The sequence below is a fragment of the Bufo gargarizans genome, chromosome 7 (genome assembly GCF_014858855.1).
Source record: "Bufo gargarizans isolate SCDJY-AF-19 chromosome 7, ASM1485885v1, whole genome shotgun sequence".
NCBI classification, from domain to species: Eukaryota; Metazoa; Chordata; class Amphibia; order Anura; family Bufonidae; genus Bufo; species Bufo gargarizans.
The window spans coordinates 86,988,270-88,141,702 of NC_058086.1; the positions used below are offsets into that span (position 1 = coordinate 86,988,270).

The 1,153,433-nt window shown below is 44.0% G+C and overlaps 2 protein-coding genes across 7 annotated transcripts; one reads left to right on the top strand and one right to left on the bottom strand.

The window, feature by feature from the left end:
• Positions 1–14,400: 14,400 nt before the first annotated feature.
• Positions 14,401–590,900, top strand: GUCY2C (guanylate cyclase 2C). The gene is made up of 27 exons (XM_044302403.1): positions 14,401–14,602; positions 50,673–50,779; positions 50,871–50,938; positions 58,153–58,359; positions 109,584–109,705; positions 115,564–115,660; positions 131,346–131,460; positions 147,496–147,619; positions 148,313–148,398; positions 201,460–201,571; positions 201,657–201,738; positions 241,649–241,754; positions 274,739–274,801; positions 297,543–297,611; positions 312,853–312,957; positions 340,295–340,381; positions 356,615–356,747; positions 358,949–359,086; positions 361,796–361,884; positions 441,289–441,380; positions 442,867–443,025; positions 499,791–499,983; positions 502,418–502,592; positions 506,440–506,538; positions 549,567–549,661; positions 572,932–573,008; positions 590,726–590,900. Exons 1-27 carry the CDS (start codon positions 14,401–14,403, stop codon positions 590,898–590,900), a joined length of 3,177 nt encoding a protein of 1,058 aa, XP_044158338.1.
• Positions 590,901–889,192: 298,292 nt separating this feature from the next.
• LOC122943027 (activating transcription factor 7-interacting protein 1-like) lies at positions 889,193–989,309 on the bottom strand. Of its 6 annotated transcripts, XM_044300396.1 has the most exons (17): positions 989,151–989,309; positions 988,977–989,062; positions 958,259–959,652; positions 956,888–956,980; positions 952,459–952,604; positions 928,460–928,594; positions 928,297–928,362; positions 919,522–919,604; positions 903,919–904,004; positions 903,675–903,812; positions 902,924–903,541; positions 902,496–902,569; positions 897,341–897,410; positions 897,081–897,233; positions 894,065–894,256; positions 891,558–891,661; positions 889,193–891,043 (listed from the first exon to the last, which is right to left on the bottom strand). In XM_044300396.1, exons 3-17 carry the CDS (start codon positions 959,643–959,645, stop codon positions 890,627–890,629), a joined length of 3,762 nt encoding a protein of 1,253 aa, XP_044156331.1. In that variant the 5' UTR covers positions 959,646–959,652; positions 988,977–989,062; positions 989,151–989,309; the 3' UTR covers positions 889,193–890,626. The 6 variants fall into 6 exon arrangements, with proteins under 6 accessions (XP_044156331.1, XP_044156334.1, XP_044156336.1 ...); XM_044300399.1 differs by lacking the exon at positions 988,977–989,062; XM_044300401.1 differs by lacking the exons at positions 988,977–989,062; positions 989,151–989,309 and adding an exon at positions 966,505–966,632 and having other exon boundaries at positions 897,081–897,230.
• Between the last annotated feature and the right edge of the window lie 164,124 nt (positions 989,310–1,153,433).

Below are 1,153,433 nucleotides of genomic sequence, written 5' to 3' on the forward strand. Positions count from 1 at the left end.
TGCTGCAGCTGCTTGATCGCTTGGTCCACCTAGAAGGTAAAAAAAAACAGGCCGCAACGCGATAAGTTTATTAACATTAGCTTTAGAGAACATTAACTTTTATAAACTTTTGAAACAGAACAATAACTTTTTTGCTTACCGGTGATTTTATTTTTATTTTTTATTTTTTTTTACCTTTATTGGACAAACCTCTCCTTCCCCATGGGACAATGTGCAAAGCGCAAATCGCCCAGAGATGTGGCGAAGTACATTATGCACTTTGTCCCAGGTGAAAGGAGAGGTTTGTGGCAGCTCTGTGTGAAAGGTCCCTAAGACCCCTGTGTGCCTGTCCTGTGTATGCAATCCCTATGCTAATAGTGTACCTGAGTGTGGAACTTGCGGAAACACTCCCCTATGCATAGGGCAGGCTGGTCAGGACAGTCAGAACAAAAAAAGGTGGTGTCACGCCTTATTCCACCCCTGCTACAGACACAACATATTTTTCTTGGGGAACGTTGAGTTGGGGTACCAGGATAGACAGACGAGAAGTGTCTGCCATGTAGCCGGCTCACTACATCAGGGCCTTGGGGCACGGACCCTCCTAGATACAGGATTTCCAAAATGATCTCTTCCTGGAATTTTAGGAAGGATCCTGTTCTCCCAGCCTTACTGTAGAGAACAAAACTATTGTACATCGCCAATTGAATTAAATAAACAGACACCTTCTTATACCAGCATTTGGTGCATCGGGAAACTAAATAGGGAGCCAACATCTGGTAATTGAAGTCCACCCCTCCCATGTGAAGGTTATAGTCGTGGACAGAGAGGGGTTTCACAATGACTCCAGTTGCCCTTTCAATTTGTACAGTCGTGTCTGCGTGAATGGTGGACAGAAGGTAAACATCCCTCTTGTCCCTCCACTTCACAGCGAGCAGTTCTTGGTCACACAAGGCACCCCTCTCCCCCCGTGCAAGTCGGGTACTAACGAGCCGGTGGGGGAAGCCCCAGCGACTAGGTCGCGCGGTGCCACAGCATTGAATTCCGACTATATGTAAGTGCCGAAAGAGGGCCACGCTTGAGTAAAAATTGTCCACGTATAAGTGGTACCCCTTGTGGAATAAGGGTGACACCAAGTCCCAGACAATCTTGCCACTGCTCCCCCGGTAGTCAGGACATCCGACCGGCTCCAGTTTTGAGTCTTTTCCCTCATAGACCCTAAAACGATATGTATAGCCTGTGGCCCTTTCACAGAGCTTATACAGTTTGACCCCATACCGGGCGCGCTTGCTGGGGATGTACTGTTTTATGCCAAGGCGCCCGGTAAAATGTACTAGAGACTCGTCTATGCAGATGTTTTGACTCCAGACTGGGCGGTGAAAGGGGGCAATACGGGTGCGGCGGAATCAGGGGATTGCCAATTAGGATTTGCCAGCACCTCTGGGAGACTAAGGGTTCTACGGGCCTGTGAATGCGGTGGCTGCGACTGGGGAGTTATTGCACGTGCCACTGTACCAGCTGGGACTGCCCTTCTGGTGCTCGCCACTTCACCAGGGAATACGGCAGTGCTGGTAGAAGGTCCAGGGTGTGCTGCGCTGCTGGTGTATGCCGCACCATAAACAAGATCAGCGCTAGCAACACTCTGCTGCAAATGAGGATCATCATGCGGGGTTTGCAGAACTCTGACATGGGATCGGGTACGCCTGACCGTAGCAGGGACCTCTACCTCGTAATCTTCGCTAGCGGTTAGAGTGCCACTGCTGTCTACAGGTTCATATTCTGAACCACTGGATTCAGCGGATGAGGCGTCCCCTTCGCTTTCATCCATCACGGCCAGAATCCTGTAGGCCTCTTCAGAGGAATACCCCTTGTTTGACATTTTGGGTTCACTAAATTTAGGGGGTATTCCTCTGAGACTACCCGGGAAAAAGAGCAAACCTACCTAGTAAAAAGGAGTGCTTGCGAAGTAAAGCTGCAATCGCTAATAAAGATCCAAAAAGCTCAAAAGTGATCTTTATAGCGGCGCACCGATTTTACAGTGTTTTTGCAGTAATCAGAAAAAAAATAATTCTGTCACTGCGGTGGGGCGGACTGAACGCAAGTGTGCGCACAAGATCAGGCCTGATCAGGCGAACACTGCGTTTTGTAGAGCCTAAGGTGACCCTAATGTACTTATATAGATCTGAATGCGATCAGTCTTGATCACTTACAGATACTATATAGTACTAGTGCTGATTAGCGACAGCGATGACTGCGGTGCGGTGGGCTGGGCGCTAAACTACCTAGAAAGTAGCTAACTACCTGGCAGGGATGAGGGACCCTTACAGGGGGGGTGATCAATGACAGGGGGGTGGTTAAGGGGGTGATCAGGGTGATCAGGGAGTCTAATATGGGTGATCAGGTGCTAAATAAGGGGTTAATAAATGACAGGGTAATATCTAATGTGTAGTGTGATGATTTGGTGCTACTTACAGAACTGCCTGTGTCCTCTGGTGGTCGATCCAAGCAAAAGGGACCACCAGAGGACCAGGCAGCAGTTATATCAGACGCTATTTTCAAAATAGCGTCTGACATAACCATTTCGTTGGTCGATTCAAAAATCCACAGCCTGCCAGCAAATGATCGCGGCCGGCAGGCTGCAGATGAACTTGTGAACTACGCGATCCTGTGAACGCGTGCTCCTGTGTGCGCGCGTTCACAGGAAATCTCGGCTCACGCGAGATGACGCCAATCGGCGTTAGTGTGACCTGGGAGCGCGCAGGAATGACGCCTTTCGGCGTTAGTGTGACGGGAGGTGGTTAAACTACAACGTTAACTAACCATCTGCCTGCTGCTGGTTTGTCAAGATGATTTGGAGATTGGTGTAGGCCTTATAATCCAACATTTTCAATAACTGTTGCTATTATCCAGTTCCTTAATGATTATGTGTAGGCCATATACTCCACCATAATCAAGGACTACTGCTATTATCAATATCCTATAGAGTACTGTGTAGGACAAATAATATCCCTTTTATAGGTACCTGCAGGTGATGTTTGTTAGGATACTGATGAGTTTGTGATGGAGTATAGGGGCCTTACTGTAACCTTGTGTTTAGAAATTAAAAAGAAACCTTCAATTAAAAAAATAACAACAAACACACAATATAAGTTAAATATTAAAACATTATAATTATATAAAACAGAAAAATATTAAAATGAACAATTTGCATTAAGGCAATGCTTGTACTTTGTTGTGGAGATTTAGTAGTTCCTCCACGGCTTTGGTGTGCTGCTCCTCCAGAACTGCCATTTTGTGGGAGAACTGGAGCTTGATCTCCCTAAGCTTTCTATTGTGGAGCTCCCGGAGCTCCCGTAGATTCTTAGTGTGGTCCCGTTAAAGGGCCAACATTTTAGTTTTCATTTCTTTAAGTACTGTAAAAAAAAAAGGGGTTTTCTTATTTTGTCATCAGATTAAATGCAATTTAGTGAATATTGTATAAAGCTGTTGACTAATGGCCATTGTAGGTGAAACAAATACTGTGAAGAATACATTTTTCAGAGGTTCTGTCTACATAAAATCAGATTTTCTTATGTATAACCTGCCATTGGGCCAGGAATAGTCTATGGCATTGAGGTCATAATTTACATATGCTATTTGATTTGTATCATAAATTTTAAATTATTGGTATGAATGATAGGGCTCTTGTTGTTTTTTTTTTTATTTTATAATCATTTTATTTAAAAAAAAATATTGCCTCTACCAGATTCAAAAGTGTCAAAACTATAAACTAATTAATTTATCTACATCATAACCATTATCTGAACTACTAAATAACACTACACTGTAATGAAGTATTCCAAAATAAACGACCTATATTTAATTTATTGAGATATAAATAGTATTCTATCATATTTTGCGACAAAAAACTAATCTGAAATGTAAACTGTGCTCAAAGTGGATTCACCTCCTATAATGGTCTTCACTCTCGAGTGAACTAGCCATGTATGGCAACTGTGGCAAAGTACGACGGGATTGGCAGGTGGTTGGCACAATAGTGTTCTTGTTATAACTTCATAATTATTAACCCCTTCACGTCTGCAATCTGTATATATACGTGATAGCTGCACATACCCCGTGCAGCTACCACGTATATAAACGTTCTGGCAGCTCTTTAATCCAAGCGCTGCAAAGCGCTTGGATTAAAGCTTCTGCCCCTGCCCTGTATGCTGTCACGGACAGCATACAGTGCAGTAATGCCGGCAAGGGACCAATCAGAGTGGCCCCTTGCCGGCAATCGATCCGATTGGTTAGTCTGTGCAGACTAACCAATCGGATCGCGGCAGTGTTAAATGCCGGTTTCAGGCTCTGATCTGCGCTCTGCAGATCAGAGTCTGAAAGCAGATAGTGTACCTCATGCTCCCCGATTTGTGCCCCTCCAAGCACTTAGTGCAGATCTGTGCCCCCTCATCTGTGCCCCTCATCTGTGCCCCGCTGATCTGTGCCCATGCACTTATGCGGTCCGCCGCCTCCCCGCCCCCTGCATTAATTTTCAAGCCGCTCTCCTGCCCGCCTCCCTCGATATTATGGGCAGCCTCCCGGAACCCCCCTCTTTCCTGCGCTGCCCCCCCCCCCCAATCCCCCGATCCCCCGATCCCCCTGCTGTGTGCGATGGCGGCGGCTCAATTACTGAGCCGCCGCCATCAGCAGAGAGTGTCAGCTCTATGCTGACACTCTCCTGTAACCCCTATAGATGCCGCGGTTGCGGCATCCATGGGGTTAACAGAGGGAGGGAGCTCCCTCTCTCCACCATCGGGGCTGCAGCGCTGTGATTGCAGCACCCGATGGTTGCCATGGCAACCGGACGCTTTGCAAAAGCGTCTGGTTGCCATGGCAAAGGCGTCCAGTGCTGCCACCTACAGGCAATCTGGAAGTACTATACTTTGCAATGCAAGAGCATTGCAAAGTATAGTACAACTATCAGCCCCACTGGATCTTCAAGATCCAAGAGGGAACTGATAAAAAAAAAAAGTGAAAATAATAAAAGTAAATAAATAAATAAATAAAAATGTAAATTAGAAAAAAGAAATTGCCTTTTCCTATAAAAAAATGAAAAAATAAAATAAAATACACATATTAGGTGTCGCCGCGTCCGTAACGACCATCTCTATAAATATATCACATGATAGACCCCGTCCGATAAACACCATAAAATTAAAATTAAAAAAACTGTGCCAAAAAAGCTATATTTGTCACCTTACATCACAAAAAGTGCAACAGCAAGCGATCAAAAAGGCGTATGACCCCCAAAATAGTACCAATCAAACCGTCACCTCGTCCCGCAAAAAATGATACCCTATTTAAGACAATCGCCCAAAAAATAAAAAAGCTATGGCTCTCAGACTATAGAGACACTAAAACATCATTTTTTGGGTTTCAAAAATGCTATTATCGTGTAAAACTTAAATAAATAAGAAAAAGTATACATATTAGGTATTGCCACGTCCGTAACGATCTTCTCTATAAAACTATCACATGACCTAACTCCTCAGATGAACGCTGTAAAAATAAATAAATGAAAACTGTTCCAAAACTGCCAATTTTTGGGTCACCTTGCCACATAAAGTGTAATAATGAATGATCAAAAAATCCTATGTACCCAAAAATGGTACCAATAAAAACCTCAACACTTTCTGCAAAAAACGAGCCCCTGCACAAGACGATCGGCACAAAAATAAAAAAAAAATGGCGTTCAGAAAACCAATCCAGCACAATTTACCTTCCAAAAACCATATGGCATTCCTTTCCTTCTGCGCCTGCCGTGTGCCCGTACAGCAGTTTAAGACCACATGTGGGGTGTTTATGTAAACCGCGGAATCAGGGTAATAAATTATGAGTTTTGTTTGGCTGTTAACTCTCAATGTGTTAAAGAAAAAAAATATATAAAATGGAAAATCTGCCAAAAATGTGAAATTTTGAAATTTCATCTCCATTTTCCTTTAATTCTTGTGGAACGCCTAAAGGGTTAACAAAGTTTTTAAAATCTGTTTTGAGTAACTTTAGGGGTGTAGTTTCTACAATGGGGTCATTTATGGGGGTTTCCACTATGTAGGCCCCACAAAGTGACTTCAGACCTGAACTGGTCCTTTAAAAAGTGGGTTTTGGAAATTTTCATAAAAATTATAAGAATTGCTTCTAAACTTCTAAGCCTTCTAACGTCCTAAAAAAATAAAATGACATTTCCAAAATGATGCCAACATAAAATAGACATATGGGGAATGTTAAGTAATAAATATTTTATTAGGTATCACTTTCTGTTTTAGAAGCAGAGAAATTGAAATTTTTCCACATTTTTGGTAAATTTGGGATTTTTTCCTAAATAAAGGTGAAATTTATTGACTCAAATATATGACTATCATGAAGTACAATGTGTCACGAGAAAACAATCTCAGAATGGCTTGGATAAGTAAAAGTGTTCCAAAGCTATTACCACATAAAGTGACGCATGTCAGATTTGAAAATTTTGACCTGGACATTGGGGCATCAATGACCCTTGGTCATGAAAGGGTTAAAATTTATATTTTACCACTATTACATTTTGAAAGTAAGGATTGATATTGCTATCTGCACTGTAGTAGCCCAAAGGGGAGAATCAGGGATGCTCGGTATGTCTCAATGGGAATGTATGCCTCGGGGAGATAATTTACGTGAATCAGTACGCCGGGAATCAGCACGCCTGTTTGGTTTCTGGGGTTTTGTCTTTAATATGGATTTTGGATCAGGGTTTTAATAGTGAACAGAGACATTGGGTGGAACCGGTCTCACCCGTACTCCATCCTATTTTCTCATAACGTTGTGGTTAAAAAGGCTGTTAAGATAAAGTGTGGACAGGCCATCCCAACGCAGAACAATCTGAGAAGGGAACCAGACTGTAAAGAGCGTTGCGATAGTACTGTTTTGTTACCTTCATGTAATGAACTGTAAGTGTGGGGATTTATGTTATCCAATATGACTAAACTGACACATGTGTGTGTGAATGAGTTTAAACAGAAAAAGCACATATTTACCCTCATTGTGTGGGCTTGTCACTAATACATCCTCCTCCTCTTCCTCCTCGTCCTCATCATCAAATACCGGGGGGGGGGGGGGGTGATTCATGTTGGGGTGAGGGTCCACCCTGTTCCTCCTCCATTAACACTCCCCCTCCTGTGGTGGTGCAGGGGCATTTGGTAGCCCTGAGGGTCCTGGCTGCTCCTCCTCCTCAGACGCAGACACCTCCCACGAATCCCTCCTGGCAGGCCTGTGTGAAGGAAAGGCGAGCAACTATAATAACAAATTAGACTTATGTAAAAATAAAAATCACAAATCATAAATGTACCTCAGCATTACGTTACTTTTGTATATTTCACCAACACTCAGTAAACATTGTACCTGGACAGTGTTGGTCACGGATCTGGCGGATTCTATCAAGATACCTCCGCTTAAGGTCCGACCATTTAACACGGCCAGGCGACTATGTTGTCCGTCGTGATCCCTCCAGAGTTCCACTCGGAGACGACGGACATCGGCTTGCTTGTCTCTCTGGGAGCCGATCTCATCATAGCCTTTCTCTAACATGCACTGCTCTCTCACACCAGGCCCGGCAGCTGTTCCATCCGTTTCCTACACTGTCTATACATTCACTGCGTATCATTTCATTGTGTTATACTGTTGGGTGGGCCCTGACAAAATCTTTTAGTCCTCCTCCTGGATGGGCCCCTTCTGGGTCAGGGCCCCCAAGCAGCCACTTCACCCCGCATCCCCTGTAGCTACGCCCCTGCCACAAAAATGACGATCCGTCCACATTTACTATAATGGCGGCGGCCGGGGGGGGGTGTAAAGCTGGTTCGCCTCGACGCGGTGCACCATGGGTAACGCTAAATGAACCAGCAAATACAGAAATTACGTCTCCTGACCAACAGGACACTTATTAGAATCTTTAGACTAGCCATCCGCACACTGCGGCCCTCCAGCAAACTGCCGCCCTCTAGCTGTGGCAAAAATACAACTCCCATCATTTCATGACAGCCTACAGCTATCATCCTATAGAAGGGTATAATGGGAGTTGTAGTTTGACAACAGCTGGAGGACCACAGTTTGAATAGACTGTGTGTGTGTGTGTTGGGGGTGGGGGGGGGGGGTGGTCAGAGGGGGTGTAGGTTTGAGGGGGGGTTTGGTGGTATGTAGTGTGGGTATATTGTGTGAGGCAGGAAATTAGATGAGCAATGTGCATCTGATATATATTTTTCTGCTATCCATACATAATGACATGTCGGCCACATGTATGTATGGATAGCATATAAATATATAGCAGATGCCAGTGAGATAGTGCTTTGATGGCAGACCAACCGTTTGTCATATCAAAAATGCTTAACTATTTATTTTAGTAATACAAATAAAATAACATTTTATCTTGTATGAGTAAATGTTAATGATTATGTGAAATAAATATTGCTTTTGAATGTCAACAATACTTGTTTCCACAAATCATTTATATCTAATCAAAGTATGTGCAATGCAAATTTAAATGTTATGCGAAAATAGTTCTCACATACAAGGATATTTCCGAAAACTTAAAGTCCATAAACCTACATAAGAATATTAGTAAGATAACTAAACAAGTTGAAATGTTCAATTTACCTACTATGACGAGGATCTCTTCTTCAGCTTCCTTGAATTTACTTGCCACCATTATTCGATTCGCATCCAACTCAACTCAAACTGTATTCTAGAAAAATCGCAATACGTGAATAATAAAATCGCATATTAATCGCGTTAAATAGAAAATGACAAATATTCGATTTCGATGAATATAATACGAATAATCACTCGAATATTCACTAAATCGAATATGGCACCTCACGCTCATCACTAGTAATAATTATGGCCCCTCTGTATTATTATTGTAATAATTATGGCCCCCATTATTTCTATATATAATTGCTTCGTTTATATAATGTCCCCCACCCCATAGTACCTCCAGTCGATGGCCCCCATTCTTTCTATATATGATTGCCTCGTTTGTATAATGTCCCCCACCCCAATAGTGCCCCTAGTCCATGGCCACCATTCTTTCTACATATGATTGCCTCCTTTGTATAATGTCCCCCATCCCAATAGTGCCCCTAGGCCATGGCCCCCACTCTTTCTATATATTATTGCCTCCTTTGTATAATGTCCCCCACCCCCATAGTGCCCCCAGTATGGTCTGCCTATTAAAAAATAATAATAAATACTCACCTCTCTTCCTTCCTTCGTCATGCTTCTCCTGTGCCACGTCATCTCGTGAGACCCTGCTCAGGAGGTCGCGGTGAGGTAATCGCGATCTCCTGCACCTCTCTACTGCCTCATAGGCTTTAGGTCACTAGCCTGAAGCCTATGAGACTGAACGGAGGGGACGGGAGCTCCCATGGCCCACATTTAAATTCCTGCTGCCTGGCGCCCCCTGCAATTTTGCCCCCGGGGAAACGGCCCCCTTCCCTCTTCCCACGCTACACCACTGGTGGTAATAGTGGCACCCATAAAAGAGGGCAGAGGATACTTATGGCTAGAAACTTCCAAACAACTGCCAGGGCCAAATCTACTTTGGGAAATGGTGATGCCACTGACATTTTGGGTGCATTAGGCCCAAAACATGCCAGAGCTAAGCCAAGCTCAGCTGCCTCTAACTCTACGTGAAAATCTCTGGTGTGGCAGTTTTTATCCACGCTGCCAGAAGAAAGCAACATTGCCCTATGCAAGCTCTGCAAGAGTAAAATAAGCTGTGGGCAGTCAAACACAAACATAGGCACCACAACTCTATTTAACGGCATGAAGCGGAATCACTTCATCCCGTGGTAAAGAGAGGCAGCCGACAGCTACTGCAACAAGAGTTTAGTCCTTCTTCTGCACTCCCTTGTAGCAGCCAGGCCAACTTTACACACCTTGCAATCCAATCCAAGTTGACCAATTTGCTGGCGTACCATTTAGTAGAGTCTGCTGCTTTTAGGGAACTGATTACATGCATTCAACCTTGCTGGTAGATACCTAACCGGCAATATTTCTCCCAAATAGCAATCTCTGCTCTTTACTCATGTGGCACAGAATGTGGGACACTACTTACCATTGTGTGGCAAGGTGCACTCCAAGAGTAGCTGTTACGGGCAGGGACAGTGCATATCTTTCAGGGCCCACTGGGTCACAGTTTGTTGCGGTAGTGGAGAGGCAGCAGGCCAGGTCCTTTTGTTGCCTCCATGATTGTGTCAGCCTTGCTTCCACACCAAGCACTTATCCGCATCCTCCACCTCCTCCTCCATGGACACCCTCGTCCTATCACGTGTCAAGTCAAGCATTGCCATGTGGTGTTAGAGCTGATCACCTTGGAGGAAATAACACATGCTCTCTGCATGGCGCACGTGATTAACCATGCAATGCTTTTTTAAAAAGTACACTGGATTGTGCAAGGTGCTGGCAATGTCCAGGAGACTGTCCTCCCATTTCAAACATTGTTATGTGGCGGGGAACGCTCTTCTGGACTTGCAGCAACAGAACAGTCTGTCTTTAATTGCAACTTTTTAATTGGAATTCAACATTGAGATGCCAGAGCATCTCTATGAACAGCGTAAAGCCCTAAATGATTTTGTTATGCACCAGAGCGTCTCAGCAGGGATCATGATCCAGTGAGTTATTCTGACTGCTTGATTGAAGTTGGGAAGGAACTTTTTCCCCTAAAAAGAAAAATTGGCTTCCATTTCAATTCCATTTTATTTTTATTTTTTTAATCTTCCTCTGGATCAACTTGCAGGATAATAGGCTGAACTGAATGGGTGTATGTCTTTTTTCAGCCTTATAAAGTATGTTACTATGTGTTGTTTTAAGGTCAGGCAGTGGCAGCTCATCAAAGAGATTTGTCTGGTGCTGACGCCATTTGAAGAAACCACAAAATATGTCAGTAGGGGCAACTGCGGCATGAACGAACTCATTCCCCTCATATTTATCTTAGAACAGACACTGATTTTCATGCAGCAAGGGATGACCATGTAAGAACAACTAATGCAGCTTGCAGTCCTGTAACTGTTGGGAACCCACTTGAAGAAAGAGGAGGAGGATGAGAAGCTGCCACCGAAGGACGTGTCACAAGTAGAGTATAAAGACGATGAAACTGGCCAAAACACCCAATCTTCTCAGTGGGGGGTGGAGCTGGAAAGAACTGGTTCCTTGGGCAGAATGACGAGGTTTATGCTGCTTTCTTATGCATTGACAAGCAAATCATTCACACCAAGCAGTCTGATGATTACTGTATAGCCATGCTTTTAGACCCTCCCTATCAAAGCAAAATGGGGGAATATTTTCCTCTTTTTCAAAAGGAAGGCCAGGAAAACTCTGTGTACTCAGCTTTCACTGAGCGGACACCAGCCGTCATCTTAAGGAGGCCCCCTCTCTGCCCCCCATAGAGTCAACCATTTCCCCCTGCCCTTTCAGCTGCCACAAGCAACAGAAGCTGCAGGAGCCAGTTCAGTCTCTTCAATATAATGGACCGTATTTTTCATGTGCCATGCCAGGCTGAGGCAAATGAGCAAGTGGAGACCTCAATGCCGAGGTTCAGTCCTATCTAGACCCTGACCTGTATCCGTCACATATGCTGTTCCCTGACCCCATGAACTTTTGGGCAAGCAGACTGGAACAATGACCTGAACTGGCCCAATATACTCTCTGTCATCTTTCCTGCCCAGCGTCCATTTTCATCTTGGAGAGGGTTTTAACCACTGCAGGGGGCATGGTGACAAACCAAGTTATCCTCTGCCAGTGTCCAAAACATCACTTTTGTCAAACTGAACCAGGCCTGGATTCAGGAGGATTTTCAAACTCCTCCGGCTGTGGCTGATAAATAGATCTGGCCTTGCTCACAGTGCCCCATCTTGCCACTGTTGCTGTCTGCCTCCCTACCATCATGTTCCGTACAGCTGCTGCTATCATGCCACTGGCACCATCATGCCACTGCTGCTATCTACCTGTCAACATGTACCATATGGCTGCTGCCACTGCCACCACTGCAGCTGCTACTGCTACTAATCCCCTACTGCCACCACTATCAACACTAAGCATCTGCCGCTACCACTACTACCACCCATAAATAGATGATCTTCTGCTTAGCATGTTCCTTGCTATGCAGCTTCTGCTACTATTGCAGCCACCTTGCTCTATTGCTCTACCTTTTCCACAACCTTATTGTACTGTTGCTGCTCACAATTAAAAGGTGATCATTTTTCTAGGCTTGTTTAGAATGAGCCACTTTTTCTTCTGACAAGTAGTGCACCTATGGGTAGACATTCTGACCTCATCAAGGCATCATTTTTGGACATTTGGTCAGGATTGCCAACAATCCAGAAATTTATGGATAGTCCGTAAAAAAAAAGGCGACTTTTTTCCTGTGTCTGTGAAGAAAAAATGTGTCCATTAATATTTTGAGGCTGGTGGTACTTGACTTGATTATTTTGTTGGTAATTATCATCATTTTACATCTCAATTTGTCCGTAAAAAATGTTGGCTTTCCGTAACTTTGAGATACATTTTCCAGAAAAAAAATTCTGATTGGCAACCCTGCACTTCCCCCAACAATCCACTGTCATTTTTTTGCAATCCCATAACATTGTATGTGTTTAAACACCATCTGCCCCCAATAAGGGAGTATTTTTGGAAAAGCATAAACACATGTGCAGTGTGTCTAAACATGCTCTACCCAATGCAATGTACACAACTCACAAAAAGTTACGATTTGGCTTTCAGGTGAAATTTATGGAAAAAGTAAAAAGTTCACGCTACAGTGATATTATATCATGAAATTAGGGCACACAAAAAATGTCTCAATAACTTGTCATATGGTCTTGAGAATCAATTGCAGCTTGACAACGACATGTCATGCTTTTCACAAGTCGACTTATTATCTGCTGAGTCATGGCATCCCACTGTTCTTGAAAGGCGGCGCATTGTCATCCATGAAGATGAAATTAGGCCTGTGTTGTTCATGCAGAGGCACAATGACTGGAATAATGATGTTATTCAAGAAGTCACTGTACCATTCACAAAGTGTAGGGCAGTTCTGTATTGACAAGGCACACCTTCCCACACTATAACACCACGAACAACAAAGGGTAACCAGTGGCTGATGCATAATGCTCTCCTTGACATGTCTAATATTGTTGGCGACCATTATTTCTGATCAATGTGAATCGACTTTCATCAGTGAACAGCACTGAGGTCCACTGGTCCCTTGCCCAGCGTAGATGCTCCCTGGCCCATTCAAGACTATGACACCTGTGCCTGGTGGTGTGGTCAGGTACCCTTGCAGGTTGTTTAGCATGCAGACCACGCTGATATAAACGGTTTTGAATGGTCTGGCATGAAACTTGGGTGCCTTTAATCTCCCTTAAATGTGCCTGGAGTTGTGTGGCATTCATCATCCAATTCTGCAGGGCATTGTTCATAATGAAGTGGTCATCAGTGTAGGATGTGGCCAAAGGACGTCCACTTCTATTCCTTTCTGTGACTCTACCAGTCTCTCTGTATCTCTATGACACTCTAAGATCAGTGACCACTTCCATCTGAGAACATCCTGCTTGTAGCCTCGCAATGGCAAGGTACTGTTGATCAATTGTTTGGTGTCTTCTTGGTCTCATGATGTCAAAATGTGAACAGCATGATGAGGAGGACTGTTTGAACACCAATTCTAATTGAACCAGGAAATTTGTTGGGCAATTCATGGATCAAACACCTGTTCTGAATTTTGCTGTTAAGCTCCTTGTTAGAGAACAGCAAGTTGTGAAAAAAGTACTTAAACATTGAACAGTTAGATGTGTGCATTCAAATGTTTAGAGAAGACCACATTAAGTTCACCTATAAAGGTTAGAGTGCATTTTAGGTTTTTAGGTTCATTCTGAAATTTCACCAAGCCAAAAATCCCTAACTTTTTAAACATGATTTGCTGTAATTGCGTTCAAGAGCTTGGGGGGGGGGCAAACATTTATTTTAAAAAATTACCAAAAAGAGATAACATCTTTTCCTAAAAAGTATGAGTCATAGGAGATTAGATAGTGTTATATACCAATTCATCAGGGCAATTGGAACCACTTTGGTTTTTTTTAGAATCCATTCTGGTCCAAACCAAACTTTTTCAAAAATTTGTTGAACCTGACCAAACCAAATCTCAAAAGGTTCACTCATCTCTAGATCTTACCCATCTCTGTACTAGTATAGAATACAAATACAGAAGCAATCTTTCTGTTATCTACTGCTGTTAATGTGTGACCAGGTAATTCTGAGATGGGAGTAGAAGGAAGTTTCATGTTATCACTGCTCTCTTTCACTGCATTTCTGTTATGCTTTCAGTGACATCCTGGAAAAGTCCTAATAGATTATTGTTGAAGTAAAATGGTGAAGACGGTGATATATCTGTTCATATCTATTCTATGTCTGCCATCCCTGGTGATTTTACAGTGCTCCAATGGCACCTACACTCTTAATATGATTATACTGAATGACACTTCAACAGAATGGAATGTAGAAGCTATTAAACTAGCTGTAGAACTTGGCGTGTCAAAGCTCAAAATTGACCTGGAAAAGGAAGGTATGAGTTGTACATTTTATCCTACTGTTTTTTATTTATTGTCTATTTAATATGTGCGCATGATCACAAAACTTCTGTGCAAATGAATTGTATAGATTTATGAATTGTCAAAATGCAGAACAATGCAGTTATGTATGTGACTCCTGATGGTATCCTTGGGAATTTTTATTGAACATATGCAAGATACATTCATATTAATTATGACTTTTATCATAAAAAGAGTTACTGTACTTTCCCAATTTTATGTAAGTTTGTAATTACACATCCAGGCGCATCAATAGAAATATAGAAATCAATGACTTCTCTCCAAAGACCCTTTCAGTTTTTTTTTCAGGTTTTTAGTTTACAAATGAATAAAACATAAGCTGAACCAATAACCAGGTATAGTTCAAATACTCCTTGATAAGAACACTGAGGGAAATGTATAATCTGCGGTTATTTTTGTGTCAGTTGTAAGTCTGACTTTGCTTTGTATGCCTGTGCCTAATTTATAAATTGACACACCGTAATAATATATTTGGTGTGAATGCAATGTGGTTTACACCTATATATATATAAAGTACATCAGGGGTTGCTTGGTGTGGAGTTATGACTTTTTTGTGACTTTTGCAAAACTTGCTCATTTTCACCTTAAGGACCAGGCCATTTTTTGCAAATCTGACCAGTGTCACTTTATGTGGTGATAACTTTAAAACACTTTGACTTATCCAGGCCATTCTGAGATTGTTTTTTCGGTACATATTGTACTTCATAACACTGGTAAAATGAAGTAAAAAAATAAAAAATGTATTTATAAAAAAATACCAAATTTCCCAAAAATTTGTACAAAACTACAAATTTCAAAGTTTCAAATTTCTCTACTTCTATAATACATAGTAATACCTCCAAACATAGTTATTACTTTACATTCCCCATGTCTACTTCATGTTTAGATCATTTTGGGAATGATATTTTATATTTTGGGGATGTTACAAGGCTTAGAAGTTTGGAAGCAAATCTCGAAATTGTTCTGAACTTTTCAAAAAACCAATTTTAAGGCTGGGTTCAACAGGCAAGAACCAATGATTCCCTATGGGAATGGTTCTCACCTGAGCGTTTTAAAGCACGTACGATCGCGCTGTAAAACGCCCGACGCCCCAAGAAGTACAGGAGCTTCTTGTCGCGCGTTCCGGGAACGCGCGACAATGGGTGTTCGCTTGTTCCGGAGCCGCGATTGTAAACGCGCATACAATCGCGCATAAAGAGCGCTCCATCCCGAACGCTCAGGTCTGAACCCAGCCTTAGGGACCAGTTCAGGTCTGAAGTCACTTTGTGAGGCTTATATAATAGAAACCACCCAAAAATTACACCATTCTAGAAACTACACCCCTCAAGGTATTCAAAACTGATTTTACAAACTTTGTTAACCCTTTAGGTGTTCCACAGGAATTAATGGAAAATAGAGATACAATTTCAAAATTTCACTTTTTTGGCAGATTTTCCATTTTAATAATTTTTTTCCAGTTACAAAGCAAGGGTTAACAGCCAAACAAGACTCAATATTTATGGCTCTGATTCTGTAGTTTACAGAAACACCCCATATGTGGTCGTAAACCATTGTACAGGCACACGGCAGGGCGCAGAAGGAAAGGAATGCCATACGTTTTTGAAAGGCAGATTTTGCTAGACATTTTTTTTTTGACACCATGTCCCATTTTAAGCCCCCCTGATGCACCCCTAGAGTAGAAACTCCATAAAAGTGACTCCATCTAAAAAACGACACCCCTCAAGGTATTCAAAACTGATTTTACAAACGTTGTTAACCCTTTAGGCGTTCCACAAGAGTTATTGGCAAATAGAGATGAAATTTCAGAATTTCAATTTTTGGGCACATTTTCCATTTTACTATTTTTTTTCCAATTACATAGCAAGGGTTAACAGCCAAACAAAACTCATTATTTATGGCCCTGATTCTGTAGTTTACAGAAACACCCCATATGTGGTCGTAAACCACTGTACGGGCACACGGTAGGACACAGAAGGAAAGGAATGCCATACGTTTTTGAAAGGCAGATTTTTTGACACCATGTCCCATTTGAAGCCCCCCTGCTGCACCCATAGAGTAGAAACTCCAAAAAAGTGACCCCATTTTAGAAACTACGGGATAGGGTGGAAGTTTTGTTGGTACTAGTACATATGGTACATATGATTTTTGGTTGCTCTATATTACACTTTTTGTGAGGCAAGGTAACAAGAAATAGCTTTTTTGGCCCTTTTTTTTTTGGGCTATTTACAACATCATGTGGTATTTTTATAGAGCAGGTTGTCATGGACGCGGAGATACCTAATATGTATACTTTTTTTATTTATGTAAGTTTTACACAATGATTTAATTTTTGAAACAAAAAAAAACATGTTTTAGTGTTTCCATAGTCTAAGAGCCATAGTTTTTTCAGTTTTTGGGAGATTATCTTGGGTAGGGTATGATTTTTGTGGGATGAGATGACGGTTTGATTGGCGCTATTTTGGGGTGCATATAACTTTTTGATCGCTTGCTATTACACTTTTTGTGATGTAAGGTGACAAAAAATGGTTTATTTAGCACTGTTTTTATTTTTCATTTTTTACGGTGTTCATTTGAGGGGTTAGCTCATGTGATATTATTATAGAGCTGGTCGATACGGACGCGGCGATACCTAATATGTATACTTTTTTTATTTATGTAAGTTTTACACAATAATATCATTGAAACAAAAAAATCATGTTATAGTGTCCCCATAGTTTTTTTATTTTTTGGGCCATTGTCTCATGTAGTCTCATTTTTTGTGGGATGAGGTGACGGTTTGATTGGTACTATTTCGGCATACATGCGACTCTTTTGATCACTTTTATTTCCTTTTTTGGGAAGTAAGTGTCACGGACAGTGTACAGGAAACAAGACAAAGCAACATGCATATATGACTCACTGGATCCAAAGCTAAGGAACCAAGGGGAGACCCCTGCACAAGACCTAGCACTTTCCCTGGCTGCTCAGCCTATGCAAAGATCCCAGAGGTGGATGGTTGCATATCCACGTACTTCGACTATATAACCCTTGAACACCCTACAATAGTGAGGGGACACGACCACCGGCTCCCTACACCAGACACGGAGGGAGTCAGGGTCACCTGGGATCCAGCAAACAGAAAATAACAGATGAAAGTACAGCACTTAACTTTAGTAGCAGACTGGGAAACAGGATCAGCATGCACACACACTCCAGGAAGAAATATAAGCCGCCCAGTAATGCATCATGGGGAGGAATTTAAAGGGAAGCAATCAGTCCAACTACATGACAGCTGAGAGAGGCTAACGAGATGAGGAACTGAACAGCACAACAAAGAAAACTCAAGGAGGAGGTTCTGAAAGGCTTCTGTCAGAGCTTCTCAGCTGTCTGGTTGTGACAGTACCCCTCCCTCTACGAGTGGACTCCGGACACTCAGAGCCCACCTTCTCAGGATGGGACCTATGGAAAGCCCTGATGAGACGAAAGGCCTTAATATCCGTCACTGGGACCCACATCCTCTCCTCAGGACCATAACCCTCCCAATGAACGAGGTACTGGAGAGAACCGCGGACAAGACGAGAATCCACAACCCTAGAGACCTGAAATTCAAGATTCCCATCAACCATAATCGGAGGAGGAGGCAAAGGCGAGGGTACAATGGGTTGAACATAAGGTTTCAATAAGGACTTATGAAAAACATTATGGATCTTCCAAGTCTGAGGAAGATCAAGACGGTAGGCAACAGGATTGATGACAGATAGGATTTTGTAAGGCCCAATAAACCTAGCACCCAACTTCCAGAAGGGAACCTTCAATTTGATATTCTTGGTAGACAACCACACCAGATCACCAACATTCAGGTCCGGACCAAGCACACGTCTCTTATCTGCCACACGCTTATATCTCTCACTCATGCTCTTTAGATTATCCTGAATCTTTTGCCAAATAGATGACAAAGACGAGGAGAATCTGTCCTCATCAGGTAAACCAGAAGACCCCTCTCCCGAGAAAGTCCCAAACTGCGGATGAAACCCATATGCACCAAAAAATGGTGACTTATCAGAGGACTCCTGACGACGGTTATTTAAAGCAAACTCAGCAAGGGACAAAAAAGAACACCAATCCTCTTGATTCTCCGCCACAAAACAGCGCAGATATGTCTCCAGATTCTGATTGACGCGCTCTGTCTGGCCATTCGACTGCGGGTGGAAAGCAGAAGAGAATGACAACCAAACCCCCAAGCGAGAACAGAAAGCCTTCCAGAATCTGGAAACAAACTGCGTGCCCCTATCAGAGACTATATCTGAAGGAATACCGTGCAATTTGACAATGTGATCAATAAATGCCTGCGCCAGCGTCTTAGCATTGGGCAAACCAGGAAAAGCACCATTTTGCTAAAACGGTCCACCACCACCAGAATCAACGTCTTCCCCGAGGAACGAGGCAGGTCCGTTATGAAGTCCATGGACAGATGTGTCCAAGGACGGGAAGGAATGGGTAAGGGAAGGAGATGACCTGATGGCCGTGAATGAGGGACTTTGGCACGAGCGCAAGTCTCGCAGGCTGCCACAAAACCCTCAACCGACTTACGAAGCGCAGGCCACCAGAATCTCCGAGCGATGAGATCCAGTGTGGCTCTTGCCCCCGGGTGCCCAGCAAGGACCGTATCGTGGTGTTCTTTAAAAATCTTGTGTCTTAAAGCGAGAGGCACAAACAACCTCCCAGTAGGACAAAGATCAGGAGCCTCTGACTGGGCTGCCTGCACCTCTGCCTCCAATTCAGAAAAAAGAGCAGAGACCACCACACCTTCAGCCAAAATGGGAACCGGGTCTTCAAAATTCCTGCCTCCCGGAAAACAACGTGACAGGGCATCTGCCTTCACATTCTTAACTCCAGGGCGGAACGTGACAACAAAATTAAATCTTGAAAAGAACAAAGACCATCTGGCCTGTCTCGGGTTCAGACGCTTGGCTGACTCCAAGTAGGTCAGATTTTTATGGTCGGTAAACACGGTAATAGGGTGTCTGGCTCCCTCCAGCCAATGGCGCCATTCCTCAAAAGCTAATTTGATGGCCAACAATTCCCTATCTCCCACATCGTAATTTCTCTCTGTGGAGGAGAGTTTTTTCGAGAAAAAGGCACACGGTCGCCATTTGGCAGGAGAGGAACCCTGAGACAAGACCGCACCCACACCCACCTCAGAAGCATCAACCTCAACTATGAAGGGTAAAGAAATATCAGGTTGCACCAAGATGGGAGCGGAAGCAAAACTCTCCTTGATATTAGAAAAAGCCTTGCGCGCCTCTACCGACCAAGAAGAAAAATCTACCCCCTTTCTGGTCATATCAGTGAGTGGTTTAACAATAGAGGAATAATTCAAAATAAACTTCCTGTAATAATTGGCAAAGCCCAAAAAATGCATCAGCGCCTTCTGATTCTCAGGAAGCTCCCACTCAAGCACAGCGCGGACCTTCTCGGGGTCCATGCGAAAACCAGAAGCGGAGAGAAGAAACCCCAGAAATTGAATTTCTGGAACCGCAAACACACAATTTTCCAGTTTCGCATATAATTTATTCTCCCGCAGAATGAGCAAGACCTGACGTAAATGTTCCTTATGAGTTTTGAAATCAGGAGAAAAAATCAAAATGTCATCCAAATACACTAATACAAATTTTCCCATCAAATGATAAAAAATGCTGTTCACGAAATGCTGAAAAACGGCTGGGGCATTCATCAAACCAAAAGGCATAACCAAATTTTCAAAATGGCCCTCAGGGGTATTGAAGGCCGTCTTCCATTCGTCCCCTTCTCTGACCCTGACCAGGTTGTATGCCCCTCTTAGATCTAATTTGGAAAAGACTTTAGCCCCAACAACCTGGTTAAACAGGTCCGGGATTAGAGGAAGCGGATAAGGGTCACGAATAGTGATACTGTTCAGCTCCCTGAAATCCAGACAAGGTCTTAAAGAACCATCTTTTTTCTTAACAAAGAAAAAAACAGCGGCAACAGGTGACTTCGAGGGTCGTATGTGTCCTTTTCTCAGACTCTCAGAGATATAAGCACACATAGCGATCCTCTCAGGTTGGGAAAGATTGTATAAACGAGATTTAGGCAGCTTGGCGCCTGGGATGAGATTAATAGGGCAATCGTACTCCCTGTGTGGGGGCAAATCCTGAACTCCACTCTCAGAGAAGACATCCGAAAATTCAGAGAGAAAAGATGGTACAGTCTTAGTAGCAACCTCAGAAACAGACGTCGTGAGGCAATTCTCTCTGCAAAAGTCACTCCAACCATTTATTTGCCTCGCTTGCCAATCAATGGTGGGATTATGTTTAGTGAGCCAGAGTAGCCCCAACACTAGAGGAGAAGGCAAACCGCTAAGGACGAAACATGACACATCCTCAACATGAGCATCACTCACAATTAAACGGATATTGTGAACTATGCCCTTTAATGATTTCTGAGAAAGTGGAGCGGAATCAATAGCAAAAACAGGAATATCCTTTCCCAAAGTGCACACCTGGAAACCATGAGTTATTGCAAATTGACTATGAATGAGATTGACCGCTGCTCCACTATCCACAAAAATCTCACAAAAAATGCTCTTGCTCTCTAGCGCCACCCTAGCAGGCAGGACAAAGCGAGAACTACAAGCAAACGGAAAACCTTCAATTTCCGCCTCAACCCTGCCAATAGTAACAGACGGAACATTTTTAAAAGATTTTTTCCTGTTTGTTTCTTTATTACTCCCAGAAAACTGCCTGAATCTCCTAGAGGGACAAACATTTGCCAAATGATTTATACCTCCACAACAAAAACAAACCCTCCCATGCGAGCTGAATCTTCTATTGTCAGAAGCAATCAACCCCAGCTGCATGGGCTCCTGCTCAGAAGGGGCTGACAGCGACCGAGAGCCCAGCGCACAGAAAGAGACCGCTGCACTGTCCTGGGACTGAGTATGACAGGAAGGAGATATCTCTCCTCTCTCTCTAAGACGCCTGTCAATACAAACAGCCTGAGACATAGCAGAGTCCAAGGAAATTGGTCTCTCATGAAAGGCAAATGCATCTTTCAATCCCTCTGAAAGACCATGGCAAAATTGACTTCGGAGTGCAGCATCATTCCAACCAGTATCAGCTGCCCATCTCCGAAATTCTGAGCAGTATATCTCTGCGGATTGTTTACCCTGGCATAATAGACGTAGTCTAGACTCAGCCAGAGCAATACAATCCGGATCATCATATATCTGACCCAGGGCTAAAAAGAATTCATCCACTGAACGGAGAGGCCGTGCCCCCTCCGGCAGCGAAAAGGCCCAAGACTGAGCGTTACCCCTGAGCAGTTATATAATGATCCCCACCCTCCGTTCCTCATCACCAGAGGAATGGGGAAGAAGGCGAAAATGGAGTTTGCAAGCCTCTCTAAAACGCACAAAATTTTCACTACCCCCGGAGAACGTATCCGGGAGCGAGATCTTAGGCTCAGAACAAACTCCATGAACGCAAGCTGAACCGGTCACTTGAAGCTGAGAAAAAGTCTTACGAAGATCAGCTACCTCCAATGAAAGACCCTGGAAGTGTTCAGCCAAAAGTGAAACCGGATCCATGCTTGAGACAGTTTGGGCGGCTTATAATGTCACGGACGGTGTACAGGAAACAAGACAAAGCAACATGCATATATGACTCACTGGATCCAAAGCTAAGGAACCAAGGGGAGACCCCTGCACAAGACCTAGCACTTTCCCTGGCTGCTCAGCCTATGCAAAGATCCCAGAGGTGGATGGTTGCATATCTACGTACCTCGACTATATAACCCCTGAACACCCTACAATAGTGAGGGGACACGACCACCGGCTCCCTACACCAGACACGGAGGGAGTCAGGGTCACCTGGGATCCAGCAAACAGAAAATAACAGATGAAAGTACAGCACTTAACTTTAGTAGCAGACTGGGAAATGGGATCAGCATGCACACACACTCCAGGAAGAAATATAAGCCGCCCAGTAATGCATCATGGGGAGGAATTTAAAGGGAAGCAATCAGTCCAACTACATGACAGCTTAGAGAGGCTAACGAGATGAGGAACTGAACAGCACAACAAAGAAAACTCAAGGAGGAGGTTCTGAAAGGCTTCTGTCAGAGCTTCTCAGCTGTCTGGTTGTGACACTATTGCTGTAAGTCTGTAACATGAGTCCTTCGAACCATCCGGGTCTAGTGTTTCCTTTTTGGCCCCTTTAGGCTATCCTCACGTAAGCAGTTCCACTGCACCTCCACTGCTAGTGTTAGGGGTCACTATCTGCTAGCCGATCCGATCACAAGTATAGGCACGGCAGACGCCGCATTTGTGTGAGGGGAGGCGCCAGCTGCGGCTACATAAGTTGGGGGCCGCGATCTCCATAGCGATGCGATTCACAGGACGTCATACCCTCCCACCCATAGCCCTTAGCTCTCATATCCTCCATCCTAAGGTGGCCCCCTTTAAGCTATCCTCACGTAAGCAATTCCGCCACACCTCCACTGCTAGTGTTAGGGGTCACTATCTGCTAGCCGATCCGATCACAAGTATTGATTGTCAGACTAATAAGTGGCTCATTGTGAACAACCTGGGAGCAACAGCAGTGCAGTGTGGATGTGGAAAGGGTACGGTACGGATATACTGGTATATAGTGGTATGTGGCCGTGTCAGGAAGCAGGGGTTGTTACCCCCTACTCGGGGAATGCGGGCACGGCGCAGGGCACGGGTTCCCCTTCAGCTCGGTAGAACACCTGGTGCCCGAGGTGCGGGTACGCGCGTGTGCGCATGCGCAGTACGCAGGCTGCGCGCGTTCCCAGGAGCATAGCGTTCCTGCATTATCCAGCTGTCAGGTGTGAGCCTTGCTGGGGGAGGTTCCCAGTACACACCTTCCATCCTCCTCGTCTGCCATTGGTTCCCGGGGAGGGAGGCCTCCTGGTCGCCTTAGGGACCAGGGGGTGATTCCTACCTTCCCTGGCTATAAAGACCTGGCCTAAGCTCTGGCTCATTGCTGTTATTCCACCTTATGGTGAACACCTAGCCTCCCTATGGATCCTCCTATTTGCCTGTTGTTTCTTTGTATCCTTCCCGGTTACTGACCCTTGGACTGTCTTCCGCCTTGAACCTTTGCTGCCTGCCTAGACCCGGATTGGACATTGACTACCCCTCTTGGATTATCCCTAAACTTGTACCGCGTTTCTGGGCTGTCAGCTGCTTACTGCCAGTGGGTTCCTCACCCCACTACTGGCTCTCTGGGACGTTTGACAGGCCGCAATATGGCAGCAGCAGCAGGAGCAGTAGAGCATGAAACATACAAGACTGTCTATGGGTAGCAATACCAGTAGTAGTAGTAGTAACAGAAGAGAATAGGCAGCCACAACCCAACACATTTACTGTAAGAAAACAAGTAAATTATAACTGAAATCTACCCCAGCTCCTAGCTGGTTAAAGCAGCTGAACAATGTCATAAACGGCACCAACATTTGATGCAATTTGGTGCAGCTTGCGTGCATCTAGCTTGATTACGGCCATGGCTTATTGGAAAAGGGGTGTGGCTTGTTAGGAAAGGAAATGTTCTAATATGTGATATTTAAAGCTACCACAATTCTGGCACAAAATGCTGTCTCAAACTAATCCAACCAATTATACAGAGCTGTACAAAAGTATCTATCCCTGCACCACATTAGTCATGCTGCCTGAGCCATATTATTAGGAAATGAGTATGAATATTGTTTAAATGTATGTTTATGAGACAATTGATAAAAAGATTTTTGCCAAAAATGAGTGAAAATGCAATAATAAAACAATTGCCCCCAAAGGTGACCATAGCGTTAACCTTTTCCTGACCACATTTACAGCAAAAGTCAGGTCTTTAGGCAAGGGCTACATGACGACATATGTCGTGCAACAATTTTTATAATGATAGTCTATGGTGTCGCACTGCGACATGCTGTGACAAGCATGTATTTTTCTGCAACTGTCGCGTTGCAGTGCGCAGTGTGACACCATGGACTAGCCTTATAAAAATTGGTGCGACATCAATGTCGCACGACACATGTTGCAGTGTAGCTGAGCCCTATGTGTCGAGCCGTCGTGTAGCTCTAGACTTAAAGATGGTGCCCCGCTCAGACGCTGAGCAGGTGCCATATTATGACATTGTCCATAATATGCGATAACTCTGATCACAGATATTTAACCTCTTAGATTCCCTGGTCAATTGTTACCATGGCATCTGAGAGGTGAAATCCCAAATGGCTCCCCAGCACTGAGATCGGAGCGGTTCAGTTGCTGTAGCAGCCTTGGGCCTTCTGAAGACTCTGAGGCCTGCCAGAGCAAGGTTCCTTTGGAGCCCTGCATGTGGCAGGGCTCCATAGGAACATAGTGAATCTCTGTAAGGCTGTAATTTTAAATCATTGCAGTCTATGGGAGAAGAGTCAGACTATTGCTGTGCCCTAGGTGCACTTAAAATAAGTGAAAAAAAGGTTTTTACAAATATAAAAAAACTATGGAAAAAAATAATCAAATCACCCCTTACTATTGAAATTCAAAAAATTACCAAATGCCAAAATGATATTAATAAAAAACTACAGATCTCCCCACAAAAAATTAGCCTTTTCACAGTCCCGTCGATGGAAAAAAATAAAAACTTATAGGGATAAGAATATTGCAATGCAAAGATGATGTTGGGGCTCCTGCCTGGTGGTGGTTGGAGAGGCTAACAAATAGACAATTGAACTCAATAGTGGACTCAAGAACCAGGCCAGTTGGTGTAAATAAATGTCTCTCTTTATTAAAATTCACAATAGGAGCAGTAGTATATCTAACAATAACAAGCAGGGGCGTAGCTATAGGGGAAGGGGCCCCTCCCAGGAGGAGGGGGGAATGGGCCCACCCAGGAGGAGGACTAAAAGATGTTATTGTCAGGACCCCCTCAACAGTTTTAAACAATGACATTATATACAGTGATACTGTAGGAAATGTATTGAGCAGTTGCCAGGCCTAGTCTGAGAGTACAATTATGACTAGCCACAAGAGTGGGAGTTGCAATGGGAGTCGGGGGTTGCGAAAAAGTTGCTCAACAGGAATGATGGGGATTATAGCACTTCTCTCTGTTTCTCTAAACTCTCTTTCTGCAGAACCTTTAGCTGGCAATAAGGTTCTTGATAAACATGTTTGCAAATTTCAAGACTGAGGAATGCTAACAGAGCAGCAATGTGCATGCACCACTACTTGGAAGAGATGACAGCCCCTCACTGCTCAAGACCTTTGATGTGAGAGATCACTCTACATGTTAACATGTTTTTGTCACGGCACGGTGTGGGTAAATAACTCCACACCGACCACAAGAGGCAAGGAAAAAGGCACTAGGCCTGGAAACTAGGGAAAGGGGGAAAGGTCACCACCTAGTGAATCCCTAAGACTGAGCCCTGACTACTATAACTATGAACAGACTGTCACACACACAGGGGGTGGGGAAGTGACCACTGAGCTCCACCCGCACCCCTGTCCCTGCCTACTTGCCTCGCAAGTCCTAGCGACAAGGGACAACTGGTCGACAAACCCTTAGCTAGGAAAGTGCAGGGAAGACAGACAACACATGCAACAGAGTAGTCAAACAAGCCGAGTCAATAAACCAAGAGAGCAGTAAGGTACTGGAGGAGCAAGCAGAGGGTCGTCAGGAGAAGCCGAAGTCAGAACCCGGTGGGAAGGCCAGGACAAGGGATAAGATGGACGGGAAATCAGAAGCCAAGCAGGAACAATAAACCGGGTAAGTATATTGCAGGAATGACTTCAATAACAGGCAATATGTGGCTAGCAGATTGCCTGTTTAAATAGGGTGCTAGTGGAGTCATGTGACGTGGCCAGCGTCACATGACTCCTGGGTTCCAATACAGCCGAGCGCCGAGCGCACTCAGCCCCAGAGTGGTTACCACGGGAACGGGCAACGCCGGGCATGCTGATGATGTGAGTGCGCCTCGGCCGCCCCCGAGCTGGCACTCAGGACCGTTCCTCCGGTCCATAGCCTTTCCAGTGCACCAGGTACTGTAAAGAGTTACGGACTCTCCTAACATCCAAGATTTTGGAAAACACAAACTCCTCAGAATCATTAACCAGTACGGGCGGCAGAGCGGACTGTGAAGGAACAACAGGAGTAATATTTTTTTTTAAGCAGAGATTTGTGGAAGACGTCATGGATGTGGAAAGATTTGGGCAACTTCAATTTAAAAGATACTGGATTAATTACCTCCGTAATCTCGTACGTACCTATAAAGTGAGTTGCAAACTTTTTGGAGACAACCTTAAGAGGCACATTTTTAGAAGATAGCCACACCTTCTCCCCAACCTGAAAATCCCTTAGAACGTTTCTTATTTGCTTAGATTTTTTTTTATTGTTTTGAGCTTTTTCTTGGTTCCACTGAACCCGAGCCCAAACTGTGCACAGTTCTGACGAGACTTTATCCACAAGGAGACGGATGGCCCAGAGTGAAAACGAGGATGGAAACTGTCATTACAAAAGAATGGGGAGACACCAGCGGAGGAATTCACATGGTTGTTTATCGCAAATTCTGCGAAAGGAAGGTACTTAACCCATAACTGTTGATCAGAGACATATGAGCTGAGAAACTGTTCTACAGACTGATTAAGTTATTCTGTATGTCCGTTACTCTCAGGATGATAGGCAGACGAGAAAGACAATTTGGCACCTCTGACAGAAGGCTCCCCAAAATCTAGACACGAACTGGACATTCCTATCAGACACAATGTTCTCGGGAACACTGTGCAAACGTACAATTTGTTCCACAAATACAGAGGCCAGAGTCTTAGCATTAGAAAGCTTAGCAAGAGGAACAAAATGTACCATCTTACTGAACCTGTATACCACTACCCAAACCACAGTTTTACCCTCGTGATGGCAGGTCCATGATGAAATCCATAGAAATATAAGACCAGGGTCTACTGGGAATGGGTAGGGGTCTCAGCTCACTAGCAGGGTGAGTTCTAGGGGGTTTTAGACTTGGTACACCAGCTCTTTACTATTCTTGATACCAGGAAGTCCAGACACAACAGAATCATGACAACAGCTAGAGACGGAAATGTTCAGGAACAAACAACTTATCTGTTGGTGTGGGTGCCGGGGCCAGATATTGTTCAGCCTTAATAAGAGCTGTAAGATCTTGGGACACGGCTGCTAAAAAGACTTTAGCTGGCAATATGGTTTCAGGCGGTGCGTCTATCGGCTGAAACGCACAGAAACTCTGAGATAGAGCATCTGCCTTCACGTTCTAACTTCCTGGCCTGAAAGCTATGGAGAAATGTAAAAGTGTAAAAAAAAACAATGCCCATCTAGCTTGACGGGGATTCAACCTCTTATCAGACTCAAGAAACATCAGATTTTTTTGATCAGTAACAACGGTAACACAATGTTTTGCCCCCTCAAGAAAATGCCTCCACTCCTCAAACGCACATTTAATGGCCAGCAATTCACGATTCCCCACGTAATAATTTCTCTCGGTTGGAGAAAATTTTCTGGAAAAGAAGGCACAAGGCCTTAAATTGGTAAGACTAGCGGGGCCTTGTGAGAGGACCGCCCCTACTCCGTCCTCGGAGGCCTCCACCTCCACAATGAAAGGTCTCTCTTGATCTGGCTGAATCAAAACAGAAGCGCTACTGAAGGCCTTTTTAAGAGTTTCAAATGCTTTAGTAGCTTCAACAGACCAGTTATTTAGGTCCGCCCCTTTTTTTGTAAGGTCAGTCAAGGGCCTAGCAATTATCGAAAAATTATTTATAAATCTACAGTAATAGGCCAGTAAGCCTGACATCAATAGTGGGGAATTTAATGGAAACCATACTTAAGGAGAGGATTGTGGAACATCTAAAATCCCATGGATTGAAAGATGAAAAACAGCATAGGTTTACTTCAGGGAGATCATGTCAAACTAATCAGATTTTTTTGATTGGGTGACTAAAATAATAGATGGCGGAGGTGCAGTAGACATCGCTTATCTAGACTTTAGTAAGGCTTTTGACACTGTCCCACATAGAAGGCTTATCAATAAATTGTACTCTTTTGGATTAGGCAGTGGTTGATGGACAGACAACAGAGGGTCGTAGTCAATGGAGTATATTCAGACCATGGTCTTGTTACCAGTGGGGTACCTCAGGGATCTGTTCTGGGACCCATATTGTTTAATATCTTTATCAGCAAAATTGCAGAAGGCCTCGATGGTAAGTGTCTTTTTGCTGATGACACAAAGATTTGTAACAGGGTTGATGTTCCTGGAGGGATAAACCAAATGGAAAAGGATTTAGGAAAACTAGAGGAATGGTCAAAAATCTGGCAACTAAAATTTAATGTTGATAAGTGCAAGATAATGCACCCGGGGCATAAAAACCCAAGAGCAGAATATAAAATCAGCGATACAGTCCTAACCTCAGTATCTGAGGAAAGCTATTTAGGGGTCATTATTTCAGAAGACTTAAAGGTAGGCAGACAATGTCATAGAGCAGCAGGAAATGCTAGCAGAATGCTTGGGTGTATAAGGAGAGGAATTACCAGTAGAAAAAGGGAGGTGCTCATTCAGCTGTACAGAGCACTAGTGAGTCCTCATTTGGAGTATTGTGCTCAGTACTGGAGACCATATATCCAGAAGGATATTGATACTTTGAAGAGAGTTCAGAGAAGAGCTACTAAACTGGTACATGGATTGCAGGATAAAACTTACCAGGAAAGATTAAAGGACCTTAACATGTATAGCTTGGAAGAAAGATGGGACAGAGGGGATATGATAGAAACTTTTAAATACATAAAGGGAATCAACAAAGTAAAAGAGGAGAGAATATTTAAAAGAAGAAAAACTGCTACAAGAGGACATAGTTTTAAATTAGAGGGGCAAAGGTTTAAAAGTAATATCAGGAAGTATTACTTTACTGAGAGAGTAGTGGATGCATGGAATAACCTTCCTGCAGAAGTGGTATCTGCAAATACAGTAAAGGAGTTTAAGCATGCATGGGATAGGCATAAGGCCATCCTTCATATAAGATAGGGCCAGGGGCTATTCATAGTATTCAGTATATTGGGTAGACTAGATGGGCCAAATGGTTCTTATCTGCCGACACATTCTATGTTTCTAATAATTAGTGAATCCTAAAAAACGTTGTAAAGGCTTTAAGAACGATGGCCTTACCCAGTCCATAATTGCTAATACCTTGCTAGGATCCATTTTAAAAGCATGAGGAGTGAGAACATACCCGAGATACAATAATTTTTGTACCCCAAAAACACATTTCTCTTGTTTGGCAGCCAATTGATTCTTCCTCAAAACCTCCAACACTTGTTTAACATGAGACACATGACTCTCAAAATCAGGGGAAAAAAAAATCAAAACATCATCAAGATAGACAATTACGAATTTACCCAAGAATTCTCTGAAAATATCATTCAGAAAATTTTGAAACACAGCTGGCACATTGCTGAGTCCAAAAGGCATTACAAGATATTCGAAGTGTCCAGCTGGAGTATTGAAAGCTGTCTCCCTCCTTAATTCGAATTAAGTTATATGCCCCCTTCAAATCAATTTTAGAGAACCTGGAAGCTCCCATTACTTGATGAAATAAATCAAGAATCAACGGGAGGGAGTATTGATTCTTGATCATAATCTTATTTAACTCCCGATAATCGATACCAGGTCTGAGGCCTCCATCATTCTTTTTGACAAAGAAAGATCCCGCTCCCATAGAAGATACAGAAAGCCTAATGTGTCCCTTACTGAGACTCTCTTTAACATAATCCTCCATGGCCTTGCGTTCAGGTCTAGAAAGATTATAGATGCGTCCCTTGGGAAACCTGGCACCCTCTACCAATCCAATGGCGCAATCGTAAGACCTATGGGGCGGTAGCGACTCGGGGTTCGAGGAGGAGAATACATCCATATATTCCATTAAGACTAAAGACAATGTATCGGATTCTGCTGAGACCCTCGCTTGCACCACAGACAAGCAGGAGCTGCATTCAACCCCCCATTTCACCAGTTCCCTTTGGTCCAGTCAATAATGGGATTATGTAATTGTGAGCAAATTACCAGTTTGGAATCGCAAATCGAGTCTCTAAACGGGCAAGTTGCAACACTGAGAGGCATTGACAATTTGCAAAAGAGTTTTCTTCTCACCGAGCAAGCACTCTTTGGGGTAGATGAGGGGGAGGGTGACAGAGAGGAGGCTGAGGAAAGTGAGGTAGCTAGCTGGGTAACAGTTAGAAAGCGGTGTAGAAGGAAGAGTGCTAGGGAGGCTAGCCCTGATCTGACACACCCCAACAAGTTTGCACGTTTGGCAGATGAGGGAGATGTCAGTCCAGGGACATCAATGCTGCAGCCAGACACTTCCTCTGCCAGTCAGGAGAATGTCAGCCCCAGTAAGCAGGGAACCAGAAGAGCAGGGCAGGCCAGACAGGTGCTGGTAGTTATTATTAGGGGAACAGATAGGGCAATCTGTCACAAAGACCGTGATCGCCAAACAGTATGCCGTCTTCCTGGCACTAGAGTTCGACACATTGTGGATCGAGTTGACAGATTACTGGGAGGGGCTGGAGAAGATCCAGCAGTCGTGGTCCATATCAGAACCAATAAAAAAGTTAGAGGTAGGTGGAGAGTCCTTAAAAATGATTTCAGGGATTTAGGTCAAAAGTTTAGGGCAAGGACCTCAAAGGTAGAAATTTCCGAAATACTGCCTGTACCACAGGCAACCCAAGAATGGCAGCAGGAGATTAGGGAGATTAACAAGTGGCTCAAGAACTGGTGTAGGAAGGAAGGGTTTGGGTTCCTGGAGAACTGGGCCGACTTCTCTCGGCTACAGGCTCTATCGTAGGGACGGGCTGCACCTCAATGGGGAAGGGGCTGCTGTGTGTGGAGAAAGATGGCTAGAAGGTTGGAGGAGTGTTTAAACTAGGGACTGGGGGGGGAGGGAAATTATATTATAGGAGGGGAAGATAGTGCAGATAGAGACTGGGGGAGGAATGGAAGGAGGGACTAGAACAGTTCAAAAGGAAAGGTGTAGGGTAAAAAAATATACATAAACCTCTCAAATGTATGTATACTAATGCCATAAGCCTGATTAATAAAACTGGGGAGCTGGAATTAGTGATGTGTGAGGAGAACTATGACATAGTTGGAATAACTGAGACATGGCTGGATGATAGCTATGACTGGGCAGTTAATGTACAAGGTTACAGTCTGTTTAGAAAGGATCGTCAAAACCGGAGAGGGGGAGGGGTTTGCCTTCATGTAAAGGCTTGTCTAAAGCCCACACTCCGTGAAGATATAAGGGACATGAACATGTGGAGTCACTGTGGGTAGAGATAGATGGAGCTAAAAACAATAATAAATTACTAATAGGAGTTTACTATAAACCACCTAATGTACCAGAGTCCACAGAAAATCTACTACTAAACGAGATAGACAAGGCGGCAAACCATAATGAGGTGGTTATTATCGGGGACTTCAACTATCCAGTTATAGACTGGGAAACTGAAACTTGTATATCTCATAAAGGAAACAGGTTCTTGGCAATAACCAAAGACAATTACCTCTTTCAACTGGTTCAGGACCCGACTAGAGGGACGGCCATACTGGACTTAGTATTAACCAATAGGCCTGACAGAACAACAGATGTGCAGGTTGGGGGACACCTGGGAAATAGTGAGCATAAAGTAATAACCTTCCAATTATCATTCAAAAGAGTGTTTCTACAGGGAAAGACAAAAATACCAAACTTCAAAAAAGCTAAATTTAGCCAACTAAGAGAGGCCACAGGCCTAACTAACTGGGACAAAGTCCTCAAAAATAAAAATACAGCCACAAAATGGGATATTTTTAAAAGCATCCTAAAATCTCATTGTGAGAGGTACATACCGTATGGGAATAAAAGGTTAAGGAACAAAAAAGAAATGTGGATAAATAGAACTGTAAACAAAGCAATAAATGACAAAAGGAAAAACATGTAAAAAACAAATAAAAGCGGCCAAACTAGAGACCGAGAGATTAATTGCCAAAGAGAGTAAAACTAACCCTAAAATGTTCTTCAATTATATAAATGTTAAAAAGTATAAATCTGAAGGTGTCAGCCCTTTAAAGAGTAATGAGGGGGGAGTCGCAGAGAGCGACTAGGAGAAAGCAAAGCTATTAAATATTTTTTTCTCCAATGTATTCACTGAAGAAAATAAACTGTCAGATGACATGCAGAATGTAAAAATAAATTCCCCATTAAAAGTGTCCTGTCTGACCCAGGAAGAAGTACATCAGCGACTTAAAAAGATTAAAATAGACAAATCGCGAGGACCGGATGGCATACACCCCCGTATCCTAAGGGAATTATGTAATGTCATAGCCAGACCCTTATTTCTGATATTTGCGGACTCTATACTGACAGGGAATGTCCCATAGGATTGGCGCATGGCAAATGTGGTGCCAATATTCAAATAGGGTCCGAAAACAGAGCCTGGAAACTATAGGCTGGTAAGTATAACATCTGTTGTGGCTATCTTAGAGCATCTCAACGGAAATAAGCAAATAATGCCATATCAGCATGGCTTTGTGAGGGATCGGTCATGCCAAACTAATTTAATCAGTTTCTATGAGGAGATAAGGTCTAGACTTGACAGCGGTGAATCAATGGATGTCGTATATCTGGACTTCTCCAAAGCATTTGACACTGTACCACATAAAAGGTTAGTATATAAAATGAAAATGTTCTGACTGTGAGAAAACGTCTGTATGTGGGTAAGTAACTGGCTCAATGATAGAGAACAGAGGGTGGTTATTAACGGTACACACTCAGATTGGGTCACTGTCACTAGTGGGGTACTTCAGGGGTCAGTATTGGGCCCTATTCTCTTCAATATATTTATTAATGATCTTGTAGAAGGCTTGCATAGTAAAGTATCAATTTTCGTAGATGACACTAAACTGTGTAAAGTAATTAACACTGAAGAGGACAGTATACAACTACAGAGGGATCTGGATAGATTGGAGGCTTGGGCAGATAAGTGGCAGATGAGGTTTAACACTGACAAATGTAAAATGTCTGTGAAGGTTCTCATTTATCCAGGTCATGGTATATATCTGTAAATAATAAATCAAGGCAACTGGACGTACTGTAGATTTCTTGAAAACATTTCACTCGTTCTTCCAAGCTCGTTGGAAGAACGAGTGAAACGTTTTCAAGAAATCTACAGTACGTCCAGTTGCCTTGATTTATTCTTTACAGATATTGACAAATGTAAAGTTATGCACATGGGAAGGAATAATGCAAGTCACCCATACATACTAAATGGTAACACACTCGGTAACACTGACATGGAAAAGGATCTAGGAATTTTAATAAACAGCAAACTAAGCTGCAAAAAACAGTGTCAGGCAGCTGCTGCCAAGGCCAATAAGCAATGGATGAGAACATAGTCCTACCACTTTACAAATCACTAGTCAGACCACACATGGAGTACTGTGTACAGTTCTGGGCTCCTGTAAACAAGGCAGATATAGCAGAGCTGGAGAGGGTCCAGAGGAGGACAACTAAAGTAATAACTGGAATATGGCAACTACCCTGAAAGTAACATAGTAACATAGTAACATAGTACATAAGGCCGAAAAAAGACATTTGTCCATCCAGTTCGGCCTGTTATCCCGCAAGTTGATCCAGAGGAAGGCAAAAAAAAAAAAACCCTGTGAGGTAGAAGCCAATTTTCTCCACTTTAGGGGACTATAAACTTCCTTCCCGACTCCAATCAGGCCATCAGAATAACTCCCTGGATCAACGACCCCTCTCTTTTAGCTATAGCCTGTAATATTATTAAGCTCCAGAAATACATCCAGGGCCCTCTTGAATTCCTTTATTGTACTCACCATCACCACCTCCTCAGGCAGAGAGTTCCATATTCTCACTGCTCTTACCGTAAAGAATCCTTTTCTATGTTTGTGTACAAACCTTCTTTCCTCCAGGTGCAGAGGATGTCCCCTCGTCACAGTCACAGTCCTGGGGATAAATAGCTGATGGGATAGATCTCTGTACTGACCCTTGATATATTTATACATATTAATTAGATCTCCCCTCAGTCGTCTTTTTTCTAAGGTGAATAACCCTAATTTTGATAATCTTTCAGGGTACTGTAGTTGCCCCATTCCAGTTATTACTTTAGATGCCCTCCTCTGGACCTTCTCTAGCTCTGCTATGTCTGCCTTGTTTACAGGAGCCCAGAACTGTACACAGTACTCCATGTGTGGTCTGACTAGCGATTTGTAAATTGGTAGGACTATGTTCTTATCACGGGAATCTATGCCCCTTCTGATGCAACCCATTATCTTGTTGGCCTTGGCAGCAGCTGCCTGACACTGGTTTTTGCAGCTTAGTTTGCTGTTTATTAAAATTCCTAGATCCTTTTCCATGTCAGTGTTACCGAGTGTTTTACCATTTAGTATGTACGGGTGACTTGCATTTTTCCTTCCCATGTGCATAACTTTACATTTATCAGTGCTAAACCCCATCTGCCACTTATCTGCCCAAGCCTCCAATCTATCCAGATCCCTCTGTAGTAGTGTACTGTCTTCATCAGTGTAAATTACTTTACACAGTTTAGTGTAAAGAAAGATTATCAAAATTATGGTTATTCACTTTAGAAAAAAGATGACTGAGGGGAGATCTAATTACTATGTATAAATATATCAGGGGTCAGTACAGAGATCTCTCCCATCATCTATTTATCCCCAGGACTGTCACTGTGACAAGGGGACATCCTCTGCGTCTGGAGGAAAGAAGGTTTGTACACAAACATAGAAGAGGATTCTTTACGGTAAGAGCAGTGAGACTATAGAACTATCTGCCTGAGGAGGTGGCAATGGTGAGTACAATAAAGGAATTCAAGAGGGCCTGGATGTATTTCTGGAGCGTAATAATATTACAGGCTATAGCTACTAGAGATGGGTCGATGATCCAGAGAGTTATTCTGATTGCCTGATTGAAGTCGGGAAGGAATTTTTTTATCCCCCTAAAGTGTGGAAAATTGGCTTCTACCTCACAGTTATTTTATTTTTGCCTTCCTCTGGATTAACTTGCAGGGTGACAGGCCGAACTGCCAAGGCATTCCCATTACTACCTCTACTGGTAAGTTTTCAAAAACCAACAGGGAGCATATTTCGAAGTGACCCCCCCCCCCCCCCCCCCACAGTCAAGGATATCTCAGGGGTGGAATACTTCACAGTATCACCCACCAGGGGGGTGGAATCAATAGCCATGATGTGGATGGGAGTAGTTTGTGTCAAAATCAGAATACCCAACCCTAATGCAAATATCTGATCAATAAAGTTGGCAGCAGAACCAGAGTCAATAAAAGCATTACCAGAACATTTGTTAGTACCCATGGAGACAGTAATAGGTACTAGTAACTTACTCTTGACCACATTAGGAAATACCTGGTTCTTAAGCTCCCCCGTCTTGGTAGATTTACCGGAAGAAGCTTTCTTGGAGCACTGGTTAATCCAATGGTCTGACTCTCCACAATAGAAAAAAAAAACCTCGTCGGCGACGCTGACCTCTACAAGTCATCCCGACATGCATGGATTCCTCAGAAGAGAAATCAGCTCTGCTCATAGGACATACCTCAGACTGGACCACCTCCTGGGAAAAAAGCAAACGTTCGTGCCGTCTCTCCCTAACACATCTGTCAAGTCGAACAGCGAGTGTCATAGTCTCCTCTAATGTTTCAAGATGCTGGTAGTTCACTAATAGGTCTTTTAGATTTTCGGACAAACCTGACCTGAACTGGCTTTTAAGGGCTGGTTCATTCCAGCCATTAATTATGGCATACAATGTAGTGGGAAGCGGTTAAAAAAATCAAAATGGTGTGGAATTGGAAAAAAACACAATCTCTCCACCATTTTATGGGTTTTATTCCCACAGCATTTTGTTTGTGGCAAAACTGACCCATGCCCTTCATTCTCTGGGTCAGTACAATTCCAACAATACCCCATAGTTTTTTTTTATGTCTAAATAGTGTAAAAATACATTTAAACTTTGAAAAACAAATCTTTTTTGTACATCACTATATTTTGACCCCCATCACTTTTTCATAGTTATGTCTGCTGAGCTGTATAGGGGCTAATTTTTTTGCAGGGCAATCTGTACTTTTTATTTATACCATTTTGGAGTATGTCTGACTTTTTTAATCACACTTTATTACATTTTTTTGACTAAGAGAAGCAATGAAAAATGGCAAATTGGCCATTTTAAACTTTTTTTTTCGTGACGCAATTTGCCGTATTGGAAAGTATTTTTATATTTGAATAGTACGGGTGTTTTTGGTCGCCGTGATACCCATGATGTTTATATTTTTTGTTATCTAGATATTTATTTTTTTATTATACGGAAAGGGGGGAAGGCGGAACTTTTATATTTTTTATATATATTTTCTTTAAAGATTTGTAATGATTTTGAAGCTTATAAATCAATTTTATAATTTTTTTTTTATTCTTAACCATCATGTATTTTTAAAAATGAATGTATTACTGTGAATTGCTCATTTCTTATGTTGGCCTGCCATCTGGTGGCCAAAATAAGAATTGCAGCATGAATGCTGTAAGTCCCGTCAGCGAGACTCACAGCCTTAAAAGCAACTTCCGACAGCCCCTTAAATAAGCACTAAGCTGCTGCTGAGCCGCCAACCAGAGGTACTATTTTTATTTTTCTTCTCCCTGGCAATTTTATGTTCTTCTCTAGTCTGATTGAAGATTGGAAGATGTACAATAAGATCAAGATAAAAGCAGATTCACTTTGTGCAATAATTGGATTGTAAGGACTTGGACGTATATGAATTTGGAGCTGAGTCTCATGGTTGAGTCTCATCGTCTGTAATCATGTTTTTTTTTTTTTTTCTTGTTATATAATTGGACTGCAAAGACTGGCCATATATAAACTTTTGGTGGAATACTAACTGTCAGCAATCATGGCTTCTTTTTAATTCCTTCCGTCTTATTGTGTTTGAATTAAGGAAATGATAAAAAAAAAAGGAAAAGTGGGACTTTTTTCTTTATTTTTTGTTATCTGAATCATGTATAACTAATTTAGGCTACTTTCACACTTGTGTTCAGAGTGGATCCGTCTGAGACGGATCCGCTCATATAATGCAGATGGTGGCTCCGTTCAGAACGGATCCGTCTGCATTATATTGTTAAAAAATTTCTAAGTGTCAAAGTAGCCTCAGACGGATCCGTCCAGACTTTACATTGAAAGTCAATGGGGGACGGATCCGTTTGAAAATTGAGCCATAGTGTGTCATATTCAAACGGATCCGTCCCCATTGACTTACATTGTAAGTCTGGACGGATCCGCTTGCCTCCGCACGGCCAGGCGGACACCCAAACGCTGCAAGCAGGTGTCCGCCTGCTGAGCGGAGGCTGAACGCTGCCAGACTGATGCATTCTGAGCGGATCCGCGTCCACTCAGAATGCATTAGTGCTGGACGGATGCGTTCGGGGCCGCTTGCGAGCCCCTTCAAACGGAGCTCACAAGCGGACACCCGAACGCTAGTGTGAAAGTAGCCTTAAAGGGTTCCATCTAATTCCAAGGGGTACAGAGGGTAGGGAAGAATGAGGGGAGGGAGAAGAAGGGAGGAAGGGGAGAGAAGAGGGGAAGGGGAATAGAGGCAGGAGGATGGGAATAGGATATCTAAATTTCAAGTAAATTGAGCAATGGCAAGGCAAACAGAGGGAAGACTCAGATGAATTTTGAAAATACCACTTCCCCAGGGATTAAAAAGGCAGATCGTACTAAGCAACAGCTAATAACCAGCATAAATAGACAGGCAAATTCTCCGAAACCTGCCCAACACAAGAAGGATGATGAAGGCCAAGATAGATAAAAAATAGAAAATAGATCTGGAAGAGCTGGTAGGAGACCCAGACCAATATTGGTCAAGTTACTGATGTTCAGGGATAGGGATGAGATACTCCATATGGCAAGGAAAAAGGAGACTTTGGATTGTAAAGGGACTCCAGTAATGATATTCCCAGACTACACGAGAGAGACACAGCATGACAGAAGTCGATTTATAGAAATTAAAAAGGAGTTACACATGAAAGGGGTTCAATACTCAATGTTATTTCCAGCAAAGCTACGTGTGGTGTGGAGAGAAAAAATATGGTTCCTTAGCACCCCGGAAGAAGTTTAAGACTGGATCGGGAAAACATTTATTGAATATAAAAAGCGCTGAGGTGAGTGTCAATGCTAAGTCAGGAGAGCGAGGGGTGAGAAAAGCCCTATGGGTCAATTGGTAGGGTATACTGAGATTGGGTGGGGTGATGAAGGGTATTTTTTGTTTTTGTTTATTATGCTTTTTCTCTCTCTCTCGCCCCATACCTTCCAAATTCCTGATCCCGTTCCTCTCTCTCTCCAGGTTTTTTGTGTTGCTTCTTATTTTTTTCGGACCCTCCTCTCGAGCCATGCAAGATATATATTTATGGTAATCACTGAGAAGGAATAAGAGATGCGTATAGTTTCTTGGAATATTAGGGGTCTTGGAACAGGGATGAAAAGAAAAGCAGTATTTAATGTGATTAAAAGATTTCTACCAGCAATTATATGTCTATAGGAAACACATATAACCAAAGAAATGATTAAATAATTAAAGAAACCATGGGTACAGTAAGCATACCATTTGTTTTTTTCCACCTTTTCTAGAGGTGTAAGCATTTTGGTTGATAAGGATATAAGATACAAATAAAAGAGGTAGCGATAGAGAGGGACAATATGTGGTAATGGATTGTATATGGAATAATAAACCATGGATAATAACAAGTATTTACAGTACAGACCAAAAGTTTGGACACACCTTCTCATTCAAAGAGTTTTCTTTATTTTCATGACTATGAAAATTGTAGATTCACACTGAAGGCATCAAAACTACGAATTAACGCATGTGGAATTATATACATAACAAAAAAGTGTGAAACAACTGAAAATATGTCATATTCTAGGTTCTTCAAAGTAGCCACTGTTTGCTTTGTTTACTGCTTTGCACACTCTTGCCATTCTCCTGATGAGCTTCAAGAGGTAGTCACCTGAAATGGTTTTCACTTCACAGGTTTGCCCTGTCAGGTTCAATAAGTGGGATTTTTTGCCTTATAAATGGGGTTGGGACCACCAGTTGCGTTGTGGAGAATTCAGGTGGATACACAGCTGATAGTCCTACTGCATAGACTGTTAGAATTTGTATTATGGCAAGAAAAAAGCAGCTAAGTAAAGAAAAACGAGTGGCCATCATTACTTTAAGAAATGAAGGTCAGTCAGTCCGAAAAATTGGGAAACATTTAAAAGTGTCCCCAAGTGCAGTCACAAAAACCATCAAGCACTACAAAGAAACTGGCTCACATGCGGACCACCCCAGGAAAGGAAGACCAAGAGTCACCTCTGCTGCGGAGGATAAGTTCATCCGAGTCACCAGCCTCAGAAATCGCAGGTTAACAGCAGCTCAGATTAGAGACCAGGTCAATGCCACACAGAGTTCTAGCAGCAGACACATCTCTAGAACAACTGTTAAGAGGAGACTGTGTGAATCAGGCCTTCATGGTAGAATATCTGCTGGGAAACCACTGCTAAGGACAGGTAACAAGCAGAAGAGACTTGTTTGGGCTAAAGAACACAAGGAATGGACATCAGACCAGTGGAAATCTGTGCTTTGGTCTGATGAGTCCAAATTTGAGATCTTTGGTTCCAACCACTGTGTCTTTGTGCGACGCAGAAAAGGTGAACGGATGGACTCTACATGCCTGGTTCCCAACGTGAAACATGGAGGAGGAGGAGGAGGTGTAATGGTGTGGGGATGCTTTGCTGGTGACACTATTGGGGATTTATTCAAAATTGAAGGCATACAGAACCAGCATGGCTACCACAGCATCTTGCAGCGGCATGCTATTCCATCCGGTTTGCGTTTAGTTGGACCATCATTTATTTTTCAACAGGACAATGACCCCAAACACACCTCCAGGCTGTGTAAGGGCTATTTGACAATGAAGGAGAGTGATGGGGTGCTGCATCATGAACCCAATCGTGATGGTTTGGGGTGAGCTGGACCGCAGAGTGAAGGCAAAAGGGCCAACAAGTGCTAAGCATCTCTGGGAACTCCTTCAAGACTGTTGGAAGACCATTTTAGGTGACTACCTCTTGAAGCTCATCAAGAGAATGCCAAGAGTGTGCAAAGCAGTAATCAAAGCAAAAGGTGGCTACTTTGAAGAACCTAGAATATGACATATTTTCAGTTGTTTCACACTTTTTTGTTATGTATATAATTCCAGATGTGTTAATTCACAGTTTTGATGCCTTCAGTGTGAATCTACAATTTTCATAGTCATGAAAATAAAGAAAACTCTTTGAATGAGAAGGTGTGTCCAAACTTTTGGTCTGTACTGTATATACTGCCCCCCTTTTCAGTAGATGTATTGCTGAAGATTCAGGCGTTTTCGATACATACAAGTGATAGGGCACTGTTGATGGTGGGTGCTTTTAATATGCTAATAGATGAGAGGTTAGATAGATGTAGAATAGGCTAAAAAATAGACCCACATATAAAATCTAAACTAAAAAACATTATGTAAGAAATGGATTGGATACATATATGGAGGTTGTTAAATCTGATAGCAAGAAAATTTTCATGTTTCTCTAAAACACACAGAGTATTATCACAAATAGATATGGCCGTAGTAAACAGAAATGCAATGCACAACATTATTAATGTTAAATATGCACAGAGAGGTGTTTTTGATCACTGTCCAGTTACGGTTAGTATAAGAGAGGATAGGGGAGGGAAAGGTACTATGGTTAAAATCAAATATAAAAAGGGGGCACAAGATAGGATTCAAAATAAATCAAATAATATTTTAATATTAATGATGGTACTGCGGATACTATGGTGGTATGGGAGGTTGGCAAAGCCTATATGAGGGGATTTTAAAAAAAATACACTTCTATATATAAAAAAGTAAAAGAAACACAGGAAAGAGAGTTAGGCTGGGTTCACACGGGCGTGTCCGGATTAGGTCCGGATGCGTCCCGGTGTATTGCGGTAAACCCGCGCGATTAGGTACGCAATTGCAGTCAGTTTTGACTGCGATTGCGTTCCGATGTTCAGTTTTTATCACGCGGGTGCAATGTGTTTTGCACTCGCGTGATAAAAAACCGACTGTGGTACCCAGACCCGAACTTCTTCACAGAAGTTCAGGTTTGGGTTAGTTGTAGTGTAGATTGTATTATTTTCCCTTATAACATGGTTATAAGGGAAAATAATAGCATTCTGAATACAGAATGCTTAGTACAAGGTCAATTGAGGGTTAAAAAAAAATAAAAGAAATTAACTCACCTTGTCCTCTTCATCGCGCAGTTCCCAGTCTCTTCTGATGAGCTGTCGGCTAAAGGACCTTTGGTGACGTCAGATCACATGCTCCAATCACATGGTACATCACCGTGGTGATGTACCATGTGATTGGAGCATGTGATCTGACGTCACCAAAGGTCCTTTAGCCGACAGCTCATCAGAAGAGACTGGGAACTGCGCGATGAAGAGGACAAGGTGAGTTAATTTCTTTTATTTTTTTTTAACCCTCAATTGACCTTGTACTAAGCATTCTGTATTCAGAATGCTATTATTTTCCCTTATAACCATGTTATAAGGGAAAATAATACAGTGAATAGACTGTCACCTAGCAACCATGAGTGAAAATCGCACCGCATCCGCACTTGCTTGCGGATGCTTGCGATTTTCACTCAGCCCCATTCATTTCTATGGGGCCTGTCCTGCGTTACAAACGCAGAATATAGAGCATGCTGCGATTTTAAAGCATTGCAGAAGTGATGCGTGAAAAAAATCGCTCATGTGCACAGCCCCATAGAAATGAATGGTGCCGGATTCAGTGCGGGTGCAATACGTTCACCTACCGCATTGCACCCGCGCGGAAATCTCGCCCGTGTGAACTCAGCCTTAGAACTGTAAGTCAAAAATAAAGAAAGGGAATATGCTGAAAATCCTACTGAAGGCAGCTATGAGAGATGGTATGAGAGTCAAACTAAATACAAAGATGAACTATATTTGATAGCCGAACAACAAAACATAATTTACGCAAAAGAACAATATACACTACGTGCAGAATTATTAGGCAAATGAGTATTTTGACCACATCATCCTCTTTATGCATGTTGTCTTACTCCAAGCTGTATAGGCTTGAAAGCCTACTACCAATTAAGCATATTATGTGATGTGCATCTCTGTAATGAGAAGGGGTGTGGTCTAATGACATCAACACCCTATATCAGGTGTGCATAATTATTAGGCAACTTCCTTTCCTTTGGCAAAATGGGTCAAAAGAAGGACTTGACAGGCTCAGAAAAGTCAAAAATAGTGAGATATCTTGCAGAGGGATGCAGCACTCTTAAAATTGCAAAGCTTCTGAAGCGTGATCATCGAACAATCAAGCGTTTCATTCAAAATAGTCAACAGGGTCGCAAGAAGCGTGTGGAAAAACCAAGGCGCAAAATAACTGCCCATGAACTGAGAAAAGTCAAGCGTGCAGCTGCCAAGATGCCACTTGCCACCAGTTTGGCCATATTTCAGAGCTGCAACATCACTGGAGTGCCCAAAAGCACAAGGTGTGCAATACTCAGAGACATGGCCAAGGTAAGAAAGGCTGAAAGACGACCACCACTGAACAAGACACACAAGCTGAAACGTCAAGACTGGGCCAAGAAATATCTCAAGACTGATTTTTCTAAGGTTTTATGGACTGATGAAATGAGAGTGAGTCTTGATGGGCCAGATGGCTGGATTGGTAAAGGGCAGAGAGCTCCAGTCCGACTCAGACGCCAGCAAGGTCGAGGTGGAGTACTGGTTTGGGCTGGTATCATCAAAGATGAGCTTGTGGGGCCTTTTCGGGTTGAGGATGGAGTCAAGCTCAACTCCCAGTCCTACTGCCAGTTTCTGGAAGAGACCTTCTTCAAGCAGTGGTACAGGAAGAAGTCTGCAAGGTAAGAAAAACATGATTTTCATGCAGGACAATGCTCCATCACACGCGTCCAAGTACTCCACAACATGGCTGGCAAGAAAGGGTATAAAAGAAGAAAATCTAATGACATGGCCTCCTTGTTCACCTGATCTGAACCCCATTGAGAACCTGTGGTCCATCATCAAATGTGAGATTTACAAGGAGGGAAAACAGTACACCTCTCTGAACAGTGTCTGGGAGGCTGTGGTTGCTTCTGCACACAATGTTGATGGTGAACAGATCAAAACACTGACAGAATCCATGGATGGCAGGCTTTTGAGCGTCCTTGCAAAGAAAGGTGGCTATATTGGTCACTGATTTGTTTTTGTTTTGTTTTTGAATGTCAGAAATGTATATTTGTGAATGTTGAGATGTTATATTGGTTTCACTGGTAAAAATAAATAATTGAAATGGGTATATATTTGTTTTTTGTTAAGTTGCCTAATAATTATGCACAGTAATAGTCACCTGCACACACAGATATCCCCCTAAAATAGCTAAAACTAAAAACAAACTAAAAACTACTTCCAAAAATATTCAGCTTTGATATTAATGAGTTTTTTGGGTTCGTTGAGAACATGGTTGTTGTTCAATAATAAAATTAATCCTAAAAAAATAAAACTAGCCTAATAATTCTGCACTCCCTGTACTCAGGGACACTGGCGTACCACCCATATAGGCTGATGCTATGGGGCCCGAGAGTGTGAAGGGCCAGGCCAAGCTAAATGGCCCCTCCCCCTTTCTGAACTAAATGAACAGTTCCCTTCCTACTGGCCCCTGCAGCTGCTGCCATCTGCCCAATTCCTCTGTTAGATACAGAGCTGGTCAATAAGCAGAGAGATACTGTGTTCCCTGCTCTTATTGACCAGCTGAATTTTTGGCACTATGGCCTGATCTGTCCTCCAGTCTTCACTCTGCTGCTTCACTGCCTGATGCATCTAGGATCATTACAGCAGCAGACCGCCATTAGAGAGAGAGGGGCCCTGCAAGTTCAGCAGAGCTTCACTGCCTTGACCTCCTAACTAGTGACCTGCAGAGTTAGGGATTAACTCTTCCAGCTATCGGGACCACACTGAATCGGTAAAGACACAGCAGAAAGTGAGCTCACTACAATATTCATGGGCGACTGCTATGTTTGCTGGGCTTAAGATAGGTATGTAATATATGAGTATCAGGGTTAGTAGGAGTGCTGGCATGTGTTTATATACTGTGTGTGTTTATACATATCTAATATATAAAGCCAAGTGTATGTGTGTGTGTGTATGTATGTCCGCTAAAGGAATTTGCACCGTCGCATTTACAATCACAAAATTTGGCACAGAGGTACATCAGGTGTCCGGGAAGGTTTTATACCAGGTCTCAGCTCTCTAGGATGTACCATTCCTGAGATAGTCCCAAAAAATGCATTAGACAATAGAAGCTTGGTCAATGACATGGCCATTATCCTCCACATACATTTTACTTCAGGTTTCCATAACAACCCAGCCATTATATATCGGACAGTCTTGCCCCATAATAACATCATGGATCAGGCTGTTCACTATTCCAACTTCTTGGCTCACGGAAGTACAGCCATGGGCAACAGTCACTGGTATTAAGGGGTATTCCCTAGTGTCCCAATGAATACAAACAACCCAAAGAGTCTTACTTACGGGGCCAAGTCTCCTGATCATTCTGGCGTCACCATGCTGCCGGAGTCCAAGAGGCCTTTGGCCGGGAGATGGTTCACCCAAATTTTACACTCAAACTGATCGGCAGTTAGGTCAAGATGTGTGACACATGCTTGCTGTGCGTACAGGGAGACTCTCCGCCCTGAACCGCAATTCATGGGCTCGTCCTGAAGAGGGCATTGGGTCCAGGCATGGCCATAGGCTCGACAACGCCAACACTGTATGTCCCCCTTTCTTCTTACAGTGGTTAGTCTCCGCGGTTCGGAGGACACTGTTTTAGGGAAATCTGGTCCAGAATCTGGGATGGCTCCCCTCCTTGGTGTGGTAACTGATCGTACTGCCCTTGATGAGGTTTCCTGGTGCTTGGCGGGTCTGAGCAAGTCCTCCACTACGGTGTACCGCTCTACCAGTTCCACCAACTGAATTGCAATTGCAGGGTCCCCATGGCTTACCCAGCGCTGCAGGTCATGCAGCAGCGATCGCAGGTACTGGTCGATGGCCACCCGTTCCACAATTTGCAGGCCTGTAAATTTCTCAGGCTGCAGCTACTTTTTTACTATCTGCACCAGGTCATGCATTTGGGCTCTTGGTGGACAGCCAGATTGGTAACCCCAGCGGTGCACTCTTTGGGCCAGAACACCAGTAGTTACCCCCAGTCGAGCCAGGATCTCCGACTTTACCTGTTCATAGGTTTTAACGAGTTTGACTGGCAGGTCAAAATAGGCCTGTTGAGGGTCAACCGTAAGAAAGGGTGCAATGATGCTGGCCCATTGGTCCTGAGGCCACCCCTCTCTCTCTGCTACTCTCTCGAAAGTCAATAGGAAGGCCTCAACGTCATCACCGGATGTCAGTTTGTGTAATATGTGGCTGGCTCTTACAGCAACTTGGGTCTCAGGGGCAGTGGTCGCTTGCACTTGTCCTTGAGCCAACGGTTGTACAGCCTCCTTTAACGCCGGTACCTGGGCTTGTTTAGCTTCCTGATGTGCCATAAGCTGAGCAATGAGAACAAGGCTTGTCTCTTGCTAGGCCGCCATTGCTTCCTCATGGCAGCAGGTTGCCTCTACTGTGGCCTGCTACTGGGCCACCGAAGCTTGCTGCTGAGTTGCTGTGGCTTGCAGCAGGGCTTTTATAACCTCCTCCATGTCTTTTCCTGCAGCTCGCAGAGATTTCACCCAAGACATGCCAAACAGGGTACTGTCTCTTTCTTTAAATGTCGCTTTTTATGTTTTTAACGGCTTTTGTGGCTTTCATGCTCTATGCCCGCATCCAACACCAATTATAATACGGGGGGAAGATCACTCCAATAAACTAGGTGCATGAGCCAGCCCAGGGGTGAAGAAAACAGGTGTTTATTGTCCAAAAAACTAAAATAGGTACCACTTCCAGCAGCCATGGTAAAAAATAAAAAAAAACTTAAAGTCTTCTTAGTTCAGCATAACATAAACAGTAGAACAGTCCGTTCAAAATAAAGGTATTTTTACCCAGGTTTTTTTTTTGGTCTGTGATAGTTTTCAGCCAGCTTTCCTGCCAAACTTTCCACGTGTCCACAGATTCCAGCTCTTCTCATAGCCACACACAGCAGTGTGTCCACCACACCATACACAGTCTCACTCACTTCCTTTTCCTCTTATCAGGAGAGTGAGATAACCCTGTGGGTACCGGATCCCAGGTAGTGCTTTCTTAAAGGCACCATAACCCAAATATTGGCGATATATATCTGTCACTGAGGACCCAACCCCAATATATTAATTAATTTTTATTTGAATTTTTTAAAGTAACTGGCTAGTCAGCTATTATAGCTGAGTGGTTAAGTACCTTGCCTCTAATACAGAAGGTTGTGAGTTCGAATCCTGGCAGAAACCTTTCTGAAATACAAGCTAAATTAGATTTAAATACACTGGGGTGTCCCCAAGCACTGACTCCATATATGGACATAGCTATATATGGAGTCAGAGCAGGGACTCCTAAGCCGAACTAGAGTCCCGACACCCTCCCCTCTTCAGAGCAGGGGGTGCCTGGGGTTCTTCCATTGTGCTCGGTAGAACACCCGAGCATCGCAAAGTCTTCTACTTGAGCATACAAGCACTTAGGTGCTTGATCAACACTAATAAATACAGATAATAAATTGTAATTATAAAAATTGTCGCGCAACAAATAATGCAGTGTAGTTGTGCCCTATCTGTCGCGCGACTTATTGTTGCGTGACACATGTCGTCATGTAGACCTAGCCTAAAAAGATTGAATATGTAAAGTATTTGGGGGTAAAAGTATTGCATTGGGTGGACTGTCAGTTCCTGACCTGAATCTATAATTTTTGGTAGGCTAGTTAAAGAATTGTTTGGAATGGGGTAAAACCCCTGTGTATAGGTCTATAATCAAGGCTATAGATAAATATTTGCTTAATAGCGGGATATGTCAGGTATTGGAGGCAGGTATCCACTTGCAAGAGCAAGTTAGAAAATCTCACACTATGAAACTGATGTATAAAACACGGATGGCAGTCAAAAAACTATGGGACAATAAAGAAATACGTGAAGATACCCTGTTATAGAAAAATCTCTTTTTAAAAGAACTAAGCGCACTAGATAAGATACTTTGGCAGAAACATGGGATATACAGGTTTGGACAAATCTGGAATAATGGTGAAGTGATAGGGTTTCAAGAACTCAAGGATAGATTTGGTTTTATGGACAAAGGATTCTTTTACTTTACTCAATTAAGGCATGCAATTAGATTTCGTCAGGTAGGACAGGTTTATCAGAATTTTCACAACCTTTAAAAAAGGTTACTAAGTTGACAGAAGGGAAGAAAAGGGTATCAATTATGTAATACTTTATTACAACAAAAAATAAAAAAGACCTCACTACAGTTGGAGGAAAAATGGGAAGGGATAGTAGACTCTTTGGACCCTGAAGGCTGGAAAAAAAAATCTTAATGGAACTAAAGAAAATATCCATAAACCCTGCTCATAGACTGACACAATCTTTTGTGGTCCATCAATTGTACTATTCTCCAGCAAAACTAATGAAATATAAAAAAAAATAAGATATTTCAAAAATGTCAATAATGTGGAGAAATAGGATTTGACGATGTGCATGTATTATGGGAATGCTACTACATAAAAGCATTCTGGAATGCGGTACTTATGCAAATAAGGAATTATCATCAGATTGATATTCTTAAGAGCATTGAAGCATGCATATTGGGCAGTATAGGGGATAAAGGTAATGCTAGAACGCAAGAGCTAGTAGAAAAATTATTGTTTTAAGCAAGGAGATGTATTATGAAGAACTGGATAGAGAGATCGGTTCCAACAATCAAAATGTGGGAGAGCACAGTTAAGTCTTCGATAGCCTGTGAAAAAATTTATTATAAATCACAGAAAAAAGTACTGAAATTTGATAAGATGTGGGAGAGATGGATTAAAAAAGATGACTAGAGGGTTGAATTGGGAGAGGATGGTGGGAAGAAAGAGAGGTTTTGGGAATTGGGTTTTCTTCCCTTTTTTATGTTATGTTGGTTGGGGGGGATGTTTTGCAGGTTGTTTCTATAATTAAGGACTGTATGTATACCCTTAAAAAATTGTATCTTGTAAAATGAATTATTGATGATTTTAAATTTGAAAAAGACTATTGTATCTATTATGTATGAATCTATGAAGAAATTGTTCCTATTCAACTATTTAATAAAAATGTATAAAAACAAAACAAAAACTACCGACATCCCCATTGGCCACAGGGGGTGGCGGTAGGAAGCCCGGAAACTCGAGCTTCCTGGTTTTTGACCATTTAGATGCCGTGATCTCACTTGATCACGGCATCTAAAGCCTTTAATTACCAGTCATTATTGCCAGTCATGGTAATTAGCGGCAGGTCTCTGCTGTTTGAAACAACAGAGACCTGCCGGCCATGACTCCTGCTGCACGTGTGAGCGGGCGCCATGTTTGCCTATCTCCTGGTAGAGAAAAAAAAAAAGTCAGTATAAATGCACACTTAGGGCTCATGCACAAGACCGTGCTTTTGGTCCGCATCTGATCTGTATTTTTTGCGGATCAGATGCGGACCCATTGACTTCAATGGGGCCGCAAAAGATTCGGACAGCACACGCGTGTGCTGACCACATCCATATGTCCTATTCTTTTTCATTTTATAGACAAATATAGGACAGTTCTATAGACGGTAAGATGTTCCTTTCCGCAAAATGTGGAAAATGCATTGCTGGTATCCGTGTTTTGCGAATCCACAATTTTCGGACCACAAAAATTGCAATGGCTGTGTGCATGAGCCCTTACCTGGTGCCCTCCTTTTCATATTTTTAGCTGTAGAGCCCCAATTTCCAGGCTATTTTTCTGCCAAGATGGCCATACCTATTCTCAGGCTGCCTGATGCATACTGTGCATTTAGTAGCCCAAGACACAGATAAATAGACACATACACATAGACACACAGATACACAGAGGCACACACATATACACACAGACATATATACAGACACACACACACAGATAGACACACATGCATACAAACACATATAGACACACACATAGATGCACACTCACACACACCGACAAGCATAAACACACATAGATAGACACACACGCTTATTGACTTACATGCTGCTACTGGTTCTTCTACTATGTGGAGTCTTTTAGAGGCTTAAGAATTTTAGACAGACAGTCATGTGACATACACACATGATCATTTCCAAAGGTTAAGCCTCTCCCACATACATCTATACGAAATTATTGTACATCATGGTTCTGTTGTAGTTCTTGCTGCAACCTGAGACCAGAGGCTCAATTTGCCTCAAGAATGGTGTGTCCCGGTGGTACAGTGAAGAACACCATTAAATTCAGGAGGTTTTGTATGTGACTCCTATTTTCAGGTGACACAGTAAAAGGTGGCATTATATTCAAGAGGTAAATGGGGTACATTATGATATTCAGAATTTTTGATATCATGTGTGGCACTATTATTTACGGGGGTTGACATTATTTTAAGGGGTCTCTGCATGTGGTGCCATTACTTTCAGGGAGTACACTCAGGGAGTGTGAAATATCATTATTTTATGGGAGTACGATATTTGTATGCTACGACAGTAGGAATAATTTGCTGCAGCATGATACAGAGCAGCACCTTACACAATCAAATGGGTAACCTATTGTTAAAAAAAGTTTACTCCTACCCCTGGCTGCAGCCATTGTGTATTAGTGATAGAAACCAAATAGAATTCATACATTTCATAGTTATTCAGAAGGGTTGATAAAATTAATAACGGCACATTTTTTGGTATGTATTCACAGGAAAAAAATTATATGTTGACTACCAAGTGTATACCACAGATCTCTATATGACCCCAGGATGTCTATCCAGTGGCTGTGAAGGTGTAGAGAAACTGAAGTATCTCATGGTAAATCTTTAAAAAAAAAAATATATATATATAATTTCCCCTATGTAGAGTTTCAGTGACATATAATACTGTGACTTTTTTAATTTTGCAGAAAGAGCGATATCTGGGATGTGCCATTCTTGGTCCAACTTGTACATATGCCACTTACCAGATGCTCTCGTAAGTAAATGCCATAAATTACATAACAATAGAACTGTATGCCATAAACACCTTTAGTTTTACCAGCCTTTTTAAAGTGGTTTTCCAAGAGTTTGTTACTGATGACCTATAGGCCATCAGTTTTTGATCTGATCAGCGGAGGGTTCCAGCTCTTTGAAAAGGCAGCTTAGCTCAGTAGTGCCGTAGCCTTCTCTCTGCTCACCAAGCCTAGAGCCGTACATTGTATAGCGGCTGTGCTTGGTATCGCAGCTCAGCTCCTTTCACAGGGGCTAAACTGCACCTAGGCCATGTGACTGATGAACACGATATCACTAGCCTAGGCAAAACTGGAGAAATCTGCGTCGCTACTATGAGCTCCGCTGCCTTCTCAAACAGCTGATCAGCTGGGGGTCTGGGGTGTTGGACCCCCACCAATCAGACACTGATGACCTATCCAGAGGATAGTTCATCAGTTAACAAACTCTCAGAAAACCTCTATAAAACCACAGTATGTGCTATTGATCTTGTTATGCCATGGTTTTACTGTGGTTTCCCATTAGTTTCACTGGGAAAAACTGTAGCAATAAAAAAATTATTCTGGAGTATTTTCTTATATCTCGTGTCATTCCGTTCCCCTGTTATTTATATTAAAAATGTATTAATAAATTGGCAACTGGAAGTTACCATTCCCCTTGTTATTGTCACAGTGTCATTCTGTCCAGGGGGACACCACTAACTAGTAACACCCAGTTTTGAAGCAGTAAAGTATATGCTTAATTCTGAAGGAATACTTAAAGGGCTTCTGTCACCCCACTAAAGTCATATTTTTTTTTTTGGGCTAGTTTCATTCCTTATAGTGCGATATATGAGAATATAATGTTGTTACTTACTTTCATTCGGCCGTTTCTTATAAAAACAAAGTTTTATAATATACAAATCAGGTCTCTACCAGCAAGTAGGGCGTCTACTTGCTGGTAGCCGCCGCAAAAAACCGCCCCCTCGTCGTGTTGATTGACAGGGCCAGCCGCGATCTCCTCCTCCGGCCGGCCCTGTCAGCATTTTAAAAATCACGTGCCTCTGTTCATTCGGTGCAGGCGCTCTGACATGAGGAGGCTCGTCTCCTCAGAACTCCCTCAGTGCGCCTGCGCCGATGACGTCTTCTCTTTCGGTGATGTCATCGGCGCAGGCGCACTGAGGGAGTTCTGAGGAGACGAGCCTCCTCATATCAGAACGCCTGCGCCGAATGAACAGAGGCGAGTGATTTTTGAAATGCTGACAGGGCCGGCCGGAGGAGGAGATCGCGGCTGGCCCTGTCAATCAACACGACGAGGGGGCGGTTTTTTGCGGCGGCTACCAGCAAGTAGACGCCCTACTTGCTGGTAGAGACCTGATTTGCATATTATAAAACTTTGTTTTTAGAAGAAACGGCCGAATGAAAGTAACAACATTATATTCTCATATATCGCACTATAAGGAATGTAACTAGCCCCCCCCAAAAAAAAATGACTTTAGTGGGGTGACAGAAGCCCTTTAAAGAGGTTGGCCACGTTCCAGTTACCATTGACCAATGTGTTTGTAAGATGATTATATGGCACTTACTAATATAGCCTTGGCTGATATTCTGCACCATTTTAATATTTCAGGTATGCCCCCTTGTTTGCCAAGTCTTTTGTGCTGTCCTAGGTCTTGTCCATAAAATGGCTGCTGATGGATGTTTATTCGACCAGCAAATCACTTCCATGTGATGTCTCCTCCATTCAAATACACTGTACCTGCCATGTTGGGAGTTTAGTAGAGTGCAGTGTGTCTGAATGGAGGAGACTGAGTGATGTAACCCTTTAAAAGAGGCCATCTTATGAACAGGACCATTATGGGGATGGCACACAATATTTGCCTAACAAGGGAACGTGACTTATGAAGTACAGCAAATGGCCCAGAATATGAAAGAACGGTTGCACAGTATGATAGTGCCATTTAGTCATCTTACATACTCATTGGTCACAAGTAACCAGAGAGTGACCAACTCCTTTAAGTAAGCACATACATACTTGGTTACTCTTGAGAACTTAAATCAGAGATATAACATGAATAGGTGCATGGAACATTTAGTTTACTATGGGTCCCACCCATTCTGTAGGTCCCAACCCCCCCCCCCCCCCAACGAATGCCTCTGGGTCACAAGTCATATATATAACCCTTTCAACACACACCAGAAAAAGTACATACACCACCCACAGACTGTGAAATGAATACTGAGCTTAGAACAAACCTCAATATAAATTCAGGCCAGACCCCAAATTGAAGGCAGATCCAAGATCAATTCAGACCCCAAAATAAAAAGAGACTCCAAACCCCAAACTGTTTTCACACAACTGTCACTTACTTGATCTCATTGATGTACAGTAGTCCTCTTCATTCCAAGACACTGCTGCGTAATGTGATGACATTAGGGTCAAATAAGGAAATGCTCATAATTCTCTGGGTCAGAAGACAGGATGCAGCGCCTGAGAAACCTTCATGCTCGTCCAGGAAGTCTCCCCTTTTTTTGTAAGTCTCCCTGAAATTCCAGGAGACTTAGCAAGTATGAATATAATCTCTTTGTTCACCTACACGTAGCATCTATTCTCATGTGCCTTGCTTAACTAATTAATAGGTTAATGAGTTAAAGTAGTTCTATGATCAAACGCCCTATAAATGTAGATATAAAAGGTCCTTTTTCAAACAGAAATGCGCCTAAATTAGGCGAATTTCTGGCGTGGATTGTGGTGCAAAGCTCCTTTGCACAGCATATTTTCGACTGCTCCCAGCTCATGCCAGGTCTAAAAAAGTGGGATTGGCATGGGTGGGGAAGGGGACAGGCTGGCTCTATCTTATGGTGGGCTACACTTTTCCCATAACCCTAGACCTGATAGCAGGCATGGTAGAAGAGTAAGCATACTACTTTCTAAAGTGTATGTTTCAAGAGTTCCCTCTCACACACTCCCTTATTTTGAGGTTCACACTATCAGACTCTTCCGCTCACTCCCCCTTTGAGTGTCTGTCGTCTGTAACCCCCAGGCTCCCCCCACCAGTTCCTATATCACTTCATTGCCTGGCTTCCCTGCTGCCTATCATCTGAATTACCGACTCTTATGGGTGATTTTACCATTCCCATTTACGATCCTGTGTCTCCATCAGCCTCTAACTTTTTTTCTATAACCTCCTCTCTTGGACTTTCACAACTCACTTCCTCCTCCATGCACAAAGATGGCAATACACTTGATCTAGTCTTTTTTCTGCCTCTGCTCAATCTCTGACTTTGTCAACTCACCCTTTCCGCTTTCTGACCACAATCTTATTTCCTTTACTATAAAGAACTCTAACTCTTCTTGTGACATTCCTACCTTTCACACATACAGCAACCTACACACCATTAAAGGGGTATTCTCATCTTAACACCTTGTGTAAAGTTGATGAAATCTGAAAATACCTTATTTTTTGCACCATTTTCCTTATTTTCCTCATTTGTGCCCTGGCTTGTTTATAATTGGTTTCCATGGGATACGGCCACCTTTGCCATCTTGCAATGATGGCTGGGCTTGAGCATTAGTGATAAACCTGGCTAGATTCTCAGGTGTGTGCCTGATATGATCATGCGCAGTAGCTCCGCCACCTCTCTGCATCTACTTCAGTAGGACGCAGTTTTTAAGCTCTGCTTGGCAGTTAAGTAAAAAAATAAGAACAGTAGAGCCCTTGTCAGGGCTGTCAGTGTGCTTTGATGTTATCACACTGTTATTTGTATGTACGCCGCAGCGGAGGAGCAGAGGGGAAGCTGATACAAGGAGCCGACTATAGTCGGGGAAGGGAGCCTTTGACATCCAGCTCTCTGCACTGCATTTCTGCTTCAGTGCTCACCAGGTAGCTGACATACTTAGTGATATATGTACAGCTGCTGGGTTATGTACCTGGACGTGATCAAGCAGTGTTAGGCAGCAGGCAAAGGATGAGCTGGGGAGAATGAGAGCTCAGAAAGTATAGTGTTATATGGATGTAAAAGATCCCCTGTGGTTCAGAAGTGTAAGATATGAGTACTGTCTATATACTATATATACTCAGCACATCACACTATACTGTATGGCAGCATCGGGAACACGCATCCAGAGCTCTGCATATCATCATGTGATAACATTGCCCCGCCCACATAACAAGCACAGCAGGGGAAGCAGGACCAGAAAGGCAGTTGAAGATAATGCTAAAGTGGGTAATGGGAATACCCCTTTAAATCCCAGCAACTTATTGACACTCTATAATCATCTTTCGCCTCAAACTCTTCCCTCTCTTGTCTGGATTAATCTGCCAATCATTATCACTATACCCTCCAAACCACCCTGGATGAAGCAGCTCCAATTATAATCTGACCTTTCCGACATAGAATGCGGCAGCACTGGCACAAACCTGAAACACCTTTTCTCCAGTTCAGCTCTAGGTGTGCCAAACGCTTATATAGAAAATCACGAATACCTGCAGATTTCCTCTGTTATAAATGTATTCTTAAAACCTACAAGACGACCCTCCACATTGTCAAGCAGAACTATTTCACCCGTTTCATCTGCTCACCCTCAAATAACACAACACGACTCTTTGATACATTTCACAATTACAACTATTCTTCACTGATTCTTCTGTATCTCTCTGCATTATTTGATATGGTAGACCACAAACTCCTCCTCACCATGCTCCACTCAGTTGGCCTGAAGAACACTGCTCTCTCCTGGTTCTCCCTATCTCTCTGGATGCTCCTTTAGTTTACTATTCACCGGAACTACATCTTTTAGTACCACCTCTATGCTGATGACACCCAACTATACACTTCATCCCCTGACAACACCCCTGCTTTACAAAATAAGTGATTGTCTGTCAGCTGTCTCTAACATCATGTCCTCTCTGTATCTAAAACTGAACCTCTCAAAATGGAACTTCTTGTCTTTCCCCCATCTACTAACCCACCTAAATTTGATATTTCAATTTTGGTCTGTGGTAAAATCATAACTCCTGTGCAGCACGCCCACTGTCTTAGGGTCATGCTTGCCTCAGATCTTTCCTTTGTTCTCCATATTTAATCCCATGCACCCCCATCTGCACCTCAAGAACATCTCCAGAATCCATCCTTTTCTCATGATGGAAGCAGCCAAAACTCTTGTTGCATTGATTCATTCTCGTCTTAAATACTGTAATTCATTACTAGTTGGTCTTCCCTTCACTAAACTGTCCCCCGTTCAGTCTGTCCTAAATGCAACAGCCAGGCTCCTCTATCTGTCCACCCACTATACTAATGCTACTAGCCTGTTCCAGTCACTTCACTGGTTGCCCATTCAACACAGAATACAGTTCAAACTTCTCATCCCCGCCTATAAAGCTCTCCACAGTGCTGCACCTCCATACATCTCTTCCTTCATTTCTGTACACCACTCTACTTGTGCTCTCCTTTCTGCCAATGATCTAAGATTAACATCCTCCATAATTCAAACCTCTTACTTCCGTCTTCAAGACTTTTCTTGCGCTTCACCTGCTCTCTGGAATGCACTTCCCTGGACAATTAGGTTAATTCCCGACTTCCTTAGCTTCAAGCATGCCTTAAAAACACTTCTTTTCAGGCAGGCAGGCTTATAATGTTCGGTAAACTGACTCTTCCCCTAGCAACTCCCGTTCCCTAACCCTTATTCTGAACTGAACACCTTCTTCTGACAATAATTGCCACACCGAATGCAATAGCTCATAAAGCTTGGCCTGCACAACTCTATTTGGTACGTAGGTGGCTGGACTTCTTTGTCACACAACCAACCTTTTGTGTCACATCCATTCTATCATAGATTATAAACTATATAAGCAGAACTCTCACTCCTGGTGTTTTATTTATTACCTTGTGATATCTTTTGATTTGTACATGAACCCTCAGGATGTTAAAGCGCTGTGGAATATGGCGGCACTATATAAAAAAAGTTTATTATCAAAATGTATTTTAGCTTCACCAAACATCTCCAGGAAGATGAGTACAGCCAGGAAAGTTGTTACATTCTCAGTCTATCTGGGGCTGTTATCTCTGTTAGGCTGGGTTAACACGGGCATGTCCGGATTAGGTCCGGATGCGTCCCGGTGTATTGCGGCAAACCCGCAATGTGTTTTGCACGCGCGTGATAAAAAACCGACTGTGGTACCCAGACCCGAACTTCTTCACAGAAGTTCAGGTTTGGGTTCGGTGGTGTTTAGATGTTATTATTTTCCCTTATAACATGGTTATAAGGGAAAATAATAGCATTCTGAATACAGAATGCTTAGTAGGTGATCAATTGAGGGTTAAAAAAATAAATAAAATTAACTCACCCTCTCCTCTTGATCGCGTAGTTCCCGGTCTCTTCTTTACTTCTTTAATGATGAAGGATGGACCATGTGATTGGAGCATGTGATCTGACGTCACAACAGGTCCTAGCCGGTAGTTCCTCATTAAAGAAGTAAAGAAGAGACCGGGAACTACACGATCAAGAGGAGAAGGTGAGTTAATTTTTATATTTTTTTTAACCCTCAATTGATCACCTACTAAGCATTCTGCATTCAGAATGCTATTATTTTCCCTTATAACCATGTTATAAGGGAAAATAATACAATGAATAGACTGTCACCTAGCAACCATGCGTGAAAATCGCACCGCATCCGCACTTGCTTGCGGATGCTTGCGATTTTCACTCAGCCCCATTCACTTCTATGGGGCCTGCGTTGCTTGATAAACGCACAATAAAGAGCATGCTGCGATTTTCACGCAACGCATAAGAGATGTGTGAAAATCACAGCTCATGTGCACAGTCCCATAGATATGAATGGGTCCAGAATCAGTGCGGGTGCAATGCGTTCACCTCCCGCATTGCACCCGCACGGAAATCTCGCCCTTGTGAACTCAGCCTTAGTGTTTTGTCCATTAAACAATGCATTATTAACCTCTATACCATGCTATTTGGTTCTGGGCTGTTAAAAGAGGTGGCTGTTAACGTGGGTGGTGGTGGTGGGGGGGGGGAGGGGGTTACTTGACATTTGGGACACAAATTCTTCTAAGCAATCAATTCATATTTGTCTTTAATGCATTCAGCATTCTATACATCACTTGCTTTGCAATGTAGTGGTCAGATAGAACATATGTATTTAGATGTAATCATTATGTATTTTTAGATTCAGATTCAGATTTCTGTGATGTGTTCCCTTAACAGGTTGAAAAAGAAGTTTGCTGTCCCAGTAATTTCAGCTGGAAGCTTTGGTTTGTCTTGTGACTACAAAAAATTTCTCACCCGCATTTTAATCCCAGCTAGGAAGATAACGTACTTTTTTTATGAGTTTTGGAAATTTGATGGGTACAAGCCAGTGTGGAATTCTGTTTACATCTATAAAAGGGATGGTCACAAAGAATCCTGCTACTGGTAAGCAAAAACAGTGTACAGTTATATTTATCAGTGAGAAGATGTTATTTCATACGCATATGTACAATTTACAGTAAAATGTCGTCTCTGTCTCAGTGCTGCTCTCCTCACATAATCTATTAGAAATAATTGTGATTAGAGAATGGGGGCCATTTATCAATAATGGTGTAGTTTGAGACAAACAAATACTAACTGTCACGGAAGGTGTACAGAAAACTAGAAGACACAAAATGAAGATCCGACTGACTGGATCCAAAACTAAGGAACCAAAGGGAGAGCCCTGCAACAGACCCGGCTCTCTCCCTAACTGCTCAGCCTATGCAAAAATCTCAATGGTAGATGATCGCATATCCTCGTTCCTCGACTATATAACACCTGAACACCCTATAATAGTGAGGGGACACGACCACCGGGTCCCTACACTTGATACGGAGGGAGTCAGGGTCACCTGGGATCCAGCAAACAGGAAAACACAAATGAATGAACAAAACTTATCTGTAGAAGACTCAGTAGTAGCATCCAGCATGCACACACTCCAGGAAGTTGTATAAACCGCAAAGTGATGCAGTATGGGAAGGGATTTAAAGGGATGCAATCAGTGCAACTACATGACAGCTGAGAGAGGCTAACGAGATGAGAAAACGAAAGCAAAACAAAAGGAACCTCAAGGAGGAGGTTCTGAAGAACGTCTGTCAGAGCTTCTCAGATGTCTGGTGGTGACACTAACATTACAAATCAAAAGTGGTGATTTGTTTCACCTTATATATCAGAAGGCGCATGACTCTTTAAAAATGTGACTTTTTAAAATATAAACTTGATTATCCACCTATTTCTCTCGATTTGCTGAATTTTAATGCCAATAGCACTAAAATGTGATTTTTTTTAAAGCAGAAATGCGCCATTTCAGCCAACCTTGAGAGAGCACACTTGCGACTTTTGTAACATATTTGTGACATTTGAAGCATATTTGCGACATTTCCAGTAGTAAATTGCGACTTGTTTTGTTATTGTTTTGTTTTTGTTGAATGTCAATTTTAGAGATGAGCGAATTTCTTAAAAGTTCGATTTGGCTGATTCGCCAAATTTTACAGAAGCTGATTTTTTTGTAAGTAGCGGGTGCAATGACAGGGAGCTGCGATAGTTCCACCCCCGTCATTGTACCCCCTCAGATGCCATGTTCATACATGGTGGCGGCATCTAAGTGTAAAATTACAAACCAGATTCCAAAAAAGTTGGGACACTAAACAAATTGTGAATAAAAACTGAATGCAATGATGTGGAGATGGCAAATGTCAATATTTTATTTGTAATAGAATGTAGATGACAGAGCAAACGTTTAATCTGAGTAAATGTATAATTTTAAAGGAAAAATACTTTGATTAAAATTTTCACGGTGTCAACAAATCCCCAAAAAGTTGGGACAAGTAGCAATAAGAGGCTGGAAAAAGTAAATTTGAGCATAACGAAGAGCTGGAAGACCAATTAACACTAATTAGGTCAATTGGCAACATGATTGGGTATAAAAAGAGCTTCTCAGAGTGGCAGTGTCTCTCAGAAGCCAAGATGGGTAGAGGATCACCAATTCCCACAATGTTGAGAAGAAAGATAGTGGAGCAATATCAGAAAGGTGTTACCCAGCGAAAAATTGCAAAGACTTTGCATCTATCATCATCAACTGTGCATAACATCATCCCAAGATTCAGAAAATCTGGAACAATCTCTGTGCGTAAGGGTCAAGGCCGTAAAACCATACTGGATGCCTGTGATCTCCGGGCCCTTAAACAACACTGCACCACAAACAGGAATGCTACTGTAAAGGAAATCACAGAATGGGCTCAGGAATACTTCCAGAAACCATTGTCAGTGAACACAATCCACTGTGCCATCCGCCGTTGCCAGCTGAAACTCTACAGTGCAAAGAAGAAGCCATTTCTAAGCAAGATCCACAAGCTCAGGCGTTTTCACTGGGCCAGGGATCATTTAAAATGGAGTGTGGCAAAATGGAAGACTGTTCTGTGGTCAGACGAGTCATGATTCAAAGTTCTTTTTGGAAATCTGGGACGCCATGTCATCCGGACCAAAGAGGACAAGGACAACCCAAGTTGTTATCAACGCTCAGTTCAGAAGCCTGCATCTCTGATGGTATGGGGTTGCATAAGTGCGTATGGCATGGGCAGCTTGCATGTCTGGAAAGGCACCATCAATGCAGAAAAATATATTCAGGTTCGAGAACAACATATGCTCCCATCCAGACGTCATCTTTTTCAGGGACGACCCTGCATTTTTCCACAAGATAATGCCAGACCACATTCTGCATCAATCACAACATCATGGCTGCGTAGGAGAAGGATCCGGGTACTGAAATGGCCAGTCTGCAGTCCAGATCTTTCACCTATAGAGAACATTTGGCGCATCATAAAGAGGAAGGTGCAACAAAGAAGGCCCAAGACGATTGAACAGTTAGAGGCCTGTATTAGACAAGAATGGGAGAGCATTCCTATTTCTAAACTTGAGAAACTGGTCTCCTCGGTCCCCAGACGTCTGTTGAGTGTTGTAAGAAGAAGGGGAGATGCCACACAGTGGTGAAAATGGTCTTGTCCCAACTTTTTGGGGATTTGTTTACACCATGAAATTCTGATTCAACATATTTTTCCCTTAAGATGGTGCATTTTCTCAGTTTAAACTTTTGTTCCGTGATTTATGTTCTATTCTGAATAAAATATTAGAAGTTGGCACCTCCACATCATTGCATTCAGTTTTTATTCACGATTTGTATAGTGTCCCAACTTTTTGGGAATCCGGTTTGTAATTGCAGTTACTTGGCTGCAAACGTGTGTGTCTGGCCTATAGCGTCAGCGTGTACTGTGCCAACTACTGCCAGTGAACAGTGACACCACTCATATCTGGTGTCAAAGTATATTACATAAAAAAAAAAAAAAAAGCAATTTTGACTGTAATATAATTGCAGTTACTTGGCTGCAAGCGTGTGTGTCAGGCCTACAGCGTCAGTGTGTACTGCGGCAACTACTGCCAGTGAATAGTGACACCACTCATATCTGGTGTCAAAGTAGATTACATTTAAAAAATAAAAACTGCAATTTTGACTGTAATATAATTGCAGTTACTTGGCTGCAAGTGTGTGTGTCAGGCCTACAGCGTCAGCGTTTACAGTGCCAACTACTGCCAGTGAACAGTGACACCACTCATATCTGGTGTCAAAGTAGATTACATAAAAAAAAAAAAAAAACTGCAATTTTGACTGTAATATAATTGCAGTTACTTGGCTGCAAGCGTGTGTGTCAGGCCTACAGTGTCAGCGTGTACTGTGCCAACTACTGCCAGTGAACAGTGACAACACACAGTAGCTTGCACGCATAGTACAACTAATCTAAAAAAAAAAAAAAACAGGCAGAGGCAGGCCACCTCGCAGGGGCTATTGTGGTCGTGGTGCTGTGATTCCCTTTGGCCCTAGAATAATGCCCAGTGTTCAGAGGCCACGTACCCTGAACACGAAAAGTTCTGAGGACATAGTTGACTGGCTAACACAGGACACCCAATCTTCTACAGCTTCCGCTCGGAACCTTGACACACCATCCTCCTCCAGCTCAGCTTCGGGCACCTCTCAAGTTACCACTTGCCCACCTGCCGCCACCACCAACACTAGTACCACAGCTGCTTTACTTGATCTGTCAGAGGAGTTATTTACACATCAGTTGGAAGAAATGAGTGATGCACAACCATTATTGCCAGAGGATGTAGATAACAGGGATATGTCTCAGTCAGGCAGCATCTGACAGCATCTGACAGCTGGCTTGTCGGAACTCTTAGGTCCCTTTCACACGGGTGAGTATTCCGTGCGGGTGCAATGCGTGAGTTGAACGCATTGCACCTGCACTGAATCCCGACCCATTCATTTCTATGGGGCTGTTCACATGAGCGGTGATTTTCACGCATCGTTTATGCGTTCCGTGAAAATCGCAGCATGCTCTATTTTGTGCGTTTTTCACGTAACGCAGGCCAAATAGAAATTAATGGGGTTGCGTAAAAATTTCAAGCATCCGCAAGCAAGTGCAGATGCGGTGCGATTTTCACGCACGGTTGCTAGGAGACGATCGGGATGGAGACCCGATCATTATTATTTTCCCTTATAACATGGTTACAATATCGCTGAAGGGGTTAAAAATAAAATAAATTTAACCTTAATCCACTTGCTCGCGCAGCCCGGCATCTCTTCTGTCTGTCTTCTGTGCTGTGTGCAGTAACAGGACCTGTGGTGACATCACTCCGGTCATCACATAATCCATCATATGATCTTTTACCATGGTGATGGATCATGTGATGGATCAGGTGATGGACCATGTGATGACTGGAGTGACGTCACCACAGGTCCTGTTTCTGCACACAGCAAAGAAAGAAGACAGAAGAGATGCCGCTGCGCGATCAAGTGGATTAAGGTGAGTTAAATTATTAATTAATTTTTTTAACCCCTCCAGCGCTATTTTACTATGCATTCTGTATTCAGAATGCTATTATTTTCCCTTATAACCATGTTATAAGGGAAAATAATACAATCTACAGAACACCGATTCCAAGCCCGAACTTCTGTGAAGAAGTTCGGGTATGGGTACCAAACATGACGATTTTTCTCACGCGAGTGCAAAACGCATTACAATGTGCATGTTCCCGCAACGCACCAGCACCTTTTCCCGCAACACCCGTCTGAAAGAGGCCTTAGCCCTCCAGCTTTTACCATACAAGCTTGTGGAGTCTGAGGCCTTCAAAAAATTTGTAGCTATTGGGACACCGCAGTGGAAGGTACCTGGCCGAAATTTCTTTTCAGAAAAGGCAATCCCCAACCTGTACTCTATTGTGGAAAAGGAAGTCATGGCATGTCTGGCACACAGTGTTTGGGCAAGGGTCCATCTGACCACTAATACCTGGTCTGCAAAGCACGGTCAGGGCAGGTATATCACGTACACTGTGCATTGGGTAAACCTGCTGACGGCTGCCAAGCATGGAATGTGTGGCTCTGTAGAGGAGTTGGTGACACCGCCAAGACTTGCAGGCAGGCCTGCTGCCGCCTCCTCTACTCCTCCTACTCCATCCTATTCGCTAACCTCCTTGGCTGAGTCCTCTTCTGCTGCTGCGTCTTGCTCCACATCAACTGCACCCCCCCAGCTCCCCAGGGGCTATTCCACATCCCGCTGGGATGGGGTTGACTTGCCTGAAAGCAGAGAGTCACACCGGACCAGCACTCCTGTCCATCCTGAACGCACAGGTGGATCAGTGGCTGACTCCGCACCAACTGGAGATCGGCAAAGTGGTGTGTGACAACGGAAGCAATTTGTTGGCGGCATTGAATTTGGGCAAGTTGACACATGTGCCGTGCATGGCATATGTGTGTAATCTGATCGTACAAACATTAATTTTCTTTGTGATCATCTAAGGTGATCATTAAAGCCTACTAGGCCAACAATGGTCCCACACTGCAGAATCATTGTTTTCTGGGTCACTTAACTGTCACTGAACTACCTCAGCACGACCATAGGCTTTGAAAAACCACCATCACCTGCAATCTCCCAAACGTGCGCACGAGCACAGTCATCACTACACCAAGATTGACGCATAGAGGAATAAAATTTATGTCATCAATGTGTCAACTATTGACAACTCTTTGCAGTTGTCTACAATCTATTCGATACACGTCCCCTGATAGGGGATGTAACAGGGATTAAACTGATAGGAATAGTACTACTTAACACATCACTCATATCTGGTGGCACAGTACACTGCACGGCGCACACACCGTGCCCCAAATTATAAGTAGGAGGACCTAACCAAGCATCTTTTTCCATCTCCCGGTTCCTAAAATCTATCCCATAGACCGACACCTGATACGGGACTATTGATGTCCCTAACTATTCGCCGGAGAACAGTTCTTGGCGAACATAGCCTGTTCGCGCTCGCCGCGGTGGGCGAACATATGCGATGTTCAGTCTGCCCCCTATACATCATCATTAAGCAAACTTTGGCCCTGTACCTCACAGTCAGCAGACACATTCCAGCCAATCAGCAGCAGACCCTCCCTCCCAGACCCTCCCACCTCCTGGACAGCATCCATTTTAGATTCATTCGGAAGCTGCTTTCTTAGTGAGAGGAGGGACAGTGCTGCTGCTGCTGTTCTAATAGGGAAAGCGTTAGCTAGGGCAGTGTTCTGTGTCCACAGACTCATCTGCTGTAAGGACAGCGTCCTGACAGCACCCCAAAATGCTTTTTTTAGGGCTGGTACATCAGTCTGCTTTTTATATATATATATATATATATATATATATATGTGTATATATATATATATTTATATATATATTGCAGTTGCCTGCCAGTGTGTGAGAGGCTGCAGGCTCAGTCACAGACAGTAGTGTGCACACCATTCATACAGGGTGTCACAGACAATACCTTGCAGATAAAAAAAGTAAATTTATATTATTTATCTGTGATATAATCGCAGTTGCAAGCCAGTGAGTGACTGTGTGGCCCAGAAACAGTACTGTGTGCACACCATTCATACAGGGTGTCACGGACAATACCTTGCAGATAAAAAAAAGTCAATTTATATTATTTATTTGTGATATAATCTCAGTTGCAAGCCAGTGAGTGACTGTGCGGCCCAGAGACAGTACTGTGTGCACTTGCTAGGCCACCACTCATACCGTTACAGGGTGTCACTCACAAATACCTTGCAGATAAAAAAAAAAATCAATTTATTATATTCTGTGATATAATCCCAGTTGCAAGCCAGTGTGTGTCTGGCCCACAGACTGTACTGTGGCCACTTGCTAGGCCACCACTCATACTGTTACAGGGTGTCACTCACAAATATCTTGCAGATAAAAAAAATCTATTTATTATTTTTCTGTGATATAATCCCAGTTGCAAGCCAGTGTGTGTCTGGCCCACAGACTGTACTGTGGCAACTGGCTGGGCCACCACTCATACTGTTACAGGGTGTCACTCACAAATACCTTGCAGATAAAAAAAAATCTATTTATTATTTTTCTGTGATATAATTGCAGTTGCAAGCCAGTGTGTGTCTGGCCCACAGAATGTACTGTGGCCACTGGCTAGGCCACCACTTATACCGTTACAGGGTCTCACTCACAAATACCTTGCAGAGAAAAAAATTCAATTTATTATTTTTCTGTGTAATAATCGCAGTTGCAAGCCAGTGTGTGTCTGGCCCACACACTGTACTGTGGCCACTGGCTAGGCTACCACTGATACCGTTACAGGGTGTCACTCACAAATACCTTGCAGATTTAAAAAAAATCAATTTATTATTTTTCTGTGATATAATCCCAGTTGCAAGCCAGTGTGTGTCTGGCCCACAGACTGAACTGTGGCCACTGGCTAGGCCACCACTCATACCGTTACAGGGTGTCACTCACAAATACCTTGCAGATAAAAAAAATCTATTTATTATTTTTCTGTGATATAATCCCAGTTGCAAGCCAGTGTGTGTCTGGCCCACAGACTGTACTGTGGCAACTGGCTGGGCCACCACTCATACTGTTACAGGGTGTCACTCACAAATACCTTGCAGATAAAAAAAAATCTATTTATTTGTGATATAATCCCAGTTGCAAGCCAGTGTGTGTCAGGCACACACTGACAGTGTGTACTGTGCCTACTGCCCAACACTTACATAGGGTGGCACAGTACCTTGCACGCATAGTACCACTTATCTAAAAAAAAATGACAGGCAGAGGCAGGCCACCCCGCAGGGGCCATCGTGGTCGTGGTGCTGTGATTTCCACTGGCCCTGGAATAATGCCCAGTGTTCAGAGGCCACGTACCATGAACCCAAAAAATTTGGAGAAAATTGTTGACTGGCTTACACAGGACGCCCAATCTTCAAAAGCTTCCGCTAAGAGCCTTGACGCACCATCCTCCTCCAGCTTAGCTTTGGTCACCTGCTCTCAAGTTACCACTCTCCTGACCGCCACCACCACCACCACTACCACCACAGCCGCTTCACTTGATCCCTCAGAGAAGTTATTTACACATCAGTTGGATGAAATTAGTGATGGGCAACCATTATTGCCAGAGGATGTAGATAACAGGGATATGTCTCAGTCAGGCAGCATTACACACATGGACGTACAGTGTGATGATGATGATAATGTTGTACCCGCTGCTGCTTCCTTTGCTGAGGTGTCAGATACAAGTCAAGTGGTTGATGATGACGATGTGTCCGTGGATGCCACGTGAGTGCTCGAAGAGAAGAAGAGGGGGAAAGTTCAGAAGAGGAGACAGAGAGAAGGAGGAGACGAGTTGGAAGCAGGGGGAGGTCATCCCAAGGAGCTAGTGGCACAGTCAGACAGCATGTATCGGCACCCGGGGTCAGCCAGACAGCACGCCAATCAACTCATGCTGTTGCCACCACCAGAATGCCTTCATTGCAAAGCTCAGCAGTGTGGCATTTTTTTGTGTGTCTGCCTCTGATAACAGCAATGCCATTTGCAACCTGTGCCAAAAGAAACTGAGTCGTGGGAAGTCCAACACCCACCTCGGTACAACTGCTTTGCAAAGGCACATGATCTCACATCACATATGCCAATGGGATCAACACATGAGTACAAGCAGCACACAAACTCAAAGCCACCATCCTCCTCCTGGTCCAGCATCTTCAGCCACGTCAACTACTGCTGTCCTCCTTGCCCCCTCTCAACCAACCGCCACTCCGCCTCTCACCTTCAGCAGTTACATCTCATCTGCCCACAGTCAGGTGTCTGTAAAGGAAATGTTTGAGCGTAAGAAGCCAATGTCACAGAGTCACCACCTTGCCCGTCGTCTGACAGCTGGCTTGACGGAACTCTTAGCCCGCCAGCTTTTACCATACCAGCTGGTGGAGTCTGAGGCCTTCCAAAAATTTGTCGCTATTGGGACTCCACAGTGGAAGGTACTCGGACAACATTTTTTTTTTCAAAAAAGGCAATCCCAAACCTCTACTCAGTGATTGAAAAGGAAGTCATGGCATCTCTGTGTCAGGAAGCAGGGGGTGTTACCCCTACTCTGGGACCACGGGCACGGCGCAGGGCACGGGTTCCCCTTCAGCTCGGTAGAACACCTGGTGCCCGAGGTGCGGGTGCACGGCGTGTGCGCAGTACACAGGCTGCTCGCACATTTCCGGGTGCATAGAGTTCCTGCATTATCTGGCTGTCAGGTGTGAGCCTTGCTGAGGGAGATTCCCAGTACACACCTTCCACCTTCCTCTCCTGCCATTGGTTCCTGGGGAGGGTGGTTCCTACCTTACCTGGCTATAAAGACCTGGCCTGAGCTCTGGTTCATTGCTGAGTTATTCCACCTTATGGTGAGGTGAACACCTAGCCTCCCTGCAGATCCTTCTATTGCCTGTTGTTTCTTTGTATCCTTCCCGGCTACTGACCCCTGGACTGTCTTCCGCCTTGAACCTTCGCTGCCTGTCTCGACCCGGATTGGACATTGACTACCCCTCTTGGATTATCCCTAAACGTGTACCGCATTCTGGGCTGTCAGCTGCTTACTGCCAGTGGGTTCCTCATCCCACTACTGGCTCCCTGGGAGGTTCTGACAGAATAACTCAGCCTTCACCATGGAACCCACAAAAGCAGTGGATCCCATGACGGCCATGACCCAGCAACTTAACCTCATGACGCAGGCCTTCCAGGAGATGCAAGCGAGTCATGAGCACCTGCTGCAGAGGGTTGCCACACAGGAGCAGCGCATCGCAGAGCGCACCACGCTACCACCCTCGCCTCCCCCTACGCCGGCACGCACCCTGGAAGTGGTCTCTAGCGAGCCGTCAGTCAGCCTCCCTGAGCAGTTTTCAGAAGATCGGAGGAAGTACCGCTCCTTCATCATCTCCTGCGAGCTGTTGTTTTCCCTAAAGCCACGTACATATGCCACGGACTTCGTCAAGGTACGCACAGCAATTTCCTTGCTCTCAGGGGCTCCCCAGACCTGGGCGCACCAACTCCTACTAGCCGATGACCCAGTGCTGGCATCTTGGAAGTCCTTTGCCGCAGCTATGCAAAGACTTTATGATGACCCCCTGCTTTCTTCAACCGCCAGGGGTACCTTGCGCACCCTCCGCCAGGGCAGACGTCCAGTGGAGGATTACATCATGGAATTCCGTGAGGTAGCCCCGGATACGGGCTTGAACGAGGTGGCCTTGATTGACCAGTTCCGCATCGGTTTGTCCGAGCAGCTGTCGGGGCTGTTCTCTCCCAGGTCCAAGGGGAGAAGCAGCTTCTCCATCCCGTTGCCTTTTATTCCCGCAAACTCACCGGGGCCGAACGCAACTATGATATGGGTGAGAGGGAGCTGCTCGCCATCAAGGACGCCCTGGAGGAATGGAGACATTTGCTGGAAGGAGCCGAAAACCCTGTGGTGGTGTACACCGACCATCGCAACCTCGAATATCTCCGCAGTGCCAAGCGACTGCGTCCTCGACAAGCCAGGTGAGCTCTCTTTTTCTCCCGTTTCTCCCGTTTGACTTGCCTGAAAGCAGAGAGCCACACCGGACCAGCACTCCTGTCCGCCCTGAACGCACAGGTGGATCAGCGGCTGACCCAGCAGCAACTAACATAGTAACATAAGGCCGAAAAAAGACATTTGTCCATCCAGTTCGGCCTGTTATCCTGCAAGTTGATCCAGAAGAAGGCAAAAAAAAACAAAAAACCTGTGAGGTAGAAGCCAATTTTCCCCACTTTAGGGGAATAAAAAATTCCTTCCCGACTCCAATCAGGCAATCGGAATAACTCCTTGGATCAACGACCCCTCTCTAGTAGCTATGGCCTGAAATATTATTAAGCTCCAGAAATACATCCAGGCCCCTCTTGAATTCCTTTATTGTACTTACCATCACTACCTCCTCAGGCAGAGAGTTCCATAGTCTCACTGCTCTTACCGTAAAGAATCCTCTTCTATGTTTGTGTACAAACCTTCTTTCCTCCAGACGCAGAGGATGTCCCCTCGTCACAGTCACAGTCCTGGGGATAAATAGCTGATGGGATAGATCTCTGTACTGACCCCTGATATATTTATACATATTAATTAGATCTCCCCTCAGTCGTCTTTTTTCTAAAGTGAATAGCCCTAATTTTATTAATCTTTAAGGGTACTGTAGTTGCCCCATTCCAGTTATTACTTTAGATGCCCTCCTCTGGACCTTCTCCAGCTCTGCTATGTCTGCCTTGTTTACAGGAGCCCAGAACTATACACAGTACTCCATGTGTGGTCTGACTAGCGATTTATAAAGTGGTAGGACTATGTTCTTATCACGGGAATCTATGGCCCTTCTGATGCAACCCATTATCTTATTGGCCATGGCAGCAGCTGCCTGACACTAGTTTTTGCAGCTTAGTTTGCTGTTTATTAAAATTCCTAGATTCTAGAGATCAGTAAAGTGGTGTGTGACAATGGAAGCAATTTGTTGGCGGCATTGAATTTGGGCAAGTTGTCACATGTGCTGTGCATGGCACATGTGTTAAATCTCATCGTACAACGCTTTGTGTCTAAGTACCCAGGCTTACAGGACGTCCTTAAGCAGGCCAGGAAGGTGTGTGGCCATTTCAGGCGTTCCTACATGGCCATGGTGCACTTTTCAGACATTCAGCGCCGAAACAACATGCCAGTGAGGTGCTTGATTTGCGAAACAACATGCCAGTCAGGTGCTACTGAACGAAAATCATTAATTAGCTTATGTATGATGAGATCGCAGTGTAGGGATTATTAGTAAAGAAAAAAAAACGGTTTAATGGGGTGACAGAAGCCCTTTAAGATGAATGAGGCATGGATCCCGAAGGGACTGACAGTGGGGGATACGTTTGACTAACGAAAGGCCTGATGACATGCCTTGGCCTCAAAATGGTCCCCACGCTGCTGTATTTAATGTCTGCATACCGGATGACTTTCGTGAATTCTCCGCCACCAACTAGGGTTCAAGCCGCAATGTTTTAGTCACCTTTCTGCCTTGAAAACATCAATTTTTCTGGTCGCTGCTACAGCGGCTGCAACAATAACATTATTTTTCAGGCATGTGTACATGCCAAATTTTTTTGGCCTCTGGTGCTGCACTGTGGCTGCAAAAACAAAACAAAACAAAAAAAGGCACATACATGTGTCAATTCCCCTTTGTGATCGTTACCTTGTTGTGGTGAAGGGGCTTGCTTATCACAATGAAGCGATCATCACCTCTATGAGTGTGTTGGCAATGTTGCCACACCCCAGATGATAAGGCCGTTGCTTAATTATGATCAGACCAAAAACGATTGGCTGGATAATTTTTCATAGAAAAAAAACATTTTATATAATTATTATTTTTAATTTTTTAAGTTGTATGGGTTTTTAAAACATTAAATAAAAAAAATCATAATAAAGTCTCTTAATAGTTTATTAGAAATAATGCAGACAATTTAAAAAATCCCCAACAATTCCAAGTACAAAGCTCAGAACGAAATTATTGCAGGATGTCGTAATGGTTCGTTAATTCGACAATGGTTAAACAATTCGACACACGTCCCCGGATAGGGGACGTAACAGGTATTAAACTGATAGGAATAGTACTAGTTAAGACACCACTCATATAGGGTGTCACAGCACATTGCTCTGTGCACGCGCAGTGCCCCAACTTGGGAGTAAGAGGACCGACCAAGCTGCTTTTTCCATCTCCCGGTTCCTAAAATCAATTCAGTTTGGTGTATCAGAGTTTGGTCTGTCACTGTGCAGGCAGTCGAAGGTACCCGGCCTAAATCTTTTTTTCACAAAAGGCAATCCCTGATATGGGACGTAACAGGGATTAAATTGATGAGAATAGTACTACAGAAAATACCACTCATATCGAGTGTGACAGTAAATTGCACGGCCCAGACGCAGTGACCGCGGATTCAAACAAAGGGGAGGGAGCCAGCGTTTTTTTAACCATCTCCCCGTTCGAAAAATCCATTCAATAAATGGACCCCAGATTGGGGACGTAACAGGGATTAAACTTATGAGAAGAGAACTACAGAAAATACCACTCATATCGGGTGTGACAGTAAATTGCATGGCGCAGACGCAGTGACCGTGGATTCAAACAAAGGGGAGGGAGCCAGTGTTTTTCTAACCATCTCCCTGTTCGAAAAATCTATTCAATTCACCTTTCGGGGACCCTTGGTGCTGTACGTGGCTGGGTGGAGGAAGAAACCTTCAATGACATCAACGGGACATGGCTAGCTTGATATCCAACCTTGTGCAAATGGTGAGTTTGCGGTTGGGCAAATGGACTGTTTGCGGGTGTTTGCGGTGCATTAAAAGGGGAGTTTGGTCTGTCAATGTCTGTGAAGCGGGCGTAACCCTTACACTACCTGGTCGATACAACATCATACCTGATCGTATACACACACTGGATGTTTTAAACCACGTTGTTTAAAATATTTTAGGATTGTTAGGTGATTTATGCCCTTTATGGATTAAAATCCAACTCTGCGTCAACTATGTAATTTTCAATGGGAGTTTTGCTATGGATCTCCCTCCGGCATGCCACAGTCCAGGTGTTAGTCCCCTTGAAACAACTTTTCCATCACTACTGTGGCTAGAAAGAAAGAAAATTTGCCTGCCTATTGAAGTCAATGGCGGGTCGCCCGGTTCGCCCGTTCCCGAAATTTGTGTTCGCCGTTCGCGAACGGAAAATTTTATGTTTGCGACATCTCTATAGGGAACGTAACAGGGATTAAACTGATAGGAATAGTACTACTTAACATACCACTCATATAGGGTAGCACAGTACATTGTACTGCACACGCGCAGTGCCCCAAGTTGGAAGTAACAGGACCAACCAAGCATTTTTTTCCATCTCCCTGTTCCTAAAATCTATTCCATACATGTCCCCTGATAGGGGACATAACAGGGATTAAACTGATAGGAACAGTACTACTTAACACACCACTCATATGTGCTGGCACAGTACATTGCACGGCGCACGCGCAGTGCCCTAAATTGGAAGTAGGAGGACCAACCAAGCATCTTTTTCCATCTTCCGGTTCCTAAAATCTATTCCATACACGTCCCCTGATAGGGGACGTAACAGGGATTAAACTGATAGGAATAGTACTACTTAACATACCACTCATATTGGGATTGCACAGTACATTGCACGGCACACGCGCAGTGCCCCAAATTGGAAGTAAGAGGACCGACCAAGTATTTTTTTCCATCTCCCGGTTCCTAAAATCTATTCCATACACCGGCCACTGATAGGGGACGTAACAGGGATTAAACTGATAGGAATAGTACTACTTAACATACCACTCATATTGGGATTGCACGGCGCACGCGCAGTGCTCCAAATTGGAAGTAAGAGGAACGACCAAGCATCTTTTTCCATCTCCCGGTTCCTAAAATCTATTCCATACACCGGCCACTGATAGGGGACGTAACAGGGATTAAACTGATAGGAATAGTACTACTTAACATACCACTCATATTGGGATTGCACGGCGCACGCGCAGTGCTCCAGATTGGAAGTAAGAGGAACGACCAAGCATCTTTTTCCATCTCCCGGTTCCTAAAATCAATTCCATACACCGGCCCCTGATAGGGGACAAAACAGAGATTAAACTGGTAAGAACAGATTCTTTTTTTTATTTAAAAAAAAGAGGACAGCCTCTGCGGAGCTGGGTATTTTTGGGCCGCGTTACTGAACGCTCATGCACAATGGCTGTAGGCTCATGCGTCCTTTTGCGGAGGTGGCAAACCTGGCAACATCATCAACCTCATCCCATATGCATTTTTTTCTGGAGCGTGCCATGTGAAGAGTGCTGGAGCAGGCCGTAGATGAGCATGAAGTGGAAGAGTTGTGGTCACCATCACCACCAGAAGCAGCCTTGGAGTCGTCGATTGCTGGACCTGCGGCAACGCAGAGAGAGGAGTTTGAAGAAGAGGAGTCAGAGGAGGAATGTGGCTTTGAGGAGGTGGAAGACCAACCACAGCAGGCGTCCCAGGGGGCTTGTTGTCCCCTTTCGGGGACCCTTGGTTTTGTACGTGGCTGGGTGGAGGAAGAGACCTTCAATGACGTCAGTGAGGACAAGGAACGGGACATGGCTAGCTTGGTAACCAACCTTGTGCAAATGAGGAGTTTGAGGTTGTGCAAATGGGCTGTTTGCGGTTGTTTGCGGTGCGTTAAACGGGGAGTTTGGTCTGTCACTGTGAAGCGGGCGTAACTCTTACACTACCTGATCGATAGAACATCATACCTGATGTTTTAAAGCACGTTATTCCAAACAATTTAGGAATGTTAGGTGATTTATGCCCATTATGGATTAAAACCCGACTCTGTGTCAACTACGTAATTTTCCATGGGAGTTTTGCCATGGATCCCTCTCCGGCATGCCACAGTCCATGTGTTAGTCCCCTTGAAACAACTTTTCCATCACTATTGTGGCCAGAAAGAGTCCCTGTGGGTTTTAAAATTAGCCTGCCTATTGAAGTCTATGGCGTTCGCGAACATTTGCGGAAATTCCCATTTGCGAATGGAAAATGTTATGTTTGCGACATCTCTAGTATGCACACTTTCTAAAGCTCCTAGCAGTGTGCACCTGTGTTTTGTCATCATCCGAGACGTGTTGCGATGGTCCTCCCATGTACTGATCTTGAAAGATAAGTGGTTGGGCATCAGTGCACTCAATCTCTTCCACTTCTGCGGCAGGGCTAGGTGGATGGCCCTGGGAAACCCTGCTAACAGAGTCATCAAATAGCAGAAGAGACTGCTGCATGACTAGGGGCTCAGGCTGCTTGGCTGATTTGCAAGGGGGTAAGGTGAAAGACTGATGGACATCGGCTGCAGGTGCCAACTGTGATCTTGCAGCAGGAGACTGGGTGGGAGACAATGTGAAGGAACTGGATCCACTGTCAGAAACCCAATCTACTATCGCCTGTACTTGTTCAGGCTCATCATTCATAGAGCAGCATTAGGCCCGACCAAATACAGGTTTTGTCGCCTACTCACATCTGAGAAATGGGTTTCACTTGTGCGTGTAGCTGGAACAGATCGACCATGTCCTCTCCCTGCAACAGGCGCACCACCAGCAGCACCACAACCTGGGGCAAGTCCCTTATTTGAAGCTCTCCTCTTTTTTTTTTCGAATTTAGGATCTTGCCCTAAATGGGTGTTTAATTAATAGTAGAATAGTATGTAAAGGGTGTATCTCACAAGGTCTGAAACAGACTAGGCCTCAATTAAAGATTATTTTGCCCAAAATGGCTGTATTTAAAATGCGTGAATCAAACCCATACTGTATATGTAAAGGGTGTATCTCACACGGCCTGAACCACTGTAGGCCTGAATTAGAGACTTCTTTGCCCAAAATGGCTGTATTTCAAATGGCTGTATTTCAAATGCCTGAATCAAACCCCTGCATGTAGAGGGTGTATCTCACAAGGCCTGAACCAGTGTAAGCCTGAATTCAATATTGGTGCACCAAATGGCTGTATTTCAAATGCCTGAATCAAACCCCTGTATGAAGAGGGTGTATCTCACAGGGCCTGAACCAATGTAGGCCTAAATTAAATATTTCTTTCCCCAAAATGGCTGTATTTCAAATGGCTGTATTTTAAATGCCTAAATCAAACCCCTGTATGTAGGGGGTGTATTTCACAGGGCCTGAACGAGTGTAGGACTGAATTAAAGATTTATTTGCACAAAATGGCTTTATTTCAAATGGATATATTTAAAATGCCTGAATTAAACCCCTGTATGTAGAGGGTGTTTCTCACAGGGCCTGAACCAGTGTAGGCCTAAATTAAATATTTATTTGCACAAAATGGCTGTATTTCAAATGGCTGTATTTCAAATGCCTGAATCAAACCCCTGCATGTAGAGGGTGTATCTCACAGGGCCTGAACCAGTGTAGGCCTAAATTAAATATTTCTTTGCACAAAATGGCTGTATTTCAAAAGGCTGTATTTCAAATGCCTGAATCAAACCCCTATTTATAGAGGGTGTATATCACACGGCCTGAACCAGTGTAGGCCTGAATTCAAAATTGGTGCACCAAATGGCTGTATTTCAAATGCCTGAATCAAACCCCTGTATGTAGAGTGTGTATCTCACAGGGCCTGAATCAGTATAGGCCTGAATTAAATATTTCTTTGCCCTAAATGGCTGTATTTCAAATGGCTGCATTTCAACTGCCTGAATAAAACCACTGTATGTAGAGGGTGTATCATACACAGCCTGAACCAGCGTAGGCCTGAATTCAAGATTGGTGCACCAAGTGACTGTATTTCAAATGCCTGAATCGAACCCCTGTATGTAGAGGGTGTATCTCACAGGGCCTGAACCAGTATAGGCCGGAATTAAAGATTTCTTTGAACAAAATGGCTGTATTTCAAATCGCTGTATTTCAAATGCCTGATTAAAACCCCTGTATGTAGATGGTGTATCTCACAGGGCCTGAACCAGTGTAGGCCTAAATTAAATAATTATTTGCACAAAATGGCTGTATTTCAAATGGCTGTATCAAACCCCTGTATGTAGAGGGTGTATCTCACAGGGCCTGAAACAGTGTAGACCTGAATTCAAAATTGGTGCACCAAATGGCTGTATTTCAAATGCCTGAATCATGTTTCGTCATCATCCGAGACATGTTGCGATGGTCCTCCCATGTACTCATCTTGAAAGATAAGTGGTTGGGCATCAGTGCACTCAATCTCTTCCACTTCTGCGGCAGGGCTAGGTGGATGGCCCTGGGAAACCCTGCTAACAGAGTCATCAAATAGCAGAAGAGACTGCTGCATGACTAGGGGCTCAGGCTGCTTGGCTGATTTGCAAGGGGGTGAGGTGAAAGACTGATGGACATCGGCTGCAAGTGCCAACTGTGATCTTTCAGCAGGAGACTGGGTGGGAGACAATGTGAAGGAACTGGATCCACTGTCAGAAACCCAATCTACTATCGCCTGTACTTGTTCAGGCTCACCATTCATAGAGCAGCATTAGGCCCGACCAAATACAGGTTTTGTCACCTACTCACATCTGAGAAACGGGTTTTACTTGTGCGTGTAGCTGGAACAGATCGACCATGTCCTCTCCCTGCAACAGGCGCACCACCAGCAGCACCACAACCTGGGGCAAGTCCCTTATTTGAAGCTCTCCTCTTTTTTTTTCGAATTTAGGATCTTGCCCTAAATGGGTGTTTAATTAATAGTAGAATAGTATGTAAAGGGTGTATCTCACAAGGTCTGAAACAGACTAGGCCTCAATTAAAGATTATTTTGCCCCAAATGGCTGTATTTAAAATGCGTGAATCAAACCCATACTGTATATGTAAAGGGTGTATCTCACACGGCCTGAACCACTGTAGGCCTGAATTATAGATTTCTTTGCCCAAAATGGCTGTATTTCAAATGCCTGAATTAAACCCTGTATGTAGAGGGTGTTTCTCACAGGGCCTGAACCAGTAGTAGGCCTAAATTAAATATTTCTTTGCACAAAATGGCTGTATTTCAAATGGCTGTATTTCAAATGCCTGAATCAAACCCCTGTATGTAGATGGTGTATCTCACAGGGCCTGAATCAGTATAGGCCTGAATTAAATATTTCTTTGCCCTAAATGGCTGTATTTCAAATGGCTGCATTTCAACTGCCTGAATAAAACCACTGTATGTAGAGGGTGTATCATACACAGCCTGAACCAGCGTAGGCCTGAATTCAAGATTGGTGCACCAAGTGACTGTATTTCAAATGCCTGAATCGAACCCCTGTATGTAGAGGGTGTATCTCACAGGGCCTGAACCAGTATAGGCCGGAATTAAAGATTTCTTTGAACAAAATGGCTGTATTTCAAATCGCTGTATTTCAAATGCCTGATTAAAACCCCTGTATGTAGATGGTGTATCTCACAGGGCCTGAACCAGTGTAGGCCTAAATTAAATAATTATTTGCACAAAATGGCTGTATCAAACCCCTGTATGTAGAGGGTGTATCTCACAGGGCCTGAAACAGTGTAGACCTGAATTCAAAATTGGTGCACCAAATGGCTGTATTTCAAATGCCTGAATCATGTTTCGTCATCATCCGAGACATGTTGCGATGGTCCTCCCATGTACTCATCTTGAAAGATAAGTGGTTGGGCATCAGTGCACTCAATCTCTTCCACTTCTGCGGCAGGGCTAGGTGGATGGCCCTGGGAAACCCTGCTAACAGAGTCATCAAATAGCAGAAGAGACTGCTGCATGACTAGGGGCTCAGGCTGCTTGGCTGATTTGCAAGGGGGTGAGGTGAAAGACTGATGGACATCGGCTGCAAGTGCCAACTGTGATCTTTCAGCAGGAGACTGGGTGGGAGACAATGTGAAGGAACTGGATCCACTGTCAGAAACCCAATCTACTATCGCCTGTACTTGTTCAGGCTCACCATTCATAGAGCAGCATTAGGCCCGACCAAATACAGGTTTTGTCACCTACTCACATCTGAGAAACGGGTTTTACTTGTGCGTGTAGCTGGAACAGATCGACCATGTCCTCTCCCTGCAACAGGCGCACCACCAGCAGCACCACAACCTGGGGCAAGTCCCTTATTTGAAGCTCTCCTCTTTTTTTTTCGAATTTAGGATCTTGCCCTAAATGGGTGTTTAATTAATAGTAGAATAGTATGTAAAGGGTGTATCTCACAAGGTCTGAAACAGACTAGGCCTCAATTAAAGATTATTTTGCCCCAAATGGCTGTATTTAAAATGCGTGAATCAAACCCATACTGTATATGTAAAGGGTGTATCTCACACGGCCTGAACCACTGTAGGCCTGAATTATAGATTTCTTTGCCCAAAATGGCTGTATTTCAAATGCCTGAATTAAACCCTGTATGTAGAGGGTGTTTCTCACAGGGCCTGAACCAGTGTAGGCCTAAATTAAATATTTCTTTGCACAAAATAACAGTATTTCAAATGCCTGAATCAAACCCCTGTATGTAGATGGTGTATCTCACAGGGCCTGAATCAGTATAGGCCTGAATTAAATATTTCTTTGCCCTAAATGGCTGTATTTCAAATGGCTGCATTTCAACTGCCTGAATAAAACCACTGTATGTAGAGGGTGTATCATACACAGCCTGAACCAGCGTAGGCCTGAATTCAAGATTGGTGCACCAAGTGACTGTATTTCAAATGCCTGAATCGAACCCCTGTATGTAGAGGGTGTATCTCACAGGGCCTGAACCAGTATAGGCCGGAATTAAAGATTTCTTTGAACAAAATGGCTGTATTTCAAATCGCTGTATTTCAAATGCCTGATTAAAACCCCTGTATGTAGATGGTGTATCTCACAGGGCCTGAACCAGTGTAGGCCTAAATTAAATAATTATTTGCACAAAATGGCTGTATCAAACCCCTGTATGTAGAGGGTGTATCTCACAGGGCCTGAAACAGTGTAGACCTGAATTCAAAATTGGTGCACCAAATGGCTGTATTTCAAATGCCTGAATCATGTTTCGTCATCATCCGAGACATGTTGCGATGGTCCTCCCATGTACTCATCTTGAAAGATAAGTGGTTGGGCATCAGTGCACTCAATCTCTTCCACTTCTGCGGCAGGGCTAGGTGGATGGCCCTGGGAAACCCTGCTAACAGAGTCATCAAATAGCAGAAGAGACTGCTGCATGACTAGGGGCTCAGGCTGCTTGGCTGATTTGCAAGGGGGTGAGGTGAAAGACTGATGGACATCGGCTGCAAGTGCCAACTGTGATCTTTCAGCAGGAGACTGGGTGGGAGACAATGTGAAGGAACTGGATCCACTGTCAGAAACCCAATCTACTATCGCCTGTACTTGTTCAGGCTCACCATTCATAGAGCAGCATTAGGCCCGACCAAATACAGGTTTTGTCACCTACTCACATCTGAGAAACGGGTTTTACTTGTGCGTGTAGCTGGAACAGATCGACCATGTCCTCTCCCTGCAACAGGCGCACCACCAGCAGCACCACAACCTGGGGCAAGTCCCTTATTTGAAGCTCTCCTCTTTTTTTTTCGAATTTAGGATCTTGCCCTAAATGGGTGTTTAATTAATAGTAGAATAGTATGTAAAGGGTGTATCTCACAAGGTCTGAAACAGACTAGGCCTCAATTAAAGATTATTTTGCCCCAAATGGCTGTATTTAAAATGCGTGAATCAAACCCATACTGTATATGTAAAGGGTGTATCTCACACGGCCTGAACCACTGTAGGCCTGAATTATAGATTTCTTTGCCCAAAATGGCTGTATTTCAAATGCCTGAATTAAACCCTGTATGTAGAGGGTGTTTCTCACAGGGCCTGAACCAGTGTAGGCCTAAATTAAATATTTCTTTGCACAAAATGGCTGTATTTGAAATGGCTTTATTTCAAATGCCTGAATCAAACCCCTGTATGTAGATGGTGTATCTCACAAGGCCTGAACCAGTGTAGGCCTGAATTTAATATTGGTGCACCAAATGGCTGTATTTCAAATGCCTGAATCAAACCCCTGTATGTACAGGGTGTATCTCACACAACCTGAACCAGTGTAGGCCTGAATTCAATATTGGTTATAGATTTCTTTGCCCAAAATGGCTGTATTTCAAATGCCTGAATTAAACCCCTGTATGTAGAGGGTGTTTCTCACAGGGCCTGAACCAGTGTAGGCCTAAATTAAATATTTATTTGCACAAAATGGCTGTATTTCAAATGCCTGAATCAAACCCCTGTATGTAGAGGGTGTATCTCACAAGGCCTGAACCAGTGTATGCCTAAATTCAATATTGGTGCACCAAATGGCTGTATTTCAAATGCCTGAATCAAACCCCTGTATGAAGAGGGTGTATCTCACAGGGCCTGAAATAGTGTAGGCCTAAATTAAATATTTCTTTCCCCAAAATGGCTGTATTTCAAATGGCTGTATTTTAAATGCCTAAATCAAACCCCTGTATGTAGGGGGTGTATTTCACAGGGCCTGAACGAGTGTAGGACTGAATTAAAGATTTCTTTGCACAAAATGGCTTTATTTCAAATGGATATATTTAAAATGCCTGAATTAAACCCCTGTATGTAGAGGGTGTTTCTCACAGGACCTGAACCAGTGTAGGCCTAAATTAAAAATTTATTTGCACAAAATGGCTGTATTTCAAATGGCTGTATTTCAAATGCCTGAATCAAACCCCTGTATGTAGAGGGTGTATCTCACAAGGCCTGAACCACTGTAGGCCTGAATTCAATATTGGTGCACCAAATGTCTGTATTTCAAATGCCTGAATCAAACCCCTGCATGTAGAGGGTGTATCTCACAGGGCCTGAACCAGTGTAGGCCTAAATTAAATATTTCTTTGCACAAAATGGCTGTATTTCAAATGGCTGTATTTTAAATGCCTGAATCAAACCCCGATTTATAGAGGGTTTATATCACACGGCCTGAACCAGTGTAGGCCTGCATTCAATATTGGTACACTAAATGGCTGTATTTCAAATGCCTGAATCAAACCCCTGTATGTAGAGGGTGTATCTCTCAGGGCCTGAACCAGTGTAGGCCTGAATTCAAGATTTCTTTGCACAAAAAGGCTGTATTTCAAATGGCTGTATTTCAAATGCCTGACTCAAACCCCTGTATGTAGAGGGTGTAGCTCACACGGCCTGAACCAGTGTAGGCTTAAATTAAATATTTATTTGCCCAAAATGGCTGCATTTCAAATGGCTGTATTTCAAATGCCTGAATCAAACCCCTGTATGTAGAGGGTGTAGCTCACACGGCCTGAACCAGTGTAGGCCTGAATTCAATATTGGTGCACCAAATGGCTGTATTTCAAATGCCTGAATCAAACCCCTGTATGTAGAGTGTGTATCTCACAGGGCCTGAATCAGTATAGGCCTGAATTAAATATTTATTTGCCCTAAATGGCTGTATTTCAAATGGCTGCATTTCAAATGCCTGAATAAAACCACTGTATGTAGAGGGTGTATCACACACAGCCTGAACCAGCGTAAGCCTGAATTCAAGATTGGTGCACCAAATGACTGTATTTCAAATGCCTGAATCGAACCCCTGTATGTAGAGGGTGTATCTCACAGGGCCTGAACCAGTATAGGCCGGAATTAAAGCTTTCTTTGAACAAAATGGCTGTATTTCAAATCGCTGTATTTCAAATGCCTGATTAAAACCCCTGTATGTAGATGGTGTATCTCACAGGGCCTGAACCAGTGTAGGCCTGAATTCAATATTGGTGCACCAAATGGCTGTATTTCAAATGCTTGAATCAAACCCCTGTATGTAGAGTGTGTATCTCACAGGGCCTGAATCAGTATAGGCCTGAATTAAATATTTATTTGCCCTAAATGGCTGTATTTCAAATGGCTGTATTTTAAATGCCTGAATCAAACCCCTATTTATAGAGGGGGTATATCACACGGCCTGAACCAGTGTAGGCCTGAATTCAATATTGGTACACTAAATGGCTGTATTTCAAATGCCTGAATCAAACCCCTGTATGTAGAGGGTGTATCTCTCAGGGCCTGAACCAGTGTAGGCCTGAATTCAAGATTTCTTTGCACAAAAAGGCTGTATTTCAAATGCCTGACTCAAACCCCTGTATGAAGAGGGTGTATCTCACAGGGCCTGAACCAGTGTAGGCTTAAATTAAATATTTATTTGCCCTAAATGGCTGTATTTCAAATCGCTGTATTTTAAATGCCTGATTAAAACCCCTGTATGTAGAGGGTGTATCTCACAGGGCCTGAACCAGTGTAGGCTTAAATTAAATATTTATTTGCCCAAAATGGCTGCATTTCAAATGGCTGTATTTCAAATGCCTGAATCAAACCCCTGTATGTAGAGGGTGTAGCTCACACGGCCTGAACCAGTGTAGGCCTGAATTAAATATTTATTTGCCCTAAATGGCTGTATTTCAAATCGCTGTATTTTAAATGCCTGATTAAAACCCCTGTATGTAGATGGTGTATCTCACAGGGCCTGAACCAGTGTAGGCCTAAATTAAATAATTATTTGCACAAAATGGCTGTATTTCAAATGGCTGTATCAAACCCCTGTATGTAGAGGGTGTATCTCACAGGGCCTGAAACAGTGTAGGCCTGAATTCAAAATTGGTGCACCAAATGGCTTTATTTCAAATGCCTGAATCAAACCCCTGTATGTAGAGGGTGTATCTCACAGGGCCTGAACCAGTGTAGGCCTGAATTAAATATTTATTTGCGCAAAATGGCTGTATTTCAAATGGCTGTATTTCAAATTCCTGAATCAAGCCCCTGTATGTAGAGGGTGTATCTTACACGGCCTGAACCAGTGTAGGTCTGAATTCAATATTGGTGTACCAAATGGTGGTATTTTAAATCTCTGAATTAATAAGGGTGTATCTCACAATGACATATGCTTCAAAGGCTGCCAACAAAATTTTGGGTGCAGAAACGAGTATTTGTTGAACAACTGAATTTGACAGCAGTATATAAGCCTGTAATTTCACATGTGCTGATGCTGCAAGGCCTGAAAATAGTGTTTTTTGTCAAAAAAGTGTGTTTTTCAAGCCCCAGAAATTGATTGGTGTATTTCTAGTTTAAATTGCACACTGACTAAGGCCTCTTTCACACTACAGTATGTTGAATTCAGTGTTTTGCGTTCCGTTTTTCACGGATCCGTTGTTCCGTTTTTTGCTTCCGTTGTGGTTCCGTTTCCGTTTCGTTGTTCCGTTCCGTTTTTCCGTATGGCAAATACAGTAAACAATAATTTCATATTAAAAATTGGGCTGGGCATAACATTTTCAATAGATGGTTCCGCAAAAAACGGAACGGATACGGAAGACATACGGATGCATTTCCGTATGTGTTCCGTTTTTTTTGCGGACCCATTGACTTGAATGGAGCCACGGACTGTGATTTGCGGCCAAATATAGGACATGTTCTATCTTTTCAACGGAACGGAAAAACGGAAATACGGAAACGGAATGCATACGGAACACATTCAGTTTTTTTGCGGAACCATTGAAATGAATGGTTCCGTATACGGACCGTATACGGAACGCAAAAAACGGACCGTATACGGAACGCAAAAAACTGTAGTGTGAAAGAGGCCTAATCCAGTTGTTGTAGATTGCTAAAAAAGTGTTTTTTTGGTAACAGAATATGAAAAATATATTAAACTTGAATTTTACACTTGAAGATCAGGAAAATACTGTTTTTTGAAAAAAAGTGTGTTTTTCTAACCCCAGAAAATGATTGGTGTATTTCTAGCTTAAATTGCACTCTGACTAATCCAGAGGTTGGAGATTCCTAAAAAAATATTTTTGGGGTAACAGAATATGAAAGCTGTATATATTATTAAACTTGAATTTAACACTTGCAGATCAGGAAAATACAGTTTTTTGACAAAAAAATGTGCTTTTCAAACCCCAGAAAATGATGCGTGTATTTCTAGCTTAAATTTCACACTGACTAATACAGATGCTGTAGATTTCCCCAAAAATGTTTTTTTGGGTAACAGAATATGAAAGCTGTATATATATTAAACTTGAATTTAACACTTGCAGATCAGGAAAATATTTTTTTTTACAAATAAGTGTGTTTTTTAAACCCCAGAAAATGATGGGTGTATTTCTAGCTTAAATTGTACACTGACTAATCCTGATGTTGCAGATTGCCCCAAAAAATTTGTGATTTACAATGTCCCAAAAGCTCAGATGCAGTGCTGGTGCACTGAGCTTGCATAAAATGGCCGCCGCCACCGCCCACCTAGCTAACACAGTTATAAAAGATTTTTTTTTGGGTAAATGGGGTTATTGCAGGGTAAAACGATTGTGCCCTGCACCCACACAACTATTTCTAGTTATATCGCTGAGCAGGGGCGTACCTAGAGCATTTGGCACCCGGGGCGAACCCTTTGTTTGGCACCCCCCCCCCATGGTAACCCAAAGGCATGGTAACCCAAAGGAAGTGCCTGTGCTACCCCAATCCCTTATTAACCCATTCAGTAACAGGATTAGAAACAGCAGATTTAGCAGAGAAAATAAATCAGAGGATGAAGGGACAGACCGAGAAACACGGGTTTCCTCACCAGGCAGAGAATCCAACATAGAGCGCTGCTGCTGTTCCAGGACATGAAGAGTTAACTCCATGTGGGGAGGAGAACAGCACTTCCTCTTCCGACAGCTGACCCTCGAAGCTCCGCCCCAAGGGGGCGTGTAAACCCGCTCTCCGCAGACTCCGTCCACATCCAGCAAGTGAAGCTTCAGACGCTGCTCCCAGGCTCTCAGCGCATAAGGCTGGCATAGGTCACGTGACCCGGAGGAAGGCTTAGAGATGGATGGGGCTGCCAGCGCCTCTTGTATCCTGCGACCTCAGAATAGCCAACCACTACCATGGCAAACATGCCAGTCGCACCGCGACCCCAATCATTTCTATGGCTGCCCTGTTGGATCCAAAATTCCTGTGTAGCATGTTGCGCGCCTCCGGAGTCGCGTCGCGGTGCAGCAGTGGATGGAGGGGTGACTCCGTCATGGCACCACCCTTGTGAGTGGCACCCGCCCCCCCTTGGTACGCCACTGTCGCTGAGTTAGATTCTCTCATATCCTCTCCCTGAAATCACAAGTCCAGCAGCATCCTCTCCCTACACTTGTAACAGCAGAGTGACGTGCAGCGCTATGTGACTCTAACTTATATAGAGGCTGGGTCACATGCTGCTCTGGCCAATCACAGCCATGCCAATAGTAGACATGGCTGTGAAAGCTTCTAAGGTCAGACAGTTAACCGCTTGTTGATTGGAAAAAGCGCCAAGAAAGCGCAAACACCGAACCTGAACCCAAACTTTTACTGAAATGTTTGGGTCCGGGGTCCAAAAATCCTAAAGTTCGGGTTCGCTCAACCCTACTCCCTATCCTTTCTCTACTCCTTGAATAATGTTTCCCTGCACTTGCAAAAAGGTTTTTTTTAGCACAATGAAGTTTTCTCTTGCACTGTCCCTAGAGCCTGCTGACTTCTCTCTCAGCACTAAGTACATTGGAAAATGGCACAATCCAAGATAGCTGAGGCTATTTATAGGGCTGTGACATCACAGGGCTGGCTGACTGCTGATTGGCTGAATGCATGGCATTATGGGTGACCCCACCTTCCCAGAGTTCCTTGCTCCATGTCCTCACACGTGCAGCAGCCATTTTAGGAAAAAAGGCGATTTATTACCACGAATCGTGAGGAAATTCGTATTCGGTGCAAATCAAATTTTTCCTGAAATTCGGATCGAATTATACTTCATCAGGTTCGATTCGCTCATCTCTACTCACCATCCACTACAGCTTTGAAAAGTGAAACTACCATCATTTTGTAGACAATTATCTTGGCTATCTCATACATAAATTGGAGTTGTGGTCTGAACCTATTCGAGTAGGAATCGCCCTGCCGCCAGCCCCCTCCCCAACTGGCCTGTGGTGTGCCTTGGCCTTATCAGGTCAGTATGCCTAAAAGGGGGCATACTCTGATTGTAATGAAATGATGACTGAATGAATATGTGGGGAATGGGTGGGCGGGGGACGTCCGTGACCAGCCGACGTGATGCCCCGTGAGCCGAGCCGTTTATGAAGGTACCGGCTCTTCCCACAAATCCAGGCTAGCCTTCAGCCAGCCTTCAAACTTGTGGTCCGAACCTATTCGAGTAGGAGTCGCCCTGCCGCCACCCCCCTCCCCAACTGGCCTGTGGTGTGCCTTGGCCTTACCAGGTCAGTATGCCTAAAAGGGGACAAAAACCAACTGATAAGGGAAGGACTGGCCTAACCTGCTACTCTACCAACTTGCTGAAAGCTCAGACCAGCTCTGCCTGTGGTTCCGGAATATATCGGACAAAGCATCCCGAACTCCAGCGCCTCAGATGTTTAATGATGTGTGCTGGGACCCCCTGCTTGGAAGCCGCGGATGCTGCCCCAATGAGGAAATAATGCCCCGAAAATTGTGCAGGATTCAAACCCATGTTGGTCAACAGGATGCGAATGTGCTTGACAAATTGGCTAGATGACAGTGGACTGATGGGAAACGGGAGTAAGGGGTCAGTTGAGATGTGCAGACTAAGAGCCAAAAAAAGATTGTCCAAAACTGTCACTGGACACCATGCGTTCGTGGTCTGAAAGAATTTGACTAAATTGCCGGGACCCACCTGCCTGGTTTTGTCGTAAGGCAACTGCAACTGATAGCTACCACCCACCTTGACTAAATCGTCCTTCCAGAGAGCCACCACCCCCTGTCCAGCCTGTGTTACCTCCCCTGGCCTCAAAAACCCGTAGAACGCTAAATACATGGATGATTTGATCACCAGACTGGGAAGAACTCCGAACGGTGACAGCAAAATAACTTCTGACAGTCTGCGAAAGATGTCCCCCGTGACAAGCCGACGGATCGACTTGACTGTGACCTGACTCTTCTGGATACCCCTGAGGATGGCATTGATCGGGTGAGCAGCAAACATGGAAGGTCTATCCGGCTATTGAAGTGCCAAAAAATGCTGCACCCCCGCCAAATATTGCCTTATCGTATTGTGGGATAGGGCCAGAACTGAGTGACAGTATGACACAAAGGCCACCATGTATTTGACCTGACCAGTGTCACCCCTAGGACAAGTCAACTGAAATTTAGAGAAAAACACTTACGCCCTCAACGTACTGCCAGACAAAGATTTCGTAATGAGCGAACTGGCGACCACCATCAGAGATTCTAATCCAATACCAGCAGCCGCCAGTCCGGTACCGGGGTGCCCACTGTATCCGCCTCTGGATTCTGTAAGAAAAAGCGTGAAAAATCTAAACGAGACAAAGCATCGGCTTCAACATTGCTCACCCCTTCCAAAAACAAGCCATGGAAATGAAACCCCTACTCCAGAGCTATCCAGGTCAATCTGCACATGAAAGACATGATGAGTAAAGATTTGGATCTACCCTTGTTTATGATCTCTGCAGTCGCCATGTTGTCAGTGTGGAAAACCACTGTGTGACCCGACCCCAAACTACAGCAGCTGCTACGATAGGATAGATCTCAAACAATGCCGAAGTCTGAGAAAAACCCGGCATCTGTAGTACCTCCGTGGGCCATAAGCCGGCCAACCAATGTGAGCCAAATATGGCAGCGAAACCTACCGAGGCTGCCGCATCAGAAAACACGTGTGGAGAATTGATGGTGGCCCTCGGAACAAACATCGAAATGCCATTCCACCCACTGAGAAATCTATCCCACATGAACAGATCCGCCCGGGCGTTGGCATTAAGATGAACTGATGAGTCCAAATCACTGGTTTCTTGCAATAAAACTAACAATCTTGAAATAAACGATCTACCCTGAGGAATGATCCTCATGGCAAAGTTTAACATGCCCAACAGAGACTGTAACTCTCTCTTGGTACAAACCTGTGAAATGACCAAGGAACGGACACCTGACTTGATCCTGTTGAGCTTCTCTTGGGGCAGACTAGCCGACATCTCGCGTGAATTTAAGGAGATCCCTAAAAAACGTGATCACTTGTGCAGGCCCCTCTGTTTTGTGGCTAGCAACCGGAATATTTAACTCCTTGAAAACTTGCAAAAGAACTTGCAACTCAACGGGCACCTGTGAGGTGCTTTCAATCAACAGAAAATCGACAAGGTAATGAATGATGTTCTGGCAATCCAGTACTTCCAACAAAATCCACTCCAGAGCCTGCGCTAACTTGTCAATAAGACTGGGGCTACTTTTGGAACCAAACGTCAATTTAGTGGCAAAATAATATTCATCTCTCCACTTGATGCCATGCCACTGCCAGAGAGATGGTCTAATGGGCAGTAATTTGAACGCATCAGAAATATCTGCTTTAGACAGCCAAGCACCCCTACCTGTCTGAAGAATGACCTGGATAGCCTGGTCCACAGAAGCATATTTCAAAGAAAATTCCTCTGACGGAATCAATTATTTGAGACTTGGGACGTGGGAAGAATGAGGAGCAGACAAATCATAAATCAACCGAAATTTATTTGAATACTTCCCCTGCACCCCCCCCCCCCCCCCCACCGGGCTCACCCTCCATGTGTGAAAAGGAGGGGACTGAAAAGGACCTATGACTAAGCCCTTCTCCAGCTCACTCCTTAACAGTTCGTCCACTAGACCTGCATATTTGAAAGCAGACTGTAGATTAGGGCATTTGAAAGTCTGCTGTGGCAAGGTAATGAGCCCAGTGTGAAACCCCCGGGAAAACCCTTCCACCAAGAATGAACGGAACAGTTGAACCGGGTGAAGCCGCAGTAGCCAATCTAATAGCTCTAGGTCCACCCGGTTTAGTCATGCCGAGGACTTTAAGGTGCACACCGTGACCGGATGTGCCCTGAAACACATGGAACAGACATGCAATAACCTGCACTGACTGTAGTTGCAAATAGCGTAATTGAAATTGTTACACAGCTGAGCTTTCCCTAAGAAATGAATCGGTCTCCCCAGTTTGTCATACTGAACTGTCTAGAACCCGGGTTGGTTACGCCTCTGGAGGTACTGGGAACAGCTGTAAGGTCAGCCAATGGACACCAAGTGGTAGTATGGGCAGGAGACGGACATGTGGCGCACACCATGTCAATGTTGCTCCAGTTTGTGACTACCTGAAACTGGGACCAAATGGCTGCCGCTTTGGCCGAGAAGGACCTGTGATAGTCATAGAACGCTGATCCCCCGTACTTATGTGCCAGATCCACCACCCTATAAAGGTAAGTGTCCAGTTCGTCTATCATGTGGGGGCTGGTGGAACACAACACGTCTCTGAAAAGACTGAAAGCCAGCACAAATTCAACCAGTGACAGCTTGCGACTAAGCCTGGGGTCCTTGGTCTTGAGCACCACCGACACCTCGCTACAGCCAAAGGATTTGTTCTCTTCTACGTCATGGGATGCTATTAACAAGTGTGACGAAACCAACCTCGCCATTGGGTTTTGGAGGGGCCTGTTTGCCAGCCTCTTGCCTCAGGATTATGGCCCATATACTAACTTTGAAGGAGAAGACAGACCGGCCTCACAGCCTAAATCTGTGGAACTGTTTTGGGCAGGAAAGCCATGCTTGCGGCCGGCCAAATGCGACTTCCATGGAATTCGGGAACCCCTGCTCGGATCTGGGTGATTTTTGGATATGTTGTTCACCCAGATCAGAGCTATCCATGGATGCATACATTGTGGGGATATGTGGGGTTTTGAGGTGTTTTGGGAAAAATGTGTATTTTCTGTCTGTGAGTGATTAAGTTAGCCCCTTACGTTTGGTAATTGCATTTTGTTGATTGCGTCTCAGACAATGCCAGTGTTTTAGTTAATTGCGTCACAGACAATGCTCAGTGTATTTTGTTAATTGCGTTACAGACAGAGGGATGGGGATTTTGGGTACAATTGCTGGGAAGGTTTCAATACTGTAAATAAATCAATGCGTGTGTGTCCAAATAAAGAGTTCCTGTTTTACCCTTTAGCAAGTTGAGGCTGGTGTTTGGGTAACTGATCGACACTGGGGGATTACTATACGCTGAAGATTTGCTTTACTCCCCTGGCTGTCACGACCATGTTTATGGCCGTGACTCCTTGGGAGCCGCATACAGTTGCCCGCGGTTTGGGTTGTTGTGTCAACCGCAGCTGGAGGCATTTTGCTGTTTGCCTCAGCTGCGGTTGCCGTGGACAACAGGTATGTGTGCGGTTGCCTTGGAGTTGTGTGCATGTATGTATGCACTTTTGTATGTCTGGTGTGCACTCTGTTTTATGTTTGGTGTGCACTGTCATCTTCCCTTCACTGTGGTTGCCCGTGGCAACGTTTGGTTGTATGTGTACATGTGGTGGCAGTGTCCCGGCCTTCAGGCTGACTCCCAGGACATGGTTGCCACCCATGTCGTTGCCTGCGGCAACAGCCACAGTGTGTTCTTGGGTTGGACACTTTCCCTTTAAGTTTGTGTTTCCCTTCCCTGGTGCTGGAAGGGTTAACTCCCTTCCCAGTATGTGTGTTTGTTGGGTGTGGCTACTTGGGCCTATAAAGCCTCAGTGTGTAGCACATGTCTGAGGGTTGCTTCAGCCATGCTTAGCTGGAGCAGCCTCCTGTGTTCTCCACCTGCCAGTGGGGGCCACCCTTGTGGTCATAAGATTTATGTCACATTAAGTTTATGTCAAGTTTATGTGTGATGTCTATTTGATGTTTTCCTTGTTTTTCTGTGCAGCTATGGATCTGGGTCTCTGTGTGTGGATGCGTTGGGATCTTCAGCTTGCCACCACAGGGATCCAGTCAGCGAGGCTGTGGCAGGTAGGTGGAACTGGTTCAGTTCACCTGCCATATCCATAGATCTGTTTGTGTTTCCCCTTTTCCCTGCAGCTTGGCCGTCTTACCCTGACTCCTAGTCCAGGGACCGGTCGGAGGGTGAGTTAGGGATCCGAGGTTCCTGAGCATGGGTCCTCCTACCTTAAAGGTCGGCCCATGCAGCTAGGAGTTAGGGTCAGATTAGGGATGCGATTAGGAGGTGACCTGCTCCCTAATTCTGTCGTCCTGGCCGAGCAGGGGTTAACATCATCTGGCATCGCACGGCTGAGGATTTTCCCCGTCCTCAGCCGTGACACTGGCATAACTACTAGTTCTTGTAAGAGCTGTTCCTGCTCTCTGGATGTAGGAGAGGTTGACCCACTGGAGCCTGGAGCCTTGTCGTAGGTCCAGGGTGGGTAGGAGACGGTGAGACCTCAACCAACCTTCGGCGGTTTGTGGGGTCTGCAGTGCATACGGTGTCAAGTGGAGTCCTTGGAGTCCTCGGGAAGCACTAGGAGCATCTATCGACGGAGATACCCGGTCGGGGTGCCAGGAGATCCGTTACAACAAGGATGCCAGATTGACATCCTTGCCCTCCAAAATATCCCTCTTAATACTAGGCCTAACTAAATAAACTGGCACTACCGAAGGTACCGCCCCACCCTGTGACAGATTAGCTGTCGCTAGTAAAGTAGGCGTAGTACCTTCCACCACAGCCGGAGGTGCCGCAACACTGGCCGGCCCGACTACTTGGGGGGGGGGGGGGGGGGGGTGACAACGCATCTCCATCACCTCCATCCGGGTATGTAAATCCTGAATGGAATTCGTGAGCGTGTTCAACACTGCATGTATCTGCACCAACGAAGTGTTGATGGAAGTCTTGTCACTGCTCGTAGCAGGCCTGGCTGGTGGTGTACTAGGGAAAAGTAACTTGAACAGTTCCGCCTTTCTGGCTGTAGCCGCGAACAGAATGCCTCTTCTCAGAAGTTCAGCCGTCAGCTTTGGCACTGTCCATGACCTAAGAGATGGGATGCTACCTTGTTCGGACCCTCTGCCTGGAGATGGAGGCAAGGACGCGAACTCCTCAAAGTCAGAAGGCTGAGACAGTTGTTTCCACTGGCGTATGAAGCGAGCCCGAGTGTAAATCTGCGATGTGACAGATCAATTATAAACGAATACTGTGGGCTAATGAACCTACAGACATGGCAGGTAATGTATAAGAATAGGAATTGTGGAAAACTGACCGATGTGAGCAAAATACCGGCTAAGATAAGCATGTGCTGTATGTAAATGACGAATGATGTGACCAACCTGGTGAAACATGCAAGCAACCCCAAAAAACGGCACCTGGTAAACGCAGTTACCAGAGCCCTGTCAATCAATAGCCCAGGTGACTTTCAACCCCTCACATGAATTAAGGAAATGACCTTTGAATTTTGCGGCAGATAATTACAGAGCAGACATATGAGCCATGCGTATGGCAATGCTGCCCCCTAGAACTTTACCCGGAATTACATGTGGAGGGTGAAAGACGAGGAGAAAACATTCCTCCAGCATACCTCCCCCTCCCTCCCTCCTACCCTCCCTCACCTTCCCACAGCGATCCGGTAGTAAATCCTGTAAACTCTGGCAGGATGAAGTGATAGAAACCGGCGTCTGTAAAGCTCCGTCTCGTGGAACGCTCGTTGATTACATCACTGACCTGGAAGTAGAGAGGACGTCCGTGACCAGCCGACGTGATGCCCCTGTGAGCCGAGCGGATTATGAAGGTACCGGCTCCTCCCACAAATCCAGGCTAGCCTTCAGCCAGCCTTCAAACTTATGCAGATTCTTGTCATATAACTGCATTGTTACTATTTTGCTCCTGGTGGTGGAACAATCTTTTTCTTCTTGTATACTACACATTACACAACCTGTTCTCACATTCCCTAATACACGTATTACACAAGACTGGATTGGGTCCGGAAAAATGGTGAAGAAGCCTTGACTTCAATATCATCATAAGAAGCATCAGCTCGAGTTTGTAAAAAAAGTACAAACAGTGGACAGCAGAAGATTTGGAATGGTTGATTTGGAGCGATGAGACGACATACAATAGACTGAGCTGAAAATGGGTCTGGAAGAAACAAGGGATAAGGGGGCTAACAGAGAAATTGAAGGAACTGTCAAGTTTGGTAGAGTAGGCCTGATGATATGGGGTTATTTTGCAGCCAAAGGCATTGGATACTTGACCAGAATCAATGGTGGTCTCAATGTTGAACTATATATGAGTATCCTACAAGACGAGTTACTTCATACACTTGAGTACCATAGGTATGAAAAGGATGACATAGTGTTCCAGCAGGACAACGACACAAAACATACATTGAGTGCTAGATTGTCCCCTACAGTCCTTAGACCTCAACCCAATCAAACACTTGTGGGTATAGTTGAAGAAAAAGCTGTATTCGTAACCAAGTGAGTCGACCAGTATGCACGAACATTAGGAAGGTGTAGAAGAGACCTGGGAACAGATTTAGTTTGAAACATGCTTGTATCTTATTGAGAGTATGCCCAGAAAGATTCAGGCAGTGTTGAAAGCCAAAGGTGGATTTACTAAATAATAAAAATTACAATTTAGAATTTTAGGAGCAAAACAGTAACAATCCAGTTACATAACAAGTCCAATTTATGTATGAGATGATCAAGATGACTATAAAATGAAGGATGTTGAGCTATGGAGCTTGAAAGTTCAAAACATTATTTGTTAGGCTGGGTTTACATGGGCGTTGCGGGTGACGTGCGGTAAAAGATGCTGGTGCGTTGCGGGAAAATACACAATTTTTCCCCGCAAGTGCAAAGCGTTTTATTGCGTTTTAAACGTGCGTGAGAAAAATCGGCTTGTTTGGTATCCAGACCTTCTTCAAAGAAGTTCGGGTTTGGGTTAGGTGTTGTATAGATTTTATTATTTTCCCTTATGACATGGTTATAAGGGAAAATAATAGCATTCTTAATACAGAATGCTAAGTAAATTAGGGATGAAGGGGTTAAAAAAAATCAAAAAAATTTAACTCACCTCATCCACTTGCTCGCGCAGCCCGGCTTCTTTTCTTCTTTGATGACCTGGGAGGAAAAGGACCTTTGGTGACGTCACTGCGCTCATCACATGGCCCATCACATGATCAATCACCATCATCTATACTAATAGCTGTAATGGAAAAAAATAAAAAACACACGATTCTCCTTTTTTTGTCAATAAAGCCTAAATGGGCCGAACATGGTGGATGGATCAAACATGACCACAAGATTATTGCTTTAAGGGACTGAGGCCTGAAAACTAGTAGCTGCCATATAATATAATAGCCAAACAGGGGCTATTGCTGGTATGAGGTGTGGCTGGTTAGGTGAATGGCACAATATGCAAATTATTGCTGTTGTGGCCTAAAAATGTCCCTTTGTACGAGAATTACATAAAGTGGCCACATGGGGCCAACAGTTAATCACTATATACATTTTACCTAATAATTAAAGTTATACTTAACTTTAACCCTTGCATTCTGAAACCATATATGAACAGTACCTCATGGTGCAGCAGGTAACCAGCAGTTGGATCCAACCAACTGTTAAAAGAAGAGAGAAAAATGGTCATGGGTAGAGATGAGTCATCTTGCTTGAAGATCTGGTGCGAAATCTGACAAGTATAGAGGGCCTTGCGGTTTGCCCGACGATCGATTTGCGGCAAACTTTGCGCGTTCGCAATTCGCCGAAAATGCAAACATATGGCGATGTCCACCGGTGCCATATTTTTTTGCATTGCGCCCAACTTTGACACATGATACACACATCAGGTGGGACAGGACAGCCAATTAAGACGTTTCAGCACAGGGACACCCCCACCCCATAACAGAACCTGATCTGGCAGCCATTTTACATTCTGTGTTTTGCCAGTGTAGGGAGAGGTTGCTTTGTGGAGCATGGATAGACTGTTAGGGACACCAAACGCTAGCTAATAGGGCCACAAAAGTCCTTTTAAGGACTGGTATAGGTGTCCTATCGATAGGTGTGTTATACTGAGGAGTGTAATATACTTATAATATACTTTCTAACATAGAAAGTATATTAAAGTGCATTTGTATTGTGCAGCAGTTATGTGCTGTTCTGCTGCGATACCGCAGCTATATAGAGGGACAAACACTATTGGAGTAACTATTTGCAACTGGTGTGATATACCTGTTTCCCCCCCAAAAACTGATTGAGGGGTGTGATATACCTATAATATACTTTCTAACTTAGAAAGTATATAGTGCATTTGTATTGTGCAGCAGTTGTGTGCAGTTCTGCTGCGCTACTGCAGGTATATAGAGGGACAAGCGCTATTGGAACAGCTATTTGCAACAGGTGTGATATACCTGTTGCCCCCCAAAAAATGATTGAGGGGTTTGATATACCTGCTTCCATCAAATATTGATTGAGGCCTGCGATATACCTGCTTCCACCAAATATTGATTGAGGGGTGCAATATTCCTGCTTCCACCAAATATTGATTAAGGGGTTCTATATACCTGCTTCCACAAAATACTGATTAAGAGGTTTTTATATACCTGCTTCCACAAAATACTGATTGAGGAGTGTGATATACCTGCTTCCACCAAATATTAATTAAGGGGTTCTATATACCTGCTTCCACAAAATACTGATTAAGGGGATTGATATATATGCTTCCACCAAATATTGTTTGAGCCCTGCGATACACCTGCTTCCACAAAATACTGATTAAGGGGATTGATATGCCTGCTTCCACCAAATATTGATAGAGGCCTGCGATACACCGGCTTCCACAAAATACTGATTAATAGTGTTGATCATGAATATTCGAATTGCGAATTTTAATTGCGAATATCGGCACTTCGAGAATTCGAGAATATTTCGCAAAATATATTCGTAATTGCGAATATTCGATTTTTGTGAAAATACCAGTTCATGCAAATTTTTATGCGAAAAATTGTATGCAAATTTTATGCGAATTTTCGCAATCAAGAAAATACCTGAAGATAATGAATTCGCGAATTCTCGAATATATAGCGAATATTCACCCAAATATTCGCGAAATATCGCAAATTCGAATATTGCCCCTGCCGCTCATCACTACTGATTAAGGGATTTGATATACCTGCTTCCACAAAATACTGATTAAGGGGTGCAATATACCTGCTTCCATAAAATACTGATTAAGGGGTTTGATCTATATGCTTCCACCAAATACTGATAGAGGGGTGCGATATACCTGCTTCCACAAAATACTGATTAAGGGGATTGATATACCTGCTTCCACCAAATAGTTATTGAAGCCTGCGATGTACCTGCTTCCACAAAATACTGATTAAGGGGCTCTATATAACTGCTTCCACCAAATACTGATTGAGGCCTGCGAGATACCTGCTTCCACAAAATACTGATTGATGGGTGAAATATACCTGCTTCCACCAAATATTGATTAGGGGTTCTATATGCCTGCTTCCCCAAAATACTGACTGAGGGGTGTGATATACCTGCTTCCACCAAATATTGATAGAGGCCTGCGATACACCGGCTTCCACAAAATACTGATTAATACAGGGAGTGCAGAGTTATTAGGCAAATTAGTATTTTGACCACATCATCCTCTTTATGCATGTTGTCTTACTCCAAAGCCTACTACCAATTAAGCATATTAGGTGATGTGCATCTCTGTAATGAGAAGGGGTGTGGTCTAATGACATCAACACCCTATATCAGGTGTGCATAATTATTAGGCAACTTCCTTTCCTTTGGCAAAATGGGTCAAAAGAAGGACTTGACAGGCTCAGAAAAGTCAAAAATAGTGAGATATCTTGCAGAGGGATGCAGCACTCTTAAAATTGCAAAGCTTCTGAAGCGTGATCATCGAACAATCAAGCGTTTCATTCAAAATAGTCAACAGGGTCGCAAGAAGCGTGTGGAAAAACCAAGGCGCAAAATAACTGCCCATGAACTGAGAAAAGTCAAGCGTGCAGCTGCCAAGATGCCACTTGCCACCAGTTTGGCCATATTTCAGAGCTGCAACATAACTGGAGTGCCCAAAAGCACAAGGTGTGCAATACTCAGAGACATGGCTAAGGTAAGAAAGGCTGAAAGACGACCACCACTGAACAAGACACACAAGCTGAAACGTCAAGACTGGGCCAAGAAATATCTCAAGACTGATTTTTCTAAGGTTTTATGGACTGATGAAATGAGAGTGAGTCTTGATGGGCCAGATGGATGGGCTCGTGGCTGGATTGGTAAAGGGCAGAGCGCTCCAGTCCGACTCAGACGCCAGCAAGGTGGAGGTGGAGTACTGGTTTGGGCTGGTATCATCAAAGATGAGCTTGTGGGGCCTTTTCGGGTTGAGGATGGAGTCAAGCTCAACTCCCAGTCCTACTGCCAGTTTCTGGAGGACACCTTCTTCAAGCAGTGGTACAGGAAGAAGTCTGCATCCTTCAAGAAAAACATGATTTTCATGCAGGACAATGCTCCATCACACGCGTCCAAGTACTCCACAGCGTGGCTGGCAAGAAAGGGTATAAAAGAAGAAAATCTAATGACATGGCCTCCTTGTTCACCTGATCTGAACCCCATTGAGAACCTGTGGTCCATCATCAAATGTGAGATTTACAAGGAGGGAAAACAGTACACCTCTCTGAACAGTGTCTGGGAGGCTGTGGTTGCTGCTGCACGCAATGTTGATGGTGAACAGATCAAAACACTGACAGAATACATGGATGGCAGGCTTTTGAGTGTCCTTGCAAAGAAAGGTGGCTATATTGGTCACTGATTTGTTTTTGTTTTGCTTTTGAATGTCAGAAATGTATATTTGTGAATGTTGAGATGTTATATTGGTTTCACTGGTAAAAATTAATAATTGAAATGGGTATATATTTGTTTTTTGTTAAGTTGCCTAATAATTATGCACAGTAATAGTCACCTGCACACACAGATATCCCCCTAAAATAGCTAAAACTAAAAACAAACTAAAAACTACTTCCAAAAATATTCAGCTTTGATATTAATGAGTTTTTGGGGTTCATTGAGAACATGGTTGTTGTTCAATAATAAAATTAATCCTCAAAAATACAACTTGCCTAATAATTCTGCACTCCCTGTAGTGTTGATCACGAATATTCGAATTGCGAATTTTAATCGCGAATATCGGCACTTCGAGAATTCGAGAATATTTCGCATTTCGCAAAATATATTCGTAATTGTGAATATTTGATTTTTGTGAAAATACCAGTTAATGCGAATTTTTATGCGAAGAATTGTATGCAACTTTTATGCGAATTTTCGCAATCAAGAAAATAATACCTGGAGATCATGAATTCGCGAATTCTTGAATATATAGCGAATATTCGCCCAAATATTTGCGAAATATCGCGAATTCGAATATTGCCCCTGCCGCTCATCACTACTGATTAAGGGATTTGATATACCCGCTTCCACAAAATACTGATTAAGGGGTGCAATATGCCTGCTTCCATAAAATACTGATTAAGGGGTTTGATCTATATGCTTCCACCAAATACTGATAGAGGGGTGCGATATACCTGCTTCCACAAAATACTGATTAAGGGGCTCTATATAACTGCTTCCACCAAATACTGATTGAGGCCTGCGAGATACCTGCTTCCACAAAATACTGATTGATGGGTGAAATATACCTGCTTCCACCAAATATTGATTAGGGGTTCTATATGCCTGCTTCCCCAAAATACTGACTGAGGGGTGTGATATACCTGCTTCCACAAAATACAGATTGAGGGGTGTGATATACCTGCTTCCACCAAATATTGATTGAGTCCTGTGATACACTTGCTTCCACAAAATACTGATTAAGGGGATTGCTATAGCTGTTTCCACCAAATACTGATTGAGGCCTGCGATATACCTGCTTCCACAAATACTGCTCTTCTCTAGGGACTTTGGCACAGGGTCATTTTGAAAATGACAGGCAGAGGAAGAGGCAGGCCATTCCGCAGGGGTGATAGGGGTCGGGCAGGTGCACCAGGCCGGAGCCTAAGTGGGAAGTTGGAAAAAGTGCGTGCGATTAGAGTTGGTTGAGTGGCTCACTCAGACTTCCGCTTCTGCACCCTACTCATCCTCTGTTTCTGCACCCTTCTCACTCTCTGCTTTGTTCACCCCCAAAGACACCTCCACCCCCTCCACTCGAGTCAGAGGAATTATTTTCCCATCCATTCCCACCTTACCAATGTGCAGCCATTCTTGGCATCGGATGAGGAAGAGAGAGGTAGCAACGGCCGCCACCCAGCGGTCAGATGACAGTACCCAGATGAGCCCAAGGAGGGTGGTCCCCACTGTTACTGTCTACTCCGAGATCTCTATAGGAAGAAGGAGGAGAAGCAGGCAGAACTCGCAGTGCACAGGAGGCAAAAAGAAGACTGCAAATGTATCTGGAGTGAGCCATCCACCATACACGGTCACATCTTGCACTCTAGAAAGCCGGCACATGGCTCCACAGTGTGGGCTTTTTTTAATGTGTCAGCTGCTAACAATAGTGTTGCCATCTGTAGCCTGTGCTGTCAACGCATAAGTCGCGGTAAGCCCAACACTTACCTAGGGACGACCGCCTTAAAAAGGCACCTGGCCTCCCATCACCGCCCCCAGTGCGAGCAACGCCATCAGAACCCACAAAGCCACACTCCCAGCGCTCCAAGTCCTGCCTCTTCTCCTTCTTCTCTCTCCTCCCATTTGTCCTCCACTCCGTCTTCCACCATGCCGCCGTCGCGTTCATCTGGCAGAAGGCAGGCTTCCGTGGCCCAAATGTTCGAGCAGAAGAAGTTGATGACGCCGGATAGCCCAATGGCTGATCGCTGGCTTGTTGGAACTAGCCCGCCAACTACTGTCATTAAAAACTGGTGGACTCGGAGACCTTTAGAAAATTTGTGGCAATTGCCACACCACAATGGAAGGTCCCCAGAAGGAAATATTTCTCCCAGAAGGGCATCCCAGAGCTATATGGCCAGTGTCGGTGCCAAGATACATCTGACTACAGACACATGGTCTAGCAAACATGGGCAGGGAAGGTACATAACTTTTACGGCCCACTGGGTGAACCTTCTGACAGCCGTCAAGCATGTAACCCATGGCACCGTGTGGATTTGATGTTACCGCTACGGATTGCATTTAGGCCTGCCTCTTTTTCTTCTCCTCCTACTCCATCCTCCATCTCGTCCTCGGCTGACTCCTTATTTTTCACTGCTATTCTGCTGCACGCCCCAAGCTCCCCAGAACCTATTCGACGTGCCAGGTGAGACGTTGCCATGCTGTGCTGCAGCAGTTGTGCCTGGAAGCCAAGAGCCACACCGGTCCTGCACTCCTTTTAGCTCTGCCGTCACAGGCTGATCAGTGGCTAACCCCACTCAATTTGACAGTTGGTAAAGTGGTGTGCGTCAACGGTGCCAATCTTCAGAGCGCACTGAAACAGGGCAAAATGACACACTGAACTTAGTCGTGCAGCAATTCCTTGCAAAATACCCCGGGGTCCAGGATATCTTGCGGCAGGCCAGGGAAATCTCTGGCCATTTTAGAAGATCTTACACGGCCATGGCTCGCCTTGCTGACGTTCAGCGGTAACACCACATGCCTGTCAGACATCTGATTTGTGACAGCCCGACGCGCTGGAACTCCACCTTGTATATGCTTGATAGACTGCTCCAGCAGCAACGTGCCGTTAACGACTACCTGTACAAACTCTGCAGCAGGACAGGTTCTGGGGAGCTTGTTTTCTTTTCATCCCGACCTGTGGCTGCTCATGCGCGACGCATGCAGACTACTGCGGCTATTTGATAAGATCACCAAACTGGTCAGTCACAGCCAGGGCACCATCAGTGACATAGTACATTTTGCCTTCTTTCTGGAGCATGCATTGCGTAATTGATCAAGCCGTCGAGGAGCAGGAGCTCGAAGATGAGGAAGTCGCAATGCTGAATGAATTCCCAGGGGGGGCTAATCCATCTGAAACAAGTCAGCAGGAGTCTGAAGAGGAGTCAGAGGAGGATGGTGGCTGGGGCGGTAGAAGAGGAGAGAGAAGAGAAGGCTTTCAGGGGGACTGAACTTTTCAGGGATCCCTGGTGTTGTCTGTGGCTGGGGGGAGGAGACTGAGGACGACATTCTCCTGGGCGATGAACAGGAGCCAGGGCGCTCCACCACTTCCAATTTAGTGCAAATAGGGGCCTTCATGCTCCAGTGTTTGAAGAGGGACCCCCATATAAAAAGCATAAAAGGCAAGGACCAGTACTGGGTGGCAACGTACTTAGACCCCCAGTACAAATGCAAAATGGCGGACATGTTACCAGCATCACACAGGACTGGCAGAATGCAGCATTTCCAGGCCTTGCTGCGAGAGATGCTGCATTCTGCTGTTGCAGGCGTTGTCAGAGGATTTTCCACCCACAGCGAAACAGGTGCTGGTAAAAAATCCTTCCACGCCTGAAAGAAGAGGGCGGTTTGAAGATGTGTTGGTCACTTTGGATATGAGATCATTCTTGCAGCCAACTCCTCGACAGACGCCCTCTGGATCCAGCCTCAGGGAACAACTAGACCAACAGGTTTCCAACTACATCGGGTTAACACCCGATGTGGATGCTCTGAGAAGTGAGGAACCCCATGACTACTGGATGTGCAGGCTTGACCTGTGGCCAGAGCTGGCACAATTTGCCATGGAACTCTTGGCTTGCCCCTCGTCACGTGTCCTGTCCAAAAGGACGTTCAGCGCAGCTGATGGAATCGTGGCTGATAAGCGCACTAGCCTAGCTCATGACAGTGTGGACTACCTCACATTTCTGAAAATGAATGAGGCATGGATCTCTGAGGAATTTAACAACTGTGACGACCACGTGTAATTGAATTTCTTCATACCAGCCCACACATATCCGCCACCAACAAGAACAAAATTAAAGAACAGTAAAGATTTTATCAAGTGAATGCCTAATGTACCTCCGGACACATAATCTCAAGTTCTTCTCTGTCAGGTGAATGCCTAATCTTTGGTGCCTGTACTCTAGTGGCCTACAGTAAAAAAAAATTCTAGGCTTCAGCAGGGCACATTTTTAAGAGTTTCCCTTTAAGACGCATAAAAATGGCCCCGGATTAAAATACATATTTTTGGCGGGAATTTTTGCCATTGATCCCCCTTTGTGCCATTTGTGCACTTCTAGTAAGTATTTGGTGGCTGCAAATAAGACCTGAAAGTTTTTCAGGTTCTACTGCCATTAAAGTGAATGGGGCCCACCGCGAACGTGCGGTTCGCGAACATTTTGTCCATCACTACTGACAAGATGATGACATCACTCCGGCTGGCATGCTGACATCATACATAACCTAGCTTGGGATTTCGGACGAGATCTTCAAGCAAGATGGCGGAGCAGGTAAGTATGATTCTTTTTGTTTTTTTTGCACTATTTCAGGTTAAATCGATTCACTACAACTAAGGCTACTTTAACACTTGTGGCAGAGTGATCCGGCACAGCGTATGCCAACTGATGGCATTTTTAAGACTGATCAGGATCCTGATCAGTCTTAAAAATGCCTGATCAGTCAGAAAAATGCATTAAAATGCCGGATCCGTCTTTCCGGTATCATCCGGCAAAACAGGACAGATCTGGCATTCTGGTATTTTACATTCCACTAATACATTCCTATGGAAAAAAATGCCAGATCCAGGATCTTCAGTCTTCAGTTTGTTGGGCCAGAAATAAAACCGTAGCATGCTGCGGTTTTATCTTTTGCCTGATCAGTCAAAAAGACTGAACTGAAGACATCCTGATGCATCTTGAACGGATTGATCTCCATTCAGAATGCATGGGGATATAACTGATCAGTTATTTTCTGGCATTGAGCCCTTTTGACGGAATTCAGTGCCGGAAAAGAAAAACGCTAGTGTGAAAGTACCCTAAGCATGAGTAAATTCAGCTTTGCAGCAAATTGTGGACTTCTATTCGCTCAACACTAGTCATAGGACATTTCCATAGTGACATAAAAAGAAAGACAGCTTCCTTCTGTTGACTTTGACAAGCCCTTACCGCTGGAGAGGAGATGCAGGCCAGTGGGAAATGCATTTGTTCCTTTGGAGGGCCCATGCAGCTGTCTGTTGGCCATAGTGTACAGTATCTGTACCAATAATGTAACATATTTACTATGAATGTGTCAGCAGTTCAACAAGATGCAGACAGCTATACATTAGATCACCCTTTAATACTAAGGCAGAGTAATTCTATAGATCAACTAAAAGATTAACACAGATTGTATCAGTAGTTGAACAAGATAAATGCAGCCATATATTAGACCGATCTTTAATAGTGCGGCACAATAGTTCTAAATAATAAATAAGAGAGTAACTGCAAATGTGTCAGCAGTTCAAAAGGATGCAGATGAGACCACCCTTTAATACTGAGGCACAGTAATTCTATATATAAAATAAGCGATTAACTGCGAATATGTCAGCAGTTCAACAAGATACAGACGGCAATATACTGTATAAGACTGTGCTTTAACAGTGCGTCACAGTAATTTTATATATAAACTAAGATTCTAAATGAGGCTGTAACAAGGAGTCCAAGTGCAGCAGAAGAGAGAGTCTTCTTTTGCAGGTGTTTGATGGATGGAGGAGGGCTCCAGTGACTAAGCCATAGACCAGGCCTGACTAAGAGTCACAGGGTACGGGCATCGAGCAGTTGTCACCATGGCTGCATAAATTAGAAGATGGCGATTTGCAGCAAAAGAGGCCCAAAGGGCTTGGAAAGAGAGAGAGGTGGGACGAAGTGGTTGGGCCACCGAAATAAATAAGACTGCTGAATAGCAGAGGTGGGAGGAAAAGGAGTCTATATTCCCATGGGTGTGCCACCATAGATGACCTGCAGATGAGACGGCTGCAGAAGATAAGATAAACTGCATATGAGCGGATAATGAGCATGAGAGTAGAGTGAATCTTACTCCCTACCAAAGTATCGGATGAGAAGCTGAGTCTATGGGAAGAAGAGGCAGCAGGTTTTGTGCTGGGGGAAAGAGGAGCCAAAGCCCAGGTAACCACCTGCTAACACGTTCCGTATCAGGTGCTGGTGCAGTTAGCTGTGGCGTGGTGACAAAACTTTTCCACATCTCTGCCATGCTAACCCTGCCCTCAGAGGAGTTGGCCGTGACACAGCTGCGTTGGCGACCTCTTGCTCCTCCTCTGCCTTCTCCTTGGGCTTCCACTTGTTCCCCTGTGACATTTGTGAATGCTCTCAGTAGCGCGTCTACCAACGTGCGCTTGTACTCGCGCATCTTCCTATCACGCTCCAGTGCAGGAAGTAAGGTGGGCACATTGTCTTTGTACCGTGGATCCAGCAGGGTGGCAACCCAGTAGTCTGCACACGTCAAAATGTGGGCAACTCTGCTGTCGTTGCACAGGCACTGCAGCATGTAGTCGCTCAGGTGTGCCAGGCTGCCCAGAGGTAAGGACAAGCTGTCCTCTGTGGGAGGCGTATCGTCATCGTCCTGCGTTTCCCCCCAGCCACGCACCAGTGATGGGCCCGAGCTGCGTTGGGTGCCCCCCGCTGTGAACATGCTTCATCCTCATCCTCCTCCACCTCCTCCTCATCCTCGTCCTCCAGTAGTGGGCCCTGGCTGGCCACATTTGTACCTGGCCTGTTGCAAAAAACCTCCCTCTGAGTCACTTCTAAGAGACTGGCCTGAAAGTGCTAAAAATGACCCCTCTTCCTCCTCCTCCTCCTCCTCCTCCTGGGCCACCTCCTCTTCCATCATCGCCCTAAGTGTTTTCTCAAGGAGACATAGAAGTGGTATTGTAACGCTAAAAACGGCGTCATCGCCACTGGCCATGTTGGTGCAGTACTCGAAACAGCGCAACAGGGCACACAGGTCTCGCATTGGTGGTGAAGTGGTGCTGTTCCGCAGTGCGACTGACCCGTGCATGCTGCAGCTGAAACTCCACTATGGCCTACTGTCGCTTGCACAGTCTGTCCAGCATGTGCAAGGTGGAGTTCCACCTGGTGGGCACGTCGCATATGAGGCGGTGAGCGGGAAGGCCGAAGTTGCGCTGTAGCGCAGACAGGTGAGCAGCGGCAGGATGCGAACGCCGGAAGCGTGCACAGACGGCCCGCACTTTATGCAGCACCTCTGACATGTCGGGGTAGTTGTGAATGAACTTCTGCACCACCAAATTCAGCACATGCGCCAGGCAAGGTATATGCGTCAAACCGGCTAGACCCAGAGCTGCAACGAGATTTCGCCCATTATCGCACACCACCAGGCCGGGCTTGAGGCTAACCGGCAGCAACCACTCGTCGGTCGGTTGTTCAATACCCCGCCACAACTCCTGTGCGGTGTGGGACCTGTCCCCCAAACATATGAGTTTCAGAATGGCCTGCTGACGTTTACCCCGGGCTGTGCTGAAGTTGGTGGTGAAGGTGTGTGGCTGACTGGATGAGCAGGTGGAAGAAGAGGAGGAGGAAGCCGAGTAGGAGGAGGAGGCTACAGGAGGCAAAGAATGTTGCCCTGCGATCCTTGGCGGCGGAAGGACGTGCGCCAAACAGCTCTCCGCCTGGGGCCCAGCCGCCACTACATTTACCCAGTGTGCAGTTAGGGAGATATAGCGTCCCTGGCCGTGCTTACTGGTCCACGTATCTGTGGTTAGGTGGACCTTGCCACAGATGGCGTTGCGCAGTGCACACTTGATTTTATCGGATACTTGGTTGTGCAGGGAAGGCACGGCTCTCTTGGAGAAGTAGTGGCGGCTGGGAACAACATACTGTGGGACAGCAAGCGACATGAGCTGTTGAAGCTCATGAAGCTGTCTGTGTCCACCAGCCTGAATGACAGCATTTCATAGGCCAGTAGTTTAGAAATGCTGGCATTCAGGGCCAGGGATCGAGGGTGGCTAGGTGGGAATTTACGCTTTCTCTCAAATGTTTGTGAGATGGAGAGCTGAACGCTGCCGTGTGACATGGTTGAGATGCTTGGTGACTGAGGTGGTGGTGTTGGTGGTACATCCTCTGTTTGCTGGGTGGCAGGTGCCAATGTTCCTCCAGAGGCGGAGGAAAAGGCCGAGGTGGCAGCAGCAGAAGAGATAGCAGGGGGAGTCTGAGTGAGTTCCTTGTTTTTAAGGTGTTTACTCCACTGCAGTTCATGCTTTGCATGCAGGTGCCTGGTCATGCAGGTTGTGCCAAGGTTCAGAACGTTAATGCCTCGCTTCAGGCTCTGATGGCACAGCGTGCAAACCACTCGGGTCTTGTCATCAGCACATTGTTTAAAGAACTGCCACGCCAGGGAACTCCTTGAAGCTGCCTTTGGGGTGCTCAGTCCCAGATGGCGGCAGTCAGTAGCAGGCAGAGTCTCTTGGCGGCGGGTGTTCTGCTTTTGACCATTGCTCCTTCTTTTGCTACGCTGTTGGCTCGGTCTCACCACTGCCTCTTCCTCCGAACTCTGAAAGTCAGTGGCATGACCTTCATTCCATGTGGGGTCTAGGACCTCATCGTCACCTGCATCGTCTTCCACCCAGTATTCCTCCCTGACCTCCTGTTCAGTCTGCACACTGCAGAAAGACGCAGCAGTTGGCACCTGTGTTTCATCATCAGAGACGTGCTGAGGTGGTATTCCCATGTCCTCATCATCAGGAAACATAAGTGGTTGTGCGTCAGTGCATTCTATGTCTTCCACCGCTGGGGAAGGGCTAGGTGGATGCCCTTGGGAAACCCTGCCAGCAGAGTCTTCAAACAGCATAAGAGACTGCTGCATAACTTGAGGCTCAGGCAGTTTCCCTGATATGCATGGGTGTGATGTGACAGACTGATGGGCTTGGTTTTCAGGCGCCATCTGTGAGCTTTCTGCAGAAGACTGGGTGGGAGATAATGTGAACGTGCTGGATCCACTGTCGGCCACCCAATTGACTAATGCCTGCACCTGCCCAGGCCTTACCATCCTTAGAACGGCATTGGGTCCCACCAAATATCGCTGTAAATTCTGGCGTCTACTGGGACCTGAGGTAGTTGGTACACTAGGACGTGTGGCTGTGGCAGAACGGCCATGTCCTCTCCCAGAACCAGAGGGTCCACAAACACCACCACGACCATGTCCGTGTCCCTTAATAGATGTTTTCCTCATTGTTACCGTTTACAACAATAAGAAAAACATTATTTGGCCCAATGTATTGAATTCAAATTCAGGCCTTTTTTTATAGGCACCTAACACTATCTGGCTATCTATTTAGGTACCGTATTACACTAATACAGGCACAGCAGTAACCACAGATTTAGCTGAATATAAATTGTAGGCCTAGTATTTAGGCCCTGGATGACAGGTATACGTTTACGGACAGAATTAGACTTGGAAATGCACGGTTGCGTGTGAAGTTATTGAGGATGACCCTATCAGCACCTTCAATGTAATATACCCTTTTATGGATAGATTTAAACTTAGCCTGATACAGCAGAAACCACCGATTTAGGGAATTGCTAAGTTGGGAATTGTATTTCAACCCAGAACAAAAACTGTGCTTTGACGGACACTAAATAACTTGACCAGCCACAGCAATAACCACAGATTTAGCTGAATATAAATTGTAGGCCTAGTATTTAGGCCCTGGATGACAGGTATATGTTTACGGACAGAATTAGACTTGGAGATGCACGGTAGCGTGTGAAGTTATTGAGGAGGACCCTATCAGTACTTTCAATGTAATATACCCTTTTATGGATAGTTTTAAACTTGGCCTGCTACTGCGGGAAACCACTGATTTAGGGAATTGCTAATTTGGGAATTGTATTTCAACCCAGAAAAAAATATATCCTTTACCAGAGAGCAGACAGTATTACAATTGGCTAGCCACAGCTGAAACACCAGATTTAGGGTACTGCTATTTTGGCAATTGTATTTCACCTCTCAATAAAATAGCAAGCATAGCCAAGCCCCTGATGTAGGATATAGCAAAAAAAATAACCACACTATTGATGGTTAAATGGACTTGGTGGCAGCTTGTGCTGGCGCACCACAAGACACAAAATGGCTGCCGATCACCCCAGAAAAAAGTGACTGAAAAACGCTCTGGGCAGCCTAAAAACTGTGAGCAATTGAATAGCAGAAGTTCAATGATCCACAGCTGTAGATTGATCACTGAATTAAGTGTTTTTGATGAGTTAATCACTGCCTAATCTTGCCCTAACAGTCGCAGCTGCAACCTCTCCCTACACTGATCAGAGCAGAGTGACGTGCGGCGCTACGTGACTCCAGCTTAAACAGAGGCTGGGTCACATGCTGCACTGGCCATTCACAGCCATGCCAATAGTAGGCATGGCTGTGATGGCCTCTTGGGGCAAGTAGTATGACGCTTGTTGATTGGCTGCCTTGCAGCCTTTCAAAAAGCGCCAAGAAAGCGACGAACACCGAACCCGAACCCGGACTTTTACGAAAATGTTCGGGTATGGGTCCGTGTCACGGACACTCCAAAATTCGGTACGAACCCGAACTATACAGTTCGGGTTCGCTCATCCCTACTGACCACCACTCACCAGCTGAGTTGGCAGATAACCAGTACTGCAGCTGAATACAACTAGAATCAGGCATGGAACCATAGAGCCCAGCCGACCAAACAATACTACAATGCATGCACATGGTTCTGGCAACAGCTGATGATTGGTGTTGATCGCGAACATTCTAATCGCAAATTTGTATCGCGATTATTGGCACTTTGAGAATTTGCGAATATCTAGAATATAGTGCTATATCTTCGAAATCGCGAATATTCTAGATTTTTTTTCATCAGTATCCATGATCTCTCACTGCTTCTTGCTTGTGGACCAATGAGAAGGCTGCAATATATTTGACTTTAGAAGTAGTGTTGATCGCGAATTTCAATCGCTAATTTTTATCGCTAATTTTCCAATTTCCGATTTTTGCAATCAAGAAAATAATGACGAGATCGCGAATTATCGAATTCAGGAATATATGACGAATATTCGCACAAATATTTGTGAAATATCGCAAATTCAAATATTGCCCCTGCCGCTCATCACTACTGATGATCTCCACCCAAAAATAAGTGTTCAGGAACCAGTGCTTCCAGCTATAAACAAGCTCTCACACAGGTGTAAAGAGTGGTAAGTTACACTAAATATCTACACAGCCGACCGCCCACCTGAAATCGTCTGTGGTGAGCGAACTCAGTTAGCAGCACTCTTGATGTCATTGCAGCTCAGCAATAAGAGACAGTTCAGCTGACTACATATCAACTCTGCAGCTCCACAAGTGAATAAAATGTTTCAGATTATATACAGTAATACAAAGTGTATTTCATTAACCTCAGTTTACAATCGACTTATATACCGTTGAATAAGAGACATGTGCACTGTATTGGACATTGCAAGGTTATTTCAGTCTCCCCTCTTGGCATAATATTGGACTTGTGCTAATTATATATTTTATACATATATTTGAATCCATGTAATTCTAACAAGCTGCTGGGCCGCAGCATATACACTCCTGGAATATTCATATTTAATGTTTTTATTTTTACATTTTTTATTTCTCAGTGTATATTTTACATTGGATCTTGCTTAATAGACATACATTCTTGAGGTACTCACTAGTAATATCTATTAATACATTTATGTTTGCAAAAATATTAATTTTAAAGAACTATAGCCATGCATAACCATTATTCTTTTAGGGGCAGACCAAGGGGCACTATAATAGACATTTTTTAAGATTATCTTACCACTATGGATAGCATGAGAGAGACCTCTTTCACACATATAAATAGAATAAGCATACTTTTTATTTTATAATATATTCCTTGAAGTACTCAATGATTATATCTAATACTATCACATATCCTTGCTTCTCAAGTGAGCTGTCTAGTATTCCAGTATTTGTTTTATAAATGTATTAATGTGTGTCCTATACTTTTCTCGCAGGTACATTAATGCCTTAGAGCTAACTGTGTCCTATTTCACTGGTGCGGTCAGCTTCAGAGAAATCTTGAAGAATGAAACTGACGTGGTAAAAGTCCTTGAAAATTCATATCGAAAAAGCAATGGTATGACATTAAATTTAACTATATAGTATTCAATAATTAAAATGAAGATTGTTTTCTCTACTGTAGACATCCCCATTATTGCATTTTTTGCTTCCACTTCCCCCTCCAAAACAGCACACCTATAAGATTTCCTCATGTTCCCTGTTGCTAGTAATACTAGTTCCGCAATACTCTTTGATTTGCACACAGTGTGATGCTATGACATATGCTATGACTTCATGTTCCATGACCATAACAGTCAATTATGGCTGCCAGCAGTGATGTTCCATGACAAAGCATGCAGCTTACTGGATATGCTTTTCAAAACTCAAAGCTTTCTCCTAGTTTCATAGAGCCAATATTACATCCAGGCATGGACAAAACCTGTAGAAAACAGGACAAAGGACTCCAGGACACTCTTTTTTATTTAAAGGGGTTGTCCCGCAAAAAATATTCTAGTTTTCAAACCAGCACCTGGAAGTGAATACTTTTGTAATTGCATGTAATTAAACTTTTGTATAGCCGCTGAGTTTTTCATTAAAAGTATTTTCTAGAGCAGGGCCTGCTCTTCGTTCTTTTTCTTATCTCTTTGACCTGCTCACTGAGAAGTATCCTAACAGGACACACATACATTTAAATTGCTACTGTCCCTATACCTCCGATTCCCTACAGTATATGCTTTATTACAGAGTTATGTTGCCGCATTTTGAAAAATTTGATTTGACTTCCCCAAAGTTAGACAAGAAATTTGATTAGTTCTGAATTAATTTGTCATAAATCACTATAAATCAGGTAAACCCAGACCACTCTGCCTTAGGGAACGGCCACACGGAACGGCCATGCTGAGGGCGGGTTGCAGTCATGCTGCAGTGAAGAATTGCACGGCCAATCAGCCCGCAGCTCCTTTCGTTTAATAATGAAGACAGTCCTTTAGTCTGGCACCTTTAAACAGGGGCTGTTGTTGGTATGGAGTTTTGGCTTATTAGGTTGGGGGGACAATATGTATATAATTGCTGTTCTGGCCTGCAATCTCCTGCAGGGTATTTGACAGTAAACAATGAATATTAATCAGCTCTGGCATACCCACTTCTCCAACCCCAGCGCTCTCCTGCCCTACAGGTAGAAGCCCTTCTTCTGCCATCTGCTTTTCCACATTATGTTATATCGATGAGATTATGTCATAAGGAAAACCCAGCTTCTCCTCTCTCTGCATCTTGCTGACTTTTCTAGGAGACCAAGAAGGATGATTTAAAAGAAGTATAGCCAGCTAAAAATGAGGATGACCTTCATTAAGACCTGGCTCCCCATAAGGGGTGTAGACTGGATGGTACTAGTTGGCAAGCTGTCAGTGGAATAATAAAGGCTTCCATCTTATTGGTATTTAATTACATTTACGGTCGATGATGGATTTTAAATGGATTTTTCTGCGACTGTTGCAGTGCGACACCATAGACTGCCATTATAAAAATTGTCGCGCGACATTAGTGCAACAAAATGTGTAGACGTAGCCTGAGTTGACGGTTTTATTAGTTTAATTGACGTAGCCTCATGCCACAAAAAAGTGAGCCCCTACATAAGAAAATCACTCAAAAAAATTAAAAAACTATAGCTATAACTATAGCTTAGAACATGGAGACATTAAAACATCATTTTTTTGGTTTCAAAAATGCTATTGCTGTGTTAAAGTGAAAAAAAAAAGTATACATATTAGGTATCGCTGCGTCCATCACAGCCAGCTCTATAAAAATATCACATGACCTAACCCCTCAGGTGAACACTGACTATGGAGACACTAACACATCATTTTTTTGGTTTCAAAAATGCTATTATTGTGTAAAACTTAAATAAATAATAAAAAGTATACATATTAGGTATTGCCACATCCATGATGATCTGCTCTATAAAAATGTCACATGACCTAACCCCTCAGGTGAACGCTGCAAAAATAAATAAATAAATACTGTGCTAAAAACAACCAAGTTTTTAGTCACCTTGCCCCATAAAGTGTAATAATGAATGATCAAAAAATCATATATACCCAAAAATAATACAAATAAAAACATTAACTCTTCCTGCAAAAAACTAGCCCCTTCACAAGACAATCGGCAGAAATAAAAATATGGCGTTCAGAAAATAGAGACACAAAAACATAATTTCTTTTCCAAAAATTCTTTATGTAAAACTAAAATAAACAAAGTAGACATATTTGATATAATTGCATCTGTAACAACCTGCTCTCTAAAAATAGCACATGATCTACCCTGTCAAATGAATGTTGTAAAAAATAAAAACAGTGCTAAAACTGCCATTTTTTTGTTGCCTTGCCTCACAAAAATGTAATATAGAGCAATTAAAAATCATATGTATTGTACCCCAAACTGGTACCAATAAAACTGGCACCCCTAGTTTCCAAAATGGGGTCACTTTTTGGGAGTTTCTACTGTACGGGTGCCTTAAGGGGGATTCAAATGGGACATGGCTTCTAAAAACCAGTTCAGCAAAATATGCCTTGCAAAAACCATACAGAGCTCCTTTTCTTCTGCGCCCTGCCGTGTGCCCTTACATCGGTTTACGACCATACAGTATGTGGGTTTTTTCTGTAAACCGCAGAATCAGGGTAATAAATATTGAGTTTTGTTTGGCTGTTCACCCTTGATGTGATAAAGAAAAAAATGGATTAAAATGGAAAATCTGCAAAAAAAGTGAAATTTAGAAATGTCATCTAAATTCTGCAAATTGTACAAATCTTTCCATTATACGTTATATATACTTATCTCTATGTTGAAATCACTGATCAAGCACTGACCAAAAAGAGGCCTTAGACATGTCATAATAGACAGGTACAATATATGGGGTTCGGACCGCGCTTCTGGTCCAGGTCAGTATGCTAGTTCTTAATCCTTCTTACTTCCTCGTTTACAGAGAGCCGAGGGCTGCAAATATCCCTCAAATAGATATCCTGCAACCAATGGAATTATAATAGTGTGAGTCCGTATGTAAGAGTAACCTCCTTTGCACTGACTATACTCACACAATGCGAAAAAGACAGGGCGTGACTGCAATCCCTCCATGGTAGGTTGTTCTTGTTCTGTTGGAACAGCCACGTTTCTATGCAATCTGGTTAGATCCCCACACGGACTCAAATGGTGTATACCTCGGACAAATCTGTATTCCTTTTCTTCAGATTCCTGCAAATTTTAAGACAACTCTCTTAAAAGACAATTTTTAAAATGCATAAAATTCCCAGCGTCTGCTGCAGCGTTACTCTTACATACGGACTCACACTATTATAATTCCATTGGTTGCAGGATATCTATTTGAGGGATATTTGCAGCCCTCGGCTCTCTGTAAACGAGGAAGTAAGAAGGATTAAGAACTTGCATACTGACCTGGACCAGAAGCGTGGTCCGAACCCCATATATTGTACCTTTTTATAACGTGATTGAACCCACATCACTTTTCGGACCTGCTGCATAGCATTATTGCGGACTGGTGATATATTTATTTTTGTAATGTCATAATAGACAGATCCTGGAGTGTGTGGCATTGCATTCAAATAAGTGTTCAACTTAGATTTTAGTGTCTGTTTTAATACTCGTATTTGAATACTCACATTTATTTAGCATGTTATATTAACATTTGTCTCAGGCAGTTTAAACCTAAATCCTGTGTAAATTTAGAAGTTGAAGCACTATATCCTATTACCAAACTATATACTGTACACTGAACAAAAATATAAATGCAACACTTTTGGTTTTGCTCCCATTTTGCATGAGCTGAACTCAAAGGTCTGAAACATTTTCTATATGCACAAAAGATGCATACTCTCAAATATTGTTCACAAATCTGTCTAATTCTGTCTTAGTGAGCGCTTCTACTTTGCAAAGATAATCCATCCGACCTCACAGGTGTGGCATATCAAGGTGCTGATTAGACAGCATGAATATTGCACAGGTGTGACTTAGACTGCCCACAATCAATAGACACTCTGAAATGTGCACAGTTTTGCCTTATTTAGAGGGAGGGGGTCAGAAAACCAGTCAGTATCTGGTGTGGCTACCATTTGCCTCAGGCAGTGCAACACATCTCCGTCGCATAGAGTTGATCAGGTTGTTGATTGTGGCCTGAGAAATGTTGGTCCACTCCTCTTCAATAGCTGTGCGAAGTTGCTGAATATTGGCAGGAACATGCTGTTGTATACATCGATCCAGAGCATCTCAAACATGCTCATTGGGTGACATCTCTGGTGAGTATGCTGGCCATGCAAGAACTGGGATGTTTTCAGCTTCCAGGAGTTGGGTACAGATCCTTACAATATGGAGCTATGCATTATCATGCTGCAGCATGAGGTGATGGTCGTGGATGATTGGCACAACAATGGGCCTCAGGATCTCGTCATGGTATCTCTGTGTATTCAAAATGCCATCAATAAAATGCACCTGTGTTTGTTGTCCATAACATACGCCTGCCCATACCATAACTCCACTGGCACCATGGGCCACTCGACCCACAATGTTGAAGTCAGCAAACCGCTCACGCCACACATGCTGTCTGCCATCTGCCCTGAACAGTGAAAACGGGGACTCATCCGTGAACAGAACACCTCTCCAACGTGCCAGATGCCATTGAATGTGAGCATTTGCCCACTCAAGTCGGTTACGACGACAAATTGCAGTCAGGTCCAGACCCCGATGAGGACGATGAGCATGCAGATGGGCTTCCCTGAGACGGTTTCTGACAGTTTGTGCAGAAATTCTTTTGTAATGCAAACTGATTGTTGCTGCAGCAGTCCGGGTGGCTGGTCTCAGACGATCATGGAGGTGAACATGCTGGATGTGGAGGTCCTGGACTGGTGTGTTTACATGTGGTCCGCTGTTTTGAGGCCAGTTTGATGTACTGATAACACATTGTGAACAATATTTGAGAGTAATGGGTCTTTTGTGTATGTAAATGTTTCAGATCATGCAAAATGGAAGCAAAACCAAAAGTGTTGCATTTAGATTTTTGTTCAGTGTATATTTTGGGGGAGATTTATAAAAAGTCATGCAAAGGAAAACTGGTATGGTTGCCCATAGCAACCAGATTTCACCTTTCAATTTCCAAAGGAGCTCTAAAAAAAATAAAAGGAGGAATCTGGTTTCTATGGGCAACTAAGCCAGTTGTACTTTACACCAGATGAATCTCCACCTATGTCTATATTTCTTTTGTGTGTTAATTGAATACAATTATTATAATAGACACCATAATTTAAGGTTAAACACTTTTTTGAATGCAACACTACACAATCCATGATCTGTCTTTTGTTACATGTCTTAGAATGTGGATTTGTGAAGTTATGACATGTTTAAGAATGCGGTTTTGTGAAGTTAAAACAACAGTAATTTACCATATTGTTTTGTTTTATATGAAAATGTCCATGCACCTTATAAAGCATAGGGGTCTGATGAAGCATAGGGGTCTGATCTGAAGTCTGATGAAGATTGGGGGGGGGGGTCTGATCTGAGGTCTGAAGAAGATTGGGGTCTGATGAAGATAGGGGGTCAGATCTGAGGTATGATGAAGTTTGGGTTCTGATCTGTGGTTTGATGACGATTGGGGGTCTGGTGAAGATTGGGAGTCTGATTTGGGATCTGATAAAGATTGGGGGTCTGATCTGAGGTCTAAAGAACATTGGACGTTTGATCGAATGTCTGATGAAGATTAGGGCTTTTATCTGAGGTCTGATGAATTTTTTTTTTTTCTTATTTACTAACCTAGGTGCGTCTAATGGTCAGGTGCGTCTTATAGAGCAAAAATACAGTAACAATTTTTAACAAACCAAAATGCAATAGCTACATAAAACAAAAAATAACATTGAAACTATTTTTTTCTTGCTATAGTTCTGCTGATGTGTGGCTCACCTGGTACTGTTGAGAATATAACAAACAAAGTGAAAATTCCTGAAGAAATGGTCATCATTCTCATTGATATTTTCAAGTATGTCTTAACTCATTGTGTGATATAAATAAGCTTAATTTAGTACACATTCTAATTTGCATTTAAATATGTATTTGTAGATTATTATGTTTTTTTTTAGTGTAATGTACAATGGTTGTGGAACCACTGTGCCAACTAGCCGGTTTGGATATTCCTAAGAGCGTTGTACTGCTGTCAGTCCTCTGGTTTTCACTCTTTAACCCCTATAAAGCAATCTGGGCTTTGCTGTAGGGGAGCCACCCGGCTGCTACCTCTTCAAATGGTTGCAGTGTAGTTGTGTAGTTAGCAACTGACCCACAAGGGTCAGAGACATTGGTTCAAAGCACCAAGGGATCCCACAATACACATAGTCAGAAACTGGCTGAGGTCAGGCAGGCAGAGTATGTGAGTCCATGAAACAATTTATCAGGTGGCACAGGATCAGGGTCCAGGAACCAGGCAAGGTCAGTATATAGGCAGAAAAATGGATAATAACATAACAAGATTTGTAGAGACCAGTTCTTTAGCCTAGGAGCAAAGGAAACAGATGGCTATATACAGGATCATCTGATTACCTAATCTAAAAAGCCATGCAGCAACTCACAGAACAGAAGATTACCCTAGCAGTGCTGAAACTGAGCAAAGATATAATAAACAATGTCCCTAATTCACACATAGAAAGCTGGCACCTGTGCACACAGCACAGTGGTGGCCATGAACCATTATTATAACAGTACCCCTCCTTCCCTTTCATATCCTTACAGCCTCTCTTCGTTGAACTGGAGTGTTGCAGATATGTCCTTAGAAGGGCAAGGGCAACAATATTGGTATGATTGAAGATGTGTTCAGGCATCACCTTTTGATTCGCTATATCAATTTATTTTTGGATAACAACTCTCTCAAAGTTTACTCTGACATGTTCAGATTTTGCTTGAGTTTCAAATACAGATGGTAAACTCAACCCTAGGTGACCAGATTATTAGGACTATCATCAGGGTGATGTGGAGGCAGGTTTTCATCCTTCTTCCTGATGAAAATGTTGGTATAACAGGCATATGCAAAAGTTAGATCTTGCAGATGAGTACAGGTGGATTCTGGACAGGCTGCACAGAAAACTGGCATCAGGAGTGACAGGCAGAACCCCAACAATGACTATGCACAGAGCTGCATTCAAGAAACAGATTTTGTAGGCAAACTAATGCAATCCAAGCAGAAGTGTACAAGTAGACACAGGCAGAACATGCAGGGAAATTTTCTCTGTATGCAGCACATCCACTTAAAGCTCCAAAGGCACAGTAATGTACTAGATGATCTCAGAGACAGCCTTTTCAGTGACACAGGTCATGACAAAGGACTTTTTCAAACACTTGATGGGTATACAGTACTGGTTCACCAATGCCTGAAGCAGGAAGCCCTTGATGGTAAACTGTGTACTACTGAAAAACAAAGATACTAGTAAAGTCTATTTTGGAGAGAACTGTTTTTCACCTAGGACCATCTATCTTATGGTATGATTGAGAGTCTTGTGAGCACAAGTGCAGACATACAGCCCCTTGGTATCACAACACAGACATAAGTTGTTTGAATGCCTATGCAGATGTTCATACAATTTGAGTCTGTCCACTTGCATGGGTTCTGGTTCAGACGAAGGAGAAGAAATCAGACATCTCTGGAAAGAAGGCACCAGCTGAGGAGCTAATCAGAATAACTCCCTGGATCAACGACCCATCTCGAGTAGCTAAAGCCTGTAATATTATTACACTCCAGAAATACATCCAGGCCCCTCTTGAATTCCTTTATTGTACTCACCATCACCACCTCCTCAGGCAGAGAGTTCCATAGTCTCACTGCTCTTACCGTAAAGAATCCTCTTCTATGTTTGTGTACAAACCTTCTTTCCTCCAGACACAGAGGATTTCACCTCGTCACAGTCACAGTCCTGGGGATGAATAGATGATGGAAGAGATCTCTGTACTGACTCCTGATAGATTTATACATAGTTATTAGATCTCCCCTCAGTCGTCTTTTTTTCTAAAGTGAATAACCCTAATTTTGATCATCTTTCAGGGTACTGTAGTCCACCCATTCCAGTTATTACTTTAGTTGCCCTCCTTTGAACCCTTTCCAGCTCTGTTATGTGTGCCTTGTTCACAGGAGCCCAGAACTGTACACAGTACTCCATGTGTGGTCTAACTAGTGATTTGTAGAGTGGCAGGACTATGTTCTCCTCACAGGCATCTATGCTCCTTTTGATGCAAACATTATCATATTGGCCTTGGCAGAAGCTGCCTGACACAGGTTTCTACAGTTTAGTTTGCTGTTCCCTAAAATTCCTAGGTCCTTTTCCATGTCACTGTTACCCAGTGTTTTACCATTTAGTATGTACTAATGACTTGCATTATTCCTTCCCATGTGCATAACCTTACATTTGTCACTTCTCTGCAAAAGCCTCCAATCTTTAAGGTATGGACGTGCCTAGAGCTCGATAAGAAAGGGGCACAATAGGGAAGTACATTCTTTGACGTATATGTGATGTACAATGGAGGCTCACTTTATTGGGTTGTGCTAATATAGGCACAACCCTATTGTAGACTTATTAGACAAAGGCCTGTCTTCAGGAGGAAGAGATGAAAATCCTGCTTCGGCACTACACCCCCCCCCCCGTCACTTATTAACCCCTTATTAACCCCCGATCACCCCATATAGACTCCCTGATCACCCCCTGTCATTGATCACCCCCCTGAAAGGCTCCATTCAGACGTCCGTATGTGTTTTGCCAATCCGCAAAACACGGACACCGGCAATGTGCTTTCCGCATTTTGCAGATCCGCACATTGCCAGAACTATATAGAAAATGCCTTTTCTTGTCTGCAATTGTGGACAAGAATAGGACATGTTCTATATTTTTGCGGAACGGAAGTGCGGACCTGGAAGTGCAGATCCGCAATTCCGGATCCGGGCGGGACAAAGTCTGTCCCCATAGAAATGAATGGGTCCGCAATTCCGTTCTGCAAAATGCGGAACAGAATTGCAGACGTGTGAATGGGGCCTAAGGGTCCCCTACTTGTTAGGTAGTTAGCGCCCAGCCCACCGCACCGCAGCTACTGATTAGTTGCTGATTAGCATCATCGCTGTCGCTAATCAGCACTAGTACTATATAGCAGTGTTTCCCAACCAGTGTGCCTCCAGCTGTTACAAAACTACAACTCCCAGCATGCCCGCACAGCCAAATGTTGTCCGGGCATGCTGGGAGTTGTAGTTTTACAACAGCTGGAGGCACACTGGTTGGGAAACACTGCTATATAGTATCTATAAGTGATCAAGACTGATCGCAATCAGATCTATATCAGTACATTAGGGTCACCTTAGGCTCTACAAAAAACACAGTGTTCGCCCGATCAGGCCTGATCTTGTGCGCACACTTGCGTTTAGTCCGCCCCACCGCAGTGCCAAAATATTATTTTTTTCTGATCACTGCAAAACACAGTAAAATTGCTGTGGTGCTATAAAGATCACTTTTGAGCTTTTTTGGATCTTTATTAGCGATCGCAGCTTTACTTCGCAAGCACTCCTATGTCCTTTCCCCTCTTTTTTTTTTGCACATTTTTTGACAGAGATTTTTTCATCCACATTGATCGATGCGAATGAAGAAATCTGTGTCGTTAATTTTTTCTTTCACCCCAGAGGCTGAACAGAAAAAAAAAATCTCATTACCAGCAGTATGCTCAATATAAGGAGAATAGCAGAAACTCCTAATGCTGGCCATACATGTAATGATTGCGGAGACCCTCAAATGCCAGGGCAGTACAAACACCCCACAAATTACCCCATTTGGAAAGAAAACACCCCAAGGTATTCGCTGAGGGGCATATTAAGTCCATGAAAGATTGAACTTTTTTTCACGAGTTAGCGGAAAGGGAGACTTTGTGAGAAAAAACTTTTAAAAAATCAATATCCGCTAACTTGTGGGAAAAAAAAATATCTTCTATGAACTCGCCATGCCCCTCACGGAATACCTTGGGGTGTCTTCTTTCCAAAATGGGGTCACATGTGGGGTATTTATCCTGCCCTAGCATTTTAGGGGCCCTAAAGCGTGAGAAGAAGTCTGGAATCCAAATGCCTAAAAATGCCCTCCTAAAAGGTACTCATTGTCCCCTTTGCGCATCTTGGCTGCAAAAAAGTGTCACTCATGTGGTATTGCTGTACTCAGGAGAAGTAGGGCAATGTGTTTTGGGGCAATACCACGTGTGACACTTTTTTGCAGCCTAGGTGCACAAAGGGGCCCAAATTCCAATGAGTACTTTTAGAATTTCACAGGGCATTTTTATGCATTTGAACTCCAAACTACTTCTCACGCTTTAGGGCCCCTAAAATTCCAGGGCAGTGTAAATACCCCACAAGTGACCCCATTTTGGAAAGAAGACACCCCAAGGTATTCCGTTAGGGGCATGACGAGTTCATGTAAAATTTTATTTTTTGTCACGTTAGTGGAATATGAGACTTTGTAAGAAAAAAAAATCATTTTCCGCTAACTTGTGCCAAAAAAAAAAATCTTCTATGAACTTGCCATGCCCCTCATAGAATACCTTGGGGTGTCTTCTTTCCAAAATGTGGTCACTTGTGGGGTATTTATACTGCCCTGGCATTTTAGGGGCCCTAAAGCGTGAGAAGTAGTTTGGAGTTCAAATGCATAAAAATGCCCTGTGAAATCCTAAAGGTACTCATTGGAATTTGGGCCCCTTTGTGCACCTAGACTGCAAAAAAGTGTCACACATGTGGTATCGTCGTACTCAGAAGAAGTAGGGCAATGTGTTTTGGGGGGTATTTTTATATATACCCATACTATGTGTGAGAAATATCTCTGTAAATAACAACTTTTAAAAACAATTTAGAGAGATATTTCTCTCACCCAGCATGGGTATATGTAAAAATACACCCCAAACCACATTGCTCTACATCTTCTGAGTACGGCGATACCACATGTGTGACACTTTTTTTTGCAGCCTAGGTGCGTAAAGGTGCCGAAAGTCCAACGAGTACCATTAGGCTTTATAGGGTTGCTCACAATTTAGCCCCGCCCAAAATGTAAACACACCCCACAAATGACCCCATTTCGGAAAGTAGACACCCCAAGGTATTCACTGAGGGGCATAGTGAGTCCGTGGGAGATTTATTTATTTTTGCCAGAAGTTAGCAGAAATGGAAACTTTATTATTTATTTTTTTTCCTCAGAAAGTGTCATTTTCCGCTAACTTGTGAAAAAAAATTTAATCATACATGAACTCACCATGCCCTTCCGCAAATACTTTGGGGTGTCTTCTTTCTAAAATGGGGTCATTTGGGGGGTATTTATACTATCCTGGCATTCTAGCACCTCAAGAAACATGACAGGTGCTCAGAAAGTCAGAGCTGCTTCAAAATACGGATATAAACATTTTTGTACCGTAGTTTGTAAAAACTATAACTTTTGTGCAAACTAATAAATATACACTTATTGGATTTTTTTTATCAAAGACATGTAGCACAATAAATTCTGACACAAACTTGTATAGAAATGTAATTATATTTGAACAATTTTACCAGAAAAAGTTAAAAATACACTTTTTTTTAGAAAATTGTGGTCTATTTTGATTTATATCAGAAAAACGAAAAATCTCAGTAGCGATCAAATACCACCAAAAGAAAGCTGTATTTGTCAGAAGAAAAGGAGGCAAAATACATTTGGGTGCCAAGTTGCATGACCGAGCAATAAACCGTTAAAGTTGTGAAGTGCCGATTTGTAAAGAAGGGCCTGGTCACTACGGGGGTATAAACCTGTGGTCCTTAAGTGGTTAAAGTGACTGGTGTGGATTTACTTTGTTTATTAAATGCACTTAGAGAGGTTGTTGTATTGATTATTCAAATGAGTATTTAGACCACATGACGGTTTCCATAGAGGACTTGTATGTTGTTGTGGAAGAGTGGTGTGGTGGGGGTGGAGCTGGGCTGAATCACGTGATCGCGATAGTTCCGATGATTGTCGCCATGGTATGTCTTGGACAGTGGGCAGAAAGGAGGCCAGCAGAGGCTCAGGCACGTGACTCAGATTCGTCACGTGGTACATCGCCGAGTCCGCGGCTTGCGCTGGCTCCATTTGCTGAGAGTTGGATCTTGGTGGATAATACAAGGGGAGGAATCAGAACACGGGGCACCTAAATTAGGGGATGTACATTATGTAGAAATATACAGTTATATAATACATAGTTATGAATAAATGATGGATAAATTACACTTGTATAATACATAGTTGTGGCTAAATTATGGATAAATTACAGGGGGGGAATAAAAAACTATCATGAAGAATAAAATGGGCATGGATGTCTGACCTCTGTGAGGTTTTAAGAAACTTTGAGGATTCAACACAGATGGTGAGCGGCGATAACGCTATTATCAGCATCACCATCCCACTTCTGTGTCTACTCAAATACTCGCTGCTCACAATTAAGGCCGACGAGGTGGAAATGGGGGAAGACATTACACAGGGTGACAGTCAGACCACCCTCAGTTCGTCTTCACAGCACAAATTGAATAATGATGATGATGAGGAGGAGGAGGAGCAGGAGACGGTTGCCTCTGCTACAGAGGGTAGTACCCATGGAAGTTTAATTCCATCTGTTCAGCGTGGATGGGCAGAATAGGAGGAAAAGGATGAGGAGAGTGAGAGTCATCCTCCTGATGACAACAGCAAAGTCTTGCCTGTTGGCACACATGGCTGACTTCATGTTAGGCTGCCATTCCAGTGACCCCCCCGGTTTACGCATTTTGGACATCACCGATTACTGGTTGTTCGACCCCCGCTACAAAGAGAACTTCTCATTTCTCATTCCTGTGGTGGAGAGGACAAGCAAAATGGTGCAATACCAGAAGGTCCTTATGGAAAAATTGCTCCAAAAATTTCCAGCTGACAACGCTGGCAGCAGAGTACGTAGTTCCTTGGGCAACCGAGGAGTGGAGACGAGGGGAACACACAGCAGTTCCAACAGAGGCAGGGCAACACTCTCCAAAGCCTGGGACAGTTTAATAACATCCCGACAGCACCCTCACCCTGATGCGTGGCCTAGTGTCACAAGGAGGGAAATATTTTGGAAGATGGTGAAGGAGTACGTAGCAGACCGTGTCAGCATCCTCAATGATCCCTCTGTGCCTTACAACTACTGGGTGTCCAAGCTGGACACATGGCATGAACTGGCGGTCTACACTGCTGGGGGCATAATAACTGATAAGCGCATCCGCCTGTCAACTGAAAATTCTGAAAGGTTGACTCTTATAAAAATGAACAAGGCCTGGATTGCCCCTAACTTCTCTACTCCACCAGAAAAAAGCAGCTGAACATAAAGGCACTTTAAATGTGTTTTTTATAATGTACTGAATACACTGTATTCCCATGCACCTCTTCCACCACAAAAAAGGGTATATGGTTTAATCTTCCTTTTCTCGTCCTCCTCCTCTTTCACCATATCAACATTCTTATTAGTCTGCCCTCACTCCTAATGTTGTAGAGGGTCAGCTCATATAATGTTTTAGAGGGTCATGTTTTAGAGCAGGCCCTCACCTACAATCTTAGTGGGTCAGCTCACCTGCAGGCCCTCGCATTTAATGTTTTAGAGGGTCAGCTCAACATCAGGCCCTCACCTACAATCTTTTGAAAGGTCAGCTCACCTGCAGGCCCTCGCATATAATGTTTTACAGGGTCAGCTCACCAGCAAACCCTCACCTACAATGTTTTACAGGGTCAGCTCACCTGCAGGCCCTCGCATATAATGTTTTACAGGGTCAGCTCACCAGCAGGCCCTCACCTACAATCTTAGTGGGTCAGCTCACCTGCAGGCCCTCGCATGTAATGTTTTAGAGGGTCAGCTCACCATCAGGCCCTCACCTACAATCTTTTGAAAGGTCAGCTCACCTGCAGGCCCTTGCATATAATGTTTTAGAGGGTCAGCTCACCAGCAAACCCTCACCTACAATGTTTTACAGGGTAAGCTCACCTGCAGGCCCTCGCATATAATGTTTTACAGGGTCAGCTCACCAGCAGGCCCTCACCTACAATCTTTTAGAAGGTCAGCTGACCTGCAGGCCCTCACATATAATGTTTTTGAGGGTCAGCTCACCAGCAGGCCCTCACCTACAATCTTTTAGATGGTCAGCTTACCTGAAGGCCCTCGCAAATAATGTTTTTGAGGGTCAGCTCGCCAGCAGGCCCTCAACCATAATGTTTTACAGGGTCAGCTCACCAGCAAACTCTCACCTACAATCTTTTAGAGGGTCAGCTCACAAGCAAACCCTCACCTACAATCTTTTAGAGAGTCAGCTCAACAGCAGGCCCTCGCATATAATGTTTTTGATGGTCAGCTCACCAGCAGGCCCTCAACCATAATGTTTTACAGGGTGAGCTCACCAGCAGGCCCTCGCCTATAATTTATTGAATGGTTAGCAAAGCAGCAGGCACTGCAGCAGACCCTCACCCCTAATGTTTTAGATTGTCAGCTCAGCAGCAGGCCCTCGCCCATAATGTTTAGAGGGTCACCAGCAGGCCCTTGCTCCTAATGTTTTTGAGGGTCACCAGCAGGCCATCAATCATAATTTTTCAAGGGGCAATGATGCCCTCCTTTATGTGTAATAAAGGATGTATTTGAGTGCCGATTCCTTGTAATTTTTTAGAAGCCCTTTCACTTAGTGCATAGGCTTTATGAGTGTAGGAGCCCGACTACCTGAACAATTTTACCACAATGTGAATGAGGCCCTCCATTATGTGATATAAAGGTTGTATCGGAGTGCTTCTTCCTTGTAATTTTTGGCAGCACTTGCACTTTATATACAAGTAGATATACAGGAAAGAATGTTTCCTAACAATTTTTCCTCTAAAATCAATTTTATCTTTGGTTTTGTGCGTATTATTGTCAGTCTGTAAAAGTGGCGTACTTCTCGGACAACATCATTCCCAGCAGCTACCTGGGAGTCCAAGATGCATCCACACATCCTCCCCATGCTGTTCCTGAACCATTCTGATGGTGTTTCCATCAATTTCTGACCTTTTCTTATGAACCAGACACCCTGCCCTCTTCAGAGCAGGGGGTGACTGGTTTAATGCTCGGGTTCTCCCCCTGACTTCCATTGTGCTCCTGAGGTGTTCGACCCAAGCTGGATACCTTGAAGATGCCAGGGGCCTGATTTAGTCTTCTCATATTGTTGTCTCTTGTTTATTTTTTTGCTAGTAACCCCCCTAGCCCCCTAGCTCCTCTTCTATATTTTTTATTTTTACTGGTCTGCAGCCTAATGGATAAAAAAAAAAAAAATTGTGGTGGTTTTTGGACTTTTCAGAATTGGATGTGGTGGTCAGTGGGGTGGGGGGGGGGGGGGGTAATGCTAAAAAAGATACCGAGGTGGAGGGTTCAGTATTGGGGTGATCAGCTAGGGCAGCTAGACCGGAATTATTGGTTGGTGATTGATGAGAGAGAGGCCCATGCGGTCTAGGTTCTAATCCGTTATGGGTCGCCCATAGGTGATCTTTTGGTAGGGTATGGCTGTGACTGGTGATGAGTGAATCTGCTTCTAAATCAGAGGCTATGGAAAATATTGGAGATGTGAGTGTGGATTCGGAGGGGGAGTCCGGGTCGACAGAGAACTGTGTTGGTGGTAAATTAAGGGGTGCACATTCGGCCATGATCTCTATACCAAAAATGGAGGCAGGATTTTTACATGTAGTCTGTTTGTTGGAGGGTTTGGTTGTATTATCCAGAGAGGGTAATGGAGTGTGGAATTCTAGACTAGATGTATTAATGAAATTATTTGTATTGTTGAGTGGGTTGCACACTCTTCGTGACATTGGATTGACAGGTGTGTTCACTTTGGTCTAATGCGGAATTCTCATATTGTATGGTTTGTTTGATCTTTCATTATGTCCGGTTTGGTGTGTTGTTCTTTTGGTTTAGGTTTTTGTGATCTACGATTTGTATGCGGTCCTTGATTTTTATTGCATCTATTGCTGTTGACATATGTGTAACCTTTTGTGTGGGTTGGTTTATACTTGTGGCTAGTGTTCTTATATTTATGGGTTTGATTGTTGGGTGTACTAGTGTCGTTTTGTTCTTGTAGATATACAGTTGCAAGAAAAAGTATGTGAACCCTTTGGAATGATATGGATTTCTGCACAAATTGGTCATAAAATGTGATCTGATCTTCATCTAAGTCACAACAATACACAATCACAGTCTGCTTAAACTAATAACACACAAATAATTAAATGTTACCATGTTTTTATTGAACACACCATGTAAATATTCACAATGCAGGTGGAAAAAGTATATGATCCCTTGGATTTAATAACTGGTTGAACCTCTTTTGGCAGCAATAACTTCAAACAAATATTTCCTGTAGTTGCAGATCAGACGAGCACAATGGTCAGCACTAATTCTTAACCATTCCTTTTTACAGAACTGTTTCAGTTCAGCAATATTCTTGGGATGTCTAGTGTGAATCGCTTTCTTGGAGTCATGCCACAGCATCTCAATCGGGTTGAGGTCAGGACTCTGACTGGGCCACTCCAGAAGGTGTATTTTCTTCTGTTTAAGCCATTCTGTTGTTGATTTACTTCTATGCTTTGGGTCGTTGTCCTGTTGCAACACCCATCTTCTGTTAAGCTTCAGCTGGTGGACTGATGGCCTTAAGTTCTCCTGCAAAATGTCTTGATAAACTTGGGAATTCATTTTTACTTCTATGATAGCAATCCGTCCAGGCCCTGATGCAGCAAATCTGCCCCAAACCATGATGTTCTTACCACCATACTTCACAGTTGGGATGAGGTTTTGATGGTTGGTGTGCTGTGCCTCTTTTTCTCCACACATAGTGTTGTGTGTTTCTTCCAAACAACTCAACTTTGGTTTCATCTGTCCACAGAATATTTTGCCATTACTGCTGTGGAACATCCAGGTGATCTTGTGCAAACTGTAAATGTGCAGCAATGTTTTTTTTGGACAGCAGTGGCTTCTGATGTGGTATCCTCCCATGAAATCAATTCTTGTTTAGTGTTTTACGTATCATAGATTTGCTAACAGGGATGTTAGCATATGCCAGAGACTTTTGTAAGTCTTTAGCTGACACTCTAGGATTCTTTTTTACCTCATTGAGCAGTCTGCGCTGTGCTCTTGCAGTCATCTTTATAGGACGGACACTCCTAGGGAGAGAAGCAGCAGATCTGAACTTTCTCCATTTACAGATAATTTGTCTTACCGTGGACTGATGAACAGCAAGGCTTTTGGAGATACTTTTATAATTAAGAATTATTGACTTGCATAAAGTTGGTAAGGGTTATCCCTTACCAACTTTATGCAAGTCAATAATTCTTAATTGTAGGTCTTCTGAGAGCTCTTTTGTGTGAGGCATCATTCATATCAGGCGATGCTTCTTGTGAAAAGCAAACCCAGAACTAGTGTGTGTTTTCTATAGGGCAGGGCAGCTGTAACCAACACCTCCAATCTTATCTCATTGATTGGACTCCAGTTGGCTGACACCTCACTCCAATTAGCTCTTGGAGATGTCATTAGTCTAGGGGTTCACATAATTTTTCCACCTGCACTGTGAATGTTTACATGGTGTGTTCAATAAAAACATGGTAACATTTAATTCTTTGTGTGTTATTAGTTTAAGCAGACTGTGATTGTCTATTGTTGTGACTTAGATGAAGATCAGATCAAATTTTATGACCAATTTGTGCAGAAATCCATATAATTTCAAAGGGTTCACATACTTTTTCTTGCAACTGTATGTCTAAGTTATTCCCTTCTCTAGTGGTTGGTTCTGGTTTATTAACCAATATTTGATATTATTAGTAGTAAGATCTAGTCTGTCCCTTGCTAGCTTCCCGGTTTTTTTACTTATAATTTCCTTTTCATATGATAAAATTCTCATGATAATCATACGGTCGAACTTAATGAATAAAACATGGGATCTGTGTTTATTCAGTTCCATGTGGCATTCATTGATCCTGTCGTTCAGATAAGATATAGAGATTTCCTTTTTTCAATTAATCTCGTGATCAAACCTTTTGCACATTCCAATAAGAAAGCATACAAAAATCAATGTCCTCTTTAAAGGAATTTTTAAAATGCAGTCTAAGTCCACGTGGTACAATCTGTCCACTTAAATAAACATATAATATTTAATGGAATAAAGAAGATTCTTTAACACAAGAAGACTACGGGTTTCGTAGTGCCGAAGCAGGAGTTTTATCTCTTCATCAAGCCTCTAATCTTTCCAGATCCCTCTGTAGTAGTATACTGTCCTCTTCCGTGTTAATTACTTTACACAGTTTAGTGTCATCTGCAAAAATTGATATTTTACTGTGCAAGCCTTTTACAAGATCATTATTCAATTTATTGAAGAGAATAGGGCCCAATACTGACCTGTGTGGTACCCTACTAGTGACAGTGACCCAATCTGAGTGTGTACCATTAATAACCACCGTCTGTTTTCTCTCACTGAGCCAGTTACTTACCCACATACAGACATTTTCCCCCAGTCCAAGCAATCTCATTTTATATACTAACCTTTCATGTGGTACAGTGTCAAATGCTTTGGAGAAATCAAAATATATTCCTGGAACCAGAGATTAATACTGTGAGCCAGAGAAATAAAACCCTCCAGGGTAGCCAAGATATCACAACCCGCCTTTTCATTTTTAATATGAGCTGATAGGCCCTCCCAGAATGCTGCCACTAAAGCTTCATTGTTCCAGGTCACCTCAGAGGACAGGGTATGGAATTGTATGGCATATTGCCTGACAGATCACCCTGGTTGAAGTTGCAACAGGGAAGAGGTGGCAGAAGTGGTATTAAAACTGTTTTGAAGGAACTCATTCAGATTACTGGTCACAGGATCGCCTCTCTCCCATAAGGGATTAGCCCAGACGATGTCCTCGCAAGACAGGAAGCCACAACACATAGTGTGGGCATAGTGACAAACATAAATGGTACAGTACTGTCCTTGGTAAGATGAGAAAAGTCTGCGGTGCTACTGTGAGCACCGATGCCTTAGCAAACAACTGATCGTCTGGGTCCAGGGTGTCTACTAATTAGATACTGATGACCTATCTAGGTATAAAAATCTTGGAAACCCCTTTAAATTGTAGTAAACTCTGTTCACCTGAACAGTTTTTCTAAGAAATTGTTGAAATTTCGATTTAGCATGGATAACAGCACCTGACTTGCCTTAGGAGCAACCCTTGTTTAGCACTTGAGGTGCCATCCACTGCTCACATGGAAAAATCTAACTGGCCAACAATGCAAGTTAGGCCATCCTCCATCTTCCTGTCAACATTCTGGTAGCCAGGGCACATCCACGAATATAGCTTTGTTTATATCATTATCAAGATCATCACCTACTATTCCTCCCGTTCTGTCTGCATCTCCTGTGTGTCATTGTCAGTTATCCATAGTGGAATGTGTTGGCAGGAAACAACAATCCATGCTCAGTGATCTGCCCATGTGCCGACTGAACTCCCACCGGGCCAAGTTGCTGGAGGGGCAGTTCTTGCCATACCACTAGTGGATTCCACTGTCACCAGTCAACTGATCAATGGAGCATACCAAGCCGCCAAAATAGCCATCTCTCCTTTTTACTCACACATGGTGATAAACAGAAAGAGAGGCAAAATAGTTTTTACCAGAATATGCGCCGTACCCAGCTTGCCACAGCTTTCACCAAGAAGACACCTGCACCCTGTGTGTCTGACTTGGAGGCTTTTCTCCACCCTCTGCTGAATCCACACTCCACCACCTCTTCCAGCGCTACAATTACAACAGGTAGCAGAAGTAGCAGTACCAACCAATACAGTTGGTTGAACATGATTAAACAGATTTTTAAAGGTGTTGTCTCACTTCAGCAAGTGGCATTGATTATGTAGAGAAAGTTAATACAAACCACTTATTTATGTATTGTTACTATCCATATTGCTTCCTTTGCTGTCTGGATTCATTTTTCTATCACATTATACACTGCACATTTCCATGGTTATGACCACCCTGCAATCCAGCAGCGGTGGCTGTGCTTGTACACTATAAGAACAAGCACCAGCCTCTCTGGTGGCCAGGACTGTCAGAGCTCTCATAGGCTAAAGATTTTTTCCTATAGTGTGCAAGCACAACATCTGCTGCTGGATTGCACTGTGGTCATGGAAACAAGCATTGTATAATGTGATGGAATGAACCCAGCCAGCAAGGGAGGCAATATGGATAATAACAATACATTAGTAAATAGCTTGTATCAACTTCCTATACATAATGAATGCCATTTGCTGAAGTGACACAACCACTTTAACGTCCTCACCAACCTGATGCACATAGCAAATGGATATGCACCGCATGACCAATCAGGTTCACTCTTATCTGGACTGTACAATTTCTCCAGCACATACCCTGAGCCCTGACCCGTGGACTTCTGGGTCAGCTTATTGGACCAATGGCAGGGACTGGTCTAGTTATCCATTGGTGTACTGTCTTGTCCAGGCTCCAATGTACTCTCTGAGTGGGTAGTCACACCAAATTTGTCCTTCACAAGTGTGGAAAACAAAACATTTTTAAAACTGAATTAGGCATAGATCCATGCTCCAGCTGATGCCAATGAATAGATCTGCCAATGTTGACAAAGGCTATTTATCACTGACCCAATGACACCACTGCCATTGTCTGCCTGTTCATCACGTGCCATCCTGTACTGTTGTCCCTGCTGCCACTACTACCCCTTCACAGGCACATATCTTGCCTTGTCTGTTAAGTTCCATACTGTACTGCTGCTCCCAAAAAATGGGTACATTTTTACTCTGCTTTTGTAAAAACAAAAGCCGTTCCTTCTTCGCTTTCTCAGAACTCAGGCACACTGTCACAGGCACATAACACAAAACTTCTTGATACTCCCCAAAAAGCAATACTTTTTGGACTGCTTGTTATAAACAAGGCATTTTTTCTTCAGATACCGCCATGTGTGTGTAAACACCAGCAGACATCTTCCCCCACAATGGATAGTTTTTGGACCATTTAAAAAAAAAAAAAAACATAACAACTGTAATAGTGCAGTGTGTTTTTAAACCGGCTGTTACTGCAAGCTACTACGTGCTTACCCATAACTATATACAGTATGTTGCTGTCAGTTTGGCATTACTTTTGTGGCATTAAAGAGCTCGAAAGGGGCTGAATAAAGTACTTGGAGACCTCAGTAAGTACCCAAATTGAATCTGACGACCAATACGTTCTAATCAGAGCTAAAAAAAAAAAATCAAGAAATTCTCCCTTCTCTATCTTGCTTCTGTTCTAATATGTACCAAAATTGGTGGTTTTGAGTAATTTTGCAGACAATTAAAGATAGAATATTAAAATGACTTTCGATTTTAGATTCAAATGGTGGTAGGGATGGCATTGATTGGGTTCTATGTGGTTGTAGTATGCATTTAATTTATGTAAATATATATTTTTTTCATTCACTAGCTTTTGTCTTTAAATTCATATATCACATACAGAGAATAATATTTGAAAGAATTAGACTCATAAATATATATATTCTCTATACACTCTTATTATTGTCATAAATTTGCTTTGTATTTTGAAATTCAACATATTCTGATGCAACATAAAGGATAGCTTACTGAAATTAATGAATGTCTTTACTTTTCTTCACATAGTCCCGAGTATTTTGAGAATAAAACCTCTCTGCCCTATATGAAGAATGTATTGGTGTTAACCCTGCCTCAGTCAAATTTTAGTGGAATATCTAACAGTTCTAACGTAACTCAACAGGTAGGTCACTGACTATTGTGATGATCAGCTTAAATGGTGACTTCAGATATAGTTCAAACAATAGTCTTATTATTTTGTCCAAACGGATTAAAAAAAATACTTGCTTACTTCAGCATGTAAACACACAAAAAACACAGTCCATGTGAAGTGATCTGACTGTAGTTCTTGGTTTCCACCACCTGCTTGAGGGGGAAAAGACTTGGCAATAGCAGGCTTCTCAGTTGAAATACTGCACATAGCTGAACTCCTAGTCTATCAAACATCCCGAATAGGAACCACACCTCCAGCTCTCCTGGGCTTCCTAGCTTATATAGGCCAGCCAAAACCTGGTCTCGAAACGTAGGAGTAGTCATCCCACCCTGATCTTTGACTACTCCAATGGAACCTGGCCCGGATCAACTGCAGCCAGCAACTAAACTACTACTAACAAGTGTCAGTAACCTAGGATTACTGACAAAATGTTACCGGTTCATTTCACCGAGGCCAGGCACCTCGGTGACACGTATCTATAGTCTACTATGGCACCATGTGCCTTCTCACACTATTCACAGAACTAGTACTGTATACTACAGGGTGGCCCATGAAAAAGCCTCCAGTGATAGTACGACAAGATAAACAAGCAAGTGGATTTTTTTTTATTACCCACAAAAGATTCTGAAAGTGGTCCCGTTTACATCTATGCATCTTTGGACACGTCGGATCAAGTTTAGGGTTGAGCAAAACTTTGCGAGTTTGGGTACCTGGACCCGAACCTGGACGTTTCCACTGAAGTTAGGGCTCGGTGTTTGGGTGATTTATTTATTTTTCGTTATAACATGGTTATAATGGAAAATAATAGCATTCTTAAGAGAGAATGCTAAATAAAATGGACATTAAGGGGTTAAAAATAAAAAAAACCTCACCTCATCCACTTGATTGTGCACATCTTCCTTCTTCAGGACCTGTAAAAGGACCTGCGGTGACATCACCGCACTCACCATGTAGTGAGCGTGGTGCAATGAATGCTGCGCGATCAAATGGATGAGGTGAGTTTTTTTTAATTATGTTTAACCCCTCAATGTCCATTTTACTTAGCATTCTGTCTTAAGAATGCTATTATTTTCCGTTATAACCATGGTATAATGGAAAATAATAAAGTGAAGTTCGGGTCCCCATTGACTTTAATAGGGTCCGGGTTCGAGTTCAGGTTAAGTTCGGGTCCTGAACCCGAACTTTGACCTGAAGTTTGGCCGACCTGGCCAGAACTTCACCATGTTCCCTCATCTCTAATCATGTTGGCTGATACTGCTTGCAGCTCTTTAGTAGTGATGCTGCGGATAGTGTTATTTTCCTTGCGTTCATCCAGGGGATGTGGATTGTTTTCAATTTTCCCACAGATAAAAATTGCATGTGGATAAGTCTGGGGAACGTGGTGGCCATAACCCCTTGCTCACAGGTCGCTCCTCCGTAAACAGTTCGTAACCCGTTCCAGTGAGTTCTGTGAGTTGTGGCATATTGCCCCATCTTGGAAAAAGCAGGACATTTTTCTTCTGCAACATCACTGCTGAAGAACTGCAAGCAGTATCAGCCAACATAATCCGGCGTGCCAAAACATGCATAGATGTGGGACGACTTTCAGAATCTTTTGTGACTTGTGGGTAATTAAAAAAAGACAATCCACTTGCTTGTTCATCTTGTCATACTATCGCTGTAGGCGGGCTACTTTTTCCTTTGCAGAGTAGATGACTGCACTTTGTTTTTGCTGTACAATGTGTGAACTGTTCAGGACCCTAAAGAAGCTCCTGTCCTCCTGACCTCAACTTTAGGAAGTGTTTTACACCTTTTTAGCAGAGTGTTACTCAAAATTATATGTTTGATTTGTTTTAGTTATCTACTTATAGCCCAAGTTATTTCCTATATATTGGATAAGCGATAACTGCTAGATCAGTGGCGGTCTGATTACTCACCGATCTAGCAGTTATAATTACCAAAATATCCCCTTTAATCCATAGTATTCCATATCTTCGGTTGACATTTAGGGGGCATTGAAACCAATTACCAGTTTTCCATATAGTTCAATATAGGTCACAAGTTACATTACTTTTAAATTACAATGATTGTTATTAAACAAATGAATAATTTAACATTTTATTGATTATTTTCCTTCTGTCAGATGGGACAAAAAATATTATGTATATGAGCATCCTAACACCAGGAACAGATTTTGTACCAAAGTGACCAACTGACACATTGTTGATACAAAGAACACATTTTTATATTGGACAGTATTCAAGGGTTCACAGACTGCCCACTGCCCCCTGTACTATAGTTCATTGAACATTCACTCCATAACCACTGCATTTTTAAAAACATAAATCGAAATAAATATCTGTGTAAATGAAAACCAACAATGCCTTGTACTTTGAAGTGCCTGCTCACATTGTGTTTGTAAACTACTTTCAGTGTATGTGACAGGAAAGCTCTCAGCACATACTTATACTTTAATATAAAACCACCCAGGAACAGATTTACTAAGATGTAGTAAGACTGGCATTTCATACACTGGTCTTTGTGCAAAGTGCGCTGTTGGATGTGAAAGCTTCTTAATAATTTTGTTGTATCTTAGTAGGTCCATGAACCAGAAATGTAATCTAGGTCACCTAGGAGGTGATGTCGGTTTCTGGTGTACTGTACTAAGTTTTCTGGCACATAAATTTGTCAGGCTGCATAGGCCAAACCCTGGCTACTTTTCTGAAAAGTGGCAAGCATGGCGTTGAGGCAGAAAGGTCAAAATTTTTGCACAAAGCAACTTTTGCACAAAAGATTTGAAACTTTTTGGCATTATATTTGTAGCATAGGGGATTAATATATTTTCTCCCAAATTGTGAGATTTTCCAGTATAATCTGTATAGTGATTCAATCCCCAAGGACAGATCTCAGGAACATTGAGTTTTAATGATCTATTGTTAATTTAAATAGTTGCAATGAAAAAGGAATTTGTACTTAAAATCATAAATATATGCATTCTTTAGCAGTAGACCCACGCTATATACAGTAAACAGGAAAGAAGCTCCTGTGGCAATAGTCTAACACAAATAACAGTTCCAGTCAATAGTTTGGAGACATCTTTCCTTAGAAAGATCTTTTTTTATTTCGACTATATTCCATGTTTCAAAGACGTTGCTATAGGACTTCAAAAAATAAGAACAAATGCATAATTTAAAGGGGTTTTCCAAGACTCTAGTACTAATGACTAGAGTACAGCTGACACCTGAATGTTCGGGTTCAATGGGTTCGGCCGAACTTCACAAAAAAGTTTGAGTTCGGGACCTGAACTTGACCCGAACTGAAGTCAATGGGGACCCAAACTTTTGAGCACTAAAATGGCTGTAAAAATGTCATGGAAAGGGCTACAGGGCTGCAAATGGAATCAAAATGTGGTTAAGAGCATGGCAAGGGAAATGACTTTAAATAACATAAAATACGTAAAAATAAAAAAATATATAATCTTGATCTAGGAGGAGGAGGTCCATATGGAGTAGGAGGTTGAGGAGGAGGAGGTGGATGTGGCAGTGTAGGTGGAAGCAGCGGTGGAGGAGGAGGAAGTAGCCTACACTGCTTTTTGATTTTAAATGTATTTGTATTTTTTTAAATTAGGGTAGAACCCAAATCATTAGGAAATATAACCTGTGATAACCCCCTCCAGTCATGCTAAACACACGTTCAGACAATGCACTGGCTGCAGGGCAGGCCAGCACCTCCAAGGCATAAAGGGCAAGCTCAGGCCATGTGCCCAATTTGGAGACCCAGAAGTTGCAGGGGGCAGAACTATCAGTCAGTTCATGTAGGCGTGTGCACACATATTGCCCCACCATGTCTCACGTCCCCGTGATGTTCACGATCCAATTGGATATCTGCTCTATCAACTTTCGATGTTCTTTTATTCGCCTACCATGGTGATCACGGGTAATGGTGAATCAGGGTTCCAGGCCGGAGAGGGAGCTGAGAAAGGGATACCACATCCAAGGGAGGTCAATGGATGAAATCTGATCGGGTGGAACAATCGGGTATAACAATACAGGACTCTTAAGATGCCCTTTTATTGTAATGATTAATAAAAAATTACAGGGAATGTCACTGCAGTATTTTGGATTAGGAAACGTTAGACAGGAGAGGCCCTGCTGCCGCTTTGTTGACTCTAGATAACTTCTGTCTGATCGCACGTCCCTGTGACATCCACAATCCATTTGGATATCTTGTCTATCAACTTTTAATGTTATTTTCTGAGCCTACCATGTTGATCACGGTTATCGGTGACTCAGGGTTCCACGCCAGAGAGTGAGTGTGAGAAAGGGAGATCTCATCCAAGGGAGGTCAATGGCTGCAATGGGATGAAGCGGAAATATGGGACAAGTTATTAAAGCAGAAGGATCGAATGAAAAGGCCAATTAAAGGCGAATTTTAGAAATTTAAGTCCCTGTCACCTATGCAGAGCAGGGGTTTTTCATCACCAGAAATGGGTTAATGTTACCCACTAATGGAACAGATAATTTTTTTAAATTTCGGTCCCTGTCAATTTGGCAGAGCAGGGGTTTATTCACTGCAAAAATTGTAAATTGTCACCCAAGAATGTAACAGAAAAATTTGTGAAATGTATTAACCTGTCTACTAGGTAGAACAGGGGTCTATCACAGCCAAAAATTGTTGAATGTCACATGAAAAAATGTAACAGACAAATTAGTGAAATTTATTAAGCTGTCAACTAGGTAGAGCAGTGGTATATCACACCCAAAAATTGGTGAATTTCACCTGAAAATTTTACAGACAAATTAGTGAAATGACATAAAATAAAATACGTACAAAAAAATAAATACATTTGATTTATGAGGTAGAGGTCCATATGTAGTAGGAGTTTGAGGAGGGGGTGGATGTAGAGGTGTAGCTGGAAGCAGTGGTGGAGGAGGAGGAGGAGGTAGCCAACACTGGTTTTTGGTTTTAATTATTTTTTTTTTTATTAGGGTACACTCCAAAAGAGTGTGAAATATCCAAAATATGAGCAATTGCACTGTAGTATAACAATGGCTGGTTAAGGCCAGTATACGTCTATTCTGCACAAGGTACGGACAAGTCCTGTGGGATCCATGCCTGGTTCATTTTAATGAACGTGAGCTTGTCCACATTGGCTGTGGACAGGCGGCTGCGCTTGTCTGTGATAACGCCCCCTGCCATGCTAAACACACATTCAGATAATACACTGGCTGTTGAAGGGGACAGGCCCGTCATTCAGTACGTGTAGGCGTGTGCACACATACTGCTCCACCATGTTGGTGAAATGCTACCTCCTGCAAAGACGTTCCATATCAGCTGGTTGTTGTGGTGTGCTGACAAAGCTTTTCCACATTTCGGCCATGCTAACCCTGCCTTCTGAGGTGCTGGTGGTGCCCCAGCTGTGTTGGCGACCTCTTCCTCCTCCTCTGCCTTCGCCTTGTGCTTCCACTGTGCCCCAGCTGTCAGGTGGGAATGCCACCAGCAGCTAGTCTACCAGCATGCGCTTCTACTCGCGCATCTTATGATCACGCTCCAGTGAGGGAATTAAGGACTGTACGTTGTCCTTGTAACAGGGATCCAGCAGCGTGGCCACCCAGTAATCAGCACAAGTTAGAATGTGGGCAACTCGGCGGTCATTGCGGAGGCACTGCAGCATGTAATCGATCATGTGTGCCAGGCTGCCCAGAGTCAACAAATATCTATCCTCTGTGGGAGGTGTATTGTCTGTGTCCTCTTTATCACCCCAGCCATGCACAAGTGATGGCCATGAGCTGGTATGGGTGCCTCCTCCTCCATCTCCTCCTCCTCATCCTCCACCTCGTCATCCTCCAGAACTGTTCCCTGGCTGGACTATTGTGTACCTGGCATTTGTGGGTGCAGGAACCCACCCTTGGAGACACTTTTGAATGACTGGCCGGAAACCCTATGAAATGATCCCTCTTCCTCCTCCTAAGCCATATCCTCTTCCATCATCACCACAGCGTTTTTTCAAGGAGGCATAGAAGTGGGATAGTAACGCTGAGAATGGCCTTATCAGCACTGGCCATGTTGGTGGAGTACGCGAAACAGCGCAACAAGGAACACAGGTCTCTCATGGAGGCCTAGTCATTGGTGGTGAAGTGGTGCTGTACTGCAGAGCGACTCATGCGTGCTGCAGCTGAAACTCCACTATCGCCTGCTGCTGCTCACACAGTCTGGCCAGCATGTGCAAGGTGGAGTTCCACCTTGTGGGCACATCGCATATGAGGCGGTGAGCAAGAAAGGCTGAAGATACGCTGCAGCACTGACAGACGAGAAGCAGCAGGGTGAGAACGCCAAAAGCGCGGACAGATGGCCCGCACTTTATGCAGCAGCTCTGACATATCGGGGTAATTTTTAAGGAATCTCTGCACCACCAAATTCAGCACATGCGCCAGGCAAGGAATGTGCGTCAAACCGGCTAGTCCCAGAGCTGCTACGAGATTTCGCCCATTATCGCACACCACCAGGCTGTGCTTGAGGCTCACTAGCACCAACCACTCATCGTTCTGTTGTTCAAGGCCCGTTCACAGCTCCTGCACAGTGTGGAGTTTGTCCCCCAAACAGAACAAGTTTTAAAACTGCCTGCTGTCGTTTACCCCTGGCTGTGCTGAAGTTGGTGGTGAAGGTGTTACGCTGAATGGATGAGGAGCCTGTAGAGGATGAGGAAGCAGAGTAGGAGGAGGAAGCAACAGGAGACAAACTGAAGTGCCCTGCAATCCTTGGTGGTGGAAGGATATGCGGCAAACTGCTATCCAACTCAGGCCCAGCCGCCACTGTATGTATCCAGTGTGCTGTTATGAAGATATAACGGCCCTGACCATGCTTACTGGTCCACGTATTCATAGTGAGGTGCACCTTGCCACAGATGGCGTTGCGCAGTGCACACCTGATTTTGTCCCCCACTTGGTTGTGCAGGGAAGGGATGGCACACCTGGCTGGGCACGACATACTGTGGGACAGCCACCGCCATAATGCTTTTGAAACTTTCCGTCTCCACCAGACGGAATGACAGCATTTCAAAGTTCAGCAATTTTGAAATGCTGGAATTCAGGGCCAGGGATTGCGGGTGGGTAGGGGGGTACTTCCTCTTCCGCTCCACTGTTTGGGAGATGGAGAGCTGAACGCTTCCGTGGGACATTGTGGAAATGCTTGGTGACCCAGATGGTGGTGTTGCTGGTAGATCCTCTGTGGCAGGTGGCACTGTCACTACAGAGGTGGATGAAGAGGCTGAGACTGCAGAAGAGGAAGCAGGAGGAGCCAGAGACCTTTCTTGGTTTTTGAGGTGTCTACTACACTGCAGCTCGTGTTTTGCACGTAGATGCCTTGTCATGCAGGTTGTGCTCAGGTTGAGAATGCAGGTTGTGCTCAGGTTGAGAACGTTTATGCCTCGCTTCAGGCTCTGATTGCACATCGTGCAAACCACTCGTGTCTTGTCGTCAGCACATTGTCTGAAGAACTGCCACGCTAGGGAACTCCTTGGAGCTGGCTTTGGTGTGCTTGGTCCCTTGCTGCATCCTTTTGTACCCTGCTCCCTCTTCTGCTGTGCTGGTGGCTCTGTGCGACCATCGCCTCTTCCTCCAAACTACACAGGTCACTTGCATGACCTTGATTCCATGTGGGGTCGAGGACGTCATCGTCCTCCACATCATCTTCCACCCAGTGTTCTAGGACAGGGATAGGTGGATGGACCTGGGAAACCCTGCTAACAGAGTAATCAAAAAGCAGAAGAGACTGCTGCATGACTTGGGGCTCAGACTGCTTGGCTGATTTGCAAGGGGGTGAGGTGAAAGACTGATGGACATCAGCTGCAGGTGCCAACTCTGATCTTTCAGCAGGAGACTGGGTGGGAGACAATGTGAAGGAACTGAAGGCACTGTCAGCAACCCAATCTACTATCACTTGTACTCATTCTGGCCTCACCATTCGTAGAGCCGCATTAGGCCTGACTAACTAACGCTGCAGGTTCTGTCGCCTAATCGCACCCGAAGAAGGTGTTAAATTTGTGCGTGTAGCTGGCGACCACGTCCTCTCCCTGACGCTTTCCTCATATTTCTAAAATTTAGGATCTTGCCCTAAATGGGTGTTTTTTTAATAGCAGAATAGAACCACCGTATCTAAAGGGTGTATCTCACACGTACAGATGCAGACTAGGCCGCAATTAAAGATTTTTGCCCAAAATGGGTGTTTTATTTATAGCAGAATAGAACTACAGTATCTAAAGGGTGTATCTCACAATGACATATGCAGAAAAGGCTGCAAAATTCTTTTTTTGCCCTAAATGGGTGTTTTTTTTAAATAGTAGAATACAACAACAGTATGTAAAGGGTGTGTATCTTAAAATGACAGATACAGCAAAGGCTGCAATATTAAGTATTTTGCCCCCAAATGTTATTTTTTATTTTTACTAACAGAATATGACAGCCGTATATAACGCTTGAATTTCACACGTGCAGATGCAGCAAGGGCTGTAAAATTGTGTATTTTGTCCAAAATGGGTGTTTTTTAAAACCAAGAAAATTATAGCTGTATTTTTAGCTTAAATTGCACACTGACTAATGCGGCAGAGGCCCAAGATGAAGATTATTGCCAAAAATTGTTTTTTTCAAAGCCAGATAATTATTCAAGTATTTCAAGTGTGTTTTTAACAATCACAGATGTAGCAAGGGCCTCAATATTAAGTATTTTGCCCAAAAAGGGTGTTTTTTTACTAACAGAATATGACAGCAGTATATAACGCTTGAATTTCACTCGTGCAGATGCAGCAAGGGCTGTAAAATTGTATAATTTGCACAAAAATGGTTGTTTTTCAAAACCAAGAAAATTAGAGCTGTATTTCTAGCTTAACCTCTTTAAGACACAGGGTGTACAGGTAGGCCCTGATGTCCTGGTACTTAAGGAAACAGGGCGTACCTGTACGCCCTGTGTATTTCCGATCACCACCGTGCGGCAATCATTGAGCAGGCACCTTGGCTAAATGCGCGGTTTGCGTCTTTTCATGTTGAGGGCGGCGGCGGTGCCATCGGGTCCCCATGGGGCTGTAGGGGGGACCCGATGGCATGGAAGGCAGCGCAATGCCTTCCTGAGGCATCACCACTGCCTTCCTGTGACGTGCCTGTACGATCCAGCCCCTGGATTTCACAGGCTGGAAGCTGTATGAGTAATACACACAGTATTACTTATACAGCCAATGCATTCCAATACAGAAGTATTGGAATGCATTGTAAAGGATTAGACCCCCAAAAGTCCCAAAGTAAAAAAATAAAAAAATAAAAAAATGGAAAAAAAAAGTTTGCCCCCAATTTTTTTTTAAAAATAAACAAAAATGTAATTTTCCCCAAATAAAGTAAAAAAAATTATATCGACCGGCTCTATAAACATATCACATGACCCTCAGATGAACAGCATAAAAAATAAAAACTGTGCTAAATAAGCAATTTTTTGTCACCTTACATCACAAAAAGTGTAATAGCAAGCGATCAAAAAGTCATATGCACCCCACAATAGTGCCAATCAAACCGTCTCATCCCGCAAAAATCATATCCTACCCAAGATAATCGCCCAAAAACTGAAAAAACTATGGCTCTCAGACTATGGAGAAACTAAAACATTTTTTTTGTTTCAAAAATGAAATCATTATGTAAAACTTACAGAAATAATATTTTTTTATACATATTCTGCTCTATAAAAATACCACATGATCTAAACTGTCAGATGAATGTTGTAAATAGCAACAACAAAAAAACTGTGCCAAAACAGCTATTTCTTGTTACCTTGCCTCACAAAAAGTGTAATATAGAGCAACCAAAAATCATATGTACCCTAAACTAGTACCAACAAAACTTCCACCCTATCCCGTAGTTTCTAAAATGGGGTCACTTTTTTGGAGTTTCTACTCTAGGGGTGCATCAGGGGAGCTTCAAATGGGACATGGTATCAAAAAACCAGTCCAGCAAAATCTGCCTTCCAAAAATCATATGGCATTCCTTTCCTTCTGCGCCCTGCCATGTGCCCGTACAGCAGTTTACGACCACATATGGGGTGCTTCTGTAAACTACAGAATCAGGGCCATAAAAAATGAGTTTTGTTTAGCTGTTAAGCCTTGCTTTGTAACTGGAAAAAAAATATGAAAATGGAAAATCTGCAAAAAAAGTGACATTTTGAAATTGTATCTCTATTTTCCATGAATTCTTGTGGAACACCTAAAGGGTTAACGACGTTTGTAAAATCAGTTTTGAATACCTTGAGGGGTGTAGTTTCTTAGATGGGGTTACTTTTATGGAGTTTCTACTCTAGGGGTGCATCAGAGGGGCTTCAAATGGGACAACATTTGTAAAAATCAGTTTTGAATACCTTTAGGGGTTTAGCTTCTAGAATAGGGTCATTTTTGGATGGTTTCTATTATGTAAGCCTCACAAAGTGACTTCAGACCTGAACTGGTCTTTAAAAAGTTGTTTTTTGAAAATTTCTGAGAAATTTCAAGATTAACTTCTAAACTTCTAAGCCTTATAATGTCCCCCAAATATAAAATGTTATTCCCAAAATGATCCTAACATGAAGTTGACATATAGGGAATGTAAAGTAATAACTATTTTTGTAGGTATTACTATGTATTATGGAAGTAGAGAAATTGAAACTTTGAAATTTACAATCTTTTCCAATTTTTGGAAAATTTGGTATTTTTTTATAAATAAAAATGATTATTTTTTACTCCATTTTACAAATTTCATGAAGTACAGTATGTGACAAAAAAAAAAAAACAATCTCAGAATGGCCTTGATAAGTCAAAGTGTTTTAAAGTTATCACCACTAGAGTTGAGCGGACACCTGGATGTTCGGGTTCGAGAAGTTCGGCCGAACTTCCCGGGAATGTTCGGGTTCGGGATCCGAACCCGATCCGAACTTCGTCCCGAACCCGAACCCCATTAAAGTCAATGGGGACCCGAACTTTTCGGCATTAAAAAGGCTGTAAAACAGCCCAGGAAAGGGCTAGAGGGCTGCAAAGGGCAGCAACATGTAGGTAAATCCCATGCAAACAAATGTGGATAGGGAAATGAATTAAAATAAAAATAAAATAAATAAAAATTAACCAATATCAATTGGAGAGAGGTCCCATAGCAGAGAATCTGGCTTCACGTCACCCACCACTGGAACAGTCCATTCTCAGATATTTAGGCCCCGGCACCCAGGCAGAGGAAAGAGGTCCCGTAACAGAGAATCTGGCTTCATGTCAGCAGAGAATCAGTCTGCATGTCATAGCAGAGAATCAGGCTTCATGTCAGCCACCACTGCAACAGTCCATTGTCATATATTTAGGCCCAGCACCCAGGCAGAGGAGAGAGGTCCCGTAACAGAGAATCTGTCTTCATGTCAGCAGAGAATCAGTCTGCATGTCATAGCAGAGAATCAGGCTTCACGTCAGCCACCAGTGCAACAGTCCATTGTCATATATTTAGGCCCAGCACCCAGGCAGAGGAGAGAGGTCCCGTAACAGAGGATCTGGCTTCATGTCAGCAGAGAATCAGTCTGCATGTCATAGCAGAGAATCAGGCTTCACGTCAGCCACCAGTGCAATAGTCCATTGTCATATATTTAGGCCCAGCACCCAGGCAGAGGAGAGAGGTCCCGTAACAGAGGATCTGGCTTCATGTCAGCAGAGAATCAGTCTGCATGTCATAGCAGAGAATCAGGCTTCACGTCAGCCACCACTGCAACAGTCCATTGGCATATATTTAGGCCCAGCACACAGGCAGAGGAGAGAGGTCCCGTAACAGAGGATCTGGCTTCATGTCAGCAGAGAATCAGTCTGCATGTCATAGCAGAGAATCAGGCTTCACGTCAGCCACCACTTCAACAGTCCTGTACGCCCTGTGTAGTTCCGATCACCGCACGGTGGGCGGTGATCGGAACTGGGTGCCTGCTGAAATCAATCAGCAGGCACCCTGAGTCAATGCCAAGGGGGGGTTCTGTGACTCCCCCGTTCCGGCGATCGCTGCAAACCGCAGGCCTTTCGGAAGTTTCTTGTTTCTGATCAGAAACTTAAAAATGCTTTTTTTTTTATGTTTACATCCCCCCCGCAGCCCTCTTTGTGATGTGCTGGGAAGCTGTGCGGTGGGGAGGGGGGTGGGCGGTGCGTGCAGTGCGGGTGGTTACCATGGCAACCGGACGCCTTCACAGGCTTCCGACTGTCCATGGTACTGATCAGACTTCTGCTAAAGAGCAGCAGTCTGATCAGACTGTGTAAAGTGAAAAGACAGTACAGTACACTATATAGTGTACTGTACTGTATTAGGCTGCTTTCACACTAGCGTTCGGTATTCCGTTCGTGAGCTCCGTTTGAAGGAGCTCACGAGCGGACCCGAACGCAGCCGTCCACCCCTGATGCAGTCTGAATGGAGGCGGATCCGCTCAGACTGCATCAGTCTGGTGGCGTTCAGCCTCCGCTCCGCTCGCCTCCGCACGGACAGGCGGACAGCTGAACGCTGCTTGCAGCGTTCGGGTGTCCGCCTGGCCGTGCGGAGGCGTGCGGATCCGTCCAGACTTACAATGTAAGTCAATGGGGACGGATCCGTTTGAAGATGCCACAATGGGGCTCAATCTTCAAGCGGATCCGTCCCCCATTGACTTTACATTGAAAGTCTGGACGGATCCGTCCCAGGCTATTTCCACACTTAGCTTTTTTTTGCTAAAATAATGCAGACGGATCCGTACTGAACGGAGCCTCCGTCTGCATTATTATGGGCGGATCCGTTCTGAACGGATCCGCCCGAACGCTAGTGTGAAAGTAGCCTTATACAGACATCATTTCCACTGGATCTTCAAGAACCAAATGGGTCTGGGTCAAAAATAAATAAAAAAAAAGGGTAAACAAATTTAAAAATTAAAAAAAACACATTTATCACTGATTTAAAAAAATAAAAATAAAATTCCCTACAAATGTTTGATGTTGAGTCCCGGTCATGTTACTTTCCCCACATGGTGAACGCAATAAAAAACAAACTATGATCAAAAAAGTCGTATGTAGCCTGGGAGTCCAGGCTATGAGCTGTGCGCTACGATTGGCCAGCGCTGCAGCAAGAGACAACCGTAATACAAAAACTCTGCCCAGTACAAAAAGGGAGCTGCAGACACCGGAGCCTATACCGGGCGAACGGAGCGGCGCCCAGACATACTAGTAAGTGCAGGGGGACCCCTGGGCGCTGATATAGTTCGTTTTTAGTTTTTAAACTAGTGACAGGTCATCTTTAACCTTGTTTCCAGATCTCACACATCAGTGCAGGCCAAAGTCTTCTTCCTGCCTTTCCTGAGTGTTGCAGGCAGGTGCCTTCAAGTCTTCACACCTGCCTACACTGGAGACCTGCCTTCTCATAAGCCACAAGTCTAAACTGGGCTATGACCCTCAAGGCTGAGCCATGGGGTAAAGGGTCAATGGCTTATGGGCTTCATTGCAGTTTTCAACTTCATACTCATTCTGAGGTTGTGGATAAAGTTCATAGTACTGGAGATCTGGGGCACCAAATGCTGTATACTAACAATGACACTGACACTCATGATCTATTCCAGTCATCAACCCATGTTCTAGGCTTTTTAACACGAAAAATCCACACACCTGGTAGAGTACAGTGAATGACTGTAAATACTTCCAGTTCTGAAGACTCCAGTGGCTCAGGATCAGTGCTCTGGGCAGCTGGGCTCAGGCTGGAAGTGGGCACCACTCTGCAGGAAGGAGACAGGGGATTGGCTCACCCTAGCGTTACAGTGCACCCCACAGTATACAGTATAGCACCCTATAGTATACAGCACCCCACAGTATGCAGTATAGCATCCTATAGTATACAGCACCCCACAGTATGCAGTATAGCACCCTATAGCATACAGCACCCCACAGTATGCAGTATAGCACCCTATAGTATACAGCACCCAACAATATACAAGCAGTATAGAACCCTATAGTATACAGCACCCCACAGTATGCAATATAGCACCCTATAGTATACAGCAACCCACAGCATACAGTATATAGTATAGCACCCCACATTATACAGTATACAGCACCCCCCAGTATACAGCACCCCAAAGTGTACAGTAGAGCAGTATAGCGCCCCACAGTATACAGCACCCCAAAGTGTACAGTAGAGCAGTATAGCACTCTGCAGTATACAGCACCCTACAGTATACAGCATCTCACAGTATAGCACCCCACAATATACAGCACCTCACAGTATAAAGCACCTCACAGTATACAGCACCCCAAATTATACAATATACAGCACCTCACAGTATACAGCACCCCAAACTATACAGTATACAGCACCTCACAGTATACACCACCCCACAGTATACAGTAGAGCAGTATAGCACTCCACAATATACAGCACCCCACAGTATACAGCACCTCACGGTATACAGCCCCCAAACTATACAGAATACAGCACCTTGCAGTATACAGCACCCCACAGTATACAGTAGAGCAGTATAGCACCCCACAATATACAGCACCCCATAGTATACAGTAGAGCAGTATAGCACCCCACAGTATACAACACCCCACAGTATATACTAGAGCAGTATAGCACCCCACAGTATACAGCACCCCAAAGTATACAGTAGAGCAGTATAGCACACCACAGTATACAGCCCCCACAGTATACAGCACCTCACAATACAGCACCTCACAATATATTGCCACAGTATACAGCACCCCACCGTATACAGTACCCCACAGTGTACAACACCACACAGTATATACTAGAGCAGTATAGCACCCACAGTATACAGCACCCCAAAGTTTACAGTAGTGCAGTATAGCACACCACAATATACAGCACCCCACAGTATACAGTAGAGCAGTATAGCACCCCACAGTATACAACACCCCACAGTATACAGTACCCCACAGTATATACTAGAGCAGTATAGCACCCCACAGTATACAGCACCCCAAAGTATACAGTAGAGCAGTATAGCACACCACAGTATACAGCCCCCACAGTATACAGCACCTCACAATACAGCACCTCACAATATATAGCCACAGTATACAGCACCCACCGTATACAGTACCCCACAGTATACAACACCCCACAGTATACAGTAAAGTAGTATAGCACCCTACAGTATACAGCACCACACAGTATACAGTAGAGCAGTATCGCACACCGCAGTATACAGCCACCCACAGTATACAGCACCCAACAATATACAGCCCCCAGAGTATACAGCCCCCCACAGTATACAGTAGAGCAGTATAGCACACCACAGTATACAGCCCGCCACAGTATACAGCACCCCACAGTATACAGAACCGAACAGTATACTGCCCCCCCCCCACAATATACAGCACCCCACACTATACAGTAGTTTACAGTATATTAGCATAACAGCCCCTATCACCTTTTCCTGATGTAATCTTCACAAAAAACTCCACAGTTAAGGCAAACTTCTCCTGCAGCAACACTCCTGGTAGAAAGAAAGGACCTTTGATTACCTCATAGCCATGTGACCAGTAATATTGCTAGGTTACTGGTCACATGGTGATGATGTCATCTAAGATCCTTTCTCCTAAGAGAATTACAGCTCTCACAGTTTGCTGCCTGGAGTGGGCATGGCAGCGCCCCCCTGTGTAGCTGACAGCCTTACACCTAGGGCAGTGGCCAGCAGGACTCAAGAAGCAGCTGCTTTGGGCCCCCCAGGAGCAACTGGCCCCAGTGCAGCTGCCTCTTTTACCCCTTCCTAAAGACGGACCTGGAGCTGTGCACCTTATATTTACATATTTGATAGATATAGCTGTGTAATGCAATGATTATTTTTGGACTACATTTATACTGTTATATCCTCTTGTTTTTAGATAACTTGGTTATCTTAATGGTTCTACAATATAGATTTGAAATATGTGGATTTTAAAATACAGCATTAGGAGTTAAAAGTTTAGGGGAAACTTGTCAACTGTTAAAGTATATATTAATTGTATTTTTTATCAATATATTTTAGTTAAAAGATGATTATGCTGCTGGATACTTGGATGGGGTTCTACTGTTTGGACATGCATTAAAAAGCATTAAAAATCAAAGTCAAGTCGATTTTCTCCACCTGTTTAGTAACGTTTCCATCCAAGGTTAGTTTACATAACGGTGCAGCTATGTGAACGGAGATATACATTACAAATTTACAATCATTTATGCCTCTCCTCTTGAAAAAAGGCATGAGTATGATGATCTAAATAAAAAAATTGCAATACATGCACCACCAGCAAATAATTACACATAACACATATACTATAGAGGTATACTTTGTACCAAGAAAGGAATAGGGTCCCAAAATAACAAAACAGGGAAACCTTTCCCAAAGGTCTTTGGTGAAAGGTTTTCCTGCTTTGTAGGATAGATAGATAGAAAAAATGGGGGGGGAGGGAAGATATTTTTCAAATTGGTGTAGAATTTGCTTAGTTGGCGACAGCAACCAATCAGAATCCACCTTTCATTTTTCATAGCTCCTTTGGAAAAATCATGGTGGAATGTGATGATTGGTTGCTATGGGCAACTAAGCCAGTTCTACTTTAGACCACTTTGGTAAATTTCCCCATGGAGTCATACTATGGCTGTCTGCAAGTGGCCTATCAAGAAAATGTTAGAAGGACAAGTCAAATCTGCACTAGGTGGGCATAAATCCACAGCTCCACTGCTCAATTAAATGTTTAGTGTACTCCACATATTTAGAAAGCAAATGACTTGAATATTACAAATGGAACATGAAAACTGTGAATGCAAATAAAAAATATAAACTTACTCTAAGAATTTTTCATGAATAGGTTCTTCAGGTGAAATAATACTGGATGAAATGGGTGATCGAGATGTAAATCTAACTCTATTGTACAGCTCAGTGACAACCAATAATGTAAGTAAAATACAGTTTTAACTGGGGTATGCATGCATGGAATAAACCACACTGACACCAGGCAAAGGTCAAAGCAGTTCTCATTTATTACAGGAAGTTAAGCAGTTTATAAGTACATCAGAGGGGGCATCCCCCCTGAGGCTCATGGCATTGTTCCATTGGCTAGAATACAAAAACAAGAAAAGAGATAACACTTGGCATCTGCGCATTGTGTATTATTTTACTAACCTGCAAATTATGTAAACATCTAGGTGCCAGCACCATATTGTAATGGATTCACATTAATGTCATGACATCCTCAACACTGATCAAGAATGATATCCACATCTCTATCAGCCCCCCCTTTGAAGCCATTCCAATTGTCCGGACGCTGTCCCTAATCTAAGTAGGTTCTGCAATCTGTTCCATTGTACCTGTTGGTTGTTTCACCACTTTGGAGACAACCTATGCCTATTGGATAGATTCCCTCGTAATGGACCTATACAAGGGGAAGTCAGATTCTCACCTATCCCTAATACAGAATATATGGGGGCAATGCTGAGTGGTGGATGCTTATTTGGGTTTCAGTCTTCAACTTCTCGATTATTATGAACATAAAAACTATTAATACTGAGAATCTTTGGGCAATACTAACCATGGGTCACTGGGCTGGAAGTATCGGACTGCAACAGCTTTGTTCTTCCTTTTACACAACTTTTTCATGGCCCAGAAACCTATTTTTACTATCTCATTTGAAATACATATTCTTTGAGTCAGGATCACCAGTCACACAAGGGGCAACAAGAAACACCATCGTTTCAAGTATCCAGACTCAACATTTTCTTGCAATGACTCGCGTAGATCCACTTAGGCTTTCCTTTGAGTTTCACTGATGTGCTTGCCTTGTGGTCTACAACACTTGGACTGGACCATCAAAACAGGGTTTGAGGACTCTTCTAATATGTCTTTTTACCAACACCCAATCCCAAGTACCAAGTGCGTTCCTGGTACTTTATCAGGATCTGGACGTGATTCAAAAACTCAAGAATGTATTTTAGTCAATGCTTGTGCAAACTGATCACATGATCAGACAACCATGTTGTATCTGGAGCTGCTGTGGGAAATACTGTCCTAGGGGCTGACCCAAAAAGGACCTTACTAAAAAGAAGGCGGCCAGCAGGCATTCTGTTCATGGCGTACCAGTCTCTGCCATGGCTTTTTGAAACTTTAAGAGTACTTTCACATTTGCGGCAAAGGATTCCGGCAGGCAGTTCGTCGCCGGAACTGCCCGCCAGATCCAGCAATAAGAACGCAAACTGATGGCATTTGTCAGACAGATCAGGATCCTGCATTGAGATGCAGGATCCGTCTCTCCGGTGTCATCTGGAAAAATGGATCCAGCAAAAAAAACAGACCTCTTAACTAGGACCATCTCTCCCCCACTCCCCCAACAGGGTCTCCAGCACAAAAAATTAAAATCCCAAGGGGGAAAACATGTTTCAGTCAACAGTCCTATCTAACCAATCAGTTGCCACACCTGGAGTGTCAAAAAAAAGTACTGTTTCTTAATTTGGCTGGGTACAAAAAAGAATACTTAATGTCCTTGCTCTGAAGACATTATTTACATCCTGAAAGGTACGTCTCTTATCTTGAACTTCTTTTGAAAAGTCTGGAAAAAAAAAACGTTTACACCCATTGTAGAAAATCGGAGATACATCTTGTGCACATCTTAGGATCATGTCTCTATCACAGGCTGCAAGCATCTTAATTATTACAGTTCTTGGTGGCTTCCCTGGAATCGATTTACCACCGGGAATTCGATGAGCCCTTTCAATTAGAAACAGAAGGTGAAAAATATTCCTTGCCGAAGTTATCAAAAATTATAGATTGTAATGTTCCTATCAAAAAATAGTTTTTCATCAGGGCTTTCTATTAGACCCAAGATTCGTACATTGCATCTTCTTGACCCATCCTCTAGGTCCACTGTTTTTTTTTATCAGGTAGTTATAGTCTTGTTTTACTGTACTGTTCTCAGCCTTTAACATTTTCACTTCTTGTTCCAATTTGTTCACTGTAATTTCCAATTTCTTAGTTCTATCACAAATCTTTGTCATATCATCTTTTATAATAAGTATATCTGTCTATACTGACCCCAGTTGTACAGAAATGTTTTCTATCGCTGTTCCATTATTTTTAACAATCAGTAAAATCTCCTCTAATGGAGAGGGGCCCTTTTTTTTCCTGCTTCTCCCCATCTCCGTTATCCGGGTCTCCCTCGTGTGGATCCTCTGATCTAAACTCAGAGCTATAGTTTTTTTTTTGCTTCAATATCTTGCTTCCCCTTTTGACCAGACCTGGTGTTTAAGTTCAGTGACCTTAAGAGTTGATCAATTTTAGCAGATTCTATTTGTTTCTGCCCTGGCTTGAACAGCGTCAAGTCTGTTGAACGTCTATTCTGTTTAGGAGCCAATTTTCCTCCCTTTTTTTTTTTTTATTTAACTTCTTCTCCACCCCCATTTTTTTCCCTCCTTTTTTAAATTTTTAGTTTTTTTTCCCTTTCCTCCCTTTTCGGGTACTTTTTTTTATTTTTTTCTCCCTTTTTCCCTTTTCTCCCCCTCTATTTCTCTTTTTCTTTCTCTATTTTATGTACACTGATAGTTAACAGTTAATTAAAGGGTGGAAATTTTTTTAAAAAAAATACTATTAACTCAGGGGGGTGAAAAACAAAGGGGAGCACAAAGTCCAGCAGCCAAAGTAAAAAAGATACCAATCCAGACAAGGGAGGGTGACACAGATCGATCACACCAAACCCAGGTCTTCAAATTCTGGCTCCAATCTTCAGGGGACCTCGGACCAACAAAGACAAAAGTTCCAAACCTAATGTCCAGGCAGAGGGGTCCAGAAGATCCAGACGGAATAGTCCATCCAACCAGAGGGAGAGAGCCGGGCAGAACAACAACAAGGAGTAGAGACACCGACCACCGAACAAGAGGCGAGAGCAGGAGGCAAGAAGGAGGCACAGCCACAGACAAGGGGAGCCCGTCGCCACAGCAGATGGATCCGGGGGGGGGGGGGGCGCCCAATGCACAGCGCCCTCGCCCTCAATGGACCAACTTCAAGCGGCATCCTCACTGCAACTTCAGTATCCAGGAGCCACACATATCCGTGAGGATCTGAGGAAGCCTCAAATCCAGGGGGGGGGGGGGGAGCACCCAACACACAGCGCTCTCACCCCTTCCAGGAGCAACGGAAGCCAACCCAGAGTCCAGGAGACAAACCACGGTATATAGGGGTCAGTGGCTGCTTATTCAGGACCGCGAAGCGAACAAACGCTAAGGACATATTACGGCCAGCGTCACGTCATCGCGTCCTCACTCCTACAACTGAGGCTGGTGAAAATCACTGTTAACCAAGACACCTAACCCTGATAAATAGAGGTCATCAAAATTGTGTTAGACGTATGAAATTTGAGGCCAGATCGGTTTCAGACCATGTCCCTATCTTAGTAGAGCTATGTATGGCAGGGAATTATTTTAAAGTGAAACCTCCATTTAGATTAAATCCCCACTGGCTATTGATAATAGATAGCCACAATCAGATAGAAGAGGAAATCATCTCTTTCTGGGATAGGAATTATGCCTCAGCTAAATCTCAGTATATTTGGGATGCATTTAAAGCATTTATGAGAGGGATCTTTATTAGTACACTTGCAAATTTGAGTAAGCACTATGTGACGAAGGAGAAAGAAACTAGAGGACGTCCTGGGAAGAATGGCTAGGTATGCTAAGGCGAAAAGAGATGAAGATAGAGAGATTATGCAGAGGACAAGCCAGGCTCTCTATGACTTTCTTCTGAATAAGGCACAACAGAAACTGTTCTTTAGAGGACAAAAATATTTTTTGGAGGCAGGTCACCCTGGGAAGATGCTGGCTAGAATAATAGCAAGCCAGGACTCAAAGAAAGAGATTTGTAGTATGCGTACGCCAGATGGTACGATTGTGGAATATCAGGAGGGAATATTGGAAGTATTTATAACATATTTCAGTGAATTGTATGAATCAGAGAGTGTCCTCTCAGAGGCAGAGATTGACTCGCTCGCACTTGGATTCTATCCCCCTTCCGGTTCTTACAGATGGGCAAAAGGAACGATTGGAGATGGATTTGTCTCTCCACGAGATAGAAGATGCAATGAAGGCCTGCTCAGGTAACTCTGCCCCCGGACCGGATGGATTCCCGTACGAGTTCTATCGTAAATACGGGGAGATTGTTTTTCCCCACTTGGGGAGAACAGTCTCTGATTCAATAAAAGAGGGAGTTCTCCCAGAAACATTGATCGAGGCCGTGATAATAGTAATATTAAAGAAGGGTAAGGACCCTAGTGAGCTGGGATCTTATAGACCGATTTCCCTCCTTAACACAGATGTTAAACTTTATTCTAAAATGATGTCTAGTGTTATGACATTAATTGTACATCCAGATCAAAGCGGTTAGACAAGATCCGAGGATATTAGGGTTCGGGGTTTTGGGAATGTAAAACCGCATTTCTTTAGATGCTGATGATGTCTTATTTTATGTCCAACAGACAAAACTTGCTCTCTCAACCATTATGGAAACGATAAACTCTTTTGGCCAAGCCTCGTGTCTGGATGTAAATTGGGATAAAACTATGATTATGCCATTAGATACAACAATGACACCCTTAGATAAATGATCATTTCCCAAGGATAGCCCATTGAACACCTTGAAAATTGTTAATTCTTTTGAGTATCTCGGCATCACAGTCTCCCGTAGGGTGGAAGATTTCATTCCGCTTAACTTGATGCCATTGATAAATAAGTTAATAGATCTCCATATGATATTTTTTTTTACTCTCTTGGAGTCTGATCAATTGATCAACTCCGATAGGGAATTTAGATTAGCCAGGAATCTTTTTGTGAAGTCATGGCAGGCTATTAAATTATGGTGTGGAGTGAAAGGTTCACTAGGTTGCACTCCTTTATGGTATAATCACCACTTTAAAACTTTAGATACACTAGTTAAGGAACAATATTGGCAAAAAAGTAATATTGTATATTTGACACAGGTAGTAAGTAATGGAGATATTATTTCATATGTAGAATTAGCACAAAGAAAAAAAAAGAACAGAGATTATTATGGTTTCAGTATTTACAGTTAAGATTGGCACTTTTGAGTATACAGGAGAAAAATAGGCTTCAAATAGACACTTTGACACAATTTAAAGAAAAATGTAGTTAATGTTATTTTTATATAACGTGTATTGCCGGATGATTAATAAAAAAACGTGTTTCGATATATACATTCTTAACCACCTCAGCCCCCCTAGCTTAAACACCCTTAATGACCAGACCACTTTTTACAATTCTGCACTACACTACTTTCACGGTCATACAACTTACCACCCAAATGAATTTTACCTCCTTTTATTCTCACTAATAGAGCTTTCATTTGGTGGTATTTCATTGCTGCTGACATTTTTACTTTTTTGCTATTAATCAAAATTTACTGTTTTTTTGCCAAAAAATAACATTTTTCACTTTCTGTCGTAAAATTTTTCAAATAAAACTACATTTCTATATAAATTTTTATCTAAATGTATTGTTCTACATGTCTTTGACAAAGAAAAAGCAATAAGTGCATATTTATTGGTTTGCGCAAAAGTTATAGCGTTTACAAACTATGGTACTAAAATGTGAATTTCCGCATTTTGAAGCAGTTCTGACTTTCTGAGCACCTGTCATGTTTCCTGAGGTTCTACAATGCCCAGACAGTAGAAACACCCCTGTCACGGACGGTGTACAGAAAACAAGACAATGCAACATGCATATATGACTCACTGGATCCAAAGCTAAGGAACCAAAAGGGAGACCCCTGCACAAGACCTGGCACTTTTCCTGGCTGCTCAGCCTATTCAAAAATCCCAAAGGTGGATGGTTGCATATCCACGTACCTTGACTATATAACACCTGAACACCCTACAATAGTGAGGGGACACGACCACCGGCTCCCTACACCAGACACGGAGGGAGTCAGGGTCACCTGGGATCCAGCAAACAGAAAATAACAGATAAATGTACAGCACTTAACTTAGTAGCAGACTGGGAAATAGGATCAGCATGCACACACACTCCAGGAAGAAGTATAAGCCGCCCAGTAAAGCATTATGGGGAGGAATTTAAAGGGAAGCAATCAGTCCAACTACATGACAGCTGAGAGAGGCTAACGAGATGAGGAATTGAATACCACAACAAAGAAAACTCAAGGAGGAGGTTCTGAAAGGCCTCTGTCAGAGCTTCTCAGCTGTCTGGTTGTGACAACCCCTCAAATGACCCCATTTCGGAAAGTAGACACCCTAAGGTATTCGCTGATGGGCATAGTGAGTTCATGGAAGTTTTTATTTTTTGTCACAAGTTAGCGGAGAATTATGATTTTTTTTTTCTTACAAAGTCTCATATTCCACTAACTTGTGACAAAAAATAAAAACTTCCATAAACTCACTATGCCCATCATGAAATACCTTGGGGTGTCTTCTTTCCAAAATGGGGTCACTTGTGGGGTAGTTATACTGCCTTGGCATTTTAGGGGCCCTAATGTGTGAGAAGTAGTTTGAAATCCAAAATGTGTAAAAAATGCCCTGTGAAATCCTAAAGGTGCTTTTAGAATTTGTGCCCCTTTGCCCACCTAGGCTGCAAAAAAGTGTCACACATGTGGTATCGCCGTACTCAGGAGAAGTTGGGCAACGTGTTTTGGGGTGTATTTTTACATATACCCATGCTGGGTGAGAGAAATATCTCTAAAAGTCAACTTTTCACATTTTTTTTTATACAAAGTTGTCATTTTAGAGAGATATTTCGCTCATCCAGCATGGGTATATGTAAAAAAACACCCCAAAACACATTGCCCAACTTCTCCTGAGTATGGCGTTACCACATGTGTGAAATTTTTTTGCAGCCTAGGTGGGCAAAGGGGCACAAATTCTAAAAAGCACCTTTAGGATTTCACAGGGCATTTTTTACACATTTGGATTTCAAACTACTTCTCACGCATTAGGGCCCCTAAAATGCCAGGACAGTATAACTACCCCACAAGTGACCCCATTTTGGAAAGAAGACATCCTAAGGTATTCGCTGATGGGCATAGTGAGTTCATAGAAGTTTTTTATATTTTGTCACAAGTTGCCCAACTTCTCCTGAGTACGGCGATACCACATGTGTGACACTTTTTTGCAGCCTAGGTGCGCAAAGGGGCACAAATTTATTTTAGGAGGGCATTTTTTAGACTTCTTCTCACGCTTTAGGGACCCTAAAATGCCAGGGCAGAATATATACCTCACATGTGACCCCATTTTGGAAAGAAGACACCCCAAGGTATTTCGTGATGGGCATAGTGAGTTCATGGAAGTTTTTATTTTTTGTCACAAGTTAGTGGAATATGAGACTTTGTAAGAAAAAAAACAAAACAAAAAAAAACATAATTTTCCGCTAACTTGTGACAAAAAATAGAAACTTCTATGAACTCACTATGCCCATCAGCAAAGACGTTAGGGTGTCTTCTTTCCAAAATGGGGTCATTTGCAGGGTGTTTGTACTGCCCTGGCATTTGAGGGTCTCCACAATCATTACATGTATGGCCAGCATTAGGAGTTTCTGCTATTTTCCTTAGGCCTCATGCACATGACCGTTGTGTGCATCTGTGTCCGTTGTTCCGTTTTCTGTGATTTTCTGCTGACCCATTGACTTTCAATGGGTCCATTGAAAACGTGGAAAATGCACTGTTGTTCATCCGCGTCCGTGATCCGTGTTTCCTGTCCATCAAAAAAATATGACCTATTCAAAAATATGACCTTTTTCAGATCTAAGTTTTCACTTCGTGAAAAATCTGATCCGACAGTATATTTTAACACAGAGGCGTTCCCATGGTGATGGGGACGCTTCAAGTTAGAATATACTACGAACTGTGGACATAACTGCCCCCTGCTGCCTGGCAGCACCCGATCTCTTACAAGGGGCTGTGAGCCGCACAATTAACCCCTCAGATGCGGCACCTGAGGGGTTAATTGTGCGTATCATAGCCCCGTGTAAGAGATCAGAGGCTGACAGGCAGCAGGGGGCAGACCCCCCTCCCTCCCCAGTTTTAATTTCATTGGTGGCCAGTGCGGGCCCCCCCCCTCTATTGAATTATTTTCATTGGTGGCCAGTGCAGCCCCCCCGGCCCCTCTCCCTCCCCTTATTGTATTCATTTCATTGGTGGACAGTGTGCGCCCCTCCCCTGGCCCCCCTCCCTCCCTCTATTGTATTAATTTCATTAGTGGCCAGTGTGCGGCCTCCCCCCGGCCCCCCCTCCCTCCCTCTATTGTATTAATTTCATTGGTGGCCAGTGTGCGGCCTCCCCCCTCCCCCCGATCATTGGTGGCTGCGGAGAGTTCCGATCGGAGTCCCAGTTTAATCGCTGGAGCTCCAATCGGTAACCATGGCAACCAGGACGCTACTGCAGTCCTGGTTGCCATGGTTACTTAGCAATATTAGAAGCATCATACTTGCCTGCTGCGCTGTCTGTGACCGGCCGGGAGCTCCTCCTACTGGTAAGTGACAGATCATTAAGCAATGCGCCGTTTGGCTCCGCACGGCCAGGCGGACACCAAAATGACTTTCCTTCATGTCTGTGGATCCTCCAAAATTCAAGGAAGACCCACGGAAGAAAAAACGGACACGGATCACGGAACTACTGAACCCGTTTTTTGCGGACCACAAAAAAAAACGGTCGTGTGCATGAGGCCTTATATTGAGCATACAGGAAATCAGGTAATGAGATTTATTTTTTTCCGTTCAGCCTCTGGGCTTAGAAAAATACTGACAAAACATTGGAACATTCTTCTAAAAGACCCAATTCTGAAGAGTGTCTTACCTCCAGCTCCAGCAGGGCAAACTCAGTAAAATATTATTGCCCCCTCCTGCCCAAATTTTAAACAAGACACTCAGACCTTTAGGGGATTTCCGGTTGACCCACAAAAGAACATGAAAGGAGCTTTCAAATGTCACATTAAAAAGGTGCAAATGTTGTAGTAGGATAATTCATAATAGGAAAGAAATAAACATTGCAGGGTCTGGTGAGAAATGCACCCTTAGACATAAAATTAATTGTGCAACTAGGAATGTGATGCATCTATTAGAATGTCCATGCAAATTACAATATGTCAGTAGGACCACCCAAATACTGAGGGAACGAATGAACAAGCATCATTCAAATATTAACCGTAATATTATGACACACAGCATTTCTAGAAACTTTTATGAACACCATGAGAGTAATTCTTCGCTCCTAAAAGTTACCCCACTGAAATGGGTTCCATCCTCCTATCAGCAACTATCCAGAAAGGAGATGTACTGGATATATCGTCTACGGTAAATAGCCTGTCCCCTTTTGGCCTTAATGAGGCCCTGGAACATACCAACTATTAGTTTTTTAGAAGAAGGTTTGAAAGAAAATATCGAAAAAATAGATATAGTGTTTGTAATGAGCCCCTGCTTGCTCTATTCTGCTCTCATGGCACTCCCTGATGTGACCACAATATCTGCTGGTTCCACCGTTGATGATCTGGCCTCAAACGACCGCTCGTGTCGTTTTAATTCTCACAGAACTAACAGGCTGTATGTGAGTTCAAACTGACAAAATTATTTATTGAATGCATCACATATATTTATATTGACAGTTGGAACACCTCTTTCAATTGGTAAATTGTAACCCCCCCCCCCCCCCCCCTCTGATTGGCTAAGCAAATTAGGTAAGCAGGGATTAGTTCAAGAGCTTGGCTGGGAGGAAGATGGGTGTGGCTATTGTCACAGAGAGATTCAAACCATGACATTACCCCCCCTCCCGGGAAACAGTCCAACAGCCACAGTGGGACCCTCACCGGATCAACTCGAGGATGTTGGAAAAGTAGTCTTAAGATTTCAGGTCTGTTTGCCGGGATAATTCATCCACATTCCCGTTTTGAGGCCGTGGCCGATATTGTATGGTGAAATTGTAGGGTTGCAAAGCCAGGCTCCACCTTAGTAATCGGCCATTCTCTCCCGCCACCCGGTTTAGCCATATCAAGGGATTGTGGTCCGTCATGATGGTAAAAGAGCGTCCATATACGTAGGGCTGCAATTTCTTTAAAGCCCAGACTAAAGCCAAACATTTTTCCATGGCGGCATATCCAACTTCACGGGGTAACAACTTGCGGCTGAGATACGCCACCTGGTGCTCCTTCCTGTCGTAACCAACTTGACTTTGTATGGATCCAGTCCGAACGTGGAGGCGTCTGTATGTACGACAAAGCGTTTGTTAGGATCGGGTGCCGCCAGTATGGGAGCTTGTGTTAGGGTGGTTTTCAACTGTTGAAATGCTGTTTCGCACTCTGGGGACCACAGGACCTGTCTAGGGAGATTCTTTTTAGTCAGGTTCGTCAGTGGTTTGGCTATGTCACTATAGTGGGGTACAAACTTTCTGTAGTACCCGGCTGTCCCTAAAAATGCAAGTACCTGGGCCTTGGTTCTGGGAACCGACCAGTTTAGGATGGTCTTGATTTTTGCAGGTTCCGGCCTCTGCTTCCCACATCCCACTCTATGTCCCAAATATTGTACATCAGACATCCCAATATTACACTTGTCTGGCTTCAGGGTCAGGCCTGCAACTCTGATTCTGTCTAGCACTATGCCCAGGTGTCTGAGATGCTCCTCCCATGTCTGGCTATAGTTTGCGATGTCATCAAGATATGCGCATGCAAAATCCTGCAGACCACCGAGGCGTTGATCCATCATTCGTTGGAAGGTAACCGGAGCATTTTTCATCCCGAATGGCATTACGCGGAACTGGTAAAGGCCAAACGGGGTGATGAAGGGCGACTTTGGAATGGCGTCCGCCTCCAGGGGAATCTGCCAGTAGCCCTTACACAGGTCAATAGTCGTCAGATTATGTCCCTGAGCTATTTTGTCCAACAATTAGTCCACTCGGGGCATGGGGTAGGCGTCTGTCACAGTACAGTCATTCAGACGCCTATAGTCCACACAAAATCGTGTCGTGCCATCCTGTTTTGGGACTAATACTACAGGGGAAGCCCAGAGGCTTGCTGATGGTTCGATCACCCCTAACTCAAGCATCTCCCTAATCTCTGCTCTCATCCCTTCTTGCACAGCTCTGGGAATCCTATAGGCTGATTGTCTCAGGGGCTTCTGCCCGAGGGTCTCCACCTTGTGCACTGCCAAGTGAGTGTTCAGAACATCTTTTTCCTTTCCTGGAGTAATTCCCTGACCTGTTCTTGTTCCTGGGGTCCTAACCCATCTCCTAACTGAACATCTTCCACCCCCCCAGAACGGTTACTGATTGCAGGAAGCTCCAGCATCGGCAGGTATTCAGAGTCCCCGGTGGCAGGAGCGCATATGGCGGCTACTGCCTCAGCCCTCTCTTGATAGGCCTTCATCATATTGATGTGGAATGTCCTCTTAATTCTTGTGTCTGCACAGCTGGCGACCACGTAGGTGGTGTCGCACAGCTGTTTTACCACCTAATAGGGGCCCTGCCAGGAGGCCTGTAATTTATTTTGCTTCAAGGGTTTTAGTACTAGGACCTTCTGTCCAACACAAAAAGTGCGATTCCGAGCAGATCGATCATACCAAACCTTTTGCTGACTCTGGGCTGATTGCATATTCTCATGGACTAGCTCGGTAAGTTCCTGCAGTCGATCCCTGAGTTCCAAGGCATAACTAAGGATGGGGAGGCCTTCAGGATCCTCTCCCCCTTCCCACTGGGCCCTCACCAAGTCTAAGGGTCTCCTAACCCTTCGCCCATACAACAGCTCAAATGGTGAAAACGCTGCGGACTCTTGAGGTACCTCCCTGAAGGGGAACAGTAGGTGGGGAAAATATTTTTCCCAATCCTTCCTACTCTCCACGAAGGCCCAAAGTAGCTGTTTTAGGGTCCCGTTAAATCTCTCACACAGCCCGTTCGTTTGGGGGTGGTAGGGTGCGCTGGGAAGGGTTTTAGAACCATAGAGGCGCCAGAGCTGCTGGGTCAGCTCGGCGGTGAACTGATTTCCTTGATCAGACAATATCTCCTGGGGAAATCCTACCCTAGTAAAACACCCGCAGTAAGGCATCAGCTACCGTGTCAGCCTGGATATTGGATAGGGGAATAGCTTCCGGGTAGCGGGTTGCGTAATCCACCACTGTAAGAATATACTTCTTCCCAGTGGCACTGGGGCAGGCCAGTGGGCCAATAATGTCTACTGCTATCCGGCTAAAGGGTTCCCTAATTATCGGCATGGGGTGCAGAGAGGCTTTTCGATGATCCCTCGCCTTTCCTACCCTCTGGCAAGTCTCACAGGTCCGGCAGTATACTCGTACATTTGCATGTAACCTAGGCCAGAAGAAAGGACGAGACAACCGACTCCGGGTCTTAGCTATCCCTAAATGTCCGGCCAAGGGGATATCGTGAGCCAGCCTCAATAGCTTCTGTCTGTACTTCTGGGGTTTGACTAGATGTTTGTCGGGGCCCTCGCGCTTCCCGTTGCCCACACCTTCAGTGTAACGATAAAGAAGCCCTCCCTCCCACTCTATTCTGTCTTCCCCTAACTCCCCTGGATCCTTGCCCGCCCTGTCCCGATAGCATGCTAAAGTAGGGTCTCTCCGGGTTTCTTGCCCAACGTCGGAAGGAGAATCCCAGGACATGGGGTTGTCAAGTCGGGGTAACGTGGGAGCATTTGGTCTTACCTGGGTCCCCATAGGAGTGGAGTTGACTTGTAGATGGCTTTGTTGTCGGGTGGTCACGGCCATGGCGGTCTCTGGTGAAAATGAAGAAGTCAAATGCCCCAAGTCGTTCCCCAAAAGTACTTCTGTGGGTAACTCACAGAGTATCCCTAGTCGCACTTGTTGCTTCCCTGAGCCCCAATCCAGGTGAACGCTGGCGGTGGATAAACACAGCACCTTGCCCCCTGCTACCCTGACTGCCACAGTCTTGCCGGTTCGGGCCGACTGAGGAACCATGTGAAGCTGAATAAGGGCAATCGTAGCCCTGGAATCACAAAGTCTCTGGGCCGGCTGCCCATTAACCCATACCGCCTGACGATGGTGCTGCCGATTATCTTCAGCTGCGGCCTGGATGGGATCAGCCTCGAACAGCTCACCAAACTCTTCCTGAACATCTAAAGGGTTGGCCTAGTTCTGGAGGCAATAAGTCGCCGACCTGGATAACTGTGCAGTCTCTTGGTACCTCAGGGATCGATTAGGGCAATAACGCTGCAGATGACCCGTCTGATTACATGTATAGCACTTAGTCCCGGTACAAGGTTTTGATCGGGCTAAGGGTCTAGAGGCAGCCCACTAAGATACTGGAGTTGGGCTCGAGGTTGGTACACTGGACCGAGGTAGTGGATAGTGCTGGCCTCCAATGGATCTCCGAGAGTCCAGATATTCATCGGCCAAAGTCGCTGCTTGCTGTACCGTCTGTGGCTGCTTATCCCGCACCCAATCCCGTACTATCGGAGGGGTGTGGTCAAAGAACTGCTCTAAGAGAACTAGCTGGGTGATGTCCTCTATGGTATGAGCATGGCTTCCCTGGAACCAGCCCTTGAGGTTCCGCTGCAGACGATGTGCCCACTCCACGTGGGTTAAGTTACCTTGTTTCCGGGATTCTCAAAACTTAATCTGGCTGGCTTCAGGGGAAATGGCAAATCGGGCTAGCAGGGCTTCTTTTATCCTCCATGGCCCGATACGCATCCGCAGCTTTGCCAGTTAGGTTACTCGCCAGTAAGGCGACCCGATCTTGGGATGGCACTGTAACGGTCACGTCCACACACACACACAGGGGGGAGGATAGTGACCACTGCGCTCCACCCTCACCCCTGGTCCTGCCTACTTGCCTCACGAGTCCTGATGACAGGAGACAACTAGACGGCAGTCCCTTACTTAGGATATGTGCAGGGAAGACAGACAAGACAAAATACGGAACGTGAACGAACCAGGTCAGAACCAAGAGAGCTACTCAGTTAAGGGTTAAGCAAAGAATGGTCAGGAGAAGCCGGGGTCAAATACCAGGAGAGTAGAGAAGTACCAGAGGAGTCCGCAAAGAGTAGTCAGGTGGGAGCCGAGGTCACAATACCAGGACGGATGCGCAGTACAGGAGGAGCAGGGAACAGGATCAGGTGAGTATTCAGAAGTCCAACAAATAGCCAGGAACCTAGAAATTAACAGGCAACCTGTGGCCAGCAGGCTTCCTGTATTTATAGTGGGGAGTGAGGGTCATGTGACGTGGCCAGCATCACATGACTGACAGACCGACCAGTCGAGCACCGAGTGATCAGCTCGGCGCTCAAGGCAGACCAAAGAGCAAAAAAAGCCGCCCTGGGAACGAGGTCAAACACAGATCCTCGCTCCCGAAGCTAAGCAGCAGGTCTGCGGCTGATGTGAGACCGAGTGCGCCTTCGGCACCCCGTTACAGGCACTTTATGTATCTGGCACAGTCTCTCAAAGTCCTGGAGGGACTCTATTTTCTACTCTCCTTCCTTAAATAATTTGAATGTGCGAAAGGGCAACTTACGGACAGGTGCTGTCTCTGATCGCCGTATTTCCGCCATTCTCCACTCATGTTGTCGCTCCAATTCTCTCTCTTGCCGCTCATCCTGCAGCTGGATGTCTCTGATGGCATTCTGTATGGCAGTCTCGGATGGGTTGGCACCATAGAATACCAACCGCTCTCTAACTTGTTGCTGAAACAAGTCTTCTACGGATCGAGGTCCAGCATCACCATCCCTCTGATCCATCTCAGCTAACTCACTGATCAAGGTGGCCTTGTTCTTTGTCCCAGCGATCCCTCCTCGGCTCTCAATTAAATCTTTCAGCGTGTCTTTCCTGCAGGCTGCGTAGCTGGTCATTCCTAGTTGTGATTTGGAGTGTCCCAGTAATTGGAGAGCCAATCCCACTGCTGCCACCAATGTAATGAGCCCCTGCTTGCTCTATTCTGCTCTCACGGCACTCCCTGATGTGACCACAATATCTGCTGGTTCCGCCGTTGATGATCTGGCCGCAAACGACCGCTCATGTTGTTTTAATTCTCACAGAACTAACACCAATCAGGCTGTATGTGAGTTCAAACTGACTAATTCTTTATAAAATGCATCACATATATTTATATTGACAGTTGGAACACCTCTTTCAATTGGTAAATTGTAAAACCCCCTCTGATTGGCTATGCAAATGAGGTAAGCAGGGATTAGTTCAAGAGCTTGGATGGAAGGCAGATGGGTATGGCCATTGTCACAGAGAGATTCAAACCATGACAGTGTTATTCTATCTTTATTTTTTATATAAATATACACGTACAAGCAAATTAATATTATTTTTATGATCAAGGCTAAATTCCAAACATTATACGTAGAATTACAGGTTTATATGTACTTCTTGATATAGATAAAATATATAAAACATACCTAATATATATATATATATATATATATATATATATATATATATATTTAATTTTTTTTTATTTTTTTGCCATAGGTCTTACTTGGATATGGTGTATACGATTTATACCTATATGAATAGGCGTACACCTAGTGATAACCCATTATCTATATATTTTAGATAATATATCTGTTACAATTCTTATCAGCACAATATATATTCTATATGAGTTCTAATCAATTTATGTCCATCTGCAGTTTTAAGTTAATCTGCATTTTTGTGTATATTTATATTTTTGATCATACAATTTTAATCTATCCCTCTTTTATATGTCTTTTTTACCCCCCGTTATCTATTTATTTATAGATGTTCTTATGAAGCCCTTATGGCTCTAGAAATCCCCATTCCCGTTGTCTGTGCTTCTATGCCCGTATGCTACCCACAATATATATTCCTATTCTTTAACCTCTTAAGGACACATGACGTACCAGTACGTCATGAATGGTTCCGATCACCGCCGCACCTGGGGCAAATGCGCCGGGGGGTCCTGTGACCCCCCATGCAGGCGATCGCAGAAAACCGCAGGTCAATTCAGACCTGCGGTTTTCTGCGTTTCCGGGTTATTCGGGTCTCTGAAGACCCGATAAACCGGAACAGGATGGTGATGGTGGTGTGATTTCACTCCACCAATCACCATCCAGCGATCCTGAGTGGTGATGGTGACATCACCACTCAGGATTGCTTTCTGATTGGTCAGTGGGCGGTCCGGCGGCAGATTCAAAAGAGGCAGGCGCTCCTCTCCTCCTCCTTTTGTGTTCCGGAGCCAGAGGAGAGAGGAGCTGCCTGCACGTGTCTGCCGTCGCTGCCAGCACCCCGATCTGTGCCCCCAGGACCCGAACTCTGCCCCCAGCACCCCATCAGGTACATAGGGACAGCATAGGGAAAGTTTGGGTTAGGCCCACCGCTGATCAACTTTGGGCGGTTGATCAGCGGTTTAGAATTTTTTTTTCACATTTTTTGGCCTTTTTTATTTATTTTTTATTTATTTTTTCTGTTAGTTTTAGGGTGAGTTCGTGAACACCCGTGCCCCCACACACACGCACACAAAATAAAGATTTCCACACACGCACATACACACGCAGACACACACTCCCCTATGGCCCGCCGGACGTTCTCGGCCGAGGAGGCATACGCCCAGCTTGCCTCCGACTCCAAGAGTCCCAGTGAGGATAAGAATGACCCAACATTCCTGTTGTCACCCGCATCCTCCTCATCATCTAGCGATGATGATGAGCCCCCAAAGCGGCGGAGACGCCGCCAGGCGGAGCAAGGGGACCGCCATGTTAGGGACCCTGTGGCCCAGCCTAGTACGAGCAGCTCTGGGGCTCGTACTGGTTTCCCGGCCCACCAGTTAAATCCACCGGAGCACCCTGCCGGTGAACTTGTCTGGTGTAGCCCAGAGCGATACGAGCCCGTGATTCCTGATTTTGTAGGCCAATCAGGAATCCAGATTTCCACAGTGGGCTACACTGAATATGACTTTTTTTGTCATTTTTTCAGTGACCCACTGGTAAATCTGATGGTGGAGCAGATGAATCTGTACGCCCAACAGTTCGTCGCTCAACACCCGGGCTCCTTTTTGGCCAGGCCCGGTGGCTGGACGCCGGTCAGTGCAGCCGAAATGAGGACATTTTGGGGCCTCGTGCTGCATATGGGCCTGGTCAAGAAACCCAGTGTCAGGCTGTACTGGAGTGGGGACGTCCTCTACCAGACCCCACTTTACAGTACGGCCATGACACGCTCCCGGTTTGAGACCATCCGGAAATGTCTGCATTATTCCGATAATGCAGCATGTCCCCCCCGAGATGATCCTGCCCATGACCGTCTGTATAAGATACGGCCGGTCATCGATCACTTTGGGGCCAAATTCATGGAGGCCTATGTACCTGGAAGAGAGGTCGCGGTTGATGAGTCTCTCATTGCGTTCAAGGGGAGACTCATTTTCTGCCAGTATGTGCCCTCCAAGCGGGCGAGGTATGGCGTGAAGCTATACAAAATTTGAGAGAGTACCTCAGGGTACACTTACAAATTTCGTATATACGAGGGGCGAGATTCCCGGATTCAACCCCCAGAATGTCCCCCCACTCTGGGTGTTACCGGGAAACTTGTGTGGGACCTTATGTACCCACTGCTGGAAAAGGGTTACCACCTGTACGTGGATAACTTTTATACCAGTATCCCCTTGTTCCAGTCCCTTGCCGCCAGAGCCACGTTCACTTGTGGGACCGTGCGAAAAAAATCAACGCGGCCTCCCTGCCCTCCCCCTCCAGGTACCTATTCCCCAGGGGTAAGACCCGTGCCCTTACCACTGGAGACCTGTTGCTGGTCAGGTATAAGGACAAGAGGGATGTCCTTATGCTGTCCACAATTCATGGTAACGGCATCACCCCTGTCCCTGTGTGAGGTACCGCAGCAACGGTCCTCAAGCCCGATTGTATCGTCGCCTACAATCGGTATATGGGAGGAGTTGATCTCTCTGATGCAAGTCCTCAAGCCATATAACGCCAAGCGCAAAACCCGGGCATGGTACAAAAAAGTTTATATCCCAATTTAGGACTGACATCGGATAAAAAAAAACTGGTTCTCAGACTTGACACCAAAAAGAACTAAAATAATTTATTAAAAGTAGACATATTAGGTATTGCCGCGTCGGTAATAATCTCCTCTATAAAAATACCCCATGACCTAACCGCCCCAGATTAACACGGTCACCTTACATAACAAAAAGTTCCGCTCGTCCCGCCCAAAAAACAATCAGGTGAGAAAAAAAAAAAAAAAATATGACACTTAGACTTTAGAGATACAAAATAATTTTTTTGGTATCAAAGAGTATAATATAGTCTAAAACCTAAATAAAAAGACTTATTAGGTATCGCCGCGTCCGTAAGAATCCTCTATAAAAATACCCCATGATCCAAACCCCCAGATTAACATGGTCCAAAAAAAAATAAAAGGTGCAAAAAAATAATTTTTTTGTCACCAAACATAACAAAAAATTTAATAGCAAGCAATAAAAAAGTCATATAGCCCCCAAAATAGTGCCAAAAAAAACGTCCGCTCGTCCCGCAAAAAATTAGCCCCCATATAAGATAATCGGATAAAAAATAAATAAAAAAATTACACCTAGACTTTAAAGATACCAAAAATTTATTTTTGTATCAAAAAGAATAATAGTCAAAAACCTAAATAATTGTAAAAAAAAAAAGAAAAAAAAAAAAAAGTAGACTTATTGGGTATTGCCGCGTCCATAAGAATCAATTTTTGGCACTTTTTCATTTCAATCCGTTTTTTACGGTAACAAAACAAGGGTTAACAACCAAACAAAAGTTAATATTTATTACCCTGATACTGCAGTTTACAGAAATGCCATATTTGTGGTCGGAAACTGCTGTATCAGTAAAAGGGAGGCCGCAAAAGGAAAGGACCGACATGGTTTCTGGAAGGCCGATTTTGATGGCCTTTTTATTGACACCATGTCCCTTTTGAAGCCCCCCTGATGCCCCCCTAGAGTAAAAACTCCCTAAAAGTGACCCCATCTAAGAAACTACACCCCTCAAGGTATTCAAAACTGATTATACAAACTTTATTAACCCTTTAAGTGTTCAACAGTTAATGGCAAATGGAGATGAAATTTCAGAATTTCAGTTTTTGGTAACCTTGCCTCACAAAAATGTAATATAAAGCAACCAAAAATCATATGTACCCTAAAAATAGTCCCCCAAAAAATGCCACCTTATCCCGTAGTTTCCAAAATAGGGTCACTTTTAGGGAGTTTCTTCTCCAGGGGTGCATCAGGGGGGTTGAAACAGGACACGGTGTAAAAAAAAAATTCTAATTTCATCCCCATTTGCCAATAACTCTTGTGCAACACCTAAAGGGTTAACGACGCATGTAAAATCAGTTTTGAATACCTTGAGGGGTGTACTTTCTGAGATGGGGTCACTTTTAGGGAGTTTCTGCTCTAGGGGTGCATCAGGGGGCTTCAAATGGGACATGGTGTAAATAAACCAGTCCATAAAAATCAGCCTTCCAAAAACCAAACGGCGCACCTTTCACTCTACGCCCCGCTGTGTGGCTGTACAATAGTTTACGGCCACATTTTGGGCGTTTCTGTAAACGGCAGATAAAGATACAGTCTTGTTTGGCTGTTAACCCTTGCTTTGTTAATGATAAAAATGGGTTAAAATTGAAAATTAGACAAAAAAATAAAATTCTCAAATTTCATCCCCATTTGCCAATAACTCTTGTGCAACACCTAAAGGGTTAACGACGTATGAAAAATCAGTTTTGAATACCTTGAGGGGTGTAGTTTCTATTATCTAAGCCTCACAATATGACTTCAAACCTGAACTGGTCCATAAAAAGTGGGATTTTGAAGATTTCTGAAAATTTTCAAAATTTGCTTCTAAACCTCTAAGCCTTGTAACATCGCCAAAAAATAAAATATCATTCCCAAAATGCTGAAACTTTGAAATTTGCAAATTTTTGCAATTTTTTGGTAAATTTGGTATTATTTTGTGCAAAAAAATATATTTTTTTTACTTCATTTTACCAGTGTACAATATGTGACGAAAAAAACAATCTCAGAACGGCCTGGATAAGTCAAAGCGTTTTAAAGTTATCAGCACTTAAAGTGACAGTGGTCAGATTTGCAAAAAATGGCCCGTTCCTTAAGGTGAAATAAGGCTGTGTCCCTATAGGGTTAATAATGAAGGGAGAAAAGAAAAACGGGAAGCTCTACAGGGGACCGCTGGCTGGCGGCCTGCACTTGTGTTCCTTGCCTCCTTCCGGCATTTCTGTGGAGCGCATGCGCACAAATCCCGGTACGTTCCAGCTATGCGCTCCACGGACCGAAAGTTGGTCCACTTCCTGTGTGCAGCCGCAGTGCTCTCACCAGACCTTTCTCCTTTGCCTCTGCATTTGCCCTTAATGTGAGAGAAGCGTTATCTATGATGTCTAAAAGGGAGTTTTATAAGAAAGCTCTATGTTTATGTATAAATACTTTTTTACATTCAGACAAACGAGTGCGTTCCGCTGTGGAGCGCATTACTTCCTGTACTGGAAGTAAGGCCATTGGCATATTTCCTGGCTCTCTTTTGCAATCTCTGCACCAGTACGGTGCATATGTATATAAACCATTGTTTGCCATAGTTTTTTTATTGCTGCTCCTGAGGAAGGGGTTCTGAATAACCCCGAAATGTGTTGAGCCACACCTGTCTTTTACAATACAGGAATTGACAAGAAGTACTGTTCGAGGGACTGCTGTTTCTTCCAAAGATCCTACAAGCGACCCAGATAAGGAAAGTAGTTTTGTGGGTGTCTTGAACTTTATCCCACAAAATTCTTCCCTGGTGAAGTGAGAGACATTCATTTTAAAGTGTTTTTCATGCCTAGTTTCCTATAACGCTATCTAATTGTGGACCAAGTGTGGGCCAGTGGCATCCAGAATTCCTTAGGGAAACCACAGACACCGGTCCAGGGTCATAGACCTGTACAGGTATATTAGTTTCTCTTATGTACTAAATACAACTTGTATGATTCTTGATCACACATAGGGAAACCCTAATATCATCTACATTTGGGGCAGATAGACTGGCGCCAGCAGTGTGGTCACTTGTTTAAGGTATATATATATATATATATATATATATATATACACACACACACACACACACACACACACACACCTCAAGCCTTTCTGTTAATGTATTTAGACCCCAGGTACAAACACAAAATGGCAGACATGTTACCGGCATCACAGAGAGCTGTTAGAATGCAACATTTCTAGGCCTTGCTGCAAGAGATGCTGCATTCTGCTGTTGCGGGCACTGTCAGAGGAATTTCCACCCACAGTGAAACTGGTGCATGTACCAATCCTATCCTACCGTACCTGTAAAAAGAGGGCGGTTTAAAGATGTGTTGGTCACTTCGGATATGAGATCATTCTTGTATACAACCCATCGACAGCTGCCTTCCGGATCCAGCCTCAGGGAACACCTAGACCGACTACATTGGGTTAACGGCCGATGTGGACGCTCTGAAAAGCGAGGAACCCATTGGCTACTGGGTGTGCAGGCTTGACCTGGGGCCAGAGCTGGCACAATTTGCCATGTAAGTCTTAGCTTGCCCCTCATCGAGTGTTCTGTCTAAAAGGACATTCAGCGCAGCAGGGGAGATCGTGACCGATAAGCGCACTCACCTAGCTTACGACAGTGTGGACTACCTCACATTTTTTAAAATGAATGAGACATGGCTCTCGGAGGAGATCAACACCTGTGAGGACCACATGTAATTAAATTTCCTCATGCCAGCCCACACATACCCGCAACCACCCAGAACAAAGAATGGTCCTCGACATATATATATATATATATATATATATATATATATATATATATATATACACACACACACACACACACAGCGGCATAAAAGGCCTTTTATGTCAGGTAAATGCCTAATTTTTGGGACCTGTACTGGCTGACAGTTACATATTTAGGCCCCAATCAGACGTCCACAATTTCATTCCGCATTTTGCAGGACGGAATTGCGGACCCATTCATTTCTATGGGGCCGCACAATGTGCTTTCTAGATACGGAATTGCGTACCCGCACTTCTAGCTCCGCAATTCCGTTCCTGAAAAAAAAATAGAACATGTGCTATTCTTGTCCACAATTGTGGACAAGAATAGGCATATTCTATTAGTGCCGGCGATGTGCGGTACGCAAAATGCAGTGCGCACATTGCCGGTGTCCGTGTTTTGCAACACACGCTACGTACGTGTGAATGGACCCTTATCCTGTTACTGCCTAATTTACCTCCAGCCACAGAATCCAAAGTTCTTTGCTGTCAGGTCAATGCCTATTGGCAAATTTTTGTGGCCTGTGCTGGCTGACAGTTACATATTTATCCTGTGACCGCCTAATGTACCTCCAGCCAGAGAATCCAAAGTTCTTTGCTGTCAGGTTAATGCCTATTGCCTAATTTTTGGGGCTTGTACTGGCCGACAGTTAAATATTTATCATGTGACTGTCGTGTGACTGCCTAATATACCTCCAGCCACAGAATCCAAAGTTCTTTGCTGTCAGGTGAATGCCTATTGCCTAATTTTTAGGGCCTGTACTGGCCTACAGTAAAATTTTTATACTGTGACCGCCTAATGTACCTCCAGCCACAGAATCCAAAGTTCTGTTCTGGCAGGTGAATGCCTATTGCCTAATTTTTGGGGCCTGTACTGGCAGACAGTAATTTTTTTTATCTCTAACCACATAATATCACCCTTGTCTCAATCCTCTGCCTCTCATTATGGTGGCGTATGAGCCACATTCACCATAAGGACCTTTTAATGTCACAGGGTCATGTGCCTGTGCCCCCCACCCCGTACTGTTCCTCCTTCTAACATGCATTGTGCCCTCTTACCACACCCTGTACAGTGCACCTAGTCATTCCCTCTACTGGGCCCTCTTATACCCTTTTATCCGGTCACTGTATGGCGGTGTTATCCGGTCACTGTACAGAGCTGTTATCCGGTCAATGTATGCCAGTGGTATCCAATAACTGGATGGCATAACTGTATCCCTTTCCCTGCCCATGCCATCCTTTTTTTGACATGGCATGAGCTGGAAAAATATGTAGATTGCGGTGCTACGGACCTTTGCGCCACAATCCTGTGTCAGAAATACGCCTAACATAGACGTATTTCTATATAATAAATGACCACCTAATTGTATTATTATTCGGGGATAGGGCTAATATCTTTATATTATATAGCTCATAGTGTATTATACAGGGAACACCTAGACCGACTACATTGGGTTAACGGCCGATGTGGACGCTCTGAAAAACGAGGAACCCCTTGGCTACTAGGTGTGCAGGGTTGACCTGGGGCCAGAGCTGGCACAATTTGCCATGGAAGTCTTAGCTTGCCCCTCATCGAGTGTCCTGTCTGAAAGGACGTTCAGCGCAGCAGGGGGGATCGTGACTTATAAGCGCACTCACCTAGCTTACGACAGTGTGGACTACCTCACATTTTTTTTAAATAAATGAGACATGGATCTTGGAGGAATTCAACACCTGTGAGGACCACATGTGGGAGAAGAGGGTTGCATTGACAATCCAACACAATGGGCAGCACATTGAACACATTTTATAAGTGGTCAGAAACTTGTAAATAACTCAAGAATAAAGTTACGTTAAAACCAAGCACACCGTTGTTTTTCTTGTGAAATTCCCAATAAGTTTGATGTGTCACATGACCCTCTTCCTATTGAAAAAACAAAAGTTGGATTCAAAATGTCCGACTTCAAAATGGCCGCCATGGTCACAACCCATCTTGAAAAGTTCCCCCCCTCACATATACTAATGTGCCACAAACAGGAAGTTAATATCACCAACCATTCCCATTTTATTAAGGTGCATCCATATAAATGGCCCACCCTGTACTTTGCCCAGTATTTTCTAGTAGAAAATGATCCTTGGGAAACACAGTCGTCATCCCTGACTACCAGGACCAGGTAGCGCTCTGTCAGTACATGGCGGTCTCCCCTCTCCACCACGCTGCTTCGCTGTGTACTGGTGCTTATTCTGACACTAGGGCTGGGTTCACATCCTATTTTTGCCATCCATTTAATGCATACCAAAAATGTATGTGTTAACAGATGCCACAGACTGATGCCGTACAGTTGCGTCCGTTCATCATGCAGTTTCATGGTAAAAATAAAATAAAAATAAAATAAAAATTATCTAGGCTTCAGCAGGGCACATTTTTGAGAGTTTCCCTTTAAGATGCATAAAAATGGCCCCTGATTAAAATACATATTTTTTGTGGGAATTTTAGCCAATGATCCCCCTCTGGTATATCACTGTCCATGTTGTGGGACTATTTGTGTACTTCTAGTAAGTGTTTACTGGCTGCAAATATGAGCTAAAGGTTTTTCAGGCTAGCCTGCCATTAAAGTGAATAGGGCCCGCCGCGAACACGCCGTTCACGAACATTTGATCGCAAACGCGTGTTCGCGAATTGTCCCGGATGATGTTTGTCCATCACTACCATTCAGTTCCTTTTTTTTCCTACCTTACCGCTGCTTTGTGGATGGTATGAAGCATATAAGGCCCGTTCTACACCCAAAACCATCATCATCTACTGCATCACTTCACCTGTGAAGTGAACACCTCTGTCACTTTCAATGGTCTCAGGTACCCCATACCTGCATATAACTTCGGCCATAATCTTCTTTGCTGTGGTCTTTGTTACCAGGTATGCTTCTGGCCATCTTGAAAACAAGTCATCACACACCAATACATACTCATACACGCCCACCTTGAGTAGTTGAATGTAGTCTGCAAGTGTTGAAACACATAAAAAGGGCAAGATGTGTGTTTCTGGGTTGCCTTAACCACCTTGCCCATGTTGTTCTGGGCACAAATCATACATCCTTGAGCATATCTGGCTGCTACAGAGCTGAATAGTGTTGATCGAGCACCAAAGTGCTTGTGTGCTCAGGCCAAACACATCGGTATGCTTGGGTGTTCTACCGAGCACAATGGAAGTCAATAGGAGTACCCTAGGCACCCCCTGCTCGATAGAGAAGAGGGTGTCTGGTTCACAAAAAAAGGTTAGAAATTGATGGAAAACCCCATCAAAATGATTTGGAAACAGCATTAAGAGGATAGCTGGATGCATCTTGGACTTCTATTAGCTATGACATACAATAAACAACCACACAAAGGCTATATGCCAAAAGCCAGATATATATGCAAGCTATCAATCTATCCAGGTGACAGATGACAGGCTTAGTCAGCATACCTTACAATGGCAGCCTTGTGACATTCCAAACATGCTCTCATCCTACTTAAGAGCCAGTAAGCCTCAAAGTTACTTCAGATCTGTTGGATGGCTTGGGTGGACCTGCTCACCTAGATCAATATCATAAGGGAGACAAAGTTTTCTGATTGTCCTAATATAATATTCAATAACCTTTCTATACCGTTTTGTCATGTACAAACTCATTTGCATAAACATGGACATATGGGAAAGACATGCAAATGAGCAGAATCTGCCTTGGTTTTCAGCTCAAAAAACATTTGCATGGAAAATTTGCGATCTACACTACTCATGAACAGCGCCATCTATTGGTTTTATAGTCTTATGACAAGATTATTAGTGTAGCCTTTTGCATGGAAAATTTGCGATAAAAATTCACGATTAGAATATTCGCAATCTACACTACTCATGAACAGCACCATCTATTGGTTTCATAGTCTTATGAAAAGCTTATTAGTGTAGCCTTTTGCATGGAAAATTTGCGATAAAAATTTGCGATTAGAATATTTGCGATCTACACTACACAATGTAAAGAGTCATGAACAGCGCCATCTATTGGATTCATAGTCTTGTCATAAGACTATGAAACTAATATATGACGCTTTTCATGAGTCATTACTAGCATGGTAAAAGTCCTCAGATACACCCTAGCAAGCTTATATTACCGCAGATAAAGTGCTAGAAGATGTGTGAATGATAGCAGCAATCCAATATACACCTCAGTGTTAGCGTAGGCTTTTATAGGTTGAGTGCTACACGGTGTTGAGCAGTGTGCCCCACTTACTAGCGCCCCAACAAGATGAACAGCGCCATCTATTGGTTTCATAGTCTTATGACAATACTATTACTCTTGTCATAAGACTATGAAACCAATAGATGGCGCTGTTCATGAGTAGTGTACATCACAAATGCATGTCTTTCCCATATGTCCATGTTTATGCAAATACATTTTTACATGAAAAAAACTGTATAGAAAGGTTATTGAATATTATGTTAGGACAATCAGGAAACTTATTTTGTCTCCCTTATGATATTGATTTAGGTGTGCAGGTCCACCAAAGCCATCCAACAGATCTGAAGTAACTTTGAGGCTTACTGGCTCTCAGTCAGATGAGAGCTGGTTTGGAATTTCTCATAGTGCACAGGGCTGCCATTGTAAGGTATGCTGACTAAGCCTGTCATCTGTCTCATGGATAAATTGATGGCTTGCATATACCTGTCTTTTGGAATTTAGCCTTTGTGTGGTTGTCTACTGTATGTCATAGATAGGAGTCCAAGATGCATCCAGCCATCCGCTTAATGCTGTTTCCCAACCATTTTGATGGGGTTTCCATTAATTTTGACGCTCGTGTCTCCCATTGACTTTCATTGTATTAAATTGTACTAGAGAACCTGCAGTATTCGGCCGAACATAGAGATGCTCAACACTAGTGCTGAACCCTGGGGCGTACCAAATACTAAATCACACAAAGCAGTTTTTTGACTGGTGAGTCACCCCATGGGTTGCTTGTGCCATCGTTGGTTAGAGTAACCTGGGAAGGCAGAGTTTCCCTTGGAACTGTATTAGGCCTTTCTCATTTGCAGTCCCTCCTTTTTTCATCCACTAGTCACTGTCACACATAATCGTCCTTAAAAGGACTTTTGGGTTTCTGAAAAGTATTTGTAATAAAAATCCTACAATAACACTCCCTACAATGTCTTTCTCTTCCTATGCTCAGCCCTGACCAAGACTGAGCCGAACATGTGTCATTGGGTGTGTCATGGCTACGACATTACAGTGTGTGCCAGTACCTCCCAGCACGCTTATTGGCTGCGTAGCAGCCAAAAAACGTGCGGGGAGGAGACTCAAGCATTGAGTTCTACCATATGTGGTACTCGACCGAGTACCGCCATGTGCCGAGCATCGAGATGCTCGAGCTGAACAGGTGTTCGAGCCGAGCATGCTCGATCATCACTACACAGCTCCTGTCACACCCGGAGCTCAAGCTCCTTCAACCACTCCTCCAGGGGCTGCTCTCCCAGGAGGGGCATCCGTAGGGCCAGTCGCATCTGCCATCGCTGGCCCTCACTGGGGAGTCTCTCGCCCGCCGACGATGTACGCCCTCCAGGGCCTCATACTAGACGCCTTTCTAGACTGTATCCCGATTGATCAGTTCCTCCTCCTCATCTAGTGATGCGGTTTGGTAACAAAATGATTCCATACTGCTGTAGCCAGGGGCGCTGTACAGGGACAAGCGTTGCCCTCAATTTTGTAAATCCACATACAGTGTCTCTAAGCTGCTTCTCCTCACACTAGGGCGCCATCCCACTGCTGCCACCACTGTAACAGATCTCCTGGCACCCCGACTGGGTACCTCCATTGATGGATGCTCCTAGTGCTTCCTGAGAGCTCCAAGCACTGCACTTGACACTGTAAGCACTGCCAACCCCACGAACCACCGCAGCTTGGTTGGGATCTCGCCGCCTATTACTCACCCTGGACCTACGATGAGGCTTCAAGGTTCCAGTGGGTGAACCTCTCTTCCTTCAGAGAGCAATGCAGGAACAAGCTCTTAAAAGAGCTCAGGGATTATAGCCAGGGGAGTATGCAGCGTATAGCATTCCCCAGTGTAGATGCAGCCTTTTTCCCACACATATAAGACTAGGCTCTATGTTGAGGATAAAAACAGGAACTCTTTAATGGGGCTACATGTCAGCTTTTTATGCAAACACTCCCAGCAATTGTACACAACCCCCTATGCCTGTGATACAATTATCAAGCACAATGGGCTCCGCCTATGATACAATTGCCAAACACAATAGGCTCTGCCTGTGATAAAATTACCAAACACAATGGGCAAACTTAATCACTCATAGGCAGAAAACACAAATTTTACCCCAAAACACAGAAAACACCCCAAATCCCCACATATCTCCATAAATTATACATCCCTAGATATCTCTGATCTGGATGAACAACATATCCATAAATCACCCAGATCCGAGCAGGGATTCCAGAATTCCATGGAAATCACATTTGACCGACCACAATCATGGCTTTCCTGCCCAAAACAGTTCCACAGATTTAGGCTGTGCGACCGATCTGCCTTCTCCTCTAATTTTAGTATATGGGCCATAATCCTGAGGCAAGAGGCTGGCAAACAGGCCCCTCCAAAACCCAGTGGCAAGGTTATTTCCGCCAAAATAATACTTCCCACTTTCTCTCTACACCTCCTCTATACACTTTCCTCACTACTCACAGCGTGACTTCTGCCTGTTCTGTGAGCTTGTTTTCTTTCAGCCCACCTTTATTTCACTTGATGCTTTTTCTCACTACTCTGGATTCAGTTTACCATCAGAAAGGTGGGGGCATGTGTTTACCTTTCATTAGCTTGCTGATGTCCTTCACTGCCTTTCTGCATTATTTCTTCCTTACTACTTCTGCAGCATCTTATCTCAAGGTTAGCATTCTTCAGCATCATCATATGAAAGACAGAAAGAACATAATTTGTCTGGCCTTTAAGCTATAGCTTACCACAGTTGAGACCATTCCCATCACAATCCCCTCTTTTTGTGATTCTAGCAGATGGACAGGACCCCCAGGACCGCGTACTTCACTTGACCTGGAGTCCTGAACATCTGCACCAACCACAACAACCTGTTATGAATAGAGATGAAGTTACTTCCAAGTGCTGATTTCATCCTAGTAAAGGAAAAAAAAAACATAAAAGTTAGGCAGTTCATCTAATTAAAACAATTAAACAATACTACAAGTAGTAACTAATTATAGGTATATGTATATCCTGCACTTACTCTATGTGGTGCTACTTAGATCTATGTACATTTTTTTCATGCTTGTAGCCATATCAGGAAAAATGCCAGTAACTAAGATGGCTGCTGGGCAGGGAGTGAAGTTCCCTCAGTTAAGATGGCCGCTGGGCAGGAAATTGCAGTAGTTAAGATGGCAGCCAGTCTGGAAATTGGATTAGTTAAGATGTTCGCCGGTGAGGAAGTTACCTCAGTTTAGATGGCTGCTGGGGGTGTGGTAGGGTCTCTCAGCACCATCATGGAGGGTAGTATCAGCGGCATGTAAAAATAATTACTTGTCTGTTCATCATACATTTCTGTCCAGCCTAATTTCTTATACTTAATTATTTTCATGCTGATGCTTGCATTGTTTCTCATAATATCTAGAATAAAATGTTCTAAATTCAAGGCCGAATATCCTATGTTCACTCCTGTGAGAAACTTTGCAATAATTTCACTCCTTTTTGGCATAAAGCCAGAGCACACACCTCCTTTTGTCTCTGTGACGATTTCTTTCATTTTCGACTTAACTCCAAATTTGGCCTCATCACATCAGTAGAGGTGATTTCTCTTGCAGTAAACTTGGCTGTGTGACCTTCCTCTAGCCAGTTTTCAATTTTCAACAATTCCTGGTCCACACAGACATAACATTTAATGTAGAACAGACATAGAAACAGACAAACATAAAGAAACATTTCCCATACAATAACACACAAAAGTATTTGAACTTAACAAATAACATTTTCTGGAGCTCCATATACACGCACTCAGTACCTCACACACACACTACCTTGTTATTATCTCTTAGTATTGCAGACATTGTACTTTCTAACATACATTCCAATATCATGACATCACTCCACTCACAGCTGCGGCCCCCGCTGTCTCCCTTCATACACCTCAACCACCAGCTGCGAGGTGGTATAGTCACCTGGCAACAGATACACGGTACCTCACATGGTAAACAGACAGACAAGACAAGACACTCCCTGAAAGGGATGGCAGTCATAACTCTTGACAGCCCTTCCTCTCAGGGGAGACACATAATCAGTGCGCCAGCTTACTTCCTTCTTCTCGGGCTACCAATTGAAGGGCACCTCTCCCTTTTTACCACCAAGCAGAGCTCACCTCTGGCAGAATTTTTTCCCTTGCTCCCATATCTGGTCTGCCAGCCAGGACTAATCCATCTGCCGCCTCCTCTGGGGGTTTCCCAGTCCAGAGCTGGCAAAAATTTATTGTAGCCCCCCATCCCCCAGAGCTCCTCACGCTCCCCCCTGCCAGGGGAATTCTCTTGCTTCGTTTAATTGCTAGCTGAGGAGTAGTGATGAGCGGGAGGTTCCATATTCGATTTTGCGATATTTCGCGACTATTCAATTGAATATTCGTCAAAATCTAATATTAGTCATTATTCTATTTATCGTGAATAATATGCAATTTAATTATTAGCGTATTGCGATTTTCTTTTAACTGTATAAGGCAACTTTCCTATTGGTTGGCTATGGCTAATATGTGTATTTTACGAATATTCGCTATATTGCTATAACTTTGTTTTTTAGAATATTCATAATATTCTAAAAAAACGAAGTTATAGCAATATAGCGAATATTCGTTATTCGCGAATACACATATAGACTGCAATTTAGCTAATATAGTGCTATAATCTTTTTTTATAGTCTAATTTTTTTGGTCTCTTCTGAACTTCAGTTCTGGAAAAAATGTACACAATAAAAAATAAATAAAAAATAGCACTATATTAGCTAAATTACAGTATTTATGTGTATTTTACGAGTATTCGCTATATTGCTATATATTCTTGTTTTAGAATATGATGAATATTCTAAAAAACAAAGTTATAGCAATATAGCGAATATTCGTAAAATACACTGTAACGGGATTAGCTCACGGGACCGCCGTCTCCTGGGATAGACGGGTGCTATAGGCACATAAAACACAGTCCAGTCCAAGCAAGTGTGGTGCAACTGGCCTCAGCCAGTTTTATTGACTTTTGCAGAAAAAATAAATATTAAACAAAACAGTTCAAAACAAATGAAATACCTGGCCGTCTGGCCACTACGTCTAAACAGGCAGTAGTTCCTAACTACATGAAACTGAGCCTTATGTCCAGCTCCATCAACAAAACACACAGTTTTTCACTCACCCAGCAGGGTTCTTCCCAGGAGCAGAGAGATCAGCTAGTGAGCCGTTTGCCCTTTTATAGCACACTCAGGTTCCAAGGTGATTAGCCACAGTTACCCTGAATACCTGGAGTGGCTAATTGGAGCAGGGACCCACCCATCTCTCCCTGCTCCAAGCAGCCAGGCCCTTCTAACCAGGTTTTTTTTAACAAAACCCTTGCAAAGAGAAAACCTAGTTTTCCTTGCTGTCAATTCCCTGGCTGCTTTTTATAACGTATAGGACAGGAACCTAGGTGAAATGTAGAATCCTTCTACCACTTTCCCCCTGGTCCTGTCACATATCCTCCCCCCTGTTTCGACCTTGGGGTAGGAACCCTCTGTGCCCTTAAGCAGTACGTCCTGATTGCCCGATTGGAGTCGGGAAGGAATTTTTATTCCCCTAAAGTGAGGAAAATTGGCTTCTACCTCACAGGGGTTTTTTGCCTTCCTCTGGATCAACTTGCAGGATGACAGGCCGAACTGGATGGACAAATGTCTTTTTTCGGCCTTATGTACTATGTTACTATCCTGGACAGGGCATCGGCGTTTCCCAGCTGACGCCTGGGCCTATGTTCAACTGTAAAACTATAATCTTGAAGAGACATGAACCATCGGGTCACTCGCCTGTTTTTCTCACGGTTTTGGCACATCCATTTAAGGCCTCATGCACACCGTTGTGTGCATCCGTGGCCGTTTTGCCATTTTCAGTTTTTTTTTCGCGGACCCATTGACTTTCAATGGGTCCGTGAAAAAAAAAAAAAAAAAAAAGAAAATGCACCGTTTGGCAGCCGCATCCGTGAGCCGTGTTTCCTGGCCATGAAAAAAATATGACCTGTCCTATTTTTTTCACGGCCAACGGTTCACAGACCCATTCAAGTCAATGGGTCCGTGAAAAAACACGGATGCACACAAGATTGTCATCCGTGTCAGTTATCTGTGTCCGTGATCCGTGTCCGTTTTTTCCTATCATTTCAATGGCAAACTTGACTTAGGTTTTTTTCTCATTTTTCATGTCCGTGGATCCTACAAAAATCAAGGAAGACCCACGGACGAAAAAACGGTCACGGATCACGGACCCCGTTTTTGTGGACCTTAAAAAGAAAAATGGTCGTGTGCATGAGGCCTAAGGGGGGGCATGGTCAGTTACCAGTTTGAATGTTCTCCCTACCAAATAATACCTGAGAGCTTCTACGGCCCACTTAATTGCCAAACACTCCTTTTCTACAATGGAGTATTTCTTTTCATGTTCATTTAACTTTTTACTCAGGTACACTACTGGATGCTCTTCCCCAGCCCTTACTTGCGACAACACAGCCCCTATACCAACATCTAAGGCATCTGTTTGCACAATGAACTCCTTTTTAAAATCTGGTGTGACTAACACTGGGTGGGCACATAGAGCCTGCTTGACCATGGTTGAATCCTTCCCTTTTGTAAGGTCTGTTAAAGGGCTCACAATGCTGGCAACATTTTCAATGAAACGCCTATAATAACCAGTTAAACCTAGGAACGCTCTGACTTGTTTTTTGTTCAAAGGCCTTGGCCAGCTCTGGATGGCTTCCACTTTGTTTATTTGAGGTTTTATAACTCCTCGCCCAATCGTGTACCCCAAGTACTTTGCCTCTTCTTGCCCAATGGCACATTTTTTGGGATTCACTGTCAAACCCGCTTCCCTAATAGAATTCAGGACGGCTTCTAGCCTGGGTAGAGGACTTCCCCAATCCGTGCTATGGATTATCACATAATCTAAATAGGCAGCTGCGTATTTACGATGTGGTCTTAAAATGTTGTCCATCATCCTCTGGAATGTGGCAGGGGCCCCATGCAAACCAAAGGGAAGGACTACATACTGAAAATGGCCATCAGGGACACTAAAAGCAGTTTTTTCTTTGGCCCCTTCAGTCAACGGTACTTGCCAGTAACCTTTTGTAAGATCTAATGTGGTAAAGAACCTAGCATTACCAAGCCTATTAATTAGCTCATCCACTCGAGGCATTGGGTAAGCATCAAACTTTGAGACAGTGTTCAGTTTCCTGAAACGTATGGTGCCATCAGGTTTGGGAACCAAGACTATAGGACTAGACCAGTCACTATGGGACTCCTCTATAACCCCTAACTAAAGCATTGTTTGGACTTCTTGGGAGACAGCTTTACGTCTAGCCTCAGGTATTCTATAAGGCTTTTGGTTGACTCTGACCCCTGGTTCGGTTACAATATCATGTTGAATTATATCTGTTCGACCAGGTAGCTCAGAAAAGACATCTTTATTTTTCTGTACAAACTCCTTTGCCTCTTGGGTTTGAGATCCCGACAAAGTGTCTGCAATTTTTACCTCTGGTATCTCAATGCTACATCCCTTTTTTCCACTGCTGTAAGCTGCTAACACCTCTTGGTCCTTCCAGGGTTTGATTAGGTTCACATGATAAATTTGGTAGGGCTTACGTCTACCTGGTTGGTGAACCCGGTAATTCACCTCTCCGACCTTCTCAACTATTTCATAAGGTCCTTGCCATTTGGCCAAAAATGTACTTTCTACTGTGGGGACAAGGATTAATACCCTATCCCCAGGGTTGAAGTTTCTTACTCTAGCCAACCTGTTGTAAACCCGGGACTGACTCTCCTGGGCCTGCAGCAAATGTTCTTTTACAATGGGCATTACTTTTTCAATCCTTTCCTGCATTTGGGACAAGTGTTCAATCACACTTTTGTAGGGTGTAGCCTCACTCTCCCAGGTCTCTTTGGCAATATCCAAAAGACCCTGAGGGTGCCGACCATACACTAGTTCGAAGGGAGAAAATCCGGTAGATGCTTGAGGCACCTCCCGTACAGAAAACATAAGGTATGGTAAAAGACAATCCCAGTCTTTCCCATCCTGTGCCACTACTTTTCTGAGCATCCCTTTTAAGGTTTTGTTGAACCTTTCGACTAGTCCATCCGTTTGGGGGTGATAAACTGAGGTACGCAAGTGAGTTATTTTCAACAGTTTACATAACTCTTTTGTAACCTTTGACATAAAGGGCGTCCCCTGGTCAGTGAGTACTTCTTTAGGTATGCCCACTCTAGTAAACATCTGGAACAACTCCTTGGCTATCACTGTTGCAGAGGTTTTCCTTAGAGGTATTGCTTCAGGATAGCGGGTAGCATAATCAAGGACAACCAAAATGTATTGGTGACCTCTGGCATACTTAACAAGAGGTCCCACCAAATCCATTGCAATCCTCTCAAAGGGAGTTTCAATAATCGGGAGTGGCACTAACGGACTCCTAAAGGTTGCTACCGGGTTGTGTAATTGACACTCTGGGCATGAATCACAGTATTCTTTTATCTCTTTATGTACCGATGGCCAATAAAACCTCTGCAAAATCCGGTCTTTGGTTTTTTCATAAGCCAAGTGCCCTCCTAGCACATGTGAATGGGCTAGATCCATCACCTTTTGGCGATGCGATTTTGGGACCACCAGTTGCTCCACAACTTGTCCATTTTGCTTATCAACTCTATATAAAAGAGTTCATTCTCTATAGAAAAATGGGGAAATATTTTCTCTACCCCAGTTTCTTGAGGCACCCCATTGACTACTTTCACACTTTGCCATGCGTGGTTTAATGTAGGGTCCCTGAGTTGAGCTGTCCCAAAAGTTATCATTGGAGACTGGCAAGTCAGGAAGACCAATTTCCGGAACATCATCAGTATCACCTGCAAGCACTGCTAAGGGAAAGTTCTCGGTTTCACTCTGGGTCACCCCTACTGTTTGTACATTTTCAGGTTCAGCCAGGGGAATGGGATCTACAGCAGACCCACTTAAACACTTATCAAGCATATTCCACATTTGCCAAAACAGAGGAAAATCACACCCCACAATGACAGTATGCAATAGACTATTTACAACCCCCACTTCATGGGTTACTTTCCTGCACGGGGTTTCAAAAGAGACTATATCAGTGGGGTACTCTTTTGTATCCCCATGTATGCAGATGACCCCCATCTGTCTCTTTTGCAGCCTCCTAGTGTCCACCAGGCTACCATGCACAAGAGTCACTAGACTACCAGAGCTTGAACTGATTGTCCTTCAATCACCAAGCTGCAAGTTTGTCGCTCCATATCTGGGGTAGGGCAGAGTAGGCAGGTCCCGCAAACAATGATCTCCTCCGCCCACTGTCACATTCCATAGGCTCATCAGCCAAAGGACAGTTGGCAGCCACGTGGCCCAGTCCTTGACATCGGCAGCAAAATTTTTTTTGATCACCCAAGGCTGTCTAGGGCTAACTGGCTTAATAGGTCTGGCTAATAGATCAGTCTCAGTGCCCACTTTACGGCCCTCCCTCGCCCCCTTTAGATTAGGAACAGTCTTACCGCGATCAGTAGACTTCTGGCTCCCTGGGGCCGGCCAAGTAGGCGAGAGGTCTTGGAGATACTCCTCGGTGTTCAGATACCGCTCCAATAGGGCGACGAGCTGATCCACATCCCTGGGGTCCGCTTGTCCCACACAGTGCTGTATCCGAACTGGTAGAGCACGAACAAACCGGTCCAGGACCACTCTTTCCACCACCTGAGTGGCTGTAGATACCTCTGGCTGTAGCCATTTTTTAGCCAGGTGAAAAAGATCATACATTTGCGACCTCGCTGGTTTATCCAATTGGAAAGTCCATTGTGCACTCACTGGGCTCTGACCGCAAATGTTACACCTAAGCGAGCGAGAATTTCTGCTTTCAGTTTTGGGTACTGTCTGGCATCCTGCTCAGTCAAATATAGTAGGCTTTCTGTGGCTCCCCACTCAGAAATGGAGCAAGGGTGTCTACCCACTGTTCGGCTGGGAGTTTCTTTCTTTCAGCGGCCCTTTCAAAAATGGTGAGGTAGGTCTCCACATCATCCCCTACTACCATTTTTTGAAGGGAAGCTTGCACTCTCCTCCCCACAGAGATGGATTCCTCCTGGACATGTGGCCTTTCAGCCAGCACCGCTATCTGCTCCACCAGACTTTTATTAAGCGATTGCTGTTCTCTGAAACCAGCTTGCGTAGTCTCCATGAACAACCAATTGGTTTCCTGCTGGATAGCATTCGCCTTTTGGAGCTGAATGTTAGCCTGGACCAACTGTTTCAGCACTTCCTCCATATCTGCACTGTTTGTTTTTTCCAGAACAGCAGACTTAACCCAGGACATAAAACTTGCTGGATTTTTTGTGCACGCATCCTCCACCACATGTAACGGGATTAGCTCACGGGACCGCCGTCTCCTGGGATAGACGGGCGCTATAGGCACATAAAACACAGTCCAGTCCAAGCAAGTGTGGTGCAACTGGCCTCAGCCAGGTTTATTGACTTTTGCAGAAAAAAATTATATTAAACAAAACAGTTCAAAACAAATGAAATACCTGGCCGTCTGGCCACTACGTCTAAACAAGCAGTAGTCCCTAACTACATAAAAATGAGCCTTATGCCCAGCTCCATCAACAAAACACACAGTTTTTTTTTAACAAAACCCTTGCAAAAAGAAAACCTAGTTTTCCTTGCTGTCAATTCCCTGGCTGCTTTTTAGAACGTATAGAACAGGAACCTAGGTGAAATGTAGACTCCTTCTACCACATTCCCCCTGGTCCTGTCACAACACATATAGACTGCAATTTAGCTAATATAGTGCTATAGTATTTTTTTTAATAGTGTAAATTGTTTCCAAAACTGAAGTTCAGAAGAGACCAAAAAAATTAGACTATAAAAAATGATTATAGCACTAGATTAGCTAAATGACAGTCTATATGTGTATTTTACAAATATTCGCTATATTGCTATAACTTAGTTTTTTTTAGAATATGACGAATATTCTAAAAAACTAATTTATAGCAATATAGCAAATATATTTGTTATTTAGAATATTCGTCTTTTTTTTTTTTTCTAAGTGTACTGTTCCACCTTGGCATACTGCTCCCCGACAAGCGTCCCAGTCACCATGGGAACGCCTGTGGGTTAGAATATACTATCGGATCTAAGTTTTCACGATCTCAGGGAGGGCTGGTACTCAGTGTAACTATCGTTCAGCAGAACAGACAGCTGTGACTTAATGAAACAAAGCAACGAGAGGCAGGCAAGATAAACACATTTTCTTACCTTCTCTTGGGGCCACAGTCCCCTCCTCAATCAGAGCCAAATGTATTTGCTCTACTGCTCTAATTTGTCTTAATCCTAGGATTTTACATGCATGGAAGAAACCACACTGACACCAGGCAAGGGTCAAAGCAGTTCTCATTTATTACAGAAAGTTAAGCAGTTTATAAGTACATCAGAGGATCATCTCCCTGAGGCTTTTGGCATTGTTCTATTGGCTAGAATACAAAAAAACAAGAAAAGAGATAACACTTGGTATCTGCTCACTGTGCATTATTTTACTAACTTTGGTATGCAAACTATGTAAACATCTAGGTGCCAGCACCATATTGTAATGGCTTCACATTAATATCATGACATCATCACTGATCAAGAATGATATCCACATCTCTATCACCAGCAGCAAAACCTAAGTTAGTTTAAAGATAAATATCTTGGATATCCTCAAAAATGCCCTCTCAATTAGCCACATCTAAAGGGGTTGTCCCATAGGATATGCCATAAATGTCCAAGAGGTGAGGGTCCTAGCTCTGAGACCTGCTCCTATATCAAGAATGAGGCCACATCACACACTCACAGAGTGGAAAGCGGAACACACATGCACAGCTTTCTACACTCACTGCTGTGGGATTTCTGAAAATGGGCGAGCCTGCTTATTGGCTATTTTCTGAATTCCCATTGTAGTGAATGGAGAAAGAAGAGTATGTGCTGCCTCCTCTTTATTCCCAGTTAGCATGTGACAGGGCCCTGGGAGCACCACCAATTTGGCATTCATGACATCCTCTGGGTATGCCATAAATGTTCAGATGGGATAATGTAGACAATGGGATATTAATCTTGTTATATATGCTTTTACACATTAGCAGGATGATTGCATGGGAGCAGTATAAGGGTTCCCACACACATTCAATATATGTCTTCCGACAGCTATCTATCTAGACTCCCTGAAACACATCCACGCTTGGTTCGGCTAAGTCAGTGTGTATTTTTTTTCAAAGGAGAGAGGAAAAGCAGCAGCGAGACACCTTTTGTCACCCTCACCTGGCTATTTTCTCCTTGGCATTATCTGTTGAGGGAGAGTCAGGAGTTCCCATACACATTAGATTTGACCAACAATATACTAATTTACATGGAGAACTTTTGATGTGAGTTGGGGAATTTGGGAAGCCAGGGATTAGTTCAATGGATCGATATTAGCAGGATTACAGGTTGGAATTGAAGGATTTTTGTCTTTTTCCAACCTTAACAACTATGTAACCTCCTAAGGCTTGTCAGTTGGGGAATTATTATAACAGTTTCCTAATAATTGTAATATCAAAGTTCCAGTGTTAATGCAGGGTCACATCATCCTGCTATGAAAACCATTGTTATTAGAAGCACACTCTGTAAATGTAAATGGTCACTTGTGGCAACATTTATACTTACAATAAGCATTGGTGTTGAATTCAAGAGTCAGTGAGAGGCAAAAAGGGCTAGAAGGAAACTGCTGTCGCTAGCTCAGAGGATCTTATTGTCAGTGCAGATTATTCAAACCACCATTCATTCACCAGTATCCTTCATGTAAACAGACCAGTAGCTGTGCTGTTCCAGTTTTGCTCCATGATTCTGTAAGGGGAGGTAAGGGAAGGGAAGCAAACCAAACACAACAAAATAACACAAAACAGGCTAAGCCCCATAGCTAGTGAACAGGGAAAGTTCACCTCCTGACTATCCCTGAGCCCTTTCCCTGACTGCTATCAACATAAACAAATCTCGATGGTAGAAGTGTTCATGCACTTGGACCTAATCTTTGCTGCAACTGATGCAAACACTCAGCTAGGGAGCAGGCAAAAAGACAACCGGTTCCTTGCAGAGGATGAAGGAACCCGCGTCTACCTAAGGCCTAGCCAGAAAAAAACAAGGGAAGTAATGAGCACTTAACTGAAGATGGACTGGGAGCAGAAGATCCAAAAAACACAAGGAGAGAACTCCAGGAGAAGCTATAAACCACAAGGGCTATAGTGAGAGGCTGGAATAAATAGCATCACTAAGAAACTAATGAGCAGAATCTGTGAAGGGGTGGGATCCTGCCCAAAGCCACAACAAAGCAATCTGTCAGATAGGTTCACATGCAGCAAGTCTGACAGATCTTCTCAGATCACTCACAGGGCAGGGCGTTACATTACCCCCCCCCCCCCCCTCTACGGATGACCTCCGGGCACCCAGGACCAACTTTATTCAGGTGTGCCCTGTGAAAGGCGTTCACAAGGCGGCAAGCATTGACATCGGTAGCCGGACACACATTCTTTCCTCAGGACCGTATCCCCTCCAATGCATCAGGTACTGAAGGAAACCCAGAAGAACACGCAAGTTGAGTATTCTGGAGATCTGAAACTCCAGATTACCATCTATAAAGACAGGAGGAGGAGGCAAAGGAGATGGTTCAGCAGGTTCAACATACTTCTTCAACCAGGACCTGTGAAACACATTATGGATCTTCCAGCCGTTCCAGACGAAACGCCACTGGATTAATAATGACCGAGATTTTGTAAGGACCAATAAATCTTGGGCCCAAGTTCCAAGAGGGTACTTTCAACTTAATGTTCGTAGTGGACAACCACACCAAATCACCCACACACAGGTCCGGACCAGTCGTATGTCTCTTGTCAGCCATCAGTTTATATCTTTCGCCCATCTTTTTTAAATTAACCTGAATCTTCCGCCAGATAGAAGACAACGAAGAAGAGAATCTCTCCTCTTCAGGTATACCAGAAGATTCAGTCCCAGAAAAAGTACCAAATTGAGGGTGAAAACCATATGCACCAAAAAATAGTGACTTATCAGTTGACTTCTGTCTATGGTTATTCAAAGCTAACTTAGCCAAGGACAAAAACGAGGACCATTCTATCTGATTCTCAGCGACAAAACACCTCAAATAAGTCTCCAGGTTCTGGTTAGCGCGCTCAGTTTGTCCCTCCGAATGAGGATGGAAAGCCGAGGAGAAAGACCACTGAATACCCAGACGAGTACAAAACGCCTTTCAAAACCTGGAGACAAATTGTGTCCCCCTATTAGACACCACATCAGAGGGGATGCCGTGTAATTTCACAATGTTATCAATAAAGACCTGAGCGACAGTTTTAGCATTAGGCAAACCTGATAATAGTACAAAGTGAGCCATCCTACTAAAGCAGTCCACCACCACCAAAATCACAGTTTTCCCAGAGGAACTAGGTAAATCAGTAATGAAGTCCATGGACAAATGCGTCCAAGTATGAGATGGAATGGACAATGGAAGAAGAGATCCTGATGGCCGAGTGTGAGCTACCTTAGCGTGTGCATAGGTCTCACAAACTGCTACATAGCCCTCAACACATTAACGCAAACCTGGCCACCAGAATCACTAGAGAATAAGATCCACCTTGGATCTACTCCCAGGGTGTCCCGCAAGGACAGTATCATGATGTTCCTTGAACACCTTGTGTCGCAGTTCTGAACTAACAAACAACTTCCCTGTAGGACAGGAATCAGGTGCCTCACCTTGAGCCCCCAGTACTTCCGCCTCCAGCTCGGGATAAAGAGCAGATACCACCACCCCATTAGCAAAAATCGGAGTGGGATCCTCCAAATCCCCCCCCCCCCCCCCGAAAAGCTGCATGACAACGCATCCGCTTTGATGTTTTTTATCCCAGGACGATAAGTGACCACAAAATTAAACCTGGTAAAGAACAATTACCATCTGGCCTGCCTAGGGTTCAGACGCTTAGCTGATTACAGGTAAACCATATTCTTATAGTCAGTAATTACCATAATCAGATGAATCGCTCCTTCTAGCCAATGATGCCATTCCTCAAAGGCCAATTTGATGGCCAACAACTCTCTATTCCCAACATCATAATTTTTTTCGGCAGCAGAGATTTTCTTAGAGAAGAAAGCACACGGACGCCATTTGCTAGGAGAGGGACCCTGCGACAAAACTGCTCCTACTCCCACTTCTGATGCGTCAACCTCCACAATGAAGGGTTGAACTTGAGACACATCGTGTTGCATCAGAATGGGAGCGGAAGCAAAACATTCCTTAATAGCAGAAAAAACCTGTAATGCCTCTTCCGACCAGACAGAGAAGTCAGCGCCCTTTTCTAGTCATATCGATCAAAAGTTTGACAATAGTATAATAATTCAGGATGAACTTCCTGTAGTAATTAGTAAATCCTAAAAACCACATCAGAGCTTTCTGATTCTCCGGCCAGTCCCATTCTAGTACCGCACAGACTTTTTTGGGAACCATGCGAAAACCTGAGGCAGAAAGTAAATAACCCAGAAACTGCAGTTCCTGAACAGCAAACACACATTTTTCCAACTTAGCATACAATTTATTTTCCCGAAGGATCAATAATACTTGTCTTAAATAATCCTGATGAGTCTCCATATCGTGTGAGTAAATCAGTTTGTCATCGAGGTGAACAACGATAAAACTCCCCACCATTATCGTTGATAAAGTACTGGAAGACTGCCGGGGCATTAGTTAAACCAAAGGACATAACCAGGTTCTCGAAGTGACCCTCAGGGGTATTGAAATCCGTCTTCCATTCGTCCCCTTCCCTAAATCTTATCAGATTATAAGCTCCTCTTAAATCCAACTTAGAAAACACCTTGGCACCGACAATCTGATCAAATAGATCTGGATTCAAGGGAAGGTCATAAGGGTCCCGGACAGTAATGAGATTCAGTTACCGGAAATCTAGGTACAGTCTTAGGGACCCGTTTTTTGTTTTTTTTTACAAATATGAAGCCCACTGCCATAGGTGATTTAGATGGTCTAATATGTCCTTTTGCCAAACTCTCCACAATATACTCTCTCATAGCTACTCTTTCGGGTTAGGAAAGATTATATAACCAAGATTTTGGCAATTTAGCTCCGGGAATAAGATTGATCGGACAATCATTTTCTCATGTGGGGGAAGGGGGGGGGGGGAGGGAATTCCTGATCTGCACCCTCTGAGAATACGTCCGAAAAATCATAAATAAACGGAGGTTTCTTATGATAACTCTTTAGTGGATACCCCAGAAATAGATGCGCTGAGACAGTTGTCTATACAAAAATCACTCCAATTTGTCTAGTTTGCCAGTCAATGGTTTGGTCAACCATGGTAAACCCAGAACCAGTGGAGTAGGCAAACCTTTAAGAACAAAACAAGAAATAGATTCAACATGAGAATCATCCATCCTCAAATTAATATTCTGCACAATATGAGTTAGACTTTTTTGCAAGAGAGGAGCGGAATCTATAGCAAACACTGATATCTGATATAACAAATTGATAATCAACAAGATTAACCCCTGCACCACTGTCAACAAATACTTCTAATTCAATATTTTCAGAGTCTAGCACCACCATGGCAGGCAGGAGGAAACAGGTACTGCAGGTAGAAAACAAATATACCTGTTCTGACTCTTCATTCACACTACAAAGAGTAAGGGAACTTGTTTTCTTTTTGAAAAAACCCTCCTTATGTTATTTGTTACCACTTTGAGGCTCAATAAAAGGACACACATTAACAAAATGTCCTTCTTTACCACAGAAATAACACAGTCTTCTCTGCACTCTAGAGTTCCTGTTACTAAGCCAAGAAGAGACCTGGCCTAACTGCATAGGTTCCTCTCTAGTCCCAGGTTCAAGTGTCACTGTACCCGGAGGTGAACCTTGCATCTCTCCCTCAGACGTCTATCAATCCTTACAGTTAGAGCCATGGCCGCCTCCAAAGAATCGGGATTTTCAGGAAAGCCAAGGGCACCTTTTAGTTTGTCAGACAGCCCCTGACAGAACTGACTACGGAGTGCAGGGTCATTCCACTCCGAGTCAGTTGCCCATCTTCTAAATTCAGCACAATATAACTCAGCTGTATGTTCCCCCTGAGACAAGCTACGCAGCTTAGATTCGGCCAGAGAAATCTGGTCCGGGTCATCATAAATCAGGCTCAGGGCTCTGAAAACGTGTCCATCGATCAGAGGGACAGCGAACCAATCGGCAGAGAAAAAGCCCAGGACTGAGCATCACCTTTTAGCAGATAAATGATAATCCCCACTCTTTAATTTTCATCTCCAGATTAAATTGGACGCAGACAAAAATATAATTTACAGGACTTCCTGAACCGAACAGAGTTATCACTTTCCCCGGAAAACCTATCTGTGAGAGAGCGACCTTTGGTTCAAGGCTGACCTGATTCCCACCAGCGGCGCCGGATACCAGATATCTCTGACACAGTGCAACTGAATTATGGAGGTCAACATAATTCCTGCATGTGATCAACCAGAGTATCAACAGCTTCCATTTTGCACGGCGCAAGGAAAATAAAATGACGGTATGGGCGGTTTATAATGTCACGTAAGGTAAGGGAAGGGAAGCAAACTACAAAACAAAATAACACAACAAAATAACACAAAACAACAGGCTAGGACCCACAGCTAGGGAACAGGGAACGGTCACCTCCTGACTATCACTGAGCCCTTTCTCTGACTGCTAACAACATGAACAAATCTCAATGGTAGAAGTGTTCATGCACTCTGACCTAATCCCTGCTGCAACTGATGCAAATCCTCAGCTAGGGAGCAGGCGAAAAGACAACCTGTTCCTTGCACAGGATGAAGGAACCTGCGCCTACCTAAGGACTAGCCAGAACAAACAACAGAATGCAGGACTTAACTGAAGATGGAATGGGAGCAGAAGATCCACAAAACACCAGCAGAAAACTCCAGGAGAAACTATAAACCGCAAGGGCTATAGTGAGAGGCAGGAATAAATAGCATAACTAACAAACTAATGAGCAGAACCTGTGAGAGGGTGGGATCCTGCCCAAAGCCACAATAAAGCAATCTGTCAGATAGGTTCACGTGCAACCAGTCTGACAGATCTTCTGAGATCACTCACAGGGCAGGGTGTGACAGATTCATAATGGAGCTGTAACGAAAATGTGTATAAATGTGCAATCTTGTGGTCGCTGCCACCAGAGAGGCCGGCTCCTTTTTCAGTAGTGTGCAGGCATGGCCAATGTTGCTGGATTGAAAGGTGGTCATAACCCCTGGATACGAGCAGTGTATAATGAGATGGAAAAATGAATTCAGCCAGCAAAGGAGGCAATATGGACAATCACAATACATTAGTAAGTGGCTTGTATTAATTTTCACTACATGATGAATGCTATTTGATGAAGTGACACAACCCCTCTAAGGGCTCTTTCACACTTGCGTTGTCCGGATCCGGCGTGTACTCCATTTGCCGGAATTACACGCCGGATCCGGAAAAACACAAGTGAACTGAAAGCATTTGAAGACGGATCCGTCTTCAAAATGCGTTCAGTGTTACTATGGCAGCCAGGACGCTATTAAAGTCCTGGTTGCCATAGTAGTAGTGGGGAGCAGGGGAGCAGTATACTTACAGTCTGTGCGGCTCCCGGGGCACTCCAGAATGACGTCAGAGCGCCCCATGCGCATGGATGACATACCATGCGATCACGTCATCCATGCGCGTGGGGCGCTCTGACGTCACTCTGGAGCGCCCCAGGAGCTGCACGAACGGTAAGTATACTGCTCCCCCGCTCCCCACTACACTTTACCATGGCTGCCAGGACTTTAGCGTCTTGGCAGCTATGGTAACCACTCTAAAAAAGCTAAACGTCGTATCCGGCAATGCGCCGAAACGACGTTTAGCTTAAGGCCGGATCCAGATTAATGCCTTTCAATGGGCATTAATTCCGGATCCGGCCTTGCGGCAAGTGTTCAGGATTTTTGGCCGGAGCAAAAAGCGCAGCTGTCATGGTCTTACCTTCTTGCTGTTCTCCTTCGTTTGACATGTGCTGGCGGCCATCTTGGTTTCTGGGTTTCTTGTAGCCTCCCACCCTGCGGCTTCTCCTTCCCACTGGGAGGAGCTGGATGCCTAGCTCATATATATAGGAGGTCTGTGGCTTCAGTTCCTTGCTTGGTCCTCCTGTGTTCACATGCTTCTAAGACTGCTGCTGCTTCTGGTTCCTGATCCTGGCTTCGTCTGACTACCCTGCTGGCTCCTGATCCAGGCTTCGTCTGACTACCCTGCTGGTTCCTGATCCTGGCTTCGTCTGACTACCCTGCTGGTTCCTGATCCAGGCTTCGTCTGACTACCCTTCTGGTTCCTGACCTCTGGCTTCGCAAGACCCTGCTTCGGTTTAGCCATCCGTTTGGACTTTTGCCTTACAGCTTGATTTCCAATAAAGCCTCCTTATTTCCACTTATCTCTTGTTGTACGTCTGGTTCATGGTTCCTTGACAGCAGCATGCTGCAGTATTTTCTCCGGCCAAAAAACATTCCGGTCCGGAACTGAAGACATCCTGAACACCTGAACACCTGGATGTTCGGGTTCGAGAAGATCGGCCGAACTTCCCGGAAATGTTCGGGTTCAGGATCCGAACCCGATCCGAACTTCATCCCGAACCCGAACCCCATTGAAGTCAATGGGGACCCGAACTTTTCAGCACTAAAAAGGCTGTAAAACATCCCAGGAAAGGGCTAGAGGGCTGCAAAAGGCAGCAACATGTAGGTAAATCCCCTGCAAACAAATTTGGATAGGGAAATGAATAAAAATAAAAATAAAATAAATAAAAATTAACCAATATCAATTGGAGAGAGGTCCCATAGCAGAGAATCTGGCTTCACGTCACCCACCACTGGAACAGTCCATTCTCAGATATTTAGGCTTCGGCACCCAGGCAGAGGAGAGAGGTCCCGTAACAGAGAATCTGGCTTCATGTCACCAGAGAATCAGTCTTCATGTCATAGCAGAGAATCAGGCTTCACGTCACCCACCACTGTAACAGTCCATTGTCATAAATTTAGGCCCTGGCACCCAGGCAGAGGAGAGAGGTCCCATAACACAGAATCTGGCTTCATGTCAGCAGAGAATCAGTCTTCATATCATAGCAGAGAATCAGGCTTCACGTCACCCACCATTGTAACAGTCCATTGTCATAAATTTAGGCCCCGGCACCCAGGCAGAGGAGAGAGGTCCCATAACACAGAATCTGGCTTCATGTCACCAGAGAATCAGTCTTCATGTCATAGCATAGAATCAGGCTTCACGTCACCCACCACTGTAACAGTCCATTGTCATAAATTTAGGCCCCGGCACCCAGGCAGAGGAGAGAGGTCCCATAACAGAGAATCTGGCTTCATGTAAGCAGAGAATCAGTCTTCATGTCATAGCAGAGAATCATGCTTCACATCACCCACCACTGTAACAGTCCATTGTCATAAATTTAGGCCCTGGCACCCAGGCAGAGGAGAGAGGTCCCGTAACAGAGAATCTGGCTTCATGTCAGCAGAGAATCAGTCTGCATGTCATAGCAGAGAAACATGCTTCACGTCACCCAACATTGGAACAGTCCATTGTCATATATTTAGGCCCCGGCACCCAGACAGAGGAGAGGTTCATTCAACTTTGGGTTGCCTCGCAATATAATGGTAAAATAAAAATAAAAATAGGATTGAATGAGGAAGTGCCCTGGAGTACAATAATATATGGTTAAGGGGAGGTAGTTAATGTCTAATCTGCACAAGGGATGGACAGGTCCTGTGGGATCCATGCCTGGTTCATTTTTATGAACGTCAGCTTGTCCACATCGGCTGTAGACAGGCGGCTGCGTTTGTCTGTAATGATGCCCCCTGCCCTGCTGAATACACGTTCAGACAAAACGCTGGCCGCCGGGCAGGCCAGCACCTCCAAGGCATAAAAGGCTAGCTCTGGCCACGTGGACAATTTAGAGACCCAGAAGTTGAATGGGGCCGAACCATCAGTCAGTACGTGGAGGGGTGTGCACACGTACTGTTCCACCATGTTAGTGAAATGTTGCCTCCTGCTAACACGTTGCGTATCAGGTGGTGGTGCAGTTAGCTGTGGCGTGTTGACAAAACTTTTCCACATCTCTGCCATGCTAACCCTGCCCTCAGAGGAGCTGGCCGTGACACAGCTGCCTTGGCGACCTCTTGCTCCTCCTCTGCCTTGGACTTGTTCCCCTGTCACATTTGGGAATGCTCTCAGTAGCGCGTCTACCAATGTGCGCTTGTACTCGCGCATCTTCCTATCACGCTCCAGTGCAGGAAGTAAGGTGGGCACATTGTCTTTGTACCGTGGATCCAGCAGGGTGGCAACCCAGTAGTCCGCACACGTTAAAATGTGGGCAACTCTGCTGTCGTTGCGCAGGCACTGCCGCATGCAGTCGCTCATGTGTGCCAGGCTGCCCAGAGGTAAGGACAAGCTGTCCTCTGTGGGAGGCGTATCGTCATCGTCCTGCGTTTCCCCCCAGCCACGCACCAGTTTTGGGCCCGAGCTGCGTTGGGTGCCACCCCGCTGTGACCATGCTTCAGCCTCATCCTCCTCCACCTCCTCCTCATCCTCGTCCTCCAGTAGTGGGCCCTGGCTGGCCACATTTGTACCTGGCCTCTGCTGTTGCAAAAAACCTCCCTCTGAGTCACTTCTAAGAGACTGGCCTGAAAGTGCTAAAAATGACCCCTCTTCCTCCTCCTCCTCCTGGGCCACCTCCTCTTCCATCATCGCCCTAAGTGTTTTCTCAAGGAGACATAGTAGTGGTATTGTAACGCTGATAACAGCGTCATCGCCACTGGCCATGTTGGTGGTGTACTCGAAACAGCGCAACAGGGCACACAGGTCTCGCATGGAGGCCCAGTCATTGTTGGTGAAGTGGTGCTGTTCTGCAGTGCGACCGACCCGTGCGTGCTGCAGCTGAAACTCCACTATGGCCTGCTGCTGCTCGCACAGTCTGTGCAGCATGTGCAAGGTGGAGTTCCATCTGGTGGGCACGTTACGCTGTGGCGGTGAGCGGGAAGGCCGAAGTTACGCTGTAGCGCAGACAGGCGAGCAGCGGCAGGATGTGAACGCCGGAAGCGTGAACAGACGGCCCGCACTTTATGCAGCAGCTCTGACATGTCGGGGTAGTTGTGAATGAACTTCTGCACCACCAAATTCAGCACATGCGCCAGGCAAGAGATGTGCGTCAAACTGGCTATTCCCAGAGCTGCAACGAGATTTCGCCCATTATCGCACACCACCAGGTCGGGCTTGAGGCTCACCGGCAGAAAACACTCGTCGGTCTGTTGTTCTATACCCCGCCACAACTCCTGTGCCGTGTGGGGCCTGTCCCCCAAACATATGAGTTTCAGATTGGCCTGCTGACGTTTACCCCGGGCTGTGCTGAAGTTGGTGGTGAAGGTGTGTGGCTGACTGGATGAGCAGGTGGAAGAAGAGGAGGAATAAGCTGAGTAGGAGGAGGTGGCAACAGGAGGCAAAGAATGTTGCCCTGCGATCCTTGGTGGCGGAAGGACGTGTGCCAAACAGCTCTCCGCCTGGGGCCCAGCCACCACTACATTTACCCAGTGTGCAGTTAGGGAGATATAGCGTCCCTGGCCGTGCTTACTTTTCCACGTATCTGTGGTTAGGTGGACCTTGCCACAGATGGCGTTGCGCAGTGCACACTTGATTTTATCGGATACTTGGTTGTGCAGGGACGGCACGGCTCTCTTGGAGAAGTAGTGGTGGCTGGGAACAACATACTGTGGGACAGCAAGCGACATGAGCTGTTTGAAGCTGTCTGTGTCCACCAGCCTAAATGACAGCATTTCATAGGCCAGTAGTTTAGAAATGCTGGCATTCAGGGCCAGGGATCGAGGGTGGCTAGGTGGGAATTTACGCTTTCTCTCAAATGTTTGTGAGATGGAGAGCTGAACGCTGCCGTGTGACATGGTTGAGATGCTTGGTGACGGAGGTGGTGGTGTTGGTGGTACATCCCCTGTTTGCTGGGCGGCAGGTGCCAACGTTCCTCCAGAGGTGGAGGAAGAGGCCGAGACGGCAGCAGCAGAAGAGGCAGAGGCGACAGCAGCAGAAGAGGCCGAGGCGGCAGCAGCAGAAGAGGCAGCAGGGGGAGCCTGAGTGACTTTCTTGTTTTTAAGGTGTTTACTCCACTGCAGTTCATGCTTTGCATGCAGGTGCCTGGTCATGCAGGTTGTGCTGAGGTTCAGAACGTTAATGCCTCGCTTCAGGCTCTGATGGCACAGCGTGCAAACCACTCGGGTCTTGTCGTCAGCACATTGTTTGAAGAAGTGCCATGCCAGGGAACTCCTTGAAGCTGCCTTTGGGGTGCTCGGTCCCAGATGGCGGCAGTCAGTAGCAGGCGGAGTCTCTTGGCGGCGGGTGTTCTGCTTTTGCCCACTGCTCCCTCTTTTGCTACGCTGTTGGCTCGGTCTCACCACTGCCTCTTCCTCCGAACTCTGAAAGTCAGTGGCACGACCTTCATTCCATGTGGGGTCTAGGACCTCATCGTCCCCTGCATCGTATTCGACCAAGTCTTCCGCCCTGACCTCCTGTTCAGTCTGCACACTGCAGAAAGACGCAGCAGTTGGCACCTGTGTTTCGTCATCATCAGAGACGTGCTGAGATGGTATTCCCATGTCCTCATCATGAGGAAACATAAGAGGTTGTGCGTCAGTGCATTCTATGTCTTCCACCGCTGGGGAAGGGCTAGGTGGATGTCCTTGGGAAACCCTGCCAGTGGAGTCTTCAAACAGCATAAGAGACTGCTGCATAACTTGAGGCTCAGACAGTTTCCCTGGTATGCATGGGGGTGATGTGACAGACTGATGGGCTTGGTTTTCAGGCGCCATCTGTGCGCTTTCTGCAGAAGACTGGGTGGGAGATAATGTGAACGTGCTGGATCCACTGTCGGCCACCCAATTGACTAATGCCTGTACCTGCTCAGGCCTTACCATCCTTAGAACGGCATTGGGCCCCACCAAATATCGCTGTAAATTATGGCGGCTACTGGGACCTGAGGTAGTTGGTACACTAGGACGTGTGGCTGTGGCAGAACGGCCACGTCCTCTCCCAGCAACAGAGGGTCCACTAACACCACCACGACCATGTCCGCGTCCTTTACTAGATGTTTTCCTCATTGTTATCGTTCACCACAACAACAAAAATATTATTTGGCCCAATGTATTGAATTCAAATTCAGGCCTTTTGTTAAAGACACCTAACACTATCTGGCTATCTATTTAGGTAACCACAGATTTAGCTGACTATAAATTTGAGGCCTATTATTTAGGCGCTGGGTGACAGGTATACGTTTACAGACAGAATTAAACTGGGATATGCACAGTAGCATGTGTCTGAAGTTATTGAGAATGACCCTATCAGCACCTTGAATCTAATATTCCCTTTTAGGGATAAATTTAAAGTAGGCCTGATACAGCAGAAACCACTAATTTAGAGAATTGTTAAATTGGGAATTGTATTTCAACCCAGAACAAAAACTGTGCTTTGACGGACACTAAATAACTTGCCCAGCCACAGCAATAACCACAGATTTAGCTGACTACAAATTTGAGGCCTATTATTTAGGCGCTGGGTGACAGGTATACGTTTACAGACAGAATTAGACTGGGATATGCACAGTAGCGTGTGTGTGAAGTTATTGAGAATGACCCTATCAGCACCTTGAATCTAATATTCCCTTTTAGGGATAAATTTAAAGTAGGCCTGATACAGCAGAAACCACTAATTTAGAGAATTGCTAAATTGGGAATTGTATTTCAACCCAGAAAAAAAACTGTGCTTTGACAGACACTAAATAACTTGCCCAGCCACAGCAATAACCACAGATTTAGCTGACTACAAATTTGAGGCCTATTATTTAGGCACTGGGTGACAGGTATACGTTTACGGACAGAATTAGACTGGGATATGGCCAAAAAATAACCACACTATTGATGGTTAAATGCACTTGGTGTGACAGCTTGACCTACCACACTATTGAGGGTTAAATGCACTTGGTGAAAGGCTCAGCTTGCCCCTGATGTCGTATATGGCCAAAAAATAACCAGACTATTGATGGTTAAATGCACTTGGTGTGACAGCTTGACCCTGATGTAGGATTTAGCCAAAAAACAACCGCACTATTGAGGGTTAAATGCACTTGGTGACAGGCTCAGCTTGCCCCTGATGTAGTATATGGCCAAAAAATAACCAGACTATTGATGGTTAAATGCACTTGGTGTGACAGCTTGACCCTGATGTAGGATTTAGCCAAAAAACAACCGCACTATTGAGGGTTAAATGCACTTGGTGACAGGCTCAGCTTGCCCCTGATGTAGTATATGGCCAAAAAATAACCAGACTATTGATGGTTAAATGCACTTGGTGTGACAGCTTGACCCTGATGTAGGATTTAGCCAAAAAACAACCGCACTATTGAGGGTTAAATGCACTTGGTGACAGGCTCAGCTTGCCCCTGATGTAGTATATGGCCAAAAAATAACCAGACTATTGATGGTTAAATGCACTTGGTGTGACAGCTTGACCCTGATGTAGGATTTAGCCAAAAAACAACCACACTACTGAGGGTTAAATGCACTTGTTGGCAGCTTGTGCTGGCGCACCACAAGACACAAAATGGCCGCCGATCACCCCAGAAAAAAGTGACTGAAAAACGCTCTGGGCAGCCTAAAAACAGTGAGCAATTCAATAGCAGCAGTTCAATCATCCACAGCTGCAGATCAATCTCTGAATGAAGTCTTTTGGAGGAGTTAATCACTGCCTAATCTCGCCCTAACATCGCAGCTGCAACCTCTCCCTATACTGATCAGAGCAGAGTGACGGGCGGCGCTATGTGACTCCAGCTTAAATAGAGGCTGGGTCACATGCTGCACTGGCCAATCACAGCCATGCCAATAGTAGGCATGGCTGTGAAGGCCTCTTGGGGCAAGTAGTATGACGCTTGTTGATTGGCTGCTTTGCAGCCTTTCAAAAAGCGCCAAGAAAGCGACGAACACCGAACCCGGACTTTGACGAAAATGTCCGGGTTCGGGTCCGTGTCACGGACACCCCAAAATTCGGTACGAACCCGAACTATTCGCTCATCCCTAACCCTGATGCATCCTGAACGGATTTCTCTGCATTCAGAATGCATTAGGATAAAACTGATCAGGAACTCTATGCCGGAAGAAAAGAACGCAAGTGTGAAAGAGCCCTAAGACAGAAAATTTAATTTATGCCAACTACTGTAAGACACCACTTTCTGTCTAAAAACGTAATGCATAATGTATATCAGTATTGGTCACATGCCTCTTGATTAAACTCACCCACTTTTCTTACTTTTTTTTTTTTTTTTAGTTGAAGATTATAGTGCAAATATGGCAATAAATGCTTAATAAATTCCTCCCTGTTTTTTCATACAGTAAGCTATTGGTGGGAAGAGGAGAAGGGGACTTCTAATTTTTCCCAGATTTTTCCCCTTTAAAAAACATAGATTTTAGTAAATTTTGCCCACTAACTTTATTTATTACCCTTGGATATGATCTATTGCACATAATGGAGAAAATTATATGTGTCACAACAAAAATATTTAACAGACTAGTCTGCATATTATAAAGTCATTGTTGAAAGGCATTAACTTACATAAACACATATATTAAATATAGGATACAGAATACCATGCACAAGTACACAGCCCAAGTATATGAGCCCTTAGAGTGGTTTATATGGAACTTTCACATTGGACAACACTAAGAATAAACTATCAAGGTTAAACTCCGAGAGCTATAAAAATAACTTGTAGGAAATTTCATTGATGTTCCGTATACACTAAATCCTCTTTATTTCTGTTTAGTATACAGAATTTCTTCAGTTTGACACTAGGACTAATGGAACATCTATACTAGACAATGCACCATCATTTGTATGGAAGAATCATAGACTTCCTAGTGATGTTCCTGGAAGTGGTAAGTTTACCTGAATTATGATGGATTCTTTGCAATTATATTGAAACTGGTATATAAATCTACATATTTTTTTATTTCATTTTAGGACCTAACATCATGACTATTGCAGTCTTCGCCCTAACCATAACTATTATACTTATACTTATCATTGCACTAATTGTTTTCAGGTAGGTGTTAATCAAAGATAATGTGATCATCAGTACCTAATAATATACACTCACCTAAAGAATTATTAGGAACACCATACTAATACAGTGTTGGACCCTTTTTTGCCTTCAGAACTGCCTTAATTCTACGTGGCATTGATTCAACAAGGTGCTGATAGCATTCCTTAGAAATGTTGGCCCATATTGATAGGATAGCATCTTGCAGTTGATGGAGATTTGAGGGATGCACATCCAGGGCACGAAGCTCCCTTTCCACCACATCCCAAAGATGCTCTGTTGGGTTGAGATCTGGTGACTGTGGGGACCATTTTAGTACAGTAAACTCATTGTCATGTTCAAGAAACCATTTTTCCAGTCTTCAACAGTCCAATTTTGGTGAGCTCGTGCAAATTGTAGCCTCTTTTTCCTATTTGTAGTGGAGATGAGTGGTACCCGGTGGGGTCTTCTGCTGTTGTAGCCCATCCACCTCAAGGTTGTGCGTGTTGTGGCTTCACAAATGCTTTGCTGCATACCTCGATTGTAACGAGTGGTTATTTCAGTCAACGTTGCTCTTCTATCAGCTTGAATCAGTCGGCCCATTCTCCTCTGACCTCTAGCATCAACAAGGCATTTTTCGCCCACAGGACTGCCGCATACTGGATGTTTTTCCCTTTTCACACCATTCTTTGTAAACCCTAGAAATGGTTGTGCGTAAAAATCCCAGTAACTGAGCAGATTGTGAAATACTCAGACCGGCCCGTCTCGCACCAACAACCATGCCACGCTCAAAATTGCTTAAATCCTTTCTTTCCCATTCTGACATTCAGTTTGGAGTTCAGGAGATTGTCTTGACCAGGACCACAACCCTACATGCATTGAAGCAACTGCCACGTGATTGGTTGACTAGATAATCGCATTAATGAGAAATAGAACAGGTGTTCCTAATAATTCTTTAGGTGAGTGTATAATTCTATTGTTTTTCCTTTAGAAGCTTAAAGCATTTGAATTTTTACTAAACATGAAGCTGTGGGTCACTGAATCTTGTTTTATGATCCTTGATTTTCAATTATTTTTACAGAAGAAAACAGAATCAGGAATTAGTCTTCAGCTGCACACCTGCATAAGGGAAGTCTCCCTCTCCCTCACATGTAGTGTCTCAGGGTTTATAATAACTAGACATTTACCCTGTCTTCAGCCGCACACCTGTGTAAGGGAAGTCTCCCTCTCCCTCACATGTAGTGTCTCAGGGTTTATAATAACTAGACATTTACCCTGTCTTCAGCCGCACACCTGTGTAAGGGAAGTCTTCCTCTTCCTCACATGTAGTGTCTCAGGGTTTACAATAACTAGACATTTACCCTGTCTTCAGCTGCACCCCTGTGTAAGGGAAGTCTCCCTCTCCCTCACATGTAGTGTCTCAGGGTTTATAATAACTAGACATTTACCCTGTCTTCAGCCGCACACCTGTGTAAGGGAAGTCTCCCTCTCCCTCACATGTAGTGTCTCAGGGTTTATAATAACTAGACATTTACCCTGTCTTCAGCCGCACACCTGTGTAAGGGAAGTCTCCCTCTCCCTCACATGTAGTGTCTCAGGGTTTACAATAACTAGACATTTACCCTGTCTTCAGCCGCACACCTGTGTAAGGGAAGTCTCCCTCTCCCTCACATGTAGTGTCTCAGGGTTTACAATAACTAGACATTTACCCTGTCTTCAGCTGCACACCTGTGTGAGGGGAGTCTCCATCTCCCTTACACATTGTCTCTCAGGGTTCTAAATAACCAGACATTTACCCTGTCTTCAGCCGCACACCTGTGTGAGGGGAGTCTCCCTCTCCCTTACACATTGTCTCTCAGGGTTCTAAATAACCAGACATTTACCCTGTCTTCAGCCGCACACCTGTGTGAGAGGAGTCTCCCTCTCCCTTGCACATTGTCTCTCAGGGTTCTAAATAACCAGACATTTACCCTGTCTTCAGCCGCACACCTGTGTGAGAGGAGTCTCCCTCTCCCTCACATGTAGTGTCTCAGGGTTTATAATAACTAGACATTTACCCTGTCTTCAGCTGCACACCTGTGTGAGGGGAGTCTCCCTCTCCCTTACACATTGTCTCTCAGGGTTCTAAATAACCAGACATTTACCCTGTCTTCAGCCGCACACCTGTGTGAGAGGAGTCTTTCTATCCCTCACATGTAGTCTCTCAGGGTTCTAAATAACCAGACATTTACCCTGTCTTCAGCCGCACACCTGTGTAAGAGGAGTCTCCCTCTCCCTTACACATTGTCTCTCAGGGTTCTAAATAACCAGACATTTACCCTGTCTTCAGCCGCACACCTGTGTGAGAGGAGTCTCCCTCTCCCTTGCACATTGTCTCTCAGGGTTCTAAATAACCAGACATTTACCCTGTCTTCAGCCGCACACCTGTGTAAGAGGAGTCTCCCTCTCCCTTACACATTGTCTCTCAGGGTTCTAAATAACCAGACATTTACCCTGTCTTCAGCCGCACACTTGTGTGAGGGGAGTCTTTCTATCCCTTACACATAGTCTCTCAGGGTTTACAATAATCAGACATTCACCCTTTCTTCATCCGGATGCTCGTGTAGGAGGAGTCTCCCTTTCCCTCACACGTAATCTCTGGGTTTAGCAATGAATAGTTTCTCTTAAACAACAACTAAGACACTGGGAGCTGATTCTGAAATGACAGTGTGTCTAAACATCTTAAACAACATAAAGTCCCTGTCCTGGGGAATGCTGCGCTCAGCGTTGCTGCCTCCATGTGTGTCTCACTATGGCAGATGGCCCTCAATAGGTCCCCTCAGCACTTCCTGGTAATCTGTGGTGTGTACTACATGGTTCAGCTGCCAGCCTCTGTCCCATTACGGCTTTCAGCCAAGTCTGTGACCTGCTTTGTGGATAACAGAGCCAGAGCCCTTTGAGCCTGCTCAGTCAGCAGCTCAGCTTCCACTGCCTCACACAGCACATATCTACCTCTCTCCTCTGGGTCCTGGCTTCCTCCAGGTTGCTGTATACATCTCACACAGCTCCCTCTACTGGCTTGGGGGTAATCTTTTGGCATTACAGAAGAACTAGCTTTATTGATGACAAATCTATATATTTTGGGGTTGGACTGACCCCTAAGTCGGGTAAGTACACAAGTAGATTTGGTGTACTTACCTGATGAAAGGGGTCAGTCCGACTCCCGAAAGGGTTGATTTTTTATCAATAAATCTGGTTCATAGATGCACATGGACATCACACATTCTCTTTTTTCAGCTCTGCCAGAGATTGCCTTGTTTTATTCTGCCCAGATATCTGTAAGCTCTGGGATCCCTGAGACTGGAAGAAGGCGAACAGCAGTGAAGATTCCTGATTATACTTGCTCTACTAGCTGTTTTTGTGCTCACAAAGCTACCAAGTAAACAGCTTTCTACCCCCCCCCCTGTCATTCCGTCCATGCCATCCTTCACAATCTGCTCTCCTCACTGTTCTTCTTACAGTATGTCCACTGTTCTTTCTACAGTATGCCCTGCAAGTCTCTCCTTATATCCACTGTTAACGAATGCTGGACCCACAGCTTGTGGATAAAAAAAGGATAGAAAAATAGGGTGCTATCTCATTTTAGTAGGGGTAGAAGAGGTTTAAAGGTGTGCTCCAGGACTAGAAAAAAGACGGACCCTTTTTTCTAAAAAAAAAAAAAAAAAAAAAACAGGACCACACCTGTCCGCAGGTTGTGTGTGATATTATAGTTCAGTTGAGCTACAATACAAGAAACAGCCCATAGACATCTGTATAGATGTTTCTGGAATAAAACAATGTTTTTCTAATCCTGGAAACACCTTTAAGCATGGAGCAGAAGCAGAACAGTAAGGTATACTGTCAACTAATAGAGGTGTGCAAATCATAGGCACTGGAGTACCTAGTAAGTCCAACTCATCACTAGAAGGGGGGTGCTGAGTAGGGATGAGCGAACTCGAACTGTATAGTTCGGGTTCGTACCGAATTTTGGGGTGTCCGTGACACGGACCCGAACCCGGACATTTTCGTAAAAGTCCGGGTTCGGGTTCGGTGTTCGTCGCTTTCTTCGCGCTTTTGTGACGCTTTCTTGGCGCTTTTTGAAAGGCTGCAAAGCAGCCAATCAACAAGCGTCATACTACTTGCCCCAAGAGGCCATCACAGCCATGCCTACTATTGGCATGGCTGTGATTGGCCAGAGCACCATGTGACCCAGCCTCTATTTAAGCTGGAGTCACATAGCGCCGCCCGTCACTCTGCTCTGATTAGCGTAGGGAGAGGTTGCGGCTGCGACAGTAGGGCGAGATTAGGCAGATTAACTCCTCCAAAGGACTTGATTAACTGATCGATCTGCAGCTGTGGATCATTGAGCTGCTGATCCTCAATTGCTCACTGTTTTTAGGCTGCCCAGACCGTTTGTCAGTCACATTTTTCTGGGGTGATCGGCGGCCATTTTGTGTCTTGTGGTGCGCCAGCACAAGCTGCGACCAAGTGCATTTAACCCTCAATGGTGTGGTTGTTTTTTGGCTAAAGCCTACATCAGGGTGAAGCTGTCACACCAAGTGCATTTAACCAGCAATAGTCTGTTTATATTTTGTGGCCATATACTACATCAGGGGCAAGCTGCGCCTGTCACCAAGTGCATTTAACCCTCAATGGTGCGTTTGTTTTTTGGCTAAAGCCTACATCAGGGTGAAGCTGTCACACCAAGTGCATTTAACCAGCAATAGTCTGTTTATTTTTTGGCCATATACTACATCAGGGGCAAGCTGCGCCCGTCACCAAGTGCATTTAACCCTCAGTAGTGTGGTTGGTCAAGCTATCACACCAAGTGCATTTAACCAGCAATAGTCTGTTCATTTTTTGGCCATATACTAAATCAGGGGCAAGATCGGTCCGTCACCAAGTGAATTTAAACAGCAATAGTCTGTTCATTTTTTGGCCATATACTACATCAGGGGCAAGCTGCGCCCGTCACCAAGTGCATTTAACCCTCAGTAGTGTGGTTGGTCAAGCTATCACACCAAGTGCATTTAACCAGCAATAGTCTGTTCATTTTTTGGCCATATACTAAATCAGGGGCAAGCTGCGCCCGTCACCAAGTGCATTTAACCAGCAATAGTCTGTTCATTTTTTGGCCATATACTACATCAGGGGCAAGCTGCGCCCGTCACCAAGTGCATTTAACCCTCAGTAGTGTGGTTGGTCAAGCTGTGACACCAAGTGCATTTAACCAGCAATAGTCTGTTCATTTTTTGGCCATATACTACATCAGGGGCAAGCTGCGCCCATCACCAAGTGCATTTAACCAGCAATAGTGTGGTTATTTTTTGGCCATATCCCAGTCTAATTATGTCACTAAATCCATACCGGTCACCCAGCGCCTAAATACTAGGCCTCAAATTTATATCCCGCTAAATCTCTCGTTACCGCTGTCCTGTTGTGGCTGGGAAAGTTATTTAGTGTCCGTCAAAGCACATTTTTTGTTCTGGGTTGAAATACAATTCCCAATTTAGCAATTTAAAAATTTAGTGGTTTCTGCTATATCAGAGCTATTTGAAATCTATCCCTAAAAGGGTATATAATATTCAAGGTGCACATTGGGTCATTCAGAATAACTTCACACACACCCGCTACTGTGTATTTCTAAGTCTAATTCTGTCACTAAACCCATACCTGTCACCCAGCGCCTAAATACTAGGCCTCAAATTTATATCCTGCTAAATCTCTCGTTAACGCTGTCCTGTTGTGGCTGGGAAAGTTATTTAGTGTCCGTCAAAGCACATTTTTTGTTCTGGGTTGAAATACAATTCCCAATTTAGCAATTTCATAATTTAGTGGTTTCTGCTGTATCAGAGCTATTTGAAATCTATCCCTAAAAGGGTATATAATATTCAAGGTGCACATTGGGTCATTCAGAATAACTTCACACACACCCGCTACTGTGTATTTCTAAGTCTAATTCTGTCACTAAACCCATACCTGTCACCCAGCGCCTAAATACTAGGCCTCAAATTTATATCCTGCTAAATCTCTCGTTAACGCTGTCCTGTTGTGGCTGGGAAAGTTATTTAGTGTCCGTCAAAGCACATTTTTTGTTCTGGGTTGAAATACAATTCCCAATTTAGCAATTTCATAATTTAGTGGTTTCTGCTATATCAGAGCTATTTGAAATCTATCCCTAAAAGGGTATATAATATTCAAGGTGCACATTGGGTCATTCAGAATAACTTCACACACACCCGCTACTGTGTATTTCTAAGTCTAATTCTGTCACTAAACCCATACCTGTCACCCAGCGCCTAAATACTAGGCCTCAAATTTATATCCTGCTAAATCTCTCGTTAACGCTGTCCTGTTGTGGCTGGGAAAGTTATTTAGTGTCCGTCAAAGCACATTTTTTGTTCTGGGTTGAAATACAATTCCCAATTTAGCAATTTCATAATTTAGTGGTTTCTGCTATATCAGAGCTATTTGAAATCTATCCCTAAAAGGGTATATAATATTCAAGGTGCACATTGGGTCATTCAGAATAACTTCACACACACCCGCTACTGTGTATTTCCAAGTCTAATTCTGTCACTAAACCCATACCTGTCACCCAGCGCCTAAATACTAGGCCTCAAATTTATATCCAGCTAAATCTGTCCTTAGTGCTGTAGCTGGGCGAGTTATTTAGTGTCCGTTCAAGCACATTTCTTGTTCTGGGTTGAAATACAATTCCCAATTTAGCAATTTCATAATTTAGTGGTTTCTGCTATATCAGAGCTATTTGAAATCTATCCCTAAAAGGGTATATAATATTCAAGGTGCACATTGGGTCATTCAGAATAACTTCACACACACACACGCTACTGTGCATTTCCAAGTCTAATTCTGTCACTAAATCCATACCGGTCACCCAGCGCCTAAATACTAGGCCTCAAATTTATATCCCGCTAAATCTCTCGTTACCGCTGTCCTGTTGTGGCTGGGAAAGTTATTTAGTGTCCGTCAAAGCACATTTTTTGTTCTGGGTTGAAGTACAATTCCCAATTTAGCAATTTCATAATTTAGTGGTTCCTGCTATATCAGAGCTATTTGAAATCTATCCCTAAAAGGGTATATAATATTCAAGGTGCACATAGGGTCATTCAGAATAACTTCACACACACGCTACTGTGCATTTCCAAGTCTAATTCTGTCACTAAATCCATACCGGTCACCCAGCGCCTAAATACTAGGCCTCAAATTTATATCCCGCTAAATCTCTCGTTACCGCAACGTGTTAGCAGGAGGCAACATTTCACTAACATGGTGGAACAGTACATGTGCACACCCCTCCACGTACTGACTGATGGTTCGGCCCCATTCAACTTCTGGGTCTCTAAATTGTCCACGTGGCCAGAGCTAGCCTTTTATGCCTTGGAGGTGCTGGCCTGCCCGGCAGCCAGCGTTTTGTCTGAACGTGTATTCAGCACGGCAGGGGGCGTCATTACAGACAAACGCAGCCGCCTGTCTACAGCCAATGTGGACAAGCTGACGTTCATAAAAATGAACCAGGCATGGATCCCACAGGACCTGTCCGTCCCTTGTCCAGATTAGACATTAACTACCTCCCCATAACCATATATTATTGGACTCCAGGGCACTTCCTCATTCAATCCTATTTTTATTTTCATTTTACCATTATATTGCGAGGCTACCCAAAGTTGAATGAACCTCTCCTCTGCCTGTGTGCTAGGCCTAAATATATGCCAATGGACTGTTGCAGTGGTGGCTGACATGAAGCCTGATTCTCTGCTATGACATGCAGACTAATTCTCTGCTGACATGAAGCCAGATTGTCTGTTACGGGACCTCTCTCCTCTGCCTGGGTGCTGGGCCTAAATTTATGACAATGGACTGTTGCAGTGGTGGCTGACGTGAAGCCTGATTCTCTGCTATGACATGCAGACTGATTCTCTGCTGACATGAAGCCAGATTGTCTGTTACGGGACCTCTCTGCTCTGCCTGTGTGCTAGGCCTAAATATATGCCAATGGACTGTTGCAGTGGTGGGTGACGTGAAGCCTCATTCTCTGCTATGACATGCAGACTGATTCTCTGCTGACATGAAGCCAGATCGTCTGTTACGGGACCTCTCTGCTCTGCCTGTGTGCTAGGCCTAAATATATGCCAATGGACTGTTGCAGTGGTGGGTGACGTGAAGCCTCATTCTCTGCTATGACATGCAGACTGATTCTCTGCTGACATGAAGCCAGATTGTCTGTTACGGGACCTCTCTGCTCTGCCTGTGTGCTAGGCCTAAATATATGCCAATGGACTGTTGCAGTGGTGGGTGACGTGAAGCCTCATTCTCTGCTATGACATGCAGACTGATTCTCTGCTGTCATGAAGCCAGATTGTCTGTTACGGGACCTCTCTGCTCTGCCTGTGTGCTAGGCCTAAATATATGCCAATGGACTGTTGCAGTGGTGGGTGACGTGAAGCCTCATTCTCTGCTATGACATGCAGACTGATTCTCTGCTGACATGAAGCCAGATTGTCTGTTACGGGACCTCTCTGCTCTGCCTGTGTGCTAGGCCTAAATATATGCCAATGGACTGTTGCAGTGGTGGGTGACGTGAAGCCTCATTCTCTGCTATGACATGCAGACTGATTCTCTGCTGTCATGAAGCCAGATTGTCTGTTACGGGACCTCTCTGCTCTGCCTGTGTGCTAGGCCTAAATATATGCCAATGGACTGTTGCAGTGGTGGGTGACGTGAAGCCTCATTCTCTGCTATGACATGCAGACTGATTCTCTGCTGACATGAAGCCAGATTGTCTGTTACGGGACCTCTCTGCTCTGCCTGTGTGCTAGGCCTAAATATATGCCAATGGACTGTTGCAGTGGTGGGTGACGTGAAGCCTCATTCTCTGCTATGACATGCAGACTGATTCTCTGCTGTCATGAAGCCAGATTGTCTGTTACGGGACCTCTCTGCTCTGCCTGTGTGCTAGGCCTAAATATATGCCAATGGACTGTTGCAGTGGTGGGTGACGTGAAGCCTCATTCTCTGCTATGACATGCAGACTGATTCTCTGCTGACATGAAGCCAGATTGTCTGTTACGGGACCTCTCTCCTCTGCCTGGGTGCTGGGCCTAAATTTATGACAATGGACTGTTGCAGTGGTGGCTGACGTGAAGCCTGATTCTCTGCTATGACATGCAGACTGATTCTCTGCTGACATGAAGCCAGATCCTCTGTTACGGGACCTCTCTCCTCTGCCTGTGTGTGTGCTGGGCCTAAATATATGCCAATGGACTGTTGCAGTGGTGGCTGACGTGAAGCCTCATTCTCTGCTATGACATGCAGACTGATTCTCTGCTGACATGAAGCCAGATTCTCTGTTACGGGACCTCTCTCCTCTGCCTGTGTGTGTGCTGGGCCTAAATATATGCCAATGGACTGTTGCAGTGGTGGCTGACGTGAAGCCTCATTCTCTGCTATGACATGCAGACTAATTCTCTGCTGACATGAAGACAGATTCTCTGTTACGGGACCTCCCTCCTCTGCCTGGGTGCTGGGCCTAAATATATGCCAATGGACTGTTGCAGTGGTGGCTGACGTGAAGCCTCATTCTCTGCTATGACATGCAGACTGATTCTCTGCTGACATGAAGCCAGATTCTCTGTTACGGGACCTCTCTCCTCTGCCTGTGTGTGTGCTGGGCCTAAATATATGCCAATGGACTGTTGCAGTGGTGGCTGACGTGAAGCCTCATTCTCTGCTATGACATGCAGACTAATTCTCTGCTGACATGAAGACAGATTCTCTGTTACGGGACCTCCCTCCTCTGCCTGGGTGCTGGGCCTAAATATATGCCAATGGACTGTTGCAGTGGTGGCTGACGTGAAGCCTCATTCTCTGCTATGACATGCAGACTAATTCTCTGCTGACATGAAGACAGATTCTCTGTTACGGGACCTCTCTCCTCTGCCTGGGTGCCGGGGCCTAAATATCTGAGAATGGACTGTTCCAGTGGTGGGTGACGGGAAGCCAGATTCTCTGCTATGGAACCTCTCTCCAATTGATTTTGGTTAATTTTTATTTATTTAATTTTTATTTTAATTCATTTCCCTATCCACATTTGTTTGCAGGGGATTTACCTACATGTTGCTGCCTTTTGCAGCCCTCTAGCTCTTTCCTGGGCTGTTTTACAGCCTTTTTAGTGCCGAAAAGTTCGGGTCCCCATTGACTTCAATGGGGTTCGGGTTCGGGACGAAGTTCGGATCGGGTTCGGATCCCGAACCCGAACATTTCCGGGATGTTCGGCCGAACTTCTCGAACCCGAACATCCAGGTGTTCGCTCAACTCTAGTGCTGAGTTCTGAATACATTTCAGACACCAATGGTCACTCCAGGCAGTCACTGGAATAACTTGTGAAGATAGTTTTACCAGGAAAGGGCCAACTTCTATTGCTGCTTGTTGAGACACCAGAAGTGGTGAAAGACATCAGCCTGATGTCTTTCACCACATTTTTTGCAGCTAAATATTCAAAACTGCAGGTGTATAGTCTAGAGGCGGTCATGTGATCACCTGAACCGGAGAGTGCAGAAGCTATGTGAGGTCTTTCAGAGACCTTGATCAGACCTGCACTGAGGCTGTACAGTGCTGTATTGTGCTGTACAGTCTCTCTGGGGGGAAGGGGGGTGTATTTCTCCTGTTACTGGGGCTACTATGTCAGCCCCAGTTACAGGAGAAATCAACAGTGAAAAAATAAAGAAAAATTGAAGTAAATGTCCCCCAGGGCTCTTGTATGACCTTATGGTGGACGAAAAGTGTAAAAAATAAATAAAAAAAATAACGTGTTAAAAAAATACATGTAAACAAACAAAAGTAAGGAATAAAAAAAATGTTAAAAATATAAAAAATAAAATAGACATATTTGGTATTGCCGCGTCCGTGACGGTTGGCTCTATAAATATATCACATAATCGACCCAGTCTGATAAACACCAAAAAAAAAATTATAATAATAATAATAACTGTCAAAAAAAGCAATTTTTGTCACCTTACAGCCCAAAAAGTGCAACACCAAGTGATCAAAAAGGCGTATATGTCCCACAAAATGGTACCAATAAAACCGCCCCTCATCCCGCAAAAAATGAGCCCCTACATAAGAAAATATAAAAAAAAAAATATAGCTCTTAGAACATGGAGACACTAAAACATCATTTTTTTGGTTTCAAAAATGCTATTATTGTGTTAAAGTGAAATGAAAAAAGTATACATATTAGGTATTTCCGTGTCCGTAAAAACCAGCTCTATAAAAATATCAAATGACCTAACCCCTCTGGTGGACACCGTAAAAAAATAAATAAATAAACTGTATCAAAACATGCAATTTTTGTCACCTTACATCACAAAAAGTGCAACACCAAGTGATCAAAAAGGCATATGTCCTACAAAATGGTACCAATAAAACCGTCACCTCATCCCGCAAAAAATGAGCCCCTACATAAGAAAATATCTCAAAAAATAAAAAAAACTATAGCTCTCAGAACATGGACACATTAAAACATAATTAATTTTTTTGTTTAAAAAATGCTATTATTGTGTAAACTTAAATAAATAAGAAAAAGTATACATAATAGGTATCGCCACATCCGTAACAATCTGCTCTATAAAAATGTCACTTGACCGAACCCCTCAGGTGAACGCTGTAAAAATAAAAAATAAAAAATTTGCTAAAACAACCAATTTTTTGGTCACCTTGCCCCATAAAGTGTTATAATGAATGATCAAAAAATCATATGTACCCAAAAATAGTACCAATAAAACTGGCACCTTATCCCCTAGTTTCCAAAATGGGATCACTTCTTGGGAATTTCTACTGTAAGGGTGCATCAGGGGAGCTTCACATCTAAAAACCATGTGGAGTTCCTTTTCTTCTGCGCCCTGCCGTGTGCCCATACGGCAGTTTATGACCACATGTGGGGTGTTTCTGTAAACCGCAGAATCTGGGTAATAAATATTTAATTTTGTTTGGCTGTTAACCATCGATGTGTTAAAGAAAAAATTGGATTAAAATGGAAAAATGTGCCAAAAAAGTGACATTTTAAAATTGTCTTTAATTCTTGTGGAACACCTAAAGGGTTAACAAAGTTAGTAAAATCGGTTTTAAGTAACTTGAGGGGTGTAGTTTCTACAATGGGGTCATTTATGGGGGTATCCTCTATGTAGGCCCCACAAAGTGACTTCAGACCTGAACTGGCCCTTAAAAAGTGGGTTTTGGCAATTTTCTTAAAAGTCTTCTAACGTCCTAAAAAAATAAAATTACATTTCCAAAATGATGCCAACATAAAGTAGACATATGGGGAATGTTAAGTAATAAATATTTTATGAGGTATCAATTTCTGTTTTAAAAGCAGAGAAATAGAAATTTTGAAAATTGCAAATTTATCAAAATTTTTGGGTAAATTTGAGATTTTTTCATAAATAAAGGTGAAATATATTGACTCAAATTTATGACTATCATGAAGTACAATGTGTCACGAGAAAACAATCTCTGAATGACTTGGATAAGTAAAGGCGTTCCAAAGTTATTACCACATAAAGTAAGATATGTCAGATCTGCAAAATTAGGCCTAGTCAGAAAGGGGGTAAATGGCCCAGATGGGAAGTGATTAACCGGCCTACTAGGTATAGCAGTGGTACTATACACCCAAAAATGTGTTAATTTCACCAGAAAATGTAAATGACAAAGTAGTGAAATTATATAAAATAAAACATGTACAAAAAAATTATGGATTTATGAGGTGGAGTTCCATATGGAGTAGGAGTTTGAGGAGGCGGTAGGACATAGCAGTGTAGGTGGAAGCGGCGGTGGGGAAGGACGAGATAGCCAACACAGGTTTTTGGTTTTAATTTAGTTTTGTGAAATTAAGGTACACTCCAAAAGAGTGTGAAATATCCAAAATACAAACATGAGCAAATGCGCCGCAGTATAACAATGGCTGCTTAGTGCCGATATACATGTCTATTCTGCACAAGGTACGGACAAGTCCTGTGGGATCCCTGCCTGATTAATTTTAAAGAACGTGAGCTTGTCCAAATTGGCTGTTGACAGGCAGCTGCTCTTGTCTGTGATGACGCCCCCTGCCGTGCTAAACACACGTTTAGATAATACACTGGCTGCAGGGCAGGCCAGCACCTCCAAGGCGTAAAGGCCAAGCTCAGGCCATGTGCCCAATTTGGAGACCCAAAAGTTGAAGGGGGCAGACCCATCATTCAGTACGTGTAGGCGTGTGTACCCATACTGCTCCAGCATATTGGTGAAATTCTGCCTCCTGCTAAGACGTTCCATATCAGCTGGTGGTGCTGGATGTTGTGGCGTGCTGACAAAGCTTTTCCACATTTCGGCCATGCTAACCCTGCCTTCTGAGGTGCTGGCGGTGCCCCAGCTGCGTTGGCGACCTCTTCCTCTGCCTTCACCTTGTGCTTCCACTGTGCCCTTGCTGTCAGGTGGGAATGCCACCAGCAGCACGTCTACCAGCGTGCGCTTGTACTCGAGCATCTTACGATCACGCTCCAGTGACGGAATTAAGGACGGTACGTTGTCCTTGTAACTGGGATCCAGAGCGTGGCCACCCAGTAATCAGCACAAGTGGGCAACTCAGCGGTCGCTGCGGAGACACTGCAGCATGTAATCGCTCATGTGTGCCAGGCTGCCCAGAGGCAACAAAAGGCTGTCCTCTGTGGAAGGTGTATCGTCTGTGTCCTCTGTATCCCCCCATCCACGCACCAGTGATGGCCATGAGCTGGTCTGGGTACCACCCTGCTGTGAACATGGTTCTTCATCCTCCATTTCCTCATCCTCCACCATCTCATCCTCCAGAACTGTGCCCTGGCTGGAAAATTGTGTACCTTAAGTTTGTGGGTGCAGGAACCCACCCTCGGAGCTACTTGGGAATGACTGGCCGGAAACCCTACGAAATGATCCCTCTTCCTCCTCCTCCTCCTGTGCCACATCCTCCTCCATCATCGCCAGGAGCGTTTTTTCAAGGAGGCATAGAAGTGGATAGTAACATTGAGAACGGCATTATTGGCACTGGCCATGTTGGTGGAGTACTTGAAACAGCGCAACAAGGAACACAGGTCTCGCATGAAGGCCCAGTCATTGGTGAAGAAGTGGTGCTGTTCCGCTAAGCGACTCACCCGTGCGTGCTGCAGCTTAAACTCCACTTTCGCCTGCTGCTGCTCACACAGTCTGGCCAGCATGTGCAAGGTGGAGTTCCACCTTGTGGGCACGTCGCATATGAGGCGGTGAGCGGGAAGGCCGAAGTTATGCTGCAGCGCTGACAGACGAGCAGCAGCAGGGTGACAACGCTGAAAACGCGCACAGACAGCCCACACTTTATGCAGCAGCTCTGACATATCGGGGTAAGTTTTAAGGAATCTCTGCACCACCAAATTCAGCACATGCGCCAGGCAAGGGATGTGCGTCAAACTGGCTAGTCCCAGAGCTGCTACGAGATTTCGCCCATTATCGCACACCACCAAGCCGGCTTGAGGCTGACTGGCACAAACCACTCATTGGTCTGTTGTTCAAGGCCCGTCCACAGCTCCTGCGCGGTGTGGGGTTTGTCCCCCAAACAGATAAGTTTTAAAACTGACTGCTGTCGTTTACCCCTGGCTGTGCTGAAGTTGGTGGTGAAGGTGTTACGCTGACCGGATGAGGAGCTGGTAGAGGATGAGGAAGCAAAATAGGAGGAGGAAGCCACAGGAGGAAAACCGAAGCGCCCTGCAATCCTCGGTGGTTGAAGGACATGAGCAAAACTGCTATCCGCCTCAGGCCCAGCCGCCACTGCATTTACCCAGTGTGCTGTTATGGAGATATAACGGCCCTGGCCGTGCTTACTGGTCCACATATCCGTAGTCAGGTGCACCTTGCTACAGATGGCGTTGCACAGTGCACACCTGATTTTGTCCCCTACTTGGTTATGAAGGGAAGGGATGGCTCGCCTTGAAAAGTAGTGGCGGCTGGGCACAACGTACTGTGGGACAGCCACCGCCATAAGGCCTTTAAAACTATCAGTCTTCATCAGACAGAATGACAGCATTTCAAAGGCCAGTAATTTAGAAATGCTGGCATTCAGGGCTAGGGATCGAGGGTGGGTAGGGGGTACTTCCTCTTCCTCTCCAGCGTTTGGGAGATGGAGAGCTGAACGCTTCCGTGGGACATTGTGGAGATGCTTGGTGACCCAGGAGTTGGTGTTGCTGGCAGATCCCCTGTTTGCGGGATGCCAGGTGGCACTGTCACTCCAGAGGTGGATGAAGAGGCCGCAACTGCAGCAGAAGAGGAAGCAGGAGGAGCCAGAGACCTTTCTTGGTTTTTGAGGTGTCTACACCACTGCAGCTCGTGCTTTGCACTTAAATGCCTGGTCATGCAGGTTGTGCTCAGGTTGAGAACGTTTATGCCTCGCTTCAGGCTTAAATTGCACAGCGTGCAAACCACTTGTGTCTTGTCATCAGCATATTGTCTGAAGAACTGCCACGCCAGGGAACTCCTTGGAGCTGGCTTTGGTGTGCTCGGTCCCTTTCTGCGGAGGGCAGTAGGGGGCGTACTGTCTAGAAGACGGCCCCTCCGCTTTTGCACCCTGCTCCCTCTTCTGCTGTGCTGGTGGCTCTGTGCGACCACCGCCTCTTCCCCCGCATTACATAGGTCACTCGTATGACCTTGATTCCATGTGGGGTCGAGGACCTCATCGTCTTCCACATAATCTTCCACCCAGTCTTCACCCCTGCCTTCCGGTCTGCACACTTTCGAAAGCCCCAGCAGTTGGCACCTGTGTTCATCATCATCCGAGAAGTGCAGCAAAGGTCCTCCCATGTACTCATCTTGAAAGAAAAGTGGTTGGGCACTCAATCTGTTTCACTTTTGGGGCAGGGCTATGGGGATGGCCCTGGGAAACCCTGCTAACAGAGTCATAAAAAAGCAGAAGAGACTGCTGCATGACTTGGGGCTCAGACTGCTTGCTGATTTGCAAGGTGGTGAAGTGAAAGACTGATAGATATCGGCTGCAGGTGCCAACTGTGTTCTTTCATCAGGAGACTGGGTGGGAGACAATGTGAAGGTAATGGATCCACTGTCAGCAAACAAATCTACTATCGCCTGTACTTGTAAAGGCCTCACCATTCGTAGAGCCGCATATGGATGCAGGTTCTGTCACCTACTCGCACCTAATGAAGGGGTTTCACTTGTGCGTGTAGCTGGCACAGATCGATCACGTCCTCTCCCTGCAACAGGTGCTCCACCAGCAGCACCACGACCTAGGCCACGTCCCTTTATTTGACGTTCTCCTATTTTTCGAATTTAGGATCTTGCCCTATATGGGTGTTTAATTAATAGTAGAATAGAACGACAATATGTAAATGGTGTATCTCACACGGCCTGAACCAGACCAGGTCTAAATTAAATATTTCTTTGCACAAAATGGCTGTATTTCAAATGCCTAATTCAAACTCCTGTATGTAGAGGGAGTATCTCACACGGTCTGAACCAGTGTATGCCTGAAGTAAATATTTATTTGTCCAAAATGGCTGTATTTCAAATACCTGAATCAAACCCCTGTATGTAAAGGGAGTATCTCACAGGGCCTGAACAAGTGTAGGCCTAAATTAAATATATCTTTGCACAAAATGGCTGTATTTCAAACGGCTGTATTTCAAATGCCTGATTCAAACCCCTGTATGTAGAGGGGGTATCTCACACGGTCTGAACCAGTGTAGGCCTGAAGTAAATTTTTCTTTGCCCCAAATAGCTGTATTTCAAATTGCAGAATTTCAAATGCCTGATACAAACCCCTGTATGTAAAGGGGATATATAACACGGTCTGAACCAGTGTAAGCATGAATTCAATATTTCTTAGCCCAAAATGGCTGTATTTCAAATGACTGTACTTTAAATGCCTGATTCAAACTCTTGTATGTGGAGAGAGTATCTCACACGGTCTGAACCAGTGTAGGCCTGAATTCAATATTTCTTTGCTCAAATTGGCTGCATTTTAAATGGCTGTATTTCAAATGCCTGAATAAAACCCCTGTATGTAGAGGGAGTATATCACAGGTCCTGAACAAATGTTGGCCTAAATTAAATATATCTTTGCACAAAATGGCTGTATTTCAAATGGCTGTATTTCAAATCCCTGAATTAAACCCCTGTATGTAGAAGGGGTATCTCACACTGTCTGAACCAGTGTAGGCCTGAAGTAAATATTTATTTGCCCAAAATGGCTGTATTTCAAATCCATAAATCAAACCCCTGTATGTAGAGGGAGTATCTCACAGGGCCTGAACCAGTGTAGGCCTAAATAAAATATTTCTTTGCCCAAAATTTCAAATGCCTGCTTCAAACACCAGTATGTAGAGGGGGTATCTCACACTGTCTGAACCAGTGTAGGCCTGAAGTAAATATTTATTTGCCCAAAATATCTATATTTCAAATGCCTGATTCAAACCCCTGTTTGTAGATGGGGTATCTCACACGGTCTGAACCAGTGTAGGTCTGAAGTAAATATTTATTTGCCCAAAATGGCTGTATTTCAAATGGGTGTATTTCAAATCCCTGAATCAAACCCCTGTATGTAAAGGGAATATCTCACACTGTCTGAACCAGTGTAGACCTGAATTTAATATTAATTTGCCCAAAAAGGCTGTATATCAAATGGCTTTATTTCAAATGCCTGATTCAAACCCCTGTATGTGGAGGGAGTATCTCACACAGTCTGAACCAGTGTAGGCCTGAATTCAATATTTCTTTGCACAAAATTGCTGTATTTCAAATGGCTGCATTTCAAATGGCTGTATTTCAAATTCCTGATTCAAACACCTGTATGTAGAGGGGGTATCTCACATCATCTGAACCAGTGTAGGCCTGAAGTAAATATTTCTTTGTCCAAAATGGCTGTATTTCAAATTGCTGTATTTCAAATGCCTGACTCAAATCCCTGTATGTAGAGGGAGTAGCTCACACGGTCTGATCCAGTGTAGGCCTGAAGTAAATATGTCTTTGTCCAAAACTGATGCATGTCAAATGGCTGTATTTCAAATGCCTGATTCAAACCCCTATATGTAGAGGGAGTATCTCACAGGGTCTGAACCAGTGTAGGCCTGAAGTAATTATTTATTTGCACAAAACGGCTGTAATTCAAATGGCAGTATTTCAAATCCCTGAATCAAACCCCTGTATGTAGATGGAGTATCTCACAGGGCCTAAACCAGTGTAGGCCTAAATAAAATATTTCTTAGCACTAAACGGCTGTATTTCAAATGGCTGTATTTCAAATGCCTGATTCAAACTCCTGTATGTGCAGGGAGTATCTCACACAGTCTGAACCAGTGAAGGCCTAAATTACATATTTCTTTGCCCAAATTGGCTATATTTCAAATGTCTATATTTCAAATCCCTGAATTAAACCCCTGTATGTAGAAGGGGTATCTCACACTGTCTGAACCAGTGTAGGCCTGAAGTAAATATTTATTTGCCCAAAATGGCTGTATTTCAAATCCATAAATCAAACCCCTGTATGTAGAGGGAGTATCTCACAGGGCCTGAACCAGTGTAGGCCTAAATAAAATATTTATTTGCCCCAAATTTCTAATGCCTGCTTCAAACACCAGTATGTAGAGGGGGTATCTTACACTGTCTGAACCAGTGTAGGCCTGAAGTAAATATTTATTAGCCCAAAATAGCTATATTTCTGTCACCACCAGACATCTGAGAAGCTCTGACAGACGTTTTTCAGAACCTCCTCCTGAGGTTCCTTTTGTTTTGCTTTCGTTTTCTCATCTTGTTAGCCTCTCTCAGCTGTCATGTAGTTGCACTGATTGCATCCCTTTAAATCCCTTCCCATACTGCATCACTTTGCGGTTTATACAACTTCCTGGAGTGTGTGCATGCTGGATGCTACTACTGAGTCTTCTACAGATAAGTTTTGTTCATTCATTTGTGTTTTCCTGTTTGCTGGATCCCAGGTGACCCTGACTCCCTCCGTATCTAGTGTAGGGAGCCGGTGGTCATGTCCCCTCACCATTATAGGGTGTTCAGGTGTTATACAGTCGAGGAACGAGGATATGCGATCATCTACCATTGAGATTTTTGCATAGGCTGAGCAGTTAGGGAGAGAGCCAGGTCTGTTGCAGTGCTCTCCCTTTGGTTCCTTAGTTTTGGATCCAGTCAGTCGGATCTTCATTTTGTGTCTTCTAGTTTTCTGTACATCTTCAGTGACAATTTCAAATTGGTGTATTTCAAATCATTGAAACAAACCCCTGTATGTAGAGGGACTTTCTCACATGGTCTGAACCAGTGTAGGCCTAAATTAAATATTTCTTTGCCCAAAATGTCTGTATTTCAAATAGCTGTATTTCAAGTGCCTGCATCAAACCCCTGTATGTTGAGGGGGTATCTCACACGGTCTGAACCAGTGTAGGTCTGAAGTAAATATTTATTTGCCCAAAATGGCTGTATTTCAAATAGGTGTATTTCAAATCCCTGAATCAAACCCCTGTATGTAGAGGGAGCATCTCACAGTGCCTGAACCAGTGTAGGCCTGACCTAAATATTTATTTGCCCAAACTGGCTGTATTTCAAATTCCTGATTCAAACACCTGTATGTAGAGGGAGTATCTCACATGGTCTGAACCAGAGTAGGCCTGAAGTAAATATTTCTTTGTCCAAAATGGCTGTATTTGAAATGGCTGTATTTCAAATGCCTGACTCAAATCCCTGTATGTAGAGGGGGTATCTCACATGGTCTGATCCAGTGTAAGCCTGAAGTAAATATTTCTTTGTCCAAAATGGCTGTATTTCAAATGGCTGTATTTCAAATGCCTGATTCAAACCCTTATATGTAGAGGGAGTATCTCACACGGTCTGAACCAGTGTAAGCCTGAAGTAATTATTTATTTGCCCAAAATGGCTGTAATTCAAATGGCAGCATTTCAAATCCCTGAATAAAACTCCTGTATGTTAATGGAGTATCTCACAGGGCCTGAACCAGTGTAGGCCTAAATAAAATACTTCTTAGCACTAAATGGCTATATTTTAAATGGCTGTTTTTCAAATGCCTGATTCAAACTCCTGTATGTGCTGGGAGTATCTCACACAGTCTGAACCAGTGAAGGCCTAAATTCAATATTTCTTTTTTTCCAAAACTGCTGCATGTTAAATGGCTGTATTTCAAATGCCTGATTCAAACCACTGTATGTAGAGGGGGTATCTCACACGGTCTGAACCAGTGTATGCCTGAAGTGAATATTTCTTTGCACAAAATGGCTGCATTTCAAATTGCTGTATTTCAAATGCCTGAATCAAACCCCTGTATGTAGAGGGAGTATCTCACACGGTCTAAACCATTGTATGCCTGAATTCAATATTTCTTTGCCTAAAATGGCTGTATTTTAAATGGCTGTATTTCAAATCCCTGAATCAAACCCCTGTATGTAGAGGGAGTATCTCACAGGGCTTGAACCAGTGTATGCCTTACGTAAATATTTATTTGCCAAAATGGCTGTATTTCAAATGGCTGTATTTCAAATGCCTGATTCAAACCCCTGTATGTAGAGGGGATATTTCACACGGTCTGAACCAGTGTAGGCCTGAAGTAAATATTTCTTTGCCCAAAATGGCTGTATTTCAAATGTCTATATTTCAAATTCCTGAATCAAACACCTGAATGTAGAGAGAGTATCTCACAGGGTCTGAACCAGTGTAGGCCTGAAGTAAATATTTCTTTGCCCAAAATGGCTTTATTTCAAATGGCTGTATTTCAAATCCCTGAATCAAACCCCTGTATGTACAGAGAGTGTCTCACAGGGCCTGACCCAGTGTAGGCCTAAATTACATATTTCTTTGCACAAAATGGCTGTATTACAAATGTCTATATTTCAAATGCCTGTATCAAAACACTGCAAGTACCATGGTTAGCTCTCCCTCTGTTAACTCAAATTTCTTAACTAATTTCATTATCTTGAGACAAAAGCCATTGAAAAGCAATTGAAGGGGTTTGCTTAGATTAGATGACCAAACTCAGAAATCTCAGAAAAAAGGAGTGCTTAACATGTTGTAGCTGTAGAGGGGGAATCTCACACGGTCTGAACCATTGTAGGCCTGAAGTAAATATTTCTTTGCCCCAAAATGGCTGTATTTTAAATGGGTGTATTTCAAATGCCTGAATCAAACCCCTGTATGTAGAGGGGGAATCTCACACGGTCTGAACCATTGTAGGCCTGAATTCAATATTTCTTTGCCCAAAATGGCTGTATTTCAAACGGGTGTATTTAAAATGCCTGAATCAAACCTCTGTATGTAGAGGGAGTATCTCACACGGTCTGAACCAGTGTAGGTCTGAAGTAAATATTTCTTTGTCCAAAACTGTCTCATGTCAAATGGTTGTATTTCAAATGCCTGATTCAAACCCCTGTATGTAGAGGGAGTATCTCACAGGGTCTGAACCAGTGTAGGCCTGAAGTAAATATTTATTTGCCCAAAACTGCTGCATGTCAAATGAATGTATTTAAAATGCCTGCATCAAACCCCTGTATGTAGAGGGGTTATGTCACACGGTCTGAACCACTGTAGGCCTGAAGTAAATACAGGTCCTTCTAAAAAAATTAGCATATTGTGATAAAGTTCATTATTTTCTGTAATGTACTGATAAACATTATATAAACTTTCATATATTTTAGATTCATTACACACCAACTGAAGTAGTTCAAGCCTTTTATTGTTTTAATATTGATGATTTTGGCATATAGCTCATGAAAACCCAAATTTTTGTATGTAGAGGGAGTATCTCACAGGGCCTGAACCAGTGTAGGCCTGAAGTAAATATTTCTTTGCCCAAAATGGCTGTATTTCAAATGCCTGATTCAAACCCCTGTCTTTAGAGGGGGTATCTCACACGGTCTGAACCAGTGTAGGCCTGAAGTAAAGATTTCTTTGCCTAAAATGGCTGTATTTCAAATGCCTGATTCAAACCCCTGTATGTAGAGGGGGTAACTCACACGGTCTGAACCAGTGTAAGCCTAAATTCAATATTTCTTTGCCCAAAATGGTTGTATTTCAAATGGCTATATTTCAAATCCCTGAATCAAACCCCTGTATGTAGAGGGAGTATATCACAGGGCCTGAACCAGTGTAGGCCTAAATTAAATATTTATTTGCACAAAATGGCAGTATTTCAAATTTCTGTATTTTAAATCCCTGAATCAAACCCCTGTATTTTGATTATTTCACACGGTCTGAACCAGTGTATGCCTGAATTCAATATTTCTTTGCACAAAATGGCTGTATTTCAAATGGCTGTATTTCAAATCCCTGACTCAAACCCCTGTATGTAGAGGGAGTATTTCACAGAGCCTGAACCAGTGTAGGCCTAAATTAAATCTTTCTTTGCACAAAATGGCTGTATTTCAAATGGCTGTATTTCAAATTCCTGAATCAAACCCCTGTAGGTAGAGGGAGTATCTCACACGGTCTGAACCAGTGTAGGCCTGAAGTAAATATTTCTTTGCCCAAAATGGCTGTATTTCAAATGGCTGTATTTCAAATGACTGATTCATACCCTTGTCTGTAGAGGGGGTATCTCACACGGTCTGAACCAGTTTAAGCCTGAATTTAATATTTCTTTGTTCAAAATGGCTGTATTTCAAATGGCTATATTTCAAATCCCTGACTCAAACCCCTGTATGTAGAGGGAATATATCACATGGGCTGAACCAGTGTAGGCCTAAATTCAATATTGGTGCACCAAATGTCGGTATTTAAAATCTCTGAATGTAACCCAAATGTATTAAGTGTGTATCTCACAATTACATCTGCATCAAAGGCTGCCAACTAAATTTTTTTTAAATGCTGCAAGGCCTGAAAATAGTGTTTTTTGTCAAAAAAGTGTGTTGGTCAAACCCCAAAAAATGATAAGTGTATTTCTAGCTTAAATTGCACACTGACTAATCAAGATGTTGTAGATTGCAAAAAAAAGTCTTTCTTTGGTAACAGAATATGAAAGCTGTATATATTTAACTTGAATGTAACACTTTCAAACCACAGAAAATTATGGTTGTATTTCTAGCTTAAATTGCACATTGACATTGACTAATCCAGCTGTTGTAGATTGCCCAAAAAGCATATTTTTTTTTTTTTTTGTAACAGAATATGAAAGCTGTATAGATTAAACTTGAATTTAACACTTGCAGATCTGGAAAATACTGTTTTATGGCAAAAAAGTGTATTTTTTTAATTCCCCAGATAATGATGGGTGTATTTCTACCTTAAATTGCACAGTGACTAATCCAGATGTTGTAGTTTGCAAAAAAAATTGTGATTTGCAATGTTCCAAAAGCTCCGATGCAGTGCTGGTGCACTGAGCTTGCATAAAATGGCCGCCGCCGCTGCCACCCAACTAACAGAATTATCAAAGTTTTTTTTTTTTTTTTTGTCAATGGCTTCAGGGCAGGGTGAAATGATTGTGCCCTGCACCCACACAACTATTTATCTGTAGATCGCTGAGTTAGATTCTCTCCTATTCTCTCCCTGAAATCACAAGTCCAGCAGTATCCTCTCCCTACACTTGTAACAGCAGAGTGACGTGCAGCGCTACGTGACTCAAGCTTATATAGAGCCTGGGCCATAAGTAGGCATGGCTGTGATGGCTTCTAAGGTCAGAAAGTTAACTGCTTATTGATTAGCTGCTGTGCAGCCTTTTAAAAAGCGCCAAGAAAGTGCCGAATACCTAACCCGAACTTTTTCGGAAACGTTCGGGTTCAGGTCCGGGGTCCAAAAATCCTAAAGTTCGGTACAAACCCGAACTTTACAGTTCGGGTTCACTCAACCCTAGTATAGTCCATTATATGTCATATTTGAGATATCTATTCTCCCATATGTCTTTTTTTTTTTTTTTTTTTTTTAAAGCAAATAGACTAAAAAAGAGTGAATAGAATTTCTTGAAATTTGCTTGGGGTTTTCTAACAGATGGGTCAGGAAAATTGTATTGCAATTGGGCTGAAAATTGGTGTATGATGCTCTGAGGTCTCCTGGGACTCTTTTTTTTGCACATTTTTTTAATACTGTATTTCAATTTTTCCCCTGTATGCAACCCAAAAATATATATTACACTGTTGTTGATGCATTAAAAAACGATTATTGCAATGCTCACTCTTAAACAGTAGAAAATTGTGTTTGTGGAAACTGGAGCAATTGGACATCCCCTGGGTAAGACCAAAATATACATTATACTGTCGTTGACAAACTAAAATAACATTACTTAATGGCGTTCTCCTGGCTTTTAATATTAATGACCTATTATCATGATAGGTCATCAGTAGAGTTGAGCGGACTCCTGGATGTTCGGGTTCGACTGGTTTGGCCGATGTTCGAGTTTGGGACTTGACTCCAAACCTGAAACACATTGAGATCAATGGGGACCCGAACTTTGGAGCACTAAAATGGCTCTAAAAAAGTTATGGAAAGGGCTAGAAGGCTGCAAATGGCAGCAAAATGTGGTTAAGAGCATGGCAAGTGTTCTGCAAACAAATGTGGATAGGGAAATGACTTCAAATAACATAATATATGTAAAAATAAAAAAATTATAATCTTGATCTAGGAGGAGGAGGCCCATATGGAGTAGGAGGTTGAGGAGGCGGGGGATGTGGCGGTGTAGGTGGAAGCAGCAGTGGAGGAGGAGGAGGTAGCCAACACAGTTTTTTTTGCTTTGCTTTCTATTTTATTTTTTTTGTTTAAATTTAGGTAGACCACAAAACATTTGGAAATAAAAAAAATAAAACAAAGAGAAAGTGTGCTGGAGTACAACAATGGCTGGGTGAGGCCAGTATGCATGTCTATTCTGCACAAGATACGGACAAGTCCTGTGGGATCCCTGCCTGTTTCATTGTAATGAACGTGAGCTTGTCCACATTGGCTGTGGACAGGCGGCTGCGCTTCTCTTTGATAACCTTCTCCTGCTGTGCTAAACAAACGTTCAGACAATACAATGGCTGCAGGGCAGGCCAGCACCTCCAAGGCGTAAAGAGCAAGCTCAGGCCATGTGCCCAATTTGGAGACCCAGAAGTTGAAGGGGGCAGACCCATCAGTCAGTACGTGTAGGCGTGTGCACACATACTGCTCCACAATGTTGCTGAAATGCTGCCTCCTGCTAAGATGTTCCATATCAGCTGGTGGTGCTGGTTGTTGTGGCGTGCTGACAAAGCTTTTCCACATTTCGGCCATGCTAACCCTGCCTTCTGAGGTGCTGGTGGTGCCCCAGCTGCGTTGGCGACCTCTTCCTCCTCCTCTGCCTTCGCCTTGTGCTTCCACTGTGCCCCCGCTGTCAGGTGGGAATGCCATCAGCAGCGCGTCTACCAACGTGCTCTTGTATTTGTGCATCTTACAATCACTCTCCAGTGCTGGAATTAAGGACGATACAGTGTCATTGTAACAGGGATCCAGCAGCGTGGCCACTTAGTAATCAGCACAAGATAGAATGTGGTCAACTCGGCTGTCGTTGCCAAGACACTGCAGCATGTAATCGTTCATGTGTGCCAGGCTGCCCAGAGGCAACGACAAGCTGTCCTCTGTGGTAGGTGTGCAACACGCCAGACCTGCAGGGTATGACGAAGTGAGGTCACAGTTATGGGCAATCGAGGGTACTCACTATATTTGAAGAACCCTGGGCAGGCGCGTGGCAGTGAAGGAGAGGTAGACACAGTTCCTCTGGGGCACGCTCTGTAGAGAGGGACCAGGCCTGATGGTAGTTGAGGTGCCCTGGATGTTACAGGTATTTTGTGTGCCTGGGGCAAGGTCCCTGTGGTATTCGTGACGCCAGTGCCTTTGGACGGTGGCACGCCGGTTGGTGGTTGGAATGATGAAGGTACACAAATATGCAGTGAACCAAATGTAAACTTTACTGGACAATCCAACTTTGTACAGCAGGTGTAGCACAGTCTCTATATTACAGTTCCACAAAAAGGGGCTTATTCACAAGTATGGCAGGCAATAGTCATGCAAGTTACACTGAGGGTAAATTCCACAAGCACTCAGCAGCAGGTTGTACCTTTCCTCAGAATCAATGTACAGTGTCCCTTATAGAACTCCTGCTCTGGCTTTATATCTCCCAAGGCCCGGATGCCTAAAAGGGTGGCTTATATCCTTGGTTACTTTCTTCCTCAGGTATTATACTCCTTGCTGTGATTCCTAAAATCCTCTGCCCATCAGGGTCACTTTGCTTACCCTGGGTCGCCTCCTCCTATCAGGTGGATAACTGTAGGTTTCGCCCAGGAGGTTGAATCCTGCAACTGGGGTATCTCTTCAGAGCTAACTTAGGCTCTCTTGTTCTCAGGCAGGCTGGAGTTTCTCAACAGCCTCCTGGACATCGCTAGCAGCCAGGGCTATCCAGCTGCATGTCAGGAGCAGGCTTACTGGCCTCTGTCTTCTCAGACTCCTGACTCTGCACTCACTCTCCCTGTCTGGGCCTGGACATTTATACTAGGGGCTCCCTATCTCCCTCTAGTGTCTGAGATGTCTAACTACACCTAACTAGGCCTGCTACTGCATCACACAGGGGTACATTGCATGTAACAACACATTAAAACATACATTAAATGCAGAATTAAATATGACATTTCTGTTCCTTGTGAGTAGGAGTAACGCGCACACCAATTGACCCTTGTGTAGTGCCCACCCATACCTAGTGGGACACTACATACCCCCACGCTATAACGTTGCCCGTCCTCGGCGCAACATGGAGGGTCCCTGCACAGCTGGATACTGCACCTATAATGAGGACGATAAAGCAAAGCAGGAAAACACATCTACATTTGCAAAATATACATTATATGTATACATATATTAGGCAGTTCCACTGGATTAGGAGCAAGTAATGGTGAAAAGGGGCGTCGTTCTCTTCTCTCAGGATAAAACAATGGGAACAGGGGCGCTGACCTGGCACAGCGTAACAGTAAATACCAGGATAGTCCATATAATACTCTTAAGTGCAAATTGTCCATGATAGAACAGTTGTAGTCCATGGAAAATGTAAAAACATTAAATAACAGTTCTTGGAGGCTCAAAGCATTTAAAATGAGTCCGTACCCAGGTTCTTTTCTTTTTGTTCAATCCACAGCTAAGTAGAGATATGGGACCTTTAGAAAGCATAGCAAGAATCACAGAGGCTCGCACGGGGTGGAGTCCATCTCTGGGCACAATACTTTAAAATAGCAGCAAAATCTCAGAGGCTCATATGCATTTGAGTCTATCCCTGGGCCCAATTCCTTTAAATTCCAGTTGCATAATAAAATGACAGCACATAAAATAGTCCACATTATTTAAATGGCATACACATCAAAGTAGTGCTGTAATACCCTTAATCAACCTGAAAAGGGGGTTAAAGGGTTAAAAGGTGCAACATGAAAACAGGCACAACTGGGTTTTCACTCTGAGAAAGCAGGCAGGAGGTCCTGTAAACAAGATGGCCTTGCTGCACGTGGTACTTCAGTGGCTTGCCGCTTCCACTGAGCCGTGGGTAACTGGCAGCAGCAACAGAGGGCCAAAACAACGAAGGTCTCCTGTCCTGGAAGGGTTAAATCTTCTTTAGGATCCCTTGGCAGAAAAAAGCAAACATCAAGGGCCTAGCAGGCCAATTCACAGGGGCAAGTCATATCCACTTTGCATTTCAGTGGTGCTCCCTGGCTCCATTTGTATATTGGGCCTGTATTGCGATTCAACAGATGGATGTGCCCACAACACAGTATTGGGGGGCAACTGTAACATAAATGGACCCCTAATAGGTATAGGCCCCATAGGCCTAGGGGTGATCAAAGTCGCTGACCTCACCGGAGGTTGAGGCTGATTTTCAAGTGGGTGAGGTAAAAGTCAGATGGACATGGGCTGCAGGTGCCAACTCTGATTTTTCAGCAGGTGTCACGAGGGTGTCAAGAACCACGCCTGACTCCGTTATACCAGGGGTCAGGAAGTCGCAGCGGTTGGCTGCGCGCTCTATGTAGTAAGATAGGGCTGTTTCCTTATGGTAGCTTTCTGGGTTTGCTTTGCAACCCTTTTTGGCTCACTCAGGGATCGTAGCTCCTTCTCCTCAGCTGTTCCTTGTCCAGCACTCCCAACCTCCTTATATTCCCCTCTCACTATTCTCTGGTTGCCAGATATAGAGCTTCCTGCCTGGACTTCTATACTGACCTAATGGAGCTGTGTTGCTGCGTTCTCTGGTTGTTGGTCCAGAACGTTTCCCTCCGGATCCCTGTTGGACCTTTGTGGTCTGCTGTGGTCGCCCACCTGGGTTTATGTGTTTGTCTGTATTGTCTGTCCTCTCCCTGGTGTTTTTCCTCTTAGTGTCAGTGGTGCGGACTAGGGATCCCACTGGCCCGTTCACTATCTAGGGCTCATTTTTGTGAAAGCCAGGGTTTAGGCACGTGATCGCCGCACGGGTGAGGAACCCGTCTAGGGACGTCAGGGCAGTCAGGTGCCAGCCGCAAGGTGAGTCAGGGGTCACCACCTTTCCCTCTCCCTTGGGCAGGGCTTTTCCTTTTCCCTCCCTGTGCGTGACGCCGGTCATTACATTATATCTGGCCCTTATTTTGTGTAGGTAAAAAAAAAAAAAATTTTTTTTACCTACTTAGAATCCAGTATGGATCCAATTGCTGCTCTGTCCAAGCAATTTCATAGCCTGTCTTTGGAGGTGGCAGGATTGAAGGCGTTGGTCCTCCAGCAACAGCAGCAATTACAACTGACCGCAAGCCCAGCGGTTGCTACTGGTAACCAGGTTGTTGCGGAACTCAAGGTTCCTCTCCCTGACAGATTTTCTGGGGGAAGGGACAAGTTTTTGACATTCCGTGAGGCCTGTAAATTATATTTTAAACTGCGCCCTTACTCCTCTTGCAATGAAGAACAGCGGGTGGGGGTTGTTATTTCCCTGCTGCAGGGGGACCCGCAGTCCTGGGCGTTCTCTTTACCCACTGATTCCCAGGCTCTTCGGTCAGTGGATGAGTTTTTTGGGGGCCTTGGGTCTCATATATGATGACCCTGACCGAGTCGCACTGGCTGAATCAAGATTACGGAGACTCCTACAGGGAGAGCGGCCGGTAGAGGAGTATTGCTCTGACTTCCGTAGGTGGGCTACGGATACCCAATGGAACGACCCGGCTCTCAGGAGTCAGTTCTGCTCTGGGTTATCCGAAAGGGTTAAGGATGCGCTTGCATTATATGAGACCCTCTTTTCCCTTGATGCGGTTATGTCCCTTTCTATCCGTATATATAGACGCCTTAGGGACAGGTTGAAAAAACCGGAGCAATTGGTGACCCCTCCCAAGCAGCAATTAGTCTGTACGGACTTAGACGAGCCTATGCAGCTAGGAGGAACCACTCGTCCGGTCCGTCCTCCTGAGGTTCGCCGTAGGCGTGGGGTTTGTTTTTTTTGTGGGGAGAGGGGTCATTTCATTAATGTCTGTCCTTCTTTCCTCAGAAACAAAAGACCGTCGGAAAACTACTAACCCCAGGCTGTGTGGAGGATGTCAGCCGGGGGGTATATGTTTCCTCCATACGTACATCGCAATTTGTGTTGCCAGCGGTTATTGTTTTTGGTGTTAAGACGGAGACTATTTCTTTCTTTCTAGACAGTGGAGCAGGGGTAAATTTGATAGATGCCCATTTTGCCCGCACTATGGGTTTGTCTCTCTGTATGCTACAGAGACCTATTCCCATATTTGCTATTGATTCTGCTCCTCTGTCTCAGAGAAACCTCACCCACATTGTTCATAATTTACACCTTCGGGTAGGGGACCACCATAACGAGATGCTTTCATGTTATGTTCTGGAGGGGCTTCCCACTCCGGTAGTGCTGGGCCTTCCCTGGTTGGTAGCGCACAATCCAGTGGTGGATTGGCAGGCCAGGGAGATATCGGAGTGGAGTGAGCATTGCAGAGAAAATTGCTTAAATAGCAATTGCTTAGTCGCCTCCATAACTACCCTACCTACATTTATTTCGGATTTTGAGGACGTTTTTTCTGAAAAGGGTTGTCAGAAGTTACCACCTCACCATCCTTATGATTGCCCGGTTAACCTTATTCCCGGCGCAAAATTACCCAAGACCAGGTTATATAATCTTTCGGGTCCAGAGAGACAAGCCATGAAAGATTATATCTCCGAGAGCTTGGCTAAGGGACACATCAGACCCTCTTCTTCACCCGTGGCTGCAGGGTTTTTCTTCGTTAAAAAGAAAGATGGGGGTCTGCGTCCTTGCCTAGATTTTCGCGAATTAAATCGGATAACCATCCGAGACCCATACCCTCTTCCTCTCATTCCTGACCTGTTTAACCAGATTGCGGGTGCTAGGTGGTTCTCCAAACTTGATCTTAGGGGGGCCTACAATCTGATTCGTATCAAGGAGGGGGATGAGTGGAAGACAGCTTTTAACACCCCTGAGGGGCATTATGAAAATCTAGTTATGCCTTTCGGTCTGACCAATGCTCCTGCCGTCTTTCAACATTTCGTAAATGACATTTTTAGTCATCTAATCGGCAGGTTTGTGGTAATATACCTAGATGATATTTTAATTTATTCGTCTGATCTGAGAACACATGAGGTGCATGTCAGACAAGTACTGCAGGTCCTACGGACGAATAAATTATATGCTAAAATTGAAAAATGTGTCTTCGCCGTTCAGGAGATACAATTCCTAGATTATTTATTATCTGCTTCAGGTTTCCGTATGGATCCTAGGAAGGTCCAGGCAATTTTAGATTAGTATCTTCCTGAGAACCTCAAAGCACTGCAACGGTTCTTGGGCTTCGCGAATTTCTATAGAAAATTCATTAAAAATTATTCAGTTATTGTAAAACCCCTTACTGACATGACTAGGAAGGGGACTGATTTTTCTAAATGGTCTGATGCCGCTAAAGTTGCTTTTTCTTCTCTAAAAGAGAGGTTTACCTCGGCACCTGTACTAGTCCAACCTGATGTCTCTCAGCCTTTTATTGTTGAAGTCGATGCGTCAGAGATGGGAGTGGGGGCGGTGCTGTCTCAGGGTCCGTCTCCTGGCAAATGGCGTCCTTGTGCTTTCTTTTCTAAAAAACTATCTGCAGCAGAAAAGAACTACGTTATTGGCAATAGGGAACTATTAGCTATTAAACTAGCGTTTGAAGAATGGCATCACTTTTTAGAGGGGGCAGTCCACCCCTTCACTGTGATTACGAACCACAAAAATCTTCTGTACCTCGAATCAGCTAAGCGTCTCACTCCTAGACAAGCTAGGTGGTCGCTATTTTTTACCAGGTTTAACTTTGTTATTACCTATCTTTCTGGGGCAAAAAATACCAAGGCTGATGCACTCTCGTTGTTTCCCTGGAGGGGGTAATGTGAGTGATCCGGTACCCATTCTTCAAAGAGGAGTGGTTGTTTCTGCGGTACACTCTGCTCTGGAGGGGAGGGTGTTAGAGGCCCAGGGGGACGCCCCGGTCTCTTGCCCCTCAGAGAATTTGTTTGCACCGTTGAACCTGCGTTTCGAATTATTAAAGGAACATCATAATTCGGCACTTGCTGGGCACCCGGGTAGTAAAGCAACCTTGGAGCTATTGTCTCGTCGTTTTTGGTCGCCAAGGTTGCGTCAGGATGTATTGGATTTTTTGTCTTCTTGTTCTACTTGTGCGCGCGCAAAAGTTTTGCATACACGTCCTGCAGGGTCTCTATTACCACTCGTCATTCCCAATAGACCATGGACACATCTGTCAATGGATTTTATCACTAACTTACCTTTGTCTGTGGGTAAAACAGTTATTTTGGTAGTAGTGGACAGGTTTAGCAAAATGGTACACTTCATTGCGTTACCCGCACTACCTAATGCTAAGACTCTTGCTCAGGTATTCATCAGTGAAATCGTGAAGCTTCACGGGGTCCCTTCTGATGTTGTTTCGGATCGGGGTACCCAGTTTATTTCTACATTTTGGAAAGCTTTTTGTTCCCGTTAGGGGGTACACTTGTCGTTTTCCTCAGCTTTCCATCCTCAGTCGAATGGACAGACTGAGCGTACCAACCAAAACCTTGAGACATATCTAAGATGTTTTGTGTCTGAAAACCAAGAGTTGTGGTCATCATATTTACCGTTAGCTGAGTTTGCCATAAATAATCATCGTCAGGAATCCACTGGCAAGTCACCATTTCTTGGTGCATATGGTTTTCATCCCCAATTCTGTACTTTCAAAGAGGGGGGGTCTTCTGGGGTTCCCGAAGAGGAACAGTTTTCGTCATCTCTTTCATCGGTATGGCAGAAGGTGCAAGCTAACTTGAAAAATATGGGAGGTAAATACAAATGCATGGCTGATAAGAGACGGTCGCCAGGTCCGGACCTAGGAGTGAATGACTAGGTGTGGTTGTCTACTAGGAATATTAAATTAAAGGTTCCCTCTTGGAAACTGGGTCCTAGGTTCATTGGCCCTTACAAAATTGTAGCCATCATCAACCCCGTGGCTTTTCGCCTGGAGCTACCTCAGACTTTTAAAATCCATAACGTCTTTCATAAGTCGTTACTCAAAAAATATGTTCCACCTCTAGAACCGTCACCGCTGCCACCCCCTCCTGTTGTTGTGGATGGTAATCTAGAGTTTCAGATATCCAAAATTGTTAATTCTCATCGGGTCCGCCGCTCTCTCCAATATCTGGTGCATTGGAGAGGTTACGGTCCCGAGGAAAGAATGTGGGTTCCTGCATCTGAGGTAAACGCCGACAGGCTAGTTCAGGCTTTTCATGCCTCTCATCCTGAGAGACCTGGTCCTGAGTGTCCGGAGGCCCCTCGTAGAGAGGGGGGTACTGTCACGAGGGTGTCAAGAACCACGCCTGACTCCGTTATACCCGGGGTCAGGAAGTCGCAGCGGTTGGCTGTGCGCTCTATGTAGTAAGATAGGGCTGTTTACTTATGGTAGCTTTCTCGGTTTGCATTGCAACCCTTTTTGGCTCACTCAGGGATCCGTAGCTCCTTCTCCTCAGCTGTTCCTTGTCCAGCACTCCCAACCTCCTTATATTCCCCTCTCACACTTCTCTGGTTGCCAGATATAGAGCTTCCTGCCTGGACTTCTATACTGACCCACTGGAGCTGTGTTGCTGCGTTCTCTGGTTGTTGGTCCAGAACGTTTCCCTCCGGATCCCTGTTGGACCTTTGTGGTCTGCTGTGGTCGCCCACCTGGGTTTATGTGTTTGTCTGTATTGTCTGTCCTCTCCCTGGTGTTTTTCCTCTTAGTGTCATTGGTGCGGACTAGCGATCCCACTGGCCCGTTCACTATCTAGGGCTCATTTTAATGAAAGCCAGGGTTTAGGCACGTGATCGCCGCACGGGTGAGGAACCCGTCTAGGGACGTCAGGCACCCAATTTACTATTGCCTGTACTTATTCTGGCCTCACCATTCGTAGAGCCGCATTTGGCCCTACCAAATAAAGCTGAAGGTTCTGTCGCCTACTCGCAGCTGAGGAAGGTGTTTCACTTGTGCGTGTAGCTGGCACAGATTGACCACGTCCTCTCCCTGCAACAGGAGCTCCACCACGACCAGGGCAACGTCCCTAATTTGACGCTCTCCTCATTCTTTGCGTTCACCCACCAAACTAACAGATAGTTTATGTCAGACGACAATGTAACTGCCAATAGTAAACAATTAAGTTCACTGACAGTAAGGCAGTGCCGGTGTCATAAAAAGTTTTATTGAGGTCACACAATAGTGTGACAGGCGAATTTCATACAATTACTTCACGGTCACCCAAAATTTTTTATTTGTCAACCAACAATGTAACAGCAGTATTGACAAATGTATAATCTTGCCTAAAATGGATGTTATTTTTTATACCAGAATATAACAGCAGTATCTAACACTTGTATTGGACTGTCAGAAATGTAGCAAAGGCCGCACATGTATTATCTTGGCCAAAATGGGTGTTTTTAATACCAAAATATAACAGCAGTATCTAACGCAAATTTTTGACTGTCACAAATGCAGCAAAAGCCCCAAATATAGTGTCTTGCCTAAAATGGGTGTTTTTTTAAAACCAGAATATAACAGCGGTATTTAACGCTTGTATTCGACTGTCACAAATGCAACAAAGGCTCAAAATGTATTATCTTGCACAAAATGGGTGTTTTTTTTAAACCCAGAATATAATTGCAGTATTTAAAGCTTGTATTTGACTGTCACAAATGCAGCAAAGTCCCCAAATGTAGGGTCTTGCACAAAATGGGTGTTTTTTTTAAAACCAGACTATAACTGGAGTATTTAAAGCTTGTATTTGACTGTCACAAATGCAGCAAATGCCCCAAATGTATTATCTTACACAAAATGGATGTTTTTTTTTAAACCAGAATATAACTGCAGTAAGTAAAGCTTTTATTTGACTGTCACAAATGCAACAAAGGCCCAAAAAGTATTATCTTGCATAAAATGGGTGTTTTTTTTTAAAACCAGAATATAACTGCAATATTTAAAGCTTGTATTTGACTGTCACAAATGCAGCAAAGGCCCAAACTGTATTATCTAGCACAAAATTGGTGTTAAAAAAAAAACAACTGAATATAACAGCGGTATTTAACGCTTGTATTTGTCACAAATGCAGCAATGTCCCCAAATGCAGGGTCTTGCACAAAATGGGTGTTTTTTTTAAACCCAGAATATAACTGCAGTATTTGAAGCTTGTATTTCACTGTCACAAATGCAGCAAAGGCATCAAATGTATTATATTGCCCAAAATGGGTGTTTTTTTAAAACCAGAATATAACAGCGGTATTTAACGCTTGTATTTGACAGTCACAAATGCAGCAAAGCCCCAAAATGTATTATCTTGCACAAAATGGGTGTTTTTTTTTAAACCCAGACTATAACTGCAGTAATTAAAGCTTGTATTGGACTGTCACAAATGCAGCAAAGGCCCCAAATGTAGGGTGTTGCACAAAAGAGGTGTTTTTTTAAATCCAGAATATAACTGCAGTAATTAAAGCTTGCATTGGCCATTTTCACAAATGTTGCAAAGGCCCAAAATGTATTATTTTGCACAAAAAGTTTTTTATTTTTTAAACCCAGAATGTAACTTCAGTATTTAAAGCTTGTATTTGACTGTCACAAATGCATCAAAGGCCCCAAATGTAGTGTTTTTCACAAAATAAGTGTTTTTTTTAAAACTAGAATATAACAGCGGTATTTAACGCTTGTATTGGACTGTCACAAATGCAGTGCAGGGCGCTGGGCTCAGATATTGCACTGCACCCACAAAACAAAATCGCTGTAGATCGCAGAGTTAACAAGTTCTGATAACAGATAGATTCTTTCCTATTCTCTCCCTCACAGCAGCATCCTATCCCTACACTAGTAAGAGCAGAGTGACGTGCAGCGCTACGTGACTCCAGCCTATATAGAGGCTTGGTCACATGCTGCACTGGCCAATCACATCCATTCCAATAGTAGGCATGGCTGTGAGGGCTTCTATGGGCACAAGAGTTAAACGCTTGTTAATTAACTGCTCTGCAGCCTTTCCAAAAGTGCCATTAAATCGCCGAACACCGAACTTGAACCCAAACTTTTACTTTACAGTTTAGGTTCGCTCAACCCTAGTCATCAGTATCAGATCGGCAGGGGTCAAACACTGTGCACCCACGCCCATCAGCTGTATGAAGGGAAGGTACATGCAGTGCATGCATGCTATTTCCTTTCTCTCTACCTGCTCGCCATAGACATAGCAGCAGCCAGGAGAAAGAGAGAAGGGAGACAGCATGTGCACACTGATCGGCAGGGGTGCTGTGTTTCAGACCTCCACCGATCTTGAGGATAGGTCATCAATATGAAAAGCCCAGAGAATCCCTTTTAGCTCTTTGTATACTTCTAAACTGTAGAAAAATTACAAAAACATTTTGGAAAAAAAATAGGCACGATTGGATGTCGTGATCAAGTGAGATCACAGCATCTAAAGGGTGAAAAACATGGAAGCGCTTCTTACGAGCATCCTCAATGGCCAATGAGCATGCCGGCAATTGATTTTAATTTGCTGGGTCTTGCTGAAGAGACCTAGGGCATTAAATTTGTAATTCTCACTTTGGCCAGCAGGCGTCAGGCCAACATAAGAAATTAGCAATTCTGAACAATTAATGAATGTACAAAATCCATGATTGTTCAGAATAAAAAAAAAATTTGTAGGCTCAAATACGAGCTTCGAAATCATAAAAAGTTATAAAAAATATATATATAATGTAAATAAATATAAAAGTTTAAATCACCCCCTTTCCATAGAATAAAAAAATGTATCCCTAAATAACAGAAATATAAAACGTCTGTACTATTAAAATCTAAAAATATTTAAAAAAGAAAATGAAAAAAGGGTCAAAATGGGCAATTTGCTATTATTTCGTTGCTTCTCTTTCCCCCAAAAATTACATAAATTGTGATCAAAAAGTCACACACACTTCAAAACGGTATCAGTAAAAACGATAGATTGTCCCGCAATTGTTTTACACTATTTAGACATAAAAACATACATATGTGGTATCGTTGTAATCGTACTGATCCAGAGAATGAAGGGAACAGGTAAATTTTTCCACAAACAGAACAGTGTGGGAACAAAACCCGTAGAATGGTGGAGGAATTTAGTTTTTTTTCCAATTCCACCCCATTTGTTTTTTTTCCTGCTTCCCACTACATTGTATGCCATATTAAATGATGCCATTAGAAATTAAAAATTGTCCTGCAAAAAATAAGCCCTCATACAGCTATGTAAACAGGAAAATAAAAAAGTTATTGCTCAAGTAAGATAGGAAGAAAAATAAAAAAGGCAAAAAAAAAAAAAGCCGGTATCCTAAGGGTTAATTTAGAGAAATAATATAAGATATTTTGGGTGTATAGAATTATGCAGAAGTTAGAAGTGTGTTAGCTAATTAACTAGGCAGAGGTAGAATTAACTAAAATGATAGATCTAACACAACAGAACTCAAATACATAAAGTAGTTAAGAATTCAAATTTGCTACCAAAATCCTCCAATTCTCCAGGTAAATAAAAACTATTAATCTCAGGCTAATATTTAAAGGTGTTTTCCAGGACTTAAGCATTGATGATGGATCCTCAGGCTAGGTAATCAATTATCAGATAGGAGGGAGCCTGACACCCAGCACACTTACCAATCAGTGGTTTCAGGAATCTTCCAGCACTGGAAACTATACAGTGGACAGCAGGATCAGTATACTGTGCATGTGTAACTTCCAGCGCTGGTGTACTGCAGCTCAACTACCACTCGTGGACGGAATCTTATGCTTCCAACTCCATCCACTGTATAGTTTCTTGCAGCTTATCTGTTTTTAAGAAAGGCCATCAATATTATTTCCAGAAAACTTCTTTAACCACCTCCAGTCCGTCAATAGACTAAAAATGTCCAGGAGGTTGTTCTATATCTCTGAATAGACGTTCCTAAACGTCCATTCAGAGACTGCAGCTGCATGCTAATTGTGCAGGAGAGTGCAGGAGCTGTGAGGTCTTTCAGAGACAGCCTCTCTCAGTGAAAAAAAAAAAAAATGCCCCACAGAGATCTTTTATGACCATATGAGGGACGAAAAGTGTAAAAAAAAAAAAAAGGTTTCACAGGCAAAAAACATTTTCCCAGGTAAGGAATAAATAAAAAAATAAAAAATAGAAAAAATTGCCGCGTCCGTGACGGTTGCCTCTATAAATATATCACATGATTGACCCAGTCCAATAAACACCATCAAAAAATAAATAAAAACTGTGTCAAAAAAGCAATTTTTGTCACCTTACATCACTAAAGGCGCAAACGGCCACCTAAGTATTACCGGACAGAGATAAATAACTAAAAAATACTGACCCACAAGGAGCCATAAATGTCGCCAAAAAATTGAACCATAATCTTCACAAAGTGAAAATCGATAAGCTTTATTGATAACACATAACAATTACATACATGATGGTAAAAGGCAGCACAAAGGTGGGACACAAAGATGAGGAACAGGACCCAAGGGGGGGGGGGGGGGCGAGAGGTCAGCACACCAACAACACTTTATGGGGCAAGGTGACCAAAAAATTGGTTGTTTTAGCACAGTTTTTAATTATTTATTTTTAAAGCGTTCAGTTCACCTGAGGGGTTTGGTCAAGTGAGCTGACCGTTACGGACGTGGCGATATCTAATATGTATACTTTTTCTTATTTATTTAAGTTTTACACAATAATAGCATATTTGAAGCAAATAAATTATGTTTTAATGTGTCCATGTTCTGAGAGCTATATATTTTTTTTTTTTTTTTGAGCAATTTTCTTATGTAGAGGCTTATTTTTTCCGGGAAAAGAATACAAGCAGGGAAAAGAATACAAGATGGTAAACACCAAGACACCTCAGAATAATAAGCCCCAAACAATGCTACAATGGAGGCAAATATGAGGATAAAAAGACTTGGTGATTAAAAAAGATAATAAGCATAACCTGAATGGTGTGTCGATCTCTCAGCCACCTCCTGACCCTCCCCAGAAGAAGCCAGTTTACTGGCAAAACGGCGTTGGGTCAGGAGGTGGCTGAGAGACCGACACACCATTCAGGGTATGCAACACCAAGTCATCTAAAAGGTGTATGTCCCCACAAAATGGTACCAAAATTGTACCAATAAAAACGTCACCTCATCCCGGAAAAAATAAGCCTCTACATAAGAAAATTGCTCAAAAAAATAAATAAAATATAGCTCTCAGAACATGGACACATTAAAACATAATTTATTTGCTTCAAATATGCTATTATTGTGTAAAACTTAAATAAATAAGAAAAAATATACATATTAGATATCGCCACGTCCGTAACGGTCAGCTCACTTGACCAAACCCCTCAGGTGAACTGAACGCTTTAAAAATAAATAATTAAAAACTGTGCTAAAACAACCAATTTTTTGGTCACCTTGCCCCATAAAGTGTTATAATGAATGATCAAAAAAATCACATGTACCCAAAAATAGTACAAATAAAACTGGCACCTTATCGCCTAGTTTCCAATATGGGGTCACTTCTTGGGAGTTTCTACTGTAAGGGTGCATCAGGGGGGCTTCAAATGGGACATGGCATCTAAAAACCATGTGACGTTCCTTTTCTTCTGCACCCTGTCGTGTGCCCATACAGCAGTTTATGACCACATGTGGGGTGTTTCTGTAAACCGCAGAATATGGGTAATAAATATTGAGTTTTGTTTGGTTGTTAACCATCGATGTGTTAAACAAAATATTTGATTAAAATGGAAAATCTGCCCAAAAAGTTCAATTTAAAAATTTGATCTCCATTTTCCTTTAATTCTTGTGGAACGCCTAAAGGGTTAACAAAGTTTGTAAAATCGGTTTTAAGTAACTTGAGGGGTGTAGTTTCTACAATGGAGTCATTTATGGGGGGTATCCACTATGTAGGCCCCACAAAGTGACTTCAGACGTGAACTGGTCCTTAAAAAGTGGGTTTTAGGAATTTTCTTAAAAATTTTAAGAATTGCTTTTTGCTTCTAAGCCTTCTAACGTCCTAAAAAAAATAAAATGACATTTTCAAAATGATGCTAACATAAAGTATATATATATGGGGAATGTTAAGTAATAAATATGTTATGAGGTATCACTTTCTGTTTTAAAAGCAGAACAATTGAATTTTAGAAAATTGCAAATCTTTCAACATTTTTGATAAATTTGGGATTTTTTCATAAATAAAGTTGAAATATATTGACTCAAATTTATGACTAGCATGAAGTACAATGTGCCACGAGAAAACAATCTCAGAATGGCTTGGATAAGTAAAAGCGTTCCAAAGTTATTATCACATAAAGTGAGATATGTCAGATTTGCAAAATTAGGCAAATGGCCCAGATGTAAAGTGGTTAATATAATAATTTTTTTTTTTTTTTTTTTTAAAGAAAATACCGCAAACAACATGAACTGCAACAGAAACGATGGTCCCATATTGCATCTGAGAAGATTTTGCCACTGGAGACAAATGAGACTTCTCATGTCAGCTTGAAGGTAATTATAATCAAACATGCAAGCATTATTATATAACTTTGTCTTCAAAAAACTTTGCATGAGTCATTAGTACAAGTAAATTCAGGAAACTTTGTAATATATCTTATCAAAGAAAAATGCATCTTTTTCTTTCCACCCCTCCTAAACTAGCATTCTCCCCTAAAGCCATCATGAGCAACAACATGGCTATGAGTAGAGATGAACAAACTTCTCAAAAATTCGATTCAGTCGGTAATTTTCCAAAAAGATTTGATTAGATTTGAATTTATTTGTTATGAATCACAGAAATAAACTGCTATTTCCTGGCTGCAGAGAGTGTGTATAGTGGTGTACAACACTGTGCCTTGCAGAAACATACATAGGGAGTCTGCTGTGGTAGTGTAACAATACTGTGAGTCAGTATGACTGTTATGACCAGAGGATGTGGATCCTCTGTGTCAGCTGATAGAGGACTGGAAATTAGTCCAATATTGCTGACTGCTGACTCTCAGAGTCAGGACTCTGGTGTCTGCACCTGTTACCTTGAATGCAGCTACCTGCAGTAGTGTGAACAGAGTCCAACAAAGGCAGAATAAAGGAACAGATGGTCTTTACTGGCAGACAGTATTCAAAAGTCACTTGACAGATACAGGCAACACAAAGTTCAGAGCAATATAGCGTGCAGATATAAGCAGTCTCATAGGCAGTGCAGGGTCTGGATCCAGACAGACTTACAGGAGGAGATGGGCAGACTCGTAGTCAGGCAGTGCAGAGATCTATAATCCAGGTGATCCAATAAACAGACAGAAGACAGATGAGTAGTCAAATGAAGTGGAGGTCAGAATCCAGGAAATTCAATAAACAGACACAGTGGGACTCTGCAACGAGAGTCAAGAGGTACAACAACCATGCTTGGGCACTTCATGATGAGTGAAGCTGCCTTAAATACAAATAGTCCCGCCTCCGGGTGGGGATAGTAATCAAGAACCAACTGCTTACTCCTATAAGAAAGGTAGAGGTGTGCGCGCGCGTGCTATAGAGCATTAGATGACACCTGGCAGAGAGGACGGATGCGGCGGTATGCTGGCGGGCACCTGCATCTCCTACAAGGTGAGCCAGTACTGGGACCCATAGTGCTGCCATGTGTAGACAGCGATCTGCCACCCTGCAGTGGAGACGCAAATCCCATACTGACAATGACATACAGATGACAGGCTTCGCTCTTAGAATCACTTCAAACTTCACTTATTTGGGCAGTTACGGGGTTATTGGAAAACTGACCAAATAACTCAAGTGTGAACTCGCCAGGTATAAAGAACTGTGCAGTAGTCCAAGTATCTACTGTAAAGTGAAAGAGCGCACTCCTTTTACACCGTTGTCAGCTGATTCCACATATATTTCTACAGAACCTGTTCTATTAAATGCTGATGCAAGTAGAGCCCCCCTGACAAAGTGGAGAGGGTGTCAGCAGTACGTTTTTGTTGACATCACAGATTATTTTGTCCTTCCTCTTATCCATCTGAACAATAAGCCAAAAAAACTGATCCTGTCTGTTGCGCTTCCGCCTTCACATGGTTACTATTTGGTCAGTAATCCATCCGTATTGCTAACGCCAAAAAATAAATAAAAAACAGGAGTGGATCCAAAACAGAGATGACACGTGAATGGAATATTTGCATGTCATCTGTGTTTTGGCAGCAGCATGAGGAGACCACAGAGTGACACAGTGACATAGTGTTGAGGTGACAGCAGCATAAGGAGACCACAAAGTGGCCCAGAGACATAGATAGTGCTTAAGTGGCAGCAGAATGAGGAGACCACAGAGTGGTGAGGTGGCAGCTCATGAGGAGACCACAGAGTGGCCCAGTGACAGAGTGTTGATTTGGCAGCAGCATGAGGAGACCACAGAGTGGTGAGGTGGCAGCAGCATGAGGAGACCACAGAGTGGCCCAGTGACAGAGTGTGGAGGTGAGGTGCAATACAAGTACCATCTGAAGATGGTGGGTGGCAGTAGGAACACCTGGCAGCAGGTGTGTGGCATCAGGCGGGTGGCAGCATCAGAAAAGTAGCTGAAGCAGGTAGCAGACGAAACAGGTCTCTTTTGACAAAGTTTAGGTGTGGCAACATGGATAATCTAGTCTAATGCATCAGACACTAGAGTGTGGAAATCATGGCTGATCCACGTCTGATTAATATTCACAAAAGGCCAGTTTCTCCACTGGACAGATTAGTTCTCCTTGGGGTAACTATGGCCCTCGTCGCACTAAACACCCGCTCTGATGCCACACTGCTGGCCAGCAGGAAATCTTGTCCAGGGCAAACTCGTCCAGTTGCGGCCAGAAATCAAGTTTGGCTGGCAAGTAGGGATGAGTAAACCCGAACTGTATAGTTCGGGTTCGTACCGAATTTTGGGGTGTTCGTGACACGGACCCGAACCTGAAGCAGTGGTTTCTGCTGTATCAGGCCAACTTTAAATCTATCCATAAAAGTGTATATTAGATTGAAGGTGCGGATAGGGTCATCCTCAATAACTTCACACGCTACCGTGCATTTCCAAGTCTAATTCTGTCCGTAAACGTATACCTGTCATCCAGCGCCTAAATAATAGGCCTACAATTTATATTCAGCTAAATCTGTTGTTACTGCTGTGGCTGGTCAATTTATTTAGTGTCCGCCAAAGCACAGTTTTTGTTCTAGGTTGAAATACAATTCCCAACTTAGCAATTCCCTAAATCAGTGGTTTCTGCTGTATCAGGCAAACTTTAAATCTATCCATAAAAGGGTATATTAGATTGAAGGTGCGGATAGGGTCATCCTCAATAACTTCACACGCTACCGTGCATTTCAAAGTCTAATTCTGTCCGTAAAAGGGATACCTGTCATCCAGGGCCTAAATACTAGGCCTACAATTTATATTCAGCTAAATCAGTCATTACTGCTGTGCCTGTATTAGTGTAATACGGTACCTAAATAGATAGCCAGATAGTGTTAGGTGTCTGTAAAAAAAAGGCCTGAATTTGAATTCAATACATTGGGCCAAATAATTTTTTTCTTATTGTGGTGAACGGTAACAATGAGGAAAACATCTAGTAAGGGACGCGGACGCGGACATGGTCGTGGTGGAGTTAGTGGACCCTCTGGTGCTGGGAAAGGACGTGGCCGTTCTGCCACAGCCACACGTCCTAGTGAACCAACGACCTCAGGTCCCCGTAGCCGCCAGAATTTACAGCGATATTTGGTGGGGCCCAATGCCGTTCTAAGGATGGTAAGGCCTGGGCAGGTACAGGCATTAGTCAATTGGGTGGCCGACAGTGGATCCAGCACGTTCACATTATCTCCCACCCAGTCTTCTGCAGAAAGCACACAGATGGCGCCTGAAAGCCAAGCCCATCAGTCTGTCACATCACCCCCATGCATATCAGGGAAACTGTCTGCAAGTTATGCAGCAGTCTCTTATGCTGTTTGAAGACTGTGCTGGCAGGGTTTCCCAAGGGCACAACCACTTATGTTTCCTGATGATGAGGACATGGGAATACCACCTCAGCACGTCTCTGATGATGACGAAACACAGGGGCCAACTGCTGCGTCTTTCTGCAGTGTGCAGACTAAACAGGAGGTCAGGGATGAAGACTGGGTGGAAGACGATGCAGGGGACGATGAGGTCCTAGACCCCACATGGAATGAAGGTCGTGCCACTGACTTTCACAGTTCGGAGGAAGAGGCAGAGGTGAGATCGAGCCAACAGCGTAGCAAAAGAGGGAGCAGTGGGCAAAAGCAGAACACCCCCCGCCAAGAGACTCCGCCTGCTACTGACTGCCGCCATCTGGGACCGAGCACCCCAAAGGCAGCTTCAAGGAGTTCCCTGGCATGGCACTTCTTTAAACAATGTGCTGACGACAAGACCCGAGTGGTTTGCACTCTGTGCCATCAGAGCCTGAAGCGAGGCATTAATGTTCTGAACCTTAGCACAACCTGCATGACCAGGCACCTGCATGCAAAGCATGAACTGCAGTGGAGTAAACACCTTAAAAACAAGGAACTCACTCTGGCTCCCCCTGCTACCTCTTCTGCTGCTGCTGCCTCGGCCTCTTCTGCTGCTGCCACCTCGGCCTCTTCCTCCGCCTCTGGAGGAATGTTGGCACCTGCCGCCCAGCAAACAGGGGATGTACCACCAACACCACTACCTCCGTCACCAAGCATCTCAACCATGTCACACGGCAGCGTTCAGCTCTCCATCTCACAAACATTTGAGAGAAAGCGTAAATTCCCACCTAGCCACCCTCGATCCCTGGCCCTGAATGCCAGCATTTCTAAACTACTGGCCTATGAAATGCTGTCATTTAGGCTGGTGGACACAGACAGCTTCAAACAGCTCATGTCGCTTGCTGTCCCACAGCATGTTGTTCCCAGCCGCCACTACTTCTCCAAGAGAGCCGTGCCTTCCCTGCACAACCAAGTATCCGATAAAATCAAGTGTTCACTGCGCAACGCCATCTGTGGCAAGTTCCATCTAACCACAGATACGTGGACCAGTAAGCACGGCCAGGGATGCTATATCTCACTAACTGCACACTGGGTAAACGTAGTGGCGGCTGGGCCCCAGGCGGAGAGCTGTTTGGCGCACGTCCTTCCGCCGCCAAGGATAGCAGGGCAACATTCTTTGCCTCCTGTTGCCTCCTCCTCCTACTCGGCTTCCTCCTCCTCTTCTTCCACCTGCTCATCCAGTCAGCCACACACCTTCACCACCAACTTCAGCACAACCCGGGGTAAATGTCAGCAGGCCATTCTGAAACTCATAAGTTTGGGGGACAGGCCCCACACCGCACAGGAGTCGTGGCGGGGTATATAACAACAGACCGACGAGTGGTTGCTGCCGGTGAGCCTCAAGCCCGGCCTGGTGGTGTGCGATAATGGGCAAAATCTCGTTGCAGCTCTGGGACTAGCCGGTTTGACGCAAATCCCTTGCCTGGCGCATGTGCTGAATTTGGTGGTGCAGAAGTTCATTCACAACTACCCCATGTCAGAGCTGCTGCATAAAGTGCGGGCTGTCTGTGCGCGATTCCGGCGTTGACATCCTGCCGCTGCTCGCCTGTCTGTGCTACAGTGTGCCTTCCCGCTCACCGCCTCATATGCGAAGTGCCCACCAGGTGGAACTCCACCTTGCACATGCTGGACAGACTGTGCGAGCAGCAGCAGGCCATAGTGGAGTTTCAGCTGCAGCACGCACGGGTCAGTCGCACTGCGGAACAGCACCACTTCACCACCAATGACTGGGCCTCCATGCGAGACCTGTGTGCCCTGTTGCGCTGTTTCGAGTACTGCACCAACATGGCCAGTGGCGATGACGCCATTATCAGCGTTACAATACCACTTTTTTGTCTCCTTGGGAAAACACTTAGGGAGATAATGGAAGAGGAGGTGGCCCAGAAGGAGGAGGAGGAGGAGGAGGAGGAGGAAGAGGGGTCATTTTTAGCACTTTCAGGCCAGTCTCTTTGAAGTGACTCAGAGGGAGTTTTTTTGCAACAGCAGAGGCCAGGTACAAATGTGGCCAGCCAGGGCCCACTACTGGAGGAGGAGGAGGACGAGGATGAGGAGGAGGTGGAGGAGGATGAGGATGAAGCATGTTCACAGCGGGGTGGCACCCAACGCAGCTCGGGCCCATCACTGTTGCGTGGCTGGGGGGAAACGCAGGACGATGACGATACGCCTCTCACAGAGGACAGCTTGTCCTTACCTCTGGGCAGCCTGGCACACATGAGCGACTACATGCTGCAGTGCTTGCGCAACGACAGCAGAGTTGCCCACATTTTAACAAGTGCGGACTACTGGGTTGCCACCCTGCTGGATCCCCGGTACAAAGACAATGTGCCCACCTTACTTCCTGCACTGGAGCGTGATAGGTAGATGCGCGAGTACAAGCGCACATTGGTAGACGCGCTACTGACAGCATTCCCAAATGTCACAGGGGAACAAGTGGAAGCCCAAGGCGAAGGCAGAGGAGGAGCAAGAGGTCGCCAACGCAGCTGTGTCACGGCCAGCTCCTCTGAGGGCAGGGTTAGCATGGCAGAGATGTGGAAAACTTTTGTCAACACGCCACAGCTAACTGCACCACCACCTGATACGGAACGTGTTAGCAGGAGGCAACATTTCACTAACATGGTGGAACAGTACGTGTGCACACCCCTCCACGTACTGACTGATGGTTCGGCCCCATTCAACTTCTGGGTCTCCAAATTGTCCACGTGGCCAGAGCTAGCCTTTTATGCCTTGGAGGTGCTGGCCTGCCCGGCGGCCAGCGTTTTGTCTGCACGTGTATTCAGCACGGCAGTGGGCGTCATTACAGACGAACGCAGCCGCCTGTCTACAGCCAATGTGGACAAGCTGACGTTCATAAAAATGAACCAGGCATGGATCCCACACGACCTGTCCATCCCTTGTGCAGATTAGACATTTATAACTACCTCCCTTTAACCAAATATTATTGTACTCCAGGGCACTTCCTCATTCAATCCTCTTTTTTTTTTTTCATTTTACCATTATATTGAGGGGCAACCCAAAGTTGAATGAACCTCTCCTCTGTCTGGGTGCCGGGGCCTAAAAATATCTGACAGTGGACTGTTCCAGTGTTGGGTGACATGAAGCCTGAATCTCTGCTATGGGACCTCTCTCCTCTGGGTGCCGGGGCCTAAAAATATCTGACAATCACCTGTTCCAGTGGTGGGTGACATGAAGCCTGATTCTCTGCTATGACATGAAGCCTGATTCTCTGCTATGGGACCTCTCTCCCCTGTCTGGGTGCCGGGGCCTAAAAATATCTGACAGTGGCCTGTTCCAGTGTTGGGTGACATGAAGCCTGATTCTCTGCTATGTCATGAAGCCTGAATCTCTGCTATGGGACCTCTCTCCTCTGTCTGGGTGCCGGGGCCTAAAAATATCTGACAATGGCCTGTTCCAGTGGTGGGTGACATGAAGCCTGATTCTCTGCTATGACATGAAGCCTGATTCTCTGCTATGGGACCTCTCTCTTCTGTCTGGGTGCCGGGACCTAAATATCTGACAATGGCCTGTTCCAGTGGTGGGTGACGTGAAGCATGATTCTCTGCTATGACATGAAGCCTGATTCTCTGCTATGGGACCTCTCTCCTCTGTCTGGGTGCCGGGGCCTAAAATTATCTGACAGTGGCCTATTCCAGTGGTGGGTGACATGAAGCAAGATTCTCTGCTATGACATGAAGCCTGAATCTCTGCTATGGGACCTCTCTCCTCTGTCTGGGTGCCGGGGCCTAAAAATATCTGACAGTGGCCTGTTCCAGTGGTGGGTGACATGAAGCCTGATTCTCTGCTATAGCATGAAGCCTGATTCTCTGCTATGACATGAAGCCTGATTCTCTGCTATGGGACCTCTCTCTTCTGTCTGGGTGCCGGGGCCTAAATATCTGACAAAGGCCTGTTCCATTGGTGGGTGACGTGAAGCCTGATTCTCTGCTATGACATGAAGACTGATTCTCTACTATGGGACCTCTCTCCTCTGTCTGGGTGCCGGGGCCTAAAAATATCTGACAGTGGCCTGTTCCAGTGGTGGGTGACATGAAGCCTGATTCTCTGCTATGACATGAAGCCTGATTCTCTGCTATGGGACCTCTCTCCTCTGTCTGGGTGCCGGGGCCTAAAAATATCTGACGGTGGCCTGTTCCAGTGGTGGGTGACATAAAGCCTGATTCTCTGCTATGACATGAAGCCTGATTCTCTGCTATGACATGAAGCCTGATTCTCTGCTATGGGACCTCTCTACTTTGTCTGGGTGCTGGGGCCTAAAAATATCTGACAATGACCTGTTCCAGTGTTGGGTGACATGAAGCCTGTTTCTCTGCTATGACATGAAGCCTGATTCTCTGCTATGGGACCTCTCTCCTCTGTCTGGGTGCCGGGGCCTAAAAATATCTGACAGTGGCCTGTTCTAGTGTTGGGTGACATGAAGCATGATTTTCTGCTATGACATGAAGCATGATTTTCTGCTATGACATGAAGCCTGATTCTCTGTTATGGGACCTCTCTCCTCTGTCTGGGTGCCGGGGCCAAAAAATATCTGACAATGACCTGTTCCAGTAGTGGGTGAAATGAAGCCTGATTCTCTGCTATGACATGAAGCCTGATTCTCTGCTATGGGACCTCTCTCCTCTGTCTGGGTGCCGGGGCCTAAAAATATCTGACAGTGGCCTGTTCCAGTGTTGGGTGACATGAAGCCTGATTCTCTGCTATGACATGAAGCCTGAATCTCTGCTATGGGACCTCTCTCCTCTGTCTGGGTGCCGGGGCCTAAAAATATCTGACAATGGCCTGTTCCAGTGGTGGGTGACATGAAGCCTGATTCTCTGCTATGACATGAAGCCTGATTCTCTGCTATGACATGAAGCCTGATTCTCTGCTATGGGACCTCTCTTTTCTGTCTGGGTGCCGGGACCTAAATATCTGACAATGGCCTGTTCCAGTGTTGGGTGACATGAAGCCGGTTTCTCTGCTATTACATGAAGCCTGAATCTCTGCTATGGGACCTCTCGCCTCTGTCTGGGTGTCGGGGCCTAAAAATATCTGACAGTGGCCTGTTCTATTGTTGGGTGACATGAAGCATGATTTTCTGCTATGACATGAAGCCTGATTCTCTGTTATGGGACCTCTCTCCTCTGTCTGGGTGCCGGGGCCAAAAAATATCTGACAATGACCTGTTCCAGTGGTGGGTGACATGAAGCCTGATTCTCTGCTATGACATGAAGCCTGATTCTCTGCTATGACATGAAGCCTGATTCTCTGCTATGGGACCTCTCTCTTCTGTCTGGGTGCCGGGACCTAAATATCTGACAATGGCCTGTTCCAATGGAGGGTGACGTGAAGCCTGATTCTCTGCTATGACATGAAGCCTGATTCTCTACTATGGGACCTCTCTCCTCTGTCTGGGAGCCGGGGCCTAAAATTATCTGACAGTGGCCTGTTCCAGTGGTGGGTGACATGAAGCAAGATTCTCTGCTATGACATGAAGCCTGAATCTCTGCTATGGGACCTCTCTCCTCTGTCTGGGTGCCGGGGCCTAAAAATATCTGACAATGGCCTGTTCCAGTGGTGAGTGACATGAAGCCTGATTCTCTGCTATAGCATGAAGCCTGATTCTCTGCTATGACATGAAGCCTGATTCTCTGCTATGGGACCTCTCTCTTCTGTCTGGGTGCTGGGGCCTAAATATCTGACAATGGCCTGTTCCATTGGTGGGTGACGTGAAGCCTGATTCTCTGCTATGACATGAAGCCTGATTCTCTGCAATTGGACCTCTCTCCTCTGTCTGGGTGCCGGGGCCTAAATATCTGACAATGGCCTGTTTTATTGGTGAGTGACGTTAAGCCTGATTCTCTGCTATGACATAAAGCCTGATTCTCTGCTATGGGACCTCTCTTCTCTGTCTGGGTGCCGGGGCCTAAAAATATCTGACAGTGGCCTGTTACAATGTTGGGTGACATGAAGCATGATTCTCTGCTATGACATGAAGACTGATTCTCTACTATGGGACCTCTCTCCTCTGTCTGGGTGCCGGGGCCTAAAAATATCTGACAGTGGCCTGTTCCAGTGTTGAGTGACATGAAGCATGATTCTCTGCTATGACATGAAGCCTGATTCTCTAGCTATGGGACCTCTCTCCTCTGTCTGGGTGCCGGGGCCTAAAAATATCTGACGGTGGCCTGTTCCAGTGGTGGGTGACATAAAGCCAGATTCTCTGCTATGACATGAAGCCTGATTCTCTGCTATGGGACCTCTCTACTTTGTCTGGGTGCTGGGGCCTAAAAATATCTGACAATGACCTGTTCCAGTGTTGGGTGACATGAAGCCTGTTTCTCTGCTATGACATGAAGCCTGATTCTCTGCTATGGGACCTCTCTCCTCTGTCTGGGTGCCGGGGCCTAAAAATATCTGACAGTGGCCTGTTCCAATAGTGGGTGACGTGAAGCCTGATTCTCTGCTATGACATGAAGCCTGATTCTCTGCTATGGGACCTCTCTCTTCTGTCTGGGTGCCGGGGCCTAAATATCTGACAATGGCCTGTCCCAATGGTGGGTGACGTGAAGCCTGATTCTCTGCTATGACATGAAGCCTGATTCTCTGCAATGGGACCTCTCTACTCTGTCTGGGTGCCGGGGCCTAAATATCTGACAATGGCTTGTTCCAGTGGTGGGTGACGTGAAGCCTTTTTCTCTGCTATGATATGAAGCCTGATTCTCTGCTATGACATGAAGCCTGATTCTCTGCTATGAAACCTCTCTCCTCTGTCTGGGTGCCGGGGCCTAAATATCTGACAATGGCCTGTTCCAATAGTGGGTGACGTGAAGCCTGATTCTCTGCTATGACATGAAGCCTGATTCTCTGCTATGGGACCTCTCTCCTCTGTCTGGGTGCCGGGGCCTAGAAATATCTGACAGTGGCCTGTTCCAGTGTTGGGTGACATGAAGCATGATTCTCTGCTATGACATGAAGCCTGATTCTCTACTATGGGACCTCTCTCCTCTGTCTGGGTGCCAGGGCCTAAAAATATCTGACAGTGGCCTGTTCAAGTGGTGGTGACATGAAGCCTGATTCTCTGCTATGACATGAAGCCTGATTCTCTGCTATGGGACCTCTCTCCTCTGTCTGGGTGCCGGGGCCTAAAAATATCTGACAGTGGCCTGTTCCAGTGTTGGGTGACTTAAAGCATGATTCTCTGCTTTGACATGAAGCCTGATTCTCTGCTATGGGACCTCTCTCCTCTGTCTGGGTGCCGGGGCCTAAAAATATCTGACAGTGGCCTGTTCCAGTGGTGGGTGACATGAAGCCTGATTCTCTGCTATAACATGAAGCCTGATTCTCTGCTATGACATGAAGCCTGATTCTCTGCTATGGGACCTCTCTCCTTTGTCTGGGTGCCGGGGCCTAAAAATATCTGACAGAGGCCTGTTCCAGTGATGGGTGACATGAAGCCTGATTCTCTGCTATGACATGAAGCCTGATTCTCTGCTATGACATGAAGCCTGATTCTCTGCTATGGGACCTCTCTACTTTGTCTGGGTGCTGGGGCCTAAAAATATCTGACAATGACCTGTTCCAGTGTTGGGGGACATGAAGCCTGTTTCTCTGCTATGACATGAAGCCTGATTCTCTGCTATGGGACCTCTCTCCTCTGTCTGGGTGCCAGGGCCTAAAAATATCTGACAGTGGCCTGTTCTAGTGTTGGGTGACATGAAGCATGATTTTCTGCTATGACATGAAGCCTGATTCTCTGTTATGGGACCTCTTTCCTCTGTCTGGGTGCCGGGGCCAAAAAATATCTGACAGTGGCCTGTTCCAGTGATGGGTGACATGAAGCCTGATTCTTTTGCTATGACATGAAGCCTGATTCTCTGCTATGGGACCTCTCTCTTCTGTCTGGGTGCCGGGGCCTAAATATCTGACAATGGCCGGTCCCAATGGTGGGTGACGTGAAGCCTGATTCTTTGCAATGGGACCTCTCTACTCTGTCTGGGTGCCGGGGCCTAAATATCTGACAATGGCTTGTTCCAGTGGTGGGTGACGTGAAGCCTGATTCTCTGCTATGACATGAAGCCTGATTCTCTGTTATGACATGAAGCCTGATTCTCTGCAATGGGACCTCTCTACTCTGTCTGGGTGCCGGGGCCTAAATATCTGACAATGGCTTGTTCCAGTGGTGGGTGACGTGAAGCCTGATTCTCTGCTATGACATGAAGCCTGATTCTCTGCTATGGGACCTCTCTCCTCTGTCTGGGTGCCGGGGCCTAAATTTCTGACAATGGCCTGTTCCAATAGTGGGTGACGTGAAGCCTGATTCTCTGCTATGACATGAAGCCTGATTCTCTGCTATGGGACCTCTCTCCTCTGTCTGGGTGCCGGGGCCTAAAAATATCTGACAGTGGCCTGTTCCAGTGTTGGGTGGCATGAAGCATGATTCTCTGCTTTGACATGAAGCCTGATTCTCTGCTATGGGACCTCTCTCCTCTGTCTGGGTGCCGGGGCCTAAAAATATCTGACAGTGGCCTGTTCCAGTGGTGGGTGACATGAAGCCTGATTCTCTGCTATGACATGAAGCCTGATTCTCTGCTATGACATGAAGCCTGATTTTCTGCTATGGGACCTCTCTCCTCTGTCTGGGTGCCGGGGCCTAAAAATATCTGACAGTGGCCTGTTCCAGTGATGGGTGACATGAAGCCTGATTCTCTGCTATGACATGAAGCCTGATTCTCTGCTATGACATGAAGCCTGATTCTCTGCTATGGGACCTCTCTCCTCTGTCTGGGTGCCGGGGCCTAAAAATATCTGACAGTGGCCTGTTCCAGTGTTGGGTGACATGAAGCATGATTCTCTGCTATGACATGAAGCCCGATTCTCTACTATGGGACCTCTCTCCTCTATCTGAGTGCCGGGGCCTAAAAATATCTGACAGTAGCTTGTTCAAGTGGTGGTGACATGAAGCCTGATTCTTTGCTATGACATGAAGCCTGATTCTCTGCTATGGGACCTCTCTCTTCTGTCTGGGTGCCGGGGCCTAAAAATATCTGACAGTGGCCTGTTCCAGTGGTGGGTGACATGAAGCATGATTCTCTGCTTTGACATGAAGCCTGATTCTCTGCTATGGGACCTCTCTCCTCTGTCTGGGTGCCGGGGCCTAAAAATATCTGACAGTGGCCTGTTCCAGTGGTGGGTGACATGAAGCCTGATTCTCTGCTATGACATGAAGCCTGATTCTCTGCTATGACATGAAGCCTGATTCTCTGCTATGGGACCTCTCTCCTCTGTTTGGGTGCCGGGGCCTAAAAATATCTGACAGTGGCCTGTTCCAGTGATGGGTGACATAAAGCCTGATTCTCTGCTATGACATGAAGCCTGATTCTCTGCTATGACATGAAGCCTGATTCTCTGCAATGGGGCCTCTCTCCTCTGTCTGGGTGCCGGGGCCTAAATATCTTACAATGGCCTGTTTTAATGGTGGGTGACGTGAAGCCTGATTCTCTGCTATGACATGAAGCCTGATTCTCTGCTATGGGACCTCTCTCCTCTGTCTGGGTGCCGGGGCCTAAAAATATCTGACAGTGGCCTGTTACAGTGTTGGATGACATGAAGCCTGATTCTCTGCTATGACATGAAGCCTGATTCTCTACTTTGGGACCTCTCACCTCTGTCTGGGTGCCGGGGCCTAAAAATATCTGACAGTGGCCTGTTCCAGTGGTGGGTGACATGAAGCCTGATTCTCTGCTATGACATGAAGCCTGATTCTCTGCTATGGGACCTCTCTCCTCTGTCTGGGTGCCGGGGCCTAAAAATATCTGACAGTGGCCTGTTCCAGTGGTGGGTGACATAAAGCCTGATTCTCTGCTGTGACATGAAGCCTGATTCTCTGCTATGATATGAAGCCTGATTCTCTGCTATGGGACCTCTCTCCTTTGTCTGGGTGCCGGGGCCTAAAAATATCTGACAGTGGCCTGTTCCAGTGTTGGGTGACATGAAGCCTGATTCTCTGCTATGACATGAAGCCTGATTCTCTGCTATGGGACCTCTCTCCTCTGTCTGGGTGCCGGGGCCTAAAAATATCTGACAGTGGACTGTTCCAGTGTTGGGTGACATGAAGCATGATTCTCTGCTATGACATGAAGCCTGATTCTCTGCTATGGGACCTCTCTCCTCTGTCTCGGTGCCGGGGCCTAAAAATATCTGACAGTGGCCTGTTCCAGTGTTGGGTGACATGAAGCATGATTCTCTGCTATGACATGAAGCCCGAATCTCTGCTATGGGACCTCTCTCCTCTGTCTGGGTGCCGGGGCCTAAAAATATCTGACAGTGGCCTGTTCCAGTGATGGGTGACATGAAGCCTGATTCTCTGCTATGACATGAAGCCTGATTCTCTGCTATGACATGAAGCCTGATTCTCTGCAATGGGACCTCTCTCCTCTGTCTGGGTGCCAGGGCCTAAATATCTGACAATGGCCTGTTTTAATGGTGGGTGACGTGAAGCCTGATTCTCTGCTATGACATGAAGCCTGATCCTCTGCAATGGGACCTCTCTCCTCTGTCTGGGTGCCGGGGCCTAAATATCTGACAATGGCTTGTTCCAGTGGTGGGTGACGTGAAGCCTGATTCTCTGCTATGACATGAAACCTGATTCTCTGCTATGACATGAAGCCTGATTCTCTGCTATGACATGAAGCCTGATTCTCTGCTATGGGACCTCTCTCTTCTGTCTGGGTGCCGGGGCCTAAATATCTGACAATGGCCTGTTCCAGTGGTGGGTGACGTGAAGCCTGATTCTCTGCTATGACATGAAGCCTGATTCTCTGCTATGGGACCTCTCTTCTCTGTCTGGGTGCTGGGGCCTAAATATCTGACAGTGGCCTGTTCCAGTGGTGGGTGACATGAAGCCTGATTCTCTGCTATGGGACCCTCTCCAATTGATATTGGTTAATTTTTATTTTTATTCCGATTTATTTCCATATCCACATTTGTTTGCAGGGGATTTACCTACATTTTGCTGACTTTTTCCGCCCTCTAGCCCTTTCCTGAGCCGTTTTGCAGCCTTTTTAGTGTCGAAAAGTTCGGGTCCCCATTGACTTCAATGGGGTTCGGATTCGGGGCGAAGTTCGGGTCGAGTTCGGCCTAACTTCTCGAACCCGAACATCCAGGTGTTCGCTCAACTCTAGTTGTAGGTCAAAAGTGTCCAGCATCTTCTGGAGGTCAGTGATGGTTTTGAAGGAGGCGGATTTCCCGTCTTTTCTGGCAAATAACTGGAAGGGGTAGCCCCAGCCGTAGACGATGTCATTGTCCTTGAGAAGGAGCAACAGTGGTTTAATAGCTTTGTGTAGCATAAGTGTGCGCCTGGCCAGGTCTAGCAGGATAAGAACGCCAGGGTAATCCGGGAGGCTTGGCAACAGTTTCCTGGCGGCTTTAAGGATCGCCTCTTTTTCTTTGAAGAAATGGACCCTATACACAATGTCACGTGATCGGGATGGATCCATGGATTTCGGACCCAGTGTTCTGTGGATTCTGTCAATCTCGACCGGTGAGTCCGATGATTTATTGAGCAGTTTGTCAAAGAAACTTTGAGCCCAGTGCTCTAGGTCATGTGGAAGGACAGATTCTGGTACACCTCGTATGCGGAGGTTGTTCCTTCTGTGTCTGTTTTCAATGTCATCAAGATGGCTCAGGATGTCTTGAATTTGCTCAGTGTGATCCTGTAGGGCCTGCTGATGAGACTCAAGTGATTGGAGAGTCTGTTCCTGGATGGCCTCAATTTCCTCTACTCTATGTCCCACCTGTTTGAGATCTGACTGCAATGCTGCCATAACTTGCTTATGGGAGGCTTCTAGCCTGGAAAAGAGAGCATTCAGCTCCTGTTTGGTGTGTAGAGCCTTGAGGTGGACCTTCCAGTCCCAATCCCCATCCGGCGAGGTCGGCGCCGCCATTATGGCTGTGTTAGCCAGGAGCCCTGGAAGAGCCATGTGACTGGGGTGATGAGCCTGGCGTGGAGTGTCTGCTGTCCGCCATTGCAGGTTAAGAGGGAGCTACTGAGGACGGGCTGTTAACAGCCCCAGCATATGATGAAGCCCCTGATGGAATGAGCGGTGAGTGACTAGGATTCAGGGAGGCGGCTGTGATGAATGGTGCCGCGGTCTCCTCACCTACAGTAGCGTCCGCCATCTTGGGGAGCGTGGAGTCCTTTGCGCTTCTCAACAGCTGAGAGCCGGAGGCAAGGAAACACTCTATGGACCTGGAATCTCTCTCCACCGGAGCCTGTGTGGACGAGGTTCTCTTACTCCTGTTTTTCATGAGGGTAGATAGGCTGAGTGTGTCCTGAATCTGAGATGTATACCGGAGACAGTCAGGAGCTCAGAGTGCATGCTGCTCACTCGGCCATTGGCAAGCTCCACCCCCAGCTACTATTGGTATAATGACATCAGATTTAATTTGTGGATTAGCAGTGTTTAAAGGCTATATTTGCCTTTTGGGGCAATTGTTTTATTATTCCATTGTAATCCTTTTGAGCTTAAAATAAAAATTTTTAATGAATCTTTATTAAAAATGTTGAGCCCCTTTCTTTTTCAGTTTCTCTAGTAGTAAGTAGAGTTGAGCGGACACCTAGATGTTCGGGTTCGTCAGGTTCGGCCGAACTTAAAAAATAAATTCGGGTTCGGGACCCGAACTTGACCCCGAACCCGAACCCCATTGAAGTCATTTGGGATCCGAACTTTTGGCCACTAAAATGGCTCTAAAATAGCCCTGGAAACAGGTAGAGGGCTGCAAAAGGCAGCAAAATGTGCTTAAGAGCATGGCAAATGCTTCACCAGGCTGAATGACAGCATTTCAAAGGCCAGTAGTTTAGAAATGCTGGCATTCAGGGCCAGGGATCGAGGGTGGCTAGGTGGGAATTTACACTTTCTCTCAAAGGTTTGTGAGATGGAGAGCTGAACACTTCCGTGTGACATGGTGGAGATGCTTGGTGACGGAGGTGGTGTTGTTGGTGGCACATCCTCTGTTTGCTGGGCGGCAGGTGCCAACGTTCCTCCAGAAGCGGAAGAAGAGGCCGAGGCAGCAGCAGAAGAGGGAGCAGGAGGGGCTGAGACCTTTCTTGGCTTTGAAGGTGCTTACTCCACTGCAGCCCGTGTCTTGCATGTAGATGCCTGGTCATTCACGTTGTGCTAAGGTTCAGAACGTTAATGCCTCGCTTCAGGCTCAGCGTACAAACCACTCGGGTCTTGTCGTCAGCACATTGTGTGAAGAACTGCCATGCCAGGGAACTCCTTGAAGCTGCCTTTGGTGTGCTCGGTCCCTGGTGACGGTGGCCAGTAGCAGGCGAACTGTTTTGGCGACAGCTGCTCTGCATTTCCACCCTGCTCCCTCTTTTGATGCGCTATTGGCTCGGTCTCACCGCTGCCTCTTCCTCCGAACTCTGAAAGTCAGTGGCACGACCTTCATTCCTTGTGGGGTCTAGGACCTCATCGTCCCCTGCATCGTCTTCCACCCAGTCTTCCTCCCTGACCTCCTTTTTGGTCTGCATACTGCAGAAAGACACAGCAGTTGGCCCCTGTGTTTCGTCATCATCAGAGACGTTCTTAGGTGGTATTCCCATGTCCTCATCAGGAAACATAAGTGGTTGTGCGTCAGTGCATTCTATGTCTTACACCGCTGGGGAAGGGCTAGGTGGATGCCTTTGGGAAACCCTGCCAGGAGAGTCTTCAAACAGCATAAGAGACTGCCGCATGACTTGAGGCTCAGACAGGTTCTGTATGTACGGGGGGATGTGACAGACTGATGGGCATGGGTTTCAGGCGCCACCTGTGCGCTTTCTGCAGAAGACTGGGTGGAAGATAATGTGAACGTGCTGGATCCACTGTCGGCCACCCAATTGACTAGCGCCTGTACTTGCTCAGGCCTTACCTGTCACGACCATGGTTATGGCCGTGACTCCTGAACCGCATGCAGTTTCCTGTGGTCTGGGGTTGTTGTCAATCACAGGTGAGGGCTGAAGTATGTTGCTTCAGCTGTGGTTGCCACTGGCAACATAAGGTATGTGGCAGTAGAGCGGCTGGAGCTGGTTGCTAGGCTGCTTGCTGTCATTGCATGCGGTTGCACCTGGCAACCTGTCTATGTAGGTGTGCCTTGTGTTTGTTTGTTGTGCACAAGGTTTTTGTATGGGTGCACGTCCCCTTTAAGTGGCTGTCTTCCTTTCCCTGGTGTGGGAAGGGTTAATTCCCTTCCTAGTGTGTGAGCACTGGGTGTTTCTGTGTGGGTGTGGCTACATGGGCTATTTAGCCTCAGTTGAGAGCAGAAGTCTGAGGTCTACTTCAGCCATGGTTTAGCTGGAGTCATCCTCCTGGTTTATATACCATCTGCCAGTGAGGGCCACCCTTGTGGTCATAAGTTTAAGTATACATGATGTTATGAAGATGTTTTGTTGGTCTTTATTTTTATTGCAGCTTATGGTCCTGGATTCCTTTGTGATGTGTGGTGTGTGCTGTGTGCGTTTGTGTTCTTGTGGACAGCAGCGCTTCTGCATGGGTTCCAGGCTTTGTGTCTGTGGCAGGTAGGTGTTATACTTCTTTCATTTACCTGCCATTGCCATAAGCTGTTTATGTGCCCCTTTCTATGTAGCTTGGCCAGTGAGGCTCCCGTTCCTCCGTGCCTAAGAGGAACAGATTGTCTTACCCTGCATCTAGTTGAGGGCCACCCTGAGGGCTAGTAGGAATCTCAGGTTCCAGAGTATGAGCCCTCCTACCATCAGGGTCGGCTCATACAGCTAGGAGACAGGGTCAGAATTAGGGATGTGATAGGAGGTGACCTGCTCCCTGATTCCTGTCCTGGCCTTGTAGCGACCATCATCTTCTGTCATCGCACGGCTGAGGGTTTTCCCCATCCTCAGCCATGACATTACCATCCTTAGAACGGCATTAGTCCCGACCAAATATCGCTGTAGATTCTGGCGGCTACTGGGACCTGAGGTAGTAGGTTCAGTAGGACGTGTAGCTGTGGCAGAACGGCCACGTCCTTTCCCTGCACCAGAGGCTCCACCAACACCACCACAACGACCATGACCACATCCCTTATTAGATGTTTGCCTCATAGTTAGCTTTCACCAAGCAAAGTAAAAAGTGGTCAAGTCTGTTAAAAATAATTAACCACCAATAAAAACCCTGATGTAGGGTATTGCACAATAATTATTATTTTTTAAACTCTATAGGACAGCGGTATTTGTGGCTTAAATTTCACAGTAACTTATGCATGTCTAATCCCAGATGTGCAGTATATCAGAGGGTTTTTTAACCCCAGTAAGCAAAAAGCCGTACTTCTGGTCTAAATGTGACACTCACGTCTAATCCCAGATGTGCTCTATATCAGAGTATTTTTTTAACCCCAGCAAGCAAAAACCCATATTTGTGGACTTAATGTGACACTCACTTATGCATGTCTAATCCCAGATGTGCAGTATATCAGAGGGTTTTTTCACCCCAGTAAGCAAAAAGCTGCATTTGTGGCCTAAATTTCACAGTCACTTATGCATGTCTAATCCAAGATGTGCAGTATATCAGAGGGTTTTTATAAGCCCAGTAAGCAAAAAGCCGTATTTCTGGCCTAAATGCGACACTCACTTATGCACGTCTTATCCCAGATATGCAGTATATCAGAGGGGTTTTTCACCCCAGTAAGCAAAAAGCGGTATTTGTGGCCTAAATTTTACAGTCACTTATGCACGTCTAATCCCAGATATGCAGTATATCTGAGGGTTTTTTCACCCCAGTAACCAAAAAGCCGTATTTCTGGCCTAAATGTGACACTCACTTATGCACATCTACTCCCAGATATGCAGTATATCAGAGGGTTTTTTCACCCCAGTAAGCAAAAAGCCGTATTTCTGGCCTAAATGTGACACTCACTTATGCACATCTAATCCTAGATATGCACTATATGAAACAGATGTTGTTGTTTTTTACCCCAGTATGCCCCAGTATGAGAGAGACATATTTGTGGCCTAAATTTCACAGTCACTTATGCACGTCTAATCCCAGATGTGTACTATATGAAACAGATGTTTTTTTTTCACCCCAGTAAGCAAAAAGCTATATTTCTGGCCTAAATGTGACACTCACTTATGCCCGTCTAATCCTAGATGTGCACTATATGAAACAGATGTTTTTTTTTCACCCAAGTAAGCAAAAAGCTGTATTTCTAGCCTAAATGTGACACTCACTTATGCACGTCTAATACTAGATGTGCACTATATGAAACAGATGGGGGGTTTTTGTTCACCCCAGTAAGCAAAAGCTTTATTTCTGGCCTAAATGTGACACTCACTTATGCATGTCTAATCCTAGATGTGCACTATATGAAACTGATTTTTTTTTCACCCCAATATGCCTAGTATGAGAAAGCTGTATTTGTGGCCTAAATTTCACAGTCACTTATGCACGTCTAATCCCAGATGTGCGGTATATCAGAGGGTTTTTTCAGCCCAGTAAGCAAAAAGCTGTATTTCTGGCCTAAATGTGACACTCACTTATGCACGTCTAACCCTAGATGTGCACTATATGAAACAGATGGTTTTTTTCCACCCCAGTATGCCCCTGTATGAGAAAGCCGTGTTTCTGGCCTAAATGTGTCACTCACTTATGCATGTCTAATCCCAGATGTGCAGTATATCAGAGGGTTTTTTCACCCCAGTAAGCAAAAAGCTGTATTTCTGGCCTAAATGTGACACTCACTTATGCATATCTAATCCTAGATGTGCACTATATGAAACAGATGTTTTTTGTTCACCCCAGTACGCCCCAGTATGAGAAAGCCGTATTTCTGGCCTAAGTTTCACAGTCACTTATGCATGTCTAATCCCAAATGTGCAGTATATCAGAGTTTTTTTTCACCCCATTAAGCAAAAAGCTGTATTTATGGCCTAAATGTGACACTCACTTATGCACGTCTAATCCTAGATGTGCACTATATATTGTTTTAACCCCAGTAAGCAAAAAGTTGTATTTCTAGACTTGCAGTCATGCAGCCTGTGCTGGTGCACTATCGTTTCATAAAATGGCAGCCGATTATGTATTGATATTGACAAACTGAAGTAAAAAAAAGTTTGTTTTCAGTAGTAGTTGGCTCAGGGCATGCTTAAAAAAATTGTGCACTGCTCCCACAAAAAAGCAGTTCTTCATAAGATTTCTCCCTGATCTCTCCCTCACAGCAGCTGCAGTCTATCCCTACACTAATCCGAGCAGAGTGACGGGCGGCACTAAGTGACTCCAGCTAAAATAGAGGCTGGGTCACATGCTGCAGTTGGCCAATCACAGCCATGCCAATAATAGGCATAGCTGTGATGGCTTTTTGGGGCAATTAGTATGACGCTTGTTGATTGGCTGCTGTGCAACCTTTCAAAAAGCGCCAAGAAAGTGCTGAATAGTGATGTCCCGGCGAACATAGCTTGTTCGTGTTTGCCGCTGCGGGCGAACATATGCAATGTTCGGCCCGCCCCCTATACATCATCATTGAGTAAATTTTGACCCTGTACCTCAGTCAGCAGACACATTCCAGCCAATCAGCAGCAGACCCTCCCTCCCAGACCCTCCCACCTCCTGGACAGCATCTATTTTAGAGTCATTCGGAAGCTGCATTCACAGTGAGAGGAGGGAGAGTGTTGCTGCTGCTGATTCAATAGGGAAAGCGTTAGCTAGGGCATTGTTCTGTGTTCACAGACTCATCTGCTGTAAGGACAGCGTCCTGACAGCACCCCAAAAAGCCCTTTTCAGGGCTGGTACATCAGTGTGCTTTTTTACATATATATATATATATATATATATATTGCAGTTGCCTGGCTGCCCGTGTGTGTGAGAGGCTGCAGGCTCAGTCACAGACAGCACTGTGTGCACTGCACACCATTCATACAGGGTGTGACAGAAAATACCTCGCAGATAAAAAAAATTATATTTAATATTTTTCTTTGACATAATCACATTTGCAAGCCGTGTGTGTCAGGCCCACACATACTGTATTGTGGCCACTGGCTAGTGGCTAGGCCTGCACTCATACAGTTACAAGGTGTCATTCACTCAAATACCATGCAGATAAAAAAAAATATATTTACAATTTTTCTGTGATATAATCACATTTGCAAGCTCGTGTGTGTCAGGCCCACACATACTGTATTGTGGCCACTGGCTAGTGGCTAGGCCTGCACTCATACCGTTACAGGGTGTCATTCACTCGAATACCTTGCAGAAAAAAAAAAATTATATTTAAAATTTTTCTGTGATCTAATCACATTTGCAAACCCGTGTGTGTCAGGGCCACACATACTGTATACTGCTAGTAGCTAGGCCTGCACTCATACCGTTACAGGGTGTCATTCACTGAAATACCTTGCAGATAAAAAAAATTATATTAAAAAAATTTCTGTCATATAATCACATTTGCAAGCCCGTGTGTGTCAGGCCCACACATACTGTATTGTGGCCACTGGCTAGTGGCTAGGCCTGCACTCATACCGTTACAGGGTGTCATTCACTCAAATACCGTGCAGATTAAAAAAATTATATTTTACATTTTTCTGTGATATAATCACATTTGCAAGCCCGTGTGTGTCAGGCCCACACATACTGTATTGTGGCCACTGGCTAGTGGCTAGGCCTGCACTCATATCGTTACAGGGTGTCATTCACTCAAATACCTTGCAGATAAAAAAATTATATTTAACATTTTTCTGTGATATAATCACATTTGCAAGCCCGTGTGTGTCAGGGCCACACATACTGTATACTGCTAGTGGCTAGGCCTGCACTCATACCGTTACAGGGTGTCATTCACTGAAATACCTTGCAGATAAAAAAAATATATTTAACATTTTTCTGTGATATAATCACATTTGCAAGCCCGTGTGTGTCAGGCCCACACATACTGTATTGTGGCCACTGGCTAGTGGCTAGGCCTGCACTCATACCGTTACAGGGTGTCATTCACTCAAATACCGGGCAGATAAAAAAAATTATATTTAAAATTTTTCTGTGATCTAATCACATTTGCAAGCCCGTGTGTGTCAGGCCCACACATACTGTATTGTGGCCACTGGCTAGTGGCTAGGCCTGCACTCATACCGTTACAGGGTGTCATTCACTCAAATACCGTGCAGATAAAAAAAATTATATTTAAAATTTTTCTGTGATCTAATCACATTTGCAAGCCCGTGTGTGTCAGGCCCACACATACTGTATTGTGGCCACTGGCTAGTGGCTAGGCCTGCACTCATACCATTACAGGGTGTCATTCACTCAAATACCGTGCAGATAAAAATAATTATATTTAACATTTTTCTGTGATATAATCACATTTGCAAGCCCGTGTGTGTCAGGGCCACACATACTGTATACTGCTAGTGGCTAGGCCTGCACTCATACCGTTACAGGGTGTCATTCACTGAAATACCTTGCAGATAAAAAAAATATATTTAACATTTTTCTGTGATATAATCACATTTGCAAGCCCGTGTGTGTCAGGCCCACACATACTGTATTGTGGCCACTGGCTAGTGGCTAGGCCTGCACTCATACCGTTACAGGGTGTCATTCACTCAAATACCGTGCAGATAAAAAAAATTATATTTAAAATTTTTCTGTGATCTAATCACATTTGCAAGCCCGTGTGTGTCAGGCCCACACATACTGTATTGTGGCCACTGGCTAGTGGCTAGGCCTGCACTCATACCGTTACAGGGTGTCATTCACTCAAATACCGTGCAGATAAAAAAAATTATATTTAAAATTTTTCTGTGATCTAATCACATTTGCAAGCCCGTGTGTGTCAGGCCCACACATACTGTATTGTGGCCACTGGCTAGTGGCTAGGCCTGCACTCATACCGTTACAGGGTGTCATTCACTCAAATACCGTGCAGATAAAAAAAATTATATTTAAAATTTTTCTGTGATCTAATCACATTTGCAAGCCCGTGTGTGTCAGGCCCACACATACTGTATTGTGGCCACTGGCTAGTGGCTAGGCCTGCACTCATACCATTACAGGGTGTCATTCACTCAAATACCGTGTAGATAAAAATAATTATATTTAACATTTTTCTGTGATATAATCACATTTGCAAGCCCGTGTGTGTCAGGCCCACACATACTGTATTGTGGCCACTGGCTAGTGGCTAGGCCTGCACTCATACCGTTACAGGGTGTCTTTCACTCAAATAGCGTGCAGATAAAAAAAATTATATTTAAATTTTTTCTGTGATCTAATCACATTTGCAAGCCCGTGTGTGTCAGGCCCACACATACTGTATTGTGGCCACTGGCTAGTGGCTAGGCCTGCACTCATACCATTACAGGGTGTCATTCACTCAAATACCTTGCAGATAAAAAAAATATATTTAACATTTTTCTGTGATATAATCACATTTGCAAGCCCGTGTGTGTCAGGCCCACACATACTGTATTGTGGCCACTGGCTAGTGGCTAGGCCTGCACTCATACCGTTACAGGGTGTCATTCACTCAAATACCTTGCAGATAAAAAAAAATATATTTAACATTTTTCTGTGATATAATCACATTTGCAAGCCCGTGTGTGTCAGGGCCACACATACTGTATACTGCTAGTGGCTAGGCCTGCACTCATACCATTACAGGGTGTCATTCACTCAAACACCTTGCAGATGAAAAAAATTATATTTAAAATTTTTCTGTGATATAATCACATTTGCAAGTCCGTGTGTGTCAGGCCCACACATACTGTATTGTGGCCACTGGCTAGTGGCTAGGCCTGCACTCATACCATTACAGGGTGTCATTCACTCAAATACCGTGCAGATAAAAATAATTATATTTAACATTTTTCTGTGATATAATCACATTTGCAAGCCCGTGTGTGTCAGTGAGTAGCTTGGCATCCAACCTTGTGCAAATGGGGTCTTTCATGCTGTCATGTCTGTTGAGGGACCCTCGTATAAAAAGGATGAAGGAGAACGACCTGTACTGGGTGGCAATCCCAAACCTCTACTCAGTGATTGAAAAGGAAGTCATGGCATCTCTGGCATACAGTGTTGGGGCAAGGGTCCATCTGCAAAGCACGGTCAGGGCAGGTATATCACCTACACTGCGCATTGGGTAAACCTGCTGACGGCTGCCAAGCATGGAATGCGTGGCTCTGCAGCGGAGTTGGTGACACCGCCACGACTTGCAGGCAGGCCTACTGCCACCTCCTCCACTCCTCCTACTCCATCCTCTTCCATAACCTCCTCGGCTGAGTCCTCTTCTGCTGCGGCATCTGGCTGCACATCAACTGAATCCCCCCAGCTCCCCAGGGGCTATTCCACATCCCGGATACGGCAGTGTCACGCTGTCTTGGGGTTGACTTGCCTGAAAGCAGAGAGCCACACCGGACCAGGACTCCTGTCCGCCCTGAATGCACAGGTGGATCAGTGGCTGACCCCGCACCAACTGGAGATCGGCAAAGTGGTGTGTGACAATGGAAGCAATTTGTTGGCGGCATTGAATTTGGGCAAGTTGTCACATGTGCCATGCATGACACATGTGTTGAATCTCATCGTACAATGCTTTGTGTCTAAGTACCCAGGCTTACAGGACGTCTTCAAGCAGGCCAGGAAGGTGTGTGGCCATTTCAGGCATTCCTACACGGCCACTGTGCATTTTTCAGACATTCAGCGCCGAAACAACATGCCAGTGAGGCCCTTGATTTGCGACAGCCCGACACGTTGGAATTCAACACTCCTAATGTTCGACCGCCTGCTCCAACAAGAAAAAGCCGTCAACGAGTATTTGTATGACCGGGGTGCTAGGACAGCCTCTGCGGAGCAGGGAATTTTTTTGCCATGTTACTGGACGCTCATGCGCAATGCCTGTAGGCTCATGCGTCCTTTTGAGGAGGTGACAAACCTAGTCAGTCGCACCAAAGGTACCATCAGCGACCTCATCCCATTTGTTTTCTTCCTGGAGCATGCCCTGCGAAGAGTGCTGGATCAGGCTGTAGATGAGCGTGAAGAGGAAGAGGAAGAGTTGTGGTCACCATCACCACCAGAAACAGCCTTGTCATCATCGCTTGCCGGACCTGCGGCAACGCTGCAAGAGGAGTATGAGGGAGAGGAGTCAGAGGAGGAATGTGGCTTTGAGGAGGAAGGAAGACCAACCACTGCAGGCATCCCAGGGTGCTCGTTGTTGTCACCTATCTGGGACCCGTGGTGCTGTACGTGGCTGGGGGGAAGAACAGACCGTCAATGACATCAGTGAGGAGGAGGAACGGTAAATGAGTAGCTCAGCATCCAACCTTGTGCAAATGGGGTCTTTCATGCTGTCTTGTCTGTTGAGGGACCCTCGTATAAAAAGGATGAAGGAGAACGACCTGTACTGGGTGGCCACGCTACTAGACCCCCGGTATAAGCAGAAAGTGGCGGAAATTTTACCAAATTACCGAAAGTCAGAAAGGATGCAGCAGTTCAAAACCAAACTAAAAAATATGCTTTACACAGCTTATAAAGGGGATGTCACAGCACAACAGGAATCTAACAGGGGAAGAGGTGAAAGTAATCCTCCTCCTACCACGACCACGGCGGCAAGGACAGGACGCTTTACAGATGTGTTGTTGATGGAGGACATGCAGAGCTTTTTCAGTCCTACACATCGCCACAGCCCTTCGGGATCCAGCCTTAGAGAACGACTCGACTGACAGGTAGCAGACTACCTCGCCTTAACTGCAGATATCGACAGGTCAAGCCTGCACTGGGTGTGCATGCTTGACCTGTGGCCTGAACTATCCGAGTTTGCGATAGAACTTCTGGCCTGCCCCGCTTCAAGTGTCCTGTCAGAAATTACCTTCAGTGCAGCAGGAGGCATTGTCACTGACAAAATAAGTTGCCTCGGTCAAAAAAGTGTTGATTACCTCACCTTCATTAAGATGAATGAGGCATGGATCCCGAAGGGACTGACAGTGGGGGATACGTTTGACTAACAAAAGGACTGATGACATGCCTTCGCCTCAAAATGGTCCCCATTGCTGCTGTATTTAATGTCTGCATACCGGATGACTTTCGTGAATTCTCCGCCACCAACTAGGGTTCAAGCCGCAATGTTTTAGTCACCTTTCTGCCTTGAAAACATCAAATTTTCCGTCCGCTGCTACAACAGTGGCTGCAACAATAACATTATTTTTCAGGCATGTGTACATGCCTAATTTTTCAGATTTCTGGTGCTGCACTGTGGCTGCAAAAAAAAAAAAAAAAAAAAAGCACATACAAGTGTCAATTCCCCTTCGTGATCGTTACCTTGTTGTGGTGAAGGGGCTTGCGTATCACAATGAATCGATCATCACCTCTATGAGTGTGTTGGCAATGTTGCCACACCCCAGAAGATAAGGCAGTTGCCTCATTATGATCAGACCAAGAGCGATCGGCTGGATGTTTTTTCATAGAAAAAACTTAAATTATTTTTTATTTTTTTTAAGTTGTATGGGTGGGTTTTTAATACATAAAATAAAAAAATCATAATAAAGTCTCTTAATAGTTTATTAGAAATAATGCAGACAATTTAAAAAACAATCAGACTGGCTCACAGTATTTTTGCATTTATTACAATTAATAAAATTACAGTTATTAAAATAACAATTATAAAAATAAATTGCCCACTAAATAATATTAGACATATCCTGATTACATGTCAACTCATTAGCATAATTATATAGGTACTTTGAATGCGGAGCTCACGCATATACAGTCATGTGAAAAAATTAGGACACCCTTTGAAAGCATGTGGTTTGTTGTAACATTTTTAATAAAAGGTTATTTCATCTCCGTTTCAACAATACAGAGAAAATAAAGTAATCCAACTAAACAAAGAAAACTGAAGAAAAGTCTTTTCAAGATCTTCTGTAAATGTCATTCTACAAAAATGCCTATTCTAACTGAGGAAAAAGATAGGACACCCTCACATGTATTCCCTCTTAAATTGGCTCAGATCTCACACAGGTATATCACACCAGGTGCACATAATTAGTAGATCGTTACTCTGCATGTTGAATGAGGCTTGCCCTATTTAAACCTCAGACATTTAGTTTGGTGTGCTCCTGACTGTTGAAGTGAGAGTGAGCACCATGGTGAGAGCAAAAGAGCTGTCAGAGGACTTCAGAAAAAAGATTGTAGCAGCCTATGAGTCTGGGAAGGGATTTAAAAAGATCTCAAAAGATTTTGAAATCAGCCATTCCACTGTCCGGAAGATAGTCTACAAGTGGAGGGCTTTCAAAACAACTGCCAACATGCCCAGGACTGGTCGCCCCAGCAAGTTCACCCCAAGAGCAGACCGCAAGATGCTAAAAGAGGTCTCCAAAAACCCTAAAGTGTCATCTCGAGAACTACAGCAGGCTCTGGCTACTGTTGATGTAGAAGTACATGCCTCTACAATCAGAAAGAGACTGTACAAGTTTAACTTGCATGGGAGGTGTGCAAGGAGGAAACCTTTGCTTTCCAAGAGAAACATCGAGGCCAGACTGACATTTGCCAGAGATAAAGTTGACAAAGACCAGGACTTCTGGAATAATGTTCTTTGGACAGATGACTCCAAAATTGAATTATTTGGACACAACAGCAGAGGACATGTTTGGCGTAAACCAAACACAGCATTCCAAGAAAAGAACCTCATACCAACTGTGAAGCATGGAGGTGGAAGTGTCATGGTTTGGGGCTGCTTTGCTGCAGCAGGACCTGGTCAGCTCACCATCATAGAATCCACGATGAATTCTACTGTGTATCAGAAGGTGCTTGAAGAACATGTGAGACCATCAGTTAGAAAATTAAAGCTGAAGCGGAACTGGACCATGCAACATGACAATGACCCAAAACATACTAGTAAATCAACCAAAGATTGGCTGAAAAAGAAGAAATGGAGAGTCCTGGAATGAACAAGTCAAAGTCCAGATTTGAATCCCATTGAGATGCTGTGGGGTGACTTGAAAAGGGCTGTACGTGCAAGAAACCCCTCAAACATCTCACAGCTGAAAAAGTTCTGCATTGAGGAGTGGGGTAAAATTTCCTCAGACCGATGTCGAAGACTGGTAGATGGCTACAAGAACCGTCTCACTGCAGTTATTTCAGCCAAAGGAGGTAACACTCGCTATTAGGGGCAAGGGTGTCCTATCTTTTTCCTCAGTTAGAATAGGCATTTTTGTAGAATGACATTTACAGAAGATCTTGAAAAGACTTTTCTTCAGTTTTCTTTGTTTAGTTGGATTACTTTAATCTCTCTGTATTGTTGAAACGGAGATGAAATAACCTTTTATTAAAAATGTTACAAAAAACCACATGCTTTCAAAGGGTGTCCTAATTTTTTCACATGACTGTACCTAAATGACAGGAGTACTCCAAAATATGACCACTAAATTTTGCTACGCGGTGTCTGTCTATAGCGTGTTATATTTAAGCTTTTCAAATGCTCGGATACTTATGTATTAACTTGACAGTAATCTGCATACAAGTCGTTCGGAAAGTGTCCACTTTGCGGTCACCGGTGCATGGTCTTGGCGTCCAAAGAAATACTTTGTGCTTTCTTTAGAATCGGCGTTGGTTTCCTACCTCCTGCCACGAGGTAGTCTCTTGGCTTTTCCTTCTCGGCGTCTCACGTGACCTGACCTGGAGATGGTTTCCTGGTCGGTGATGTCATCCACCTGTGCCGATCGGGATAGCGGAGGTCTATGTAGCAGAGCTACGCCGGTATAGGATTCAATTCCCCTTCAATGGAGCTGCTGAAGGGTGGTTAAATCAGTCCACTTTGATGGTATTAGACCACTGCCGGTACCGTATCCACTCTTTTAGAGGGGTTCCAAATGGAAATGAGCAAAAGTCTTTTTTGAGCAAAGACAGGAATAGCGCACCACTAGTTCACACTAGTTTGCACTAGACGCGTTTCGGAACCGTAGTTCCTTCCTCAGTAGGCAAATGTGAAATGCTAAATGTGGACAGGCTGAACATGTCTTTATATCCCCTTTTTGGGTTTGATAGAATATCTGGTCTGGATTCCGGATTTTGCAATTGCAAAACATTTGCAGATTGCACTCTCCCGATCCTTTCATAAATCCAAAAGGGTATTTGCATACATATACCATAATCAGTAGGCAACAGATATACAATATATAATAATACAAAATATTAAAATATATAAGATAAAAATTTACATACAAGTAAAATTAATATTAAAAATAAAAATAAAAATAAAATGAAATGATGTCAATATTGCAGATGGATCTCAGGTTCATGGGTCTTATGCGAATTTGCGGAGTAGAGAGAGGGGGGGGGGGGGAGCGCAGGGAAAGCCAGCGTGTTGCTATATAGCCCGACACTGACTATCCGTGTGGTCCTACCCACCTCCCCTATAGGAAACCAAAAATTTCGATCTCTGAATTCAACCCCAGCGGCATCAGGGATCCAAACTCAAAGATCTTCTTTGATTCTTGTCTGGACATTTTTGCCAGAAAGTCACTTCCTCTCCAGTCCTGTTTGACTGATTGGATGGCACAGAATCTCATTTTACTAGGATCTCCTGCATGATGTAATTTAAAATGTTTCGACAGAGGGTGTATTTCTGACTGTTTTTTTATGTTATTAATATGTTCTGCGATCCTAGTTTTAAACACTCTTTTCGTGCGCCCTATATACTGTTTTGGGCATGGGCATTGTATAACATAAATGACTGCTTTACTATTGCATGACAGGATTTCTTTAATCTCCCACTTGAAATTATTAGATGTTGATGTTATAGTTTTTAGATTTCTATCGAAATGTGTCTGTCTGCAATTGTGACAGCAGCCGCACCTAAAAAAGCCTTTTAGGTTGGACCATGGAGTTATCATTGGTTCTATGACCTTTTTTCGTATCATTGGAGCTACCTGGAGTCCTAAATTGGGAGCCCGGGTATAGACAATTGGAGGATGAGCCGGAAGTATAGGGCCCAAAGTTTTGTCATCTCTTAATAGATGCCAGTGTTTATGTATGATGTTATTCACCATCCAGTAATCTTTATTGAATGGGAGGATCATTTTTGCAGTTATATCTTTATCTTGAGTGATATTAGATATTTTAAAAAATCCCCATCAATTCCAATACAAAGCAAGTACAAAGCTCAGAACTAAATTATTCCAGGAAGTCGTAATAGTTAGTTAATTCGACAATGGTTAATCAATTCGACACACGTCCCCGGATAGGGGACGTAACAGGGATTAAACTGATAGGAATAGTACTAGTTAAGACACCACTCATATAGGGTGTCACAGCACATTGCTCCGTGCATGCGCAGTGCCCCAACTTGGTAGTAAGAGGACCGACCAAGCTGCTTTTTCCATCTCCCGGTTCCTAAAATCAATTCAGTTTGGTGTGTCAGAGTTTGGTCTGTCACTGTGAAGGCAGTCGAAGGTACCCGGCCTAAATTTTTTTTCACAAAAGGCAATCCCACCCTGATATGGGACTTAACAGGGATTAAACTGATGAGAATAGTACTACAGAAAATTCCACTCATATCGGGTGTGACAGTAAATTGCACGGCCCAGACGCAGTGACCGCGGATTCAAACAAAGGGGAGGGAGCCAGCAATTTTTTAACCATCTCCCCGTTTGAAAAATCCATTTAATAAATAGACCCCAGATTGGGGACGTAACAGGGATTAAACTGATGAGAAGAGAGAACTATAGAAAATAGCACTTATATCGGGTGGGACAGTAAATTGCACGGCACAGACGCAGTGACCGTGGATTCAAACAAAGGGGAGTGAGCCAGCGTTTTTTTAACCATCTCCACGTTCGAAAAATCAATTCAATTCACCTTTCCGGGACCCTTGGTGTTGTACGTGGCTGGGTGGAGGAAGAAACCTTAAATGACATCAACGGGACATGGCTAGCTTGGTATCCAACCTTGTACAAATGGGGAGTTTGCGGTTGTTTGCGGTGCATTAAAAGGGGAGTTTGGTCTGTCAATGTCTGTGAAGCGGGGCGTAACCCTTACACTACCTGATCGATACAACATCATACCTGATCATATACACACACTGGATGTTTTAAACCACGTTGTTAAAAAAAATATTGGATTGTTAGGTGATTTATGCCCTTTATGGATTAAAATCCAACTCTGCGTCAACTATGTAATTTTCCATGGGAGTTTTGCCATGGATCCCCCTCCGGCATGCCACAGTCCAGGTGTTAGTCCCCTTGAATCAACTTTTCCATCACTATTGTGGCCAGAAAGAGTCCCTGTGGGTTTTAAAATTTGCCTGTCTATAGAAGTCTATGGCGGTTCGCCCATTCGCGAACATTTGTAGAAATTCGCGTTCGCGTTATGTTCGCAACATCTCTAGTGCCGAACCCGAACTTTTACGTAAATGTTTGGGTTCGGGTCCGGGTGCCGAAAATACAAAAGTTCGGTACGAACCCAAACTTTACAGTTCGGGTTCGCTCAACTCTAGTAGTAAGCTCTGTATTTTTACTATTTTACATCAGAAAAGTTAGCTGATTATTACTTTTCTTCTAAACACTCATTATAGCTCAATCCTTATCTTACTCATAAAAATGTGGCTTAAATAAGTGTTTTTGAGCTAGTTATTAAGTTAATTGTATTAGGCTAGTTCCACATTAGTGTTAGTGAGATCCGGCAGGCTATTCCGACAGGGAACAGCCTGCCAGGTCTATCTGGATCAGGCATTTCCAGAAACTACATGATGGCCATCTGAACGATGCAGATCCGGCTGCAACCCAGCAAATATACTGAGAATCAGCTGGACTAAAACTACTGTGCATATCTTTAACTTTATGTCTTTAACTATATGCCTTTTGCAGATCATTTTATCTTCAACTTTCTTACCTGTTCACAGTAACATTGACAGAATAGTTGAATATTTTTTAATAAAGACCAATTGAAAAAAATTTAAAATTCAATCATGAATATTGGTCCCTGATGTGTACAAAACCTTTAAAGGAAACCTGTCACCAGTTTTATGGTGTCCTAACTAAGGGCACCATTAATAAGTGACTGATTCTCTTAGCAAAATGCTGGGTCACTTTCTTTAATTGACCCAGTCAATCTGCCAACATCTTGTATTGAAAAGCTCCAGCTGATAATGATGAGTCATGAATATTTATGAGCTCCTGAGGCATGGATCCCGAAGGGACTGACAGTAGCGGATACGTCAGTTGGGCAGGGGAGTGGCCCAACTGACGTATGGACTCAAATCAGCTCATTAGCATGCGGCATGTGACATCTTTGTGTGTATATTATGAGGTAACCATCTGTCACACCAGTAAGTGAATACATCTAAGGTACTTTTTAGTAGTTAATGATTGTATATAATTAGTTAGATTATAATCAAATATCCACATAACAGGTTCCCTTTAAGTTTAATACCAATATAGAAGAAGATAGTCAATGCTATTAGAAATTATGATTTGATGTAATTTTTTTTTTTTTTAGATTGATGAAGATAAACGCCGTGAATCAATACCGAGACTCAGACGGGGAAAATATGACAAAAAGGTACAAAATGTGAACGGAAAATCTTTTAAAATCTTTGTTTAGTCAACCGCTTTCCCTATTTGGGAGATGTAGATGTACCAAAGCCCTCTACCAGAGAAGCTACAAAGAGAGGCTCATCTTATGGAGATCCAGCTTGTCTTAATAAGCATAATTTAGTTTTAATTAAGGAATTCATTTACCCTAAAGTATTTTTATTGGAGATAGTAGTTTCACTATAAATATGCATTCACCAGTAACAGCTGGATGGAGTCCCTTTAATGCTTAGTTCACATTTTGCATTTTGATGCCTTTCTTTCATGCATTTTTGCTTTAAAGTTGTGTCAGACATTGCAAAGTATAGCAACATTTAAAGTGTAAGCTTTTACATTTTATTTTACGTGTAGGGACAATGATATTGAAGGGGGCAGTGCCTCCAAAAAGTTGTAAACTGTGACATATGCTGCTGTTGTGCAATTTTTTATGTGTGATTTTTTAATTTTAATATTTTTTGGGAGGGGGGGGTTAACTCTGCTGAGTGAGTGGTGAGAGGCAATTTGCCAAATGTATTATAATTCGCCCCAGGAAACTGGTCTAGATTATAGTGGAAATCTACACCAGCTCCCTTACTGGTCTAGATATCTGTTTTGTTCCACTGACCTGCAAAAGCTGTTGGAGCCGCAGTAGGCAGGTATACACAGACAGCGAATCCTGACTGGAACCACGCCCGTTTTCCCTGCCTACTTGCAGTGCACGCCCTAGGCGGCAAGTAGAGTTGAGCGGACACCTGGATGTTCGGGTTCGAGAAGTTCGGCCGAACTTCCCGGAAATGTTCGGGTTCGGGGTCCGAACCCGATCCGAACTTCGTCCCGAACTCGAACCCCATTGAAGTCAATGGGGACCCGAACCTTTCGGCACTAAAAAGGCTTTAAAACAGCCCAGGAAAGGGCTAGAAGGCTGCAAAAGGCAGCAACATGTAGGTAAATCCCATGCAAACAACTGTGGATAGGGAAATGAATAAAAATAAAAATAAAATAAATAAAAATTAACCAATATCAATTGGAGATAGGTCCCATAGCAGAGAATCAGGCTTCACGTCAGCCACCACTGCAACAGTCCATTGGCATATATTTAGGCCCAGCACCCAGGCAGAGGAGAGAGGTCCCGTAACAGAGAATCTGGCTTCATGTCAGCAGAGAATCAGTCTGCATGTCATTGCAGAGAATCAGGCTTCACGTCAGTCACCACTGCAACAGTCCATTGGCATATATTTAGGCCCAGCACACAGGCAGAGGAGAGAGGTCCCGTAACAGAGGATCTGGCTTCATGTCAGCAGAGAATCAGTCTGCATGTCATAGCAGAGAATCAGGCTTCACGTCAGCCACCACTGCAACAGTCCATTGGCATATATTTAGGCCCAGCTCACAGGCAGAGGAGAGAGGTCCCGTAACAGAGGATCTGGCTTCATGTCAGCAGAGAATCAGTCTGCATGTCATAGCAGAGAATCAGGCTTCACGTCAGTCACCACTGCAACAGTCCATTGGCATATATTTAGGCCCAGCACACAGGCAGAGGAGAGAGGTCCCGTAACAGAGGATCTGGCTTCATGTCAGCAGAGAATCAGTCTGCATGTCATAGCAGAGAATCAGGCTTCACGTCAGCCACCACTGCAACAGTCCATTGGCATATATTTAGGCCCAGGTCACAGGCAGAGGAGAGAGGTCCCGTAACAGAGGATCTGGCTTCATGTCAGCAGAGAATCAGTCTGCATGTCATAGCAGAGAATCAGGCTTCACGTCAGCCACCACTGCAACAGTCCATTGGCATATATTTAGGCCCAGCACACAGGCAGAGGAGAGAGGTCCCGTAACAGAGGATCTGGCTTCATGTCAGCAGAGAATCAGTCTGCATGTCATTGCAGAGAATCAGGCTTCACGTCAGTCACCACTGCAACAGTCCATTGGCATATATTTAGGCCCAGCACACAGGCAGAGGAGAGAGGTCCCGTAACAGAGGATCTGGCTTCATGTCAGCAGAGAATCAGACTGCATGTCATAGCAGAGAATCAGGCTTCACGTCAGCCACCACTGCAACAGTCCATTGGCATATATTTAGGCCCAGCACACAGGCAGAGGAGAGAGGTCCCGTAACAGAGGATCTGGCTTCATGTCAGCAGAGAATCAGTCTGCATGTCATTGCAGAGAATCAGGCTTCACGTCAGTCACCACTGCAACAGTCCATTGGCATATATTTAGGCCCAGCACACAGGCAGAGGAGAGAGGTCCCGTAACAGAGAATCTGGCTTCATGTCAGCAGAGAATTAGTCTGCATGTCATAGCAGAGAATCAGGCTTCACGTCACCCAACATTGGAACAGTCCATTGGCATATATTTAGGCCCAGCACACAGGCAGAGGAGAGAGGTCCTATAACAGAGGATCTGGCTTCATGTCAGCAGAGAATCAGTCTGCATGTCATAGCAGAGAATCAGGCTTCACGTCAGCCACCACTGCAACAGTCCATTGGCATATATTTAGGCCCAGCACACAGGCAGAGGAGAGAGGTCCCGTAACAGAGGATCTGGCTTCATGTCAGCAGAGAATCAGTCTGCATGTCATAGCAGAGAATCAGGCTTCACGTAAGCCACCACTGCAACAGTCCATTGGCATATATTTAGGCCCAGCACACAGGCAGAGGAGAGAGGTCCCGTAACAGAGAATCTGTCTTCATGTCAGCAGAGAATTAGTCTGCATGTCATAGCAGAGAATCAGGCTTCATGTCAGCCACCACTGCAACAGTCCATTGTCAGATATTTAGGCCCAGCACCCAGGCAGAGGAGAGAGGTCCCGTAACAGAGAATCTGGCTTCATGTCAGCAGAGAATTAGTCTGCATGTCATAGCAGAGAATCAGGCTTCACGTCACCCAACATTGGAACAGTCCTTTGGCATATATTTAGGCCCCGGCACCCAGACAGAGGAGAGGTTCATTCAACTTTGGGTAGCCTCGCAATATAATGGTAAAATGAAAATAAAAATAGTATTGAATGAGGAAGTGCCCTGGAGTACAATAATGTATGGTAAAGGGGAGGTAGTTAATGTCTAATCTGGACAAGGGACGGACAGGTCCGGTGGGATCCATGCCTGGTTCATTTTTATGAACGTCAGCTTGTCCACATTGGCTGTAGACAGGCGGCTTTGTTTGTCTGTAATGACCCACCTGCCGTGCTGAATACACGTTCAGACAAAACGCTGGCCGCCGGGCAGGCCAGCACCTCCAAGGCATAAAAGGCTAGCTCTGGCCACGTGGACAATTTAGAGACCCAGAAGTTGAATGGGGCCGAACCATCAGTCAGTACGTGCAGGGGTATGCACACGTACTGTTCCACCATGTTAGTGAAATGTTGCCTCCTGCTAACACGTTGCATATCAGGTGGTGGTGCAGTTAGCTGTGGCGTGTTGACAAAACTTTTCCACATCTCTGCCATGCTAACCCTGCCCTCAGAGGAGCTGGCCATGACACAGCTGCCTTGGCGACCTCTTGCTCCTCCTCTGCCTTGGCCTTGGGCTTCCACTTGTTCCCCTGTGACATTTGGGAATGCTCTCAGTAGCGCGTCTACCAACGTGCGCTTGTACTCACGCATCTTCCTATCACGCTCCAGTGCAGGAAGTAAGGTGGGCACATTGTCTTTGTAGTGTGGATCCAGCATGGTGGCAACCCAGTAGTCCGCACACGTTAAAATGTGGGCAACTCTGCTGTCGTTGCGCAGGCACTGCAGCATGTAGTCGCTCATGTGTGCCAGGCTGCCAGGGGTAAGGACAAGTTGTCCTCTGTGGGAGGCGTATCGTCATCGTCCTGCCTTTCCCCCCAGCCACGCACCAGTGATGGGCCCGAGCTGCGTTGGGTGCCACCCCGCTGTGACCATGCTTCATCCTCATCCTCCTCCACCTCCTCCTCATCCTCGTCCTCCAGTAGTGGGCCCTGGCTGGCCACATTTGTACCTGGCCTCTGCTGTTGCAAAAAACCTCCCTCTGAGTCACTTCGAAGAGACTGGCCTGAAAGTGCTAAAAATGACCCCTCTTCCTCCTCCTCCTCCTCCTGGGCCACCTCCTCTTCCATCATCGCCCTAAGTGTTTTCTCAAGGAGACATAGAAGTGGTATTGTAACGCTGATAACGGCGTCATCGCCACTGGCCATGTTGGTGGAGTACTCGAAACAGCGCAACAGGGCACACAGGTCTCGCATGGAGGCCCAGTCATTGGTGGTGAAGTGGTGCTGTTCCGCAGTGCGACTGACCCGTGCGTGCTGCAGCTAAAACTCCACTATGGCCTGCTGCTGCTCGCACAGTCTGTCCAGCATGTGCAAGGTGGAGTTCCACCTGGTGGGCACGTCGCATATGAGGCGGTGAGCGGGAAGGCCGAAGTTACGCTGTAGCGCAGACAGGCGAGCAGCGGCAGGATGTGAACGCCGGAAGCGCAAACAGACGGCCCACACTTTATGCAGCAGCTCTGACATGTCGGGGTAGTTGTGAATGAACTTCTGCACCACCAAATTCAGCACATGCGCCAGGCAAGGGATGTGCGTCAAACCGGCTAGTCCCAGAGCTGCAACGAGATTTCGCCCATTATCGCACACCACCAGGCCGGGCTTGAGGCTCACCGGCAGCAACCACTCGTCGGTCTGTTGTTCTATACCACGCCACAACTCCTGTGCGGTGTGGGGCCTGTCCCCCAAACATATGAGTTTCAGAATGGCCTGCTGACGTTTACCCCGGGCTGTGCTGAAGTTGGTGGTGAAGGTGTGTGGCTGACTGGATGAGCAGGTGGAAGAAGAGGAGGATGAAGCCGAGAAGGAGGAGGTGGCAACAGGAGGCAAAGAATGTTGCCCTGCGATCCTTGGCGGCGGAAGGACGTGCGCCAAACAGCTCTCCGCCTGGGGCCCAGCTGCCACTACATTTACCCAGTGTGCAGTTAGGGAGATATAGCGTCCCTGGCCGTGCTTACTGGTCCACGTATCTGTGGTTAGGTGGACCTTGCTACAGATGGCGTTGCGCAGTGCACACTTGATTTTATGGGATACTTGGTTGTGCAGGGAAGGCACGGCTCTCTTGGAGAAGTAGTGGCGGCTGGGAACAACATACTGTGGGACAGGAAAGCGACATGAGCTGTTTGAAGCTGTCTGTGTCCACCAGCCTAAATGACAGCATTTCATAGGCCAGTAGTTTAGAATGCTGGCATTCAGGGCCAGGGATCGAGGGTGGCTAGGTGGGAATTTACGCTTTCTCTCAAATGTTTGTGAGATGGAGAGCTGAACGCTGCCGTGTGACATGGTTGAGATGCTTGGTGACGGAGGTGGTGGTGTTGTTGGTGGTACATCCCCTGTTTGCTGGGCGGCAGGTGCCAACCTTCCTCCAGAGGCGGAGGAAGAGGCCGAGGTGGCAGCAGCAGAAGAGGCCGAGGCGGCAGCAGCAGAAGAGGCCGAGGCGGCAGCAGCAGAAGAGGCAGAGGCGGCAGCAGCAGAAGAGGCCAAGGCGGCAGCAGCAGAAGAGGTAGCAGGGGGAGCCAGAGTGAGTTCCTTGTTTTTAAGGTGTTTACTCCACTGCAGTTCATGCTTTGCATGCAGGTGCCTGGTCATGCAGGTTGTGCTACGGCTCAGATCGTTAATGCCTCGCTTCAGGCTCTGATGGCACAGCGTGAAAACCACTCAGGTCTTGTCGTCAGCACATTGTTTGAAGAAGTGCCATCCCAGGGAACTCCTTGAAGCTGCCTTGAAGCAGGCGGAGTCTCTTGGCGGCGGGTGTTCTGCTTTTGCCCACTGCTCCCTCTTTTGCTACGCTGTTGGCACGGTCTCACCACTGCCTCTTCCTCCGAACTGTGAAAGTCAGTGGCACGACCTTCATTCCATGTGGGGTCTAGGACCTTGACCTCCATGTGGGGTCTTGTTCCTTGACCTCCTGTTCAGTCTGCACACTGCAGAAAGACGCAGCAGTTGGCACCTGTGTTTCGTCATCATCAGAGACTTGCTGAGGTGGTATTCCCATGTCTTCATCATCAGGAAACATAAGTAATTGTGCGTCAGTGCATTCTATGTCTTCCACCGCTGGGGAAGGGCTAGGTGGATGCCCTTGGGAAACCCTGCCAGCAGAGTCTTTAAACAACATAAGAGACTGCTGCATAACTTGAGGCTCAGACAGTTTCCCTGATATGCATGGGGGTGATGTGACAGACTGATGGGGTTGGTTTTCAGGCGCCATCTGTGCGCTTTCTGCAGAAGACTGGGTGGGAGATAATGTGAACGTGCTGGATCCACTGTCGGCCACCCAATTGACTAATGCCTGTACCTGCTCAGGCCTTACCATCCTTAGAACGGCATTGGGCCCCACCATATATCGCTGTAAATTCTGGCGGCTACTGGGACCTGAGGTAGTTGGTACACTAGGACGTGTGGATGTGGCAGAACGGCCACGTCCTCTCCAAGCACCAGAGGGTCCACTAACACCACCACGACCATGTCCACGTCCGCGTCCCTTACTAGATGTTTTCCTCATTGTTATCGTTCACCACAACAACAATAATATTATTTGGCCCAATGTATTGAATTCAAATTCAGGCCTTTTTTTACAGACACCTAACACTATCTGGCTATCTATTTAGGTACCGTATTACACTAATACAAGCACAGCAGTAACCACAGATTTAGCTGACTATGAATTTGAGGCCTAGTATTTAGGTGCTAGGTGACAGATATACGTTTTACTGACAGAATTAGACTGGGATATGCACAGTAGCGTGTGTGTGCAGTTATTGAGAATGACCCTATCAGCACCTTGATTCTGATATACCCTTTTAGGGATGTATTTAAAGTAGGCCTGATACAGCAGAAACCACTAAATTAGGAAATTGCTAAATTGGGAATTGTATTTCAACCCAGAACAAAAAATGTGCTTTGACGGACACTAAATAACTTGCCCAGCCACAACAGTACAGCAGTAACGACAGATTTAGCTGAATATAAATTTGAGGCCTAGTATTTAGGCGCTGGGTGACAGGTATACGTTTTACGGACAGAATTAGACTGGGATATGCACAGTAGCGTGTGTGTGAAGTTATTGAGAATGACCCTATCAGCACCTTGATTCTGATATACCCTTTTAGGGATGTATTTAAAGTAGGCCTGATACAGCAGAAACCACTAAATTAGGAAATTGCTAAATTGGGAATTGTATTTCAACCCAGAACAAAAAATGTGCTTTGACGGACACTAAATAACTTGTCCAGCCACAACAGTACAGCAGTAACGACAGATTTAGCGGGATATAAATTTGAGGCCTAGTATTTAGGCGCTGGGTGACAGGTATAGGTTTACTGACAGAATTAGACTTGGAAATGCACAGTAGCGTGTGTGTGAAGTTATTCAGAATGACCCTATGTGCACCTTGAATCTGATATACCCTTTTAGTGATGTATTTAAAATAGCTCTGATACAGCAGAAACCACTAAATTAGGAAATTGCTAAATTGGGAATTGTATTTCAACCCAGAACAAAAAATGTGCTTTGACGGACACTAAATAACTTGCCCAGCCACAACAGTACAGCAGTAACGACAGATTTAGCTGGATATAAACTTGAGGCCTAGTATTTAGGCGCTGGGTGACAGGTATACGTTTACTGACAGAATTACACTGGGATATGGCCAAAAAATAACCACACTATTGATGGTTAAATGCACTTGGTGTGACAGCTTGACCAACCACACTACTGAGGGTTAAATGCACTTGGTGACAGGCGCAGCTTGCCCCTGATGTAGTATATGGCCAAAAAATAAACAGACTATTGCTGGTTAAATGCACTTGGTGTGACAGCTTGACCAACCACACTACTGAGGGTTAAATGCACTTGGTGACAGGCGCAGCTTGCCCCTGATGTAGTATATGGCCAAAAAATAAACAGACTATTGCTGGTTAAATGCACTTGGTGTGACAGCTTGACCAACCACACTACTGAGGGTTAAATGCACTTGGTGACAGGCGCAGCTTGCCCCTGATATAGTATATGGCCAAAAAATAAACAGACTATTGCTGGTTAAATGGACTTGGTGTGACAGCTTCACCCTGATGTAGGATTTAGCCAAAAAACAACCACACCATTGAGGGTTAAATGCACTTGGTGACAGCTTGCCCCTGATGTAGTATATGGCCAAAAAATAAACAGACTATTGCTGGTTAAATGCACTTGGTGTGACAGCTTGACCCTGATGTAGGCTTTAGCCAAAAAACAACCACACCATTGAGGGTTAAATGCACTTGGTGACAAGCGCAGCTTGCCCCTGATGTAGTATATGGCCAAAAAATAAACAGACTATTGCTGGTTAAATGCACTTGGTGTGACAGCTTCACCCCGATGTAGGATTTAGCCAAAAAACAACCACACCATTGAGGGTTAAATGCACTTGGTGACAGCTTGCCCCTGATGTAGTATATGGCCAAAAAATAAACAGACTATTGCTGGTTAAATGCACTTGGTGTGACAGCTTCACCCTGATGTAGTCTTTAGCCAAAAAACAACCACACCATTGAGGGTTAAATGCACTTGATGACAGGCGCAGCTTGCCCTTGATGTAGTATATGGCCAAAAAATAAACAGACTATTGCTGGTTAAATGCACTTGGTGTGACAGCTTCACCCTGATGTAGGCTTTAGCCAAAAAACAACCACACCATTGAGGGTTAAATGCACTTGGTGGCAGCTTGTGCTGGCGCAACACAAGACACAAAATGGCCGCCGATCACCCCAGAAAAAAGTGACTGAAAAACGCTCTGGGCAGCCTTAAAACAGTGAGCAATTCAATAGCAGCAGTTCAATCATCCACAGCTGCAGATCGATCAATGGATGGAGTCTTTTGGAGGAGTTAATCAGCCTAATCTCGCCCTACTGTCGCAGCTGCAACCTCTCCCTACGCTAATCAGAGCAGAGTGACGGGCGGCGCTATGTGACTCCAGCTTAAATAGAGGCTGGGTCACATGGTGCTCTGGCCATTCACAGCCATGCCAATAGTAGGCATGGCTGTGACGGCCTCTTGGGGCAAATAGTATGACGCTTGTTGATTGGCTGCTTTGCAGCCTTTCAAAAAGCGCCAAGAAAGCGACGAACACCGAACCCGAACCCGGACTTTTACGAAAATGTCCGGGTTCGGGTCCGTGTCATGGACACCCCAAAATTCGGTACGAACCCGAACTATACAGTTCTGGTTCGCTCATCCCTAGCGGCAAGTTCACAACTACTCAACGTTCCCTGTTCTTGCTAAAGTCCCTACACAATTATATATTTAAAGAAATAAATGACAGTGATGCTTTAAAATGTGCCAATCAGCAAAATGTTATTTTTCTATGAATCTGTTCAACTCTTTCTAGAATTAAACTACTCACAAAAAGTTAGGAATATTTCGCTTTTGGGTGAAATTTATGGAAAACTTAAAAAATTCTCGCTACAGTAATATTATATCATGAAAGTAGGGTATTTAAGTAAAAGCATGCAAGGGTGATTTCCTCACCTCAATAAAATGTATTGAAACAAAAGCCTCGCAATGGGAAGGTACTGTTGAATGATTGTCAGGTGTCATCTTGGTCTCACGATTAGGGTTGAGCACACCCGAACTGTAAAGTTCGTGTTCGTACTAAACTTTAGGATTTTTGGACCCCGTACCCGAACCAGAACTTTTTAGTAAAAGTTTGGGTTCGGTGTCCGGCGATTGATTGGTGCTTTTTGAAAGGCTGCAGAGCAGCCAATCAACAGGCGTTTAACTCGTGTGCCCTTAGAAGCCATCACAGCCATGCCTACTAATGGCATGGCTGTGATTGGCCAGTGCAGCATCTGACCCAGCCTCTATATAAGCTGAAGTCACGTATCGCTGCACGTCACTCTGCTCTTATTAGTGTAGGAATAGGATGCTGCTGCTGTGAGGGAGAGAATAGGAAAGAATCTTTTATCAGAAGTGCTTGTTAACTCAGCGATCTACAGCGGTTTTGTTTTGTGGGTTCAGTGTATAATTTTTTTTACCCTGCCCTGAGCCCAGTGACACAGAAAAATAACTTTTATCCGTCTGTTAGTTAGGTGTGCGTCGGCAGCCATTTTATGCAAGTTCAGTGCACCAGCACAGAATATGTGCATTTGTGACAGTTAAGTACAAACTTGAAATACTGAAATTATATATAGGGTTTTAAAAAACCACCCAATTTTAATAAGACCCTTCATCTGGGTCCTTCGCTGCATTTGTAAAAGTGAAATCCAAGCTTAAAATACTGCAATAATAATCTGGGTTTTAAAAAAAACACCCGTTCTTGGCAATACCCTGCATCTGGGGCCTTTGCTGCATTTGTCAATGTGAAATACAAGCTTGAAATGCTGCAATAATATTCTGGGTTTATAAAAATACCAATATTTTTCAATACCCTACATCTGGGTCCTTTGCTGCATTTGTTACTGTGAAATACAAGCTTGAATTAAGGAATAATATTCTAAATTTAAAAATGCACCCATTTTTTGCAATACCCTTTATTTGGGTCCTTTGCTGCATTTGTCACTGTGAAATACAAGCTTGAACTACTGCAATAATATTCTGTTATTAAAAAAACACCCATTTTTGGCAAAAACCCTACATATGGGGCCTTTGCTACGTTTGTAACTGTGAAATACAAGAGTTAGATGGTGCTGTTATATTCTGGGTTTAAAAAAAAAACATACATTTTTTGCAATACCCTACATTTGGTGCCTTTGCTGCATTTGTCACAAGATTGAAACACTGCAATTATATTCTGGGTTTAAAAAAAAAACATCCATTTTCTGCAAAAACCTAAATCTGGGGCCTTAGCTACCTTTGTCACAGTGAAATAAAATAAAAGCTTGAAATACTGCAATAGTATTCTGGGTTTAAAAAACACACATTTTTGGCAATACTTTACATCTGGGGTATTTGCTTTATTTGTCACTGTGAAATACAAGCTTGAAATACTGCAATAATATTCTGAATTAAAAAAAAATATATATTTTGGCAATACCCTACATCTGGGGCCTTTGCTGCATTTGTCATTGTGAAAAACAAGAGGTACATAGTGCTGTTATATTCTGGGTTTAAAAAACACCAATTTTTTGCAATATCCTACTTCTGGTGCCTTTGCTGCATTTGTCATTGTGAAATACAAGAGGTAGATAGTGCTGTTATATTCTGGGTTTAAAAAACACCCATTTTTTGCAATATCCTACATCTGGTGCCTTTGCTGCATTTTGTCACAAGCTTGAAATACTGAAATTAAATTCTGATATTTTTTTTTAAACCAGCCATTTTTTGCAATACCCTACATCTGGTGCCTTTGCTGCATTTGTCACAGTAAAGTACAAGCTTGAAATACTGAAATTATATTCAGATTTTTTTTTAAACACCCATTTTTGGCAATGCCCTACATGTGGGGCCCTTGCTGCATTTGTCACAGTGAAATACAAGCGTTAGATAGTGCTGTTATATTCTGGTATTAAAAATACACCCATTTTGGGCAAGATAATACATTTGCGGCCTCTGCATTTGTCACAGAGAAATAGAAGCGTTAGATACTGCTGTTATATTCTGTCTTAAAAAAAACTATTTTGGGCTAGTTAATAAATTTGCCGCCTTTGCTGTTTTTGTCACTTAAATACAAGCGTTAGATAGTGCTGTTATAGTCTGTTACAAATAAAACACCCATTTTGGGCAAGATACTAAATTTGTGGCCTTTGCTGCAAGTAAAATACAAGCTTGAAATACTGAAATTATATTCTGGTTTTAAAAAAACACAATTTTTTTGCAATAACCTACATCTGGTGCCTTTGCTGCACTTGTCACTGTGAAATACATGCTTGAAATACTGCAATTATATTCTATGTTTAAAAAAAACACCCATTTTTTGCAATATCTTACACCTAGGTCCTTTGCTGCATTTATCAATCTGAAATACAAGAGGTAGATAGTGCTGTTATATTCTGGGTTTGAAAAAACACACATTTTTTGCAATACCCTACATCTGGTGCCTATGCTGCATTTGTCACAAGCTTAAAATACTGCAATTATATTCTGGTTTTAAAAAAACACCAATTTTTTACAATACCCTACATGTGGGGCCTTTGCTGCATTTGTCACAGTAAAATTCAAGCGTTAAATAGTGCTGTTATATTCTGGTATAAAAAAAAAAATTGGGCAAGAAAATAAATTTGCGGCCTTTGCTGTGTTTGTCACTGAAATACAAGCGTTAGATAGTGCTGTTATATTCTGTTATAAAAAAAACACCACCCATTTTGGGCAAGATACAGTAATACATTTGTGCCTTTGCTGCATTTGTCACAGTAAAATACAAGCTTGAAATACTGCAATTATATTCTGGGTTTAAAAAAAGATACCCACTTTTTGCAATAACCTACATATGGTGCCTTTGCTCCATTTGTCAATGTGAAATACAAGCTTTTAATACTGCAGCAATATTCTGTTATTAAAAAAAAAACACCCATTTTTGGCAATACCTTACATCTGGTGCCTTTGCTGCATTTGTCACTGTGAAATCCAAGCTTGAAATACTGCAATAATATCCTGGGTTTAAAAAAGAACACCCATTTTTGGAAATAACCTATATCTGCGTCCTTTGCTGCATTTATTACTGTGAAATACAAGAATTAGATAGTGCTGTTATATTCTGGGTTTAAAAAAACACCAATGTTTTGCAATACCCTATATCTGATGCCTTTGCTGCATTTGTAATAAGCTTGAAATACTGCAATTATATTCTGGTTTAAAAAAAAAACAAATACATTTTTTGCAGTGCCCTACATCTGGGTCCTTTGCTGCATTTTGTCAGAGTGAAATACAAGCTTGAAATACTGCAATAATATTCTGGGTTTTAACTGGAAGATACCTAGCTGGCAATATTTTTCCTTTCCCTGTCTTGTACACTCATTTGGCAGATAACATGAGCCCCTCCCTGCAGTTGTCATTGTGCGGGAAGGTGCATTTCATGGTGGACACCTGGACTCGTTTTTATGGGCAGGATCAATACATGTCTTTCATGGCCTACTGGGTCAAAGTGTTTTGCGGCAGTGGCAAAGCAGCACCCCGGTTACATGGCCCGGTCATTTTTGACCCCCCCCCATGATTGTGTTGTCCTGGCTTCCACACCAGGCATTTTACTCCTCCTCCCCCTTCTCCATGCACACCCTTCCATCCACACAGCATCATACCCACTTATTCTCCTTCCTATCACATGTTTAAAGTCCAAAATTGCCATGCAGTGTTATAGCTGATCAGCATGGGCGACAGTAGCCGCACACTACTACTACTACTACTACCATCCGACAGCCGATCTACTGCCTTGTATGTTCCATGCTATGCTGCTTCTGCTGCCACTACTAATATAGTAACATGCCTCTATTAACCTACCCTTTGTAGTGCAAACTATTTCATAAATGTACCCCAATGTGTTTATAATAAAACAATAATAAAACAAAAAAAAAAAAATATATTCTGGGTTTAAAAAACACACATTTTTGGCAATACCCTATATCTGGGTCTTTTGCTGCATTTTTTTTTACTGTGAAATACAAGCTTGAAATACTGCAATAATATTCTAAATAAAAAAAAAACACAAATTTTTGTCAATACCCTACATCTGGGGCCTTTGCTGCATTTGTCATTGTGAAATACAAGAGGTAGATAGTGCTGCTATATTCTGGGTTTAAAAAACTCCCATTTTTTGCAATGCCCTACATCTGGTGCCTTTGCTGCATTTTGTCACAAGCTTGAAATACTGAAATTATATTCAGATTTTTTTTTTTTAAAAACACCCATTTTTGCAATACCCTTTGTGGGACCTTTGCTGCATTTGTCACTGTGAAATACAAGCGTTAGATAGTGCTTTTATATTCTGGTATTAAAAATACACCCATTTTGGGCAAGATAATACATTTGCGGCCTTTGCTGCATTTGTTACAGAGAAATAGAAGCGTTAGATACTGCTGTTATATTCTGTCTTTAAAAAAAAATCAATTTTGGGCTAGTTAATAAATTTGCCGCCTTTGCTGTTTTCTCACTTAAATACAAGCGTTAGATAGTGCTGTTATATTCTGTTACAAATAAAACACCCATTTTGGGCAAGATACTAAATTTGCGGCCTTTGCTGCATTTGTCACAGTGAAATACAAGCTTGAAATACTGAAATTATATTCTGGTTTTAAAAAAACACCAATTTTGTGCAATAACCTACATATCTGGTGCCTTTGCTGCATTTGTCAATGTGAAATACAAGCTTGAAATACTGCAATTATATTCTGGGTTTAAAAGAACACCCATTTTTTGCAATATCCTACACCTAGGTCCTTTGCTGCATTTATCAATGTGAAATACAAGAGGTAGATAATGCTGTTATATTCTGGGTTTGAAAAAACACCCATTTTTTAGCAATACCCTACATCTGGTGCCTATGCTGCATTTGTTACAAGCTTAAAATACTGCAATTGTATTCTGGTTTTAAAAAAACACCAATTTTTTTTGCAATACCCTACATGTGGGGCCTTTGCTGCATTTGTCACAGTAAAATTCAAGCGTTAAATAGTACTGTTATAATAAATAATAAACTTGCGGCCTTTGCTGCATTTGTCACAGAGAAATACCAATTTTTTGCAATAACCTACATATGGTGCCTTTGCTCCATTTGTCAATGTGAAATACAAGCTTTTAATACTGCAATAATATTCTGTTATTAAAAAAAAACACCCATTTTTGCAATACCTTACATCTGGGGCCTTTGCTGCATTTGTCACTGTGAAATCCAAGCTTGAAATACTGCAATAATATTCTGGGTTTAAAAAAACCATTTATGCATTACTGTGAAATACAAGAATTAGATAGTGCTGTTATATTCTGGGTTTAAAAAAACCCACCAATGTTTTGCAATACCCTACATCTGATGCCTTTGCTGCATTTGTCACAAGCTTGAAATACTGAAATTATATTCTTGTTTTTAAAAAAAATACCCATTTTTTGCAATACCCTACATTTAGTGCCTTTGCTGCATTTGTCACAATAAAGTATGAGCTTAAATTACTGCAATTATATTCTGGTTTTAAAAAAAAACACATCTTTTTTGCAATACCCTACATGTGGGGCCTTTGCTCCCTTTGTCACAGTGAAATACAAGCGTTAGTGCTGTTATATTCTGGGTTTAAAAAAACACCCATTTTGGGCAAGGTAATACATTTGTGGCCTTTGCTGCATTTGTCACAGAGAAATAGAAACTTTAGATACTGCTGTTATATTCTGTCATTAAAAAACAACACCAATTTTGGGCAAGTTAATAAATTTGCAGCCTTTGCTGCATTTGTCACTTTGAAATACAAGCTTGAAATACTGAAATTATATTCTGGTTTAAAAAAAAAACACCCGTTTTTTTAAATAACCTACATCTGGTGCCTTTGCTGCATTTGTCACAGTGAAATACAAGCTTGAAATACTGCAATTATAATCTGGGTTTAAAAAAACACCAATTTTTTGCAATAACCTTCATCTGGTGCCTTTGCTGCATTTGTCACGGTGAAATACAAGCTTGAAATACTGCAATTATAATCTGGGTTTAAAAAACACAAATTTTTTGCAATACCCTACATTTGGGGCCTTTGCTGCATTTGTCACAGTGAAATACAAGCGTTAGATGGTGCTGTTATATTCTGTTATAAAAAAAACACCCATTTTGGCCAAGATAATACATTTGCGGCCTTTGCTGCATTTGTCACAGTGAAATACAAGCATTAGATACTTCTGTTATATTCTGTTTAGGAAGGCGCAAAGGTCCGAAATTGATGGAAGGTACGTGTCACCGAGGTTCCTGGTCTCGGTGAGATAAGAACCGGTAATTTTATGTGTCAGCGGCAGCTAGTGCTCGCTGACAATGTTTTGCTTGTGTGGCTGTAAAGTTTTACTAGTGTGGCTGTAAAGCCAATCCAGGCCGGTTCTTAGTGGGAGCAGCCAAAGAGCAGGGTGGGTGGCTGTTCCCCCACCTCCAGGCTAGGTTTTGGGCTGTGGTATAAAACCCAGCCTGCAGCTCAGCTGGGGGTGGAATGAACCTCCAGGTGATAGTGGAGCTTTGTGTTTTGGTAGCTGAGGAATTCTGCCATATTGCAAGGCTGAGAGCCGCATGAGAGCTGTCAGCCGGAGCCAGGCACCCTAAAGCCTGCTGTGGACTGCCAGGTGATGTGTTTTTGAGTTCTGCAGACTTTTTCTGTGGGAATTAACATGAGGATTCCTGTGGTGTGAATTAACACCAGGGCCCTGCAAAGTATTGTGGTTTTTTTCTGCCTTTTTGTGTGAATAAACACTGACTTTTGTTTTTCAACCATTGTTTTGCCTCTGTATTGCGTCCGCTTACCCTGCCTACCAGAGCAAATCCCTACATCTATTATAAAGAAAACACCAATTTTGGGCAAGATACTAAATTTGCGGCCTTTGCTGCATTTGTCACAGTGAAATAATAGCTTCAAATAGTGAAATTATATTCTGTTTTCTAAAAAAACACAAATTTTTTGCAATACCCTATATCTGGGGCCTTTGCTGCATTTGTCACAGTGAAATACAAGCTTGAAATACTGCAACTATATTCTGGGTTTAAAAAAACACACCAATTTTTTGCAATACTCTACATCCGGTGCCTTTGCTGCATTTGTCACATTGAAATACAAGCTTGAAATACTGCAATTATATTCTGGGTTTTGAAAAAAAGCACCAATTTTTTGCAAAACTCTGGGGCCTTTGCTGCATTTCTGACAGTCCAATACAAGCGTGATATACCGTTGTTATATTTAATTTCTGGTATTAAAAAAAACACCCATTTTTGGCAAGATAATACATTTGTGGCCTTTGTTGCATTTGTGAAAGTCAAATACAAAGTTTAAATACTGCAGTTATATTCTTGGTTTAAAAAAACACCAATTTTTTTGCAAGACCCTACATCTGGGGCCTTTGCTACATTTGTCACAGTCAAATACAACCAGTCAACACTGCAGTTATATTGTTGGTTGAAAAATTTAAAAATTTTGGGACCGTGTAGTAATAGTATAAAATTCCCCTGTCACACTATTGTGTGACCTCAAGAAATTTATTTTCCTCTTTATGACACCGGCAATGCCTTACTCTCAGCGAACTTAATTGTTGACTATTGGCGGTTACATTGTCACCTGACAAAAACCATCTGTTAGTTTGGTAGGTGAACGCAAAGAATGAAGAGAGCGTCAAATAAGGGACGTGGCCCCGGTCGTGGTGCTGCTGATGGAGCTCCTGTTGCAGGGAGAGGACGTGGTTGATCTTTGCCAGCTACACGCACAAGTGAAACAACTTCCTCAGGTGCGAGTAGGCGACAGAACCTTCAGCGTTATTTGGTAGGGCCGAATGCGGCTCTACGAATGGTGAGGCCAGAACAAGTACAGGCGTTAGTAAATTGGGTGGCTGACAGTGCCTCCAGTTCCTTCACATTGTCCCCCCACCCAGTCTCCTGCTGAAAGATCAGAGTTGGCACCTGCAGCCCATGTCCATCAGTCCTTCACCTCACCCCCTTGCAAATCAGTCAAGCAGTCTGAGCCCCAAGTCATAGAGCAGTCTCTTCTGCTTTTTGATGACTCTGTTAGCAGGGTTTCCCAGGGCCATCCCCATAGCCCTGCCCCAGAAGTAGAAGAGATGGAGTGCACCTATTAACCAACCACTTATGTTTCAGAATGAGTACATGGGTACATGTCTTAACGATGAGTACATGAGTACATGTCTTAATGTTTGTTTAGAACAGCTGGAGGGGGTTATCACAGGTTATATTTCCCAATGTTTTGGGGTGTACCCTAATTTAAACAAAACAAATTTAAAACCAAAAACCAGTGTAGGCTACCTCCTCCTCCTCCACCGCTGCTTCCACCTACACCGTGACATCCACCGCCTCCTCGACCTCCTATTCCATATGGACCTTGTCCCCCTAGATCAAGATTACTATTTTTTCTTTTTGCGCATTTTATGTTATTTTAAGTCCTATCCCTATCCACAAAGCCCTCTAGCCCTTTCCATGACTTTTTTAGAGCCATTTTAGTGCTCCAAAGTTCGGGTCCCCATTGACTTCAATGGGGTTCGGGGTCAAGTTCGGGTCCCGAACTCAAACTTTTTTTGTGAAGTTCGGCCGAACCCATCGAACCCGAACATCCAGGTGTCCGCTCAACTCTACTCATGATGTGAAAATGTGAACAGCATGATGAGGAGAAATGTTGAAATACCAATTCTAATTGGACCAGGACATTTATTGGGCTATTAATGGATCAAACACCTGTTGTAAATCTTGCCATTAAGCTCCTAGTTAGAGAAAAGCAAGTTGTGTAAAAAGTACTGAAACATTGAACAGTTGGACATGTGCATTTAAAAGTTTAGAGAAGGTCACATTACGTTTACCTGTTAAGGTTAGAATGCATTTTAGGTTCATCCTGAAATTCCACCCACAAGCCAAATATCCCAAACTTTTTGTGAGTAGTTGTATATAGTCTACACATTATGCATTGTGTATAACTTATTTTCTACTTATAGCCAAGGCTCTGTCTACATGTTTTCTTCTCTCAGGTTTTCATAACTTTTGATGATAAGATTATTGCAGCACACTGCGTTTTCTTACAGTCAAAATGGTTAAAAACTTGAGAGAGCCCAAATAGACGAAATTATGTCAGTCCACAGATAAAGAACTCACGTCACCCACCAGTGCTTAAGAATGCTCTCTTTATTTGCTTCACAGCAGATCAATACATGGGTAGGGAAATACACACATGGATTGGCCAGTGGCCGTTTCGTGTACACGAATGCTTCTTCCAAGGTTGCTGGAAGAAAGCTACGTAGTAACTTATATTTTCCTCCCATATCTACCACGAAAGACAGGGTATCAAAAATACCTTGATAACACACTATATAAATACATAATGACAAGTACCCATTTACAAATCACAACCTATAGAAAGGATAGGTAAGTTCTCTCATTAAGACCCATTGGGCCTATAGCCTTGGACTTCATGATCCACATTGTGTCAAACTGCAGAAGTCTAGCATGTCTATCCATTCCACCCTTGGGTACTTACTCCCTCTGCAAACCTGCAAAAATCAAGGTGGTTAAATGACTACCATGAACCTTTCTCTTATGCTTAATAAGTCTAGGGACTCCTTTTCAACTCTTTATTACATGGAGATGTTCCCAATTGCTTTTAAATAAAGGTCAAATAGCTTTACAGATGTAGCATACACTGAAAAATCAGAGTGACATGATAAACGGATTCACCACATGTTACAAATTCCCTATGATTAGCAATCAATCAGTGCACACGTATTTACAAAAAACATCAGTGGCCACATCTATAATTTCCTTTCAATGTTAAATCGTGTAGCCAATTTGAGCAACATTTTGGAAATCTATCCCTCATCAATCACTCAAATTTCATCATCTCTTGAAAGATAAAATTGGAAAAATGTGTTGTCTTATCTTTCAGATCAGAACTGGCTTCTAATAAGTGCCTGGAATTATCTTTTTTTTTTTTCGACTGCCATACAGCAATGTATGTCTATCCCGTTCATCAAAAGATTCAGTGGTACAAAAGTTCAGTCTCTTCAACAAGAGATCTACTAAATCAAATTGCAGGATACCAGGTTGAACTGGATGGACAGATGTCTTTTTCAGCCTTATAAACTATGTTACTATGTATAACAAGGAAATGCAATCATTTGACAAAGTGTCACTGGATAGATTAATCACATTACATACATTTTTTGAGGCACCTTGAGGTGCACATTCTCAGGTTCTATTACAGTGGGATGCGAAAGTTTGGGCAACCTTGTTAATCGTCATGATTTTCCTGTATAAATCGTTGGTTGTTACGATAAAAAATGTCAGTAAAATATATCATATAGGAGACACACACAGTGATATTTGAGAAGTGAAATGAAGTTTATTGGATTTACAGAAAGTGTGCTATAATTGTTTAAACAATATTGGTCAGGTGCATAAATTTGGGCACTGTTGTCATTTTATTGATTCCAAAACCATTAGAACTAATTATTGGAACTCAAATTGGCTTGGTAAGCTCAGTGACCCCTGACCTACATACACAGGTGAATCCAATTATGAGAAAGAGTATTTAAGGGGGTCAATTGTAAGTTTCCCTCCTCTTTTAATTTTCTCTGAAGAGTAGCAACATGGGGGTCTCAAAACAACTCTCAAATGACCTAAAGACAAAGATTGTTCACCATCATGGTTTAGGGGAAGGATAGAGAAAGCCGTCTCAGAGATTTCTGCTGTCTGTTTCCACAGTTAGGAACATATTGAGGAAATGGAAGACCACAGGCTCAGTTCAAGTTAAGGCTCAAAGTGGCAGACCAAGAAAAATCTCAGATAGACAGAAGCGACGAATGGTGAGAACAGTCAGAGTCAACCCACAGACCAGCACCAAAGACCTACAACATCATCTTGCTGCAGATGGAGTCACTGTGCATCGTTCAACCATTCGGTGCACTTTACACAAGGAGATGCTGTATGCGAGAGTGATGCAGAGGAAGCCCTTTCTCCGCCCACAGCACAAAAAGTGCCGCTTGAGGTGGGCTAAAGAACATTTGGACAGGCCAGCTTCATTTTGGAATAAGGTGCTATGGACTGATGAAACTGAAATTGAGTTATTTGGCCATAACAAGGGGCGTTATGCATGGAGGAAAAAGAACACAGCATTCCAAGAAAAACACCTGCTACCTACAGTAAAATATGGTGGTGGTTCCATCATGCTGTGAGGCTGTGTGGACAGTGCAGGGACTGGGAATCTTGTCAAAGTTGAGGGACGCATGGATTCCACTCAGAATCAGCAGATTCTGGAGACCAATGTCCAGGAATCAGTGACAAAGCTGAAGCTGCGCCGGGGCTGGATCTTTCAACAAGACAACGACCCTAAACACTGTTCAAAATCCACTAAGGCATTTATGCAGAGGACCAAGTACAAAATTCTGTAATGGCCATCTCAGTCCCCAGACCTGAATATAATGGGACATCTGTGGTGTGACCTAAAGAGAGCTGTCCATGCTCGGAAGCCATCACACCTGAATGAACTAAAGATGTTTTGTATAGAGGAATGGTCCAAAATACCTTCAACCAGAATCCAGACTCTCATTGGAACCTACAGGAAGCGTTTAGAGGCTGTAATTTCTGCAAAAGGAGGATCTACTAAATATTGATTTCATTTCTTTTTGTGGTGCCCAAATTTTTGCACCTGCCTAATTTTGTTTAAACAATTATAGCACACTTTCTGTAAATCCAATAAACTTAATTTCACTTCTCAAATATCACTGTGTGTGTCTCCTATATGATATATTTAACTGACATTTTTTATCGTAACAACCAACGATTTATAAAGTAAAATCATGACGATTAACAAGGTTGCCCAAACTTTCGCATCCCACTGTATATGTAGATGGTAACCTTGATAGCATAACACTGAAATCCTCCTTGATTTTATTTGTGTATCATAAAGGGTATTTCATCATAAAAATGTATAATTTTTTTATCATTAAAGGGGTTGTCCCATGAAAAATATTCTACAGTTTTCAAACCAGCACCTGGATCTGAATACTTTTGTAAATGCATGTAATTAAAAATGTTTTATAGCCACAGAGTTATTCAATTAAATGTATCTGTATAGCGGCACCTGCGGTTTGTTCTTTTTCTTATTTCTTTGTCCGGCTCACTGAGAAGGCCGCACATGCTCAGTTCCATCCTTCAAATGCCTTCTGAGCTGTGATAGGAAGAGAGCTGCAGTAAAATGGACATGCCCTCTGAGCTATAGAAGAAAATACTCTCCCCTTGAGCTTGCAGCTTGATATAAATCTAGCAGAACAATGATCTCTGGATCCATGTGAGGTACAGGGCTGGATCTAGCTTTCTTAGAAAGAGATTTTCATGTACTATATGATTTTCATTTTTTACATTAATCATAGGATAACCCCTTTAACGTAATCCTTTTTTTTTTTTTTTTGCAAAAATGGGTAGATGGTTTTTTGAAGCCAATGTAGAGAATTTTTTGAAGCCAATGTATTTTACTTCTTGCCGTGACTCTTAACTTTCTCCCTTGTTTGGTCTTTTAGCATGGCAAACTTGAGTTTCCCAGTCAGACTATTCACTCTGACTGAAGAGGAAAGAGTGACTCAATTAGAACATCAAACATTACACTGATAAGTGCAGTGTTCTTCTATTGGCATCTTTAGCTATGCCTCTCAATACAAAGCTGTCATGTTGTTATCCTAATTATACAATCTATTATTATACTTGGAGATAACATCTTTCCTTAGCAGCAGTAGTAAATTAACCCCTTCCCGACCGCAATCCCTATATATATATATATATATATATATATATATATATACGTGATAGCTGCACATACCCCATGCAGCTACCACGTATATAAACGTTCTGGCAGCTCTTTAATCCAAGCGCTGCAAAGCGCTCTGATCTGGAAGGGTGTGGACTGGCAGATCCCACTACCAAACCTATCCAGTCAAAAGGAAATACAGCCCAGAACAAAATGTAAGCAGAACTGTCTCATTAGGCCTATTTGTCAATGCACAGGTGGCGCATGTGGAATGTCCTCTCCTGGTTTACTAAGTTTCCATACTAGTTTGGTTTTGATTGGAACATTTGCAAATTACAAATATTTTTTTTTAAGGTCATTATACTGAAAGACTTGAAGCATGATGGTAATTTCACAGAAAAACAGAAAATGGACCTTAACAAAGTAAGATGCTTTTGTTCTATTAGTATTGGGAATAGAATTGTGAGGGGATAATGGTTGCTTTTACATTGTATGCAAGGAAAGGTCAATTTTCTCCAGGGTTTGACAGCATTCCAGCATTCCAGAATGGGCTATGTATAGATATAGTGGCATCTATTATCATTACTTAAAACTATAGCTTAACCTCCCTGAAGTTTACATACTGATATAAAAATATATGTGTATATCTAGCTTGTTTTAAATTATTTAACAAAAATTTGGGGGGAAAAATGTAGATTGCTTTAGATCCACCAGAGGATCCAATTATCTACATAAGATTCATACTTGTGTCCAAACTGTATCAGTTTACATTAAAGGGTTATTCCCATTTCAGACAATTTATGGCATATCCACAGGATGTGCCATAAATATCCAATAGGTGCTCTCTCTGTACACAGCAAGCGTAAAATGGGTATCGGAGAACCCCTTTCTCAAGACACATGCTGGTCCCAGGTCTCCATAGGAACTTCACTGTGGCAGGCACTGGAGCCTCTAGCAGACTCAAGGCTAACACAGCAATTGTGCAGGATTCCTTTTGGCCCCTGTGAGCAATGCCTCTCACATGCATTGGTCAACATTGACCACATCATTTGAGGAGATAAATGTTCACTGATCACAGACATAAGCTCTGGGAGCTATATAAAACAGCAGGTCCCTGGAGGCTACTGAGCCTGCTCAGCTTCTGGACTTCTGCAGTAAATGTACATCGGGGGTCTGGAAGGGTTTTATCTATTCCTCAGTCACCAGTTCATGCTGTCCCCAAGGTAGGGCAACATAAAACTGGTGATAGTTTCTCTTTAAGAGTTCACACACACTTTGCAGCTTAAGTTATAGACCCTTTAACATTTTACATGGCACATGCATTTCTTATGGATTTTTAAATATATGAATTATAGGTTTTTTTCAGGCATTTTTCCATGTAGAGAAAAGGATGAAAAATGCTCAAAAAATGTCATTGCTTCAGCAAGCTGCATCTTCAAAAATGCCATAAATACAAGAAAGCATCCCACTTGGATAAAAAGCCACAAAAAAAGCACGTTTGTCCTGCATTTCATAATTCCCATAGACTTTAAGTTAACATCTAGAGTTGGCATTTTTACAGAAAAAATGCAAAAAAGGCTAAATTCTATTTTCAAAAAAATTTGTGAATCCAGAAAATGGATATCTAGAATTAGTATAATTCAGCTCACTACTTTAGGCACACAATTCAACATCTTCAAAGTACAAAGGTAATCCAGCAAAAAGTAATTAAAATGTACAAACTTTATTGCTAGAAATGTATAAAATCCAAAGATTCATGACTAAAATTGGGTGCAGTAAAAACAAATGTTATGACCAAGGTTTATGAAATCCACAGCAATGCGTTTTGGCCTTGCTAGTCCTTCCTCACAGCCATGTTGGAGGGGATAGCAGGTGGTATTAGATAGTCTCCACCTTGCTGTCCTAGAAGCCACATAATTACTGGTGTAATTAAATATGCATAGAAAAACATGTAGCCAAGATCAATGTATCACAATAAAAACATGCATCATGAAACCATCATACAATCATTCCATTTGGCCTCAATTGCAAAAGTGATCTCATATTATTATATTATTGAAATTCATAGATATGAAGGTTTTATGATATATGTTTTAGGCCTCATGCACACGACTGTTGTGTGTTTTGCAGTCCGCAAATTGCGGATCGGCAAAACACGGATGGCGTCCGTGTGCGTTCTGCAATTTGCGGGATGGCGTGGACAGCCATTATTATAACTGCCTATTCTTGTCTGCAAAACAGACAACAATAGAACAGGTATTACTTTTTCTAGGCACCACATAACGGAACTACTGATTGGGACAGCACACGGATTGCAGACCGCATCTTTTGCTGCCCCGTTGAAGTAAATGGGTTTGCATCCAAGCCGCAAATACTGCGGCTCGGATGCAGACCAAAACAACAGTCGTGTGCATGAGGCCTTAGGCTGAGTTCACATTACCGATTAGCTTTCTTCTGATCAGTTATTTTGAGCATCAGTTATGCTCAGTTAGCAGTAAAAATAACTCATCCATCTTTTTTGAGCATCAGTTATGATTAGAGATAAGCGAATCGGTAAAAGGTGAATTGCGTTATGGATTTCGTTACCATGGACCAAACGCAATTCTAGGATGGAATGCATTACTAAATGCCTTTAGAGGCATTCCGTTAATCATTCCGTCATAATAGAAATCTATGGGCTGCAAAACGGATCTGTCCCATTTCCGTTATGCAGGGGAGTCCTAGTTATGATCATTGATCAATTTACATCAGTTTGTGTCACTTCCTTCAGTGATCTTTTTCTCATTTATTTTTTTTGACGGGAGAAAAAGTACAGCATGCAGGACTTTTTCTCCCATAAAAAATAATCTCTGTTGGAGGTGACACAAACTGATGCAATCTGATCATAACTGATGCTCAAAATAACAGTTGATAAAAAAAAATGGCTGCACAACTTTTCACATACAAACAATAGAGCTGAAAAATGGGGATCACTCTAAATTAAGGTGGCATTATACCTACTATAAATGGAAAAATGGAAGCTCTTAGCGCCCATTTTTGATCAAATGGATCCGTTTTTCTTTCTGTTCTTCTGACGGATCAGAATGGAAAACGGTTAAACGGTGATCTGACCTCAGCCTTAGGCTGGGTCACTTTTTGCGAGTTCCTACTGTAGGGGTGCATCGGGGGATCTTCAAATGTGACATGGCAACTTAAAATTATCCCTGTGAAATCTGCTGTTTAAAATCCATATGGTGCTTTTTCCCTTCTGCGCCCTGCTGTGTGCCCATACAGCTGTTTACGATTACAGATGGGGGTGTTTCTGTAAACTCCAGAATCAGGGTAATAAATATAAAGTTTTGTTTGGCTGTTAACTCTTTCTGTGCTACAGGAAAAATGGATAAAAATGTAAAATCTGCAAAAAAAGTTAAATTTGACCTCCATTTTCCTTTAATTCTTATTGAAGTCACAAAGTAAACTTCATAACTGAATTAGTACTTTAAAAAGTAGGTTTGGAAACTTTCTTAATAATGTTCTAAATTTCTTCTAAAATGCAAAACCTTTATGCCAACATAAATAGACATATGGGGAATATTAATTAATAACAATTTTATGAGGTATCGTTATCCGTCTTAAAAGCAGAGAAATTAATTTTTTTTAAATAGTGATTTTTTTAAAAAATTGGTAAATTTGTGATCTTTTAATAAATAAATAAATGTAACAAAGCTGCGACACTCACCGAAGTACTGATATCTCCTTTATTGAAACTTCCTTAGAAGGCAGCATAGAGGATCCAGGGGCGGACACAATATTGCAAGTGGCGACGGCCGTTTCGCGCGTGGGATCGCGCTTCCTCAGGCCGCTTAATACCTCATCGCGCACAGGTGCGCTTTATACAGGTGGACAGAGGGACGGCCGGCGCCGCCAGCCACTATCGCGCGCCCATGGATTAATTACATAAATTAAAAAACATGCAAGCAACAAGTACAATTGTAAGTGCTAAAAACGAGTTAATCAGCACCAAGCCGGATACAATTTATCTAATAAGAACCGAAACCATATATAGAAGGCAGGGAGAGTGTCAGGCGGCACAGTACAAGATCAAGGGCAATAAATGCATTAAATTTCAAATAATAATGTTCGGGCTGTTAAAGCCACGTAATACCAGTATGGAAAATCACAGGTGCAGAACAACATTATAAATACACACAATCGCACTCGCGAAAAAATCGCATCATGCGAACAATCCCCCTCTATTCCGAGCGCATGCGGTTTATAAGAACACTGACATATCATTCTTATCGTTCATGCCTGCCGCACCCATCGCTCCAGTTTGCATAATCCACCTTGCCTCCCTCTGCAGGAGCAGGCGATGCCGGTCACCACCCCTGGGGATGGGACGGACATGCTCCACCGCCGCAAAGGAGAGGCAACGCGGATGGGTATCGTGGGCAGTGCGGATATGATCAATGAGGCGTGGGCTACCTCTACCGGACCATATAGAACCAACGTGTTCACAAATGCGTTCGAATAGAGGGCGGATTGTTTTACCTATATAAAAACGTTTGCAGGGACAAAAAACTACATATACCACATAGGATGTACGGTGGATTTTGAGATTGATTTATTTCAGTCGATTCGTAAGTTGTACCTCAAAAAGCTGTTTGTTGAGACCCCCTTTCAGGGTTCTGACCCCTTACAGGGAGAGGTCCCAGCTACCATGTCTTTTACCGATTTTCATTTACTAGGCAGATTCAGTGACGAGGAGATAGCCTGTATTCATTTTCTGTCCAACACTGAACTAGAAGAACCTGTGGACGCCACAGGTCACTTCAATAGGTACATGGGGGGCATCGGGTCCACCTTCCTTCCTCCCATGCCGACCGGCTCGGCTATAGACCTTTTCCACAAGCGAGTATTGAGAGAAATGCGTGCGCTGGTGTACCCCGCAGCACCCTCTAACCTAACGGTAGAGGAATCCCGCGCTCTCTTGTGGCTTAGTAAACAGAATAATATGGTCATCAAGCCGGCCGACAAGGGAGGGAACGTGGTCCTGATGCCCAGGGAGTACGATATGGAGGAGGCATATAGGCAACTAGGAGATAGTATGGTGTATTTAAAGCTTAGGGGAGACCCTTTACCTGATGTATCCTCAAGGTTGTATAGCTTTATTAATCAATATGTGTTTAATGGATTTTTACCCAAAACCATGAAAGATCGACTTATCCCTGCCTTCCCCAAAATTCCTACATGGTACTTCGTACCCAAGATCCACAAATCACTGACCCGACCCCCAGGTCGTCCGATCATTGCGGGGATCGGTTCAGTGACGGAGCCCCTGTCTGGCTACATTGATTGGCTTCTTAGACCCTTGCTAAATAGCACTCCGACGTATCTAAAAGACACAAGGGACTTTCTCCGGGCACTCAGAGGCCTTGAGTGGCAGGATGATTTTAACCTTGTGTCTTTGGACGTCGAAAGTTTATATACCCGTATCCCCCATGATCTAGGACTTCGGGCAGTCAGTACAGTTTTGAGCAAAAGCGATAAGAGTGCGGTATTTAATGACTTCGTTCATGAAGCATTGGACCTTGTCCTTAGTAATAATGTTTTCCAATTCGATGGATAGTGGTACCGCCAGGTACTAGGTACTGCAATGGGCACTCCTGTTTCATGCACATTCGCTAACCTGTACCTGGCGGTATTTGAATAGACCTATATCTTCTCGGTGGATAACCCCTTCCTGCGCCACATCCACTTGCTTTTAAGATACGTGGATGACATCTTCCTGGTCTGGTCGGGGAGCGAGGGGTTGTGCCGTGCATTCGTCGATTATCTGAACGCACGGAATCAAATGAATATGAAATTCACCATCAATTTTGGTGGTGAGGTTCTGGATTTCTTAGACGTGCATGTCACTGTAAAGGATGGCATTGTACATACCAGTGGCTATCTTAAGCCCACGGCGACCAACTCCCTCCTCCACCAGACCAGTTTCCACCTGCCGTCTGTCAAACGTGCAGTCCCGTACGGACAGTTCGTCCAACTGCGCAGGATAAACGATACCGATGAAGGTTTTTTTCGGCAGGCTGGAGAACTTAGGGGCAGGCTTCTAGATAGGGGTTATCCACGAGGAGTGTCTCTGCAGCTCTTCGCAAAGCGGCCCAATTGGACCGGAATGTTTTGCTCATGGAGCGAGGAATTAATGCCAAACCCTCACGCTTTGCTTTCTCCTTTCAATATAGTCCCGCCGCCGAGGTAGTTAGACAGGTAATTAATCGAAACTGGGACTTACTGAAGGGGGATTCTACTCTCAGCAGCTTCACCAGTAAAAAAACGCTGGTCACATTTAGGAGGTGCCCTACACTCAAAGACAAACTTGTCAGGAGTGTATTCTCTACACCTAAGGGCGAGATTTGGCTTAAAAAGCCTATAGGCAATTTTAAATGTGGCCACTGTTCATTCTGTGCATTAAATGTCTGTAGCAAACATTTGCAGATAGGGGGGATACAACACACTGTACAGGAATTTATAAACTGCCGTACATCCTATGTGGTATATGTAGTTTTTTGTCCCTGCAAACGTTTTTATATAGGTAAAACAATCCGCCCTCTATTCGAACGCATTCGTGAACACGTTGGTTCTATACGGTCCGGTAGAGGTAGTCCACGCCTCATTGATCATATACGCCCTGCCCACGATGCCCATCCACGTTGCCTCTCCTTTGCGGGGGTGGAGCATGTCCATCCCATCCCCAGGGGTGGTGACCGGCATCGCCTGCTCCTGCAGAGGGAGGCAAGGTGGATTATGCAAACTGGAGCGATGGGTGCGACAGGTATGAACAATAAGAATGATATGTCAGTGTTCTTATAAACCGCATGCGCTCGGAATAGAGGGGGATTGTTCGCATGATGTGATTTTTTTGCATTTGCGATTTTTTGCGAGTGCGATTGTGTGTATTCATAATGTTGTTCCGCACCTGTGATTTTCCATACTGGTATTACGTGGCTTTAACAGCCCGAACATTATTATTTGAAATGTAATGCATTTATTGCCCTAGTGTGCCGCCTGACACTCTCCCCGCCTTCTATATATAGTTTCGTAACTTATTAGATAAATTGTATCCGGCTTGGTGCTGATTAACTCGTTTTTAGCACTTACAATTGTACCTGTTGCTTGCATGTTTTTTAATTTATGTCATTAATCCATGGGCGCGCGATAGTGACTGGCAGCACCGGCCGTCCCTCTGTCCACCTGTATAAAGTACACCTGTGCTCGATGACGTATTCAGTGGCCTGAGGAAGCGCGATCCCACGAGCGAAACGTCCGTTGCTGCTTGCAATACAGGGAGTGCAGAATTATTAGGCAAGTTGTATTTTTAAGGATTAATTTTATTATTGAAAAACAACCATGTTCTCTATGAACCCAAAAAACTCATTAATATCAAAGCTGAATATTTTTGGAAGTAGTTTTTAGTTTGTTTTTAGTTTTAGCTATTTTAGGGGGATATCTGTGTGTGCAGGTGACTATTACTGTGCATAATTATTAGGCAACTTAACAAAAAACAAATATATACCCATTTCAATTATTTATTTTTACCAGTGAAACCAATATAACATCTCAACATTCACAAATATACATTTCTGACATTCAAAAACAAAACAAAAACAAATGTGACCAATATAGCCACCTTTCTTTAGAAGGACACTCAAAAGCCTGCCATCAATGGATTCTGTCAGTGTTTTGATCTGTTCACCATCAACATTGCATGCAGCAGCAACCACAGCCTCCCAGACACTGTTCAGAGAGGTGTACTGTTTTCCCTCCTTGTAAATCTCACATTTGATGATGGACCACAGGTTCTCAATGGGGTTCAAATCAGGTGAACAAGGAGGCCATGTCATTAGATTTTCTTCTTTTATACCCTTTCTTGCCAGCCACGCTGTGGAGTACTTGGACGCGTGTGATGGAGCATCGTCCTGCATGAAAATCATGTTTTTCTTGAAGGATGCAGACTTCTTCCTGTACCACTGCTTGAAGAAGGTGTCTTCCAGAAACTGGCAGTAGGACTGGGAGTTGAGCTTGACTCCATCCTCAACCCGAAAAGGCCCCACAAGCTCATCTTTGATGATACCAGCCCAAACCAGTACTCCACCTCCACCTTGCTGGCGTCTGCGTCGGACTGGAGCTCTCTGCCCTTTACCAATCCAGCCACGGGCCCATCCATCTGGCCCATCAAGACTCACTCTCATTTCATCAGTCCATAAAACCTTAGAAAAATCAGTCTTGAGATATTTCTTGGCCCAGTCTTGACGTTTCAGCTTGTGTGTCTTGTTCAGTGGTGGTCGTATTTCAGCCTTTCTTACCTTGGCCATGTCTCTGAGTATTGCACACCTTGTGCTTTTGGGCACTCCAGTGATGTTGCAGCTCTGAAATATGGCCAAACTGGTGGCAAGTGGCATCTTGGCAGCTGCACGCTTGACTTTTCTCAGTTCATGGGCAGTTACTTTGCGCCTTGGTTTTTCCACGCGCTTCTTGCGACCCTGTTGACTATTTTGAATGAAACGCTTGATTGTTCGATGATCATGCTTCAGAAGCTTTGCAATTTTAAGAGTGCTGCATCCCTCTGCAAGATATCTCACTATTTTTGACTTTTCTGAGCCTGTCAAGTCCTTCTTTTGACCCATTTTGCCAAAGGAAAGGAAGTTGCCTAATAATTATGCACACCTGATATAGGGTGTTGATGTCATTAGACCACACCCCTTCTCATTACAGAGATGCACATCACCTAATATGCTTAATTAGTAGTAGGCTTTCGAGCCTATACAGCTTGGAGTAAGACAACATGCATAAAGAGGATGATGTGGTCAAAATACTAATTTGCCTAATAATTCTGCACTCCCTGTATTGTGTCCGCCCCTGGATCCTCTATGCTGCCTTCTAAGGAAGTTTCAATAAAGAAGATATCAGTACTTCGGTGAGTGCCGCAGCTTTGTTACATTTCTTCCTTAAATTGTGACTTACAGTCTGCATCTTTGTCCTGCTGAGCACCACATAGTGAAGCACATTATACCGCACTACGGTCATCCCATTATTGACGGCAACATCAGTGGAAGCAGTGCCGCCGTGTTCTTCTCTATCTCCCCTTGTATATTTTAATAAATAAAGGTAAAACATATTGACCCACATTTACCACTAACATGAAGTACAATATGTCAAAAGAAAACAATCTTAGAATCGCTTGGATAACTAAAAGCATTCCAGAGTTATTAGCACAAAGTCAAATATATCTCTTAGATGGGACAAACCCAGGCACTCAGCATATACAAAAATATTATACTATATACCGTGTATGTGTATATATATATATATATATATATATATACAGTACAGACCAAAAGTTTGGACACACCTTCTCATTTAAAGAGTTTTCTTTATTTTCATGACTATGAAAATTGTAGATTCACACTGAAGGCATCAAAACTATGAATTAACACATGTGAAATTATATACATAATAAAGTGTGAAACAACTGAAAATATGTCATATTTTAGGTTCAACAAAGTAGCCACCTTTTGCTTTGATTACTGCTTTGCACACTCTTGGCATTCTCTTGATGAGCTTCAAGAGGTAGTCACCTGAAATAGTTTTCACTTCACAGTTGTGCCCTGTCAGGTTTAAAAAGTGGGATTTCTTGCCTTATAAAAGGGGTTGGGACCATTAGTTGCGTTGTGGAGAAGTCAAGTGGATACACAGCTGATAGTCCTACTGAATAGACTGTTAGAATTTGTATTATGGCAAGAAAAAAAGCAGCTAAGTAAAGAAAAACTAGTGGCCATCATTACTTTAACCGCCTCCGGACCGCCTAACGCAGGACCGCGGTCCTGAGGCGGCTGTCTCAGGCAGAGTCACGCATTGGCGCGTCATCTCGCAAGATGACGCTCTAAGCCGGCCGGTGCATGCGCATCGCGGGCCGGCAAAAGTTAGAGGGCTATTACATGATCAGCCTGCCAGCCAATGATCGTGGCTGGCAGGCTGATGATTTTCAAAAAAAACGAATCACAAGCCATATAACACCTTATATTTATAGTTAATATAAGGTGTTAAATGGATTCTCTGCTCCTCTGCTGGTCCTTTTGGTCGGTTGGTTCCAGCAGAGGAGCAGACATCACCGTGAGTACACACAAAACACTACACTTAGCACCAGATCACCCCCCATCACCCCAATTAACCCCTTGATCGCCCTGTCAATCACATAGTGAAAGGGAAAAAAGTGATCAGTGTAAACTGTCACTTTTTTTTTTTTAATGGTATTGACTGTTAGGTTTTAGGATAGTTTAGGCCCCTTGGTTAGGTAGTTAGCGATCATTTAGAGCCCAGCCCACCGCACCACAGTCACTGATTCGCTGATTAGCGTATCGCTAATCAGCATTTGTACTTTTATAGTATCTGTAAGTGATCAAAACTGATCACAGTCAGATCTATAATAGTATTAGTGTCACCTTAGTTCTCCCTCCACCCAAAACGCAGTGTTTGCCCGATCAGGCCTGATCGGTCGCCCACATGTGCGTTCACCCACGCCCGCCCCGCCGCAGTGACCAAATTTTTATCACTGCACAATCGCTTTACAAGCGCTGCGGCGATAAAAAAATAAATCAGTTTTGATATTTTTTATCAATCGCAGCGGCTTCCGGTACTTCGCTAGCCTCCCATTTATAAGACAGGCTTGCTTTTTTTCTTGGGTAGTCTCAGGGAATACCCCCTAAATTTTGTAGTCCAAATGTCAAATAAGGGGTATTCTTCTGAAGAGGCCTACAGGCTTCTGACCCAGTCGGATGAGGAATGGGAACCCTCATCTGACGAATCCAGTGGGTCCCTGATACCACCAGGCGTACCCGGCCCCGTGTTACTACACCACAGGTTGCGCAGGATCCGCTTCAAGGGCAGCAGAGTGGGGCTGGCGCTGTCGGATTACGTGGTGAGGCATACACCAGCAGCGCAGCCCACCCTGGACCTAGTACCAGCACTGCCGTACAACATGGTGAAGTGGCGAGCACGAGAAGGGCAGTTGAAGCTGGTACGGTGGCACAGTGCAATAGTTACCCTGTCGCAGCCACCCCACAGACAGGCCCGTAGAGCCCCTAGAGTCCCGGAGGTGATGGCAAACCCTGATTGGCAGTCCCCAACTTCAGCCGCACCATTAGTTCCCCCTTTCAACGCCCAGTCTGGAGTTCGGGTTGAGACAGCTCAGATCGGTTCGGCACTGGGATTTTTTGAGCTGTTCTTGACTGTACATCCCAAGCAAGCGCGCCCGGTATGGGGTCAAATTGTATAAGCTCTGTGAAAGGGCCACAGGCTATACCCACAAATTTCGGATCTATGAGGGTAAAGATCAGACCCTGGAGCTGGTCGGTTGCCCTGACTACCTGGGGAGCAGTGGGAAGACAGTCTGAGACTTGGTGTCACCCTTATTTGGCAAGGGGTACCATCTTTATGTGGAGAATTTCTACACAAGTGTGCCCCTCTTCAGGCATTTGTTCCTAGAACAGATTGGCTGCTGTGGCACCGTGCAACCTAGTCGCTGGGGCTTCCCCCAATGGCTCGTTATCACCCGTCTTGCAAGGGGGGAGAGGGCTGCCTTGTGTAATGAAGAACTGCTCCCCCCGAAAAAGATGTTGTGTCTGTAGCAGGAGTGGAATAAGGCGTGACACCCGCTATTTCTGTCTTGACTGCCCTGACCACCCTGCCCTATGCTTAGGGGAGTGTTTCCGGAAGTACCACACACAGGTACACTTAGCATAGGGATTGCATCTCACAGGACAGGCACACAGGGCAATTAGGGCCCATTCACACAGAGGGACTAAGTGCATAATGTACTTCGCCACATCTCTGGGCGATTTGCGCTTTGCACATTGTCCCATGGGGAAGGAGAGGTTTGTCCTATAAAGGTTAAAAAAAAATAAAAAAAAATCACTCGTAAGCAAAAAATTAACGTTCTGTTCAAAAAGTTTAATAAAGTTTATATGTTCTGTTCAAATGTTATTATAAAAATAATAAATTTATTGCGTTGCGGCCTGTTTTTTTTTACCTTCCAGGTGGACCAACCGATCGACTAGCTGCAGCACTGATGTGCATTCTGACAGAAGCATTGCGCTGCTGTCAGATTACACAAAAGTCGGTGTATGCGGCGCTGCAAGACGATATTTCTCCTCTGCAGTAAAAGATACGTTTGCCGAGGCATATGAGCTGAGGGGGCGGCGGTGTTCATATGCTTTGGCAAACACAATGCCAGGGCAGTACAAACACCCCACAAATGACCCCATTTTGGAAAGAAGACACCCTGAGGTATTCTCTGAGGGGTATATTGAGTCCATGAAAGATTGAAATTTTTGTCCCAAGTTAGCGGAAAGGGAGACTTTGTGAGAAAAAACTAAAAAAAATCAATTTCCGCTAACTTGTGCCAATTTTTTTTTTCTAGGAACTCGCCATGCCCCTCATTGAATACGTTGGGGTGTCTTCTTTCCAAAATGGGGTCACATGTGGGATATTTATACTGCCCTGGCATTTTAGGGGCCCTAAAGCGTGAGAAGAAGTCTGGGATCCAAATGTCTAAAAATGCCCTCATAAAAGGAATTTGGGCCCCTTTGCCCACCTAGGCTGCAAAAAAGTGTCACACATGTGGTATCGCTGTACTCAGGAGAAGTTGGGCAATGTGTTTTGGGGTGTCATTTTACATATACCCATGCTGGGTGAGATAAATATCTTGGTCAAATGCCAACTTTGTATAAAAAAAATGGGAAAAGTTGTCTTTTGCCGAGATATTTCTCTCACCCAGCATGGGTATATGTAAAAAGACACTCCAAAACACATTGCCCTACTTCTTCTAAATACGGCGATACCACATGTGTGACACTTTTTCGCAGCCTAGGTGGGCAAAGAAGCCCACATTCCAAAGAGCACCTTTAGGATTTCACAGGGCATTTTTTACACATTTTGATTTCAAACTACTTCTAACGCATTAGGGCTTCTAAAATGCCACAGCAGTATAACTACTCCACAAGTGACCCTATTTTGTAAAGAAGACACCCCAAGGTATTCCGTGAGGGGCATGGCGAGTTCCTAGAATGTTTTTTTTTTTGTCACAAGTTAGCGGAAAATGATGATTTTTTTTTTCTTACAAAGTCTCATATTCCACTAACTTGTGACAAAAAATAAAAACTTCTATGAACTCCTTATGCCCATCACGAAATACCTTGGGGTGTTTTCTTTCCAAAATGGGATCACTTGTGGGGTAGTTATACTGCCCTGGCATTTTAGGGGCCCTAATGCATGAGAAGTGGTTTGAAATCAAAATGTGTAAAAAATGCCCTGTGAAATCCGAAAGGTGCTCTTTGGTATGTGGGCCCGTTTGCCCACCTAGGCTGCAAAGAAGTGTCACACATGTGGTATCGCCGTACTCAGATGAAGTAGGGCAATGTGTTTTGGGGTGTCTTTTTACATATACTCATGCTGGGTGAGAGAAATATCTCGGCAAAAGACGGAAAGCGGAAAAAGGTGATTTTTTTTTCTTACAAAGTCTCATATTCCACTAACTTGTGACAAAAAATAAAAACTTCCATGAACTCACTATGCCCATCACGAAATACCTTGGGGTGTCTTCTTTCCAAAATGGGATCACTTGTGGGGTTTTTGTGGGATACCTTAGGGTGTCTATGGAGTTATTTGTGGGGGGTTCCTACTGTCTGGGCATTATAGAACCTCAGGAAACATGACAGGTGCTTAGAAAGTCAGAGCTGCTTCAAAAAGCGAAAATTCACATTTTTGTACCATAGTGTCACCACCAGACATCTGAGAAGCTCTGACAGACGTTCTTCAGAACCTCCTCCTTGAGGTTCCTTTTGTTTTGCTTTCGTTTTCTCATCTCGTTAGCCTCTCTCAGCTGTCATGTAGTTGTACTGATTGCATCCCTTTAAATCCCTTCCCATACTGCATCACTTTGCGGTTTATACAACTTCGTGGAGTATGTGCATGCTGGATGCTACTCCTGAGTCTTCTACAGATAAGTTGTGTTCATTCTTTTGTGTTTTCCTGTTTGCTGGATCCCAGGTGACCCTGACTCCCTCCGTATCTAGTGTAGGGAGCCGGTGGTCGTGCCCCGTCACTATTATAGGGTGTTCAGGTGTTATACAGTCGAGGAACGAGGATATGCGATCATCTACCATTGAGATTTTTGCATAGGCTGAGCAGTTACGGAGAGAGCCAGGTCTGTTGCAGGGCTCTCCCTTTGGTTCCTTAGTTTTGGATCCAGTCAGTCGGATCTTCATTTGTGTCTTCTAGTTTTCTGTACACCTTCCGTGACACATAGTTTGTAAACGCTATAACTTTTACCCAAACCATTTTTTTTTTACCCAAACATCAAAGACATGTAGAACAATACATTTAGAGAAAAATTTATATATAGATGTCGTTTTTTGAAGCTCATCAAGAGAATGCCAAGAGTGTGCAAAGCAGTAATCAAAGCAAAAGGTGGCTACTTTGAAGAACCTAGAATATGACATATTTTCAGTTGTTTCACACTTTTTTTGTTATGTATATAATTCCACATGTGTTAATTCATAGTTTTGATGCCTTCAGTGTGAATCTACAATTTTCATAGTCATGAAAATAAAGAAAACTCTTTGAATGAGAAGGTGTGTCCAAATTTTTGGTCTGTACTGTATATATATACGAAAATATATATTTATTGAAACCGATAAAACAAATAAATAGATACATAAAATGGCCATTCTAGCGCCGTGTGAGAGGGGCATTCCTACTGCCTTTTTCATACTTTGTTTTTGGCTCAAAGCATTAGGTTACATTACAGGCGCCTGATGAGGCATCTTTGTTTGCAGAAAGGCATCGAGCCTCGGACATTATTTTATGTGTAGCCTGTTAGAGCTATAAGGGCAACTTTTATTTTATTTTCTAAAGTTGCATTACAATGTGGGACTGTATTAGCTGCTTGCTAGCTGCATGTATTGCAGTGCGTGTGCAGCTTGTGCTGTCATCAGTAAACAAGAGAGATGTGGGCACGTTATTGTAGATTAACAACAGTCTCCACTGAAATAACTTCCATATTGGCAGTGATTATGGATGTTTGGGTTTGATAACAATACCCCAAGTCTTGTCCATTTTTGCTTGCTAATATTACCGCATCACCTAGCCTAGGGACAGGTATCTAAAGGGGCAGTCAGGTTTACCCCTGAGCCTTGAATATTGGATCACTAGATTTGATTGATTACATAATCATTTCCATTGGTGCGAATAGCACTGGTTTTATTCACCTTTTCCCAATTGAGTTCTGATTTAATAAAGTTTTTTTGTGTTTTTTTTTTTAGCTTCCCCTTCCTTTTCAAGTTATTAGTCAATTATTATGGGGTAGCAAACCTGTATCATTGAGATTGTATATGTTAATGTTTGTGTAATCTGATGTACTTTGCTGGTAATGCACTAAGCATCCGCATTGGAAAAACCACACATATTCTGCACTGTGTGCAAGTGGCACAATATTGTGCCAACATATTCTGCATATTCTTCATGTCACATTAAACTTTTTCCTACATAAGTTTCCCTATAAACCTGAAATCTATGTAACTGTACTAGTTCTATTCATAACTGAATTAAACCGATTGTAACTCTTCAGCTTCTACAGATAGATTATTACAACCTGACAAAATTCTATGGAACTGTGAAGAAGGACGCTATGATATATGGTGTTATTGAATACTGTGAAAGAGGCTCACTTCGAGTAAGACTATTCTAAGTTTTTATTTAGTGAATTTTTGCTTATGATTAATCAATTTGCAATGAGATCTCAGAGGATACATGACTGTCTATCCTGTGAACAAGTTTATTTAGTAAAGTGTAACAGTGATAAAGCCTCTTCCTGCAAATGGACCTAACTGTATGTCTATTATACCAGTGAATTGCAGCAAATAGCCTTACAGTTATGTACAGCAGATGGCACATGAACTGTGCCCACCCTGTCAGCAGCAGGTGGCAGCAGATAAACAGTGACCCACCATTTTAGCAGATGTGACCACTGCGAACAGTGAAAGGCAGCAGCTCTCATGGGACCTCACAACTTATGGTCCAGCAGGGAACCTAAAACCACAAGGACAGGACAAGCAATGATGGAAAAGCTTGAAAAGGGAAGTGGCACTCCCAGGCGCTGATTAAGTTTGCTGCAAGGAGTAAAGGAGACAGTAAATAAAACCTTAAACCATTTGTGCACACATTGTTCTTTTATGCCCAATACTCTGATGGCTTTTACAACAGATTTATTACAGAAGTTTCTGCAGCTCTCAAATTCACTAGAAAGGGGTTTGCAGAAGTGTGCTTGAAATTTGTGCACAAGTATGCACTCTGCAAACACAAATAAAGTACAATAATGCCAGAATTATAGAAAACATTCTGGTGCTAATGCTACACTTATTTAGCAAATTTAAGATTCTTGGCAAATACATTTTGTACAAAATTTCTTGGACCCGTCTGCCAAACATCAAGGTGATCTCTGTAAGACAGGAACCTGTTATGTGCCATAATGGCCACCATAAAATTCGGGGAGTACAGGTTCCACATGAATGCTGCTTTTTACCATTTCTTGTGCCATAACAGCCTGCATTAAATCCAGGTACCAACATGCATGCTGAGCCCACTCTATATCTTTCCTGGTGCCAAATGGCTTCCAATAAATACAATGAGAATAGGCTACAGCTTTCTACTGGAGTCAGCCACACCTCCAGCTCAGTACAACTGCAAAAAAGGGGGTAAGTCAGCACATCCCAATGTGCAGGTGCACGCTGCCATGGCTATATGTGAATATACCCTATCTGTGTGACTGTATAAGAAATTTAGCAGCAAATTTTGTTATCTGTGGATATCTAGTCAAAATTTGTGTTTTTCTTCTCTAACTGCAGCAGCATAAAAGTATTAGTGAAATGATTACAATTTTTTTATTTGGTGTCTTCGAATCTGTGTGCAACGCAGCAACTCAAGGCCCAACACTGGTCATAACTAAGTGTATCAGCTTTGCTTGGATTGCATCTTTAACCCCATTGGTGCCTCCAAAGGTACCTTTAGAGTGCTATGGCTGTGCACAAACCGCCATAGAGGTATGTCACCGCCACTAGCACAGTAATAGTGCACTTTTGTGCCTCACAGAGTAATAATGCCATTTGTTCTACCCCACGGGGTAATATAGCCCACATGTTCTATCCTAGTAAAATAAGATTGTTTAGTTAAAATAGTGATATAATAGTGCTCCCTTGAGAACGCACACAGAAAAAAGGCCCACTTTTGCTTCCTACAATGTAACAATCCAACCTTTGTGACTCCTAGAACATAATAAAGGTGGGTATTTTTATTGTGTGGGGAGCAGAAACTTGTATTACTGTTTGACGGCAGAAGGAGGCATTGCTAATAATACACCCTTTCTTCCCCAGAGCAGTAACAGTCCCATCTTTGTGTTGCCTCATAGGTAAAAGTGCCCTCTCACAGGTTATTGCATCACTTCACCTGTTATAGTGCCCCCTTCTAGTTTATAGTCTCCCTCATATGTTACAGTGCTCCCTCTTCATTTATAGTGCCCACCTCACAGAAAATAATAAATCTTCACTCAACGTACCCAATCACTTGAAGGGCTTAACTGAGGCCTCAGTAGTCAGCACTTTGGCACAGGAGACAAAATACAGTCACATCATTGCACCACCTGGTAGTGTAGGGAGTCTATGAATCCCTGCTCTGCCATCAGTATCCTAAGGACATGGATACAGTTGAGTGGCACTCCCGCTGCCAGTTAAAGCATTTTAACTGAAGATCTGGGTTGGCATCCTGCATGTCTCTGTAACCCCTGGACGTCTGACTCAAGTTCCCTAGTGGCACAAAATGTTTTGTTTTTTAAGTAGTGATGAGCGAGCATTCTCGGCCGAGTACCGGTTCGGCTAGAGCATCGCTATGCTCGGCAGATCCGAGCGCTCGGCCGAGTACCAAATGTGCTCAAGCGCCATGCTCGAGTCTCCTCCCCACACGTTTGGTGCCTTCTAAGCAGCCAATAAACATTAGCCATTAGCCATGTTTTCTACTGGCATTACAGTGATTGGCTGGCCGGAACACATCATTGGGTGCTTTTTTTTTTTGGTGCACTGGCATCACCATAACGCCCACTTCCCCGTCCCTTAGTGCTGGCCTTCTTCATATTTATAGATTTTTTTACTGGTTGTGACGCTTTTCTTTTTACTGTCCACAAAATACAGTTTTCAGATACAGGGCAGTATATGACACAGAACAGCACAGATTTTGGACAGTATTTTAGCCACAGATTAGTGTTAAGGCCGATTCATTGGCTTGTATTTGTGGGAGGGGCACGGTTGCCTATATCATGGCACCTCTGCCCCTCCTTCAATGAACGTGTGTCAAACGCTGGCCTCGTTCCGTGTGTGAAGTTTGCGTCCGGTCCTAGAAGTTCGTTTCTGCGCAAAGCAAGCTACTAGATCAGGTAAGTGACTGCCACATTGCAGTCTCGGTTCGCAAGTCTGTCCGGCAGTGCCGGCTCCCTAGGTAAGAGGGGGCCACACTGCACCGGAGCGTCTGCCAGGCAGCTCCGGCTCCCACGTGGCATGAATCGTAGGGTGCAGGGATCAGCGCGATCCCGATTCAAATTTCTTTCCCCCCTTAAATGTCTGGCACAGGCCGCTGTGCCATTAGCTAGGCAGGGTCCGTGGCAGGAGATTGGGTTGTCCCCCTCATGCCCCCCCATGCCCGTACTGCCTCTGGTCATGTTGCGGCGCTCTCACCTCAGCATCCTGCTTGCGGTCTCCTCCGCTGTCTGCCCGTGCTGCAGGGGCAGGCTACTGTGTGGGCTCCCCCTGGTGGCTGCTGGAGTCAATGCAGTCCATGGAGCAGTGTTGGACGATGCAGGCTCCCTCCGGTGGTGACTGCCGGCACTGCAGTCCATGGCTCTGTGCTCTGTGTTGGCTCCATCTAGTGGCTACCAGGAGCTATGACCACAAAAAATAAAAATAAAAAAAGGGGATGTAAAAAAAAAAAAATATATATATATATATATATATATAACTCATGCTTGATTGATGGAGTTTAGGGTTAAGGGGGGGGGGGCATATACTCGTTCAGTACTAGTTAGAGGGTCTCTGTATTGTTGGTCGCACGCCTCTACGCTGGCGCTATGACGTACGCAAGGATCTTACATGTGGTTTTATTCCAGGATTTGTCTCGTCCTTCTTCACACACATTCTGCACGTTGTTCAACCATCAGGGTACAGTATGACAATAGCTATGTTGTGGTACTATTCCACTCTTTTCTTCTGGTAGTGGGTCAGTTGTGCCACGGTCAGACTCACCATTCACAGGGGTGTTCTAGGTTCAGCTATCGCTTCTCCTTGGCTCAGGTTCTCTCGTCCTTTTTCACTCGTATTTTTTCACAGTTGCATGGGTCTCAGCCTACTCACAGCCACGTCACGTCATTCCAGTATCAGTTGACAGTCAGGAGTTGATTTATGCATACTGTATCCACAGGGTATGTCACGTGCGTCAGATATAGTGGAGGCTTCGGTCGACGAGAACCCTGCCAGGATGTCAGAAGGGGGCAGTGTCTCGTCTCTTTGCACTTGGACCATCCCTAGGTTGATGTCGGAGTTGTCCAGACGGGGTATTTTGTATCCCTCTTCTGCTAGGAATGCTGAGTTATACCGGTTATTGGTCGTTAACTCAGGCCCTCAGCAGCAGGAAGTCTCCGCGGTCACTGTTCAGAACTCGCTGACACATCTGTTGTTAAATAACTTGACTTCGTCTGTCACGGATGTGCAAACCAGATTGCAAGCGGTTGAGTCTCGTTGTTTTTCCACTACCCTGCATACCATCGATGTCGCTGTTCCCTCCACATCTACGGCGACAGGGGCAGGTATCCCTGTGACAGTGCCCAGTATTATGCCGGCTCATTTTGTTCCTGCCAATTTAAAGAAGGACATCCTGGAAAGTAGAGATGTCAATCTCGCATCCTTACTGGTCGCTACCCGGGACCTGTCTGATAGTAGGGTAATTGCTTGTGGGGATGTGTCAGTGATCCTGAAAGGCCGTGACCACAGACTGAACCGCAAGCTCACGGTACCTGAATTTGTGCTCGCATTTAGTTTGTACAGAGACGTAATCTGTTCAGTTTGTCCCGAGAGAAGGGAAGAACTTGATCTGTACTTGTTTAGGATAACGGAGTTGGGGTACAAGTATGGTGGTAGTTCCTTCTACGACTACCATTGTTCTTTCTCAGCCAAGGCAGCTGCCACCTTGAGCCAGTTCCAGTTTCTTACTAACTGGGCCAACATTGATTGAGATTTTTTGTAGGCATTTCGCCGGGCTTAAGGCACGGTCATGTTCCCTATGCCAATCAATTGACCATTCCACGGCGTGGTGTCATAAGGCTGCTCAGAGCGAAGGGTCTAGTTCCACAGGTCCTGTTCCCGGCCCGTCCAATTCTAACAAATACTCTGGTTTAGTTGACAAGCTGAGTAGACCAATCAAACTACTCGACAGGTCTCAGATTTGTAATAACTTCAATTATGCATCCTGTAATTTCAGTCAGTGCCGCCTACTACACATATGTACTAACTGCTTCAGAGCCCATCCTAAAGTAGTCTGTTCATTAAAAGCAGATAATAATTACATGTGTGTTGTTAATATAGTTTGATTGCAGCAGTTCCTACGCAGGTACCCTGACCCAGGCTTTGTAGAGTTCCTTAGTACAGGGTTTAGGTTCGGTTTCCACACTGGGATGGTGGCCCTTCCAGACTCCACACACGAGTGCAGGAACTTTACAGTCCGCTGACCAACACCCTGATGTCTCCGATAGGTTAATAGCTGCGGAATTAGTCAAAGGTTTCCTGATAGGCCCTTTTTCATCATCACCCTTCGACAGGTGGAGAATCAGCCAGATAGGAGTCGTGTTTGGCAAATTTAGTAACAAAGAGAGGTTGATTATCGACCTGTCCGCCCCGCATGGTACCCCTACACCTAGCATCAACTCTCTCATTCCATCAGAAGAAGTTAGTATGAGATATGCCACCATAGATCAGGCCATCGCTCTTATCTTACAGTTAGGTCCCAGCACCTTCCTTTCTAAAGCCGATATTTCAGACGCCTTCAAATTACTACCGGTCAAACCGTCCCTCTGGCAGTGGTACGGCATCAAATGGAGGGGCCTTTATTATTTTGCTTCCAATCTCACATTCGGGTCTAAGAGTAGCCCGTGGTTATTCGACCAATTAGCCAAGGCTCTCCACTGGATTTTAGTCCATGAATTCCACTGTAGTAATGTTATTCACTACCTTGATGATTTTTTAATTGTTGAGCGTCCTGACACTCCCCCCAAAGACCTTCATTTGTTACTAGAGTGTTTCAGACAATTGGGGGTTCCAGTCTCTCCCAAGAAAGTGGAAGGTCCTTCCGCAGTCATCACATTCCTTGGTATAGTCTTGGACACCCAGAACATGGTTGCCAGGTTGCCAAGGGACAAATTACAGAGAATTAGGGAAGCCGTTCATAATTTCACATCCACTAGAGTGATTAAAAAAGTTCAGCTACAGTCCCTGTTAGGTATGCTGAACTTTGCGATGCGCATAATTCCGCAAGGTAGGGCATTTGTATCTCGTCTACTTTCTCTCCTTCCCACAGCCCCTTCCCAGGATAGCAGCATAGGTCTGGATGATATGGTCGCTCTTTGTTCCCACGATATCCAGCAACTCCCCCGTAATTTTTTCTGACGCCGCTGCCAATACAGGTTTCGCAGCTATTTTTGGCAACCATTGGTTAGCAGACAGATGGCCAGTCGAAGTTAGTTCCATTCCTGGGTTTTTCCGTACCTCAGCAGTTTTTGAACTCTACCCCTTAGTGGCAGCGTCCTATACCTGGGGCCAACGTTGGTCAGGTCAGACTGTGTCCTTCGTGTCCGATAATACAGCCGTCATCGAGATTCTCAATAGTGGTTCTTCTAAGTCTCCATATGTCATGTTATTTCTTAGGCGCCTGGTCCTTCTGTCATTACAACACCAGTTTCGTTACATAGCTTCACATATAGCCGTTAACCACAACGGAGCAGCCGACGCGTTATCTCGTTTTAATTCTACCCTCTTTTCACAGATCTGTTCAGAAGCAGACGCCGTCGGGAGCCCAGTCCCTCCATACGCTGCTCTAATTCTGCCATAGACGCTCATCTCGCCACCGCTCGGTCACTGCTACTCAAGTCCCTCTCTCCCAATACAGCCAGAGCCTACCAGACAGGTTGGAGAGCCTTCCTCAGATTTCAGGACTCTTATCCACAAGGTGACACCGAGTTCGTTCCGTACATGCTGGCGTTTATAGGTTACTGTCACACCAATCTGAGACTATCCCACGCCACGGTCAAGTCCTACCTCGCAGGGGTGCAACATTTTAGAGCCATGAGTTTCACTCAGCCAGGTTCATTGTTTTCTATCCATGCCATTAAAGCCACTCTGAGGGGTCTCGAGAAAAGCGACCGCGAGTCACGCACTCGCCGGCTACCCGTCACTGGCCAGCTTTTCCGCGACCTTTCCGACTTATTAGACAAGAAACCATTCGGTGCCCTGCATAGTTTAATAATAAAAGCTGCCATGTACCTGGCCTTTTACGGGTTTTTGAGACCGGCCGGGTTTACTTCCCCGGCTAACAGTAGCAGATACATCACCCTCGGTCAGCTCTCAGCTTCCCGAAATGGTTTCATACTCTCGCTTCTCACCTCCAAGACCTCTCAGGTCGGCCCCCCGACCCAGGTGTTTTTCTTCCCGACCTCTCATCAGTGGTGTCCCGTGCGCGTGCTACAACAGCTTCTGTCCTCTCTGCCGAACAAGCCGCCCTGCAGTCCTTTGCTACCATTCAATAATACTCACCTTACCTGTCCCCAATTCATAACCCATATTCGTGTTTTACTGACTAATCTGGCAGTAGATCCGTCCTCAATATCCGGGCATTCGTTTCGCATAGGGGCGGCATCCACCGCGTCAAGGAATCGGGTTCCAGCACATATAATTAAAAGACTAGGTCGTTGGCGTTCGTCCTGTTTCAGCCGCTGCATTCCTTGTCCGTATGCTGAAATGAATCTTGCTTGTCAGAATTTGGTGTTATGAATAAATGTTGATAACATTCCGATTTCATAGAAATTGTTGTTCTTTTTGGCCTCCTTCAGCTATCCCTGCAACGTCACGGTTTCGGCATAACTCTAACCGCTTAGCTAGCCAGCAGGTAGGAGTCCTTCTTCGTGATTGCCCCGACCACAAGTGTTAAGGCCGATCCATTGGCCTGTATTTGTGGGAGGGGCACGGTTGCCTATATCATGGCACCTCTGCCCCTCCTTCAATGAACGTGTGTCAAACTCTCCCCACCCTACCCACCCTCAATCTCAGCTTACACCAAGGGGATGGCCTCCTTCAGCTATCCCTCCAACGTCACGGTTTCGGCATAACTCTAACCTCTTAGCTAGCCAGCAGATAGGAGTCCTTCTTCGTGAGTGCCCCGACCACAATTGTAATTTGCAGTACAGACACTGTTTTATGATGTTGTTTATATTTATGACTATATTATTCCCAATTTATGGGCCTGAAGCGTAGAAATGGTACAGAAATGCAAAGCACTGCGATTAATGTTATAAACCGCAGACAAGAAAACTGGGTGCTGATTTAGTGAAATGTGTATATATACTGATTTTCACTATATATGTTAGTGGCAATAACGCGATTATCAGCGTAACCATCCCACTGCTGTGTCTACTCAAACGATCGCTGCTCACAATTAAGGATGACACTCTGAATGTGTCAGACGAGGAACTGGTGGAGGACATCTCATAGGGTGATACCGAGACCACCCACAGTTCGTCTTCTCAGCACGAATTGGACAGTAAAGAGGAGGAGGAGATGGAGACTGTTGCCTCTGCTACTGAGGCTAGTACCCATGGAACTTTAATTCCATCTGTTCAGCGTGGATGGGCTGAAGAGGAGGAGGAAGAGGAGATGGAGAGTCATCCTGATGTCGACATCTTGCCTGTTGGTACTCTGGCACACATGGCTGAATTCATGTTAGGCTGCTTTACCCGCGACCCTCGCGTTATATGCATTTTAGATAACACGGATTACTGGGTGTTCACCCTTCTCGACCCCCGCTACAAAGAAAACCTCTCATCTCTCATTCCTGTGGTGGAGGGGACGAGTAAAATGGTGCAATACCGTAAGGAACTTGTTGAGAGATTGCTCCGGGTAATTTCCATCTGACAACGCTGGCGATAGAGTCCGTACTTCCTTAGGCAACTGGGGAAGGGAGACAATGGGAATACACAGCAGTTCCAACAAAGGCATGGCAACACTCTCCAAGGCATGGGACACTTTCATGACACCCCGCCAGCAACCTCACCCTAAAGCGAGGCCTAGTGGTACAAGGAGGCAAAAGTTTTGGAAAATGGTGAAGGAATACATAGCAGACCGTGTCAGCATCCTAAATGATCCCTCAGTACCTTACAACTACTGGGTGTCCTTCGCTCACCAGCAGGCCCTCAACCATAATGTTTAAGAGTGTAAGCTGAGAAGAAGGCCCTCACCCGTAATGTTTTAGAGGGTAACGAGCAGGCCCTTGCTCCTAATGATTTTTGAGGGTCAGCAGCAGGCTATTATTAATAATTATTAAAGGGTTTGCATGATACCCTCCTTTATGTGTAATAAAAGGTGCATTTGAGTGCCTGTTCCTTGTAATTTTTGGCAGGCCTTTTATTTAGTGCATAGGCTGTATAAGTGTAGGAGTCCCACTACCTGAACAATTGTAGCACCATGTGAATGAGTGCCTCCATTATGTGATATAGAGGCTGTATCTCTATTTCCTTGTATTTTTTTGGCAGCACTTACACTGTATATGCAATTGAATCTACAGGAAAGAATGTTTCCTAACAAATTTTCCTCTAAAATTGATATTTTTTTGTGGGGGCGGGGTTTTTAGGCGTTTTTCGTCCATCTGTAGAAGTGGCGTACAACTCGGACAACATGGTTCCCAGCAGCGACATTGGTGTCCAAGATGCATCCAAACATTGTCCCCCTGTTACCTGACACGGGCCTTCCGTGCTCACAGCTGAAGGAGGGGCAGGTGAGAGCTGATGAATTTACTTTTTCTTCATATATTGCAAGTCAGGATTGTGTGCACTCCCTGCCTCAGTTGCTTTAAGCGTTTTTTACAAGGGTGTGAGCTATGGCACATGTTTCGCTGCGTCCCTTGGAGGACGATGAAGATAGACTACAGCGAATGAATGCTATTTATGATGCACCCAACAAATCCATCCAGGAGAATTTACAACTTACCATGTCAATGTCTTCACTTGAAAATCTTATGTCTAGAGAGCTCCGTACATGATGGGATCTTACTTCCTTGAAAAAATATACGGATAAAGGAATGATCCCTAGAGGGCTCAGACTAAAGAAAAAACCTACCACCATATATTCGGATACCTTTTTGAAGGAGTGGGAAGTCATTTTGTCAGAGTGTTCCCTGAAACTGATGGACCTAATCGAAATTAATGAGAGCCAAGCTCTTGTGGAATACAGGGCAAACATAAAAAAAATGCAAGAAACCCTGAGCGCACACATCAATAATCCTGAATTCATCAACCTGGATAATAAGCTAAAAGATGATCTTCAAAAAATGGAGGACGATCTCATTAAATTTAAGCAAAGGAAATATAACAGCGATCTACTTGATTATCAGTCCGACCAGGTATATACATGGACAGATTCTAAACAGAATACACCTCGCTCAATCTTAAAAAAGCTGCGCAACAAAAAGAAAAAAAATAATCTGCAAAGGGTTTCCTTCAGTTCAACGGATTTGGATTCTGCCGATTCTGAACAGGATCTTGCCCTGTCATCGACGCAGGCCGCACAAAGTCAAGCGACTGCTTCACACAAAGCGGCTTCAAAAAACGGAGGGCGGGTCGAAAACATGGAAAACCGCCGGTATCTAATAAGATACAAAAATGACAGGATGAACTTGAAGTAATTAATTTATCCGCCTCCATATTGTCAGCTGATGATATCAGTATACTCAAGAGAGGTTTAACCTTTTCTCCTACCTGTCAATTTGACCTGTATAGGACGCTTCTGGATGTCAACAGGCTGGCCCGTGCCCTCACTCTCTGCCGGCATTTTCAGGTGGGTGGTGGCGATGTCTGTGCTGCGGAGGCTGGGGACGCTGATTACGCTGTTGTGTCCACAAGTGATCCTTCTGTCTGTGTCGATATAAGTACTTTAAATAATAGACACATAAGCTTCCATGAAATGATGCATGTATGTGAACTTCAGGAGTCGAATACAGTCCTGAAGGGTCTGGATTTGTATAACAGGTCTATGCATTTCCATACAAAGAATCGAGATTTTTATCCAATTCAGTCCAGATCTCCAGCACTGGATCGATACCAAGATTTGGTGGAACGTGATTTAGTTTTGCTGCATGATCAAATTAATCAGAATCCTGGGGGTAGCAATAATGTTACTAAAAAAGAAAAAAAGGCCTTCCAGGATTTGAAAACGAGGGCGGATGTTGTAATCAAACAATCTGACAAGGGGGGTGGGGTTGTCATGCTGGACAGTGGTCTATACAAGACCCTGATTGAATCCATGCTTAGTGACACTACAGTATATGTCACTCTCAGTGACAACCCCCTCCCCTCTTTTCAGAAGGAACTCAGGGACATTTTGGACTTGGGGATCCAATCAGGTTTCCTAACCAACAAGGAATCAGACTATATCTATATTGTGTCCCCGGTTATCCCAGTGTTTCACGCACTTCCAAAAACACATAAAAATGTTTTTCCACCTCCCCTCACACCAATTGTAGCGGGCATTGGCTCCTTTTCCGAAAGAATGTCCCAAGGGGTTGATTCCATACTTCAGCCACTTATACCACTAATACCAGGTTATCTCGGGGACACTACGTCCGTTCTGCAAACGATTGACAATATTGAATGGTCGTCAAATTATGTATGGATCACAGCGGACGTAGTGTCCTTGTATACAAACATTCCCCACCAACTGGCCATCAAATCCCTTACTTGGTTCCTACAGAGATATGGGAACATTACTGCAGGTTTGCAGGAATATGTCCTGATGGTGGTGGACTTCCTCCTCAGGCGCAATTTCTTCATGTTCAACAATAAATTTTACTTCCAGATATCGGGGGTGTCGATGGGGGCCAAATTCTCTCCCTCCATTGCTAACATCTTTATGGCATGGTGGGAGAGGTGTTTTCTCTTCATCGACACCCACCCTTTTTGGCACCACATCAGGTTGTATGGCCGTTACATCGATGACCTGATCCTGATCTGGACGGGCGATGTGGCGGCCATACCATCCTTCTGTGGTTACATCAACTCCTGTGTGGACACTATTTCTTTTAGTGTCCACCATGATACACTGGAGGTGACCTTTTTGGATTTGCGCCTGAGGGGACACTCCACCACCAATCGGGTCTCCACCTGCACATATAGGAAGCCCATGGCAGGTAACACCACATTATATGCGACATCCTGTCATCCAAAACATGTAATTGCCAACATACCCAGGGGTGAAATAATCCGTGCAAGAAGGAATTGCACGGAAGAAAAGAGCTTTATGGAGGAAGCTAGACACATCTCCCATAGATTGGGTAAAAGAGGCTATGGCACAAAACTTGTAGAGGAGGCCATACAACAGGTCTCAACCATTGAAAGGGGATCCCTCCTTTAACCTAGACAGGAACATTTATTGCAAAAGGAGGCTCCACTTTCTGATACAGGTACAAGTAGTAAAAATAAAAAATAAAATCATAATATCAAGGACAAGGGCAGAAGAAACAATCTGTTTGTGACACAATACAGTACAGAATACCAACAAATACGTCATATTGTAAAAAAGCATTTTCCCGTCTTGTCATATGATAAAGAATGGACTGACATAGTTGCAGATGGGGTTAAATGCGCAGCTAGAAGGGCGCCTATAATTGCTAACTATGTCAGCCCCAGCCTGTATCAAGAAAAGAAAAAATCGCAACCAGCGTGGCTTAGGACCAAGGGAAGCTATAGGTGTGGCCATCACAGGTGCATTTGCTGCACACATATGTTAATATCCAAAACTTTTTCTTCAACTGCAAACAACAGAGTCTTGCCAATGAAAGCGTATCTCAATTGCAATACAACCCATGCAGTTTATTTTTTTTTTTTTTTTTTTTTATTTGTATTTTTATTTTACAGACAATATAAAAGCAAATTTCCAATCAGATATACTATAATAGCGCACATTAGACAGTGTATCGTCTCCATGCCATATATCGGACACATACAACAAAACAATCTGTGACCAGAGGAGTCAGCTCTAATACCAGTACATAGGCATGGGATCCACAACCCAAAAAAAAAAACACACAAGAATAAAAAAAAAAAAAAAACCATAAACCCATCCCCCCTCCGCCCCGCCCCCTCACCCCCCACCCGTTTCCACCCGGCTTGGTGCGGCCGCCGCGAGGGGCGGCGGAGTATTCCTGCCCCCCTCATAAGGATTTTCATTAGAGCCTTTACAATTTCACACGTATTCTGGCGTGGGCTGTGTTGATAGAGTTTATCTAGGAATATATAATGGTTTGTTGGGGTATATCAGTGGTCTCCCCAGTTACTAGCCATCAATTCTGCTCTGGGGTATTACGGCTGGCTATTTCCCTTCTCTATGGGCCCATTCCGGTAGCGTCGTTTAATCCACGTCGTTTCATGCCCTCAAAATGTGTTATTCGCGTCATTAAACTTTGCCAATCATTGATTGTTGGGGGTCTATCTTTCACCCACTGTCTCAAGATTATCACTTTGGCCAAAAGAAACCCCTTTAACCAGTATACCTGTTCATTTTTAGTGGTTTTGTTTTTATACTCAGGAGGAAGCAATCCAAGAACTGCTACTTGAATAGTCATGGGAGGACTGTTCCTGCTGTTTGCCACCATTGTCTGAAATATGCAGCCCCAGAAAGTCCTAATAGCTGGACAGTCCCACAGCATATGTACAAGCCCTGCGGCTACACAAGAACATTTAAGGCAGCTAAATTCTTGACCCTTGTTAGTGTACATTTTAGTCAACAGGCTCGGAGTAACATATAAGCGATGTATTATTTTGAATTGTATCAATCGGTGTTGTCGTGAAAGAGAGGCCTTCTTTATATTTTGATATATTTCCTGCCATTGTGAGGGGTTACATTCCCCAATATCTGTCTTCCATTTATCCACACTTTTAAATTTAGTGATAGTGCTTATTTCCTCGATGAATCTCCTATATATTAGTGAAATCTTAACTTTATTCCCTACTATGTTATAACAAAAGGATAAGAACCCCGGAGTAACTTTTATCAAGGGTGTTTTTTTGAGAGTGTATGATAGTGCATGTTGTAGTTGACAATATCTATAGTGCTCTAGTGCAGTTATTGGTGCTTGTTTTATCAATTCCCGTATTGATTTACTATTCCCTTTTGTGTATATATGTGAAAATAATAAAATACCTTTTCGAGTCCAGAATTCGTTTTCGTTAAGTGTCAAAAATTCAGTTAGGGCAGGGTTGTCCCATAAGGGGGAGAAATCCAGAATTTGAGGGGCATGGATCAATATCTTAATTTTATTCCAAACTTTCTGTAGCGCGGCTCCGGTGGGGCAAAAGTAATCTGTACGTTGAAACATTCCGGATTCCAATATACTAAAAATGTTATTGGAGTGTAGTGGGCGTTGACCTAGGATATGTGATATTAATACACCATCCCCGACATTGACGCACCATTGTAATTGTGCACAGAGATAATAGATTTGAAAATGGGGCAGGCCTAGGCCCCCGTTACTTACGGCCATTCGCAGGTATTGTAGTTTGATGCGGACCCTTTTTCTGCCCCATATCAGATCATTTATCAAGCGGTCAATCAGATTGAAGACGCTATCCTCAATCCAAGTGGGGCAGGAGCTGACCGTATACAATATCCAGGGTAACAAAACCATTTTAATCAACGCAATCCTATTGATCTGCGAAAGTGGGAGTTTCTGCCACACTCTTATTTTGTCTTTTATTCTCCCCACTAAAGGGGAAATATTTAACTGATTATATTCCCTAATATTATTGCTGATTTTTATCCCGAGATAATCTAAATGATCTGTCGGGGGAATAATTCTGATCCTAAGATCGTTAGGGGGGGGCATCCGGTTCAGGGGGAAGAGTACAGACTTAGACCAGTTTATCTCATACCCAGCAATTCTGCCGAATTCCTCTGTTATCCGCATAACATTGGGGACGCTTCTCCAACCGTCATTCAGGTAGAGTAAGACGTCATCTGCATATAAGCAAATCTTATCGTCTGTCCCTCTCCCCCCGAAGCCGGATATGCCAGGTTCAGTCCGTATCCTGCAGGCAAGGGGTTCCATAAAGATTGCGAAGAGGAGAGGAGAAAGGGGGCAGCCCTGACGTGTTCCCCGCTTTAGGGAAACAGCAGGGGTAAGCACCTCATTGACTTTAATTCTAGCAGTTGTTTCACTATATAGCAGTTTAACCCATCCAATAAATTCCTGGCCCAGATTCATCCTATACATAACACGCCAGAGGAAGGGCCACTCGACACGATCGAACGCTTTAGCGGCGTCCAATGATAGTATCGAGCGGTCCTCCCCTCCGCCAATCTGGATATTAAGAAAGGTCCGCCGTATATTGGTCTGTATCTGTCGCCCAGGAATGAACCCTGTCTGGTCCACATGTATCAGGCGCGCTATTACTTTTTTTAAGCGATTGGAAAGGACTTTTGCAATTATTTTATAATCTGCATTGAGCAGTGATATTGGGCGATAGTCCTCAACTTTATTTCCCAGTTTCCCCTTTTTAAGGATCAATGTAACCGTTGCTTCGGCCAGAGACGGGGGCAGCTTTCCGCGTTTACTAGACTCATTTAGAACAAGCAACAGTCCGGGCAAGAGTATCTCCGCATGGCGCTTATAGATGCCAAATGGAAGTCCATCCGGACCCGGCGCAGAAGAACCCCGAGTCCCCTGCAGGGCCGTTTGTAATTCCTCCAATAAGATGGGGGCACACAAAGAGGCGGAATCGGAGACCGAGAGCGCCGGGATCCTGACTTGTTCCAAAAAGGCATCTATTTCGGTCACTATATCTACCGCCTCAGATCGATATAAATTATCAAAGTGATTAAAAAACTCTGCTACCATCTCCATTCCTCTTTCCAATCTACGCCCATCCCCCGTCAGTATCTGTCTAATTCTTTGGGGGGGTTTTTGATTTGCTATAATAGAAACCAATAGCTTACTCGGGGTACCCGCCTCGCAGAAATCTTTATAGCCCATGAAAAATAGTTGATTCTGTGCTTTTTCCTTCATAAAGGTAATGTAATGATCTTTGGCAGATTTTAGCTTAGTACGCGTATTCATATCATTTCGTACTCGGATACAGCCCTCCAGATATGCAATATTTGCCTCCAGCTTTTTTTGTTCGGCAGAGAAATCATTTTTTTTCGTTTTTATTCTAGAAAAATACAGCCCACGCATAAATGCCTTCATGGCATCCCAAACAAAATGAATGTGAGCTGTACCGATATTCTCTTGCCAAAATTGTGAGAGTTCTTTATCTATCCCAGCGGAATCATTTAATATAGTTAGCCAGTGTTCGTTCAATCTGAACGATCTGCTGATCCCGGTTTTTTGTCCGGTCTTCATCACCAGTAAGATCGGTGAATGGTCGGATATGCCATGGGTCTCGTATGTCATTTTTGAGATAGATTCAAGCATCTGCTCATTGGCCAAGGCCATATCGATCCTAGACATAGCGCTATACGCTTTGCTAAAGCAGGAGAACACCTGTTTGTTGCCGTAAAGCCATCGCCAGACGTCGGTTAAACCCATCTCCTCACAGAACCCGCGAAGTAGAACATGTTTATCCTGCGCACTTTTCCGGGCGGTTGAAAATCTATCCAGCGCCGGGTCGAGCACGCAGTTAAAGTCACCACATATTAATATCGGAGAGCGCTCTCTATTATGTATAAAGAGTGCCAGCTGCTTTAAAACTGTCATTGTGAACGGTGGGGGAATATACAAGAAAGCAAGGACGCACCTACTACCATTCCATTGGGCGAAGAGGAAGATATATCTCCCATCTCTATCAATCGACTGGTCTAGCAGGATAAAGTCGATGCTATGGTGTATATACACACTGATCCCTCGGGAATATGCCGAGAGACCAGAGTGAAATTGATGTCCAGCCCATCTCTTTATTAAATACTCAGGGATATTCGGTGTGGCATGCGTTTCTAATAAAGCAACTATTGCGGGGAGGTGTCGAGTAATTAAATCAAAGACCACTACCCTTTTCATTCTATCAGCCAGTCCACGCACATTCCATATCATGACTCTATTACTAGTCATCATGAATTATGGAGGAGGCGTCCGTCACCCCCCAAAGGCAGCCGCAACCAAGCCGGGGTCCCCCCCCACCCATTATCCACCCACACCCATTGATACCCACCCCCCATCAACCCCCTTACTGGTTCACTGATGCGAAGCATCGTTGTCAACCTCTTACATTTCGCCCATCCGTCCATGGGCCGCCCACCGCTATTACCCCACCCCTAGGTTGAGGGGCGTTGCTGCCACATCAACCGAGGTCCGGCGTCTAAGCCCTGACAGAGTCAAGCCATTCAACGGTTTCTCTGGGGGAGTGAAAAAACATTACGGTGTCTCTATACACCACTCTTAACTTAGCGGGGTAAAGCATTGAATATTTAATATTCCCCTCACGTAATCTTTTCTTAATGTCAAAATATTCCCTACGCTTGCTTTGGGTGTCCCTAGAAAAGTCGGGGTATATCTGTATCGAATGTCCGTCAAGTGTAGTGTCAGCTAGATCTCTCTTCCGTCGGAGCACCCAGTCTCTATCACTAGAGGAGAGTATCCTAATTAGGATGGCTCGGGGGGGGCTACCCGGCGGCATCTTTTTTACAGGGATTCTATGGGCTCTCTCCACACATAGTGCGGGAGTATCTCCACCAGAACCAAGCATTTCAATTAACCATTTTTGAATAAACGCCACGGGGTTGCCCCCCTCTACCCCCTCAGGGAGGCCGACTATTCTCAGATTGTTACGTCGTGCCCTGTCCTCCATATCAGTTAGTCTTGCATTAATACGTTTATTTTCCTTATCCAATTCTACAATTTTTTTTCCCATCTGTAACTGTTCTGTTTGAACCTTAGTTAACCCGGTTTCAACAAGTGCGATGCTGGCCCTAATTTGGTTCATATCTTCTCTAATAAGAGTAAGATCCATCTGCAGTGTCTGTACGGTGATGGAGACATCTAAAACTGATTGATTGGTGGTCTGTACCACCGATAATATATCCGTTAATTTGTTCTCGATATTATCAAATCTCGTGTGTTGCTCAGTCTGAATAGATGGATCTATCTGTGTTTCAGCCAGTTCAGGTGTTTTCTTTCCCCCCCTCTGTCTCGGTGGGGGCGATTTCAAGTATTTATCCATTCTCGTCTGTGGACTACTACTGCCACCTGCCCTGGGAGATCCCGTACCCCCGGATCTCCTGTTATATTTAGCAGGCATGTTTTCGAAGTCTATCAAACGAAAGTACAATATACAAGGTTCCAAACCCAGATGCTGTCACAACGCCACCCAATGGTGAAGATATCCCAGCGCTACCACAGCATCTGGCGCTACAACACGACAATATTGACAAAATGAAGTTTGTATACAAACTTGACGTTATAGCTATATGGGGAGAAGTGTAACTACATGAACATATACGTACATAATGGAACGTCAGTTGTTTACGTAGCAAGGAAAAAAGGAAAAAGAAAATCAACAAAATATCAAGACCTTAAACGATATCAAGCTATAATGGCGAATATCAAACATAAGTCAAAAGCACTATTAAGATTGGTGGTGCAGACAAATTCAATAGTGATCAATAATAATGTGGAGGTAGTCCATCCAATCCGACCAAACTCGACACAATCACCTCTATTGATTTTTATTTTTTTTTCCCCTTCCTTTTCCTTTCTTTTTTTTTTTTTTTTTTTGTGTATTTTCTCCTTCCCCCGCTTCTTTTTTTTAACGGAAAGTATCAACTATAGGCCCCCATAGATCGTTATACGTTCCTTGTGGTGTAGGAATGCTCAATACTTATTCAGTATTGTTCAGCACGATACTGATTCAGTGTTAAACCATCATAGGGGAAACTGTGGGGGCTATTGCCGCCAAGGGATTAAATGACCAACGACAGGAGCTTGCAGGGGAACCACGTGTCAACCAGCCATGCAGTTAGCAAGTCCCCACATATCAAATGGAGTGTCGTCCCCGCCGTCACGAATTTCCTGAGGGGTTATGACAGGGCATCCCGCATCCCACACACCGTTCCAGAAAATATATGCAGGGATCCTACACCTAACTAACCCAATAACTGGTAGTTAGCAGATAGGCCGAAAATTGTACCATTCAGCCGGCGGCTATCCTTGCGCCCGTAGTTAATGTAAACAACCTGGGTTAGTAAGGGGGGTTGACAATAGGCGACTTGGCGCACGCAACACAGAGGTGATCTCACCGGTCTTCGGCAGCGGCCAACAGCCAGCATCCAGTCATCAAGTGCATCAGTGTGCACATAGCCCTTTAGACCGCAGCCATCCACCGTCGGCGATCCCAGCGTCGGCAATCCCGGCATACAGCATACAAGAAACTGCGCCCGACGACGCCTCTAGACACCTCCAGATCCACCGCCAACAAAGTCAGGTGAGTCAGGTGAGCGCCGGCACCGATCCTCAAGCCTCAGCCCGATCTTCACCTCAGTCCACGATACCAGGACGTAGCAGCAAGCAGCAAGATACGGCAGGGCACAGCAAGGCAGCAGGGCAAGCATCCGGCCATTCAGCGTCTCAACATTTTCCTGCCACGGTCAGATCTCGGCAGGGGGACGCAGAGCAGCAGCGAGGGCCAGGGCGCCGAGACGCCGAGACGAGGCGAGGAGGTGGGCGGTACCCATGCGGACGCGCGGCACGCCTACGCAGCTGCTCCGCTACGTCATACCGCTTGGCATCTTTGACATTTATGTGTCGATATAAGTACTTTAAATAATAGACACATAAGCTTCCATGAAATGATGCATGTATGTGAACTTCAGGAGTCGAATACAGTCCTGAAGGGTCTGGATTTGTATAACAGGTCTATGCATTTCCATACAAAGAATCGAGATTTTTATCCAATTCAGTCCAGATCTCCAGCACTGGATCGATACCAAGATTTGGTGGAACGTGATTTAGTTTTGCTGCATGATCAAATTAATCAGAATCCTGGGGGTAGCAATAATGTTACTAAAAAAGAAAAAAAGGCCTTCCAGGATTTGAAAACGAGGGCGGATGTTGTAATCAAACAATCTGACAAGGGGGGTGGGGTTGTCATGCTGGACAGTGGTCTATACAAGACCCTGATTGAATCCATGCTTAGTGACACTACAGTATATGTCACTCTCAGTGACAACCCCCTCCCCTCTTTTCAGAAGGAACTCAGGGACATTTTGGACTTGGGGATCCAATCAGGTTTCCTAACCAACAAGGAATCAGACTATATCTATATTGTGTCCCCGGTTATCCCAGTGTTTCACGCACTTCCAAAAACACATAAAAATGTTTTTCCACCTCCCCTCACACCAATTGTAGCGGGCATTGGCTCCTTTTCCGAAAGAATGTCCCAAGGGGTTGATTCCATACTTCAGCCACTTATACCACTAATACCAGGTTATCTCGGGGACACTACGTCCGTTCTGCAAACGATTGACAATATTGAATGGTCGTCAAATTATGTATGGATCACAGCGGACGTAGTGTCCTTGTATACAAACATTCCCCACCAACTGGCCATCAAATCCCTTACTTGGTTCCTACAGAGATATGGGAACATTACTGCAGGTTTGCAGGAATATGTCCTGATGGTGGTGGACTTCCTCCTCAGGCGCAATTTCTTCATGTTCAACAATAAATTTTACTTCCAGATATCGGGGGTGTCGATGGGGGCCAAATTCTCTCCCTCCATTGCTAACATCTTTATGGCATGGTGGGAGAGGTGTTTTCTCTTCATCGACACCCACCCTTTTTGGCACCACATCAGGTTGTATGGCCGTTACATCGATGACCTGATCCTGATCTGGACGGGCGATGTGGCGGCCATACCATCCTTCTGTGGTTACATCAACTCCTGTGTGGACACTATTTCTTTTAGTGTCCACCATGATACACTGGAGGTGACCTTTTTGGATTTGCGCCTGAGGGGACACTCCACCACCAATCGGGTCTCCACCTGCACATATAGGAAGCCCATGGCAGGTAACACCACATTATATGCGACATCCTGTCATCCAAAACATGTAATTGCCAACATACCCAGGGGTGAAATAATCCGTGCAAGAAGGAATTGCACGGAAGAAAAGAGCTTTATGGAGGAAGCTAGACACATCTCCCATAGATTGGGTAAAAGAGGCTATGGCACAAAACTTGTAGAGGAGGCCATACAACAGGTCTCAACCATTGAAAGGGGATCCCTCCTTTAACCTAGACAGGAACATTTATTGCAAAAGGAGGCTCCACTTTCTGATACAGGTACAAGTAGTAAAAATAAAAAATAAAATCATAATATCAAGGACAAGGGCAGAAGAAACAATCTGTTTGTGACACAATACAGTACAGAATACCAACAAATACGTCATATTGTAAAAAAGCATTTTCCCGTCTTGTCATATGATAAAGAATGGACTGACATAGTTGCAGATGGGGTTAAATGCAGCAGCTAGAAGGGCGCCTATAATTGCTAACTATGTCAGCCCCAGCCTGTATCAAGAAAAGAAAAAATCGCAACCAGCGTGGCTTAGGACCAAGGGAAGCTATAGGTGTGGCCATCACAGGTGCATTTGCTGCACACATATGTTAATATCCAAAACTTTTTCTTCAACTGCAAACAACAGAGTCTTGCCAATGAAAGCGTATCTCAATTGCAATACAACCCATGCAGTTTATTTAATTACTTGCACAAAATGTAAATTGCAATACGTGGGCTGTACTATCAATGCAATAAAATCCAGGATACGCAAACACATCTCTGATGTGCTCCACCATGGCAATCGCAATGTATTTGCAGCTTGTCTGCACTTTGCTGTTTGCCATGGTGGGGACACATCAGATATGGTGGTACAAGGCATAGAAAAAGTCTTTTTGCCTAAACGTGGAGGAGACTATAGAAGAAAATGATTAAACAGAGAGTCTTTTTGGATATTTTTATTGAACACGCGCCAACCTGAGGGGCTCAATAAACGCTTAGACCTGATCCTGCAGCAATAATTTAGTTACTAGTAATTCAGTGCAACAAATCACCCCCTCCTCCTTCTCCTGGGAGTATTATAGGAGCAAAATTTCTTCTGCTGATCTGACTTCCATCACATTCCACCATATTCTACCTAGTAATCAGTATGCATTCAGCATACACCTTATGCATATCCTTCATATTTATTTCTTTGCATAGCTGTTATTTTTCACTATGTATATGTATGGTTCAATGCTTTATTTATTTTTCTTTCATTATTTTTCATGAGAAGAGTTAACTGAAGGTGTGGCACCTTTTCTAGGGGGCGGTTACAGGCCTATGGAGACAATTAGTGAATACAGGTGCACCCTCCCCTTTAAAAGGTCTCGCTTTTAATGTCTTTCTGTGTCATGAGGAAGGGCTGGAATTGTCTCTGGTAGCCCAAAAAGCTTAGACAAGACTGCTATTTTTGTAATTTATGGATGAGTTTTTACCGCAAGCAAAATAAATCTACATTCCTTTATTCAAGTGGAACTGGATTTCTTTCAACCTCTTTTCGCATTGCCCCCTGCTGAATCGATTTCAGAGGTGTTTCCATCACTTTCAGACCTTTTCCTATGAACCAGGCACCCTCCCCTCATCTGAGCGGTTCTCTTTCTCAAAACTCAAAAAAGTCAGACTTTGCCCCTCTGCCATCTGGGAAGGGAAGGTGGCACAGACTTGAAGCACAAGTCCCCCTCTACTAGCCCTGCGAGTCTGGGCCTCCTAGCTCCAAGGGAAGTCGCCGTGTGGTACTTCCACGTAGGAGGGGGACTTTGCACAAAATGTGTCCGAGCTTATGGAAGTGAAATCGGGTAAGGTAGTCTGACTTTGTCCCCGGCAAAACTTCCACGAGTGGTGCAGTTTTGAGAAAGAGAACCGCTATGAGAACGAATCTGGATTTTTTATCCGACCAGCAGTTCCAGAGCCTGGGCATGCCGGCGCACCACCCCTGGGTCACAGGGGTGGCGTTGCACGGGAAGGGGGGCCCCTTTCCAACACCTCCCGGAAGAAGGTAGAGAGACCCTGGGGGGTGGGCAGGGTGTTTGCATCCCACCATCAGTTTCAGAACTTCAGAGACCCCGCGGGGGGGCCCTCTGAGGTGGGGACTTCAACGGCAGGGGGAATTTTGGAAATTTCTACCCAGGAATGGCAGCGCTATAGGTGGGTAAGAATTTCTGAATTTCACCCCCTGCCATTACCGGAGGCAAGGTGGGCCAGACTAGCTGGAGGTCTCCTCTTGGAGCACAAGTCCCCCTCTACAAGCCCATGCAAGTCTCGGCTTCCTAGCCTCCAGGGGAGAACTGGGTGGTCACATCCCACCAGCAGTTCCAGGGGCCTGGGTAGGAGTCGCCCACTCCTCCCGCTGGCTCAGAGAAGTGTGGACTTTGTCATTTTTTTGAGAGAGAGAGAGGGTACCATGACAAGGGGACGGAGTTGAGGGGCGCATCCCGCCAGCAGTTCCAGGGGCTGGGGCAGGAGTCCACCGCCCCGGCCTTTCGCCACCCCTGGGCAAGGGACTTGCGCTTCTGAAGCGTGCGACCGACGAGAGAGAACTCAATGGGGTTGTCCCGCCAGCAGCCCCCCCGGGCTCATGGAAGCGTGATCGGGTAAGGCAGTCTGACTTTGTCCCCGGCAAAACTTCCACGAGCGGTGCAGTTTTGAGAAAGAGAACCGCTATGAGAACGAATCTGGATTTTTTATCCGACCAGCAGTTACAGAGCCTGGGCATGCCGGCGCACCACCCCTGGGTCACAGGGGTGGTGTTGCACGGGAGGGGGGCCCCCTTTCCAACACCTCCCGGAAGAAGGTAGAGAGGCCCCGGGGAGCGAACTGGGTGGAAGCATCCCACAGAGCAGTTCAGGGGCCTGGGCAGGAGTTCCTCGCTCCTCCCGCCGGCAGAGAAGGTAGAATCTGCCGGTTTGAGCGAGAGGACCGCTATGAGAACGAATCTGGATTTTTTATCCGACCAGCAGTTCCAGAGCCTGGGCATGCCGGCGCGCCACCCCTGGGTCACAGGGGTGGCGTTGCACGGGAGGGGGGCCCCCTTTCCAACACCTCCCGGAAGAAGGTAGAGAGGCCCCGGGGAGCAAACTGGGTGGAAGCATCCCACCGAGCAGTTCAGGGGCCTGGGCAGGAGTTCCTCGCTCCTCCCGCCGGCAGATAAGGTAGAATCTGCCGGTTTGAGCGAGAGGACCGCTATGAGAACGAATCTGAATTTTTTATCCGACCAGCAGTTCCAGAGCCTGGGCATGCCGGCGCGCCACCCCTGTGTCACAGGGGTGGCGTTGCACGGGAGGGGGGCCCCCTTTCCAACACCTCCCGGAAGAAGGTAGAGAGGCCCCGGGGAGCGAACTGGGTGGGCGCATCCCACCTAGCAGTTCAGGGGCCTGGGCAGGAGTTCCTCGCTCCTCCCGCCGGCAGAGAAGGTAGAATCTGTCGGTTTGAGCGAGAGGACCGCTATGAGAACGAATCTGGATTTTTAGCCGACCAGCAGTTCCAGGGGCCTGGGTAGGAGTCCCCCACTCATCCCCCCTGCTTTCTCCACCCTTGGATCTTCTCGTCTGCGTGAACACCTCCTCCACCCTTGATCGATTTGGCATGTCGCGACCCGGCGGGTAGGGACCCTCGCTCGGCCAGACTTTGGAGTCCGTGCCGGCATACGGCGAGCGTGTCCTCTCTCCCTTCTAGCCCGGGTCCGACGCTGCGTTTTCGCAGCACTCGTGGTGGTCCCCTCACCAGTTCGACCCCGTCGCCCAGCTCCTGCTGCCGGCGGTGGGTGCTTGGGGGGGAACCCCTCTGGCTGTCCTGTCGAGCTCGCTCCGAACGGGCAGAACAACAGGTGTCTGAAGTCACGCGTGGGTCGTACGCCCTCCGATTTGTTTCGGGCCTAAGGGATGCCCTGCGCGGCGGCACATCTTCTCCGCGGTCGATACTCCTAACAACCCGAACGGGCAGAAAAAATGTGTTTGAAACCGTGCGGTCTCGCCCCACGGGAGGGCCTCCCGGGCCTAAGGGACGCGTGGGTCGCACGCCTTCCGCCACTCCCCAGTCACCCGATTCGTTTCGGGCCTAAGGGATTGGTGGGGTGTTGTCTGCCCTCTGCCTCTCCCCAGTAACCCGGGTTGGTTCCGTCCCCGCGGCGTTCCCCGTGCGGCGGAGGCACGTCTTTCTCTGCGGTCGACACCCTGACGGGCAGGGAAAATGCGTTTGAAGTCGTGCGGTCTCACCACGGGAGGACAGCCTCCTGGGCCTAAGGGACACGCGGGTGGAACGCCCTCCGCCGCTCCCCAGTCACCCGATTCGTTTCGGGCCTAAGGGATGCGTGGGGTGTCTGCCCTCTGCCGCTCCCCAGTAACCCGGGTCGTTGCTTCTCCGCGGCGTCCCCCTGCACGGCGGCCGGGCGCATCCTCTGCTGTCATCGGGCTCCCCATCGCCGGCCGGCCGGTGCGGCCGCGCGATCCACTCGTTGGCGACCCCACGACGGGGTGAACCCGCGCCTTCCGAGCGACCTCGCCCGCGGGGGCTGGCCGCCGGGGCGTGGGATCATCCGCGCCGCATAGCCCTGCGTTTGCCAGAGAAGAGAGACTACAGGGTTGAAGCGGGTAGACAAGGAGCCCGAGAGGCAGGCAGGTGACCCGTCCCCGGGCCTCGGCCCTGGGGGCTTCTTCTCCTCCACCGCCACCTCCTTCCCTCTCACCCCCACTGCCCTCGTCTGCTCCTCTGCTGTCAGCGGCTAGGAAGGGGGAGGAAGAGGGCCGCGCTCGGTCTCGTGCGCGCGCCCTTCAGGGGCGTTTGGTCAGACTCTGGGTCTTTCCTTCCGCCTCCTCCTCCCTCTCCACGGGGGGCGGCTTCTCCGGAAGCCCCCTCCTCGCTCCGTCGCCTACCTGGTTGATCCTGCCAGTAGCATATGCTTGTCTCAAAGATTAAGATTACGTGTAAGTACACACGGCCGGTACAGTGAAACTGCGAATGGCTCATTAAATCAGTTATGGTTCCTTTGATCGCTCCAACCGTTACTTGGATAACTGTAGTAATACATGCCGACGAGCGCTGACCCCCAGGGATGCGTGCATTTATCAGACCAAAACCAATCCGGGGGCCCGGGCGCGGCGGGGCCCGCGGGCGGGGGTGGTCTCGGCCTCCCCGATTCCCGCCCGCCGCCGCTCTCCCAGGCCGCTTTGGTGACTCTAGATAACCTCGGGCCGATCGCACGTCCCCGTGACGGCGACGATCCATTCGTGGGATGCAAACACCCTGCCCACCCCCCAGGGTCTCTCTACCTTCTTCCGGGAGGTGTTGGAAAGGGGGCCCCCCTCCCGTGCAACGCCACCCCTGTGACCCAGGGGTGGTGCGCCAGCATGCCCAGGCTCTGGAACTGCACCTCTCCTCCCATTGACTTCCATTATACTCGGGTGCTCGGCCGAGCGCACGAATATCGCGGTGTGTTCGGACCGAACACACGAACACTTTGGTGCTCGCTCATCACTATTTTTAAGTTATAAAATTTGTTATGCCCAAAAAAATGTGAATGCCTAAAAAATGAAACCCAAAAAAACAATGACAATGATGTTTTTTTTTCCATTTCACACCACAATTTATTTATTTTTTTACATTTTCTTAATACAATATATGGTACATTACATGATAAAATTAAAAATATTACTTGGCCCACAAAAAACATGCCCTTAAGGGCTCATGCACATGAACATGTGCCACATGTGTGGTGCATTGGTACCCAAATCATGGTGTGGCCTGTGCTGATCGATGTAGACCCATTCAACTTGAATGGGTCTGCGATCCGTCCACACAGCAAAAAATCTGAGTAAATATTTTTTTTTTTTTACGGTGCAGAGGCACGGACGGAAATCCCACAGAAGCGCTCAGCAGTTCGCTCCATGCCTCTGCTCCGTATCTTCCAGTTTGCAGACCCATTCAAGTGAATGGGTCCACATCCGTGATACAGTGTGCACGCGACCGATGCAGACCCGCTGTTTGTAGGCGGCAGTAAGGGCACGGCCCTTAGGCTCTTTCACACAAGCACGTTTTCCATCCAGATGTGATGTGTGTATCAAACGGCTAGCATCCAGATTGAATCCTGATATTCATTTCAATGGGTCCATTTTCACACATCATCTCTGTGTTCAGGAAAAATCATAGCGTGTTCTATACTGTGCATTTTACATGCCGCTCTAGAGCCATAGAAGTGAATGGGGCTGTATAAAAAACGGAAGCCATGTTTACTAGGAGATGTAGAAAATTGCACGCAATCTGGACAGAAAAAACGCACACAGTGAATGCACACACAGAAAAAATGGATTGAACTTGTGTACAAAATTGTCTGTTTTTCCCTGAACAGATCCTGACACAATACATATTGCTTGTGTTAAAGAGGCCTTATGTTAAGTTAATGCAAATATATATAAGAAAAAAGAAAAAAAGAAGCGTTATGGCTCTTGGAAGGCGGGGAAATAAAGAAAATGAAAAAAAAAAAATGTTAACTGGCATGTAATGCCATGGAAAAACATGGGAATGGATAATGATAAGCTGTTTATGTGAGATACATTTTTCCGGCACTGTCATAGTTTGTGTATTACACATTAAATGATTTGCATTTCATTACATGGAAAATAATAGACTGTTTTGTCCACTTCAGGAAGTTCTCAATGATAAAATATCCTACCCAGATGGCACGTTTATGGACTGGGAATTTAAAATCTCCGTTATGTATGATATAGCTAAGGTAAGACTATGTATGTACACTCATACTATAAATTATGATGTTCACTAACTTATGCTTTATGGATCGCAGATCAGGAGAACACGAATTGCTGGTTACCCAGAACCAGCCAATTGAAAAAGGATATTGTACTGGCGTCTGTTGGCTGTCAAGTAGCCATACATATAAGGCAATATGAATTGAAGCATCAATAAAATTGTTCAATGACAATGTGAAACGAAAAAAATATAAAATTAACAAAAACAGCAATAAGTAACAATAAAATTGCAAATGTGTGCACATCCCCAGTCTAGCAGTCGATTGGTGATTGCTGTGGATCCCTCCTGGTCAAATATATCTAAATATTTGCTTGTATGAAATAAATAGCCGCAGTGGATAGACCTTCATACATCTTGGACTTGTCATTGTTTTTAGCAACAATCATTATCTTATAGAAAAAACAGCAAATGTCAATAGCTGTTGTATTAAGTATACAGTAGGTACAGTAGGTACCGTTAAGTACGTAGTGAATTAAAAAGATGCCAATAGATAGGTATCAAAACTCCATAGATATACAGAAGAAAGCAGAAACATGCAGCAGTGTTGAATGCCAGTGCGTCAAAACATGGCTATAGATATGTATCAAATATACAGTAGTTATCAGTTATCACGCTTTAGTGCTTCACACTTGATGGTATTGTGTCTCACCAGTGGCTGCCTACCATACATAGGTAGTTGTGGGAATCAGTCTGGTTGTTGTATTCTCCAACTGTTGTCCCTGCTAGTTTGGGACTATTACCTCTTCTGCTGTTGATGGAAGATCCGATCAGACTCCGGGTTCTCTGTGAATAGTGCTTGTGTGATAGTGATAGTGCTTGTGACTCATCCGACTGTGTGCAGAGGAGTCAGATTTCTCAGTTGGAAAGTCCAGAGTTTGCATCGGCATGCTCCAAACTGCTGGACATTATGGAAGCTGTAATTAGCATGTGTTGATATATGGATGCAGTTATATGAGAATAGTTGCAGATAAATATCCACATACTTTTTGTAGCCTTCTGGGTTACCTTCTCAAGGGCAATGATATGTATTCAGGATGTTTGAATGCAGAAACGCAAAAAAAGAAAGAAAAAGTTTAGAATCTGTACAATAATGAAAAAAATATTAATTTGGTACTGACATAATTCTACTGAACCAGAGAGTAAAGTTGGTATGTCACTTATAATGCATAGTGAATGCCATGAAAACAAAACCCCAAAAAAAATCACCAAAACGTCATTAAAAAATACAACTTGTCAGAGATTAAAAATCTGTAATGCTACCTGCACACAGTGCATAATGGAATATCAGATATGTCAAGTGGTAGGGGGCACTCAACTATCTGGTACCAGATGGACAAGGATGCTGTAAACAGTATTCTAGCAAATATTTATTCGGATAAAAACTGGTAATAATGGTATTGTGGTCCACTTCAGTGTATCGCTAAAATCAATCATAGAAAACAATGATATACAAATAAAAACATTACATAACATATTATGGCGCCAAAGGAAAAAATGTAACCATGAAGAAAAATAAAAATAATAAAAAACAGAAAAAATGAGAATGAAAAAATGTCACTGAATGCTTCTAATGGTTGGTGATGTACAATAGGAGCCTAATCGTTTGGAGCTCAAGGGCTCTAATTTAGGACATATCAGTCTGTTTGAGGCCGCGATACCATGAACTTCAAGGACTTCAGATGATCAGGGTATCCAGGTAAAACAAAAATCTATAATATGAGATATGGTGCTGTGTATCAGAAATAGTTAATGCAGCCTGCTTCTTATACAGGGAGTGCAGAATTAATAGGCAAATGAGTATTTTGACCACATCATCCTCTTTATGCATGTTGTCTTACTCCAAGCTGTATAGGCTCGAAAGCCTACTACCAATTAAGCATATTAGGTGATGTGCATCTCTGTAATGAGAAGGGGTGTGATCTAATGACATCAACACCCTATATCAGGTGTGCATAATTATTAGGCAACTTCCTTTCCTTTGGCAAAATGGGTCAAAAGAAGGACTTGACAGGCTCAGAAAAGTCAAAAATAGTGAGATATCTTGCAGAGGGATGCAGCACTCTTAAAATTGCAAAGCTTCTGAACAATCAAGCGTTTCATTCAAAATAGTCCACAGGGTCGCAAGAAGCGTGTGGAAAGACCAAGGCGCAAAATAACTGCCCATGAACTGAGAAAAGTCAAGCGTGCAGCTGCCAGGATGCCACTTGCCACCAGTTTGGCCATATTTCAGAGCTGCAGCATCACTGGAGTGCCCAAAAGCACAAGGTGTGCAATACTCAGAGACATGGCCAAGGTAAGAAAGGCTGAAAGACGACCACCACTGAACAAGACACACAAGCTGAAACGTCAAGACTGGGCCAAGAAATATCTCAAGACTGATTTTTCTAAGGTTTTATGGACTGATGAAATGAGAGTGAGTCTTGATGGGCCAGATGGATGGGCCCGTGGCTGGATTGGTAAAGGGCAGAGAGCTCCAGTCCGACTCAGACGCCAGCAAGGTGGAGGTGGAGTACTGGTTTGGGCTGGTATCATCAAAGATGAGCTTGTGGGGCCTTTTCGGGTTGAGGATGGAGTCAAGCTCAACTCCCAGTCCTACTGCCAGTTTCTGGAAGACCTTCTTCAAGCAGTGGTACAGGAAGAAGTCTGCATCCTTCAAGAAAAACATGATTTTCATGCAGGACAATGCTCCATCACACGCGTCCAAGTACTCCACAGCGTGGCTGGCAAGAAAGGGTATAAAAGAAGAAAATCTAATGACATGGCCTCCTTGTTCACCTGATCTGAACCCCATTGAGAACCTGTGGTCCATCATCAAATGTGAGATTTACAAGGTGGGAAAACAGTACACCTCTCTGAACAGTGTCTGGGAGGCTGTGGTTGCTGCTGCACGCAATGTTGATGGTGAACAGATCAAAACACTGACAGAATCCATGGATGGCAGGCTTTTGAGTGTCCTTGCAAAGAAAGGTGGCTATATTGGTCACTGATTTGTTTTTGTTTTGTTTTTGAATGTCAGAAATGTATATTTGTGAATGTTGAGATGTTATATTGGTTTCACTGGTAAAAATAAATAATTGAAATGGGTATATATTTGTTTTTTGTTAAGTTGCCTAATAATTATGCACAGTAATAGTCACCTGCACACAAAGATATCCCCCTAAAATAGCTAAAACTAAAAACAAACTAAAAACTACTTCCAAAAATATTCAGCTTTTATATTAATGAGTTTTTTGGGTTCATTGAGAACATGGTTGTTGCTCAATAATAAAATTAATCCTCAAAAATACAACTTGCCTAATAATTCTGCACTCCCTGTATACCAGGGGTGCACAACCTTTTCTGGTTGGGGGCCACATTGTCAACCTGAACCAATTCCAAGGGCCGAAAATAAACTTTAAAGGGGTATTACCAATTGAAATACTATATGTATGGCATATTGAACATACAGTATATATCATAAATGTCTAGTTACACTTCTAGTACTCCCAACTAATGGGACAATACATGAAAGATTCATGTGAGCAGCCACAAGACATAGACATACATGTCTGCCACCAGATGTTTGGGGGCCGCATAGAATGGTATTGAAGGCCGCATGTGGCCCCCGGGCCGCAGGTTGTGCACCCCTGCTATATACCGTTGCTCCAATGAGGGGCATGCACTATAGTAGGCAATATGGCAACTGAGAGATGACATTAAGTGATGATTGGAAAAACAGAACTGGTTAAAAATAACGCTGCTGCGATTTTTGGAAGGTGCTATGGATGTCTTGCGTGTTTCTTGCGTTTTTATCGTAAGTCATTCTGTCTTGTCTAGAGCTTGTATGATTCTCTATCCTAATAGACATAAACAGAATGTCCCAAGACTCCATGGACAATCTATCATCACACGTGTGATATTCAGTATTTAAACCTTTGATTTCTCAAACCTAAATAATCAGATAGCTGTACTATTTGTCTAATCTGCAATGGTGACACATTCATGCGATACTTGTGCATTGTGTATTCATATGCGATTTATATGCGTTTTCATAGGTAAGTAAAGGAACATTCCAAAATAGTGATTATGTAGGATGGATGAAGTGAAAACAATTTTACATGGATGTAACCCATGTGTAAATAGATAGAGGTATGTGTGTATTTAAATTCATGTAGGTGGGGGAGGGGGAGATATTGTGTATCCCTGTGAAAAAGTGATGATGTATGTGAGGTGAAATAAAGATTTAAAAAAAGAAAAAAGAAAAAGGGAACTGTAAATTGACAATCACCATACACCGGGATCGAGGTGCTGGTAAACAGCCTGACTCTCAATATCCTATTTCCGCCCGACATGTACCCCAGGATATTGCAGAAAGCCAAAAATCGGTGGATCGGTGTATGGTGATTGTCAATTTACAGTTCCTTATTTTATATTTTTTTTTGTATCTTTATTTCACCTCACATACATCATCACTTTTTCACAGGGATACACAATATTTCCCCCTCCCCCACCTACATGAATTTAAATACACATATACCTCCATCTAATTACACATGGGTTCCATCCATGTAAAATTCTTTTCACATCATCCATCCTACATAATCACTATTTTGGAATGTTCCTATACCATTATTACCAGTTTTTATCCGAATAAATATTTGCTAGAATACTGTTTACAGCATCCTTGTCCATCTGGTACCAGATAGTTGAGTGCCCTCTACCACTTGACAGATCTGCCATTCCATTTTTTCTGCAACCAGGGGTAGGTCGTAAGGGTTGTGCAACATACCCAGCTGATACGAGAGGTTAGAGCCACTGTACTACATTCACACAGTGCATGATGCAGGAAATCCACACCAAAACCACATAAATCCACACTATTTATCACAGTTTTTGGTGCATCTTGTGCACCTTTTATGCAGTTTTTGTTAACGATTTTGGTGCAAATTTTCTGTTTATTGTAACAACCCCATTAAATTCTATGGGGGAAAAAACATGATATATAAGAATCGCACAAACAATTGACATGTTGCAAATTTTAAAATCCACATGTAGGCTGCATTTTTTTCACACAAAGGCCCCTTTCACACGGGCGAGTATTCCGCGCGGATGCAATGTGTGAGTTGAACGCATTGCACCCGCACTGAATACCGACCCATTCATTTCTATGGGGCTGTTCACATGAGCGGTGATTTTCAAGCATCACTTATGCGTTGCGTGAAAATCGCAGCATGCTCCTCTTTGTGCATTGCGGTACGATAATCCACACAACGCAGGCCCCATAGAAGTGAATGGGGTTGCGTGAAAATCGCAAGCATCCGCAAGCAAGTGCGGATGCGGTGCGATTTTCACGCACGGTTGCTAGGAGATTAACATGGTTATAAGGGAAAATAATAGCATTCTGAATACAGAATGCATAGTCAAATAGCGCTGGAGGGGTTAAAAAAATATTTAAAATTATTTAACTCACCTTAGTCCACTTGTTCGCGTAGCCCGGCATCTCCTTCTGTCTCCTTTGCTGAACAGGACCTGGGGTGAGCATTCATTACATGAACAGGAACTGTGATGACGTCACTCCGGTCATCACATGTTTCATCACCATGGTAGAAGATCATGTGAAGGACCATGTGATGACCGGAGTGACGCCATTTGACTATGCATTCTGTATTCAGAATGCTATTATTTTCCCTTATAACCATGTTATAAGGGAAAATTGTCATGGCGGACATACACTTAGTATAAGATAACACACCAACCAGGCTCTGGACGAGAGACAGGGGAAGGGTCACCTCCTAGCTTATCCCTGACCTCTTTCCCTGCACTGCTCAGCCCACAGCAGACCTTAAAGGTAGGTGTACTAGTGTCCTCCAGCCTAGGCTAACAAAAACCCTGAATTCCCTAAGATGGTGAAGTGGGGAGATGGGAGCAGTCTGCTCGCACAGAACCTGGGTGGACAAGAAGACACAAACAACCGAACAAGCAATGACACTTATCTCTGAGAGCAGGAACAGACAGCCAACCTTCTCTCCAAACTTCCCAGACAGAATGAACAGTATAATCCGCTCAGAACACTGGGCAGTGTGCTATTTAACCTAAAGACCCCACCCAGTGCACCTGAGAGAGGCGGATCCAGCACGACTCCAAAGCAATCACTAAACTCGTGCTGCTATCCTGGCTGACCTCCACACATGGTCAGAGTGGGGCATGACTGTACCCCCCCTTCTACGGGTGACCTCCGGACACCCCGGACCAACCTTATCCGGATGGGACCTATGAAAGGCCCTCACCAGTCGGCTGGCGTTGACATCAGACGCTGGAACCCACATCCTCTCTTCAGGACTGTATCCCCTCCAGTGTACCAGGTACTGGAGGGAGCCCCGAAGAACTCTCGAGTTGAGAATCCTGAAGATCTCGAACTCCAAGTTTCCCTCGACTAGAACAGGAGGAGGAGGCAATGGCGATGGTACCACCGGTTTAACATATTTCTTTATCAAAGACCTGTGGAAGACATCATGGATCCTCCAAGTCTGCGTAAGATCCAGCCGAAATGCCACCGGATTGATCACCGCAGAAATCTTATACGGACCAATAAATCTTGGACCCAGTTTCCAAGATGGCACTCTCAATTTGATATTCTTAGTGGACAACCACACCAGATCACCCACACACAGGTCCGGACCAGTCACACGTCTCCTGTCAGCCATTCATTTATACCTCTCACTAGTGATGAGCGGGAGGTGCCATATTCGATTTCGCGATATTTCGCGAATATTCGAATGAATATTCGTGTTATATTCGTCGAAATCGAATATTCGTAATTATTCCAATTATCGCGAATAATATACGAATTTTTTTTTCGCGTATTGCGATTATTTATCTTGATAGTATAAGGCAACGTTCCTATGCTAATTGACTATGGCTAGGCTAATATGTGTATTTTACGAAATTTCGTGATTTGCTCTAACTTCGTCTCTTAGAATATTACGAATATTCTAAAAGACGAAGTTAGAGCAATATTACGAAATTTCGTAAAATACACATATAGATTGTAATTTAGCTAATATACTGCTATAATCCCTTTTTTTGCCTCTAATTTTTTTTTTGCCTCTTCTGAACTTAAGTTTTGTAAAATATGTACACTATTAAAAAATAATACTATAGCAGTATATTAGCTTAAATACAATCTATGTGTATTTTACGAAATTTCGTAATATTGCTCTAACTTCGTCTTTTAGAATATTCGTAATATTCTAAAAGACGAAGTTAGAGCAATATTAAGAACATTTGCAAAAGCCGAAATTGCGATGCGAGTAATATAATACGAAATAATCGCATGAAGATTTCAACTTAGCACTGCTATATTCCATATTCTAGCCTAATATGGAATATAGCTGTGCTAAGTTAGCACTGCTCTATTCCACACTAGGCTAGAATATGGAATATAGCAGTGCTAAGTTGAAATCTTCATGCGATTATTTAGTGTTATATTACTCGCATCGCAACTTGCGAAATTTGCAAATGTTCTTAATATTGCTCTAACTTCGTCTTTTAGAATATTACGAATATTCTAAAAGACGAAGTTAGAGCAATATTACGAAATTTCTAAAAGACGAAGTTAGAGCAATATTACGAAATTTCGTAAAATACACATAGATTGTATTTAAGCTAATATACTGCTATAGTAATATTTTTTAACAGTGTACATATTTTACAAAACTTAAGTTCAGAAGAGGCAAAAAAAATTAGAGGAAAAAAAAAGGGATTATAGCACTATATAAGCTAAATTACAATCTATATGTGTATTTTACGAAATTTCGTAATATTGCTCTAACTTCGTCTTTTAGAATATTCGTAATATTCTAAAAGACGAAGTTAGAGCAATATTAAGAACATTTGCAAATTTCGCAAGTTGCGATGCGAGTAATATAACACGAAATAATCGCATGAAGATTTCAACTTAGCACTGCTATATTCCATATTCTAGCCTAGTGTGGAATAGAGCAGTGCTAACTTAGCACAGCTATATTCCATATTAGGCTAGAATATGGAATATAGCAGTACTAAGTTAAAATCTTCATGCGATTATTTCGTATTATATTACTCGCATCGCAACTTGCGAAATTTCGTAAAATACACATATAGATTAGATTGTAATTTAGCTAATATGGAATATAGCAGTAAGTTGAAAACGCCACTGACTGGAGCAGCCAGGAAGCCAGGAATCCAAAGGACAGGTAAGAACAACTTTAGAGAAGTGGGAAAGAAAAAAAATATTATAATAAAAAAAAAAATACGAATATTCGAATTCGCGAATATATAGAACGATATTCTAAATATTCGCGAAATCTCGAAATTGCGATATTCGAGAAAAAAATTCGTAATTCGAATATTCGCGCTCAACACTACCTCTCACCCATCTTCTCCAAATTCCCTTGAATCCTCCACCAGATGGAGGATAAGGCAGAAGAGAATCTCTCCTCCTCTGGCATCCCAGAGGAACCAGTCCTAGAAAAGGTACCAAACTGAGGATGGAAACCGTATGCACCAAAAAATGGCGACTTACCCAAGGACTCCTGCCTATGGTTATTCAATGCAAATTCTGCTAAGGACAAGAATGAGGACCAGTCCTCCTGATTCTCGGCCACAAAGCACCTCAAGTAGGTCTCCAGGTTTTGATTGGTACGCTCCGTCTGACCATTCGACTGTGGATGAAAAGCCGACGAAAAAGAAAGTTGAATGCCAAGCCGAGAGCAGAACGCCCTCCAAAACCTGGAGACAAACTGCGAGCCCCTATCAGAGACCACATCCGAAGGAATACCGTGCAATTTCACAATATTATCCACAAAGACTTGCGCAAGAGTCTTAGCGTTAGGCAGACTCGTTAGTGGTATAAAGTGAGCCATTTTACTGAAATGGTCGACTACCACCAAAATCACTGTTCTCCCGGAGGAACTCGGCAGGTCCGTAAAAAAGTCCATGGACAAATGCGTCCAAGGATGAGATGGAATAGACAATGGCAGAAGTGAACCAGGCGGTCGAGTATGAGCAACCTTTGAGAGAGCGCAGGTTTCACAAGCTGTCACGTAATTCTCAATACTCTTACGTAACCCTGGCCACCAGAACCTCCGGGACACCAGATCACAGGTGGACTTACCACCAGGATGTCCAGCGAGAACAGTATTGTGATGTTACTTGAACACCTTGTATCGTAGGCCCTCAGGAACAAACAACCTCCCTGGAGGACACGAACCAGGAACCCCCTCCTGAGCTCCCAATACCTCCATCTCCAATTCAGGGTACAGAGCGGAGACCACCACCCCATCCGCCAAAATCGGCACTGGATCTTCTGAATCACCTCCCCCAGGGAAGCTGCGAGACAAGGCATCTGCCTTGACGTTCTTGACCCCTGGACGAAAGGTAACCACGAAATTGAACCTGTTAAAAAACAATGACCATCTGACCTGTCTGGGGTTCAGACGCTTGGTAGATTGCAGGTAGGCCAAATTCTTATGGTCTGTATACACCGTAACGGGGTGGGACGCCCCCTCTAACCAGTGACGCCATTCCTCAAAGGCCAACTTAATAGCCAACAATTCCCTATCGCCAACATCATAATTCCTCTCGGCGACCGAGAGCTTCCTGGAGAAGAAGGCACACGGGACCCACTTGCCAGGAGAAGGACCCTGCGAAAGCACCGCCCCAACACCCACCTCTGATGCATCAACCTCCACCACGAATGGCTGAGATACATCCGGCTGCACCAGAATGGGAGCAGACGCAAAACGCTCCTTACTAGCCGAAAATGCCTGCAATACCTCATCCGACCAGACAGAGACATCAGCGCCCTTCTTGGTCATATCAGTAAGGGGTTTGACTAGGGTGGAGTAATTCAAAATAAATTTCCTATAATAATTTGTAAACCCCAAGAACCGCATCAAAGCTTTCTGATTCTCCGGTCGGTCCCACTCCAGAACTGCCCGGACCTTTTCGGGGTCCATACGAAAACCGGAATCAGAAAGCATGTATCCCAAGAACGGAAGCTCTTGCACCGCAAACAAACATTTCTCCAGTTTAGCATATAACATTCTCCCGAAGGATCGTCAAAACCTGTCTCACATGATCCTGATGGGTCTTCAGATCAGGAGAATAAATTAAGATGTCATCTAGGTAAACTACTACGAACCTCCCCACCAAGTGATGAAAAATATCATTGACGAATCGCTGAAATACCGCTGGCGCATTCGTCAACCCAAAAGGCATCACCAGGTTCTCAAAATGACCCTCGTGCGTATTGAAGGCTGTCTTCCACTCATCCCCCTCCTTGATCCTGATCAGATTGTATGCTCCCCTCAAATCCAACTTGGAGAACACCTTGGCTCCAACAATCTGATCAAAAAGATCAGAGATCAAAGGCAGGGGATATGGATCCCAGACTGTAATACGGTTCAACTCCCGGAAGTCCAAACACGGTCTCAGAGATCCATCTTTCTTCTTCACGAAGAACAAACCTACTGCCACTGGAGACTTAGATGGTCTGATATGACCCTTTGCCAAACTCTCGGCGACATACTTTTGCATGACCTCTCTCTCGGGTTGATAGAGGTTGTAAAGTCGAGAATTAGGCAACTTAGCCCCTGGAATAAGATTCACTGGACAATCATAGTCTCGATGAGGGGGCAATTCCTGAGCCCCACCCTCCGAAAAGACATCCAAAAAATCCGAGAGATACTGAGGCAAGGCCGTAATGGACACTTCAGCTATAGATGTGACAAGACAATTATCCGAACAAAACTTGCTCCAACCAATGATTTGTCTTGCTTGCCAGTCTATAATTGGGTTATGTCTAGACAACCATGGCAACCCCAACACTATTGGCGCTGACAAATCCTTCATGACAAAACAAGAAATAATGTCAGCATGTGAATCACCCACCCTTAAATGAATACCATGAACAATGTGAGTAAGGTTCCTTTGAGAAAGAGGGGAAGAATTAATTGCAAAAACAGGAATCTCGTTCTCTAACGTGCAAGTACTTAGTCCCAGGCCCTGAAGAAAAAGAAAGTCAATTAAATTCACCCCAGCACCACAATCAAGGAAAACATCAACAAACACATTTCTAGACTCTAGCGCCACCATAGCTGAAAGGAGAAAACGGGAACTGCAGGGAGCTTGCATACCCGTATGCTCCACCACACCATTCATACAACCGAGTGTGAGGGGAGTTTTTTTTTTTCTTTTTTCTTTTTCTCTTCCACCTGTGGTTTAACATAAGGACAAGAAAAAATACAATGATCCTTCTTCCCACAATAGAAACATAGATTGTGCACTCTTCGAAAGTCTCTACTATCAGAATGGCCAGAAATCTGACCTAACTACATGGGTTCCTCCCCTACCCCAGAGTAACAAGCAATATCATTCTGGGCAGCTGGTGAAACAAAACCACACGCGGGAGGAATCCCCTGCACAGAGGGACCCTTACACCTCTCTCTGATACGTCTATCCAAACGTATAGCCAAAGACATTGCATTCTGCAAAGTATCTGGGTATTCATGAAAACCCAGGGCATCTTTCAACTTTTCAGATAAACCCTGACAAAACTGACTACGTAACGCAGGGTCGTTCCACCTTGACTCAGTAGCACACCTCCTAAACTCTGTGCAGTAAACCTCAGCAGTATATTTACCCTGTAGTAAGTTACGTAATTTTGATTCTGCCATCGAAACTCAATCTGGGTCATCGTAAATCAGTCCCAGGACTTTAAAAAATTCCTCCACCGACCGGAGGGCCAGAGAACCGGGCGGCAGAGAAAAAGCCCAGGATTGCGCGTCCCTTTTAAGCAAAGACATGATGATACCCACCCTCTGATCTTCATTACCTGAAGAAAATGGGCACAATCTAAAGTACAACTTACATGATTCTTTGAAGCGAAAAAAATCATCAGTACCCCCTGCAAATTTCTCAGGAAGAGCGACTTTAGGCTCCCCAACAATTTGACCTGTACCTGTTGCCAGCACCTTCTGACACTGTGTGACCGAACAGTGCAGATCCGCAACCTCTAGGGATAAACCCTGCATGCGGTCAACCAGTGCATCAATTGACGCCATCACAAAAGCGCTGAGCAATGGCCATCACAGTATGGCGGATTATAATGTCACGGCGGACGTACACTTAGTATCAAAGATAACACACCAACCAGGCTCTGGACGAGAGACAGGGGAAGGGTCACCTCCTAGCTTATCCCTGACCTCTTTCCCTGCACTGCTCAGCCCACAGCAGACCCTAAAGGTAGGTGTACTAGTGTCCTCCAGCCTAGGCTAACAAAAACCCTGAATTCCCTAAGATGGTGAAGTGGGGAGATGGGAGCAGTCTGCTCGCACAGAACCTGGATGGACAAGAAGACACAAACAACCGAACAAGCAATGACACTTATCTCTGAGCGCAGGAACAGACAGCCAACCTTCTCTCCAAACTTCCCAGACAGAATGAACAGTATAATCCGCTCAGAACACTGGGCAGTGTGCTATTTAACCTAAAGACCCCACCCAGTGCACCTGAGAGAGGCGGATCCAGCACGGCTCCAAAGCAATCACTAAACTCGTGCTGCTATCCTGGCATGACAAAAATAATACAATCTACAGAACACCGATCCCAAGCCCGAAATTCTCTGAAGAAGTTCGGGTTTGGGTACCAAACATGCACGATTTTTTTCACGTGAGTGCAAAACGCATTACAATGTTTTGCACTCGCGCAGAAAAATCGCGGGTGTTCCCGTAACGCACCCGCACATTTTCCCACAACGCCCGTGTGACAGGGGCCTTTATGTGCAATGTGTGCAGGTACTGCGCTGTTTAAAATTGAAGAAAATATATTTTAGTCTAGGAACATAATATATTGAAATCAGTCAATAACACATTTGTAGAATAAATGTAAAGGGAAACAATGCAGAATGAAGGATCTAAACCTAATGGTTTTGGCTTCAAGGGGTTGTCATTTTACACTGCTTTTTTCCAGGGTTACGACCACCCTACAATCCAGCAGCGGTGGCTGTGCTTAAACAGTGATGAGCGGCAGGGGTAATATTCAAATTCACTATATTTCATGGGTTTATATTTGTCAAATATTCACAAATTCGAGATTATTTTCTTGATTGTGAAAATTAGCAATACAAAAATTTGCGATCAACACTGCTCCTAAATTCAAAGATATTGCAGCCTTCTCATTGGCCCACAAGCAAGAAGCAGTGAGGGATCATGGGTACTGATGTAAAAATCTAGAATATTAGCGTTTACGAAGATATAGCACTAGATGATCTACTAGTTAAGGAAATTGCTAAAATGATATTGAAAGGGGACGTTATCATTATGGGAGACTTTAATCTTCCTGATATAAACTGGAAAACCAAAATAGCTAGTTCTGCCAGGAGTACAGATATTCTAAATTCCCTACTGGGATTATCTCTACAGCAAGTAGTTGAGGAGCCAACCCGGAAGAAGGCCATTTTAGATTTAGTATTCACAAATGGGAATTTGGTATCTGATATTACTGTAGGGGAAAGCTTGGGATCTTGTGATCACCAGTCAGTGTGGTTTACCATAAGTACAGTGACTTATGGTAAACTGAGTCACACCACACAAAAACAAAAGTTTTAGATTTTTAGAAAAACTGACTTTTCTAAAACTAGATTAGTGGTATACGAGTCCCTATAAGATTGAAAGAGTTTCAATGGAGTTCAGGAGAAATGGGACTACTTAAAAGTGGCACTATTGAAGGCAACAGATAATTGCATAAGGCTTGTCAGTAAAAGCAAAAAAAAAAAAAGTGACCACTGTGGTACTCAGCAGAAGTGGCAAAAATCATTAAAAAATAAAATATAGCATTTAGTAATTATATAAAAAAACAAAATGAGGATGACAGGCAAATTTATAAGATTAGGCAGAGAGAGGCCAAACAAGTTATAAGAGCTTCTAAAGCACAGGCAGAAGAGAAATTAGCTTAGTCAGTGAAAAAAAGGTGATAAGACATTCTTCAAATACATAAATGAAAAAAGGAAAGTGAAACAAGGAATTACCAAATTAAAAACAAAAGAGGAAAGGTATATGGAAGAAGATAAAGAACTAGCTGACTGCCTCAATGAATACTTCTGTTCAGTTTTTATAAAGGAAAATGAAGTAAAAGGACCTCAGTTAGAGAGGAAGACTAATGAATCTTTTGACGCATGTGTCTTTACAAAGGAAGAGGTTCGAAGTCAGCTGTCTAAAATTAATACAAATAAGTTACAGGGACTGATGGGATTCAACCAAAACTATTAAAAGAGCTTAGTGGTGAACTAGCAAAACCATTAACAGTTTTATTTAATCAATCACTGGTAACAGGAATCATCCCAAAAGATTGGAAATTAGCAAATGTTGTACCCATTCACAAGAAAGTTAGTAGGGAGGAATCAGGCAACTATTGGCCAGTAAGCCTGACATCAATAGTGGGGAAATTGATGGAAACCATACTTAAGGAGAGGATTGTGAAACATCTAAAATCCCATGAATTGAAAGATGGAAAACAGCATGGGTTTACTTCTGGGAGATCATGTCAAACTAATCTTATAGATTTTTTTGATTGGGTGACTAAAATAATAGATGGCTGAGGTGCAGTAGATATCGTTTATCTAGACTTTAGTAATTCTTTTGATACTGTCCCACATAGAAGGCTTATCAATAAATTGCAGTCTTTGTGCTTGGGCTCCCATATTGTTGAATGGATTAGGCAGTGGCTTAGGGACAGACAACAGAGGGTTGTAGTCAATGGAGTATATTCAGACCATGGTTTTGTTACCAGTGGGGTACCTCAGGGATCTATTCTGGGACCTGTATTGTTTAATATCTTTATCAGCGAAATCACAGAAGGCCTCGATGGTCTTTTTTGCTGATGACACAAAGATTTGTAACAGGGTTGATGTTCCTGGAGGGATACACCAAATGGAAAAGTATTTAGGAAAACTAGAGGAATGGTCAAAAATCTGGCAACTAAAATGTAATGTTGATAAGTGCAAGATAATGCACCTGGGGCGTAAAAACCCAAGAGCAGAATATAAAATCAGTGATACAGTCCTAACCTCAGTATCTGAGGAAAGGGATTTAGGGGTCATTATTTCAGGTAGGCAGACAATGTCATAGAGCAGCAGGAAATGCTAGGCAGAATGCTTGGGTGTATAGGGAGAGGCATTACCAGTAGAAAGAGGGAGGTGCTCATGCCGCTCTACAGAGCACTAGTGAGACCTCATTTGGAGTATTGTACGCAGTACTGGAGACCATATCTCCAGAAGGATATTGATACTTTGGAGAGAGTTCAGAGAAGAGCTACTAAACTAGTACATGGATTGCAGGATAAAACTTACCAGGAAAGATTAAAGGACCTTAACATGTATAGCTTGGAAGAAAGACGAGACAGAGGGGATATGATAGAAACTTTTAAATACATAAAGGGAATCAACAAGGTAAAGGAGAAGAGAATATTTAAAAGAAGAAAAACTGCTACAAGAGGACATCATTTTAAATTAGAGGGGCAAAGGTTTAAAAGTAATATCAAGAAGTATTACTTTACTGAGAGAGTAGTGGATGCATGGAATAGACTTCCTGCAGAAGTGGTAGCTGCAAATACAGTGAAGGAGTTTAAGCATGCATGGGATAGGCATAAGGCCATCCTTCATATAAGATAGGGCCAAGGGCTATTCATAGTATTCAGTATATTGGGCAGACTAGGTGGGCCAAATGGTTCTTATCTGCCGACACATTCTATGTTTCTATGTTATATTCTAGATATTTGCGAATTCTTAAAGTGCCATTATTCGCGATTCGAATATTCGCGATCAACACTATGCTTGAACACTATAGGAAAAAGCACTGGCCTCTCTGGTAGCCGGGACCTTGGGGGTGTGCATAGGCATGCATGCGCAGTAGCTCCAATCTCAGCCACCTCATATCTGCGTTGCAGAGGTGGCCATAACCCCTGCATATGAGGATTGTATAATATGATGGAAAAATGAATCAAGCCAGCAAAGGAGGCAGCATGGACAAACACAATACATTAGTAAGTGCCTTGTGTTAACTTTCTGTACATGATATAAATCATTTGCTGAAGTGGAACAACCCCTATAATGACAAATCAGTGCATATTCTGCTTCAATATAGCAAGTGTTTTTGTTACCAAAATAATTTCTCAATTACAGGGTATGTCCTATCTACACTCAAGTAAAGCTGAGGTCCATGGCAGACTTAAGTCAACAAACTGTGTAGTCGATAGTCGTATGGTAGTGAAAATCACTGACTTTATTTGTAATTCCATTATGAGTCCTAAGAAAGGTAAGTGTGAATACCATGTCATAAACATTTTTCTAACAAATAAATCTGTTTATGTCAATCATCCAAAGTATAAGTCTGACATTTTTAGGTCTAAAATTTTGAGATAATTAATTTCAAAATTCAACTAAGGCAACTTTACAGATTTGCAGAGCAGCTTTGGAAGAAACTCTTCTACATAGAAATATGCAGTCTTCAATCACTTTTGCTAAACAGCACTGCTTTGCTACTGCCGTATCTTCTGTTTCACAACCCCAGACAATTATCACTTCTAACTCCCTACTCCATTACTTCAACATCTCTCATCTTATATGCCACATATTTTAACCCTTGCAGGTTGCCGCTGCAGTAGCAAGGACATTTGAGATCTGTCCTTGCTGCCAAGGGCTGTATCTCAGGCTATATACCAGCTAAGAATCTAGGTTTTGGTCAGTGGTTAGTACTGCTGCCTACCAGTGCTGGGGTACTTTGTTGAAAATCAACCAAGGACAACATCTGCATGGAACCAGTATATTTCTTCCATGTTTGCATGGGTTTGCTCTGGGTACTCAAGTTTCCTCTCACACTCCAGCACACTTTTAGTGAATTTAGATTGTGAGCTGTACCAGGGACAATGAGTGTTGATGATTTCTGTAAAGCGCTGTGGAATCTGCTAGTGCTATATATAAGTAAAATAAATAATTTTTAAAACAAGGTGTCAGGAATCATCCCGCTATGTCTGTTTAGTTCAGATTGTCTTGCCCTCAAGTTCTCCCTTAGTTAAGATGGTAGATTGTGTCTCAGCTGGGTGCCATCTTACTTCCTGTTTCACATTTAAACCTCTCAAGCCTGTTACTCATTGCTTGAATATTGTGTTTAGCTTCTGCTTGTGCAATCCTCTTGCTTGGAACTAGCTCTCTGGTTTGTTCCTCCTCCTTCCGGTTTACCCTGCTACTCTGTGACATCCTGCTACCTCCTGTTACAGACTCGGATTGCTTGACTACGTTCCTGTGCTGCCGGCCCTGACCCATTGCTCGTCTGACCTCGGCTATACTTCATTCTTTGGTCCTGCACCGTTGCTACCAGTAATGGCTCCGCCTGCCTGGCTCTGCTGCTTCTTTTGGTCCTGCACTGTTGCTACCGGTAACGGCTCTGCCTGCTTGCCTCTGCTGCATCCTTTGGTCTTGCACCGTTGCTACTGGTAACAGCTTCACCTGCTTGGCTCTGCTTCATCCTTCAATCCTGCAGCCTCCTATTCAAGACTCCGATGCTTTCTGTGTACAGGCCTTGTCCCTGCCTTTGGATTCCAGCAGTATTCCACTAGTATCGTGACACAAGGTCAGGATTGCAATTTTAGCCATAATACAGCTGGGTAGAGGGAGCTGAATATAACTCCAGCTCTCACTCCCAACCTGGTTTCTACATGTGCTATCTCTGGCTGTATGTCTGATTTCACTGTGATTCCTCTCTTGTTTTACAGCTTAGATTAGTAAGGGACATTTTTTTATTACTGCATTTTACAGATTTTGGGCAAATTTAATTTTTTTCCAATTTGTCTTTATAAAAAAAATATGCCATTAAAAAAAGTGCATTAAAAAGTAATGCATTAAAAGTATAAAATCATTTTGTTAGAAAGTGATTTCTTAATAGGATTATAAAAATGTAATTAAATAATTTAAATAAAAAAGCTTGCAAAAAGATAATATGTAATCATGTTTCATAAAATACATTTTATGAAGAATACTTTACATAAAAGCAAAAAAACTACACTTACTGTATTAGGTATCCATAACAACTAATTTAATAGGTTATTCAGTGTGAAATATGTATAGAACATGAGTATAAGAATGTTCAAAATGGCTTTTTCTATATTTGCAAAAAAAAAAAAAATGCATATAAACTACAAAGTAATTTATATACTGTATACTCTCAAACAGCACCAAAAATGCAATTTATCTCACTAGGCCTTATAGAGCCATACCAAGGGGAAAAGAAGTATAGCTGCTTAAACATTGAGAGGCAAAAACTATAAATATAGCTGGTTATTAAGGGGTTAACTCAGGGTATGTGTGAAGGAAAGCAGTGGATGCGGAGCTCTATATCAGAAGCTATAAAGATTATATGTTATTAAATAAAACTATACTGATTTCTGACAAACGAAAGTAAATGATCATATTTAGAAATATTTGACTTTGACTTCATATATTTTTGTTAATTTATTAAAGATTTGTGGATGTCTCCTGAACATATACGCCAAGATGGGGTTTCTCAGAAAGGTGATGTCTATAGCTATGGAATCATAGCACAAGAAATTATTTTGAGAAAAGAGACGTTTTATACTGAACAATGCTATGACGATAAAGGTAAACAAATTAATGGAATATATGAACTAACATGCTATATCAGCTTAGTGACACATCAAAAACTAGAACACATTTTGTATTTTGATACAATCACATGTAGTGTGAGAGATTCACTCTGGTTTTAGACAACTTAGAAAGAGAAGATTTGCAAAGTTAGAGTTAATTAATATAGTTTTATGATTTCATGTCTTAAAAAATTGGATGCCTACTTAATCCTTTGCCCGGGTATAGCCAGGGGTGGACATACCGCATGTGCAGCTGGTTCTGGTCCCAGAGCAGGAGGGGGCCCCTTCTTACTGGCGGCAGGGGGAGATGATCGCTTCCATTGTGGAAGCGCTCATCTCTATTCATCTGTATCGCTGTCCTTAGGACGGCGATACAGATGGACGCTGCGGCGGGGCAGGGAAGAGGTGTCTCCCTTCCCCAGTCCTCTCATAGGTTTCAGGCCTAGTGCCTATAGCCTATCAGAGGCTGGCACAGGTGGCGCGATGACATAATCGGGCTGTCTGAGCCGTACAGCGTTGTACACAGACTGGAAGAGGCCTGCATTGCATCGCAGAAAGCAGCAAGGAGGTAAGTATATGCGCTTATTTTTATTTTATTTACACTTTGCTAGGGGCCCTATCTGGCACTCATGGGTGCATCTATTGGGGCTTTATCTTAAGTACTGGCACACATGGGGGACACTATGGAGGAGGAGGAGCACTATGTGGGCCCTATTTTATATACTGACAAGCATGGGGACACCATGGATGGGGGAAGTACTATTGGGGCCCTATTTTATATACTGGCACACATGGGGGGGTACTGTGGAGGGGGAGGAGCACTATGGGGGGCCCTATTTTATATACTGGGACACATGGGGGCACTATGGAGGGGGAGGAGCACTATGGGGGGCCCTATTTTATATACTGGCACACATGGGGGGTACTGTGGAGGGGGAGGAGCACTATGGGGGGCCCTATTTTATATACTGGCACACATGGGGGCACTATGGAGGGGGAGGAGCACTATGGGGGGCCCTATCTTATATACTGCCACACATAGGGGGCGCTATGGAGAATAGGGGAAAGAACACTATAGGGGGCCCTATCTCATATATTGGCACACATGGGGACCACTATGGAGAATGGGGGAAAAGGAGCACTATAGGGGTCATTATATAGGGGCATTATACTGGCACACATTATAGGTGCATTTTATACTGGCACAATGTCAGTCACCATAAGGACAAGGGGAGGTGCACTTTTGGTGCGCAAATTATAGGGCACTATGGGGACTTTGGCTGAACTGGGGGCACTAAGAGTTTTTTGGGCACATAGTAGGGTTCATTGGCACACATTATGAGGGTACTATGAGGACACTGGCTCTACAGGGGGCACTAGGAGGAGGTATTTTTTATACTGCCACACAACAGGGAACTTTTATGTACTGGCGCACATTATAAGAGGACATTTTTCTACTGTTACACAAAGAGTTATAAAGAGAATTATTACTACCGGGGGCATTTTGGTGGGCTTTATTACAGTCGAGGGACTATGAGGAACTTTAATACTAGTATGAGCACTATAGGAGCATTATTACTTCTGGGAAACAGTGGGGACATTATTACTATAAGGGTACTTTTTGATTTTGGGGAGCACTGTTACTTTGGTGGGTACCCTGGCACAGTATCAGCTTAGCACAATTATTTTTGGGGAATATTATGTTTACACTGTTTCCTGGGCACAGTTATTTTTTTAGGACACTGTGTGCCAATAATTATTGAAGGGGAACTATCTCTGTGTAACTAATATATGGAGGACAGCAGGCATAGTATTAGAGGGGCATTGATTAGGTGGGAGGATGATGGAAAACTAGGAAACTAAGATGTATGTCTGTCAAACCCTGCAGAAAGAAGAGAGGTGCGAAAAAAATCATCATGGCGGTGTGGTCTGAAAGGAGAAGATAAGGAAAGAGAACATCTATATCAAAGAAGACGTCACTGGATTTAAGAGGTATGTGGACCTGTATTAGGCTACCTTCACATCTGAGTTAGTGATTCTGGCAGGCTCTCCCAGCAGAGAACAGCCTGCCGGAATGCTCCAGCACTGCTGAATGCAGCCAGAATGTCCGCCGGCCCCATTAACTATAATGGGGTCTGGCAGAGATCCGGTCACAATCTGGCAAAAATGCAGAGAATCAGCGGGACAAAAATCACTGCATGCCTGAGGTTGTGTCCGGTCAATTCCTTGCATTATTTGCTGGATAAGGTGGCCGCAGCATAGTGCTGCAGGTGTGAAAGTAGCCTTAACCTGTATGTTTTGTATTGCTATAAGTAATGTTAGGATGGAATTGGTTATGTTAAGAACTTGGCTTGGAGGGGAGTGGGCCAAGGCGCAATCTTTGCACAGGGGCCTCTGCTGTCTGTGCTCCCCCACGAGTCTAGCTGAACATGGCTGAGGCCACATTGCAAACATTTAAATAAAAGTTGTGTGTTGAAAATCCAAGGAATCTTTCTTAATTATACACTACCGTATGTAAAAAACAGAAACCAGATAGTGATAATAACAGTCTGAACCTTATTAGCTTAGATATATTCATTCAGAACTGTTTACTTCAACTTGTGGTAAAAAAAAAAAATGAAAAAAATTGCCAGTATGAGTTATTAATTCTAACTGAGCATTAATTCATTGTATGTTGTGTTTCTTCACCAATGATCAACAAAAGAAAAAATTGAAAAAGTGAAAAAGAATAATGGAGACTGTCCATTCCGACCAGACCTTCACCTGGACACAGCTGAGGAGTGGGAGATTGAGGTAGGAAGTACAGGGATTTCTATTAGACATTGAAATAGAAGAGAAGAAGAGAAAAGGAGGCAGCACCTCGTGTGTAGAACCTTACAGACAATATTAATGTAAATACACTGATTGTGTTTACCATGCAGGGTTGTGATGAGTCACAACACCGCTTTGCTGGAAAATTCCCGTCCAGCTTACGGGGAAGACTCTGCGTCTGCTGCCCAGGTCTGTGCCCTTTTTCCATGGCTCACGGTCAATGGGATAGAGAAGGATTGGTTGAGAGAAGAATTCAGACCATTTTCAAGCGGCGCTGATGCACAAACGTACTCCGTGCTAAATTGTTACCATGGAAGGTAATCTTTTATTCAAAAGGTCAACGCGTTTCAGGGGCGAACTGCCCCCTTCATCAGGACAATAAAACTTTTACATGTGAACATATGTTTTGTCATTTTTTCTTATATGCACTTCGTTTGAGCGCGATGTGCAGAAACACAGGGGGCGAGGACGGGGTGGGATTGGGGGCGGGAAAGTGGGTGTCGCTGGAAGGTGACCTCCTTCCAAATGGGAGTTAGCCAATGATCGCGTTGCGAGGGCGGGATGGGCGAGAAAGGGTGAGGTGTCGCTGGGATACAGTGACCTCCTTCCAAATGGGAGTTAGCCAATGGTCATGTTTTGAGGGCGGGACTGGTCGTCAGCTGGTTGCCAGGTTTATGGTGGGCGGTGTTTATATCAGATGTCATGCCTCCGAGTGACGTGTAAGGGGCGTATATCAACGCAGTCACGTGATTTCTATTGTGACGTATGGTGGGGCGTGCCTGTTGGATCCACAAGGGGAAAAATAGAAGTAAGTAAAAAAAAATATCGAAACGTAGCATGTATCATTGAGATCTGGTTATCTGGTATAAAATACTATATTACAGAGGCTGTACATGTGCAGAAATAAATGGGATATAAGGCTCAACACTTCTATTTTTGACTGTATCTGGTAGTCTAGTGAGATTAATATTAATATATTAGAAGCGGAGACATATAAAGAATACTTGCGTCTCAGATAAAATAGGTGAATACAATAAATATATTAATAAAAATAATAATAATAAAAAAATAAAAAACAATAGATGGGGGGAATATATATATCTACTGAAATAATAAATTATCATATAAAGGTACATGAAAACCCCTATGTGTATTGTAGTAGCCCAGAGGGGAGAATCGTGGATGGCCAGTACGTCTCACTGAGAATGTATCCCTCAGTGATATAATTCCCGGAAATAAGTATACCAGTAACATTAGGTTGCTGGGAGGTTTTCATTAAAGTGGATTTTGGGTCCGAGTTTTAGGAGTGACCAGAGAGCTTGGGTGGGACAGGTCACTCCCGTACTCCATCCAGGGTTTTCCTACTGTGTGGTTAAAAAGGATGTGGGAATCTCAGCTGAGGAGTTCAAGTGTGCACAGGCTAACTAAAGCTGAACAAGCTAAGAGGGAGGATTTGGTCTCTGAAAGACCCCAGAGAGTGGTGAGATCATATTGTTGTTACCTGATTTGGACTGAACACAAATTGTGGGACTTTATGTTATGCAATATTTGTTTGCTGAAATAAACACTGCCTGTGGTGAAGAGTGAACTGACATGTGTGTCTGTGTGCACAGTGACAGAGTTAAAACCCCCACAATTGCTGGAGGATGCGGGCACAACGCTCCTAGCACTCGCAGCCACCGGCAGTTGTAGGAGGTAAATGTCCTGGGTAAAAACTGCTACGAAATTACAGTCTGAACATCCAACCATGGATGATTTAGTAAAGCAATTGGTGCAGGCTAACTTGCTGCAGCAACAGGCTACTGCTCAACAGCAGAAAGCCCATATGGAGGCTATGCAAGCCCAGCAAGAGACAAATCAGCTACTGATACGACAGATGTCTGTATTGACTGAGGACGTCAAATCTCAGACGGGGGTTAGCCTTCCCAGTCAAAATGGCAGTGTTTAAGCCTGAAAATATGTAAGTGAAACTTTTTAAAAAATTACACCTGAGTACGACGTTGAGGCGTACCTGTCTGTATTTGAAAGGGTGTCAGAAAGGGAGAGTCTCCCATCCGAGCAGTGGGCAGAAGTATTGGTGCCATATTTAACAGGAGAACCTTAGAAAACCTATTATGATTTAACCCTGCAAGATGCTAAAGAATACGGCAAGCTAAAAGCAGAAATTTTTGCTCGGCAGGGGGTGACTGGTGCAGTCCGAGCGCAGCGTGTTCACAGCTGGGAGTTTTGCCAAGATAAGCCTCCCAGGTCCCAAATGTTCGATCTGTTCCACCTGGTACAAAAAATGGTTACAGCCAGAATCATCCTTCCCAGCTCAAATGGTGGAAAAAGTGGTCATGGACCGGTTCCTCCATACACTGCCAAAACCCATACAATGTTGGGTTTCCCAGGGAAACCCCCAGACTGCGGATGAATTGGGGCCTCGTAGAAAGGTATATCAGCGTGGAGGACTCCCTGGAAAATAAGGGGGGTTGAGACGGCCATATCGCGGGTCTAAGAACGGGAATGGGTTCCCCAAGAAAGGACTACAAACCGGACCCAACTGGAAAACCCAGGTTAAGGAAAAGTTAGAGACTGGAACCTGAGTCCAGACCGGCCCCATTATCTGTTGAAGATGTCAGGCTCCTGGACATTTAGCAGCGCACTGCCCTTTGTCTCCCGAGCCCATTTAGTACGGTGTCGGCCAACCATATTCTCTTTTTGCACATCCTGTGTGCAGTGCAGTTACCCAAGCCCAGGAAGGACCCCAGGTGTGCCAAGTGACCGTGAACAGTGTTATTGTGACTGCCCTCTTGGACTCCGGCAGTTTGGTCACTTTGATGACATCCATGGTGCTTCACGTATTAAATCCTGAAAAGCATGTGGGAGTGTTATACATCCATGGAGACACACGGGATTATCCTGTCAGTCAGGTGTCCATAAACACTATGTGTGGTACTGTACTGCATGAGGTGGGAGTTGTGAAGGACTTACTGCACCCGATGATACTGGGAAGAGACTTCCCGCTGTTCTGGGACCTGTGGGCTAACGCTAAGATCCTGATGAAACTGTCAAGTACTGAGCATTCTAGTTGTGATGTGGTGGGAGAGGTATTGGAGTGTCCTGGGGCTATATCAGGGTCTCCATTAGCGGTGATGTTAGGTGAGGAGGACGAGGAATTAACCCCTGAGACCGATGTCCTGGATCTTGAGGTGTCTCGGGACAATTTTGGAGAGGCACAGCTCAGGGATCTGGGTCCAGGGGCTGATAATCAGTTTCCCAACTACGCTATAAACAATGATATGTTGTATAGAGTGACCAAAAGGAGGGATGAAGTAATGGAACAACTGCTAGTACCCAGTCCTTATCGACAAGTGGTATTAAGGATGGCCCACTTGCATGTTTTAGGGGGGCACTTGGGGGCAGATAAAACCCAAGAACGGATTCTGCAGTGATTTTATTGGCCAGGGTGTTATAAGGAAATAGCTGACGATTGCCAGTCGGGTCCCACCTGCCAGGTATCAGCCCCTGTCCCTCATTTCAAAAGTCCTTTGGTCCCTCTGCCAATCATTGAAGTTCTATTTGAACGGATTGCAATGGACCTCGTAGGACCCCTAGTAAAGTCAGCTAGAGGTCATTAGTATATTTTGGTGGTAGTAGACTATGCCACCAGATACCCGGAAGCAGTCCCTTTAAGAAATACCTTGTCAAAAAACATAGCGAGAGAGTTGTTCCAGATGTTTGCCAGAACTGGTATACCAAAAGAGATATTAACTGATCAGGAAACACCGTTCATGTCTAAAGTCATGAAAGAGTTATGTCGGATGTTAAAAATTAAACAACTGCGAACATCAGTATATCATCCGCAGATAGACGGTCTAGTAGAACGTTTTAATAAAACACTTAAGAGTATGTTGGTAGAGAAGGATGGTCGTGATTGGGACTGTCTGCTACCATACCTACTGTTCTCTATTAGAGAGGTTCCTCAAACCTCCACTGGGTTTTCGCCTTTTGAATTATTATATGCTCGGCACCCTCGGAGGTTACTAGATGTGGCAAAGGAAACCTGGGAAAATGAGACTACCCCATATAAAAGTGTAGTGGAACACATTGCACAAATGCAAGAGAGGATATTTAAGGTCATGCCCATAGTAAAAGAACATCTTCTGAAGGCTCAAGATAACCAAGCTCGAGTGTATAACAGGGCAGCCAAGGTTAGGCAGTTCAGTCCAGGGGACCGAGTGCTAGTTTTGGTACTCACGGTGGAAAGCAAATTCCTAGCTAAGTGGCAGGGGCCTTAGGAGGTGGTTGAGAAAGTTGGGGAAGTTAACTACTAAGTTCACCAGCCTGGGAAAAGAAAACCATTGAGTTGTATCATGTGAACTTGTTAAAACCGTGGAAAGATCGAAACTCCCTGGAAATGACCTGTTTGGTGGTAGAGGATAAAAGTAACAGTCAGGATGTCACAATTGCAGAGACCCTCTCCAAATCCCCAAAACAGCAATGCAAGGAACTGCTACAACAAAATAGAGATTTGTTCTCAGATTTGCCAGGTCTCACTAATTGTATTGAGCACGAGATTCGAAAAAAACCACATGTTCGGGTAAACATAAAACCCTATAGAATCCCTGAGGCTCATAAGGAAGTAATATCACAAGAGATCAAAAGGATGTTAGAGCTAGGAGTGATTGAGGAGTCCCAAAGTGGGTGGTCCAGTCCAATAGTTTTGGTACCAAAACCATCTGGGTAATGGCGGTTCTGCAATGATTACAGAAAACTCAATGAGGCTTCGGAGTTCGATGCCTACCCTATGCCAAGAGTAGACGAACTCATTGAGAGGTTAAGTCCAGCGCGGTATATTACTACGTTAGACCTAACAAAAGGGTATTGGCAGATCCCTCTATCAAAGGATGCTAAAGAAAAGACTGCCTTTTCCACACCTGAAGGGTGTTACCAATATGTAATGATGCCATTCGGTTTAGAAGGTGCCCCAGCTATGTTTCAAAGGGCTATGGACAGGATCTTAGGCCCTCACAAAAAGTATGCAGCTGCATACCTGGACGATATCGTCATCTTTAGCCCAGATTGGGAGAGTCACCTGGGTAAAGTTCAAGCCATACTAGATTCCCTAAGAACACCCGGATTCACCATAAACCCCCAAAAATGTGCCATGGGTATGGAAGAGGCCAGATATCTCAGGTATATAGTAGGGAGAGGGCTGATTAAACCCCAGATTAACAAAGTGGAAGCAATTCAAACCTGGCCCCGTCCACTTACAAAAAAACTGATAAAAGTTTTTGGGGGAATAGTGGGCTATTACAGACGATTTGTGCCCAATTTTTCTACAATAGCTGCTCCGCTAACGGAGCTTACAAAAGGTACAAAGTCAGTCATGGCTAGATGGACCCCGGAAGCAGAACAGGCATTTAATGAGCTTAAGCTACAGTTGTGTCAGCAGCCAGTATTAGCGGCCCCAGATTTTAGTAAGGAATTCATAGTGCAGACAGATGCCTCAGAGGTAGGTCTAGGTGCTGTGATGTCCGAAGAGGTTAGAAGGGAAGAACACCCGGTGTTATACCTGAGCCGAAAACTTACCCCCTGCGAAAAAAAATATTCTATTATGGAAAAAGAATGTTTGGCGATAAAGTGGGCATTGGACTCCCTTAGATATTATCTACTGGGTAGGAGGTTCAGATTAGTTTCAGATCATGCACCACTAAAGTGGATGTCTGAGAAAAAGGGAAGTAATGCCAGAGTAACGAGATGGTTTCTGACATTACAGGATTTCAATTTTTATATAGAACACAGGCCAGGGAAGTTGCATGGGAATGCCGATGCCTTATCAAAGGTACATTGTTTGATGGTAACAGGTGCCCAGCCCCTCGGCTTTAGGCAGAGGGTATGTAGTAGCCCAGAGGGGAAAAATCGTGGATGGTCAGTACGTCTCACTGAAAATGTATGCCTCAGTGATATAATTCCCAGAAATAATAAGTATACCAGTAACATTAGGTTGCTGAGAGGTTTTCATTAAAGTGGATTTTGGGTCTGGGTTTTAGGAGTGACCAGAGAGCTTGGGTGGAACAGGTCACTTCTGTACTCCATCCAGGGTTTTCCTACTGTGTGGTTAAAAAGGATGTGGGAATCTCAGCTGAGGAGATCAAGTGTGCACAGGCTAACTAAAGCTGAACAAGCTAAGAGGGAGGATTTGGTCTTTGAAAGACCCCAGAGAGTGGTGAGATCATATTGTTGTTACCTGATTTGGACTGAACACAAAATGTGGGACTTTATGTTAAGCAATATTTGTGGGCTGAAGAAAGCTTAAAGCTAAAGTTTGGACAGGTTTACTTTTGTTTGCTGAAATAAACACTGCCTGTGGTGAAGAGGGAACTGACATGCGTGTATGTGTGCACAGTGACGGAGTTAAAACCCCCACAGTATATACATACATGTGTATAAAAACAGTGTTTGGCCGCTGGGTCTGGCATGCATTATAGTATAGTCTCACTCATATAAAGGTACATGAAAACTCCTATGTGTATATACATACATGTGTATAAAAACAGTGTTTGGCCGCTGGGTCTATCCGAGTGTTTCTATAATGGCATGCATTATAGTACAGTCTCACTCATCTCGTTTAGTCCATATGGACTCAAGGTGTCCAATTGGTAGATCCAATAGACCTCTCTTCTCTGGAGGATACTGAATCTGTTATATGGGTTATCCGGTATATAGTCAATGGGAGTAATCGTTAGTTTATGGGGGGGGGGGTTTCAGGTGTAGTTGCGCAGTGTCGCGAAATACTATGTTTTGGGCATAGGTTTTGTATGTTATGTCTATGCTGGTTGAACCTGCAATGTAATGCTTGTGTTGTACGGCCTACATACTGGAGGCCGCATTAACATTCAATTAGGTACATCACGTAGATGCTCTTACAGGTTAGGTGGTGTTTTATTGGGAAAGTAGTACCATTTTTTGTGGAGCTGAAAATTGTCTTATTATGCGTGATCATATTGCAGCAGAGACAGCGTCTTGTGGCGCATTTAAAACTGCCCACAGATTCCTTAATGGTTGTATTTCTAGTTTTTGTGTGTTTTTTTTTTGTTTGCTTGGGGCTAAGGCGCTTTTTATTGTCGGTGCTCTTCAGTAAATGATCACAGGTTTCTGTAAATGATCACAGTTTTTTTTTGTCTCTTTTGGTATGCATATTTTAGTAGTTTACTTGGGTAGCCTTTATCGGTGAACCTTTTTTGTATGATTTTTGCTTGTTCCTTAAAAACAGAGTTCTCTGTGCAATAACGTCTTATGCGTTTGTATTGGCTGTATGGTACACTCTTATAATGTATATAACTATTGGTGTTAACTTGTTTGAAATATGTTTTTGTTGCAAGAATGTTATTTCTAATGGTGATGGAAATGTCTAGAAAGTCTATTTGGTGTCTTCTATTAGGTGTCTCGAATCGTGTAGGTAGGTTCGAGACACGATTCGAGACAGCTAATGGAAGAAATCAGTAATATAACATGGAAAAGCACCTATGCATTATTTGCTATGGACGTTACAGCTTTATATTCAATTGTTTATATTCATATTGAATATAATTTAGGCATTGAATGCGTGGAAGCTACACTACGCAACAATACCATCCTAAAACCACCAAAGATTGATTTCTTATTGGAGAGTTTACGTTTTATTGTAGAAAATATTTTGAAAAATTTTTTTTGTTTACAACGGCACTACATATCATCAATGCTGTGGTACTGCGATAGGTACGAAAGTGGCACCAGCTTTCGCAAATATATTCATGGGCCACTTTGAGAATACGCACATTGTTAATAAGCAGATCGTCTACTACAAAAGGTATATAGACGATATCTTTATTATCTGGGATGGTGATGAGTGTTAAGCTCTAAAATTTCACGAGAAACTTAATAATACAAATTGTGGATTACCTTTACCCCAAATTACCAAAAAAAACAAATAGACTTTCTGGACATTTCCATCACCATTTGAAATAACATTCTTACAACCAAAAAATATATTTCAAACAAGTTGACACCAATAGTTATATACATTATAAGAGTTTCCACCATAAAAAATGGCTTCAGAATGTACCATACAGCCAATACAAATGCATAAGACATAATTGCACAGAGAACGCTGTTTTTAAGGAACAAGCAAAAATCATACAAAAAAGGTTCACCGATAAAGGCTACCCAAGTAAACTACTAAAAGACGCATACCAAAAGAGACTAAAAAAATATGCAAAAAGAATACTTAACGAGTGCAGTTGAAGAACAAGCGGATAAACATTTGAAACATCTAAATCTAATCACACAATACAATACTTCTAATAAAACGATCCGCACAATACTGGCCAAACACTGGCATATTCTGAAGCAGGATCCATATCTTGAGAAATACCTCCCGAAAAAACCTGTGATCATTTACAGAAGAGCACCCACAATAAAAAGCGCCTTAGCCCCCAAGCAAACAAAAAAAAAAAAAAACACACAAAAACTAGAAATACAACCATTAAGGAATCTTTCAAATATAGTTTTTATTAGGATTTTCTTAGTGTAAGTACACTTAAAACATAAAGGTAATTTATGGTTAGAAACATAAAATTTGTAATTTCTTGGCAAGTTGTTACAGTACATTAATGGTAGAATGATTGGTTACATTTGTATTGTCATTTAAGTTGTTACAGATGTGTTACAGTTAATTAACAAGATAGTAAAGGAATAATTGACAAACATTAATCTATTACTATAAAATGAGATAGTATTCTATGTTGAGCCGTAGGTTGTTGTTTATTAACGTTGTATCAAAGGCTCATTTAAAGGTAATAACGCAAACTCAAGCTTCACACTAAATTCTGGAGAGTCCAGGTTTTTCAGTTTTATTCTCCTCGGCTTCAGATAGTCTTGGGTGGGTAAACGGTTGTGTTTTAGTGAAAGTGGAATTGGGAAAAGGAGTCTTAGTTAAGTATTTAAGTTTTGTTTGGAAAGTGCAACTCGGAAACGGACACAAATGCAAAAGGAGATGGGAAAGTTGGCTACTACACTTTCCATTAAGGAATCTGTGGGCAGTTTTAAATGCGCCACAAGACGCTGTCTCTGCTGCAATATCACACATAATAAGAAAATGTTCAGCTCCACAAAAAAATGTACTACTTTCCCAATAAAACACTACCTAACCTGTAAGAGCATCTACGTGATATACCTAATTGAATGTGAATGCGGCTTCCAGTATGTAGGCCGTACAACACAAGCATTACATTGCAGGGTCAACTAACATAGACATAACATACAAAAACTATGCCCAAAACATAGTATTTCGCCACACTGCGCAACTACACCTGAAGAAAATAAATAAACATAAACTAACGTTTACTCCCATTGACTATATACCGGATAACCCATATAACAGATTCAGTATCCTCCAGAGAAGAGAGGTCTATTGGATCTACCAATTGGACACCTTGAGTCCATACGGACTAAACGAGATGAGTGAGACTGTACTATAATGCATGCCATTATAGAAACACCCGGATAGACCCAGCGGCCAAACACTGTTTTTATACACATGTATGTATATACACATAGGAGTTTTCATGTACCTTTATATGATAATTTATTATTTCAGTAGATATATATATTCCCCCCATCTATTTTTTTTTTTTTTTTTAATTAATATTAGTATTATTTTTATTAATATATTTTTACTATTATTATTATTGTATTCACCTATTTTATCTGAGACGCAAGTATACTTTATCTGTCTCTGCTTCTAATGTATTAATATTAATCTCACAGGACTACCAGATACAGTCAAAAATAGAATTGTTGAGCCTTATATCCCATTTATTTCTGCACATGCACAGCCTCTGTAATATAGTATTTTATACCAGATAACCAGATCTCAATGATACATGCTACGTTTCGATATTTTTTTTACTTACTTCTATTTTTCCTAGCGACAGCTACTGAACATATGAGACGGCATGTACATCCCTCCCACAGCGAATACACCTGTCACATCATCCTGGGTGTATTATCCTCCCCTATCCCAGTTATAAACAAATCAAGCGAACGCCGGTCATGTGATCGGAGGCACATGACCGCCCCTTGTGGATCCAGCAGGCACGCCCCACCATACTTCACAATAGAAATCACGTGACCACGTTGATATACGCCCCTTACACGTCACTCGGAGGCATGACATCTGATATAAACAGCGCCCACCATAAACCTGGCAACCAGCTGACGACCAGTCCCGCCCTCAAAACATGACCATTGACTAACTCCCATTTGGAAGGAGGTCACTGTATCTCAGTGACACCTCACCCTTTCCCGCCCCCATCCCGCCCTCGCAACACGATCATTGGCTAACTCCTGTTTGTAAGGAGGTCACGGTATCCCAGCAACACCCCACTCTTTCCCGCCCCGTCCCCTGTGTTTCTGCACAGCGCAGTCAAACGAAGTATATATAAGAAAGGATGACAAAACATATGTTCACATGTAAAAGTTTTACTGTCCTGATGAAGGGAGCAGTTCGCCCCTGAAACGCGTTGACCTTTTGAATAAAAGATTACCTTCCATGGTAACATTTTAGCACGGAGTACGTTTCTGCATCAGCGCCACTTGAAAATGGTCTGACTTCTTCTCTCAACCAATCCTATTAGACATTGATGGATTCTTGATTTAGCTCATTTATGTAAATCAAGGAGAAATTTATTTTCAATGTTATTGCTGTCTTTATTGTTTTTTTATTTTATTGTTCTGTTCTTTTTTTATCGTCAGCAAATAATGCTCATCCATACTACAGCCATATTCTAGCTGTTTTATAGCAATAGCTCCAGAATCCTTTTACTCTACATGCAAGTCCTCGCATGTTAAATAGTATAGATGGCCTTGTTCTTCACCCGGCTGTCGTTTCGCATCAAACTTTGCGTGTTTGTGAGTCGCCGAACATGAACATATGGTGATGTCCGCTGGCGCCATATTCTTTTGCATTGTGCTGAACTTTGACCCATTACACATCAAGTGGGACAGAACAGCAAATTGAGATGTTTCAGCACATGGGCACACCCCCACCCTATAAAAGAACACAATCTGGCAGCCATTTTACATTCTGTGTTTTGCCAGTGTAGGGAGAAGTTGCTTTGTGGAACAGGAACAGGCTATTAGGAACACCAAATGCTAGCTAATAGGGCCACAAAAGTCCTTTTAAGGACTGGTATAAGTGTGCTATCGATTAGGTGTGATATTATATACTTACGGGTGTGAAATACTTATAATATACTTTCTAATATAGAAGGATATTATAGTGCAATTGTATTGTGCAGCAGTTGTGTGTGGTTCTGCTGCGATACCGCAGCTATATAGAGGGACAAACGCTATTTGAACAACTAATTGCAACTGGTGTGATATACCTGTTGCCTCAAAAAATAATGATTGAGGGGTGTGATATACCTATAATATAATTTCTAACATACAAAGTATATAGTGCATTTGTATTGTGCAGCAGTTGTGTGCGGTTCTGCTGCAATACCGCAGCTATATAGAGGGACAAGTGCTATTGGAACAACTATTTGCAACGAGTCTGATATACCTGTTGCCCCCAAAAAAACTGATTGAGGGGTGTAATATACCTTCTTCCACAAAATACTGATTGAGGGCTGTGATATACCTGTTGCCCCAAATAAACATGGTGGTGTAATATAACTGTTGTGGCAAAAAAAATAATTGAGGGGTGTGATATACCTGCTTCCACAAAATACTGATTAAGGGGTTTGATATACCTGCTTCCACCAAATATTGAATGAGTGTTGCGATATCCCTGCATCCACAAAATACTGATTAAAGGGTTCGATATACCTGTTTCCACCAAATATTGATTGAGGCCTGCGATATACCTGCTTCCGCAAAATACTGATTAAGGGGTTCGATATACCTTTTTCCACCAAATATTGATTGAGGCAAGCAATATACCTGCTTCCACAAAATACAGATTTAGGGGTTCGATATACCTGTTTCCACCAAATATTGATTGAGGCCTGCGATATACCTGCTTCCACAAAATACCGATTAAGGGGTTCAATATACATGTATACACCAAATATTGATTGAGGCCTGCAATATACCTGCTTCCACAAAATACCGATTAAGGGGTTCGATATACCTGTTTCCACCAAGTATTGATTGAGGGGTTCCATATACCTGTTTCCACAAAATATTGATTGAGGCCAGCAATATACCTGCTTCCACAAAATACTGATTAAGGAGTTTGATAAACCCGTTTCTACTAAATATTTACTGAGGCCTGCGACATATCTGCTTCCACAAAATACCGATTAGGCGGTTCAATATACCTGTTTCCACAAGATACTGATTAAGGGGTTTGATATATCTTCTTCCACAAAATACTGATTGAGGGCTGCGATATATCTGCTTCCACAAAATACTGATTAAGGGGTTTGATATACCTGTCTCCAGCAAATATTGATTGAGGCCTGCGATATACCTGCTTCAACAAAATACTGATTAAAGGGTTCGATATACCTGTTTCCACCAAATATTGAGCACGAAGATTAAAAAAGTACATTTTTAGTGCGAATATCGGCACATCGAGAATTTGAGAATATTTTGAATATAGTGCTATATATATATATTCATAGCGGAAAAAAATAAAAAATGTCCAGCATGAACAGATTCTTTCAAGTCGCTTTGGTCTTTATTCATATTCCTTGAGAATACATCCAGTGAACAATATCTCCACTTTCCCCTCTTGTTAACGCATTTCAAACATTACCGTTCTTATTTGTAACAAACTGTGATATACCGCCACCATGTTTAAATAACTCCATTCAGTAGAAGAGCTATTAAACTAGTATATGGATTGCAGGATAAATAGCCACATAGCATTAGCTTGCTTAATTATAGCTTGCTGATTTTCCAAGGGTTGATTTTTATAAGTGCATTGGAGATATTCAGGAGACTAACTTAGACTAACTTAGAGATCTTCCACTGTAGCAGAACTTCAGCAGTGTTTCTGGTGGATACTCAGACACTGTGTTTCAAAACAGGTAAGGAATCTGTTAGACAGGTTATCACTATTGTCTGATTGCAAATGAGCATAGGTGATTAAGGTGTTAAATTTGTTGTTGGGTGAGGAGCTTTTGTGGGAGTGTGTGTATCTATAGCCACATAGTATTAGCTTACCTAATTATAGCTTGCTGATTTTTCCAAGTGCAGCATTTATAAGTGCATTGGAGATATTCAGGAGATACTCAGGAGGTAATCTGGAGGTGGATACAATCTAAACACGTAAGATTTATTTGGTTAAAATCTTTCCCCTCTTTAAAATGGCAGACCTGGTTCTGTGCAGGAATTGTTGTGCTTTGATAGTAAGCAGCTGTTGGTGGGCGATTCCACCATAAGAGGTTTGAAGTTTGAGGAAAATGGTGTTGTGAGATTTCTCCCTGGTGCTACCGCTAGCAGGGATAGATGACATATCCTTAATATTGTTAGCCAAGCAAAGCAGGAAAGGGAGGTGGATGTCATTGTCCATCTTGGGACAAATGATCTGGCTTGCAATGAAGTTTCAAAGGTAAAGGTTGCATCAACTGTTTCATTCTCTGCAGTTTTGCCTGTGCATAACCTTCAGCATGACAGGAAGATGCGCATTAAGGAATTCAACGTATGGCTTGGTGAATGGTGGCTGAACCAAGGGTTTGGCTTTGTGTCTCATGTTAGCTCTTGTTGAAATGGAAAAGAACTGTACAAGAAAGATGGTTTGCATCTTTCTCTCAATGGAACGAATGTCCTCAGTGAACATTTCAAAGTATTTGCTAAGGAGCATTTAAACTAGGAAAGGGGGGCAAAAGAGTGACAATCCAGCAGTCCAACTGCCCCCCAGAACAATGCCAGAAGATGCCAGTAGCACATAGGTTAAGAAATGACAAGCTCAGAGACAAGCTTGTCTACAAATGCTCACAGTTTAGGGAATAAGATCAATGAATTGAGGCTATAATGGCATCTGAGAATATAGATTTAGTGGCTGTTACTGAGACGTGGTTCAATGGAAGTAATGACTGGGCTATAACAATACCAGGGTTCTCTCTATATAGAAAAGACATAGAAGGCAAGAAGGGGGGAGGGGTGGCCCTGTATGTAAAAGATAGCATAAAATCAAATCTAATACAAGTTAGGCTACTTTCACACCAGCGTTCAGGTGTCCGCTTGTGAGCTCCATTTGAAGGGGCTCACAAGCGGCCCCGAACGCATCTGTCCAGCCCTAATGCATTCTGAGTGGATGTGGATCCGCTCAGAATGCATCAGTCTGGCAGCGTTCAGCCTCCGCTCTGCTCAGCAGGCGGACACCCGAACGCTGCTTGCAGCGTTCGGGTGTCCGCCTGGCCAGTGCGGAGGCAAGCGGATCCGTCCAGACTTACAATGTAAGTCAATGGGGACGGATCCGTTTGAATATGACACACTATGGCTCAATTTTCAAATGGATCCGTCCCCCATTGACTTTCAATGTAAAGTCTGGACGGATCCATCTGAGGCTACTTTGATTTTTTTTTACAATATAATGCAGACGGATCCGTTCTGAACGGATCCACCGTCTGCATTATATGAGCGGATCAGTCTCAGACGGATCCGCTCTGAACGCAAGTGTGAAAGTAGCCTTAGCGAGACCAATTTAGAGTCAGTTTGGGTTACCTTGCAGCTTGGTAATCATAAGGTAGCTTGTGTAGGTGTGATATATAAACCACCTAGCCAAGTCAAAGAATTAGATGATCTACTGGATGAGGAAATAGCTAAAATGACATTGAAGGGGGAAGTTATCATTATGGGAGACTTTAATCTTCCTGATGTAAACTGGAAAACCAAAAGTGCTAGTTCTGCCAGGAGTACAGATATTCTAAATTCCCTACTGGGATTATCTCTACAGCAAGTAGTTGAGGAGCCAACCCGGAAGGAGGCCATTTTAGATTTAGTATTCATAAATGGGAATTTGGTATCTGATATTACTGTAGGGGAAAGCTTGGAATCTAGTGATCACCAGTCAGTGTGGTTTACTATAAGTACAGTGACTGAGTCACACCACACAAAAACAAAAGTTTTAGATTTTTGAAAAACTGACTTTTCTAAAATTAGATTAGTGGTATACGAGTCCCTCTCAGATTGGAACAGTTTCAATGGAGTCCAGGAGAAGGCAACTGAAAATTGCATTAGGCTTGTCAGTAAAAGCAAAAAAAGCAAGAGACCACTGTGGTACTCAGCAGAAGTGTCCAAAATCATTAAAAACTAATATAGCATTTAGTAATTATAAAATAAAATAAAATGAGGATGACAGGCAAATTTATAAGATTAGGCAGAGAGAGGCCAAACAAGTTATAAGAGCTTCTAAAGCACAGGCAGAAGAGAAATTAGCTCAGTCAATAAAAAAGGCGATAAGGCATTCTTCAGATACATAAATGAAAAAAGGAAACTAAAACAAGGAGTTACCAAATTAAAAACAAAAGAAGGAAGGTATATGGAAGTAGATAAAGAACTAAATCATAGAAATATAGTGGCAAGTATTGGGGAACTGCTCAAACCCCAAACACTGTAGCATGTTCTTCATTGGGGGAGCAGTCCCACCGCATGTGGACCGCAGCAAACGACCATCCCCAGCAAAAAATGCGTACAATGGAGGATGCCGGCGCGATCCACATGCACCACAAAGGCATCCTACACAAAACGGAGCATTGTGCGGATGAAAATATAATTATATAAATCACAGAAAAAAATGCCAGGAACATATTGGAGCCCATCATGCACCACATCATGGTCTCTCAGCATGTTAAGGGTCCTACCACTACGCTAACTATGGTGTGAACACGGTCTGAAGGTGATGAAATGTCACGGAAGGTGTACAGGAAACTAGAAGACACAAAATGAATATCAGACTCACTGGATCCCAAAACTAAGGAACAAAAGGGAGAGCCCTGCATCAGACCTGGCTCTCTCCCTGACTGCTCAGCCTATGCGAAAATCCCAATGGTAGATGATCGCATATCCTCGTACCTCGACTGTATAACACCTGAACACCCTATAATAGTGAGGGGACACGGCCACCGGCTCCCTACACTTGATACGGAGGGAGTCAGGGTCACCTGGGATCCAGCAAACAGAAAAACACTAATGAATGAACAAAACTTATCTGTAGTAGACTCAGAAGTAGGATCAGCATGCACACACTCCAGGAAGGAATATAAACCGCAAAGTGAAGCAGTCTGGGAAGGGATTTAAAGGGATGCAATCAGTGCAACTACATGACAGCTGAGAGAGGCTAACGAGAAGCGAAAATGAAAGCAAAACAAAAGGAAGCTCAAGGAGGAGGTTCTGAAAGAAAGGCATCTGTCAGAGCTTCTCAGATGTCTGGTGGTGACATGAAATCCACACAACCGCATAGCAGGACAACTAATGCATTGTGAACAAAGCAAGACTGTAAGCCACACCCATATCAGACTGTGTGATGGAGGTTACCAGGTGCAAAAGAATGTTTAAATGCCAGGTAAAGGCACATTCAATACATATAAAACAAAATCACAGAAATATAGTGGCAAATATGGGGGAACTGCTCAAACCCCAAACACTATAGCGTGTTTTTCATTGGGGGAGCAGTCCCACCGCATGTGGACCGCAGCAAACGACCATCCCCAGCAAAAATGCGTACAATGGAGGATGCCAGCGCGGTCCACATGCACCACAAAGGCATCCTGCACAAAATGGAGCATTGTGCGGATGAAAATATAATTATAATAATCACAGAAAAAAATGCACCAAACTATATTTGCTAGTCATACAAGCAGATATTAAAAGCTGAGACTTTTGCCAATATATTCCTGTCATGCATGATGGGCTCCGATATGTTCCTGACAGGAATATATTGGCAAAAGTCTCAGCTTTTAATATCTGCTTGTATGACTAGCTAGTATAGTCAGTGGCATATCCGTTTGGTGCATTTTTTTCTGTGATTTATTTAAGATAAAGAACTAGCTCACTGCCTCAATGAATACTTCAGTTCAGTTTTTACAAAGGAAAATGAAGGAAAAGGACCTCAATTAGGAAAGTAGACTAATGAATCTGGTGTCTTTTTATTTTTTATTTTTTTATTTTTTTATTATTTATTTATTTCTTTATTGAAGAATATACTGACATTACACAGAAAATGTGAATAACACATAACAGAAAAGTAACTTACTTCTCAGGTACAGATACAGAATGATAATACTGACATAGATCCGTAACAATATTATAGTCGTGTTCAGTAAATAGCAGACCTACAGGGACTAAACAGGTAAGAGCATCAAGAAAGAGAGAAGAATAAAATATGTCCAACTCGTTACATTTTTTTTTTCACAATAATAAAGAGCCATCCCGATCTTAACGGTTCAGTAACCTCTAAATGATTTAGTGACCTCTAAATGACGCCCAGTGTGACCAGCTCTGTTTGAAATCTTCATGTCTATTGTTTTCCCAAGAGGCTAACTCCTCAAATCTGTGTAGTTGGTCTATTTTAGTTGTCCATTGGGCTATGGATGGAATTTCTTCCGACAGCCAGAATTTGGGGATTAGTAAGCGTGCTGCATTAAGCATATGATTAAATAAAGAGGGGAGGTTTGTCTTAGTGTTAGAGGTATGTACGCCTAAGAGGGCTAAGTTTGGCGTTAAGGGAACCGTAGAGTGGCATATCTTATTACTCTCTTTAAATATTTTCGACCACCAATCTTTGATTGAGGGGCAAGACCACCATATATGGTAGTATGTACCTATATCTTTCCGACACCTCCAACATTCATCATTGTTACCCGCCTTATATCTTTTGGTCACATCAGGGGTTTTATGCCATCTTGTGAGGATTTTGTAGGCGTTTTCTTGTATTCGAATGCATCTAGATGCTTTGTGGGGTCTTAGCAGAATTTTGGACAGTGCTTCTTGAGAGAAGACACAATCCAAATCCCTTTCCCACTGTCTAATAAATGCAGGTTTAGGCATATTAATAGGGGTGGAAAGTTTTTTATAAATCAATGAGATCATTTTTGGCTTCGGGTTTGAACTTTTAAAAAGTTCCTCCAACCACTTTAAGGGTCTGTTTAAAGAGTTCCACTCTGGTGTCTTTACAGAGGAAGAGGTTCTAAGTCAGCTGTCTAAAATGAATACAAATAAGTCACAGGGGCCTGATGGGATACACCCAAAGCTATTAAAAGAGCTCAGCGGTGAACTAGCAAAACCATTAACAGATTTATTTAACCAATCACTGGTAAAAGGAGTCGTCCCAGAAGATTGGGAATTAGCAAATGTTGTGCCCATTCACAAGAAAAGTAGTAGGGAGGAGTCGGGCAACTACAGGCCATAAGCCTGACATCAATAGTGGGGAAATTAATGGAAACCATACTCAAAGAGAGGATTGTGGAACATCTAAAATCCCATGGATTGAAAGATGAAAAACAGCATGGGTTTACTTCAGGGAGATCATGTCAAACTAATCTTATTGATTTTTTTTTTTGATTGGGTGACTAAAATAATAGATGGCGGAGGTGCAGTAGACATCGCTTATCTAGACTTTAGTAAGGCTTTTGATACTGTCCCACATAGAAGGCTTATTAATCAATTACAGTCTTTGGGCTTGGACTCCCATATTGTTGAATGGATTAGGCAGAGGCTGAGGGACAGACAACAGAGGGTTGTAGTTAATGTAGTGTATTCAGACCATGGCCTTGTAACCAGTGGGGTACCTCAGTGATCTGTTCTGGGACCCATATTGTTTAATATCTTTATCAGCGAAATTGCAGAAGGCCTCGATGGGAAGGTGTGTCTTTTTGCTGATGACACAAAGATTTGTAACAGGGTTGATGTTCCTGGAGGGATACACCAAATGGAAAAGTATTTAGGAAAACTAGAGGAATGGTCAAAAATCTGGCAACTAAAATGTAATGTTGAAAAGTGCAAGATAATGCACCTGGGGTGTAAAAACCCAAGAGCAGAATATAAAATCAGTGATACAGTCCTAACCTCGGTATCTGTCAATGTTATAGATCAGCAGGAAATGCTAGCAGAATGCTTTGGTGTATAGGGAGAGGCATTACCAGTACAAAGAGGGAGGTGCTCATGCCGCTCTACAGAGCACTAGTGAGACCTCATTTGGAGTATTGTGTGCAGTACTGGAGACCATATCTCCAGAAGGATATTGATACTTTGGAAAGAGTTCAGAGAAGAGCTACTAAACTAGTACATGGATTGCAGGATAAAACTTACCAGGAAAGATTAAAGGACCTTAACATGTATAGCTTGGATAAAGACGAGACAGAGGGGATATGATAGAAACTTTTAAATACATAAAGGGAATCAACAAGGTAAAAGAGGAGAGAATATTTAAAAGAAGAAAAACTGCTACAAGAGGACATAGTTTTTAATTAGAAGGGCAAAGGTTAAAAAGTAATATCAGGAAGTATTACTTTACTGAGAGAGTAGTGGATGCATGGAATAGCCTTCCTGCAGTAGTGGTAGCTGCAAATGCAGTGAAGGAGTTTAAGCATGCATGGGATAGGCATAAGGCCATCCTTCATATAAGATAGGGCCAAGGGCTATTCATAGTATTTAGTATATTGGGCAGACTAGATGGGCCAAATGGTTCTTATCTGCCGACACATTCTATGTTTCTTTGTTTCTATTCTCCTCCTCCCTTTGGTTTGTGTGGGGGAGGTGGAGCTTTACCTTGGGTGCGGTACACCTTACATTTATCTCATATGTGCCTGTGCTCAACATATAAACATATAAATTAATATATTTCCTACATACATAGGGCAAATGTGACTTCATTATGTTTAGCCATGAGCATCCACTATTTCTTTGTAGGCTTGACCCTTGGCCATGGATGGAGATAAGGTTTTTGCTAGTGTACCTGAGCACCTTGAGACTATTTTGCACCCATTTTTTATTATCCCATGTAATGTATTGTCCTCAAATAATATCGGGAGACATTTTTGAACTGCTTTTTGAATTAGTGGAAATTGTCGACTGTATGTTAAAACTAAGGTAGGTTTGTTTAAATTAGTATTTTGTTGATTTCTATCCTTTCTATGTGCCGTGTTATGGAAAAGAAAATCTTCGCGTGATTTTTTGTGTGCAATTTTTAAACCTCTAGTTATTATCCAATCTACAATGTCCAGAATCCATTCATTCGATATATATCAAGGTTTTCCTTAGATATATCGATGATATATTCATTGTCTGGACGGGTGATCTACACATGTTTAGTGCATTCGTGGAATATTTGAATCAAGCGAACAATATGAACATGCGGTTCACCAGCACAATTAGTGCGGAGGAGCTGGATTTTCTTGATGTCAAAGTGAGGGTTAAAGATGGTCAGCTAAACCCCACTATTTATAGAAAAAGTACGTCCACGAATGCACTATTACATTATAAAAGTTACCACCCACCTCACGTAAAAACCGCCATTCCTTACGGCCAATTCATGCGTCTTGCTAGAATTGTGAAAGATGACACTGAGTTTAAAGAGCAATGTGGAGACATGAAGAGACGATTTTTACAGAGGGGTTACCCGGAGAAAATAATAGATAACGCATATTTAAAGTGCTTGCACAAGAGAGAGGTTCTGGGTAGACACATCCACACGAAAAAGAGGAGACAACAAAATAATGATGGCGAGCGTAGAGCAGTGTTCACATTCGACTTTTCACCAATGGCTTCCACTATCAAAACAGTGATCTTGAATAATTGGCAGATGCTGCAGAGGGATCCCTCCCTGGCAGCCATGGTAGACAATCCTCCCATTGTCAGTTTTCGCAGAAGTAAAACTATAGGAGACGCTGTTGTCAGGAGCAACCTCCCCCGTCCAGTTGATAACTGGCTGGGCAGGAGTGCTCCCAGAGGAAACTTCGCATGTGGACACTGCTCTATGTGCGCACATGTATACAAGCAGAAGTATCTGCAGCTGGGACATGTAGGACATGTAGTCAAACAATTTATACACTGCAAGACCCAATATGTTGTGTATGTGATTTTGTGCCCATGCGGGAGATTTTACATTGGAAAGACACACAGGTGCCTATATGTACGTTTCAGGGAACACAAAAAATCTATTATCACCAGAAATGGAGCAACTAGATTAATTGAGCATATACATAATGAACATGCAGGAAACAGTGAAATTTTGAGATGTGCAGGTATAGAAGTGGTCCACACCCCCATGAGAGGGGGGGACAGAAAACGCATTCTCCTGCAGAGAGAAGCTGCATGGATAATCAAAACACAGGCCATGGGCCCTCTAGGGTTAAATGACAAGAATGACTTAGCTGTTTTCATTTGATTGGTTTTAGCACACATTTGTTTTTTATACCACTTGATTGTAACCAGTGACGTGCATGAGATGAGGGTATTTATTGCCCCCTCCTCCTTCACGTCACAGGAGGCTTGACAAAGCGCAACACAGCGCGAAACAGCTGTAGCCTGTCTATTCACCTGTGTCCTGTCTGCGTCCACGATGCATATTTGAAAAATAAAACTGCAAACAGCAACTTTGTGACCAGTGGTGAGTGCCGCGGTGCTTTCTTTCTTCTGTTATCATCATAACTACTATATCACCGACAGAGCACCACCGTGAAGGTTCGGGATCCAAGTGTTCTATGTGCTCCAGTGACTGCATGGGTGCATGTAGCAGTGCCGGTTGCGTTCTTTTCTCTTACTCTCTGTATTATCCAATCTGCATATGCCCTTGCCTGTAGGTGCTTCTGAATAATTGCGGTTTCTCTATTGAAGGAAATATGTGTACTGGAATTTCTTTTGGCTCTCAAAAATCACCCACTGGTATAGCCTAAATTGTGTGGGCTAGATGATGGCTGTTAGCTTTTAATGTGAAATTACCTGAAATCCTTTTGAAATATGTCTCTGTAATAATTATTTGATCTGGAACCCCCATCAATTTGAGATCCAGAAAATTTATGGAATGTGAGTCCTGTTCTTTGGTAAATCTAAGATCATATGGATTGTCATTAATGTATTCCACAAAGTCAGGTATGGCAGAAACATCGCCGCCCCAGATTAGGAGCAGGTCATTGATGTATCTTCCATACCAGACCAGAAATTGTGAAAAAGGAAATTTCTCTGTGAAAATATATCTTTCCTCCAATAGGACATTGTGAGGTTAGCAAGGAAGGGAGGAGAAATCAGCTTCTCTCCTAGGAGTTCAGAGAAGGAACGCCCAGGGGAGAAGCTGATGTCTCCTCCCCATCTGTCATGGTGGACAAGCACTCAGACACACAGAAAAACCAACAACTAGGCTCTGAGCGAGAAGCAGGGGAAGGGTCACCTCCTAGCTAATCCCTGACCTCTCTCCCTGCACTGCTCAGCCCTTAGGCAGACCTTGGTGGTAGAAATGCTGTGTCCTCGTGCCTGGGCTAATACACCCTAAATTCCCTGAGATGGTGAAAAAGGGAAATAGGAGCAGCCTGCTCGCACAGAACCTGGATGGGAGAGAAGATACCAACACAACTAAAGCAGCAAACAACAAGAACAGAAACCACACTTATCTTATCAGAGCTCGGACAGAAAACCGTCCTTCCTTCCTTGCTTGCTTGCTTCCTAGGCCAGACTGATCTCTATAACCCGCTCAGAGCACTGGAATTGAGAGCCATTTAAACTAAAGACCCCACCCAGTGCACCTGATGGGAGGCGGATCCAGCACAACTCCAAAACACGTGCTGCTATTCTGGCCGACCTCCGCACATAATCAGAGCCGGGCATGACACCATCGATCCGATAGTAGTAATTAGCATACGGATCAGGAGACTGTAACTGGGGCACAGTGGGCAAACGGAGCGGCCCAGGAATAATAGTAGGTGCAGGTAGATCCCTGGGCGCGGCTCTACATGTCCTGCTAACTTAACTAAGTCCGAAACCATAAAAAAGGTCGTCCTATCATTGGTGGCGCAGTGCGCCCGCCCGCCCCTCCTTCGCCCCTCTCTCCTCATTGATGGCAGCGGCACAGGAAGGGGGGGGGACTGCTTCCTTCTCCCCTGTGCTGCTGAGGGAACATGAGCACACTGACAGCAGTGTGCTCATGTTCTGTGATACTAGACTGCGCAGCAGCGCAGCCCAGTATCGATAAAATGGAAATCCCGCTATCATATCGATAACGGGACAAAAGTATCCATTGGGTATCGAAATTTCAATACCCGCGACAACGGTGCCAATCTGCTGAGCGTGCTGAAACAGGGCAAAATGACACATGTGCCGTGCATGGCACATGTCATGAACTTAGTCATACAGCGATTTGTTGCCAAATACCCCGGGGTCCAGGACGTCTTGCGCAGGCCAAGAAAATCTCTGGCCATTTTAGAAGATCTTACATGGCCATGGCTCGCCTTGCTGACATTCAGCGGCGACACCGCTTGCCCGTCAGAAGTCTGATTTGTGACTGCCCGAGACGCTGTAACTCCACCTTGTATATGCAAATGGGGGCCTTCATGCTCTAGTGTTTGAAGAGGGACCCCTGTATAAAAAGCATAATGGGCAAGGACCAGTAATGGGTGGCAACCTACTTAGACCCCCGATACAAACACAAAATGGCGGACATGTTACCAGCATCACAGAGGGCTGGCAGAATGCAGAATTTCCAGGCTAGAGATACTGCATACTACTGTTGCGGGTGCTGGCAGAGGAATTTCCACCCACAGCGAAACAGGTGCGGGTACCAATCCTACCACGCCTGCAAGAATAGGGCGGTTTTAAGATCTGTTGGTCACTTGGATATGAGCTCATTCTTGCAGCCAACCCATCGACAGCCGCCTCCGATTCCAGCCTCAGGGAACAACTAGACCGACAGGTGTCCGACTACATCGGGTTAATGGTCAATGTGGACGATCTGAGAAAAGAGGAACCCCTGGACTACTAGGTGTGCAGGCTTGACCTGTGGCCAGAGCTGGCACAAAATTTCCGTGGAACTCTTGGGGGATCGTGACCAATAAGCGCACTCGCCTAGCTCACGACAGTGTGGACTACTTCACATAAAAATGAATGAGGCGTGGATCTCGGAGGAATTCAACACCTGTGACGACCACGTGTATTTAAATTTCCTTATGCCAGCCCACACATATCCACAACCACACAGAACAAAGAATGATCCTTGTCTTTTGTATATACAGCGGCATAAAAGGCCTTTTCTGTTAGGTGAATGCCTAATTTTTGGGGCCTCTACTCCAGTGGCCTACAGTAAAATTTTATCTAGTGACCGGCTAATGTACCTCCAGCCACATCATCACAAGTTCTTTTCTGTCGGCTATATGCCTAATTTTTGGGGCCTATACTCCAGTGGCCTACAGTAAAATTTTATCCAGTGACCACCTAATGTACCTCCAGCCACATCATCACAAGTTCTTTTCTGTCAGGTGAATGCCTCATTTTTGGAACCTGTACTGGCATATAGTAAAATTTTTAGCCGGCGACCACCTAATGTACCTCCAGCCGTATAATTACAAGTTCTTTACTGTCAGATGAATGCCTAATTTTGGGGGCCTGTACTCCCTTGGCTTAAAATGAAATTTTTCTAGGCTTCATCGGGGCACATTTTTGAGAGTTTCCCTTTAAGACGCATAAAAATGGCCACTGATTAAAATACATATTTTTTGTGATCCCCCTCTTGTATTTCACTGTCCATGTTGTGGGACTATTTGTGCACTTCTAGTAAGTATTTGGTAGCTGCAAATATGACCTGAAGGTTTTACAGGTTCGTCTGCCATTAAAGTCAATTGGGCCCGCCACAAATGCGCGGTTTGCGAACATTTTATCGTCTCACCCAATGTTTGTCCATCACTATTTAATAGTCTGAACATATATCATTGCAGGAAAAAGCATGTGAAACATTTCGAATTACCTGAATTTCTGCATTGGCTGCTAATGAAATCTGATTATCCAAGTCACAATTATAGACAAAGACAATCGAAAGTAATATTACCAAACAGTTATACAGTCCATGTCTCTTATTGTGTACATTGAGGGACATTTATCAAGACTGGTGTTCTCATACGCCAGTCTTGATCCCTGTGCGCAAAAATGAGATGCACCTAACTTATTAAGAGGCAGTTGCGTTGTCTGAATGGACCCTTAGGCTTATTTTTAACAATTTTATGCAGCTCAGATGTGGACCCATTCGATACGGACAACACACTATCCACATCCATACAGTATGTCCATTCTGCGGCCCTATAAAAAATAGAACATGTCCTATTCTTGCCCATTTTGTGAACAAGAATAGGCATTTCTAAGTGCGGGATGTGATCTGCAAAATGCACAATGTACAAAGTCAGTGTTCATGTTTTGCGGATCTGCAATTTGTGGACTGCAAAATTTATATGGTCGTGTGAATGCCCCCTAAATGTCCAACCAGCTTACAGTAATGTACTAATTTTAAAGGGAGTATGTCACCAGGAGATTTATTGTTAAACCAGATATAATGTGGTTTATTGTTTTATTGTCGGATCCGTTCTGCCGCTAGTGTGAAAGTACCCTTACAGTGCCAGGTTCCTGCCTGTCAGAAGATAGATGATGAACAATGCTTTTTATCTATAACTGGTAAATGGAGATAATTGCATTTGAATATATATATACGACATTGATTAAGGAAAGGATAACTAATAAGGATGAGCAGACCGGTGGATATCCGGATTCGAGGGGTCCGGTGAACTTCATTTCAATGTTCGGTTCAGGTTCCGAACATTGACCCCGAACAATGAACCACATTGAAGGCAATAGGGACCCAAACTTTGGGGCTCAAAAATGGCTGTAAAAAAGTCATAGTAGGCTAGAGGGCTACAAAATGCTTCAAAGTGGGTATAAGAGCAGTACAAATGTGGACAGGGAAATGACTTAAAATAACATAGAATACATTTAAAAAAATAACACTCTTGAACCAGGAGGCGGAGTTTTCCTTAATCGGATTATAAAAATGTACTGGGTAATTAAATAATTTAAATTAAAAAAGCTTGCAAAAAGATAATAAATAAGTAACTAGAAAAGCTACATTTTTGGACGAAATTGTGTGAGGTGTTCTTGCCTCCACCGGTAGTCTACAACTGGGTGTAGTAACTGGGTGGAGTGGCTTGAGTAACTGTTGTGTTGTTGGAGTGGCTGGAGTAACTGTGGAAAGGTTGGACTGGGCAGAGTAACTTTATGGAGTGGGCAGAGGAACTGTGTGGAGTGTTTGGAGTGAATAAAGATAGTTAACATTACACTAACCAATTGATTGATGAAATTTAAAAAGTGCACAAGGCATGCTTGATAGAGTGAGAAATGCATTTCAACTTAAATTTATTTATATACTTCATAAATTGTAGATAGGACAGCACTACTCACTGTATTATTCCAGTTCTTCCAGTTTGTGGCGGCGCCCACAGCGTTGAATTCTGTGCTCGCGAACTCCTTAGTTACTTGCAAAATAATGGAAAACTGAGGCACTCCAATATCTTTGAAATTATCTCCTTTATTATACTGAGACAGCAATGTTTCGACCTATTAGGTCTTTATCAAGCTCTTGAGCTTAAAGGGATTCTGTCACCTCCCCTAAGCCAAAAAACGATTTTAAAGCAGCCATGAAGCACAGCTTACCTGGATTAGGCTGTGCTCTTTTATCTTGAAATCCGTCCAGCAGTTTCTGCAAAAAACGACTTTGATTAATATGTAAATGAGTCCTGAAGGTGCCCAGAGGGGCGTTTTGTTTATCTTAGAGAGCCCAGTACCGCCCCTCTTACAGTGCCCAGCCCGCCTTCCTTGCACTGTCTAACCGCCCCCAGCCTGCCACAGCCTCTCCTCCCTCTCCTCCCCCTCCCTCACGCCGAACGAAGTCTCGCACAGGCGCAGTACCCACTGAGGGCTGCGCCTGTGCGATCAGCAGGAGACTGAGGGCAGCAGCTTCATCCTCGTCACTGGGCATGCGCCGAGCCCAGTGACGTCCGATGCTCGCTCTTCCCTCAGTCAGCAGGGAAGAGCGAGCATCGGACGTCACTGGGCTCAGCGCATGCCCAGTGACGAGGATGAAGCTCCTGCCCTCAGTCTCCTGCTGATCGCACAGGCGCAGCCCTCAGTGGGTACTGCGCCTGTGCGAGACTTCGTTCGGCGTGAGGGAGGGGGAGGAGAGGGAGGAGAGGCTGTGGCAGGCTGGGGGCGGATAGACAGTGCAAGGAAGGCGGGCTGGGCACTGTAAGAGGGGCGGTACTGGGCTCTCTAAGATTAACAAAACACCCCTCTGGGCACCTTCAGGACACATTTACATATCAATCAAAGTCGTTTTTTGCAGTAACTGCTGGACGGATTTCAAGATAAAAGAGCACAGCCTAATCCAGGTAAGCTGTGCTTCATGGCTGCTTTAAAATCGTTTTTTGGCTTAGGGGAGGTGACAGAATCCCTTTAATAAAGACCTAACAGGTCAAAACGTTGCTGTCTCAGTGAAATATAGGAGATCATTTCTAAGATATTAGAGTGCCGCAGTTTTCCATTATTTATTTATATAGCACATTTAATTGCAATGTTGTTGCCCAAAGTGCTTTACAGTTAAAACATACAATTATAAAAACATTAGCAGCCGATTTGTGTAGGTGGGCTTGAAAATGAGGGAGTGGTGGCAGTTTATAAATCATGTCCTGATTTTTCAGCTCACACTCTAGCTTTTGTCACTCTGTTGGCTGCTCACACACCTGGGTTCCTATGGCAACTCATTCTACAGCAAGGGCAGAGAAGAGTGGTTAAAAACAACTGCTCCAACTTGCTCACTTCACTGGCGGTTGCCATCTTCAAATGGTTGTAGTTTAAAAATAATAAATCCTACAGCGAAGAGCTTTATATTGTGAGAATCACAAGACCCAGACCTACATTTTGATGCATAGTATGTCTCTAAAATATAAAAACAAAGGCACGGTCACAATTTAGAAATTGCCTTTAAATTTGGCTAGAGTGGAGTTTCAATAAATGTCAATGGGTGGCATGCGTTGCAAACAAATGGTCAGATTGTGAAAACTATCAGGACTATGTCTTAGCCATTTTTTGTGGCAGCAGGGATAGCTGAACATTTTGATATAAGATTTATGTAGGTGGGCTTGAAAATAAGAAAGTGGTGGCAGCTTAAAAATCATGTCCTGATTTTTCAGCTCCCACTCTAGCTTTTGTCAGCTCCCACTCTAGTTTTGAACATTCCGCCATTTAGTCCTATGGGACGAATTTTGCCTTTGGCCATTTTTGGGGGTGTGGCCGGTATATTTGTTTACTCTGCCAATATAAGACATAATAATCTTGAGCCAGGATGTGGAGGTCCGAGTGGAGGAGAAAGGGGACATGCAGGTGTAGGTGGAAGAGGCGGAGGAGGTGGGGAGGAAGCGAACACAGTTTTTTTCCATGTGTCCGTCACCGTCAATTCTGTGTCAGGTTGCTAAGGCCATGGCATGACAATTTGGTGCTTGTATATCCTGGGTTAAAACTGGGTAAAAAATGTTGTCTCAGTTTAAGATCTCATACGTCCCCTATCTGGGGACTATATATTAAAATAATTTTTCTCCTTCTACAGTTAGACGAATGCCAAAGGGGTGTCAAAAAAAATTGCCAGTGTCAAAGGTATACTCCACAAAATAAATTTCACACACTCCACAAAGGAATTTCCTCTCCTACATCAGTTAGACGTTTAAAGTGATGTTCTTATTTAAATGTATTTTATTTTTCATTATTTTTTTTTCGTTACTCTAGGCCCCAAAATGTTGGGAAATGGCAAAGAGAATGCACAAAGTGAGCCGGAGTATAACAATAGCTGGGGAGAAGGGTAGAGAGTTTGTCCCAGATGGGCTTGGACAGAAGGCACGCTTCAGCAACAAGACGTGCCTATGAGGAAAAGGGGTGGCCAAAAGTGGGCGGGCAACAGACAAGTGCTGTTATGCAGATTGGGAACCAGAAGAGAAGCTTTTTGGTGAGGGCAGAGTGGCGGACGGATAGTCTCCCTGTTTTGTCAGAGCGACATGCCTCTGGAATGGGACTGGGACCAGGAGGCTATCACCTTGAGAAGTGTTCTGCTTCGGAAAAATACGGCGAATCCTTTTCAGGTTATCTGTTCTCAGATTTTATGGTGTGATCACCTGTAGTATCTTTTATTTTCAGTATAATATCTCCTACGTCCTCTATGTGGCGACCATATACAGGTATATAATGGATTTTTCAAACAGGGACAGTGAAAAAGAGCTTGTTCTGTCAACTCCACGCATTGACCTACTCTACTGCGGATTGCCTTTGTGTGTGACTGGGTTCGCCAGACTCTGAGGCCTGCAAATGGCTCTGCGTGCAAGGCCATCTCTGGCTTCATTCTCCTGCACCTCTGGAGGGGTCTAGGACAAGTGGGACAGCTGCAGATAAAATTATTGAGATCATCTTTTTCTTCTCAGTTTAATATCTCCTACGTCCCCTATCTGGCGACCATATATCGAATGGATTTTTTTCATCACAAAAAATAGGTAGGTCTCACTGACCCAATTAACAGGCTGATTAACTATTATATTTCCCTGTGACAGTGGCAAGTTAATTTTTTTTCATACAAAAAATAGTTATGTCTCACCCTCACAATTAACAGACTTATTAACTATTATATTTCCCTGTCATTGGTGCAAAGGAAGATATAATAAAACAAAAAGGAGTCGGGTGAACAGGGATGTAGGACGGAAAAGGAGTAAATAGGATATGAGGCGCCGATGGATAATTGCCATGAATGTTAGCGAAAGGTCTAGATGTGATGACTCAAAGGGAATAAGGCAGCTCCCCAAACCATAAAAAATCGATGCACACCAGTGAACTGCTGGAATGATAATAGATAAGAAAAAAAGGCGGTTATACAGTGCTGTTCCAGGTATATCCTGGGAGCACAGTGGGGGCACCAGAGGGCCAGAGAGCCAGACACCGGTCTGCAGTATTCAATTATTGTCAAATGCCAGAGTGGTGAACGAAATTAACTCTTAATAGAGTAGTAAAGTAAAAGTGTACCAGGAAGTGAATAAAAAGTCTCTAAGTGACAAACAAATAGACAGTATAAAATTGTGGTATAAAATCATATATAAAAATCCATTATAGGATACATGGATTGTATTTAAATATACTAAACTTGGTGTATATCAACAAATCTCAGTGTATCACCTTTATAAGCATAAAAAGCACTGGCAAATGACTTACTTTACTGGGGAGGGAAGTATAGGATAAGCACATAACACCTATACTTATACCTCCCCCGCCGAGATCACCTTGTAATGGTGGATGTGACTTCTACGTCCCCCAAAGGATGACACCAGGGCTCCAAGTTCCAAAGTAGAGGTCTTTAATACATAAAAAGCTTGATGTGTTTCGGGACAGTACCCCTTTATCAAGAGCATAAGTAAAATACATACATGACAAGGTAAATATAGGGATAGAAAGGCACATGACTTATGGTCAGCTGATCTAGAGGGCTGGATATGTGCTGATATCCCTTCCAGGTAATAACTTTAAAAAGACAAAGGTTTATATAATCCAATACAGTGAAAATCAATAATCATATATAATATGAGCAGCACGGTGGCTCAGTGGTTAGCTGTTGCAAAGGAATAAGATTGCACCAAACAAAAATGCCAACAGGTCATCCTCAGACTGAACAGCACGAAGTATGGTATTTTTGTCTCACTGGTGCAAAGGAGCTGTATTGCACCCATCAATAATGCCTACAAGTCACCAGCACACTTTTTCAAAATAATAAAATCCTAACACTTTTCCTGCCTGCAGCAGCATCCTGTCCCTACACTAGTTAGAGCAGAATGGCGGAGCATCATGTGGTCTGGCATTTATGCATGCATGGTCACATGGTGCGCTGGTCCACAGCTTAAACCCTTGTTACCGTAATTGGCTGCACTGCAGCCTTTCAACAAACTTTAATTAAACTACAAACAATGAACCTGGACAAGAACCTTGGCACCAAAACCCGTGTTTGGGTTCAGTACCCGGACACTATAATGTCCGGTATGGTCCCTAATGTGGCGGTCTGGGTTTGCTCATCACTAATAACTAACAAACATTTGTGAAGAAAGAGGTAGCACAGAAGCAACAAGCTAGCCTAAAGGGTGGAGGTCCATCAACCCAACACATTAACCATAATTTACCCCAGTTTATTGATTGATGGCTGCTATTAAGATTGGTGTAAAAAAAAAAAGGCCGATCTTGATAAATACCTCCCTAAGTTTTGGAAAGGAGTTGTCCAAGACCTTCAGTAGCTGAGTGAGTCTTACTGCTTGAGACACAGGAATTTCTGGGTTAGAATAATGATACAATACACCCAAAAGTGGAAATAATAATTTAAAGGGACACTAAAAACAACAAAAACAAGAAAAAAAAACATAAAGTTTGTCTTTAGTTCATACTGCATGTATATCTACAAGCTGCTACAGAAAGCAGTTTTAGCAGCAATCCTGCAGTCAGAGAAATAGCTCTTGCCTTCCATCCCCTCCATCTTTAGCTGGGGAATGACTCTGTGAACTAGAGTTACCTCACAGTCAAAACCAAAAGTTTAGGAAAATGATGGAAGTTATTGCCCTCACACTTTAATGGACACACTGTGAAAGAGGTGGAAACTGCAAAACTTCAGCAGCTTCTTACAAAACTTTCTACTGCATTTGTGCGCCTATACTACACAGAAACAGGGCACTGACTGTACGGAAAATGCTATCCAGCTTTCCCGAGTGCCTGAAATATGACTTTCATTTGTGTTGGAAAGCTGAATTACAAGTTTTCTGGATATGTGCATACTGCCCACATAATGTTACCCTTACATTGTGCACATAACCCAGCTTTCCCAGGACTCTGATAGGAAAATATGCCTAGCTATGTAACTATTTGGGAGTGAGCCGGGGGTTTATCTTGGTAGATTTAGAATGCTGCAATCCCTATTACAGTTCCACATGTTTTTAACCCAGTTTTCCTAGGATCCTGAAAGGCAAATCTGCCTAGCTTTGGCACTGTTTAGAGTAAGGAGGGGGATTTATCTTTGTAGATTTAGTATTCTACAGTCTCTTTTACAGACCCACATTGTTGTAACCTAGCTTTCCCAGGACCCTGAAAGCCAAATCTACCTAGCTATGGCATTTTTTGGGAGTAATGAAAAGGAATTATTTAGGTAGACTCAGTATTTAACAGTCCCTATTACAGCTCCACCCAGCTTTCCTGTAACCTTGAATGATGGTATGGAGGAATTGTTACTCAGATTCGTTCCTCCTCCGGAAGTTTGAGAACCAGAAAATGCGCCAGACTGCGGATGGAATCCATATGCCCCAAACAACAGCGACTTATCAATGGACTCCTGTCTACGGTTATCAATGGCAAACTCAGCTAACGACAAAAATGAAGACCACTCCTCCTGGTTCTTTGAAACAAAACATCTCAAGTAAGTGTCCAAATTCTTATTGGTGCGCTCCGTCTGTCTGTTCGACTGAGGATGAAAAGCCGAAGAAAAGGACAATTGTACTCCCAGTCGAGTACAGAGCGCTTTCCAGAACCTGGAAACAAACTGAGTCTCCCGATCAGACACCACATCAGGGGTAATGCCATGTAGTTTTACGATGTTATCGACAAACACCTGTGCAGGAGTCTTGGCATTAGGTAGAGCAGGCACTGCTATAAAATGCGCCATTTTGCAAAACCGATCAACTACCACCAGGATCACTGTTTTCCCAGAATAAGTTGGTAAATCTGTGATAAAGTCTATGGACAAATGCGTCCAAGGTCTGGACGAGATGGGTAATGGAAGAAAAGATCCAGAAGACTGAGTATGTGTCACCTTAGCACGAGCACAGGTACAACAGGCTGACACATAGCCCTTAACACACTTATGCAGCCCCGGCCACCAAAATCTTTGCAAGGTCAGATCGACAGTGGATCTACTCCCAGGGTGTCCAGCCAAGACAGTACAGTGATGGGCCTCAAATACCTTATGACGTAAGTCTGAAGGAACAAACGATTTTCCTGGAGGACAAGAGTCCAGAGCATCCTCTTGGGCCTCCAACACCTTAGCCTCAAGATCAGGATATAGGGCACATATGGCTACTCCTTCGACAAAACATCCGCCTTGATGTTCTTAACCCCATGGCGGTAGGTGATAATGAAGTTAACTCTGGTGAAAAACAGCGACCATCTGGCCTGCCTTGGATTCAGTCGTTTAGCCGATTAATTTACGGTAGTAGTTGTTGAATCCCAAAAACTGCTTAATCGCTTTCATATTTTCGGGTTGATCACAGTCCAACACCGCACTGACTTTCTCAGGATCCATACAAAAACCTGAGGGTCAGAGCAGGTAACCTAGGAATTGCACTTCCTGAACAGCAAAAACACATTTTTCAATCTTCACACACAATTTATTCTCTCTTAGGATCTGTAACACTTGTCTCACATGATCCTTATGAGTTTCCATGTCAGGAGAATAAATTAGTATGTCATCCAGATATACAACAACAAATCTCCCCACCAGATGATGAAAGATGTCATTGATAAAGTGTTGAAAAACCGCTGGAGTGTTGTTTAACCCAAAGGGCATGACTAGGTTTTCAAAATTAACCTCAGGGGTATTAAATGCGGTCTTCCACTCATCCCTCTCCCTGATCTTTACCAGATTATATGCCCCCCTCAGAACCAATTTAGAGTACACTTTGGCACTGACAATCTGACTAAACAAATCCAGAATCAAAAGAAGGGGTAAGGATCACGGACAGAAATACAGTTGCGCTCACGGAAGTCCAGACATGGTCTAAGGGTGCCATCTTTTTTTTTTTTTGCAAAGAACAACCCAGCAGCCACTGGGGATTTGGATGGTCTGATATGACCCTTCACCAAGCTCTTGGTGATATACTGTCGCATAATAGCCTTTCTTTGGGGCTCTGAAAGATTATACAACCGAGATTTGGTCAGTTTAGCTCCAGGAATAAGATTGACAGGACAATCATACTCCTGATGCGGGGGTAACTCCTGGTTACCACTCTTGGAAAACACATCAGAAAATTTGGAAATGAACGAGGGTACAGTTTTAGTGGTTACCACAGAGAAAGGTGCATTAAGACCGTTGTCCATTAAGACAGTCATCTTGCTTGCCAGTCGATGGTAGGGTTATGTTTGCTTAACCATGGCAAGCCCAAAACTATCGGAGCAGGCAGACCCTCCAACACATACCACAAGACAGATTCCTGATGGAAATCACCCACTCTTAAATGGATGTCATTTACCACCTGCGACAGGCATTTTTGGGTAAGAGGTGCAGAATCAATTGCAAAGACAGAAATGCTTCTCTCTAGTGCACTAGTAGTCAACCCATGAATACGAACAAACTGTCTATCAATCATTTTAACCCCAGTCCCACTGTCGATAAATACCTTGATCTCCACAGTTTTGGACTCTAGCGCCACCTCGACAGAAAGGAGAAATCGGGTACTACCAGTAAATGACAAAAGTAAGTTTCCTTGCTCCCCACCCACACCACCAATAGTAATTTGGGGATTGAGTCTTTTTTTTTTTTTTGTTTACACTTTGAGGCTGAATGTACGGACAAATATTCACGAAATGTCCCTTCTTTCCACAACAAAAACAGACACCTTTCATATGACCAGAGCTCTTACCAGCAGTCCCAGGAGTAGCTCCCCCCAACTGCGTAGGCTCCTCACAAGGCGTAACCTCAAGTGTCTCTTTACCATAAGTGCCAAGGAAGCCGCCACCTTATTTGACAGTACATCTTGAGGATGAGGACCCCTAGATATCCCCCCGAAGCGTCTAACTAGACGTACAGCAGGGAACATGGCTGCTTCCAATGACTTACGTTTTTCATGAAAGGCCAACGCGTCCTGCAGCCTCTCAGATAGACCCTGGCAGAACTGGCTAAGGAGTGCAGGATCATTTCACTCCGTATCCATAGCCCTTCTCCTAAATTCAGAGAAATAGATCTCTGCAGAGCGTTCTCCCTGACGTAAACCACGTAACTTGGTCTCAGCCTGAGAGATCTGATCCGGGTCATCATAAATAAGACCCAAGGCTCTAAAACATTTATCTACCGACTGGAGGGACGGTGATCCGGTCAGCAGAGAAAAAGCCCAAGACTGTGCAGCATACTTAAGCAAAGAAATGATCATACCCACACGTTGACACTCATCCCCAGAAAAGTATGGACGCAGCTTAAAGGGCTTCTGTCACCCCACTAAAGTGATTATTTTTTTTGGGCTAGTGAAATTAGTTATATTGTGATATATGACAATATAATTGTGTTACTTACTTTGATCCAGCAGTTTCTGCAAAAAACGAAGTTTTATAATATGTAAATTCGGTCTCTACCAGCAAGTAGGGCGTCTACTTGCTGGTAGCTGCTGCAGAAATCCGCCCCCTCGTCGTGTTGATTGACAGGGCCAGCCGGGATCTCCTCCTCCGGCCAGCCCTGTCGGCATTTCAAAAATCGTGCGCCTGTGTGGATTCGGCGCAGGCGCTCTGAGATGAGGAGGCTCGTCTCCTCAGCACTCCCTCAGTGCGCCTGCGCCGATGACGTCTTCTGTTTCGGTGATGTCATCGGCGCAGGCGCACTGAGGGAGTTCTGAGGAGACGAGCCTCCTCATCTCAGAGCGCCTGCGCCGAATCCACACAGGCGCGCGATTTTTGAAATGCCGACAGGGCTGGCCGGAGGAGGAGATCCCGGCTGGCCCTGTCAATCAACACGACAAGGGGGCGGATTTCTGCAGCAGCTACCAGCAAGTAGCCGCCCTACTTGCTGGTAGAGACCGAATTTACATATATTAAAACTTCGTTTTTTGCAGAAACTGCTGGATCAAAGTAAGTAACACAATTATATTGTCATATATCGCAATATAACTAATTTCACTAGCCCAAAAAAAAAATCACTTTAGTGGGGTGACAGAAGCCCTTTAAAGTACAATTTACATGATTCCCTGAAGCAAATTAAATTGTCACTACCCCCAGAAGATCTGTCCGGGAGGGCAACCTTAAGTTCAGGGCAGGCCTGGTACCCACTATTGGAACCAGCCACCTGTGGTCTCTCAATCCGTAAGACTGTCGCGCGGAGGTAAGCTACCTCCAAAGATAGTCCCTGCAGCTGTTCGACCAGTACAGACATAGGATACATCGCTGCACGACCTGAACGAAATTGTGTTTTTTGTGGCGGTTGATAATGTCACGATCAGTGTCGGGGGGAACTCCACACTGAACACAGGAGGGAAGGAGAACAGTAACTTGGCCTGGAAAATAGGGTAGAAACAGGTCGCCTCCTAGACAAACCTAATCTGGGTCCTGACTACCTATCAATATGAATAGACCTTGAAGGAAGGAATTTTCATTAGCGGTATACCTAGGCCCTGATTTCCCTATAAGGCCCTGGAATAAGTATGGGACCAGAGACAACCCATTCCTCCCCAGATGGACGAATGGAATTCTCTGTCTCAGGCTCAGATGCAACAATAGGGAATCTAACAAATACAAACAAACGCAACACTTAACTTCTGTAGAGATGGAAGAACAGGAACACCAGAGAGCATCTCACAACAGCTCAGCCAAACCCAAATTAAGCTATCAACCGCATAGTCAGAAGGATGGGGTGAGACTATGGGTAGAAGTGATGACTACTGAGCAACCGCACACCATGTGTAACCACACCAGCCCAGGACCTCCACATCAAGCATGTTCACCTCCATGATCGTCTGAGACCAGCCACCCGGACTGCTGCAGCAACAATCAGTTTGCATAACCAAAGAATTTCTGCACAAACTGTCAGAAACAATCTCAGGGAAGCTCATCTGCATGCTCGTAGTCCTCATCGGGGTCTGGAGCTGACTGCAGTTCATCGTAGTAACCGACTTGAGTGGGCAAATGCTCATATTCGATGGCATCTGGCACGTCGGAGAGGCGTTCTGTTCACGGATGAGTCCCGTGTTTCACTGTTCAGGGTAGATGGCAGACAGCGTGTGTGGCATAGTTTGGGTGAGCGATTTGCTGACGTCAACGTTGTGGATCAAGTGGGCCATGGTGGTGGTGGGGTTATGGTATTGGCAGGCGTATGTTATGGACAACGAACACAGGTGAATTTTATTGATGGCATTTTGAATGCACAGAGATACCATGATGAGATCCTGAGGTCAATTGGTGTACCATTCATTCATGACCATCACCTCATGTTGCAGCATGATAATGCCCGGCCCCATATTGCAAGGATCTGTACACAATTCCTGGAAGCTGAAAACTTCCCAGTTCTTGCATGGCCAGCATTCTCACCGGACATGTCACCCATTGAGCATTTTTGGGATGCTCTGGATCAGCGTATACGTCAGTATGTCCCAGTTCCTACCAACATTCTGCAACTTCGCACAGCTATTGAAGAGGAGTGGACCAAAATTCTGCAGGCCACAATCAACAATCTCATCAACTCTATGCAACAGAGATGTGTTGCACTGCGTGAGGCAAATAGTGGCCACACCAGATACTGACTAGTTTTCTGCTCCTCCGCCTAGTAAGGCAAAATTATGCACATTTCAGAGTGGTCTTTTATTGTGGGCAGTCTAAGGCACACCTGTGCAATATTCATGCTGTCTAATCAGCACCTTGATATGCCACACCTGTGAGGTGGGATGGATTATCTCGGCAAAGGAGAAGTGCTCACTAACACAGATTTAGACAGATTTGTGAACAATATTTAAGAGTAAAGGGTCGTTTGAGTATGAAAAAAATGTTTCAGATCGTTGAGTTCAGCTCATGCAAAATGGAAGCAAAACTGAAAGTGTTGCGTTTATATTTTTGTTCAGTGTAGATTAACCCGTAGTGGACCCACGTACATGTACGGCGCAGATGTCAGTGACTTAACCCCTTAAGGAAGGGGCTCATTTTCACCTTAAGGACCAGGCCATTTTTTGCAAAACTGACCAGTGTCACTATATGTGTGAATAACTTTAAAACGCTTTTACTTATCCAGGCCATTCTGAGATTGTTTTTTGTCACATATTGAACTTCATGACACTGGTAAAAAAAAATCATTTTTTTTATCATCAGAATAAAAAAAAAATCATTTTTATTTATAAAAAAATACAAAATTTTGCCCACATTTTGAAAAATTTGCAAATTTCCTAATTTCTATTTCACTACTTCTATAATACATTGTAATACCTCCAACAATAGTTATTAATTTACATTCCCCATATGTCTACTTTATGTTTGGAACATTTTGGGAATCCCATTTTATATTTTGGGGACGTTCAGGCTTAGAAGTAAATTTTTCCAAAACCCACTTTTTAAGGACCAGTTCAGGGCTGAAGTCACTTTGTGAGGCTTACATAATAGAAACCACACAAAAAATGACCCCATTTTGAAAACTACACCCCTCAAGGTATTAAAAACCGATTTTACAAACACTGATAACCCTTTAGGTGTTCCACAAGAATTAATGGAAAATGGAGATAAAATTTCACTTTTTGGCAGATTTTCCATTTTAATAATTTTTTTCCGCTAGCAAATCAAGGATTAACAGCCAAACTAAACTCAATATTTATTGCCCTGATTCTGTGTTCACAGAAACACCCCATATGTGGTCATAAACTGCTGTATGGGCACACGGCAGGGCGCAAAAGGAAAGGAACACCATATGTTTTTTGGAGGGCAGATTTCACTGGGATAATTTTAACTTACCATGTCACATTTAAAGACCCCCCTGATGCACCCCTAAAGTAGAAACTCCCAAAAAGTTACCCCATTTTGGAAACTATGGGATAAGGTTGCAGTTCTGTTGGTACTTTTTTAGGGTACAGATAATTTTAGTTTGCTCTATATTACACTTTTTGTGATGCAAGGTAAAAGAAAAATTGCTGTTTTGGCACTGTTTTTATTTTTGTTATTTACAAAGTTCATCTGACAGGTTAGATCGTGAGCTATTTTTATAGAGCAGGTTGTTTCAGATGCGACAATACCAAATATGACATCTTTTTTTGTTGTTTGTTTCAGTTTTATATAATAAAGCATTTTTGAAAAAAAACATTTTTTGGGTGTCTCCATATTCTGAAAGCCATAATTTTTTGGGGGGGGCGACTGTCTTATGTAAGGGGTCTTTTTGTTCAGTATGAGATGACGGTTTGATTGGTCTATTTTAGGGTGCATATGACTTTTTGATCGCTTGGTATTGCACTTTTTGTGATGTAAGGTGACAAAAAAATAGCTTTTTTGACCCCGTTTTTTTTCTTTTTTTTTGGTGTTTACCTGAGTGGTTAGGTCATGTGATATTTTTATAGAGAAGGTTTTTTTGACGCAGCAATACCAAATATGTCAACTTTTTTATTTACACTAATATTATTTTAGAAAAAATTAATAAATCATGTTTTAGTGTCTCAATAGTCTGAGAGCCATATTTTTTTGGGGGGGTCGACAGTCTTATGTAGGGGCTCATTGTTTTTGGTATGAGATGAAGGTTTGATTGGTACTATTTATGGGTGCATGACTTTTTTTTTTTTTAAATCTTTATTTATGTCAATTCTTTTGAAAATCAAGACATACAGAACACATTTATGCACATGAGAGATTATGACAGACATATAGCATTAAATAAATTCTCTGACAATCGATCAGAATGGACATAAGACCTATCAAGATACCACTAGGAGGTCTAAAAATGCAAATAAGGGGCGCCAGTAACTATAGCCTAAGCTGGAGTCAACTAACTCCTCCATTCACGTTACTTTTGACTGGTGCCCTATACAACATTTCGCTGAGAAACGTGACACTTTCTGCTGGTCTCATGCCATACTAGTTAAAGCAGTAGGAGAGGAACAAACAATGGTAACCATAACCAACAAAAAATAAAAGAATAATAAAAATAATAGGTCAGTCAGGATCTCAACCTTTCAAGCAGAAATCTATTGCATATAGACAGCAGACTTCTGCTTCATGAGAGATGTGAACAATTAGGGATGACAACACCCACATCATTAATAAAGTGTAGAAAGCATAATTGGTGGAGATACCTTTTAGCCTCAGCGTATTTCTCTTCCATGTGTGAAATCCAAGGTTGCCAGATTTTTAGAAACGCACGTCTTTTGCTGTTCTCCCACCCCGCCAATTCCTCCATTTGACATAGAAGGTTCGTTTTTTCGTACCACATGGTCAAAGTGGGGGGATCTGTTTCCCTCCATTTAATGGGAATGAGAAGCTTTGCAGCTGTAATCAAGTATGTGGCAAGCAAAGCTTTATTTGGTCTGAAGTCTTTCTCAGGATGCCACAATAAAATCAAAGGGCCTGTGAGTTTGATTTGGGAGTGGCAAACCTTGTTAATTGCTTATTCAACCTCATTCCAGAAGTGTCTCAGGGCTGGGCAGGACCACCAAATATGTGAAATGTTTCCTTCTCCAGTAGAATATCTCCAACACTTATTGGACTGGATCAAGTTGATTCTATAAAGGAATTCCGGAGTTCGATACCAACTGGTAAGTATCTTAACCGAATTCTCCTGGACTCTCAAACACCTGGAGAATCCATGAGAGTGGGATAATATAAATGCTTTATCGGAATCATTAATTGTGATGTTCAGTTCTCTCTCCCATTCCCTCAGATATGCCGGAATCTGCGGATCCCTCCCAGTTAGTAATTGCCTATAAATTATAGAAAGGCACTTTGGGGGAATGAAAGGAAGAAGGACATAGTTCTCTAACCAGGTTGGATCTGGAAGAGGAATGTGTGCTGACCTCGAGAACGTGGCACATGTGCTCTCAAAATCCCATTTCTGGATCATATTTATTTCAGTGATGGAATTCCCAATGATGTTAGAGTAATAATCAGGGTCTGGGGAAGTTCTAGCTAGATCACCCAATCTCTAATTTTGGACAGACCTCCAGACATTTGATCGCTTGATGAGATTGGTAGAGAGTACATGTGGAAGTAAAGAAAAGGGCATTATAGGTGAAAGACATTTCCCACTCATGTTAAGTGCTATAGATGTGTTACAGTGCATAATGGTGCACCTAGTGATCTCACTTTTTACTTCTTGTCTATTAGGGGCTTTACTACTGTGACTCCATAGAAGGTGTTCCCTATTTGTTCCTAACAAAGCTCTTTCCAGGGAAATATGCATGGGAAAGGGTTGTGGTCTAGAAATGGCAATCCATCTCTCCAAATGTATAGCATGAATATAAGCAGTCAGGTCCGGGAGGGAAATACCACCTTGCTTCCTTCTCCTCATTAGGAGGGAAAAAGATAATCTGGCTATTTTTCCTGCCCAGAGAAACCTACTCATAAGTACTTTAATTTTATTAAGGAATGACTTCGGGACAGGAATAGGAAGGGATCTGAACGTATACATAACTTGAGGAAGAACATACGTCGTCAAAACATTTTTTCTCCCTAGCCAAGACAGGTTGGGTATCGAAGTTTTGGAGAGAAAGGATTATACTTTATCTAATAAGGGGGTATAGTTAAGTCTGAAGAGGAGAGCTGGATTAGCTTGCATTAGTATTCCTAAATATTTTATGGCCTCATAGGGCCACTTGAAAGATGTTGAGGTCTCTATATGTCTTCTTTTGGCCAGGTCCAGTGAGACTCCCATAGCTTCAGATTTTCCCATATTTATTTTAAAATTGGAGATAGTTCCAAACCTCTCAAAAATCTCCAAAACATTGGGCATTGCTTCTTCTGGGTTTGTTATCGTCAGTAAAAGATCGTCGGCAAACGCTGCCATCTTATGTTGTACCCCATCTATCTGTATTCCCTTAATATTGGAGGATTGTCTGAACTTTAAGAGAAGAATCTCCAAGGTCAGGACAAAAAGGGTGGGAGAAAGAGGGCACCCTTGTCTAGTGCCATTTCTAATCTGAAAGGCGTTCGACAGAGTTCCATTAACTTGTACTCTAGTCGATGGAGCAGAATACAATGAAAATATTGCATCAATAGTTTGTAAAGGAAAGCCAAAGGCAGCTAAGCAAGATTTCATAAAAAGACAGTTAACTCTGTCGAACGCCTTTTCAGCATCCGTCCCTAAAAATAATAATGGTGATTTTTTTTCTCTTTAGCTAGGAAAATTTCATGTAATACTCTACTGATGTTGTGTCTTCCCTCCCTGCCCGTCACGAAGCCTACTTGCTCTTCTCCTATCAGATCTGGGAGCAATTTTGAAATATGTTGGCTCAAGAGCTTTGCCCACCACTTCTGATCTGTATTGAGGAGAGATATGGGTCAATAACTACCGCATTCCTCTGGGTCTTTCCCCTCCTTATGTAAAATGGTGATATGTGCCAGCTGAGCCTGGGGAGTGAGGGAAGAGCCCAACATCAGAGAGTTACACATATTGGTAAAGTGTTGTAATAGTACCTCTTTGTATTTTTTATAGTAGGCAATAGGAAACCCATCTGGGCCAGGACTTTTACCCGATGGTATGGTGTGAAGCGTTTTTTCTATTTCCTGAATCGTGAAAGGTATTAGGAGGCTATTCTTTCGTGCTTCCGAAATAGCTGGTATTTTAATGGATTTAAGAAAGGAGTCAATGTGGTCTTGCATTTGAGGGGGGTTTATCCCCTGGGCTTCTGATTGATCTTCTAGGTTATATAGTGATTTGTAGAATTTACAAAACTCCTCAGCTATGGCAGGGGTCATAATCAATCTGTTACCATTTTTAGCCTTAATAGCGCTAACAAAGGTTTTATTTCTCTGAGCTTTCAAGAGGGAAGACATTAATTTAGAGCCCTTATCACCATGTGAGTAATATTTAAACCTTAATGATTGCAGAGTCCTAGCCGACTTAACATTGAGCATATCCTTCAATTGGGAGCGTAGGAGATTAAGAGAGTACCTAGTGTATCATCTGTCATGTTGGATTTATGCTGTTTTTCCAATGTGGAGATTTGTGACAGAAGGTGTCCTGTTTTTTGTGTTCTCTGTCTTTTCACCCTAGTACCTAGGCTAATCAATTCTCCTCTGACAACTGTTTTGTGGGCCTCCCATAGTATAGTCTTGGAAATGTTGGGTAAATCGTTGTCCCTGAAGTACGTCACTATCTTATCTTTGATCAAGTCCCTATTAACCACATCTTCTAATAGCGTGGTATTGAGTCTCCAAGACCAGGCTTTAGGTGGTATATCTTGGAGCCTCACATGCAGACTTAATGGGGCGTGTTCTGAAACTGTAATAGAACCAATAGAGTTGGTGACAAATATGAGGGCATTATTAGAAAGAAACAAATAGTCCAGTCTTTGGTAGGATCCATGGACCCGAGAGAAATAGGTATAATCCCTGTCACTCGGGTGAAATATTCTCCAGACATCAGATATTCCCAAATCAGCAAGTTTCAACTGGAGCCTACGGATCTGTTTCTGTGATACAGAAGCATGTTTGGAAGTGGAGTCTTTTGAGGGATCCAAGATCAAGTTTAGATCTCTGCCCAAGATTAGTGTTCCTTCAGCAAATGGTTTAAGAATATCTAATGTCTGGATCAGCCATGGAACCTGCTTAATGTTAGGGGCATACAAATTAGCTAGAGTGACCATAGAGTTCAAAATTCTGCCCTTAAGGAAAATATATCTACCCATAGGATCCACAATTTTATCTAACACAACTATGGGGATATTGTTGCTAATCCCTATAGAAACCCCTCTAGCTGCTGACGTATAAGTAGCGTGGTGCCAGCAAGTAAAATGTTTATTCACTAAGTTGGGAATGTGGAGATGTCTGAAGTGAGTTTCTTGAAGAAACACAATATCAGCTTTGTCCTTCCTTAGTATGTGGTATATTTGACTGTGTTTTTGTGGTATGTTCATCCCGTTCACATTTAATGTCATAGCCGTGACTTTAGCCATACGAGAAATGTTTGAGGTTGATAGTTAGCAATGATATCAAGACCCTAACTGGCCTAAAAAATAATAAAAGGGAACTAAGAACCAGTGTCAGGCTATGATAAAGAAGGAGACACATCAGAAACATACAACTGTACAGAAGTAAGTCAACATACAGAAAGATGCATGTTGGGGGAGGTAACTTAGTGGTGAGAGCCAAGATCAGAATTGGAGCACCACAACATCAGCTTAAGTAAGGTGTAACTTGCCTAAGGCTGAAAAATCAAGGACTGGAATAGGGGCTACAGGGCACTTCAGTGATAACACATAACCACAATTGGCATAAGCAACTATGCATACATCCATAACCCCTATCAGGAGATCGATGTAGGCCTAAACCATGAAATAAACCTACTAAAAACAGATTATTATGTTATTAAGTCCCTTCACTTGGCCCTGAAAAGCAAAAGGTTAAATCATTTCACATAATAGTCTCACGTGAAGGATCTCAATACGCTGGGTCAGCTCTTTTCTTTGGAGATCTGAACTTTGCCACTCGATTCCATGGAGAAGGAGTGATTAACTTGGGAAGTTCATTAAAATCAGCGACCGGCAGCCAGGATGGTATGTCCATCGGAGCGATATTCGATGCTTCCCAGATCTTGTGCAGATCGTCCAGATGCTTCACCAGGATCTGTCTTCCGTTTATGGTGGTGCTTAGGCCGAACGAGAATAGCCATCTCAGTGGATGCTTCCTAGCTCTCAGCTCTGCTGTCAGCGGGTGAAGGGCTCTGCGTTTAGCTAGGGTGCTCGCGGCTAAGTCCTGGAATAGCAAGAGCTTGCTGTTATCAAGCAGAATTTCTTCTTTATCCCTCGCAGCTCTCAGGATATCTACAGTGTCCAGGTAATTTAGTAAAGCACAAACTGTGTCCCTAGGGGGATCACCCGCAGGAGGTTTTCGGCCTCAACGCTCGATGTGCTCTTTCAATCGTAATGTTAGTCGCGCGATCCGCTCCCAGCAACATGGTGAAAACGCAGCGAACCACTTCCATCAGTTCGTCTGGAGGAACCTATTCGGGTATGCCTCTCAACCTCACATTTTTTCTTCTCCCCCGATTCTCTTGGTCCTCGAGATACAGGTATGCATTGTTAACCTGCGAGTGAAGCGCTTGCATTTGCTATTGCATACCTTTGCTGTGCTGGATTATTGTAGCTTGCGACTCTTCCAAGACCTCCACTCTGTGCCCCATGTGCTTCACCTCTGATTTTATGTCCGCTAACTCCTTCATTACTGGCGATAAGGTTTGTGCCAGAGTATGTTTCAAGAAGGATCTGGTAATGGGCATCGGATCTTCCCCGCCTTGGGTTTCAGAGTGGGCGCACGAACTTGCGCCGTCAGAGTCTTCATCTTCATGCACCGCATCACTGTATTCAGCAGAGGCCATTTTGCCGCGCTTGGCCGTTAGAGACAACTTCTTTTGGAAGTACTTGTTCATGTCTCCCTGGGATTTCTTGACCCTTGGGGTGGCCTCCGAGTCTCTGCTTCTATCTTTACAGAGTTTGCCTATGATTCGGCAGGCAAAAACGCTGTTTTAGCTGGTAAGCCGGGTGGTGTGGTGAGGAGCTCTTAGTTCAAGCGTCCTGCACCATGCTCTGTTGGCTCCGCCCCCCTGCATATGACTTTTTGATCGCTTGGTATTGCACTTTTTGTGATTTAAGGTGGCTTTTTTTGCTATATTCGTGTGCTCGGCCGAGCACCCGAGTATAATGGAGGTCAATGGGAGACAACCAGGAACCCCCTGCTCTGAAGAGGGGAGGGTGCCTGGTCCATTGGAAAAGGTCAGAAAGTGACAGAAACACCACCGAAATGGATCAGGAACACCATAGGGACGATGTCTGGATGCATCTTGGATTCCCAGGTCGCTGCTGAGAACCATGTTGTCCGAGTTGTACGCCACTTTTACAGACTGACAATTTTTTTTTTATTTTACAGGAAAAATTGTTAGGAAACATTCTTTCCTGTATATTCAATTGTATATAAAGTGCAAGTGCTGCAATAAAATTACAAGCAAGAGGCACTCTGAAACAGCCTGTATATCACATAAAGGAGGGCCTCATTCACATTGTGGTACAATTGTTCAGGTAGTGGGACTCCTACACTGATAAAGCCTATGCACTAAGTGAAAGGGCTGCCAAAAATTACAAGGAACCGACACTCCAAAACACCTTTTATAACAAATAAAGGAGTGAATCATACACACCCTTGAAAAATTATGATTGATGGCCAGCTGGTGACCCTCAAAAACATTTGGAGCAATGGCCTGCTGATCTAGATAACCTCTGGGCAATTGCACGTCCCCGTGATGGCGACTATCCATTTGGATGTCTGCTGTGGCGAAAACAACCTCACCACTGGGTGCTGGAGAAGCCCGGTTGCCAGCCTCTTGCCCCAGGATTATGGGCCCTCTCATCAGCCCATGCTAAACTTAAACCCCATGGCGATTTGACTGTGTTTGTGGCATCTGAGCGCTGTTTGGATATATTGAGCGCTTAGATCCAAGCCATCTGGGGATAAATGAATGTGGGGGTTCTGTTCAGTTTGATAGGAGTTATGTATTTTTGTGTAGTTTTGCTGTTGTTAATAGAGGTATTTTCTGTACCTAGTTGGCTTACCACACCCAGTTAAAGGGAACCTGTCACCCAAAAATCGTCTATCAAGCTGTTTACAGTACCTTATAGTGCTGTGTCCTCGTTTCTCGATGCACTTTTTCTTCGTTTTGCCGCATGTCTGCTCATTCAGAAATCGTAGTTATATTCAGCTGCTGCCCCGTGCTGCAAGTCAGGCTTGAAGTCACGGGGGCAGCGGCCTCGGCGTCTTCCATGGCCCTCTCCCCGCCCCCTGCCTCTGTGACTGACACCCGAACATCCGAATCCGGGACCGCGCTCAACGGCCGCATGCGCAGTAAAGGGCGGCAGGAGCGCGGTCCCGGCTGCCGCGCGTACTACGGGCCGTCTTACTTTCGCCGCACTGCGCATGCGCCCGACATCCTGTATCAAACGCGCCCGCGCCCGGCATCTGGGCGCGGGCGCGTTTGATACAGGATGTCGGGCGCATGCGCAGTGCGGCGAAAGTAAGACGGCGCGTAGTACGCGCGGCAGCCGGGACCGCGCTCCTGCCGCCCTTTACTGCGCATGCGGCCGTTGAGCGCGGTCCCGGATTCGGATGTTCGGGTGTCAGTCACAGAGGCAGGGGGCGGGGAGAGGGCCATGGAAGACGCCGAGGCCGCTGCCCCCGTGACTTCAAGCCTGACTTGCAGCACGGGGCAGCAGCTGAATATAACTACGATTTCTGAATGAGCAGACATGCGGCAAAACAAAGAAAAAGTGCATCGAGAAACGAGGACACAGCACTATAAGGTACTGTAAACAGCTTGATAGACGATTTTTGGGTGACAGGTTCCCTTTAAGCCAATTATCTCACACAGCCTAAGGCCTCATGCACACAACATTATTTTTTCACGGTCCGCAAAACGGGGTTCCGTTGTTCCGTGATCCGTGTCAGTTTTTTCTTCCGTGTGTCTTCCTTGATTTTTGGAGGATCAGCAGACCAGAAAAGTGAAAAAAAAAAAATCTAAGTCAAGTTTGCCTCAAAAATAATAGGAAAAAAACGGATACGGATCACGGATGCGGATGACAATCTTGTGTGCCTCCGTGTTTTTTCAGGGATCCATTGACTTGACTTGTCCGTCAAAAAAATAGGACGTGGATGACAAACGGTGCATTTTCCGAGTTTTCAACTGACCCATTGAAAGTCAATAGGTCCGCAGAAAATCACGGAAAAAAGAACAACGGACACTGATGCACACAACGGTCGTGTGCATGAGGCCTAACTCTGTAAACAAACTGGTTTTGGGCAGAAAAGCCATGCTTCCTTTGTTCACAAAGGACTTTTAGAAACTTTTGAACCCCAGGTCTAATTCGTGCCATTTTTGGATATGTTAAATGTCTGTGTTTACTGTAATGGTTGTGACATTGTATATTTGAATAGTGATTTCTGTCCTATTGTCCCCACGTGTGTATTGGCGATTTCCCTTTGTCCGGAGAGATAATTGAATTATTCCCAATTGTCTCCAGCACAGAAGACATTGTGTAACAATGTGCATTAACCTGCCTGTGATAATTACATTAACCCATTGTGTAAGGTAATTGTATCACAGGCAGAGGGGAGGATTTTGTGTGGGAGTGTCTGAGTGTATTGTACATGTTTATTGATTGTTTTTACAAAACCCTGTGGGTGGTACTAATGTGTAAGAATGTGTATAAGAACAATAAACACACAGCTCTGGCTGACCACTGCTTTACCCTCAACACAGAGCTTGGTCTCGTTCTTGGGGGGATTCACTGTATGCTGTTAGAGACTGATTGCTAGGAGTGTAAGCCGCTTCGGTGCGTTTCCTATTCATCTGCTAGCAGCTATTCGTGAGGTTCCGTTCGGAGTTTGGAGCATTTCCTTGTATGCTGTAACATCTGCCCTATCAACTTTCGATGTTCTTTTCTACGCCTACCGTGGTGATCACAGGTAATGGGGAATCAGGGTTTGATGCTGGATAGGAAGCTTGAGAAAGGGATGCCACATCCAAGGGATGTCAATGGCTTAAATCTGATTGGGTGGAGATGGTGGGTCAAGTTATTAAAGCAGAAAAATTGAAGGAAGGCAGGAGGCGCATGGCAATTACTCACTCCCGACTCAGGGAGGTAGTGATGATAAATAACAATAAGATGCCCTGTTATTGAAATGAGTAATAAAAAATTACAGGGAATGTCACTGCGATATTTTGGACGAGGAAACGTTATACAGGGTAGGCCCTGCTTCCGCTTTGTTGACTCTAGATAACTTCTGCCTGATCGCACGTGCCTGTGACGTCCACGATCCATTTGGATATCTTCCCTATCAACTTTTGATGTTCTTTTATGTGCATACCATAGTGATCACCAATAACGGGGAATCATAGTTCGATTTCAGCGAGGGAGCCTGATAAACTGCTACAGCTACTACTTCAAAGCAAGGCAGCATGAGTTGCAGGCCTGCATGTGAGCTGACCCTGTAAAATATTTAAGTCGCAGGCCTGCATGTGAGCTAAACCAGTAAAAGATTGTAGGTGCGGGCCTGCTGGTGAGCTGAGGTGGAACCGACAAACCCAACTTGAATTTGATGGTTGCATTAATCTGCAGGTGACGGTGATACAGCTCTACAGATTGTTTCCATCTGCATCTTTTATCCAGACTCAGTCATTGTGCCACTATGTGGCCTCCTCATGCTGCCATCTCCACACCATGTCACCTTGCCACTCATTTTTATCACAATGCTGCTGCTGCTTAAAAGGCCTTAAACTGATCACAAGGCCCACAATTTAATTATGTTTTTTGAATCGATAAACCCAACTTGCTTTTGTGGGCTGCATCAGTGGCGTAGCTAGAATTGACTGGGCCCCACAGCAAATTTTTGAATGGGGCTGCATCCCACAGAATTTTTTTTAGCGACTCCTTCCTTTCATGCCGCCCCCATTCCTGTGGCTAGTAAAGATCGCTCTCTCAGACCAGGGCCCACTTGCTTTTCCATAAGTTTTATACACTGTCTATACTGTCACTGTATCTAATTTCATTGTGTAATACTGTTGAGGGGGCCCTGGCCAAATACTTTAGTCCTCCACCTCCTGCATGGGCCCTTTCTGGGTCAGGGCCCCAAAGCTGCAGCTTCCCCTATAGCTAGGGGATTAATCTGCAGGTGACGGTGATACAGCTCCACAGATTGATTCCATCTGCATCTTTCTAAGCAATCTGTGGACTCAGTCTTTTATCATTGTGCCACAATGTGGCCTCCTCATGCTGCCATCTATACACCATGTCATCTTGCCACTCATTTTTGTCACTATGCTGCTGCTGCTGCTTAAAAGGCCTTAAACTGATCACCAGGCCCACAATCTAATTAAGGTTTTACGCACAAAACCAAAGTAAAAAATCAATTATATAGGAAGAATTTATTGAAAACATTCTTTCCTGTATATTTACTTGCATATAAAGTGCAGGTCCTTACCATATCTGGTGGACATGCCCTCATGTCCAGCTATTATGGTCTAAAGTATGCAGATTGCTTTCCACAATTCTAGGCTGTAACTACCAACCTACCCCCACCTTATGTCTATTAGGGGATAAGCCCCCTTGGCTGACATTTGCCAAGTTCAAACTGAAATGCGTTCAAATGGAAGACTAATACATTAAGTTACCAAGCAGTTTTAGATAGAATCAATAGGATTCTGCTGTATGAGAAGCTCTCAGCCATTCGTATGGATACTTTTGAAACGTTTGAAAAGCTTTGGGACCCCTGGGTTTCCTCTTCCTACTCCACCAACGTGCAACAAAGTCTATTGTAATGACCGCTATATCGTATAAGGCTACTCCGGGAATGTGATGTGTATAGGCTGTTCATTTATGTGATGTTATTGAATTGATCTCTACTTCCTTGCTGTATTCAATATTGGATCTCCCTTTGACGATTGTTATTGTCACTGTTGTTTTATTTCTTTTTCGTTTTGTACTGTGATTTATGTATGACTAAAATACATATTCTATTGCTATATCAAGATGCTTCCACGATGATGGAAAATTTCTCTTTTCAATAAAGCATTTGAAACATAAAGTGCAGGTCCTACCAAAAATTACAATGAAGAGGCATGCCAATACAACCTGTATATCACATAAAGGAGGGCCTCATTCACATTGAATTGCGGGCCTGCAGGTGAGCTGACCAAGTAAAAGATTTTAGGTGCGGGCCTGCTGCTGAGCTGACCCTCTAAAACATTAGAGGGGAGGGCCTGCTGCTGAGCTGATGCTCTAAAACATTATGGGCGAGGGCCTGCTGCTGAGCTGACCCTCTCAAACATTATGGTCAAGGGCCTGCTGCTGAACTGACCCTGTAAAATATTAAGGACGAGGGCCTGCTGCTGAGCTGACCCTCTAAAACATTATGGGGCGAGGGCCTGATGCTGAGCTGACCCTCTAAAACATTAGGGACGAGGGCCTGCTGCTGATCTGACCCTCTAAAACATTATGGGAGAGGGCCTGCTGCTGAGCTGACCCTCTAAAACATTAGGGGCGAGGGCCTGCTGCTGAACTGACCCTATAAAACATTATGGGCAAGGACCTGCTGCTGAGCTGACGCTCTAAAACATTATGTACGATGGCCTGCTGTTGAAATGACCCTCTAAAACATTATGGGCAAGGGCCTGCTTCTGAGCTGATGCTCTAAAACATTATATGCAATGGCCTGCTGCTGAGCTAAACCTCTAAAATATTATGGGTGTGGGCCTGCTGCTGAACTGACCCTGTAAAACATTATAGGCAAGGGCCTGCTTCTGATCTGACCCTCTAAAACATTATGGGCGAGGGCCTGCTGCTGAGCTGACCCCCTTAAACATTAGGGGCGAGGGCCTGCTGCTGAGCTGAACCTCTAAAACATTATGGGCGAGGGCCTGCTGCTGAACTGACCCTCTAAAATATTAGGGGTGAGGGCCTGCTGCTGAGCTGACCCTCTAAAACATTATGGGCGAGGGCCTGCTGCTGAGCTGACCCTCTAAAACACTATGGGTGTGGGCCTGCTGCTGAGTTGACCCTCTAAAACATTAGGGGCGAGGGCCTGCTGCTGAGCTGACCCTCTAAAACATTAGGGGCAAGGGCCTGTAGTTGAGCTGACCCTATTAAAAAAAATTAGAGTGGAGGGAATTTAGACAATCTGGATAAGGAGGACGAGAAAACAAGATTTAACCATATACTTATTTTTTTTTACATATTTTTTGTGGTGGAAAATTTGCATTGGAATACACTACAGTAGATTGAGTATATTATAAATGATAGATTGAAATTGCCTTTATGTTCATCAGCTCAGCTCAGCTCTACTCTGGAGTTGAGAATGCGGGGGCTATCCAGGCCTTATTCATTTGTATCTGAGTCAACCTGTCAGCATTGCTAGTGGACAAGCGGATACGCTTATCTGCTATAATGCCACCAGCACTAAATTCACGCTCTGACAAAACGCTGGCGGCAGGGCAGGCCAGCACCTCCAAGGCGTAGAGCGCAAGTTCGTGCCACGTGTCCAGCTTGGACACCCAGTAGTTATAAGGCACTGAGGGATCATTTAGGATGCTGACACGGTCTGCTATGTAAACCTACATCTTCTTCCAAAACTTTTCCCTCCTTGTACCACTAGGCCGTGCTTCAGGGTGAGATTGCTGGCGGGGTGTCATGAAAGTGTCCCATGCCTTGGAGAGTGTTGCCCTGCCTTTGTTGGAACTGTTTTGTATTCCACTTGTCTCCCTTCCTCAGTTGCCTAAGGAAGTACGGACTCTGCACCAGTGTTGTCAGATGGAAAATTTTGGAGCAATTTTCCAACAAGGATCTTCTGGTATTGCACAATTTTACTCGTCCTCTCTACCAGAGGAATGAGAGATGAGAAGGGTGAACACCCAGTAATCCGTGTTATCTGAAATGCCTATAACGCGAGGGTCGCTGGAAAGGCAGCCTAACATGAAGTCAGAATGTGTGCCAGAGTACCAACAGGCAAGACGTTGATGTCGACATCAGGATGACTCTCCATCTCCTCATCCTCTTCCTCCTCTTCTGCCCATCTACGCTGAACAGATGGAATTAAAGTTCCATGGGTACTACCCGCTGTAGCAGAGGCAACTGTCTCCAGCTCCTCCTCCTCTTCATGGTCCAATTCGCGCTGAGAAGATGAACTGAGGATGGGCTGGCTATCACCCTGTGTAATGTCCTCCCCCTTTTCCTTGTCTGCCACATTCAGAGCATCATCCTTAATTGTGAGCAGCGATCGTTTGAGTAGACACAGAAGTGGGATGGTTACGATGATAATAGCATTATCGCCACTAACCATCTGTGTGGATTCATCTAAGTTTTTTAAAACCTCACATAGGTCTGACATCAATGCCCACTCCTCACTTGTGAATAGTGGCAGTTGACTCGAAAGGCGATGACCATGTTGCAGCAGTAATTCCAACTTCCCTCTGCTACTCACAAAGCCTGGCCAACATGTGGAACGTAGAGTTCCAGCGCATGCTCACGTCGCGCAACAGTCAGTAAGCTGGAATCCGCAAGCGCTTCTGCAGTGTTGACAGGCCGGCTGAAACTGTGGACAACTTGCTGAAATAGGCACACATGTGGCGCACCTTTACTAGTAGCTCTGGAAAATTGGGGTAGGTTTTGATAAACCGCTGAACCACCAAGTTTAAGATGTGGGCTAGGCATGGGATGTGTGTCAGGTTGCCGAGCTCCAAAGCCGCCACCAAGTTACGGCAATTGTCAGACACAACCATGCCTGGTTGTAGGTTGAGTGGTGAGAGCCACATCTCGGTTTGGTCCCTTATACCCTGCCACAGCTCTCGGTGTGCTGTTTGATCCCTAAACAGATCAACTTTACCACGGCCTGTTGACGCTTACCCACAGCAGTGCTACACTGCTTCCATCTAGCGACTGATGGCTGACTGCTGCTGGAGGTGGAAGTGGAGGAGAAGTGAGGGTTGGAGCCAGTACTATAGCTGCTGGCGAAGACCCTAATAGACATAGGCCCCGCAATCCTGGGCTTGGGTAGCACTTGTGCCATCCCAGTGTACGACTCACTCCCGGCCTCCACAACATACACCCAGTGTGCGGTCAGGGGAAGGTAGCGTCCCTGGCCACCAGCACTTGTCCATGTGTCTGTGGTTAAGTGGACCTTCCCAGTAACTGTGTTGGTCAGGGCACAGGTGATGTTCTGGGACACATGCTGGTGTAAGGCGGGCATGGCACACTGTGAAAAATGGTGGCGGCTGGGGACTGCGTACAGAGGGACAGAGGCCGACATCGGGCTGCGGAATGCCTCAGTGTCCACAAGCATAAATGGCAACATTTCAAGGGCCAGTAATTTTGAAATTTGTGCATTTAGTGCTATGGCCTGTGGGTGGGTGGGTATTTGCGCTTGCGTTCAAATGATTGTGTTATGGACATTTGGATGCTGTGCTGGGACAGGGAAGTGGATGTTGTTGCTGATGGTTCATGCGAAGGTCCAGGTGCAGGGCGAGGGGCATAGGGGCTTTCTCCTTCTGCAGGGGATTGGCCAGCAGTGTGTAACAAAGGGGAAGAGGAGGCAGTGGTGTGACCTGCAGACCCAGATTGTGGACCAAGGAGTTTGGCCCACTTGTTAGGGTGCTTGGATGCCATGTGGCGGATCATGCTGGTGGTGGTGAGTTTGCTAGTGTTCATGCCCCGGCTCATTTTGGTACGGCACAGGTTGCAAACTACCACTCTTTTGTCGTCTGCACTTTCCTCAAAAAAGCGCCATACTGCGGAACACCTACCCCTTAGCAAGGTAGACTTACACATGAGGGTGCTTGGAGTAATGGTTGCGGGCCTGTTTGGTGTTAGCCTGCTTCACCCTTTTGCAACCCCACTGCGTCTTCCAGCCTGTTGCGGTGCTGCGGATTCCTCCCCCTCTGTACTGCTGTCCTAGCTCGGCTTTTCACCTTCCCATGTTGGGTCAGTGACCTCATCGTCAACCACCTCCTTTTCCACTTCCTGACTCTGCTCATCCTCCTGACTTGACCTACCTACAACCTGAGTGATTGGTAACTGTGTCTCATCATCATCCACCTCGTGAACGAATAATTGCTGTTCAACACCGTAATCTTCTTGAGACTGAAGGCTCAAGAGGTTGGGAATCAGGGCACAATATCTCAGGTCCCTCTTCAAACATGCTGGTTGCGAGGGCCAAATGTAATAGTGGCGCTGGATAGAGCTCCTTTGAAAATCCGAGTGTGGGATCACTCGTTTGGCAAGCCTCTCCATTGTGGGAGGAAGGATGATCAGAGAGAGTATTCGGTGGACCAGACTCTTGGCTACAGAGACTGGACTTCGTGGAAGAGAGGGTGGTGCTTAAACTACTGGAAGCTTTATCTTCAGCAATGCAACCGACCAACTGTTCGCACTGGTCCCACTTGGACAGTGTTGTCCTGCGCCACCCAGCTAAGTTGGAAATTAAGCTAAGTACAGTGGATGTTTTATTTTTTTCTGGTGCACTGGCAGCAGGCACAGTTTCATTGCGCCCAGGGCCACGGCCTCAGCGTGCACCATCATCGTCACGCCCACTTTCCCGTCCCTTAGTGCTCACCTTCTTCATTTTAATTGTTTTGTCACTAGATGTGGAGTAGATTGTTTTAAAGTACGCTAAAGACACTGTTTTTTGATGCAGGACAGTAAATGTCACAGAAACACACAGAATATGGACACTAGATTATGCCCAGATATTTGAATTTTGCTCTAAAGAAACAGTTTTCTGATGTAGGACAGTATATGTCACAGAAACACACAGAATATGGACACTAGATTACGCCCAGATATTAGGATTTTGCTCTAAATACACTCTTTTGTGATGCAAGACAGTATATGTCACAGAAACACACAGAATATGGACACTAGGTTATGCCCAGATTTTTGGATTTTGCTCTAAAGACACTGTTTTCTGATGCAAGACAGTATGTGTCAAAGAAACACACAGAATATGGATACTAGATTAGGCCCAGATATTAGGATTTTGCTCTAAAGACACTGTTTTCTGATGCAGGACAGTATATGTCTCAGAAACACACAGAATATGTACAGTAAATTAGGCCCATATATTTGGATTTTGCTCTAAAGAAACAGTTTTCTGATGCAGGACAGTATATGTCGCAGAAACACACAGAATATGCACACTAGATTAGGCCCAGATATTAGGATTTTGCTCTAAAGACACTATTTTCTGATGCAGGACAGTATATGCCACAGAAATACACAGAATATGGACACTAGGTTATACCCAGATTTTTGGATTTCGCTCTAAAGAAACAGTTTTCTGATGCAAGACAGTATATGTCACAGAAACACACAGAATATGGACACTAGATTAGGCCCAGATATTTGGATTTTGCTCTAAAGAAACAGTTTTCTGATGCGGGACAGTATATGTCACAGAAACACACAGAATATAGACACTAGATTAGGCCCAAATATTTAGATTTAGCTCTAAATAAAAAAAATTCTGATGCAGGACAGTATATGTCACAGAAACACGCAGAATATGGACACTAGATTAGGCCCAGATATTTGGATTTTGCTGTAAAGACACTATTTTCTAAAGCAGGGCAGTATATGTCACAGAAACACACGGAATATGAACACGAGATTAGGCCCAGATTTTTTGATTTTGCTCTAAAGAAACAGTTTTAAGATGCAGGACAGTATATATCACAGAAACACACAGAATATGTACGCTAGATTAGGCCCAGATATTAGAATTTTGCTCTAAAGACACTGTTTTCTGATGCAGGTCAGTATATGTCACAGAAACACACAGAATATGGACGCTAGATTAGGCCCAGATATTAGGATTTTGCTCTAAAGACACTGTTTTCTGATGCAGGTCAGTATATGTCACAGAAACACAAAAACCATCGGTGGGCTGACACCAGGTCTGTATTACAGGCCTTTGATGGTTTCATATGGCATGACACCTATGTCTGGATTACGTCGGCTGTGATGTCTCTTTATACGAATGTTCTACATAATATGGCACTATCAGCCCTCCGATGGTTTTTGTGCACATTTAGTGATTACACTCCACTGCTACAGGAATATGTTGTAATGGTGACTGAATTTATCTTGAAACACAATTTTTTTATGTTTAATAACTTTTTTAGCTGAGGAAGTCCAGAGCCAAATTCTCCCCATCCATTGCCACTATTTTTATGGCGTGGTGGGAGAGGTGTTTTCTCTTTTCGGATGCCAACCCGATCTCTAAATTAATCAGGTGGTATGGCCGTTACATCGATGACCTGCTCATTGTATGGTCAGGCGTTGTGACGGCCATACCAACCTTTTTCGCCTACCTTAATCAATGCTTGGCTGCCATCTCCTTTGATTGTCAATATTACACTGAGTGCAATTACTTTTTGGATCTATCCCTCAGGGGTGATGTTGATAGGTCCGGCATTTGTATTTTATCCTATAGTAAGGACACAGCAGGTAACACAATCCTGCTGGCTACTTCGTGCCATCCTTCACATGTCGAGCGCAATATCCCCAGGGGGAAATTATCCGAACCAGGCACAATTACACAGATGTTTGCACTTTTAAAAATGAGTCTAACAAAGTCAAAAGGAGATTGGAGCAAAGGCTTTACCCCCCTGAATTACTAACAGGTCAGAGGAACATGGCGCTATCACTGGACAGAAGGGCATTGATTTTCCCTAATAGTAAACAACGTTTGAGATTCAATGCAGGTGATCGGTCCGGTGATGATGCCACTAGGTTCTCGACCGCTTACAGTAAAAAGTACAAAGACATCTGTCACATAATTAAAAAACATCTCCATACAAGGCGGTATTAAATGTGTTGCACGACGTGCACCAACACTAGGAAATCTACTTAGCCCCAGCCTTTATGTTGAACGTACCAGGCTGCAGCCAACCTGGCTTTCCAACAAAGGCCGTTTTAAATGCGGACACACTATATGCATATGTTGTTGGCACATGGAAGTAAGCAATATTTTTACATCTACAGTGAATAAAAGACAATTTGAAATCAAGACATATTTGAATTGCAATACCAAGTATGTCATTTATTTAATCACATGTCAAATTTGCTTGCTTCAATACGTGGGTTGCACAACAAATACATTTAAAACCAGGATCAGAAAACATATATCTGACATTCCGCATTATAAAACAAGGGACGTTTCCGCTGTTAGTCTGCATTTTGCCTTCGAACATGGAGGCGATTCTTCAGCATTGAGTGTGGTTGGCATTGAAAGAGTTACAACTAGGGATGAGCGTAACCGAACTGTATAGTTCGGGTTCGTACCGACTTTTGGGGTGTCCGTGACACGGACCCGAACCCGGACATTTTCGTAAAAGTCCGGGTTCGGGTTCGGTGTTCGTCGCTTTCTTGGCGCCAATCAACAAGCGTCATACTACTTGCCCCAAGAGGCCATCACAGCCATGCCTACTATTGGCATGGCTGTGATTGGCCAGAGCACCATGTGACCCAGCCTCTATTTAAGCTGGAGTCACATAGCGCCACCCGTCACTCTGCTCTGATTAGCGTAGGGAGAGGTTGCAGCTGCGACAGTAGGGCGAGATTAGGCTGATTAACTCCTCCAAAAAACTCCATCCAGTGATCGATCTGCAGCTGTGGATCATTGAGCTGCTGATACTCAATTGCTCACTGTTTTTAGGCTGCCCAGACCGTTTGTCAGTCACTTTTTTCTGGGGTGATCGGCGGCCATTTTGTGTCTTGTGGTGCGCCAGCACAAGCTGCGACCAAGTGCATTTAACCCTCAATGGTGTGGTTGTTTTTTGGCTAAAGCCTACATCAGGGTGAAGCTGTCACACCAAGTGCATTTAACCAGCAAAAGTCTGTTTATTTTTTGGCCATATACTACATCACGGGCAAGCTTCGCCTGTCACCAAGTGCATTTGACCCTCAATGGTGTGGTTGTTTTTGGGCTAAAGCCTACATCAGGGTGAAGTTGTCACACCAATTGCATTTAACCAGCAATAGTCTGTTTATTTTTTGGCCATATACTACATCAGGGGCAAGCTGCGCCTGTCACCAAGTGCATTTAACCCTCAATGGTGTGGTTGTTTTTTGGCTAAAGCCTACATCAGGGTGAAGCTGTCACACCAAGTGCATTTAACCAGCAATAGTCTGTTTATTTTTTGGCCATATACTACATCAGGGGCAAGCTGCGCCTGTCACCAAGTGCATTTAACCCTCAATGGTGTGGTTGTTTTTTGGCTAAATCCTACATCAGGGTGAAGCTGTCACACCAAGTGCATTTAACCAGCAATAGTCTGTTTATTTTTTGGCCATATACTACATCAGGGGCAAGCTGCGCCTGTCACCAAGTGCATTTAACCCTCAGTAGTGTGGTTGGTCAAGCTGTCACACCAAGTGCATTTAACCATCAATAGTGTGGTTATTTTTTGGCCATATCCCAGTCTAATTCTGTCAGTAAATGTATACCTGTCACCCAGCGCCTAAATACTAGGCCTCAAGTTTATATCCAGCTAAATCTGTCGTTACTGGTGTGGCTGGTCAAATTATTTAGTGTCCGTCAAAGCACATTTTTTGTTCTGGGTTGATATACAATTCCCAATTTAGCAATTTCATAATTTAGTGGTTTCTGCTGTATCAGAGCTATTTGAAATCTATCCCTAAAAGGGTATATCATATTCAAGGTGCACATAGGGTCATTCAGAATAACTTCACACACCCGCTACTGTGCATTTCCAAGTCTAATTCTGTCAGTAAACCTATACCTGTCACCCAGCACCTAAATACTAGGCCTCAAATTTATATCCTGCTAAATCTGTCATTACTGATGTACTGTTGTGGCTGGGAAAGTTATTTAGTGTCCGTCAAAGCACAGTTTTTGTTCTGGGTTGAAATACAATTCCCAATTTAGCAATTTCCTAGTTTAGTGGTTTCTGCTGTATCAGGCCTACTTTAAATACATCCCTAAAAGGGTATATCAGAATCAAGGTGCTGATAGGGTCATTCTGAATAACTTCACACACACGCTACTGTGCATTTCCAAGTCTAATTCTGTCAGTAAATCTATACCTGTCACCCAGCGCCTAAATACTAGGCCTCAAATTTATATCCAGCTAAATCTGTCGTTACTGCTGTACTGTTGTGGCTGGTCAAGTTATTTAGTGTCCATCAAAGCACATTTTTTTTTCTGGGTTGAAATACAATTCCCAATTTAGCAATTTCCTAATTTAGTGGTTTCTGCTGTATCAGAGCTATTTGAAATCTATCCCTAAAAGGGTATATAATATTCAAGGTGCACATAGGGTCATTCAGAATAACTTCACACACCCGCTACTGTGCATTTCCAAGTCTAATTCTGTCAGTAAACCCATACCTGTCACCCAGCGCCTAAATACTAGGCCTCAAATTTATATCCAGCTAAATCTGTCGTTACTGCTGTAGCTGGGCAAGTTATTTAGTGTCCGTTCAAGCACATTTTTTGTTCTGGGTTGAAATACAATTCCCAATTCAGCAATTTCATAATTTAGTGGTTTCTGCTGTATCAGAGCTATTTGAAATCTATCCCTAAAAGGGTATATCATATTCAAGGTGCACATAGGGTCATTCAGAATAACTTCACACACCCACTACTGTGCATTTCCAAGTCTAATTCTGTCAGTAAACCCATACCTGTCACCCAGCGCCTAAATACTAGGCCTCAAATTTATATCCAGCTAAATCTGTCGTTACTGCTGTAGCTGGGCAAGTTATTTAGTGTCCGTTCAAGCACATTTTTTGTTCTGGGTTGAAATACAATTCCCAATTTAGCAATTTCAAAATTTAGTGGTTTCTGCTGTATCAGAGCTATTTGAAATCTATCCCTAAAAGGGTATATAATATTCAAGGTACACATAGGGTCATTCTGAATAACTTTACACACACGCTACTGTGCATTTCCAAGTCTAATTCTGTCAGTAAACCTATACCTGTCACCCAGCGCCTAAATACTAGGCCTCAAATTTATATCCTGCTAAATTGCTGTGGCTGGGCAAGTTATTTAGTGTCCGTCCAAGCACAGTTTTTGTTCTGGGTTGAAATACAATTCCCAATTTAGCAATTTCATAATTTAGTGGTTTCTGCTGTATCAGAGCTATTTGAAATCTATCCCTAAAAGGGTATATCATATTCAAGGTGCACATAGGGTCATTCAGAATAACTTCACACACCCACTACTGTGCATTTCCAAGTCTAATTCTGTCAGTAAACCCATACCTGTCACCCAGCGCCTAAATACTAGGCCTCAAATTTATATCCAGCTAAATCTGTCGTTACTGCTGTAGCTGGGTAACTTATTTAGTGTCCGTTCCAGCACATTTTTTGTTCTGGGTTGAAATACAATTCCCAATTCAGCAATTTCATAATTTAGTGGTTTCTGCTGTATCAGAGCTATTTGAAATCTATCCCTAAAAGGGTATAGTCATATTCAAGGTGCACATAGGGTCATTCAGAATAACTTCACACACCCGCTACTGTGCATTTCCAAGTCTAATTCTGTCAGTAAACCCATACCTGTCAACCAGCGCCTAAATACTAGGCCTCAAATTTATATTCAGCTGAATTTTAATACAATACATTGGGCCAAATAATATTTTTGTTGTTGTGGTGAACGATAACAATGAGGAAAACATCTAGTAAGGGACGCGGACGTGGACATGGTCGTGGTGGTGTTAGTGGACCCTCTGGTGCTGGGAGAGGACGTGGCCGTTCTGCCACATCCACACGTCCTAGTGTACCAACTACCTCAGGTCCCAGTAGCCGCCAGAATTTACAGCGATATATGGTGGGGCCCAATGAGGTTCTAAGGATGGTAAGGCCTGAGCAGGTACAGGCATTAGTCAATTGGGTGGCCGACAGTGGATCCAGCACGTTCACATTATCTCCCACCCAGTCTTCTGCAGAAAGCGCACAGATGGTGCCTGAAAACCAACCCCATCAGTCTGTCACATCACCCCCATGCATACCAGGGAAACTGTCTTAGCCTCAAGTTATGCAGCAGTCTCTTATGCTGTTTGAAGACTCCGCTGGCAGGGTTTCCCAAGGGCATCCACCTAGCCCTTCCCCAGCGGTGAAAGACATAGAATGCACTGACGCACAACCACTTATGTTTCCTGATGATGAGGACATGGGAATACCACCTCAGCATGTCTCTGATGATGACGAAACACAGGTGCCAACTGCTGCGTCTTTCTGCAGTGTGCAGACTGAACAGGAGGTCAGGGATCAAGACTGGGTGGAAGACGATGCAGGGGACGATGAGGTCCTAGACCCCACATGGAATGAAGGTTGTGCCACTGACTTTCACAGTTCGGAGGAAGAGGCAGTGGTGAGACCGAGCCAACAGCGTAGCAAAAGAGGGAGCAGTGGGCAAAAGCAGAACACCCGCCGCCAAGAGACTCCGCCTGCTACTGACCATCTCCATCTTGGACCGAGCACCCCAAAGGCAGCTTCAAGGAGTTCCCTGGCATGGCACTTCTTCAAACAATGTGCTGACGACAAGACCCGAGTGGTTTGCACGCTGTGCCATCAGAGCCTGAAGCGTGGCATTAACGTTCTGAACCTGAGCACAACCTGCATGACCAGGCACCTGCATGCAAAGCATGAACTGCAGTGGAGTAAACACCTTAAAAACAAGGAAGTCGCTCAGGCTCCCCCTGCTACCTCTTTTGCTGCTGCTGCCGCCTCGGCCTCTTCTGCTGCTGCCGCCTCGGCCTCTTCTGCTGCTGCCGCCTCGGCCTCTTCCTCCGCCTCTGGAGGAACGTTGGCACCTGCCGCCCAGCAAACAGGGGATGTACCACCAACACCACCACCACCTCCATCACCAAGCGTCTCAACCATGTCACACGGCAGCGTTCAGCTCTCCATCTCACAAACATTTGAGAGAAAGTGTAAATTCCCACCTAGCCACCCTCGATCCCTGGCCCTGAATGCCAGCATTTCTAAACTACTGGCCTATGAAATACTGTCATTTAGGCTGGTGGACACAGACAGCTTCAAACAGCTCATGTCGCTTGCTGTCCCACAGTATGTTGTTCCCAGCCGCCACTACTTCTCCAAGAGAGCCGTGCCTTCCCTGCACAACCAAGTATCCGATAAAATCAAGTGTGCACTGCGCAACGCCATCTGTAGCAAGGTCCACCTAACCACAGATACGTGGACCAGTAAGCACGGCCAGGGACGCTATATCTCCCTAACTGCACACTGGGTAAATGTAGTGGCAGCTGGGCCCCAGGCGGAGAGCTGTTTGGCGCACGTCCTTCCGCCACCATGGATCTCAGGGGAACAATCTTTGCCTCCTGTTGCCACCTCCTCCTTCTCGGCTTCCTCCTCCTCTTCTTCCACCTGCTCATCCAGTCAGCCACACACCTTCACCACCAACTTCAGCACAGCCCGGGGTAAACGTCAGCAGGCCATTGAGAAACTCATATGTTTGGGGGACAGGCCCCACACCGCACAGGAGTTGTGGCGGGGTATAGAACAACAGACCGACGAGTGGTTGCTGCCGGTGAACCTCAAGCCCGGCCTGGTGGTGTGCGATAATGGGCGAAATCTCGTTGCAGCTCTGGGACTAGCCGGTTTGACGCACATCCCTTGCCTGGCGCATGTGCTGAATTTGGTGGTGTAGAAGTTCATTCACAACTACCCCGACATGTCAGAGCTGCTGCATAAAGTGCGGGCCGTCTGTTCGCGCTTCCGGCGTTCACATCCTGCCGCTGCTCGCCTGTCTGCGCTACAGCGTAACTTCGGCCTTCCCGCTCACCGCCTCATATGCGACGTGCCCACCAGGTGGAACTCCACCTTGCACATGCTGGACAGACTGTGCGAGCAGCAGCAGGCCATAGTGGAGTTTCAGCTGCAGCACGCACGGGTCAGTCGCACTGCGGAACAGCACCACTTCAGCACCAATGACTGGGCCTCCATGCGAGACCTGTGTGCCCTGTTGCGCTGTTTCGAGTACTCCACCAACATGGCCAGTGGCGATGACGCCGTTATCAGCGTTACAATACCACTTCTATGTCTCCTTGAGAAAACACTTAGGGTGATGATGGAAGAGGAGGTGGCCCAGGAGGAGGAGGAAGAGGGGTCATTTTTCTCTTCGAAGTGACTCAGAGGGAGTTTTTTTGCAACTGCAGATGCCAGGTACAAATGTGGCCAGCCAGGGCCCACTACTGGAGGACGAGGAGGACGAGGATGAGGAGGAGGTTGAGGAGGATGAGGATGAAGCATGGTCACAGCTGGGTGGCACCCAACGCAGCTCGGGCCCATCACTGGTGCGTGGCTGGGGGGAAAGGCAGGACGATGACGATACGCCTCCCACAGAGGACAGCTTGTCCTTACCCCTGGGCAGCCTGGCACACATGAGCGACTACATGCTGCAGTGCCTGCGCAACGACAGCAGAGTTGCCCACATTTTAACGTGTGCGGACTACTGGGTTGCCACCCTGCTGGATCCACGCTACAAAGACAATGTGCCCACCTTACTTCCTGCACTGGAGCGTGATAGTAAGATGCGCGAGTACAAGCGCACGTTGGTAGACGCGCTATTTAGAGAATTCCCAAATGTCACAGGGGAACAAGTGGAAGCCCAAGGCCAAGGCAGAGGAGGAGCAAGAGGTCGCCAAGGCAGCTGTGTCATGGCCAGCTCGTCTGAGGGCAGGGTTAGCATGGCAGAGATGTGGAAAAGTTTTGTCAACACGCCACAGCTAACTGCACCACCACCTGATACGCAACGTGTTAGCAGGAGGCAACATTTCACTAACATGGTGGAACAGTACGTGTGCACACCCCTCCACGTACTGACTGATGGTTCGGCCCCATTCAACTTCTGGGTCTCTAAATTGTCCACGTGGCCAGAGCTAACCTTTTATGCCTTGGAGGTGCTGGCCTGCCCGGCGGCCAACGTTTTGTCTGAACGTGTATTCAGCACGGCAGGGGGCGTCATTACAGACAAACGCAGCCGCCTGTCTACAGCCAATGTGGACAAGCTGACGTTCATAAAAATGAACCAGGCATGGATCCCACAGGACCTGTCCGTCCCTTGTCCAGATTAGACATTAACTACCTCCCCTTAACCATATATTATTGGACTCCAGGGCACTTCCTCATTCAATCCTATTTTTATTTTCATTTTACCATTATATTGCGAGGCTACCCAAAGTTGAATGAACCTCTCCTCTGTCTGGGTGCCGGGGCCTAAATATATGCCAATGGACTGTTCCAATGTTGGGTGACGTGAAGCCTGATTCTCTGCTATGACATGCAGACTAATTCTCTGCTGACATGAAGCCAGATCCTCTGTTATGGGACCTCTCTCCTCTGCCTGGGTGCTGGGCCTAAATATATGCCAATGGACTGCTGCACTGGTGGCTAACGTGAAGCCTGATTCTCTGCTATGACATGCAGACTGATTCTCTGCTGACATGAAGCCAGAATCTCTGTTACAGGACCTCTCTCCTCTGCCTGGGTGCCGGGGCCTAAATATCTGACAATGGACTGTTCCAGTGTTGGGTGACGTGAAGCATGATTCTCTGCTATGACATGCAGACTGATTCTCTGCTGACATGAAGCCAGATTCTCTGTTAAGGGACCTCTCTCCTCTGCCTGGGTGCCTGGGACTAAATATCTGACAATGGACTGTTACAGTGGTGGGTGACGTGAAGCCAGATTCTCTGCTATGGGACCTCTCTCCAATTGATATTGGTTAATTTTTATTTATTTTATTTTTATTTTTATTCATTTCCCTATCCACATTTGTTTGCAGGGGATTTACCTACATGTTGCTGCCTTTTGCAGCCCTCTAGCTCTTTCCTGGGCTTTTTTACAGCCTTTTTAGTGCCGAAAAGTTCGGGTCCCCATTGACTTCAATGGGGTTCTGGTTCGGGACGAAGTTCGGATCGGGTTCGGATCCCGAACCCGAACATTTCCGGGATGTTCGGCCGAACTTCTCGAACCCGAACATCCAGGTGTTCGCTCAACTCTAGTTACAACCCCATTACGGGGCGGGGACCATCACAGGAAGCTTCTCAACAGAGAGGCTTTCTGGATGTTCCAATTGAATACCCAGATTCCAGCAGGATTAAATAAGAGACAAGATTTAATTTTAAAGTATAATTAAGTGTCTATGGGATTATGTTGGAATACATCAGCCAATGTTGTGGGTTTCTTGTTACACATCTTTGATTTTAGTAACATATGTACAAGCTGTTTTTACATTATGTCTGTTTTAAACTGAACCTGTCACCGGGATTTTGGGTATAGAGCTGAGGACATGGGTTGCTAGATGGCCGCTAGCACATCCGTAATACCCAGTCCCCATAGCTCTGTGTGCCTTTATTGTGTAAAAAAAACGATTTGATAGATATGCAAATTAACCTGAGATGAGTCCTGTACGTGAGATGAGTCAGGGAGAGGACTCATCTCAGGTTAATTTGCATATGTATCAAATCGTTATTTTTTACACAATAAAAGCACACAGAGCTATGGGGACTGGGTATTGCAGATGTGCTAGTGGCCATCTAGCAACCCATGTCCTCAGCTCTATACCCAAAATCCCGGTGACAGGTTCCCTTTAAATCCTACTAAACAGTTAAACACCCATGTGATGCCTCAACCTCCGTGAATTGGTGGAGGAGGGGTATATGGGTAGCTGTTCAGTTTGGGGGTTTTATGTCATGATTAAGGACTGATACACGAGGGTCCGAAACGCGTTGACAATACCCTTGCCGATCAGGATTAGAAGTTTTACCGCTAAATACAGTGTCTCCTGTTGTTCAAGAGCTTAATTTTCTCCTTTTGTTGATTTGCTGTTACGGCCGTGTCCAGTCTGGTACCGTGCTCACCACAGGTGCAGCAGGTGACAGCTGCTCAATCTTCTCATTTACTCCTTCAACTGGGAACAATAGGGATGCTTCAGAGGACTAGCAGTGACAGCATACATTTGGTATGCAAGGGACCAATTTATGGAGAAAATCTGCATATGTTACCACATCACTAGGATCCTATACTGGTTTTCTTTATAAAGTGTGCATGTAGATTAGTGAGCTGAGTTGGACCTAAAATGTTGCCACAAATGGAGTAAGAGTTAATTTCCTAGCGCTGTTTCCTATTTAAGTATACTTTATATGGTGTGGGGATTTGCTCTGGTAGACAGGCTTGCGGACATAGTATAGAGGCAACAAAAACATATTTGACTTAAACAGTTTGGTGTTTATTCACACATAAGGATAAGCAAAACTAAAAAGTAAGTTTCAAGGAAAACAGTCACCTTGAGTTTGGTGTTTGTTCACACCATGCAGCAAGGCAGAGGTCCTTGGAAATAGCAGAAAACCACCTGCTCTCAAGCCAACAAGGTAGCAGACCTTTACCCAGGCCCAAACTCCCAGGTCCCAACACAGAGAGCGACAGAGCTTCACTGTCAGAGAGGAGTAAATTCCTACCACCTGACAGTGCTGCCTGTGTTTTATAGCCCAAACCAAGACCTGTCCTGGAACGTGGGGAGAAGCCACCCACCCTGCATTTTGGCTTCTCCCAGTAAGAGCCGGTCCGGATCAGCTTTACAGCCATACTAAATAGCAAAACCATGTCAGCCAGCCCTAGCTGCCTCTGACACATGAAATTACCGGCTCTTACCTCACCGAGGCCAGGAATCTCGGTGACACATACCTTCCGTCAATGACGGACCCTTGCGCCGTCCTACATACCTCCCCCCGTTTGTTTAACCCTGAGGGGGTGAACACTTGCCAGACAGTGTACCCGGGACAGGGCATCCACGTTTCCCTGTAAGCGGCCTGTCCTGTGTTCCACTAAGAACTTGAAGTTCTGTAACGACAAGAACCATCTGGTGACCCGAGCATTCCTCTCTTTGGCTTGGCTCATCCACTTGAGAGGGAAGTGGTCGGTCACCAGACCACCAGACGGAACTTTCTTCCCAACAGATAATAGCAGAGAGACTCGAGTGCCCATTTCATGGCCAGGCACTCTCTCTCCACTATACCGTACCTAGTCTCGGCTGGGGTAAGCTTTCAGCTCAGGAAAACAACAGATCGTTACTCCCCATTGATGTCCTGAGAGAGTACAGCTCTGAGGCCTACTTCAGAAGCATCGGTCTGTACCACAAATTCCCTCTTGAAGTCAGGTGTCACCAATACTGGGGACCCACACAGGGCAGACTTCAAAGCATAGAAAGCCTTTTCCGCCTGTTCATTCCACTGAACCGTCACTGACTTGCGTCCCTTAAAAAGGCCCGTCAATAGTGCGGCGACTGTAGCAAAATTTGGGACAAACCTCATATAGTACCCCATATATCGGTGCTATGGATAACGATATTGTCCAGGTATGCCTAAGCATACCGACGATGTGGGCGTAGTACAAGGTCCATTAGCCTTTGAAACTTGGTGGGAGCACCTTGTAGACCAAAGGGTAATACCTTGTACTGATACAGCCCCTCTGGTGTAATGAAATAAGTTTTTTCCTTGGCAGCCTCCATCAAGGGTACCTGCCAGTACCCTTTGGTGAGGTCTAACACAGAAAAATACCGGGCTTGGCCTAACTTCTCAATAAGCTAATCTACTAGGGGGGTGGGATATGCGTCAAACTTGGACACTTCATTTAGTTTGCGGAAGTCGTTACAGAACCGCAATGTCCCATCCTGCTTGGGTATTAAGACTATCGGACTGGCCCATTCACTTTTTAAATCCTCGATGACACCTAGCTGGAGCATTAGCTGCACTTCCTCCGCGATGGCTTGTCGCCATGCCTCAGGTACCCAGTACGGTTTTAACTGGACATTTGCCTGAGGCTCAGTGATAATGTTATTCCGGATTATGGGTGTGCTTCCGGGGAGGTCCGAGAATACATCCGTGTTCCGACTAATAAACTCCCTGGCTTCCTGAGCCTGTTCAGAGTAGAGGCTGTTAGCAATTTTCACTATGGAAGCCGCTTCCCTTGCTACAGACAGAGGGTCCGAAACTGCTTCCCCTAAGAACCCTGGTCATGGGCTGTCTTCTGTACAGGTTTCCTTATCTCTCCATGGTTTGAGCAGATTCACATGGTATATCTGCTTGGCTTTCGCCTCCCTGGTTGGTGCACGGGGGAAGTCTCTCCAAATTATGAGTTCATACTGTAATTTTGTGGAGACAGCCACCTCATGAGTCCACCTGCCGGCCACCGTTGATAGAGAGACCAGGGCGATGGGATAGTCCTTTAAGTCTCCATGAATACACACTACACCAACCTTTCGGCCAGTATACTCGGCGGGCCGTACCAGGGCAGCTATTACCAGGGACACCAGGCTCCCTGAATCCAGCAGAGCTACCGCCCGAGTGTCCCCCACTTCCACCTGGCACAGGTAGCTATTGTCTATAGTCTCGGAGGTTCCTGTGGCACACAACTTCCTTGCCTATAATGAGTGGCAGTAGCCATAGTTGGTGTCCATGGGTTCACCCCAATGGGGACAGTTGGCCCTTATGTGTCCAGCAAACCACTGGGGCTGGGTCTACAGGGGGTACGTCCCGGGCGAGTTTGGCTGGCACCGGCCGCCAGGTCTGGGGTGGAGATCTCCATGGTTTGCCTGGCCCCTTCCCAAAAGAACCCCCCTGTAGATTTCTGGTGGCCTTGTAGCGCTCCACCAGGTCGACCATCTCCAAGGCATTACCTGGAGACACCTGGCCGATCCAGTGCTGGAGGGGGTACGGCAAAGCCCTCCAGAACACATCCGCCAAGAGATGGTCAGGCATAGCAGTGGGGATCAGTACGTCAGGCTGCAGCCATTTTTGCAAATGGTGTAATAGGTCATAATACTGCAGTCTGGCGGGTTCAACTGGGTTAAATTCCCACTGATGCACTTGCTGGGCCCGGACCAACACATTCACCCCCAGTCTCGCCAGGATCTCACCTTTCACAGTCAGGTAGTCGGCCGCTTGTTCATCGGAGAGATTGAAAAAAACTTGCTGGGGTCCAGATGCCAGGAATGGAGCGACAACCTCAGCCCACTGGTCTTGCTGTAACTTTTCTCTCACAGCCACGTTTTCGAACACCGCCAGATCTCAACGTCATCCGAGGGGGTCATCTTAGGGATCGCGGCACGGAGAGCTTTCCGGGCATCGTGGACGTTCAGGGATGCTTCTGCCACTTGCAATGCCATCACATGTTGCAATAGCAGCTGGTTAGTTTCCTGCTGCTTGTTAGCCTCCCGCTGCTGCAAGTTAGCCTCCACGAGGGTCTTCATGACCGCCTCCATTTTGTCAGGGGACATGGGTCGTTACCTTGCCGGCTTAATGTAGGACATGCACTTGTGTCGGGGAAAATAAAAGCTTTTCGGCCTTCAGAACTGCATTTGCCTGCATCCTCCACCAATTATGAGGATTTGCTCTGGTAGACAGGCTTGCGGATGCTACTGCATCCGCCAGCCTGTCTATCAGAGCAAATCCCCACAATTGGTGGAGGATGCAGGCAAATGCAGTTCTGAAGGCCGAAAAGTTATTAATTTCCCCGGAACGTCTTTAACGTAAACAGTTTGGTGTTTATTCACACATTAGGATAAGCAAAACTAAAAAGTCTGTTTCAAGGAAAACAGTCACCTTGAGTTTGGTGTTTGTTCACACCATGCAGCAATGCAGAAGACCTTAGACATAGCAGAAAAACACCTGCTCTCACGCCAACAAGGTAGCAGGCCTTTACCCAGCCCAAACTCCCAGGTCCCAACACAGAGACTGACAGAGCTTCACTGTCAGAGAGGAGTAAATTCCTACCACCTGACAGTGCTGCCTGTGTTTTATAGCCCAAACCAAGACCCGGCCTGGAACGTGGGGAGCAGCCACCTACCCTGCACTTTGGCTGCTCCCAGTAAGTGCCGACCTGGATTGGCTTTGCAGCCATACTAAATAGCAAAACCATGTCAGCCAGCACTAGCTGCTGCTGACACATGAAATTACCGGCTCTTACCTCACCGAGGCCAGGAATCTCTGTGACACATACCTTCTGTTAATGACGGACCCTTGTGCCTTCCTTCAACGGCTATTTAGGAAAAGGTAGATTACATAAGTTTAGGTATGAAGAAAACTTCTTCTCCCAATAGGTGAAGATGGTAACATTTCAGATTTTGAATATAGTTTTGTGTATTACTGAGCAAAATTAGAGTGAGTGGATTTATTTTGCTTGTCCCGAAGCTGTCTGGCTAGAAGGATGTGTTCTTTATTTTCTCTCATAGTAGGTGCTTTTAGAGTATAATAGTAGCCTTTCTGTATGTTCCACATTGAAGTTTTTGAACTTAATTTGTGTGTCTATAATGTGTTTAAAAAATTGTTTGGTAGGGCAGACGAACACCCTCGATGCTTATTGTAAAAAAGAAAATCTGAAATCATATAGGACATGAACTGTCTTTTCCCTCAAACCAGGAACAGAGGGACTCCTTATTTCTGCTCTCTGAAATTATAAACACTCATTATAGCTCACTCTTATCTCACTGATAAGAGTGTGGCTTAAATAAGTGTTTATGACCCTCGGTAGTTTAGAAAGAAGGTTTATTAGATAATTGGCAGAAAGTGAAAGTGAAACACACAGCTAGAAAAGCAGTAAACCCTTTGTGACAGAAAATCTCAATATTTTTAATAAAGGTCAATAAAAAAAAAAATTTTTAACCAAAAATTTGTAACATGTAATCAATAAAAAAAATTGCCTCCTAAGCTGTACATAACCATTAAAGTCTACACTCTTTATAAGGAGCATGTTGCACAATGCGGCCAAGAAGGACAAACTTCAAGAAGGGCAACTGGCCATCATTAGGGGCATAGATATTGCAGTGTATTAGAGATCTAATAGTGAGTATAAAGCATTATATAGTGGCCACCAGGGTCTGGGATAGTGGTTATCAAGGTCTGGCATAATCCTACTACGTAAATACATCTAGCCTATAATGTTTAGTGAAGGTATGAGCCCTCTTCCAAGTAGCCCCCTGCAAGTCTGCTCTAGTGAGACACAGGCCCTTTAGTCCCAAGAGGTAGACACTGTTCTCACTGAATGGGCTCTGAGAGAAGGAGGATGTTCTTTCCCGGAAGCTCTATATGCTTTCCTAATAGCATTACTTATCCAACAGGATACGGAGCTCTTTGTCGCTTTCCTACCTTTATTAGGGCCAAAAAACTATACAAACAAATTTTTATCTATCCTACATTCTATGGTATCATCTAAATTCCGAAGAATGGCCCTTCTCACATCTAGATTTTGAAATTTTGCTTCCTGTTCATTTCTTGGATTGGAACAGAATGAGGGAATGACTATATCTTGGGATCTGTGAAATGTAGATTCTACCTTTGGAAGGAAATTTGGGTCTAGTTTAAATATTAGCTTATCCTCGAAGGCTCTAAAATAAAGGCTCTTGGATGGATAGGGCCTGTAGCTCACATACTCTCCTAGCCGAGGACATTGCTACCAAAAAACAAGTTAAGAGTAAGACACTTGATAGGCAGAGAATCTAGAGGCTCAAATGGGGAATCTGACACGCCTAAAGGAACTGTATTCAGGTTCCACGAAGCTACCATATTTTTAATTCTAGGTTTCAGTTTGTCTGCAGCTTTCAGGAACCTAGAAACCCAGGGGACATTGCAAAGACTGGTGTTATAAAGGGCACCCAGGACAGACACCTGAACCTTTAGAGTGTTTGGGGAGAGACCCATATCCAAACCATCCTTAAGGAAATCCAGAATGAGAGGGATATTGGGAGAAGATTGGTTAAACCTATCACCACTCCAGGAGGCGAACTTCTTCCAAAACTTAAGATATGCCTTAGAGAAATTGGACTTCCTACTGAGCATTAGGGTCTCCACAACCCTCGGAGATAGACCCATACCTAGGATAATGGACTGTTCAGTAACCAGTCTGACAGCCTGAGAAGCCTGGGGTTTGGATGATTGATTGGACCTTCTGTTAGAAGATCTTCCAACGCAGAAAACAGAATTGGATCCTCCCTGCTGAGGGATCTCAGAAGACCAAACCAGCACATTCTGGGCCAAAAGGGGACCACTAGGATTAGGGTACATTTCTCGGTCTGGAATTTCTGCAGGACCTTCGGGATCATCAGATTTGGGGGAAAAGCATAAACGAGACTCGATGTCCAACCCTGGATGAAGGCATCTACTGACATGCAGAAATCCCTGGGTTGAAGGAGAAGTAATGAGACACTTTGTGGTTTTTCTTTGAGGTGAACAAATCCAGACCCAAATTGCCCCAATGAATCTGGATCCTCCAAAAGGCTGTCTGAAAAAGAGATCATTCGCCTGGATCTAATCTCTGCTGACTGAGAAAATTCCCCCTTAAAGTGAGGGAGCCCTTCAGGTGTACTGCTACGAGAGATTTTAAATTCTTCTCTGCCCATGAGAAAATCTGCCTTGAGAGACTCTGAAGATGACCGTGTCTTGTTCCTCCCTGATGTCAGATGAAAGCCACAGCTGTGGAGTTGTCCGAGTGGTCCAGTACATGACGTTTCTTGACTGGGCCTCTGTTGCTTTGAGACCTCGGACCAAGTCCCCTGGAAGGAACTCCTGGCTGTAACGGCGCCCCAGCCCCAGGAACTGGCGTCATTTTCAAAGATTCTTGTCTCTGAGCCAGCACTTTTCTGAGGATAAGGTCCTGCAGAGGTCTCATGCGGAAGAGAGGCATCCTAGAATTTACATGTCTTCTCTGATCGAGTAAATTGCATTTTTCAGGAATTGCTGGATTCTGAGCTTCAGATCCTGGACTTTTAGGAAAGGTAGGAAAGATTTCTGGAGGACGGAATCTAGAAGCATGCCCAAAAATACTCTTCAATTGCCTGGAAGGAGGTTGCACTTTTCCCAATTGACTATCCAGCCCAAGGCCTGAAGATGAGAAGGAACCACCTAAAGATGGGAGTGAAGAAGATCCATATTTTCTGCTATGACTAAAAGATTGTCTAGATACAGAATTATTAATATCCCCTTCTGGATTAGGGAGGCCACTACATCTGCTATGACCTTGGAGAAGATTCAAGGGGCAGAAAATATTCCGAAAGGAAGGCAACTGAATTGATAATAATAAATCCTTCCTTCCAGCTGGACTGTGAATATTAAATATTTTCTAGATTGGGGGTGGATCGGGATGTGGAAGTAAGCATCCTTGAGGTCTATCGTGGCCATCATAGCCCCTTTCTTGATGAGTTTCACTGCAGACCTTACTATTTCAATTTTGAATTTGCGATAGGTGATATATTTGTTCAGTGGCTTTAGATTTATTATACTACTGAATTTGCCGTTTGGTTTCTGAACTAAAAATAATGGGGAATAGTGACCCCTTCCTATTTCCCTGCTGGGAACACATTCTACTGCTCCTATGCATAATAGCTATCTTATCGGACAGAAATTAGATTTGACATAAGGGGAGCCAGGTTAAGGTGAATTTTTGTGGAGGAAGAGATTCCAACTCTATAGCATAACCCTCTTTTATAATGTTGATAATAAAAGGGTCTGCGATGACTTGCTCCCAGGTGTCTATGAAGGAGCTGAGTCTTCCCCCAACGCGGATGGCGTCATTGTTTGGAGGAGGAGGAAGGATCTCCTTTATTGGGATTAAAAGTAAAATTACTTCCTTTACCCCCTTTTGTATATGGCCATGGAACGGAAGAGAAATGAATTTGTTGTTCAACGTCATATCTCCCGAACAGGCCTTCAACCAAAGGACTCTTCTAATTGTATTAGATAGAACCGCCATATGGGCAGATAGCCTTACAGACTCAGCGGAGGCATCTGCCAGGAAGCTAGTGGCCATCTTTAGTAGGGGAAGGCTGTCCAAGACCTGCCCTCTCGGGGTCTTATTAGTTAAATGGAGCTCTAATTGCTCCAACCAGACTTTTAAGGTACGAGCCACACATGTCGCGGCTACTCCCGGCTTTAAAAGAGCTGCCGTGGCTTTCCATGTTTTCTTAAGAAGGCTCTCCATCTTTCTGTCCATAGGGTCTTTCAACTGTGCAGCATCTTCAAAAGGAAGAACCTTGCATTTCGCGACCTTAGCTACCGGAGCATCGACTCTAGGGATGGACTCCCAGTCTGTACAATCTGCTTCATCAAAGGGATACCTCCTCTTAATGCCACGGGGGATGAAGAAACCCTTTTCAGGTTTGTCCCAATCGGCTCTAATAAGCTTATGTATATTATCTGGCACTATGCCTTTGCCCCAGACCCCCAAATATCTCCTCCTGAACCGATCTGGCCTTCCTGGGAATCTCCATCCTTATCAGGACCCTTATAGCTTTAATTATTTAATTATATCTTCAATGTCTACAGGGTTAAACAGAAATCTCCTATATGCGTTATCTTCATCGGACTTCTGAGTCATATCCAAGATATCAGGATCTGAAAGATCAAGATTTACTGAATCGGAATCACCATTGGCCTAGGGACTCCGTGTTCTGTCCATTTTAACAGGATGGTTGGAGGCACAACTCAAGATCATGTTTAATAAGGCTTGCAGAAAAGCTGAGATCTTTTCCTCCTTCTTGACTTGCGAAAGCCCCGAACTCGAATATTGTGCCTGCTGCCATGATTATCTAGATCTTCCATGTGTCTGTGCATGGTTATAAGAGCAGTGTAGTAGTTACTCTAAGTTGATCTGATTCAAGAGTGTCAAGTTGTGATGCCAGTTGCGTGAGGTCTTGTTGAATTACTGAGATCTCTGTTTGACAGGCCTCCTGAACTTCTGAGATGAGAGATTTAAAGTCCTTTTTGGTTGCTACATAGTTGTTAAGGTTGGAAAAAAGACAAAAGTCTATCAAGTCCAACCTGTAATCCTGCTATATTGATCCATGGAAAAAAAATCCTGGATCAATGTCCATGGTTGGTATTTTGTGGACAACAAGGGATGGACATCCTGCGGCTCTCTAGCTGTTGCAAAACTACAACTCCCAGCATGCAAAGACTGCCTATAGCTATCAGCCTACAAAAGGGCATGGTGGGAGTTGTAGTTTTACAAAAGCTAAAGAGCCGCAGGTTGGCCATCCCTGCCTTACAGAGTCTTACAAAGAATAAAGATATTGTGATAAAAAGTGCCATCAAAGGAGGGGGGGGGGGGGATTGTGGTGATGGACTACAAATAGTACAATAAGGAGGCCCTTTATCAGATAAAATCTACTATTGAACTTTAAAAGATAATCCCTCCCAGTGTTTAAAAAAAAATCACTATTAGAGTTAATTGATTCAGGCTTTAAAGAAGGCCTTATTGACAAAAAAGAGAGGACCTTTTTGCTAATAGCCCACTGTTCAATTGCCAAGTTGTATATAAATCTGCGACTAATCCACCAGGGAGACCGATAATTTCAGGGATAGGGTCTCTAACAACCAATCTCTCATCCTACATAGACAATTTCCTACAGAAATATGTTGTAACGCTTCCATCCTACCTTAGGGACACCACACATCTCCTAAACACATTGGATGGTGTAAAATGGAAAGAGTCATATATTTGGGTCACCTTAGACGTTTCATTATTGTACAGCAATATCCAACATAAATTTTGCCTCTTGGCAATAAGCAACTTTCTAGCAGCAGACCCCCTTATGCCCGACTTCCAAAAAGAGTTTATTTTAGAAGCTATAAAGTTCATTTTAACACATAACTATTTTACCTTTAATGGGACATTTTCTATTCAAGAAAAGGGGACGTCGATGGGGACGAAATTTGCCCTGTCGTAATCGAACCTCTTTATGGGGTTCTTTGAAGAAAAATAGGCCTACTGCTCCACTCCAGTATTAGATACTATCGTAGATTCATAGACAATATTATCTTTATTTGGGATGATGATATTGAAAAACTGCAAACATACATTAGAGAATTGAACACCAATGACTGGGGCCTAAATTTTATCCTAGAATATAGAAGCTATATACTGAAGCAATTTTTCTAGACATTCATCTGAACATTTCCTTTGGTAAGATTCTGACCAAAACTTATTTTAAAAAGGTGGACGCTAATAGCTATCTCGAATACACAAGCTGTCACCATCAGAAACGGAAGCGCAATATCCCTTTTGGTCAGATGAAAAGGGTCAGAAGAAATTGTTCAGACGATCGCACGACAAAAGAACAACTTAAAATAATAAAAAATCGCTTTAAAGAGAAGGGTTACCCAAACAAGCTCATTAAAGAGTCCGCCAAGAGAGCACTCCAGGAGAATCAGAAGGAAGCCCTCAAACCCAAGAGCAAGAAGGAGTACCCCCTAGATATACAAGTGAGTTTGGTAACTTGATACAATGCACAACATATGATGATTCTCAAAATCTTAACAAAACACTGGGCGATACTACAGGAAGACCCTATTTTGGGAAAAATCTTATCCTCAGCCCCAAAAATTACCTATAGAAGGGCACAGACACTAAAAAACATCCTAGCACCCTCTTGTCCTGCTAAAAAAAACAGAGAGTAGAGAAATGCAGTTTACCCCAGGTAGGGAGAACGAGCTCAAGCACGAAGGGGGCACAGAGGTGCAAACACAAGACCTGCAAGTGCTGTAATATGATTTCCCATAATATCAAAGAAATAGATATTCCATCATCCAATAAATCTTTCAAATTGAAAGAAAATATGGATTGTAGAACGAGCAATGTGGTCAATGTTCTGCAGTGCTCTTGCAATTTGCGATATGTATGAAGAACTACGCAAACGTTACGTGAGAGGATGAATGAACATCACTCCAACATAAAACGGAAGGTCCAAATCCATAGTGTCTCCAGACATTTTTCAGTAGCCCACGAGGGTAATCCCTCATTTCTTAGAGTAACCCCCATCGAACATATTCCCCAATCATACCAATTACTCTGTCGGAAAGAGATGTATTGGATCTCTCGATTGAACACCCTATCCCCGTTTTAAATAATAACAATTTTATATGATCAACTGTTTAAAAGAATGATGTTCCCTGTGTCTCAGAAGAATCTCCCAAGATGTACTAAAACAATAGTCCGTAATGAGCAAGTAATCAGGGCCACTCTAATAGGAGTTTTTGCAAAAGGCTTCCTAGACTCACTCTATTTATTTTTACGTATACATCTTTTATATACATTATACCTTTTATATACACTTTTTATATATACTTTATGTACACTATGTATTATATTTATATTTCAGATGTCCTGTATGCTTTTTAGTTTTTTTACGAGTTTTATATTTAGTTAAGGGCTACCAATAAGGACATATTTGTACTCTGTGAGAGTGCATCGTATAAATGTATTTTATTTAGGTTGCTGTACCATGGGAAGACCCTCGGTAATATTGATGAGAGTGTATATGTATTTATCAGGTTTCTATCCTACATATTTTGTCCGGTGTGATCCACATGGGTACATGTTTTTTATGATTTTTTTTATAATGTCGTAGACCCAGTTTTTTATGATGTGATAGACCGAGCAATTATTCCTATGGACATGGACGCATGTGCGTTGATGGATTTTGTACAAATAAAAATATCCAATCTATACCCCCTGTAACATGGATGGATACATGTATATTTACATGCTTCCACTATGGTTTTTATTAATAACCTGAGTGGCATACATAGGTATATGCACACATGTATATATGTGTACCTACACATTTTTGCTATATACCCTTGGGGATTTGTATATGTGGAATCACACTTTTATATTATTTATGTACACCCATATGTGCCCCCCTCCTATTTTTTTATAGCCACTGTCAGTACAGACCAAAAGTTTGGACACACCTTCTCATTCAAAGAGTTTTCTTTATTTTCATGACTATGAAAATTGTAGATTCACACTGAAGGCATCAAAACTATGAATTAACACATGTGGAATTATATACATAACAAAAAAGTGTGAAACAACTGAAAATATGTAATATTCTAGGTTCTTCAAAGTAGCCACCTTTTGCTTTGATTACTGCTTTGCACACTCTTGGCATTCTCTTGATAAGCTTCAAGAGGTAGTCACCTGAAATGGTTTTCACTTCACAGGTGTGCCCTGTCAGGTTTAATAAGTGGGATTTCTTGCCTTATAAATGGGGTTGGGACCATCAGTTGCGTTGTGGAGTAGTCAGGTGGATACACAGCTGATAGGCCTACTGAATAGACTGTTAGAATTTGTATTATGGCATGAAAAAAGCAGCTAAGTAAAGAAAAACGAGTGGCCATCATTACTTTAAGAAAAGTGTGAAACAACTAATCTTTTTTTTCGCTTTTTATTATTATTGATATTGTTGACAACCCAACTGATCGGGACAAACAGTATAACAAACAGTTGGCTATAGGCGCCCTTGGAGGTGGTGTTTTTTTTTTTTTTCTTGTCCCGATTGATGTATTCCGAAGAGCGACCTTAGGGTGCCCTCTAGTAAGCCACCAGCGGCAGCCTTACTGGTTCGGTATATTCATACCTTTATCTTTCATGTGTGAACAGTGTATATAGACCCTATAAAAAAAAAAAAAAAAAAAAAATTATATTTTTTATACTAGTCTATGCTCCTGTGGCGCCCCACTTGTGACGACCGGGTCTCCTTTTCCACCAGAAAGGTTCTCCCGTACTAACACTCCATTATTATTCTTTCTCGATACTTACACATGAAGGAGAAGAGGGACCCAATGGGGATGTGACCGCAGAGGATCTGCAGCTTACCCTCTGCGGGTTAGGTATGGAGAAGGGGAGTTTAGCAACATTTTTTAAAGTATTCTATTGTTGGAAAATGACCCGTTATTTAAACCAAGATTTAAATCTAAATATTTTGATTGTTTTAAAAAAAAAAATTATGTCTCTATCTATATTAAAGAACGTCTAAAAGGATTGGTAAGTAACTTCCTACAATGCAACCTGATTGTGTATCTTTGTGGTATGTTTTCAGGTTTATATTCTTGTGAAAAATTGCTGGGAAGAGGATCCCGAGAAGAGGCCAGACTTTAAGAAAATTGAAAGTACATTGGCAAAGATATTTAGGTACTCTTTTTATAGAAGTCATTTTATATCATGTTACAAAAAGGTGGCTTTGCTTAGTGAAAAAAATTTTTTTTTTACTTGTTACCCGCTATTTGATGATCATCACCAGTTCAGTGAGAAGATACTGCACTTATAAGAAGAAAGTATTGCCCTCATGTCCCCTACCAAGAAGCCATGCTGCCATTGTTATTGAATTGCCTACATTTTCTACTCTCCTTTACATTTAGCTATAGGACACTATTCTACCTTGGGGTTTATTTTACCTCTGACTGCTCCCTTTTACACAAGCAGGTTTCTGCCCATAAAAAATGGCAATCAACAGTATAGGAAGTCGATTTGCACTTATTCAAGGACCTTTTAGACTGGCAGGTAATTTCCCAAATGAACAGCCATATGAATGTTCTTGTCTTGCTTAGGATTATATGTGTGGCCACTCATTTACATTATTTGTCAGCAACACATCCTCTGCTTACACAGGTTAAGTGCTGCAAACAAATGGTAACTTATGTGCATAGAAAATCTGCAGTAGCCAACAAATGAGTGTTGGCTGATAGGTGGACGCCTTCACATGGGACAGTGACTTTGAACACGCATTTAAAATGGCAATAGTTTCCCCAATTATCTTCTCATGTGAAAAAGGCCCTTAAGTATGCAATTTGTTGGTTATAGTTCCTCTCTCTAGCAGGTTTCCTCAGTGCAGTGTTCCCTTCCATTGTTTATCTACATAGTCCCACTATCAACAGGCTTTGCTTTCAATATAATCTGTGTGCTGTTGGAACCCAGGTTTTTACTTACCCCCATAACATTTCTCTAAGGGTACTTTTACACTTGTGGCAGAGGATTCTGGCAGGCAGTTCCGTTGCAAACGGATGGCATTTGTCAGACGGATCCGGATGTGGATCTGTCTGACAAATGCATTGAAATACCGGAACCATCTCTCCTGTGTCATCCGAAAAAACGGATCCGATATTTATTTATTTTGCATTTTTAAAGGTCTGCGCATGCGCAGACCGGAAAACTGTATCTGTTTTGCCGGAACACTTAAAGCCGATTCCGTCACTAATACATTTCAATGCATTACGGCAAGTGTTCAGGATTTTTGGCCAGAGAGAAAACTGCAGCATGCTGCGGTATTTTCTCCGGCCAAAAAACGGAAGAGGGACTGAACTGATGCATCCTGATGCATACTGAACGGAATGCTCTCCATTCAGAATGCATTAGGATAAAACTGATCAGTTTTTTAATGGTATTGAGCTCCTGTGACGGAACTCAACACCGGAAAAGAAAAACCCTAGTGTGAAAGTACCTTAATTATTTTGAGAAACACCAGTGAGTATCTGTGAACTGTTATTACCTCTCTATACCACAGTCTGGGGATAGGCAATTAATATTTAAGCCCTGAAATACCCCATTAAGACATTTTTATGACCTCCTTATGGAGGTTATCGCTCTCTTTTCTTAAAAATGTTTACTTTTCTACACATAGCAATTATCATAACCAGACAAGTGAGAGTTATATGGACACCTTACTGAGGCGATTGCAGCTCTACTCCAAAAATCTAGAGCACTTAGTAGAGGAACGTACCAAGCTGTACAAGGCAGAAAGAGATCGTGCTGACCGCTTAAACTTTATGCTTCTGCCAGGGTAAGTGTTCATCTGCTTACATTTCTACAACATAATTTACTTAGAAAACATGCTCAGCTAATGAATGAAGTCCAGACGATGAACTGCTTAATTATACAAAGTAGCAAAATTGCAGCAGTTTTTTGGGGGCAATTTAAAGAGATGTAATTATACATTCCCTTCTACAGATGCACTGGTATTGATGCACTGAAATGCACAAAAGTGCTTACTTATAAAATGTAGCAAAATTGAATTGGTTTTTATAAAAAAAGGGCAATTGAGCAGTGTTTGCAGCAAAATGTATGCCACTGGTAATGGATAAAAGGCCATAAGGACCCTTTCACACAAACCATATGGATTGTGTCCGGGTCTGTCCAGGAAAAAAATTATGTTTTTGCATGCAAGTTCAGTGAGTTTGTCTGCAATTGCATTCAGTGGTTCACTTTTTTAATGCGTTTTTCACGTGTATGAAAAAAGTCAGAAGAATTACAAACATCTCCTGGCAACCATCAGTGAATAACGCATTACATCCGGATTGCACCTGGGTGCAATGCGTTTTTCATGGAAGACCCATTCATTTCTATGGGACCAGGGCTACGTAAAAAACGCAAAACATAGAACATGCTGCGATTTTAACGTAACACAGATGTGAAGCGTGAAAAACAACACTCATATACACGGAACCATATAAATAAATGGGTCAGGATTTAGTGCAAGTGCAATATGTTTAGTTCACGCATTGCACCCATACAGAAAACTCACTTGTGTGAAAGGGGCCAAAAACATTTCAAATGAACTGAAGACACAAGTTTTTTTTGTTTTGCTTTTTAATAAGGTAACGCCAAGTAATTCGTCACAAAGCAAATTTCTTTGTGAAATTCGGCAAAGCAGCCGAATCTAATTTTCCATAACTGAGCCCATCTCTAGTAACTAAGAAAACATGCTCAGCCCATGAACCCATTTAATAAAAGCATACTTATATGGTCAAGAGGTTCAGTGCTGCAAACCGGACATCAGAAGGGAGAAGATAAATGCTCTGTGGGCAGCATGTTGGCTCAGTGGATAGCACTGGTGTCTTCCAGTATCTAACCAAAAACATCTGCATGGAGTTTGTACTGTATGTTCTCCCTGTTTTTGCATGGGTTTTCTCCAGGTACTCAGGTTTCTTCCCACACTCCAAAGACATACTGATTCTGAGCCCTATTTGGGACAGCAGATAATATCTATACAGTGCTGCAGAATATGTCAAACATTAGTAAAATAAATACTACAATTGCTGGCTTGTGTCTGTAGTTGCCTGTTGCCAGACACATGCTCTTTGAGATTGAAGGACTTGCCAAAATCTTGCCCCCTGATTGGCTCAGAGCTTTTCTGTCAGTCCCTGAGCCAATTAAGGTAAGCCCTTTTCCTCCCAGGGTTGTGTGACCCTCCATCTTCATCCTCCCTGACGTCGTCCCCACCAATGTTCACAGTAAAATGGTGCTGGTGCTGGTGCAGTGCTCAGTAATTTTGGATTCATTTGTCAGCAGAATGTTTTGTGAAATTCATAACAAATCCAATCAGTTTAAAATCTATTTCCTCATTTCTAAAATCAAATCAATATTTGGTGTGACCACTCTTTGCCTTCAGAACATCATTAATTTATTTAGGAACACGTGCACACAGTTTTTGAAGAAACTCAGCAGGGAAGTTGTTCCAAACATCTTGACGATCTAACTACAGATGTTGTGTGGGTGTGGGTTTTGCTCGAATCCTTCTCCATGTAATCCTGTCTAGAAGATCAGGGCTTTGTGGCTACCATATCATCACTTCCATGACTCCTTGTTCTTTTTTATTTTCTTTATTTCACATTTTCTTTATTCATTTAATTATTTAATTATTTATTTATTTTTTTACTTTTTTTTTATGAAGAAACTCAATTAACCCCTTGCTGCCCCAGTCTGCAGTTTACAGCCAGCAAAGGGTGCTCTCACATCAAGAAGACCATGCCCCTGCTTGATCTTTCACTTTACATTGGGGCCAATTGCAGTAACACCACGTTACAGTGATGCCACGCAGGGAGACCACTTTGGCTGGTCTCCGGGATACTTACTGTGACCACAGCTGTCTAACAACAGCTGTGGTCAAAAAGACCTGCAGCACCATAGAGCGCCAGCAGATGGTAATGAAACCCAACGCTTTTTTACATCAGGTTACAAATAAGAGCTTACCGCCACAATGTATATAGTCATGTGCCATTAAGCGAGGAATTCATAAAACAATTTTTAACCATTTAATAAGCCCACAAGGGGTCTTTTAATAGGCTATCTTTTGATTGCATCTATAATTCTCTTTTTTGCTTATGCACTGCATATAGAATTATACTGTCAGTGCTATACTATGTAATTAGGCAGGCTGTGCCAGAGAGGTGGGGTCTGCTAGGATACACTTTGTTAGGTCCCAGCCAGCCATGCATAGACATTGGCACCCCACGATTTTATTCATGGGGTGCCGATGGGAGACAGAGGGAGTCCACTCCCTCTGTAACCACTTAGATGCTGCAGTCACTATTGAAAGCATCATCTAATAGGTTAAATGTCCTGGATTGTGCCTACACTGATCCGAGCTGTAAGAGCAGGAGCCCCCACTCTCTGCTGCATCGGAGACCCATGCACCGCTTATTTTAGGCTGTTGTAAAAAGGCCTAGAATAAAGCCCAATAATGACTACTTTAAAAACACATCTGCAGTCATAAAGGGGTTACAATAAATATGGCAGAAAATTTTAAGAGCTTAAAAAAGAGGGATTACTGTGAATTTTAACATATATGCTCATGTAGTTACCTCATGTACAGTGAGGAACAGAAGTATTTGAACACACTGCAATTTTGCAAGTTCTCCCACATTGGGGGGGTCTGAAATTTACATTGTAGGTGCATTACCACTCTGAGAGACAGAATCAAAAAAATAATAATCAGGAAATCACATTGTATGATTTTTAAAGAGAAAGTCATGTGGTCAGATGAGACCAAAGTAGAACTTTTTGGTCTAAACTTCACTCGTCGTGTTTGGAGGAAAAAGAAGGATGAGTTGCATCCCAAGAACACCATCCCTACTGTGAAGCATGGGGGTGGCAACATCATGCTTTGTGGGTGCTTTTCTGCAAGGCGGACAGGACGACTGCAATGTATTACGGAGAGGATGAATGGGGCCATTTATTGTGAGGTTTTGAGCAACAACCTCCTTCCCTCAGTCAGAGCATTGAAGATGGGTCGTGGCTGGGTCTTCCAACATGACAACGACCCAAAGCACACAGCCAGGATAACCAAGGAGTGGCTTTGTAAGAAGCATATCAAGGTTCTGGAGTAGCCTAGCCAGTCTCCAACATAAATCCAATAGAACATCTTTGGAGGGAGCTGAAACTCTGTGTTGCTCAGCGACAGCCCCAAAACCCGACAGATCTAGAAGAGATCTGTGTGGAGGAGTGGGCCAAAATTCCTGTTGCAGTGTGTGCAAACCTGGTCAAGAACTACAGGAAAAGTTTGACCTCTGTATTTGCAAACAAAGACTTCTGTACCAAATATTAACACTGATTTTCTCAAGTGTTAAAATACTTATGTTCAGCAGTGCAATAAATTCTTTAAAAATCATACAATGTGATTTCCTGATTTTATTTTATTTTATTCTGTCTCTCAGAGTGGGAATGCACCTACAATGTGAATTTCAGACCCCTCCATGATTTCTAAGTGGGAGAACTTGCAAAATTGCAGGGTGTTCAAATACTTCTGTTCCTCACTGTACATCGTCCTGTTTTTTTTTTCTTGACCCGTTTTCACCATGTACAGTAAACAAACACTGTGGTTTGTTTGCATTCTGTATGTAGCACTTCCTCTTTCTCTATCCAACCAAACCCATGATGCATTTTTTCTCTGCACCACCCTTAAAGTGCGCTGCTAGTTTACAGCTCCCTCCCACCCCTCTAGTTACATAGACATTCACCTATCACTGCCCCTGTTGCTTCTTTGACACGCCCATGGACATAATATCACTCAAAATAAGAAAGAGCTACATGGGCAATATCATGTGACCACAGCCCAGAATGGAGGAGTGGAGCATAAAAGGTAAAAAAATACATTACAAAATTATATCTACGTTGATAAATAATTATTAAAGGGATATTGATATACAGTAAACCTGAAAACCCCTTTAACGCTCTGGATACCGGCCTCTGTTCTAATTAGAAGCTCATGAGTCCAGTATGTAAATGTTGCATGATTATTGTGGCTTTTTTATTTTGGTTTAATCAATTTTTATTAAACATTGCACAAAAATCATACAAAGCATATCCAATAATAATGTGCAAACATGTATATCTCTTATATATATATATATATATATATATATAAATGAGTTTGTCTGTCTGTCTAGATGTCTGGATGTTCTTTATGTGAGACCAAACGACTGGACCGATTTTCACACAGTTTGGCACACAAGTACATCAGGTGTCCGGGAAGGTTTTTAGATCGGGTCTCGGCTCTCTAGGACTCTCTAGAACTTAACGTTCCTGAGATATTCGCAAAAAATGACCTGCATTAGCCAATAGAAGCCAGCAAGCCTTTAACTTAAATCCGAACTGCCATTTACACGGTCACATGTTTCTTATTAGCCAATAAAGGCTCACAGGTCTATTCTTTTTTTTATGTTAATTTTTTTGCGGGATGGGATGGCAGTTTTATTGGCACTAATTGGGGGTGCATATCACATTTTGATCGCTCTCTATTACACTTTTTGTGATGGTAGGTAACAAAAAATAGCTTTTTTTTTACCCTTTTTTTAACCCTTTTTTTTAGCGCTGTTCATCCGGGGAAGTTGGGTTAAATGTTATTTTTATAGGGCAGATTCTTACGGACGCGGAGATACCTAATATATCAACTTTTTAATTTATTTTGATTTTACACTATATTATCATTTGAGGAACAAAAAAAAATATTTTAGTATCTCCATAGCCTGGGAGCTACAGTTTTTTTTTTTTTTTGTGGGGCGACTATCTAATGTAGGGAATAATTTTTTGCGGTATGAGATGGCAGTTTGATTGGCACTATTTGGGGGGTGCATATGACTTTTTAATGGTTTGTTATTACACTTTTTGGGATTCAAGGTGACAATAAAAATAGCTTTTTTTTTTACATCGTTTTTATTAGATTTTTTTTACGGCATTTATCGAGGGGCTAGTTTATGGGGTATTTTTATAGAGAAGATTTTTATGGATGCAGCGATGCCCAATATGTATGGCTCTCAGACTTTGGAGACACTAAGCAGGCATCCTCAAACTGAGGCCCTCCAGATGTAGTTTTACAACATCTGGAGGGCCGCAGTTTGAGGATGACTGCACTAAAACTAATATTTTTGGGGAAAAGTCTGTCTCCAAAGTCTGAGAGCCATAGTTTTTTATGTTCTCTAGTGGACTGTTGGGGATTATAAAAATGTAGCACTCCATGAAAGTGTGATACTCCCTGAAGCAATCAATCGATAACGCAGAGGCCCGGATGATCGGGGCAAGTGTCACATTGAGTGGTGGTGTCCTTCCGTATCCCCCTCTTGCGACACACTCTGCATCTTTTTTGGGTTCGTCCCTTCTTTCCAGTATTGGGGACCACACCTAGAAAATGTTGGCCAGGGACGATTCCGGGCGCCTCCAATTCCCGAGGTACTCCGGCCATCTCTTTCCCGGTCTGAAAAAATCAGGTCCTTGAGGACTGCCTCATAGAATCGGAGGAATGTCCCTGTGTGGCCAGCGCTTTGGGATAGTACAAAAGCGTTGTACAAGGCAACCTGTGTAAAGGTTGCCTTGTACCATGCCCGGGTTTTGCGCATGGCATTATATAGCTTGAGGACTTGATCAGATACCATATACCATATACCGATTGTAGTCGAGGAACGCGGTACCTCGCACAGAGACGGGTGTGGTGCTGTTACCGTGGATTGTAGACAGTATAAGGACATCCCTCTTGTCCTTATATCTGACCAGCAACAGGTTTCCACTTGTAAGGGCAAGGGGATAGGTACCTGGAGGGGGTGGGCAGGGAGGCCGCGCTGATTTTTCACATGGTCCCACAAGCGGACGTGGATCTGGCGGCAAGGGACCTGAACAAGGGAATGCTAGTATAAAAGTTAGCCACGTACAAGTGGTAACCCTTATCTAGCAGTGGGTGCATAAGGTCCCACACGAGTTTCCCGCTAACACCCAGAGTGGGGGGACATTCTGGGAGTTCAATACGGGAATCTCGCCCCTCGTACACACAAAATTTGTACCCTGAGGTACTCTCATAAATTTTGTACATTTTCATGCCATACCTTGCCTGCTTAGTGGGAATGTATTGGCGGAAACTGAGTCTCCCCTTGAAAGCAACGAGAGACTCATCAACCGCAACCTCCCTTCCAGGTACATAGGCCTGCGTAATTTGGCCCCGAAGTGATCGATGACTGGCCGTATCTTATGCAGACGGTCATAGGCAGGATCACCTTGGGGGGGACATGCTGCATTATTTGCATAATGCAGGCATTTCCGGATGGCCTCAAACCGGGGGAGTGTCATGGCCATATTGTAGAGTGGGGTCTGGTAGAGGACGTCCCCACTCCAGTATTGCCTGACACTCAGTTTTTACACTAGACCAGTGGTCAGCAACCTGCGGCTCTAGAGCCACATGCGGCTCTTTAGCCCCCTGATATTGGCTCTTCCAGGTGCGGGCTCACATGTACAGTGCGATAGCATTTTCGTTGCCCGTAGCAAAAATAGGTAGGAGGGTGAAGACCAGGAAGCGGTGAAGGCTCTGTACTTACCGCTTCCTGGTCCTCGGTTGTAGGCTGTGCAGGGCTGCGCACAGTGTGAGGCGCTCTGTGATGTCACTCTGTGCACGCCAGTTCACAGCACAGCCGACAGCAGGAGGAACACAGAGCGTGGGTGGTGAGGAGCAGCGGCATCCAGGAGCCGGAGAGGTAAGTGCTTTTTTATTTTATGAAACTTGGGGCTGATCTGAGGCAATGAGGTGATGAGAATCATAATGGGGGATATGAGAGGCATCATGGATGATGAGAGGCATCATGGATGATAATGGTGATGATGAGAGGCATCATGGTTGATAATGGGGATGATGAGAGGCATGGGGCTCTTATCTGAGGTCTGATTGAGGGGGTCATTTACTTTGGGGTCTGAACTGACATCTGATCTCAGGGAGGTCTTATTAACATTGAGGTTCTGCTTAAGTGCTTGAGGCATAAGGTCACTGACTTTTTGAATGTTCAAACAATACCTTCATGGGAATAGGGGTTCTAAGTTAGTCTCCAACCTTATTAAGAACCAAAGAAATAAATCCTTTATTCAAGCCATCAAATCAGCCTCAGGCCCCCGACTTATTAATACTCCAGCGATAGCTCAGGAGTTTTGCTCCTTTTATTCAAATCTGTATAACCTCCCAATACCCCTCACCAGCCAGCAAATCGAGACATGCACGTCGGAGTTCCTTAGCTCTATTAACATCCCAAGAATTTCTGAGGTCGATATACATCAGCTGCTTCAACCGTTTACAACGGAAGAGGTAGAAAAGGTTCTAATGTCTATCCCTTCAGGCAGGAGTCCCGGACCTGACGGTTTTCCAAGCTCATATTACAAAAAGTATAAAGATATTTTAGTCCCACATTTTGTCACGGCATGCAATCTCCTCCTTACAGGTGGCTCTCTGACCCCACAAGCCTAGGAAGGGCACATAACGATTATCCATAAAGAAGGGAAGGATAAGGAAGCATGTGGAAATTACAGGCCGATTTCACTGCTGAACACCGATTTGAAGTGGTGGGCTAAACTGCTTAACAGCAGGATGTCAGGGTTGCTCCCTGGGCTTGTGGGTGAAGAACAGGTAGGTTTCGTTGCAGGTAGAGAGGGTAGGCATAATATCAGTAGAGTCATACATGCGATCACCCACGCCATCAAATCTAAGTCCCCTCTTATACTCCTGGGCACAGATGCGGAGAAGGCGTTCGATAGGGTTAGCTGGGCCTATATGGAGAAAGTACTACAAGCCTTTTGCTTCCCTGAAGGCCTCATCAGAGCTATATATACTCTATACTCTGCACCATCTGCGAGAGTACTAGTCAACGGCACCCTATCGAACGCCTTCCAAATTAGAAACGGTACTCGTCAAGGATGCCTATTATCCCCCACCTTGTTTGTACTCACCCTAGAGACGCTTCTTCTTAAGTTCCGCCAATCCCCCACGATCAAAGGAGTGAAACTAGGCAGATTTACTGCTCCTGATGATTTACTGCTCCTGTTGTCAGATCCTGAAGAGGCTTTGCTGGAGGTTATGCAGATTTTCGAAACTTTTAGGGGTTATCTCAAATTTTAAGATAAATTTCGATAAGTAGGAGGCCCTTGGCATTTCCCTCCCAGCTGTCCTGCGTACTAAGGTCAAAGCCCTCACACCATTCAAGTGGCCTACACAAGCAATAAAATATTTGGGGGTGACGATCCCGATGGACCCCAAGTTGTTGTTTAGTCTTAATTTCCCCCCGCTACTCTCCAAAGTCACCTCTATTCTCTCTAAGAGCAGCTCTCCTTTCCTAACCTGGCTAGGCAGGAAAAATGTCCTCACCACCTACATCCTGCCGCTGATAATGTACACCTTGAGAGCCCTACCCATATCGGTACCTGTTAGTTTCATTAATAAACTACAATCCATCATGAGCAGTTATTTGTGGGATAAGAAGCGCACTAGAATGTCTTTTCGCCTTCTTTCCCGAAGAAAGAAACATGGGGGTATCTCCCTCCCTGACCTATCAACCTATATACAGGCTATTCGTTTGGAAAGGTGGCTTAAACTGGCCAGACAACAGACATTCTGTATGCATGTAGATTTAGAATTGGCCCTGTTGGGTAAGGAATTGTTCCATAGGTTATGGACACCTGAGAGGACAGGAGAAGGGACCAAAGTAGATAGCGTACTCACCAGAGGAATGCTGCATATTTGCTATAAGTCTTTGGTCTTAACATCTGCTCAGGACAAGATTTCTCCCTTAGCTCCTATCTCAGTTATCCCCACACTACTGTTCCCACAAATTAAATCTCCATCAGACATTTGGCTATCAATGTCACATCACAGATTAGGAGATTTGAAAGGGTTACAGATCACTTCCGACTTCTATACTGCCCTCTCGGGTGTACCTGCCCTTGGTAAAGATTTCATTCAAAGAAATGACTTTGAGAATGCTTGTAGGCAGTTTATGATTTCCAAATTTACCCCTCTCCCTGATCCATCATGGTTGGAGAATTATGTTCTGCTGCCAAATTTACCTCATAAATGCACCACCCTCATTTATAGGCAGATTCTAAGTGAGAGCTATTCTAGCGTACCGCCCTGGGTTGCTGAGTGGGGAAAAGAACTCCACCTTGAATTTAGTGACACTGAAAGTAAATGGATTCAGAAATCTTCGCACGGCTTTTCCAAGTGCATAAAAATTCAAGAAAACTCTGTTAAGACAGCGTTGCGTTGGTACAGAACCCCCGAGTTCCTTTTTTTCAAATTTCAAAAGAGATTTCAAATATTGAGGTTCTGATTAGTGGTCTGACCTAAAGTGTAATGAAAAATATTTTTTTCCATATTGTCCTCCTGTAAAACCTATGTGCGTCTTATAGGGTAAAACGTTGTGGAGTGAAAGAAGATGTAGTGTCGAGGATTGAGAAAGGTATGTTCAGATGGTTAGGAATACCCTTATGAAGTAAATAACAATGTACCTTCCTATATATTTGAAGTTTAAAAAATTTTGGCTCTTAAAAAAATAAAAATCGCTGTTTTGTCGATATTTGGCTCATTTTACTAATAAGGTTGCCCACCACTGCACTAGACCCATGTGCAGCACGAGGCCCCAAAACGTCCTGACCGGCGTCCAGCACCACCAGGTCTAGCCAAAAAGGAGCCCGGGTGCTGAGCAAACGAACCGTTCGGCGTGCAGGTTCGTCTGCTCCACTATCAGATTCACAAATGGGTCACTGTGGGAATCTGGATTCCTGGATTGCCAACAAAATCCGGAATCTCGGGCTCAAAATCTACTGGGGGACACCAGCTAATTTCACCGGTAGGGGGCTCCGGTGGGCTTATTTGGTGGGCCAGGAAACCAATGCGATCCCCAGGGCTGCTTCGTACTGGCGTGGGCCACAGGGTCCCCAGCATGCGGGCCCCCTGGCTCTGCCTGGCAGTGTCTCCGTCGCCTTGTGGGCTCATCGTCATCAGATGATGATGCGGAGGATGCGGATGACAATAGGAACGTGGGGCCATCCTCATCCTCACTGGGGCTCTTGGAGTCAGAGAGCATATGGGCATATGCCTCCTCCACCGAGAACATCTGGCGGGCCATGGATATGTGTGTGTGTGTGTGTATGTGCGTGTGTGTAAAACCTTATTGTATGTGCGTGTGTGTGGGGGCACGGTGTTTTACGTACTAAAAAGCTAAAGTAAAAAAAAATATAGACAAGTGTTAGAAAAAAAAAAGGTCAAGTGGCAGCACTCCTGGGTAGGTCTAGGGTCTCACAGCTAAGTGCTGTGGATCCCAACCACCCTAAAACACTGAATCAGTTAAAGTTTTTAGTTTCCCCCCCCCCCCAACTCTACCTTCTATCCCAGCCTAATCGTGCCTCTCCCTCGCTGACCCTAATCTACCTGGAGGGTGATAGGTGCAGGATGGTGATGGGTGCTGACAGGGGGGTCACAGGAGCTGGTGCAGAACGGTCCTCAGGAGCAGCAGCACGAAGAGGAGGGGAGATAGGAGCGCCGGGAGTTTTAATCTCCCGCCTCTCTCCCCGCACCAATCAGCACCGAGGATAGCACCGCCGCCCCCAATTGCTCGGACTGTGATTGGTGGTGTGTAATCACGCCACTGATCACCGTCCTTTTCCGAATCATCGGGTCACCGGAGACCCGAATGGACTGGAAACGCAGCAAACCGCAGGTCTGAATTGACCTGCGGTTTGCTGCGATCGCCGATATGCATTGTGACAGGATGCTCGCTGAATGATTTCAGCGGACATCCTGTTCCTATTAACCCCTGCCACAATCTAGTTTTAAAGTTATGACGTACCGGTACTTCATGGGTCCTTAAGGACTCGGGAAACATGCCGTACCGGTACGTAATAAGTCCTTAAGGGGTTAAAGAAGCGGTCACTATGAAGGTCACTGTTATAGAAGTGGTCAATATTAAAGGGGCAGGCACTTTGAAAGTCACGGTTAAAGGGGCGGGCACTGTGAAAGTCAATGTTAAAGGGGCGGGCACTGTGAAGGTCACTTTTAAAGGGGCGGCCACTATGAAGGTCACTGTTAAAGGGATGGTCAATGATAAAGGAGCGGGCACTGTGGAGGTCACTGTTAAAGGGCAGGTACTGTGGAGGTCACTGTTAAAGGGGCGGGCACTGTGGAGGTCACTGCTAAAGCGTCAGGCACTATTAAAGAGATGGGCAATGTGGAGGTCACTGTTAAAGGGGCAAACACTCTGGAGGTCACTATTAAAGGTTTTGGAACTGCAGAGGTCTCTGTTAACACCTTAAGGACCGGGACATTTTTCACCTTAAGGACCAGGCCATTTTTTGCAAATCTGACGTGTCACTTTATGTGGTGATAACTTTAACCCCTTAAGGACACAGCCCTATTTCACCTTAAGGACCAGGCCATTTTTTGCAAATCTGACCAGAGTCACTTTAAGTGCTGATAACTTTAAAACGCTTTGACTTATCCAGGCCATTCTGAGATTGTTTTTTCGTCACATATTGTACTTCATGACACTGGTAAAATGAAGTCAAAAAAATTATTTTTTTTGCACCAAAAAATACCAAATTTAACAAAAATTTGGAAAAATTAGCAAATTTCAAAGTTCCAGTTTTTCTACTTCTGTAATACATAGTAATACCCCCAAAAATTTGGATGACTTTACATTCCCCATATGTCTACTTCATGTTTGAATTATTTTGGGAATGATATTTTATTTTTTGGGGATGTTATAAGGCTTAGAAGTTTAGAAGCAAATCTTGAAATTTTTCAGAAATTTACAAAAACTCAATTTTTAGGGACCAGTTCAGGTCTCAAGTCACTTTGCGAGGCTTACATAATAGAAACCACCCAAAAATGACCCCATCTAAGAAACTACACCCCTCAAGGTATTCAAAACTGATTTTGAATACGTTGTTAACCCTTTAGGTGTTGCACAAGAGTTATTGGCAAATGGGGAGGAAATTTGAGAATTTTATTTTTTTGTCTAATTTTTCATTTTAACCCATTTTTTCCACTAACAAAGCAAGGGTTAACAGCCAAACAAGACGGTATCTTTATTGCCCTGACTCTGCCGTTTACAGAAACACCCAATATGTGGCCGTAAACTACTGTACGGCCACACAGCGGGGCGTAGAGTGAAAGGTGCGCCGTTTGGTTTTTGGAAGGCTGATTTTTATGGACTGGTTTATTTACACCATGTCCCATTTGAAGCCCCCTGATGCACCCCTAGAGTAGAAACTCCATAAAAGTGACCCCATCTAAGAAACTACACCCATCAAGGTATTCAAAACGGATTTTACAAACTTTGTTAACCCTTAAGGTGTTGCACAAGATTTAATGGAAAATAGAGATACAATTTCAAAATTTCACTTTTTTGGCAGATTTTCCATTTTAATTTTTTTTTTCCAGTTACAAAGCAAGGGTTAACAGCCAAACAAAACTCATTATTTATGGCCCTGATTCTGTAGTTTACAGAAACACCCCATATGTGGTCGTAAACCGCTGTACGGGCACACGGCAGGGCGCAGAAGGAAAGGAATGCCATACGGTTTTTGGAAGGCAGGTTTTGCTGGACTGTTTTTTTTTACACCATGTCCCATTTGAAGCCCCCCTGATGCACCCCTAGAGTAGAAACTCCAAAAAAGTGACCCCATTTTAGAAACTACGGGATAGGGTGGCAGTATTGTTGGTACTAGTTTAGGGTACATATGATTTTTGGTTGCTCTATATTACACTTTTTGTGCGGCAAGGTAACAAGAAATAGCTTTTTTGGCAGCGTTTTTTATTTTTTTATTTACAACATTCATCTGACAGGTTAGATCATGTGGTAATTTTATAGAGCAGGTTGTCACGGACGCGGCGATACCTAATATGTATACAATTTTTTTTATTTATGTACGTTTTACACAATGATTTCATTTTTAAAACAAAAAAAATGTTTTAGTGTCTCCATAGTCTAAGAGCCATTGTTTTTTCAGTTTTTGGGTGATTATCTTAAGTAGGGTCTCATTTTTTGCGGGATGAGATGACGGTTTGATTGGCACTATTTTGGGGTGCATATGACTTTTTGATCGCTTGCTATTACACTTTTTGTGACGTAAGATGACAAAAAATGGCTTTTTTTACACCGTTTTTATTTTTATTTTTTTACGGTGGTCACCTGAGGGGTTAGGTCATGTGATATTTTTATAGAGCCGGTCGATACGGACGCGGCGATACCTAATATGTATACTTTTTTTTATTTATGTAAGTTTTACACAATGATTTCATTTTTGAAACAAAAAAAATGATGTTTTAGTGTTTCCATAGTCTAAGAGCCATAGTTTTTTCAGTTTTTGGGCGATTATCTTAAGTAGGGTCTCATTTTTTGCGGGATGAGATGACGGTTTGATTGGCACTATTTTGGGGTGCATATGACTTTTTGATCGCTTGCTATTACACTTTTTGTGACGTAAGATGACAAAAAATGGCTTTTTTTACACCGTTTTTATTTTTATTTTTTTACGGTGGTCACCTGAGGGGTTAGGTCATGTGATATTTTTATAGAGCCGGTCGATACGGACGTGGCGATACCTAATATGTATACTTTTTTTTTATTTATGTAAGTTTTACACAATGATTTCATTTTTGAAACAAAAAAAATGTTTTAGTGTTTCCATAGTCTAAGAGCCATAGTTTTTTCAGTTTTTGGGCGATTATCTTAAGTAGGGTCTCATTTTTTGCGGGATGAGATGACGGTTTGATTGTTACAATTTTGGCGTACATGCGACTTTTTTGATCACTTTTATTACCTTTTTTTGGGAAGTAAGGTGGACAAAATTTCAATTTCATCATAGTTTTTTATTTTTTATTTTTATGGCGTTCACCGTTCGGGTAAAGTAACATGACCGTTTTATAGATCAGGTCGTTACGGACGCGGCGATACCAAACATGTGTAGGGAATTTAATTTTTTTAATTTTTAATCAGTGATAAATGTGTTTTTTGATTTTTACCTTTTTTTCACTTTTTTTTTGACCCAGACCCACTTGGTTCTTGAAGATCCAGTGGGTCTGATGTCTGTATAATACAGTACAGTACAATATATATTGCACTGTACTATATTTTACTTACACTGAACAGATCTATGCTTTCAGCACAGATCTGTTCAGCACCATGGACAGCAGGACGCCTGAGAGGCGTCCTGTTGCCATGGGAACCTTCCCCGTCTGCTCAGTTATGGTCAGAACTGCGCAGACGGGGAAGGGTAAGGACGGGGCTCTGGGGGGGCTGTCTGGGGGCTCTCTCCCTCTCCATTGAGGGGCTGCAAAGGCACTGCAGCCCCCCGATCGGAGAGGGAGGGAGCTCCCTCTTACTGTTAACTTTTTCCATACAGCGGTCCGTACGGACCGCTGTATGGAAAGGGTTAAACGGCTGACATCGCATCACCGATGTCAGCCGTTTATACCAGGGTGCCAGCAATGTGCTGGCACCCTGGTATACCCACTGTACACCAACGATTACGCAATAGGAGGCGGGCGGGGGATCGCGATCCCGCCTGCCGCACCGCCCGCCTCCCGCACCGCCCCCACCGCCCGCAACACCCCCCCTGCACCTCCCACCGGGCTAAAATCATTCAGAGGTGCAGGGGGGGTAATAAATATATATTTTCGCCACACTAAAGTTTCTGATCGCCGCGGTCAGGGACCGCAGCGATCAGAAACTGCAGAAAGCGCAACAAACCGCAGGTCTGAATTGACCTGCGGTTTGTTGCGATCGCGGACATGGGGGGGTCACGGGACACCCCCGCGCATTTAGCCGAGGTGCCTGCTCAATGATTTGAGCAGGCACCTTGTTCCGATCACAGCCGGCCGCACGGCAGTGATCGGAACAACACATGACGTACCGGTACGTCATGTGTCCTTAAGGACTCGGGAAACATGCCGTACCGGTACGTCATGTGTCCTTAAGGACTCGGGAAACATGCCGTACCGATACGTCATGTGTCCTTAAGGGGTTAAAACGCTTTTTACTTATCCTGGCCATTCTGAGATTGTTTTCTCGTCACATATTGTACTTCATGACAGTGGTAAAATTGAGTCAAAAAATAATTTTTAATTTATAAAAAAAATCCAAATTTACCCAAAATTTGGAAAAATTTCCAAATTGCCAAATTTCAATTTCTCTACTTTTATAATAGTAATACCTCCAAAAATAGTTATTACTTTACATTCCCCATATGTCTACTTCATGTTTGGATCCTTTTGTGAATGCTATTTTATTTTTTGGGGACGTTACAAGGCTTAGAAGTTTAGAAGCAAATCTTGAAATTTTTCAGAAAATTTCTAAAACTCACTTTTTCAGAACCAGTTCAGGTTTTTTGAAGGCAGATTTTGCTGGACTGGTTTTTTTGACACCATGTCCCATTTAAAGCTCTCCTGATGCACCCCTAGAGTAGAAACTCCAAAAAAGTGACCCCATTTTGGAAACTACGGGATAAGGTGGCAGTTTTGTTGGAACTATTTAAGGTACATATGATTTTTACTTGCTCTATATTACACTTTTTGTGAGGCAAGGTAATAAGAAATAGCTGTTTTGACACAGTTTTTATTTTTTGTTATTTACAACATTAGATTATGTGGTATTTTTTATAGAGCAGGTTGTCCCGGACGCGACAATACCAAATATGACTTTTTGGGTTTATTTGTTTCAGTTTTACATAACAAAGCATTAAAAAAAAAAAAAATGATTTTTTTGTGTCTCCACATTCTGAAAGCAGTACTTTTATTTATTTTTTGGGCAACTGTCTTGTAAATTTTTTTCGGGATGAGATGACGGTTTGATTGTTACTATTTTGTGGTGCGTATGACTTTTTGATCGCTTGCTATTACACTTTTTGTGATATAAGGTGACAAAAAATGGCTTTTTTAACACAGTTTTTATATTATTATTTTTACGGTGTTCACCTGAAGGCAGGCTCGGACTGGCCAACAGGGGTACAGGGGAATCCCCCGGTGGGCCTCTGAGCAAGGTGGGCCCCTAGTCCCCCACCCCCTGCCCACATGGCACATAACACATTAGATTTACTGCACTACATACATATATTCAATGTACAACACCTCAACCATCCTATGTTTATATAAAAAAACTTGTTAGATTATTTATTATATTTGAATGTATCTGTACGGTGGGCCCCCCTTAGGCAGCCCAGTCCGATACTGCCTGAGGGGTTAGGTCATGTGATATTTTTATAGAGCAGGTTCTTACAGACGCAGCGATACCTAATATGTCTATTATTTATTTGCTTAGAGGGAACCTGTCACCTAGCACATCCGCAATACCCAGTCCCCATAGCTCTGTGTGCTTTTATTGTGTCAAAAAAAGATTTGATATATATGCAAATTAACCTGAGATGAGTCAGAGCTTGAAAATATGACTCTTTTCTGGTCACACAAGTAAGATATGACTCTTTTATATTAATTTGCATAAAAGGCGGGAAGTCCAAAAATGCATAATACTTATTGAATTTGTCTGCAAGAGAAATTAAAAGTGTAATTAATATGTTTAGAGTAACACAAAGAACATTTAGAAATGCTCAGTAAGAGTAGCATAGTAAAGTTTTACACAATACCAGCATTTTCTTACAAAAAAAAATTATGTTTTAGTGTCTCCATATCTGAGCCATAGGTTTTTATTTTTTGGGCGATTGGTTTAGGTAGGGGCTCATTTTTTGCGGGATGAAGTGACGGTTAGATTTGTACTATTTTGGGGGGCATATGCCTTTTTGATCACTTGGTGTTGTACGTTTTGTGATGTATTTTTTTATGGTATTTATCAGGTAGGGTGGATAATGTGATATATTTATAGAGCCAGTAATTACGGACGCGGCGATACCTAATATGTGTGTTTTATTTAATTTTTTATTTTTTTTATTATAAAATAAGGGGAAAGGAGCTTTTTTTTCTTTTCATTTTTTTACATAATTAAATTTATTACTTTATTAATTTTATTAAAAACACTTTTTTAACTTTTATTTTTTTTATTTCTGATGTTCACTTTTGGGGGCCTGATCCCCTCTGCAATGCATTACAATGCATTTGTATTGTTATGCATTGCCTGTTCGTGTACTACAGTGAGTAGTACACAAACAGGTTGCCTAGGAGACCTAGCCTGAGGCTGGATCTCCTCGGCTCCCATAGAAGGCAGGTCCAGATGCCATGCAAGGTATTGGGCAGCCTCTGCATGGCATTGGGCTGCCTTCTGAGACATTGAGTCCCCGCCACAGCAGCTCGGGAACTCGATGCACTCACTCAAACACAAACCCCTTCTATGCCGCACTATGTATGTCTATGTTAAAGGGGCAGGCACTGTGAAAGTCACTGTTAAAGGGGTGGTCAATGTTAAAGCGGCGGGCACTGTGGAGGTCACTGTTAAAGAGGCGGGCACTGTGAAGGTCACTGTTAAAGGGGTGGCAGAGATAAACGTCCTTGGCGCAATGACCAACCACAGGTGAACAGAGTCAAAATTCAAGGTATTTTATTGCAGCAATACAACGCGTTTCGGGGAATCACTCCTCTTCATCAGGTACAAAAGGCTGCACACATGTAAAGAACATAAAGAACCGCCTGTTTAGGGTCGGGGGGTCAGGGGGAGTGACCTCTGAAACAATTGATGTCACCCCAATAGCTGTTTCAGAAGTATATGTGTATAGGGACACTGTATTAGAGAAACTGTTCATAATTGTATCATGCAACAATTGTAACAGTGGCGTAACTGGGGTGCACGTGATCAGGGTTCCGATCACTTGGGAGCGGCCGGCACTCGTGACGGCCATCACTGCGCAACAAGGATGCTCCAATAGCATGGGAGAAGCCGGTCACACGTGATGGCTGTTGCCACGAAACAAGGACGCTTCAATAAGGGGGCCAGGATATGTTGGGTTTCGGCGCTGCGTAAAAAGGGGCACGGACCCATATTGGACATAAAAACATAAAAGGGCATGTGGAAAAATGTGTAATGACAGAGCTCATTATAAGCAGATTGCATTCCACATTGGAATACGTGATTCAAATATAAGGAGATTTTCTGCTTATAGAGCTGTTAGAAACTACACTATGGCTGGAATAGTATAATAAAACATAATAGATAATGATATATGATAAATAATAAATAAATGAAACATGGGTAAAAGCGTTATTAAATGATCAAGCGCTACCTAAAAAAGGGGAGGGGGGAATGAATACTTAAAAAATAGCACATAAGACATACAGTTGATGCGCAAAATAAATAAATATATAAATATCACGCATATGGTCACATGCAATATAGAGATCTAATTGATGATCAAATTAAGTAAGTAAATGAATATTAGTTAATTAAACATGTAGGTAAATATATTTGGATAAAAGATTAAAATACGTAATAATAAATGAGACATGATGATTCATAAGTAAAATGATTCATAACTAAAATATGTAGACACACATATTAATGTTTACTATCTATATAAAAAAACAAAAATATTTCATATTGTGTTGATAGCCTGGGAGACCTCGAAAGGTCTAATTTATATACCTTATATATCGGATCACACATATATGTATATATACAGGTGAAACTCGAAAAATTTGAATATCGTGCAAAGTTCATTTATTTCAGTAATGCAACTTAAAAGGTGAAACTAACATATGGGATAGACTCATGACATGCAAAGCGAGATATTTCAAGCCTTTGTTATAATTTTGTTGATTATGGATTATAGCTTATGAAACCGCAAAGTCACAATTTTGAGGTACCCTTTGCTAAGGGAATATGGATTAATTAGCTGACTAGAGTGTGACACTTTGAGCCTAGAATATTGAACCTTTTCACAAAATTCGAATTTTAAGCTGCAGTAATGCAATTCCTTTTAATTTGCATTACTGAAATAAATGGACTTTTGCATGATATTCTAATTTTTTCGAGTTTCACCTGTACACATCAGTGCATACACAAATATACATCAGATGTGTACATAGATATATATCATACATACACACATGAACCAAAGAATTAGACGGGTTGGTGTACCCTAGAATTGATGGACAGGCACTGTAAAATGGGCCACTGATATACAAATAATGATAAAAAGGAAATTAAATATCTAGGGGGTAAGGGCAAGTGATTGTGTAAAGGGGATTAGTATGTTTGTGGCATTAAGGCTACTTTCACACTTGCGTTCAGAGCGGATCCGTCTGGGATCTGCACAGACTGATCCGCTCATATAATGCAGACGATGGGATCCGTTCAGAACGGATCCGTCTGCATTATATAAAAAAAAAAATTCTAAGTGTGAAAGTAGCTCGGATGGATCCGTCCAGACTTTATATGAAAGTCAATGGGGGACGGATCCGTTTGAAAATTGAGCCATATTGTGTCAACTTCAAACGCATCCGTCCCCATTGACTTACAATGTAAGTCTGGACGGATCCGTTTGCCTCTGCACGGCCAGGCGGACACCCGAATGTTGCAAGCAGCGTTCAGGTGTCCACCTGCTGAGTGGAGCGGAGGCCAAACGCTGCCAGACTGATGCATTCTGAGCGGATCCGCGTCCACTCAGAATGCATTAGGGCAGTACGGATGCGTTCTGGGCCGCTTGTGAGAGCCTCCAAACGGAACTCACAAGCGGAGCCACGAACGCTAATGTGAAAGTAGCCTTAAACCGTATTATACTGTAAATTAAAAGTGAGTAAGATAAGGGTTCGCGGTCGAGGACTTTAATGGGGTGATGCCTACATGAGATGACCGGGCAGTGAAATGTTTGGGTAGTTAGAGGTTGATTTCGAAAGCCTCATTTAGGCCCTGAGGATTTAAGCTATTTCGTTTGTAAATCCAAAACATCTCACGTCTTTTGATCGTCTGCATAATGTTGCGGCAGTCCATGTAAAGTGTTCGATTGGGATGAGGGAGATACCCGGAAAAAGGCCCTGGTGACGATCTCAGCAACGTGTCTCGAGACGCCGGTATGTGCAAATTTCTTTTTGATATTCGAACTATGCTTATTCAGCCTATTGCTTAAGGTTTGTATGGTGCGCCCCACATACTGTAATCCGCATGGGCATTCAAGTAAATATATAACATTTTTCGACCCGCAATCCAAATGCTGTTTGATGTTGAAGATTTCTCCAGTTATATAGCTTTGAAATGAAGGGGAGATTCGTATAGAGAAACAGCAAATACACTTTGGTTGTTCACACTTGAAACTACCCAATGGTCTAGACAGGGAATGTATGATTTTGACTGATCCTCTTGTTTTCACATAATTCTGCAATTTACTGGGGGCTAGTAAGTTCTTCAATGTTTTCACTCTGTCCGGTTAGAGGCGGACAGATAGGTAGGGATTTTCCTATGAACGAGTCTTTTTTGAGGATATGCCAATGTTTAGAAAGGATACCTCTGACATCGTTGTGATTATTACTGTACGTAGTGATTTAATTGGTACTCCATTTACTTTTTTTTTTTTTTTAAGTTTTAAAATGCTTTTATTGAAGAATGTGCTGACATTACATTCATAAGGTAAATAACATTATACAGAAAAAGGAAAAGTTACTTTCTTCACAAATACAATGCAGGAATGATAGTACATTGCTGGTATGACATTATCATTATAGACCCAAAGCAACACTTTCAACATGTTCATTGTTTGATAATCCCGTGAGAACCAGTATTATACGAGAAGTAAGAGAAAATGCATCAATTCTCTTCTCCTGTTACTTCTTATGATAGGAGCGCTAAGGCACATATAGAGTTAGAAATTCCTAAAAGCTGACCATGGTAACCAAGTATTTTTAAAATCTTTATTTCTATCATTTTCCCACGACGCCAATTCCTCAAATCTATATATTTGGTCAATTTTGGCCATCCATTGAGTTAAGGAGGGAGTTTCTTCTTTTAGCCAAAATTTGGGAATTAATAGACGCGCTGCGCCTAGGAGATGGTTGAATAAAGGATGGAGTCTATCTTTAGTAATAGGTGTGTGTATTCCTAACAGGGCTAGGAGTGGTGATAAGGGAACTTTAGAATTGCATATCCTATTACTTTCCTTAAATATTTTTGACCACCATTCATTGATTAGGGGGCAAGTCCACCAAACATGGAAAAAGGAACCCTTATCTTTACAGCACCTCCAACATGTATCCTTGTTATCTGCCCTATATCTACTAGTCACGTCTGGAGTTTTGTACCACCTTGTGAGGATTTTGTAAGCGTTTTCCTGAATCATTATACACTTTGACATTTTATGGGGCCTTATTAGGATTTTAGATAATGTTTCTTTAGGGAAGTCTGAATCTAAATCTTTTTCCCATTGTCTTATGAATGCAGGTTTAGGCATAATGACAGGGGTGGATAATTTTTTATAAATCAATGAGATCAGTTTTGGCCTCGTGTTTGAATTTGTTAATAAGTCTTCTAGCCATGTCAACGGTCTATTTAGAGAGCTCCATGAGATATTTTTGTATGTAAATGAACGTATGAAAGATATTAAGGGAGGCAGAAATTTACATTCTGGAAATGCTTTAGATAAAGGTTCAGATTCCAGTAGAGTCCCATTATCGTCGAATAGGGAAACAATTGGATGCGTTGAGTTCCTCACTGATGGAGGGAGGCTATTAATAAGCTCTGTGGGCTCCATTTACTTTTTTGATCTTCATCTATTTGGTATTCTTACTCCTTTCTATCCGATGACAAACAATTTTCCTGTGAGAGGGCCTTTGCTCTATTAAAAACCGCTTCAACAATTCCATGAGGATAGCCTTTCTTCAGGAATCTCGTACAGATTATCTCGCTCTGTAGGTGTCAGGCTGGGTAGGATAAAAGATACAATAGAAACACAAAAAAACATAACTTCTGTGCCCACGTTCAGACCCTGAAGGTGGGAATAAACGTGCCCCCGTGCCTAAGACTGAAGAAACCCTAAGATCCCTAAGATAGTGGAAAAAGGGGAAAAGAGACAGCCTGCTTCCTCAAGCAAAGAGGGAGCAGGTGTCTCCCTAACAGTCTAGACAGAACAAAAGAGAGAAACAAAACCAACTTATCTGTAGCTGAGCAGAAACAGAAACAGCAATTCCTTCCTTCCTTCCTCAGAGCAAGATAGAAGCTATAACCAGGGCCGGTTCTAGGTGAAATGGGGCCCTGGGGCGAAAAACAATAAGGGCCCCCCCCATGACACTCGATGACTTTTACAGAAGAAACTGTATATTTTGGGGCACAGTGTAGAGGTATACTGTATATTTTGGGGCACAGTGTAGAGGTATACTGTACATTGTGGGGCACAGTGTAGAGGTATACTGTATATTTAGGAGCCAAATAAAATTTTTAGTCGCCAAATCGAAACCGAATGAAAATTTTGGTATCGTGACAACGCTACGCCGATCAGATCGGCGTAGGGTTGTTTCAATACCAAAATTTTGATTCGCTTTCGTCACCATAAAAAAGTATTGCGATATTCAATACCACGCAAAAAAGCCACGTGCATTTTGCATTTTATGAAACGTTCGGCCCGTAATTGAACAGTCCTATCCTATTTTTTGGGGTGACAAGGTGACTAAAAAATGGCGAATGCTCACCGCATAGGAGATATTTTTTTATAATTTAATAGTTTGGACTTTTCGGACGCAGCGCTATGTAATATGTTTATTTATTGTATATATTTTTATATGTAAAATTGGGAAATGGGGGATTTAAACGTAATATTTTAGAGTACTTTCACACTAGCGTTTTTCTTTTTCGGCATAGAGTTCCGTCACAGGGGCTCTATACCGGAAAATAACTGATCCGTCATATCCCCATGCATTCAGGATGCATCAGTATGTCTTCAGTTCAGTCATTTTGACTGACCAGGCAAAAGATAAAACCGCAGCATGCTACGGTTTTATCTCCGGCGAAAAAAAACTGAAGACTTACCTGAAAGACGGATCCGGCATTTTTCCCCATAGGAACGTATTAGTGCCAGATCCGGCATTCAAAATACCGGAATGCAGGATCTGTCCTTCCGGTCTGCGCATGGCGGTAAAAATGTGTAAAACTATACAAGACGGATCCGTCTGTCCGCATGACAAGCAGAGAGATGGATTCATTCTTGCAATGCATTTGTGAGATGGATCCGCATCCGGATGCATCTCATAAATGCTTTCAGTCACATCCAGATCGGTGGCTCCAACGGGCAGTTACGACGACGGAACTGCTTGCCCGATCACACTGCCGCAAGTGTGAAAGTAGCCTTAGTGTTTGTGTTTTATTTTTACTTACTATTAGCCCCCTTAGGGGCTGGAACCCTTGTCCTATTCACCCTTAGGCCCCTTTCACATGGGTGAGATTTCTGCGCGGGTGCAATGCGTGAGGTGAACGCTTTGCACCCGCACTGAATCCGGACCCATTCACTTCCATGGGGCTGTGCAGATGAGCGGTGATTTTCACGCATCACTTGTGCGTTGCGTGAAAATCGCAACATGCTCTATGTTGTGCGTTTTCATGCAACGCAGGCCCCATAGAAGTTAATGGGGCTGCATGAAAATCGCATTGTATTCGCAAGCAAGTTCGGATGCGGTGCGATTTTCACGCTTGGTTGCTAAGATGAAAGTCTATTCACTGTGTTATTTTCCCTTATAACATGGTTATAAGGGAAAATAATAGCATTCTTTAATACAGAAAGCATAGTAGAAGGTCAATATAATAAACATTATATACACCCCAGTATAATAAACATTGAGTGCGCCCCCCCAGTATAATAAACATTGAGTGCGCCCCCAGTATAATAAACATTGAGTGTGCCCCCAGTATAATAAACATTGAGTGCGCCCCCAGTATAATAAACATTGAGAGCGGCCCCCCCAGTATATCAAACATTGAGTGCGCCCCCCCAGTATAATAAACATTGAGAGCGCCCCCCCAGTATAATAAACATTGAGAGCGCCCTCCCCCCAGTATAATAAACATTGAGAGCGCCCCCCCAGTATAATAAACATTGAGAGCGCCCCCCCAGTATAATAAACATTGAGAGCGCCCCCCCCAGTATAATAAACATTGAGAGCGCCCCTCCAGTATAATAAACATTGAGAGCGGCCCCCCCAGTATAATAAACATTGAGAGCGCCCCCCCAGTATAATAACATTGAGAGCGCCCCCCAGTATAATAAACATTGAGAGCGCCCCCCCAGTATAATAAACATTGAGAGCGCCCCCCCAGTATAATAAACATTGAGAGCGCCCCCCCAGTATAATAAACATTGAGAGCGCCCCCCCAGTATATCAAACATTGAGAGCGCCCCCCAGTATATCAACTGGCCCCAGTATAATAAACATTGAGTGCACCCCCCCAGTATAATAAACATTGAGAGCGCCCCCCCAGTATAATAAACATTGAGAGCGCCCCCCCAGTATAATAAACATTGAGAGCGCCCCCCCCAGTATAATAAACATTGAGAGCGCCCCCCCCAGTATAATAAACATTGAGAGCGCCCCTCCAGTATAATAAACATTGAGAGCGCCCCTCCAGTATAATAAACATTGAGAGCGCCCCCCCCAGTATAATAAACATTGAGAGCGCCCCCCCAGTATAATAAACATTGAGAGCGCCCCCCAGTATAATAAACATTGAGAGCGCCCCCCAGTATAATAAACATTGAGAGCGCCCCCCCAGTATAATAAACATTGAGAGCGCCCCCCAGTATATCAAACATTGAGAGCGCCCCCCCAGTATATCAAACATTGAGAGCGCCCCCCCCCAGTATATCAAACATTGAGTGCACCCCCCCCAGTATAATAAACATTGAGAGCGCCCCCCCAGTATAATAAACATTGAGAGCCCCCCCCAGTATATCAAACATTGAGAGCGCCCCCCCCAGTATATCAAACATTGAGAGCAACCCCCCCAGTATATCAAACATTGAGAGCGCCCCCCCCAGTATATCAAACATTGAGAGCACCCCCCCAGTATATCAAACATTGAGAGCACCACCCCCCCCCAGTATATCAAACATTGAGAGCGCCCCCCCAGTATATCAAACATTGAGTGCACCCCCCCCCCCCCCCCGTATAATAAACATTGGTGGTGCAGTGGGCAGTGCCAATGAGGGTTAAAAAAAAAAAAAATTAACTCACCTCCTCCAATTGATCGCGTAGATGCCGGTCTCCTGTTCTTTCTTTAGGACCTGTCAAAGGACCTGTGGTGACATCACTGTGGTCATCACATGGTACATCATATGATCCATCACCATGGTAATGGACCATGTGATTAGCTCAGTGACGTCACCACAGGTCCTGAAGAAAGAACAGAAGACCGGCAGCTGCGCGATCAATTGGAGGAGGTGAGTTAATATTTTTTATTTTTTTTAACCCTCATTGGAACTGCCCACTGCTCCTCCAATGTTTATTATACTGGGGGGGGGGGGGGGCCGCACTCAATGTTAATACAAATACAGGAGGCGGGTGCCGGAATGAAATAGCTGGCACCCTACCTCTATGATAGGGTCTGCGATCAGCGGCAGTTAACCCCTCAGGTGCCGCTCCCTGTCATAGAGGTCCAGTGCCGGCTATTTGATTCCGGCACTCGCCTCCTGTATTTGTATTACAGGTCAGTTTTCTTCATTGGTGGCGCAGTGCCCACAGCCCCTCCCCTCCTCCTCCCATCCCTCTTCTTATTGGCGGAGGCGGCGGCAGCAGCAGCACAGGGGGGAGGGAGAGAGCCCCCTTGCCTCTATGGAAGCGCCGGCCCTGCCTAAAGTTAGTTGCGGGCCGGCGCGGGGGGCCCCTAAGGACTCGGGGGCCCGGGGGCAATTGCCCCCCTTGCCTCTATGGAAGCGCCGGCCCTGGCTATAACTCACACAGGACACTGGGAAAGGAAATTTAAACTCATACAAACGACCCCACCCAGTGCACCTGGAAGGAGGCGGATACAGCTCAAATCCAAACCCAAAACAAAACAAACTACACATGTGCTGCTAGCCTGGCAGACCTCCGCACATAACCTGAGCAGGGCATGATAGTACCCCCCTTCTACGGGTGACCTCTTGACACCCCGGCCCAACTTTATCCGGGTGGGCCCTGTGAAAGGCCCTCATCAGTCGGCTGGCACTAACATCCACAGCCGGAACCCACTTCCTCTCCTCGGGGCCGTATCCCCTCCAGTGCACCAGGTACTGAAGGGAACCCCGGAGAACACGTGAGTCGAGTACCCTAGAGATCTGGAACTCTAAATTTCCATCAACCAGAACAGGGGGAGGGGGCAATGGCAATGGTTCCACCAGTTTCACATAGTTCTTCAGTAAAGACCCGTGGACCTCCAGATCTGCGGAAGATCCAGACGAAACGCCACTGGATTGACAGCCGCAGATATTTTTTAAGGTCCAATAAATCTTGGACCCAGTTTCCAAGATGGCACTCTCAGTTTATTATTTTTAGTAGATAACCACACCAGATCACCCACACACAGGTCTGGACCAGTTATAAGTCTCTTGTCAGCCATTCGCTTATACTTCTCAACCATCTTCTCCAAATTCACTTGGATCCTCCGCCAGATAGAAAACAAGGCATAATAAAATCTCTCCTCCTCTGGCATCCCAGAGGAACTAGTCCCAGAAAAGGTACCAAACTGAGGATGAAAAACGTATGCGCCAAAAATTGGCAACTTACCCGTGGACTCCTGCCTACGGTTATTCAAAGCAAACTCTGCTGGGGATAAGAATGAGGACCAGTCCTCCTGATTCTCAGCGACAAAGCACCTCAAGTAGGTCTCCAGGTTTTCATTAGTACGCTCTGTCTGCCCATTCGACTGCGGATGAAAAGTTGAAGAGAGCGAAAGTTGAATGCCAAGCCGAGAGCAGAACGCCCTCCAAAACCTGGAAACAAACTGCGTGCCCCTATCAGAAACCACATCCGAGGGAATGCCATGTAATTTCACGATGGTATCAACAAAAACCTGAGCAAGAGTCTTAGCATTGGGCAAACTAGCTAATGATACAAAGTGAGCCATTTTACGAAAACGGTCAACAACCACCAGAATCACCATTTTCCCAGAGGAACTCGGCAGATCCGTAATAAATTCTATGTGCGTCCAAGGACGAGATGGAATAGGCAAAGGAAGAAGTGAACCAGAAGGTTGTGTGTGAGCAACCTTTGACCGCGCACAGGTCTCACAAGCTGCTACGTAATCCTCAACACTCTTACGTAACCCGGCCACCAGAACCTCCAGGAAATAAGATCAAAGGTGGACTTGACACCAGGATGTCCAGCAAGGACAGTATCGTGATATTCTTTGAATACCTTGTATTGCAGTCCATCAGGAACAAACAACCTCCCTGGGTGACAAGAATCAGCGGCCCCCTCCTGGACTCCCAACACCTCCATCTCCAATTCGGGATACAGAGCGGAGACCACCACCCTATCAGCCAAAATCGGAGCAGGATCCTCTGAATCACCTCCCCCAGGAAAACTACGAGACAATGCATCTGCCTTGACGTTTTTAACCCCCGGGCAAAAAGTAGCCACAAAATTGAACAGTGACCATCTAGCCTGTCTAGGATTCAGACGCTTGGCAGATTGCAGGTAAGCCAAATTCTTATGATCAGTATATGCCGTAACGGGATGAGACCTCCCTGGGTGACAAGAATCAGCGGCCCCCTCCTGGACTCCCAACACCTCCATCTCCAATTCGGGATACAGAGCGGAGACCACCACCCTATCAGCCAAAATAGGAGCAGGATCCTCTGAATCACCTCCCCCAGGAAAACTACGAGACAATGCATCTGCCTTGACGTTTTTAACACTCCAACCAGTGATGCCATTCCTCAAAGGCCAATTTGATGGCCAGCAATTCCCTATCTCCTACATCATAATTCCTCTCGGCGACCGAGAGCTTCTTGGAAAAAAAAGCACACGGAATCCATTTTCCAGGAGATGAACCCTGCGACAACACTGCTCCAACCCCCACCTCTAAAGCATCCACCTACACAACAAATGGCTGAGACACATCGGGCTGCATCAGAATGGGAGCAGACACAAAACACTCCTTAATAGCTGAAAAGGCCTGCAATGCCTCCTCCGACCAGACAGAGAAGTCAACGCCCTTTTTAGTCATATCGGTCAGAGGTTTTACAATGGTAGAATAGTTCAAGATAAATTTTCTATAATAATTGGTAAACCCCAAAAACAGCATCAAAGCTTTCTGATTCTCCGGTTGGTCCCATTCCAGAACCGCCCGGACCTTTTCGGGGTCCATACGAAAACCAGAGTCGGAAAGCAGATATCCCAGAAACGGAAGCTCCTGCACAGAAAACACACATTTCTCCAATTTGGCATATAATTTATTATCCCGAAGGATCGACAAAACCTGTCTCACGTGATCCTGATGGGTCTTCAGATCAGGAGAGTAAATTAGAATGTCATCCAAGTAAATTACCACAAACCTTCCCACAAAATTATGGAAAATGTCATTGACAAATCACTGAAACACCGCTGGCACGTTCGTTAACCCAAAAGGCATAACCAGATTCTCGAAATGACCCTTGTGTGTGTTGAAGGCCGTTTTCCACTCATCCCCTTCCTTGATTCTGATCAGATTGTAGGCCCCATTTAAATCTGACTTGGAGGACACCTTGGCTCCAACAATTTGATCAAAAAGGTCAGAGATCAAAAGAAGGGGATAGGGATCACGGACCGTAATACGGTTCAATTCCTGGAAATCCAAACAAGGTCTAAGCGATCCATCCTTTTTCTTTACAAAGAATAAACCAACTGCAACCGGAGACTTAGATGGTCTAATATGACCTTTTGCCAAACTCTCGGCAATATACTTCCGAATGACCTCTCTTTCAGGTTGATAAAGATTGTACAGCCGAGTCTTTTGGCAACCCTGGGATGAGATTAACTGAACAATCATAGTCACGATGAGGAGGCAATTCCTGAGCCCCACCCTCTGAAAAGGCATCCGCAAAATCTGAGAGATACTGAGGTAAAACTGTAGTAGACACACCAGAGATAGATGTGCCAAGACAATTGTCCAAACAAAAGTCACTCCAACCAGTGATCTGTCTTGCCTGCCAATCTATAATTGGGTTATGTTTTGTCAACCACGGTAACTCTAAGACTATAGGAGCGGGCAAGTCCTTCATGACAAAACAAGACATGATCTCAACATGTGAATCACCCACCCTTAACTGAATACCATGAGCAATTGAGCAATATGAGTGAGACTCCTTTGAGAAAAAGGGAAGAGTCAATTGCGAAAACCGGAATCTCTCTTTCTTTCTTTTTTTTTATATTCTTTATTATTTTTCATATAAATTATCATTTACATTTAATTTATCAATTTTACAGTACTTTTCAAACATTCATTTTGTTTTCCCTGCATTGGACAACATATCCATAAATGTACATAAATATAGTATTCCCACCCTCCCCGCTGCTTGTATAACAAAAAAATAAATAAAAAATAAAAAAATTAATAAAGGGTCTCTCTCTCCTCCCCATCCCCACCCCCACCCCTCCCCCTCCGATCTCTCATCTCAAGTCACTTTAGCCATTTCTGCCAGAGTTCATAGAATCTAGCTTTTTTTTTTCTAGATACTAGATGAAATTTCTCTCTTGCAAGCAAGGTTCTGGCCTGGTTCTCCCACTCTCTGACTGCGCTATCTCTCCAATGTGCTACGATGCATCTCCTAGCTTGGAATAAAAGTTTGGCCGCTATCTCCTGATACTTAGCGGAGCCTATGCCTTCCAGCTTTCCCAATATACAAGTTTCAAGTTCCCAGGGGACTCTAAACCCATGTTGTTCTTGTATTGTTTCGTGCACCTTCCACCAGAATTCTCTAATCTTCGTACATGTCCATAATATATGGACATCATCCACCCCTAACTTCCCACATTTTTTGCAGATAAACTCCTTGGTTTTATAATATTGCATTAGCTTTTTAGGGGAGTTTTTTTGCCACGCCATATTAAATCCGCCAGTAAGGAAGCTATTTTTTTGAAAATATTTTTGGGGATTATTATCGGTGCATTCCATAATATATAATTCATGAAGGGTAAAATGCACATTTTCACTCGTGAAATTCGGCCTGCCATTGAAACATATTTTTTTTCCATACTTCTATTTTCTTCCTAATTTCTTGTATTTTAGGTATTACATTTAACTGAACATAATCTTTGGAGTTAGGCGTTATTTGGATCCCAAGATATTTTACTGGTTCATCTACTCTCTTCATTTCCAATTGACCCGGTAATAACCCATTCAAGGGCTCAATCAGAATGCAAGCCGACTTAGACCAATTTATATTGAGTCCAGAATATTCGCAGTACTCTTCAAAGATCTCAAAAATCCTGGTAAGTGATCCATGGGAGCCCACAAACAACATAATATCGTCTGCATACAGAGCAGATTTTTCTTCATGAGATCCATACCTGAAGCCTTCAATGTCTTTATCTTGCCTAATCAAATCTGCCAAAAGTTCCATAGCTATAGCAAATAGCAGGGGGTAGAGGGGACAACCCTGTCTAACCCCCCTGCGAGTGGGTATGCCTTTGGAGTTTTCTCCATTCCAGATCACTCTCGATGTTGTATCAGTATATAATAGTTTTAACCACGAGACAATTATTTCACCAAATCCAATTTTCTTCAGGGTTGCCATTGAAAAGGGCCACTCTATAGTGTCGAAGGCTTTTGAAGCATCTATAGTTAAGATCATTCTCTCACCACTGTTTGTGGGCTCCATTTGGATATTCATAAAATACCTCATGATATTTTCAGTTGTAGTTCTGCCCGGCATGAATCCCGCCTGGTCCTCATGCACAAGTCCTTGCATTACCGCCCGAGCCTAGCTGCCAAAATCTTTGCTAGTATTTTATTATCTGTATTTATCAGTGAAATAGGGCAATATGAGACTGGTAGCATTGGATCTTTCCCGGGCTTTAAAATAAGTGTGATTAAGGCTTCCCTCAGTGAGTCTGGCAATTTACCTGACTCTCTCGATGCTGTCCACATCTTTAATAATTTCAGAGTCATTATTTCTCTATATTGGGCGTACACTTCAAACGTAATACCATCTATCCCTGGCGCCTTATTTTTAGTTATCTTTGATAGTATTTTATCCACTTCTTCTGGGTCTATTGGGATTTCCAAGCTTCCCGTTTGTTCTGGGGTTATTGTGGTGATAGTAATTTTATCCAGAAACTGCTGTATTTGGAACATATTTTTCATTATTTTGCTGCTATATATATATCCTCAAAATATTCCTTAAATAGTTCAATTTTAGCCGTTTGTTCAGTTATTTTATGTAAGCAAATACGAAGGGGCACACTCAGAAGGGAAACACAATGAATAATATAATAGTACTTTAATATTCTAAAAACATACCCCTAAAAATTGTCTAAACCATACATAAAAGCACACATAAAGCGTATGAATGGCGCTGTATACACAATCTTGCACTATAATGGAGACAGGATGAAAAAGTGCTGCAAAGCGTGCACCAATCTCTAGGAATACTAATGAAACAATATAGCGGCAATGTCCCAGTCAAATAAATCGCATAGCAGCGTGCCAACAATGTCCCAATTGGAGTCCTATTCAGTCAGATATGAATTCTACTAGTATATCTTTGGCACTATAGCCGAAAACAGGCTGAGCAGTAATTGTATAGTAACACAATTCCGGTGTCCGGTAACGTGAATCCAGGACATTCAGTGACGGATATCAGTTAAGATCAATGTTACTGACAGTATCGTTACTTACAGTCTCTTTGTGCGACTTGTAGCGCTCATATGTGAGCCCGGTCTTACCCCTCTTCACTGCTTCACCGCAGCGCTGTTCCCAGGTGGCCATACACTAGCAGCGTCCCACGTGGTGTACTCGGCCGTGCGTGGTGTCCCACGTGACCTGGTTGCCTAGGGGACCGGATAGACGCTTGGCTGACGTCACTACTAAGCGACTGCTCCTCCAGTGCTTTAATTCAGGCAAATCTTATGTGCTTTTCTCCTTTGGTCTTTGGCTTCCTTTTTTCTAATTTCACGCTCACTCTGTACTGCCAGACGCATTTCAGGGTCTTCAGTGGCCAACTGAGTGAGCAGATCCTCACTCCTTATAAATGGAATGTTATTACCCACAATCCCACATTTCTGTGCATTTGCTAATATGTGGAGTGGATTGAATTACAACCCCTATATATTCTCATACATACTTTATTCCATAGAGTTAAAATAATAAATAACCCTTTATGCATTACTGCAAATATTAAAAACATATAAAAATCAGTTGTGGAGAAAACTGCAAGGTTCAGCAATCATCTGAAGTACAACCGCATCAAAAACGCATAAAAAACGCATGAATGTAAATTGCGTTTTTATGTGTGATTACGGCCTATTGGTGTGTGATCCATCATAACCAGTCAAATGACTGGCCCCCATCATCCCTTTATACATTATTTATCCAGGGATGTTACAATCTTCATCAGAACCAAACAGCTGAAGTATATATGATGTAGTTTATCAGCCATCGCGGAAGATGGCAACTAGCAAAAACTGATGAAGCTATTTTTGGCCACTGGCTTGAAAAACGTATTGCAATGTAGTTAGTCACCCTTCACCCAAATCTCCAGATCCAAAAATTCTACCTTTTCTTTGCTAACATTGGGGCTTATTATGAGGTTCCGCTCGTTGATATTAATGTTGCTCAAGAATAAATCGAGGGATTCAGTTGTATCCTGCCAAATAAACAGGTCGTCTATATAGCGCCGCCATAGAACCAGATCTGTCCCCAGCCTGGGTAGAATGACCTCCCTTTCCCATTGGGACAAAAATAAAATGGCATAGCTGGGGGCGAATCTGGTACCCATGGTGCCGGTGCGCTGCACATAGAACTCCTGTTCAAATGAGAAATAATTGTGGGCCAATATGTACCTAACTCCACCCAACAGGAATTCTAACTGTTCAGTAGAGAGACCGCCATCTCCTGACAATTGCTCATGTAGTGCTTGTATACCCTGGGTATGATCAATCACTGTATAGAGGGATCCGACATCCAGCGTCCCCAAGATCCATACATCCACCCATTTGATAGTTTCTAATGTGTCACGAATGTATGATGGCACTCGCTTTACATAAGGTTGAAGCCATTGATCAATGTACTTAGATAGGTTACATGATAAAGATTGAATACCAGACACTATTGGACGACCTGGGGGTGCTTGCAGATTTTTGGGGATCTTGAGGATGCAATAGAACATCGGAATCCTCTTCTCAGTGTCCAGGATAAACCTAGCTTCCTGATTAGAAAGAAAGCCCACTTCTAATCCCTTCTCACAGTAATCCTTAAGGATTTTGCAATACTCCTCTGTCGGATCTCCTTTTAATTTTTGATAGGTATTTTCTGATCCTAATTGTCTATGACACTCTTTCAGGTAATCTGCCGTATTTAATATCACTACCGCCCCACCCTTGTCGGCTGGCCTAATTGTGATATCATTTGCCTCTTGCAGTGATTTAATTGCCTTGATTTCCTCTTTATTTAGATTTGTATTAACCCTCCGGCTTTTGATTCTCCTCAAATCCCGCTCTACATTATTCTTAAATGTGGCCATATCACTACTAATCTCCTGCCTAGGAAATTTTTGGGATCTAGCCTTTAAATCAGTGTGTAGATATTGGCTTACATTCCCTTCCATGTCCATCTCTCTGTTGATGTGTTTTTTTAGGAAATATATTTTGAGACTTAATCGTCTAATGAACTTTTCCACACCAATATATGTGGCTAACTTGTCCAGGGGATTTGTGGGGGCAAACTTTAAACTCTTGTTTAGTAACTGGACCTGGATATCCGTGAGTGCAGTGTCACTGATGTTTATTACGTTGGTCGTCGATTGTGTTGGTTTCTGTGATTCCTTCTTATGTGCATGTCGTCCTCTTCGGATTTTTCGTTGTGCTCATGTCGTTTCGACCTGGTCGGTATTGGTGTATAGTGATGGTCTGTGTTCTGATGATACCTGTGCTCCTGTCTGTGCTCCTGATAATTCCCTCTGTCCTGTGCATAATCCCTCGGACGCTCCCTCAAATTGTAATCGTGTGCATAACCCTGTGTTCTGTGATTGTGTTTCTTTATCTCCTGTCGTGGTGGAGTGGGGGTACGAGTGCTCCTCGTTCGTGCTTTGTGATGTGGTGGAGTGAAATCTAAAAAATGTGGTGTCGCGAGTGTTTCAAACCTATTTGAAATTCTAACATTATCAAATTGTATCCCCTGTGTCCTCACATGCTCGACCTCCTTCTGTTCATAAACCTCAGTAGCTTCTTTCCTATCCATATGGTACAGCTTCCTAGACTTTTTTCCTACTATTTCTCTTTCCAATGAGTCTAAGTTTTTGCAAATCCTCTCATGCCATTTGCGGACTGCATCGGTGTCTGGGAATGCTTCCATCTCTCTTTTTAGGGTATCAATTTGCCTCGTCATCTCTGACATTTGAGTCCTTCTTCTGATAATCATTTGTATTAGGGTTCCTGACTGCATTTTAAGGAAAGCATCCCATTCCTTTTTGAATTTGTCATCCACCAGATCCAATGCGGGTGTCTTGGTGAGTGTCAAACCCTTGGGGATGAGGCCCTTATCTAAATATTGTGTGAGTGACCTTATTTCCCACTTATTGCATAACTGATGTTGCAAAGTCTTCTCCAGAACTCTAAAAACATCATCCATTGATCTTTCAATCCCTGCCAATGCTTCACCTTTCACATTGAAGGTAAATGCCTCAATTTTTTTGTATTTGTTATCTAAGTGTTCCCAAATGTCCATCTCGGGGAAAGGGTAGCTCAGCTGTTTAGGGTGAAGTAGTAGATATAGCAAGGGAATACAGCGGCTCACCCCCTCACCGTATGGATAAAGTGCTCACCTTCAGGTCCCACCCTCAGGACCACAGGAAACAAAAGCGGTGTAACACGAAGGGGCACACTCAGAAGGGAAACACATTTAATAATATAATAGTACTCTAAAAACATACCCCTAAAAATTGTCTAAACCATACATAAAAGCACAGATAAAGCGTATGAATGGCGCTGTATACACAATCTTGCACTATAATGGAGACAGGATGAAAAAGTGCTGTAAAGCGTGCACCAATCTCTAGGAATACTAATGAAACAATATAGCGGCGGGGAGGGGAGATCACAGTGTCGATAGTCGGCCAGACTGTCCCATCCCAACCGGCCAAAACACCCCCTCACAGGAACCCAAAAACCTCCATCTCGGCATTTAGGCCTCTGGGGATAATTGTGTCATATTCGAAGATTCTACGGGATTCCTGTCTTGACATGTGTGCAATAGGGTTCCCCCCTCTCCATAACTTTTTGACCCTTTCAATGGCCGCGAATCTCAGGCCCGTTGGGTCACAGTTGTGTTTGATTTTGAAATGTTTGGATAATGAATGCTGTCGTGCCTTTTCATAGGTAAATGCATTGATATCCAATTTATTTTAGTCAAGATGAATGTTCATTACCTTTAAGAGCCATGCTCGACTATAGTTACAATTTTGTATGTCTTGAGAAGGCCAAATTAAGGTCATACAAAGGTTTCTGCCCTTTAGTGTTATTCTTCTCATGAGTGTACCAGTCTGAGAAGAATCTTCTTTGTCTACTTATAAATTTATGACGGGAGTTAAAGATAAGCTCTATGCAGCTGGTGATAATTACCTATACAATTAGGCATTTATCAATGAAGCAAATATATAGTATTCATGTATTCATTTAATGAGCCTTAGTCCTTAGCATAAGACAATCAGTAGGACATATAATATATATTATACTGTTATATGTTATGAAGACAACATGTATCCAGTATATTATATATATTTCTCATTAGGAGAATCTTTGTTTCTAAAAGAGTGTCTGTGAAGATGTGTGTTTTGTAACAATTATTCACCTCTTTGGTATGAGAGGAGGTACTGATATCTCTGAGAAAACAAAGCCAGTGAAGTTATTTACGATATACAAATAAACAATGTGAGAAACATTCAGAGAAGACGCCTAGAGGTCTGTCTCTAATTGCTACAAGTGTCAAATCTAATCCCTATAGCCTTGAATTAAAGCTTTTAAGGTCAATTGTATATTATACCTTTATTCAGACTTACAGAAGTTAACCCTTTATACTATGATGCAAATAGCTTACACAGCAGTGCCACCTAGGTATGAGTAGGTGACATTACAACAGTAGCAAAAGTGCATTCTGGGTAAGGTTATGATGTCATTTCTTATCAATGATCACACCCATCCGACAATGATTGGAAAGCTCCAAATTAGGAAGGTGTGTCTAACTGATAAGTTTGTGATCATAAACCATACACAGGGGAGAGAAAAGGACAGACAAGAAAGAGGAGAGGGGAGAGAAGTGGAGCTCTCTAGAGGGGTCTATCAAGATGAAATCCATGGTGAGATGTGCTATGATGGACCACCCAGCTTTCCTAGGAGCAGAAGTGAGATTTCTACTAGGACTATATTTCATATTTCATTTTATTAAGACTAATTTGATAGTGTGGGTGACATTATACCATCTAGATTGGCGAATAAATACATTAATTAATTGATCATCTCCATATTGAGATGTAGTTTTAGGATATTGTGAGGCTTCATTCTACCTGCAGAAGAATCAAGACTCATAATCTAGCAAAGCATTAAATAATTGCTTAGATATATATATATATTGATAGAACATTCTTCGCCAAGCTAAGTGATGGATTCCCACAGGAAAGACATATTTCAAAGTCCTTCCCATTTAAGATATGATCTAGCAATGATCCTAGATCCCTGTTATTTGTCCTAATAATCTTACCAAAGTCATATGTGTGAAAATAGTCCAGGATGGGGCGGAAGGATACAGTTATCTCTTCTAAGTTATATCCTTGATTGGATTTGCCCATGCCTGAAGTCATGTGACGTGTAGTTGGTTAGAGGGGGGTAGAATGTATTTAGCATTCCATATTGATGTCTAGGATTAGACATGCCCGTCCTGATATCATGAGGCTTTCTCTGAACAGGGTTAATATATAAATTATGTTCCTATTTGATATCCTAACCTAATAATAGCTTTGTTATAATGTGACAAGTTATTTCCACTCACATGTATTGTTAAGCTTGTAATGCTATATATATTCATTTGCATGTATCATTGTGTTTATTTACTTATATATGTTTATAATCTTGTAACCAATAAATCTGCATATTTTTATAAACCTGTGTATTGTTGTATAATGCAGAACTACATGTTTTATCATTAACGTCATCTCGCGTCAAAAAGAACTTATTTATCTGAGGAAATAGTCGGACTCAGATGTGAATTGTATCAATTAGGTTGTCTACAATTCACCAGGTCATGATTTTAAGAATTTATGACAAATTCTATAAATTTAATTTTTTTATGATTAATAATTTTTATGACCATAATTAATAATTCTTAATTTAATTATTACAACCCGACAATGCGTCTCTAGACCTTTCCTAATGTTTGCCACATGTTCCGCTACTCTCTTTTTAAGCGTTCTTTTTGTTCTGCCTATGTATTTCTTCCTGCATCCGCACTGTAGCAAATATATGACATCTGTGGAATCACATGTCAAGCATTCTTGTATCTCCAAACTAAAAGAGTTTACTGTAGATTCTACTCTTTTTGGGGGAAACTAGTAATCCTACAGTTAGCACATCTGCCACACTTAAAGAACCCATTCACTGCCAACCAATTCTCTTTTTGATGGCTATCTTTCCTCACTTTGACAGTCGGGGCTAATTTCCCATCTAGATTACTGGCCCTCGTATATGTTATCTTGGGTAACTCACTTAATAGCGGACCAATCACCTTGTCATTCAACAGGTGTCCCCATTGTTTCCGAATACTCCTTTCCATCATCCTATACTGAGAATTAAATGGAAGGATAATCCTCAAAGTTTCGTCTCGTGTTCAGTTATTTTATGACCTGATTTATCTAGCAGACAATGGATATAATTATTATTTTTTGGCTGTGCTGCGACCACAGCCGCTAACTTTTTACCCGGTATATGTGCGTAGATGTAATTGTCCCTTACAGAATTTTCCGTTTGTTGTTCAGCCTGCAAAAACATTTCACCTTCCATTTTAGTAACTCTGTTCCTCCATTCTTTAGAGTTTCGTTCTATGGGATTCTCAACATATTTTATTTTTCATACATTTCCGCCTCCTGCTCTAGTACTAGTAATTTCTTCCTTAACCTTTTCTTATATAACATGGTGTATTTTGTGATACTTCCCCTAATGAAGGCCTTTGCAGCCTCCCAGACCATGTTATTTACCGCTGAACCCTCATTTATATCAAAATATTCCCTAATCTCTTGCAAAACCTTATCATGCATACCCATTATATTTATACACTCTACATTTATGTACATACTCCTCATTTTCTTCACCTCCCTTTTTATATTTATGTTTATAGGGTTATGATCCGAAATCCCGCATTGACCATACCTAACTCGTTCAATATCCAATATACCTTTAGTGTTAGTGAAAACGAAATCAATCCGTGATAAACTCCTATGTGTTTTTGAAAAACATGAGTATTTCTTTAACTTCGGGTGCATTATCCTCCAAATATCAGTCCATCCCAACTCTTCTGTGATAGTTTTTAAACTAGTTTCCGTTCCTCTTCCCTGTAAATTACCTATCCGACATCTATCTATATTTCCATCCATTACATTATTAAAATCTCCTATTACCAAATGTGATTTATCCCCCACTTTGATCGCAAGGTCATGGATTTTTAATAAAACATCTGTTTTAAAGGGGGGCGGTATATAGACATTTGCTATCAGCCATGCTTTTCCTTCCAATATACAGTCCATAAAAACATAGCTACCTTGAGTATCTATCACAGTTTAAATCACCTTAATATCTATGTCACGATGTATTAATATGCTTACCCCTCTCGAATATGATGAGTCAACTGAATGGAAGGCACACTGGATCCATGGTCTATCTATCCCGCCCTTCGTCTCTACTGTCAGGTGTGTTTCTTGTAAGCAGATTATAGCAGGTAATAAATCATCAAATACAGCAGCTTTCTTTACACCCCTACTCAAGCCCCTAATATTCCATGAGATTATTCTCATATAGGCTGGTTAGTTCTACTCGATTTGCACAAGCCGGTAGGAAAAGGAGAGGGGGCGAGAGGACTCCCCAGGTCGCAGGGAGGGAGGAAGGGGGGGGGGGAGAGGGGAGAAAAAAAAAAAAAAACACAAGCAGATACCAACCCAACCCCCATCCCACCCTTACCGGCTGACCCAGGGTGGCACCCAACCCTGGCTCTCTTCTTTAGCATTACTCCCTCCCGGCCCTCTCCCCAGACCATTTTTCACCTCAGCTTTTTATGTTTCCTCTGATCCATTCGCCCTCCGCCTCTGCAGTATCAAAAAAACTGGTTTTATCTTCCCATTCGATCCGTAACCTGGCTGAAAACATCATGAATACTTTACGTTATGTAAGCACATTTTTTTTTATATCAATGAATTGGCTCCTTTCCCTTACAGTCTCCCTAGCGTAATCAGGGAATAGCATCACTACTGCACCCTCACACTCCAGACTCCCTTTTTTCCTAGACCTACGGGCGATCTCCTCCTTATCCATTACTGCCATTAATTTTATAATTATTGATCTCAGTCTTGTTCCGGAAGGGGGGAGTTTCGACGGCACTCTATAGGCCCTTTACACGTAATTTTTGTGATCTGAGATATCTTGGCCCAATTGTGCTCTCAACCAAGTTAGTATATAGTCACGAAGATCTCGTCCTTCTACCCCCTCTGGGATCCATAGGCATCTCAAATTGGCCCTTCTAGACCTATTTTCTAGGTCTAGTAATTTACTTTTTAGTTCTATATTCTCTGCCTTTAAGATGCCCCACCCCTCGCCCCTTTTTCCCAGCTCCCTGTCTGGCAATCTTATCCTAACGTAGATGCTCAGCTCTTGAGCTAACCAACCATGAGCCGGCCTGGCACTATATTCTTCCTAGCGTCACACTAATTAGTGTCCCACTGGCCTTAATTACAGATAAAATATTCAGTCTTTTACATTAGTTCCATAATTTTAGTATTCGCATCCTCCTACCCACATACAGATACCCCTCGCTCTCTAGCAGTCTTCCACACTTTTGATGCAGTTAAATTTAAAAAAATGTATTGGTGTGTTGAAAACCGGCCACTCTCTCTTCATCTATTATGGTACCCGTATACGCGGGAGGAGGAGGCTGCATTTATATATGCACAGTAAACTTAGTAGCAGTCCATTCAACACGTGCAACACACTTCAACAAATAAACCCGTTATCAGTAAGTTTCAGGTTAATATAGAAAGTCAATTGACTAAATTCAAAGTTCAAGCATATCTGTTAGTGGCCACTTTATCACCGCTCTGTGGCGGTTAGTCCATGAGTTAGTTCATACCGCGCTGTTAGTATAGTTAATATATTTAGCTCAAGTAGGTTCAGTTTCCCATATAATAGTATTCTGATATAGCTAGCCCATTGATATAGTCAGTTCTATCTGTCCTGCAAGAAAAAGTGTCCTAAAAAAATCCAGAGGCAATAAGGCAGAACAGATTTTTTTACCTATACAGCTGACTACATTAATTCATATGGTAGCAGTTCCTCAAGGCGACTCTTATAGATCTGTAGTGTTCCCCAAATATTTTCCCTGATACGCATTCGAAGTTGTATAGTTAGTACAGTTGAGCAAACTCAAGTCCAATCACAATGGTGTTATTAGGGGAGTAGAGGGTCATGCAGATATACATATAGAAGGGAGGGGGCCCCCTTTTGGGGGGGGGGGCGGTGACAATTCCACTTTGCACCCCATGAAACCCAGGAATAAGGATACCAGACTGATACCCCAGCAGGTCTGAGAAGAAAAAAAAGGAAAAAAGGCAGAAGCATGACCCTTAGCTAGATTTAGCTTTTAATTATTTTACCGCTTTTTCACTTTCTTTTCTGCCCTCTCTTCCCCGTGCCCCTGTTTCCGGACTCAGGATTAATTCCTCTCACTTTCCAGCTTTGAAAAGTTTGAACTGCCGTACAATATTTTCATTCACAACAGTGGCCCTTCCCCTCCGGTGCTGTATTCCAGGCTTATCTTCTAGGTGTATGCTATCAGGGGGGAGGACGCCAATCGATTCCCAACACATAAACTTTATAACCGATTTTGTGGCAAACTCGATTCCCTTCAGTTGCCACCCCTTTAAACAGCTTGCCTCACCTCGATATATATCGGCCTGTTCAGCAACCAGGGCTCCGGTCCGGCACCATGATCTGTGCGTCTCACCTCAGCTCCCGTTCTCGTCAAGGGGGAGGAGGGGGAGTGCGAAGAGTCAGCATATGAACCAGCACGGCGATCTCCCTTCTATCGCACCCTGTCGCATCCAGTCATCTATCTGTGCTCAGCTCCCGCTCTCCCTCCAGGGCCTAAAATCAGCTGGGCATCTCGCATAGGTGGGCAGAGTGGCCAGATAGCGGGTCAGCAGTAGCGGGTCAGCAGGTCCGGGAGGCGGCAGAATGGCGGCTGGAGCGGTGTCTCACATGGGCTGGGGACTCAGCAGCCGAGAGGATGGTGCGCGCGTCACCTGCGTGCGCCCGCACGCATGCTCCTCCTCCGACCCATGTAGCAAACAAGTTATCTCACTTTTTTGGAATCTCACTGTTGGAATCTCTCTTTCTAAAGTGCAAGTACTTAGGCCCAGATTTTGAAGAAAAAGAAAATCAATAAGGTTTAGCCCAGCACCACAGTCAAGGAATACTTCAACATTAAATTTTCTTGAGTCTAGAGCCACCATAGCTGGAAGGAGAAAACAAGTATTACAGGGAGCTTGCATGCCTGCTTGCTCCGCCACCTTATTCACATTACCAAGAGGCAGGGATGTTTTTTTTTTCTTTTTCTTTTTGTAAACCTCTTTGTGATTCTTTATCATCAACATGCGGTTTAACTAAAGGACAAGCAAAAATAAAATGAATACTTTCTCCACAGTAATAACATAGCTTATGCAACCTCCTAAAGTTCCTATTACCAGAACTGAAAGACACCTGACCCAGCTGCATGGGTTCCTCCCCTACCCCAGAGTTACATGTCATATCATCCTGGGGAACAGGTGAGACAAAACCACTCACAGAAGGGATCCCTCGCACGGAGGGAACCTTACACCTCTCTCTAATACGTCTATCTAACCGTACTGCCAAGACATAGCATTCTCCAATGTATCCGTGTACTCATGAAAAGCAAGGGCATCTTTTAATCTCTTAGACAACCCCTGACAAAACTGACTACGTAGTGCGGGGTCATTCCATCTCCTAAATGCAACGCAGTAATCCTCTGCAGTATGTTCACCTTGTAATAAATTGCGCAATTTAGATTCCGCCATCGAGACCCGATCTGGGTCATCATAAATTAATCCCAAGGCTTTAAAAAATTCTTCCACCGACCGGAGGGCCAGAGAACCGGACGGCAGAGAAAAGGCCCAGGATTGCACATCCCCTTTAAGCAGGGATATGATTATCCCTACCCTCTGACTCTCATCACCAGATGAAGATGGACGCAGACAAAAATACAGCTTGCATGACTCTCTAAAGCAGATAAAGTCATCTACACCCCCTGCAAATCAGGGGGTGCGACTCTAGGCTCCCCAAAAATTTGACTTCTTCCTATAGCACCTGATGCCAGAGCATTCTGACACCGTGTGACCAAATTACGCAGAAACCCTAAGATCCCTTAGATAGTGGAAAAAGGGGAAAAGAGACAGCCTGTTTCCTTAAGCAAAGAGGGAGCAGGTGTCTCCCTAACAGTCTAGACAGAACACAAAAGAGAAACAAAACCAACTTATCTGTAGCTGAGCAGAAACAGAAACAGCAATTCCTTCCTCCCTTCCTTCCTTCCTTCCTCAGAGCAAGATAGAAGCTATAACTCGCACAGGACACTGGGAAAGGGAGTAATTTAAACTCATACAAACGACCCCACCCAGTGCACCTGGAAGGAGGCGGATACAGCTCAAATCCAAACCCAAAACAAAACAAACTACACATGTGCTGCTAGCCTGGCAGACCTCCGCACATAACCTGAACAGGGCATGACAGTAGGATGAAATCCTTGTCTAGGGAAAAGTTCCTTCTTAGTCTCTTGAACTGTCCAAAAGGGATATTGGTTTTCCACTTTTTATAATGTGAGCTGGAATATTAAAGGTAGCTGTTACAATCAACCTTTTTAAAGAAAGTGCGAGTCTCAATTCTATTCTCATTAATATCAATTTCGAGATCCAGGAATTACATTTTTGAGCAATCATGCTCCCCGGATAAGGTTATGCCCCAATTGGAGGAATTGAGATGTTTAATAAAGTTCTCATTAGAATCTTTGTCCCCATTTCATATGAAAAGTAAATCATCTATGTAACGAAGATAAAATATAATAGACCTATGGATATACCTGTCCTCAAATGCCCTCATAAAGAGCTTTGCGAAACTGGGCACGAAACGCGTACCCACTAAATATATATAATTGGTCTTCAAAAGAGAATGTGTTATGTGTCAAAATAAATAAATAAATTCCCAACCTACAATTTCCAAGATTACTAGCAGGGTCCCCCGTATCAGCACTCATCTCATTCCATTGCTCACGTTAGAGGCCACCACATCCACACTTGTGTCCAACATATCACAGTCGATGGTTCCCCAGACAGGGCCATTGCCATTAGTCACCACTGCAGAGTGCCGCAAATTAGGGCCCACCCCAGTGATCACCACTTCAGGGTCTCCTGTTATTCCAACTACCCAATTGTTTGATCCAGAAACCCTATCCAATTGTGCTCCCTTTGCTCTTCCACCCGCGTCGTTCTCTCCTAGGAACACAGTGATGCAACCCACGAATCAGGTGTTGTCACCTTTAACATCTACTCCTACAGAATTGGAACGAGATTCACTGATCACGCTTAATGGCATTTCCCCTTCTCAGGCTTCCACTCAGTCGTCACTTCTTCACCAGACCACCAACACTAGTCCAGGACATTCAGAAACATTCAATGCCACTTCCCTTGTAGGCCCGAATACTTTTTTTTATCCCTTCCACCGATTCTCACACCCACCATGATATACCAGATATTTAAGAGTCCCAAAACTGTGACAATCACCAACTTTTTCCATCATTTGGGAAAAAGATCAGTAAAAAGAAAAAATCTAGAAGAAGAGGATGCAGAGGAGGTAAAGGTTAAAAGAAGATTGTAGCACAAGCCAAATCACAAGATCACAAAGTAAAAATCTTCAACCTATCCACATATATATTAAATGCGGAAGAAACGTCGCTCTTATCAAGAGGCCTTTCGTTTTGTCTAATGTCAAATACCAAAGGCTTTGATCTGTTCCTGGACTTGCACAATTTTGTCAGAAAACGGACTCTTAAAAGACATTTTAGTTTACTGGAGAACTCAAGTAAAATAAACACTGAATCCAATGCCGGGGTTTCGCAAACCTCTTTATGGAGCATTTGAGGACAGGTATATCCATAGGTTTTGGTCAGAAAATATAATATTTTATCGACGTTACATAGATGATTTATTTGTCATATGGAATGGGGAAACGGATTCTATTGAGAACTTTATTAAACATCCAATTGGGGCATAACCTTATCCGAGGCGCATGATCGCTCAAAAATTTAATTCCTGGATCTCGAAATGGATATTATTGAGAATAGAATTGAGACTCACACTTTTTTTAAAAAAGGTTGATTGCAACAGCTACCTTGAATATTCCAGCTCACACTATAAAAAGTGGAAAACCAATATCCCTTTTGGACAGTTCAAGAGACTAAGAAGTAACTGTTCCATAGACAAGGATTTCATCCTACAGAGCGAGATAATCCGTACGAGATTCATGAAGAAAGGCTATCCCCATGGAATTGTGGAAGCGTTTTTTAATAGAGCAAATGCCCTCTCACAGGAAAATTGTTTGTCATCGGTTAGAAAGGAGAAGGAATACCAAATAGATGAAAATAAAAAAAGCAAATGGAGTACCAATTTAATCACTACGTACAGTAATAATCACAAAGATGTCAGAGGTATCCTTTCTAAACATTGGCATATCCTCAAAAAAGACCCGTTCATAGGGAAATTCCTACCTATCTGTCTGCCTCTAACCTATAGAAGAGCGAAAACATTGAAGAACTTACTAGCCCCTAGTAAATTGTGGAATTATGTGAAAACAAGAGGATCAGTCAAAATCATACATTCCCTGTCCAGACCATTGGGTAGTTTTAAGTGTGAACAACCAAAGTGTATATGCTATTTCTCTATACGAATATCCCCTTCATTTCAAAGCAATATAACTGGAGAAATCTTCAACATCAAACAGCATTTGGATTGCGGGTCGAAGAATGTTATATATTTACTTGAATGCCCATGCGGATTACAGTATGTGGGACGCACCATACAAACCTTACGCAATAGGCTGAATAAAAATCGTTTGAATATCAAAAATAAATTTGCACATACCAGCGTCTCAAGACACATTGCTGAGATCGTCACCAGGGCCTATTTCCGGGTATCTGCCTCATCCCTATTGAACAGATTCACATGGACTGCCGCAACATTTTGCAGACGATCAAAAGACGTGAGATGTTTTGGATTTACAAACTAAATAGCTTAAATCCTCAGGGCCTAAATGGGTGGTTAGAGGTTGATTTCGAAAACCTCAAACATTTCACTGCCCGGTCGTCTCATGTAGGCATCACCCTATTATAGTCCTAGACCACGAACCCTTATCTTACTCACTTTTCGTTTACAGTATAATACGGTTTTAATGCCACAAACATACATACTAATCACCTTTACACAATCACTTGCCCTTACCCCCTAGATATTTAATTCAATTTATTTCCTTTTTATCATTATTTGTATATCAGTGGCCCTTTTTACAGTGCCTGTCATTCAATTCTAGGGTACACCAACCCGTCTATTTCTTTGGTTCATGTGTGTATGTATGATATATGTGTATGTACACACCTGATGTATATGCATACTGATGTATATTTGTGTATGCACTGATGTGTATATATATATACATATACGTATGATCCAATATATATAATTTTGACATTTCGAGGTCTCCCAGGCTATCGACACAATATGAAATATTTTCATTTTCTTATATAGATAGTATCCATTAATAATATGTATAGGTGTGTCCACATATTTTAGTTATGAACCATTTTACTTATGAATAGGGTTGAGTGAACCCGAACTGTAAAGTTCGGGTTCGTACAGAACTTTAGGATTGTTGGACCCCGGACCCGAACATTTCAGTAAAAGTTTGGGTTCGGGTTCGGTGTTCGGGGCTTTCTTGGCGCTTTTTAAAAGGCTGCAGAGCAGCAAATCAACAAGCGGTTAACTGTCTGACCTTGGAAGCCATCACAGCCATGCATACTAATCGCATGGCTGTGATTGGCCAGTGTAGCATGTGATCCAGCCTCTATATAAGCTGGAGTCACGTAGCGCTGCACGTCACTCTGCTGTGCTTAGTGTAGGGAGTGGATGCTGCTGGCAATTTCAGGGAGAGAATAGGAGAGACTCTTTGCTCAAAATCAGAATCTAACTCAGCGATCTACATACAATGTGTTTTGTGGGTGCAGGGCACAATTTTTTTTATCCTGCCCTGAGCCCAGTGACCAAAAAAAAAAATAACTTTAAAAAGTCAGTTAGGTGAAGGGGCGTAGCTAAAGGCTCATGGGCCCTGGTGCAAGAGTTCAGCTTGGGCCCCACTTCTCTCAGTGCTTTTTGGCAAGAGGTAGGGAAGCACATAGCCTTCCTGCTGCCTGAGGCAAACATTGAAAGGGCCCCCCCTCGTGCCAAATTCTTGATCTAACCCCTTCCCTCCAGCCAGAGGTGTAAATTGAGCAGCATGCACTTTCTATAATGCCAGTGTCTTATGTGGCATAAGGGTCTTTGGGCCCCCTCATGCTCCTGGGCCTGGTAGAAACTGCTACTTCTGCACCCCCTATAGCCACACCTCTGGTTAAGGTGGGCCGCGGCCATTTTATGCAAGCTCAGTGCACCAGCACTGAGCTTTTGGGACATTAAAAATCCCAATTTTTTGGGCAATATACAACATCTGGATTAGTCAGTGTGCAATTTAAGCTAGAAATACACCCATCATTTGCTGGGGTTTTAAAAACACACTTTTTTGCCAAAAACACACTATTTTCCTGATCTGCAAGTGTTCAATTCAAGTTTAATATATAGAGCTTTCATATTCTGTTACCAAAAACACTTTTTTGGCAATATACAACATCTGGATTAGTCAGTGTGCAATTTAAGCTAGAAATACACCCATCATTTTCTGGGGTTTTAAAAACAATTTGTTTTGCCAAAAAACACTATTTTCCTGATCTGCAAGTGTTCAATTCAAGTTTAATATATACAGCTTTCATATTCTGTTACCAAAAAAACACTTTTTTGGCAATATACAAAATCTGGATTAGTCAGTGTGCAATTTAAGCTAGAAATATACCCATCATTTTCTGGGGTTTTAAAAACACACTTTTTTGCCAAAAAACGCTATTTTCAGGCCTTGCAGCATCAGCACGTGTGAAATTACAGGCTTGTATACTGCTGTCAAATTGAGTTGTTAAACAAACACTAGTTTGGGCAAAATACATTTAGTTGGCAGCCTTTGATGCAGATGTCATTGTGAGATACACCCTTAATACATTTGGGTTAGATTCAGATATTTAAAATACCGCCATTTGGTGCACCAATCTTTATTTCAGGCCTACTGTGGGTTAGGCCGTGTGAGATACACCCTGTATATACAGGGCTTATATTTTTTCATTAATAAAACACCTTTTTTGGGGTCAAAATACACAATATTTTAGGCCTTGCAGCATAAGCACGTTTGAAATTCCTTAGTTATATACTGCTGCCATATTGAGTTATTAAACAAACACCCATTTGGACAAAAAAAGTTTATTTGAAATACCGCCATTTGGTGCACCAATATTTAATTCAGGCCCACAGTGGTTCAGGTCGTGTGAGATACACCTTTACATACAGGGGTTTGATTCAGGCATTTGAAATACAGCTTTTTTTTTGGCAAGGAAATCTTTATTTCAGGCCTACACTGGTTCAGGTCGTGTGAAATACACACTTTACATACAGGGTTTTGATTCAGGCATTTGAAATACAGCCATTTTGGGCAAAAACATATTTATTTCAGGCCTACACTGGTTCAGGCCTTGTGAGATACACCCTTTACATACAGGGGTTTGATTCAGGCATTTGAAATACAGCCATTTTGGGCAAAGAAATCTTTAATTCAGGCCAACAGTGGTTCAGGCCGTGTGAGATACAACCTGTATATACAGGGCTTATATTCTTTCATTAATAAAACACCCTTTTTGGGTCAAAATACACAATATTTCAGGCCTTGCAGCATAAGCACGTTTGAAATTCCTGGGTTATATACTGCAGCCATATTGAGCTATTAAACAAACACCCGTTTGGGCCTCCATGCGAGACCTGTGCTCCTTGTTGCGCTGTTTCGAGTACTTCACCAACATGGCCAGTGCCGATAACGCCGTTCTCAGCGTTACTATCCCACTTCTATGCTTCCTTGAAAAAACGCTCCTGGCGATGATGGAAGAGGATGTGGCACAGGAGGAGGAGGAGAAAGAGGGATCATTTTGTAGGGTTTCCGGCCAGTCATTCCCAAGTGGCTCCGAGGATGGGTTCCTGCACCCACAAATGCCAGGGACACAATTGTCCAGCCAGGGCACAGTTCTGGAGGATGAGGAGGAGGAGATAGAGGAGGAGGAACCATGTTCACAGCTGGGTGGCACCCAGACCAGCTCATGGCCATCACTGGTGCATGGATGGGGGGATACAGAGCACACAGACGATACACCTCCCACAGAGGACAGCTTTTTGTTGCCTCTGGGCAGCCTGGCACACATGAGCGATTTTATGCTGCAGTGTCTCTGCAATGACCACCAAGTTGCCCACATTCTAATTTGTGCTGATTACTGGGTGGCCACGCTGCTGGATCCCTGTTACAAGGACAACGTACCATCCTTAATTTCGTCACTGGAGCGTGATCGTAAGATGCGCGAGTACAAGAGCACGCTGGTAGACGCACTTCTGGTGGCATTCCCACCTGACAGCGGGGGGCTCAGTGGAAGCACAAGGCGAAGGCAGAGGACGAGGAAGAGGTCTCAAATGCAGCTGGGGCACCACCAGCACCTCAGAAGGCAGGATTAACATAGCCAAAATGTGGAAAAAGTTTGTCAGCTTGCCACAACAACCAGCACCACGAGCTGATATGGAATGTCTTAGCAGTAGGTAGCATTTCACAAACATGGTGGAGCAGTATGTGTGCACACGCCTACACATACTGAATGACGGGTCTGCCCCCTTCAACCTCTGGGTCTCCAAATTGGGCACATGGCCTGAGCTTGCCCTTTACGCCTTGGAGGTGCTGGCCTGCCCTGTGTGTTTAGCATGGCAAGGGGCGTCATCACAGACAAGCGCAGCCGCCTGTCCACAGCCAACGTGGACAAGCTCACGTTCATTAAAATGAACCATGCATCTATCCCTCAGGACTTGTCCGTACCTTGTGCAGAATAGACATGTATACCGGCACTATCCAGCCATTGTTATACTACAGCGCAATTGCTCATTCTTGTATTTTGGATATTTCACACTCTTTTAGAGTGTACCCTATTAAAAAAAAAAAAAATGAAAACCAAAAACCTGTGTTGGCTACCTCGTCCTCCTCCACCGCCTCTTCCACCTACACCGCTACGTCTACCGCATCCTCAAACTCCTACTCCATATGGAACTCTACCTCATAAATCAATTTATTTTATTTTATTTGTACATATTTTATTTTATATAATTTCACTACTTTGTCAGTTACATTTTCTGGTGAAATTCAGCAATTTTTGAGTGTATAGTACCACTGCTATACTAAGTAGACAGGTTTAAAAAATAAAAAAATTTGTCTTTTACATTTTCGGGTGAAATTCACCAATTTTGGTTTGTATGGTACAACTGTTATACCTAGTAGTCCGTTTATAAAAAAAATAATGTATTTACATTTTCGGGTGAAATTAACCAATTTTTGGGTGTATAGTAACACTGCTATACCTAGTAGGCCAGTAAAAAAAAAAAAAAAAAATTGTCATTTACATTTTTGGGTAAAATTAGCCATTTTTTGGGTGTATAGTACCACTGCAACTTCTGGGTCTCCAAATTGGACACATGGCCTGAGCTTGACCTTTACCCCTTGGCGGTGCTGGCCTGCCCTGCAGCCAGTGTATTGTCTGAATGTGTGTTTAGCATGACTGGAGGGGGTTATCACAGGTTATATTTCCCAATGTTTTGGGGTGTACCATAATTTTAAAAATAAAATTTAAAACAAAAAAGCAGTGCAGGCTACCTCCTCCTCCACCGCCGCTTCCACCTACACCGCCACATCCACCGCCTCCTCAACCTCCTACTTCATATGGACCTCGTCTTCCTAGATCAAGATTATTATTTTTATTTTTACATATTTTATGTTATTTAAAGTCATTTCCCTATCCATGTTTGTTTGCAGAGCACTTGCCATGCTCTTAACCACATTTTGATGCCATTTGCAGCCCTCTAGCCCTTTCCATTACATTTTTACAGCCATTTTAGTGCTCAAAAGTTTGGGTCCCCATTGACTTTAATGGGGTTCGGGGTCAAGTTCGGTTCAAGTTCGGGTCCCGAAGTTTGGCCGAAACCAGTCGAGCCCGAACATCCAGGTGTCCGTTCAACTGTACTTCTGAATCATCATGTCTCATTTATTATTACGTATTTTAATCTTTTATCCAAATATATTTACCTACATGTTTAATTAACTAATATTCATTTACTTACTTAATTTGATCATCAATTGGATCTCTATATTGCATGTGACCATATGCGTGATATTTATATATTTATTTATTTTGTGCATCAACTGTCTTATGTGCTATTTTTTAAGTATTCCCTCCCCTCTTTAAGGTAGCTCTTGATAATTTAATAACGCTTTTACCAAATGTTTCATTTATTTATTATTTATCATATATCATTATTTATTATGTTTTATTATAATATTCTAGCCATAGTGTAGTTTCTAACAGCTCTATAAAGCAGAAAATCTCCTTATCTTTGAATCACGTATTCCAATGTGGAATGCAATCTGCTTATAATGCGCTCTGACATTACACATTTTTCCACATGCCCTTTTATGTTTTTATGTCCAATATGGGTTTGGGCACCTCTTCATGCAGCGCCGAAACCCAACATATCCTGGCTCCCCTTATTGAAGCATCCTTGTTTCCTGGCAATGGCAATCACGTGTGACCGGCTGCTCCCGTGCTATCAGAGCGTCCTTGTTGCGCAGTTACAGCCGTCTTGTGTGCCGGCCGCTCCCACGTGATCGGAACCCTGATCACGTGCCCACTAGTTACATCACTGTGCGCTCCTGATCGCCCGGCATGGATGATTGCAGGTGCCAGCCTCTCTCACGTGACGTTCGATCACGTGGTTTTAACCATCATCGCTCTATTTTATATACAGCTTTTTTAGCTTTAAAAACAGCTTTACAATTGTTGCATGATCCAATTATTGTCAGTTTATCTAATATAGTGTCCCTATACACATATACTTCTGAAACAGCTATTGGGGAGACATCAATTGTTTCAGAGGTCACTCCCCCTCACCCTGACCCTAAACAGGCGGTTCTTTTGTGTATAAATGTTTGTAGTTTATGTTCTTTACATGTGTGCAGCCTTGAGTACCTGATGACGGGGAGTGATTCCCTGAAACGCGCTGTATTGCTGCAATAAAATACCTTGAATCCTGAACCTGGTGACCTGTGGTTGGTCATTGCGCCGTGGGACATTTATCTCTGCCAATACACACCTTCTTGGGGATTCCAGGCATCTTCGATAAGAAGACTTTTTACCTGTGGCTGCAGACCACCACCCTCCGGGCTCTCAGGACCTAATTTGATGAGTGTTCAATAGAGTTGTGTCTATCTTTAGCACAACCTAACAAGGTGAGCCTTGTATTTTATTCTATACTACTCTGTATATGCAGAATTTCCCTATGGTGCGCACATCTGTTTAATTACAGCACAAATAAAGCCTGTCTACTGATTGTTAAAGGGGTGGCCACTATGAAGGTCAATGTTAAAGGGGCGGCCACTATGAAGGTCAATGTTAAAGGGGCGGCCACTGTGGAGGTCAATGTTAAAGGGGCGGGTACTGTTGATATCTTTTTATGACACACGGAAACATGAATTGAAATAAATTAAATATACCCGTGCAAAGCCGGGTCCTTCTGCTAGTCTCTTATATAAATACAGTTGCAAGAAAAAGTATGTGAACCCTTTGGAATTATATGGATTTCTGCACAAATTGGTCATAAAATGTGATCTGATCTTCATCTAAGTCAGAACAATAGACAATCACAGTCTGCTTAAACTAATAACACACAGAATTAAATGTTACCATGTTTTTATTGAACACTCCATGTAAGCATTCACAGTGCAGGTGGAAAAAGTATGTGAACCCCTAGACTAATGACATCTCCAAGAGCTAATTGGAGTGAGGTGTCAACCAACTGGAGTCCAATCAATGAGATGAGATTGGAGGTGTTGGTTACAGCTGCCCTGCTTTATAAAAAATGCACACCACATCTGGGTTTGCTTTTCACAAGAAGCATTGCCTGATGTGAATGATGCCTCGCACAAAAGAGCTCTCTGAAGACCTACAATTAAGAATTGTTGACTTGCATAAAGCTGGAAAGGGATGGTAAGACAAATTGTCTATAAATGGAGAAAGTTCAGCACTGCTGCTACTCTCCCTAGGAGTGGCCGTCCTGTAAAGATGACCGCTAGAGCACAGCGCAGACTGCTCAATGAGGTGAAGAAGAATCCTAGAGTGTCGGCTGTAGACTTACAAACGTCTCTGGCATATGCTAATATCCCTGTTAGCGAATCTACGATACGTAAAAACACTAAACAAGAATGGATTGCATGGGAGGATACCACAGAGGAAGCCACTGCTGTCCAAAAAAAACATTGCTGCACGTTTACAGTTTGCACAAGAGCACCTGGATGTTCCATAGCAGTACTGGCAAAATATTCTGTGGACAGATGAAACTAAAGTTGAGTTGTTTGGAAGAAATGCACAACACTATGTGTGGAGAAAAAGAGGCACAGCACACCAACAGCAAAGCCTCATCCCAACTGTGAAGTATGGTGGTGGGGGCATCATGATTTGGGGCTGCTTTGCTGCGTCAGGGCCTGGACGGATTGCTATCATTGAAGGAAAAATGAATTCCCAAGTTTATCAAGACATTTTGCAGAAGAACTTAGGCCATCTGTCCACCAGCTGAAGCTCAACAGAAGATCGGTGTTGAAACAGGACAACGACCGAAAGCATAGAAGTAAATCAATAACAGAATGGCTTAAACAGAAAAAAATATGCCTTCTGGAGTGGCCCAGTCAGAGTCCTTGACCTCAACCCAATTGAAATGCTGTGGCATGACCTCAAGAAAGCGATTCACACCAGACATCCCAAGAATATTGCTGAACTGAAACAGTTCTGTAAAGAGGAATGGTCAAGAATTACTCCTGACCGTTGTGCACGTCTGATCTGCAACTACAGGAAACGTTTGGTTAAAGTTATTGCTGCTAAACGAAGTTCAACAAGTTATTAAATCCAAGGGTTCACATACTTTTTCCACCTGCACTGTGAATGTTTACATGGTGTGTTCAATAAAAACATGGTAACATTTAATACTTTGTGAGTTATTAGTTTAAGCAGACTGTGATTGTCTATTGTTGTGATATAGATGAATATCGGATAACATTTTATGATCAATTTATGCAGAAATCCATATCATTCCTAAGGGTTCACATACTTTTTCTTGCAACCATAAAAATGAGTTTCTGTATGTCTCTGTTTTTTATGCGCAACCAAACGACTGGATTGATCTGCACCAAATTTCCCATATAGGCGCATCTGTTTTCCGGGAAGGTTTTAGACTGGGTCTCAGCTCTCTAGGACGTACCGTTCCTGAGATATAAAAAAAAGAAAAATGAAAATATGGCACTGTCACATGACCTGCATTAGCCAATAGAAGCCCACAGGTCTTTTAATCATATCCTAACTGCCATACACACCGTCACATGACCCGTTTTAGCCAAAAGAAGCTGGCAGGCCCTTAGTCTTGACATATGCAGTTTTACACCAGGTTTCCATAACATCCCTGCTGTAGGTCAGGGCACTGTGGATGACACTGTTAAGGGAGCGAAGTACTGTGGAGGTCACAGTTAAGGGGACGATCCGCTATGGAGGTCATTGTTAAGGGGCAGAGTGCCGTAGAGGTCACTGTTAAGGGGGCGGGTTATTGTGGAAATCACTGTTAAGGAGATGGAGTACTGTGGAGGTCACTAATATATGAGCAGCTGCTGTCGAGGTCACTGTTAAAGGGGTGGGCACTGTGGAGGTCACTGTTAAGGGGGCAGGGCAATGTGGAGGTCACTGTTAAGGGGGCAAGCACTTTTTGAGGTTACTGCTAAGGGGGCAGGGGACTTTAAAGGTCACTATTAAAGGGGCAGTCGCTATGGGGGTTACTGTTAAGGCAGTGATGTACTGTGGAGGTCACTGTTTAGGGAGCGAGGTACTGTGACAGTCACTATTAAAGGGATGGGCACTGTGGAAGTCACTGTAGTAAAGGGGGCAGAGAATAGTGGAGATTACAGTTAAGGGGACGTCCTCTATGGAGGTCCGTGTTAAGGGCGGGGTGCTGTAGAAGTCACTGTTAAGGTGGTGGGGTGTTGTGGAGGTCATATTTTAAGGGAATGGAGCACTGTGGAGGTTAGTGTGAAAGGGACTGGTTATTGTGGAAATCACTGTTAAGGAGATGGCATACTGTGGAGCTTACTGTTAAAGGGGTGGTTGCTGTGGAGGTCACTGTTAAAGGGGTGACCAGAGTGGGCACTGTGGAGGTTACTGTTAAGGGGGTGGGGACTGTGGAGGTTACTATTAAAAGGGCAGCTGCTGTGGAGGTCACTATTAAAGGGTCAGCTGCTGTGCAGGTAACTATTAAGGCAGCGGGGTACTATGAGGTCACTGTTAAGGGAGCAGGGTACTGTGGAGGTCACTTTTAAGGGGCAGGGCACTGTGGAGGCAACTCTTAAAGGGGCAGCTGCTGTCGAAGTTACTGTTAAGGCAGCGGGGTACTGTGGAGGTCACTGTTAAGGGGTCGGGGTACTGTAGAGGTCACTCTTATGGGGGATACTGTTGATATCTTTTAACCTCACAAACAAACATTAAATGAAATAGATGAAATATACCTGTGCAAAGCCAGGTCCTTCTGCTGGTAATACAGAAAACTCCTGATAAGAATATTGAATTTAATTGCATTCAGTATATGCATTTTTGTCAGGATAAGCAATAAAAATAGATCAAACTAGTTAAGGGGGTGGGGGACTGTGGAGGTCACTTATAAAGAGGCAGCCGCTGTGGAGGTCACTGTTAAAGGGGCGGGTGCTGTGGATGTTACTGTTAAGGGGACAAGCCACTGTCGAGGTGACTGTTAAAGGGGTGGTAACTGTTAAGGGGCAGGGGACTGTGGAGGCCATTATTAAAGGGGCAGCTGCTGTAGAGGTCACTCTTCTAGGGGATACTGTTGATATATTTTAACCTCACAGACAAACATTAAATGAAATATATGAAATATACATGTGCAAAGCCAGGTCCTTCTGCTGGTAATATACAAAACTCCTGATAAGAATATTAAATTCAATTGCATTCAGTATATGCATTTTTGTCAGGATAAGCCATAAAAATAAACCAAACTAGTGATGAGCAAATTGATACGACTCAGAAAAAGTTAATCTGTGAGGGGTTACTTTCACAGATGAAGAAGCATCCAGCTGCCTCTTGATTGACAGGGCCATACATGTCGTCAGGCCCTGACAATCCCGCTCCGAATTGAGGTGCATACGCAGAGCCTCTGCTTCCGCTACTGGAGCAGCCACTGTGAATGTACCATTACACTGGAAAGTTGCCATTGAGGAAGCAGAACCTCTGCACATACGCCACTACTTAGCAGTTCAGGAGCAAGATTGTAAGGACCAGTTGATATGTTCCGGACCTGTTAATCAATCAGCAGGAGAAGCATCCTCAGCTTTGGGGACACCCCCTCGCAGGTGTCTAATTCTGCTTGATAAGATGAAATATAAAAAATATTACAAAGATGAATTAATTTATTGAATTAATTTAAACATAAAAGAACTAAATATGTTTGGTGATCAAGACAGCAAGTTATGTAAAGTTTTAAAGGCTTAATCTAAAAATACAATATCCTTACTTTGTCATCCATAGCTTGTATCTTTTATCCTCTTATCTCATAATGCTTATGTACCATAGAAATATTTAAACTTAAATTTGTTTATTGCAGGCCTGTGGTGAAATCCCTTAAAGAAACAGGATTGGTAGAGCCAGAGTTTTTTGAAGAAGTCAGCATTTATTTCAGTGATATTGTTGGATTTACTACAATCTGCAAATATAGTACACCTATGGAGGTTGTGGATATGCTGAATGACGTGTACAAAGATTTTGATCGCATTTTAGATCATCATGATGTCTACAAGGTATTAAACTGAGCAGTTAGTTATTGTAAGGGATTGTGTACTCATGGTGGGGTCTTCAATGACAGACTATCAGACTTCAGGAGTTAAAAGTCTTTATTTTTCACAAAGCATCCAAGTTATCTATCACTTGCTAAAGCCACAGCACATAACATAAAAAAAATAATCAAAACAAACACCTGCCTGTCTGGGCACTACCTAATAAAGAGAAATATCTCTATCCCATCTGCAGTTCAGTAAATCAGGGAATCAGGCTTCACATAGCCTCACAGTCAAACAGGCTCCATGCTCTGACCATGACTGAAGCTATGAGATGGCTATTTATTCACCAGTAAGGATCCCAGTAGCTACACCTGGGAGCTCTTCAGGCTAGGGGGAATAGCCGTTCTGGAGCCATTCCCACTACCAACCTACCCACCAGTCTTATGAGATCCAGCCCAGAACCAAGATTTAAATAACCTGTCAACATATTTTTCTGGATTCTCTTATCTCACCCACGTGAAGACTCTGAAATATACACCACTTCCAGCACTTTACCATATACTTTGTTACATTGTTACATTACATACACTACATCTTGTATTTGAACAAGTTAAAAACATGTGTCCATCAGCTCCAACCTATAATCCTAAATTGGTAAGCTCAAAATGCTCATCAATGTGCAACCCCACCTAGAATTACAAAGCATTTTGTAAATTCTGTACCACCTCAAACAGCACTGCAATAACAAGTAACATACATTTTATTTATTTTTTGATATGTCATAGGGCCTTATCAGAAGTGTTGATCGTCAGGGGTCCCAGCTCTGAGACCCCCACAAACTACTAGAAAGAGGGGTCAGAAGCACTGAGTCGAGGGCAGCTTCTCCTCGCTGCTGAGCTTGAGACTGTTAAACACTTCTGATATGTCTCTATGACATATCAAAAATTGAAAAAAAGTGTAGTTACTCTTTAAGATCCCATTGGTATCCAGATAGTACCGCATTCAAAAGCTAGTGTGCATTAGATGATGAAGGCTAGTAAGCCTAAACAGCTATATTGGAATAAAAGACTGTTGCTGTGGTTGTGAATGCATATTTGTCCAACAAAGTCAGGAAGGAACAATTTGCACTTTTGCATATTATCCCAGAATAACAATTCCTTAGTGTGTGAATATGAGCTGTAGAAGTACCTTCTGCTTTTAGAAGACCTTACTCATTCTAACCTTGTGTATTAAAAAATCACATTCTATAAGAGGTAATAGTAATAAACATACAATATATCAGTCTATAGTGCCAACAAGTATAAACATGAAAAAAGAAAGATTACTTTACAACATCCGTTCACAAGATCAATCTCTCTAAAACGTAGTTCCAATGGATTCCCTATGAAAATGGAAGAGCTGATGGGTATTTGATTTCATTTTCTAAAACCGATTGGGCCATACAAGACCATGTTTACACGGTCTAGGTTTGGTGTGGCTTCTCTCTAGTTGAACAACTGGCTTCTGCTTTTTGTCAGTTTTTCAGGACTTGATTTACCACTTGCAGACCACTGGCTGACAAAAAAATATCTGGGCGGTCCGCAGTTAACTTTACAAGGACTTTCCTGAACATCCTTGCAGAGTTAAGACGGCACATAGATTATGCAGCTGTGGGAGCAGAGAGCCTGCTGTCAGTGACAGATGGGCTTCCCGTAGACATTTTTTTACCATCCTTGCCTTTTCCATCACTGTATATACAGGGCTCAATGAGTGCCTCTTCCTGCTCCAAACCCAGCGATCATGTGATTACCTGGGGCTGGGTATTAGCAGACTGAGATCAGCTCTGCAGAGAGTCTCAACATCTTTGTACAACCTCTCTGCGGGCTGTATTCCTTCTGAAACTAGGGCTAGTATATCAACCCCAGTTAGGCTGAGTTCACCCTTGAGTTATTTGGTCAGTTATTTCCATCAGTTATTTAGGGCCAAAACCAGGTGGCAGGTGTGGATCAAAAACATAGAACAAGTGAAAATTTGTCCATAATACTTTATTTCTGTCTAGGCTTCACTACTGTTTTTGGCTCACAACGGCTGATGGAAATAACTGACCAAATAACTGAAGTGTGAACAAACTTGGGTTGATAATAAAAATGCCACCACACCCACGTTGTGGCTTCTTCTAGCCCCGCCCCTGGCAATAATAAACTATATATCTCTCTATACCAAAATGACAGTTTTAGAAATTAGATATAATTTATGAAAGTATTTAAGTTGAGGCATTATTCTTCATAATATCAGTATTTTGTTAATATATATATATATATATATATATATATATATTATTATTATTTTTTTTCATTTTTACTATATTGTTTTTACTTTCATTTCTCATTTCTCATTTGTTCGCTAAAGTGGTCATATTAATTTTAGCAATATATATATATATATATATAAGCTTAAATGTTTATGTCCTACTTAGGTTGAAACAATTGGAGATGCTTATATGGTGGTCAGTGGTCTTCCTAATCGAAATGGAAATCGACATGCAGTAGATATATGTAGGATGGCTTTGGATATTCTTAGTTTTATGGGGTCTTTTGAATTGAATCATTTGCCTGGTTTACCTGTATGGATCCGGATTGGAATTCACTCAGGTATGCATCGTTCTGTAGAAAATATCTGGTGTTTCTGAATGAGGTTTTTGAAGCTCAGACTCCCATACAAATGTTATAATATTTACATGTACATTCACTTAACTAATTGGACAATAAAGTCAGCTCCAAAGTCATCTTTTAGCTAAGCACACCACCATGTATGGTAGGTGTATTCCCGTTTCACAACCAATCTAACATTGATGACCCCAGGATAGGTGGTGGGTCCAATTCCCAGCATCCCTGTCGATCAGCTTTTTTTTAGGGATGTGGACCTTGCATGATCACCGCATTTTCTTCAGTTTTTACCTGCACACTGTCTGCATTATGGCAGTCGTGTAGGGTAATTACATTTTTGCCATACGTTTTTACGTATATGTTGGGGGAGGGAAAAGTGCAGCACCCAATGCTTTCCTATCCTGCAGAGTCCAGTAGAAAAAATGTATACGTTAACATATAAATTTTTCTTTGAAACTCTATGATGAAGGATGCCACTGTATGTATACATGAAATGGATAGCAAAATCAATGAACTCGGCCTTAGGGTACTTTCACACTTGCGGCAGAGTGATCTGGAAATATGCATGCAAACGGACAGCATTTGTAGACGGATCCGGATGCGGATCCGTCTACAAATGCATTGCAAGAATGGATCTGTCTGTCCATTTGTCATACTGACAAACGGATCCATTTCTATTTTGTTTTTAATTTTTAAAGGTCTGCACATGTGCAGACCGGAAGGACAGATCCGGCATTGCAGTATTTTTAATGCCGGATCCGGCACTAATACATTCCTATGGAAAAAAATCCGGCATTCAGGCAAGTGTTCAGTTTTTGGGCCCGGAGATAAAACCGCAGCATGCTGGGGTATTATCTCCGTTCTGGACAGTCAAAATGACTGAACTGAAGACATCCTGATGCATCCTGAACGGATTGCTCTTCTGAACGGATTGCTCTCCGATGTCTTCTAAAACTGATCAGTTCTTTTCCAGTATAGAGCCCCTGTGACTGAACTCAGTGCCAGAAAAGAAAAACGCTAGTGTGAAAGTACCCTAACCCTTTAAGTTTTATTTATTTTTAGATAGGTGTAAAGCAGAGAAGAGCCTAGGGTAAATTACTGCAGCAGGAGTCAGGACTGTCCACACTAATCAATGTGACCCTTCGGACAGATCTTTTCCCGTTCCGCAGCATTAGATCTCTGTTTTTGTTATTAACAGGGAGCAGAGCTGAGCAATTTTAGTCATGTCCCATCCTTTTACCTCAGATGTAGTCTATCTGGAGCATCCAGCACATGCCTCGGGTCCCATAACCATATGAAAGAATATATATGCACTACAGTAAGCAGAGCTGAGGCTCCTGTTTGACCCTAAGGCCTCTTTCACATTTTCCACGCGGGTGCAATGCGTGAGGTGAACGCATTGCACCAGCACTGAATCTGGACCCATTCAATTCTATGGGGCTGTGCACATGAGCAGTGATTTTCATGCATCACTTGTGCGTTTCGTGAAAAACACAGCATGCTCTATATTGTGCGATTTTCACGCAACGCAGGGGCTGCGTGAAAATTGCAAGCTTCCACAAGCAAGTGCGGATGCAGTGCGATTTTCACTCATGGTTGCTAGGAGACGATCGGGATGGAGACCCGATCATTATTATTTTCCCTTATAACATGGTTATAAGGGAAATAATAGCATTCTTAATACAGTAAGTTAGGGATGGAGGGGTTAATAAAAAAAATATATAACAATTTAACTTACCTTATCCACTTGTTCGCACTGCCCGGCTCGTCTTCTTTCTTCTTTGATGACCTAGGAGGAAAAGGACCTTTGGTGACGTCACTGCGCTCATCACATAGTCCATCACATGATCCATCATCATGGTGATGGATCATGTGATGGGCCATGTGACGAGCACAGTTACGTCACCACAGGTCCTTTTCCTCCCAGGTCATCAAAAAAGAAGAAAGAAGAGAAGCTGGGCTGTGCGAACAAGTGGATGAGGTGAGTAAAATTATTTTGTAATTTTTTTAACCCCTCCATCTCTAATTTACTTAGCATTCTATATTAAGAATGCTATTATTTTCCCATAAAACCATGTTATAAGGGAAAATAATCAAATCTACACAACACCTAACCCAAACCCGAACTTCTGTGAAAAAGTCCGGGTTCGGGTCTGGGTACCAAATATGCTGATATTTTCACGCGCATTCAAAACGCATTAAAACGCTTTACACTTTGCACATTTTTCCACGACGCACCCGCATCCTATACGACCCTCACACGCGACGCCCGTGTGAAAGAGGCTTAATAGCTGTAAATTCAGTCACCCTGCAAACAGCCTATCTTCCTGTCAGCTCCTCTCTCCTCAGCTCTGCTCCATCATGCAGAGCACTTCTGCTGCTGCTTCCTTCTGACCTCTCACCCAGCCTAGGAATAGTGTGAAGGAAGTGACCGGTAGTGCTGGGAGTAAACAAGAAAAGAGAAGTGCAGGAGGACCCAGAGGAGGGTCAGCATGAGGGACATCACTGCTGATAAAAGTAAATACAGGGCTGCTAGCTGTGGGAGCAAACCTCTACCAAAGACATCACAGAGCGGCGGGCACATCCTGATTGGAGGAAGCGGCTGCTCACTCTCCTCTCCCTCCCTCCTTCCAGCCCAGCGCTGCACATAGTGCCAAATGAAAATGTAAATATGTAATGGCACTGGGGCGTTTGGGGTGGCAATGGGCCCCTCATTGACACTGGGCCCGGGGCTGCCGACCCAAATGCCCTATTATAATCAGCCATTGCCGATATTTATCTCTCTACTATTACTAGTTCAGGTTGGAAAGGGGGCGGGGCCATGCAGCCTGGCCGGGCCCCATAGCCAGTGCGTGGTCTGCCTATATTGACGGTATGCCACGGCAGAATACCCCTTTAAACATAAAGTCATTGTGAAATTACTGTATGGTAATGGTTTCTGTTAATTTGTCTGCAAAACAGGATTTATGTGCACTGTACGTGGGGTTGAACTGTTCTATGCACCATTGTTCTGCCAGTACAGACGCCCAGTGCCTCCCCTGCTTGTTTGGCTTTCCCCACCTCATTGATTTCAGAGCTAGGAGTGACGAGGTAGAGGATGACTGGGAATGTTAGGTTGACCATACACTTAAGATTAAAGTCGTCCGGAGTGGCAGATTTCAGCCATTCCATCTGACTGTCATTTGAAAAACTACTGTGATTGCTGATAGCAAACTCTTGTCTTCCTAAAATGTAATCCGCCATGCTGGTAAACTTCAGCCATTTATTGGCCAAAGCTGCATATTGATGACAAGATCGGCTGAATTCAGCCGATCACTTGATATTGTGCTCAAGCACCTGATAAAAACTGACTTCCCTAGTCGGCCAGTTTTGTTGGTGGGATTGTTGGTACGAATGATCCCATGGACAACCGATAGTCCACAATGCAGCCGACCATTATCTCAACTGTATGTCTTGCCTTACTCAAACAAGGAAGGTGCGATCTGGCATTACTGAAAGCGCCCAGCATATCACAGCTCCACCCAAAATGTACGTAAAACTTGTTTTGCAGACATATTAAAAGAAAGATTTCTTATTATTAGCATACATTATATTCACTATAAAATTATGCTTATGTTGAGGGTCACCTACCTAAATGGCAGTATGCTTTGTTAGAAAGTGATTGTGGAGCTGACAGACTCCCTTTAATGGAGACAGTACATGTGTAACCACCTTTGATTGTGCAGTTCGAAATGATGCATTTCTGCTTGCTAATACCATTTTCCCTAAAATAATCAGTACTTTAGATTGGATGTGGTGTGATTAATTGGTTTATCATATTTGCTCTGTTCAGGACCATGTGCTGCTGGTGTTGTTGGAATTAAAATGCCAAGATACTGCCTTTTTGGTGACACTGTTAATACAGCTTCACGGATGGAGTCTACAGGATTACGTAAGATTCATTCAAAATTGCAAAATAAATCTTTTAAATGAAAAAATATAATATATCTTAGAAAGCTTTGACTACAAATGCATTTACTATAGATTGCCTTTGTTTTGAATGATACTATATACTACTTAGGTAGTGCTACTTGAGTAGTAACTACTGTGCATGCACAGTGATGTGCCTAGATTTGACAACTGACCATTGCAGCCACTCACTATCCCTAGCTGTAGACTGCTGAGGAAAGTAATTGGCTGCAGAGGTTATGTGCTGTGGTCCAGGCACACCACCACTGCTGTTGAAGACGAACAGCGGCTGGAGTACCGGACCAGCACAGCAGAGAATGGCGCTGAAGAAAAGCACAAACATATCTTTTTTTTTTTTTTTAATACAAAGTAGGAATTGTCTTAGATTTGTTATTATCTTGGACAGCCCCATTAACCCCTTCTACCCCAGACCAGTTTTCACCTTCCTGGCCATGGCAATTTTTTGCAAATCTGAAGTGTCACTATGTGGTAAGAACTTTGAAGCGCTTTTACTTATTTAAGCCATTCTGATACTGTTTTCTTGTGACACATTAACACATGACAGTAGTAAATTTGAGTTGATATATTTTACCTTTATTTCAAAAAAATCCTAAATTTACAAAACATTTAGAAAAATTAGCAATTTTAAAAATGTTAATATATCTGCTGTTAAAACAGATTGTGATACCTCATAAAATAGCTATTACTTAACATTCCCCATATGTCTACGTTGGCATCATTCTATAGATGTTATTTTCTTTTTTTAGGACATTTAGAAGGCTTAGAACTTTAGAAGCAATTCTTAAAATTTTTAAGGACACATATTTCACCTTAAGAACCAGGCCATTTAATTGCGATTCTGACCAGTGTCACTTTCTGTGGTGATAACTTTAAAAAAAACTTTGACTTATCCAAGCCATTCTGAGAATAGTTTTTTCATCACATATTGTACTTCATGACACTGGTAAAATGGAGTAAAAAAAATAAATCATTTTATTTATAAAAAAATACCAAATTTGCAAGAATTTTAATTTTTGGGCAAATTCTCCATTTTAATCTATATTTTATTAGTAACAAAGCAAGGGTTAACAGCCAAACAAAAAAACAATATTTATTGCCCTAATGGGGAAACTGCTGTATGACCAAATGGTTTCTGGAAGGCAGATTTTGATGGCCTTTTTTCTTGACACAATGTCCATTTTGAAGCCCCCCTGATGCACCCCTAGAGTAGAAATTCCATAAAAGTGAACACATCTAAGAAACTACACCCCTCAAGGTAGTCAAAACGTATTTTACAAGCTTTATTAACCCCTTAGGCGTTCCATAATATTTATTGGAAAATGGAGATAACATTTCAGAATTTCACTTTTTGGAAGGTTTTCTATTTTAATATTTTTTTCCAGTAACAAAGCGAAGGGTTAACAGCCATACAAAACTCAACATTTATTACTCTGATTTTGCAGTTTTACAGAAACACCCCATATGTGGTCGTAAACTGCTGTATGGGCACACAGCAAGGCACAGGAGGAAAGGAACGCCATTTGGTTTTTGGAAGGCAGATTTCGCTTGATTGGTTTTTAGACACCATGTCCCATTTGAAGACCCCCTGATGCACCCCTAGAGTAGAAACTCCAAAAAAGTGACCCCATTTTTCAAACTACGGGATAAGGTGGCAGTTTTGTTGGTACTATTTTAGGGTACATATGATTTTTGGTTGCTCTATATTACACTTTATGTGAGGCATTTTTTGTGAGGCAGGGTTACAAAAAAATAGAAATTCAGAAACTTCATCTCCATTTGCCATTAACTCTTATGCAACACTTAAAGGGTTAACAACGTTTGTAAAATCTGTTTTGAATACCTTGAGGGGTGTAGTTTCTTAAATGGGGTCACTTTTGGAGTTTATACTCTAGGAGTGCATCAGGGGGGCTTCAAATGGGACATGGTGTAAAAAAAAACAGTATTTTTCCTTCTGCACCCTGCCGTGTGGCCATACAGCAGTTCACGACCACATATGGGGCATTTCTGTAAACAACAGAATCAGAACCACAAATTTTGAGTTTTGTTTGGCTGTTAACCCTTGCTTTATTACAGCAAAAATAGGATTAAAATTGAATATTTGCCCAAAAATAGCAGTTTTTGAACCGTTTTGATTTTTTATTATTTACCACGTTCATCTAACAGGTTATATCATGTACTATTTTAAAAGAGCAGGTTCTTACGGACACAGCAATACCTAATATGTATACCTTTTTATTTATTTATTTAGGTTTTACACAATAATATAATTTTTGAAACAAAAAAAAAAAATCATGTTTTAGCATCTCCATAGTCTGAGAGCCATAGCTTTTTCAGTTTTTGGGCGATTGTCTTAGGTAGGATATAATTTTTGTGGGATGAGATGATTTTGGGGGGCATGCAACTTTTTGATCGCTTGCTAATACACTTTTTGTGATGTAAGGTAACCAAAAAATAGCTTTTTTGACACCGTTTTTCCCCCAAAATTTTTTACAGTGTTCACCTGAGGGGTTAGGTCATGTGGTATTTTTATAGATCAGGTTCTTACGGACATGGCAATACCTAATATGTATATATTCTTTTACTTTTTTTTTGTAAGTTTTACACAATGATATCATTTTTGAAAGAAAAAAAATAAATACTTGTTTTAGTGTCTCCATAGTCTGAGAATCATAGTTTTTTTTAGTTTTTAGGCGATTGTCTTAGGTAGGGTATTATTTTTGTGGGATGAGATGACGGTTATATTGGAATTATTTTGGGGGGCATACGACTTTTTGATCGCTTGCTATTACACTTTTTATGATGTTAGGTGACAAACATTTTTTTTTAACACTGTTTTAATTTTAAATTTTTTACGGTATTCACCTCAGGGTTTAGGTCAAGTGGTATTTTTACAGAGCAGGTTCTTACGGACGCAGCGATACCTAATATGTCAACTTTTTTTATTATTTTTTTACGTTTAACATAAGAAAGCATTTTTGAAACAATTCACAGAGTGGAGAAAGTAACATGACCGTTTATAGATCAGGTCGTTATGGACGCGGTGATATCAAACATGTGTAGGGAATTTTTTTTTTGTGATAAATGTGTTTTTTTATATTTACTTTTTTTTCACTTTTATTAGCTTTTTTTTTTTTACCCAGACCCACTTGGTTCTTGAAGATCCAGTGGGTCTGATGTCTGTATAATACAGTACAGTACACTATATAGTGTACTGTATTTTCGCTTTACAAAGTCTGATTAGACTTCTGCCTTTAGCAGAAGTCTGATCAGCACCATGGACAGCCTCTGATCAGCTCCATGGACAGCCAGAAGCCTGTGAAGGCGTCCGGTAGCCATGGTAACCGTCACTCGCTGCCACAACCGAGCAGTCGGTGATGGGGAGGAAGGGGGCCCCCTCCCTCTCCTATCGGGGGCTGAAAAGGCACAGCAACCCCCCGATGGGAGAGGTAGGGAGCTCTCTCCCTGTTAACCTCTTCCATACAGTGGTCCCTATGGACCGCGGCATGAAAGGTGTTAAACGCCTGACAGCTGTGCCAGCACAGATGTCAGGCGTTTCAAGCAGAGTGTAAGCAATGTGCTGACACTCTAAAAACCGCTCGGCCATCCTTAGAGAGGGGGCGGGCGGAGGATCGCATGCCTGCCCACCCCCCCAGCACCGCGCTTATGATCGTAGCCCTCTCGCCCGCACTGCCGCACCACCCTCTGCTGCGCCCACCGGCACATAACACAAAGGGCTGCAGGGGGGTATAAACAGAAAATAACAGCATTTTGAAGTTTCTGATCCCTGCGGTACAGGTACGTTCTGTGTCCTTGAGTACCGGGACATCAGGGCGTACCTGTACGCCCTGTATCCGGAAGAGGTTAAGGACCAGTTCATGAAGTCACTTTGTGGGGTTCACATAATAGAAATTACCCGTAAAAGGCTCCATGTAAGAAACTATACCCCTTAGCTTTGTTAACCCTTTAGGTGTTCTGCAAGAATTAGGCCTCGTTCACATTTCCGTGTCAGTGTCATGTCCGTGAAAAAAAAGCATATGTGTTTGATCCATGAAGTTGTAAGTGAAGTATCTGTAGTTGGTCCGTGTGTCAGTTTTTGCCATCCATGTGTCATCTGTAATTTACTGACGTTGCTCAGCTGAAAATTAATTTCCAAAGAATCTCCTATTTGTCTTTAGTGAAAAACGGACTCACCATGGATGTGTGTCAGGTGCAATACAAAATGCTGGTGAGGGTAGTAAGACCAATCACAGGCAACTTGTGGTCAGCAGGCTGCCTGTTTAAATAACCCCTACAGGTGAGTCACATGACGTGGCCAGCGTCATGTGACTCTGATTGCTCATAACACAGCTGAGCGCTGATTCATTAACATCGGTGCTCAGATCCCCTGCTGCTCGTCGTCTAGGGGGCGGAGGACGCCGGCCACGCTGAGAAGGTGTGCGCGGCCGGGTCCTTCCCGTCCCCTGGTCCCCAAGAAGACAAGGACGTTGACCGCGTCCTTGCTCCGCTGTATGCACGGGATGCTGGCGGTGCTGCTAATGAAAAACAAGCTGCCAGGTCCGTAACAGTACCCCGTCTTCTATGAGGGGCTACTGGACCCATAATCACTGGAGTGGGTTTCTCCGGGTGAGCTAAATGAAAATTTATCCAAGACCTCTCCTCAGGACCATAACCTTTCCAGTGAACCAAATATTGCCACGAATTCCGGACCTTTCACACATCAAGGATTCTAGAAATTTAGAATTCTAGTTGGCCGGCAACCTCCTCTGGCGGTGGAGATTCCTGAGTAGGGGATGCAGGCGGTACATACTTTTTGAGTAATGCTTTATGGAAAACCTTATGGATGCGAAAGGAGTCAGGTAACCATAACTTAAAAGACACAGGGTTAATGATTTCAATGATTTCATACAGACAAATAAAGCATGGAGCAAATTTGATTGAAGGTACCTTCAGAGACTAGTGATGAACGAACATTGGCCGGGACGATTCGCAAACGCGATCAAATGTTCGTAAACCGCAAGTTCGCAGCGGGCCCTATTCACTTTAATGACAGGCGAACCTGAAATACCTTCATGTCATATTTGCAGCCACCAAATACTTACAAGAAGTTCACAAATCATCCCCCAACATGGACAGTGACATACCAGAGGGGGATCAATGGCAAAAATTCCCACAAAAAATATGTATTTTATTCAGGGGCCATTTTTATGCATCTTAAAGGGAAACTCTCAAAAATGTGCCATGCTGGAGCCTAGAAAACTTTGATTTTAGGCCACAGGAGTACTGGTCCCAAACATTTAATCATTCACCGGACAGAAAACATCAAGTGATTATGTGGCTGGAGGTATATTAGACAGTCATTGGATATCAATGTTACTGCAGGCCAGTGGAGTACAGGCCCCAAAGGCTGTCTGGGCATGCTGGGAGTTGTAGTTTTGCAACAGCTGGAGGCACACTGGTTGGGAAACACTGCTCTAGGAAACCCTTGGGGACTTTTAAATGTGGGAGTTGCACAGCATGTGGTCAGATCAGAAAAAAAAAAAACATTTACCTGCTCTTATAACAAAAAGGAGTGCACCATCAGAGACTTCATAAACTGTCTCACTACTGGTGTGGTGTACCTGGCCCAATGTACTTGCCCACTGGATTATGTGGGCAAGACAAAACGGGAGTTCAGGAGATGGATAAGGGACCACGTAAATTATGTTTTAAATGAAAAAGACACATCAGTGGCACGCCACATTGTACAACACCATGGAGGCAATACCAACTGTCTGAGATTCATAGGAATACAACATGACCCCAAACCAAAGAGAGGTGGTGATTGGGACAAGATGATCCTGCGAGCCGAAACAAAATGGACGTATAGACTAAACTCCGTGACGCCGAAGGGCCTGAATGAATATATTTCATATAAGCCATTTCTGTAAATATATCCATCAAATTTCTGATTAAGCCTTAGTATTTTTTAGTCGACCTGCACAGATCTCTTCAATGTCCCATTCTGTTAGATATGGGAGTAATTAAGCATAGATGCTTGCACAAAGCCTCTGAATAGAGACTTCCCCCCCTAGGGGTCTAATCCTGTGCCTGCCAAGGGGTCTGTAACATCTTAGAGCAGTGATGGCGAACCTATGGCATGGGTGCCAGAGGCGGCACTCGGAGCCCTCTCTGTGGGCACCCGCACTCTGGAAAAAGTCTATGGTGTACCAATATGCCTTAGACTTTTCCTGCCATTCATCAGCGAAGGGCGTGCTATGAACGACACAGTCAGAGCACTGAATGTAGGCATTTATTATAGCTAAATGATAAAGTACATGGAAGATATATATTGGTATTCAGGTTAAATTGCCGTGTTGGCACTTTGTGATAAATAAGTGGGTTTAGGTTGCAGTTTGGGCACTCGGTCTCTAAAAGGTTCGGCATCACTGTCTTAGAGCTTACCTGGCAGTCTATTTTACTCCTATAGTATCGACGATTACTGTATTTTTGTTGAGGAGTATAAACAAAAAAGGAACCTGTGACCTGCAAGGACCTGTAACTATGTATAGATAAACATCTCTAATCTAAAGTACTCTTTATTGAATAGATCGCATATAAGTCGGCTATAAGGTTCATGCGCACACATGGCAGACTCTAAATATTTAAACATATGACTTTTGATCTTCATGTTTGCCTTCGTGGACACTTGTATTCATTATGTTTACCCTGCAAGGACCTGCCGGGGACGCAGTACTAGATCCCCATAACAACCATGACGCCCTCCACTGACGTCACTTCCGGCTGTAAGTGAGGCGCTGCTGACTGGGCAAGACTGAAGGTAATGGCCCAATGATCGCGCGTCCTCGCTTTGGACGGCATGACAAGTGAGTGGGAGGGGTTCAATGAGCGCTCACCCTGCAACCATAGGTTAATTAGCCAGGTGGGCAGGGCTGAAGCGCTATAAAAAATGGACACTTAGACTCAGTTAGTTGCCACTGCCTTTATATTCGTGCGGGAGCGCTGCCACTGCACCAGACACCCCGGCGATACATTCTGTGTCCCTGAAGAACCATTACTCTTTGTGGTGAAACGCGTTGGACAATTTAGTTGTCAGGGCTTAACAGCTATAGATCCGAGGTTCCAGCGGCTGTGGGTCGCCCTTCTAAGGGCGGGTGCCCGGAATACAGCCTGTTAGGGTTCTCCAAGCTCTCTCTGACTAGCTAATTTAGGGAAAGAACATAGGCCGAGCAATATGCAGAAACAAAGTGTCTAAAGTGACCCCTCTGACAAACTGCCAATGGGACTAGACCAATGGGACTAGAGCTGCCAGATATACCTGACACCCCTCCAATAAAGCAGTGCATCAACAGCATTGTTTTAATATAGTGTCACAATATTCTAAAATATTTGGGATTCCCAACAATTTTATGGGAAAACTACAACATCTGGATCAGTCAGTGTGCAATATAAGGTAAGAAATACACCCATCATTTTCTGGGGTTTGAAAAACACATATTTTTTTTCAAAAAACAGTATTTTCCAGGTCTGCAAGTGTTAAATTCAAGTTTACTATATACAGCTTTCATATTCTGTTACAAAAAAACAACAAAAAAACTTTTTGGGCAATCTACAACATCTGGATTAGTCAGTGTGCAATTTTAGCTAGAAATACACCCATCATTTTCTGGGGTTTGAAAAATACACTTTTGACAAAAAACACTATTTTCAGGCCTTGCAGCATCAGCACGTGTAAAATTACAGGCTTATATACTGCTGTCAAATTCAGTTGTCAAACAAACATTTGTTTGGGCACAAAATAAATTACTTGGCAGCTTTTGATGCAGATGTCATTGTTAGATACACCCTTAATCCATTTGGGTTCCATTCAGAGATTTTAAATGCCGCCATTTGGTGCACCAATATTGAATTCAGGCCTACACTGGTTCAGGCCCTGTGAGATACACCCTCTACATACAGGGGTTTGAATCAGGCATTTGAAATACAGCCATTTGAAATACAGCCATTTTGGGCAAATAAATATTTAGTTCAGGCCTACATTGGTTCAGGCCTTGTGATATACTCCCTCTACATACAGGAGTTTGATTCAGGGATTTAAAATACAGCCATTTGAAATACAGCTATTTTGTGCAAATAAATATTTAGTTCAGGCCTACACTGGTTCAGACCGTGTGAGATACCCCCAAATACAGGGGTTTGAATAAGGCATTTGAAATACAGCCATTTTGTGCAAAGATATGGTTTAGGCCCTGTGAGATACTACCTCTACATCAGGGATGTCAAACTCGTGGCCCTCCAGCTGTTGCAAAACTACAACTCCCATCATGCCTGAGCATACTACAGCTATCAGGGAATGATGGGAGTTGTAGTTTTGCAACATCTGGAGGGCCATGAGTTTGACATCCATGCTCTACATGCAGGGGTTTGAGTCAGCGATTTGAAATGCAGCCATTTTAAATACAGCCATGTGACCGTGTGAGATAACCCCTCTACATACAGGGGTTTGATTCAGGCATTTGAAATACAGCCATTTTGTGCAAAGATATATTTACTTCAGGCCTACCTGGTTCAGGCCCTGTGAGATGCTACCTCTACATACAGGGGTTTGATTCAGGGATTTGAAATACAGCCATTTTGTGCAAACATATATTTACTTCAGGCCTACACTGGTTCAGGCCCTGTGAGATACTCTCTCTACATACAGGGGTTTGATTCAGGGATTTGAAATACAGCTATTTGAAATACAGCCATTTGAAATACAGCCATTTTGTGCAAATAAATATTTACTTCAGGCCTACATTGGTTCAGACCGTGTGAGATACCCCCTCTACATACGGGGGTTTTGATTCAGGCATTTGAAATACAGCCATTTTAGGCAAAAAAATCTTTTATTGAGGCCTAGTCTGGTTCAGGCTCTTTACATACTGTCGTTCTATTCTATTATAAATTAAACACCCATTTACGACAAGATCCTAAATTTGAAAAATATGAGGAGAGCGCAAAATAAGGGACGTGGCCCAGGTTGTGGTGTTGCTGCTGGAGCTCCTGTTTCAGGGAGAGGATGTGGTCGATCTGTGCCAGCCACACGCACAAGTGAAACCCCTTCCTCAGGTGCGAGTAGGCGACAAAACCTGCAACGGTATTTGGTCGGGCCTAATGCTGCTCTAGTCTACGAATGGTGAGGCCTGAACAAGTACAGGCGATAGTAGATTGGGTTGCTGACAGTGGATCCAGTTCGTTCACATTGTCTCCCATCCAGTCTCCTGCTGAAAGACCACAGTTGGCACCTGCAGCCGATGTTCATCAGTCTTTCACCTCACTCTCTTGCAAATCAGCCAAGCAGTCTGAGCCCAAAGTCATGCAGCAGTCTCTTCTGCTTTTTGACGACTCTGCTAGTAGGGTTTCATCTGTGGCAAGGTGCACCTGACTACGGATACTGGGACCAGTAAGTACGGTCAGGGCCTTTATATCTCCATAACAGTACACTGGGTAAATGCAGTGGCGGCTGGGCCTGAGGCGGATAGCAGTTTGGCGCATGTCCTTCCACCACCAAGGATTGCAGGGCGCTTAAATTTGCCTCCAGTTGTTTCCTCCTCCTACTCTCCTTCCTCATCCTCTACCAGCTTCTCATCCGGTCAGCGTAACACCTTCACCACCAACTTCAGCACAGCAAGGGGTAAACGACAGCAGGCAGTTTTAAAACGTATCTGTTTGGGGATAAACCCCACACCACGGAGAAGCTGTGGACGGGCCTTGAACAACAGACCGATGAGTGGTCTGTGCCAGTCAGCCTCAAGCCTGGCCTGGTGGTGTGCGATAATGGGCAAAATCTCATAGCAGCTCTGGGTATGTTTGTCTTAGGTAGGATATAATTTTTGTGGGATGAAATGATTTTGGGGGGCATGCAACTTTTTGATCGCTTGCTAATACACTTTTTGTGATGTAAGGTAACCAAAAAATAGCTTTTTTGACACCGTTTTTCCCCCAAAAAATTTTACAGTGTTCACCTGAGGGGTTAGGTCATGTGGTATTTTTATAGATCAGGTTCTTACGGACATGGCAATACCTAATATGTATATATTCTTTTACTTTTTTTTTGTAAGTTTTACACAATGATATCATTTTTGAAAGAAAAAAAATAAATACATGTTTTAGTGTCTCCATAGTCTGAGAATCATAGTTTTTTTTATTTTTTAGGCGATTGTCTTAGGTAGGGTATTATTTTTGTGGGATGAGATGACGGTTATATTGGAATTATTTTGGGGGGCATACGACTTTTTGATCGCTTGCTATTACACTTTTTATGATGTTAGGTGACAAACATTTTTTTTTAACACTGTTTTAATTTTAAATTTTTTACGGTATTCACCTCAGGGTTTAGGTCAAGTGGTATTTTTACAGAGCAGGTTCTTACGGATGCAGCGATACCTAATATGTCAACTTTTTTTATTATTTTTTTACGTTTAACATAAGAAAGCATTTTTGAAACAATTGGAGAAAGTAACATGACCGTTTATAGATCAGGTCGTTATGGACGCGGTGATATCAAACATGTGTAGGGAATTTTTTTTTTGTGATAAATGTGTTTTTTTATATTTACTTTTTTTTCACTTTTATTAGCTTTTTTTTTTTTACCCAGACCCACTTGGTTCTTGAAGATCCAGTGGGTCTGATGTCTGTATAATACAGTACAGTACACTATATAGTGTACTGTATTTTCGCTTTACAAAGTCTGATTAGACTTCTGCCTTTAGCAGAAGTCTGATCAGCACCATGGACAGCCTCTGATCAGCTCCATGGACAGCCAGAAGCCTGTGAAGGCGTCCGGTAGCCATGGTAACCGTCACTCGCTGCCACAACCGAGCAGTCGGTGATGGGGAGGAAGGGGGCCCCCTCCCTCTCCTATCGGGGGCTGAAAAGGCACAGCAACCCCCCGATGGGAGAGGTAGGGAGCTCTCTCCCTGTTAACCTCTTCCATACAGTGGTCCCTATGGACCGCGGCATGAAAGGTGTTAAACGCCTGACAGCTGTGCCAGCACAGATGTCAGGCGTTTCAAGCAGAGTGTAAGCAATGTGCTGACACTCTAAAAACCGCTCGGCCATCCTTAGAGAGGGGTGGGCGGATGATCGCATGCCTGCCCACCCCCCCAGCACCGCGCTTATGATCGTAGCCCTCTCGCCCGCACTGCCGCACCACCCTCTGCTGCGCCCACCGGCACATAACACAAAGGGCTGCAGGGGGGTATAAACAGAAAATAACAGCATTTTGAAGTTTCTGATCCCTGCGGTACAGGTACGTTCTGTGTCCTTGAGTACCGGGACATCAGGGCGTACCTGTACGCCCTGTATCCGGAAGAGGTTAAGGACCAGTTCATGAAGTCACTTTGTGGGGTTCACATAATAGAAATTACCCGTAAAAGGCTCCATGTAAGAAACTATACCCCTTAGCTTTGTTAACCCTTTAGGTGTTCTGCAAGAATTAGGCCTCGTTCACATTTCCGTGTCAGTGTCATGTCCGTGAAAAAAAAGCATATGTGTTTGATCCATGAAGTTGTAAGTGAAGTATCTGTAGTTGGTCCGTGTGTCAGTTTTTGCCATCCATGTGTCATCTGTAATTTACTGACGTTGCTCAGCTGAAAATTAATTTCCAAAGAATCTCCTATTTGTCTTTAGTGAAAAACGGACTCACCATGGATGTGTGTCAGGTGCAATACAAAATGCTGGTGAGGGTAGTAAGACCAATCACAGGCAACTTGTGGTCAGCAGGCTGCCTGTTTAAATAACCCCTACAGGTGAGTCACATGACGTGGCCAGCGTCATGTGACTCTGATTGCTCATAACACAGCTGAGCGCTGATTCATTAACATCGGTGCTCAGATCCCCTGCTGCTCGTCGTCTAGGGGGCGGAGGACGCCGGCCACGCTGAGAAGGTGTGCGCGGCCGGGTCCTTCCCGTCCCCTGGTCCCCAAGAAGACAAGGACGTTGACCGCGTCCTTGCTCCGCTGTATGCACGGGATGCTGGCGGTGCTGCTAATGAAAAACAAGCTGCCGGGTCCGTAACAGTACCCCGTCTTCTATGAGGGGCTACTGGACCCATAATCACTGGAGTGGGTTTCTCCGGGTGAGCTAAATGAAAATTTATCCAAGACCTCTCCTCAGGACCATAACCTTTCCAGTGAACCAAATATTGCCACGAATTCCGGACCTTTCACACATCAAGGATTCTAGAAATTTAGAATTCTAGTTGGCCGGCAACCTCCTCTGGCGGTGGAGATTCCTGAGTAGGGGATGCAGGCGGTACATACTTTTTGAGTAATGCTTTATGGAAAACCTTATGGATGCGAAAGGAGTCAGGTAACCATAACTTAAAAAACACAGGGTTAATGATTTCAATGATTTCATACAGACAAATAAAGCATGGAGCAAATTTGATTGAAGGTACCTTCAGAGACTAGTGATGAACGAACATTGGCCGGGACGATTTGCAAACGCGATCAAATGTTCGTAAACCGCAAGTTCGCAGCGGGCCCTATTCACTTTAATGACAGGCGAACCTGAAATACCTTCATGTCATATTTGCAGCCACCAAATACTTACAAGAAGTTCACAAATCATCCCCCAACATGGACAGTGACATACCAGAGGGGGATCAATGGCAAAAATTCCCACAAAAAATATGTATTTTATTCAGGGGCCATTTTTATGCATCTTAAAGGGAAACTCTCAAAAATGTGCCATGCTGGAGCCTAGAAAACTTTGATTTTAGGCCACAGGAGTACTGGTCCCAAACATTTAATCATTCACCGGACAGAAAACATCAAGTGATTATGTGGCTGGAGGTATATTAGACAGTCATTGGATATCAATGTTACTGCAGGCCAGTGGAGTACAGGCCCCAAAGGCTGTCTGGGCATGCTGGGAGTTGTAGTTTTGCAACAGCTGGAGGCACACTGGTTGGGAAACACTGCTCTAGGAAACCCTTGGGGACTTTTAAATGTGGGAGTTGCACAGCATGTGGTCAGATCAGAAAAAAAAAAAACATTTACCTGCTCTTATAACAAAAAGGAGTGCACCATCAGAGACTTCATAAACTGTCTCACTACTGGTGTGGTGTACCTGGCCCAATGTACTTCCCATTTGAAATACAGCCATTTGAAATACAGCCATTTTGGGCAAATAAATATTTAGTTCAGGCCTACATTGGTTCAGGCCTTGTGATATACTCCCTCTACATACAGGAGTTTGATTCAGGGATTTAAAATACAGCCATTTGAAATACAGCTATTTTGTGCAAATAAATATTTAGTTCAGGCCTACACTGGTTCAGACCGTGTGAGATACCCCCAAATACAGGGGTTTGAATAAGGCATTTGAAATACAGCCATTTTGTGCAAAGATATGGTTTAGGCCCTGTGAGATACTACCTCTACATCAGGGATGTCAAACTCGTGGCCCTCCAGCTGTTGCAAAACTACAACTCCCATCATGCCTGAGCATACTACAGCTATCAGGGAATGATGGGAGTTGTAGTTTTGCAACATCTGGAGGGCCATGAGTTTGACATCCATGCTCTACATGCAGGGGTTTGAGTCAGCGATTTGAAATGCAGCCATTTTAAATACAGCCATGTGACCGTGTGAGATAACCCCTCTACATACAGGGGTTTGATTCAGGCATTTGAAATACAGCCATTTTGTGCAAAGATATATTTACTTCAGGCCTACCTGGTTCAGGCCCTGTGAGATGCTACCTCTACATACAGGGGTTTGATTCAGGGATTTGAAATACAGCCATTTTGTGCAAACATATATTTACTTCAGGCCTACACTGGTTCAGGCCCTGTGAGATACTCTCTCTACATACAGGGGTTTGATTCAGGGATTTGAAATACAGCTATTTGAAATACAGCCATTTTGTGCAAATAAATATTTACTTCAGGCCTACATTGGTTCAGACCATGTGAGATACCCCCTCTACATACGGGGGTTTTGATTCAGGCATTTGAAATACAGCCATTTTAGGCAAAAAAATCTTTTATTGAGGCCTAGTCTGGTTCAGGCTCTTTACATACTGTCGTTTCTATTCTATTATAAATTAAACACCCATTTACGACAAGATCCTAAATTTGAAAAATATGAGGAGAGCGCAAAATAAGGGACGTGGCCCAGGTTGTGGTGTTGCTGCTGGAGCTCCTGTTTCAGGGAGAGGATGTGGTCGATCTGTGCCAGCCACACGCACAAGTGAAACCCCTTCCTCAGGTGCGAGTAGGCGACAAAACCTGCAACGGTATTTGGTCGGGCCTAATGCTGCTCTAGTCTACGAATGGTGAGGCCTGAACAAGTACAGGCGATAGTAGATTGGGTTGCTGACAGTGGATCCAGTTCGTTCACATTGTCTCCCATCCAGTCTCCTGCTGAAAGACCACAGTTGGCACCTGCAGCCGATGTTCATCAGTCTTTCACCTCACTCTCTTGCAAATCAGCCAAGCAGTCTGAGCCCAAAGTCATGCAGCAGTCTCTTCTGCTTTTTGACGACTCTGCTAGTAGGGTTTCATCTGTGGCAAAGTGCACCTGACTACGGATACTGGGACCAGTAAGTACGGTCAGGGCCTTTATATCTCCATAACAGTACACTGGGTAAATGCAGTGGCGGCTGGGCCTGAGGCGGATAGCAGTTTGGCGCATGTCCTTCCACCACCAAGGATTGCAGGGCGCTTAAATTTGCCTCCTGTTGTTTCCTCCTCCTACTCTCCTTCCTCATCCTCTACCAGCTTCTCATCCGGTCAGCGTAACACCTTCACCACCAACTTCAGCACAGCAAGGGGTAAACGACAGCAGGCAGTTTTAAAACGTATCTGTTTGGGGATAAACCCCACACCACGGAGAAGCTGTGGACGGGCCTTGAACAACAGACCGATGAGTGGTCTGTGCCAGTCAGCCTCAAGCCTGGCCTGGTGGTGTGCGATAATGGGCAAAATCTCATAGCAGCTCTGTGACTAGCCGGTTTGACGCACATCCCTTGCCTGGCGCATGTGCTGAATTATTTGGTGGTGCAGAGATTCCTTAAAAATTACCCCGACATATCAGAGCTGCTGCATAAAGTGCGGGCCATCTGTGCGCTCTTTCGGCGTTCTCAGCGTAACAGATGGCCCGCACTTTATGCATCAGCTCTGATATGTCGGGGTAATTTTTAAGGAATCTCTGCACCACCAAATAATTCAGCACATGCGCCAGGCAAGGGATGTGCGTCAAACCGGCTAGTCCCAGAGCTGCTCTGCAGCGTAACTTCGGACTTCCAGCTTCATATGCGACGTGCCCACAAGGTGGAACTCCACCTTGCACATAGTGGCCAGACTGTGTGAGCAGCAGCAGGCGATAGTTGAGTTTCAGCTGCAGCACGCACGGGTGAGTCGCTCGGAGGAACAGCACCACTTCACCACCAATGACTGGGCCTCCATGCGAGACCTGTGTTCCTTGTTGCGCTGTTTCGAGTACTCCACCAACATGGCCAGTGCTGATAACGCCGTTCTCAGCGTTACTATACCACTTCTATGCCTCCTTGAAAAAACGCTCCTGGCGATGATGGAAGAGGATGTGGCACAGAAGGAGGAGGAGGAAGAGGGATCATTTCGTTGGGTTTCTGGCCAGTCATTCCCAAGTGGCTCCGAGGGTGGGTTCCTGCACCGGCAAACCCAAGGTACACTATTGTCCAACCAGGGCACAATTCTGGAAGATGAGGAGGTGGAGGACGAGGAGATGGAGGAGGAGGAACCATGTTCACAGCAGGGTGGTACCCAGACCAGCTCATGGCCATCACTGGTGCATGGATGGGGGGGATACAGAGGACACAGACGATACACCTCCCACAGAGGACAGCTTTTCGTTGCCTCTGGGCAGCCTGGCACACATGAGCGATTACATGCTGCAGTGTTTTTGCAATGACCGCCGAGTTGCCCACATTCTAACTTGTGCTGATTACTGGGTGGTCACGCTGCTGGATCCCCGTTACAAGGACAATGTACCGTCCTTAATTCCGTCACTGGAGCGTGATCGTAAGATGCGTGAGTACAAGCACACGCTGGTAGACGCGCTGCTGGTGGCATTCTCACCTGACAGCGGGGGCACAGTGGAAGCACAATGCGAAGGCAGAGGATGAGGAAGAGGTCGCCAATGCATCTTGGGCACAGCCAGCACCTCAGAAGGCAGGGTTAGCATGGCCGAAATGTGGAAAAGCTTTGTCAGCACGCCACAACAACCAGCACCACCAGCTGATATGGAACGTCTTAGCAGGAAGCAGCATGTCACCAACATGGTGGAGCAGTATGTGTGCACACGCCTACACGTACTGAATGACGGGTCTGCCCCCTTCCACTTCTGGGTCTCCAAATTGGGCACATGGCCTGAGCTTGCCCTTTATGCCTTGGAGGTGCTGGCCTGCCCTGCAGCCAGTGTATTATCTGAACGTGTGTTTAGCATGGCAGGGGGCGTCATCACAGACAAGCGCAGCCGCCTGTCCACAGCCAATGTGCACAAGCTCACGTTCATTAAAATGGATCATGCATGGATCTCTCTGAACTTGTCTGTACCTTGTGCAGAATAGACATGTATACCGGCACTAAGCAGCCATTGTTATACTGCAGCGCAATTGCTCATGTTTGTATTTCAGATTTTTCACACTCTTTTTGAGTATACCTTAATTTTACAAAATTAAATTAAAACCAAAAACCTGTGCTGGCTATCTCGTCCTCCTCCACCGCCGCTTCCACCTACACCGCTGCATCCACCGCCTCCTCAAACTCCTACTCTATATGGAACTCCACCTCATAAATCAATTTTATTTTTTTGTATGTGTTTTATTTTATATCATTTTACTACTTTGTCATTTACATTTTAGGGTGAAATTCACCAATTTTGGTGTGTATAGTACCACTGCTATACCTAGTGGACCGGTAAAAAATAACATTTTATGGTGAAATTAACTCATTTTTGGGTGTATAGTACCACTGCTATACCTAGTAGACAAATTGAACAAAAAATAAAATTGTCATTTATCGGGTGAAATTAACAATTTTTGGGGTGTATAGTACCACTGCTATACCTAGTAGGCCAGTTAAAAAATAAATAAATTGTCATTTACATTTTAGGATGAAATTCACCAATTTTGGTGTGTATAGTACCACTGCTATACCTAGTAGAACGGTAAAAAAATAAATAAAAAAAATTGGCAGTTACATTTTCTGGCGAAATTCACCAATTTTTGGGTGTAATTATCATGACCGGCGTGCCGATCACATACGTGACGCAAAGGGAGGGAAATGGGAAGGCCCTGTCCAAGGGAGAGGGAAAGGTGGTGACCCCTAACTCACCTTGAGGCTGGCACCTGACTGCCCTGACGTCCCTAGACGGGTTCGTCACCCGTACGCCGATCATGTGCCTAAACCCTGGCTTTCCCTGAGATGAGCCCTACGTAGTAAATAGGGCGGTGGGAACACTAGTCTGCACCACTAACACTAAAGGAAAACACCAAGGAGAGGACAGACAATACATACAAAACATATAATCCCAGGTGGGCGACAACAGCAGACAACAAAAGTCCAACAGGGATCCGGAGGGTAACGGTCTGGAACAACAACCAGGAATCACAGCTACACAGCTCCAGTGGGTCAGTATAGAAGTCCAGGCAGGAAGCTCTATATCTGGCAACCAGAGAAGTGGGAGAGGGGAATATAAGGAGGTTGGGATTGCTGGACAAGAAACAGCTGAAGAGAAGACGCTACGGGTCCCTGAGTGAGCCAAAAAGGATTGCAAGGCAAACCCAGAAAGCTACCATTAAGAAACAGCATTATCTGTAGACAGAGCGCGCAGCCACCCGCTGCGACTTCCTGAGCCCGGGTATAACGGACTCAGACGTGGCTCTTGACACCCTCGTAATATACCCCTCCTCTACCTAGTTGACAGCTTAATACATTTCAATAATTTTTCTGTTACATTCTTGGGTTGAAATTATACAATTTTAGACGTGAATAAACACCTGCTATGCATAGGTGACAGGGAATAAAATTTAATAAATTATTTAGTAATTAATGTGCACCACATCCTTTCATTCAATGCTTAAAAGTTATTTAAAGTCATTTCCCTATCCACATTTGTTTGTATAGCACTTGCCATGCTCTTAACCACGTTTTGACGCCATTTGCAGCCCTCTAGCCCTTTCCATGACATTTTTACAGCCATTTTAGTGCTCAAAAGTTCGGGTCCCCATTGACTTTTTTCTGAAGTTCGGCCTAACCCGTTGAACCCGAACATCCAGGTGTCCGCTCAACTCTAATTATAGGTATATCACACCCCTGCCTCAATCAGTTTTTTTTGGGGGGCAACTGGTATATCACACCAGTTGAAATTAGTTGTTCCAATAGCATTTGGCCCTCTGTATAGATGCGGTATCTCAGCAGAACTGCACACAAATGCTGCACATGCACTATATATAAATTATATTATAGGTATATCAAACCCCTGCCTCAATCAGTTTTTTGGGAGGGCAACTGGTATATCACAACAGTTGAAATTAGTTGTTCCAGTAGCGTTTTCCCCCCTGTATAGCTGCGGTATCTCAGCAGAAATGCACACAAATGCTGCACATGCACTATATATAAATTATATTATAGGTATATCACACTCTTGCCTCAATCAGTTTTTTGTGGGGGAAATTGGTATTTCACACCAATTGCAATTAGTGGTTCCAATAGTGTTTGTCCCTCTGTATAGCTGCGGTATCTCAGCAGAACCGCACACAAATGCTGCACAATACAAATGCACTATCTACAAATTATATTATAGGTATATAACACCCCTGCCTCAATCAGTTTTTTGGGGGGGCAAATGGTATATCACACCAATGGAAATTAGTTGTTCCAATAGCGTTTGTACCTCTGTATAGCTGCGTTATCTCAGCAGAACCACACATAAATGCTGCACATGCACTATATATAAATTATGTTCTAAGTATATCACACCCCTGCCTCAATAAAAAAAAATTGGGGCAGCAACTGGTATATCACACCAGCTGCAATTAGTTGTTCCAATACCGTTTGTCCCTCTGTATAGCTGCGGTATCTCAGCAGACATGCACACAAATGCTGCACATGCACTATATATCATTTATATTATAGGTATGTCACACCCCTGCCTCAATCGTTTTTTTTGGAGGGGCAACTGGTATACACACCAGTTGCAATTAGTTGTTCCAATAGCGTTTTGTCCCTCTGCATAACTGCGGTATCACAGCAGAACCGTACACAACTGCTGCACAATACAAATGCACTACAATATACTTTTTATATCACACCTATCGATAGCACATCTATACCAGTCCTTTAAAATACATTTATGGCCCTATTAGCTAGTGTTTGGTGTCTCAAACAGTCTGTCCCTGCTCCACACAGCAACCTCTCCCTAAACTGGCAAAAGACTGAATGTAAAATTGCGGCCAGATCAGGTTTATTTATAGGGTAGGGGGTGTTTCCATATGCTAAAACGTCTCAATTGGCTGTCCTGTCCCATCTGATGGACGTGTCATGGGTCAAAGTTTGGCACAATGCAAAAGAATATGGTGCCGGCGGACATGTTCAGTGAACCATGAACGAGCAAAGCTCGCCGCAAAACGAACGCCCGGCAAACCGCAAGGCCATCTCTATCAGAGACAAATTCCTGATAGACAACCATACTTTATCTCCCAACCCAAAATCCACTCCTCCTGTTAACCCTAACTGTTTGAATCACCTGACCTTTTTTCAGGTTTGACTGAACCTGGGCCCAGACTGTGCACAGTTCTTTAACTACTACATCAGCTTCAGGAGACTGCGAGGAGGACAGCGAAACTGAAGTAAATCGCCAATGAAAAACAAGATTATAAAAGAAAGGAGACATACCAGTAGACAAATTCACCTGATTGTTAATGTGAGAATCTTAGTCAGGTGAATAAATGAAAATATCATCCAAATACACACTCATGAATTTCCCAATAAATTGTCTAAAAATATCATTGACCAAATTTGGGAAAACCTGCCGGGGCATTACTTCGACCAAATGGCATCACTAAATATTCATAATGGCCCTCTGGGATATTAAAGGCCGTTTTCCACTCATCCCCCTCCTTAATTGAGATTATAGGCCCCCTGAGATCGAGTTTGGTAAACCAGTGAGCCCCAAGAACTTGATTGAACAGGTCAGGAATCAACGGCAAAGAATACCGATTTTTTAATAGTCATTTTGTCTAACTCTCTGTAATCAATACAAGGTCTCAATCCCACACTTAATTACAAAGAAAAATCCTGCCTCCATAGGAGAAACTGAGGGTCTAAGATTACATTTTTGCAAACTTTCTTTGAAATAATCCCTCATAGATTGCCGATCAGGACTGGACAAATCATAAATACGACCCTTAGGGTATTTGGATCCCGGAATAAGATCTATGATACAATGGTATGGTCTATGAGAGGGAAGAAACTCAGCATCAGATATGGAAAAACATCTGCAAAGTCACTGATGTATGGGGGAAGAGTTTTCGACTCAGTAGTGATTCCAGCCTGAATAACAGGTAGACAGTATGAATTACATTTTAGTCCCCATTTCTCGAATTCACCCCATGACCAGTTAATGACTGGGTTATGAATCTGGAGCCAAGGCATGCCCAAAACTACCTCCACGAGTACATTTTCTTTACTATAAAAAAATAACAAATTTCAGTATGAAGGGCCCCCACAGTCAAGGTTACTTCAGGAGTACAAAATTCCACAGTTCCGCCCACCAAAGGAGTATAGTCAATGGTAATAATATGGACATGGTTAGGAAGGGACAACATGGGTACCCCAATGGAAATTGCAAAATTATGGTCAATAAAATTTGAAGCAGACCCCAAGTCAATAAACACCTTCCAAGAACCCTTACAAAAACCCAAAGAAATAATCACTGGTACTAATACTTTCTTATTTCCCACTTCTGGGAGTACCTTAACCTTCAAGATGTCCGGTCGTGATGATCTTCGGGAGAGAGGAGAGTTATGGCATTGTCGTACCCAGTGGTCAGATTCCGTTGCAATGCCACTGCCACAGAGGCCCCCTAGAAATGAAAGATGGGTTACAGCTGGTTCTGGTAGACTGAGAGTTGTTGATAGACGACATGTCCCACAGTCTGTGGCTCTCCATAATTCATTTGCAGCACTTTCAGAGTGCAAGATCAACATGGAGGATGGCTCAAGCACAGTGGGTGAGAAACAATGACCTCCCATGCCTAAAGTATGCAATACTGCAGCCAAAGACAAAAAGGAGAAGGTGAGGACTGATAGTAAGCAACTGTTGGCGGGCGATTCCATCATAAGAGGTGTGAAGTTTGAGGAAAATGGTGAGATCTCTCCCTGGTGCTACCGCTAGCAGGGATAGATGACGGATCCTTAATATTGTTAGGCAAGCAAGGCAGGAAAGGGAGGTGGATGTCATTGTCCATCTTGGGACAAATAATCTGGCTTGCAATGAGGTTTCAAAGGTGATGAAAGCTTTTCACACACTTGGAAATGATATACGAGAGGTTGCATCAACTGTTTCATTCTCTGCAGTTTTGCCTGTGCATAACCTTCAGCATGATAGGAAGATGCACATTAAGGAATTCAATGTATGGCTTGGTAAATGGTGTCTGAACCAAGGGTTTGACTTTGTATCTCATGTTAGCTCTCGTTGGAATGGAAAAGAACTGTACAAGAAAGATGGTTTGTGTCTTTCTCTCAAGGGAACAAATGTCTTCAGTGAACATTTCAAAGTATTTGCTAAGGAGCATTTAAACTAGGAAAGGGGGGCAAAAGAGTGACAATCCAGCAGTTCGACTGCCCCCCAGAACAATGCCAGAAGATGCCAGTAGCACATAGATTAAAAAATGACAAGCTCAGAGTCTTGTCTTGCTTTTGCGGTGTGGAGGCATGGACAGAAACACCACAGAAACACTCAGTAGTGGTTCTGTAGGGTTCCGTGCCTCCTTCCCGCACTGCAGCTCCAGATTGGGTCCACATCTGTGATTCGGTGAGCACACGGCCGATGTGCAATACAACCATGGCTAGGCAGGCCTAAGGGAAAGATCTGCACCTGTTCTGTGTTTAGAGCCGCACCTGGTTTTGGCTAATAATCACTAAAGGAAATCACTGACTGAATATTGACTGTGTGAATGAGGCATTAGTGGAATCACAGATATGTTCCCGTATCCTTTCTTTTAATTTTCGTGTGGTGCATCCTGCATATATCAAGTTGCATTGTATACACTGAATGATATACATTACAAAATGTTTAATTTCATGTAGTTTGTAGTTATTTTGTTTGTAAAGTGTGATTTCCTTTTTGTGCACATTTGAAAGAACCTTTGGTACTCAACCTTGTTCTTTGTATTGTTTCATCATTAACCAACAAACTTGGGGAAACATGTTGCCTATAAAATTAGAGGATCTTTTAACTGAACAATTGCATCCTTCATTCAATATAGCAGTGAAGCTATCCTCCTTATACAAGATATTTAAGAATAATAATTTTTCCTTTTTTATTATTTATATTTTTATCTTGTATGTTAATAAGATTTTTTTCTGTCTTTGCGTTTAACTATATTTTGGCTCTATTTAATGTAAAGTATAAGTGGCATGTGTTGTAACAAACATTTGATCAGGATTTAATTCCATTGTGTAACAAAATAATAAAAAAACACAGTAGTTAGGATTTTTCCTAGTGGTACCATTTGTTTATCTATGTAGGTTTTTAATGTTGTTAAATCCTACCAAGTCTTTTTTTCATGCATTAAAAGTTTCACCAATTCATGCATCTAATCAGGGCCGGCGTCAGCACCCAGCAAACCAGTGCAAATGCCGGGACCCACTGCTCCTGAGGGGGCCCACTGAGCTGCTATTAGCACTTTCATCAATACAGATGGAAGCAAGCATTGCTGTCATTTCACTTACGCAGTACTCCTCTCATGGGCCCTCTGAGTCACATGAAGCCAGCTGCTACAGAGCTTCACACACGCCCTCTCTTTACTCCGTTCAGCAGAGCAGCAGGTTACCTTACCAGTTTCAGACATGCAGAGTTTGTCAGTGAGTCTGCACTGTGACTGTCTCTTCTCTATGGGACAGGAGTTGTTTTACTGCTTCATTAAGCAGTAGGCCTCCATGACACCTGCCCCCCCCATCCTGTCCTATCTCATCCTCATGGATCCCATTCTGTCTCCTTTCCTCCCTCATGTATTCAGGGCTCCTGTTCCACCCTCCTATCTCCTGTTGCTGCCCTACACAGACCTTCTGCCACTACTTCTTGTATAAATTCCCCTCAGAGCCCCTTCCATCTACTTGCTGTGTTCACCCCTCTTGTCCATCCAGGGCCCCGGGCCCCTTTCTCACACTAAAAGGGGGTTAACGCCGTTTATGAGATATTATCTTTCGAGATGCAAAGGCAGCTACTAAATACGCCAATCTCCCAAACTGGAAACCATATGAATGCTGCATACAGCCGAATAGGAAAAACCATATGAAAGGTTTACCCCCCTAGCAGTCGGACTGGAACAGCATACAATAAATCCCCCCAAGAACGAGACGAAGCTCTGTGTTGAGGGTAAAGCAGTGGACAGCCAGAGCTGTGTTTTTATTGTTCTTATATACACATTCTTACACATTAGTACCACCCACAGGGTTTTGTAAAACAACCAGTAACCCTGTACAATACACTCAGACACTCCCACACAAAATCCTCCCCTCTGCCTGTGATACAATTACCTTAAACAATGGATTAATGTAATTATCACAGGCAGGAGAATACACAGTTTTACACAATGTCTTCTGTCCTGGAGACAATTGGGAAGTAATCCAATTTATCTCCAAGGGCAGAGGCAAAACTCCATTAGCCACATGGTAGCAAAAGACAATAAAAGACATAAGAATATTTAACTGTGCAGGTATTGCATAAAACATAGACATTTAACATATCCCTAGCTAGGTCTGAGTGCATTCAATTATAAGGTGAATGGCACTCAGACTACATAAATACAGTTGAATTGCCATGGAGCCAAATTCTTTCACATAGTCTTTGCAGGGGAAAATTAAGCGTTTTAACATGGGGCCATAGTCTAAAGGATGCAGACGGGCAACCAGGCTTCTCCAATGCAATGTGGCGAGATTGGTCTCGTCACATCTCTCCCCTTTTCCAAACAGACTAACAGGGTATCTGACTTCCTGCCAGTCAGTGCCCTTGTTAGTCCAGCAGCCCACCCACAAAACAGAAACAGCAGTACAGCCCACCCGCAATAAATGGTTACTAAACCTGAGCAAGGGAGAAACCTGTCCATGTCCAGGTGCCTCACTACAGCTGTGTGGGGGACTGGTAGACTGCCTTGGTGTGATGCTGAGTGGGTAGAGACCAGCGGTACTTTGCACTGGTGCCAGCGCTACCACGCCTGGTTGGAGCCTGGTTGTTGGAGGGGGAGACCGACTGTCTCCCCTTTAGATACACGGCTCTGCTGTTGTAGGGAGAGACCGACTGTCTCCCCTTTAGATAAACCACCATGCTATTGTGGGGGGAGACTGACTGTCTCCCCTTTGGCTAAACAGCCCTGTTACGGGGGGACAAGACCGACTGTCCCTACTCCCTGTGCTGTGAGTGCAGAGACCACGGTCCCATCTGCACTGTTGTGGGTCTTACTGTCTCCCTCTGGTGTGTTAAACTGCCGCAGGGGATGGAGACTGGGCTCCCAATTCCCTGCAATTCACACTGCCAATAGGGAGAGGGGTTAACAAGCTCCTCTTCCATACATACTTCCAGCCTCTGGGGAGGGAGACCGACTGTCTCCGCTCCCAATACAATGTCTTGTTGCTGGGGAAAGGAGACTGAGCTCTCTATTACCTGTAGGACACTCTGCCGCTGAGGAATGGAGACTGGGCTTCCAATTCTTTGTAAATCACACGGCTGCTGGGGAATGGAGACTGGGCTCCCAATTCCCTGCAGGACTGGTGGAGAGACCTCGGTTAGACATTTAACATATCCCCAGCTAGCTCAGGTCTGAGTGCATTCAATTATTAGGTGAATGGCACTCAGACTACACGAATACAGTTCAATTGCCATGGAGCCAAATTCTTTCACATAGTCTTTGCAGAGGAAAATCAAGTGTTTCAACATGGGGCCATAGTCTAAAGGAAGCAGGCGGGCAACCGGGCTTCTCCAATGCAATGTAGCGAGATTGGTCTCGTCACAGCGTCTGAACCAGATTCACCATAAGGACCTTCTAATTTCACAGGGTCATGTAACTGTGCCCCCACCCTGTACTGTGCCACCCACCCCGTACTGTGCCCCCTTATACCTTGCATTGTGCCCTCTTACCAAACCCTGTACAGTGCCCCTAGTCATTTCCTGTACGGTGCCTTCTAATACCCTTTTATCCGGTCACTGTATGGCGTTATACCCAGTCACTGTACAGAGGTGTTATCCGGTCACTGTATGGCAGTGGTATACAATAACGGTATGGCCATAACTGTATCCCTTTCTCTGCCCACCCACTATTTTTAGACCTGGCATGAGCGGGAAAAGATGCAGATTGCGGTACTAAGGACCTTTGCGCCACAATCTGTATCAGAAATACGCCTAATATAGATGTATTGCTATATAATAAATGACCCCCTAATTGTATTATTATTCGGGGGTAGGGCTAATATCTTTATAGTATATAGATTCTAGTGTATTATACTGTGCCCTGTATTTCCCAATCGAAAATGATCTCTGGGAAACACAGTCCTCACCCCTGACCACCAAGACCAGGTAATGCTCTGTCAGTACATGGCGGCCTCCCCTTTCCTCCCCGCTGCTCCACTGTGAACTGGTGCTTATTCTGACACTAAGGCTGGGTTCACATCCCATTTTTGTCATCCATTTAATGCATACCAAAAATGCATACGTTAACAGATGCCACCATACAGTAAAAAAACACATATACGTTAACGTATGCATTTTTTACTGGACTCTGCAGGATACAAAAACGTGGAGTGCTGCACATTTGTATATATCAAACCGATAGGAAAAATGTGATGTCAACCCACTGGGGGGACGGGGACATACAAAAATTTTCTGTGGGGCCCAGTCAGTTCTAGCAACATCACTGCACAGCTCCTTCTCTCCTCCATGCCCGGCCCCGCAGTCATGACGTGTGTCTCACTGCTGCAGCGGGTCTGAGGAGAGAAGGAGCGCAGGGAGCTGTGGTTAGTAAAATGACAGGACCTCTGGCTCCCCTACGCTCCAGCAATGATAGGTATGTGAGGGGGCCACTGGGGAGTCATTACATTGTGAGAGCCCCTTACACAGTATAATGACCCCCAGTGCCCCCCATTTAGTATAATGATCCCCAATGACTCTCCATTCAGTATGATGACCACCAGATCCCCCATTCAATATAATGACACTCATTGACCACCATACAGTATAATGACCCCCAGTGCCCCCTCCATACAATATAACCCCCAGTGTGGGGGCTACTGGGGGGCATTATTCTGAATGGGAGGCGACTGGGGGTTATTATTCTGAATAGAGGGCCACTGTGGGGTCATTATACTGTGTGTGGGGCCACTGGGGGTCATTATACTGTGTTTGGGGGCATTGAGGGGTTATTATACTGTGTGAAGGGCCACTAGTGGTCATTATACTATATAGAGTCTACTGGTGGTCATTATACCGTGTGGGAGCCACAGAGGGACATGAAAATCCCTCAAGAGGGCCCGCTGGGATTTATTGCTCAAGAGCCCACATGAACCTGGAGCCGGCCCTGCATCTAGGTAGTCAAATTAGCACCATGATTATCAAACACCTGAGGATCTGCATTGAATATTGTCCAGTTTGTGCATTCTAGCACTGCAGGTAATGAATGTAAAGGATTTACTGTATTCATATTAAATGCGTGACTGTTGTTTTGCACAAAAACATCACACTGTACAAACAAAATAACAGCCAAACGACATGAAATGTAAGATTTTATAATGTATATTATTCAGTGTATGCAATGTAACTTGATATATGTAGGATGCATCACATAAAAAGTAAAAGAAAGGATATGGGAACATAAATGTGATTCCACTAATACCAAAGTGTATCCCTCAAGTGTATCAAAATATTTTAGTCAAAACCTCTCAAGAAATTTGACTATGTTCAGATTTTGCGTTATTGAAAAAGACTCCTTTTAAATAGGGAGATTTTGTGGATATTTATTTTAAATAGCGCATATTCAAATGGTTTAAACAAGAAAACTGACAATATTATATTACTGAAGGCTTTTTGTTGTCAGTTTTTCTTATTGCAGATTTTTTTTTTTTTTAAACAACTGATTACACCTGTGACACGGGAGTGTCAGGATATATATCTCTTCCCATATTCACACTAACAGGTTATAAACAAAGAACAGACCATGCTCCGAAACTCGTCAACCTGATAGCCTTGTACTAGGACTGTCATATCATCCTGTTGACTGATTTGCCGAGAAATTATTTTAAAATTCATTGAGTAAAGAAAAGGATTTACATACATTGGCAGGGTTCTGAGATTTCTACTTGTTGCTGGTATAAAGAGATGGCCTGCTTATGCACCAGTGAGGTGAATCACATCATCTATTTATGTTTTTTTGGCCTTCCCCATTGCTGCATGCACAACACTCAATGAGCATTTTGTATACTGCCAAGTCCTCCATGACCTCCAGTTTTCAGTCACAGTCTCATGTTGCTGAGGAAGATCAATAAATGATCAAAATGTTCTCTTACATGAGTGGCTGTATAATATGAATATATGAAACATTCTGGACCACACTGGATTTTGTACAATAAAAGCATGTAAAAGAAGTGGATCAGCACTCACCCTTTGATGCTAATAAATCTTTACTTTCTTGCCATAGACAGAATACAGGCAAATGTGACTCTTTTCTTCTAAACAGCCGTATCCTGCAACCCAGGACACGAGCACCCCCACATTCTTCCACAGTGCCGACTACACATTATTTGTACAATAAAAGCAAGCTTATTAATTCATTTATTGAGTGATATGTTATTACTACTGGAATTGTCTAGCTTCACAATCCCTCCACTTGGCACCACCCCACTTTTGGAGTATCCCGGGTAACTGCAAGAGCTGCTCAGTTTTAGCAGGGACAGATCATCTTTATGATGCATTTCAGGAGGCTGTTTTCCTCATGTAATTGGAGCGAATATATAAACCCCAGTGACAGGAGAAATCTGCAATGAAAAAAAGGAAAAATAAAAGGAAAAATAAAAAAAAGAACACCACCACTAGTCCACACCACAGCTTCAGACCCTAAGGGACATAAACTATATATTCCCTATATCAAATTGACCTTAATGGAAAGGTGCCACCATCTGCGCTCTGACCAACTTATTTGCATATGTGTTCAAACTACTTTTTCTACTAACTGAAGCAACAGTTTTAGTAGCTGCATTCACCCCTTTTGTAATAACAATTTTGGAGCATCTATTCTTATGATTGTTTGTAATTAAGGTCCAGGTGGGTGTTATCAGTTTTTTTTTTTTTTTTCCCTGCACAGTCTGAAACTGACAGCACTGACTGGATTACAGTATCTCACAAAAGTGAGTCCTCCCCTCACATTTTTGTAAATATTTTATTCTATCTTTTCACGGGACAACACTGAAGATATGACTCTTTAATACAATGTAATGTAGTCAGTGTACAGCTTGTATAATAGTGTAAATTTGGTTTGTCCTTAAAATAACTCAACACACAGCTGGCAACAAAAGTGAGTACATCCCTAAGTGAAAATGGCCAAATTGTTCCCAAAGTGTCAATATTTTGGTGGCCAGCATTATTTTCCAGCACTGCCTTAACTCTCTTGGGCATGGAGTTTACTAGAGATTCACAGGTTGCCACTGGAATCCTTTTCCACTCCTCCATGACAACATCATGGAGCTGGTGGATGTTGGAGACCTTGCGCTCCTCCACCTTCTGTTTGAGGTTGCCCCACAGATGCTCAATAGGGTTTAGGCCTGAAGACATGCTCGGCCAGTCCAGCACCTTCACCCTCAGTTTTTATTTAGCAATGCAGTGGTGGTCTTGGAGGTGTGTTCGGGGTTGTTATCATGTTGGAATACTGCCCTGCAGCCCAGTTTTCGAAGGGAGGGGATCATGCTCTGCTTCAGTATATCACAGTACATGTTGGCATTCATGGTTCCCTCAATGAACTGTAGCTCCCTACAACCAGCAACACTCATGCTGCCCCAAACCATAACACTCCCGCCACCATGCTTGACTGTAAGCAAGACACACTTGTCTTTGTACTCCTCACCTGGTGGCCGACACACACGCTTGTGTCACGGATGGTGTAGCAGAAAACAAGAAGTGACAAAAGAAGATCCGACTGACTTAATCCAAAACTAAGGAGCAAAAGGGTGAGCCCTATTAAAGCCCTGAAGCTCTCCCTGTCTTCTCAGCCCATGCAAAGATCTCAATGATAGAAAGTTTCATGTCCACGTACCTAGACTGAATGACACCTTCAAACCCTATAATAGTGAGGGGACACGACCACCGGCTCCCTGCACTTAATATGGAGGGAGTCAGGGTGACCTAGAATCAAGCCAACAGGAAAATACAAATACAGAAATTGACTTATCTGAAGAATCAGCTGTAGCAACTTCAAGCTGAGAACACAATCCAGGAAGAAGTATAAACCGCAAAGTGAGGCAGTATGGGAGGAGATATATAGGGAGGCAATTACTGCTAATAGATGACAGCTGGGAGAGGGAGGAGAGATGTCAAAGCGAAAGCAAAACATATGAACATCATGCAGGAGGTACTGAAGAACGTCTGTCAGAACTTTTCAGGGATCTGGTATGACCGTACCCCTCCCTCTACGAGTGGACTCTGGACACTCAGAGCCCACCTTCTCAGGATGGGACCTATGGAATGCCCTGAGAAGGCAAGTGGCCTTAATGTCCGCCACTGGAACCCACATCCTCTCCTCAGGACCATAACTCTCCCAATGAACGAGGTAATGAAGAGAACCGTGGACAATACGAGAGTCCACAATCTTTGAGACCTGAAATTCAAGATTACCAACAACCATAATCGGAGGAGGAGGCAAAGAGGAGGGTACAGTGGGTTGGACATAAGGTTTTAATAGTTGGACAAGATTTTGTAAGGCCCAATAAACTTAGGACCCAACTTCCAGGAGGGAACCTTCAATGTGATATTCTTAGTAGACAACCACACCAGATCACCAACATTCAGGTCTGGACCAGGCACACATCTCTTATCCGCCACACGCTTATATCTCTCACTCATGCTCTTTAGATTATCCTGAATCTTTTGCCAAATAGATGACAAAGACGAGGAGAATCTCTCCTCATCAGGTAAACCAGAAGCCCCCTCTCCAGAGAATGTCCCAAACTGCGGATGAAACCTATATGCACCAAAAAATGGTGACTTATCAGAGGACTCCTGACGACGGTTATTTAAAGCAAACTCAGCAAGGGAGAGAAAAGAACACCAATCATCCTGATTCTCCGCCACAAAACAGTGCAGATATGTCTCCAGATTCTGACGCGCTCTGTCTGGCCATTCGACTGCGGGTGGAAAACAGAAGAGAATGACAACCGAACCCCCAAGCGAGAACAGAAGGCCTTCCAGAATCTGGAAACAAACTGTGTGCCCCTATTAGAGACTATGTCTGAAAGATTACCATGCAGTTTGACAATGTGATCAATAAATGCCTGCACCAGCATTTTAGCATTGGGCAAGCCAGGAAAAGGAATGAAATGCACCATTTTGCTAAAACGGTCCACCACCACCAGAATCACAGTCTTCCCCGAGGAACGAGGCAGGTCCGTAATTAAATCCATGGACAGATGTGTCCAAGGACGGGAAGGAATGGGTAACGGAAGGAGAGGACCCGATGGACGTGATTGAGGGACTTTGGCACAAACGCAGGTCTCGCAGGCTGCCACAAAACCCTCAACCGACTTACGAAGAGCCGGCCACCAGAATTTCCGAGCGATGAGATCCACTGTGGCTCTACCCCCCCCCCCCCCCCCGGGGTGCCCAGCAAGGACAGTATCGTGGTGCTCCTTAAAAACCTTGCGTCGTAAAGCAAGAGGCACAAGCAACCTCCCAGGAGAACAAAGATCAGGAGCCTCTGCCTGGGCTGCCTGAACCTCTGCCTCCAATTCAGGATAAAGAGCAGACTCAACCACCCCTTCAGCCAAAATGGAACCCGGGTCTTCAAAGTTCCCCCCTCCCAGAAAACAACGTGACAGGGCATCCGCCTTCACATTCTTAACCCCAGGGTGGAACGTGACAACAAAATTAAACCTTGAAAGGAACAAAGACCATCTGGCCTGTCTCGGGTTCAGACGCTTGGCTGACTCCAAGTAGGCCAGATTCTTATGGTCGGTAAACACGGTAATAGGGTGTCTGGCTCTCTCTAGCCAATTCCTCAAAAGCTAACTTGATGGCCAACAACTCCCTATCTCCCACATCGTAATTTCTTTCTGCGGAGGAGAGTTTCTTTGAGAAAAAGGCACACGGTCACCATTTGGCAGGAGAGGAACCCTGAGACAAAATATTCATCCACTGATCGGAGGGGCCGTGCCCCCACCGGCAGCGAAAAGGCCCAAGACTGAGCATTATCCCTGAGCAGTGAGATGATGATCCCCACCTTCTGCTCCTCATCGCCAGAGAAATGGGGAAGTAGGCGAAAATGGAGTTTGCAAGCCTCTCTAAAACGAACAAAATTCTCACTACCCCCAGAGAAGGTATCTGGAAGCGAGATCTTAGGCTCAGAACAAACTCCATGAACGCAAGCAGAACCGGTCACCTGAAACTGAGATACAGTTTTACGGAGCTCTGCGACCTCCAGTGAAAGACCCCGCATGCGGTCCGTCAAGGCTAAAACCGGATCCATGCTTAAGATGGTTTTGGCGGTTTATAATGTCACGGATGGTGTAGCCGAAAACAAGAAGTGACAAATAAAGATCCAACTGACTTGATCCAAAACTAAGGAACAAAAGGGTGAGCCCTATTAAAGCCCTGAAGCTCTCCCTGTCTTCTCAGCCCATGCAAAGATTTCAATGATAGAAAGTTGCATGTCCACGTACCTAGACTGAGTCACACCTTCAAACCCTATAATAGTGAGGGGACACGACCACCGGCTCCCTGCACTTAATATGGAGGGAGTCAGGGTCACCTAGAATCAAACCAACAGGAAAATACAAATACAAAAATTGACTTATCTGAAGAACCAGCTGTAGCAACTTCAAGCTGAGAACACAATTCAGGAAGAAGTATAAACCGCAAAGTGAGGCAGTATGGGAGGAGATATATAGGGAGGCAATCACTGCTAATAGATGACAGCTGGGAGACGGAGGAGAGATGTCAAAGCGAAAGCAAAACAAAAGAACATCATGCAGGAGGTACTGAAGAATGTCTGTCAGAACTTCTCAGGGATCTGGCGTGACAGCTTGACACCATCTGAACAAAATTGGTTTATTTTGGTCTCATCAAACCACAAGATATGGTTCCAGTAATCTATGACCTTCGCCTGCTTGTCTTCTGCAAACTATTTGTGGGCCTTCTTGTGCATCATCTTTAGAGGAGGCTTTATTCTTGGACGATAGCCATACAGACCAATTTGATGAAGTGTGCCACCATGCTGAAGCTCAGTTTCAGGACTTGGCAGTCTTCTTATAGCCTAGGCCAGAGTAGGCCAACCTGAGGCTCTCCAGCTGCTGCAAAACTACAACTCCCATCATGCCCCGACAGTCTAAAGCTATCAGCCTACAGCAGGTCATGGTGGGAGTTGTAGTTTTACAACAGCTGGAGAGCCGCAGGTTGGCCCTGTCTGGCCTAGGCCATCTTTATGTAGAGCAACAATGGTGCGATGTTGAACTTTCAGTGACCAGTATAAGAGAGTGAGAGCGATAACAAGAAATTTAACACATCTGCTTCCCATTCACACTTGAGACCTTGTAACACTAACAAGTCACATGATACCGGGGAGGGAAAATTGCTAATTGTAATCACTTTTGTTGCCAGTGGTTTAGACATTAATGGCTGTGTGTTGAGTAGAGATGTCGCGAACATAAAATTTCCCGTTCGCGAACGGCGAACGCAAATTTCTACAAATGTTCGCAAACGTGTGAACCGGGCGAACCGCCATTGACTTCTATAGGCAGGCGAATTTTCAAACCCACAGGGACTCTTTCTGGCCACAATAGTGATGGAAAAGCTGTTTCAAGGGGACTAACACCTGGACTGTGGCATGCTGGAGGGGGATCCATGGCAAAACTCCCATGGAAAATTACATAGTTGATGCAGAGTTGGATTTTAATCCATAAAGGGCATAAATCACCTAACAATCCAATTTTTTTTTTGAACAACGAGGTTTAAAACATCCAGTGTGTGTATACGATCAGGTATGATGTTGTATCGATCAGGTAGTGTAAGGGTTACGCCCGCTTCACAGACATTGACAGACCAAACTCCCCTTTTAATGCACCGCAAACAACCGCAAACAGTCCATTTGCCCAACCGCAAACTTCCCATTTGCACAAGGTTGGATACCAAGCTAGCCATGTCCCGTTGATGTCATTGAAGGTTTCTTCCTCCACCCAGACACGTACAACACCAAGGGTCCCGGAAAGGTGAATTGAATTGATTTTTCGAATGGGGAGATGGTTAAAAAAACGCTGGCTCCCTCCCCTTTGTTTGAATCCATGGTCACTGCGTCTGTGCCGTGCAATTTACTGTCCCACCCGATATGAGTGCTATTTTCTATAGTTCTCTCTTCTCATCAGTTTAATCCCTGTTACGTCCCCAATCTGGGATCCATTTATTAAATGGATTTTTCGAACGGGGAGATGGTTAAAAAACGCTGGCTCCCTCCCCTTTGTTTGAATCCACGCCACGGTCACTGCGTTTGCACCGTGCAATTTACTGTCCCACCTGATATGAGTGGTATTTCCTGTAGTTCTCTCTTCTCATCAGTTTAATGCCTGTTACGTCCCCAATCTGGGGTCCATTTATTAAATAGATTTTTCGAACGGGAAGATGGTTAAAAAATTGCTGGCTCCCTCCCCTTTGTTTGAATCCACGCCACGGTCACTGCGTCTGCGCCGTGCAATTTACTGTCACACCCGATATGAGTGCTATTTTATGAAGTACTATTCTCATCAGTTTAATCCCTGTTACGTGACGTCCCCAATCTGGGGTCCATTTATTAAATTGATTTTTCGAACGGGGAGATGGTTAAAAAAGACGCTGGCTCCGTCCCCTCTGTTTGAATCCACGCCACGGTCACTGCGTCTGCGCCGTGCCATTTTATTGTCACACCCGATATGAGTGCTATTTTCTGTAGTATTATTCTCATCAGTTTAATCCCTGTCACGTCCAATATCAGGGTGGGATTGCCTTTTGTGAAAAAAAATTTAGGCCGGGTACCTTCGACTGCCTTCACAGTGACAGACCAAACTCTGATACACCAAACTGAATTGATTTTAGGAACCGGGAGATGGAAAAAGCAGCTTGGTCGGTCCTCTTACTACCAAGTTGGGGCACTGCGCGTGCACGGAGCAATGTGCTGTGACACCCTATATGAGTGGTGTCTTAACTAGTACTATTCCTATCAGTTTAATCCCTGTTACGTCCCCTATCCCGGGACGTGTGTCGAATTGATTAACCATTGTCGAATTAACTAACTATTACAACATCCTGGAATAATTTAGTTCTGAGCTTTGTACTTGATTTGTATTGGAATTGATGGGGATTTTTTAAATTGTCTGCATTATTTCTAATAAACTATTAAGAGACTTTATTAAGAGCCGATCGCTTTTGGTCTTATCATAATGAAGCAACGGCCCTATCATCTGGGGTGTGGCAACATTGCCAACACACTCATAGAGGTGATGATCACTTCATTGTGATACGCAAGCCCCTTCACCACAACAAGGTAACGATCACGAAAGGGGAATTGCCACTTGCATGTGCCTTTTTTTTTGTTTTGTTTTTGCAGCCACAGTGCAGCACCAGAGGCCAGAAAAATTAGGCATGTACATATGCCTGAAAAACAATGTTATTGTTGCAGCCGATGTTGTAGCAGCACCGGAAAAATTGATGTTTTCAAGGCAGAAAGGTGACTAAAACATTGCGGCTTGAACCCTAGTTGGTGGCGGAGAATTCACGAAAGTCATCCCTTATGCAGACATTAAATACAGCAGCGTGGGGACCATTTTGAGGCCAAGGCATTTCATCAGGCCTTTTGTTAGTCAAACGTATCCCCTACTGTCAGTCCCTTCGGGATCCATGCCTCATTCATCTTAATGAAGGTGAGGTAATCAACACTTTTTTGACCGAGGCGACTTCTTTTGTCAGTGACAATGCCTCCTGCTGCACTGAAGGTCCTTTCTGACAGGACACTTGAAGCGGGGAAGGCCAGAAGTTCTATCGCAAACTGGGATAGCTCAGGCCACAGGTCAAGCCTGCACACCCAGTAGTCAAGGGGTTCATCGCTGCTCAGAGTGTCAATATCTGCAGTTAAGGTGAGGTAGTCTGCCACCTGTTGGTCGAGTAGTTCTCTAAGGCTGGATCCCGAAGGGTTGTGGCGATGTGTAGGACTGAAAAAGCTCTGCATGTCCTCCATCAACAACACATCTGTGAAGTGTCTTGTCCTTGCCGCCGTGGTCGTGGTAGGAGGAGGATTACTTTCACCTCTTCCCCAGTTAGATTCCCGTTGTGCTGTGACATCCCCTTTATAAGCTGTGTAAAGCATATTTTTTAGTTTGGTTTTGAACTGCTGCATCCTTTCTGACTTCCGGTAATTTGGTAACATTTCCGCCACTTTCTGCTTATACCAGGGGTCTAGTAGCTTGGCCACCCAGTAAAGGTCGTTCTCCTTCATCCTTTTTATACGAGGGTCCCTCAACAGACATGACAGCATGAATGACCCCATTTGCGCAAGGTTGGATGCCGAGCTACTCATTTCCCGTTCCTCCTCCTTACTGATGTCATTGACGGTCTGTTCTTCCCCCCAGCCACATACAAGACCACGGGTCCCAGATAGGTGACAACAACGAGCACCCTGGGATGCCTGCTGTGGTTGGTCTTCCTTCTCCTCAAAGCCACATTCCTCCTCTGACTCCTCTTCCTCATACTCCTCTTGCAGCGTTGCCGCAGGTCCGGCAAGCGATGATGACAAGGCTGTTTCTGGTGGTGATGGTGACCACAACTCTTCCTCTTCCTCTTCACGCTCATCTACAGCCTGATCCAGCACTCTTCGCAGGGCACGCTCCAGGAAGAAAACAAATGGGATGAGGTCGCTGATGGTGCCTTCGGTGCGACTGACTAGGTTTGTCATCTCCTCAAAATGACGCATGAGCCTACAGGCATTGCGCATGAGTGTCCAGTAACGTGGCAAAAAAATTCCCAGCTCCGCAGAGGCTGTCCTAGTACCACGGTCATACAAATACTCGTTGACGGCTTTTTCTTGTTGGAGCAGGCGGTCGAACATTAGGAGTGTTGAATTCCAATGTGTCGGGCTGTCGCAAATCAAGCTCCTCACTGGCATGTTGTTTCTGCGCTGAATGTCTGAAAAGTGCGCCATGGACGTGTAGGAACACCTGAAATGGCCACACACCTTCCTGGCCTGCTTGAGGATGTACTGTAAGCCTGTGTACTTAGACACAAAGCGTTGTACGATGAGATTCAGCACATGTGCCATGCACGGCACATGTGACAACTTGCCCAAATTCAATGCCGCCAACAAATAGCTTCCATTGTCACACACCACTTTGCCGATCTCCAGTTGGTGTGGGGTCAGCCACTGATCCACCTGTGCGTTCAGGGCGGACAGGAGTGCTGGTCCGGTGTGGCTCTCTGCTTTCAGGTCAACCCCAAGACAGCGTGACACTGTCGTATCCGGGATGTGGAATAGCCCCTGGGGAGATTCAGTTGATGTGCAGCCAGATGCCGCAGCAGAAGAGGACTCAGCCGAGGAGGTTATGGAAGAGGATGGAGTGGCCTGCCTACAAGTCGTGGCGGTGTCACCAACTCCGCTGCAGAGCCACGCATTCCATGCTTGGCAGCCGTCAGCAGGTTGACCCAATGCGCAGTGAGGTGATATTCCTGCCCTGACCGTGCTTTTCAGACCAGGTATCAGTGGTCAGATGGACCCTTACCCCAACACTGTATGCCAGAGATGCCACGACTTAGAGGAGTTTAGGATTGCCTTATTAGAAAAAAAAAATTAGTCCGGGTACCTTCCACTGTGGTGTCCCAATAGCGACAAATTTTTTGAAGGCCTCAGACTCCACCAGCTGGTATGGTAAAAGCTGGCGGGCTAAGAGTTCTGTTAAGCCAGCTGTCAGACGCCGGGCAAGGGGGTAACTCTGTGACATTGGCTTCTTACGCTCAAACATTTCCTTTACAGACACCTGACTGTGGGCAGATGAGATGGAACTGCTGAAGGTGAGAGGCGGAGTGGCGGGTGGTTGAGAGAGGGCAAGGAGGACAGCAGTGGTTGACGTGGCTGAAGATGCTGGACCAGGAGGAGGATGGTGGCTTTGAGCTTGTGTGCTGCTTCTACTCGTCATCATGTGTTGATCCCCATAGGCGTTTGTGATGTGCGATCATGTGCCTTCGCAAAGCAGTTGTACCTAGGTGGGTGTTGGATTTTCCACGACTCAGTTTCTTTTGGCACAGGTTGCAAATGGCATCGCTGTTGTCAGAGGCAGACACACACAAAAAATGCCACACTGCTGAGCTTTGCAATGACGGCATTCTGGTGGTGGCAACAGCATGCGTTGATTGGCGTGCTGTCACGCTGATCCCGGGTGCCGATACATGTCGTCTGACTGTGCCACCAGCTCCTTGCGACGACCTCCCTCTGCTTCCAACTCGTCTCCTCCTTCTCTCTGTCTCCCCTTCTGAACTTTCCCCCTCTTCTTCTTCTCTTCGAGCAGGCACCCACGTGGCATCCACGGACGCATCGTCATCATCAACCACTTCACTTGTATCTGACACCTCAGCAAAGGAAGCAGCAGCGGGTACATCATCATCATCATCATCAGCACACTGTACGTCCATGTGTGTAATGCTGCCTGACTGAGACATATCCCTTTTATCTACATCCCTTGGCAATAATGGTTGCACATCACTAATTTCATCCAACTGATGTGTAAATAAATCCTCTGAGGGATCAAGTGAAGCGGCTGTGGTGGCTGTGGTGGTAGTGGTGGTGGTGGCTGTGGGGGGGAGAGTGGTAACTTGAGAGCAGGTGACCAAAGCTGAGCTGGAGGAGGATGGTGCATCAAGGTTCTTAGTGAAAGCTTTGAGGATTGAAGTCTTGTGTAAGCCAGTCAACTATTTTCTCTGAATTTTTTGGGTTCAGGGTACGTGGCCTCAGAACACTGGGCATTATTCCAGGGCAGGTGGAAATCACAGCACCACGAACACGACGGCCCCTGCAGCGTGGCCTGCCTCTGCCTGTCATTTTTTATTAGATAAGTGTTACTATGCGTGCAAGGTACTGTGCCAACCTATATAAGTGGCAGTGGGCACAGTACAGTCTGTGTGGGCCTGACACACACAGGCTTGCAAATGTGATTATATCACAGAAAATTTTCAATAGAATTTTTTTTATCTGCAAGGTATTTGAGTGAATGACACCCTGTAACGGTATGAGTGCAGACCTAGCCACTAGCCAGTGGGCACAATACAGTATGTGTGAGCCTGACACACGCGGGCTTGCAAATGTGATTAGATCACAGAAAAAAGTTAAATTGTTTTTTTTTTTCTGCAAGGTATTTGAGTGAATGACACCCTGTAACGGTATGAGTGCAGGCCTAGCCACTAGCCAGTGGGCACAATACAGTATGTGTGGGCCTGACACACACAGGCTTGCAAATGTGATTAGATCACAGAAAATGTTTCAATATAATTTTTTTATTCTGCAAGGTATTTGAGTGAATGACACCCTGTAATGGTATGAGTGCAGGCCTAGCCACTAGCCAGTGGGCACAATACAGTATGTGTTGGCCTGACGCACACGGGCTTGCAAATGTGATTAGATCACAGAAAAAAAATTCTATAGATTTTTTTTTATCTGCAAGGTATTTGAGTGAATGACACCCTGTAACGGTATGAGTGCAGGCCTAGCCACTAGCCAGTGGGCACAATACAGTATGTGTTGGCCTGACACACACGGGCTTGCAAATGTGATTAGATCACAGAAAAATTTTAAATATATATTTTTTTTCCTGCAAGGTATTTGAGTGAATGACACCCTGTAACGGTATGAGTGCAGGCCTAGCCACTAGCCAGTGGGCACAATACAGTATGTGTGTGCCTGACACACACAGGCTTGCAAATGTGATTAGATCACAGAATAATTTTAAATAGATTTTTTTTCTGCAAGGTATTTGAGTGAATGACACCCTGTAACGGTATGAGTGCAGGCCTAGCCACTAGCCAGTGGGCACGATACAGAATGTGTTGGCCTGATGCACACGGGCTTGCAAATGTGATTAGATCACAGAATATTTTTAAATACAATTTTTTTTTCTGCAAGGTATTTGAGTGAATGACACCCTGTAACGCTATGAGTGCAGGCCTAGCCACTAGCAGTATACAGTATGTGTGGGCCTGACACACACGGGCTTGCAAATGTGATTATGTCACAGAAAAATATTAAATATAATTTTTTTTTTATCTGCGAGGTATTTTCTGTCACACCCTGTATGTATGGTGTGCAGTGCACACAGTGCTGTCTATGACTGAGCCTGCAGCCTCTCACACACGGGCAGCCAGGCAACTGCAATATATATATATATATATATATATATATATAAATAAAAAAAGCAGACTGATGTACCAGCCTTTTTGTGGTGCTGTCTGGATGCTGTCCTTACAGCAGATGAGTCTGTGTACACAGAACAATGCCCTAGCTAACGCTTTCCCTATTGAATCAGCAGCAGCAGTACTGTCCCTCTTCTCACTGTGAATGCAGATTCTGAATGAATCTAAAATGGATGCTGTCCAGGAGGTGGGATGGTCTGGGAGGGAGGGTCTGCTGCTGATTGGCTGGAATGTGTCTGCTGACTGTGAGGTACAGGGTCAAAGTTTACTAAATGACGATGTATAGGGGGTGGACCGCACATCGCATATGTTTGCCCGCAGCGGCGAATGCGAACAAGCTATGTTTGCCGGGAACTATTCGCCGGTGAATAGTTCGGGACATCACTAGTGTTGAGTTATTTTGAGGGCACACCAAATTTACCGTTATACAAGCTGTACACTAACTTCTTTACATTATATCAAAGTGTCATATTATCAGTGTTGTTCCATGAAAAGCTATACATGTTAAGGTCCTTTAATCTTTCCTGGTAAGTTTTATCCTGCAATCCATGTACCAGTTTAGTAGCTCTTCACTGAACTCTCTCCAAAGTATCAATATCCTTCTGGAGATATGGTCCCCAGTACTGAGCACAATACTCCAAATGAGGTCTCACTAGTGCTCTGTAGAGCGGCATGAGCACCTCCCTCTTTCTACTGGTAATTCCTCTTGCTATACACCCAAGCATTCTGCTATCATTTCCTGCTGCTCTGTGACATTGTCTGCCTACCTTTAAGTCTTCTGAAATAATGATCCCTAAATCCCTTTCCTCAGATACTGAGGTTAGGACTGTATCACTGATTTTATATTCTGCTCTTGGGTTTTTACGTCCCAGGTGCATTATCTTGCACTTATCAACATTAAATTTTAGTTGCCAGATTTTTGACCATTCCTCTAGTTTTCCTAAGTCCTTTTTCATTTGGTGTATTCCTCCAGGAACATCAACCCTGTTACAAATCTTTGTGTCATCAGCAAAAAGACACACCTTACCATTGAGGCCTTCTGCAATTTCACTGATAAAGATATTAAACAATATGGGTCCCAGAACAGATCCCTGAGGTACCCCACTCGTAACAAGACCTTGGTCTGAATATACTCCATTGACTACAACCCTCTGTTGCCTGTCCCTCAGCCACTGCCTAATCCATTCAACAATATGGGAGTCCAAGCCCAATGACTGCACTTTATTGATAAGCCTTCTATGTGGGACAGTATCAAAAGCCTTACTAAAGTCTAGATAAGCGATGTCTACTGCACCTCCTCCATCTATTATTTTAGTCACCCAATCAAAAAAATCAATAAGATTAGTTTGACATGATCTCCCTGAAGTAAACCCATGCTGTTTTTCATCTTTCAATCCATGGGATTTTAGATGGTCCACAATTCTCTCCTTAAGTATGGTTTCAATTAATTTCCCCACTATTGATGTCAGGCTTACTGGGCTATAGTTGCCCGATTCCTCCCTACTACCTTTCTTGTGAATGGGCACAACATTTGCTAATTTCCAATCTTCTGGGACGACTCCTGTTGCCAGTGATTGGTTAAATAAATCTGTTAATGGTTTTGCTAGTTCACCGCTGAGCTCTTTTAATAGCTTTGGGTGTATCCCATCAGGCCCCTGTGACTTATTTGTATTAATTTTAGACAGTTGACTTAGAACCTCTTCCTCTGTAAAGACACATGCGTCAAAAGATTCATTAGTCTTCTTTCCTAAATGAGGTCCTTCTCATTCATTTTCCTTTGTAAAAACTGAACAGAAGTATTCATTGAGGCAGTCAGCTAGTTCTTTATCTTCTTCCATATACCTTCCTTCTTTAGTTTTTAATTTGGTAATTCCTTGTTTTAGTTTCCTTTTTTCATTTATGTTTCTGAAGAATGCCTTATCGCCTTTTTTCCCTGACTGAGCTAATTTCTCTTCTGCCTGTGCTTTAGAAGCTATTATAACTTGTTTGGCCTCTCTCTGCCTAATCTTATAAATGTGTCTGTCATCCTCGTTTTGTTTTTTTTTTATATTTTTTTTTATAATACCTAAATGCTATCTTTTTGTTTTTAATGATTTTGGCCACTTCTGCTGAGTACCACAGTGGTCTCTTCATTTTTTTGCTTTTACTGACAAGCCTAATGCAATTTTCTGTTGCCTTCAATAGTGCCACTTTTAAGTAGTCCCATTTCTCCTGGACTCCAATGAAACTGTTCCAGTCTGATAGGGACTCGTATACCACTAATCTAATTTTAGAAAAGTCTGTTTTTCTAAAATCTAAAACTTTTGTTTTTGTGTGGTGTGACTCAGTCACTGTACTTATAGTAAACCACACTGACTGTTGATCACTAGAACCCAAGCTTTCCCCTACAGTAATATCAGATACCAAATTCCCATTTGTGAATACTAAATCTAAAATGGCCTCCTTCCGGGTTGGCTCCTCCACTACTTGCTGTAGAGATAATCCCAGTAGGGAATTTAGAATATCTATACTTCTGGCATAACTAGCTATTTTGGTTTTCCAGTTTACATCTGGAAGATTGAAGTCTCCCATAATGATAACTTCCCCCTTCAATGTCATTTTAGCTATTTCCTCAACTAGTAGATCATCTAATTCTTTGACTTGGCTAGGTGGTCTATATATCACACCTACACAAGTTATCTTATGATTATCAAGTTGCAAGGTAACCCAAACTGACTCTAAATTGTTCTCGGTAACTTGTATCAAATTAGATTTTATGCTATCTTTCACATACAGGGCCACCCCTCCCCCTTCTTGCCTTCTCTGTCTTTCCTGTATAGAGAGAACCCTGGTATTGATATATCCCAGTCATTACTCCCCTTGAACCACGTCTCAGTAACAGCCACTACATCTATATTCTCAGATGCCATTATAGCCTCAAGTTCATTGATCTTCCAAAGATGTTCCACAATTTTTATTACAAGGTAGATATAAGTAGTTGCTAAAACAGACAATTCAGAAGCGATAACAGGTAAGCAAATACAAGGTGACAGATTCCCTTTAACTGTCTTTCATTCATTTACATTTTTTTCTTCAAACAGCTTTACGAATACATGTAAGTAAATCAACAATTTCCATTCTGAAGAGGACAGACTGCAAATTTCAGTATGAAGTAAGAGGAGAAACTTATCTCAAGGTAAGAACATATAGAAACCTATTTTGCACTTTAGCCAGTTTAAAGGGATTTTGTCACCAGAATTAACCCTATTAAACTAGCGGACATTAGAGATGTGCTAATGTTAGCTGAACCTAAGTAGTCTATTCCTACTTTTATCTATGCCCCCGTTACTCCAGAAATATAACTTTTATAAAATGCTTATTAGCCTCTAGGTCACGGGTGTCAAACACAAGGCCCGCGGGCCGCCAGACCTCATCATGTGGCCCGCGTAGCCACCGCCGGCCGCCAGCCTTCACCTTTAATTATCACTACTACAAGCGCTCCCAGAGAGGAGGGAGGAGGCAGGCTGGGAGGGCGGGCGCTGGCAGTGTGAGTCATACGCCGCCCACTTTATGAATGAAGCAGGCGGCGTGGGCGCATGACGTATGACTCACGCTGCCAGCGCCTGTCCTCCCGGCCTGCCTCCTGCCTCCTCTCGGCGAGCGCTTGTAGTTGTAAGTACAATTATACAGTGAGCGGGGCCCGTGTAGCAGAATAGTCACTGCACGGGCCCCGCTGTCATTATAAAAGCAGATGCCGGGTCATTCACTACTACAGGGACACTTATGGAGGGGATCTGTGGATGACACATTGCATAAGATGCTATATATGTGTCATCCACAGATCCCCCATAAGTGTCACCCACAGATCCCCCATAAGTGTCACCCACAGATCCCCCATAAGTGTCACCCACAGATCCCCCATAAGTGTCACCCACAGATCACCCATAACAGTGCGTCACCCACAGATCACCCATAACAGTGCGTCACCCACAGATCCCCCATAACAGTGCATCACCCACAGATCCCCCATAACAGTGCGTCACCCACAGATCCCCCATAACAGTGCGTCACCCACAGATCCCCCATAACAGTGCGTCACCCACAGATCCCCCATAACAGTGCATCACCCACAGATCCCCCATAACAGTGCATCACCCACAGATCCCCCATAACAGTGCGTCACCCACAGATCCCCCATAACAGTGTGTCACCCACAGGTCCCTCATAACAGTGTGTCATCCACAGTACCCCCATAGCAGTGTGTCACCCACAGATCCCCCATAACAGTGCCATCCACAGATCCCTCATAACAGTGCCACCCACAGACCACAATTAGTTCAAAACCCACCAAAAGCACACATTTTGGTTCAAATTTTTTTTTTTATTATTTTCCTCCTCAAAAACCTAGGTGCGTCTTATGGGCCGGTGCGTCTTATAGGGCAAAAAATATAGTTCTGGAATGTGTTGGATAGCACTGACAGCATTATGTCAGTGTTATCCAACACATTCCAGAACTGTAAGGGTTACATAGCATCATAAATCAGTATAATGCTATGTGACCCCAGTCAGCGCTTGCAGGTCAAGCTTTCAGAGCTAGTTATTACTTACATTATTACAAAAAACAGTAATAATTGAATGCAGTGACAATAATTTATGATAATAAAGAGTGGACACATAGTCCTACAGATACAACCGGCCCTTTGAGGGTGACCAAACTGCTGATGCGGCCCCCGATGAATTTGAGTTTGACACCCATGCTCTAGGTGCAGGGGGGCATTGCCCCTGCTTCTAGAGGATCCGTTCCACCTCTGGCCATGCATTGCTAGACTAGATTGACAGGGCAAGGCAGTGTTGGTTTCCTACTGCCGGCCCTGTCTGCCATGTAAATCTCGCGCTGTTCAGTCCTGTTCAGTATTCAGCGCAGGCGCAGTGAGTGAAGGGCGCTCGCCGGCTGCCGGCTTCCTCACTGTACCTGCGTCGGCACAAGATTTCCCCATCGCACAGGGCTGGCAGTTGGAGGTGAAGGCTGCCTGGCCCTGTCAAGCTAGTGTAGCAGGGTGTGGCCAGAGCTGGGTGAACGGAGCCTCTAGGACCAGGGGCAACGCCCCCACCGGCACCTGGAGGCCAATTAGCTTATTATAAAAGTTATATTTGTGGAGTAACGGGGCAAAGATAAAAGTAGGAAAAGGCTAGTTAGGGTCTGCTGAAATTAGCATATCGCTAATTAATAGGGTAATTCTAGTGACAGAAACCCTTTAACCCCTTAAGGACACAGGGCGTACAGGTACGTCCTGATGTCCCAGTACTTAAGGACACACATACCAGTACGCCCTGTGTATTTCCAATCAGAACGTGGTGCCTGTTGAAATCAATCAGCAGGCACCCTGTGTCACAAGACCCCCCCGCATTGCCGATCGCTACAAATCGCAGGTCAATTCAGACCTGCGGTTTGTAGCGCTTATGCAAGTTTCTGATCCCTGCGGTCCGTGACTGGGGGGGATATACTACAGTATAAAGTGTACTGTACTGTATTATACAGAATTCAGACCCACTGGATCTTCAAAAACCAAGTGGGTCTGGGTAAAAAAAATATAAAATTAAAAGTGAAAAAAAGATAAAATAAAAAACACATTTATCCCTGATTATCCCTAACGACCTGATCTATAAAACCGTCATGTTACATTCCCGGCACGGTGAATGCCATAAAAATTTTTATTTTGCCCACCCTACTTCACAAAAAAGTTAATAAAAGTAATCAAAAATGTTGTATGTAAGCCAAAATAATACTACTAAAACCGTCGCCTCATCCTGCAAAAAATGAGCCCCTAGATGAGACAATAGCTTAAAAAATAAAAAAAACTATGGCTCTCAGACTATGGAGACACCAAAACAAGTTTTTTTGGTTTCAAAAATGATATTATTGTGTAAAACCTAATAAACAAAAAAAAGGATACATATTAGGTTTTGCCGTGTCCATAAGAACCTGCTCTATAAAAATATCACATGATCTAACACCTCAGGTAAACAACGTAAAAATAAAATAAAAAAATGGTGTAAAAAAAAAAAGCATAATTTTGTCACCTTACATCACAAAAAGTGTAATAGCAAGCGATCAAAAAGGTATACACACCCCAAAATCATACCATTAAAACAGTCATCTCATCCTGCAAAAAATGAGACCCTAACTAAAACTAGCGCCCCAAAAAGAAAAAAAAATATGGCGCTCAGACTATGGAGACACTAAAAAGATTTTTTTGGTTTCAAAAATGATATTATTCTGTAAAAATTTAATACATTTAAAAAAGTAAACATATTAGGTATCCCTGCATCCGTACCAACCTGCTCTATAAAAAAAGCACATGATCTAATCTGTCAGATGAACATTGTAAATAATCAAAAATAGAAACGGTGCCAAAACAGGTATTTTTGGGCAAATTTTCCATTTTAATCCATTTTTTCCCGTAACAAAGCAAGAGTTAACAGCCAAACAAAACTCAAAATTTATTGCCCAGATTCTGTAGTTTACAGAAACACCCCATACATGGTCGTAAACTGCTGTATGGCCACACGGCAGGGCGCAGAAAAAAAGGAATGTCATATGGATTTTGGAAGGCAGATTTTGCTGGACTTGTTTTTTGACCCTCAAGGTATTCAAAACTGATTTTACAAACTTTGTTAACCCTTTAAGTGTTCCACAAGAGTCAATGGCAAATGGAGATGAAATTTCAGAATTTCTATTTTTTTTGTTATTTGCTTCACAAACAGTGCAATATAGAGCAACCAAAAATCATATGTACCCTAAAATAGTACCAAAAAAACTGCCACTTTATCCCGTAGTTTCCAAAATGGGGTCAATTTTTGGGGAGTTTCTACTCTAGGGGTGCATAAGGGGGGCTTCAATTAGACATGGTGTAAATAAACCAGTCCAGTGAAATCTGACCTTCCAAAAACCACACAACGCTCCTTTCCCTCTACTCCCTGACGTGGGGCCGTACAGTTGTGTACGACCACATATCGGATTTTTCTGTAAACCGAAGAGTCAGGGCAATAAATATTGAGTTTTGTTTGTCTGTTAAACCTTGCTTTGTTAGTGGAAAAAATGGAATAAAATTAAAATTTGGCAAAAAATTGAAATTCTATTTCCATTTGCCATCCACTCTTGGGGAACACTTAAAGGGTTAATAATGTTTGTAAAATCAGTTTTGAATACATTGAGGGGTGTAGTTTCTAGAATGGGCTCACTTTTAGGTAGTTTCTATTGTGTAAGCCTCACAAAGTGACTTCAGACCTGAACTGGTCCCTAAAAAGTGGGTTTTTGAAAATTTTCAAGATTTGCATCTAAACTTCTAAGCCTTGTAACGTCCCCAAAAAATAAAATGGCATTCCCAAAATTATCTAAACAGGAAGTAGACATATGGGGAATGTAAACTATTAACTATTTTCGGAGGTATTACTATGTATTATAGAAGTAGAGAAATTAAAATTTGGTAATTTTTCCAAAATTTGGGTAAATTTTGTATTTTTTTTATAAATAAAAATGAATTTTTTTTTACTCCATTTTACCAGTGTTATGAAGTACACTATTTGACGAAAAAAAAAAATCTCAGAATGGCCTGATAAGTAAAAGCGTTTTAAAGTTATCACCACATAAAGTGACACTGGTCAGATTTGCAAAAAATGGCTTGGCCCTTAATGTGAAATAAGGCTGAGTCCTTAAGCGGTTAAATAGTAATGCAATATCTAAATGATTTATTGTAACCTGCTTATAACAATAAATACAAAAATACTAAACACACATTATATTCCATATTGCAATATTACAGTACTTGGTATAGTAATAACTTATAACAGTTATCCGAGTTAAATAATAAAAAATCCTGTGAATGTGGCAAAATAACTAAAGTCAATGTGATATATAGAACACCTAGCCAAATCAAAGACTTAGATGATCTACTAGTTTAGGAAATAGCTAAAATGACATTGAAGGGGGAAGTTATCATTATGGGAGACTTTAATCTTCCTGATGTAAAGTGGAAAACCAAAATAGCTAGTTCTGCCAGGAGTATAGATATTCTAAATTCCCTACTGGGATTATTTCTACAGCAAGTAGTTGAGGAGCCAACCCGGATGGAGGCCATTTTAGATTTAGTTTTTAACAAATGGGAATTTGGTATCTGATATTACTGTAGGGGAAAGCTTGGGATCTAGTGATCACCAGTCAGTGTGGTTTACTATAAGTACAGTGACTAATTCACACCACACAAAATCAAAAGTTTTAGATTTTAGAAAAACTGACTTTTCTAAAATTAGATTAGTGGTATACGAGTTCTATCAGATTGAAACAGTTTCAATGGAGTCCAGGAGAAATGGGACTACTTAAAAGTGGCACTATTGAAGGCAACAGAAAATTGCATTAGGCTTGTCAGTAAAAGCAAAAAAAGGAAGAGACCACTATGGTACTCAGCAGAAATGGCCAAATCATAAAAAACAAAAGTATAGCATTTAGCAATTATAAAAAATAAAAAAAACACGGCTGACAGGAAAATTTATAAGATTAGGGAGAGAGAGGCCAAACAAGTTATAAAGTTATAGGAGCTTCTAAAGCACAGGCAGAAGAGAAATTAGCTCAGTCAGTGAAAAAAGGTGATAAGACATTCTTTAGATACATAAATGAAAAAAGGAAACTAAAACAAAGAATTAATAAATTAAAAACAAAAAAAGGAAGGTATATGGAAGAAGATAAAGAACTAGCTGACTGCCTCAATGAATACTTCTGTTCAGTTTTTAAAAAGGAAAAGGACCTCAGTTAGGAAAGAAGACTAAGAGGAAGTCAGCTGTCTAAAATTAATACAAATAAGTCACAGGGGCCTGATGGGATACACCCAAAGCTATTAAAAGAGCTCAGAAGCGAACTAGCAAAACCATTAACATATTTATTTAACCAATCACTGGCAACAGGAGTCATCCCAGAAGATTGGAAATTGGCAAATGTGCCCATTCACAAGAAAGGTAGTAGGGAGGAATCGGGCAACTATAGGCCAGTAAGCCTGACATCAATAGTGGGGAAATTAATAGAAAACATACTTAAGGAGAGGATTGTGGAACACCTAAAATCCCATGGATTAAAATATGAAAAACAGCATGGGTTTACTTCAGGGAGATCATGTCAAACTAATCTTATTGATTTTTCTAATTGGTTGACTAAAATAATAGATGGCGGATGTGCAGTAGACATCGCTTATCTGGACTTTAGTAAGGCTTTTGATACTGTCCCACATAGAAGGCTTATAAATAAATTGCAGTCTTTGTGCGTGGACTCCCATATTGTTGAATGGATTAGGCAGTGGCTGAGGGACAGACAACAGAGGGTTGTAGTCAATGGATATATTCAGACCAAGGTCTTGTTACCAGTAGGGTACCTCAGGGATCTGTTCTGGGACCCATATTGTTTAGTATCTTTATCAGCGAAATTGCAGAAGGCCTTGATGGTAAGGTGTGTCTTTTTGCTGATGACACAAAGATTTGTAACAGGGTTGATGTTACTGGAAGGATACACCAAATGGAAAAGGATTTAGGAAAACTAGAGGAATGGTCAAAAATCTGGCAACTAAAATGTAATGTTGATAAGTGCAAGATAATGCACCTGGGGCGTAAAAACCCAAGAGCAGAATATGAAATCAGTGGTCATTATTTCATAAGACTTAAAGGTAGGCAGACAATGTCATAGAGCAGCAGGAAATGCTAGCATAATGCTTGGGTGTATAGGGAGAGGCATTACCAGTAGGAAAAGGGAGGTGCTCATGCCGCTCTACAGAGCAGTAATGAGACCTCATTTGGAGTATTGTGATCAGTACTGGAGACCATATCTCCAGAAGGATATTGATACTTTGGAGAGAGTTCAGAGAAGAGCTACTAAACTAGTACATGGATTGCAGGATAAAACTTACCAGGAAAGATTAAAGGACCTTAACATGTATAGCTTAGAAGAAAGATGAGGCAGGTGGGATATGATAGAAACTTTTAAATACATAAAGGGAATCAACAAGGTAAAAGAGGAGAGAATATTTAAAAGAAGAAAAACTGCTACGAGAGGACATAATTTTAAATTAGAGGGGCAAAGGTTTAAAATAATATCAGGAAGTATTACTTTACTGAGAGAGTAGTGGATGCATGGAATAGCCTTCCTGCAGAAGTGGTAGCTGCAAATACAGTGAAGTAGTTTAAGCATGCATGGGATAGGCATAAGGCCACCTTTCATATAAGATAGAGCCAAGGGCTATTCATCGTATTTAGTATATTGGGCAGACTAGATGGGCCAAATGGTACTTATCTGCCGACACATTCTATGTTTCTAAGTTTCAATACTCACCCTTTTTCTCCCTGGTCCTTCCAGCTCTAAGCTCTGGTCCTCAACGGTTCCTGGCTGAAGTGGTGACATTTCCAGCATGCTGCTTTCAAGCCTTTAGCACGGCACCAATTCACAGATCCCAAAACAGAGTCTCCACAGCTTCTCTGTCAGATGGAGGATCAACCAACCCAGCTGAGACTGCTGGCTGGGTTTTATATAGGCCAATATAGACCGGTCCTGGAGCGTGGGGAGAAGCCACCCACCCAGCACTTTGGTTACTCCTAGTAAGAGCCATCCCGGATCGGCTTTATAGCCATACTAACAAAAAAACTGTCTCAATCAGCACTAGCTGCTGCTGACACTTAAAACTACCGACTCCAGGAACCTCGGTGACACATACCTTCCATCAATGACGGCGCCTTGCACTTTCCTACATACCCCCACCTTTGTTCAACCCTGAGGGGGTTAACACCTGCCAGACAGTGTACCCGAGACAGGGCATCTGTGTTTCCCTGTAACCTGCAGGCCCTATGTTCCACAATTTTTTATATAGTTTTGTAATGACAAGAACCACCTGGTGACTGAGCATTCCTTCCTTTGGCCTGGCTCATCTGCTTGAGAGGGGAGTGGCAAGTCACCAGATGGAACTTTCTCCCCAACAGATAATTGCGGAAATACTTGAGTGCCCATTTGATGGCCAGGTACTCTCTCTCCACTATACTGTACCTAGTCTCTGCATTGACGTCCTGAGAGAATACAGCTCCGAGGCCTACTTCAAAAGCATCGGTCTGTACCACAAAGTCCCTCTTGAAGTCAGGCATCACCAATACCTGGGATACACACAGGGTAGACTTCAAAGCAGAAAAAGCCTTTTCCACCTGCTCATTCCACTGAACCGTCACTGACTTGTGTCCCTTCAAAAGGCCTGTCAATGGTGCGGCGACTGTAGCAAAATTGGGGACAAACCTCATATAGTACCGCATCATACCCAGGAACGACTTTACTTGCCGAGTAGTGACAGGTCAGGGCCAATTCCTAATTGCCTCAATTTAGTTCACCTGAGGTTTGATAATTTCGCGGCCAATTACATACACCAGGTACTTGGTCTCTTCTAACCCTATCACACACTTTTTCGGAATAGTGGTTAAGCCACCCTTCCTAAGGGAGTCCACTACAGCCTGTATTTTAGGTAGGTAACTTTCCTACTTGGTGCTGTGGATAACGATTTTATCCAGGTACGCCGAAGCGTACCGACGATGTGGACGTAGTACAATGTCCATTAGCCTTTGAAACTTGGCTGGAGCGCCTTGTAGACCAAAGGGTAATACCTTGTACTGATACAGCCCCTCTCGCGTGGTAAAGCCGTTTTTTCCATGGCAGCCTCGGTCAAGGGTACCTGCCAGTACCCTTTGGTGAGGTCCAACACTAATACCAGGGCTTGGCCCAACCTCTCAATAAGCTCATCCACTCGAAGCATGGGATGCGCGTCAAACTTGGACACCTCATTCATTTTGCGGGAGTCGTTCCAGAACCACAGTGTCCTCGCCTGTGTCACGACCCTTGGTCATGGTCGTGACTCCTTGGGAGCCGCATGCGGTTGCCCGCGGCTTGGTGTTGTCAACCGCAGCTGGGGGCACTTAGTTGTTTGCCTCAGGTGCGGTTGCCGCGGACAATAGGCATGTGTGCGGTTGCCCTTGGCAACGTGTGATATTGTGCACTTCCTTGTTTGTTTGTTGTGCACGAGGTAATGTTTAGTATGCACCTGGACTCCTCCCTTCACCTGCGGTTGTCCGCGGCAACGTCTGGTGATGTTTGCATGCTGTGGAAGTGTCTCAGCCTGTTGGCTGTTCTGGAGGACACGGTTGCCACGCATGCCGTTGCCGTCGGAGACAGGTGAGTGAGGTTGTGAGCTTTCCCCTTTATGTGAGTTTCCCTTCTGTGGTGCTGGAAGGGTTAATTTCCTTCCCAGTGTGGGTGTGATGTCACTGGGTGTGTTCTGACCGTTGGGTGTGGCCTCTTGGCCTATAAAGCCTCAGTCCCTGGCTGGGTTCAGTAGGTTGCTCTCAGCCATGCTGGCTGGAGCAGCCTCCTGTCTCCTCCATCTGCTTGGTGGGGACCATCCTTCTGGTCATAAACCTTTGTCAGTAAATTCTATGTTTCACGGGGTTATTTAGGTGTGAATGGGATTGTGTTATTGCAGCCTATGGTCCAGGGTTCCTGTGTGATGTCTGGTGTGTGCTGTGTCCGTTGTTGTCTTGTACTTACAGCACCTGCACATGGGTTCCTGGTTGTGTTGTCTGTGGCAGGTGAGTGATGAGTTGTTTCCATTTGCCTGCCACTGCCATAGCTGTTTTTGTATCCCCCTGTGTTGCTTGGCCGTTGAGACTCCTGCTCCTCCGTGTCTAGGAGGAGCAGGTCGTCTTACTCTGTCCCCTAGTTCAGGGCCGACTTGAGGGCTTGTAGGGACTTTTAGGTTCCGGCGTATGAGCCCTCCTACCACCAAGGTCGGCTCATACAGACAGGAGACAGGGTCAGCGTTAGGGACGCTATAGGAGGTGACCCACTCCCTAACTCTGTGGTCCCGGCCAAGTGGTAACCCTACCTTCTCCTGGCACCGCACGGCTGGGGGTTTTCCCCACCGCCAGCCGTGACAGCCTGCTTGGGTATCAAGACTATCGAACTGGCCCATTCACTTTTTTCTCCTCTATGACACCTAGCTGGAGCATTAGCTGCACTTCTTCCGCGATGGCTTGTCGCCGAGCCTCAGGTACCCAGTATGATTTTAACCGGACTTTTGCCTGAGGCTCAGTGATAATGTAATGTCGGACTATGGAAGTGCATCCATGATGGAGCAACACTGGAAAATGCTGCGCTCTTCCACAGGAAACCAGAAGCCCGGACCTCGCCCTGAACCTTGGGCGCACAACGGATCCCAAAAGAAAGAAAGATGGTCCAGCTTCACTGAAAAATACTTGAGGCTTTATTCAATCCCGTGCAGATAAAAACCAACATACAGCAATGCAGAAAATTGACCGGTTTCGGATCACTGTAGATGCGGATCCTTAGTCATTATGTGCATCAGTAGGAGGTGAGGTCGAGACTAAATAGTGAACCACCAAACACAGGTGATCACAATCAGGTACAGGACACACCTCCTGATGACACCCTTCACAGATAAAATGCATAGTAATTACAACATGCCAAAAGACATAGAAAAATAAGATAAAATTTAAAAATTGCAATGATAAAAAAAGAAGAGGAGTAAACATATTAGTAATGTAGAATAGTATCATGACGCCTGTTCAGTCCTGATGGTATCCGTGAGCCTAATTTGAAAATCCAAAAGCACTCACGATTGAGCAACTTTTTCTTGTGATCACCGCCTCTGTTTGGTCTGTTAACCCTTTCCACTTCTTGTACTAACATGCTGTCTGTATTACCATCGTGGACCGCAGCAAAATGCAGACTAGCAGCAGAAACATTTTTTATTTTAGCATGAGGTACATCAGAGATGTGACAGCAAATTTGAATTTTCAAACAGTTGGATGTGCACCCGACGTACTGTAAATTACACAGAGAGCATGTTATGCAATATACCACATATGTGGTGTTGCAATTGATGATCACCTGTGTTTGGTGGTTTTTATCTGCACGGGATTGAATAAAAACTCAAGTATTTTTCGTTGAAGCTGGACCATCTTTCTTTCTTTTTGCATTCATGGAGGTCTGAGAACACATCTATGTTCTGACTAACTCCCTGGCTTCCTGAACCTGTTTAGAGGAGAGTCTTTTAGCAATTTTCACTGTGGCAGCCGTTTCCCTTGCTTCAGACAGAGGGGCTGAAACTGCCTCCCCTAGGAACCCTGGTTGTGGGCTGTCGTCCGTACAGGTTTCCTTATCTTTCCAGGGTTTGAGCAGATTCACATGGTACACCTGCTCAGGCTTTCACCTCCCTGGCTGGTGTACCTTGTAATCTACCTCACCTCATAGGGCCCCTCCCTCCTAGCCAGGAACTTACTGTCTACGGTTGGTACCAGAACCAATACCCGATCACCCAGGTTAAAGGTCCAGACCCGAGCCTGTCGATTATAGACCCTACTCTGGGCTCGCTGCCCTGCCTCCATATGCTCCCTAACCAGAGGTAAAACTGTTTCTATCCATCCTTGCATCTGGGTGACGTACTCAACAACACTTCTGTGCAGTGTGGGTTCTTGTTCCCACGCCTCTTTGGCCACTTCCAATAGACTGCGAGGGTGTCTACCGTATAGCAGTTCAAAGGGCGAGAACCCAGTAGAGGTCTGGGGCACCTCTTGCACTACGAACATGAGATAAGGCAGAAGAAGGTCCCAGTCCCTCCCATCCTTATAGACCACTCTTTTTAGCATATTTTTTATTTTTTGATTAAACCTCTCTACCAGGCCATCCGTTTGCGGATGATACATGGACATCCATAGCTGTTTTAAGTGGAGCAACTTGCAGAGTTCCCTCATGACCTTGGACATAAACGGGGTCCCTTGGTCAGTCAGAACCTCCTTAGGCAGACCCATGCGCGAAAACATCTCCATTAATTCCTTAGCTATAAGTCTGGCTAATGTTAGACGCAGTGGCACCGCCTCCGGGCAGGGGCAGATAAGGTGCATGATAGGCCCGAGACTGTCTACCCAATTCGGGCCCCCTCTATTTTAGTTTTAGTTTTCTTTATGTATGAAGAGGCTGCGGTGCTTCGTAAGCGCCAAAGTCTGTTCCTAGGCCATAAGACATTGTTCACATGGTCTAGGTGCAGCTCTGTCCCATCTGAGTGATTGGAGCTGAGCTGTAATACCAAGCGCAGTGCTATCAAATGGACAGCGCTGTGCTTGGTAATGAGTAAAGAGGCTGCGGTGCTCACTTTAACATCACAGTCTCCTCAAAAAGCTGATTGGCGAGGGTGCCAGGAGTCTGACCCTCACCATCTCATAACTCTCTGAGTACAGATGTCATAGATGTTACCTGCAGTCCTATGTAACACCCCACATAACACAGTGAACTATTGTGTTATGTGGGGTGTTACATAGGACTGCATGGAACATTTACTACATTATCTGCACACAGAAAGTTAACACTGTTATCTGGGCTATTACATAGGACTGCAGGTGACAAATTTTAGTTGATAAATTTAAAATACATACGATTATGATAATAAAAAAAAGACTTGGAGGAGAAGATGAGACCCAGGTCACAGTAGTGAGCCAGCTCTACATATAGGGGAATACAGCACCACCTACCTGTTACATCCAGTGACATCTGCTGTCATGTAGACCTTCTCTTTCCTCTTCTCCTCCGTTAAACCTCCCAATTATCAAGCAAATCGCTATGGATCTCGTAGGCCTAGTACCGAGGTCTGGTAGAGGACACCAACATATCTTGGTCATCCTCGACTACACCACTTGGTACCCGGAGGCAGTGGCGGATTATAATTAGGGTGTTTGGGTCTGTGGCCCCTGGCCCAGCATCACTGGGGGGCCCAACACCGACCGAAACACCCACAAACTACGGCATAGTTCCCTGCCCTGCCGCTGTCCGCCGAGTAGGCCTGAAGCCTATGCGGTAGTAAAATCCCGCCGCACGCCTGTGCCTGGATGCAGCACACTGACATGTGTGCGCAACGCACCTGGCGCCTGCACCATCTACGAGTGAGAACCGACTGGGACACAGGTAAGTATTAGCTTTTATTTTTGCGTACCAACTTTGGGGGATGAGGCGAAAATAACCTCGCCACTGGGTTTTGGAGGGGCCTTTTTCCCAACCTCTTGCCTCAGGGTTATGGTCCATATACTAACTTTGAAGGAGAAGAGAGACCAGCTGCACAGCCTAAATCTGTGGAGCTGTTTTGGGCAGGAAAGCCATGCTTGCGGTCGGCCAAATGTGACTTCCATGGAATTCGGGAACCCCTGCTCAGATCTGGGGGATTTTTGGATATCTTGTTCAACCAGATCAGAGCTATCCATGGATGTATAAATTATGGGGATATGTGGGGTTTTGAGGTGTTTTCTGTGTTTTGGGAAAAATTTGTGTTTTCTGCCTGTGAGTGATTAAGTTAGCCCATTATGTTTGGTAATTGTATCACAGGCAGAGCCTATTGTGTTTTGGTAATTATATTTGTTGATTGCGTCAAAGACAATGCCCATTGTATTTAGTTGATTGCATTACAGACAGAGGGAAGGGGGTTTTGTTTACAATTCCTGGGAAGGTTTCAATACTGTAAATGCATGTGATTGGCTAATATATAAACTGTCACAGTCCACTACAAGGTCCCCAGGGGGAGTGTCCCTTGCTAGGAGACCTGCATAAAAGGCTGAAAAATAACCCATTAAAGAGTTCCTGTTTTAGATTCAACATAGAGCCTCATTTTGTGTGTAGGGATTGCTATACACTGTATACTCCCCTGGCTATAACTCCTAGCTCTTATATGAGCTGTTCCTGTTCCTTGTTCCTATGGTGGTTATGGTGTAGAATGGAGTGCTTGGAGCCCTTGGGAAGGACTGGGCGCATCCATCAACGAAGGTACCCAGTCTGGGTGTCAGGAGATCCATTACATTGGTGGCAAGCAGTGGGATGGCGTCCTAGTGAGAGGAGAAGCAGCTCGGAGACACCGTTCATGGATTTATAAAATTAAGGGCAACGCTAGTATCCATACAGCGCCCCTGGCTACAGTAGTATGGAATTGGCTACTCTTCGGACAGTGTTCCATGACAGTGCGCCCAGGCATAGGCATGTTGCAATGATGTCATCACGCCCGCCTGCGCCGGGATTATACTACCGCATAGGCTTCAGGCCAGCAGCAGAGCAGGGAACTATGCGCTTTTGTTTTTTACATTCCCAGATGGCTCCTGAGAACATGCTGGTGGGCTAACTCTAACATGAGTTTGCAATAAGCCTGGGGCACCACCAACTGTTCAATGGTTTCACCTCTCAGCTGGTGTACTTGATACAACATCTCTTGATGAACCACAAAACCGGGAAACACCGACTCTGCCCCCGGTTGTTGTGGTTCCCCATCTATTATTAATACATTTCCCAGTCTCGGGATAGGGTTGGGTCCCTGTGTTGTGCAGTACCAAAATTATCCCCGGAGACATTCTTTAAGGTCGGCTAGCTCTGGACCTGGCAGCGACTCCTCCACCGAAGTGGCGGTCACCCCTACTGCTGGCCCTTCAGACTCAGGTTCCCAGAGTTCTGGTCTCCCCCCTGAGCCGGGCCACTCTGCTAGGGTTACATCTGTCTCACGGGGACCTGTAACTTTCATATCCGGCCATAGTGTCGGTAAATCGGGGAAGTCTAATGCAGTAACCTTGTGGCGACGGCCACCTCATGAGTCCACCTGACAGCCACCGTTGATAGAGAGACCAGGGTGGTGAGATAGTCTTTTAAGTCCCTATGAATGCACACAACTCCAACTTTTCGGCCAGTATACTTGACGGCCCGCACCAGGGCAGCTCTTACCAGGGACACCAGGCTCCCTGAATCCAGCAGTGCCACCGCCAGAGCGTTCCCCACTTCCACCTAGCACAGGTGGCTATTGTCTACAGTCTTGGAGGTAACTGTGGCACACAGCATCCTGGAATACAATGAGTGGCGGTAGACATATTTGGTATCCATGGGTTCACCCCGATGGTGATAGTCGGCCCTTATGTGTCTAGGCTTGTGATACTGCCAGCAAACCACTGGGGCTGCAAGGGATACGTCCCGGGTGGGTCTGGCTGGCACCGGCTGCCGGGACTGGGGTTTGACTGGCCCCCTCCTACAAGAACCCCACTGCAGATTTCTGGTGGCCTTGTAGCGCTCCACCAGGTTGACCATCTCTAAGGCATTACCAGGAGACACCTGGCCAATCCAGTGCTGGAGAGGGTACGGCAAACCCCTTCAAAACACATCCGCCAACAGACGGTCCAGCATAGCAGTGGTAGTCAATATGTCGGGCCCCAGCCATTTCTGCAACCGGTGTAGCAGGTCATAATATTGTGATCTGGTGGGTTCAGCCGAGCTAAATTCCCACTGGTGCACCCGTTGAGCCTAAACCAATACATTCACCCCCAGTCTCACCAGGATCTCACCTTTTGCGGTCGGGTAGTCGGCCAATTGATCATCAAGAAGATCAAAAAACACTTGCCGGGGTCCAGATGCCAGAAACGGAGCGACGACCTCAGCCCACTGGTTTTGGGGTAACTTTTCAAACATTGCCAGATAGTTATCTCAGCGGGACATCTTAAGGATCGCCGCACGGACAGCTTTCCAGGCATCGTGGACGTTCTGGGATGCTCCGGCCGCTTGTAACGCCATTACATGTTGTAAAAGCAGCTGGTTAGTTTACTGCTGCTGCTTGTTCGCCTCCTGCTGCAAGTTAGCCTCCACGAGGGCTTTCACGACTGCCTCTATTTTGTCAAGGGATACGGGTCGTAACCTTGCCGGCTTAATTTAGGAAATGCACTTGTGCCCGGGAAAAACAAAAACTTTTCGGCCTTCAGGCCTGCCTCACTGTGTTTGCCCGCATCCAACACCAATTGTGGGGTTTTGCTCTGGTAGACAGGCTAGATGACGCAGTATTGAGGCAATCACAACATCTTTAACATAAACAGTTCGGTGTTTATTCACACATAAGAAACATAAAAACATAGACACATAGAATGTGTCGGCAGATAAGAACAGAACCATTTGGCCCATCGAGTCTGCCCAATATAAGATAGTCTGGCCCTATCTTATATGAAGGATGGCCTTATGCCTATCCCATGCATGCTTAAACTCCTTCAATGTATTTGCAGCTACCACTTCTGCAGGAAGACTATTCCATGCATCCACTACTCTCTCAGTAAAGTAATACTTCCTGATATTACTTTTAAACCTTTGCCCCTCTAATTTAAAACTATGTCCTCTTGTAGCAGTTTTTCTTCTTTTAAATATTCTCTCCTCTTTTACCTTGTTGTTTCCTTTTACATATTTAAACATTTCTATCATATCCCCTCTGTCTCGTCTTTCTTCCAAGCTATACATGTTAAGGTCATTTAATCTTTCCTGGTAAGTTTTATCCTGCAATCCATGTACTAGTTTAGTAGCTCTTCTATGAACTCTCTCCAAAGTATCAATATCCTTCTGGAAATATGGTCTCCAGTACTGAGCACAATACTCCAAATGAGGTCTCACTAGTGCTCTGTAAAGCGGCATGAGCACCTCCCTCTTTCTACTGGTAATGCCTCTCCCTATACACCCAAGCATTCTGCTAGCATTTCCTGCTGCTCTATGACATTGTCTGCCTACCTTTAAGTCTTCTGAAATAATGACCCCTAAATCCCTTTCCTCAGATACTGCTCTTGGGTTTTTACACCCCAGGTGCATTATCTTGCACTTATCAACATTACATTTTTGGTTGCCAGATTTTTGACCATTCTTCTAGTTTTCCTAAATCCTTTCTCATCTGGTATATCTCTCCAGGAACATCAACCCTGTTACAAATCTTTGTGTCATCAGCAAAAAGACACACCTTACCATCGAGGCCTTCTGCAATTTCGCTGATAAAGATATTAAACAATATGGGTCCCAGAAAAGATCCCTGACGTACCCCCCTGGTAACAAGGCCATGGTCTGAATATACTCCATTGACTACAACCCTCTGTTGCCTGTCCCTCAGCCACTGCCTAATTTATTGATAAGCCTTCTATGTGGATCAATATCAAAAGCCTTACTAAAGTCTAGATAAGCGATGTCTACTGCACCTCCGCCATCTATTATTTTAGTCACCCAATCCAAAAAATCAATAAGATTTGTTTGGCATGATCTCCCTGAAGTAAAACCATGCTGTTTTTCATCGGGATTTTAGATGTTCCACAGTCCTCTCCTTTAGTATGTTTTCCATTCATTTCCCAACTATTGATGTCAGGCTTACTGACCTATAGTTGCCTTATTCCTCCCTACTACCTTTCTTGTAAATGGGGACAACATTTGCTAATTTCCAATCTTTTGGGACGACTCCTGTTACCAGTGATTGGTTAAATAAATCTGTTAATGGTTTTGCTAGTTCACCGCTGAGCTCTTTTAATAGTTTTGGGTGTATTTCATCAGGCCCCTGTGACTTATTTGTATTAATTTTAGACAGCTGACTTAGAACCTCTTCCTCTGTAAAGACATATACCTCAAAAGATTCATTAGTCTTCCTTCCTAATTGAGGTCCTTTTCCTTCATTTTCCTTTGTAAAAACTGAACAGAAGTATTCATTGAGGCAGTCAGCTAGTTCTTTATTTTCTTTCATATACCTTCCTTCTTTTATTTTTAATTTGGTAAATCCTTGTTTTAGTATCCTTTTTTCATTTATGAATCTGAAGAATGTCTTATCGCCTTTTTTCACTGACTGAGCTAATTTCTCTTCTGCCTGTGCTTTAGAAGCTATTATAACTTGTTTGGCCTCTATCTGCCTAATCTTATAAATTTTCCTGTCATCCTCGTTTTTTTTTATTTTTATAATTACTAAATGCTATCTTTTTGTTTTTAATGATTTTGGCCACTTCTGCTGAGTACCACAGTGGTCTCTTCCTTTTTTTTGCTTTTACTGACAAGCCTAATGCAATTTTTTTTTGCCTTCAATAGTGTCACTTTTAAGTAGTCCGATTTCTCCTGGACTCCATTGAAACTGTTCCAATCTGATAGGGACTCGTATACGACTAATCTAGTTTTAGAAAAGTCAGTTTTTCTAAAATCTAAAACTTTGTTTTTTATATGGTGTGAATCTGTCACTGTACTTATAGTAAACCACAAGCTTTCCCCTACAGTAATATCAGATACCAAATTCCCATTTGTGAAAAACTAAATCTAAAATGGCCTCCTTCCGGGTTGGCTACTCAACTACTTGCTGTAGAGATAATCCCAGTAGGGAATTTAGAATATCTGTACTCCTGGCAGAACTAGCTATTTTGGTTTTCCAGTTTACATCAGGAAGATTAAAGTCTCCCATAATGATAATTTCCCCCTTTAATGTCATTTTAGCTATTTCCTCAACTAGTAGATCATCTAATTCTTTGACTTGGCTAGGTGGTCTATGTATCACACCTACACGAGTTACCTTATGATTATCAAGCTGCAAGGTAACCCAAACTGACTCTAAATTGGTCTCTCTAACTTGTATTAAATTATATTTTATGCTATCTTTCACATACAGGGCCACCCCTCCCCCCTTCTTGCCTTCTCTGTCTTATCTATATAGAGAGAACCCTGGTATTGTTATATCCCAGTCATTACTCCCATTGAACCAGGTCTCAGTAACAGCCACTAAATCTATATTCTCAGATGCCATTATAGCCTCAAGTTCATTGATCTTATTCCCTAAACTGCGAGCATTTGTAGACAAGACTCTGAGCTTGTAATTTCTTAACCTATGTGCTACTGGCATCTTCTGGCATTGTTCCGGGGGGCAGTCGGACTGCTGGATTATCACTCTTTTGCCCCCCTTTCCTAGTTTAAATGCTCCTTAGCAAATACTTGGAACTGTTCACTGAGGACAGTAAGGAAAAACAAAATGACCGTTTAGTCTTGGTGTTTGTTCAGACCATGCAATGTCCATAGAACAAAATCTTCACCTGGCTGGCAGTCATTCCCCCAGCCGTCCACAGCAGGCTTTAGGTGCCTGTTTTCCAGCATGTGGCTTTCAAGCCTTTAGCACGGCACCAATTCACAGAGTCTCCACAGCTTTGGCTGGGTTTTATATAGGCCAATAAAGACCCGTCCTGGAGCATGAGGAGAAGCCACCCACCCAGCACTTTGGCTACTCCCAGTAAGAGCCGGCCCGGATCAGCTTTACAGCCATACTAACAACAAACAGTGCCAATCAGCACTAGCTGATGCTGACACTTAAAACTACTGGCTCTTATCTCACCGAGGCCAGGAACCTCGGTGACACATACCTTCCATCAGGCCCCTTGCGCCTTCCTACACAGCTCTGATTCTGAAGATATAATTACTTACCTTCTAATCTCTTCTGTCATCCCCCTAAATCCTGACTAGTCCTCCTAATGATGTACACCAGCTCAGCAGTCCTGCTACACAAATAGTACTGAGGCCTGTCCATCTTTTCTGATTTACACCATACCCGCAGCTGCTGATTATGCATATTTAAGAGATGAGGCAGAGTTCAGGGAAGGAGAGAATGTAATTTAGGCTAGGGCTACACTTTGCCTTTTCATAGTGATACAGCACTTCAGATTTATTTTAGCTATAGCAACATTATAGATACCAAAGTGTAACTACTCTATAGGTGCTACAAACCTGATACAGAATATGTATACAATGTGAGTCAATTAACTTTTTATCATCTACTGTGATCCTGCAATGTGGGCATGCACTGGAGTCCTGTCAATGACAGGAACATGAATTGAAGTCTTCATATGCAAATTGGCAGTGCCACTCATCTCTTTTGATTGACATGTGAACCACACCAGCTTTCCTAAATGAAATCCCACATATGCATCAGACATGCAGAGAGCATGCATGGAGTTGCTTGTGAAATGATCTGCCCTTATTCAACATTAGCACCGCATGTTTGCCCTCTCACTCCCCTGGTCACTGCAATATAATTTCCAAGCTAAGTTACATTGCCTTATTCTGACACCTAACTTTTTTATTTTTCCATCAAATTTTTTGTAGGTTGAGCTGTACTTTTTATTGGGGGTCCTTTTGGAGATCACGCAAATATTTTTTGAAGGGGAGTCCTCATATGCAAATTGTCAGGGGTCTTTTTTCTAAAATGAATAACCTTAATTTTGATCATCTTTCTGGATACTGTATTCCACCCACTCTAGTTATTACTTTAGTTGCCCTTCTCTGAACCCTCTCCAGCTCAGCTATTGTTCACAGGACCTCAGAACTGTACACAGTACTCCATGTGTGGTCTGACTAGTGATTTGTAAAGTGGCAGGACTATGTTCTCATCATGGGCATTTATGCCCCTTTTGATGCAACCCATTATCTTATTGGCCTTGGCAGCAGCTGCCTGACACTCGTTTCTACAACTTAGTTTGCTAAAATTCCTAAGTGCTTTTTCATGTCAGTGTTACCCGGTGTTTTACCATTTAGTATGTATGGGTGACTTGCATTATTCTTTCTCATGTACATTTCCTTACATTTGTCAGTGTTAAACCTCATCTGCCACTTCTCTGCTCAAGCCTCCAATCTATCCAGATCCATCTGTAGCAGTGTACTGTCCTCTTCCGTGTTAATTACAAAAAAATAAAAACCATATAAATTTGCTATTGCTATAATCAAACTGAATACGGTTGTCATGGCTAAAGGCTGAAGAACAGCTTTTACCCCAAAACAATCAGTCTCCTAAATGCTTGGATATTATTGCCCCTTCCTAGGATAGAAACTACCACAGACTGAAAGTGACTGCTGCATTCATAAACCCGTGATGACCTCTTTTCTCCAGTGGTGTCTGAATCAGTGTGTATACACTCACCTAAAGAATTATTAGGAACACCTGTTCTATTTCTTATTAATGCGATTATCTAGCCAACCAATCACATGGCAGTTGCTTCAATGCATGTAGGGTTGTGGTCCTGGTCAAGACAATCTCCTGAACTCCGAACTGAATGTCAGAATGGGAAAAAAAGGTCATTTAAGCAATTTTGAGCGTGGCATGGTTGTCGGTGCCAGACAGGCCGGTCTGAGTATTTCACAATCTGCTCAGTTACTGGGATTTTTACGCACAACCCTTTCTAGGGTTTACAAAGAATGGTGTGAAAAGGGAAAAACATCTAGTATGCGGCAGTCCTGTGGGCGAAAATGTCTTGTTGATGCTAGAGGTCAGAGGAGAATGGGCTGACTGATTCAAGCTGATAGAAGAGTAACGTTGACTGAAATAACCACTTGTTACAACCAAGGTATGCAGCAAAGCATTTGTGAAGCCACAACACACACAATCTTGAGGCGGATGGGCTACAACAGCAGAAGACCCCACCGGGTACCACTCATCTCCACTACAAATAGGAAAAGGAGGCTACAATTTGCACGAGCTCACCAAAATTGGACTGTTGAAGACTGGAAAAATGTTGCCTGGTCTGATGAGTGTCGATTTATGTTGAGACATTCAAATGGTAGAGTCCAAATTTGGCGTAAACAGAATGAGAACATGTATCCATCATGCCTTGTTACCACTGTGCAGGCTGGTGGTGGTGGTCGTGGTGTAATGGTGTGGGGGATGTTTTCTGGGCACACTTTAGGCCCCTTAGTGCCAATTGGCCATCGTTTAAATGCCACGGGCTACCTGAGCAGTTCTGAAGGCAAAAGGGGATCCAATTAGTATTAGTATGGTGTTCCTAATAATTCTTTAGGTGAGTGTATATACTCATAAGCACTTCCTACTTTGCTCTTGCTATATATATATGTTGTGAACTGTGAACTGTGAATAGTAATGCTTTCTAGTGCAATATTTAGTTTTTTTCTAGTGTAATGCTTTAGTTTAAATGTCAGTTCTTGTTCCTCTGTCCATGGCATCTAGGATTGCTCCAAACAACATTTCATTGTATTGTACATTGTATTACATTGTATTGTACAGTGACAATAAAAGCATCTTATTATCTTATTATCTTATGTAATTTTTACCACACAGTGAATGCCATAAAAACAAAACCTCAAAAAACAATGACAGAATTGAGTTTTTTCCTCTCCATAAATTTTTATTTTTTTTTAACGTTTCCCAGGATATTATATGTAACATTCATTTTTTTCATTACAAAGTACAACTTGTCCCACAAAAAACAAGCCCTCTATGGCTACATCAATCAAAAAATAAACATGTCAGTCAGGCCTCGTCCACATTTCCGTGTTTAACTGACGTGTGCTGTCCTCATTTTACCCATTGATTTAAATATGTCTGTTCACATTTCAGTATTTTTTATGGGTCCGTGAAAATCACTGACACACATCCGTGTTGTGTCCGTGTTGCATCCGTTTTTCACTGAAGACTAATAAGAGATTCTCTGGAAATTAATTCTCTGCTGAGCAACATCAGTGAATTACGGATGATACAAGAATGGTAAAAAGGGACATACGGGCTAAAGATCGATCCTTCACGGACAGCTTCACGGATGAAACACGTACGATATTTTCACGGATGTGTCACTGACGCGGAAATGTGGACGAGGCTTTAGTCTCAATTTTTCCACTATCCCACTGTCTAAAGGTTAGCAAGTAGACGGAGCAAATTAAGAGGACAACACATGAATGTAGTACATGTAGATTCCATGCATGTGGATAAACCATGTACAGGAAGCAGTGTGGCAGGAAATGGAGTTCAATTTACATAGTAACATAGTTTATAAGGCCGAAAAAAGACAACTGTCCATCCAGTTCAGCCTGTTATCCTGCAAGTTGATCCAGAGGAAGACAAAAAAAAAACACTGTGAGGTAGAAGCCAATTTTGGCACACCATTAATCATAAGTACAAAACCCTATACAAAAAAGTGCTTCAATTTGTATGGATGCCATATGATGGAGTATGGTTCTATTTATTTCTATTCCATTCATATGGTACCTAACAGAAAGAAATCTCTGTCTTCTGTTTGAAATTAGAGGCATGAAGGTACAGTAATGTCCCATGCACCTCTATAGAAGCCCTATCCATCCAATGAGAAGCATAATACATTCCTGTGCGTTAGCTCTGAGTGTTGTCAAATATTGATTTTTGTGAATGCTACATTTATGTCTATTTTTTTTTTATATAATAACCTCCAAAAGTAGTAACAGTAATGGTGCATTTAAAAATTAATACAAATGAAACAATAAAAAATATGTGTACACCCAAAATAGTGGCAATAAAAATTATGACAGCCCACAATAAATTCCAAGCCATGAAACAACCGCGCAGACAGTAAAATAAAAAAATATTTGGCTCTTGGAATATATTAATAAAAAACAAACACAGTCACTTGGCCCTAAAGGCCCCAAAATAGACAGACCGTAAGGGGCTAAGCATATGGCATGTGAAATACGCAGGGTTTGTGTTCCAGGGCTTATAAATAATGTTGAAATAAAAAATATAGATACATGTTTTGTTAAAGTTATGTTCCTCATCATAGCTAATATTTCTTCCTTTGTATCAGGGGAGGGGTACAGAGACAACATACTGGCTTACAGGCGAAAAGGATCAACAGTACAACCTCCCTACACCTCCATCTGTGTAAGATAATTTTATATATTATTTTACAGATACAATTAAACTTAAAGGGTTATTCAAATATGTTAATGTGATGGCCTCTGTGACCCCCACCAATCATGAGCATAAAGGGATTGATTTGCTTGTCTAGCTTTGCCTGCATTGCTCCTGGCTACCATCTAGACAGGGAACAGCAGGGCCCTACAGTAGGTGGCTGGGCGGGTGCCGAAGTGCAAGGAAAAGAGGATGCATAACCTGATAATGTCTCATTACTTAATGAGAGCGGAATAGACCTTTAAAGGGGCTCTCCGGGATACAGATATTGCAAATTTATCTTCCTGATAGGTCACCAATGTCACATTGGTAGGGGTCTGACACCCGGCACTCACACCAATCAGCTGTTTTATGCAGTCATGGGGCCAGAAACTATACTGTGTACAGAGCTGAAGGCAGAAAGCTCTGTACATCATGTAGTGGCAGTGCCGAGAAACTGCAGCTCAGTTCCCATTCAGTTGAATAGGAGCTGAGCTTCAGTAGGATGGCGGGAAGCCAAAAGGGCTGATCGGTGGGGCTGCCAGGTGTATCTGTAAGGATTAAGGATTACTTTATCATGTTTTTTATTGTGATCAATTAGACATAAACTACAAGTCTTTTATGAAAGTGTTATTGATAGCATAATGTTTCAAGGTATGATACAAACTAAGGCCATTTTCAGACAAATGTAATTCAGCCAGTGTCGGACTGGGGAGCGTAGGGCCCACCAGTGGAATTGATTTTGGGGGCCCACCCTTAAGCTACCATAAATGGAGATATTATTTGTTCATTTCTCGGCATTATGCACATGAATGTATGCATTTTAGCACACATTACGGTCTGCTAAACAGAATCTTATTGTGCACTGCACTATATCAAATTGTTTACCATTAAGCAATTCATTTAATTAATAACTTTGTTATTCTCAGTCAGTAGTTTGGACAGCACTCGCACATTGACAATGCATGTCCTAGATGAACAACCCAGTCTTTCGGCCAGCCTAAACAATATCCAAAGTGATGGAAATGTTTGCCACAGGGCCCCACAGCAAATTTTCTACAGGGCCCCCCCTCTCAAATTGATGACATATCTTGAGGACTGGTCACCAATAGTAAAATGTTTTTTTTTATTTTTTATCTATCGCAGTATCAGTGTCCTAAATATCTGGATAGGAGTAGTAGTGTTCTAATTCTTTATATATATATATATATATATATATATATATTGTAGGAGAGTCCCCGGAATAATAATGGACGGACGATACGTGCCACCAGAGGTCCTGGCCTTGGTGGAGTAAGAACCGGATCATTGCAGTTACAGCGGCGAATGCTGCTGGCGCAGCGAGTCCGGGCCGGTTCTTATTGGGAACAGGTAAAGAGCTGGGGGGGTGCCTGTTCCCCACGGCCAGCCCAGGTTTTTGGTGGAGCTGGGCCTTTAAAGAACCCAGCCTGCTGATGATGGGGTTGGGGTGTGTCTTGCTGTGCTGGAGATTTCCACAGACAGAGTCAGTGCTGGTGAAGGAGAGTCTGGGCGCAGCACACATTGAAGGATAGCCCTGGGACCGTGGTGCTACGAGCCGAAGGGGCTCTGGCCTGAGGGAGACAAAGGCAGGTAGCTTACAAGCCTGCAGAACTGCTGTGGTCTGTCCAAAACAAGGTGACTCAAACCTGCTGTTTATTTTCTATGGAAGGACTTTTGTTTTATGCACTATGTGGATATGCACCTGTGTGGTCTGCACATTGCCTGTTATGCCTTTGGTGTAAATAAAGTCACAGTGTATCACAAAGACTGTCTGTGATTGCCTCAATACTGCCGCCGCTACCGTAGCCTACCACGAGCACATCCCCACAATATATATATATATATATATATATATATATATATACATACAAACTACTACCCATATACAGATATCCCCTATACAGGTCCTTCTCAAAAAAGGATATTGTGATAAAGTTCATTATTTTCTGTAATGTACTGATAAACATTAGACTTTCATATATTTTAGATTCGTTACACACCAACTGAAGTAGTTTAAGCCTTTTATTGTTTTAATATTGATGATTTTGGCATACAGCTCATGAAAACCCAAAATTCCTATCTAAAAAAATTAGCATATCATGAATAGGTTCTCTAAACGAGCTATTAACCTAATCATCTGAATCAACTAATTAACTCTAAACACCTGCAAAAGATTCCTGAGGCTTTTAAAAACTCCCAGCCTGGTTCATTACTCAAAACTGCAATCAAGGGTAAGACTGCCAACCTGACTGCTGTCCAGAAGGCCATCATTGACACCCTCAAGCAAGAGGGTAAGACACAGAAAGAAATTTCTGAACGAATAGGCTGTTCCAAGAGTGCTGTATCAAGGCACCTCAGTGGGAAGTCTGTGGGAAGGAAAAAGTGTGGCAGAAAACACTGCACAACGAGAAGAGGTGACCGGACCCTGAGGAAGATTGTGGAGAAGGACCGATTCCAGACCTTGGGGGACCTGCGGAAGCAGTGGACTGAGTCTGGAGTAGAAACATCCAGAGCCACCGTGTACAGGCGTGTGCAGGAAATGGGCTACAGGTGCCGCATTCCCCAGGTCAAGCCACTTTTGAACCAGAAACAGCGGCAGAAACGCCTGACCTGGGCTACAGAGAAGCAGCACTGGATTGTTGCATGTCATTCGGAAATCAAGGTGCCAGAGTCTGGAGGAAGACTGGGGAGAGGGAAATGCCAAAATGCCTGAAGTCCAGTGTCAAGTACCCACAGTCAGTGATGGTCTGGGGTGCCATGTCAGCTGCTGGTGTTGGTCCACTGTGTTTTATCAAGGGCAAGGTCAATGCAGCTAGCTATCAGGAGATTTTGGAGCACTTCATGCTTTTATCTGCTGAAAAGCTTTATGGAGATGAAGATTTCATTTTTCAGCACGACCTGGCACCTGCTCACAGTGCCAAAACCACTGGTAAATGGTTTACTGACCATGGTATTACTGTGCTCAATTGGCCTGCCAACTCTCCTGACCTGAACCCCATAGAGAATCTGTGGGATATTGGGAAGAGAAAGTTGAGAGACGCAAGACCCAACACTCTGGATGAGCTTAAGGCTGCTATCGAAACCTCCTGGGCCTCCATAACACCTCAGCAGTGCCACAGGCTGATTGCCTCCATGCCACGCCGCATTGAAGCAGTCATTTCTGCAAAAGGATTCCCGACCAAGTATTGAGTGCATAACTGAACATCATTATTTGAAGGTTGACTTTTTTTGTATTAAAAACACTTTTCTTTTATTGGTCGGATGAAATATGCTAATTTTTTGAGATAGGAAATTTGGGTTTTCATGAGCTGTATGCCAAAATCATCAATATTAAAACAATAAAAAGCTTGAACTACTTCAGTTGGTGTGTAATGAATCTAAAATATATGAAAGTCTAATGTTTATCAGTACATTACAGAAAATAATGAACTTTATCACAATATGCTAATTTTTTTAGAAGGACCTGTATACACAATACAGTCACATACTAACACACACACACATATATATATATATATATATATATATATATACACACACACACACATGAACATATACACGCATATATACACTACCTGTCCCAAAAAAGTTGCCACCAAAAAATAGCCTTTAGCTTTGATTACGGCACGCATTCGCTGTGGCATTGTTTCGATAAGCTTCTGCAATGTCACAAGATTTATTTCCATCCAGTGTTGCATTAATTTTTGATGATGGTAAAGTCTGACTGCTGCGCAAAACCTTCTCCAGCACATCCCAAAGATTCTCAATGGGGTTAAGGTCTGGACTCTGTGGTGACCAATCCATGTGTGAAAATGATGTCTCATGCTCCCTGAACCATTCTTTCACAATTTGAGCCTGATGAATCCTGGCATTGTCATCTTGAAATATGCCCGTACCATCAGGGAAGAACAAATCCCTTGATGGAATAACTTGGTCATTGAGTATGTTCAGGTAGTCAGCTGACCTCATTCTTGGAGCACATACTGGTGCTGAACCTAGACCTGACCAACTGTAGCAACCCCAGATCATAGCACTGCCCCTACAGGCTTGTACAGTAGGCACTAAGCATGATGGGTGCATCACTTCATCTGCCTCTCTTCTTACCCTGATGCACTCATCTGTCACGGTGGGGAGTGGGGGCATCTCCCTAACGTACAATATGGAAGCAACAGCATGCATGGCAACCATGTCACAGCGCACACAACATAGGCTGTGACACTGCCCCCGCATGCTACAACAACAAATCGTTGCCGCAGACAGGAACATGCATGGCAACCGTGTCACGGCGTACACAACATAAGCCGTGACACAAGGGCCGTGACACTCCCACCCCTCAAAGCCCTCCCAACAGAAAAGGGAAAGCTAGTGGGAAACCCACAAACAACATGGCGGGGGGAATGGTAGAATCAGTGTCAGTGCCAGGGAGTCTCCCCAAGACTGCCGCCAGCATCCCGGAACCACCAACTAGGAAACAGGCAGCCAGCCAACCAACAGCCAGGAGAGACTGCACTGACCACTGCATCCACACTCAGACACAGTTCACACCAGGTCGCTGCCAGCATGCATCCACAAGCAGCAAACACCAGTACAAGGATTGCAGCCAGCCATCACAACACAAGCGACTGAACCACTGAGACATGGACGAGTGGAGACACAAACACAAGTGACTGTTCACACCTACTGCAACCACTGTCACAGAGAACTGCACCGGAGGATAAGCATGTGTACCAGAAAACAGCAGGCGACACATGCTGAGCCTTCTTCCGAAGGCAAGAAAACCGAGGAGCCATAGTCGTCATACTGTCATGGTGGGGAGTGGGGGAAACTCCCCACCATACAATACGAAGGCAACAGGGAAGCAACAAGGCAAGGAGGAGGAATAAGGGAGTAGGTCACCTCCTACAGCGTCCCTAATTCTGACCCTGACTCCTAACCACATGAGCCAACCCAGATGGTAGGAGGGCTCATACTGCGAAACCTCGGGGCCCTACTAACCCTCAAGAAAACCCTGGACTAGGAGCAAGGTAAAGACGACCTGTTACTCCAATACACGGACAAACAGGAGTCTTTACCGGCCAAACTGCAAAGAAAGGGGACCGAATACAGCATATGGAATTGGCAGGTAAGCGACGAATACAACACACTTACCTGCCACAGGCACGCCGACTAGAACTGGTGCACAAGTGCTGATGTTCACACACATTAAGGACACAGCACATACAACAACTACACAGGTATCCAGGACACACTTATCTGCGCACGGACAATTGGTCCCCCCTCCGGGGAACCAGAGACCCCCTTCCAGAGGATACAACGGGAAATGTATAGCAGACATGGTGGACACCAAACACCAACAGACATGTAACACCAAACTAGACATACAAACACCCAGAACATAATCCACTCCAGACAAATAGGGATAGGAAGGGAAAGAGACACTGGGATGACAACTAAGCTGGCCATCAGATGACAAAGAGCTAGGAGCAAGGTCCTACTCCAACAAAAGCAGGCATACAATTGATCTCAGTCTCACAGCAACAAAATATAAAGAGACAAGAGACCACACCCAGCTCACCCAAGCATATACCAGGAAGGAAGGAAAAGCCTTAAAGGGAAAGTGCACACTCATGCAACAACATGTTGCTGCAGGCCATGACACAAGGGCCGTGACACCATCACTCTGGAACAGGGTAAATCTTGACTCATCAGACCACATGACCTTCTTCCATTGCTCCAGATTCCAATCTTTGTGCTCCCTAGCAAATTGAAGCCTTTTTTTCTGGTTTGCCTCACTGACTAGTGGTTTTCTTATGGCTACACAGCTGTTCAGTTCCAATCCCTTGAGTTCCCTTTGCATTGTGCGTGTGTAAATGCTCTTACTTTCACTATTAAACATAGCCCTGAGTTCTACTGTTGTTTTTCTTCAATTTAATTTCACCAAACGTTCAAGTGATTTTCGATCACGATCATGCAGGATTTTTTCCCTGCCACATTTCTTCCTCGAATACAATGGGTCCCCACTATAGTTTCAGTTTTTAATACTGCGTTGGACAGTTCTTAACCCAATTTTAATAGTTTCTGCAGTCTCTGCTTGATGCATACCATTAATTTGACCCTTCTCAAACAGACTAACATCTTTTCCACGACCACAAGATGTGTCTTTCGACATGGTTGATTAAGAAATGAGAAGTAACTAATTGCACCAGTTGGGGTTAAACAACTTATTTCCATCTGAGAGATAATCGCCCATGCAGTAATTATCCAATAGGAGGCTCACTATTCGCTTAGTTAAATCCAGGTGGCGACTTTTTTTTTGGACAGGCAGTGTATATATACGCACACACATACACACACAGATAAACACATATACACACAAACAAATATATATATCAACGCCGTGATGGTGGATTAATAGTGTGCCTCACCCGATGGGTATGTCAGCATTACTTGTCCTTTGACTCCTTCCCTTACACTTGTTTTTGTTTTAACATTTAACATGGTCAGCACTAGATGATGATGATGTCGATCATCATGGTTTCACAGGTTTTATTATAAGAATATTATTACAAAATATATATCACGATTACTGTATATGACCGTGTTTTTACCATGCAATATGTATTGTATTTTTTACACATTTGTTCTTTATTTTGCTGTGTATGCTAATTATGTCAACACCCACTAATTTGATTGGATCACATGACCCTGATGTGTATCTTTTTACCTATATATACTCACTACATGTATGTGTTCTTTGCTTGAAAAAGGCTCTAGTGCTGAGCCGAAACATTGCACCACATGGGTGAATAAAGGAGTTATTTTTTCTACTATCTAAAGTAGTGTCATTCATTTTCTGGACTATATATACAGTACAGACCAAAAGTTTAAACACACCTTCTCATTCAAAGAGTTTTCTTTATCTTCATGACTATGAAAATTGTAGATTCAAACTGAAGGCATCAAAACTATGACTTAACACATGTGGAATTATATACATAACAAAAAAGTGTGAAACAACTGAAAATATGTCAAATTCTAGGTTCTTCAAAGTAGCCACCTTTTGCTTTGATTACTGCTTTGCACACTCTTGGCATTCTCTTGATAAGCTTCAAGAGGTAGTCACCTGAAATGGTCTTCCAACAGTCTTGAAGGAGTTCCCAGAGATGCTTAGCACTTGTTGGCCCTATTGCCTTCACTCTGCGGTCCAGCTCACCCCAAACCATCTCGATTGGGTTCAGGTCCGGTGACTGTGGAGGCCAGGTCATCTGGCGCAGCACCCTATCACTCTCCTTCATGGTCAAATAGCCCTTACACAGCCTGGAGGTGTGTTTGGGGTCATTGTCCTGTTGAAAAATTAATGATGGTCCAACTAAACACAAACCGGATGGAATAGCATGCCGCTGCAAGATGCTGTGGTAGCCATGCTGGTTCAGTATGCCTTCAATTTTGAATAAATGCCCAACAGTGTCACCAGCAAAGCACCCCCACACCATCACACCTCCTCCTCCATGCTTCACGGTGGAAACCAGGCATGTAGAGTCGATCTGTTCAACTTTTCTGCGTTGCACAAAGACACAAACAAGTCTCTTCTGCTTGTTGCCTGTCCTTAGCAGTAGTTTCCTATCAGATATTCTACCATGAAGGCCTGATTCACACAGTCTCCTCTTAACAGTTGTTCTAGAGATGTGTCTGCTGCTAGAACTCTGTGTGGCATTGACCTGGTCTCTAATCTGAGCTGTTGTTAACCTGCGATTTCTGAGGCTGGTGACTCGTATGAACTTATCCTCCACAGCAGAGGTGACTCTTGGTCTTCCTTTCCTGGGGCGGTCAGCATGTGAGCCAGTTTCTTTGCGCTTGATGGTTTTTGTGACTCCACTTGGGGACACTTTCAAAGTTTTCCCAATTTTCCGGACTGACTGACCTTAATTTCTTAAAGTAATGATGGCCACTCGTTTTTCTTTACTTAGCTGCTTTTTTCTTGCCATAATACAAATTCTAACAGTCTATTCAGTAGGACTATCAGCTGTGTATCCACCTGACTTCTCCACAAGGCAACTGATGGTCCCAACTTCATTTATAAGGCAAGAAATCCCACTTATTAAACCTGACAGGGCACACCTGTGCAGTGAAAACCATTTCAGGTGACTAACTCTTGAAGCTCAACAAGAGAATGCCAAGAGTGTGCAAAGCAGTAATCAAAGCAAAAGGTGGCTACTTTGAAGAACCTAGAATATGACATATTTTCAGTTTTTTCACACTTTTTTTGTTATGTATATAATTCCACATGTTTTAATTCATAGTTTTGATGCCTTCAGTGTGAATCTACAATTTTCATAGTCACGAAAAATAAAGAAAACTCTTTGAATGAGAAGGTGTGTCCAAACTTTTGGTCTGTACTGTATATATACACAAATACACAGTTAGTTCCATATATATTTGGACACTGACACAATTATTTTTTTTTTTTTAGGCTAGTTTCACACACGGCTAGAGGAAGCCGGACTAAAAGTACTGCCTCTAGCCGTGCGCTGCCGTGCTGCCGCCGCAACTCCGCCCCCATTTTAGTCAATGGGGATGGAGCAGCAGTCCAGGGGCACACGTGAACTTGCGGCAGGACAGATCTGACAGGCTGTTCACCTGTCGGAACAGCCTGCCAGACTCCCCTGCCGCTAGTGTGAAAGTACCTTTACCTGTTTACTAAAACATATTATAGTTATATAATGGACATGAACATAATGTCCAGACTTTTAGCATTCAATTTCATTAAAATTGGATGAAGGGTTTAGGCGTTTCAGCTCCTTTACATGTGGCACCCTGTTTTTAAAGGGACCAAAAGTAATTGGACAATTTACTCAATTGTTTTCTGGGCAGGTGTGGGCAATTCCTTCATTATTTCATTCTCAATTAAGCACATACAAGGCCTGGAGTTGATTTGAGGTGTGGTCCTTGCATTTTAAAGATTTTGCTGTGAAGTAAACATGCGGTCGAATGAGCTCTCCATGCAGGTGAAACAAGCCATCCTTCATCTGCAAAAACAGAAAAAAAAACATCTGAGGAATTGCTACACTATTAGGAGTGGCAAAATCTACAGTTTGGTACAAACTGAGAAAAAAAGAAAGCACTGGTGGCCTCAACAATGCAAAAAGACCTGGATCCCCACGGAAGACAACAGTGATGGATGAGCGCACAATAATTACCATGGTGAAGAGAAACCCCTTCATAACAGCCAACCAAGTGAACAACACTCTCCAGGATATAGGCGTATCAATATCCAAATCTACCATAAAAAGACTGCATGAAAGTAAATACAGAGGGTTCACTGCACGATGCAAGCCACTCATAAGCCTCAAGAATAAAAAGGCTAGATGGAACTTTGCTAAAAAAAAATCTTAAAAAAGCAGCACACTTCAGGAAGAACATTCTTTGGATGGATTAAACCAGGATCAACCTCTACCAGAATGATGGAAAGAAAAAAGTATGGCTAAGGCATGGTATAGCTCATGATCCAAAGCATACCACATAATCTGAAAAATATGGCGGAGGCAGTGTGATGGATTGGACATGCATGGCTGCCAGTGCCACTAGGTCCCTAGTGTTTGATGATGTGACGCAGGACAGAAGCAGCCGGATGAATTCTGGGGTTTTCAGAGACATACTATGTGCTCAAATCCAGCCAAATGCAGCCAATCTGATTGGTCAGCGTTTCATAATAGAGATGCCAGAGCAAAAGCCAAAGCAACCCAGAAGTTTATTAAAGAAAAGAAGTGGAATATTCTTGACTGCCCAAGTCAAGCACCTTATCTAAACCCAATAGAGCATGCATTTCACTTGTTAAAGACTAAACTTCAGACAGAAAGGCCTACAAACAAACAGCAACTGAAAACTGCTGCAGTAAAGGCCTGGCAGAGCATTAAAAAAGAGGAAACAGCGTCTGGTGATGTCCATCGGTTCAAGACTTCAGACAGTCATTGCCAACAAAAAGGTTTTCAACCAAGTATTAGAAATTAACATTTTATTTACAAGTATTTAATTTGTCCAGTTACTTTTGAGCCCCTGAAGTGAAGGGATTGAGTTTAAAAATCCTTTAGTTCCCCACATTTTTATGCAATCATTTTGTTCAACCCACTGAATTAAAGCTGAAAGTCTGAACTTTAACTGCATCTGAATTGTTTTGTTCAAAATCCATTGTGGCAATGTACAGAACAAAAATTTGAAAAATGTTGTCTCTGTCCAAATATATATGGACCTAACTGTATATACACACACAAAATGTACTTACAGGCTGCAGGCTCTCTGTTCTCCTCTGATGTATATTGGAGGCTAAAGGACCTTTGGAATGCAGTAATGGTAGATTAAAGGGCTTCTGTCACTCCACTAAACTCATTTTTTTTTTTTTTTGGTCTCCCTACAATCCTTATGCTGCGATTTCTCAATATATATGGCTATTACACAGTTTGGTTCAGTAGTTCTATAAAAAACTGACTTTTATATTATGCAAATTACCTCTCTAGCAGCAGGTAGGGCGGCTACCTGCTGCTAGCAGCCGCATCCTCCATTCATAATGACGCCCTCTCCTCATGTTGATTGACAGGGCCAGCGGACGCGCTCATCCTCTGACTGGCCCTGTCTGCGTTTTAAATCTCACGCCGGTCTTCAGTTGGCGCAGGCGCACTCAGAGGAGGACGCTCGCTCGGCCGCTCCATCCTCAGTGCGCCTGCGCCGATGACGTCACATGTACACCCGGCGCGTCCTCCTCTGAGTGCGCCTGCGACAACTGAAGACCGGCGTGAGATTTAAAACGCAGACAGGGCCAGTCAGAGGACGAGCGCGTCCGCTGGCCCTGTCAATCAACATGAGGAGGGGGCGTCATTATGAATGGAGGATGCGGCTGCTAGCAGCAGGTAGCCGCCCTACCTGCTGCTAGAGAGGTAATTTGCATAATATAAAATTTAGTTTTTTTATAGAACTACTGAACCAAACAGTGTAATAGCCATATATATTGAGAAATCGCAGCATAAGTCACTCCACTAAAATGAGTTTAGTGGAGTGACAGAATCCCTTTAAAGGACCTTCGATGATGTGACATGATGACATCATCAAAGATCCTTCATACTGGTATGTACAGCTTTTCTAGTACATTTCATCTGTTCATTGAATTGTCCTGGAAAAGCCACTGCTCCTAGGCCCCTTCTCCACTCAGGCCCCGAAGCAGCTTCCCCTGTAGTTACGCCACTGGTTTGCCAACATCTTCAGGTTAATTGAAATAAGTATGCCATACACCACCAGGTATCTACCCATATAGGGTCTTTCTCACTCCAATAAACTTAAAAAGGGTTTTCCGACATTCTACTACTGATTAGATATTCTCTGGATAGAAGCTAGGCCCGGTATGGGAGCTCAGCTCCATTCACTTCTAAGGGTCTGAGCTGCACCAAGGCCACGTGACCGATGAACGTGTCGTCACTTGGCATAGGAAAAGCAGAGAGAAGGCCACAGTGCTCACAGGACCGTGATGGCTTACCAAACAGCTCATCTGTGGGTGCCTGCTGTTTTAAACAGCAGACACCCAGGCCAATGTATGCAATCGACAATAGCGTCAATCAGTACTCAGTCCCGGACGTGCAAAAGCTCCTTCTAGTCGGGACCTAAATGTTGCTTGGTGCTCTTCAATCATCCAAGGATGCAGCAGCTATGTTCCCATGAAGACCCTGACTCAATATTCTGATAGACTCCAATGCTAATGAATTGGAGTCTATGACAGAATTAATAATTTATTGTTCAAGTTCCCAAAAAAAGTGTAAAAAAGCCCGCACTATTAAGATATAAAAATACTTATCACATATGGTGAATGTCATAATGAAAAAAAACTTGATGATTTGACAAAAATTATAAAAAGTCATCCACACATTTTTTTCCCCAGTATTAAATCGCACTAAACTATGCATATGTAGAATTGACATAATCATACTGACCCAGAGAATGAAAGTAAAGTCAGTTTTACTGCATAGGATTGCATAGGAAATGCTCATTCACACGTCCATGTCCGTGCTCAAATCCGTGAGCAGGTGGTCAGTGATGCATCCGTGAAGCTGTCTGTGTAGGATCCGTGTTGGGTCCGTGTGTCAGTTTTTTGGTGTCCGTGTTGCTGACACTAAACAGTTGAAAAATAATTTTCAAAGCATCTCTTCCTAATAATCTGTGGTTTTCATGGACCCATAGACTATAATGGACATGATGGATCTGTGAACACGGACAAAATAGAGCATGCATCCACACGGACCCACGGATCGTGCTAAAACACTGATGTCTGAATCAGTGGCGTGCCCAGGGGGAGTTGGGGGGGGGGTTCACTCTGGGGTGCCAGGCCCAGAAGCAATGAGCGCTTCCATCAATACAGATGGAAGCGCTCATTGCTGGATCGTTCACACCCACATACTGCGGCGGGGCACGGGACCACATAGTTCCCTGCCTGCCCGCCGCTGATCACCGCCATATGCTTCTGGCCTAGTAGGCCTGAGGCCTATGTGGTAGTGACATCCCGGCGCAGGCGTGCGCGATGAAGTCATCGCATGTCATTGCATGCGCCTGTGCTGGGATGCAGCAGCACAATGAAAAGTGTGCGCGTCTTCCTCTGCGAGCAAGCGCCTGGACATAGGTGAGTATTTAGCTTTTATTTTTATTTTTTGGTTTTTCTTATTTTATTTTATGTGCCATCTTTGGAGGATACATGTGTCAAATTATGGGAGGGATTTGGGCAAATTATGGGAGGGATTATGATGTGAGGGAAATAATTATGAGAGGGAATACTATGTGGGCGAAAATTACAATATGGGACAATGTGGGCAAAACTACTGTGTGGGGAAAGTAACTATAGGGGGGTAGTGGGGGCAGTGTGGGGGCAAATTACTGTGTGGGGGCAGTGTGGGGAAAATTACTGTGTGGGGCAGTGTGGGGGAAATTACTGTATGGGGCAGTGTGAGGGAAACTACTGTATGGGGGCAGTGTGGGGGAAACTACTGTATAGGGCAGTGTGGGGGAAACTACTGTATAGGGCAGTGTGGGGGAAACTACTGTATGGGGGCAGTGTGAGGGAAACTACTGTATGGGGGCAGTGTGAGGGAAACTACTGTATGGGGGCAGTGTGAGGGAAACTACTGAATGGGGGCAGTGTGAGGGAAACTACTGTATGGGGGCAGTGTGAGGGAAACTACTGTATGGGGGCAGTGTGAGGGAAACTACTGTATGGGGGCAGTGTGAGGGAAACTACTGTATGGGGGCAGTGTGAGGGAAACTACTGTATGGGGGCAGTGTGAGGGAAACTACTGTATGGGGGCAGTGTGGGGTAAATGACTATATGGGGCAGTGTGGGGGAAATTACTATATGGGGCAGTGTGGGGGAAATTACTATATAGTGGCAGTGTGGGGGAAATTACTATATGGTGGAGGTGTGGGGGAAATTACTATATGGCGGCAGTGTGGGGGAAATTACTATATGGTGGCAGTGTGGGGGAAATTACTATATGGTGGCAGTGTGGGGGAAATTATTGTGTGGGGGCAGTGTGGTAGAAATTACTATATGGGGTAGTGTGGGGAAAATTACTGAATGGGGCAGTGTGGGGCAAATTACTATATGGGGCAGTGTGGGGCAAATTACTATATGGGGCAGTGTGGGGCAAATTACTGTGTGGGGGCAGTGTAGGGGAAATTACTGTGTTGGGGCAGTGTGGGGGAAATTACTGTGTTGGGGCAGTGTGGGGGAAATTACTGTGTTGGGGCAGTGTGGGGGAAATTACTGTGTTGGGGCAGTGTAGGGGAAATTACTGTGTTGGGGCAGTGTAGGGGAAATTACTGTGTTGGGGCAGTGTGGGGAAAATTACTATATGGGGGAAGTGTGGGGAAAATTACTATATGGGGCAGTGTGGGGAAAATTACTTTATGGGGCAGTGTGGGGAAAATTACTATATGGGGCAGTGTGGGGAAAATTACTATATGGGGCAGTGTGGGGAAAATTACTATATGGGGCAGTGTGGGGAAAATTACTATATGGGGCAGTGTGGGGAAAATTACTATATGGGGCAGTGTGGGGAAAATTACTATATGGGGCAGTGTGGTGGAAATTACTATATTGGGGCAGTATGGTGGAAATTACTATATGGGGCAGTATGGTGGAAATTACTATATGGGGCAGTGTGGGGGATATTACTGTGTGTGACAGTGTGGGGGAAATTACTGTGTGGGGGCAGTGTGGGGGAAAATACTGTATGAGGGCAGTGTGAAGCAAATTACTGTATGGGGCAGTGTGGGACAAATTACTATATGGGGCAGTGTGGGGGAAATTACTATATGGGGCAGTGTGGGGGAAATTACTATATGGGGCAGTGTGGGGGAAATTACTATATGGGGCAGTGTGGGGGAAATTACTATATGGGGCAGTGTGGGGGAAATTACTATATGGGGCAGTGTGGGGGAAATTACTATATGGGGCAGTGTGGGGGAAATTACTATATGGGGCAGTGTGGGGGAAATTACTATATGGGGCAGTGTGGGGGAAATTACTATATGGGGGCAGTTTGGGGGATATTACTATATGTGGCAATGTGAGGGGAAATTACTATATGGGGCAGTATGGGGGAAATTACTATATGGGGTCAGTGTGGGGGATATTACTGTGTGGGGGCAGAGTGGGGGAAATACTGTATGGGGGCAGTGTGAGGCAAATTACTGTATGGGGCAGTGTAGGGGAAATTACTGTATGGGGCAGCGTGTGGGGCATTGCTTTTGGGGAGGCACTGTAGGGGTAATTCTATTATTTCTGGGGACACTATACAGGGATTAATGCCTGGAGCACAATATAGAGTGTTATTATTACTGGGGGCACTCTAGGGGACATTATAGCTGATGTGGACACTATAGGGACATTTGGGGTAATTTATCAAACTGGTGTAAACTAGAACTGGCTTAATTGCCTATAGCAGCCAATCAGATTCCACCTTTCATTTCTGACAGCTCTTTTGGAAATCCAGTTCTACTTTACACCAGTTTGATAAATGACCCCAATTATGTCTACTGGGGTCACTATTTTTTCAGCAGTATAGTACCTGGGGCATTGGGGGGCACAACGGCACAGTATTGGGGGTGGCAGCAGGATGACACTGTGGGGACACCAGGATGGGGAGGTTGATGGAAAAATTTAGAAATCTAACGTGTCTGTGTTACAAACTCTGTAGAGACAAGATGTGGCTGAAAAAAATTGTCATGGCGGTCTAACGGAGGAGAAGAGCAAAGAGAAGGTCTACATGACAGGAGATGTCCCTGGATGTAAGAGGTATGTATTCAAGTATTGGGAGGGGGTGCCAGAGAAAGGACCTGACCCGAGTGCCAAAGACCCTAGGCACGCCACTGGTCTGAATACACACATTAAAATGAATGGGGACATGTACTGCTCTTTCGTAGCCCCTGGCAAAACACCCTAATGGCCCAAGCCTATCCTCACCATCAGAGGCTCTAGTGAAGACCAGGTAGTGGCTTAGTTACGCCCCTCCAGAGTATACCCAGTCAGTGGCGCAGTGAGTCCACACCCACTTGCATAACAGTTTGCTCATGCCATGGACCCCACTGATCCGAGCCATCCCAGTACCACCGAGTTGCACCAGGAGTTGACTCAGCAGCGTTATACTTGAGACATTTGACTACCTTTATGACCAGATATTTTTTTAGCACCTATGTAGGGCTTTATGTTTTTCAAATTTTTATTTTAGGATTTTTTGTTTTTTTTTACCTAAGAAAACAAATAAAAGCACAGCTAAAATAAATATTTTACAAATTTTGCCCAATTGTCATTAAGATTATTTTGATATAGGGTAAAGATAAGTGAACTGGTTCATGATTCGGTCCAAATCTTTTATATATATATATATATTTTTATTTATTTTTTTTAAGTTCAGATTCACACAAGAGAGACAGAGAGAGACTGGAATACAAATGTGTGTTCTACAACTAGAAATGCATTGTCGAAGGGGTACGCTTTCTCATTATGGAGAGCAGCTAGTATACCAAGTACATGTGCGCACTATTGTAGTCCAGGCGATGCCCCTATGGGTTTCTGGGAAACATATTCAAATTAACTTTCCTAAACCTATCTGATGCCAGATGTTAGACATGATAATTTGCATATATCTTCCCCAGAAATCAAGAGGAGCATTGTCTAGCCTTCAATAGTCATCCATAAAAGAAATGGTACCCAGCCAGAGGTTCCCCTTTAGGCCAACTAGAAAAATGCTCTCATCCACTTTGCTCTGATAAAGGGCTTTTGTCCTGAAAGAGCTATTTTCCTAGCTTTGTTACAAAGACCTGTTTAAAAGGCTGTAAAGCTTCTCTGCTAATTTGCTGTATGCAAATTCTGTGAAAAAAATAGCAGTCATATGGATGCTGTACTTATCTTACTGTTTACTGTAACATGTAATTGCTGTGCAGTTTCAAATAGTTATACTTATAGCTCATGTTATTCACCTTAGGATACATCATCAGTATACTGTACCAAAAATAGACAATACCTTTAGTAATTCAATTTCACTTTTTTGGATCAGCTTCAATTGAACCAGAGAGACCACTAAAGTAACATTAAACTGAAAGTAAAACAAGACAATTACAACACACCACAAAGCTTATATTTCTCTCAATGAAACATGCTAGCAAGTTCTCTTACTTGAAGGACAAGAAAACCTAGACTATTTCAAAAGAAGCTGGGTTGACTGGCCTTGTGGAATAATCTTTGGGGGTCTCTTTATCATTATGGAGACCAAACAAATATGCATGAATATTGTATGCCAGATGACACTACTCTTGGTTTCTAGGAAGGGTATATTTCTTAATTCTTCTGGCATTAACTAGCATATCCCTTCTTCTTTTTGGCAGGCAAGCTAATTTGCATACCTTTAGCATTCTGGGAAAGGTATTCAAATTAGCTTTTCTTACAAAACAGAAAACAATGCTAATATTTTCTCATGTCAGCCAATTTTTATTTATTTTTTGTCTATGTTTTTTGTTTTATTTTAATTTTGCATCTCATATGGTCATACAAGATGACCGTTAGGGGCATTGTAACAGTTTTCTCCTGTAAATTGGACTGGCCTAGTAACAAGGTAACAGTTTCAATGTCCTCACTCCAGAGCTGATCTGAGTCTGCTAAGACCCAGAAGCAACTGCAGTTACTTTGCACCTTGCAATCATGTGTATGCTGGGACAGAAGCAGGAAGCATCATGGCCTAAAGTGTATAGATGGCGCACATTGATGGCAATAACTACCCTTCAAATTCTATACGGGAAGTCCAGCTGCTACTAACAACTGGCTCCCCCACTCCTACAGTTGTACGAGTTCTGAGAAGGTGCAGGCTCATCAAAGACATTCAGATAAGTCTGCAAGTAGTTAAAGATATTTATATAGCAGGCTTGATATATAATGGGCAATTACTATCATCCCATAGTAAGGTGTTTCACTTTGAAAAAAAAGCCTTATAATATTTTTTTTTTGTGTAGATAGTTGTTATATATATATATATATATATATATATATATATATATATATGTTATGGTAGTGCGCCAAAGGTATTCATGATTTAAGTTTTAAGAAATGTAGCTTTTGATTTAGTTGTGTTAAAATTTAACATTTATGTTGTTGTGTTAAATAGGGAAAATCAGCAGCGTCTACAATCAGATTTTGCAGAAATGATTAAGGAGTCATTGAAAAAGAGAGAAGAAGAGGGCTACGAAATAAGACCACTGACTCGTGTGGCAAGTTATAGAAGTGGTACACTGGAATACCTACAGATAGCCAAAAGTGGTCCGCCAAGCACTTATCTGTAATTGAAGGATTTGCTCATTACTGTACTGGACAAATGCTGAATGTAGATGATGCATTCTAAAAACATGTTTAAGTAGATGCTTTACACTATATTTAAATCATATACATGTATTTGCCAGTTAAAGAAAAATTATCAGACTTTCTTAAAGAGAATTTGTGAACAGAGAAAAATCTTCACATACATTAAAACTAAGACACCAGTCTTATTAACTCCTGTGCTGGATCTGCCGAAGCTATGTAGAAGGGCCAGCCTCTACATAACTTTGGCAAATCCAGCACTGGTCTAAGGGTACTTTCACATTAGCGGCAGAGACTCCGGCAGGTGAACAGCCTGTCAGATCCGTCCTGCCGCTAGTTCACGTGTGCCCCCGGACTGCCGTTCCGTCCCTATTGACTATAATGGAGGCGGGGCGGTGTTCCGGTGGTGGCACGGCAGCACACTGTGAGAGGCAGGACGGATCCGACACTCTGTTCACCCGCCGGAACAGTTTGCCGGAGTCCCCTGCCGCTAAGTTTGAAACTAGCCTAAATCTACTCCAGCTTAATTGCTGATATAGATTTAGAAAATTTTCTACGTCTAAAACAGGTGTAAAAAATGATACATGACATGAGTTGGAAAAAGTCTCAGATTGCATCACAAATAACGTTTCGCCACAACCTGCGACAGATATACGCCAGAAAACTGGCATATATCAGTTAGTAAATGACCCCCTAAGAGTCTATTTCCATGAGACAATTTCAGCCTAGAACAAGCAATGATCAACTAAATAACAAGTAGATCAACACTCGGGTGAAGAGCTTTAGACATTGCCTGATGCAAAAGTTACGAGAATAATTGAGATTATTCAGTCCCCATCAGTTTGCAGCTGATCAGTTTTCTGTGGGAATGTTCATTGCCAGATCCTCTACTTCACTGTACGATCCCCATTAACTGCAATGGGGTCCGGCAGTGACCTGGCCAATTTCCGGTAAAAATACTGGACTTCGACTGGACAAAAATCTTTGCATGCAATGCTTTTTTGTCTGGCCGGATCAGGCTGCCAGATCTCCGAAACAGAGATGTAAATGCAACCTAAGCTTATCAATTAAGGTATCAATTACACGAAGCTTAAAATTTAACCAATCATACCATACACAGGTACTTTCGTCTGATCACTAAAAAAAATGTAAACAAGACTCATTTGATTACTAGTCAACATCTGAAATGGTTAAATAGTAACCAAAAATCAAATCTTTTATTAATGAATGTGGAGACAAAAACATTGTGTGTGAATACTCGTCTAGAATCACTATTTACAACTAGTAACACTATCGCTTACAATGGTCTGATTATCACTAATAGAAATACATGGATATGTAATTGGATCTTAAGTACAAAACTTCCTGCTAGGGGTAGCTTTTTTCTCGCTGACCCCTGGCAGGAAGTCTTGTACTTAAGATCCAATTCATGCAGTCATGAGAAAAACAAAGTACCTGCTCTTTAAATTCTATGGTTTTATGGAATTCTATGGTTTTAAGTATCAAGACGTAATAAAAAAAAAATCTGGTCCTTAGAAGGTCTTAAAATGAGGTAAATAGAGCCTCAATGAACAAATTACACAGTGTCATTATTTATTTAATAAAAACTATGGGCAGTTGGGAACTCATTGACTTCTATGGGAGAGTTTTCTAGGCTTGCTCTGTGACCTGTGCAAGAGGTCAGGAGGGAGCTGCTAAGCCTACTGTTAATGGTGGATCCTGTGTTATCTATACAGAGGCCATTACTAAGCCTAGTGGCCAGTATGAAAATTACAAGATTACAGGATTACATATATAAAAAAAAAAAAAAAAAAAATTGTTTAACATACACAAACGTGAAATAAGCATTTTCTGATGACACTTCCCTTTAAAAGAACATGGTGTCGGCACGGCTTAAGTTTGCAAAGTTGCATGTGCAACAAACCAAAAAGACTTTTTTTTTAAAATGGTGAGAACTTATCCCCCCCCCCCCCACACACACACACACACACACACACACACACACACACACACTGTGTTTGCAACTTTTTAAACACCACTTGCCACAAATTTTGTGGTAAGTGGAGTTTTTACACAGCCTTTGCCACTTTCTTGAAAAGGGGCCTGGTTATGGCAGAGAGGGCCAGCTGTCCCAACACATTTATCTTCATTTTTGCCAGTTTTTTGGGGCAAATAAATACAAAAGTCTACAGCAGCTCTGAGCTGCTATAGATTTAATTCTGGCGCACAGACTGCTGGAGGATGCATCTAATTTATGAAAAGGTATGCACCTCGTAATTTATTAAGCACATCCTCCAGCAGTGCAGGGGATATCAAAGCCTGGCGTAAAATGCCATTTTTTTAATAAATCCCCTGAAATGCTCTTCGAACAGACGAGACCAAAGTGGAGATGTTTGGCCATAATGCACTGCACCATGTTTGGCAAAAACCAACCACGGCATATAAGTACTAACACTTCACATCAACTGTCAAGCACGATAACAGAGGGGCGGTGAGTTGGGTTTGTTTTACAGCCACAGGACCTGACCACCTTGGAGTCATTGATTCGACTTTGAACTTCTCTATATTCCAAAGAGATTCTAGAGTCAAATGTGAGTCAATTTATCCAACAGCTAAAGCTTAGCTGAAACAGGGTCATGCACAATGATCTCTACCACATCAGCAAATCTAAAACAGAATGACTGATAAAGAAAAAAATCAAGGTGCTACAATGGTCCAAAGCCTAGACCTCAACCCAAATGAACTGACCACAAGCTAGACCACAAGCATCAATGAACTGAAGCAACATGAACAGTGGGTCAAAATTCCTACAGAATGATTTGAAAGCCTTATAAAGTCTTACTTTAAACAATTACTTCAAGTCATGGTGGCCAATGTGGTTCTAAAAACTATTGATTCATATGGTGTATAATGAAACACTGAAATCTGTTGTTTGTTGTTCTTTTGAGGTTGAAGTTACAAAATTTTAAGACCTTCTAAGGACCATTTTTTGTATATGTCCAGGTATGTAAAACTATAGAATTCAACATGGGTATACTTTGTTTTTCTCATAACTGTATATATGTGTATATACATATATATCTATGTCCACAGTGGCTCATTTGTTAGCACTGGTGCCTTACAGCGCTGGGTCCTAGTTTTGAATCTGACCAAGGACAACATCTACATGGAGTTTGTATATTCTCCCCGTGTTTGCTTGGGTTTGCACCTTTACTGTTTATTTTATGAGGCTGATAATGTTGAAATGTACTTCAAAGGGTTTTCTGCAATATCTGCAATATTATTATGTAAAATGATATGTAAACAGCAAAGTAATAGTGTATATTCCTTTAATTAAGTGCAATAAATGAATATTCTGATTGGAGACAACCACAGGATAAGCTATAAATATCCAATAGGCTCAGGTTCACATCTCTGTTGCCACCATCTATCTGGAGAACTGGGTGTGACTGCCACTTCCCAGTCCTTGTAGCTGGTGACATAACTGAACAGGGGTCCCAAAGGAGGATAGGAGATGGATATGTCATCATTATATGTCGCAGCAATCTCCTAAATCTTACATGAAATATAACTTTTTCTTACTATACATTACAAACACCCAACTAAATCACGGATATATGGTCAAATTTGTATATATTAGATGCTCAACAGGGCTAAAGAGTTTACTCACGATATGGAGAATATCACCTATATTCGTAGTTCTATATCATGGATCAGCAACCTTCGGCACTCCAGCTGTTGTGAAAATACAATTCCCAGCATTCTTAATTAATTTTTATGTGAGTTCTTACAAGAGCAGAGCAAGTATGCATGCTGGGAATTGCAGTTTCACAACAGGTGGAGTGCCGGAGGTTGCCTACCCCTGTTCTATACCTTTTTCCATTTCTAGACAGTACAGTCCCTGACAAAAGTCTTGTCGCTTCTCTATTTTGTAGAAACTCCTGCTATTAACATGACTTTTAATTAATCAATTGGTGTTAGAAATAGCTAAAATCCTCCCATATGATGTTTAATGCACTGAAATAAATTAGTTTCACTGAAAAAATATGTATCATTTAATCAAGACCGAATTTTGGGGTATCCGTGACACGGACCCGAACCTGGACATTTTCGTAAAAGTCCGGGTTCGGGTTCGGTGTTCGTCGCTTTCTTGGCGCTTTTTGAAAGGCTGCAAAGCAGCCAATCAACAAGCGTCATACTACTTGCCCCAAGAGGCCGTCACAGCCATGCCTACTATTGGCATGGCTGTGATTGGCCAGAGCACCATGTGACCCAGCCTCTATTTAAGCTGGAGTCACATAGCGCCGCCCGTCACTCTGCTCTGATTAGCGTAGGGAGAGGTTGCAGCTGCGACAGTAGGGCGAGATTAGGCTGATTAACTCCTCCAAAAGACTCCATCCATTGATCGATCTGCAGCTGTGGATGATTGAACTGCTGCTATTGAATTGCTCACTGTTTTTAGGCTGCCCAGAGCGTTTTTCAGTCACTTTTTTCTGGGGTGATCGGCGGCCATTTTGTGTCTTGTGTTGCGCCAGCACAAGCTTCCACCAAGTGCATTTAACTCTCAATGGTGTGGTTGTTTTTTGGCTAAAGCCTACATCAGGGTGAAGCTGTCACACCAAGTGCATTTAACCAGCAATAGTCTGTTTATTTTTTGGCCATATACTACATCAGGGGCAAGCTGCGCCTGTCACCAAGTGCATTTAACCCTCAATGGTGTGGTTGTTTTTTGGCTAAAGCATACATCAGGGTGAAGCTGTCACACCAAGTGCATTTAACCAGCAATAGTCTGTTTATTTTTTGGCCATATACTACATCAGGGGCAAGCTGCGCCTGTCACCAAGTGCATTTAACCCTCAGTAGTGTGGTTGGTCAAGCTGTCACACCAAGTGCATTTAACCAGCAAAAGTCTGTTTATTTTTTGGCCATATACTACATCAGGGGCAAGCAGCGCCTGACACCAAGTGCATTTAACCCTCAGTAGTGTGGTTGGTCAAGCTGTCACACTAAGTGCATTTAACCATCAATAGTGTGGTTATTTTTTGGCCATATCCCAGTCTAATTCTGTCAGTAAACGTATACCTGTCACCCAGCGCCTAAATACTAGCCCTCAAGTTTATATCCAGCTAAATCTGTCATTACTGTTGTGGCTGGGCAAGTTATTTAGTGTCCGTCAAAGCACATTTTTTGTTCTGGGTTAAAATACAATTCCCAATTTAGCAATTTCCTAATTTAGTGGTTTCTGCTGTATCAGGCCTACTTTAAATACATCCCTAAAAGGGTATATCAGATTCAAGGTGCACATAGGGTCATTCTGAATATCTTCACACGCACGTTACTGTGCATTTCCAAGTCAAATTCTGTCAGTAAATCTATACCTGTCACCCAGCGCCTAAATACTAGGCCTCAAATTTATATCCAGCTAAATCTGTCGTTACTGCTGTACTGTTGTGGCTGGGCAAGTTATTTAGTGTCCGTCAAAGCACATTTTTTGTTCTGGGTTGAAATACAATTCCCAATTTAGCAATTTCCTAATTTAGTGGTTTCTGCTGTATCAGAGCTATTTTAAATACATCACTAAAAGGGTATATCAGATTCAAGGTGCACATAGGGTCATTCTGAATAACTTCACACACACGCTACTGTGCATTTCCAAGTCTAATTCTGTCAGTAAACCTATACCTGTCACCCAGCGCCTAAATACTAGGCCTCAAATTTATATCCAGCTAAATCTGTCGTTACTGCTGAACTGTTATGGCTGGGCAAGTTATTTAGTGTCCGTCAAAGCACATTTTTTGTTCTGGGTTAAAATACAATTCCCAATTTAGCAATTTCCTAATTTAGTGGTTTCTGCTGTATCAGGCCTACTTTAAATACATCCCTAAAAGGGTATATCAGATTCAAGGTGCACATAGGGTCATTCTGAATATCTTCACACGCACGTTACTGTGCATTTCCAAGTCTAATTCTGTCAGTAAATCTATACCTGTCACCCAGCGCCTAAATACTAGGCCTCAAATTTATATCCAGCTAAATCTGTCGTTACTGCTGTACTGTTGTGGCTGGGCAAGTTATTTAGTGTCCGTCAAAGCACATTTTTTGTTCTGGGTTGAAATACAATTCCCAATTTAGCAATTTCCTAATTTAGTGGTTTCTGCTGTATCAGGCCTACTTTAAATTTTTCCCTAAAAGGGTATATCAGATTCAAGGTGCACATAGGGTCATTCTGAATAACTTCACACACACACTACTGTGCATTTCCAAGTCTAATTCTGTCAGTAAATCTATAGCTGTCACCCAAGGCCTAAATACTAGGCCTCAAATTTATATTCAGCTAAATCTGTCGTTACTGCTGTACTGTTGTGGCTGAGCAAGTTATTTAGTGTCCGTCAAAGCACATTTTTTGTTCTGGGTTGAAATACAATTCCGAATTTAGCAATTTCCTAATTTAGTGGTTTCTGCTGTATCAGGGCTACTTTAAATTTATCCCTAAAAGGGTATATCAGATTCAAGGTGGACATGGGGTCATTCTGAATAACTTCACACACACGCTACTGTGCATTTCCAAGTCTAATTCTGTCAGTAAATCTATACCTGTCACCCAGCGCCTAAATACTAGGCCTCAAATTTATATTCAGCTAAATCTGTCGTTACTGCTGTAAAGTTGTGGCTGGGCAAGTCATTTAGTGTCCGTCAAAGCACATTTTTTGTTCTGGGTTGAAATACAATTCCCAATTTAGCAATTTCCTAATTTAGTGGTTTCTGCTGTATCAGAGCTATTTTAAATCTATCCCTAAAAGGGTATATCAGATTCAAGGTGCACATAGGGTCATTCTAATTAACTTCACACACACGCTACTGTGCATTTCCAAGTCTAATTCTGTCAGTAAACCTATACCTGTCACCCAGCGCCTAAATACTAGGCCTCAAATTTATATTCAGCTAAATCTGTCGTTACTGCTGTACTGTTGTGGCTGGGCAAGTTATTTAGTGTCCGTCAAAGCACATTTTTTGTTCTGGGTTGAAATACAATTCCCAATTTAGCAATTTCCTAATTTAGTGGTTTCTGCTGTATCAGGCCTACTTTAAATTTATCCCTAAAAGGGTATATCAGATTCAAGGTGCACATAGGGTCATTCTGAATAACTTCACACACACGCTACTGTGCATTTCCAAGTCTATTTCTGTCAGTAAATCTATACCTGTCACCCAGCGCCTAAATACTAGGCCTCAAATTTATATCCAGCTAAATCTGTCGTTACTGCTGTACTGTTGTGGCTGGTCAAGTTATTTAGTGTCCGTCAAAGCACATTTTTTGTTCTGGGTTGAAATACAATTCCCAATTTAGCAATTTCATAATTTAGTGGTTTCTGCTGTATCAGAGCTATTTTAAATCTATCCCTAAAAGGGTATATCAGATTCAAGGTGCACATAGGGTCATTCTAATTAACTTCACACACACACGCTACTGTGCATTTCCAAGTCTAATTCTGTCAGTAAATCTATACCTGTCACCCAGCGCCTAAATACTAGGCCTCAAATTTATATTCAGCTAAATCTGTCGTTACTGCTGTAAAGTTGTGGCTGGGCAAGTTATTTAGTGTCCATCAAAGCACATTTTTTGTTCTGGGTTGAAATACAATTCCCAATTTAGCAATTTCCTAATTTAGTGGTTTCTGCTATATCAGGCCTACTTTAAATGTATTCCTAAAAGGGTATATCAGATTCAAGGTGCACATAGGGTTATTCTGAATAACTTCACACACACGCATTTCCAAGTCTAATTCTGTCAGTAAATCTATACCTGTCACCCAGCGCCTAAATACTAGGCCTCAAATTTATATCCAGCTAAATCTGTCGTTACTGCTGTACTGTTGTGGCTGGTCAAGTTATTTAGTGTCCGTCAAAGCACATTTTTTGTTCTGGGTTGAAATACAATTTCCAATTTAGCAATTTCCTAATTTAGTGGTTTCTGCTGTATCAGAGCTATTTTAAATCTGTCCCTAAAAGGGTATATCAGATTCAAGGTGCACATAGGGTCATTCTAATTAACTTCACACACACACGCTACTGTGCATTTCCAAGTCTAATTCTGTCAGTAAACCTATACCTGTCACCCAGCGCCTAAATACTAGGCCTCAAATTTATATCCAGCTAAATCTGTCGTTACTGCTGTACTGTTGTGGCTGGTCAAGTTATTTAGTGTCAGTCAAAGCACATTTTTTGTTCTGGGTTGAAATACAATTCCCAATTTAGCAATTTCCTAATTTAGTGGTTTCTGCTGTATCAGGCCTACTTTAAATACATCCCTAAAAGGGTATATCAGATTCAAGGTGCACATAGGGTCATTCTGAATAACTTCACACACACGCTACTGTGCATTTCCAAGTCTATTCTGTCAGTAAATCTATACCTGTCACCCAGCGCCTAAATACTAGGCCTCAAATTTATATCCAGCTAAATCTGTCGTTACTGCTGTACTGTTGTGGCTGGTCAAGTTATTTAGTGTCCGTCAAAGCACATTTTTTGTTCTGGGTTGAAATACAATTCCCAATTTAGCAATTTCATAATTTAGTGGTTTCTGCTGTATCAGAGCTATTTTAAATCTATCCCTAAAAGGGTATATCAGATTCAAGGTGCACATAGGGTCATTCTAATTAACTTCACACACACACGCTACTGTGCATTTCCAAGTCTAATTCTGTCAGTAAATCTATACCTGTCACCCAGCGCCTAAATACTAGGCCTCAAATTTATATTCAGCTAAATCTGTCGTTACTGCTGTAAAGTTGTGGCTGGGCAAGTTATTTAGTGTCCATCAAAGCACATTTTTTGTTCTGGGTTGAAATACAATTCCCAATTTAGCAATTTCCTAATTTAGTGGTTTCTGCTATATCAGGCCTACTTTAAATGTATTCCCTAAAAGGGTATATCAGATTCAAGGTGCACATAGGGTCATTCTGAATAACTTCACACACACGCTGTGCATTTCCAAGTCTAATTCTGTCAGTAAATCTATACCTGTCACCCAGCGCCTAAATACTAGGCCTCAAATTTATATCCCGCTAAATCTGTCGTTACTGCTGTACTGTTGTGGCTGGGCAAGTTATTTAGTGTCCGTCAAAGCACATTTTTTGTTCTGGGTTGAAATACAATTCCCAATTTAGCAATTTCCTAATTTAGTGGTTTCTGCTGTATCAGAGCTATTTTAAATACATCCCTAAAAGGGTATATCATATTCAAGGTGCACATAGGGTCATTCTGAATAACTTCACACACAAGCTACTGTGCATTTCCAAGTCTAATTCTGTCAGTAAACCCATACCTGTCACCCAGCGCCTAAATACTAGGCCTCAAATTTATATCCAGCTAAATCTGTCGTTACTGCTGTACTGTTGTGGCTGGTCAAGTTATTTAGTGTCCGTCAAAGCACATTTTTTGTTCTGGGTTGAAATACAATTCCCAATTTAGCAATTTCCTAATTTAGTGGTTTCTGCTGTATCAGGCCTACTTTAAATACATCCCTAAAAGGGTATATCAGATTCAAGGTGCACATAGGGTCATTCTGAATAACTTCACACACACGCTACTGTGCATTTCCAAGTCTAATTCTGTCAGTAAATCTATACCTGTCACCCAGCGCCTAAATACTAGGCCTCAAATTTATATTCAGCTAAATCTGTCGTTACTGCTGTACTGTTGTGGCTGGGCAAGTTATTTAGTGTCCGTCAAAGCACATTTTTTGTTCTGGGTTGAAATACAATTCCCAATTTAGCAATTTCCTAATTTAGTGGTTTCTGCTGTATCAGGCCTACTTTAAATGTATTCCCTAAAAGGGTATATCAGATTCAAGGTGCACATAGGGTCATTCTGAATAACTTCACACACACGCTACTGTGCATTTCCAAGTCTAATTCTGTCAGTAAATCTATACCTGTCACCCAGCGCCTAAATACTAGGCCTCAAATTTATATCCAGCTAAATCTGTCGTTACTGCTGTACTGTTGTGGCTGGTCAAGTTATTTAGTGTCCGTCAAAGCACATTTTTTGTTCTGGGTTGAAATACAATTCCCAATTTAGCAATTTCCTAATTTAGTGGTTTCTGCTGTATCAGAGCTATTTTAAATCTATCCCTAAAAGGGTATATCAGATTCAAGGTGCACATAGGGTCATTCTGAATAACTTCACACACACGCTACTGTGCATTTCCAAGTCTAATTCTGTCAGTAAACCTATACCTGTCACCCAGCGCCTAAATACTAGGCCTCAAATTTATATCCAGCTAAATCTGTCGTTACTGCTGTACTGTTGTGGCTGGGCAAGTTATTTAGTGTCCGTCAAAGCACATTTTTTGTTCTGGGTTGAAATACAATTCCCAATTTAGCAATTTCCTAATTTAGTGGTTTCTGCTGTATCAGAGCTATTTTAAATACTATCCCTAAAAGGGTATATCAGATTCAAGGTGCACATAGGGTCATTCTGAATAACTTCACACACACGCTACTGTGCATTTCCAAGTCTAATTCTGTCAGTAAACCTATACCTGTCACCCAGCGCCTAAATACTAGGCCTCAAATTTATATCCAGCTAAATCTGTCGTTACTGCTGTACTGTTGTGGCTGGGCAAGTTATTTAGTGTCCGTCAAAGCACATTTTTTGTTCTGGGTTGAAATACAATTCCCAATTTAGCAATTTCCTAATTTAGTGGTTTCTGCTGTATCAGGCCTACTTTAAATTACATCCCTAAAAGGGTATATCAGATTCAAGGTGCACATAGGGTCATTCTGAATAACTTCACACACACGCTACTGTGCATTTCCAAGTCTAATTCTGTCAGTAAATCTATACCTGTCACCCAGCGCCTAAATACTAGGCCTCAAATTTATATCCAGCTAAATCTGTCGTTACTGCTGTACTGTTGTGGCTGGGCAAGTTATTTAGTGTCCGTCAAAGCACATTTTTTGTTCTGGGTTGAAATACAATTCCCAATTTAGCAATTTCCTAATTTAGTGGTTTCTGCTGTATCAGGCCTACTTTAAATTATTCCCTAAAAGGGTATATCAGATTCAAGGTGCACATAGGGTCATTCTGAATAACTTCACACACACACTACTGTGCATTTCCAAGTCTAATTCTGTCAGTAAATCTATACCTGTCACCCAGCGCCTAAATACTAGGCCTCAAATTTATATCAGCTAAATCTGTCGTTACTGCTGTACTGTTGTGGCTGGCAAGTTATTTAGTGTCCGTCAAAGCACATTTTTTGTTCTGGGTTGAAATACAATTCCAATTTAGCAATTTCCTAATTTAGTGGTTTCTGCTGTATCAGGGCTACTTTAAATTATCCCTAAAAGGGTATATCAGATTCAAGGTGCACATAGGGTCATTCTGAATAACTTCACACACACGCTACTGTGCATTTCCAAGTCTAATTCTGTCAGTAAATCTATACCTGTCACCCAGCGCCTAAATACTAGGCCTCAAATTTATATCCAGCTAAATCTGTCGTTACTGCTGTACTGTTGTGGCTGGTCAAGTTATTTAGTGTCCGTCAAAGCACATTTTTTGTTCTGGGTTGAAATACAATTCCCAATTTAGCAATTTCCTAATTTAGTGGTTTCTGCTGTATCAGAGCTATTTTAAATCTATCCCTAAAAGGGTATATCAGATTCAAGGTGCACATAGGGTCATTCTGAATTAACTTCACACACACGCTACTGTGCATTTCCAAGTCTAATTCTGTCAGTAAACCTATACCTGTCACCCAGCGCCTAAATACTAGGCCTCAAATTTATATTCAGCTAAATCTGTCGTTACTGCTGTACTGTTGTGGCTGGGCAAGTTATTTAGTGTCCGTCAAAGCACATTTTTTGTTCTGGGTTGAAATACAATTCCCAATTTAGCAATTTCCTAATTTAGTGGTTTCTGCTGTATCAGGCCTACTTTAAATTATCCCTAAAAGGGTATATCAGATTCAAGGTGCACATAGGGTCATTCTGAATAACTTCACACACACGCTACTGTGCATTTCCAAGTCTAATTCTGTCAGTAAATCTATACCTGTCACCCAGCGCCTAAATACTAGGCCTCAAATTTATATCCAGCTAAATCTGTCGTTACTGCTGTACTGTTGTGGCTGGTCAAGTTATTTAGTGTCCGTCAAAGCACATTTTTTGTTCTGGGTTGAAATACAATTCCCAATTTAGCAATTTCCTAATTTAGTGGTTTCTGCTGTATCAGAGCCTACTTTTAAATCTATCCCTAAAAGGGTATATCAGATTCAAGGTGCACATAGGGTCATTCTGAATAACTTCACACACACGCTACTGTGCATTTCCAAGTCTAATTCTGTCAGTAAATCTATACCTGTCACCCAGCGCCTAAATACTAGGCCTCAAATTTATATCCAGCTAAATCTGTCGTTACTGCTGTACTGTTGTGGCTGGGCAAGTTATTTAGTGTCCGTCAAAGCACATTTTTTGTTCTGGGTTGAAATACAATTCCCAATTTAGCAATTTCCTAATTTAGTGGTTTCTGCTGTATCAGAGCTACTTTAAATCTATCCCTAAAAGGGTATATCAGATTCAAGGTGCACATAGGGTCATTCTGAATAACTTCACACACACGCTACTGTGCATTTCCAAGTCTAATTCTGTCAGTAAATCCTATACCTGTCACCCAGCTGCCTAAATACTAGGCCTCAAATTTATATCCAGCTAAATCTGTCGTTACTGCTGTACTGTTGTGGCTGGTCAAGTTATTTAGTGTCCGTCAAAGCACATTTTTTGTTCTGGGTTGAAATACAATTCCCAATTTAGCAATTTCCTAATTTAGTGGTTTCTGCTGTATCAGAGCTATTTTAAATCTATCCCTAAAAGGGTATATCAGATTCAAGGTGCACATAGGGTCATTCTGAATAACTTCACACACACGCTACTGTGCATTTCCAAGTCTAATTCTGTCAGTAAACCTATACCTGTCACCCAGCGCCTAAATACTAGGCCTCAAATTTATATCCAGCTAAATCTGTCGTTACTGCTGTACTGTTGTGGCTGGTCAAGTTATTTAGTGTCCGTCAAAGCACATTTTTTGTTCTGGGTTGAAATACAATTCCCAATTTAGCAATTTCCTAATTTAGTGGTTTCTGCTGTATCAGGCCTACTTTAAATACATCCCTAAAAGGGTATATCAGATTCAAGGTGCACATAGGGTCATTCTGAATAACTTCACACACACGCTACTGTGCATTTCCAAGTCTAATTCTGTCAGTAAATCTATACCTGTCACCCAGCGCCTAAATACTAGGCCTCAAATTTATATTCAGCTAAATCTGTCGTTACTGCTGTACTGTTGTGGCTGGGCAAGTTATTTAGTGTCCGTCAAAGCACATTTTTTGTTCTGGGTTGAAATACAATTCCCAATTTAGCAATTTCCTAATTTAGTGGTTTCTTCTGTATCAGGCCTACTTTAAATGTATTCCTAAAAGGGTATATCAGATTCAAGGAGCACATAGGGTCATTCTGAATAACTTCACACACACGCTACTGTGCATTTCCAAGTCTAATTCTGTCAGTAAATCTATACCTGTCACCCAGCGCCTAAATACTAGGCCTCAAATTTATATCCAGCTAAATCTGTCGTTACTGCTGTACTGTTGTGGCTGGTAAAGTTATTTAGTGTCCGTCAAAGCACATTTTTTGTTCTGGGTTGAAATACAATTCCCAATTTAGCAATTTCCTAATTTAGTGGTTTCTGCTGTATCAGAGCTATTTTAAATCGATCCCTAAAAGGTTATATCAGATTCAAGGTGCACATAGGGTCATTCTGAATAACTTCACACACACGCTACTGTGCATTTCCAAGTCTAATTCTGTCAGTAAACCTATACCTGTCACCCAGTGCCTAAATACTAGGCCTCAAATTTATATCCAGCTAAATCTGTCGTTACTGCTGTACTGTTGTGGCTGGGCAAGTTATTTAGTGTCCGTCAAAGCACATTTTTTGTTCTGGGTTGAAATACAATTCCCAATTTAGCAATTTCCTAATTTAGTGGTTTCTGCTGTATCAGAGCTATTTTAAATCTATCCCTAAAAGGGTATATCAGATTCAAGGTGCACATAGGGTCATTCTGAATAACTTCACACACACGCTACTGTGCATTTCCAAGTCTAATTCTGTCAGTAAACCTATACCTGTCACCCAGTGCCTAAATACTAGGCCTCAAATTTATATCCAGCTAAATCTGTCGTTACTGCTGTACTGTTGTGGCTGGGCAAGTTATTTAGTGTCCGTCAAAGCACATTTTTTGTTCTGGGTTGAAATACAATTCCCAATTTAGCAATTTCCTAATTTAGTGGTTTCTGCTGTATCAGAGCTATTTTAAATCTATCCCTAAAAGGGTATATCAGATTCAAGGTGCACATAGGGTCATTCTGAATAACTTCACACACACGCTACTGTGCATTTCCAAGTCTAATTCTGTCAGTAAACCTATACCTGTCACCCAGTGCCTAAATACTAGGCCTCAAATTTATATCCAGCTAAATCTGTCGTTACTGCTGTACTGTTGTGGCTGGGCAAGTTATTTAGTGTCCGTCAAAGCACATTTTTTGTTCTGGGTTGAAATACAATTCCCAATTTAGCAATTTCCTAATTTAGTGGTTTCTGCTGTATCAGAGCTATTTTAAATCTATCCCTAAAAGGGTATATCAGATTCAAGGTGCACATAGGGTCATTCTATTTAACTTAACACACACGCTACTGTGCATTTTTAAAGTCTAATTCTGTCAGTAAACCTATACCTGTCACCCAGCGCCTAAATACTAGGCCTCAAATTTATATACACAGCTAAATCTGTCGTTACTGCTGTGCCTGTATTAGTGTAATACGGTACCTAAATAGATAGCCAGATAGTGTTAGGTGTCTGTAAAAAAAAGGCCTGAATTTAAATTCAATACATTGGGCCAAATAATATTTTTGTTGTTGTGGTGAACGATAACAATGAGGAAAACATCTAGTAAGGGACGCGGACGTGGACATGGTCGTGGTGGTGTTAGTGGACCCTCTGGTGCTGGGAGAGGACGTGGCCGTTCTGCCACATCCACACGTCCTAGTGTACCAACTACCTCAGGTCCCAGTAGCCGCCAGAATTTACAGCGATATATGGTGGGGCCCAATGCCGTTCTAAGGATGGTAAGGCCTGAGCAGATACAGGCATTAGTCAATTTGGTGGCCGACAGTGGATCCAGCACGTTCACATTATCTCCCACCCAGTCTTCTGCAGAAAGCGCACAGATTGCGCCTGCAAACCAACCCCATCAGTCTGTCACATCACCGCCATGCATATCAGGGAAACTGTCTGAGCCTCAAGTTATGCAGCAGTCTCTTATGCTGTTTGAAGACTCTGCTGGCAGGGTTTCCCAAGGGCATCCACCTAGCCCTTCCCCAGCGGTGGAAGACATAGAATGCACTGACGCACAACCAATTATGTTTCCTGATGATGAGGACATGGGAATACCACCTCAGCAAGTCTCTGATGATGACGAAACACAGGTGCAAACTGCTGCGTCTTTCTGCAGTGTGCAGACTGAACAGGAGGTCAGGGATCAAGACTGGGTGGAAGACGATGCAGGGGACGATGAGGTCCTAGACCCCACATGGAATGAAGGTCGTGCCACTGACTTTCACAGTTCGGAGGAAGAGGCAGTGGTGAGACCGAGCCAACAGCGTAGCAAAAGAGGGAGCAATGGGCAAAAGCAGAACAAAGCCTGCTACTGACCGCCGCCATCTGGGACCGAGCACCCCAAAGGCAGCTTCAAGGAGTTCCCTGGCATGGCACTTCTTCAAACAATGTGCTGACGACAAGACCCGAGTGGTTTGCACGCTGTGCCATCAGACCCTGAAGCGAGGCATTAACGTTCTGAACCTTAGCACAACCTGCATGACCAGGCACCTGCATGCAAAGCATGAACTTCACTGGAGTAAACAGCTTAAAAACAAGGAAGTCACTCAGGCTCCCCCTGCTACCTCTTCTGCTGCTGCCGCCTCAGCCTCTTCTGCTGCTGCCGCCTCGGCCTCTTCTGCTGCTGCCGCCTCGGCCTCTTCCTCCGCCTCTGGAGGAACGTTGGCACCTGCCGCCCAGCAAACAGGGGTTGTACCACCAACACCACCAACACCTCCGTCACCAAGCATCTCAACCATGTCACACGGCAGCGTTCAGCTCTCCATCTCACAAACATTTGAGAGAAAGTGTAAATTCCCACCTAGCCACCCTCGATCCCTGGCCCTGAATGCCAGCATTTCTAAACTACTGGCCTATGAAATGCTGTCATTTAGGCTGGTGGACACAGACAGCTTCAAACAGCTCATGTCGCTTGCTGTCCCACAGTATGTTGTTCCCAGCCGCCACTACTTCTCCAAGAGAGCCGTGCCTTCCCTACACAACCAAGTATCCAATAAAATCAAGTGTGCACTGCGCAACGCCATCTGTAGCAAGGTCCACCTAACCACAGATACGTGGACCAGTAAGCACGGCCAGGGACGCTATATCTCCCTAACTGCACACTGGGTAAATGTAGTGGCAGCTGGGCCCCAGGCGGAGAGCTGTTTGGCGCACGTCCTTCCGCCGCCAAGGATCGCAGGGCAACATTCTTTGCCTCCTGTTGCCACCTCCTCCTTCTCGGCTTCCTCCTCCTCATCTTCCACCTGCTCATCCAGTCAGCCACACACCTTCACCACCAACTTCAGCACAGCCCGGAGTAAACGTCAGCAGGCCATTCTGAAACTCATATGTTTGGGGGACAGGCCCCACACCACACAGGAGTTGTGGCGTGGTATAGAACAACAGACCGACGAGTGGTTGCTGCCGGTGAGCCTCAAGCCCGGCCTGGTGGTGTGCGATAATGGGCGAAATCTCGTTGCAGCTCTGGGACTAGCCGGTTTGACGCACATCCCTTGCCTGGCGCATGTGCTGAATTTGGTGGTGCAGAAGTTCATTCACAACTACCCCGACATGTCAGAGCTGCTGCATAAAGTGCGGGCCGTCTGTTCGCGCTTCTGGCGTTCACATCCTGCCGCTGCTCGCCTGTCTGCGCTACAGCGTAACTTCGGCCTTCCCGCTCACCGCCTCATATGCGACGTGCCCACCAGGTGGAACTCCACCTTGCACATGCTGGACAGACTGTGCGAGCAGCAGCAGGCCATAGTGGAGTTTCAGCTGCAGCACGCACGGGTCAGTCGCACTGCGGAACAGCACCACTTCACCACCAATGACTGGGCCTCCATGCGAGACCTGTGTGCCCTGTTGCGCTGTTTCGAGTACTCCACCAACATGGCCAGTGGCGATGACGCCGTTATCAGCGTTACAATACCACTTCTATGTCTCCTTGAGAAAACACTTAGGGCGATAATGGAAGAGGAGGTGGCCCAGGAGGAGGAGGAGGAGGAGGAAGAGGGGTCATTTTTAGCACTTTCAGGCGAGTCTCTTCGAAGTGACTCAGAGGGAGGTTTTTTGCAACAGCAGAGGCCAGGTACAAATGTGGCCAGCCAGGGCCCACTACTGGAGGACGAGGAGGACGAGGATGAGGAGGAGGTGGAGGAGGATGAGGATGAAGCATGGTCACAGCGGGGTGGCACCCAACGCAGCTCGGGCCCATCACTGGTGCGTGGCTGGGGGGAAAGGCAGGACGATGACGATACGCCTCCCACAGAGGACAGCTTGTCCTTACCCCTGGGCAGCCTGGCACACATGAGCGACTACATGCTGCAGTGCCTGCGCAACAACAGCAGAGTTGCCCACATTTTAACATGTGCGGACTACTGGGTTGCCACCCTGCTGGATCCACGGTACAAAGACAATGTGCCCACCTTACTTCCTGCACTGGAGCGTGATAGGAAGATGCGCGAGTACAAGCACGCGTTGGTAGACGCGCTACTGAGAGCATTCCCAAATGTCACAGGGGAACAAGTGGAAGCCCAAGGCCAAGGCAGAGGAGGAGCAAGAGGTCGACAAGGCAGCTGTGTCACGGCCAGCTCCTCTGAGGGCAGGGTTAGCATGGCAGAGATGTGGAAAAGTTTTGTCAACACGCCACAGCTAACTGCACCACCACCTGATACGCAACGTGTTAGCAGGAGGCAACATTTCACTAAATGGTGGAACAGTACGTGTGCACACCCCTCCACGTACTGACTGATGGTTCGGCCCCATTCAACTTCTGGGTCTCTAAATTGTCCACGTGGCCAGAGCTAGCCTTTTATGCCTTGGAGGTGCTGGCCTGCCCGGCGGCCAGCGTTTTGTCTGAACGTGTATTCAGCACGGCAGGGGGCGTCATTACAGACAAACGCAGCCGCCTGTCTACAGCCAATGTGGACAAGCTGACGTTCATAAAAATGAATCAGGCATGGATCCCACAGGACCTGTCCGTCCCTTGTCCAGATTAGACATTAACTACCGCCCCTTAACCATATATTATTGTACTCCAGGGCACTTCCTCATTTAATCCTATTTTTATATTCATTTTACCATTATATTGCGAGGCTACCTAAAGTTGAATGAACCTCTCCTCTGTCTGGGTGCCGGGGCCTAAATATATGCCAATGGACTGTTCCAATGTTGGGTGACGTGAAGCCTGATTCTCTGCTATGACATACAGACTAATTCTCTGCTGACATGAAGCCAGATTCTCTGTTACTGGACCTCTCTCCTCTGCCTGTGTGCTGGGCCTAAATATATGCCAATGGACTGTTGCAGTGGTGGCTGACGTGAAGCCTGATTCTCTGCTATGACATGCAGACTGATTCTCTACTGACATGAAGCCAGATTCTCTGTTACGGGTCCTCTTTCCTCTGCCTGTGTGCTGGGCCTAAATATATGACAATGGACTGTTGCACTGGTGGCTGACGTGAAGCCTGATTCTCTGCTATGACATGCAGACTGATTCTCTGCTGACATGAAGCCAGATTCTCTGTTACGGGACCTCTCTCCTCTGCCTGGGTGCTGGGCCTAAATATCTGACAATGGACTGTTGCAGTGGTGGCTGACGTGAAGCCTGATTCTCTGCTATGGGACCTCTCTCCAATTGATATTGGTTAATTTTTATTTATTTTATTTTTATTTTTATTCATTTCCCTATCCACATTTGTTTGCAGGGGATTTACCTACATGTTGCTGCCTTTTGCAGCCCTCTAGCCCTTTCCTGGGCTGTTTTACAGCCTTTTTAGTGCCGAAAAGTTCGGGTCCCCATTGACTTCAATGGGGTTCGGGACGAAGTTCGGATCGAGTTCGGATCCCGAACCCGAACATTTCCGGGAAGTTCGGCCGAACTTCTCGAACCCGAACATCCAGGTGTCCGCTTAACTCTAATTCTCAGGAAGCTCCCACTCAAGCACAGCGCGGACCTTCTCGGGGTCCTTGCGAAAACCAGAAGCGGAGAGAAGAAACCCCAGAAATTGAATTTCTGGAACCGCAAACACACATTTTTCGAGTTTTGCATATAATTTATTCTCCCGCAGGATGAGCAAGACCTGACGTAAATGTTCCTTATGAGTCTTGAAATCAGGAGAAAAAATCTAAATATCATCCAAATACACTAATACAAATTTTCCCATCAAATGATAGAAAATGCTGTTCATGAAATGCTGAAAAACGGCTGGGGCATTCATCAAACCAAAAGGCATAACCAAATTCTCAAAATGGCCCTCAGGGGTATTCAAGGCCGTCTTCCATTCGTCTCCTTCTCTGACCCTGACCAGGTTGTATGCCCCTCTTAGATCTAATTTGGAAAAGACTTTAGCCCCAACAACCTGGTTAAACAGGTCCGGGATCAGAGGAAGCGGATAAGGGTCACGAATAGTGATACTGTTAAGCTCCCTGAAATCCAGACAAGGTCTTAAAGAACCATCTTTTTTCTTAACAAAGAAAAAACCAGCGGCAACAGGTGACTTCGAGGGTCGTATGTATCCTTTTCTCAGACTCTCAGAGATATAAGCACGCATAGCGATCCTCTCAGGTTGGGATAGATTGTATGAACGAGATTTAGGCAGCTTGGCCCCTGGGATGAGAATAATAGGGCAATCGTACTCCCTGTGCAGGGGCAAATCCTGAACTCCACTCTCAGAGAAGACATCCGAAAATTCAGAGAGAAAAGATGGTACAGTCTTAGTAGAAACCTCAGAAACAGATGTCGTGAGGCAATTCTCTCTGCAAAAGTCACTCCAACCATTTATTTGCCTCGCTTGCCAATCAATGGTGGGGTTATGTTTAGTGAGCCAGGGTAGCCCCAACACTAGAGGAGTTGGCAAACCGCTAAGGACGAAACATGACACATCCTCAACATGAGCATCACTCACAATTAAACAGATATTGTGAACTATGCCCTAATGATTTCTGAGAAAATCAATAGCAAAACCAGGAATATCCTTTCCCAAAGTGCACACCTGGAAACCATGAGTTATTGCAAATTGATTATCAATGAGATTGACAGCTGCTCCACTATCCACAAAAATCTCACAAAAAATGCTCTTGCTCTCCAGCGCCACCCTAGCAGGCAGGACAAAACGGGAACTACAAGCAAACGGAAAACCTTCAATTTCCGCCTCAACCCTGCCAATAGTAACAGACGGAACATTTTTAAAAGATTTTTTCCTGTTTGTTTCTTAATTACTCCCAGAAAACTGCCTGAATCTCCTAGAGGGACAAACATTTGCCAAATGATTTATACCTCCACAACAAAAACAAACCCTCCCATGCGAGCTGAATCTTCTATTGTCAGAAGCAATCAACCCCAGCTGCATGGGCTCCTGCTCAGAAGGGGCTGACAGCGACCGAGCCCCCACGCACAGAATGAGACAGCTGCACTGTCCTGGGACTGAGTATGACAGGAAGGAGATATCTCTCCTCTCTCTCTAAGACGCCTGTCAATACGAACGGCCTGAGACATAGCAGAGTCCAAGGAAATAGTCCTCTCATGAAAGGCAAATGCATCTTTCAATCCCTCTGAAAGACCATGGCAAAATTGACTTCGGAGTGCAGCATCATTTCAACCAGTATCAGCTGCCCATCTCCGAAATTCTGAGCAGTATATCTCTGCGGATTGTTTACCCTGGCATAATAGTCGTAGTCTAGACTCAGCCAGAACAATACGATCCGGATCATCATATATCTGACCCAGGGCTAAAAAGAATTCATCCACTGAACGGAGAGGCCGTGCCCCCACCGGCAGCGAAAAGGCCCAAGACTGAGCGTTACCCCATAGCAGCGATATAATGATCCCCACCCTCCGTTCCTCATCACCAGAGGAATGGGGAAGAAGGCGAAAATGGAGTTTGCAAACCTCTCTAAAATGCACAAAATTCTCACTACCCCCGGAAAACGTATCCGGGAGCGAGATCTTAGGCTCAGAACAAACTCCATGAACGCAAGCTGAACCGGTCACTTGAAGCTGAGAAAAAGTTTTACGGAGATCAGCTACCTCCAATGAAAGACCCTGGAAGCGTTCAGCCAAAAGTGAAACCGGATCCATGCTTGAGACGGTTAGGGCGGCTTATAATGTCACGGACGGTGTACAGGAAACAAGACAATGCAACATGCATATATGACTCACTGGATCCAAAGCTAAGGAACCAAAATGGAGACCCCTGCACAAGAGCTGGCACTTTCCCTGGCTGCTCAGCCTATGCAAAAATCCCAAAGGTGGATGGTTGCATATCCACGTACTTCGACTATCTAACACCTGAACACCCTACAATAGTGAGGGGACACGACCACCGGCTCCCTACTCCAGACACGGAGGGAGTCAGGGTCACCTGGGATCCAGCAAACAGAAAATAACAGATAAATGTACAGCACTTAACTTAGTAGCAGACTGGGAAATAGGATCAACATGCACACACACTCCAGGAAGAAGTATAAGCCGCCCGGTAATGCATTATGGGGAGGAATTTAAAGGGAAGCAATCAGTCCAACTACATGACAGCTGAGAGAGGCTAACGAGATGAGGAACTGAAGACCACAACAAAGAAAACTCAAGGAGGAGGTTCTGAAAGGCTTCTGTCAGAGCTTCTCAGCACGTGGGTTCTTGTCGCAGTGCTCTCTCCACCTCGAGCTTCTGTCCGACCAGTTTCCTTCTGAGCGAGCCAAGGTAGCCTTTATTCTCAGTTTACTGTCCGGGAAGGCCCTGGCCTGGGCTACACCACTATGGGACCGCGCAGATCCTGCCACCGCTTCCGTCCAGAGCTTCTGCCTAGAATTCTGGAATGTTTTTGAGGAGCCTGCCCGGGTTACCTCCGCAGAGACTGCCTTACTAAATTTGACCCAAGGAGGTTCTTCCGTGGGTGACTATGCCATTCAGTTCCGCACCCTGGCCTCTGAGCTGAACTGGAACAATGAAGCCCTTTGCGCCACCTTCAAGAAGGGACTTAACAGTGAAGTAAAGGACGTTCTGGCTGCACGTGAGCTTCCTTCCACTCTTAGTGACCCCATCTTGCTGGCCACTAGGATAGACAAACGTTTCGCCGAAAGACAAGAGGAACTCCTCCTTGAAAAGGAAAAAGCTCGTCCTAGACGCTTTCCTCGTCTGGCTCCCGTGTTTCTGCGTCCACCTCGCTACTGGGTTTTCCGCCGTGGAAGCCATGCAGATGGATCGGTCACGCCTGACTCCGCAAGAACGAAGCCGCCGCAGAAACGAGAACCTGTGTCTGTACTGTGCCAGTACCGAGCACTTCCTTAGAGATTGTCCTCTCCGTCCACTGCGTTCGGGAAACGCTCGCACCTAGTAAACATGGGAGAGGCGTTGCTAGGTGTGGATTCTTCCTCTCCACGTCTCATCATACCCGTGCAGTTGATCATCTCTTCCAAGTCCTCTTTCTCCGCAGCCGCCTTCTTGGATTCCGGTTCAGCTGGCAACTTCATTCACGCCTCCTTGGTTGACAAGTGCCGTATTCCAGTAATCCGTCTACCCAAGCCGTTTTTCATCTCTACTGTTAATTGTGAGAGACTCTCTGCCATCGTGCAGTTCCGTACCCAGCCTCTGCAGATGGACATCGGATTATTTCATACCGAGACTTTAGAGTTCTTTGTCCTTCCCTTCTGTTCCTCCGAACTCCTCCTGGGTCTGCCGTGGCTTCAACGTCATAGTTCTTTCCTGAATTGTTCCACCGGTGAGATCCTGCATTGGGGTTCCTCCTGTTCGGACCGCTGTCTCAAGCCTGCTCTGGTCAAACAGAACCCACAAGTTTCTCCGCCTTCTGGGCTGCCCAAGCCATACCATTCCTTCGCGGATGTCTTCTGCAAGAAACAAGCTGAGGTCCTTCCTCCTCACCGATCCTATGATTGCCCGATCGACCTGATACCCGGTTCTACTCCACCTCGGGGCAGAATTTATCCTCTCTCACCTCCTGAGACTCTTGCCATGTCCGACTATATACGTGAGAACCTACAGAGAGGATTCATAAGAAAATCTTCTTCTCCTGCTGGGGCCGGTTTTTTCTTCGTGACAAAAAAAGATGGCTCCCTCCGCCCCTGCATTGACTACAGAGGTCTTAATAAAATTACCATCAAGAACCGTTACCGTCTGCCTCTAATCTCTGAGCTATTTGATCGTCTCCGAGGGGCTAAGATCTTCACTAAAATGGACCTTCGAGGGGCCTATAATCTGATCCGTATCCATGAGGGAGACGAATGGAAGACCGCTTTTAACACAAGGGACAGCCATTTTGAGTTTTTTGTGATGCCCTTCGGCCTCTGCAATGCACCTGCTGTCTTCCAGGAATTCGTCTATGATATTTTCAGGGACTTACTTTTGTCACGTACCGGCAGGACAGGTAGTGGATCCTCTGGACCAGAGAGGCGATGGCGCGGGTTGTACTAAAGGACCGGTTCTAAGCAGTTACTGGTCTTCACCAGAGCCCGCCGCAAGGCGGGATGGATTTGCTGCGGCGGTAACTACCAGGTCGTGTCCCCTAGTAACAACTCGACCTCTCTGGCAGCTGATAAGGCGTGGTACACAGGGAGAAGGCAAGAGCGTAGTCGGACGTAGCAGAGGTCAGGGCAGGCGGCAAGGTTCTAAGGCGAGTAGACGGTAGCAACGGGTTCGGCAACAGGCAAGGCAAACTAACACAGTGGAACGCTTTCTCTGAGGCACAAGGCACAAAGATCCGGCAGGAAGCTGTGGGAGGAGAAGGTATAAATGGGCAGTGCACAGGTGCAGCCTAATTAAGTCAGCACTGCCTCTCACAAACCTTAACCCTTAATAACCCCTTTGGACCAGGCACCAATCACTTGTGCACTGGCCCTTTGAATCTAAGAGTCCCGGCGCGCGCGCGCCCTAGAGAGCGAGGACGCACACGCCGAGACACTGGAGTGCTGCCTGGGGGCATACGCTGTGAGTGCTCCGAGGCCAGCAGGGGACCCGGAGCGCTCAGCGTAACAACTTTACACCTGCGTGGTCGTATACCTGGATGATATCCTCATCTTTTCCTCCAATTTGGATCAACACCGGGTCCATGTGCAACAAGTTCTTACTCGTCTTAGGAGAAATCGCCTGTACGCTATTTTTGAACGGACCTCCCTGCCTTTCCTGGGATACATTATCTCAGCCCAAGGACTTCAAATGGACCCAGCCAAGCTCTCGGTGGTTCTGGATTGGCCAAGCCCCTCTGGTCTCCGAGCCATACAAAGATTTCTGGGCTTTGCGAATTACTGCAGGCAATTCATCCCTCACTATTCCACTCTGGTAGCTCCTATTGTGGCCCTCACAAGAAAAGGAGCTAACCCCAAATCCTGGCCTTCCCAAGCCGAGAAAGCCTTCCAGTCCCTGAAATCTGCCTTTGCCTCTGCACCCGTTCTCTCTAGAGCCAAGCCTTTCTCTCTTGAAGTGGATGCCTCCTCGGTGGGAGCCGGAGCTGCCCTCACCCAGAAGTCTTCCCGGGGCAAGACTTCAACCTGTGGCTTCTTTTCAAAAACATTCTCTTCCGCAGAGAGAAATTACTCCATTGGGGACAGGGAACTGCTGGCTATTAAATTGGCACTGGAGGAATGGAGACATTTACTCGAGGGCGCCACACATCCTGTGTACATCTTCATGGACCACAAGAACCTGGCTTATCTCCAGTCTGCTCAGAGATTAAATCCCCGTCAGGCTCGTTGGTCTCTGTTCTTCGCCCTCTTTAATTTTGAGATCCATTTCCGTCCGGCTTGTCAGAACATTAGGGCAGATGCTCTGTCTCGCTCTTCTGATGTGGTGGGCGACGAGTTAACACCTCGATATATTATCCCTCCAGAACGCCTTATTACAGTTGCTCCCGTGGACCTGCGCCTTCTTCCTCCTTGCAAATCCTACGTACCTCCACGTCAGCGGCTTCGAATTCTCAAATGGGGCCACGCCTCCCCTTTTGCCGGTCATCCAGGGGTGCTAAAGTCTCTCCAACTAATCTCCCAAAGGTACTGGTGGTCTTCTCTGGAGAAAGATGTCTCGGACTTCGTTCAGGCCTGTATGATTTGCGCCCGGGATAAATCGCCTCGCCAGAAACCAGCGGATCTCCTCTTGCCTCTACCTGTTCCTGAAGTTCCCTGGTCTCACATCGCCATGGACTTTATTACAGATCTTCCCTCCTCCCATGGCAAGTCCGTTATTTGGGTCGTGGTGGATCACTTCTCCAAGATGGCTAACTTTGTACCCCTGCCCGGTCTACCCTCTGCACCCATGTTGGCCAAACAATTTTTCCAACACATCTTCCGTCTCCATGGCCTTCCCAAACATATTGTCTCGGATCGTGGGGTACAATTAGTCTCCAAATTCTGGAGGGCTCTATGTGCTCAGCTCGGGATCAAATTGGACTTTTCTTCTTCGTACCATCCTCAGTCTAACGGCCAAGTAGAACGGGTGAACCAAATTTTGGTTGACTATCTGCGTCACTTTGTATCCTCATGCCATGACGACTGGGCTGATCTACTTCCCTGGGCGGAGTTCTCCTACAACTACAAACAATCCTCTGCCTCTAACAAGTCTCCTTTCTTTGTAGTTTTTGGCCGTCATCCTCTTCCACCTCTGCCGCAGTCTCCCACTCCTTCTTCTGTACCTGCCGTTGACAGTCTTGTACAGGATTTTTCCTCCATCTGGCGAGAAACCCACGCTGCTCTCCTCAAGGCTTCCGCCCATATGAAGGTTCAAGCTGCCAAGAGACGCAGATCTCCTCCGGAATTTCGCCTGGGTGACAAGGTGTGGCTCTCCTCTAAGTACATCCGATTTAGGGTCCCAAGTTACAAGTTGGGCCCTCGTTTCTTGGGACCCTATAAAATCAAGAGTCGTATCAATCAAGTTTCTTATCAGCTCCATCTTCCTCCCTCCCTCCGAATCCATAACTCCTTCCATGTCTCCCTTCTTAAACCTGCTGTCTTTAACCGTTTTTCTCCCAAACTTGTTTCTCCCACCCCTGTCGCCGGTACCTCCGATATATTCTCTGTCAAGGAGATCTTGGCGACCAAGATTTCCCGGGGGAAAAGATTTTTTGGGGTCGACTGGGAGGGCTGCGGTCCTGAGGAGAGGTCATGGGAGCCGGAGGAGAACATCCTGGACCGCAGTCTCATCCGCAAGTTCTTCGGTACCAAAAAGGGAGGGAGACCAAAGGGGGGGTACTGTTATGCTGAGCGCTCCAGGTCCCCTGCTGGCCTTGGAGCGCTCACAGCGTATGCCCCCAGGCAGCACTCCAGCATCTCGGACTCTTAGATTCAAAGGGCCAGTACACCAGTGATTGGTGCCTGGTCCAAAGGGGTTATTAAGGGTTAAGGTTTGTGAGAGGCAGTGCTGACTTAATTAGGCTGCACCTGTGCACTGCCCATATATACCTTCTCCTCCCACAGCTTTCTGCCGGATCTTTGTGCCTTGTGCCTCAGAGAAAGCATTCCCTACTGTGTTAGTTTGCCTTGCCTATTGCCAAACCCGTTGCTACCGTCTACTCGCCTTTGAACCTTTGCCGCCTACCCTGACCTCTGCTACGTCCGACTACGCTCTTGCCTTCTCCCTGTGTACATCAGCTGAGATAAAAATGGTGGTTTCTTGAACCCTTTTTCTGCGGCGCTGAAAACAGGAGGCAAGTTCTTATAGAATATTTAAAAAAAAACTAAAATAGCTTGTTTAGCCCTCTTCGTCAGGACAATAAAAGTATATGTTGTATCATAGTAAAACATCGTCTTTTAAAAGCAGTATTTTGGCGCGCAGGCCAGTGGTTTGCTGGGCGGGGAGCTGATGTGCGTGACGTCATTTGTGGCGTCACTAGAAGGAACGCCCCTCGCTATCTAGCTGTCACTAAGGATGAAGAGATCGCTATTCTTTTACTACTGGTTGTTAGCTGTATGGTATGTATGTCTCTGTTAGTGTGTGCTGGTCGGCCCTTTATTGTTATAGTGGTGTGCGGCATGTTTCCGCATCCTGATCTGTTGTTTCGTGCATACTTTTGGGCTGCTGCCGGCACTGTAAAGTAGGGGGGATATAAGTGTCTCGGCAGCGCTCCAGGTGCCCGCGGATGTCAGGATGCAGTGGCGCTATGATTCACTGTAATGACAGCCAGATGGGTGGGAGAGAGAGAGGGGGGGAGGGGGGGGGGTTATCCCGAGATACCCATCAGGATGCTGTAGAGTGGCGGACTATGTTGGCGCTATGTTGATTTGTTTGTATTAGGGGGCGGACTGTGGTCTGCTGCTGGGTCTCGATGTTCCTATGGGTAAGGGCGGTATTTTGCTGGGGGGCAATAGAAAAATAAAAAAACTTCCTAACACCGAAATCCCCATGTATACCATATTTTTATCACCTTCCAAAAATTCATAAAAATACTGAAAAACCCCCAGGCAGACCGATTGTATCCAACACCAAATCAGCTACCAGTAACCTGTCCCATTATCTAGATCTTTTCCTACAACCCTACGTTCGTCTACTCCCTAGCTATCTACACGACTCCTGTCAACTCATCCGCGAACTAAGTGACATTCCATACAAAGACACATACGCCCTGTTCACTATGGATGTCACTGCACTATATTCCAACATACAGCACGACCTAGGGATAAAATGTATAAATAGAGTACTATCAAACGATAAAACATTAAAACCAGAACAGATAACCTTCCTCCTAGAAAGCCTAAAATTCATTTTAGAAAACAACTATTTCATCTATAACCACACCAAATATCACCAGCGCAGGGGGACCGCGATGGGGACGAAAGTGGCACCGTCGTTCGCAAATCTCTTTATGGGCGAATTTGAGAAGGAACACATCCTGAACACCGCCAAATCTAACAAACACATCATCTATTATAAGAGATATATAGATGACCTGTTCATCATCTGGGACGGTAGTGATAAGCAAGCGCAAAATTTTTGCACCCAGCTAAACGCAACAGACTGCGGAATCTCTTTTACCCCAAGTTTCAACAAAACAACAATTGACTTTCTTGACATTACAATCACCAGTGCAAACAACCAGCTGACAACCAAAACATACTTCAAAACAGTAGACACGAACAGTTATATACATTTCACAAGCTTTCACCATAAAAAATGGCTCAAAAACATTCCCTACAGCCAATATAAACGAATCAGACGGAACTGCACAAAAGGGGAAGACTTTACCCTACAAGCAAAAATAATACAAAAAAGATTCAAGGACAACAAAAACCATCCGTTCAATACTAGCCAAACACTGGCATATCTTACAACAAGATCCCTATCTCGATAAATATTTGCCATTACAACCAAGAATCATTCACAGAAGAGCCCCCACTATGAAAAACATGCTAGCCCCCAGCAAACCAAGAGAACACGAAAAAACGGCGGAAATAGATAGGCCAGACCAGAAAGGCAGTTTTAAATGCAGAATAAAAACCTTGATAGGAATGATTGGGCACACCTAAGATACTTGGTAACCAATATTTATTAAAGTAGTTAGAATGATTAAAGTATTTAGACAGTAGTAAAAGACAGTGAAAAAAGACAACAGTACGGATTTCGCCGCAATGTTAATTTACAAAACTGCCGCGTGATTTTGACAGCATTCACATGGAGATTAAATGTGTGTGTGACCGAAAGGAGGCTCAAAATTGGTCACCAGCTGGCAGTGCTGGTGATTGACAGCCTCATTGCGGCCACAACGGACAAAAGGAGTTAATATTCCAATAGTGATAAATCAATTGATTGCTCAGTGGATTTAAAATGCAATGTGGGTAATAAACATATAGAGATATATATAAAAATAAAAATAAAAAATAAAAAATATAAAATATAGTAATGTCCAGATATAGCAGGTCGGGATCCCTCTGGTATTGTCACCGACTTTAACGCAGCATAAGAGTGTTTAAAAGAAGTTACGATGTTCAGAATCAAAGTAGCTCCGTCCCTGACCCGGCGGCGTCCCGCTTACAGTCAGAGATTGATCCGGCAGTGAGACAGTAGTCAATTAGGGAACAGTCTTACCAGTGTTGGAGGATTCTCCTAAGTCGGAGATACCTCAGCCGTCTGTCGAAACCCTCTTTCGGTTTTTGTCTTTATTGTTGAATGGATCCAGCGGTAATTTGTGTGCGTCACTTGTGGTTTACTGCACGTGGTCCCGCTTGTTGGCTCCAGAAATGCCGAGTTTCTGGGATAGGTTTCAGATCGGCTGCATTCGATACACTGGCTCAGAATGGTCCTTAGGTCAGTTGGATGCGGTGCACTCGCATAAAATTGGGGGGTCAGACCAGACGCGTTTCGGGGCTATAGTGTCCCCTTCCTCAGTGGCATTTCTGGAGCCAACAAGCGGGACCACGTGCAGTAAACCACAAGTGACGCACACAAATTACCGCTGGATCCATTCAACAATAAAGACAAAAACCGAAAGAGGGTTTCGACAGACGGCTGAGGTATCTCCGACTTAGGAGAATCCTCCAACACTGGTAAGACTGTTCCCTAATTGACTACTGTCTCACTGCCGGATCAATCTCTGACTGTAAGCGGGACGCCGCCGGGTCAGAGACGGAGCTACTTTGATTCTGAACATCGTAACTTCTTTTAAACACTCTTATGCTGCGTTAAAGTCGGTGACAATACCTGAGGGATCCCGACCTGCTATATCTGGACATTACTATATTTTATATTTTTTATTTTTATTTTTATTTTTATTTTTATATATATCTCTATATGTTTATTACCCACATTGCATTTTAAATCCACTGAGCAATCAATTGATTTATCACTATTGGAATATTAACTCCTTTTGTCCGTTGTGGCCGCAATGAGGCTGTCAATCACCAGCACTGCCAGCTGGTGACCAATTTTGAGCCTCCTTTCGGTCACACACACATTTAATCTCCATGTGAATGCTGTCAAAATCACGCGGCAGTTTTGTAAATTAACATTGCGGCGAAATCCGTACTGTTGTCTTTTTTCACTGTCTATTACTACTGTCTAAATACTTTAATCATTCTAACTACTTTAATAAATATTGGTTACCAAGTATCTTAGGTGTGCCCAATCATTCCTATCGATACTTTTGCTTTCTAACAGCGGGGTGACGCTGTGAGTTTGAGAGCACCCTTTTTGGTGTATCAGCCACCCTGTGCATCCAACTAACCTACTGTTCAGAATAAAAACCTGCCTATGCTGTAAAGTTATTACACATAACCGCACTCATTTCTCTTCAAACAAAAATGGATCCACGTTCATGATCAAACACCATATGACGTGCCAAACTTGCTACTTGATATACTTGATCGAATGTAAATGTGGCCTCCAATATGTGGGACGCACAACCCAGGCTCTACACAACCGTTTAAATCAACACAGATACAATATACGCAGACAATACCTCAAACACAGCCTTTCCAGACACTGTGCATCAACAACCGAAAAAGAAAAACACCCCCTAACCATCACCCCAATCGATTTTATACCTGAAAATCCCTTCAACAGATTCAATACTCTACAAAAGAGAGAAGTATACTGGATATACCAGCTAGATACCCTTGCACCATATGGCCTCAACGCAATTTCAGAAACAATACTGTAAACATATACCCTCCAATCCATCTCCTAATGAAATATATTTTCCAATTTAAAATATACAAGAGCCTCTTCTAAATTTCCCCTTTTTCCCGTCACCCCCCCCCCCCCCATTCCATGATCAAAACACAACCAACAAGGTATCCAACCCCAGTTTCAAGTTATAAATATAGAAACACCTTTGATAAAATGTTGCAATATGTCAACAAAAATACAACACTTTGCCCTCCCTGTGACAGCACTCTCTGCTACAAAACAAATAACAAAGACAGTGATACTACCTGCGGACGATATGACCATCTTCAACCCAGAACCCTAAACAAACAATACAATCCACAAAAAACAAAACAAATTATCAAATATTAATACCATTGAACACAAACATAAAAACTTACCGATAGTATCCTGACTATACACAATATGACAAGACAGAAACCGGGGCCTATACATACACAAACACAAAATATTATATTATAATAAAAATGAAAACAAAAATACAATCCCCAACTAAGAAGAATCACTGCACCCCTTTCTTTTTTACCTGGTCAAAAACTGCCAGAAAACAACTCCAAAGGATACACCTTCCCACCATAAGAGACTAAGGGCAGGGACCCTGCCGCATGTATAGGAACGAAAACACGGCCATCTGCAATGCGCTCCCTCTATTGCCCCCCAGCAAAATACCGCCCTTACCCACAGGAACATAGAGACCCAGCAGCAGACCACAGTCCGCCCCCTAATACACACAAAACAACATAGCGCCAACATAGTCCGCCACTCTACAGCATCCTGATGGGTATCTCGGGATAAACTCCCCCCCCCCCCCTCTCTCTCTCCCACCCATCTGGCTGTCATTACAGTGAATCGTAGCGCCACTGCATCCTGACATCCGCGGGCACCTGGAGCTCTGCCGAGACACTTATATCCCCCCTACTTTACAGTGCCGGCAGCAGCCCAAAAGTATGCACGAAACAACAGATCAGGATGCGGAAACATGCCGCACACCACTATAACAATAAAGGGCCGACCAGCACACACTAACAGAGACATACATACCATACAGCTAACAACCAGTAGTAAAAGAATAGCGATCTCTTCATCCTTAGTGACAGCTAGATAGCGAGGGGCGTTCCTTCTAGTGACGCCACAAATGACGTCACGCACATCAGCTCCCCGCCCAGCAAACCACTGGCCTGCGCGCCAAAATACTGCTTTTAAAAGACGATGTTTTACTATGATACAACATATGCTTTTATTGTCCTGACGAAGAGGGCTGTGCGCCCTTGAAACGCGTTGACAAAAAGAATAAATAAGCTATTTTAGTTTTTTAAAAATATTCTATAAGAACTTGCCTCCTGTTTTCAGCGCCGCAGAAAAAGGGTTCAAGAAACCACCATTTTTATCTCTTTACTCATTTCTCGTGCCACTTCGGGGGCAGAGAAAAAGGAACCTTTGGCAGCAGTACAGGACCCTGCATGCTGGACGGGAAAATACCAGCACAAGCCTTTCACAGTTGTTGTGGCTCCACACAACAACATACGGTAAGCGCTTCTTGTATAAAGTGCAAAAAGACCAAATATACAGCCACACACACGAGGCGCGGCCTCCTGTCTCTCTTTTTCTCCCTTTCTTTTATGTGTACATCAGCTGCCAGAGAGGTTGAGTTGTTACTAGGGGACACGACCTGGTAGTTACCGCCGCAGCAAATCCATCCCGCTTTGCGGCGGGCTCTGGTGAAGACCAGTAACTGCTTAGAACCGGTCCTTTAGTACAACCCACGCCATCGCCTCTCTGGTGCAGAGGATCCACTACCTGTCCTGCCGGTACGTGACAATGGCCTTAAGTTCTCTTGCAAAATGTCTTGATAAACTTGGGAATTCATTTTTCCTTTGATGATAGCAATCCGTCCAGGCCCTGACGCAGCAAAGCAGCCCCAAACCATGATGCCCCCACTACCATACTTCACAGTTGGGATGAGGTTTTGATGTTGGTGTGCTGTACCTCTTTTTCTCCACACATAGTGTTGTGTGTTTCTTCCAAACAACTCAACTTTGGTTTTTATTTGTCCACAGAATATTTTGCCAGTACTGCTGTGGAACATCCAGGTGCTCTTGTGCAAACTGTAAACGAGCAGCAATGTTTTTTTTGGATAGCAGTGGCTTCCTCTGTGGTATCCTCCCATGAAATCCTTTCTTCTTTAGTGTTTTACGTATCGTAGATTCACTAACAGGGATGTTAGCATATGCCAGAGACTTTTGTAAGTCTTTAGCTGACACTCTAGGATTCTTCTTCACCTCATTGAGCAGTCTGCACTGTGCTCTTGCAGTCATCTTTACAGGACGGCCACTCCTAGGGAGAGTAGCAGCAGTGCTGAACTTTCTCCATTTATAAAAAAAATACTCTTACCGTGGACTGATGAACAGCAAGGCTTTTGGAGATACTTTTATAATCCTTTCCAGCTTTATGCAAGTCAATAATTCTTAATCATAAGTCTTCTGAAAGCTCTTTTGTGTGAGGCATCATTTGCATCAGGAAATGCTTCTTGTTAAAAGCAAAACCAGAACTGGTGTGTTTTTTTTATAGGGCAGGGCAGCTGTAACCAACACCTCCAATCTCATCTCATTGATTGGACTCCAGTTGGCTGACACCTCACTCCAATTAGCTCTTGGAGATGTCATTAGTCTAGGGGTTCACTTACTCTTTCCACCTGCACTGTGAATGTTTACATGGTGTGTTCAATAAAAACATGGTCACATTTAATTCTTTGTGTGTTATTAGTTTAAGCAGACTGTGATTGTCTATTGTTGCGACTTAGATGAAGATCAGATCACATTTTATGACCAATTTGTGCAGAAATCCATATCATTCCAAAGGGTTCACATACTTTTTCTTGCAACTGTATTTGAAAACATTGATTGTTACGGCTATCACATTTAGCAACTCATTACAAACAAAACGCACATGCATATGAATAAACGCATCGATAACGCATCATTACCGCAATACGGAAAAACGGGCTGTGTGGGATCTCCCAGTGCACTATTGAAATAATACACACTTAAAGATCGTTGTGGCGTCAAGGTATTGCTTCGGGATAAAACAAGCAAAGACTCACTGTGGATCGAAGGTATTCACGGCATCATATAAAAGAAAGGTATCCTCCCACTTTCGCGATAATACGAACGAAGATTGATTGTGAATTGAAGCCATTCAATGCACCACACAAAAGAAAGGCAACAGTCTATCTTGCGAGAATAGGAACAAGTCATCGGGATTCCGACTTATTCTACCAGCGAGACACTACACTCATATTTATCTGATCCACTTTGCATCGAGGTAAGCGCTTCTACACGTGGGACGCCACAAGTACGCGCACTACCAAACAGTGAGTACTAAAGAGCCATACATTGTTATTTATTGCTACAAACCTTATGAAACGCGAACTGAAGCTACCATTATAACAGGACGGTTTTTCCACATTTACATGCTAAACTTGGCATATTTATCTAAACAGCTGTAACAACCTGCAGAATTATCCAGCTATAATTATAAGCATGTGGTATTGCGGATTCTTATATGGGACTGCGTACCTAATATTATCCCACGTCTATGCTGCATTTTATATTGTATTTTTATTAGATTTTACTGTGTATTTAGTTATTATATTGTATTTTATCATATCTCCTGAGTCTCTTACATGATTCCATATGTCTGAGTCCCGGTCTATATTTTTTATAACATTTCAACTATTTTGAAAGGGTGATTCATATTAGACACCCATAGAGCCTCTGCTCCAGGTTCACACACACTTTCCCAGACTGACACACTGAGGGTGGATTTATGCCAGACTGATTAGTTTAGGCTTCACCTGCGCCCACCTCAGGCATGAGGGAATACCCGTGCTGGAAGGGTGTGGACTGGCAGCCTGACTGCCAGTCCAATTAAAATCCAGCCCAGAATACAACGTAAACAAAACTGTCTCAGCAAACTATCCTTTGCTGAGACCACTGCACACTTCTGGATTTTAGTTATCTTACCCAGCTGAGGTATCTGGGTGAGATATACACGCCCTCCTGCACTGTGCGCCTTGCCAGAATACATATATATCGAATATATAAAGCTGAGTGTATGTGTGTGTGTATGTCCGCTGAAGGAATCCGCACCGTCGCATTTACAATCACGAAATTTGGCACACAGGTACATCAGGTGTCCGGGAAGGTTTTAGAGCAGGTCTCAGCTTTCTAGGACGTACCGTTCCCGAGATATTCCCAATAAATTAGCCAATAGAAGCTTGGTCACATGACCCTTATCAGCCAATAGAAGCTCTCAGGTCCTTCAGCCTCCACATACAGTTTTACTTCAGGTTTCCATAACAACCCAGCCATTTATTTTTACTGCTGTAGGTGAGTTTTAACCACTTACCGCTACGCTAACGCCGATTGGCGTCATCTCGCGCGAGCCGAGATTTCCTGTGAACGCGCGCACACAGGAGCGCGCGTTCACAGGAACGCATAGTGCACAAGTTCATCTGCAGCCTGCCGGCCGCGATCATTGGCTGGCAGGCTGTAGATTTTTGAATCGTCCAATGAAATGGTTATGTCAGACGCTATTTTGAAAATAGCGTCTGATATAACTGCTGCCTGGTCCTCTGGTGGTCCCTTTCGCTTGGATCGACCACCAGAGGACACAGGCAGCTCAGTAAGTAGCACCAAACACCACACTACACATTAGATATTACCCTGTCATTTATTAACCCCTTATTTAGCACCTGATCACCCATATTAGACTCCCTGATCACCCTGATCACCCCCTTGTCCACCCCCCTGTCATTGATCACCCCCCCTGTAAGGGTCCCTCATCCCTGCCAGGTAGTTAGCTACTTGCTAGGCAGTTTAGCTCCCACCGCACCACACCGCAGTCACCGATTAGTCGCTGATTAGCGTCATCGCTGTCGCTAATCAGCACTAGTACTATATAGTATCTGTAAGTGATCAATACTGATCGCAATCAGATCTATATAAGTACATTAGGGTCACCTTAGGTTCTACAAAAAACGCAGTGTTCGCCCAATCAGGCCTGATCTTGTGCGCACACTTGCGTTCAGTCCGCCCCGCCGCAGTGACAGAATTTTTTTTTTCTGATCACTGCAAAAACACAGTAAAATCGCTGCGGCGCTATAAAGATCACTTTTGAGCTTTTTGGATCTTTATTAGCGATTGCAGCTTTACTTCGCAAGCACTCCCTTTTACTAAGCAGGTTTGATCTTTTTCCCGGGTAGTCTCAGAGGAATACCCCCTAAATTTAGTGAACCCAAAATGTCAAACAAGGGGTATTCCGCTGAAGAGGCCTACAGGATTCTGGCCGTGATGGATGAAAGCGATGGGGACGCCTCATCCGCTGAATCCAGTGGTTCAGAATATGAACCTGTAGACAGCAGTGGCACTCTAACGGCTAGTGAGGATGACGAGGTAGAGGTCCCTGCTATGGCCAGACGTACCCGATCCCATGTAAGAGTTCTGCCTACCCTGCATGATGATCCTCATTTGCAGCAGAGTGGTGCTAGCGCTGATCTTGTTTATGGTGCGGCATACACCAGCAGCGCAGCACAGCCTGGACCTTCTACCAGCACTGCCGTATTCCCTGGTGAAGTGGCGAGCACCAGAAGGGCAGTTCCAGCTGGTACGGTGGCACGTGCAATAACTCCCCTGTCGCAGCCACCGCGTTCACAGGCCCGTAGAACCCTTAGTCTCCCAGAGGTGCTGGCAAATCCTAATTGGCAATCCCCTGATTCCGCCGCACCCGTATTGCCCCCTTTCACCGCCCAGTCTGGAGTTCGCGTGGAGACAGCTCATTGATGATCGGCCCTTCAGTTTTTTGAGCTGTTCTTCACCGCGGATCTCTATGACCTAGTTGTGGCAGAAACCAACCGCTACGCCACACAGTTTATTACCGCCAATCCGGAAAGCTTCTATGCCCAGCCTTTCCGGTGGAAACCAGTCACCGTTTCCGAGTTAAAAAAATTTTTGGGCCTTCTCCTCAGCATGGGTCTAACTAAAAAAAATGTATTGCGGTCATATTGGTCTAAAGACCCAATACATTTCATGCCCATGTTCTCTGCTGCAATGTATAGGGCACGTTTTGAGGCCATCATGTGCTTTATGCATTTTACGGACAATAGCACCTGTCATCCAAGAGGCCACCCTGCTTATGACCGGCTCCATAAAATTCGGCCCCTCATAGACCATTTGTCATCCAGATTTGCAGATGCGTATACCCCTAATCAAAACATCTGCATAGACAAGTCCCTAGTACATTTTACCGGGCGCCTTGGCATAAAACAGTACATCCCCAGCAAGCGCGCCCGGTATGGGGTCAAACTGTATAAGCTCTGTGAAAGGGCCACAGGCTATACATATAGTTTTAGGGTCTATGAGGGAAAAGACTCAAAACTGGAGCCGGTCGGATGTCCTGACTACCTGGGGAGCAGTGGCAAGATTGTCTGGGACTTGGTGTCACCCTTACTCCACAAGGGGTACCACTTATACGTGGACAATTTTTACTCAAGCGTGGCCCTCTTTCGGCACTTACATCTAGTCGGAATTCAATGCTGTGGCACCGCGCGACCTAGTCGCCGGGGCTTCCCCCAACGGCTCGTTAGTACCCGACTTGCACGGGGGGAGAGGGCTGCCTTGTGTGACCAAGAACTGCTCGCGGTGAAGTGGAGGGACAAGAGGGACGTTTACCTTCTGTCCACCATTCACGCAGACACGACTGTCCAAATTGAACGGGCAACTGGAGTCATTGTGAAACCCCTCTCTGTCCACGACTATAACCTTCACATGGGAGGGGTGGACTTCAATGACCAGATGTTGGCTCCCTATTTAGTTTCCCGCAGAACCAGACGCTGGTATAAGAAGGTGTCTGTTTATTTGATCCAATTGGTGATGTACAATAGTTTTGTTCTCTACAGTAAGGCTGGGAGAACAGGATCCTTCCTAAAATTCCAGGAAGAGATCATTTCGGAAATCCTGTATCCAGGAGGGTCCGTGCCCCAAGGCCCTGATGTAGTGAGCCGGCTACATGGCAGACACTTCCCGTCTGTCTATCCTGGTACCCCAACTCAACGTTCCACAAGAAAAAGATGTCGTGTCTGTAGCATGGGTGGAATAAGGCGTGACACCACCTTTTTTTGTCCTGACTGTCCTGACTAGCCTGCCCTATGCATAGGGGAGTGTTTCCGCAAGTTCCACACTCAGGTACACTATTAGCATAGGGATTGCGTTCACAGGACAGGCACACAGGGGTCTTAGGGCCCTTTCACACAAAGCTGCCACAAACCTCTCCTTTCACCTGGGACAAAGTGCATAATGTACTTCGCCGCATCTCTGGGCGATTTGCGCTTTGCACATTGTCCCATGGGGAAGGAGAGGTTTGTTCAATAAAGGTAAAAAAAAAAAAAAATCACCGGTAAGCAAAAAAGTTATTGTTCTGTTTCAAAAGTTTATAAAAGTTAATGTTAATAAATTTATTGCGTTGAGGCCTGTTTTTTTTTTTTTGTTTTTTTTACCTTCTAGGTGGACCAAGCGATCAAGCAGCTGCAGCACTGATGTGCATTCTAAAAGAAGCATTGCGCTGCTGTCAGATTACACAAAAGTCAGTGTATGCGGCGCTGCAAGACGAGATTTCTCCTCTGCAGTAACAGATACGTTTGCCAAGGCATACGAGCTGAGGAGGAGGCGGCGTTCCTATGCTTTGGCAAACACTTTGTATATACAAAAAAAATATAAAAAATCCCGGCAATGATTTATTCATCCACATCGATTGATGTGAATGGAGAAATCGGGTTTGCCAGGGCATACGAGCTAAGTGGGTATGGATGTTGGGCGGAGCTCCTATGTCCTGGCAGACGCCTTTCCCCTCCTTTTCTTTTTTGGGCAGAGATTTTTTCATCCACATTGATCGATGCGAATGAAGAAATCTGTGCCGTTCATTTTTTTCTTTCAGCCCAGAGGCTGAACGGGAAAAAAAATCTCATTACCTGTATGCTCAATATAAGGAGAATAGCAGAAACTCCTAATGCTGGCCATACATGTAATGATTGCGGAGACCCTCAAATGCCAGGGCAGTACAAACACCCCACAACTGACCCCATTTTGGAAAGAAGACACCCCAAGGTATTCGCTGAGGGGCATATTGGGTCCATGAAAGTTTTAAATTTTTGACCCAAGTTAGCGGAAATTGAGACTTTGTGAGAAAAAACTAAAAAAAAATCAATTTCCGCTAACTTATGCCAAAAATGTTTTTTTCTATGAACTCGCCATGCCCCTCATTGAATACATTGGAGTGTCTTCTTTCCAAAATGGGGTCACATGTGGGGTATTTATACTGCCCTGGCTTTTTAGGGGCCCTAAAGCGTGAGAAGAAGTCTGGGATCCAAATGTCTAAAAATGCCCTCCTAAAAGAAATTTGGGCACCTTTGCGCATCTAGGCTGCAAAAAAGTGTCACACATGTGGTATCGCCGTACTCAGGAGAAGTTGGGGAATGTGTTTTGGGGTGTCATTTTACATATACCCATGCTGGGTGAGATAAATATCTTGGTCAAATGCCAACTTTGTATAAAAAAATGGGAAATGTTGTCTTTTGCCAAGATATTTCTCTCACCCAGCATGGGTATATGTAAAATGACACCCCAAAACACATTCCCCAACTTCTCCTGAGTACGGCGATACCAGATGTGTGACACTTTTTGGCAGCCTAGGTGGGCAAAGGGGCACACATTCCAAAGTGCACCTTTAGGATTTCACCAGCCATTTTTTACAGATTTTGATTTCAAACTACTTCTCACGCATATGGTCCCCTAAATTGCCAGGGCAGTATAACTACCCCACAAGTGACCCCATTTTGGAAAGAAGACACCCCAAGGTATTCCGTGAGGGGCATGGCGAGTTCCTAGAATTTTTTATTTTTTGTCACAAGTTAGCGGAAAATGATGATTTTTTTTATTTTGATTTATTTCCTTACAAAGTCTCATATTCCACTAACTTGCGACAAAAAATAAAAAATTCTAGGAACTCGCCATGCCCCTCATGGATTACCTTGGGGTGTCTTATTTCCAAAATGGGGTCACTTGTGGGGTAGTTATACTGCCCTGGCAATTTAGGGGCCCATATGCGTGAGAAGTAGTTTGAAATCAAAATCTGTAAAAAATGGCTGGTGAAATCCTAAAGGTGCTCTTTGGAATGTGGGCCCCTTTGCCCACCTAGGCTGCCAAAAAGTGTCACACATCTGGTATCGCCGTACTCAGGAGAAGTTGGGGAATGTGTTTTGTGGTGTCATTTTACATATACCCATGCTGGGTGAGAGAAATATCTTGGCAAAAGACAACATTTCCCATTTTTTTATACAAAGTTGGCATTTGACCAAGATATTTATCTCACCCAGCATGGGTATATGTAAAATGACACCCCAAAACACATTCCCCAACTTCTCCCGAGTACGGCGATACCAGATGTGTGACACTTTTTTGCAGCCTAGGTGGGCAAAGGGGCCCACATTCCAAAGTGCACCTTTCGGATTTCGCAGGCCACATGGAGGTAAGCATAAGTGTTTTTTATTTTTTTTATTTACAATAGTATTACTGGCACATTAGGGAGGATTTTGTTACTGGCACATTGGGGGGGCTTTTGTTACTGGCACATGATGGGGGAATCTTATTACTGGCACATGATGGGGGGCTTATTGCTGGCACATGATGGGGGCTTATTACTGGCACATGATGGGGGAGCTTTTATTACTGGCACATGATTGGGGGCTTATTACTGGCACATGATGGTGGGCTCTTATTACTGGCACATGATAGGGGACTTATTACTGGCACATGATGGGGGCTTATTACTGGCACATGATGGGGGCACTTATTACTGGCACATGATGGGGGCTCTTATTACTGGCACATGATGGGCGGTCTAATTACTGGCACATGATGGGGGTGCTCTTGTTACTGGCACATGATGGGGGTGCTCTTATTACTGGCACATGATGGGGGGTGCTCTTGTTACCTGCACATGATGGGGGGTGCTCTTGTTACTGGCACATGATGGGGGGCTCTTATTACTGGCACATGATGGGAGGGCTCTTGTTACTGGCACATGATGAGGGCGTGCTCTTGTTACTGGCACATGATTGGGGCATCTATGGGGGCACATTTTACTGGCACATTATTGGGGGCACTTATTACTGGCACATTATTGGGGGCACTATAAGGGCATCTACTGAAGCCACAAAGAAGGGGTATTTTATATGGGGGGCTTATCAGGGGCTCTCTACAGTAGCATTTTATACTGGGACACATTATGGTGGGTAGTGTGGGGAAGGGGGGAGAGGAGTACTATGGGGTCATTTACGGGGGCACTAAGAAAGGGTATTTTATACTAGGTAATTATGGGTGACACTGAGGGTATCTACTGGGGCACTGTATATGGGGCATGTTATACTGGTACATTATGGGGGCACTAGGAGGAGGAGGGAGAGGAGCACTATGGGGGCATTTACTGGGGGCACGATATAGGGGTATTTTATACTGGCACATTATGGGGGCACTATGGGGGCACTATGGGGACATTAGCTCAACTGGGGGCATTACAAGGGGATATTTTTTGCACTGTCACATTATAAGGACAATTATTTCTACTGGGGGCATTATAGTGGGCTTTATTACTCCCCCATGGTATGACCCCCTAGTAGCAGCCTCTCCCTGCTATCCCTCTGGCCCTCCAAGTCCATATTATGAAATCTCTCTCATTAGGATGAAACACAACATCAGCTCCACCGAGCCCCCCAGCCAAAGTATTGAAGTGGGGTCCGAGATGCCCAAGGGCCAAGCTAAGTAATTGTAAGTTTTTATGTGAAATATGTTTGTTATGTACAGGATTCGTAGGATTCGAGATTCGAAAGATTCGATAGATTCAAGAACCTTTTCAGATTTAGATTTAAAAAAAAATTGGATTGGTCCCACCTCTAGTAAAAATATACTTCTGTCAGCTGAAGGGGTGGGAGGGTGGGTGACTTTCTCCCTGCAGCTCACACTCACTTAGGTTCCACTACACTTAGGCTCCATTCAGACGTCCGTAGTGCATTGCGGATCCGCAATACACCCAGCCAGCACCCCCATAGAAATGCCTATTCTTGTTCGCAATTGCGAACAAGAATAGGACATGCTCTATTTTTTTCCGGAGCTGCAGACCAGAAGATCGGGGCTGCGTTCTGGAAATGAGGATGCGGACAACACAATGTGTGCTGTCCGCATCTCTTTCGGCCTCATATAGAATGAATGGGTCTGCACCTGTTCCGCATAATTGCGGAATTAATGCGGACCCGTTCTACGGACGTGTGAATGGACCCTTAGAGTGAGCTGTTCAAAAGGACACCACCCCGATCAGGTTAGGCCACGCCCCCTCCCACTCCTCAGCCGACTGAGATTGAAAAAATGTAGTAAAAAATCTACTTCTAGGTCCCGCTAAGCCACGCCCATATCTGGGTAGGCCACGCCCCCTCCACTCAGCTGACAGTGATTTAGAAAATGAAGGTAAAAATCAACTTCTGTCAGCTGCAGAGGTGGAAGGGAGGGTGACTTTATCCCTGCAGATCACATTCAGACAGCACGGTGCTTAGAGTGAGCTGTTCAAAAGGACTCGCCCCCGATCCAGTAAAGGCCACTGTTAAGGGGGCGGGCCCCTGTGGAGGTCACTGTCAAGGGGGTGGTATGCTGTGAAAGTCAATGTTAAAGGTGAAGGCTGCTGTAAAGGTCAAAGTTAAGGGGGTGGGCTGCTGTGGAGGTCCAATTTTAAGGGACGGGGCACTGTGGGGGGGGGGCAGTGTTAAGAGGTGGGGGGCTGTGGAGGTCACTGTTTTGGGCGTGGGGTGCTGTAGATGTCACTGTTATATTGGATAGTGTTGATATTTTTTAACGACACACAAACATTATATGAAATAGATAAACACCAATAATAAATGACTCACAGAGGTGAGTACCCGTGCCAAGCCTGCACGTAAAGTTAGACACCAAAAGCGAAAAATAGGGCTAGCACAAATAGTAGTAAATATAGACTTTATTATAGTCTCAATACGAGACAAAATACGATAAAATACAGGTAAAGAACAATGTAATGGTGGATGAGAAACACATAGGACGACATGGGACACCACTAGTCACTCAACATATCAAGGCTGGAGATATCACATAGTAAATACATAACCCCAGATAGGTGTCTAATACATATGACCAGCTAGGGCTATAAGAACAGAATAAGAATCAGATACAGTACAAAGAAGTATAAAATGCACAGTACAAATCTAGCAAAGTACATAGATCTATTATACTAAACTGTCCACTATAGAACCATAATGTAAATACCAACGCACGTTTCACGTAAGCTTCTTCAGGGGGGAAGAGTGTTTATACAGGGGAAGCTAATAGGGTGACTTTTATAGCTGGGTAGTTTAATTGCAGACCATAAACAGCTGAGGAAAAACATTTGTGGAACGCATTGCATCACTTCCGGTCAGCGGAAGGGACGGCCCGCGTCGTGGTACCAAACTGAGGATGAAAACCGTGTGCGCCAAAAAATGGCGACTTACCCGTGGACTCCTGCCTATGGTTATTCAACGCAAACTCTGCTAGGGACAAGAATGAGTACCAGTCCTGCTGATTCTCAGCCACAAAGCACCTCAAGTAGGTCTCCAGTTTTTGATTAGTACGCTCCATCTGAACATTCAACTGCGGATGAAAAGCCGAAGAGAATGAAAGTTGAATGCCAAGCCGAGAGCAGAACGCCCTCCAAAACCTGGAGACAAACTGCGTGCCCCTATCAGAGACCACATCCGAAGGAATAGCATGCAATTTCACAATATTATCCACAAAAATCTGCGCAAGAGTCTTGGCGTTAGGCAGACTAGTTAATGATATAAAGTGAGCCATTTTACTGAAACGGTCAACTACCACCAAAATCACAGTTCTCCCGGAGGAACTCGGCAGATCCGTAATAAAGTCCATAGACAAGTGCGTCCAAGGACGAGATGGAATAGACAATGGAAGAAGTGAACCAGCCGGTCGAGTATGAGCAACCTTTGACCTAGCACAGGTTTCACAAGCTGTCACGTAATCCTCTAACATAACCCTGGCCACCAGAACCTCCGTGACACCAGATCACAGGTGTATTTTCCACCAGGATGTCCAGCAAGGACAGTTTCGTGATGTTCCTTGAACACCTTGTATTGCAGGCCCTCAGGAACCTCCCTGGGGGACAAGAACCAGGAGCCCCCTCCTGGGCTCCCAACACCTCCATCTCCAATTCAGGGTACAGAGCGGAGACCACCACCCTATCCGCTAAAATCGGCGCAGGATCCTCTGAATCACCTCCCCCAGGAAAGCTGCGAGACAAGGCATCTGCCTTGACATTCTTAACCCCTGGGTGAAAGGTTACCACAAAATTGAACCTGGTAAAAAACAGTGACCATCTGGCCTGTCTAGGGTTCAGACGCTTGGCAAATTGCAGGTAAGCCAAATTCTTATGGTCTGTATATACCATAATGGGGTGAGACGCCCCCTCCAACCAGTGACGCCATTCCTCAAAGGCCAACTTGATAGCCAACAACTCTCTATCTCCAACATCACAATTCCTCTCGGCGACCGAGAGCTTCTTGAAGAAAAAAGCACACGGGACCCATTTGAACCCTGTGACAGCACCGCTCCAACCCCCACTTCTGATGCATCAACCACCACTACGACTGGCTGAGACACATCCGGCTGCACCAGAATGGGAGCAGATGCAAAACTCTCCTTAATAGCCGAAAAGGCCTCATCCAAAATGCCTCATCCAACCAGACAGAGACGTCGGCGCCCTTCTTAGTCATATCTGTGAGAGGTTTTACTATGGTAGAATAGTTCAAAATAAATTTTGTATAATAATTAGTAAACCCAAAGAACCACATCAAAGCTTTCAGATTCTCTGGTCGGTCCCATTCCCGGACCTTTTCGGGGTCCGTACGAAAACCAGAATCAGAAAGCAGATATCCCAAGAACGGAAGTTCTTGCACCGCAAACAAACATTTCTCCAATTTGGCATATCATTTATTCTCCCAAAGGATCGTCAAAACCTGTCTCACATGATCCTGATGAGTCTTCAGGTCAGGAGAGTAAATTAAAATGTCATCCAAGTAAACTACTACGAACTTCCCCACCAAATGATGAAAAATGTCATCGCTGAAATACTGATGGCGCATTCGTCAACCCAAAAGGCATAACCAGGTTCTCAAAATGACCCTTGTGCGTATTGAAGGCCGTTTTCCACTCATCCCCTCCTTGATTCTGATCAGATTGTAGGCCCCTCTCAAATTCAACTTGGAGAACACCTTAGCTCCAACAATCTGATCAAAAAGGTCAGAGATCAAAGGCAGGGGGTATGGATCCCAGACCGTAATCCAAACACGGTCTCAGCAATCCATCCTTTTTTTTTACTAAGAACGAGCCTACTGCCACCGGAGACTTAGATGGCCTAATATGACCTTTTGCCAAACTCTCGGCGATATATTTTCGCATGACCTCTCTTTCGGGTTGAGAGAGGTTGTAAAGCCGAGACTTTGGCAACTTAGCCCCAGGAATGAGATTAACTAGACAATCATAGTCACGATGAGGGGGCAATTCCTGAGCCCCACCCTCCGAAAAGACATCCGAAAAATCTGAGAGGTACTGAGGTAAAGCCGTAGTGGACACACCAAAGATAGATGTGCCCAGACAATTATCGGAACAAAACTCACTCCAACCAATGTTTCGTCTCACTTGCCAATCAATAATTGGGTTATGTTTAGTCAACCATGGTATTTGGTTGGTATTTGGTTGGCTAGTCTGGACGTCGAAGCCCTTTACACCTCTATACCACATGATTTGGGGTGTAAAGCGGTTGAGACTTTCCTCCGGCAGAGGGGAGATCAGTGTCGCCGCCATAATGCATTTATTATGCAACTATTGGACTTTGTCCTCACACGTAACATCTTCCTCTTTGACCAACGTATCTACCACCAGCTCAGGGGGGTTGCGATGGGCAGTCCCTGTGCCCCTACCTTCGCAAACCTCTTCCTGGGCTGGTGGGAGAAGGAGGTGGTGTTTTCGGATTCCATGGATCAATACACATCCTGTATCCAGTTATAGATTAGATATCTGGATGATGTATTGATTCTGTGGAATGGAACCAGGAATGGATTTCTTGAATTTGTGGAGATCCTAAATACCAACGAAGTCGGCCTTTTCTTTACATCAGAGATGCAGGAGAGTCAAATTACATTCCTAGATCTTACCATCTCGATAGGCGGTGATAGGCGTATTACCACCAAGTTGTTTAGAAAGCAAACCTCGACCAATAGTCTCCTACATTGGGAGAGTGGACATCCCCTGAGAAGGCCCTGAGAAGGGGAATCCCTAAGGGACAATATCTCAGGGCCAGGAGAAATTGCTCAGAGCTTGGGGATTTTAAGGCCGTGGCTCTAGACCTGAAATACAGGTTTAAAAATAGAGGATACCCGGAATATACCCTTAAAAAAGCGTATCATCATGCCTTGAGTACGAATCGGAGCCAACTATTGACCCCAAAAAATAGGGACAATGTTGATTCAGCACCACACATTCTGGCTAACTTTGACAAGGCCCACCGTCAAGTCCGTGAAATTCTGCAGAATCACTGGTCCATCCTTCAATCGGACCCTGACATTGGATCATCTCTATCGCCCATTGGTCACGTATAGACGTGGTTCTAACTTACGTGACCGACTGGTGCATAGCCTCTACACTCGGCCCACTCCTGAAACATGGCTTAAAAACTCAGCAAAAGGTAATTTCCCCTGTGGTTCGTGCATTATATGCAAATTCATCACTAAAGGAGATTCTTTCACTAGTTCCACTAGTGGATTAAGATATAAGATCCGGTCCTTTATTAGATGCACCTTAGTGGGTTTGATATACCTCATTACCTGCAAATGTGGGCTTCAGTACGTGGGGAAGACCAAGCGAGAACTGAGGCACAGGATAGGTGAACACCTATCAGACATCCGAACTCAAGGGACACTACGATGTCTCGTCATGTGCGTGAAGCACATGCTGGGAATCCGGATGTATTGAAAGTTCAGGGTATTGTGATGCACAAAAGATCCACACGTGGTGGAGATATAGATACCCCACTGCTTCAAAAAGAAGCTATGTGGATCTTTAGATTGCAAACCATCCAGCCTAATGGGTTAAATGAAGCAATTTCGTATTCATGCCTTATTTGAGTTACAGGCATCCAATAATTTGGATGTTTTTTCTGCCCTCATGTGCATATATATGTTGATCTTAATGGGCACCCTTGTAAGTTTTAATGCTTGTTGCATTTCTATTATTGTTCCCTTGATATGGAAATGCTTGATAAATTCAGGGGGGTTACTTAATAGTAACATCTTGTCCAATCTCTTTGGACTACGTATTTACCCCTCTGTTGCCTGTGTTTTTATTTATGTCACTGTTTTTGTCCATGCTTTCCCGGTGTACGGCTCTGAATTGGATGCATATACACACCGCTATGTCACCAACTTCGGATCCCTTGCTATGTTGACACCAGAACGAGGCGTTTAGGTGGCAGATTGTAAGCCACGATTTTCGATTCCCTCTTCATACAAGCACTTGCAGTGCTATTTGGAAGCATGTGTCACGATGAGAGCACTGGGCGGATCAGGGGTGAATGTCAGATGACGCACCTCTCTCTAATTTGGCCGAGTGCTAAGACCCGCCCCCACTGTAGGCGGGGTTGACTCGATATCCTCGCCAGCTTATATTAGCACCTACGTGCTAGCTGGATAGGGAACTAGTCCGGACTCTTAGGTTGTGGTGTGGATCTAATCCCACTCCTACACCATTTTACCTGAGTCTGAAAGCCTGATAGTCACAGATGTGATATTCAGTTTCCTGTTTTTGATATAATAAACTATTTATTATTTTTCCCTATACGTCTATTCAGGCAGATAATTTTATATATTTAGTGGACGTAATACCCTTTTCCATTGTTTGTGAGAATTATCAACCATGGTAACCCCAAAACTATAGGAGCTGGCAAATCCTTTATGACAAAACAAGACATAATCTCAACATGTAAATCACCCACCCTTAAGTGAATACCATGAGCAATGTGAGTGAGACTCCTTTGAGAAAGAGGGGAAGAATCAATTGCAAAAACCTGAATCTCTTTCTCTGAAGTGCAAGTACTTAGACCCAAATTTTGAAGAAAAAGGAAGTCAATTAGGTTTACCCCAGCACCACAGTCAAGGAATACTTCAACAAAAATTTCTCTTTACTCTAGCGCCACCCTAGCTGGAAAGAGAAAACGGGAATTGTAGGGAGCTTGCATACCTGCCTACTCTACCACACCATTCACACCACCAAGAGTCAGGAAAGTTTTTTTTTTCTTTTTCTTTTCCACCTGCGGTTTAACAAAAGGACAAGCCAAAACAAAATGACCACTTTTCCCACAGTAGTAACACAGTTTGTCTCCTAAAGTTTCTACTATAAGAACGGCAAGAAACCTGACCCAGTTCCATGGGTTCCTCCGCTACCCCAGAGTTACATGTAACATCACCCGGGGAGGCCGTTGAGACAAAACTACTCACAGAAGGGATCCCTTGCGCGGAGGGAGCCCCACTCCTTTCTACGATACGCCTTTCTAACCGTACTGCTAAAGACATAGCATTCTCCAAAGAACCTGGGTACTCATGAAAAGCAAGGGCATCTTTCAATCTCTCAGATAACCCCTGACAAAACTGACTACGTAACACAGGATCATTCCACTTTGATTCGGTCGCCCATCTCCTAAACTCAACACAGTAAGCCTCTGCAGAATGTTCACCCTGAAATAAATTACGTAATCTCGATTCCGCCATCAAGACCCGGTCTGGGTCATCGTAGATCAATCCCAGGACCTTAAAAAATTCCACCAACCAGAGGGCCCGAGAACCGGGCAGCAGAGAAAAGGCCCAGGATTGTGCGTCCCCCTTAAGCAGAGAAACAACTATACCTATCCTCTGACTTTCATCACCAGAAGACGATGGACGCAGCCGAAAACATAATTTGCAAGACTCTCTAAAACGGATAAAATCATCCGTACCCCCTGCAAATCGATCAGGAAGAGCAACCTTAGGCTCCACATAAATTTAACCTCCTCCTGATGCCAGAGCATTCTGACACTGTGTGACTGAACCACGTAGCTCCGCAACCTCTAGGGATAGCCCCTGAATGCGGTTAACTAACGTATCAATTGACGCCATCACAAAAACCGCTGAGCAATGACAGTCCACGTAATGCGGTTTATAATGTGAAACTGGACGGGATCTCAGACATACAGATAAACCAGCAAACCAGGCTCTAGGCAAGAAGCAGGGGAAGGTTCACCTCCTAGCAAATCCCTGACTTCTCTCCCTGCTCTGCTCAGCCCACATTCAAACCTTGATGGTAGTAATGAAGTGTCCTTGTGCCTTGGCTAAAACACCCTAGATTCCCTGAGATGGTGAAAAGGGGAATAGGAGCAGCCTGCTCACACAGAACCTGGATGGGAGAGATGACACCAACACAACCAAGATAGCAAACAACAAAAACTGAAACAACACTTATCTTTTCTGAGCTGGGACAGACAACCTTCCCTCCTTGCTTCCAAGGCCAGAATGATTGCTATTTACACTAATGACCCCACCCAGTGCACCTGATGGGAGGCGGATCCAGCACGGCTCCAAAACAGAACACTAAACACGTGCTGCTATTCTGGCTGACCTCTGTACATAGTCAGAGCAGGACATGACAGATTGCCAGGACTACGAACAGAAACGGGTTTACCGATGGAAGCAGTTCAAAACAATACCATGGGGTAGAAGTGTTTCTGTCTCCTCCTATGCTTCGACAGATGTCGAAGGGGCAAGAGGTGAGGATGTGGCCAGCTCCCGCCTGACGAGATATGGGGGTAAACGCAAGGATTTGCTGAATAACCCAAAAATTAATAAAAGATACTACCCAGGAGATTCTGGCCATTCTAGAGCTCAGGTAATCAACCTTTGAGATGTCATTCTCACTGAGGCCCAACTTGAGGTGCTGAGCCTTGGTCTCAATTTTGTTCCAACCACTAAATTTGATGTTTTCACAGCGATAAAAGATCTGAATTTATTTGCACGGAACCTGGTTTTTAAAAGGATCTTTCATAAAGATGGAGACCACTCGTGGACACCTTTGGATAATGAACAAAGAGCTATACAAGATTTATGTGACCTATTGGACGAACAGGACCCGGCCCCAGGAAGTAGACTGCCGAGCACTTTGGTGCCTAAATCTAAAAAATTTCCTCCTGTGTCTATGTTTCCTAACATAGATATTTTTTGTCAAATTGGTAACCAATGACCTGACTAAGATCTCTACCAGGTTTTGTCATGGCAATATGAACGGTAATTTACGCCTGGCTGTGAAGCAACTGAGTAATATGAAAGATCTGGTCATAAAACCCTCTGATAAAGGGGGAAATGTGGTGGTCTGGCCAGTCACTGCATAATAGAGGGAGGTTTTTCGCCAGCTGAAGAACACTGTATGTTACAAAAAATTGACCTTTAACCCTCTCAACTCCTTTCAGTATGCTCTAGGCAAGATACTGCGCTTGGCCCACGATCGGGGTATTATCAGTCAAAAGGAATTAAATTGTCTACTTGTTACCTACCCCATGATACCCACGTTCTATCTGTTACCTAAAGTGCACAAGCAGCTGTCTGCTCCACCAGGCCACCTATCATGGCAGGTAACAACAACATGTGTGAACCGATATGTAGACTAGTAAACCACATTTTACGACCATTGGTTGAGCGTCTTCCCTCCTATCTTAAAGACACCGGTGACATCTTGCGTAAGCTGAAAGGCATACAACTAGAGTAATATATGTTAATTGTGATCTGTGACGTAGAATCACTTTACACCTCCATTTGTCACAAGGATGGGATGACGGCTGTGCCCCAGTTTCTTGCCATGTCCGACGTTGAAGGTTACTTTATATTGCAGATTTTGGATTTTGCTCTCAGTCATAATTTCTTTATAAAACTTAGTAAGTATTTTGGAAATAGCTCACTGGCCCCCCAGTCATAAGAGGTGCACAATCTGATGATTCACCCTTCAAATTGTGTAACTGTAAATATAGGATTGGCACACTCAAAACATGCGGAGCCCTACGGAATTACAACTATTTATTGTGACTACGTTTGATAAAATATATAAAAAATACAGTAAAATACATAAAATTTAATTAAACAATGGTTGTAGTATTTATAATGTTCGAATCAACCTGTTGCAAAATAAATTATCCTGGGTATTTTCAATAGTAAATGGGTCTGCAATAGCACATTTTGGGTTCTATATATGTTCAATTGCAGATCCTGGCAACAGGTGGTTATCGTGCGGATATATCACACTCTGTGTCACTTGCAGTCCATACATATACAGGTTATGAGTATCCGAAAAAACGTCCTTAAATTCCGGGAGTTACCAGTCACTCAGAAGAGTTTTCGCATCAAGCGCCAATTATATTCATGTACGAATAACGCTAGAAGACTCCACATATGTAAACGCATGCAATGGTTTTCTATACAGACGCTATATTCCTATCTCTTAATTACTGCAGTCCATATATTCCAAAGTTGTTATAAACTCAATTTTTCGTAAGAGTTTTCTGCATGCGTCTATATTTGTATTTTTTCTCAGGGATTGTCGGAGGTGCTATTCAAAAGATCCTCAGAGAAATTATTCCACACAAAGTCCCGGTTCCATTCACATGCGATATTCTCATACGATTGTGCTCTGTATAGACACTATGTTATTATTTCATTATAAGAGGTAAGTTTGTACTGATAACCCACGCTTGTGGGCTTACCTGTCCTTATTATTCAGCTAGTTTTTCTGGGTGGTTATCACCTCCAACTTCAGGCCGGCGTCCCGGTCTTGGCTGTATCAGTGGCTTGGTGTTCCCCAGTGATGACTTTCAGCTGATTAAAGGCAGGTTAGTAAAGCGTCTTGTTTAAATCCTCAATATCCTCTGGTTCCTTAACAGTGCACTGTTCTTTCAGGGTTCAAATCCATCAGGGGTGAAACTCTCGCCAGACGTGTTTCGGGGATACTTTCCCCTTCCTCAGTGGCATCACCCCCTATAAGTGAATGGTGAGTTTTTATATCCCTCCATGGTTTTGTGTGGAAAAGTATCATGGGAAAAAAAAGAAGGAATCATGGGAAAACAGTAGTCTGGAAAAGAAGGAGTGCGGATTCTCCCAGTATGAATCTTTCCTTACCATGCTTCTTTTTCAAATCATAATAGTCTATGGTCATTCAGGAATTCATAGATAATATGGTTTTATTAATTTGCAGGTATTTTTATGCATGCGTTTTTTAATTGCGTTTTTTGTGCGTTTTTTTTTCTTGATGCGTTTTTTTGATATTTGTTGCATTCTTTACTTCTAGATCTACTGTGTGCCATGTTTTTTCAAAATAACATTCATGGATAGTTCAAAGTCCATAAATCATATAATTTTATTGATTTTTATACATGCAGTTCTTGGTTGTAATTATTGTGCATTTATTGTGCGTTTTTTTCAGATGCGTTTTTTCATGATGCGTTTTTTTCTTTTTGATGCGTTTTTTCACCATTGATGCGTTTTTTCACCATTGATGCGTTTTTTTGATATTTGTTTCATTCTTTACTTCTGAATATAATATACCCCATATTTTATTAAAATGACATTAGATTTAAAATTATAAGACACTCAGGTTAAAATTATAAGGCAATTTTAGCAGCTTCAAGACAATGACCTCAAATTGGGTTGGATGGCGATGCATCCGACACATTCAGGGGAGAGTAAGGGGACGCACGCCCGCGGTCCAGAGGGAGTCACAGTGCTGGTAAACAGCCTAACGTGCGACTCACTGTGGGCACACGGGCGGACGACCCTCCATCCTATAAAAAGCCAAATATTTCAAGTCCTGAGTTCAATCTCTTTGGCATCATGCTCCCAAAGTCGTATATACGCCTCGATTCTGCTCTCGACATTTTCTCTATATGATTGCCCCCCCCTCCAGTGTGTGTCTATCTTCTCCAGCGCCATAAATGTCAGGCCTGTGCAGCTCTTGTTGTGTGTCTCTTTAAAGTGTTTGGATAAAGGATTGTTTTCACACCCCTTTTTAATGTTGTTGAGATGTTCCGATATTCTCACTTTCAGCTGTCTTTTAGTACGGCCAATATACTGTTTTGGACAAGGGCACTGGATTAGATAGACCACACTGGAGGAATTGCATGTCAGAGGTTGTTTTACTGTCATCGAGAAAGCGTTTTGGGTTGAGGAAATTTCTGTCGTTTTTTTGGGAAATTTAGTTTTCCTACATCCTATGCATGTTCCGCATCTAAAAAAACCTTTGGTGTTTAGCCAGCCAGATGTGTTTGATATCTTCTTTTTGTCCTTTATTGAGGGGGCTATTTGGATACCCAAGTTGGGAGCTTTGGTGTAAGTAATGAGTGGTTGAGCTGGTAAAATGGGGACAATTATTTTATCATATAGCACATGGTGCCAATGTTGTTTAATCAATTGTGAGATTTGTTTCGATTGGGCATTGTAGGGCAGAATTATTCTGAACTCAGAACTTTTATCAAAGTTCTGTGGGGATTTGGTCTCAAAAAAGGACTTTCTGTTCAGCTGCCTCACTTTTCCCAATGCTTCTTCAAGTATTTTCACCGGGTAATTCTTTTCTCTAAACTGCAAATTCATTTTTATGGCTTCCTCCTCAAACGCTTTGTTTTCAGTGCAATTGCGTCTGATGCGGCGGAACTGCCCAAGGGGGACGTTTGTAAGCCATCTCGGCAAATGGCAGCTAGAGAAAAGAATAAACCCATTTTTGGATGTTGGTTTGTGATAAGTATTACACAGGTATTTGTTGTCTTTTTTTGTTATTTGTATATCTAGGAAGTCTACCTTTTCTTTATTGGTGCCTGCCGTAAAATGTAAGTTGTATATATTCTTATTCAGATCTTGCATAAACTGTTGTAATCCAACTTCACCATTTCTCCAAATGAAAACAACATCGTCGATGTAGCGCCGCCATAGGACCAGGTCGCCCCCAAGCTTGGGATCTATGATTATCAGTACAAACTTACCTCTTATAATGAAATAATAACATAGTGTCTATACAGAGCACAATCGTATGAGAATATCGCATGTGAATGGAACCGGGACTTTGTGTGGAATAATTTCTCTGAGGATCTTTTGAATAGCACCTCCGACAATCCCTGAGAAAAAATACAAATATAGACGCATGCAGAAAACTCTTACGAAAAATTGAGTTTATAACAACTTTGGAATATATGGACTGCAGTAATTAAGAGATAGGAATATAGCGTCTGTATAGAAAACCATTGCATGCGTTTACATATGTGGAGTCTTCTAGCGTTATTCGTACATGAATATAATTGGCGCTTGATGCGAAAAATCTTCCTTGAAAGATCCGTCTTCTGAGTGACTGGTAACTCTCGGAATTTAAGGACGTTTTTTCGGATACTCATAACCTGTATATGTATGGACTGCAAGTGACACAGAGTGTGATTTATCCGCACGATAACAACCTGTTGCCAGGATCTGCAATTGAACATATATGGAACCCATAATGTGCTATTGCAGACCCATTCACTATTGAAAATATCCAGGATAATTCATTTTGCAACAGGTTGATTCGAATATTACAAATACTACAACCATTGTTTAATAAAATTTTATGTATTTTACTGTATTTTTTATATATTTTATCAAACGTAGTCACAATAAATAGTTGTAATTCCGTAGGGCTCCGCATGTTTTGAGTGTGCCAATCCTATATTTACAGTTACATAATTTCTTTATGTTTAAGAGATCCTTTTACGTGCAGCTCCAGGGAACGGCCTTGGGGGCGGGGGTGCGCCGTCATATGCCAACCTTCTCCTGGGGCTGTGGGAGAGGGGTCTATTTCTTACTGACCCTGTCCCCTTTATCGATAGGGTGCACATGTGGAATCGCTACATCGATGATGTGCTTAAGATCTGGCAGGGTACGACTGGAGAATTGGATTCCTTTATGACAAACCTGAATAAGAATCATCTCAATATTCACCTTACCTACAAATTCGGTCAAAGGGATATGGATTTCCTGGACGTCCTTCTGCAGGTAGACAAGGATGGCTATATCTATACTGACCTCCATCGAAACCCACCTCAGTGAACAGTCTTTTACACGCTGGATCTGCCCACCCGAGGAAGTTGATTGATGGCATCTCCACGGGTCAGTTCCTGTGACTCAGGTGAATTTGCTCCAATGACGATCTTTTTGAAAAGTGGGCGCAGGAATTGACCAGAAGATTTAGGGAGAGGGGCTATTCCGTATCTGCACTGATTTGGCGAGATAAACGGGAAACAAGGCGCTCATAGGGTAGTAGTTTCTGGTAGATAGTGTTAGATAGAGTATTGTATCAGTAGTTCCACTCACCTTCTGGTGTTTGTGCTTGTGTCAGCACAACACTTGCAAAGGCGGGGGGGATAAAAATGCGATCCGGATGAGGTATGCTGCCGGTATCTTTCTCAATCCTTGGAGTCGCCAGTACTCCAGAGGAGTGATATAGAATGCTGTAAGAGGGCTGTGTACTAGCTTGTACACACTGTGATACCTTTTGGCGCAAAACCACAATAGCGAAAGTCGTCTTTTTTTTAGAAATATTTATTTGTTCGGGTGACAACGCGTTTCGGAGTAAAAACACTCCTTTATCAAGTCTTAAGGGCCCGGGCATACACGATTGGCAGGGCTGGTCCAATTGCTGGTGCCTGGTCCTGTCCTTGTGTAGCGCGGCTTCCTGGACAGGATCAGGCACCAGCAATTGGACCAGCCTTGCCAATCGTGTATGCCCGACCCTTAAGACTTGATAAAGGAGTGTTTTTACTCCGAAATACGTTGTCACCCGAACAAATAAATATTTGTAAAAAAAAAGACGACTTTCGCTATTGTGGTTTTGCGCCAAAAGGTATCACAGTGTTTACAAGCTAGTACACAGCCCTCTTACAGAATCTGCACTGAAGAAAGGCTACTTCAGAGCCAGGCGATCCGGCAGGGATGACCTTTTACAGCAGCGGCCCAAGGTGACGAAGAAATCCCAGAACAACATGGTACGTTTCATTGCTACCTTTAATTCATGCTAAAATGCAGTATTGAAATCGCTGAGAACACATTGGAATATTCTGTATTTGGATCCGGTCTTGAAACATCATCTACTTCCCAGACCGTCCCTTACTTTGCGACGAGATAGTAACATCCGAGATGCTTTGGTCCATAGCCACTATCAGGTCACTATCCTCCCCCCCCCCCCCCGCCTTTTTGGGTCCAAGGGTCCCAAATGGGGCTGTCGTCCCTGTGGGAATTATGTGGCATGAGCCAACATTCTCACTACCACTTCTTTTACTGACTCCACAGGCCAGAAGACCTACCAAATCACCCATACGATTACCTGTAACACCATTGGGGTGGTATATGCTGCGACTTGTCCATGTGGTCTTCGATATGTGGGGCTCACCTCATGTGAACTGAAGCGTCGGACGAGAGAACATGTTTTGGGGATACAGTCTGCAGCGAGCGAGGAGGATGACACCTGTCTTAAGACAATCCCTCACCATTTCAAGACCCATCACGCCTGCGATGGCTCTCTTTTGAAGGTAAGAGGCATAGATAGGGTTTTCATAGGTAGTAGGGGTGGGAATTGGAAGCGGCTACTAGCCCAACGCGAGGCGAAATGGATTTTCCAACTTAATACGGTCACCCTGTATGGTCTGAACGAGAGCCTGAGTTTCGCTCCCTTCTTATAATAATTTTTCACTATACATCTAGATGGTCCGCGTCTGCAGTATTCCCGATCCCGATTTATTCATTATTTGTGTTCCTCTGTGTATTGTCTTTCTTTGTGTGCCTTTTACATGTGTGGGGGTTTCTGTCCGGTCCCGGTATATATCCACACATGGTTGCTTTTAGGTTTTATTATTTTGGAGGAATCTCCTCCTTACAGGTTGTAGTGTATATGCCTGTTTGCTGGTGCTATTTTTGTTTTTAATTATGTTTTTTCTCTTTGTCAGCTATTTAGGTGTGGCCGCCTTACATACAAACTGATTTTCTGACTGTACATCTTTATTTTCCTTCCTCCTTTGTGTTCCCCAATAGGGATGAGCGAACCCGAACTGTATAGTTCGGGTTCGTACCGAATTTTGGGGTGTCCGTGACATGGACCCGAACCTGAACATTTTCATAAAAGTCTGGGTTAGGGTTCGGTGTTCGTCGCTTTCTTGGCGCTTTTTGAAAGGCTAAAAAGCAGCCAATCAACAAGCGTCATACTACTTGCCCCAAGAGGCCATCACAGCCATGCCTGCTATTGGCATGGCTGTGATTGGCCAGTGCAGCATGTGACCCAGCCTCTATTTAAGCTGGAGTCACGTAGCGCCGCACGTCACTCTGCTCTGATCAGTGTAGGGAGAGGATGCAGCTGCTGCTGTTAGGGCGAGATTAGGCACTAGGCAGGGATTTACTCATCAAAAACACTTAATGAAGTGATCGATCTACAGCTATGAATCATTCATCTTCTGCTATTCAATTGCTCACAGTTTCTAGGCTGCCCAGAGCGTTTTTCAGTCACTTTTTTCTGGGGTGATCGGCGGCCATTTTGTGTCTTGTGGTGCGCCAGCACAAGCTGCCACCAAGTCCATTTAACCATCAATAGTGTATTTTGTTTTTTTGCTATATCCTACATCAGGGGCTTGGCTGTGCTTGCTATTTTATTGAGGGGTGAAATACAATTGCCAAAATAGCAGTACCCTAAATCTGGTGTTTCAGCTGTGGCTAGCCAATTGTAATACTGTCTGCTGTCTAGCAAAGGATATATTTTTGTTCTGGGTTAAAATACAATTCCCAACTTAGCAATTCCCTAAATCAGTGGTTTCTGCTGTATCAGGCCAAGTTTATTTTTATTTATTTATTTTAAATTTTAAAATGCTTTATTTTCAAATTAAGAAAATACAATGTGAACAACACCAACAATGGTGTAACACGGTACCGAGCACATACAGAGCATTAATAATACAGACTGCACAGGGATTGGACAAAGTACAGTTACAGTACAAGAAGCTAGAAGCACAGCCTAATTGTTCAATATAATTCCAGCAATACTTAGCAGAAAGGAGAAGTTCAGGTCTCAAAGTAGGTGGGTAGGCACTCCAGAGCTCTATGAGGGGGCGAAACATAGTTTAGGACCTAGGCCCTGACCCCACATAAAACAGGACCGGTAGGTAGCTGGGTCTTACACTTAGCCTAATGGATTTGGGTCCTCGCACTTAAGTAGGGTTTAAAGAGGAGGAGGGGAACCTATAATTCGTCCATAGGGCCCATCTTTTCATGAATGTCAAGTGCGATCGTGATTCCCAAGAGGCTAATTCTTCAAATCGATGGATTTGATCAACCTTGAGCTTCCACTGTTCCAATGTGGGCACAATTGTTTGCAGCCATAATTTGGGAATCAATAAGCGGGCCGCAAGTAGAAGCTGTTTAAAGAGGTATGAAGGAGCCGAAGAAGCCTCATTATCAAAAAAGGTGAGTAAAGCTCCATATGGGGAAATGGACACATCGGAGGAGCAAATTTGGTTGCATTCCTGAAAGATCTCTTTCCACCATTTGTTAATGGGAGGACACAACCACCATATATGGAAGAAGGTACCTACATCCTCCTGACATCTCCAGCATATATTAGAGGAGGGTCTGGTGAAACGTGCGGACTTAACGGGTGTGATGTACCATTGTGACAATATCTTGTAGCCATTTTCCTGGGCTCTAACACACCTGGACAATTTGTGAGGAGTTTCAAATAATAAAGGAAGGGATTGAAAAGGTAGATCCAAGCCCGTATCTTTCTCCCAATATCGAATGAAAGCCGGTTTGGAAATTAGGGGAGGGGACCTCAGTTTGTTGTATATAAGTGAGATTGTTTTTTTTGGAGGGTTTGGATTTATTATTAAGGCTTCAAACCAGGTAAGAGGCCGTAGTAGCTCACCCTTTGCATTATTTCTCTTATTACTTATTAAGACATTAATGAATGTCTTAATAAGTGGGACAAGTGTAAAGTCACGGGGTTGGGGTTTAAGCAACGATTCAATAGCATCTGATGTGGATGGTGAACCCGGCGACTCTAGAAGATGTAGTATAGGGACTGTTGAGGATCTAACTGAATTCGAGAAGGTATTGCGAGGTCCAGAAGAGGCCAAACCTAGAATGTCACCAATTGTGGTCAGGGGGGAAGGAAAGGGGATTGAACAGTGAGATTGGTTCCACCATTTCCAAGTTTCGATGGTGGCTTTGATTATAGGGTACGACTGCAGACTAATGGAGGGGGGAGAGTCAAAGCCTAAGCAGACAGCACGGGCTGGCGTGCCTATAATGTCTTGTTCTAGGGCAACCCAAGACTTGTTCTTTGAGTTCCTCAGCCAATCAATGACTCTAGTCATCGATATGGCCCTCCCATAAAGTTCAGGGTCTGGCAAGCCAATTCCACCTGTAGCTCTAGAACGGGACAAAAACGAATAAGAAAGTCTGGGTCTATGGCCATTCCATATGAAAGCACTAAATTTTTGTCTGAGGGCTACGTAATAGGACTTAGGGATAGGGATTGGTAGGACCTGTTGAAGGTAAGTGAGACGGGGGATGACAAGTGAAGAGAGGAGGTTTTTCCTGCCAAACCACGAGAGTGTCGGGGCTGACTTGTTGAGTTTATCTACAGCATCAAATAAGGAGGATTTCAAGGGGGTAAAATTAAGTGAGAAGAGATCAGAAATGTTTGGACCAATCTTTACTCCTAAGTAAGTCACGGTTGGGGACGACCAGTTAAATGGTGAGTTTTCCATTAAGGAGCGTTTAAGCTGAGGGGATAGGCCCGTGCTAACAATGACGGATTTACTTTCGTTAATCCTAAAATCAGAGACGTCACTATAGTTTCTTAAATTCTCCTGAATTAAGGGGAGGGAAGTTCTAGGGTTAGAGGTCATTATCATGACGTCATCCGCAAAGGCGGCAAGTTTATGGCTCCTACCTCCCAGAAACATACCCTTAATCCTTGTGTCCGCTCGAAGTTTTATTAAGAGGGGTTCCATAGCTAAGATGAAAAGGAGAGGGGATAGGGGGCATCCCTGGCGCGTACCGTTATGTATTTGAAAGGGGATAGAAAGGTCACCATTGACCATAACCCGAGCTGTGGCTTGCTCATACATTGCGAATATTGCCTTGATATATGGACCAGGCAGGCCGAACAGTTCTAGCACGCGGCTTAAGTAGTTCCAATTTATGCGATCAAACGCTTTTTCAGCGTCAGTACTGAGAAGTAATAGTGGGGAGGAAGTGCATTTAGCATGGCAAAATACGTTGATAACTCTAGCCGTATTGTCTCTACCTTCCCTACCGCGAACGAATCCCACCTGGTCCATATGTACTAAAAGAGGGAGAAGGACTGCCAAGCGGTTAGCTAAAAGTTTCGCTAGAAGCTTAAGATCAATGTTGAGTAGAGATATCGGTCTATAGTTAGCACACACTTTGGAGTCCTTCCCCTCCTTAGGAATCAGAGCAACATGGGCAATCGTCATGTCCCTAGAAAGGGAGATATTTTGTAAGGACTGGTTGCACACAGTGAGTAGGTGGGGCAGGAGTTGTTTCTTGAAAGTTTTGTAGTAGGAAGCGGGAAGGCCATCTGGGCCTGGACTTTTACCCTGGGGCATTTGGGCCAGAGCTAGGGTTAGTTCCTCGATGGTAAATGGAGCCTCCAGGGAATGTTTCTGGTCAACTGATAGAGTCGGGCAGGACAGGGGTTGTAGAAAGGTGTCAATTAATGAGGAGTGAGCAGAAGGGGAAAAAGAGGGAGGAATATTATAAAGGGCTTCATAAAAGTCCCTAAATTGAGCGGCAATTTTTTGTGATGCGAAAATTGGCTCGCCTTTCGGGGAGGTGAGTTGGTGTATGTAATTGTCTGCCCTCCTGGCCTTGATTCTGCTAATTAGAAATTTGGTGGCTTTGTCACCATGTGCATAGAACTTATATTGGGAGTTGAGGTAATACTTTGCCGATCTACTCTGTAATAGGGTTTTCAGTTCAGATCTGGATTTGGATAGTTCCTGGAGTTGGGTCTCAGTCATGGATTTTTTGTGGCCCGCTTCCAACTTTCTTATTGTGGAAAGGAGACTGTTAATTTTACCTTCCCGCTGCTTCTTTAAATGGGAGCTAATGCTAATAAATTCACCTCTAATAAAGGGTTTATGAGCATCCCAAGTGACTTGGGGAGATAATTCCGGAAGGGAGTTAAGGTTAAAGTATTCGTCCAATAACGTGGCTATTTTTTCTACAGATTCGGAATTACCTAAGATGGACTCATTCAATCTCCAATTAAAACTCTTGGATTGTTGTGTTGGGGATATTATCATTAAATAAATAGGAGCGTGATCTGACAAGTGTATAGACCCAATGTAAGCCTTTTGGCATAGTTGTAGATGTTCTTTAGATACGAAGATGTAATCTATACGGTGATATGAGCCATGTGCATGTGAATAAAATGTATAGTCCAGGGTACTAGGATGTAAGGTGCGCCACACATCCACCAAATGTAGGTCCAGAAAAAATTCCTAATGAGTTTTAGGGAGCGCCTAGACTGGGGAGTCTTGTGTGAGGAAGAATCCATCTGCGGGTCGAGGGCCGTGTTGAGATCTCCTCCCACTAAGACTATACCTTCCTTAAAAGAGGAGATTGTTTGGGCTATGGAAGAGAGCCATTTAGCCTGATTGTTGTTTGGGACATACAGGTTGACGAAGGAGTACATTTGGGAACCTATGTAGCCCTTCACCATAATAAATCTGCCCTCTGGGTCTTGTAGGTGACTGGTAGGTTTGAAAGGTATTCTCCTCTTAAAACCAATGCTTACTCCTCCCGACGAGGCAGTGGCCCCTCCACTATGGAACCAAGTGGCGTAGTGAGAAAATTCCATGTTGGGAAAATGGTTAAATCTAAAGTGAGTCTCTTGGAGGAGCAGCACATCCGCTCCCTCCTTGCGCAATATGGAGAAAATCTGGCTTCTCTTAGAGGGCGAGTTAAAGCCTTTCACATTATAGGAAGCTATATGGATGTCAGCCATGACTAATTTGTATTGTGAACATAGGAGCATAGTGTGTGCTGGTCCCCCAAGAAAGAACACTTACTGTCTGAAGGGGTCCTACCCCGCCCGGAGGAGAAGCTGAAATCTCGCCAACCTGCCTGCATTGCTGATGAGTCAGTGAGGTCTGTGTCGGGTACCTAAAATAAAATAACGGGACAGGGGAAACAATGAGAACAAAAGAAAAGTACAAAATATAACATGGAGTGGATTGAGAACCACTAGTATAAAGCATGGGGGAAAATCGGTCAAAGACCAGTTTACATGACGTTTAGCACGTTTGGGAGCAACCTGAAAACGGGTTAGAAATTGAACAAGCAACTGGCAGGAACCCTAATGGGGAGAGGGATAGGGGCCTAGAGAAGCCTCAATAGGTAATTCAAGGGATATTTGAATTGAGGAAGGCCCACTGGATGCTAGATGTGAACAGAGGTAAATGGCCAATAGACATGCAATGCGAAAACAATATCTGACCGTAGCTATCATAAACATGACTATCAAGGGGCTACATAGTGGATCTACGAGCAGAAATGAACAGAACTAGACAAAAAGGAGCTACTTCTCTGGAAAGATCCACTACAGTCCTGTTGACGAAATTCACCACTGTCCATAGTTATAGCTGGAGGGCCAGGAGTATCATTCTTGAGCCAGTCTCTTAGGCGTCAGCTGTCGGCCTCTCTTCCCCGATTTGTGAGCCCTAGGAGTATGGTGCAAGGAAAAGGCTGCCACTTCCGGAACTGCAGGTAGGGCAAAGAGGTCTTGAAACTGATCCCAGTTTTCTATCTGCATAGGTGGGATTTGAAGGTGATCATAGACGTTATCCAGGTCAGCATGCGAGGTGATGCTGAAGCGGCGGCCCCCTTGAGAAAAGGAAAGGCCAAACGGAAAGTTCCACTTGTACAGGATCCTATTAGCTCGCAGCCACTCCGTCAGAGGCTTAAGATGCTTGCGCTTCTTTAAGGTGGAAGGGGCCAAATCCTGGTAAATCGAAACTAATGCGCCTTCAAACACTATTTCGGACCTGTTTCTGGCCGCCTCCTGCACTGCAGATTTAACCTGAAAGTTCAAAAACTTGCAGATGATATCTCTTGGGGGCTCATCTATTTTAGGTTTAGGCCGTAAGGCCCTGTGAGCCCTCTCAATCATGATCTCTGGAGCGAAGTCAGGGCCTAGGAGGGAGGCACAGAGGGAGGTGATAGTAGCAGGAATATCACCAGGGAGAACGGATTCAGGGATACCTCTTATCTGCAGGTTGTTCCGGCGTCCCCTGTTCTCCTGGTCTTCTAAGGCGTTCTGCATCTCGTTCAGGTAAGTGCCACATCTACGGAATGAGCTTGTTGTAGCCCTCTGGTGATCCAGCATCAGGGCCTGGTTGTTCTCGAGCGTCTCGACTCGTTCACCCACTTGCCTCATATCTTGTCTCAGTGCGGCAAATTCGCTGAGCAGGGGCTCCAAGGCTTTATTCAGAGTGTTCTTTAGATAGTTCCTTGTAATCGGAAGGGCCCCCCTGCCTTGTAGCTCCTCCGTTTCGCTTTCCTCATCCGATCTATCCTGCAGGCCCGCTTTCTGATGCTGAGTCGGCGCCATCTTGGAGTCACGAGCGACGAAAGCTGCAGCCGCTTTCTTGACAAATCTGTCCATATCACCTCCCTGGACATGACTCTTGTTAGAGCTGGGGTGTTCCCCTGCCTTGGGGTTACCTATTTTCACCATTTTCGGGTGAAGGGCAAAAGATTGCTGGTGCTAAAGACCGTCAGTCAGACGGAGCCCGGATTCAAGCGGCCATCTCAGACCGGCGCAAGCTCCGCCCCCTATCAGGCCAAGTTTAAATCGATCCATAAAAGGGTATATTAGATTGAAGGTGCGGATAGTGTCATCCTCAATAACTTCACACGCTACCGTGCATTTCCAAGTCTAATTCTGTACATAAACGTATACCTGTCACCCAGCACCTAAATAATAGGCCTAAAATTTATATTCAGCTAAATCTGTGGTTATTGCTGTGGATGGTCAATTCATTTAGTGTCCGCCAAAGCACAGTTTTTGTTCTGAGTTGAAATACAATTCCCAACTTAGCAATTCCCTAAATCAGTGATTTCTGCTGTATCAGGCCAAGTTTAAATCGATCCATAAAAGGGTATATTAGATTCAAGGTGCGGATAGTGTCATCCTCAATAACTTCACACGCTACCGTGCATTTCCAAGTTTAATTCTGTCCGTAAACGTATACCTGTCACCCAGCGCCTAAATAATAGGCCTAAAATTTATATTCAGCTAAATCTGTGGTTATTGCTGTGGCTGGTCAATTCATTTAGTGTCCGCCAAAGCACAGTTTTTGTTCTGGATTGAAATACAATTCCCAACTTAGCAATTCCCTAAATCAGTGGTTTCTGCTGTATCAGGCCAAGTTTAAATCGATCCATAAAAGGGTATATTAGATTGAAGGTGCGGATAGTGTCATCCTCAATAACTTCACACGCTACCGTGCATTTCCAGGTCTAATTCTGTCCGTAAACGTATACTTGTCATCCAGCGCCTAAATACTAGGCCTACAATTTATATTCAGCTAAATTTGTGGTTATTGCTGTGACTGGTCAAGTTATTTGGTGTCCGTCAAAGCACAGTTTTTGTTCTGGGTTGAAATACAATTCCCAACTTAGCAATTCCCTAAATTAGTGGTTTCTGCTGTATCAGGCCTACTTTAAATCTATCCATAAAAGGGCATATTAGATTGAAGGTGCTGATAGGGTCATCCACTATAACTTCACACGCTACTGTGCATTTCCAAGTCTAATTCTGTCTGTAAACTTAAACCTGTCATCCAGGGCCTAAATACTAGGCCTACAATTTATATTCAGCTAAATCTGTCGTTACTGCTGTGCCTGTATTAGTGTAATACGGTACCTAAATAGATAGCCAGATAGTGTTAGGTGTCTGTAAAAAAAGGCCTGAATTTGAATTCAATACATTGGGCCAAATAATTTTTTTCTTATTGTGGTGAACAGTAACAATGAGGAAAACATCTAGTAAGGGACGCGGACATGTTCGTGGTGGTGTTAGTGGACCCTCTGGTGCTGGGAGAGGACATGGCCGTTCTGCCACAGCCACACGTCCTAGTGTACCAACTACTTCAGGTCCCAGTAGCCGCCAGAATTTACAGCGATATTTGGTGGGGCCCAATGCCGTTCTAAGGATGGTAAGGCCTGAGCAGGTACAGGCATTAGTCAATTGGGTGGCCGACAGTGGATCCAGCACGTTCACATTATCTCCCACCCAGTCTTCTGCAGAAAGCGCACAAATGGAGCCAGAAAACCAAGCCCATCAGTCTGTCACATCATCCCCATGCATATCAGGGAAACTGTCTGAGCTTCTAGTTATGCAGCAGTCTCTTATGCTGTTTGAAGACTCTGCTGGCAGGGTTTCCCAAGGGCATCCTCCTAGCCCTTCCCCAGCGGTGGAAGACATAGAATGCACTGACGCACAACCACTTATGTTTCCTGATGATGAGGACATGGGAATACCACCTCAGCACGTCTCTGATGATGACGAAACACAGGTGCCAACTGCTGCGTCTTTCTGCGGTGTGCAGACTGAACAGGAGGTCAGGGAGGAAGACTGGGTAGAAGACGATGCAGGGGACGATGAGGTCCTAGACCCCACATGGAATGAAGGTCGTACCACTGACTTTCACAGTTTGGAGGAAGAGGCAGTGGTGAGACCGAGCCAACAGCGTAGCAAAAGAGGGAGCAGTGGGCAAAAGCTGAACACCCGCCGCCAAGAGACTCCGCCTGCTACTGACCGCCGCCATCTGGGACTGAGCACCCCAAAGGCAGCTTCAAGGAGTTCCCTGGCATGGCACTTCTTCAAACATGTGCTGACGACAAGACCCGAGTGGTTTGCACGCTGTGCCATCAGAGCCTGAAGCGAGGCATTAACGTTCTGAACCTTAGCACAACCTGCAAGACCAGGCACCTGCATGCAAAGCATGAACTGCAGTGGAGTAAACACCTTAAAAACAAGGAACTCACTCAGGCTCCCTCTGCTACCTCTTCTGCTGCTGCCGCCTCGGCCTCTTCTGCTGCTGCCACCTCGGCCTCTTCTGCTGCTGCCGCCTCGGCCTCTTCTGCTGCTGCCGCCTCGGCCTCATCCTCCGCCTCTGGAGGAACGTTGCCACCTGCTGCCCAGCAAACAGGGGATGTACCACCAACACCATCACCTCCGTCACCAAGCATCTCAACCATGTCACACGGCAGCGTTCAGCTCTCCATCTCACAAACATTTGAGAGAAAGCGTAAATTACCACCTAGCCACCCTCGATCCCTGGCCCTGAATGCCAGCATTTCTAAACTACTGGCCTATGAAATGCTGTCATTCAGGCTGGTGGACACAGACAGCTTCAAACAGCTCATATTGCTTGCTGTCCCACAGTATGTTGTTCACAGCCGCCACTACTTCTCCAAGAGAGCCGTGCCTTCCCTGCACAACCAAGTATCCGATAAAATCAAGTGTGCACTGCGCAACGCCATCTGTGGCAAGGTCCACCTAACCACAGATACGTGGACCAGTAAGCACGGCCAGGGACGCTATATCTCCCTAACTGCACACTGGGTAAATGTAGTGGCGGCTGGGCCCCAGGCGGAGAGCTGTTTGGCGCACGTCCTTCCGCCGCCAAGGATCGCAGGGCAACATTCTTTGTCTCCTGTTGCCTCCTCCTCCTACTCGGCTTCCTGCTCCTCTTCTTCCACCTGCTCATCCAGTCAGCCACACACCTTCACCACCAACTTCAGCACAGCCCGGGGTAAACGTCAGCAGGCCATTCTGAAACTCATATGTTTGGGGGACAGGCCCCACACCGCACAGGAGTTGTGGCGGGGTATAGAACAACAGACCAACGAGTGGTTGCTGCCGGTGAGCCTCAAGCCCGACCTGGTGGTGTGCGATAATGGGCGAAATCTCGTTGCAGCTCTGGGACTAGCCGGTTTGACGCACATCCCTTGCCTGGCGCATGTGCTGAATTTGGTGGTGCAGAAGTTCATTCACAACTACCCCGACATGTCAGAGCTGCTGCATAAAGTGCGGGCCGTCTGTTCGCGCTTCCGGCGTTCACATCCTGCCGCTGCTCGCCTGTCTGCGCTACAGCGTAACTTCGGCCTTCCCGCTCACCGCCTCATATGCGACGTGCCCACCAGGTGGAACTCCACCTTGCACATGCTGGACAGACTGTGCGAGCAGCAGCAGGCCATAGTGGAGTTTCAGCTGCAGCACGCACGGGTCAGTCGCATTGCGGAACAGCACCACTTCACCACCAATGACTGGGCCTCCATGCGAGACCTGTGTGCCCTGTTGCGCTGTTTCGAGTACTCCACCAACATGGCCAGTGGCGATGACGCCGTTATCAGCGTTACAATACCACTTCTATGTCTCCTTGAGAAAACACTTAGGGCGATGATGGAAGAGGAGGTGGCCCAGGAGGAGGAGGAGGAGGAGGAGGAGGAGGAAGAGGGGTCATTTTTAGCACTTTCAGGCCAGTCTCTTCGAAGTGACTCAGAGGAAGTTTTTTTGCAACAGCAGAGGCCAGGTACAAATGTGGCCAGCCAGGGCCCACTACTGGAGGACGAGGAGGATGAAGATGAGGAGGAGGTGGAGGAGGATGAAGATGAAGCATGTTCACAGCGGGGTGGCACCCAGCGCAGCTCGGGCCCATCACTGGTGCGTGGCTGGGGGGAAATGCAGGACGATGACGATACGCCTCCCACAGAGGACAGCTTGTCCTTACCTCTGGGCAGCCTGGCACACATGAGCGACTACATGCTGCAGTGCCTGCGCAACGACAGCAGAGTTGCCCACATTTTAACGTGTGCAGACTACTGGGTTGCCACCCTGCTGGATCCCCGATACAAAGACAATGTGCCCACCTTACTTCCTGCACTGGAGCGTGATAGGAAGATGCGCAAGTACAAGCGCACATTGGTAGACGCGCTACTGAGAGCATTCCCAAATGTCACAGGGGAACAAGTGGAAGCCCAAGGCGAAGGCAGAGGAGGAGCAAGAGGTCGCCAAGGCAGCTGTGTCACGGCCAGCTCCTCTGAGGGCAGGGTTAGCATGGCAGAGATGTAGAAAAGTGTTGTCAACACGCCACAGCTAACTGCACCACCACCTGATACGGAACGTGTTAGCAGGAGGCAACATTTCACTAACATGGTGGAACAGTGCGTGTGCACACCCCTCCACGTACTGACTGATGGTTCGGCCCCATTCAACTTCTGGGTCTCCAAATTGTCCACGTGGCCAGAGCTAGCTTTTTATGCCTTGGAGGTGCTGGCCTGCCCGGTGGCCAGCGAATTGTCTGAACATGTATTCAGCACGGCAATGGCCTGTTCCAGTGGTGGTTGACGTGAAGCCTGATTCTCTGCTATGACATGAAGCCCGATTCTCTGCTATGGGACCTCTCTCCTCTGTCTGGGTGCCAGGGCCAAAATATCTGACAATGGCCTGTTCCAGTGGTGGGTGACGTGAAGCCTGATTCTCTGCTATGACATGAAGCCTGATTCTCTGCAATGGGACCTCTCTCCTCTGTCTGGGTGCCGGGGTCTAAATATCTGACAGTGGCATGTTCCAGTGGTGGGTGACATTTAGCCTGATTCTCTGCTATGGGACCTCTCTCCAATTGATATTGGTTAATTTTTATTTATTTTATTTTTATTCATTTCCCTATCCACATTTGTTTGCAGGGGATTTAACTACATTTTGCTGCCTTTTGCAGCCCTCTAGCCCATTGACTTCAATGGGGTTCGGGTTCGGGACGAAGTTCGGGTCAGGTTCAGATCCCGAACCCGAACATTTCCGGGAAGTTCGGCCGAACTTCTTGAACCCGAACATCCAGGTGTTCGCTCAACTCTATTCCCCAAGACTGATGTCCATCTCCTCCGATGCGTTCCACTGTGGAACACACTCTCTTCCCTTCCATGTGTGGCCACACATGTTTTTCCTCAGCTGTTTATGGTCTGCAATTAAACTACTCAGCTATAAAAGTCACCCTATTAGCTTACCCTGTATACACACTCTTCCCCCCTAAAGAAGCTTACGTGAAACGTGCGTTGGTTTTTTTTCTGGTTCACCACTCAGGTATTTACTTTATGGTTCTATAGTGGAAAGTTTAGTACAATAGATCTATGTACTTTGCTAGATTTGCACTATGCACTTTATATTTCTTTGTACTGTATCTGATTCTTATGCTGTTCTTATAGCCCTAGCTGGTCATACGTATTAGACACCTATCTGGGGTTATGTATTTACTATGTGATATCTCCAGCCTTGATATGTTGAGTGACTAGTGGTGTCCCATGTCGTCCTATGTGTTTCTCATCCACCATTACATTGTTCTTTACCTGTATTTTATCGTATTTTGTCTCGTATTGAGACTATAATAAAGTCTATATTCACTACTATTTGTGCTAGCCCTATTTTTCTCTTTTGGGGTCTAATTATATGAAATAGATTAAATATACCCGAGCAAAGCCGGGTACTTTAGCTAGTATGTGTGTGTATATATATATATATATATATATATATATATATATACAGACGTGGACAAAATTGTTGGTACCCTTTGGTCAATGAAAGAAAAAGTCACAATGGTCACAGAAATAACTTTAATCTGACAAAAGTAATAATAAATTAAAATTCTATAAATGTTAACCAATGAAAGTCAGACATTGTTTTTCAACCATGCTTCAACAGAATTATGTAAAAAAATAAACTCATGAAACAGGCATGGACAAAAATGATGGTACCCCTAACTTAATATTTTGTTGCGCAACCTTTTGAGGCAATCACTGCAATCAAACGCTTCCTGTAACTGTCAATGAGACATCTGCACCTCTCAGCAGGTATTTTGGCCCACTCCTCATGAGCAAACTGCTCCAGTTGTGTCCGGTTTGAAGGGTGCCTTTTCCAGACTGCATGTTTCAGCTCCTTCCAAAGATGCTCAATAGGATTGAGGTCAGGGCTCATAGAAGGCCACTTTAGAATAGTCCAATTTTTTCCTCTTAGCCATTCTTGGGTGTTTTTAGCGGTGTGTTTTGGGTCATTGTCCTGTTGCAAGACCCATGACCTGCGACTGAGACCAAGCTTTCTGACACTGGCTAGTACATTTCTCTCTAGAATTCCTTGATAGTCTTGAGATTTCATTGTACCCTGCACAGATTCAAGACACCCTGTGCCAGACGCAGCAAAGCAGCCCCAGAACATAACAGAGCCTCCTCCATGTTTCACAGTAGGGACAGTGTTCTTTTCTTGATATGCTTCATTTTTTCGTCTGTGAACATACAGCTGATGTGCCTTGGCAAAAACTTCGATTTTTGTCTCATCTGTCCACAGGACATTCTCCCAGAAGCTTTGTGGCTTGTCAACATGTAGTTTGGCATATTCCAGTCTTGCTTTTTTATGATTCGTTTTCAACAATGGTGTCCTCCTTGGTCGTCTCCCATGTAGTCCACTTTGGCTCAAACAACGACGGATGGTGCGATCTGACACTGATGTTCCTTGAGCATGAAGTTCACCTTGAATCTCTTTAGAAGTCTTTCTAGGCTCTTTTGTTACCATTCGGATTATCCGTCTCTTAGATTTGTCATCAATTTTCCTCCTGCGGCCACGTCCAGGGAGGTTGGCTACAGTCCCATGGATCTTAAACTTATGAATAATATGTGCAACTGTACTCACAGGAACATCTAGTTGCTTGGAGATGGTCTTATAGCCTTTACCTTTAACATGCTTGTCTATAATTTTCTTTCTGATCTCTTGAGACAGCTCTTTCCTTTGCTTCCTCTGGTCCATGTCGAGTGTGGTACACACCATATCACCAAACAACACAGTGATTACCTGGAGCCATATATATAGGCCCAATGGCTGATTACAAGGTTGTAGACACCTGTGATGCTAATTAGTGGACACACCTTGAATTAACATGTCCCTTTGGTCACATTATGTTCTGTGTTTTCTAGGGGTACCATCATTTTTGTCCATGCCTGTTTCATGAGTTTATTTTTTTACATAATTCTGTTGAAGCATGGTTGAAAAACAATGTCTGACTTTCATTGGTTAACATTTATAGAATTTTAATTTATTATTACTTTTGTCAGATTAAAGTTATTTCTGTGACCATTGTGACTTTTTCTTTCATTGACCAAAGGGTACCAACAATTTTGTCCACGTCTGTATATACATATATATATATATATATACACACACAAATTGATCTTCTCACCTACCTGTTTGTTTATTTATTTAGTTTCACCTACATACACACCAATGATCCATGCATTTTACACGCATTAATTATATTATGTTAGGTTATTATATGCAATACAAATAATTCTCAAATAAATAATAATAATAAAAATAGATAGTAAAAAAACATATAAGAGGATAATAAGAAGTCACCAAATATTTCATATATACACGGAAATACAATTTTTACTGGTGTTTATATGTATCTGTATTTATTATGAATTTTATACAATATATTACTATATATATATATATATATATATATTTAAAAAAATTACTTATTTTACTAACTGACATTTTCTATTCAATTTTAATTATTTATATTAATTCTTTATTTTCTTAATATTTCTATATATATGGTTTTATTATACCTTTTGATACAGTGTATGTATGCATATACATATGTTTTTTAGACTTGAAAAAAGAGATCTCTACGCTCCAAAACGCGTTGTAATTTTTAAATAAATTGCAAATTATATCTATATCCGCCCAGTCGTCCAGGAGACGAAGTGTCTCCATTGAGGGTGTGGACTTCTACGTGGGTCCCATGTGTCCCAAATCCACCTTTGCAGCTCAAGAAGGGTGTGCTTTGCAGTGTAAGAGGGGCTGAAGTGCATGCAAAGTTTCCTGGCCATTTTCAGGATGTTTTGCAGATGGATGGAAGACTTCAGGAACCGCTTTACAACCAGATTAAACATGTGCGCCATGCAGGGTACATGGCTCGGCCCTCCTTGACGCAGCACCGACAAGATTTTCTTCCCATTGTCGGTGACCACAGTTCCGATTTTCAGTTGGCGAGGAGACATCTAGGATTCGATTTCTTGATGGAGGACACGGAGCAGTTCCTCCCCTGTGTGACTCAGTTCGCCCTGGCAAACTAGATGCAGAACAGCACGACACTGCTGTACCCTGCACATGTGTTATGCTGGAGGAGAACTCCGAATTGTACCTGTAGTGGAGACTGAGGACAAGGTGGAGGAGGAAGAGGCAGCAGAGGACATTGGTGCAGGACCCACAGCTTGAAAACATGGAGGCAGCAGTGCCATCACCTGGCCAAGTTGCTAGTGTGCCTGGGCCAGAACTACATTTTCCCAGAGGGACAAAAAGGACATATAGTTTTTATTGACCATAGTTACAGTACAGCCGTGAACTTTAGCAGACACCAACAGGCTCAAGGACTGGCCCACCATCTGTCCAACTTATCTGTGCAGGGCTGGTACTGCCTTTTTCTAGAAATAATGACAGCGTGGGACACTTAGTTCTCTGTAAGGTGCAGAGTCCACCACATGGAAAGGGAGGGACTGCAGTACCAGCAACTTGGCCAGGAGCACGTTCAGCTTCTGCACCTTTGGATGAGTGCACACATACTGTTGTCTTTTTGCAATCACCTGTTGTCTTTTTGCAATCTGTGATCGATTGCTGACGAAAGGAGTGATGAGGAGGAGGAGGAGTAGGAGCATCAGGACCAGTAGATGATGGGAAGGAAACACAGCTCCCTTCTGCTGAGGAGGTGGAACCTTTTCTGCAGAAAAAGGGGTGCAGGCCACTGGATGATGCAGCGGTTGCTGAGTCAGGCTGTACCACTACATTAGCGTCATAGTTTTCCCAGGCCACTTTATGGTGATGCTGCATGTGCTGAGGTAAGGATGTGGTGCCAACATTGGAACCCTGACCGCACTTCACCTTCTGCCTACAGATTCTGCAAATGGCCATGCTAATGTCCTCCAGTGGCCTGATGAAAAATCGCCACACCACCGACTATGGCATTTTCCCCCCATGACTGCCTGTTACCGCTGCCTCTGTGAGCTACTTCTTTGCGGATAGGTAGGCTCCTGCGTATCGGTATACCCCAGACATGTTTGGCTACCAACCTCCCACTGCTGCCAATTCCTGACTCAAAGCCAGGCTACCACCCTGATGGCTCAACCACTGCCTCACGTGCAAGATGCCATACTCATCTCCTGATGATGGTGAAGCTCCCTCCTCACCTGGGTCCCACGTGCGATCGGCTAAATCATTGTCCCCTACTGTCTGCACGTCACTCCATGTGCCTAACCACTCGCAACACCAACTCCCATGTGACTCTCATCGTTACTACTTGCCCAGCCTACTGGAGGAAGCAGCGGATCTCTCCTCCAGATCTTGACTGTGCAGTAGCTGCTGACTGTCCTCTAGAAGCTCTTCCTCGATGAAAAGCGGAGCCGACACAATACTTCTCAAACTGAAGGAAGAGAAAATGACAAAGGCAGGTTGAGGACAGTTGGGGGCACAGAGCTTTTTCCCGGGTCATGCCAACTAAGCATCGTGTCAGAAGAACCCACTAACACTGGCTGGGGGTGTCTGATGTCACTTGCGACAAAGTAGAAGACCGAGTCAACCATTCAAGGACAGCTGGGTTGCTGGTCAAAACACGATCACTGGATGACACTGGCAGTTCTGGCCTGTTGCTATGACTTCTACTACCACCCCTTCTTCTTCTACTGCTACTTCTGCCAGCTCAATTAATGCAACCAAATGAAGTAGGTCAGGCTAGTGGTGAATTAAACAGGCTAAACCCTTAAATCCAAAAGAAAATCATAAAGTGGGTAGCTAATTAATAATTAATACTTAACATTTATTGGTGTCATTAATAAAATAATAGGCCCTTTAATAATCATTAAAAATATGATAACATTTATTGTAACCTATTTGCTATATAGGTATCTATAGATAGCAATGCTATCAAAGAAAGGGAGGGGACCACAATAAAGCAGGGATAGCAATATAAAATGTAGTAGACTAAGAGGAGGAGATGCAAAGTGAGAAAGACACACTGCTGGGTCAATGGCCCTAGGTGCCCCTTACCCCCTACTCCACTTGCACTATCCCTATCGTCACCCTACCTAAGCATGTACTGCCCAGCTTTGCCCGACAGAGAGTGGATCCCAAAGAACGATTATAATGACTAAAGGAGGACAAACGAAGAACAAAGAAATTATACAGGTTGATACGGATTAAACTGTCACAATAAGGCTCAAATGGCATGTAACAGTAAAACGCACCTCCCTAGGCTCCGTACAGAATCCCTTGATAAAGGTAAATGAACAAAAGGTCCCGACGTGTTTCCTTGAAGGATAACAATTCTTCAGTGGACAATATCCTATGTCTGTGACCACAAGGTGAAATGGGTCACTTTTGACAAATGGTTAATAAGAAACACCCAATGATTAGTCGACCAATTACAGGCAATACAACAAGATCTCGCAACTGGTAACTATTAGATATATTGTCACCAGATGCATCAAGTGTCTCAGGTCATAGATGGATGACCCTTTGGTCTCAGATCGAAAAATAATCACAGGGTGTATTTAGAGCAACACTCAAAACAAATCACTGGCCGCTCCAGTTTAAGTGTCTCAGATTCTTTAATGACCGCCAATTTCAGGGTCATCAATCAAGTCAGGTGTGATCCGTAAAACATCAGTATAGTCTGAATCCAGGCCAAATAGATACAATAGATACAGGCCAGGTCAGGTCACAATCAATAGTCATAAAGACAATCAATGATCATGAAGATGCTGACCCCCATGCATTGACTCGGCTGCCTTGGTCTGTCTCCCACCAAGCTGTGTTTTCAGTTGTTCAATGAAGTGTGCAAGATGCCCTTTGGCAATGATAGACAAGCACTGAGTCAGCTTATTAACTTATCTGTACAATCAAGGATGTCGACTGTTCACAGACACATGCAACTGTCCTGCCATGGCGTTCTGCGTGTGGCAGCGGCAGCCTGGATAGATTTGCGGCTCTTTTTAAAGGCCACAGTAACCCGCCCACTCCCCGCCCAGTGACATCACTCTATTCATCAGACCGGGTCACATGCTAACAGCACGTGATCGGCCCCAGGTTAGATGATCGCAGCGTAGTAGGAAGCTCTCCACAAGGAGGTAAGTAGTTATACCAGGGCAACTGTTGTGGCTTCATACGTCTCCAAGGGGTATGTTGGTATGTAAGTGATTGACAGCATGGTTATCTCGGCCTCTGCGCCCCACTAGCTCACGCATGGATCTTGACATCACTGAGAGGTGGGTATGTTACAGTGTGTCAGTGGAATCGAAGGGCAAAATCGGGCCCACCGATCACAGTATTTAATAAAATTATTAGCCCAGTGGTCTATACTATCACGGACCCTGGGGTAATATGAAGGAGTTTTTATAGTTGGTCCTCATAGTAACCGGCGTATCAAGTTTAAACAAAATAGAAACCCTGAAGCAGCAATTATCTCAAAATAAGATCTAAAGTTCCAATATAGATCAAATGGTCAGCAAAATAAAACTCAAAGCATGTATCTGGGTATAGGAAGAAGAGGGAATCTGGAAACATAGTGGAATGACTAAGCGGGTGCTTCAGGGATCAATGTAGCAGCTAAATGACAGCTGCTCATTTAGCCCCAGAGGAACCACTGTTTTAAGCTGAAAGATCCACCAGGTTTCCCTCTGTAGAACCCTCCTATCCCAATCGCCACCTCGTCTTGGTCTAGGGACCATTTCGATCCCCATAAATTTTAGCCCAGAGGTGTCGCCTCCATGTAGGCCATTAACATGTTTAGCTAGGGGTGTATCCCTGTCATTTCTGATGTCCCCCAGATGTTCACCCATCCGGCGCTGCAGCTCTCGGGTGGTTTTGCCCACATATTCAAGGCCACATATACAGTTGACCTTGTATACCATGCCCCTCGTGCGCCAATTCACAAAATGTTTAATTTGGTAGGTTGTACCAGTGACATTGCCACAGAAGGAGCGCCCTGTGTTATATGTGGGCATGCCACACAGCCACTGCAGTGAAAACATCCAACAGGACGCCGGAGCCTAGTCTCACCGGTGCCTTGGTTCTGGCTGAAGTGGCTGTGGACTAGGAGATCTTTAAGGCTCAATCCCCTGCGATATGTGATTTGTGCTGTCTCTGAGACAACATTTTTGATATCTGGGTCAAGTAGAAGAACTTCCCAGTGGTTTCTCAGTATCTGTTTGACTTGTTCTGAAGCGCCATCAAAAGTGCCTATAAGGCGTATCGGACCACTTGTTGTTAATTTAGGTTTGGGATATAGCAGTTCGTCCCTACTGCTTTCACACGCTCTTCTATATGCTGATCGGAGGACCGTATCTGGATAGCTCCTCTCTCGAAATCTATACCGCAGGTCATTGGCTTGTTGTTTTAAGTCACCCCAGGTGGAACAGTTCCTCCTAATCCGTAGGTACTGTCCCACCGGTATCCCTCTCTTCAGGGATTGTGGGTGATGGCTCGTCCAATGCATGAGTGAATTCGTGGAGGTAGGCTTCCTGAATGTTTTTGTCTGTACCCTGTCCTCCTTATCCCTTGATATTTCAATGTCCAGGAAGGGCAGATCATTGTTTTTGAATTCCGAAGTAAATTTCATGTTAATAGAGTTGATGTTCAACTCACGCACAAAATCAACAAAGTCGCTTTCCCCGCCCTTCCAGACAACAAAAATGTTGTCTATAAATCTGGCCCATGTAATTATACATGAAATGTGTTTGCTGGGTACATCACTAAAGACCATGGTCCGTTCCCACCAGCCCAGGAACAAATTAGCATACAACGGGGCACAAGAACTCCCCATCGCTGTGCCCCTGAGCTGCTGGCAAAGGACCCCGTCGAACAAGAAATAATTCCTCGTCAAAATTAAGTCCAGTAGACGTAGGACAAATGTGTTATGTAGCTGGAACTGTCATCCCCTCATGCTGAGAAATGTCTCAACTGTCCTTAGTCCCAAGGTGTGGGGTATGGAGGAGTAAAGGGCTTCAACATCAATTGAAACTAGCGATGTGCCCTCCTCCAAAGATACCCCCTCCAGGCGACCCAACAGATCACTCGTGTCTCTTAGGTATGAGGGCAGTGTTTTGACAAAAGGTGCCAAAATTTGGTCTAGATAGATCCCCACATTCTGTGTCAAACTGTTGACACCTGACACAATGGGTCGTCCTTTCAGGGGGGTGCCCCCCTTATGGATCTTTGGAAGACCATAAAAGGTAGCTATAGTTGGATGTTTTTATATTTAAAAAAAATCGAATTCCTCCCCTGAGATCAAGTTATCGGTCTTGGCTCCTCTTAATATGAGAAGCTGAAATGAGCCAGTAGGATCACCGCTCAATTTCTCATATGTTTCTCTATCACTAAGCAAGGTCTGGTACATCTTCTTGTAATCAATTGTATCCATCAATACAATATTTCCTCCTTTATCTGAAGGCTTGATGGTCAGGTCTTTCTTGTGTTCCAGATCTTGCAGTGATTTATACTCAGCTTTGCTACAGTTGAATCGATGTGAGGACGGGGTAAGGTTCAATAAATCGCGGCAAACCTGGTTGACAAAAACATCTATACATGTCGGGTCTCCTGGGGGTGGAGTTTTCACACTCCTATTTTTAAGGGAGGTAAAAGGCCCCTTACCCTCCTGTGGTGTACTGTCACTCAAACTAAACAGAAGACGGACATCCTTTAGAATATCTGGTGAGGCACCCATCTCTCTGCTCTCACGTCTCTCAACTAACGCAAAATGTTTTCGCTGAGTTTCCTGGCAAAGAGATGGATGTCTCTAACCCAATTAAAAAGGTTGAAGTTGGATATTGGAACAAAGGAGAGACCTTTGCTCAGGATGCACATTTCTGAATCCTGTAGCGCCTGACTAGAAAGGTTAACTATTTGGTTATGTTTCCCTGGGGCCTGGTTGTCTGTGGCGGTGATCTGTGAGACCCTCGGTTTCGTAGTGGATAGGGTGTCTCTAAAAAATCTTGCCCACCACTAGCCTGATCTCCTCGTTGACTGGCTCTTCCCCCGCTACGGCTTTTAGGCTTCTGTCGGCCCCTACCTCTGCCCCTATTACCATAAATACCTTCCTTATCGTTTTCCGAAGCGTCGGTATCGCTAGATGTAATATCTGTGTCCAATTGTTTTGATTGTGAAATACCTCAATCTAAGGTAGAGTAGACTCGATTGTCCCTTAAGTCCTGTAGATCTCTGTTAAACTGGCGGTGTTTACGTTCCTTCAGATGGAACTGAAACTTGTCCAAAGTATTTTTCAGTTGCATTTCCTTGTTGTTAAAGTCTACCTCAGTTTTAAATTTTTGTGTAAATTCAATCTGGTCCCTGAGTTTGTTCTCAAGGGTCACCAGATTGATTTTCTCCTCCTCCAACAACAGTTGCATAAACCGTAGCGAACTCTTAGTCGCCTCCTCTTCCCACTTGTTCATCAGTGAGGTGGTTCTGCATCTGTTTGCTGAAGCCAGGGTAATCCTCAGGCCTCTAGGTACAATCTTATTTTTGATATAGTCTTCAATGGATTGTATCTCCTACCACAAAGTTATTTGCTCCTTGTAAATTTTAGTAAGGTCCTTAAATACTTCTTTAAACGAGGGTGCGTATTTACTCTGTACTTGGGCCTTCTCTGAGAAGACTAAACTAGCCTCAGAGAGTAGTGATTCTTTATCTACGCTAGTGGAGAGGAAACCAGCCATGCTCCAATTGTAACAAAGTCAATTAACGCAACCAAATGAAGTAGGTCAGGCTAGTGGTAAATTAAACAGGCTAACCCCTTAAATCCAAAAGAAAATCATAAAGTAAGTAGCTAATTAATTTGTTCCTGGGCTGGTGGGAACAGACCCTAATGTACCCAGCAAACACATTTCATGTACAATTACATGGGCCAGATTTATAGACGACATTTTTGTTGTCTGGAAGGGCGGGGAAAGCGACTTTGTTGATTTTGTGCGTGAGTTGAACATCAACTCTATTAACATGAAATTTACTTCGGAATTCAAAAACAATGATCTGCCCTTCCTGGACATTGAAATATCAAGGGATAAGGAGGACAGGGTACAGACAAAAACATTCAGGAAGCCTACCTCCACGAATTCACTCCTGCATTGGACGAGCCATCACCCACAATCCCTGAAAAGAGGGATACCGGTGGGACAGTACCTACGGATTAGGAGGAACTGTCCCACCTGGGGTGACTTAAAACAACAAGCCAATGACCTGCGGTATAGATTTCGAGAGAGGAGCTATCCTGATACGGTCCTCCGATCAGCATATAGAAGAGCGTGTGAAAGCAGTAGGGACGAACTGCTATATCCCAAACCTAAATTAACAACAAGTGATCCGATACACCTTATAGGCACTTTTGATGGCGCTTCAGAACAAGTCAAACAGATACTGAGAAACCACTGGGAAGTTCTTCTACTTGACCCTGATATCAAAAATGTTGTCTCAGAGACAGCACAAATCACATATCGCAGGGGATTGAGCCTTAAAGATCTCCTAGTCCACAGCCACTTCAGCCAGAACCAAGGCACCGGTGAGACTTGGCTCCGGCGTCCTGTTGGATGTTTTTGCTGCAGTGGCTGTGTGGCATGCCCACATATAACACAGGGGCGCTCCTTTTGTGGCAATGTCACTGGTACAACCTACCAAATTAAACATTTTGTGAATTGGCACACGAGGGGCATGGAATACAAGGTCAACTGTATATGTGGCCTTGAATACGTGGGCAAAACCACCCGAGAGCTGCAGCACCGGGTGGGTGAACATCTGGGGGACATCAGAAATGACAGGGATACACCCCTAGCTAAACATGTTAATGGCCTACATGGGGGCGACACCTCTGGGCTAAAATTTATGGGGATCGAAATGGTCCCTAGACCAAGACAAGGTGGCGATTGGGATAGGAGGGTTCTACAGAGGGGAACCTGGTGGATCTTTCAGCTTAAAACAGTGGTTCCTCTGGGGCTAAATGAGCAGCTGTCATTTAGCTGCTACATTGATCCCTGAAGCACCCGCTTAGTCATTCCACTATGTTTCCAGATTCCCTCTTCTTCCTATACCCAGATACATGCTTTGAGTTTTATTTTGCTGACCATTTGATCTATATTGGAACTTTAGATCGTATTTTGAGATAATTGCTGCTTCAGGGTTTCTATTTTGTTTAACCACTTCAACCCCGCTAGCTAAAACCCCCTTCATGACCAGGCCACTTTTTACACTTCTGCACTACACTATTTTCACCGTTTATCGCTCGGTCATGCAACTTACCACCCAAATGAATTTTACCTCCTTTTCTTCTCACTAATAGAGCTTTCATTTGGTGGTATTTTATTGCTGCTGACATTTTTACTTTTTTTGTTATTAATCAAAATGTAACGATTTTTTTTGCAAAAAAATGACATTTTTCACTTTCAGCTGTAAAATTTTGCAAAAAAAACCCGACATCCATATATAAATTTTTCGCCAAATTTATTGTTCTACATGTCTTTGATTAAAAAATAATATTTGGGAAAAAAATTGTTTGGGTAAAAGTTATAGCGTTTACATACTATGGTACAAAAATGTGAATTTCCGCTTTTTGAAACAGCTCTGACTTTCTGAGCACCTGTCATGATTCCTGAGGTTCTACAATGCCCAAACAGTAGAAAAACCCCACAAATGACCCCATTTCGGAAAGTATACACCCTAAGGTATTCGCTGATGGGCATAGTGTGTTCATAGAACTTTTGATTTTTTGTCACAAGTTAGCGGAAAATGATGATCTTTTTTTATTTATTTTTTTTCCTTACAAAGTCTCATATTCCACTAACTTGCGACAAAAAATTTAAAATTCTAAGAACTCGCCATGCCCCTCACGGAATACCTTGGGGTGTCTTCTTTCCAAAATGGGGTCACTTGTGGCGTTGTTATACTGCCCTGGCAATTTAGGGGCCCATATGTGTGAGAAGTACTTTGCAATCAAAATCTGTAAAAAATGACCGGTGAAATCCGAAAGGTGCACTTTGGAATGTGTGCCCCTTTGCCCACCTAGGCTGCAAAATAGTGTCACACATCTGGTATCGCCGTACTCAGGAGAAGTTGGGGAATGTGTTTTGGGGTGTCATTTTACATATAACCATGCTGGGTGAGAGAAATATCTTGGCAAAAGACAACTTTTCCCATTTTTTTATACAAAGTTGGCATTTGACCAAGATATTTATCTCACCCAGCATGGGTATATGTAAAATGACACCCCAAAACACATTCCCCAGCTTCTCCTGAGTACGGCGATACCAGATGTGTGACACTTTTGCGCATCTAGGCTGCAAAAGTGCCCAAATTCCTTTTAGGAGGGCATTTTTAGACATTTGGATCCCAGACTTCTTCTCACGCTTTAGGGCCCCTAAAAAGCCAGGGCAGTATAAATACCCCACATGTGACCCCACTTTGGAAAGAAGACACCCCAATGTATTCAATGAGGGGCATGGCGAGTTCATAGAAATGTATTTTTTGGCATAAGTTAGCAGAAATTGATTTTTTTTTTTTCTCACAAAGTCTCACTTTCTGCTAACTTAGGACAAAAATTTAAATCTTTCATGGACTCAATATGCCCCTCAGCAAATACCTTGGGGTGTCTTCTTTCCAAAATGGGGTCAGTTGTGGGGTGTTTGTACTGCCCTGGCATTTGAGGGTCTCCGCAATCATTACATGTATGGCCAGCATTAGGAGTTTCTGCTATTCTCCTTATATTGAGCATACAGGTAATGAGATTTTTTTTTCCGTTCAGCCTCTGGGCTGAAAGAAAAAAATGAACGGCACAGATTTCTTCATTCGCATCGATCAATGTGGATGAAAAAATCTCTGCCAAAAAAAAAAAAAAAAAAAGGAGGGGAAAGGCGTCTGCCAGGACATAGGAGCTCCGCCCAACATCCATATCCACTTAGCTCGTATGCCCTGGCAAACCAGATTTCTCCATTCACATCAATCGATGTGGATGAATAAATCATTGCCGGGATTTTTTTTTTTTTTACATACAAAGTGTTTGCCAAAGCATAGGAACGCCGCCTCCTCCTCAGCTTGTATCCCTTTGCAAACGTATCTGTTACTGCAGAGTAGAAATCTCATCTTGCAGCGCCGCATACACCGACTTGCGTGTAATCTGACAGCAGCGCAATGCTTCTGTCAGAATGCACATCAGTGCTGCAGCTAGTCGATCGGTTGGTCCACCTGGAAGGTAAAAAAAAAAAAAAAAAAACAGGCCGCAACGCAATAATTTTATTAACTTTGGAACAGAACATATAAACTTTAACTTTTTGACTTAAACATTAACCTTTTTGCTGACTGGTGTTTTTTTTTTTTTACCTTTATAGAACAAACCTCTCCTTCCCCATGGGTCAATGTGCAAAGTGCAAAGCGCAAAGCGCCCAAAGATGTGTCGAAGTGCGTTATGCACTTTGTCCCAGGTGAAAGGAGACGTTTGCAGCAGCTGTGTGAGTGAATGGGCCCTAATAGCCCTGTGTGCCTGTCCTGGTGAGATGATCCCTATGCTAGGTGTACCTGTGTGTGGTACTTCCGGAAACACTCCCCTAAGCATAGGGCAGGGTGGTCAGGACAGTCAGGACAGAAATAGCGGGTGTCACGCCTTATTCCACTCCTGCTACAGACACAACATCTTTTTCGGGGTGACGGTTGGGTTGAGGTACCAGCAACGAAATTGGGGAAATGTTGCTCGTGTAGACGGCTAACTACACTGGTGGATGGGGCCACGGAACCTCCTGGGTACAGGAGGTTCTCGATGATCTCTTCCTGAAATTTGAGGAAGGATCGTGGTACAGGTTTTGCTCAAGAATATCCCTGTAGTTAGCACCATCCATCTTTTCCTCAACTCTGACCAGTTTCCCAGTCCCAGCTGCTGAAAAACATCCCAACAGCATGATGCTGCCACCACTATGTTTCTCTGTGGGGATGGTGTTACTTGGGGATGTGATTTGTTAGATTTCAGCCAGACATAGTGTTTTCTTTGATGTCCGAAAAGTTCAATTTTAGTCTTATCAGACCAGAGCACCTTCCTCCATACATTTTGAGAGTCTCCCACATGCCTGTTCGCAAACTCACAACGTGCTTTTTTGTTTTTAGCTTAAAGTAATGGCTTTCTTATGGCCACTCTGCCATAAAACCCAACTCTATGGAGCGTACAGCTTATTGTCATCCTATGTACAGATACTCCAGTCTCTGCTGTGGAACTCTGTAGCTCGTCCAGGGTTTCCTTAGGTCTCTGTGCTGCCTTTCTAGTTAATGCCCTCCTTGCCCGGTGCGTGAGTTTTGGTTGGTGGCTGTCTCTTGGCAGGTTTGCTGTTGTGCCACGTTCTTTCCATTTGGTTATGATAGATTTGATGGTGCTCCTGGGGATCATCAAAGATTTAGATATTTTTTTTTATAACCTAACCCTGACTGTTGCTATGCTATATACCTATATACCTTCTTGCACCAAATACTGATTTAAGCCTCATGCACACGTCCGTGGAACACAGACCATGTGATACCGGCCTGGATTTCTTCTGAGCGCAGAAGCACATGGCGTCATTTGTTGCTATGACGCCGTGCGCTTCCTGCTACCGCAGTACAGTGATACACTGTATGATCTATACCAGTCTATTACTGTACTGCGACAGCAGGAAGCGCACAGTGTCATAGCAACCAATGACACTGTGCGCTCCGAAGAATTCCAGACCGGTATCACACGGTCCATGTTCCACGGACCTGTGCATGAGGCTTTAGGGCTGCAATAGACTAGCTTCCACAAAATACTAATTGATTGGAGCCATATACCTGTTTCCGTCAAATACTGATTGAGTGGTGCTATATGCCTGTTTCCTCAAAATGTCATGGATGAGATTTTCAGATAGCTGGAACCTATAAATAAACGAGCGACTGGCTTACTAAGGAGCATATAGGTGAGCCCTATAAAACCCTAAGAGCTCTCCCTGACTGCTATGCACATACAAGGGTTTCGATGGTAGACGATTGCATGCTCACGTACCTAAGCCTGTGTGACACCTGAAAACTCTATAATAGTGAGGGGACACGACCACCGGCTCCGTGCACTTAATACGGAGGGAGTCAGGGTCACCTAGAATCAAGCCAGCAAGCAAACACAATAAAGTAAAAGGACTTATCTGAGCAAACAGCAGACGCAGCCTGCAGCAGTGAACACTTCACCCAGGAAGTAGTATAAACCGCAAAGTGAGGCAGTATGGGAGGGAATATAAAGGAAGACGATTATGTCTAAATAAGTGACACCTGGCAGAAGGAAAGGAGATGAGAAAGTGAAACCAAAACTAAAGAACATCATACAAGAAGTAGAGAAGAACATCTGCCAGAGCTTCTCGCAGTACTGGCGGTGACACCAAATACTGATTGAGGGGTGCTATTGCTATATACCTTTGTAGAGGGAAGTCAGGTGGGTATATATATGTGTGTGTGTGTGTGTGTGTGTGTGTGTGTGTGTGTATCTGCCCCTTAATTGATATATGTATATATATGTATATATATGGGCCCCTTTATATGGCCAATAGGGATATATATTCCCTGTCTGGATTTGTATATATTGGCCATGTATGGCAAGTGGGGACATATGTATGTCCCCTGTATGCGATGCCCCAGGTATATGCGAATGTGTGTATATATAGATATGTGTGTATGTATTTGCACACGTCTATGTGTATATATAATACAGGTAGAAGAGTGTGGGCAGCACAGCTGTCTGGACGGTACGGTCGGAGTGCCAGCGACTGAGGAGGCGATCCACCTCCAAGGATATGAAAGCAGAAAATCCACAGCACATCCAAGTAGTAAAAAGTAAAAAAACTGCTTTATTCACCAGACACGCGACGTTTCGATCCGCTCAATGGGATCTTTTTCAAGCAGTGACAAAAGTGGGCAGTGCATAGTGCATATTTATGCGGTTTAAACATCATTAAACAATTAGCAAATCAAGTACATTTATCACATATAATACAATGAAAACAGCAATAAAAATAATATTTCACTTGTATTTGAACAGTTAAACTCTGTAACTCATTTGAGTGTATCGCAATGGCATTGTTCCTTCTTATACAATACATCATAACCATAGAAAATATAACATAATAAATTAATTGTGATAATAGTGAACACAGGTGTAGATCTTTTTAATACCTTAATAATCTAAAGTGCACAGGTGTACCTTCAGTCGGAGATGACATGGATCGCGGGAGTGTGTGATGGAGTCAAAACACATGGATCTCGGCGTATCAGGCGATGCAATGCGCATGTCAGAGGACCTTTCCAAATAGTCCGGTCACATGATCGCGCGTAAACCGGTCACATAGTGCGCATGTCCAAGGACCTTGGAACATGTGATCGCACCATGTGATCACGCACCCGATCACGTGACTAGATGCATCACGTCACAAGAAAAGAAAGGGGATTCTAAGTGCTCCGTAACCTTACGCAACCTAAGAACAGCTGATCGTATATCCGATCATGTGTTCCAATGTATGATCACCCCATCATGGAAAGTATACACATGTAAAATACTTAGTTAGATAGTATAGTAGCCTTGATGGCATCTGCAACTCAGCACATGAAACAATTGCCTGCACCAGCATATCCTGACCACCGATCGTGTGTCAGTGTTAACCGCAAATTACCGGCTCCGATGTGAGAGGCATATGCATATGGGTCAGTGGTTCATCAGGGAATTTGACAGGCAACATCTTAGACGGAAGTACCGTTGTTGTAGAGAAGGAGAAGAAGAAGGTACATAGTGCGCGGTAGTACCGCCAGGTACCAAATCGAGTTGTTAGCTCAAAAATGGTCATTCTAGTGCCTCCCAGTCATATCGAGGAACACAACCAATGTGGCCCGGTTGTCACCACACAACCACAGGTTGGAATAACCCCCTGTTCATAGGATCCCATTCTTGGAAATCCAGTGTAACAGGCCCGGGGCCATCCTCTAGGCTGGGGGGGCAATCACAAAAACACCCATTGGAAGAATCCTAGTGTCGCCTATCCCTCTGGTACCACTGACTCCAAAGACACCCCCCCATAGCCGGCCAGAAAATGCAGGTCACCCTCTGGACATCGTCGGTCCCCCATGGCAATGCTGTGCATGGCAATGTCCATGTGCTAAGTACAGAAAAAAATTGATCATATAATATAATGCTCAAAAATTGAATAATTGGTAATGTATACAAAGAAAAAAGGATGAAAATTCGTGATACAACTATTCCAGGTCCCATGCTGATCCAGTCGATTGACCTTGCACCGTTCACCCCTGACAAAAACCAGATCAATTGTCACCATCTCCTGAAGATAATAAAAAACAATGTATAGAATTACCTTGTTAGTTAAACAAGGGGCACTACCACAAATAACTCCAAAATGAAACAGGCGAGCAGAATCCCAACATGACCACTCAGGACAATAGCCAGGGCCTATAATCCACATTTAACCCTTGGGGTCTCAATGTGTTTAATCTAGCGATCCATCGGATCTCACATTTCTTGAGTAAAGTATGTCTATTACCACCTCAACGGGGAATCCAGTGAGGTTTCCCCCACATATAATAACTGACATGGGCACCAAAGAAAATATACAACGAATGAGGATTCACATGTTAGGTAATGTTTAATTTGGTATTTTTTCTGTGTCGATGGATGGAGAAAGAAGCTGCCTTTCTGCATATAGCGACAATTTATACAGTTTAGGCAGGGGAAACTTCCCAATTTAGGGCAACGTAAGAAAGTCTGGCCAGATTCTTTTTGTGGACCTATGTCAGTGTGTATTATTTTGTCTTTGAGATTCCTAGCTCTCTTGTATGACATGAGAGGAGGAAGAAGAAATTCTTCAATTCCCCCATGTCCACTCTTCAATACCGGCCAGTGTTTTAATATGATTTGTCTGACCTGTATACTATCTTCAGTATAAGTAGTGACTAAAGGAATTCTCTTCATTTGTTTGTTGTTATTCCTGTCCTTCTTTTTGAGAAGATCGTCACGTGATTTCTCTTGTGTCGTAGTAAGATGCTCATTTAGTAAAGACAGAGGATAATTTCTATCCACAAAGGCCTGTTTCATGCGTTTGAGAGTATCCGGTAATTCATCATTGTTGCTCACAATGCGTTTGGCACGGTAGAACTGACTCAGAGGGAGTGATTTCACCATGGCTCTTGGATGTGCACTGTTGTAACTCAATAAGGTGTTGCGATCAGTGGGCTTGGAGTACAAGCTCGTCGACAGCAAACCCTCTTTAATAGTCACAACAGTGTCCAAAAAATGAATTTGTTCGCTTGAATGTTCCAATGTGAATTTAATGTCTATATCAATAGTATTCAAAAAATGAAAAAACTCCATAAGTGGGTCCTCTGATCCAGTCCAAATCAAAAAAATTTCATCTATGTATCGCCACCACCTCAAGACGTGCCGGAAGTGGGGCGATACATAGATGTACATCTCCTCGAGGAAGGAGACCGCCATGTTGGCGTAAGTAGGGGCCACGTTGGACCCCATGGCGGTCCCCTTCCTCTGGAGGTAAAAGTAATCTCCAAACAAAAAATAATTACATGTCAGTACCAAGTGTAACAGTTGTAAAATAAAGTCCTGGCATTCCGCTGAAAAAGTCGACTGGGTCAGGGCCCTGGTGACTAGTTCAATCCCAAAATTGTGTCGGATTGAGGTGTATAAACTGGTGATGTCCAACGATGCTAAAATTGCATTCGGTGGAAGGGTGGTCACTGCCAGTTTATTCAGAAAATCTGAGGTGTCCTGATTATAAGACTGAGCTGATAGGATATTGCGACAATCTGCAGTATCTAGAAAGATAGAAATATTGGACAAAATGGAACCTCGGCCTGAGACAATGGGTCTCCCAGGGGGAGTTTTAAGATTTTTGTGGATCTTGGGCAGCAAGTATAAAAACGGTGTCATGGGATGTGTGATTGTTAGAAAATCTCTAAGCTTGTCATCAATAATGCCAGCATTGCTAGCCCCCTGTATCACACTCTGTATCTTACGTTCAATGTCCCATCTAGGGTCGGTATTCAGTTTTTGGTAGACTTCACAATCATCCAACTGTCTATTGGCCTCTGCAATGTATTGATGAGTGTCCATGACCACAATCGCACCGCCTTTGTCAGCAGGCTTAATGGTGAGACTGTGGTCATGGACCAACTCATCAATAGCACGCCACTCCAATAATGTCATATTGGGGTGTACAAATTTGCTTTGAGCATTCAATTTCAATGTATTTACATCTTTCATCACTGCATCAATGAATAACTCAATTGCTGGAGAAGACACAGGTGGGATAAAATCACTCTTATTGAACAGGTTATAATCACTCAATTTCAATTCAGTATGGGTACAAATTTTGTCTGTAGATGAATGTGTTGAAAACCAGGTTCTGAGTTTAAGCCTACGGAAAAATTGATGTAAGTCCGCATCAAGTTGTAACCAATCTGTATTACTATTGGGACAAAAACTCAGACCCCTGGCCAACACATTCAATTGTGTATCTGACAGAACGTGTGAAGAAATATTTACCACAATGTTAGCATCATTCAGTTGCGTTTTTTGACAAATGGCCTCTTGCTCCTTGTTTTTGTATTGGTGGCGTTTTCGTCCTCCGCGTCGCGTTTGTTTCTTCCTGACGAATTCACTGTATCCTCTAAAAAAGGCTCAGTAACAAGGTTGTTTTGTTGCATTTGGGTTGAGTCCCTGATAGGAAGTTTCTTTCCGGCTTTTTGAGTGCGTTGTTGTGGCTGGTGATTCATTGTCCAGTTATAGACATTCCCTGTGTTGTAATCCGATGTATCGCGCTGCCATTTGCTGCGCTTTGTATCCTGTATTTCAGTCCTTAATTTATCCAGGAACGGTTGGAATTTAGATAAGTATTCCTGATATTCGTCTGTGGACAACAGGGAACATAATGTGGCTTGTAAAGCTTCCTGTTTTTCAGTAGTATCAACCAAATCTTTTTGGAGAAACTCCATATTGAGCAAGATAAGGTCCAATGCAAACTTGTTAGCGATGGATTCATATTTGATGCGAAAATCGTTGTCATGCATGTACATAGTAGGTTGTGAGTGTGTCCTCAACCCACGGGGTATTCTATTGGTTTTAAAGTATTCTCCCAAAGTGGTAAGGTGCAAATCAAGACTTACCAATTTTTTGGTAATACGCTCAAAGTCCCGTTTAGTATCCAAGACGTTTGGAGTGGATAAAAACTCGGCATTTCCTTTGTGGGCACCAAGGATTCTGCTCGCCTGTTCCTGGGAATATGAAAAGACGCCTGGTGTAGACAGGTCCCCAGTGGGAAAAGTAGTATCAGAAGTCATCTTGTATATATCGGCGTGCTTGGCTCCACTTGATGCAATAATAATACAGGTAGAAGAGTGTGGGCAGCACAGCTGTCTGGATGGTACGGTCGGAGTGCCAGCGGCTGAGGAGGCGATCCACCTCCAAGGATATGAAAGCAGAAAATCCACAGCACATCCAAGTAGTAAAAAGTAAAAAAAAACGGCTTTATTCACCAGACACGCGACGTTTCGATCCGCTCAATGGGATCTTTTTCAAGCAGTGACAAAAGTGGGCAGTGCATAGTGCATATTTATGCAGTTTAAACATCATTAAACAATTAGCAAATCAAGTACATTTATCACATATAATACAATGAAAACAGCAATAAAAATAATATTTCACTTGTATTTGAACAGTTAAACTCTAACTCATTTGAGTGTATCGCAATGGCATTGTTCCTTATACAATACATCATAACCATAGAAAATATAACATAATAAATTAATTGTGATAATAGTGAACACAGGTGTAGATCTTTTTAATACCTTAATAATCTAAAGTGCACAGGTGTACCTTCAGTCGGAGATGACATGGATCGCGGGAGTGTGTGATGGAGTCAAAACACATGGATCTCGGCGTATCAGGCGATGCAATGCGCATGTCAGAGGACCTTTCCAAATAGTCCGGTCACATGATCGCGCGTAAACCGGTCACATAGTGCGCATGTCCAAGGACCTTGGAACATGTGATCGCACCATGTGATCACGCACCCGATCACGTGACTAGATGCATCACGTCACAAGAAAAGAAAGGGGATTCTAAGTGCTCCGTAACCTTACGCAACCTAAGAACAGCTGATCGTATATCCGATCATGTGTTCCAATGTATGATCACCCCATCATGGAAAGTATACACATGTAAAATACTTAGTTAGATAGTATAGTAGCCTTGATGGCATCTGCAACTCAGCACATGAAACAATTGCCTGCACCAGCATATCCTGACCACCGATCGTGTGTCAGTGTTAACCGCAAATTACCGGCTCCGATGTGAGAGGCATATGCATATGGGTCAGTGGTTCATCAGGGAATTTGACAGGCAACATATACACACTTATGTCAGCATGACAGTATGTATGTGGGCTTCTTGCTGCCCATTTATACCCCCGGTTTTGTATGTATGTATGTATATGTGTATTTTATAGATATGCCCCAAGCATCTGTGGAAAAATATATATATATATATATATATATATATATATAAAATATATTATACAGTACAGACCAAAAGTTTAGACACACCTTCTCATTCAAAGAGTTTTCTTTATTTTCATGACTATGAAAATTGTAGCGTCACACTGAAGGCATCAAAACTATGAATTAATACATGTGGAAGTATATACATAACAAAAAAGTGTGAAACTGAAAATATGTCATATTCTAGGTTCTTCAAAGTAGCCACCTTTTGCTTTGATTACTGCTTTGATTACTGCTTTGCACACTCTTCGCATTCTCTTGATGAGCTTCAAGAGGTAGTCACCTGAAATGGTTTTCACTTCACAGGTGTGCCCTGTCATGTTTAATAAGTGGGATTTCTTGCCTTATAAATGGGGTTGGGACCATCAGTTGCCTTGTGGAGAAGTCAGGTGGATACACAGCTGATAGTCCTACCAAATAGACTGTTAGAATTTGTATTATGGCAAGAAAAAAAAGCAGCTAAGTAAAGAAAAACGAGTGGCCATCATTACTTTAAGAAATTAAGGTCAGTCAGTCCGAAAACTTTGAAAGTGTCGCCAAGTGCAGTCACAAAAACCATCAAGCGCTACAAAGAAACTGGCTCACATGCGGACCGCCCCAGGAAAGGAAGACCAAGAGTCACCTCTGCTGCGGAGGATAAGTTCATCCGAGTCACCAGCCTCAGAAATCTCAGGTTAACAGCAGCTCAGATTAGAGACCAGGTCAATGCCACACAGAGTTCTAGCAGCAGACACATCTCTAGAACAACTGTTAAGAGGAGACTCTGTGAATCAGGCCTTCATGGTAGAATATCTGCTAGGAAACCATCATTTATTTTTCAACAGGACAATAACCCCAAACACACCTCCAGGCTGTGTAAGGGCTATTTGACCATGAAGGAGAGTGATGGGGTGCTGCGCCAGATGACCTGGCCTCCACAGTCACCGGACCTGAACCCAATCAAGATGGTTTGGGGTGAGCTGGACTGCAGAGTGAAGGCAATAGGGCCAACAAGTGCTAAGCATCTCTGGGAACTCCTTCAAGACTGTTGGAAGACCATTTCAGGTGACTACCTATTGAAGCTCATCAAGAGAATGCCAAGAGTGTGCAAAGCAGTAATCAAAGCAAAAGGTGGCTACTTTGAAGAACCTAGAATATGACATTTTCAGTTGTTTCACACTTTTTTGTTATGTATATAATTCCACATGTGTTAATTCATAGTTTTGATTCCTTCAGTGTGAATCTACACTTTTCATAGTCATGAAAATAAAGAAAACTCTTTGAATGAGAAGGTGTGTCTAAACTTTTGGTCTGTACTGTATGTGTGTGTGTAGAGGGAAGTGGTATAATTCTGCATATATATATATATATATATATAGGCACTGAATGGCCAAGTGGGATATGTATATATATGTAGAGGAAGTGTATTAAATATTCCATAGATTAGATTCCCTATCAACTCATCCCCCATGTTTAGAGAAAAACTTGTGCTGTTAGCCTGTAGGATAACAGCTGATCAGTATCTAGTCCTCTTTTGTTCAGGCCCTAAACAGTAGGATGGGCCCTTTTGCTGGTCACCTCAGGACAAAGAGATTGCAGAGTCTCTGGTATGTCAGGGGGCTTTCTAACCAGAGACATCATAAACCTGTTTTCACACCTCCATTCCATGGCCAAACTTCATCCCCCCTACTTCCAGCATTGGGGACTAGGAAGAAGGGCTCTTGGGATTTGAGCATAAAGAGAGGCACACATGGTAGAGTGGAAGTGAGTGGAGTGCATGAAGCCCCATGGATGAGGGAGAACCATGCCCAGGAAAATGAGAAAGCAAGGATCTTCCCTGGGACGAGCGTAACTCTCTAGAGATGAGCACTAGCTGAGTATCATTAACCAATATTGCACTGTCCTGCAGGTCCTTTACCGCTGCTAACCCTTTCTGCCCATATCCTGAACCCCTGCATTCCCTGCCCTGCAGAGCATTAACCCCTGCAATCCCTGCACCCCAGTTCTCCTGCATTCCCTGTGTGGAGCCCCAGCATTAACCCTTGTTGGGCTGTATTAACCCTTCCTTAACCCTGCCTACAAACATTGTTAACCCTTTCCAGGGTTACCCCTGCCCCCAGTCCCCTGCTCCTTGTGTGCAGCCCCAGCATTCCCTTGCTGGGCTGTATTTACCCTGTAATCCCTGGCCTGCACAAACCCTTGCAGTGCCACAATCCCATTAATCCCTAAAGCAGTATCCCCTTCACTGCTGCTGCCCTGAACCCCTACTGCAGTACCCAGCAGCAGATTAAACCCTGTATTACACTAACCTGTAACCCACTGCTACATCCCTGTCTATATCCCTGGCCTGCAAGTATTAACCCTTGAAGTGCCACCATTGCAGTAACCTCTTGCACCCTGTAGAGACAGTGAGTAGCCAGGCGGGTGGGTTGCTGATATACGTATGCATTTATGGAAGTGTAATGTATAGATAGTGTGTGGGGTGGAATGGGAATTGTGTATTGTGTAGTGTAGGTTAGGTTTGTATTGTGTTTACTGTAGTATTATTGCTGTACTATGGTGTGTGCGTCTATATGTATATATATTTATAACCATTGATCTATAAATAAATATATATAGAAATAGCGTATAATTAGACTTGCATTATTGTAATGTGTAATAAATATTTTATTATTCATAATACAGTGTATAGTGTTTTTAGTGACCGCCGTAGTAGTAGTAGTAGTAGTAGTAGTAGTAGTAGTAGAAAGTTGCATGTAGTTTAGTTCAGTGGAGTGTATAGGCAATCAGAGGTAGTTAGTTAGTTAGTCAATTAGCTAGCTAACATAGAGTTAGTTTTCCTTTTAGGCATCAATAGGCGGAGTCATCACTAGACGATTCACGCCTATTTATGAATATTATTGAGATTACCTTAAATATCAATAATTAATATTTTCCTTAACAACCTTCTTCCACCAAATACTGATTGAGGGTTGCAATACACCTGCCTCCAAAAAATTCTGATTAAGGGGTGCCATAAACCTGTTTCCGCCAAATACTGATTGAGGGGAGCCATATACCTAATTTTACTAAATATTGATTGAGGGGTGCCATATACCTTCTTCCACAAAATACTAAATTAGGGCTGTGATACACCTGCTTTCACAAAATACTGATTGAGGGATGTCATATACCTGTTTTGCCAAATACTGATTGAGGGGTGCTATTGCTATATAACTTCTTCGACCAAATACTGATTGAGGGCTGCAATCCACTGAATAGTGATTGAGGGGTGCCATATACCTGTTTCAGCCAAATACTGATTGAGGGGTGCTATATAGCTGTTTCTGACAAATACTGATTGAGGGGAGCCATATACCTAATTCCACTAAATACTGTATAAGGGTTGCTATTGCTATATACCTTCTTCCACCAAATACTGATTAAGGGTTGCAATACACCTTCTTCCACAAAATACTGATTAAAGGGGTGCTATATTCCAGTTTCTAACAAATACTGATGAGGGGTGTCATATAACTTCTTCCACCAAATACTGATTGAGGGGTGCTATTTCTATATACCTTCTTCCACCAAATGCTGATTTACGGCTGCGATACACCAGCTTCCACAAAATACTGATTGAGGGGTGCCATATATATTTGTTTCCACCAAATACTGATTGAGGGGTGCTATATACCTGTTTCCGCCAAATACTGATTGAGAGGTGCCATATACCTTCTTCCAATAAATACTGATTGAGGGGTGCTATTGCTAAATACATTCTTCCACCAAATACTGATTAAGGGCTGCAATACACCTTCTTCCACAAAATACTGTTTAAAGGGGTGCTATATTCCTGTTTCTGCCAACTACTGATCGAGGGGTGCTATATACATTCTCCCACAAAATACTGATTGAGGGGCGCTATTGCTATATACCTTGTTCTACCAGACCACACATGGAGTACTGTGTACAGTTCTGGGCTCCAGTGAACAAGGCAGATATAGCAGAGCTGGAGAGGGTCCAGAGAAGGGCAACTAAAGTAATAACTGGAATGGGGCAACTACAGTACCCTGAAAGATTATCAAAATTAGGGTTATTCACTTTAGAAAAAAATACGACTGAGGGGGAGATCTAATTACTATGTATAAATATATCAGGGGTCAGTACAGAGATCTATCCCATCATCTGTTTATCCCCAGGACTGTGACTGACTGTGACGAGGGGACATCCTCTGCGTCTAGAGGAAAGAAGGTTTGTACACAAACATAGAAGAGGATTCTTTACGGTAAGAGCAGTGAGACTATGGAACTCTCTGCCTGAGGAGGTGGAGATGGTGAGTACAATAAAGGAATTCAAGTGTGGCGTGGATGTATTTCTGGAGTGCAATAATATTACAGGATATAGCTACTAGAGAGGGGTCGTTGATCCTAAAGTGAGGAAAATTGGCTTCTACCAATAAATACTGTCATATACCTTCTTCCAATAAATACTGATTGAGGGGTGCTATTGCTATATACATTCTTCCACCAAATACTGATTGAGGACTGCAATACACCTTCTTCCACCAAATACTAATTGAAGACTGCAATACACCTTCTTCCACCAAATACTAATTGAAGACTGCAATACACCTTCTTCTACAAAATACTGATTGAGGGGTGCTATATACCTGTTTCTGCCAAATACTGATTGAGGGGTGTCATATACCTTCTTCCACTAAATACTGATTGAGGGGTTCTATTGCTATATACCTTCTTCCACCATATACTGATTGAGGGCTGCAAAACACCTGCTTCCACAAAATTCTGATTAAGGGGTGCCATAAACCTGCTTCCACAAAATACTGATTTAAGGGGTGCTATTGCTATATACTGTCACAGGTAAGGAAGGTAGAGAGGAAGTGCACCCCCTAAACTGCCAGCCTCAAGCCTGTCCCTGCCTACTTGCACCACCCGCCCTAAGTGATGGGATGCAACTGGGCGACGGTCCCTGACCTACGTAAGTGTAGAGCAGAGCGAACAGAGAAAGAGAGGAACAGATAGCCAAGGCAGAAGGCGGTACACAAGACTAAGGCAAATGGATAGACAGGGAGGTAGATAAGACAACAGTACCCAATGATGGGAAAGGCAATGCCGGGTCAACTAGCCAAGGTCAGTCCGGGAGGTCACGTCAATACAAGGGATGAGGCAGGAGACGAAATCCGTGAACGAGCCGAGGTTAAATCCGAGAGATAGCGTAGGTACCAAGGGAGTGGGCAAAGTGAGGTCAGGAAACAAACAAGGTCAATACCAGAGGTCACATCGGAAGCAATAATAATAGTACACAGCCCTAGAGACGAAAATCACAGGCAACCTGTAGCCAGCAGGCCGCCTGTATTTATAGTGGGGAGTGAGGGTCATGTGACATGGCCAGCGTCACATGACCGACAGACAGACAAGTTGAGCACCGAGTGATCAGCTCGGCGCTCAAGGCAGACCTAGGAACAGGGAGCCTCCCAGCTAGCAAACGAGGCCAAACACAGATCCTCATTCCCGAAGCTAAGCAGCAGGTCTGCGGCTGATGGGAGACTGAGTGCGCCTTTGGCGCCCCATTACAGTACCCCCCCCTTTTACGAGGGGCCACTGGACACAAGCATTGTGGACGAGGTTTCTCAGGGTGTTCCTGTTGAAACTTAGCAATTAACATGGAAGCATGCATCCTGACACAGGTACCCAGGACCTCTTCTTGGGTCCAAAACCTTTCCAGTGGACCAGGTATTGAAAGAAGTTTCTTACCTTTCTAACAGGCATAATTCTAGAGATGACAAATTCTTCCTGACCTTCAACCTCCACAGGTGGGGGAGTTTTTTTTAGAAGGAACCACTGGCAACACATATTTCTTGAGTAAAGACTTATGAAACACATCATGTATACGAAGGGAGTCGGGTAGTTTTAATTACAAAAGACACCGGGTTAATAACCTCAATATTATATGGTCCTATGAAACGCAAAGAGAATTTGAGAACAATGTTTCAAAGAAAGATTCTTAGTCGACAACCATACTTTATCGCCGAGTATGAAATTTACTCCCTTGAAACGTTTCTGATTGGCATGTCTATGCTGAAACTCCTGGGCCTTTTTCAGGTTCGCTTGAACCTGTGCCCAGACTGTGCAAAGTCTAGAGGTGAAAGCATCTGCCTGTGGGTTGAGTGAGAACGCGGAGGAATTAGAGCTAAAACGAGGATGAAAACCACTATTACATAAAAAAGCAGATACTCCCGTAGACGAAGTAACCCTATTGTTGATATCTCACCCATAAAAGCTGATTGTGCGATACATAACACCTCAGGAAAAGTTCCACTGCCTGATTTAACCGTTCCATCTGCCCATTAGTCACTGGATGGAAAGCAGACGAAAAAGATAAAGATATCTTTGACAAAAGGCTCTCCACAATCAGGAAACAAACTGAACGCCCCCATCAGAGATGATATTTTCAGGGACACCATGCAGGCGTACCACATGTTCAATAAACAAGGATGCTAAGGTTTTCGCCTCAGGGAGCTTACTTAAAGGAACAAAATGCACCATCTTGCTAAAACAGTCAACCACTACCCAAACCACTGACTTCCCCTTGGAGGGGGGCAAGTCAGAAATAAAATCCATGGAAATGTGTGACCATGGTTTGCAGGGAATGGGTAATGGTTGTAGTTCACCAGCAGGATGTGTTATCGGGGTCTTAGATCTGGCACATACGTGACACAAGCCAAAACATAAGATCGTACATCCTTAGACAAAGTAGGCCACCAGGAGGACCTCAGCAGCAATTCCTTAGTGGCAGCGATGCCTGGATGACCACACAGAACAGAGTCATGACACTCACCCATAAGACGAAAATGAAAATGCTCGGGAACTAACAACTTATCTGAAGGAGTTTGTGGAGGAGCAAGTTGCTGAGCTCGTTGAATTTCAGAGGAAAGATCCGAGGATATCGCTGCCACAAAGATGCTTGCCAGTAAGATGGGTTCAGGAGGAGCGTCAGGAGGTTGGATGGCATTAAAACTCCGGGACAAGGCATCTGCTTTAATATTTTTACTTCCTGGCCTGAAAGTAACAGAGAAGTTAAAACGAGTAAAAAATAGAGCCCACCTAGCCTGTCTAGGATTAAGGCGTTTAGCCGCCTCAAGAAACACTAAATTCTTATGATCAGTGAAGACCGTAATACAGGGTTTAGCCCCTTCTAAAAAATGCCTCCATTCTTCAAATGCCCATTTTATGGCCAGTAACTCAGTTTCTAATGTCGTAATTTCTCTCTGAAGGAGAGAACGTGCGAGAGAAGAAGGCACACGGTCTTAAATTTGTGAAGTTGGAAGACCCCTGTGAAACAATGGCCCCTACACCATCCTCCGAGGCATCCACCTCCACCACAAAAGGTTCCTCAAGATTAGGCTGAACCAAGACTGGGGCCACTTGAAAACAATTTTTTAAAGTCTCAAAGGCCTGACAGGCCTCCAATGACCAGTTGACAAGATCAGACCCTGTCTTAGTTTAATCAGTAAGGGGCTTAGCGATAGCAGAAAAATTCTTTATGAATTTACAATAAAAGTTGGCGAATCCTAAAAAGCGTTTAAGTGCCTTTAAGGAGGATGGTCTTACCCAGTCTTGGATAGCCCGAACCTTACTGGGATCCATTTTAAATGAATGTGGAGTAAGAATGTACCCAAGATAGGGAATCTCTTGAACTCCAAACACACATTTCTCCAATTTAACGGACAAATGATTCTCCCTGAGGATTCTAAGAACAGATCTGATGTGAGATGCATGGGTATTCCAGTCAGGTGAAAAGACAAGAATATCATCAAGATAAACAATCATAACTTTGCCGATAAGTTCTCTAAAAATGTTGTTCATAAAGTTCTGAAACACGGGGGGGGGGGCGGAGCTGACTGAGCTCCTCACCATAAGTCTGGTCTTACAGCCTATTTCAGAGCTACCCATCGCAATTATGGGGAAAATCTGCAGAGAGAAAAGAGGAGATGTGGAGAGTACCCCGAAAGGGAAAAATACACAGAGTGATATGAGCAAATTCCTTAATAAGAAGACCTCCTCTCAGTCAGAGCAAGGGAAGATGGCGCGATCTGCACTGACAGAGGCGGCGCGGGAAGACGACTCTGAAGGGGACAGCTCCGATGCATGCTCCAAGCCACAAGGTGAGCATGACTCCTTACCGATAACCACAGCCTGCCTGCAACAATCCCTGGTCCAATCGCTGGACAAGGCCTTGTCCCCGGTATTAAGGAATTATCGGACATTAAGACAGAGTGGAGGCCTTAGAAGACTCACATATCCTAATGACGTAACACAGTGTGGGGATGCAGTTACAACTCGCCTCGGTCTGTTAACAGGTGAATAACGCCTTCTTGTACCTGGAAGACCAAGAAAACAGGGGACGGCGAAAGAACATCCGCCTGAGAGGGATCCCCGAGTCCGTCAACGCAGAAGATCTGACCACCACAGTGCGCCATGTGTTTGAAATGCTTCTAGGCAAAGAACGCGCTGACCCATTATGATTGAAAGGGCGCATAGAGCCCTGCGGCTGAAACCACCAGCCACTGATCCACCCAGAGATGTGGTGTGTGCTCTCTTGAACTACCTAGACACTGCGGCATTACTTAAATCAGCGAGAGATTCGGGCAACCTCATTCTAGAAGACCACAGGATTTTATCGTTCCAGGACTTAGAGGCTAGTACACTGGCTAAAAGAAGAGCCTTTCGCCCGCTGACAAATGCCTTAAGGGAGAGGAAGCTCCCTGTGAAATAGCTCTTTCCCTTTGGATTAACTACCACTTTAGATGGTAGACAGCTCATGGTGCGGTCACCAGAAGATTTGCCCAAGATGTGGGATGCGCTACGGAGGGAGCCATTAAGATCCTCACCTGGCTGCCGACAGCCTTCCTGCCAGATCTGCCACAACTCCCGCAGAATCTGCAATGGCAGACAGCTACCAAGAGCCGCTCACCGAGGAAGAAGACCTCCTGAGGAGCAGGACTTTGACCCCACTAGCGAGGTTCATTGCTCTATAGAGCGTCCATTGTTCGTCTTTATTGTGAGACAATTTGTGTTTGGAGTATTAACGTCTAACAGCGGAGTAGCATAGCTACCTTGCCCACAAAGGGAATAGCCACTAGTCTCTACAACTGAGTATTTGCAATCATACAGTGTTATTAGATGTTAGTAAGGGTATTACTAAACCAGCATGATAAGCCGGGTGAATGGAGATGAGACCTTGTGACCTCTCCATCCATGTTCCCCCCCACCGGCCTTACTTATTTGGCCATCGTGTGCTTCCTAGCATTATAGAACGCCACCGGGCCATATAGCCCATTTGATTTGTTTATAGGAGTTCTTAACTGTTATTGTTCTTGTCATGTCTCCCTTGTCACTTGCGGTCTTGCTAGTCATTTATGTAAGTACATGTAGTTATGGCTGAAGTGAAGATCTACTCCCTCAATGTCAATGGCCTAAATATACCTCAAAAGCGGTCAACTTTATCACATCCTAAGGAAGGAGCACGTTGACATTGCCCTTATACAAGAGATTCACTTCAGGCATATGCGCATACCCAATGTAGTCAGCAAGCAATTTCCCTTATGGTATCAAGCATCCCACTCATCGGCCTCGAGATTGGTCTCTATTGGTGTTGGGAAAAATGTCCCGTTCCAACTGTCAGCAAAACTCGCAGACCTGGAGGGTAGATTCCTCCTGGTTAAAAGGGAAGATTCTTAATTTAACCGTCACTATGGCAAATTTATATGCCCCTAATTGTCACCAGATTAGATGGCTTCTACGTACGCTTGAGACTTTGAAATCCTTTGCAGTAGGTTTATTAGTCATAGGAGGAGATTTGAACATGATTTTTAATTCCTTGAAAGACAGTACATCCAGTGCCATAAACATGTCGGCCAAGCATCTCCGTAGACTTCACCTCACTCTATTCAGATCTGGGAGTGGCTGAAGTCTGGAGACTATTCCACCCAGAAGATAAAGATTATACTTTCCACTCTAGGGTACATGATTCGTACCAGAGATTGGATTATATTTTCTTGTCTAACCAATCGCTCCCGTTAGTCACAGATGCTAGAATCGACAATATGGTAATTTCCGATCATGCACCCATCAGTGTAAAGGTAAAGTTTGCGGACTTGCCGTGTAGATCCTGGACTTGGCGATTAAACACCACCCTAATAGATGATGCCAAACACGCGCAGTTAATCTCACAAAAATTAAGGGATTATTTCAAAAATAACGATTCAGGACAGGTATCAAGCTCCATTTTGTGGGAAGCGTACAAGGAAGTGATTAGAGGTGAACTTATTAGTCTGGGCACCAGGGTAAAGAGACAGAGATTAAAAGAGCTGAACTCCTTACTGCTACAAATATCCATACTCGAGAGCTTACATAAGAGGTTGCAATCTGAAGAGGTTTATAAGTCTATCTCCCTACGCAGACAGGTGAAAGACCTTCTTAACGTTAAAACAGCAAAAATATTGCAGGCACTACGTTTCAAACACTGCCTTCATGGTAATAAAAGCTCCAAACTAATGACTAACCTGTTAAAGTTTCAGAGAGATAAATCTTTCATCCAGGCGATAAAATCCCCAGAAGGTAATAGACTCACAAACACACCGGCCATTGCAAAGGAGTTTTGTAAATTTTATGAATCCCTTTATAACCTGAAAGACACTCTGATATGGCTCTGCATATCAAAGACTTTTTAGGCTGAATTAAAATTCCCACCATCTCGGAAGAGAATAGTCTAGAGCTACTTCAACCCTTTACAGCAGAGGAGGTGACACAAGTTCTGAACACCATCCCATCTGCGAAAAGTCCAGGACCGGACGGATTTCCCATAGCTTATTATAAAGAGTTTAGCGATATACTTATCCCTCACTTTGTACAAATGTGCAACTCCTTACTCCAAGGTGAAACTCTACCCCCTCAGGCTCAGGCAGCACATATTATGGTGATACATAAAGAGGAGAAAGACCCATCTCCCTGCTTAACACTGATTTAAAATGGTGGGCCAAATTGTTGAGCACTAGAATCTCAAAACTGCTGCCTGGGCTTGTAGGGGAGGAGCAATTAGGGTTTGTTCTGGGTCGTGAAGGGAGACATAATGTCAGCAGAGTGGTCCATGCCGTGTGCCATGCTAGGAGAAGCCGGATCCCACTGGTTCTGCTAGGGACAGATGCTGAAAAGGCATTCAACAGAGTCAACTGGCTATATATGCGTAGCGCCTTAGAAGCATTTGGTTTGCCAGAACAGTTTGTTAAAGCCATATTTTCATTGTACTCCCCTCCATCGGCATGTATTATGGTAAACGGGACTCTGTCGGACGCCTTTTTGATCCGGAATGGCACGCGGCAGGGATGCCCCTTGTCCCCCACGCTCTTTATACTTATTAGACTTTGCTCCTAAAATGAAGACAATCCCCTACTATCCGAGGACTAAGAATTAGTGCATACACCCATAAGATGGTGGCATTTGCCGACGATCTGCTCCTTATGCTTACTGACCCAGTTGAAACTATGGCTGAGGTTCTGAACATTTTACAGCAGTTTAGTATATTGTCAAACTTTAAGATTAATCTAGACAAATCAGAAGCGTTGGGAATTTCACACTCCTCCACACAGCAAAATAAGCTTAAGAATATGACTTCCTTTAAGTGGCCTTCAACATCCATTAAATACCTGGGAATTAACATTCCTAATGATCCTAAGCTACTATTCAGACTGAATTTCCCTCCTCTGCTGAACAGGATTGAAAGCTTTCTAGCCAAAAGTTCTATACCATTCCTGTCTGGATTAGGGAGGAAAACTGTGATTACTGCTAATATTTTACCACAGCTGTTGTATACTCTAAGGTCCCTACCATTGTATCTACCAGCCAACTACATACTGTATCTAAAGTCAAATCGATAGTAGGGAAGTATATTTGGGCAAATAAAAAAGTCAGACTTCCCTTGGCCTTGTTCACCAGGAGAAAGAAACAGGGGGGCATATCTCTCCCAGACCTAGAACAATATATGCAAGTCTGTGCCCCCACCTATGCATGTGGAGATGGAGCTAGCTCTGTTGGGCAATTCAGCTGACTACATGCTATGGTTCCCTTTTAAAAAAACTGGATAAAGATTCCCTGATCAGTGATCTCACAAGAGGCACTATCATAGCTTGTAATAAAACATTGGCTCTTAATATGGGCCTGGGGAAACTGTCGCCCCTAGCACCTCTTAGAGTTTTACCACATATACTTACATACATATAAATACAACGCATATTGAACTAGCTGCTATCTGGTTATCCCTGCCGGGAGTTGTGATAGGAGACCTGGCAAAAACACCTATCCGAGATGAATATTTTGCTACTTTTACTGGAGAGCACGTTAAAAAATTGGATTTCTTGCAAGAAAAGGATTTTGAGGCCACATGTAGTAAGTTAAAAAAAAATCTAAGTTTATTCCCCTTCTGGAACACACTTGGTTGGAAACATACACTTTGCTTACAAACATCCCCCCGAAGTGTATCTACACTGCTGAAAGCTAGATACAACAACATTCCCTTATATATAGGAGCCTGGGAGAGAGAGCTGAACTGCTCCCTAGATGACAGAGCTAGAAATTACATATTGACCCACACCCATGGATTCTCCAAATGCATTAGGATTCAGGAAAATTCCCTGAAAATCCTAACCAGGTGGTATAGAACTCCTGGACTACTGCATAAAATAGGCCTGACATCCGATGATCTTTGTTGGAGATGTGGCAGGGATAAAAGGTATTTATCACATATCTGGTGGTTCTGACGTGGCTGAAGAAATTCTGGGAAGATGTTGAGAGGATAATTAACAGGATTTTCTATACAAATCTGAAGCTCTCACCAGAGCTGTACTACTGTGGTTACCCTCAGCTGACTTTAGGCTGGGCAGAATGAACCTACCCATGCATATGATCACAGCAGCTAAACTTTTAACCACTTAAGGACCACAGGTTTATACCCCCCTAGTGACCAGGCCCTTTTTTACAAATCGTCACTCTACAACTTTAGTGGTTTATTGCTCGGTCATGCAACTTACCACCCAAATGAATTTTACCTCCTTTTCTTCTCACTTAATCGAAATTTACAGATTTTTTTTGCAAAAAATTAAATTTTTCACTTTCAGTTGTAATTTTTTTTTAAAAACGACATTCATATATAAATTTTTCTCTAAATTTATTGTTCTACATGTCTTTGATAAAAAAAGAAATGTTTGGGTAAAAAAAAAATGGTTTGGGTAAAAGCTATAGCGTTTACAAACTATGGTACAAAAATGTGAATTTCCGCTTTTTGAAGCAGCTCCGACTTTCTGAGCACCTGTCATGTTTCCTGAGGTTCTACAATGCCCAGACAGGACAAACACCCCACAAATGACCCCATTTCGGAAAGTAGACACCCTAAGGTATTCGCTGATGGGCAAAGTGAGTTCATAGAACTTTTTATTTTTGTCACAAGTTAGCGGAAAATGATGATTTTTTTTATTTATTTTTCCTTACAAAGTCTCATATTCCACTAACTTGTGACAAAAAATAAAAACTTCCATGAACTCACTATGCCCATCACAAAATACCTTGGGGTGTCTTCTTTCCAAAATGGGGTCACTTGTGGGGTAGTTATACTGCCCTGGCATTTTAGGGGCCCAGATGCGTGAGAAGTAGTTTGCAATCAAAATCTGTAAAAAATGACCTGTGAAATCCTAAAGGTGCTCTTTGGAATGTGGGCCCATTTGCCCACCTGGGCTGCAAAAAAGTGTCATACATCTGGTATCACCGTACTCAGGAGAAGTAGGGCAATGTGTTTTGGGGTGTCATTTTACATATTTCCATGCTGGGTGAGAGAAATATCTCTGCAAAAGACAACTTTATCCATTTTTTTATACAAAGTTGGCATTTGACCAAAATATTTATCTCACCCAGCATGGGTATATGTAAAATGACACCCCAAAACACATTCCCCCAACATCTCCTGAGTACGGCGATACCAGTTGTGTGACACTTTTTTGCAGCCTAGATGCGCAAAGGGGCCCAAATTCCTTTTAGAAGGGCATTTTTTGACATTTGGATCCCAGACTTCTTCTCACGCTTTAGGGCCCCTAAAATGCCAGGGCAGTATAAATACCCCACATGTGACCCCATTTTGGAAAGAAGACACCCAAAGGTATTCAATGAGGGGCATGGTGAGTTCATAGAATTTTTTTTTTTTTGCTACAAGTTAGCGGAAATTGATTTTTTATTTTTTTTTCTCACAAAGTCTCCCTTTCCGCTAACTTGGGACAAAAATGTCAATCTTTCATGGACTCAATATGCCCCTCACGGAATACCTTGGGGTGTCTTCTTTCCGAAATGGGGTCACATGTGGGGTATTTATACTGCCCTGGCATTTTAGGGGCCCTAAAGCGTGAGAGGAAGTCTGGAATATAAATGTCTAAGGGCCCTTTCACACTTGCGTTGTGCGGATCCGGCATAGAGTTCCGTCATCGGGGCTCTATGCCGGAAGAATCCTGATCAGTATTATCCTAATGCATTCTGAATGGAGAGAAATCCGTTCAGGATGCATCAGGATGTCTTCAGTTCCGGAACGGAACGTTTTTTGGCCGGAGAAAATACCGCAGCATGCTGCGCTTTTTGCTCCGGCCAAAAATCCTGAACACTTGCCGCAAGGCCGGATCCGGAATTAATGCCCATTGAAAGGCATTGATCCGGATCCGGCCTTAAGCTAAACGTCGTTTCGGCGCATTGCCGGATCCGACGTTTAGCTTTTTATTTTTTTTCACTTGTAATTCCGGCAAGTGAAGTACACGCCAGTTCCGGACAACGCAAGTGTGAAAGGGCCATAAAAAATGTTACACATTTGGATTCCGTGAGGGGTATGGTGAGCTCATGTGAGATTTTATTTTTTAACACAAGTTAGTGGAATATGAGACTTTGTAAGAAAAAAAAAAAAGTAAACTATTTCCGCTAACTTGGGCCAAAAAAAATGTCTGAATGGAGCTTTACAGGGGGGTGATCAATGACAGGGGGGTGATCAGGGAGTGTATATGGGGTGATCACCCCCCTGTCACTGATCACCTCTCTGTCATTGATCACCCCCCTGAAAGGCTCCATTCAGTTTTCCATATGTTTTTTACGGATCCACGGATACATGGATCGGATCCGCAAAACACATACGGACGTCTGAATGGAGCCTTACAGGGGGGGGTGATCATCCCATATAGACTCTCTGATCACCCCCCTGTAAGGCTCCATTCAGACGTCCGTATGTGTTTTGCGGATCCGATCCATGGATGCGTGGATCCGTAAAACACATACGGGCGTCTGAATGGAGCCTTACAGGGGGGTGATCAATGACAGGGGGGGTGATCAATGACAGGGGGGGTGATCAGGGAGTGTATATGGGGTGATCACCCCCCTGTCATTGATCACCCCCCTGTAAGGCTCCAGTCAGATGTCCGTATGTGTTTTGCGGATCCGATCCATGGATGTGTGGATCCGTAAAACACATACAGACATCTGAATGGAGCCTTACAAGGGGGTGATCAATGACAGGGGGGTGATCAGGGAGTCTATCAGGGGTTCATAAGGGGTTAATAAGTGACAGGGGGGGGTGTAGTGTAGTGGTGTTTGGTGCTACTTTGCACAGCTACCTGTGTCCTCTGGTGGTCGATCCAAACAAAAGGGACCACCAGAGGACCAGGTAGCAGGTATATTAGACGCTGTTATCAAAACAGCGTCTAATATACCTGTTAGGGGTTAAAAAAAAAAAAAAAAAAAAAAAGCATCTCCAGCCTGCCAGCGAACGATCGCCGCTGGCAGGCTGGAGATCCACTCGCTTACCTTCCGATCCTGTTCACAGGAAGTCTCGGCTCACGCGAGATGACGCTAATCGGCGTTAGTGTGACCTGGGAGAGCCGCCGCAATGACGCCTTTCGGCGTTAGCGTGGCGGCAGGTGGTTAATATCTATAAAATGGAGGGACAAGGAACCACCATCCGTGAAAATGTGGTATGAGAAAATGGATGATATACAGTACAGACCAAAAGTTTGGACACACCTTCTCATTCAAAGAGTTTTCTTTATTTTCATGACTATGAAAATTGTAGATTCACACTAAAGGCATCAAAACTATGAATTAACACATGTGGAATTATATACATAACAAAAAAGTGTGAAACAACTGAAAATATGTAATATTCTAGGTTCTTCAAAGTAGCCACCTTTTGCTTTGGTTACTGCTTTGCACACTCTTGGCATTCTCTTTATGAGCTTCAAGAGGTAGTCACCTGAAATGGTCTTCCAACAGTCTTGAAGGAGTTCCCAGAGATGCTTAGCACTTGTTGGCCCTTTTGCCTTCACTCTGCGGTCCAGCTCACCCCAAACCATCTTGATTGGATTCAGGTCCGGTGACTGTGGAGGCCAGGTCATCTGGCGCAGCACCCCATCACTCTCCTTCATGGTCAAATAGCCCTTATCCAGCCTGGAGGTGTTTGGAGTCATTGTCCTGTTGAAAAATAAATGATGGTCCAACTAAATGCAAACCGGATGGAATAGCATGCCGCTGCAAGATGCTGTGGTAGCCATGCTGGTTCAGTATGCCTTCAATTTTGAATAAATTCCCAACAGTGTCACCAGCAAGGCACCCCCACACCATGACACCTCCTCTTCCATGCTTTACGGTGGGAACCAGGCATGTAGAGTCCATCTAGCAGATATTCTACCATGAAGACCTGATTCACACAGTCTCCTCTTAACAGTTGTTCTAGAGATGTGTCTGCTGCTAAAACTCTGTGTGGCATTGACCTGGTCTCTAATCTGAGCTGCTGTTAACCTGCGATTTCTGAGGCTGGTGACTCGGATGAACTTATCCTCCGCAGCAGAGGTGACTCTTGGTCTTCCTTTCCTGGGGCGGTCCACATGTGAGCCAGTTTCTTTGTAGCACTTGATGGTTTTTGTGACTGCACTTTGGGACACTTAAAGTTTTTCCAATTTTTTGGACTGACTGATCTTCATTTCTAAAAGTAATGATGGCCACTCGCTTTTCTTTACTTAGCTGCTTTTTTTCTTGCCATAATACAAATTCTGACAGTCTATTCAGTAGGACTATCAGCTGTGTATCCACCTGACTTCTCCACAATGCAACTGATGGTCCCAACCCCATTTATAAGGCAAGAAATGCCACTTATTAAACCTGACAGGGCACACCTGTGAAGTGAAAACCATTTCAGATGACTACCTCTTGAAGCTCATCAAGAGAATGCCAAGAGTGTGCAAAGCAGTAATCAAAGCAAAAGGTGGCTACTTTGAAGAACCTATAATATGACATATTTTCACACTTTTTTGTTATGTATATAATTCTGTAACGGCCGCGTACACACACACACACACAGGGGGGAGGGACGCGACCACTGCGCTCCACCCTTACCCCTGGCCCTGCCTACTTGCCTCGCGAGTCCTAATGACAGGGGACAACTGGACGGCAATCCCTAGCTTGAACTAAGTGCAGGGATGACAGACAGACAAACAACAGAACGTGAACGGACCGAGTCAATACCAGGAAAGCTACAAAGTACAAATCGAGTCGTGAAGTACCAAAGGAGTAAGCAGAGGATCGTCAGGAGGAGGCCGGGGTCAGAATACCAGGAGAGCATCAAAGTATACAAGGAGCAGGCAGAGGATCGTCAGGAAACAGCAGGAGGTAAGTACGCCAGGAAATACAACATCATAGGTGGAACCTAAAATTAACAGGCAACCTGTATTTATAGTGGGGAGTGAGGGTCATGTGACGTGGCCAGTGTCACATGACCGACAGACCAACCAGTCGAGCACCGAGGATCAGCTCGGCGCTCAAGGCAGACTTAGGAGCAGGGAACCTCCCAGCTAGCAAAGCCGCCCTGGGAACGAGGTCAAGCACAGATCCTCAGCTCCTGAAGCTAAGCAGCAGGTCTGCGGCTAATGGGAGACAGAGTGCACCTTCGGAACCCCGTTACAGTACCCCCCCTTTTCAGGGGCGTACATATAAATCGCTGGGCCCCATAGCAAGCATCTGAATTGGGCCCCCTAACCCTGCCCACTACCCACCCCTGGCCCGTCCCACCTCCTGTTCTGGCTCCTCCCATGCCATACCCCCATTAAAGAATCCCTAATGCCCCCCAAAATGCCTGGGGGGAGGATTAGGAGAGCACACTGTCCACTATGAGCCCCCCAAACCCTTAATGCCCCCCAAAATGCTCAGGACAGTGTGATTTCCTTCTACTCCTCTCCCCCCTGGGCATTTTGGAGTAATGGGGGCATTAGGGGTTGGGAGGCAGGAGGCTCATAGAGGACTCGGGGGGGGGGGGGGGGCGGAGAGACTCAGAACAGTGTGCGTGTCTCTTACTCTTCCTTCCCCCTGGACATTTTGAGGTAAGGGGGGCTCAGAGGATTCGGGGGGGGGGGGGTGCTCATACAGGACAGAGTTGGAGGAAAGCAGACTGTCCTCTATGAGCCCCCCAAACCCTTAATGCCCCCCAAAATGCTCAGGACAGTGTGCTTTCCTTCTCCTCCTGGCATTTTGGGGGGCATTAGGGGTTGGGGGCTCATAGAGGACTCGGGGGGGGGGGGGGGGCTCATAGAGGACAATGTGCTTTCCTCCTACTCCTCCCCCTCTGGACATTTTGGGGTAATGGGGGCATTAGGGGGGCTCATATAGGATTCAGGGGGGGGGGGGGGAGGTTCATACAGGACAGAGTAGGAGGAAAGCAGACTGTCCTCTATGGCCCCCCTCCCTATGAGTTATCTTGCTGCTGCCTGGCAATGCTGCAGCCTGCATTAACCTATCTATCCATCCCATTCCTGGCTGGGGACCCTTCTCAATATAACAAACCGCTGGCAGTCCGGCACCAACCGTGTCCGGTCAGGAGCGGGCAGGCAGTCCTTCAGTCTGGGGCTGGGATCGATGCAGGGTGCAGCCAGGCAGCTGCTTACTTCACTCGTCGCTCAGGTCAGGTCAGAGAATGAATGTGTACAGACAGTGTTTGTCTGGTGCCTGTCCCTGCTGCCCGCAAACACTGGCCAATCAGCAGCTGCCTCTTTGTGCTGCTGACTTGCGCTGATTGGCCAGTGTGAAAATTAGAACACACCTGCAGGCTGGCCGGGCGGGAGAATCAAGTGAGGCAGCATGATGAGCAGGTTAATAGGGGAGGAGGAGGGGGGAGGAGGGGGCCCGCCGATCAAAGGCAAGTGCCGCGGGCCCGGCGCCGCCCACAGTGTGTGTTTGATAATTGTACTAGTACTACTTGGTGCTTACTACTTAGCTAAAATAAAAGAAGGGGGCGGGGCCTTCCGGGCGCTCCGGGCCCCCCGATGCCGCGGGCCCCATAGCAGTGGCGTACCCTGCCTCTATTGGCGGTACGCCACTGCCCCTTTTACTAGAAGCCATCGGACCCAAGACTTCAGGCGATGGCCTTTCAGGGTGTTCTAAATTAAATTTTCTAACAAGTCTAGGAGCATGAACCTCCCTGGCAGGTACCCAAGATCTCTCTTCAAGTCCATACCCGTTCCAGTGAATCAGGTACTGCAAGGAATTACGCACCTTCCTGACATCCACTATTTTAGACACCACATACTCGACAGCATCATTAACAAGAACTGGTGGAGGAGAGGCTTTCGATGGTACTACCGGTTCAACATATTTTTTAAATAGAGATTTATGGAACACATTATGAATGTGGAATGACTCGGGCAGCTCCAACCTAAATGATACCGGGTTAATCAACTCCATGATCTTATATGGTCCAATAAAACGAGGAGCAAACTTTTTAGAATCTACCTTAAGAGAGATTCTTGGAGGACAACCATACCTTATCCCCAATCTGAAAATTCACCCCCCTTGAACGTCTCCTATCGGCCTTGAGTTTCTGAGAACTTTGAGCCTTTTCTAAGTTCGATTGAACCTGGGCCCAAACTGTGCACAGTTCAAGAGAGAGCCTATCCGCCTCAGGGTTAGAGGAGGAGGCTGATGACCCAGAATGAAAACGGGGATGTAAACCATGGTTACAAAAGAAAGGTGAAACCCCAGCAGAAGAATTGACCCGGTTATTCAAAGCAAATTCAGCCAATGGAAGAAATTTCACCCATAATTGCTGGTCATCAGCCACATACAACCTCAAGAATTGTTCCACAGACTGATTAAGGCGTTCAGTCTGCCCATTACTCAGGGTGGTAGGCAGAAGAAAAAGACAATGAAATTTGACATTTACAGAAGGCCCTCCAGAATAGGGCATTCGGAAGTTTAGCCAGGGGAATGAAATGGACCATCTTGCTAAACCTATCGACCACTACCCAAACTACAGTCTTACCCTCCGCCGGCGGTAGGTCAGTTATAAAGTCCATCGAGATATGGGACCAGGGTCTACTGGGAATGGGTAGGGGTCGTAGGTTACCAGCAGGGCAAGTCCTAGGTGTCTGACACGTAGGACTTGACATCCCTAGTTAGAGTGGGCCACCAATAAGATCTAGAAACCAGATCCTTAGTGCCCTCAACACCCGGATGTCCACAAAAGGCAGAATCGTGACACTCACTCAACAGCTGGAGACGAAATTGTACGGGAACAAACAACTTATCTGTTGAGGTGGATACCGGTGCCAGATGTTGTTCAGACCTAATGCGAGCCGAGATATCCTGGGTTAGAGCTGCTATGAAGATTTTGGCTGGTAGGATGGATTCAGGTGGTACCTCAGTAGGTTAAAAAGCATGGAAGCTCCGAGATAATGCATCCGCCTTCACATTTTTACTTCCCGGCCTGAACGTAATGGAAAAATCAAAACGAGTAAAAAACAGAGCCCATCTGGCTTGACGGGGATTCAACCTCTTAGCAGACTCGAGAAACATAAGGTTTTTATGGTCAGTGACTACAGTTACACAATGCCTTGCCCCCTCCAGAAAATGCCTCCACTCCTCAAATGCCCATTTAATGGCCAGCAGCTCCCTATGTCATAGTTTCTCTCCGTGGGAGAGAATTTCCTGGAGAAGAAAGCACATGGTCTCAGGTTAGCGAGGCTAGCAGGACCTTGTGAAAGGACTTTCTCCTGCGCCGTCCTCAGACACATCCACCTCCACAAAAAAAGGTCTCTCCTGATCAGGCTGGAAAGAATGGGAGCTCTACTGAATGCCTTTTTTTATTTTTCAAATGAAGAAATGGCCTCAATAGACCAATTCTCCAAATATGCCCCTTTCTTAGTAAGGTTGGTCAACGGTTTAGCAATTACGGAAAAATTTACGATAATAATTGGCGAAACCTAAGAATCGTTGTAACGCCTTTAAGGATGAAGGTCTTGCCCATTCCTTAATTGCTAGCACCTTACCAGGATCCATCTTGAAGGCGTGAGGAGTCAGAACATGCCCTAGAAACAGAATCTTCTGTACACCAAAGACACATTTCTCCCTCAACACCTCTAATACTTGTTTAACCTCCTCCCGTCACACTAACGCCGAAAGGAGTCAATGCTGCGGCGCTCCCAGGTCACACTAACGCCGATTGGCGTCATCTCGCGTGAGCCGAGATTTCCTGTGAACGCGCGCTCACAGGAGCGCGCGTTCACAGGATTGCGCAGTTCACAAGTTCATCTGCAGCCTGCCGGCCGCGATCATTGGCTGGCAGGCTGTGGATTTTTGAATCGTCCAATGAAATGGTTATGTCAGACGCTATTTTGAAAATAGCGTCTGATATAACTCCTGCCTGGTCCTCTGGTGGTCCCTTTTGCTTGGATCGACCACCAGAGGACACAGGCAGCTCTGTAAGTAGCATCAAATCACCACACTACACATTAGATATTACCCTGTCATTTATTTAACCCCTTATTTAGCACCTGATCACCCATATTAGACTCCCTGATCACCCTCTTATCCACCCCCCTGTCATTGATCACCCCCCCCCCCCTGTTAGGGTCCCTCATCCCTGCCAGGTAGTTAGCTACTTGCTAGGTAGTTTAGCGCCCAGCCCACCGCACCGCAGTCACTAATTTGTCGCTGATCAGCGTCATCGCTGTCGCTAATCAGCACTAGTACTATATAGTATCTGTAAGTGATCAATACTGATCGCAATCATATCTATATAAGTACATTAGGGTCACCTTAGGTTCTACAAAAAACGAAGTGTTCGCCCGATCAGGCCTGATCTTGTGCGCACACTTGCGTTCAGTCCGCCCCACCGCAGTGACAGAAATTTTTTTTTTCTGATCACTGCAAAAACCGTAAAATCGCTGCGGCGCTATAAAGATCACTTTTGAGCTTTTTGGATCTTTATTAGCGATCGCAGCTTTACTTCGCAAGCACTCCTTTTTACTAGGTAGGTTTGCTCTTTTTCCTGGGTAGTCTCAGAGGAATACCCCCTAAATTTAGTGAACCCAAAATGTCAAACAAGGGGTATTCCGCTGAAGAGGCCTACAGGATTCTGACCGTGATGGATGAAAGCGATGGGGACGCCTTATCCGCTGAATCCAGTGGTTCAGAATATGAACCTGTAGACAGCAGTGGCACTCTAACGGCTAGTGAGGATGACGAGGTAGAGGTCCCTGCTACGGCCAGACGTACCCGATCCCATGTAAGAGTTCTGCCTACCCTGCATGATGATCCTCATTTGCAGCAGAGTGGTGCTAGCGCTGATCTTGTTTATGGTGCGGCATACACCAGCAGCGCAGCACAGCCTGGACCTTCTACCAGCACTGCCGTATTCCCTGGTGAAGTGGCGAGCACCAGAAGGGCAGTTCCAGCTGGTACGGTGGCACGTGCAATAACTCCCCCGTCGCAGCCACCGCGTTCAAAGGCCCGTAGAACCCTTAGTCTCCCAGAGGTGCTGGCAAATCCTAATTGGCAATCCCCTGATTCCGCCGCACCCGTATTGCCCCCTTTCACCGCCCAGTCTGGAGTTCGCGTGGAGACGGCTCATTTAGGATCGGCCCTTCAGTTTTTTGAGCTGTTCTTCACCACGGATCTCTATGACCTAGTTGTGGCTGAAACCAACCGCTACGCCACACAGTTTATTACCGCCAATCCGGAAAGCTACTATGCCCAGCCTTTCCGGTGGAAACCAGTCACTGTTTCCGAGTTTAAAATTTTTTTGGGCCTTATCCTCAGCATGGGTCTAACAAAAAAAAATATGTATTGCGGTCATATTGGTCTAAAGACCCAATACATTTCATGCCCATGTTCTCTGCTGCAATGTCCAGGGCACGTTTTGAGGTCATCATGTGCTTTATGCATTTTGCGGACAATAGCACCTGTCATCCAAGAGGCCACCCTGCTTATGACCGGCTCCACAAAATTCGGCCCCTCATAGACCATTTGTCATCCAGATTTGCAGATGCGTATACCCCTAATCAAAACATCTGCATAGACGAGTCCCTAGTACATTTTACCGGGCGCCTTGGCATAAAACAGTACATCCCCAGCAAGTGCGCCCGGTATGGGGTCAAACTGTATAAGCTCTGTGAAAGGGCCACAGGCTATACATATCGTTTTAGGGTCTATGAGGGAAAAGACTCAAAACTGGAGCCGGTCGGATGCCCTGACTACCTGGGGAGCAGTGGCAAGATTGTCTGGGACTTGGTGTCACCCTTATTCCACAAGGGGTACCACTTATACGTGGACAATTTTTACTCAAGCGTGGCCCTCTTTCGGCACTTACATATAGTCGGAATTCAATGCTGTGGTACCGCGCGACCTAGTCGCCGGGGCTTCCCCCAACGGCTCATTAGTACCCGACTTGCGCGGGGGGAGAGGGCTGCCTTGTGTGACCAAGAACTGCTCGCGGTGAAGTGGAGGGACAAGAGGGACGTTTACCTTCTGTCCACCATTCATGCAGACACGACTGTACAAATTGAAAGGGCAACTGGTGTCATTGTGAAACCCCTCTCTGTCCATGACTATAACCTTCACATGGGAGGGGTGGACTTCAATGACCAGATGTTGGCTCCCTATTTAGTTTCCCGCAGAACCAGACGCTGGTATAAGAAGGTGTCTGTTTATTTGATCCAATTGGCGATGTACAATAGTTTTGTTCTCTACAGTAAGGCTGGGAGAACAGGATCCTTCCTAAAATTCCAGGAAGAGATCATTTCGGAAATCCTGTATCCAGGAGGGTCCGTGCCCCAAGGCCCTGATGTAGTGAGCCGGCTACATGGCAGACACTTCCCGTCTGTCTATCCTGGTACCCCAACTCAACGTTCCACAAGAAAAAGATGTCGTGTCTGTAGCAGGGGTGGAATAAGGCGTGACACCACCTTTTTTTGTCCTGACTGTCCTGACCAGCCTGCCCTATGCATAGGGGAGTGTTTCCGCAAGTTCCACACTCAGGTACACTATTAGCATAGGGATTGCTTACACAGGACAGGCACACAGGGGTCTTAGGGCCCTTTCACACAGAGCTGCCACAAACCTCTCCTTTCACCTGGGACAAAGTGCATAATGCACTTCGCCACATGTTTGGGCGATTTGCGCTTTGCACATTGTCCCATGGGGAAGGAGAGGTTTGTCCAATAAAGGTAAAAAAAAAAAAAAAAAAAAAAAAAATCACCGTTAAGCAAAAAAGTTATTGTTCTGTTTCAAAAGTTTAGAAAAGTTAATGTTCTCTAAAGTTAATGTTAATAAAATTATTGCGTTGCGGCCTGGTTTTTTCTTTTTTGTTTTCTTGTTTTTTTACCTTCCAGGTGGACCAAGCGATCAAGCAGCTGCAGCACTGATGTGCATTCTGACAGAAGCATTGCGCTGCTGTCAGATTACACGCAAGTCGGTGTATGCGGCGCTGCAAGACGAGATTTCTACTCTGCAGTAACAGATACGTTTGCCGAAGCATACGAGCTGAGGAGGAGGCGGCGTTCCTATGCTTTGGCAAGCACTTTGTATATATAAAATAAAAAAAAAATCCCGGCAATGATTTATTCATCCACATCGATTGATGTGAATGGAGAAATCTGGTTTGCCAGGGCATACGAGCTAAGTGGGTATGGATGTAGGGCGGAGCTCCTATGTCCTGGCAGACGCCTTTCCCCTCCTTTTTGTTTTTTGGGCAGAGATTTTTTCATCCACATTGATCGATGCGAATGAAGAAATCTGTGCCGTTCATTTATTTCTTTCAGCCCAGAGGCTGAACGGAAAAAAAAAATCTCATTACCTGTATGCTCAATATAAGGAGAATAGCAGAAACTCCTAATGCTGGCCATACATGTAATGATTGCGGAGACCCTCAAATGCCAGGGCAGTACAAACACCCCACAACTGACCCCATTTTGGAAAGAAGAAACCCCAAGGTATTTGCTGAGGGGCATATTGAGTCCATGAAAGATTTAAATTTTTGTCCCAAGTTAGCGGAAAGTGAGACTTTGTGAGAAAAAAACTAAAAAAAAAAAATCAATTTTTGCTAAATTATGCCAAAAAAAAAAATTCTATGAACTCGCCAGGCCCCTCATTGAATACCTTGGGGTGTCTTCTTTCCAAAGTGGGGTCACATGTGGGGTATTTATACTGCCCTGGCTTTTTAGGGGCCCTAAAGAGCCAGAAGAAGTCTGGGATCCAAATGTCTAAAAATGCCCTCCTAAAAGGAATTTGGGCCGCTTTGCGCATCTAGGCTTCAAAAAAGTGTCACACATCTGGTATCGCCGTACTCAGGAGAAGCTGGGGAATGTGTTTTGGGGTGTCATTTTACATATACCCATGCTGGGTGAGAGAAATATCTTGGTCAAATGCCAACTTTGTATAAAAAAAAAAAAAAAAAAAAAAAAAAAAAAAGGGAAAAGTTGTCTTTTGCCAAGATATTTCTCTCACCCAGCATGGGTATATGTAAAATGACACCCCAAAACACATTCCCCAACTTCTCCTGAGTACGTTGATACCAGATGTGTGACACTTTTTTGCAGCCTAGGTGGGCAAAGGGACCCACATTCCAAAGTGCACCTTTCAGATTTCACAGGTCATTTTTTACAGATTTTGATTGCAAACTACTTCTCACACATATGGGCCCCTAAATTGCCAGGGCAGTATAACTACGCCACAAGTGACCCCATTTTGGAAAGAAGACACCCCAAGGTATTCTGTGAGGGGCATGGCGAGTTCCTAGAATTTTTTATCGCAAGTTAGTGGACTATGAGACTTTGAAAGAAAAAAAAGAAAAAAAGAAAAAAATCATCATTTTCCGCTAACTTGTGACAAAAAATAAAACATTCTAGGAACTCACCGTGCCCCTCACGGAATACCTTGGGGTGTCTTCTTTCCAAAATGGGGTCACTTGTGGCGTAGTTATGCTGCCCTGGCAATTTAGGGGCCCAAGTGTGAGAAGTACTTTGCAATCAAAATGTGTAAAAAATGGCCTGCGAAATCCGAAAGGTGCACTTTGGAATATGTGCCCCTTTGGCCACCTTGGCTGCAAAAAAGTGTCACACATCTGGTATTGCCGTACTCAGGAGAAGTTGGGGAATGTGTTTTGGGGTGTCATTTTACATATACCCATGCTGGGTGAGAAATATCTTGGTCAAATGCCAACTTTGTATAAAAAAAATTTGAAAAGTTGTCTTTTGCCAAGATATTTTTCTCACCCAGCATGGGTATATGTAAAATGACACCCCAAAACACATTCCCCAACTTCTCCTGAGTACGGCGATACCAGGTGTGACACTTTTTTGCAGCCAAGGTGGCCAAAGGGGCACATATTCCAAAGTGCACCTTTCGGATTTCGCAGGCCATTTTTTACACATTTTGATTGCAAAGTACTTCTCACACATTTGGGCCCCTAAATTGCCAGGGCAGTATAACTATGCCACAAGTGACCCCATTTTGGAAATAAGACACCCCAAGGTATTCTGTGAGGGGCATGGCGAGTTCCTAGAATTTTTTATTTTTTGTCGCAAGTTAGTGGAATATGAGACATAGTAAGAAAAAAAAAAATAAATTCATCATTTTCTGCTAACTTGTGACAAAAAATAAAAAGTTCTATGAACTCACTATGCCCATCAGCGAATACCTTACGGTGTCTACTTTCCGAAATGGGGTCATTTGTGGGGTTTTTCTACTGTCTGGCCATTGTAGAACCTCAGGAATCATGACAGGTGCTCAGAAAGTCAGAGCTGCTTCAAAAAGCGGAAATTCACATTTTTGTACCATAGTTTGTAAACGCTATAACTTTGACCCAAACCATTTTTTTTTTACCCAAACATTTTTTTTTATCAAAGACATGTAGAACAAAAAATTTAGTGAAAAATGTATATATGGATGTTGTTTTTTTTTGCAAAATTTTACAACTGAAAGTGAAAAATGTCATTTTTTTGCAAAAAAATCGTTAAATTTCGATTAATAACAAAAAAAGTAAAAATGTTAGCAGCAATGAAATACCACCAAATGAAAGCTCTATTAGGGAGAAGAAAAGGAGGTAAAATTCATTTGGGTGGTAAGTTGCATGACCGAGCAATAAACCGCTAAAGTTGTGGAGTGCCGATTTGTAAAAAAGGGCCTGGTCACTAGGGGGGTATAAACCTGTGGTCCTTAAGTGGTTAACATGAGACACATGGGATTCGAAGTCAGGAGAGAATATCAAAATGTCGTCAAGATAGACAATAACAAATTTACCTAAGAACTCCCTAAGAATGTCGTTCATGAAGTTTTGGAACACAGCTGGGGCATTGCTGAGTCCAAAAGGCATCATCTGATATTCAAAGTGTCCTACGGAGTATTGAACGCTGTCTTCCATTCGTCTCCCTCCTTGATTTGGATTAGATTGTATGCCCCTTTCAGGTCAATCTTGGAAAACCAGGTTGCCCCCAGAACCTGGTTAAATAAATCCGGAATCGATGGGAGGGAGTATCAATTCTGGACAGTGATTTTATTTAATCTCCGGTAATCGATACATGGCCTAAGACCACCATCTTTTTTCTTAACAAAGAAAACCCACGCCCCCATAGAAGAGACAGAAGGTCTAATATGCCCTTTACTAAGGCTCTCCTTAATATAATCTTCCATGGCCTTGCGTTCGGGCTTAGAAAGATACAATCATAAGGTCTATGGGGGGGTAGAACCTCCGGGGTTGGTGATGAGAATACATCATAATACTCTCTAACAACAGTGGGTAAAGTATCTGACTTTACTGAGACCCCAGCCTGTACCACGGACAAGCATGAGTCACACTTAGGCCCCCATCTCACCAACTCCCCATTGGACCAATCTATAGTGGGGTTATGTAGTCTGAGCCAAGGCAAACCTAATACCACCTCAGCCGGTAGGTTCTCCAGGACAAAAAGGGAACATCTCTCTGAGTGACACACACCCACGGTTAGAGAAATCTCTGAGGTACATGAGCTCACCTTACCACCAATAAGAGGAGTAGCATCAATAGCCATGACATGGATAGGAGTTGGTAAAGCAAACATTGGAATACCCAATCTTACAGCATACTCAGAGTCAGTAAAGCTGGCCGCTGAGCCAGAATCGATAAAGGCCTTACCCGGCCATTTATCTACTCCCAGAGAAATCGTAATATATATTTAGAAAAATCAGGGTGTACCTGGTCTTTAGGTTGCCTTGCCTTAGGAGACTGACAGAGAGGACCTTCTTAGGACACTGGTTGATCCAATGGTCAGGATCTCCACAGTAAAAGCATTCTCCACGTCTGCGGCGAAGATTCCCTCGGGTCATGCCAACCTGCATGGGTTGCATGGTGGAGACCTCAGCATTGTCTCTGGGATAGGCCTCTGGCTGGACCACCATCTGGGAAGAAAACTGTTGTTCCTGTCGTCTCTCTCTAACCCGTCGGTCAAGTCGGACAGCAAGGGTCATCATCTCCTCTAAGGTCTCTGGAGGTTGATAACTGATCAGCAGATCCTTTAAATTTTCAGACAGACCTGACCTGAACTGACTCTTAAGGGCTGGTTCGTTCCACCCTGAGGGGACACACCACCTTTTGAATTGGGTGCAATAATCATCCGCAGGTAGATTGCCCTGAACCAGTGCCTTTAGAGCCGTCTCGGCTACTAGAGCCCTGTCTGGTTCATCATAGAGGGTACCCAGGGCCTGAAAGAACCCCTCCACAGAAGATAAACAACTGGTGCCAGCAGGTAAAGAGAACACCCAGTCCTGGGGATCACTCTGTAGTCGGGAAATGATAATGCCCACGCGTTGACTCTCGGGGCCAGAAGACACGGGGCGCAAACGGAAGTAAAGTTTGCAACTCTCCTTAAAAGAGAAAAACTTCCTCCGGTCTCCAGAAAAGGGTTCTGGGAGCTTAATCTGGGGCTCAAATGCGGAGTGGAGGCCTGAGGAGTGGAAGAACCTTGCCCTAACTCAAAAGAGTTTTTCCTGCACCATCTGTGTCAGATTAGAGACATGGTCAGTCAGGGTCACCAGAGGATTCATAATACAGTGGTTATTGGGCCTGTTAATCTGTAACAGTCGCGTACACACACACACACACACACACACAGGGGGGAGGGAAGTGACCGCTGCGCTTCACCCTTACCCCTGGCCCTGCCTACTTGCCTCGCGAGTCCTAATGAAAGGGGACAACTGGACGGCAATCCCTAGCTTGAACTAAGTGCAGGGATGACAGACAGACAAACAACAGAATGTGAACGGACCGAGTCAATACCAGGAAAGCTACAAAGTACAAATGGAGCAAGCAGAGAATAGTCAGGAGAAGCCGGGGTCATAAATACCAGGAGAGTAATGAAGTACCAAAGGAGTAAGCAGAGGATCGTCAGGAGGAGGCCGGGGTCAGAATACCAGGAGAGCAGCAAAGTATACAAGGAGCAGGCAGAGGATCGTCAGGAAACAGCAGGAGGTAAGTACGCCAGGAAATACAACATCACAGGTGGAACCTAAAATTAACAGGCAACCTGTGGCCAGCAGGCTGCTGTATTTATAGTGGGGAGTGAGGGTCATGTGACGTGGCCAGCGTCACATGACCGACAGACCAACCAGTCGAGCACCGAGTGATCAGCTCGGCGCTCAAGGCAGACTTAGGAGCAGGGAACCTCCCAGCTAGCAAAGCCGCCCTGGGAACGAGGTCAAGCACAGATCCTCACTCCCAAAGCTAAGCAGCAGGACTGCGGCTAATGGGAGACCGAGTGCACCTTCGGAACCCCCTTACAAATTCCACATGTGTTAATTCATAGTTTTGATGCCTTCAGTGTGAATCTACAATTTTCATAGTCATGAAAATAAAGAAAACTCTTTGAATGAGAAGGTGTGTCCAAACTTTTGGTCAGTACTGTATGTCGTATGGAAGAGTTAGTGGGTTGGACATATAATGCTAGGGGAAGGTATTTACAGGTGTGGGAGCCGTGGTTAGCGCATGTCAAAAATGCAGATCCGCCCGAGAGTAGGAGTTAAATTTGCAGACCGGGGTGAGGACTCTACAGTCTGGTTCTAGCCCATGTGACCAGTTGCGCTTGTTCCTCAAGGGTGATCATTTACCTATTCAGCGATAGCTTATCCCATGTTAGTTGAGTAAGTGGCATATAAAAGAGAGACAAATGGCATTTATGTTTTTAGTTTATTTTTTATTTTCACACTTAATAGATGACAGACAGACCTTCTTTTAAGAGAACCTCTCACCTACCTGTGATGTTAGGCTAGTGCCCTGGAAGCCTAATTTATGTATAACATTGTCAATATGTGAACATCAGATTCATGTCTTAATCTGACAGACCCCATGTAAAGGTCTGATTTTGCATTATCTTGCTTTGTGAATATTTTTACTCCAATAAAAACAGATTTGACAACAAACAAAAAAGTTCTGAAACACAGCTTGGGCATTACATAGACCGAATGGCATAACAAGATACTCAAAGTGTCCCTCTGGGATATTAAAGGCCGTTTTCCATTCATCATCTTCCTTAATACGAATCAAGTTATAAGCCCCCCCTCAAATCGAGTTAGAAAACCAAGAAGCACCCAAGATCTGGTTAAATAAATCCGGAATCAACGGGATGGAATATTGATTCCTAATAGTAATTTTATTCTATTTTCTATTATCAATACAGGGTCTGAGACCACCGTCCTTCTTCTTAACAAAAAAGAACCCAGCTCCCAAGGACGAGGTAGAGGGCCTAATATGTCCCTTCTTAAGACTCTCCTGGATGTAGTCTCTCATGGCAGTGCGTTCAGGACAAGAGAGATTGTAAATACGTCCCTTAGGAAACTTGGACTCGGGAACTAACTCAATAACACAGTCATAAGGCCTATAGGGAGGGAGAGTGTCAGTCTCAGCAGTGGAAAAAACATCATGAAAATCAGCAATAAAGTGAGGAATGGCATCAAAAGAAACTCCAGCTTGAACTACAGTTAAGCAAGAACTACAGTTGGAACCCCATCTCACAAACTCGCCCGAACTCCAGTTTATGACCGGAGTATGTTGCTGAAGCTAGGTCATGTCAAGAACTACTTGTACCGGAAGATTCTGTAAAATGAAAAAAGAACATTTCTCAGATTGGCAGACCCCTACAGATAGGGTAATCTCAGGAGTGCGGACTTTTATCGAGCCCCCCAGGAGGGGAGTAGAGTCGATTGCAACCACCTGGACCAGGGTAGACAATTTTAGTATTGGGATCCCTACCCGTTCAACAAATTTGAGATCAACAAAACTAAATGCTGACCCAGAATCCACAAAAACACTTCCTGACTCCTTTAACACCCCAAAGGAAATTGAGACAGGCAGTAATAGTTTGCTTCTTACCACCTCTGGGAATACCTTGTCCTTGGATACCTCTGACTTCTGACGATCTTCCGTAAGGAGGCGCTTTGGGACATTGACGAACCCAGTGGTCGGAATCGCCACAATAAAAACAAGAGCCGCGACGATGGCGTAGTTCTCTTTGCGTCACCCCGAGCTGCATGGGCTCGTCCAACTGAGCCTCCATCTTGGGTTTGGTAGGAGAAGTCTCAGGTTTGAGAAGGGGATGAAGAGAAAACAAATGGTCCCGCTCTCTCTGTCTAATCCGTCTGTCTAATCTGATTGCTAAGGTAATGGTCTCCTCTAAAAAGTCAGGACTGGGGTAGCAGATCAGCATATCCTTCAACCTCCCTGTCAACCCTGATCTAAATTGGTATTTGAGAGCAGGTACGTTCCAGCCCGAGGGAACGCACCACTTGCGGAACTGGGTGCAATAATCTTCCACGGGCCACTCTCCCTGGGTAAGGGCATTTAGATTAGATTCAGCCACAGATGCGCGGTCAGGCTCATCATAAAGGACCCCTAGTGCCTGGAAAAAGAGGTCGACAGAATTGATACAAGGGGAGCCAGACGGCAAAGAAAAGGGCCACTCCTGGGGGTCCCCTTGAAAAAAGGAGATGATTATCCCAACCCTTTGTGGGTCAAGGCCCGAGGAGTGAGGTCGTAGTCGGAAATAAAGTCTGCAGATCTCCCTGAAAGCTAAGAAATTCCAGCGGTCACCCGAGAACCGGTCAGGTAATTTAATATGCTGTTCTACCTGAATGGCGTCAGGAGGGAGAATGGAGGGTGTCTAGGCGGTCTCCTGTACCTGTAACCTCTCCGCTAATTCTTGCACAATTTGGGCAAGACCCTGGACATGCTCGGTGAGACTCTGTAGAGGGTCCATGTTAATTTGAGGCGTATGATTCTGTCACGGGTAAGGAAGGTAGAGAGGAAGTGCACCCCCTAAACTGCCACCCTCAACCCTGTCCTAGGTGATGGAGCGCAACTGGGCGACGGTCCCTGACCTATGTAAGTGAGGGCGAACAAAGCAGAGCGAACAGAGAAAGAGAGGAACAGACATCCAAGGCAGAAGGCGGTACACAAGACTAAAGCAAATGGGTAGACAGGGAGGTAGATAAGACAACAGTACCCAGTGAAGGGAAAGGCAATGGAGAGTCAACTAGCTGAGGACAAATCCGAGAGAGAGCGTAGGTACCAAGGGAGCGGGCAAAGCGAGGTCAGGAAACAAAGAAGGTCAATACCAGAGGTCAAATAGGAAGCAAAAATAATAGTACACACAGCCCTAGAGACGAAAATCACAGGCAACCTGTAGCCAGCAGGCCGCCTGTATTTATAGTGGGGAGCGAGGGTCATGTTTAGAGTTGAGCGAACACCTGGATGTTCGGGTTCGAGAAGTTCGGCTGAACTTCGTCCCGAACCCCATTGAAGTCAATTGGGACCCGAACTTTTCGGCACTAAAAAGGCTGTAAAACAACCCAGGAAAGGGCTAGAGGGCTGCAAAAGGCAGCAACATGTAGGTAAATCCCCATCAAACAAATGTGGATAGGGAAATGAATAAAAATAAAAAAATAAAATAAAAAAAAATTAACCAATATCAATTGGAGAGAGGTCCCATAGCAGAGAATCTGGCTTCACGTCATCCACAACTGGAACAGTCCATTCTCAGATATTTAGGCCCCGGCACCCAGGCAGAGGAGAGAGGTCCCATAACAGAGAATCAGTCTTCATGTTATAGCAGAGAATCAGGCTTCACGTCACCCACCACTGTAACAGTCCATTGTCATACATTTAGGCCCTGGCACCCAGGCAGAGGAGAGAGGTCCCATAACACAGAATCTGGCTTCATGTCAGCAGAGAATCAGTCTTCATATCATAGCAGAGAATCAGGCTTCACGTCACCCACCACTGTAACAGTCCATTGTCATAAATTTAGGCCCTGGCACCCAGGCAGAGGAGAGAGGTCCCATAACACAGAATCTGGTTTCATGTCAGCAGAGAATCAGTCTTCATATCATAGCAGAGAATCATGCTTCACGTCACCCACCACGGTAACAGTCCATTGTCATAAATTTAGGCCCAGGCACCCAGGCAGAGGAGAGAGGTCCCATAACACAGAATCTGGCTTCATGTCAGCAGAGAATCAGTCTTCATATCATAGCAAAGAATCAGTCTTCACGTCACCCAACATTGGAACAGTCCATTGGCATATATTTAGGCCCAGGCACCCAGGCAGAGGAGAGAGGTCCCGTAACAGAGAATCTGACTTCATGTCAGCAGAGAATCAGTCTGCATGTCATAGCAGAGAATCAGGCTTCACGTCACCCAACATTGGAACAGTCCATTGGCATATATTTAGGCCCAGGCACCCAGGCAGAGGAGAGAGGTCCCGTAACAGAGAATCTGGCTTCATGTCAGCAGAGAATCAGTTTGCATGTCATAGCAGAGAATCAGGCTTCACGTCACCAAACATTGGAACAGTCCATTGGCATATATTTAGGCCCAGGCACCCAGGCGGAGGAGAGAGGTCCCGTAACAGAGAATCTGGCTTCATGTCAGCAGAGAATCAGTCTGCATGTCATAGTAGAGAATCAGGCTTCACGTCACCCAACATTGGAACAGTCTATTGGCATATATTTAGGCCCAGGCACCCAAACAGAGGAGAGAGGTCCCGTAACAGAGAATCTGGCTTCATGTCAGCAGAGAATCAGTCTGCATGTCATAGCAGAGAATCAGGCTTCACGTCACCCAACATTGGAACAGTCCATTGGCATATATTTAGGCCCAGGCACCCAGGCAGAGGAGAGAGGTCCCGTAACAGAGAATCTGGCTTCATGTCAGCAGAGAATTAGTCTGCATGTCATAGCAGAGAATCAGGCTTCACGTCACCCAACATTGGAACAGTCCATTGGCATATATTTAGGCCCCGGCACCCAGACAGAGGAGAGGTTCATTCAACTTTGGGTAGCCTTGCAATATAATGGTAAAATGAAAATAAAAATAGGATTGAATGAGGAAGTGCCCTGGAGTACAATAATATATGGTTAAGGGGAGGTAATTAATGTCTAATCTGCACAAAGGATGGACAGGTCCTGTGGGATCCATGCCTGGTTCATTTTTATGAACGTCAGCTTGTCCACATTGGCTGTAGACAGGCGGTTGCGTTTGTCTGTAATGACGCCCCCTGCCGTGCTGAATACACGTTCAGACAAAACGCTGGCCGCCGGGCAGGCCAGCACCTCTAAGGCATAAAAGGCTAGCTCTGGCCACGTGGACAATTTAGAGACCCAGAAGTTGAATGGGGCCAAACCATCATTCAGTACGTGGAGGGGTGTGCACACGTACTGTTCCACCATGTTAGTGAAATGTTGCCTCCTGCTAACACGTTGCGTATCAGGTGGTGGGGCAGTTAGCTCGGGCGTGTTGACAAAACTTTTCCACATCTCTGCCATGCTAACCCTGCCCTCAGAGGAGCTGGCCGTGACACAGCTGCCTTGGCGACCTCTTGCTCCTCCTCTGCCTTGGCCTTGGGCTTCCACTTGTTCCCCTGTGACATTTGGGAATGCTCTCAGTAGCGCATCTACCAACGTGCGCTTGTACTCGCGCATCTTCCTATCATGCTCCAGTGCAGGAAGTAAGGTGGGCACATTGTCTTTGTACCGGGGATCCAGCAGGGTGGCAACCCAGTAGTCCGCACACGTCAAAATGTGGGCAACTCTGCTGTCGTTGCGCAGGCACTGCAGCATGTAGTCGCTCATGTGTGCCAGGTTGCCCAGGGGTAAGGACAAGCTGTCCTCTGTGGGAGGCATATCGTCATCGTCCTGCGTTTCCCCCCAGCCACGCACCAGTGATGGGCCCGAGCTGCGTTGCGTGCCACCCCGCTGTGACCATGCTTCATCCTCATCCTCCTCCACCTCCTCCTCATCCTCGTCCTCCTCGTCCTCCAGTAGTGGGCCCTGGCTGGCCACATTTGTACCTGGCCTCTGCTGTTGCAAAAAACCTCCCTCTGAGTCACTTCGAAGAGACTGGCCTGAAAGTGCTAAACATGACCCCTCTTCCTCCTCCTCCTCCTCCTCTTGGGCCACCTCCTCTTCCACCATCGCCCTAAGTGTTTTCTCAAGGAGACATAGATGTGGTATTGTAACGCTGATAACGGCGTCATCGCCACTGGCCATGTTGGTGGAGTACTCGAAACAGCGCAACAGGGCACACAGGTCTCACATGGAGGCCCAGTCATTGGTGGTGAAGTGGTGCTGTTCCGCAGTGCGACTGACCCGTGCGTGCTGCAGCTGAAACTCCACTATGGCCTGCTGCTGCTCGCACAGTCTGTCCAGCATGTGCAAGGTGGAGTTCCACCTGGTGGGCACGTCGCATATGAGGCGGTGAGCGGGAAGGCCGAAGTTACGCTGTAGCGCAGACAGGCGAGGAGCGGCAGGATGTGAGCGGCAAGATGTGAACGCCGGAAGCGCGAACAGACGGCCCGCACTTTATGCAGCAGCTCTGACATGTCGGGGTAGTTGTGAATGAACTTCTGCACCACCAAATTCAGCACATGCGCCAAGCAAGGGATGTGCGTCAAACCGGCTAGTCCCAGGGCTGCAACGAGATTTCGCCCATTATCGCACACCACCAGGTTGGGCTTGAGGCTCACCGGCAGCAACCACTCGTCGGTCTGTTGTTCTATACCCCGCCACAACTCCTGTGCGGTGTGGGGCCTGTCCCCCAAACATATGAGTTTCAGAATAGCCTGCTGCTCTCCGCCTGGGGCCCAGCTGCCACTACATTTACCCAGTGTGCAGTTAGGGAGATATAGCGTCCCTGGCCGTGCTTACTGGTCCACGTATCTGTGGTTAGGTGGACCTTGCCACAGATGGCGTTGCGCAGTGCACACTTGATTTTATCGGATACTTGGTTGTGCAGGGAAGGCACGGCTCTCTTGGAGAAGTAGTGCCGGCTGGGAACAACATACTGTGGGACAGCAAGCGACATGAGCTGTTTGAAGCTGTCGGTGTCCACCAGCCTAAATGACAGCATTTTATAGGCCAGTAGTTTAGAAATGCTGGCAGTCAGGGCCAGAAATCGAGAGTGGCTAGGTGGGAATTTACGCTTTCTCTCAAATGTTTGTGAGATGGAGAGCTGAACGCTGCCGCGCGACATGGTTGAGATGCTTGGTGACGGAGGTGGTGGTGTTGGTGGTACATCCCCTGTTTGCTGGGCGGCAGGTGGCAACGTTCCTCCAGAGGCGGAGGAAGAGGCCGAGGCGGCAGCAGCAGAAGAGGCCGAGGCGGCAGCAGCAGAAGAGGTAGCAGGGGGAGCCTGAGTGACTTCCTTGTTTTTAAGGTGTTTACTCCACTGCAGTTCATGCTTTGCATGCAGGTGCCTGGTCATGCAGGTTGTGCTAAGGTTCAGAACATTAATGCCTCGCTTCAGGCTCTGATGGCACAGCGTGCAAACCACTCGGGTCTTGTCGTCAGCACATTGTTTGAAGAAGTGCCATGCCAGGGAACTCCTTGAAGCTGCCTTTGGGGTGCTCGGTCCCAGATGGCGGCGGTCAGTAGCAGGCGGAGTCTCTTGGCGGCGGGTGTTCTGCTTTTGCCCACTGCTCCCTCTTTTGCTACTCTGTTGGCTCGGTCTCACCACTGCCTCTTCCTCCGAACTGTGAAAGTCAGTGGCACGACCTTCATTCCATGTGGGGTCTAGGACCTCATCGTCCCCTGCATCGTCTTCCACCCAGTCTTGATCCCTGACCTCCTGTTCAGTCTGCACACTGCAGAAAGACGCAGCAGTTGGCACCTGTGTTTCGTCATCATCAGAGACATGCTAAGGTGGTATTCCCAGTTCCTCATCATCAGGAAACATAAGTGGTTGTGCGTCAGTGCATTCTATGTCTTCCACCGCTAGGGAAGGGCTAGGTGGTTGCCCTTGGAAAACCCTGCCAGCGGAGTCTTCAAACAGCATAAGAGGCTGCTGCATAACTTGCGGCTCAGACAGTTTCCCTGGTATGCATGTGGGTGATGTGACAGAATCATGGGCTTGGTTTTCAGGCGCCATCTGTGCGCTTTCTGCAGAAGACTGGGTGGGAGATAATGTGAACGTGCTGGATCCACTGTCGGCCACCCAATTGACTAATGCCTGTACCTGCTCAGGCCTTACCATCCTTAGAACGGCATTGGGCCCCACCAAATATCACTGTAAATTATGGCGGCTACTGGGACCTGAGGTAGTTGGTACACTAGGGCGTGTGGCTGTGGCAGAACGGCCACGTCCTCTCTCAGCACCAGAGGGTCCACTAACACCACCACGACCATGTCCGCGTCCTTTACTAGATGTTTTCCTCATTGTTATCGTTCACCACAACAACAAAAATATTATTTGGCCCAATGTATTGAATTCAAATTCAGGCCTTTTTTTAAAGACACCTAACACTATCTGGCTATCTATTTAGGTACCGTATTACACTAATACAGGCACAGCAGTAACCACAGATTTAGCTGACTATAAATTTGAGGCATATTATTTAGGCGCTGGGTGACAGGTATACGTTTACAGACAGAATTAGACTGGGATATGCACAGTAGCGTGTGTGAAGTTATTGAGAATGACCCTATGTGCACCTTGAATCTTATATACCCTTTTAGGGATAGATTTAAAGTAGGTCTGATACAGCAGAAACCACTAAATTAGGAAATTGCAAAATTGGGAATTGTATTTCAACCCAGAACAAAAACTGTGCTTTGACGGACACTAAATAACTTGACCGGCTACAGCAATAACGACAGATTTGGATGACTATAAATTTGAGGCCTATTATTTAGGCGCTGGATGACAGGTATACGTTTACAGACAGAATTAGACTGGGATATGCACAGTAGCGTGTGTGTGAAGTTATTGAGAATGACCCTATCTGCACCTTGAATCTAATATTCCCTTTTAGGGATAAATTTAAAGTAGGCCTGATACAGCAGAAACCACTAATTTAGAGAATTGCTAAATTGGGAATTGTATTTCAACCCAGAACAAAAACTGTTCTTTGACGGACACTAAATAACTCGCCCAGCCACAGCAATAACCACAGATTTAGCAGGCTACAAATTTGAGGCCTATTATTTAGGCGCTGGGTGACAGGTATACGTTTACGGACAGAATTAGACTGGGATATGGCCAAAAAATAACCACACTATTGATGGTTAAATGCACTTGGTGTGACAGCTTGACCAACCACACTATTGAGGGATTAAATGCACTTGGTGACAGGCTCAGCTTTCCCCTGATGTAGAATATGCCAAAAAATAACCAGACTATTGATGGTTAAATGCACTTGGTGTGACAGCTTGACCCTGATGTAGGATTTAGCCAAAAAACAACCATACTACTGAGGGTTAAATGCACTTGTTGGCAGCTTGTGCTGGCGCACCACAAGACACAAAACGGCCGCCGATCACCCCAGAAAAAAGTGACTGAAAAACGCTCTGGGCAGCCTAAAAACAGTGAGCAATTCAATAGCAGCAGTTCAATCATCCACAGCTTTACGAAAATGTCCGGGTTCGGGTCCGTGTCACGGACACCCCAAAATTCGGTACGAACCCGAACTATACAGTTCGGGTTCGCTCATCCCTAGTCATGTTACATGGCCAGCGTCACATGACCGACAGACAGACAAGTCGAGCATAAACCTTCTTCCACAAAATACTGATTTAAGGGGTGCTATTGCTATATACCTTCTTTGACCAAATAAGGATTTAGGGCTGCGATACACCTGCTTCCACAAAATACTGATTGAGGCGTGCTATATACCTGTTTCCGCCAATTACTGATTGAGGGGTGCCATGTACCTTCTTCTACTAAACACTGATTTAGGGGTGCTATTGCTATATACTGTCTTCCACCAAATACTGATTGAGGACTGCAATACACATTCTCCACAAAATTTTGATCGAGGGGTGCCATACATCTGCTTCCACAAAATATTGATTGAGGGGTGCTATTGCTATATACCTTCTTCCACTAAATACTGATTGAGGGCTGCAATACACCTGCTTCCACTAAATACTGATTGAGGGGTGCCATATACATGTTTCCGCCAAATATTGATTGAAGGGTGCTATATATCTGTTTTCGCCAAATACTGATTGAGAGGTGCTATATACCTGATTCCGCCAAATATTGATTGAGGGATGCTTTTGCTACATATCTTCTTCCACCAAATATTGATTGAGGGAAAAAATACACCTGCTTCCACAAAATTCTCAATGAGGGGTGCCATAAACCTGGTTCCACAAAATACTGATTGAGGAATGCCATAAACCTGCTTCCACAAAATACTGATTGAGGGCTGCAATTAGTGATGTCCCGAACTATTCGCCGGCGTCATTCACTCAAATACCTTGCAAAAAATATAAAATAATATTTAAAATTTTTCTGTGATATAATCACATTTGCAAGTCCGTGTGCGTCAGGACAACACATACCGTATTGTGCCCACTGGCTAGTGTCTAGGCCTGCACTCATACCGTTACTGGGTGTCATTCACCCAAATACCTTGCAGAAAAAAAAATTGTTTTAAAATTTTTCTGTGCTCTAATCACATTTGCAAGCCCGTGTGCGTCAGGCCCACACATTCTGTATTGTGCCCACTGGCTAGTGGCTAGGCCTGCACTCATACCGTTACAGGGTGTCATTTACTCAAATACCTTGCAGTACTGTGCCCACTGCCCACCACTTATATAGGGTGGCACAGTACCTTGCACGCATAGTAACACTTATCTAATAAAAAATGACAGGCAGGGGCAGGCCACGCCGCAGGGGCCGTCGTGTTCGTGGTGCTGTGATGAACCTTGACGCACCATCCTCCTCCAGCTCAGCATTTGTCACCTGCTCTTAAGTTACCACTCTCCCGCCCACCGCCACCACCACCACCACTACCACCATCACCACAGCCACCACAGCCGCTTCACGTGATCCCTCAGAGGAGTTATTTACACATCAGTTGGATTAAATTGGTGATGTGCAACCATTATTGCCAGGGGATGTAGATAACAGGGATATGTTTCAGTCAGGCAGCATTACACACATGGACATACAGTGTGATGATGATCATGATGATGTTGTACCCGCTGCTGCTTCCTCTGCTGAGGTGTCAGATACAAGTGAAGTGGTTGATGATGACGATGTGTCCGTGGATGCCACTTGGGTGCCTGCAGCATGTATCGGCACCCGGGGTCAGCCAGACTGAACGCCAATCAACGCATGCTGTTGCCACCACCAGAATGCAGTCATTGCAAAGCTCAGCAGTGTGGCACTTTTTTTTGTGTGTCTGCCTCTGACAACAGCGATGCCATTTGCAACCTGAGCCAAAAGAAACTGAGTCGTGGGAAATCCAACACCCACCTAGGTACAACTGCTTTGCGAAGGCACATGATCGCACATCACAAACGCCTATGGGATCAACACATGATGACGAGTAGAAACAGCACACAAGCTCAAAGCCACCATCCTCCTCCTGTTCCAGCATCTTCGGCCACGTCAACCACTGCTGTCCTCCTTGGCCCCTCTCAACCACCCGCCACTCCGCCTCTCACCTTGAGCAGTTCCATCTCATCTGCCCACAATCAGGTGTCTGTAAAGGAAATGTTTGAGCGTAAGAAACCACTGTCAGAGAGTCAGCCCCTTGCCCGGCGTCTGATAGCTGGCTTGACGGAACTCTCAGCCCGCCAGCTTTTACCATACCAGCTGGTGGAGTCTGAGGCCTTTAAAAAATGTGTCACTATTGGGACACCACAGTGGATGGTACCCGGACGAATTTTCTTTTCTAATAAGGCAATCCCAAACCTCTACTCATTGATTGAAAAGGAAGTCATGGCATCTCTGGCATACAGTGTTGGGGCAAGGGTCCATCTGACCACTGATACCTGGTCTGCAAAGCACGGTCAGGGCAGGTACAGTTGCAAGAAAAAATATGTGAACCCTTTGGAATGATATGGATTTCTGCATAAATTGGTCATACGATGAGATCTGATCTTCATCTAAGTCACAACAATAGACAATCACAGTCTGCTTAAACTAATAACACACAAATAATTAAATGTTACCATGTTTTTATTGAACACATCATGTAAACATTCACAGTGCAGGTGGAAAAAATATGTGAACCCTTGGATTTATTAACTGATTGAACCTCCTTTGGCAGCAATAACTTCAACCAAACGTTTCCTGTAGTTGCAGATCAGACGTGCACAACGGTCAGGAGTAATTCTTGACCATTCCTCTTTACAGAACTGTTTCAGTACAGCAATATTTTTGGGATGTCTGGTGTGAATCGCTTTCTTGAGGTCATGCTACAGCATCTCAATCGGGTTGAGGTCAGGACTCTGACTGGGCCACTCCAGAAGGCGTATTTTCTTCTGTTTAAGCCATTCTGTTGTTGATTTACTTCTATGCTTTGAGTCGTTGTCATGTTGCAACACCTATCTTCTGTTGAGCTTCAGCTGGTGGACAGATGGCCTTAAGTTCTCTTGCAAAATGTCTTGACAAACTTGGGAATTCATTTTTCCTTCGATGATAGCAATCCATCCATGCCCTGACACAGCAAAGCAGCCCCAAACCATGATGCCCCGACCACCATACTTCACAGTTGGGATGAGGTTTTGATGTTGGTGTGCTGTGCCTCTTTTTCTCCACACATAGTATTGTGTGTTTCTTCCAAACAACTCAACTTTAGTTTCATCTGTCCACAGAATATTTTGCCAGTACTGCTGTGGAACATTCAGGTGTTCTTGTGCAAACGGTAAACATGTAGCAATGTTTTTTTTGGACAGCAGTGGCTTCCTCTGTGGTATTCTCCCATGAAAACCATTCTTGTTTAGTGTTTTACGTATCGTAGATTCGCTAACAGGAATGTTAGCATGTGCCAGAGACGTTTTTAAGTCTTTAGCTGACACTCTAGGATTCTTCTTCACCTCATTGAGCAGTCTGCACTGTGCTATTGCAGTCATCTTTACAGAACAGCCACTCCTAGGGAGAGTAGCAGCAGTGCTGATCTTTCTCCTTTTATAGACAATTTATCTTACCGTGGACTGATGAACAGCAAGGCTTTTGGAGATACTTTTATAACCCTTTCCAGCTTTTTGCAAGACAGCAATTCTTAATCGTAGGTCTTCTGAGAGCTCTTTTGTGCGAGGCATCATTCACATCAGGCAATGCTTCTTGTGAAAAGCAAACCCAGAACTGGTGTGTGTTTTTTATAGGGCAGGGCAGCTTTTACCAACACCTCCCATCTCATCTCATTGATTGAACTCCAGTTGGCTGACACCTCACTCCAATTAGCTCTTGGAAAAGTCATTAGTCTAGGGGTTCACATACTTTTTCCACCTGCACTGTGAATGTTTACATGGTGTGTGCAATAAAAACATGGTAACATTTAATTAGTTGTTATTAGTTTAACCAGACTGTGATTGTCTATTGTTGTGACTTAGATGAAGATCAGATCACATTGTATGACCAATTTGTGCAGAAATCCATATCATTCCAAAGGGTTCACATACTTTTTCTTGCAACTGTATATCACCTACACTGCGCATTGGGTGAACCTGCTGACGGCTGCCAAGCATGGAATGCGTGGCTCTGCAGTGAAGTTAGTGACACCGCCACGACTTGCAGGCAGGCCTACTGCTACCTCCTCTACTCCTCCTACTCCATTCTCTTCCATAACCTCCTCGGCTGAGTCCTCTTCTGCTGCGGCATCTGGCTGCACATTAACTGAATCCCACCAGCTCCCCAGGGGCTATTCCACATCCCAGATACGATAGTGTCACGCTGTCTTGGGGTTGACTTGCCTGAAAGCAGAGAGCCACACCGGACCAGCACTCCTGTCCGCCCTGAATGCACAGGTGGATCAGTGGCTGACCCCGCACCAACTGGAGATCGGCAAAGTGGTGTGTGACAATGGAAGCAATTTGTTGGCGGCATTGAATTTGGGCAAGTTGTCACATGTGCAGTGCATGGCACATGTGTTGAATCTCATCGTACAACGCTTTGTGTCTAAGTACCCAGGCTTACAGGACGTCCTCAAGCAGGCCAGGAAGGTGTGTGGTCATTTCAGGCGTTCCTACACGGCCATGGCACACTTTTCAGACATTCAGCGCCGAAACAACATGCCAGTGAGGCGTTTGATTTGCGACAGCCCAACACGTTGGAATTCAACACTCCTAATGTTCGACCGCCTGCTCCAACAAGAAAAAGTCATCAACGAGTATTTGTATGATCGGGGTGCTAGGACAGCCTCTGCGGAGATGGGAATTTTTTTGCCACGTTACTGGACGCTCATGCGCAATGCCTGTAGGCTCATGCGTCCTTTTGAGGAGGTGACAAACCTAGTCAGTCGCACCGAAGCCACCATCAGCGACCTCATCCCATTTGTTTTCTTCCTGGAGCGTGTCCTGGGAAGAGTGCTGGATAAGGCTGTAGATGAGCGTGAAGAGGAAGAGGAAGAGTTGTGGTCACCATCATCACCACCAGAAACAGCCTTGTCATCATCGCTTGCCGGACCTGCGGCAACACTGCAAGAGGAGTATGAGGAAGAGGAGTCAGAGAAGGAATGTGGCTTTGAGGAGGAGGAAGACCAACCACAGCAGGCATCCCAGGGTGCTCGTTGTTGTCACCTATCTGGGACCCGTGGTCTTGTACGTGGCTGGGGGGAAGAACAGACCGTCAATGACAACAGTGAGGAGGAGGAACGGGAAATGAGTAGCTCGGCATCCAACCTTGTGCAAATGGGATCTTTCATGCTGTCATGTCTCTTGAGGGAACCCTCGTATAAAAAGGATGAAGGAGAACGACCTGTACTGGGTGGCCACGCTACTAGACCCCCGGTATAAGCAGAAATTGGTGGAAATGTTACCAAATTACTGGAAGTCAAAAAGGATGCAGCAGTTCAAAACCAAACTAAACAATATGCTTTACACAGCTTATAAGGGGGATGTCACAGCACAACGGGAATCTAACTGGGGAAGAGGTGAAAGTAATCCTCCTCCTACCATGACCACGGCGGCAAGGACAGGACGCTTTACAGATGTGTTGTTGATGGAGGACATGCAGAGCTTTTTCAGTCCTACACATCGCCACAGCCCTTCGGGATCCAGCCTTAGAGAACGACTCGACCGACAGGTGGCAGACTACCTCGCCTTAACTGCAGATATCGACACTCAAGGAGCGATGAACCCCTTGACTACTGGGTGTGCAGGCTTGACCTGTGGCCTGAGCTATCCCAGTTTGCAATAGAACTTCTGGCCTGCCCCGCTTCAAGTGTCCTGTCAGAAAGGACCTTCAGTGCAGCAGGAGGCATTGTCACTGACATAAGAAGTCGCCTCGGTCAAAAAAGTGTTGATTACCTCACCTTTATTAAGATGAATGAGGCATGGATCCCGAAGCGACTGACAGTAGGGGATACGTTTAACTAACAAAAGGCCTGATGACATGCCTTGGCCTTAAAATGGTCCCCACGCTGCTGTATTTAATGTCTGCATACCGGATGACTTTCGTGAATTCTCCGCCACCAACTAGGGTTCAAGCCGCAATGTTTTAGTCACCTTTCTACCTTGAAAACATCAATTTTTCCGGCCGCTGCTATAACAGCGGCTGCAACAATAACATTGTTTTTCAGGCATGTGTACATGCCTAATTTTTCTGGCCTCTGGTGCTGCACTGTGGCTGCAAAAACAAAACAGAAAAAAAAGGCACATACAAGTGTCAATTCCCCTTTCGTGATCGTTACCTTGTTGTGGTGAAGGGGCTTGCGTATCACAATGAAGCGATCATCACCTCTATGAGTGTGTTGGCAATGTTGCCACACCCCAGGTGATAAGGCCGTTGTTTCATTATGATCAGAGCAAAAGTTGTATGGGTGGGTTTTTAATACATAAAATCAAAAAATCATAATAAAGTCTCTTAATAGCTTATTAGAAAAAATGCAGACAATTTTAAAAATCCCCAACAATTCCAATACAAATCAAGTACAAAGCTCAGAACTAAATTATTCCAGGATGTCGTAATGGTTCGTTAATTTGACAATGGTTCATCAATTCGACACACGTCCCCGGATAGGGGACGTAACAGGGATTAAACTGATAGGAATAGTACTAGTTAAGACACCACTCATATAGGGTGTCACAGCACATTGCTCCGTGCACGCGCAGTGCCCCAACTTGGGAGTAAGAGGACCGACCAAGCTGCTTTTTCCATCTCCCGTTTCCTAAAATCAATTCAGTTTGGTGTATCAGAGTTTAGTCTGTCACTGTGAAGGCAGTCGAAGGTACCCGGCCTAAATTTTTTTTTCACGAAAGGCAATCCCACCCTGATATGGGACATAACAGGGATTAAACTGTTGAGAATAGTACTACAGAAAATAGCACTCATATCGGGTGTGACATTAAATTGCACGCAGTGACCGTGGTGTAGATTCAAACAAATGGGAGGGAGCCAGCGCTTTTTTTAACCATCTCCCCGTTCGAAAAATCTATTTAATAAATGGACCCCAGATTGGGGACGTAACAGGCATTAAACTGATGAGAAGAGAGAACTACAGGAAATACCACTCATATCGGATGGGACAGTAAATTGCATGGCACAGACGCAGTGACCGTGGGGTGGATTCAAACAAAGGGGAGGGAGCCAGCGTTTTTTTAACCATCTCCTGTTCGAAAAATCCATTTAATAAATGGACCCCAGATTGGGGACGTAACAGGGATTAAACTGATGAGAAAGGAGAACTATAGAAAATAGCACTCATATCGGGTGGGACAGTAAATTGCACGGCACAGACGCAGTGACCGTGGATTCAAACAAAGGGGAGGGGGCCAGCGTTTTTTTAACCATCTCCCCATTCAAAAAATCAATTCAATTCACCTTTACGGGACCCTTGGTGTTGTACGTGGCTGGGTGGAGGAATAAACCTTCAATGACATCAACGGGACATGGCTAGCTTGGTATCCAACCTTGTGCAAATGGGAAGTTTGCGGTTGGGCAAATGGACTGTTTGCGGTTGTTTGCGGTGCATTAAAAGGGGAGTTTGGTCTGTCAATGCCTGTGAAGCGGGCGTAACCCTTACACTATCTGATCGATACAACATCATACCTGATCGTATACACACACTGGATGTTTTAAACCACGTTGTTCAAAAAAAATTGGATTGTTAGGTAATTTATGCCCTTTATGGCTTAAAATCCAACTCTGCGTCAACTATGTCATTTTTCATGGGAGTTTTGCCATGGATCCCCCTCCGGCATGCCACAGTCCAGGTGTTAGTCCCCTTGAAACAACTTTTCCATCACTATTGTGGCCAGAAAGAGTCCCTGTGGGTTTTAAAATTCGCCTGCCTATAGAAGTCAATGGCGGTTCGCACGTTCGCGAACATTTGTAGAAATTTGCGTTCACCGTTCACAAACGGAAAATTTTATGTTCGCAACATCTCTAGCTGCAATACACCGGCTTCCACAAAATTCTGATTCAGGGGTGACATACAACTGCTTCCACAAAATACTGATTGAGGGCTGCATTACACCTGATCCACAAAATTCTAAATGAGGGGTGCCATAAAACTGCTTCCACAAATTACTGATTGAGGTGAGCCATATACCTTCTTCCACTAAATACTTACTGAGGGGTGAAATACACCTTTTTTTCACAAAATACTGATTGAGGGGTGCCATATACCTGTTTCTGCCAAATACTGTTTGAGGCGTGCTAGATACCTTTTTCTGCTAAATGCTGATTGATGTGTGCTATATACCTTTTTCCACAAAATACTGATTAAGGGATGCTATTGCTGATTGAGGGGTGCAATACACCTGCTATAGCAAAATACTGATTGAGGGGTGCCATATACCTGTTTCAGCCAAATATTGATTGAGGGGTGCTATATACCTGTTTCCGTCAAATACTGATTGAGGAGTGTCATATACCTTCTTCCACTAAATTCTGATTGAGGGGTGCTATTGCTATATACCTTCTTCCACCAAATACTGATTGAGGGCTGCAATACACCTGCTTCCACAAAATACTGAAAGACTGGTGCTATATACCTGTTTCCGCCAAATACTGATTGACTGGTGCTATATTCCTGTTTCCGCCAAATACTGATTGAGGGGTGCCATATACATGTTTCCGCCAAATATTGATTGAGGGGTGCTATATACCTGTTTCCGTCAAATACTGATTGAGGCGTGTCATATACCTTCTTCCACCAAATACTGATTGAGGGGTGCTATTGCTATATACATTCTTCTACCAAATACTGATTTAGGGCTACGATACACCTGCTTCCACAAAATACTGATTGAGGGGAGAATATTTAAAAGAAGAAACACTGCTACAAGAGGAGATAGTTTTAAATTAGAGGGGCAAAGGTTTAAAAGTAATATAAGGAAGTATTACTTTACTGAGAGAGTATTGGATGCATTGAATAGCCTTCCTGCAGAAGTGGTAGCTGCAAATGCAGTGAAGAGTTTAAGCATGCATGGGATAGGCATAAGGCCATCCTTCATATAAGATAGGGCCAGGGGCTATTCATAGTATTCAGTATATTGGTCAGACTAGATCGGCCAAATGGTTCTTATTTGCCGACACATTCTATATTAATACTGATTGAGGCATGCTATATACCTGATACCAACAAATACTGATTGAGGGGTGCTATATACAGTGCTGCCTATAATTATTCATACCCCTGGCAAATTTTCACTTAAAGTTACTTTTATTCAACTAGCAAGTAATTTTTTTGACGGGAAACGACATAGGTGCCTTCCAAAAAATAATAAGACGATGTACAAGAGGCATTATTGTGGGACAAAAAAACATTTCTCAGCCTTTATTTACATTTAAGCAAAAAAATATAAGATGTTGGATGTGGTCAGAAGCCAAAAGTGACAACTTTGCTGGCCAGGAGGATAGTTAGAGAGGTGAAAAAGAATCCAAAGATCACCACCAAGGCCATCCTGGTGAATCTGGGCTCTGCTGGTGGCAATGTCTAAAGGCAGACAATCCAACAGACACTGCACACTTCAGACCAAGAAGGACGCCACTTTTCCAGATAAGACACAGAAAAGCTTGCGTGGCCTTTGCAAAAGCTCATCTGGACAAATAAGAAGACTTCTGGTCTTCTGTGTTATGGTCAGATGAAACAAAAATTGAATTGTTTGGTCACAATGATGTTTCCTTCATTTGGCTTAGAAAAGGAGAAGCCTTCAACCCAAAGAACACCATACCCACTGTCAAACATGGTGGTAGGAACCTCAAGCTTTGGGGGTGTTTTTCAGCCAATGGACCAGAGAACCTAATCACAGTAAACGGCACCATGAAAAAACAGCAATGCATGAGGATTCTCAACGACAACATCAGGCAGTCTGATGAGAAACATATCCTTGGGCACCAGTGGACATTTCAACATGACAATGACCCAAAAGACACAGCAAAAGTGGTGAAGAAATGGTTAGCGGACAACCACATTCCAGACTTGAATCCAATTGAGAATCTGTAGAGGGAGCTAAAGATTTGGGTGATGGCAAGAAGACCCTCCAACCTGAAAGATGTGGAGCTTGCATTGCCAAAGATGAATGGGCAAAAATACCTGTGGAGACCTGCAAAAAGCTGGTCTGCAATTATAGGAAGCGTTTGATTGCTGTAATAGCCAATAAAGGCTTTTCTATTGATTATTGAGAGGGATATGAATAATTTTAGACTGGACACTTTTTGCTCAAATGTAAAAAAAAGCTGAAAAATTATTTTTCCCCCCACAATAATGCCTCGTGTACATCGTCTTATTATCTTTTGGGAGACACCTATGTGATTTCCCATAAAAAAATTACTTGCTGGTTGAATAAAAGTAGCTTTAAGTCAAAATTTGCAAGGTGTATGAATAATTATGGGCAGCACTGTACATTCTCCCACAAAATACTGATTGAGGGGTGCTATTGCTATATATCTTGTTCTTCCAAGTACTGATTGAGGGCTGCAATACACCTGCTTCCACAAAATACTGATTGAGGGGTGCTATATACCTGTTTCCGCCAAATGCTGATTGAGAGGTGCCATATACCTTCTTCCAATAAATACTGATTGAGGGGTGCTATTGTTATATACCTTCTTCCACCAAATACTGATTGAGGGCTGAAGAACACCTGCTTCCACAAAATTCTGATTGAGGGGTGCCATAAACCTGCTTCCACAAAATACTGATTGAGGTGTGCCATATACCTGTTTCTGCCAAAAACTGATTGAGGGGTGCCATATACCTTCTTCCACAAAATACTGATTTAAGGGGTGCTATTGCTATATAACTTTTTCGACCAAATACTGATTTAGGGCTGTGATAGACCTGCTTCCACAAAATACTGATTAAAGGTGTGCTATATTCCTGTTTCCGACAAATACTGATTGAGGAGTGATATATACCTGTTTCCGCCAAATACTGATTGAGGGGTGCCATATATCTTCTTTCACAAAATACTGATTGAAGGGGTTGTAGTGTCCCACTACGTAACTGTGGGCACTACTCAAGGCTCAATTGGGTCACGTTGTTCCCCACCTCTTGTGGAACATGGTCATGGTATTTTGTATTGCATTTTAATGTATGTTGTTATGTTATCTCCTTTGTACCAGGCCTGGGGTGTAGTTCCTCCTCCTAGGCAGTAGAGGCAGCTGGGGAACCCCCTAGAATATATAGTCAGGTCCAGTTCAGGAGAAGTTAGTTAGAGTGTGTGGTTGGAAGCAAGTGTAACTTAGTCAAGATTAGCTGAGGATCAGCTTTTAATATGCAGCTAGATAGCTCAGGTTTCTAGCTTGCACCCAGGAGAAGAGTTTGCCTCCTGAAGTTCCCTGCATAATGTCAAGTACAGAGCAGAGCCAGTTTTATCCAGCCAAGTAGAGAGCTGAATGGCAGAAGGATATTTACAGCAAGAGGATTTATACCAGAGGAAGGTTTTTCTACTCAAAGATAAAGCCAGCAATAGGGCATACGGGCCTTGGAGAAAGCCAGACAGGATCTGAAGAAAGTACAGCCTGATCTGTGAGTGTTTATTTCCCTCTGAGTATCTTGCAAAGACTTTGCATGCCAGTTATGTGAAGCCTGCCATTTACCAAGACCCTGCATATGAAACTAACAGGAACCTGTATATAGTTAAACTGTTCAGTAAAAAGGAGTTCTGGTTCACTAATACTGTGTGTACCTCAATTATTCCTACAATCAATCGGTGTGCCACCGTTACCGGCACTGGCGTCACGAACTATAAGGGATCTTGCCACCGGCACACTAAAACTACAACACACAGGGCACCTCACCTACCACCAGGCCTGGTCCCTATACCCAGAGAGTGTCCCAGAGGATCTATGTGCCAGCCTCTACATCACTGCTGTACGCCTGCCCAGGGTATATAAAAACTGTGAGTACCAATAGCAACCCTCGGTCTGTTAACTGTCCCTAACATTTGCTCACCCTAAGGGACTGGCGTACTGCAGGTGCTATTGCTATATACCTTTTTCAACCAATTACTGATTGAGGGTTGTAATACACATGCTTCAACAAAATATTTATTGAGGGGGGGCCCTGTACCTTCTTCCACTAAATACTGATTGAGGGGTACTATTGCTATATACAATCTTCTGCCAAGAACTAATTGAGGGCTGCAATACACCTGCTTCCACAAAATATTGATTGAAGGGTGCCATATACCTGTTTCCGCCGAATACTGATTGAGGGGTGAAATATACCTTCTTCCACAAAATACTGATTGAGGGGTGCTATTGCTATATATCTTCTTCCAACAATTAATGATTGAGGGCTGCAATACACATGCTTCCACAAAATACTGATTGAGGGGTGCCATATACCTGTTACCGCCAAATACTGATTGAGGGGTGCTATATACCTGTTTCCACCAAATACTGATTGAGGGGAGACATATACCTTCTTTCATTAAATAATGTACGAGGGTTGCAATTGCTATATACCTTCTTCCAACAAATACTTATTAAGGGCTGCAATACACCTGCTTCCAAAAAATACTGAAATGAGGCGTGCTATATAGCTGTTTCTGCCAAATACTGATTTAGGGGTGCTGTATACATTCTTTCACAAAATACTGATTGAGGGGTGCAATTGCTATATACCTTCTTCCACCAAATAATGATTGAGGGCTGCAATACACCTGCTTCCACAAAATACAGATTGAGGGGTGCCATATACCCGTTTCCACTAAATACTGATTGAGTGGTGCTATATACCTGTTTACACCAAATACTGATTGAGGGGAGCAATATACCTTCTTCCACTAAATACTGATTAAGGGGTGCTATTGCTATAAACGTTCTTCCACTGAATAGTGATTGAGGGCTGCAATACACTTTCTACCACAAAATACTGATTGAGGGGTGCTATTGCTATATACCTTCTTCCACCAAATAATGATTGAGGGCTGCAAAGCTCCTGCTTCAACAAGATACAGATTAAGGGGTGCCATATAACTGTTTCCACCAAATACTTATTGAAGGGTGCTATATACCTGTTTCCGACGAATACTGATTGAGGGGTGCCATATACCTTCTTCCACTAAATACTGATTGAGGAGTGCTATTGCTATATATGTTCTTCCACCAAATACTGATTGACGGCTGCAATACACCTTCTTCCACAAAATACTGATTGAGGGGTGCTATTGCTATATACCTTCTTCCACTAATTTCTGTATGAGGGCTGCAATACACCTGCTACCACTAAATGCTGATTGAGGGGTGCCATAAACCTATTTCTGCCAAATACTGATTGAGTGGTGCTATATACCTGTGTCTGCCAAATGCTAAATGAGGGGAGCAATTTGCCTTCTTCTACTAAATAACTTATGAGGGTTGCAGTTGCTATGTACGTTCTTCCACCAAATACTGATTGAGGGTTGCAATACACTTTCTTCCACAAAATTCTGATTGAGGGGTGACATACAACTGCTTTCACAAAATACTGATTGAGGGCTGCAATACACCTGCTTCCACAACATTCTGATTGAGGGGTGCCAAAAAACTGCTTCTACAAAATACTGATTGAGGTGTGCTATATACCTTCTTCCACTAAATACTGATTGAGGGGTGGTATTGCTATATACTTTTTTCCACAAAATACTGATTAATTCCTGCTATACACCTGTTTACACAAAAAACTGATTAAGGGGTGCCATATACCTGTTTCTGCCAAATACTGTTTGTGGTGTGCTATATACCTGTTTCTGCCAAATACTGATTGAGGGGTGCTATATACATTCTTCCACAAAATAATGATTAAGGAGTGCTATTGCTGATTGAGGGGTGCAATACACCTACTATCGCAAAATACTGATTGAGGGGTGCTATATACCTGTTTCCGCCAAATACTGATTGAGGGATGCTATATACCTGTTTGCGCCAAATACTGATTGAGGAAAGTCATATACCTTATTCCATTAAATAATGTACAAGGGTTGCAATTGCTATATACCTTCTTCCACCAAATATTGATTGAGGGCTGCAATACACCTGCTTCCACAATATACTAATAGAGGGGTGCCATATACCTGTTTCCACTAAATACTGATTAAGTAATGCCATATACCTGTTTCTGCCAAATACTGATTGAGGGGAGCCATATGCCTTCTTCCACTAAATAATGTATGAGGGTTGCAATTGCTATATACGTTCTTCTACCGAATACTGATTGAGGGCTGCAATACACTTTCTACCACAAAATACTGATCGAGGGGTGCTATTGCTATATGCCTTCTTCCACTAAGTTCTGATTGAAGGCTGCAATAATTCAGATTGAAGAGTAACATACACCTGCTTCCACAAAATACTGAATGAGGCGTGCTATAAAACTGTTTCTGCCAAATACTGATTAAGGGGTGCTATATACATTCTTTTACAAAATACTGATTGAGGGGTGCTATTGCTATATACCTTCTTCCACCAAATATTGATTGAGGGCTGCAACACACCTGCTTCCACAATATACTGATTGAGGGGTGCCATATACCTGTTTCCACTAAATACTGATTAAGTAATGCCATATACCTGTTTCTGCCAAATACTGATTGAGGGGAGCCATATGCCTTCTTCCACTAAATAATGTATGAGGGTTGCAATTGCTATATACGTTCTTCTACCGAATACTGATTGAGGGCTGCAATACACTTTCTACCACAAAATACTGAACGAGGGGTGCTATTGCTATATGCCTTCTTCCACTAAGTTCTGATTGAAGGCTGCAATAATTCAGAGTAACATACAACTGCTTCCGCAAAATAATGATTGAGGGCTGCAATACACCTGTTTCCACAAAATACTGATTAAGGGGTGCCATATACCTGTTTCTGCCAAATACTGTTTGTGGCGTGCTATATGCGTGTTTCTGCCTAATACTGATTGAGGAGTGCTATATACCTTCTTCCACAAAATTCTGATTAAGGGGTGCTATTGCTGATTGAGGGGTGCAATACACCTGCTATGGCAAAATACTGATTAATGGTGCCATATACCTGTTTCCGCCAAATACTGATTGAGGGGTGCTATATAACTTCTTCATCTAAATTCTGATTGAGGGCTGCGATTGCTATATACATTCTTCTATCAAATACTGATTTAGGTCTGCGATACACCTGCTTCCACAAAATACTGATTGAGGAGAGAATATTTAAAAGAAGAAAAATTGCTACAAGAAGACATTGTTTAAAATTAGAGGGGCAAAGGTTTAAAAGTAATATAAGGAAGAATTACTTTAATGAGAGAGTAGTGGATGCATTGAATAGCCTTCCTGCAGAAGTGGTAGCTGCAAATACGGTGAAGGGGTTTAAGCATGCATTGAATAGGCATAAGGCCATCCTTCATATAAGATAGGGCCAGCGGCTATTCATAGTATTCAGTATATTGGTCAGACTACATAGGCCAAATGGTTCTTATCTGCTGACACATTCTATATACCTGTTTTCGCCAAATACTGTTTGTGGTGTGCTATATACCTGTTTCTGCCAAATACTGATTGAGGGGTGCTATATACCTTCAACCAAAAAATACTGATTAAGGAGTGCTATTGCTGATTGAGGGGTGCAATATACCTGCTATTGCAAAATACTAATTGGGGGGTGCCATATACCTATTTCTGCCTAAAACTGATTGAGGGGTACTATATACCTTCTTACACAAAATAAAGATTTAAGGAGTTCTATAGCTATATACCTTCTTCCACCAAATAATGATTTAGGGCTGTGATAGACCTGCTTCCACAAAATACTGATTAAAGGGGTGCTATATTCCAATTTCTGACAATTACTGATTGAGGAGTGCTATATACCTGTTTCCTCCAAATACTGATTGTGGGGTGCCATATTTCTTCTTCTACAAAATACTGATTGAGGGCTGCTGTTGCTATATACCTTCTTCCACCAATTACTAATTGAGGCTTGCAATACACATGCTTCCACAAAATACTAATTAAGGGGTGCCATAAACCTGTTTCCGCCAAATACTGATTGAGGGGAGACATATACCTTCTTCCACTAAATAATGTATGAGGGTTGCAATTGCGATATACCTTATTCCACCAAATAATAATTAAGGGCTGCAATACACCTGCTTCCACAAAATACTGATTGAGGCGTGCTATATAACTGTTTCCACCAAATACTGATTGAGGGGTGCTATATACATTCTTCCACAAAATACTGATTGAGGTGTGCTATATAACTGTTTCCACCAAATACTGATTGAGGGGTGCTATATACATTCTTCCACAAAATACTGATTGATGGGTGCTATTGCTATATACCTTCTTCCACCAAGTACTGATTGAGGGCTGCAATACACCTGCTTCCACAAAATTCTAATTGAGGCGTGCCATATACCTGTTTCCACCAAATACTTATTGATGGGTGCTAAATACCTGTATCCACGAAAAACTGATTTAGGGGTGCCCTATACCTTTTTCCACTAAATACTAATTAAAGGGGTGCTATTGCTATATTCCATCTTCTACCAAGTACTGATTGAGGGCTGCAAAACACCTGCTTCCACAAAATACTGATTAAGGGGTGCTACATACCTGTTTCCGCCAAATACGGATTGAGGGGTGCCATATACCTTCTTCCACAAAATACTGATTGAGTGGTGCTATTGCTATATACCTTCTTCTACCAATTAATTATTGAGGGCTGCAATTCACATGCTTCCACAAAATACTGATTGAGTGGTGCCATATACCTGTTTCCGCCAAATACTGATTGAGAGGTGCTATATACCTTCATCCTATAAATACTGATTTAGGGGTGCTATTGTTATATATCTTCTTCCACTAAATACTGATTGAGGGCTGCAAAACGCCTGCTTCCACAAAATTCTGATTGAGGGGTGCCATACACCTGCTTCCACAAAATACTGATTGAGGGGTGCCATATACCTATTTCTGCCTAAAACTGATTGAGGGGTACTATATACCTTCTTACACAAATTACAGATTTAAGGGGTACTATAGCTATATATACCTTCTTCCTCCAAATAATGATTTAGGGCTGTGATAGACCTGCTTCCACAAAATACTGATTAAAGGGGTGCTATATTCCAATTTCCGACAATTACTGATTGAGGAGTGCTATATATCTGTTTCCTCCAAATACTGATTGTGGGGTGCCATATATCTTCTTCTACAAAATACTGATTGAGGACTGCTATTGCTATATACCTTCTTCCACCAATTACTAATTGAGGCTTGCAATACACATGCTTCCACAAAATACTAATTGAGGGGTGCCATATACCTTCTTCCACTAAATAATGTATGAGGGTTGCAATTCCAATATACCTTATTCCACCAAATAATTATTAAGGGCTGCAATACACCTGCTTCCACAAAATACTGATTGAGGCGTGCTATATAACTGTTTCCACCAAATTCTGATTGAGGGGTGCTATATACATTCTTCCACAAAATACTGATTCAGGGGTGCTATTGCTATATACCTTCTTCCACCAAGTACTGATTGAGGGCTGCAATACACCTGCTTCCACAAAATACTAATTAAGGGGTGCCATATACCTGTTTCCACCAAATACTTATTGATGGGTGCTAAATACCTGTATCCGCCAAATACTGATTTAGGGGTGCCTTATACCTTCTTCCACTAAATACTGATTAAAGGGGTGCTATTGCTATATTCCATCTTCTACCAAGTACTTATTGAGGGCTGCAATACACCTAATTCCACAAAATACTGATTGAGGGGTGCTACATACCTGTTTCCACCAAATACGGATTGAGGGGTGCCATATACCTTCTTCCACAAAATACTAATTGAGTGGTGCTATTGCTATATACCTTCTTCTACCAATTAATGATTGAGGGCTGCAATTCACATGCTTCCACGAAATACTGATTGAGGGGTGCCATATACCTGTTTCCGCCAAATACTGATTGAGGGGTGCTATATACCTGCTTACGCCAAATACTAATTTAGGGGAGACATATACCTTCTTCCACTAAATAATTTACAAGGGTTGAAATTGCTATATACCTATATATGCTATATATACTAATTGAGTGGTGCTATTGCTATATACCTTCTTCCACTAAATACTGATTAAGGGCTGCAATACACCTGCTAACACAAAATACTGAATGAGGCGTGCTATATAACTGTTTCCGCCAAATATTGATTAAGGGGTGCTATATACATTCTTTCACAAAATACTGATTGAGGCGTGCTATTGCTATATACCTTCTTCCACCAAGTACTGATTGAGGGCTGCAATACACCTGCTTCCATAAAATACTGATTGAGGGGTGCCATATACCTGTTTTCGCCAAATACTGATTGAGGCGTGCTGTATACCTGTTTTTGCCAAATATTGATTGAAGGGTGCTTTATATATTCCCCCACAAAATACTGATTGAGGGGTACTATTTCTATATACCTTCTTCTACCAAGTACTGATTGAGGGCTGCAATATACCTGCTTCCACAAAATACTGATTGAGAGGTGCCATATATCTGTTTGCACCAAAAACTGATTGAAGGGTGCTATATACCTATTTCCGCCAAATACTGATTGAGAGGTGCCATATACCTTCTTCCAATAAATACTGATTTAGGGGTGCTATTGTTATATATCTTCTTCCACCAAATACTGATTGAGGGCTGCAAAACGCCTGCTTCCACAAAACTCTGATTGAGGGGTGCCATAAACCTGCTTCCACAAAATACTGATTGAGGGGTGCTATATACCTATTTCTGCCTAAAACTGATTGAGGGGTGCCATACACCTTCTTTCACAAAATACAGATTTAAAGGGTTCTATAGCTATATACCTTCTTCCACCAAATACTGATTTAGGGCTGTGATAGACTTGCTTCCACAAAATACTGATTAAAGGGGTGCTATATTCCTGTTTCCGCCAAATACTGATTGAGGAGTGCTATATACCTGTTTCCACCAAATACTGATTGTGGGGTGCCATATATCTTCTTCTACAAAATACTGATTGAGGGGTGCTATTGCTATATACCTTCTTCCACCAATTGCTGATTGAGGCTTGCAATACACATGCTTCCACAAAATACTAATTGAGGGGTACCATAAACCTGTTTCCGCCAAATACTGATTGAGGGGTGCTATATACCTGTTTCCGACAAATACTGATTGAGTGGAGACATATACCTTCTTCCACTCAATAATGTATGAGGGTTGCAATTGTGATATACCTTATTCCACCAAATAATGATTAAGGGCAGCAATACACCAGCTTCCACAAAATACTGATTGAGGCGTGCTACAGTGGGATGCGAAAGTTTGGGCAACCTTGTTAATCGTCATGATTTTCCTGTATAAATCGTTGGTTGTTACGATAAAAAATGTCAGTAAAATATATCATATAGGAGACACACACAGTGATATTTGAGAAGTGAAATGAAGTTTATTGGATTTACAGAAAGTGTGCTATAATTGATTAAACAAAATTAGGCAGGTGCATAAATTTGGGCACTGTTGTCATTTTATTGATTCCAAAACCTTTAGAACTAATTATTGGAACTCAAATTGGCTTGGTAAGCTCAGTGACCCCTGACCTACATGCACAGGTGAATCCAATTATGAGAAAGAGTATTTAAGGGGGTCAATTGTAAGTTTCCCTCCTCTTTTAATTTTCTCTTAAGAGTAGCAACATGGGGGTCTCAAAACAACTCTCAAATGACCTGAAGACAAAGATTGTTCACCATCTTTGTTTAGGGGAAGGATACAGAAAGCTGTCTCAGAGATTTCAGCAGTCTGTTTCCACAGTTAGGAACATATTGACGAAATGGAAGACCACAGGCTCAGTTCAAGTTAAGGCTCGAAGTGGCAGACCAAGAAAAATCTTGGATAGACAGAAGCGACGAATGGTGAGAACAGTCAGAGTCAACCCACAGACCAGCATCAAAGACGTACAACATCATCTTGCTGCAGATAGAGTCACTGTGCATTGTTCAACCATTCGGCGCACTTTACACAAGAAGATGTTGTATGCAAGGGTGATGCAGAGGAAGCCTTTTCTCCGCCCACAGCACAAAAAGTGCCGCTTGAGGTGGGCTAAAGCACATTTGGACAAACCAGCTTCATTTTGGAATAAGGTGCTGTGGACTGATGAAACTAAAATTGAGTTATTTGGCCATAACAAGGATTGTTATGCATGGAGGAAAAAGAACACAGCATTCAAAGAAAAACAAAACACCTGCTACCTACAGTAAAATATGGTGGTGGTTCCATCATGCTGTGGGGCTGTGTGGCCAGTGCAGGGACTGGGAATCTTGTCAAAGTTGAGGGACGCATGGATTCCACTCAGTATCAGCAGATTCTGGAGACCAATGTCCAGGAATCAGTGACAAAGCTGAAGCTGCGCCGGGGCTGGATCTTTCAACAAGACAACGACCCTAAACACTGCTCAAAATCCACTAAGGCATTTATGCAGAAGAACAAGTACAATTTTCTGGAATGGCCATCTCAGCCCCAGACCTGAATATAATTAAAAATCTGTGTTGTGACTTAAAGAGAGCTGTCCATGCTCGGAAGCCATCAAACCTGAATGAACTAAAGATGTTTTGTAAAGAGGAATGGTCCAAAATACCTTCAACCAGAATCCAGACTCTCATTGGAACCTACAGGAAGCGTTTAGAGGCTATCATTTCTGCAAAAGGAGGATCTACTAAATATTGATTTAATTTCTTTTTTGTGGTGCCCAAATTTAGGCAGCTGCCTAATTTTGTTTAAGCAATTATAGCACACTTTCTGTAAATCCAATAAACTTCATTTCACTTCTCAAATATGACTGTGTGTGTCTCCTATATGATATATTTAGCTGACATTTTTTATCGTAACAACCAACGATCTATACAGGAAAATCATGACGATTAACAAGGTTCCCCAAACTTTCGCATCCCACTGTATATAACTGTTTCCGCCAAATACTGATTGAGGGGTGCTATATACATTCCTCCACAAAATACTGATTGAGGGGTGCTATTGCTATATACCTTCTTTTACTAAGTACTGATTGAGGGCTGCAATACTACTGATTGAGGGGTGCCCTATACCTACTTCCACTAAATACTGATTACAGGGGTGCTATTGCTATATACCGTCTTCTACCAAGTACTGATTGAATGCTGCAATACACCTGCTTCCACAAAATACTGATTGAGGGGTGCTACATACCTGTTTCCGACAAAAACGGATTGAGGGGTGCCATATACCTTCTTCCACAAAATACTGATTGAGTGGTGTTATTGCTATATGACTTCTTCTACCAATTAATGATTGAGGGCTGCAATTCACATGCTTCCACAAAATGCTGATTGAGGGGTGCCATATACCTGATTACGCCAAATACTGATTGAGGGGTGCTATATACCTGATTACGCCAAATACTGATTGAGGGGAGACATATACCTTCTTCCACTAAATAATGTATGAGGGTTGCAATTGCTATATACCTTCTTCCACCAAATAATGATTAAGGGCTGCAATACAACTGCTAACACAAAATACTGAATAAGGCGTGCTATATAACTGTTTCCGCCAAATACTGATTAAGGGGTGCTATATACATTCTTTCACAAAATTCTGATTGAGGGGTGCTATTGCTATATACCTTCTTCCACCAAGTACTGATTGAGGGCTGCAATACACCTGCTTCCATAAAATACCGATTGAGGAGTGCCATATACCTGTTTTCGCCAAATACTGATCGGCGTGCTATATCCCTGTTTCTGCTAAATACTGATTGAGGGGTGCTTTATATATTCTCCCACAGAATACTGATTGAGCGGTGCTATTTCTATTTACATTCTTCTACCAAGTACTGATTGAGGGCTGCAATACCACTGCTTCCACAAAATACTGATTGAGAGGTGCCATGTATCTGTTTCCACCAAAAACTGATTGAGGGGGGCTATATACCTATTTCCACCAAATACTGATTGAGAGGTGCCACATACCTTCTTCAAATAAATACTGATTTAGGGGTGCTATTGTTATATACAGTCATGTGAAAAAATTAGGACACCCTTTGAAAGCATGTGGTTTTTTGTAACATTTTTAATAAAAGGTTATTTCATCTCCGTTTCAACAATACAGAGAGATTAAAGTAATCCGACTAAACAAAGAAAACTGAAGAAAAGTCTTTTCAAGATCTTCTGTAAATGTCATTCTACAAAAATGCCTATTCTAACTGAGGAAAAAGATAGGACACCCTTGCCCCTAATAGCGAGTGTTACCTCCTTTGGCTGAAATAACTGCAGTGAGACGGTTCTTGTAGCCATCTACCAGTCTTCGACATCGGTCTGAGGAAATTTTACCCCACTCCTCAATGCAGAACTTTTTCAGCTGTGAGATGTTTGAGGGGTTTCTTGCACGTACAGCCCTTTTCAAGTCACCCCACAGCATCTCAATGGGATTCAAATCTGGACTTTGACTTGGCCATTCCAGGACTCTCCATTTCTTCTTTTTCAGCCAATCTTTGGTTGATTTACTAGTATGTTTTGGGTCATTGTCATGTTGCATGGTCCAGTTCCGCTTCAGCTTTAATTTTCTAACTGATGGTCTCACATGTTCTTCAAGCACCTTCTGATACACAGTAGAATTCATCGTGGATTCTATGATGGTGAGCTGACCAGGTCCTGCTGCAGCAAAGCAGCCCCAAACCATGACACTTCCACCTCCATGCTTCACAGTTGGTATGAGGTTCTTTTCTTGGAATGCTGTGTTTGGTTTACGCCAAACATGTCCTCTGCTGTTGTGTCCAAATAATTCAATTTTGGACTCATCTGTCCAAAGAACATTATTCCAGAAGTCCTGGTCTTTGTCAACTTTATCTCTGGCAAATGTCAGTCTGGCCTCGATGTTTCTCTTGGAAAGCAAAGGTTTCCTCCTTGCACACCTCCCATGCAAGTTAAACTTGTACAGTCTCTTTCTGATTGTAGAGGCATGTACTTCTACATCAACAGTAGCCAGAGCCTGCTGTAGTTCTCGAGATGACACTTTAGGGTTTTTGGAGACCTCTTTTAGCATCTTGCGGTCTGCTCTTGGGGTGAACTTGCTGGGGCGACCAGTCCTGGGCATGTTGGCAGTTGTTTTGAAAGCCCTCCACTTGTAGACTATCTTCCGGACAGTGGAATGGCTGATTTCAAAATCTTTTGAGATCTTTTTAAATCCCTTCCCAGACTCATAGGCTGCTACAATCTTTTTTCTGAAGTCCTCTGACAGCTCTTTTGCTCTCACCATGGTGCTCACTCTCACTTCAACAGTCAGGAGCACACCAAACTAAATGTCTGAGGTTTAAATAGGGCAAGCCTCATTCAACATGCAGAGTAACGATCTACTAATTATGTGCACCTGGTGTGATATACCTGTGTGAGATCTGAGCCAATTTAAGAGGGAATACATGTGAGGGTGTCCTATCTTTTTCCTCAGTTAGAATAGGCATTTTTGTAGAATGACATTTACAGAAGATCTTGAAAAGACTTTTCTTCAGTTTTCTTTGTTTAGTTGGATTACTTTAATCTCTCTGTATTGTTGAAACGGAGATGAAATAACCTTTTATTAAAAATGTTACAAAAAACCACATGCTTTCAAAGGGTGTCCTAATTTTTTCACATGACTGTACCTTCTTCCACCAAATACTGATTGAGGGCTGCAAAACGCCTGCTTCCACAAAATTCTGATTGAGGGGTGCCAGAAACCGGCTTCCACAAAATACTGATTGAGGGGTGCCATATACCTTCTTCCACAAAATACAGATTTAAGGGGTACTATAGCTATATACCTTCTTCCACCAAATACTGATTTAGGGCTGTGATAGACCTGCTTCCACAAAATACTGATTAAAGGGGTGCTATATTCCTGTTTCCGCTAATTACTAACTGAGGAGTGCTATATACCTGATTCCACCAAATACTGATTGTGGGGTGCCATATATCTTCTTCTACAAAATACTGATTGAGGGGTGCTATTGCTATATACCTTCTTCCACCAATTACTGATTGAAGCTTGCAAAACATATGCTTCCAAAAAATACTGATTGAGTGGTGCCATAAACCGTGTTTCCGCCAAATACTGATTGAGGGGTGCTATATACCTGTTCCCGCCAAATACTGATTGAGGAAAGTCATATACCTTATTCCATTAAATAATGTACAAGAGTTGCAATTGCTATATACATTCTTCCACCAAATACTGATTAAGGGCTGCAATACACCTGCTTCCACAAAATACTGAATGAGGCGTGCTATATAACTGTTGTTGCCAAATACTGATTAAAGGGTGCTATATACATTCTTTCACAACATACTGATTGAGGGGTGCTATTGCTATATACCTTTTTCCACCAAATATTGATTGAGGGCTGCAATACACCTGCTTCCACAATATACTGATTGAGGGGTGCCATATACCTGTTTCCACTAAATACTGATTGAGTGATGCTATATTCCTGTTTCCGCCAAATACTGATTAAGGGGAGATATATGCCTTGTTCCACTAAATAATGTATGAGGGTTGCAATTGCTATATACGTTCTTCCACCGAATACCGATTGAGGGCTGCAATACACTTTCTGCCACAAAATACTGATTGAGGGGTGCTATTGCTATATGCCTTCTTCCACGAAGTTCTGATTGAAGGCTGCAATAATTCAGATTGAAGAGTAACATACAACTGCTTCTGCAAAATAATGATTGAGGGCTGCAATACACCTGTTTCCACAAAATACTGATTGAGGGGTGCCATATACCTGTTTCTGCCAAATACTGTTTGTGGCGTGCTATATGCCTGTTTCTGCCTAATACTGATTGAGGAGTGCTATATGCCTTCTTCTACAAAATTCTGATTAAGGGGTGCTATTGCTGATTGAGGGGTGCAATACACCTGCTATGGCAAAATACTGATTAAGGGGTGCCATATACCTGTTTCCGCCAAATACTGATTAAGGGGTGTCATATACTTTCTTCCTCTAAATTCTGATTAAGGGGTGCTATTGCTATATACCTTCTTCCACCAAATACTGATTGAGGGCTGCAATACAGTTGCTTCCACAAATTGCTGAAAGACTGGTGCCATATACCTGTTTCCGCCAAATACTGATTGACTGGTGCTATATTCCTGTTTCCGCCAAATACTGATTGAGGGGTGCCATATACCTTCTTCCACCAAATACTGATTGAGGGGTGCTGTTGCTATATACATTCTTCTATCAAATACTGATTTAGGTCTGCGATACACCTGCTTCCACAAAATACTGATTGAGGGGAGAATATTTAAAAGAAGAAAAACTGCTACAAGAAGACATTGTTTAAAATTAGAGGGGCAAAGGTTTAAAAGTAATATAAGGAAGTATTACTTTAATGAGAGAGTAGTGGATGCATTGAATAGCCTTCCTGCAGAAGTGGTAGCTGCAAATACAGTGAAGGGGTTTAAGCATGCATGGAATAGGCATAAGGCCATCCTTCATATAAGATAGGGCCAGCGGCTATTCATAGTATTCAGTAGATTGGTCAGACTACATAGGCCAAATGGTTCTTATCTGCTGACACATTCTATATACCTGTTTTCGCCAAATACTGTTTGTGGTGTGCTATATACCTGTTTCTGCCAAATACTGATTGAGGGGTGCTATATACCTTCATCCATAAAATACTGATTAAGGAGTGCTATTGCTGATTGAGGGGTGCAATACACCTGCTATCGCAAAATATTGATTGAGGGGTGCCATATACCTGTTTTTGCCAAATACTGATTGAGGGGTGCTATATACCTGTTTTCGCCAAATACTGATTGAGGCGTGCTATATATACTTGATACCAACAAATACTGATTAAGGGGTGAAATATACATTCTCCCACAAAATACTTATTGAGGGGTGCTATTGCTATATATCGTGTTCTTCCAAGTATTGATTTAGGGATGCAATACACCTGCTTTCACCAAATACTTATTGAGGGGTGCCATATACCTGTTTCCGCCAAATACTGATTGAGAGGTACTATATACCTTCATCCTATAAATACTGATTTAGGGGTGCTATTGTTATATATCTTCTTCTACCAAATACTGATTGAGGGCTGCAAAACGCCTGCTTCCACAAAATTCTGATTGAGGGGTGCCATAAACCTGCTTCCACAAAATACTGATTGAGGGGTGCCATATACCTATTTCTGCCCAAAACTGATTGAGGGGTACTATATACCTTTTTAACTTCTGTACAAAATACAGATTTAAGGGTACTATAGCTATATACCTTCTTCCACCAAATAATAATTTAAGGCTGTGATAGACCTTCTTCCACAAAATACTGATTAAAGGGGTGCTATATTCCAATTTCCGACAATTACTTATTGAGGAGTGCTATATATCTGTTTCCTCTAAATACTAATTGTGGGGTGCCATATATCTTCTTCTACAAAATACTGATTGAGGGCTGCTATTGCTATATACCTTCTTCCACCAATTACTAATTGAGGCTTGCAATACACATGCTTCCACAAAATACTAATTGAGGGGTGCCATAAACCTGTTTCCACCAAATACTGATTGAGGGGAGACATATACCTACTTCCACTAAATAATGTATGAGGGTTGCAGTTGCGATATACCTTATTCCACCAAATAATTATTAAGGGCTGCAATACACCTGCTTCCACAAAATACTGATTGAGGCGTGCTATATAACTGTTTCCACCAAATTCTGATTGAGGGGTGCTATATACATTCTTCCACAAAATACTGATTCAGGGGTGCTATTGCTATATACCTTCTTCCACCAAGTACTGATTGAGGGCTGCAATACACCTGCTTCCACAAAATACTAATTGAGAGGTGCCATATACCTGTTTCCACCAAATACTTATTGATGGGTGCTAAATACCTGTATCCGCCAAATACTGATTGAGGGTAGACATATACCTTCTTTCGGTAAATCATGTATGAGGGTTGCAGTTGTGATATACCTTATTTCACCAAATAATGATTAAGGGCTGCAATACACCTGCTTCCACAAAATAATGATTGAGGCGTGCTATATAACTGTTTACGCCAAATACTGATTGAGGGGTGCTATATACATTCTTCCACAAAATGCTAATTGAGGGGTGCTATTGCTATATACCTTCTTCTACCAAATACTGATTGAGGGCTGCAATACACCTGCTTCCACAAAATACTAATTGAGGGGAGACATATACCTGTTTCCACCAAATACTTATTGAGGGGTGCTAAATACCTGTATCCGCCAAATACTGATTGAGGGGTGCCCTATACCTTCTTCCACTAAATACTGATTAAAGGGGTGCTATTGCTATATACCGTCTTCTACCAAGTAGTGATTGAGGGCTGCAATACACCTGCTTCCACAAAATACTGGTTGAGGGGTGCCATATACCTTCTTCCACTAAATACTGATTGAGTGGTGCTGTTGCTATATACCTTCTTCTACCAATTAATGATTAAGGGGTGCAATTCACATGCTTCCACAAAATACTGATTGAGGGGTGCCATATACCTGTTTCCGCCAAATACTGATTGAGGGGTGCAATATACCTGCTTATGCCAAATACTGATTGAGGGGAGACCTATGCCTTCTTCCACTAAATAATGTACGAGGGTTGCAATTTCTATATACCTTCTTCCACCAAATACTGATTAAAGGCTGAAATACACCTGCTAACACAAAATACCGAATGAGGCGTGCTATATAACTGTTTCCGCCAAATACTGATTAAGGGGTGCTATATACATTCTTTCAAAAAATACTGATTGAGGGGTGCTATTGCTATATACCTTCTTCCACAAAGTACTGATTAAGGGCTGCAATACACCTGCTTCCATAAAATACTGATTGAGGGGTGCCATATACCTGTTTCTGCCAAGTACTGATTGAGGGGTGCTTTATATATTCTCCCACAAAATACTGATTGGGGGGTGCAATTTCTATATACCTTCTTCTACCAAGTACTGATTGAGGGCTGCAATACACCTGCTTCAACAAAATACTGATTGAGGGGTGCTATATACCTATTTCCGCCAAATACTGATTGAGAGGTGCCATATTCCTTCTTCCAATAAATACTGATTTAGGGGTGCTATTGTTATATACCTTCTTCCACCAAATACTGATTGAGGGCTGCAAAACGCCTGCTTCCACAAAATTCTGATTGAGGGGTGCCATATACCTATTTCTGCCTAAAACTGATTGAGGGGTGCCATATACCTTCTTCCACAAAATACAGATTTAAGGGGTACTATAGCTATATACCTTCTTCCACCAAATACTGATTTATGGCTGTGATAGACCTGCTTCCACAAAATACTGATTAAAGGGGTGCTATATTCCTGTTTCTGCCAATTACTGATTGAGGGGTGCTATTGCAATATACCTTCTTCCCCCAATTACTGATTGCGGCTTGCAATACAGATGCTTCCACAAAATACTGATTGAGGGGTGCCATAAACCTGTTTCTGTCAAATACTGATTGAGGGGTGCTATATACCTGTTTCCGCCAAATACTGATTGAGGGGAGACATATACCTTCTTCCACTAAATAATGTACGAGGGTTGCAATTCCTATATACCTTCTTCTACAAAGTACTGATTAAGGGCTGCATTAGACCTGCATCCGCAAAATACTAATTGAGGGGTGACATATACCTGTTTCCACCAAATACTTATTGAGGGGTGCTAAATACCTGTATCCGCCAAATACTGATTGAGGGGTGCCCTATACCTACTTCCACTAAATACTGATTAAAGGGGTGCTATTGCTATATACCATCTTCCACCAAGTACTGATTGAGGGCTGCAATACACCTGCTTCCACAAAATACTGATTGATGGATACAACATACCTGTTTCCGCCAAATACGTATTGAGGGGTGCCATATACCTTCTTCCACTAAATACTGTTTGAGTGGTGCTATTCCTATATACCTTCTTCCACCAAGTACTGATTGAGGGCTGTGATACACCTTCTTCAACAAAATACTGATTGAGGGGTGCCATATACCTGTTTACGCCAAATACTGATTGAGGGGAGCTACATACTTGTTTCCGCCAAATACGGATTGAGGGGTGCCATATACCTTCTTCCACTAAATACTGATTGAGTGGTGCTATTGCTATATACCATCTTCTACCAATTAATGATTAACGGCTGCAATTCACATGCATCCACAAAATACTGATTGAGGGGTGCCATATACCTGCTTACGCCAAATACTGATTGAGGGGAGACATATACCTTCTTCCACTAAATAATGTACGAGGGTTGCAATTGCTATATACCTTCTTCCACCAAATACTGATTAAGGGCTGCAATACACCTGTTAACACAAAATACTGAATGAGGCATGCTATATAACTGCTTCCGCCAAATACCGATTAAGGGGTGCTATATACATTCTTTCACAAAATACTGATTGAGGGGTGCTATTGCTATATACCTTCTTCCTCCAAGTACTAATTGAGGGCTGTGATACACCTTCTTCAACAAAATACTGATTGAGGGGTGCCATATACCTGTTTATGCCAAATACTGATTGAGGGGAGCTACATACCTGTTTCCGCCAAATACTGATTAAGGGGTGCCATATACCTTCTTCCACTAAATATTGATTGAGGTAAGCTATTGCTATATACTTTTTTCCACCAAGTACTGATTGAGGGGGGCAATATACCTGCTTCCAGAAAAATTCCTGTTGAGTGGTGCCATAAACCTGCTTTCAAAAAATATTGATTGAGGGGTGCCATATACCTGTTTCTGCCAAATCCTGATTGAGGGGAGCTATTTACGTGTTTCCGCCAAATATTGATTGAGGGGTGCCATATACCATCTTCCACAAAATACTGATTGAGTAGTGCTGTTCCTATATAACCTTTTCCACCAAATCCTGATTGAGGGCTGCAATACACCTGCTTCGACAAAATTCTGATTGAGGGGTGCCATATACCTGTAAATGCCAAATCCTGATTGAGGTGTGCTGTATACTTGTTTCAGCCAAATACCGATTTAGGGGTGCCTTTTACATTTTCCACTAAATACTGATTGAGGGGTGGTATTGCTATATAACTTCTTCCACCAAATACTGATCGAGGGTTGCAATACACCTTCCACAAAATACTGACTGAGTGGTGCCATATACCTGTTTCTGCCAAATTCTGATTGAGGGGTGCCATATACATTCTTCCACTAAATTCTGATTGAGGGGTGCTATTGCTATATACCTTATTCCTCCAAATATAGATTGAGGGGTGACATACAACTGCTTTCACAAAATCCAGATTGAGGGGTGCTATATTCCAGTTTCTGCCAAATACTGATTGAGGGGTGCTATATACCTGTTTCTGCAAAATACTGATTGAGGGGTGCTATATTCCTGTTTTCGCCAAATATTGATTGAATGGTGCTATATAACTGCTTCTGCTAAATACCAAATGAGGGGTGCCATATACCTTCTTCCACTAAATACTGATTTAGGGATACTATTACTAAATACTATCTTCCACAAAATACTTATAGAGGGGTGCCATTGCTATATAAATTCTTCCAACAAATACCGATTGAGGGGTGCAATACACCTGCTTCCACAAAATACTTATTGAGGGGTGCCATATACCTGTTTCTGCCAAATACTGATTGAATGGTGCTATATAACTGTTTCTGCTAAATACCAATTGGGGGGTGCCATATACCTTCTTCCACCAAATACTGATTGAAACCTGCAATACACCTGCTTCCACAAAAATCTGATTGAGGGGTACCATAAACCTGCTTCCAATAAATACTAATTGAGGGCTGCCATATACCTGTTTCTGCCTAATCCTGATTGAAGGGTGCTATAAACTTGTTTCTGCCAACTTACGATTGAGGGTTGCAATATACCTTCTTCCACTAAATTATGAATTAAGGAAGCTATTGCTATATACCTTCTTCCACCAAATACTCAGTGAGGGCTACAGCAAACCTGCTTCCACAAAATGCTGATTGAGTGGTGCCATATACCTGTTTCCGCCAACAACTGATTGAGTGGTGCTATATACCTGTTTCCGCCAAATACTGATTGAGGGGTGACATATACCTTCTTCCACTAAATACTGATTGAGGGATGCTATTGCTATATACCTTCTTCCACCAAATACTGATTGAGGGCTGAAATACAACTGCTTCCACAAAAGTCTGATTAAATGCTGACATACAACTGCTTCCACAAAATACTGATTGAGGGGTGATATTGCTACATGACTTCTTCCACCAAATCCCGATTGAGGGCTGCAAAACACCTGCTTCCACAAAATTTTGATTGAGGGGTGCCATAAACCTGCTTCCACAAAATACTGATTGAGGTGTGCCATATACTTTTTTCTTTCTAATACTGATTTAGGGGTTCTATATATGTGTTTCTGCCAAATACTGATTGAGGGGTGCCATATACCTTCTTCCACTAAACACTGATTGAGGGTTACTATTGCTATATACCTACTTCCACCAAATATAGATTAAGGGCTGCAATATACCTGCTTCCACAAAATACTATTTGAGGGGTGCCATATCCCTGTTTCTGCCAAATACTGATTGATGGAAGCCATATACCTGTTTCCACCAAGTACTGATTGAGGTGTGTTATATACTGTTTCTGCCAAATACTGATTGAGGGGTGCCATATACCTTATTAAACTAATTTCTGAATGAGATGTACTATTGCTATATACCTTCTTCCACCAAATAATGATTGAGGGCTGCAATTCACCTGCTTCCACAAAATACTGATTGAGAGGTGCAATATACTGTTCTTCCACTAAATACTGATTTAGGGAGGGATGCTATTGTTATATACCTTCTTTCACCAAATACTGATTGAGGGTGGCAATACACCTGCTTCCACAAAATTCAGATTTAGGGGTGACATAAACCTGCTTCCACAAAATATTGATTGAGATTTGCCATATACCTTTTTCTTACAAATACTGATTGAGTGGTGCTATATACCTTCTTACACAAAATACTGATTGAGGGATGCTATTGCTTTATAACTTCTTCCACCAAATACTGATTAAGTGGTGCTATATACCTGTTTCCACGAGATACTGATTGAGGGGTGCCATATTTCTTCTTCCACTAAATACTGATTTAGGGAGGGATGCTATATTTATATACCTTCTTTCACCAAATACTGATTGAGGGCGGCAATACACCTTATTCCACAAAATACTGATTGAATGTTGCCATATACCTGTTTCCGCCAAATACTGATTGAGGGGTGCCATATACCTACTTATACAAAATACTGATTGATAGATGCTATTGCTATATACCTTCTTCCACCAAATACTGATTGAGTGCTGCAATAAACCTGCTTCCACAAAATTCTGATTGAGGGGTGACATGCAACTGTTTCCACCAAATACTGATTGAGGGGTGCTATTGCTATATACCTTCTTCCACAAAAAACTGATTGAGGGGTGCTTTATACCTGTTTCCATCAAATACTGATTGAGGGCTGCAATACACCTTCTCCCACAAAATACTGATTGAGAGTTGTTATATATCTGTTTTTGCCAAATACTGTTTGATGGGTGCTATATACCTGTTTCTGCCAAATACTGATGACGTTGTGCTATATACCTTCTTCCACAAAATATTTCCTGAGGGGTTCTATTGCTATATACTTTCTTCCACCAAGTAATGTATGAGGGCTGCAATACACCTGCTTCCACAAAATACTGATTGAAAGAGCCATATACCTGTTTCCGTGTTTCCGCCAAATACTGATTGAGGGGTGCTTTATACCTGTTTTTGCCAAATATTGATTTGAGGATTGCCATATACCATCTTCCACAAAATACTAATTGAAGGGTGCGATACACCTGCTTCTACAGAATACTGATTGAGGGGTGCCATATACCTGTTTCCGCCAAGTACTAATTGAGGGGTGCTATATACCTGTTTCCGCCAAATACTCATTGAGGGGGGCCATATACCTTCTTCCACTAAATACTGATTAAGGGTTGCTATTGCTATATACCTACTTCCACCAAATATAGATTGAGGGCTGCAATATACCTGTTTCCACAAAATACTGATTGAGTGGTGCCATATGCCTGTTTTTGCCTAATCCTGATTGAAGGGTGCTATAAACTTGTTTCTGCCAAGTTTGATACACCTGCTTCTACAAAATACTGATTGAGGTGTGCCATATACCTTCTTCCACTAAATACCGAATTAAGGAAGCTATTGCTACAAACCGGATTCCAAAAAAGTTGGGACACTAAACAAATTGTGAATAAAAACTGAATGCAATGATGTGGAGATGGCAAATTTCAATATTTTATTTGTAATAGAATTTAGATGACAGATCAAACATTTAATCCGAGTAAATGTATCATTTTAAAGGAAAAATAAGTTGATTCAAATTTTCATGGTGTCAACAAATCCCCAAAAAATTTGGGACAAGTAGCAATAAGAGGCTGGAAAAAGTAAATTTGAGCATAACGAAGAGCTGGAAGACCAATTAACACTAATTAGGTCAATTGGCAACATGATTGGGTATAAAAAGAGCTTCTCAGAGTGGCAGTGTCTCTCAGAAGCAAAGATGGGTAGAGGATCACCAATTCCCACAATGTTGCGCAGAAAGATAGTGGAGCAATATCAGAAAGGTGTTACCCAGCGAAAAATTGCAAAGACTTTGCATCTATCATCATCAACTGTGCATAACATAATCCGAAGATTCAGAGAATCTGGAACAATCTCTGTGCGTAAGGGTCAAGGCCGTAAAACCATACTGGATGCCCGTGATCTCCGGGCCCTTAAACGACACTGCACCACAAACAGGAATGCTACTGTAAAGAAAATCACAGAATGGGCTCAGGAATACTTCCAGAAACCATTGTCAGTGAACACAATCCACCGTGCCATCCGCCGTTGCCAGCTGAAACTCTACAGTTCAAAGAAGAAGACATTTCTAAGCCAGATCCACAAGCTAAGGCGTTTTCACTGGGCCAGGGATCATTTAAAATTGAATGTGGCAAAATGGAAGACTGTTCTGTGGTCAGACGAGTCACGATTCGAAGTTCTTTTTGGAAAACTGGGACGCCATGTCATCCGGACCAAAAAGGACAAGGACAACCCAAGTTGCTTTCAACGCTCAGTTCAGAAGCTTGCATCTCTGATGGTATGGGGTTGCATGAGTGCGTGTGGCATGGGTAGCTTGCATGTCTGGAAAGGCACCATCAATGCAGAAAAATATATTCAGGTTCTAGAACAACATATGCTCCCATCCAGACGTCATCTCTTTCAGGGAAGACCCTGCATTTTTCAACAAGATAATGCCAGACCACATTCTGCATCAATCACAACATCATGGCTGCGTAGGAGAAGGATCCGGGTACTGAAATGGCCAGTCTGCAGTCCAGATCTTTCACCTATAGAGAAATCTGGTTTGTATATACCTTTGAGAGTTGTTATATATCTGTTTTTTCCAAATGCTGTTTGAGGAGTGCTATATACCTGTTTCTGCCAAATACTGATGACGTTGTGCTATATACCTTCTTCCACAAAATATTGACTGAGGGGTTCTATTGCTATATACTTTCTTCCACCAAGTAATGATTGAGGGCTGCAATACACCTGCTTCCACAAAATACTGATTAAGAAGAGCCATATACCTGTTTTTGCCAAATATTGATTTGAGTTACCTTATACCATCTTCCACAAAATACTGATTGAAGGGTGCGATACACCTGCTTCTGCAAAATACTGATTGAGGGGTGCCATATACATGTTTCCACCAAGTACTAATTGAGGGGTGCTATATACCTGTTTCCGCCAAATACTCATTGAGGGGGGCCATATACCTTCTTCTACTAAATACTTATTGAGGGTTGCTATTGCTATATACCTACTTCCACCAAATATAGATTAAGGGCTGCAATTCACCTGCTTCCACAAAATACTGATTGAGTGGTGACATATACCCGTTCCGTCAAATACTGATTGAGGGAAGCCATATACCTTCTTCCACTAAATAATGTATGAGAGTTGCATTTGCTATATACCGTCTTCATCCAAATACTGGTTGAGGTCTGCAATACACCTTCTTCCTCAAAATACTGATTGAGGGATGGTATTTGTGACGGTCATGTACTCTGCACACAGGGGGGAGGATAGTGACCACTGCGCTCCACCCTCACCCCTGGCCCTGCCTACTTGCCTCGCAAGTCCTAATGACAGGGGACAACTAGACGGAAGTTCCTAACTTAGGATACGTGCTGGTAAGACAGACAAGACAAATAACGGAAAGTGAACGGACCGGGTAAATCACTAGAGAGCTCCGCAGTACTAAGGAATGAGCAGAGAATAGTCTAGAAAAGCCGAGGTCAAATACCAGGAGAGAAGTTAAGTACAACAGGAGTCTGCAAAGAATCGTCAGGTGGAAGTTGGGATCAGGATACCAGGAGAGATGCACAGTACAGGAGGAGCAGGCAAAGGATCGTCAGGGAACAGGATCAGGTGAGTATTCATTAGTCTGACAATTAGCCAGGAATCTAGAATTAACAGGCAAACTATAGCCAGCAGGCTGCCTGTATTCAAAGTGGGGTCTGAGGGTTATGTGACTTGGACAGCGTCACATGACCAGCAGACAGACAAGTCGAGCACCGAGTGATCAGCTCGGCGCTCAAGGTAGACCTAGGAGCAGGGAGGCTCCCAGCTAGCAATGCCGCCCTGGAGATGAGGCCAAACACAGATCTTCGCTCCCGAAGCTAACCAGCAGGTCTGTGGCTGATGGGAGACCGAGTGAGCCTGTGGCGCCCCGTGACAGTACCCCCCCTTTTACGAGGGGCCACCGGACCCAAGACTTCAGGCGATGGCCTTTCAGGGTGTTTAGGGTCAATGAAATTTTTTAACCAGTCTAGGAGCATGAACCTCCCTAGCAGGAACCTAAGATCTCACTTCGGGTACATACCACTTCCAGTGAATCAGGTACTGTAAGGAGTTACGCACTCTCCTGACATCCACTATCTTAGACACCACATACTCAACAGCATCATTAACAAGAACCGGCAGAGGCGATGCTTTCGACGGTACAACAGGTTCAAAATATTTTTTAAGTAGAGATTTATGAAATACATTATGAATGTGCAACGACTCGGGCAGCTCCAACTTAAATGATACCGTTTAATCAACTTAAACGATACCAACATAAACTAAACGATTAATCACCTCCATGATCTTATACAGTCCAATAAAACAAGGAGCAAATTTTTTAGAAGCTACCTTGAGAGATAGATTATTGGAGGACAACCATACTTTATCCCCAACCTGAATGTTCACCCCCTTGGCACGTCTCCTATCGGCCTTGAGTTTTTGGGAACTTTGAGCCTTTTCTAGGTTCGATTGAACCCAGGCCCAAACTGTGCACAGTTCGGAGGAGAGTTTTTCCGCTTCAAGGTTAGAGGAGGAGTCGGACGACCCAGAATGAAAACGGGGATGAAAACCATGGTTACAAAAGAAAGGGGAGACCCCAGCAGAAGAATTAACATGGTTATTTAAAGCAAATTCTGCCAACGGAAGGTATTTAACCCATAATTGCTGGTCATCAGCAACATACGACCTCAGGAATTGTTCCACAGACTGATTAAGGCGTTCAGTCTGCCCATTACTCTCAGGGTGGTAAGCGGAGGAAAAAGACAACGAAATGTCACATCTTTGACAGAAAGCCATCCAAAATTTTGACACAAACTGCACACCTCTGTCAGATACAATATTTTCTGGGATACCATGTAACCGTACAATTTCTTTCACAAAAATAGACGCCAGGGTCTTGGCATTCAGGAGTTTAGACAGAGGAATGAAATGAACCATCTTGCTAAACCTATCAACCACTACCCAAACCACAGTCCTACCCTCCGCCGGCGGCAGGTCAGTAATAAAGTCCATCAATATATGGGACCAGGGTCTACTGGGAATGGGTAGGAGTCATAGGTTACCAGCAGGGTGAGTCCTAGGTGTCTTAGACCTAGCACAAACCTCACAGGCTAACACGTAGGACTTCACATCCCTAAATAGAGTGGGCCACCAATAAGGTCTAGAAACCAGCTCTTTAATGCCCTCAAAACCAGGATGTCCACAAAAGTCAGAATCATGACACTCACCCAACAGCTGGAGACTAAATTGTATGGGGACAAACAACTTATCTGTTGGGGTGGTTGCCGGTGGCAATTGTTGTTCAGCCTTAATGAGAGCTGAAATATCTTGGGTTAAGGCTGCTACAAAGATATTTGCTGATAGGATGGATTCAGGCGGTGCTGATAATGCATCAGCCTTCACGTTTTTACTTCCAGGCCTGAAAGTAATGGAGAATTCAAAACAAGTAAAAAACTGTGCCCATCTAGCCTGACGGGGATTCAACCTATTAGTAGATTCGAGAAACATAAAGTTCTTATGGTCAGTGACAACAGTTACACAATGCCTTGCCCCCTCCAGAAAATGCTTCCACTCCTCAAATGCCCACTTAATGGCCAGCAACTTCCGATTCCCTATGCCGTCGTTTCTCTCGGTGGAAGAACATTTTCTGGAAAATAATACACACGGTCTCAGGTTAGTTAGACTAGCAGGACCTCGTGAAAGGACTGCTCCTGCGCCGTCCTCAGACGCATCCACCTCCACAATAAAAGGTCTCTCCTGATCTGGCTGGATCAGAATGGGAGCGCTACTGAATGCCTTTTTTAGTGTTTCAAACGAAGTAATGGCCTCAGTAGACCAGTTCTCCAAATCCGCCCCTTTCTTAGTAAGGTCGGTCAAAGGTTTAGCAATTACTGAAAAATTCTTAATACATTTACGGTAGTAATTGGCAAAACCTAAGAACCGTTGTAAGGCCTTTAAGAATGAAGGCCTTACCCATTCCTTAATAGCTAGTACCTTACCAGGATCCATCTTGAAGGCGTGAGGGGTCAGGACATGCCCTAGAAACAGTATCTCCTGTACACCATAGACACATTTCTCTTGTTTAGCGGACAACTCATTCTCCCTCAACACCTCTAATACTTGTCTAACATGAGACACATGAGATTTGAAATCAGGAGAAAATATCAAAATGTCGTCAAGACCAGTGCTGCACAATACAAATATAAAATGTCTTATTCAATTTAAAGTGATTACACATGCTTACACACTCCTAATATTACTGTACATCCTAAACGCTTCTGTAGAATGCAGGCAGGCCGGGCGGGCGGCAGCGTAACTCCCTGATGTCACGTGCCTGCGCCGCCTACTTTATAAATGAAGCAGGCGGCGCAGGCAAATGACGTCAGTAAATGACGCGCCGGCTGCCCGGCTTGCCTGCCTGCATTGTACAGAATCTGGTAGGATGTACGGTAATATTAGGAGTGAGGGGGCATGTTTAATTACTTTTAATTGAATAAGACATTTTATATTTGTATACTGGAGCGGCGGGGGGAAGGGATATGTGGATCACAGTTTTATGGGGAACATCCGTGGATGGCACACAGTTAAGGGGTGGGGGGTCTGTGGGTGGCACTGTTATGGGCTGGGGGGGTCTGTGGATGGCACTGTTATGGGGTGGGGGGTCTGTAGATGGCACATATATAACAGTGCCATCCACAGATCCCCCGTCATGCCCCACTCTGACGATGTGCGGAGGTCGGCCAGGATAGCAGCACGAAGTTAGTGGTTGCATTGGAGCCGTGCTGGATCCGCCTCTGATCAGGTGCACTGGGTGGAGTCATTAGTTTAAATAGCACACTGCCCAGTGCCCTGAGCGGATTATACTGTTCATTTTGGTCTGGGAAGCTTGGAGGGAAGGTTGGCTGTCAGTTCCTGCTCTCAGAGATAAGTGTCGTTTCTAATTTGGTTGTTTGTGTCATCTATTCCATCCAGGTTCTGTGCGAGCAGACTGCTCCTATCTCCCCACTTCACCATCTTAGGGAGTTCAGGGTTTTATCAGCCCAGGCTGGAGGACACAGCACACCTACATTCAAGGTCTGCTTGTGGGCTGAGCAGTGCAGGGAAAGAGGTCAGGAATAAGCTAGGAGGTGACCCTTCCCCCGTCTCTCGTCCAGAGCCTGGTTGGTGTGTTATCTTTTGTACTGAGTGCACGTCCGTCATGACATCCCCCCTGTAACAGTGCCAACCACAGATCCCCCGTAACAGTGCCAGCCACAGATCCCCCCTGTAACAGTGCCAGCCACAGATCCCCCCTGTAACAGTGCAAGCCACAGATCCCCCCTGTAACAGTGCAAGCCACAGATCCCCCCATAACAGTGTCCATCACAGATCCCGCCCATAACAGTGTCCGTCATCCACAGATCCCCCATAACAGTGTCCATCATCCACAGATCCCCCCATAACAGTGTCCGTCATCCACAGATCCCCCCATAACAGTGTCCGTCATCCACAGATCTCCCCATAACAGTGTCTGTCATCCACAGATCCCCCATAACAGTGTCCGTCATCCACAGAACCCCCCATAACAGTGTCTGTCATCCACAGATCCCCAGTAATAGTGCCATCCACAGACCACCATGAGTTCCAAACCCACCAAAAGCACACCTTTTGGTTAAATATTTTTTTTCTTATTTTCCTCCCCAAAAACCTAGGTGCGTCTTATGGGCCGGTGCGTCTTATAGGGCAAAGAATACGGTATATGCCCCTTTCAGGTCAATCTTAGAAAACCAGGTTGCCCCCAGAACCTGGTTAAATAAATCCGGAATCAATGGGAGAGAGTATCTATTCTGGATAGTCATCTTATTCAATTTACGGTAATCGATACAAGGCCTAAAACCACCATCCTTCTTCTTAACGAAGAAAAACCCTGCTCCCATAGGAGAGACAGAAGGTATAATGTGCCCCTTACCGAGGCTTTCCTTAACATAATCCTCCATGGCCCTGCATTCGGGCTTAGAGAGATTATAAATACGCCCCTTAAGAAACCTGGCACCTTCTACTAACTCTATGGCGCAATCACAAGGTCTATGGGGTGGTAGAACCTCCTTGGGTAGGTGATGAGAACACATCAGAATATTCCCTAATGACCATGGGTAATATATCAGATTCTACTGAGACCCCAGCTTGTACCACAGATAAGCACGAGTCACACTTAGGTCCCCATTTTACCAACCCCTCCCTGGACCAATTAATAGTGGGGTTGTGTAATCGGAGCCAAGGCAACCCTAGTACCACCTCGACCGGTAAATTCTCCAGGACTAAGAGTGAACCGCCACAGTTAAAGAAATAACTGAGGTACATGACCTCACCATACCACCTACCAGGGGAGTGGCATCAATAGCCATGACATGGATAGGTGTGGGAAGAAAAAAAATTGGAATACCCAGTCTAATGGCGTACTCAGAGTCAATAAAGCTGGCCGCTGAACCAGAGTCAATAAAGGCCTTACCCGGCAATTTATTAACCCCCAGAGATATTTTTATAGGTACCAAAAGCTTACATTTCTTAATATCAGGGTGTACCTGGTCTTTAGGTTTCCTTGCCTTGGGAGACTTAACAAAGAGGGCCTTCTTAGGACACTGGTTGATCCAATGTTCAGGATCTCCGCAGTAAAAACACACTCCACGTCTGCGGCGCAGATTCCCTTGAGTCATGCCAACCTGCATGGGTAGAGACCTCAGCGTTGTTTCTGGGATAGACCTCAGGCTGGACCACCACCTGAGGAGACAACTGTCGTTCCTGTCGTCTCTCTCTAACCTGTCGGTCAAGTCAGACTACAAGGGTCATCATCTCCTCTAGAGTCTCTGGAAGCTGATAAAGATCCTTTAAGTTATCAGACAGACCTGACTTGAACTGACTCTTAAGTGCTGGTTCATTCCATCCTGAGGGAACACACCACCTTTTGAATTGGGTGCAATACTCCTCCGCAGGTAGATCGCCCTGAACCAGTACCTTTAGAGCAGTCTCGGCTACCAGTGTCCTGTCTGGTTCATCATACAGGATACCCAGGGCTGAAAAAAAACCTCCACTGATGTTAAACAACCGGCGTCAGCAGGTAAAGAAAATGCCCAGTCCTGGGGATCACCCTGTAACCGGGAAATGACAATGCCCACGCATTGACTCTCAGGGCCAGAGGATACGAGGCGTAAACTGAAAAAAAGTTTACAATTTTCTTTAAAGGAAATAAACTTCTTCCGATCTCCAGAAAAGGGCTCAGGAAGCTTAATCTGGGGCTCTAAATGCAGACTGGAGGCCTGAGGGATGGAAGTACCTTGTCCTAGCTCAAAAGAACAGAGTTTCTCCCCTAGCACCTGCACCATCTGCGTCAGGTTAGAGATATTGTCAGTCAGGGTCACCAGAGGATTCATGATACAGTGGTTAGGTTATGGCCTGTTAATCTGTGATGGTCACATACACTACACACAGGGGGGAGGATAGTGACCACTGCGCTCCACCCTCACTCCTGGCCCTGCCTACTTGCCTTGAAAGTCCTAATGACAGGGGACAACTAGACGGCAGTCCCTAACTTAGGATACGTGCTGGGAAGACAGACAAGACAAATAACGGAACGTGAACGGACCAGGTCAATAACTAGAGAGCTACGCAGTACAAAGGAATGAGCAGAGAATAGTCAGGAAAAGCTGAGGTCAAATACCAGGAGAGAAATGAAGTACAACAGGAGTCCACAAAGAATCGTCAGGTGGAAGCCGAGGTCAGGATACCAGGAGAGAGGAGCAGTACAGGAGGAGCAGGCAAAGGATCGTCAGGGAACAGGATAAGGTGAGTATTCAGTAGTCTGACAATTAGCCAGGGACCTAGAATTAACAGGCAACCTGTGGCCAGCAGGATGCCTGTATTTATAGTGGGGTCTGAGGGTCATGTAACATGGCCAGCGTCACATGACCGACAGACAGACAAGTCGAGCACCGAGTGATCGGCTGGGCGCTCAAGGCAGACCTAGGAGCAGGGAGCCTCCCAGCGAGCAAAGCCGCCCTGGGGACAATGCCAAACACAGATCCTCGCTCCCAAAGCTAAGCAGCAGGTCTGCGACTGATGGGAGACAAAGTGCACCTTTGGCGCCCCGTGACAGTATTGCAATATACCTTCTTCCACCAAATACTAATTTAGGGCTGCAATACACCTGCTTCCACAAAATTCTGTTTGAAGGGTGACATACAACTGCTTCCACAAAATACTGATTGAGGGGTGCTATTGCTATATAACTTCTTCCACCAAATACAGATTGAGAGGTATTATATACCTGTTTTCGCCAAATATTGATTTGAGGGTTGCCATATACCATCTTCCATAAAATACTGATTGAGGGGTGCTGTTGCTATATAACTTTTTCCACCAAATACTGATTGAGGGTTGCAATACACCTGCTTCCACAAAATTCTGATTTAGTGGTGCCATAAACCTAGTTCCACAAAATACTGATCGAGGGGTGCCATATACCTATTTCTTCTAAATCCTGATTGAGGGGTGCTATATACATGTTTCCGCCAAATACCGATTGAGGGGTGCCAGATACCTTCTTTCACTAAATACTGAATGAGGGGTGCTATTGCTATATAACTTCTTCCACCAAATACTAATTGAGGGCTGCAATAGATCTGCCTCCACAAAATGCTGATTGAGTGGTGCCATATACCTGTTTCCGGCAAAAACTGATTGAGTGGTGCTAGATACTTGTTTCTGCCAAATACTGATTGAGCGGTGCCATATACCTTCTTCGAATAAATACTGAATGAGGGGTGATATTGCTATATACCTTCTTCCACCAAATACTGATTTAGGGCTGCAAAACACCTGCTTCCACAAAATTTAGATTCAAGGGTGACATACAACTGCTTCCACAAAATACTTATTGATAGGTGCTATTGCTATATACCTTCTTCCATCAAATACTGATTGAAGGCTGCAATACACCTGGTTCCACAAACTACTGATTGAGGGGTGCCATATACCTGTTTCTGCCAAATACTGATTGAGGGAAGACATATATACCTTATTCCACTAAATAATGTATGAGAGTTCTAATTGCTATATACCTTCTTCTACCAAATACTGATTGAGGGCTGCAATACACCTTCTTCCACAAAATACTGATTGAGGGGTGCTATTGCTATATACTGTAATGATCTAGGTTCAGGCTAGGAGTCCAGTAGATAAAAGCAGCAATGCACAAGCAGAGGTAGATGAGAGGCAGCAAGCAGATGGACGCAGTGGCGTCTCTAGCTTTCAAATTTTGGGGGGGCACACTGGGGGCCAGGACAAAAGTAGGGGGGGCAGCTATAACAACGATACATTTACACAAGTATGCTGTAGAAATACTGCAATATCAGTGTCATGACATCCACAGACCCCCGTTCCCCCTCCCTATAACACTATAAGAGTATCATCCACAGATCCCTCCCCCCTATAACAGTGTAATGACTCATGACATCCACAGACCACAGATCACCCTCCCACCGCTCCCATTTTAACATGATTTCTCTAAACGGTAAAGTAGTAAACACTGTAATCATCCAGGCTGCACTGACAGTAACTTTAAAGGGGTTCTGCACTTTCATTTAACTGATGATCTATACTATGATAGATCATCAGCTTCTGATCGGCGGGGGTCCGCCGCAGCCTTCTAACTGTTTACGGCCAGCCCACGGACGTCACAACTAGTATCAACTAGCCTGAGCGCGGCTAAGCTCTGTTCACTTGAATGGAGCTTAGCCGCGCCCGCGCTAGTTAATACTAGTTGTAACTCGTGACATCACTGGGCCGGTAAACAGTGAGAAGGCTGCGGCGCTACTGGAGCGCCGGTGCCTTCTCCTTCTCAAGCAGCTGATCGGCGGGGGTCCTGGTGGTCAGACCCCTGCCGATCAGATGCTGATGATATAGCCAAAGAACATATCATCAGTTAAATGAAAGTGCAGAACCCCTTTAACTTTTAAATCAGGAAGATTCAGGGAATCAGGGGCAGCCGCCATCCAGCTCTCCTCTCAGACTCAGAACTCAGATCTAATCTTATAGAAATATAGAAACAGACTTAGGGCTCTTTCACACTTGCGTTCTTTTCTTCCGGCATAGAGTTCCGTCATCGGGGCTCTATGCCGGAAGAATCCTGATCAGTTTTATCCTAATGCATTCTGAATGGAGAGAAATCCGTTCAGGATGCATCAGGATGTCTTCAGTTCCGGAACGGAACGTTTTTTGGCTGGAGAAAATACCGCAGCATGCTGCGCTTTTTGCTCCGGCCAAAAATCCTGAACACTAGCCGCAAGGCCGGATCCGGAATTAATGCCCATTGAAAGGCATTGATCCGGATCCGGCCTTAAGCTAAACGTCGTTTCGGCGCATTGCCAGATCCGACGTTTAGCTTTTTTAGAGTGGTTACCATGGCTCCCGGGACACTAAAGTCCTGGCAGCCATGGTAAAGTGTAGTGGGGAGTGGGGGAGCAGTATACTTACCGTCCGTGCGGCTCCCGGGGCGCTCCAGAGTGACGTCAGGGCGCCCCAAGCGCATGGATCACGTGATCGCATGGCACGTCATCCATGCGCATGGGGCGCTCTGACGTCACTCTGGAGCGCCCCGGGAGCCGCACGGACTGTAAGTATACTGCTCCCCCGCTCCCCACTACTACTATGGCAACCAGGACTTTAATAGCGTCCTGGCTGCCATAGTAACACTGAAAGCATTTTGAAGACGGATCCGTCTTCAAATGCTTTCAGTACACTTGCGTTTTTCCGGATCCGGCGTGTAATTCCGGCAAGTGGAGTACATGCCGGATCCGGACAACGCAAGTGTGAAAGAGGCCTTAGTCCACTAAGTCACTAGTAATTTGTACCTTATTATTAAGTTAACCTGACTCTGTGTCCTGCTACACACCTTCACCTGTTCTCTTCACCACTAGGTCTGGTCTCTTTGGTCAGTCAGTCAGTCTCAGTCCAGTCTGTCTGTTGTTCGGTATATCGTGTAGGTTAAGGTGGGCCACGCCGACTCCATCCACACCACTCTGTCTCTAGTCTGGGCCTGGCTGGCTTAAGCAGGTTAGACTACAGGCAGTGGGCGGGCTGCTCACGGTGACGTCACGCGTCGGAGGAGGACGAGCGCCGCCCACACTGCTGCCAGTCAGACCCAGACGGCGACGCCTAATGAATTAATCTAATTAGTGACTCAGCAGCAGCCTGAGCCTGAGGCTCGACTAGCGGCAAGGAGCTGAGCTGATTTAAGCACAGCACCTCCAGCCAGTCTGCAGTGCCACTGAGTCTGAGTTTGTCTGACTCAATTGATCAACTCGTCAGGGCCTGGGGGCGGGGCTGAGGACGCGGCGCGGCGGCAGTGGGTGGAGAGAGTCAGTGAGACCACAGAAGAAGACTAGAGAGTTAGACTGAGACCGCAAGTGAAGTGAGTCCTGACAAGTCCGAATTACGCAACGGCAGATCATGATCATCATGCATTGTGAAATTGTGAATGAAGATGTCCGATACCCGGTACAGTCAGTGCACAGCACAGCAGGCACGACGCAGCAGCAGCACATGTCACACAAAACAACTCACAGACAACTAGTAGTATCAAAATGAATGGGGGCATTTTAGTTGGGGGGGCACAGCTTGATGTAGGGGGGCCGTGGCCCCCTCTGGCCCCCCCCTGGCGACGCCACTGGATGGAAGTCAGGACAAGCGTGGGTCAATAGCCAAGGATGTCAGATAAGTGAAGGAGCACGAGTAAGCGTAGTAGGATAATACAAGCCACGGGTCGGTACACGGATGATAATGTCGATTTTACAGGAAGCAGCGAGGAGCAAGATATTGGCAGAGAGCACAAAGTTCTGGCAATGAAACAGAGCAAGGACATAACTTTTAAAGGAAGTACATCGGAAGTACATGGTAGGAGGCAGGAGTTTAGAGTTCAGAGTTTAGAGTTCAGCAAGGAACTGGGAAGCAATGTATCTAGCAGAAGAGATCCGACAAGGTAACAAATCAGGAGTGAAGGTGGCTCAGCAGACAGAGATGCTGCCATTACTGGGTTTGAATCCTGATATTACCCCCCTCCTTCCAGGACGGCCAATGGATGTGTGAGGACCTGGCTTGTGAGGAAACCTGTGTTGGAATTCCCTTGTTAGCCTGGGGGCGTGTACATTTTCTTCGGGTTCCCAAGAATTTTCCTCTGGACCATATCCTTGCCATTTAACAAGATATTGAAGCTTGTTCCTATGAATATGAGAATCCAGAATACGCTCCACAATAAATTCCTCTTCACCCTGTACATCAACTGGTGGTGGGGGTGGCAGAATTCTTCCAGGAAATGGGTTTTCACAAAAAGCCTTGAGCAGGGAGACATGGAAGACGGGATGAATCCTCATACCATTAGGGAGTTGCAGCCGGAAAGTTACTGGATTAATCCGAGCGGCAATTGGAAAAGGTCCCAAATACTTTTTTCCCAATTTAGAGGAAGGAACATGTGTCTTCAAATGCCGAGTAGACAGACAGACTTTGTTACCAGTTTGAAAAGAAGGGGCTGCTCTGCGATGTCTATCAGCGGACTTTTTGTACTGTTCCTGAGCTTCCCGTAAAGTCTCAATCAACTTTTCCTGAATTTCCTTTAGAGCTGTTATTCTAGTAGAAACATCTGGTATAGGGGTTGAGACTGGCAGGTTAGGGATAAAAACCGGATGATAACCAGAGTTCAAGAAAAATGTGGTCTGGGCAGTGGAGCTGTGCTTAGTTATTATAAGCGAACTCAGCAGTGGGGAGGCAATCCATCCAATCGTCTTGAAGGTAACTGATGACACACCGCAAGTATTGCTCCAGAGTCTGATTGGTTCTTTTCGTTTGACCGTTAGTCTGGGGATGAAAAGCAGAAGACAGATTGATAGAAACATCTAGAGTTTTACAGAAGTTCCTCCAAAATCCCGAGGTAAACTGAACCCACCTGTCAGATACCACATTATCCAGAATTCCTTGCAATCGAAATATTTCGCGAAATATCAGATTAGCAGTCTGTTCCACTGTGGGTATAACTCTGGCTGGGATATAGTGAGCCATTACTACTACTAAGTGTCACAGTCGTTACCTCTGGCTGTGACCTTCTGTCTATGCTCTCGCTGCAGCTCAGTTCCTGTGTGTTATTTGTGGTTCTTAATGGGTTAACTCCCCTGTGTGCCTATTAGGAGTTAATCCTCTCTGTCTGCTCCATGGGTGTGGCCTCTCTGCTGCACTCCCGGATTCTGTATATAAGGCTGATTTTCCCTTAGTTCTGGGTCAGTTCTTCTTGTATGTGTTTGTCCTGTCCATCTCTTGGTTTGTATTTTGTCTCCCATGCTGCTGACCCATGGCATCTGTGTCTGTCTGTGTTCTGTGAGTTCGCCTTCTTGTTTATTGTCGTCCTTTCTACTGTGTTTCTGTTATCAGGGTTGCTAGTTATGTTTGAGTTCCCCTGTGTTTATTATTGTCTTTATGCCTCTGCCCTTATTTGTCTTGCCTATCTTGTATCGTGCCTGTCTTCCTCTATTTCATATTCGTTCCTCCGTATGGAGGGTTCTGTCTCTGCTTTAGGGGATATTCTGTTCAGCAAGCCCTTGCTCCACCTTTCTTTGCAGCAGAGTGCCATGGGCAAGGGCATGCAGTTTACTTCTGGTGGAGCAAGTCCTCCTCTGCTCATTGTCACTCCTGTTTTCTTGCTATGTACTCCTGCTTGTGTTATTAGTTTCCCTGTTTGTATTTGCCTGTCTATGTTATGTTTGCCTATGTGCCGTCGGTACCTTCTGGTACCTGTTGTCCGTTCGTTCTTGCTGTCACTGTCTAGTTCACGCTCTGGAGTGGACCCTGGCAACTCCTCCTGCAAAGTCTAACCCTATCATCTGGGGCCCTAGTGAATACCAGGAGTTGCTTAGTCACTCCCCTCTGGAGTATTACTAGACAGTGGTGCAGTGGGAGTTTTCTCCCACTGTGCTGACGGCACATAGAGCTCATGTTTTGTCTGCCTTCCCTGTTTTTTGTTTGTGCAATAAACTCTTGTGTGTCTGTACCTGATTTCCATTTGTTTATTGCTTGACGATGCAGAGGTCTTTCGCTGGATCTCTAACTCGTGACAGATAGTGGTCATATTGTGTGAAGGCGGTAGATCCACCATGAAATCCATGGAAATGGACCCTCAAGGTCGTGGCGGAACTGGGAGTGGCTGTAATAATCCCAGAGGAGAAGATCTGGGAGTCTTGTTTTTGGCACAGGTCAGACAAGAGGCAAAATATTTCTTCACATCTTTTTTATAACTATGCCACCAGGATCGGGATAAAATATCTCGAGTCTTCGTGGCCCCAAAATGCCCTGCCAGTTTAGAATCATGTACTAGTCTAATTACTTCAACTCTAGCACATTTGGGAACATATATGCAATTAGAATGAGTCCATAATCCATTCTTAAAAGTTAGACTGATATCTGTTGGTGGATTACAAAGGAGTGGGTCATTACTGTAAACATCTTTAAAAAGTGCTAGAAACTCTTTGGGTGTAGTAGCCCCCTGGAAGTTCTTTTGAGGTAAAATGGTACAGTCTGGCTGGTTTTCTTAAAGGGGATTGGACAAATTTCTAGATAGGGCCTCAGCCTTGCCATTCCTTGATCCAGGTCTGTAGGAGATCACGAAGTTGAACCTGGTAAAAAATAAAGTCCAGCATGCTTGTCTAGATGATAGCCTCTTAGCTAAATGGAGGAATTCTAAATTCTTGTGATCAGTTAGTACAGTCACAGAATGATTGGCTCCTTCCAGAAGGTGGAAGATTCTTTATTGCCAACATCATAATTATTTTCAGCAGCAGACATTAGACGAGAATAATATGCAGTCCTCTGAGAAAGAATTGCTCCCACAGCATAATCCGAGGCATCTACTTCTACAAAAAAAGGTAGTGTGGGATCCGGATGTACCATGATGGGTTCATCAGTAAAAAGTGTTTTTTATTTGCAGAACGCAGCCTGTGCTTCAGGTGACCAAGAGATGGGTTCGTCTTTCTTTGCCAACTGAGTGATTGGTGCAATGACTTTAGAGAAATCTCTAAATCTCCTGTAGAAGTTTGCAAATCCCACAAATCTCTGAACCTCTTTAATATTAGTTGGTGTGGGCCACTCTACTACTGCTTTAATCTTGGCAGGGTCCATATTCAGCCCTTCTGGAGAAATTATGTAGCCTAAAAATGGAATTTGGGTTTGTTCAAGCTCACATTTCTCCAATTTGATGTATAATTTGTTGTCTCTCAGTCGTCCAAACACTGTACAAACATGTTTGCTGTGTTCTTCTACATCATCTGAAAAGATCAGGAAATCATCCAAATAAACAATGACAAAAACGTCCAATAGATCTCTAAAGACATAATTTATGAAATGCTGGAAGGCAGCAGGAGCATTGCACAGGCCAAAGGGCATAACCAGGTATTCATAATGTCATATCTGGTTATGAAGGTGGTTTTCCATTCATCACTAGAGATGTCCCAAACTATTCACCGGCGAACATCGCTATTTGTCATCACTGAGCAAACTTTGACCCTGTACATCACAGTCAGCAGACACATTCCAGCAAATCGGCAGCATACCCTCCCTCCCACCTCCTAGCAAAAAGCAAGGACAGCATCCATGTTAGATTCATTCGGAAGCTGCAATCTTAGTGAGAGGAGGGACAGTGTAGCTGCTGATGATTTAATAGGGAAATCGATAACTAGGCCAGTGAATTCAGTGTCCACTCCAGTCCTGAAAGACTCTTCTCATCTGCTATAAGGACAGCATCCTGACAGCACCCCAAAAAGCCCTTTTTAGGGCTAGTACATCAGTCTGTTTTTTTTTTTTTCTCTGTAATCTAATTGCAGTTGCCTGCCAGCGTGTGTGTCAGGCCCACAGCGTATACTGTGCCCACTTGCCCAGTGCTACCACTCATATCTGGTGTCACAGTAGCTTGCATAAAAAAAAAAACTAAAACTTTTTTGACTGTAATATAATTGCAGTTAGTTGCCCAAGCGTGTGTGTCAGGCTTTTAGCATCAGCGTGTACTGTGCCAACTACTGCCAGTGAACAGTGCCACCAGTGCCACTCATATCTGGTGTAACAGTAGATTACATAAAAATAAAAATAAACTTTTTTGACTGTAATATAATTGCAGTTACTTGGCTGCAAGCGTGTGTGTCAGGCCTACAGCGTCAGCGTGTACTGTGCCAACTACTGCCAGTGAACAGTGACACCACTCATATATGGTGTCACAGTAGATTACATAAAAAATTAAAAACTTTTTTGACTGTAATATAATTGCAGTTAGTTGCCCAAGCGTGTGTGTCAGGCTTTTAGCATCAGCGTGTACTGTGCCAACTACTGCCAGTGAACAGTGCCACTCATATCTGGTGTAACAGTAGATTACATAAAAATAAAAATAAACTTTTTTGACTGTAATATAATTGCAGTTACTTGGCTGCAAGCGTGTGTGTCAGGCCTACAGCGTCAGCGTGTACTGTGCCAACTACTGCCAGTGAACAGTGACACCACTCATATATGGTGTCACAGTAGATTACATAAAAAATTAAAAACTTTTTTGACTGTAATATAATTGCAGTTAGTTGCCCAAGCGTGTGTGTCAGGCTTTTAGCATCAGCGTGTACTGTGCCAACTACTGCCAGTGAACAGTGCCACTCATATCTGGTGTAACAGTAGATTACATAAAAATAAAAATAAAACTTTTTTGACTGTAATATAATTGCAGTTACTTGGCTGCAAGCGTGTGTGTCAGGCCTACAGCGTCAGTGTGTACTGTGCCAACTACTGCCAGTGAACAGTGACACCACTCATATATGGGGTCACAGTAGATTACATAAAAAAATTTAAAACTTTTTGACTGTAATATAATTGCTGTTAGTTGCCTGCAAGCATGTGTTTTAGGCCTACAGAGTCAGCGTGTACTGTGCCAACTACTGCCAGTGAACAGTGACACCACTCATATCTGGTGTCACTGTATTTTTGACTGTAATATAATTGCTGCTAGTTGCCTGCAAGCATGTGTTTTAGGCCTTTAGCGTCAGCGTGTACTGTGCCAACTACTGCCATTACACAGTGCCACCAGTGCCACTAATATCTGGTGTCACGGACAGTAGATTACATTAAAAAAAACCTTTTTTTACTGTAATATAATTGCAGTTAGTTGCCTGCAAGCGTGTGTGTCAGGCCTTATAGCGTCAGCATGTACTGTGCCAACTACTGCCAGTGAACAGTGCCACTCATTTGTGGTGTCACAGACAGTAGATTACATTAAAAAAAAAAACTTTTTTGACTGTAATATAATTGCAGTTACTTGGCTGCCAGCGTGTGTGTCTGGCATACAGCGTCAGCATATACTGTGCCAACTACTGCCAGTGAACAGTGACACCACTCTTATCTTGTTTCAAAGTAGATTACATTTTTAAAAAACACAGCAATTTTGACTGTAATATAATTGCAGTTACTTGGCTGCAAGCTTGTGTGTCAGGCCTACAGCGTCAGCATGTACTGTGCCAACTACTGCCAGTGAACAGTGACACCACTCATATCTGGTGTCAAAGTAGATTACATTTTTTTTTTTAAACTGCAATTTTGACTGTAATACAATTGCAATTACTTGGTTGCAAGCGTGTGTGTCAGGCCTACAGCGTCAGCGTGTACTGTGCCAACTACTCCCAGTGAACAATGACACCACTCATATCTGGTGTCAAAGTAGATTACATAAAAAAAAAAAAAAAAAAAACACAGCAATTTTGACTGTAATATAATTGCAGTTACTTGGCTGCAAGCGTGTGTGTCTGGCCTACAGCGTCAGCATATACTGTGCCAACTACTGCCAGTGAACAGTGACACCACTCTTATCTTGTGTCAAAGTAGATTACATTTTAAAAAAACACAGCAATTTTGACTGTAATATAATTGCAGTTACTTGGCTGCAAGCGTGTGTGTCAGGCCTACAGCGTCAGCGTGTACTGTGCCAACTACTGCCAGTGAACAGTGACACCACTCATATCTGGTGTCAAAGTAGATTACATAATTTTTTTTTTTAACTGCAATTTTGACTGTAATACAATTGCAATTACTTGGCTGCAAGCGTGTGTGTCAGGCCTACAGCGTCAGCGTGTACTGTGCCAACTACTGCCAGTGCACAGTGACACCACTCATATCTGGTGTCAATGTAGATTACATAAAAAAATTAAAAAAACACAGCAATTTTCACTGTAATATAATTGCAGTTACTTGGCTGCAAGCATGTGTGTCAGGCCTACAGTGTCAGCGTGTACTGTGCCAACTTCGGCCAGTGAACAGTGACACCACTCTTATCTTGTGTCATAATAGATTACATTTAAAAAAAACTACAATTTTGACTGTAATATAATTGTAGTTATTGGCTGCCTGCGTGTGTGTTAGGCCTACAGCCTCAGCGTGTACTGCGCCAACTACTGACAGTGAACAGGCAGCATATCTGGTGTCAAAATAGCTTGCACGCATAGTACAACTAATCTAAAAAATATGACAGGCAGAGGCAGGCCACCCCGCAGGGGCCATCGTGGTCGTGGTGCTGTGATTTCCTTTGGCCCTAGAATAATGTCCAGTGTTCAGAGGCCACGTACCCTGAACTAGAAAATTTCTGAGGACATAGTTGACTGGCTAACACAGGACATAAGAGAGAGAGAGAGAAAGTATGAGGGTCAGACGGATCTCTTGGAAGGGATTCCACTAGATCTGCAAGACTTAAGGCGCCTCGGGTGGATAGGAGTGGGGTGGAAAGAAAGTTGGGTACTTGGTGCTAGAGGCTGCTCCGGGTTTAGTCAGGTCGACAGGGATGTCTGCCTGTATAGGATAAGGTAGTGAGCCAAAACAGGGGGACTGGTGGGTAATAGGTTTTCCATCTGCGTTCTACAAATATAACACAGATGGAAAACCTATTGCACACTTAAGCAGCTTGACATAAATCCACCATTTTCAAATCCACCACTACTGGCGCCCAAAAAGGGTTTATGAAAAAAATAGGCGAGATTTGGAGGGTATCCCTACCCACCAGTCCCCCTGTTTTGGCTCACTACCTTAACACAGGACACCCAATCTTCTACAGCTGTGAGTTATTTACACATCAGTTAGAAGAAATGAGTGATGCACAACCATTATTGCCAGAGGATGTAGATAACAGGGATATGTCTCAGTCAGGCAGCATTACACACATGGACGTATGGTGTGATGATGATGATGTTGTACCCACTGCTGCTTCCTTTGCTGAGTTTTCAGATACAAGTGAAGCGGTTGATGATGACTATGTGTCCGTGGATGTCACGTTGGTGCCCGCTCGAAGAGAAGAAGAACAGGGGGAAAGTTCATATGAGGAGACAGAGAGGAGGAGGAGACGAGTTGGAAGCAGGGGGAGGTCGTCGCAAGGAGCTAGTTGCACAGTCAGACAGCATGTATCGGCGCCCGGGTGTCACGGCTGTAAGTGAGCAACACACAGTAAATAGCAAGTGACCGGACCCAAACTAGGGAGGATAAAGGGTGACCCCTGTCAGACCCTAAAAGCTCTCCCTAAGCTGCTATGCACATGTCCAGATCCATATGGTGGATCAAGACATGCCCGCGTGCCTAAGGCTGATGACCACTGAAACCCCTACAATAGTGGAAGGGGCACGGCCACCGGTGCCCTGCTCAGTATATGGACGGAACCGGGGTCGCCTCGGATCCAGTCAGCAAAGAAACAGAAACACACAATGTCTGAACACTTAACTGAAGGAGCTGCGGCTGCAGTGAAAACAGATCCAAAGTCAGCAGACAATATCCGAAGTGCTTGCTTCAGCAGAACACAGATCCAGTGAAAAGATATCACACAGGTGAATATACTCAAGCGAGAGATACAGCTCAAATGAAAAGTATATTCCGCACCTCTACAAAGGAGGAGGGGTGATTTAAAGGCAGCAAAATCAAACACAGGAGAGACAGCTGGGAGGAAGGAAACAGAAAGTAAAGACCTAATCAAAGGGGTGGAGAAACAGGGCAGAGGGAACTCCTCCAAGCTCTAGTAGTGACATCATCACAGGGGTGGAGAAACAGAGCTGTGAGAACGTCTCAAAGCTCTGGTAGTGACAGTACCCACCCTTCTACGGGTGGACTCCGGACACCCAGGACCCACCTTCTCAGGATGAGCCCTATGAAATGCCCTGATGAGGCGAGTGGCTTTAATGTCCGACACCGGAACCCACATCCTCTCCTCCGGACCATAACCCTTCCAATGAACGAGGTACTGAAGAGAACCGCGGACAGTGCGAGAGTCCACAATTCTGGAAACCTCAAACTCCAGATTGCCATCAACCAAAATCGGAGGAGGAGGCAAAAAGGAGGGTACCGTGGGCTAGACATATAGTTTTAAAAGAGCCCTGTGAAATACATTATGTATCTTCCAAACCCGTGGCAACAGGATTGACGACTGACAAGATTTTATAAGGCCCAATAAACTTGGGACCCAATTTCCCGGAGGGAGCCTTCAGTTTAATATTTCTTGTAGACAACCACACCAGATCACCCACATTCAGGTCCGGACCAGGCACACGTCTCTTATCAGCCACACGCTTATATTTCTCACTCATCTTTCTAAGATTACTCTGAATCTTTTGCCAAATGGTAGACAAAGACGAGGAAAATCTCTCCTCCTCAGGCAAACCAGAGGGAGCCCCTCCCGAGAATGTCCCAAACTGCGGATGGAACCCATATGCACCAAAGAATGGTGACTTATCAGAAGATTCCTGACGACGGTTGTTCAGAGCAAACTCAGCAAGAGGGAGAAATGAACACCAATCCTCCTGGTTCTCTGCCACAAAACAGCGCAAATATGTCTCCAGATTCTGGTTGACGCGTTCAGTCTGACCATTCGACTGCGGGTGAAAAGCAGAAGAGAAGGACAGCCGAACCCCCAGGCGAGAACAGAAAGCCTTCCAGAATCTGGACACAAACTGCGTGCCTCTATCGGAAACAATATCCGAGGGAATGCCATGCAATTTAACAATATGGTCGACAAAAGCTTGCGCCAACGTTTTAGCATTGGGTAAACCAGGGAAGGGTACGAAATGAGCCATCTTGCTAAAACGGTCCACCACCACCAGGATCACCGACTTCCCTGAGGAACGAGGAAGATCCGTGATAAAGTCCATGGAGAGGTGTGTCCAAGGACGGGAAGGTATGGGTAACGGGAGAAGGGGACCTGAAGGCCGTGAACGAGGGACCTTAGCGCGAGCGCACGTCTCACAAGCAGCCACAAAACCCTCCACCGACTTACGAAGAGCCGGCCACCAAAATCTCTGAGCAATGAGATCTACCGTGGCTCTACTCCCGGGGTGACCAGCAAGAACAGTATCATGATGCTCCTTGAAGAGTTTGTGACGTAACTCAGGAGGCACAAACAACTTCCCAGGAGGACAATGGGCAGGTGCCTCAGTCTGGGCAGCCTGGACCTCGGCCTTCAAATCAGAATACAGAGCAGAAACAACCACCCCCTCCGCCAAAATGGGACCTGGGTCCTCGGAGTTTCCTCCTCCCGGAAAACAGCGAGAGAGAGCATCAGCCTTCACATTTTTGATGCCAGGGCGGAATGTAACGACAAAATTGAATCTGGAGAAGAACAGAGACCATCCGGCCTGTCTCGGATTCATACGCCTGGCCGACTCCAAGTACGCCAGATTCTTATGGTCGGTAAAAACGGTGACAGGGTGCCTGGCCCCCTCCAACCAATGGCGCCATTCCTCGAAAGCCTACTTGATGGCCAACAACTCTCTATCTCCCACATCATAGTTTCTCTCTGCCGGGGAGAGTTTTTTAGAGAAAAAGGCACAGGGTCGCCACTTGGCAGGAGAAGGGCCCTGGGACAAAACTGCACCCACACCCACCTCGGAAGCATCCACCTCAACGTTAAAAGGTAAGGAAACATCGGGATGCACCAAGACGGGAGCAGACGCAAAACTCTCTTTAATCTTAGAAAAAGCTGAAAGCGCCTCCTCCGACCAAGAGGAAAAATCCGCCCCCTTTTTTGTCATGTCAGTGAGGGGTTTGACAACAGAGGAATAATTCAAAATGAACTTTCTGTAATAGTTCGAAAAACCCAGAAAGCGCATCAATGCCTTCTGATTCTCAGGAAGCTCCCACTCCAGCACAGCACGGACCTTCTCCGGATCCATGCGAAAACCAGAAGCAGAGAGGAGAAAACCCAGAAATTGAATCTCCGATACCATAAAAATACATTTCTCCGGCTTGGCGTACAATTTATTCTCCCGCAGAATCCGCAGAACCTGAAAAAAGATGATCCTGATGGGTCTGAACATCAGGGGAAAAAATCTAAATATCATCAAGATACACCAATACAAATTTCCCCATTAAATGGTAGAAAATACTGTTAACAAAATGCTGAAAGACGGCCGGAGCATTCCTCAGGCCGAAAGGCATAACAAGATTCTCAAAATGCCCGTTAGGGGTATTAAAGGCCATTTTCCATTCATCCCCCTCTCTGACCCTGACCAGGTTGTATGCGCCTCTCAAATCCAATTTGGAAAAAACCTTGGCCCCAACAATTTGGTTGAAGAGGTCCGGGATCAGAGGAAGGGGATAGGGATCGCGAATCGTGATACGGTTCAGCTCCCTGAAATCTAGGCAAGGTCTCAGAGAGCCATCTTTCTTTTTAACAAAAAAAAAACCAGCGGCAACAGGTGATTTTGAGGGACGAATATGCCCCTTATCGAGACTCTCAGAGATATAAGTTCGCATTGCGATTCTTTCCGGTTGTGAGAGATTGTAGAGGCGTGCTTTTGGCAGCTTGGCGCCGGGAATGAGGTTAATGGGACAGTCAAACTCCTGGTGAGGAGGTAGCTCCTGAACACCGCTCTCGGAAAACACGTCCGAGAAATCAGAGAGAAATGATGGCACCGTTCTAGTAGACACCTCTGCAAAAATCGCTGTGAGACAATTCTCTCTACAAAACTCACTCCACTCATTTATTTGCCTTCCTTGCCAATCAATAGTGGGCTTATGTCTAGTGAGCCAGGGTAACCCCAAAACTAGAGGAGAAGGCAATCCGTTAATGACAAAACAAGATATATCCTCCACATGAGTGTCACCTACCGCTAACCGGATATTGTGAACAATGCCCTTCAGGGATCTCTGTGAGAGTGGAGCAGAGTCAATAGCAAAAACAGGTATATCCTTTTCTAATGTGCAAACGTGAAAACCATGCATGGCTACAAATTGAGTATCAATAAGATTGACGGCCGCTCCACTATCGACAAAAATTTCACAAGAAATGACTTTGCTCCCTAGCGCTACCCTGGCAGAAAGGAGAAAACGGGAACTGCAGGTCAGAGGAATAGCATCAATTCCTACATCAACTTTACCCAAAGTAGCAGATGAAGCAGAGTTTGATGATTTACCTTTTGAGGTTTTTTTTTTATTATAACTCTTAGTACAGTTCAAGAATTTCCTAGACGGACAAACATTTGCCAAATTACCTATGCCCCCAAAACAAAAACACACCATTCTCTGAGGACTAAATCCTCTTTTATCAGGGGCAAGTCGACCTAGCTGCATGGGCTCCTCCATAGAGGGAACCGAGAGAGGATGAGGCCCCTGCACATTGAATGAGTCCGCACCACTGCCCCTAGACTGAAAATGACTGGACAGAGAGGTCTCGTTTCTTTCTCTAAGACGCCTGTCAAGGCGTACCGCCAATGACATGGCAGACTCTAAGGACATTGGTCTCTCATGGAAAGCAAACGCATCTTTCAATCTCTCTGAGAGACCATGAGAGAACTGACTCCAGAGTGCAGCATCATTCCAACCTGAATCAGCTGCCCATCTCCGAAATTCAGAACAATAAAGCTCCGCAGACAGTTTGTTCTGGCATAAAAAACGTAAGTTAGATTCGGCCAGAGCAACACGATCCGGGTCATCATATATCTGCCCCAGGGCCACAAAAAATCTTTCCACGGATCGAAGGGAGGGATCCCCCGTTGGCAACCAAAAAGCCCAAGTCTGAGCATTACCCCTGAGCAGGGAGATGACAATCCTCACCCTCTGTTCCTCATTACAAGAGGAATGGGGACACAAGCAAAAATGGAGTTTGCATGCCTCTCTGAAACGAACAAAATTCTCACTGTCCCCGGAGAACGTTTCCGGAAGTGAGACCTTTGGCTCGCAACAGACTCCATGGGCCGGAACAGAGCCCAATACTTGAAGCTGAGTCATAGATTGACGGAGATCCGCTACCTCCAAAGAAAGACCCTGCATGCGGTCAACCAGGTCAGAAAGCGGATCCATGTCAAAAAAGGACGGTTTGGCGGATTATAGTGTCACGGCTGTAAGTGAGCAACACACAGTAAATAGCAACTGACCGGACCCAAACTAGGGAGGATAAAGGGTGACCCCTGTCAGACCCTAAAAGCTCTCCCTAAGCTGCTATGCACATGTCCAGATCCAGATGGTGGATCGAGACATGCCCGCGTACCTCAGGCTGATGACCACTGAAACCCCTACAATAGTGGAAGGGGCACGGCCACCGGTGCCCTGCTCAGTATATGGACGGAACCGGGGTCGCCTCGGATCCAGTCATCAAAGAAACAGAAACACACAATGTCTGAATACTTAACTGAAGGAGCTGCAGCTGCAGTGAAAACAGATCCAAAGTCAGCAGACAATATCCGAAGTGCTTGCTTCAGCAGAACACAGATCCAGTGAAAAGATATCACACAGGTGAAGATACTCAAGCGAGAGATACAGCTCAAATGAAAAGTATAATCCGCACCTCTACAAAGGAGGAGGGGTGATTTGAAGGCAGCGAAATCAAACACAGGAGAGACAGCTGGGAGGAAGGAAACAGAAAGTAAAGACCTCATCACAGGGGCGGAGAAACAGGGCAGAGGGAACTCCTCCAAGCTCTAGTACTGACATCATCATAGGGGTGGAGAAACAGAGCTGTGAGAACGTCTCAAAGCTCTGGTAGTGACACCGGGGTCAGCCAGACAGCACGCCAATGAACGCATGCTGTTGCCACCACCAGAATGCCGTCATTGCAAAGCTCAGCAGTGTGGCATTTTCTTTGTGTGTCTGCCTCTGATAACAGCGATGCTATTTGCAACCTGTGCCAAAAGAAACTGAGTCGTGGGAAGTCCAACACCCACCTAGGTACAACTGCTTTGCGAAGGCACATGATCTCACATCACAAATGCCTATAGGATCAACACATGAGGACAAGCAGCACACAAACTCAAAGCCACCATCCTCCTCCTGGTCCAGCATCTTTAGCCACGTCAACCACTGCTGTCCTCCTTGCCCCCTCTCAACCACCCGCCACTCCGCCTCTCGCCTTGAGCAGTTCCTGCTCATCTGCCCACAGTCAGTTGTCTGTCAAGGACATGTTTGAGCGTAAGAATCCAACGTCACAGAGTCACCCCCTTGCCCGGCGTCTGACAGCTGGCTTGTCGGAACTCTTAGCCCGCCAGCTTTTACCATACAAGCTGGTGGAGTCTGAGGCCTTCAAAAAATGTGTAGCTATTGGGACACCACAGTGGAAGGTACCCGGCCGAAATTTATTTTCACAAAAGGCAATCCCCAACCTGTACTCTATTGTGGAAAAGGAAGTCATGGCATGTCTGCCACACCGTGCTGGGGCAAGGGTCCATCTGACCACAGATACCTGGTCTGCAAAGCACGGTCAGGGCAGGTATATCACGTACACTGCACATTGGGTAAACCTGCTGACAGGCTGTCAAGCATGGAATGCGTGGCTCTGCAGAGGAGTTGGTGACACCGCCACGACTTGCAGGCAGGCCTGCTGCCACCTCCTCTACTCCTCCTTACTCCATCCTCTTCACTAACCTCCTCGATTGAGTCCTCTTCTTCTGCTGCGTCTTGCTCCACATTAACTGCATCCCCCCAGCTCCCCAGGGGGTATTCCACATCCCGGATACCACAGTGTCACGCCGTCTTGGGGTTGACTTGCCTGAAAGCAGAGAGTCACACCGGACCAGCACTCCTGTCCGCCCTGAACGCACAGGTGGATCAGTGGCTGACTCCGCACCAACTGGAGATCGGCAAAGTGGTGTGTGACAACGGAAGCAATTTGTTGGCGGCATTGAATTTGGGCAAGTTGACACATGTGCCGTGCATGGCATATGTGTGTAATCTGATGGTACAATGCTTTGTGCATAAGTACCCAGGCTTCCAGGACGTCCTCAAGCAGGCCAGGAAGGTGTGTGGCCATTTCAGGCGTTCCTACACGGCCATGGCACACTTTTCAGATATTCAGCGGCGAAACAACATGCCAGTGAGGCGCTTGATTTGCGACAGCCCGACACGTTGGAATTCGACCGCCTGCTCCAACAAGAAAAAGCTGTCAACGAGTATTTGTATGACCGGGGTGCTGTAACAATACAGCCTGGACCGCAGCGGCTCCCTGTGACGATACGCTGGCTTGCGCTCCAGCGTGAAACGCACCGGCCGTCTGCGATGATACGCTGGTTTGCGTTCCAGCGTGCAACGCAGCGACTGCCTGTGTTGTTACGCTGGCTTGCGCTCCAGCGTGGAACGCAGTGGCCGCCGGGCCTTCTGTGACTCCGCCCACTTACCATTCAGCCCTTAAATTGAAGACAGGTGCTAAGCAGGGTGTTCCACTAATGGAGTGCGCACCCTGCTAGCTCCATGGTATCTGAAGACTCTGTCCACATATCCAAACCTGGATGCCTAACTACATCGTGAAGGACTGTCTACCTTCTTGCCACTGGCTTTCTAGCCAGGACCAACTAACCGCAAGTATATGCCTGTTACCTGCTCTGATTAATGTCCTGGAACTCAGAGTGAACCTACTGCATAGTGTATACTAAACTGTGGACATGCTATACTAACTCTGAACCTACTGCATAGTGTATACCAAACTGTGGACATGCTATACAAACTCTGAACCTACTGCATAGTATATATCAAACTGTGGACATGCTATACAAACTCTGAACCTACTGCATAGTATATATCAAACTGTGGACATGCTATACTAACTCTGAACCTACTGCATAGTATATATCAAACTGTGGACATGCTATACTAACTCTGAACCTACTGCATAGTATATATCAAACTGTGGACATGCTATACAAACTCTGAACCTACTGCATAGTATATATCAAACTGTGGACATGCTATACTAACTCTGAACCTACTGCATAGTGTATACTAAACTATGGACATGCTATATTAACTCTGAAACTATGGTATACTATATACTAAACTGAGGACATGCTATATACTAACCTTGAACCTATGGCATACTATATACTAAACTGAGGACATGCTATATACTAACTCTGAAGCTATTGCATACTAGATGCTAACTCTGAACGTTGCACAAGCTTATACTAACTCGTGACTCCTGTAATTCTGAGAGTCCCTCCTTACCATCAGTAAAACTAATTAGATGGATAGCGGTAAATGTTTTTGTTACCCCAAACTCTCCGCCTAAGACTGAGAGTGACACCTGGGGTACATACTGAGTAACCGCGAATCCCACAGCCAAACACAAGGGTGGTGGGATAATAGTGGATGTCCATTGCTTCCGCAGTTGAGATCCTAACTGATCAACTAGGTGCGTTACAGGTGCTAGGACAGCCTCTGTGGAGCTGGGTATGTTTTTTTCCACGTTACTGGACGCTCATGCGCAATGCCTGTAGGCTCATGCGTCCTTTTGAGGAGGTGACAAATCTAGTCAGTCGCACCGAAGGCACCATCAGCGACATCATCCCATTTGTTTTCTTCCTGGAGCATGCCCTGCGAAGAGTGCTGGATCAGGCCGTAGATGAGCGTGAAGAGGAAGAGTTGTGGTCACCATCACCACCAGAAACAGCCTTATCAGCATCTCTTGCTGGACCTGCAGCAACGCTGGAAGATGATACTGAGGAAGAGGAGTCAGAGGAGGAATGTGGCTTTGAGGAGGAGGAAGACCAACCACAGCAGGCATCCCAGGGTGCTCGTTGTCACCTATCTGGTACCCTTGGTCTTGTACGTGGCTGGGGGGAAGAAAAGACCTTCAGTGAGATCAGTGAGGACGAGGAACGGGACATGAGTAGCTCGGCATCCAACCTTGTGCAAATGGGGTCTTTCATGCTCTCGTGCCCGTTTAGGGACCCTCGTATAAAAAGGCTGAAGGAGAACGACCTGTACTAGGTGGCCATGCTACTATAAGCAGAAAGTACCTGAAATGTTAACGAATTACCGGAAGTCGGAAAGGATGCAGCAGTTCTGAAACAAGTTAAAAAGTATGCTTTACACAGCTGTGGCGAAACCAACCTCGCCACTGGGTTTTGGAGAGGGCTGTTTAAAAGCCTCTTGCCTAAGGATTATGGCCCATAGTAACTTGAAAGGAGAAGACAGACCGGCCGCACAGCTTAAATCTGTCTGTGGAATTGTATTTTATGTTATTATGCGTTCGGTTAAATTGTATGTTATGTGAGGGTACCCAGATAGCTAATATTATTGTATTCGTGTATTCTGAGTGCCATTCACCTAATGATATGCACTCAGACTTGAGCTATCTGGGGATATGTTAAATGTCTGTGTTTGCTGTGGGAGTGTGCCATTGTGTGTTTAAATGGTGATGTCTGTCCTGTTGTCTCCACATGTGTATTGGTAATCTCTCTTTGTCCTGAGAGATAATTGGATTGCCTTCGGTTGTCTCTGGGACAGAGAGGAGGAAACCATGATGCATTGTGGGGATGGTTTGTATCTGTTCTGTATTTTCAAAACTGTAATAAAAACCAGGCTGGGTGTGCCAGCACATCAGACCACTGCTGACCCTCAAGACGGAGCCTTGTGTCGTTATTGGGGGGATTCCCTGTATGCTGTTGGAGACTGATTGCCAGGAGTGTAAGCTGACTGTACGCTTTTCCTGTTCGTCTGCTGACAGCTATTTGCGAGGTTCCAGTTTGGAGTGCTATTTTGTATCCAGTTCGGGAGGTTGGTGTTCTGCAGTAGCTGTGCCTGTTTCTCGGAAAGGGGCATATCGCCTAAACGGATTTTAACCCCTTGTCTGCTAAAACGGTCCGTTACATTGGTGGCAGCAGTGGGATTGTTCCTACAGCCAGAAGGACAGCTACAGGAGACACCATTTCTGTGGATTCTACAATTTAAGGGCAACGCATGTCCCAGTACAGCAACCCTAAAAGCAACAGGATGGAACCAGCAGTGTTATACGAGGAGGAGGACCTGGATGGCCGGGATGCATTAAGGAAAGGCATCTGGTACCAGGCCCTGGATAATGTACAATACCAGCGAGGTGAGAGTCTCCCCAGTGAAGAGCAGCGGTTGCAGAAGCAAGTGGCCCTGCGGATGCCCTTCCTGGGAGAGCAGCCCCTGGAGGAATGGGTGAAGGAACTAGATCACCGGGTATGGCAGGAGCTATGGCTGGAGTATGCCTACCAGGCGCTTTGGTGGTATGTGGCACAGTTTATACCCTGGACAGCTGAGCATGACAAGCCAGAGGGAGAGGAGTTTGATGGTCCTGGCTTGTTAAGGGAGTCCTTTGCAGAGCCTGACTTCGGGAGCCCTGCACAGTCCAGACTTCAGGACATTTTCTACGAGAGGGAGGCTAGGCATGAGTGGGATGACCCCCATGAGGTAGAGCAAGACCTGGCTCACCTAGCAACCCTGGAGTGGGAACTGGAGCAGGACTACCAAGATCTCTTCCACTCCATTGGGAAGGCTCAGCAAGACAGCAAGAAGTCAGACCCAGGTCCAGAGCCCCTCAGCTGCGAGGATATTGTGGATGTTTACTGGGAAGAACCCCAGATGGCCGGTGGAGATGGGACCGAGGTCTCTCCACCGGTCCTGCAGGGAATTGGGAGCCTAGTCTCCATTCCCCAGCGGCAGGCTGAGTTACAGGGGGCAGAGGTAGTTGTTCCTGCCCCCCAGCAGCAGCATGATTTTTTGGGAATTGGGAGCCTAGTCTCCATTCCCCAGCGGCCGTGTGATATACAGGGAATTGGGAGCCGAGTCTCCATTCCCCAGCGGCAGGCGGAGTTACAGGGGGCAGAGACAGTCGGTCCTGTCCCCCAGAAGCAGCAGGATTTGTTGGGAACTGGGAGCCTAGTCTCCATTCCCCAGCGGCAGCTTAACGCACCAGGGGGAGACAGTAAGCCCCACAACTGTGCAGATGGGACCATGGTCTCTGCACTCACAGCACAGGGGGTAGGGACAGTCGGTCCTGTCCCCCAGCAACAGGGCTGTTTAGCCAAAGAGGAGACAGTCGGTTTCCCCCTCCAACAACCAGATCTCCAGCCATCTCCGCAGGGATACTAGGAGGAGGAGGTAAGCGAGCCCTCCCCTTCCCAGCTACTTCCCAACCGAGTTCTGGGGGCAGTGGATGAGCCTGCAATAACCACTGATCCCTTCCCAGCGGAAGAGCTGGCATCAGGGCAGAGAGCCGCTAGCCTCTGCTCCACGGACCCCCTTGTTACAGGACTGGCTTGTACCCCCCTCACGCCAGCAGAAGAGCTGGCATCAGGGCAGAGCGCAGTTGGCCTCTGCCCTCCCCTATCCTCTTGTCCAGAGACTGACTTCCCACAGGCATTCCCAGCGGAAGAGCTGGCATCTGGGCAGAGCGCAGTCGGCCTCTGCCCACCAAGTACCTACAGCTCCAAGCTGGAGAACCACAAAGCAAGGAGTAGCAGATGCCCACTCAACAGCTGGGGACATACAGAACAGAGCCAGGCCCTAAGATTCAACAGGTCCAATATTGGGTTGTGGGTGGGCTGCCAGACTAACTCAGGTACCGACCGGCGTGAGGTCAGGTATCTGGTTAGTCTTCCCTGGGTGGGGGAGATGTGTGGCGAAACCAACCTCGCCACTGGGTTTTGGAGAGGGCTGTTTAAAAGCCTCTTGCCTCAGGATTATGGCCCATAGTAACTTGAAAGGAGAAGACAGACCGGCCGCACAGCTTAAATCTGTCTGTGGAATTGTATTTTATGTTATTATGCGTTTGGTTAAATTGTATGTTATGTGAGGGTACCCAGATAGCTAATATTATTGTATTCGTGTATTCTGAGTGCCATTCACCTAATGATATGCACTCAGACTTGAGCTATCTGGGGATATGTTAAATGTCTGTGTTTGCTGTGGGGGTGTGCCATTGTGCGTTTAAATGGTGATGTCTGTCCTGTTGTCTCCACATGTGTATTGGTGATCTCCCTTTGTCCTGAGAGATAATTGGATTGCCTTCGGTTGTCTCTGGGACAGAGAGTAGGAAACCATGATGCATTGTGGGGATGTGTTGTATCTGTTCTGTATTTGCAAAACTGTAATAAAAACCAGGCTGGGTGTGCCAGCACATCAGACCACTGCTGACCCTCAAGACGGAGCCTTGTCTCGTTATTGGGGGGATTCCCTGTATGCTGTTTGAGACTGATTGCCAGGAGTGTACGCTGACTGTACGCTTTTCCTGTTCGTCTGCTGACAGCTATTTGCGAGGTTCCAGTTTGGAGTGCTATTTTGTATCCAGTTCGGGAGGTTGGTGTTCTGCAGTAGCTGTGCCTGTCTTTCGGAAAGGGGCATATCGCCTAAACGGATTTTAACCCCTTGTCTGCTAAAACGGTCCGTTACAACAGCGTATAAGGGTGATGTCACAGCACAACGGGAATCTAACAGGGGAAGAGGTGAAAGTAATCCTACTTCTACCACGACCACGCCGGCAAGGATAGGATGCTTTACAGACGTGTTGTTGATTGAGGACATGCTGAGCTTTTTAAGTCCTACGCATCGCCACAGCCCTTCGGGGTCCACCCTCAGAGAACAACTCGACCGACAGGTAGCAGACTACCTCGCCTTAACTGCAGATATCGACACTCTGAGGAGCGATGAACCCCTTGACTACTGGGTGTGCAGGCTTGACCTGTGGCCTGAGCTATCCCAATTTGCGATAGAACTTCTGGCCTGCCCCGCTTCAAGAGTCCTGTCAGAAATGACCTTCAGAGCAGCAGGAGGTATTGTCACTGAGAAGAGAAGTCGCCTAGGTCAAAAAAGTCTAGATTACCTCACCTTTATTAAGAGGAATGAGGCATGAATCCCGAAGTGACTGACAGTGGGCGATACATTTGACTAAAAAAGGCCTGATGAGATGAGATGCCTTGGTCTAAAAATGGTCTGCACGCTGCTGTATTTTATCTCTGCGTGCCAGATGACTTGCGTGACTTCTCCGCCACCAACTAGGGTTCAAGCCTCAATTTTTTTAGGGCACTTTCTGCCTGGAAAACATACATTTTTCCGGCCGGCGCTACAGCAGCGGCTGCTACAATACCTTTTCTGGAATCTGGTGCTGCACTGTGGCTGCAAAAACAAAACAAAAAAAAGGCACATACATGTGTCAATTCCCCTTCGTGATCGTTACCTTGTTGTGGTGAAGGGGCTTGCGTATCACAATGAAGCGATCACCTCTATGAGTGTGTTGGCAATAGCAATGTTGGCACACCCCAGATGATAAGGTTGTTGCTTCATTGTGAACAGACCAAAAGCGATCGGATGGATAATTTTGCATAGAAAAAACATGAATTTTCTTTGTGATCATCTAAGGTGATCATTAAAGCCTACTAGGCCAACAATGGGCCCACACTGCAGAATCACTCTTTTCTGGGTCACTTAACTGTCGCTGAACTACCTCAGCATGACCATAGGCTTTGAAAAACCGCCATCACCTGCAATCTCCCAAACGTGCGCACGAGCACAGTCATCTATACACCAAGATTGACGCATAGAGGAATAAAATTTATGTCATGAGAGTGTAAACTATTGACAACTCTTTGCGGTTGTCTGCAATCTATTCGATACACATCCCCTGATAGGGGGACGTAACAGGGATTAAACTGATATGAATAGTACTACTTAACACACCACTCATATCTGGTGGCACAGTACATTGCACGGAGCACGCGCAGTGCCCCAAATTGGAAGTAGGAGGACCAACCAAGCATCTTTTTCCATCTCCCGGTTCCTAAAATCTATTCCATAGACCAGCCCCTGATAGGGGACGTAACAAGGATTAACCTCTTCAGGACATATGACGTACCGGTACGTCATGATGCCCTGGTACTTAAGGACACATGACGTACCGGTACGTCATGTGTTGTTTCGATCACTGCCGCCCGGCTGGCAGTGATCGGAACAAGGTGCCTGCACAAATCATTGAGCAGGCACCTAGGCTAAATGCGCGGGGGGGTCCCGTGACCCCCCCATGTCGGCGATCGCAACAAACCGCAGGTCAATTCAGACCTGCGGTTTGATGCGCTTTTTGCCGTTTCTGATCCCCGCGGTCCCTGACCGCGGGGATCAGAAACTTTACAATGCCCAGAATATATATGTTATTCCTCCCCCTGCACCCCTGAATGATATTATGTGGGCGGGTGGTGCAGGGGGAGGGTTGCGGGCGGTGCGGGCGGTGCGGGAGGCGGGCGGTGCGGCAGGCGGGATCGCGATCCCCCGCCCGCCTCCCATTGCGTAATCGTTGGTTTCTAGTGGGTATACCAGGGTGCCAGCACATTGCTGGCACCCTGGTATAAACGGCTGACATCGTTGATGCGATGTCAGCCGTTTAACCCTTTCCATACAGCGGTCCGTACGGACCGCTGTATGGAAAAGGTTAACAGCACAGGGAGCTCCCTCCCTCTCCGATCGGGGGGCTGCTGTGCCTTTGCAGCCCCCCGATGGGAGAGGGAGAGAGCCCCCAGACAGCCCCCCGACACCCCAGTCCTTACCCTTCCCCGTCTGCGAAGTTGTGGCAGACGGGGAAGGTTCCCATGGCAACAGGACGCCTGCTCAGGCGTCCTGCTGTCCATGGTGCTGAACAGATCTGTGCTGAAAGCATAGATCTGTTCAGTGTAAGTAAAATACAGTGCAGTACCCTATATAGAGTACAGTACTGTATTATATAGACATCAGACCCACTGGATCTTCAAGAACCAAGTGGGTCTGGGTAAAAAAAAAAGTGAAAAAAAGTGAAAAAAAAGTAAAAATCAAAAAACATATTTATCACTGATTAAAAATGAAAAAAATTAAATTCCCTACACATGTTTGGTATCGCCGCGTCCGTAACGACCTGATCTATAAAACGGTAATGTTACTTTACCCGAACGGTGAACGCCATAAAAATAAAAAATTAAAAACTATGATAAAATAGAAATTTTGCCCACCTTACTTCCCAAAAAAAGGTAATAAAAGTGATCAAAAAAGTCGCATGTACGCCAAAATTGTAACAATCAAACCGTCATCTCATCCCGCAAAAAATGAGACCCTACTTAAGATAATCGCCCAAAAACTGAAAAAACTATGGCTCTTAGACTATGAAAACACTAAAACATCATTTTTTTTGTTTCAAAAATGAAATCATTGTGTAAAACTTACATAAATAAAAAAAAGTATACATATTGGGTATTGCCGCGTCCGTATGGACCGGCTCTATAAAAATATCACATGACCTAACCCCTCAGGTGACCACCGTAAAAAAATAAAAATAAAAACGGTGTAAAAAAAGCAATTTTTTGTCATCTTACATCACAAAAAGTGCAATAGCAAGCGATCAAAAAATCATATGCACCCCAAAATAGTGCCAATCAAACCGTCATCTCATCCCGCAAAAAATGAGACCCTACTCAAGATAATCGCCCAAAAACTGAAACAACTATGGCTCTTAGACTATGTAGACACTAAAACTTTTTTTGTTTTAAAAATGAAATCATTGTGTAAAACTTACATAAATAAAAAAAATTGTATACATATTATGTATCGCCGCGTCCGTGACAACCTGCTCTATAAAATTACCACATGATCTACCCTGTCAGATGAATGTTGTAAATAACAAAAAAAAAACTGTGCCAAAAAGGTATTTCTTGTTACCTTGCCGCACAAAAAGTGTAATATAGAGCAACCAAAAATCATATGTACCCTAAACTAGTACCAACAAAACTGCCACCCTATCCCGTAGTTTCTAAAATGGGGTCACTTTTTTTGAGTTTCTACTCTAGGGGTGCATCAGGGGGGCTTCAAATGGGACATGGTGTCAAAAAACCAGTCCAGCAAAATCTGCCTTCCAAAAACCGTATGGCATTCCTTTCCTTCTGCGCCCTGCCGTGTGCCCGTACAGTGACTTACGACCACATATGGGGTGTTTCTGTAAACTACAGAATTAGGGCCATGAATAATGAGTTTTGTTTGGCTGTTAACCCTTTCTTTGTAACTGGAAAAAAAATATTAAAATGGAAAATCTGCCAAAAAAGTGAAATTTGGAAATTGTATCTCTATTTTCCATTAAATCTTGTGCAACACCTAAAGGGTTAAAAATGTATGTAAAATCAGTTTTGAATACCTTGAGGGGTGTAGTTTCTTAGATGGGGTCACTTTTATGGAGTTTCTACTCTAGGGGTGCATCAGGGGGCTTCAAATGGGACATGGTGTCAAAAAACCAGTCCAGCAAAATCTGACTTCCAAAAACCAAACGGCGCACCTTTCCCTCTACGCCCCGCTGTGTGGCCGTACAGTAGTTTACGGCCACATATGGGGTGTTTATGTAAACGGCAGAGTCAGGGCAATAAAGATACAGTCTTGTTTGGCTGTTAACCCTTGCTTTGTTAGTGGAAAAAATGGGTTAAAATGGAAAATAAGGCAAAAAAATGAAATTTTCAAATTTCATCCCCATTTGCCAATAACTCTTGTGCAACACCTAAAGGGTTAACGACGTATGTAAAATCAGTTTTTAATACCTTGAGGGGTGTAGTTTCTTAGATGGGGTCACTTTTATGGAGTTTCTACTCTAGGGGTGCATCAGGGGGCTTCAAATGGGACATGGTGTAAATAAACCAGTCCATAAAAATCAGCCTTTCAAAAACCAAACGGCGCACCTTTCACTGTACGCCCCGCTGTGTGGCCGTACAGTAGTTTACGGCCACATATGGGGTGTTTCTGTAAACGGCAGAGTCAGGGCAATAAAGATACAGTCTTGTTTGGCTGTTAACCCTTGCTTTGTTAGTGGAACAAATGGGTGAAAATGGAAAAATAGACAAAAAAATGAAATTCTCAAATTTCATCCCCATTTGCCAATGACTGTAATATAATTGCAGTTAGTTGCCTGCAAGCGTGTGTGTCAGGCCTACAGTGTGTACTGTGCCAACTACTGCCAGTGCACAGTGGCACCAGTGCCACTCATATATCTGGTGTCACAGTAGCTTGCATTTAAAAAAAACAACAACAATTTTGACTGCAATATAATAGCAGTTAGTTTTCTGCAAGCATGTGTGTTAGGCCTACAGCGTCTACTCTGCCAACTTCTGCCAGTGCCACTCATATCTGGTGTCACAGTAGCTTGCATTTAAAAAAAACAACAACAATTTTGACTGTAATATAATAGCAGTTAGTTTTCTGCAAGCGTGTGTGTTAGGCCTGCAGCGTCTACTCTGCCAACTTCTGCCAGTGTCACTCATATCTGGTGTCACACACAGTAGCTTGCATTTAAAAAAAACTAAAACATTTTGACTGTAATATAATAGCAGTTAGTTTTCTGCAGGCGTGTGTGTTAGGCCTACAATGTCTACTGTGCCAACTTCTGCCAATGCCATATCTGGTGTCACAGTAGCTTGCACGCATATTACAACTAAACTAATCTAAAAAAAATGACAGGCAGAGGCAGGCCACCCCGCAGGGGCCGTCGTGGTCGTGGTGCAGTGATTTCCTTTGGCCCTAGAATAATGCCCAGTGTTCAGAGGCCACGTACCCTGAACTCGAAAAGTTCTGAGGACATAGTTGACTGGCTAACACAGGACACCCAATCTTCTACAGCTTCCGCTCGGAACCTTGACGCACCATCCTCCTCCAGCTCAGCTTCGGGCACCTATAAAGTTACCACTCGCCCGCCTGCTGCCACCACAAACACTAGCACCAAAGCTGTTTCACTTGATCTGTCAGAGGAGTTATTTACACATCAGTTGGAAGAAATGAGTGATGCGCAACCATTATTGCCAGAGGATATAGATAACAGGGATATGTCTCAATTAGGCAGCATTACACACATGGACGTATGGTGTGATGATGATGTTGTATCCGCTGCTGCCTCAATTGCTGAGTTGTCAGATACAAGTGAAGCGGTTGATGATGACGATGTGTCCATGGATGTCACGTAGGTTCCCTGCTCAAAGAGAAGAAGAACAGGGGGAAAGTTCAGATGTTGAGACAGAGAGGAGGAGGAGACGAGTTGGAAGCAGGGGGAGGACGTTGCAAGGAGCTAGTGGCACAGTCAGACAGCATGTATTGGCGCCCGGGGTCAGCCAGACAGCACGACAATCAACGCATGCTGTTGCCACCACCAGAATGCCGTCATTGCAATGCTCAGTGGCATTTTTTGTGTGTGTCTGCCTCTGATAACAGCAATGCCATTTGCAACCTGTGCCAAAAGAAACTGAGTCGTGGGAAGTCCAACACCCACCTAGGTACAACTGCTTTGCGAAGACACATGATCTCACATCACAAACGCCTATGGGATCAACACAGGAGTACAAGCAGCACACAAACTCAAAGCCACCATCATCCTCCTGGTCCAGAATCTTCAGCCACGTCAACCACTGCTGTCCTCCTTGCCCCCTCTCAACCACCCGCCACTCCGCCTCTCGCCTTGAGCAGTTCCTGCTCATCTGCCCACAGTCAGGTGTCTGTCAAGGACATGTTTCAGTGTAAGAAGCCAATGTCACAGAGTCACCCCCTTGCCCGGCATCTGACAGCTGGCTTGTCGGAACTCTTAGCCCGCCAGCTTTTACCATACAAGCTGGTGGAGTCTGAGGCCTTCAAAAAAATTTTTGTTATTGGGACACCGCAGTGGAAGGTACCTGGCCAAAATGTATTTTCACAAAAGTCAACTATTGACAATTCTTTGCAGTTGTCTAAAATCTATTCCATACACGTCCCCTGATAGGGGATGTAACAGGGATTAAACTGATAGGAATAGTACTAGTTAACACACCACTCATATCTGGTTGCACAGTACATTGCACGGCCACACGCAGTGCCCCAAATTGGAAGTAGGAGGACCAACCAAGCATCTTTTTCCATCTCCCGGTTCCTAAAATCGATTCCATAGACCGGCCCCTGATAGGGGACGTAACAGGGATTCAACTGATAGGAATAGTACTACTTAACATACCACTCATATTGGGATTGCATAGTACATTGCACGGTGCACGCGCCGTGCCCCAAACTGGAAGTAGGAGGACCAAACAAGCATCTTTTTCCATTTCCCGGTTCCTAAAATCTATTCCATAGACCGGCCCCTGATAGGGGACGTAACAGGGATTAAACTGATAGGAATAGTACTACTTAACATACCACTCATATTGGTATTGCATAGTACATTGCACGGCGCACGCGCAGTGCCCCAAATTGGAAGTAGGAGGACCAACCAAGCATCTTGTTCCATTTCCTGGTTCCTAAAATCTATTCCATACACGTCCCCTGATAGGGGATGTAACAGGGATTAAACTGATAGGAATAGTACTAGTTAACACACCACTCATATCTGGTTGCACAGTACATTGCACGGCCACACGCAGTGCCCCAAATTGGAAGTAGGAGGACCAACCAAGCATCTTTTTCCATCTCCCGGTTCCTAAAATCGATTCCATAGACCGGCCCCTGATAGGGGACGTAACAGGGATTCAACTGATAGGAATAGTACTACTTAACATACCACTCATATTGGGATTGCATAGTACATTGCACGGTGCACGCGCCGTGCCCCAAACTGGAAGTAGGAGGACCAAACAAGCATCTTTTTCCATTTCCCGGTTCCTAAAATCTATTCCATAGACCGGCCCCTGATAGGGGACGTAACAGGGATTAAACTGATAGGAATAGTACTACTTAACATACCACTCATATTGGTATTGCATAGTACATTGCACGGCGCACGCGCAGTGCCCCAAATTGGAAGTAGGAGGACCAACCAAGCATCTTGTTCCATTTCCTGGTTCCTAAAATCTATTCCATACACGTCCCCTTATAGGGGACGTAACAGGGATTAAACTGATAAGAATAGTACTACTTAACATACCACTCAAATTTGGATTGCATAGTACATTGCATGGCGCACTCGCAGTGCCCCAAATTGGAAGTAAGAGGACCGACCGAGCATCTTTTTCCACAAAATACTGATTGAGAGGTGCCATATACCTGTTTCCGCCAAATACTTATTAAGGGGTGCCATATACCTTCTTCCACTAAATACTGAAATAGGGGTGCTATTGCTATATACCTTCTTCTACCAAATACTGATTGAGGGCTGCAATACAACTGCTTCCCCAAATTTTTTATTGAGGGGTGCCATACATCTGCTTCCACAAAATACTGATTGAAGGGTGCTATTGCTATATACCTTCATTCACCAAAAACTGACTGAGGGCTGCAATACACCTGCTTCCATAAAATACTGATTGATGGGTGTGCCATATATCTGCTTCTGCCAAATTCTGATTGAGGGGTGCTATATACCTGTTTCCGCCAAATACTGATTGAGGGGTGCCATATACCTTCTTCCACCAAATACTGATTAAGGGCTGAAATGCAACTGCTTCCACAAAATACTGATTGAGTGGTGTGCTATATACCTGCTTCTGCCAAATAATGATTTGAGGGGTTCTATATCATTTCCCGCCAAATACTGATTTAGGGCTGCTATATACCAGTTTCCGCCAAATACTGATTTAAGGCTGCGATACACCTGCTTCCACATAATACTGATTGAGAGGTGCCATATACCTGTTTCTGCCAAATACTGATTGAGGGGTGCCATATACCTTCTTCCACTAAATACTGAATGAGGGGTGCTATTGCAATATACCTTCTTCCAGCAAATACTGATTGAGGGCTGCAATGCACCTGCTTCCACAAAATACTGATTGAGGATTGCCATATACCTGTTTTCGCCAAATACAGATTGAGGGCTTCCATATAACTTCTTCCACAAAACACTGATTGAGAGGTGCTCTATACCTGTTTCCGCCAAATACTGATTGACGGCTACCATACACCTTCTTCCACTAAATACTGATTATGGGGTGCTATTGCTATATACCTTCTTCCACCAAATACTGATTGAGGGCTGCAATACACCTGCTTCCAAAAAATTCTTATTGAGGGGTGACATACACCTGCTTCCACAAAATTCTGATTGAGGGGTGCCATACACAGGCTTCCTCAAAATACTGATTGAGGGGTGCCATATACCTGTTTCTGCCAAATACTGATTGACTGTTGCTAAATAACTGTTTTCGGCCAATGCTGATTTAGGGTAGCCATATGCCTTCTTCCACAAAATACCTATTGAGGGCTGCTATTGCTATATACAAACCGGAATCCAAAAAAGTTGGGACACTATACAAATCGTGAATAAAAACTGAATGCAATGATGTGGAGGTGCCAATTTCTAATATTTTATTCAGAATAGAACATAAATCACGGAACAAAAGTTTAAACTGAGAAAATGTACCATTTTAAGGGAAAAATATGTTGACTCAGAATTTCATGGTGTCAACAAATCCCCAAAAAGTTAGGACAAGGCCATTTTCACCACTGTGCGGCATCTCCCCTTCTTCTTACAACACTCAACAGACGTCTGGGGACCGAGGAGACCAGTTTCTCAAGTTTAGAAATTGGAATGCTCTCCCATTCTTGTCTAATACAGGCCTCTAACTGTTCAATCATCTTGGGCCTTCTTTGTTGCACCTTCCTCTTTATGATGAGCCAAATGTTCTCTATAGGTGAAATATCTGGACTGCAGACTGGCCATTTCAGTACCCGGATCCTTCTCCTACGCAGCCATGATGTTGTGATTGATGCAGAATGTGGTCTGGCATTATCTTGTTGAAAAATGCAGGATCTTCCCTGAAAGAGATGACGTCTGGATGGGAGCATATGTTGTTCTAGAACCTGAATATATTTTTCATGCAAGCTGCCCATGCCACACGCACTCATGCAACCCCATACCATCAGAGATGCAGGCTTCTGAACTGAGCCTTGATCACAACTTGGGTTGTCCTTGTCCTCTTTGGTCCGGGTGACATGGCGTCCCATATTTCCAAAAAGAACTTTGAATCGTGACTCATCTGACCACAAAACAGTCTTCCATTTTGCCACACTCCATTTTAAATGATCCCTGGCCCAGTGAAAATGCCTGAGCTTGTGGATCTGGCTTAGAAATGGCTTCTTCTTTGCACTGTAGAGTTTCAGCTGGCAACGACGGATGGCACGGTGGAGTGTTCACTGACAGTGGTTTCTGGAAGTATTCCTGAGCCCATTCTGTGATTTCCTTTACAGTAGCATCCCTGTTTGTGGTGCAGTGTCGTTTAACCCCTTAAGGACTCAGCCCTATTTCACCTTAAGGACTTGGCCATTTTTTGCAAATCTGACCAGTGTCTCTTTAAGTGCTGATAACTTTAAAACACTTTGACTTATCCAGGCTATTCTGAGATTGTTTTTTCGTCACATATTGTACTTCATGACACTGGTAAAATGAAGTAAAAAAAAAATATTTTTTATTACATAATAAAATATCTAATTTACCAAATATTTGGAAAAATTTGCAAATTTCAAAGTTTCAGTTTCTCTACTTCTGTAATACATAGTAATAACCCCCAAAATTGTGATGACTTAACATTTCCCATATGTCTACTTCATGTATGAATTATTTTGGGAATGATATTTTATTTTTTGGGGATGTTACAAGGCTTAGAAGTTTAGAAGCAAATCTTGAAATTTTTCTGAAATTTACAAAAACCCAATTTTTAGGGACCACTACAGGACTAAAGTCACTTTGCGAGGCTTACATAATAGAAACCGCCCAAAAATGCCCCCATTCTATAAACTACACCCCTCAAGGTATTCAAAACTGATTTTACAAACTTTGTTAACCCTTTAGGTGTTGCACAAGAGTTATTGGCAAATGGGGATGAAATTTGAGAATTTCTTTTTTTTTTTGCCTAATTGTCCATTTTAACCCATTTTTTCCACTAACAAAGCAAGGGTTAACAGCCAAACAAGACTGTACCTTTATTGCCCTGACTCTACTGTTTACAGAAACACCCCATATGTGGCCGTAAACTACTGTACGGCCACACAGCGGGGCGTAGAGTGAAAGGTGCGCCGTATGGTTTTTGGAAGCCAGATTTTGCTGGACTGTTTTTTTGACACCATGTCCCATTTGAAGCCCCTTGATGCACCCCTAGAGTAGAAACTCCATAAAAGTGACCCCATCTAAGAAGCTACACCCCTCAAGGTATTCAAAACTGATGTTACAAACTTTGTTAACCCTTTAGGTGTTGCACAAGATTTAATGGAAAATAGAGATACAATTTCAAAATTTCACTTTTTTGGCAGATTTTCCATTTTAATACTTTTTTTCCAGTTACAAAGCAAGGGTTAACAGCCAAACAAAACTCTATATTCATGGCCCTGATTCTGTAGTTTACAGAAACTCCCCATATGTGGTCGTAAACTGCTGTACGGGCACACGGCAGGGCGCAGAAGGAAAGGCATGCCATACGGTTTTTGGAAGGCAGATTTTGCTGGACAGTTTTTTTGACACCATGTCCCATTTGAAGCCCCCCTGATGCACCCCTAGAGTAGAAACTCCAAAAAAGTGACCCCATTTAAGAAGGTACGGAATAGGGTGGCAGTATTGTTGGTACTAGTTTAGGGTATATGATTTTTGGTTGCTCTATATTACACTTTTTGTGCGGCAAGGTAACAAGAAATACCTTTTTGTTTTGTTATTTACAACATTCATCTGACAGGTTAGATCCTGTGGTAATTTTATAGAGCAGGTTGTCACGGACGCGGCGATGCCTAATATGTATAATTTATTTTTTATTTATGTAAGTTTTATACAATATCTTCATTTTTAAAATCCAAAAAATGTTTTAGTGTCTCCATAGTCTAAGAGCCATAGTTTTTTCACTTTTTGGGCGATTATCTTGAGTAGGGTCTCATTTTTTGCGGGATGAGATTTCGGTTTGATTGGCACTATTTTGGGGTGCATATGACTTTTTGATCGCTTGCTATTACACTTTTGGTCACGTAAGATGGCCAAAAATTGCTTTTTTTACACCGTTTTTTTTTTTTTTTTTTTTACGGTGGTCACCTGAGGGGTTAGGTCATGTGATATTTTTATAGAGCCCGTCAATACGGACGCAGCGATACCTAATATGTATACTTTATTTTTATTTATGTAAGTTTTACACAATGATTTCATTTTTGAAACAAAAAAACAAATCATGTTTTAGTGTTTCCATAGTCTGAGCCATAGTTTTTTCAGTTTTTGGGCGATTATCTTGAGTAGTGTCTAATTTTTTTCGGGATGAGATGACGGTTTGATTGGTACTATTTTGGCGTACATGCAACTTTTTTGATCACTTTTATTACCTTTTTTGGGAAGTAAGGTGGGCAAAATTTAAATTTTCTCATAGTTTTTATTTATTTTTATTTTTATGGCGTTCACTGTGCTGGGAAAGTAACATGACCGTTTTATAGATCAGGTCGTTACGGTCGCGGCGATACCTAATATGTGTAGTGTATTTTTTTTATTTTATTTTTTTCAGTGATAAATGTTTTTTTATCTTAACTTTTTTCACTTTTTTTACATTTTCTTGACCCAGACCCACTTGGTTCTTGAAGATCCAGTGGGTCTGATGTCTGTATAATACAGTACAGAACCCTATATAGGGGTGCTATTGCTATATACATTCTTCCACCAAATACTGATTGAAGAATGCAATACACCTACCTCCACAAAATTCTGATTGAGGGGTGCCATACATAGGCTTCCTCAAAATATTGATTGAGGGGTGTGATATACCTTCGTTCACTAAATACTGATTATTGGGTTCTATTGCTATATACCTTCTTCCATCAAATACTAATTGAGGGCTGCAATACAACTGCTTCCACAAAAATGTTATTGAGGGGTGTTATACACCTGCTTCCACAAAATACTGATTAAAGGGTGTTATTGCTATATATACCTTCTTTCACCAAAAACTGATTGAGTGCTGCAATACACCTGCTTACACAAAATACTGATTGAGTGGTGTGCCATATACCTGCTTCCGCCAAATACTGATTGAGGGGTGCTATATACCTGTTTCAGCCAAATACTTATTGAGGGGTGCCATATACCTACTTCCAACAAATACTGATTGAGGGCTGCAATGCACCTGCTTCCACAATATACTGATTGAGTATTGCCATATACCTGTTTCAGCCTAATACTGATTGAGAGGTGCTCTATAACTGTTTCCGCCAAATACTGATTAAGGGGTGCCAAATACCTTCTTCCACCAAATACTGATTTAGGGCTACGATACACCTGCTTCCACAAAATACTGATTGAGAGGTGCCATATACCTGTTTTTGCCCAAAACTGATTGAGGGGTGCCATATACCTTCTTCCACTAAATACTGAATGAGGGGTGCTATTGCTATATACCATTTTCCACCAAATACTGATTGAGGGCTGCAATGCACCTGCTTCTACAAAATATTGATTGAGTATTGCCATATACCTGTTTCCGTCAAATACTGATTGAGAGGTGCTCTATACCTGTTTCTGCCAAATACTGATTGAGGGGTGCCATATACCTTTTACTAAATACTGATTGAGGGGTGACATACACCTGCATCCACAAAATTCTGATTGAGGGGTGCCATACACAGGCTTCATTAAAATACTTATTGAGGGTGCTATATACCTGTTTCTGCCAAAAATTGATTTGTTTTCACCAAATACTGATTGAGGGTAGCCATATGCCTTCTTCCACAAAATACTTATTGAGGGGTGCTATTGCTATATACCTTCTTTCACCAAAAACTAATTGAGGGGTGCCATACACAGGGTTCCTCAAAATACTGATTGAGGGGTGCCATATACCTTCTTCCACCAAATGCTGATTGAGGGCAGCAATACACCTGCTTCCACAAAATTCTGTTTGAGGGGTTCCATACACCTGCTTCCTCAAAATACTTATTGAGCGGTGCCATATACCTGTTTCCGCCAAATACTGATTGAGGGGTGCCATATACCTTTTTCCACTAAATACTGAATGAGGGGTACTATTACTATATACCTTCTTCCACTACATACTGATTGAGGGCTCTAATGTACCTGCTTCTATAAAATACTGATCAAAGATTGCCAAATAACTGTTTCCACCAACCACTGATTGAGAGGTGCTCTATACCTGTTTCCACCAAATACTGATTGAGGGGTGCTATTGCTATATACCTTCTTCCACCAAATACTGATTGAGAACTGCAATACACTTGCTTCCACAAAATTCCGATTGAGGGTTGACATACACCTGCTTCCACAAAATTCTGATTGAGGGGTGCCATACACAGGCTTCCTCAAAATACTGATTGAGGGGTGCCATATACCTTCTTCCACCAAATGCTGATTGAGGGCTGCAATGCACCTGCTTCCACAAAATACTGATTGAGGGGTGTGCCATATACCTGCTTCCGCCAAATACTGATTAAGGGGTGCTATATACCAGTTTCCGCCAAATACTGATTGAGGGGTGCCATATACCTTCTTCCACCAAATACTAATTGAGGGCTGCAATACACCTGCTTCTACAAAATTCTTATTGAGGGGTGACATACACCTGCTTCCACAAAATTCTGATTGAGGGGTGCCTTACACAGGCTTCCTCAAAATACTGATTGAGGGGTGCCATATACCTGTTTCTGCCAAATACTGATTGACAGGTGCTAAATAACTGTTTTAAAAAAATACTGATTGAGGGCTGCAATACACCTGCTTCCACAAAATACAGATTTAGGGGTGCTATGTACCTGTTTCTGCGAAATACTGATTGAGGGGTGCTATATACCTGTTTCCGCAAATTACTGATTGAGGGGTGCCATATATTATCTTCCACAAAATACTGATTAAGGGGTGCTGTTGCTATATACCTTCTTCCACCAAATACAGATTTTGGGCTGCGATACACCTGCTTCCACATAATACTGATTGAGAGGTGCCATATACCTTTTTCCACCAAATACTAATTGAGGGGTGCCATATACCTTCTTACACTAAATACTGATTGAGGGGTGCTATTGCTATAAACCTTCTTCCACCAAATACTGATTGAGGGCTGCAATGCACCTGCTTCCACAAAATACTGATCGAGGATTGCCATATACCTGTTTTTGACAAATACAGATTGATGACTGCCATATAACTTCTTCCACAAAACACTGATTGAGAGGTGCTCTATATCTATTTCCGCCAAATACTGATTTAGGGCTGCCATTTACCTTCTTCCACTAAATACTGATTGAGGGCTGCTATTGCTATATACCTTCTTCCACCAAATACTGATTGAGGGCTGCAATACACCTGCTTCCCAAAAATTCTGATTGAGGGGTGCCATATACCTGTTTCTGCCAAATACTGATTGACTGGTGCTAAATAACTGTTTTTGCCAAATACTGATTGAGAGTAGCCATATGCCTTCTTCCACAAAATACCTATTGAAGGGATCTATTGCTATATACCTTTTTTACCTAAAAACTGATTGAGGGCTGCAATACACCTGTTTCTGCCAAATACTGATTGAGGGGTGCTATAAACCTTTTTCCGCCAAATACTTATTAAAGGGCTGCCATGTACCTTCTGCCACTAAATAATGATTGAGGGGTGCTATTGCTATATACATTCTTCTACCAAATACTGATTGAGGGATGCAATACAGCTGCTTCCACAAAATTCTGATTGAGGGGTGCCATACATAGGCTTCCTCAAAATATTGATTGAGGTGTGCGATAAACCTGTTTTCGCCAAATACTGATTGAGGGGTGCCATATACCTTCTTTCACTAAATACTGATTGAGGGGTGCTATTGCTATATACCTTCTTCCACCAAATGCTAATTGAGCACTGCAATACAACTGCTTCCACAAAACTTAGATTGAGGGGTGTTATACACCTGTTTCCACAAAATTCTGATTGAGGGGTGCCATACATAGGCTTCCTCAAAATATTGATTGAGGGGTGCTGTCACGAACTATGGATCCAACCGCTCCGGATCCCACAGCTGTGACGTAGTGGTCTGTGACGGAGTCTGCGCACACACAGAGACCTCACGTGACCGGTGTATTACCTTTCAGCTAACACCCCCCACTACACTTCGGTAACTGCCACCACGTGGGTTCCCGGTCCACGAGCCGACTATCCGGGTCATTCACTATCACACAGATCAGTGGATGAACCGGATATCACTTACTGACCAACCGCAGTCAATCAGCCCCAGCTACAATTCCTGAATTCAATTTAACTAATTACCTGGTAACGTCTCTTCAAAGGCAAGGTACGTTGTTCAGCAGCTTAGAATATGGAAGACTTGGCTATTTAGATTTTATAATCTTTAATAAGCGGTAAAAAGCAGTGCATACAAATCTAATGAAAATGACTATAAATCTACAGAATAATAATAACAATATAAATAATCACGACAGTTCAAATGAAAGGGAAAAAGATGAAAGAATACTTAGTTTCTCTGGAGGGTTTCAGATGGTCGTTCATATGTCCTTTTTAAATCCTTGCAAACCCCATTTCAGTATGTATCAGGGGAGACCCCCAAAGTTCTTCTGATACAGGGATATGCCGTCAATGTCCAATTAAGTGTCTGGTGATGTTCCATGGGTCTCTCTCCTCTGTCCTTGTGCATGGATTTTTATGAACTCTCCCATGGGCAGGAGACTTACTCCTGTCAGCCAATGGCAGCAGAGTGACTGTGAAGCCTAGGGATGGCCCCCAAGTGTTTTATGACCCCATCAAAGTTCAGTTCCTACAATGAGGATTATACTTAAGCCCGTATCTCCTTGATACATCGGCATATTTTTATACAGAATACATATTTGCGATCCTTATTTATTTACCTACAGAATGAGACCACACATGCTGGGACCTGTAGTTCTTCTACCACCCATAGGTCAGCTACAGAATCACATCCTCTAGTCATATTTGATACCCAATTAACCACAATACTCTGTAGAGCCTGGATCTGGTGTCAGAAAGGGCATAAGTTGATTCATAAATGAAATATGAAAGTGGACTGGTTTTATGCCCAGAGCTAATTAATGGCTATTAGCTCTCCCCAAACCAGACCTGGAAATTAATGACGTCACGCTCCAGCCAGGCTTGACAGCGAGCTGATCTTATCTTAAAGAACAGGATGAGCTGGGCCTGGTATGGCCTTTATGACCTTTTATAGCTGGTCTCAAAGAGTAGTGGTAATAAAAGTGTCCATCTATATCATAGGCGACCCAGGCTTCAGGAAGATGAGAGTTCACAGTTTTTTTTTTTTTACATATGCCAGAAGCATATAAGATGGCTACCCAGAGGAATTATGTATGTATGCCGGCACAGGTGCGATATACCTGTTTTCACTAAATACTGATTGAGGGGTGCCATATACCTTCTTTCACTAAATACTGATTGAGGGGTGCTGTTGCCATATACCTTCTTTCACCAAAAACTTATTGAGGGCTGCAATACACCTGCTTCCACAAAATACTGATTGAGGAGTGTACCATATACCTGCTTCAGCCAAATACTGATTGAGAGGTGCCATATACCTTCTTCGAACAAATACTGATTGAGGGCTGCAATGCACCTGCTTCCACAAAATACTGATTGAGTATTGCCATATACCTGTTTCAGCCAAATACTGATTGAGAGGTGCTCTATAACTGTTTCCGCCAAATACTGATTGAGGGGTGCCATATACCTTCTTCCACTAAATACTGATTGAGGGGTGCTATTGCTATATATACCTTCTTCCACCAAATAGTAATTGAGACTGCAATACACCTGCTACCACAAAATACTGATTAAAGGGTGCCAAATACATGTTTAAGCCAAATACTGATTGAGGGGTGCTATATACCTGTTTCCACCAAATACTGATTTAGTGAATCTATTGCTATATACCTTCTTCCACCAAATACTGATTGAGGGATAAAATACACATGCTTCCCCAAAATTCTGATTGAGGAGTGCCATAAACCTGCTTCGACAAAATGCTGATTGAGAGGTGCTATTTGCCTGTTTCTGCCAAATACTGATTGAGGGGTGCTATATACCTGTTTCCACCAAATACTGATTGAGCGGTGCCATATACTAACTTCCACAAAATACTGATTAAGGGGTGCTGTTGCTACATACCTACTTCCACCAAATACTGATTTAGGGCTGCGATACACCTGCTTCCACAAAATACTGATTGAGAGGTGCCATATACCTGTTTCCGCCAAATACTGATTGAGGGGTGCCATATACCTTCTTCCACAAAATACTGATTGAGGGCTGCAATACACCTGCTTCCACAAAATTCTGATTGAGGGGTGCCATACACAGGCTTCATTAACCGCCTCCGGACCGCCTAACGCAGGATCGCCTTCCAGAGGCGGCTCACTCAGGCACAGTCACGCATCTACGCGTCATATCGCGAGACGCGAGATTTCATGTGAATTTCCCAGGAACTGCAAGTAAGCTAGTGGATCTACAGCCTGCTAGCGGCGATCGTTCGCTGGCAGGCTGTAGATGCGATTTTTTTAACCCCTAACAGGTATATTAGACGCTGTTTTGATAACAGCGTCTAATGTACCTGCTGCCTGGTCCTCTGGTGGTCCCTTTTGCTTGGATCGACCACCAGAGGACACAGGCAGCTCTGTAAAGTAGCACCAAACAGCACACTACACTACACCCCCAGTCACTTATTAACCCCTTATTAACCCCTGATCACCCTATATAGACTCCCTGATCACCACCCTGTCATTGATCACCCCCTGTCATTGATCAACCCCCTGTAAGGCTCCATTCAGACGTACGTATGTGTTTTACGAATCCACGGATCCATAGATCAGATCCGCAAAACACATACGGACGTCTGAATGGAGCATTACAGGGGGGTGATCAATGACTGGGGGTGATCACCCCATATAGACATCCTGATCACCTTCTGTCATTGATCACCCCCCTGTAAGGCTCCATTCAGAGGTCCGTATGTGTTTTACGGATCCACGGATCCATGGATCGGATCCGCAAAACACATACGGACGTCTGAATGGAGCCTTACAGGGGGGCGATCAATGACAGGGGGGGGATCAGGGAGTCTATACGCATTTGGATTTCGTGAGGGGTATGGTGAGTTCAAGTGAGATTTTATTTTTTGTCACAAGTTAGTAGAATATGAGACTTTGTAATAAAAAAATGAAAAAAATAAAATCAATTTCCGCTTACTTGTGCCAAAAAAATTTCTGAATGGAGCCTTACAGGGGGGTGATCAATGACAAGGAAGTGATCAGGGAGTCTATATGGGGTGATTACCCCCCTGTCATTTATCACCCCCTTGTAAGGCTCAATTCAGACGTTCGTATGTGTTTTGCGGATCCGATCCATGGATCCGTAAAACACATACGGACCTCTAAATGGAGCCTTACAGGGGGGTGATCAATGACATATGGGGGGGATCAGGAAGTCTATATGGGGTGATCACCCCCCTGTCATTGATAACCCCCCTGTAAGGCTCCATTCAGACGTCCATATGTGTTTTGCAGATCCGCGGATCCGTGGATCCGCAAAACACGGACACCGCGGATCCGCAAAACACATACGGACGTCTGAATGGAGCCTTACAGGGGGGTGATCAATGACAGGGTAGTGATCACCCCATATAGACTCCCTGATCACCTCCTTGTCATTGATCACCCCCCTGTAAGGCTCCATTCAGACATTTTTTTTCACAAGTTAGCAGAACTTGATTTTATTTTTTTCATTTTTTTCTTACAAAGTCTCATATTCTACTAACTTGTGACAAAAAATAAAATCTCACATGAACTCACCATACCCCTCACGGAATCCAAATGCGTAAAGTTTTTTTGGACATTTATATTCCAGACTTCTTCTCATGCTTTAGGGCACCTAAAATGCCAGGGCGGTATAAATACCCCACATATGACCCCATTTCGGAAGACACCCCAAGGTATTCGCTGAGGGGCATATTGAGTCCATGAAAGATTGAAATTTTTGTCCCAAGTTAGCAGAAAGGGAGACTTTGTGAGAAAATACCTTGGGGTGTCTTCGTTCCAAAATGGGGTCACATGTGGGGTATTTATACTGCCCTGGCATTTTAGGGGCCCTAAAGCGTAAGAAGAAGTCTGGGATCCAAATCTAAAAATGCACTTCTAAAAGGAATTTGGGCCCCTTTGCGCATCTGGGCTGCAAAAAAGTGTCACACATGTGGCAGCGCCGTACTCAGGAGAAGTAGGTAAAGTAGGGTAGTAAGTTGTATGACCGAGCAATAAACCGTGAAATTAGTGTAGTGCAGAATTGTAAAAAGTAGTCTGGTCATTAAGTGGGATTAAGCTAGGGGGGCTGAGGTGGTTAAAATACTGATTGAGGGGTGCCATATACCTGTTTCTGCCAAATACTGATTGACGGGTGCTAAATAACTGTTTTCACCAAATACTGATTGAGGGTAGCCATATGCCTTCTTCCACAAAATACTTATTGAGGGGTGCTATTGCTATATACCTTTTTTCACCAAATACTGATTGAGGGCAGCAATACACCTGCTTCCACAAAATTCTGATTGAGGGGTGCCATACACCTGCTTCCTCAAAATACTTATTGAGGGGTGCCATATACCTGTTTCCGCCAAATACTGATTGAGGGTGCTAAATAACTGTTTTCACCAAATACTGATTGAGGGTAGCCATATGTCTTCTTCCACTAAATACTGAATTAGGGGTGCTATTGCTATATACCTGCTTCCACAAAATAATGATTTAGGGGTGCTATATACAGTCATGTGAAAAAATTAGGACACCCTTTGAAAGCATGTGGTTTTTTGTAACATTTTTAATAAAAGGTTATTTCATCTCCGTTTCAACAATACAGAGAGATTAAAGTAATCCGAATAAACAAAGAAAACTGAAGAAAAGTCTTTTCAAGATCTTCTGTAAATGTCATTCTACAAAAATGCCTATTCTAACTGAGGAAAAAGATAGGACACCCTTGCCCCTAATAGCGAGTGTTACCTCCTTTGGCTGAAATAACTGCAGTGAGACGGTTCTTGTAGCCATCTACCAGTCTTCGACATCGGTCTGAGGAAATTTTACCCCACTCCTCAATGCAGAACTTTTTCAGCTGTGAGATGTTTGAGGGGTTTCTTGCACGTACAGCCCTTTTCAAGTCACCCCACAGCATCTCAATGGGATTCAAATCTGGACTTTGACTTGGCCATTCCAGGACTCTCCATTTCTTCTTTTTCAGCCAATCTTTGGTTGATTTACTAGTATGTTTTGGGTCATTGTCATGTTGCATGGTCCAGTTCCGCTTCAGCTTTAATTTTCTAACTGATGGTCTCACATGTTCTTCAAGCACCTTCTGATACACAGTAGAATTCATCGTGGATTCTATGATGGTGAGCTGACCAGGTCCTGCTGCAGCAAAGCAGCCCCAAACCATGACACTTCCACCTCCATGCTTCACAGTTGGTATGAGGTTCTTTTCTTGGAATGCTGTGTTTGGTTTACGCCAAACATGTCCTCTGCTGTTGTGTCCAAATAATTCAATTTTGGACTCATCTGTCCAAAGAACATTATTCCAGAAGTCCTGGTCTTTGTCAACTTTATCTCTGGCAAATGTCAGTCTGGCCTCGATGTTTCTCTTGGAAAGCAAAGGTTTCCTCCTTGCACACCTCCCATGCAAGTTAAACTTGTACAGTCTCTTTCTGATTGTAGAGGCATGTACTTCTACATCAACAGTAGCCAGAGCCTGCTGTAGTTCTCGAGATGACACTTTAGGGTTTTTGGAGACCTCTTTTAGCATCTTGCGGTCTGCTCTTGGGGTGAACTTGCTGGGGCGACCAGTCCTGGGCATGTTGGCAGTTGTTTTGAAAGCCCTCCACTTGTAGACTATCTTCCGGACAGTGGAATGGCTGATTTCAAAATCTTTTGAGATCTTTTTAAATCCCTTCCCAGACTCATAGGCTGCTACAATCTTTTTTCTGAAGTCCTCTGACAGCTCTTTTGCTCTCACCATGGTGCTCACTCTCACTTCAACAGTCAGGAGCACACCAAACTAAATGTCTGAGGTTTAAATAGGGCAAGCCTCATTCAACATGCAGAGTAACGATCTACTAATTATGTGCACCTGGTGTGATATACCTGTGTGAGATCTGAGCCAATTTAAGAGGGAATACATGTGAGGGTGTCCTATCTTTTTCCTCAGTTAGAATAGGCATTTTTGTAGAATGACATTTACAGAAGATCTTGAAAAGACTTTTCTTCAGTTTTCTTTGTTTAGTTGGATTACTTTAATCTCTCTGTATTGTTGAAACGGAGATGAAATAACCTTTTATTAAAAATGTTACAAAAAACCACATGCTTTCAAAGGGTGTCCTAATTTTTTCACATGACTGTACCTGTTTCTGCCAAATACTGATTGAGGGGTGCTATATACCTGTTTCCGCAAATTACTGATTGAGGGGTGTCATATGCTATCTTCCACAAAATTCTGATTAAGGGGTGCCATATACATTCTTCCACCAAATACAGATTTTGGGCTGCGATACACCTGCTTCCACATAATACTGATTGAGAGGTGCCATATACCTGTTTAAGCTAAATACTGATTGAGGGGTGCCATATACCTTCTTTCACTAAATACTGAATGAGGGGGGCTATTGCTATATACCTTCTTCCACCAAATACTGATTGAGGGCTCCATTGCACCTGCTTCTACAAAATACTGATTAAAGATTGCCATATACCTGTTTCCGCCAAATACTGATTGAGAGGTGCTCTATACCTGTTTCTACCAAATACTGATTGAGGTGTGCTATTGTTATATACCTTCTTCCACCAAATACTGATTGAGAGCTGCAATACACCTGCTTCCAAAAAATACTGATTTAGGGGTGCTATATACCTGTTTCCGCAAATTACTGATTGAGGGGTGCCATATATTATCTTCCACAAAATACTGATTAAGGGGTGCCATATACCTTCTTCCACCAAATACAGATTTAGGGCTGCGATACACCTGCTTCCACATAATACTGATTGAGAGGTGCTCTATACCTGTTTTCGCCAAATACAGATTGAGGGCTGCCATATAGCTTCTTCCACAAAACACTGATTGAGAGGTGCTCTATACTTGTTTTCGCCAATTACTGATTGAGGGCTGCCATACATGTATACCTTCTTTCACTAAATACTGATTATGGGGTGCTATTGCTATATACCTTCTTCCGCCAAATACTGATTGAGGGCTGCAATACACCTGCTTCCCAAAAAATCTGATTGAGTGGTGACATACACCTGCTTCCGCCAAATTCTAATTGAGGGGAGCCATACACAGGCTTTCTCAAAATACTGATTGAGGGATGCCATAGTCCTGTTTCTGCCAAATACTGATTGACTGGTGCTAAATAACTGTTTTCGCCAAACACTGTTTGAGGGTAGCCATATGCCTTCTTTCACAAAAAACTTATTGAGGGGTGCAATTGCTATACACCTTTTATACCTAAAAACTGATTGAGGGTTGTAATACACCTGCTTCCACAAAATACTGATTAAGGGGTGCTATATACCTGTTTCCGCCAAATACTAATAGAGGGTTGCCATATACCTTCTTCCACCAAATACTGATTGAGAGCTGCAATATACCTGTTTCTGCCAAATACTGATTGAGGGGTGCAATATACCTTTTTCCGCCAAATACTTATGAAAGGGCTGCCATATACCTTCTGCCACTAAATAATGATTGAGGGGTGCTATTGCTATATACATTCTTCCACCAAATACTGATTGAGGGATGCAATACACTTGCTTCCACAAAATTCTGATTGAGGGGTGCCATACATAGGCTTCCTCAAAATACTGTTTGAGGGTAGCCATATGCCTTCTTTCACAAAATACTTATTGAGGGGTGCAATTGCTATACACCTTTTATACCTAAAAACTGATTTAGGGGTGCGATATACCTGTTTTCGCCAAAAATACTGATTGAGGGGTGCCATATACCTTCTTTCACTAAATAATGATTGAGGGGTGCTATTGCTATATACCTTCTTCCACCAAATACTGATTGAGGGCTGCAATACACCTGCTTCCACAAAATACTGATTGAGGGGTGTGCCATATACCTGCTTCTGCCAAATACTGATTGAGGGGTGCAATATACCTTCTTCCAACAATTACTGATTGAGGGGTGCTATTGCTATATATACCTTCTTCCACCAAATAGTGATTGAGACTGCACTACACCTGCTACCACAAAATACTGATTAAGGGGTGCCAAATACATGTTTACACCAAATACATGTTTACGCCAAATACTGATTGAGGGGTGCTATATACCTGTTTCCACTAAATACTGATTTAGTGAATCTATTGCTATATACCTTCTTTCACCAAATACTGATTGAGGGATAAAATACACATGCTTCCCCAAAATTCTGATTGAGGAGTGCCATAAACCTGCTTCGACAAAATACTGATTAAGGGGTGCTATATGCCTGTTTCTGCCAAATACTGATTGAGGGGTGGCATATACCTTCTTCCACCAAATACTGATTGAGGGCTGCAATGCACCTGCTTCCACAAAATACTGATTGAGGGGTGTGCCATATACCTGCTTCCATCAAATACTGATTGAGGGGTGCTATATACCAGTTTCCGCCAAATACTGATTGAGGGGTGCCATATACCTTCTTCCACCAAATACTGATTGAGGGCTGCAATACACCTGCTTCTACAAAATTCTTATTGAGGGGTGACATACACCTGCTTCCACAAAATTCTGATTGAGGGGTGCCTTACACAGACTTCCTCAAAATACTGATTGAGGGGTGCTATATACCTGTTTCCGCCAAATACTGACTGACGGGTGCAAGATAACCGTTTTCACCAAATACTGATTGAGGGTAGCTACATGTCTTCTTCCACTAAATACTGAATTAGGGGTACTAATGCTATATACCTTCTTCCACCAAATACTGATTGAGGGCTGCAATACACCTGCTTCCAAAAATACTGATTTATGGGTGCTATATACCTGTTTCTGCCAAATACCGATTGAGGGGTGCTTTATACCTGTTTCCGCAAATTACTGATTGAGGAGTGCCATATATTATCTTCCACAAAATACTGATTAAGGGGTGCCATATACCTTCTTCCACCAAATACAGATTTAGGGCTGTGATACACCTACTTCCATATAATACTGAATGAGACGTTCTCTATACCTATTTTCGCCAAATACAGATTGAGGGCTGCCATATAATTTCTTCCACAAAACACCTGATTGAGAGGTGCTCTATACCTGTTTTCGCCAAATACTGATTGAGGGCTGCCATACATGTATACCTTCTTCCACTAAATACTGATTGAGGGGTGCTATTGCTATATACCTTCTTCCACCAAATACTGATTGAGTGCTGCAATACACCTGCTTCCCAAAAAATCTGATTGAGTGGTGACATACACCTGCTTCCGCCAAATTCTGATTAAGGGGTGCCATACACAGGCTTTCTCAAAATACTGATTGAGGGATGCCACATACCTGTTTCTGCCAAATACTGATTGACTGGTACTAAATAACTGTTTTCCCCAAATACTGTTTGAGGGTAGCCATATGCCTTCTTTCACAAAATACTTATTGAGGGGTGCTATTGCTATACACCTTTTATACCTAAAAACCTATTGAGGGCTGTAATACACCTGCTTCCACAAAATACTGATTGAGGGGTGCTATATACCTGTTTCCGCCAAATACTGATTGAGGGGTGCCATATGCTTTCTTCCACGAAATTCTGATTGAGCGCAGCAATACACCTGCTTCCACAAAATTCTGATTTTGGGGGTGCCATACACCTGCTTCCTCAAAATACTTATTGAGGGGTGCCACATACCTGTTTCCACCAAATACTGATTGAGGGGTGCTATATATACCTGTTTCTGCCAAATACTGATTGAGGGGTGCCATATACCTTTTCCGCCAAAAACTTATTAAAGGGCTGCCATATACATTCTTCCACAAAATTCTGATTGAGGGGTGCTATATACCTGTTTTTGCCAAATACTGATTGAGGGGTGCTATATATCTGTTTCCACCAAATGCTGATTGAGGGGTGCCATATACTAACTTGCACAAAATACTGATTAAGGGGTGCGATTGCTATATACCTTTTTCCACCAAATCCTGATTTAGGTCTGCGATACACTTGCTTCCACAAAATACTGTATGAGGGGTGCTATATACCTGTTTCCGCAAATTACTGATTGAGGGGGGCCATATATTATCTTCCACCAAATACTGATTAAGGGGTGCTGTTGCTAGACACCTTCTTCCACCAAATACTGATTTAGGGCTTGCGATACACCTGCTTCCACAAAATACTGATTGAGAGGATTGCCATATACCTGTTTTCGCCAAATACAGATTAAGGGCTGCCATATAACTTCTTCCAAAAAGCACCGATTGAGAGGTGCTCTATACCTGTTTCCACCAAATACTGATTGAGGGCTGCCATATACCTTCTTCCACTGAATACTGATTGAGGGGTGCTATTGCTATATACCTTCTTCCACCAAATACTGATTTAGGGCTACAATACATCTGCTTCCAAAAAATTCTGATTGAGGGGTGCCATACACACGCTTCTACAAAATACTGATTGAGGGGTGCTATTGCTATATACCTTCTTCCACCAAATACTGATTGAGGGCTGCAATACACCTGCTTCCACAAAATTCTGATTGACGGGTGCCATATAGAGTTGAGCGAACACCTGGATGTTCGGGTTCGAGAAGTTCGGCCGAACCCGATCCGAACTTCGTCCCGAACCCGAACCCCATTGAAGTCAATGGGGACCCGAACTTTTCGGCACTAAAAAGGCTGTAAAACAGCCCAGGAAAGGGCTAGAGGGCTGCAAAAGGCAGCAACATGTAGGTAAATCCCCTGCAAACAAATGTGGATAGGGAAATGAATTAAAATAAAAATTAAATAAAAAAAACTTAACCAAAATAAATTGGAGAGAGGTCCCATAGCAAAGAATCTGGCTTCCCGTCACCCACCACTGGAACAGTCCATTCTCAGATATTTAGGCCCCGGAACCCAGGCAGAGGAGAGAGGTCCCGTAACAGAGAATCTGGCTTCATGTCAGCAGAGAATCAGTCTGCATGTCATAGCAGAGAATCAGGCTTCACGTCAGCCACCACTGCAACAGTCCATTGTCATAAATTTAGGCCAAGCACCCAGGCAGAGGAGAGAGGTCCCGTAACAGACAATCTGGCTTCATGTCAGCAGAGAATTAGTCTTCATATCATAGCAGAGAATCAGGCTTCACGTCACCCACCACTGTAAGAGTCCATTTTCATAAATTTAGGCCCAGCACCCAGGCAGAGGAGAGAGGTCCCGTAACAGAGGATCTGGCTTCATGTCAGCAGAGAATTAGTCTGCATGTCATAGCAGAGAATGAGGCTTCACGTCAGCCACCACTGCAACAGTCCATTGGCATATATTTAGGCCCAGCACCCAGGCAGAGGAGAGAGGTCCCGTAACAGACAATCTGGCTTCATGTCAGCAGAGAATCAGTCTTCATGTCAGAGCAGAGAATCAGGCTTCACGTCACCCACCACTGTAAGAGTCCATTTTCATAAATTTAGGCCCAGCACCCAGGCAGAGGAGAGAGGTCCCGTAACAGAGGATCTGGCTTCATGTCAGCAGAGAATTAGTCTGCATGTCATAGCAGAGAATGAGGCTTCACGTCAGCCACCACTGCAACAGTCCATTGGCATATATTTAGGCCCAGCACACAGGCAGAGGAGAGAGGTCCCGTAACAGACAATCTGGCTTCATGTCAGCAGAGAATTAGTCTGCATGTCATAGCAGAGAATGAGGCTTCACGTCAGCCACCACTGCAACAGTCTATTGGCATATATTTAGGCCCAGCACACAGGCAGAGGAGAGAGGTCCCGTAACAGACATTCTGGCTTCATGTCAGTAGAGAATCAGTCTGCATGTCATAGCAGAGAATCAGGCTTCACGTCACCCACCACTGCAACAGTCCATTTTCATAAGTTTAGGCCAAGCACCCAGGCAGAGGAGAGAGGTCCCGTAACAGACAATCTGGCTTCATGTCAGTAGAGAATCAGTCTGCATGTCATAGCAGAGAATCAGGCTTCACGTCACCCACCACTGCAACAGTCCATTTTCATAAGTTTAGGCCAAGCACCCAGGCAGAGGAGAGAGGTCCCGTAACAGACAATCTGGCTTCATGTCAGTAGAGAATCAGTCTGCATGTCATAGCAGAGAATCAGGCTTCACGTCACCCACCACTGCAACAGTCCATTTTCATAAGTTTAGGCCAAGCACCCAGGCAGAGGAGAGAGGTCCCGTAACAGACAATCTGGCTTCATGTCAGTAGAGAATCAGTCTGCATGTCATAGCAGAGAATCAGGCTTCACGTCACCCACCACTGCAACAGTCCATTTTCATAAGTTTAGGCCAAGCACCCAGGCAGAGGAGAGAGGTCCCGTAACAGACAATCTGGCTTCATGTCAGTAGAGAATCAGTCTGCATGTCATAGCAGAGAATCAGGCTTCACGTCACCCACCACTGCAACAGTCCATTTTCATAAGTTTAGGCCAAGCACCCAGGCAGAGGAGAGAGGTCCCGTAACAGACAATCTGGCTTCATGTCAGCAGAGAATTAGTCTGCATGTCATAGCAGAGAATGAGGCTTCACGTCACCCACCACTGCAACAGTCCATTGGCATATATTTAGGCCCAGCACCCAGGCAGAGGAGAGAGGTCCCGTAACAGACAATCTGGCTTCATGTCAGCAGAGAATTAGTCTGCATGTCATAGCAGAGAATGAGGCTTCACGTCAGCCACCACTGCAACAGTCCATTGGCATATATTTAGGCCCAGCACACAGGCAGAGGAGAGAGGTCCCGTAACAGACAATCTGGCTTCATTTCAGTAGAGAATCAGTCTGCATGTCATAGCAGAGAATCAGGCTTCACGTCACCCACCACTGCAACAGTCCATTTTCATAAGTTTAGGCCAAGCACCCAGGCAGAGGAGAGAGGTCCCGTAACAGACAATCTGGCTTCATGTCAGTAGAGAATCAGTCTGCATGTCATAGCAGAGAATCAGGCTTCACGTCACCCACCACTGCAACAGTCCATTTTCATAAGTTTAGGCCAAGCACCCAGGCAGAGGAGAGAGGTCCCGTAACAGACAATCTGGCTTCATGTCAGTAGAGAATCAGTCTGCATGTCATAGCAGAGAATCAGGCTTCACGTCACCCACCACTGCAACAGTCCATTTTCATACGTTTAGGCCAAGCACCCAGGCAGAGGAGAGAGGTCCCGTAACAGACAATCTGGCTTCATGTCAGCAGAGAATTAGTCTGCATGTCATAGCAGAGAATCAGGCTTCACGTCAGCCACCACTGCAACAGTCCATTGGCATATATTTAGGCCCAGCACACAGGCAGAGGAGAGAGGTCCCGTAACAGACAATCTGGCTTCATGTCAGTAGAGAATCAGTCTGCATGTCATAGCAGAGAATCAGGCTTCACGTCACCCACCACTGCAACAGTCCATTGGCATATATTTAGGCCCAGCACCCAGGCAGAGGAGAGAGGTCCCGTAACAGACAATCTGGCTTCATGTCAGCAGAGAATTAGTCTGCATGTCATAGCAGAGAATGAGGCTTCACGTCACCCACCACTGCAACAGTCCATTGGCATATATTTAGGCCCAGCACCCAGGCAGAGGAGAGAGGTCCCGTAACAGACAATCTGGCTTCATGTCAGCAGAGAATTAGTCTGCATGTCATAGCAGAGAATGAGGCTTCACGTCAGCCACCACTGCAACAGTCCATTGGCATATATTTAGGCCCAGCACCCAGGCAGAGGAGAGAGGTCCCGTAACAGACAATCTGGCTTCATGTCAGCAGAGAATCAGTCTTCATGTCATAGCAAAGAATCAGGCTTCATGTCACCCAACATTGGAACAGTCCATTGGCATATATTTAGGCCCCGGCACCCAGACAGAGGAGAGGTTCATTCAACTTTGGGTAGCCTCGCAATATAATGGTAAAATGAAAATAAAAATAGGATTGAATGAGGAAGTGCCCTGGAGTCCAATAATATATGGTTAAGGGGAGGTAGTTAATGTCTAATCTGGACAAGGGACGGACAGATCCTGTGGGATCCATGCCTGGTTCATTTTTATGAACGTCAGCTTGTCCACATTGGCTGTAGACAGGCGGCTGCGTTTGTCTGTAATGACGCCCCCTGCCGTGCTGAATACACGTTCAGACAAAACGCTGGCCGCCTGGCAGGCCAGCACCTCCAAGGCATAAAAGGCTAGCTCTGGCCACGTGGACAATTTAGAGACCCAGAAGTTGAATGGGGCCGAACCATCAGTCAGTACGTGGAGGGGTGTGCACATGTACTGTTCCACCATGTTAGTGAAATGTTGCCTCCTGCTAACACGTTGCGTATCAGGTGGGGGTGCCATATACTAACTTGCACAAAATACTGATTAAGGGGTGCGATTGCTATATACCTTTTTCCACCAAATCCTGATTTAGGTCTGCGATACACTTGCTTCCACAAAATACTGTATGAGGGGTGCTATATACCTGTTTCCGCAAATTACTGATTGAGGGGGGCCATATATTATCTTCCACCAAATACTGATTAAGGGGTGCTGTTGCTAGACACCTTCTTCCACCAAATACTGATTTAGGGCTTGCGATACACCTGCTTCCACAAAATACTGATTGAGAGGATTGCCATATACCTGTTTTCGCCAAATACAGATTAAGGGCTGCCATATAACTTCTTCCAAAAAGCACCGATTGAGAGGTGCTCTATACCTGTTTCCGCCAAATACTGATTGAGGGCTGCCATATACCTTCTTCCACTGAATACTGATTGAGGGGTGCTATTGCTATATACCTTCTTCCACCAAATACTGATTGAGGGCTACAATACATCTGCTTCCAAAAAATTCTGATTGAGGGGTGCCATACACACGCTTCTACAAAATACTGATTGAGGGGTGCTATTGCTATATACCTTCTTCCACCAAATACTGATTGAGGGCTGCAATACACCTGCTTCCACAAAATTCTGATTGACGGGTGCCATATAGAGTTGAGCGAACACCTGGATGTTCGGGTTCGAGAAGTTCGGCCGAACTTCCCGAAAATGTTCGGGTTCGGGATCCGAACCCGATCCGAACTTCGTCCCGAACCCGAACCCCATTGAAGTCAATGGGGACCCGAACTTTTCGGCACTAAAAAGGCTGTAAAACAGCCCAGGAAAGGGCTAGAGGGCTGCAAAAGGCAGCAACATGTAGGTAAATCCCCTGCAAACAAATGTGGATAGGGAAATGAATTAAAATAAAAATTAAATAAATAAAACTTAACCAAAATCAATTGGACAGAGGTCCCATAGCAAAGAATCTGGCTTCCCGTCACCCACCACTGGAACAGTCCATTCTCAGATATTTAGGCCCCGGAACCCAGGCAGAGGAGAGAGGTCCCGTAACAGAGAATCTGGCTTCATGTCAGCAGAGAATCAGTCTGCATGTCATAGCAGAGAATCAGGCTTCACGTCAGCCACCACTGCAACAGTCCATTGTCATAAATTTAGGCCAAGCACCCAGGCAGAGGAGAGAGGTCCCGTAACAGACAATCTGGCTTCATGTCAGCAGAGAATCAGTCTTCATATCATAGCAGAGAATCAGGCTTCACGTCACCCACCACTGTAAGAGTCCATTTTCATAAATTTAGGCCCAGCACCCAGGCAGAGGAGAGAGGTCCCGTAACAGACAATCTGGCTTCATGTCAGCAGAGAATCAGTCTTCATGTCATAGCAGAGAATCAGGCTTCATGTCACCCACCACTGTAAGAGTCCATTTTCATAAATTTAGGCCCAGCACCCAGGCAGAGGAGAGAGGTCCCGTAACAGAGGATCTGGCTTCATGTCAGCAGAGAATTAGTCTGCATGTCATAGCAGAGAATGAGGCTTCACGTCAGCCACCACTGCAACAGTCCATTGGCATATATTTAGGCCCAGCACCCAGGCAGAGGAGAGAGGTCCCGTAACAGACAATCTGGCTTCATGTCAGCAGAGAATCAGTCTTCATGCCAGAGCAGAGAATCAGGCTTCACGTCACCCACCACTGTAAGAGTCCATTTTCATAAATTTAGGCCCAGCACCCAGGCAGAGGAGAGAGGTCCCGTAACAGAGGATCTGGCTTCATGTCAGCAGAGAATTAGTCTGCATGTCATAGCAGAGAATGAGGCTTCACGTCAGCCACCACTGCAATAGTCTATTGGCATATATTTAGGCCCAGCACACAGGCAGAGGAGAGAGGTCCCGTAACAGACAATCTGGCTTCATGTCAGTAGAGAATCAGTCTGCATGTCATAGCAGAGAATCAGGCTTCACGTCACCCACCACTGCAACAGTCCATTTTCATAAGTTTAGGCCAAGCACCCAGGCAGAGGAGAGAGGTCCCGTAACAGACAATCTGGCTTCATGTCAGTAGAGAATCAGTCTGCATGTCATAGCAGAGAATCAGGCTTCACGTCACCCACCACTGCAACAGTCCATTTTCATAAGTTTAGGCCAAGCACCCAGGCAGAGGAGAGAGGTCCCGTAACAGACAATCTGGCTTCATGTCAGTAGAGAATCAGTCTGCATGTCATAGCAGAGAATCAGGCTTCACGTCACCCACCACTGCAACAGTCCATTTTCATAAGTTTAGGTCAAGCACCCAGGCAGAGGAGAGAGGTCCCGTAACAGACAATCTGGCTTCATGTCAGCAGAGAATTAGTCTGCATGTCATAGCAGAGAATGAGGCTTCACGTCACCCACCACTGCAACAGTCCATTGGCATATATTTAGGCCCAGCACCCAGGCAGAGGAGAGAGGTCCCGTAACAGACAATCTGGCTTCATGTCAGCAGAGAATTAGTCTGCATGTCATAGCAGAGAATGAGGCTTCACGTCACCCACCACTGCAACAGTCCATTGGCATATATTTAGGCCCAGCACCCAGGCAGAGGAGAGAGGTCCCGTAACAGACAATCTGGCTTCATGTCAGCAGAGAATTAGTCTGCATGTCATAGCAGAGAATGAGGCTTCACGTCAGCCACCACTGCAACAGTCCATTGGCATATATTTAGGCCCAGCACACAGGCAGAGGAGAGAGGTCCCGTAACAGACAATCTGGCTTCATTTCAGTAGAGAATCAGTCTGCATGTCATAGCAGAGAATCAGGCTTCACGTCACCCACCACTGCAACAGTCCATTTTCATAAGTTTAGGCCAAGCACCCAGGCAGAGGAGAGAGGTCCCGTAACAGACAATCTGGCTTCATGTCAGTAGAGAATCAGTCTGCATGTCATAGCAGAGAATCAGGCTTCACGTCACCCACCACTGCAACAGTCCATTTTCATAAGTTTAGGCCAAGCACCCAGGCAGAGGAGAGAGGTCCCGTAACAGACAATCTGGCTTCATGTCAGTAGAGAATCAGTCTGCATGTCATAGCAGAGAATCAGGCTTCACGTCACCCACCACTGCAACAGTCCATTTTCATACGTTTAGGCCAAGCACCCAGGCAGAGGAGAGAGGTCCCGTAACAGACAATCTGGCTTCATGTCAGCAGAGAATTAGTCTGCATGTCATAGCAGAGAATCAGGCTTCACGTCAGCCACCACTGCAACAGTCCATTGGCATATATTTAGGCCCAGCACACAGGCAGAGGAGAGAGGTCCCGTAACAGACAATCTGGCTTCATGTCAGTAGAGAATCAGTCTGCATGTCATAGCAGAGAATCAGGCTTCACGTCACCCACCACTGCAACAGTCCATTGGCATATATTTAGGCCCAGCACCCAGGCAGAGGAGAGAGGTCCCGTAACAGACAATCTGGCTTCATGTCAGCAGAGAATTAGTCTGCATGTCATAGCAGAGAATGAGGCTTCACGTCACCCACCACTGCAACAGTCCATTGGCATATATTTAGGCCCAGCACCCAGGCAGAGGAGAGAGGTCCCGTAACAGACAATCTGGCTTCATGTCAGCAGAGAATTAGTCTGCATGTCATAGCAGAGAATGAGGCTTCACGTCAGCCACCACTGCAACAGTCCATTGGCATATATTTAGGCCCAGCACCCAGGCAGAGGAGAGAGGTCCCGTAACAGACAATCTGGCTTCATGTCAGCAGAGAATCAGTCTTCATGTCATAGCAAAGAATCAGGCTTCATGTCACCCAACATTGGAACAGTCCATTGGCATATATTTAGGCCCCGGCACCCAGACAGAGGAGAGGTTCATTCAACTTTGGGTAGCCTCGCAATATAATGGTAAAATGAAAATAAAAATAGGATTGAATGAGGAAGTGCCCTGGAGTCCAATAATATATGGTTAAGGGGAGGTAGTTAATGTCTAATCTGGACAAGGGACGGACAGATCCTGTGGGATCCATGCCTGGTTCATTTTTATGAACGTCAGCTTGTCCACATTGGCTGTAGACAGGCGGCTGCGTTTGTCTGTAATGACGCCCCCTGCCGTGCTGAATACACTGTTCAGACAAAACGCTGGCCGCCTGGCAGGCCAGCACCTCCAAGGCATAAAAGGCTAGCTCTGGCCACGTGGACAATTTAGAGACCCAGAAGTTGAATGGGGCCGAACCATCAGTCAGTACGTGGAGGGGTGTGCACATGTACTGTTCCACCATGTTAGTGAAATGTTGCCTCCTGCTAACACGTTGCGTATCAGGTGGGGGTGCCATATACTAACTTGCACAAAATACTGATTAAGGGGTGCGATTGCTATATACCTTTTTCCACCAAATCCTGATTTAGGTCTGCGATACACTTGCTTCCACAAAATACTGTATGAGGGGTGCTATATACCTGTTTCCGCAAATTACTGATTGAGGGGGGCCATATATTATCTTCCACCAAATACTGATTAAGGGGTGCTGTTGCTAGACACCTTCTTCCACCAAATACTGATTTAGGGCTTGCGATACACCTGCTTCCACAAAATACTGATTGAGAGGATTGCCATATACCTGTTTTCGCCAAATACAGATTAAGGGCTGCCATATAACTTCTTCCAAAAAGCACCGATTGAGAGGTGCTCTATACCTGTTTCCGCCAAATACTGATTGAGGGCTGCCATATACCTTCTTCCACTGAATACTGATTGAGGGGTGCTATTGCTATATACCTTCTTCCACCAAATACTGATTGAGGGCTACAATACATCTGCTTCCAAAGAATTCTGATTGAGGGGTGCCATACACACGCTTCTACAAAATACTGATTGAGGGGTGCTATTGCTATATACCTTCTTCCACCAAATACTGATTGAGGGCTGCAATACACCTGCTTCCACAAAATTCTGATTGACGGGTGCCATATAGAGTTGAGCGAACACCTGGATGTTCGGGTTCGAGAAGTTCGGCCGAACTTCCCGAAAATGTTCGGGTTCGGGATCCGAACCCGATCCGAACTTCGTCCCGAACCCGAACCCCATTGAAGTCAATGGGGACCCGAACTTTTCGGCACTAAAAAGGCTGTAAAACAGCCCAGGAAAGGGCTAGAGGGCTGCAAAAGGCAGCAACATGTAGGTAAATCCCCTGCAAACAAATGTGGATAGGGAAATGAATTAAAATAAAAATTAAATAAATAAAACTTAACCAAAATCAATTGGACAGAGGTCCCATAGCAAAGAATCTGGCTTCCCGTCACCCACCACTGGAACAGTCCATTCTCAGATATTTAGGCCCCGGAACCCAGGCAGAGGAGAGAGGTCCCGTAACAGAGAATCTGGCTTCATGTCAGCAGAGAATCAGTCTGCATGTCATAGCAGAGAATCAGGCTTCACGTCAGCCACCACTGCAACAGTCCATTGTCATAAATTTAGGCCAAGCACCCAGGCAGAGGAGAGAGGTCCCGTAACAGACAATCTGGCTTCATGTCAGCAGAGAATCAGTCTTCATATCATAGCAGAGAATCAGGCTTCACGTCACCCACCACTGTAAGAGTCCATTTTCATAAATTTAGGCCCAGCACCCAGGCAGAGGAGAAAGGTCCCGTAACAGACAATCTGGCTTCATGTCAGCAGAGAATCAGTCTTCATGTCATAGCAGAGAATCAGGCTTCACGTCACCCACCACTGTAAGAGTCCATTTTCATAAATTTAGGCCCAGCACCCAGGCAGAGGAGAGAGGTCCCGTAACAGAGGATCTGGCTTCATGTCAGCAGAGAATTAGTCTGCATGTCATAGCAGAGAATGAGGCTTCACGTCAGCCACCACTGCAACAGTCCATTGGCATATATTTAGGCCCAGAACCCAGGCAGAGGAGAGAGGTCCCGTAACAGACAATCTGGCTTCATGTCAGCAGAGAATCAGTCTTCATGTCAGAGCAGAGAATCAGGCTTCACGTCACCCACCACTGTAAGAGTCCATTTTCATAAATTTAGGCCCAGCACCCAGGCAGAGGAGAGAGGTCCCGTAACAGAGGATCTGGCTTCATGTCAGCAGAGAATTAGTCTGCATGTCATAGCAGAGAATGAGGCTTCACGTCAGCCACCACTGCAACAGTCCATTGGCATATATTTAGGCCCAGCACACAGGCAGAGGAGAGAGGTCCCGTAACAGACAATCTGGCTTCATGTCAGTAGAGAATCAGTCTGCATGTCATAGCAGAGAATCAGGCTTCACGTCACCCACCACTGCAACAGTCCATTTGCATAAGTTTAGGCCCAGCACCCAGGCAGAGGAGAGAGGTCCCGTAACAGACAATCTGGCTTCATGTCAGTAGAGAATCAGTCTGCATGTCATAGCAGAGAATCAGGCTTCACGTCACCCACCACTGCAACAGTCCATTTTCATAAGTTTAGGCCAAGCACCCAGGCAGAGGAGAGAGGTCCCGTAACAGACAATCTGGCTTCATGTCAGTAGAGAATCAGTCTGCATGTCATAGCAGAGAATCAGGCTTCACGTCACCCACCACTGCAACAGTCCATTTTCATAAGTTTAGGCCAAGCACCCAGGCAGAGGAGAGAGGTCCCGTAACAGACAATCTGGCTTCATGTCAGCAGAGAATTAGTCTGCATGTCATAGCAGAGAATGAGGCTTCACGTCACCCACCACTGCAACAGTCCATTGGCATATATTTAGGCCCAGCACCCAGGCAGAGGAGAGAGGTCCCGTAACAGACAATCTGGCTTCATGTCAGCAGAGAATTAGTCTGCATGTCATAGCAGAGAATGAGGCTTCACGTCAGCCACCACTGCAACAGTCCATTGGCATATATTTAGGCCCAGCACACAGGCAGAGGAGAGAGGTCCCGTAACAGACAATCTGGCTTCATGTCAGTAGAGAATCAGTCTGCATGTCATAGCAGAGAATCAGGCTTCACGTCACCCACCACTGCAACAGTCCATTTTCATAAGTTTAGGCCAAGCACCCAGGCAGAGGAGAGAGGTCCCGTAACAGACAATCTGGCTTCATGTCAGCAGAGAATCAGTCTGCATGTCATAGCAGAGAATCAGGCTTCACGTCACCCACCACTGCAACAGTCCATTTTCATAAGTTTAGGCCCAGCACCCAGGCAGAGGAGAGAGGTCCCGTAACAGACAATCTGGCTTCATGTCAGCAGAGAATTAGTCTGCATGTCATAGCAGAGAATGAGGCTTCACGTCACCCACCACTGCAACAGTCCATTTTCATAAGTTTAGGCCAAGCACCCAGGCAGAGGAGAGAGGTCCCGTAACAGACAATCTGGCTTCATGTCAGTAGAGAATCAGTCTGCATGTCATAGCAGAGAATCAGGCTTCACGTCAGCCACCACTGCAACAGTCCATTTTCATAAGTTTAGGCCAAGCACCCAGGCAGAGGAGAGAGGTCCCGTAACAGACAATCTGGCTTCATGTCAGTAGAGAATCAGTCTGCATGTCATAGCAGAGAATCAGGCTTCACGTCACCCACCACTGCAACAGTCCATTTTCATAAGTTTAGGCCAAGCACCCAGGCAGAGGAGAGAGGTCCCGTAACAGACAATCTGGCTTCATGTCAGCAGAGAATTAGTCTGCATGTCATAGCAGAGAATCAGGCTTCACGTCAGCCACCACTGCACCAGTCCATTGGCATATATTTAGGCCCAGCACACAGGCAGAGGAGAGAGGTCCCGTAACAGACAATCTGGCTTCATGTCAGTAGAGAATCAGTCTGCATGTCATAGCAGAGAATCAGGCTTCACGTCACCCACCACTGCAACAGTCCATTGGCATATATTTAGGCCAAGCACCCAGGCAGAGGAGAGAGGTCCCGTAACAGACAATCTGGCTTCATGTCAGCAGAGAATTAGTCTGCATGTCATAGCAGAGAATGAGGCTTCACGTCACCCACCACTGCAACAGTCCATTGGCATATATTTAGGCCCAGCACCCAGGCAGAGGAGAGAGGTCCCGTAACAGACAATCTGGCTTCATGTCAGCAGAGAATTAGTCTGCATGTCATAGCAGAGAATGAGGCTTCACGTCAGCCACCACTGCAACAGTCCATTGGCATATATTTAGGCCCAGCACCCAGGCAGAGGAGAGAGGTCCCGTAACAGACAATCTGGCTTCATGTCAGCAGAGAATCAGTCTTCATGTCATAGCAGAGAATCAGGCTTCATGTCACCCAACATTGGAACAGTCCATTGGCATATATTTAGGCCCCGGCACCCAGACAGAGGAGAGGTTCATTCAACTTTGGGTAGCCTCGCAATATAATGGTAAAATGAAAATAAAAATAGGATTGAATGAGGAAGTGCCCTGGAGTCCAATAATATATGGTTAAGGGGAGGTAGTTAATGTCTAATCTGGACAAGGGACGGACAGATCCTGTGGGATCCATGCCTGGTTCATTTTTATGAACGTCAGCTTGTCCACATTGGCTGTAGACAGGCGGCTGCGTTTGTCTGTAATGACGCCCCCTGTCGTGCTGAATACACGTTCAGACAAAACGCTGGCAGCCGGGCAGGCCAGCACCTCCAAGGCATAAAAGGCTAGCTCTGGCCACGTGGACAATTTAGAGACCCAGAAGTTGAATGGGGCCGAACCATCAGTCAGTACGTGGAGGGGTGTGCACATGTACTGTTCCACCATGTTAGTGAAATGTTGCCTCCTGCTAACACGTTGCGTATCAGGTGGTGGTGCAGTTAGCTGTGGCGTGTTGACAAAAGTTTTCCACATCTCTGCCATGCTAACCCTGCCCTCAGAGGAGCTGGGATTGACACAGCTGCCTTGGCGACCTCTTGCTCCTCCTCTGCCTTGGCCTTGGGCTTCCACTTGTTCCCCTGTGACATTTGGGAATGCTCTCAGTAGCGCGTCTACCAACGTGCGCTTGTACTCGCGCATCTTCCTATCACGCTCCAGTGTAGGAAGTAAGGTGGGCACATTGTCTTTGTAGCGTGGATCCAGCAGGGTGGCAACCCAGTAGTCCGCACAGGTTAAAATGTGGGCAACTCTGCTGTCGTTGCGCAGGCACTGCAGCATGTAGTCGCTCATGTGTGCCAGGCTGCCCAGGGGTAAGGACAAGCTGTCCTCTGTGGGAGGCGTATCGTCATCGTCCTGCCTTTCCCCCCAGCCACGCACCAGTGATGGACCCGAGCTGAGTTGGGTGCCACCCCGCTGTGACCATGCTTCATCCTCATCATCCTCCACCTCCTCCTCATCCTCGTCCTCCTCGTCCTCCAGTAGTGGGCCCTGGCTGGCCACATTTGTACCTGGCCTCTGCTGTTGCCAAAAACCTCCCTCTGAGTCACTTCGAAGAGACTGGCCTGAAAGTGCTAAAAATGACCCCTCTTCCTCCTCCTCCTCCTGTTCTGGTTCTGACAAAGCTGCCAGTTCGATTTGATGTACTGCTCCAAATTAATTAAGATACGTGCACGGAGAGATCAGACAGACAACTCACTACATGGAGTTAAAAAGGATCTCTGGTTTATTTCTGAAAACAACATGGGTTTCATGAGAGGAAGGAGTGGGAGGGGGGTGAAAGATAAAGTATATATTTTCTATTGGCTATGAACTCTCTACTTTTCTGTAACCTTGACGGCCAGAGGAAATTCCTTCTCCCTCCCCCCCCCCCCCCCCCTTGTTCCTGGGTGAAACCGTTACTTCTTTCTTTGTAACTGCTTGCTTGAGCTGAACGGAAACCACAAAGAAACACATGATAAAAACACAAAGTAAGATTCTAGTTTATAGGTGTAGGCTGAATGCCTGGCCGCCATCTTAGCTCAACAAGCAAGTATCCATTTTGTATCAATAGTCCATAACAGTCCCCCCTTGGAGACTTGATTGTAGACTTTCCCTTTGCCTAGCGAATCCCCTGGGCATACCATTCGTATCCTCTTCACCCGCAGTGGCGACAACCTACCCCTTATAGGTAGGCTCCCGGTTGCTCGGACTTGTGGTAATACCCTGGGATTCATCGCACCCTATCTCAGCCAGGCATCATTGTGAGGAGGGGGAGCTGTGTTGAACGATGTTTCCTTCTGTCCTTCCTCATCGTAGAGGAGCATAATAGGTCGTTCATCAGTTTTCTTCATTCTTTTTGAAAAGCGGGTCACACAAATAAGAACAAGCTTAATCACTACATATATCACCAATATTATTAGGGCTACCTGCAATATTACCTGGACAATTCCCATGAGCCAACCCCCAATACCTTTGAACCAGTTATCGGGGTTAAGGGAAGAGAAGGTATCAGACCACCATGTATCTTTATCAGCTTTATGTGCATCCAGCCATTTATCTCTTAAATCCGCCATTTTCTCTATATCCACCTTAACTTGCAAATTACCCTGCGGGTCTATGTAATGGCAACAAGAGGGTCCCACAATCTGGCACATACCTCCATCTTTAGCTGTAACATAATCTAGAACTAATGTGTGTTGGTTGGTGACAATGATTAACTGGTTTTGCACAATGTTTGAGGTATTCATAAGTCTCATCACTTCCCATATTTGGTCATCCAGGTAGTCTGTTGCTACTACCAGATGATCCCACATCTGCGCTATCATGGGATATATGAAGATGGAACTAACACAATTTTGTTGGTAATGCTCGTCTCTACTACATGTGGCTTGCCATTTGGTCTGGGTGTGTTATCTTTGGCCCTACGATACAAGGTGTGTTTAGGTACTGCATTTATGTCAATTTCAGAGTGTGGTACTATAAAGGTAGCAGGAGTAAGCCTGGCGATGGTGCACAGGCCTGTGACATTCTCGGATAACCATTTGTACACTTTGTGTCCACAAACTAAGTATATGTCTTCTGGAACTTCTACTGCTGTGCCATTGAATAATCGGGTAATTAGTTTGGCTAATTGTGTCCCTTTCGCCAACTCATATCCTTTTGACTGACTTTCGGTGTCGTTAGCTAATATACCTGTCAGGAGATCCTGTACAGTATGGTTGTTACAGGGCAGATCCTTTCCGTTCTCAGCATCTACACCAATACACTGCACGTGGCTGTCTGTTTTTGAATCATTGCAACCTGAGTGTATGTGTGGACTAAATGTCATACCTTTGGTTTGTACTTGGAGACAATAACAGTGTGTCCAGCTAGGAAAACATGTGACATTAGCCCAGTGTCCCTCTCGCCAAGGAGTAGAGCTATAATCTACCGAGGGTCCTGATCTGTTTATGGGGCATCTGCCCACCCTGCAACAGGTAAGGCTACTTCCTTGTCCTTGTTTGTACTGGATTTAACTTGGTGTATGGTAGTGAGAAAGATGGTAGAATTAGACAGGTCAATCAGTTCAGAAAGTTCCAAGGGAATTGCAACATAAGGCATACTGGTTGAACTCACGGGACTGTGGGTACAGATCCAACAATCTCTGAGTGTCTCAACCCCTGGACTAGAATTTGATGGTGCCGTGTCAGTGAATTGTCCCATTCATCACCCAGTGATGTGAACACTGCTGATATGCCTACAGTCAAAGTCATGATCAGTATGTGAATCCTCATGGCTTATTGTTCCAGGGTCGTCGGGACAGCCTTTTTACTCTTTTACAATGTGAGGCGTGGATCCAGGTAAGCCTCCCTTCGAGTTTCACAGAGGTCGGGGTAGTCAGCAACATCTGGTAAGGCCCCTTGTATCGTGGTTCGAGGGTGTTTCTGACGTGTTTCTTGACCACCACCCACTCTCCAGGTTTGAGATTGTGAATTCCCTCTAGGGAGTCAGGATCTGGAATGGAGGAGAAAACTTGTGCACGTATGTTAGACAATTGTTTACTCAGGGCAATCACATATTTAGCAACAGATTCATAATGCATTTGCAATTGCTGTGGGAAGTACTGTCCCATCCTAGGCCGTGTCCTTAACAAAATTTGGTGTGGAGGCCTAGGGGTGTGTCTAACTGAAAATAGTGCTATTGGCAGGCATTGTACCCAACTGAGCCCTGTCTCCCCAGTCATTTTCAGCATCTTGGACTTCAGTACCCCGTTCAGTCGTTTGACTTTGTCGCCGCTTTGGGGTCTGTAGGGTGTGTGATACGCCAGGTGTGACCCTACAATCTTCCAGACCTCTTGGGTTAGACTAGCAGTGAATGCTGGGCCCTGATCACTCTCAATGACCTCAGGTACTCCGAACCTACAGACAAGCTCCTGCATCAGTTTTTTGCAGTAGTGGTTGCTGTCTGGTTTCGGACGGGGTAGGCTTCTGGCCACCCAGAGAACAAGTCTATCACTACTAGCACATATTGAAACCCTTGGCACATTGGCATCTGGATGTGGTCAATTTGAATCCGTTGGAACGGGTACTGGGCTTTGGGGAGACATTTGGTTGGTGTAGGCTCAGGTCTTCCCGGGTTGCACTGCGCACAGATGAGGCAAGACTGAGTATGCCTCACCAGGACAGGGGTTATACCTGGGGCCATTGTCTATTAGTTCTTTCATGATGGTCTTAGATTGGTGGGTGGGCCCATGAGCTATTGAAGCTATCAGAGGATAGAGAGCTTTGGGCAGAGATGCTCTCCTTCCTTGGGTCCACAGTCCAGATTCTTTCTCTTCTTGGGCTGACTCTTTTAGCCAATCCAATTTTTCTTGTGGCGTGGCCTGTTTCTGTATTTGTTTCAGGAGGTCCCATGTGATTTCTTCTTGTTCCAGGTCTTCCTGTGTTATCATAATCTGGTCTGACTGGACTCTTTCCTCTTTCACTGCTACTTGCTTTTTCCTCTGGCTTCAGAGGTGTCAGCTCGAGTGTGCCTGTAGATCAATAAAATCTTCAGATTCTCCAGTATACTCCCCCCTTGGAAGAGGAAGGAGTGCAGCAGGATGGAGGATGTGGCACCTCTGAATGGTGACATTATCTGGCAGAAGCAAACTACACTGAAGCCGGAGGTGGCGCTGCGCAGTGAGGTGTTCAGGTTGAGTCTGCTGGAGGATGGCAGAAATGTAATGGGGAGCCAGAATAGTGAGGGGAAGACCTAGTACCATATCAGAAGTGGTGGCCAGCAGGGCACTGACTGCATGTACAGCTCTGACACAGGAAGGGGCTTCTCTGGCTACTGGGTCCAGTCTCTTTGTATGGTAGGACTTTGGGGTCCTTCAGGGTCACAGTGACTGGTGGGACATTGAGGTATCCAATATCCTGGGGTCCTCTGGCCCAGAGAGTATTGGGGATGAGGTGCAAAATGGTTTGCAGCGAATCCCCTTGCTCATATAAATCAGTGCAGAATTTTATTGTCAGACATCCGGCAGCCGTGGGTGTCACATAATTTGAGTGAAAACCACAAAGACCAAGAAGCAAGACAGTTTCTTATCAGAAAGAGGAGCTTAAACTAACACAGCAGAAACCAACATTTCTGTGAAAAGAAAAAAGGTGGGGGTCAACTGATCCCCCGCAGCTGTCCTGCAATGTGGTGTAATGATCTGCATGGAATGATCTGCAAATTTAGCTTTTGTCCATTTCTGTAGTTGTTCTATAAAGAATTCTCCAGACTCATGATCCCGGGGGTCAAAGTTAGCACCTTTAAGTTCAGGGATGTGGATTTGATCCATTATCAGTGTGGAGTATTCACCTGTCTTGTTTTCCACTATATTTTGCAGGTCCGACCATGTGCACCCATAGGTTTTATGCACTTGGGACAGTTTCCAGAAAAAGGGCATGGGATGGGTCTCAGGGTCAGGCAGTAAATTCACTATGGTGAATAACTGTTGTGGGGTGAAAGACACATATTTTGGTGGTCCCTGTGGCCGGTTAAGTGCTAGGGCTTCTTTCAGTGTCTCAAGGTTTCCCTGCTCAATTTTCTGTAAGTTCTTTTGTAACTCTGTAATCTGACCCTGCAGTATTTGATCTTGTGAACGTCGTGATGGGCGCACGGTCATGGGTACAGTCCACTGTGGTGCCAGGGGTAAAGTTGGCGGATGACCCGTAGTCTGTCGGGGTACCCCGCGAAGGAGTCTGCATATTACCCGGTGCATTTTGTATGCCCATTGTGGATTCTGCAGCACCGTCTGCATCCCCCTGTTCTGCTTCATCAGGTTGCCCCCCTACCATTATAGGAGTAAGGGTGGCAGGTGAGTGGGGTAGCATGAATGTACCGTCCGGGTTTATCATCGGGTACAAGGTAGTAGGAAGGGGCAAGGGTGACATAGGAGTGACGGGGGGGTCCGGACCGAATGATATTAAAGGTCCATTCATGGGCGTTGCCTGGGGTCAAGATGGCGCTGTAGCTAACACAGGAAGTGATGGGACGTGCCGGGGAGTAGTTACCAAGGTGTGGTTTTGTGGGTGGGGAACCCCACAGGGAAGGCACGTATCACGGGAGGAGGGATTCTGTTGACCACATGTTTTGCAGGTCCACCCACCTGCTTTCTTCCCGGCGCCATTATAGGGTGGTGGCTAGTCATGTATCAATGCAACACCAGGCTCACAGAAATATCTCTGTCTTTTCTCATCAAAATTTTGTTCCCCCCCGGTCTGTTCAAATTCTTTACTACAGTCCAACCACACACGGACCATGTCTGTCAATTTATCATCTTCTAACTTCCCTCTCTTCTCGTTTAACAACACTTGCCAGGTAGCACTACATAGGATGCCTCCTTTACAGACACCTTTAACTCTTCTCCAACTTACTTAATCCTTTTATGAAACGTTTGCCTCTCCTGTCCGCCACGTACTGTTCAGGTGAACAGTAACCCTTCGGGACACTTTCCTCATTTCCCATTATCTCTCGTACCTACTGAAGCCGCCTAAAGACCTCCTGTATAGAGTAATCACTGGACGTGAAGACCTTTGAGTCCCGGTCAGCACACTCTGGGCTACCGCGAACCGCTCTCCACCCATCTGTGATCGTCCCCTTTATGGAGATTCGAGTCAGACACCGGGCTGAACTCCGATACAGGCACACAGGAGAACTACGTGTCTCAGTCAATGATACTTGTCAACAGGGTCTTCACAACTTATAGGCACAACACAGTACATCAAGACTTTAAGAAAACATATGGGGTTCTTACTTTCATGCCCTCGAGGACGTCCCAGACTGCTTCCGCACCCCTCCCTCAGACGAACACCAAGAGGCTACACCAGGGGACACTTTATAGGCAAGATGACTCAATTTTCCTACCTCATATCACGGGTTGCGATCCCGGTGTCCGTTAGTGCGCCTCTCCTCGTCTGGTCTCTGGGGGTACGGGAACAGAGGGTCCAATCCTCGAGCCCCACGTTGGGTGCCAAAATTGTTCTGGTTCTGACAAAGCTGCCAGTTCGATTTGATGTACTGCTCCAAATTAATTAAGATACGTGCACGGAGAGATCAGACAGACAACTCACTACATGGAGTTAAAAAGGATCTCTGGTTTATTTCTGAAAACAACATGGGTTTCATGAGAGGAAGGAGTGGGAGGGGGGTGAAAGATAAAGTATATATTTTCTATTGGCTATGAACTCTCTACTTTTCTGTAACCTTGACGGCCAGAGGAAATTCCTTCTCCCTCCCCCCCCCCCTTGTTCCTGGGTGAAACCGTTACTTCTTTCTTTGTAACTGCTTGCTTGAGCTGAACGGAAACCACAAAGAAACACATGATAAAAACACAAAGTAAGATTCTAGTTTATAGGTGTAGGCTGAATGCCTGGCCGCCATCTTAGCTCAACAAGCAAGTATCCATTTTGTATCAATAGTCCATAACACTCCTCCTCCTCCTGGGACACCTCCTCTTCCATCATCGCCCTAAGTGTTTTCTCAAGGAGACATAGAAGTGGTATTCTAACTCTGATAACGGCGTCATCGCCACTGGCCATGTTGGTGGAGTACTCGAAACAGCGCAACAGGGCACACAGGTCTCGCATGGAGGCCCAGTCATTGGTGGTGAAGTGGTGCTGTTCTGTAGTGCGACTGACCCGTGCGTGCTGCAGCTGAAACTCCACTATGGCCTGCTGCTGCTCGCACAGTCTGTCCAGCATGTGCAAGGTGGAGTTCCACCTGGTGGGCACGTCGCATATGAGGCGGTGAGCGGGAAGGCCGAAGTTACGCTGTAGCGCAGACAGGCGAGCAGCAGCAGGATGTGAACGCCGGAAGCGCGAACAGACGGCCCGCACTTTATGCAGCAGCTCTGACATGTCGGGGTAGTTGTGTATGAACTTCTGCACCACCAAATTCAGCACATGCGCCAAGCAAGGGATGTGCGTCAAATTGGCTAGTCCCAGAGCTGCAACGAGATTTCGCCCATTATCACACACCACCAGGCCGGGCTTGAGGCTCACCGGCAGCAACCACTCGTCGGTCTGTTGTTCTATACCCCGCCACAACTCCTGTGCGGTGTGGGGCCTGTCCCCCAAACATATGAGTTTCAGAATGGCCTGCTGACGTTTACCCCGGGCTGTGCTGAAGTTGGTGGTGAAGGTGTGTGGCTGACTGGATGAGCAGGTGGAAGAAGAGGAGGAGGAAGCCGAGAAGGAGGAGGTGGCAACAGGAGGCAAAGAATGTTGCCCTGCGATCCTTGGCGGCGGAAGGACGTGCGCCAAACAGCTCTCCGCCTGGGGCCCAGCTGCCACTACATTTACCCAGTGTGCAGTTAGGGAGATATAGCGTCCCTGGCCGTGCTTACTGGTCCACGTATCTGTGGTTAGGTGGACCTTGCTACAGATGGCGTTGCGCAGTGCACACTTGATTTTATCGGATACTTGGTTGTGCAGGGAAGGCACGGCTCTCTTGGAGAAGTAGTGGCGGCTGGGAACAACATACTGTGGGACAGCAAGCGACATGAGCTGTTTGAAGCTGTCTGTGTCCACCAGCCTAAATGACAGCATTTCATAGGCCAGTAGTTTAGAAATGCTGGCATTCAGGGCCAGGGATCGAGGGTGGCTAGGTGGGAATTTACGCTTTCTCTCAAATGTTTGTGAGATGGAGAGCTGAACGCTGCCGTGTGACATGGTTGAGACTCTTGGTGACGGAGGTGGTGGTGGTGGTGTTGGTGGTACATCCCCTGTTTGCTGGGCGGCAGGTGCCAACGTTCCTCCAGAGGCGGAGGAAGAGGCCGAGGCGGCAGCAGCAGAAGAGGCCGAGGCGGCAGCAGCAGAAGAGGTAGCAGGGGGAGCCTGAGTGACTTCCTTGGTTTTAAGGTGTTTACTCCACTGCAGTTCATGCTTTGCATGCAGGTGCCTGGTCATGCAGGTTGTGCTCAGGTTCAGAACGTTAATGCCTCGCTTCAGGCTCTGATGGCACAGCGTGCAAACCACTCGGGTCTTGTCGTCAGCACATTGTTTGAAGAAGTGCCATGCCAGGGAACTCCTTGAAGCTGCCTTTGGGGTGCTCGGTCCCAGATGGCGGCGGTCAGTAGCAGGCGGAGTCTCTTGGCGGCGGGTGTTCTGCTTTTGCCCACTGCTCCCTCTTTTGCTACGCTGTTGGCTCGGTCTCACCACTGCCTCTTCCTCCGAACTGTGAAAGTCAGTGGCACGACCTTCATTCCATGTGGGGTCTAGGACCTCATCGTCCCCTGCATCGTCTTCCACCCAGTCTTGATCCCTGACCTCCTGTTCAGTCTGCACACTGCAGAAAGACGCAGCAGTTGGCACCTGTGTTTCGTCATCATCAGAGACATGCTGAGGTGGTATTCCCATGTCCTCATCATCAGGAAACATAAGTGGTTGTGCGTCAGTGCATTCTATGTCTTTCACCGCTGGGGAAGGGCTAGGTGGATGCCCTTGGGAAACCCTGCCAGCGGAGTCTTCAAACAGCATAAGAGACTGCTGCATAACTTGAGGCTGAGACAGTTTCCCTGGTATGCATGGGGGTGATGTGACAGACTGATGGGGTTGGTTTTCAGGCGCCATCTGTGCGCTTTCTGCAGAAGACTGGGTGGGAGATAATGTGAACGTGCTGGATCCACTGTCGGCCACCCAATTGACTAATGCCTGTACCTGCTCAGGCCTTACCATCCTTAGAATGGCATTGGGCCCCACCATATATCGCTGTAAATTCTGGCGGCTACTGGGACCTGAGGTAGTTGGTACACTAGGACGTGTGGATGTGGCAGAACGGCCACGTCCTCTCCCAGCACCAGAGGGTCCACTAACACCACCACGACCATGTCCACGTCCGCGTCCCTTACTAGATGTTTTCCTCATTGTTATGGTTCACCACAACAACAAAAATATTATTTGGCCCAATGTATTGTATTCAAATTCAGCGGGATATAAATTTGAGGCCTAGTATTTAGGCGCTGGGTGACCGGTATGGATTTAGTGACAGAATTAGACTTGGAAATGCACAGTAGTGTGAGTGTGAAGTTATTCTGAATGACCCTATGTGCACCTTGAATATTATATACCCTTTTAGGGATAGATTTCAAATAGCTCTGATATAGCAGAAACCACTAAATTATGAAATTGCTAAATTGGGAATTGTATTTCAACCCAGAACAAAAAATGTGCTTTGACGGACACTAAATAACTTTCCCAGCCACAACAGGACAGCGGTAACGAGAGATTTAGCGGGATATAAATTTGAGGCCTAGTATTTAGGCGCTGGGTGACCGGTATGGATTTAGTGACAGAATTGGACTTGGAAATGCACAGTAGCGTGTGTGTGTGTGAAGTTATTCTGAATGACCCTATGTGCACCTTGAATATTATATACCCTTTTAGGAATAGATTTCAAATAGCTCTGATATAGCAGAAACCACTAAATTATGAAATTGCTAAATTGGGAATTGTATTTCAACCCAGAACAAAAAATGTGCTTTGACGGACACTAAATAACTTGCCCAGCCACAACAGGACAGCGGTAACGAGAGATTTAGCGGGATATCAATTTGAGGCCTAGTATTTAGGCGCTGGGTGACCGGTATGGATTTACTAACAGAATTGGACTTGGAAATGCACAGTAGCGTGTGTGTGTGAAGTTATTCTGAATGACCCTATGTGCACCTTGAATATTATATACCCTTTTAGGGATAGATTTCAAATAGCTCTGATATAGCAGAAACCACTAAATTATGAAATTGCTAAATTGGGAATTGTATTTCAACCCAGAACAAAAAATGTGCTTTGACGGACACTAAATAACTTGCCCAGCCACAACAGTACAGCGGTAACGAGAGATTTAGCGGGATATAAATTTGAGGCCTAGTATTTAGGCGCTGGGTGACCGGTATGGATTTAGTGACAGAATTAGACTGGGATATGGCCAAAAAATAACCACACTATTGCTGGTTAAATGCACTTGGTGTCACAGCTTGACCAACCACACTACTGAGGGTTAAATGCACTTGGTGACGGGCGCAGCTTGCCCCTGATGTAGTATATGGCCAAAAAATGAACAGACTATTGCTGGTTAAATGCACTTGGTGTCACAGCTTGACCAACCACACTACTGAGGGTTAAATGCACTTGGTGACGGGCGCAGCTTGCCCCTGATGTAGTATATGGCCAAAAAATGAACAGACTATTGCTGGTTAAATGCACTTGGTGTGACAGCTTCACCCTGATGTAGGCTTTAGCCAAAAAACAACCACACCATTGAGGGTTAAATGCACTTGGTGACAGGCGCAGCTTGCCCCTGATGTAGTATATGGCCAAAAAATAAACAGACTATTGCTGGTTAAATGCACTTGGTGTGACAGCTTGACCAACCACACTACTGAGGGTTAAATGCACTTGGTGACGGGCGCAGCTTGCCCCTGATGTAGTATATGGCCAAAAAATGAACAGACTATTGCTGGTTAAATGCACTTGGTGTCACAGCTTGACCAACCACACTACTGAGGGTTAAATGCACTTGGTGACGGGCGCAGCTTGCCCCTGATGTAGTATATGGCCAAAAAATGAACAGACTATTGCTGGTTAAATGCACTTGGTGTGATAGCTTGACCAACCACACTACTGAGGGTTAAATGCACTTGGTGACGGGCGCAGCTTGCCCCTGATGTAGTATATGGCCAAAAAATAAACAGACTATTGCTGGTTAAATGCACTTGGTGTGACAGCTTCACCCTGATGTAGGCTTTAGCCAAAAAACAACCACACCATTGAGGGTTAAATGCACTTGGTGACAGGCGCAGCTTGCCCCTGATGTAGTATATGGCCAAAAAATAAACAGACTATTGCTGGTTAAATGCACTTGGTGTGACAGCTTCACCCTGATGTAGGCTTTAGCCAAAAAACAACCACACCATTGAGGGTTAAATGCACTTGGTCGCAGCTTGTGCTGGCGCACCACAAGACACAAAATGGCCACCGATCACCCCAGAAAAATGTGACTGACAAACGGTCTGGGCAGCCTAAAAACAGTGAGCAATTGAGTATCAGCAGCTCAATGACCCACAGCTGCAGATCGATCAATAATCAAGTACTTTGGAGGAGTTAATCTGCCTAATCTCGCCCTACTGTCGCAGCCACAACCTCTCCCTACGCTAATCAGAGCAGAGTGACGGGCGGCGCTATGTGACTCCAGCTTAAATAGAGGCTGGGTCACATGGTGCTCTGGCCAATCACAGCCATGCCAATAGTAGGCATGGCTGTGATGGCCTCTTGGGGCAAGTAGTATGACCAGGGGCGTAACTAGAAGTGACTGGGCCCCACAGCAAATATTTGTAAGGGCCCCCCTCAGCGCGCTTCGCACCTCCCTCCTCCTGTGTAAACCCCACTCCTTTGGCACAGTGTAGCGGTATACTGTATATTGTGTGGCACAGTATAGAGGTATACTGTATATTGTGTGGCACAGTGTAGCGGTATACTGTATATCGTGGGGCACAGTGTAGAGGTATACTGTATATTGTGTGCACAGTGTAGAGGTATACTGTATATTGTGGGGCACAGTGTAGCGGTATACTGTATATTGTGTGGCACAGTGTAGAGGTATACTGTATATTGTGTGGCACAGTGTAGAGGTATACTGTATATCGTGTGGCACAGTGTAGAGGTATACTGTATATTGTGGGGCACAGTGTAGCGGTATACTGTATATTGTGTGGCACAGTATAGAGGTATACTGTATATTGTGTGGCACAGTGTAGAGGTATACTGTATATTGTGTGGCACAGTGTAGAGGTATATTGTGAGGCACAGTGTAGCAGTATACTGTATATTGTGTGGCACAGTGTAGAGGTATATTGTGAGGCACAGTGTAGCGGTATACTGTATATTGTGTGGCACAGTGTAGCGGTATATTGTGAGGCACAGTGTAGAGGTATACTGTATATTGTGTCGCACAGTGTAGCGGTATACTGTATATTGTGAGGCACAGTGTAGAGGTATACTGTATATTGTGGGGCACAGTGTAGCGGTATACTGTATATTGTGGGGCACAGTGTAGCAGTATACTGTACATTGTGGGGCACAGTGTAGGCTATATGTGCATAACATAAACATACTCCACATGAACACTTACAGTTACTTGGCTCGGCCCTTGGGGATCTCGGACGCCACTTCCACACTTGGCCGGGGGCTCGGCGGAGCTGATGTTGTGTTTTATCCTAATGAGAAAGATTTTATAATAAGGATTTGGAGAAGGGGCAGTGGGATAGCAGAGCAGGGAGAGGCCGGTGCTGCTACTAGGGGGTCATACCATGGGGCAGTAATAAAACCCACCATAATGCCCCCCCCCCCCCAGTAGTAATAATTCTCCTTATAATGTGACAGTGCAAAAACTACACCCTTGTAATGCCCCCAGTTGAGCTAATGTCCCCATAGTGCCCCCATAATGTGCCAGTATAAAATACCCCTATATAGTGCCCCCAGTAAATTCCCCCATAGTGCTCCTCTCCCCCCTTCCTGCTAGTGCCCCCCAAAATGTACCAGTATAAAATGCCCCATATATAGTGCCCCAGTAGATGCCCCTCAGTGCCCGGCCTCTGATAGGCTGCCAGCCTAGTGTCCCCCATAATGCCCCCCAATAATGTGCCAGTATCAAGTGCCTCTCCCCCCCCCACATGTCCCAGTATCATAGTGCCATCTCCCCCCATGTGCCAGTATCATAGTGCCAACCCCCCCCCCCACATGCCAGTATCAAGTGCCTCTCTCCTCCCCCCCATGTCCCAGTATCATAGTGCCATCTCCCCCCCCCCCCACTAAAAAGTGCCAATATCAAGTGCCTCTCTCCCTCCCCCCTCCCCATGTGCCAGTATCAGGTGCCTCCCCCCCCCCATGTGCCAGTATCAAGTGCCAACCCCCCCTCTCCCCTCCAGGTGCCAGTATCAGGTGCCTCCCCCCCCCCATGTCCCAGTATCATAGTGCCATCTTCCCCCCCCCACCACCACCACAAAAAAAGTGCCAGTATCAAGTGCCTCTCTCCCTCCCCCCCCCCATGCCAGTATCAGGTGCCTCTCTCCCCCCCCCCCCCCCATGCCAGTATCAGGTGCCAACCCCACTCCCCCCCATGTGCCAGTATCAGGTGCCTTCCGCTCCCCCCATGGCAGTAACAGTGGGTATTAAAAAAAAAATAATAAACACTTCTACTTACCTCCATGTCAGCGATGCGATGCAGCCTCTTCCTGTGTCCCGCCTTGTATTGTGTCCCGCCCTGTATGTCCTTATATGGAGTCAGTGCTTGTATTTCAGAAAAGAGTCTGCTGGGATTCGAACCCACGACCTTCTGCTTCAGAGGCAGAGCAGCTAACCACTAGACCATAGGAGCTGCCTTGATGCTGGCTGAAAAAAATATGAGACTTCTACTGTTATAGCTGGCTAAGTGTACATCTATACACATGGCAGCTGCTCATATATAGAGATGTAGCAGAGCTGAATGTGCTGAGACAGCTGTCATATACAGATATAGCAGTATCTCAGATATATCTCTATATGACAGCTGTTCCAGCACACTCAGCTCTGCTATATCTCTATATATGATAGCTGTCATGTGTATAGATGTAGCAGAGCTGGGTGTGTTTAGGCATCTGTCATGTGTATAGATGTAGTAGAGCTGGGTTTGCTGGGGCAACTGTCATATATAGAGATATAGCAGAGCTGAGCGTGCTGGGACAGCTGTCATATAGATATATAGCAGTGCTGGTGTGTTGGGGCAGCTGTCATGTGTATAGATGTAGTAGAGCTGGGTTTGCTGGGGCAACTGTCATATATAGAGATATAGCAGAGCTGAGCGTGCTGGGACAGCTGTCATATAGATATATATCAGTGCTGGTGTGTTGGGGCAGCTGTCATGTGTATAGATGTAGCAGAGCTGGCTGTGTTTCGGCAGCTGTCATGTGTATAGATGTAGTAGAGCTGGGTGTGTTTGGGCATCTGTCATGTATAGATGTAGTAGAGCTGGGTTTGCTGGGGCAGCTGTCATATATAGAGATATAGCAGGGCTGAGTGTGCTGGTGCAGCTGTCATGTGTATAGATGTAGCAGAGCTGGGTGTGTTTAGGCATCTGTCATGTGTATAGATGTAGTAGAGCTGGGTTTGCTGGGGCAGCTGTCATATATAGAGATATAGCAGAGCTGAGTGTGCTGGGACAGCTGTCATATAGATATATAGCAGTGCTGGTGTGTTGGGGGCAGCTGTCATGTGTATAGATGTAGCAGAGCTGGCTGTGTTTCGGCAGCTGTCATGTGTATAGATGTAGTAGAGCTGGGTTTGCTGGGGCAGCTGTCATATATAGAGATATAGCAGAGCTGAGTGTGCAGGGACAGCTGTCATATACAGATATAGCAGTGCTAGGTGTGTTTGGGCAGCTGTCATGTGTATAGATGTATTTTTTTTTTTTTTACAGTCAGTTGTAATGCAGCCTTTATGGCTGTGAGGGTAAATGCTTTGCCACTGATTCACTAATAGATTGGAGGTTGTGGGTTCGAATCCCAGACCAGGAGACTTTAGCAGACAGTAAGATTAGATCACACTAGCGGCTGCTGTGAAGGGGCCCTGAACACGATATTTAACTAACTTAAAAATAAACTGTCACACACGCTGCCGGGGCGCCGGGCCCCCTTGGCAGCCCGGGCCCCGAAGCAGCTGCTTCCCCTGCTTCCCCGGTAGTTACGCCACTGAGTATGACGCTTGTTGATTGGCTGCTTTGCAGCCTTTCAAAAAGCGCCAAGAAAGCGTCACAAAAGCGCCAAGAAAGCGACGAACACCGAACCCGAACTTTTACGAAAATGTCCGGGTTCGGGTCCGTGTCACGGACACCCCAAAATTCGGTACGAACCCGAACTATACAGTTCGAGTTCGCTCATCCCTAGTGCCATACACAGGCTTTCTCAAAATACTGATTGAGGGGTGCCATAAACGTTTTTCTGCCAAATCCCGATTGAGGGGTGCTATATATACCTGTTTCTGCCAAAAACTTATTATGGGCTGCCATATACCTACTGCCACTAAATAATGATTGAGGGGTGCTATTGCTATATTCCTTCTTCCAGCAAATACTGATTGAGGGATGCAATACACCTGCCTCCACAAAATATAGATTTTCGCCAAATACTGATTTAGGGGCGCCATATACCTTCTTTAACTATATACTAATTGTGGGCTGCAATACAACTGCTTCCTCAAAATTTTGATTGAGTGGTGTTATACACCTGCTTCCACAAAATACTGATTAAAGGGTGCTATTGCTATATACCTTCTTCCACCAAATACTGATTAAGGGCTGCAAAACACCTGCTTCCACAAAATACTGATTGAGGGGTGCCATATACCTGTTTCCGCCAAATACTGATTGAGGGGTGCTATATACCTGTTATCACCAAATACTGATTGAGGGATGCTATTGCTATATACCTTCTTCCACCAAATACTGATTTAGGGATAAAATACACCTGCTTTTACAAAATTCTTATTGAGGAGTGACATAAACCTGCTTCCACAAAATACTGATTGAGGGGTGTCATATACCTGTTTCCGCCAACTACTGATTGAGGGGTGCTCTATATCTTTTTCCGCCAAATACTGATTGAGGGGTGCCATATTTCTTTTTCAACTAAATACTGATTGAGGGGTGCCATATACCTTCTTCCACCAAATAAAGATTGAGGGCTGCAATACACCTGCTTCCACAAAATTCTTATTGAGGGCTGAAATATACCTGCTTCCACAAAATTCTTATTGAGGGGTGCTATATACCTGTTTCCGACAAATACCGATTGAGGGTTGCCCTATGCCTTCTTCCACTAAATACTGAATTAGGGCTGCTATTGCTATATACCTTCTTGCACCAACCACTGATTGAGGGCTGCAATACACCTGCTTTTACAAAAAACTGATTGAGGAGTTCCATATACCTGTTTCCGCCAAATACTGATTGAGGGGTGCTATATACTTGTTTCCGCCAAAAATACTGATTGAGGGGTGCCATATACATTCTTCCACTAAATACTGATTGAGGGGTGAAATTTCTATATACCTTCTTCCACCAAATACTGATTGAGGGCTGCAATACACCTGCTTTCACGTAATTCGTATTGAGGGGTAAAATACACCTGCTTCCTCAAAATATTGATTGAGAGGTGCTATTGCTTTATACCTTCTTCCACCAAATACTGATTGAGTGCTGTGATACACCTGGTTCCACAAAATACTGATTGAGGGGTGCCATATACTTGTTTCTGGCAAATACTGATTGAGGGATGCCATATACCTGTTTTCTCCAAATACTGATTGAATGGTGCCATATACCTTATTTTTTAACTCAGTCTCAGGGAATGCTTAGACCGACAGGTGTCCAATTACATTGGTTTAACGGCCGATGTGGGCGCTCTGAGAAGTGCGGAATCCCTTGACTACTGGGTGTGCAGGCTTGACCTGTGGCTATAGCTGGCACAATTTGCCATGTAACTCTTGGCTTGCCGCTCGTTGATTGTCCTGTCCGAATGGACGTTCAGCGCAGCAGGGAGAATCGTGACTGTTCCGCGCACTCGCCTAGCTCACGACAGTGTGGACTACCTCACATTTCAGAAAATTAATTTGTCATGGAAATCAGAGAAATTCAACACCTGTGATAGCCACATATAATTGAATTTCCTCATGCCAGCCCAGACGTATCCGCCACCACCCAGAACAAAGAATGGTCCTTGACTTATTTATATACAGTGTCATTAAAGGCCTTTTATGTCAAGTGAGTACCTAATTTTTGGGGCCTTTACTGTCCGACAATTACATATTTATCCTTTGACCGCCTAATGCACCTCCAGCCACAGAATCCAAAGTTCTGTGCTGTCAGGTGAATGTCTATTGGCTAATTTTTGGGGCCTATACTGGCCGACAGTTACATATTTATCCTGTGACCGCCTAATGTACCTCCAGCCACAGAATCCAAAGTTAAATTGCAGACAGTTTTTTTTTTTTTAATCTCTAGCCACATAATCACACCCTGTCTCACTCCTCTGCCTCTCCTTATGGTGGCATATGAACCGCATTCACCATAAGGACCTTCTAATGTTACAGGGTCATGTGAATGTGCCCACCACTCCGTACTGTGCCCCCTTATACCCAGAATTGTGCCCTCTTACCACACCCTGTGCAGTGCTTCTAGTCATTCCCTTTACTGTGCACTTTTATACCATTTTATACAGTCACAGTATGGCGGTGCTATCCGGTCACTGTACAGAGGTGTTATCCGGTCAATTTATGGCGGTGGTATCTAATAACTGGATGGCCATAACTGTATCCCTTTCCCTGCCCAAGCCATCCTTTTTTAGACCTGGCATGAGCGGGAAAAATATGCATATTGCGGTGCTAAGGACCTTTGCGCCACAATCTGTGTCAGAAATATGCCTAACATAGACATATTTCTATATAATAAATGACCACCTAATTGGATTATTATTCGGAGGTAGGGCTAATATCTTTACATTAAATAGATTCTAGTGCAATATACTGTGCCCTGTATTTCCCAGTAGAAAATTATCCTTGGGAAACACAGTCCTCATCCCTGACCACCAGGACCAGGCAGCACTGTGTCAGTACATGGCGGCCTCCTCTATCCGCCATGCTGCTCCGCTGTGTACTGGTCCTTATTCTACCACTAGTGACCAAGACGCTTGAGTGTGTTTATGCCGTGCGTGACGTGGTGAATACTACCAGAGGCTCAGCCGATCTATAGATAGTGGGGAAATGGAATCGCCCCTATAAGAAGTATATGTCATTTATAGAAAAAATGGGGAAAAAAGAATTGAAAATGCATGCATATAAATGAAAAGTGGAGGAAGGGCCTCTGGTAGTATATTCATTGCCCCCACTAAAAAAAGGGGGGGGAAGGTAACCTATATACATAGGGGAAAAGATATGATGATACAAATAAGTGGTGCCTCAATGTATGAACGTGCATCAAGACATAATAATTACTCATAGTGCATAGGTAAAGAGCAGAAGGAACTTAACCATAACGACCCCCTATAGTATAAGGTGGGATCAAAGTACATATAGACGGATGGAAATACCATCCACTTGTATTAAAAGGACCACCCAATGGAAATTCATATGTAATAAATGAATAAATAAATTACATATAACGAATATAAATATAAATATATATATATATATATATGAATGTATACATATAATCTAATACTAAAATTTATAGTGCTAAAAAATAATGATAAAAAAAATATAAAAAAATATAAAATCAGTATACGCACATAAAACATAATAAATATAGTGATGGTACTATAATAAATGTTAAATTAATAGTAAGAATACCCAACAGTGATGAGGATGTAGGGAGGGGGAAACATTGCAATATATAGCCTGACTATAAAATGTCATGAATAGTCCTAGGTCTAGGCTGAGAAATATATATATATATATATATATATATATATATATATAGTATATATAGTAAACCCTTATAGATTAATCTTGAATGCTTCGTTCAGACCATAGGGGGTCAAACTATTTAGTTTAAAAATCCAGTACATTTCTCTACGTCTGATGTACTGGATGTCCTTTTGTGAATGGGTTGGGATGTGTTCAATTGGTGTCACATTAAACCCAACAGAGCTCCCCTCATGATGTTCTGTTGCATGTCTAGATACACTATGTTTCAGGTACTTTTTCTTAATATTCGACCTGTGTTTGTTGATCCTATTTCGTAATGTTTGGATCGTCCGCCCAACGTATTGTAAGTGGCACGGACATTCCAGAAGGTATATGACATAGTTGGATTCACAGTTGAGACTACTTAAAATAGGAAAGGACTCTCCGTTAATTCGACTACAAAAGACAGATTTCTGGCATATACATGAGCAGCATAAGCATCCTTTGTGACCACATTTTGAGCTGCTAGTAGAGGCCGCAGTGTCATGATTCTCAGTACGATGTTCAACTGAGTTTAGCTTACTTGGTGCAAGGATACGTGCTCTCCTATATGTTAATTTCAGGAGCTCTGGCATAATCTGGTTTAAGATTGGGTCCCTTTTTAGAATATGCCAATGTTTCTCTAAAACTGGCTATAGCTATCGTTATTACTGTCTTTTGCCTTTTTAGGGGCTATAGTGAGGCAATCGGCTTGGGTGAGTTTAGCGGCTTTGGATCTTGCGCCAGAAATAATGTTAAGGGGATAACCTATTTGGCTGAATCTTGAGGCCAACACAACACACTGTTGGATAAAATCATTTTCAAGGGTACAATTTCGCCTCAGCCGCTGAAGGGGATATTGGATTTCCATTTTCTATAGTGTGTACTCTTAAAATCCAAGTAGCTATTACTATCAATTTTTTTGAAGAATGTACATGTATTGATTTTATTATTCTGAATAAAAATTTTGAGGTCTAAAAACATTTTTGTCTTGTCATATGTTCCAGTGAAGGAAATCCCCCAATCATTATTATTGAGATGTGAAATACATTTTTCAATTGATGATGGATCCCCATTCCAGATAAAGATTAGATCATCGATATACCTACGAAAACAGATATTATTAGCCCAGAAACTTGAACCGTAAATAAACTCCTCCTCAAAAGCTCCCATGAATAAATTAGCAAAGCTGGGCGCGAAACGCATCCCCATTGCGGTCCCTCGTTTCTGCTTGTAGATTCCATTTTGGAACATAAATACATTATGTGTGAGTATAAAATCAATCCCCTTCATAATGAAGGCCTTTTGTGGGGCAGGCATTTTATCGTCTTTGTCTAGGAAACTAGATATGTATTTCATACCTAGATCATGAGAGATGTTTGTTTAGAGTGCCGAAACGTCCAGAGTCACCCAATAGAAGCTATACTATATCTTTCAATAGAGTGATAAGGGATGTTGAGTCCCTGAGGTAAGATTTAAGATTGATGACATATTTCTGAAGATAGATATCAATATAATGTGATAAATTTTGGGTAACGGAGGAAACCCCCGAAATTATAGGTCTACCAGGCGGGTTCTGGATATCTTTGTGAATCTTAGGGAGGTGGTAGAAGATAGCTAATGTGGACTCCTTCACCAAAATATATTCCTTTTCTTACTTACATAGACAGACATAGATCTGCTGACTTAATAAGTTCTTGAAAATCTTCTTTATCTGTTGTAGAGGGGTCATGGTCCAGTGGTAGATAATATTTTTTATCTGATAAAATGTTCAGAGCTTTCATGGTTTTGAATAACAACGCCCCCCCTTTATCAGCACTCATGATAACCAGGTCAGTATTAGATCGTAGATTCTTTAAGGCCATCAATTCTGATGGTTTCATGTTGTGTCTTATATCGGATTCACAATTGATTTCCCTAAAATCATTTGAGACCACTGAATAAAAAGTATCTAAAAAATTCCCCTTACGGTGAATGGGATAGAGCACTGATGGTGGTTTTAGCCCAGACAGTATAGCTTCAATAGGTTCTTCATTAGGGGATATAGTATTGTACTCTGATATGGGCCTACTCGTTGAGTTTTCTTGAATTTCAAAGTGCCTTTTAAATGTGAGCTTTTTGATATAACGATTTAAATCAAGGAAAAGGTTGAATTCCTTAATTTTACTGGAGGGACAGAAAGAAAGGCCCTTAGATAGTAAAGAAATCTCATATGCTGTCAAAACATGAGTGGACAGATTGAAGATACCACGAGAATGAGATCTGGAGTGTTGGTTGGGAATAGTTATTGACTGTGAGGATTGGGGATTCTTCTTTCTGCGCTTGCCTGCTCTGCAACCTCTCCTTTTTTTTTTTTTCGTTTTACAGATTTATGGTCTAGTGGGTAAAAAAAATCACTATATCGGTAGTTTTAGGACTTTTTAAATTAGGATAACTAGCTGTAGGATGAATGAGGGGAGGTAGAGCTAAAAAAGATGGCATAGATGTAGAGGGATCTGCAATGGAAGAATCATCAACTTGTGAACCTTTGTGATTATGATGGTGGGTACATGGATCGGGATTAGGCATCTCAGATGTACAGTAGAAGAAAATGCGCTAGCATGTGTAGTATAATCGGCCTTCAAGGAGGCTGATTGGCAGGTGAATGTAGGAGATCGGCACAAATGAATGGTGAGAAGTGAATCAATCTCCAAGTCAGAGGAATTGGTCAGAGTGGGAGAACCAGATACAACTGAGGAATTGGAGTCAGGTGGAATAGAGAAAATGGTGGGAGGTAAGTTGGTTGAGTGAACCACACATATTGAGTATTTCAGTTGAAAAAATAGAGGATGGGGAAGTAGATGTGAGTGAGGTATTGATGGTGGGAAGAGTCGATACTCCACCTGGGGTAAGTTTTGGGGTCTGGAATACCGAGATTGGGGACTCCAGCAAATGGGTGGGTGTGTCCTTGTTGTATGCGTTATTGCAAAGGGATCTAGTGATTGGTGTGTATGGCAGACCTCATTGTATACATTGTTGTAAACAGATCGAATGATGGGTGTGTGACAGACAGTGTTTGAGGTAGGGGATTGGCAATTGGGGAATTGGATTTGTGGTGGTTACATTATCAAATATTCTACTGTGATATTTGGAAATATTAAAAATGTAATTAGAGAAGGCTCACCTCCTAGACAAATAAAGGAGTGGGTGCACCTACAAAGAAGGTTACACCCAATCTTCAAGAGAATTGTATAGATAAATTGAATGAGTAGAGCACACCTACATTCAGATACACATAGGAGAGTTTTCTAGACAGTGATTTTATTTATACCAGAAATATAGTAATACATAAAATATTATTAAACATATATTTGCATGCTATATAGACTTATAATCGCTTTAAAATTGATAAAAATTGCAACCATCCATAAAAAGCAACACTAAAATATAAAATGATGTAGAAAGTCCTAGGGAGGAAATGTCCAATTAGAGTCTCAGATTATTTGTTCCTTTCTATTACTCTGAATGTCCTTGTTACAATAATTGTCCAGTAGACCTGATATCCACACTGTTTGGACGTAGTCCGTAGTAATCAAGATTTTAGAAAGTTCACAGGTTAGTTTCAATGTAGCCAAAGTGAGGATATGTGGTTGAGTCACTCACATTTCTTTTGCTACAAGTTTAGCAATACATCCAATCACTTTGCCTGTGTATACATTCATACGGCATTGGTTTTACATACAGTTCTGTAGGTTTGAGCCGGCTGTACTGCGGTTAACGTGGCGTCCCACGTATAGTACGCTTACAGGCTGTGATGTAGTTTCCAGGAGATAGATTCAGGGATCTGCAGCAATCAATTGTAGGAGTGCCGTTTCAGTGGTTTTGTGTGGTTTAGTTCCTGCACAGGTGCTCAATCAAGCAAGCAGGTCAGATGTCACTGCGGCTGTTGATTTCAGTTTTTTTCTTTACCAAATTTTTGGGATATCGATCCCACTACTCCTGGTCGATTTGAAGCGCTTCAATATATATTTAGTGTCATGGGGTTATCCTTCACCAGACGCGTTTCGGAGTTAACTGGACTCCTTCCTCAGTGGTTGATTTTCCCATGACACTAGTCGACTTTATATAGAGATGTACAGGTGTAGTCCAACTTGGTGTAATTTGGCTAAACTGAAATTCTGGCATGGAGTATTTGAAAGAGTTATTGTAACTGGTATTCTTCCTTTGTTCATATAAATACAATTAGACTATACACTGATAAAATCCAAAGTGATATACTTATATAAAATCGATGTATCCATATGCAAAGGATAAAATATGAAAATAGTATGCAAATATAATCCTTTGCAGCAATGTTGCGTTATTGCTGCGATTTATACCAACAATAAATTCCTAATCTGATATTTGTCAAAAGTGCATATTCTCATAAGACTTTTTGTTATATCGAGAATCTGTAGATTTTGGATGTACATACAGTATATATTTTTTTAAGGGCCGACAAAACTAATTATCGTAGACATTTTTCCTTATCTGCTTATATGCAGTTGAGATTTACTTGTATATGTATACATTCATGTATAAAAGGTAACAAACTAATGTATAAATGGACTAGGACTTTACAACTTTGCGGCAATATTGTAGTTTTCCAATTAAAAACAAATCTAGTACTTTGTGACAATGTTACGTCATTACTGGGGTTTGTACTAATAATATATTCTTGATGCGGTTTTTACCAAAAAACGCACATTTTAGATATATTCCTTCCTTTTGTCTATTATTGATATTCTAGACCTATTTGGTCCTTACGGCAGTGTTGCGTTTGTTTTAAAAAGAGTTAAAATCTTGATAAAAATTAGATAAAACTTCTGTAGTATATTATCTACCTAAAATAAAAATTATAGTATATTTTTGTCTACCTATTATTTCAAAGGATGCTTTTCATTCATATATTCGTAAACTGTGGGGAGGTAAATAGATATATTATAGAGACTGAATTGATGCAATTGCATCCCCAAAAAAAAATTTCCTTCTGAAAGCCCAATTCTCAAACACTGATTATATCCTTATGTTCCTGAAGTGATCAGTTGAGACAGGTAGTAAGGTCACCCACCGAGGGGGGGCCCGCGCATACTATATACCGCGGTACCCCCATCGGTGAGGGGCCCCACCACCTCACAAAAAGCCATATAGCTCTATCTCAGCGTTCAATCCTGCTGGTAAAAGGGTGTTGAACTCAAAAATATGTCTCGATTCTGTTCTTGACATCTTTTTGATGTGGTTGCCACCCCTCCAATCAATCTCAACCCTTTCCAAGGCGGCAAAGGTGAGACCTTTTGGATCCTGGCTATGAGTGGTCTTGAAATGGTTGGATAGAGTATGCTTTTCATAACCCTTTTTGATATTGGAAATATGTTCCGCTATGCGTACCTTAAGTAGTCTCTTAGTCCGACCGACATATTGTCGTTTACAGGGGCACTGTATAATATAAATCACACTATTGGAATTGCACATAAGGAAGTCTTTTATCGTATGTTGATGGGCATTTGTGGTTGAATTAACGGATAATGTTTTTTTTAGGAAAGGAGGTCATCTTACACCCCATACACTTCCCGCATCTGAAGGAGCCAGTAATATTAGTCCATTTTTGTATTGTTTGTACTGCATTTATTTTCTTCTTGGGGATTGATGGTGTGACCAACAATCCTAGATTAGGCGCCTTGGTAAAGGTAACTTGTGGATAATGCGGTATTAAGTGCCCTATTGTCTTATCCTTACCAATATAGTGCCAATGTTTATTGATGATATATCTTACCTTTTTATGCTGTGTATTAAAAGGCAAGATAATCCTCATATTGTCAGCATTTTGTTGTTTATCTGTTTTTATTTTCATATCGAAGAAGGTTTTCCTATTTAATTGACGGACTGTATTTAGTGCCAAATCTAAAATTTCTTCAGGGTATTGCTTCTTGAGGAATTGTTCCTTCATTATTTTAGCTTCTTCCTCAAAAACTTCTACTTTTGAGCAGTTCCTTTTTATTCGCCTGAACTGTCCTGTAGGTATATTTAGAAGCCACTGGGGTAGGTGACAGCTGTTATATAGGATGTAACTATTTTTGGCAGTCGGTTTGTGGTATGTGTTACAAACTAATTTATCACCATCCACTTTAATTTGCAGATCCAGGAATTCCACCATCGTTTGACTTATTTTCGCTGTAAACCATAAGTTGTATTGATTCTGGTTGATTTCTTCCAGAAATGTATCCAGATCTTCTTGGCTGTTTTTCCATACAAATAGGACATCATCGATATACCTCTTCCAGAGCACCAGGTCTGTCCCCAGCTTAGGATCAATGATCTCCTGTTCCCAATTTGCCATGAACAGGTTGGCATAGCTGGGGCAAACCTGGTGCCCATCGCCTTACCGCATATCTGTAGGTATATATCAGAATTGAACCAAAAATAATTATAGCTCAAGATATATCGTGTAGCCGCCTGCAGATATTCTATCTGTTCCTCGGGTAATTGGCTTGTTCGTTTTAATTGTTCCCCCATAGCTTCTATTCCCTGTGCGTGGTCTATTATGGTATATAGGGATTGTACGTCCAATGTCCCTACAATCCATTTACAGTCATATTGGAAATTTTCTATAATTTGAATGATTGCCGTTGTGTCCATTATATGGGATTTAGTTATTTTAACTGTCAGTTGCAGCAGCTTGTCTATATAATGCAACAAGTTTGCAGTAAGTGAACCTATTCCCGAGATTATCGGTCGCCCTGGTGGGTTAATGGGGTCTTTATGTAGCTCGGGAAGGCAATAAAACAGTGGTAGTCTACACTGGCTCTCAGTGATATATTGAAACTCCTGTTTAGACAAAATCCCTATTTTTTGTCCTTCTTCACATAGTGTTACAAGCTCTCTATGATATTCTGCTGTGGGGTCAGCACGTAATTTTATATACGTAGTATCTGTCAGTTGTTTTAAACACTCTTTATTATAATTACTTGTATCCCATACCACTATGGCTCCCCCCTTATCCGAAGGACGTATTACTATATTTTGGTCCTTATGCAATGGACAGGTTGTTTTCTCTGCTGTTATTTGTTTTTATTTTCCTAATATCATATTCAACTGCTTTTCTGAAGGTACTCATTTCTTCACTAATCTCCTGTCTTGGGTATTTGGTTGACTTATTTTTTACATCTGTATGGATATATTTTCTTCCTCCTAAAGGTTTCATCTCATTACCTATTGGATTTTTTACAAAATATTTCTTTAGGCAGAGCTTTCTAATGTATTTCTCTATGCCTTATCAGGGTGTCAAATTTATTCAACTGATTAGATGGAGCAAATTTAAGACCTTTGTTCAATAATTTTATTTGAGGTGAAGTGAGAGTGATAGTGCTCAAATTACCAATCGCATTGGATTCTTCTAATTGTAATGTGTGTTGTGTTTTCTTTTGTTTGCCTCCTCTCCGTAATTTCCTTTTTCGTGACTCTGTGATTTGTGTTGGTGCCTTTGTGGATTCTGAGATTCCCCATACCATGTTGTCTCCTGTGATTGTGGTGTCTTGTATTGTTGATGTGTCCTGTGGCAATAGTGATCCCGACTGTTGTCTCTGTGTCTCAGATTGTATTGGTGTGTTGGTGATTCTTACTGTGTTGTATATACTTGTGGAGATTTTCTCGGTGTTCTCTGTCGTGATCTTACTTTGTGGTGAGGTGGAGTCTGGTCTAAAAAATTGTTTTCAGTGAATATTTCATATCTATTTGAAATCGGTATGTTAAAATCGCCGTGATCCCTGTTGTGTATTGATTCTATTTCTACAGTCTGTGATGTTTGCAGGCTGTTAGTCCCTTTTTGTTTTCTATATATTTTTTTTTTAACATTTTGTAATTTCTTTATTTTTTTGGTAATTATGTCATATTCTATTTTATCAATATTTGTGCATATTCTTTCCTGCCGTGTCTTGTACTCATCATTTTTAGGCAGATTTCCAATAATTATTTTCATTTAATCTATTTGAACCGTTACTTGATCCTAAATTTGGGATCTCCTTTTTATGATCATCTCCATCAAATTGATGGACTGTGTTCGCAAAAAGTTTTCCCATTCTTTCTCAAAATCTATGTCGTATAGATCATAGGCTGGAGTCTTAGTCAGTAGTAACCCTGTTGGTATTTTACCTTGCACAATATATTGTCTCAGGGCTCTGATCTCCCAGCGTTGTTTCAGCTGTTTTTACAACAAAACTTCTAGATCTTTAAACGTATCTGCCATAGATCTCTTATTTGGCAGGTTTTAATGTCCCTCCCCATTGTCATCAAATGTAAATACTTCAACCTTAAGGCGTTTACTCTCCATGTGGCTCCAAATGTCCATTTATTGAAAAAGAGGGAGCACACTCTCAGTGGGTGAAAAGGTTAAATTCAAAATGTAATTAGAGAAGGCTCCCCTCCTAGACAAATAATGGAGTGGGTGCACCTACAAAGAAGGTTACACCCAATCTTCAAGAGAATTGCATAGATAAATTGAAGGAGTAGGGCACACCTACATTCATATACACATAGGAGAGTTTTCTAGACAGTGATTTTATTTATACCAGAAATATAGTAATACATAAAATATTATTAAACATATATTTGCATGCTATATAGACTTATAATCGCTTTAAAATTGATTAAAATTGCAACCATCCATAAAAAGCAACACTAAAATATAAAATGATGTAGAAAATCCTAGGGAGGAAATGTCCAATTAGAGTCTCAGATTATTTGTTCCTTTCTATTGCTCTGAATGTCCGTGTTACAATAATTGTCCAGTAGACCTGATATCCACGCTGTTTGGACGTAGTCCGTAGTAATCAAGATTTTAGAAAGTTCACAGGTTAGTTTCAATGTAGCCAAAGTGAGGATGTGTGGTTGAGTCACTCACATTTCTTTTGCTACAAGTTTAGTAATACATCCAATCACTTTGCCTGTGTATACATTCATACGGCATTGGTTTTACTTACAGTTCTGTAGGTTTGAGCCGGCTGTACTGCGGTTAACGTGGCGTCCCACGTATAGTACGCTTACAGGCTGTGATGTAGTTTCCAGGAGATAGATTCAGGGATCTGCAGCAATCAATTGTAGGAGTGCCGTTTCAGTGGTTTTGTGTGGTTTAGTTCCTGCACAGGTGCTCAATCAAGCAAGCAGGTCAGATGTCACTGCGGCTGTTGATTTCAGGTTTCTTCTTTACCAAATTTTTGGGATATCGATCCCACTACTCCTGGTCGATTTGAAGCGCTTCAATATATATTTAGTGTCATGGGGTTATCCTTCACCAGACGCGTTTCGGAGTTAACTGGACTCCTTCCTCAGTGGTTGATTTTCCCATGAAACTAGTCGACTTTATATAGAGATGTACAGATGTAGTCCAACTTGGTGTAATTTGGCTATACTGAAATTCTGGCATGGAGTATTTGAAAGACCAACAGAGTTATTGTAACTGGTATTCTTCCTTTGTTCATATAAATACAATTAGAATATACACTGATCAAATCCAAAGTGATATACTTATAAAAAATCGATGTATCCATATGCAAAGGATAAAATATCAAAATAGTATGCAAATTTAATCCTTTGCAGCAATGTTGCGTTATTGCTGCGATTTATACCAACAATAAATTCCTAATCCGATATTTGTCAAAAGTGCATATTCTCATAAGACTTTTTGTTATATCGAGAATCTGTAGATTTTGGATGTACATATATATTTTTTTTAATTATAGTATATTTTTGTCTACCTATTATTTCAAAGGATGCTTTTCATTCATATATTCATAAACTGTGGGGAGGTAAATAGATAGTCCAATTCTCAAACACTGATTATATCCTTATGTTCCTGAAGTGATCAGTTGAGACAGGTAGTAAGGTCACCCACCGAGGGGGGGCCCGCGCATACTATATACCGCGGTACCCCCATCGGTGAGGGGCCCCACCACCTCACAAAAAGCCATATAGCTCTATCTCAGCGTTCAATCCTGCTGGTAAAAGGGTGTTGAACTCAAAAATATGTCTCTATTCTGTTCTTGACATCTTTTTGATGTGGTTTCCAGCCCTCCAATCAATCTCAACCCTTTCCAAGGCGGCAAAGGTGAGACCTTTTGGATCCTGGCTATGAGTGGTCTTGAAATGGTTAGATAGAGTATGCTTTTCATAACCCCCTTTGATATTGGAAATATGTTCCGCTATGCGTACCTTAAGTAGTCTCTTAGTCCGACCGACATATTGTCGTTTACAGGGGCACTGTATAATATAAATCACACTATTGGAATTGCACGTAAGGAAGTCTTTTATTGTATGTTGATGGGCATTTGTGGTTGAATTAACGGATAATGTTTTTTTAGGAAAGGAGGTCATCTTACACCCCATACACTTCCTGCATCTGAAGAAGCCAGTAATATTAGTCCATTTTTGTATTGTTTGTACTGTATTTATTTTCTTCTTGGGGATTGATGGTGTGACCAACAATCCTAGATTAGGCGCCTTGGTAAAGGTAACTTGTGGATAATGCGGTATTAAGTGCCCTATTGTCTTATCCTTACCAATATAGTGCCAATGTTTATTGATGACATATCTTACCGTTTTATGCTGTGTATTAAAAGGCAAGATAATCCTCATATTGTCAGCATTTTGTTGTTTATCTGTTTCTATTTTCATATTGAAGAAGGTTTTCCTATCCAATTGACGGACTGAATTTAGTGCCAAATCTAAAATTTCTTCAGTGTATTGCTTCTTGAGGAATTGTTCCTTCATTGTTTTAGCTTCTTCCTCAAAAACTTCTACTTCTGAGCAGTTCCTTTTTATTCGCCTGAACTGTCCTGTAGGTATATTTAGAAGCCACTGGGGTAGGTGACAGCTGTTATATAGGATGTAACTATTTTTGGCAGTCGGTTTGTGTTACAAACTAATTTATCACCATCCACTTTAATTTGCAGATCCAGGAATTCCACCATCGTTTGACTTATTTTCGCTGTAAACCATAAGTTGTATTGATTCTGGTTGATTTCTTCCAGAAATGTATCCAGAGCTTCCTGGCTATTTTTCCATACAAATAGGACATCATCGATATACCTCTTCCAGAGCACCAGGTCTGTCCCCAGCTTAGGATCAATGATCTCCTGTTCCCAATTTGCCATGAACAGGTTGGCATAGCTGGGGGCAAACCTGGTGCCCATCGCTGTACCGCATATCTGTAGGTATACACTCACCTAAAGAATTATTAGGAACACCTGTTCTATTTCTCATTAATGCGATTATCTAGTCAACCAATCACATGGCAGTTGCTTTAATGCATGTAGGGTTGTTGTCCTGGTCAAGACAATCTCCTGAACTCCAAACTGAATGTCAGAATGGGAAAGAAAGGTGGGCTACAACAGTCTGTTGAGACATTCAAATGGTAGAGTCCGAATTTGGCGTAAACAGAATGAGACCATGTATCCATCATGCCTTGTTACCACTGTGCAGGCTGGTGGTGGTGGTGTAATGGTGTGGGGGATGTTTTCTGGGCACACTTTAGGCCCCTTAGTGCCAATTGGCCATCGTTTAAATGCCACAGGCTACCTGAGCATTGTTTCTGACCATGTCCATCCCTTCATGACCACCATGTACCCATCCTCTGATGGCTACTTCCAGCAGGATAATGCACCATGTCACAAAGCTTGAACATGACAATGAGTTCACTGTACTAAAATGGCCCCCACAGTCACCAGATCTCAACCCAATAGAGCATCTTTGGGATGTGGTGGAACGGGAGCTTCGTGCCCTGGATGTGCATCCCTCAAATCTCCATCAACTGCAAGATGCTATCCTATCAATATGGGCCAACATTTCTAAAGAATGCTATTAGCACTTTGTTGAATCAATGCTATGTCAAATTAAGGCAGTTCTGAAGGCAAAAGGGCGTCCAACACTGTATTAGTATGGTGTTCCTAATAATTCTTTAGGTGAGTGTATATCAGAATTGAACCAAAAATAATTATGGCTCAAGATATATTGTGTAGCCACCTGCAGATATTCTATCTGTTCCTCGGGTAATTGGCTGGTTCGTTTTAATTGTTGCCCCATAGCTTCTATTCCCTTTTTCGTGGTCTATTATGGTATATAGGGATTGTAAGTTCAATGTCCCTACAATCCATTTACAGTCATATTGCAAATTTTCTATAATTTGAATGATTGCCGTTGTGTCCTTTATATGGGATTTATAGTATGCGCGGGCCCCCCCTCGGTGGGTGACCTTACTACCTGTCTCAACTGATCACCTCAGGAACATAAGGATATAATCAGTGTTTGAGAATTGGGCTTTCAGAAGGAAATTCTTTAAATTTTTTAGGGGAAATTTTTGACCTTACTACCTGTCTCAACTGATCACTTCAGGAACATAAGGATAAAGGATATAATCAGTGTTTGAGAATTTTATTTTTTTATGCAATTGCATCAATTCAGTCCCTATAATATATATATTTACCTCCCCACAGTTTATGAATATATGAATGAAAAGCATCCTTTAAAATAATAGGTAGACAAAAATATACTATAATTTTTATTTTTATTTTAGGTAGATAATATACTACAGAAGTTTTATCTAATTCAAGATTTTAACTCTTTTTAAAACAAACGCAACACTGCCGTAAGGACCAAATAGGTCTAGAATATCAATAATAGACAAAAGGAAGGAATATATCTAAAATATGCGTTTTTTGATAAAAACCGCATCAAGAATATATTATTAGTATAAACCGCAGTAATGACGTAACATTGTCACAAAGTACTAGATTTGTTTTTAATTGGAAAACTACAATATTGCCGCAAAGTTGCAAAGTCCTAGTCCATTTATACATTAGTTTGTTACCTTTTATACATGAATGTATACATATACAAGTAAATCTCAACTGCATATAAGCAGATAAGGAAAAATGTCTACGATAATTAGTTTTGTCGGCCCTTAAAAAAATATATATGTACATCCAAAATCTACAGATTCTCGATATAACAAGAAGTCTTATGAGAATATGCACTTTTGACAAATATCAGATTAGGAATTTATTGTTGGTATAAATCGCAGCAATAACGCAACATTGCTGCAAAGGATTAAATTTGCATACTATTTTCATATTTTTATCCTTTGCATATGGATACATCGACTTTATATAAGTATATCACTTTGGATTTGATCAGTGTATATTCTAATTGTATTTATATGAACAAAGGAAGACTACCAGTTACAATAACTCTGTTGGTCTTTCAAATACTCCATGCCAGAATTTCAGTATAGCCAAATTACACCAAGTTGGACTACATCTGTACATCTCTATATAAAGTCGACTAGTTTCATGGGAAAATCAACCACTGAGGAAGGAGTCCAGTTAACTCCGAAACGCGTCTGGTGAAGGATAACCCCATGACACTAAATATATATTGAAGCGCTTCAAATCGACCAGGAGTAGTGGGATCGATATCCCAAAAATTTGGTAAAGAAAAAAACTGAAATCAACAGCCGCAGTGACATCTGACCTGCTTGCTTGATTGAGCACCTGTGCAGGAACTAAACCACACAAAACCACTGAAACGGCACTCCTACAATTGATTGCTGCAGATCCCTGAATCTATCTCCTGGAAACTACATCACAGCCTGTAAGCGTACTATACGTGGGACGCCACGTTAACCGCAGTACAGCCGGCTCAAACCTACAGAACTGTATGTAAAACCAATGCCGTATGAATGTATACACAGGCAAAGTGATTGGATGTATTGCTAAACTTGTAGCAAAGGAAATGTAAGTGACTCAACCACACATCCTCACTTTGGCTACATTGAAACTAACCTGTGAACTTTCTAAAATCTTGATTACTACGGACTACGTCCAAACAGCGTGGATATCAGGTCTACTGGACAATTATTGTAACACAGACATTCAGAGCAATAGAAAGGAACAAATAATCTGAGACTCTAATTGGACATTTCCTCCCTAGGATTTTCTACATCATTTTATATTTTAGTGTTACTTTTTATGGATGGTTGCAATTTTAATCAATTTTAAAGCGATTATAAGTCTATATAGCATGCAAATATATGTTTAATAATATTTTATGTATTACTATATTTCTGGTATAAATAAAATCACTGTCTAGAAAACTCTCCTATGTGTATCTGAATGTAGGTGTGCCCTACTCCTTCAATTTATCTATATCTGGATATATGTTGTCTCTGTGATCCTACATGATTATTGTGTCTATTAAATCTATTGGAGTATGACACCCAGGGTTTATGGGATTTGTCATATTTAAGGTTGTGCTTATGGAAAGAAGAAATCCGTGTGTGAGTTCCACCATTACTATTGGATTGCGTGGCTAGGTCAAGTGTACTATGGTTCTCTGTAGTCTCTGTAGTACTGGCCTCTGTAATGGTGTTCCCAGGACAGGGGTTCTTCTGTTTTTCTGTTATGGGTCTGGAGTTTCAGTTTTCTGCCAAAACTTGATGTTATTGGTGGAAAAATCATGTCTATCTCTATTAAGCTTATTACTTTTTTTATATAATGTATATTTTTCGACTGATAAATTTCTGGATGTAATTAGCCGATCAAATTTCCTAAACGCAGTATGTGATCTAAATTTGGGTAGTTCATTATGACAGTCTAGTATTATTATTTTTTTACCACATTCCAGATATAACAACCGTCTTTTTTCTATCAGTCTGGTGATGAGACATTTTGCACATTCAAGTAAATAGTTGTCCCAGTCTTTGCAAAAGTCAGGATCCTCTGTAAAGGAATTTCCAAACCGTAGTCTCAGACCACGTGGGACAATCTGTTCTTCTAGATAGATCTCTAGGAAATTCGCATCTAATTGATGTTGTATTTCATCCGACATGAGTTTTTCTAGATCATGAAATAAAGTTAGTAAAGTTTTTTTTTGTCAATACTTGTGTTTGCTTCTTGATTCGTGTTGACATTATCTTCAATGGTATTTCTAGTACACTGAATTAGTAGACGTTCCCGCTGTTGCATTCTATTCAGAGCATACTTCATCGTGCTCCTTACGGGGAGACTTGTGTAGAAGAACCTATGTGCTGCACCCTCAGTCTGGACGATCCAGTGAGAGTAGTTTTGGAAACCACGGGCGAATCTAAATTCCACTTGGTCACAAGGGGAATAAAGAGACAAGAGGGGTGGGGGCGCACAATAGGGTAATACGCTCAATACAAAATTAATATATCAGACTTGTAGGGATAAAAAATAGTAGACTTGTAGGGATATCCAGGAATGCAGCCGCACAAGAAGGTTCTTTGGGATTGGGTGCCCAATCCCCAAAGGATGCTTGTAGGATAGGAGATTCTGGTCAGGCGCAAATCACTAGTAGAGTTGGTCTTATGCAAATAAATCTTCTTGGGTGGTCCTTTTAATACAAGTGGATGGTATTTCCATCCATCTATATGTACTTTGATCCCCCCTTATACTATAGGGAGTCATTATGGTTAAGTTCCTTCTGCTCTTTACCTATGCACTATGAGTAATTATTATGTCTTTATGCATGTTCATACATTGAGGCACCACTTATTTGTATTATCATATCTTTTCCCCTATGTATATAGGTTACCTTCCCCCCCCCCCCCTTTTTAGTACGGCAATGAATATGCCTATTATAAAAAATGTTATATCATCGACTTCATCCCTATATACATTTTTGTATGGAGGCACTTCCTCTGCTTTTCATTTATATGCATACATTTCCATATCTTTTTACCCCATTTTTTCTATAAATGACATATACCTCTAATAGGGGCCATTCCATTCCCCGACTATCTATAGATCGTCTGAGCCTCTGGTTGTATTCCCCACATCACGCTCGGCAAAAAAACGCACTCAAGCGTCTTTGTCACCATGGATACTAGCCATGTGATCGCTAGGTTGCGATCACATGACTCCTCTGCTCCCGGATCGCTGCGGGCAGTCAGAGCGCATGCGCCAGCGCTCCGATACCGGGGAGACTCCGAGCCGGCCCGCCCCCATCATGTGACTACAGAGAGGCGATCATGTGATCCTCTCTTGCGACCAAGAAATACTTTCATTAACTATATACATTTCCCCACATCGTTTTAACTAACTGATCAGTATATTAAATTAGTGGGACAGTAACATCCTTTGTTATGCTGAAAACTGAGTTTTTTACATCTAAGACAAGCACACCTGGGACTAGCCCCTCCCATGTGTGGGCAGTCTCAGGTATGTTGTTTTTGGAGTTTTATTTTTTATTTTATCTATATAAACACCTGGCTGATACTTGTCAAACTATTACCTAATAACCTGATGAAGGGGACATTTGGAACCCCGAAACGCGTTGTTCTTTGTACATATCTATGGTATTTATGCAATAAAGAAGATTTATTTACATAAGACCAACTCTACCAGTGATTTGCGCCTGACCAGAATCTCCTATCCTATTCTGACACTAGGGCTGGGTTCACATCCTATTTTTGCCATCCATTTAATGCACACCATAAATGTATGCGTTAACAGATGCCTCAGACTGATGCAGTACAGTGGCATCTGTTCAGCATACAGTTACTTGGTAGAAAAAAAAAAAATTACGTTAACGTATTCATTTGTATACATCAAACCGATAGGAAATAAAACTTATCTAGGCTCCAGCAGGGCACATTTTTGAGAGTTTCCCTTTAGGATGCATAACAATGGCCCCTGATTGAAATACATATTTTTTGTGGGAATTTTTGCCAATGGTATATCACTGTCCATGTTGTGGGACTATTTGTGTATTTCTAGTTAGTGTTTGCTGGCTGCAATTACACTGCCCGTCCCAAAAAAAAGTCACCACCAAAACCATTTTGTTGGACCTACTTTAGCTCTGATTACGGCATGTATTCGCTGTGGCATTGTTTCGATAAGCTTCTGCAATGTCACAAGATTTATTTCCATTCAGTGCTGCATTCATTTTTCAACAAGATCTTGCATTGATGATGGTAGAGACTGACTGCTGCGCAAAGCCTTCTCCAGCACATCCAAAAGATTCTCTATGGGGTTAAGGTCTGGACACTGTGGTGGCCAATCCATATGTGAAAATGATGTCTCATGCTCCCTTAACCTCTCTTTCACAATTTGAGCCCGATTAATCCTGACATTGTTTTCTTGGAATATGCCCGTGCCATCAGGGAAGAAAAAAATCCATTGATGGAATAACCTGGTCATTGAGTATGTTCAGGTAGTTAGCTGACCTCATTCTTGGAGCACATACTGTTACTGAACCTAGACCTGACCAACTGCAGCAACCCCAGATCATAGCACTGCCCCCCACAGGCTTGTACAGTAGGCACTAGGCATGGTGGGTGCGTCACTTCATCTGCCTCTCTTCTTACCCTGATGCGCCCATCACTCTGGCACAGACTAAATCTGGACTCATCAGACCACATGACCTTCTTCCATTGCTCCAGAGTCCAATCTTTATGCTCCCCTAGCAAATTGAAGCCTTTTCTTCTGGTTTGCCTCACTGATTAGTAGTGTTGAGCGCGACTATTCGAATTGCGAATTTTTTTCTCGAATATCGCAATTTCGAGATTTTGCAAATATTTAGAATATCGTTCTATATATTCGCGAAATCGAATATTCGTTTTTTTTATTGTCATATTTTTTTCTTTCCCACTTCCCTAAAGTTGTTCTTACCTGTCCTTTGGATTCCTGGCTGCTCCAGTCAGTGCCTGTTGCCACTTCTGCCGACTTCCGTGCTCATGGAGTGTCCCCATCACCATGGGAACGTCTCCATATACTAGAATGTACTGTCGGATTTGAGAATTACGTTGAAATCGCAATTCGATTAATTCAAGTTATAATAATCGAATTGTGATTTCAACTTAACACTGCTATATTCCATATTCGTTAATTCTAGCCTATTAGGCTAGAATTAACCTATATGGAATATAGCATTAAGTTGAAATCGCGATCCGATTAATATAACTCGAAGTAATCGCATGGCGATTTCAACTTAGCACTGCTATATTCCATATTAGCTAAATTACAATCTATATGGGTATTTTACGAAATTTCGTAATATTGCTCTAACTTCGTCTTTTAGAATATTCGTAATATTGCTCTAACTTCGTCTTTTAGAATATTACGAATATTCTAAAAGACGAAGTTAGAGCAATATTAAGAATATATGTAAAAAGTTGAAATCGCGATGCAATTAATATAACTCGAAATAATCGCATGGCGATTTCAACTTAGCACTGCTATATTCCATATTAGGCTAGAATTATAGCACTATATTAGCTAAATTACAATCTATATGTGTATTTTACGAAATTTCTTAATATTGCTCTAACTTCGTCTTTTAGAATATTACGAAATTTCATAAAATACACATATTAGCCTAGCCATAGTCAATTAGCATAGGAATGTTGCCTTATACTATCAAAAGAAATAATCGCAATACGCGATTAATTAAATCGCATATTATTCGCGATAATTGGAATAATTACGAATATTCGATTTCAACGAATATAACATGAATATTCATTTGAATATTCGCGAAATATCGTGAAATTGAATATGGCACCTCCCGCTCATCACTACTGATTAGTGGGTTTCTTACTGCTACACAGCTGTTCAGTCCCAATCCCTTGAGTTCCCTTTGCCTTGTGCATGTGGAAAAGCTCTTACTTTCACTTTTAAACATAGCCCTGAGTTCTACTGCAGTTCGCAAACATTTGATTTCAAAAGCGAGTTCGCAAATTGTCGCGGCCGATGTTTGTCCATCACTAGTGGGGATGCCTGGGTGAAAATATGGGTATGTCCGGGTTCAGCTCTGAATCCGGACAACACCTTTAATTGTGCTGTCTGAGGGTGACCTGTTGGCATTTTTTTTCGGTGCAATCCTACTTCTTAGCACCAGTGACAGGTAAATATAATAGTTATTGTAATCAGTCTCTTAATTGTGTGGGTGAAACATAACTATTTTTGGGTGAAAAAAACCCATACTTGCCACTGTCAAAGGGATATATAATAGTTATTCAACCGGGTAATTGGCTCGTGGAATCCAATTATTATTATTTTTGTTTAAAATACACTGCACTTGCCCCCATTGAAGGGAATAGTTATTTAGCTAGTTAATTGGGTTGGTGTGACCTACCTTGTTTTTGGTTTAAAATACACCATACTTGCCACCATCAAAGAAATATATAATTGTTATTCAGCCGGTTAATTGGGTCGGTGTGTCCAACATTTTTTTTGTTTAAAATACACTGTACTTGACACCATCAAAGGTATATATAGCAGTTATTCAGCCGGATAATTCGGTTGGTGTGACCTACCTATATTTTGGGTTGAAAAAAAACTCTGTACTTGCCACTAGAGATTCACCGGTTAGACGAATTCTTTTGAAATAATTTGGTTAGATTCAAATATATTTGCGTCAAATACCGCTAAAAAACGGCTATTTCCTGGCTGCAGAGAGACTTTATGGTGGTGTAGCACACTGTGCCTTGCAGTAACATGCATAGGGAGTCTGCTTTGGTAGTGAAATAATACTGTGAATCCATATGACATGCAGATGACAGGCGTCGCTCTTAGAATCACTGCACACTTCACTTATTTGGGCAGTCACAGGGCCAAAACTGCCAAATAACTTAAGTATGAACTTAGCCTTAGGCCTCTTTCACACTACCGTTTTTTTTTCCCGTTTTGTGGGCCATTTTTTGTGTTCCATATATGGTGTATATATACAGAACCATTCATTTCAATGGTTCCGCAAAAAAAACTGAATGTACTCCGTATGCATTCCGTTTCCGTATTTCCGTTCCGGAAACTGGAGGCACTGTTAGCCACCTAATCTATTATTGCCTGTACTTGTTCCTGCCTCACCATTCTTAGAGCCGCATTCGGCCCTACCAAATAACACTGAAGGTTCTGTCGCCTACTTGCACCTGAGGAAGGGGTTTCACTTGTGTGTGTAGCTGGCACAGATCGACCACATCCACTCCCTGCAACAGGAGCTCCACCAGCAGCACCACGACCAGGGCCACATCCCTTATTTGACGCTCTCCTCATTCTTTGCGTTCACCAACCAAACTAATAGATAGTTTATGCCAGGCGACAATGTAACCGCCAATAGTCAACAATTAAGTTTCGGTGTCGTAAAGAGGAAAATTTTCTTGAGGTCACACAACAGTGTGACAGGCGAATTTTATGCAATTACTTCACGGTCACAATTTTTTTTTATTTGTCAACCAACAATGTAACAGCAGTATTGGTTGTATTAGACTGTCACAAATGCAGCAAAGGCTGCAAATCTAGTATCTTGCACAAAATGGGTGTTTTTTTTATACCAGAATATAACAGCGGTATTTAACGCTTGTATTGGACTGTCACAAATTCAGCAAAGACCCCAAATGTAGTGTCTTGCACAAAATGGGTGTTTTTTTTTTAAAACCAGACTATAACAGCGCTATTTAAAGCTTGTATTGGACTGTCAAAAATGCAGCAATGGCCGCAAATCTAGTATCTTGCACAAAATGGGGTTTATTTTAATACCAGAATATAAAAGCGGTATTTAACGCTTGTATTGGACTGTCACAAATGCAGCAAAGGCCGCAAAGGTACTTTATGGGAAAAAAAAAACATGATGGATTTAACTGATTTTCTTTTACTATCACAAATGCAGTGCAGGGCGCAAATGTACTTTTTAGCAAAAAAAAATAATGTATTTCTCCCCAAAGAATCTAACAGATGGATTTACTTGGATTGTACTTTACAGAAAAAAAAGGGAATATGTCACCCCTGGGTCCCTAAATTCACAGATGGATTCCCTATATTATTTTCCCTTCCCCTAGAACTTATGCAGTGCATGTGCACTTAAAAAAATGGGTATATGTTGCCCACTGAACTAAAAGAACAAGGTTAGATTATTGTCCCTGGCACATATGCAGTGCTGGTGCAATGAACTTTCACTAAATGGCCGCCAACGCCCACCTAACTAACAGATGGATAAAACTTATTTTTCTGTGTCAATGAGCTCAGGGCAGGGTACAAAAATGTTGCACTGCAGCTACAAAACAAAATCGCAGTACATCGCAGAGTTAATAACAAGTTGTGATGTGATATCGGATAGATTATTTCTTTTCTATTCTCTCCCTCACAGCAGCAGCATCCTATCCCTACTGTAGTAACAGCAGAGTGACGTGTGGCACTACGTGACTCCAGCTTATATACAGGTCCTTCTCAAAAAATTAGCATATTGTGATAAAGTTCATTATTTTCTGTAATGTACTGATAAACATTAGACTTTCATATATTTTAGATTCATTACACACCAACTGAAGTAGTTCAAGCCTTTTATTGTTTTAATATTGATGATTTTGGCATACAGCTCATGAAAACCCAAATTTCCTATCTCAAAAAATTAGCATATTTCATCCGACCAATAAAAGAAAAGTGTTTTTAATACAAAAAAAGTCAACCTTCAAATAATTATGTTCAGTTATGCACTCAATACTTGGTCGGGAATCCTTTTGCAGAAATCACTGCTTCAATGCGGCGTGGCATGGAGGCAATCAGCCTGTGGCACTGCTGAGGTGTTATGGAGGCCCAGGATGCTTCGATAGCGGCCTTAAGCTCATCCAGAGTGTTGGGTCTTGCGTCTCTCAAATTTCTCTTCCCAATATCCCACAGACTCTCTATGGGGTTCAGGTCAGGAGAGTTGGCAGGCCAATTGAGCACAGTAATACCATGGTCAGTAAACCATTTACCAGTGGTTTTGGCACTATGAGCAGGCGCCAGGTCGTGCTGAAAAATGAAATCTTCATCTCCATAAAGCTTTTCAGCAGATGGAAGCATGAAGTGCTCCAAAATCTCCTGATAGCTAGCTGCATTGACCCTGCCCTTGATAAAACACAGTGGACCAACACCAGCAGCTGACATGGCACCCCAGACCATCACTGACTGTGGGTACTTGACACTGGACTTCAGGCATTTTGGCATTTCCCTCTCTCCAGTCTTCCTCCAGACTCTGGCACCTTGATTTCCGAATGACATGCAACAGTCCAGTGCTGCTTCTCTGTAGCCCAGGTCAGGCGCTTCTGCCGCTGTTTCTGGTTCAAAAGTGGCTTGACCTGGGGAATGCGGCACCTGCAGCCCATTTCCTGCACACGCCTGTACACGGTGGCTCTGGATGTTTCTACTCCAGACTCAGTCCACTGCTTCCGCAGGTCCCCCAAGGTCTGGAATCGGTCCTTCTCCACAATCTTCCTCAGGGTCCGGTCACCTCTTCTCGTTGTGCAGTGTTTTCTGCCACACTTTTTCCTTCCCACAGACTTCCCACTGAGGTGCCTTAATACAGCACTCTGGGAACAGCCTATTCGTTCAGAAATTTCTTTCTGTGTCTTACCCTCTTGCTTGAGGGTGTCAATGATGGCCTTCTGGACAGCAGTCAGGTCGGCAGTCTTACCCATGATTGCGGTTTTGAGTAATGAACCAGGCTGGGAGTTTTTAAAAGCCTCAGGAATCTTTTGCAGGTGTTTAGCGTTAATTAGTTGATTCAGATGATTAGGTTAATAGCTAGTTTAGAGAACCTTTTCATGATATGCTAATTTTTTTAGATAGGAATTTTGGGTTTTCATGAGCTGTATGCCAAAATCATCAATATTAAAACAATAAAAGGCTTGAACTACTTCAGTTGGTGTGTAATGCATCTAAAATATATGAAAGTCTAATGTTTATCGGTACATTACAGAAAATAATGAACTTTATCACAATATGCTAATTTTTTGAGAAGGACCTGTAGATAGAAGCTGGGTTACATGCTGCACTGCACCATTAATAGGCATGGCTGTGATGGCTTCTAAGGGCACACTAGTTAAACGCTTGTTGATTGGCTGCCCTGCAGCCTTTCAAAAAGCGCCATTAAAACACCGAACTCAAAACCAAACTTTTACTGAAAAGTTCGGGTTTGAGTTTAGGTTCCAAAAATCCTAAAGTTCAGTACAAACCTGAACTTTACAGTTCTGGTTCGCTCAACCCTAATCATAAGTCGTTATTATGGGTGACTTCAACTACCCAGATATAAACTGGGAAACTTAAGCCTGTACATCTCAAAGGAAACAGGTTCTTGGCAATAACCAAAGACAATTACCTTTCCCAATTGGTTCAGGACCCGACTAGAGGGACAGCCATACTGGAATTAGTATTAACCAATAGACCTGAAAGAACAACAGATGTGCAGGTTGGGGGACACCTGGGAAATAGTGACCATAAAGTAATAACCTTCCAATTGTCAATCAAAAGAGTGTTTCTTCAGGGGGGGGGGGGGGGGGGGGGGGGGAAAAAAAAAAAAAAAAAATAAAAATAAAAAATTTTGCCAACTAAGAGAGGCCATAGGCCATAGGCCTAGCTAACTGGTCCTCAAAAATAAAAATACAGTCACAAAATGTGATATTTTTAAAAGCATCCTAAAATTTATCTGTGAGAGGTACATACCTTATGGGAATAAAAGGTTAAGGAACAAGAAAAAACTATGTCGACAAATAGAACTGCAAAGAAAGCATTTAAATCACTAACAGGAGGGTAGCGAGGAAGCACTGAAAAACTATAAGGAAAAAATAGAAAAACAAATAAAAGCAGCCAAACTAGAGACCGAGAGACTAATTGCCAAAGAAAGCAAAACTAACCCTAAAATGTTAAATAATATAAATGGTAAAAAGTATAAATCTGAAGGTGTCAGCCCTATACAGAGTAATGAGGGGGGAGTTGCAGAGAGCGATGAGGAGAAAGCAAAGCTATAAAAATATTTTTTTCTCCACTGTTTTCACTGATGAAATGAAATGTAAAAGTAACTTCCTCATTAAAAGTGCCCTGATGACCCAGGAAGAAGTACAGCGAGGTCTTACAAAGATTAAAATAGACAAATAGCCAGGACCAGATGGCATACACCTCCATATTCTAAGAGAATTAGGTAATGTCATAGCTAGACCATTATTTCTGATATTTAAGGACTCTATACTGACAAGGAGTGTTCCACAGGTTTGGCGCATAGCAAATGTGGCGCCAATATTCAAAAAGAGTAAAAAAACTGAGCACGGAAACTAATAGGCTGGTAAGTTTAACATCTGTCGTAGGTAAACTGTTTAAAGGTTTTCTAAGAGATGCTATCCTGGAGTACCTCAATGAAAATAAGCAAATAACGCCATGTCAGCATGGTTTCAAGGGGGATCGGTCATGTCAAACTAATTTAATCAGTTTCTTTGAGGAGGTAAGTTCTAGACTTGACAGCGGTGAATCAATGGATGTCGTATATCTGGACTTCTCCAAAGCATTTGACACTGTAGTACATGAAAGGTTAGTATATAAAATGAGAATGCTTGGACTGGGAGAAAATGTCTGTATGTGGGTAAGTAACTGGCTCAGTAGAAGAAAACAGAGGGTGGTTATTAATGGTACACACTCAAATTGGGTCACTGTCACTAGTTAAGTGCCTCAGGGGTCAGTATTGGCCCAATTCTCTTCAATATATTTATTAATGATCTTGTAGAAGGCTTGCATAGTAAAATATAATTTGTTGCAGATGACACTTAACTGTGAAAAGTAATTAACATGGAAGAGGGCAGTATATTGCTACAGAGGGATCTGGATAGATTGCAGGCTTGGGCACAAAAATGGCAGATGATGTTTAAGACTGACAAATGTAAGGCTATGCACATGGGAAGGAATAATGCAAGTCCCCCGTAGACACTAAATGGTAAAACACTGGGTAACACTGACATGGAAAAGGACCTAGGAATTTTTGTGAACAGCAAACTAAGCTGTAGAAACCAGTGTCAGGCAGCTGCTGCCAAGACCAATAAGATAATGGGTTGCATCAAAAGGGGTATAGATGCCCATGATGAGAACATAGTCCTGCCACTTTACAAATCACTAGTCAGACCACACATGGAGTACTGTGTACAGTTCTGGGCTCCTGTGAACAAGACACACAAAGCAGAGCTGGAGAGGGTTCAGAGAAAGGCATCTAGAGCAATAACTGGAATGGGGGATCTACAGTACCCTGAAAGATTATCAAAATTAGGGTTATTCACTTTAGAAAAAAGACGACTGAGGGGAGATCTAATAACTATGTATAAATATATCAGGGGTTAGTACAGAGATCTCTCCCATCATCTATTTATCCCCAGGACTGTAACTGTGACAAGGGGACATCCTCTGCGTCTGGAGGAAAGAAGGTTTGTACACAAACATAGAAGATTCTTTACGGTAAGAGCAGTGAGACTATGGAACTTTCTGCCTGAGGAGATGGTGATGGTGAGTTCACGAGGGGCCTGGATGTATTGCTGGAGTGTAATAATATTGCAGGCTATAGCTACTAGAGATGATTAGTTGATTCAGGGAGTTATTCTGATTGCCTGATTGGAGTCGGGAAGGAATTTTTTTCTTCTTAAGGGTCCATCCGCAATTTCTTTCCAGATCCTTTCTGAATTTTGCAGAATGGGTGCTGACCCATTCATTTTCAATGGGTCCGGAAAAGATGTGGACAGCACAAATGTGTGCTGTCCGCATCCGTGATTCCGTTCCGCAAGTACGAAAAAAAATAAAGCATGTTCAATTATCCTCAAATTGCCATCCGTGGTACAATAGAAAGTCAATGGATCCACAAAATGTGGATGACATTCAGTATGTCTTCCGCATTTTGCGGATTCCGTTCCAGGAAATTAAGTCATGCCCTCAGAGACCAAAGAGCAAGGCCCAAGTTTTGAAGATGCAACTTTATGTGGAAAAGCGGATAACCCTGATTAAGGAACGTCCCCACCTATGGGACATCAGGTCCGAATCATACCATGACTGAATTCTAAAAGACAGGTCATGGGAGGAGATGGCAAAAGAAATAGAAGGATCAGAATGGGAGAAAGCATCAAACTATCAGTGAGTATAAAGTCTTTATATATGTATATGTATGCCCATCTTTTTGGTATGAACAGCATGTATTCAGAATTGGCCAAACTGTGGCTCTCCAAACTACAACTCCCACCATGACGTGCTGTAGAGAGTTGCAGTTTTTCAGCATTTGGAGAGCAGCAGGTTGCCCATGCCTTTCATATTGCATCAATATACAGCTGCATATGTATGCATATGTTTTGCTTTGCAAACATTTTAACCCCTCACGTCTAATAAATGCACTTTGCAAACTTTTGCATAACAAGGCATCAATATACAGCTGCATATGTATATATTTTTTGCTTTGCAAACATTTTAACCCTTATAGCAAATACAGTATATGTACTAGAATAGTGGTTGCATAGTTTTATATTCTCATATATGACGAAATATACAATTTATGAAAATATTAAAATATATGCATGGTTAATAAAAAATAAAAAAAATTCTTAGCTTCTCGGATCAAGAATCGATGGTATTCCTGTTGAGATCTGTTCAAAACGGAACTTAATATGAGGCAGAAAAGTGGTGACGGGACATTAAAAAATAAGCCATATCTGTATACCGCACACCTACAATTTCTAAGACCAATAATGGAAACAAGACCATAAGTAATAAAAAAAAAATATTCTATTTCATTTTGATGAATTCAGTTAGATTTTAAAGGGCTCATGTAAATGACCATATGCCCTCTGAGACATACTGTCCGTGAGCGGGCCATATGTCCCGGAGTGGCATATTTCATGCGCATGTTAGTGCACAGCATCATTGATTATTATGATGCTGTGCACGTCGGGCCGAACGTGGGACTATTGTCCTACACTCATATGATCATATTATATGACTGCGGGACAATAGAACAGAGGGTGGCCCGACATGCACAGCATCATTGTAATGTGCTCCCATGCGCAAATATCCGCTCCAAATAGGGATGAGTAAACCTCAACTTGACCCGGAAATTAACTTACTTATTTTCTATAATTAAATGGTTATAAGTGAAAATTATAGCATTCTTAATACAGATTGCTAACTGAAATGTCCATTGAGGGTTTAAAAAAAAACAAAAAAACTCACCTAATCCACTTGATAGCGCAGCCAGTCTACTCTTCTTTCTTCTTCCTGCACTACCTGCAAAAGGATCTGCGCTGACGTCATTGCGCTCACCATGTGGTGAGCGCTGTGAAGTAATCGCAGGTCCTGCTGAATGAAGATAGAAGGACATTCTATTTCCATTCAAGTGAGTTTATTATTATTTTTTATACCCCTCAATGTACATTTTAGTTAGCATTATGTAATTAGAAAGCTATCTTTTTCCTTTATAACCATGCTATAATGGAAGAAATAAAATCAATTGAACATCTAACCCAAACCTGAAATTCTGTGAACAAGTACGGGTTCGTGTCTAGATAACCACATTCAGGTTTTTTTTATGCACATGCAAAACACATTATAAAATGCTTAGAACTAGCACCAACAAAAAACATAACTAAATTACGCAATCTCACTGACATTGCATGCGGAATCGCGTGGGTTTAACTCATCCGCAACGCATCCGGACAGAATCAGTGACGCTTGTCTGCAAGAGGCCTAAGGCATTTCCTATACCTGGGATACTGAACCTGCATCCATCCAGCTGTTGGAAAACTACAACTCCCACCTTCTGTAGGCTGATTGCTGTGGGCTGTCCAGTAATGATGGGAAATGTAGTTTTGCAACAGCTGGAGGGCCGCAGGTTCGGCATGCCTGTCCTATACTATTCATTAAGACCTATAGAAATGCACATTTTTTGTATATTATATTTTAAAAAAATGATATATATATATTTTATTTTTTTATATATTTATAGAATCTACCAGTCAAGCTGCAGGAACGTCTGTGCAGGATTCTGTCAAAAATCCAAATGCACCTCCACCTTAATCATCTGAAGAACATGTGCAGACCGAAGGTGTATCAAGGTGAACAAATTGAGAGTGTACCACAAGATATTCCAGCAGAACAGACGGTAAATACACAGAGTCGTTCTTCTGGTAGACATAGGGGTTTCCCTCCCCATGATTCTGATTTAGATACTTGAACCATTGTTGAATCAAGGGTTCTGGAGTATCTAAACCAGAATCGTTGGGAAAGTCCCAATGAAACTTTTTTTTAAAGTTTGGCCACATTATTAAAATGTATACCAGAAGAACGAAAAGCTAGATGTATTTCAGCAATGGCACTTGTCCTGGACCTATTTGCAGGTCCACAAGAACCTATAGATACGGTCCACAATTTAGAGCAAGCTCGGGATGCCATGCTAAATTGGAGGCCATTCAGACCTACTGTATCCCATAATCCGCCTCCTCATAGATATTATACTTCCAAAGCTTCTACCCAGGGGAGTCCACAATACGTAGGTCAATGCCAAGAACCATCAGAGGGAAGTAGTCTCTTCACTTCCAATCCTGGCTCTTTTGATTTATAATTTAAGTTATTTTCTGCTTTTGTTATTAATGTAATAAATGTTATTCTGTTTATTAATATAATGTCTCATAGTTTTTGTTGTAAAAATTTTATATTCTGTGGTGTATCAGGCCGTGCCTCCACACAACAAAAATTTAGTGCATGGACTAATTTTTTTGGGAATGGATGGATCACAAACCCATTCAAGTTGAATGGGTCTAGATTCATCTGCGCCAGCCGGCTTGGAGGTTGCAAGTGCATTGGGGAACGCTATTACTGTTCCCAATGCACAAAACGTTTAACACAGGTTCATGTGCATAATCCCTAACTAAGTGGCATTTATCCACGTAGATTAAAAAATTAATAATGTATTATTATAGTCCTTTTTGCTTACTTCATCACATTATAAACGGCTCGTTCCCATGGTAATAGACCACCCTGCAATTCATCAGTGATGGCCATACTTGCACTATATATGAAAAAGCACTAGCCTAGGTACAGACACATGTTCTTGGCCACCAGAGTTGGTAACGTTTTTTACTACTGTGTGCAAGCATGGCCACCACTGATTTGCAGAGTGGTCTTTTACCATGGAAACGAGCAGTGTATAATGTGATAGAAAAATTATTATATCCAGTAAAATAAGCAATATGGACTATATTTATAGAGCCAGTAATGAGTCATTAAAAAAATGATTAATGAACTATTAATTAGAATTTTTTTTACAATACTTATATATATATTTTTTTTTAATAAGAGCATTTTCACATTAAAATTATTTTTTTCAAACACTGCAAGTCTCTTTTCTATATTGATGTAAAGCACTGTAATAAACATAGTGCATCTTTAAAAAAAAAATAGAGTAATGATTATTACTCTTTTTAAGATGAAGAAAATTAGAATTCACCATCAATATTTTAATTTAAATTGATAGTGGAATTTGGAAATTACAAAATACCTCAGCCCGCAAGCCCACGTCAAGGGTCCTCATTCTCTTGCCAGTCCCTAAACTAAACTAACAACAGGGGATCTAACTAAACTAAAAAAAATAGTTTGATCAAAATGTGCCCTAAGAGCTTCCATTGATCCATTTATAGTAGGTATCATACCACTTGAATTTAGAATAATCCCCATATCTCAGCTTTACTGCTAATATGTGTGTGCAACCATTATTATTTTTTTATTAATTATGTTTTCTTTATGGATATGCACCTATGACTATGAATAAGAATATGCCAGTCTAAATTTTCTTGTAATATTTATTTGAGGGTAGCGCCTCTTTTAGACTAAGCACACGCCCATCTGCCTGGGGCTTCTGATCAAAGTACAAATGTAGCTGGTTCCTTCACTGCCCTGATAATGTGGACTTGGATAAGTCCAAGAGAGGCAGTATATTAGTGATAGGGACCCTTCTGCGGAAGCCACCTTGACACCTGGTGGATGGGCCCGACACAAGTTTGATCAAAATGTGCACTAAGAGCTTCCATTGATCCATTTATAATAGGTATCATACCACTTGAATTTAGAATGATCCCCATTTCTCAGCTTTACTGCTTATATGTGTGTAGAGTTATTTTTTTATCATCTGTATGGATGACATGAATACTCTCCGCTTAGTGGATAATATTCCAAAAGCGCACTCCACATACCGACGGGCGTGAGTCAATCGATAGTTGAAGATGCGCTTCCGGTCATCCAGATCGCTTCTAGGGAAGGGCCACATCAGGTGGGAGGACAATGTGAATCCTTCATCTGCCACGATCACAAATTGAGCTAGCGGACCTGCAGATTCGGGTAGTCTTCTTGGCTCTGGCAGGGAAAGCTGGTTTTCGAGAAGCCGTTCACCCATTCTGGAAACACTAAAGATGCGGCTGTCAGAAGTGCTCCCGTAGGCCCCGATATCCACAATTACAAACCTGTAATTAATGTCAGCCAAGGCCATCAGCACTACAGAAAAATATTGTTTGTAATTGAAGTACCGGGACCCTGAGTGAGGTGGCTTCTTTACACGGATGTGTTTTCCGTCCAGTTACCCAGTGCAGTTAGGAAACTGTGCCGATTGGTAAAATCCCTCGGCGATAGGAAGCCAATCTTCCGCCTTGGGGTTTGGCATCACCACTTCTCTGAGTCACTGCCATATGACTTTACACGTATGACAGACGATCCCAGAGATTGTTGAGATCCCAAGCAAAAACTCAAAGTGCAGTAATGCAACGAATTTCCAGTTGCAAGGAATCTGTGAAAACAAAAAATTATTTAATAGATAATTTTTTTAAATAAACTTAACAAAATGTAGATTGTTAATTTTTCTTACCTCAACGTAACTATATGCCTTTGCTTGCCAGAGATGCTGTGCCGCATGCTCCTGTCCATGAAGTTCAGGTCGGGATGTAGAGATGACAACAGATTATAGCAAAGGACTCCATGGACATATTATATATAGTTTGGAATTGTCCATTCTGATGACGCTGAGTGACAATGGGATGAATACACTGTCTCCAACTCCTCTTCTCTGGTTCTTCATCCAGCATCGCTGCTTGCTGTCCAAATAACCGAAATAGGAGCCAATGGAAAAGAACTCCATTTATAACAACTTTATTAGCATATAGAAATTTATACTTGTTTATACTTGCGGATTCGCAAAAAACGGATGACGTACGGATGATATATAAGGAAACATTTTCAGGAACAACGAATCCGCAAAAAACAGACCACAATTCGGGATATAGAAAAATACTGACGTGTGAATGGACCCTAAGTAGGAAAAATTGGCTTCGACCTCTCAGTTTTTTTTGTTTGTTTTTTTGCCTTCCTCTGGATCAACTTGCAGGGCTCTTTTATTTACAATGACACACTGCCGGGCGGGCTTTAGCGCGTTGAGTGGCGAGACTTTGCATAATAACGTCAGAAATTGATTTATACTGTAAAAAAAATTTCCCGAACTTGGGTTCGGTTGAAAGGTACCACTTCGGCTCCGTACAGTATTGAAACAAAGTTTTATGCAAATCGACTTTGGATGTTTCATCCGAAGTTGATTCGCTCATCTCTAATTGCAACGATACCACAATGTCTAAATAGTGTAAAAATTAATTTAGGCTTTGAGAAAAAAATATATATATTACATCACCATATTCTGCCCACAACTTTTTAATATTTTTTTGCGGGACAATCTGTAGTTTTTACGAATACCATTTTGGAGTGTGTGTGACTTTTTGATCACATTTTATTACAATTTTTTGCATAAGAGAAGCGTTGTTCAGTATTCGGCGCAGGCACAGTGAGGGAAAGACGCTTGCTGGCTGCCAGATTCCTCATTGCGCCTGCGCCGAGTACTGAACAGCACGAGATTTCACCAGAGCACAGGGCTGGCACACAGATGCAAGCGCTGCCTGGCCCTGTCAATCAGGACTTGGAGGGAGGAGACAAAGGTGGGAGAACGGAGCCTATAGGAGCAGGAACAACGCCCCCCCTGCTCCTAGAGGCTAATTAGCATATTAAAAAGTAAAAGTTAGATTTCTGGTGTAACAGGGGCATAAATAAAAGTAGGAATAGGCTAGTTAGGTTTAGCGGACATTAGCTTAAATCTGGTGACAGAAATCCTTTAAATGCTATATAAATGCTGTTAAGAACAGCTCAGGCAAGATGGCAGCCCACAATAATGTTCAGTAAATAAAATAAAATAAAAATCTACAATCAGAAAATTAAAACAGATTAGGAAAAAAGGAGATGTGTTACTATCAGATTTTAACTGGCAGATACATTTTTGGGTGACACTTTAGCTTTAATAAATAAAAATCTAATTAGCCCCCTGTACTCTGATACCCCTAAATAAAATGCAGTGTGATGAATTGCTTTCAGAAGTCATCTAATTAGTAAATACCTATGTGTAACTTATTCTCAGTATAACTACAGCTGTTCTGTGAAGGCCTGAGAGGTTATAGAACATTAGTGGTCAAACAGCATCTTGTAAACCAAGGAACACGAGACAGGTCAAAAGAGAAAGTTGTGGAGAAGTGCAAAGCAGGGTTTGGTTATAAAAAATACCCCAAGCCTTGAACATCTCACAGAGCACTGTTCAATCTATAATCAGAAAATGGAAGGAGTATGACACAATTACAAACCTACCAACATATGGCTGTCCACTTAAACTGACAATCCAGGCAAGGAGAGCACTATTTAGAGAACTAGCCAAGAGGCCCATTGTCGCCTTGGCGGAGCTGCACAGGTCCGCATCTCAAGTGGGAGAATCTGTCCAGAGGACAACTATTAGTCATATGTAGTGAAGGCCTTAGTTCGCCCAGCGGTCGGTTCACGGCGAACTTTGAGCGTTCGCGATCCACCGAATATGCGAACATATGGTGATGTTTGCGTGTGGCATATTCTTTTGCACTGCGCCAAACTTTGACCCATGACACATCCATCAGGTGGGACAGGACAGCCAATTGAGACATTTCAGCACTTGGACACCCCCCCATAACAGAACCCGATCTGGCTGCCATTTTACATTCTGTATTTTGTCAGTATAGGGAGAGGTTGCTTTGTGGAGCAGGGACAGGCTGTTAGGGACACAAAACGCTAGTTAATAGGGCCACAAAAGTCCTTTTAAGGACTGGTATAGGTGTGATTTACAGAGGGGTGTGATATACTTATAATATACTTTCTAACATAGAAAGTATATTATAGTGCATTTGTACTGTGCAGCAGTTGTGTGCGGTTCTGCTGCGATATCGCAGCTATATAGATAGACAAACGCTATTGGAACAACTAATTGCAACGGGTGTGATATACCAATTGCCCCCCAAACAAAATGATTGAGGCAGGGGTGTGATATACGTATAATATACTTTCTATGTAGTGCATTTGAACTGTGCATTTGTGTGCGGTTCTGCTGTGATAACGCAGCTATATATAGGGACAAATGCTATTGGAAAAACTGATTGAGGGGTGTGTTATACCTGCTTCCACCAAATATTGATTGAGGCCTGCAGTATACCTGCATCCACAAATACTGCTCTTCTCTAGGGACTTAGGCACAGGGTCATTTTTAAAATTACAGGAAGAGGCAGGCCGTTTCGCAGGGGTGGTAGGGGTCGGCCAGGTGCACCGGGACGGAGCCTAAGTTGGAAGTTGGAGAAGGCACGTTACTTCAAAGGACGTACCAGAGTTGATTGAGTGGCTCACTCACCCTTTCGCTTCTGCACCCTTCTCACTCTTAGCTGTGTGCACCCCCAAATCCACAACAACCACCACCATAGCCCCTCCACATGAGTCAGAGGAATTATTTTCCCATCTATTCCCAGACCTTACTGATACGCAGCCATTCTTGACATCAGATGAGGAAGAGGAGGTAGCAACGTCTGCCACCCAGCGGTCTGCCGACAGTACCCAGATCAGCCCAAGGAGGGAGGTCCCTGCTGATGCTAAGTACTCCGAGATCTCAAATGTCAGTGGTGGTGAAGGTGATGACGTGTCTATGGATGTTACGTGGGTGCCCACAAGAGAGGAAGAGGAGGGTTCAGAGGGAGAGACAGAGAAGTACAGTGGGAGGAAAAGGAGGAGAAGCAGGCAAAGGAGGCAAAAAGCAGACTGCAAATATATCTGGAGCTAGCCATCCACCATGCACGGTCACTTCTGGCGCTTCCAGGAAGCTGGCACATGGCTCCGCAGTGTGGGCTTTTTTTTAACATGTCAGCTGCTGACAATAGTGTTGCCATCTGCAGCCTGTTCCGTCAGCGCATAAGTTGCGGTAAGCCCAACACTCACCTAGGGACGACCGTCTTAAGAAGGCACCTGGCATCCCATCACCGAGCCCAGTGGGAGCAACGCCATCAGAACACACAAAGCCACACTCCCGACACTCCAAGTCCTGCCTCTTCTCCTCCCATTTGTTCTCCACTCCACCTTCCACCATTCCGTCTTTGCGCTCATCTGGCAGAAGGCAGGCATCCGTGGCCCATGTTCGAGCATCAAAAAAATGATGACGCTGAATAATCCTCTTGCCCAACAGCTGACCGCTGGCTTGTCGGAACTGCTAGCCCGCCAACTACTGCTATATAAACTGGTGGACTTAGAGGCCTTTAGAAAACTTGTGGCAATTGGCACACCGCAATGGAAGGTCCCCAGAAGGAAATATTTCTCCCAGAAGCGTATTCCAGAGCTATATGGCCCTGTTCAGACGCAAGTGAATATATCTCTGGCACACAGTGTCGGTGCCAAGATACATCTGACCACAAACACGGGCAGAGAAGGTACATAACTTTTACTGCCCACTGGGTGAACCTTCTGACGGCCGTCAAGCATGTAACCTGTGGCTCCTGTGTGGATTTGGTGTTACCGCCATGGATTGCATGCAGGCCTGCCTCTTCTTCTCCTCCTCCTACTCCAGCCTCCATCTCCTCCTCGGCTGACTTCTCCTTTTCCACTGCTACCGCCTCATCCGCTGCGCCCCCCAAGCTCCCCAGAACCTATTCGACATTCCAGGTGAGACGTTGCAATGCTGTGCTGCAGCTGTTGTTCCTGGAAGCCAAGAGCCACACCGGTCCTGCACTCCTTTCAGCTCTGTGGATCACAGGCCAATCAGTGGCTAACCCCGCTCAATTTCACAGTTGGTAAAGTAGTGTGCGACAACGGTGGCAATCTGCTGAGCACGCTGAAACTGGGCAAAATAACACACATGCCGTGCATGACACACGTCCTGAACTTAGTCGTGCATTGATTCGTTGCCAAATACCCTTGCGGCAGGCCATTTTAGAAGATCTTACATGGCCATGGCTCGCCTTGCTGACATTCAGCGGCGACACCACTTGCCCGTCAGACGTCTGATATGTGACAGCCTGAAGCGCTGGAACTCCACCTTGTATATGCTTGATAGGTTGTTACAGCAGAAACATGCCATTAAGGCCTCTTTCACACGGGCATCACGGATTTGGGCCGTATAAGATGCGGGTGCATCGCAGGAAAATGATCGATTTTTCCGCGTGAGTGCAGAACATTTTAATGTGTTTTGCAAGCGCGTGACAAAAATCGGCATGTTTGGTACCCAAACCCGGGATTGGGTTAGGTGTTGTGTAGATTTTATTATTTTCCCTTATAACATGGTTATAAGAGAAAATAATAGCATTCTTAATACAGAATGCTAAGTAAAATAGTGATGGAGAGGTTAAAACATTTTTTATATAATTTAACTCAACTTAATCCACTTCTCTTCTTTAAGGCAAAATAAGTGATGTCACTGTGCTCATCACATGGTCAGTCACATGATCCCCTCCATCTGTGCCCCCTGCCCCCGATGTGGTCCCCCTGCTGTGTGTAATTGCGGCAGCTCTGTTCCTGAGCCGCCGCCATCAGCAGCGAGTGTCAGCTCTATGCTGATACTCTGCTGTAACCCCTTACATGACGCGGCAGCGGCATCCATGGGTTAATAGAAGTAGGGGGCTCCCTCTCTCAACCCTCGGGGCTGCCGCACTGCTATGGCAGCGCCCGATGGTTGCCATGGCAACCAGACGCTTTGCAAAGATGTTCGGTGTTGCCATCTACAGGACATCTGATAGTATTACATTTTGCAATGCAAGAGCCAAGTGGGACTTGATAAAAAAAAAGTGTAAAAAAAAAGTGTAAAAAAAAAGTGTAAAAAAAAGAAAAAAAAGGAAAAAAAGAAATTGCCTTTCCTATAAAAAAAATTATAAAAAATATATAGACAGACATCGCCGCGTCTGTAATGACCGGCTCAAAAAATATCACATGATCCACCCCCTCCGATAAACACCATAAAAAATAAAAAAAACTCTCGTAAAAAAAAAAAGCAATTTTTGTCACCTTACATCACAAAGTGCAACACCGAGCGATCAAAAAGACGCATTTCAAACAAAATGGTACCAATAAAACCATCTCCTCACCCCGCAAAAAATTAGACCCTACATAAGAAAATCGCAAAAAAATAAGTATATAACTCTCAGAACATGGAGACACTAAAACATTTTTTTTATTTCAAATATGCTATTATTGTGTTAAAGTAAAAAAAAAAGTGTACATATTAGGCATTGCCAAAAATTGTACCAATAAAAACCTCAACCCTTTCTGCAAAAAACAAGCCCCTGCACAAGACGATCGGCAGAAAAATAAAAAAAAAATATGGCGTTCAGAAAATGGAGACAAAAACATTTCTTTTTCAAAAATGCTTCATTGTGTAAAACTGAAACAAACAAAAGACAGACATATTTGATATCATTGCGTCCATAACAACCTGCTCTAAAAAATAGCACATTACCTACCCTGTCAAATCTTGTAAAAAAGTAAAAAAAAAAAACTGTGCCAAAACATATTATAGAGCAATTAAAAATCATATGTACCCCAAAATAGTACCAATAAAACTGGCACCTTATATTCTAGTTTCCATAATAGGGTCACTTTTGGGGAGTTTCTACTGTAAGGGTGCATCAGGGGGGCTTTAAATGGGACATGGCATCTAAGAACCAGTTCAGCAAAATCTGCCTTCCAAATACCATGTGGCGCTCATTTACTTCTGCACCATGCCGTGCGCTCTTACATCAGTTTACGACCACATGTGGGGTGTTTCTGTAAACCGCAGAATTAGGTTAATAAATAGAGTTTTGTTTGGCTGTTAACCCTCAATGTGTTAAAGAAAAAAAAAGTATTAAAAGGGAAAATCTGCCAAAAAAGTGAAATTTAATCTCCATTTTCCTTTAATTCTTGTGGAACACCTAAAGGGTTAACAAAGTTTGTAAAATCAGTTTTGAGTAACTTGAGGGGTGTAGTTTCTACTATATCGTCTGATGAAAGCACTTGTGTGCTGAAACGCGGCACTATGCTGTAATATGTGAAAGAATAAATTTGCATGATATATCAACAGTGCGAGTGTCGGTCTTTCCTTCACTCAAATTTAGGACTGTCATGAAGTACAATGTGTCACGAGAAAACTATCTCAGAATGGCTTGGATAAGTAAAAGCGTTCCAAGGTTATTGCCACATAAAGTGTCAGATTTGTAAATTTTGACCTGGACACTGGGTCATTAAAGGGTTAAACTCTGTTTTCTTGCCTCTTGCTGGCAATCTTGTTTATTACTACTATAATTATTTTCACTCTATTCTCAGCCAGAATTTTTGCTGTGGCGACCCCTCGGCCCTCCCCTGGGTCCAGCAGTCCTTTACCGTCTGCTGCTTACTCTAGTATTTAATTATGCTGCTCTATATGTATATCATTCTCTAATAAAGATTTTGCTTAGATATAAAAAAATATCTGCAACAGCAGGGCGAATATCATTTTCAATAAATTACAAATTTTGTAAAATATCTATATGTGGATGTGTTCAATATCTGTTTGGTTTACTGCACGAACTCTGCAGCAGGACAGGTTCTAGGGAGCTTAGTTTCTTTTCACCGCGCCAGTGGCTGCTCATGCGCGATGCATACAGACATTTGATGAGATCACCAAACTGGACAGTCGCAGCCAGCGCGTGTCATTGATCAAGTTGTCGAGGAGCAGGAAGATGAGGAAGTCGCAATGCTGAATGAATTCCCGGGGGTGGGGTAGGGGGGGCAGGGCTACTCCATCTGAGACAAGTCAGCAGGAGTCTGAAGAGGAGCCAGAGTAGGATGGTGCCTGGGAGGAGGAGCAAGAAGAGCAGGCTTTGAGGGGGACTTCAAACTTTTCGGGGATCCATAGTGTTGTCCGTGGCTGGGGGGAGGAGACAGAAGACGACATTCTCCTGGGCGATAAGCAGGAGTGAGGGCGCTCCACCACTTCTAATTTAGTGCAAATGGGGGCCAGTGCTCCAGCGTCTGCAGAGGGACCACCGTATAAAAAGCATAAAGGGCAAGCACGAGTACTGGGTGTCAACGTACTTAGACCCCCGGTACAAATACAAAATGGTGGACATGTTACCAGCATCACAGAGGGCTGGCAGAATGCAGCATTTCCAGGCCTTGCTGCGAGAAATGCTGCATTCTGCTGTTGTGGGCGCTGGCAGACGAATTTCTACCCACAGCAAAACAGGTGCGAGTACCTATCCTACCGCGCATGCAAGTTGAGGACAATTTAAAGATGTGTTGGGCACTACGGATATGAGATCATTCTTGCAGCCAACCTATCGACAGCCACCCTTCGGATCCAGCCTCAGGGAACGCCTAGACCGACAGGTGTCTTGACTACAATAGGTTAATGGCAGATGGGGACACTAAGAAGCGAGGAACCCCTGGACTACTGGGTGTGCAGGCTTGACCTGTGGCCAGAGCTGGCACAATTTGCCATGGTACTCTTGGCTTGCCCCTCGTCGAGTGTCCTGTCCGAAAAAACATTGAGTAGCGGGGGGGGGGGGGGGGTTAAGGAAGCGTGACCGATAAGCGCACTCGCATAGCTCACGACAGTGTGGACTACCTCACATTTCCAAAAATGAATGATGCATGGATCTCAGAGGAATTCAACACCTGTGACAAACATGTGTAATTGAATTTCCTCATGCCAGCCCACACATATACGCAACCACCCAGAACAAAGAATGACCCTTGTCTTATGTATATACAGCAGCATAAAAGGCCTTTTCCTGTCAGGTGAATGCATCATTTTTGGGACCTCTACTTCAGTGGCCTACAGTGCTTTTTATTTTTCAAGTAACCGCCTAATGTACCTCCATCCACAGAATCACAAGTTCTTTTGTGTCAGGAGAATGCCTAATTTTTGGGGCCTGTACTCTAGTGGGGTTTAGTTTTGTTTTTTGAGGTGTGGTCCTAAACTTTTGATCAGCTGAAAAACAGCCTGTTTCAGTTTATTCGTTGTTTTTATTAAATTGAATGCTCAAAAAATGTTTTGTCTCACTCCCATTTCTTCTTGTTGCATGTTGAAGCTCTACTTAGAACCTTGTTAAGATCCAGCCATGCTAAATATGATTTTTTTTTGCCATTTTTCAAGTGGTCTTAAACTTTTGATCAGGACTGTATTTCACCATTTATAAAAAAAAAAAAAAAAAATCTAAGATGTACCAAATATTGGGAAAAATTCACTATTTCTAAATTTGAATTTCTCTACTTTTAGGACAGATAGTCAGGTCCATAAATATTGGGACATTGACAATTCAGAAATTTTGGGCTCTATACACCACAATGGATTTGAAATGAAACAAACAAGATGTGCTTTAACTGCAGACTGTAAGCTTTAATTTGAGTATTTACATCCAAATTGGGTGAACGGTGTAGGAATTACAACAGTTTGCATATGTGCCTGCCACTTGTTAAGGGAACAGAAGTAATGGGACAATTGGCTTCTCAGCTGTCCCATGGCCAGGTATGTGCTATTCCCTCATAATCCTGATTACAATGAGGAGATAAAAGGTCCAGAGTTCATTTCAAGTGTGCTATTTGCATTTGGAATCTGTTGCTGTCAACTCTCAAGATGAGATACAAAGAGCTGTCACTATCAGTGAAGGAAGCCATCATTAGGCTGAAAAAAACAAAACAAACCCATCAGAGAGATAGCAAAAACATTAGGCGTGGCCAAAACAACTGTTTGGAACATTCTTAAAAAGGAGCTCAGCAACACCAAAAGACCCGGAAGACCACGTAAAACAACTGGAGGATGACCGAAGAATTCTTTCCCTGGTGAAGAAAACACCCTTCACAACAGTTGGCCAGATCAAGAAAACTTTCCAGGAGGTAGGTGTATGTGTGTCAAAGTCAATAATAAAGAGAAGACTTCACCAGGGTAAATACAGTGGGTTTACCTCAAAATGTAAACCATTGGTTAGCCTCAAAAACAGGAAGGCCAGATTAAAGTTTGCCAAACGACAGCTAAAAAAAAGCCTTCACAGTTCTGGTACAACATCCTATGGACAGATGATACCAAGATCAACTTGTACCATAGTGATGGGAAAAGAGTATGGAGAAGGAAAGTTACTGCTCATGATCCTAAGCATACCACATCATCAGTGAAGCATGGTGGTGGCAGTGTCATGGCGTAGATATGTATGGCTGCCAATGGAACTGGTTCTCTTGTATTTATTGATGATGGGACTGCTGACAAAAGCAGCAGGATGAATTCTGAAGTGTTTCGGGCAATATTATCTGCTCATATTCAGCCAAATGCTTCAGAACTCATTGGATGGCGCTTCACAGTGCACATGGACAATGAACCAGAGCATACTGCAAAAGAAACCAGAGTTTAATGGAAAGAAGTGGAATGTTATGAAATGGCCAAGTCAATCACCCTAATCCGATTGAGCATGCATTTCACTTGCTGAAGACAAAACTGAAGGGAAAATGCCCCAAGAAAAATCAGGAACTGAAGACAGTTGAAGTAGAGGCCTGGCAGAGCATCACCAGGTATGAAACCCAGCGTCGGGTGAGGTCTATGCGTAATTGACTGCAAAGGTTTTGCAACCAAGTATTAAAAAGTTGTGAGGCACATATGCAAATGGTTGTAATTCCTACACCGTTCACATGATTAGGATGTAAATACCCTCAGGTTAAAGCAGACAGTCTGAAGAGAAAAAAGAAAAGAAAAAAAAAAGCTGACAGTTGAAGAACATCTTGTTCGTTTCATTTCAAATCCATTGTGGTGGTATATAGAGCCAAAAATGTTAGAATTGTGTCGATGTCCCAGTATTTATGGACCTGACTGTAGCAATACCTCATAAAATAGTTATCCATCAACATTCCACATGTTGACATTTTGTAAAGGTCATTAAATTTTTTTAGGATGTTAGAAAGCTTAGAACTTTAGAAGCATTTTTTTAAGAAAATTTCCAAAACCATTTTTTAAAGAACCAATTCAGTTATAAAGTGATTTTGAGGGGCTTACATAATGGAAACCACCCGAAAATTACCCCATTTTAGAAACTACACTCCTCAATTATTCAAAACTGATGTTACAAACTTTGTTAACCCTTGAGGTGTTAAAGGAAAATGGAGGTGAAATTTAAAAATTATTTTTTATTTTTATAGATTTGATCTTGAATTGCAACAAGGATTAACAGCAAAATAATCTTCACTATACATTACTCAGATTCTGCAGTTTACAGAAATACCCCATATGTGGTGGTAAACTGCTATATGGACATGTGGCAGTGGTCAGAAGGAAAGGAGGACCATATGGTTTTTGAAGGCAGATTTTGCTAGAATGTTTTTGGGGCACCATTTTGTATTTGAAGAGACCCTGACATACCACTACAGTGGAAACCCTCAAAAAGTGACCCCATTTTGGAAACTAAACCCCTCAAAGAATTTATTAAAGGGTGTACTGAGCACTTTGACCCCATAAGCGTTATAGAATTCTGTATACATTACAGAATTTAGAAACACTTGGCTGTTAAAAAGAATAATTTCATTTCCAATAAAATGTTTTAGCCCCAGATTTTTCATTTTCACAAGGGGCAACAGGAGAAAAAGCACACCATTATTTGTTACTCATTTTCTCCTGAATACGGCAACACCCCATATGTGGTGGTATATTGCTGTACGGGCACATGGCAGGACTCAGAAGGGAAGGAGCGCCATATGGCTTTTGCAGCACAGATTTTGATGGATTAGTTTATGGACACCATTGTTTTTTTACATTTTTGAACAATTTGTTGTGAGGGTTTTTTTTTTTGCATGAAGAGTTGATACTTTCATTGATACCATTTTGGGGTAGATATGAATTCTTGATTACTCGATATTATGCATTTTGGAAGAAGAGGTGACCCAAAAAATTACTGTTTGGCACAATTTTTTTAAACTTATTTTTACTTTTACTTATTAATTTTCACAGGGTTCACCTGACAGGGTAGATCATGTAATATTTTTATAGAGCTGCTTGTTACAGATGTGGCAATACCTAACAATGTCTATTTTATTTTTTTAAGTTTTACACAGTAAAAGCATTTTTGAAGATAATAAAATCTTGTTTTTGGTTTTTTTGTTGCCATGTTCCGAGAGCCATATTTATTTTTTATTTATTTTCTCGGGTGATTGTCTTAGGTAGTGGCTCATTTTTTCAGGAATTAGATGATGGTTTGATTGGTACCATTTTGAGGTACATAAGATTTTTTGATCTATTGGTATTACACTTTAAGTAAGGCAAGGTAACCAAAATGGCTGTTTTGGCACATGTTTTATTTTTTATAACGTTCAACTGATGGGGTAGAGCAGGTTACGGACACGGCAATAACAAAAAAAGAAGAAAAAAAAATACTTATTAGGTACGTTTTACACAGTAAAAGCATTTGTTTTGCCATTTTCTAAGACACACATTGTTTTATTTATTTTTTTTAAACCGATTTTCTTATGTAGGGTGTTATTTTTTTCAGGATAAGATGAAGAATTGATTGGTACCATTTTGGGGTATATACACACTTTTTATTTCTTGGTAATATACTTTTTGTGAGGCAAGGTGACCCAAAATGGCTTCTTTGGCACTTTTTTTTTTTTTTTAATATGTCTACTCTCCCCCCCAATAAAAAAAGATTGGGTTCCTTCAATGCAGGGACAAGTGAACCAGACCCAAATTAGACTTTTCCTTCTGAATGACCCTGGGAAGTATTGAAGTACAACCCCTCTTACCCCCACCAGGAGTGCCGAGACAGGCTCTGAAACAGGATCCTTCCACTCTGTTGAGAGAGCTCTACCTCTTCCATGCTAACAAAGGAGAATTAACTGGGTATATTAACCACAATTCAGCAGCTACAAGGTCTACCCATGGTGGCTGTCCAGAGTTCTCCTCTTAAACAGGCACACCAAGCCTCTCTGCTGGTATCCTTCTTCCAGAATGCATACACCACTTCTGGCATGCGCACACATCATGATGTCACATTGGCACAGCTTAATGCTCACAGGAACATCCACTCCTCAGTGTAGCCCCGTCACAAAGAAGGCCAGACACAGCTAACACCCCAACATGAAGTAACTTCCGATGCAGGTGCACGCCAGCCAGAACACTGGAGCACCCCCCCCATGTGCTGTAATCACGCAGGGTCCCATCTCAGACCAACCGGTACCACAGCAGTTGGATCTTCTGGGTACCCCACAGCCTTCTGCTGCAGGAAGAGGAGAAGCTCTGGTCTTAAGAACTGCTCCTGGTGAAGACAGACTCTGAAAGGTACTCTCTATGCCCATAGAACTGGAGAGAAAAGGAGCCCGAAGACACAATCATGGACAGTAAAAAGTAACTAACTGATGAAGAGCAGGTTCCTTATGAACAATCTTGGAAGTTCCTGTCCAGATGGGGAATGACCTCTCACAGATGCTGTCAGAGGGCATAAAGGATAGTGGAAACCAATCTTGAATTATATGGCTGATCAGTATATCTAAATGCAGAATCACACTAGGAGCATGATATTTTTCTGTAGCCAAATCTGGTGGACCAAAGGTTTGCCGATATCATATATACACAAAAATCTAAGGATATTTTTAAAGGGAACCCGTAACCTCCAAAGACCATCCCAAGCCGCCAGCAGCGTGTTTCAAACGATAATTTTCTTCCTGAAGGCCGACGCGGCTCAAGCTCAGAAAACATTCTTTTATCCCCTGCCCAGCGCGCTTCTCTAGTCATGCTTCAAGTCAAGATAAACACACACCCTTCCCTACCCCTTCGCTGTGACTGACAGCGCTTATGCAGAGTTCGGCAAAGCCAGCCGAACTGCCGGCTGTCAGTCACAGCAAAGGGGGCGTGGTTATCTTGACTTGAAGCAAGGCCGCTGCCCCCCTTGACTTCAAGCATGACTAGCGAAGCACGCCAGCAGGAGATAAAAGAACGTTTTCTGAGCTTTAGCTGCAATGGCCTTCAGGGAGAAAATTATCGTCGGAAACATGCTACTGGCTTGGGATGGTTTTTGGAGGTGACAGGTTCCCTTTAAACCAACTATTTAAAATGCAGTCAGCCAGAAGTCAGTGATACAAGAGCAAGAAAATTATTAATTCCAACTCTCACAAAAACATTTACTTTGTGGCGTTTTCTCCCCAGTGGTGGGTGCTTTTATTCAAAGCTTCGGCATGCTTTACATGTTTTTTTTTTCTTGTTTAACTCCCTCAGAGCTCATTGTGTGTGTCCCTTTTACCAATGAAAAATAAATAAAATGCCAACAGATTAGAAAGTACTGTATAACTGTATGCATCTTGACAGTATTACAGCAGAAGGTAATCAACAACACTGGAAGTGATGTGCTTCTTTACAGCTAGGCTGGACATTTTTGCAACAATGAGTCAAGGAAATTCATAGATTTAAAACAAAAAAAAAAAATACAAAAATCTTGACATTTGTAAAAATATTTATTTACATACAACGTAACAATATCTCTTGCAAGCAGAGTATTACAACCTGGTGACCAGTGTTTACCTGCTTAGAAGGATTATTACATCAAGAGTTGGAGTGTAAGGTTTAGGATTTAATGGAAGAATTTACCAGCTGCACAAATCCTAATGTAAAGTTTCTAATGTAAAGCAGTAAACAAGCTCAGTCCTGGCGACAGAGTGTACTGCGTTGCAATAACCATTTTACTTCAATTAATAAAAGCACAATTTAGAAATATGTAATGTGGTTTGCATAAGACATCTGAATTTTCAGAACAAAAACTAATTCCTATACTGAAATTCCATGTAAAGATTTTGCAGCTGGAAAAAAAATCTAATACAAAAATACCTGTCCTCCCAAAAAACAGCGAGGGTACACTGTAAATATGAAGCAATTCATGCAATTTATCCTGATATAATAAAATAAGTTTCATTTAAGGAGGCACAATCAAGTTGTAGAATTGTTAGATGTGCAACAACCAATACAACTGAATGTTCCATTTAAATTTTAAAACCATATTCAAACACAGTAACAATGTAAACTGTAGAAAGAGAGCGAGTGTGCAAGACAGGACAGCCTGCACAATTCCTGAACTATTTTTTATTTATTTGTTTAGAATAGAAAATTGGTGGGAGGAGGAGCAGCAGAAAGACACTCAAAAAGGGGAAAAAAATAAAAACATTTTGAGTTTTAAAACAACTGCTCTTTGGCATTGGGATATGGGAGAATGTAATAGACCAATAAAGGGATGGATGGGATAGAGACCAAATACTGAAAACAGTCCTTTTTCAAGTTAAGGCACAAAAGAAAAAGGTCACAAAGGTATAAAAAAAGAAAATAAACACAAGACATTAGCTTGTTAATCCATATTATCTGTCACAAACAACTGATCGGTGTCCCCAGCCAGTGGGGATTAAATATAAGTTTTGCCTTTGTATATGAATAAACCACAAAACACTGGATTTCCTCTGTAATACTCATTATTTTAGGAGCTACACATTCCCAAGTATCAAAGAAAGACATTCCAATTCTATTGAAAATTATATATCCAATTGTGTCTCCTCTGTCAGTAGTTCCTGGCACACAGCTTTCACAATAGCTGCTAGTCCTCTCCATTTCAGTCAAGTGGCTTGGTTTTGGCCTACTGATACGCAAGCACTCAGGATTAGTGAAGTCAAAGAAACCATTTCAAATCAATTCACATTCTGCAGAAGATTGGTCTTAACAAAAAGACATTTCAAAAGTTCTTGGCAGAAATGCAAGCTAATTTGTGACAATAGACAAGTGCTGTACATGGTTTCCATTATGAAAACCCAGTAGTTCATCTAAAATAGATTTCATGCAGGATATCTTTTCTAATAGAAAACTTCAGGAGGAAGAATTCCACTACTTCCTAACTGCTTTGAGTAGAGATAACATCCGTTGACTGTGGATCACAAAAAGGTCCAAAGCGGCCATAAATGTCCTTTGCCCGAACAGCAAAATAGTATTTGCTGCCTGAAACAAACTGTGTAAGAGTACATGCCATTGGAAGAGGTAGCGCTTTCACTTCACCAATTTTTTTCCACTGTGATGAAGAGGTTGCAGTTGGGTCTTCATGATAAGCATACAGGTGGTAGCTATCTACAATGGCACAGGTACGGTCTACCTCTAATACACTCCAGGATAGGACAATTCCATTTTGGCTTTGTACTCTGGCTAATTTCAGATGAGGTTTCTGAGGAAGAGATGTTGAAGCAGCTTCTGGTGGAAGTCGCTGGGGCTGAGGAGCTTCAGGAAGTGGGGCTGGGTGGATTGGCCTTGCAGGTTCCTAAGGGAATAAAACACCATAGTGAGCAAAACAGTTTCGTATTCATTTTTCTTTATATTCTGTTAATATGATCTGTAAACACTGGATAATAAAATATAGCTCAATATTTTTGATTATCAACATTCAGTAAAGAAATGAAAGGGTCCTTTTACACAAACAGATAAATTGTTATGAGCACCGATTGTCGATACAACAAGTGGATCAACGCTTGTTTACTTGTATTCATGTGTGAATCATTGTATTATTCCCATAAATTTGATTGCTTAATTAGTCATTTGTTTTTCCTTACTCCACATGCTCACTTCACTTTAATAAGAGGTTACACAAGAAGATTTATGCAAACAAACAGTTTTTATGTCACCATAAAGATGCGATTAACAAATAAGCGAATGTTCATTTGATCACTGCACAAGGATTGTCACAGTTGTAAGACTGTAAAAAGCCTCTTTATTACAGATTGGGGACTAAACGTTTGCCTTCTCTAAATGCTAATCAAGCGTGAATGGGAACTTACTTGTGGAGGTCGATGATGAACTGTGAGTTGTGGTCCAGTAGAACTGATAGGCATCCCATTATTTACTACATATGCAGCAGTTTGTGGCATTCTTACAGACACTCCTAAATATTCCAAAAAGAAAGAAAATCACATTGAATTGATGTAATCCATTTTAGTGATCAATATTTGTAGAGGATAGAACTTTGCTTTTATTTAATCCTTTATATATAAAAAAATAGCCCCTTAGATTAGTATATAAAATATACCTCAAATAGTAATCCGCAGTATATAGAACTTCTATGAAAGTATATAACTGACTCCACAGAACCTCTATGGAAGTGTGTTACTGACTGGTAAACATACCACTTCAACAGGTAGAAAAAGGGCTGCACAGCGGCACTAAATAAATGATAACCCGTTTGTCCTACGACTCCAATTGTGCCGCAGTTACCTCATGGATCTATGATGTATAGAATCCTTGGTAGTTGGTGGTGATCTTGCTGCACACTGGTAGGGATCCGGACTAAAATTCCCTATAATTACCCTAGAGTGGGTACTACAATAGCCCTAAGGCCTAACTATGGGACACCCACTAAAGCAAGGGTCTGTCCGGAACCTAACCCTGGAATTGGGGCTATTTTTTTATATATAAAAGATTAAATAAAAGTTACGTTTTATTATCTACAAATATTGATCACTTCTTTCCTATACTTTTTAATTAATAAGGGTCAAAATATACTTATACACTTCATTTTGTTAATCCATTTTAGTCTTTGATTTCAAGTAGCAAGCAATAGGCTTTAGGCCTACAACATTATATGCAAGCTATAGAACAATAATACAACAGACATATATAGAAATAACATTGAAAACACAGGGGAAAAATGGTTGACATGGAACAGCTTTGTTCAATATATGTAGCAATAATAAAGGCATTTCATATATAGGGTATTCTTGTGTGGTATAATATGTACAGTTTCTCACAGATACTAAAAGTATGTGTTACACCGGTTACTGCATTCTGCAAAACGGGTCAGTAAGAGTCACAAACAGAGGTGGGTTACAAACTAGTGAGTAGAGAAGTATGTTGTTTCCAATTTACTGCAGTAGAATCCAACAAAATAGTCTAGTTTAAAGGGGTTGTACAGGATTACAGGAACATGGCCGCTTTCTTACAGAAACCACACCGCCCCTGTACTTGGGTTGTGTCTGGAATTGCAGCTCCGCTCCACTGACGTTAATAGTGCCAAGTTGCAGTATGGGCCCATTCACACAACCGTATTTTTGGTCTGCATCTAAGCCGCATTTTTAGACTGCCCAAACCCTTGAACACGCAGAACGCTCTGCGAAACATGTTTGGGGGCAGCCTCTGAGTTAGTATTTTAGCACAGGTAGTGAGCGCTATGCAAAACACATATAGGAGGTAGAGACAGATAGTCTGAATGTATAAGCGCCAGTGGCAGCGCACGGCCACCAATGCAGACAAGCTGAGAAACTGTGATAGGCTGCCAAGCCTATAGACCAGCACGACAAGTGCAATGACCTCAGCTCATCCTGATAGGTTTTTTTTTCTGTTTGTTGTCTTATCAGTTGAGCTTATAACCTATATCAATAAAAGTGAAGTTTTAGTAATTCATAGAATGTAGTTGGAAAAGGGCATTTGTTGTAGTCTTATGACAATACACTACTGAACATGTATTTTTGGCCGACCCATTTATTTCAATGGGTCCGTAGAACTCCATGTGCTGTCCTCATCTGTATATCCGTTTTGTAGCCAAAAAAAAATAAAAATAAAAAAAAATATAGAACATGTCCTATTCTTGTCCATTTTGCGGACAAGAAAAGACATTGTTACAAAGGATCCCACCCCCACCCCAAAAATATATTTTTTGTGGATCCGTGTTTTGTGGACTGCAAAATACATAGAGTCTTGTGAATGCACCCCATCACAAATAATATGGACAAGTGTGCGAATTAAAAAAAAGCCATCATTTTTATAATCCTGTACAAGTCCTTTAAAAGGTGTCTTAACCGCTGTAAAAACAAAAGGGACAATGCGGCTGCTTTGAGCGCTCTGCACCTTCAGCTTTCATCTCCTCTACTGTCCGAGTATCTACAGGTTTCCTATACTTTCTATGATAAAAGCCAAAAGCAAAAGAGTATTTTTTCCCAAAAAGGTTTAGATTTAACTTGTGAATATGGGTGTTGCCATATTTCAGGCAACCTGATAACTGGATTTATTAACCACTTCTCATTCACTCTATGCAGATTAGGGGTCCAGTTTCATGGCGCCTGTGCCAAAAGCCTATTAATTAACAAGCCGACTCAGGTGGCACCGAGTGCTGCTGAAATAACGAGTCCAGTTACTAAAAACCTCTGGACAAAGCTTACATAATGAGTGGTGCTCCCAAATGACAAGAACTGCATTTCTGTGCGCACAGATAATCTAGCAGACCCCTACCATCATGATCTGTATAAGGGGACAGCAGGGGGACAACGTGAATGCACGTACAGGATAGCCTTACCTCCAGTTTGCGGACTGATCTGCCGCAGGTTTTGGCTCTGCATGACTGTGCTGCGTATAGGAGTCTGTGAAGGTACTGTGGGGAGGGCAGTTGTAGTGTAAACCATATGTGGGTTGCTTGATGCTCGAGGAGCTGCAGCTCTTGGTGTAGTCTGAGTTCCTGGCCGTTGTGTTATATTAACCGTTGTCTGGGCTTGAGAGGAAGTAAGAAATGGCTCATTAGACTTTATCCACTAACCAAATAACCATATTTACAAACTTTTATTATGTACTACACTTTATGCAGTGCTAATTGTATTCTGCAGACATATACACATCTTACATATATAATCCATGTTTCCGATTTATTTTCCATATAGGGGCAATAACAATGAAATCATTGAAAAGCTGCTGATCAGCTGTATGATGAGACGGAGCAGAACTGTGATGTGAACGAAGCCCAAGGTAAATATTTGTTTTGTGGCAGTTGCCGCCACTGTCAAACTGTGCAGGGACACACCCGCAACTGGTAACACCCATCTGTACCTTTTATTTATAAGCTTCTAACCAGGAATAAGCAAAGAATGTACAACATAGAATTATAAGAAACAAGTCTCCAGAATTGCCACTACATGGAAAATGCAAGTAACTACTAAAACAGACAGACATGTCAAGAGATGTCACTGGTCCTCTTTAAAGGGTTTCTGTTAGCAGGAAAATGGTTATTAACCTGGCTGACATTAGTGATGTACTGATGTCAGCTGAACATAACTATATTAGTGCAATCTCACTGGGTGCTGACGTTATTGTGTAAATGAACCTCTAGGAGCAGGGGGGCATTGATCCTGCCCCTAGAGGCTCCGTTCTCCCACCTCTGGCCATGCCCCACTACACTTGATTGACAAGGCCAGGCAGCGACATTCCATCGCTCAATAATAAGGTAGCCAAGGGATTTCTGGACTCCTGAATACACTACTTATAACTAGTTTGCTGTAAGCTTTCTTCTAGGCAATTCTCCAAAAGGAACAATTGGGTCATTTATCAAACTGGTGTAACGTAGAACTGGCTTAGTTGCCCACAGCAACCAATCAGATTCCACCTTACATTTTCCACAGCTCCTTCAGAAAATGAGCAGGAGAATGGAAAGGACGGATTGGGTACATAACTGAGCCGAACGGAACCTAAGGACCCCTTAGACTATAAAGGGGTCCGTTAGGTTTCCGCTCAGAGGAATATTTTTGAAGCAAAGACAAAAAGTCCTGTATGCACGACTTTTGTCTCCGCTCAAAACTTTTCTGAGCGGAAGCCTAATGGACCCTAATCGTTCCAATCGGGTCAGTTATGTGCCAAATCCATCCTTTCCATTCTCCTGCTCCTAAATGGAGCAGGAAAACGAAAAGGCTGAACAGTGATGTGAACAAAGCCTTATCTGGCCTATTTTAATATATCCCCTGACGGTTCTCCCACCTAAAGGCCTTGTTTTTTTTTTTTTGCTTTAAAAAAAGACTGCACTGGTTAATATGGAAATGTAAAAAAGCCATGCTTCAATTGTCGCATATACTCAACAGCAGTATGGATATACCAAATCTACACAAGAATTGCATGGCAGCTGAAATCGTGATGAAGCCCCACTTTTACAGGGTCACTATTTTGCCTCCGTTAGTAAGGCAAAACCAAAATAAGTCCAAAACATAGAATATTTCCATTTTACCTTTTCTCTGTAGGTTCCTCTGCTGGTTTTGGCTGAAGCAAAATATCCAAATACTGACCATGTGGAAAAAAAACTGACCATGGGAAATCCACTATTAGACCAGGCGCAAGGCCTTGGTAGGTATAGCCCAGCTGAGTGTAAAGATACCTTACACTTCCTGATCCACTGCGTCATTAACTGCTTATTTGCATATGGAATAGGCTGCTTTCACATCAGCGCTCGTTTTTTTTTTTACATTCTTCAGCTCCATTATGAGAGCAGAATGAAAATAACAGAAGTGTCGGACACAAAGAACCTAACAGATCTCATTGACTAGAACTTTTTTTTTTTCTCCGCTATTTTTGACAATTTCTGTGATGGAAGCCACAAACGGATTGTGAAAGGAGCCTTAAAAGAATTGTCCCCAAAATGAAGCAACTGAGCAAGTAAAATAAATTATATTCAGCTGAACTAGTCCTAGAAGGAACCATGCCTGGTTTAACAGAACATTTTCTGGTGATAGTCTTCACTACCAATTGGTCATGCACAATGTCCGCATCCTGAGGATCCTAAGGCTGTGTTCAATGTATAAAAGAAGCTATGAATATCACCAATTTTCATCTCACTAGAGGCTTTATTTCACAACTTATAAAAAGACGTAAAAGCAGGTATCAAACTCTTATCAAATACTGCACCCATTCATTGGTTCCCAAGTATAGGACTTGTATAAATACTTCTATTTTTGTCAGTCCTTGCATGTAACATTTTATCTAAGCCTGCATTTTCACTTCCATCAGCACACAGACCAATTCACCAAGTTATCATACATCATTTTCTATACTCAGATATTTGCTTACTTTTATTTCCACATAGTTGTCAATGCATTTTTAGTGTGCTACTACTGTGTAATATGTACAGCTGTATACAGTTTTTAAATACAAATATGGCAGTATACTTTAATGATATTTGTGCTTAAAGTGGTTGAATGACAACGTATCACCTATTAATAGGACAGGTGGCCAGTGGAAAGTGTGAGATCGGCGAGGGGCCGAATGCTGGGATCCCCACAATCATGAAAATAGTCCCTCGTTTGAACTGGGTGCCAGCCGAGCACAGACACTCTATTCAAACTCTATGGGACTGTTGGAGGAAGCCAAGGAGGAGTAGTGCATTACACAGACAGCATGCTAATATCATTGTAACTGTGTAATATTTAGCACCCCTGTGGTAGAGCTGCAGAGAAATTGAACATCACCGATTCTCGGAAGACCAGCAGTCGGACATTTTCCCTCAGGGTCACCTATTAATTGAATTAAATGTTATAAAGACAATGGACATTTGCTGGTACCTGTTGGTAAAACATGTATAGTGGCTTGAGATGGCAGCCCAGCAGAAGCAGATGAGGTCTGCACAGTGTTTGCCTGCTGGAGCTGGCGACCCATCGGCTGCGATGACTGTGTACTTGTTGGTATAGATGAAGCATTGCTCCTTCTTGAATCTACTGTAAAAATATGAAATATTTTGCCTCATTAACTTAGGATTTTTAAATGTTCATACAATAGTCATGTAATGTCTAGGTCTTCATTTAAAAAAAATGGACAAACTCACCACGAGTGGACATTTGAGCATCTTCATCATCCAGTGTAAGGTCAATAACACCAGTTGCACCTTTGCCACCCTGGGAGAAAAATAGTAAGCAATATGTATTCACCAAATCATTCAGTGCATCTCAAAATGTTGTGAATGCTTTTAATTTAACAAGTTAAATGGCTGCTAGTAAGTAAATGGGAAAAAAGGAGATTTTTGTATAACTTACCAGTTAAATCTCTTTCTCGCTCTTCCTTGGGGGACACAGACCTTGGGTATAGCTCAGCTCCCTAGGAGGCGTGACACTAAGTAAAACTGTTAAGCCCCTCCTCCATCAGCTATACCCTCAGCCTGGAGATAGAGGCTACCAGTTGCGTGTCCAAGTAGTGAAAGGAAACAACCAACAATGCAAACAACAGCCAACAACCCAACGGGGCGCCAGCCAAAACCCTAGAACCAAACACAGAAGGGTGGGTGCTGTGTCCCCCAAGGAAGAGCGAGAAAGAGATTTAACTGGTAAGTTATACAAAAATCTCCTTTTCTCGCCCATTTTCCTTGGGGGACACAGACCTTGGGACGTTCAAGAGCAGTCCAAGAAGGGAGGGACCATAACCCAAGGCGGACCACCGGAGCATCAGGAAACCGCAGCCTGCAAGACCAGGCGGCCCAAAGCAGCATCCGCCGACGCGTGCGTATGCACCCTATAGAACCTGGTGAAAGTGTGCAAAGAGGACCAAGTGGCCGCTTTGCACAACTGCTCAGCCGAGGCTCGATGCCTCTGCGCCCAGGAAGCCCCGACTGCTCTGGTGGAATGAGCAGTGACGCCGAAAGGCGGAGCCCTACCCTTGGCTCGATAAGCCTCAGACACCGCCAGTTTAATGAACCGGGCAATGGCCACCTTGGAGACCGCCAAACCCTTGCGCGAACCCTCCGGGACCACAAACAGGGAATCCGTGCGCCGGAAGGATCCGGTGACCTCCAAGTAAATCCTCAATGCCCTGACCACATCCAGACGGTGCAGTTCCCGTTCTCTGGAGTGGGAAGGAGAGGGACAGAGCGACGGAAGGACGATGTCCTCATTGATGTGAAAGGCGGAGACCACCTTTGGCAGGAAAGCCGGGACTGGTCGGAGCACAACCTTATCCTGGTGGAAGATCAGGAAAGGTTCGGAACAAGAAGAGCCGCCAACTCAGACACCCGCCGGAGAGACGTGATGGCCACAAGAAAGATGACCTTGCAGGACAGAAGGCGAAGGGAGACCTCCCGCAAGGGCTCGAAGGGGGCAGATTGAAGCGCCGAGAGCACCACATTCAGGTCCCAGGAAGGAACCGGAGGGCGATACGGTGGAACAGAGTGAGCCACCCCTTGCAAAAAGGTCTTAATCGGCCCCAGAGGGGCCAGGGGACGCTGGAGAAGAATAGACAGCGCCGAAATCTGTCCCTTCAGAGAACTGAGGCCCAGCCCCAGGTCCAGGCCCGACTGGAGGAAGGACAGGATCGTGGGAAGAGAAAACCGGAGAGGTGGGACGCTCCGGGACTCACAGAACCCCAGATAGGACCTCCAAACCCGATAGTAGATCCTCGAAGATACGGGTTTACGAGCACGGATCATGGTGCGGACAACGTCCGCGGAGAAACCCCGTCGCGTTAAGACGGCGGTCTCAACAGCCACGCCGTCAAACGTAGCGAGCCTAAATGCTCGTGGAAGATCGGACCTTGAGAGAGAAGGTCCTCCCTGGAGGGCAGTGGCCACGGAACGTCTGCCAACAGCAACATTAGGTCGGCGTACCAGGACCGACGGGGCCAATCCGGGGCGATCAGAATCGCGGGAACGCCCTCTGCCGCGATCCTCCGAAGAACCCGTGGCAGGAGGGGAAGAGGAGGAAAGATGTACAGAAGGGAGAATTGGCACCACGGAAGGACAAGCGCGTCGGCGCCGTAAGCCTCCGGGTCCCGTGCCCTGGATACGTATAGGGGAACCTTGCGGTTGAATTTGGAGGCCATGAGGTCCACGTCGGGGCGACCCCAGCGAAGACAAAGGGCCTCGAACACCTCTGGGTGCAGGGACCATTCTCCCGGATCGATGGTGGACCGGCTGAGGAAATCTGCCGCCCAGTTGTCTACCCCCGGGATGTAAATCGCAGACAAGGCTGGCACGTGCGTCTCCGCCCAGAGGAGAATGAGGGACACCTCTTGCATCGCCGCAGCGCTGCGGGTGCCTCCCTGATGGTTTATGTACGCCACCGCCGTGGCATTGTCCGATTGGATCCGAACAGGGCGGCCCCTCAGTAGATGGGTCCAGTGTCTGAGGGACAAAAGAACTGCCCTCAGCTCCAGAATGTTGATCGGAAGTCTGGACTCCGATAGAGACCAAACGCCCTGGACGGATCGGGGAGGGAAAACCCCCCCCCCACCCCCGTAAGCTGGCGTCGGTGGTAATCACCAGCCAGTTCAGTGGAAGGAAGGACCTCCCCCTCAGAGGGAGATGCAACCACCAGTTGAGGGAAGCCCGAGCCAGGGGAGGCAGAAGGAAGGTCCTGTCCAGACTCCTCGGTGATTTGTCCCAGGCCGACAGAATCGCCCTCTGAAAGGTGCGGGAATGGAATTGTGCGAACGGCACTGCCTCGAAACAGGCAACCATCTTCCCCAGCAACCGCATGCCGGATCTGAGGGAAGGCCGGTGATGACGGAGAAGGCTGCGAACCGACCCGCGAAGGGCCAGACGCTTGTCCGACGGAAGACGGACCTCTGCCAGTTCCGTATCCAGGAGCATCCCCAGGAAGATCAGCCGTCTGGAGGGGGTAAGGGAAGACTTGGGGTGGTTGATAATCCAACCAAACCGCGTCAGGGTCTCCAGAGTGAGATCCACACTGCCGGATGCCTGTGAAAGGGAGGGTGCCTTGACCAAGATGTCGTCCAAGTACGGAAGAAGAAAAACACTTCTTGAACGTAGAAGGGCCAAGACAGGGGCCAGGACCTTGGTGAACACCCGAGGAGCCGTTGCTAGACCAAAGGGAAGGGCAACGAACTGGAAGTGATCGTCCCCCACCGCGAAGCGTAGGAAGCGGTGATGACATGGAGCAACCGGAACGTGGAGGTATGCATCCTGAACGTCGATGGAGGCCATGAAATCCCCCTTTTCCAGGGAGGCCACTGCGGACCGGAGAGACTCCATCCGGAATCTCTGCAGGCGGAGGAAGCGGTTCAGGCGCTTCAGGTCCAAGATCGGTCGCACCGAGCCTTCCTTTTTGGGGATCACGAAGAGGTTCGAGTAGAACCCCCTGAACCTTTCCGTCGGAGGCACCGGGGCGATGACACCCTTGTCCATGAGTGAGCGAACGGCCGCGAAGAAAGAGGCCGCTCGTACGGGGTCCCGCGGAGGACGGGACCGGAAGAAACGGTCTGGCGGAATGGCCGCAAATTCGATCTTGTACCCGCAAGATACAATCTCGAGCGCCCATGCATCTGAGATGTGGTTCCGCCAAACGTTCCTGAAAAGGAGAAGGCGGCCCCCCACCCGGGTGGGTGGGGGCGCACCTTCAGGCAGAGGGCTGCTGGCCTGTGGTAGCCCGTGCAGGCTGGGTCTTGCGCCAGGTAGGTTGCGCCCGAAAAAACGGCTTCTTGCGTCTATCCTGGGTTGGGCCAGAGGAAGAAGAACCGGCCCCGGGTCTATAACCGGACGTCGGAAGGTAAGGTGGTCACCTGACCCCCGTCCCGCCGAACCGAACCGCCGATGCCGGGCCTAAGCCCCGCCCCCTCGATCACGGTACGGAGCGGGCGGCGGCGGGGAGGTAGTAAGAAGCAGGGGCTATCTTTTAAGCAGCGGGCGGCGGCGGGATGTGTAAGATCGGGAGGTACATGAAAAGCAGGCAGATGGGGAGATCCCACAGAGCGCTCTGAGAAGCGCAGGAAACGGCCGACCACGGGTGCCCCCCCCCCCGAACCCAGTGCAACAGGGACAGGGAATGGGCTGGAAAAGCCATCTTACCTGTCTTCACCCTCATTTCCTTCCAGCAGGGTCGCCCCTTCAGCCCCTGGCACCGCAGTGGCAGGAAGCTGGAAGAGGGGCTTGGCGTGCGGGCGACCCCCTAGCTGGCGGGATGTAGGGGAGCCGGTGCTGCCCAGATCCTCCTATTGCTTCAGTGGGGGAGGCAGCAGCGCAAATACGTTGGCACTGGTGCAGCTCAACCCCGGGAGAACAGAGAGGTCCAATGCGTCTCTGGTATCCCTAGGAAAAAACAAAAATAAAATAACAAAATTAGAGAAAAAATTAAAACAAGGAGAAAACAGCCCTGCAGTAGCAGGGGGTGTCTTGCCTCCTTGGACACTAAGCTAAAACTGGTAGCCTCTATCTCCAGGCTGAGGGTATAGCTGATGGAGGAGGGGCTTAACAGTTTTACTTAGTGTCACGCCTCCTAGGGAGCTGAGCTATACCCAAGGTCTGTGTCCCCCAAGGAAAATGGGCGAGAAATCACTATTACATATACTATCCTTTATTTACCATAAACTGAAGATGGACATTTCCCCTTCATACAAGAAGTACAATGCAATGTATTAAAGTTTAACATACTTTATACACAGATTAATAAAGGACAATTCCATTTCAAAATGCCAGGTCGCTGCGGGGAATTTGTAGCATTACATTCAAATAAAAGGTCAAAGTAATGCAAGAATGGCTGAAGTCCACCAGATCTGGAGCTGCAGAGTAGCTTTTATTCTAGTCCCCTTCCTTTACCCCCTATATGCCCTGATGTTCAAAAGTAAACAAGCACTTGAAGAATTTATAAAGCACCTTAAGAACCTGTGAGATTTTAAAGGGGTTGTCCGGCTGTTAAAATGTATGACCTTTTGTCAGGCTAGGTCCTCAATATATCGGTAGGGGCCTGACACCAAGCATCCCCGCTGATCAGCTGTTTGAGAAGGGGTGGTGCTCCATGCTTCCTGGTCTTTGCACTATGCCCCGTTTCCCGTGAAACAGAAGTGGAATTAGAAGTTCAAGTGAATGGAGTGAGTACTTAAATTACAATGCACTTCCGAGGTGCTTGCATGGACCGCCGCTTCATCTTCAAACAGTTAATTGGTGGGGGTTGGGATTAAGACCCCCGACGACCAATAACAGCTGGACAACCTTTAACTACTATCAATCTTATAAAAATATAGATTTTCAGCAAACATACCTGTGCAGTACCATCTGTTAAGCAACGCTTGTTTGAAGTAGTCTCTGCTGTTGGTGTCCGATTAATCTGTAATTCTGTAAATTAAAAGGTAATATTGTAAGTTCACAAAGAAACAAAAAAAAAAAAAAAAAAAAACTTGCCACTGATTGACAGCTTAAGAAAAAAATAGCAAGCTTTGCTTATCTGAAATGTCAAAAAATAGCCCCCTGTCAACTCTGTCTAGAAAAACTTTTACCTTTATGTCTGTGAAGGTTCTCATTTATCCAGGTCATGGTATACATCTGTGAAGAATAAATCAAGGCAACTGGACGTACTGTAAATTTCTAGAACGAGTGAAACGTTTTCAAGAAATCTACAGTACGTCCAGTTGCCTCAATTTATTCTTTACAGATATTTTTACCTTTATGGAACCAAACAAATGCACTCACCTGATCTACTTCCAGAGGGCGAGTCACTTGTGGTGGTGGTGGTGGGGCTAAATGCAGACACTGGAGATTTTAACAGCGTCGTATTTCGATTACTTGCTTGATTGTATGCACCAGACGTTCCAACATTTGGCAGGGATTGCCTCGAGGATAAATTAAGTGAATGTGTTGGCATAGCCTGCACAGTCATTGGAGAAGTCATTGAATTAGCTGAAGAATTGCGCTGGATGCCCGAGCTGGACATTGAAGGGCTGTTCATTGCTTTAGTAACAGGTAGAGACACAGGGGTTTTTGTAAGATTACTGACTGTGGACTGATTTTGTACTTGGATAAACTCCACATTGCCAGATTGATGATTTGTCACCAATGTTCCTGTTGTGCCTTGTAAGAGCTGTGTCTGAGAAGGTACTGCAACTGGAACATGAAGAATGACGGGCAAAGACTGAAGAGACACGGACACTGGCTGGGTGTTGCTAGTAGACACCTGGCTGTTGCCAACAACAGTTGCAGTAGTAGAAGCAGAAAGGACTGGAGTCAAAACTGGGGCCGTAGTAACTGGTGGTATAGGTTTGGATTGACTGCTCAGAGTACTTTGAGATGCTCCAATAGTGGAAGCGTTAACTGTAACAAAAATAAAAAAATTACCACAACTTGTGACCATTCACACAGAACTGCTTGGACTGGGTATTGAACATTTTTTATTTTTATTTTTTTACACAGTTTAAATGTTTTTCTTATCAATAATCTCACTTACTTTTCTGCTGAATTAATTTCCAGTCAGGTGGTGGCCGCATTTGTAGTGTGTTACTGGCAGGAGACTGGGTCACAGGCATCTGTGTGGTGCTTGACGTGCGAAGGGTTAAATTAGGTGTGCTTGGTGCAGAAGACACAGCTAAAACAAACAATGTATTTAGTTTTCTCCTGGAAATAACAGATTTTACTTAATATGAAATTCAATTTAACTACATAAAATGTGGGTATCCCATAAAGTGCCTTACCTGTAGGTGAAGATGGGACATTTACTATGCCAGTATCTCCCACACTTCGCTTTGTTTCCAACATTTGCCTCACTGTGCCAGCATTTCTGCAGAACATTAAAGAGTACTGCATGATCATTTCAAGAATAATGGTCCTCAGTGTTGCAAGACATCAAGATAATCAACACTACAAAGGTCATGGTCATTTCCAATCTTTTGACACCAAAGATGTCTGGAAGATTTATTAACAATGGGGTTTAGGTTTTTAACAAAATGCACCAGAAATTGTCAACTATGGGAACGAGTGTATTCTAAAACAATTGGAAAATGTTGCACAAGGTGAAAATCAAAGACTACATCAATTTTATCTGTTTCTACACTCCTTTAAAAAAGGACCGTCAGCAGTTTTGACCATCGAAGGGGCTGGGGTAAGCAGTACAAACATACATTTTGTGGCATTTTAGTTATCAGGAGTAGTGGGAATATGAATTTTTGTTCTGCCAGATTCTGCTTCGGCAGGTGTCCCCTGGACCAAGCTGCTTCACAGACCCTCCTCTCAGCTCTGAGTGACAACTGTCATGGTCTCCTGGTTGGATGCTACAGCTGTCGCTCAACTCAATGCAGAGAGCACTTCACAGTGAAGAATCCGCCTTTAGTGCACTTGCAAGGGCAAAAACAAAAAAAAATAAGTTCATATTCACTCGACTCCTGATAATAAAAGCTTCAAAAAGGCAAGGCAAGCACCAAAAAGACAGAATCCCTTTATGTGCAAACAAATGCCAAGTGGTAAAACATGTTTCTTGTTGACATCGTTTTGAAGAAAAGATGAATGGCACAATAGATAAGAAAGGGGAGACAACTTTTCTCAATAACCTCCTGAGACAGAGTCAATATAACAGACATGTAAGTTTAAGGGAACATTTACACGACAGGGGCAGCGCAGTTAGGTCATTAATATCAACAGGGCTCCGACACCCGGGACTCCCGTCAATCAGCTGTTTGAAGAGGAGGTAGCCACTTCTTATTCTTCAAGATTACACTGCGCGTTATCACTTGAATGGGACGAGCAGTTGTAATTACAGTGCAATCTCAAAAGGAAGAAGCATTCACATTAGAGTTGCCTATTCGTCAAATAACTGGTCAGTGCGGGCCCCAGGTGTCAAACCAATCCGATATTGATAACCTATCCTCAGGATAGGTTACCAATATCTACCCATAGCACTACTCCTTTAAAGTTTATTTCTGTCTGTTTTCACGACCAGACCCACCAGGCCTTTCTGGGGTTATAAAAAAAAAATAAAAAAAATTGAAAAGGGTTGACTACTCCTAACTAGGTTATACCCACTGCACATGCAGGAGCAAATCAGTAGATGCACAACTGGAAAAATAAAATAAAATCAGAAGCGAACAAGTCCTAAACCAGAGAGGATCAACAAAGAGGGTGGAATCTGTGTCCCCCCAATGCATCCTACGAGAAAAGTATTTTACGGCGAGTACAAAAATCCAGTTTTCTCGTGAATAACATTGGGGGACACAGCACCACCATTGGACATCCTAAAGCAGTCCACGAGGGAGGGCAGAAAACAGCCATGCAACGCAACTAACTCACGGATGCTTGCAGAACCCTGCAACTCAAACTGGCATCAGCAGAAGCCAAGGAGTGGATGTGGTAAAACTTGGAAAAAAACCTATGGACAAAAGCCTTGCAGACCTGGGAAGCCGAGGCCTGATGTCGAACCACCCAAGAAGCCCCGACCGCCCTAGTGGAGTGAGCGGTCAACCGAAAGGGAGGAACACTACCCTTTGCAACATGGGCCTCCCTGACAGCCAACCAAATCCAACGCGATATGGTGGCCTTGGAGGCTTGCAGGCCCTTAGGGACTACGAAGTGAGAGAGTCTGACCAGCGGAAGGAAGGTAGAGGAAAAGTGCCCTAACAACATCCAAACGGTGAAGAGAACACTCTAGGATGAGAGAGGTTATGACAGAAGAATGGAAGGACAAGCTCCTCGTTAATGTGGAATGAGGACACCACCTTAGGGAGAAAGGAAGGGACCGGACGCAGAACCAACTTGTCCAGATGAAACACCAGGAAAGGGGACCTGCAAGAATGCGCAGCAAGTTCAGAAACTCTGCGGATGGAAGTAATCGCCACAAGAAAAGCGACCTTAAAAGAAACTAATGAAAGAGAGCTATCCTGCAAGGGCTCAAAAGGGAGAGGCCTGAAGAGCGTCAAGAACAAGGTTCAAAACCCACAGGAGAACGAAAAGGCGGAACACTGAGCAACCCCCTGGAAAAGGTTCTCACTTGGCGGCGAGAAGCCAGGGGTTTCTGGAAGAAAACAGACAGGGCCGAAATCTGACCCTGAGAGAGGCCAGCCGAAGACCCTTGTCAAAACCAGCCTGGAAAAAAGACAAGATTCGGGGAATAGTGCAGTAGAGAGGGTGAAACTGACCAGCTTCACACCAGGAAAAAATAAGCCCTCCAGGTACGGCGATACCGTGGAGCCTCAGGACCGCAGCTTCAGCAGCCACGCCTTTAAACTCAGCCGAGGTAAGCTCGGGTGGAGGAGCGGATCTTCGGAAAGGAGGTCGGGACGTAGAGGAAGATGCCACGGAGCATAGGCGAGCAGAAACAGAAGATCCGAATACCACGCTCTGCAAGGCCAGTCCGGAGCCACCAGAATCGCTGGGACACGGGCCGCCTTCAGGCTTTTGAGGACCCTGGAAAGGAGCGGAATGGGAGGAAAGAGATATAAAGAGGCTGAACTGGGACCAAGGAAGAACCAGAGCATCTGAGGCCAGTGCCAGAGGGTCCCGGGACCTTGTGACGTAACGCGGGAACTTGTGGTTTAGACGGAAGGTGAAGAGGTCCACGTCCAGCGAGCCCCAACGAGGACTGAGTTGTAGGAACACCTCTGGGTGAAGGGACCACTCGCCCAGGTCAGGGCATTGGCAACTGAGGGAGTCTGCTGCCCAATTGTCGACCCCGGGGATATAAACTGTGGACAGGACCGGAACAAAGTCTTACGCCTACCGTAGTATGCATGAGGCCTCTTCCATGACCCTCATGCGTCTGGTGCTCCCCTGGTGGTTTTGGTAAGCCACTGCAGTGGAGTTGTCCATCTGGATCCCAGCTGGGAGATCGGTGAGAACGTGAGTCCAGTGGGAGAGAGCCAGAAAAATCGCCCTGAGCTCCAGGATGTTGATGTGCAGGGAAGTAGTTTCCACTGCTAACCACAGGCCCTGAGCAGTGAGGGACCCGAAAACAGCTCCCCAACCTTTTAGGCTAGCGTCTGTGGAAATAACCCGCCAACATGGGGGAAGAAAGGACATGCCGAGAGAGAGCGTGCGAGGACGCAGCCGCCAGCACAAATCCTTGCGCACAAGAGGGGAAAGTTGAACCAGGTTGTCGAGGCCCGACTGGGACTTGTCCCAGCTGGACAGGATCGCCAGCTGAAGAGGCCGGGAGTGGAATTGTGCGAAGGGGGATCCAGCCCAGAACCCGCATGCACGTGCGGAGAGGCAGGGGGGGCGGCTTTCAAAGGCAAGCCACTCGATCCTGGAGAGCCATTACCATGTCCTGGGGAAGGAACACTCAACCGAGTCGAGTGTCGAAGATCATGCCCAGGAAATCCATCCTCTGTCGGGGAACCAGAGAGGACTTGGGATAGTTTACCAACCACCCGAACTGAGACAGGAACAACAGGGTAATATGGAGGCTGGCCAGGTTGTCATCTAGGGACAGAGCCTTCACCGGGAGGTCGCCCAGGAAGGGAATCACTGCCACTCCGAGTACGGAGGAGAGTGATAAGAGGAGCCAGGACCTTCGCGAAGACCCTCGGGCGGACGCTAAACCAAAGGGTAGAGCCACAAACTGGAAATGCAGAGACCCCACCGCAAAGTGAAGAAACCTCTGATGGGCCAAAGAAACAGACGTGAATGTATGCATTCTGTATGTTGATTGACAACAGAAACTCTTCTCCAGAGAGGCAATTACTGACCTGAGCGACTCCATGCAGAAGTGTCGGGTCCGGACAAGGCAATTGAGCGCCTTTAGATCCAGGATAGGGTGGAGGAAACTGTCTTTCTTGGGAACAGTGAAGAGATAAGTAAAATCCCTGGAAGCATTCAGAGTCGGGGACTGGAACAATTACTCCGAGGGATTGAAGGGAATGAATGGCCTGAAAAAATAAAATAAAAAAAATAGCCCGCCTTTGTGGGAGACTTGGGAGGGGGAGGGCGCGACATGAAAAATAAATAAATAAATAAAAAATAAAAAGCTTTTTTCTCCCATGGTTTTGGAAACAAGTTCCCCCAAGCGTTTCTCAAATCATTTTTCGTCCTGAAAATGGAGAGAAAGAAGAACCTCCGACCGTACGGCGGATAGCCACAGAATTGGCAGCCGCCGTGCTAGATCGGAGAGCCGATTCCAGGGAGGCATCACATAGGTACCGGGATGCCTGAAAAAGCTGAGAGGCAAAACTGGAATCCTTCCCTTGAGCAGAATCCGGCAGAGACCGGGTGAGCTGCTTGGCCCAGACCACACAGGCTTTAGCGACCCAGGAGGCGGCAAAAGCAGGCTGAACAGCGGAGCCTGCTGCCACAAAAACAGACTTTGCCAAGGAATATATCTATCTATCTATCTATATCTATATAATCTATCTATCTACATACATACATACACACACCTGGGGGAGAGCCATGGCAGATACACATATATAGATGTTTGGGGCACATCTACCTGCATGTACATATACACAATATAATTCTGGGGCATAAATGGGCAGTAATAAAACACGCTATCTGCCTCCCGACATGTTTCGCCAAGCACTTCACTGCCCAAACCCTGAAGACGCCAAGTGCTTGGCGAAACATGTCGGGGGGCAGATAGCGTGTTTTAGCCAGTTTATGCATTGCCTAGAGCTGTGTTTCCCAACCAGTGTGCCTCCAGCTGTTGCAAAACTACAACTCCCAGCATGCCCGCACAGCCAAAGGCTGTCCAGGCATGCTGGGAGTTGTAGTTTTGCAACAGCTGGAGGCACACTGGTTGGGAAACACTGGCCTAGAGAGTGGTCTGATAGGAATACAAGTAGAAACAGTGCACCTTATGAGGGCAACGCTGGTGAAAAGTAGCGCACTGTGCCAATAACAGAGCGCAAAAACTGAGTACAGTGATGCCGCAAAAAAAGGCAAGAGACACTTAACAGCCATAGATGACAAGCGCCCTCTAGTCGATTCACTGAGCAATCAGATCCACTGGTACAATTGATATATATTGAGCATGCATAGCTGATTATTTTAATAGTAGAGTTCTAAACATTTTAAGGACAAGAAATAAATGTTAAATTTTAGATTTAGTAACACGTGTTAATCAGGGACACCTTCAGCAACATGGTCCCTGCGTGGGGTTAAACTGCCGCAATTTGAGCAGGCAAGCGATCCAACGACTGCACCATAGACCGGGAAAGGCTGGCAAGATTCCCTATGGTTTGGGACAGTGAGGCAGCCCAATCAGGAGGGACCGACACCGCAGAGGGGCCCAGGGCATCAGGAAGAGGGATGGGGCCAAGGCACTGCCCACAGAGCGAGTTGGGTTGCGGAGAAGGCAAAGCCTACACTAGAAAAAAAAACTGGTTTGCTCCTGCATGTGCAGCGGGTATAGCCCAGATAGGAGGAGCCAACACTTTTTTACTTCTAGTGTCAGCCTCCTAGTGGCAGCTGGGCATATACCCATGGTACTGTGTCCCCAAAGCCATTCACGAGTTTATTTTTGTAACTACCTCCATTTTTTAATTGCAGTTTGTAACCGCCATTAGGGATGCAAAACAGCTGTCAAAAATGGATGCTCACACGGATGTAAAATGGCCATAAAAAAAAAAACAAAAAAAAAAAAAAACGGACAGCGTATCAGTTTTTAGCAATAATTTTCTCCACTGTTGTGTGAATATGCCCTGACGAAAGTCTCAAAAATGTGGCAATTATTGGCTTCCCAAATTCAACTCCCTGTACATAAACAGTATAATAAAAATGTTTATTTATATAGTACCAATATATTCCATAGCACTTTACAATGGGGGAAGTATGAAAAAACTAAGATGACAATTATTGAAATCAATAAGAAAAATGAAGAAAAGCCCCTGTCCATTAGAGCTTGCAATCTAAATGAAACAGCAGGAGTGACTACCGGTAAAAAAGTGCTACTTTTTCCTGGGGGACCACCCCTATGTGCTGGCAAAGGGAATATAAATACAGCTGAATGAGCATAACCTGTATCTGAGAACAGAAAAAGTGCAGAGGAATGTGACAAGTGTTGCTACTGGAGGCCAGGAGAAATTATACTGGCGACCAGGACCAGAGACATAAGCTTCAACAAGAAAATTGTTTTCAAGTTTTGTTTGCATAAATCTAAGAATTTGGGGACACTGAGTTCCAAAGAACGGATGCAGCATGGAAGAAGTTCTACAGATTGGAGTGGGAATGTAATAAGGATGAGCAGGTTTAGTTTTTGGCTAAGTGACGAGCACAAGTGAGTTGGTAAATGGAAAGGAGATTGAACAATCGTACAATAGTACAGTAGTTATACAAAAGCCTCTGCTCTCTTGTTACTTAATACACTGGTTAGGGTACTTTCACACTAGCGTTTTTCTTTTCCAGCATAGAGTTCCGTCCTAGAGGCTCTATACCGGAAAATAACTGATCAGTTTTATCCTTTCTGAATGGAGAGTAATCCATTTAGAAGGTCTTCACTTCAGTCTTTTAGACTTTTCAGGACGGAGATAATACCGCAGCATACTGCAGTTTCATCTCCGGACCAAAGACCTGAACACTTGCTGGGAATGTATTTGTGCCAGACCTGGCATTCAAATTGCTGCATTGACTGATCTGGTATTCCGGTCTGCGCAGGCGCAGACCTTTAAAAAGGTTTAAAAAAAATAAATACAGAATCTGTTTTGCCTCATGACACTGGAAAAACAGATCCGATATTGCAATGCATTTTTCTGACTGACTAGGCATTTTTCAGGCTGATCACGATCCTGATCAGTCTGAAAAATGCCTGGCGTTTGCATTCAGTTTGCCTGATCAGGCAGGCAGTTCAGGCAACTAAACTGCCTGCCAGAATCAAACCCAAGTGTGAAAGTACCCTTACCCAATTCTTGCAGAATTACAGCGCGTGCGCCAACCCTCCTTTTTCATGGGTCACTTTGGGACATCCGTTCTTAGGATTGCTGGAGTTCCCAGCGGATATCCCCCAAGGATAGGGAATAAATATTGTTAGTGGGAACCCCCTTTAATCATCATCCTTAAAGGAGTTGTCACCTGGACATTTATGGCATGTCCAAAGGATATGCCATAAATGTCCGGTAGATAGGACCCACATCTATCTTGAAAACAGGGGTGCTGCAATGGAGAGGACAATTACAAATCAATAGAGGTTGGCTGTGATGGTGCCAGGGCATTTGGCAACACTGAAATACCATATTAACCCTTTGAGGACCATAAGATTACCGTCATCAATATAAAAATAATTATATTTTTTTCCCTTGAAGAATGTATTTGAACAATAAATAAAACCATTTCCACACTTGTGTCATTTTTTGGGGAGGAGTTATGACACGGGACAAATGTGCCCCTATGGTCCTCAAGGGAGACAAGGTTGCAAGCATTGTCTGGAACTTTAAATTATTTTTCTCTGAAAAGCAGAGGTGAACATTGCACTTTCTGCAAAGTGCGTTGGTGTAGCCTTTAGCACAGTATCGGCATCGTCCTCTGTCGGCTTTGATGGGAAAATGTCCAATCATGTCCTTGCAAACTTCCTTTGGAGGGTGTGCATTTGACTTTTTGGCTGTCTTGGCAGCTGAAGAACCTCCATCATCTGTATACTGCCTCTTTTGGGAAGTCAAGGCGCCCCCCCCCCCCCCCCCCGAATGAAACTGGGCTTGGGGATGGTCCCCCTCGCTTTGGCACTGAAACAGCCGTGTCGATCAGGATAAGAGAAGATGCCAACTGGGACTGAAACAGTCTCCCGTTTAGCATCTGTTTCTTTGGGATATCCAAAGCTTTGCAGTCCCTTTTGTACAGGAGTCAAGCATTGATCTCAGCAAGGAGATTTGTTTTGTGACATTACATTGGAGACAGGACTGTATCTTATGTCTGCTTCCCAGTAAATGCGGACTCCAGGCATTTGGACAAGACCCATCTTCAGATACATGCCAATCATCTGCTCTATTTAATCTTCGTTTTTTGGATGATTCTTTCTTCTGAAAACTGTACTGATTAGCGTTATCTGCCAGAGCGTTGATCATGTCTTCTGTCACAAACTTCTGAAATTACTCCAGTGGTGTGGAGAGGCATTGGACACCATTACTGACATCCTGACCAGAAAAATCAATACTGGGACTGATAAAAAAAAAAAAAATTCAGCCATCTATACCTGTCACGGGGCATGGTCTGGGCATTAGGATGCACTGCCTCTGTTGGGGTGATGTGAACATCAGAAGTTAGGTGGCTGTTGGGTTATTTATTTTCCTTGTCCACTTCACAGATAACTCCATACTCCTCTTCGTCACTTGAATCCGAGTCTGGGTGGCCTCAATAACATCCTGTACACTGTACATGATTTGGCCCCTCTTGGTATCAGGCATTCTAAAAGTTTTAATTAATCATTTTCCAAGCTAAGTAATTGCAATACAAATTAACTGTAATTATGCCACACAAAAGATTCACATGTTCCTAAAATTTCACACATTCGGAAGGTCCTAAAATTTCACACATTCCAAAGCTCCACAACAACTCTTATACAAAGTAGACCCATTGTTCAATTAGTCATGCAAAGACTTGCACCCACACCTCCCAGAACATTATCACCTTCTCAAGTTTACTGTGCAGACAAAACCTTACAACATAGAAATAACCAGCACTAAATCGCTCAATATCAGTACATTCAAATGATGTCATAAAATCTGCATGATCTACACATATCAATTATCACAGAAAAAAATATTTCAAGCTTTTAACTTGAGTCTTGATTTATCCTGTCCAAAACAAGATTATGTACTCCAAAGTATGACTTCATGGCCAGATCAAAACAGGCCCATTTACACAAACAACCATCCAATAGTGTTGCAGAACTGAACAATAGAACCTATTAGTAATGTACATGAGTTTTTAAAAAGAAGAAAATGGGGGAGGGTTTATTTTTGCAGCCATAAATATGATGTTGTAATATTACAACACTGGGTCTCTGGGGGTTAAATTTATTTTACAATGAATTCTAAAGAGGGTCATAATAAAATTGAGTCAAATTATGCTACTCAAACTATTTTGACATTTATTCAGATACTTGCTCGAAACAATTTCAACAACAACATGTATTTATGTACATATGCTAACAGCCAAAACCTAAAATGTTTACATCAAGGTAGTGTCTCAAAATGCAAAAATGCCAAATCTCAAAATGTGATAGCCTAACCGTTCAGGCTATGATAGTCAGCAAAGCAGTTGCATGTCTTTGTGTAACAAAGGTGCACATTACATGTGTCGCAGAGGCTGTCCGTGCGATTTTCATTCCCACGTTTGGCACATTGAGCACGTAGTTTAAGTCTATCGCTTCTAATCATGGAATGTTTCGGCCTTGGTGCTGGAAGAAACTTTATGAACTTCTGACTGGCGCTGACGGAGCTTTTCTAAGTCTGAGTATCCACCCACCTATCATCTGCCAATATTTCACTGGTGTAATCACTTTGTACTCTGGGTGCCTCTTCATTTGCTTGTATATAAATGCAGTGACTGTTTACAGCAGGCATGCTCAACCTGCGGCTCTCCAGCTTTTGCAAAACTACAACTCCCAGCATGCCCAAACAGCCTACAGCATGGCATTGTGGGAGTTGTAGTTTTACAACAGCTGGAGGTTGAGCATGCCTGGTTTAAAGCAATATCTAGGAGGTCAAAGAAAATCCTTAAATAAAACTTTCTTTTTGACTTCCATTCTGTCTCATAGGACACTTTCTTCTGATCCATCAGGTCCACACTCTTGTTGTAAATAGTAACAATGGTTGGACATTGAATATGCAGCTTTTCTGCACATCCTGCCCGCCTTCTCAGCACATGCGTCATATCATCCTTTTTGCATGCAAGGAAACTTGACAACAGTGTCACTGATCTATTGTCCATCCATTTTACACATTTGACGCAATTTGCACTCATAGTATCCACATCTTCCCGTTTAATTTCTTTGTCAGCTTTCAAGTTTTTGGGCATATTTTTTCTGTCCACACGACCTATGCCACAAAAGTAGATCTTCTGCAACATCTTATAATGTAGCAGTGGAGAATAAAAAATAAAAATAAAAAATTGTCAATAAAAACCTGACAACATAGCTGTTCTAGTTGTTTTGTCAGCATAACAATAACACTCTCTCCAAGACCATGTTCTGTGTCTGTTTTTCGTCCAGTATAGATGTCAAATTGATAAAGGTAGCCTGAGATAGCATCACATCTTCACCATAGCTTGAATCCCCATTTCATAGGCTTGTTTCTCATGTACTGCTTCATGATGTTTTGACCTTTATATTTTATCATGTGATCATCAATCCACTGTTGCTTGCTTGGATTTCTCACAGCCTGGAAGCATCGATTGAAGTGCTCGATCAATGGACGAACGTTGAAAGCTCTATCACACTGGGGACGAGTTCTAGGTAACATGTCCTCATTATTTGCAAAGTGCAAAGCAGAGCGAATTGCTTCAAATCGAGCACGACTCATTGTATTTGCCATGAATGGTACCTGAAGATCTGGCTGAGTAGACCAATATAGTGTCTGATCGATGGCAGAACATGATACCCCATAACAAGACATTCCAACGAAGTCTCGAAGCTCATCTGCATTTGTCTGGAATGGAATGCCCTTCTGTTTCATATAAAGCTCAATAGATAAGTGGTTGGCTCACACCTAGTGGCTATGATGGGTGCTGCTAGCTCACAATTGGGTGCCCTGCTCCAAAATAAGGTAATGGAAATGCAATTCAGAAAAAAAGTGAGTGAGCACTCACAACATTTGGACCATAAGGATATATTTATTAATAATTTCAGGAATAACCTGTATAATCAAAACCTTCAAAAAATGCATATACCAAATAAAATATACCAAATAAAATACAATTGGTACCAGGAATTAAAACATTAAAAATACTGACACTGATGTTGGGGTGATGCCGCTAGACACACAGTATTAAATAGCGCAACGTGCAGTGATGATATGTGGCATTCAGAGATGTCTCTTTGATCAACCAATTTGTTATACTACGAAATCACTGTTCATACGTTGAATACCGCAAAAATAATGCCCCGTAGATGTGTATGAATCACCTCACGGTTGCAGATAGATAGTATGCAAAAGGACAATGGTGCAAAAGTCCATCCGGAATTGGCTTGTAAAGAAGGGGTGTAGACGCCCCGAAACTGGTCTGGTAAAGGAAGGATAAGCGCCCACCTAATTAAAACAATATAATGCTGGCCATACAATATAATGCTGGCCATAAATGTAATGATTGCAGAGACCCTCAAATGCCAGGGCAGTACAAACCCCCCACAAATGACCATTTTGGAAAGAAGACACCCCAAGGTATTCGCTGAGGGGCATATTGAGTCCATGAAAGATTGAATTTTTTGTCCCAACTTAGCGGAAAGGTAGACTTTGTGAGGGAAGAAGAAAAAAAAGAAAGAAAAAAAAAATTAAAAAAAATCAAAAAAAAAAATATCTATGAACTCGCCATGCCCCTCACGGAATACCTTGGGGTGTCTTCTTTCCAAAATGGGGTCACATCTGGGGTATTTATACTGCCCTGGCATTTTAGGAGCCCTAAAGCGCGAGAAGAAGTCTGGAATCCAAATGTCTAAAAATGCCCTCCTAAAAGGTACTCATTGGAATTTGGGCCCCTTTGCGCACCTAGGCGCAAAAGTGTCACACGTGTGGTATCGCCATACTCAGGAGAAGTTGGGCAATGTGTTTTGGGGTGTCTTTTTACATATACCCATGCTGGGTGAGAGAAATATCTCTGTAAAAGTAAACTTTTCCCATTTTTTTTTTATACAAAGTTGTCATTTTACAGAGATAGTTCTCTCACCCAGCATGGGTATATGTAAAGACACCCCAAAACACATTGCCCAAGTTCTTCTGAGTACAGCGATACCACATGTCTGACACTTTTTTGCAGCCTAGGTGCGCAAAGGGGCCCAAATTCTAAAGAGCACCTTTAGGATTTCACAGGGCATTTTTTTACGCATTTGGATTTCAAACTACTTCTCGCGCTTTAGGTCCCCTAAAATGCCAGGGCAGTATAAATAAAGAAGACACCCCAAGGTATTTCGTGAGGGGCATGGCGAGTTCATGTAAAATTTTATTTTTTGTCACAAGTTAGTGGATTATGAGACTTTGTAAGAAAAAATAAATAAAACCATTTTCCGCTAACTTGTAACAAAAAATAAAAACTTCCATGAACTCACTATGCCCATCAGCGAATACCTAAGGGTAAAAATATGGAAGATTCAGCCCGCACAACCCCTAGGAGGTGCAGATTGCTATGGCGAAATACAGATACAAACGCAAAAACACAAAACGCAAATCGCACACTGCAACCAGCACTCTGCCCTGCCCTCACGCCGGACGCTGAACAAGGCACGGGTGCACACCTTGGCCAAAGCGTAATAAGCCACTCACCACGTCAAGGTCGCCTTCATGAGTGGTCCCTAACACTAGTTCCTACCTTTTATGGGCCATGACAGCCACATAAAGTCCAGGGAGCGCAGGTACAGCATGCACGCCAAGCACACTCTACTTTTAACCCCGTCCGGTGCCATTACAGCTTTCATCGGATCCAGGGATGCAAGTACCAACATGCATGCTGAGCCCACTATATACTTCTCCTGGAGCCTAATGGCTACTGGTAGGTGCTATATAAGCAGACTCAGTTTTATACTGACTTTAAAACCAGCCTCCAGGGGGCAGATTAACTGGACAGGTGTGCTTGACTGCTTGGATCCGATGAAAGCTGTAATGGCACCGGACGGGGTTAAAAGCAGAGTGCTTGGCGTGCATGCTGTACCTGCGCTCCCTGGACTTTATGTGGCCGTCATGGCCCATAAAAGGTAGGAACTAGTGTTAGGGACCACTCATGAAGGAGATCTTGACGTGGTGAGTGGCTTATTGCGCTTTGGCCAAGGTGTGCACCGGTGCCTTGTTCAGCGTCCGGCGTGAGGGCAGGGCAGAGTGCTGGTTGCAGTGTGCAATTGCATTTTGTGTTTTTGCGTTTGTATCTGTATTTCGCCATAGCAATCTGCACCTGCTAGGGGTTGTGCGGGCTGAACCTTCCATATTTTTTCTTTGTAGTACGTATTGGAGGCGTGGCAATCTCCAAGCAGTCAAGCACACCTGTCCAGTTAATCTGCCCCCTGGAGGCTTGTTTTAAAGTCAGTATAAAACTGAGTCTGCTTATATAGCACCTACCAGTAGCCATTAGGCTCCAGGAGAAGTATATAGTGGGCTCAGCATGCATGTTGGTACTTGCATCCCTGGATCCGATGAAAGCTGTAATGGCACCGGACGGGGTTAAAAGCAGAGTGTGCTTGGCGTGCATGCTGTACCTACACTCCCTGGACTTTATGTGGCTGTCATGGCCCATAAAAAGGTAGGAACTAGTGTTAGGGACCACTCATGAAGGCGACCTTGACGTGGTGAGTGGCTTATTACGCTTTGGCCAAGGTGTGCACCGGTGCCTTGTTCAGCGTCCGGCGTGAGGGCAGGGCAAAGTGCTGGTTGCAGTGTGCGATTGCATTTTGTGTTTTTGCGTGAATACCTAAGGGTGTCTACTTTCCGAAATGGGGTCATTTGTGGGGTGTTTCTACTGTCTGGGCATTGTAGAACCTCAGGAAACATGACTGGTGCTCAGAAAGTCAGAGCTGCTTCAATATGCAGAAATTCAAATTTTTGCGCCATAGTTTGTAAATACTATAACTTTTGCGCAAACCAATAAATATACACTTATTGCATTTTTTTTTATCAAAGATATGTAGAACAATATCTCTACCCTTTGTTCAGGGCTACTATTTGGTAGCCTAGATCCAATGGTACTTAAATGGATTAGACAATATATTCCCCCAGCGTATAGGGGAAGTCAGCAAGATGTATTCAGTATATTAGAATATTGTTATTTGGGAGAAAGAGGGGAAAAATATATATTATAAGTCACTCAATGCAATTAGTTTGTTAAACACTTAAATCAATTTTTGGGATCACCTGTACACTTAAATACATGTCTTTATGGTATAAGTGTAATCTAAGTGAATTTATGAAGATCAATGATGTTATGTTTTGGGAAAAGTATGGAATTACTAGAATTTTACATTTAGTACATGGTGGAAATATTAGGAGTATAGAGGATATATTTGGTGACAATGAGGTTAGTATTTTGTTAAAATATAAATATCAGATAAAACACGCTTTTGACAGCACTAGAGACGAAGCTTGCTTTTTAGTTAAATCACATGACTTTATGGATTGGTGCTTTAATGTGAATCAGAATAGGGCGTCTATCTCACAGATCTATAGTAAACTGAGAATAGAAATGGATAGTACTAATAAGTTCAAAAGTGAAATAAAATAGGTTCAAGATATTGGGAATAACAAGACACTTAATTGGGCATCCATATACAAAAATATTAGGAAAAACATCTATCTCCGCGAATCATAAACTGATCCAGTTTAGAATCCTACATTGGTTATACTACACTCAGTCTTCTTTCTCTAGGTTTTATAATAACATTCTAGACAGATGTCGGAGATGTAATAGTCAACAAGTGGATTTTGTCCATCTTATCTGGTCATGCCCTGCGATTCAGTTTTTTGCTGCGAGTTAGGTGGTTGCTCTCCTAACTCTGATAGATTTTACAATTGCCGTTCTAGGTATTCCCCTTTTTTGATAGACAGGGATGTGAAAATATATTCTGGATGAAGGCTCTGAGGCTTGCCAGGGTTAAAATTGCCAGGAAATGGGGCTCAAGTAGCCCCCCGGAAGTAACAGAATCAAACTCATATCAAAAGTGAAGAACTATGAGCGGTCTGTTATCCAAGAGAAACGACAGATTAAAGTGGGAAAGAACCTGGTCATTTTGGCCAAAAGTATGTTGAAGACTCTGGACCTGTCCATGGCATGTGGCCCCCGAGGTCATGAGGATGGGTGGGGGAGGGTAGGGTAGGGTTCAAGGGGAAACAGTGGGTTAATTAGTAGCTGTCACGAGGAGCTCTGGAACTGTCCATGGCATGTGGCCCCCAAGACAATGAGGATGGATAGGGGAGGGTAGGGTTGAAGGGGAAAGAGTGGGTTAATTAGTAGCTATATACTGCTTATTTATGATGTATTGTTTTCCTTTTCGATAAAATAGAGACTCTGGAATAATTTAATGTAACCATGAATAAGCAGGAGACCCGAATGGCTTTTTGATTGACAATTTATATAAAAGAAAAAAGTACTAAAAGACAAAATTTGAAACCATATACTTATGTACTACTGTCTGTTGCAATAAGTAATTCTACATGACATTACAGCATAATTCTTGTTGTAGAGAAGCTTACCTGATATTCGCTGTATTAGCGTTTTGAGCAGAATCATTTACTGTACATTTCACTGTTGATGCAGGCTGGTTGGCTGTGGTCTGCTTTTTTTGAGGAAAAATAAATAAATTGCCACAACTTGATAAATTAGAATTGTTACTTAAATTTCTCTTGCACATTTTTTCCTGTTTTCCTTACCAAAGAAAGGAGATTGGAGACTGACTGTGGCAAACTGAATTCGTTGGAGGCATTGCTGACAAGGCTGGATATTTCTGTGCTTAGGTTTGTCTGGTGGGTGGGTTTTAAAGAGGACCTTTCACCGCTCCTGACATGCCTGTGTTAATAGCTTTATCCAGTCCTTTCTTATCTCTACTAGAAGTCATGAATGAATTGCTATTAGCCTTCAGTAAAAGGTACAGAGGGGTGGTAACCAGTTGGGGGGGAGAGAAGGGGGAAGGGTGTACCTGCACAGTCAGAAATTGCAGCACTGATCTGTGCAGGTACACCCCCGCACACCCCCTTCCCCCCAAACTGGTTACCTCCTCCCCTCTGTACCTTTACTGAAGGCTAATAGCAATTCATTTCTAATTTCTAGTAGAAATAAGAAAGGAATGGCAAAGCGATAAGAATAGATGTTCAAGAATTGTTATTTCATGGAGAATGCATGAAACTATAAAAAACAGTCAAGTAAGGAGAGGTGACAGGTCGTCTTTAAAGAATTAAAAAAATCCTATACAATCTGACAGCACCATGGTGTAGATCAGGAGGAGCCCAGCAGATTGATATATACATTTTTTGTGGGAAGAGATTCAGTAAAACCTGTAATTTATATATTTATATCTCAGCTTTTTCTACATTCTGTGAACAGCATCGGTACAGGGAGGAGGTGTTATCAGTGATTGATAGCATTGTGTATGTAAGTGTGCATTGAGAGATAGCCGTCACCTGTCCACCCGGTACCAATAGCGCTTCACAAGGCTGCAGATGTAAAAATTACAAGTATTACAGACTCTTTTCCCACAAAAATATCTATCAATCTGCGCAACTTCTCCTGCTCTGTAACGTAGTGCTTTCAGATTGCATTTCTTGGTGAAAGGTCCTACAGTGCAGGCTGCATGTTATAGAGCAGAAGGAGCTGAGCTAAGGCTATGTTCCCATCTGCGTTGGAGGCTCCAAAAATATTGGAGAGAAAAGTCCTGTATGCAGAACTTTTTTCTTCGCTAAACAGAGCGGAAGAATGCAAAATAATAGCGCTGATGTTAACTAGCCCCAAGTCTGTACTCTTTCTGAATACCAGTTACACATTGGCACCATCAGTATTGATATTATGATAGTGTATATACAAAGATTGCTGTTACTCACTGATAGTTGTGCATGGTGGCCGATCTTCCGTTCAGAAAGAGCAGATATTTAAAGGGTAACTGTCATGTTTTCATAAAAATAAATAATAATAATAATAATAATAATAATATCATCAAGAGGAGAAAGAGGAGCTAGGCTGTACTGTGAGGTTTTTTTTGTGCCATCAGGCACAAATCTGTGTATTTTGGTGAGGTAGATTAGGCAGGGATAGTGAGGGAGAGTTAGGAAGAAAAAAAAAAAAAAAGTTTTTTAATTGGAGTGTAGCACCAGATCGGGTGTCTGGGGTCCACAGCACTTTCCTTTTGTCATCCGCGTCCTCCTAATCATCTAGCGATGATAATGAGCCCCCAAAGCGACCGCCATGCTAGGGACCCTGTGGCCCACACTAGTACAAGCAGCTCTGGGGCTCGTACTAGTTTTCCGGCCCACCAGATAAGTCCACCTGAGCCCCCTACCGGTGGAACTTGTCTAGTGTACACCAGAGCATTTTGAGCCTGTGATTTCTGAATTTGTTGGCCAAGAAGGAATTCCCTACAGTGGACTTCACTAATATGACTATTTTAGTCTTTTTTCCAGTGACCACTTTGTGACTCTGATGGTGGAGCAAAACGAACCTGTATGCCCAACAGTTCATTGCTCAACACCCGGGCTCCTTTTTGGCTAGGGCAGGTGGCTGGACTCCGGTCAGTGCAGCCGAGATGAGGACATTTTGGGGCCTTGTGCTGCACATGGGCCTAGTAAAAACAAAAAAAAAAAACAGTCAGGCATTACTGGAGTGGGGACGTCCTCTACCAGACCCTACTTTATAGTATGGCCATGACACGTATCGGGTTTGGGGCCATCCGGAAATGCCTGCATTATGCAGATAATGCAGCATGTTCCCCCAAGGTGATCCTGCCTATGACTGCCCGTACAAAATCAAAATCAGGCCGGTCATCGATCACTGAGGCCAAATTTTTGGAGGCCCATGTACCTGGAAGGGAGGTCGAAGTTGAGGAGTCTCTCATTGCTTTCAAGGGGAGGCTCCTTTTCGCCCAGTATGTTCGCTCTAAGCTGGCGAGGTATGGCATGAAGCTGTACAAACTTTGTGAGAGTACCTCAGGGTACACTTACAAGTTTTGTGTGTACAAGGGGCAAGATTACCGTATTCAACTCCCAGAATGTCCCACCACTCTGGGTGTTAGCGGGAAACTTGCGTGGGACCTTTTGCACCCACTGCTAGATAAAAGGTTACCACATGTACATGGATAACTTTTATACTAGTATCCCCTTGTTCCAGTCCCTCACCGCCAGATCCACGTCCACTTGTAGGACCGTGTGGAAAAATCAACGCAGCCTCCCTACCCACCCCCTCCAGGTACCTATCCTCAGGGGTGAGACCAGTGCGATTACCAATGGAAACCTGTTGCTGTTCAGATATAAGGACAATAGGGATGTCCTTTTACTGTCCATAATTCACGGTAACACCATCACCCCTGTCCCTGTGCGAGGTCCTCAAGCCCGATTGTATCGTCGACTAAAAATCGGTATATGGGAGGAGTTGATCTCTCTGATCAAGTCCTCAAGCCATATAATGCCATGCGCAAAAAACCCGGGCATGGTACAAAAAATAAATAAAAAAATTGCGGTCTACTTGGTACAGGTTGCCTTGTACAACTCTTTTGTGCTGTTCCAGAGCGCTGGCAACACAGGGAAATTCCTGCAGTCCTATGAGGCAGTCCTCAAGGCTCTGATAATTTCTGACCGGGAAAAAGCAGGCCGGAGTACCTCGGGAACTGGATACTGGAAAGAAGGGACAGGCTCCGAAAAAGTGCAGAGTGTGTAACAGGAGGGGATACGGAAGGACACTACCACTCCGTGTGATGCGTGTAGGGCTGAAACGATTATTCGAATAACTCGATTAAATCGAGTCAAAAAATTCATCGATGCAGTTTCCCTGCATCGAGGAATCGTTTACATCACGTGATCACGGAGCGGGAGTGAAATTAAGCGTCTCACTCACCGCTTCTGTGTCCTCCGGAGGTCAGAGAGGCAGGACTGAGCCGGCCGGCACAGAGGAGGGAGGAGGAGGGAGTCCCTCCCTCCCCACTGTGCGCGGCTGCCGCTGAACACCAATGAGGACAGAGTAGGAGGAGGAGGGGAGGGACTGTGGCCACTGCACTACCAATGAATCTGCCGGCCATATCCCACAGGGTCCCCCCCCCCCCCCCATCATTGGTGGCAGTTTGCAGTTCCGATCGGAGCCTCAGCAGTGTAATGCTGGGGCTCCTTTTGGTTACCATGGCAGCCAGGATGCTACTGAAGTCCTGACTGTCATGGTATGTTAGTGAGCAGCGCATTATACTCACGTGCGCTGTGGCCGCCGGTCGCTCCTTCTGTCTGTGCGGCGGATTGCTAATGCTTACAGCATTAGCAATGCGCCGCACAGACCTATGAGAAGGAGCGACCGGCGGCCACAGCGCACGCGAGTATAATGCGCTGCTCTCTGCTCACTAACATTCCATGACAGCCAGGACTTCAGTAGCGTGACTCCTGGCTGCCATGGTAACCGATCGGAGCCCCAGCATTACACTGCTGGGGCTCCGATCGGAACTGCAAACTGCCACCAATGATGGGGTGGGGGGGACCCTGTGGCCACTGCCACCAATGATTAATACTGGGGAGGGAGTTGCGTTACCAGAGGGGGGAGGCAGATCAGAGGCTGGGGGCAGGGAGATGGAGAGAGAGTGGTTAATGGAGGCTGCAGGCACCACCTTGGTATGTATAAAGTTATTGGTTTAGAGAGGGGTTAATGAAGGCACCTCCAAGGTGCTTTCATTAACCTCTTCAAACCAATAACTTTATACATGCCTAATGCCAAGGTGCTTCCATTAACCCCTCCAAACCCAATGGGCATGTATAAAGTTATTGGTTTGGAGGGGTTAATGGAAGCACCTTGGAGGTGCCTTCATTAACCCCTCTCTAAACCAATAACTTTATACATACCTAATTACGTACGTTATTTTAAGTAGCTTTTTCTTATTAGATTACTCGATGAATCGAGAAATATAATCGATAGAATACTCGATTACAAAAATATTCGTTTACTGCAGCCCTAGACACGTGCCCCCGATCATCTGGGCCTCTGCATTGACGGTTGCTTCAGGGAGTACCAAACTTCCATGGAGTACTACATTTATAATCCCCTTCCCCAATTTTAATTCCATTTAGCCACTGACAATCAAAAAAGAAAAATAAAGAAAGAAAAAAAAAGTATGGTTCTCAGACTTGAGACACTAAAACAAAAACATTTTTTTCAAAAATATTATTTTGCAAAAACTAATAAAAAAGTAGACATATTAGGTATCGCCTCGTCCGTAAGAATCTGCTCTATAAAAATACCCCATGACCTAACCGCTCAGATTAACACGGTCAAAAAAAAAAAAAAAAAATGGTGCCAAAACAGCTATTTTTGGGCAAATTTTCCATTTTAAACAGTTTTTTCCAGTAACAAAGCAAGGGTTAACAGCCAAACAAAACTTCATATTTATTACCCTGATTCTGCAGTTTACAGAAACACCCCATATGTGGTCGTAAACTGCTGTATGACCAAACGGCAGGGCATTGGAGGAAAGGAACGCCGTATGGTTTCTGGAACCTCTGATGCACCACCCCTAGAGTAAAAACTCCATAAAAAAGTGACCCCATCTAAGAAACTACACCCCTCAAAAGTATTCAAACCTGATTTTACTAACTTTATTAACCCTTTAGGTGTTCAACAGTTTATGGCAAATAGAGATGAATTTTCAGAATTTCTATTTTTGGTATCCTTGCCTCACAAAAATGTAATATAGAGCAACCAAAAATCTTATGTACCCTAAAAATAGTCCCAATAAAACTGCCAGCTTATCCCATAGTTTCCAAAATGGGGTCACTTTTATGGAGTTTCTACTCTAGGGGTGCATCAGGGGGGCTTTAAATAGGACATGGTGTAAATAAACCAGTCCAGCAAAATCTGCCTTCTAAAAACCACACGGTGCACTTTTCCCTCTACGCCCTACAGTAGTTTACGGCCACATATGGGGTGTTTCTGCAAACTACAGAATCAGGGCAATAAATATTGAGTTTTTATTTGTCTGTTAACCCTTGCTTTATTACTGGAAAAAATAGATTAAAATGGAAAATTTGACAAACAAAAATAAAAGAAATTCTGAAATGTTATCTCCATTTGCCATTAACTCTTGGGAAACACCAAAAGGGTTAACGACGTTTGGAAAATCAGTTTTGAATACCTTGAGGGGTGTAGTTTCTAGAATGGGGTCATTTTTGGGTGGTTTCTATTATGTAAGCATCACAAAGTGACTTCAGACCTGAACTGGTCCTTAAAAAGTGGGTTTTTGAAAATGTATGAAAAATTCTAACTTCTAACGTCCCCAAAAAATAAAATGTCATTCCCAATTCTCAAATAAAAAATTTTTTTAATTTTTTTTTTTTACTCCATTTTACCAATATCATGAAGTACAATATGTGATGAGAAAACAATCTCAGAATGGCCTGGATAAGTCAAAGAGTTTTAAAGTTATTACCACATAAAGTGACACTGATCAGATTTGCAAAAAATGGCCTGGTCCTTAAGGTGAAAATTAGCCCTGTCCTTAAGGGGTTAAGGGAGCAGTGGAAAGGGGCAGAGAACATTAATGAAAGCTATTATAAGGTAATTACAGATCTTTGGACAATCATTGACTAACTCATGTATACATGCTAATAAACTTGCAAATAAAAAAAATATATATATATATATATATATATATATGACAGTTACCATTTAAATGTAAAAAGTGATAACTTAGGCCTCTTTCACACTTGCGTTGTCCGGATCCGGCGTGTACTCCACTTGCCGGAATTACACGCCGGATCCGGAAAAACGCAAGTGTACTGAAAGCATTTGAAGACGGATCCGTCTTCAAAATGCTTTCAGTGTTACTATGGCACCCAGGACGCTATTAAAGTCCTGGTTGCCATAGTAGTAGTGGGGAGCGGGGGAGCGGCATACTTACAGTCCGTGCGGCTCCCGGGGCGCTCCAGAATGACGTCAGAGCGCCCCATGCGCATGGATCATGTGATCCATGCGATCACGTCATCCATGCGCCTGGGGCGCCCTGACGTCACTCTGGAGCGCCCCGGGAGCCGCACGGATGGTAAGTATGCTGCTCCCCGCTCCCCACTACAGTTTACCATGGCTGCCAGGACTTTAGCGTCCCGGCAGCCATGGTAACCATTGAGAAAAAGCTAAACGTTAATGAATTTTTTCCTACAAAACTATACACCAATCTGCTCAGCTACTCCTGCTCTATAACATGCTGCCTGAAGCTTGCACTGCATCTAGGCATGTTTTCTTTAAATCTAACCCCTTTTTATACTATGATGCTGACAGTTATTTGTTGTAAAATTCTGGGGGCTGGCCATCTAGTTCCATTCCAATATTCTTAAAGAGGGAAATCTGTCACTAGTGTTATGGTGTGCTAAGGCTACTTTCACACTTGCGGCAGAGAGATCCGGCAGGCAGTTCCGTCGCCGGAACTGCCTGCCGGATCAGGCAAAATGTATGCTAACTGATGGCATTAGTAAGACTGATCAGGATCCTGATCAGTCTTAAAAATGCCTGATCAGTCGAAAAAATGCATTGAAATGCCGGATCCGTCGTTCCGGTGTCATCCGGCAAAACTGATCCGGCATTTTTTTCACCTTTTTTTCTGTCTGCACATGCGCATAACGGAACGACGGATCCAGCATTTTGGTATGTCTTCAGTTTTTTTCACCGAAGAGAAAACCATAGCATGCTACGGTTTTCTCTTTTGCCTGATCAGTCAAAACGACTGAACTGAAGACATCCTGATGCATCCTGAACGGATTACTCTCCATTCAGAATGCATGGGGATAATCCTGATCAGTTATTTTCTGGTATAGAGCCCCTGTGACGGAACTCTATGCTGGAAAAGAAAAACGCAAGTGTGAAAGTACCCTAAGGGCAGTGTAAACTAGTGACTGATGCCCTTCGGGTAAAGCCATGCTTTTAAGATTCCTGAGACAGTTTTGGAAGCCAAAACCAGGAGTGAATTTAAAGAGGACCTGTCACCAAAAAATGCAACGCAATCTTACAGCACCATGTTGTAGAGCAGGAGAAGCCAAGCAAACCGATATAGATAAATAGATACGTTTTTACTGAATGTTTTCTTACAAAAAGCCTTTTATATTTATCTCAGATTTTTCAAATTTCTGTTAACAGCATCGGTACAGGAGGAAGGTGTTATCAGTGACTGATACACACACAATGTTAAGTTTGCATAGAGAGATAGCCGTCACTGATAACACCTCCTCCCTGTACCGATAGCGCATCAGATGTAAATGTAAAAAGAAGCCATATCTCCCATTTACACGGTTTCCTTTCATGAACCACTCCCGATTTTATATTCCAAAACTGCATCAGGAAACCTGACTGTGCGGCAATACCCTTATCAAAGTGCTGTGTCACTTACTATAACTGACTAAGCTGCTTTGCTAAAATCCTGTACTGAACAGTCCTGATATCTGTGAGGACCTGGCTCTCCCCGCCCACCTGCTGCTTACTGTGGCAGGGAAAAGCTGTCAGTGGCAGGTGGGTGGAGAGAGACGGGAGCTGATGAATATGAGGACTCATTGGCAGGCGCTGGAGCTGTCAGAGCTTGGCAGTTAGGACAGCATAAAACTGGCGACAGATTCCCCTTAATGAAATACCAACTTCTGGTGCACACTTCTGTATTTATAGTTATGTATCTTCAGCAGGGTTCCTAAACTACCACATTATGCCTTCAAGATAACCCCGCCTGACACAAAAAGCTCAAGAAAAACAAACAAAAAAGATGAATATATAAAGAATCTCACACATCAATTTACATATTGCCTTTATACCTATACCATTCAGTCTTGATAATCTTGCATTAAATTACCTCAAAAAGATAAAATTATATTGATAAATTTAAAGGGGTTGTCCGGGCTTTTAATATTGATGACCTATTCTCATGATAGGTTATCAATATCAGATAGCGTGCACAGTTTGCACGTGCCTTCTCCTTTCTTCCTGCTCACTGCTCTGTCTATAGCAAAGCAGCAGCAAGCAGGATGAGAGGTGGGGACGTAAAGTGCACACTGCGAGCGCCTTCCCTTCATACAACTGAACGGCGGGGGTGTTGGACCCCTGCTGATCTGATATTGGTGACCTCTCCTGAGGAGAGGTAATCAATATTAAAGGCCAGAGAACCCCTTTAACAGAATTAAATGAGGTGTAAAATGTTCAAGACTGATCATGGTTCTGTTCTAGAGGAGGAGAAAGATTTCACATTTAGATATAAAAGAAAAAATATATATAAATTATCAAAATCCAATCGGATATAGTACTGGAATGGTAATGTGTTTTACCTCAGGTCTCTTCTTTAGGTCCTCCTTCGCTGCCCCAAAGCGCTTTGCCAAACGAGTAATTTTAGCCTATAAGAGCAAAAAGAAGAAATGAGGAACACTTGTATACATTTGGTGCACGAAGGGCAATAATTCATAATGAGCAGAGCTGGAAGAAAAACATTACCTGCATGGTTTGCAGAGCAGTCTCATGTTTCTTACATTCAATTTTCTGCACTCTTGATTTCAGGTCAGCTAATGCTTTGTCAAAGTCCAAACACTGCAATGCACTAAGCTTTTCTTCAAACATTCTCTGGATCACCTATGAATGAATATTAATGAATGATTAAGAGTATATAGGTGCAGTAATCTAAGAGGTGCGTGCTATGCTTACATAATCATGGCTATGGAGCATGTATTGGTTTGAGTATTGTTATAACAATTTAATTGTTGATAAACTTTATGTGAATGCAACCATCCTACTATCTCCTGTAGTGAATTTTATCTATAGCAACACAGGAAAAACCTCAAAATTCACCAGGAGTGGTCCCTACATGGATAAGGTATAATTCAAAGATTTTGTCCTGTTCTGTGATTTTGACCTGCACCTGGTGTTGGCTAAAAGGAGATTTTTGTATAACTTACCAGTAAAGTCTTCATTGGGACACACATGAACTGTGGGTGTAGCCATGTCCCCTAGGAGGTGTTGACACTAGCTAAAAGCTGTTAGCTCCTCCCCTGGCAGCTATACCCCCGCCAGCCTGGAGAGAGAGCTTCAGTTTGTGCACAAGCAGTAGGAGAAGCAAACCAACCAACGAGAAAAAATATAAAATAAAAATAAAATAAAAATGGAACACCAACCAGCAATTGCCACAACTGTGGTCGAACAACAATACTGGATGGGTGCTGTGTCCCCCAATGAAGAGGGAGAAAGATTTCACTGGTGAATTTTACAAAAATCTAATTTTCTCACCCATACTCATTGGGGGACACAGGAACCGTGGGACGTCCAAAAGCAGTCCACAGGGAGGGAAAAACCACAGACCCATGGAAGCACGCGTCCCTGCAGGCCATGCGGCCCAAGATGCGCCCACCGCTCCGGTGGAGTGAGCCGTGACACCTAAGGGCGGAACCCTGCCCCAGGCGCGGTAAGCCTCTGCAATTGCAGCCTGAATCCAATGAGAGATTGCCACCTTGGAGGCCGCCAATCCCTTGCAAGGACCCTCCGGAATGACAAAAAGGGAGTCCGTACGGCGGAAGGTACGAGAGGATGCTAAATAGATCTTCAGAGATGTCCAACTGGTGCAACTCCTTTTCCTTAGGGTGTGAAGGAGAAGGACATAGTGAGGGAAGGACAATTTGCTCATTAATATGGAAGTCAGAGACCACCTTTGGAAGAAAAGGGACAGGCCGGAGAACCACCTTGTCCCTATGAATAACCAGGAAGTGTTCTCTGCAAGAGAGCGCCGCCAACTCGGACTCCGGGGCAGCAAGGATCGTCGGAATGCCCTCCATCCTGATTTTCTGTAGAACCCTGGGTAGGAGGAGGAAAGGAAGAAACACGTAAAGGAGGGAGAACACTTGCCAAGGGGAGATCAGGGCGTCTACGCCGCAAGCTTCCGAATCCCTTGCGCGGGAGAGGAAGGTGGGACGTTTTCCATTGAGCCTTAAAGCCATCAAGTCCACGTCGGGGGCGACCCCAACGTAGACAGATCTCGAATACATCCGGGTGGAGGGACCACTCGCCCAGATCTATAGTGGTCCTGCTGAGGAGGTCCGCAGTCCAGTTCTCCACTCCCAGGATGTAGATAGCTGAAATTGTTGGTACATGGGCATCCGCCCACCGCAAGATCTTGGCAGATTCCTGCATCACCGCAAGGCAGCGTGTTCCCCCCTGGTGGTTGAAGTAGGCCACCACCGTAGCGTTGTCTGACTAGACTCTGACGGGGCGACCCCTCAGGAGGTGGGTCCAGTGTCGGAGAGATAGAAGAATCGCCCTGAGCTCCAGGACATTGATTAGAAGCTTGGACTCCGACCGAGACCATGTGCCTTGGACTGTCCTGGGAGGGAACACTCCTCCCCAACCCAGCAGACTGGCGTTGGTGTTAACAACCATCCAGGAGATCGGAAGGAAGGACCTTCCCAGAACTGGAACAGACAGCCACCAACAAAGGGACGACCTCACCTGAGGGGAGAGGCAGATGGGATAGTCCAGGCTCTCTGAAGATTTGTCCCAGGAGTTCAAGATTGTGCAAGAGTGGAACTGGGCAAAGGGAATCGCCTCGAAACAGGCGACCATCTTCCCTAATGTCCTCATGCAGAATCGAATGGATGGAAGTCTGCAGTCGAGAAGAACCCTCACGGAGCGATGTAAGGCCAGTCACTTGTCCGGAGGAAGGCGAACCTGTGCCGCATCAGTGTCCAGAAGCATACCCAAAAAGACCAATTGCCTGGAAGAGGTCAGAGATGACTTCTGCAGATTGACCAACCAACCAAAACGTGCAAGGGATTCCAGCGGGAACCGAACGTTGCTCGACGCCTGAGCAAAAGGAGCGGGCCTTGATGGGGATGTCTTCCAGATAAGGCATAAGGAAGATGCCTCTGGAAATGAGCAGGGCGAGAAGAGGGGCCAGGATCTTTGTGAAGACCCGAGGCGCAGTTGCCAGTCCGAAATGGAGGGCGACAAACTGATAATGATCGTTTCCTATCGCAAACCTCAGGAAGCACTGGTGACTCCACGCGATGGGGCATGTGGATGTATGCGTCCTGAATATCTATGGCCGAAAGGAATTCCCCCTGCTCCATAGAAGCAATCACGGAACGTAGGGATTCCATCCGAAACCGCTGGAGACAGAGAAACTTGTTTAGTAGTTTGAGGTCCAGGATTGGGCGCACCGAGCCCTCCTGTTTGGGGACCACAAAAAAGGTTTGAATGGAACCCCATGAACCTTTCTGCTGAGGAAACAGGGGAGGCGACGCCCCGATCCAGGAGAGACTGAATGGCCTGGGAGAAGGCGGCCGCCCGCTCAGGGTCCCGTGGAAGACTGGATTGAAAAAACCTGTCTGGGGGAAGGAGACAGGAACTCGATCACATATCCCGATGATACAATCTTACGTGCCCAAGCGTCGGAGACGTGGGCCCGCCAGACGTCCTGGAAGAGAAGGGAGGCGGCCCACCACCCTGTGGGGCGGGGGCGCACCTTCAGGCAGAGGGCTGCTTAGCTGCAGGAGGTCGAGCGGCCTGTGGTCTGGGATGCCAGGAGCGCTGTGCCCGAAAGGACAGTTTCTTGGGTCGATCTTGAGAAGTAAACCCGCCTCCCCCAGCGGAAGAGGCCGTTGCAGGGCGGGAACTAGCAAATCGACGAAAGGGCCTACCACGTGAGGGACCCCTAATGTGAGAGGGCCACTTGGCTCTAGGCTGCGGAAGATGGGTGCTCTTGCCTCCCGTGGCCTCAAATAATTTCGTCCAGCTGAGAACTAAAGACTGGCACCGGCAAAGGAAAGTCCGACTAAAGAATGCTTGGAAGTCGCGTCCACTGCCCACACCTTCAGCCAAAGCTCGCGGCGTGATGAACTTCCCCGCTTGGATAATAAGCTGCGCCAAGGATCGGGGATCCTGAGCAGGGACCTCGGAAACCAAGTCCTGGTACAGCTGGCTACCCCACTCAGAGATCGCCTTTCCTACCCACACAGAGGTGAACACGGGCCTAAGGGCTGACCCTGCAGCAGCAAAGAGGGACTTTGTCAAGGATTCCATCCGACGATCTTAAGCTGACTGAAGGGAGGGAGGATCCATCAGCTATAGGAATAGCCATATTTTTGGCGAGCCGTGCCACTGGTGGGTCCCCCTTAGGAGGGGATGCTCATGTGGAAATACAATCCGCTGGAAAGGATATAGGACGTACAGTTTTTTGGGGTGGAAAAATGCATGTCTGTGTGATCCCCAAGCCTTGGAAACCACCGCCGAAAAATCATTATGGCGAGGAAATACCTTTGAGGCCTGTTTTGGACGGAAGAAGGACACCCCCTGTTGGTCTGTGTGGGGGGGAAATCGTCCTGCACAGAATTAATCCCTATAGCTTTGAATTAAAGCTTCTAAAAGGTCAAATAAAATACAGTTTTATTCAGACTTAGTCGTGGCCAAAAGTTTTGAGAATTACATAAATATTGGAAATTGGAAAAGTTGCTGCTTAAGTTTTTATAATAGCAATTTGCATATACTCCAGAATGTTATGAAGAGTGATCAGATGAATTGCATAGTCCTTAATCCCAAAAAAAACCTTTCCACTGCATTTCATTGCTGTCATTAAAGGACCTGCTGAGATCATTTCAGTAATCGTCTTGTTAACTCATGAATGTTGACGAGCACAAGGCTGGAGATCATTATGTCAGGCCGATTGGGTTAAAATGGCAGACTTGACCTGATGAAAGGAGGGTGATGCTTGAAATCATCAAGATGAAAGCAATGGCGAGATGCGCCATGATGGACCACCCAGCTTTCCTAGGAGCAGAATTAAGTTTACTACTAGGACTTGGTAAGGGACACAGAGAATGATATTTCATTGTATTAATACTAATTTGACAGTGGGGGTGAAATTATACCATCTAGATTGGCGAATAAATAAATACATTAATTAATCGATCATCTCCATATTGAGCTGTAGTCTTAGGATATTTTGAGGCTTCATTCTACCTGCAGAAGAATTAAGACTCAATCGAGCAAAGCATTAAATAATTGCTTAGCATATAATATTCTATACATATATACACATACACACACCGTATTTTTCGCCCCATAAGACGCACTTTTTCTTCCCCCAAAATTACTACCTTACATCCTAATCGCTTATGTAGTATTCAGGCAGGCTTATGTAGAATGAAGCAGGCGGCGCAGGCAAGTGACGTCAGTGAGACGCGCCGGCCGCCCGGCCTGCCTGCCTGAATTCTACAGAAGCGATTAGGATGTAAGGTAGTAATAGGAGTGAGGGGGCATGTTTAATAACTATTAATTGAATATGACATCTTATATTAGTATACCGGATCTGTTGATGGCACTGTTATGGGCTTGGGGGGGGGGGGGTCTGTGGATGGCAAATATATAACAGTGCCAGCCACAGATCCCCCCCCCCTGTAACCGTGCCAGCCACAGATCCCCCCCGTAACAGTGCCAGCCACAGATCCTTCCCCTGTAACAGTGCCCGTCATCCACAGATCCCCCCCATAACAGTGCCCGTCGTCCACAGATCCCCCCCCATAACAGTGCCCGTCGTCCACAGATCCCCCCCCATAACAGTGCCCGTCATCCACAGATCCCCCCCCCATAAGTGCCCGTCATCCACAGATCCCCCCCCCATAACAGTGCCCGTCATCCACAGATCCCCCCCATAACAGTGTCAGTCATCCACAGATCCCCCCCATAACAGTGCCCGTCATCCACAGATCCCCCCCATAACAGTGTCAGTCATCCACAGATCCCCCCCATAACAGTGTCAGTCATCCACAGATCCCCAGTAATAGTGCCATCCACAGACCACCATTAGCTCCAAACCCACCAAACACACAGCACACCCTTTGGTTAAAAAAAAAAAAATTCTTATTTTCCTCCCCAAAAACCTAGGTGCGTCTTATGGGCCGGTGCGTCTTATAGGGCGAAAAATACGGTGTATATATATGCAAAAGAAAGAAAAAAAGGCAGCACTCCAAATTGTGCTAAAAAAAAAATAAAAAAAAAATTGACTGTTTATTCACATATCTAGCACCAACGTTTCAGCTCTCTTTGGAGCCTTTGTCCGGAGAGATAGATATATAGAGAGATAGATAGAGAGAGATTATATATATATATATATATATATATATATATATATATATATATATATATATATATATATATATATACACACACACACACACATACACACACACATATACATATATACACACACACACACACACACACATATACATACACACACAGTACAGACCAAATGTTTGGACACACCTTCTCATTCAAAGAGTTTTCTTTATTTTCATGACTATGAAAATTGTAGATTCACACTGAAGGCATCAAAACTATGAATTAACACATGTGGAATTATATACATAACAAAAAAGTGTGAAACAACTGAAAATATGTCATATTCTAGGTTCTTCAAAGTAGCCACCTTTTGCTTTGATTACTGCTTTGCACACTCTTGGCATTCTCTTGATGAGCTTCAAGAGGTAGTCACCTGAAATGGATTTCACTTCACAGGTGTGCCCTGTCAGGTTTAATAAGTGGGATTTCTTTCCTTATAAATGGGGTTGGGACCATCAGTTGCATTGTGGAGAAGTCGGATACACAGCTGATAGTCCTACTGAATAGACTGTTAGAATTTGTAGTATGGCAAGAAAAAAGCAGCTAAGTAAAGAGAAAGAGTGGCCATCATTACTAATGAAGGTCAGTCAGTCCGAAAAATTGGGAAAACTTTGAAAGTGTCCCCAAGTGCAGTCACAAAAACCATCAAGCGCTACAAAGAAACTGGCTCACATGCGGACCACCCCAGGAAAGGAAGACCAAGAGTCACCTCTGCTGCTGAGGATAAGTTCATCCGAGTCACCAGCCTCAGAAATCGCAGGTTAAACAGCAGCTCAGATTAGAGACCAGGTCAATGCCACACAGAGCTCTAGCAGCAGACACATCTCTAGAACAACTGTTAAGATGTAAAATTGAGTGGTAGTATCTGCACTGTCACAGTATGTCCCTTCTCTGTGAACTGCTGAACACAGAGCCGCTGCTGACTACCTGAAAGATAACGGTTGCCGCGATCCGCAAAATAAATATATTTCAAATGTAAAAGTAAGATATCAGTGCTGAAAAAAAAAAAAAAAAAAAAAAAAAAAGGGGGACATGGGGCACAATTGAGTAATGGAATACCTGTATGGCTGGATGTAGGTCCGGAGATACTCCTAGTCCGGAATCAAGTGTCCACCTGGCACTCGATAGTGCCGGGTGGACAGCGATTCTTCTGGCTCTACTTCAAAAAGGCGTGCGCCGCTCCGGCCGGCAGCTGACGCGCGCACAAAGGAGCGTGATGGTAAGGGAATCCGAAAGTGCAGCGTGTGACGTCACAACTGTGGTACGGATACTTCCAAGAACCAAAAACAATCCAACGCGTTTTGAGGCCGGCGGGCCTCTTCATCAGGGATGGTTGCTGTAATCAGGCCTGTGAAGTAAATAGGAATCCGGTTCCCATGGTAACCGCTGTCCATTCCCACACTATTGTTTTTAGATCTGCTTGTTAGCGGAAGATATGAGGTGCATCCTGGTGATTCAAAATTGCTAAAACTTGTCTGTGAAGAATATGTTTTATTCAGGGGTATTGTATTTGGAGTATTTTATTGTTAGAAAGCAAATAATTCAAATTTTGGGTTTAAACCCCTTGGGGCTAGGCTGTTCAGTCTGAAGATCCACTTGCTCTCACATCGCGACATCTGTTGAATGAAGTCTCTGCCTCTTATATTGAGTTTAACCTTTTCGATGCCCCCAAATGTGGAGCCAAAGAAGGAGCCCCCATGATATTCAGTGTAGTGAGGGGACAGGGGGTGACCATCATATTTTTTATTTATATTATTCAGATGTTCACCCATTCTGATTTTAAGTTCCCGTTTTGTTCTACCTATATATAATTTCTGTCAGGGACGTTAAATGAAGTATACTACTCCCTTGGTGTTGCAGGAAATATATTGGTTAATTTTGTAGATATGCTGGGTGTCACCTATCTCTATTATAGGGTATTTAACTAAGCCAGGTTTAATCTTTTGGCAATTCTTGCATAATTTACATGGAAAAAAGCCCCTCCGTCCTATTTGGTTGGTTTTATTGTTTTTCACATGATCTACATGATGGTGCTATCATGTTGGCTAGATTTGATGCTTTCTTAAATATAAATGTCGGGTATGTTGGAATCTTTTCCCCTATCAATTTATCTTGGCGTAGCATCTCCCAGTGTTTCTTAACTATCTTTTTGAGAATAAATGATCCTTCGCTGTATGTGGAAACGATCAGGATTTTAATGAGGGTATTAGTTGGATCAGTTTCCTCACCAGTTTGTTTATTCTTTCCAGAGTCCTGCAGGAGTACAACTTCTCGGATTTGGTCCACAATTGTTTCTAGGTCCTTGCTCTTATATCCCTTTTCCGTAAATTTTTTATTTAACTCCTTAGTTTCTTCTTCAAAGTGGGTAATCTCAGAGCAATTCCTGCGTATTCTTATATATTGGCTCCGGGGAATATTGGTCAGCCAGATGGGCAGGTGACAGCTGTTCAGTGGTATAAAACGGTTACAGTCAGTAGGTTTGCGATATGTTTTAGTCTGAATAACTCCTTTGTTAATGAAAATTATTAGATCCAGGAAATGTACTTGTTCCTTACTGTAATGTGGCGTAAAATGTAGGCGAAATTCATTTTTATTCAAATCATTTAAAAACTTGTCAAGTTCAACCTCTCCGCCTCTCCAAATAAAAACAATATCGTCAATAAAATGTTTCCAAAGGACCAGACCCGCCCCAAGCCCGCCACAGAGGAAGATGGCAGACTCCTCCCTTCGACCCATGTATAGATTTGCGAAACTTGGTGCGAATCTGGTCCCCATTGCTGTTTACCCCATGTTTGCAGATAAAAAAAATCACGATCATATTCAAAATAATTGTGGGCGAGAATGAACATAACGCAATCCCCGATAAAGGTGATCTGATCTTTAGGCATCTTTCCGTCCTTCTCCAGGAAATATTCACTTGCGGATCTCCCTTTAGAGTTTTCTATAACAGTGTATAAATGAAGTTATGTCCAGTGTACCTAGGATTTAACCGTCCTCCCACTTGATATTTCCCAACAGTTGTAAAAACGAGATTTTTGTATAACTTACCAGTAAAATCTCTTTCTCGCTCTTCCTTGGGGGACACAGGAACTCTTGGGTATAGCTTATCTCCATAGGAGGCGTGACACTAAGTAAAAGACTGTTAAGCCCCTCCTCCAGCAGCTATACCCTCAGCCTGGAGAGAGAGACTTCCAGTTATGTGCCCAAGTAGTGCAAGACAAAGGCAAGGAGTAACCAAACCAATACCAACAAGCCAGAAAAAAACACCCGAAGGCCAACAAAAAAACAATGGGCGGGCGCTGTGTCCCCCAAGGAAGAGCGAGAAAGAGATTTTACTGGTAAGTTATACAAAAATCTCGTTTTCTCGCCCAATTCCTTGGGGGACACAGGAACTCTTGGGACGTTCAAAAGCAGTCCACAAACAGGGAGGGACCACAATCAAAAGCGAACCAGGCACCGTAAACATTAAGGCACCGCCGCCTGCAAAACCAAGCGGCCCAAAGCAGCATCCGCCGAGGCATAAGTGTTCACCCTGTAAAACTTGGTGAACGTGTGCAAAGAAGACCAGGTGGCCGCCTTGCACAGTTGTTCAGCCGAGGCACGATTACGCTGAGCCCAGGAAGCCCCGACCGCTCTGGTAGAATGAGCGGTAACACCAAAGGGCGGATCCCTGCCCCGAGCACGGTAAGCCTCAACGATAGCCATCTTGAGAAAGCGGGCAACAACCACCTTAGACGCCGCCAGCCCCCTGCGCGGACCCTCCGGAATCACAAACAGAGAATCCGTACGCCGAAAGGGTCTGGTCACATCCAGGTAGATCCTGAGAGCCCGAACAACATCCAGACGGTGAAGCTCCCGCTCCCGGGGATGCGACGGGGCCGGACACAGAGAAGGAAGGACAATATCCTCATTCAGGTGAAAGGCGGACACCACCTTCGGAAGAAATTCCGGAACAGGACGGAGAACCACCTTGTCCTGGTGAAAAACCAAGAAGGGCTCCACGCAAGAAAGAGCCGCCAACTCAGACACACGCCGAAGAGACGTGATAGCGACGAGAAAGAAAACTTTGCAAGACAACAAGCGAGGGGAAACCCTGCGCAGAGGCTCGAAAGGGGAAGATTGGAGAGCCGCCAACACAATGTTGAGATCCCAAGCAGGAACAGGAGGGCGATAGGGGGGAGCACAGTGAGCAACCCCCTGAAGAAAGGTCTTAACCGGACCGAGCGGAGCCAGCGGACGCTGAAAAAGGACCGAAAGAGCCGAAATCTGACCCTTCAGGGTACTGAGACCCAAGCCCAGAACCAGACCAGATTGCAAAAAGGACAAAACCGTAGGAAGGGAAAACCTCAGAGGGGGAGTCCCCAAGGCCTCACAGAAAGCCAAATAGGCCCGCCAGGTACGATAATAAATCCTGGCCGAGGCCGGTTTCCGTGCACGAATCATGGTACGGACCACGTCAGCCGAAAACCCCCGCCGCGTCAGGACCGCGGTTTCAATAGCCACGCCGTCAAACGTAGCGACCCTAAATGCTGGTGGAAGATCGGCCCCTGAGAGAGGAGGTCTTCTCTGAGAGGCAGAGGCAAGGGAGCGTCTGCCAGAAGCAACATAAGGTCGGCGTACCACGGACGACGCGGCCAGTCCGGGGCGATTAGGATTGCTGGCGTGCCCTCCGCCGCAATCTTCCGAAGGACCCGCGGAAGAAGAGGCAGGGGCGGAAACACGTAGAGGAGCGAAAACTCCGTCCAGGGGAGGACGAGCGCGTCCGCGCCGTAAGCGTCCGGATCTTTGGCCCTGGCCACGTAGATGGGAAGTTTGTAGTTGAATCTGGAGGCCATGAGATCCACGTCCGGACGACCCCAACGGAGACAAAGAGACTCGAAGACGTCGTGGTGCAGAGACCACTCCCCCGGGTCGATCGTCGTCCGACTGAGGAAATCCGCCGCCCAATTGTCCACCCCCGGAATGTAAATGGCCGAAAGGGCCGGAACATGAACCTCCGCCCAGCGAAGGATCAGAGACACCTCCCTCATCGCCGCCGCGCTGCGAGTGCCCCCCTGGTGATTTATGTACGCCACAGCCGTGGCATTGTCCGACTGGACCCGAACAGGGAGACCCTGCAGCAACGAAGTCCAGTGTCGGAGCGAGAAAAGAATGGCTCTCAGCTCCAGAACATTGATCGGCAGTCTGGACTCCGACGGAGACCAAGTGCCCTGGACGGACCGGGGAGGAAACACTCCCCCCCAACCCCGCAGACTGGCATCGGTGGTAATCACCAGCCAAGACATTGGCAGGAAAGACTTCCCCTGAAGAGGGGTCCGCAGCCACCAGAGGAGAGAGGAACGAACCTGGGGGGAAAGGGGAAAATGCCGATCCAGACTCTCCTGGGACTTGTCCCAAGCGGACAGAATGGCCGTCTGAAAGGTGCGGGAGTGGTACTGCGCGTAAGGAATCGCCTCGAAGCAGGACACCATCTGACCCAGGACCCGCATGCTGAACCGGAAAGAAGGACGGCGGTGGGACAGAAGGCTCCGAACCGACCGATGGAGGAGCAGGCGCTTCTCCAACGGAAGACGAACCACCGCTGAATCGGTATCCAGCAGCATCCCCAGAAAGACCAATTGCCGGGAAGGAACAAGAGAGGATTTGGGTAGGTTGATAACCCAACCAAACTGGCGCAAGGTCTGCAGCGAGAGATCCACGCTGGCTGAAGTCAGTGACAGAGAAGGCGCCTTGATCAGGAGATCGTCCAGATATGGAAGCAGAAAAACTCCCCTGGAACGAAGTAAGGCGAGGACCGGGGCCAGGATCTTCGTGAAAACACGAGGGGCCGTCGCCAGCCCGAAGGGAAGGGCAACGAACTGGTAGTGTTCGGACCCCACTGCAAAACGCAGAAAGCACTGATGACACCGTGCGATTGGAATGTGAAGGTAGGCGTCCTGGATGTCGATGGAGGCCAGGAACTCCCCCTGTTCCAGAGAGGCCACCACCGACCTGAGAGACTCCATCCGGAACCGCTGAAGACGAAGGAAGCGGTTCAGCCGTTTCAGATCCAGAATGGGTCGCACCGAACCCTCCTTCTTGGGGACCACAAAAAGGTTCGAATAGAACCCCTTGAACCTGTCCCCCATAGGAACCGGGATGATGACCCCTTTGTCTAGAAGAGTCTGAACGGCAGCAAAGAAATCGGCCGCCCCTCGGGAATCCCGGGGAACCCGAGAGCGAAAGAACCGAACTGGGGGAAGGGACGCAAGCTCGAGTTTGTATCCGGAAGACACAACCTCGAGAGCCCAGGCGTCGGAGACGTGCGCCTGCCAGAAGTCCCTGAACAGGAGGAGACGTCCCCCCACCCGGGTGGGTGGGGGCGCACCTTCAGGCGGGGGGCTGCTTGGTCGCGGGAGCGCGAGCAGGTTGAGATTTGCGCCAGGAGGGCTGGGTCCGAAAAAAGGGTTTCTTACGCCTGTCCTGGACAGGGTTAGTGGACGGACCAGAAGCGGAGCGAGGAGCGGAAGCCCTACGAGAAGACCTGAAACGGGAGAAGGTGGGACGACCACGAGTGGAGCTCCTAGCTTTGGATTGGGGAAGATGAGTACTCTTCCCCCCCGTGGCTTCCGAGATGATTTCATCCAAACGGGTTCCGAACAAACGAGCACCAGAGAAAGGAAGGCTAGTAAGAGACCGCTTTGACGCGGCGTCCGCCGACCAAACCTTTAACCAAAGCTCTCTCCTAGCCGACACGGCCAGAGCAGACGAACGGGCAATAAGAGCCCCTGCATCCAGGGATGCTTCACATACAAATTTTCCAGCCTGAACGATAAGTTGAGTCAGGGCACGGAGGTCTTGAATAGGGACGTCAGATTCAAGCTCCAGATCCAGCTGAGATGCCCATTCTGAAACCGCTTTACCCGCCCAAGCGGAAGCAAAGACTGGCCGAAGCGCGGATCCGGAGGCCGAAAAGATACCCTTTGTAAGGGCCTCTACACGGCGATCTTCAGTGGATTGTAAGGAAGAACCATCTGCGACGGGAATAGCCGTGCTCTTGGCCAAACGGGCCACAGGGGGGGTCGACCTTGGGAGGAGACGCCCAGTTTGTGATGCAATCCGCCGGAAACGGATAACAAACATCTAACTTTTTTGGCGGGGTAAACCGTGCATCAGGACGGGCCCAGGCCTTAGAAACCACTGACGAAAAGTCAGCATGGAGGGGAAAAACCGCCGAAGCCTGCTTCTGGCGAAAAAAGGAAACACTGGTTTTCTCAGGATCAGGAGGATCATCGCGAATTTTAAAGGTATCACGGATACTGTTTATAAGGTGGCCCACAGCGGAAGCCAGCTTTGAAGGCAGCGCCGAATCCATATCCCAATCTGAATCAACCAGCTCCCCTTCAGAGGGCAAATCCTGCAAGGAGGAAGGGCCCGACTGAGAACGCACCCTTGGGGGGGATACCGAAGCATCCGAGGATGACCGGTGATCCGCCCTAGGCCGCTTCTGGGATTGGCGGGCTCTAGAGGAATCGCCTGCAGAGAGAGACTCAGACGGGTCGGCCAGGACAGCGGACCCGGAGGGCCCAGCAGGGGAATCATCCGGCTGCGACAAGGGCAACACATCTGCAAGTCGGCCCACAACGCTAGTGAGACTAACCACAGCCTGGGAGAGGGATCTAGCCCAGTCAGGGGGATCCAAGAGGCCAGGGGGTGACACAACAGATGGCGGACCCTGCGATGGGTCCTTGCAAAGCGAGCAATGCGGGTCAGACTGCCCTTGAGGAAAGGGCGCCTTACATGCGGTGCAGGTATGATACCAAGGTCCCACCGGCACTAAGGGGTCAGACATGTTGGTAGGAGCAAAGAAAAAAAAAAAAAAAACCCGAGTCCAGGCCAGGGGGCTACAGTGAGGAAGGGTCAACAGTCCTACCAGGTCACAGAAGGAAGCTGAACGGCAGCGGCAGCAGCAGAAGAACGGCGGTGTGCAATCAGAGCAATGGTCCGTCCTGCAGTGAGCTCCCAGAAGCACGCAGGCACGAGAGTGGGCGGGACTAAAGAGGCGCGGGAAGAAAGTCGTCCGGCCTCTGAATGAAGACCAAGCCAGCGCTGGCCGGTCCGAAACTCCGCCCCCCACCGAAAACATTATCGCGCGCGCGCGCGATTCAAATCCCGCGCTCCACCATCACAGGACTCCCCAATGGCCCCCGCCGCAGCGGAAGCAAGGTAGGAGCCCAAAGGGGAGGACCGGGTGTCGGCGTCCTGCCATGCAACGGCACAGCGGTCGCATACCCGGCCGCCCTCAAACAAGTCTCCCCCATGAGTCATCGCCGCCGCGCCGCTCCCAGACTGTACAAAACAGGGCGCCCGGCCGCCGAATCGCGCCTGCAACGAGGCCATCAGTAAAGGGGAGTCAGAGAGGAGCACCGAACCCTCCGGAGAGGGGAGGGAGGGAGGGAGGGGGGGGAGCGGAATGGCTGCACTAGCCACCTCACCTGCGACGTCTTCACCCTCTAGTCCATCCAGCTGGGACGCCCCTTCAGCCACTGGCACAGAGTGACAGTAGCTGGAGAGGGGCTTGCAGGTGGGCGACCCAGTGCTGGCGGGATACAGGGGAGCATGAGCTGCCCTGGTCCTCCTTTTCTTCTGTGGGGGAGGCAGCAGGGCGGATAACCGGCCCTGGTGCAGCTCAACCCCGGGAAAACAGAGAAGTCTACTGCGACTCTGTTGTCCCTGTGGAAAAATCCAAGTGAAAAAAAGTAAAATCAAAAAATTAAAAACTCTGAATCTTCACAAGACAACTCTGCAGTGCAGAGAGTGTCTTGCCTCCTTGACACTAAGCAAAAAACTGGAAGTCTCTCTCTCCAGGCTGAGGGTATAGCTGCTGGAGGAGGGGCTTAACAGTCTTTTACTTAGTGTCACGCCTCCTATGGAGATAAGCTATACCCAAGAGTTCCTGTGTCCCCCAAGGAATTGGGCGAGAAATATGTTTAGTGTCCTTAAGATAGGCAGGGAGTTTTTGTACGTGGCTTTGTAATAAGGTGTCAACATATCTGGATAGATTGGCTGTTAGACTGTCGATACCTGAAATGATCGGGCATCCGGGGGGGATTTGTCTGAGGTTTATGAATTGTCGGCAAGTAGTAGAAAATAGGGATTTTAGGGCATTGATTGTTCATATATGATGCTTCTTCCGTAGTTATTATCCCTTTCAATTTTCCTTTTTTCATTAATTGATTCAGTTGGTGTTTGTATGTATTAGTTGGGTCAAAATCTATTTTCTACAAGTTTTTTTCTCACTGAGGAGTCGAATAGATTCGTTATGGGAAGATTTCTCATCCAATATAACTATCCCCCCCCCCCCTTTGTCCGCAGGTCTAATTACTATGTCGTTGTTGGTTTGAAGTGAACGGATAGCCTTTATTTCCTCTGGTGATAAATAAAAAAAAAAATAAAAAAAAAAACGCAAGGGCGCGTAGTACCAAGGTCTGGAATGCTGTAAAGGCATTAGAATATTCATTCAGAGGGTTAAATGGGACTTAGGTTCAAGTTCTGTGTGTATGGGAGTTTTTGATATGATATTCGGACCAGTGTCTAAGAGAGGGGTAGGGGATAGCTCAGTTGGGACTTTGTTGGATTTAGTTATATCATTAATCTTATTTTTACTTTTGTTCTGGCATTTCGGACTGGTCACATTTTTTGAGTATTTTGAGAGGTAGTTTGAATCTGCAGTGTTTTTTTTTCTTCATGAAGAATTTTATTTAAAGCAAGGTTTCTCAGAAAGGGGCAAAATTTAGCGGTAGGGGCAAATTTAAGACCCTTCTCCAGAAGGTACAGTTCATTTTCTTTTAGGTTGTAACTGCTAAGGTTATGAATACCCTGTCTATTTGCACAATGAGATGCCTTATTCCTTTTCTTACTTAGACCTTTCCCTCTGGCTCCTCTTTTCGTTTTCACTAAGGCTGTCTTCATAAATAGAGAAATCGCTTTATTTATTGGTTTTTGTGTTAATGATTTTATTTTCCTTTTTTTTTTATCTGTATTTTGATGGATCTCGAGATTTTAATTATTTCATCATAATTTTTATAAGGTTTGAGGTTCTCAAATAATTCCATAATTTCTTTATTGATTTTAATTAACCCTAGCCTCCGTTTTTTTTATAATAAATAGTACGTTTTTTGGGGAAAATTCGTGGAATAAAGAATTCCATTCTTCCACAATTTCAGGTGCACCTAAATCACTGGTAAGTGCTTTATGAATTTGAAGTCCTTTCGGTATGGTGTCATGTTCCAGATATTTCTCCAGGGATGCCATCTCCCATAGATCTCTCATTTCAGTAATTAAAAGTCTTTCTAATTTTTTGATACCCAGTTTGGCTTCCTCTATATTGTTTTTATGTTGTTCTGCATTGTCTGTAATTTCGGTTTGTTAAAGAAAGATTGAACAAATTTTTTGAACTTTTTGAAGTAAAGCCAGAAGAATCGCTGTCCACCCGGCACTATCGAGCGCTACGAAAATTGATTCCGGACTAGGAGTATCTCCGGACCTACATCCAGCCATACAGGTATTCCATTACTCAATTGTGCCCCATGTCCCTTTTATTTTCCAGCACTGATATCTTTCTTTTATATTTGAAACTGTTAAGAAGAGACTGTGCGAATCAGGCCTTCATGGAAGAATATCTGCTAGGAAACCACTGCTAAGGACAGGCAACAAGCAGAAGAGACTTGTTTGGGCTAAAGAACACAAGGAATGGACATTAGACCAGTGGATATCTGTGCTCTGGTCTGATGAGTCCAAATTTGAGATCTTTGGTTCCAACTACCGTGTCTTTGTGCGACGCAGAAAAGGTGAACGGATGGACTCTACATGCATGGTTCCCACCGTGAAGCATGGAGGAGGAGGTTTGATGGTGTGGGGGTGCTTTGCTGGTGACACTGTTGGGGATTTATTCAAAATTGAAGGCATACTGAACCAGCATGGCTACCACAGCATCTTGCAGCGGCATGCTATTCCATCCGGTTTGCGTTTAGTTGGACCTTCATTTATTTTTCAACAGGACAATGACCCCAAACACAACTCCAGGCTGTGTAAGGGCCATTTGACCATGAAGGAGAGTGATGGGGTGCTGCGCCAGATGACCTAGCCTCCACAGTCACCGGACCTGAACCCAATCGAGATGGTTTGGGGTGAGCTGGACCGCAGAGTGAAGGCAAAAGGGCCAACAAGTGCTAAGCATCTCTGGGAACTCCTTCAAGATTGTTGGAAGACCATTTCAGGCGACTACCTCTTGAAGCTCATCAAGAGAATGCCAAGAGTGTGCAAAGCAGTAATCAAAGCAAAAGGTGGCTACTCTGAAGAACCTAGAATATGACATTTTTAGTTGTTTCACACTTTTTTTTTGTTATGTATATAATTCCACATGTATAAATTCATAGTTTTGATGCCTTCAGTGTGAATCTACAATTTTCATAGTCATGAAAATAAAGAAAACTCTTTAAATGAGATGGTGTGTCCAAACTTTTGGTCTGTACGGTATACAATAATAATAAACTTTTCCCTGGATTAGGTTAGTTTCACACTAGCGGCAGCCTTCTCCGCTCCGGCCCCACTGACTATAATGGGGGTGGGCCAGAGTTCCGGCAGCAACAATGTTTGCCGTGCTGCCGCCGGAATTCCGGCCCACCCCCATTATAGTCAATGGGGCCAGAGAGGACCTCCGATGGCATGCATGCACTAGCGGCAGCACAGATCCTACAGGCTGTTCACCCGCTGGGACAGTCTGCTGGAGAAGGCTCCCGCTAGTGTGAAACTAGCCTTAGAGGACCAGACTTTCAAAGGAAATGTTTATTTTCCGACAGTGATACTCAATTCTGATATACTACATATTTATGGTAATTGGCTCAGGGCTAGCATCTGCTTATGCGGATTCATTTTGTCCTCAAAAAGGGCAAAAAGAACAAGTGGGTGGGAGCGTGTATGTATACAAATGTATTTTTTTTTTTTACACTATACAGTGGGACCTTAAGTTATAAGGGCCCCAGGATATAATACTTTTAACTTACAATTGTCTTTCCTGGGTCATCTGAAATAGAAACTAGACCTAACATACAATGACTCAGACTCTGATCGAACCAAACAACATGGCTCCTTCTCTGGTAAAACAAGATTTTTGTGAACTCACCTGTAAAATCTCTCTCTCTCGCTTTATTTATTGGGGGACACAGGACCGTGGGTATAGCTTGCTGCTGCCACTAGGAGGCGACACTAGGCTCAAATTTGTTAGCTCCTCCCCCGCAGGCTATACCCCCTCCAGCCTGGAGAGAGCACGTCAGTTAGTGCTCCAGCAGTAGGAGAAGCAGAATAAAACTAAAAAACAACAAGAACTGCAAACTGCCGCAAGACCAAACCAAAACAAAAAAGGTCCCAACTGGCAAAACCTGGACCCCACTTGCCGTACAAAGAACATTGAGTGTGTGCTGTCTCTCCCAACGAATAAAGCGAGAAAGATTTTAAAGGCGAGTTCACAAAAATCTCATTTTGTCGCTCATATCAGTGGGGGGGGGGGGGGGGGGGGACACAGGACCGTGGGACGTCCTAAAGTAGTCCCCGGGGAAGGAGAAACAACACCCAGAAACTAACTTCCTCATGGAATTCACTACACTGAGGCCGGCAAGACTCTGCGGCCAAGAGCAGCATCCGCCGAGGCTAAAGAATGCACTCTATAAAATTTTGCGAACGTGTGTAAGGAGGACTAAGTCGCCGCCTTACACAATTGAGACGCAGAAGCATGGTGGAGGTGCGCCCAAGAAGCCCCGTCCGCTCTGGTAGAGTGAGCCGTGAACCCAGGAGAAGGTGCCTTGTTCCTAGAGCGATAGGCCTCAGCAATGGCCGACCGAATCCACCGGGCAATATTTACCTTGGGAGCCACCAAACCTCTACGAGGACCTTCCAAGATTATGAACAGAGCGTCCATGCGCCTAAAGAGGGCCACGACGGACAGGTGTATCTTCAAAGCCCGCACGACGTCCAGACAATGGAGAGAAACCTTCCATGGATGAGAAGATTTGGGGCAAAACAAGGGCAGAACAATGTCCTCGTTAACGTGAAATGCGGATACTACCTTTGGTAGAAAAGACTGCACTGGGTGGATTACCACCTTATCTTGATGGAACATCAAGAAGGGCTCCCTGCAGGTAAGAGCCACCAGTTCCGAAACCCTTCGAATAGATTTAATAGCCACCAAAAATGCCACTTTCCTGGAAAGCAAACGAAGGGAGACCTCTCTGAGGTTCGAATGGAGCGGCCTGGAGCGAACCCAGAACTAGGCTCAGGTCCCAAGAATGCAACGGCGGCCGATAGGGAGGCACAGTGTGAGCCACCCCTTGCATAAAAAGGTCTTGATCGGACCCAAGACGGCCAGTGTACACTGGGGGGGGAATAATTAAATAAATGGATAGGGCTGAGACCTGCCCCTTTAGGGAACTAAGGGCCAGCCAGACCCAGTTCTAATCCGGACTGAAGAAACACCAGCACCATAGGAAGGGAAAACCTCCTGGGAGGAAGACTGCGCTTCTCACAAAAATGCAGGAAGGACTTCCAAGTCCGATAGTAAATCTTGGAAGAGGAGGGCTTCCTAGCCCTAATTATAGTCCGAATGACCGCATCAGAAAAAAAAAAAACCTCTGTTTCAACAAGAAGGTTTCAACATCCATGTCGTTAAACGTAGCATATCTAAAATTCTGATGGAAGACTTGGCCCTGGGAGGAGAGCAGGTCGGCCCTAAGTGGAAGGGGCCATGGTGCATCCCCCCAGAAGAAAATTAGCTCCGAGTACCAAGCTAGTCAATGCCAGTCTGGGGCAGTCAGGATTGCCTGGATGCCCTCCATCCTGATTCTGCACAGGATGAGGCAGAAGTGGTAAGGGTAGGAACAAGAAGCGGTCCCATGGTGCCACGAGCATCCACGTTGTACGCCACCAGGTCTCTTGCGCGAGACAAAAAGCACGGGAGCTTGTGATGGAGTCTGGACGCCTTCAAGTCCACTTCCGGACGTCCCCACTGGAGACAGAGAGCCTTGAGACAGAGAGACCACTCCCTCAGGTCCACTGTCGTCCAGCTGAAAAAGTCTGCCGTCCAATTGTCCACTCCCAGAACGTAGACTGTCGAAATCAACGGAACATTAGCTTCCGCCCACTGTAGAATCTTCGCAGACTCCCGCATGACCGCACGGCTGTGAGTCTCTCCTTGGTGGCAGATATAGGCTACCACCGTGACAATGTCCGACTGTACTCTGACCAGACGACCCTGCAAGAGGGGAGTCCAATGGCGAAAGGAGAGGTAGATGGCCCAGATGTTGATGGGATTGAGACCAAAGGCCCTGGACCGTCCGGGTGGCAAAGACCCCGCCCCAGCCGTGCAGGCTGGCGTCTGTTGTAATGTAATGTATAAAATGAGAAAGAAGGTTTGAGGGTTAGTCAGAGCTGATGGAGAGGACTCCACTTGATCTGAAAAACTTCAGGCGCCAGGGGTTTATAGGAGTAAGGTGTAGGAGAAAGTAGGTAGATAGGCTGCTCAGGGTTTGTCAAGCAGACTAGGGCGTCCGCTTGTGTAGGATAATTGGGGTAGAAGAAATTGGGAGGACCGGTGGTTATGGGTAACCCCTCGAATCCACCTATTTCTAGAAACCCGTTGTGAGCGCCAATCGTAATAGGTCGGTAGGAAGGTATATGTTTAATATAAAGTACCAAGAAACAACAATGTACGGCACTGGGTCTCGGGTGCCTAAGAGACCATTAGCTGTAGTATCATACAAGCCAATAGATCAATGGATAGAGCGAACAAGCGAAAACATAAGGGTAAAATACGTATAAAAAGATACATGTATCATAAAAATACTAAAAGTATCGTATACTTCTTACTCACTTCACGAGGGGGGTGGTTTACCAGGATAAGCATACTACACCTATAATACGGCTCAGAGCCGGATATCTACCCTAATAAAGACAAGTGAACAGAAGCACCCGTGTGTTTGGCTGCCTTCATCTTGTAAAATCCTAGAAGCGATCCAGGCCGGGGGGGGGGGGGGGGAGTGGGGTTTACAGGTGTATTATGCTTATCCTTGTAAACCAGCCCCCTCGTGAAGCGAGTAAGAAGTATACAATACTTTAGTATTTTTATGTTACATGTATCTTTTTATATGCATTTTACCTTTATGTTTCCGTCTGTTGTAATGACAGTCCATGTAACTGGGAGAAAGGATTTCCCTGAAGACAGGTGCACAGTCACGATCCAAGTGAGTGCCGAGCACACTTGCCAAGATAGACGAATCCCGAGATCCAGAGAGAGTCCCGGGATTTGTCCCAGGATGACAAAATGGTCCGCTGAAAGTACCTGGTGTGGAATTGAGCAAAAGGGATTGCTTCGAAGGAGGCCACCATCACCCGCATAAAATTACGAATAGACGTACTGCGGCGCTGGAGTCCAGTCCAGTCTCTTGTCCAGTAGCAGGCGTACCACAGCTGCACCTGAATCTAACGTCGTGCCCAGGAACCTGACTTGAGTGGCGGGAGACAGGAAGGACTTCTGCAGATTGACTATCCACCCGAAGCAGGATAGCGTACTCAAAGTGCTCCAAAGACTCTCCTCACATCGAGATGCCATAGGAGCCTTGATCAAGATGGTCATCCAAATACGAGAGTAGAGTAATGCCCCTGGATCGCAGAAGGTCCAGAAGGGGAGCGAAATTGGTAATGGCACGAATGAATGGCAAACCGAAGAAAACGTTAGTGAACGGTTGCGATGGGGACGGGCAAGTAGGCATCCTGGATGTCTAGGGACGCCATAAATTCCCCTTGTACCAATGAAGCAACCACGGAACGAAGGGACTCCATCCTGAATACAGAGGAAGCGGTTCACCATCTTGAGGTTCAGTACTGAGCAGACATCGCCCTCTTTTTTGGGGACCACAAACAGGTTTGAATAAAAACCCGTAAACCTTCCATCTAAGGGCATCGGCGTTAACACCCACGTGAGAGAAGGGATTGAACTGCATGAAAGGATGCCGCAGCCCGAACTGGATCCCTGGGAGGCTGAGAGAGGAAAAAACTGTTGCAAGGGGCAAGATCGGACGCTAGGTCTTGGTTCAAACAGAGGGCCCACTCCAATACCGCCTTGGCTATCCATGCAGAGGCGAAAATTGGTTGTAAGGCCGGACCACTAGCCGCAAAGATAGACTTGGAGAGTGATTCTATGAGACAGACAGTCTACCGGGGCCTGGAGAGAGGAGCCATCCGCCACCGGGATAGCCGTGTTCTTAGCCAGGCGAGCGACCGGTGGGCCCACCCTCGGAAGAGAAGCCCATTTATCCATGCAATCGCCTGGAAAGGGATAGAGTAGGTCCAATCGCTTATGAACAATGAAGCGTAGACCTGGCTGGTCCCAAGCTTTTGCGACAAAAACAGAAAAGTCATTGTGTAAACGGGAAAGACTTAGTTGTCTGCCTTGAACTGGTGGAGGGGAGTTCCTCCTGAACCTGGAAGGTGTCACGTATAGCAGATTTCAGATTGCATACATGGTGAATAGCCTGATAAGAGTGCTCCGGGTCCATTTCCGTATCCGAATCCCCAATCTCACCCTCCGAAAGAGTGTCGTCTAAGAGGGAGGACGCCTGTGATCGGGAGCCAAGAGGGGATGTTGAGGCATCAGAGGAGGAACGGTGGCCTGCTCTGGGACACTTACTAGGAAGTCTGCTTCTGGTTTGTACACCTTGCGACGGTGTGGATTGCACCTGTGGCGAATTCTCAACCAAACGACCCAGCAAAGAAAGGGTGGAATGGGAGATTTTAGAGAGTTCGTTCACTGCCCGGGACAGGGACCTTGCCCAGTCGGGTTCCCCACAGCCAGGATGATCCTGCACTTCTGTGGGGTGCTGTAGAATGGAGGGACGGCTCTGTGCAGGTGCATGGCGTAGTGATAGTGACTGGCCACGAGGGAACTTTACTGCTTTACTGAGCATGAAGTGCAGGCATAGTAGGTGGTCCTGCAGAGTGCCTGAGGGGAGGTATTGGCTGGATGATACATTGTGACGCTCTATGCTGGAGGGGGTAGCGATCTCCTACCAGAAAAATGGCGGTCCCAGTTCTGTGTCTCACCCTGCAGCCGACACGAAGGAGGAAGAAGCATTGCCGCGGCGGAAGAATAAACTCCGCCACCCCCAAAGACTCTGAGAAGGACGGCAGAGCGGGCCGATGTAGAGGAAGCCACCCCCCCCCCACGCTTCGGCGCTCTCACTGTGCGGCGCATGGAGCCGCCAGTAGCCGGGGATGTATGTAAAAGGGATGGCGGCCGACTGTAGTAAGTGGCCACTGAAAGAGTGCCGCCTGCGGCTATATGCACCCGCACGGAAAGAGTGCCGCATGCAGCGATATATGAGCCGCAGCCCCTGGGAGACGCCTCCCATGAGCTGTTAACACGAGATGTTGCTGCCAGAATTAACCCCTGCCGTACCGAATGTGGGGAGTCCAAGATGGGCGACAGGTGGGTGGGATACCTCGCTACCCCCTACAGGCAGGGATAGGAGACAGGGTTGATACTCACCCGTTTTCATCTGTGGTCTTCGTCCTTTAATCTTGTACCAGCAGGGCCACCACCAGGACCGCTGGCACAAGGCAGCAGGGATCCGGGCAGAGAAGGGCTGGAGAGTAGGTGGCCCTCTTGCTGGCGGGAAGCAGGGAAGCGAGGCTGCCCTGGTCTGCTTTGTCTTCTTGGGGAGGCAAAGCGGTGGGAAAACGACACCGGCCAGCATCCCAGGGAGACAAACGCCATGCGAATCTATGTCCCATTCAGGAAACCTATAAAAAAAAAATAGAACAACTAAAAAAAAAAAGCCACCCTGCTAAGCACAGCTTAGACACTAAGCTACAAAACTGACATGCTCGCTCCAGGCTGGAGGCGGTATAGCCTGCAGGGGAGTAGCTAACAGATTTCAGCCTAGTGTCGTCTCCTAGTGGCAGCAGCAAGCTATACCCACGGTCCTGTGTCCCCCAATGATATGAGCGAGAAAAACTGTATAGTAGCTCCTCTTTACAGAACAGTGCAATGCTACATGTACTGTACTGCCTTCTGTCTGTGCCAAGATGAGCTGTTCATTTGGATGTCATAAGGATGGCTCCATTTTCTTTCTAGCACATTGTATGCTAGAATTTTTTTTGATAATTTATATATTAAAAATAGAATAGAATTTACAACATTGGGAACATCATGTGATGTCGGAATTTCATTTTTGACTGAACTGATCCTTTAGGTGCCTGAATGCAGCATTACACATAATCTGATATTAACAGTAACGCTGTACCTTCTGCAGTTTCTCATTCAGATTATCACCAGCTGTGATTTTAACCTTTAGTTCTGCCTCATACTCTTCACCCTCAAAGCGCCTCCTCTTTGAGCTCTGGCTGTCCAAATCTTCAGACTTAGAACGCTTCCGGCGGCAAAATTCACCTGTTCAGACAAATATAATGAATACATACAACATACAGACATCATGTGACCCCCTTCACTCAGAAACAAGGTTATGTTACATTGTGCTTGGGATGTGACCATGTAGAGGTGTAAGCACTACATTTTTCAGAACCCGGTCTGGGTGAAAATTCATCAATACCGCAATGTCTTTCAGAAAGTCTCTTCTCCACCTCCTTGGTCAGTATATGTTATTTTTTTCCTTTCTTTGTTAAAAGGGTTTCCCTGGCAAGAAGAGACTAAGCGCCGGCCCCAAAAGGCTGGCTTACAAAAACAGCCAAGTGTGATCGGTGTGCCACAGTTTCCGTAGCTCACTCACAAACATCATAGCAGAACAGGCCATCTCAGTCATCATATATATTGTGCTATATAACAAATTCATCTATCAATTCCTTGCTTGTACACAGAAGTGCAAGCCATAAACTCTGCATTCATATAGAAATGTGAGATTAAATGAGAAATTCCGTAGCCAACGCAATTTCTAAAAAGTCAACACTACAGAATTAAAGTACAAAAAAAAACTGGCTAACCAATCTGTAGTGTTAGGCTACTTTCACACTTGCGCTTGATCGGATCCGTTCTGAACGGATCCGATCATATTAATGCAGACGGAGGCTCCATTCAGTACGGATCCGTCTGCATTAATAACTTAGAAAAATTTCTAAGTTCGCAAGTAGCCTGAGCGGATCCGTTCAGACTTTCAATGTAAAGTCAATGGGGGACTGATCCGCTTGAATATTGAGCCATATGGGCTCATCTTCAAGCGGATCCGTTCCCATTGACTTACATTGTAAGTCTGAACGGATCCGGTTCAGCGGAGGCTGAACGCCGCCAGACTGATGCAGTCTGAGCGGATCCGCTCCATTCAGACTGCATCAGGGCTGGACGGAAGCGTTCGCGTCCGCTCGTGAGCTCCTTCAAACGGAGCTCACGAGTGGAATTGCGAACGCAAGTGTGAAAGTAGCCTTACTGCCATTTTAGTTTATTTGTAATGTAGTGCAGGGACAGGGATGTTAAACATTTTCATAATATAAATGTTCGATATAGAAACAGTCGGCACTGCACAATGCGGTTTTAGTACCCAGCAGGATTCACACCCATATGACTTCTCATGTGGTACTTGCGGTGGTGCTCAGCAAAATAAAAGTACTGAGTCCAATCATAAAAAAAATATTGTGTGTGTGAATATATATATATATATATATATATATATATATATATATATATATATATATATATATATATATATATATATATATATACACATACACACACACACACACAGATACATATATACACACACACATACATACACACACATACACAGAGTGCAGACCAAAAGTTTGGACACACCTTCTCATTCAAAGAGTTTTCTTTATTTTCCTGACTATGAAAATTGTAGATTCACACTGAAGGCATCAAAAATTTATTGACACATGTGGAATTATATAAAGAACAAAAAAGTGTGAAACAACTGAAAATATGTCATATTCTAGGTTCTTCAAAGTAGCCACCTTTTGCTTTGATTACTGCTTTGCACACTCTTGGCATTCTCTTGATGAGCTTCAAGAGGTAGTCACCTGAAATGGTTTTCACTTCACAGGTGTGCCCCGTCAGGTTTAATAAGTGGGATTTCTTGCCTTATAAACGGGGTTGGGACCATCAGTTGCGTTGTGGAGAAGTCAGGTGGATACACAGCTGATAGTCCTACTTAATAGACTGAATTTGTATTATGGCAAGAAAAAAGCAGCCAAGTAAAGAAAAACTAGTGGCCATCATTACTTTAAGAAATGAAGGTCAGTCAGTCCGAAAGATTGGGAAAACTTTGAAAGTGTCCCCAAGTGCAGTCACAAAAACCATCAAGCGCTACAAAGAAACTGGCTCACATGCGGACCGCCCCAGGAAAGGAAGGCCAAGAGTCACCTCTGCTGCGGAGGATAAGTTCATCCGAGTCACCAGCCTCAAATCACAGGTTAAGAGCAGCTCAGATTAGAGACCAGGTCAATGCCACACAGAGTTCTAGCAGCAGACATCTCTAGAACAACTGTTAAGAGGAGACTGTGTGAATCAGGCCTTCATGGTAGAATATCTGCTATGAAAACCACTGCTAAGGACAGGCAACAAGCAGAAGAGACTTGTTTGGGCTAAAGAACACAAGGAATGGACATTAGACCAGTGGAAATCTGTGCTTTGGTCTGATGAGTCCAAATTTGAGATCTTTGGTTCCAACCACCATGTCTTTGTGCAACGCAGAAAATGTGAAAGGATGGACTCTACATGCCTGGTTCCCACCGTGAAGCATGGAGGGGGTGTGATGGTGTGGGGGTGCTTTGCTCGTGACACTGTTGGGGATTTATTCAAAATTGAAGGCATACTAAACCAGCCTGGCTACCACAGCATCTTGCAGCGGCATGCTATTCCATCCGGTTTGCGTTTAGTTGGACCATCATTTATTTTTCAACAGGACAATGACCCCAAACACACCTCCAGGCTGTGTAAGGGCTATTTGCCCTTTTTGATGGGGTGCTGCGCCAGATGACCTAGCCTCCACAGTCACCGGACCTGAACCCAATCAAGATGGTTTGGGGTGAGCTGGACCGCAGAGTGAAGGCAAAAGGGCCAACAAGTGCTAAGCATCTCTGGGAACTCCTTCAAGACTGTTGGAAGACCATTTCAGGTGACTACCTCTTGAAGCTCATTAAGAGAATGCCAAGAGTGTGCAAAGCAGTAATCAAAGCAAAAGGTGGCTACTTTGAAGAACCTAGAATATGACATTTTCAGTTGTTTCACACTTTTTTGTTATGTATATAATTCCACATGTGTTAATTCATAGTTTTGATGCCTTCAGTGTGAATCTACAATTATACAATGAATCTACCTCAATAAAGAAAACTCTTTGAATGAGAAGGTGTGTCCAAACTTTTAATCTGTACTATATATACACACACATAGCAAGAAAATAGCGGCACTCAAATACTTTTCCACTCATAGCTTTAAAAATCACAGCAGATGCGGGTCACTGCACAGAAACACAAGGCAACAGCAGTTTTGCACTAAACAGTGCTTTGTCAAGCCTCCCGGGACGTGGTAGGGGGACGTAGTAAATACCTCACTCACTCCACCATGTCACAGACAGGTGAGACAATCACATCTCCATATGTCTAATACATATTAATTCAATAGTAAAAACAACAATCATATAAAGACAGCCAGGTTATCAATGATAAGAAGTGAGGTATTTACTACGCCCCCTACCAAGTCACGGGAGGCTTGACAAAGCGCTGTTTAGAGTGAAACGGCTGTTGCCTTGTGTTTCTGTGCAGTGACTCGCATCTGCTTGTGATTTTACCCGGAATAAAGCTAGGAGTGGAAAAGTATTTGGCGAGTGCCGCTATTTGCTTGCTCTCTTTTTTTGAAATTTTAATAATATGCTTTAATAGGGAAAAGTGTTTCTTTGTTCTAAAAAACACTGGGGTAGTGACAAGAGGCGGCTGGACGCCTCTATATGTTACACACAGACATGGAGCGAAAAATCTACTTAAATATGCATCTAACACAGGAAGATTCACATCAAAATCAATAGCAGAAATTGACCCCCATGCCTGGACCTGGCTTAAGAGGAAAAAGATCCAGAGTACAATTGCCATTAATTCAGCATCTCAGTCCATAATTTTGAAAGCCTTATCTGTACAACACTGCTGCAATGCTTTGAGTCTCAAATTTCCGAAATAGTCAAGAAATATTAGAGGACAGCAGTCCTGAAAATGTTGTCCAGCCCCATGAAATTCCTTACCAACAGCTTACAATATTAGGAGTAATACATACTTTACCAATCCCCTCGCCCGTGCTTCCAGGTCCGCCACGATGTGAGACCATTGCATCCAAACCAGGCCGATCAGTGGCAGCACTTGTCACAAGTTGAGTTGCTGGAGCCTGGTAAACAGACTGGCAGGAGACCAGGATGCTTTGGAATGGGCGTAGAAAGGGACTGGTAAAGTGGGTTCTTTTATTAGTTTTTGGCAGTGTAAGACGTTGGTAAAAATTTATCAGGCCTGGACAACTAGCTTCTAAAGGTTTCTTTAGAGAAAAGCGGAGCAAAAATAAGTCAGTATTGGACTTTTGGGACTTTCTAGTATTCGAGTTACTAGTTGTCCTACAGAATCTTCACCTGAGGCAGTGATAAGGTTTTTAGCATATACAACTAATTCAATTTAAAAACCATCCTTGTTTTCTAGATGTCTTTTACAGTAATGATCTTTTCTTACTTTTCTCCGCTTGTGGTTGTTCTTTATTCTCTGGCTCTTTCTGTTCATTGTTAGGTCTTTCCTCTGTCTCTTCAATAACTTCTTTCACATCATCTGCAGGAAGAAGAGGCGACTTAAAATGTTATTTAACCCAACGATTATTGTGCATTGTGATTGTTACTCGCTTTTTAACATTCATACAGAGGAGGCTCGTTTTGTGTAGTCCAGTATAAGCACATGCCTTCTTACACTGCTCCATCAGCTGTTTGCTGTTGTGAATAATGTAGCAGACACCACTATTCAGTAAAAGCAAACCAAAGACCTAGACAAAATCTATTAAATACATTAAGATCGGACAACACAAATGGTTTTGTGAAAGTAGTGTGGTGGCGTTACCCATAGTAACCGAGGCTGCTACTTTCATTTTCCATTCTAAAAAATAGAAGTTATAATGTAATAGGTTGCTATGGTATTGATTGGTACCTGTGAACAAGGCAGACAAAGCAGAGCTGGAGAGGGTTCAGAGGAGGGGAACTAAAGTAATAACTGGAATGGGTGGACTACAGTACCCAGAAGGATCAAAATTGGGGTTATTCAGTTTAGAAAAAAAGATGACGAGGGGAGATCTTATAACTATGTATAAATCAGGGGTCTCTTTCATCATCTATTTATCCCCAGGACTGTGACAAGTGGACATCCTCTGCGTCTGGAGGAAAGGTTTGTACACAAACATAGAAGAGGATTCTTTACGGTAAGAGCAGTGAGACTATGGAACTCTCTGCCTGAGCAGGTGGTGATGGTGCGTTCACTAAAGGGGCCTGGATGTATTTCTGGAGTGTAATAATATTACAGGTTAAAGTTATTAGATTTCTGGAGAAGAGTCGTTAATCAAGGGAGTTATTACAATTGTAGTCATGAGGAAAATTGGCTTCTAAGTTAGAGGTTTTTTTCCTTCCTCTGGCTCAACTTGCAGGATAACAGGCTCAACTGGATGGACAGATGCCTTTTTTCGGCCTTATATACTATGTTACAAGGCTTCCTATAGTAGTTTACTATCCTAGAATTAAAAGGCTCGGGTACAGCACCAACGAAATGATAAAAATGTTAGATATTTGAAAAAAGCTGTTAAGCCGAAAGGCGTCACATGTGTCTGTATTCTGCTTATGGCATTAAAAAGAAGCTTTATTAGCATCAAAAAGTGAGTGCTGATCCAATAGTAAATTAAAGGGTTTTCTCACTTCAGCAAATGGCATTTATCAGGTATTAAGACAGCAAAGGAGGCAATATGGACAATCACAGTACCTTAGGAAGAACCTTGCATTATCTGTCTACATGATAATGCCGTTTACTGAAGTGAGACAACCCCTTTAAGGTTACAATTCAGAAAGTCACCTTGATCAGTTAACGCGTTTCCTTTCAGTGGTGTGCTCTCACCACAGGGTTCTTCTTCATCTGAAAGCACTAAAAACGCTTCACTTGGCAAAGTCTCATTTGTATCGTTCTTAGTTGGAGAAACTGCAATGTTTTCACTTTTTTCTTCTTCTTTATTAGGAACAGTTGCAAAATCTTCTTTTTCATCGGAAACACACTGAAGTTCATCTTCCACTGGTGCGAGCTTTTCAAGAATGGGAATAATCTCATCAGTTTCCATTTCATCAGTTTTTTCTAAAACAGAGCCAGTCTCTATTTCTGACAGAGATTTATCAATTGGAGCTTCTGCAGGTAAAGAAATATTTTGCTCTAGATTTTTCAAGTTATGGTCAACCTCCATGCTGCTTGATATAGCCTCATCCCCAATATCTTGTTGCTCTCCCTCGGTCTCTGAAATTTCCTTATTAGCCTGTGAAGGGGATCCATTTTCAGACACACTGATATCTGGTAAAACATTAGCATCATGCGACTCATTTACAGGCTCGGTTCTCTCCTGCTCTTCAGTATGGTTTTCAGTTTCCTCTACATTCTGTATTTCACTGTGTAGGTCCTCATTGCTGGCTTCAATTCCCTGCTCCTCAGATATATCATCTTTTTCTCCAACAGCAACAGAATCTACAGGCTCTGGATCAACAGGCTCTTTTATAATAGTACTGTCTTCCATTTCACTATCTGCATTAGCAGTAGGATCCTCTGAAATAACATCCATATCTTCATTTTCCAATTTTTGGACAATGGAATCCTCTACAGGATTTTCATCTTCCAACTTACTTTCCTCCTCTAAAATGCTGCAACTTTCCACCTCATTGGGAATGTTTGACTGGGTTTGTTTCTGTGAAAATTCAGGCTCACAAGCGAGATCCTCCAGAAACAGTCCACTTGAATCACTTTGTTCTACGCTTCCATGAGGAACCACTTCATCATCTTGTTCAGTTGAGCAGGCTTGAACAGCAGCCTCAGTAGGCTCAATTTTACTACTATCGTCTTGACATACAGTACTTTCATTAAGTTCAAGATCAAGTGTCATCCTTAAGTCACTGGCTTTGTCAACATGTTTAAAACCTTCTTCTAGGTCACACAGTTTCACAACTGGAACCTTGTGAGGATCAATGTTCAGATCTAGAATGCCATTTAGATTCTGTGTGTCCTCCATGGGTTCTTTATCATTGTTTGTATAATTCATATCTAAATCACCATTTTCATGGATTCCATTAACCAGCTTCATCTCTGTAGGTTTAAGCAGGTCTTCTTTAGCTTTGTGTACAGCTTCTAACTGTTGGCGGTCACTTGCTTTCATTGTTTTGCGAGCTTTAAAGACTTTCTTCTGTGGTTCTTTTGCTGTTTCCATCTCAAACCTTTAAAAAAAGAATTAGACAGTTTACATAACCCACAAACAAAAAACACTTTACAAAGGCAGTTTACACACACAAGTCCCACTGTCCAATAAGTATAGTCATACATTTTCAAGTGGAATAGCAGAGGAATGGCATAACAGGGAAAGGATGATCCAGCATTACATGGGAAATACAAGTATTTACTATGTCAGGAAAGCGCAGAGGTTCTCTTTCAATGCAATCTGCAGGCAGCATGTTATAGGGGGAAAAGATTCAGCAATTTATACCTTTATATCTCTGAATTTAAGACTGTATCATACAGCTCTCTCTGTATACACACTTAGGGCTCGTTCACACATCCGCAAAACGCAGAAACCGGCAATGTGCGTTCCGCATTTTGCGGACCGCACATTGCCGGCACTAATAGAATATGCCTATTCTTGTCCACAATTGTGGACAAGAATAGGACATTTTCTATTTTTTTCGGGAACAGAATTGCGGACCCGGTAGTGCGGGTTCGTAATTCCGTATCCGGGCAGCACATCGTGCTGCCCCATAGAAGTGAATGGGTCCACAATTCCGTTCCACAAAATGCGGGACGAAATTGTGGACGTGTGAATGGACCCTTATACAGAGAATGCTATCAATCATTGATACACCTCCCACGTGTACAACTGAAGTCAGAAAGATCAGACATTTAAATGTATAAATTAGAAGATTTAGAGGCTCTTTTCCCAAAAAGATATACATCAATCTGCTCAGCAAAAAATAAATAAAAAAATTGCAATCTTTCTAGAAACAATATTACATTACAGAAATGTCAGGCTACTTTCACACTTGCGTTTGATCGGATCCGCTCTGAACGGATCCGATCATATTAATGCAGACGGAGGCTCCGTTCAGTACGGATCCGTCTGCATTAATAACTTAGAAAAATTTCTAAGTGCGAAAGTAGCCTGAGCGGATCCGTTCAGACTTTCAATGTAAAGTCAATGGGGGACGGATCCGCTTGAAGATTGAGCCATATGGTGTCATCTTCAAGCGGATCTGTTCCCATTGACTTACATTGTAAGCCTGGACGGATCCGCACGCCTCCGCACGGCCAGGCGGACAGCTGAACGCCGCCAGACTGATGCAGTCTGAGCGGATCCGCATCCATTCAAACTGCATCAGGGCTGGACGGAAGCGTTCTGCTCCGCTCGTGAGCTCCTTCAAACGGAGCTCACGAGCGGACAGCAGAACGCTAGTGTGAAAGTAGCCTCACTATTACCAACTACTAAAGTGTGACCCCCTGTGAAACATTGAGGGGTTGTGTCTGGCAAGGCAGGTATTTTCCTCCCAGCATGTGCGGCTAGGCTGGATTTCAGCCAGGTGAGGTCAAATACTGGACAGGAGTTTAAGTGCCGGTCCGGGTTTTGGCAGCAACCGGCTGTCCTGAAATAGGAAGCTGGGCTCAGCATAGATCTCGGTTTTTGGGATCTGAGGCTTTGTGCCGTGATGGAGGGGCTGAAAGCCGCATGCTGGGGAAACAGGCCCCCCAAAGCCTGCTGTGGACTACTGGAGGCAGAACTGCCAGCAAGGAGACTTGTGTTATATGAACTTTCCATTGTGAGTGAATGAACACCAAGACTGCAAAGTTACATACCGTTTTGTGCCATTGCCTCAAGTGTGAATAAACACTGACGTTTTGAATTAAGAACATGTATCTTGCCTCTGTACTGCGCCCGCTTACCCCATCTACCAGAGCGAAACCCCACACCCCAATGAAGCCTTTAGCATGCTTTGCCAACCATAAAGGTACGTTCACTCTGAGGTTTGCAGAAATCCATGCACATTCTCATGCTCCTATAAAAACTTAGCTCTAAATGGAAAACCAGTGTTTTTGTACAAGGGCGGCAGCTTGGAGCCATTTACATCCCCTTGGGCACCTTATTTTTATGACTGACAGGTTAGTAATAGCGTATTTTTAGCAAAATGAGCCTACAGATTACATTTATAAGACCACATTAGGAATGGTTAAAGCTCCCTGAACATAAAAAATATGGTTATCTGGAGGGGGTGAAACCTGGTGACAGAATCCCTTTAATATGAAGAAATTGAAAATGGTTTCTTCTCTCAAGGCCTTTAAGAAAACATTTTTTTACGGGTAGAGGAAAGAAACTATTGAATGCCCTATCCCAAGAGGCAATAGGAGCAAATACGACTTTATAACAAATGTCATGGTGGGTTATAAACACATCTAGCAATGAAGGATGCAGAATTGATCGAGAAAGATGGACCATTGGTAGAAAATAAGCCAACCACCAGGTGGTGTACATTCAAGCAAAAGTGTCTAGCTTGAAGCTTGTACTACCATTATCCACACAGATCGGTCCGCAACCCCATTCAAGTCAACGGATACGCAAATTGCGGATGACATACGGAATGGTATCTGTATATTATATGTTTTTTGCGGATCCATTTTCATATTATTTAAGGCCTTACTTCTTTCCCCCCCCCCTCTTTTTCCTTCCTTTTTTTGCGGACCATAAAAAAAAAAACGGAAGACATACGGAACAAAACGGAAGTCATTCGGACACACGGTTCCGTTATTTTCAGACCGCAAAACGGAAAGGATTACACATGGTTGTGGGAATGTACCCTAAAAGATTTTCTGTACGATTCTGATACAAACAATTGCAAGTTAACAGATGCTCCCTGCCAATCCAGGATCCACAGAAACAGTCAAGTATTTTTAAACTGCAATAACTTGATAAAGGTTTCCTTCTAATAAAAAAAAAAAAAAAAAAAAATATTATATATATATATATATATATATATATATATATATATATATATATATATATATATATATATATATATATATATATATATATATATATATATATATATTAGAGTTGTTGCGATACCAATTTTTTGATTCGGTTTCGATACCATGAAAAAGTATTGCGATACTCGATACCATTCGATACCACGCGAAAAAAATAAACAAAAAAAGCCACGTGCATTCCTCATTTTTAAAAATGGCGAATCGCGCAGTTTTTATTTTATTTTTTCTGTTCCGGCATTCACCACCTAGATTTTTTTTTATATATTTTAATAGTTTGGACTTTTCTGACGTGGCGATGTAATATGTTTATTATTTAAATATTTTATATGTGAAATTGGGAAAAGGGGGTGATTTATACTTCATATTTTAGTGTTTTTTGTTTGTTTTTTTTACACTTTTTATTTAATGACTATTTTCCCCTTAGGGGCTAGAACCTGGGATCTTTCATCCCTTTTCCTATTCAGCCTGATAGATCTCTATTAGGGTGAATAGGACTCCACACTGTCCCTGCTGCTCTGTGCACACAGCATCAGGGATGTTACCATGGCAACCAGGGCTTCTGTAGCGTCCTGGCTGCCATGGTAACCGATCGGAGCCCCAGGCTTACACAGCTGGGGCTCCGATCAGAAGCTGCCACTGCACCACCAATGAGGGGGGGGGGGGAAGAGGTCCCTGTGGCCACTGCCACCAATGATTTTAATACTGGGGGGTTGAGAGGGGCCGGCACACTGTGCCACCAATGATTTTAATGGGATGGGTGGGTTGAGGGGGGGGGGGGGCAATGATAACTACCTCTTTATACAGGAGGCGGGTACTGGCAGATCAGCGGCAGTTAACTGCCGCTGATCGCAGCTCCCTGTCAGGGGCAGGGTGCCGGCAATGCGATTCTGCTGCCGGCACCCGCCTCCTGTATGTGTTAAAGACTGACTACTGTATATGAGTCCAGACTTTCACTATCAGGCCACACAGAGCGGCGCCCAGCAATGTCCCAGCACTCACCATTAGTCCTGGGCGCCGCTCCGTTCGCCTGCAGTGCTCCATTACTGTCTCCTCTCCTGCTCCACATGCTGCTGATTACTATCGGAGCGATGGGAGGAGACATCAGATTCACTAGTGGGCGTTCCTTCTCCCTGGCTGTAGCGCTGTCCAATCGCAGCGCAGGGAGAAGGAACGCCTACTAGTGAAGCTGATGTCTCCTCCCATCGCTCCGATAGTAATCAGCAGCATGTGGAGCAGGAGAGGAGACAGTAATGGGGCACTGCAGGCGAACGGAGCGGCGCCCAGGACTAATGGTGAGTGCTGGGGCATCGCTGGGCGCAGCTCTGTGTTGAAATAATCCTATCATTGGTGGCGCAGTGCGCCCGCCCCTCTCTTCTCATTGCCGGCGCCGCCCCTCCTCCGCCCCTCGCTTCTCATTGCCGGCGCTGCCCCTCCTCCGCCCCTCGCTTCTCATTGCCGGCGCTGCCCCTCCTCCGCCCCTCGCTTCTCATTGCCGGCGCTGCCCCTCCTCCGCCCCTCTCTTCTCATTGCCGGCGCCGCCCCTCCTCCGCCCCTCGCTTCTCATTGCCGGCGCTGCCCCTCCTCCGCCCCTCGCTTCTCATTGCCGGCGCTGCCCCTCCTCCGCCCCTCGCTTCTCATTGCCGGCGCTGCCCCTCCTCCGCCCCTCGCTTCTCATTGCCGGCGCTGCCCCTCCTCCGCCCCTCGCTTCTCATTGCCGCCCCTCCTCCGCCCCTCGCTTCTCATTGGTGGCAGCGGCAGCAGCAGCACAGGGGGAGGGAGGACAGCTTCCTTCTCCCCGTGCTGCTGAGAGAGAACATGAGCGCGCCGATAGCAGCGCGCTCATGTTCAGAGATACTAGACTGCGCAGAAGCGCAGCCCAGTATCGAAAAAACGGAAATCCCGGTATCGTATCGATACCGGGACAAAAGTATCGATTGGGTATCGAAATTTCGATACCCGCAACAACCCTAATATATATATATATATATATATATATATATATATATATATATATATATATATATAATATATATATATATATATATATATATATATATATATATACACACACACACACACATACACCATGCCTTCCAAATATTGTGAAGAAGCCCACTTTCATATCACATACAGGTGATCTACTCTTCTATAGGTCTTTATTTAAATCAAAAGGTGGATAGTGTAGAGGTAGAAATGTGATGGGGACAATATTCCTTAATATCAGGAGAGGACAATCTTCACTCCTTAGGGCTGTGCTCTAATCCTGCTTTTGGGCCAAACAGATATCTGGTCGAGGTGAAAGAGGCCTAAGCAGTTATGACTATTCAGATCTAGTTCACATCCATTAGCACATTTCACAAAACACACACACACACACACCCATTCAATTCTGCCTATTATCCTGCAAAAGGCAAGTCACCCTCACAAGGTAGAAGCAAATTTTCCTCATGTTAGGGAATACAATTCTTAACAGACTCAAAATCTGGAAATCAGAATAAATCACCTCCAGAAACCTAATAGCTAGAACCTGCTGAAAGTGGAGACGTTATTTTCCCACAGCATAAACAACTGAAGATCATGTATGGTTTACAAAACAGCCTAAAAAGCAAAAGGCTTGAAAATTCCTCCAAGTCAATGGTTAGATTCGCCATATGAACTTGTGTGCCAGTTAGCATAAGAAAACAAAAATTTGGAGTATGACGTTTAAATGTGTAGGAGGGGTCATCATAATTAAGTACTTGTGGGGCTTGGCCTTTTTAGATGCTTGAGAACCAGGTCCTTCACACAGTCTCAGGCCTAATGCTCAACAGTCAAGAAAATAGAATACCGTACTAGGATTTTCATAAATCCATTTTTAGGAGAATTTTCGTTTAAATTATGTGTATTTGTTCAGAGTCCTGCAATAAAACAATTTCTGGGCCGTCCTCTAACTTTTCCAGCCATTTGCTCTAACTTGTGGTATTATGGGAAAAAAGTGTTTATTCTGCGCTTGAGATTTTAGCAGGAAGGGCCCGTCGTAATCCAACAGAAAACAGCAACATGCATACAAGTTAGTACTGCATATGGCTCACGGCTTTAGGTTTGATTCACTACAAGCACTGATGTACTCCCACGTGTATAAGTGTACCTTTAAGGCCTTATTATTTGCAATGAATAAAACCCATAGACAGGAGACTGCACAATTCCTTCAACATTTCCGTTCCTTGAAGGAATAAAAAAAAAAAGCACAGGATTAAAATGTGGCTTCAAAAGTATATAAAAAAAGCATACCAGAAAGGGAGCCCCCTGCAGCCATGGTGCCGTCAAAGATCAGCTCTCCCGGCAAATAACCACACCAGCCCTGTCTGATGTCAATTGAATGAGTGTACAATTTGCATAGAAGCGACCATTGGTGTTCATGCCTCTCATTATGCAGGCCAATCAGGAGAAGCAGGAGCAGCTGACTGCACAGAGAAGGAGGGGAAGGAGAAGTCTGCCTAGTAACAGCAAGACTGGGAAAAATATCTCATGTCCTGAGATCCGACCAGATCGTGGCATAACCTAGTGAATCAGATACAATAAATGCTGCACATTTTCATGTGGTTTAATAGCTTTTATCCACATAAAAGGGTTAAATGCCTTTAAGTAATTACCCTTTATTGTACACAATTCAGTGTCAGAAAACAGACATCCACAGATCCCTAGGCCGACTACTGTATGCCCATTAGACACTCAGACGTTGTCAGGACACTATACAGCACTGCTGAAGTTCCAGTTGTAATAATGAGGAGCAGTAAAGCAATGCTCCTGCACCAAATGAATACTGGAGCCTAGGAGATGGTGCCTGGCATCACCAGGGTGATCAAGATCAACAGATATGTCTGTGGTACTGAGCCTTCTACTTGTGTAGCCAGAAGAAATGGATACCCGCGTCCCTCCACTCTGTTCCGGCTCCGTGACTCTGGCTTCACCTAACTTTCGGTCTGTTAAAGGGGTTCTCCGGCCCCTACTGGGAAATTGTCCCTGAAAACCTGCGGAGGTAAGGTTATTATACCCATACTTACCCTCTGCAGCATAGGCCTTCCTTCGAGCCTCTTCACGGTCACGTGACCGCTCCAAACGCGGTTTCCAGGCTTCCGGTCCAGCGTCATCTTCTTTACCTCCCTGAGGCAGGGGACGGCACGTCATCACTGACGTCACCGCTTCCTGCCAGCCTTCCTTGGTCCCGTCGCTTGCACACAACTGCGCATGCGCCGGGACCACCAGCCCTTTTTTCAGCGTAGGCACAGGCTTGTATGTAAAACCTGTATCGACTCATACAGCGCATTGCAAGCGCTGTGCATGAATGACAGCATAGCGATCAGCCACAGAGGCTGATCACTTTCTCATATACTGCTAAGAGGATAGCCTCCTGCTATGTACTTATAGCAGAAGGCCCAGGTTCCTGTAAGTCTGTTTTAATAACTACTTACGTTCCTCATAAGACAATCATTCTGGAGAATCTACTCTTAAAAAGGGGTTGTGCAGCGGTTCTGCTCACCTTTGCTCAGGATAGGCCACAATACAGGGGCGGACATACCGCCTGTGCAGCCAATTCGGGGCCCAGTGCAGGAAGGGACCCCTTCTTACTGGCGGCAGAGGGAGATGAGCGCTTCCATTGTGGAAGCGCTCATCTCTATATTCATCTGTATCTCCGTCCTTAGGACGGAGATACAGATGGACGCTGCCACGGGGCAGCGGAGACGTGTCTCCCTTCCCCAGTCCTCTCATAGGCTACAGGCACGAGCCGTACACTGCCGGACACAGGCCGGAAGAGGCCTGCATCGCATTGCTGAAAGCGGCAAGGAGGCAAGTTTGTGAGTTTTTTTTATTTTATTTACACTTTGCTAGGGGCCCTATCTAGCACGCATGGGGGCATCTACTGGGGACCCTAGCTTATGTACTGGCACACATGGGGGCCCTATTTTAAATTCTGATACACATGCGGGGAACTATGGAAGGGGGGGGGGGGGGGAGTACTATTGGGGCCCTAGTTTATATACTGGCACACATGGGGCACTATCTTCTATACTGGAACACATCGGGGGCACTATGGGGACCCCATCATATATTGGCACACATAGGGGGCACTATGGAGGGGGAGGAGCACTATGGGGGCCCTATCTTATATGCTAGCACACATGGGGGGCACTATGGAGAAGAGGGGAGCATTATGGGGGCATCTACTGGTGACCCTATATTGTATACTAGCACACGTTTTGGGGGCATTTTATACTGTCCCATTGTCAGGGACCATAGGGACAAGGGGAGGTGCATGATATAGAAGTATTTTATGCTGGTGCAAATTATAGAGCGCTATGGGGACCTTGGCTCAACTGGGGGCACTAAGAGGGTTTTTGGGGCACACAGTAGGGAGCATTGGCACACATTATGAGGACATTGGCTCTACAGGGGGCACTAAGAGGAGGTATTTTTTTCATACTGTACTGCCACACAACAGGGCATTTTTATGTACTGGCGCACATTATAAGGGGGCATTTTGCTACTGTTACACATTATAAAGAGAATTATTACTACCAGGGGCATTATGGTGGGCTTTATTACAGTTGAGGGACTATGAGGACCTTGAATACTATTATGAGCACTGTGGGAGCATTATTACTTCTGGGACACAGTGGGGACATTATTACTATAGGGGCACTATTACTACTACGTGTTGTCTAGTAGATAATTATTTCTTTTGGTGGAACTTTGGAGAACACTTACTTTGGTGGGCACCCTGGCACGGTATCAGCTTAGCACAATTATTTTTGGGGAACATTATGTTTACACTATTAGTGTCATGGACACTGTTTCCTGGGCGCAGTTATTTTTTAGGACACTGTGTACAAATAATTATTGAAGGGGAATTATTGAATAATTATCTGTGTGTAACTAATATATGGAACACAGCAGGCACTATATTATAGGTGGCATGATGGGGTGTTCAGAAGGTGGGAGGATGATGGAAAACTAGTAAACTAAGATGTTTGTCTGTCAAACTCTGCAGAGAGAAGAGATGGCTGAAATAAATCATCATGGTGGTCTGGTCTCAATGGCGAAGATAAATAAAGAGAAAAGAAAAACGTCTACATCAGAGGAGAGATCACTGGATGTAAGAGGTATGTGGACCTGTATTAGGCTACCTTCACATCTGAGTCAGTGGTTCTGGCAGGCTCTCCCAGCAGAGAACAGCCTGCCGGAATGCTCCAGCACTGCTGAATGCAGACAGAATGCCCACCGGCCCCATTAACTATAATGGGGTCTAGCAGAGATCCGGTCACAATCTGGCAAAAATGCAGAGAATCAGCGGGACAAAAATCACTGCAAGCCTGAGGTTGTGTCCTTTGCTGGAGCGTAGTGCTGCAGGTGTGAAAGTTGCCTTACCCTGTATGTTTTGTATTTCTATAAGTAATGTTTGGACGGAATTGGTTATGTTGAGAATTTGGTGGCACATTCTTTGCACAGGGGCCTCTGCTGTCTGTGTCTGCCCCTGCCACAATATCTGATTTGTGGGGGATTGACATCCAGTACCCCCTTCCAATCAGCTTTTTGAAAAGGAGGCGGGGCTCAAGGCTAGTGCTGCTTCCTCTTAAATACACTATACGTTGTCTGCTTTGCATCGGTTGCATAGTTTAATTACAAATACTCACTCCATTTAATTGTAATTACACTGCACCGCCGAAACTTCAGAGAGGACAGGCAGCGGGAAGAAGAGGAAGTAGCTCTTGCCGCCTCCCATTTAAACACTGTCAATATACAATGACTGCACAACTCCTTTAAGACTATGTAGTGTCACGCCTCTATTATTCCTTCTAGAAGTTTATGAATTAATTGCCAGCAGCAGGTTTTATTTCTGCAGGACAGGTCATAGTTTTCACTGGAACCATTTTGAGGGACATAAGACTTTTGATGTATTCCATTTTTTGAGAAGCAGGCAAATGAAAAAATCAATTCTAATATATTTTTTTAATTCACTGTGTAGGATAAATAACATTATACATTTATGTTTAACTACTTTTGCACAATAAAATGTTTTTTATTTTTCCATCAAATGAGCTACATGAAGGGCTTTAAAAAAAATAAAAAATATATGAGATAGTTTATATTGGTAGCATCTTGAGGAACATATGAGTTTTTGGTCCCTTTTTGCTCTGGTCTTTGGAGGCAAGCACAATACAACTGCAATTCAGTTTTTTTTCCTTTTAGACCACTTACTTCGCTTCATAAATAAAATTGCAGAATGGATTGGACCCAGAAATACAGTCGTGTGAATGGACCCTAAGCCTTTGCAAAGAGAAAACAAATAGCAATTAGACTTACCGGTAATTCGGTTTCCAGAGAGTCCCTCATGACAGCACAACATGGAGGATGTTCCACTTTAACCTTCTTAGGACAGGAAGCAGAGAGGTTAAAAAGGTCCCTCCCACCTCCACCCACCAGTGTTTTTCCAGATCACTACACCAGGATGGATGCAACCGATCTATTAAAATCTTTAGAAAATCTTATATACCATATTTAGATAGTAGTTAGTAAGGGAGGGAATGTACGTGTGCCGTCATGAGGGACTCTCTGGAAACCGAATTACCGGTAAGTCTAATTCCTATTTTCCAGTTCATCCCTCATGACGGCACAACATGGAGACGTACCAAATTATAATTTGAAAGGGGGGGGGGGGGGACCAAGTCTAAGGACGACATCTCAGATATTTTTCGATAGATAAAATTAGCATTCCATGGAATCAGTAATAACCCCGAGACAGATTTTTTTTGTTGTTGTTGCCAGAAACTAATCTTGATGACAGAACTTGTGAACCCAGTCGTAATTCTGAAATGCCACCTATCTGCATCCTTGATCAACAGATCTACCTCTGTTTATAGACTTAAATACTTAAAGGGAACCTATAACCTTCAAAAACCATGCCAAGCCGCCAGCAGCATGTTTCCGACAAAAAATTTCTTCCTGAAGGCCGATGCAGCCAAATCTCAGAAAATTTTCTTTTATCCCCTGTCGGCGCGCTTCTCTAATCATGCTTAAAGTCAAGGGGGCAACGGCCTCCTTGCTTCAAGTCAAGATAACCACGCCCCCTTCGCTGTGACTGACAGCGCTTATGCAGAGAGTTCGGCAAAGTCAGCCGAACTGCCAGTCACAGCGAAGGGGGCGTGGTTATCTTGGCTTGAAGCAAGGAGGCCGTTGCCTAGAGAAGCACGCCGACAGGGGATAAAACAACATTTTCTGAGCTTTAGCCGCATCGGCCTTAGGGAAGAAAATTATCGTCGGAAACACGCTGCTGGCTATTACCAGGTACTGCTGGCGGCTTGGAGGTGACAGTTTCTCTATAATTAGAGGAGAAATAAATTGTCTTATTAGATATCAGTCATAAAAAGGATGTCCTCTACCTCTAAGCCTAGTCTATATTGTAAGTGCCATTGTGTAAAAGCGACTCGTTCTAAGGCCGAATGCACACGGCCGTGTTTCACGGCCATGAGTGGTCCATGGTAACACGGGCTGGATTCCTGCTGAGAGCAGGAGCGCACAGCGTCATTGGTTGCTATGACGCCGTGCGCTCCTGCTCTCAGCAGGAAACCAGCCCGTGTTACCACGGACTGCTCACGGCAGTTTGCATTCAGCCTAAACCAGATAAAATATTGTAACATCATATATAACCACTACCCTGAGTAAAAATTTACTGTAGACCCCATTGCATTCTATTCCCCAGTTGTTATAATATGATAAACAAACTTCGGAATGTCGACAAGGTATATGTAAGAAATGAGCCGACAACCCTGGCACCCGGCAGGCATGGACATCAACGATGAGGTAACAAAAACTGTACCATTTACTTCCTACCGGACCAGGACAAGCCTGGACCCCGTACCAGGAGGTGTTGGTATGAACTCAAGGAGAAGAAACCTACCAATGAAATTAGGCCAAAAACCCACCTGCCTGCATAGCTTCAAGGTCAGAGGCAGTCTTAAGAGTTCCACAAGATATTTACCTGGTCCTAGCCAAGAGACAAAGGAACTGAGGAGTGGCAAAAGGTTACAGGACCCCTGCAGCGTACATAGCCACAGCTTATAAGTGTGAGCATGGCTGTAAGTGTGAATGTGGACAGAGGAATGCACAGTCTATTGTCGTTTTGTAGCTCCCTGGGTTGGCCTGCAGTGAGGGGAGTCACTTCCTGGAGGCGACAGAGGTTCCCTTGAGGTTATGGGTATTAGGTGCAATGACGGCAGGGTCTGTAATGTTCTAGACATCAGCACCCTTAGGTGCAATTAGATAGAATAACACAGAAAAAGTTTAGTTGGGCATAAGTTCCTTAAAACGTCATGCTGACTCTTAGCGTCCGGCCACTGTTAGCGCATCGCACACCCCACCGCTGATCAACTTCGGACGGTTGATCATCGACTTGGATTATTTATTTATTTTTTTCACATTTTTTGCCCTTTTTTTTTTAAAATTAGCACACACACACACTCTCCTATGGCTTGCCGGATGTTATCCGCCGAGGAGGCATACGCCCGGCTTGCCTCCGACTCAGAGAGTTCCAGTGAAGACAAGGATGACCCCACTTTCCTTTTGTCATTCTCGTCCTCCTCATCTAGCGATGAGCCCCCAAGGCGGCGAGGGACCGCCAGGCGGAGCAAGGGGCCCGCCATGCCAGGGACCCTATGGCCCACACTCGTACGAGCAGCTCTGTGGCTCGTACTAGTTTTCCGGCCCACCAGTTAAGTCCATCGGAGCTCCCTGCCAGTGAACTTGTCTGGTATACCGCAAAGCGTTTTAAGCCCGTGATTCCTGATTTTGTAGGCCAACCAGGAATCCAGATTTCCACAGTGGGCTTTACTGAATATGACTACTTTAGACTTTTTTTCAGTGACCACTTTGTAAATCTAATGGTGGAGCAAACAAACCTGTACGCCCAACAGTTTGTTGCTCAACGCCCAGGCTCCTTTTTGGCTAGGCCTGGTGGCTGGACTCCGGTCAGTGCAGCCAAGATGAGGACATTTTGGGGCCTTGTGCTGCACATGGGCCTAGTCAAAAAAAAAAACAGTGTCAGGCATTACTGGAGTGGGAACATCCTCTACCAGACCCCACTTTACAGTACGGCCATGACACACTCCCGGTTTGAGGCCATCCGGAAATGCCTGCATTATTTAGATTGGGGCCAAATTTGTACAGGCCTATGTACCTGCAAGGGAGGTCGCAGTTGATGAGTCTCTCATTGCTTTCAAGGGGAGGCTCCTTTTCGCCCAGTGTATTCCCTTTAAGCGGACGAGGTATGGTGTGAAGCTGTACAAACTTTGTGAGATTATCTCAGAGTACACTTAGTTTCGTGTGTACAGATGTAGCAGGGTTAGCACTCCAGCTCTTAACACAAATTTCTTAACTCCATCTGTACAAGGGGCGAGATTCCCATATTCAACCCCCAGAATGTCCCCCCACTCTGGGTGTTAGCGGGAAACTTGTGTGGGACCTTATGCACCCACTGCTAGATAAGGGTTACCACATGTACATAGATAACTTTTATACTAGTATCCCCTTGTTCCAATTCCTCACCACCAGATCCATGTCCACTTGTAGGACAGTGTGTGCGGAAAAATCAACGTGGCCTCCCTACCCACCCCCTCCAGGTACCTATCCCCCAGGGGTGCGATCCGTGCTTTTACTAGTGGAAACCTGTTGCTGGTCAGATATAAGGACAAGAGGGATGTCCCTGTACTGTCCACAATTCATGGTAACGGCATCACCCCTGTCCCTGTGCGAGGTACCGCGGCAACGGTCCTCAAGCCTGATTGTATCGTCGACTACAAGCGGTATATGGGAGGAGTTGATCTTTCTGATCAAGTCCTCAAGCCATATAATGCCATGCGCAAAACCCGGGCATGGTACAAAAAAGCTGCGGTCTACTTGGTATAGGTTGCCTTGTATAACTCTTTTGTGCTGTCCCGGAGCGCTGGCAACACATGGACATTCCTTCAGTTCTATGAGGCACTCCTTAAGGCCCTGATCTTTTCTGACCAGGAAAGAGCAGGCCGGATCGTCCCTGGTCAACACTTTCCAGGTGTGGTCCCCCTAACTGTAAAGAAGGGACGGACCCCAAAAAAGTGCAGAGTGCGTCACAGGAGGGGGATACAGAAGGACACCACTACTCAGTGTGACACGTGCCCTGATCATCCGGGCCTCTGCATTATTGGTTGCTTCAGGGAGTACCACACTTCCATGGAGTACAACATTTATATCACAATTTAGCCACTGACAATCGGATAAAAATAAAAACTATGGTTCTCAGACTTGAGACACTAAAACAAAAAAAAAAACATTAGGTATCGCCGCATCCATAAGAATCTGCTTTATAAAAATACCCCATGACCTAACCCCTCAGATGAACACGGTAAAAAAATAAAAACGGTACCAAAACAGCAATTTTTGGGCAAATTTTCAATTTTTATTGTTTTTTTTCCAATAACAAAGCAAGGGTTAACAGCCAAACAACAATTACTATGCTTTCCCTTTAAGTGCAAGGATGCGGTGTTTTATCAACAAATCACTTCTACTAATGTCCTTTAGGACTAAATTACACCTGTTAATCCTGCACCTACCTAATTAACTAAGACTTAACTTTTATTCATTATTGATAATATGGCTGGTGTAGATAACTAAATATTTGATTAAAATTCCCAGTATCACTGGCCTTTATGTATCGCTTAAGACACCTTGTCAGGAATGTCACCTGACTAGGTATACCTTCTGCTAGGTTTGTTCACACTTCTGCCATAACAGGCTGCGCGCTTGCCTGTATTTTATGTGGGCACTGTGTGATTCATTGTTAGTGTTCTGTTAGGCCACAGTGATAAACAGTTTTTAAATCAGAGCTTCACGCTGCCCCCCGACATGTTTCGCCGTATCACGGCGTCTTCAGGGGTTAGGGCAGAGTGTGAGCGTGTTCTCCTCCCGGCTAACCTATAAGACCTTCGTTGGTGACGTAATTCCCATGGGCTTCACTTGGGGGCGTGGTAGAGATCACTGTTAGGATACTGATTGGATGCGCGGTACGGCTCGGCCTTCTGACGTCATGGCCTCGCCCCCTAACGTCAGCTACCTCCTATCTTTTTCTTTCTGATTGGTCCACGTCATCGGGTAGTGCCGCGCATGTCTGGTAAACTTAGGCATTCTCCGTTGGATGTATTAGTGCGCATGTCTTCCAACTTAGGTCATGGCCCTTCTGGTTCTGGATCTTGCGTTTCATTACTGCGCATGCCTACAGACTTAGGCTCTGGCTCTGGCGACATCGTTATTCATACCATGAATTCCGGTCCTCTTGTATTCAGGTAATGTCTGCCTCAGAGCCCATATCTTACATTTTTCTCCATCCTTTTGCTTTGTACTCTGCTTTACCTTATTATTCCCCCATCGCCTGTACACATTTATAACTCCCCATGTTTATCATTAGTACCGGGATATGGTTACGTGGGCATATTTCTGCCCTATATTCTGCACCTACTTTATACTCCATACTTTCCGGCTCAGATATTCTCTATTCTTCTACAAGTATCCCTAAATTTTCACCGTACATCCGCTCCCTTTCGTGATTGCCCCTAAATTTTGCTGTTAGAGTTTTCACTCATATATCCCCACTATCTTCTCCATATGTCTCCATGCTTGATTTAAAAAATAAAATAAAAATTATATATATATATATATATATATATATATATATATATATATATATATATATATAATAAATGAACTCCGCAGCACATCCAAGTCGTGAAGAAGTAAAATAAACTTTAATCACCAAGCATGCTTGGTGATTAAAGTTTATTTTACTTCTTCACGACTTGGATGTGCTGCGGAGTTCATTTATTCTATATCGTTTGGAGGTGGATCGCCGACTCAGCCGCTGGCACTCTGTCCGTACTATTCAGACAGTGGTGCTGCCCACATTCCTTGGTATATATATATATATATATATATATATATATATATATATATATATATATATACATATACACACACATCTATATGACCAGACAGGGGGGGGGGGGTATACTAGTGGCCTTTTCCGTACGGTTAACACAATTACATGTCTATGGGTATAGATATAGGCGAGAGCTATTAAGCACATTTAATTGGGATATTTTTGCTATGCGTCTACATAGACGTTCCAGACTGCCTTAGACCAGACTAGTTTCTTGCCTTTACATTATTTTTATCACCTCAGGGGTGTCTCCCACTTTTATCCCCAAATGTCTGGCCATAGTATATATAAACCACCCATTATGTATTGGCTGTACAGTGAATTCATGAAGTCTTTATGGAGTAGCCATCTTCTTCAGTGGAGCTTTCCTTGTTATGTTTTTCTTTTATCTTTTTTATTAGGTCTTACCGCAGAGGAGGTATTTTTTTCCCCGAAATTATGTCATTTACTAGTTTTTTATTAATCATTTATGATGTTATTTTTATTTCCTTTGTTCCTAGGTGGGGATGATACCTACAGGAAGGACGAGTATGTGAACCCCTCATTCAGACCTCTCGGGGATAGACTATTTAACAGGTAAATCCATTTTGTTTCTTCTTGTTGGCGTTTTATTATCTATATCTCCTTTACGTGGACCTGATTTAACTTTCATCAATCCCCAAAATTTTAATTCTGTGTTATGATCCTTATGCTTTTCTCTCATGTGTCTGGCCAGGCTGGTGTCCTCTCCTGTATTAATGCTGCTCAGATGTCTTGATATTCGCCTTCTCAACTCCTGGATAGTCTTCCCAACATATAGTTTGGGGCATTCGCATCTGATAACGTATACTACCCCCTTTGTCTTGCAGTTGATGTAATCCCTGATTTCATAATTTTTTCCATCCACTGGGTTTGTGAAAGTTTTTGTAACTTTCATCCGACTGCAGAAAGTACAGTCCCCACAAGGGTATAATCCATTATGGGACAGCCAGGTGTTTTTGTTTGGCTGTTCCGTGGGGTTGATAGTGGCTGTGGACCAGCTTTTCTTTCAAATTCTGTCCTCTTCGGAATGTTATGGCTGGATATTTTGGTATTACTTGTTGTAAATCTATATCGGCCTGCAATATGTGCCAATGCCGTCTCAAACTTTGTTGTATAGCCCCATGTTCTGTATCGTATGTTCCTATACACCGTATAATTTTCTCTCCCTCTTTTGTTTTTTTGTCTGTCAAAAGGTCAAGTCTTTCTGTTTTCCTGGCCCTGTTAGAGCCATAACATTCAGAAGAGGACAGAATTTGAAAGAAAAGCTGGTCCACAGCCACTATCAACCCCACGGAACAGCCAAAAAAAAAACACATGGCTGTCCCATAATGGATCATACCCTTGTGGGGACTGTACTTTCTGCAGTCGGATGAAAGTTACAAAAACTTTCACAAACCCAGTGGATGGAAAAAATTATGAAGTCAGGGATTACATCAACTGCAAGACAAAGGGGGTAGTGTACGTTATCAGGTGCGAATGCCCCAAACTATATGTTGGGAAGACTATCCAGGAGTTGAGAAGGCGAATATCAAGACATCTGAGCAGCATTAATACAGGAGAGGACACCAGCCTGGCCAGACACATGAGAGAAAAGCATAAGGATCATAACACAGAATTCAAATTTTGGGGATTGATGAAAGTTAAATCAGGTCCACGTAAAGGAGATATAGATAAAAAACGCCAACAAGAAGAAACTAAATGGATTTACCTGTTAAATAGTCTATCCCCGAGAGGTCTGAATGAGGGGTTCACGTACTCGTCCTTCCTGTAGGTATCATCCCCACCTAGCAACAAAGGAAATAAAAATAACATCATAAATGATTAATAAAAAACTAGTAAATGACATAATTTCGGGGAAAAAAATAGAGCAACCTCCTCTGCGGTAAGACCTAATAAAAAAGATAAAAGAAAAACATAACAAGGAAAGCTCCACTGAAGAAGATGGCTACTCCATAAAGACTTCATGAATTCACTGTACAGCCAATACATAATGGGTGGTTTATATATACTATGGCCAGACATTTGGGGATAAAAGTGGGAGACACCCCTGAGGTGATAAAAATAATGTAAAGGCAAGAAACTAGTCTGGTCTAAGGCAGTCTGGAACGTCTATGTAGACGCATAGCAAAAATATCCAAATTAAATGCGCTTAATAGCTCTCGCCTATAGGGTATATCTATACCCATAGACATGTAATTGTGTTAACCGTAAGGAAAAAGACTAAGGCCCCCCCCCCCCTGTCTGGTCATTTAGAAGGTGACAAAGAAAAAGTACAGTTGAATATATATATTAAATCAAGCATGGAGACATATGGAGAAGATAGTGGGGATATATATCAGGCTGTATGAGTGAAAACTCTAACAGCAAAATTTAGGGGCAATCCTGAAAGGGAGCGGATGTACGGTGAAAATTTAGGGATACTTGTAGAAGAATAGAGAATATCTGAGCCGGAAAGTATGGAGTATAAAGTAGGTGCAGAATATAGGGCAGAAATATGGTCACGTAACTATATCCCGGTACTAATGATAAACATGGGGAGTTCTAAATGTGTACGCGCGATGGGGGAATAATAATGTAAGGCAGAGTACAAAGCAAAAGGATGGAGATAAACGTAAGATATGGGCTCTGAGGCAGACATTACCTGAATACAAAAGGGCCGGAATGCATGGTATGAATAACGATGTCGCCAGAGCCTAAGTCTGTAGGCATGCGCAGTAATGAAACGCAAGATCCAGAACCAGAGGGGCCGCGACCTAAGTTGGAAGACATGCGCACTAATACATCCAACGGAGAATGCCTAAGTTTACCAGACATGCGCAGCACTACCCGATGACGTGGACCAATCAGAAAGAAAAAGATAGGAGGTAGCTGACGTTAGGGGGCGAGGCCATGACGTCAGAAGGCCGAGCCGTACCGCGCATCCAATCAGTATCCTAACAGTGATCTCTACCACGCCCCCAAGTGAAGCCCATGGGAATTACGTCACCAACGAAGGTCTTATAGGTTAGCCGGGAGGAGGACACGCTCACACTCTGCCCTAACCCCTAAAGACGCCGTGGTACGGCGAAACATGTCGGGGGGCAGCGTGAAGCTCTGCTTTTAAAACTGTTTATCACTGTGGCCTAACAGAACACTAACAATGAATCACACAGTGCCCACATAAAATACAGGCAAGTGCGCAGCCTGTTATGGCAGAAGTGTGAACAAACCTAGCAGAAGGTATACCTAGTCAGGTGACATTCCTGACAAGGTGTTTTAAGCGATACATAAAGGCCAGTGATACTGGGAATTTTAATCAAATATTTAGTTATCTACACCAGCCATATTATCAATAATGAATAAAAGTTAAGTCTTAGTTAATTAGGTAGGTGCAGGATTAACAGGTGTAATTTAGTCCTAAAGGACATTAACACCCAAACAAAACTTAATATTTATTACCCTGATTCTGCAGTTTACAGAAACACCCCATACGTGGTCATAAACTGCTGTATGACCAAACAGCAGGGCGCAGAAGGAAAGGAACGCCGTGGTTTCTGGAAGGCAGATTTTGATGGCCTTTTTTTTTTTTTATTAAAAACTGATTTTACAAACTTTATTAACCCTTTAGGTGTTCCTCAACAGTTTATGGCAAATGGAGATGACATTTCAGAATTTCTATTTTTGCTAACCTTGCCACACAACAATTTTGTATAGATACACCAAAAATCATATGTACCCTAAAAATAGTCCCAACAAAACTGCCACCTTATCGCGTAGTTTCCAAAATGGGGTCACTTTTATGGAGTTTCTACTCTAGGGGTGCATCAGGGGGGCTTCAAATGGGACATGGTGTAAATAAACCAGTTCAGCAAAATCTGCCTTCCAAAAACCACACGGCACACCTTTCCCTCTACGCCTCAACGTGTGCCTATACAGTAGTTTACGGCCACATATGGGGTGTTTCTGCAAACTACAGAATCAGGGCAAAAAAATATAGCATTTTGTTTGGCTGTTAACCCTTGCTTTGTTACTGAAAAAAAAAAATATGGAAAATTTGCCCGAAAAAAATCTAAATTCTCAAATTTCATCTCCATTTGCCAGTAACTCTTGTGCAACACCTAAAGGGTTAACGGCATTTGTAAAATCAGTTTTGAATACCTTGAGGGGTGTAGTTTCTAGAATGGGGTCATTTTTGGGTGACTTGAGGCCTGAAGCCTCACAAAGTGACTTCAGACCTGAACTGGTCCCTAAAAATTTCTGAAAAATTTCAAGATTTGCTTCTAAACTTCTAAGCCTTGTAACGCCCCCAAAAACTAAAATTACATTCCCCATATGTCTACTTCATGTCTGGATTATTTTGGGAATGACAAGTAATAACTATTTTTGTAGGTATTACTATGTATTATAGAAGTAGAGAAATTGAAACTTGCAAATGTTTCCTAAATTTTGCTAAATTTTGTATTTTTTTTTATAAATAAAAATGATTTTTTTTGGGCCTCATTTTACCAGTGTCATCAAGTACTATATGTGACGAAAAAAACAATCTCAGAATGGCCTTGATAAGTCAAACGTTTTAAAGTTATCACCACTTAAAGTGACACTGGTCAGATTTGCAAATAATGGCCTGGTCCTTAAGGTGAAATATGGCTGTGTCCTAAAGGGGTTAATATTGTCCACATTGTGCAAGGAGGAATGTGGCTCCCAATACAGCTTTGCGCTAAACTGTAGATCGTTAATAGGCACTGTAGGCTACTCCACTCACCAAATGGTAGTAGAGTGCATAGAATGAACTACCAATCATCTCCCTTAGGCTTTCTCTAATCAAATCTGTTGCCCTGAGTTCGTATCTGAGGTCTTCACTTTAGGACCCCTATAGCTTTAACTTAGCTCCTGCCTCCTACCTCGTTACTTTTGTGTGTCAGGGCACCAGTAGGAGGCAAGCGGCAGCAGGCCACTGCCCAGAGGCAAGTGGCCATAATGTCATGCAGCTTCTGCCAACACTTTCATACGGAGCATTGGTAAGAAGAGAAGAAAAAGCCCCCTTCTAGCTGCTGACTGTTTCAGGCCCATTGAGGCGCAATCCTGCTGGATTCCCTTAAGGAACAGTGGATCTAAGCTTCCATAAACCCCCAGCAGGTCACACATTTCCTAGTTTTCTTTTGTGTATCCCATGGGATTTGCATCCTTTCTCTTCTCATCCTAAGGGGGAAGAGAGAGACAGAGTCCTATAGTCCGCTCTATCTTGCTGGACAAACAGGGCAGGGAGTGTAACTTACATAACCCTGGTACCGGCCTCCTGCTTTACAGATACCTGGACCTCCATGATGTACAACTGACCTCCTTAGCCAACATCATATAAATGGACTTACCCCAATTGGTCCACCCTTGCCGCCGCACAGGTCATCCTCTTCCTGGGGGGGACTCATTCCAAGGAAGAGTCGACCCACATGCAAGGCCTCCAGCATACGATGATGTGCGCTCCCATCTTTTTCCGGGGCACACGCCCGCATCAGGACTTGTGTCGAGAGGAGCGTAGGAGCCGCAGCCGAGTCCAGAGCTCCAACAGGAGAAGCGGCATCGGCTTCCCCGATACCGTGGCAATGCATGCTGTACCAGATCTTTCACAGAAGGGGCTCCAGCCCTCTAAGGTACCGGGAAAGAGCTAGGGGACCCCTTCCCAGAGAGGCGCTAGCCTGGGCTACGGAAGGCTAAGAGGAGAGGCATAACATCCCCTACCCAGCCGCAGCCCTTCCTAATCTTCAAGCTTCATCCCTGAGCAGGGACTCTCTCTGCTCCCTATGAAGGAAGAATACTGGTGGGTGGAGGTGGGAAGGACAGTTTTAACCTCTATGCTTCCTGTCCCAATAAGGTCAAAGTGGAACATCCTCTATGTTGTGCTATCATGAGGGATGAACTGGAAAAAAAATATATTTGGGTGGTGTGGGATGGGTATTTGATATCAGGTTTTATCAGCTTTGCTTGACTTTTCCAGCTGGAGTATTGACCCACTAAAAGTATATGGGATTCATACACACTACACTGGAAAAGCAGAGAAGAGACAATTATAAAACCCGAAGGTGCAGAGCCCGATGAGAGGCACTGCTGCACCTCTGTGGTTCCAGCAAATAATTACTGGTAGGTTTGACAAAGTCCCCAGCTGCCATGACAACAGCATTGCAGCAGGGCCGAGGGATGCAGTGATCCCCCTCCCTCTGTCTAAAGGCTCATCCACACGAACTTATTTTCTTTCCGTGTTTTTTTTTCAGACTGTATGCGGAAGCATTTCAACGGGTCTGTGAAAAAAAAAAAAAAAAGGTACATTGTATTTCCATTCCGCAAAAAAATAGAACATGTCCTATTATTGTCCGCATTACGGACAAGGATAGTACTGTTCTATTAGGGGCCAGCTGTTCGGTTCCGTGTGCATAAGCCCTAACTGCTCAGATGCCATGGTTGTTACAGACTGTGGCACCTGAGGGATTGAATGGGTGGGATCGATCATCTCTGATCCCAGCCGCTGCATGCACGCAAGTATGCCAGATGTACAACAAAGCTGGCACCCATCGTGTACGGAAGGGTCTCATCTTTCGAGCCCTCTCCTCGCTCACCTGTGATGTGCATCAGAATGCGTGAAGGGGTTAAAGATGACGTTAAATATTACAATGGTATACAGTCATTTTACAAAAAAACAGTGGTAGACATTTAGCACAAGAACAGTGGTGCAGTTAGTTATTTTTCTTTCGTTCTAGCTGTAAATCTTTCCAAGTTGTTTGTCAGTAGTGATGGACGAACATCTGCCGGGACAATCAAATGTTCGCGAACCGCAAGTTTGCGGCGGGTCCCATTCATTTTAATGGCAGGCAAACCTGAAAAAACCTTTAGCTCATATTTGCAGCCAAGAAATAATTACTAGAAGTGCGCAAATAGTCCCACAACATGGACAGTGACATACCAGATGTATTATAAAAATTTGCGATCTCCATTCATTATATTTTTTTCTATTTCTATGCGAAATATCGGCAATATAATACCCAAATGCACTATAAAGAAAGTATATTGGTATATAACACCACGCTTCGATCTGTTTTTTTGGGGGGGGACTGGTATACCACACAAGTAGAAATTATTTGTTCCAAAAATGCTTGTCCCTCTATATACCTGCAGTATCGCAGCAGAACCGCACACAACTGCCGCACAATACAAATGCACTAGAATATACTTTCTAACATAGAAAGTATATAACATTGTACAAGGAAGGCAATCCATTAGAATATACATAAAGATAAAACGCAACCTTTATTAATGTTACTATGAGGGTCCATTCACACTTCCGTAAGTGCTTTGCGGATCCGCAGAACACGGACACCGGCAATGTGCATTCCACATTTTATGGACCGCACATCGCTGGCACTATAATAGAAAATGCCTAATCTTGTCTGCAATTGCGAACAATAATAGGACATGTTCTATTTTTTGGCGGAAACGGAAGCACAGATGCGGAAGTGCAGATGCGGACAGCACATTCCGGCCCCACTGAAAATGAATGGGTCTGCACCCGTTCCGCAAAATTGCGGAACGGATGCGGACCCATTTTGTGGACGTGTGAATGGAAAAGATATCCCTCAAAATGAAAATAAATTAAATTCTTAAAGTTAAGCAAAAAGCATAGATGTGGTAGGCAATAACTAGTGCTCGACGGCACTAAATCAGGAACCATATGTCCTACCACAATCCGGGGGGTTCCAGTGCACATCGATAAATCCAGGAGGGAAAGCAAAAAAACAAAAAAAAAAAAAAAAAAACATCCATCCCTGGGCTAGATGATGATGTGGTATTGAAGGACAGGGTGGGCAAAGAACTGTCCCTGATATTGCCCTACAGGGGGTCACTATTCTGGCCCTGATAGCATAACCACAGACCACCCGCCCTGATAAGAGCGACCCCGTCCGGAACCTTACCCTAGATTAAAATGGCCCCATTAAGCCCCTAGGCCCCTGACTTCCAGGTGATCACTATATAGATCTATGTGTTTTTGACTCATTATAAAAGTATAAGTATATCGCACCCCTCTGTGTATCACACACATCGATAGCACACCTATACTAGTGCTTAAAATTACTTTTGTGGCCCTATTAGCTAGCATTTGGTGTTCCTAACAGCCTGTCCCTGCTCCACACAGCCACCTCTCCCTACACTGGCAAAACACTGAATGTAAAATGGTGGCAAGATCAGGTTTATTTATAAGGTAGGGGGTATGTCCATGTGCTGAAACGTCTCAATTGGCTGTCCTGTACCACCTGATGAATGTGTCAAAGTTCTTCACAATGTAAAAGAATATGGTGGGCGCGAATTTCTCCATATGTTCGGCGCGAAACACGCAAAGTTCGCCGCGAAACGACGACCGCCGGGCGAACCGCAAGGCCATCTCTATTTGTCAGTAGGATGCAGATTTACTAATTAAAAAGGTACCAAAACTCTGACGCAATTTTATAAAAAAATAAACATTCCTTGCACCATATTTATAAAGCGTTTTAGACATTTTCTTCACCTCCTGCAACATGGGGTGTGGCGCAGAGATATCTTTACTCAAGCACAAGGTATGGCTACTTTCACACCAAAACGCTTCTGTCATCATGATAATACAACCGTCTGCATCCGTTATGAACAGATCCGGTTGTATTATCTTTAAAATAGCCAAGCAAAGTCACTGGGGGACGGATCAGTTTTCTATTGGGTCAGAGAAAACTGATCCATCCCCATTGACTTACATTGTGAGTCATGACGGATCCGTCTTGCTCCGCACCACATCGCGGACAGAATGGGGACAAAATGGAAGCGTTTTCCCATGCTATTGAGATTCTATGACGGATCTCAATTGCGGAAAGGGAAATTGCAGATGTGAAAGTAGCCTAAGGCTGGGTTCACACCTGAGCGTTTTACAGCGCGTTCCTACGCGCTGTAAAACGCTCAACAAGGAGAAACCAATGATTCCCTATGGGAATGGTTCGCACTTGGGCGTTTTACAGCGCGTACGATCGCGCTGTAAAACGCCCGACGCTCCAAAAAGTACATGAGCGACTTTTGGGGCGTTTGTGGCCATAGGACACTGTAGTGAATCACACAAACGCGCGTCAAACGCGCGTTTACTATTACAAAAACGCGCATAAAAATGCGCGTCAAAAACGCGCGTAAAACGCGCGTTTGCGCAACGCTCAAGTGTGAACCCAGCCTAAGCCGACTAAGGGCTCTTTAACAGCGTGTGTGCATTTTGGAAATTACGCTCCGTGTGCAAAAGTGATCCTCTGTTCTTGACACTGCTCGTCTTGCAGAAGGCACGACACTACAGGTGAAACTCGAAAAATTTGAATATCGTGCAAAGTTCATTTATTTTAATAATCCAACTTAAAAGTTGAAACATATGAGAAACTCATTACATGCAAAGCGAGATATTTCAAGCCTTTATTTGGTATAATTTGCATGATTATGGCTTACAGCTCATGAAACCCCAAAGTCACAATTTTGAGGTACCCTTTGCTCGGGGGTATGGATTTATTAACTGACTAGAGTGTGACACTTTGACCCTAGACTATTGAACCTTTTCACAAAATTCTAATTTTAAGCTGCATCAATGCAATTCCTTTTAATTTGCATTACTGAAAAGAATGGACTTTTGCACGATAGTCTAATTTTTCGAGTTTCACCTGTATACCTAATGCTATGTGCCTTTGCTTGACCTTACTTCTACAGGATCACACTGACAAAGCTCTCACTACAAGAGCAGCGTCCAGAACGGAGGATCACACTCGAACACACGGAGCGTAATTTCCAGATTGCACACGCTCGTCTGAAAGAGCCATAATAGGTGGGATAAACTTAGGCCTCATGCACACAGCCGGTGTGTTTTGCGGTCCGCAAATTGCGGATACACAAAACACGGATGTGTCCGTGTGCGTTCCGCAATTTGCAGAACGGCACAGACAGCCATTAATATAACTGCCTATTCTTGTCCGCAAAACGCTGACAATAGGACAAGTTATATAATTTTTTTGCTGACCACGGAATGGAGCAACGGATGCGGACAGCACATGACGTGCTGTCCGCATCTTTTGCGGCCACATTGAAGTGAATGGGTCCGCATCCGAGCCGCCAAAACTGCGGCTCGGATGCGGACCAAAACAGCGGCCGTGTGCATGAGGCCTTAGACTACACAGTATAAAGCTGTACCTTCTTTTGCACTAGTTTTGATAAATCTCCCCATATGAGTCAGTCTTCCACTTAGGCCTCATGCACACCGTCGTTGTTTTGGTCCACATCCGAGCTGCCGTTTTGGCTGCTCGGATGCGGACCCATTCACTTTAATGGGGCCGCAAAAGATGCAGACAGCACTCCGTGTGCTGTCCGCATCCGTTGCTCCGTTCCCGCTAAAAGCAAAGCTAAAAAAAATATAACATGTCCTATTCTTGTCTGCGCTTTGCGGACAAGAATAGGCATTTATATTAAAGGCTGTCCGTGCTGTTCCGCAAATTGCGGAACGTGCACGGACGCCATCCGTGTTTTGCGGAGCGCAAAACACGCCACGGTCGTGTGCATGAGGCCTAACGAGAAGAGATGAACAGAGAGGCACAGCATTTGGTTGAAAATGTGTGCCTCTTCCTTTCAGAGATGGTTAAGGGTCCAGGTCCTCACTAGGACATGTTAAATTTTATGAATGTGCAGTTACATTTTGAAAAATGTTTCTGCTGCATAGCGAGGTCATTACAGTGGGCAGTGGCTGACTCACTATTAGGCCTTATGCACACGGCCGTTGCCATATTATGGCCCGCATACAGCGGGTCCGCAATACACGGGCACTAGTCGTGTGCACCCTGCATCACAGATGCAGATCCATTCACTTGACATGTTCTATTTTTTACAGTGCGGACGGATCACAGACCCTTTAAAGTTGAATGGGTCTCGATCTGTCCCGACCGCCGCACGGATGTTGCCCGTGCATTAAGGAACTTAAATTGCGGTCCCCAATGCACGGAACGGCCATATGCATGAGGCCTTAGGATGTGTTGTACCTACTGAGAACAAGTCTCCATGCAGAGGCAAAAACAAATGTGGCAGAAAACAGCATGGGAACCATGGCAAATCTGAAAATACACTAAAGGGGTTTCTGGGACTCTAAGGCTGAGTTCACACGAGCGTGACAGATTTGGTCCGGATGCGTTCAGGGTGCGTTCAGTTAAACTCGCACCATTTTGCAAGCAAGTTCAGTCAGTTTTGGCTGCAATTGCGTTTAGTTGTTCAGTTTTTTCCGCGCGGATGCAATGCGTTTTGATGCATTTTTCACGCGCGTGATAAAAAACTGAAGGTTTACAAACAACATCTCCTAGCAACCATCAGTGAAAAACGCATTGCATCCGCACTTGCTTGCAGATGCAATGCGTTATTAACGCAGCCCCATTCACTTCTATGGAGCCAGGGCTGCGTTAAAAACGCAGAATATAGAACATGCTGCGATTTTAAAGCATTGCAGAAGTGATGCATGAAAAAAAATGCTCATGTGCACAGCCCCATTGAAATGAATGGGTCAGGATTCAGTGCAGGTGCAATGCGTTCACCTACTGCATTGCACCCGCGCGGAAATCTCGCCCGTGTGAACTCAGCCTAAGGCTACTTTCACACGTGCGCTTGATCGGATCCGTTCTGAACGGATCCGATCATATTAATGCAGACGGAGGCTCCGGTCAGTACGGATCCGTCTGCATTAATAACTTAGAAAAATTTCTAAGTGCGCAAGATGCCTGAGCGGATCCGTTCAGACTTTCAATGTAAAGTCAATGGGGGACGGATCCGCTTGAAGATTGAGCCATATGGTGACCTCTTCAAGCGGATCCGTTCCCATTGACTTACATTGTAAGTCTGAACGGATCCGCTCGCCTCCGCACGGCCAGGCGGACAGCTGAACGCTGCAAGCAGCGTTCAGCTGTCCGCCTGTCCGTGCGGAGGCAAGCGGAGCGGAGGCTGAACGCCGCCAGACTGATGCAGTCTGAGCGGATCCGCTCCATTCAGACTGCATCAGGGCTGGACGGAGGCGTTCGGGTCCGCTCGTGAGCTCCTTCAAATGGAGCGGACCGACGAACGCTAGTGTGAAACTAGCCTAATATTGGTGGCCTATCCTTACTTCATTGTGGGAAGCGCTGCAATAACTAGCTCCATCCTTTCCACAGTGTATGATATAGTAAATCAGGTGGGCTGTAATAGCATCTGCCCCTACCACCAACCATCACCTCTTTTTTAGCCAATTTAGAAAATTGTTGAGAAGCTCAGTCTCTCTGTTTTCAAATGACAAGTAACGAATGTTGCTGGACAGCCAAAACTCATTATAATGGGATCAGTCAGATTAAAACTCAGCATCTTGGACTTTTAACGCAGAATCCCCTAATAGAGCCTCTGACGCCAATGTGAACATAGCCTTACTTGAGCCTTCCAAAGAATCTTTCAGATCTTGTCACACGTGCACATACAGTGAATACCATCCTTTCTGGTTCATGAAATGGAAAGATCACCTGCCCCATGTACAGCCCAATTCTCAAATAGATTTACAAAAATGTGGGCATGTCATAGAACATTTCTGAATGCACTACAATCCCCATGATGTGCTCTTAGGGACCAAATTATTGCACAGTTTGGCACATTTACTAATACTACCAATACTCACAGGTTTAAAAAAAAAAGTGGTTGATGGCTTAATTATAAAATTCAACATGAATGTTATTCTTTTTACTTTATTATTACTAAAAATAATACAAAATTGGTGTATGCCTTTAATGGAATTGTAATCATCCCTAAATAGATTGCGCGGTCGCAAACTGCATGGTAAAAAGAAACTTGACCTGTACAAAAAAAAAAATATATATATATATATATATATATTTTAATAATAATAATAAAAAGCATAACAGACTCGCTAAACCCTCCAAAAAAAAAAAAAATTAAAAAAAATATGCAACATAGTGACACCAAAAACTGAAAAGGAAACAATACAGAATATAAACACTAGAGTGTGCTGCAACAGCAACAGACAATAACTAAAAGACATTAGGAGTAAACAAATGGAAAGTTATTATAGTGGCTGCTGAAAATATCACTAACACTATACTTAAATCACTACATTAGAAAATGCTGAGCCCAAGTCTTTAGGAAGCAGGATCTTTCAGAAATATAAAAATGCACATACAGATACACGTCAAACCAAAGGTCTAAAGCCTTCTGATGCCAAACACATTTTAACAGGCTTACAAATTCATGCACATTTACCTACCTACAGACAGTGTCATTAAGTCCCCTGTGGGTGGCGCTTTGGCACAATTACTTCTTATTCAAAAAGCTCGCCACTCCCCCAAATACACCCCCCACCTTCAGTCTCTGGACACCAAACTTGCAGTTTAAGTGTAATTCATTTTAGCAGTATAATCATAAAGTGTTCTAACAGAACTCACAATAAAATACAAAAATAAACTGCCTTACCTGGCAAAACAATGCCCGCGAAGCAATCTTCCCCTCTTTGGACACACCGCCAGGTGTACCCCAACATGAATTTGCTATTACACACACTAGACATTAATATAGAAAAAATAAATAAAACATACATCAAGGCACAAATACAATCATGTTATATCCACACTAGCATGTAACAACTACCTGCATAAAGTGCAAAATCAATGACAAAAGGAAAAATCAAGGCAAAGTAAAAGCTGTGAGAGACAGGCTGATCGTGTAGTTACTATGGTCTGGCCTCTTTGTGCTGCTTTTCTGTGCCTGCCAACTAAGAGTACTGCAGCAAATGTGTGCAGCGAGGGCCCTCCCACACCACACACAGCAGCACCAGCAGACTAAACTAATCGCTCACAGAAAAAGACAAACAGGACATGATCAAGGCAGGAGTAACACTGTTCCTTATGTGCTAGCCAATGAAAACCTGAAGCTTGGGAAATATGACCTGTGGGAATATGCTACTCAAAAGACTCAAATCAGAGACCCATTCCACAACTTCCCTGAATAGTACAAATCCTCAACTTTGTTAAATCTTGATTTTCTTTGTACATTTTTGTTTTTAGTAGTTTTTAAAACAAGGCAAATAAAACTTTTATTAACAGTGCACAAGGTTCAATTCAAAATCTTGATTTTCTGAGGATTGCGACCATAGCAGAAAATAAGTTTCATGTTTCAAGGAAGAATACTGAAGAACAAAGGAAAGAAAATTCATTTGCTTTAATCTGCAACTTGTAGAAGGCCTCCTTAATAGGAAACAACATGAAGAGAAGACATTCAGGGTGCCGCCATCAGGAGTGAATTCAAAAATAGAGAACTCCTATCTGTCCTTTATATTCTCTACTTTTATCATCCACTCCCGATACTGGCTTCCAAGACGGCATCAAGAAGTGATCAGAGGGTGTTCTGTTGGTCGGCCCCACCAATCTAACTGTTCTATCAACTAGATGGGGTATAGGATAACTTGTTATAATCAGAATACCCCTTTAAAGGGAACTCTCACCATGGAAAAGCAATCCAATCTGCAGGCAGCATGTAATAGAGCAGAAGGAGCTGAGCAGATTGATTATTAGTTTTATAGGAAATGATTCTGTACAATGTGTTATTTATTAACTTACACATGGCTCTTTCTATTCTTAAAGGGGTTGTCCGGGATTCGGGACATTGTTGCAATAGTACTATAGTGACATACATATTACATACATGCATGCCCTACCCTTGACACATTTCTGAAGCCCAGTTTTCATTTATGAAATTATTAGCCGGAAGTGAGTGTTTTCTTAGACTTGGTGACGTACCAGGTCCCTTGCAGGCGATTGCATCCTCTTCTTCCGGCTGCTCAGGGTGCCCGGTGACGTACTGGCAGAGTGGAAGGAGGGGTGGTAACTAGGCTGGCCGACATAGCGCTAAGCCACGCTCCTCCGGTCCGGTGACGTCACCGGTCAGACAGCTTTCTAATGAATGGAGGCAGATCACTATGCTACTTAGCATTGCAAACCCATGTAAAATACTGGCTAATGGGGCAAAAGGCTGTAGAAAGGATCGATGGAGGAGTGGAAGATGTACAGGAGGCTGATTATTTATGAGGGGGGCGGGTGCAGGGACAAGATGTTAGACTGTAGAAACCGGGGATGCCGCGCTGGGACCCACAGTGCAGTGTGGCAGGAAGTCATCACACAGATAAACAACTATGTCAGCAATCTGTTGGGTACCATAGGAGCCATGCAGCAGTGTAAAAACTACCTAAATACATCTGGGGAACCTTGACTCTGCTATTAATAGTGAGTAAACTGTTTAAAAAAAAAATGCATTTTGATCCCGGACAACCCCTTTAAAGGGATGTCAACTTTTTTATATTGATGATCTATCCTCAGGATAGGCAATCAATATCCAATCGGTGGGAGGCCAACTCCCAGCACCCACGCCAACCCTGCAGCACTCGTACAAGCACTGCCTTCTCTTCACTGTTTACCTGCTCGCGGTCACATCTGCAGCAGTGAGCAGATGTAATGACAACTATGGTTACATCCCATTGAAATGAATAGGACGGCAGAGTTGTAATTACACCTGCTCACCGCTGCGGTTGTGACGGCAAGCAGGTATACAGTGAAGAGAAGGCAGTGCTTGTATGAGCGCTACATTTACTTCATTCAGCCCTCTGCCCATTTGATATTGACTTATCCTGAGTCCAATGGCTAATTTTGAAGGAAAGTCTGAGTAAATTACCTTCAAAATCGCAAAGCCTTTAGCGGTTGTGGGTGCAGAGAGTTTTGTCGGGACGCAGCCATGTTTGAACATACTGTTTAGCTGCAAAACCTCACGCCATGAACAAACAGCTTTTAGTTGCAATCAGATCTGCGTGATGATGTGGATCTGGTGCAATGCATTTTGGAACCAAGTGCACAGGTCTCACATGCAGCTAATAGTCATGTGTGTCAGATTTGTTGCAGGAATTTCTGCAACTGATAATCAGTCACATTCATCTGAATAGGGTTTGCAGAAATCCATGTACTTGCCACCAAAACAATCCCATTCAAATAAATGGAGCTGACTTTACAATCCCAGAAATTTCTACAATGTGTGACGGCTCCATGGGCAGATTGGCCATAGACCTTACAGGGAATTTTCCTGGGTGGCCAATGCTCAGGGGGCTGCCTGGGCCCACCTCACTGCCGGCCAGTGGAAGTTTTTGGGGTTGTATTTTGTGCTGCTGGCAGTATTTTGTGATGGACTGTGTTATTTGGCTCTGTTGGGGTGGTATAATCTGCCACAATATGGTTTGCTGGCCCTGCCTAACATCAGTTAAGTGGGGCCACTCTTAGGGCTGTTTCACACGAGCGGATGCCGTGCGTGACATCCGCTCCGTGAATGACAGCCAAGACCCGATGCAGACTGCAGAAGCATGGAGCAGTAACATGACTGATAATGCTCCGTGCCTCTCTGTGATCTCTTTACTACGAAATCACAGTGAGATAAAGTTGTCATTGCGATTTCGTAGTAAAGAGGTCACAGAGAGGCACGGAGCATTATCAGTCATGTTACTGCTCCGTGCTTCTGCAGTCTGCATCGGGTCTTGGCTGTCATTCACTCAGCGGATGTCACGCATGGCATCCGCTCGTGTGAAACAGCCCTTAGTATTTTTTCCAGGGCCACTTTAGTTCCCAGTCCGCCCCTGAACAGCAACCTGAAGATGATGCCACACTGCGCAGTTTTGATGCAGTTAACGCCTTAAGGATCCTGGGATTTTTCATTTTTGCGTTTTCATTTTTCACTCCCGGCCTTCCCATAGTCCTAACTTTTTTATTTTTCCATTCACATTACCTTATTTTTTTGCGGAACAAATTGTACTTTCTAATGGCACCATTTACGGTTGCATACCAAAAAATTCCAAATGGGGTCGAATTGGGAAAAAACGCAATTCTGATAAAGGTTTTTATGTTTTATTTTATTTTTACACTGTACACTATGCGATAAAATCGACCTGTTATCTTCATTCTCCAGGTCAGTATAGTTCCAACGATACCACACTTGTATAATTTTTCTTGCATTTTTATACAGACAAATAAAAATAAATAATTAAAACCTTTGAGGAAAAAATAAAATAAAATTTTCATAACCATATTTTGACCCCTATAACTTTTTTGTAGCTAATTTTTTGCGGGACGTTGAAGTGTAGTTGATGTGACAAAAAATGGCAAATTTGCTGTTTTTATTTTTGCCCCGGCTACACCATTTGCCATAAATATTGGTATATTTTAATAGTATGGGCATTAAAGCTGTTACCGGACCGGAAGCGAGCGACTTCCAGTTTTGGTCTGCGGTCTGCGCAGATGCAGTGGTCACATTTGACCACGGCATCTGAAGGGTAAAATGTATGCGATGAGCCTTATGGCTAATCGCGTGTACATGTGCCGCGGGTCTCTGCTATTTGAAATAGCAGAAACCCGGCGGCTAAGGCGCCCGCTGCACGTGTGAGCGGGTGCCATGTTTACGGATCGGACCCATGACGTACAGCTACGTCATGGGTCCTCAAAGGGTTAATGCAACAGACACATCAAAAACAAATGTGATTTTTGCAACAATTTACCTGCCTTTATACTGTGTTCTTCTAGCAAAGGAAAAGCATACATCATACTTAAAGGGAACCTGTCACCGGGATTTTGTGTATAGAGCTGAGGACATGGGTTGCTAGATGGCCGCTAGCACATCCGCAATACCCAGTCCCCATAGCTCTGTGTGCTTTTATTGTGTAAATAAACCGATTTGATACATATGCAAATTAACCTGAGATGAGTCCTGTCTCTGACTCATCTCACATACAGGACTCATCTCAGGTTAATTTGCATATGTATCAAACCGGTTTATTTACACAATAAAAGCACACAGAGCTATGGGGACTGGGTATTGTGGATGTGCTAGCGGCCATCTAGCAACCCGTGTCCTCAGCTCTGTACCCAAAATCCCGGTGACAGGTTCCCTTTAAAGGGGTTTTTCATTATTATTTTTTACTGATGATATTATCCTCTGGATAAGTCATCAATATCTGATCGGTGGGGTCAGACATCTGGGACCCCCACTGATCAGCTGTTAGAGAAGGCACTGGAGCTCCTGTGAGCGTTACAGCTTTCATCAGTGACATGACGTGGGACAGGGATCAGAAACCTTTGGCACTCCAGCTGCTTTGAAACTCCCAGCATGCACATTTACTTGGCTCTTCTTGTAACTCCCATAGAAGTGAAAGGAGGATTCTGGGAGTTGTAGTTTCAGAACAGCTGGAGTCAGTGTCGGACTGGGGTACCTAGGGCCCACAAGTAAAATGTATTTTGGGGGCCCAAAGTACGGATACATTCAAATATAATAATTAATCTAACAAGTTTTTTATGTGAACATAAGCTGGTTGAGGTGCTGTACATTGAATATATGTATGTAGTGTACTATATCTAATGTGTTATGTGCTACTTGTGCAGGGGGTGGGAGACTAGGGGCCCACCTTGCTAAGGGGCCCACCGGGGGATTCCCCTGTACCCCTGTGGGCCAGTCCGAGCCTGGCTGTAGTAGATTCTGGGAGTTGTAGCTTCAGAACAGCTGGAGTGCTGGAGGTTGCTGATCCCTAGCCTAGGGGCAGCCCAGCCCCATAGAAGTGGCTGAACTGAGATACCAAGCACAGCCGCTATAATGTACTTAGTGAGCTCAAACAGCTGATCAGCGAGGGCTCCCTCACAGATAACATACTGATGCTCTATCCAGAGGATAGGTCAACAGTAAAAAAAACACACACCACACACAACAAACATGGAAAACCTATAAACGCAAAATGCACTATAAACACAGGTACATCGTTGCAAAAACCACATGTTTTTTGGCGTCTTTCTGCTGCACCAAATGCCCAGCACAGGCACGATGCCTGGCAGCACCCACAGAGCGGTTAAGGAATTGAGCAGCCCAATTGAACGCCGATGTCTGCATAGCAAAAGTCTGCCGTGTGATCACAGGCTGTGTCATGACTGTACCACGTGGCAGCACCCTGACCGTTTCATTCTTCTGGATGGTGCCATCAGAAATCCATGGGCATGCTGCAGAAAAAGGATTTCTAAAAATCTACCACGTGTCAACATCCCCAGAAATGTCTGTGTGATTACAGGCCAAGTCTAATTCCTTTAGAGGAGTATTCAGTCGGGTTACAAACAAACATACAGATATGTATTTAAAAATGCTAAAAGTTTTTGGTGTGGTTACATTTTTTACGGTAAAACATGTTAAATAAATGCGTCATATGTAAGAACCACAAACACACTTCATCCATTGCAGTTTTAACACCGTCTTTAACCATACAGATCTGAAGACTACCTGTAAGGATAGCCGCTTACAGTAATTGGGTTCAGAATCTTTATATTCCAGGCCAGCATACATGAGAGGCTTCATCTGCAATTATGGAATTCCATTACAGAAAACATTTATAGCAATTTCTAGGATTGGTAATATCAGAATACTGAAGAAAAAAGGAGGTGAGCCTTGCAGCAAAACAATCAAACGTCATGTAGTGTGCACCAGAAGGCAGTGAAGTCTCTGACCTGATCTACTGCAGCGGAGTTCTACTGGTTATGACTGAGGATCTGCCACTTGCTAACAGCAGCCCTTTTGTGTCTTGTGAGGTGACTCACTGGAAAATTACAGCTCCACCTCCTGCATTCCAGCCTCCCTTCCCCCTATGGTTTTTCATTAGCAGGAGCTCTGCCTGGGTTTTTGCACAGAGCAGGATCCCAAACACCCTTGCAGTGCTGCTCCTGCAGCAGAGCTGACTGCATGCAGAAGGAGGCAAGGCTGCAGCAGAGCACAAATCAGCAAGGTCACAAGTGAGTAGCACAGTGCTCCTGGAGATCACAAATGGCTGCTGCAGCAGTGATCAGATGCATAGCAAAAACTAAGGTACAAGAGCGGATCTCAAAATTCCAGAAACAAGGGGCACGGCCTAAATTGTGCTAAATTCATTAACACCATTATTTGGCGTTGACTACCGGTGTAAGCGTACACCAGCCAATAGGTGACGGGAGGCCAATTTCAGATGCATTTGTGCACCCCTATCCTGCCTCAGCTGCGGGTTTAATGGCATGAAGGGATCCTACGGTCGGGCCAGATTGCGTGTTAATCAGCCTACATATATGTTGGACAAATCCGACATGTATGCATTGTGGACGACTCCCATTGCATACTGATGTATGTAATTAGAAAACAATATTCCAGTATTAACAGACTTCATGAAAATACAAGTCCACATACAGATACGGCAAACTCTGAAAGTACTGGATTGTGTTTTCAGTTTTTCGGTGCACCCACGAAGTGTCACGCTGGCGTCTTTCCACACCACTGCTGTACTGGAGCAGGGCCTGTAGCTCTAACAACACTTGCCAGTCCCCGGTTGTCCCTCTCAGCAGTCCTTTACTCGCAGGACTGCACCTCCCTGCTTGTTCACAAGATTCTTGACTGACTAGTACAGAATTACTAACCTCACAGACAGTGGGCAGTACTGGGCGACACTGGAGGCGCACGCCCACGACATGGTCAACCTTCCTGCTCTCATCAGCTCTCTCACACAAGGTATAGGATGACAGCTTTTCAGTGAATTCAGCAGACAGCAATGGTTTGCTACAGCCCTACCATTCCTATCCACCATTGTACATAGTTTATATGAAGGGAGGGCAGCAATTGTAGGCTGTGGAGCCAATACATATTACAGCACTGTCGTGTATGGGAGCTCTGAAGGGGCCAGATGACAATTTGGGAGCTGTGTGGAGGGCACCTGACACTACACTTTGATATGGGCTGTGCTTCTGGCACTGGTGGGGAACAGCTGATGGGTGTCAGACCTCCACCAATCAGATATTGATGACTAGTGATGAACAAATTTCATGTTATGAAATTCGTTCACGCTTTGGTGGTAAAAGTTAAATTGTGTTATTGATTCCGTTACCACGGACCATAACGCAATTCTATGATGGAGTGCATAACAGAATGCCTTTAGAGGCATTCTGTTATTCATTCCATTATAATAAATGTCTATGGCCTGCATAACGGATCCGTCCTGTTTCCGTTATGCAGAAGAGGACTCCCCTGCATAACGGAAACGGGACGGATCCATTTTGCAGCCCATAGACTTCTATTGTTATGCCTCTAAAGGCATTCCTTTATGCATTCCATCATAGAATGGCATTATGGTCCGTATTAATGGAATCCATAACGCAATTCTGCTTTTACCACCAAACGAAGCGCAAACGAATTTCAAAATATGAAATTTGCTCATCTCTATTGATCTATCCCGAGGATAGTCACCGATATCATAAGCCTGGAAAATTCCTTTAGTTTTTACCTATTATTAGAATCCACACATATAATGCAAAGACACAACTTTAGTAGTACAAATTTTCACTACATCTGATAAATAACATGATACAATCGATTAAAAGATTTTTTTTTTGCAGCAATACATGAAGTGCCATGACAACAGCATTCCTCCCAGAATACACCCGGTCACATGTTAGATAAATTACCAGCGGGTATATAATATACAACATATACATTTACCAGAGTATCAATAATATCCTGGCCTTTTATGTATAAACCCTGCTATTGCCCAAATATGGTTATCCACATTGCAATAAATAACCAAGCCCAATTCCAAAATCAAATGTACCAATGACATATCAAGTAGGGTACAAGGTCAAAATAGCCTATACTATGCAACACCAAAGAAACAACAACAATTGTACAAAAAGGCAGAAGTAACATATACAGACCGAGGACCATGGGGGAACTTCATGTTACTTCTGCCTTTTTGTACAATTTGTTATTCCTTTGATGTTACATAGTATAGGCTATTTTGACCTTGTGCCCTCCTTGATATATGTAATTGGTACATTTGATTTTGGAATTGGGCTTGGTCATTTATTGCAATGTGGATAACCATAATAGCAGGGTTTATACATAAAAGGCCAGGATATTATTGATAAAAATAGGTAAAAAAAATAATGGAACGTGAAATCAATGTGGCCAAAATACATCAATAGAAATTATCTCTAAAAATATATTAACAACTAGTCTAGTTCTAAGAAGAAATAAATGTATTAAAAAAAAAGTGTGACCTCCATGAGGCGGCCGTTATAGAGCGGCACCTGAGGGAACATTCACCTTCTACACAAAGAAGCAACAGTTTCTGATGAGAAGCAGTGCGCCATTCACCACCTTACTCCCACCCACTAGAAAGCAAGGCAATTACTTGAAGCTAAAGCTGCACAAATAACGCTCTGATCGTTTCACCACCAAGCTAACGAGCTCTACACACAGCAGCGGCGAAAGCAGAACAGGAGAGAGCCGAGGTGAAGCTCATCCAACCTCTTGTGAAAAGGGAGGGGTGCTATGCACCATTTTCCTCAAATCAATGGCGCCATTTAGGGTTCCAATGAGAAAACTGACAGCAGAGCTGTTTCATCACAACATAGTGCTACTGAAAATGCTACCTGAACTAGATTACCTTACATCGTTGTTAAGGTTGGAAAAAAACAAAAGTCCAACTTGTATTCCTGCTATATTGATCCACTGATCGATCCCTGTATCAATGTCCATCTTCCTTTTAAAAAGGGGTTGGGCCAAAGGATAAGGGTGTGTAGAACAAGATTTGGCAATGGCATGACCACTTCCTGTTATCTCACATATGTATTCTTATTATTATAGCCAAATTTACCACCCTAACTCTTCCCACAGTTTTTACAATACATAGACAGTAATATATCGAAAAGTACGGGTTGTTCCCGATTGGTGTGCTATTACTTTGTGGAACGTTTCGCCGAATGGTTCACAAAATATCTGCGTTTTTGTGGCAAAATTGGTCCCATAGGCATGAATGGCTGAATGTTCAAAACTAGAGTGTGAGCTGAAAAATCAGGACATGATTTCTAAACTGCCATCACTCTCTCATTATCATCTTATTATCTCATGCCGCCCATTGACATTCATTGAAACTCAAATCTAGCCACCTCAAATTTGAAGAGCAATTTCTAAACTGCGACCGCGCCTTCATTTTTAATATTTCAGAGACATACTATGTGTTACAGATATTTTACACTCCAGCTGAGTAAATCCGTACAGCGTCTCCCGAAAACCAAGTAAATCCAAAGGTGTTGTGAATATATTACTCACAATCCCCCACATACAGGATCCAGGACTTCAGGAAGGGGGTAAAAACTATCAACTTTATTGATGGCCACAGCTCAACCTTTTATCAAGTCCTCCAGGTTATTCACACGAGGCCCTGGGGAACAGGCACACAAAATACAGTAACCAATCAATATACAGTAAGATATAACACACTCCCACATGAACAGTAAAATCTCTCCTCTCTATCCTGGAGATAATTGGATAAAGGGGCCGGACATAGTTCCATGCGGTCGATGACCCAGACCATTGTGTTTGCTAAATGTATAACAGGCAATATCCATTGTGTTTGTGGATTGCGTCATAATAGATAATATAGATAATCTATCTGATAGATAATATTGCCCGAAACACTTCAGAATTCATCCTGCTGCTTTTGTCCGCAGTCACATCATCAATAAAAACAAGAGAACCAGTTCCATTGGCAACCATACATGCCCACACAATGACACGCTTTCACTGATGAGGTGGTATGCTTAGGATCGTGAGCAGTTCCTTTCCTTCTCCATACTCTTCTCTTCCCATCACTCTGGTACAAGTTGATCTTGGTCTCATCTGTCCATGGGATGTTGTTGCAGAACTGTGAAGGCTTTTTTAGATTTTGTTTGGCAAACTCTAATCTGGCCTTCCTGTTTTTGAGGCTCACCAATGGTTTACATCTTGTGGTGAACCCTCTGTATTCACTCTCGTGAAGTCTTCTCTTGATTGTTGACTTTGAAACACATACACCTACCTCCTGGAGAATGTTCTTGATCTGGCCAACTGTTGTGAAGAGTGTTTTCTTCACCAGGGAAATAATTCTTTGGTCATCCACCACAGTTGTTTTACGTGGTCTTCCCGGTCTTTTGGTGTTGCTGAGATAACTGGTGCATTCCTTCTTTATAAGAATGTTGCAAACAGTTGTTTTGGCCATGCCTAATGTTTTTGTTATCTGATGGGTTTGTTTTGTTTTTTCAGCCTAACGATGGCTTGCTTCACTTATAGTGACAGCTCTTTGGATCTCATCTTGAGAGTTGACAGCAACAGATTCCAAATGCAAATAGCACACTAGAAATTAACTTTGGACCTTTTATCTGCTCATTGTAATTCGGATAATGAGGGAATAACACACACCTGGCCATGTAACAACTGAGAAGCCAGTTGTCCCATTACTTTTGCTCCCTTAACAAGTGGGATGCACATATGCAAACTGTTGCAATTCCTACACCGTTCACCTGATTTGGATGTAAATACCCTCAAATTAAAGTGACAGTCTGCAGTTAAAAGAACATCTTGTTCGTTTCATTTCAAATCCATTGTGGTGGTGTATAGAGCCAAAAATGTTAGAATTGATGGCGATGTCCCAATATATTTGGACCTGACTGTATATCGACTTTCCATGACTGCATTAAGGCTTGGACAACTTTTGTGTGCACGATATGCCATCGCACCCTTTTCCCTAACCAAGTGAAACATTGCATTCACAGCAATTACAAGAAGAATCTACACATTATTGCTGCCTGTTTGACAGGGAATATGTCCATGGGTGCAACAATCACTGTCAAGGCCCTGAACAATGCACCATACCAGATAAAAAGACCAAAGAATGGATTTGTCACAACTGTGATTCACATTTAAAAGCAGGACACAAACCATCCATCGCTGTGGCTAACAAAATGAGGCTGGCGCCCATTCCCCCAGAGCTCTGCGATTTGAATGTGCTGGAAAGACAACTTTTGGCCAAAATACTGCCATTTGCCAAGATCACGCCGACAGGCAGCTATACACGGCGTTGTAGTGTGTGTATCATCCGAGGTGGAAACCACAGTCAATACTCTACCAAGATCGCACAGCACATCCCAGTTACACAGAGTGAAGCTGAAAAGACATCTAACTTACAAAGGCCACCAGCTGTTTCACAATGTCAACATGAGAAATGTAGGTCTGTCAAAACTCATTGACACACACCCAACTACAGTGACATTTCAATCATAGTGGATGAGACAATCGCTGATGATGATGCTGATAAGGATGATGGGATGGAACTCAACAGTTGTGATGAAACTGAAATGATGGAAATACTTGAACGCATCGAAAATTGTGATCTATTAGAGGTACAGTCTGCCGGTTTACCGGCTGCTTCTGAGCAACAGGAAGGCCATGACCAACAACCTCCCAATGCAGAGGATGAGAAGGATGCACTAAGAAAATTGGCCTAGACCAGGCATGCTCAACCTGCGGCCCTCCAGCTGTTGCCAAACTATAACTCCCAGCATGCCCGAACAGCCTACAGCTATCAAACTACAGCAGGGCATTGTGGGAGTTGTAGTTTTACAACAGCTGGAGGGCCGCAGGTTGAGCATGCCTGGCCTAGACAGTTGTTTGCAGCCATCTGACCTTGGAGAGGAAACACTGACACATGGTGATGAAATATTCAGCATTGCACCTGCACAAAGAAACAGACCTGTCAGCTTCTTTAAAGTTCCTAGGCTTGAGGCAATGGCTTTCCCTGTTCAGTTTCCTACTGGACAGAATACATTGGACTAGGCAAGACAAGTCAAACTGTCCCCGTGCATGTATTTCAATGCAAGGCTTTTTTGTGTTGATACTCGTTTTGCAAGAGACACAAGCTACCTCGTCTTTGCGCAGTTTGTCATAGAGACACACATGGCTAAAAGCAGCATGTCCATCCAGTTAAGAAAAGGAAAACCCAATACCAGGGATGGACGGAAAATATCCAACAAGTTGCTATAGGACAAGCGTGAGGTTGAGAGGTTGGTGCGAAACTGAGATGCCACAAGGTTCATACAACCACTGAGAGGGAGTCCAGCTTACTGGGATAAAAATCTGAAGAATTTGCTAGCCATGGTCAGACAATTGAGTAAGCCAACCTTTTTTTCATATCTTCTCTACAGCAGAATTCAGATGGCCAGAGGTAATAATGGCAATAAAGGCGCAACAAGGTAAAAAGGTGGATTTTGCAGAGCTAGACTGGGATGAAAAGTGTGACATTCTTCGAGGCAACCCAGTGACCACCATGCACATGTTTGACAAACAGGTTGATGCTCTGATGCGAGAGCTGCTGTTGGGTCCTGCACAGCCAATCGGTGAAGTTATCGATTACTTTTACTGGGTTGAATTTCAGGCGAGAGGGAGCCCTCATATACATTGTCTCAGCTGGGTAGCAGGAGCTCCTATATTTGGATAAGACAGTGATGACAAGGGGTGTGCCTTTATAGATCATAACATCTCATGCCAGCTGCCTGATGAAGCCAAACCGGCCTTACTTCACAGATTTGTAACAGAACTTCAAATGCACTGCAGATCTTATTTAAAATCGTGCAAGAAAGGTAACAGAGTCTGCAGAAAAATTAGGATAACTTACCCGATGCCAGAAGAACAAGGAGATTGGCTGCTTGTGGTTTCATTGCACAAAAACAAACTGAAACCAGTCTGGGATTTGCTTAATAACCCGAAAGTTCAGCTTGAAGACATGTCACAGCTACTGGCACACTGTGATGTGACTTTCAATCAGTACAACTCGTATATTGAGGCATTGACCTCCTCAAGCGTGATTCTAATGAAGCGTGATGTCAAGGACTGCTGGGTGAACAACTACAATCCACATTTGCTGATGGCCTGGAACGCCAACATGGACATCCAGTACATTCTTGATGAGTATGGTTGCATCATGTACATGTTGTCCTACATATCCAAGCCAGAACGCAAGCTGAGTGACTATCTCAAAACAATAGTCAAAGAAATTAGCCCAGAAACAGAGACAGAACGAGAAGAAGTTCTTCAGGCTTATTCAAAACAGAGAGGTCAGCGCCCAGGAGTCCGTGCAGCCTGAAAATTATGTTTTGCCCATGTGAGGTTGTTTTTCTGCCAACTGGAGACGATTCTCTTAATGTGTGGGTGACAAGTTTTTTCGACAAATACAGAGCCAGACCCGAAACACCAGAGTATGAGTCCATGTGTCTGGCAGACTTTGCATCCCATTACAGGGTTGTCTATAGCAAGCAAAAGGAAGACGGCAAGCGTGTCAGCCTATTGAATGAAATAGGAATGATTAAAAAACACATAGAAAGGGTAGAGGAAAACCTGAGACAGAAAAGAGTTGTTCGCAGGCAGTTTCCCCTGAAGTTGGCTTTTGCATGTACGATTCATAAGTGTCAGGGAATTGTCACAACCAGACAGCTGAGAAGCTCTGACAGAAGCCTTTCAGAACCTCCTCCTTGAGTTTTCTTTGTTTTGGTTTTCAGTTCCTCATCTCGTTAGCCTCTCTCAGCTGTCATGTAGTTGGACTGATTGCATCCCTTTAAATTCCTCCCCATAATGCATTAGTGTGCGGTTTATACAGCTTCCTGGAGTGTGTGTGCATGCTGATCCTATTTCCCAGTCTTCTACAAGTTAAGTGTTGTACATTCATTTGTGATTTTCTGTTTGCTGGATCCCAGTGTCATGGAACCATGAACCAGACGTACAACAGAGATAGGTGGAATAAGAAGGCTTTATTGAAAATCAAGCCGTAGCTAAAGTCCAAACGGATGGCTAAACTGAAGCAGGGTCTTGCGTAGACGGAGGTCAGGAACCAGGAGGGTAGTCAGACGTAGCCAGGATCAGGAACCAACGGGGTAGTCAGACGAAGCCAGGATCGGGAACCAACGGGGTAGTCAGACGAGGCCAGGATCAGGAACCAGAAGCAGCAGCAGTCTTTGAAGCATGTGCACACAGGGGGACCAAGCAAGGAACTGAAGCCACAGACCTTCTATATATATGAGCTAGGCATCCAGCTCCTCCCAGTGGGAAGGAGGAGCCGCAGGGTGGCAGGCTACAAGAAACCCAGAAACCAAGATGGCCGCCAGCACATGTCAAACAAAGGAGAACAGTGAGAAGGTAAGACCATGACACCCAGGTCACCCTGACTCCCTCTGTGTCTAGTGTAGAGAGCCGGTGGTCGTGTCCCTTCACTATTGTAGGGTGTTCAGGTGTTATATAGTCGAGGTACGAGGATATGCGATCATCCACCATTGGGAATATCGCATAGGCTGAGTAGTAAGGGAGAGAGCCAGGTCTGATGCAGGGGTCTCCCTTTTTGTTCCTTAGTTTTCCAGTGAGCCATATATTCATTTTGCATTGTCTTGTTTCCTGTACACCTTCCGTGACATTATAAACCGCCAAAACCGTCTCAAGCATGGATCCGGTTTCACTTTTGACTGAACGCTTCCAGGGTCTTTTATTGGAGGTAGCTGATCTCCGTAAGACTCTTTCTCAGTTTCTAGTGACCGGTTCAGCTTGCGTTCATGGAGTTTGTTCTGAGCCTAAGATCTCGCTCCCGGATACGTTCTCCGGGGGTAGTGAGAATTTTGTGCGTTTCAGAGAGGCTTGCAAACTCCATTTTCGCCTTCTTCCCCATTCCTCTGGTGATGAGGAACGGAGGGTGGGGATCATTATATCGCTGCTCAGGGGTAACGCTCAGTCGTGGGCCTTTTCGCTGCCGGTGGGGGCACGGCCCCTCCGTTCAGTGGATGAATTCTTTTTAGCCCTGGGTCAGATATATGATGATCCTGATCGTGTTGCTTTGGCTGAGTCTAGACTATGTCTGTTATGCCAGGGTAAACAATCCGCAGAGATATACCGCTTAGAATTTCGGAGATGGGCAGCTGATACTGGTTGGAATGATGCTGCACTCCGAAGTCAATTTTGCCATGGTCTTTCAGAGGGATTGAAAGATGCATTTGCCTTTCATGAGAGGCCTATCTCCTTGGACTCTGCTATGTCTCAGGCCATTCGTATTGACAGGCATCTTAGAGAGAGAGGAGAGATCTCTCCTTCCTGTCATACTCAGTCCCAGGACAGTGCAGCGGTCTCATTCTGTGCGCAGGGGTCTCAGTCGCTGTCAGCCCCTTCTGAGCAGGAGCCCATGCATCTGGGGTTGATTGCCTCTGACAATAGAAGATTCAGCCCGCATGGGAAGGTTTGTTTTTGTTGTGGAGGTATAAATCATTTGGCAAATGTTTGTCGCTCTAGGAGATTCAGGCAGTTTTCTGGGAGTAATAAAGAAACAAAAAGGAAAAAATCTTTTAAAAATGTTCCATCTGTTACTATTGGCAGGGTTTAGGTGGAAATTGAAGGTTTTCCGTTTGCTTGTAGTTCCCGTTTTGTCCTGCCTGCCAGGGTGGCGCTAGAGAGCAAGAACATTTTTTGTGAGATTTTTGTAGATAGTGGAGCAGCTGTTAATCTCATTGATAATCATTTTGCGATAACTCATGGTTTCCAGGTGTGCACTTTGGGAAAGGATAGTCCTGTTTTTGCTATTGATTCCGCTCCACTTTCTCAGAAATCATTAAAGGGCATAGTTCACAATATTCGTTTAATTGTGAGTGATGCTCATGTTGAGGATGTGTCATGTTTCGTCCTTAGCGGATTACCTACTCCTCTTGTGTTGGGGCTACCCTGGCTCACTAAACATAACCCCACCATTGATTGGCAAGTGAGGCAAATAAATGGTTGGAGTGACTTTTGCAGAGAGAATTGCCTCACGACATCTGTTTCTGAGGTTTCTACTAAGACTGTACCACCTTTTCTCTCTGAATTTTCAGATGTCTTCTCTGAGAGTGGAGTTCAGGATTTGCCCCCGCACAGGGAGTACGATTGCCCTATTAATCTCATCCCAAGCTGCCTAAATCTTGTTTATACAATCTTTCCCAACCTGAAAGGGTCGCTATGCGTGCTTATATCTCTGAGAGTCTGAGAAAAGGACACATACGACCCTCGAAGTCACCTGTTGCCGCTGGTTTTTTCTTTGTTAAGAAAAAAGATGGTTCTTTAAGACCTTGTCTGGATTTCAGGGAGCTGAACAGTATCACTATTCGTGACCCTTATCCGCTTCCTCTGATCCCGGACCTGTTTAACCAGATTGTTGGGGCTAAAGTATTTTCCAAATTAGATCTAAGAGGGGCATACAACCTGGTCAGGGTCAGAGAAGGAGACGAATGGAAGACGGCCTTCAATACCCCTGAGGGCCATTTCGAGAATTTGGTTATGCCTTTTGGTTTGATGAATGCGCCAGCCGTTTTTCAGCATTTCGTGAACAGCATTTTTTATCATTTAATGGGAAAATTTGTATTAGTGTATTTGGATGACATTTAGATGTTTTCTCCTGATTTCAAAACTCATAAGGAACACTTACGTCAGGTCTTGCTCATCCTGCGGGAGAATAAATTATACGCGAAACTGGAAAAATTTGTAATTGCGGTTCAGAAATTCAATTTCTGGGGTTTCTTCTCTCCGCTTCTGGTTTTCGCATGGACCCCGAGAAGGTCCGCGCTGTGCTTGAGTGGGAGCTTCCTGAGAATCAGAAGGCGCTGATGCGTTTTTTGGGCTTTGCCAATTATTACAGGAAGTTTATTTTGAATTATTCCTCTATTGTTAAACCACTCACTGATATGACCAGAAAGGGGGTAGATTTTTCTTCCTGGTCGGTAGAGGCGCGTAAGGCCTTTTCTAATATCAAGGAGAGTTTTGCTTCCGCTCCCATCTTGGTGCAACCTGATATTTCTCTACCCTTCATAGTTGAGGTTGATGCTTCTGAGGTGGGTGTGGGTGCGGTCTTGTCTCAGGGTTCCTCTCCTGCCAAATGGCGACCGTGTGCCTTTTTCTCGAAGAAACTCTCCTCCGCAGAGAGAAATTACGATGTGGGAGATAGGGAATTGTTGGCCATCAAGTTGGCTTTTGAGGAATGGCGCCATTGGCTAGAAGGAGGCAGACACCGTATTACCGTGTTTACTGACCATAAAAATCTGGCCTACTTGGAGTCAGCCAAGCGTCTGAACCCGAGACAGGCCAGATGGTCTTTGTTCTTTTCAAGGTTTAATTTTGTTGTCACGTTCCGCACTGGGGTTAAGAATGTGAAAGCAGATGCCCTGTCACGTTGTTTTCCGGGAGGTGGGAATTTTGAAGACCCGGGTCCCATTTTGGCTGAAGGTGTGGTAGCCTCTGCTCTTTTTTCTGAATTGTAGGCAGAGGTGCAGGCAGCCCAGTCAGAGGCTTCTGATCTTTGTCCTCCTGGGAGGTTGTTTGTGCCTCTCACTTTAAGACACAAGATTTTTAAGGAACACCATGATACGGTCCTTGCTGGGCACCCGGGGGCAAGAGCCACAGTGGATCTCATTGCTCGGAGATTCTGGTGGCCTGCGCTTCGTAAGTCGGTTGAGGGTTTTGTGGCAGCCTGCGAGACTTGCGCTCGTACCAAAGTTTCTCATTCACGGCCATCAGGTCCTCTCCTTCCCTTACCCATTCCTTCCCGTCCTTGGACACATCTGTCCATGAACTTCATAACGGACCTGCCTCGTTCCTCGGGGAAGACTGTGATTGTGGTGGCGGTGGACCGTTTTAGCAAAATGGTGCATTTCATCCCTTTTCCTGGTTTGCCCAATGCTAAGACGCTGGCGCAGGCATTTATTGATCACATTGTCAAATTACATGGTATTCCTTCAGACATAGTCTCTGATAGGGGCACGCAGTTTGTTTCCAGATTCTGAAAGGCTTTCTATTCTCTCTTGGGGGTTCGGTTGTCATTCTCTTCTGCTTTCCACCCGCAGTCGAATGGCCAGACAGAGCGCGTCAATCAGAATCTGGAGACATATCTGCGCTGTTTTGTGGTGGAGAATCAGGAGGATTGGTGTTCTTTTTTGTCCCTTGCTGAGTTTGCTTTAAATAACCATCGTCAGGAGTCCTCTGATAAGTCACCATTTTTTGGTGCATATGGGTTTCATCCGCAGTTTGGGACTTTCTCGGGAGAGGGGTCTTCTGGTTTACCTGATGAGGACAGATTCTCCTCGTCTTTGTCATCTATTTGGCAAAAGATTCAGGATAATCTAAAGAGCATGAGTGAGAGATATAAGCGTGTGGCAGATAAGAGACGTGTGCCTGGTCCGGACCTGAATGTTGGTGATCTGGTGTGGTTGTCTACCAAGAATATCAAATTGAAGGTTCCCTCCTGGAAGTTGGGTCCTAAGTTAATTGGGCCTTACAAAATCCTGTCTGTCATCAATCCTGTTGCCTACCGTCTTGATCTTCCTCAGACTTGGAAGATCCATAATGTTTTTCACAAGTCCTTATTGAAACCTTATGTTCAACCCATTGTACCCTCGCCTTTGCCTCCTCCTCTGATTATGGTTGATGGGAATCTTGAATTTCAGGTCTCTAGGATTGTGGATTCTCGTGTTGTCCGCGGTTCTCTCCAGTACCTCGTTCATTGGGAGGGTTATGGTCCTGAGGAGAGGATGTGGGTCCCAGTGACGGACATTTAGGCCACTCGTCTCATCAGGGCTTTCCATAGGTCCCATCCTGAGAAGGCTCTGAGTGTCCAGAGTCCACTCGTAGAGGGAGGGGTACTGTCACAACCAGACAGCTGAGAAGCTCTGACAGAAGCCTTTCAGAACCTCCTCCTTGAGTTTTCTTTGTTTTGGTTTTCAGTTCCTCATCTCGTTAGCCTCTCTCAGCTGTCATGTAGTTGGACTGATTGCATCCCTTTAAATTCCTCCCCATAATGCATTAGTGTGCGGTTTATACAGCTTCCTGGAGTGTGTGTGCATGCTGATCCTATTTCCCAGTCTTCTACAAGTTAAGTGTTGTACATTCATTTGTGATTTTCTGTTTGCTGGATCCCAGGTGACCCTGACTCCCTCTGTGTCTAGTGTAGGGAGCCGGTGGTCGTGTTCCTTCACTATTGTAGGGTGTTCAGGTGTTATATAGTCGAGGTACGAGGATATGCGATCATCCACCATTGGGATTATCGCATAGGCTGAGCAGTAAGGGAGAGAGCCAGGTCTGATGCAGGGGTCTCCCTTTTTGTTCCTTAGTTTTGGATCCAGTGAGTCATATATTCATTTTGCATTGTCTTGTTTCCTGTACACCTTCCGTGACAGGAATGTCGATACAGTCGGCAGTGGTTTCATTGAAATGGGTCTTCCAACCGGGAATGGCCTATGTTTCTCTGAGTAGAATGACTACACTGCAAGGACTGCACATAACCAACTTTGATGAGAAGAACTTCGCTGATCCTGAAATCACAGCCTCCCTGGACTCAATGAAGAAGGCATCACTGGAAAGTGTTATGCCCCTCCTAAAGTCTCTGCAGACAACAGACAGATGACAAACATTAACAATTATCCATCACAACACGGAAGGATTACTAGCTCACATTGAAGATATGAAATCTCACCACGAGTTGATACTTGGAGATGTTTTATGTTTCACTGAAACTCATCTCTCAGGCTCTTCTGTTGCTAAAAGTCTCCAGCTGGAGGGCAACAACCTGTTCAAATGCAACAGACGCCTCTCGTACATGAACCTTATTGACATTCCAAGTAAAAGTGGCGGAATTTTCGCCTTGTATGTCAGAAACTATTTCAAGGTCTTTGAAAAGCAGTATCATCACAATGTGACTGATTTGGAGTTCTTGGTTGTCAAACTGGAGTCCCCTGTACAAGCTTTGATCACCGTTGTTTACAGGCCACCGGAAGACAGTATTGGCCAATTCCTTACTAAACTGCTGGGCCTCTTGGAATCTTTGGAAAGAATTGATTGCCAACCTATAATACTCTGTGAATATTTCAATGAAGATTTTATGTCCAGAGCAAAGAAGCCAATATCTGACCTTCTTCACTCAAGAGGATATACTCAACTGGTCTGGGCAACCACTATAAAAAAACAACAACACAGTGTTGGATCACATTTACATCTCCAGCGTGCAGCACTGTCTCCAGTCAGGAGTACTGCACAGTTATTACAGCTATCATGATCCTGTGTATTGTGTTTTGAGCAGTGGTTGTGAACACACTTAGCGCCTGCATAAACGGGGCATGAATGTTGCCAGGAAACAGTGGTTGTGAAAAGGGTTGAGCGAACCCGAGCTGTAAAGTTCGGGTTCGTACCGAATTTTTGTTTTTTTGGACCCCGGACCTGAACATTTCTGTAAAAGTTCGGGTTCGGCACTTTCTTTGCACTTTTTGAAAGGCTGCACAGCAGCCAATCAACAAGCATCATACTACTTGCCTCAAGTGGCCATCACAGCCATGCCTACTAATGGCATGGCTGTGATTGGCCAGAGCAGCATGTGATCCAGGCTCTATATAAGCTTGAGTCACGTAGCGCTGCACGTCACTTTGCTGTTATAAGTGTAGGGAGAGGATGCTGCTGGACTTGTGATTTCAGGGAGAGAATAGGAGAGAATCTAACTCAGCGATCTACCTAGAAATAGTTGTGTGGGTGCAGGACACAATCGTTTTACCCTGCCCTGAGGCCACTGACCACCAAAAAAAAAAAACTTTTATAATTCTGTTCGTTAGGTCGCTCGCGGTGACGGCCATTTTATGCAAGCTCAGGGTACCAGCACTGCGTGTTAAATTCAAGTTTAATATATACAGCTTTCATATTCTGTTACCAAAAAAAGACTTTTTGGGCAATCTACAACATCTGTATTAGTCAGTGTGCAATTTAAGCTAGAAATACACCATCATTTTACTGGGGTTTTAAAAAACACACTTTTTTGTTGCAAAAAACACTATTTTCAGGCCTTGCAGCATCATCACATTTGAAATTACAGGCTTATATAGTGCAGTCAAATTCAGTTGTTAAACAAACACTCGTTTGGGCACAAATAATTTAGTTGGCAGCCTTTGATGCAGATGTCATTGTGAGATACACCGTTAATACATTTGGGTTACATTCAGAGATTTTAAATACCGCCATTTGGTGCACCAATATTGAATTCAGGCCTACACTGGTTCAGGCCGTGTGAGATACACCCTCTACATACAGGGGTTTGAATCAGGCATTTGAAATACAGCCATTTAAAATACAGCCATTTTGTGCAAAGATATATTTACTTCAGGCCTAAACTGGTTCAGACTGTGTGAGATACCCCCTCTGCATACAGGGGTTTGAAGCAGGCATTTGAAATACAGCCATTTTGTGCAAAGATATATTTACTTCAGGCCTACATAGGGTTGGGCGATATACCGGTATCACAATATACCGCGGTATTAAAAAAAGGCGATATGGCGATATCGCTGTTTCCTAATTATTGTGGTATTTTGTGATATAGAAGCGGTCATGTGCGCTGACCGCTTCAAAATCTGCGTCCGCGGCCGCCCGCCCCAGCATGATCCTATACCAATTACTGCCCGCAGCGGCTACCCCGGCTCCTCCATGCAGGCTCCCATAATGCTACTGACGTCTGACGGCAGTTCGGCGTGGGGGAAGGAATTCTGCCACCAATGATTAATACTGGGGAGGGGAGGGGGCCGCACTGCCCACTGCCACCAATGCACAGACTGAAGAACATTCCCGGCACCCAACCTCTGAGAGGACGCTGTGATCCGCGCAATTAACCCCTAAGGTGTGGTAATTGAGCGGATCACATCGTCCTGTCAGAGGTCGGATGCTGGTAATGTTCTTCAGTCTCTGCATTGGTGGCAGTTGGCAGTGCGCCCCCCCTCCCTCCCCAGTATTAATCATTGGTGGCAGTGGCCACAGGGTCCCCCTCCCCCCATCATTAGTGGAGGTGGGCAGTTCCAATCGGAGCCCCAGCATTACCAAGGCAGTCAGGACGCTACTGAAGTCCTGGCTGCCATGGTATGTTAGTGAGCAGCATTATACTCACGTGGGCCGTAGCCGCCGGGCGCTCCTTATTCTCATAGGTCTGTGCGGCGCATTGCTAATGCTATAAGCATTAGTAATAATGCTGCTCACTAACATACCATGGCAGCAGTATAATGCTGCTCACTAACATACCATGGCAGCCAGGACTTCAGTAGCGTCCTCGCTGCCATGGTAACCGATCGGAGCCCCAGCATTACACTGCTAGGACTCTGATCGGAACTGCCCACTGCCACCAATGAGGGGGGAGGGAGACCCTTTGGCCACTGCCACCAATGATTAATACTGGGGGGGCTGCACTGCCCACTGCCACCAATGATGGGGGGAGGAGGGGGACCCTGCGGCCACTGCCACCAATGATTAATACTAGGGGGGGTTGAGTTACCAGAGGGGGCTGATAAGAGGGAGAGGCTGGGAAGCACATGAGAGGCTGGGGGGCACATGAGATGCTGGAGACTGATCAGAGGCTGGAGGGCACATGAGAGGCTGGGGGGCTGATCAGAGGCTGGGGGCTGTTTTTTGGACTTTTGGTTAGTCAGTGGTCACAAAATAAATGTAATTTTTTAAATTGTTATAATTGGTATCGGTAATTGGTATCAGTAAGTACTTAAAGTCAATTGACTAGTTACAGATACCCAAAATGGTGAAAAATGACATATAAAAGTATAACAATTAACGTCTCCTTGTGGCTGCCTGGCTGTCCCCATACAGTATAATGTCTCCTTGTGGCTGCCTGGCTGTTCCCATACAGTAGAATGTCTCCTTGTGGCTGCCTGGCTGTCCCCATACAGTATAACGTCTCCTTGTGGCTGCCCCCATACAGTATAACGTCTCCTTGTGGCTGCCCCCATACAGTGTAACGTCTCCTGGTGGCTGTTCCCATACAGTGTAACGTCTCCTTGTGGCTTCCCCCATACAGTATAATGTCTCCTTGTGGCCCCAAGTGTTTTTTTCTTCTAAATGGGCATTTATCGCGATATATATCGTTATCGCGATACATTTCTTAATATTGTTATCGTGGGAATATTTTTGATATCATCCAACCCTAAGCCTACAGTGGTTCAGGCCCTGTGAGATACCCCCTCTACATTCAGGGGTTTGAATCAGGCATTTAAAATACAGCCATTTTGTGTAAAGATATATTTACTTCAGGCCTACACTGGTTCAGGCCCTGTGAGATACCCCCTCTACATACAGGGGTTTGATTCAGGCATTTGAAATACAGGCATTTGAAATACTGCCATTTTGTGCAAAGATATGTTTACTGCAGGCCTACAGTGGTACAGGCCCTGTGAGATACCCCCTCTACATACCGGGGTTTGAATCGGCCAATTGAGATACAGACATTTTGTGCAAAGATATTTTTACTTCAGGCCTACATTGGTTCAGGCCCTGTGAGATACCCCCTCTACATACAGGGGTTTGAATCAGGCATTTTAAATACAGCCATTTTAAATACAGCCATTTTGTGCAAAGATATATTTACTTCAGGTCTATAATGGTTCAGGCCCTGTGAGATACCCCCTCTACATACAGGGGTTTGATTCAGGGATTTGAAATACAGCCATTTGAAATGCAGCCATTTTGTGCAAAGATATATTTACTTTAGGCCTACACTGGTTCAGGCCCTGTGAGATACCCCCTCTACATACAGGGGTTTGAATCAGGCATTTTAAATACAGCCGTTTGAAATACAGCAATTTTGGGCAAAGAAATATTGAATTCAGGCTTACAGTGGTTCAGACTGTGTAAGTTACTCCCTCTACATACAGGGGTTTGATTCAGGGATTTGAAAAACAGCCATTTGAAATACAGCCATTTTGTGCAAAGATATATTTACTTCAGGCCTACAGGGGTTCAGGCCTTGTGAGATACCCCCTCTACATACAGGGGTTTGAATCAGGCATTTGAAATACAGCCATTTTGTGCAAAAATATATTTACTTCAGGCCTACAGTGGTTCAGGCCCTGTGATATACCCCCTCTACATACAGGGGTTTGAATCAGGCATTTGAAATACAGCCATTTTGTGCAAAGATATATTTACTGCAGACCTACAGTGGTACAGGCCCTGTGAGATACCCCCTCTACATACAGGGGTTTGAATCAGCCATTTGAGATACAGCCATTTTGTGCAAATATATATTTACTTCAGGCCTACAGTGGTTCAGGCCCTGTGAGATACCCCTCTACATACAGGGGTTAGAATCAGGCATTTGAAATACAGCCATTTTGGGCAAAGAAATATTGATTCAGGCCTGCAGTGGTTCAGACCGTGTGAGATACTCCCTCTACATACAGGGGTTTGATTCAGGCATTTTAAATACAGCCATTTCAAATACAGCCATTTTCTGCAAAGATATTTTTACTTCAGGCCTACAGTGGTTTAGGCCCTTTGAGATACCCCCTTTACATACAGGGGTTTGAATCAGGCATTTTAAATACAGCCATTTGAAATACAGCAATTGTGTGCAAAGATATATTTACTTCAGGCCTACACTGGTTCAGGCCCTGTGAGATACCCCCTCTACATACAGATGTTTAAGTCAAGCATTATAAATACATCCATTTGAAATACAGCCATTTTGGGCAAATTGAATTCAGGCCTACAGTGGTTTAGACCATGTGAGATACTCCCTCTACATACAGGGGTTTGATTCAGGGATTTGAAATACATCCATTTGAAATACAGCCATTTTGGGCAAAGAAATATTGAATTCAAGCCTACACTGGTTCAGACCATGTGAGATACCCCCTCTACATTCAGGGGTTTGAATCAGGCATTGGAAATACAGCCATTTTGTACAAAGATATATTTACTTCAGGCCTACAGTGGTTCAGGCCCTGTGAGATACCCCCTCTACATACAGGGGTTTGATTAAGGCATTTGAAATACAGCCATTTTGTGCAAAGCTATATTTACTTCAGGCCTACACTGGTTCAGACCGTGTGAGATACCCCCTCTACATACAGGGGTTTGAATCAGGCATTAGAAATACAGCCATTTGAAATACAGCCATTTTGGGCAAAGAAATATTGAATTCAGGCCTACACTGGTTCAGACAGTGTGAGATACTCCCTCTACATACAGGTGTTTGATTCAGGGATTTGAAATACAGCCATTTTGTGCAAAAATATATTTACTTCAGGCCTTCACTGGTTCAGGCCCTGTGAGATACTCCGTTTACATACTGTCGTTCTATTCTACTATTAATTAAACAGCCATTTAGGGCAAGATCCTAAATTTAAAAAATATGGGTCAAATAAGGGAAGTGGCCCAGGTTGTGGTGCTGCTGGTGGAGCTCCTGTTGCAGGGAGAGGACATGGTCGATCTTTGCCAGCTACACGCACAAGTGAAACCCCTTCCTCAGGTGCGAGTAGGTGACAAAACCTGCAGCGGTATTTGGTCGGGCCTAATGCTGCTCTACGAATGGTGAGGCCTGAACAAGTACAGGCGATAGTAGATTGGGTTGCTGACTGTGTATCCAGTTCCTTCACATTGTCTCCCACCCAGTCTCCTGCTGAAAGACCACAGTTGGCACCTGCAGCCGATGTCCATCAGTCTTTTACCTCACCCCCTTGCAAATCAGCCAAGCAGTCTGAGCCCCAAGTCATGCAGCAGTCTCTTCTGCTTTTTGATGACTCTGTTAGCAGGGTTTCCAAGGACCATCCACCTATCCTTGCCCCAGAAGTGGAAGAGATGCCCAACCACTTATCTTTCAAGAGTACATGGGAGGACCATCGCACAACCAAGTAGGGGACAAAATCAGGTGTGCACTGCGCAACGCCATCTGTGGCAAGGTGCACCTGACTACGGATGCGTGTACCAGTAAGCACGGTCAGGGCCGTTATATCTCCATAACAGCACACTGGGTAAATGCAGTGGCGGCTGGGCCTGAGGAGGATAGCAGTTTGGCGCATGTCCTTCTACCACCGAGGATAGCAGGGCGTTTCAGTTTGCCTCCTGTTGCTTCCTTCTCCTACTCTGCTTCCTCATCCTCTACCAGCTCCTCATCCGGTCAGCGTAACACCTTCACCATCAACTTCAGCACAGCCAGGGGTAAACGACAGCAGGCAGTTTTAAAACGTATCTGTTTGGGGGAAAAAACACACACTGCGCAGGAGCTGTGGACGGGCCTTGAACCACAGACCGATGAGTGGTTTGTGTCAGTCAGCCTCAAGCTCGGCCTGGTGGTGTGCGATAATGGGCGAAATCTCGTAGCAGCTCTGGGACTAGCCAGTTTGGTGTACATCCCTTGCCTGGCGCATGTGCTGAATTTGGTGGTGCAGAGATTCCTTAAAAATTGCCCCGATATGTCAGAGCTGCTGCATAAAGTGTGGGCGCGCTTTCGGCGTTCTCACCCTGCTGCTGCTCGCCTGTCAGCGCTGCAGCGTAACTTCGGCCTTCCCGCTCACCGCCTCATATGCGACGTGCCCACAAGGTGGAACTCCACCTTGCACATGCTAGCCAGACTATGCGAGCAGCAGCAGGCGATAGTGGAGTTTCAGCTGCAGCACGCATGGGTGAGTCGCTCAGCGGAACAGCACCACTTCACCACCAATGACTGGGCCTCCATGTGAGACCTGTGTTCCTTGTTGCACTGTTTCGAGTATTCCACCAACATGGGCAGTGCTGATACCGCCGTTCTCAGCGTTACTATCCCACTTCTATGCCTCCTTAAAAAAACGCTCCTGGCAATGATGGAAGAGGATGTGGCACAAGGGGGAGGAGGAGGAAGAGGGATCATTTCGTAGAGTTTCCAGCCAGTCATTCCCAAGTGGCTCCGAGGGTGGGTTCCTGCACCCACAAACCCAAGGTACACAAATGTCCAGCCAGGCACAGTTCTGGAGGATGAGGAGGAGGAGATGGAGGAGGAGGAACCATGGTCACAGCAGGGTGGCACCCAGACCAGCTCATGGCCATCACTGGTGCGTGGTTGGGGGGATACAGAGGACACAGACGATACACCTCCCACAGAGGACAGCTTTTCGTTGCCTCTGGGCAGCCTGGCACACATGAGCGATTACATGCTGCAGTGTCTCCGCAACTACCGCCGAGTTGCCCACATTCTAACTTGTGTTGATTACTGGGTGGCCACGCTGCTGGATCCCCGTTACAATGACAACGTACCGTCCTTAATTCCGTTACTGGAGCGTGATCGTAAGATGCGCGAGTACAAGCGCACGCTGATAGACGCGCTGCTGGTGGCATTCCCACCTGACAGTGGGGGCACAGTGGACGCACAAGGCGAAGGCAGAGGACGAAGAAGAGGTAGCCAACGCCTACACGTACTGAATGACGGGTCTGCCCCCTTCAACTTCTGGGTCTCCAAATTGGGCACATGGCCTGAGCTTGCCCATTACTCCTTGGAGGTGCTGGCCTTAGGCTACTTTCACACTAGCGTTCGATCGGATCCGTTCTGAACGGATCCGATCATAATAATGCAGACGGAGGCTCCGTTCAGAACGGATCCGTCTGCATTATATTGGCATATAAAAGCTAAGTGTGAAAATAGCCTCGGACGGATCCGTCCAGACTTTCAATGTAAAGTCAATGGGGGACGGATCCGCTTGAAGATTGAGCCATATTGTGGCATCTTCAAACGGATCCGTCCCCATTGACTTACATTGTAAGTCTGGACGGATCCGCACGCCTCCGCACGGCCAGGCGGACACCCGAACGCTGCAAGCAGCGTTCAGCTGTCCGCCTGTCCGTGCGGAGGCGAGCGGAGCGGAGGCTGAACGCCGCCAGACTGATGCAGTCTGAGCGGATCCGCATCCATTCAGACTGCATCAGGGCTGGACGGAAGCGTTCGGGTCCGCTCGTGAGCCCCTTCAAACGGAGCTCACGAGCGGACAGCTAGTGTGAAAGTAGCCTTAGCACGGCAGGGGGCATCATCACAGACAAACGCAGCCGCCTGTCCACAGCCAATGTGGACAAGCTCACGTTCATTAAAATGAACCAGGCATGGATCCCTCAGGACTTGTCCGTACCTTGTGCAGAATAGACATGTATACCGGCACTAAGCATCCATTTGTATACTGCAGTGCAATTGCTCATGTTTCCGCTTTGTCCACTGCCTCCTCAAACACCTACTCCATATGGAACTCCACCATTTTTTTTTGTACGTGTTTTATTTTATATCATTTCACTACTTTGTTATTGACATTTTAGGGGGAACTTCACCAATTTTTGGGTGTATAGTACCACTGCTATACCTAGTAGACCGGTAAAAAAATAAAATAAAATTGTCACTTACATTTTATGGTGAAATTAACCAATTTTTGGTTGTATAGTACCACTGCTATACCTAGTAGACAAGTTAACCCTTTCACGTCTGCAATCTGTATATATACGTGATAGCTGCACATACCCCGTGCAGCTACCACGTATATATACGTTCTGGCAGCTCTTTAATCCAAGCGCTGCAAAGCGCTTGGATTAAAGCTTCAGCCCCTGCCCTGTATGCTGTCACGGACAGCATACAGTGCAGTAATGCCGGCAAGGGACCAATCCGAGTGGCCCCTTGCCGGCAATCGATCCGATTGGTTAGTCTGTGCAGACTAACCAATCGGATCGCGGCAGCGTTAAAATGCCGGTTTCAGGCTCTGATCTGCGCTCTGCAGATCAGAGCCTGAAATCGGTAAGGTGTCCTCGTGCCCCCCGATCCTCCAAGCCTTTGGTGTGCCCCTCTGTGGTCCCCCCCATCTGTGCCCCGCTGACCTGTGCCACGGAGATCTGTGCCTCCTGCGCAGCTGCGCTGATCTTCTTCCTGCCCTGATGCGGTCCGCCCCTCCCCGCCCCCTGCATTAATTTTCTGGCCGCCGGCGCCCCCCCCCCCCCAGCGCTGCCCCCGATTCCCCATTCTGTGTGCGATGGCGGCGGCTCCATTCCTGAGCCGCCGCCATCAGCAGAGAGTGTCAGCTCTATGCTGACACTCTCCTGTAACCCCATAGATGCTGCGTTTGCGGCATCCATCGGGTTAACAGAGGGAGGGGGCTCCCCCTCTCCACCATCGGGGCTGCAGCGCTGTGATTGCAGCGCCCGATGGTTGCCATGGCAACCGGACGCTTTGCAAAAGCGTCCGGTTGCCATGGCAAAGGCGTCCAGTGCTGCCACCTACAGGCAGTCTGGAAGTATTATACTTTGCAATGCAAGAGCATTGCAAAGTATAGTACAACTATCAGGCCCACTGGATCTTCAAGATCCAAGAGGGAACTGATAAAAAAAAGTGAAAATAATAAAAGTAAAAATAAATCAATAAATAAATAAAAATGTAAAAAAAAAAAAAAGACATTGCCTTTTCGTATAAAAAAATGAAAAAATAAAATAAAATACACATATTAGGTGTCACCGCGTCCGTAACGACCGTCTCTATAAATATATCACGTGATGGACCCCGTCCGATAAACACCATAAAAATAAATTTTAAAAAAACTGTGCCAAAAAAGCTATTTTTGTCACCTTACATCACAAAAAGTGCAACAGCAAGCGATCAAAAAGGCTTATGACCCCCAAAATAGTATCAATCAAACCATCACTTCGTCCCGCAAAAAATGATACCCTATTTAAGACAATCGCCCAGAAAATAAAAAAGCTATGGCTCTCAGACTATAGAGACACTAAAACATCATTTTTTTGGTTTCAGAAATGCTATTATTGTGTAAAACTTAAATAAATAAGAAAAAGTATACATATTAGGTATTGCCACGTCCGTAACAATCTTCTCTATAAAACTATCACATGACCTAACTCCTCAGATGAACGCTGTGAAAATAAATAAATGAAAACTGTTCCAAAACAGCCAATTTTTGGGTCACCTTGCCCCATAAAGTGTAATAATGAATGATCAAAAAATCCTATGTACCCAAAAATGATACCAATAAAAACCTCAACACTTTCTGCAAAAAACGAGCCCCTGCACAAGACGATCGGCAGAAAAATAAAAAACGGCGTTCAGAAAACCAATCCAGCACAATCTGCCTTCCAAAAACCGTATGGCATTCCTTTCCTTCTGCGCCCTGCCGTGTGCCCGTACAGCAGTTTACGACCACATGTGGGGTGTTTCTGTAAACCGCGGAATCAGGGTAATAAATATTGAGTTTTGTTTGGCTGTTAACCCTCAATGTGTTAAAGAAAAAAAATATATAAAATGGAAAATCTGCCAAAAAAGTGAAATTTTAAAATTTCATCTCCATTTTCCTTTAATTCTTGTGGAACGCCTAAAGGGTTAACAAAGTTTGTAAAAATCAGTTTTGAGTAACTTGAGGGGTGTAGTTTCTATAATGGGGTCATTTATGGGGGTTTCAACTATGTAAGCCCCACAAAGGGACTTCAGACCTGAACTGGTCCTTAAAAAGTGGGTTTTGGAAATTTTCTTAAAAATTGTAAGAATTGCTTCTAAACTTCTAAGCCTTCTAACGTCCTAAAAAAATAAAATGACATTTCCAAAATGATGCCAACATAAAGTAGACATATGGGGAATGTTAAGTAATAAATATTTTATTAGGTATCACTTTCTGTTTTAGACGCAGAGAAATGGAAATTTGGAAAATTGTGAATTTTTCCTAATTTTTGGTAAATTTGGGATTTTTTCATAAATAAAGGTGAAATATATTGACTCAAATATATGACTATCATGAAGTACAATGTGTCACGAGAAAACAATCTCAGAATGGCGTGGATAAGTAAAAGTGTTCCAAAGCTATTACCACATAAAGTGACGCATGTCAGATTTGTAAATTTTGACCTGGACATTGGGGCATCAATGACCCTTGGTCATGAAAGGGTTAAACAAACAAAAAAAAATTGTCATTTACTTTTTCGGGTTAAATTAACCAATTTTTGGGTGTCTAGTACCACTGCTATACCTAGTAGACAGGTTAAAAAAAAAATTGTCAGTTACAATTTTGGGTGTAATATACCCCTCCTCTACCTAGTTGACAGCTTAATTTATTTCAATAATTTTTCTGTTACATTCTTGGGTTGACATTATACAATTTTAGACGTGAATAAACACCTGCTATGCATAGGTGACAGGGAATAAAATTTAATAAATTATTCAGTAATTAATGCGCACCACATCCTTTCATTCAATGCTTAAACTTTCAAAAGTTGTCACACTTTTATGCTTTAATAATTTCTCCCATATTTCAACTCAAATTTTAAATTTGAAAAAATGAATCCTCCCTTGGATGTGGTCTCTCTTTCTCACGCTCCCTCTCTGGCCTGGAACCCTGATTCCCCGCCACCCGTGATCACCATGGTAGGCGCATAAAAGAACATCGAAAGTTGATAGAGCAGATATCAAATTGGATCATAAACATCACGGGGATGTGCGACATGGTGCAAGTGTGCACACGCCTACACGAACTGACTGACAGGGGTCCGCCCCTGCAACTTCTGGGTCTCCAAATTGGGCACATGGCCTGAGCTTGCCCTTTACCCCTTGGAGGTGCTGGCCTACCCTGCAGCCAGTGTATTGTCTGAACGTGTGTTTAGCATGACTGGAGGGGGTTATCACAGGTTATATTTCCCAATGTTTTGGGGTGTACCCTAATTTTCAAAATAAAATTTAAAATAAAAAAACTGTGTAGGCTACCTCCTCCTCCACCACCGCTTCCACCTACATCCACCGCCTCCTCAACTGTTGGAGGCAAGAACACTTCACACAATTTGCCCAGAAGTTGTAGCTTTTCTAGTTTTGAATTAAAAAGGCATCTAAACCTTTTTTGAAGCCATCTCCTGTATTTGCTATGACCAGCTCCTGTGGCAGGCTATTCCAGAGATACACAGACCTTACTGTAAAGAATGCTTGTTGCCTCTTATGACTGAATCTTTTTTTCTCCAGGTGTTGAGAGCGGCCCCTTGTTTTTTTAGGGTTTTTTAACACAGAATAGTTTCCCTTGATATTTTTTGAATTGTCCATTTATATTTTTGTACAGGTTAATCATGTCCCTCCCCCATAGACGTTTTTATTTCAAGGCTAAACAAATTCAGTTTGTTTAATCTTTGCTCATAACTAAGATCTTCCAGGCCGTTTATGAGTTTAGTTGCTCTCCTCTGTACTTTTCTAACTCCAGGGCATCCTTTTTATGGACTGGTGCCCAGAACTAAACTGCGTATTCTAGTTGAGGCTGCACCAAACCTTTGTGTAGTGACAATATTACATCCCTGTCCTGCGAGCCCATACCTCTTTTAATACAAGACAAAATTCTGTTGGCAGCTGACTGGCATTGCCTGCTGTTATTTAGTCTATGATCTACTAATACAACCAGATCCTTCTCAACAAGTGACTCCCAGTTTTACTTCCCCTAGGACATATGCTGCATGCAGATTAATAACCCCCAGGTGCATAACTTTACATTTATCTATATTGAACGTCATTTGCCGAGTGGAGGCCCAAACAGTAAGTTTGTCCAAGTTAGCTTGTAATTTATTAACATCTTCCATAGACTGTACCGTATTAAATTTTTTTGTGTCATCTGCAAAGATAGAAACAACACTATTAATCCCATCCTCTATGTCAGGGCTGGCCAACCTGCGGCTCCCAGCATGCATATACTGCTTACAGCTATGAACCTACAGCAGGGCATGGTGTGAATTGTAGTTTTACAACAGCTGGAGAGCCGCAGGTTGGCCAGCCATGCTCTATGTCATTAACAAATAAATTAAATAATAGCGGACCCAGCACAGAACCTTAGGGTACAACACTGGGGGACCATTCAGAGTAGGAATCATTGACAACAGCTCTTTGGATACGACCATGAAGCCAATTTTCAATCCAATTACAAATTATATTTTCTAAACCAATAGACATCAATTTACTCATAAGTCGTCCGTGTGGGACAGTATCAAACACCTACTCATAAAAACAAATCAGGTTAGTTTGACAGCTTCTGTTCTTAGCAAAAACCATGTTGGCTATCACTTATTATATTATTGACAGTTAAATAATCCTGTATGTAGTCCCGTAGAAGGTCCTCAAACATTTTCCTACCTTGGATGTTAAGCTTACTGGTCTATAATTTCCTGGTGAAGACCTAGCACCCTTTTTGAAAATGGGCACCACATTTGCCTTGAACCAGCCTCTTGGTACAATGCCTGTCATTAAAGAATCTGTAAATCTTATGAACAGAGGCAAAGTAATAACTGAACTTAGCTCCTTCAGAACTCTAGGATGTAATTCAACTGGACCTGAAGTCTTGTTCACTTTAATTTTTAACTTAATTTTTTTAGCATATTAACCTCTTGGGGACACCCAAGATGTCCCGGTACTTAAGGACACAATTTTTCAAACTTAAATTCTGAAATGTTATCTCAATTTGCCATTAACTGTTGTGGAACACCTAAGCGGTTAACAAAGTTTGTAAAATAAATTTTGACTACTTTGAGGGGTTAAGTTTCTAGAATGGAGTCATTTATGGGTGGTTTCTATTATGTAAGCCTCACAAAAAGACTTCAGACCTGAACTGGTCCTTAAAAAGTCGGTTTTGGAAAATTTGTGAAAAATTTCAAGATTTGCTTCTGAACTTCTAAGCCTTGTAACGTTCCCAAAAAGTAAAATGGCATTCCCAAAATGATCTAAACATGAAGTAGACATATGGGGAATGTAAATTAATAACAATTTTTGGAGGTATTACTATGTATTATAGAAGTAGAGAAATTGAAACTTGGAAATTTGCTAATTTTTCCAAATTGTTTGTAAATTTTGTATTTTTTTTAACTCTATTTTTCCAGTGTCATGAAGTACAATATGTGATGAAAAAACATTCTCAGAATGGCCTGGATAAGTAAAAGTGTTTTAAAGTTATTCACACATAAAGTGACACTGGTCAGATTTGCAAAAAATGGCCAGGTCCTTACGGTGTTAAGGACCATATCTACAGTCAGCCAGGTAAGTATGTTATTTGAGGTATTTACATCAGTGGCACCACCCTCGTGAGATGCCCTCTCTTGTATATACAGAGCTAAAAACTAGTAATGATCGAGCAACAAAGTATTCGGGTGTTCGGGCTAAACACATTGCTATATTCGTGTGCTCAGCCGAGCACCCGAGTATAATGGAAGTCAATGGGTGATAACCAGGCACCCCCTGCTCTGAAGAGGGTAGGGTGCCTGGTCCATTTGAAATAGTCAGAAAGTGACAGAAACACCACCAAAATGGATCGGGAACACCATGGGGACGATGTCTGGATGCATCTTGGACTCCCAGGTAGCTGGCAACCATGTTGTCTGAGTTGTATGCCACTTTTACAGACTGACAAAAATACGCACAACCCTCCCCCCCTCAAAAAATAATATCTATTTTACAGGAAAAATTGTTAGGAAACATTCTTTTCTGTATATTCAATTGCATATAAAGTGCAAGTGCTGCAATAAAATTACAAGCAAGAGGCACTCCAAAACAGCCCGTATATCACATAAAGGAGGGCCTCATTCACATTGTGGTACAATTGTTCAGGTAGTGGGACTCCTACACTGATAAAACCTATGCACTAAGTGAAAGGGCTGACAAAAATTGCAAGGAACCGACACTCCAAAACACCCTTTGTTACACATATAGGAGGGCATCATACACACCCTTGAAAAATTAAGATTGATGACCTGATGGTGAAACTCAAAAACATTTGGAGCAAGGGCCTGCTGATCTGACCATCTAAAACCTTAGGCCTGCTGCCGCATTAATGACTCTAGATAACCTCTGGGCGATTGCACGTCCCTGTGACTGCGACGATCCATTTGGATGTCTGCCCTATCAACTTTCAAAGTTCTTTTCTGCGCCTACCTTGGTGATCACGGGTAATGGGGAATACCACATCCAAGAGAGGTCAATGGCTGAAATCTGATTTGGTGGAAAAGGAGGGTCAAGTTATTAAAGGAGAAAAATCAAAGGAAGGCAGGAGGCGCGCGGCAATTTCCGACTCTCGACTGTGGGAGGTAGTGACGATAACAATACAGGACTCTTAAGATGCCCTGTTATTGCAATGAGTAATAAAAAAATACAGGGAATGTCACTGCGGTATTTTGGATGAGGAAACGTTATACAGGAGAGGCCCTGCTGCAGCTTTGTTGACTCTAGATAACTTCTGCCTGATCGCACGTCCCCGTGACATCCACGATCCATTTGGATATCTTCCCTATCAACTTTCGATGTTCTTTTATGCACCTACCATGATGATCGCCAATAACGGGGAATCATAGTTCTATTTTGGAGAGGGAGCCTGATAAATGGCTACTACTTCAAAACAAGGCAGCATGAGTTGCGGGCCTGCATGTAAGCTGAACCAGTAAAAGAGTTTAGGTGCGGACCTGCTGGTGAGCTGAGGTGGAACCGACAAACCCAACTTGAATTTGATGGTTGCATTAATCTGCAGGTGACGGTGATACAGCTCTACAGATTATTTTCATCTGCATCTTTCTAAGCAATCTGTGGCCTTAGTCTTTTATAACACTCCTTGCCACTCATTTTTATCATGATGCTGCTGCTGCTGCTGCTTAAAAAGCCTTAAACTGATCACCAGGCCCACAGTTTAATTAAGGTTTTGAAATCGATAAACCCAACTTGCTTTTGTGGGCTGCATCAGTGGCATAGCTAGAATTGACTGGGCCCCACAGCAAATTTTTGAATGGGGCTGCATCCCACAGTAATTTTTTAGCGACCCCTTCCTTTCATGCAGCCCCCAGTCCTGTGGTTAGTAAAGATCGCTCTCTCAGACCAGGGCCGGCTACTGTTCCATCAGTTTTATACACTGTCTATACTGTCACTGTATCAACAGTAATTTCATTGTGTAATACTGTTGAGGGGACCCTGACCAAATCCTTTAGTCCACCTCCTGGATGGGCCCCTTCTGGGTCAGGGCCCCAAAGCTGCAGCTTCCCCTGCTTCCCCTATAGCTACGACCCTGGTCTGCATTATTTTGCAGGTGAAGGTGATACAGCTCCACAGATTGCTTAGAATGATGCAGATGGAATCAATCTGTTTTATCCAGACTCAGTCATTGTGCCACTATGTGGCCTCCTCATGCTGCCATCTCCACACCATGTCACCTTGCCACTCATCTTTATCACCATGCTGCTGCTGCTTAAAAGACCTTAAACTAATCATCAGGCCCACAATCTAATTAAGGTTTTACACACAAAACCAAAGTTAAAAAATCGATTTTATAGGAAAAATTGATTTGAAAGCACTTTCCTGTATATTTACTTGTATATAAAGTGCAAGTCCTGCCAAAAATTACAATGAAGAGGCATTCTGATACAACCTGTATATCACATAAAAAAGGGCCCCATTCACATTGAGTTGCGAGCCTGCAAATGAGCTGACCAAGTAAAAGATTTTAGGTGCGGGCCTGCTGCTGATCTGACCCTCTAAAACATTCGGGGCGAGAGCCTGCTGCTGATCTGATGCTCTAATACGTTATATGCGATGGCCTGCTGCTGAGCTGACCCTCTGAAACATTATAGGCGAGGGCCTGCTGCTGAACTGACCCTCTAAAACATTATGGGCGAGGGCCTGCTGCTGAGCTGACCCTCTAAAACATTATGAGTGAGGGCCTGCTGCTGAACTGACCCTCTAAAACATTATGGGCGAGGGCCTGCCACTGAACTGACCCTCTAAAACATTATGGGTGGGGGCCTGCTGCTGAGCTGACCCTCTAAAACATTAGGGGTGAGGGCCTGCAGTTAAGCTGACCATATTAAAAAAAATTAGAGTGGAGGGAATATAGACAATCTGGATAAGGAGGAGGAGGAAAAAAGATTCAACCAAGATTGAGTAAATTATAAATAATAGATGGAAATTGTCTTTATGTTCATCATCAGCTCAGCTCTCCTCTGGTGGCGTTGAGAAGTCAGGGGTAGAGTTGAGCAGACACCTGGATGTTCGGGTTTGATGGGTTTGGCTGAACTTCACAAAAAAGTTTGAGTTCAGGACCCGAACCCCATTGAAGACAATTTTGGAGCACCAAAATGTCTCTAAAAAAGTTATGGAAAGGGCTAGAGGGCTGCAAGATGCATCAAAATGTGGATAAGAGCATGGCAAACAAATGTGGATAGGGATATTACTTAAAATAACATAAAATAAGCAAAAATAAAAAAATTATAATCTTGATCTAGGAGGACGAGGTCCATATGGAGTTGGAGGTTGAGGAGGCGGTGGAAGCGGTGGAGGAGGAGGAGGTAGCCTACACTGGTTTTGTTTTTTATTTTATTTTATTATTTTTAATTTTTTGTTAAAATTAGGGTGCACCCTAAAACATTGGGAAATATAACCTGTGATAACCCCCTCCAGTTGTGCTAAACAAACGTTCAGACAATACACTGGCTGCAGGGCAGGCCAGCACTTCCAAGGCGTAAAGGGCAAGCTCAGGCCATGTACCCAATTTGGAGACCCATAAGTTGAGGGGGGAGACCCATCAGTCAGTACGTGTAGGCGTGTTCACACATACTGCTCCACCATGTCGCACGACCCCGTGATGTCAACAATCCAATTGGATATCTTCTCTATCAACTTTCGATGTTCTTTTATACGCCTACCATGGTGATCACGGGTAACGGGGAATCGGGGTTCAATGCCAGAGAGGGAGCATGAGAAAGGGATACCACACCCAAGGCAGGTCAATGGCTGCAATGTGATCAAGTGGAACTGTGGGATAAGTGTTTAAAGCAGAAGCATCAAAGTAAAGGAGGGGCAATTACCCACTCCTGACTTGGGGAGGTAGTGACGATAAATAACAATACAGGAGTCTTAAGATGCCCTGTTATTGGAATGATTAATAAAAAATTATAGTTAGGGTTGAGGGAACCCAAACTTTAGGATTTTTTGACCCCGGACCCAAAACCGAACTTTTCAGTAAAAGTTCGGGTTCGGTGTTCGGCGAGTTAATGGCGCTTTTTGAAGGGCTGCAGAGCAGCCAATCAACAAGCGTTTAACTCGTGTTTAGTGCAACAGGACAGCATATGTGCTTTTGTGACCCAGCCTCTATATAAGCTGGAGTCAGGTAGTGCTTCACGTCACTCTGCTCTTATTAGTGTAGGGATAGGATGCTGCTGCTGTGAGGGAGAGAATAGGAAAGAATCTTTTATCAGAAGTGCTTGTTTAACTCAGCGATCTACAGTGATTTTGTTTTGTGGGTGCAGTGCTCAATTTTTTTACCCTGCCCTCAGCCCAATGATACAGAAAAATAACTTTTATCCGTCTGTTAGATAGGTGGGCGTCAGAGGCCATTTTATGCAAGTTCAGTGCAACAGGACAGCATATGTGCTTTTGTGACAGTCAAATACGAACTTGAAATACTGCCATAATATTCTGGGTTTAAAAAAAAAATAATTTTTTGGCAATACCCTACATTTGGGGCCTTTGCTGCAGTTGTCAGTGTGAAATACAAGCTTGAAATACTGCAATAATATTCTGGGTTAAAAAAAAAGCAAAGGCCCCAGATGTAGGATATTGCCAAAAATTGGTGTCTTTTTTTAAACCCAGAATATTATGGCAGTATTTCAAGCTTGTATTTCACACTGACAAATGCAGCAAAAGCCCAAAATTTAGGGTATTGCCAAAAATGGGTGTTTTTTTTAAACCAGAATAATATTGCATATGTAACTCTTGTATTTTAGAATGACAGATGCAGCAAAAGACGCATATTTAGTATTTGCCCAAAATGGGTGTTTTTTTTTTATAACAGAATATTACTGCAGTATTTCAAGCTTGTATTTCACACTGACAGATGCAGCAAAGGCTGCAAATTAGTATTTTGCCCAAAATGGTTGATTTTTTTATAACAGAATATAGCAGCAGTATATAATGCTTGTATTTCACGCTGACAGATGCAGCAAAGGCCGCAAATTTATTATTTTGCCTAAAATGGGTGTTTTTTTATTCCCAGAATATTATTGCACTATTTCAAGCTTGTATTTCACACCGACAGATGCAGCAAAGGCCCCATTTTGGGCAAAATACTAAATTTGCGGCCTTTGCTGCATCTGTCAGTGTGAAATATAAGCATTATATACTGCTGCTATTTTCTGTTATTAAAAAATCACTCATTTTGGGCAAAATACTAATTTGCGGCCTTTGCTGCATCTGTCAGTGTGAAATTCAAACTTGAAATACTGCAAAAATATTCTGGGTTTAAAAAAACACCCAATTTTGGTAATACCCTACATCTGAGGCCTTTGTTGCATTTGTCAGTGTAAAATACTAGCTTGAAATGCTGCAATAATATTCTGGGTATAAAAAAACACCCATTGTAGGCAAAATAATAAATGTGCAACCTTTGCTGCGTCCGTCAATGTGAAATTCAAGCTTGAAATACTGCAATAATATTTTGGATTAAAAACAATATTTTTTTTTACAATATACTACATCTGGGGCCTTTGCTGCATCTGTCAGTGTGAAATACAAGCTTCAAACAGTGCAATAATATTCTGTTATTAAAAAAGACTACCATTTTGGGCAAAATACAAAATTTGCGGCTTTTGCTGCATCTGTCATTGAGAAATACAAGCGTTACATACTGCTGTTATTTTCTGTTATTTTTAAAAACACCCATTTTGGGCAAAATACAAAATTTGCTGCCTTTGCTGCATCTGTCAGTGTGAAATACAAGCGTTATATACTGCTGCTATATTCTGTTTTAAAAAAATCACCCATTTTGGGCAAAATACTAATTTTCGGCCTTTGCTGCATCTGTCAGTGTGAAATACAAGCTTGAAACACTGCAATAATTTTCTGGGTTTGCAAAAACACCCATTTTTGGCAATACCCTACATCTGAGGCCTTTGCTGCATTTGTCAGTGTAAAATACTAGTTTGAAATGCTGCAATAATAGTCTGGGTTTAAAAAAACCCACCAATTTGTGTATATATCCTACATCTGGGGCCTTTGCTGGATTTGTCAGTGTGAAATTCAAATGTGAAATGCTGCCATAATATTCTGGGTTTAAAAAAACACACATTTTAGGCAAAATAATAAATGTGCAGTCTTTGCTGCATCTGTCAATGTGAAACACAAGCTTGAAATACTGCAATAATATTTTGGATTAAAAAAAAACCACACATTTTTGACAATATACTACATCTGGGACCTTTGCTGCATCTGTCAGTGTGAAATACAAGCTTGAAATACTGCAATCATATTCTGTTATTAAAAAAGACTACCATTTTGGGCAAAATACAAAATTTGCGGCTTTTGCTGCACCTGTCATTGTGAAATACAAGCGTTACATACTGCTGTTATATTCTGTTATTTTTAAAAACACCCTTTTAGGGCAAAATACTAAATTTGCTGCTTCTATCAGTGTGAAATACAAGCTTGAAATACTGCAATAATATTCTGTTTATTAAAAAAGACTACCATTTTGGGCAAAATTCTAAATTTGCAGCCTTTGCAGCATCTGTCAGTGTGAAATACAAGCTTGAGAAACTGCAATAATATTCTGGGTTAAAAAAAAACACCCATTTTGTGCAAAATACTAAATTTACGACCTTTGCTGCATCTGTCAGTGTGAAATACAAGCTTGAAATAATGCAATATTATTCTGGGTTTAAAAAAAACACCCATTTTTGGCAATACCCTACATTTGGAGCTTTTGCTGCATTTGTCAGTGTGAAATACAAGCTTGAAATACTGTCATAATATTCTGGGTTTAAAAAAATCACCAATTTTTGGCAACACCCTACATCTAGGGCCTTTGCTGCATTTGCCAGTGTGAAATACAAGCTTGAAATGCTGCAATAATATTCTGGGATTTAAAAAAAGTCACCCATTTTTGGCAATACCCTACATCTGGGGCCTTTGCTTAATTTGTCAGCGTGAAATACTAGCTTGAAATGCTGCAATAATATTCTGTTATAAAAAAAAACTGCCATTTTGGGTAAAATACTAAATTTGCAGCATTTTTCCTGCATCTGTCAGTGTGAAATACAGGATTGAAATACTGCAATAATATTCTGGGTTTAAACAAATACCCAATTTTTGGCAATACCCTACATCTGGGGCCTTTGCTGCATTTGTCAGTGTGAAATACAAGCTTGAAATACTGCAATAATATTCTGGGTTCAAAAAAACACCAATTTTTGGCAACACCCTACATCTGGGGCCTTTGCTGCATTTGCCAGTGTGAAATACAAGCTTGAAATGCTGCAATAATAATCTGGGTTTAAAAAAAGACACCAATTTTTAGCAATATCCTACATCTGGTGCCTTTGCTGCATTTGTAAGTGTGAAATACAAGCTTGAAATACTGCAATAATTTTCTGGGTTAAAAAAAACACCCATTTTAGGCAAAATATTAAATATGCAGCCTTTACTGCATCTGTCAACGTGAAATACAAGCTTGAAATACTGCAATAATATTTTGGATAAAAAAACACCCATTTTTGACATTATACTACAACTGGGGCCTTTGCTGCATCTGCCAGTGTGACATACATGCTTGAAATGCTGCAATAATATTCTGTTATAAACAAAAACACCCATTTTGTGCAAAATACTAAATTTGCGTCTTTTGCTGCATCTGTCATTGTAAAATGCAAGCATTACATACTGCTGTTATATTCAGTTATTTTTTAAAACACCCATTTTGGGCAAAATACAAAATTTGTGGCCTTTGCTGCTTCTATAAGTGTGAAATACATGCTTGAAATACTGCAATAATATTCTGTTATTGAAAAAACAAAATTTTTGGGCAAAATACTAAATTTGCAGCCTTTGCAGCATATGTTAGTGTGAAATACAAGCTTGAAATACTGCAATAATATTCTGGGTTTAAAAAAAATTCAATTTTGTGCAAAATACAAAATTTATGACCTTTGCTACATCTGTCAGTGTGAAATACAAGCGTTATATACTGCTGCTATATTCTGTTATAAAAAAATCACTCATTTTGGGAAAAATACTAATTTGCGGCCTTTGCTGCATCTGTCAGTGTGAAATTCAAGCTTGAAATACTGCAATAATATTCTGGGTTTGAAAAAACTCCAATTTTTGACAATACCCTACATCTGAGGCTTTTGCTGTATCTGTCAGTGTGAAATGCAAGCTTGAAATACTGCAATAAAATTCTGTTATTAAAAAACATCCATTTTGGGCAAAATACTAAATTTGCAGCCTTTGCTGCTTCTGTCAGTGTTTAATGCAAGCGTTAGATTCCCCTGCTATATTCTGTTATAAAAAAAATCACTCATTTTGGGCAAAATACTAATTTGCGGCCTTTGCTGCATCTGTCAGTGTGAAATTCAAGCTTGAAATACTGCAATTATATTCCGGATTTAAAAAAACACAAATTTTTGGTAATATTCTACATCTGAGGCCTTTGCTGCATTTGTTAGTGTGAAATACTAGCTTGTAATGCTGCAATAATATTCTGGGTATAAAAAAACACCCATTTTAGGCAAAATAATAAATGTGCAACCTTTGCTGCATCTGTCAATGTGAAATTTAAGCTTGAAATAATGCAATAATATTTAGGATTTAAAAAAACACCCATTTTTGACAATATACTACATCTGGGGCCTTTGTTGCACCTGTCAGTATGAAATACAAGCTTGAAATACTGCAATAATATTCTGTTATTAAAAAAACACCCATTTTGGGCAAAATACAAAATTTGCAGCTATTTCTGCATCTGTCATTGTGAAATACAAGCGTTACATACTGCTTTTACATTCTGTCATTTTTAAAAACACCCATTTTGGGCAAAATGCAAAATTTGCGGACTTTGCTTGCTGCTTCTATCAGTGTAAAATACAAGCTTGAAATATTGCAATAATATTCTGCTATTAAAAAAACTACAATTTTGGGCAAAATACTAAATTTGCGGCCTTGGCAGCATCTGTCAGTGTGAAATACAAGCTTGAAATACTGCAATAATATTCTGTTATTAACAAAACACCCATTTTTGGCAAAATACTAAATTTGCGTCTTTTGCTGCATCTGTCAGTGTGAAATACAAGCGTTATATACTGCTGCTATATTCTGTTTTAAAAAAATCACCCATTTTGGGCAAAATACTAATTTTCGGCCTTTGCTGCATCTGTCAGTGTGAAATACAAGTGTTAGAAACTGCTGTTATATTCTGTTAGAAAAACACCCATTTTGGGCAAAATACACAATTTGCGGCCATTGCTGCATCTGTCACTGTGAAATACAAACTTAATAACACTGCAATAATATACTGTTATTAAAAAAACAACCATTTTGGGCAAAATACTAAATTTGCGGCATTTACTGCATCTGTCAGTGTGAAATACAATCTTGAAATGCTGCAATAATATTTTGGATTAAAAAAAAAAACTCATTTTTGACAATATACTACATCCGAGGCCTTTGCTGCATCTGTCAGTGTGAAATACTAGCTTGAAATACTGCAATAATACTCTGGGTTTAAAAAAAAAAAACAATTTTGGGAAATACACTACATCTGGGGCCTTTGCTGCATTTGTCAGTGTGAAATACTAGCTTGAAATGCTGCAATAATATTCTGGGTTTAAAGAAAACACCCATTTATGGCAATACCCTACATCTGGGGCCTTTGCTGCATCTGTCAGTGTGAAATTCAAGCTTGAAATACTGCAATAATATTCTGGATTTAAAAAAACACCAATTTTTGGCAATACCCTACATCTGAGGCCATTTCTGCATCTGTCAGTGTGAAATACAAGCTTGAAAAACTGCAATAATATTCTGGGTTTAAAAAAACACTCATTTTGGGCAAAATACTAAATTTTCGGCCTTTGCTGCATCTGTCAGTGTGAAATACAAGTGTTAGAAACTGCTGTTATATTCTGTTAAAAAAAACACCCATTTTTAGCAAAATACTAAATTTGCAGCCATTGCTGCATCTGTCACTGTGAAATACAAGCTTGAAACACTGCAATAATATACTGTTATTAAAAAATTAACCATTTTGGGCAAAATACTAAATTTGCGGCATTCACTGCATCTGTCAGTGTGAAATGCAATTTTGAAATACTGCAATAATATTTTGGATTTTAAAAAAACACCCATTTTTGACAATATACTACATCTGGGGCCTTTGCTGCATCTGTCAATGTGAAATACTAGCTTGAAATACTGCAATAATATTCTGGGTTTAAAAAAACGCCCATTTTTGGCAATACCCTACATCTGGGGCCTTTACTGCATCTGTCAGTGTGAAATACAAGCTTGAAATAATGAAGTAATATTCTGGGTATAAAAAAAAAACACCCATTTTAGGCAAAATAATAAATGTGCAGTATTTGTTGCATCTGTCAATCTGAAATACAAGCTTGAAATACTGCACTAATATTCTGTTATAAAAAAAAAAAACTAAGTTGGGCAAAATGCAAAATTTACTGCTTTTTCTGCATCTGTCATTGTGAAATACAAGCGTTATATACTGCTGCTATTTTCTGTTATAAAAATAAATCACCCATTTTGGGCAAAATACTAATTTGCGGCCTTTGCTGCATTTGTCAGTGTGAAATTCAAGCTTGGAATACTGCAATAATATTCTGTGTTTAAAAAAACACCCATTTTTGGCAATACTCTACATCTTGGGCATTTGCTGCATTTGTCAGTGTGAAATACTAGCTTGAAATACTGCAATAATATTCTGGGTTTAAAAAAAACACAAATTTTTGGCAACATCCTACATCTGGGGCCTTTGCTGGATTTGTCAGTGTGAAATACAAGCTTGAAATACTGCCATAATATTCTGGGTTTAAAAAAACACCCATTTATGGCAATAAAAATTGTGTGGTTATGGTGGCTCACTTCTGGTAGTAGAGTTGTAGCTGTGCTCTGTCCAAGGAAAGCTGACCCAAAGCTTTAAAAGTGGTAGTAATGGAAATAAAATGAAAGGACGGCACTCGCAACATAAAGGTTATATAGATCTATTTATTAGATTATAAGGATAGGGGAACTTTAAAATGTGTCAAATGGTTATTGACAAATATCAGATGGTGTTTAGCATATATTTACTTGCCTCATCTGTGTGATTTTGATAAAAATTAGGATGTGTACACTTTTTCAAAATGAATAAATAAGTAAATATATATATAAATATATATAAATAGTCTATGGATGGAAAAAAAAAAATATATATATAAATATATTGGTTCTTAAATACAGATATTAAAAATTCTGAAAGATTAAAAGAATTATTCAGGGTTTGGTGTCCATAAAATGTTGATGTCCATATAAAAAAAAAATTCAGAAAATAAATATCACATGAAGTTTGTTATTTAGGAATTGTGAATTTGTATAGTCCAGAACAAAGTTCATATACTCAAAAAGGAAAAAGAAGATCTATGTTGAGTTCATAAAAGTATAACATATCTATATCTGTAGATCTAGAAGTTCATAATGTTCAAAAAATAAGTCCTGTAGTTCGAAAAAGTCATATGGTACCAAAATTGTTAAAAGTGGTTCATATAGGCAGTTAATCAATCCCAATGGTGGCCTCTTAAAGTGAGGGATACTTGGTAGTCTCTTATAGTGGGAAATATAATCAAGGTGTTTTGTGGATGTGGATGGGTTACTCCTGTGTTTACTCATATGTCGGAGCTCGCATTTAGATTTCCACCTTGAGGGAGGAATACAACAGGGTACGTTACCACTCCTCCGTGTTGTTCCGGCCGTCCGGGAGGTAGGTGGCGTCCTCGCTGTCCACGTGGATTACAGGAGTGCTGCCATTGTGCGCTTTCTTTTGCCTCTGGTGACGCCACTTCTGGGTAGCGGGAATCCTCTCGCGGTCGGCGTCTTATGTGTCAGCGTGCCACGTGTTTTGTTGAGCGGGATTTCTTGATAATCGGTTTATCCTCCTTGTATAATCCGCATTTTTTTCAGTATACTGGCCAGTATAGGTAACAATATGGGACTTATGGCTGCTCTCCCCCTATACACGTTTCAGAGCCTACAGCTCCTTCTTCAGTGGGTGTGAGTAGCCATAGTCCTTTTGCCCATATATATTATTTTGTTTAATTGATTAATTGATTAATTCGGAGGAGGGGATTGTGGACTCCTCCTCTGATTTGTTTAACATATGAACTGGAATTCAGAAGGGTTCATTCTTGAATATTGAAAGTCGATCCATATGTTGAGAATATATTCAGAGCATTAAAAATATTGAAAATATTTAGAGTGTTGAAATGTTAGAAAAACCATTTTCCCCAAAAATTATAAAAAAATGTTTTTATAAAAATTATATTTAACCCTTTCATGACCAAAGGTCATTGATGCCCCAGTGTCCAGGTCAAAATTTACAAATCTGACATGCGTCACTTTATGTGGTAATAGCTTTGGAACACTTTTACTTATCCAAGCCATTCTGAGATTGTTTTCTCGTGACACATTGTACTTCATGACAGTCATTCTAAATTTCAATTTCTCTGCTTCTAAAACAGAAAGTGATACCTCATAAAATATTTATTACATAACATTCCCCATACGACTGGATCCAGTCGTCTGCTGCTAAAAAGGGGAATTATACAATGTTCTGAGGAGGAATCCTGATAAAATGGTCATCTCTTCAATGCCTTAGAGATGATGAAAAAAAGTTTGAGACAAGAACACAGCTGAGATCACACAAGCGTCTGGCTGTACGAGCGTGGTAGAAGGTACACTAAGCTCGTAGGATACCGGCTCTATTACATAGCGGAGCGGTGTCCAGAGCGACTATTACGAACGGCAGAGTCATTTTCTTCTACTGTGCAGCAGCACCAACACACTGCACCGGAAAAGCAGCTGCAAACAAGCTGATCTTGCAAGGACTTAGGCTACTTTCACACTAGCGTTCGGGCGGATCCGTTCTGAACGGATCCGCTCATAATAATGCAGACGGAGGCTCCGTTCAGAACGGATCCGTCTGCATTATTTTTAGCATAGAACAGCTAAGTGTGAAAATAGCCTAGTACGGATCCGTCCAGACTTTCAATGTAAAGTCAATGGGGGACGGATCCGCTTGAAGATTGAGCCACATTGTGGCATCTTCAAACGGATCCGTCCCCATTGACTTACATTGAAAGTCTGGACGGATCCGCACGGATCCGCACGCCTCCGCACGGCCAGGCGGACACCCGAACGCTGCAAGCAGCGTTCAGCTGTCCGCCTGTCCGTGCGGAGGCGAGCGGAGCGGAGGCTGAACGCCGCCAGACTGATGCAGTCTGAGCGGATCCGCCTCCATTCAGACTGCATCAGGGCTGGACGGCTGCGTTCGGGTCCGCTCGTGAGCTCCTTCAAACGGAGCTCACGAGCGGAAACCCGAACGCTAGTGTGAAAGTAGCCTTAACGGGACAGCGCTGAATTAAGTGAGTAAAGCGGGACGCCGCATTAACGCTCACCTAAGAAATACTATTTGAATTATCCCTGTATCCAGGAATCATCTAATTTATCTCCACAAAAACGGACATACATACAGTGCATTTTACTTGTGTTATTTTACTTTTTACTTTTTTATTATATATGAGATTTCCAGTGATTTTAGTTAGGATCAACACCATGATGTTTTAATACTGTATATGGTCATTTATCTTAGAACTGTGTACTGCCTTTTTTTAATAATAATTTCTATTAATTGTTTTAAGGTATTATACCAAAATCATTCAATAAAACATATGGTATTCCATGAACTAGAGTGCCCAGTATTTTCTTATCTGATCATTTTGGAAATGTTATTTTATTTTTTAGGACGTTACAAGGCTTAGAAGTTTAGAAGCAATTCTTAAAATTTTTAAGACAATTTCCAAAACCCACTTTTTAAGGACCAGTTCAGGTCTGAAGTCACTTTGTGGGGCTTACATAGTGGAAACCCCCCATAAATGACCCCATTGTAGAAACTACACCCCTCAAGTTACTTAAAACCAATTTTACAAACGTTATTAACCCTTTAGGTGTTCCACAAGAATTAAAGGAAAATGGAGATGAAATTTCTAAATTTCACTTTTTTAGCAGATTTTCGATTTTATTAAATTTTTTTCTTTAACACATTAAGGGTTAACAAAACTCAATATTTATTACTCTGATTCTGCGGCTTACAGAAACACCCCACATGTGGTCGTAAACTGATGTAAGGGCGCACCGCAGGGCGCAGAAGGAAAGGAACACCGTATGGTTTTTGTAAGGCAGATTTTGCTGGATTGGTTTTCTGAACGCCATATGTTTTTTTATTTTTCTACCGATAAACTTGTGCAGGTGCTCGTTTTTTGCAGAAAGAGTTGAGGATTTTATTGGTACCATTTTTGAGTACATATGATTTTTTGATCATTCATTATTACACTTTATGGGGCAAGGTGGCCCAAAAATTGGCTGTTTTGGAACATTTTTTTTATTTATTTTTTTACAGCGTTCATCTGAGGGGTTAGGTCATGTGACAGTTTTATAGAGCAGATCGTTACGGACGTGGCAATACCCAATATGTATACTTTTTCTTATTTATTTAAGTTTTACACAATAATAGCATTTCTGAAACCCAAAAAATGATGTTTTAGTGTCTCCATAGTCTGAGAGCCATAGCTTTTAAATTTTTTGGGCGATTGTCTTAAATATGGGCATTTTTTGCGGGATGAGGTAACGGTTTGATTGGTACTATTTTGGGGTATATACGCCTTTTTGATCGATTGGTTGCATTTTTTTACACCGTTTTTATTTTTTATGGTGTTTATTGGACGGGGTTGATAATGTGATATATTTATAGAGATGGTCGTTACGGATGCGGTGGCACCTAATATGTGTGGTTTTTTTTTAATAGGAAAAGGCAATTTATTTTTTACATTTTAAGATATTTATTTTTACTTCAGTGGGGCTGATGGTTATACTATACTTTGCAATGCTCTTGCATTGCAAAGTATAATACAATCAGATGCCCTGTAGGTGGCAGCACAGGACGCCTATGCCATGGCAACCGGACGCCTTTGCAAAGCATCCGGTTGCAATGGCAACCATCGGGCGCTGTGATCGCAGCAGCCCTGATGGTTGAGAGAGGGAGCCCCCTCCCTCTATTAACCCCATGGATGCCGCTACTGCGGCATCTATGGGGTTACAGCAGTGTCAGCATAGAGCTGACACACGCTGCTGATGGTGGCGGCTCAGGAATGGAGCCGCTGCCATCACACACAGAAAGGGGACGATCGGGGCAGCGCTGGAAAGGGGGAGGGGGGGCAGCATTCACAAACTACAGATCGGGGCAGGAGGGGGCGGACCGATCGGGGGCAGAATTCACAAACTAAAGATGGAGGCAGAAGGGGGCAGCGCTGGAAAGGGGGGGCAGCATTCACAAACTACAGATCGGGGCAGGAGGGGGCGGACCGATCGGGGGCAGCGCTGGAAAGGGGGAGGGGGCAGCATTCACAAACTACAGATCGGAGATCAGAGTCTGAAACCGGCATTTTAACACTGCCGCGATCCGATTGGTTAGTCTGCACAGACTAAGCAATCGGATCGATTGCCGGCAAGGGGCCACTCTGATTGGTCCCTTGCAGGCATTACTAGACTGTATGCTGTCTGTGATAGCAGCAGGGCTTGGGCAGAAGCTTTAATCCAAGCGCTTTGCAGTGCTTGGATTAAAGAACTGCAATGACGTCTATACACGTGATAGCTGCACGGGACATGTACAGCTATCACGTATATATACGGATTGCAGTCGTGAAGGGGTTAAGCATGTGTGTATCTTTTGTTTGGGCTAATGGGAATCTGCATATTCCTTATTCACTTATTCACTAATTTGACTATTGTAATCTTGATGGATGTGTCTGTAGAATTATGGTGGATAAGGTTGAGAAGTCACCCGGGGAGGCAGGGTCAAGGTGCTGGTACACAGCCGGACACTTGACTCTGCATCACCAGGGGACATCCCTCCCATAGGTGGATGTCGAGGGACGGTCACAGGAAGCCAAATATTTCCATTTCGGCATTAAGGCCTGTAAGTATCATTGTGTCAAATTCAAATATTCTCCTTGATTCTACTCTTGACATATTCTCTATATGATTCCCCCCTCTCCAATGTCGTTTAAGTCTTTCAAAGGCTGTAAAAGTTAATAGTGAGGGGTCACTATTGTGGTGTTCTTTAAAATGTTTTGAGACTGTGTGTAATTCTTATCCTTTAGTAATGTTTGACATATGTTCAGATACTCTTGTTCTAAAAAGTCTTTTGGCCCTGCCTATGTATTGTTTTTGGCAAGGACACTGTAGTAGATAGATTACATCCATAGAGTTGCAGGAAAGATGTTCCCGGATTTGATATGTAAAGTCGTTTTGTGTGGATTTGACTGTATTTGTTCTTGTGGGGAAATTTGTGGTTTTGCAGTTTTTTCATCTCCCGCATCTAAAGAAGCCCTTTAATGAGAGCCAGTTTGGGTTACTACTGCTGATTTTCTTTTTTATAGTTGGGGCTATTTTGAGGCCTAAATTTGGGGCTTTAGTGTTTGTGATGAGTGGTTTTACTGGAAGTATATTGCCTATTAGCTTATCTTTTAATAAATGGTGCCAGTATTTATTGATCATTTTTTCTACTTTTTAATAATGTGTGTTAAAGGATATTATCAATCTAATATTGTCATCTTCAGTTTTTGTTGAATCTTGTGGTGTAGAAAAAAAGGAGTCCCTGTCCATTATTTTTACTGTTTCAAATGCGTTCTCTATCGTTTTCATCGGGTATTTTTTCAGCAAAATTTTTTTTTTTTGAATATTCACTTCCACTTCAAATTGGCTATTTTCCGTGCAGTTTCTTTTTAGTCTTCAGAATTGGCTAGTCGGTATGTTTGTAAGCTATCTTGGTAAGTGGCAACTGGAATGGAGAATGGAGAATGTAGTTATTTTTTGCAATAGGTTTTTGGTACGTGCTACAAAGGAGTTTTGTTTCTGATGTTGTAATGGTAAGATCTAAAAATTCTATCTGTTACTTATATTCGAGGTCAGGGTAATATTGTATTCATTAATGTTGATATTTGTAAAAAATTCTTTAAATTTGTCTTCAGTATCCGCTCATATGAATATAATAACGTCTATGTATCGTCACCAGAGTACCAGGCTCGCTCCCAGTTCTGGTGTTATGACCTCTTGTTCCCATTGTGCCATAAAGATATTGGCATAACTTGGGGCGAACCTGGTACCCATGGCTGTTCCTTGTTTTTGTAGTTAAAAGACTGAGTCATAAGAAAAGTAGTTGTGGGTCAGGATGAAACGTACTCCTTCCATTATAAATTTTATTTGTTCTTGAGGTACCAGTTGATAACAGTTAAGTTGTTTGTCCAGGGCTGTTATTCCCTGCGCATGATCAATGATAGTGTAAAGTGAATTGACATCTAATGTTCCAAGAATCCAGGTTTGTTGATAATCCAGCTGTTCTAAGATTTTTACAATTTCTGTCGTGTCTTTGATGTAAGATGGCAATTTTTTGACTGTCGGTTGTAATAAACGGTCTGAATATTGTGATAAGTTAGAAGTAAGTGAGCCAATGTCTGAGACGATTGGTCTGCCTGGTGGATTGGTATAGTTTTTATGGATTTTAGGTAAACAGTAAAAGACCGGTAGTCTATTTTGTGATCCTGTTATAAATTCAAATTCCTGTTCGGTAATATCCCTGTTTCTCTTCCCTGTAGTCCGTAAGTTAATAGGTCATTATAGAATTTTTCTGTCGGGTCCCCTTTGAGAGTGGTATATGTTTGAGGATCTAATAGTTGTTTTTTACACTCTGAGTCGTAGTCTTGCATATTTTGGATTACTATGGCTCCACCTTTATCTGCAGGTCTGATGACTATGTTTTGTGTGATGACTATGACATCTAGGACCTTTGCTGCATTTGTCAGTGTAAAATACAAGCTTGAAATACTGCAATAATATTCTGGGTATAAAAAACACCCATTTTAGGCAAAATAATAAATGTGCAGCCTTTGCTGCATCTGTCAATGTGAAATACAAGCTTGAAATACTGCAATAATATTTTGGATTTAAAAAAACACCCATTTTTGATAACATACTACATCTGGGGCCTTTGCTGCATCTGTCAGTGTGAAATACAAGCTTGAAATACTGCAATAATATTCTGTTATTAAAAAAACACCCATTTTGGGCAAAATACTAAATTTGCGGCCTTTGCAGTATCTGTCAGTGTAAAATACAAGCTTGAAATACTGCAATAGTATTCTGGGTTTAAAAAAACACACCAATTTTTTACAATACCCTACATCTGAGGCCTTTGCTGCATCTGTCAGTGTGAAATACAAGCTTGAAATACTGCAATAATATTCTGTTAATAAAAATCACCCATTTTGGGCAAAATACTAATTTGCAGCCTTTGCTGCATCTGTCAGTGTGAAATTCAAGCTTGAAATACTGTAATAATATTCTGGGTTAAAAAAAATAACATTTTGGGCAATACCCTACATCTGGGGCCTTTGCTGCATCTGTCAGTATGAAATACAAGCGTTATATACTGCTGCTATATTCGGTTATTAAAAAAAATCAACAATTTCGGGCAAAATACTAATTTGCGGCCTTTGCTGCATCTATCAGTGTGAAATTGAAGCTTGAAATACTGCAATAATCTGGGTTTAAAAAAACACCCATTTTTGACAATACCCTACATCTAGGGCCATTGCTGGATTTGTCAGTGTGAAATACAAACTTGAAATACTGCCATAATATTCTGGGTTTAAGAAAACACCCATGTATGGCAATACGCTACATCTGGGGCCTTTGCTGCATCTGTGAGTGTGAAATTTGCGGCTTTAGCTGCATCTGTAATTGTGAAATACAAGCGTTACATACTGCTGTTATATTCTGTTATTTTTAAAAACACCCATTTTGGGCAAAATACTAAATTTGCGGCCTTTGCAGCATCTGTCAGTGTGAAATAAAAGCTTGAAATACTGCAATAATATTCTGGGTTTAAAAAAACTGCCATTTTGTGCACAATACTAAATTTACGACCTTTGCTGCATATGTCAGTGTTAAATACAAGCTTGAAATACTGCAATAATATTCTGTTATAAAAAATCACCCATTTTGGGCAAAATACTAATTTGCTGCCTTTGCTGCATCTGTCAGTGTGAAATACAAGCTTGAAATACTGCAATAATATTTTGTTATTAAAAATCACCTATTTTGGGCAAAATACTAATTTGCGGCCTTTGCTGCATCTGTCAGTGTGAAATTCAAGCTTGAAATACTGCAATAATATTCTGTGTTTAAAAAAACACCCATTTTAGGCAAAATACAAAATTTGCGGCCTTTGCTGCATCTGTCAGTGTGAAATGCAAGCGTTATATACTGCTGCTATATTCGGTTAGAAAAAAAAATCAACCATTTTGGGCAAAATACTAATTTGCGGCCTTTACTGCATCAATCAGTTTGAAATTCAAGCTTGAAATACTGCAATAATCTGGGTTTAAAAAAACACCCATTTTTGGCAATACCCTGTATCTAGGGCCATTGCTGGATTTGTCAGTGTGAAATACAAACTTGAAATACTGCCATAATATTCTGGGTTTAAGAAAACACCCATGTATGGCAATACCCTACATCTGGGGCCTTTGCTGCATCTGTGAGTGTGAAATTTGCGGCTTTAGCTGCATCTGTCATTGTGAAATACAAGCGTTACATACTGCTGTTATATTCTGCTATTTTTAAAAACACCCATTTTGGGCAAAATACTAAATTTGCGGCCTTTGCAGCATCTGTCAGTGTGAAATAAAAGCTTGAAATACTGCAATAATATTCTGGGTTTAAAAAAACTGCCATTTTGTGCACAATACTAAATTTACGACCTTTGCTGCATATGTCAGTGTTAAATACAAGCTTGAAATACTGCAATAATATTCTGTTCTTAAAAATCACCCATTTTGGGCAAAATACTAATTTGCTGCCTTTGCTGCATCTGTCAGTGTGAAATACAAGCTTGAAATACTGCAATAATATTTTGTTATTAAAAATCACCTATTTTGGGCAAAATACTAATTTGCGGCCTTTGCTGCATCTGTCAGTGTGAAATTCAAGCTTGAAATACTGCAATAATATTCTGTGTTTAAAAAAACACCCATTTTAGGCAAAATACAAAATTTGCGGCCTTTGCTGCATCTGTCAGTGTGAAATGCAAGCGTTATATACTGCTGCTATATTCGGTTATAAAAAAAAATCAACCATTTTGGGCAAAATACTAATTTGCGGCCTTTACTGCATCAATCAGTTTGAAATTCAAGCTTGAAATACTGCAATAATCTGGGTTTAAAAAAACACCCATTTTTGGCAATACCCTGTATCTAGGGCCATTGCTGGATTTGTCAGTGTGAAATACAAACTTGAAATACTGCCATAATATTCTGGGTTTAAGAAAACACCCATGTATGGCAATACCCTACATCTGGGGCCTTTGCTGCATATGTGAGTGTGAAATTTGCGGCTTTAGCTGCATCTGTCATTGTGAAATACAAGCGTTACATACTGCTGTTATATTCTGCTATTTTTAAAAACACCCATTTTGGGCAAAATACTAAATTTGCGGCCTTTGCAGCGTCTGTCAGTGTGAAATACAAGCTTGAAATACTGCAATAATATTCTGGGTTTAAAAAAAACTGCCATTTTGTGCAAAATACAAAATTTACGACCTTTGCTGCATCTGTCAGTGTTAAGCTTGAAATACTGCAATAATATTCTGTTATTTGCTGCCTTTACTGTATCTGTCAGTGTGAAATTCAAGCTTGATATACTGCAATAATATTCTGGGTTAAAAAAACACCTATTTTTGGCAATACCCTACACCTGGGGCCTTTGCTGCATTTGTCAATGTGAAATACAAGTTCGCAATACTGCCATAATATTCTGGGTTTATAAAAACACCCATTTTTGGCAATACCCTACATCTGGGGCTTTTTCTGCATCTGTCAGTGTGAAATACAAGCTTGAAATACTGCAATAATTTTCTTTCATTAAAATAACACCCATTTTGGGCAAAATTCTAAATTTGCGGCCTTTGCCGCATCTGTCAGTGTGAAATACAAGCGTTAGATGCTGATGTTATATTGTGTTATTAAAAAACGTCCATTTTGGGCAAGATCCTAAATTTGCAGAGAAAGAGGAGAGCGTCAAATAAGGGACGTGGCCCCAGTCGTGGTGCTTCTGGTAGAGCTCCTGTTGCAGGGAGAGGACATGGTCGATCTGTGCCAGCTACACGCACAAGTGAAATACCTTCTTCAGGTGCGAGTAGGCGACAGAACCTTCAGCGTGATTTGGTCGGGCCTAATGCGGCTTACGAATGGTGAGGCCAAAACAAGTAGAGGCGATAGTAGATTGGGTTGCTGACAGTGCCTCCAGTTCCTTCATAATGTCTCCCACCCAGTCTCCTGCTGAAAGATCAGATTTGGCACCTTCAGCCCGTGTCCATCAGTCTTTCACCTCACCCCCTTGCAAATCAGCCAAGCAGTCTGAGCCCCAAGTCATGCAGCAGTCTCTTCTGCTTTTTGATGACTTTTCTAGCAGGGTGTCCCAGGGCCATCCACCTATCCCTGCCCCAGAAGTGGAAGAGATTGAGTTCACCGATGCCCAGCCAGTTATGTTTCAAGATGAGTACATAGGAGGATCATGGCAGCACTTCTCGGATGATGACGAAACACAGGTGCCAACTGCTGGGGCTTTTGAAAGTGTGCAGACTGACAAGGAGGGCAGGGGTGAAGACTGGGTGGAAGATGTTGTGGAGGACGATGAGGTCCTCGACCCCACATGGAATCAAGGTTATGCGAGTGACCTGTGTAGTTCGGAGGAAGAGGCGTTGTCGCACAGAGCCATCAGAACAGCAGAAAAGGGAGCAGGGTGCAAAAGCGGAGCAGCCGTCCTATAGACAGTACGCCTGCTACTGCCCACTGCAGCAAGGGACCGAGCACACCAAAGCCAGCTCCAAGTAGTTCCCTGGCATGGCAGTTCTTCAGACAATGTGTTGACGACAAGACACAAGTGGTTTGCACGCTGTGAAATCAGAGCCTTAAGCGAGGCATAAACGTTCTCAACCTGAGCACAACCAGCATGACCAGGCATCTAAGTGCAAAGCACGAGCTGCAGTGGAGTAGACACCTCAAAAACCAAGAAAGGTCTCTGGCTCCTCCTGCTTCCTCTTCTGCTGCAGTCTCGGCCTCTTCATCCACCTCTGGAGTTACAGTGGCATCTGCCACCCCGCAAACAGAGGATCTACCAGCAACGCCACTACCTGGGTCACCAAGCATCTCCACAATGTCCCATAGAAGCATTCAGCTCTCTATCTCCCAAACACTCTATCTCCCTCATCCGGTCAGCATTACACATTCACCACCAACTTCAGCACAGCCTTGGGTAAACGAAAGCAGGTAGTTTTAAAACTTATCTGTTTGGGGCACCATACCCACACCGCGCAGGAACTATGGATGGGAATGGAACAACAGACCGATGAGTGGTTGGTGCCAGTGAGCCTCAAGCCCAGCCTGGTGGTGTGCGATAATGGGAAAAATCTTGTAGCAGCTGTGGGACTAGCCGGTTCGACGCACATCCCTTGCCTGGCGCATGTGCTGAATTTGGTGGTGCAGAGGTTCCTTAAAAATTACCCCGATATGTCACAGCTGCTGCAGAAAGTGCGGGCCGTCTGTGCGCGCTTTCGGCGTTCTCACCCTGCTGCTGCTCGCCTGTCAGTGCTGCAGCTTAACTTCAGCCTTTCCGCTCACCGCCTTATATGTGATGTGCCCACAAGGTGGAACTGCACCTTGAACATGCTGGCCAGACTGTGCGAGCAGCAGCAGGTGATAGTGGAGTTTCAGCTGCAGCACGCACGGGTGAGACGCTCTGCGTCTCACCCGTGGGCCTCCATGCGAGACCTGTGGGCCTCCATGCGAGACCTGTGTGCCTTGTTGTGCTGTTTCAAGTACTCCACTAACATGTCCAGTGCCAATGACGCCGTTCTCAGCGTTACTATCCACTTCTATGCCTCCTTAAAAAAAAGGCTTTGGGAGATGATGGAAGAGGATGTGGCACAGGAGGAGGAAGAGGGATCATTTCATAGGGTTTCAGGCCAGTCATTCACAAGTGGCTCAGACAATTGTCCAGCTAGGGCACAGTTCTGGAGGATGACAAGGTGGAGGATAAGGAGGAGGGTTCACAGCAGGGTGGCACCCAAACCAGCTCATGGCCATCACTGGTGCGTGGCTGGGAGGATACAGAGGACACAGACGATACACCTCCCACAGAGGACAGCTTTTCGTTGCCTCTGGGCAGCCTGGCACACATGAGCGATTACATTCTGCAGTATCTCTGCAATGACTGCCGAGTTGCCCACATTCTAACTTGTGCTGATTACTGGGTGGCCATGCTGCTGGATCCCCGTTTCAAGGACAACGTATCGTCCTTAATTCTGTCACTGGAGCATGATCGTCAGATGCACGAGTACAAGCGCACACTGGTAGACGCGCTGCTGGTGGCATTCCTACCTGACAGTGGGGGCATAGTGGAATCACAAGGCGAAGGCAGAGGAGGAGGAAGAGGTCGCCAACGCAGCTGGGGCACCACCAGCATCTCAGAAGGCAGGGTTAGCATAGCCGAAATGTGGAAAAGCTTTGTCAGCATGCCACAACAACCAGCACTTCTCTGTACCTTGTGCAGAATAGACTTGTATACCGGCCTTACCCAGCCATTGTTTTACTACAGCGCACTTGCTCATTGTTGTATTTTTTATATTTCCCACTCTTTTGGGGTGTACCCTAATAAAAAATAAATAAATAATTAAATAAATAAATTAAAACCAAAAACCAGTGTTGGCTACCTCGTCCTCCTCCACCGCTGCTTCCACCTACACCGCTACGTCCACCGCCTCCTCAACCTCCTACTCCATATGGACTTCCACCACATACATCAACATTATTTTTTGTTAATTTTTACGTATTTTATTTTAAGTCATTTCACTCTTTTGTCTGATACATTGTTGGGTTACATATCCCTCATTTTTTGGCTTTGATATACCCCTGTTGTACCTAGTGGACAATGTAATAAATTTCACTAATTTGTCTGTTACATTGTCGGGTGAAATTCACCAATTTTTGGCTGTGATATACCCCTGTTCTACCTAGTGGACAGGTTAATAAATTTCACAAATATGTCTGTTACATTGTCGGGTGACATTCACCAATTTTTGGCTGTGATATATCCTTCTCTACCTAGTAGACAGGTTAATACATTTCACTGATTTTTCTGTTACATAGTTGGGTGACATTCACCAATTTTTGGCTGTGATATACCCCTGCTCTACCTAGTATATAGGTTAATAAATTTCACAAATTTTTCTATTGCATAGTTGGGTGACATGCACCAATTTTTGGCTATGATATACCCCTGTTCTACCTAGTGGACAATTTTGCCGTATACAAACCCCTGCTCTGCATAGGTGACTGGGGCCTTATTTTTTGTAAAATAGTCTGTTGAATTGGTGGGTGACATGAACACAGTTTTGCTGTGAATAAACCCCTGCTCTACATAGTTGACAGGGCCCGAAATTTTTAAAAATCGTATGTTCCATTGGTGGGTGACATTAACCCATTTTTGCCGATGAAAAACCCCTGCTCTGCATAGATGACAGGGACTTAAATTTGTAAAATTCATCTTTAATTGGACCATTCATTCGATCCTTCCACATTAATAACTTGTCCCACATTTCAGCTCGATCACATTGCAGCCATTGACCTCCCTTGGATGTGGTATCCCTTTCTCACGCTCCCTCTCCAGCGTGGAACCCTGATTCGCCACTAACCGTGGTCAACATGGTAGGCGCAGGAAAAAACATCAAAAGTTGATAGAGAAGATATCCAATTGGATCGTGGACGTCACAGGGACATGTGATCAGGCAGAAGTTATCTAGAGTCATTAAAGCGGCTGGTGGTGCTGGTTGTTGTGGCGTGCTAACAAAGCTTTTCCACATTGCGGCCATGCTAACCCTGCCTTCTGAGGTACCGGTGGTGCCCCAGCTGCGTTGGCAACCTCTTCCTCCTCTGCCTTCGACTTGTGCTTCCACTGTGCCCCCGCTGTCAGGTGGGAATGCCACCAGCAGCGTGTCTACCAGCGTGCACTTGTACTCGCGCATCTGACGATCACGTTCCAGTGACGGAATTAAGGACGGTACGTTGTCCTTGTAACGGGGATCCAGTAGCGTGGCCACCCAGTAATCAGCAGAACTTAGAATGTGGGCAACTCGGCGGTCATTGCGGAGACACTGCAGCATGTAATCGCTCATGTGTTCCAGGCTGCCCAAAGGCAATGAAAAGCTGTACTCTGTGGGAGTTGTATCGTCTGTGTCCTCTGTATCGGCCCAGCCGCGCACCAGCGATGGCCATGAGCTAGTTTTGGTGCCACCCCGCTGTGGACACGGTTCCTCCTCCTCCATCTCCTCCTCCTCATCCTCCACCTCATCATCCTCCAGAACTGTGCCCTAGCTGGACAATTGTATACCTGGCGTTTGTGGGTGCAGGAACCCACCCTCAGAGCCACTTGTGAATGACTGGCCTGAGACCCTATGAAATGATCCCTCTTCCTCCTCCTCCTCCTGTGCCACATCCTCTTCCATCATTGTTCAAAGCGTTTTTACAAGAAGGCATAGAAGTGAAATAGTAACCCTGAGAATGGCGTCATCGGCACTGGCCATGTTATTGGAGTACTCGAAGCAGCGCAGCAAGGCACACAGGTCTCGCATGGAGGCCCAGTCATTGGTGGTGAAGTGGTGCTGTTCTGCAGAGCGACTCACCCATGCGTGCCGAAGCTGAAACTCCACTATCTCCTGCTGCTGCTCGCACAGTCTGGCCAGCATATGCAAGGTGGAGTTCCACCTTTTTGGGATGTCGCATATGAGGTTATACATGTTGAAGTCCTTTAATCTTTGCTGGTAAGTTTTATCCTGCAATCCATGTACTAGTTTAGTAGCTCTTCTCTGAACTCTCTCCAAAGTATCAATAACCTTCTGGAGATATGGTCTCCAGTACTGCGCACAATACTCCAAATGAGGTCTCACTAGTGCTCTGTAGAGCGGCATGAGCACCTCCCTCTTTCTACTGGTAATGCCTCTACCTATACACCCAAGCGTTCTGCTAGCATTCCCTGCTGCTCTATGACATTGTCTGCCTACCTTTAAGTCTTCTGAAATAATGACCCCTAAATCCTTTTCCTCAGATACTGAGGTTAGGACTGTATCACTGATTTTATATTCTGCTCTTGGGTTTTTACGCCCCAGGTGCATTATCCTCCAGGAACATCAACCCTGTTACAAGTCTTTGTGTCATCAGCAAAAAGACACACCTTACCATCGAGGCCTTCTGCAATTTTGCTGATAAAGATATTAAACAATATGGGTCCCAGAACAGATCCCTGAGGTACCCCACTGGTAACAAGACTATGGTCTGAATATACTCCATTGATTACAACCCTCTGTTGTCTGTCCCTCAGCCACTGCCTAATTCATTGAACAATATGGGAGTCCAAGCACAAAGACTGCAATTTATTGATAAGCCTTCTATGTGGGACAGTATCAAAAGTCTTACTTAAGTCTAGATAAGCGATGTCTACTGCACTTCCACCATCTATTATTTTTGTCACCCAATCATAAAAATCTTTAAGATTAGTTTGACATGATCTCCCTGAAGTAAACCCATGCTGTTTTTCATCTTTCAATCCATGGGATTTTAGATGTTCCACAATCCTCTTCTTAAGTATGGTTTCCATTAATTTCCTCACTATTGATGTCAGGCTTACTGGCCTATAGTTGTCTGATTCCTCCCTACTACCTTTCTTGTGAATGGGCACAACATTTGTTAATTTCCAATCTTTTGGGACAACTCCTGTTACCAGTGATTGGTTAGATAAATCTATTACCGTATTTTTCACCCCATAGGACGCACTTTCCCCCCCAAAAGTGGGGGGGGGGAATGCCCCTGCATCTCATGGGGCAAATGCTTCAATTTTACATCGCAGTCTGCGATGTATGAGCTGGGAGAGAAGAGGGGCTGGAATTCGGAACTAGGGGTGGGGCCCGGTGCAGTCACTGTACTCTTACTTTCGAGACCCACCGTTCACCGCTGTATTTATAAACATTAATCCTTATCCTGTTAATAAGTTTAACTAAAGCTGCGCTCTCCGTGTTTCCCTGTATCAGTACATTACTTACGAACAAGCTTCCATAGCAGGCAGAGCGGAAGGCAGCCGTAACGTCACTCACTGATGTCAAGCGCCTGCTCCTCCCACTTTATAAATGAAGCAGGCGGAGCAGGCACGCGATGTCAGTGAGTGACGTTACTGCTGCCGTCCGCTCTGCCTGCTATGGAAGCTTTTTCGTAAGTGCTGTACTGATACAGGGGAACAGGGGAGAGCGCAGCTTTAGTTAATCTTTTTGATCAGATTGTTGGAGCCAAGGTGTTCTCCAAGTTGGATTTGAGAAGGGCCTATAATCTGATCAGAATCAAGGAGGGGGATGAGTGGAAAACGGCCTTCAATACGCACGAGGGTAACATAGTAACATAGTAACATAGTACATAAGGCCGAAAAAAGACATTTGTCCATCCAGTTCGGCCTGTTATCCCGCAAGTTGATCCAGAGGAAGACCCCTCTCTAGTAGCTATAGCCTGTAATATTATTAAGCTCCAGAAATACATCCAGACCCCTCTTGAATTCCTTTATTGTACTCACCATCACCACCTCCTCAGGCAGAGAGTTCCATATTCTCACTGCTCTTACCGTAAAGAATCCTTTTCTATGTTTGTGTACAAACCTTCTTTCCTCCAGACGCAGAGGATGTCCCCTCGTCACAGTCACAGTCCTGGGGATAAATAGCTGATGGGATAGATCTCTGTACTGACCCTTGATATATTTATACATATTAATTAGATCTCCCCTCAGTCGTCTTTTTTCTAAAGTGAATAACCCTAATTTTGATAATCTTTCAGGGTACTGTAGTTGCCCCATTCCAGTTATTACTTTAGTTGCCCTCCTCTGGACCTTCTCCAGCTCTGCTATGTCTGCCTTGTTTACAGGAGCCCAGAACTGTACACAGTACTCCATGTGTGGTCTGACTAGCGATTTGTAAAGTGGTAGGACTATGTTCTTATCACGGGAATCTATGCCCCTTCTGATGCAACCCATTATCTTGTTGGCCTTGGCAGCAGCTGCCTGACACTGGTTTTTGCAGCTTAGTTTGCTGTTTATTAAAATTCCTAGATCCTTTTCCATGTCAGTGTTACCGAGTGTTTTACCATTTAGTATGTACGGTTGACTTGCATTTTTCCTTCCCATGTGCATAACTTTACATTTATCAGTGTTAAACCCCATCTGCCACTTATCTGCCCAAGCCTCCAGTCTATCCAGATCCCTCTGTAGTAGTATACTGTCCTCTTCAGTGTTAATTACTTTACACAGTTTAGTGTCATCTGCGAAAATTGATACTTTACTATGCAAGCCTTCTACAAGATCATTAATAAATATATTGAAGAGAATAGGGCCCAATACTGACCCCTGAGGTACCCCACTAGTGACAGTGACCCAATCTGAGTGTGTACCGTTAATAACCACCCTCTGTTTTCTATCACTGAGCCAGTTACTTACCCACATACAGATGTTTTCTCCCAGTCCGAGCATTCTCATTTTATATACTAACCTTTTATGTGGTACAGTGTCAAATGCTTTGGAGAAGTCCAGATATACGACATCCATTGATTCGCCGCTGTCAAGTCTAGAACTTACCTCCTCATAGAAACTGATTAAATTAGTCTGACATGACCGATCCCTCACGAAGCCATGCTGATATGGCGTTATTTGCTTATTTCTGTTGAGATGCTCTAATATAGCATCTCTCAGAAAACCTTCAAACAGTTTACCCACAACAGATGTTAAACTTGAGAACCTGGTTATGCCTTTTGGGTTGACGAACGCGCCAGCAGTATTTCAGCGATTCGTCAATAACATTTTTCATCACTTGGTGGGGAGGTTCGTAGTAGTTTACCTGGATGACATTTTCATTTATTCTCCTGATCTGAAGAGCCATCAGGATCATGTGAGACAGGTTTTGACGATCCTTCGGGAAAATAAATTATGCGCCAAATTGGAGAAATGTTTGTTTGCGGTGCAAGAGCTTCCGTTCTTGGGATACATGCTTTCTGATTCTGGTTTTCGTATGGACCCCGAAAAGGTCCGGGCGGTTCTGGAGTAGGACCGACCAGAGAATCAGAAAGCTTTGATGCGGTTCTTGGTGTTTACGAATTATTATTGAAAAAAAAAATTGAACTATTCTACCATAGTAAAACCTCTCACTGATATGACCAAGAAGGGCGCCGACGTTTCTGTCTGGTCGGATGAGGCATTGCAGGCCTTTTTGGCTATTAAGGAGCGTTTTGCGTCTGCTCCCATTCTGGACTGTGCTGATGCTAGAAGCTGCTACTGCTGCATCCACAAGATAAGTCTGTTCCTTTATTTTCCTGTGGTCTTGATCCTAGGTGACCCTGACTCCCTCCGTATTTAGTGTAGGGAGCCGGTGGTCGTGTCCCCTCACTATTATAGGGTGTTCAGGTGTCATACAGTCGAGGAACGAGGGTATGCAATTATCTACCATAGAGATTTTTGCATAGGCTGAGCAGTCAGGAAGAGTGCTAGGGCTGTTATAGGGCTTACCCTCTTGTTCCTTAGTTTTGGATCAAGTCAGTCGGATCTTCATTTGTGTCTTCTAGTTTTCTGCAACACCATCCGTGACAGATCATGTTAGGATCATTCCTAAAATGATCCTAACATGAAGTAGACATATGGGGAATGTAAAGTAATAACTATCTTTGTAGGTATTACTATGTATTATAGAAGTAGAGAAATTGAAACTTGGAAATTTACTAATTTTTCAACATTTTTGGCACATTTTTTATTTTTTGTATTTTTTTTATAAATAAAAATTTATTTATTTTAACTCCATTTTACCAGTGTCATGAAGTACAATATGTGACCAAAAAAAACAGCCTCAGAATGGACTGGATAAGTTAAAGCGTTTTAAAGTTATCACCACTTAAAGTGACACTGATCAGATTAGCAAAAAATGGCCTGGTCCTTGGCCCTGGTGAAATAATACTGTGTCCTTAAGGAGTTAACAGTTAGTTTACAAATCTCAGATTTCAAAATGATATTTCATGCTGCATTATGGAGAGCTGTCTACAGATCAGACAGCATCAAAACCTCTGAAGAGTAAAACCTGAAATAAAAGCACAAGTCTGCCATTTTAAAGAGGGGAAAGATTTTAAACAAACAAATCTTACTTTTAAGGTTGTATCCACCTTCAGCATATGTCCTGAATATCTCATATGCACTTAGTAATGCTGCAAGCTATAATTACAGATGCAGCAAAGGCCCTAGATGTAGTATTTTGCCTAAAATGGGTGATTTTTTTTATAACAGAATATTATTGCAGTATTTCAAGCTTGTATTTCACACTGACAGATGCAGCAAAGGCCCCAGATGTGTAGGGTATTGCCAATAATGGGTGTTTTTTTTTTAAACCAAGAATATTATGTCAGTATTTCAAGCTTGTATTTCACACCGACAAATGCAGCAAAGGACTCAAATTTAGTATTTTGCCTGAAATTGGTGGGTTTTTTTTTAATGAAATAAGATTATTGCAGTATTTAAAGCTTGTATTTTACACTGACAGATGCAGCAATGCCCCAGATGCAGTTATTGCCAGAAATTGGTCATTTTTTAAACCCTGAATATTATGACAGTATTTCAAACTTACATTTCACAATGACAAATGCAGCAAAGGCCCAAAATGTAGGGTATTGACCAAAATGGGTGTTTTTTAAAATCCAAAATATTATGGCAGTATTTCAAGCTTGTATTTCACTCTGACAGTTGCAACAAAGGCCGCAAATTTAGTATTTTACCCAAAATGGGTGTTTTTTTCATCAAAGAATATTATTGTAGTATTTCAAGCTTGTATTTCACACTGACAGATGCAGCAAAGCCCGCAAATTTATTATTTTGCCCAAACTGGGTGTTTTTTTTAAACCCAGAATATTATAGCAGTATTTCAAACTTGTATTTTACTCTGACAACTGCAGCAAAGGCCCCAGATGTAGGGTATTGCCAAAAATTTGTGTTTTTTTTTAACCCAGAATATTATTGCAGCATTTCAAGCTTGTATTTCACACTGACAGTTGCAGCAAAGGCTTCAAATTTAGTATTTTGCCCAAAATGAGTGTTTTTTTTAATAACAGAATATTATTGCAGTATTGTAAGCTTGTATTTCACACGGACAGATGCAGCAAAGGCCCCAGATATAGGGAATTGCCAATAATGGGTGTTTTTTTAAAACCCAGAATATTATTGCAGTATTTCAAGCTTGCATTTCACACCGACAGATGCAGCAAAGGACTAAAATTTAGTATTTTGCCCAAAATGGCAGTTTTTCTTTTTTTTTATGAAAGAAGATTATTACAGTATTTCAAGCTTGTATTTTACACTGACAGATGCAACAATGCCCCAGATGCAGGTTATTGCCGAAAATGGGTCTTTTTTTAAACACCTGAATATTATGGCAGCATTTCAAGCTTGCATTTCACACTGACAAATGCAGCAAAGGTCCATGATGTAGGGTATTGCCAAAAATTGGTGCTTTTTTAAACCCAGAATATTGTGGCATTCTAAAAAAAACATTGCCCAAAATGTGTTTTTTTTTAATAACAAAATATAACAGTGTATTTCAAGCTTGTATTTCATACTGACATATGCAGCAAAGGCCACAAATTTAGTATTTTGCCCAAAATGGGTGTTTTTTTATAACAGAATATTATTGCAGTATTTCAAGCTTTTATTCACACTAACAGATGCAGCAAAGTCCCCAGATGTAAAGTATTGTTTAACCTCCTCAGGACTCAATTCCTCCTGGACGCGCCGGGAGATTTCGGTCAGATCCGGCCCACGCATGCGCATCGCGGGCCGGCAAAAGTTAAAGCACAATTTCGTCATCAGCCTGCCAGCCAATGATTGTCACTGGCAGGCTGATGATTTTCAAAAAATCGAATCAGAAGCCATCTAACACATTATATTTATAAATATAATGTGTTAAATGGCTTCTCTGCTCCTCTGCTGGTCCTTTTCGTCGGTTGGTCCAGCAGAGGAGCAGACATCACAGTGAGTACACACCAACAGTACACTTAGCCCCAGATCACCCCCCATCACCCCAATTAACCCCTTTATCACCCCTTGATCGCCCCTGTCAATCACCTAGTGAAAGGGGAAAAAGTGATCAGTGTAAACTGTCACTTTTTTTTTTTTCACTGGTATTGACTGATAGTTTTAGGATAGTTTAGGCCCCTTGGTTAGGAAGTTAGCTATCGCTTAGCGCCCAGACCACCGCACCCCAGTCACTGATTCGCTGATTAGCGTATCGCTAATCAGCATTTGTACTGTTATAGTATCTGTAAGTGATCAGAACTGATGACAGTCAGATCTATAATAGTATTAGTGTCACCTTAGCTCGCCTTCCACCCAAAACGCAGTGTTTGCCCGATCAGGCCTGATCGGTCACCCACGCCTGCCCCGCCACAGTGACAAAACATATTTTTTTTTTGATCACTGCACAATCACTTTACAAGCGCTGCAGTTTTGATATTTTTTATCAATCGCAGCGGCCTCCGGTACTTCGCTAGCCTCCCATTTGTAGACAGGCTTGCTTTTTTTCTTGGGTAGTCTCAGGGAATACCCCCTAAATTTAGTAGTCCAAATGGCAAATAAGGGGTATTCTTCTGAAGAGGCCTACAGGCTTCTGACCAGTCGGATGAGGAATGGGAACCCTCATCTGAGGAATCCAGTGGCTCAGAATATGAACCTGTAGAAAGCAGTGGCAGTCTGACCCAAAGTTCGGACGAGGAGGCTGAGGTCCCTGATACCACCAGGCGTACCCAGTCCCGTGTTGCTAGACCACAGGTTGCGCAGGATCCGCTTCAAGGGCAGCAGAGTGGGGCTGGCGCTGTCGGATTACGTGGTGAGGCATATACCAGCAGCGCAGCCCATCCTGGACCTAGTACCAGCACTGCCATAGAACATGGTGAAGTGGCAAGCACCAGAAGTGCAGTTGAAGCTGGTACGGTGGCACGTGCAGTAGTTCCCCCGTCGCAGCCACCGCACAGACAGGCCCGTAGAGCCCCTAGAGTCCCTGAGCTGTTGGCAAACCCTGATTGGCAGCCCTCAACTTCAGCCGCACCAGTAGTTCTCCCTTTCACCGCCTAGTCTGGAGTTCGGGTTGAGACAGCTCAGATCGGTTTAGCACTGGGGTTTTTGAGCTGTTCTTGACTGCGGAGCTGTTGGACTTAGTTGTGGCAGAAACAAATCGATATGCCACTCAATTTATAGCCGCCAACCCGGGAAGCTTTTATGCCCAGTCTTTCCGGTGGAAATCCATCCAAGTTTCCGAAATTAAAACTTTTCTGGGCCTTCTCCTCAACATGGGCCTAACAAAACAGCATGAATTGCGGTCATATTGGTCCACGAACCCAATTCATCGCATGCCCATGTTCTCTGCTGCCATGTCCAGGACACGATTTGAGACCATCCTGCATTTCCTGCACTTTAGCGACAACAGCACCTCCCGTCCCAGAGGCCACCCAGCTTTTGACCGGCTCCACAAAATTCGGCCCCTCATAGACCACTTTAACACCAAATTTGCAGATTTGTATACCCCTGAGCAAAACATCTGCGTAGACGAGTCCTTTGTACATTTTACCGGGTGCTTGGCTTCAAACAATACATCCCAGGCAAGCGCGGACGGAATGGGGTCAAATTATATAAGCTCTGTGAAAGGGCCACAGGCTATACCCACAAATTTCGGATCTATGAGGGTAAAGATCAGACCCTGGAGCCGGTCGGTTGCCCTGACTACCTGGGGAGCAGTGGGAAGACAGTCTGGGATTTGGTGTCACCCTTATTTGGCAAAGGGTACCATCTTTATGTGGACAATTTCTACACAAGTGTGCCCCTCTTTAGGCATTTGTTCCTAGAACAGATTGGCTGCTGTGGCACCCCGGACCTAGTCGCCGGGGCTTCCCCCAACGGCTCGTTACCACCCGTCTTGCAAGGGGGGAGAGGGCTGCCTTGTGTGACCAAGAACTGCTCGTGGTGAAATAGAGAGACAAGCGTGACGTTTACATGCTCTCCTCCATTCACGCAGACACGACAATCCAAATTGAACAAGCAACCAGTGTCATTGAAAAGCCCCTCTGTGTCCACGACTATAATTCGCTCATGGGATGGGTGGACTTCAATGACCAGATGTTTGCTCCCTATTTACTTTCCCGCAGAACCAGACGCTGGTATAAGAAGGTGTCTGTATATTTGATTCAATTGGCTGTATATATAATTGATTTGTTCTCTACAGTAAGGCTGGGAGAACAAGATCCTTACTCAAATTTCAGGAAGAGATCGAGAACCTCCTGTATCCAGGAGGTTCCGATGCCCCAACCACCAGTGTAGTGAGCCGTCTACACGAGCGACATTTCCCCAGTGTTGTTGCCGTTACCTCAAACTAACCGCCACCCCGAAAAAAATGTTGTGTCTGTAGCAGGAGTGGAATAAGGCGTGACACCCGCTATTTCTGTCCTGACTGCCCTGACCACCCTGCCCTATGCTTAAGGGAGTGTTTCCGGAAGTACCACACACAGGTACACTTAGCATAGGGATTGCATCTCACAGGACAGGCACACAGGGCTATTAGGGCCCCTTCACACAGAGCTGCTGCAAACCTCTCCTTTCACCTGGGACAAAGTGCATAATGTACTTCGCCACATCTCTGGGCGATTTGAGCTTTGCACATTGTTCCATGGGGAAGGAGAGGTTTGTCCTATAAAGGTAATAAAAAAAAATAAAAAAAAATAAAAAATTCACCGGTAAGCAAAAAAGTTTCCAAAGTTCATAAAAGTTAATGTTCTGTTCAAAAGCTATTATAAAGTTCATGTTAATAAATTTATTGCGTTGCGGCCTGTTTTTTTTTTTTTTTTACCTTCTAGGTGGACCAACCGATCGACCAGCTGCAGCACTGATGTGCATTCTGACAGAAGCATTGCACTGCTGTCAGATTACACAAAAGTCGGTGTATGCGGCGCTGGAAGACGCGATTTCTCCTCTGCAGTAAAAAAGATATGTTTGCCGATGCTTATGAGCTGAGGGGGCGGTGGTGTTCATATGCTTTGGAAACACTTTGTATATAAAAAAAAAAAACAACCGGCAATGATTTATTCATCCACATCGATTGATGTGAATGGAGAAATCGGGTTTGCCAGGGCATACGAGCTAAGTGGGTATGGATGTTGGGCGGAGCTCTTATGTCCTGGCAGACGCCCTTCCCCTCCTTTTTTTTGGGGGGCAGATATTTTTTTAATCCACATTGATCGATGCGAATGTAGAAATCTGTGCCTCCCAGAGGCTGAACGGAAAAAAAAATCTCATTACCCGTATGCTCAATATAAGGAGAATAGCAGAAACTCCTAATGCTGGCCATACATGTAATGATTGCAGAGACCCTCAAATGCAGGGCAGTAAAAATACCCCACAAATGACCCCATTTTGGAAAGAAGGCACCCTAAGGTCTACGCTGATGGGCATAGTGCGTTCATAGAAGCTTTTATTTTTTGTCACAAGTTAGCGGAAAATTATGTTTTTTTTTCATGTTCCACTAACTTGTGACAAAAAATAAAAACTTCCATGAACTCACTATGCCCATCACGAAATACCTTGGGGTGTCTTATTTCCAAAATGGGGTCACATGTGGGGTATTTATACTGCCCTGGCATTTTAGGGGCCCTAAAGCGTGAGAAGAAGTCTGGAATCCAATGTCTAAAAATGCCCTCCTAAAAGGAATTTGTGCCCCTTAGCGCCCCTAGGCTGCAAAAAAGTGTCACACATGTGGTATCGCCGTACTCAGGAGAAGTTGGTCAATGTGTTTTGGGGTGTCTTTTTACATATACCCATGCTGGGTGAGATAAATATCTGTGTTAAATGACATCTTTGTATAAAAAAAATGGGAAAAGTTGACTTTTAGAGATATTTCTCTCACCCAGCATGGGTATATGTAAAAATACACCCCAAAACATGTTGCCCTACTTCTTCTGAGTACGGCGATACCACCTGTGTGACACCTTTTTGCAGCCTACGTGGGCAAAGGGGCACAAATTCTAAAGAGCACCTTTAGGATTTCACAGGGCATTTTTTATACATTTGGATTTCAAACTACTTCTCACGCATTAGGACCCCTAAAATGCCAAGGCAGTATAAATACCCCACAAGTGACCCCATTTTGGAAAGAAGACACCCCAAAGTATTTCGTGATGGGCATAGTGAGTTCATGGAATTTTTTATCACAAGTTAGTGGAATATGAGACTTTGTAAGAACAAAAAAAAAATCATCATTTTCTGCTAACTTGTGACAAAAAATAAAAACTTCTATGAACACACTATACCCTTTGGGTGTCTTCTTTCCAAAATGGGGTCATTTGTGGGGTATTTGTACTGCCCTGGCATTTTAGGGGCCCTAATGCGTGAGAAGTAGTTTGGAATCCAATTTCGCAAAAATGCCCCGTGAAATCCTGAAAGTACTCATTGGAAACTGGGCCCCTTTGCACATCTTGGCTGCAAAAAAGTTTCACACATGTGGTATCGCTGTACTCAGAAGAAGTTGGGCAATGTGTTTTGGGGTGTCTTTTTACATATACCCATGCTTGGTGAGAGAATTATCTTGCATTTCACATTGACAGATGCAATAAAGGCCCCAGATGTAGGGTATTGTTTAAAATGGGTGTTTTATTTTTTAACCCAGAATATTATGGCATTATTTCAAGCTTACAGGTCCTTCTCAAAAAATTAGCATATTGTGATAAAGTTCATTATTTTCTGTAATGTACTGATAAACATTAGACTTTCATATATTTTAGATTCATTACACACCAACTGAAGTAGTTCAAGCCTTTTATTATTTTAATATTGATGATTTTGGCATACAGCTCATGAAAACCCAAAATTCCTATCTCAAAAAATTAGCATATCATGAAAAGGTTCTCTAAACGAGCTATTAACCTAATCATCTGAATCAACTATTTAACTCTAAACACCTGCAAAAGATTCCTGAGGCTTTTAAAAACTCCCAGCCTGGTTCATTACTCCAAACCGCAATCATGGGTAAGACTGCCGACCTGACTGCTGTCCAGAAGGCCATCATTGACACCCTCAAGCAAGAGGGTAAGACACAGAAAGAAATTTCTGAACGAATAGGCTGTTCCCAGAGTGCTGTATCAAGGCACCTCAGTGGGAAGTCTGTGGGAAGGAAAAAGTGTGGCAGAAAACGCTGCACAACGAGAAAAGGTGACCGGACCCTGAGGAAGATTGTGGAGAAGGACCGATTCCAGACCTTGGGGGACCTGCGGAAGCAGTGGACTGAGTCTGGAGTAGAAACATCCAGAGCCACCGTGTACAGGCGTGTGCAGGAAATGGGCTACAGGTGCCGCATTCCCCAGGTCAAGCCACTTTTGAACCAGAAACAGCGGCAGAAGTGCCAGACCTGGGCTACAGAGAAGCAGCACTGAACTGTTGCATGTCATTCGGAAATCAAGGTGCCAGAGTCTGGAGGAAGACTGGGGAGAGGGAAATGCCAAAATGCCTGAAGTCCAGTGCCAAGTACCCACAGTCGGTGATGGTCTGGGGTGCCATGTCAGCTGCTGGTGTTGGTCCACTGTGTTTTATCAAGGGCAGGGTCAATGCAGCTAGCTATCAGGAGATTTTGGAGCACTTCATGCTTCCATCTGCTGAAAAGCTTTATGGAGATGAAGATTTCATTTTTCAGCACGACCTGGCACCTGCTCACAGTGCCAAAACCACTGGTAAATGGTTTACTGACCATGGTATTACTGTGCTCAATTGGCCTGCCAACTCTCCTGACCTGAACCCCATAGAGAATCTGTGGGATATTGGGAAGAGAAAGTTGAGAGACGCAAGACCCAACACTCTGGATGAGCTTAAGGCCGCTATCGAAGCATCCTGGGCCTCCATAACACCTCAGCAGTGCCACAGGCTGATTGCCTCTATGCCACGCCGCATTGAAGCAGTCATTTCTGCAAAAGGATTCCCGACCAAGTATTGAGAGCATAACTGAACATAATTATTTGAAGGTTGACTTTTTTGTATTAAAAACACTTTTCTTTTATTGGTCGGATGAAATATGCTAATTTTTTGAGATAGGAAATTTGGGTTTTCATGAGCTGTATGCCAAAATCATCAATATTAAAACAGTAAAAGGCTTGAACTACTTCAGTTGGTATGTAATGAATCTAAAATATATGAAAGTCTAATGTTTATCAGTACATTACAGAAAATAATGAACTTTATCACAATATGCTAATTTTTTGAGAAGGACCTGTATATTTCACACTAAAAAATGCAGCAAAGGCCCAGATATAGGGTATTGCCAAAATATTTTTTGGAACCCAGAATATTATTGCAGTATTTCAAGCTTGTATTTCACACTGACAGATGCAGCAAAGGCCGCAAATGTATTATTTTGCCTAAAATTAGTGTTTTTTTTAAACCCAGAATATTATGGCAGTATTTCAAGCTTGTATTTCACACTGACAAATGCAGTAATGGCCCCATATGTAGGGTATTGCCAAAGATGGGTGTATTTTTTAAACCCAGAATATTCTTGAAGTATTTCAAGCTTGTATTTCACACTGACAGATGGAGCAAAGTCCCCAGATGTAGTGTATTGTTTAAAATGGGTGTTTTTTAAACCTGGAATATTATGGAAGTATTTCAAGCTTGTATTTCAAATTGACAAATGCAGCAAAGGCCGCCAATTTTAATTTTTTTGCCCAAAATCTGTGTTTTTTTTTAAAATAACAAAATATAACAGCAGTATTTCAAGCTTGTATTTAACACTGACAGATGCAGAAAAGGCCGCAAATTTAGTTTTATGCCCAAAATTGGTGATTTTTTAATAGCAGAATATTATTGCAGAATTTCAAGCTTGTATTTCACACTGACAAATGCAGCAAAGACCCCAGATGTAGGGTATTTCCAAAAGTGGGTGTTTTTTAAATCCAGAATAGTATGGCAGTATTTCAAGCTTGTATTTCACACTGACAGGTGCAGCAAAGAGCCCGGATGTAGGGTATTGTTTAAAATGGGTGTTTTTTTTAACCCAGTATATTATGGCAGTATTTCAAGCTTGTATTTCACACTGACAAACGCAGTAAAGGCCGCAAATTTAGTATTTTGCCCAAAATAGGTGTTTTTTTTAATAACAGAATATTATGGTAGTATTTCAAGTTTGTATTTCACACTGACAAATACAGCAAAGCCGCTAGATGTAGGGTATTGCCAAAAATCTGTGTTTTTTTAAATCCAGAATATTTTGGCAGTATTTCACGTTTGTATTTCACACTGACAGAAGCAACAAAGGCCCCAGTTGTAGGGTATTGTTAAAAAAGGGAGTTTTTTAAACCCAGAATATTATGGCAGTATTTCAAGCTTGTATTTCACACTGACAGATGCAGCAAAGGCCTCAGATGTAGGGTATTTCAAAAAAGTGAGTGTTTTTTTAAATCCAGAATATTATGGCAGTATTTCAAACTTGTATTTCACAGTGACAGATGCAGCAAAGGCCACATATTTAGTTTTTTGACCAAAATGGGTGTTTTTTGTTATAACAGAATATTATTGCAGTATTTCAAGCTTGTATTTCACACTGACAGAAGCAGCAAAGTTTCCAAATGTAGGGTATTGTTTAAAATGGGTGTTTTTTAAACCCAGAATAATATAGCAGTATTTCAAACTTGTATTTCACACTGACAAATGCAGTAAAGGCCGCAAATTTATTATTTTGTCCAAAATGGGTGTTTTTTTTATTAACAAAATATAATAGCAGAATTTCAAGCTTGTATTTCACACTGACAGATGCAGCGAAGGCCACAAATGTATTACTTTGCCCAAAATGGGTGTTTTTTTTAAATAACAGTACATTAGTACAGTATTTCAAGCTTGTATTTCACACTGACAGATGCAGCAAAGGCCCCAGATGTAGGGTATTGCCAAAAATTGGTGTTTTTTTAAACCCAGAATATTATTGCAGTATTTCAAGCTTGTATTTTACACTAACAGATGCAGCAAAGACTGCAAATTTAGTATTTTTCCCACAATGGTTTTTTTTTATAACAGAATATAATTACAGTATTTCAAGCTTATATTTCACACTGACAAATGCAGCAAAGGCCCGAGATGTAGGCTATTGCCAAAAATGGGTGTTTTTTAAATCCAGAATATTATGGCAGTATTTCAAGCATGTATTTCACACTGACAGATGCAGCAAAGTCCGCAAATTTATTATTTTGCCCTAAATGTGTGTTTTTTATAAGAAAATATAACTGCAGTATTTTAAACTTTAATTTCACACTGAGAAATATATCAAGGGTCGTAAATTTAGTATTTTGCCCAAAATGGGTGTTTTCTTAAATAAATATTGGTGCAGTCTTTCAAGCTTGTATTTCACACTGACAGATGCAACAAAGTCCCCAGATGTAGGGAATTATTTAAAATAAGTATTTTTTTAAGCCCAGAATTTTATGGCAGTATTTCAAGCTTGTATTTCACACTGACAGGTGCAGCAAAGGCGACAAATTTAGTTTTATGCCCAAAATTGGTGATTTTTTAATAACAGAATATTATTGCAGTATTTCAAGCTTGTATTTCACACTGACAGATGGAGCAAAGTCCCCAGATGTAGGGTATTGCAAAAAAAAATTTGGATAATTTTTTTATCTAGAATATTATGGCAGTATTTCAAGCTTGTATTTCACACTGAAAAATGCAGCAAAGGCCATAGATGTAGGGTATTGCCAAAAGTGGGTGTTTTTTTTTAAATCCGGAATATTATGGCAGTATTTCAAGCTTGTATTTCACACTGACAAATGCAGCAAAGGCCCTAGATGTAGGGTATTGCCAAAAATTGGTGTTCTTTTTAAAATCCACAATAATATGACAGTATTTCAAGCTTGTATGTCACACTGACAGATACAGCAAATGCCACAAAATTTAGTATTTTGCCCAAAATGGGTTTTATTTTAATAACAAAATATAACAGCAGTATATAACGCTTGTATTTCACACTGAAAGATACAGCAAAGGCCGCAAATGTAGTATTTTGCCCAAAATGTTTTTTTTTATAACAGAATATTATTGCAGTATTATAAGCTTGTATTTCACACTGTCAGATGCAGCAAAGGCTGCAAATTTATTATTTTTGCCCAAAATGGGTGTTTATTTAAAAACAGAATATAACAGCAGTATATAGCGGTTGTATTTGACACTGATAGATACAGTATGATGCAGCAAAGGCCTTAGATGTAGGGTATTGCCTAAAATGTGTGCTTTTTAAAACCCAGAATATTATGGCAGTATTTTAAGTTTGTATTTCACACTGACAGATGCAGCAAATGCCACAAATTTTGTATTTTGCCCAAAATGGGTGTTTTTTTTATAACAGAATGTTATTGCAGTATTTCAAGCTTGTATTTTACACTGACAGATGCAGCAAAGTCCGCAAATTTATTCTTTTGCACAAAATGGGTGTTTTTTTAAAACAAAATATAACAGCAATATCTAACGCTTGTATTTCAAACTGACAGATGCAGCAAAGACACAGTATTAATTATACCAACACACAGTGAAGATGCGTTTGCGGTATATGTTCACACCCAAATATAACTGAATTGTATTGTGAATAGGAATTTTAAAACATAACATTTACTAAATCATTTAAAATAAATGCCACTTGGTGAGAAACATTAAGGACAAATACCTCCACTATAGCATAAACAAATAAAGGGTGGATCTTACCCCGTTTGATGGATTCCACAGCCTGTGGAGGACGGTTCAGGTAGTGGGTGGACCACCGGAACCTGTGTGATCAAGGTGCTGATGTCTATAGGCAATATGGCACTCCTATATAGCCCTGGTATGTCTTTCCTACCTACATATAGGTGGGGGGCTACTTGAGCAGCTGCCTAGCACACATGGAGTACCCGCCCCGACAGGGGCGACCCCATACCGATCCTGTCCCTCAGTATGGGCCTTGTGCTATTTTTCCCTAATACAAAACCCTACATGCCATGTTTCGGTCCTAGACTCCAGACCTCCTCAGGGGTTTCATAGACGTATTCAGGGGTAATGAAAGAAGATCGTTTTTAGCCTCCTACTTTCAATCCGAATCTATGGTATATAGTATCCGAGCCTTGACATGAGAGGTGTCCCAAGCAAGTGTTGTGTCTCACCTCAAATAGTGGCGATTTGGGTGCGCCACTATTTGAGGTGAGACACAACACTTGCTTGGGACACCTCTCATGTCAAGGCTCGGATACTATATACCATAGATCCGGATTGAAAGTAGGAGGCTAAAAACGATCTTCTTTCATTACCCCTGAATACGTCTATGAAACCCCTGAGGAGGTCTGGAGTCTAGGACCGAAACATGGCATGTAGGGTTTTGTATTAGGGAAAAATAGCACAAGGCCCATACTGAGGGACAGGATCGGTATGGGGTCGCCCCTGTCGGGGCGGGTGCTCCATGTGTGCTAGGCAGCTGCTCAAGTAGCCCCCCACCTATACCAGGGCTATATAGGAGTGCCATATTGCCTATAGACATCAGCACCTTGATCACACAGGTTCCGGTGGTCCACCCACTACCTGAACCGTCCTCCACAGGCTGTGGAATCCATCAAACGGGGTAAGATCCACCCTTTATTTGTTTATGCTATAGTGGAGGTGTTTGTCCTTAATGTTTCTCACCAAGTGGCATTTATTTTAAATGATTTAGTAAATGTTATGTTTTAAAATTCCTATTCACAATACAATTCAGATGCAGCAAAGGCCACAAATTTAGTACTTTTCTCAAAATGGGTGTTTTTTTTTTATAACTTTCAAGCTTGTATTTCACACTGACAGATGCAGCAAAGGCCCCAGATGTAGGGTATTGCCCAAAATGTTTTTTTGTTTATTAAACCCAGAATATTATGGCAGTATTTAAAGCTTGAATTTCACACTGACAAATGCAGCAAAGGCCCCAGATGTAGGTTATTGCCCACAATTGGTGTTTTTTCAAACCCAGAATATTATGGCAGTATTCAAAGCTTGTATTCCACACTGAGAAATGAGGCAAAGGCCCCAGATGTAGGGTATTGGCAAAAATGGGTGTTTTTTTAACCCAGAATATTATGCCAGTATTTCAAGCTTGTTTTTCACACTGACAAATACAGCAAAGGCCCCAGTTGTCGGATATTGCCAAAAATGGGTGTTTTTCTAAACCCATAATATTATGGCTGTATTTCAAGCTTGTAATTCACACTGACAGATGCAGCAAAGGCTGCAAATTTAGTATTTTACCCAAAATGGGTGTTTTTTTTAATTAACAGAATATTATTGCAGTATTTCAAGCTTGTATTTCACTCTGACAGATGCAGCAAAGGCCCAAGACGTAGGGTATTGCCAAAAATTTGAGTTTTTTTAAACCCAGAATATTATGGCAGTATTTCAAACTTGTATTTCACACTTAAAAATGCAGCAAAGGCTTCAGATTTCGGTTGAGCGGACACCTGGATGTTTGGCTTCGATGTGATCGGCCAAACTTCACAAAAAAGTACTAGTTCGGGACCTTAACTTGACCCGAACATGAACTTCATTGAAGTCAATTGTGATCAGAACTTATTAGCTCTAAAATGGCTGTAAAAATGTAATGGAAAGGGCTAGAGGGCTGCAAATGCCGGCAAAATGTGGTTAAGAGCATGGCAAGTGCTCTGCAAACATATGTGGATAGGGAAATGACTTTAAATAACATAAAATACGTAAAAATAAAAAATAATAATCTTGATCTATGAGGACGAGGTCCATATGGAGTAGGAGCTTAAGGAGTCGGTGGATGTGGCGGTGTATGTGGAAGTAGTGGTGGAGGATGAGGAGGCAGTGGTTATAAGCTACCTCTGCAAAGGGGAGGTGAGCTGCCCATTCCTCCTGGCAGTCTGACACGAAACACCGGAGATACTGTTCCAGGGTCTGGTTCGTTCTTTCTGTCTGCCCATTAGTCTCTGGGTGAAAACCAGATGAAAATGACAGCCTAATCCCTAGACGGGAGCAGAAGGAACGCCAGAAATGGGAAATAAACTGAACTCCCCTATCTGAAACAATATCCTCCGGTGCCCCGTGTAATCGGAAGACATATTTCACAAACAGATCTGCCAGCTCTCCAGCCGACGGCAATCCAGGAAGTGGAATAAAATGAGACATTTTTGTAAAACGATCCACCACTACCAAAATTACCATACAGCCAGAAGACCTAAGCAGATCCGTTATGAAATCCATAGACACGTGGGTCCACGGGGCCGAAGGAATGGGCAGAGGAAGCAAAGTACCAGAAGGGACGGACCGAGATGATTTACAGCTAGCACAGACACTACATGCTTGGACATAGGCTTTGACATCAGAAAGCATCTTGGGCCACCAGACATGACGTTTACAAAGGGATATGGTTTTCTTTATCCCCGGGTGCCTGGCCGACTTAGAATTATGCAATTGTTGCAAAATCCTGAGTCTGAAATTTAAAGGCACAAACAGCCGACCTTTCGGTTTGTTAGGAGGGCTCTCCGCCTGTAAAGGTAAGAGCAGTGAAGACAGATCCTCCATTATCCCTGATGTGTCCAAGGAGGCTACGAAGCACCTTGCAGGGATAATGAGTTCTGGCTCAGTGTCATGTCCAGAAGGGGCTTCAGGGAAACAACGGGAAAGAGCATCCGCTTTGACATTCTTGGTTCCTGGTTTATAGGTTAAGCAGAAATTAAAGCGGGTAAAAAACAATGCCCAGCGGGCTTGGCAAGAATTTAATCTCTTAGCCCCTTCGATATACTCGAGGTTCTTGTGGTCGGTGTAAACCGTAATGGGATGTTCCGCACCCTCTAGCCAATGTCTCCACTCTTGAAAGGCCAACTTAACCCCCAAAAGCTCTCTATTACCGATATCATAGTTACACTCGGCTGGAGAGAGCTTCCAAGAGAAAAAGGCACAAGGATGAAGCCTCTCAGGATCTCCAGAGTACTGAGACAGAACCGCCCCCACTCCGACCTCAGAGGCGTGAACTTCGAGGAAAAAAGGCAGAGAAGTGTCTGGATGAGTTGAGGATTGGAGCTGAGCAAAAGGCTTGCTTTAGCGTCTCAAAGGGTTTGCCAGCCTCTTTCATCCACTCAGAAGGGTTCATTCCCTTCTTAGTGAGGTTAGTGAGAGGCAGCACTACCGCAGAAAAGTTCTTAATAAATTTGCGATAGAAATTGGCGAAACCTAGGAAACGCTGTAATCCCTTCAGATCTCTAGACCAGGACAGCTAAGAGTTTGGAGGGGTCCATCGCCAATCCTCGTTCAGAGACTATATACCCTAGAAAAGGCAATTCTTTCACTTCAAAACAAACATTTCTCGAGCTTGGCGTACAATTGATTCTCTCTCAGCCGCTGGAAAACCGACAAACATGATCCCGGTGAGTCTGCAAGTCTGATGAGTAGATTAGTATGTCATCTAAATAGACAACCACGAATCTAACCAAGAAATTCTGGAGGACATCATTGATGAACTCCTGGAAGACTGCGGGAGCATTACAGAGACCGAAAGGCATCACAAGATACTCAAAATACCCGTCTCTAGTATTAAATGCGGTCTTCCATTCGTCACCCTTACAAGTACGTACTAAGTTGTACACACCCCTCAAATTGAGTTTGGTAAAAATCCAGGCCCCTGCCACCTGAGCAAACAAATCTTCAATAAGTGGAAGGGGGTAGCGATTCTTCACCGTAATTCGATTGAGGGTGCGAAAATCAATGCAGGGTCTCAATCCGCCGTCTTTCTTCTCCGCGAAAAAGAATCCTGCCCCTGCGGGAGAAGTGGACGGTCGGATGAAACCCTTATCAAGATTCTCCTTAATATATTCTTGCTGGGCCTGAATTTCAGGCCCAGTGAGATTATGCAGATGCCCTCTGGGTGGCATGGTACCTGGCAACAAATCAATAGGACAATCATATGGCCTATGAAGAGGTAACACATCAGCCCCCTGTGGGCTAAACATGTCTTGGAAGTGATGATGGCGTTTGGGTAACGCAGAAATCATACAGAAATAACGTAGTCCAAATAATAACCTCTGAGGGAAACCGTCAAAGAAAAGCCAGACCAGGCTAAAGTTTACACAGAATAGTCAGTGAAACCAAATACCTAAGGATGAGACGGTGAAGTATCCAAGGTCCTATCCGAGGCCACATACAGTGCAACTGTAGAGCAGAGACGAGGTTTCCAGAGGCATTCACTAAATGGAGACACACAGAGTTCATGCATGGAACAAACTTAGTGAATCTGAACCAGCATACTCCCAGGTTGTAGAGACAACAGTGAGCGCTGATCAGCCAGGGAGATCACCTTTTAAACACCTGCTGGCCAATCACAGAGTGCTGCTTGTCAGAACCTCATAGGTCATGCAATGATCCTACTCATTAGCACCTGTGCAGCAAATCCCTAATCAACTTTGAATTTGTGCACAGATGCTTTACCTGCCAGTGGCCGATGTAGCGCATAAGATGCACGCACACTCGGCCGCGCATTCCTTTGCGAATAACCCCTCGGGAAGGCACGCGGACGCCCAACAGACTCTACAAGGGCACAGGATTGTGCCATCATGGACGCCGGAACTGAACCCGCAGGAGACACCGGAGGCAGTACTGGCCGCGGCGTATTGCCATCAGCCCGGCAATTCTGCCTCAGAGATCCCCGCGGCCCTCCCCTCCGGCGCCCATGCGGATGCCCCACCGTATCTGCCCGCAAGGGAACCAAAACCGCAGAGTCCCTTATATTTTCTCTATCAACTTTCGATGTTCTTTTCTGAGCCTACCATGTTGATTACGGTTATCGGCGAATCAGGGTTCCACGCCGGAGAGGGAGCATGAGAAAGGGAGACCTCCTCCAAGGGATGTCAATGGCTGCAATGGGATGAAGCGGAAATGTGGGAAAAGTTATTAAAGGGAACCTGTCACCCAAAAATCGCCTATTAAGCTGTTTACAGTACCTTATAGTGCTGTATAGTCGTTTCCTGATGCACTTTTTGTTAGTTTTGCAGCATGTATGCTCAGTCAGAAATCGATGTTATATTCAGCTGCTGCCCCGTGCTTCAAGTCAGGCTTGAAGTCACGGGGGCAGCGGCCTCGGCGTCTTACATGGCCCTCTCCCCGCCCCCTGCCTCTGTGACTGACAGCCGAAATCCGATTCCGGGACCGCGCTCAACGGCCGCATGCGCAGTAAAGGGCGGCAGGAGCGCGGTCCCGGCTGCCGCGCGTACTACGCGCCGTCTTACTTTCGCCGCACTGCGCATGCGCCCGACATCCTGTATCAAACGCGCCCGCGCCCAGATGCCGGGCGCGGGCGCGTTTGATACAGGATGTCGGGCGCATGCGCAGTGCGGCGAAAGTAAGACGGCGCGTAGTACGCGCGGCAGCCGGGACCGCGCTCCTGCCGCCCTTTACTGCGCATGCGGCCGTTGAGTGCGGTCCCGGAATCGGATTTCGGCTGTCAGTCACAGAGGCAGGGGGCGGGGAGAGGGCCATGTAAGACGCCGAGGCCGCTGCCCCCGTGACTTCAAGCCTGACTTGAAGCACGGGGCAGCAGCTGAATATAACATCGATTTCTGACTGAGCATACATGCTGCAAAACTAACAAAAAGTGCATCAGGAAACGACTATACAGCACTATAAGGTACTGTAAACAGCTTAATAGGCGATTTTTGGGTGACAGGTTCCCTTTAAAGCAGAAGGTTTGAATGAAGTGGCCAATTAAAGACAAATTTTTGAAATTTAAGTACCTGTCACCTATGCAGAAAAAGGTTTTTTTATCGCCAGAAATGGGTTAATGTCACCTACCAATGGAACAGATTATTTAAAAAAAATGTTGGTCCCTGTCACCTATGCAGAGCAGGAGTTTTATTCACAGCAAAAATTTAAAAATATAAACCCAAGAATGTAACAGAAAAATTTGTGACATTTATTATCCTGTCTACTAGGTAGAGCAGGGGTCTATCACAGCCAAAAATTGTTAAATGTCACCCAAAAATGTAACAGAAAAATTTGTGAAATGTGTTAAGCTGTAAACTATGTAGAGCAGAGGTATATCACAGCCAAAAATTGGTTAATTTCACCCGAAAATGTAACAAACAAATTAGTAAAATTATTTTACCTGTCTCTTTTAGACTGAGCACACGCCCATCTGCCTGGGGCTTCTGCGTAAAGTACAAATGTAGCTGGTTCCTTCACTGCCCTGATAATTTGGACTTGGATAAGTTCAAGAGCGGCGGTATATTAGTGATAGGGACCCGTCTGTGGAAACCATTTTGACGCCTGGTAGATGGGCCCAACACAAGTTTGATCAAAATGTGTGCTAAGAGCTTCCATTGATCCATTTATAGTAGGTATAATACCACTTGAATTTAGAATGATCCCCATTTCTCAGCTTTACTGCTTATATGTGTGTGCAGCGATTATTTTTTTATTAATTATGTTTGCATTTATGAATATGCACCTATGACTATGAATAGGTAGAGAATGGGTATATCAAACCCAAAAATGTGTAAATTTCACCCAAAAATTGGTGAATTTCACCTGAAAAATAAAATAAAAATAAAATTGATTTATGAGGTGGAGGTCAATATGGAGTAGGAGTTTGATGAGGTGATGGACGTAGCGGTGTAGGCGGAAGCAGCGGTGGAGGAGGACGAGGTAGCCAACACAGTTTTTTGGCAAAGAATGTGAAAATACAAGAATGAGCAATTGCGCTGTAGTATAACAATGGCTGGTTAAGGCTGGTATATATGTCTATTCTGCACAAGGTATGGACAAGTCCTGTGGGATCCATGCCTGGTTCATTTTAATGAACGTGAGCTTGTCCACATTGGCTGTGGACAGGCGGCTGCGCTTGTCTGTGATAACGCCCCCTGCCATGCTAAACACAGGTTCAGATAATACACTGGCTGCAGGGCAGGCCAGCACCTCCAAGGCGTAAATGGCAAGCTCAGGCTTGGAGACCCAGAAGTTGAAGGGGGCAGACCAGTCATTCAGTACGTGTAGGCGTGTGCACACATACTGCTCCACCATGTTGCTGAAATGCTGCCTCTTGCTAAGACATTCCATATCAGCTGGTGGTGCTGGTTGTTGTGGCGTGCTGACAAAGCTTTTCCACATTTCGGCTATGCTAACCCTGCCTTCTGAGGTGCTGGCCGGTGCCCCAGCTGCGTTGGCAACCTCTTCCGCCTCCTCTGCCTTCGCCTTGTGCTTCCACTGTGCCCCCGCTGTCAGGTAGGAATGCCACCAGCAGCTTGTCTAGCAGCACACGCTTGTACTCGCGCATCTTACGATCACGCTCCAGTGACGGAATTAAGAATGTTACGTTGTCCTTGCAACGGGGACCCAGCAGCGTGGCCACCCAGTAATAAGCACAAGTTAGAATGTGGGCAACTCGGCGTTAGTTGCGGAGACACTGCAGCATGTAATCGCTAATGTGCGCCAGGCTTCCCAGAGGCAACGAAAGGCTGTCCTCTGCGGGAGGTGTATCGTCTGTGTCCTCTGTATCTCCCAAACCACGCACCAGTGATGGCCATTAATTGGTCTGGGTGCCACCCTGCTGTGAACATGGTTCCTCCTCCATCTCCTCCTCCTCATCCTCCAGAACTATGCCCTGGCTGGACCATTGTGTTCCTGGCGTTTGTGGGTGCAGGAACCCACCCTCGGAGCCACTTGTGAATGACTGGGCGGAAACCCTACGACATTATCCCTCTTCCTCCTCCTATGCCACATCCTCTTCCATCATCGCCAGCAGTGTTTTTTCAAAGAGGCATAGAAGTGGGATAGTAACTTTGAGAACAGCGTTATTGGCACTGGCCATGTTGGTGGAGTACTTGAAACAGTGCAACAAGGAACACAGGTCTCGCATGGAGGCCCAGTCATTGGTGGTGAAGTGGTGCTGTTCTGCAGATCGACTCAACCGTGCATGCTGCAGCTGAAACTCCACTATCGCCTGCTGCTGCTCACACAGTCTGGCCAGCATGTGCAAGGTGGTGTTGCACCTTGTGGGCACGTCGCATATGAGGCGGTGAGCGGGAAGGCCGAAGTAACGCTGCAGCGCTGACAGGCGAGCAGCAGCAGTGTGAGAACACCGAAAGCGTGCACAGGCGGCATGCACTTTATGCAGCAGCTCTGACATATCGGGGTAATTTTTAAGGAATCTCTGCACCACCAAATTCAGCACATGTGCCAGGCAAGGGATGTGCATCAAACCGGCTAGTCCCAGAGCTGCTACGAGATTTTGCCCATTATCGCACACCACCAGGCCGGGCTTGAGGTTCACTGGCACCAACCACTCATCTGTCTGTTGTTCCATGCCCGTCCACAGCTCCTGCACAGTGTGGGGTTTGTCCCCCAAACAGATAAGTTTTAAAACTGCCTGCTGTTGTTTACCCTGGGCTGTGCTGAAGTTGGTGGTGAAGGTGTTACACTGACCAGATGACGAGCTGGTAGAGGATGAGGAAGCGGAGTAGGAGGAGGAATCAACAGGAGGAAAACTGAAGCACCCTGCAATCCTCGGTGGTGGAAGGACATGTGCCAAACTGCTATCCACCTCAGGCCCTGCCACTACTGCATTTACCTAGTGTGCTGTTAAGGAGATATAACGTCTCTGACCGTGCTTACTGGTCCACATATCCGTAGTGCGGTGCACCTTGCCACAGATGGCGTTGCTCAGTGCACACCTGATTTTGTCCCCTACTTGGTTGTGCAGGGAAGGGATGGTACACCTGGAAAAGTAGTGGTGGCTGGGCACGACGTACTGTGGGACAGCCACCATCATAAGGCTTTTAAATCTCTCTGTCTCCACCAGACGGAATTACAGCATTTCAAAGGCCAGTAATTTAGAAATGCTGGCATTCAGGGCCAGGGATCGCGGTTGGGTAGGGGGGTACTTCCTCTTCCACTCCAGTGTTTAGGAGATGGAGAGCTGAACGCTTGCTTCCATGGGACATTGTGGAGATGCTTGGTGACCCAGGTGGTGGTGTTGCTGGCAGATCCTCTGTTTCCGGGGTGGCAGGTGGCACTGTCACTCTAGAGGTGGACGAAGAGGCAGAGACTGCAGCAGAAGAGGAAGCAGGAGGAGCCAGAGACCTTTCTTGCTTTTTGAGGTGTCTACTCCAATGCAGCATGTGCTTTGCACTTAGATGCCTGGTCATGCAGGTTGTTCTCAGGTTGAGAACGTTTATGCTTCGCTTCAGGCTCTGATTGCACAGCGTGCAAACCACTCGTGTCTTGCCGTCAGCACATTGCTTGAAGAACTGCCACGCCAGGGACCTCCTTGGAGCTGGCTTTGGTGTGTTCGGTTCCTTGCTGCGGTGGGCAGTAGCAGGCATACTGTCTAGGGGACAGCTGCTCTGCTTTTGCACCCTGCTCCCTCTGCTGTGCTGGTGGCTCTGTGCGACCACCGCCTCTTTCTACGAACTACACAGTCACTTGCATGACCTTGATTCCATGTGGGGTCGAGGACCTCATCGTCCTCCACATCATCTTCCACCCAGTCTTCACTCTTGCCCTCCTTGTTGGTCTGCACACTGTCAAAGGCCCCAGCAGTTGGCACCTGTGTTTCGTCATCATCCGAGACGTGCTGCGATGGTCCTCCAATGTACTTATCTTGAAACATAAGTGGTTGGGCATAGGTGCACTCAATCTCTTCCACTTCTGGGACAGGGCTAAGTGGATGGCCCTGGGAAACCCTGCTAACAGAATCATCAAAAAGCAGAAGAGACTGCTTCATGACTTGGGGCTCAGACTGCTTGGCTGATTTGCAAGGGGGTGAGGTGAAAGACTTATGGACATCGCCTGCAGGTGCCAACTCTGATCTTGCAGCAGGAGACTGGGTTGCTGACAGTGCCTCCAGTTCCTTCACATTGTCTCCCACCCAATCTACTATCGCCTGTACTTGTTCTGGCCTCACCATTCGTAGAGCCGCATTAGGCCGGACCAAATACCGCTGAAGGTTCTGTCGTATACTCACACCTGAGTAAGGTGTTTCACTTGTATGTGTAGCTGGCACAGATTGACCACGTCCTCTCCCTGCAACAGGAGCTGCACCAGCAGCACCATGACCGGGGCCACGTCCCTTATTTGACGCTCTCCTCATATTTCTCAAATTTAGGATCTTGCCCAAAATGGGTGTTTTTTTAATAACAGCATAGAACAACAGTATCTAAAGGGTGTATCTCACAATTACATATGCAGCAAATACTGCAAAATTAAGATTTTTGCCCAAAATGGGTGTTTATTTAATACCAGAATAGCACAGCAGTATGTAAAGGGTGTATCTCACAATGACAGATGCAGCAAAGGCTGCGAAATTAAGATTTTTTCCCTAAATGGGTGTTTTTTTAATACCAGAATATGACAGCAATATATAACGCTTGAAATTCACACGGACAGATGCAGACAAGACCGCAAATTAAGTATTTTGCCCTCAATGGGTGTTTTTTTTAAAACCAGAAAATTATAGCTGTATTTCTAGCTTAACGTGCCCACTGACTAATGGGGCAGTGGTCCCGGATAGAGGGTATTGCCAAAAATTGGTGTTTTTTTTAAATCCGGAAAATTATTGAAGAATTTCAAGCTTGTTTTAACAATAACAGATGCAGCAAAGGCTGCAATATGAAGTACTTTGCCCAAAATGGGTGTTTTTTAATAACAGAATATGACAGCATGAAATAACGCTTGAATTTCACATTGACAGATGCAGCAAGGGCTGTAAAATTGAGTATTTTGCCCAAAAAGGGTGTTTTTTAAAACCCAGAAAATTATAGCTGTATTTCTAGCTTAAATTGCACACTGACTAATGCGGCAGAGGCCCCAGATGTAGGATATTGCCAAAAATTGTGTTTTTTTAAACCCAGATTATTATTGCAGTATTTCAAGCTTGGATTTCAATGTCACAAAAGCACATATGCAGTGATGGTGCACTGAGCTTGCATAAAATGGCTGTGGCCGCCGCCGCCCACCAAACTAACAGATGGATAAAAGTTATTTTTCTCTGTCACTGGGCTCAGGGCAGTGTAAAAAGATTGTGCACTGCACCCACACAACAAAATCTACGTACAGTACAGACCAAAAGTTTGGACACACCTTCTCATTCAAAGAGTTTTCTTTATTTTCATGACTATGAAAATTGTAGATTCACACTGAAGGCATCAAAACTATGAATTAACACATGTGGAATTTTATACATAACAAAAAAGTGTGAAACAACAGAAAATATGTCATATTCTAGGTTCTTCAAAGTAGCCACCTTTTGCTTTGATTACTGCTTTGCATTCTCTTGATGAGCTTCTAGAGGTAGTCACCTGAAATGGTTTCCACTTCACAGGTGTGCCCTGTCAGGTTTAATAAGTGGGATTTCTTGCCTTATAAATGAAGTTGGGACCATCAGTTGCGTTGTGGAGAAGTCAGGTGGATACACAGCTGATAGTCCTACCGAATAGACTGTTAGAATTTGTATTATGGCAAGAAAAAAGCAGCTAAGTAAAGAAAAACGAGTGGCCATCATTACTTTAAGAAATTAAGGTCAGTCAGTCCGAAAAATTGGGAAAACTTTGAAAGTGTCCCTAAGTGCAGTCACAAAAACCATCAAGCGCTTCAAAGAAACTGGCTCACATGCGGACCGCCACAGGAAAGGAAGACCAAGAGTCACCTCTGCTGCGGAGGATAAGTTCATCCGAGTCACCAGCCTCAGAAATCGCAGGTTAACAGCAGCTCAGATTAGAGACCAGGTCAATGCCACACAGAGTTCTAGCAGCAGACACATCTCTAGAACAACTGTTAAGAGGAGACTGTGTAATTCAGGCCATATCTGCTAGGAAACCACTGCTAAGAACAGGCAACAAGCAGAAGAGACTTGTTTGGGCTAAAGAACACACGGAATGGACATTAGACCAGTGGAAATCTGTGCTTTGGTTTGATAAGTCAAAATTTGAGATCTTTGGTTCCAACCACCGTGTCTATGTGCGACGCAGAAAAGGTGAACGGATAGACTCTACATGCCTGGTTCCCACCGTGAAGCATGGAGGAGGAGGTGTGATGGTGTGGGGGTGCTTTGCTGATGACACTGTTGGGGATTTATTCAAAATTGAAGGCATACTGAACCAGCATGGCTACCACAGCATCCTGCAGCGGCATGCTATTCCATCCGGTTTGCGTTTAGTTGGACCATCATTTATTTTTCAACAGGACAATGACCCCAAACACACCACCAGGCTGTGTAAGGGCTATTTGACCATGAAGGAGAGTGATGGGGTGCTGCGCCAGATGACCTGGCCTCCACAGTCACCGGACCTGAACCCAATAGAGATGGTTTGGGGTGAGCTGGACCGCAGAGTGAAGGCAAAAGGGCCAACAAGTGCTAAGCCTCTCTGGGAACTCCTTCAAGACTGTTGGAAGACCATTTCAGGTGACTACCTCTTGAAGCTCATCAAGAGAATACCAAGAGTGTGCAAAGCAGTAATCAAAGCAAAAGGTGGCTACTTTGAAGAACCTAGAATATGACATATTTTCAGTTGTTTCACACTTTTTTGTTATGTATATAATTCCACATGTGTTAATTCATAGTTTTTATGCCTTAAGTGTGAATCTACAATTCTCATAGTCATGAAAATAAAGAAAACTCTTTGAATGAGAAGGTGTGTCCAAACTTTTGGTCTGTACTGTAGATCGCTGAGTTCAATTGCAGTTCTGATTAAAGTTTCTTTCCTATTCTCTCCCTCACAGCAGCAGCATCCTATCCCTACACTAAACATAGCAGAGTGATGTGCAGCGCTACGTGACTCCAGCTCATATAGAGGTTGGGTCACTTGCTGCACTGGCATCATGGCTGTGATGGCTTCTAAGGGCACAGAGTTAAACTGCTCTGCAGCCTTTCAAAAAGCGCCATTAACTCGCCGAATACTGAACCTGAAACCTGAACTTTTACTGAAATGTTCGGGTATGCTCAACCCTACTCCAGATGTAGTGTATTGCCAAAAATCAGTGTTTTTTTAAAACCCAGAATATTATTGCAGTATTTCAAGCTTGTATTTCACACTGACAGATGCAGCAAAGGCCCCAGATGTAGGGTATTGCCAAAAATTTGTTTTTGTTTTTAACCCAGAATTTTATGGCAGTATTTCAAGCTTGTATTTCACACTGACAGATGCAGCAAAGGTCACAAATTTAGTATTTTGCCCAAAATGGGTGTTTTTTTTAAATAACAGAATATATCAGCAGTATCTAACGCTTCTATTTCACACTGACAGATGCAGCAAAGGCTGCAAATTTAATATTTTGCCCAAAATGGGTGTTTTTTTTAAATAACATAATATTATTGCCATATTTCAAGCTTGTATTTCACACTGAAAGATACAGCAAAGGCCACAAATTTATTATTGTGCCCAAAATGGGTGTTTTTTTAAAATAAAAGAATATAACAGCCATATCTAACGCTTGTATTTTACACTGACAGATGCAGCAAAGGCCTCAAATTTAGTATTTTACCCAAAATGGGTGTTTTTTTTAAATAACAGAGTATTATTGCAGTATTTCAAGCTTGTAGAACCAAACATGAAGCCTCACTATAACGCCGTAAAATAGGGCAAACGAGAAGACAACCAAATAGACCTAAAGTGTTGTTAAACAAACAACAAATGAATGCCTAATGTATTCAAAAATATATACTTTATTTTTATAAAAATAAACAGATCTTGATTATTAAGGTAGTAGAGATAACAAAAAAGTTTGAAGAGTCAGCAAAAAACCCGGATGCCGCAGTCCCCCGCCCAGTGTCTCTGTAGCCTGCCAAATAGATGGAGCACATGTCAGGTGTGTATATATTATGCAGTAGGGTGATTCACAGGAAAGTGGTATGCAATACTAACCACTAAAATATGGTAACTGTGATCATCACTCTAGTGCATAGCCACTAAATGAGTCTCAAGCACTGGATCCTGATAATACATAAATAAAAACATAAACAGAGTAATATCTATGTAGAATACTCAAAATAAGTGAGACCCCATGCACCAAACCTTCAAATGAAGGCTATAAACAGAGCTCATCTGTAGGCACCTGATGGAAAATTACAACATACCATGAGAGATGATGGAGGGCAGAAACAGCAGGCACAGGACAGGCTGAAAACCTTGACGCGCGTTTCGCCTCAGCTTCGTCTAGAGGTAAGTAAAAGTGTGACCATAGTCCCCTATTTATATCCCCTATGTAGCTTCAGGGCATACAATAATTGAATATAACAGCTGATACTCACTATCGAGCGCTCCTGCCTGATGATGCACGCCGAGTACATCATGGCGACGCCACATTCATCAGGAGGAGGGGTGGAACGCAAACTATGCGTTCCAGCCCGCCTCCCAAGGAAACGTAACGGCATCCCCGCGTGACCCGGTGTACAGTGCATCGCAGCACAGCGCTGTATCAGCCTGTCCAAGCGTGAACACGTTCAAGCTGTAAGAATATTAAAACCACACTTGGCATACTGGACATTATCATTCGCATTAGAACGCCCAATATACGAAGTCTATATAGGGGATATTAGCAATATATGGCAACATTGGAAAGCTGAGTACATCTGAATACATTTAAATATAAATATCAAAGGAGGAAAATTAATGCACAGCATCATAATTATTGCAGAGCTGAGTACATTTAAATACATCTGAATATATCAAAACACAAAATTCCAAAAAGATGATTACCCAATGTCATCATTATACTATCATTGAATGCAGCATTAAGTATATCGTAAAATCCATCCAGAGCATGCAATGTCCCAGTACTACAGTCATAATATACATTATAAATAGATGCCATACATGATTATACAGACATCAATGACGTAAACAATGCATAATAATACATAAATAATACCTAAAAATACCTAATTGCATGATCGTATAATCCAGATGTATATTAGAAATAGATACCATACATGATTGAAAAAACAGTACATAAAAGTATCCCATAACAATATAGTCCCAATACATATTATAGATAGGTACCATACATGATTATAAAAGCACCAATGATTGCAAATACACGATTGATACCATGCATAACAGATACCATACATGATTGCAAAGCCACCAATACCATAGAAAATACAAAGTGTATACTATATATCACATCTACCCTGATAGTATTCCACTATACACCACCCAATTATACAAAATATCAAGTATGGGCAATCTTTTGTAATAGATTGCCATAATCCATAATTAGTGGTGATAAGTATTCCCGAGTTGGCAGGGGCGGCATAATATTGTTGTCGACCCAGCATAGTCAAGTATATTACCACCCATCTAAAGTGCTTAGTGCATAAAAAGTGATTGACAACAACACTTCAAAAAATACTTCACCACAGTCATTAAGTGATACAGATTATTGTCTAGCCAGTGTGACTAAGGCAACAAAGTCTACACATAATAAGTTACATCGGCTCTCCAATAGCTAAAATAGCCGCAAATTCAAGTGCTTAACCATAACACTAAACCAAAAATACATGAGTGTCATTAAGTGTATTAAATACAGATCTTATATATAGAGGTCCATCCCAATATTTGCATGGTAATCCATCTCCATATTCACAGTATGTTTAATATCCATCTCCATATTCACGATGTATATAAAGATCACCCCTCTCCTCGCAGCTCTCCAATCATCACTTTATATGGCCACGCGGAAAACTAAGTAAATAAAAAGCTGTTAAAATCACTGAAAAATTCAGTAAATACGCTAACCTAAAAAAAGGATTTGAAACTTAACGCCTCATTCAATCCATGAGGGGGTCACAGTGTTGAGCAGAACCATCCACTTATGTTGCCTCCCCAAATTCCCAGTCGTACATGATCTATCCCTTTAAAAGAGATGCCTCTAGGATTGCAGTTGTGAACCTCCCTAAAGTGTTTTGCCACTGGTTTTAATTTTCTGAGTTTGTCACACTCAGTGATCTCAGCAACCGCCTTGATATCACGGATATGCTCCAAAACTCTCGTCCTGAGTGCCGTCGTAGTCATTCCAATATAAATCAGGCCACAGGGGCACTCAGCATGATAGACAACTGCCTCTGTTTATTAGGAGATGTGATGTAAAATGTTGTACTCCTTCTAGGGGGCCCTTGTCCCCAAAAATGCCACCTTTAATTGGGGCAACATAGTGGCTCCTGGTCACTGTCCCTAAGATTTTTTGCTCTCTTCCAGGTAACCAGTGGTCTCTCAGATATTACCTTCTTAAGATCCCTATCCGTTCGGAGGACTTGCCAATGCCTTTGGAGGATATCCTGCAATTGTCTCCATTGGGCATTGAAGTTGGTAATAAACCTAGGGAAACCATGATCTCTTTCTTTCTTACGGGGAGGATGGTTTAACAGGTTATCCCTAGAGGAGTCCTTTGCCCTAATATAGCCTTTCCTGATCACTTTCTTACTATTACCCCTCTCCCGAAATCTCCTAGATAGTTCTTCTGCCTCTCGCTCAAAACTGGCTTCACTGGAACATATCCGCCTAGCCCTGCAAAATTGACCAATAGGTATGGCACGAGAGACCTGTGGGTGATGCGAAGAAGAGGAGAATAATAGTGATTTGGTAGCTGTAGACTTCCTGTGTATGTCAAAACCTAACAGGCCTTTATTCTCCACAGTGATCGCAAGGTCCAGGAAATTGACATGTTCCCCACTATAAGTCCACAATAGTTTAATATTCTGATCATTTGAATTGAGATTGTGCAGAAACCCCTCCAAATGTGACGTTGAGCACTGCCAGATGAACAAAACGTCATCTATATATCTCGACCACGAGACCACTGCGTCATGACCCTCCAAATTCATAACAATCTCCCTTTCCAACAGCCCCAGGAATAAATTGGCATATGAGGGCACACACGTGGCCCCCATCGCTGTTCCCTGGAGCTGTAGGAAATAGCGACCTTTAAACATAAACGCATTATGTTTCAATGCGAATTCTAATAGTATCATGACCAGATCAATCAAATCGCTATCCAAATTAGTTGTATTCGAAAAGAATTGTGACGCCCGTAGTCCGTGGTCGTGACAGATAGAGGTGTACAGGGACTCGACGTCGCACGTGACCAAAAGCATATCACTGTCCAAATCCATCCCACCAAGTCTCTTAAGGACTAGAGTTGAGCGAAAACCTGGATGTTCGGGTTCGAGAAGTTTGGCTGAACTTCCCGGAAATGTTCTGGTTCGGGATCCGAACTCGCCCCGAACTTCGCCCCGAACCCGAACCCCATTGAAGTCAATAGGGACCCAAACTTTTTGGCACTAAAAAGGCTGTAAAATAGCCCAGGAAAGGGCTAGAGGGCTGCAAAAGGCAGCAAAATGTAGGTAAATCCCCTGCAAACAAATGTGGATAGGGAAATGAATTGGAGAGAGGTCTCATGGCAGAGAATCAGGCTTCATGTTACCCACCACTGGAACAGGCCACTGTCAGATATTTAGGCCCCGGCACCCAGACAGAGGAGAGAGGTCCCATAGCAGAGATTCAGGCTTCATGTCATGGCAGAGAATCAGGCTTCACGTCACCCACCACTGGAACAGGCCACTGTCAGATATTTAGGCCCCGGCACCCAGACAGAGGAGAGAGGTCCCATTGCAGAGAATCAGGCTTCATGTCATAGTAGAGAATCAGGCTTCACGTCACCCACCACTGGAACAGGCCACTGTCAGATATTTTTAGGCCCCGGCACACAGACAGAGGAGAGAGGTCCCAAAGCAGAAATTTAGGCTTCATGTCATAGCAGAGAATCCGGCTTCATGTCATAGCAGAGAATCAGGCTTCACGTCACCCACCACTGGAACAGGCCATTGTCAGATATTTAGGCCCCGGCACCCAGACAGAGGAGAGAGGTCCCATAGCAGAGAATCAGGCTTCATGTCATAGAAGAGAATAAGGCTTCAAGTCATAGCAGAGAATCATGCTTCATGTCATAGCAGAGAATCAGGCTTCACGTCACCCACCACTGAAACAGGCCATTATCAGATATTTAGGCACCGGCACCCAGACAGAGGAGAGAGGTCCCATTGCAGAGAATCAGGCTTCATGTCATAGCAGAGAATCAGGCTTCATGTAATAGCAGAGAATCAGGCTTCATGTCATAGCAGAGAATCAGGCTTCACGTCACCCAACACTGGAACAGGCCATTGTCAGATATTTAGGCCCCGACACCCAGACAGAGGAGAGAGGTCCCATAGCAGAGAATCAGGCTTCGTGTCATAGCAGAGAATCAGGCTTCATGTCATAACAGAGAAAGAGGCTTCACGTCACCCACCACTGGAACAGGCCATTGTCAGATATTTAGGCCCCGGCACCCAGACAGAGGAGAGAGGTCCCATAGCAAAGAATCAGGCTTCATGTCATAGCAGAGAATCAGGCTTCACGTCACCCACCACTGGAACAGGCCACTGTCAGATATTTAGGCCCCGGCACCCAGACAGAGGAGAGAGGTCCCATAGCAGAGATTCAGGCTTCATGTCATGGCAGAGAATCAGGCTTCACGTCACCCAACACTGGAACAGGCCACTGTCAGATATTTAGGCCCCGGCACCCAGACAGAGGAGAGATGTCCCATTGCAGAGAATCAGGCTTCATGTCATAGTAGAGAATCAGGCTTCACGTCACCCACCACTGGAACAGGCCACTGTCAGATATTTTTAGGCCCCGGCACACAGACAGAGGAGAGAGGTCCCAAAGCTGAAATTTAGGCTTCATGTCATAGCAGAGAATCCGGCTTCATGTCATAGCAGAGAATCAGGCTTCACGTCACCCACCACTGGAACAGGCCATTGTCAGATATTTAGGCCCCGGCACCCAGACAGAGGAGAGAGGTCCCATAGCAGAGAATCAGGCTTCATGTCATAGAAGAGAATAAGGCTTCAAGTCATAGCAGAGAATCATGCTTCATGTCATAGCAGAGAATCAGGCTTCACGTCACCCACCACTGAAACAGGCCATTATCAGATATTTAGGCACCGGCACCCAGACAGAGGAGAGAGGTCCCATTGCAGAGAATCAGGCTTCATGTCATAGCAGAGAATCAGGCTTCATGTCATAGCAGAGAATCAGGCTTCACGTCACCCAACACTGGAACAGGCCATTGTCAGATATTTAGGCCCCGGCACCCAGACAGAGGAGAGAGGTCCCATAGCAGAGAATCAGGCTTCATGTCATAGCAGAGAATCAGGCTTCATGTCATAGCAGAGAATCAGGCTTCACGTCACCCACCACTGGAACAGGCCATTTTCAGATATTTAGGCCCCGGCACCCAGACAGAAGAGAGAGGTCCCATAGCAGAGAATCAGGCTTCAAGTCATAGCAGAGAATCAGGCTTCATGTCATAGCAGAGAATCAGGCTTCACGTCACCCAACACTGGAACAGGCCATTGTCAGATATTAAGGCCCCGGCACCCAGACAGAGGAGAGAGGTCCCATAGCAGAGAATCAGGCTTCATGTCATAGCAGAGAATCAGGCTTCACATCACCCACCACTGGAACAGGCCATTGTCAAATATTTAGGCCCCGGCACCCAGACAGAGGAGAGAGGTCCCATAGCAAAGATTCAGGCTTCATGTCATAGCAGAGAATCAGGCTTCATGTCACCCACCACTGGAACAGGCCATTGTCAGATATTTTTAGGCCCCGGCACCCAGACAGAGGAGAGAGGTCCCATAGCAGAGAATCAGGCTTCATGTCATAGCAGAGAATCAGGCTTCATGTCACCCAACACTGGAACAGGCCACTGTCAGATATTTTTAGGCCCCGGCACCCAGACAGAGAAGAGAGGTCCCATAGCAGAGATTCAGGCTTCATGTCATAGCAGAGAATCAGGCTTCATGTCACCCAACACTGGAACAGGCCACTGTCAGATATTTTTAGGCCCCGGCACCCAGACAGACAAGAGAGGTCCCATAGCAGAGATTCAGGCTTCATGTCATAGCAGAGAATCAGGCTTCATGTCACCCAACACTGGAACAGGCCACTGTCAGATATTTTTAGGCCCCGGCACCCAGACAGAGGAGAGGTTCATTCAACTTTAGGTTGCCCCACAATATAATCTTAAAATTAAAATAAAAAAAGGATTGAATGAGGAAGTGCCCTGGAGTACAATAATATATGGTTAAGGGGAGGTAGTTAAAAATGTCTAATCTGCACAAGGGATGGACAGATCCTGTGGGATCCATACTTGGTTCATTTTTATGAACGTCAGCTTGTCCACATTGGCTGTAGACAGGCGGCTGCGTTTGTCTGTAATGACGCCCCCTGCCGTGCTGAATACACGTTCAGACAAAATGCTGGCCGCCTGGCAGGCCAGCACCTCCAAGGCATAAAAGGCTAGCTCTGGCCACGTGGACAATTTGGAGACCCAGAAGTTGAATGGGGCCGAACCATCAGTCAGTATGTGGAGGGGTGTGCACACTTACTGTTCCACCATGTTAGTGAAATGTTGCCTCCTGCTAACACGTTCCGTATCAGGTGGTGGTGCAGTTAGCTGTGGCGTGGAGACAAAACTTTTCCACATCTCTGCCATGCTAACCCTGCCCTCAGAGGATCTGTGAACATATGAGTTTCAGAATGGCCTGCTGATGTTAACCCCAGGCTGTGCTGAAGTTGGTGGTGAAGGTGTGTGGCTGACTGGATGAGCAGGTGGAAGAAGAGGAGGAGGAAGCCGAGTAGGAAGAGGAGGCTACAGGAGGCAAAGAATGTTGCCCTGCGATCCTTGGCGGCGGAAGGATGTGCGCCAAACAGCTCTCTGCCTGGGGCCCAGCCGCCACTACATTTAACCAGTGTGCAGTTAGGGAGATATAGCGTCCCTGGCCATGCTTACTGGTCCACGTATCTGTGGTTAGGTGGACCTTGCCACAGATGGCGTTGCGCAGTGCACACTTGATTTTATCGGATACTTGGTTGTGCAGGGAAGGCACGGCTCTCTTGGAGAAGTAGTGCCGGCTGGGAACAACATACTGTGGGACAGCAAGCGACATGCGCTGTTTGAAGCTGTCTGTGTCCACCAGCCTGAATGACAGTATTTCATAGGCCAGTAGTTTAGAAATGCTGGCATTCAGGGCCAAGGATCGAGGGTGGCTAGGTGGGAATTTACGCTTTCTCTCAAATGTTTGTGAGATGGAGAGCTGAACGCTGCCGTGTGACATGGTTGAGATGCTTGGTGACAGAGGTGGTGGCGTTGGTGGTACATCCTCTGTTTGCTGGGCGGCAGGTGCCAACGTTCCTCCAGAGGCGGAGGAAGAGGCCGAGGCGGCAGCAGCAGAAGAGGTAGCAGGGGGAGTCTGAGTGAGTTCCTTGTTTTTAAGGTGTTTACTCCACTGCAGTTCATGCTTTGCATGCAGGTGCCTGGTCATGCAGGTTGTGCTAAGGTTCAGAACAGTAATGCCTCGCTTCAGGCTCTGATGGCACAGCGTGCAAACCACTCGGGTCTTGTCATCAGCCCATTGTTTGAAGAACTGCCACGCCAGGGAACTCCTTGAAGCTGCCTTTGGGGTGCTCGGTCTCAGATGGCGGCAGTCAGTAGCAGGCGGAGTCTCTTGGCGGTTACGCTGTTGGCTCGGTCTTACCACTGCCTCTTCCTCCGAACTCTGAAAGTCAGTGGCACGACCTTCATTCCATGTGGGGTCTAGGACCTCATCGTCCCCTGCATCGTCTTCCACCCAGTCTTCCTCCCTGACCTCCTGTTCAGTCTGCACACTGCAGAAAGACGCAGCAGTTGGCACCTGTGTTTCATCATCAGAAATGTGCTGAGGTGGTATTCCCATGTCCTCATCATCAATAAACATAAGTGGTTGTGCGTCAGTGCATTCTATGTCTTCCACCGCTGGGGAAGGGCTAGGTGGATGCCCTTGGGAAACCCTGCCAGCAGAGCCTTCAAACAGCATAAGAGACTGCTGCATAACTGATGGGCTTGGTTTTCAGGCGTCATCTGTGAGCTTTCTGCAGAAGACTGGGTGGGAGATAATGTTAGCGTGCTGGATCCACTGTCGGCCACCCAATTGACTAATGCCTGTACCTGCTCAGGCCTTACCATCCTTAGAACGGCATTGGGCCCCACCAAATATTGCTGTAAATTCTGGCGTCTACTGGGACCTGAGGTAGTTGGTACACTAGGACTTGTGGCTGTGGCAGAACGGCCATGTCCTCTCCCAGAACCAGAGGGTCCACTAACACCACCACGACCATGTCAGCGTCCGCGTCCCTTACTAGATGTTTTCCTCATTGTTACCGTTCACAACAAAAAATTATTTGACCCAATGTATTGAATTCAAATTCAGGCCTTTTTTTATAGGCACCTAACACTATCTGGCTATCTATTTAGGTACCGTATTACACTAATACAGGCACAGTAGTAACCACAGATTTAGCTGAATATAAATTGTAGGCCTAGTATTTAGGCCCTGGATGACAGGTATACATTTACGGACAGAATTAGACTTGGAAATGCACGGTAGCGTGTGAAGTTATTGAGGATGAAACTATCAGCACCTTCAATGTAATATACCATTTTATGGATAGATTTAAACTTGGCCTGATATAGCAGAAACCACTGATTTAGGGAATTGCTAAGTTTGAAATTGTATTTCAACCCAGAACAAAAACTGTGCTTTGACGGACAATAAAAAACTTGACCAGCCACAGCAATAACCACAGATTTAGCTGAAAACAAATTGTAGGCCTAGTATTTAGGCCCTGGATGACAGGTATACGTTTACGGACAGAATTAGAATTGGAGATGCACGGTAGCGTGTGAAGTTATTGAGGATGACCCTATCAGCACCTTCAATGTAATATACCCTTTTATGGATAGTTTTAAACTTGGCCTGCTACAGCGGGAAACCACTGATTTAGGGAATTGCTAATTTGGGAATTGTATTTCAACCCAGAAAAAAATATATAATTTGCCAGACAGCAGACAGTATTACAATTGGCTAGCCACAGCTGAAACAGCTGAAACACCAGATTTAGGGTACTGCTATTTTGGCAATTGTATTTCACCCCTCAATAAAATAGTAAGCACAGCCAAACCCCTGATATAGGATATAGCAAAAAAAAAAAAAACACTATTGGTTAAATGTACTTGGTGGCAGCTTGTGCTGGCGCACCACAAGACACAAAATGGCCGCCGATCACCCCAGAAAAAAGTGACAGAAAAACGCTCTGGGCAGCCTAAAAACAGTGAGCATTTAAATAGCAGAGGTTGAATGATTCACAGCTGTTGATCGATCACTTCATTAAGTGTTTTGGAAGAGTAATTCCCTGCCTAATCTCGCCCTAACAGCAGCAGCTGCATCCTATCCCTACACTGATCAGAGCAGAGTGACGTGCGGCGCTACGTGACTGCAGCTTAAATAGTAGGCATGACTGTGATGGCCTCTTGGGGCAAGTAGTATGACGCTTGTTGATTGGCTGCTTTGCAGCCTTTCAAAAAGCGCCAAGAAAGCGCTGAACGCCGAACCCGAACCCGGACTTTTACGAAAATGTATATAGAACTATACAGTTCGTGTTCGCTCATCCCTATTAAGGACGGCAGTAGTGTCGTGTACAAAAGAAGGCCAGGTCTCTACACATTTCTGTAAATAGAAATCCACAAAACGGCAGATAGTCTCACACAGACACCCAATCCCATATACTATGGGTCTCCCTGGTGGTGTTTTGGGATCTTTGTGTACTTTAGGGAGTAAATAAAATGTGGGGAGTACTGGAAATTCAGTAACCAGGCCCTCCCACATTTTGATGCTGATAATACCATTCTCAAAGACACAGCAGTTGTATTTAACACTGACAGATGTATCAAAAGCCTTAGATGTAGGTTATTGCCAAAAAAATTAGTTTTTTTTAAACCCAGAATATTATTGCAGTATTTCAAACTTGTATATCAAACTGAAAAATGCAGCAAAGGCCCCAGATGTAGGGTATTGCCAAAAATGGGTGTTTTTTTTAAAACCCAGAATATTATGACAGTATTTCAAGCTTGTATTTCACACTGACAAATGCAGCAAAGGCCCCAGATGGAGGGTATTGCCAAAAATGGGTGATTTTTTTTAAAACCCAGAATATAATTGCAGTATTTCAAGTTTATATTTGACTGTCACAAAAGCACATATGCTATGCTGGTGCACTGAACTTGCATAAAATGCCACCTACGCCCACCTAACTAACAGACAGATTAAAGTTCTTTTTCTGTTTCCCTGGGCTCAGGGCAGAGTAAAAAAATTGTGCATTGCACCCACAAAACAAAATCGCTGTTGATTGCTGAGTTAAACAAGCACTTCTAATAAAATATTCTTTCCTATTCTCTCCCTCACAGCAGCAGCATCCTATCCCTACACTAATAAGAGCAGAGTGATGTGCAGAGCTACAGAGCTACAGTTTATATAGAGGCTGCACTGGCCAATCACAGCCATGCCATTGGTAGGCATGGCTGTGATGGTTTCTAAGGGCACATGAGTTAAACGCTTGTTGATTGGCTGCTCTACAACTTTCAAAAAGCGTCATTAACTCGCCAAACACCGAACCCGAACTTTTACTGAAAAGTTTGGGTCCGGGGTCCAAAAATCCTAAAGTTCGGTACAAACCCAAACTTTACAGTTCGGGTTCGCTCAACCCTAGTCAGGGGCAATCCAGGCCTTGCTCATTTTTATCTAACCTGTCAGTTTTATCTAACCTGAGTTAACCTGTCAGCATTGCTAGTGGACAAGCGGATAGCTTATCTGTTATAATGCCACCAGCAACACTAAATACACGCTTAGACAAAACGCTGGCGGCAGGGCAGGCCAGCACCTCCAAGGCGTAGAGTGCAAGTTCGTGCCACGTGTCCAGCTTGGACACCCAGTAGTTGTAAGGCACTGAGGGATCATTTAGGACGCTGACACTGTCTGCTATGTATTCCTTCACCATCTTCCAAAACTTTTCCCTCCTTGTACCACTAGGCTGCGCTTCAGTGTGAGATTGCTGGCGGGTTGCCATGAAGGTGTCCCATGCCTTGCAGAGTGTTGCCCTGCCTTTGTTGGAACTGCTGTGTATTCCCCTTGTCTCCCTTCCTTGGTTGCCTAAGGAAGTACGGACTCTGCAGCCATTGTTGTCAGTTGGAAAATTTTGGCACAATTTTCCAACAAGGATATTCTCATATTGCACAATTTTGCTCGTCCTCTCCACCAGAGGAATGAGAGATGAGAAGTTGTCTTTGTAGCGGGGGTCGAGAACGGTGAACACCCAGTAATCCTTGTTATTTAAAATGCGTTTAACACGAGGGTCGCTGGAAAGGCAGCCTAACATGAAGTCAGCCTTGTGTGCCAGAGTTGATGTCGACATCAGGGTAACTCTCCATCTCCTCCTCCTCTTCTGCCCATCCTCGCTGAACAGATGGAATTCAAGTTCCATGGGTACTACCCTCTGTAGCTGAGGCAACTGTCTCCAGCCACATTCAGAGCGTCGTCCTTAATTGTGAGCAGCGATCGTTTGAGTAGACACAGCAGTGTCTACTCAAATAAGCAGTGTCTACTCAAATAACTGTGTTATGGATATTTGGATCCTGCGCTGGGACAAGGAAGTGGATGTTGTTGCGGATGGTTCATGCGAAGGTCCAGGTGCAGGGCAAGGGGCATCCGGGCTTGTGCCTTCGACAGGGGATTAAAAAAAGGGAGATATGAGATCTGCACACCCTAGGTAGTGGGTGCTCGTAGAGGACATGTGTCAATTGATTCCTAGGAGAAATCCACGGCACACCATGGGTATTGGCCAGCAGTGCGTAACACATGGGAAGATTGAGGCAGTGGTGTGACCCGCAGACCCAGATTGTGGACCCAGGTGTTCGGCCCACTTGTTAGGGTGCTTGGATGCCATGTGGCAGATCATGCTGGTGGTGGTGGTAACTGTGATTGGTAACTGTGTCTCATCATCATCCACCTTGTTAACAAATGATTGCCATTCACCAACGTCATCTTTTTGAAACTGTGAAGTCTCATAAGGTTGAGAATCGGGGCACAATATCTCAGGTCCCTCTTCAAGCGTGCTGGGCGTGAGGGCCAAATGTAATAGTGCCACTGGATAGAGCTCCTCGGAATATGCGAGTGTGGGATCACTTGTTTGACAAGCCTTTCTATGGTGGGAGGAAGGATGATCAGAGAGAGTATTTGGTTGACCAGACTCTTGGCTACAGAGACTGAACTTGGTGGAAGAGAGGGTGGTGATTAACCGACTGGAAGCATTATCTTCAGCAATCCAACCGACCAACTGTTCACACTGGTCCGACTCGGACAGTGTTGTCCTGCGCCGCCCAGCTAAGTTGGACATGAAACTGGGTACAGTGGATGTGTTTTTTTTCTGGTGCACTGGCAGTGGGCACAGTTTCATTGCGCCCAGGGCCACGGCCTCTGCGTGCACCATCAGCATCACGCCCACTTCCCCGCTCCCTTAGTGCTTGCCTTCTTCATTTTAATTGTTTTGTCACTACATGTGGCGCAGATTGTTTTACAGTACGCTAAAGACACAGTTTTCTGATGCAGAACAGTATATTTCACAGACACACACAGAATATGGACACTATTTTAGGCGCAGATGTTTGGATTTTGCCCTAAAGAAACAGTTTTCTGATGCAGGACAGTATATGTCACAGAAACACACAGAATATGGACACTAGATTAGGCCCAGATATTAGGATTTTGTTCTAAAGACACTGTATTCTGATGCAGGACAGTATATGTCACAGAAACACACAGAATATGGACACTAGATTAGGCCCAAATATTTGGATTTTGCCCTAAACACACTGTTTTCTGATGCAGGACAGTATATGTCACAGAAACACACAGAATATGGACACTAGATTAGGCCCAGATATTTGGATTTTGCCCTAAAGATACAGTTTTCTGATGCAGGACAGTATATGTCACAGAAACACACAGAATATGGGCACTGTTTTATGCCCAGATTATTGGAATCGGTACAGACACTGTTTTCTGATGTAGTTTACATTTATATTTTTCACTATATCTGTCCCTGACAACCACAAAATGTATTGAAGCGCAGATCACTGATTGCACCATTGACAGCAAAAATGTGGATAGATTATGGGGGGAAAATAGTGTTTTCTGTATTCAATTTTTTTTCCCTATATCTGGCCCTGACAACCACACAAGGTATTGCAGCGCAGATCTGACAACTCACGAATGACACCGTTTACAGCAAAAATATGGATAGATTATGGGGAAAAAACGTATTGTTTTCACTAGTATTGTTCCTATCTCTGCCCCTGACACACAGACGGTATTGCACAGATAGAAACATAGAAACATAGAATGTGTCAGCAGACAAGAACCATTTGGCCAATCTAGTCTGCCCAATATACTGAATACTATGAATAGCCTTATGCCTATCCCATGCATGCTTAAACTCTTTCACTGTATTTGCAGCTACCACTTCTGCAAGAATGCTATTCCATGCATCCACTACTTTCTCCGTAAAGTAATACTTCCTGATATTGCTTTTAAACCTTTGCCCCTCTAATTTAAAACTATGTCCTCTTGTAACAGTTTTTCTTCTTTTAAATATTCTCTCCTCTTTTACCTTGTTGATTCCCTTTATGTATTTAAAAGTTTCTATCATATCCCCTCTGTCTCGTCTTTCTTCCAAGCTATACATGTTAAGGTCCTTTAATCTTTCCTGGTAAGTTTTGTCCTGCAAGCCATGTACCAGTTTAGTAGCTCTTCTCTGAACTCTCTCCCAAAGTATCAACATCCTTCTGGAGATATGGTCTCCAGTACTGTGCACAATACTCCAAATGAGGTCTCACTAGTGCTCTGTAGAGCGGCATGAGCACCTCCCTCTTTCTACTGGTAATGCCTCTCCCTATACACCCAAGCATTCTGCTAGCATTTCCTGCTGCTCTATGACATTGTCTGCCTACCTTTAAGTCTTCTGAAATAATGACCCTTAAATCCTTTTCCTCAGATACTGAGGTTAGGACTGTTTCACTGATTGTATATTCTGCTCTTGGGTTTTTACGCCCCAGGTGCATTATCTTGCACTTATCAACGTTAAATTTTATTTGCCAGATTTTTGACCATTCATCTAGTTTTCCTTAATCCTTTTCCATTTATTTTATTTGGTGTATCCCTCCAGGAACATCAACCCTGTTACAAATCTTTGTGTCATCAGCAAAAAGACACACCTTACCATTGAGGCCTTCTGCAATTTCGCTGATAAAGATATTAAACAATATGGGTCCCAGAACAGATCCCTGAGGTACCCCATTGGTAACAAGATCGTGGTCTGAATATACTCCATTGACTACAACCCTCTGTTGTCTGTCCCTCAGCCACTGCTTAATCCATTCAACAATATGAGAGTCCAAGCCCAAAGACTGCAATTTATTGATAAGCCTTCTATGTGTGACAGTATCAAAAGCCTTACTAAAGTCTAGATAAGCGATGTCTACTGCACCTCTGTCCTCTATTATTTTAGTCACCCAATAAAAAAAATCTATAATCTCCCTGAAGTAAACCCATGCTGTTTTTCATATTTCAATCCATGGGATTTTAGATGTTCCACAATCCTCTCCTTAAGTATGGTTTCCATTAATTTCCCCACTATTGATGTCAGGCTTACTGGCCTATAGTTGCCTGATTCCTCCCTTCTAACTTTCTTGTGAATGGGCACAACATTTGCTAATTTCCAATATTCTGTGACGACTCCTGTTACCAGTGATTGGTTAAATAAATCTGTTAATGGTTTTGCTAGTTCATCGCTGAGATCTTTTAATAGCTTTGGGTGTATCCCATCAGGCCCCTGTGACTTATTTATATTAATTTTAGACAGCTGACTTAGAACCTCTTCCTCTGTAAAGACACATGCATCAAAAGATTCTTAGTCTTCCTTCCTAACTGAGGTCCTTTTCCTTAATTTTCCTTTGTAAAAACTGAACAGAAGTATTCATTGAGGCAAGTCAGCTAGTTATTTATCTTCTTCCATATACCTTCCTTCTTTTGTTTTTAATTTGTTAATTCCTTGTTTTAGTTTCCTTTGTTTTTGAAGAATGTCTTATCGCCTTTTTTCACTGACTGAGCTAATTTCTCTTCTGCCTGTGCTTTAGAAGCTCTTATAACTTTATAACTTGTTTGGCCTCTCTCTCCCTAATCTTATAGTTTTCCTGTCAGCCTCGTCTTTTTTATTTTTATAATTCCTAAATGCTATCTTTTAGTTTTTAATGATTTTGGCCACTTCTGCTGAGTACCACAGTGGTCTCTTCCTTTTTTTTCCTTTTACTGACAAGCCTAATGCAATTTTCTGTTGCCTTCAATAGTGCCACTTTTAAGTAGTCCCATTTCTCCTGGACTCCTTTGAAACTGTTCCAATCTGATAGGGACTCGTATACCACTAATCTAATTTTAAAAAAGTCAGTTTTTCTAAAATCTAAAACTTTTGTACTTAAACCCCACTGACTGGTGATCATTAGATCCCAAACTTTCCCCTCAGATACCAAATTCCCATTTGTGAATACTAACTCTAAAATGGCCTCCTTCTGGTTTGGCTCCTGAACTACCGTATTTTTCGCCCTATAAGACGCACCGGCCCATAAGACGCACCTAGGTTTTTGGGGAGGAAAATAAAAAAAAAATATTTTTAACCAAAAGGTGTGCTTTTGGTGGGTTTGGAACTAATGGTGGTCTGTGGGTGGCACTATTACTGAGGATCTGTGAAGGACACCGTTATGGGGGGGATCTGTGGATGACGGACACTGTTATGGGGGGATCTGTGCATGACGGACACTGTTATGGGGGGATCTGTGCATGACGGACACTGTTATGGGGGGATCTGTGCATGACGGACACTGTTATGGGGGTGATCTGTGGATGACGGACACTGTTATGGGGGGGATCTGTGGATGACTGACACACTGTTACAGGGGGGGGATCTGTGGATGGCACTGTTACAGGGGGGGGATCTGTGGATGGCACTGTTACAGGGGGGGATCTGTGGATGGCACTGTTACAGGGGGGGGGATCTGTGGATGGCACTGTTACAGGGGGGGGATCTGTGGATGGCACTGTTACAGGGGGGGGATCTGTGGGTGGCACTGTTACAGGGGGGATCTGTGGATGGCACTGTTATATATGTGCCATCCACAGACCCCCCCACCCCATAACAGTGCCATCCACAGCCCCCCAGCCCAAAACAGTGGCATCCACAGCCCCCCAGCCCATAACAGTGGCATCCACAGACCCCCCCCCCTTAACTGTGCCATCCACGGATCAGCTCGCCCGCCCGCCGCCGCCCCCGCCTCTGCCGCCCCCAGTATACTAATATTACATGTCTTATTCGATTAAAATGTATTAGATATGCCCTCTCACTCCTATATTGCTAATCGTACCTTACATCCTATTCCTAGCTTCTGTAATGCAGGCCGGGCGGCCGGCGCGTCACTCGCTGACGTCACTTGCCTGCGCCGCCTGCTTCATTCATAAAGTAGGCGGCGCAGGCACGTGACATCAGGGAGTTACGCTGCCGCCCGCCCGGCCTGCATTACAGCACCTAGGAATAGGATTTAAGGTACGATTAGCAATTTAGGAGTGAGGGGGCATATCTAATATATTTTAATCGAATAAGACATTTAATATTAGTATATCGGAGCGGTGGGGCGGGGCTACAGTACATTGATTGCACCGCCCCACCGCTATTCCCGGCCCCCAGCTCCTCCTCCAGTCCCTCCCCCGGCCCCCGCTCACGCTACATCGCATCCAGCGATGGTAAATTGTCCGCATTCGCCCCATAAGACGCAGGGGCATTTCCCCCCGATTTTTTGGGGGGAAAAAGTGCGTCTTATGGGGCGAAAAATACGGTACTTGCTGTAGAGATAATCCCAGTAGGGAATTTAGAATATCTGTACTCCTGGCAAAACTAGCTATTTTGGTTTTCCAGTTTACATCAGGAAGATAAAAGTCTCCCATAATGATTACTCCCCCTTCAATGTCATTTTAGCTATTTCCTCAACTAGTAGATCATCTAATTCTTTGACTTGGCTAGGTGGTCTATATATCACACCTACACGAGTTACCTTCTGATTATCAAGCTGCATGGCAACCCAAACTGACTCTAAATTGGTCTCGCTAACTTGCAATAAATTCGATTTTATGCTATCTTTCACATACAGGGCCACCCCTCCCCCTTCTTGCCTTCTCTGTCTTTCCTATATAGAGAGAATCCTGGTATTGTAATATTCCAGTTATTACTCCCATTGAACCACATCTCAGTAACAGCCACTAAATCTATATTCTCAGAGGCCATTATAGCCTCAAGTTCATTGATCTTATTCTCTAAACTGCGAGCATTTGTAGACAAGACTCTGAGCTTGTCGTTTCTTAACCTGTGTGCTACTGGCATCTTCGGGCATTGTTCCAGGGGGCAGTCAGACTGCTGGATTATCACTCTTTTGCCCCCCCTTTCCTAGTTTAAATGCTCCTTAGCAAATACTTGGAACTGTTTACTGAGGACATTCGTTCTCTTGAGAGAAAGATGCAAATCATCTTTCTTGTACAGTTCTTTTCCATTCCAACTAGAGCTAACATGAGACACAAAGCCAAACCCTTGGTTCAGGCACAATTCAGCAAGCAATACATTGAATTCCTTAATGCACATCTCCCTGTTATGCTGAAGGTTATGCACAGGCAAAACTGCAGAGAATGAAACAGTTGATGCAACCTCCTGTATATCATTTCCAAGTATGTGAAAAACTTCCTACTTGAGTACTACTTTGCTAAAATTGCTGCCAACCACACAAAGGACTTTTGGGTATTTGAACAGTTATTCACTTGAATAAAATACAAACTCCCTACACTATCTGTTCCATACTAAGTGCAGCTTTCCCTCACTTGCAATGAGCCAAACCCACGTAATCTGGTGCTATATAGCACCTGATGACGTGTTCCGGCCAGCCAATCACTGTAATGCCAGCAGCCAACATGGCTACTGGCATTACAGTGAAGCAGTACTTACCTGCATGTTTATTGGCTGCTTAGCAGCCGCGAAACGTGCGGGAAGGAAACTTGAGCATGCTGCTCGAGTACATGTGGTACTCGGCCGAATACCGCCATGTGCCGAGCATAGCGATGCTCGAGCAGAGCAAGTATTCAGCCAAGCATGCTCACTCATCACTACAAAACCCATTTAGGAGCTTTGCCTTCTCTTGTTCCCCAGTGATCAACACCTTGTTAGCATCATTTAGTGACCCTACATCTTCTGACCTTGGTTTTTTGCATTAATGCTTTGGGGTTGTTCTTACTTTCTTTGGCCACCTGTATTTCATTGTGCATTTTCGCAGATTTTTTTTATACCTTTTAAACAATAAATTTGTATTTGTTAAAGGGTTTCTGTCACCACACTTTTCACTATTAAACAGGCTAACATTATACATGTGCAAATTTCACCTGGATTTAACTCTGCTATTCTTTTTTTTCAGTGTGCCCCCGTTTTTGTGCAATTATAACTTGTATTACATGCTAATGAGCCTCTAGGAACAGGGGCGGCATTGCACCTGCTCCTAGAGGCTCCGTTTGCCCACCTCTTTCTGCTCTCTTCTACTCTTGATTGAGAGGGCCAGGCCAGCGTTGGTCTCCTCCTGCCGGCCCTGTCTGCCTGGGAAATCTCATTCCTGAGTATGTCGCAGTGAGGAAGCCAGCAGCCGGCGAGAGTCCTTCCATCACTGTGCCTGTACCGAATACTGAACGGGATGACGCAGGATTTCCCAGGCAGATAGGGCCGGCAGGAGGAGACCAACACTGGCCTGGCTCTTTCAATCAAGAGTAGAAGGGAGTGGAAACATGTGGGGTTTAATTTTATTTGCTTATACTTATTACCCCTAGAAATGTATTTAACAATCACATTCAAAATGATGCTAAATAGGAGACAGTATACACATGCCATCATTTAAAGTGCCTCTGATTAACCCCAAATAAAGTTCAGCTGCTCTAGTTGGTCTTTCCTGAAATTTTCTTAGTCGCATCACACAGTAAAAGCAATGGTCCAGGGATCTCATTGTTAAAGGGTTTCTACCACCTCATTTTGACCTAATTAGCTCTCAAACACTAGCGATCTGCTAGTGTCTGCTCTACCTAAGGCGCAGTGGAGATGCCGGCGCAGGGAGCGTTCAGACAGTCACTGCGCCTGAATACAGACGCGCACGGCGCAGGCACGAGAATTCGTCCGCTGGCTAAGATGGAGGATGGCATTCTGCTGAAAAGGTATCAGTCAGGAGAAGGGTACAAAAGAATTTCCAAGGCATTAAATATACCATGGAACACAGTGAAGACAGTCATCGTCAAGTGGAGAAAATATGGCACTACAGTGACATTACCAAGAACTGGATGTCCCTTCAAAATTAATGAAAAGACGAGAAGAAAACTGGTCTGGGAGGCTACCAAGAGGCCTACAGAAACATGGCAAGAATATCTGGCAAGTACTGGCTGTGTGGTACATGTGACAACAATCTCCCGTATTCTTCATATGTCTGGGCTATGGGGTAGAGTGGCAAGACAAAAGCCTTTTCTTACGAAGAAAAACATCCAAGCCAGGCTACATTTTGCAAAAACACATCTGAAATCTCCCAAAAGCATGTGGGAAAAGGTGTTATGGTCTGATAAAACCAAGGTTGAACTTTTGGCCATAATTCCAAAAGATATGTTTGGCGCAAAAACAACACTGCACATTACCAAAAGAACACCATACTCACAGTGAAGCATGGTGGTGGCAGCATCATGCTTTGGGGCTGTTTTTCTTCAGCTGGAACTGGGGCCTTAGTTAAGCTAGAGGGAATTATGAACAGTTCCAAATACCAGTCAATATTGGCACAAAACCTTCAGGCTTCTGCCAGAAAGCTGAACATGAAGAGGAACTTCATCTTTCAGCATGACAACGACCCAAAGCATACATCCAAATCCACAAAGCAATGGCTTCACCAGAAGAAGATTAAAGTTTTAGAATGACCCAGCCAGAGCCCAGACCTGAATCCGATTGAAAATCTGTGGGGTGATGTGAAGAGGGTTGTGCACAGGAGATGCCCTCGCAATCTGACAGATTTGGAGTGTTTTTGCAAAGAAGAGTGGGCAAATCTTGCCAAGTCAAAATGTGCCAAAAAGACTGAGTGCTGTAATAAAATCAAAAGGTGCTTCAACAAAGTATTAGTTTAAGGGTGTGCACACTTATGCAACCATATTAATTTATTTGTATATATTTTTGTTCCCTCTACCTAACAGATTTTAGTTTGTTTTTCAATTGAGTTGTACAGTTTATAGGTCACATTAAAGGTGGAAAAAGTTCTGAAATGATTTATCTTTGTCTAATTTTTTACATTACAGAAACCTGACAACCTACAACAGGGGTGTGTAGACTATATCCACTGTATATATATATATATATATTTATATACACACTGAGCAAAAATATAAACGCAACACTTTCGGTTTTGCTCCCATTTTGCATGAGCTGAATTCAAAGATCTGAAACATTTTCTATATACACAAAAGACCCACAAAAGAACAATATTGTTCACAAATCTGTCTAAATCTGTGTTAGTGAGTACTTCTCCTTTTCCGAGATAATCCATCCCACCTCATAGGTGTGACATATCAAGGTGCTATTTAGACAGCATGAATATCTTTGAGTTCAGCTCATGCAAAATGGGAGCAAAACCAAAAATGTTGTGTTTATATTTTTGCTCAGTGTATATATACACATACACACACTGTACTATTATAGGTATGCATTAAATGTATTATATATAATCATATATATATATATATATATATATATATATTTATATATGAATAAAAGGTATATATCTTTGTAATTGTATCAAAAAATATATAAATGTTTTTTGATCTGTTTATAATAATTAAAGAAAATAGACCTTTTACTATAAAAAGTACTATTTTTTCACAGAGTGTGTGCAAATATATATTTAAATTAAACATAAATGTGTGTGTATGAATATTATTATAGATATGAGAAAACTGCTTATATGTTTCTTAGTGAACTTTAGTGTGTATATATGATGTAATATACCCGTATATCAATGGATAGATAAATAGCGATAAATACAAAGATAGACACATGATGGAAAAATTGCAATAGATCGATAGATGATAGATAGATAGATAGATAGATAGATATGAGATATATAAATAGATAGGGCCCCAGAGGTATTGCACCCTACTGCTGCTGTTCTTGTTTGTTCATAGATAGATAAGCAGACGGGCAGGCAGGGCCATGGGATTGTAGTAAATTGCAGAGCCAGCATAGTGGTGAATCAGTTGGTGGCGCATGCACAGTTCACCTTCTCTTTAGGCAGAGTTCACAACTCCATTTTATTTTCCATTCTTCTGATCCTTCAGAAGTAAAAAAAAAAAAACAGGATCATTTGGCGTTTGAGCCATTTCCATGTGAGATCAGTTTTTTAAGACCAAAAAAAGTGCTGCATACTGTACATTTCCGTCCCCCCAAAAAATGGATCTCCGACAGAAATGGCTCGAACAGATACCAAATGTGGAACCAGATCTGAATCAGAATCCTTTTTTTTTTTTCTTCTGAAGGAACAGAAGAGAAGAAAATGAAACGGAGATGTGAACTCAGCCCAAGGGCTCATGCACATAAACGTGTGCCGGACTTGACCGTATTGCGGTCACAAATGCACACCCATTCACTTGAATTGGTCCGCGATCCTCAATTTTCCTTCCGCTCTGCAAAAAAATACATGGTCTAACACCCCAATCGCTGCCACCACCTATACTATAAGGCAATAGGGGCCTATACATATATATTCTATCAACCCAAAATGCACACAGTAACACAAGTTATCTATATGGAAACACTACCGATAACATTATACCCTTCGAAAGATCAAGTTCTATAAGACCACAAGGAAGGGACTTAATAATGTTTAAATTTAACCCCTTCCTGACCTTTGACGTACTGTTACGTCATGGGAACCACTGAGTTCCCGTAATTTGACGTAATAGTACGTCATAGTGATCGCGCGGGCAACGTAGCCAGGCCCCTGCTGTATCCGCCGGCATCGCTGTAAAAGCCGATGCCTGCGGATTAACCCCTTCTATGCCGCGGACCGCACGGCATTGGGAACTGTCTTCTATGGGAGCCGAGGAGATCCAGCCTCAGGCTGGGTCTCCTAGGCAACCTATTAGTGTATGACTCAGTGTCATACACTAACAGGCAATGCATTACAATACAGATGTATTGTAATGCATTGCAGAGGGGATCAGACCCCCAAAAGTGAATGTCATAAATAAATTAAAGTAAAAAAAGTAAAAATAAAAGTGTTTTAAATAAAATTAATAAAGTAATAAAATTAATAAAGTAAAAAAATAGAAAAATTAGGTATCGCCGCATCCGTAATGACCATATCTATAAATATATCACATGATCCGCCCTGTCCGATAAACACCATAAAAAATAAAAATAAAAACAGTGTAAAAAAAAAAAGCCATTTTTGTCACCTTACATCACAAAATGTGCAACACCAAGCGATCAAAAAGGTGTATGCCCCACAAAATAGAACCAATCAGACCGTCACCTTATCACGCAAAAAATGAGACCCTACCTAAGAGAATCGGTCAAAAAATAAAAAAGCTATGGCTCTCAGACTATGAGACACTAAAATATGATTATTTTTTGCTTCAAAACTGCTATTATTGTGTAAAACTTAAATAAATAAGAAAAAGTAGACATATTAGGTATTGCCATGTGTGTAACGATCTGCTCTATAAAAAAGTCACATGACCTAATCCCTCAGGTAAACGCTGTAAAAAAAAAATACGGTGCTAAAACATCAATTTTTCTTGTTACCTTGCCTCACAAAAAACGTAATATAGAGCAATAAAAAATCATATGTACCCCAAAATAGTACCAATAAAACTGGCACCTTATCCTGTAGTTTCCAAAATGTTGTCAGTTTTTTGAGTTTCTACTGTAGGGGTGCATCAGGGGGGCTTCAAATGGGACATGGCATCTAAAAACCAGTTCAGCTAAATTTGCCTTCCAAAAACCATATGGCGTTCCTTTCCTTCTGCGCCCTGCCCGTACAGCAGTTTACGATCACATGTGGGTTGTTTCTATAAACCGCAGAATCAGGGTAATAAATATTGAGTTTTATTTGGCTGTTAACCCTTGCTTCGCTACTGAAAAAATTGATTAAAATTTAAAATCTGCCCAAAAAGTGAAATTCTGAAATTTAATCTCCATTTTCCATCAATTCTTATTGAACCCCTAAAAGGTTAACAAAGTTTGTAAAATCAGATTTGTATGCCTTGAGGGATGTAGTTTCTAAAATGGGGTCATTTTTGGGTGGTTTCTATTATGTAAGCCTCACAAAGTGACTTCAGACCTGAACTGGTCCTTACAAAGTGGGTTTTGGAAATTTTCTGAAAAATTTCAAGATTTGCCTCCATACTTCTAAGCCTTCTAATGTCCTCAAAAAAAATAATATAATTTTCAAAATTATCCAAACATGAAGTAGACATATGGGGAATGTAAAGTAATTACTATTTTTGAAGGTATTACAATTTATTATAATAGTGCAGTGCAATACAAAAGAAAGTGTCAGATAAAAGATAAAAACAAAATATAAATACAATAACAATGCAGTGAACAAATAAAATAAATGCGATAAAATACAGAATATTGGCTTACTGAGATGCAGCAGTTATATTCTGGCTGTAGGGACAGCTGAGGATACGAGCAGTCACTCCAAACGATGTGGATCCCCAAAATTGCTGACACCTAACTGTTCCATACAACCCATTTTTATCCCCCCTCTACCGAGGGGTGGGCTGTGATGGAACCTGCCTCCTTTCGGTCCGGCCTTTTTCTTGCCAAAGGGCATTACCTTGAACTCATAGAGCCCAAAAGGAGTGATGAAGGCAGATCTCTCCTGGGCCCCAGGGTACATGGGAATCTGCCAATACCCCCTACTCAAGTCCATAATGGTTATGTACTGGGCACTGGCTATCAAGTCCAACAGCTCATCTATGCGGGGCATTGGGTACGCATAAAAACAGTGATGGTATTTAGCTTCCTGTAGTCCATGCAAAAGTGTGTGGTCTTATCCTTTTTGGGGACAAGCACTTAAGGTGATGCTCACGCACTTTGAGATTCCTGGATCACGCCCAGCCCTAACATTTCCTCTACCTCTCTATTCATGTCCGCTCTCACCTCTATGAAGACTCGATAGGCCTTTTTGTCTAATCGGCAGATGATCCCCAGTGTCCACGTGGTGAGTGGCCAGGGGAGTCCTTCCAGGTCTCCCTGTAAAAGTACCAAGAAAGGGGTTAAGTACCTCCCACAGCTGGGATTTCTAAAACATGGACAGCTGTGAGCTAACTACTGCATCCTGTGCTGAAGCCACTAAATCTTGCAGGGTGTCACTTTCCCCCTCCTCCAGTAAAATACAGACAGGCAGGACAGATGTATCCCTGTCATGATGTGCCTGGATCATATTCACATGAAAGACTTTGTGCTTCTTGCAAACATGATCGACCGTGACTCATAGGCGTGTGCAGGAGGTGTTCCGGGTGTGCCTGGGCACACCCTAATCACACCCCTGTGCTCCGCCTCATGCACTGCCGCTTGAGCCCCGGCTACCAGCCCCGCACAGCTTCAATGACATACATACTGCTCAGACTGCTCGACTAACGACTCAATACTGTATAGGACTGCTCACTGCTCCTGTGCTCCGTCTCACGGCGGCCGGCCGCGTAACGTCACGAGCCTGCTCCGCCTGATTCTTTATTAAAGTGGGAGGAGCAGGCGCATGCGGCATGACAGAGTGATTGACGTCACGTTACACCGCCGGCCGGCTAGTTTGAATGTTTGAAGAGCCTGCCTGCCCGCCCAGTGCCCATGCCCAGGCTGCCCAGTGAATGGTGATTGTGCACTGTGAAAAATAAAAATGGAATCCTAGCTGGAGTCCTGTCCCAGTAAGTTAGTAATAGATTAGATAGTAGTACGTACAACTTGGCACAAGTTTAATTACAACACTTTACATAAGGAACGCGGCAGGGTCTTACAATAGTTGCTGGCCTCCACCCCCTGTTGGGGGTCACTGTCAGGGACACTGTTATGGGGGGGGAATCTTTGGATGATGACACATATATAGCACAAGATGCTTCTATATATGTGTCATCCACAGATCCCCCTGGCCCCCCATAACAGTGTCATCCACAGATCCCCCCGCATCTGTGTCAGATTCCACACAGATGCCCCAATAACAGTGCCATCCACAGATATCCCCTTAATAGACTGTTAAGGGGATATCTGTGGATGACACTGTTATGGGGGCATCTGTGGAATATGACACTGTTATGGGGTATCTGTGGATGATACTGTTATAGGGGGGATCTGTGGATGACGCACTGTTAAAAACAGTGCGTCATCCACAGATGCCCCCATAACAGTGTCATCCACAGATGCCTAATAACAGTAGAACAGTGTGTTATCCACTGATGTCCATAACAGTGTCATCCACAGATTCCCATAGCAGTGTGTCATCCACAGATGCCCCCATAATAGTGTCATCCACAGATGCCCATTACAGTGCCGTCATCCACAGATGCCCCCATAACAGTGTCATCCACAGATGCCCCCATAACCATGTGTCATCCACAGGTCCCCATAACAGTGTCATCCACTAATGCCCATAACAGTGTGTCATCCACAGGTCCCCCCTTAACAGTGTGTCATCCACAGGTCCCCCATAACAGTGTGTCATCTACGGGTCCCCCATAACAGTGTGTCATCCACAGGTCCCCCATAACAGTGTGTCATCTACAGGTCCCCCATAACAGTCCACCATCCACAGATCCCCCATAACAGTGCACCTGCGCACTGAGAAGAGACAGAAAAGAGGGCAAATAATCCATGGAAGCAAGCAGAGGACGGCACAGCAGATGACTGAATAGCTTATTTTGTAAGTAAATAGTTTTTATTATAAATGTAGTTTAATGTTTTTGTCTTTTATTATATTCTGGCTTTTGTTTAAACATAGTAACATAGTAACATAGTACATAAGGCCGAAAAAAGACATTTGTCCATCCAGTTCGGCCTGTTATCCTGCAAGTTGATCCAGAGGAAGGCAAAAAAAATCCCTGTGAGGTAGAAGCCATTTTTCCCACTTTAGGGGAATAAAAAATTCCTTCCCGACTCCAATCAGGCAATCAGAATAACTCCCTGGATCAACGACCCCTCTATAGTAGCTATAGCCTGTAATATTATTACGCTCCAGAAATACATCCAGGCCCCTTACTGGGACAGTACATTTTATTTTTTTATTTATGTATGATGCTTTTTGATAATAAGTAAATTTAGTGGTTCTATAATGTGGACCCCAGGCCTCTCTGATGTCCTGCAGGCTGGGCTGGCGCTGTGGCAGCATACGGTTGGTCAGGCAGCAGAAAGGCTCTGGGGCTGTCATTGTGTGCTCTGGAACTTTTCCCTTCACAGCCACTGCTATCTCTCTCTCGTACAGTGCAGACTCTGCAAGAGGCTTTCCGTTTGCTCTCCGTCCTCATAAAAGTCTATGTGAATCAAAACGGATTAATCTGGTTCCCGTTAAGCAAGACGGAAAACAAAGTCCTGTCGACAGGACTTTGTTTTCCGTCTTGCATAAGGGGACCCAGACGGATCCGTTATGCTTTCTCATAAACTTCTATTAGGACAGAGCAAAACGGAATGCCTCTTAAAGGTTTCCGTTTTGCATTCCATCTGGCCATTTAGTTATATTCCGTTTGAAACGGAACCTATAACGGAATGGCATAACGCAGATGTGGACCCACCCTTAGGAATAGATTGTTTCTGAATACTCAAGCGTACCGAGGAAGAAAGGAAAACTCTTAAAAGCTTGTCTTTTAAGTATTAGGTTAGTACAATAAAAATTGACACACTGTTATGCAGGATCTGTGGATACAAAATATATATATATATACTGTGACAGGGTGTCACAATGTTTTGCAGAGAAAGTGCTGGATGGTGTGTACATTGCACCAATTTTCCAGCACTTCATGTGTTAAAAGGCTCCAGGAAGGTTTGGTTTTCTATGTATCCAGAAGCTTCCTGGGAAAAAGAAAGCCAGTTTAGGGTCCTGGAGCCGATCAGGGAAGAGTTGGGTGGGTTCCCTGATCACCCAGAGCCAGTCCGGGTTTTACCTGCCTGGGGGACTGCTCACACAGATGTACTAATTAAGTCAGCAGCCCTGACCCAGGAGCTCTCTCTCTGGGAATCTGGGCAGTCTGTTTGAGAAGCTGCAAGCCTAGGAGCTCTGAGAGCGGTTGGCTTCTCTACCTAACTACTGAACTGTAAGGGCTCTTTCACACTTGTGTTGTCCGGATCCATCGTGTACTCCATTTGCCGGAAGTGCCCGCCGGATCCGTAACACCGCAAGTGAACTGAAAGCATTTGAAGACTGATCCGTCTTCAAAATGCGTTCAGTGTTACTATGGCAGCCATTACGCTATTAAAGTCCTGGTTGCCATAGTAGTAGTGGGGAGCGGGGGAGCAGTATACTTACCGTCCGTGCGGCTACCGGGGCGCTCCAGAATGACGTCAGAGCGCCCCATGCGCATGGATGGCGTGATCCATGCGATCACGTCATCCATGCGTGTGGGGCGCCCTGATGTCATTCTGAAGCGCCCCGTGAGCCGCACGGACGGTAAGTATACTGCTCCCCCGCTCCCCACTACACTTTACCATGGCAAAAAGGACTTTAGCGTCCTGGCAGCCATGGTAACCATTCAGAAAAAGCTAAACGTCGGAATCCGGTAATGCGCCGAAATGACGTTTAGCTTAAGGCCGCATCCAGATTAATGCCTTTCAATGGGCATTAATTCCGGATCCGGCCTTGCGGCAAGTGTTCAGGATTTTTGGCCAGAGCAAAAAGCGCAGCATGCTGCAGTATTTTCTCTGGCCAAAAAACGTTCCGGTCCTGAACTGAAGACATCCTGATGCATCCTGAACGGATTTCTCTCCATTCAGAATCCATTGGGATAATCCTGATCAGGATTTTTCCGGCATAGAGCCCCGACGTCAGAACTCGATGCTGGAAAAGAACAACGCAAGTGTGAAAGAGCCCTAAGTTGCTCTGTTTTCGCCTTGAAAATGCTCTTTGTGTTATGAGTTTAGCTAGGGCTGCCGAGTGAGATAGGCAGGAGCCAGACGGCTATTGTTGTTTTGGTTTTGTTTTGTTATTTTGAACTTGCAAAATAAACTAGCAACAGTCTGACGCACAAGTTACAAAGGTGTCAATTGTTCCTGTTTCTGCCCAAAACATCCCCGCAGGAAGGTGTAACCGTTCACAATACATACATACACACACACACGCGGCGTGTGTCTTTGTGCTTTAGGGTGCACACCCTAATGCAATAGGCTGCTCACGCCTATGTCGTGACTACATAGTCCACGTCATTTAAGCATTCATGAATGGGATACGGGCCTTCCCATGCCGCCTGGAGTTTTGTTCTGGGTCATAGGGACCAGTACCCATACCTTCTGACCCACCTCGTACACCCTCTCCCTGGCATTTCTATCGTACTACCTTTTTTGATTCGCCTGTGCCTTAACAATGTTCTCATGTACAACGCTGGTCAGTTCCTGCATTTTTCCCTGAATTTTAGGACATAGTCAATCACAGAGACTTCGGGCGAAACCAATTCTCCCTCCCATGATTCCTTCAGGAGATCTAGGGGCCCCCACACCCTCCTCCCATACAGGAGCTCAAAAGGTGAGAAACCCATTGATGCCTGAGGTACCTCTCTATAGGCAAATAGCAGGTGCAGTAGATAACGCTCCAAGTCTTGCCCATGGGTATCCACAAGCATTTTGAGCATCTGCTTGAAGGTCCCGTTAAATCACAGAGACCGTTTGTCTGCGGGTGGTACGGACTGGCTAGCAGGTGTTGCTGCTGTATTTTCTTACAGAAGCTCTGCATAAGATTAGAAATAAACTGGGTCCCCTGATCCGTGAGCATCTCTCTGGGGAATCCTACCCAGGAAAATATGGTGAGAAGTGCATCTGCCACCTTGTCAGCCCTGAAAGATGATAATGCAACGGCTTCTGGGTAACGTGTGGCATAATCACGACTGTCAAGATGAAGCGTTTACCCGAGCTGCTGGGAACAGCCAAGGGCCCCACAATATCCACAGCAATCCTCTGGAAAGGCTCCTCAATGTTGGGAAAAGGGATGAGGGGGGCCCGAGGCACAGGTCCTGCCTTCCCCATCCTTTGGCACACAATACAGGAACGGCAGTAATCCGCCACATCATTCCCCAAACCGGGCCAGTAAAAGTTATGTTTGAAACAGCTTTTCGTTTTACTTATCCCTAGGTGACCAGCTAGTGATTTCTCATGGGCAATCCGTAGGAGTTGCTCCTGGGAAATGCCGAGGTACCACTAGTTCCCTGTCTTTAAAGATATGCTGCTGGGGGCCAGTGGGAATATTTTGCCTATACAGCCTCCCATGGTCCCAGGTTATGATTTCTTTGTCTCCTTCCTCAGGGGTCCAACCAGCCATCTTCCGCAGCTTCTGCAGACTGTCATCAGTGTGTAGCGCAGTCTGAAACAAGCGACGGTCCGTGTCTGTGCTGGTGGATAACACCACACTCTGACTAATCCCAGCCATGGCTGTGGACTGCCACTCCGTTTCTTCTATAGCCCAGACAGTAGGGGGCCCAGAACCCAGACCTGGGTTAGCCTCCAGGGCACCCTGACTGCGGGTTAAGAAGAAATGCACACACCATCCTTATCCTCCCCCTCTCGGTGGAGGAGGGTGGATGTGGACGTGACAGGAACTTCATGCATCTTTATGACATTTCCTGCTACTAAACCACTACACAAGCCATTATCTTTTGATGGACATGTTTAACCTTCTACATTATTGTTAGTTGTGCAAACTTCACCCAATGTATTGGTTACTACGTTCAGGTTATCACTAGGCACAGTATCATTATACAACTCTAACACATTGGTAAATACAGAGTCATCACATTTCGTAATAGGCACGGTCTCAATATCACCACAGGCGACCGGTGCCAACTTGCATGGGGCTGCACGCATGCCTGCATCCTCCCCAATGTTGGAGGGAATATACCTATAGACTACGCGTCCCAGATCACTTCCTAGTAACACAATAGTGGGAATATTATCTGTTACTCCCACTTCCATCTTCCTGTCCCCCAATCCAGGTAAACCCGGGCCATGGGTAAAGCAGAGGTTAGACCTCCAACTCCAGCAATGGTTAGAGTTCTTCCGGGGATGAGGTCCTCTGAATTGACAAGCTCTGGGCGCACAAGGGTCCAGTGTCCCTCAGTCCCATGGTGACTGTGTTGCCCACAGTGACCGCTTGTAAATTGTCACAAGATGCCCTCTTTTTCCCACCCACAAACAAAACTGTTGGGGATGAAATAGATGGTTTGGGCAAAGGGGTGGTTTTCCTATTTTCTGTGCAAGCAGTGCTGATATGCCGGACTTAGTTGCACACAAAACATCTGCAGTTATCCACAGTAGGCCTGGGGACTGGGGTAGGGGTAACTCCTGGAGATCTGCGAGTAGGGGTAAAGGTGTTAACAGGGGTCCCCCCCCCTTCCAACCTGGCACAGCAGGCTTCCGTGTCTCTGGCACTGGACTGGCAGCATATACATCTGCAATCTGGGCCACTCCAGAATAACCTGCCTCACTTTCATAGAACAGGTGTGAAGCAACTGGTCCAGGAGCATCAGATCCTCCAGGTCTTCCAGAGTGGTAACACCCCATAGTAAAACACTTCATCCAGCTCACCTTCCTGATTAAATACGTTACGACTAAGGGTCCAGTACCCGAAACGCGTCAACATGTCTTGTGCACCATGTGGCTGTCTGCTGTTAATGAATGTTTAATAAAGAAGAAGTTTTAAAGAGGATCTCTATTGAATCCGGAACCATTCCTGTTTCAAGTTTTTCTGCTGGTAACACCCCATCCCTGTGTCCACTACCTGAAGTGGTTCCTTAGTCCAACAGGTCTTGGTAGCTGTCAGTACTTGTGCGCTGCAAAGTCCTGAACAGTTTTCCGTATACCTCTGGGGTGAGGTAAAACCGTTGGATTAAGGCCTTTTTAATAGCCTCATAATCTTAAACCACAGTCGTGGGTAATGCTGCAAACACCTCCAGTGCTTTACCTTTTAGTCCTGGAGTCAGATACTTAGCCCATTCTGCAGGGGGTAGCTGGAATTGCCTGCAGACCTTTTCAAAACTTTTGAGGAAAACATCCAAATCACTGTCTTTCAGGCTGAAGGTCCCTGCTCCAGTTCCACAGGACGATGGGATTGTGTATCAAACACCATCAATGTTTGATTCAGCTCCGCTTTGGTCTGGTTTGTTGTGTCTAGCCATCTCTCTGCACAGAGGACCAGCAGTTTAGTTTTGGTCCTGTTCCTATCCACATCTGCCATCCTAGCAGCGGTTTTCTCAAATAAAAGACAGGAAAGAAAACAAAAGAAGGGGGGTGGGGGGCTGTTCTGCACATATGTATGTTACCTGACCAATAGTAAGTCCTTCCTTGTGATCTGTCTTATCCTTCCCAAGGATACTCCAGACCTTAAGTGTAAGGGTTAATTTATTAAACCAAACACATAACGTCTTTAACAGTGTAAAAAACAAGAACACTATCCACCACTTGCCACCAATCTGTGACGATCCCTACTCTCGGGTCACGTCACGGGGGGGAATTATACTAGTGAGCTCATCAATTTACCACATAAATTCCCACCCACCTATTCTAGATGACGGAATTATGCTAACTTACTCTCCTAGATTCTAACACCCCAATATTTTCTATCGCAATCGCTGCCACCACCTATACTATAAGGCAATAGGGGCCTATACTCAGATATTCTATCAACCCAAAATTCACATAGCAACACAAGTTATCTATATGGAAACACTACCGATAACCTTATTCCCTTCGAAAGAACAAGTTCTATAAGACCACATGGAAGGGACTTATTAATGTTTAAATTGAATACATGATAGTGCAGTGCAATACAAAAGAAAGTGTCAGATAAAAACTAAATATACATACAATAACAATGCAGTGAACAGATAAAATAAACAGGATAAAATACAGAATATTGGCTTACTGAGATGTAGCAGTTATATTCCGGCTGTGGGGACAGCTGGGGAAACAGGCAGTCACTCCAAACTATGTGGAACCCTAAAATTGCTGACACTTAACTGTTCCCTACTAGAGATGTCCCGAAGTATTCACCGGCGAACAGTTCCCGGCGAACATCGCTTGTTTGCGTTCGCCGCGGCGAGCGATGTTTGGTCCGCCCCTTTACGTCATCATTGAGCAAACTTTGACCCTGTACCTCACAGTCAGCAGACACATTTCAGCCAATCAGCAGCATACCCTCCCTCCCAGACCCTCCCACCTCCTATCAAAAAGCAAGGACAGCATACATCTTAGATACATTCAGAAGCTGCAGTGTTAATGAGAGCAGGGAGAGTGCAGCTGCTGCTGATTTAATAGGGAAATCGATAGCTAGGCCAGTGTATTCAGTGTCCACTCCAGTCCTCCAAGACTCATCTGATCTGCTGTAAAGACATCAGTCTGCTTTTTATTATTTTTTCCTCTGTAATATAATTGCAGTTGCCTACAAGCGTGTGTGTTTGGCCTACAGCATGTACTGTGCCCTCCACTGCCAGTGCCCAGTGCCACCACTCATATCTGGTGTCACAGTAGCTTGCATTTAAAACAGTAAAACACTTTTTTCACTGTAATATAATTGCAGTTGCCTGCCAGCGTGTGTGTCAGGCCCACAGCGTGTACTGTGCCCACTACTGCCAGTGCCACCACTCATATCTGGTGTCACAGTAGCTTGCACTCATAGTACCACTAATCGAAAAAAAAATGACAGGCAGTGGCAGGCCACCCCGCAGGAGCCGTCGTGGTCGTGGTGCTGTGATTTCCTTTGGCCCTAGAATAATGCCCAGTGTTCAGAGGCCACGTACCCTGAACTAGAAAAGTTCGGAGGACATAGTTGACTGGCTAACACAGGACACCCAATCTTCTACAGCTTCCGCTCGCAACCTTGACGCACCATCCTCCTCAGCTCAGCTTCGGGCACCTCTCAAGTTACCACTCGCCCGCCTGCTGCCACCACCAACACTAGCACCACAGCTGCTTCACTTGATCTGTCAGAGGAGTTATTTACACATCAGTTGGAAGAAATGAGTGATGCTCAACCATTATTGCCAGAGGATGTAGATAACAGGGATATGTCTCAGTCAGGCAGCATTACACACATGGATGTACGGTGTGATGATGATGATGTTGTACCCGCTGCTGCTTCCTTTGCTGAGTTGTTAGATACAAGTGAAGCGGTTGATGATGACGATGTGTCCGTGGATGTCACGTGGGTGCCCGCTCGAAGAGAAGAAGAACAGGGGGAAAGTTCAGATGGGGAGACAGAGAGGAGGAGGAGACGAGTTGGAAGCAGGGGGAGGCTGTCGCAAGGAGCTAGTGGCACAGTCAGACAGCATGTATCGGCACCCAGGGTCAGCCAGACAGCACGCCAATCAACGCATGCTGTTGCCACCACTAGAATGCCGTCATTGCAAAGCTCAGCAGTGTGGCATTTTTTTTGTGTGTCTGCCTCTGATAACAGCGATGCCATTTGCAATCTGTGCCAAAAGAAACGGAGTCGTGGGAAGTCCAACACCCACCTAGGTACAACTGCTTTGCGAAGGCACATGATCTCACATCACAAACGCCTATGGGATCAACACATGATGATGAGTACAAGCAGCACACAAACTCAAAGCCACCATCCTCCTCCTGGTCCAGCATCTTCAGCCACGTCAACCGCTGCTGTCCTCCTTGCCCTCTCTCAACCACCCGCCACTCCGCCTCTCGCCTTGAGCAGTTCCTGCTCATCTGCCCACAGTCAGGTGTCTGTTAAGGAAATGTTTGAGCGTAAGAAGCCAATGTCACAGAGTCACCCCCTTGCCCGGCGTCTGACAGCTGGCTTGTGGGAACTCTTAGTCCGCAAGCTTTTACCATACAAGCTGGTGGAGTCTGAGGCCTTCAAAAAAATTTAGCTATTGGGACACCGCAGTGGAAGGTACCCGGCCGAATTTTTTTTTCACAAAAGGCAATCCCCAACCTGTACTCTATTGTGGAAAAGGAAGTCATGGCATGTCTGGCACACAGTGTTGGGGCAAGGGTCCATCTGACCACTGAAACCTGGTCTGCAAAGCACGGTCAGGGCAGGTATATCACGTACACTGCGCATTGGGTCAACCTGCTGACGGCTGCCAAGCATGGAATGCGTGGCTCTACAGAGGAGTTGGTGACACCGCCACGACTTGCAGGCAGGTCTGCTGCCACCTCCTTTACTCCTCCTACTCCATCCTCTTCGCTAAACCTCCTCGGCTGAGTCCCCTTCTGCTGCTGCGTCTTGCTCCACATCAACTGCACCCCCCCAGCTCCCCAGGGGCTATTCCACATCCCGGATACGACAGTGTCATGCCGTCTTGGGGTTGACTTGCCTGAAAGCAGAGAGTCACACCGGACCAGCACTCCTGCCCACTCTGAATGCACAGGTGGATCAGTGGCTGACTCCGCACCAACTGGAGATCGGCAAAGTGGTGTGTGACAACGGATGAAATTTGTTGGCGGCATTGAATTTGGGCAAGTTGACACATGTTCCGTGCATGGCACATGTGTTTAATCTGATCGTACAATGCTTTGTACATAAGTACCCAGGCTTACAGGACGTCTTCAAGCAGGCCAGGAAGGTGTGTGGTCATTTCAGGCTTTCCTACATGGCCATGGTGCACTTTTCAGATATCCAGCGGTGAAACAACATGCCAGTGAGGCGCTTGATTTGCGACAGCCCGATACATTGGAATTCAACACTCCTAATGTTCGACCGCCTGCTCCAACAAGAAAAAGCCGTCAATGAGTATTTGTATGACCGGGGTGCTAGTACAGATTTGGTTATTTTTTTGCCACGTTACTGGACGCTCATGCGCAATGCCTGTAGGCTCATGCGTCCTTTTGAGGAGGTGACAAACCTAGTCAGTCGCACCGAAGGCACCATCAGCGACATCATCCCATTTGTTTTCTTCCTGGAGCGTGCCATGCAAAGAGTGCTGGATCAGGCCGTAGATGAGCGTGAAGAGGAAGAGTTGTGGTCACCATCACCACCAGAAACAGCCTTATCAGCATCGCTTGCTGGACCTGCGGCAACCCTGGAAGAGGAGTCTGAGGAAGAGGAGTCAGAGGAGGAATGTGGCTTTGAGGAGGAGGAAGACCAACCACAGCAGGCATCCCAGGGTGCTCGTTTGTCACCTATCTGGTACCCGTGGTGTTGTATGTGGCTGGGGGGAAGAACAGACCTTCAGTGAGATCAGTGAGGACGAGGAATGGGACATGAGTAGCTGGGCAGCCAACCTTGTGCAAATGGGGTCTTTCATGCTGTCATGCCTGTTGAGGGACCCTCGTATAAAAAGTCTGAATGAGAATGACCTGTACTGGGTGGCCATGCTACTAGACCCCCGGTATAAGCAGAAAGTGGCTGAAATGTTACCGAATTGCTGGAAGTCGGAAAGGATGCAGCAGTTCCAAAACAAGTTAAAAAGTATGCTTTACAGGGTGATGTCACAGCACAACGGAAATCTAACAGGGGAAGAGGTGAAAGTAATCCTCCTCCTACCACGACCACGCGGGCAAGGACAGGATGCTTTACAGACGTGTTGTTGATGGAGGACCTGCGGAGCTTTTTAAGTCCTACACATCGCCACAGCCCTTCGGGGTCCACCCTCAGAGAACGACTCGACTGACAGGTAGCAGACTACCTCGCCTTAACTGCAGATATCGACACTCTGAGGAGCGATGAACCCCTTGACTACTGGGTGTGCAGGCTTAACCTGTGGCCTGAGCTATCCCAATTTGCGATAGAACTTCTGGCCTGCCCCGCTTCAAGTGTCCTGTCAGAAAGGACCTTCAGGACAAAAGGAGGTATTGTCACTGAGAAGAGAAGTTGCCTAGGTCAAAAAAGTCTAGATTACCTCACCTTTATTAAGATGAATGAGGCATGGATCCCGAAGGCACTGACAGTGGGCGATACATTTGACTAAAAAAGGCCTGATGAGATGAGATGCCTTGGGCTAAAAATGGTCAACACGCTGCTGTATTTTATCTCTGCATGCCGGATGACTTGCGTGACTTCTCCGCCACCAACTAGGGTTCAAGCCGCAATGTTTTAGTGCACTTTCTGCCTGGAAAACATCAATACCTCGTTTTTCAGGCATGTGTACATGCCACATTTTTCTGGCCTCTGGTGCTGCACTGTGGCTGCAAAAAAAAAAAAAAAAAGGCACATACATGTGTCAATTCCCCTTCGTGATCGTTACCTTGTTGTGTGAAGGGACTTGCGTATCACAATGAAGCGATCACCTCTGAGTGCCAATGTTGGCACACCCCAGATGATAAGGTCGTTGCTTCATTGTGAACAGACCAAAAGCGATCGGCTGGATAATTTTGCATAGAAAAAAACTTAATTTTCTTTGTGATCATCTAAGGTGATCATTAAAGCCTACTAGGCCAACAATGGGCCCACACTGCAGAATCATTGTTTTCTGGGTCACTTAACTGTCACTGAACTACCTCAGCATGACCATAGGCTTTGAAAAACTGCCATCGCCTGCAATCTCCCAAACGTGCACACGAGCACAGTCATCACTACACCAAGATTGAAGCATAGAGGAATAAAATTTGTCATGAGTGTGTCAACTATTGACAACTCTTTGCGGTTGTCTAAAATCTATTCGATACACGTCCCCTGATAGGGGACGTAACAGGGATTAAACTGATAAGAATAGTAATACTTAACACACCACTCATATAGGGTGGCACAGAACATTGCACGGCGCACGCGCAGTGCCCCAAATTGGAAGAAGGAGGACCAACCAAGCATCTTTTTCCATCTCCCGGTTCCTAAAATCTATTCCATATGCAATACGCCAGTTCTTCAGGGCGAGTGAGTGTGAGGTTACGTGGGTCAGTAGGCAGACCGAGGGTTGCTCTTAGTACTCACATTTTGTAGTATACCCTGGGCAGGCGAACAGTCAGTGATGAAGAGGCTGGCACGTAAATCCTCTGGGACACTCTCTAGATATAGGGACCAGGACAGGTGACAGGTGAGGTGCCCTGGGTGTTGAAGGTTTAGCGTGCCTGTGGCAAGATCCCTTACAGTTTGTGACGCCAGTGCCGTAAACGGTGGCACACCGATTGTTAGGAGGAATAATTGAGGTACACACGATTGCAGTGAACTAGAATTCTTCTTTACTGAACAGTTTAAACTATGTACAAACTCCAAACAGTTCCACATGAAGAAGATTAGTAACAAGCAGGCTTTCATAGATGGCAGGTAGAATCCTAGCAAGGTGACTCAGAGGGAATTAAAACTCACAGATCAGGCTGTACTTTCTGCAGATCCTGTCTGGCATTCTCCAAGGCCCGTACGCCTAATAGCTGGCTTTATCCTTGGATAGTAAAACCTCCTCTGGTATAAATTCTCTTGCTGACAATAAACTTCTGCCTCTCAGCTTTCCAGTTGGCTGGATAGGATCATCACTGCTATGGACTAACTGGATTAACCTCTGAGCTTCACTTACTGAGGACTTCAGGCAGGCTAGACTGAACCTGCTTAGCCTCCTGGACTAGACTGAACTCCCTCTTCCTGTCTGGGCCTAACTATATCTACCAGGGGGTTCCCTAGCTCCCTCTACAGCTCAGGAGGAAAAAACTACACCCCTAGCAGGCCTGTTACACAGGAAATAACAGGGAAATATGCAGTGTACAATACAAAATACAATAAGCAATCTCCCATAGGAGGTGGGGAACAAGATGACCCAATTGACCCTTAGTAGTGTCCACCTTTATGTAGTGGAACACTACATACCCTGCTGCTTTGAGGTTGCCCGATCTCAGCGCAACACAGGGGGCCCGCCCAGCTTGAAACTGTGACCTGAAAGACAAAAATGAAAAGCAGGCATATACAACAATCACTACATTTGCAATGAAATTAACAGGCAGCTCCGCTGGCAAAGGACAAGTGCGGTGAAAAGGGGCGTCATTCTCTTCATAAGTTAGTACATGGAACGGGGGCGCTGACCTGGTACAGAGTATCAGGAATAACCAGGATAGTCCATAATGATAATAATGCCATAGTAACAAAAGTCCCTGGAGGCTCAAAAGAAAAACATGAGTCCGTACCCGGGTCTTGTAGACGGTTAAACAGGAGTTTCCTGGGGGGGTTACTCCGGTCAACAACGTAGTCTCCGAATCTCACAGGTGGGTGCCCCCTAGTAGGCCACGTGGACCTCCTTACTGGCAAAGATTCTTCCTGCCTTGGCTCAGGGGGGCTAGAGGGATCCACAGGCTCTGGAGTCCTTTCAGGTACACCCTGGGACAGGTCATCCTGGGGTCGAGGACTAGCAGGAGCTGGAGCCGGTACCGCAAAGTTCAACCAGGGTGTGAGGAACCAATGAAGTGGCTCCTTGTCACGTAACAGGTTCTCAACAGCATGCACAGGATCAACAGGTTGGGCTGACGACTCTGGCTCAGGAGACTCAGTTTCTCCTTCTATGCAGGGCTTTAAATGGTTCCTGTGTATGATCTGGGAGCCTTTAGCTTCCCTGGAAATTTGGTAAACGTGGGTCTCAGCATTAGGAATAGCAGTTATGACGTAGGGAGTCCTCTCCCACTTACTGTCCAGTTTGCTGGTTCAATGGTTATTCCTCAACCACACAATGTCTCCTATAGCAAGAGGTTTCGCATGAGCAGCCAGGTCATAGTCTCTCTGCTGCCGCTCTCGGGCACTTTCCATGCGCTCCTGAACAATCTCTTTGGCATAAAGATGACGTCTTTGATGCTCCACCACCCAATCAGTTTTTGGTAGTGGGTTGATGACATTGGGTACTTGCACGTCCAGGGAGTGGTCGGCAGGCAGCCTCCCTTGACTGACAAACTTAAAATAAAAAGGCGTGTGCCAGTGGAGCAGTGAATTGTATTGTTGTACATGTACATAAGTTGTGGCAGCAGAGTAGGCCAATCGCCCCTTGTCTCAGGGGGTACTGCTCTCAACATTTCAATGAGAGTTTGATTCATTTTTTCACAGAGTCCGTTACCTTGCGGATGATAGGCGGTGGTCCGGACCTTTTGGCAATTGTGTAGCAGGCACAACTCCTGGAACAACTGTGATTCAAAAGTGGACCCTGGTCGGTGAGGATTCTCTCTGGGCAGCCGTAGGGCAGGAGGAACTGCTTCCAGAACGCTTCCGCCGCAGTCTTGGCTGTCAGGTCCTTCATGGGCACTGCTACAACAAACTCAGTGAAGTGATCAATAATGGTCATTGCATAAGTATAACCTGAGCGACTTGGCTCCAACTTCACATGATCAATGGCAACAAGCTCCAGGGGAGTTTTACTCACAATAGGATGGAGAGGCGCTCTCTGGTCATGGCGCTGACCTCTCCCGACGGCACAGGCAGTACATTCCCGGCGCCATTTCTCAATGTCTTCCCTCATCCCAATCCAATAGAACCTTCTGCGAATGGTGGCCTCATGTCACCACCAGACATCTGAGAAGCTCTGACAGACGTCTAGAACCTCCTCCTTGAGGTTCCTTTGTTTTGCTTTCATTTTCTCATCTCGTTAGCCTCTCTCAGCTGTCATGTAGTTGCACTGATTGCATCCCTTTAAATCCTTTTCCCATAGTGCATCACTTTGCGGTTTATACAACTTCCTGGAGTGTGTGCATGCTGTTTCTACTTCTCAGTCTTCTACAAGATAAGTTTTGTTCATTTATTTGTGTTTTTCTGTTTGCTGGATCCCAGGTGACCCTGACTCCCTCCGTATCTAGTGTAGGGAGCCGGTGGTCGTGTCCCCTCACTATTATAGGGTGTTCAGGTGCTATACAGTCAAGGTACGAGGATATGCGATCATCTACCATTGGGATTTTCGCATAGGCTGAGCAGTCAGGGAGAGAGCAAGGTCTGATGCAGGGCTCTCCCTTTTTGTTCCTTAGTTTTGGATCCAGTCAGTCGTATATTCATTTTGTGTTTTCTAGTTTCCTGCACACCTTCCGTGACACCTCAGTTTTCTGCACGCTGAAGTGTCCTGACCGGTTATGATACATCTCTAATACAAGACCGGCGTCTCAACGTAGTATGTTGATCTGGTACACTCTATCACAGGACCCCGGATCCAGGATTCTTAGCAACAGGCCTTTTTGAAGGAAGAGTTGGTGGCGATGTCTCCACAATTTCAATAGTTCTGGGTCTGCACTCTTCCTGCAGACTCTTTCAGGAGTTCTTCCACTAGTAAGGAAGTCGAGCAGTTCACCGAGGACTCTACTTTATGACTGGAGCTTAATCCACCTTTCTTGTTCGCCTCTGGACTCAGAATTGTTCGGTGGAGAGGGATCAGCAGCTGAGTTATTTTCAGTGTGAACATTATCTTGCTGAGGAAACTTGTTGAAAAACGCCGGCATTTCCACTTCTTCCCAAGCATCCTTTGGCTCATCTGGCGCTTCTGTAGTAGGAAGCTGAGACAGGGCATCAGCATTCTCATTTGAGCAGTCTGCCTGGTATTTCACAGTAAAGTCATAATTGGCAAGGCTGAAGGCCCATCTTTGCTCCAGAGACCCTAACTTGTCTGTATTCAGATGCGCCAGGAGATTGTTGTCAGTGAAGGCGACAAACTGAGTGGCAGCAAGGTAGTCCTTGTATTTTTCAGTCACAGCCCATACTAAAGCAAAGGAATTCCAGCTTGAAGGAACTATAATTCTGATCGTTTTTCTCAGCTCCCCTCAGGGATCTGCTGGCGTAGGCAATCACCCTCTCTTGCACCTGAGCCAACACGGCTCCCAAGCCTCTTTTACTGGCATCCGTATAGAGGTGGAACGGCTTCTGATAATCCGGGTAACCCAGGACAGGAGGTTCGGTCAGCTTCTTATTCAGGAGCTGGAAGGCAATCTCCAGTTCCTTATTCCATTCAACAGGGATTGGAGTCTTTGGACTCTATTTTGGATGCCCCCTCAGGAGTTCCTGGATCGGATCCGCAATCTGTGCAAAATGCGGGATGAAGCGCCTGTAATATCCTGCAAAACCGAGGAAACTTCTCACCTTTCACGGTGGTGGGAGTAGGCCAATTACAGACAGCAGCAAGTTTATCAGGATCAGGCTGGACTCCATCTGCACTAGCAACATGTCCCAGGTACTTTACTGCTGGTTTCAGCAGATGGCACTTAGATGGTTTGATTTTAAGGCCATATTTAATGAGGACTTGAAACACTTCGGCCAGATGCTTTAAATTATCCTCATATGTCTTGGAGTAGATAATGACATCATCCAAGTATAGCAATACAGTCTCAAAGTTCGTATGGCCTAAACAACGCTCATCAACCACTGGAACGTCCCTGGAGCATTACACAGTCCGAAAGGCATGTAGTTGAATTCAAACAGGCCCATAGGTGTGGTGAAAGCGGTCTTTTCCCGGTCTTCCGGGGCCATGGGTACCTGCCATTATCCACTGGTTAAGTCAAGAGAAAAAGGCTGATGACCCCAGGGTAGTCAAGTCAAAGACTCTTCAATGCGTGGCAATGGATAAGCGTCTTTGTGGGTGATTTGATTGATTTTTCTATAGTCCACACAGAACCTGATGTTGCCATCTTTTTTACGAACAAGAACTAGGGGCGCAGCCCAGGGACTATGACTGTCCCGGATTATATTAGAGTTCTTCATTTCTTGTATCATCTCTTTTACGGACTGGTAGGTAGTAGGTGGTGTGGGTCTTTATCTCTCCTTGATAGGAGGATGAGAGCCAGTGGGTATGGTGTGTTTGATTGCACTGACCTCTCCATAGTCCGTGGAGTGCTTGCTAAAGGCCTGGTGGTGCTCTTTCACCAGATTCAGGACTCCCTCTATTCAATTCTGCGGGGTGGATTTGTTCCCCACATGAAGTTCCTCCCACCAGGATACTGAAGAGGCGCTGGCAGGGGCGCTGCTGCTCTGTGCATTTTGAGACGTCTCTGTGGCAGGCAGACGGATAACATCCTGGAAGGATACCTGGAAAAGCTGAGCAACAGGGCAGTGCTTAGAGACAGCAACAGGGTGATCACTGAAATAATCAAACGGACAGGCACTTTACCTTGAGATACAGTCACCAGGCTCTTGGGTGCTCGCACAAAGGGATGATTTTCAATTTGGATAGGCTCCACCTAGGCTTGATAGTCTTGGCCCTGGATCCCTAGTACAGCACGGCACCACAGGATGATCTGAGAATTCGGTTGCAGGATTACCGGCCGGTTATCCCAGATCCGGGCAGTACAGATTTCTCCTTTTCCATTCTCAAATTTTTGCTGAGCACATAGAACACTGATAGTCTTTTGAATGACTCTTTTAGAAGCACGTGAAGCTGAAGGTATGGATTGATTCAGTTCCTCAAGTACCTCGGAGTAACAATTTTTAAAGACATTAGTCCCTAAGATCAAGGGGTGTCCCCCTTTATCTCCGGCTTGCACCACAATCACACCTTGCTGTGGTAAGGTGGCTTCTCCCACCTGAAGGGTAGATTCCCAGTACCCATGGACTTTCACCGGCTTGCCGTTGCTAGCAATGGTATCCAGCCAGGATTCTGGTGGCTGGGTGAGGAGACTTGAATCCCAGAATTTGTCAAAGGTGGGTCGTTGGATGGTGGTGACCTGAGACTCAGTATCCAGCAGGGCTTCAAAAGGTATCCCGTTAATGCATATGTAGGATTTCGTCCAAAAATTAACATATCTGGGCATCCAACTTGTATCTTTTGGACCTACTGTTCTACCTCCCGAGGGGTGGTCCTCAGCCTCGAGGGTGGCCCGTTTAACTGCCAACACGTTGTCTTAGTATGGCCATATTTTTTACAATAGGTGCAGACAGGCTGCTTGCTGTTCTTAGATCGGTAACTCGGTCGTCCACTGGGATCTTTGGGGTAGACCTCTTTATATAAAGGCGGGAAGAGCCTTTGAGGTAGGGGGCCTTCGTCTTCCAGTAACAATGGTTTCTCCCATTCCTCTATTTTCCTGCACACCTTTTCCAGGCTCTTTGTGAGATGGTTAACTTGCTCCATCAATGCCGCCACCACATCCGTTACTGGAGCCTGGGTGGCTTGAATTGCTCCTGACGGCTTCACATCAATAATTTTTGGCTGGCAGACCGGTTGTTCAAGGGGAGCCGTCGGCCCTGTGGGTGGATTTTGACCCAGGATACTGATGGCTAGCTCTTTAAAGTCCAAAAACGTACAATTGGGGTGTTGGGCCGACAGCATCCTCGGCTGGCCCTTTAAGTGCTCAGCATTTACACCCACAATGAACTGTTCTCTCAGGGTCCGGTCCTGGTTCTCAGCCTCCCGGGGGTCCACCTGGACCACAGCCCTCAGGGTCTCTTGCAGGGACAAAGCAAAATCACAGAGTGACTAACGGGCTGTTGCTTCTTGCTGAAAAACCGCATCTTAACTTCTGACACCGTCCTGGCTTCAAATGTGGTGCCGAGGCGACCAAAGATCTGTTCCATGTTATTTTTTTTGGAGCAGGGCCATGACATGACCTCCCTGCGGGCGTCCCCTTCTAACTGCACTAAGAGAATCTCCATCTGTTGCGCAGCGGAGATAGGATAGAGCCGGAATAAGGCCATGATCTGGTCTTTAAAGTCTTTCAAGTTGTGGGCTTCCCCGGAATATCGTGGGAACCAGGGGGCCCCAAAATAATATGGCATGGTCAGCGGCATCAGGCTGGATGCCGGGCGCCCTGTTCTCAGCTGCGTTAGTTACAGAGGACTCGTTGGGGGCCAACTGCCCTGTTTCCTCAAATGCGGACATCGCGTGGTCTATGGATGCAAGTTCTGTAGGCAGACTCACGCTGGACTTCGCTCTCATAGGCCGTTGCTAGGGGTGACCACGGAGAGGGTATGGCACTTTAAGGAGCTGCGGAGCAGGCCAAAATCCAATTTGGACGTGCTTCCCCCGAATCGAGTCCTTTATTACTAATGAGGGATCTCCCCCCAGACTTCCAGCAAGGATCGGAATCTTCCCGGCACTTGAACACAAAGGGGCCGGTTAATACAGAGGTTTTACTCACTCCAGTGATGCGCAGTCCAAGTCTCGCGAGATACGTGATCACGTCGTGCGGAGGTCCCACGCGCAGCGTCAGGAGATAGGAGCGGCCTCTCTAGGCTTCAAGATTCACGGTAGGCGGTACCTTCTTTGCAGGCAGGGTGGTGCCTTCCCTTTTTTTTCACGCCAGGTGGACACAACGATAATTCCAGACAGCTTAGGCCATCTTGAAGCATAACGCTGTCTATTCACTGACAGACAAATGAACTGATCCCCTTGAGTGGGGACAGAGGGAATAAAACTTAACATTTAATAGGTAATAATTAGAATAAATGGCACAAAAAGACAATACACATATATGACAAGCCCACGTGGGCCTAGACAAAAGCAAGGTATTGCCAGTTTAGAAAAGGATCGCTCTCACCCATGATGGTCACGATGAATGGAACTCATCAGGAGGGTGCCAGATCAGGAACCCAGGGAAAGCGTCTTCTGTTTCTTTCTGCTGGTAATTACTGGAAACCATGTGAGGAAGATGTCAAGAAAGGAGTTGCTGTAGGCATGGGCAGTGGTTTGGAACGATTTCCCTAATCAAACCCTAAGATAAGGGAGGGGCTAATAAGACCCTGTCTATCTACACGGAGTACTTGTGCTTTCCCTGGGTTCCTGATCTGGCACCCTCCTGATGAGTTCCATTCATCGTGTCCATCATGGGTGAGAGCATTCCTTTTCTATACTGGAAATACCTTGCTTTTGTCTAGGCCCACGTGGGCTTGTCATATATGTGTATGTTTTTTGAATATTTTCTTTTTGTGCCATTTATTCTAATTATTACCTATTAAATGTTAAGTTTTATTCCCTCTGTCCCCACTCAAGGTAATCAGTTCATTTGTCTTCGACTCTTGGGAGTATTTGGGTTAAGCCTTCACTGAGCTAGACCTTTTGTATAGATTTTTTCTATTCCCTGACAGCAAGCGGTGGCTCGGAAATCAGCAAACAGTCCACAATGTACACTTTCACACAGCGATTTTCCACAGTCCTTTGGCCCCAAGACTTTCAGATAAATAGATAGGGCATCAATCACTTAGTAGGCAATTATGGAACACAGTTCAGATTCCACTATGGCGTAGAAATGTCTGAATCCTGTTCGTGACGCCAAAATATGCAATACGCCAGTCCTTCAGGGCGAGTGAGTGTGAGGTCACGGGGGTCGGTAGGCAGACCGAGGGTTGCTCTTAGTACTCACAGTTTGTAGTATAGCCTGAAGAGGCTGGCACGTAAATCCTCTGGGACACTCTCTAGATATAGGGACCAGGCCGGGTGACAGGTGAGGTGCCCTGGGTGTTGAAGGTTTAGCGTGCCTGTGGCAAGATCCCTTACAATTCGTGACACCAGTGCCGGAAACGGTGGCACACCGATTGTTAGGAGGAATAATGGAGGTACACACGATTGCAGTGAACTAGAATTCTTCTTTACTGAACAGTTTAAACTATGTACAAACTCCAAACAGTTCCACATGAAGAAGATTAGTAACAAGCAGGCTTTCATAGATGGCAGGTAGAATCCTAGCAAGGTGACTCAGAGGGAGTTAAAACTCACAGATCAGGCTGTACTTTCTGCAGATCCTGTCTGGCATTCTCCAAGGCCCGTACGCCTAATAGCTGGCTTTATCCTTGGATAGTAAAACCTCCTCTGGTATAAATTCTCTTGCTGACAATAAACTTCTGCCTCTCAGCTTTCCACTTGGCTGGATAGGATCAGCACTGCTATGGACTCTGCAGGGTGCAGGATAACTCCGGAGGAAACTTCTCTCCTTCATTAACCTCTGAGCTTCACTTACTGAGGACTTCAGGTAGGCTAGACTGAACCTGCTTAGCCTCCTGGACTGGACTGAACTCTCTCTTCCTGTCTGGGCCTAACTATATCTACCAGGGGGTTCCCTAGCTCCCTCTACAGCTCAGGAGGATAAACTACACTCCTAGCAGGCCTGGTACACAGGAAATAACAGGAAAATATGCAGTATACAATACAAAATGCAATAAGCAATCTCCCACAGGAAGTGGGGAACAACATGACCCAATTGACCCTTAGTAGTGCCCACCTTTACGTAGTGGGACACTACACATAGACCGGCCACTGATAGGGGACGTGACAGGGATTAAACTGATAGGAATAGTACTACTTAACATACCACTAAGATCGGGTAGCACAGCACATTGCACGGCACATGCGCAGTGCCCCAAATTGGAAGTAGGAGGACCGACCAAGCATCTTTTTCCATCTCCCGGTTCCTAAAATCTGTTCCATAGATCGACCCCTGATTGGGGACGTAAGAGGGATTCAACTGGTAAGAAAATATTTTTTTTATTTAAAAAAAAGAGGGCAGCCTCTGCGGAGCTGGGTATTTTTTGGCCGCATTACTGAACGCTCATGCACAATGGCTGTATGCTCATGCGTCCTGTTGCGGAGGTGACAAACCTGGTCAGTCAAACCCAAGACAACATTATTGACCTCATCCCATATGCGTTTTTTCTGGAGCGTGCCCTGCGAAGAGTGCTGAATCAGGCCGTAGATGAGCATGAAGAGGAAGAGTTGTGGTCACCATCACCACCAGAAGCAACCTTGTCCTCGTCGATTGCTGGACCTGCGGCAACGCAGAGAGAGGAGTCTGAAGAAGAGGAGTTAGAGGAGGAAGGTGGCTTTGAGGAGGTGGAAGACTAACCACAGCAGGCGTCCCAGGGGTCTTGTTGTCACCTTTCGGGGACCCTTGGTGTTATACGTGGCTGGGTGGAGAAAGAGTCCTTCAATGACGTCAGTGAGGACAAGGAATGGGACATGGCTAGCTTGGTATCCAACCTTGTGCAAATGGGGAGTTTGCTGTTGTGCAAATGGACTGTTTGCGGTTGTTTGCGGTGCGTTAAACGGGGAGTTTGTTCTGTCAGAGTTTGGTCTGTCATTGTGAAGCGGGCGTAACCCTTACACTACCTGATTGATACAACATCATACCTGATGTTTTAAAGCACGTTATTCCAAACAATTTAGGAATGTTAAGTGATTTATGCCCTTTATGGATTAAAACCCGACTCTGCTTCAACTACGTAACTTTCCATGGGAGTTTTGCCATGGATCTTCCTCCAGGTGTTAGTCCCCTTAAAACAACTTTTCCATCACTATTGTGGCCAGAAAGAGTCCCTGTGGGTTTTAAAATTCGCCTGCCTATTGAAGTCTATGGCGGTTCGCCTGGTTATATAGAAATCTGGACAGTGTAGTAAACCTTGAAGTGTCTAAAGGCTGCTCACTGATGTTCTCTCTATATATATTTCACAAATTGTCTCTATCAGAAAGTTTTTTCATTTATAGCTATTTCTCGTTAATGGAATCTATGAATTGAAAACCAAGACATAGGAATTTTATTATGACCTATGGAGACACAATAGACCAAAAAACGTACGAGTCCATATAAAAATGTACTTATACCGTAAGAGAATCGCAATGATAAGAAATTACTGGATCCAGTCCATGTTTTCCAGGTATTTTCGAGAGCACCCATATAAAATCCGGCTACCTATCCAGACCAAACATAGCCACTGAGGAAGGAGACAGCAAAGTCCCCGAAACGTGTCTGGCGTGGACGACATACTCGGTCATCAGATAAAACAGCCGGACATATGCTTGCACATATCGACTGAGTTTTCAACAAGTGAAGCGCTTCACTAAAGGCACCCGATAGCGGTAACCCGGAACCGACATCTATACAGGAATAGGCACGCAGCCGATCCATTCCCAATACTGGGACTCCAGCTACTTTAAGACACGTGGGAAGCCCAAGAAAGTTTTGACCCACAGTGTAACAAGCTGAGTTACCGGGACCGCGATTATCCAACAATATCTTGCTACAAATTAGCAGATGAATACAGACCTGCTACAAGATTGCAGTGAATGTCTTCTTAGAGCGCACAAAGCCATAGGTAAGCTTACCTTCCAGCCATTCCACGTGGGACGCCACGAATGAAAGCGGAACCGAGAGTACTACCTTCCATTGAAAGTCGACTACTTAACCACCGATCATACACTGCAAAATACCTAACTTATAGAACAATATGCTGATATTATAAGTTAATCGATATATCATATAAGACTCTCTGCACTGGCACATAAAGATTGAGATCCGGTTACCATCAATCTCAAGCTGTATACCGGCGCATGTCTGGAGATATATGAATTATAGTGCACGATTTACAGGACGATTTCTAGGCCTTGGACCGATCATATGTGATTCTATATTGATTAGATGCGATTCTAAATTAAGGGGTTCAAAATCCATTGGTCTGTGCAAATACCGCAATTAATTGTATTGCCTATGTATTTGATGCATTTTGGAAGCAGCATGCCCTGATGGGGATTTCTAGCTTAGTGTGTTATTGCTTATAAATAAAACTTGAGTGACAAATCTGAGCTTTATGTGACTCCATCTATCAGAGTGCCCATCCACATTTGCAAATTTATTTTACTTGGTGAGTTGGGTGTAACACTAGTTTGGAGCACCTATACATCATCAGTGAGAAGGTGAGCCGTCCTACACCTCCTGTTTCTTCGTGTAACTAGAAATGACTGGGCCCCATATCAAATTTTTGAATTTTCCCCAGACCCCAGCAACTGGTTTGCAATCCCTTCCTCCCATACAATTCCACCTCTTGTGGCTAGTCAAGATTGCTCTCTGAGACGAGGTCCAGCAGGCGCTCCATCCATTTCCTACACTGTCATTGTATGTACTGTCAATGTATATAATGTCATTGTATAATACTGTTGAGGGAGCCCTGACAATAAAACCTTTTAGTCCTCCTTCTGGGTGGGCCCAAAATCAGCCATTTTCCCTGCTACCCCTATAGCTAAACCCCTGCATACAAACATTTATATATAATATATATTTAATATATACTATTACACATGCAGTTATGTATGAATATATAAAGATATCCACACAGGTTCACTATATAATATTACACATGTAATCATACATAAATACACACACTATTTACTATTACACCTAATATATATACTGTGACACAGTGAGAGGTTTGGTCTGGGAAAACAGGTATTTTCCTCCCAGCATGTGCTGCTGGGCTGATTTACAGCCAGGTGAGGTCAAATACCAGACCGGATTTTAAATGCCAGTCCGGGTTTTGGCAGCACCTGGCTGTCCTTAAATAGGCAGTTGGGCTCAGAAGCCAGGTCTCTGTGTTGGGATCTGGGAGGCTTGTGTCTGGATGAAGGCTTGCTACCTGTTTGGCGTGAAAACAAAACAGGTTGGTGCTGCTATCAGCAAGGACTTTTTAAGGCAGAATTGCCGCATGGTGTGAATTACTGCAAGGTGACTTTTTGTTTGAATATGACTGCTTGTTTTGTCACTTGTCTAAAGTGTGAACAAAACACTGAACTGTTTGATCCAAATAATTTGTTGCTGCCTCTATACTGCGTCCGCTAATCCTGTCTACCAGAGCAAGTCCCGCTACTATATATATATATATATATATATACACACACAAGCAGTTGTCTCTCCCTCTCTCCAAACACAGATTTATATTGTGCTGTATTCACATAAAAAAAGTCTCTATTCACATAACCATCACATAAGCAGTTGTCTCTCCCTCTGTACAAACACAGATTTATATTGTGCTGTATTCACAGAAACATCTTTTTCTGTTCTTCTGATCCGTCAGAAGAACGGAATAAAAAATAATCCTTTTATTTGAGCATCCTTTGTGCTTATTTTGCATCCATTTTTGTAATTTCAATCAGAGATCCGTTATTTTCGGACGGGAAAAAAGGACATTTTCTCCCATCTAAAATAACGGATCTCTCATGGAATTGACAAAAAGGATGCAAAATAAGCACGACTGATGCTCATATAAAATTAACATTTTTTATTCTGTTCTTCTGATGGATCAGAAGAACAGAAAAAAATGTTTCTGTGAATACAGCACAATATAAATCTGTGTTTGTACAGAGGGAGAGACAACTGCTTATGTGATGGTTATGTGATTAGAGACTTACAAATACACTACTCACAAAAAGTTAGGGATATTTGCTTGTGAGTAGAGTTGAGCGAACACCTGGATGTTCGGGTTCGAGAAGTTCGGCCGAACATCCCGGAAATGTTCGGGTTCGGGATCCGAACCCGATCCGAACTTCGTCCCGAACCCGAACCCCATTGAAGTCAATGGGGACCCGAACTTTTCGGCACTAAAAAGGCTGTAAAACAGCCCAGGAAAGAGCTAGAGGGCTGCAAAAGGCAGCAACATGTAGGTAAATCCCCTGCAAACAAATGTGGATAGGGAAATGAATTAAAATAAAAATTAAATAAATAAAAATTAACCAAAATCAATTGGAGAGAGGTTCCATAGCAGAGAATCTGGCTTCCCGTCACCCACCACTGGAACAGTCCATTCTCAGATATTTAGGCCCCGGCACCCAGGCAGAGGAGAGAGGTCCCGTAACAGAGAATCTGTCTTCATGTCAGCAGAGAATTAGTCTGCATGTCATAGCAGAGAATGAGGCTTCACGTCAGCCACCACTGCAACAGTCCATTGGCATATATTTAGGCCCAGCACCCAGGCAGAGGAGGGAGGTCCCGTAACAGAGAATCTGTCTTCATGACAGCAGAGAATCAGTCTGCATGTCATAGCAGAGAATGAGGCTTCATGTCACCCACCACTGCAACAGTCCATTGGCATATATTTAGGCCTAGCACACAGGCAGAGCAGAGAGGTCCCGTAACAGACAATCTGGCTTCATGACAGCAGAGAATCAGTCTGCATGTCATAGCAGAGAATGAGGCTTCACGTCACCCACCACTGCAACAGTCCATTGGCATATATTTAGGCCTAGCACACAGGCAGAGCAGAGAGGTCCCGTAACAGACAATCTGGCTTCATGACAGCAGAGAATCAGTCTGCATGTCATAGCAGAGAATCAGGCTTCACGTCAGCCACCACTGCAACAGTCCATTGTCATAAATTTAGGCCCAGCACCCAGGCAGAGGAGAGAGGTCCCGTAACAGAGGATCTGGCTTCATGTCAGCAGAGAATCAGTCTGCATGTCATAGCAGAGAATGAGGCTTCACGTCAGCCACCACTGCAACAGTCCATTGTCATAAATTTAGGCCCAGCACCCAGGCAGAGGAGAGAGGTCCCGTAAAAGAGGATCTGGCTTCATGTCAGCAGAGAATCAGTCTGCATGTCATAGCAGAGAATGAGGCTTCACGTCACCCACCACTGCAACAGTCCATTGGCATATATTTAGGCCTAGCACACAGGCAGAGCAGAGAGGTCCCGTAACAGACAATCTGGCTTCATGACAGCAGAGAATCAGTCTGCATGTCATAGCAGAGAATCAGGCTTCACGTCAGCCACCACTGCAACAGTCCATTGGCATATATTTAGGCCTAGCACACAGGCAGAGGAGAGAGGTCCCGTAACAGACAATCTGGCTTCATGTCAGCAGAGAATCAGTCTGCATGTCATAGCAGAGAATGAGGCTTCACGTCAGCCACCACTGCAACAGTCCATTGTCATAAATTTAGGCCCAGCACCCAGGCAGAGGAGAGAGGTCCCGTAACAGACAATCTGGCTTCATGTCAGCAGAGAATTAGTCTGCATGTCATAGCAGAGAATCAGGCTTCATGTCAGCCACCACTGCAACAGTCCATTGGCATATATTTAGGCCTAGCACACAGGCAGAGGAGAGGTTCATTCAACTTTGGGTAGCATCGCAATATAATGGTAAAATGAAAATAAAAATAGGATTGAATGAGGAAGTGCCCTGGAGTCCAATAATATATGGTTATGGGGAGGTAGTTAATGTCTAATCTGGACAAGGGACGGACAGGTCCTGTGGGATCCATGCCTGGTTCATTTTTATGAACGTCAGCTTGTCCACATTGGCTGTAGACAGGCGGCTGCGTTTGTCTGTAATGACGCCCCCTGCCGTGCTGAATACACGTTCAGACAAAACGCTGGCTGCCGGGCAGGCCAGCACCTCCAAGGCATAAAAGGCTAGCTCTGGCCACGTGGACAATTTAGAGACCCAGAAGTTGAATGGGGCCGAACCATCAGTCAGTACGTGGAGGGGTGTGCACACGTACTGTTCCACCATGTTAGTGAAATGTTGCCTCCTGCTAACACGTTGCGTATCAGGTGGTGGTGCAGTTAGCTGTGGCGTGTTGACAAAAGTTTTCCACATCTCTGCCATGCTAACCCTGCCCTCAGAGGAGCTGGCCGTGACACAGCTGCCTTGGCGACCTCTTGCTCCTCCTCTGCCTTGGCCTTGGGCTTCCACTTGTTCCCCTGTGACATTTGGGAATGCTCTCAGTAGCGCGTCTACCAACGTGCGCTTGTACTCGCGCATCTTCCTATCACGCTCCAGTGCAGGAAGTAAGGTGGGCACATTGTCTTTGTAGCGTGGATCCAGCAGGGTGGCAACCCAGTAGTCCGCACAGGTTAAAATGTGGGCAACTCTGCTGTCGTTGCGCAGGCACTGCAGCATGTAGTCGCTCATGTGTGCCAGGCTGCCCAGGGGTAAGGACAAGCTGTCCTCTGTGGGAGGCGTATCGTCATCGTCCTGCCTTTCCCCCCAGCCACGCACCAGTGATGGACCCGAGCTGCGTTGGGTGCCACCCCGCTGTGACCATGCTTCATCCTCATCCTCCTCCACCTCCTCCTCATCCTCGTCCTCCTCGTCCTCCAGTAGTGGGCCCTGGCTGGCCACATTTGTACCTGGCCTCTGCTGTTGCCAAAAACCTCCCTCTGAGTCACTTCGAAGAGACTGGCCTGAAAGTGCTAAAAATGACCCCTCTTCCTCCTCCTCCTCCTCCTCCTCCTGGGCCACCTCCTCTTCCATCATCGCCCTAAGTGTTTTCTCAAGGAGACATAGAAGTGGTATTGTAACGCTGATAACGGTGTCATCGCCACTGGCCATGTTGGTGGAGTACTCGAAACAGCGCAACAGGGCACACAGGTCTCGCATGGAGGCCCAGTCATTGGTGGTGAAGTGGTGCTGTTCTGTAGTGCGACTGACCCGTGCGTGCTGCAGCTGAAACTCCACTATGGCCTGCTGCTGCTCGCACAGTCTGTCCAGCATGTGCAAGGTGGAGTTCCACCTGGTGGGCACGTCGCATATGAGGCGGTGAGCGGGAAGGCCGAAGTTACGCTGTAGCGCAGACAGGCGAGCAGCAGCAGGATGTGAACGCCGGAAGCGCGAACAGACGGCCCGCACTTTATGCAGCAGCTCTGACATGTCGGGGTAGTTGTGAATGAACTTCTGCACCACCAAATTCAGCACATGCGCCAAGCAAGGGATGTGCGTCAAATTGGCTAGTCCCAGAGCTGCAACGAGATTTCGCCCATTATCACACACCACCAGGCCGGGCTTGAGGCTCACCGGCAGCAACCACTCGTCGGTCTGTTGTTCTATACCCCGCCACAACTCCTGTGCGGTGTGGGGCCTGTCCCCCAAACATATGAGTTTCAGAATGGCCTGCTGACGTTTACCCCGGGCTGTGCTGAAGTTGGTGGTGAAGGTGTGTGGCTGACTGGATGAGCAGGTGGAAGAAGAGGAGGAGGAAGCCGAGAAGGAGGAGGTGGCAACAGGAGGCAAAGAATGTTGCCCTGCGATCCTTGGCGGCGGAAGGACGTGCGCCAAACAGCTCTCCGCCTGGGGCCCAGCTGCCACTACATTTACCCAGTGTGCAGTTAGGGAGATATAGCGTCCCTGGCCGTGCTTACTGGTCCACGTATCTGTGGTTAGGTGGACCTTGCCACAGATGGCGTTGCGCAGTGCACACTTGATTTTATCGGATACTTGGTTGTGCAGGGAAGGCACGGCTCTCTTGGAGAAGTAGTGCCGGCTGGGAACAACATACTGTGGGACAGCAAGCGACATGAGCTGTTTGAAGCTGTCTGTGTCCACCAGCCTAAATGACAGCATTTCATAGGCCAGTAGTTTAGAAATGCTGGCATTCAGGGCCAGGGATCGAGGGTGGCTAGGTGGGAATTTACGCTTTCTATCAAATGTTTGTGAGATGGAGAGCTGAACGCTGGCGTGTGACATGGTTGAGACGCTTGGTGACGGAGGTGGTGGTGGTGGTGTTGGTGGTACATCCCCTGTTTGCTGGGCGGCAGGTGCCAACGTTCCTCCAGAGGCGGAGGAAGAGGCCGAGGCGGCAGCAGCAGAATAGGCCGAGGCGGCAGCAGCAGAAGAGGTAGCAGGGGGAGCCTGAGTGACTTCCTTGGTTTTAAGGTGTTTACTCCACTGCAGTTCATGCTTTGCATGCAGGTGCCTGGTCATGCAGGTTGTGCTCAGGTTCAGAACGTTAATGCCTCGCTTCAGGCTCTGATGGCACAGCGTGCAAACCACTCGGGTCTTGTCGTCAGCACATTGTTTGAAGAAGTGCCATGCCAGGGAACTCCTTGAAGCTGCCTTTGGGGTGCTCGGTCCCAGATGGCGGCGGTCAGTAGCAGGCGGAGTCTCTTGGCGGCGGGTGTTCTGCTTTTGCCCACTGCTCCCTCTTTTGCTACGCTGTTGGCTCGGTCTCACCACTGCCTCTTCCTCCGAACTGTGAAAGTCAGTGGCACGACCTTCATTCCATGTGGGGTCTAGGACCTCATCGTCCCCTGCATCGTCTTCCACCCAGTCTTGATCCCTGACCTCCTGTTCAGTCTGCACACTGCAGAAAGACGCAGCAGTTGGCACCTGTGTTTCGTCATCATCAGAGACATGCTGAGGTGGTATTCCCATGTCCTCATCATCAGGAAACATAAGTGGTTGTGCGTCAGTGCATTCTATGTCTTTCACCGCTGGGGAAGGGCTAGGTGGATGCCCTTGGGAAACCCTGCCAGCGGAGTCTTCAAACAGCATAAGAGACTGCTGCATAACTTGAGGCTGAGACAGTTTCCCTGGTATGCATGGGGGTGATGTGACAGACTGATGGGGTTGGTTTTCAGGCGCCATCTGTGCGCTTTCTGCAGAAGACTGGGTGGGAGATAATGTGAACGTGCTGGATCCACTGTCGGCCACCCAATTGACTAATGCCTGTACCTGCTCAGGCCTTACCATCCTTAGAACGGCATTGGGCCCCACCATATATCGCTGTAAATTCTGGCGGCTACTGGGACCTGAGGTAGTTGGTACACTAGGACGTGTGGATGTGGCAGAACGGCCACGTCCTCTCCCAGCACCAGAGGGTCCACTAACACCACCACGACCATGTCCACGTCCGCGTCCCTTACTAGATGTTTTTCTCATTGTTATGGTTCACCACAGCAACAAATATATTATTTGGCCCAATGTATTGTATTCAAATTCAGCGGGATATAAATTTGAGGCCTAGTATTTAGGCGCTGGGTGACCGGTATGGATTTAGTGACAGAATTAGACTTGGAAATGCACAGAAGCGTGTGTGTGAAGTTATTCTGAATGACCCTATGTGCACCTTCAATATGATCTACCCTTTTAGGGATAGATTTCAAATAGCTCTGATATAGCAGAAACGACTAAATTATGAAATTGCTAAATTGGGAATTGTATTACAACCCAGAACAAAAAATGTGCTTTGACGGACACTAAATAACTTTCCCAGCCACAACAGGACAGCGGTAACGAGAGATTTAGCGGGATATAAATTTGAGGCCTAGTATTTAGGCGCTGGGTGACAGGTATGGGTTTAGTGACAGAATTAGATTTGGAAATGCACAGTAGCGGGTGTGTGAAGTTATTCTGAATGACCCAATGTGCACCTTGAATATTATATACCCTTTTAGGGATAGATTTCAAATAGCTCTGATATAGCAGAAACCACTAAATTATGAAATTGCTAAATTGGGAATTGTATTTCAACCCAGAACAAGAAATGTGCTTGAACGGACACTAAATAACTCGCCCAGCTACAGCACTAAGGACAGATTTAGCGGGATATAAATTTGAGGCCTAGTATTTAGGCGCTGGGTGACAGGTATGGGTTTAGTGCCAGAATTAGACTTGGAAATACACAGTAGCGGGTGTGTGTGAAGTTATTCTGAATGACCCAATGTGCACCTTGAATATTATATACCCTTTTAGGGATAGATTTCAAATAGCTCTGATATAGCAGAAACCACTAAATTATGAAATTGCTAAATTGGGAATTGTATTTCAACCCAGAACAAGAAATGTGCTTTGACGGACACTAAATAACTTTCCCAGCCACAACAGGACAGCGGTAACGAGAGATTTAGCGGGATATAAATTTGAGGCCTAGTATTTAGGCGCTGGGTGACAGGTATGGGTTTAGTGCCAGAATTAGACTTGGAAATACACAGTAGCGGGTGTGTGTGAAGTTATTCTGAATGACCCAATGTGCACCTTGAATATTATATACCCTTTTAGGGATAGATTTCAAATAGCTCTGATATAGCAGAAACCACTAAATTATGAAATTGCTAAATTGGGAATTGTATTTCAACCCAGAACAAGAAATGTGCTTGAACGGACACTAAATAACTCGCCCAGCTACAGCACTAAGGACAGATTTAGCGGGATATAAATTTGAGGCCTAGTATTTAGGCGCTGGGTGACAGGTATGGGTTTAGTGCCAGAATTAGACTTGGAAATACACAGTAGCGGGTGTGTGTGAAGTTATTCTGAATGACCCAATGTGCACCTTGAATATTATATACCCTTTTAGGGATAGATTTCAAATAGCTCTGATATAGCAGAAACCACTAAATTATGAAATTGCTAAATTGGGAATTGTATTTCAACCCAGAACAAGAAATGTGCTTGAACGGACACTAAATAACTCGCCCAGCTACAGCACTAAGGACAGATTTAGCGGGATATAAATTTGAGGCCTAGTATTTAGGCGCTGGGTGACAGGTATGGGTTTAGTGCCAGAATTAGACTTGGAAATACACAGTAGCGGGTGTGTGTGAAGTTATTCTGAATGACCCAATGTGCACCTTGAATATTATATACCCTTTTAGGGATAGATTTCAAATAGCTCTGATATAGCAGAAACCACTAAATTATGAAATTGCTAAATTGGGAATTGTATTTCAACCCAGAACAAGAAATGTGCTTTGACGGACACTAAATAACTTTCCCAGCCACAACAGGACAGCGGTAACGAGAGATTTAGCGGGATATAAATTTGAGGCCTAGTATTTAGGCGCTGGGTGACAGGTATGGGTTTAGTGCCAGAATTAGACTTGGAAATACACAGTAGCGGGTGTGTGTGAAGTTATTCTGAATGACCCAATGTGCACCTTGAATATTATATACCCTTTTAGGGATAGATTTCAAATAGCTCTGATATAGCAGAAACCACTAAATTATGAAATTGCTAAATTGGGAATTGTATTTCAACCCAGAACAAGAAATGTGCTTGAACGGACACTAAATAACTCGCCCAGCTACAGCACTAAGGACAGATTTAGCGGGATATAAATTTGAGGCCTAGTATTTAGGCGCTGGGTGACAGGTATGGGTTTAGTGCCAGAATTAGACTTGGAAATACACAGTAGCGGGTGTGTGTGAAGTTATTCTGAATGACCCAATGTGCACCTTGAATATTATATACCCTTTTAGGGATAGATTTCAAATAGCTCTGATATAGCAGAAACCACTAAATTATGAAATTGCTAAATTGGGAATTGTATTTCAACCCAGAACAAGAAATGTGCTTGAACGGACACTAAATAACTCGCCCAGCTACAGCACTAAGGACAGATTTAGCGGGATATAAATTTGAGGCCTAGTATTTAGGCGCTGGGTGACAGGTATGGGTTTAGTGCCAGAATTAGACTTGGAAATACACAGTAGCGGGTGTGTGTGAAGTTATTCTGAATGACCCAATGTGCACCTTGAATATTATATACCCTTTTAGGGATAGATTTCAAATAGCTCTGATATAGCAGAAACCACTAAATTATGAAATTGCTAAATTGGGAATTGTATTTCAACCCAGAACAAGAAATGTGCTTGAACGGACACTAAATAACTCGCCCAGCTACAGCACTAGGGACAGATTTAGCTGGATATAAATTTGAGGCCTAGTATTTAGGCGCTGGGTGACCGGTATGGATTTAGTGACAGAATTAGACTGGGATATGGCCAAAAAATAAACAGACTATTGCTGGTTAAATGCACTTGGTGTGACAGCTTCACCCTGATGTAGGCTTTAGCCAAAAAACAACCACACCATTGAGGGTTAAATGCACTTGGTTACAGGCGCAGCTTGCCCCTGATTTAGTATATGGCCAAAAAATGAACAGACTATTGCTGGTTAAATGCACTTGGTGTGACAGCTTCACCCTGATGTAGGCTTTAGCCAAAAAACAACCACACCATTGAGGGTTAAATGCACTTGGTGACAGGCGCAGCTTGCCCCTGATTTAGTATATGGCCAAAAAATGAACAGACTATTGCTGGTTAAATGCACTTGGTGTGACAGCTTCACCCTGATGTAGGCTTTAGCCAAAAAACAACCACACCATTGAGGGTTAAATGCACTTGGTGACAGGCGCAGCTTGCCCCTGATTTTGTATATGGCCAAAAAATGAACAGACTATTGCTGGTTAAATGCACTTGGTGTGACAGCTTCACCCTGATGTAGGCTTTAGCCAAAAAACAACCACACCATTGAGGGTTAAATGCACTTGGTCGCAGCTTGTGCTGGCGCACCACAAGACACAAAATGGCCGCCGATCACCCCAGAAAAATGTGACTGACAAACGGTCTGTGCAGCCTAAAAACAGTGAGCAATTGAGGATCAGCAGCTCAATGATCCACAGCTGCAGATCGATCAGTTAATCAAGTCCTTTGGAGGAGTTAATCTGCCTAATCTCGCCCTACTGTCGCAGCCGCAACCTCTCCCTACGCTAATCAGAGCAGAGTGACGGGCGGCGCTATGTGACTCCAGCTTAAATAGAGGCTGGGTCACATGGTGCTCTGGCCAATCACAGCCATGCCAATAGTAGGCATGGCTGTGATGGCCTCTTGGGGCAAGTAGTATGACGCTTGTTGATTGGCTGCTTTGCAGCCTTTCAAAAAGCGCCAAGAAAGCGTCACAAAAGCGCGAAGAAAGCGACGAACACCGAACCCGAACCCGGACTTTTACGAAAATGTCCGGGTTCGGGTCCGTGTCACGGACACCCCAAAATTCGGTACGAACCCGAACTATACAGTTCGAGTTCGCTCATCCCTACTTGTGAGTGAAATTTCAAGAGGAAAAAAAATGCAATCTAAACTTTACAGGTGAACTTTATGTGACCTTCTCTAAACTTTTGAATGCACATGTCCAACTGTTCAATGTTTCAGTACCTTTTGCACGACTTGCTCTTCTCTAACAAGGAGCTTAACGGCAAAATTCACAACAGGTGTTTGAACCATGAATCGCCCAATACATTTCCTGGTTCAATTAGAATTGGTATTTAAACACTCCTCCTCATCATGCAATTCACATTTTGCCATCATGAGACCAAGACAACACCTAATAATTATTATTATTAAAGCGCCATTCATTCCATAGTGCTGTACATATGAGAAGAGGTATACATAATAATAATTGATCAACAGTACCTAGCCATTGTGAGACTTCAAGTGGGATGTTCTCAGATGGAAATGGAGCTTAGAGTGTAGCAGAGTCTCATCAGCAGGGTGAAACAAAGATACAGAGACACTCGAAGAGTCACAGAAAGGCATAGAAGTGGACATCCTTTGGCCACATCCCACATTGATGATCGCTTCATTGTGAACAATGCCCTGTGGAACCGGATAATGAATGCCACACAACTCCAGGCACATTTAAGGGAGGTGAAAGGCACCCAAGTGTCACGTCAGACCATTTGAAACCATTATAAAACAAAATATGCAATGCAAATGCTCTCTGCAAACCAAATAAAGTACAAAAATGCATAATAATTGCTAATGCTATACTTATAAATTAGAGATGCTTGGCAAATACATTTTGAACACAATTATTTGAGCCTGTCTGCCGCACGTCAAGGCGATCTCTGTAAGATGGGTTCCTAACACTAAATTCTACCCGTTATGTTTAAACTGTTTTATTTAAACATTTTATATGAATATTGACAGGATAAGAATGAATAGCGTACAGTTTCAGTTTACAAGGATCTGAAAAGGCCAGAAACCTAGACAAGCGTAGTTTGAATACAAATTTCAAGTGCGCTACTCGACTCCCGTTGTAAGGAGGAGCATCATAGATACAGTCAATGCCTAGGTACCTACACTGAAACGCTTTTAACTAAATATCGCTACAAACTGAAGAAGATAGCAGAGGAGAAAGTAGAGAAAGAAGAGAGATTAAAGAAGAGAGGGAGGGGGGAAGGAACAGGCGGGAAAGGGGCAGGGATAATCTGTAAAGGCTAAGCAGGAACTCAGCTAGACAGCATAGTAATGGAATCTGGTGCCCCCTGGAAATCCATCCACTCAGACCAAATCCAATGGTATTTGGCAGATTGTCTGAGTTTTCAGCAGAGATTTCCTGCATTCTTGCTATATACAACATCTCTTGATACCACTCTCTGATGGAGGGTTCATGGGAAGTACGCTAATGTCGGGGAATCACCGATCTTGCCGCCGACACACAAAATCTCAAGATACTTTTCTTTTGAAAGGCAATAGAGCCCGGTAAGATGGAGAGGAGCGCCACTTGAGGGGTATTTGTAACTGCTTGTTTCGTTATGTATCTATAAATTGCGAAAATCTTGTCCCAAAAAGGTTTGACCTTTGCCCACCAGTGAAGCATTGTACCCTCGGCAACCCAACAACGCCAAAAATCGTCAGACACAGAGGGGAATATCCTGTGTAGCTTGACCGGATATCTGTACCAACGCGTCAAAATGTTATAATTTTTTTCCTGGGCAGAGCATGCCATAGATAGCTTGTGCGTAAATATAAACGCCTTCTGCTGATCTGCGGTCATCAAAGGGGACCCTAACTCCTGCTCCCATCCTTTCAAAAAGCTCTTTGTACGAGCCTTCTAGCAGGTTTTGGTATAATGCAGAGGTCAGGTGCGTCGGCAGGGATGTCAAGAGAAACAGTTTCTCCATCTCAGAAAGGGAAGAACTCAAAAAGCCCTGTTCCCCCTTTGAAGAAATATACGATTTCATCTGCTGGTATTCTAGCCAGGACAACTGGGCTGTAGGGGATTTCGAGGTGAGTTCAGAAAATGAGGGCAATGGAGCACCTGCTAGCAAATGAAAAAATCGGGGGTCTGTAGAAGCCTGTAAACCCAAGAAAGACATTTTGTTGGCGCTAGCAGAAAATGCCGGGTTATGGAAAATTGGCGTGAGGGGGCTATTTCTCCTAGAGCCAATCCATTTATTAGTGAACGAATCCCACAATTTTAAAGACTGTCAGGCCATTATGTTAAGTTTGGAGACTCGTGGGCGTGCTACCGGTTCAATCCATGGAGCATGTTTAAGTGAGATAGGATATAAAGATTGTTCCAAATGAACCCACTGTTTAGCTGTATGATGAAAATTCCAGTCCACAATTTGTGTAATAATGGACGCTGAGTGATAAAGCCTGAGGTCCGGAAGACCAGCCCCCCTTCGGACTTAGCCCTATGGAGGGTGGATAGATCAATTCTCGGGTTTAAGGGGCCCCAAATAAACCTGAGAATCTTAGATTTTATGGTATGAAAAAATATAGCAGGTGGGGTTAGAGGGACAGTCTGAAAAATGTATAAAAACTTTGGTAAGATGTCCATTTTCAGAACGTTCATTCTACCAAACCAAGAGAGCCGATTTTGCTATAGTTATTCAGGTCTTTTAAGGTACGATCCAGGAGGGGTAGGTAATTCAGTTTATAAAGCAGATCAATATCTGCCGGTATTTGGATTCCCAAGTACTTTAGAGAAGAGGGTTGGTGTCTAAATGGAAAAGAGGTAAGTATGTCGGTGAATTCTCCCTGCGGGATGGAAACCTTAAGGATCTCAGATTTGGGATAATTGACCTTAAAGTTACTAAGATGGCCAAAACACTCAAACTCCTTCAAAATGGAGAGGATAGAGATACGCGGTTGAGTTATGTATAAAAGGAGGTCGTCTGCATACAATGCAGTTTTATAGTGTGCTCCTACCATTTTAATGCCTTGTATTGAAGGGTTCATGTGAAGAGCATTAGCCAAATTTTCCATTACTATTACATACAGCAGAGAAGAGAGAGGACACCCCTGTCTCATGCTGTTGTATATGGGAAGAGCACGTGACAATATACCGTTAGCCCTGACTTTGGCCGTGGGGGTAGAGTATAGTGCTCGTATCCTGTCCATAAATTTAGGGCCCAACCCAATTTGTCTTAAGGAGGAATCTAAGAACTGCCATTGTACTCTATTGAATGCCTTTTCGGCATCGATTGATAATAGGCATAAAGGGGAACCAGTGTGTTTGGCCGCATTGGTTAATAGGAGAGTTTTCAACGTGTTGTCTCTAGCTTCCCTACCTCTGACAAATCCCACTTGGTCAGTGTGTATGAGCCGAGGGAGCAGAGGATCCAGCCTCTCAGTGAGCAGCTTGGAATACAGTTTACTATCTAAATTAAGTAGGGATATGGGCCTGTAGTTTGATGCGAGAGTGTGATCCTTTCTGGGTTTTGGGATTACACTGATATGGGCTTCCAATGATTGGGTGAGAAAACTTGAATTTGCGTTGATACTATTGAAAACCTTAGTCAGAACCGGGGAAATGACGCCTTTAAACTGTTTAAAAAAGGCCGGTGTGAAGCCATCGGGGCCTGGGCTTTTTCCAGACGGAGAGTCCTGGATGGCACATATTATCTCCGAAACTGTGAAATCTGCTTCCAGCAAATCTCTGTTGGTATCAACTATGGTAGGGAGAGCCGTATCAGAAATATACTTTTCAATTCGGGAATTTAATGAGGAGGCAGGAAGGTCCGAGTATTGACCCTTAATGTTATATAACTGTGAATAATAAAAGCAAAACTCCTCCACTATGTCTACGGGGTTATGAGTCATATGACCGGTAGAGGTTCGTATGCACGGGATAAAAGTTTGTGCTGTTCTCGGATGGAGAGCTCGGGCCAGGGGTCTGCCACATTGGAATATTCATAGAAGAATCTTTTTCCTCTATCCAAGAAGCTTTTATATTTCTGATCTATTAACGACTTAATAGAATCCCTAAGTGTCATCAATTCTACACGGACGTCCGGTGCTAAAGTCCGTTTGTGTTGTAATTCTAAAGTATGGGCTCTTGTCAGTAATGCTGTTAACTTGTGGGCTTTCTCTTTTTTGAGTCTGGACCCATGTTTGATAAAGACTTCTCTGAGGACACATTTTAGTGCTTCCAACTGTGTTGGAGTAGATGTGTAATCGGAGGAATGGTCAAACAGGAAATCCTTAATGGTCTGTTGAATGTCCGCTACACATACCGCATCTTTAAGGAGATTATCGTTTAAACACCAATTCCAAGGCTTAAAGGTCGAATTTGGCAATTCAAACGAGAGGTATACTGGGGCATGATCAGAGAATAAGATATCACCAATGGTAGCTTCCGAACCCCAGGCTAAAGTGTGGTGGCTAACTAGGAACAAGTCTATGCGGCTGTAAGAATTGTGGGGTCGTAGAATAGAAGGTATAATCTTTACCTTGGGGGTTCAGAACTCTCCAGACATCAATAAGCTGGAGAGAATGAAGGTAAGATCGAAGAGACCTCAGTTGTCTACCGGGTATACTACCTGAGTTAGCAAAGGAGTCTACAGTGAAGTTGAAATCCCCGCCGATCAGCACCCGACCTTCCACAAAGTTGTACAAGCATTCCAGGAAAGATCAGCAAGTAGAGATCTGATTATGATTGGGTAGATACCAGTTGACCACAGTGAACATAATCCCCTGTATCTTCAGCTTAATCAAAATGTAACGCCCCTCTCCATCTGTTTCTATATAGGTCACCTCCCGCCTGAAAGACTTATGGACAGCCACTGAAACACCTTTAGACCTAGAATCCGAGCTTGGGCTGTGGTACCACTATGTGTAATATCGGTCCCGGAGAGAGGGTAGGTGGCCTCTCTTGAAATGTGTCTCTTGCAATAATAATATGGAAACTCTCTGTTTGTGCATGTGATAAAGGATCTGGGAGCATTTTTGCGGGGTGCTAAAGCCCCCTACATTCATAGACCCCAGCTTTATCGCTGCCATTGCCTTAAGATCTGCTAAGGGGTGGAAGGGACAGGGAAGTAGGAGACCAAAAAGGGGGTAAGGCATAGGAAAGGACCAAGAGAAAGGAAATAGAACACTCAGAACAGAAAATAGATGAAGAAAGTGTAGTAGATACGTCTAGTGTGGACACCAAAAAGACAGCAGTGTCCACAAGAAGGGACGTATACCCTGTGCGGAAGCAAACTTTCTACAGAGAAGCCGCTCCCCCCGAACCAGCAATGAGAGACACAGAAGAAGAAAAAGATGAGAGTAACTGAATACTCATATGGTGGGCACACCACAATGTTACATAGGAGCAGAACAACATTAACTAGCTGCTAATTCAATACTTTGCAGTTACAGAAAGGCAGATTGACATCATCAGGGACTGATTTGAAACCCTGCAGGGAGCGACCACTATAATGATCATCAATCCCCTCTCTGACATGCTGGTATAACACTATTTGCGGGCCAAGGGGCCCCTAGGGAAATCATCCCCCAATAACTAAACCATAGGTCAATGAACAATGAATGCATAACTAAGTACATTTCAATCAATGGGAAGTATGCTGAGGATTGTCGCCCTTGTTGTCTGCACGGATCAAGTGATCAAACCTCTGCGGATTAAGAATTGCCGCCAGATTGTAGAAGGGGCATTACAAGGGTAGGCTCCAATAACAACGTCCAAGGTAGAATCAGATTGTCCAGTCCTCATTATTCTACGAAGCGGTCTTCGGCCCACATCAGGTTCCCAGTAGTGGGGTGATTCCTTTGTCTAGGAGGTTTAGTCGCCCTTTGAGGTAGTGGGTTGACTTCAACCATCGGGCCGGTATGGCAAGTTCTGAATTCTCACTGGCGAAATACCCAGGGCTGCCGAGAAGGACGATACATCTGTGGGGTGGCGAAGTATCACTGTAAGGCCATTTATGCGAGCTTGTAGGCGAAAAGGAAAGCCCCAAGTATATACAATTTTCCGCTGCTGAAGGACGGATAGCAAGGGCCGAAGCTCCTTTCTTTTGAGGAATGTGAGCCGGGATTAGTCCGCCAGAATTTGGAGCTGTATCCCATTGAATGCTACTTGACCAGCTTCTCTGGCACCTTTCAATATGGCCTCTTTGAGTTGGTATCTGTGAACCCGGCATATGACATCCCTGGTTCTATCTGGATTATCCGGCTTAGGCCCCAAGGCCCTGTGCGCTCTATCTAGCTCCAGGGGACTGTCTCGGGGCACCTGTAGGAGGTCATTAAAAATGTGCCGCAAGGTGGAGTCCAGATCTTTTGCAGCTATGAATTCGGGCAGTCCTCTGACACGTATTTTGTTACGACGTCCCCTATTCTCAGCGTTGTCTAGCATATCCGCCAGATATTGTAATTTAAAAGAGTGAGCCTCAACTTCAGCGCCCTGCTTGATGTTACGTACAGTACAGACCAAAAGTTTGGACACACCTTCTCATTCAAAGAGTTTTCTTTATTTTCATGACTATGAAAATTGTAGATTCACAGTGAAGGCATCAAAACTATGAATTTAACACATGTGGAATTATATACATAACAAAAAAGTGTGAAACAACTGAAAATATGTCATATTCTAGGTTTTTCAAAGTAGCCACCTTTTGCTTTGATTAATGCTTTGCACACTCTTGGCATTCTCTTGATGAGCTTCAAGAGGTAGTCACCTGAAATGGTATTCACTTCACAGGTGTGCCCTGTCAGGTTTAATAAGTGGGATTTCTTGCCTTATAAATGGGGTTGGGACCATCAGTTGCGTTGTGGAAAAGTCAGGTGGATACACAGTAGTGTTCAGCGGCAAGTGCCATATTCGCCGAAATCGAATATTTGCCATTATTTTAGTTATCGCGATTAATATGCGATTTAAATAATCGCGTATTGCGATTTCCCTTTTTAACTTAAAGGCTACTGTCCTAGTCTCCTATTGAAATAGCAATGTGATTAATTCAAGTTATAATAATCGAATTTCGATTTCAACTTGGCACAGCTATATTCCATATTAGGCAATATGTATATTCCATATTAGGGAATATGGAATATGGCAGTGCTAAGCTGAAATCGAAATTCGATCAATTCAAGTTATAATAATCGAATTACGATTTCAACTTGGACCTGGTTTGCTATGGCTGGCTCGGTAGAATTAGCGAATATGACGAATGTATTGAGACAGCTAAGTTTAATTCGCTATGCGATTATATTACTGCTTTTTTTATAAATAGAATAATTATAATAATTATCAGGTATTATAATTATTCTATTTATTTTTAAAAAAAAGCAGTCGTATAATCGCATGGCGAATTAAACTTGGCTGTCTCTATAGTAAACTTTCCTGTATCATTGCTAGAATTAGCGAAGTTGATGAATAGGTAGCTAAAACGAAGCTGCAGAATACTTTGTTATCTTCGTTTTGTGGAATATGACGAATACATTCGCCATATTCGTTTTGTGGAATATGACGAATACATTCGTCATATTCGCTAATTCTACCAAGCCAACCATACTAAGGCCTCATGCACACAACCGTTTTTTTTTAAGGTCCGCAAAAACGGGGTCCGTAGGTCCGTGATCCGTGACCGTTTTTTTGTACGTGGGTCTTCCTTGGTTTTTGGAGGATCAACGGACATGAAAAATGAAACAAAAATCTAAGTCAAGTTTGCCATTGAAATGATAGGAAAAAACGGACACGGATCACGGACACGGATCACGGACGCGGATGAATATCTTGTGTGCATCCGTGATTTTTCACGGACCCATTGAATTGAATGGGTCCGTGAACCGTTGGCCGTGAAAAAAATAGGACAGGTCAGATTTTTTTCACGGCCAGGAAACACGGATCACGGATGCGGCTGCCAAACGGTGCATTTTCCGATTTTTCCACGGACCCATTGAAAGTCAATGGGTCCGCAAAAAAAAGCGGGAAACGGCACAACGGCCACGGATGCACACAACGGTCATGTGCATGAGGCCTAAACCAGGTCCGAGTTGAAATCGCAATGCGATTAATATAACTCGAAGTAATCGCATGGCGATTTCAAGTTAGTAATGCTATATTACATATTCGTTAATTCTAGCCTAATATGGAATATAGCAGTGCTAAGTTGAAATCGCCATGCGATTACTTCGAGTTATATTAATCGCATTGCGTTTTCAACTTGGACCTGGTTTTTTACTATGGTTGGCCTGGTAGAATTAGCGAATATGACGAATATGGCGAATGTATTCGTCATATTACACAAAACGAAAGTAAAGAAGTATTCTGCATCTTCGTTTTAGCTACCTATTCATCAACTTCGCTAATTCTAGCAATGAGACAGGAAAGTTTACTATAGAGACAGCCAAGTTTAATTCGCTATGCGATTATATTACTTTGCTTTTTTTTTAAATAAATAGAATAATTATACCTGATAATTATAATTATTCTATTTATTAAAAAAAAAGCAGTAATATAATCGCATAGCGAATTAAACTTTGCTGTCTCTATAGTAAACTTTCCTATATGATTGCTAGAATTAGCGAAGTTGACGAATAGGGAGCTAAAACGAAGATGGAGAATACTTCGTTATCTTCGTTTTGTGGAATAAAAAGAATATATTCATCATATTCGCTAATTCTACCAAGCCAACCATAGTAAACCAGGTCCAAGTTGAAATCGCAATTTGATTATAATAACTTGAATTAATCGAATTTCGATTTCGGCTTAGCACTGCTATATTCCATATTAGGCTAGAATTAACGAATATGGAATATAGCAGTGTTAAGTTGAAATCGCAATTCGATTATTATAACAATAATAATCGAATTGCGATTTCTACGTAATTCTCAAAACCGACACTACATTCTAGTATATGGAGACGTTCCCATGGTGATGGGGACGCTCCATGAGCACGGAAGTCGGCAGAAGAGGCAACGGGCACTGACTGGAGCAGCCAGGAATCCAAAGGACAGGTAAGAACAACTTTAGGGAAGTGGGAAATAAAAAAATATAACAATAAAAAAAAAAAAAAAACGAATATTCGAAATATCGAATTTATAGCACTATATTTGAAATATTCGCGAAAAAAATTCGATATTAGAATATTCGCGCTTAACACTAATACACAGCTGATAGTCTTACTGAATAGACTGTTTGTATTATGGCAAGAAAAAAGCAGCTAAGTAAAGAAAAATGAGTGGCCATCATTAATTTAAGAAATGAAGGTCAGTCAGTCCGAAAAATTGGGAAAACTTTGAAAGTGTCCCCAATGCAGTCACAAAAACCATCAAGCGCTACAAAGTAACTGGCTCACATGTGGACCGCCCCAGGAAAGGAAGATCAAGAGTCATCTCTGCTGCGGAGGATAAGTTCATCCGAGTCACCAGCCTCAGAAATCGCAGGTTAACAGCAGCTCAGATTAGAGACTAGGTCAATGCTACACAGAGTTCTAGCAGCAGACACATCTCTAGAACAACTGTTAAGAGGAGACTGTGTGAATCAGGCCTTCATGGTAGAATATCTGCTAGGAAACCACTGCTAAGGACAGGCAACAAGCAGAAGAGACTTGTTTGGGCTAAAGAACACACGGAATGGACATTAGACCAGTGGAAATCTGTGCTTTGGTCTGATGAGTCCAAATTTGAGATCTTTGGTTCCAACCACCGTGTCTTTGTGCTACGCAGAAAAAGTGAACGGATGGACTCTACATGCCTGGTTCCCACCGTGAAGCATGGAGGAGGAGGTGTGATGGTGTGGGGGTGCTTTGCTGGTGACACTGTTGGGGATGTATTCAAAATTGAAGGCATACTGAACCAGCATGGCTACCACAGCATCTTGCAGCGGCATGCTATTTCATCCGGTTTGCGTTTAGTTGGACCATCATTTATTTTTCAACAGGACAATGACCCCAAACACACCTCCAGGCTGTGTAAGGGCTATTTGACCTTGAAGCTCATCAAGAGAATGCCAAGAGTGTGCAAAGCAGTAATCAAAGCAAAAGGTGGCTACTTTGAAGAACCTAGAATATGACATATTTTCAGTTGTTTCACACTTTTTTATGTATATAATTCCACATGTGTTAATTCATAGTTTTGATGCCTTCATAGTCATGAAAATAAAGAAAACTCTTTGAATGAGAAGGTGTGTCCAAACTTTTGGTCTGTACTGTATATCTATTTTAAAACCCTGCTTCACTCTGGAGATATAGGTTTCCATGTCGTCTTTGGTATGAATAGACGACAACTTAGATAGCAAGTCCTGCAGCCTTAAGAGGTCAGGGGCGCTGTAATGTTGCTCTGCCTCATGTATTAAACTGGCAGGTGGGGAGGGAGAAGCATATTGTGCCAGGGGTGGTGAGGTAGTAGACACCTGGCGGCTTTGTTCCAGGGAGAGATCTCAGTCTCCCTCCTCCTACATGCATACAGCAGGAGGGGTGATGGCGGGTTCCCTCCTCTCTGGACTGTGGTGGTTGTGCAGGGAAGAAGGCGATTCCCCTATGGCCTGTACCCCCATTTCCTCTGTGTCCAGTGCTGAGCTCTCCCCGGAGTCCCCGACGTCTGTGTCTTCATCCCTGCGGGTGTAGGTAACGCTCTGCTGCTCTCCTCGTGGCCGGTCAGGAGCGGCGTGCAGCAAGATGGCGCCAGAGCTGTGCTGTGCGGGCCGGGAGCCAGAAATCGCGTGATGTCCTGCGCAGCGAGGAGCCAGGCTGACTGAGGGATGGGGGTCCGATCTTCTTTCTTTTGGGTCCCATACTCTGCATTTTCAGGTGCGGTGTGCCTCAGGTTTTAGGTCTCTCAGCGGGTCAGAGGTAGGAGCAACATGCGTCCTCACTATAGTTTACAGAAATACCCCATATGTGGTGGTTAACTGCTGTACGGGCACATGGCAGGGCGCAGAAGGAAAGGAATGCCATACGGTTTTTGGAAGGCAGATTTTGCTGGACTGGTTTTTTCACACCATATGATTTTTGGTTGCTATATATTACACTTTTTGTGAGGCAAGGTAACAAGAAATTGCTGTTTTGGCACAGTTTTTTTGTTTGTTGTTATTTACAACATTCATCTGACAGGTTAGATCATGTGGTATTTTTATAGAGCAGGTTGTCACGGACGCGGCGATACCTAATATGTATACCATTTTTTTTTTATTTATGTAAGTTTTACACAATGATTTAATTTTTTTAAACAAAAAAAAATATCATGTTTTAGTATCTCTATAGTCTAGTTTTTTTCAGTTTTTGGGTGATTTATCTTGGGTAGGGTCTCATTTTTTTGCAAGATGAGATGACGGTTTGATTGGCACTATTTTGGGGTGCATATGACTTTTTGATCGCTTGCTATTGCACTTCTTGTGATATAAGGTCTCTCAGCGGGTCAGAGGTAGGAGCTGGAGCAACATGCGTCCTCACTCCTCCATAGCCAGGCCACGCCCCAATTCTACCTGTTATGTGCCATATATGTTTTGTTTTACAGTGTTGTTTTCAGCCATATCAACGTGCCCCCTTTTTCTTTGCATTTGAAACCATTGTACATGAACCCTATGAATTTGTAAAGCGCTGAAAAATATGGTGGCGGTATATAAATCCATTTTATTATTTTATTATCAGCGTGGTCTGCATACTAGGCGACCTGCAAGGGTACCTGATCACACCACCAGGCTCAGGGGTCATCATCTTGCATGGGCCAGAGAGCATCTACGCTGGACGAGGGACCAGTCAGCTTCAGTGCTGTTCACTGATAAAAGTCAGTTCACGCTGAGCAGAAACGATGGCCGCCAACGATGTTGGAGTTGTCAAGGAGAGTGCTAACTGTTGTCACCAGATGATCCTTTGGTGTTACAGTGTGGGCAGGTGTGTATAATCAATACAAAACTGCCCTACACTTTGTGAATGGTACAGTGACAAGCACATACTACTTGAATAACATCATTATTCCAGTTATTGTGCCTCTGCATGAACAACATAGGCCTAATTTAATCTTCATGGATGACAATGCACCAGCTCATCGAGGTCGCATCATTAGGGAGCGGCTGCTGGAGACTGGGGTACAGTACCTGTCACGGAAGGTGTACAGGAAACAAGACAATGCAAAAATGAATATATGACTCACTGGATCCAAAACTAAGGAACAAAAGGGAGACCCCTGCATAAGACCTGGCACTCTCCCTGACTCTGCTCAGCCTATGCAAACACCCCAATGGTGGATGATCGCATATCCACGAACCTCGACTATATAACACCTGAACACCCTACAATAGTGAGGGGACACGACCACCGGCTCCCTACTCTAGACACGGAGGGAGTCAGGGTCACCTGGGATCCAGCAAACATAAAATCACAAATTAATGTACAACACTTATCTTGTAGCAGACTGGGAAATGGATCAGCATGCACACACACTCCAGGAAGTTGTATAAACCGCACACTAATGCATTATGGGAAGGAATTTAAAGGGATGCAATCAGTCCAACTACAAGACAGCTGAGAGAGGCTAACGAGATGAGGAACTGAAAACCAAAACAAAGAAGCTCAAGGAGGAGGTTCTGAAAGGCATCTATCAGAGCTTCTCAGATGTCTGGTTGTGACAGTACCCCTCCCTCTACGAGTGGACTCCGGACACTCAGAGCCCACCTTCTCAGGATGGGACCTATGGAAAGCCCTGATGAGACGAGTGGCCTTAATGTCCGTCACTGGGACCCACATCCTCTCCTCAGGACCATAACCCTTCCAATGAACGAGGTACTGGAGAGAACCGCGAACAACACGAGAATCCACAATCCTAGAGACCTGAAATTCAAGATTACCATCAACCATAATCGGAGGAGGAGGCAAAGGCGAGGGTACAATGGGTTGAACATAGGGTTTTAATAAGGACTTATGAAAAACATTATGGATCTTCCAAGTCTGAGGAAGATCAAGATGGTAGGCAACAGGATTGATGACAGACAGGATTTTGTAAGGCCCAATAAACTTAGGACCCAACTTCCAGGAGGGAACCTTCAATTTGATATTCTTGGTAGACAACCACACCAGATCACCAACATTCAGGTCCGGACCAGGTACACGTCTCTTATCTGCCACACGCTTATATTTCTCACTCATGCTCTTTAGATTATCCTGAATCTTTTGCCAAATCAATGACATAGATGAGGAGAATCTGTCCTCATCAGGTAAACCAGAAGACCCCTCTCCCGAGAATGTCCCAAACTGCGGATGAAACCCATATGCACCAAAAAATGGTGACTTATCAGAGGACTCCTGACGACGGATATTTAAAGCAAACTCGACAAGGGACAAAAAAGAACACCAATCCTCCTGATTCTCCGCCACAAAACAGCGCAGATATGTCTCCAGATTCTGATTGACGCGTTCTGTCTGGCCATTCGACTGCGGGTGGAAAGCAGAAGAGAATGACAACCGAACCCCCAAGCGAGAACAGAAAGCCTTCCAGAATCTGGAAACAAACTGCGCGCCCCTATCAGAGACTTTGTCTGAAGGAATACCATGCAATTTGACAATGTGATCAATAAATGCCTGCGCCAGCGTCTTAGCATTGGGCAAACCAGGAAAAGGGATAAAATGCACCATTTTGCTAAAACGGTCCACCACCACCAGAATCACAGTCTTCCCCGAGGAACGAGGCAGGTCTGTAATGAAGTCCATGGACAGATGTGTCTAAGGACGGGAAGGAATGGGTAAGGGAAGGAGAGGACCTGATGGCCGTGAATGAAAGACTTTGGCACGAGCGCAAGTCTCGCAGGCTGCCACAAAACCCTCAACCGACTTACGAAGCGCAGGCCACCAGAATCTCAGAGCGATGAGATCCACTGTGGCTCTTGCCCCCGGGTGCCCAGCAAGGACCGTATCATGGTGTTCCTTAAAAATCTTGTGTCTTAAAGCGAGAGGCACAAACAACCTCCCAGGAGGACAAAGATCAGGAGCCTCTGCCTGGGCTGCCTGCACCTCTGCCTCCAATTCAGGAAAAAGAGCAGAGACTACCACACCTTCAGCCAAAATGGGACCCGGGTCTTCAAAATTCCCACCTCCAGGAAAACAACGTGACAGGGCATCTGCCTTCACATTCTTAACCCCAGGGCGGAACGTGACAACAAAATTAAACCTTGAAAAGAACAAAGACCATCTGGCCTGTCTCGGGTTCAGACGCTTGGCTGACTCCAAGTAGGCCAGATTTTTATGGTCAGTAAACACGGTAATAGGGTGTCTGGCTCCCTCTAGCCAATGGCGCCATTCCTCAAAAGCCAACTTGATGGCCAACAATTCCCTATCTCCCACATCATAATTTCTCTCTGCGGAGGAGAGTTTCTTAGAGAAAAAGGCACACGGTCGCCATTTGGCAGGAGAGGAACCCTGAGACAAGACCGCACCCACACCCACCTCAGAAGCATCAACCTCAACTATGAAGGGTAGGGAAATATCAGGTTGTACCAAGATGGGAGCGGAAGCAAAACTCTCCTTGATATTAGAAAAGGCCTTACGCACCTCTACCGACCAGGAAGAAAAATCTACCCCCT

What these genes read in the sequence shown, in the direction of transcription:
- GUCY2C (XM_044302403.1), top strand. Translation starts at nt 14,401, where the DNA reads ATGGTGAAGACGGTGATATATCTGTTCATATCTATTCTATGTCTGCCA. An exon ending in GCCACTTACCAGATGCTCTC is followed by an intron (nt 50,939 to 58,152) that starts GTAAGTAAATGC and finishes TTCCCTTAACAG; the next exon opens with GTTGAAAAAGAAGTTTGCTG. An exon ending in TAGTGATGTTCCTGGAAGTG is followed by an intron (nt 201,572 to 201,656) that starts GTAAGTTTACCT and finishes ATTTCATTTTAG; the next exon opens with GACCTAACATCATGACTATT.
- LOC122943027 (XM_044300399.1), bottom strand. Translation starts at nt 959,645, where the DNA reads ATGGAAACAGCAAAAGAACCACAGAAGAAAGTCTTTAAAGCTCGCAAA. An exon ending in TGAATGAGAAACTGCAGAAG is followed by an intron (nt 928,595 to 952,458) that starts GTACAGCGTTAC and finishes ATTCATTCATAG; the next exon opens with GTGATCCAGAGAATGTTTGA. An exon ending in ACCTAAAGAAGAGACCTGAG is followed by an intron (nt 919,605 to 928,296) that starts GTAAAACACATT and finishes CCTCAAAAAAAG; the next exon opens with CAGACCACAGCCAACCAGCC.